We start from the raw sequence: 1,153,433 nt of genomic DNA, 5'->3' as shown, positions 1-1,153,433 counted from the left end.
AACAATAAAATACACAAAGAGATTGTTTCTGGACCTGAGCAGAGAGAAATAAGGTTTGAACATGACTAAGATTCTTCATGTGAATTTTTTTGTATAATAAACAAATATAAAACTCTCTTCTCTATCCATTATTCAAAATCTTCTTTATCCAATATTCTAAGTCTTCATCAGTAAGTCACTGTATTTTATATGGGCTCACTGATTTTATATATGTCTTAAAATTAAGTTGTTTATACAGAACAAAATGCTTACCCGTGCTCCCCTACCCCACAACCTAGGAATGACCTTGATTCTGTTTATCCAGGCCCCCATGCTAAGAATCCACAATTCTTCTCTCATACATATGTACACAGGGTAATTTTCTTTTAATCTATCATTATCAACGAAGATATTCTAAAATGTTAATTTAAAAAAAAACACCTTAAATTTGCCTCTTTAAGAACTGAAATGTTTAGAAAGGCAGCAAGAAATGAATTATATTTTGTGCAAATTCATATCCAAGATGATAAAATCTAACAGAACATAACAAAATTTTGCTTGATGACTGAAGAAACAGATCAATGTGACCATCAAATATCAGGACACATTATCATGTCCTTCATGTTTATTGACATATGTCATACATTCTCCAAATAGCCCCAAATTTCAGTGTTTTTAATTGCTTGGGTATAGTCTTAGAAGTTGTATCCCTCTAGCTTGCTTCAAGAATGTATGTCATTTTTCACTGTGGTATGCCTGAAATGACAGCTTTCTTTACTTGCTTGTAGCTTCTAATTTGCTGCTTCTGGTCTTCTACAGATTGAAGGATGAGATAAATTTATTTTTTTATACACAAAGATACTTAGATATCTATTTATTGATATAAACGTATCAAAATGTGAATCTGAGCAAAGGATGAAATACTTCTATTGGACAAAATAGTTAGGCTTTATTTAGTTCATGGGATTTATGAGAACTACTTCAGGGTTTTTTGGGTTTTTTTTGGTCTCTATTTCTAGGTTCCAGGTTGAAGTTGCTGAGAAGTGTAATTGAGAAGTGTTGAGACTAGGTTTTATATTTTGTATACTTGTATCTTATTATTTTATAAACACCAGATTTGACTTAATATACTAAGTCAGAGGGAAATAATTATTAAATTAATTAATTAGAGGCATATTTACACTTCTGATGTTGACATTCCTCCCGTTTGTTTGAATTGGTGGTCCCCTTAGTTCATCAGTTGTTAGTGTTTGTCAAGAAAAGAAAAATAGTACTTGAATTTTGCCAATGTATATGAACTGCAGAACCTAGCAGGGTCCCAACCCAAGTCAATAGTTTAATTGAATGAAGGGTTCTCTGGACCACTCATGGTTTTATGTAAAAGCAATAGGATTTTAAATGTATCTATTTAATGTGTTTAATAATAGAAATTAATTGTTTTACACTGAATCTCAGTGTGTCTTTTGTAGTGCAAACTTGTACCTTGATACCCTGGGTCTCCCTCCTTATTAAACTCTCAAAGTTATGAAGAATGCCTGTTATTTTGGCTTTCTTAATTGACTGGTACTATGCAACAATGCCACAACAGTCCTCTCAAATCCTTTAAAATAATAAAGAAATTTGTCTTTTTCCTTTGAAAAATGTAAAGTCAGGATGACCTCACTCTACTCTCTGGACTCTCACCTGTGTCCCTTGTTCTATGAGTTATTCACTGTGACAGATATAACTGAACTACAAATCTTTGAGAAACAGCAGCAGTCTTACCTTTCTTTAATTTCCTTTCCTTTATACAAATGACCTTAGTGACCTTTCTAGCCTATAGAAGAATACCTATCAAAGGAGGCCCTAGGAGTCTTTCAAGCTTTCAGGTCAGCAGTATACTTTTGAAGAAAGGAACTCTGCTAGGATTCAGGAGACCTGGATTATTCTTTGTGTTTCCTTGGTAACTCATTTCTTGACCTTGAATAAGTCACTGAAGTCCTTAGTAGGCTCTAAATTACTCACTTATAAAAATGGGTATATTTCCTAATTAATGTATGCTGTCCAAGTTTATTTCCACAATGATGTTAAAGTTTACTCATGTGAAGAATCTCTCCTTTGGCTCATGGCCTAACTACTATATCGTGGAGTTGGAATAGTGACAATGAGAGGACCTTCCTAGAGGTAAAGGTGGAAGATACCAGCAGCACAACTTGAATACTACATGCTCTAGACTAAATGTTTATGTCCTCCCAAATTCGTATGTTGAAATCCCCAATGTGATGGTATTAGGAGGTGGGGCCTTTGGGAAGTGATTAGGTCATGAGAATGGGATTAGTGCCTTATAAAGGAGACTCAGAGAGCTCCCTCACCCCCACTGCCATGTGAGAACACAGCAAGAAGACAATGTCCATGAACCAGGAAGCAGGCTCCCACCCCGCAGCAAATCTGCCAGTGCCATGATCTTGGACTTCCCAGTGTGCAGAACTGTGAGAAATAAATTTCTGTGTTTATAAGCCACCCAGCCTAGGGTAATTTTGTTACAGCAGCCCAAATTGACTAAGATACCACAGATGCAGAAAGTAACCCTCATCCCTAAGCCTTCATTAAAAAGCTTGAGGTGCTACCAGACATGACATGCTGTGGTCGCTTTGGATATCCTTATTGAATGTAAGTCCCTCAGCTTGTTGAACATGACTCATTTGTACCCTGCTAGAGCTAGCTCACTCTCTTGCCCTCTTGTACTCTCTCTCCCTCCCTCCCTCTTTCCCTCTTTCTCTCTCAGTCTCACTCTCTGTCTAGGCAGGGTAAATAACAACTGAGTTCAGGAAACGGTGGGGAAGATGGGACATGTTTTGATTCTACATGTAAGAGACAGTGGTTCCCTTCTGGCCTTTCCCCCAAGGGGGTCACCAGCTAAGTCTCTGTTATGGACTGAATGTTTGTGTGCCCTCAAAATTCATATGTCGAAGCCCCAACCCCCAATGTGATGGTATTTGGAAGTGGAGCCTTTGGGAGGTGATTCAGGTTTAGATGAGGTTATGAGTATGAGACCTCATAATGGCATCAGTGTCCTTATAAGAAGAGGAAGAGAGACCTGAGCTCCCCCATCCACATGCATACACCAAATAAAGACCATGTGAGCACAAAGGGACAAGGTGGCTGTCTGCAAATCAGAAGAGGGCTCTCGCCAGAACTTGACCATGCTGGCTTCCTGATCTCAGAACTGTGAGAATATAAATGTCACTTAAGCCACCCAAGTAATTGTATTTTGTTATAGCGGTCCAAGCTGACTTAGACAATCTAAAATAAGAATCTGTGAAAATGGGTAAAATTGTCTCTGAATTACATTGTTTCAGCTATCACTGGAAATGTCCAAGTCTCACTATTTGATTTTTTTAACTTGAAAAATCCACTTTAGCCAGTCACATATGCATATGTTCCCAAAGTCTCAGCACTGTGGCCTTGTGCTGAGGAGAATGTGTGGCTGAAATCAATTCCTGTGACGATCAGGAAGGCAAGATTAGGGAAACGTAACAATTTTGGAGAGGAAACGAAGGCCTCCGTGCTACTGTGTGAATGTGCTGTGAGCTTTTCATTGAAATTCCCCCTTCTTTTTGACTACTATTTAATCCTAATAAATAACTCCCTTCTTTCAAGTGTCCCCCCCCCCCACGCAGCCTCACTCTCAAAGGCCCCCTGCAGTTTACAGAGGTGGTGTCATCTGCTTTAGAACATCTGAATAACTTGCCCTGTTGCTGAATAAATTTGTTACCATTCAGATCCCACGGCTCTCTGCAACCTTAGTCATAGTGCTTATTTTGTTAGTAATCTTTATTAATATTTCATCAGTCATTTTCTTTCCAAAGGGATGAAGTTTGCACTTTTCCTGGCATGCTGGGAGGGAATGATAGAGGCAGAAAAGCTTACTGATTTACATAAAGATTGCCAACTATTATTCTCCTAGTAATTTTAAAGCACCCACACTGCATACCACTTTCTGATGTAATCACATCCCTGCCTATTGACCCTGACATGCATGACATCTGTAATTGGAGTTGGTTTTCTAAAGAGGGCAATCACTTCTTACAGGAGAAGTAAGGAGTGCTGTCTTTTAAGAATGCTTTTCAAGGAGAGCCAATGGGAGTCAATGGAGGCATCCTTTAAAAAATTGTATCTAGACTCAGCATAGATTCAGGTCAGACATGCTTCCTCTCACATCTGCTTCCATTCTACCTTTCCATTTTAAATTACAGACTTCTTCCTGCTTCTGCCTCTCCTTTACTTTAATATCTAGGTGTACTCAAGTTTCTCGTCTATTCAAATTTCAAACTTGGTGTTCTCAATTATAGTTTCCTCTCAAAACTCTTATTTTTTTCCAACTCACATCGTCTTGGATTTGGTTATATGCCACTTAGTACACTAAGAGGTTTTGATGTGCCAACTCTCAAGCCACAAACCCCGTTCTTAAAATCTAGAATGACCAGTTTTGTCAGAATAACTCTTGTTTACCACTTGTTATTTCATTATAATCTAACAGTGGCCCCCTTTTTACTCAAAAGTTAACTGGTTTCAACAATAAAGTATCTGATCACTTTACCAAGATCCCCTTGAATGCTGTACCTCACAATCTGTGCTAGGCTGGAAGCTAAGTGCTTAATATGTATTTGTTAAAATTAATCAACCTGCTTCTTGCCTTGTAATTATATTACCATATTTATTGCCTATGTGAGCCCTGTGGATAATGTGTTATAGCCTTTATATATATTACTAATTCAATTCCAACATCTCTGATGAGGACTCTTATTGGCATATGTCAAATATAGAAATTGGTTCAAGGAGAAACTGACTACATGTTTGATAACTGAGGTGAAGTTAGATCTCAATCTTATTTTCAGTCCTGAATTGAAATATAGGTAAAACTGTCAGCTACCTTTATTTATTAAGGGGAACAAACATGGAGAATAAGACAAAGCACATTATTCAAAATCATACAGTAAATTATTTTGTTTGACTGAATATTTCCCTTTCTACACATCATATTTAATCTGAATCTGATGTTATTTCCTTTTCTCTGAACTCACACGTACTATTCCGCTCAATAGTCAGTGAATAATCATTGTACACGACAATGTCAAGTAAAAGTGCTGGTGTCCGGAGAGAAAGAAGCAAACTAGATTTCTTCTCAGCGCGGAGCTTAAGGATACTCTAGCTAATTCCTAACTCCCTCAAAAAGCAAGGCTATCCTTGGGCAGGAACTGCAGCCAATCAGAATTGCTTAGAAGCCTGTGAAAGAACATTTGCCCACCTAACCCTGAGTCCACTCTCAACTTTTCCTTTCCAGTCTTCTCTCTCGGTACACTCCTTCCAGCCATTCACTTCGGCCATGCAGCACTACTCGTGATTACTAAATATGCTTTCTATTTCCCAGCAGCGTGTATGTGTGCAAGTTCCATTGTCCCTCTCATAGAATATGCTCCTCTCTTGTTTTCCTATGTTTCTTCATCCAAACCCTAAATGTGTTTTTTTTAGGCTAAACTCAGATATCATTTCCTTCATAGTCTTCCTTTCCAAAAGCAATATTTCCCTCCTCTGAACTCCCAAAACACTTAATTCTCCCTTCTTTTATGGTTTATATCACCTTGCACCCTGCATTACTTATTTGTAAATAAATCCTTTTTTAAATTGAAGTATACTTGACTTACAATATTGTATTAGTCCTGGGGGTATAACATAATGATTTGATATTTTTATAGACTGTGCATCATATAAAGTTATTACAATATTGATTATATTCCCTGTGCTGTGCATTATATCCTGTGACTTATTTATTTTATAACTGGTAGTTTGTACCTCTTAATACCCTTCACTTATTTTGCCCATTCTCTCATCTGTCTCCCCTCTGGCAACCACTAGTCTGTTCTCTGTATATGTGAGTCCATTTCTGTTTTGTTATGTTTGTTCATTTATTTTGTTTTTTAGATTCTATATATAAGTGAAAACATATTTGTCTTTCTCTGTCTGACATTTCACTTAACATAATACCCTTTAGGTCTATCCATGCTGTTGCAAATGGCAAGATTTAAATTTTTATGGCTGAGTAATATTCCATTATACATACATATATATACATACACATACTATATCTTATTTATACATTCATCTCCAGTAGACACATAGGTTGCTTCCATATTTTGGCTATTATAAATAATGCTGCAATGATCATTGGGGTGCATATATCTTTTTGAATTAGTGTTTTCATTTTCTTTGGATAAATACTCAGGAGTGAAATTGCTGTATTGTGTGGTAATTATGTTTTTAATTTTTTGAGACCCCTCCGTACTGTTTTCTGTAGTGGCTTTACCAATTTGCATTCTCACCAACAGTGCACAAGGGTTTCCTTTTCTGCATATCCTTATAATGCTGATTAAACTGTATACTGCTTGGTAAAAGTAACATCTTTGTACCAGACTTAAGGTCTAGAAGGCAAATATTAGGAATTTCATTAATTCCTTCATTAATTATTAACTATCTAACTTAGCCTAATCAGGGCATCAAATCTCCTGTTTTCACAATGGCTGACTTGGCTACATCCAACCATCCTGTGATTGCCCTGATATCTGTTGGTATTCAGTAATGCTCATAGGTAGTTGAAGTGACTCAAAATGAATCTGTTATCTGGGTTACACATGGACAAAACAGACACAGGTCTGATCTGAGCACAGAAGTTTTATTCCAAATTGATAAATAACTCAAATCCTCATTGGTAGAATCCTTGTTTTGCTTTATATTCTCCAATGGAATTAAATTGCATGCCTTTTGAAAAGTATAATTACATATATTTTATCATAATAAAAAAGGTTTGAGTGACATTTCTTAAATCATAATGATATTTTCTCTCTATAAATTATGAGAGAAATGATGGCCTTTGATACCATGGTGATGCTATTGTACTTTGAATTTTATCTGTAATTCATATTTTCTGTCATGTACAGAGCATTATTAATACCATGTGAGCAGTATCATAATAAATATCTCTTATGCTAATCAAAATACCATTATCTGAATGACTCTCCTGAGCTTTTCATTATAAAATTTAAAAACATTTTCTAACTTAATTTTTTGCTTTTTTGGAAACACTTTTGTAGAATCAATATATACTTTTTTCATTATAGAAACATTACAACTCTTAGCCTAAAAGCAGATTTAAATGCCATATAAATAAGTCAAATTTGAATTTGTCATGTTCTGGATGATAGTAAGTGGAACAGAAAAATATGTTTTCCTAGTGAAAGTGATCAGATAATCTTAGAGTCAGAGACTCTCAATGTTGAAATAAAAAATTTGGGTTATCCAATCTACCTTGCCACTTAAAGCAAGAATCTTTCTGTAGTGATGCTGACCATCTAGTTTCTCTAATTTGTTTCTCTAATTTTAGTCAGAGAAAGTTGTAGTGAAATTTTCTTCTCTAACGTTACTTTCAATTCTATCTTGTTTTTGATTTTGTTTGGGGGTGACAGAAACTGCCTCTTGTCTAAGACAGTCTTCATATATTTAAAAATGAATTTTCCTCTTAGTCTTCTGACTTTGACATCTTTAGCTCATTTAACCATTTCACATACTTTAGCTCATTTAACCATTTCACATACTTACATCCTAACTACTCTGATAAACCTTTTCTGAATGCTTTCTAGTTCATTAGTACTCTTTAAAATACGGAACCCAGAACTAAATGCAGTGTAATCTTTGTTGACCAGCCATTTATAGAAATGTGTGGGATTGTTGCTGTCCATATTGGACACTATGTTTCTGTTAATGTAGATGCCTAGATAACTAGATTATATTAGTAATTCTTTTATATTAATCTTATGTCAGTTAAAACTTAAATATTCGTTTTTACATATGTCCCTATACAGTTTGATTTCCTTTGAGCTATTATTAGCAAATTGCTTTTCCTAAATACCTACAGTGTAAGTAATGCATAATATTCCACGTAGCTTATAAAATGCAGAACATATACAAAGGAAAACATGTAATGCCAGTGTATATATATTTTATTATTATATATATACATAATTTTTGATAGTTTGGTGTATTTTCTTCCACTTTTGATGTTTAGATAATTGAAGTTGTATTGTATTGCTATGGTCTGAATGCTTGTGTCCACCCCTCAAATTTATATGTTGAAATCCTAATGCCCAGTGTGATGGTATTAGGAGATAGGGCCTTTGGGAGGTCATTGGGTCATAGGAGTAGAGACCTCATGAATGGGATTAATGCTCTTATGTAAGAGAACCCAGAGAGATCCCTCACCCTGTTCCCTACGTGAGGGTACAATGAGAGGTCTGCAGCCTGGAAGGTGGCCCTCACCTGACCATGCTGGCACCTTGATCTTGGACTTTCAATCTCTAGAACCGTGATAAATTATGTTGTTTGTAAGCTACCCTTTCGGTGTATTTTGCCATAGCAGCCTGAATGGACTAAGACATACATGAATATTTCTATATTCTGATTTTTTTACTTAACTTTATGTCAAAGAATGTTTCCATGCCCTTAAAATACTTCAAAAGTGGTAAGCATATATCCTTAATTTGCAGTAATTTGTATTTAACACCGAGTAGCATTTAGTAATTTCCCTCTTGATAGATTTATGTTTTCAATTTTTCTGTTTTAAATGTTAAATAATACTAATACTGAGACACTTAGGTAATATGCTGGGGTAGTGTATTATCTATTTGAAAAAAAGCACTATTATGCCTTCATCTTACAGAACAGAACAAAATAATTTCTATAAAAATTAAAGAGTTATATATAATAATATATGTCAATAATATCTAAAATAAAATATATTATAAGTTTTTACCTGATGGAAAGGAAGTTACATAAGAAAGCACAAAGGGAAAATCAATACATTAGATGGCACAAAAGTTAGAAATTCTAAAGGTCAAAAAGCATCACATCTGAAGATAAATAGTATATGGCATTTTGTGAAAAAAAAATTTAATGATGATTAATATTCATAACGTATAAAGAAACCATACAAGTAAATAATAAAAATGTTAAAACCCTAGTGGTATAATGTGTAAGAAACACTGAGATAATTTGCCAAAAAATATAGTTCACTAACTGCCATAATATAATAAACTGTTTTTCTTACTAGTAATAGTAGAAGCAATATTTTAAAAAATCAGATAATTTTTTACTGTGTAAGAAATTGTACAACCTCTCTGAGGATTTATTTGTAATATATATCAAATGCCTCAAACAAGGGTACATTTTTAATACAATAATTTCTCAATATACTGTATGATAATAGAGTTATATATATATGATATTTATTATCTAATTTAAATTCTTAAAACTAAGAATGTGTAATAAAAGTTATGGCACACAATAGGAATATTCAAAACACAGTTTTAATGATTGTCTCTTTAGTGTAATAGAGAAATGCTAATAATCAATGCTATTTGTCAAAAGAACAGAATATAAGGTATTACGTATGTAAATCTTAGCAATGTTCTCCTAGGGCAGTCTACCCAGGCAATAGAAATAAAAGCAAAAATAAACAAATGGGACCTAGTGACACTTAAAAGCTTTTGTACAGCAAAGGAAACTAAACAAAACAAAAAAGATGACTTACCAAATGGGAGAGAATATTTGCAAATGATACAACTGACAAGGGCTTAATGTCCAGTATATAAACTACTCATACAACTTAATAACAAAAAAAACAAACAACCCAATCAAAAATCAGCAGAAGATCTAAACAAGCAATTCTCCAATGAAGACATTCAAATGGCCAATAGGCACATGAACAAATACTCAGTAATGCTAATTATCAGAGAAATGAGAATCAAAACTACAATGAGGTGTTACCTCACACCTGTCAGAATGGCCATCAATAAAAAGTCCACAAATGATAAATGCTGGAGAGGGTGTGGAGAAAAGGGAACCCTCCTACACTGCTGGTGGTAATGCAGTTTGGTGTAGCCACTGTGGAAAACAGTATGGAGATTCCTCAAATGACTAAAAATAGACTTACCCTATGATCAGCAATCCCACTCCTGGGCATACATTCAGAGCAAGCTCTAATTTGAAAAGATACATGTACCCCAATGTTCACAGCAGCATTATTTACAGTAGCCAAGACATGGTAGCAACCTAAATATCCATCGATAGATGATTGGATAAAGAAGTTGTGTGTACACACACACACACACACACACACACACACACACACACACACATATACACACACACATACATACATACATACACATACAATGGAATGCTACTCAGCCATAAAAAAAAAAACAAAATAATGCCATTTGCAGCAACATGGATGGACTTGGAGATTGTCATACTAAGTGAAATAAGCTAGGAAGAGAAAGAAAAATACTATATGCTATCACTTATATCTGGGATCTAAAAGAAAAAGACACAAATGAACTTATTTACAAAACAAAACCGAATGTTCTAATTTCATTCTTTTATGTGTAGTTGTTCAGTTTTCCAGTCCCACTTATTGAAGAGATTGTCTTTTATCCATTTGTATATTCTTGCCTCCTTTGTTGCAGATTAATTGACCCTAAGTGCATGGGTTTGTTTCTGGACTTTCTACCCTGTTCCATTGATCTATGTGTCTGTTTTTGTGCCAGTATCATACTGTTTTGATTACTATAGCTTTATAGAATAGTCTAAAGTCAGGGAGCATGATTACTCCAGCTTCGTTCTTCTTTCTCAAGATTGTTTTGGCTATTCGGACTCTTTTGTGTTTCCATGCAAATTTTAACATTTTTTTACTCCAGTTCTGTGAAAAATGTCATTGGCGATTTGATAGGGATTGCATTGAATCTGTGTATTGCCTTGGGTAGTATGGCCATTTTAACACTATTGAGTCTTGCAATCCAAGAGCACAGTATATTTTTCCGTCTGTTTGTATTGTCTTTACTTTCTTCCATCAGTGTCTTACAGTTTTCAAAGTACAGATCCTTTGCCTCCTTATGTAGGTTTATTCCTAGGTATTTTATTCTTTTTGATGCAATGGTAAAGTGATTGTTTCCTTGATTTCTTTTTCTGCTATTTCATTGTTAGTGTATAGAAATGCGACTGATTTCTGTATATTAATTTTTTATCTTGCAATTTTACCAAATTCATTGGTGAGCTCTAGTAGTTTTCTGGTAGCATCTTTAGGATTTCCTATGTATAGTATTGTATCATCTTCAGTGGCAGTTTTACTTATTTTCCAATTTTGATTCCTTTTATTTCTTTTTCTTTTCTGATAGCTGTGGCTAGGACTTCCAAAACTATGCTGAATAAAAGTGGTGAGAGTGGACATCCTGTCTTATTCCTGATCTTAGAGGAAATGCTTTTAGCTTTTCATCATTGAGAATAATGTTAGCTGTGAGTTTGTCATTTATGGTCTTTATTATGTTGAGGTATGTTCCCTCTATGCCCACTTTCTAGAGAGTTTTTCTCATAAGTGGATGTTGAATTTTTTCAAAAGCTTTTTCTGCATCTACTGAGATAATCATACGGTTTTTATTCTTCAGTTTGTTAATGTGGTATATTACATTGATTGATTAACATATATTGAAAAAATTCTTGCATCCCTGGGATAAATCCCACTTGATGATGATGTATGATCTTTTTAATGTGTTGTTGGAATCAATTTGCTAGTATTTTGTTGAGGATTTTTGTGTCTATATTCATAAGTGATATTGGCCTGTAATTTTATTTTTTTGTGATATTTTTGCCTGGTTTTGGTATCAGAGTGATAATGGCCTCATAGAATGAGTTCAGAAGTGTTACTTCCTCTGCAATTTTTTTGGAATAGTTTCAGAAGGATAGGTGTTAACACTTCTCTAAATGTTTGGTAAAATTCCCCTGTGAAGCCATCTGGTACTGGACTTTTGTTTGTTGGGATTTTTTAAATTACTGATTCAATCTGAGTGCTGGTAATTGGTCTGTTCATATTTTCTATTTCTTCTTGATTCAGTCTCGGAAGAGTGTACCTTTCTAAGAAGTTGTCCATTTCTTCTAGGTTGTCCATTTTGTTAGCATATAGTTACTCACAGTAGCCTCTTATGATCCTTTGTATTTCTGTTGTGTCAGTAGTAACATATCCTTTTTCATTTCTAATTTTATTAATTTGGGCCCTCTCCCCCTTTTTTTTTCTTGATGAGTCTGGCTAAAGGTTTATCAATTTTGTTTATCTTTTCAAAGCATCAGCTTTTAGTTTCACTGGTTCTTAGTTTTTTGGTTTTTTTTTTTTATTCTCTTATTTCATTTATTTCTGCTCTAATCTTTATGATTTCTTTCCTTCTAACTTTTGGTTATGTTTGTTCTTCTTTCTCTAGTTGCTTTAGGTGTAAAGTTAAGTTGTTTATTTGAGATTTTTCTTGCTTCCTGAGGTAAGCTTGTATTGCTATAAGCTTTCCTCTGAGAATTGCCTTTGCTGTGTCACATAGGTTTTGCATCATTGTGTTTTCATTTTCATTTGTCTCTAAGTATTTTTTGATTTCCTCCTCAATTTCTTCAGTAATCCATTGGTTGTTTAGTAGCATATTGTTTAGCCTCCACAAGTTTGTGGGTTTTGCAGGATTTTTTTTCTTGTAGTTGATTTCTAATCTCATAGCATTGTGGTCAGAAAAGATGCTTGATATGATTTCAGTTTTCTTAAATTTACCAAGGCTTGCTTTGTAGGCCAACATGTGATCTATCCTGGAGAATGTTCCTAGTGCACTTAAGAAGAATGGGTCTTCTTCAGCTTTCAAATGGAATGCTCTGTAAATATCAATTAAGTCCATCTGGTCTAATATGTAGAACATTGTCTAACACCATATACAAAAACAAACTCAAAATGGATTAAAGACCTAAAAGTAAGACCAGATACTATTTTTCAAACACTCTTTGACATAAATTTCAGCAATATTTTATTTTCAAACCAGCTACTAGAATAATGGAAATAAAAGCAAAAATAAACAAATGGGACCTAATTAAACTTAAAAGCTTTTCCACAGCAAAGGAAATCATAAACAAAATCAGAAGACAACTTATGGAATGGAAGAAAATATTTGCAAATGACATGACCAATGTGGGACTAATTTGTAAAATATACAAACAGCTCATACAGCTTAATAAAAAAAACAATCAAAAAATGGGAAGAGGACCTAAATAGACATTTCTCCAAATAAGACATACAGATGACCAACAGGCACATGAAAAGATGCTCAATATTGCTAATTATTAGAGAAATGCAAATCAAAAGTACAATGAGATATCATCTCACACCAGTCAGAATGGCCATCATTAACAAGTTTATAAATGATAAATGCTAGTGAGGGTGTGGGGAGAAAGGAACCCTCCTACACTGTTGGTGGGAATGTAAATTGGTACAGCCACTATGGAGGACAGTATGGAGGTTCCTTAAAAAAAAAAAACAAAAATAGACCTACCCTATAATCCAGCCACCCCACTCCTGGGCATATATCTGGAGAAATCTATAGTTTGAAAAGACACCAATGTTCATGGCACCAGCACTATTTACAATAGCCAAGACATGGAAACAACCTAAATGTCCATCAACAGATGACTGGATAAAGAAGATGTGGTATGTATGTATGTATGTGTGTGTGTGTGTGTGTGTGTGTATATATATATATATATACACACACACATATACACTCAGCCTAAAAAAAAATGAAATAATGCCATTTGCAGCAACATGGATGGACCTAGAGATTATATTAAGTGAAGTCAGACAGAGAAAGACAAATAATCACATGATATCATTTATATGTGGAATCTAAAAAAAAAGTGATACAAATTCTATTTACAAACCCAAAACAGACTCATGGATATAGAAAAAAAACTATGGTTACCAAAGGGGAAAGGGGGTGGGAAGGGATAAATTGGGAGTTTGAGATTTGCAGATACTACTATCTATAAAATAGATAGACAGAAGTTTCCACTGTATAGCACAGGGAACTATAATCAATGTCTTGTAGTAACCTACAATGAAAAAGAATGTAAAAACAAATATATGTATGTATACGTGTGACTGAAATATTGTGCTTTACACCAGAAATTGATACGATGTTGTAAACTGACTATACTTCAGTAAAAATATATTATGTATGTATAATTACAGTTTTATAAGAAAAAACATTTACAGTAATGAAATAAAAGGCAATACCTCAGCATGTGTACATTAGTTGTTTCTACATGGAATATTTCTGCATAGAATTTAATTGTTCCTCTGTGCCTTTCAACATTCCTTAAATCTGTTTTTTAATAATTAGAGTAACAATTATTTGCATATTTTAAAAGCATTATAATAAACATCTTGGTACATAAATTTTTTTTCTAATTCTGATTATTTTCAGGAGAGATTCCTAAAAGCAGATTGGTGTATGATATAATAATAACATCAGTCTCTGTGAAATTGCACTATTTGGGTTCTGGCTGAGCATTTTAACATGTTCAGGGAATTCTGGATCTCATATGTCATTCAGCATATGATAGGATTCTATCTTTGGATCATCTGCAAGTTTGATCAGCATAATAAGCAAGAACCTCATGTAATCACTGTTTAAAAAGGAGAAGTTTGACTAAGACAGTTTAGAGGATGGAGTTCTAAGCTCAGAGCTCTGTGGGCAGGCCATGGGGGGCTATGAATTGCCCTGAAAGTTAAGTTGTTTATATTAATAGAAATGGGAAGATTTACTCTTGCCATGAAATAAAATGTCATGGACAAGATTAACTAGTTCTGATTATCAAGCATCCACATTTAAGGGTCCTATTATCTAATTAGTCTTGTGGTGAACACAGGAGACTTCATTACATTATTTTAGGAACTTGGAATCTGGCTGTGGAGTTATAACTCATGTTCAGAGTTCTTTGCCCTAAATCTGGGTGATCATCCAAATCATGCAGATAAATACTTAAAAATAAAGATTTCAGGTTTCTATGCCTATTGATCATTGTTTAGTATATTTGGGATAAAGTCCAGGCATCTGCAATTTAAAAAATTTCTCCAGTGAGCCTAATTACTAACCAGGTTTGGCAGTCACTGAACTAGATAACTTAAACAACTAAATAAACTAGGGATAGGGTGATGATGAGATATGGGCAAAAGTATAATCAGGGTAGGGTGGAAATAGTCAAGGAAGGCTTATGGTAGGAAATGAATCAGGAGGCAAATTTACCAAAGTGGTTTATTTACCATTTTCACTGTGTATTAGACCTAGACTCTTTTACAAAAGGTGTTTGAGTTTCCATATAAATATATAAATTCAACTGACATGTTACATAGTTTATTAACTTATCAAGATAAACTAAATTTCAATAAAAATTTTAAAATTTCAGGCCATGAAAAGGAGAAGGAAGCAATCATTCTCTTATAACTAATATATTCATTTTATGCATATAATATTCATTCATTTAATAAATATCTCAGCCTACTATATACCAAACTCCCACTGTTTTATGTGCTTGGGACAAACCAGTAGACAAATCAGGCAAAGATCTCTACCCTCATGAAGTTCATTCTAGAGGGGGAGATAACACAGGGATAAACACAATTAGTAAGTTATTTAATATGTTAGAAGATGACAAGTGTCTGGAGTGTGTGGAAAGGAGGAATCATTATTAAACAGGGTGGTCAGGGTAGGCCTCCTTGAGAAAGTAAGTTTTGAATAAAGATTTGAGGGAGTAAACCAACTGAGTATCTTAGAAAAGAATGTTCTAGGCAGAGGATATAGCCAATGCAAAAGCCCTAAATGGCAGTGTACTTAGTGTGTTTGAAGAATACAGTGAAGAGGCCAGTGTGGCTGAGAGAAAGTAAGTGATGAGAGAGTAGGAGATGAGGTCAGAGAGGTAATTGAGGTGTCAGATTGCCTAAATCCTTGTAGGCCACTGTAAGAACACTGGCTTTTAGTTTAAGTGAAATCTAGAGCTCCACTCCCAGTCCCTTGGAAACACTGCTCTGATTTCTGTCTCTATAACAATATACATATATAAATATGTATAGTCATACAGAAATATATGTATATGCTTAATTTTATACGTATACAATGTTTCTAGCTTCTAATAATTAGAATGCTTTTGAGATTCTTTTTGCTGTTGTGTGTATCAGTAGTTCATTATTTTTTATTGCTAAATAGTTCTCATTATGTAACTATTTCACAGTTTCTTTAGCCATTTACTAGTTGACGAAGATTTGGATTGTTTCCAAGTTTTGGTTATTATGAGGCTATAATGAAATTGCCATGAACATTTGTGTAGAGGTCTTTGTGTTGCACATATGTTTTCGTTTCTCTTGGGTAGATTACTAGGATCGAAGCAGTGGGTTCATATAAGTATATGTTTAATATTAAAAGAAAGTTTCAGTCTTTTCTAAAATGCCTGTATAATTTGCATCCTCACCAGCAGTGTATGAGAGTTCAATTTGTTCTTTGTCTTTGTCAGCACTTGGTAGTTACAGTTTTTAAAAATGAGATAACCTACTAGGTGTCTAATGGCTTTAATTTCTATTTCCCCAATGGTTTATGATATTGACCATCTTTTCCTGTGTTTATCTGCAATCTCTACCTCTTCTTTGATGAATTATCTGTTCAGATTTTACTTATTTTAAATTTTATTATTTGCCTCATTACTATTTAGTTGAAGTTGTTCTTTTTATATTCTGGATACAAGTCCTTTATCAGATATGTATTTGGCAAATATTTTCTCCTTGTCTGTGGCTTACCTTTTCATTTTTATAAAGTTGTCTTTTGAAGAGTAGCAGCTTTTAATTTTGGTTATATCTAATTTATCAATTTTTTTCTTTATACTTTGATTTCTTGTGTATTATCTATGAAATATTTGTACAATCAAGGTCATACATGTTTTTCAGGGTTTCTTTCAGAAGCTTTATAGTTATATGTTTTATATTTAGGTTATAATATATTTTTATTTAAGTTTTGTAGATATTGTGACTTTGTAGATATTGTGACCAAGGTTTTATTTATTTATGCATAAATTTCCCAATGCCATTTTTTAAGACTGATCTTTCTCCAGTGAATTATCTTGGCACATTTGTCAAAAAAATCAATTTAACATATATAGTTGGATTTTCTATTCTGTTCTCTAGATCTGTATGTCTATGCTTATATCACTGTTGCATGGACTTGCTAGCTATAGACTGTAAGTCTTGAAATTAAGTAGTATGAATTACAAATTCTTTGATTTTTCACATAAAGTTTATAATTAGTGTCATAGTTCTTATGGAAAAAAGCCTGCTGGAATTTTGATTGAGAATACCTAGATTTTGTACATCCATTTGTGGAGAACTGAAATCTTAACAAATTATTTTCGAGTCTGTGACTACAGTATATAACATAGGCCTCTCTAAATCTCTCACAGAAATATTTTGTACCTTTTAGCATACAAACAGTACATATTTATGAGTATTAATTTATTTATGAGTAGTTCCTATTTTGATATTGTTATAAATGATAGTGTTTTCTTCATTCTAATTTGCAGCTTTCATTGCTGGTGTAGAGAATTTCAATTGATTTTGGTACATTGACCTTGCATTCTGTGAGGATTAAAATCTTGCTTCTCAGATATAATAGCTTTTGTTGGAAGACTCTGTAATTTTCTAAATAGACAATTATATCATCTGAGAATAAAGGCAGTTTAATTTCTTCTTTTCAAATCTAGATGCCTTTTATATTATTTTTTTTCTACCTGATTACACTGACTAGGACCTACAGTATAACGTTAAGCACAAGTGCTCAGAGTGAACATCCTTGTCTTGTTTCTCATCTGAAGAGGAAAACATTCAGTCTTTTTCCATGAAGTTCAATGTCCACTGTTGATATTTCATACATGCCTTTTTTCGGGTTGAGGAAATTTCTATACATTCCCAGCTTTCTGAGAATTTTTGAATAGATGTTTAATTTTGTTAAATGCTTTTTCTGTATCTGTTGAAATTCTCATATATACTTTTTACTTTTGCTTATTGATATTCTGACTTATGTTGGTTGATTTTCCAATGTTGAAACAATCTGACATTCCTGTAGTACACTCTACTTGTTTTATGTCTATATAGAGACGTACGTTGGTGATATTGAGGGTTTGGTTCGAGACAATTGCATTAAGTCGATTATTATTATAAAGCAAGTCACACGAGTTTTTTGATTTCCCAGTGCATATAAAAGTCATATTTACACTATACTATAGCTTATTAAGTGTGAAATAACATTATATCTTAAAAAACAATGTACATACCTTAATTTAAAAAATATTTATTGCTAAAAATGCTAACCATCATCTGAGCCTTTAGCAAATTGTAATCTTTTGCTGGTGGAGGGTCTTGCCTTGAAGTTGATGGCTGCTGACTGATACAGATGGTGGTTGCTGAAGGTTGGGGTGGCTGTGGCAATTTCTTAAAATAAGACAACAATGAAGTGTGCCATATCAATCAACTCTCCCTTTCATGAACATTTCACCTGTAGCACGCACTGCTGTTTGATAGCATTTTACCCACAGTAGAATTTCTTTCAAAATTGGAGTCAGTCCTCTCAAAATTTGCTGCTGCTTTATTAACTAAGTCTATGTAGTATTCTAAATACTTTGTTGTAATTTCAACAATCTTCACAGAATCTTCACTGGGAGTACATACCATCTCAAGAAACCATTTCCTTTGGTCATCCATAAGAAGCAACTTTTCATCCATTCAAATTTTATGAGATCACAGCAATTCAGTCACATGTTCAGGCTCCACTTCTAATTCTAGTTCTCTTGCTATTTCCACCACATCTGAAGTGACTTTCTCCACTGAAGTCTTGAACCCCTCAATGTCATCCATGAGGGTTGGAATCAACTTCTCCCAAACTCCTGTGAATGCTGATATTTTGACTTCTTCCCATGAATCATGAATGTTCTTAATGACATCTAGAAGGGTGGATCCTTTCCAGAAAGTTTTTAATTTACTTTTCCCAGATTTATCAGAGGAATCACTATCTATGGCAGCTGTAGCCTCATGAAATGTAACTCTTAAATCCTAAGACTTGAAAGTTGACTCCTTGATCTATGGGCTGCAGAATGGATGCTGTGTTAGCAAGCATGAATACATTAATCTCATTGTCCGCCTCCATCAGAGCTCTTGGGTAACCAGGTACATTATCACTGAGCAGTAATATTTTGAAAGGAATCTTTTTTCTGAGCAATAGTTCTCAAAAGTGGGCTTAAATATTCAGTAAACCATGTTATAAAAAGACGTGATGTCATCTAGGCTTCGTTGTTCCATTTATAATGCATAGGCAGAGTCAATTTAGCATAATTCTTAAGGACCCTAGGATTTTCAGAATGGTAAATGAGCATTGGCTTCAAGTTCAAACCACCAGCTGCTCTCTCCCTAACAAAAGAGTCAGACTGTCCTTTGAAGCTTTGAAGCCAGGCATTGACTTCTCCTCTCTAGCTATGAAAATTCCAAGATGGTATCTTATTCCTATAGCTCTTCTGTTTCATCTGCATTGAAAATCTGTTGTTTAGTGTAGCCACCTTCTTAGCTATATCTTCTGGATGACTTGCTGCAGCTCTACATCAGCACTTACTGCTTCACCTTGTACTTTTATGTTATGGAGATGGCGTCTTTCCTTAAACCTCATGAACCACCATCTCCTGGCTTGAAACTTCTTCTGAAGCTTCATCACCTCTCTCAGCCTTCATAGAATTAAAGAGAGTTAGAGCCTTTCTTTGGATTAGACTTTGGTTTAAGGAAATGTTGTGGCTGGTTTGATTTTCTATCCAGACCACTCAAATTTCTTCATATCAGCAACAAGACTGTTTTACTTTCTTATCATTCATGTGTTCATTGGAGTAGCACTTTTAATTTCCTTCAAGAATTTTCCTTTTGCACTCACAGTTTGGCTGTTTGGTGCAGGGGGCCTAACTTTTAGCCCATCTCAGCTTGTGAAATGCTTCCTCATTAAGCTTAATCATTTCTAGTTTTTGATTTAAAGTGAGAGACATGTGACTATTCCTTTTACTTGAACACGTCGAGGCCATTGTAACATTATTAATTGGCCTAATTTCTATATTGTTGTGTCTCAGGGAATAGGGGGGGTCCAAGGGGAAGGAGAAACTGGGGAACAGCCTGTTGGTGGAGCAGTCAGAACACATACAGCATTTATGAAATAAGTTTACTGTCTTATTTGGGCCCAGTTCATGGTGCCCCAAAACAATTACAGTAGTAACATCAAAGGTAACTGATCACAGATCACCACAACAAATATAATAATAATGGAAAAGTTTGAAACATTACGAGAATTACCAAAATGTGACTCAGAGATTTGAAGTGAGCAAGTGCTGATAGACTTGCTCAAGGCAGGGTTTTTGCAAACCTTCAGTATGTAAAAAAAAAAACAGTTACCTGGGAAGTGCAAGAAAGTGAGGTGCAATAAAATGACATATGCCTGTAAATGATATGACCTCTTGGTCATATCAAAGAAAGCATTATCCTTCCTATATATTGCTGGATTTGATTTGCTAATATATTGTTAAGGATTTTTCTGTCAAAGTTCATAAGAGATACTGATCTCTAGCTGCCTTTTCTTGTAATACATCTGTCACATTTGATGTTAGAGTGATTTTAACCTTATAAAATTATTTGGAAATGTTCCTTCTCTATTTTCTAGAAGAGTTCTTTCAGTACTGGTGTGAATTTTCCCTTAAATGTCTAATAGAATTTACCAGTAAAGTCATTTAGGGCTGGACTTTTCTCTGTGCAAAAGATTTTAACTAAAAATTCAACTTACTTACTAAATAAGCTTGTTTAGGTAATCAGTTTCTTCTTCAGTGACTTTTGGTAATTTATGACTTTCAAGGATTAGGTCCATTTTATTTAAATAATTAAATTGATTGGCATGGAATTTTTCTTAATCTTGTGCTTTTAATTCCTGGAGCATGTATACTGATAGCTGCTATTTCATTTCTGATATTGGTAATTTGTCTTTGCTCTTTCTTTTGATTTCATAAGTTTTAGAGGTGTATCTCTTTTATCTTTTAGAATAATCACCATTTAGTTTCATTGATTTTTCTCTGTTTTAAATTTTACTGATTTTTGCCCTTGTCTCTCTTAATTTCTTCATTCAGCATGCCTTGTGTTGAATTGTTCTTTTCCTAATTTCTTAAGGGAAAACATTATCTTATTCATTTTAGGCCTTTCTTCTTTACTAACATGTTTTATTTTCAGCACTGCTTTAGCTGTGTCCCATAAATTTTGATATGCTGTGAATTTGCCTTCATTTAACTCCAAATATATTCCACTTTGACCATGGGTTATTTTGTCTTTGTCATTCTTGCTAGAGGTTTGTCAATTTTATTGATCTTTTCAAAGAACCTGCTCTTTGTCTTTTTGACTTTCTCTATTGCTTTCCTCTTTCTAATTTCATTGATCCTATTCTTTATTATTTCCTTCATTCTAATTGCTTTGGTATTATTTTGCTCCTCTTTCTCTAGGCTCTTCAAGTGAGATTATATTACTATACTATTTATTTGAGATGTTTCATTTTTGGGTAATGTTTTTTAGTGCTATAAATTTTCCTCTCAACCTTGCTTCAGCTATTCCCCACAAAATTTGCTATGTTGTATGTTTATTTTCATTTAGTTCAAGATATTTCTTTTCAATTTCCTTGAGACTTCCTCCTTGACCCTTGGATTATTTAGAAGTGTGTAGTTTAGTTTCTAAGTGTTTGGCAGTTTTCCTGCTGTCTTCCAAAAATTTTCATCCTCTCAAACAGAAAATCTATACCCATTAAGCAATAACTATCCATTCCGTGCTCCCTTCCCTCCTAGCTCCTTGTAAACTCAAATCTATTTTTTGTCTCTATGAATTTGCTGATCCAAGATATTTCATAAAAGTGAAATCATACAATATTTTTCCTTTTGTGTCTGACTGATTTCATTTAACATAATGTTTTCAAGGTTCACCCATATTATAGCTTGTACTAGAGTTTCATTCCTTTTATGGCTAAATAACATTCAGTTGTACATAAATACTACATTTTTGTTTATCTATTCGTCTGGACATTTGGAGTCCATCTTTTGCCTATTGTGAATAATACTGCAGTGTATATTGGTATACAAATGTCACTTTGATTCCCTGTTTGAGTTCTTTGGGGTATATACTTAGGAATGAAAATGCTGGCTTATATGATAATTCTGTGTTTAACTTTTTGAGGAACAACTAAACTGTTTCACAGTGTTTTTCTTTTTTACATATATGCTAGTAATGTATGAGTGTTGCAATTTCTTCACTTTCTCACCAGTGCTTGTTATTTCCTGTTTTCTTTTTATTATAGCTATCCTATTAGATATGTTGTGGTAAAAATTATATTTTATATTTGCATTTTCCTAATGACTAATGTACAGCTTTTTATGTGCTTATGGTACATTTGGATATCTTTTTTGGAGAAATGTGTTTTCAAGTCCTTTGATCATTTTTAACTGGGTTGTTTGTCATTTTGTAGTTGAGTTGTAAGAGTTCTTTATGTCAATATCAAACATTTATCAAATATAGGATTTGCCAATATTTTCTTCCATTCTATAGATTGTATTTTCACTTTCTTGATAATGTCCTTTGATACACCAAAGTTTTAAATTTTTATGAAGTCTATTTATTTTGTTACTCATGCTTTTAATGTCATAACTATGAATCCAAGTTCATGAAGATTTACCCCTATGTTTTCTCTAAGAGTTTTATGGTTTAGCACTTATATTTATGAATTTTGGCCCATTTTGAGTTAATTTTTATATAATGTGTGAAGTAGGATCCAATTTTACATTTTTGCTGGTGGAAATCTTGTTATCCCAGCACAACTTGTTGAAAAGACAATTTTTTTCTCCACTGGATGGACTTGGCACCTTTATCAAAAATCTGTTGGCCATAGGTATATGGAATTTATTCACTGACTCTCAATTTTGTTGTAGTGGTTTGTATATCCATCCTTATGGTAGCACAAAACCATTTTGATTACTGTGGCTTTGTAATAAATTTTAAATCAGGAAGTTTGAGTCCTCCAACTTTTTTCTTTTTGCAGATTGTTTTGGTTATTAGGGCCCCTTGCAATTATGTATGAATTTTAGGATTACCTTTTCCTTTTCTGGATAAATGTCTGTTAGATTTTGCTAATGATAGTGTCCAATCTGTAGATCAATTTGTACAGTGTTGAGATCTTAACAATGTTAAGTTTTCCAATCCATGAACACAGGATGTCTTCCATCTAATTAGATCTTTAATTTCTTTCAGCCATTTTTTGTAGTTTCAGCATACATGTCTTTCACCTCTGTGGTTAAATTTGTTCCTAGGCATTTTACTCTTTTTTGATGCTATAAAAATGAAATTGATTTCTTAATTACCTTTTAAGATTGTTGATTGATAGTGGGTAGAAACAAAACTGATTTTGGAGTATTGATTTTGAAACATGCAAATTTGTGCAATTAGTTTATTAGCTCGAATATTTTGTGTGTGTGTTATTTGGGATTTTCTATGTCAAAGACCATGTCATCTGGGCATATAGATAGTTTTACTTCTTCCTATCTAGTTTTTATTATTTTTTTCCTTGTCTAATTGCTCTAAAACTTCCAATACAATGATGAATAGCAGTGGTACAAGTGGGCATCCATATCTTGTTCCTGATCTTAGGGAGAGAGCCTTCAGTCTTTCACCACTGAGTATGTTATTACTTGTGGTTTTTCCATTAATGTCATTTATCATGTTGTGGAACTTTCTTTCTATTACTGGTTTTCTGAGAGCTTTTATAATGAAACAATGTTGGATTTTGTCAAATGCCTTTGTTATATCAATTGAGATGATAGTGTCTTCTTTTCCACTTCAGTCTGTATTGTATTAATTGATTTCTTTATGCTGAACCGCTCTAGCATTCCTGGAATAAATCCCACTTGTTCATGGTTTAGTTTGCTAGTATTTTGTTGAGGATTTTGCATCTATATTAAGCAATATTGGTCTGTAATTTTTTCTTCTTGAGGTATCATTGTCTGGCTTTGATATTGTATTAAAAATGGACTCAGAATGAATTAGGAAGTTTTCCTCCTCTTCTAGTGTTTTAAATACTAATTAGAATTAATGTTAATTCTTTAGAAGTTTAGCAAAATTTGTCAGTGAAACTATCTGGTCCCAGGCTTTTCTTCATTGGGAATTTTTTTTTTTAAGATTTAATAGTTCTTATTTATTTATTTATTTATTTGTTTTTATTTATTTTTTACATTTTTTTATTGAGTAATAGTCATTTTACAATGTTGTGTCAAATTCTAGTGTAGAGCACAATTTTTCAGTTATACATGAACATATATATATTCATTGTCACATTTTTTTTTTCACTGTAAGATATCACAAAATCTTGCATTTATTTCCCTGTGCTATACGGTATAATCTTGTTTATCTGTTCTGCATTTTAAAATCCCAGTCTGTCCCTTCCCATCCTCCAACCCCTCAGCAACCACAAGTTTGTATTCTATGTCTGAGCCTGTTTCTGTTTTATATGTATATATTTTTTTTAAATTCCTCATATAAGCGATCTCATATGGTGTTTTTCTTTCTCTTTCTGGCTTACTTCACTTAGAATGACATTCTCCAGGAACATCCATGTTGCTGCAAATAGCGTTATGTTGTCGGTTTTTGTGGCTGAATAGTATTCCATCATATAAATATACCACTTCTTCATCCAGCCATCTGTTGATGGACATCTAGGCTGTTTCCATGTCTTGGCTATTGTAAATAGTGCTGCTATGAACACTGGGGTGCAGGTGTCATTTTGAAGTAGAGTTCCTTCTGGATATATGCCCAAGAGCAGGATTCCTGGGTCATATGGTAAGTCTATTCCTAGTCTTTTGAGGAATCTCCATACTGTTTTCCACAGTGGCTTTCCTTGCTTCCCTCTCCCACTCTTAATGATTTAGATGTCTTCTTTTACAATTTTGTGTTTATTCTTTTTGTAATTCATGGCAGTTATCTCCTTTCCAGTTATGAGTTTCTCATTTTTGTAGCATCCTGCTTCTTTTCTATTTAGAGTAGACCTGTGAATATTTCTTTTAGCATGAGTTTAGTGTTGCTAAAGTCTTTTAGATTTTGCTTGTCTGTGAAGTTCTTTATCTCTCCTTCTATTCTAAAGGATAGCCTTGCTGGAGAGAGTATCCTAGGCTGCATCTATTTTTCATTCAGGACTTTGAATATATCTTGCCACTCCCTTCTGGCCTGTGGTGTTTGTGTAGAGAAATCAGCTGAGAGCCTTATGGGGGTTCCCTTGTAACTCACTCTTTGTTTTTCTCTTGCTGCCTTTAGGATCATTTCTTTATCCTTGACTCTGGCCATCTTGATGATGATATGTCTTGGTGTGGGTCTGTTTGGGTTCTTCCTGTTTGGGACCTTCTGAGCCTCCTGTACTTGGATATCTGATTCCTTTAGGTTTAGGAAGTTTTCAGTCATGATTTCTTCCAATACCTTTTCAATCCCCTTTGTTCTTTCTTGCCCTTCTGGAACCCTTATTATGCGTAGATTGGCATGCTTTATATTATCCCATAGGTCCCTTATATTGTTTTCAATTGCTTTTCTCTCACCTGTTTTGATTGGATGCTTTCTGTTGTCCTGTCTTCAAGGTCACTTTTTTGTTCCTCTGCATTATCTAGCCTGCTTTGTACAGCCTTTAGGTCAGCTCTCATCTCAACAAATGAGTTTACTAATTCTACTTGGTTCTTCTTTATAGCTTCTATTTCATTTTTGACATATTTTATATCTCTAAACACTATTTCTTTTAGTTCCTTCAGTACTTTGATCACTCCTTTTTTGAAATCTTGATCTAATAGGCCATCAATGTCTATTTCCTTGATCATGCTTTCAGGGGATTTCTCTTGCTCTTTTAATTGGGAGTGGTTCCTCTGCTGCTTCATCTTGCTCATATCTTTCTGGCACTGTGGCTTAAGGAGTATCAGTTATCTAGTTGTCCTGGAGACTGTGTGCTCTTAATGATTTTATTGAGAGGTCTTTGTGTCTTCACCCTGTTTCACGTACTCAGCTTGCTGTTTGCAGAGGCCCTCCGTTGGCGCCCTTGTCTGTGTTGCTCCCAGTGGCTGTTGGCTAGCAGATCGCCCCCCCCCACCCCAACACTGGGTCAGGTACTGAGCTCTTACCTGGTGGGCGGGTGGGTCACTCCCCCTCCCGATGCTGCAGTCAGATGCTGGGCTCAGGGGAGGCAGGTGGGCTGATCGTGCCCCTTTCCAGCACCGTGGTCAGGTGCTTCATTCCTGCCAGGTGGGCGGGGAGCCGCCTGCCCTCTCCTGGCGCCGGTTGCTCTGCTGCTCTGTGCAGCTGCCCACTCCACCTCGGGTGGGCGCTCCAAAGGCGGGCTCGGGGAAGACTGCGGAACGGCCCCACCCCTGCTCTGGGCCAAATCTCAGCTCCTTGTTTGTCTTGGTGGCAAGAGTTCTCTGAGGTGCCAGGGCAGAAAGATCCTATCTGCTTCGGGCTGTAAATAAGTCTCAGTCCTGCCTAGGAGGTTGCGGAGCCCCCGGGTGCGGATTCACTTCTCAGCCCCGCCCCTGCCCGGGCGCAGCGCACAACAGGAGATGGCGGTGGTGGCTGCGCCCCACCTCTCTTCTCGAGAAAAGTGCCAGTAATGGTGGCACAGGTCCTAGGAGACAAAGGCTATGGCGCCCTTACCCTCAGGGCACACCAGCCATGTTGCTTTGCTTTTTTTTGCAATTTATGGGGGACCAAGGTTGTTCTGCTCCATATCCCCTCCCAGCCACAGCACGAAGCCCCCTGCAGCCCCCCGGGGCTGCCTCAGTGCAGCCGCCTAAGTCCTCTGCCTGACTCGGGTGGCCTGTCCTGGCCCCAGCCACCGGCTCAGGTCTCAGGGGGGTTGTCGCGGGGACCCTTTGTGCCTGTTTAACTCAGTTCTGTCGGTCAAGGGGTACTCTGGGCCGATCTGAGCCTCTGAGGCTCCCCCTCTGTCCCGCTGGCCTCTCCACTGGAGAGGGGTGACCCAGAAAACGAGCGCCAGTCCTCCTTTGCAGCTCCTTCCCCGCGGGATCGGTCCCGCACTGTTTTGCTTTTGCTTCTTTCTTTTTTCCTTTTCTCCTACCAGATTTTTGGCGTCTTTGTCTTTTGAAGAGGGCGATGTTGTGTCGGAGTTCGGCAGGTGCTCTGGTTGGCTGAGTGGGTCCGTAGATGTGAGTTTTGGTGTATTTGTGGGAAAGGGTGAGCTACAAGCGTCCTTCTACTCCGCCATCTTGCTTCTCTCTGGGAAATTTTTGATTATAGATTCAATCTCTTTATTTGTTATAGATCTGTTATCTTATATTTCTTCTTGAGTTACTTAGATAATTTGAGTGTTTCTAGGAATTTGTCCATTTCATCTAGATTATCTAATTTCTTGACATATAATTGTTCTTAGTATTCTTTTATATTTTTTAGAACTTTCATTTTTATTTACTTATTCCCATCTTTTCTCTTTTTCCTTTGTTAGTCTAGCTAAGTGTATGTCAAGTGTATTGATCTTTTCAAAGAACAAAATTTTGGTTTTGTTGATTCTATGTTTTTTCTATTCTTTATATCATTTATCTCTACTGTAATTTATTATTTTCTACCTCTTGTAGCTTTGGGTTTAGTTTGCTCTTTTAGGTCCTTAAGATATAAAGTTAAGATATTGATTTGGGATCTTCTTTTTTAATGTATGCTCTTAGAAAGCTATAAAAGCTTAGGAAGCTGTAAACTTTCCACTGAGTACTGCTTTTGCTGCATTCCATTGGTTTTTATATGCTATGTTTTTGCTTTTATTTATCTCAAAATATTTTCTAATTTCACTTGTAATTTATCCTTGACCCATTGGTTGTTTAAGAGTGTGTTTAATTTCCATATATTTGTGAATGTTCAGTTTTCCTTTTTATTGATTTTTAGTTTAATTCCACTGTGGTCAGAGAAAACACTTTGTATGACTTCAATCTTTTAAATTTATTAGAACTCATTTTGCATTCTAGCAGATGGCCTATGCTGGAGAATGTCCCATATACACTTGAGATGACGTATATTCTACTGTTGGGTAGAATGTGCTATATATGTCTGCTCTAAGTGTTTTGCAGAGTTTTTCAAGTTTTTAACTGCCTAATTGATCTTCTGTGTAGTTGTTCTGTCCATTATTGAGAATGGGGTATTGAATTCTCCAACTGTCATTATAGAACTCCATAGTTCCCTTCAATTCTGTTAGTTTTTGTCATTTTAAGTCATTGTTCTTTGATGCATATCTGTTTATAATTGCCATATTTTCTTGGGAATTGAATATTTTATTAATATTTAATGAACTTTTTCGTTTCTTGTAATTTTTTGACTTAAAATTTATTCTGTCTCATATTAGTAAATCTACTTCGGCTCTCTTAATTACTGTTTGCATGGCATATATTTTTTTCCCTCCTTTCACTTTCAATTTACTTATGTCTTTGGGTCTAAAGTGCATTTCTTATAGACAGCATATGGTTGGATCATGTTTTTCATCCATTCTGTAAATAGATCTGCCTTTTGTGGAATGTTTTATCCCTTTGCATTAAAAGTAATTACTTATAAGGGAAGACATACTTCTATAATTTTTACTATCTTTTCTACATGTCATTTACCCTTTTTGTTCTTCAGTTCCTCCATTACTGACTTATTTTGTGACTGATTTTTTTTCTAGTGTACTATTTTGATTTAATCCAGTTTCTTTTTCTGTATTAATTTTTTTTTTTTAGTTTTTTTCTTAGTGGTGACCCCATGTATTACAATCAACATCTTAACTTTGTAACAGTCGAGTTTGAATTGATACCAGCTTCGACTCAATAGTATACACCTACTCTTTTAGACTTCCTTAACTCCCTTTATGATGTTATTGTCACAAATTACATCTTTATACCTTTCATGCTTATTAGCATGGCTTTATAATTGTTGTTTTATGCATTTTCCTTTTAAATCATATAGGAAAATATAAAGATTACCAACCAAATATGCAATGTTACTGGTTTTTGTACTGAAATGTGCAGCTTCCTTTACTATTGTATTTTTCCATATGTCTTTGTGTTAATGTCTAATATTCTTTCATATAAGCTTGGAGGTCTCCTTTTAGCTTTTTTTAGGGCAAATCTATAGTGGCAAACTCCTCAGCTTTAGTTTACTTAAGAATGTCTTAATTTCTGCTTTACTGTGAATGATAAATTTTTAAAATAACTTGTTTGATAGTTCCAACTTTTGTGTCATCTCTGAATCACATTCTATTGTTTGCATTATTTCTTGACAATAGGTTGGGTTTTTTCCTTTTTTTTAATGTGTCATAATTCTTAATTTAATTATGGACATTGTGTTTAGGAACAGTAAAAAGTGATATAAATAGCATTTATGCCCAGAAAGAGACAAGTCTTTTCTTCTGTTAAGCTGTTAGGATGGGGTGTATAGGGGAACAGCTCTATGCTAGTGCCCTGATAACCTTGCACTTATTGAATATAATCATTGTCGGAGATTTTAACACCATATTAACATCACTAGACAGATCTTCCAGACAGAAAATAAATAAGGCAACAGAGAAATTAAATGATACAGTAGAAAAATTAGATTTGGTGGATATTTTCAGAGCATTACACCCCCCCAAAATAGGATATACGTTCTTTTTAAGTGCACATGGAACATTTTCTAGGACTGATCATGTACTTGGGCACAATAGAAGCCTCAACAATTTTAAGAAGATAGAAATTATCTCAGGCATCTTTACTGACCACAATGCCATGAAACTAGAAATCAACTACAGAGAAACAAAGGAGAAAAAAAGGAAAGCATGGAGAGTAAACAACACGCTATTAAAAAACCAATGTGTCAATCATGAAATCAAAGTTGAAATTAAAAAATACCTTGAGACAAATGAAAATGCAAACACAACCACACAAAATTTATGGGAAACAGCAAAGGCAGTGCTAAAAGGGAAGTTTATAGTGATACAGGCCTTCCTCAAAAAAGAAGAACAATCTCAAATAAACAGTCTAACCCACCACCTTACACTTATTCCCATAGGCCATATAGCCAGGTTTAACTTGAGCTGCTCTAGTTCTTTGCAGAATGCTCTGTGATCCTTCTGAAACATGAGAGCGTGAGAAACTTGTGACCAGCTGCTACTAAACCATTTCTCACTTGCCTCCCTATCTTCCTAGGGGCTGTCATGAAACAGTTCTCATTGCCTCCCAGATTCTGATGAGGTATGAAGCTTTCTGTCTCGCCCTCTTCAGGGTAGATCTATAGGATATAATACTAATTAGTTTCACTATGGGACAGGCTGTATATCACCATTTGTGCTGCAGCCATTTGAAGTTTTTGTGTCATTGTCCTGTGGGACAAGGGAAACAGGGAGCTGGCACCTTTGGCTGCTCTTGCAGTTGTATGTATGTAATATATTTTCTGAATCTAACAAGAGTCATTGTTTCTTTACTGGAAATATGATCAACTTTTCTTGACAGAATACTGGGTCAGTAAAGTCAGAAATTGAGCTAGGTTTGGTATACCTGTTGCTGTCTTTACCTTCAGTAAACCAGAGGCATCAAATAGCTTTTACCTTGTGCTTAGAGTGAGAATTGAACTTCCTCAATGTTTATTCTCCACCCTCTGTTCCACAGAAAGGATTTCTCTCCAAGCACTTGCCCCCTCAACCAGTGGAAGGAAACAGGAAGACTTCTATTGCTTGTTAGCCTATTCTAGGCTTTTCATAGGGACAGAAGTTTTTCTGGGTTCTCCAGGACCAGCCTCAGTCTTTAGCATGACCTGTGCATCTGGGTTTTGGGGGTCAGTCTTTCTCAGCATTGCTTCCTCACCTTCTTGTTGCATCTAAACTCTGCCTTGTATCTATGGCAGATTTTGAGTGGGAAGGAATTTCTTCTCCTCTGTCTTGTATTGGTATAAGACCCTGGATCCAAGAGTGAGTGTTCCCTGTCCCTCCCTTAGGAGTGTAGAGTTTTTGTGTCTTACATTTCCCAGAAATAGCATATCTTTTCTCATATTCTTGAAGAGTGAGTGTTTCCTACCCTTCCTCAGAGAAAGACTGGTTAGCGTCTACCTTTTTCCCAAAGCAATTGATCTCTGCTTTTGAACCCTGGGAACAGGAGTGTTTTTCTACCCCTCCCAAGTGGTTACAGAGTTTGCTTCATATAAGAGAATGTCCAAGGAAGGAGATGCTGTTTTATGCTGTCCCCAAATGGAATCCAGTCATCTCCTGTATGCCTGTGCCACAGAGAGGGTGTTCTTCAAGTCTCCTGCCTTGAGACCTTAACTTTCTGATGGGGTCAAGAACCATTATTTTGTAATGATGCGGTCTTTTCTCAGTATTACATGACAGCAAGGTTCTCTTGAGTTTTGTTTTTTGCACACTAAGCACAAGCGGAGCCTCCATTGGAGAGCTTTGCACAGAGGGGTGATATGATCTGAATCACATTTTAAAAAGGTAACTGGCTGCTGTATATAAGTTAAAGTGGATCAAAGTTGGAAGCAGGGAACATTGTTAAGATGCTATAACATTATTTATCTCAGATCTTCTTATTAGTATACAAAGAGAACGCTGATGAATGACAGTTTAGATTATGAGACAAGAGATTATTCAGCAATCTTTCCAGAAAAATATGAGTTATTATGCTGTTAAGTTCTAAAAGAACCCTCTCATGTGGGACCCAGTATAAAGATAGATGAATTATATAACAAGCAATGTCTTTGGGGGACATTTTTATAGTAAGTATAGAAGGATCTTCATATTATTATATTTTTTAAGTAAAAACCCTTGAAAAAGGTTGTGTTCATAACATTAAAATTAGTCTTAATGCAGGTGATTGTGTAGGAGCAAAGCTTGTGTAGTTACTATGTTTCTGTTTCAAGTTCTTCCCATAATTCACCTTAGAGTATGTTTCACTGATTTTGCTTTCAGCTGAAAGTAAAAACAGGTACAGGAACAGCATAGTTCTCATTATGATGGTTTAAAAATAAAGACACATCATTGGCACATATAACTTAAATTCTAGAGGTAGGTTATGCTTCAGGCATAACCTATGATCTACCAGGTCAATAACAAAGGACTGTCTCTTTTACTTCTGACTCCACTTTTCTTTCCATGATATCACCTTCATTCTAAAATTGACTCATTCTAAATCCAAAGATGGCTGCCTATAGTTCCTGGGTTTATGAGCTTTTTTGTTCATATTTAGTGTGTGAGAGAGAACTTATTTTTATGTGTCTTCCGTTGAAATTAGAGGAAATTTTCTTTTTCAGAAACCCTCAGTGAGTGTTTCTTCAAATATAAATAGATCACTTTTTCATATGTTCATCTCTGGGCCAAAAATATTATCTCCAAAGGGAGAGGATACATTAATTGCCTTAATCCAATTAAGGTCCTCTTGGAGATGTATCTGGAAGTGGAGTCAATCCCACCCAAATCTTGTGACTGAGAAATTCAAGTCCTGTTAGGATGAAGGAATTGAAGCAGAGGAGCAAATAAGAAATGACCACTGTAAGTATTTGAGAAAAGGAGGAACTAAAAATTACAGCTCTGTAACTTTCCTGAAAATTGCTTCTCTTAACTAGATGGCACATAATTTGGAGTTCATACTTTAAAAAAAAATGAGGGCTGGCAGGCCATTATTATATATTGCTGATTAGAAATAGATTCATTTACTTTAGAGACCAAAGGAGTAGGTAAGAATATTGACTTTCTATTATGACATATAAAAGCCTATGTGAAATTACCCCTTTCAAATGGAAGAGCACCAGATCTCCCTGTAGATAAATAATTCCCAGTAGCCACACCGTATCTAGACTATCTGTTCTGTTTAGACAAAAAAAAAAATGTTATAAATATGTGAACTACTAGCAAGTTGTAGGTCAAAAGGAAAAGAAACAGGTTTCCATGAGGAAGGAGGAAGGGAAGAATGAAGAGTACAGTGGGAAAGTCAAGAAAATGATTGTTGATAACCTTGGGAAACCTGGAAAAATGATGATTTAAAAGCAGGTTCATATCTGTGAATTGTCCTTTTTTGCATTAATATTTCACTCCATTTTGTCACATCCTTTTTGAGTGGTAGAACCCCAAAATAGATAAATGGAAATAATCAACTGTGCTTAATTCAAACAACTGAAACAGATGGAAATAATCAACTGTGCTTAATTCAAACAACTTAATTCAAACAGATGAAATATCCTTATTACCCATGCTATGATTAATATGCTCTCTTAGAGAGGAATTGACTTTTCAAAATTATATACATAATATAAATATGAATGGACTTGTTTTTCATAGAAAGTACAGCTGTGGTTCTTTCTTTTTCTTTCTTTTCTTATTATTTTTCTTCTTCTTTTTTTTTTTTTCCTGGGAGGAGGTTAAAGTTAAAAACTGCTGGAACCTGTATCCTAGAACCATTTGTTGGTGTGTACGAATCAAAATGGAAAATCGAATAGGATAAAAAGCAAAAGCATCTGGGATCCCTCCATTTTATAAATTCCAAGGAAAAGAAATCAGGGAGGAATAGTTTATGTAGTGGAAAATCAATCAAAGGCTTAGTCCCATCGCATGCCCCAGTCCACACTCTATAATTCAGCTTGGCAAACAGAATTTATCATGGGCTTGTCATTTTCAGAAACTATCTGGCTTGTAGCAGAGCTGCTACCACATATAGGCAGAATAAGAACTGAATATGAAGAGTGGCAGGAAACCTCTCCCCTAACCCTCCCAAGTCCCCGAATCCACAGTCAATATATGAAATACCATCTTTAAAGATTTATAAATGTACAGTGTACATCACAAATTCAGGCCTGATATAGTTATTTTAGATTAGTGAGTGATACCAGATCCTTTGACTTTTTGTTCCTGAAACAAGAGCCTAGTGGAAAGGAAATTTTTATTTGGAGAGAGGGAGCTACATTATAGTTAGTGTTAGTGCTAGTGAGGAGAAGAAGTGAAGGGAGAAAAATCTGAGTTTGAGGACTTGCTGCATGCAATGTGAAGGCATTGTCTGCCAAAGAAACAGACCAAGAATTGGTTTGGGATGTCAGAAAGGGAAGCGGGAAGTAGGCCCTCACCTGCTCTAACTGTTCACGTGCCTGTTGACACCTTTTCCACGACTTCTATTCACCCTCTTTCCAAGATACCCACCTTTTCTCTTGCCTTCTTGCTTGACATCAGAAACTAAGTACAGATACTTGTTTGCAGCCAGTACTGATTGGTTTCATTTTGGGGAAATCCCAAACACCAACATTCAAACTGGCAAAAGTACACTGAGTACATAGATATATTTTCATATAACTCTTGAATTTGAAACCTAAGATTCTTTCTATTAGAAAGTCCTTTGCTGCATTTAAGTTATGGAAACATTAACTGCTTGAAGTCAGGGCATAGAACAGCATGCAGATCCTTCAGAAATGATGATAGGAATATTAGAATAAGGTGAAAGGAGTAGAGAAATGTGCACCCAGCTTCTCAGGGTAATTAATATCAGAGTTCTCTCATCAGTAGGGAGCCCGATGGAATCTGAATCCAAAATAACCTGGAAAGGAAAGAAAGAAGAAACCTTTCCTTTTTCTATCCTGATGTCTTTTCCAACCAGATTGCTTTCTAGGTTGTAGTCATTAGGACCCACTAATCCCTTCTCCACTGTCCTCAACTCAAGGGCCCCAAATTAAGATTTATTTTGTAAATGAGGCTTGTGTCTATGTTCTCCTAGACATTATATGTTCTTTAAAAGATAGAGCTGTTAAACAGATACTAATTTGTGACCAAGACACTGAAGTTAAGCAGGTGGCTGCTTCCTGTAATTATGACCTAGAATTTGGTGTCTGTTTCAAAGTATGGGTCATGGGAGACATGTGCAAACCCTAAAGAAGAGCTCCCCTGGGCTCAAGCAAATGATTAGCATGTTTCTGAAGTCCCTTTCCCAGTGGAGCTACAAGTTTTTATCTGAATATAGCAGGTCAGTTTCTTAAGAATAAATGTACGCCTACAAGTGGTACTTTTGATAATCTTCCTTCCTGCCTACACTCAAATAATGTCATTTTGCTTTTTGGTCGATTTTCTATAGACCAGAAAAAAATTGAAATGCTTTGCCTCTTATTTTCAGAACACTTCCATTTCATATTACAGTTTAAATCTTCTCTTTCTTTCCTCCACCTCCAACAGCCTTTTTTTGTTAAGAAATTCTCTTTCTGTGAGCTTTCCCTTCACCCCACTCCCCTCCTCCTTCTTCAATAGAAAGCTAAATGAAGATATTTTAAAATGCTCTCTAAAAAGGCAGGAAATGGGTTATTGTGGAATGAGAGAATTAATCCAGAGTCTGGCATTCGAAATCCATGCTGTAGTCTACAGCAAGCAATATTATTTAAATCAAATTGTTATCTAAAATAACATGAAGAAAACATAATAAAAAATGTACCATGGAAAAATTTGAAATTGCCTTTCCAAAGACCTAAGAGGCACTTCGTTTTCTATAACATAACCCTGATTGGCTGCCACTGCAGCTCCGGAAGCTAAGCAATTAGAACACTCTAGGCTAATGTTCTTGCGCCTGGGTAACTGAAATAGAGGAGAAAAAAATGGAGAGTTGTCTTTTAAACAGCTTAAATATCTGAGACCCCTGAAATGTCAAAAGATGATTGGCTTACTCAAAAAAAAAAACTTCTCAAGACAATGTTACAAGCAAATAATTGAATGCATATTGTCACCATTAGAGCTGTTCCTAAAAAAATGTATTTAAAAGCTGTATATGCATTTCTAGAAGCATGCATTTAAAAACATTGATGTTTTAGAATGTCAGTGTCTGAATGCTGCCATTTAAAATCAAGGCAAAGCCTCCCAACCTCCATATCAAGAGGCATTCTCATTGAGATAGCAGAAGGCACTGGAGAGTAAGGCGCTACTTCAAACCAGTTGATTATTTTTTTTTAATTGAAGTACTGTCTGCTACAATGTGTCAATTTCTGGTATACAGCACAATGTCCCAGTCATGCATATACATACATATATTCGTTTTCTTATTCTTTTTCATTAAAGGTTATTACGAGATATTGAACATAGTTCCCTGTGCTATATGGAAGAAACTTTTTAAAATCTATTTTTATGTATAGTGGCTAACATTTGTAAATCTCAAACTCCCAAATTTATTTTTATAGCCCTTAAGGAAGTCTGGCCTCCAGGACTCTCATCTTCATTTATAGATAGCCTCCACTTTTATCCTCCTTCAGAAAGAATACCATGGAAAATAGTATTACTGTGGACCCAGAAACCTTTTTACTGAGCAGGGATACTAGGGAAATATGCTCAATAAGACATAAGTAATAGGTCTGGCAATTAGCCAGACCAGACAACCTTGGGGGGTTAGGGATATGGTGGGGCAGAGGTGAAGGATAGGTTTTTAATTCCACCTCTCATCCTCCTTACAGAAAGTGAAAAGGTAAGTCAACAGATGGAGGCATCTGCCTAAGCATAGGAGTAGGAATGGAATCTATGATCATTCCAGGAGAAAGATGGAGAGCATCATTTCTACCCTCATAATTTTTCAGGTGGGAAAACTAAGATCTAAGGAGATAAAGTAACTTGTCCAAGATTGCCCAAGTAGTTAGCATCAGAGCTGGGGCTGGGATTTAAGTCTCTGTAACCCACTACAAGGCCTGTATAGCCTGATCTATAGCCTTCTGGATTCTATAAATGGGGCTCAATCTTGCCTAGGTAAAGATGCAGCTCCTGGGAGTGAAAAATTGCCCAACCAGCCCAAAATAGACATTGCCTTTCTTCTGCTGTATTTTGCACTCTTTACAGTTCTGCATTTGGTCACTAAAGCCATCTCTTGGGCCTCAAAGGCCAAACCATTAAAGTTTTCAGTGGAAAGACCACCTTCAGTGTCAAGAACTCTGGGATGGCTGTGGGGACAATGCTGACCTAGGCAATGTATATTTCTGATGGGGTGTAAAGTGGAAAAATCAGGTTAAGTGCTTGTGGATGAATCCATTTTCCTGTTCAGAGAGCAAAATGGGCATTCATCCTTATGGAGGACATATGATAAAGTGGCAAGTGGAAAAGTTTTTCCTAAGTTGCTGTCACAGTCCCTGTACTCTCAAAATGAGTACTTTAAATACAGCAACAATATGGCACTATTGTACGGTAAAAATCATCTTAGTAGGAGATGCAAGCCCTATTTTAAAATACACCCTAAATAGTCCATTTACTCCAACAAATGGCAGCTGATTGGGCTGTGCTGTAATTGGGTACAGCATTGAAGAGCTGCTTTGCCTATTATTTAAATTTCCAGTGAAGAAATAGCTAGCTCCTTCATCTCTACTCGACTCATTTTTCTTTCAGGACCACAGATGTGTCTTGGCCACAGCACAGTTCCAGAGAAGGAAATAAGTGAGGGAGCTTAGGAAAGGCAGCTCTGCCGCAGCACAATTCGCAGTCATGACAACCAAGCCGCCTCTGCAAATGGTTTAGGCCCACCTTCTCTCCAGGCATCTGCTTAGCAGCTCAAGGAACTTAGCTGACAGCAGGGATAATTTGCAGACTACAGCCCTGCCCTGTCAAGCTAGATGAACACCCCCTTCCTTCCCATTCTCCTTGCCCAGGTGGTTGTTGCGGGTGGCTGTTGCTGAGGTAGGGTGTATGCAAATTAAATCAAGTCAACAACTGTATTTGAGCACCTGCTCAGTGTCTGGCTTTGTATTGAACTTTGTGGGAGACTATAATCCTATAATTCCATGGAGGAAAGTTAGAAGGGAAAAATTATTATATAGTTCAAATAGCATATATAGCATATACTATTTTCTCTGTTGTATTTCACAGGCATCAGAGATTAAATACATCCAAAATAATCTTCTTACCCAAACCTTCTCCTCCTCCTGTGCCCTTCAAGTGTGGAGAAATGGCCCTGCCATTGACCTGCTTCCCCAAGTGAGAAACCTAGAAAGGACCTTTGACTTGTCCTCTTTTCCCATCTCCCATGTCCAACCTCCTTACTGTGGATTTTCAGTTGATTCTACATCCTAGGTATCACTTAAATATATCCCCAATATATCCCCTGTCTTTCAATCATACTAGCACAATTTCAGGTAATGTTCACTTTTCAACAATAATGTGGGAGTAGCCTCCAGTTACTCTTCCTGCTACTGGTCTTCCTTTTCCAATTGACCTTTCTCACTGCTCCCAAACTGAGCTTCATATAAAACATGATCTCCAATTTGATCTCATCATTTCTCTACTTAAGATTGTTAAGGGATGGCCTATAACTTTCAGGGAAACTATAAGCTTTGAGCATGGCATGTAAGGCACACTGATCTGGCTCCTGCCTGTCTCATTCAAATATCAATAATGTTTGATGTATTATTATAAATAGTTCTTGTCTATCAAAGAGATGTCTAACCAAGTTATTGTAGATTCTAAAAGTAACAAAATATAGATTTGAAAATAGTCTGTAGTTGGGGGTACTTAAATGATATAGATAAATCTTCTTTCTGAATTCGTGAATTCTATTAGGTAAACAGTGATGGGACTTGAGTCAGTAATTAATGTTCACCAGAGAATCCATTGCCCTGTGTTCTAGGACCCTTTATGCTGTTGAAATCCTGTTCAATAGAAACAAGGCCTACATCCTCAGGTGTGTCTATGATTTATACCTATTGTTTCTTGAGCTCTTGTTCTTGCTAAGCGTCACTGTGGTGGTGAAGAATAAGGGGCGATTAGAGGATAAATAAATATGTTATAAAATATTAATTAGATAATTTTAATCATCCTCTTATAGATACTCAGTTGTGCATCCTCAGCTTGAATTACCAAGAAGTAACAGAATCTGGTAGGCTCAAAAGATGACTGGCACCTGAGGAAGTTGATGAGTAAGATTTGTTCTCCTAGAGGAGAGAATTCTGGAAGCTCAGCTGGATGACTTCATAGATGTTACTTATCTGGACCTTCTATTCTCCCTCTCCCTTGCCCCCTGGCATCACCATGGTATATTTTCCCTGTGGTAGACAATATATTGGCAATGTATTTACTTCAAAATATATTAATTGAAGACCTACTCTGTTCTAGGCTCTGGGCTAAAAACTGGATATAATGGTAATACAAAGAGCCATGGTAATTATATTCTAGTGTCTAGTGTGTGGACGGAAGGTAGGGGGCAGACATTAATCAAACTTTCACACAGGTAAATGTGAAGTTTTAATAGTGACAAATGACATGCACTTAAGAAGAAATTATCAAAAGCAGGGAATGCTACTTAAATAGAGTGGTCAGGGAAATCTCCATGAAGTTGTCATATAAACTGAGACCAGTTAGATTTAAAAGAGCTAGAAGTGCAAAGAGTTGAGATGAACATGCCCATCAGATAGGAGAGAATGTACAAGTCCCTGAAGCACATTAGGTTCTTGTTCTAAGAACAGAAAAGCTTTTAATGGGGCTGCAGAGTGGCAAGTGGGTGAGTGAGAGGCTGAGTAAGTGTAGTAAGTGGGAGAGATGAGATTAATTTGGGGATGTAAATAAGGGTCAGAACATCTTCAGGGACCTGAAGATGAAGATGAGAGGTTTAGGTTTCATTGTAATAAGAGTGACCGGTTTTTGAATGATTTTAATCATTAAGGGACAATGGTGTAAGTTCAAAAAATATCAGTGACTATGGGGGAGTGGTACAAATGTAGTAGCATTAGTTAGAAGGCTAACACAGTGGTTCAGATGAGAGATGACAGTGGCCTAGATTAGGATGACAGTGGTAGAGGGAGAGAATGATGGTTGTTCTGGATATATTTTGGAGTAAAATCCTCTTGACTCACTAAATGGATTAGATGTTGGATGGTAGTCTGTGACACTCAGATGTCTGGTATCAGCAATTGCATAGTAGTGGCATTCTCTGAAATGGGAAAGGCTGGTGTAGGAACAGATTGTGCGGAGGGTGAAGACAAGAGTGCTGCTTTGAATTTGCTGTTAGATACCCAGGAAGATGCCCTAACTGTGGTTAATGCTATGAGAAGAACAGACTGTAGGGGACCAAAAGAAATAATAGCAAGTTCAGAAAGGAAGCTGTGACAATAGCTTAAGTGAGAGGAAATGTTTGGCTTGGATTAGTATAGTAGCATCCATCAGTAATAGATTTGAAAATAACCTTAATTTGAAAGTAACTTTAATTTCTTATGTCTTTTATTGTTGCTACCATCCCCAGTGCCAATCAGATATTTGACTTGAGACCTGTGAGTTCCCCTGCCTTTTTTCCCCTTTTGTACTTGAACAGGAAGCCTTGGTAATTTGACTTGGTGACTGGGTGCTATCAGGGAACATTGGTATGTGTTCACCATAGTATTTCAGTGTTGAAAAGTCTCTGCACAGTTATCTAGTGAAACCTTCCATCAGTTACCATCCTTTATGAATCTCTGAATTCCCAGCTTGAGAAAAAATAAGGTATATGTCTAGAAAAACGTATTTTTCAAGATGAATCAAGCTGGTGAGAAAAGTGGCAGCATCCAGGGAGAAAAAGATGCCTAACAAAGCCTACACTTATGGCAAGATCCAAGGGAGTAGTTGAGTCAGAAATGTTTCTGTACTGACCTTTATGACGCTTAAGTGGAAAATGCTGAGTGAGTCTTAGTGTATGGCTTGATGTCCCTTTCTTGAAGAATGGCTTGGACTCCATCTCCCAGAACCAGGGAGATAAGGGCCTTTCTAAGTTAACTATTCTTCCTTCCGATCCTTAGCTAGAAACAGAAAGCTGGGGTCATCTAAGGGATTGGAGGAACTTTTTCAAAGATAATAAACTTCATCTCCAAGAACTTTAAAAAATCATCAGGACCAGTTTACTTCTGTTAGGTAGGTAGACAGGCCCAGAGGCAGTCTGGTGATGTAAAAGGAATAACAACTTTGGAATCAAAGAGACCCAAGTGGAATCCTGAATCCATCACTTATTAGCCTATGTATCCTCAGGCAAGTTACTTAATGTTTCTAAGCTTCAATTTCTTTGTGAAACTGGAGTTTTATCACATTGTTTATGAGTCTCACATTAAAATATTTAACATATGCAAAACACTTATTATATGATAAATGCTCAGTAAATAGTGGCTATAATGCTCACAGAATAGATTTGTAAATAACAGCTTTACTGAGATATAATTGAGAATTTCCCAAGTCCAACCATACAATTCACCTATTTGAAGTATACAATTCAATGGTTTCTAATATTACAGAATAGAATAGATTTTAACACAGAGAAGGTAGCAATTAGAGCAGGGGAAGCCTGGACTAGATGAATATTTTTGAATGAATGATTCTCTTCACTGGACACACAAAGCAGGCACTCAAATACTAGTGGATAAAATTAGGTTGACCTGAAAATCTCTGTGACTGTGCAAGTAAATGTTTACCTAAAACTTTTTTAACCAAAAGTGTCACCTGCATCTGTCCACATGAAAGCAATATACTCAAAAATAATATGGGAGATAAATGACATAGTAGAATCATTAGAAGATTCTATGGTAATGCTTCTCTGAATCTCCACACACATATATGAAAACTTGTGGCCTCCTTTATGCACACACACACATCATAGACAAAAGTCTGGCTTTCTTCTTATGTTATATATTTCCTCTTGTTCTTACAATGACTTTGAGGCTTACTCAGATCAAGACCTGAAGAAAAAAGAAACTGGGTGATCTTTTCCCTGAATCTTTATGCAAGCTACCACTTTTGGACAAAATAAAAGCAACATGGGGAAAAGAAATAAAGGTGAAGGGAGAGAAGGAGTGAAATATAGTACTAAAATACGTGACCAACTGATAATTGCTAAGAAAAATGTGGCCCAGTGGTTTTCCAAGAGACACTAGACTATATAGAGAGATAAGCATATATGAGAATTTGCCAGGCCCAGCTTCTGAATCTCATGACAGATTAAAAAAAAGTTTTTATTGAAGTATAGTTGATTTACAGTGTTCTGTTAGTTTCTAGTGTACAATAAAATAATTCAGATATATATATATATATGAATATACATATACACATATATATTCTTCTTCATATTCTTTTCCATTATGTTTTATTACAAGATATTGAATATAGTTCCCTGTGGTATACAGTAGGACCTTGTTTTATCTATTTTATATAGAGTAGTTTGTATCTGCTAATCTCAAACTCCTAATTTATCCCTCCCCCTCTCCCTTTCCCCTGGGAACCATAAGTTTGTTTTCTATGTCTGTGAGTCTGTTTCTGTTTTGTAAATAAGTTCATTTGTATCATATTTTAGATTCCACATATAAGTGATATGATATTTGTCTTTCTCTGACTTCACTTAGTATGATAATCTGCAGGTCCATTCATGTTGCTGCAAATGGCATTATTTGATTCTTTTTTATGTCTAAGTAACAGCCCATTGTGTGTGTGTGTGTGTGTATGTATATATATATATAGTCATCTGTCAATGTGCATTTATGTTGCTTGTATGTCTTGACTATTGTAAATAGTGCTGCTGCCATGAACACTGGGGTGCATGTATCCTTTCAAATTAGGGTTTTCTCTGGATATATGCTCAGGAGTGGGATTGCTAGATCATATAGTAGCTCTATTTTTAGTTTTTAAGGAACTTCCAAATTGTTTTCCATAGTAGCTGCACCAATTTACATTCCCACCAACAGTGTAGGAGGGTTCCCTCTTTTTCATACCCTCTCCAGCATTTACAATTCGTAGACTTTTTAATAATGACCATTCTGACTAGTGTGAGGTGATACCTCACTGTGGTTTTGATTTACATTTCTCTTATTATTAGTGATGTTGAGCATCTATTCATGTGCCTATTGGCCACCTGTATGTTTTCTTTGGAGAGATGTCTATTTAGTTCTTCTCATGGCAGGTATTTTTTAGATCATTATGTGAGACTTTTTATTTTGTGAGATGATTTTATAGGTGAACTGTGTGTGTTCATGTATGTGTGTGTGTTTTATGTAAAGCATCCTGATCTTTTTGCAAAGTCATTTTCCAGACCACATGTTGGCTATTGTGTCACAAGCTAGACTGTACTTTGTTTAATAGTAAGGGTCTTGGAAAGGCAAGTGAATGCATTTCACGTTGACAATATTGCCTTTCCACAATTTTCTTATTAATTTAAATGCCAATTATGAATGATCTCATCAAGCCTTTGGACTTTAACAGCCCAACTGTAGTGCTTGTTCACACTTAAGTTATCAAGTGTTATGGTTACATTATTACACTGCATGTTTATGAAACTATCTTTTACATCAAAAATTCCTCTGAATATTTTTAAACCTTTGAGCTACAGAATTTTGATCGGTAGATGAGAAATAATCTTTCCTTTCTGTTTATGAGAATTTAAATATTAGAAATGGCAGGATGCATTAGCAAGCAACAGCCCCTGTTCAATAATGATCATTCTATACATTATCTCCACAGGTGTTTCATTTCATTTTATATATTATTTCACTATAAATATATATATTTCATTATATAGCACACTTATATCTTATTTCTGAAGGAAATTATCAGCTCTATTATTCATCCAGATAAATGCTGGAAAATATTCTGTTAGATAGCCAGATATTTTACCTACTTGGCATCCAACATCTAGATATGTAGAAGTGTCAGAATGCAGAAAAACTATATAAAAAAGGTGGTTCTGGTTAATTGAATATTCTGGTGATCTGAGGGCTAGAGATCAGAACAAAAATGTGTTTATTTTACTCCTTTTTAGTGGATATTTTTCTGAAGTATCAAAGCCTAGTTTATTCCCTTAGTAAGAAAAGTCTAGTAATCACTAAATCTTTACTGACTAAGGATCTTGTAGGACAAGAGGCTCATTTTCTAAAAATTTTTGTTTAAACAAAGCCTACAACATGAGCTTTAATTTTACAATGTGCTTCTTTCTCCTAAAAGAAGAGACATTTACCTAAGGGTTTCAGAGTGTTCTGATTAACTGAAATATTACTGTAATTAAGTTCATTGTTCAACTATAGGGGTTAAGAGTGTAAATTCTTTTTTCTTTTCACATTCTTTTTTATTGAAGTATAGTCAGTTTCAATGTTGTGTCAATTTCTGGTATACAGCATATTTCAGTCATACATATACATACATATATTCATTTTCATATTGTTTATCATTATAGGTTACTACAAGATATTGAACAAGTCCCCTGTACTATACAGTAGTAACTTATTTTTTGTCTATTTTATATATAGTAGTTAGTTTATTTGGTTTTTTTTTTTAGAGTGTAGATTCTTATCTAGGCTCAGTTCCTTGACCTGCCTCATCCTAGTAATATGATGTTGAATATCTATCTTAACCCTCGTGATCCCCAGTTTCTATTTTTTCTTCTGTTAAATGAGAATTGTAACTGTTTCTAATGCAGAAAGTTGTAGGGATCAAATGGAGCATTACATGTAAAGTGCTTAGGAGAGTATGGGTAGATAGTAAATGATCAAATAATTTTAGTTGTAATTAGTGTTCCAGCTGTTTGCCATGGTGTGAGCTTAAACATAGTTCAAGGGGTGGGAGGGTGGCTGAAGGATCCTTTCGTCTTTTTTTTTCTAATTAAAAAAAAAATCCCACAAGACTTTTCATATTTTTCCTCATGGTATCTCCTGAACTTGCTGATGAGCGGAAAAACACTCCTTCCTTCCTTAATTTCTTCATTCTTCCAGATAAAAATGAAAGAACTCTTAAGGATTAGAATACCCATATGTGTCACGAAACTCAACATTAGGCTCAGGAAAAGTCCTTTCTTTGCAGTAGAAGTAGTATAGCAAATACATTTCTATTCAGGCATAATGATCTTCAGGTCTGGGCTGTACTAATAGGAGAAAAAGAAATGTTTGGGGGTGAGAAATTTTATAGGTCAAGAAGCAGGACCTTGAAACTGAGACATGTGCAGAGATCAAAGTCAGCTTTGAACTTAGGTAGAATGAACATGTCTAAATTGAGTGAGTCTAGAGTAGAAAAAAAATTCTCATCTATGTCCCCCACCCGTCTAACCTCATATGTATATAAACCTGCTGTAATGTTTCATTTTCCTACTCTATCATTCTAAACAAATATTCCTTTTTCTTGGAAAAGTTATTTAAATATTAGGCACTTGTTTATTAATCTCACTCACAAAGGCCAGAATAGATGAAGAACTGGATAGGAAAATTTTGATGAGAGAGCTATACATAGTGGGACCCAGAGCAGGGAAATTAGCATTTGTTGACTATTTACTATGACTCAAGTACTTAATGGGTCTCAACTCATGAACTTCATGTACAACCCTAGAAATAGGTATTATTATCTCTACATTATAATGAAGAAACTAAGACTCAGAGATTTCAAGTAAATTGCTCAAGCCCATATTGGCATTAAGTATCAGAGAAGAGAGTTGAACCTAAGATGATCTGAGATTTTTCTATGTCTCAATTTGGAAGGAAATGTCTAAGAGCATTGCAGGTGGTGATACGAGGTATATAATGGAGTTGAGGTAAGTCCAAGGAGGAAAAGATATCCTCCAATTTTACATCCATAGCTCCAATACCATTAGAATGAGTTTATGAATGTCATCCAATGTGATGCATGTAAAGAAAGATGAGACAGAAGATCAGAGAGTCTAGTCTATTCAACTAACATTCGTTGAGTTTCTACTGTGTGCCAGGCAATGCACTTGAGGCTAAGAATAAAGAGATAAACCCCATTCCTGCCTTCAATGAGGTTACTTTTTCATATGACAGAATATTGCTTTGTGAGAAGGTAGCTCTCAAACTGGATGCACCTGGCAGCGTTACAAAGGGAACATTAAATCAAAGGGTAAATGTAGGAAAGTATTTTAAATATCAGTTTTACCCAGTGGCAAATAATTTAAAATATGTTAATTCTTACAATGAAGTAACAAAAAAATGGAGTAGTATGCACAATTTACATGAAGTTTTAAAGCTTTCTTGAAGTAAACTGCAGATATTAAAAGTGCACAATTCAATAAGTTTTGACTTATGTATACAACCATAAAACTATTACCACAATCAAGATAATGAATATATCCATCACTCCAAAAGTTTGTTTATACCTCTTCTACCTTCCATTTCCCTCCTCAGGCAAAAACTGAACTTCTTTCTATTACTATAGATTAGCTTGCATTTTCTAGAATTCTACATAAATGAATATGTACTCTTTTTTGTCTGGCTTTTTTCACTTAGCAAAATTATTATTTTAAGATTCATCAATGTTGTTATGTGTATCAACAGTTCACTTCTTTCTATTAATGAGTATATTCCATTCTATGTATATACAAAAATTTATCCAATTGCCTGTTGATGGACATTTGAGTTGTTTCTAGTCTTTGACTATTAGACACAAAGCTACTATAAACATTCATGTACAAGTGCTTCTGTGAGCACACACTTTACTTTCTCTTAGGTAAACACCTAGGAGTAAATGATTGAATCATATAATAGGTTTATGTTTAACTTTCTAGGAAACTGCCAAAGTGCCAACAGACTATTTTATGTTGTCATCAGCAATATATGGGAGTTCTATCTCCTCCATATAGTCACTAACACTTGGTATGGGTACGCTTTAAATTTTTTTGCTATTCTAATAGGTGTGTACTAGAATCTCACTGTGGTTTTGATTTGCATATAGTCAAGAGCTAATAATGTTAACCATCTTTTTATGTGCTTTTTACATCTTCTTTGGTGATGCAGCTGTTCAAATCTTTTGTCTGTTGTTTATTACTTATTTTCTTATTGAATTTTGAGAATTCTTTATATATTTTTGATACATACTCTTTATCAGCTATATGAATTGAAAATTTCTCCCAGTCAGTGGCTTGTCATTTTGTTCTCTTATGTGAGTCTTTCAAAGAATGTAAGTTCCTAATTTTGATAAAGTCCAATTTATCCATTTTATTTTATGAATAGTGCTTTGGTGTTGGATGTAGGAAACCATTGCCTAATCCAAGATTATGAAGGTTTACTCATATTTTAAGAAGTTTATAGTTTTAGCACTTACATTAGGTCTGTAATCATTTTGAGTTCATTTTTGTATTTAGTGTATGATGTTGATTGAGTTTCCTTTTTCTTCTCTCTCTCCCCCTTCTATGTACATATCTAATTGTTTCAGTACAATATTTTGAAAAGACAATCCTTTCTTCACTGACTTGCCTTTGTATCTTTGTTGAAAATCAATTGACCATATATATGTAGGTCTGCTCTTGATTGCTATAGATTTATAAAAGGTCTTGAAATTAGGTAGTACAATTTCTCCAATTTTGTTCTTCTTTTTCAAATTGGTTTGGCTATTCTATATCTTTCATTTTCCATATGAGGTTGAGAATCAGTTTGACTATTTCTACAAAAAAAAACTTGCTTAGATTTTTATTTGGATTGCATTGAATTTACTCACCAATTTGAGGAAAACTGACATTTTAACAATATTAAGACATCCATTCATTCAGGTCTTCTTTAATTTATCTCAACAATGTTTTGTACTTTTGAGTGTGTAGGATTTACACATAGTCAAAACTATATCTATGTCATATGTTTAGTGTCACTACAAATAGTATGTTTTATACTTTAACTTCCTATTTTTCATAGCTAGTGTGTAGAAATAGAGTTGATTTTTTAATGTAGATCTTATATCCTGAAAACATGCTAAAATGACTTGTTAGTTCTAGAAACTTTTTTGTAGGACACATAGGTTGTCTACGTAGATGATCATGTTATATAATAATAACAGCAATTTTACTTCTTCCTTTCCAATCTTTTTCTTTTCTCATTACACTGTCTAGAACATTCAGTACAATGTTGAATAGAAGTGTTGTAAGCACACATATTTACTTTATTCTCAGTCTTAGATAAAAAGCATTTTGTCTTTCACCAATTCAGTGTTATGGATGTTAACTGCATGTTTTCATAGATGACTCTATCAGGTTGAGGAAGTTCCCTTTTATTCCTAGTTTTGTTGAGAGCACTTTATCAGGAATAGATAAAAACTCTGTTTATGTGTATGTTGTTATGATCATGTTTTTTCATTTATTAATATAGTGAATTACGTTGACTTTGAATGTTAAGCCAACTTAGCATTGTTGGACTAAATTCCACTGGACTATGACATATTATTCTTTTAAAATGTTGTTTCATACAATTTTCTAAATGTTTTAAAGAATTATTTTTGCATCTATTTTCATGAGGATTATTGGTCTGTAGTTTTGTTTTCTTGTAATGTTTTTACCTGGTTTTTGTTTTAGGTACTGCTGGCCTCACAGAATGAGTTGGGAGATATTTTCTCCTCTTCAGTTACCTGGAAGAGTTCCCATAAAATTGGTGTTAATATTTTTTTTTAATGTTTGGTAGAATTCACAAGTGAAGACATGTGGGGCTTGGGATTTTCCTTGTGAGGAGATTTTTAACTATAAATTCAATTTTGTTAATAGATATGAGGCTGTTCAGATTTTCCATTTTTTCATGAGTGATCTTTGCTGGCTTGTGTCTTTCAAGGAATTCATGCATCTCATCTTAGTCCATTTCTGTTTTCTATTTCATTGATTTCTTTAATCTTTATTATCTATTTTCTTCTCTTTACTTTGGCTTTAATTTGCTCTTCCATTTTTTAAAGTTTAAGGTGGAATCTGATGTCATTTATTTGAGATCTTTCTTTTCTATTGTATGTGTTTAGTGCTGTAAATTTTACACTGAATATTGTTTAGTTTTTTACAGAATATATTTTTTGGTGGATCAGTATTCGGGGATCTTTTGTAGGTGCTTCTCAAATGCAATGCATACAGTAATTTTGCAAAAGGAACACAAAACCACAGTCTGAATATTAGAAATACTTTTATCTTAAATTTTATTAATGACATATAATTTTAGATACTATTTTAAAATTATAATAAACTGATTTATAATGGCATAACAGGAAACATTTGCATGTATTTTTATAAGGTAAAGCATTAGATTTCCAGAAATTTCATACTGGTGTAAAACCACCTTGGTCTAATTTATCTAGACATTTTGGAGTTTCAGTTTCATTCTCCTTTACCTCCATAAATGCTTCATTGGAAATTTGTGATAAGCGCTGAACTATATATTCTAACATAGGTATACACAATAGTTTTAGATCCCAGCAGAGGATGCATGCATAGAACAACCAGAGAAGATTTCACAGGACAATAATATGATAGGTGTATCAGAGGATTAGTAGGAATTCACTGAGGCTAAGTGGGTGAGATGGTGGAAATATAAAGATACACTTTGCTGGAAAAACTTTCAGAGAATTTTTATCCCATCAGGAGACCACTGAAACCTGCGGGAGAATTTGGGTTCATAATAAGAGCTAATGTAGATTAAGGCCAGTGAGGCAGAATAATCCCTGCTCTAAGCATAGGAGTAGGGACTAGATAACAGAACCCACAGGAGGAAATGTGGCGAGATTCTACTTCATATGTCGTTGCTGAAATCCTTTACTTAAACCTTGTGCCTCAGGACTCATACATGGCTCCTTATTTGTGAAGCATCACATTGTGTCTGATCTTTTGAATAGTACTGAACTTGACTGAAATTGTTCTCACTGAAAAATATCAGGAATAGAAAAGATAAAAAATAGTTGTAAATGTGATATCTGTACTTTAAGAGAGAACAGTTATATACATTAAAATAGTTAGGTATATTGCATGTTTTTTAAAAAGATTGTCGGAATTCAAGCTTGGTGTATTGTATATTTTTAAAAAAGATTGTCTAAATTTTCCCCTCACAAAATCCAGAAAAATAGCACTTTTTGTGGTAACATGCAAGTGCATTTGAAAAGGTAGGTGGCTGACAAAAATCTGGGCTGACAGAACCATTTTTTTTAATCTTCAACTGGACTGAGAAATAACGATAAAAGTAAAACATTATAATATGTGGTAATTTCTTTGAGAGAGACAAGTATTCAGGCCAAGGTTTTTAATCAGTTACAGAGGTAGGGATAAGAAATGTAAGAGAACACAGATCAAGAATAGTGAATGATCTACTAGATTGGTTCGTGGATTTTTTTTTTCAGTTTTTGCAAATCAGTTTTATCGAAAATGGAAGGGATCCAATCTTTTTACCCAAGGCTTTAATGGCAAGTTTAGCAATAGGAACTTGATGTAATAGGCACTATTTTAATGGATTAAGGTCTATGAAGTTTCTAAAGTTTGAGCAGCTATGTAAAATAAAAAAGTTTAGCAGTGAAGCTTTTCTTTCTTTTTTCCTAATGGTTGAGTATTGAAAGATCTTTTGGGTTTTTCACAGTGCCTTAGCCCCTGCCCTCCTAGCATTTGTGACTGTTTTGTCAGAATAGCTTTGAGCTTCCTTCATGAGGTTTCCGTTGGGACCTATATTAAAATCATTCTATGCATTGCAAATTACTCAGTAACGTCAAGAAGTGACACTGTTGTGATTTCTGGTCTAGAATATGCACCATCTAAATTTATTGTGGCAGAGGATTCTATGTGAAAGATATATTTTGATCAGTGATGGCTGTGAGAGATTCAATGATAAACTTTCATTGTTCCCCAGATGACCTCCAACTTGCTTAGTGATAACTTGCTTCCTATGTTGCTAGGCCCAAAGCTCTTTAGGTAAACAGCTCTACATTCTCACTGGAGAAAAGTTAGAGAAATAAATAAATAGAGACAATTAAACACAGAGTTTTCTGCGGGAAGTTGGAAAGTCAACGTAATAGCTGATACAGATGACTCTGTGGTTCTAGATGGCATATTGTCTGAGTTTGTTGCTCTGGGTTTTCTCTAGGTTTGTATCCAGGGCTGTGAGGGAAGAGGACAATCCAAGTTGATGAACAGTGATTTGCCTGTAGACATCAAGCCATAGCTGAGGAACTCTTAAAGTAAGTCATTTGTGGAGTTCAGTTTCAAAGATGACTGAAGTCCTTTTTTCATTAATATGCTTTGGTTTACTTTGTGTTCTACTTTATTATTTTGAAGGCAAAATATCCTATTGGTGTAGAGTTCCATTTACTGTGCAAGCTTCTGAAGATTGAAGGAGGGTTTATTGCTTTTTCTAGAGCACAGTAAAATTCTACTATCTTGCTTCTACCTGCAAAATTGCAGAAAAAAATTACCACACATATACATTCAGGCTATGAAAGTCGGCCAGACCTTAGCAAGAAATATATGCCCATCAGGATAACCCATTGGTTTTTCAAGACAAGGAGAGTCACTCACTCTCAATGTCTTTTGAAAGGGGAAAAGAAAATAATTTACTTGGTCAGTTTTGCACACAAAGGAGAAAACTTTCTGCCAACCCAATCACTTTAGCAGGAGAAATAACTCTTGCTATCCATGGATGACAAATGTCAAATTTACAAGAAATTGAAGAGAATGAATGGTAAGTTACCTGGGATTGGCATTTTAGAAGAATGCACAGGTCTAGGGGTAGAAGGAAGAGGAAAAAAATTAAAACAGAAGAAACAGTTGGAGAATATGCCTGAAAGTTCATGTAAAAGAGTCTACAAAAAAACAGAGGGGCACAAAATAGAGTAATGGTTGTTGTTGGGGCAAGTTAGGGATTTGGGAATCTTCTTCACTATGGATACATGCTAATAGGCTTAATAAAATCTATTAAAATGGATTTTTGATTTATCGAGTGATATTACTCATACTTGAATAAAAACATACATAATAAATAATAGAGCAAGGACTTAAGAATCTCTCCTCTAAAAACAAAGATAATCTCCTTCCTTATTCTTTTTTGCTATATTTGATTCAGGTGAAGAGAACTGAATTTAGTGAGGCAATAAGAGATCAGTTTGATGGGTTCTTGGAAATTATTTTTAAACTATTTTAGAGACAGCTTTTGAGGAAAGCAACGTTAAGCGGTATGAGTAGAAAAACATAAAATCCAAATTATCATTTCCTTTTTGCCACTAACTGCTAACTCCCTCTTTGCCAGCTTTCCAGATATCATTTTCCCCATCTGTAAAAAGAGAACTTCCAAGGTGATTTTCTAAGTTCCCTCTCTATTGTTATATTTTATTGCCCTCTACAAATATTTATTGAACACATGCTAATCTTGGAGCTAGATTGCGTAAGTTTCAATTCTGCCTGTCACATATAAGCTGTGACCCAGGATCAAGTCTAATCTTTCCGTGCTTTGATTTCCTCATCTATAATAACAGTAACTACATGACAGAGTTTTTACAAAGATTAAATGAGTTAATACATTTAAAGTTTTTATAATGGTTTCTGGTACACAGTGTACTTTATTAAAGGTTAGTTCTTGCATCTTGCATTAATGCATCTAATGCCGTGTTAAATGCTGGGGAATAAAAATAGATAAGAGATCAGTTCAGCCTTTAAGGAATTTGGAGACTATTCCTTAAAGACTTGGGAAAAAGTCAGAAAAGCAAGCAAAGGAAGATGGGGCTAAACCTACCTGAAGATTCAGGGAAGGCTTCACAGAGGAGATAACATTTTGAAATAAACCTTAAAGATTTAGGATTTTACCAGTAGGGGAAAAGATTAAAAGGTGTTCCAAGTTAAGGGGACAGAATGAGAAGAGGCACACAGGCATGCCAGTGAATGATTAAAAGTTCTAAAGTACATGGCTCATGTTCAAGTTACCCAAGAGAAAGGATGCGATTATTTGACCGATTCATTAGTCACTGTCCAATAGAATAGGCCTCTGTTGGGTAGTTCCTGTGCCCAATAAGGTCTGGTAACTCTTTCTTTTGTCTAGGGACAGATTGATTTCTGATCTGCTCTAAACAGTGTGTTCAGTGTGGTTAGGTCAGGAGACAAAAAGCCTGGCAACTTCTTTGCAAAGTATCACTTTTTATAGTTTGTCACTTTGGGTATGGTGAGTGTTTAGAGTGCCATGAGCTATCTGTTATACACACCCCTGTAGCTGGAGTTCCTGATGTGCTCCCCCACACCCTGTGCCTTGTTTAGTCCAGCCTAGGCAGCTCTGACTGTGGTGACAAGTACCTTGATCTCAGTAGTCTCAACCCCCCAGCTGCTGGGGCTGGAATTTGTTTGTCATCTCTATGCTTTACTTTCCCTGTTTAGCACTACAATTTCCCTGGTTGGTGGTGGTGGTGGGGGGTCATATTTATTCTGTGCCCCCTAGTAAGTAACTCAAGTTACTCAACCAGAATCCTGGCACTGCTCTCCATCATCTTTGTCTCATTTGCTCTCCAGCTACTATGACTTACTGTTTATATTAGGCCACATCTAATACCGAATCATAGGCAGTTCTCCCATATTCTTATGCCTCTTGTGCACTCGTATGAACTAGTCCCTTTCCCATAGTCCTCATACCATTAAGCTGCAGATGCCCCACCTTCTCCAATGGCAAAATGCTTAAGTTCCAGGCAGCTATGTGGCTTAGGTTGTCTGAATTATGATAACAGAAACGTTATAGACAGATTAATCTATTTTCATAAGAAATGTTAAAGAAATGGTCATAAGTCATATTAAAAAGGATGTGTAGCCCAATCGTCATTAGAAAGAGGTAAATGGAATAATGGTTATGACTTGTATCTAATAAATCCCAGCAGTTTTTCAATGCTCTGCTCTACAGTATCTTTTGATATGACACATGCCAAAGACATAGAATACAATGCAGCTTAGAGTTTTCCAAGGGTCACATGTTTGAATTATAATACTTATTCCTACTAACCTGATTGACTTCGGAACTTTTAGTTCTTGATGCCAGTGCAGCAGTTTGAAGCTTAAAGACAAAATTATTTCTCAGTTTGGGCCTCTTGTTGATCTAACCACCATTTATTCTTTGAGAAACAACTCAGGTCCTATGACTCTTGCTTACCTGTCTTGGAAGCAAATAAATCTGTAAAACCTGTGTTAAAAACACCCTGCCCCCTCTCCACCACCAATATTTTAGCACATGGTGCCGTCTGTAGAATTCAGCTACATCTCCTTTAAGTCATTAAAAGTGTTCACAAAGTCAAATGTGCGTCTGCTGAAATGTCTTTTGTACATGATGATGTCAGCGTGTGTGAGTTTTTACTGTTTAGCTTTCATGTCTTTGCTATATGATCTCCAAACATGAGTGATGGAGTGCATTATACTGACATTTTATTCATTAAATCTTTAAATGGTTTTATATGACTGTATTTGCAACCTTGGTCTGAAAATTTGGAAATTTTATAGTTTGAAATAATAACAGTAATGTAATGGCAAAACAATCTGGCTGACCCTGAAACAACTTACCTTTCAGATCAGATTATAGTCATGTTCAAATTTGAAGCATCTAAAAATCTAGAGACTAATTAATGACAGCAGTTCTTTCACATATATATATTTCTTTGGTGCATCACTGGTGGATCCAGTTTCTCTTACACAAATAAGCTATTAAATAGAAGAAGATATAAAGGGAAAAACCTTGACATTTGCATTTAATTCTAGGTCACTGAATAAGAATAATCCCATTTAATCCCATTTTGCAGATTTAATTTTCACTTTAAGATGCAATGTTTAATCTTAGATCTTCCCACTTCATGTGCCTCTGTAGCCTCTTTTTTTTTTTTTTTTTTTTTTTTTTTTGCTATTTCTACCTCAAACTCTGCTCCAGTCTGACTGCTTCTCTGTCAGTTTCTTGGACACATGGTGCTCATTTGTGCCTCAGAGCCTTTAGCTCCTCAAGGAGGCCTTCCCTGGCCTCAGAACTGGGTTAGAACCACCACAGCACCTGTACTTCCTATTTGTAATATTCTCTGCACTCATTTTATTTTAGTGTCTTTTCCACTAAAGTCTGTGAAAGCAGAACTTATATTTAACTTGTCCACTACTGTATCCTCAGTACATGGCGTATAGTTATTGTTTTTGGTGGGGCTTCCAGGAAGCCCTTGTAAGTTAACCTCTCCAGACACTTAGCAATTGTAGCAGTGCTTTCCCTAGGAGTTATATGTGGTGCACACTATGTGAGTTTCCATTTGCTTATAATTGGCCCTGGAGACATCAAATTGTTGCCATAAGAATTATTTTATTTTCCCAACTAGACTGGAGGATCATTGCTAGGTGGAATGAAGTTTACTTCCACATCACCCATCTTGGCCAGCATCATACCCTGACTCTGTTGATAGTAAGTGCTGTTGTATAAATATGCCCATAAATAGGATAAAATACTCCCCTCTTATCCACCGGGATGTGTTCCAAGACCTGCAGTGGATGCCTGAAACCTTGAATAGTACCAAGCCCTATATATAATATATTTTTTCCTATATATACACACTTACAATAAAGTTGAATTGATAAATTACTCAAAGTAAGAGATGAACAACAACAATAATAAAATAGAGCAGTTATAGCAATATACTGTAGTAAAAGTTATGTGAATGTGGTCTTTGTCTCTCTCAAAGTATCTTACTGTACAAACTTAACTCCTTTTCCATTTTAACTAAGCATTTATCATGCACTGTGGCTTTTTGCCACAAACTTTTGCAGTTTGAAGTGTGACAGCAAAACTAGGATGATTTTTTTTTCTTCACAATTTCAAGGCTACAAGATTCATTCTTTCTGTAGATTTTAGCAACCTCAGCATACAACTTATTTTTTCCTTATTAAGTCAAGAAGTTTCACCTTTTCACTTAAAGGAAGCACTTTATGGCCTCTCTTTGGCACATCAAAATAGCCAGCATAACTCCTCGTGTGCTTTGGGGCTGTTATTAAACAAAATAAGGATTACTTGAACACAAGCACTGTGATACCACAACAGCTGAGCTGATGACGGAGGAGGCTATGAAGTGACTAATGAGCGAGATACACTGGACGAAGGGCTGATTCACGTCCAGGCAGGACGGAACAGGATAGCATGAGATTTCATCACATTACACAGAACAGCACACAATTTAAAACTTATGATTGTTTATTTCTGAAATTTTGCATTTAATATTTTCAGACCACGGTTGACTGCAGGTAACTGAAGCCACAGAAAATGAAACTGTGGGTAAGGGGAAATGACTGTTACTCCAAATATAGCGATAGTTGTCTTTATTTTCTTATCCAAGCTGTGTTGAGTCTTATTTTGGATTGAAATAGGCCTGATTATTTTTCTGTGCCATGTGTATCAAGCATTCGCATTACAAGGCAGAATAAATATGTTTAATTTTAAGAAACTGATTGTAATTTCATTCATAACACATATGTAGGCGCATGTTAACTTCTTTCAAAATTATTTCTGCTCAAATACTTTAAATGGTGAGAGGTAAATTGGTTTTGCATGTGTTGCTTTACAATCATATAGAATATTGTAATCATTGGGTTTATTTGCTTCTGAAGTATCAGAAATCAGACTTATGCAAACTCCATAGGGTGATGTTTAAAAATGCATAAGATTCAGGCATCTATTAACCTTACTTTGCTACACACATACGCGCACACACACACACTAATCTAGTCATCTTGCCTGTACTGCTCCTGTTGGAATAACAGTTCCTGAAAAATATAGTTAACTAAAAAATGTTTTGGTTGATGGTACTTTACTTTCAAGTAAAGGTTAAGTTTGAAACATGAGCCCTTTCTCACAAACCACTTTTTAGGACTCAACTTCGAACTACAGTGCCAATCTGGTACTTTTTACATTGCAGGTACCTGGTAATGTTTTCTTTAATTTATGAAGTTAGTAATGTTGTACTGGCCATGGAAAATGATCTAGTATTGCAGCACAGTATTCTGGGTCTGGAATTTTTATGATGACTGAGGTAGCAATAAATTGGATTAACTGTATAGAGATATTATGTACTTGTTTTAGATACAAATGCTGTTTTTGCCCTGCTGCAGTTTCTCTCACTTTCTTCTGGTTATTTGGTTACTGAGGTAAATTAGTTTAAATTTGATAATCAGATATAGTTCTGAGTCATGGTCAGGTGACTATGACTTCTCAAGTATCTGAAGAATTATGCTTTGTTATTGTTCTTTTCATTTGCCCTACATCTAGAAGACTGCTCTATGAAGAGCAGGATTTCACTAAAGCAGTGGCTCTCAAACTTTACTGTGAGTGGTATTTATCTAGAGTATGGTTCAAAGATCTGCATTTTATGAATTCCCTACCCCAGCTGATTTTGATGTGGGTGTCTGACAGGAAAACCTTTTAAGAAATATTGCAGTAAAATGTGTTGCCTGGCTGATGAAAGAGGAAGTCAATTAGACAATGGCATGCAAAACTCACAAAATGTAGGATTTTTATAAATAACAAATTAAGGTGTGTTAAAAGGTACAAAAATTCATCCTAGTGAAGACAAATAGAACTAGATAGGAGAGGGAGCGTTTGAGAACTTACTCTGTTGTCAACAAAATTTCCCCAATAATAACACAGTTACCTAGTAATGATGCTTCAGCAATGGTAGTACATAAATAAAAAGGGAAAAAATCTTTTAAAGCATTCAGTGGTCCTTGTTTTCATGCTGGAGCAAAACACTGTGAAATAAATCAAGACCCATTTAAAGAGACTCTTTCCCTAAAATTTTCCATCTGGGCTGGATTTGTTTGTTCCAGATCACTTAACCAAATTTATGGGCTAAGGAAGATGCCCGAGAGCTGTCTCTGGGATTTTTGCAAAATTTTGACTTGATTTTAAAAAAATGATGGTGGGGTGAGGAGGGAAGGGAAGTCTGGTTGACACCAAGTCCGTGTGTGCATAACGTATTAATTCCAGGATGCACTTCCTCATTGGTTAGTTATAGAAGTATGCATTCATTTGCTTTGAACTATTATCTGAGCAAAAGAGAAGCAATCCCGAAAAACCATTTAAGAATTTTGTCAACCACTCTAACAATGGAGTGTGGGATCTGTGATATGCTGGGTGACATTTTAAAGCAGATTTTAGACACAGATATGATGGGACAACACAAACATTTATCCAAGGACATAAAACAGCACCAGGAATTTGGTCATAGAAATCATTGCAAAGTGCCATTAGAACAACTTGTCTTAGTAGGCAAGGAAATTCTGTAATTGAACTGTGATTCTGTAGTGGCCAAATCAGCAAGTGAAAATTATAATATTCATTTGAACTATGTTACGTTGGTAACCTGTATGCATCTCCCTTCCTCCCCTACTCTCCTCTTGGCTCTGGTCGTGGAGTGCATGGGATGTACAGGGTCACTTTTTATTGCAGTACATGAAATCTGTACTTATAAATCCCCCAGAGAAGACTTCTGGAAGCCTGTGTTCTCATCTAGGCTCTACCACTTTTAGATCAGTGTGGCCTGTCAGTGCACCTACTAGGTGTCAGTTTTTGCATCTATCAAATGTGGATAATCCAGGCTCTACCTTTTCATAACATTTAAAGTTATTCTGTATCAATTTCTACAGATGTTCACAACAGTTCTGTGAGGTAAATCAGAGTCTATACCACAGAAAATAAGTATCTCAGGGAAAGGCAGAGTAGGCTTAATATAAGCCTTGCATTTAGACATGAATCTACATCATTCTATCATGCAACTTATACTACAATTTAGACTTTTGGCGTGAGGATAGGTGAACTATTGTCAGAGAGGAAAAAAATCTTGTTTAAGATATTTGGTATCTCAAAGGTAACACTTGGGATTTTTGGCACCATAAAATGTATAGTAAAAGATGTGTTCCTGATCTGGTCATCTTGAGCAATTTCTTGAAGTAAAACAAGGAAGACCATCCAGCCTGAGTGAAAAGTTTTGCTTTTTGGCTCTAGAGCTGCTCTGTCCAATATGGTAGCCACTAGCCATGTGTGGCTATTTAAATTTAAGTTAATTAAAATCTTAAAAAATAAAAAATGCATTCCTCTGTCAAACTAGCCATATTTCAAGTGCTCAGTAAACCACATGTGGCTAGTGACGACCATATTGGACAACACAGAAATAAAACATTTCTTTAATCACAGAAAGTGCTGGGACAGCACTGCTCTGAAGTAATAGCTAAACAAGAAAAGTGATTGGCAGAAGGCATTTATCCTAATTGTGCGTTTCCTTTGGAAAATAAAAATTCTCGAAGTTTGTCTTTAAGTATTCCTCCTTCTCCTTTCTCCCAACTTACCACCTTCTGACTTCACCCTTACCCTGCTACCATCTTGTCCTAGACCTAAGATAGAATTAGCAAATGGTGCAGAAACAGAATCAGTTTGTGAAAGAGAAGGAAACCCAAAGCATTTATTACACTCCTTTAATCCCCAAACAAAACTCCAATGGAAGATCATTGTTTTGCCTATTTTTTTTAATCTAGAGGAATTAACTGGAAAGCTGGAGGAGTGGATTTTTCCCTCTTGTCCTCTTTCTCCTCGTCTAGCAAATAAATGTGTGTTAGATAACCTCTGAAAGTCCTTGCCGCTATAATTCTTTTTTTAAATTTCACTGTTAAAAAATGTTTGTATTAAAACTTTACTTTTTTAGAGCAGTTTTAGGTTCACAGCAAAATTGAGGTTGAGGTACAGAGATTTCTCATATACTCCCTGTTCCCACACATGCATAGCCCCCTTCATTATCAACATCCTCCACCACAGTTGGACATTTGTTACAGTTGGTTATTCTACATGGATACATAATCACCTGAAGTCTATAGTTTACATATGGTTCACTCTTGGTGTTGTATACACTGTGGGTTTGGACAAATGTATAATGACATGTATCCATCATTATGGTTTCATTACACTGCCCTGAAAATCCTCTGTACTCCATCTATTCATTCCTTTCCTCCCTCAACCCTGGGAACCACTGATGTTTTTACTGTCTCCATAGTTTTGCCTTTTCCTGAATGTCATATAATTGGAATCACACAGTATGAAGCCTTTTCAGATTGGCCTCTTTCACTTAGTAATATGCATTTCAATTTCCTTCATGTTTTTTATGGCTTGATAGATCATTTCTTTTTAGCACTGAATAATATTCCATTGTCTGGATTACCAAATATCATTCATTAATCTACTGAAGGACATCTTGGTTGCTTCCAAGTTTTGGCAATTATGAATAAAGCTGATATAAACATCTGCATGCAGATTTTTATATGCAAATAAGTTTCAACTCCTTTGGGTAAATACCAAGGAGTGTGATTTTTGGATACTATAGTAAGAGTATGTCTAGTTTTGTAAGAAACCATCAAAATGTCTTCCAAAATGGCTATACTATTTTGCATTCCCACTAGTGAGGAATAAGAGTTCTGTTGCTTCACATCCTTGTCAGCATTTGGTGGTGTCAGTGCTCCAGGTTTTGGTCATTCTAATAGTGGTATCTTCTTGTTTTAATTTACATCTCCCTGATGGCATATAATATGAGATGTCTTCTCATATGCTTATTTGCCATCTGTATACCTTCTTTGATGAAGAGTCTGTTAAAACCATTGGCTCATTTCAAGTGGGGTTTTTATTTTTTTATTGTTGAATGGTTAGGTCTCAGTCTTTTCATGAGCCTGTGTCGCTGGATTGTGAACTTCGCAGGTGTTTCTGTTTTTCTACCCACGCAGGTGGGACAAGATGACTAATCACGCTAGAGTTGGATATTTCAGTTCTCCCATGTGGAAGGTACAGCTGACTGGAGTTGGGATTTCCCTTCCCCAGAGGTCAGTAAGGTTCTGATTATACCCTAGCAGCTTAGATTCCAGATAACGAGTTTCTTCTGATAGCAGACCTTGTTGAAAAGAACAAAGGTGCTCTGGCTTATTTCAAAATGGCTCCTTTTCCCCTCCCTCTGCCAGAAGCACAAAAGGATTTTTCTCCGATATTTACTGTGAGAATCTGCTTGAGCTCCTAGAGGTAAATCTCACAATATTGTGGAGACCTCCATATGACTGGATTTCCCTAGATTTTTTTAACTCTTAGAGTTGTTGACACAGAACTCCATCAATTCAACAGTTACAGCTCAGGCTTTTCTACCTCGGTACTGGTTCTCAATGGTGTTTCTGCTAGTAAGTCTCTGCTCAGGTAAGTGATAACACTCTTTATTTCTCAGTCTCTCCATTCTTGGGGGCAGTGGTTTCCCCTTTGTACTCCCCTCTTTCAGGGATTCAAAAATTGTTAATTTTTCAGTCAGTTCAGCCTTTTACTTGTTGGTAGGGTGGAGCAATATCTTCCAAGCTCCTTTCGTGCAAAACTGGTTTTTATTATGACTTTAATTTTCAGGATTAGTAATGAGGTTGAGTATTTGTTCATATTTTAATTGGCTACTCCTCAATTTATATTTATGTCCATTTTTCAATTTAAAAATTGTTTAGCAAGAGATATCTGGATGCTAATTGTTTTTCCGTGATACAGATTGCAAATATATCTTTCCAGTTGTGACATGTTTTTCCTCAATTTTTGTGGTGTCTGTTGATGAACACCATAGTGTTCTTAATGTTAATAGAGTCAAGTTCCCCAAATATTTTATTAGTTTTTGTTGTTGTTGCTTTGGTTAAAGAAATCCTTTCCTACTCTACAGTCATAAAGGTATTTTCCTATTTTGCAATGTAAAAATTTTTAAGTTTTGACTTTTACACTTAATTTTAAAATCCATTTAGAACTGATTTTTGTGTGAGATGTGAAATAAGAATTCATTTTAATTTTTTAAAAATAAGGATACCAATTACCAGAACACCAACTATTAAACAGTCCATCTTTTCCTCACACATCTCAATACTGAATCTGTCATATATCAAGTTGCCTTATAAATTTTGGTCTAGTTTGGGGCTCTTTCTTCACTTCTACTGGTCTATTTGTCTATTTCTGCACCGAAGAAGCTATGATATCTGTTAGGGACGTCTCTACAGTTCATTCATTTGTTCATTCATTCATTCATTATTTATTTGTTATTGAAGTACAATTTTTTTACAATATTATATTAGTTTCAGGTATACAGCATAGTGATTCAATATTTTTACAGATTATACTACATTAAAAGTTATTACAAAGTAATGTCTATAATTCCATGTACTGTACAATATATCCATGTTGCTTTATTTTATATATAGTAGTTTGTGTCTCTTAATCCTTTATCCCCATATTTTCCCTCCCCTCTTCCCTCTGGTAACCACTAGTTTGTTTTCCATATCTGTGAGTCTGTGTCTGTTTTGCTATATACGTTCATTGGAATTAATTTTTAGATTTCACATATAAGTGATATCAGAATAGTATTTGTCTTTCTCTGTCTGACTCATTTCACTAACCATAATATTTTCTAGGTCCATCCATGTTGCTGCACATGGCAGAATTTCATTCTTTTTTATGGCCGAGTAATATTCCATTATATACCAACCACATCTTTATCCATTTATCTTTTAATAGACACTGGGTTTGCTTCCAGATCTTGGCTATTGTAAATAGTGCTGCTACGAACATTGAGGTGCATGTATGTTTTCAAACTAGTGCTTTCATTTTTTCCAGATATATACCCAGGAGTGGTATTGCTATCTACTTTTTTTAAATTAGTAGTTGTAACACATTTTAAAAGATCTGCATTTTTTTATTTCCCTCTCCCACATTTTGTGTTCTTGATGTCATATTTTACATTTTCATGTTTATTCTTTAACTATAGCTATAGTTGCTTTTACAGTTTATCTCTTAATCTTTGTAGTGGCTTACTTGAGAGGTTGATCCTCAGTCCTTACTATATGTTTACCTTTCCTAGTGGGATTTTCCCTTTCCTGTAGGTTCTTACTTCTTTTCCACTTAGAGATGACGTTTTAACTTTAGGGTAAGTTTATAATTGATCAACACTTCTTATTTGTTGTTTTTCTGAGAAGTTCTTTATTTCTCCTTCAATTCTAAATGATAATTTTGCTCAGTAGAGTATCCTAGGTTCCAGGTTTTTCCCTTTCAGCACTTTGAACATATCTTGCCACTCCCTTCTGGCCTGCAAAGTTTCTGCAGAAAAATCAGTTGATAGCCTTATGAGGGTTCCCTTGTATATGACTGTGTTTCTCTTGCTGCATTTACAATTCTTCCTTTAACTTCTGCCATTTTCATTATATGTCTTGGTGTTGGTCTGTTTGGGACCCTTTGTACTTTTTGTACCTGGATACCAGTTTTCCTTCTTCAGGTTTGGGAAGTTTTCAGTCATGATTTTCTCAAATACATTTTTGATTTCCTTCTCTTTCTTCTCCTGGGACCCATATAACGTAAATGTTGTTATGCTTAGAATTGTTCTAGATATCTCTTAAACTATTCTTATTTCTTAAATTTGTTTTTCTTTTTGCTCTTCTGATTGAGTGATTTTCATTATTCTATTTTCCAGATCACTTATGTGTTCTTCTGTATTACTTAGTTTGCTATTTATTCCTTCTACTCTGTTTTTTATTTTAGTTATTGAAGTCTTCATTTCTGATTGGATCTTTTTTATATTCCAGTTTCCTGTAAAAATTCTCAGTTTGTTCATCTGCTCTTCTCTTTAATTCTGTTAACATTCTTTTTACCAATGCTTTGACTATTTTGTCTGGTAAATTATTTGTTTTATTATTTATTTATTCAGTGGTTTTCTCTTGCTTTTTCATTTGAGACCAATTCTTCTGCCCTTTCACTTTGCTTAGCTTTCTCTGTCTCTATGAATTTTGGTGAAACAGTTACCTAGTGCAGTCTTGAAGGGTTGCTGTCATGTGGGGACATTCCTATACAGACTGCATGTGCCCAGTGCCTTTAGTGGGGGAGCTAGATTTGACCTGGATACAAGTCATGTCTTTTCTCAGGGTGTGCTGGCGCTATCACCTTGGCAGTGTGTGGGGCTGTAAATGGAGCAGGTAGAGCTGCTGCCAGGTGTGAGGTGGGACTTGTCCTCTGTTCAGTTGCTGTCACCACCCAATTGGGGGCTGAGTTTTATCTCAAGTTGCTGGAGCAGAAGCCCTGAGAGTCTGACTTGAGCTGGCTCTGTTCCCTATAAGTGTGTTTTCCCTTCTCCCTACACTAGGACCCTTGCCCCAGAGAGGGGGAGATCTGAAGCAAGGGGGACCCATGTGTGCTCTTGGTTCCTGTTGGACACACTTTGATGTACTACTTGTGTAGGCGCCAGTAATTGTTTCCCTTATTCCACTCAGATGCAGCCTCGATATAAGCCCCTTTGTCCCTCCCAGCTGATGACTGTCCCCAGCCTCTACTGCCCCTGCCCTGTTGAGGAGCCACACCATAGGGCAGGTGGGGCCTGTGTGGACTCTCAGTGTTTGTCAGGTGTGAACTGGGGTGAAGTAGCTGCTGTCAGAGTTCTGGGATGCTCCTGAGGTGCTGCTTGAGTAAGTGCCAAAAGTGGCCACCACTGCCCCAGTCTGGTTCTGCCCCAGGACTGTGTTACCTCTGTGTCCCATGGTCAAGTGTTCTCCCTGGTCATGGCAGCCCTAGACCCAGTGCTGCACCGTGACGTAGTGTAGGCAAGAGCTGGAGTGTTCACTCAGTTTGGTTGAGGCAGTTGCAAGGAACCTGGCAGCTACTAGAGCAGATCTCTGTCCACCCTGCCTCGGGGGCAGACTAGCATGCACGTGCTCCTAGTGAGCTGCGTCCAGACTTCCCACAGCTTTAGTCCCAGTGGACTCATCTCCCCTGTGTAGGATCTCAGGACTGTGGCACCCAATCTGTGGCTCTCACCACTCGCTCCCCAGGGCCAGTCTCTACTCTTGTATTCTCCCTTTTCCTTGAGTCCCCTCCCAGGGACACACATCCCAACCTTAGCACTTTTCTTCCCTTCCTACCTGATTAGGTGTGGATCTTTCTTACAGCCTTTGTTGTACAGGATTCTTTCTGCCAGTTTACAGTTAGTTTTCAGTTTAGTTTTTAGCTTCCAGTTTAGTTTCCACTTTTAGATATGTTTTGGTTGTGTTTGGAAGGCAAGGTGAGTTCCATGTCCTCCTACTCTGCCATCTTGACTGATCTCTGCTGCGATGACTTTTAATATATGAAGCTCAGTGACTGTTATATGAGGAAAGTAAAGAAGTATTATTTACTGGGTAATAGGTTGAACTAATGATTTATAAGAATTCTTCCAACTGTAAGATTTTAAGAGGAACGTCTGTTGTTTCTCCATTTAAATTCTGTTTTGGGATCTATGTGTCTATTGATTCTGACTTTTGTTTTTTAAATAACCACAAATTAAAAATAAACAATTCCAAGTTGCAACTTTGGGAACTGGTCAAATCACTTCTGAAGCCTACTCTTTAAAGAATGAATGAAGATGGCTTTTATGGTCACAAATTTTTAACTTGAATTAAAAAAAATAAAGGAAACTATTAGAGAAGGAGAGGGTGAGATACACCAAAAGAAGTTTTATATGAGAATTGATAATAAATGCTATGTCTCCATAAACAGAGTTGTTTGTTGGAGATGTTATAGGCAGGGGTAGGAGAATGAGAAAGATAAAACCAATGATCACATTTGTGAGGTTGAAAGTTTTAGAAATGGCCTCTGACCAGAGCATCCACCTGAAAATAGGAACATATAGCTGACACATAGGAAGGAGAACATGGCATAATTTTACCTCTCATGACAGGGAATAATAAAGATGATATAACATTTAAAAAATTCCCAAGTAGTGGTGTAGGAACTGAGTTTATGAGCATGACAACCCATGAAGTCTGCTTGGGAAATCTTTCTACAAGCATCTCCAACAGAGTGAAAATAATTAGTACTGTTCCATTCTGCCACTAATTAAATGATTGATCTTGGTCTGGTCATTTCCCTTCTTTGGGCTAATTCACCCCATATATAAAGGAATGGTTTTCAATGCATGGACCAGGTAATCTCTAAAGTTCCTTCTACCATTATCATTTAATTTGTTGAGGAATGCCCTGACAATAATGACAATAGCTGCCATTTATTGCATGCTTACCATATATTATGCACTCTTCAGAATGGCTTAATATGAATTTAGTCCTTATTTAGTGTTCACAACCCAGTAAGGCAGGAACTATTATAATCACTATTATTTTAGGCAAAAATCTGAGAGCTCAGAGATATTAGATAACTTGTTCAGACTTACCAACTGAAAGAGCCAGGATTTCAAAGACCATGTTCTTGAGTACTACAATAGCTTTCCCCATTAATATGCACCAGTAATGTAAATTGAAGTACATACTGAGTCCATAAGGAAAATGCTATTTGTTTTTATTTTCTCCTCATTGGTGGAGTCTTTCTAAAACCTTCTAAAACTTCAAAGGTCTTTTATATCATAATAACTATTTACAGTTTGCTTTCTTTGGTTGAAGGCACTGTGCTAGGTGCTTTACATTAATTTTCATTCTCAGACAGCCCTATGAAATTGGGACTATTATTATCTCCCTTTTATAAATGAAAAAACTGAGGCTCCACATTTGGTAATCTAATTGAGGTCACACAGATGAAGACTGATAGATAAATTCAAACTCAGCTTTGCCCGACTTCAAACAAAACCCTTTTCTACTGCTTTCAGATTTTGTATTCTCAGACTTGAATGTAGGGATTCCAAGACACACATGCATGCATGCGCACACACACATAGGCGAACATATGCCTTAATTACTCATGTAGCTATTTGGAGGATGTCAAGATGCTTGAAATTCTAAAACATCTGGCACTGAAGCCAAGAGGAAATGAGGATGGATGGGAAAAACCACATTTTGGATCATTGAGTGGGTTTATGTTGCCCCCATAGCACTGTGCACTCTTTGATTTGGTCAATTGTTTTTCTGTTTGCAAAGCTATAGAACAGTTGGTACATATTTGCCTAACTTTGGCTTCTCATGAAGAATTAATAATTTCTGTCAGTGTCTGTCAGTTGAAATCAACTCTTATTCCTACCGATTTGGGTAACCTAGCACAGCAAACACTAAGGGAACATAGACAAAAAAGTACAGGGAAATATTAAATATCTTTATGTTATATTGGGAAACGAATAGAGTCCTAGTAAGACATGAGGCATGTTAGTCCTAGTAAGAGGACTAATAAGTATTAGTAACAATAGGGTCCTAAAAATAGTCTTAGTAAGAAATGACAGACTCCAGTAACTTTCGCACAAAGAAACTACATACTCTTAAAATACAGTTGAACTCCTGGGACGTTTCTTTGACATAAACTTATCTACTTTAGACAGAATAGAGGTGCTCTAGTAATGAGGGCTGCATTAAATGAATTTCTGTTAATTGAATCACACTTTACCACAAATATCGATGTAAAACAAATGATTTGATTATCTGAAGTCAATATAGAATATATCTATATTGTATCTATATCTATATACATCAACAAACTGAGTAAAAGTCTTAGTTTAAAGAAATAATGGTGTTTTTAGTCAAGATTTTGTACTTCAGTGATTTTGAGTTAGATTTTATCAGTTATGTTTGTTCGATCCACCTAAGCACCCCCACCTGCATTTCCGCAGACTGCTGGAATTCCCCATTGTCTCATCCCAAATGTAGTTTGCAGAAGTATACATAATGTCTCCTAGTCCAATGACCACATTCACCTTACCCAGTAGACTTTTCACCTTTTATGACCATTGTTCTTCCATACAGTCCATAATTTTATGCAATAACCAAGTATACTCCTTCATCATGGTTATAAGCCCAAATTGAAGCTGCGCTTGCTTTCAGTAAGGGATCTCATAATTTTCAGCGCTATCCCTAAGAATTAGGTGGCATTAAGGCAAAATTAGCATAAGACAAAGAAATGGAAATATGAGGTGTTTTGGAGGTTTACTCTACTATAGAGGGCCTTAGTATCATCTAAGGGCATCTTTCTCTATGACGGCAGCTACCTACTCCTTGGATATGTGGAGATGGCCCTTCCTTACAGATAAATAGCTAAATCCTTTTTGCAAAATTGTGATTGATAGTAGAAAGTTGGTTGGGGGAAGGAGGGACAGACATTTTAAATCCAAATCTAAATCCTACCAGATTTTATGTAGTAAAAAATAGTTGGGCTCACAGACCCTTAAAGCTGGAAGGGACACTTAGAATTGATTTTTTCATTTATAGGTGATAAAAACACAGGCCATAAAGGAGAAATGACTTGACCAAGACCACATAGATCATTAGTGGTAGAACTGTAATTTAAATGAAGTTGGCACTGTTCAGACCAGACAACTCACTGGTATACTAAATTTCAGACTACAGTTGAAATATCAAGTACACTTGCTGATTGGGAAGATATTCCAACCATAGAAACTTCACATTGTTGGCTTTATTTTAAGAAAAAATTCAATGGGCCAGAGGGCACTGAGACTTATTCTGAGCTGTGTTCAGGGAGAATGAATTAGGTTGCAGTAGAAGTGATTTAAGTGGTAGGTTTTCATTTCACAGTTGATCACAGCAAAGACAGAGACCATTTGGTACCTTTTTCAATGTCTGCCAGAAAGTTACTTCGTGTCTCAAATACTGATTCTTTCACTGATGTGCAGAAAGAACTTAGCCCCTAAGGAAGCCCGTGGAATTAGTTGACTGCCAGAGATTTATTTCTTTGGTGAAACTGAACTGTTCTTATACTTTTAAATATCATTTGATTTCATTTTTTTCTAAAATCAGTTTATTCCTAATGGATGAACTGATAAAATTTGGATTTTATTTAATTTTGTTCCTATTCTATATATAGTCTCTCTCCTTTTAAAAATTCTTTTGCATATAAATACTTAACTCTAAATGCCAATTTAGGAAATAGCTTTCAAATTGCCTAAATTTAGTGAACTGAGAAGATTTCTAGATGGGATAGAATAGAAGAAAAATAGTGTTATGGAAAGAGTTGTCCTTTGATTTCCCTCTTTTCTAATCTGAAGCATGAAAACATCAGTAAAAAGTCAATCTGGACAAAATCTCCATTAAAGCCTTGGATCTCAGCTCTTTCTCCTATGATCCTCTCAAAAACGCTGTAAATGGGTTCAATTGAAAGTACACTGGTGCAGAGAAGAGGAACTGCAGAGACACAACAGCTAGGGGTATAAAAAGGAACAGGTTATTTATCTTAAGAGTATCACCATTCAGATGCATTTTAGACATTGAATTTTTGGGACCCTTTTTGGTAAATACCTCTTGAAGTCTGAATAATTGCCTAAATTTATTTTTAAATCCTCTCACAATTAGAAACTTGAATCACATGAAATGGCAGCTCACTTTAGGAAATCCATAGATAATTCAGTCTTATTTTGGTTCAGGGAACATCAATAATATATACGCTTTTGCTCTAATTTAAACACTTTCATCGTGTTTAAAATAAACTAATTCACAGTTCGTTGTTTTTTTCTTTTAATGAAGTTTCAAAAACAGAGTTAAGGCTGGGAATATAGCAGATCATCTGTATGGTTCATACTGAGTTGGGCTTTAGAGTTGGTTCAAAGTTCCTTATTTCTAACAATTAGCTTATCGTCTTATATAATCAAGGGTTCCAGAATAGAATAGTGCTCACATACATAAGGTAGGCTTGTAATCCCTACCATCCTCATGCAGTGATTTGATAGCTAGTCCCCATTCCCAAGGAGTCCCTGGGGAGCCCAGAAACTATCCAGTCTGTATATTAGCAGATTGCAAAAACATAGAGATCAGCTCCACATTGAAGAGGGCACAGAGCTGACTTACGCAGTCTAAAGGGAGAAATTGAGAAATTAGGCTAAACAAAACCAAATAAGATTGCGTTTGGTTTAAAAACCTAAAAAAAATGCCATCCATTGCTAATATTCTTGCCAATCCATGTCTGTTTCATATTACGGCATTTGGTTAACTACAGAACAGTATACCATTTGCAAATACATCCTTGAGAACATTTTTGCTCTGTCCAGCCTTGTAGAGAGGAGAACTCAGGCAATCACCTAGTTTGTTTATGACATAAAATAGACCTTTTTGCCTTAAATATTGAAACAGTCAAAGTCAATGCCATTCACCTAATTTTTCTGGAGAAGTTGCTGGTATAGAAATGTAGTCTTCTAAAGAGTTTATAAAAGCATCAGCTTTAATCAAAACTTTTATGATCTATTCAGGACAATTTTAAAGAATTCCTTCCTATAAAAACACCTGCAAAGCACTTTGGAGATTAACGTTAGAGAGTAGAGATTTCAGAAAATCCCAGCTGCAGTATGAGGTGATTCAGTGTGTTTCAGCAAAGCAAAATGGAAAATCTAGAAGATTTTAAAAGAGGTATTAATGCCATAGATTACCCCACTTAAGGCAAGAATGCAATTAAAGGACCCATTCATTTCAGGAAAATTTTAATTCAAATGCTTTCCCTAAAACTGTCTGTATTCTCCCTCTAGAAATTATGTTTATGAGCTTTGGACTTGTTGAATCTCAAATCAGCATGCTTTTTACATCCTAAAATATGATAAGCATTCAGGAAATGTTTGTTGACCTGAAGTGCAGTTTAAGGAAATTTTCAAACAACTTTGTATGTGAAACAAGTGAGACTTTAGGAATTTAATTGTTCTATATAAGTCAAATATGTTGACACATTTGTATCAACACAGCAATTGCAAAGAACTACTCAGTCCAGCAAATGAAGATTAACCAGCAAAGCCTTGACAGCTCCAAGGATGTGGACATCAGTAATATGTTTCAGCATATTAGTAGCACTAACAAATTTTAAGCCAGTCCAATCTAAATTTCAGGAAAAACAATTTAGAGTATTTGTAATTACTGTAGAAGGCTATACTCTGACTTCAGATGAGCAGGAACAAAGACAGTCTTTCATGCAGAGTGGACAGCTAACTATGACTGAAATAATGCACAGAGTTGTATTTGTACCACTAAGATAAGACTCATTGCTCTCAGAACAAGTTTTGACAGCAAATAGCCATACATAAAGTACCCAATGCCTGTAGGATGAAATGGTTGAGAGAGAGAATAGTGTATTAACCTAGCTATATTAGTATAGATTAAGTCTGGCAGCATATAGTAGAAACCTAAAACAGAGTGGCCTTACTATGACAAAGAAAAGGGCTGACATTGGCAGTTAAGGGTTGGTATAGCAGCTCCACAGTTATCAAAGACCCAGACTTGTCCAGCTATTTGATGTTTGATTCCTATGGTATGGCCTTCATCATTATGGTTCAAGATGGCTACTGGTGTTCTGGTCATCATCTTGAGGTTTCAAGCAGCAGCACGGAGGAAGAAAGGAGGAGAGCCATGTGCCCCATCTCTTATAAAGAGACCTCTGAAAGTCCCACGTAACACTTCCATTTGTCTTTCATTGGTCAGAACTTAGTCATATGCCACCTTCAAGTGCAAGAAAGGCTGGGAAATAGTCTTTTAAGTGGGTATCAGTGTGTCACTCTAAAAATCAGGGTTATGTTCATCTCAATGGAAGAGGAGAATGCATAATTAATTGGTAGATAATTAGCATCTCCAAGATGCCTACTTTGGGGACAATGACCAATTTAAAGAACAATAAACAAGTTAGAGTTTCAAGTAGGAACCAATTAGTTCTTTTTTTAAATACTACTCAGAGCATCAAAGGGTTTCATAGTTTGGTACCTTTTGCTGATCACAAGATTTTATATGTGTGTATATATATATATATTCTCCTATTGTTTTATTTTTTTCTGTTTTCAAGAGAGTGAAACATCACATTGCTTAGGGAGAGTTGAATATATGTCACTATTTCCCAGAGGGAAGAGTTCTGAATAAGGTGGGCTGGTGTCTTGACTCCTGATATCACCATAAGTCTTAACAGACAATTTTACGTATCTGTCCACCCTAGAGCATGACTTCTGAGGATAATATAGCTTACTTCCAGAATAGTTTCTATTTGATTGTTTATATATACAAAATTATTAGAAAAATAAGCATCTTCTCTAAGTGAGAGAAATGAATATCAGAGCTAGAGGAAGAGAAAATTGAGAAAATAGTGACTATATAACACAGAGCCCTTTTTCATACAGCTGCCTTCTGCTTATCTTTACATTTTTCCTCCTCTGCTTTCTTCTTTGTCATAGTCACTTTCTCCGGGTTTCTGCAGAACTTGGCCTTTTCTATTTTAAAGCTAAAAGAAACAGAAGCAGTGGAGTGTAATACATGGCATATTTGGAAAGGTGGTAAATATTTAATAGATGATATGGTAAATAATGTATATAATTTAGCAGGAAACAGTGTAAATATTTCATGGACTGCAGTGCAGCTGTTAGGCTGGAATTAAAACCTGTGAGGCTGGAGAAAGCAGTAGTTCAAAAAGTCCTTTTCTGATAAGAGCACTTGCTGCTCAGGTCTCTAGTCCACAGCCTGGAAGGAGTACTTGGAACTTAAAGTATAGCCACATGTTTGATACCCTCTATTAGTGATAGGGAAGGGTGATGTGGATAACTCAGAATAGTGAATAATCCAAATTGGAGTGAAATTTTGGATTTTTGAAAAATGGCTTCCTTTCCTAATTACATTATTCCTAGGATAACATTAAAAAGAAGTTAATTTTAGCATTTCCTTTCTTTCTGGTGTACTTTTCCACACTCACCTGTTATCCTCTGCCCTAGTCCTAGAATCAGTCATTTCTCCAAGGACCCCTGCTTCCTTTAATTTCAGAATGGCATCAGAACCAAGATCTGGATGCAAGGTATGCTCCTTGCTACTAGTCACTTGTAGTGGACAGAAACTAGAAAATATATGTATGTTTACTAGTACACACTTATACATCATTTATCCATACCATTTATCTATTCATCTGTAGTTATACTAAGCTAAACATGAGTTTATACCTATGGCACCAACTCTAATTCATTATCACGCAGATCATACTAGTCTCCCCTAGCTTATCTGCAGCTTACCACTGCAACAGTGAGAAATTTAGTTTCCATCCTTCACCACCTACTTACTGAACTGACCCTAGTGCATAAATATTAGTATCAGAATTGTTAGCCTGTACTCCCATGGGAAATAACTTTAGCAACTAGAATACAGTGTTTGTGTATAGTGTTTATGTGCACTTTCTTTTTCTTTTGGTCTTACCTGATACACATCCCACTTGGTCATGGTATATAATTATTTTTATTTATTATTGGATTTGATTGGCTAATATTTTGCTGAGGATTTTTGTATCTCTGATCATAGGAGATGTTGGCCTGTAGTTTTCCTTTCTTATAATGTGTTTAGTCTGGTTTTGGTAGTGAAGTAATTCTGCCTTCATAGAATGAATTATGAAATGCTCTCATTGCTTCTGTCTTCTATAAAGTATTATGAAGAATTCATATTATTTCCTTCTTATTTGGTGGTGTTACTGTACCAAACTTGGGTCCATTCACCCAGCATACAGCAAAGCCAATCTACTGACAGTGGGTTGTGATGAAGGAAGGTACAGCATTTATTTGCAAGGGACCAAGTAAGGAGAATGGGAAGCTCATGCTCAAAAACCCAAACTCCCCAATGGCTTTCAGGGAAGGGTTTTTAAAGGCAACATTTTTGGTGAGGGCTGCAGGGTGCATGACATTCTCCTGATTGGTTGGTTGTGAGGTAACAGGGTGGTGTTTCAGGAATCTTAATCATCAACCTTCTGGTTCCAACTGGTCTGAGATCTACATACTTGTGGTCAGCATGTAGTCACCATCCTCCACCTGGGCAGGGGTCTTAGTTTCTGCATGAAAACTCAAAGATATGTGTCAAATTGTTATGTGTATCCCTTGAGGAGGAACTAGGACTCTGTTTTTATCCCTGTCTCTTGTTTAAGCTATCATTACTTTTCTTGCTTAACTACTTTTCCTTTGTTTCTGCATTCCCTCACTTCCTCAGGTAGCAACTGATTGAGTCTTCTCTTTGAAACTCAGGGAAAGCCTAGGGGATTAAAGCCTTTTTCTACAAACAAGAAATGGGGAATACGAGGGGCTTTTGTACCCAGGAGGGCAGTGCAGGGTCCTGTTCAATTTCAGTAGTAATCACCAGTGAAGCTGTCTGGGCCTGCTATTTTCTCTTGTGAGAAGTTAGTAAGTATTGATTCAGTTTCCCTAATAGATACAAGTTTTGCAGATATAGTTCTCCTTATATGAGTTTTGATACTTGTGTCTTTTTAAAATTGAAGTATAGTTGATTTACAATATTGTGTTAGTTTCAGGTGTACAGCAAAGTGATTCAGATATATGTATTTATATATACACACACATACACACACACACTCAGATTATTCTCCATTATAGGTTGTTACAATATATTAAATATATTTCCCTGTGCTATACAGTAAATCTTTGCTGCTTATCTATTTTGTGTATAGAAGTTTGTATTTGTTAATCCTATGCTCCTAATGTATCCATCCCCTACTCCCTTTCCCTTTTGGTAACCATAAGTTTATTTTCTGTGTCTGTGAGTCCATTTCTGTTTTGTACATAGATTCATTTGTATAATTTTTTTTTAGATTCCACATACAAGTGATATCATGTAATATTTGTTTTACTCTGACTTACTTCACTAAGTATAATATTCTCTAGGTCCATCCATGTTGCTGCAAATGGCAATATTTTACTCTTTTTTATGACTGAGTAATACTTAATTGTGTGTATGTGTGTATGTGTATATATATATATATACACACTACATCTTCTTAAGCCAATCATCTGTTGATGGGCACTTGGGTTGTTTCCATGTTTTGGCTATTGTAAATAGTCCTGCTATGAACATTGGAGTGCATGTATCTTTTTGAATTAGGGTTTTTGTTTTCTCCAGATGTAGACCCAGGAGTGGGATTGCTGGATCATATGGTAGCTCTATTTTTAGATTTTTAAGGAACCTCCAAACTGTTTTCCAAAGTGGCTGCACCAGTTTACATTACCACCAACAGTGTAGCAGAGTTCCCTTTTCTCCACACCCTTTCCAGTATTTATTATTTGTAGACTTTTTGATGATAGCTATTCTCACCAATGTGTGGTGATACCTCATTGTGGTTTTGATTTGCATTTTTCTAACATTAGTGATGTTGACCATCTTTTCATGTGCCTGTTGATCATCTGTATGTCTTCTTTAGAGAAGTCTATACAGGTCTGCCAATTTTTTGATTGGGTTGTTTGTTTTTTCACTGTTGAGTTGTATGAGCTGTTTGTATATTTTGGATATTAAACATTGGTCAATTGCATCATTAGCAAATATTCTCTCCTATTCCATAGATTGTGTTTCTTTTGTTTGTTGACAGTTTCCTTTGCTTGCAAAAACATTTAAATTTGATGAGGTCCCATTTGTTCATTTTTGCTTTATTTATTTTGCCTTGGGAGACTGATCTAAGACAATCTTGCTATAATATATGTCAGAGAATGTTTTGCCTGTGTTTTCTTCTAGGAGTTTTATGGTTTCGTGTCTTATATTTAGGTGTTTAAACCACTTTGAGTTTATTTTTGTATATGGTATGAGGGATTGTTTAATTTCATTAGTTTACATGTAATTTTCCAGCTTCTCTTACACCACTTATTGAAGAGACTGTCTTTTCTCCATTGTATATTCTTGCCTTCCTTGCATAGATTAATTGTAGGTGTGTGGGTGATACTTGATATTTTTAAGGAATTCACCCATTTCAGGTAAATGGTCATAGAGTCATTCATAGTATTTCTTCACTATCCTTTTAATGTCCATGGGATCAGTAGTGACCACCTCTCATTCATCATTTAAACTGGTAATTATATCTATTTCTTTTTATTCTTGGTTAGCATGTCTAGAATTTTATCAATTTTATTGATATATTTAAATTTTTGTTTCATTTTTTTTATATTCCTATTTTCTTTTTTTCCAGTTTTATTATGTAGAATTATTACAGTTCAACTGCACATATACATTATATTGCATGTAAATACATATTAAACAGTATACTGCACTTTTTTTAGTTTTCATATATGTACTAATTATTGTTTCTAAGAACAGATTAGATCTTTAGCTTTTTAAACTTACATAGTTATCAAAGAAATAAAACCAACTACAAAATAAGAATCAAGAGAATGCGGTAATTCAATCTTAAAGGACAGTCAAATGTGCTTACACATATTCAAGAAATCAATCATCTAAGTTATAAATAATAACTTATTATTGTTATTATTTTTTAGATTATTATTATTATTATTTGTGTCCTTATTATTATTGTTATTATTTTTTAGATTCTTCATATAAATGATGTCATATGGCATTTTTCTTTCTCTTTCCAGCCCAATTCACTTTGAATGACAGTCTTTAGGTCCATCCATATTGCTGCAAATGGCATTTTATTCTTTTTTATGGCTGAGTAGTGTTCCATTGTACCACATCTTTATACAGTCATCTGTTGGTGGACATTTGGGTTGTTTCCATGTCTTGCTATTGTAAATAGTGCTGCTGTGAACATTGGGGTGCATGTGTCTTTTATAATTTTATTTTTCTCTGGATATATGCCCAGGAGTGGGATTGTTGGATCACATGGTAAATCTATTTTCAGTTTTTTAAGGAACCTCCATACTGTCCTCCATAGTGGCTGCTCCAATCTACACTCCCACCAACAGTGTAGGAGGGTTCCCTTTTCTCCACACCCTCTCCAGCATCTATCATTTGTAGACTTTTCAATGATGGCCATTCTGGCTGGTGTGAAGTGATATCTCATTGTAGTTTTGGTTTGTATTTCTCTAACAATTAGCAATGCTGAGCATTTTTTCATATGCCTATTGGCCATTTGTATGTCTTCATTGGAGAATTGCTTGTTTAGGTCTTCTGCCCATTTTTGGATTGGGTTGTTTGTTTCTTTCATACTAAGGTATATGAGCTGTTTGTATATTCTGGAAATTAGTTTCTTGTCAGTCACATCATTTGCAAATATTTTCTCGCATTCTGTAAGTTGTCTTTTCATTTTGTTGATGGTATCCTTAGCTGTGCAAAAGCTTTTAAGTTTAATTAGATCCCATTGTTTATTTTGCTTTTAATTTCAATACTTCAGGAGCTGGTTTAAAAAATATATTGCTATAATGTATGTCCGCTAGTGTTCTGCCTATGTTTTCTTCTAGGAGTTTTATAGTATCTGGTCTTACATTTAGGTCTGTAATCCATTCTGAATTTATTTTTGTACATGGTGTTAGAGAATGTTCTAATTTCAGTCTTTTACAGGTAGCTGTCCAATTTTCCCAGCATGACTTACTGAAGAGACTGTCTTTTCTCCATTGTATATTCTTGCCTCCTTTGTCATAGATTAATTGACCATATGTGCGTGGGTTTATTTTTGGACTTTTTATACTGTTCCATTGATCTGTGTGTCTGTTTTTGTGCCAGTACCATACTGATTTGATTACTGTAGCTTTGTAGTATAGTCTGAAGTCAGGGAGCATGATTCCCCCAGCTCCATTCTTCTTTTTCAAGATTGTTTTGGGTATTCAAGGTCTTTTGTGTTTCCATACAAATTTTAACATTTCTTGTTCCAGCTCTGTGAAGAATGTCATTGGTAACTTGATAGGGATTGCATTGAATCTGTACATTGCCTAGGGCAGTATGGCCATTTTAACAATATTTGTTCTTCCAATCCAAGAACACTGTATATCTTTCCATTTTTTATGTCATCTTCAGTTTCCTTCATTAGTGTCATAGTTTTCAGCATACAGGTCTTTTGCCTCCCTGGTTAGGTGTGTTCCCAGGTATTTTATTCTTTTTGGCATGATGGTAAATGGTATCATTTCCTTAATTTCCCTTTCTGCTATTTCATTGTTAGTGTATAGAAATGCAACTGATTTCTGTATATTAATTTTGTATCCTGCAACTTTACTATATTCATTGATGAGTTCTAGTAGTTTTCTGGTTGCTTCTTTAGGGTTTTCCATGTATAATCTCATGTCATCTGCAAACAGTGACAGTTTTACTTCTTCATTTCCAATTTGGATTCCTTTTATTTCTTTTTCTTCTCTGATTGCTATGGCTAAGACTGCCAAAACTATGTTGAATAAAAGTGGCAAGAGTGGGCATCCTTGTCTTGTTCATGATCTTAGAGGGAATACTTTCAGCTTTTCCCCATTAAGTATGATGTTAGCTGTAGGTTTGTCATATATGGCCTTTATGTTGAGGTATATTCCATCTATGCCCACTTTCTGGAGAGTTTTGGTTTTGATCATAAATAGGTGTTGAATTTTATCAAAAGCTTTTTCTGCATCTGTTGAGAGTATCATATGGTTTTTATTCTTCAATTTGTTAGCGTGGTGTATCACGTTGATTGATTTGCGTATATTGAAAAATCCCTGCATCCCTGGGATAAATCCTACTTGATTATGGTGTATGATCCTTTTAATGCATTGTTGGAGTCGATTTTCTAGTATTTTGTTGAGGATTTTTGCATCTATATTCATAAGTGATATTGGCCTATAATTTTCTTTTTTTGTGTGTGTGATATCCTTGTCTGGTTTTGGTATAAGGGTGATGATGGCCTCATAGAATGAGTTTGGGAGTGTTCCTTCCTCTGAAATTTTTTGGAATAGTTTCAGAAGGATAGGTGCTAACTCTTCTCTAAATGTTTGGTAGAATTCACCTGTGAAGCCATCTGGTCCTGGACTTTTGTTTGTTGGGAGGTTTTTAATTACTGATTCAATTTCAGTGCTGGTAATTGGTCTATTCATATTGTTTATTTCTTCCTGGTTTAGTCTTGGCAGATTGTAACTTTCTAAGAAATTGTCCATTTCTTCTGCTTTTCATTTTTGTTAGCATATAGTTGCTCATAGTATCCTCTTATGATTCCTTGTACTTCTGTGGTGTCAGTTGTAACTTCTCCTTTTTCATTTCTGATTTTGTTAATTTGGGCCCTCTCCCTTTTTTTCTTGGTGAGTCTGACTAAAGGCTTATCAATTTTGTTTATCTTTTCAAAGAACCAGCTTTTCGTTTCATTGATCTTTTCTATTGTTTTTTACATTTCTATTTCGTTTATTTCTGCTCTAATCTTTATGATTCCTTTTCTTCTACTAATTTTGGGTTTTGTTCTTCTTTCTCCAGCTGCTTTAGGTGTGAGATTAGGTTGTTTACTTGAGATTTTTCTTGTTTCCTGAGGTATGCTTGTGTCACTATAAACTTCCCTCTGAGAACTGCTTTTGCTGTGTTCCAGAGGTTTTGGATTGTTGTGTTTTTGTTTTCATTTGTCTCAAAGTATTTTTTGATTTCCTCTTTGATTTCTTCCATGATCCACTGGTTGTGTAGTAGCATATTGTTTAGCCTTCACATGTTTGTAGTTTTTGCAGCTTTTTTCTTGTAGTTGATTACTAACCTAATAGCATTGTGATCTGAAAAGATGCTTGGTCCAATTTCAATTTTCTTAAATTTGCTGAGGCTAGCTTTGTGGGCCAGCATGTCGTCTATTCTGGAGAATGTTCCATGTGCACCTGAGAAGAATGTCTATTCTGTTGTTTTTGGGTGGAATGCTCTATAGATATCAATTAGGTCCATCTGGTCTAATGTGTTATTTAGGACCTGTATTTCCTTATTGATTTTCTGTCTGGATGATCTGTCCATTGGTGTAAGTGTGGTGTTAAGGTCCCCCACTATTATTGTGTTATTTTTAATTTCTCCTTTTATGTCTGTTAAAAGTCATATATATTAAGGTGCTCCTACGTTGAGTGCATATGTATTTACAATTGTTATATACTCTTCTTGGATTGATCACTTAAGCATTATGTAGTGCCCTTTTTTGTCTCTTGTAACAGTCTTTATTTTAAAATCTATTTTGTCTGATATAAGTATTGCTACTCCAGCTTTCTTCGGGTTTCCATTTGCATGGAATATCTTTTTCCATCCCCTTACTTTCAACCTGCATGTGTCTCTAGCTCTGAAGTGGGTCTCTTGTAGACAGTATATATATGGGTCTTGTTTTTGTATCCATTCAGCCAGTCTGTGTCTTTTGGTTGGAGTGTTTAATCCATTTACATTTAAGGTAATTATTGATAGGTGTGTTCTTACTGCCATTTTGTTAATTGTTTTGTTTGTTTTTATAGTTTTTTTTTCCTCTCTTTCTTCTTTTTGTTCTCTTTACTTGTGCTTTGATGACTAGAGAAGTTCCTTTAATATTTCTTATAAAGCTGGTTTGGAGGTGCTGAATTCTTTTAGCGTTTGTTTATCTGTGAAACTTTCGATTTCTCCATCAAGTCTAAATGAGAGCCTTTCTGGATAAAGTATTCTTGACTGTAGGTTTTTCCCTTTCAGCACTTTAAATATATTGTGCCACTCCCTTCTGGCCTGAAGGGTTTCTGCTGAAAAATCAGCTGTTAACCTTATGGGAGTTCTCTTGTATGTTATTTATTGCTTTTGTCTTGCTGATTTTAATATTCTCTCTTTATCCTTAATTTTTGTGAATTTGATTGGTATGTGTCTTGGTGTGTTCCTCTTTGGGTTGATCCTATGTGGGACTGTCTGAGCCTCCTGGACTTGGGTAAGTGTTTCCTTTCCCAAGTTAGGGAAGTTTTCAGTTAGTATCTTCAAAAATTTTCTCAGGTCCTTTCTCCCTTTCTTCATTTTCTGGGACCCCTATAATGCGAATATTGGTGCGTGTTGCCAACGAAATGAATCACAAAAATGTGGCTGACGAAATGAATCACAAATATGTGGCTGACGAAATGAATTACAAAAATGTGACCGACGAAATGAATCCCTAAGCAGTTGTGGTGCCAAAAGTCTCTCGAGGCTCGGGTTTCCTTATCCTTATACCCCTCACACAAAGGAGCAACCCGAACCCGTACCAAGCATCGCAAGACAGCATTTTTTGAATTGACACAAGCGCACTACATCTAAGACATTCCTCCTAGTCATTTCCTTATCCTAAGTGTCTTTATTGTTTCCAGACCCTCCTGTTCACTTCCTTATCCTAAGTATCTTTATTGCTTTCAGACCTTCCTGTTCGCTTGCTTATCCTAAGTATCTTTATTGCTCTCAGACCCTCCTGTTCCCAGGCCTGTTCCTTTTGAGGAACAGATAAACATCCTTGTTTGCAAGCAATGTTCCTCCTGGGAAGAGGAAGGGTCACTTGGCAGGAATTTCTGTTTGCAGATAAGTCCGGCCACTTCTGTGAGATGTCCCGCGTGCAGGCACATCCACAGTTTCCCTACTAAATCTCCTTCAGTGCGCTTCATATTGTCCCAGAGTTCTCTTAAATTATCCTCATTTGTTTTCATTCTTTTTTCTGCTCTGCAGTGGTGATTTCCAGTATTCTGTCTTCTAGCTCAGGAATCCATTCTTCTGCCTCATTTAGTCTATTCTTGGTTCCTTCTAATGTGTTATTCATTTCAATAATTTTATTCTTCAACTTTGGGTATTCTTTGTATTTTCCAGCTCTTTGCTGAAAACTTCACTCTGTGCATCTATACTTCTCTTGAGTTCTCTGAACATCTTCACCATCATCATTCTAAATTCTTTCTCAGGTAAATTGCCTATTTTCTCATCACTTATTTCTTCTTCTGTGATTTTATCTTGTGTCTTGTCCTGGAGGATATTCCTCTGCCACTTCATTTTACTTCTTTCTCTTTGTGTTTTTAGATGGGCTAGTTATGATTCTCGACCTTGGCGAGGTGGCCCTCTGTGGGAGATGTCCTATGCATCCCAGCAGTGCACTCTTCTCTTGTCACCCAAGGGGCAGGATCGAGCTGATCCCACTGCAGAGTCTGGCCTGTGTTTGTGGATTCCTTCCACAGGTTTGGGGCTGTTGTTTTCTAATTTCTGGTATCTGCCCCCTGGTAGATGAGGCTGGGCTAGAGGCTTATGTAGGTTTCCTGGCAGGAGTGGTTGGTGTCTGCCCACTGCTGGGTTAAGCTTGGCCTGGACCTCTGGTGGGTAGGACCCTGCCTAGAGGCGTTTGTGGCTCAGAAAGTCTTCTGATGGGTAAGGCTGTGTTTCCACCCAGTATGTTGTTTGGCCTGAGGGTTCCTAGCCCTTAAGCCTACAGGCTGTTGGGTGAGGCTGGGTCTTGGTGGTGTTAATCCAATCAAGATGTCAGCCTCCGGGGAAGCTCATGTGGATAAACACTCCCAGAATGTCCATTACCAGCTCTGTGTCTCCTGGGTGAGCTGCAGCAGTCCCCTAACTTCTGAGGAGAACTTCCAAAACCAGCAGGCAGGTCTGGCCCAGGTTCCTATGAAATCACTGTCTCTGCCCCTGGACCTGGTGCACTGGAGATCCCATATGCGCCTCCCAGGAGAGTTAAGTCTCTGTCTCTCCGAGTCCTGTGGGGTTCCTGAAGTTAAGCCCCACTGGCCTTCAAAACCAGATGTCCTGGGTTCTCCTCCTCTCACTGCTGGGAGCCTGACGTGGGGCTCAGAACTCTCACTCCTGTGAGAGTACCTCTGTGACTTAATTGTTCTTTAGCTTGTGGCTTGCCCACCTAGAGGGACCCGACTATATTGTGAGTGCACCCCTCCTACCTTCCTGTTGTGGTTCTGCTTCAGTGTTTCCAGTTGAAGTGGATCCTTTTTGATAGACTCCAGTCTTTTCTCGATGGCTGTTCAGAAGTCAGTTGTGGTTTTTTGTAGTTGTGAGGAGAGGTGAGTTTGTGGCCCTACTACTCTGCCATCTTGATTCCACACCTTATTTTCCTATTTTCAATTTCATTTATTTCTGCTCCAATTTTAAAATTTTATGTTTCTACTTTGGGTTTAAATTGCTTATTTTCCATACTTTTCTAAGGTAGAATCAGGTTTTTGAGTTTAGATTATTTTGTTTTCTAATATAATCTTTTAATGCTATAGATTTTCCTCTAAGCCCTTTTGATGTGGTAGTAAGATGTGGGAGGGGGACAACTTTCTGTACTATTTTGATTCATTCTCAGTGCTTTAGTGGGCAGTTGTGTCTTCACAAGTGTTTTCTTCAGTGATATAACTTCCCCCCACACTGCCCTTTGATGAGACAGGAAAACTAGAGGGAGCTAGAGTTGGGAATGCTCTTCTGCCAACTGGGAAAAGGTTTTTATAGTCTTTTCCCTAAGAGAGCAGGCCTTTGTTATGGAGAACACTCAGAGTATTGCAGGATGATTACTCTCCCCCACCCCCAGCCAGAGCCAGTGGAGGGACCCCTTCAGTATATTCACTGTGAGAACTAGGTGGGGTTCCTAGAGGTAAAATGTGTGAATTGTAGGGGTTCCGTAAGAATCCATCAGGAGACTCTCACTCTCATGCTACTCCTTATTCAGCTTATAGAACTACATGGGTCCACTTATATGCAGTTTTTTTCCAATGAATACTATAGTACTACACAATTCACATTTTTAAATCCATGGATGCAGAACTGTGAATACAGAGGGCCAGCCAACTGTAAAGTTATATGCACATCTTTCACTGTGCATTGGGTTGACACCTCTCATCTCTGTGTTGTTCAAGGGTCAACTATAATAGTTTCCCAAGTAAATTCCTTGTATTTGCTCCCTTTTCACTTTAGTCTATGTTTTTGAGAAGGATGCATTAATCCTCTGAAACCTTAGGGAGGTTACAGAGTATAGTGATTAAAAAAAAAAACTACAGCTTTGGAGTCAAATAGGTCTTAGTTTGAGTTCAGTCCTTGTCTCTCATAGCTGTGTGATGCTGTAGAAGTCACTTTACCTCTCTTAGCTTTCAATACTTTATATTCTAAATGGTAATGTTGGAGTGGAAGAAATTTTCCTCTATTCTTCTAAGTTCTGGCTGGTATAAGAATTAAATAGACATAAGAAAAGTTAATAGGAGAAAATCACACAAAAGTTTGATAATATGTATACATGGGAGAGACTCAGGAAATCGGTAACTCACCAAAATGGCTGAAACTCTCACTTTAAATACCATCTACAATGAGCTAGGGAGGACTTGGTCACATTGAGGCTCAGTCACAGCTCTCCTTTCTTGATTTTTATTTGTCCTAGTCTCTTTCCCCCCAGTGTATATGGCAAATGCTAGCTTTTGATGACAGAAAGGACAAGTTGAGAAAATGTATGGACTCAGTTAAGTCATCTCTTCAATTGGGAAACTGAGCATTACTACAGATAGCACATTAGTGGCATCATTTTTTAGCTACATGGAAACTTGTGTTAAGTAGCTTGTTTCAAACAGAAAGATGAGGGAGAAGGAATTCATGAATAATATTGTTCCCAAATCACAGGCAGTTTGAATAAATCTTATCATTCATATTTTGCCCTTATAGAACATACTAGTTTTAAAAGAATTCAACCTGATTTAGACCAACTTGAATACAAAATTCAGCAGCAGTTGCATATCATACATTCTCAAGAGATCTCAGTACTAAGTTGATTACAAACAGCTGCAACATTCAATTGCCATTGAAATGTTATTCAAAGGACAGTTAAACCCAAAGTGTCCATATGTAGACCTTTGTGGTATCTCACAAGCTGATACTAACCTTCAAGCCATGTGTGCCAGATACTTTAATCACAGTAATCAAAATGTAGGGAAGTCATTGACTAGGTTAAGGACCATTAAGGTTTTGTTAGGATGTATTAGATGGAGAAGAAAATTTGAGTTTAGTTCTTAGGGATGTCAATTGTGGGGTGGGGGTGTGTGTGTGAAAGAGAGAGAGAGAGAGAGAGGCAGTTATATAAGCATAGTCTTGAGGCCAAAGGGCATTTTCCCAAATGAAACTTAGTAATGATAGCCATGTATGCTAATTTGTTAGTGCAGATACTATGTTCAATGGTTTGAAAAATTTTAATGAGAACAGTCTCTGTAGAACATAGTCCTTGAAAACAAGAATGTGAAAGTGATATTCTTTTTGGTCTGTGTGCAATGAGGTACTCCCAGTTTCCTGGGAGACATCTCAAGAAAGATTTCCCAGGAAATTGGGAATACTTCTCCTCTGAGAATATGAACATAGGCTTGGACAGTCACACAGTGCTTGTCCATTGGCTTATCTTTTGCATCTGAGTGATATGTCACAGGTCACTAATCATTTTGCTTTCAAACTAGAGGATGTGTTAAATAGTTTAGATCTAGTGATCAATATGGACAAGCTTGTAATAGTCTCAATAAATAAGTATCCAAATTCAGTAATAGCAACCTTTAATAAGTGCTAGGAAGGAAGCAGACTCTTTATGTTAGAGAATAATGTGGGGGCATCATTTTAAATGGTCATGAAGGGTCTCTGTGTAGAAGTGACATGTAAACTGTGACCTGAATGACAAGAAGTAGTCCTGAGAATAACTTGTTAAAGTTTTTTGAAGGAAGATTGTAGAGCAAGCACAAAAGCCCTGGGGTACTTTTCTCTTAGGAACTAAAAAAAGCCATTGTATTTAGAACACAATGAATGAAGGAGTAGGTGGTGCTAAGTAAAAGTGGAGAGTTAGGGGCAAAAAGTCATTCGGGGTTTGTAGGTGAGACAGGAGGGAAGGGGGCAGGGCACAGCCAATAAAAGAATGACACAGCAATTAACTCCAAGATGGTGGAAGACTCAACCCCTGTAGATCTTGAGCTTCAATATATGCTCATTGAAATACAATAGCATGCTAAATGGTACCACCACAGGTGCCAGGACAGGTTCTTAGGCTGACCACAAAATGTCAAAAAGTGGGCAGTGGCCCAATTCCTGGTAATCACAGCCCCTTCCCCAAAGTAGTTGGAATAATCCTCCCACTTATTAGCATATGAAATTATGGAGTCCATAAAAACTAACATCCCCACACACATCAGGGCTGATTTCATTTTTCCTAGCCAACCCCATGCTCAGCGTCTGCAGCTCTCCTTTCTGAGTAAGAGGGCCCATGTTCTGCCTATGAAATGTGTATCTCCTAAGCCTTTCTCTTGCCTTCTGAGGTGGCCTGCACTCTGTCTATGGAGTGTACATCTCTCTGAATAAGTCCACTTTTACTCAGCTATGGCTTGCTCTTGAATTCTCTCCTATGTGAAGCCAAGGACCCTCACTTGGTGGGGTGCATCCCAGGGACTTGACCAAGACCTGGGACACGGCCATCCTCTTGCACCCCAGTTTTTCCTGTATCATAGGTAAGGAGTTTCAATTTTATTCTTAATGAATTTGAAATTTTAAGATTTACATTGTTATATAAAAAAGATCACTCTGGCTACTTTATGTATAATGGATTGTTATGGGCTGGTGGAAAAAGAGGAATAGAAATGGGAGACCAATTTGAAGTCTATCATGGCAAGCCAGAAAAGAGATGAGCCTGTGCTAAAGTGTGACAGTGGATATGGATAAAAAAGAGATGGATTCAGAGACATTTTGGAGGTTGTATCACCAGGATTTTCTAGTGGTTGATACGTATGTGCATGTATGTGTGTGGGCTGTGAGGGAAAGGATAGAAACAAAGATAACTCCAAATTTTTTTGATTTGAGAATGTAATTGAGCACTGCTATTGTTTTCTGAGATGAGTTAGCCTGGGAGAAGAACAAGTTCCAGGGGAGAATCAAAAGTTTAGTGTTAACGTCTCCTTTTTGAGGCATCTGTGAGACAGGTAAGAGACATTAAAGTAAGGTATTCTATGTAAGTGTCTTGAACCCAGAAGAAATGTCTAGGCTTGAAGTGATACATTTATGAACTAATCTCCATATAATTAGTAATATGTGAATTATCAAAAACATCTAGAGAGAGTGTAGATAGGAAAGAGAAGAAAACCCAGAACTGTGTCTTAATGAATTCCAACACGATAGAGGTCTGTCAGTGAGGGAAGAGCTAAGACAGAGATACAGGAGTAGCTAGTGAGATAGTAGAAAATCAGGCATGTATGTGGTGGAAACTAAGAGAGGAGAGTGTTATAAGAAGGAAAGAATGGTAAAATTTGTTGAATGCTGCTGAGAGGTTAAGATGAAGACAGAAAAATATTGCTTTGAGCAACATAAAAGCCTTCAGCTTCCTTGATAAGGTCATTTTCAGTGAAATGATGGGGATGGAAATCAGCTGGAAACAGGTTGAAGAGTAAATAAAGAACATCTGGTTAAAGAGGCTCCACAAGTTTATTCTGTGACATAGCCTTTCTTCCTCAAACAGCAAAGATAAAATGCAAAAACTGAAATGAAAAACATAGTTGTGCTTGATAGTAAAACAAATATCCTCATGACCAGAAATAGAATAGAAACACAAAGTAAAGAGTGAGGCAGAATCCACAGACCTAAGAGAGCTGGGCTCCTGCAGGATAATAAAAAAAAATTAAGTTCTACAGATGATAAATGGATACTGCCTGTAGCCAAAAGCTGAAGTGGGGCCCCTTACACTGGAAGAGATGCTAAGAAGTCTATTGTTGACATTCTACCCGGGGATACTACTTTATAAGAAGCTGTGGAAATAGGGAGTGGATAAAGACCCAGGAAGTGAACCAAGCTCTCCAATGATATATTTATGGAATTTGAAATATCTTCAATATCACTACAAGACTAGGAATTTTTAAAAAAAAGATTATAGTAATGTTTCTGCATTGAAGGTCTGGTCGGCATGTGTACGCGTGAGATGTGTACCGAGAGAGAGAGATATGGAAAGGGAAAAGACATAAATAACCTCTCATTCAAAATGAGTGTATAAAAAGAAATCACAAATCACACAAAATAATTTAATGAAATCAATTTTATTAAATATTCAGAATAAGATAATAGAATGTATTGTTTGCTTGCTCAAAGAGATACATTAGCCATATGAGTTGAAAGAAAAAAAGAATTAACAATAAATAAATGAAACTAAAATAGGTAGTAATGAAGAATCTTTTTTAATTTTATTTTTTATTGAAGTGTAGTTGAATTACCATGCTAGTTTCAGGTACAAACCAGAAAAATATAAATCTTGATAATTAAGAATACAATCATTGAAGTAAAACAAATCTAATTTGGTGGTTAAAACTGGTAGTCTGGTACAGTTGTGAAATCTAATTAGATGGGATGAACTGTGACACAGTGACTTGGAAGTGAATACTGAAGAATTCACTCAAAATGCTGTTCAAAAAGGCAAAGAGAAAAAACATGAAAATAGACTTGTGGGCTAGATTGAGAGATCTCAACATATGTCTAAGAAAAGTTCAGGAAGAAAAATAAAGTGGAAAGCAGTAATTAAAAAGATAATAGTGAAAGTTTTCCCAGGAATGAAGAAAAATATGAGTGTCCTTCAAGTACTAAGCATCATAATTAAAGATGAACTGGTACCTAGAAGTATTACAGTAAGACTGAAGGAAGACTATTAAGTGAAGCCTTAAAAAGCTAATGGAAAACATAAATTAATTCCATACTCAGCTAAACTAACATGCAAGCATGAAGGCAAAATAAAGACATTTTCAGACATTCAGCTCGATACACTAAAAATGACATACTGAAACAAAATCTCTTATAAAGGGGGAATATTAATTCACAGATAAAAATATAGTTAGTAAATGTAACTAAAATAAAGCTTATGAAGCAACATGCACATCACAAAAAGTAGAATGCAAGGAATAAGCATTAATAGAAGAGACACTATTTGTATTAAAAGGAACAATCAACCTTATATATGTTTACAACTTTAGATTTGGCAGTGGATTTTTAGATGCAACACCAAAGCACAAGCAATGAAAGAAAAAAGTAGGTAATTTGAACTGCAACAAAATTAAAAATGTTTGTGCATCAAAGGATATTATCAAGAAGGTGAAAAAACAACATATAGAATGGGAGAAAATATTTGCAACTCATATATCAGATAAGGGCCTAGTATCCAGGATACAGGAGAAACTCTTAGTAATTCAAGAACAAAAAGGAAAACAACCCCAATTTCAGAATGGGCAAAGGACTGGAATAGACATTCCTCAAAGAAAGATATAGAAATGTCCAATAAGCACATGGAAAGTTGCTTAACATCATGAGACATTAGAGAAATGCGAATCAAAACTATAGTGAGATTCCACTTTACACCACTAGAGTGACTACAACTGAAAAATGGAAGATAAGAAGTATTGAAGATGTGAAGAAAATGAAACTCTTACGCATTGCTGATGGGAATGTAAAATGATTTAGCCAGTGTGGAAATTAGTTTGACAGTTACATTTAGCACTTAAACATAGAGATACCATCTGACCCAAGAATTCCATTCTCAGACGTGTACAAAAAAGAATTTTGAAAACAGGTATTCAAACAAAAGCCTGTACATGAATGTACATAGCATTATTATTCACAGTATCCAAAAGGTAAAAACAACCCAAATGTCCATTAGTGGATGAATGGAAAAATTAAATGTGGTGTATGCATACATAGGTCAATTTTTCAGTCATAAAAGTGATTGAAGTACTGATACATATTACAATGTGAATTAACCTCCAAAACTTTAGGCTAAGTGAAAGAAACCAGGCACAAAAGGCCACATATTGTATGATTCCATTTATATTAAATGTCCAGAATATGTAAATTAACTGATTCAGAAAACAGACTAGCATTTGCCAGGGACTTGGGGGAGGAGAGTGATTGCTTAGTAAGTACAGGGTTTCCTTCTGGATGATGAAAATGTTTTTGAACCAGACAGTTCTGATAGTTGTATAACATTTGGATGTACTAAATGCTGCTAAATTGTGTACTTTAAAATGATTAGTTTTATGTTACGGAATTTTACCTAATTACCAAAAAAAAAAAAGGTAGACAGAACTCTCAGGAGAAATTCATAAACCCATAATTAAAGTAGGATATTTTAATACATTTTTGCCCTAAAGCTTATTGATCAAGGAGACAAATACTAATAAGGACATAGGATATTTGAACAATAAAATTAGCAGACTTGAATTAATGCATATTTATAGAATCATTCACCCAACAAAGACAGACTATGAATTCTTTTTGAGCACACAGGGAACATTTGTTAAGACTGATGACTTATTAGATTGAAAATAATTCCTGACAGTTCCAAAATTAATATGAAAACCACCTTCTCTGAAAAAAATATGACAGTAGAAATTAACTACAAAAATAGTTTAAAATGCTGTATGTTTGGAAACTCAAAATTGTATTCCTCTATCACCCATAGTTTAAAGAGTAAAATACTGGGAAATGACAGAGTATTGACAAACAAATGACATTGAAACTACTACCTACCAAAACTTGTGGGTTTCAGATAGACACTTAGAGGTATATTTATAACTTTTAATGCATTTTTTTAAACAAAGGATGAAAATGAATGAAGTTTTTATTTAAAGGTAACATTCTTTCATTTATTTCTTTGAACATCCTGAGTATATTTATTTTGAAAATTCTTTCAGATTGTTCTTTTAGTTTTATTTATTCAACAATGAATTAATATTTCTTTTTGTGTGTAGGGAGGCATCATTTAATCATCTCCATGACTTTTAAAATTTTGAATTGCAGTCTCTCTTTCATAATTCTCTCTCTCTCTCTTCCTGTACACACACCCCTATCTCCTCCCTCTTTATTCAGAAAATTTCTATTTGCTTTTATAGGCTTTTATGGACTCCAGAGTAGAACCAGATCATGTATTGGTAGTACAGGGCTCTTGCTCTGTGATACTGGGAAGATCATAAAGGGTTGTCAGAAAGTTATACCTGTGTCTTCCCTATCCCTAAGCACTCAACATTTAATAAATTAAAGTCCTAGGCATCAGTCTATAGGAGTATTTTTCACTTGTGTTAACAAGCAGAACAGCCCCAACATGGCCCTAAGTTTCAAGCAGTTAGCCCATTTCCATCCTAATTTATGCTGACACTTATTCTATGCAATTCATAGGTGCCAACCAGCAGTCCCCTGTGCTTTTGAATCCAAAGCCCAGAAGTCTTGTACCTTCAATCTGATAATAATTTGCATTTCTATTCCATTTATTGTCCACAGAAAGATTTGTCTTGTTTTTGAGATAAACTACAGTTGAATTTTTCTCTTTTTATGTTCTAATTCTCATTGCTGTGGGTTCAACTAGAGGGAAAATGTTCAAAGTATGGACTTCCTAGAGCTATCTTGATTGTAACTCAGCCTATTTTTAAGTATATAAAATGTACCAGAAATGGACAATGACAAAGAACTTAATTTTTCTCTTTGTAAATGAGGAGACAGTTAAAGCTATTATAAAAACTCCCCTATTTTATCTCCATTCTAATATGCAATAAATATTTGTTGAATCCTTACTATGTACCCAGTGATACATTAGGTGTTACAGGAAGCAGAGAAATATAACTGACATGACTCTGCCCTAGAAAGAGTTTACAGCTGAATAAAGACTGAGACAGAAATAAATCTGTCACAATTTCTATCTTCTTGGTTGCAAAGTTTATGGTTATCGTTCTAAGGTGGCCCAAGGAAGAAAGGATCTAATACATTTCCTTCATATCATTCACCTGTTAAAAAAGTCCTCTTGGCAATGGCTCCTCTGAAGTTTTATCAGAAGAAAGAAATTACAATTATTTAAACACTATTTAGTTGTAACAAGTAACATTATCATAATGTAAGACATATTTTAGTCATACGAAGGCAGAGATGACAGTTTCCAAATTCATTAAGTGCAAACATTTAGGACACATGTTGGGCACTTGTCTGAAGCCATCAACGAGTCTTTTGTTACTTGTAATCAGTAACTGAAACTTTGTAAGTTTGAAAGGTAAAAATAGCATAACTGTCACAGAGCAAACAAAGTAGAATCTGGACTGAAACTAAAGTTGGGAACTTCTTTTTAAAAATATTTTTGAGTTAGAAATGGCTTTCTCTTTTCATGTTTAAAAAAAAAACAAATGTCAATTTACAACCTCGCAGGGTAAAATCTAGGGTTGTCATTTTCTTCCTTCCAATAGTTAACAGGCCAATAATTTAACACCATTATTCTATCTTAAACGGAGGTTTTCTCTGATCACCCCCAAACACGTGCTTCTTTCCTAGAATGAGACTATTTAGGTTAAAATCCTTCCTCTATTACTTACTTGGTGTGACCTTGTGAAAATTACTTAAACCATTTAGGATTATTTTCTCTCACCTGTAAAATAAGAATAATAAGACTACCTTTCTCAGAGAGTTGTGTGAAGATGAAATGTAATGTGCTTAGCACAGTGTCTGGAAAGTGCTGAGATCTCAGTAAATAGTATTAGTAATTATTATTATTGTTAATTTACGTGTACAAATCTATCATTTTCCAAAATATTAACCTCTTTAGGAAAAGAATACTGTCTCCTATTTTGTTTCTTTTCCTTCAGCACCAAATAACAAAATATATAACATTATTATAACAATAGTCTTGAACAAGATTAAGTGCTGCAAAATACATTATCTCACTTGAGAACTCCATCAGTTCTGTGAGGACAGGTTTTAATATTCCTATAAGAAAGGGTAAAAACAGTGTGATCCTTTCCAAGAATTTGGAAATCAGGTTGCCCCCTGAGAGACATGCTATGAAAGAAACACATAATGGACCAGAATACAGATGAAAAGTCACCTTATAGAAACTTTGCTTCCTAGGACAAAGCAAGAGTGAATGAAGGGTATTAACAGCAGACATTTGCCTTTTGTGGACAGAGCACATCAGATTGTCTTACTTCAATGCCACCATATATTCAAATCATCCAACTAACCACACTTTGTCAAACAGGCTTCTGACTAGATTTTCACTCCCTTAGTAGTGTGTCACTGGAAATACAATCCACTGAACATGCTCAGGTTCATATAAACATCCAGTTCCATTAACAATTCCAGGTATAAATTAACAATGCCAAATTTTTAAGTTGCCATCAGTCTCTTGAGAACTTCATAGTATCAGTATGTTAAAGTCATGGGCAATGAGCTGATTCAGTTTATTACTTGTCTTCTGAGGTGGTGATTCTTTAACTTGTTTGTGCTCTTTCCTTCCAATTTTTATAATATTCACATGATAAAATTATGACCCAAAGAGCTTTTGATTTCTCAAGAACCCACAGATAATTAATGGTAGAGCTCAAATTAGAACCCAGTTAACTCAGTTCTTAGTTATTCGGAGGATGAATCAAAGAGGAACGATTAAATATATTTTACTCAGTTCTCCATGTGTAGATTATATATGTCTCTGATTTTGGTGTCCAATTTTATAGACTATCCTGATACATTCTAAATCCCTCCAATCTCTCAAATACATATTGCTACTGATGAAACCAACTTGAATTGATGAAGTGACTTGTACAAGTACCCATAGCATTAATAGTAAGTTAGAACTTAAAATCCAGGGCACCAGGCACTCACAATTTGAATATTTTTCTTTGTACTATGATGTACCAATTCAGAGTCTTAGGATGACACTCTCACTAGATAGAATAACTCGCTTTGAAATCATGTGGCTTATTTTTGGCATTATTTGAGGTTATTTGGATGCATACTATCCAAATAGCCTCAAATAAGTCTAGTACAGGATATCTTTCAACCCTGAACACAATCAAGGAAGGGTGGACATCTAAGGCACTGCTTACAGAAGTCTCTTGGAGGGTTTACAGCAAAGGGATTCAAGGATTAAAGGAGAGTAAGAAGAGGAAGGAGCACTGGAGAGAAAAACAATAAGCAAGGGAGCAAAAGTTTATAGTAAAATGTATAATTAGAATGACCTGTATTTATTAAGTGCTAAGTTCTGCCCATGCATTATCTTACATGTGCATGAATAAGTACTTGTTTTTAAAATCACAATATTGACATATAAATCATTCATAAGATTATTATCTTCTTGCCCACCATTCTGTAGATGATGCCTTTTCTTTCTTCATAAAGAAAATTGAGTCAAATGGCAATGAAGTGACACAATTTCTTGCCCCCACATCCTATAAATGAATTTATAGCTGTACCTGCCATCAAACCATTCCCTCCAATCTCAGAAGAAGAGGTGATCTTTCTGTTTATTGCCTCTGCCTTTAGCCATGTTTCCATCCCTTCCTGTCTTCTCCATAATAGTAACCTTGATGCTTCAGTTATTTTCTCTGCCTCATGTGTTTACAACCTCTTCCTTTCTATTTGCACTCTTCCCAAAATTTATAACTATGTTCAATGTCTCCTATTAAGACAAAACACATTAAAACCTCCAGCCTTTCCCAACATTTTGCCTGCAATAGTTACTGCTGTTGCACCTCCTCTTCATAAAAATATGCACTACACTTTCTTAAACTGGGACTGATAAATGGGTTTCAAGAGGTAACATGGATCCCTTGAAATGGTGGAAATTATCTTATGTATATGCATTTGTATGCATCTTTCTGGCAAGAAGTCTCATAGCCTTCCTGAGATTCCCACGGGCTCTTATTTATTCTTCATCCTACTGCAATCAGACTTTTGCTTAAAATCAGGATTATGCCTCTCTGACACCACTGAAAGTTTCATCACAAACGTCACCAGCGACCAGTAATTGACTTAATTCCTTTTAGTTTTTATCTTATTTGAGCTTGTGGCAGCTTTTTACTCTATTCAGTACTTTCCTGTTTTTGAAACACTATCCACTTTTATTTTCAAATGAACTTTTCCCCCCAGTTTCTCCTGATAATATTATAATTCCTTCTCAATCTATTTTTCACGATTTTGATGCTTATTTGTAGCTGGCCCTTCTTGGGGTTCCTATGAGACTCACGCCATTTTCCTGACTTGTTTCCCTTCATTCATAGCCCCACCTACATCCCCTTGTCAAAGTGTGTCATCCCATAGCCTCTGATGAATGAGGTGCGTGCTATGTGAATCCAACATAGTAACCTCAGTTGACTGGATCAGGGTTTACATAGGGGTAAATTTAGGCCGGTTAAAACCTCTTTTCTTGAGAATTAATTGCTTTTTAAATCATAGTTAACATGCATAGAGAAAAGTGCACACATCCCAAGTGTCTGCTTGATGAAATTTTGCATTCATGTAACAGAACGTTAGCAACAACTCAAGAGCTGTCTTTTTACCCACTGCCAGTCACTATTCCTTGCCATCTCTCCAAAGATAAATGCCATTTTAACTTCTAAAATTATAGATGGGTTTTGTCTGTTTTTGAATTTTCTTTAAATAAATAACGTATCTTTGGTGTTTGCCCTGTTTCACTTAATATTATGTTTGTGAGATTCTATTTTATTTTATGTAGCTGAACGTACTTAATTTTCATTGATGTAGTGTTCTACTGTGTAATAAATGGGCCAAAATGTATCCATTCTGCTGTTGACATTTGGGTTGCTTGTAGTTTGGAGCTATCATGCAGAATGCTTCTCTGGATGTTCTTGTACATATCTATTTGTGCACATATATACACAATTCAATTTTATACATATTTAGGGATATAATTACAGGGCTATCAGATAAGTATATGTTCAGTTTTAGGAGATGTTGCTGAAGAGTTTCCCGAAGTCGATGTATCAGTTTGCATTCCCACGAGCAGTATAGCATAGTTTGGGTTGCTCCACATTACTAATATTACTAATACTTCATATTGTCAGATGTTTCCATTTTAGCCATTCTTCTGTAAGCCTAATATTATATCATTATGGTTTTGAATTTCCTTGATTACAAATTAATCTCCTTTTCACTTGTGCATCATATTTTGCAGAGATCTTCTGCTCATTTTTCTATTGACTTTTGCATCTTTTTTCATAAAGATTTGTAGGAATTCTTCTAATATTATAGATACGAGCTCTTTGTTGATTACATTATTGCAACTATCTTCTCCCATTGTGAGATTTGACTTTTCCCTTTCTTTATGGTGCATTTTGATTAAGTCCGCAATTTTAATGTAGTCCAATTAATCAAGTTTTCACTTATTTTAAAAATAACTGTGTCCTCTTTATGAGACCTTTCCTTATCCCCAAATCGTGAAGATATTCTCCTATAACAACATCTAGAAATGCAGTTATTTTACTTTAAAATTTTGGATGCTCAATCAACTTGAGATTGACTTTTGCATATAATATGAGGTAAGAGTCATTTCATTTTTTCCACATGGCTATCCAATTGATCTGGCATCATTTGTTCCAAAGACCGTCATTTCCCCATGGTCTGTTATGCCACCTTTATCATTAAGCAAAGGCCCTTATATATGAGGGATTATTTCTGAATTTCTCTTCTGTTCTATGTGTCTATTTCATATCCTGGTGCTAACACTACAGTGTCTAACTTAAACTAAGTTGACAATAAGCCTTAATATTTGGTAACGTGTTTCCATCATCTTTATTCTTCTTTATGGTTTTCGTCTCTGTTTTTGTCCTTTGCATTGCTGTAAATTATTTAGAATGAGAGTGTCAAATTCCACAAGAATCTTACTGGAGTTTTTATAAGGAAAACATTGAAGCTATATGTGAATTTTTGGAGAATTAACATCTTCACAATATTGAGTCTTCAAATCCATGAATATAATTTGTCCCTCTACTTATGGTTGTTTTAAATTTTTTCTCTTAATAATGTTTTAAGGTTTTCTATGCAGAGGTCTTTCTGAATTTTTATTGGACTTACTCTTAGTTATTTGGAGCATTGATATTATCATAAATGGTACTGTTTTAAAATTGTTATTCTCCAATGACTTGTTGCTGCTATATAGAAGCACAATAGATTTTTTGTGTATTGATAATTGCATCTTAAAGACCTCACCAAATTCGCCTTTTAAATCCAATACTTATCTGTAGATTTCTTTGGATTATCTATGTTTGTACTCCAGTTTTCAGCAAATAGTGCTAGTTTTATTTCTTCCCATTTCAGTCTGTAGAGCTTTTGTTTTTCACTGCCTTACTGCACTGGCTAAGAACTTTAGCATAATTTTTTTTTTACCTTTTTTTATTGATTCATAATCATTTAGCATAATTATAAATGGAAGTGTTTATATTTGATTTTCTTGCTTCATTACTGATCTCAAGGGGGAGAACTTTGAATATTTCACAATTAAGTGTGATGTTTGGTGTAAGTTTCTGTAAATATCCTTTATCAGATTAAGGTAGTGCCCTACCATTTCATTTTGCTAATGGACATTAATAGACACTGGATTTTATCAATTACTTTTTAATATATTTTTAAGATACATTTTTATTCATTCTGTTTATGTGGGAAATGATGGATTAATTTTGGATGTTAAACCAACCTTATGTTTCTGTAATAGATCCAAATTTTCAAATATATTATACCTTTTATATATCACTAGATTCAATTTGCTAATATTTTATATTTTGGCACTTGTGCACACAAGAAAGGTAGTCTTGTAATTTTATTTTCTTGTGATATATTTTTCATATTCTAGTAGCAAAGTTAAACTGTCCTCCTAAAATGAAGTGGGTAGTAATTCCTCTTTTTCTCTTCTAAGAGTGTGTATAATACTGGTTTTACTTTTATCCTTAAATGTCTAATAGAACTCACTGGTGAAATTCTGTGAGCCTAGAATTGTTTTCATAAGAAAGTTTTAAAATCTGGATCCAATTTCTTTATTTTAGGTATATGTCTATTCAGAACATCTATTTTTCTTGTATTGGTTTCTTTAAATGGTGTTTTCCCAGGAATTTGTCTCTGTCATTTATGTTTACCAATTTTAGGTTTAACCTAGGACAGTGATTTTAAGGAAAAATGGGAAACCAAGACAAGGTAAAATGTAAAACAATGCTAGTTAATGTGTTATATTGTTGGCCATCACTTCTAAACAAACTATCAAGAGGCACAGAAAATTGTTCAACAAGCTTATTCACTTTTGCAGGACATTTGTAGAAGTGTTTCAAGGAGAAAGTGCAGTTTAAATTATTGTGTAGGAAGGGAGAAAGAGAATAATTTATCTGCTCAGACCCTCCCAATTCCCATTGTTCAAGGATTTTGTATGGAAAGGTGCAGTTTGAAATTATATCATCTGACCCCGTGCAGTAAGCCAGATCTTCTGTCAAAAGTCTGATATTTCATCCAAAATATGGAAGTGAAGCATATTTAAACACAGGCAGTACTACAACCAAGAAGGACATAAAATGATCTTCATTGACGGATTGATAAGGTGCCATGGTTTGTGCTCAGCACTTTAATATATTCTGATAATATTTGTCTTTTAATTGGAATATTTAATTCATTTATATTTAATGTAATACCAGTATTTTGGGGTTATTTACCTTTTTATTGTTGGTTTTCTTATGATAAAAATAATTGTTTTGAATTAATCATTTTATTGTTTCATTCTACCCCTTTATTTGATTGCAGGTTATACATTTTTTTCCTATTCTTTTAGTAGTATCCAGGAGACTACAGGATGCATCCTTAACTTTCTTAAGTGTAATGTAAATTAGTATGTTTACCATTTTCTGGACAATGAAAGGATCTTAGAACACTATAAATCAGTTTTCCTCTTCCTCTTTTGCTATTTGGTGCATTTTAATACATATATATGCCATATATTATATATATTTTATATGATATATGCTGCATATATAACATGGAGGCCATATATAATATAATATATATCATACAATCAATATCGATTTATATTTACCCACATATTTACTCTTTTCTTTGCTCTTTATTACTTCTTGTTTCTCAACACTTCCATCTAGGATTATGGTTTTTCTGTTTGAAGAACTCATTTTAACTTTTCCCTTTATACATTTATTTATACATTTAGAAAAGAAAAAGAATAGTGAAATCACAATCAGTGTAACAAAATAAGGGAGAAGGAAAAAAGAAAACAAATCAGTAAATAATAAAAATAGATGTTTATTTGAATCTATCTCCATATCTATTCTTCCATCTATTTGTCAATCATCTGTATCAATAATTGCCCTTTAGAAGACTGGGACTCAGACTAAACTTCAAAAAATAAACTATACCTCTGTGATGAAGCTAAATGATGATAACTAAATCCCAAAAGGTGAAAATGACAGACAATTCAGAAATAAGAACACACATATCAAGAAAATAGTAACAAGGGAATCAGGTGTCACCATGTTACTATGAAGCAAACTAGAATTTTAAATATATTTAAGGAGGAAGGAGATCTACTTTATATTGATAAGTCATATACCAGGTCTGTATAATAGTCATGATTTCTGTAATCTTTTAACAAACCTTTAAAGTACAGAAAGTGAGAAATGATAGAAATGAAATAATAAACTGACAAATCCATTTTTGAATTCTAAGCCAGGATAGAGAGTTATTTAAATATTATGACTAACAAGCTTCTTTTAAAATATATGTAAACAGTATGCTCAACAGAAAAACAAATTTTCTTTTTAAGTGCTTGATACATTGACAAAATTTTTCCATGTAATTTTGTCACAAAATACTTTGCAACTTTTTTTGCCTCAAAGTAGAAATCACACAGGACACATTTATGGATCATGATGCAATAAAATTAGAAATGGAGAACCAAAACCAATCTACACACTAGGGATTTAAAAAAAATGTACATTCTAATTTCTAAATAAGTTTTGTGTTAAAGAAGTAAACAAACTAAATTTACAAATTATAGAAGGAAACAGTGAAAACACAACCTACCAAATCCCACAAGGTCTGCTCTCACTGATGCATACCAACTACTAACAGTTTGAGAAATTTTCAGCCATTATTTCTTCACATACTGTTCGTGCTTCATCTCTCTTTAATCTTTATGTGATACCAGTTATATGTGTGAATGTTTTTCACTTTTTTTCATATGTGTTTTAGACTCTTTTCTTTTTTCCACATTTTTGTTCTCCATGTTTCAGTCTGTATATTTTCTTATGTGCTGTCTTCAAATTAATCTAATTGTCTTTTCAGCTGTGTTGAATCTGTAATTTAATATAGTTTTGTACTTTTTGTAGTTTTAAATTTCCTATTCTAGTATTTTTCACGTTTGTAGTTCTCTGCCAGTAATTTCAATCTTTTTATTTAATTTCTTGCATATATTAATCAAACTTAATTTAAAGAAGTGGTTGGCAAACTTTTATTGTAAAGAGCCATATACTGAATATTTTCAATTTTGATAGATGTGTAGTCCCTGTTGCAGTTATGTAACTGTGCCATTTTAGCATGAAAATGACTAAGAACTCTATGTAAACTAATAAGCATGGTTATTTTCCAATAAAATTTATTTACAAAATCAGGCAGCAGGCTGGATTTGTTCTACAGGCCATAGTGTGTGGAGACATATTTTAAAGCCTGTCCCTGATAACTTCAGTATTATATCTGGATAATCTTATCAGTCTGTTTCTATTGAGGTTTTTTTTTTAATTTGGTCATTTATTGTCATTTTTAGACCTTGCTGTTTTTGATAGATAATCTGATATTATATGTAATAGTTTGTGAAGATACTTCAGGGTTCTATTTGATATTATCTTCCACAAGAAATGATTTATTCTTATTTCTCACAGGCATTTGAGGGTAGATCACCTTAATCCAATCAGGGATGGAGATGATTTGAAGTTAGATTCTAGTCTTTGTGAGCATTAGCCTTTGTTGTAGATTACCTTTAATACCTGAGATGTAGTTTATTAGGGTCCCATTTGAAAGCCTGCAGTGTTTTCTATGGCTCTTCCTCTTTGGTGAGCCCTGGATTCCAATGCTTGTCCTGCAACCCCAAGACATACCTAAAATACCTGGTTAGCTTCTCAATTGATTAGTTGTCGCTTTGGAATCAGCAAATCAGTAGAAAAGCAGATGCAGATGTTGGACTCTCCTCTATGGATTTCTTCTCTAGAATCTTAGTCACACAAGTTACTGCTGCCTTGGTATCTCTCCACTGTGTTCAAACAAATATTTTTATGTGGAAATATATTAATCTGTGTATTTTATCTATCAATTGTAGCAAGAGGTTTGGTCTGAAACAAGCTAATGAACCATTGCCTTAAGCTTAATCTTAAAAGTGATTTAGTTTTTGTTGGATACTTGAATTGGGAAGTGATCCAAATCCAGAACTGGGGTATTGTATATGTTCCATGTGTGTGTGAAAGCAGAAAAAGTAATAACGAAGCCAACTTTCAGAGACAGAAAACTGCAGCCTTGGAGAGCAGAGAAAGAAATCCTAGCCCTTGATAGATTTCCAGTTATCATCTCTTATGATGTTTGGCTAAATTTTTACTCCTTGATTTTGTATTATCACTGTATCCCTATAACAAAAACCTCTCCTATCTTGTTAACTTTGGGAGGATCCTGCCTCTGCAGGCAAATTGTCACTAATGTTTTTCCCCTGAAATGTTGGATTTTGGCAGAATTTCATTCTTGCCACACTTGTTTCTTTATCCAAATGTTCTTCTTGAGTATCCACTCCGATGGCTTCAGTTACCGCATATGTTTATGACTAATAAGTCTCTATATTTAGCCAAGGCTTATTCCTCAGCTCCAACTGCCTATTGCTTTTCTCCTCCTGATGCTCCACAGTTACCTCAAATGCATCACATCTAAAGGCTTGTCATTCTCTCTTTTCCTCTATCTATAATGAACAACTCACAGATGACTGAACATAATATACTCTTTCAGTAACCTCTGCCTTTGCTCATACTGCTTCCTCTACTTAGAATATGCTACCTTTCATCTTTCTTCATGTCCTACTGAAATCATTTAACATGCATTTTCAAGATCATTTCCTCTGTGTTGGCTTTCTATTATACCTCACCCATCCCAGAGAATGTACGTTATTTCCTTTCCATTTTGTTCTCTATTAAGCTACTTTTAACACTTTATTACACTTATATGTTAATATTTACCTATTAAGCTACTTTTAACACTTTATTACACTTATATGTTAATATTTATCAAACATGCCCTGGATTGGTTGGAACTGAGATATGGATATGTCATATATAGGGAGTTAAATAATACATTTATCTTTTATTTACATTCACTTAATTGCATAAACCATGTATGGCTTTTCAGACATATTTGGGCATATTAGGTTGATTGAAAAACTGAGATGAGAAGAGTGATAGTAGGCAAATTTCAGAGAGAAAATTGACCACAAGTGATAGGATTCTCATATAAGTCAACAACAGACTCTGATGCATAGTAGTTCTAGACACAGTTGAGGCCTTTTTAACTAACCTACCAGAAATAGAATTATGGCTCTTACCCAAACCTACCATGATCCTGACATCTGGTGTGTGCAGGCCTTGGAAAGAAATGGGTGTTTAAAATTTTAAGTGCCAATACCCCTTAAACTCAAGAAATTATGCTATCATGCCTACTATGAGAATATAACCTTGAAGGAAGTTGGATGAAGTTAACTTTTTACATACTTTTGGTGCAAGAATAGCAGACCTATGCAAAATAGGGACATTAGCTTGAATGACACATTAGCGAGCGTTTAACCCAATGTAAGGAACAGTGGCTCAGCAGTAGGCCCCAAAGAGCATTGTCATCATAGTTTAGAGAAAATGATCAGCTCTGAAATAGCCCAAGAAGAGCACTGGGATTAATAATTTAGAATAGGATGGTGGCAAGAGCACAGGCATTGGCTAGGACGGGCTGGAGACTCTCCCTTGAATTTTCCTGAGATACTACAGAACAGAAGGAATTTCAGAGTGATAAATAATGTCCTAAGATTAAACAAGGATGAGGTATCAAGATAACACATTGCATTGGTTTTGCTGACCTTACTTTGTACTTATGAGCTGATGAACTATTGTTAAAGGTTATAAATATAAGATTCCTTTTCTAAACAGTTATTTTCTTGAGAGAATGGAATATGTCTCATTTAATTTTGCATTATCCATGCCTAATATGTTTTCTGATACATGGAAGGTGCTAACAATGATTCAGTGAAAAATGAATGAATTAATGTTGGAGTGTTTAGCAAATTACAGGATAGATAAAACACAGGGCTGATACAAGAGGTATATTCACTATGAGTGGAAGTATATACTAACCCTCCTCCCATGTCATAGGCTTCCCAAAAGACATCACAGAAACATGAAAGGTCTGAAAACAATTTCAGAGAGAGGAATAGAATTTATGGTGAGAGTCACCTAAGACATGCCATCTCGCAGCCTTTTGTATGACAGAGAAGTAGAAACAGGACACATAGGTTGACTATATGCTCAGACACCAGCAACTGTCAAAGAGACAACTTGAGCTATTTGCAAATTAAATTCTATAGTTATTGATGACAGTTGTTTATCTTTGTTGGTTAAAAATACCATTTCAAAACCTAAAATGTCTTCACTGTGCCTGAGGGTGCCACATTATTGATGACTGAGAAGCGACTTTCTCTTCTTTCTCTCACAAATCATCTCATTCTGTAATTTAAAAGAAAATGAAACTAAAACAGATTTCAATCAAATACATCAACTTAACAGTGATATTAAATAACATAGCTTGATTTTTCCACAAGAGCTTTGTTTTAACCAGAAAGCATATTACAGGTCCCAAAGGAGGATCAAAGTACAATAAAGTGCTTCTTCTATCAAGTCGATTTTTCTGCTGCCCGATTTCCAGAGGGGATTAACACCAAGCCCTTCATACCAGAATACTAGTGTTTCAGTTGGCACATTGGGTCACTCACAGCATATCCCTTCACCTCTGCCCCCTCAATCTCCAAAACACACATATAAAGCTTTAATTAAAATGACTATATCTGTGCATCTGTTTAATTCCTGCACTAGACTGTGAGCAAAGTGAGGGCAAGGATTATCTTACTAGACTGTCACCGTGATGCTGAGCATAGTGACTGTTGTACCGTGTTCCAAAGATTTTTTTTTTAAAAAATGTTACGAGTTGAGAAACATTTGAAGTCTCTTAGGTTTTGGAACAACATAGTCCTGAACTTGAATCCAAAATTTTCTACTTTCTATATGTTTTATTTCAGATGTGTCGTTAAAAATGGTTGGGTTTCAGATTCTTATTGAAATAAGGAAAGGCATTTCATGTTCTCTCAACTCAATAGCAAAGTATATATTATGAATGTAAAGCAACTAGAATGCACCCTGGAAAATACATTCCAATTATTGATCGTCTCCTATACTTATTAACTAGGAAGTATGAAAGACCATTGTGAGTTTGAGGGCTGTAAAAATACTTCACTGAGAAGGGAATTTTAGTGTTGAATGAAGGAGGAACAAACATTTTCAAGCTAAAATATTAGAAAAAATGTTTAGAGGGTAATGGGAATAATTTCTACTTTAAAAATCCAATATATTATCTTTTCCTTCAAAAATGTGTTTAACAACAAATATGTTTATCACTTCATGATGAGTTAAGCAAATTATACTTAAACCAATTAAATTACAAACTTGTGCAGACAATGAACACATAGAATGATTAAATAGAAAAATGATACAATATATGATTAACTGTGAAAACTGGTTGTTAAAACAAGAAATTGAGAAAATATAAGCTCAGGATGGGCTAGTGTGGTAAGGAAAATAATTCATGAGTGTGGTTGGACTTAAACCATAATTGTAGGGTGAATTTAAATAGGAAGAAAAAAATAGAATAGTGTATTCTAGGAAAAGGGAACAATAATGAATAAAAGAAAAGCTTCTCCAATTTGCACAAGATACTCTTGAGCCACTAATGGCAAAGTGCCTTCCTAGAAACAAAATATTCAGATTGGGAAGCAATAGAAGATATGATTGGATAAGTAGAATGATGCTTTCCTATAATCTCAATTAAGGATGTAAACAGATAATGAATGAATTCTGACCTAGCTTAGAGACAAGTAAAAAGAGAAAAGAGAAACCAATTAGGGTCAACAGTAGACAGCAGAAAGTCATGAGATATGGATTGGACAAAGGCATGGGTAGAAGAAAAGTAACATAATGGATTGTGAAGACCAGCAGGTTTGTTGAGAAAGAATCAGAATGGAATAATGAAGTTAATTTCAGGTGAGATAATTGATTGGAAATTTACAGAATTACATAAATCTAAGAGCTAAAAACAAAATGTCATAAAAATAGATGTTTCTTAATGTGATGAAAGTAAGATCTCTTTAGTAGTTTTTATAGAATTCCTTGGACTTAATTGATATCCAAGTCAAATATTTCTTCTAATCAACTTTTAGAACTCTAAGTCTGTAAATCTTACTTCCTAAGATTTGTTTCCTTTCCTTTTTTCTATTTTTCCTCACTCTAAAATTTCTCAATTGGCATTCACATTCCTTCACATAACTTTAGCTCTCCAGAATGTATCAATCTTTAAGTCATTTTGGATCCCAAATTTTGTCTCCAGCATTAAAAATCTCTATTGAGCAACCAGCTCACCTCTCCAATTCCCTGCTGAACATTTCCTTATAAATATCTGCTGGAAGCCAATTTAACATGTAGAAACTGACCTCATAATTTTCTCTCCTAAATGTGCTCAGCTACTTCCCTATCAGGATATCACTGATAGTTACATCTTTATTTTCTCACACTTGAATTATTAGAGAAGCCTGAACATTTGAGGAAGCAGTTGCCTCTTCCGGCTTTTCCAGACTTAACTTCAACAGGGAAAGACCTTCATCAGTCAGCATAGCCTGCGATTCTGGATGGGCAGGCCAGCTGGTAGCATCTGTGGGCAGGAAGGGCTTGCTGTCTGGTGCTCTCAGAGGCCAAGGTTCATGTTCCGAGGTCAGGAGGGGACACTGGCTGGGCTCTTTGGCTGAACGGTGCCACTGGTTATACCCCATGATTGGACAGGGCTGTAGGCTGTGCTCCCTGGCCAGGTAGTGCCACTCACTGGACTGCATTCAGGTTGGGCTGTAGGGTTGGCTCCACCTCTGGAGGGGACCTCAAGCTGTGCTCCTCAGTTGGACAAGGCCCCAGTCTAGGTTTCATGACTACGTGGTGCCACAGGCAGTGCCTCACAGTTGGGTGGGACCACAGGCTGGGCTCCACATGATTATGTAGGTCACTGGCTATGCTGCACGGTCAGGCTCCATTGCTGGCTAGGCTCCCTGGTCAGGCGGGGCCAGAGGCTGTGCTCCACAATTGGGCAGTGGTGCTGGCTTGCTCAGGCAGGGCTCTATTATGGGCTCTGTAGCTGGGCCAGACTGCTGGGTACCCAAGCCAGGAAGAACTGCTGATCACCATGTTCCCTAGGCAAATGGAACTGCTGGCTTAGCACTGGGAGTGAGCTGGGCTCTCTGGTCTGGTGCTGTTACCAGCAAGAGCCCAATCTGCCAAGATTTCTGCACTGGTTGCTTGCGCCCTGCCCCTTTGTTTCTAGCTGAACCTGGGCAATGTAATCTTGCTCATAATCCTAGAGTTCCCTGTGAGATGAGACAGAAGTGGCATCCAGGGAGCTCCCCAGAATGCTGGAGAAGCTGGATGTCTGCCTCAGGCTTTCTTTTCCCCACTATTGAAATCATAGGCCCAGGGAAATGCTCTCCATGTGGCATTGTGCTGGCCTCTGGGAGAGATGACGTGGTCAGAGTGAAACTGCTCCTCTTATCCTTCTAATACAGCTTCTCTTTCTTTGTTTCTCTCTCTTTTTGTTTGTTTCTTTTCTTTTCCTTTCCTTTCCTTTCCTTTCCTTTCCTTTCCTTTCCTTTCCTTTCCTTTCCTTTCCTTTCCTTTCCTCTCCTCTTTCCTCTTTCCTCTTTCCTCTTTTCTCTTTTCTCTCTTTTCTCTCTTTTCTCTTTTCTTTCTTTCAAGGAAATGATTCAGCTTCACCCCTGGGTTCTGGGATTTTTCACAAAGGCATTCTTGTCTGTGGATAGTTGGTAGCTAGTCTTTCTGTGAGGGGGAATAAAGCTAAGCATCTCCTATTCTGCCATCTTGCTGATGTCACTGCGGAAGGATTTTGGTAGAAATTGGCAACTAGAGTCAAAACTGCATAGAGAAGTCAAAAAGAACTTAAAATACCAAAAATAATTTTGAAAAATAATAGAGCTGGAGGGTTCCCTCTAATTGCTTTCAAAAAGTTACTCTAAAGCTAGAGTAATTAAGACAGTGCAGTATTGGTGTAAGAATAGATATATAGCTTAATGGAAAGAACAGAGTCCCCAAGTAGATCTGCACATATATTGCTAATTGACTTCCAACAAATGTAATTCAGTGAGGTAAAGGATCAGCGTCAGCAAATGGTGCTGGAATGTTTGGATATTCATCTGCATAATCATGAACCCTGTTCCTTACTTCCTACATATACAGATATACACAGATTAACACAAAAAGGATCACGTGAGAGCAAAAAGATATAAGGCTTCTTGAAGAAAACTTAGGAAAAATCTTTGTGAGTTGAGATTAAGTGAAGATTTCTGAGATAGGCCTTAGAAAGTAATTACAAAAAATTTATAAATTGGACTTCATAGAAACTGAAAACTTCTACTCTTTGAAAGATATTAAGGAAATGAACATATAAGGCACAGGAAAACCTCTGATAAAAAATTTGTATTCAGAAGACAGGAACTCTTAATTACATGACACACATGCCAATTTTTTTAAATAGCAAAATATGTGAACAGGCAATTCACCAGAGAAGATACAAGGATGTAAAATAAGTACATAAAACACACTTATCGTTATTAGCCATTAGGAAAATTTTAATTGAAAAGACAATGAGCTACCTCTAGACTTACTGTGCTTTCATACATCTTCTTTTGTGAATTGTTCAAGACTTGTCTACTTACTATCTTTTTATTACTGAATTGTAGAACTTCTTATATTTTCTAGATAAAGTCCTTTGTCAGATACATACATGGCACATATTTTCTAACAGTCTATTGTAACTATTCATTTTCATAAGCAAAATTTTTGTTGAAATCCAATTTATCATATCTTTTATGGTTGGTCCTTTACACTAACCCCAAGGCAGTAAATGTATTTTTCTATGTTATCTCCTAAAAGCCTTCTACTTTCAGTTTTTTATATTTAGATTTATAAACGACCTTTATTTAAATTTTGTACATAGTTTGGAAACTGGTCAATGTTCCACATATGCAATTGTTCTAGGACCATGTATTGTTCCATTTTATTAATAAAGTTGTCTATCCTTACGCAAATATCACTCTATCTTGATTACTGTATTTTTATAAGGTTTGAAGTTTCAAGTATAAGTAATCCAACCTTATACATTTTTAAAAGAGTTTTGGCAATTTTTGTTTTTGCATTTTCATATATATTTTAGAATCAATTTATTTTTAAAATAAATTTTGCTGGCATGTTGGGAATCTCATTTTGCATCAATAGATTGATTTGTGGAGAATGACAGCTTAAATATATAAACTCTTCTAACCCATGAGCACGATTTAGCTCTTAATTTGTTAGGTCTCCTATAATTTGCCTCAGTGGTGTTTCCTACTTTTCAGTACAGAGGTCTTGCATGTCTTCCACTTTATTTAGTCCTAAATATTTCATGCTTTTGAGTCAATTGAAAGTTGAAATTTTTTTGTTATCTCATTTCCCAGTTGTTTGGAATATTTCCAGTAGTTCTCTTTTTCCTTAGATTGTACTTTTATTACAAAGTACATTCACAATTCTTTTATAAATAATAAGTGAATAGTAAACTTTATAAGTAGTTGAATGTCTGAATGTGGCTTTATTTATTTCTCATGGTTAATTTATGGTTCAGTATAATTTTGCTAGAGATGTTGAAAGCATGCTATAGTATCTGCTGCAATCCATCTTTACTCATAGAGGAATCATATGCTAATTATTATTTCTTTGTAGTGGAACATTTTTTTTCTCCCTAAGAATTTTTTAAATCTCTCCCTTGTACTTGGTCTATTGTAGTTACTGTAAAAAACACAAACAGCATTGTGTTTAGGTATGTTTTAATTTTTCATGCATCCTTCTGGCACTCAGTGGACCTTTTCAATTCGAAGATACCTGTCTTTCTTCAGTTCTAGTCATTTTTTAAAATATTTCTTTAGAATTTCTTCCTTTCTATTTTATTAACCTTCTGTGACACCCTTATTAGATATTGTATCTCCTGACTTGATTCTAAGTAGATATTATATTTAGTCTCATATTCTCTATCTCTTTGAATACTTTCATTTTTATTCTGGGAGGTTCCCTTGACTCCATCTTTCATTTCTTAATATTTGTTACCATATATTTAATTTCAAAATATTCTGAGTTATTCCTTGATTCTTTCTTACATACCATATTTCTTAAATTATGTGTATAGTATCTTCTTGAAACTTTTACAGTATTTATCATAGCTGTGTATGTTGTATTTTTTGACAACTTCACATATTTTCACATTCCCTAGGGTCAATAATCTCATTTGTTTGCTTTGGTTTTCTTTTGTTCTGTTAGATTTTTTTTTCAAACATGTACTATTCCTTTATTGTCAATTTGTATTTAGGAATAAAGGAACAGGTTTTCTTATGTAAGTGACCAGAATGGATTTCCAGTGCATTTGCAAAGCCTACTTTTGCCCAACAGGTTTCTCCAATGGAAAAGCTGTTGCTGATCTCTTTGAGTATCAGCAGGTCATGCCAACTGACAGGATTCATTTTACTGTGTGTATATATAAATCTAGCAGGCAGAGCACACATACCTCAGACACTATTGGTCAGACAAGGAAGGTTGTTTTCTCTGGGTTGTCAGCATCAACACTAGGAGCTCTAGCTTTCCACAGATGGAAATTATTTATAGATTACATTTCCAGTTATGTTCTGAGAGTTTATACAAGACACACAAAGAAAATTGTGGCATAAATTAATTCACACTGATTTTCTGTAGATAAAATTTCACTTATTTACCATTATTTATGGCCCCTAGCTACTCTTTCTTAATCTTCATAATACTGAATTTAATTTTGGACTGTCTCTTTGGTTTTGCCTCCAAGAAATAAACAATCCTGCCTCTACTCTTGTCTTTTCCTTTCTCAGTTTCTGGGTTGGACATTCATTCTGATTTGTCCAAAGAAATGGTTTAAATGATATAATTATATTTTACAGTTTTTGAAATTCATTAATGCCTTCTGTCCAATGATATCCGTACATCTAAAAATATCAAGAGAGCTTAGATGTTTTCATTATCCATGTTTTTTTTTTCACTCTGATTTCAATGAGTCTTCAGCAAGAAAAAGAGTGCTCAGTCTACCTTATTGTACCAGTAGCCTACATAATTTTTATGTCAACATATTAGAAGTTACATAGGTCAGATGAATTTAGAGACTGGGAAAATACATGCAATAATTATGATCAAAAATTCTTTTCATTTTCATGATACCTTTATAGTTTTAAAAAGCCAGTATTTTCCCCAGCTTTACTGAATCTCTGCTTTATTAGTGAATTTCAGGTGTTACAGTATTATTAACTATCGTCACCATGCAGTACATTAGATCCTAAGAATTCATTCATCTTACAACTGAAAGTTTGTACCTTTGACCAACCTCACCCCATTCCTGCCCCCGTCTCTCCCAAGAACCAGTCTACTCTGTTTCTACAAGTTCAACTTTTTTTTTATAAAGATTCCACATGTATATGATACCATACAGTATTTATCTTTCTCTCACTAGCTTATTACATTCAGCATAATGTCCTCTAGGTCACAAATGCCAGAGTTTCCTTTTCTAAGTTTGAAGAGTATTTAATTATGTATATTTATGTATGTATGTGTATATTATATATACACCACATTTTCTTTATTCATTCATTTGTGAACAGACATTTAATTTGTTTCTTTATCTTGGCTATTCTGAATAATGCTGCAGTGAACATAGGAGTACAGACATCTCTTTGAGAATAGTAATTCCATTTCCTTTGGCTGTGTACCCAGAAGTGGGATTGCTGGATCATATGGTAGTTCTATTTTTAATTTTTTGAGAAACCTCCCTACTGTTTTTCATAATTGCTGTACCAATGTACATTTACACCAACATTCCCAAGAGTTCCCTTTTCTTCACATCCTCACCAACATTTGTTATCTCTTGTCTTTTTGATAATAGACATTCTAACAGGTATGAGGTGATATCTCATTGTGGCTTTGACTTGCATATCCCTAATGATTTTGAGTACCTCTTTTCATATATCTGTTGGCCATTTGTATGTCTTCTTTGGAAAAATATCTCTCCAGGTCCTTTGCCCATTTTTAAATTGGTTTATTTGTGTTTTTACTATTGAGCTGTAAGTGTTTCTTACAGTTTTTAAACATTAACCGCTTATCAGATACATGATTTGCAAATACTTTCTCTCATTCCATAAGTTGCCTTTTCATTTTGTTGCTAGTTAAGTTTGTTGTGCCAAAACTTTTAAGTTTGATGTAGTCCCTTTTGTTTATTTTTGCTTTTGTTGTCATTGTCTTCAGTGTAAAATCCAAAAAGTCACTGCCAAGAGCAATGCCAAAGAGTGTTTCTCCTAAGTTTTCTTCTGGATTTTTATTGTTTTAGATTTTATGCTTAAGTCTTTAATATATTTTTAGTTGCTTTTTGTGTACAGTATAAAATTGAGGTTGAAGGCCAATGTTTTTGTACTTCATACAAGCCAGGTAATGCACTAATTTTTTCTTTCTTTTAGTTTTTTAACCTGTAATGTCACATTTAATTCTCATGACAACCCTATGAGGTAGCTACTATAATTATCATTTTACATATGGATAAACTAAGGCACAGAGAGGTCTAATAGCTAATCCAATGGCTCACAGCTAAATTGTAATGATGAAATTTGAAACTCATGCAGTCTGGATATAGATGTGTGATGCTATAGATTCTGGATATAACTACTATAAAATATATTCTAATAAAATTAAATGGGAAAAGCATATAAACAGCTGATTCACCAAACTATATCGAAAGTATATAAAGTATGAATGTATTACAATTTGTTCAATCTTTTCAGTAATTAAATAATTGAAAATTAAAACAGCAATGGTACAACATTTTGCCTATGAAATTATGGATTAATAAACCATAATAATATTAGTGAAAATCAGCATTCTCATATACTGCTTATAAAAGTAAAAATTATTGCAATCTTTCTGAAAATAAGTATTTAGCACATTTTGAGCCCTCAATATACATGTACCTTTTGATGTATTATTTTTCTAGGAATCTTGCCTACCTTTTAAAAACAGGAAAATATTTATATATAAAATATTAATGGTAGCACAATACTAATAATTAAAAAAAATTCAAAATAGCAAAATATCATCCATTCATAAATTCAGTCACAGTTATTTGTTCAGCAGTTACAACATGCCAGTCACTGTTTGAGACCCTGGGAATATAGTAGTAATGAGACACACAAAATCATTTCTCTCAAAAAGTTTACATTTTATTGGAGGGAGACAGGCAATAAAAAAAAAAGAAAGAAGAAAAGAAAATCAAGTACTAATAAGTACTATAATGAAGAAAAACACGATGAGTTGATGAAGAGAAAGTGGGGACTACTTTAGATAGTTAGATGATGACATTTAAATTGAGATCTGAGGGAAGAGTTTTCTAGGTTGAAGTAAAACCCCAAAACAGAAAAAGATTTAGTATTTTCAAGCAATAGAAAGATGCCTGGTTCTATGCAATCGACTAGAAAGAAAAGAATATTTACTTAGGGCCTTGCAGGATCTGTAAAGAATTTGAATTTTATTGTAAATGTGTTGTGAAGCTACTGAAAGATCTTGAAAAGAATATAACATAAACTGATTACATTTTAACAGCTCACTTTTAAAACTGCTTTTTGGAGAATGGTTTGATTATAGGGGACAAAATAAGAAACAGAATAATTAATTTGAAAGCTTGTTACAGTGGTCTAGATGAAAATTAATGCCTTAGACCATTTCCCAGTGCAATGTCTTTGTTCCTTTGTCAAAGATCAGTTGACTACACTACATCAGTCTATTTCTGACCTCTCTATTCTGTTCCATTAATCTGGTTGTCTGTTCTTGACCAACACCACACTCTTGATTCCTATAGTTTAAGGTAAGTCTTGAAGTCAAGTAGCATCATTCTTCCAACTTTGTTCTCCTTCAATATTGTAGTGACTATACTGAGTCTTTTGCCTCTCTATATCAACTTTAGAATCAGTTTGTCAATATCCACAAAATAACTTGCTAGTATTTTCATTGGGATTGTATTGAATCAATAGATGAAGTTGGGAAATCTGACATCTTGACACTGTTGACTATCTTCCTATCAATGAACATGGAATATCTCTGTTTATTTTCAGTTCTTCTTCAATTAATTTCATCAGAGTTTTATAGTTCTCTTCATATACATCTTGTACATTTTTATTAGTTTTATACTTAAATATTTCATTTTGGGAGTATATTAATGTAAGTGGTATTGTTTTAATTTCGTATCTCATCATTGCTGATATTTAGGGGAGCAGTTGACTTTTGTAGATTAATTTTGTATCTTGCAACTTTGCTATATCACTTATTAGTTACAGGAGTTTTTTGTTGGTTTTCTACATAGACAGTCATATCTTCTGTAAACAAAGACAGTTTTATTTCTCCCCACCAAAATTGGTGTACTTTTTATTTCCTTATCTTATTATATTAGCTAAGTTTCTAGTATGAAGTTGAAAACAAGTAATGAGAAGGGATATTCTTACCTTGTTTCTGATCTTAATGAGAAAGAGTTAAGTCTCACAGTATTAAGTATGATGTTAGCTGTAGGATTTTTGTAGATTTCTTTTTATCAATTTGAGGAAGTTCCCTTCTATTCATAGTTTACCAAGAGATTTTATCACAAGTTGATACTGAATTCTGTCAAATTTTTTTTCTGCATCTATTGATACGATCATGTAATTTTTCTTTTTTAGACTTTTAATGTTATGGACTTAACATTAGTTGATTTCCAAATGTTGAACCAACTTTACATACCCCGGATAAATCCCACTTGGTATTGATGTATAATTTTGTATACATTGTTGAATTTGATGTGTTAATATTTTCTGATGATTTTTCCATCCATGTCCTTGAGAGATACTGGTCTGTATTTTCTTTTTATAGTATCTTTTTCTGGTTTTGATATTGGGCTAATGCTGGTCTCATAGAATGAGTTAGGAAGTATTCCCTCTACTTTCATCATCTGGAAAAGATTTTATAGAACTGGTATAATTTCTTTCCTGAATGTTTTGTAGAATTCACCAGTGAACCCATCTGTGCCTGGTTTTTTCTGCCTTGGAAAGTTATTAATTATTGATTCATTTCATTTAATAGAGGCCTGTTCAGATTTTCTAATTCTTCCTGTGTGAGTTTTAGAAGATTGTGTCTTTCAGGACATTGGTCCATTTCATCTAGGTAACTGAATTTGTGATCATAGACTTGTTGATAATAGTCCCTTATTATACTTTAAAAGTCCACGGGCTCTGTATTGATATCCCTTTTTTGATTTCTGATATTAGTTATTTCTATCCTCTCTTTTTGTTTTTTTAGCTTGGCTAGATGCTTACTGATTTTATCGATCTTTTAAAAAAAACTCATTTTTTTATTTCATTGGTTTTCCTCTATTGATTTTCCATTTTCAATTTCATTGATTTCTGTTCTCATTTCTTCCCATATGATTTGTTTGGATTAATTTGCTCTCCTTTTTCTAGATTTCTAAGGTAGAAGCTTAGATAATTGACTTTAGATCTTTCCTCTTTACTAATATATGCATTCAACACTATACATTTCCATCTAAGCACTGCTTTCACTGCATCTCACAAATTTGGATAAGTTCTGTTTCCATTTTCATTTAATTCAAACTATTTTTTAAACTAAAAAAACCCAAAATTCCTCTTAAAATTTCCTCTTTGACATGTCTTATTTAGAAGTGTTTTGTTTAATCTCCAAGTATTTTGGGATTTCCCAACTATCTTTCTTGTGTTGGTTTCTTTAATCATTGGTCTGAGAGCAGACATTGTATGACTTCTGTTCTTTTAAATATGCTAAGATGTGTTTAATGGCCCCTAGTGTGATCTATCATGGTGAATGTTCCTATGAGTTTGAGAAGAATATGTATTCTGCTGTTGTTGGATAAAGTAGTCTGTAGATGCTAATTATATCCAGTTGATTGATGGTGTTATTGAATTCAACTGTGTCTTACTGATATTTTGCCTGCTGCATCTGTCCATTTCTGATAGATGGATGTGAAGTTTCCAACTATAATAGAGGGTGCATTTATTTCACACAGTTCTATATGTTTTTGCCTCAAGTATTTTAATGCTCTGTTATTATACACATACATATTAAGGATTATTATGTCTTCTTCATTATCCCTCTTTATCCCTCATAACTTTCTTTGCTCTGCCTGAAATTAACATAGCTACTACCACTTTTCTTTTGATTAGTGTTAACATAGCACATCTTTCTCCATCCATTTACTATGAATCTATGTGTGTTTTTATATTTAAAGTGGGTTTCCTATAGACAAAATATAGTTGGGTCCTGTTTTTTGATCTTCTCTAATAATCTGTCTTTTATGGATACATTTAGATTCTTGATGTTCAGAGTGAGGTAGTGTAGAGTGCCTTATGATAACAAAATTATCCTAATTTCTCCTTCTCATACTTTTTTTTTATCATTACTGTCATTCATTGCACTTCATATATAGTGTATAAGCATATACATATGTAATTGAATACATTGTTGCTATTATTATTTTGAACTGTCATCTGTTAGATCAATTAGGAATGAGAAAAACAAAAGTTTTTATTTTACCTTTACTTATTTCATTCTCTGATATTCTTCCTTTCTTCATGTATACCCAACTTTCAGGCCTATATCATCTTGTTTTCTCTAAAAATTTCTTTAAGCGTTTCTCACAAGGCAAGTGTACTGACAACAAATTTCCTCAGTTTTTGTTTGAGAATACCTTGATTTCTTTTTCACTTTTGAAGGGTAATTTCACAGGATACAGAATTCCAGGTCAGTGTTGGCTTTTTATTCTCTAAACACTTTTCAATATTTTACTCCAATCTCTTCTTACTTGCATGGTTTCTGAGTAGAAGTCAGATATAATTCTTAGCTTTGCTCCTTTACAGGTGTTCCCCCCCTGCCACCCCCATGGCTTCTTTCAGGATTTTTTTCTTTACCTTTGATTTTCAAAGTTTGACTATGACTTGGCGTAGTGTTTTAAACATTTTTTCCTATTTGATGTTCTCTGAGCTTCCTGAATCTATGGTTTGGTGTCTGACATTAATTTCAGGAAATTCTCATTGTTTATTATTTCAAATATTCCAGTCCTTTCTCTCTTTCTTCTTCTGGTGTTCCTATTACTCATATGTTATACCTTTTGTAATTGTACCCAAATTATTAGATGTTCTGTTATATTTCAGTCTTTTCTCTCCTTGCTTTCTGGTTTTGGAGTTTTATGTTGAGATATCCTCAAGCTCAGAGATTATTTCCTCAGCAGTTATGTACAGTCTACTAAAAAGCTCATCAAAGGCATGCTTCATTTCTGTTATAGTGGGGTTTTGTTTTGTTTGTGTCTCTACTATATATATATATTTTTTTTTTTTTTGGTTCTTAGAATTTCCATCTAATTACTTGGCCCATTTGTTCTTGCATGTTGTGCATATTACCCATTAGAGCCCTCAGCATATTAATCATAGTTGTTTTAAATTTCCGGTCTGGATAACTCCAACATCCCTGCTATATCTGATTTTAGTCTCAATGCTTGTTCTGTCTTTTTAAACTATTTTTTGCCTTTAATGTACCTTGTATTTTTTTCTTGATATTTGGACATGATATACTATGTTAAAAGGAACTGCTGTAAATAACCTTTACTATTGTGGTGGTTTTAGGGGAAGGGAAGTGTTCCATAGTCCTATGATTAGGTTTTGATCTTTTAGTAAGCCTGTTCTTCTGCACTGTTAACTTCACACATGCTTCTAAGTTTTCTCCTTTTCCCTTAGTTGAGACAGGATAGCTAGAAAATGCGGGGGTTGACGATTTCCCTTTCTCCATGTGGAAGACTAGAGTTGGCTGAAGTTGGGTATTTCCCTTCACCTAGGTCAATTAAGTTACATTAAAACTCCAGCACGTTAAGTTCTAGTTAAATAGTTTCTCCTGAGGACAGACTTTGTTTAGGAGAACAGAATGCTGTGTTGTGTTCTAAAATGGTTCCTTTTTCCCTTTCCCTGACAGAAGCTTGGGAGGATTTTTGACTGATGTTTGCTGTGAGAACAGTTAAGCTCCTGTAGGTAGAATTCATAAAAGTGTGCTCCTCCCCTAATGACCGGATCCTCCTGGAGTTTTTATTTCTCAGACTTTTCCTACACTGGGCCTCCAGCAATTTTTCCATTACACTTTGGGTTTTCCTACCCAAGTACTGGTTCCCACAGGGGTCTCTGCCTGTGGCTTTTACACTGGGAAGTGTGATTCTCTGCATTTGCCTCTTCGTCTCTCCAGTTTGGGGTGCCGTGGTTTTTCCTGTGACCTTACTTCTCTTATGGATCTAAGAGGAGTTGTTGATTTTTCAATTTGTTCAGCTTTTTACTTGTTAGGAGGAACTGGGCTATTTCCAAGCTTTTTACATGTCAAAATTGAAACCAGATGTCTTATTGATTTTTCTTGTACATTTATTTCAGTATTGAATAGTGAAGATAGAAGACTTTGTTTTCTTGTCCTTTTTGCTTGTTTTGTAATTATGGAAAAAACAATTTTTAAGAGCTATGGATACAGAAATGATAAGATTAATAAAGCAACAGAAAAGAAATCTAAAGAAAGAAAGGAAAAATGAAAAAAATTAATGAAAAAGTGTGTCCCTTTCGTGCATTCTCATGTTCGTGTATCTAGAATGTGCATGTGGAGAAATGGTAAGAAAAGAGTCATTTATTTTCATTAAAAAAAGAATGTATTTTGAAAAGTCTTAATTTTTAAAATATGTTTGAAAGGGTTAATTATGAGTAGAATATCTTTTTAAAACTTAGGTTAAAATATTAGGCAACCTTGCTCAGGAAAGAAATGGGACAAAAAACTGCAGTAACTTTTTGTTGTTGTTTTAATTCTATCCTAGTGATAAACAATAAAAATGTAAATGGACATTCATGGCAGTCCTGTAACAAAGGTGAAAATGAACAGTTCATCTTAATTTACTTTATGGATGAAGTTTTTCATATAGGAAAGTACAGTTTAACCCACTAAATATTTATTGACTGGCCTCCAGCTCCAAGCCTGCCCCCTTACTAATTCTGAAACTTCAAGCAAGTTTATCTCACTGAAAATCATTTTCTTCAACTTTGAAATAAGGGGATTTGTTTTTATCCCTTTGAGGCGGGAAGCCCCATAAAAAGACCAGCAGGACCCCTAGGCAGGGCCGCTGCTCTCCTCTTAGCACCATCTGGTTCCCTGGTCCAGAGGCTCTATCTCACTTTTTGCCTTTGAAGAGGCTAACTTACACCTAGAATTCTATTGGTTCCCTGAGCTCACTTCTGATTGGTTATTTCCTTCACTCCTGATTGGTTATTACTCTCACTTCTGATTGGTTATTACTTTCACTTCTGATTGGTCCACTTCCCTAACTTCTGATTGGTCCATTTGTAATACTTCATTTGCATGGAGCTCGCTCCTGATTGGTCTATTTCTACAAAGCTTGTTCCTGGTTGGTCAACTTCTGTTGTACTTTATTTGCATATGATGTTGCAAAGTGTAAAGCCGGCAGCCTATAAAAGGCCTGTGTAAACCTACAGAGGGGGTCCAGAGCTTGAAGTGTTAACTCCTGTGGGCCCTCTGGCGTAATAAACCTGAGTTCTCCAACTCTCCGAGTGCTGCTTGGTGTTTCACTCGGATCCAGGTTGCTGTCACAACTGAGCTGTAACACCGAGCTGAAACACATTTTTCTGGAACACTTTCTCTTTTAATATTTATTGAGAATCAACTATGTGGCAAACAGTGTGCTAGAAGTCATTGCACAAATCATTTGACTTTAATATTCTCTATAACTCAGTGAGGTAGGGATTATCATCCTCATTTTACAAGTAAGGCAACAGATATTTTGTAGTTAAGCATTTCAACTTCTCCGAATTTTTATCTAAAATACTATTAGTAAAAAAGCTCTACAACTTTCTTTCAATAAATAAAAGGATGTTAGAGTTTGTGTTCAAACCCATTCTATCACACTACTAGAGTGGATGGTACTTGCTACTGTAACATGCTGTTCTAGAAACTAGCTGATTTTTCAGTTTGACCATTTACAGTAGGGAAACAATATTGCTGAAAATGTCACCAAGATTGAATGAATGAATTCAATTATTTTAAACACATTGCCAATTAAACTTTTACTTTCCTAGTATGGAATTTTTCCAGGCAGAAATCACTGAAGCAAAAGATGGAGAGAATATCACCTCAGTGAAAAAATTCTTTAATAATTTACTTCAAAATCCCAAATGGTTGAAAAGTTGAAGTGCTTATAGAAAGAGATTCTTTGGAGATCCGATTTTTTTTTCAGAGCATCTGAAGTTAACTAGGTGCTAAATAAAAGGAGGAAGTCTGAGGGAAGGTGTAGTAACACAGTAGCAAGGTAATAGAAGAAAATTCATTGTGATACTCAGCTTCAGATTTGGTAGATGACTAAAGCAATCTGGATTGTAGAAGTAAATCAGTGTCATATTAGAAGGCTAATTTTTGCTATAACTATCAAGGCTAGGTTCTTTTGGGTAAAAAACAAAAAACAAAATATTGGAAAGAAAGTTTAGTCTATCATTAGGTTGCAAATAATGAATTTATCAGAATAGTAGTCATCATGTCTTAATTAGGAATTTGTGTTATAGGAATCATCCAGACAAAAGTTGTTCCTGAGAGCATATATTGCACAATGTGGAATATCATTTGTTATATATATATATACCTTACATTGTTTTATAGAATTATACTCATTTGTATTATATTTTTAGGTGATTATAGATCTTTATTATTTTCTTCAAGAGAGATTTGGGCTTTCACAGACTTTTTGTATTAGAATTTCATTTTTTTAGTCTAAGAAAATATATACCTGCAAAAATATTTTTCCTAAAGTAAAGTTTTTATTGTGGGAGAACAACTTCAGCTACAAAAACAGTGACTAGTCAGGAGCAAGCTAAAGCCCCTATCACTGTAGACTGGTGCTTCTCCACTTTGGCTGCACATTGGAATCACCTAGGACATTTTAAAAAAAATCCCAGTGCTCAGAATGCATATAAAAGAAATTAATCTAGAATCTCTGGGGGAGGGAGCCAGTTATCAGTATTTTTTACAGCTCCCTACCTACTATTAGTATGCGGCCAAGATCACGAACAACTGCCCTAGATAGTTATGATCAGCTTTATTTATTTCCTCTAGGGCCTAACTCTCACCAGTATAACACAATAATCATTTAAAAGGAGCGTTCTCACCATTTCTAAGAGCGGTGTCTTCTCAGCTGCAAGAGTCAGTTTTAACACATAAATTAGGAGAGTTTTTGAAGGCCTGTGAGTTTTTTGAAGGCCTAGGTTCTATGTTGGATATAACAGAACTTGGGAGCATTTTCAGTTTGCAGTCTGATTAAAGAACCAAGACTTGCACACACGGTAAAACTGAAGAATAAATGAAGGCAGTTTGTGGGGATTTCCTAATTGGGTATCACTCATCAGGAGGATATAAGTACACAGAAAAAGCAAGAGATTCTTGTGGCATTTTGCAGGTGGAGTTTTCACATACAAGGTGAAATTTAAGGTCCATCTTGCTTGGAGGACAAATGTGGAATATTTAGTTAAGTAATAATCAGGACAACAAAGCTTATCCCAAAGCAATTTGTACATATAATCTAAGAGGTTTCTTCAGTACATCTATGCTGCCAGAAGCATCTATACTCAGATTTTAGAGTTTCCAAGACCACTTCAGTAGCATGAAAATGATTAACTGCACTTTGTCCCTCCAGTTGATTGTTGATGGGTGCTGTGGTGCTGACACCCATAGATGCAGGACAGTTACAGAAGACAGGGCCAGAGCAGACCCACAGCAGCTGTGGGGGCCGTGGTTGGCCTGCACTATTGTGGTTGCAGGGTCTTGCCACGGGCACAGAGCAGTGGAGGTGTGTCTGGAGCTGGGCTGGGGCATACAGGTACACAGCTGGAGGGGCTACCTGCTGGTGTGCCCAGTGGTGTAGGCCGGTAACAGAAGAGAGGGCCGACTCTGGGCCCACATGCAGCTGTGCGGGCCTTGGCTATCAGCACGTGCTTTTTGTGGCTGCAGGATCTCATCACAGTGCATGTTAAGCAGTGATGGGCATCAGGCTGGTGGTGAGCACAAGCATTTTGGTGGGGGTCACCTGCATGGGTCTAGGCTGGTATCTTGAACTCACACAGCTGCAGAGGCCTGGGCTAGCTGTTGCTACGTATCTTGGTCTCTGGTGTGGAAGAGAGAGTGGGAGTGAACTCAAGTGGCTGGGAAGCGAAGAACACAAAAATCTGTGGGGCGAAAAAATCAGTGAAATTTGCAGGGGTTCTGTGGTGGCTGTGGTGGCTCTGCTCGCTGTTTCTTCAATGAAGAAAGTTTCTGGGATCCTCTTGCAGAGCAGGTCACTGGGAACAGCTGTTGCCCCTACTGCATGGCTAATACTGATGTCCTCTCCTCTTGTCCCTTATTCGTAGCCATCTCTACATCTCAGCTCTGCTGGCTTCTGAATGGGTTGAAACTGAAAGAAGTCCTTCACATGGTACCCCAATGGGCTGGGAAGCTGGCAGTTCACTCCCCTCTCCCTTTCCTGGTGAGGGGTGCTCTTTCTAGCTGGGGAGTTTCCTGGTGGTGGTGTGCAGTGCTGGCCTGAGGGATGGGTTGTGCAATTATTGTCAGGGCTGTTTTTCACACAGTCTTGCAGAAGTTGCTTTGGTGGACTCCCGAGCTCTCCCAGAGCTGTTTCTGTTTGTAAATAGCTAATTGTTGATCTTTGTGCGGGAGATGGAGGCTGGGGTCTCCTACTTTGTTGTTCATTGTCTGGACACCACTCTGCAACTTTTTACTCCTTTTGATTGGATCACTTACCTCATTTTCACTGAATGTTGTTATTAATGTTTGGACTTACTTTTACCATTTCATATTTTACTTCTATATACCTCTTTTTGTTCCACTGTTCCTCCTTTTCACCTTTTAATGCATTAAGTGAATATTTTGTAATGTTTTACATTTTACCATTTTAATTCCTTTAATAACTTTTTTGGTATTTCAAGATTTATTTTCTTTGCGGTTGCTTTAGGACCTACATATGTGTTAACATCAGAATCTACTTCACATTTATACTAATCTAATTCCATTGATACATAGAAAGTTTACTCCTGTATACCTCTATTCACTCGTTCCCCTTCTGTTGTGCTATTATCCTTATACATGCTACATCCATATATGTTAAAAACTAAAATATATTGTTTTATTCTAAATATATATATAGTATGTATTTTAAAGAATGTGAGAAAGGAAAGAGAGGCAAGTATATATTTATAGACTGTGTTATATTTACCTTCTTATTTTCAATTGTTTTTGAAGTTAAAAAATTTTTATTGTGGTAAAGCACACATAACAAAATTTATCATCTAATTTTTAAGTATACAGCTCAGTAGTGTTATATATATTCATTCATTGTTGTGAAAAATGACATTGTTGTGAAAAATGATCTCCAGAGCTTTCTATCTTGTAAATCTGAAAATCTATATTAGATTTGAATTATTGTCTGGTGTTTATTTCAGCCTGAAGTACTTCCTATTGTGTTTCTTGCAATGTGGGTTTGCCAGCAAAAAAAATAATTAAAAAGTCAATTTTTGTTTATCTCGGATCAACTTTACTTCCTCTTCATTTTTGAAAGATGGTTTTGCTGGATATAAGGTTCTTGGTTGACAGTTTATTTTTTTCTTAGCACTTTGAATGTGAGCTAACTGCCTTCTGGCCTCTATTTCATTTTATTTATTATTTTTTTTGACGAAAAGTTATCTGCTTCGTTAATATATAAAGTGGCATTTTCTTCCCTGTTTCCAAGATTTTCTGTTTGTTATAGCCTTTGTTTTAAAGTCTATTTTGTGTGATATGATTATTGCTAGTCCCACTTTCTTGTTTACATTTGCATAAAATATCTTTTTCCATCTCCTCACTTTCACTATGTGTCTTTAGCTCTAAAATGAGTACCTTGTAGGCAGCACGTAGAAAGGTGTTGTCTTTTGTATCCAGTCAGCCACCATATGTCTTTTGATTGGAGAATTTAGCTCATTGACATTTAAAATAATTATTGTACTTATGTCCGTTTTATTACTTGTTTTCCAGTTGTTTCTTTAGTTTTTCTCTGCTCATTTCTTCTTTTTGTCCTTCCTTTTGTGGCTTGATGATTTTCTTTTATAGTATGCTTGTGTTCATTTCTTTTTGGTTTTTGTGTATCTATTGTAGGTTTTTGATTTATGTACCATGGAGTTCATATATGTTAACTTATAATTATATCCACTTGTTTTAAACTGGTAGTCATTTAAGTTCAAACACATTCTAAAAGATCTAAATTTTTTTACTCCCCTCCACACATTTTGTATTTTTGATGTCATAGTTTGCATCTTTAAATGTATCCTTTGTTTATTGTAGTTATAGTTTTTATTTTTTTACAAATTATTTTCTTTTAATCTTTGTATTGACTTGTTTAAGTGGTTGATCCATGGTCCTTACTTATATTTGCCTTTCCTAGTGGGATTTTCTCTTTCCTATAGATTCTTAGTTCTTTTTCCACTTAGAGAAGACCCTTCAACATTTCTTTTAGGGTAGGTTTAGTACTGATGAATTCTTTTAGTTTTTGCTTGTTCCAGAAGATCTTTGTCTCTCTATTCTAAATGGTAATCTTTCTGTGTAGAGTATCCTAGGCTGCAGGTTGTTCCCTTTCAACACTTGGAATATATCTTGCCACTCCCTTCTGGCCTGCAAAGTTTCTGCAGAAAAATCAGCTGATAGCCTTACGGAGTTCCCTTGTGTATGACTCTTTGTATTTCTGTTGCGGCCTTCACAATTCTCTTTAACTTTTGCCATTTTCATTATGAAATGTCTTGGTATGGGTCTGGGTTCATCTTGTTTGGGATCTTCAGTGCTTCCTGTATTTGGCTATCTGTTTCCCTCTTCTGGTTTGAGAAGGTTTCGGCCATAATTTCTTCAGATACATTTTTTGCCCTGTTTTCTTTCTTCTTCTTCTGGGACGCCTATAATGTGAATGTTGTTATGTTTGGTATGTTATACCAAAGATGTGTTAAATTATTTTCGTTTTTAAAAGTTTGTTTTGCTTCTGATTGTGTGATTTCCATTATTCTATCTTCCAGATCACTTATATGTTCTTCTGTATAACTTAGTCTGCTATTCATGCCTTCTAGTGTGTAAATATTGAATTATGATTGGATCTTTTTATAATTTTTAGTTCCTTATTAAAGTGTTCACTGTGTACATCAAGGAAAATGACAACATAATAAGTGTAAGATAGCATTTATAAGTGGAATCTAAAAAATAGTACAAATGAATGTCTATAGCAAAACATAAGCAGACTCATAGATAAAGAAAACAAACTAGTGGTTACCAGTGGGGAGAGGGAAGAGGAGAGGGGCAAGTTAGGGGGGTGGGCTTAAGAGATGCAAACTACTATATGTAAAATAGATAAGCAATGAGGATATATTGTATAGCATGGGGAATTATAGCTATTATTTTTTAATAACTTTTAATGGGTTATAAATTGTAAAAACTATTGAATCCCTATGCTACACACCTGAAACTGATATAATATTGTAAATCAACTGTATTTCAATTAAAAACCCAAGATTTCCTCTCTGTCTTTACATATCTTGATAGTGATTTGTCTGAATGTGGATATCTTTGCTTTTATCCTGCTTATAATTTGTTGAACTTCTTGGATGTACACGTTTTAAATCAAATTTAGGGAGTTTTAAACCATTATTTCTTTGCATATTTTTTCTTCCACTTTCTGTTTCTTCTATGTCTAGTAATCTTGTGCATATCTCAGTGTGTTTAATGGCATTCTACATTTTTTCTGAGGTCTGTTTATTTGTATTTATTTTTCCCCTCCTTCAGATTGCTTAGTTTCTACTTATCTGTTTTCAAGTGCACCAATTTACACTTAATTCGGCTCAAATCTACTGTTCAGTCTCTCTACCGAATTTTTATTTGAGTATTGTACATTTCCACTCTATAATTTTCATTTGGCTCTTTATATAATTTCTATATGTTTATTGATATTCTCTATTTCATAAGACATTGTCATCATACCTTCGTTTTTTCTCACAGCATGAGTTCCTTTAGTTATGTGAATATATTTATGGTGGCAATTTTGATACTGTATGTTGTCATACATCTAAGCCCACTGACGTGCAGTTTTTGTTGCCTAAGTGTGGTCTATGTATGAGTCATATTTTCCTGTTTCTTTGTATTTCTCATGATTTTCATTGAAAATCGGGTATTTTAGATAATACAGCAACAACTCTGGATTCAAATCTCACTTGTTTACCTCCAGAAGCTTGTTGATTTTGTTTTCTTATTTATTCAGTGACACATTTTGGGAAAGTCTATTTCTCTTGCAGTATGCAGCCTCTGATGTCACTCCTCAGAAAGCTTATGGGCATATACATAGTTACCCTAACCTGTCCTCCCTCCAGGGATTACTGGGGTTTTTGCAGGGATCTTTTTGATTTTCTATTACACTAATCTCTCTGTTAACTTCCTAGCTGGTTTGTCTATTGGTATCACACTCATCTCTTAACTACCACTAATTGTAAGAAATATCTGTTTTATTTGTATAGTGCTCTGGGACATAAATTATTCCATAGTCTGATCCAATTTAATCTGGGTCCCTTCACAAGTGTTGTCTTTGAGGCCAACCTTGATGATTGTTTTGGACCCAGGAGGGCTTCTTATCTGCCCCAGTCCCTGGTTCTCTCTGGTAAACTTACAGTTGGTCTGCTGTTTTGCTTGTTGTTTGTATAGAGTTCTCTGTCTCCTTTTAATTGCTCAGGACCAAAATCTCCATTATTTTCAACCCTTCCCTTTGGCTTGAAATTCCCCACTCTCTGTTAAAATTCTCTAAGTTGTTGTGGCCTTCTGTGTTCTTAAAGCCTGCCTCTCTCACTAGGTAGAAACTTGGTACCACTCCTCCACATCTAGGGGCAAGAACAGTGATCCATTTCTCTTGGAGTGATACCTTTGATTTTTGAGTGGGACACTGGATAAAGATGGTAACCCTTGGTCTTCTTAACTTGCCTCTCCTGGTGTGAAATCAATGTTCTACAAGTGAGCTGGGCACAGGCAAGTGGGGACCAGTTGTCTCAGCCTGCCACAACTAAAGTGGAGCTTCGACCCTACGAGTGGAATCTGGTTAGAGGAAAGGAGCCGAAGCCACTCAGCTGCACTTCCTCAGAAAATAGATTCTGCAACTTAGAGCTTTGGGCAGTCAGGAATGCTTGCAGCCTACCTTTCCAATGGAGATATCATACCCCTAGATGGGGAACTGAGGGGCTGGTAGAGAGCTCCTTGCTCTACCTTGCACCTGTTAGTTTTAGAGCTTCCATTACACTGTGCTGGGAGGATAGGAAGGGAGAGGGTAGGTATTGGCTGAAATACAACAGACTTCTGGCGTTCTTACAGAAATTTAATACAATTTCTTGAATGAATGTTTCTGTCAAATACAGAAACTGTATGTCAAATATAGTTCATTATATGCTCTTAGAGCAATTTTAAGAGATTATTATTTTTTATAATTTTCACCAGTTATGTTTTTCTCACTAGGCAGAGGGTAAAAAAATCTCCTAATGACACCATTCGAGAAATACACTCTTCTCAATGTTATTTTAACTTATATTTTCCTCATAGTGAGAATTATTATTTTTTGTATGCTTTACTACCATTTTTATCTCTGTGAATTGCTCATTCATATTTATTTTTCTCTCATCTATGGAGTTGTTTATCCTTTTTCTTTATTTGTACAAGATACTTATATAGAATATTAAGTAAATATATATGCAAATATTTACTCTGAATTTGCCACTTATTTTTACTTACGGATTTTTTACAATAGTAGTTTTCTTTTTTGCATATAGAAAGCATTGTTAGAACTTTCCTTTGTGTTTCTTGCTTGCTTTTGTGTCTCAATAAGTTCTTCTCCAACCTATTCATGATTTTAAAAAATCAATGTTCTTTCTGTATTTTTTTCTAACCCTAACTTTTATTATTTCAAGTCTAGGTCTTTTCTTCATCTGAAATGTATGTTGTATGTGCTTTTTCCCCTCATAAATTGATAGCCAAAAACCCCAGCAATAGTTATTGATGCTTTTGTACTTTTACAATATATTTACTTTTACTAAGTCTGTTTCTAGAATCTCTAGTATGTTCTATTGATGTGTCTCCTTATCTGTAAGTCATTATTGCATCATTCTCTTTAATAAGTTAACATAGTCTATTTTCACAGGCAATTTCTTACTTCCTACTTCTCTTCCTCCTTCTTTGCTATTCTCATTCAAATTATCTTTCACATAGTATGACAATCTCCAGTTCCATCCATGTTGCTGCAAATGGCATTATTTTATTGTTTTTTATGGCTGAGTAGTATTCCATTGTACATATACACACCACATCTTTATCCAATCATCTGTCGATGAATATTTAGGTTGCTTCCATGTCTTGCCTACTTGCCTATTGCTAATAGTGATGCTATATGAACATTGGGTTGCATGTTTCTTTTTAAATTAGAATTTTTCTGGATATATGCCCAGGAGTGGGATTGCTGGATCATATGGTAACTCTATTTGTAGTTTTTTAAGGAATCTCCATACTGTTTTCCATCATGGCTGCACCAAACTACATTCCTACCAACAGTGTAAGAGAGTTCTTTTTTCTCCCCACCCTCTCCAGCATTTATTATTTGTGGACTTTTTATTGATGGCCATTCTGGCTGGTGTGAGGTGACACCTCACTATAGTTTTGATTTGCATTTCTCTCATAGAGATATTGAGCACTTGTTCATGTGCCTCTTGGCCATTTGTATATATTCATTAGAGAAATGTTTGTTTAGGTCTTCTGCCCATTTTCTGATTGAGTTGCTTATTTATTTTTTGTTATTTAATTGTATGAGGTTCTTGTATACTAAGTAAGCCAGAAAGAGAAAGAAAAATATCATATGATATTACTTATATGTAGTATCTAAAAAAATGAGACAAATGAACTTATTTACAAAACAGAAACAAACTCACAAACATAGAAAACAAACTTGTGGTTACCAGCAGGGGAAGGGGAGGAGTGGAGGCATAAATTGGGAGTTTAGGGTATTCAGATACTAAGTACTATATATAAAATCAGTAAACAGCAAAGTCCTATGGTATAGCACAGGGAACTATATTCAATACCTTGTAATAGCCTATAATGAAAAAAATGAAAAGGAGTATATATATATGTGTGTGTATAACTGAATTACTATGCTGTACACCAGAAATTAATACAACATTGTAAATGGACTGTACTTCAATTTTAAAAAATTAAAAATAAAAAAAAAACCAAATTAGCTTTCACATAAATTTTATAAGCTGTTTACAATGTTGTGTCTTTATAACTAGAATCATGGTATATGTTTTCATTTATTCTGGTCTAATTTGAAATTCCAAATATATTTCATCTATTTGTTGTGATTGGAAATGGGATCATTTTCATGACATTTTCTAATTGGTTACTGATATTATAAAGCAATATTATTAATTTTGATGTGGATTTTGTATTTGGATAACTACTTAATCTCCTTATTAGTCTAATGTTTTTTCAGTTCATTTACTTGAATATTTTAAACAAACAATCATATTGACTATGAATAATTATCATTTTGTATCTTTCTAATATTTATAAATTTTAGCCTACAGAATGAGTCAAGAAAAATACATAAAGATTATAAATATGCTTGACCTCTTATTAAGATTTCGTCAGTTTTATAGTATGAGATGATGACTATAAATCTTGCTACATAATCTGACAGAATGATGAAACACAGAGAATTCTGTGTGCCATGATGTTTTCATAATGTTCACCTATAAGATAATCTGGAATATTTTTAGTGGTAAATTTTTGACTCAATTTCAATTACTTCTGTAGTCCACTTTCTGTCTTCCTAAACATATGTGCATATGTGTATGTATCTATATATACTTTATAAATTTTTCAAATTTATTGGTATAAATTGTGTGTAACACTTATAATTTTGAGTCTACTCTATACATATATTTCCTTTCCGGTTTCTAATATTAACTTTATCTTCTGTCTACTTTTCTTAGAACTTTATCTATTTGTTGGACCTCTCGAAACAGCTTATACAATATAGAATTATCATATTATTCAGACGTTCCACTACTGGGTATATATTCCAAAGAATTGAAAGCAGGGACTCAAATAGATATTTTTACAACTATGTTCATAGCAGTATTATTCACAATAGCTAAAAGGTGTAAGCAACCCAAGTGTCCACTGATGGATGAATGGATAAAAAAATGTGGTATATACATATGATAGAATGTTTTTTTAGCTTTAAAAAGGAAGAAAATTCTGATATATGCTACAATGTGGATGAAACTTGAGGACGTTGTGCTAAGTTAAATGAGCCATTCACAAAAGTACAAATATTATATGATTCCATTTATATGAGATATCCAGACTAGTCAAATTCATAGAGGCATAGAATGGTGGTTTTCAGGGGCTGAGGGAGGAGGGAATGAGGAGTTGTTGTTTAATGGATACAGAGTTTCAGTTTGGGAAAATGAAAAATTCTGAAGATGGATGGTGGTGATGATTGTACAACAATGTGAATTACTTAATGCCACTTAACTGAACACTAATTATGAATGCTATGCATTTTGGTTGTTTGCTATTTCATCTTTTTCCATATTTGTTAATTACCTTTCAATTTATAATGGTTTATTTTGTTGTATTTTTTCTACCTTCTTTAAATGGATGCTTTTGTCATTTCTTCATTTCTTTTTTTTTTAATTGAAGTACCATCAGTTACAATGTGTCAATTTCTGGTGTACAGCACAATGTCCCAGTTATGCATATACATACATACTATTCATTTTCATATTCTTCATTTATTTTCAATGTTTCTTTTGTAATAAATTAATTCATGACTATAGGTTTTCCTTTGAGTATAGCTTTACTGAATCTCAGATTTTACTCTTAATTGAATGAAAACAATTAAATATATTATTCGTAATAAATAACATACAACTAGGTGCTGTGGTAAATAAATCTCAGTATTTCCTTAGACACAATAGAACTTTACTTCTTACTTGTCTAACTATCAAATCTAACTATTCCTAGGTGTCAAGTTGTCTTCTATGACTTAGTCCTACAATTCAGTGTTACATAGAGCTGTTGTATTGCACTTCTCTTGGCAATAATGTGAATTGTGTCTCTAGAAGTTTTGCACAATGTGGTCCTAATTCAACCTATCTTTCCTGAGCACCTATCTTTCTTGAGCACTGATCATGTGAAGAGCAAATAATCTACACTCAATATTTGAAGGTGAAACTCTACAGCCTCTGCCTTCATTTATTGAGAAATACGTACCTGACTTTGTGTCTTTTGAGTTTTGGCAGTTAATATGACTTTAAGCATGCTATATCATATCTTTACATGAGTCTGTTACTTCATGTGAAAAGTAAGGATAATAATACACTAGGGTTTTTTGGAACACCTAACTCAAAGCCTGCCTCAATACATGTTTATTATTATTTTAGTTATTGTATATAATAATGTTTGTATACGTGTATATATATCCACTGAAAATTCCATTTCTAATTTGTAAAGAAAGATTTATAGTTAGTAACTATTTTTAGATACTCAATAGTGTAGTCAAAGTTAATCAGCTAACAAGTAAATTTCTATTTTTAAAATTCTAAGGTCACTCTGGATTAAATCCCAAGCCTAGTTCATAAAGGTACATTTTTCCTGTAAGAATCAAGAACTAGAAATTGGGTAATGGAAGCTAAGAAGGAAGAAATAAGTCCACTCAATTCCATGCAATTGAAAAATCAATCAACCAATTGAAGGCTATAGCTACAAAAGATACAGAGTCTTTTCTGCAGTCTCTGCTCAATTAAGATGCAGGATGGAAGGGAGGGAAAATCTGATGACAAGACTATGGTAGAAAAAGAGAAGCAAGCAAAGAATCTGGCTAAGCAATCTGACAAAAACAAATATTACAAAGTTTCTTTTGCCAGAAAACTTGAAAACTCATTTCCCAGCTGGAAAGGTTTCTCGTTCTACATTTGAGTAATTGCCCTGCTTTAAGACAGGCAATTTTAGCTTTATTCTTAGGGAAGATGTTTTGGTGGAAGTCCATTAAGCACTGTCATGTATTTGTTTTCACTCTACTGACATTGTGTATTTGCTCTTTGCTCCCTTACAAGATCCCCTCAGGGTCCCTATTGCTTTAGCTATTAACTTTATGCTGTCATTTGAAAACTCTTTACTTCAAAATTCAATATATTTGGCCCTTAGCTCACATTATTTTTATACAAAAGATATTTCTGTAATGTAAGTGAAATAAACAATTAAAGGAAATTCAAGTCCTGAAGCACATCCATAGAGGCTAAACTCTAAGGGGCAAATTTGTGTCATAGATAGGACTAGCTACTTAATTTGTGGGTCCCAGTACAAAGTGAAAATTTAGGGTCCTTTATTAAAAGGATAGGAATTTCAAGACGGTGACATCAGAGCATTAAAGTATTCATTGAGTCCTCTGATTTCTCTTTCTCTCTCCCTCTCTCTTTCTGATGTGTTTTTAAAAATTATAACTTTGAACCCTGGTAGAGAATGACTTGTTGGGAGATAAGAGAAAAACATAAGATGCCTGCCTGTAGGTTATGTAGCTCACACCCAGGTGAGATATATTGTAACTTAGCCTAGGGCAGATATAATAGAAATAAAGAGAAGTGAGCCAGTTTGGACAATCTTAAGGATATATTGTAGACAGGTTTTGGAAATGGATCAGATACTTAATCAGTTTCTTCCATTTTTGCTAATGGAAGATTATGATCAAATTATATAATTTTTTTGCAAATTGAATGGATCAAAAATGGTATAGCTTGGTTTGGAAAGTTCATTTCTCTGATTACTAGTGAAGATGAGCCTTCTTTTATTAACCATTTGTTTTTCCTCTTCTGTAAATGCCCATTTTCTATTGTGTTTTTGCATGTCTCATTAGTTTGTAGTTTCTAATGTTTTCTCAATGTGAATTTTTGTTTCAAATATTTTCTTCAGCTCTATCAGTTGTCTTTTAAACTTTGCTTATGGTATCTTTTTTGTTAAAAGAAACTCTTAAATTAATGTAGTTAAAATCATCAGTCTACTTTGACTCTGAATTTTTGCATCTTACTTAAGAATATTTTCCTTAATTAAAGGACATGAATATATTACTGTATACATTTTAATTCATTTTATGAATTTTTCAGTATTTGAATCTCTAATGTATCTGAAATTTAAGTTTTGAATACTATGTCTAGGAATAAATATAATTTTCCCAGATGGATAGTTATTTGTCCCAGTACCATTCTGCTGATTTTAAAGGCACCTTTGTTACACACTCAAATTTCATGTATTTTGACAAGAAAATGTCTACTACTGGTCTCTTTTTTGTTTTACTGATATACTTTACAAGTCCTGTATGAATAGAAAAATGTTTTAACTAAAATTAAGTTTATAATGTGCTTTTTATAATGTGATTTTATAGTGACTAAGCAGGTTCTGGAGGCAATCGATTATATTTGAATCTGAATTTTTCTATTTAGTCACTGTATGAATTGAGAAAGTTTCTTAATTTTTTCCTGTGCCTCAGTTTTTTCAAGTATAAAGTGGAGATAATAAAATTTCCTTCCTAGGGTTGCTGTGAGGATTAAATTAGCTTTTCAGAAACAGGTAAATATTTAGCTATGACCTGATAGAGCAACATTAGTAAGGTGATCAGAAGAACAGATTGATGCTCTAAATTGGAAAGGAATAAGTAAAATTATCTCTGTCAATGACATGATCTTATACATGGAAAATCCTAAAGACCATGTGCATGCGTGCATGCACACACACAAAAAAACCTGTTAGGACTAATAAATCAATTCAGTAAAGTTGCACGATACAAAATCAACACATAAAATTCAGTTGCGCTTCTATACAACAGCTATGAACTATCTGAAAAGGAAATTAAAACAATCCAATTTACAATAGCATAAAAAAGAATAAAATACTTAGGAGTAAATTTAACCAAGGCAGTAAAAGATATGTATACCGACAGTCATAAAACACAGATGAAAGAAATTAAAGCAGACAAAAATAAATGAGAAGACATCCCATGTTCATGGTGAGAATGCAGAGAAAAGGGAATCCTTGTACACTGTTGGTGGAAGTGTAAAATGGTGCAGATGCTATGGAAAACAGTATAGAGTGTCCTCAAAAAATAAACTACCATATAATCTAGTAATATCACTTCTGTGTGTATATCCAAAGGAACTGAAATTAGGATCAGCATTATCCACAACAAACAAGACCCTGAAGCAAACTACATGTCCACTGATGGATGAATGGATAAAGAAACGGGATATAAATATTATTCAGTCTTATAAAAGAAGGAAATCCTGCCACTTGTGACAACATGGATGAACCCAGAGGACATTATGCTAAGTGAAATAAGCCAGACACAGAATTACAAATACTGTATGATACCACTTATATTAGGAATCTCAAATAGCCTTACTTACTAAAGCAGAGAGTAGAATGAAGGTTGCCAGGTTATGGGGGGAGAAGGAAATAATGAGGTATTAAGTCACAGAGTTCAAATTTTCAGTTATTAAGATAAACAAGCCTGAGAAATCTACTATACAGCATAGTTCCTATAGTTAAAAACACTGCATTGTATATTTTAAAATGTACTAAGAGGGTAGATCGTATGTGTTCTTATCACAAAAAAAATATTAAAACGTGGGAAGAAACTTTTGAAGATGGTGGAAATGCTTATGATACAAATTATGGTGATGGTTTACTAGATATATATCTTCAAACTCATCAAGTTGTATACATTAAATATGTACAAGTTTGTGTATGTCAGTCATACTATAATAAATTGGTTTTGTAAAAAAGAACAGATTGAGTTCCATGAGAATGCAACAGATTTAGAAAAATCTCAGAATGAGATTCAAAATTTATCCAAATTGAAGCAGTTTGGAGGCCTAAGAAAACCAGAAGCTGATGCAAACATATATGAGCAATTCTATTTTTACTTTTTCTTCATACTCAACATTCAGAGAGAAAGCATGATTAGATGATGTTTTATAGGTATAGAATTATACCAGGAAATCCAGGTTCCAGCCAAATCACCGTCACTAATTATTCATATGACTCAAAGAAAGGTATTTAATTTCCTTGTCACTTACTGTGCCCATTTGGCTAGTGGGCATAATAATGACTATTTTTTCTGTAATTGGGTTGCTGTAAAGATAAAGAAGATTACAGGTGTGAATTCCTGTCACAAAACATTAAAACTTTAAACAAATGTATGACATCACTTTAATTTTAGCATAAGATGACAACATTTTTAATTCTTTTTCTCTTTGTAATCAGAAGCCTATGGTCATTAACAGTCTATTGTGATTGTGTTTCCTGCATATTTGAAGGTCAGAGATATAATCTAACAGTTCGGCAAGTGCAATAGAAAACTCTTATATCCTCTATGGTGGCTCATTGTTGGTTCAGAGCACCTAAAAGCTGGGCAGAATGCAGCCCCTGATTTCAAAGCACTAAACCAAGTATAAAAGTCTTCCATTAGCTCAGGAAGAGTTTATTGCTATCTTTGGTCACTTTTCTTGTCTACTATCAATTATGTTCATATTTCAGGAAAGTAAATAGGGATTTTAAAAAGGATTTCTTCAACTTTGTAGTGATGGAATCTCTAAGTACATACTGATCTGACACATTCCGAGCAGGCAACAATGGTCAGAAAATCTGAGCTTTGTTCACAGCCTTCATTTAGTTTAGGGGAATCAAAATTGAACTAAACACACACACACTCTGTAGCAGTTTCGTTGCATTTCCCATCCTTACAACCAGGTGTATTGGTTTTGTGTGGATATGGACACTATTGCCATTGTTTTGTGCACAAATATTGATCCACTATTTTAACACCATATCAACAGACAAAATAAACACAACAAATGACTTTGAAACTGATATTCAGTTCAATGAACACTTCTTGAGTGCTTCATATTGCTAGACACCATGCTAGGCACTTGAGATACAAAACAGTAATTATAGTTTCTTGCCTTTGAGGAAATTCCATTTAGTAAGTTCATATCATTGTGATGGATATAATGATAAAGGTGTTTTCTTCACCTGTGAGTCAGAAAATTACCTTCAGTGAGTTCCTGACATCCAATGCAAGCATTATAATAGACTCCAATTATTTTTCTTTCCATAAATCAATCACCTGTTCTGCCACCCAGGCTTAAATCTTGAGTGTCATCCTTGGTAACTGGCATTTTTAGGCACAGGAACAGTTCAGATTGTATCAATTCTTGCTTCATGTAAGTTTTATATCTGCCCTTTCATTTGTCTGTGTTTTTGCATAGGTTTTTTTGAACATCAAATTCAGAGGTTTAAGTCGATCATACACTTCAATCTATGGCAAACTGTCATCATTGTTAGACCCTTCTTTGGCTTTATTACACTGCTGTTTTCTTTTTTATTTTCTTCCTGCCTTCCTTGATTTCTACTCCATTCTTCTCTTTCTCTCTTTAGGCATTGGCTTAATGACACCCTTTCTTTGTAACTGCTTTATATTTGCATGCTTTACACATAAATGTTATTTACAATAAATATCACTATTCCATAGTTTGTTTTTAGATGAATAATATATTTTAGAGATCAATTATGTTGCTATTGGACCTTTAGTTCATTACTTCTGATTGAAGCATAGTATTCTATACCACGTACTCACTAAACTTTACTTATTTTCCCAAACAGTGGAAAGTTAAGTTGCCACTTATTCTGCTTCTACAAGGAGTGCTGTCATGTGTATCTTTAAATGAAACCTTTCATGGGTCTGGGCATATATTACTTTTGGATATTAATCTGGGAGTGGGATTGAGTAATAAACTTTGTGTATGCTTATGTTTACTAACCCAATTTACTCAACAGAATATTGGTACCAGTCCATCTCCCACAAGTCGGGTATAGGTTTCAGATGTTTTCTATTTCTGCCAATATTTGGTTTTCTCAAATTTTGAAATATTTACCCATTCTTACTGGTGCATTTTAAAGCAATATACACTGCTGTTTTAATTTAAAATTGTCTAATGACAAATACAGTTGAAATCAACTTTTACATGTCTGTTAACCATTTTAATTTTCCTTTTATAATTTGCCTTACTTATATCCTTTGCCAAGATTTTTATTATTTAATTCAAATATTTATTGTTGATTTGCAATTTATTGTGTGATATACAACAATAGCTTTTGAGCTTTTAACATCAAAAAGTTATTTTCTCAATTTTTAGAGCTTATTTTTCTCATTAATTTTTTTTAAGTAGAACTTGTTTTTTAGAGCAGTTTTGGTTCACAGAAATACTGAGCAGAAGATACAGAGATTTTCCATATACTCCCTAATACCACAAATAAATAACCTCCCCTATTATCAACATACCCCACTGGAGTGGTACGTTTGTTACAAGTGAGGAACATATACTGACTTATCATTATCATTGTCACCCAAAGTCAATAGTTTATGTTAGGGGTTGACTTTGGGTGTTGTACATTACATGGGTTCAGAAAAATGTATAATGACATATATCCACCACATAGTATCAGAGTAGTTCACTGCCCTAAGAATCCTCTGTGTTCCACCTATTCATATCTTACTCCCACCTAACCTTTGGCAACCATAGATCTTTTTATGTTCTCTATAGTTTTGCCTTTTCCACAATGAATCATACTGTATGTAGCCTTTTAAGATTCATTTCTTTCAATAGTATGGAGATTCCGCAAAAGACTAGGAATAGACTTACCGTATGACCGAGGAATCCCACTCCTGGGCATATATCCAGAAGGAACCCTACTTCAGGATGACACCTGTACCTCAGTGTTCATAGCAGCACTATTTACAATATCCAAGACATGGAGACAGCCTAAATGTCCATCAATGGGATGACTGGATAAAGAAGTGGTGGTATATTTATACAATGGAATACTACTCAGCCATAAAAACCAACAACATAATGCTATTTGCAGCAACATGGATGCTCCTGGAGAATGTCATTCTAAGTGAAGTAAGCCAGAAAGAGAAAGAAAAATACCATATGAGATCACTCATATGTGGAATCTGAAAAATAAAAAAGATAAAAACAAACAAGCAAGCATAAATACAAAACAGAAACAGACTCATAGACATAGAATACAAACTTGTGGTTGCCAAGGTGGTGGGAAGGGATAGATGGGATTTCAAAATTGTAGACTAGATAAACAAGATGATGCTGTATAGCACAGGGAAATATATACAAGATCTTATGGTAGCTCACAGAGGAAAAATGTGACAATGAATATATATATGTTCATGTATGACTGAAAAATTGTGCTGAACACTGGAATTTGACACAACATTGTAAAATGATTATAAATCAATAAAAAATGTTAAAAAAAAAAAAAGATTGGTTTCTTTCACTTAATAGTATGTATTTGTTTCCTCTATGTTTTTTCATGGTTTGATAGATCACTGATTTTTAACATTTAACAATATTCCTAGTTTTGGCAGTTATGAATAAAGCTGCTATAGCTATCTATGTGCTGGCTTTTGTGTAGACATAAGTTTTCAACTCCTTTGGGTAGATACCAAGGAGTATGATTGCTAGATGGCATGGTAAGAGTATGTTTAGTTTTGTAAGAAACCACCAAACTCTTCCATAGTGGCTGTGCCATTTCACATTCCCACCATCAGTAAGTGAGAGTTCCTGTTGTTCCACATCCTCAAAAGAATTTGGTGTTGTCAGTGTTCTGGATTTTGGTCATTCTAATAAGTTTGGTAGCTCATTGTCATTTTAATTTGCATTTTCTTGATGATAAATGATATGGAGCATCTTTTCATATGCTTATTTGCCATCTGTATATCTTCTTTGGATGAGGTGTCTGTTAAAGTCTTTGGCCCTTTTGAAAAAAATCAGGTTTTCTTACTGTTGAGGTTTAAGAGTTCTTTCTGTATTTTGAATGAGTTCTTTGTCAGATGTGTCTTTGCAAATATTTTCTCCCAGTATATGAACTGACTTTTCATTCTCTTGACAATGTCTTTTGCAGAGCAGAAATTTTACATTTCAATATTCCAGTTTATCAGTTGTTTCTTTCATAGGGTATAACTTGGTATCATATGTAAAAGTCATCATCAAATCTAAGGTCATCTAGAGTTTCTCCTATGTTATCCTTTAGAAATTTTAGAGTTTTGCATTTTACATTTTGGTCTGTTACCCATTTTGAGTTAGTTTTTGTGAAGGATTTAAGGTCTATGTCTAGATACCATTTTGCATGTGGCTATCCAGTTATTCCAGCATCATTTATTGAAAAGGCTATCTTTTCTCCATTGTAATGCCTTTGCTCCTTTGTCAAGATTGATTGACTATTTTTAATATAGGTCTGTTTCAGCTCTGTTCCATCCCATTGATCTATTTGCTTATTCTTTTACCAGTACCACAAATGTCTTTTTTTAAATTGAAGTATAGTTGATTTACAATGTTGTGTTAGTTTCAGGTGTACAGCATAGTGTTTCAGTATTTTTGTAGAATATACTCCATTGTAGGTTATTATAAGATAATGGGTATAATTCCCTGTGCTATACAGTAAATCCTTGTTGCTTATCTATTGTTTGTATAGTGATTTGTATTTATTAATCTCGTACCCCTAATTTGTCCCTCTTCCCTTTTGGTAACCTGATTTGTATTCTATATATGTGAGTCTGCCATAATGTCTTGATTACTGTAGCTTTATAGTAAGTCTTGAAGTCAAGTAGTTCCATTCTTCCAACTTTGTTCTTTTTCAATATTGTGTTGGCTATTCTGGGTCTTTTGCCACTCCATATAAACTTTACGATCAGTTTATCAATTCCACAAAATAACTTGCTGGTATTTTCATTGGTATTGCATTGAATCTATAGACCAAAATAGGAAGAACTGATACCTTGATAATATTGAGTTTTCTATCCATGAACATAGAATATTTCTTCATTGAATTTTTTATAGTTCTTGGATTTCTATCATTAAAGTTTTGTAGTTTTCCTCATATATGTCTTACACATTTTTATTAGACTTATACTTAAGTATTTTATTTTTTTGAGTGCTAATGTAAATGGTATTATATTTTAAATTTCAAATTCTACTTGTTCACTGCTAAAGGAAAGTAATTGACTTTTGTATATTAACCTTGTGTCATGCAACCTGTATAATGTTGCTTGCTAGTTCTAGGTTTTTTGTGTATTCTCTCAGATATTTCACATAGACTATCATGTCATCTGCAAACAAAGACAAAAGTTTTATTTTTTCCTTCACAATTAGGATATCTCTTACTTTCCTTTCCTTGTTTTATTGCATTAGCTAGGAGTTTGATTTAATTTGCTCTTTTTTTTAAAGTTTCCTAAAGTAGAATCTTAGATGATTGATTTTAGATCCTTCTTCTTTTCTAATATATGCATTTAAGGCTAAAAATTTCCCTCTAAGTACTGCTTTTGCTGCATCTAACAAGTTTTGATATGTTGACAGTTTTCTAACTTCATTTAGTTCAAAATATTTAAAAATTTGTCTTGAGATTCTTTTTTTGACCCACGTGTTATTTAGAAGTGTGTTGTTTAATCTCCAAGTATTTGGGAATTTTCTAGCTATCTTTGTTACTGAATTTTCCCAATTTTTCATCTGTTAACTTCCTTCAAGGGGTTCATCACTAAAAGAAATCTTTGAACTTTATGTGACCAAATATATTAATATTTCGCTTTATGATATCTGTATTTTGTGTCTTGTTAAGTTCATTCCTAACTTAAAGACAAAATATATATTTCTAAAATATTTCTGCTCCCTTTTATACTTTTCAAAGTTAGAACTTTAATACATCTGAATGTCACCTTTGTATATAGCTGGTATTACTTTTCCCATGACAGTTTTTACAACTTTATTGAATTATAATGGACATACACATGTTTAAAGTACACCTATCTGTCCAGCATCTATCTATCTATCTATCTACCTATCATCTATATAAGCTTCCTTTCTTATTTCACCAGTCATGACAATTGACTTATCCATGAATCTTGAAAGTTTCTTTGGGTCACTTTGTAATTCCTGTCTCCTACCCCTCCCCATTCCTCACCTTCTCAAACACTGATCTGTTTTGTTTCACTGTAGATTAGTTTGCATTTTCCAGAATTTTATATAAATGGAATCATATATTTTACACCATCTTGAGTCTGGCCTCCTTAGTGTAATTCTTTTGTGATTCATCCATATTGTTGCATGCATTACCAGTTCATTCCTTTTTATTGTGAAGTATCATTCCTTTATATGGTATCTTTTATATATTCCATTATATGTTTATCTATACACCTATTTGTTTATTTTTATCCATTCATGAACATATGGGTTGTTTCCCACTTGATTATTATAAATGAAGCTGCTATGAACATCTGCATACATATTTTTATATGAACATGTGCTTCATTTGGAATAAATGCCTTATGTAAATGCCATCGAGTGGGATATTTGGATAATATGATAGGTATATGTTTAACATTTTAAGAAACCCCCTAAATATTTTCCAAAGTGTTTGTGCCTGTTTACTTTCCCATGAACAGTATATAAGAGTTCTGTTAGTTCTGCATCCTGCCCAACAGTTGGTGTGTTCAGTCTCTTCAATTTTAACCATTTTAATAGGTGTGTACAGGTATCTCACTGTTGTTTTAGTTTGCATTTCCTAATGACTAGTGATACCGAACACCTTTTCATGTGCTTGTCATCCAGATATTTTCTTTTGAGAAGAATATGTCATAATATTTTGTCCCTTTATTTATTAAGTTGTGGTTTTCTTATTGAGTTTTGAGAGGTATTTATATACTCTGCATATGAAATATGATATGCAAATATTTTCTCAGGGTGTTTTTTTTTGCAGGTGTATTTTCTAGAGCAAGACTTTTTAATTTTGATGAATTCCAGTTTATCAATTTGTTTTTTATGGATTGTGATTTTGATATTATGTCTAAGAAATCTTTACCTAACTGAAGACAAAAAGATTTTCTTTATAATTTTTCTAAAAATATTGCACTTTAAATGTTTACATTTAGATCTATGATTCAAGTTTAGTTGATTTTTATATATGGTGTGAGTTATGGATAGAAGGTTCTTTTTGGACATAATACTCCAGTTAATCCAGCAGCATTTGTTGAAAGGACTATCTTTCTCCACTGAATTGTCTTTGCATCTTTGTTGAAATTAATTGAATATATGTACATGAGTCTATTTCTGTCTCTCTATCCTGTTCACTGATCCCTTTGTTGATATTTAGTTAAATATCACACTACACTGTGATAAAGCTACTACTGTAACTTTATAATAAGTCTTAAATAAGGTAGTGTTAGTCCTCAAACTTTTTTCTTTTTCACAACTTTTTTTCACTATTCTAGTTCTTTTGCATTTCTGTATACATTTTAGGATCATCTTGCCAATTTTTACATTAGAAGCCTGTTGATGTTTTCTTTGGGATTATGATGAATCTATAGATAGATTTGGAGAGAATTAACATCTTAACAATATTGAGTCTTCCAAACCATAAACAAGGTGTATATCTCCATTTATTTAGGTATTCTTTAATTTATCTCAACAGTGTTTTTCACTTCTCAGTGTATGTGTATTTCACGTCTTTTGTCAGATTCATCACTAAATATTTATTTTTGGTGCAATGTAAATGGTATATTTTAAATTTCAATAGCCACTTGTTCTTTGTTAGTATATAGAAAAAAATTTTTGTATTTGACCTTTTATCCTTCAGCCTTGCTAAGCTCACGTATTAATTTCAATGCTTTTCTGTAAATGCTATTAGCTTTTCTACATAAGTGGCCAAGTCATCTACAAATAAAGACAGTTTTATTTTCCTTTCTAAGTCGCATGACTTTTTTTTTTTTTTCTTGCTTGATTGCACTGTCTGGAACCTCCAGTACAATGTTAAATAGAAGTGATAAGATCAGATGTCCTTGCCTTATTACTGATCTTAGGGGGAAAGCATTCTATCTTTCACCATTAAGTATGATGTTAGATGAAAGGTTTTCATAGAAGCCCTTTATCAGGTTGAGAAAGTTGTCTTTTATACCTAATTTGCTGTAAGTTTTTCTCTGGAATAGCTATTATATTCTGTCCAATGTTTTTCCTACATCTTTTGAGAATGATTATATGGGTTTTTTTTTGTTTATTAATGTGTTGAATTACTTTGATTTATATTTGAATGTTAAACCAAGCCAACATTCTCGCAATAAACCCCCATTTGCTCAGGTCCCTTTTTACATATTGCTATATGGATATTGTGGTTAACAGTTTTATTCCTTTTGTCATTTTGAATATGTCATTTCACTACCTCTAGCACTCATTATTTCTGATGAAAAGTCAAAATAAGTCATGAAACCCAGCAGCTTTGCTCTCAGAGAGAGTTTTGGTAGAACTACTGAGCCAACTGAGCTATGAGAGGCATGTAGCACCTGGACTGGGCAAGAATGCCAAATACTCCCACTTGCTATTCTAATCCAAGATTTGGTATTTTTTCTTTCATAAACACTTCTCAATTTGTTTTATGCTTTTGTTGATTTACAGAGCTAAGAAATGGTTGTTTCCCACAGTTTTGTCCACTTTAGTTGATGTTTTTGTGGAGAAAATTTTTCAAGCTTTTAATCTACCATATTGGAAATATTGCTTCCCTATTGAATGACTATTTTTCTTCCTTCCAATGATGACAGGTAAGCCAATTGTCTGCCTCAGGATATGTAGGAGAGGTAAAAGAAAGGACAGACACTTAAAAACAAAACTCCTATCTTCTACCAATGGTTCCAGCCTCAACTATTATTAGCCACTTCTCTCCCTGCCGTCCACCTCACCCCCACTTAGGACACAGTTAACTTCTATCATGCTACAGAATTCTCACAGGTGGTATTAATTTAACAGAGTCATTAAACCACCTCTGGCATTTGGGGGTTTTGTTTTTCATTCTGGAGTTTCTATGTTTGGTTCAGAGTAGGAAGCCAGCAATTGATGGTAGCTTACCATTCTATAAGGAATCTGATTCTTTCCTCTTTCCTTAGCAGTCATATTGCCTCAAGTCTAATACAAGCTTCATTATCATCTTCCTGAATGATTATACCTATATTCCACTCAATTTTCATGTTTTCTATTTCTGCTACTTCAATCTACATTAACTACTGCCAAGAAATTGCTCATGTTAAAATCCTTCTTTGCAGATGTCATTGTTGAGGAAAGTTTTGAATAGAGGAGACTAAAATTTTTGGTGGATTATTTTAGGTCCCTCACAATGTAGTGATCACTGCAGGAAAACTTATCCTGGCTAATTATTTCCCCTGTTTTGTTCTACAGACTATTAATACAATCATTTAATACTTTAATTTTCATATAAAGGAATAAAGGAACCAGGAGGAACTTTTGTATTCTGTTTTATAAGTTGCTATATAGGATTTATATACCTTGTTTTCCAGATTTTGCAAAGGAATGGGATATACATGGCATCATGAATTGGATGATTAGTAAGGCTGTAGATCAAAATATCTCTTTCATAGCTTTTGCCAAACACTATTATGAGATTCCCTGAGGATAAATATATCCTAATTAGGAGAAAAGAGTTGCTCCTAACACCTTACCTGACAATGGTTTCTCCTCACTCTATTCACATTGACTTCTGCTTATTTCATAGAATACACTTTGTGCTTTCCAACCTAGGGAATTTCCAGATATTCCCTTGGCCTAGAATGCACTTCATCCTTCTTTATAGTGCAGAGAGTTGACAGTGATACTCTTTCATTTGTCTTCAGTACAATGCAGTTAATGAATTATGACAAAAAAACAAAACTGCAGGCTAAAGATAATACTAATAACGCAAACATAACTGAAACGGAAAATGACAATTTTCCTATGGCTAGTAGAACCTCTTCATCAGCCAATTATGTGATAGAAAAAAATGAAGATCTAATCAACTCTTATAAGTCAGCCAAAATATTTGAAACTGTCAACAAAATTTTAAAAGAAATGAATGTACATTCACTACTCTTTTAACGATAACCTTGTCCTAAACGTACAAATGTAAATGTCCTAAATGTATATTAGTTAATGTTAGTAGGAAGATAATCACATTTAGGAAGACATTTAAAAACTAAGCAAACAGAACCTAGACATAGTTCTATAGTTTTTTCATCTAAGTTGGAGTAATATGATATTTAATTTAGTAGTTTATGCCTCAAAAAAAACAAAATAAGTTGTTTAAAATACTTAGATAAAATGGTGGCAATATTGGCCAAAAATAGAGATATTATAGTTAAATGATATAAATAACAAAACATTTTAACTGCAAATAACTCTATTAAAAGAATCAAAGATCTATTATGAACAACTTTTATTGGAAGATAGATGTTACTAAAAATGATTTTTAAGTAGAAACAACTAGAAAATGTAATCAATAATAAAATACCTTTTATAGTAGTGTCACAGAATGTAAAGTATTTGGAAAAGAATCCAAGAAAATGTGTGCATGACTTCTAAAGGAAACATTATTAAATAGTCTTAAGAAACAGTTTTAACATCCCAACTGTTAGGATCTATGAGTAGAAAGATATACTGTGCTTACATAGAAAAAGCATTGTATAGTAAACATATCATATTCCCCTAAAATTGAACTACATGTTCAGTGCAGCTGAATAAAAATACAAGAGACTTTTTTCTATGGAATTTGATAAGATAATTCTAAAATTTATAGCTAAAAATAATGAGTCAAAAAAACAAGGAAGGAGCACTTGCCTTACCAGATTTCAGAACTTAATATGAAACTTTGGTAATTAAGACTGTGAGGTATTTGGTATGGATGAAGAACAGCAGAATAGGAAAGAATCTTGGAAATAGATTCATGTATTTCATACAATTAAAATATATGACATAGGTAAAAAGAAAAGAGCTCTCACAGAATTTAATACAGCAATATTTTTATGAAATTAAAAACAACTAAAGTTACAAACTATTCCATATGTATGTCTATAGTACTTTTATGGAATGCACACACAGACATACATACACAGGGGCCAGCCATTGCTTTGCAAGGATTTGATATGCTTACATTTTGGTTACTCACAGCTTAAGTAACACCAGCCCTAAATGACACAATTTAAATTTGTTGCCATGTTATATTAAGTATGAGTAATTGCATTAAGTACAAACTTTGCTGCTAGCTCCTCGTCCCACAAATCACTATGTAAATAAGATGCACATTATGATCAGTTATTAATCATGCCATATTTTTCAAAGTTTTGTGTTGATTGATCACTGCACATCTGTTACTCAGTTCATGCTCAGACAGCAAAATATGTAGTTGTGCCACCTCCTGTCTTTCAATGATAAACCCATGTGAAATATTATAAAAATGGATAATCAAAAAGGGAATTGGCCAAAAGAAGTGCGTATACAGCAAAGAAACAAAAGTGATAAAATCGGAAGTTAAATTGAATGTGATTAGAAGACTTGAAAAGGGTGACAGCAATGACAGGAAGGAAGACATTCTGCCAGGAAGGAAAAGCAAATAACAGGCATGTAACTTGGTAGAAACTGACTTAATATTTCACATAACAGAGAGGTTTCTCATATATTCCTACTCTTTTAAAAAACTAGAAAAAAGTAGTATACATGGTAGATATTTAGTTCAATGAATAGTTATTAATGCAAACATTGTAGACTATTGCAAAAATTGTTCTCACTGATATTATCTAATCAATTTACACTATCCTCTAGAGTTTCATTCAACTTTCTACAAATATTTATTAAGTTCTTCCTATGCCAGGCACCATTCTAGGAACCATGTTTTATGCTAAGATGAAAGCAACAAACAAACAAGCAAAAACCTTTGACCTCGTGATCATATTCTAGTGGGAATACACAAATAATAAATGATATAAATAAGTAAATGGGATAGTATCCTGTAAGGTGGTAAGTGCCACAGGAAAACATATTCAAGAAGGAAAAAGAACAACAATATTGAAGAATGGAGTGAATATTCATATATTATATGAAATTTCAAATATATGGTTAGGACTTAAATTACTGAAATGGTCTTTGAATGAAGGAGGTAAGAGAAAAGCTCATGTAGATAACCGGGGGAAGAAGATTCCAGGCAGAGCAAACAGCAACTACAGAGGCCCTGAGGCAGAAATATATGTGGCATATTCTAGGAAAAGCAAGGAGGCCAGTGTACCTAGGGCAGAGAAAATGGGGGAGGGGGAATAGATACCAATTAGGTTAGAAAAATAAAAGAGACTCAGATTGTTTAGGACTTTGCAGTTCATTGTAAGGACTTTGACATTTATTCTAAGTGAGATGGGAATTGTTGGGGAGGAAGAAAATTTCCTCTACCCTTTTAGGTTCTTCTGGCTGATCTAAGAACTAAACTGACATAAGACAAGTTAGCAAGAGAAAATCAAACAAAAGTTTAATAACTTATATACATGCAAGAGACCCAGGAAGACTGAATAACTCACCAAAATGGCTGAAATCCTCACCTTAAATACCGTCTTCAGCTAAAGACAAAAGAGGCTATTGGGGGTAGTGGTTTAAGACTTCAAAAGGGAGGAAGGCAACTCACATAGAGATGGAAAAGCAAATGTTTAGTCAACAAATCTTTCGTTAAACAAATGTTTGCTGGGCCAGGCAGAGACAATGGGACACAGAGAGAATTTTAACAAGCAGACTTTCTAGGTTCTTCCCTGTCTACACAACTAGTTCTTAGTATAGTATCTATGGTGATAGCTCCCATTCTGGAACAGGTCCTCTGTCTACATTCTTCTAGGCAGTTAGGGGGAAGGTCAAAGGTTCTTTCTGAGTCTTTTGGGCCTTAAAAATAATCAGACTAGATTAATCCTCATACCAAAGAGACGTTTTGGAGTAGCAAATTTTCCTCCCCTACAGAAGTCAATGGTCATTCATGAGCAAAAGAGTAATATCTGAATATTTTGACTCAATTGTTCTGGCTTCTATGCTAAGAACAAACGTGGTTGTGAAGGTGGGGGTGGGGTGGCAAAGTGGAAGCAGAGGAACAAGTTAATAGGCTATTGTTCAGAGGAGATGGAGAATGCAGTGGGTCCATTGCAAGGGAGTTCTGCATGAATTATTGGTATGCATTATGGAGAGAGTTACTGGTGCCACCTGATTAGCAGCAGCAAGGTAAATAGCCTGGATTCAAATCATCAAAAATAGCAGCCAGGATTCTAAGCCAGTGAAGCTGATAGAAGGCAACTTTCAAGACAGTGGAAGCCAATACTGATTCCACAGAAGGAAGCACATTGATGTTGCTGAAATTTTTTTATCTAGCAGAAAAAGGAATGTCCTAAAGAAGGATAGTTACACAATGAGTACCTGTGTTACTTAATTAGTAAGTATGGTACCCCACCCTGGGAGCTATCCATTGGAATCCCTCAGGGTCCAGACTTTTCTTCGTGGTGTGGAGCGATGAACTCACTAAAGATCTGGTTATTTTCTCAGACAACAGATGATGATTTTAATGAAAACAAAACACCAACAGCAAAAACAAAACAAGAAAAACTTGTATTACTTGTATGTTAATTTGAGAATATGCTACTTTTCCTAAGAAATTTATTTGTCTATAGAACATTATTAAGAAGATATGCTAATAGTGGAAAGTCTAAGCAACATAAGATCCTGGGGAAGGGACATATATGAATGGTATTGTCTCTTTCAAGGGTTGGGTCAAATAATCTGATTGGACATTTAACATCTTTAAAGAGAATGTTGCACAAATATTTGAAAAAAAAATACTAACCTAGTATGTCCAATAATGGAAAACTTCATTATATGAAGATTGTCAGCTATAAAGGCTCCAAACTACTTTCTTTTACTTAAATAAAATTTTAAATTTTTTCTAATTACAAAATGAGTCTATAATCCTTACAGAAAGATTAGGAAATATCCTATATTTTCTACACAGAAGCACATAGAAGGAAATTCCTTGTAATGTTGCAATCTAGACACAATTGATGTGTGCATTTTGGTGTTCAGCTTTCTAGTCTTTTTTTCTTTCCTGTGAATTCTCACAATATATGTATGTGCATGCATCCTAGTATACTAATTTTGTATATGTTACTAAACTAGAATCATACAATAAAAACTATTACATAAGTTTTTTTCCCTTATCATATGACTATTTCCCTATGTGGTTGAATATTATTCTACAAAACAATTGTGGATACTATTCATTACCTTGGTATGCTTGGCTTTATCATTTATGTTAACTATTAAGCAACTTTGAATCTCACATCATCACTCTATATCATCCCCTACCCTTTACTGTTTGTGTCATCTACAGAGTACTAGATCATCCTCCCCAACACACACCAATTTCTCAATGATTTTTTTTAATTTAAAATTTTTATTTTTTACTGATTTACAGTGTTGTGTTAGTGTTGTGTTAGTTTCTGGTATATAGCAAAATGATTCAGTTATACATATACATATGCACATGTATTCTTTTTCAGATTCTTTTCCATTATAGTTCATTACAAGATATTGAATATAGCTCTCTGTGCTATACAGTAGGACCTTGTTTATCTGTTTTGTATATAGTAGTTTGTATCTGCTAATCCCAAACTCCTAATTTATCCCTTCCCCTTACTTTCTCCTTTGGTAACCTTAAGTTTGTTTCTAAGTCTGTGAGTCTCTTTCTGTTTTGTAAACAGGTTCATTTGTGTCCTTTTTTAGATTCTACATATTCATGATGCCATATATTTGTCTTTCTCTGTCTGAGTTACTTCACTTAGTACCATAATCTTTAGGTCCATCCATGTTGCTGCAAATAGCATTATGACTAATATTCCATTGTGAATATATGTGTGTGTGTGTGTGTGTATGTATGTATATCTCACATCTTCTTTATTCAATCATCTGTTCATGGACACTTAGTTGCTTGCATGTCTTGGCTATTGTAAATAGAGCTGCTATGAATATTGGGGTGCAAGTATCTTTTTAAATTAGAGTTTTTTCCAGATATATACCCAGGAATGGGCTTTTTGGAACATACGATAAGTCACTTTTTAGTTTTTTAAGTTGTCTCCATACTGTTTTCCATAGTGGCTGCACCAATTTACATTTCCACCAACAGTGTGGGAGGGCTCCTTTTTCTCTACAACCTCTCCAGTGTTCATTATTTGTAGACTTTTTAATGATGGCCATTCTGATTGGTGTGAAGTAATAACTCATTGTAGTTTTGATTTTCATTTCTCTAATAGTTAGCAATGTTCAGCATCTTTTCATGTGCCTATTGGCCATCTGGCTGTATTCTTTGGAGAATGTCTATTTAGGTCTTCTGCCCATTTTTTGATTGGTTTTTTTTTTTTGGTCATTGAGTGGTATGAGATGTTGTATATTTCAGAAATTAATCCCTTGACAGTTGCATCATTTGCAAATATTTTCTCCCATTTCAAAGGTTGACTTCTCATTTTGTTTATGGCTTCCTCTTCTGTGCAAAAGCTTCTAAGTTTGATTATGTCCCATTTGTTTAATTTTGCTTTTATTTATTTTAGCTTAGGAGACTGACCTAAGAAAATATTGCTATGATTTATGTCAGAGAATGTTTTGCCTATGTTCTCTCCTAAGAATTTACGATATCATGTCTTATATTTGTCTTTAAGCCATTTTGAGTTTATTTTTGTATATGGTGTGAGGGAGTGTTCTAACTTCACTGATTTACACATGGCTGTCCAGCTTTCCCAACACCACTTGCCAAAGAGACTATCTTATACATTCTTGCCTCCTTTGTCAAAGATTAATTGGCTGTAGGTGTGTGAGTTTGTTTCTGGGTTCTCTATTCTTTTCCATTGATTCATATGTCTGTTTTTGTGCCAATATGGTGCTGTTTTGATTACTGTAGATTTGTAGTAGTGTCTGAGATCTGGGAAAGTTATGCCTCCAGCTATGTTCTTTTTTCTCAGGATTGCTTTGGCAATTCTGGGTCTTTTATGGTTCCATGTAAGTTTTAGGATTGTTTGATCTGGCTCTGTGAAAAGTATCATGAGTAATTTGATAGAGATCACATTAAATCTGTAGATTTCTTTGGGTAGTATGGCCATTTTAACAATATTCTTCCATACCGAGAGTGTGGGATACATTTCCATTTCTTTGACTCATCTTCAATTTTCTTGAAATGAAGAAATGGCTTCAATTTTCTTTATCAGTGGTTTATAATTTTCAGTGTAAAGGCTTTCACCTCCTTGGTCAGGTTTATTCCCAAGTATTTTATTTTTATTGATGTGATTTTAAAAGAGGTTTTTTTAAAACTTCCATTTCTGATATTTCATTATTAGTATAAAGAAATACAACATATATCTGTATGTTAATCTTGTATCCTGCTACCTTGCCGAATTTATCAGTTCTAGTAATTTTTGTGTGGAGTCTTTAGGGTTATATATATAATCATGCCATCTGCATATAATCATAATTTTCTCTGTCCCTTTCCAACTTGATACCTTTAATTTATTTTTCTTGTCTGATTGCTGTGCCTAGGATTTCCAATTATGTGTTGAATAGAAGTGGTAAGAGTGAGCATTCTTTTCTTGTTCTGTATTTCAGCAGGAATGCTTTCAGCTTTTCACCTTTATTATGTTGGCTGTAGGTTTGTCATAAATAGCTTTTCTTTAATGTTGAGATATGTTCCCTCTGTACTCACCTTGGTAAGAGTTTTTATCATGAATGGATGTGTATGTAATGTCCTCTCCTTGTATTGATCATTTTATCATTATATAATGTCCTTCTTTATCATTCTTTACGACCTTTGTTTTAAAGTCTATTTTTATTTTGTCTGATATGAGTATTGCTACTCCTGGTTTCTTGTCATTTCCATTTGCATGAAATATCTTTTTCCATCCCCTCACTTTCAATTTTTGTGTTTTTGCCCTAAAGTGAGTGTCTTATAGGCAGCATATTCTAGGCTCTTGTTTTCTTATCCAATCTGCCATTCTGTGTCTTTTGATCAGAGCATTTAGTCCATTGACATTTAGAGTAATTATTGATAGATATGTATTTATTGCCATTTTAAACCTTGTTTTCTAGTTCATTTTGTATTTCTTCTTTGTTCCTTCCTTTTGGTTTTTGTTTTTCCTTTTGTGGTTTAATGGCTTCTTTTGTATTATGCTTGAGTTTTCTTCTTTTTGGTTTTTGTGAATATACTGTATGTTTTTCATTTGTAGTTACCCTGGTTTTCAAGTATGTTAACACATTACCATAGCTACTTGCTTTAGACTGGTAGTCATTATAGGTTCAAACACATTCTAAATAAAAACTCCCAACATTTTCTTAATCCTGTCCCCTAAATTATATGATTTTTATGTCCTCTTTTACATCTTCATATTTATCCTTTTGCTGTTCATGGAATTATATTGTTTTCCCAATTTTTTTTTTGATTTTTAAAAAAACTATGTATTGGCTTATTTAAGTGATTTACTTTCCAATTGTGATTTTTCTCTTTCCTATGGATTTTTCTTCTTTCCTATTTAGAGAGTATTCTTTTAGTTTTTGCTCGTCTGAGAAATTCTTTACCTTTCCTTCTATTCTGAATGATGATATTGCTGGGTAGAGTATCCTAGGTTGCAGAATTCTCCCTTTCAGGACTTTGAATATGTCTTGCCACTACCTTCTGGTCTGCAATGTTTTTGTAGATAAATAAGCTAATAGCTGTATGAAGGTTCTCTTGTAACTAACTCTTTGTTTTTTTGTTTCTTTGTTTGTTTTTTTGCTACTTTTAGAATCCTCTCTTTATCTTTAACTTTTGTCATTTTAATTATAATATATCTTGCTGTAAGTATATTTGGGTTCATCTTGTTTGAGATCTGTGCTTCCTGTACCTAGCTATCTGTTTCCTTTAGGTTTTTGGAAGTTTTCAGCCATAATTTCTTCAAATACATTTTGATCCCCTTTTCTCTTTCCTCTCCTTCTGAGATCCCTATTATGCATATTATTGGCTCACTTGGTATTATCCCATAGGTCTCGTATATTGCTTTCATTTTTGTCTTTCTGTCTGTTGTTCTGATTGGGTAATTTCCATTCTGTCTTTCAGATCACTTGTTCTTCTGCACAATTTAGTTTGCTATTTATTGCCTTTAGCTCAGCTCTCATATCAGCAAATGAGTTTTCTAATTTTGATTGTATACTGCTTATAATTTTCTAGTTCATTGTTACAGTGATCTGCATTTCTATAGGTAGCCTTTCTTAATTCCTTCAGTATTTTTATTACCTTCTTTTTGAATTCAGGATCTGATAGACTGGAGGGGTCTGTTTCATTGTTCTTTTAGGGGATTCCTCTTGTTCTTTTAATTGGGAGTATTTCCTCTGCTTCTTCATTTTACTTACATTTCTGACAGTGAATTTAGGAGAAACAGTTATATAGTGTGATCTTAAAGGCAGTTTTTATGTGGGAGCATACCTCTGTAGCCTGAATGAGTCCAATATTTCTGTTGAAATGGCTGTTTTTAGTATGGATGCCCGCCACATCTTTCCTCACTGGATATTGAGTGGGGCCTTCTCTTTGCTCTGTGGTTGTCACAGCTCTGTCAGGGGTAGGGTCTGCTCCCCAGTTGGAGTAGAAGCCCCCAGATCCAGTTCTGAGCTTTGGTGTGAGGTAGGTGGGACTGGAAAATGTCCACTGGGAGAGGAGTCACTGAGTATTCCTCTGCAGGAACTTTCTACCAGGAAGTGCAATCTTTAGTGTTGCCTGTCACCCATTGTGTGCACTCACAAAGTACACTGTTGGCACTGCCCTTAGCCCCACCTCAGCCATGGGAATGCAGGCAATCAATCTGGATGTCCCTCAGGGGCTATGCTCACAAAAGCACCATTGCAGATTTGATGGCACAGATCTGCCAAAGTCAGACACTGGGACCACTGTAGTTGTGCACCTAGACCTGCTGTGGGAGCTACAGAATCGGCTCAGACCCCAGCCTAACTGCCATCTTTGCACACCTGCAAAGCCTGCAGCTGCTAATGCCAGATTCACCCCAGCCATGGTAGCACCAAGTAGTCTGCTTAGATACCCCACAGGCATTGAGCTTACAAAGCAGATGGCAGCATAAATCTGCTGAAGTCACCGAAGCACCAGGACATGGCTCAGATTTCATCCCTGCCTCTGTGTATGGGCAACCTGCTGGCACTTGAAAACTCCCAGAGCTCATAGAGGAGGAGCTGTGACCACCGTGAGAATGCTGAGAATGAGGCTGCTTTGGTGGAACCCCACCCCACCCTTCACCATGTTAATAATGGGGCTTCTATGGTGGATCCAGGCTGTCCTACGTACATCCGAAGTTGCAGCCCAGACCACACTCTTGTCTCTTTGGGCTGCCTCCACACAGCCAATGCCAGTCCTCTCTCCAGGTCTGTCCACTGAAGCCAAAGTTTCAGCACCCACGACCCCTATGTACCAGCACATGCATGTCTCGGGCTGGGGAGTGCAGTTTGGTGGCCAGGATCATCTGTGTTGATCTCTCTGTGTTCTACTTGCCACAAATTGGCTGCTGCACTCTCCTCTGAGCCTCTGAAGCTTCGTATCTGTCCTGGCTGATTTCCCAGCCAGTCAAGGGGGTTCCCAGGGTGAGGGAACTTTTCCTCTTTCACAGCTCCCTCCCAGGGGTACAAATTCCATCCCAATTCCTTTTTATTTTCTTTCATCCTACTCGATTATGTGGTGGTCTTTTTTGTAGTTTTGGCTTTATGAGATCTGCCAGTGTTCAGTAGGTATTCTATGAGAATTGTTCCACATATAGATGTATTTTTTATGTACTTGTGGGAGGAAGTGAGCTCCATGTCCTTCTAGTCTGCCATCTTGATCTCTCTCCCAGTCCCTCAATGATTTTAGAACCAGCCTTACTCTCATTAACTTCAATACTATTCTTTTTTTTTTTTAATTTTGGTAAATTCAATATACAAGAAAACGTTCTTTCCATCAAATTTATTCACTATCAGACATTCACTGCCATGATCATTTCATAGACTTATTATCAAAAATTGCAGTGTCCCTATAACTTCAATTTAATGAATTTCATGCTCTGACCACCATATCTTATACTTGCAGTTTCTTTTATCCTTACTCCAGCAAGCCTTTGACATTTCAGAACCTGAACTCCCTTATCATCTTGATTTTTTTTCTTTCCACATATTATCCAGATTAAATTCAATATTCTCTTATTAAAAACACTCCTTTTAATACAATTTAAACATTTTTGTTTAGAAAAATCAGTGGCCAAGCAAAATCCAACTTGCTACTTATTCCATGCTTATACTTTTGCCACTGAACATGGCTGAAAAAAATGCAACAGTTTGTCCACATATCTCGACTGGACTTTTAAGGCCATCCAGCAATCATACTATACTTTCCCAGTCCAGTGGCCCTCAAACGTTCTGGTGTCAGAAATCCCTTTATATTCTAAAAACTTAAAGAGCCCAAAGATGTTTTGATTATGTGGATTATGTCTATTAATATTTAAATATTACAAATTAAAAACAAATATTTAGCATATTTATTTATTTGATAACATTGAATAATAACATAAATAAAATGTTTCTGTTAAAAATGACTACATTTTAAAACAAAAAAACTTTAGTAGGAAAAGGGGCTTTGTTTTACATTTTTGTAACCTCTATAAGGTCTACCCATAGAAGACAGTGGGATTTAACGTCTTTTTCTACTTTTCAACATACTGTGATTTTTTTTTTTTGGTTGTGATTGTTAAACTATAATGAAGGAGATCTATCCTTACACAAATATGTAGTTGGAAAAGGAAAGGTAACTTTAATTGCCTTTTCAGATAATTATGGATACTCTTATTTGATATTATACTGAAACTCAACAAGTGATAATTTGTTAAAGATAGTTGCAGTGTTAAATCAGATTCTATACCAGTTAGTTTTTTATGCTATGTTACATTAAAATCTGTTGGCCCATCTTATACTTTGAATAGGTCATTTACTCATGCATAAAGTTATGACATCATTTATAAATATTGGTTCATTGAGTTATGCAGATCTTTCAAATGTTGACACATTTCATTATGGAACATCAAAAAGTAACAGTTAGTACTATCATGGAACTTATACTGGGAAGCTGTCAAGCTCACTGTGATAGACTGAATTTCCCCAAATTGTAATTTACCCTTAAAGTTTCCAATTTTATCATGGGCAACAAACTCTACGTTGTTTTCCTTGAGATAACCATGTTCACTTTTCCCTCCTAAGATTATTGTGGAAGCACATATTGAGATTAGGTTTTCGTTAGCCTGGGTCTCAGGATGACCATGATGAACAGAGCTCCCTTGCCAACTCGCAATCGATAAGAAGTGTGAGATAGAATCAAGCCATTAAAAACATTGTGGTAAAAATACTCATAACATAAAATTCACCATTAATGACATCTAGTACATTTGCACTGTTGTGCAACCATCACCAATCTCTAGTTGCAAAATGTTTTCATTATCCCAAAGGAGACCCTACATCCATTAAGCATTCCCCATTGTCCCTAGTCTCGAGGCCTTGGAAATCACTTATCTGCTTTCTGTTTCTAGGGATTTGCTTATCTGGATAGTTCATATAAATTGAATCATGTAATAAGTGATGTTTTATGTCTGTCTTATTTCACTTAGCATAATGTTTTTGAGACCCATCCATACTTTAGCACATATCAGTACTCCAGTCTTTTATGATTGAATAATATTCAATTCATGTATATATCACATTTATTCATTCATGAGGTGATGAACCTTTGAGTTATTTCTACCTTTTAGCTATTGTTAATACTACTGTTATGAATATTTGTGTATGAGTATTTGTTTGAACACCTGTTTTCAATTCTGTTGGGTATATTCAGGAGTGGAGTGTTATATGGTACTTGTATATTTAACTTTTTAAGAAACAACCAGACTTTTTTCTACAATACTGTATCATTTTTACATTCCCACAGGAAATGTATGACTGTTCCAATTTCTCTACATCCTCACCAACACTAGTTACTTTTTATTTTTATTATTACAGCCAACCCATTGGATATCAAGTAGGATCTCCTTGTGGTTTTGATTTGCATTTCCCCAGTGGCTAATTATGTTGAGCATCTTTTCAAGTGCTTACTGGCCATCTGTTTATCTTCTTTGGAGAAATAATCCTTTGCCTATTTTTTAGACAGATTGTGGGGGGTTTCTTGGGTTTTTTTTTTGTTATTTTTTGTGTGGGTTTTCTCTATTGTGTTGTTGTTCTTTATAATAGCCTGAATATTAAACCCTTCTGAGATACGTAATTTTAAAATATTCTTCCTATTATATAGGTTGCCTTTTCACTTTCTTGAGAATGTCCTTTGATGCACAAACATTTTAAAATTTTGTTGAAGCCCAATTTATTTATTTTTTGTTGCTCATGCTTTTGTTGTCATATTTAAGAATTAATTGTCAAATATAAGTAAATGGAGATTTATTCCTATGTTTTCTTCCGAATTTTATAGTTTCACCTCTCATATTTAGGTCTTTGTTCTATTTTGAGTTAATTTTTGTGTATAGTGTGAGACAAGTAACCAACTTTATTTTCTATAGCTCATTATGGGGAGTATTGCCATCTTAACAATATTAAATTTTCTAATCCATTACCTTTGGATTTCTTTCCATTTACTTAGGTCTTTTTGTTTTCTTTCAGCAATGTTTTGTAATTTTTAGTGTCTAGGTCTTGCACATCCTTGGTTAAATTTATTCCTACATGTTTTATTCTCTATGATGGCATTGTGATTTGAATTTTTTCTTAATTTCTGTTTTGGATAGTGTTCATTGCTAGTGTATGGAAATACAACTTATTCTCACATGTTGATCTTGTACCTGGAAACTTTGCTGAATTTGATTAGTAGATCTAACAGGTTTTTTGTGGATTATTTAGGATTTCCCATGGATAGGATCATGTTATCTGTGAATACAGTTTTATTTCTTCCTTTCCAATATGAATGATATTATTTCCTTTTCTTGCCTAATTTCTCTGGCTAGAATTTCTAATACAATATTGAATAGCCTCAGTCTGGGGCATATACAGAGAAAATCTAACTTGAAAAGATACATGCCCCCTAATGTTCATAGCAGCAATTTTTACAATAGCCAAGACATTGGAAGCATCCTAAATGTCCACTGACAGATGACTGGATAAAGAAGTTGTGAGACATACACACAATGGAATACTACTCAGCCATAAAAAAGGAATGAAATAATGTCATTTGCCGCAACATGGATGAACCTAGAGACAATCATATTAAGTGAAGTAAGTCAGAGAAAGACAAATGCCATATAATATCACTTATATGTGGAATATTAAAAAAATATGCAAACTTATTTACAAAACAGAGACTCACAGACATAAAAAACAAACTTACGGTTACCAAGGGAGGAAAAGGGGGATGGAGGAATAAACTGGGAGTTAACTGCTATGTACAGAATAGATAAACAACAAAGGCCTACTATATGGCATAGGGAACTGTATTCAATGGCTTGTAGTAAGCTGTAGTAAGAATATGAAAAAGAATATGTAGATATAGATATATATATTTGTATAACTGAATCACTATGCTGTACACCAGGAATTAATACAACATTGTAAATCAACTACACTTCAATTAAAAAATGGGAAAAAATATTGAATAGCAATGGTGAAACTGAGCACCCTTGTCTTGTCCTGATCTTAGGGGGAAACCTTTTGTTCTTTCACCATTGAAACCATCTGTGGGTTTTCCATAAATGTCCTTTATCATTTAAGGAAGTTCCTTCTAGTCCTAGTTTACTCAGTGTTTTATCATGAAAGAGTGATGAATGTTATTGACTGCTTTTTCTGTATCAATTAAGATGGTCATGTGGTTTTTTTCCCCTTCATTTAACTAATGTGGTGTGTTACATTGCTTGATTTTCATATGTTGAATCACTCTGCATTTCTGGGGTAAATCTGACTTGGTCATCACGTACAATCCTTTTAATGTGCTCCAGGATTTGGAATACTATTATTATTTGAGGCATTTTGCCTTTATATTGATAAGGAATAATGGCCTATAGTTTTCATTTCTTGTGATGTCTTTGTATTATTTTTTTCTATTTCTTCTTGAGTTAGTTGGTAGTTTGCCTTTAGGAATTTGTGCATTTCATCTAGATTATCTCATTTTTTTGGTGTACAATTGTGTATAATATTCTCTGATAATAATTTTTATTTCTATAAAATTAGTATTAATATCCCTGTTTACATTTCTGACTTTGCTTGTTTGCATTTTCTCTTTTGTTCTTAGTAGGTCTAAAGAATTAACTTCTGGTTTCATTGTTTCTCTATTATTTTCACATTCTCTATTTCATTTATCTCCACTCTACTCTTTATTATTTTCTTCTTTCTGTTAGCTCTTCATTTTGTTTGTTCCATTTGTTTTTTTTTAACATTTTTTATTGATTTATAATCATTTTACAATGTTGTGTCAAATTCCAGTGTTCAGCACAATTTTTCAGTCATACATGGACATATACACACTCATTGTCACATTTTTTTCTCTGTGAGCTACCATAACATTTTGTGTATATTTTCCTGTGCCGTACAGTATAATCTTGTTTATCTATTCTACAATTTTGAAATCCCAGTCTATCCCTTCCCGCCCTCCACCCCCCTGGCAACCACAAGTCTATATTCTCTGTCTATGAATCTATTTCTGTCCTGTATTTATGCTTTGTTTTTGTTCGCTTGTTTGTTTGTTCGTTTTTTTGTTTTTTAGATTCCACGTATGAGCGATCTCATATGGTGTTTTTCTTTCTCGTTCTGGCTTACTTCACTTAGAATGACATTCTCCAGGAGCATCCATGTTGCTGCAAATGGCATTATGTTGTCAGTTTTTATGGCTGAGTAGTATTCCATTGTATAAATATACCACATCTTCTTTATCCAGTCACCTGTTGATGGACATTTAGGCTGTTTCCATGTTTTGGCTATTGTAAATAGTGCTGCTGTGAACATTGTTTTTTCCATTTGTAGTCTTTAAAAGTACACAGTTAGGTTGTTGATATGATATTTTTCTGCTTTATTAATGCAGGCATTTACCACTATAAATACTCTTCTGAACCCTTCCACACAGGGGTAATACGAAGTATTAGTTGAGGGGAGTGAGGTACCCCTGCAGCCCTGAGGGTTTAGAGCTATTTGGAGACCTATAATATTCAAGAATATTCACCCAAATTTCTCCATCCCAGTGTGTCAGGGTCCATTCCCACATAGGACTCTGACCTTACCATAAGAGATTTCCCTCAACTAAACAATCTTCTTTGAAGCTTTGCAAACATAATTATTAGATTCTAAACTTACTCCTTAGTTCTTTCTGCTTTCTCAATTTGGAGGTAATTGACTCTTTGTAGGCTACCAAAGAAGTCTATTGGTTCTCACACTTAGTTTTTAAGTATTGTTAACTACCCTCATTTTCTCTTCATCCCTCTGCATAGTATCAATGTATTTTAGCAGTGACCAATAAATTCCATTGTCCTTGAATTAATTGATCCACTTATCTTTTTCAAATACCTGAGTTATTGACCTAACCTGCATTTTCTCCTTCATGATGGTATTCCCTCAAGCCACCACTGTTGAAATGTTTAGCAGTTGGACCACCATCATTTTTCAGGGTTATTTACATCGACATATCATTCAGGATATGATCTTCCTTCCCATCCAAGTGGTGACTGAAAAGTCCCCAAATTCCTCCCAATTGCCTGCTGTCTTGCATCATTTTTGGCACCTAATATATTAACTGAATCTTCTGGAAGGCAGACACCAAGATGAAGTTAGTAGTGCAACATATTTATTGAGGGGTGGTATATCCTGTGGAAAAGATAGTGGAGAAGGAACAGGAGAGTGAAGAAGAAATTTTCCCAACACAGTACAGATCTAACACCAATGAAAAGAGAGAGGAAAGGAAGAATAGCATAGGAAGAGTCTCATACTTGCTTTATCTCTGACAAAGTGTTGCCAGCCCAGATCTGCTTTAAAGATTTTTCCATATAACAGTCTAATACTGGCCAAAGTCTGGAACCCTTTCTCCACCTCTTTGTTTAGTCAATGGCTGGATACTTCTTCATGTGTATGGCTCCAGATCAAAACCTTGGGCAGATATTGGAAATTGTCAGCTCACTGCACTCCTTGTGACTGGTATCCTTTTAAAAGGAGAGCTGAGAGGTTCATCTCTATGGCTGGCAGAATGACTTTGACAAATGAAGATCATAGGCTGGTTATTTTGTATAATGTGCCCCAGTTGAGACTTCACTAATGTTTCTTAATGATTCAACTCAGCATATGCATTTTTGGCAGGAATATCACAGAAGTAATGTTGAGTCCTCACTGCATCCTATGAGATGATGGATAATTTCAATTCATCCCATTACTGATGTGCATTTTGATCATTTGATTAAGATGATGTCTGCCAAGCTGTTCTACTGCAAAATTACGGTGTCTCATTGGAATTAATACTCATTTTATGGGGAAGTACTTTGAAATTATGTACACATCCTACTTACCATCCAAATTTTAATTTAGTCATTTATATCTAAATGAACTCAGTTTCCTATTTTATTCCATCACTGTCCCTATTTATTTTGATATTCAGATTGTCCTCAGTTTGGCCAATGGGGATCCATTCAATCTAATTTCCATGTCCTTTTGACATAAACCCATTATTCTTTGAGCACTTTTTTACTTTGTGGCGCAAGAAGATGTTCCAGGTCCATTTTATACCTTCTCTAGCCATGGAATCAGCTGGTTCTTTAAGAAGCCTTGAATTCTTTTAGTAAAAAATACATAGAGAAGATCTGGGAACTAGGTGTGCTCACTGCTATTAGGTGTTGCTGATCCCATGCTCTTTCAGTGTTCAGAGCTGTGGAATATATGAACATATATACATGGAATATATACAAAAAAACATATGCTTTATATGTATGTATCCATATGTAGAACTCTAATTTCAAGTTGGTACCTCATGAATGCCCTCCTCATCTCACTTGGACTCTCACACTCAATGCCAAGTCACTCCTCAATAGAGATACCTTCTTCATTTCATTCAGGATTTGATGCCTGGCACTGGTCCATCATGGGCACCCCCAATTCAAACTACCATCTATGCCTATCTTGCTCTGCCCACCTAGTAGTTTAGGACTGAACTGTTAATGCAGAGGAAGAGAAGAAAGTGTAGGGAGAGGAAGGGAAAGGAACAGAAGGAAAAGGAGGGAAAGGAAGGGAGAGAAAGAGAAAGAAGAGGGCTCTCATTATTATTCAATGAGTTAGTAATTGAAATGTTGACTTACCCTTTGATCCAAAAATATTTATTCATTTTATTGAGTGAATTGTTTGTGTTTTAGGCTTGGATTCACAGTTTATAGTGTTATTTGTAGATGGCAGGATACTATAATTTCTGCTTTTTGAAATTTATGATCAACATATAAATGTCCTTTATGTACTTGAAAAGAATGTTTATTTTCTTAGGCAAACATTTTACAAACATAATGTAAATAATTATGTTTTTAATAGCTCTATATTTTTAATTCTTAATGTTGTATTTTAACATTAAACTGTGTATTTAAATCATCCTTTATTATTGTTTTGCCACTTCATCTTTGGATGTTTTTTAAACAGTGTTTTAATATATGTATTTTGATCCCTCATTAACAAATAATGGCCCTCTGTCTTATTTAAGGCTTCTTATGATAAACTCTACTTTCTATCACATTAATATTATGATGCCCTGGTTCTGCTTTGTTTAGTTGGAAATTTTAACCTTTCTGAATCACTTTGTTTTAGGGGTTTGTGTGTGTGTGTGTGTAGTACATATTTTTCAAATCCCTACTTGCGTCTCTCTATTTTAATAGGGAGGTTCTACTGTTTACAATCACTGTCACAAATTATATTTTAAAATTTACATTTAGCCATTTTTTTTTTACTTTAGTTAAATATATTTTCTGCTCTTTTGTTTTCTCTCAGTATCATGACGAAGGATTTGTCGTCCTCATTGCATATTTAATTTTGTAAAAGACGTATATTCTGCTTTAATTGAGCATAGGGTGTTTGAGTTCAGTTGTTTGTTCTTTTAAAAGAAATATAAGTTCAAGTAAGTTTTCAAAACCTTAATTATCAACATCAAAAATAAAACAGTATCTATACACTCCTATCTCATAGGAGAGGAAAATTAACATTTATTTTACTTCTTTTCCCACTTTTCATCTATTATCATTAAATTATTTTTACAGTGTCTCTCAAGAATTTTGGTCATGAGAATTTAGTTTACTAATTATACTTACAGCTATTGTTTGGACACAATTCTTGAGCTTTGCATTTTTCTTACTACCAGTTTTCATAAAGATTATTTTTTGTTCCCAGGTTTATTGTGATATAATTGACATATAACATTATATAACTTTAAGGTGTACACCGTGAATATTTGATACATGTATGTATTACAAAATGTTTACCACAATAAGATTAATCATCCTTCACCTGAGATAATTACTGTGTATTGTGTTGTTATGGTGAGAACTTTAAAGCTCTACTTTCAACTTTCAAAGATACAATGCATTAATGTTAACTATATTCACCATACTGTGCATTAAATCCCTGGAACTTATTCATCTTATAATTCAAAGTTTGTACCACTTGACCAAAATCTCCTTATTCCCTTACCCTTTAGCCCCTAGCAATTACTATTCTACTTTCTGTTTCCATTAATTTCATGTTTTTAGATTCCACATATAACTAAGATCATACATATGTATCTTTCTCTGTCTGATGTATTTCACTTAGTATAATGTCCTCAGGGTCCATCTATGTTTGTCACAAAACAGAATTTCCTTCTTTTTTGTAGGTGAGTAATAATCCATTGCACATAATACCACCTTTTCTTTATTCATCTTTCAATGGGCACTTGAGTTGCTTCCTTGTTTTGGCTATTATGAATAATGCTGCAATGAACATGGGAGTGCAGATACTTCTTCAAGATAGTAATTTCACCTTCTTTTGATATATACCCAGAAATGTGATGGCTGCATTATATGATAGTTCTATTTTTATTTTTTGAGGAACCTCTGTACTGTTTTCCATAGTGGCTGCACCAATTTACATTCCCACCAATAGTACACCAGGGTCCCCTTTTCTCCACATCCTTGCCAGCATTTGTTATTTCTTGTCATTTTTATAATAGCCAATCTAGCAGGCATGAAGTGATATCTCATTGTGGTTTGATTTACATTTCTATGATGATTTAGTGAGTGATATCGGACACCTTTTCATGTAGTTGTTGGCCATTTAAATGTCTTTAAAATAATGTCTATTCACTTCCTCTGCCCATTTTTTAGTCAAGTTTTTTTTTTTTTTTTTTTACTATTGAGTTGTATATGTTCCTTATATATTTTGGACATTAACCACTTGTCTGATATGTGGCTTGCAAATATAGTCTCCCATTCTGTAGGTTGCCTTTTTATTTTGTCAATTGTTTCTTTTACTGCGCAGAAGTAGTTTAGTTTTATGTAGTCCCATTTGTTGATTTTTGGTTTGGTTGTTTCTGCTTTTGGTGTCATACTCAGAAAATCATTGCCAAAACCAAGGTCAAGGTGCTTTTCTTTTCAATTTAATTTTTACTTTTTTAATATTTGTTTATTGAAGTACAGTTTACAATGTTGTGTGAGTTTCTGGTGTACAACATAATGTTTCAGTTATACATATACATACATATATTCTTTTTCATATTCTTTTTCATTATAGGTTACAAGATATTGAATACAGTTCCCTGTGCTATACAGAAGAAACTTGTTATTTCCAAGGAATTTTTTCCCTGTTTTCTTCTAGGAGGTTTATCAGGCCTCATGTTTAAATCCTTAATTTGAATTAATTTTTGTAAGTGGCATACGATAGGGATCCAATTGCATTCTTTTGCATGTGGATATCCAGTTTTCCCAATGCCATTTATTAAAGAGATTGTTCTTTTCTGTGAATTTTCTTGGTTCCCTTGTCAAATATTAGTTGAACATATATGCAAGGGTTTATTTCTAGGCTCTCAATTCTGTTCACTGCTCTATGTCTATTTTTATGCCAATATCATATTGTTTTGATTACTACAGCTTTGTAATATACTTTGCAACCAGGAAGTGTGATGCCTCCAGCTTTGTTCTTTCACAAGATTGTTTTGACTGTTTGGGGTCTTTTGTGGTTCCATAAGAATTTTAGGATTGTTTTTTCAACTTCATTACAAAATACCATTGGAATTTTGATGGGGATTGGATTGAATCTATAGATGGCTTTGGAAATGATGGACATTTTAACAGTATTAACTCTTCTGATCCACAAACACTGGATAGCTTTCCATTTATTTGTGCATTCTTCAATTTATATTTCCAATGGCTTATAGTTTTTGGTGTATAGATCTTTCACTTCCTTGGTTAAATTTACTCCTAAATTTTTTATTGTTTTTGATGCTATTGTAAATTGAGTTGATTTTTTATTTCAAGATTATTCACTGCTAGTGTATAGAAATGCAACTGATTTTTGTGTTTTGATTTTGAATCTTGCCACCTTACTGGATTAGTTTATTAGGTCTAAGAGTTTTTTTGGTAGAGTCTTTAGGATTTTCTATATACAAGATGAATTCATCAGTAGAGGCAATTTTATTTCTTCCTTTCCAATTCAGTTGCTTTTTATTTCTTTTTTTTTTTTTTTTTTTGCCTAATTTCTCTGGCTTGGACTTTCAGTACCATGTTGAATAGGAGAGGTGAGAGTGAGCACCTTTGTCTTGTTCCTGATACTAGTGGGGAATATTTCATCCTTTCACCATTGAGTATGTTGTTAGCTGTGAGTTTGTCATATATGGCCTTTATTATGTTAAGGTATATTTCTTCTGTACCCTATTTGTTGAGAGTTTTTATCATGAAGGGATGTTGAATTTTGCCACATGCATTTTTAAATATGTCTCTTGGTCTCTATGACATATATTCCTTTCAGGGAAGGGTAAGTTAAGTGACTATATTTCATGCATAAAAGTAGTAGAAATACCAACTTTACTCACTTGATGGTGTATAGAGTTCTTTAGCTATAAAATTCTCAAAACTCTGGCTCTTACTTCATTCTATTGTTGCATTTAATATCTCCAAAAATATTTGAGATCAACCTTCATTATAAGTAATTTTATTCTTCCCTTGCCTGGATATTTTTTCTCCACCTAAAATTTTTTATATAATTTCAGGTGCACATTATTATTAATTTTGCTTGGTATTTAATGAGTCCTATCAGTTTACAGAGGCAGGTATTTCTCAACCCAGTATCATTCCAAATTTTTACCTTCCATCACATTATTCTTACTTGTTGTAGTCTTCTCTTCATGATACTTTTTTTCCTATTAGTTGTATCTCTCTTCCCCATCATTTATATTTACCATTCTTTTTAACATTTTCATTTCTTTTTCTTTTCCTTTGAGTACTGAGAGAGGCTCATATTTGTCCTCTACCTCACTGATTCTTTTTTATGTAATATTTATACTACTTTAAGTTTTCAGTACTATTTCAAACTCTGCTATGGCATTGTTGGTTTCTTATCTCTCTTGTGGTTTTTTATATTAGTCTTTAATAAGAAAATTTCATGTTTCACAACTTGATGTGCATTGAGTTCATTTTTTCCTGGTGTTTTATTGATGGAAAGAAGCTGACATTGTCCAAAGCATGCTTCTTTTCACATTGCATTTTTTCTTGAGGAATTCTTTTTATTTGTTAAATACTGTTTCATTTGCCTTGTTTTGTGTTCCACAATTGTTTAATTGTCTTCATGCTTTATCAGTTAACCAGGCTTGTAAGGAATCTTTCTTACTAAACAATGGATATTTAAAATATTTTGAATAGTTTCTTCATAATGCCTGTCTAATGCTTTAATCTTTATCTCAAAGCTTACTCCAAAGGACTTGTGGTGTAAGTTCATTCCATCATCAAAATGATCTGAGGGAACTGAAGTAGCTATGACTGAATGTGTGGAATAACTCCTTAACTAATAACTTCATTATGCTTTTTTTAATTAATTGAGATAACCTCTTAAGGTCCATGTTTACACAACTAGGCTTTCTCTCTGGTCAAGTCTTTATTCTATGTACATGGTATAAAGCTTGTCTGATCTCCTTCCTGGTGTCAATACAGGCCTCATCAGGGGAGAAACTTACCATGTCTGTGAAAAGCTCTGATGGCTTTTAGTTTGATGTGGCTACCTGTGCTTTTATATAGTATTGTGGTAAAGAAAATTCACAATGGAATACCTACAGAATTTGTTCTGAAAAAATGTGGGGATTATTTTAGCATTTCCTCTACATACTTCAATTTATATCACATTATTTTTATAGGAAATGTAAACGTGAGGTGGTCCTTGATGGATGATCTACAAAACTTGGAGAATCTATATTTTATATCACCAATCCATGCTATTGCACAATTATGAATAGATAAAAGATAAATTTAAAATGCAAGATAGATGGATGGATTTTAATTTAACAGAGTAAAAATGTTCATTGGTATAATTTTAGATTCCACATTGCAATTAACCTTTAAAAATATCACTTGTTGAATTTTAAGAAATAATATCATAATTATTTAAAAGGCTAATAAATTACTCTTCTCTTTTTCCAACTTAATATCTGATGAGATTGTATTTTCTTCAAATAATTCAAAAATAAGAAATTGCAATAGATTGAATTCAGCTGTCTTCTATTAATCCAGACATAAAAGAGATTTGGAAAAAATGTTAAACAGTGCCACACTTCTCACTATTTTTTGCTCTTTTGGAAAAGTTATTTCTTATAAGAATATATTAATTATGTAACATATAATGAATTTTTAATTTCCTAATGAATTAATAAACATTTAAAAATGTATCAGTTTTAGCCAAATATGACAAATATCAATAGATATAATTCATACAAACAAAAGCATGTGGGAGTCCTCAGTAATTTGAAGAGTGCAAAGGGATACTGAGATCAAAATGTATGAGAACTGCTGTTCTAGCAGGAAGTAGAGGGACTGAGACTGAACTGACTCAGTACTGCTTTGCAGTTTTTGTAAGTCTTAGTCTACTTGTAGTTTGGCACTACTCCTTAGGTGTAGCCTTCTAGGCAACCCAAATGACAATTCTTTCTTCCTCCCAAGGACGACTCCTTCTTTCCTGCATCTTGACTTTGTTTTTTATTTTTTTCTTCCTAGCACAGAAAGACTAGAATTTTTGCTTTGCTGTCTCACAGCATTTTGGTTATCTCCTTCTGCCCTAATAATTTAATTAGCAAATTCTTTAGAGGGAAAGCTGGTGCTGATTGTTGGTCTCACTTATTCTGACCTCAAGGATCTTGGCTTCTAAAGTCCTCACTTCCTTGTGAGTGCTGAATTCTAATATTTTTCTTCCCAGAAGTGTGAGATCTTCTGGCTCCTCTGTCTGTTAGCTGCCACTTCTACCCTGCTACTCAGTCTCTTTCTACTTGTGATGATTTGGTCAATGACCAGAAGGGAAAGCAGTGTGCACAGAAGTTTGCTCAACACATTGAAATTCCCTTCTTCTGGTCTGGCCCTTTAAGTCCTTTTAGTCATAGTAACTCTTTAGCATATTAAAACAAATAGTGTTTGTTTATTATCCAAATTTTCTACTTTCACTCAGCAAGAGTCGATGCCTTATGTAAGTGATTGATCAAGTCTCTTGCCCATTTTATCTGTCCTTTCCTTATTGAGTTCTAAGAATTATTTCTGTGTGTTTGGTATTAATATATCTATTACAAATCTTTTCTTCCACTTTGGGGCTCTTTCATCTCTTAATGGAGTCATTTGATGACTTTAAGCTTTAATTTTAATATAATCAAATATATTTGCAACATTTAACTTTACCTTATTTGATATAACGTAGTTTTGAGGTATTCATTCATGAGAGGAGAAAGGAAAAGCAGCAGGGCTAAGCTCCGTAAGAAAAAAAAGTATATCTCAGTTTTCACTTCTATATTTGCACAACTAAATATAGATCTTGGAAGGGAGCAATGACCATTTGATATGTAGATCTGCTTATCTCATTATCCTTTCCTCTTACTACAAATTTTGCAGAAAATTTTTTTGAGTGTAGAAGCTGTCTTTCGTATTACTTCGCTTTGCAACCTCCCACAGTGCTGGCCAGAGAAGAGGTCATCAAAATATTTGTTAATTTCTCTTTTTGTTACTCTGGAATCTTCTAATAGTGTAAGGGAGATTGAGACCTGGTTAGGTACCCCTAATATACTCAAAAACATTCAGGAGTGGAAATAATTTTTAACTCATATGCCATGTTCAAATGATTGAGAGCTGACTATCTCTAGTGCTGTGTTAAGGATTCTAAAGCCTTATATAAGTTCAGTGGAAAAGAATATCATTATCAATTAAAGACGTTGCCACAGTGCTAGAAGGATCTCTTTTCCAGTATAGTTTTTTCTTTTACCTTTTTATAGAACTTGGTTATGATTTTTCATTACCAATAAAGAGATATTTGAGGACCAGATTGCCTCAGTCATCTGTTTCTTCTGATTTTTACCTGGATTCCTAAATGCAAACTCTAATTGTATTTTATCTTTCCTGATAAAAAGTGGAAGACTGAATTGAACCCCACGCTGATGTCACTTCTCTCTCTCAGGTCAAGAGTCTCTACTCATATCAAACATGAGCATTCGTGTTGTTCCCCTTTCCCTTATTCATTTAGGAAATATCTGAGTGTTGTATAAAAAAAAGTCTAGGTAATTGAAATACAGTATTGAAAAAAATTGTGCCTTTGGGGAACTTATATGTTAGTGGAGTAAGGAAGATAATTCACAAGATAAAGTTTTAGATAGGGTAACCACACTGAGAAAATGACTTTGGAGTTAAGGTCTGGAGGAAATGTGGGCACTAGACACATACATTTACATTTTGGGTAAAAACATTCTAGTAGAGAGAATAGCAAGTGCAATGGCTATGAGGTGAGAACATGCCTGGCATGTTTGTGGCACAGCAAGGATCCCAATGTGACTGAGCATGAGTAAGAAGAGAGTAATAAAAAACAAAATTAGAGGGATAATAGAGCCAGATCATGTAGGGATTTACAAATCTTAGTAAGGACTTTGGCTTTTACTGTAGGTGACATGAGTGAGATGAAAATCCATTGGATAGTTTTGAGTGGAGAAGTAAAAGGATCTTACTTATGTTTTAACAAGATTACTTTGGTTTTGTGTTGAAAATACATGGCAGGAGGTCAAGGTCAGATGCAGGAATATCAGTTAGGAGGCTAGTATAATAATCCAAGGAAGTGATGATGGTTGCCTCAATCAAGCTCATGGCTATGTCAGTGGCAAGAAGTCATTAAATTCTAGATCTATTTTGGAGATAGAACCGACAAGATTTGCTGGCAGTTTGGATGTATAGTGTGAGAGAAAGAGAAAAGAAGGACCCTAAGAGTTTTGATCTGGAAAAAACCCAAACATATAACAATGGAATTACCATTAATATACACACCCTATATTTCTGGATTGTTATGTCAAAAGCACAAATATTAACACTACAGATAGTCAGTTCTGAATCATTTGAACATGGCACATGAACTGAAACTTATTTCCATCTCTGAATGTTCTTTGGGTATATTAGGGGTACATTATCAGGTCTGATTGTAACAGCCTGGAAACAGAAACTGGATTAAAGCTCAACCACTCCTCAGTTGGTATGGAGAGAAAAGATGACACATTTGGGATGCTATTATTTGGATTAATTCCTAATTTTCACTACTTTTCATTCTGTGCATGTCCAAATGTGAAATCTTTTTTGTTTCTTATATGTTTTAAAATTTACTTTTGTTATTTAAAAGTTATATTCAAACAAAACCTCAACTGTTCAACTGGGCAGCCTAAACTTGTGGTATGCTAGAACCAAGCAGCTCAGATCATGAGTTTTTTTCTCACCTTTTTTACCTATTATTTTTGGTTCAAAGTGGTTTACACTGCTGCTTGCCAGATATTTTGAAGTTCAAAAACTTTGTGAAAATTCCATGTTTATTAAAGCCATGCCCCCCAAATCAGTAGGTTCTAGGTTCAAGCAATTTTTCCTACATGGCTAATTGAATATACTTGGAAATCATATAGAATGTAAAGCAGTTATCTGACATGTGGGTCTGCTCCTTACATTGCAGGACATCTAGATTTCCTAATCTCCACCGACTAAATACATCACGGAATCCTCATCTTTGTAACAATGAAAATACACCCCGTACACATTTCCCAAATGCCCACTAAGCAGTGATATGGCCCTCATTAGGAACTACTGCAGGTAGACTGCTTCCTGTTCCTCACCTATAGCTATAGTGACACAACCTGCAGGAAAACAGGCTTGCTTTACTATTTAGCAAGAGAGCCAGACGTCTTTTGTGATCATTATCAGATCAGTGGAATCATTATGTTTAAAAATATTTTAAAGGGTTATTAGTAGATGGCTCTGGGTGTCAGTTAACATTTAATTTCTGATTTTGGAATTCTTCATTGTTTTATACTCAAGCATAATGGCCTTTCTAGGGAATTAATACACCCTCCACCAATAGTTGTGGTCTCATGCTTGTTACTTCCTTTTCTGTGAGGGGAATTAGCAATAGTAACTTATATGATGTGTAATTGAGTGGCACAACTGTTTGGGAATTTTTATGTAAGGAGTAATGTGTTGAGCTGACAACTGAAAAGGCTAAAGGAACCAAAGAGAATGATTTTTTTCCCATTTCCACATAAATAGGAAATATTTCTGAAATACTAGAAAACATGAGAAAAGCAAGTTGTAAAACAAAAAAGTGTCAGGGAGCTTCATATTGGTAGATTCTAAGGCTAACCCCTTAAACAAAACCAAAGTAACAATACCTAAGATGCTGTGATTTTTCTTTGTAAAATGTACAGAGAAGAAACAGGCAATTCCCTCACATGTGAGTTCAGAAACAGTATGACCTCGGACACAATAGTTGGCAAAGGTGAAAGTTTTCGAGTTCTAGGTTCTCTTTCATACGTAGATAAATCAAAGGCAAACAGATGGCTGTAGATGAGAAATTGAAGAGCTAGTATATAGTATCTGCATGACATCCAGAAAGAATATAAACTAGTTGCCAGACAGTGAAAACTGTTGTCTTGATAATTTAGACATACATTTAGATGTGCTAAATTAGACTCAGATGAGGACTCCTTTTTCTACCTGTCAGTATCATTCATTCATTCATTTCTCAAAGGTTTAATGAATGACTAATATTCATCATATACTGCCTAGGTGCTAATTATACCATGAAATGGCTCCTGTTGGCAAAAATACATCCAGGCAAAGGTATAACAAGAAATCTCATCAATTTCTTGATAGTCTATGATGTAAGGGAAAGGATTTAGTTTACACAATTCTTGTATCTTCATAGACACTTAGAATAGACCATTTAACAGGGATACCTAGGCTGTGACCATCACTCCAAGTTTTTTTTTTAATTTTGATACAGTCATCAATTTATTCATTCAGTAAATATTTACTAAGCATATACTATATATTAGACACTGTCTCAAGCATTTGGGCTATATCAGTAAAAAGAAAACACACACACACACACACACAAAAACAAAAGCCAAACAAAGATGTCTCCCCTTGTAGAGCTTAAATTACAATAGAGGGAGAGAAACCGTTGTAAAAGATAGTGAAAAAGCCATATATTATGACTTTGTTGTGAGGTTATAAGTAATGTGGAAAAGGGAATATTTAAAAAGGAATAGAGTGGAAAGATTAAATATGCTGGAAATGAGGAAGAATATTTGAATATTACATATTTGTAAGGAGAACAAGTGAGAGTGATGAAAGAAGGATGTTTTGGTTTGACATTCCCAGCGTGCTCTGAGATAGGATTCACAGAGAGGGCTTTTATCCCTCTCTCCTTAGACTTTGTCTTTCCATCAAGGTATATAGCACAGATATGCAAATAGTTACACCATTTTAGTCTCTTCTCTTCCCTAAGGCAACTTTTGCATCATATGCCTCTCTAGACAGTTCTCATTCTGAGCCCAGAAATCAAAAGTTAGAAATCTTACATCAATGCTTTATCTGTTCCTAATACTGGGAATGCCATGACCTCACTCAGAAACTCATTAGTTAGTATTTACTTTTACTTATTTATAAGATACATTCCCACTTAAAACAAAAAGTCACACATGCAATGAGACAAATTGAAAGCTCAAAAATCACATCTGTGTCTGTGGGGTAAGAAATTACCAATATTACAAAGTTATGACAATTCTTAATAACGTAATTGTAAAAATTCATAATGGAATAAGTGACATAATGGAAGAAGTGACATTTTCTTTTCACAAATGGATTTAGAAATGTGGTTCATAGGAGACTTGAGATATATGCCATTCTAGTCAAAATTTGCTGAGTTTATCCTTACATGCAAATGAAACTAGAAAAAGTAGTCATCAATGTGATTATCTGAGGAAAAGAATTAACTAAGAAGCACTTCTGGAATGGCAGAGTAAGATCCTTTGAAAAATTCTTCCTTAATAAGAGTAAAGTGAACACTAGCAAAAATTGTCAAAATCTACTTTCCCATAATTCTTGTAAATTAATTAACCAAAGGCTTGCAACAATCCAAGCTTTTATTCAAGAACATTGGCTGAATCTCAGCAAGATTAGTGAGCCTTGTGGCATTTTTTCTTGCCTATTATTGCCCCAACCCATCTCTCTTTGTCTGTAACAGCCCTGAAAACTAACAGCCTTACAACTCTCTGTGGAAATCAGAAGCACAGGAGTCACTGAAGAGGGCAGAGTGGATTTAGAATTCCCCAAAAGGCCCATTCTCAGAGAATTGCGACTACTTGACCTGTCTGGAATATCCCTGAAAAGCTCCATTCTCAAGGCTTGAGGTTCTTTGACCTGACTCAGATCTGACTCTGTTTTCAGCAAATGCATTAGGACTGTTCACAATCAGTTATAATTGTTTGACAACCTAGCTGCTTGAGGTGTGATACCAGTTGGTCTAATGGAAAGCTGACCACAAACTTAAATGCAACAACTGAGGAATCTGATTTCTACAGGGGACCTGAACAGGTTTCAGGGACATTTTAGAAGGCTATGCATATGAGAAGGGCTGTGTATCAGCCTAAGAAAGATCTGAGAAGGTCCTAATCTCTTGCTTCTGGCTGACTTTGACAATTTACACAAGCAGGAAGTAAGGACTCAAGCAGTTAAGGTATGTCCCAACACACTCACAGAGCCCACTGGCGAAAAGTGGGAAATCTGTTAGTTCAAGGCACTTAAGGAAATCTATGTCCAATCATTAGCTAAACTCTTAAGAGACTTCAGTGGTCATACATCACAAAGAGTAAAAAGACTTTGCAGAATTAATCAAGGAAAGTCACTAAACAATCTGTAATAGCAACAACAACAACAACAACAACAAAAATCAGAAGCAAAAAACCATGGTTTGATTTCCATAGCTGCTGTATTATATATTATTTTAAATTTTCATTAAAAATTTTGAGATGCACAAATAAATAGAAAAGTATGGTCCATACACAGGAAAAAAGCAATAGAAACTGTCCCTGAGGGAGCTCACTAGAAAAAACATTAAATCAACTACTATATATAATTCAAATAACTACATGAAACCATATTTAAGGAATTATAAGAAAGTATAAAAATCATGTGGTATCAAATAGACAATATCAACAAAGATAAATTTTTAAGACTAAAATAGAAATTCTGAATTTGAAAAACAGAAATAACTAAAATGAAAAATTCAGGTAAGGGAGTCCATAGCAGATATAAGCAGGCAGAATAATTGGTGAACTTGAATACAGGTCAATTAAGTTTATCCTGTCTGAGAACAATAACAAAGAATTAAAAAAAGAACAAAAGCCTTAGATACTTATGGGACACAATCAAGCATAACAAGATACATATAATGGGAATGCCTTAGAGGATAGAGAAAGGCGTCTGTTACATGATGAATTGTGTTACCCTGGAAGATATATTGAGGTCCTAATCCCCAACACCTCAGATTGTGACCTTATTTAGAGATATGATCTTTATAGATGTAATCAAATGAAAATGAAGTCATTAGGGTAGGCCCTAATCTTATATGACTGGTGTCCTTATAAAATAGGGCAATTTGGACACAGACACAAGGAGGATTATGTGAAGAGACACAGAGGGAATACAGTGTGAAGATAGAGGCAGATGTAAATGCTAGCATAGTAGTAAATTAAATCTCTTTTCTCTTTCTCCCTTCTTTCTCCCTTCTTCCTTCCCTTCACCCACACACCTAACTATATTTGCATACACATACTGAGAGGGCTGTTATTTGGTTTATAAATGAGGAAAAGTATAGGAAAAAACAATGTATGAAGCCTAGTTACAAGGTTAAAATCAGAACATTATATTCTGATTGGTGAATTGCTGAAAAGACTTCACTTAAGACTGCATATATTTCTTTTATCATGGAGATAATTTTAATTTACTTAAATAGGCTTGATTTGAGCCTCATACATATACTAAATCAATCCCATTTCTAAAGGAGGCCTCATAGGAACAGATTCTGAATTATAGAGAGCTTATAATTAATTTAAACTGTACCTTATATCTCAAAATTCAGCTGTAAAATGTAGTCAGAGTATACTCAGTTTAATTTGGGGTATGGATAAGTTTTCTGTAGAGGCATTATGGACTCACAGATTACTATCCATTCTAATGGAGTTCCCATTTCAGTGCAAAATGTTGTCCTTCATGGCTAGTGAAGTGGAAAGCTAAGACTATTTGTGTCAGAATAGCATTTTCCAATTTGTTATCTCAGGGGGAAAAGCCATTTTTTCTTAATCCTGAAAATGTTTCCCATGAAGTGACAGCAATCAGGGATATTTTTGGCCAATGCAATAAGCAAGTAAACCAATCTATAAAACCAGGCTGTGGTATGAGCATATAGGTCAATCTTTCCACTTGATTTTGATTAACACTGTCATCAAAGACATAGAAATCAAACTTCCCATCAAAGTCATGGTTATTCTGTGCCACTCAGATTCTACTGCATGAAAGAAACCTTTTGTGTGATTTAACTGTGGATTTACAGGAAGACAAAGGAGATACTTCTGAGATACTACTATAATTGACTAGATTTTACTCTAGAATAAAACATGCATGTCACATAGAACTTAAAATCACATAAGCGTGTTCTCTCAGTCATGGTGTCAACAGCAGTCTGGTCATATGGAACTCTATCAATGAGTCCACAGATGTTCAGGCCTAAAGATAAAGTAATCTGAATTATTCTCCTAATATTATTATTAGCACCATTATCATTAAGAAAGGAACGCAACCTCTGCCTATGTCCTGGAAACATCTAATACTCAGTTTTATGTCTCTACATAGGAGTTGGCTTGTAGCAGAGACAGGGACACTAGTCAAGTGAGCTGCAGTTTAAAGATCTTAAGTTTGCTAGATGTCAAGACAGGTCAGGATCTGAAAAACAACTTGTTCAGGAGGAGGGTAGGAAATTGGTTATTGTTAGCCACACAAGAAAATTAAGGCTCTGAAAGCCTGCAGGTCAAATCAGTTGATTCCTGTGATGACTCAGTGGTAACTTCAAGGTGCGATAGACCTGGACTAGTTAAGAAAATCAAGTTAAATCATAAGGCAAGGTAGACTGCAAAGTTGTATAAAAAGTGCCTTGGCCAGGGATTTAAGCTTATTCTGCAGAACAGGGTTAGAAACACAATTGTAGGCCTGAGGAAATCAGAACTAAGGGAACTGTAAATAGATAATCTGAGATCGAATTTCTACAAAGTATTAAACAGGATGGTGTCGTTACACAAACATTAAAAAAAAAATCACGTCTGAATTGTTAGAAGGAACTTATAAGAACGTTTTAAAGTGGGTTCCAGGTAACAAAAGCCTGTGCTGTAGTACAAAGAGATTGCAACCATTAATCCAAAGAGAAACTTTAGACAGACTTTCCAGACACATAGTAGGAAGAAAATAAAAACTTAATTTCACCTCTCTCTGAGCAGTTTTAACAGCAGACAGACTAACTTTAATGAACAGAGAAAATTGGAAGCAGAAAACTAAAGTTTAGGAAATGTAACAGGTTAGGACAGTGATACTAGCAGACTGGGCATGGAATAAGTCTGGTTGTTAGTTTTTAATATTCTTTAGTCTTCCTGATATGTAATGCCAGTATTGGGCAACAAAAGTAATAATAACAATAAGAAATACTGCAACATTGCAGTGAGACTTATAGTTTATAAAGTGCTTTCACCAACATCATCTCATGGGAAACTAACAGCATTTGCACCTGGTTGGAGTAAGACATGAGAGCTGGAATTATAAAGAGGGTTGATTACACAGCCAGATATCACAAGGAGAATAATTTGGGGGATCTTCCTTCTCCTTTTGTGAAGTGCTTTTCCAAATATTTTGCCTACTTTCATTTTGAGTGGTATGTCTTTTCCTTTTTGATTTCTAAGAGTTCTTTCTACATCTTGGATACTAGATCTTAGTCAGTTATATATATGGAAAATATTTTCTACTACTCTAAGACTTGTTTATCTTATTTATTTTCTCTTTTAAACTTTATATTATGGAAATTAGAACAGTACAATGATCTTCTATGTGCCCATCACCCACATTCAACAGTTTATCAACACATGGCCAGTTTTCATCTATATTTCAACAACTTTCCCTCTTTCCATATTATTACTCATTATTATTGTTAACTAAAGTCCATATTTCATTCAGATTGCCATAGTTTTTATGTAACGTCCCTTTTCAGCTTCACAATTCCATCCAGGAAACCACATTACATTTAGACATTAAGTCTCCTTGGGCTCCTCCAGATGGTGACAGTTTCTTAGAGTTTCCTTCTTTTGATGACCTTGACAGTTTTGAAGAGTACTGCTGGAGTACTTCGTAGAATGTGCTTCAACTTGGGTTTGTCTGATATTTTCCTCATGATTAGACTGAGGTTATGGACTTTTGAGGAAAAGACCACAGAAGTTAAAGTGCCATTCTCACCAAATAATATCAACAGTACACGCTATTAGGTTAACCTTGATCACCTGACTGAAGTAATGTTTGTCATTTCCTCTACTGTAAAATTACCCTTTTCTCCTCCCTTCATAGTGTACTCTTTGGAAGCAAATCGCCAAGTGACACTCAAGGGGTGGGGAGTTAAAAGTCCACTTCCATGAGAGTACAGTATTTACACAAATTATTTGGAATTCTTCTGCACAGATTTGTCTATTCTCTCCATTTATTACTTCTTAAATCATTTATTTTTATCAGTATAGACTTATATTTATTTTATACTTTGGGTTATAATCTGATGCTTATTTTAATTTTTATCCAATATTTATTTTATGATAGCTTTGGCCATTGGACACTCTTTCAGGTGGCTCCTATGTCCTTTTAGCATACCCTCCATCGTGTGTGTGTGTTTGAGACAGACAGACAGACAGACAGATCTTAGCTTTTCCTTACTTTCTGTCACTAAAAGATGCTCCAGGCTCACCTCATATATTCCCTTTTTCATCCCTAGCTTCAGCCATTTCTCCAAGAAGCCCTGGTTCTTTTTATTGGAGAATGTTAAAGTATTAGAAACCAAGATCTTTTTTTACAATTTTGGGGGAGTTTTTTTGGGGGGGGGATTCAGTTTATTTATTTATTTGTTTATTTTAAGGAAGGTACTGGGGATTGAACCCAGCACCTCATGCATGCTAAGCATGCACTCTACCACTGAGCTATAGTCTCCCGCAGAAACCAAGATCTGGACACTGGATGTGCTCATTGCTACAAGGGTTTTGCTTCTAGGCCTTTGAAGCTGAGAGAGCAAGGAAATGTGTACATGTAATAACCTATGTATATATACATATCTATAAATATTTGTGAATGTAATTATTTTTATTAATATTAAGCTAAACATGAGTTCATACTGATACCTCCAACTTTAATTCTTTATCACATAGATCATTCTAGCCTGTCCCCTTGCTTGCCTGTAACCTCTCACTTCAACAATGAGAAACCTGGCTCCCATCGTCTGCCATCTGTTTACTTATTTGTTCACTGCAATATATATGTTGTTATGGACTGAATGTTTGTCTTTCTAAAATCCATGTGTTGTAGTCTTACCCCTCAATATGATAGGATATTAGGAGGTGGGATCTTGGGAAGTAATTAGGTCATGAGGGTGGAAATCTTATAAATGGGATTAGTGCCCTTATAAAAAGAGACAAGAGAGAGCTTGCTTCCTTTCCCTTTGCTCTCTGCCGTGTGTAGACACTGTGAGAAGACAGCCATATACAAACCAGGAAGTATGTTCTCTCCAGACATGGGATCTGCTGGCACCCTGATCTGGGACTTCCTAGCCTCTAGAACTGTGAGAAATAAATGCTTGTTGTGTAAGACACCCAGTCTATGGTAGTTTCTTATAGCAGCCTGAACTGACTGAGACACTAGTATAGGAGTTTTGGAGTTGTTAACCAGTAATATGTGAAATAACATTACCAACTAGGATACAGTGCTTATATATAGCTACTTTTACCTTTAAACTCATTTACAAAGTTACTTTATTCATTTAGAAAGCTATAAAGTTATGCTGATTTACAAAGTTACTTAGGTCAGAAGCCTTCCCCTCACCTTCCTTCCATGTGGAAATATGGCATATATATGTAATAATACACACACATATGTATATAATTTATAAAAATTATATATTAATGTATAATTATTTGTAATTTTAGATACATATAAAATACAGTTAAATTCCTTTGTCACAGTCTGTATTCCATCTTGGGATCCCTAACCTCCTAAATAATTATTTTAAATTTGTATTTATTAAGTATCACTCCTTTGACTGTAAAGTTTTCTGAGTTTTGACAAATGCATAGTGTCACACAGCCAACATTACAGTATCATATAAAACAGTTCCACCATGTGAAAAAATACTCCTCTGTATTTCATCTGTTCAACCTTGACCTTTCTCTAAACCTTTGGCAACCACTGATCTATTTTTCATCTGTGTTTTTGCCCTTTTCAAACAAAGTGGCATATGAAAGGAATTACACAGTACGTAGCCTTTTTAAGCGGGCTTTTTTCACTTCGTAATACACATTTAAGATTCATCAATGTTTTGGTGTGGCTTGATTGCTAATTTCTTTTTATCACTAGTAGTATTCAATTGTAAGTATGACTACAGTTTATTGAAAGGCATCTTGGTTGCTCACAATTTTTGGCAATAATGAATAAAGCTGCTATAAACATCCATGCACAACTTTTGTTGTGGACATATGTTTTAAAATCAGTTGGATAAATACCTACGAGTGTGATTGCTAGATTGTATGATAACACTGTCTTTAGCTTTATACAAATCTGTCAAACTGCCTTCCAAAATGGCTGCACCATTTTGCTTTTCCATCAGCCACATATAAGAGGTATAAGAGTTCTTCTTGCCTACATTCTTGCAAGCGATTGACATTGTCAGCCTTTTTAGATTTTAACCATACTGGTAGGTATGCAGTGACACCCCATTGTTATTTCAATTTTGCATTTCTCTAATAACAGTCATATTGAGCTTCTTTTCACATGCTTATATGCCATCTGTATACTTTGTCTGCTGAACTGTCTAGTAACATCTTTTGGTCATTTTTCAGTTGAGTTGTTATCTAATTTTAATAGTTTTTGTACATTTTAGATACAAGTTCTTCATCTGATATGTGATTTGTAAATAAATTCTCACAGTTAGTAACTTGTCTTTTCTCTTATCAGTGTCTTTGGCAGATTAAAAAAAGGTTTAATTTAAATACAGTTAAACTTATTTTTTCTGTCATACATTGCTTTTGTTGTACCTAAAGCTCATCACCAAAGTGAACATCACAAAGATTTTCTCCTATATTTTATTCTAGGAAATTTATAGTTTTGCATTTTACATTTATGTGTATGATCTACCTTGATTAAATTATTGTGGAAGGTGTAACTTCTGTATCTAGGTTTATTTTATTTTATTTGTAAATGGATGTCCAATTTTTCCAGCAACATTTATTGAAATGACTATCCATTCTCCATTGAATTCCCTTTCTACCACTGTCAAAAAATAAGTAGACATTTGTATGGATCTATTCCTTGCTATCTCTGTTCTCTTCCATTGACTTATCCATCTATTATTTCCCCAGTGCAATCCTGTTCTGATTACTGTAGCTTTAAAGTCTTGAACTTGGGTAATATGTGTCTTCCAACTTGTTATTCTGAAGTATAGTGTTGGCTATTTGGCCCTTTGCCTTTCCATATGTATGTTAGAATTGGTTTATCAAGATCTACAACAAAGCTTTCTGTATTGGGATTATATATATCCTATAGACCAAGTTGGGAAGAAATCTTAACTTCTTAACAGTTCAGTTATTAACAGTTGTTAACAACTTCTTAATAATAGTTAATCATGTAATCCATGAATATAGAATACATTGACATTTACTTAGCTCTTCTTTGAGGTTTTTAGTGTTTTGTAGTTTTCTTCATATGGATAATACACATATTTTATTAGATTTATACCTAATTCATTATTTTGGTGCTATCATAAACAGTATTGTATTTTAAAATCTCAAATCCCCTTGTTAATTGCTGGTACATAGAAGAGTAATGGACTTTTTCATACCGATCTTGTATCCTGCAACCTTGTTATATTTGCTTAAAGCAATCATATCATCTATGAATAAGGACAGTTTTGTTACTTTATTTTCAATCTGTATGCTTTTTATTTTTCTTATTGCACTAGGTAAGACTTCCAATATAATATTTAATAGCAATGGTGAGAGGATATACTTTCTTTTTCTTAATCTTAGAATGTGTCAAGTCTTTCACCATTAAATATCATATTAGCTATAGAGTTTTTATAGATGTACTTTATCAGGCTGAGGAACTTCTTTTCTGTAGTTTTTTTAGTGTTAGATTTTGTAGATTTTACCATGAATTCCCATATTATTTTGAAATAAATCTAGACAATATATTACTGAATCTATACAAAATAATAACTTTAAGAATCATAACCATAAGCCATTATCACACTTAAAATTAACAATAATTTCTTAGTATCATCAAGTACATAGGTGATATTCAAATTTCCAATTCTCTTATAAATATCATGTTTTTGATAGTTTGTTTAAACTAGGATCTTAATGGGTCCTCACATTGTGATTACATGGTATACCTGTTAAGCTCCTTAATCTGTTTTTTTTTCCTAATAACACTCCCATTTTCCTTTAAATTTAAGAAACTAGTTTATTTGTCCTATAGATTTTTCACATTCTGAATTTTGTTAATTGTATCCCCATGGCATCATTTAGGTTTTAATAGGTTTTCTGTATTTCATGTAAATTGTACTAGATCTCAAAACTATCAGATTCAGATTAATTTTTTGAAGATTATTTTAAGAGATGTTGGTGGGTTTACCACCAGAAGACAAATAATTTGTCTTTTTGAAATGTTAGCAGATCAATGACTAGACTCATTTATTCATTAAGAGTTGCAATATGGTGATATTCTATCGTTCCTTCTTTATTCCTTAACTGGAATACTACTGCGAAAATAAAATTTCCTTCACCCATATTGTTGTCATCCACAGAAATGAGACAGACTTCTAACCCCATCTACATCTAAACTTGGTTTAGATGTCAAGACTGATAATGCCACAGATATACTAAGAGGGTGTGAAAAAGTTATTTCTCACATAATAAGGCTTTCTGGGGAGAAAGTAGTATGCTCCCAAGAACTAAGAATTGCTTGACAGGCAGAGAAAGGAGTCTGGCTTGGGGTTTTATTGTGGTTAGAGGGTGGGGCTGATGTGAGGGTTCCTGCACTGACACAAAAGGAGGGAGCACCTATGCTATTGTTTTTAACAGCTTGCCAAGATTTGGTACAGAAAAGGAAAGAGAGAGGTGGGAATTAAAAGCTATGTATGGTTTCATGGTATTCTGGGGAGGGTTTTTTCTACTCTGGTCATATTTACATGTATAAGTTTCTTCCTTCAAAGAATATCACACCAGTATTATCAGAATTAGGGCTTCCTCCATGGCAACAGTTGCTTTAAATCTATCTATCTATCTATTTATCAATCATTTATTTTAATAGACTTTATTTTTTAGAGTAGTTTAAGATTCACAGCAAAATTGAGCAGAAGGTAAAGAGACTTTCCATGTATCCCATTTCTCCATATATGTTTTACCTATCTCATTATCAGCATGCTTCACCAGAGTGGTACATTTGTTAAGATTGATGAACCTACATTGATACACCATTGTTACTCAGAGTCCATGACTTACATTAGGAACTACTCTTGGTGTTGTACATTCTATGGGTCTGGACTATGGCATGGTTTCCCCATTAGAGTATCAAACAGAAGTTTTACTGCCCTAAAAATCCTCTGCTTCTGTTACTCTTCATCTTTCCTTCCCCCCAACCCCTGACAACCACTGATGTTTTTACTGTCTCCATAGTTTTTACTGTCTCCATAGTTTTTACCTTCTCTAGGATGTCACATAGTTGAAATCATGCAGTATATAGCCTTTTCAGATCGACTTCTTTCATTTAGTAATATGCATTTAAATTTCTTCCGTATCTTTTCAAGGCTGAGTAGCTCATTTGTCTTTACTTCTGGATAATATTTCATTATCTATATATATCACATTTTATTTATCTATTAACCTACAAAAGAACACCTAGATTGCTTCCAAGTTTTGGCAGTTATGAATAAAGCTGCTTTAAATATCCAGGTGTGTCAACATGTTTTCAATTCCTTTGGTTAAATGCCAAGGAGAACGATTGCTAGATCACGTGGTAAGAGTATATTTAGTTTTGTAAGAAGCTATCAAACTGCCTTCCAAAGTGTGTACCATTTTAAATTCCATCAGCAATGAATGAGAGTTCCTGTTGTTCCCAATCTTCATGAACATTTTATTGTCAGTTTTCTGATGTTTTAGCCATTCTGACAGGTGTGTAGTGGCATCTCATTGTTGTTTTAATTTGCATTTCCCTTTGGACATATGATATGGAACATCTCTACATATGGTTGTCATCTGTATATCTTCTTTGATGAGGTGACTGTTAAGGCCTTTGAACCATTATTTAATCAGATTGTTCATTTTCTTATTGTTGAATTTTAAGACTGTATATTTTGGGTAACAGTTCTTTATCAACTATGTCTTTGCAAATATTTTCCCCAGTCTCTGCACTGGCTTTTCATTCTCTTGACGTTGTCTTTTGCAGAGCATAATTTTTTAGTTTTAATTAAGTATAAATTATCAATTATTTATTTTATGGATTGTTTTTTGGTGTTATACTAAAAATCATTTTTTACAAAATCCTGAGGTCATCTAGATTTATTTTCTAGGAGTTTCATAATTTTGGGTTTTACATTTAGGTATTTAATCCATTTTGAGTTCATTTTTATGAAAGGCTTAAGGTCTATGTCCAGACTAACTTTTTTTTTTGCATGTGGATGTCCAGTTGTCTCAGCATCATTTATTGAAAAATTTATTTTTGCTTGATTGAACTGCCTTTGCTCCTTTGTCAGTGATCAATTGACTATATTTATGTGGGTCTATTTCTGGGTTCTCTATTCTGTTCCACTGATCTATTTGTCTGCTTTCTCACCAGTACTACACTGTCTTAAATATTGTAGTTTTATAGTAAGTCTTGAAGTTGGGTAGTGTCAGTACTCCACCTCTGTTGTTCTTTTTCAATATTGTATTGATTATTATGGATATTTTTGTCTCTCCATATAGAGTTTAGAATCAATTTGTTGATATCCACAAATAACTTGCTGGGAGTTGGGTTGGGATTGCACTGAATATAGATCAAGTTGTGAAGAAATGACATCTTTACAATATTGAGTCTTCCTATCCATGAACATGGAATATCTGTCCATTTATTTTATTCTTTGATTGCACTCATAAGAGTTTTGTTGTTTTCTTCATATAGTTCTTGTATGTATATTGTTATATTTACACCTAAATATTTCAATTTTTTGGTGATAATATAAATGTTATTGTGTTTTTAATTTCAAATTCTACTTGCTCATTGCTAATATGTAGGAAAGTGTCTTAGTCTGTAGGACTTCTATAACGAGATACCATAGACTTGGTGGCTTATAAACAACAGAAATTCATTTCTCATAGTTCTGGATACTAGAAGTCCAAGATCAGGGTGCCAGTGTGGTCGGGTGAGGGCCCTCTTCTGGATTGCAAAATTCTTGTTGGATTCTTACATGGCAGAAAGGACGAGCAAGCTCTTTGGAGCCTCATTTTTAAGGCACTAATCCCATTCATGAGGGCTCTATCCTTATGACCTAATCACCTCCAAAAGGCCCCAGCTGTTCATACCATTACCTTAGGGATTAGAATTTAAATAGGGGTGAGGTTTGGGAGCACACATACTTTCAGAGCATAACAGAAAGTGACTGACTTTTGTATATTAACTTTGTATTCTGAAATCTTGCTGTAATTGCTTATTAGTTGCAGAAGTTTGTCAAATGATTTTTAGATACTGATTTTAAACCAATCAATCTTGCTAAACACTCTTATTAACTCTGGTATTTTATCTCTAGATTCTCTTATCGTTTCTATGTAAACAATTATCAACTTAAACGAAATGTTACTGTCATTATTTGATCAGTCCTTACCATTTTATTTTTCTTGCCTTATTCTGCTGGCTAAGGACTAGCAGTAAAATGCAGAATAGAAAAGGTGATTATTTGGACTTCATAGAAATATATCTAAAATAAAGAACAGTTTGTTTTTTTGTGTAGAGAAAACATGTATCATCTGTAGTCACAGGAAAAAAAACATATATATATTTGTCTGCTTGGCAAACCTAACTTCATGTGACAGCTGCTACTGTCTGACCAGTGATAATAAAATCTGTTGTATATCCCTTCTCCTGCCATCTATTTTTGTGCTTCTTTGGATATGTTAGGGAAGGAGAAAGCAGCTTTGCAGGAGGACATATGTTCACTAAACTGTGGCCAATCAATTTGGATAATCTCTAGTGTGAATTTTCACCCCAGGCAGACAAGTTTTTTACCACTAACCAAGCTCTGCTTTCTGTAGAAAGAATCGAGTGTTCTCAGAGTTCACAGAAGTCTAGTATACATTTCTAATTTTTAAGCAGCACAAGATTAGTTTTTTAAATATAGGGAATACTGCATATAAATAAAACTAAATGTTGCAAAAGGTTTTTGATTGGCTACTTTTATCTTATTTGTATTTTAGCCAAACTGATAATTAACTGATTGAAAAAAATACAAAATGTATTCAGGTATTAATGTTTTTTTTCTTGAATGACAAAACAGTTTTGTTTTTCCCTAAGTTTTAAAAAGACTTTTTTAAAGTATGGTAAATCTGTTCAGATGAAGTAGTTGGGAAGAAGCATTGTTAAGTTTTGAGGGATATATGGGGGAAAAAGTTTGTTTTTAAATTGTCTGTTTTCTTACTTCTCTTTGCCCTCTCCTCTTGACTGTTCCCTTGTTTACCCTAATGGTTCCCTTCCTTCTCCAGCAAGGGAACCTTCAAGTGGGAACATGTTTACTATTGCAGGGGTGGCAAATTACTTGCACAGGAAAGTTTGCTACCCCCGCCTATATCCAAGTAAGATACAAATTAATCATGATAGCCTTTCCTAATGAACAGTGACACAGCTGAAGATTATTTCTCAGCATGGCACTCCAGGTGGTCAATCAATTGAATCTGCACTGGAGATGGAAAGTATTTATGATAGCATAAAATAGAACACACACTCGGAGTTGAGATACTTTTTTGGTCATAAAGTAAGAACTTGCTGTTTCTTCCATACAGGTCTGGCCTATTGCCTCTAGACCATTATGACTAAAAAGTACAGACTATTAATTTTTAACCACTAGAATCCTGAGATCAGTAAAGTTTTATTAATGATCATCTATAACCAATTGCATTACTATATGTATTTTGGAAAAGGTAAAATACAGAAGCTTTCTAAATTTTGAGGGGGAAGCTAATGTAATTCTGCTGTATATTGGTTTTTTACCATGATGGTTTTCTAGATTTTTCAATAATTCTCAGGGAAAGATATCCAGGGGATATTAGAATAATAAGTGAACAGAATTTTCTATGTGTTCATCTTCCATGCAGCTGGAAGCAGGTGTCTCACTGTCTGATTCAATGCTAAGTGGGGCAGGAGGAGGGATTGGAAAAAACTTTAGTTCTTGAGCTTCAAAGAAATTTCTAATGGCTGTAATGAGTAATATAGAAAGCCATAATTATTTCTGAATACTTTGCCTTTAAGATGATGTTTTGGTAAATAATTAGCTTGTAATGGCCTTGATAATTTCTGACATCTGTTACCTCAAATCTGCTGATTTTACTTTTGAAAATAGCAAAAGAATATTCTTGAAACATTGCAAAATTGAATGCAGAGATATTCCAAGTACTGATTTGGAAAGAGACTTGGCATATCTTTCCCTGGATTTTAAAATGCAATGATCTATCATAATCAGAAAAAGGAACCAAACTGGAATATGCAGAGGTTAGCAATTGTCTATAAAATCTTATTTTTTCTCACTATATTTCATATTTGAGAGAGAATATATAAAATGGTGCCTGCCAAAGATTATGGGAAGAAAAGTTATCACATCAGCGAAGTGTCTATTCTTAGAACTTAGCTACCAAGTTAATTAATAGTTAAATCCTGATGCTTTTCATTCTCTAGGAACTTTCCTATAGAAATTTTTGATTTTTAAATTGAGAGCCTTAAAAGATAAATTTTAAGTGCATATAAGAAGCCAACATATGCCTATTTTATCACTGATCTATGAGGAAGAAGTCAGGGTATGGCACATCTAAACAAAACATAAATGACCCCTGCCTTTGGAACCCAGATCAATATTTACTTTGTCGAGAGTCTTTCTGAATTAACCACACTTTACTGAGTAAAGTTTAAGAGTAAAACCTACATAGGCAGTATCATGAAGTTCAGAGACTGGTTACCTACAGTTTGAAAGCAAACTTTTTCAAAAGGTTGGCTGCTGTGAATTTTAATTGCGAGAAAGCTTACTGCACACAACATTGGTTTAGTACTAACTTGATGCATTTTATATTTATCATTTAGTGCATGTATCTTGAAATAACTAAATGGAATGACTGTCATTTCTTGGGAATGTTGTTAGAAAGCATTTATAAATCATACCTTTGGAATATTCTTAGTTTATATCATATACCCATCAAAAACCATAAAGTAAAATACAGTACCACTTGAATTAGATATGCAATTTACAGTAGTTAATACTTTGAAAGCACTCTTTTTTGCCCCTTCAGGCTTGCACTTGTACTGATAAATTAAGGTTGTTCTGAATCAAACATATAAGAATAGATTATACGAAAACCAATAACTTTTAAAACATTGTAACTGCTCACTACAAATGCATTCTAAATATAAAAAAGCAAGTGTATGAATGTTTGGAATGCTAAATGAATTGCATCAATCAGATACATGAGGTTTTATGGAAACCTTTCAATAAATGGCAGTGCTGCAATGGCATAAAGAGATAGGGTGTAAAATAAGTATAGTGCATCCACTACAAATATTTTTATCTTGAAAGTTTTTGTTTGGCAAGAATAATGACTACCATTTACTTTAATTTGGAAACACCATTTAAGATGCTTAAATTAACCAAGTGTATGTCTTTCAAGATTGCTTTTGCTCCCAGATAAGTGTTCTTATCCACTATTTTATGACATTTGTAATTTCTTATCCACTGTTTTGTGACCAATGCTGAAACATTTTCAGGAGGCCCATTTTCGAGGCTGTTTGATGACTCCACAAGGTATCTGCCACCGGGTGAACTGTGGAGGCTTACATTACAGACTACAAGTCAGATGATTAAGTTCTTTTTCCAAAGTGAAAACTAAGGGTTGACATTAAAATGCAAGTCTACATTTAAATAGGAGTTTTTCCTTGACAATGAATATAAACTGTGATGCCAATAATGACAAAAATACAATTAAGTTAAATGACATCCCCAATATTTTTACTATGCTTTGTGTAAACTTAACATTTGAACCATTTTTTAAGAAATACATACACATTTGCCCACTTATTTCATGGTTTAATTTTTTATCAGTAGCTCAATCTAATATTTACAGTCAACTTTTCTATTTGTGGTGTACTTAAACTGTGGTATTTCCAGTTCTACTGCTTTTAACACTGTTTTAGAACCTAAAACGTCTAGTTCCAGCCATTTCCGAAGTATACTGATCCCTATACCTATTTTATCAGAAAGAAGATATTAACCTTCAGCTGTTAAGTTTAATTTCTTATCAAGTTTATTTAAAAAAGGAACCCTATTTATGGCTTCTCATACACTGACTGAACTTATAAAATCTTTCTATACTGGTGATATTTTCTGTTCCTTTACTTGAGATATTTTCCATTTTCCCCTTTACTAAAGGACATTTCAGAACCTTCACAACTTGTGTCTTCCTGATATAAACTGCTTCTACTGTAGCTATTCCTGTCGAAGCCTACTCTTTTGTATTACAATTGAAAATTTTATTATTTTATTTATCTATTCTACATTTTAAAAACTGAAGTATAGTTGATTTAAAATATTATATTAGTTTCAAGTGTACAATATAGTGATCCAGTATTTTTACAGGTTATACTCCATTAAAAGTTATTACAAGATAATGGCTATAATTTCCTGTGCAATACAATATATACTTGTTGCTTATCTATTTTATGTATAATAGTTTGTATCTCTTAATCACCCATATCTTGCCTCTTTCTCTTACCTTTCCCTACAGGTAAAAACTAGTTTTCTATATCTGTAAGTCTGTTTCTGCTTTGCTATATACATTCATTTGCTCTATTTTTTAGATTCCCATATAAGTAATATCATGTTGTATTTGTCTTTGTCTGACATTTCACAAAGCATGATACTCTGTAGGTCCATGCACATTCCTGCAGATGGCAGGATTTCATTTTTCATGGCTGAGTAATATTCCATTCTGTATATGTATATATGAATATAGAAATACTTTAAATCATTTCGGTCTGTTATTTTTGTTAATGAGATATGATACATTCACTTTGAAAGTTTAAACTGACTAAATTCTTGGAAAAATCACAACTTGATATTTTATTTAATGATAAATTTTTTTTACTAATTTGATTACAATGATTTTTTAATTGAAGTATAGTTGATTTACAATATTGTGTTGGTTTCTGATGTGCAGCATAGTGATTCAGATATATAGAGATATATATATAGATAGATAGATAGATATAGATATATATATATATATACTCTTTTCAAATTCTTTTTCATTATAGGTTAAACTATTGAATGTAGTTCCCTGTGCTATACAGTAGGACCTTGCTGTTTATTTCATATACAGTAGTTTGTATCTGCTAATTCCAAACTCCTAATTTATCCCACCTACCACTCCCCATTTCCCCTTTGGTGACCATAAATTTGTTTTCTATGTCTGTGAGTCTTTTTCTGTTTTGCAAATAAGTTTACTTGTATCATTATTTTAGATTCCACATATAAATGATATATACTTGTCTTTGTCTGAGTTACTTCACTTAGTATGATAATTTTTACACTCTCCATGTTGCTGCAAATGGCATTATTTCATTCTTTTTTATGGCTCAGTAGTATTTCACTGTACATATATACCACAACATTTTTATCCATTCATCTGTTGATGGACATTTGGGTGTCTTGGCTATTGTAAATAGTACTGCTGTGAACATTGGGGTACATGCATGTTTTTGAATTAGACTTTTCCCCAGATATATGCCCAGGAGTGGGATTGCTGGATCATAGGGTAAGTCTATTTTTCAGGGGTTTTTTGGTATGTATATATTTTTGTTGAAGTATAGTCAGTTTACAATGTTGTGTCAATTTCTGGTGTACAGCATAATGCTTCAGTCATGCATGAACATACATATAGTCCTTTTCATATTCTTTTTCATTACAGATTATTAAAAGGTATTGAATATAGTTCCCTGTGCTACACAGTAGGACTTTATTGTTTATCTATTTTATATATATTAGTATACTAAAAAATATTGAGCTCCTAATTTATCCCTTCCCATTCTCTTTCCCCTCTGGTAACCATAAGTTTGTTTTCTATGTCTGTGAGTCTATACCTGTTTTTAACATAAGTTCATTTATCTTTTTTTTCTTTTTTAAGATTCCACATATGAGCGATCTCATATGGTACTTTTCTTTCTCTTTCTGACTTACTTCACTTAGAATGACATTCTCCAGTTTCATCTATGTTGTTGCATATGGCATTATTTTTTATTTTTTATGGCTGAGTAGTATTCCATTGTATAAATATACCACAGCTTCTTTATCCAGTCATCTGTTGTTGGACATTTAAGGTTGTTTCCATGTCTTGGCTATTGTAAATAGTGCTGCTATGAACACTGGGGTGCGTGTATCTTTTTGAATTAGAGGTTTACTTTTTTCCAGCTATATACCCAAGAGTGGGATTTCTGGATCATTTGGTAGCTCTATTTTCAGTTTTTTAAAGGAATTCCATACTGTTTTCCATTGTGGCTGTGCCAAACTACATTCCCACCAATAGTGTTGGAGGGTTCCCTTTTCTCCATATCCTTTACAGCATTTATTATTTGTAGACTTTCTGATGATATCCATTCTAACCAGTGTGAAGTGATATCTTCTTATTTTGATGTGCATTTTTCTGATAATTAGCAATTCTGAGCATCTTTTCACGTTCCTGTTAGCCATCTGTATGTCTTCTTTGGAAAAAAAAATCTATTCAGGTATTCTGCTTATTTTTTAATCAGGTTTTTTTTGCATGTTGAGTTGTATGAACCATTTACACATTTTGGATATAAACTCCTTAATTGGTCTAAGCACTAGCAAATATTTTCTCTCATTCTGTATGTTGCCTCTTCATTTTGTTAATGGTTTCTTTTGCAATGCGAAAGCTTTTAAGTTTGATTAGGTCCCATTTGTTTATTTTTGGTTTTATTTCTTTTTCCTTGGGAAACTGATCTAAGAAAATATTGCTACAGTTTTTGTCAGAGAATGTTTTGCCTCTGTTTTCTTCTAGTTTTATGATGTCATGTCATACATTTAGGTTTTTAAGCCATTTTGAAGTTATTTTTACATTTGGTGTGAAGGACATGTAACTGATTAGTTTTCCCAGCACAACTTGTTGAAGAGACTGTCTTTTCTCCATTGTACATTCTTGCCTCCTTTGTCATAGATTAATTAACTATAGGGGTATAGGTTTATTTCTGGGTTCTATATTCTGTCCCATTGATCAATGTGTCTGTTTTTGTGCCTTTGATTACTGTAGCTTTGTATATAGTCTGAATCATTGAAGCGTGATACCTCCAGCTTTGTTCTTTTTCCTCAAGTTTGCTTTGGCAATTTGGGGTCTTTTGTGGTTCCATATGAATTTTGGGATTATTTATTCTAGTCATGTGAAAAATGTCATGGGTAGTTGGTAGGGATTGCATTAAATCTGTAGATTGCTTTGGGTAGTATGGCCATTTTGAAAACATTCATTCTTCCAATCCAAGAGCATGGGGTATTTTTCTATTTCTTTGTATCATCAATTTCCTTCATCAATGTTTTACAGTTTTTAGAGTATAGGTCTTTCATCTCCTTGGTTAAGTTTATTCCTAGGTATTTTATTTTTGATGCAATTTTAAATGGGATTGTTTCTTACTTTCTCTTTCTGATAGTTCATTATTGGTGTATAGAAAAGCAACAGATTTCAGTATATTAATCTTGTATTCTGCAACTTTGTTGAATTTATTTATTAGTTCTAACAGTTTTCTGGTTGAGACTAGGAATGTCATCTGCAGGTAGTGACAATTTTTCCCTGTATGTCTGTTAGTATTTGCTTCATTTATTTAGGTGCCCCTGTATTGGGTGCACATACGTTGATGAGTATAATATTCTCTTCTTGAATTGATCCATGTATCATTGTATAATGCCCTTCTTTTTCTTTTGGTATAACCTTTTTAAAAAGTCTGTTTTGTCTCATATGAGTATTGCTACTCAGCTTTCTTATCTTTTCTGTTTGCATGGAATTTCTTTTTCCATCCCCTTACTTTCAGTCTCTGAGTGTCTTTAGCCCTGAAGTCTTTTGTAGGCAGCATATTGAAGTGTCCTGTTTTTTAAATCTTATCAGCAGCCAGCCATCCTATGTCTTTTGACTGGATATTTAGTCTACTGGCATTTAACATAGTTATTGATATGTATGTGCTTATTGTCATTTATTACTTGTTTTCTGGTTGTTTCCACCATTGTGGTTTGATGATTTTAGTATGCTTGTGTGTTTGTGTATCTATTATAGGTTTTTCATTTGTGGTTTCCATGAGGTTCATATATGTGGCCCTATATCCACTTGTTTTAAACTGGTAGTCATTTAAGTTTAAACACATTATTTTTTTACTCCCCCCCTCCATTTTGTATTTTGATGTCATATTTTACATCTCCATTCTTATCTCTTAAATGTTTATTGTAGTTATACTTGCTTTTTCAATTTTTTGTCTTTTAATCTTTGTACTGGCTTATTTAAGTGGTTGCTCCTGAGACCTTATTATCTTTTTGCATTTCCTAGTAGGATTTTTCCTTTCCTATTGCTTCTTATGTCTTTTAATCTTAAAGGGTCTTCTTTTAGTGTCAGTTTAGTATTGATGAATTATGTTAGTTTTTTCCTTGGCTGAGGTATTTACTTCTTCTATTCTAAATGGTAATCTTGCTAGTGGCGTATCGTGCGTCACAGGTTTTTCCTTTTCAGGACTTTGCAGGCCAGAAAGAAGTAGCATGATATAGTAAAAGTTTCTGCAGAAAAATCAGCTGATAGCCTTATGGTGTTCCCTTGTATATGATTATTTGTATTTCTCTTGCTGCCTTTAGAATTCTCTCTTTATATATATCTTTTACCATTTTCATTATGATATGTCTTGGTGTCAGTCTGTTTCAGTTTATCTTGTTTGGGACCTGTGCTTCTTGTGCCTAGATATCCATTTCCTTTGTTACGTGTGGGAAATTTTCAGCCATAATTTCCTCAGGTACATTTTCTCTTCTTGGACCCCTATAATAAGAATGTTTGTACAGTTAATGTTATTCCAGAGAGCTCTTATACTGCTTCTATTTTTTTAATTGTTTTTCTTTCTGCAGTTCTGATTGGGTGATTTCCATTATTCTAACTTCCAGATCACGTTTGCATTCCTTCTAGTGTGTGTGTGTTTAATTTCAGCTATTAAATTTTTCATTTCTGATTGGGTCTTTTTTTATACTTTCTAGTAAAATTTCTCACTGTGTTCATCTCTTCTTTTCCCTAATTAATTGAATTAACTTTTTTTTAACCAATGCTTTCAATTCTTTATCTGGAAAGTTACTTATTTATTTTTTTCCAGTGGTTTTTCTCTTGCTCATTCAACTGAGAGTAGTTCCTCTGCCTTTTCATTTTGCTTAACTTGCCCTGCCTCTATGCGTTTAGGTGAACAGCCACCTATTGTGATCTTGAAGAGGTGTTCTTATGTGGGAGAGTCCTGTACAGATTGTGTGTCCAATGCCTTTAGTGCTAGAGCTAGAATGATGTGTGAGTCTGGACTGCCCCTCTGCTTAGTAGCCATCACTGCCCTGTTGGGGGTGGGGTCTGATCTCCAGTTGCTGGAGCAAATATGCTGCTTGAGTAAGTATCAACAGTGGCTACCACCACCCCACCCCAGATACAGTGCTGCACTGTGACAAGGCATGAGCAGGGCTGGATGATCTCTTGGCTCAGGCTGGGGCATGTACCAAGGATGTCCAGGAAAACCTGGCAGCCGCTAGAGCAGACCTGTCTCCTCCCTTCCTCAGGGGCAAGCCAGTGTGTCTTCACTTCTCACAAGTGAAGTCTAGGCTTCTCACCACCCTCCTGTTAGTACCAGGGGCTAGTCTCTCCTGTGTAGGATCCCAGGACTTGGGCATCCAATCTATGGCTCTCACCATCCATTCCCCAGGTAGGTGTCTGCCCACGTATCCTCTGTTTCTTTAGACCCTTCCCAGGGTCACAGGTCTTGACCAGATCATTTTTCTTCCCTTCCTACTCGATTTTCTGTGTATCTTTCTTACCACCTTAGCTTCTATAAGAATCTTCCTGCCAGTTTCCAATTGGTCTTCAGTGAGAATTGTTCCACATTACAGATGTATTTTTGATTTGTCCTCTTAATCAGCCATCTTGATCCTTCTTCCCAGTTGAAAGTTTTCAAATATATTTTTACCTAGAAGAATGAAGTACTTTAAGGCAAATATATGGTATGTTGTCTCATCCTATTTTTTTTTTAAGAAATCTTGTTTGCCAGGGCATTAACTTATTTAGAAATATATTAAATTTTTATCAAGAATATCATAAATATCTTACAGCCATATTAGCAACATGCTATTAGAGATTTGCATTTTTAATAACAGCATAATATGAATAATGCCCTGGCCAGAAAAACCCCCAAATTTGTTAAATAGTAGTTTGGAATACTGGAAGGAATATAAGATTTGGAGTCAGATAGACGTATATTGGCTTCACTTCCTACTAGCAAATAAATGAATTATCTTAACCTTTAATTAAATGGAAATAATAGTGCTGACAGAAATGCTGTGATGATTTAACTCCCAAAAAATAATTAATGTAGCAGTTCTGGTATACTATTGGCGTTAAACAGACATTTCTTTGCACTTGTATCTTTCCCTTCAATTAAATGAACGCTTATTAATCCTTGCTAAATTCTAGATTAGACGTTATTAGATGCTAAGACTGTGTTACATGTACATTGCTTAGAACAAAAAATTGGTAGAAAACACATTAACTACATTGAAAGGGGCTGAAATTCTGGGGTCATAGATGGTAGCTATGATATGTGCAAAATATTTGAAATTTCCTAGACTAGCTTTGAATTTCCAAGCAATCCTAACAAGTATTATCATTCCTATTTTATAGATAAGGAAACTGAGGTTCAAGTAAGATAATTTCTCAAGGTCACAACTACTGGTAAGGGCAGAGTAAGAATTCGAACCTATGCTGTTTCTTAGATGAAAGATCATGTAGTTTAAGAATCAAAGAAAAATTACTCAAATATTGGCAAGAAATAGCACCTATTTCAGATCATAAGAATTTTTAAAATATCACTGAGTACATTAATTCAGGAAATGGTACTACTATGGTACCCATGTGACGATAAACACTTCTGTAATATTATGTAATATTACATTAGTCCTTGGAATGACCTGGCCTGTATATTAGCTAAAAACTTCAATAGTCCCCTTTATTCAATATGGGGCTTGGGGCTCAGTTATCACTGCGTGTCCTTTGTATTTGAAGTTCGGAAATCCATATTGGGACTTTAAAGTTTCTCCATAAATCCTGTTTGGCAGCTAGCTCTTTATCAATATCCTGAGCTACCCCAGATGTTCATATATACTCTGCAGTCTGTAGAAAATGTCATAGTTCCCAGATTAAGCTGTCAGTCAGGCACTGCAAAGAGCCAGGTAAATTTCTTTTTAAAAAGGTAATATATTAGATTAGTGTTTTCCAAAGAGTATTCTAAATAATGCAAGTCTTGAGAAATGTTCAATAAAATACAAGCAATCAAAACACAAACTAAAAAATAAATACAAAATGGTTAATTGGTCACATAAAATTGGGACAAGATGTGTACTGTATCATCCTCATGGAGACTCATAGCCACACATTAGCGTATTAAGTTTGAGTCTTTTAATTATAAGTTTAAAAAATATGTATCAAAGATCTTATGCTTCTCATCTATTTCTATTTTCAAAACCCTTTAAAGACTTCTGGAATGGTGACAATGTTAGGAGCCCAGGGAGTCATCTATTAAACTTATCAAAATTAGCAAAGACAAAGACAAACTTAAAATCTCTAGAGCCTGATTAAAGGGCTTACAACCAATAGAGAAGCATTTCTTCCGAAAAATCTATAGGAACTTGGTAAGAAGAGTGAAAGGTAGTGGCATTCTAGCTAAGGATTGCATCCATGCTCTCAAAACTCTGCATTGTGGATAAACTGTTTCAGAAGGCTGGTCAGCTACACGGCAGTTTCCCATATCCTCTAGATCCATGGAGTTGAAGAGTTATTCTCAGTTATTTCAGCTGATGACCATTGCCAGATCTAATATTTTATAATTTATGCTATAGATAGCATATATCTAGTGGGTGGCAGTGGCCAAGAAGCAACCATTTACCCTACCCCCAATTCCTGCCACACAGAGTGAATGGTGAAGTGTGCACAGCATAGTGTTGTGGAAGACATGCTCTGGTGGGCTTGGCAGTGGATTGAAAGATCTCATCTCCCCCAGGTTCCTGGAATGTAAGAACTAATCTGGGGAGATTCATTACCTGGTGAATATCAGTATGTCCTATCATTCCCAGAGCTGAGCTCAGGACTATCCATGTAGGTGGTGGCACCAGTTCTTGTTCCCATCCACCACAGCTTGTGCTCCATAACACTGAGTTCTGCCTAGGGGAGGGTAGGATCATGCCTTAAAAAGTGGAACACCCAACCCTGCCAAAGATCCAACTTTAATTAGATCAGACTGTAGACTAATATATACCCCTAGGTATTGTTGAACTCAATAGATAAATTAACTAGCAATGGGTGGAAACTAACAGCTGAGTTGTGATACCAGTATATGTAGATCAGACATAAACAGGAATATCAGGGAAAGAAACAGAGGCCCTGGCTAAAACTATAGTCATCAGTAGTAGACAGGAAGACTTGAGTGTATGCCCAAGGCTGTATGCTCTGAGAAACAACAGCAGAGTTTGTACACTGTTGGGGGGAAATAGACTTTGTTGAATTTTTCTATCCAAGTCATTAGAAAAACAAACACACAAAAGAGCAAACATAGATTCTTCCCAAGAAAGACCAGTTAATATATTGTAATAACTTTAGATAACTAAAATTATTGAGTTTTAAATAAAAATGATGAGCTACATACAGAAGAAGTATGACCCATAGACAGTTAAAAAAAAAACAAGCAAAAAATAATCTCCCTCTCATGGTCACAGATGTTAAACACAGCAAAGTTGCTTTTAAGCAGCTATTTTAAATATGTTCAAATATCTAAAGGAAATCATGTTTAAAGAATTAAGAAGGTACAATGATAATCTCATCAAAAAGACTAAAGGATAGAGAAATTACACAACAGATGAAATTCTAGAGGTGAAAAGTATAATAAAAATGAAAAATCACTAGGGGTGTTCATTAAAAAAACCTCAGAAAAATCTAGGACAACATAAGGCACACAAACAAACATGTAATAGTAGTGCCAGAAAGAGGAGAGGGAGAAAAATAATCAGCATGAACATTTATTTGAAGAAATACTGGCTGAAACTTCTCAAATTCAGTTTTCCACAATGAGACACAGAATCATACTTTTGAAAGACAAAGAAAATCTTGGAAAGAGCAAGAGAAAAATGACATTTCATATGCAAGGGAAGTCCAGTAAGATTAACAGCTGACTTACCATCAGAAACAAAAGTCTGAAAGAAGTGGGATTACATATTCAAAGTGTTGAAAGGAAAAAAAAATACATCAAGACTATCTTAAAAATGAAGGCAAAATAAACAATGTATTTGTCATGGCAGCCTGAGTTGACTAAGTACCATAGACTGGGTGGCTTAAACAACAGAAATTTATATCTCACAGTTCTGGAGGCTGGGAAGTCTAAGATCAAGGTACCAGCAAGATAGGATTCATTTTGAGACCTTGGCTTATAGGAAGCCACCATCTTGCTCTATATGTACATGACCACTTCTTTGTACATGCACACAGAGAAAGCAATCTTTCTTCCTGTTGTTACAATGGCATTAATGCCATTGTGAGGGTCCATCCTCATACTTCATGTAACCTTAATTCTTCCGAAGGGCCCCATCTCCAAATACCATCACATTGGAGGTTAGGGCATCAACATTGGGTTTTTGGGGTATACAATTCAGTCCATAGCAAATACTGTAGTAGTTTGTTGCTGGCAAAGCTGTACTACAAGAAACACTAAAAGGACTTCTTAAGGCTGAAACTATGTGACAGTATAGTTATTCAAATCCACATGAAAAAAGAGGGTGTCATTTATGAAAATATAGAAGAGTAAAATTGCATGTCTTCTCTTAAATGATTTAAAAACTCAATTGCATGAAGTAACATTTATATAATTTGTATTGTTGAGCTTGTAACTTACAGAAATGATAAATAGGTAATTTGGCAACAATAGGCCTAAGGTGGAAGATGAATTGGAGTAAAGAAATATCATATGGTAATGTCAATCCCCAGGAATAAATGAAGAAAACCAGAAATGATAATTAAGATATAATCTGTATAACATTAACAGCATCAAAAAGGAGGAGGGAGAAGAGCTATATAGGAGTAAAACCTCCCATATCTCACCAGAATTAAGTATATATCTGAAGTAGATGCTAAAAGTTAGGATGCACACTGTAAGCCTTAAAGCAGCTACTAAGAAAATGAATGAAAAATATACTGAAAAAAATCATTAAAATGCTACCCTAGAAACTATTCACTTAATACAAAGGAAGATCGTAAAAAAGGAAGAGGAACAAAAAGTAAAATGGCAGATATAAGTCCAACTATATCAGTAATAACTTTATTATTTATGTCAGTAATAACTAACTTTCAATGTGAGTGGATTAAAGAATCTAATCAAAAGAATAGGTCGTGAGCCTTGATAAAAAGCACACTCTATACTGAATCTACAGGAGACACATTTTAGATTTAAAGACACAAACAGCAGAGAGAGATAAAGATAGCAGAGTAAGAAGTCATGGAGCTCACCTCTCCCCATCAACACATCAAAAATACAACTATGTGTGGAATAATTCTCACTGAAAACTAATCAGAAACTGGCAGAAGGACTCCTGTCCAACCAAGACTGTAAGAAAGATAGAAACATCATGGGGTTAGGAAGGGAAGAAAAAGCAATTGGGTCAGGGCCTGTGCCACTGGAGGGGACTCAAAGGAAAAGGGAGAATATATGGAAGGACACCAGCCCTGAGAAGTAAGCAGGTAAGCCCCTTTGGCTTGTTGAAGAACCACTGGGACACAGGGAAAGGCTGTAGAAACCTGGACTCCTAAGGAGCACAGGAGTGCTGGCTTGCCCCCAGCAGCAAGCTGCTGGGTTATCTGCGGCCATCTCACCTCATTCCCCAGCCTGAGCCAAGTGTATGCCCCAGCTCCACTCACTCCACAACACAGCTTGGCACAGGATCTAGGGCAGCCATGACCTGGAAAAGACTCAACCTTGGACACAGAGGCAACCTTGTCCCAGGGTGGAGCCCAGGTGGGGCAGCAGTGGCCACTGTTGGCACTTACTTAAGGGGTAGCCCAGAAACAGCCCAGGCTTTAGACAGCATTGTGGCCGCTGGGTTTTGCCAAATTGCTTCACTGTGAGATCCAGCCCAAGTCCAGAGAATGCTCCACCCCTGCTCTCTCCACACCACAGCACAAGACCTGGGATGGACATGACTAGGGAGAAGATACTACTATGGTCTGCATCTGAGCAGAGCAGAAGATGCCTACACAGGGAAAGCATCAGACCTCTGTAGGTACACAGGTTCCAGTTGCTTCAGCACTCCCCTACTGTGGGGCAAAGGACTCAGTGCAGGAAGAAGGAAACACACTTTAAAGGGAACAGAGCCAACTTGAGTCTGACCCTCATGGCTTCTACTACCACAACTTGGGGTTAGCCTCCAACCCTGAGCAAAGAGGAAGTCCAACCTCATACCCTGTGCAGGCTCCAGGTTCTCCACCCTCACTGCCTACCAAGGTGATAGCTGCAAGCACACGCTGAGGAAAACTGTAACTAGCATCCACATCAAATCCAGCCCTCTCACCAACAGCATTGGGCATACATAGTCTGCCTAGGGATGCTCCCACATAAAAATATCCCTTCAAGATCAAAATAGGGAACTGTTTCAACTAAATTCATAGAGGCAGAGAAAATACTCTCAATTGGAACAAGAAAAGCACCTGGGAAAATAATGAAAGAGAAATAACTTATCAGATGAAGTATTCAAAAGATCAGTAATAAAAGTGTTAACTGAATTAGGTAAAATAATTGATCTAACTGATCATTTTAACAAGGAACTAGAAAATATTAAAAAGACACAATCAAAAGTGATAATATCAGAGATAAAAAAATTAGAAGGAATGAATAGCAGACTAAGTGAGGCAGAACACATAAGTGATCTGGAAGATAGAATAATGGAAACCACCCAGTCAGTCAGAAGAAAGAAGGAAATGAAAAATAAAAATAGATGCAATTTATGAGATCCCTGGGATAACATTATGTGGGCCAACATTCTCTTTATAGGCATTCCAGAAAACGAGAGAAAGAAGAGAATTGAAAAGTTATTTGAATAAATTGTGGCTGAAAATTTTACAAACCTGAAGAAGGAAACAGATAGCCAGGTTAGGGTCCCATACAAGATGAAGCCAAACAGAGCCACACCAAGATTTATCATAATTAAAAAGACAAAGGTCAAAGAGAGAATTCTAAAGGCAGCAAGAGAAAAACAAAAAGTCATTTACAAGGGAATCCCCATAACGCTATCAGCTGATTTCTTTGCAAAAACTTTGCAGGGCAGAAGGAAGTGGCATGACATATTCAAAGCCATAAAGGGGAAAAGCCTGGCAACCTAGGATACTCCACACAGCAAGATCATCATTTAGAATAGAAAGAGAGACAAAGAATTTCTCAGATAAGCGAAAACTAAAGGATTATTAAATCTAGTCTAAAAGATATGTTGCAGAGTTGTACATAAACAGAAGCAAGAATCTATAGGAAAGGAGTAAATCACAATAGGAAAAGCAAATATATAATAGAATTGAAGATCACTTAAATAAGCTAGTACATAGATGAAAAAACAATAGATTTATAAAAGTGATTATAACTATAATTAACAGCAAAAGGATAAACATGAAGATGTAAAATAAGACATCAAAAACACAAAATGTAAGGGAGGGGAGTAAAATGTAGATCTTTTAGAGTGTGTTTGAACTTACTTATATGACTGACTATCACTCAAAAGCAAGTAGATATAGTTAATATACTTGAAAACCAGAGTATCCACAAATCAAAAAAATAGAATAGAGTCACAAAAACCAAAAAGAAGAGAACTCAAGCATAATACAAAAGAAAACCACAAAAGGAAAAACAAAAAGAAGAAAGGAACAAAGAAGAAATACAAAATCAATTGGAAAACAAGGTTTAAAATGGCAATAAGTACATACCTATCAACAATTACTTTAAGTGTCAGTGGACTAAATGCTCTGATCAAAAGACAGAGGCCAACTGGGTTTAAAAAAAAAAGAACCTACAATATACTGCCTACAAGAGACCCACTTTAGGGCAAAAGACACAGGAAGACAGTGAAGGGATGGAAAAGATATTTCACACAAATAGAAATACCAAGAAAGTGGGAGTAGCAATACTCATACCAGACAAAATAGACTTTAAAACAAAGACTATAAAGAAAGACAAAGAAGAGCATTATGTAATGATAAGAGGATCAGTACAAGAGGAGGATATTATACTCATTGACATATATGTACCCAATATAGGAGCACCTAAATATATAAAACAAATACTAACAGATTTAAAGGGAGAAATTGACAGGAATACAGTAATAGTAGACTTTAGCACCCCACTAACATCAATAAACAGATCATCCATTCAGAAAATCATTAAGGAAATAGAGATTCTAAATGACATCATAATAGACCAGTTGGACTTAATTGATACCTATAGGACACTATATCCACAAAACAAAACACACATTCTTTTCAAGCATGCATGGAATGTTCTCTAGGATAGATCACATATTAGGTAACAAAAGTAGCCTCTACCAGTTTAAGAGGATTGAAAAATTATTTCAAGTATATTTTCAGACCACAGTGGTATGAAGCTTGAAACCAATCAAAGGAAAAAAATGGGAAAAGAATGAACACATGGAGACTGAAGAACATGCTACTAAAACTCCAATAGGTCAATGATGAAATCAGAAAATACCTCAAGAAAAATGAAACTGAAAATACAACCTTACAAAATCTATGGGATGCAGCAAAAGCAGTTCTAAGAGGGACGTTCATAGAGATACATGCCTTCCGTAAGAAACAAGAAAAATCTCAAACCTACCCCACCACCTAAAAGAATTAGAAAAAGAACAAACAAAACCCAAAGTAAGCAGAAGGAAGGAAATAATAAAGCTCAAAGAGGCAATAAATAAAATAGAGATCAAAAACAATGGAAAGATCAATAAAACCAAGAGCTATTTTTTTTTTAAGATAAACAAAATCAACAAACCTCTAGCCAGGCTCACCAAGAGGAAAAGACAAAAGACACAAATCATCAAAATAAGAAATGAAAGAGGAGAAATAACTAATACAACAAAGATATAAAAAATTATAAGAAAATACTGTGAATAGTTATGTGCCAACAAATTGGACAACCTGGAAGAAATGGATACATTTTTAGAAAAATACAGCTGGTCAAAACTGAATCAAGAAGAAACACATAGTTGCAACAGATGAAATCACTACAAGTGAAATAGAATCAGTAATTTTAACAACTCTCTCCAAACAAAAGTCCAGGACCAAATGGCTTCACTGAGGAATTCTACCAAGCATACAAATAACTTTTACCTATACTTTTCAAAGTATTTCAAAATACTGAAGAGGAGGGAAAACTCCCAAATTCATTCTGTGAAGCCACCATTACCCTCATACCAAAACCAGACAAAGTTGCTACAAAAAAGAAAATTACAGATCAATATCTTTGATGAACATAGATGCAAAAATACTCAACAAGACATTAGCAATTTGAATCCAATAATACATAAAAAGGATCATACACCATGATCAGTTGTATTTATTCCAGGGATACAAGGATGGTTCAGCATTCACAAATCAATCAATGTGACACACCACATTAACAAAAGGAAAGATAAAAACCACATGATTATCTCAATAGACACAGAATAAGCATTCGATAAAATTCAACACCAATTCATGATAAAACCTCTCACCAAAGTGGGTATACAGAGGACATAGCTCAACATAATAAAGCCATTTATAATAACCTCACTTAAAGCCTTCCTGCTAAATTCAGGAACAAGACAAGGATGTCCACTCTCACCACTTCTATTCAACACAGTATTGGAAGTCCTAGGCACAGAAATAAGACTAGAAAAAGAAATAAAAGATATCCAAATTGGAAGGGAAGAAGTAAAATTGTCACTATTTGCAGATGACATGATACTCTATACTGAGAACCCTGAAGGCTCCACACAAAAAATATTAGAACTAAAAAATGAATTCAGCAAGATAGTAGAATACAAAATTAATATACAGAAATTTATTGTATTTCTTTACACTAACAATGAACTATCAGAAAGAATAAGTTTTAAAAAATCCCATTTAAAATTGTGTCCAAAAAAATGAGATACCTAGGAATAAACTTAACCAAGGAGGTCAAAGACCTGTATACTGAAAACTATAAAACCCTGACAAAGGAAACTGAATATGATTCAAAGAAATGGAAAGATATTTCATGCTCTTGGATTGAAAGAGTTAATATTGTTAAAACCGCCACACTATCCAAAGCAATCTACAGATTTAACGCAATCCCTATCAACATACTCGTGTTCACAGAACGAGAACAAATAATTCTAAAATTTAGATGGAACCACAAAAATACCTAGAATTGCCAAAGCAATCCTGAGGGAAAACAAGGCTGGAGGCATAACTCTTTCAGACTTCAAACTATACTACAAAACTACAGTAATCAAAACAGTGTGGTATTGGCAGAAAAAGAGACATACAGATCAATGGAATAGAATAGAAAACCCAGAAATAAGCCCACCCACCTACAGTCAGTTAATCTTCAACAAAGGAGGCAAGAATATATAATGGATAAAAGATAGCGGTGTTGGGAAAGCTGGACAATATGTAAAACAATGAAATCAGAACACTCCCTCACACCGTATACAAAAATAAACTTAAAGTGGTTTAAAGGCCTAAATAAGAATGGATACAGTAAACCTCCTAGAAGAGAACATAGGCAAAACACACCCTGATAAAAATTATAGCAATATTTTCTTAGGTCCATCTCTGAGGGAAAAAGAAATAAAAGCAAAAGTAAACAAAGGTGACAATCAAACTTAAAAGCTTTTGCACAGCAAAAGTAACCATCAACCAAATAAAAAGACAACCTATGGAAAAGGAGAAAATATTTGCAAATGGCACAACTGACAAGGGCTTAATATCCAAAATATAAAACAAACAGCTCATATAGCTAAATATCAGAAAAAACAAACAACCCAATCAAAAAATGGGCAGAAGACATAAATAGATATTCTCCAAAAAAGACATCCAGATGGCTAACAGGCACATGAAAAGATGCTCAACATCACTAATTATCAGAGAAATGCAAATCAAAACCACAGTGAGTTATCACCTCACATTTGTCAGAATGGCCATCATTAAAAAGTCAATAATAAATGCTGGAGAGGGTGTGGAGAAAAGGAACACTCCTACACTGTTGGTGAGAATGCAAGTTGGTGCAGCCACTATGGAAAACTGAATGGGGTTTCCTTGAAAAACTAAAAGAGCTACCATATGATCCAGCAATCCCACTCCTGGGTATATATCTGGAAGAACTGAAAACTCTAATTTGAAAAGGTACATGCACCTCAATATTCATAGCAGCACTATTTACAATAGCCAAGGCATGGAAACAACCCAAGTGCCCATCAACAGATGACTGACTTAAGATGTGGTATATACCATGAAATATTATTTGTCATAAAAAAGATAGGAATATTTTCATTTGCAGCAATATAGACGGACCTAGAGAAGTGAACTTACTTCACTAAGAGAAGTGAACTTACTTCACTAAGTTTAAGAATATTAAACTTAAGTGAAGTAAGTCAGACAGAGAAAGACAAATTTCATATGATATCACTTATACATGAAATCTAATTAATAATACAAATAAATTTATACACAAAACAGGTACAGGCTCACAGACATAGAAAACAAACTTCTGGTTACCACAGGTGTAAGGGAGGGTAGGAGGGATAAATTAGGAGTATGGGATTAACAGATATGAACGATTATCCATAGAATAGATAAGCAAGAAGGATAGCACAGGGAATTATATTCAATATCTTATAATAACCTATAATGGAAAATAATTTGGAAGAATATATATATAACTGAATCACTTTGCTGCACACCTGAACCTAAATATTGTAAAACAAGTACACTTCAATAAAAAATGACAGTACTCCCTCAAATTGACCTACATATTTAACACAATTCCTATGAAAACACCACTGTTTTATTGGGGTAGGGGGTAGAAATTGACATACTAATTTAAAATTCATATTGAAATTCAAGAGACCCACATTAGTCTACATATCTTTAAAAAGATCAAAAAGAAAAAAAAAACAGAACATTTTGGAGACTCACACTTCCTAATTTCAAAACTTGTTATAAATACAGAATAATCAAGGGAGCGTGGCCTAGTATAAGTGTAGATATGTCGATCAATGTCACAGAGTTGAGAGTCCAGAAATAAACCCTTACATTCAATGTCAGTTGTTTTCAATAGGGTGTCATAATATTTCAAAGGAGGAATAATATTCTTTTTAACAAACAGTACCAGGAAAACTGGATATCCACATACTAAAGAATGAAGTTGGTGTCTTTCCTCACACCATAAAATTAACACAATGGATTATAGAAGTAGACGTGAATGCTAAAACTATAAAACTCATAGAAGAAAACATAGGAGTAAATCTTCATGATCTTGGGTTAGTCAATAATTTCTTAAATATGTCACAAAAGCCAGAAAAATAGCTAAATTAGATGATAACAAGTGAAAAACAATTGTGCTATAAATAATACCATCAAGAAAATGAAAATACAAGCCACTGAATGGGAAAAATGTTTTCAAATCTAGTAAAAGACTTCTATCCAGAATATATACAAAATGCTTACAACTCAATAATGAAAAGATAAATAGCCTAATTTTATAAAGGGCAAATGATCTGATAGTTCTCCAAAGAGGAGACAGAAATGGCCAATAAGAGCATGAAAAGATACTTAGTATCACTAATCATTATAAAAATGCAAATCAAAACCATAATGGGGTACCTATTCACATTCACTAGGATGGTTACAATGAAACACACACTAGCAAGTGTCAGTTGAGATATGAAGGAATTGGAACCCTCATAAATTGCTAGTGGAACTATAAAAAGATGCAGTCATATAACCCAGGAATTTAACTCCTTGGTATATGAAAACACATCTGTACAAAACCTTATATGCAAATATTTACAGCACTATTATTCATAATATCGAAAATGTGAAAACCATCTAAAATGTGATATAATCATATAATGAGTTATTAATAGGTTATTCTTTGTCAATAAAAAATTAATGAAGTACTGATACATGTTATAATGTGGATGAACCTTGAAAACAATTTGCCTTATGAAAGAAATGAGTCACAGAAGACCAATATTGTATGATTCCATTTATATAAAATAGAATGAATAGATAATTCTATAGAGGCATTAAATAGATTACTGTTTGCCTCAGGCTGAGAGGGATGGGGGTAGAATGGGGAATAGTTGCTAGTGTACATGGTGTCTCTCTTTGGGGTGATGAGAGTGTTCTAAAGTTAGATATGATAAGGGTTGTACAACTCTGTATATATACTTAAAAATATTGACTTGTACAATTTAAATGAATACATTTTATGGTATGTGAATTATATCTCAATAAGGCTTTTAAAAAATAATCACTATAATCTGTAGTTGAAATAATTTTGGTAGTCCCTAAGATCAAATAGTGCATTAATTTTGGTCATAAGATACACATCAAGCATTGTTATGAATTTTAATGATCTGTTGTACAGACAGGATTTAATATGTCTTCAATTTAGAAATAAGATCCAGGGAGATTAAAAATTCTGAGAAGTTTGATTCCTTATTTTACTTTCTCACTGCTATTATCATTTAGTCTAAAACATTTCCATTTATTTAAAAAACTGGTGCCATACTTGGATTATCATCCCCTCTATCTGGACAGCCAAATTGGTTCTCCATGGTCTTCAGTGAAGTACATCTATGATCTCTCTTAGCACAGACATAACTCTTTCCTACATGTTATAAAGTGTATATAAATTGGACTACATCAAAATGAAAAATATTTGCTGAAAACAGTACTACTGGACTGAGACTGCCTCCTTTATTTCAGGAATTATCCTCCTAGGAGATAAGCAAGAATGTCAGTGATTTAATTTGTCCATTAATTTTGAGTTTCTCCAGCCATCTGATCTTGTGAATCTAGAACTAGACCTTCTAGAGTGTCTGTAATTTTGTAGCTGGAATCCCTCCATTAGGGATTAGTCGAGAGTTTTATTAAAAAGTTAATCCTGGGCTCTATAAAAGACCCACTGACTCAGCATCTACAATGGTAGAGGTCAATAATTATATATTTTAAAAAATCCCCAGGTAATTCTTATGTTTATTAATATTTAAGAAGAATGAATTTAGCTTAATTCACATATGCTATTTGGGATTTCTCTGGTGACTTACTCAAGAGAAACTGCACAAGACTTTTCATCTAGCTAGTTTGAAATCATAGGTAGACCTCTCCAGTAATCTTCAGCTTACCTTTATATTGGGGCAGAGATATCACCCTTCTCCCTTTCAACAGTTTTAATTATTATTGTTTTATGAATGTATTTTATAAATTTATGACCTTTAGTTTGCTACTAAATTTCCATACTTTTGTTTTCCTCCAAAAGGCACATTATTTCATTGGTCTTTGATGTTTAACTTGTTGTATAATTGGCATATTATACTCTGAAACTTTCCCTTCCTTCTAGTGAATTGTAGTCTTTTTGCATGTTTCTTATCTTCTACTTACTCACTTCTACAGCCATTTTCAATATATAAAAATATGTTTCAATTGTTTTTGAATCTTCAGTTTTGTTTGCATTTGTCCAATAGTGAGAAGTCTCCCTAACTAAATTCTAGCATCTGGAAACAAGTTGAAATTTGATATCAAAATTAATAGGACAGTATAGTATATGTAAACCATATATATACACACATACAAATAAAGCTATATATATGATTGTGCATCTTTTTATAGATAAACATATAGCATCAATTTCAGTCAGTATGTATGAAACTTAAAAACTTTAAATCATTGTATATAAATTACAGAGGATAGTTTAGTAAGTCAAGTCATATCTATGAGGTTATATGAATCATATGACTATAATAAGCCCTATATGATTAACAAGTTGATACTTAAAATAATATACCTTAAAATTATATATAAAATATACATGCTATATATAATTATATGTCTGACTCTTCAATTTAGTATATTGTTCTATTATGGATAATCTAGTTATTGAGTTAAAAGGACTCCCCTCTTTCCTACCATGTATACTTCTGAATTGTAACACATGAAATAATTCCTATGAGATCTCTCTATATGTAAATGACAGAAGTGATAAAACTTCTCATCTAAATTATTAGCATGATTATTCACATAATTCTTAATTATTCCCTTCAGGGTTGCATTAAATCTTCCCAATAGTTCACTATGGGAATTAGGCTATAGTCTGGAATTGCTTAATCTCAACAGCATTTCTATCACATTTGAAAGGAAATTTGTGTCCTTGGTAAGATTACTGCTTATGTTCCCAATAAAAGATTATGCTCAGCAATCTTTGCTTAACATTGGAGTGTCATAAAGGGATAGAAAAGAAATCTAGTATTTCAAGCAAGCCAATGGATGCTACTTATCTATGGGTGAAGAGTTCATAAGGGCTCACTTTTTGGTATCTGCTCTTTCTTATTTTATAACTTGTCTAGAAACACAATAGTCATCAATTGCTATCATTTCCATACTAGGAAAAGCTTATCAAATCTTTCTCTGATCCTGTTGATCTTAGAAGACTTGGACTATCTCAATGACAATCTTTACCCTTGGTGAATGGCCACAAGAGCCCAGGACTGGTGACTTCTGGACAATATCACTAAGATTTATACGCCTGTTCGTCTCAGAGCAGGCCCGCTTCTAGACAAAGTCACAGTGGTTCTCCCTTGTGTGCATGACTCCTGGCACGCCTGATGATGTTTCTCCAGCAGTAAAGTTTTTTATGTCCATGTTTCCCTGGAGCATCTGTAACTGTAATAGCAGGCTTTTTGCAGGGCTTCTCCAGGTTGTTCTACTCTACTCTCCCAAACTAGTAACCCTGGTGAAAGTTATTTAACTTGGAGCTCTTGACATGACATCAATCAGGGTCCCCTCAGGGAGCATGATTGTGTAACACTGCAGCATCATGCCTTTAGCTTCTCTACACCACTCCAGGCCTCAGAGAGAATGTGAATCTTCTCCCACTCCCTTCCCACATCTTTTCTCAAGTTACAGTTATCAGGCCTCTCTAAGGACTATTTCCTGAGGTAGATCAGATAAGAGCTCCTCCCTGAAGGCAGCTTGGCAAAGTACCCAATTTCTTCTCAGAAATAACCCTGTTTTCCATAGTACACATTAACACAAAGGCCAATTTTAATCCTGGAAAAATATTAATCTTACAAAAAAATTTAATGTAATTTAAAAGCTCCATTCAGTAAAATAGGCAATGCCACAGCTGATTAAACAGCCCTTTTATTATCTCTTGAAGAGTTTTTCATATACACCAAAATATATTTTTGGTTTTCAAGTTTATGCAACAGTAACTATATTTACCTCTAATACATTAAACCTCAATTATCAAGCCAACCAGAATATTATCAAAGGGCTTTTGGATAATTACTAGAGAGAGAAAAATGTCCCTGTTATAAACTTGTTTTCTTATTATTTGGCTGAGTTAAAAACAAAGAATACAGAGAAACAACAACAAAAGCTTTCAAATTATACTCTGAGGTTAGTAGTTCTTTCAGGAATTCACTCCAAAAGTGAATTCCCCAAATCGAATCCTAGAAAATTACTGTTGATATTAAAATGACCCAATTATCAAGGCAGCACTCAATGATATTCATTAGAATCTACTCACTATGAGGAAAATTTGTTTAAATAATTGGGAAACAAAGAGTGAAGCATAAAAAAATTATGGTTAAACCCACAAATTCTATAACCAGAACAATCCTGTTGTTAACATTTGCATTTCTTGAAATATGACTCTATCTGTTAAAAACTAGACATCACTTCATTTGTCTTTTTTTTAATTTTTATTTATTTTTCATTTGTCTTACTAGAGGGAAACATAAGATTTTTCTTTAAATTTTGTTGAGGTATCTTATTTTTGCAGTAATAAATAGAGAGAGGTGTGCTGTGAGTGGGAAGAAGAGTGACCTAAGAAAAACACAAACCAAAGTAGTTTGAGAAGCATACCTCCCTTTGTCTGAGGACCCGGACATCTATCTAGGTCAGTTGAGAAATTTCTTAAATGAAATAGCAAAGTGTCATGCTTTTCAGCTTTGTTTTATGGAGAGTATATTTTCTGTTTCTTTAGATTTCCCTGAAAAAAGTGAATACATTTCAGTAGAATAGACAGTTGAAATGCTCTATTTATTTGACCTTTAGAATATTTTCCACTTTGAACAGCTGGCCACTCTGCCCCTTTCCCAGAGGCTGCTTAGGCTGTAAACAGGAGGCAACGTTGAATTGCAGCCAATCTAATTATGGAATATTGAAAAGGTCAAAGCATTGCCCTGGGCTACGAAATAGTAAGATCTTCATTTAAAAGAATGCCAAATGGCCTAGCCAGTAAATGGAAGAGCAGTAGCTTATATTTCTTATAGAATTAGTATTTGGAAGCTATCACTCACACATTAATTTCTAGTCTACCAAACATGTTATAATCTTATTTAAAATTGCCCAGAAAAGCAGTCATAATAGGGATTGTGGTAGCATCTGCTTACACTAAGGACAATGTATCTTATGTGTAACACAGTGTGTTAGGTTTCAATCAGAGACACAGAATCACTAAGAGTTACAAAATAAGGGATTTACTATAGAAGTTAGTTCTTATGCAATCCTAAAAACTTACACAAATGTCTATGGAAGGCTCTTGCCCTGTATCTGGTGGTATGTCTAAAGTTGCTATAATCAGCAGGGCCAACAGTTGGGGGAAAAGGCTGGATGTCAAAAATGAGAGCGTATGAACAAATTTGAATCTATGAGAACAAATTTGAATTCACAAGGACAAACTGAAATCCATGCTTGTCCCTATCACCACTGTCCTCAACAACACAGGTGACTTGAAGTATGAGTTGATATCCTTGCCATGGAGCTGCATACATGCTTGGATCAGGATTTGGAGAAGTTCAAGGTGGAGATCTGATGGACACTGAAGAGCTGTGGGACCTGTTGTTGCCCCACGCCAACTAGGTGACCCACTCCTACCTTCTAAATTTTGTCCAAATTACTCTATGGTAAACTCAAATCCAGAACTATATAGGGTTCAAGTTTAGCTAGGTTGACACAATAGAAAACCACCATATCCCATCAGCAGAGGCATCTCCTAAAGGGGCTGAGAGGTGTCATAGAATTGTGTGCTATGCTGTGTAATATGAGAGATTTGCGATTTCTGTATGGATGTCTCTGGCATTATCTAGATTCTGTCCTCTCACATGTAGGACAATCAAGAGCTAGATACATCCTATTTGGAAGGAGAATTTGAAAGGTTTTCTATAGGGAGGTTAAGCAGTTGAAATAATGTGAAAAGATATGTCTCAATGCTGAAGATAGCTGGAAAAAAAAACCCAAATTGCAAAGTCAGGTTAAATCTACTCATTTTGCCTGCTGCATCCTGTAAGAGCTCCCATGGTGAATTTTATGCTAATAGATAACCATGGGGTTTTCATGTGATGAGAAACACACTTATCAGAGGAAACAGATACATTTGGAGCAGATTCCCTGAGGGGAAGATGTGAGCTATTTGATTGGAAATCCCCAGTGACCAATCAACTTGTCATTTAGTTGAATTTCTGAACAGAATTTTTGGATTGAACCTGAAGTGATCTTTTTGAATCATTTTTAAAATAAATGTTCTAATTCCAGCAAATTGTTCATATTCCAAATCCAACTGAGAACTTTTTTTTTAGGATTAGTTCAGTTGTCTTATTTCATAAATGATATTTCTGTCCAATTTAGTAAATAACATGTACTTATAATGGTATCAAAGGTGTTACAAAAAGCACACATGAACTTTATCCACTGTATTAAATAGCTCTAGTAATAATATCGTCCCTTTGTGATAAGTACGATGGGAATGGGTTAGAAATGATTGGTCTGCTTGTTTCCCTTGAGTCATTTTCCTGTGATTTTGAATTTCACAGCCATGTTCATAAAAAAAAAATAGATCATAGCCCATAGCAACCCAGAGGTAATCAATTCTTTAAAATTAATTACATCAGACTGCATAGGAATGATGATAAATGTAGGCTACAATTGCTTTGATTTAAATACCCACAGAAACTGACAGTTACAAGAGTAACTACAGTATAAAATTCTCCAGCAAACACCAGAGGACCCTTCCCTGTTGCATTAATTCTTTATCCCCAGACTCTGACATCACCTAGAGACCTATTTGTCAATCATCTTCTTCTGTTACTTGCTGTCCTCATTTCAAATATTTGACCCAGATTAATAGACATGTGACATGCTTGTCCTTCATGTTTAGCATCATGACCAGGCTATATAACCTTTAGCCTGTACCATATTATTATTGTACAAAATAAATGAAATCACTGTATTCTGATATAGGTACTAGAATTGTTCATGGCTTATGCATATAGATGTACATTCTGTAAAGCAATGTGAGTAACTTCAACCATGCCATATAATAAATAATGAATAGAATCCACCCAAGATATAAGATGAATATATGTGTATGTATATGTGTATTCCTATCATTTATGCCTTTCTCTATATACTTATTTAGGGTTTAGGTTGATATCATTTCCCTGTGTACCATTTTTTCAAGCCAGCCAGTTTTGAAAACTTGCCTGAGAACACTGACAATTACTATGAACTTTTGAGAAGAATGGGAATTTTTTTGAAAATTTCCATTTGTTCACCACCAAGTACAGACTATCCCTAAAGCCTATATGCAAAGTCTAAGAGAGGTGGCTTTTTTTTTTTCAGAAAAGAGCTAAAAAAGGAAAATAATTAAAAGATATCAGCAAAATGATATATGAAAAAATGAGAATAACTACAAAGTGGTAGAAATTATAAAAAGGAATCAAACAGAAATCATAGAAGTGAAAAATAGAATAACTTAATTGAAAATTTCAGTAAAGGGGTTTAATAGTAGATTTTAGTCAACAGAATACAGAATCATTTACCTTGAACACAGGACAATCAAAATTATGTCCAAGGAGCAGAATGATTAGAAAGTAAGGAAAAGTGACAGAGCCAAAAAGACATTTGGGATGCCATCAGAAGGACCATTGTATGCTTTAAGGAAGTCCCAGAAGGAAAAGAGAAAGAGAATGGGACAAAGAGATTATTTCAAGAAATATTGGCCAAAGATTTCCCAAATCTGGGGAGAGATACGAATTTACAAATCCAGGAAGCTTAATAAAAGTAGGAGAAATCCAGAATGACTCACACCAAGAGACACTATAATAAAACTGTCAAAAGCCAAAGATGAAGAGAATATCTTAAAAGCACAAGAGAGAAATGATTTGTCACATAAATGGAATTCTCAATAAGATTATTAACTGATTTATAAGCATAAACCAGAAAGCAATATAAGGATATATTTGAAGTGCTTAAAGAAGAAAAAAACTCTCAACAAAGAATTCTATATCCAGCAAAATGTCCTTCAAAAATGAGAGAGAAATCAGCACTTCTCAGATAAACAAAAGCCAAGGGAATCCATTACCACTACACCTGCTCTATAGGAAGTGCTTAAGGGAATCCTTGAAGTTGAAATAGACACTGAACAGTAACTCAAAGCCATATAAAGATATAAATATCTCTGGTAAACTTAAATACATAGACAAATATAAAAACTATTATTGCACTTTTAGTTTGTAACTTCATTATTGATTTTCTACAGGATTTAAGAGACAAAGGTATAAAAATAATTATAACCTATGATAATGAATACATAGTGTATAAAGATGCAATTTGTGACATCGATAACAAAGTGATGAGAGAGCTATAAATGAGTAGTTTTATATGTAATTGAAGTTAGGTTGGTATCAATACAAATTATGTTGTTATAACTTGAAGCTGTTATATATTAAGCCCCATGGTAACCATAAAGAAAATAATTATAGACTGTACACAAAAGAAAATAAGGGAATCTAAACATCTCACTAAAAAATCAATAAACCCACAGAATGGATAATAGAGGAAATGGGGAACAACAACAAAAAAATATGAAATATAGAAAACAAATAACAAAATGTTAAAAGTAAGCCCATCTTTATCATTATTTACTTTAAATATATAGGGACTAACAACTCCCCACTTAAAAGTTATAGATTGGTAAAATGGCTAAAAAACAAAACTCATGATCCAATTATATGGGGTTTATAAGATAATCACCTTAAATATAAAGACACAAATAGATTGAAAGTGAAAGAATAGAAACATATATGCTATGCAAATGGTAGCCAAAAGAGGGCAAAGATGGATATACTAACATCAAACATAATATGCTGCATCTCTGGAACTGCTAAAGAGATAAAAAGGGCCTAATATATTGATAAATGAGTCAATTAACTAAGAAGATATAATAATTATAAACATAAACCAAACATCAGAACTCCAATATATATGACACACACATTGACAGAACTAAAGTGAGAGAAAGGCATTTCTACAATAATAGTTTCAGACTTTAATATCTCACTTTCACTAAAAGATAAAACATCCAGATAGATGATCAATAAGGAACAGAAGAGATGAAAGTGTCATAAACCAATTATACCTAACACACATATATATAACACTCCACATAACAATAGCAGAATACACATGTTTTCTCAAGTACACATGGAACATTCTCCAGGATAGACCATATCATAGGCTAGAAGACAAGTTAATAAATTTCAAAAGATTTAAATCATACAAAGTATCTTTTCTAATCATAATGCAATGAAACTAGAAATCAATGACAGAAGAAAACTGAAAAATTCAAATATGTAGAAATTTAACACACTTAAACAATCACACTTAAGTAATCAATGGGTCAAAGAAGAAATCACAAGAGAAGTTAGAAAATATCTTGATATAGATGAAAACAAAAATACAATATACTAAAACTCATGTAATGCAGCATAAATAGTAAGAGGGAAATTTATAGCTGTAAATGCTTATGTTAAAAATGAAGAAAGGTATCAAATAAATAATCTAACTTTATACCTTAAGGAACTAGACAAAGAAGAACAAACCAAAGTTAGAATAAAGGAAATAATAATTATTTGAATGAAAATAGAGAATAGAAAAACAATAGAGGAAAATCAATGAAACCAGAAGTTATTTCTTTGTAAAGATCAGCAAAATTGATTAACCTTTAACTAGCTTAAGAAAAAAAGAGAAGAAACTCTATTAAAATTCAAAATGAAATTAGGAACACTACGACCCATTTTAAAGAAATCAAAAGGACTGTAATAGAAAGGTATATATACTTATGTGCCAACAAATTGGATAATCAAGATGAAATGAACAAATACTTAGATATACACAACCTATCAAGACTGACTCATAAAGAAATAGATACTCTGAATAAACCTATACTTAGTAAAAAATTTAATTAGTAATAATAATTTTAAAAATCCCAACAAAGATAATCCTTGGACTATGTGAATCCATTGATGAATTCTACCAAATACTTAAAGAAGATATATTAGTCCTTCTCAAACTCTTCCAAAAAATTGAGGAGGAAGCACTTCTGAACTTAATCTGAGACCAGCATTACCCTCATATCAAGGCCAAAGACACTAAGAGAAACTACAGACCTGATGCAAACATTCTCAACAAAATAATAGTAAAACAAATTCAGTATCATATTGAAAGAATTATACATTATAACCAAGTGGAATTATTGCTCTAAGAATATGTCTATGCTGAAAACAGCCACATGAAATGTTCCTTGCTATGTTGACACTATAAGCCCCTATTAACAAAAGTTATCTCACTACTTAGTAGATGGACCATTACAAGAAATCAAATAACATCACCTCTAAATGGAGGAATATCCAATGCCTTTCTACAAAACATAAATTAATTCTCTAGAAGTATGATCAATTTATAACTATAGAACATGGTTCTGTGGTGACATCTCAAATATGAAATCAGTGTATCAAATCTTAGTAATGACCATTTTAACATTTACATTAAGAATTCAGCCCTGGATATATAATAAAAGGACAAGTTCATTTAGTTTTTAGGTTAATGGTTTTAAATACCAATACCATACTCCATCTTATCTTTCATAAATGAAAATATCTCATTGGAAATAGCCCTTTTCCCAGTGAGCACCCTGAATTTTATAATACGTACAAATCAACCTTTCAGTGTTTCTCTTCCGTCATTACTAAATATGTGGTTTGTATTCACCAGATAGTAAAATAAAATTATCCTCTCCCATATTAATAGTCACATAGGCAACAAACAATAGAGAATATCATTGACTGTCCCCTTAGCCTCACAAAAATTGGGGATGAAACAATAACCATTGGTGTTTTATGGGTCTGTATTACCTGTCTGGGTAAAAATGTTATCCAAATGATGTCTGTTAATTCTTAGTGCTATCCTTTAGGGACTATCCTTTCCCCCCTGGATGTTCCTGGTTCCCTTATCAAATATTAGTTGACCTTATAATTGCTAATTTCAGGTTCTTTGGGCTCATCTTGAAAACATATTCTTTTAACACACAGTACACAGGTATCAGATTAATGATTAATCAAATGATAGTGCCTATGTTCTATTTTACTTTGGCAGATCCTTATGATCAGATACTTTTAAAAATTATTTATCCAGAGGTGAAATATCCCCAAGTGTTTATTACCTTTCCATTGTGCCTTGAGATTATATATACCTTTCATGTAACTTTGTTGACATTTGGTATCATTATATGCTCCATCATCAATTGGATCTCTTATTTCCCCAAAGATCACATCATATATTTAAAGCAATGGCTAGAATATCTATTGAAGATGCATTCTTTGGGGGTATTTCATTTGAAAACTGATATTGTATCCTACAATTATTACTATTACAGGAAGAGGTTAGGAAAGAAGAATTACATTGTCTTCCATCCAAGTACTAACCAGGCCCGACCCTGCTTAGCTTCCGAGATCAGGCGAGATCGGGCGCATTCAGGGTGGTGTGGCCGTAGACAAGAAGAGTTACACTGTCATAATCTATTTGTACTCACTGGGGCTTTCATCTATCACCAACGCTTATTTATTAAGCTCCTACCACACAAAAATATCTTATGGGTGATATGGATTAACAAAACATGGAGAAGACATGATTTTGTCTTCCAATGCTATGATGCAGATTCCATGAATACCATCGATGTAGTGCTAATGACAAGTCCATACAAAAAAGGTTAGCCATGTTAAAGCAACTTGGCCACATTTTTCCATTCCACAATAAAAATACTAAGTGAATTGCCTGTCATAATTAATTATGGATTAAATGGCCAATTGAATGCATCTAAAGAGTTGCTCCAGTAAGCGTGCATGCACAGAATCATAGATAAAAGTGCACATACAGCTCTAATAGGGAAAGTAGAGTGATTAGAAATGAAAAGACACAGGTTCCTTGGCTAATCACTTATTTTCTGTAACTGTTTCCTTATCAGTTAAATGAACATAATATTCTGTACCTTGTGTACTACTCAAGATTGTTAGGTTCATGCGAAAAAATAGATGTGAAACAATTTTGTGTACTTCTGTTTTAAAGTACTTTATAAAAGCACTGGGTTTCACTTTTAGTTTGTTTTGCTTTATGCAGCAAATAGATGTACATACATCAGTAATTCTAAATGAAAAAATTCCCTAAAATTATATATGTAAAGAATGTTAGCATCATGGAAGAGGTGATATATCCGTCATGCTCTGTTTAGTCATTTGTTAACAAAAAGGCAGAATATTCATACATTTATTTGATAAATATTTGCTAAGTGCCTACTAAGTGCCAAAAATTAGGTGCAGGGGATATAGAAATGAATTTAAAAGAAGACAAATTTCTGTCCTGTGGTCCTCAGATTCTAGTAGAGAAAGACAGGCAATAAATAAAATAAACAGGTAAATTATATAGTATATTGGTGGTTAGTGTTACAGAGCAAAAAATAATCAGATAAGGGAATAATGAGTGCTGAGATGGGTGTGTTCAACTTTGAATAGGGTGGTGAGGAAAGAACTCACTGAAAGCTTTTGATATTGGAGCAAATATCTTAAGAAGATGAAGAAGCAAGCCATACAGATCACTGGGGAAACAAAGTTACAGGTAGAGGAAGCATTGTGCAAAGGCCCTTGAGTAGGAGGATTTTCCAGGATCAGCACCAAGATCAGGGAAATTGGAGTAAGAGAACAAGTGGAACAGTAGCAAACGATGAGGTTGTTAATATAACAGAAAGCCATATTATTTAGGAATTTATAGGCCATTGTACAGCTTTGGCATTTACTCTGAGCAATACGGGCTGCCACTAGAGTGCTCATGTTTTAAAAGGATGAATGTGGCTATTATGTTGTGTGAGTAGAATGGAGATGAAGAGCAAGGGTGAAAGAAAGAACAGTTAGAGTGATATTGTAATCATCCAGGCCTGAGATGATGGTGATTTAGAAGAGGGTGGCAGCAGTGGAGGTGGTGACAGTGATTACAATCAAGATATTTTTTGAGAGTAGAGCCAACAAGAGGATTTACTGATAGACTGGCTTATAGGATGTGAGTGAAAGAGGACTTAAGAGTGTTTCCAGGATTTTTCCTAAGTACCTAGAAGTACAGATTCAATAATAGGAAAGATAATAATAGTAGAAAGAAAATTATTTTTACATGAGGAGATATTAGGAATTTGGTTTTAGACATCTTAACTTTTAGATACATATTAGATATACAAGCAAAGACAGCAACTTCACGGTTGTATATATGAGGCTGGAGTTCAGGAAAGTGTTTCTAGTTGGACACATGTATGGATTCAGGACTCATTGATATGTAGATATTGTATAAAGCCATTGGGGCAGGATGAGTCACTCAACAGAGTGACTGTGCTTAGGGAAGACAAGATGTCCCAGCCCTGAACCTTGAGAGACTCCAAAGTTAAGAGGTTATGGGGATGAGGGTAATGAGAAAAGGAGAGTAAAAAGGATCAGATCATGAGATGAGAGAAAATTCAAAAGCTTTTAAGATCTGCAAGCAAAATTAAAGTGTTTAGGGAGGATAGCTGTTCAACCATGTCAAATGGAATATATATTCTATACCATATGTATTATTTATGTTCCAAGAAGTATGACATAAATTATCAGAGATGATAAACTCATGACACTGCTACTACTTCTGCTAACAACCTATTTTTATTAAGTATTTTCTGTGTAACAGACACTATAATTAGTGTTTTACATGCATAGTCTACATGCATGAAATCCTTACAACAACATCACAATGGAGTAGATACTATTATTACTTCAATTTCACAGATAGTTTAAATTATCTCTACAGGACACAATATTCTCATACTCAATCTTCATTATAAAACAATTCCAATGAGCTCAGATCTAATGAATTTATTTTTATAACAAACATGTCATGACATCTCCCTTAATATGTTGAAATTGAGTTCATAGTTAATATAACCTATGTGGATGCATAATTAAGAACTCAATACCTCATATATAACTTAGAGAATTTTTAAAATATAAAAAAATATGTTTCAATATGTAGTTACTTGGACTCAACTACCAAAGATAACACAATGAAGCAGTTCAACAGTTGCACCTGTAAAACAGCATCCCCACAAATATGACAGCTAAAAAAGCAAACCAATTCAGGAATTTTGAATTGCCAATTCAAATACTATGTAATTTTATGAATGATGGGTAGGTCTTGATAAGCTCTAAACAAACCAGTACGCAATGTACATTATTCCCTCAATTTATGCCAGCTACATTGTTTAAAAAATTGTTTATTAAAATCAATCAAAATGACTTTGTTTGTATGTATCATGGAGTTAGGTTCTAGACTCACGTAGTTTTCCAGGCTCAGATACTCATTTAGCTCAAGTAATATCACTTACATGAATGTCTAAGAGGACATTCAAAAGTTGTTCAAGACACAGGACCATTTTCTGAGGTTCCTGATCATTGATTGCATGCTGCTCACTAAATGCCAGTTGAGCCCACTACCCACAATTTTCATGGTTCAAAATTGCCCCCACAAATTTCCAAAATGATCTCTAGGGTTTAGTGTCAGTTCTTTTGAGAAGCACTGGTCCAAAATATGCTCTCCCACTTTGTACTCTGTCTCCCCTGCAAATGGGTCATAGAGGATGTTATAGCTAAAAAGACATTAACTTTCATCCAATCAAAAAGTCTTGTAATAATAATTTCATTAGCATGGAAATAAAACAAATTCAAAATAAAGTTTTGAAACTGATGTTTGATAGTTTACAGGTCAGAATGTGAAAAGCACACCTTTCTCCCGAGCTAAAAAAGCCCAAAACTAGTCTCACCTGGGCATTCCACCAGTTGACTGGTACTAAGAAATATTTTGATTGGTTTATATACCAGCATTAAGCAAATTAATTTTATTTTTAAAAGTTCTGAATTGGAGATGGTGGGGGGAAGGTCCAACCTTATAGGCCGAATATCAGAAATAAAGTTCTAATGTCATAAAGATTCACTCAATTGAAAGGCAAAGCTAAATTAAAATCTTTTAAGTTTGCTTTTACTCTTTTGTAGAACATGAGTCAGTAATGATACGGACAGTTTTGTAAAGTGCCTATCTAAAAAGCTGATTATGCCAAGATCCATGATTATCTGGAGGAAGAGGTATTCCAAATGAAGACTCTCTTTTTTCTTGTAGTTATTATCTCTTCTCTAGTAAAACTACCTTGGATCAACACACTCAAATATTCTACCTTATATAATTGTCAGAATTTAGATGGTTTTCAATTTGAGACATATTTCTAAGAGGTGTGCCACTTTCAGTGTACTAAATACATCATCAGTAGCAAAGCACAGATGAGATTTGATCTAGCTGTTATTTTTCTGGCTCAATGTATAAATCTCACGGCCCCCATCTTCACCCCTGCCCTTATTCCATGAAACTTTAAAGACATGCGAGGTCATCACCTATCCTTCAGGATGACCCTGGATGCCTGGGAAAATGAAAATCTTATTAATATAACCACAGGGTTGAATAAAAGGGGGGGGGGTTGGGTAAAAGGAAAGGTATTTTCCTTTAGACCCAATGAATGACATTGGAATATTCAAGCAATGATATCCAGGACACAGGTGGAGATGCAAAACTAATACTTATGAAGAAGATCAAAGGTAGAGGCCAAAAGCAGAGATATGATAGTTGAGACCACAAGCAAACAAGTAAGCTGAAAGAGAGTGGAATATAGTGATAAGAATAGTTGGTGCAGTTTGGGCTCATCATATTTTCAAGAAGATATAAATTGTCTGGAGAATTATTTGGGAAAAGTAAAAGCTAATAAGTAACAGAGTTAAATTATCAGGAGATTTAATATGGAAATTGAGTTGTTCTAGAGAAGAAGTCACATTTCATCTCAATTAAAATGAATAGCTACTATGAGAAAGATGCTGACTGATTTTTTTGTGTGATTCATGCTGGAAGATACCTGAAAAGATACGTATAAGCTAAAACTGAAATTATTTAGACACAAGAAAAAACCCCCTCAAATACCACTATGATAAAACATGAGAGACAACAACAGAGTATATTCAATCTATTTTTAAGAAGACATCAGAAAGAAAATAGATAATGATATGTCCTGGGTGGTTAGAATCAGGTCCCTGTAACCAATTAAGGTCCCTTCTATCTTTAAGGTTCTAGCATTCTTTTTCCTTGTCCCCTCTCTAATTACCCCCTTACGATTTTTGACATGAGGGTGCTTTCATGCATAGGAAAACAATTCTTTCTTCCTATAAGTTTTTATCCACTATACATATTATACTTCTATAGGATTCTGATATAGAATTCAAAATCTGTTTTATCATGATAGAAAACCAAAACACGGGTTGACAAGAAAATTACGACTTTTCAATCTACTAGCTATGCAAATTTTCAGTAAAGAAAGAGTAACTTTTAAAAATTAACTTATCTGTACAAAAGTTCACTTTTTGAGGGGTCAAAAGTGTTTACAGGATGGCTTATCAAAGTCTGATGCTTTTGTCCTACAACATTCAGATGTTTCCTGGATACTTTGAATTGAATATTCAATTTATATTAGCTGGTTGATTATCACACTTTAAATATGTACCAACAGAATAGAAAGAAATAGATGAAGAGGATTAAGATGAACAAACTTCCATCTATAAAATGTGTCACAGGGATGTAATTTACAGCATAGGGAATATAGTCAATACTGTAATAACTGTATGGTGACTTGATTTATCATGATAATCATTTCATAACATATAAAAAGATGGAACCACTATGTTAAATGCCTTAAACTAATATGATATTATTTATTAATCATAACTCAATAATAAAGTTTGATCTTAGATTTCTATCTCTGTATACTATCTGAATTAAACAGGTAAAAACTTATTCAGAATTTTATGCAAGGCAAGAAAATGGTGTGTGTGTGGGATGAACTATTGATATAAACTAAAACATGGATAAATCCAAAATAAGTACCGAGAAACAGAATCCAGACAACAAAGAGTACATATTGTATGATTTCATTTGCTGAAGTTTCTAGAAAATGTAAACTAACTGATGATAACATAAAGCAGACCAATGTTTGCCTAGGGATAGTGAAGAGATGACTGGGGAGGAAGGAGAGTGAGGGATTACAATGGAAATGAGGAAACTTTTGGGGCTGATAGCTATGTTTACTGCCTTGATGTCATGGTTTCATAGTATATCCATATGTCAAACTTACCAAAATCTACACTTTAAATGTATGCAGTTTACTATATGTTAATTATATCTCAATTAAGCTGTTAAATAAATATTAAGAAGGTAAAATGCTTTTTAAAATGTGTGCTTGGAAACCTAACAAGGGTAGAATAGTTGGATAAGCCATTTTCATGTAGAATTGCTATATTTTATATTATATATTTTAACAAAAAGTCTAATAAAGCTGCAGACATTGGCCTAGTTCCACTTGGCCTGCTTATAACCTTTAAGTCACCTTTAAGTTACATATAAGACAATGGCAGTCATGCTTTGATATGCACAGATTTAATGGCCGGTAATGTTTCAAAGTTCTATTTTTATTTTCAAATATGCAACAGGAATTTTGCTTGTGCCTTTTGCAATGCTTTAATAAAGATTTAACACTAATTTACCTTCTTTTCTACAATAAAGGAGACAAGACCACTTTCTTAGCTACCTTGTTTGTTTTCTTACATCACACATTCCCAGCAATTAACGTGAATTAGTAAACTACTTTTGAACTTACTAAAATATGTTCCTACCTCAAAGAGATAATTAAATTCCAAGCTAGCAATAATCCTTATTGAAAAGTTAACTTCAAGCATGAAATACATTTCTTTAAAAAATATCTTAAAACTGTCTTTGGGAAATGTTCTGGAAATGCATGTGAAAGCGTTCTAAGATCTGTTTTTTTCCCCCAAGATGAACCAAAATCTACCCAATTTGAATGAAAAAGTTGACTTTCCCCTTGAAATGAGTTTTGCCATATGGATATTCTAAGCTGCATCTTATAACATGTTAAGGATACTGTTTTCCTTCAGAGAAAAGATCTTTCTCAATACTCAACCAACAGGCTTTTTGTGATTATTACTATAAACAAAATGAATCCCAGAATGTTTAACAATGTATAAATGAATAATAGACTGAGCTTATAAAGTATTTAATGGTACCATCTAGAGTACCTTAAAGAAAAATAAACCCAAATGAAAATGCCATTTACTAAATGTGGACCTGCCTACTAACTGAAAAGGAATTACTGAGATTTCTAGAGGTTAAATGTTATGGGGAAGGTGCATTTGGATATATATTTGTGTTAAAGAATCCACGGCTGGTTCTATTGAATTCATATATTTTAGTTAAACCAATAGCTGGCTATGAATATCTTAAAATATTCCTCAACATAAGAGTTATATAACTTACATATATATAAAGTATATGTCATTGTGTGCAGGATATTTGGATAAAAAACAATATTTTTACTGTATTATTTCTACCTTAGCATATAGTAGACACTTTATGGATGAAAGTGTATATTGGTGCTAATATCTATTAAAATTTTGGAAAGAAAAAAATAGGACTTTTACTTCTGAAAATACTAGAGTGTGCATGGTTTGGAAAGGGAAAACAGAGGAAAATAGTTCTCACCTGCAAAAAAGGTGCAATGCCAAACTTACTAGGAAAGTTGGTATGGCAGGTTTCTTAAATGTATGTAAGGTGCATGGACCTGTAGGGAGACCATGGGTGATAAACATATTTTTCTCAAAATTTTTCCTATGTAGTATATGTACATTGATACATATTTATATTTATATATTTCAGGTATTTTTAACCAAAACAATGGGATTATACTATATACATTGTTACATAAACAGAACTTTTCACATTATATACATTATTACATAAATAGAACTTTTCACATATGTTTTAGGCATCTATGTGAGTGCATAAAAAATAGATATCATAGTTATTTTAATGGTCCCATGGCATTAAATTAATGGATGTATCATAATTTCTTTAACTGCCTAATGATGAGCATTTGGACTGCTTCTGGTTTTTTCACAATTGTAGACAATTACACTGAATATCTATATCTAAACCTATACTTATAATTCCAATAGGAAAACTTCCTAGGCATCAACTGCCTGCATTAAAAGATATGCCCATTTTACAAACTTCTGATAATTATTGCTGAATTAACCTCCTTAAATACTGTACCAATGTAAACCCTCACAGCTAGTCTATCTTGTATCTTATTTCTCCACATCCTCCTCTCCCCTAGGTATTAACATTTTTTAAACTTTCTTCTACTCTGATATATAAAATAAATGTTTTAATTTGGAGTCAGTTGGTTCCAAATGAGTTGGAACTCACTAGTGAATATGAACTCCGGAAATTCAGGCTACTCCCAATCCAGCCTTGTCTCCCTTTTGCTTTGCAAACTACTTTAACATTTTGTTGTTGCTTTTCCAGAAAAAAAAGGAAGATCAGTGGTTTAGGACTTTTTGATTCTTTAATTTAGATTGGCCCACATTTGAATGTGTTTGTTTATCCTGCTTAAAGAAGATTCCTAGTCTCTAAGTATAAGTCCTACCACATCTTCAGTGATACCAGCTTTTGGCCTCAATGTTTTGATTTCGAGGAACATCTGAAGATACTATTGGTCTCTATGTATGATTGTGCTGTTATGAAGCCTGTTTGTCCCCCAAAGACTTAACTTTAGTGGAAAAGAATACTTATGATTAGAGTCTGGATGGGGCAGAGGATAATTGTAATTCTCCCATGAAAATGAAATTCCTAGGATGGTATACTTGAGCTGAACTACTCAGAGAAGACCAATGTGGTACTCATGGGAAATTGCATGTCACTGAATTTATGGAATGAGGTGGAATTTAATGGAAAGAGCTTAAGTAGGAAGCAACTTTATATGGAATCTTAGGCTGGCAACAAAACCTATTTCACAGTATACCATAGTCACCCCTTATCCACAGTTTTGCTCTCTGTGTTTTCAGTTACCTGTGGTCAACCTAAGTCCAAAAATATTAAATATAAAAACCTAGAAATAAACAATTCACAGGTGTTAAATTATGAGCCATTCTGAATGGCAATGATGAAATTTCTCACTGTCTTGCTCCCCTGTATAGGATCCTCAACCATCAGCATTACCTGCTCCTGACATCCAACCATTGACATCAACATGGCTAGATGATCTAGGGTCACCTGAAGCAGATGACCCTCCTTTTGACTTATCAGAAAGTCAGTAGTAGCCTAACACTATATCATGCCTATGTCATTTACATCACTTCATTTCATCACACACTTATTTTATCATCTCATTTGAATGTGTTTATCCCAAGATCACAAGAAGAAGGGTGAGTACAGTACAATAAGGTATTTTGAGAGGAGGGGGAAGAGAAAGAGAATGCGAGAGAGAGCACATCTACATAACTTTTATTACAGTATATTGTTATATTGTTCTATTTTATGATTAGGTGTTAATCTCTTACTATGTCTAGCTTATTAATTGAACTTTATCATAGGTATGTACATATAGGAAAAAAACACAGTATTTATAGGCTTTGGTACTATCTGTGGTTTCAGGCATGCACTGGGAGTCTTGGAATGTATCCCCCGTGGATAAGGGGGAAATACTGTATGCCTGCTAATGTGGTCTAGATTGTTAATATAGCCCCTTGCTTTAGGATGTCCAGGTACTTGGCACCTATTGGATTGCTATCAGCCTGTGAGCGTCTGCAGAAACACTAAGATCAAAAGCATTTCATTTTAATTTGTTACAATGGGTTGTAAAAAAAAAAAAGTATTTTCAACATGGTCAAGAAAATATGAGCCCTGTGATTCAGTTACTGGTAAGTTTCCATAGGCATGGTTTCAAAATTTCATTTCAAAACCTCATTTACCCTCTATTGTAGAAGGGGATGGGGATACAAATAATATGCAATCTCTGCTCTGGGTGAGATTGCAATTCACTTGGAGAGACAGGCGAAGCATAGAGGATACAATTGGAGGGTAATTCTGTGGGAGCTGGCTAAATTTCTGTCACGATTGATTCTGGCAGGTGGAATCCTGCTAAAACCTCTGTTGCTGGGATTTGTTTTTGGCCTTCTCCTGTCACTTGGGGCAGTCAAACATGGCAGTAGATTCTAGACAAGGCCAAATAAGCCTCAGAAATCTTCAATGGTTGCACTAATTAGAATGAGAAAAATACTATTTTCTAGAAGACATCAAATATGAAATCTGATTCTCAGCCACCTTTTCAGAAATCTCATAATTTCTGAAAAGAAGCCAACTTCCATGACCTACTAAATCATATATCTGTCCTAAAGGTCGTCTCATAACCATTTCATCAATTTGCTATGTAGACCCTGTCTGCTATCAGAAGAAAATGATTCTTCAAAATGTATAAGCATAGTGCCTTTGAAGCCATCCTGTGTAGTGAAAAAAGGCTGCCTTTAGAAGACCATCTTGTTTTTATGCCTCATTTCTGCTTTTTACTAGTTAGGCAAGTTGGCTTAGTGGTTAAGAGGACAAAAACTAGAGACAAGCAGCCGGATTTCAAATTTCACCTTTGCCACTATTTGCATAACCTTGAGCAGGTTACTAATCCTCTTTGTGACTCAGTAACTTTATCTGTAAAGTGTGAATAACAAAAGTCTGTACTTCATAATTATTAGAAATAAGTGAGTTTCCATATGTAAAACACTTAGAAGAATATCTAGTAAAAAGTAAGTACTGTGTCTGTTTTGGCGATGTTGATAATGATGATGCTGGTGATGGTATCAGGGATAATTTACAACTCAGAGCTACAGTTTTCTCATCTAAAAACTAGAGAGAGTGCTCCCTATTTCCTGGGATTGTTGCAAAGGTTAATAGCTAAGGGAATAAAAGATTTAGTATATAGTATCAACTAAATAAGTATGTTCGCACCACCCTACCCCAGCCACTCTTTGTCTATAGAGGAACTAAAATGGTAGATTCAGAAACTGAGAGCATGGCTTACTGGCTTTTCTTTTAACAACACTGAGCCTGCAAGCATAAGCATGGTCTTTCAGCACCTGTACTAGGTTAACCTGATTCTTGAACATATCCAGCAAAGTTTTTATGCTATCTCAGTTTGATAATGTAACAGTCATTGGAGATATTCCAAAACCATCATAACTTTTACTCCCTGATGGAGTATTTTGCGGTGCATCACACTGAGTCATTCTTCTTATCTTGGAAGAATTATTCCTTAGAAAAGCCATCTGCATGATGATCAAATAGGCCCACCCAACTAGACTGACAGACAAAATCTTCCCCTGATTCAGTCTCCTATAAGGTAGCACCACTGCAAAATCTTCTAGTATTCAATAAACATTCACTGAATTCCTTTCACACATCTATCACTTTGTGACAGACATGAAAACAGGTTGTCCAAATCTCCCTTTAAAGAAAGATTTGTTTGTTGACCTAGCTGCTCAAAGTATACTCAACCCCTTCAGGGACTGTCCAAGGGGAAGTCTATATAATGACCTTTTGGAGGTAGGGTTATAAAACTCTGGCAGTTTTGGCCAAGTGAGGGCCATTATAGTTCTAGAGTTGGCTGAGGCTCTTGGACCTGCGTTGCAGCTCAACCCTTCCTTCTGATCTGTTCTACTTATTTCTCCTCCCTTTCACAGATTTTGATCCCAAGGGCACTTCATAGTAAACATCCAGCCTACTAAACTCTAACTGAGCATCTGCTTCTCATAGAATTCAACCTGAAACATGCTATAACCTGCCAAGTGCTATCTGCAGGGTCTGTGTATTTTTTTGTTTGGACAAAAAAAGAAAAGCCCCTGCCCTCCAAGAACTTGCACTCTCATTATGGTTATAAAGCGAGTCTACACAAATAGCACCTTTCAACACTTAATTCGTCTCAGCATTAAAAAAAAGAGATTGATCAATATAAATCAAGTCAGAGATGGCTTCAAGAATAAACTAGGGCCTGAGCAGGATCTTAAAGATAAATTAAATTTAAATTAGTAAAAGGAAATTGGAAGAACATCCTATGTGAGAGAAACAGCATGAACAAATGCATGACTATGGGAAGGACCATGGTATATTCAGCAAACTATATGAAAATCTGTTTAATGGTTCAGACTTTTATTTGGGAAGCTGTGAGAGATATTTTGGCTAAGTAAGAGGAGGTCAGATTTTGGAGGGTTTTGAAAGCTGAGCAATGTTTGTTAGACTGGATAAAGTATTATGTGCCTATAGCTGTTCACAATTTACCATTTGCCAGACACAATTTTCCCCCTCTGTTGTTTAAATTGATTTTCTCTGAACTATCCATTCTTTACTTCTTCCTTCCGGTTACTTCAGGAAGAGGTTCAAGAATATCCTCTCTGACTCTTGAAGAAAGGAAAGTTAAGCATTTCAATCTAGGTTCAAAGTCATTGTCTTGAGCAACATCAGATACTGAAAAAGTTACCAAATCATCTGGTCCTCTTATCCAAACATCCAAGATGAACACATTGACAATGAAATGGAGGATTGATATTAAGGGCTCAGAGTTCAAAAATCTTTGCTTTGTGTATCATCCAGTCTAAATCTAAAACTCTTTGGTTAGAAACATTCTTTAGATGACTGGTTCTCAACCAGGGGTGACATCACCCCCTCCCCAGTACGTTTGACATATTCGGGAAGTATGTTTGGTTGTTACAACTAGAGGGAATCCTACTGATACATAGTGGGTAGAGGCCAGGGATATGGGTAAACATCCTATAATGCACAGGACATCCCCCTACAACAAAGAATTATCTGGCCAAAAATGTCAGTAGTGCTGAGGGTAAGAAACCTGGCTTTAGTCCACTTCTATCCTCAATGTATATGAACATTCACATCCAGAAGCAGGAAATTGTACCTTCACCATTTTCCAAGTAATAGTAGTAATCCAGTATTTCCATGACCATATATGAAAGTCTTTAATAAAAGTTCTAGGCTGTTTGTTCTCTCCAGTATAGCAGACACCAGCCATATATGTCTGTTAAATGCTTGAAATATGGTTGATCCAAACTGATACATGCTATGAGTGCAAACTATTCACCAGATTTCAAAAACTTACTACTAAAAAGGAAAGTAAAATGTATCACTAATAATTTGTAAATGCTATTGCATGTTACAGGTATAATATTTGAATATATTGGGCTAAGTAAAATGTATTATTAAATTCATTTCTTTTATTTATATTCACTTTTTAAGTATGCCTATGCAAAAAGATAAAATGACATATATGGCTTGCATTATATTTCTATTGGACAATGCTAACCCACATGACTGCTCATCTTTACTAGTTTCCCTTTAGTCTCCTAAGTGATTCAGAGCCTCATGTCAATCAATTAGCACACCTAGGATCTACTGGGAATCTGTTCTGTTCAGTCCTCTAGAGCGGCTGTTTCAAAAACTCAGCCTACTGATTACCTAAAGAATGACACAATTACACAACTTTTGTTTTCTATCCAGAACTGTCCGCATCCTATCCTAGTCATGAGAACAGACTAACAGTGTTTCAGTGATGAACTGCAGTTTCCCAGAGTATTTGTCTTACAAACACCATAAAAAATAGCCTATGTGAGCTTTTTAAAGAAGGACGCTGTGGTTCTACATTGGTAGGAGAAGCGCGAAATGCTGGATGTTCTTGGTAGTGACAGAAGGCCATGATTAAAGAGACATAAGGAAATATGAAGATTAATGAGGAAAAGAACAAAAAACAAAACTAGTCTTTCTAAAGAAGGTGATGATCTTCTCACTTTTCTCTGAGAAAAGACATGCTTGGCTTGGTGACATGGAAGCAGCACTGGACTGACAGTTAGATGCCTGAATTCTAGCGGTGTGTCTGCCATGTACTAAGTGTGTGAACTTGGGGGAACCACTTAATTTCCCTAAGCATCAATTAACATATATGTAAAAATGAGGGGAAAATCCTCAAAGATATTGTTCAGATCATATGGGAAATTGCACATAAAATACTTTTAAATGTATGGTTATACACATATAAACACATAGGGGTTATTATTAGATCTCTTGTAAGTGCATTGAACATGCAAAGAGTATCTGAAAATATGTGCACCAAAGGTAATAAAATACGAGCATTGTAGTTCCAAAACTTTACAACTGACATAACTTCAAGGTTGTATCTACATAAAATGAATTGACTGAAAAGCAATTATCAATTTTCAATGAAACAACGGTTATAAACTGGTTGTTTTCAAAGTAACTAGTTGTTTGCTTTCAATGGTATTTTGAAATGATGGAAAAACACCATTTATGTCTAAGTATTTGGCTCCCAGCTAGGATCACCTCTTACCATGTTGACACTGTTACAACAGTAGTCTTGTATGTGGAACAACTGTGCTCCATGGTTGTGGTTAAAGAGTCATGCTTTTACACTCAAAATATTTCAAGGCAAAAAGGGACTCCTTCTTCAACACTTGAGCATATCTACTTGTTAAAGTACAATAATTAAATAGGAAATTAACTACAGCACAATTTAAAAACATATAAGGATTTGTGTATTTCAGTAAACGTTTGAGATGAGTTAAAGATATCACCAGTTAGTCTTTTCTCAGGGTTAAAAATTAGCCCATTTTTGTATTTAAACTTAAACTTCTCTGACTATATAGGTAGCACTGCTAAAAATCACGAGGGCCCCATTCTCATGACCTCATCTAAACCTAATTACCTCTCAAAGGCCTCGTCTCCAAATACCATCATGTGTGGAGGACAGGGTTTCAGCATATGGGTTGGGGGCGGGGGAGTAGGGGCACAATTCAGTCCATAGCAGTTAGTAGAAACTAAAACTTCCCCTGATACTTTGAAATTGTAGCAGAACATATACCACAAACCTGGTCCTGTTTCCTGGTCCTGTTTAAAAGAAAGTGGCTTCAATGACTCCCTGTTGTTTACAGTATAAGAGTTCCAGTTTCTCATCCTCAAAACACATATCCCCAATCTGGTCTCTCATTAGTCTCCTCCATAAACTCTGCCATCAAGGTAGAGGATTTTCCTCACTGACCCCTAAATACACTTCAGACTCTTTTTGTATCCCTATCTCCATGAATTTATTCATTCAATTTGCTTAAAATGGTCTCCCTAATCCTTTCTCCTTATAATAATCATTATCAAGAATTTTGATACTAAATAATTACATTGAGCAAATGGTAAGCACACAGTTAATTTTAGTAAAGTACTTAACATGAATTATACTCTTTAATCCCTGCAACAACCCAGTGAGGCAGATACCATTAGGATCCCTAGTTCACAGATAGGAAACCTGAGACTACCAAGATTAAATAACTTGTTCCAAGTCCCACCACTACGCACTACAGAATGGCAGCGCCTGAATTCAATCCCAATTTTATCCTACTACAAAAACTGAGTTTTAACAGTTGTGTTATGCTTCCTGGAGTCAGAATTCTCAAAACAATTTTGTTTTCATAAAGTGATTAAAGATACTGAATGGTTCTGGACAACCATTTCCACTGACGATGATTCAGTGAGTTTATTATTTTTAAGAGTTGGAAAACATTAGGCATTAACTCCATGGACAAGGCATATCTAAAGGGAAACATTCACCACAAACAAAATGTATGCAACAAGCATTTCATGAGCAAACAGGCTCCTTGTTAAAAATAGAGTATCACTGGATGTTGATGGAAATAGCTTCTCAGACCTTAAAAAAGCTTCCCTGTAGCAAACATTACAGAATTTGTTTGAAAAAAATTACATTCCCCATGATCTTTTTGACATCATTTAATCTTAGACAATACCAAGTGGATGGAAGTGAAATGTCTGCATTAACACTGACTGCTTGGGAGTCGCATGCCTCTCATTCTCAATCAAGGTACTGAATGCACAACAGGGACCCAAGTGCAGAGTGCATACAATGCGCATAGCCCTCTTTCAAGCATGACACCACTTAAAGCCATACTACAACACCAAATGAAATATTTTTCATGACAACACAATAACCATTTCTACACATGAGAGGCACAGACTCCTCACCAAATAACATATTTACTCAAATTGATGAATAAATGTTGTTAATGCCTACTTTATGTTGTCACCATCAGGGACAAAGCGGTCAAAAGAAGATTCCTATTAGCTATCAGTACAGGAGAAAAGACCAAATGTAAACATGTAGTTAAAATTATAGAGATGCATACAATTTTGTGGCTGTCACTAACAAAGAGGACCTGTCTTAGTCTGAGGATTCATGGTTTCCTTAAGAAGTAATGCTTCAGGAGAAACCTGAAGGATGAGTTGGAGTTAGATACAGGGAGGAAGGGGACTCACAAGAGGAGGGGAATGTTCCAGACGGAGGAAGCAGCAGGTGTTAAAGGCCCAGGAGAGGGTTTGGCACATTCTAAAAACTGAGAAAAGCCCAGTATGGCTAGAGCATAAATAGCACAATTGAGTCAAGCATGAGTGGAGCTTGTAAAGATACATTAGTGACAGTTCCTTCAGGGACTTGGAGACCAGGTTTTGTATTTTATGCTAAGACAAAGGGGAGGCCACTGAATTCCTTCTTAACCCATGAGAGAAAACTATTATATCCAGTTCATTTTCTTTCATTCCATAAGTGTTCACTGAAAATTATTTAGGTCCTATATGTTTTATTGAAAGTAGAGTTTTACAATGTGATTGTTGTCCTCGAAATGCATACAGTATAGTTTGAAGAAAGAAAACAAGATTTTGATCAAATTGTTTAACACTTTTAGCCTCAGTTTACTCATCTGTAGAACACAAATAATGTCATTTTCACAATAAACACTTAGGAAAAACGGAAAGTATCGTTATGCACCAAAGATTAAGCACAGTTTCTTAATAACTTTGTGTACCCTATTCCTTCTGAATATTGGAAGACTGAATTCACCACTGTTGGGAGCAGGGGTGGAATTCTAAATCATAAGTTCCTCAGTAAAGATTTTCCCAACCTTCAAAACTGCCTTGTTCCACCACTATACTTACTTCTCTTATAGCACAAATTTCACTGCAGCACTATTATTTGTCTGCATTTATTACTACTGTGAGTAACTTGAGGGTAGAGTTATATCTTATTCATCTTTGTCCCCAGAATCTATCACATGGTCTTGTAGCAATTCAGTAACTATTTATTCACTAAATGAAGATCCACACACATGAATCGATTACTAAAGGACAGTGAATTAATACCTAAAGTGCTACATTATGTATTTTACATTATAAGTAATAGAATATAAGAAAAATAAGTGATAATGATATGCTTCTGTGGCTAAAGAAGGCCTTGTGGAGGTGTTGGGATTTTAATTAAATATTTACATCATGACAGGTTGTGGAAAAATAGATTTTTATAGGTAGATAAAGAAGCATGGTAGTAATGTCAGTGCTTTGGGCAAGTTCAAGTAGGTAAGTAACAAACACTGGAAATGTTCAGGTCAAGCTATATTAGGGAGAATGTGGATGTATCATTTTTAGGTGTCTATTGCATCCCATGGACTATAGCAGACTTTATGTACATTTTTATCACTTAACTTTTGCTGTGTAACAATCTATCTCAAGACCTGGTGACTTAAAATGAAAAACATTCATGATTTTTGCAAGTTAGGAATTTGGGCTGGGCTCATCTGGACAGTTATTCTGATGATCTTGGCTGGGCTCATTCACACATCTGCAGTTAGCTTCTGGGAGTTGGCTTCTTGTCAACTGCAGCAATGAGGGTGGATGGATCCTGTGTTTCTCATCATCCAGCAGGCTAGCTTAGGGTTTTTTCACTTGGCAGCTAGGTTCCAAAAGTAGGAAGGAGAAGGCAGTATTCAATGTGCAAATACGTTTAAAGCCTCTGCTTGCAACTTGTTTGCTAATGTTTAACTGACCATAGTTTATCACATGGCCAATTTCAGATTAAGAAGTAGAGAACTAGACTCCACCTTTTGATGGAAGGAGTTACAAGGTCACATTTAAAAGTAACATGAATGCAGGAATGGGAGGAATTATTGAGCCCCATTTAAAACAATCTATACCAATATTACTTCTAATATTCAAAATCATCATGGAGGTAGACATGCATTTTTTTTTAGAAAAGCAGAAAATAAAGTTCAGAAAGTTTGAATGACTTGCAGACATTACACACTTAAGACAGAACATGGATTAGAACCCAGCTTTGTCTATCTCCAAATCCTATGTTATTTCTGCCACACAAGGCATCTTCCTGGAGAAGCATTCATTTCCACCTGTTGAGAGCTGTTGTAGGTCCTTGATTTTGATGATAACATGGTGAAAGCACTGTTCCATGAAGACAGCTTCATGTGTTGGAGGGAATGGAGTGAGAAGAAACTTGAGGGAAATTTCTCCGTGTTGTGATGACCACAACCATGCATAGGATTTCAGGCATGGACACAAGGAATCTTCTAGTACCCGGGGAACACAGCTAAATGCTCAGGGATCTACACACATCTATTTTTTTCTTTCATAACAAAAAAAAACACAACACCTCAGTATATTTCCACAGTGAGTAATTTTCTTCTTTAAAGCTACTTCATAGAGACAGGTTGAGAAACTCTTCTTATAGTTCTCAAATCCTTGTGTTGCCATAAATAATAAAAATTAGGACATCATTAGAAAGAATTTTTTATTTATAGGCATCCAATCCACTCCAAAATATGCTTAATAAGAAATATTTACTACATCTTCTATTTGAAATTGAACAAAATGTCAATTTCTTTCAGTGAACAAGGTTGTCCTATCACAGAATACACTTATATAGGGAGAATTTGGTTTAATATTCAACTGTCCCCTGAAGACCCCTTTTTATAAATGAGTACACATTGCTTATTGCATCTCAGCACTTGGTTCTGAATAAATTATAAAATGTAAATATCTCATAATTCCATAAAATAAATAGTTACTTCCCTAGTGGGCTGAGTTTTCAAAAGGATATGGGGAAAATAGCCATCAATCTTCATTTCCTTCTGTTTCCCCTTTGTAGCCAACATTTCCTATTTCAGGAAATAATTTTGTTCCTAAGCATAGAACTTTTTGTTGTCAGTTTCTTTCCCACTCTGGTTCTTTGAGGTAATGGCTCAGCTCCTATCACTGTCTACCACACATACTCTAATTATAAAACACATACATAACTCATAGAGGTTTTACTTCATTTTATTTTCAGAGGAGCTAATCTCAGTCTCCATCCAACATATCTCAGAGAGTTATTCACAGTCAAGGATAGAAAAATGCAAAGCACTGTAGGAGTGGGATCTGAAGTTTAGTCCCTAGTCCTCAGTTTCAGAACTATGTGTCCTTGAAGAAGAAATCACCCTTTAGAGCTTTATGTGTCTATTTGTGAAACGGGAATAACAACAACAACATCCTCTGAGTCGTCTGAATCCATCAAGACCATCAATAAGAAATCAAAGGAGTTTCCCAAGAAACAGTACTGTCAGTAGTCTCAAACTCGGCTTTAGAAGGGAGTGTTTACTGAGTAACAGAGACATGTGATTTCAGAGGTGAATATACTTTAACCAGTAAATGCAACTACTCTTCTCCCTAGGACAGCCTAGGACTCTGAAAACACACATCCTAAAAGGATGGTATTCGCCTTTTGTTACTTGATCTTATATTCTGCCAGTTGCAGAAACAATGGTGTTAGGAAGATGCTCATGGCTAGAATTCCTAGGACCTAGATTCTAGTCCTGTCTCTCCACTTCCTGCCTAGGTGATCTTGAGTTAATTTCTTCCTTCTCTGAGCCTTGGTTTTATCATCTGTCAAGTTAAAAGACAAAATTTTATAGTTTGAGTGTGACTTACTAAGGAGGATGTCGCCTGCTGTTGCAAAACAATTGGTAGCTTAATTATACCTTTTCATGATAAATTAGTTCCAAGCTTTCCCTTCTGCAGTGTTACACGGTCACTATGCAGGTCAGATCATTACAGCATCAGCTCTCAGTAAAACTGTGAAGTGGTTGATTTCTATGTATTGTCATTTCACCCTCTCTTCAAGTATCCTAACACAAAACTGACATTCTTCTAGGTTTCATTCCAAATGACCCCATATGCATAGCCTGTTCATTCTGACAAGGGCCTGTAGGTGCCCTTTCCCCCATCCCAAAGCCTTTCAAAGTAACCACTGGTCTGTCCCACTCATTTCAGAGCTATATAGCTCTGCTCAAAGTTTATTTCAGCTGCCATTTCCTCAAAAGGCAGGGACAGATAAATGAGCTGGTGGTAGTGGGGACTCTACTCTGGATGAAAAGTTACTTGTAATATGTCCTGTCTCTAATCCCAAATGTGGATAAAATTTGGGGGGACCAAAAACAGATATGAAAATGCTAATGAATAAATAGTATGCATCTCTATTATGGTCTTGGGAACAATAAAATACTGTCACTTTTATAGGCAATAATTAATCAAAATACTTAATAACTATGATGAAGATGATGATGATGATGATGATGATGATAATGAATTCTCATATCCAGAAAGAAAGTCTATCTGAAGTACTGGGTGTTCCAGATTTGCTGAAACCCAAGTGATTTATTTCTGTTATAAAAAAGTTACTAAATCCATAAAATTTTGTTAAACAGCTTTAACTGATAAAATGACACAGCCTGATGGTGATGTGTGCCTTGGTTTAAAATGCTCATTTTTATTCTTCCTTTTTACTCGTCAGCAACCAAACTGAATCTCCTGCCTTAAGAGCATAAGACTTCTGGTAAGCTCCGAGTCTTCTGGAAAATTGATTTTCCTGGGCACATTGCTGCTAGTGCCTCATGCTGATGAATGACCCTGCTAGTGAAACACAATTTCTACTAAATCAACAAATAGTTGTTATAAAGGCTCCAAGTCTTACTCTATTTCTGCAACAAAAAGCTTCCATCGCCCGCTCATTAATCCTTGTAACTGAGATTCAAACGATGGGGAAAATTCCAATAACCCCTCTTCCTTTCTTAACTATTTTCTAGTTATTTTCTAAAATTCTGAGGAGGGGGCTTGATTCTGAGGACAGAATGGTGAGATTTAATATGGGTCAGGGTATTTCTTAGGGGATAGGATCATTCAAGTGCCAGTAGAAATACCCTCCCATTGGGCTAAGCTTGTTAAATTGTGTTTGATGAAGGAAGGGAGGGAAGAAATAGGCAAGGGAAGGAGCAAGGAAAAAAAGGAAGGAAAGGGGGAAGATTAATACTCAGGGAGCATCCTGTGATTCTTGGATTTGGATCTGCATAAAGATGAGTCATTCTTGTCGGATTCAAAGGAGAAAAATGTTTCTTTGTAGTGTGTTCTTTCTTGGTTGTGATCATACCAGTGTTTCACTGTTTTGAGATTATATTAAAGGAGAATTATTATTATTATCATCATTATCATTATCATTATCATTATCATTATCATTATCATCAGTCCTAAGAATTATGCTTGGGTGCATCCACTCAACATTTACTTCTAGCATTTTTCAGCAGTAAGCGTGGTGTTTCCCATTCCTCAAGTAAGTACTGGTTTTGTATAGGCAAGTAATTCTTTGTAAGTGATGTGAGGAGTCTTCAGACAGGCTTCTGTGAACAATGATGTAACACCATACTGGCAGGCTTCAGGTCTCAATTAGCAATAAATTTATCATCTTTCTTGATGGGGTGCTAGCTAAAACAGCTATTTTCCCCATTCATTTATTATGACCATGAGCTCTTAAATAGCAAGGGAGGATTGTTACTAATCTGAATGACCTTTTTATGGAACAATGTATCTTTCTACCTAAACAAAGTATCTATCTAAAATATTTGAAAATTGTTGGTGAAGACCATACATTTATTGAACTAGAATTTTTACTTTTTTTTTTTCCCAGATGCAGTTTTCCAAATAAGCAGACCCAATTTCTCTACACTTTTCTGTGCCTCCATAGTGTGTCAGCATTCAGAAGCCACTGATGGCAGTGTTCACTGCTACTCTGTCTCCATTTTTCTCAAAGGAAAATCCTAGACCTTATTACAGAAAATTCTACAATGTTGTTTCTTTTCTTTGGCACGTGGGCCGCAATGCGTTCATGCACTCATTATGTACAATTCTGATGTGTCCCAATAAGGTTCAAGGGATATTTTCCTTTGGGTCCATCACCCAAGGAGAAGGACTCCTGAGAGATTCTTAGGTGAACAGTTGTTATTTGAATTATAATAGTAGGAATATTATCCACAGATATAGAAAACAAACATAGTTACCAGGGGGGGAAGGGGGCAGTAAGGGATAAATTGGGAGTTGGACATTTGCAGATACTAACTACTATATATAAAATAGATAAAGAACAAGTTTCTTCTGTACAGCACAGGGAACTATATTCAATGTCTTATAGTAACCTATAATGTAAAAGAATATGAAAAGGGATATACGTATGTATATGTATCACTAAAACATTATTCTGTACATCAGAAATTGGTACATTATAAACTGACTCTACTTCAATTAAAAATAATAAGAATATTATGCTAAAGGACAGGGAGCAATCAAAAGGATATAGTGTCTACAGCTTTCTAATAACACCTTTTGTGCAGTCTTAAGCTAGAAGAGAAAGCAGAAAACTAGTCCATCATTAAGATATGTGTTCGGCGGTGCTCCTGCTCTGGAGAGGATCCGTCACCACATGCTAGGCCAGGAAGTAACTGGCGTCTAGTCACCCAAAGCTCCATTCCTAGAGATAACTTATCAGAGCTAGTGCTTTAGGCCCTATGACACAGAAAACTGACTATGCTTAGTGAATATGAATCTCACTTAATTTCATTCTCTTATCCACAAAAGTAACTAGGCAAAGATAGGGGACAACGGATCTTATTATCTAAAACAGAAACTCCTGAATAATCTTTCTATTAAATGGCTACAGTGCAGTGATAATGCCTCAGGGTTTAGTGATCAATATCAGCCATCAGATTAATAAATTTCTTCTGAAACATCAAATGCCAAGAAAAGAGAAGTGTGCACTGATCATCAAAGGTCTACGCACAGTGTAATCTATGGGAACTCTGGGATTTCACACATGGCTTATTTTGCTCAAGGAATCTTTTTTTTTAATTCTATTTTAAAATCTATCTTCCAGGTAAGTACAGAGACAAATACATCTCCTTCTTGCACCAAATTCACAAAATTATAGGTACAAATGGAAATATATTAAACAAGTACATACTCAGACATATATATGCTCATGTACGCATACACACACACACATACACACAAAGGTGGAGAGAGAGAGAGACAGACATTGAAAATCAATATTCTCAGTGGACCAGAAACTATGAGGGATCATTGAAAACAGGGAAGTAGACATTAAGCCTCAGAGGGAAGACAGAGTCTCAGAAGAAAGCTGTAGTCAGAGTTAAGTGTGAAAACATTATGCTACCAGGATGGGAGGATCAGCACTAAATGTGTTCAACATCTGGAGATAGAAGCCAGGAGTAGGAAGGGACTTAAGAGAAACTATCAAGGTAATCAGATGGCTGTGCCTGCATACGTGGGCTGACAATTCTATCTATCTATGCAGTAGATACCGCTTCCCCCTTTATGCCAAACGACAGAAGCAACTAGAGATCATGGGAAAATTGCTGAAATTAGAAACTCAGAGACCAAGTGTCTTAGTCTATTGAGGCTGCTATAACAAAATACTGAAGACTGGGTGGCTTATAACCAACAGATATTTACTTCTCACAGTTCCGGAGGGTGAAGATGTGAGATCAGGGTGCCAGCATGGTTGAATTCTGATAAAGGCCCTCTTCCCAGCTGCAGACTGCTGACTTTCTGTAACCTCACAGGCAGAGAGCAGAGAGGAGGAAACCCTCTCATGGCTTTTATGCGGGCACTAATTCCGTCATGAGGCCTCCTACCTCATAATCTTATCTAATCCCAATAAACTCCCAAAGGCCCCAGCTCCTACTACCATCACATTGGGGGATAGGATTTCATCATATGAATTCTGTGGGGGATACAAATATTCAGTCCACAACATCCTACCACTGGCCCCTCAAATCCATGTCCTTCTCACATGCAAAATATATTCATTCCATCCCAATAGCCCCCAAAGTTAACTTGGTCCAATATCAACTTTAAAGTTTACAGTCTCATCTAAGTAGCATCTAAATCAAGCATAGATGGGACTTAAGGTACAATTGATCCTGAGGCAAAATTCCTCCCCAGATGTGAACCTGTGAAAGCAAACAAGTATAAACAAAACTAAACCAAAATACAATGGTGGGACAGGTATAGAATAAATATTCCTATTCCAAAGAGAAAAATAGGAAGAAGAAAGAGGTACTAGGTCCCAAGCAAGTTCAAAATCCAGCTTGGCAAACATGAGATCTTAAGGTTCAAGAATAATCCTCTTTGGCTTCATCTCTCCATTCCAGGCCCAGTGGGGCCACAGTCTGCTTCTGGGCCCAGGATGATGGCAGTCCTGCCCTCACAACTTTACCAGGCAGGGGTTCTGCTCCCAGGGCTCTGCTGGACAACCTCATCCTCACAGCTTTGGGCAGAGATCTCCTAGTCTGTTGAAAGCAAGGTGATGGTCCTCACCCTTTTTCAAACTGAGGAAGTAGCCCTGATGATCTCTGAATCACCTTTGGGCTCATTCTTTCTTTGTCTTAAAGAATAGCGTACTTTTTCAGCCAAATTGCTTCTGTCTTATAAAATCCAAGAAGTCCAATAGCCTTTCTTCCTTCTTTCCCATCTCTTTCCACCTCACTTCAAACCAGTAGTTTTCTTACATGTGTGACTGATTAAATCCATGGCTCTTCCCCTACTAATCTCCTTGTCAAAGGGTCCCTTAAGTGGTCTCATCCAACATGTTTTCCCATCTTTTACAACATGGATAGGCTGACAATATTCCAAATCTTTAAGTTCTAGTTCCTTTTTGCTTAACAATTCCATCTTTAAGTCATTTCACCCTTCTCACATTTTACGATAAGCGTTCAACAGCAGGAAGCCACATCTTCAACACTTTGCTTAGAAATCTTTTCAGTTAAATAATCCTTCCACAAAAGACTAGAACATGGACACAATGCAGCCAAGTTTTTTGCCACTTTATAACAAAGATCAGCTTTTCTCTAGTTTCCAATAACATGTTTCTCATCTCTGTCTGAGACCTCATCATAATGGCCTTTACCATCCATATGTCTACCAATGTTCTGTTCATAATTACTTGCATACTTCCTGAGAAGATGGAAGATTCCCCGATAGCTCTCCTCCTTTCTTTATGAGCTCCCCCAGAATTGCCTTTTCAATTTTCTTCATGGCTATATTGGCTTCTTCTAGCATACACCTCAAAACTTCCAGCCTCAACTTATTACCCAGCTCCAAAATTACTTTCATATTTTTAGGTATTTGTTACAGTAGCACCTCCACTTCTCAGGAACCAATTTCTAAGTCCTTTCCAACTGCTATAACAAAGTGCCATAGATTGGTGGCATATAAACAACAGAAATGTACTTCTCACAGTTCTGGAGGCTGAAAATCTGCAAGTTAGATGGCAACACAGTCAAGTTCTTGTGAGGACCCTCTGCTAAATTACAGACAGCCGACTTCTCACTGTATCCTCACATGAGCAAGAGCAGAGGGGAGAGTAAACTCTCTTAAGATTCTTAAAAGGGCACAAATCCCATTCATGAAGGGTCCACCCTCATGGCCTAATCTAATCCTAAGTACCTCTCTAAGGCCCCATCTCCTAATACCATCATATTGGGAGGTAAGGTTTCACCATATGAATTTTGGAAGGACACAAACATTCAGTCCATTATATCAAACCAACATCATCTCTTGCTAGAATTAATGCAGTAGTCTCCTCATTGGTTTCCTTGCTCCCATTCTTGTCCCTGTACCTAAAACCCATTATTAACAAAGAATGAGAAATCCTTTTATAATATAAATTAGATTATGCCTCTCCCCTGTTTAAAGCACTACACTGACTTTCAACATGGATAAAATAAATAGTTCTCCTGATGACCTTTAGTTCTCTGTATAATCTGCCTAATTTCACCTCTCTAACCCTAACTCTTTTCATTCTCTTTTTCCTCAGTAGGTTTCAGTCACAATGACTTCCCTGTTGTTACACATTTCCCCTCAGTGCATTTGCACCTAATCTTTCCTCAGGGAAAGGCAGCATCCACACTCACACTTGATTCAAGCCTCTACTGAATTGTTACTTCCTCTAAGAGGCCTTTCTGACCACTTTATCTGAAATAGTACCTCCCTCGTTCTCCATTCTCGGTAAGTATCCTTTTGTTTTTCTTCTAATACACATTAATGTGTAACAGGCACATTTAACATAATTTAACATCATATGAATTCAACACATAGTTATTGAATATTGGTTGAATGGATATTACAAAAAATAGCACAAAAAGTGAAGAAAAAGAGTGAATTAGTGAACTGGAGGGCTAACTTACAGACTTTTATCAGAAAAGAGTATAAAGGGATACAGAGATGCCATATCAAAGACAAATTAAGGGGACTATAAAACATATCTATCAATTTAAATATCCTTCTAATCAAAGCGCCAGATGGAGCAACTAGAGGATGTGGAGTAACATAATATTTTAGGAAAATAATGAGAATTTTCCACAAATGAAGAAAGACTTGAATGCTCTAAAGAACATTCTAAATATCCTTCAGGTCAAAAAAACATAATAATAGCCCACACAGAGATACACTGTACTATTTCAGAAATGTTAAACATCTAGAAATAAATCTAAGCAGAATAATGACAAATAAGGTTATATTAAGTCTTTAATCCATTTCGAGTTAGTTTTTGTGAGTGGTATAAGATAGGGGTCCAGTTTCATTCTTCTGCATGTGGTTATCTAGTTTTCCCGACACTATTTATTGAAGAGACTATCCTTTCCCAATAGAGTGTTCTTGGTTTCCTTGTCAAATATCAGTTGATCATATACACACAAGGTATATTTATATTGGTAGTTTCCTCTGGACTCTATGTGAGGTAATAAGCTACCTGAAGTAAGGCTTTTTAATATTACAATGTGATTTTCTTCTTCCATCTTAAAGGATTAAGAAGTTGCACAACCTCTTCCCATTGGTTTTATGATACTTACTAGTTTAACTAATTAATTTTCTGCTTTGTGCATCATCTTGGTCAACTCTGTAAAATGTGGCCATCGAATGCTAATTTTGACCAAGTCAAGGAGGAGGAGGGTCCTAGAATATGTTTAAAATAACTTTTAAGGACAGATATGGATATATTTGTAACAGAAAGGTGAGGAGACAATATCTCCAACTTAAATTTGAATGAAACTTGGGAAATCAGCTGCTCATTGGTGTCTTTGCAGATCTGCATTTCTCATTTAGTATAAAATTAGGAAACTCATTCTCCAAAACAATGGAAAAACAAGTACTGATGATCCTCTCAAAAGAAAAGAAACTGAAGGAAGTTAACAACTGAGTGATTAGCAACTTACCAAAGTAATGAGTTCATATGACTCTGGAGGCCTTTCTTATTTGGACAGTTAGGAACATGTGCATCCGATTTCCAGATTGAAGTTGGAGTTTTTACAGTCAAATATTTTCCTGTTACTGTTGGGTAGCTAAGAACTCACTAGCATCTGTTTTGGCTTTATTTTATCAGTATTATTCTTTTTATATCATGATTTATTAATGTTTCCACTGAGTTATGAAAGCTTATTTGGCAAGTTATCATAGCAACAATTATGAACACTCTATCCCCTCCAAACATAGACTCATAAGGATAGGGAAATATTGACTACCAACAGGAAAAAAAAGAAGCTTGATTTTCTAAAGATACAATGATGGTATTTCCATTGAATGTGTATGGCAATGCCACCTACTTTAAAATGATAGCTTAATAAGTACCTACCAAGCTAGTAAGCTATCAGGGAGAAATTAATAACGTTCTACTAGGGCACAACATATTTTGCTTTGCTTATTTTTGTTGTATGGAGATCTGAAGGAGATCTTAGATAACACTCATGGACTATGATTAACCTGGTGATATTGGAACAATCATTGTACTACATGTTCTCTTAGTATTGCTTCTTTCAACAACTCTGACTACTACACTCAGCCTTGATCTGGGAATTGCCAGGTGTCCATGCCTAAAAAGCACCATCCACCTTGATTTCTTACCTTATATCTTCTCTAGTACTATACTAGATGACAGCTGCTTCTAGAAGTACTAAGGATTACCACGTTACCCTAGGTCTTCTTAGAAAGTCTGGTTGCCTCAAACTATTCTGTTAACAAGTAGACATTTTTATGAAGCTGTCTTGATAACAAGATCAATTTTTACCAACCAGAGATTAGTTACCCTGGGATGAATGTCTAAATGGATCAACAGGGTTAAATACCAAGAGTGAATTGGTTAACCACTGCAAGATTGTATCTTTAAGGTGAAAATCTGGTTAGTTCAGTTAGTTAGCACTATGACATGAACCATTTCTTTGTGTCATTCATTTCACAGACTGAACCATAGAACTCTAGAGGCGTCAGTGCAACCAATCATCCCTGTGAAAAATACCCATTAGATCAGGAGAGAGACATTCCCTTAACAGTGGTTTTTACTAGGCAAAAACTATTCAAGGAGAAATAACACATGAAGGCTTCTTTTTCCTTTACTTGTTAGCACAGAAACATTTGTCTGATCAAAGGGGAAAAATATATTGTGGAAATGGGGGAAAAAGCAGATAAGTCTCAATAAAGGGAAAATAGAAACATCGTTTCAAAATGAGGAAGAGAAAAATTTCAATGTGCAGCATTTGCTGATTTCTGTTTTCAAGTATCAGTGATGATGTCCCCGAACATCATCATTCGTATGTAAAACAAGACCATTTCCTTCCCTCTCAACTGGGTAGCTCATCCTCAATTTTGGAAGGAGAGATTCAGGGGAAAAAGTAAAATAAGAATTAGATTATCCAAATGGGAAGTCTGTTTTGACACACTGTTTTGGAATTGGTAACTCAATGTTTTCTTACAGATTAACATTTAAAATATTAACCTCATAAAAGGTTTAAGAAATCTCAAGGTCTGTTCTGGGGCATAATTCGCAAAACATAATAAGAAAACAAACTAGAGTATAAATCAGTGGTTTCAATATTTTTAAAAATATTTTTCTGTTGCTAAAAGAACAACAACAATGTGCTTGGAAACTTTTCATTTCTTTATCTTTTAAGTTTCAAAACAGGTACACAGGCATGGGTCAGGAGCCTGGAACCATACCTGTCAGCCCCTGAGGTGGCCCTTGAAATATGCTCACAGAATCCCAGGGTTCCACAAAACTACTCAAATAGATAAGTTAGAAAGTTTGAAAATGTCTATACAAGGAGGCCTCTCGAAGATTGCTTAGCATAGCCTGTGGCCGATGGGAGTCAAACACCACATATCCAGACATATTAAAGACACAGTTATAGCTCATAATTTATTGCCACATGCATATAAACATACTGCTCTTGTCACAGAACATTTACCTTCAGTAAGTCTAGCAGTGGAAAAGAGACAAGACTTGCTTAATCAGTAGGCTGATGTTTTGCAGACATAAATTGCTCCGTAATTCTGACAACAGTTTCACACTTATCTGTGGTTCAGTGCGTATACACCCTCAACCTATATGAAGTCCTTGCAATAACCAGAAGATTATAGATTTGGAATCATTAGATTACACCATCTCGCCACAATAGGCACTTTAATCAATCAAGGCAATCTTTCTCACTTGCTTCAAGATCACGCCAGGATCTCGCTCAACACAGCTTTTCAGGTAGCCACAGGCAATCAGAGTTGACACCTTAGTTGAAGCCCATGTATCCTTTACGGACTAGGAGATCTTTCTGGTCACATTCAGCTACAATAGCCTAGCTCAGCACAAAGTCAACCTCATCTTTTCAATTCTTACTGCTAGTAAGCTGTCTTTCTTAGCCTGCATCACTTAAAGAAACAAGCAAACAAACAAATAAAAATATTTGAATCTTTGAATACTTACAGAGAAGGAAAAGAAATTAATTCATTAACTTCCCCAGCAGAACATACAGACCACTTTTATGGTGCTAAAACCTGCTCAAGATTAACAGCTGCAGGAAAAAAAAAAAAAGAATTACTTCCTCTCCCTGCTTCCCCTAGTCTGCCAAAAAGAATAGGGTACACTCATTTCACTCATGGTGGTAGAGTTCCTAAACTGGATAGTCACAGAAGGCCAGATGCCAAAGATTTATTGCATGCTTATAACAAAAATTTTTAGGAATGCCCTGTGCACGGGTGATTATAAATCGGCTATGGGGTTTAATTAAGGGGTTTTCATTTCATGATCTAAACAACTGGGCTTTGGGATTAGCAGTTGCTGTCTGTTCACATCAGTAACTGGCAGTGATTTTTCTAATCATAGTAGGACATATTACCATATTGTGCCTTGCAAGATGGTGCTCCCAATAAAAAGTGACAAAAGGTTTCTGAACTCAGCATCTGTCATCCAGAATGCATGGATATCCAGAATGCATATACAATTCATTTATAAAACATCTTGATTCCCAGGAGATCTTATTTATTTTTGTCTGAGAAGCTACTGAAATCTAAAACAACCAAACAAACTTACTTTCTCAATATCCAAGGAAATTTTTGGATACAATCTTTTTTTAATCATCATACAGCATTTTTGACTACATCGCTATGCCCACATGACAACTGAAAAATGTTTTAGAAGCAGAATAAAAATTACAGAGTCAATGTTTAGCTGAAGTAGTCCACTTACATAGAATTCTCATCTACTAACGTATCTCTGAAATTTTCCTGTTGTCTCAATGCTTATTGTTACATCTTGATATTTTCTGGCATCAGTGTTAAGCTACCAATATACATTTTACCAAATGGCAGTGCTGCTTTGCAGATTAGATACAAAACATAAACATGATATAATTAGCTAGCTGGCATTGGACAGAAAGATTTGCTTAATATATTTGATAAGTGTCTTCCATGGGACATGAGCCCTTAAAATGGTTTTTCATTTTACAAATATTTAAAGAGCCTCATGGGTGCCAGGGAAGGCATTGGACAGGGGGATGCAGCAATGAACAGCAGACATAATCTCTGCTCTTACAGAAGTTTCAGGGTACTATGGGGAACAGATGTTGTATAATATACACCTCTTTTGTAGATCCAGAATTCATATTGGCATATTTAAGTCCCTGAGAAGTTCTACAATAAGAAACGAGCAAACAACAACAATGACAAAACCTGTTGCTTAACTGTATGTCTCTCAAGCTGATTCAAACCAAACAAGTGTTCTAAGAACTCATACTGGGGTAACTGCATGAAAAAAACTGGAGCTAGGTAAAAAGACCAAGAAATTTATCTAGTTTCAATATTAAGCATACTGCATTCTTTGAAAATTGTAATATGACAGGCCAAATTCTATAATGATCAGAATGTCTGAAATTATGGACAACAGTTTGTTCTGCATGTAGATGGACATAAGCTAGAAGAGGAAGCTGCTATCAGCTATCAGTCGTGAGCTTCAGGAGCCCCTAAGGCCCGAACATGTTGTGTGTCAATACGAATTCTGTGCAAAGGCCTTCAGCTGGACTGTCCTTGCTGAAGGGCTTGATCGATCTCCTCCCTTAACTGGTAGCCAAACACAATCTTGGTGTCTCTTTTCCTCAGTGGTTAATTATATTTTTAACCCTCAATATAGTGAGGGATTTTTTGTAACCCACAAATGCCCTAATGCCCTGGCTGGGAATCAATCTTATTTAAACTGAATGTCCCCAGGCCTCATAAGCATAATGGTGCAAATGAAGTCACCTTGGCATTTATGCCCAAATTAGACTGACTCATTACTTCCACTTGGCTATGTAGTCCATCCCATGGAGGATTTCTTGAGGTTTCTGGGATGGCAGTTTGGGGGGCAAATTGGTCAAAATGTTCACTACAAACTGCTGACATTCCTGGCTTCCCCTGCTCACACAGCTACTTCAGAACCCTCATGCCTCACTGCTGTCTGCAGCCAACACTGTCTTTCTCCAGCTAAACCGAACTTCTTACAATTCCAAGAATGTGCCATGCTTCTCTCAACTTTAGACCTTTCAATTTGCTACTTCCTCAATCTGAAATATATTTTGTTCAAATCTCACGCCAAGTGTAACTAATTCCAGGAAGCATTATTTGACTATAAATGAGAGTTAGGGGCCCCTCCTATGTGCTCATGTAGCATATTGTACTTATTCACATTGTAGCATTTATCACATTGTTTTAATAATCTGTTGGAAGAAAAATAGGTAAACACCGAGAACTTATGGAGAGAAAGTTGTTTTTATCTGTGTGCCTTGAGACGTGGCATAGGGTCTAGCACATAACAGGACTCTTTTATAGGAGGATTTGCAGCTGTCCTTGGACCATTCAACAGATATTCTAGCTACAACTAGGCTAGAGATGAGCCAATCATGATTATCAGTTTTCAAACTGAAGTTACACATACCGACTCTCTTTCCTTATTTCTCATATTTAAAGCATCACTGTGTAACCTACCCCAGGCAATTTTGTGACAGAATTATCTATTGACTTATTCTATTCCTCTAGGCACTCCGAGTCCTCATTTTGAACGTTGACTGCCTGAAGCCTCCCACATCTTTACCAGGTCATCCTAGACATTGCTTTACACTCTGGATTTTCCTTCTGTCATATATTTTTCTGTCCTCAGTCTTATTTTCTTAGAGCTCTGCTTTCTGCTAGGTTGCTAGTGACTCAAAGTCCTTATAAAAGCACATTTTAATTAACTTGTGGGAGGAAAAAATTTTTAAGATTCATGATGAAGGAGGGCATCTGTCCAGCCCACCCACCCCCTTTTTTTTCTTTTTACAGCTGGTGATAATAAATGAGCAGACTAGGGTAACAGTCTGTACCTGGCATTGCAGTGGTCAACATACCATGCCACACAGTGACTAGCCACACCACTTTAATGTCAAATAAATCTCATTCTGACCCTTTAGAAAATGATAAGACCCTCAAACTAAGGTATATAAGTAGGACAGTGCATCCTTCTAGAAACTAAGCTTCCTTGCCCCCAATCCAGCCCTCAGTACTGCCCCTGACTTCTTCCATACACTGTATCACTGGGAGTCAAAGAGCCAGGGTCTCTGCATCATCTGAAGAGAACGAGGCTTCTGATTGTGAGACACTTAGCTGTGAGCTAGTGTGAGATGACTGCTCTCTGATTCAATGACTAACTTACTGAACTATGCTTGATAAAGAATGCAGGGTGAAAAGGGAAAGGAAACGGTGGGAGACAGAATCTTTGGCAGAAAATGAGCTAGTGTAACTGAATAAATAGCATGTCCTGGAACAGGAGGAAGATTAGGCATCAGAGCTGAGAGCAGGGCAGGTAGGAGGTGAGGAGAGAAGGAAGAAGAGAGTGAGACAGAGAAACACAAAGGAGGAGAGGGAGAGGAGGGGGAGAAAGTGTGTATGAGGGGAGAGAGATTGAAAACCATGAGCAATGAATTATATTTAAAAAAATAAGGGCGGCATTATGCCAAGATCACTAACTGTACAGAATAGCCAAGAGGTCTTCAAACTACTCCATGTGAACCAAATCTGGCCAGCTGTCTGCTTTTGCAAATAACATTTTATTAGAACAAATCACAGTCATTGGCTTCCATATTGTCTATGGCTGTTTTAGTACAACAATAGTAAAGTTGAGTACTTGTGACAGTGGTCTTATAGCCCACAAAATAAAATATTTATCCTAAAATATTTACTATTCGGTGCTTTAAGAAAAATTTTGCTGCATTCAGGAATAGAAAATTTAAAAAATATGTCATTTTTTCCAGTGATGGGGATTGAGTACCAGCAGCAGGTCCATGGTCTCCACTTTGGGCACTTCATAAGCTAGGCGTGAGGAACACGCAAGCCTGAGGCTCTGAGGAGGGGAAGAAGTGGTGAGTCTTAAGCCCTTTTAAGTCACTTAGCAGTCGAACCTAAGTTAACAGTCTCAAATCTGTGCTAAATTGCTTATGGTGGCAGTTCAGACACTGGTGAGTCCTCTGCTGATGAAATCCATGAGCGTATACTTTTCAGGAGACATACTCCACTTCAGCCTTTCCAGAAAGGCCAGGCCATACATTCTGAACTCTTCCCCCCGACAAAGCCTCTTTTAATTTTGATGCCCAATTTTGACGACCTTGAAGAGACACACCATGGGTTGCCGAAAAGTACATTCTAAAAAAATACCTAAGAGTTCACGGCCATCTGGGCTTATTTACATGTGGGAAAAAATCACTAACTCTTTCTCAGTTCTACAGACTTCTGAGTTCTCTTCATTTTGGGTATTTTGTTCAAGGTGGATACAACAGGGTTTGTGTGTGTGTGTGTGTGAGGGTGTATCCATAGAACCACAGCAGCACTCTTTCATGTGAAATGACACAAACAAAAATCTAAAGTGTTACTCTTTCAGGTGGCTGTTTCCATTGGATTTTAATAATTAAAAGAATAAATACATTTAGATTTTTATGACCAAGATTGAATGTGGGAAACACTTCAGTCAGTTTCAGAAGATCTTTTTTTTTTTTTTTGAGTAGTTAAAATACAATTAGCTGGTGTAATCTGAAGGAATACTGAACTCATTTATATTAGCTCTAACTAACAGCTATAAAAGACATTGGGGGGTTATTTTCCCATTTATACCTGTTTGGAGGTCATTGATGGATTTGGATGTTTTGAATATCTTTTTGTTTTTCTTGCTAGTTCAGAACTTTTTCTCCTTGTCTGTTAAAATCTTATCCTTTTAGCCAAGACAAAATTCAAGCATTCTTCTCTATCAAAGATGGTACAAATGTATAAATGAATGGATAGAAATTTAGAAAGTCAAGAAAGACAATCTTTTACTCGATTTATGACAAAGGTGGGGGTCATGATCTGGAAGGGCATCAGGAGGGCAACTGCAGTGCTGATAATGTTCTACTTTCTAAAAATCTGGGTAGTGATTATGTAACAAATTAAGCTGTGCCTCTAAAAAAATAAAGATAATCTTTATATTTAAGCACCACTCAAGTACTGTTAGCCAACTTACCATATAAAGGAAGTACTTTAATGATATAATAAATATTAACAACAACTACAATAATAACATTGCCAATACCCATTCAGGGCAGTCAGCCATGTGCTCAGATATAAAAGCAGAGCCTCACAGGAAACCAAAAAATTGACTGAAAATTTAATTAGAATTAGCCATCTTCATAGGCTATTTGGAGCTATTCTCTTTTTTAAAAAATCATTTATGATATTTAGAAAGAAATGTGAGGTTCATGATAATGGACAGGAAACTGTTCACAGGTCTGTGACCCTTCCTGAGTACCAGAGGCAGAACATATTACTCTATTTTGAATCATTCTTCAATCCAGTAACCATAGAAATTCAGACACTTTGGACGACACTGAGAATTTTACAATGTGATACAGTACATGAAGAATCCAAAGTAATGAAACTTCACCAGAAACTGAAAATCAAATGCAGAATCTCACAAGGAAACTGGCTGAATTACAACTCAGGTTGAATTCTCAGCCTCTTAGGGTGTCTACTGTTAAAGTGAGGACAATGACTAAGAAAGAATGGGATCCTGTAAATTGGGATGGGACATGTGGGAAGTCCCCGATGAAGCTGGGTACCCTGAGCCCCTAAATCCTGAGTCTTCTTTGCCAGTGAAAGAGATCTCTCCACTCCCAGTGGAAGTGGCCTCCCAACCCCCAGCAGAAGCAGCCTCTCCACCCACAGTGGTATCAGCCTCTCTATTCTCAGTCTTACTGGCCTTTCCACCCATGTCTGAGGGAGTTAACCCTGCATTGCCTGAAGAAAGTGTAATGGCATCCCCCAAGGCAGTTGCCATTAAAATAATGCTGATTCTCCTCAGAACCCACCCCCGCCATCCTTTGCTTCTAGACCTATAACTCAAGTCTTAGAAGATCCCTAAAAATCAAGTACAAAGTGTCGCCCATGAGGAAGTATAGTACACTCCAAAAGAACTACTTGAGTTTTCTGATTTACACAAGCAGAAATCCAGGGAAATGTGTAGGAATGGATACAGAGGGTGTGAGATAATGGTGGAAGGAACATAAAGTGAATCAGGGTGAATTTATTCACATGAATTCACTATGCAGAAAACTTGCACTTAATATTGCAGATTGGGAAGTTAGAAAGTGCCCTAAAAGTTTGGTTGGTTGGTTGGCTAAAACATGAATGAAGAGGTGGCCCACAGTGAGTAAAATGGAAATGCTGGACCTGCCTTGGTTTAATGTAGAGAATGGGATTCAGAGGCTTAGGTAGACTGCAATGTTAGAATGGATTAATTATTTAAGATCTACTCATCCACACTGGGAGGGTCCAGAAGACATACCTTTCACCCATATTGTGAGAAATAAATTTATGATGGGAGCCTGAGCATCCTTGAAGAGCTCTGTCCTTGCTCTTCTCTAAAGGCCAAAACTTAGAGTGGGAAGTGCAGCCACTGAATTGGGAAACCTAAATGCAATGGGAGTAACTGGATCCCAATTGGCAGGGGTAAAGTGGTGGCACTCAACAGCCACAGGCACGGAGGGCATGGTTACCATAATGTACAGCAGAGTCAGAGCAGCAATCAGAATAGTCAGACTCATGCAGACGTATGAAGTCGGCTAATTGATTGTGCTCTTCCTAGAAGTGAAAGAAACGGAAAGCCTCGTAAATTCTTATTTGATCTGTATCAGCAAAGAAGTCACAGCCCCTCAGTCAATTCTTAGACTTGAGAAAGTTTACAGGTCCAGAATACCCCATGAATGAGTGGGAGGCTGGGTCCTGTTGAAGAAGGACCCTGATACACTACCAAAAAATTATACTGTTAATCTCTTCCTCAAAGAAATCTATGGCCCTTTAGCAGGGTAACTGTGAACTGAGGAAAAGGAAATAATCAGACCTTTCAGGAACTACTGGACACTGACTCTGAACTGACACTAATTTCTGAAGACATAAAATGTCACTGTGTTCCACCACAGTAGGGGCTTATGGAGGTCAGGTGATCAATAGAGTTTTAACTAAGGTCCATTTTACAGTGGGCCCAGTGGGTCTCTGAACCCATCTTGTGGTTTATTTCCCCAGTTGTGGGAATCTTGTATGGTACCACTACACCAGCGGCGCCATTTATTTCCCCAGTTGTGGAATACAAAATTGGAACAGATACACTTAGCAGCTGACAGAATCCCCATATTGGTTCCTTGAACTGTGGAGTGAGGGCTATTATGGTAGTAAAAGCCAGGTGGAAGGCACTAGAACCGCCTCTATCAAGGAAAACAGTGAATAGAAAGCTTTCATGGAGGGATCTGAGAGATTAGTGCCACCACTGAGGACTTGAAGTTGGTGGTTCCCATCACATTGCCATTCAACTCACTGATTTGTTCTGTGCAGAAGACAGCTTGATCTTGGGGAAAGATACTGGATTATCATAAGCTTAACCAGATGGTGGATCCAATTTCAGCTTCTGTACCAGATACGGTTTCACTCCTTGAGCAAATTAACACATTCCCAGGTACCTGTTATATAGCTATTGGTCTGGTAAATGCCTTTTTCTCCATCCCTGTCAGTAAGACTCACCAGAAGCAGTTTACTTTCAGCTGGAAAGGCCAGCAGTACACCGTGACTATCCTACCTCGAGGGTATATCAACTCCCTAGCCCTTTGTCATAATTTAGTTTGCAGGGATCTTGATCACCTTTTCCTTCCAAAAGCTATCATATTGGTCTATACCATTGGTGACATTATGCTGATAAGGCCTAGTGAATGAGAAGTAACACCTACTCTAGACTTATTGGTAAGATATTTGAGTGTCAGAGGGTAGAAAGTCAGTCCAATAAAAGTTCAGAGGCTTTCTACCTCAGTGAAATTTTTAGGGGTCCAATGGAGCAGGGCATGTTGAGATATCCTTTCTAAGGTGAAGGAAAGTCATTGTATCTGGCCCTCCCTACAGCCAAAAAGGAGGCACGATACCTAGTGGGCTGCTTTGGATTTTGTACACAATACATTCTTTATTGGGTGTGTTACTCTGGACCATTTACCACATGACCTGAAAAGCTGCTGTTTTTGAGTGGGGCCCAGAGCAAGAGAAGGTTCTGCAATAGGCCTAGGTTGCCATGCAAGTTGATCTGCTACTGGGGCCATATGATCCAGCCAATCCAATGGTACCTGAAGTATTAGTGGCAGGTAGGGATGCTATTTGGAACCTCTGGCAGGCTTCCATAGGTGAAGTAAAGCACCAGCCCTTAGGATTTTGGAGCAAAGCCCTGCATCCTGAGCAGATAACTACTCTCCCTGTGGGAAACAGCTCTTGGCCTGCTACTGGGCCTTACTAGAGACTGAGCATTTAACCGTGGGCCATCAAGTTCCTATGCAACTTGAGCAGAGGAGAATTTTAATAATCAAGTAGATAGAATGACTCATTCTGTATATGCCAGTCGGCCTTTTTCCCCAGTCACCCCATCATTGTCCAATGGCCTCATGAATGAAGTGACCAAGGTGGCAAGGATGAAGGTTATATACAGACTCAGCAACATGTACTTTCACTCACTAGAGACAACCTGGCTAAGGCCACCAGTGATTGCCCAATCTGCCTGCACCAGAGACCAACACTGAGTTCCTGATATGGCACCATTTCCTAGAGTGATTAGCCAGCTATCTGGGGGAAGGCTGATTACATGCACTGCTTCCATCATGGAAGGGGCAGCATTTTGTTCTTACTAGAATAGATACTCTAAATATGGAGATTTCCCTTCACTCCTTGCAATACTTCTGCTAAAACTACCATCCATGGGTTTACAGAATGCCTTATTCATTGTCATGCTATTCTGCACAGCATTGCTTCTGATCAAGGAACTTATTCCACAGAAGTGAGGCAACAGGTCCATACTTATGGAATTCACTGGTCTTCACATATTCACCATGATCCAGAAGCAGCTGGCTTGACAGAATTGTGTAAAGACCTTTTGAGGATTCAGTTACAGTGCCAGCTGGGTGGCAGTAACTTGGAGGGCTGGGCAAGGTTCTCCAGAAGGTTGTATATGCTCTGAATGAGTGGTCAGTATGTTGTGCTGTTTCTCTGATAGAATTCAGATTTTTAGGTCCAAGAATCAAGAGGTGGAAATGAGAGTGACCACTCACTATTACCCTAGTGACCTATTAGAAATATTTTTGTTCCCTGTTTTTGTGACCCTGTGCTCTGCTGGCCTAGAGGTCTTAGTTTCAGCGAGACAAATGCTTCCATGGGAGACACAACAATGATTCTATTAAACTGGAAGATAAGGCTGCCACATCACCACTTTGGGCTCCTCATGCCTCTGAGTCAACAGGCAAAGAAGGGAGTACTGTGCTGGCTGGGGTGATTGGTCTTAACTACCAAGGGGAAACTGGATTATTACTCTACAACAGAGGTAAACAAGAATGTGTGGAACACAGAAGATCCTTTAGGGTATCTCTTAATATTACCATGACTTGTGATTAAGGTCAGTGGAAAACTACAACTGAATCCATGCAGGACCTAACAACTCAGACTTTTCAGGAAGAAGAGTTTGGGTCACCCCACCAGGTAAAGAACCACAATCAGCTGAGTTGCTTCCTGAAGGCAAAGGGGACACAGAATGAGTAGTGGAAAAAGGCAGTTGTAAATACCAGCTATGACCATGTGACCAGTTACAGAAACGAGGACTGTAATTATAATGAGTATTTCCTCATTATTTTATTTTGTTATGGATATATTTGTGTGTGTATCAAATACCTTTGTTTTCTTTCCTCTCTTTCTCCTTTATCATGTAACATAAGATGTATCATTAACTTTATAGCATAGTGTCTAAGTATTGTTAATTTTACATCATAGTATTCAAGTTATGGGATATTAAAGAGAAGAGTAAACATTATTCAGAGACTTTACCTTCTGTTTTGGGGAAGCGGTCTGTGTATTTTTGATTGTATATGTGATAGTTGTATCATGTTAGACAGAATTATAACCTTGTTATTGTCTTTATTTGGAGATTAAGTATGATTTAAGGAGAAGTACATGAATGCCAAGTTGACAAGGCATAGAATTGTGATGGCTAATTTTTTGTCAACTTGACTTAGCCAAAGGATACTCACATAGCTGGTTAAACATTATTTCTGCATGTGTCTGTAGGGTGCTTTTGGAAGACATTAGCGTTTGAATTGGGGGTCTGAGTAAGGCACATTGTTGTCCCCAATGTGAGTGGGCATAATCCAATCCATTGAGGGCCTGAATAGAACCAAAAGGCAGAGGAAGGTTGAATTCTCTTCCTGCCTGACTGCATAGGCCGAGATATTGGTCTTCTCCTGCCCTTGGACTGGGATTTATAGCATCAGCACTCCTGGTTTTGAAGCCTTAGGACTAGGACTGGAATTTACAGCACTCGTTTTCCTGGGTCTCGGCCCTGCAGACAGCAGATCGTGAGACTTTTCTCGGCCTCTGCAATCTCATGAACCAATTCCTTATAATAAATGTTATTATATATGTGTGTGTGTGTATACATATATATATTTGTATTTTATATCACAAATATATATAAATATTTATATATACAAATATATAAATATGAGAAATTATGATATATAATACAGAATAATATATGATAGAAAATATAAGGTAAAATTTTATATATAATATATGCACATATATATAGAAATATTGGTTCTGTTTCTCTGGAGAACCCTGACTAATATAATGGCTGCTTCTGCATTTTTCCTTATATTTGTGCAAATAGAAAAGAGATATACGAAGTGAGAGGAGCCAACACAATTTCTAGCTGGAAAGTCATTTAGAGACAATTCAGATTACCATCTACATTTGACAGATGAGAAAACTAAACTCTATATTGGTGAAGGGACTAGCTCAAAGAAGACAAAGTGGGGAGTAGAAACCAGGCATTCTGACGTGCACTTCTTAGTCTTTTACATTATATTATTTGACAAGAAAATTATAATGCTGCTGCTGATGTTATAAGTTAGCATAAATCTATTGTGTATTTCATAGATTTTTTTTGCTTCTATTACATTCTTTAAAGGAAAAGAAGAAAATTAAATCCAAATTGTACATTTTGCAAATTATCTCTAAGGTGCCTAAATTTACAGGTTTTGAATAATATGTTATATAATGAAGGTGATAAATAGAACTTAAGAATCAGTGATTCCAACTCATGTTGAAGCCATGTGATCTGAATGAGTTTTAACTGGAGTTGGATGAGCTTCTTCCAAATCTACTGATGAGGAAACTGGATTCTAAAGTTAGCCAGTTTAATTTGTTGCTTTATACTACATGGCTACATGAATGGCAGGAAAGATCAGTGCCTTGGTGTGTCAACTGGGCTAATTTCAGGAGAAAAGCTTGTGACTTAGTAAAAGAGTATGTTCTTCAAAATAAATGTAATTTAAGGCAATATAGTATTTCAAACTACACTAATATTTCACATCCCCAACCTCTAACCTAATTCTGTTTTGAAGAGGTATGTTTATATATTCAACTTTTTCTGGACCATTTTCTCTATCCATCATTTCTCTTCCTTAACTGGAACCTTGCTCTCCTTCATGGATACTGATTCCCCTATGACACTATCAACTGGCATTTCCTCATTCTCCCATAGTGGACTTAGGTCCAGGGAAATGGGTTGGAATACCCTTGATTCCCCCTTACTATTTTTCAGACATGGTTTCATCACCTTTGTTCAATATCTCATACTCCTTTGAAGCCTATAAAACTACCCTCTTCCTGTCCAATTTCATTTTCAAGTTACTCTTCCACAATCTTTGAAGATGTTGGCAACAGTTTTACAGGTATATGTTTCTTCGTTACCACAGTAATCCTCTGATATTTCAACTGAAAAAAAAGAGATACCACATCCATGACTCCCTTAATTTCCTTGACCATCTTCCACATTCTATTTCTGCAATTCAGTCACAATGAAAATCACTGGCCATTGCCATCACCCAGAACTATTCCACCTCTGTAATATTTAACAATGAGATTTCTCTCTCATCACATTCTTCTATCTTTTAGCCTCCCCTATTCTTTTACCCTAAATAGATAAATTGGGAGTTTGAGATTTGCAAATATTAACTACTATATATAAAATAAATAAACACAAGTTTCTTCTCTATAGCACAGGAAACTATATTCAATATTTTGTAGTAACTATAATGATAAAGAATATGAAAATGAATATATGTATGTATATGTATGACTGAAACATTATGCTATGCACCAGAAACTGACACATTATAACTGACTATACTTCAATTAAAAAAAAACTTTTCATCTTCTGTTACCCTCTCCTTCCCATAACTTCCTATATTACCTAAGTACTTAGGATAAGCTTCTTAAAGAGCACTCTCACCAGCAACTTGAATTTCTTTTCCCTCCACAGTATCTACCTAATCAATTAATTCTAAAATCCTTAGTCAGCATATCTGCTTTCTGTGTGACTACTTCTGGGTATCTGAAAATTACCAGAGAATGTCACACAATACATGGTGACTGACTCTGGTGAAAATGGATCATTTTCAATATTTCAGCTAGAACTTCTACACCATTACACAATTATTTCCTTCATTCCTGGTGATTCCTTTTATACAAAACTTATTTTGGTTTTAATGAAATTCAAGTTAAGTTGAAGGAATGAGGGACGCATAAAGTACTGAAAAAGTACAGAGACCTCATGAAAATTAATATATCCAGACTCAAAGTGACTCAGAGTTGGTAAGTGGATGCCATCGTGTACTATGGCACCAACTTTCTCTGTCTCTTTCATTCTGTCTCTCTCTGGCTACCTCTCAGGCCACATGATCTTTCGTCTCTGCTTCTCTTTGCCCACTTACACTATTGTCCTCTCAGATTCCCACAACTACCTGCAGTCATCTCTCAGTGCCTCAAATCTAAATTCCTAGAGAAGAGACAGTATATTTGATTAGCTTGGTTGAGTAGCTGATCAGCAAATAGCACTACAGACATGCCCATCTCAGCCAGTTGCTTCACTAGAGAATTTGGGTAGTGTCAGTTACGAGAAAAGGGAGCTTCTGTTAGGAAAGCATTCATAAAAAATGTTTTCCTACAGTAGTTCTTCTAACTTCCCTGCTGTCCTCAAGTCCTCCAGTTGTACTGTTTTCAACACATTTAGCTTATCTTTTTGAGGAAAACAGAAGACAATGTTTCCTGCAATCTGTGTGACCTTAATTTACACCTTTCTTCCTTACCTGAACACTTACATCTCCACACTTCCCTAACTCTTTTTCACCTGTTTCAAAATATGAATACTCCAAATTTTTCCCAAACTAAACTATGCAGAATTATTCAGATGGACTAGTAGATCAAATCCTAGAAAAGAGCAAATGAGAGGGGCCAACAATAATTTCCTTTTTCCTTTCATATCTTCAGTCTCTTCCTTAGCATTGATATTGTCCTCTCTGCTAGCCAAATGATTTTCTTCCCCATTTGTGCCGCCCTCAAAGATATTCTCATAGCTTTTTCATCTTTGCATAGCCAAACATAGAGAAAGTAGTCTAAAATGCATACACTTTCTTCCTTTCCACTTCTCAACAAATTGCTATCTTTTAAGACATTGTTCTTGTCTACATGGCTTACCTGTATGCATTTTCTTTATTACTTAAATGAGACCAAAACCCAGTTACAACTTGGCTTTTGCATTGTAGTAATATATTTTGAACATGGAACTGGGAAGAAATGCTTGCTTCTTCATTTCCAATGTTTTCTTTTATGTAAAGACACATCTTAGCATAACATCCCTGGTCTCTTTCCATTTCTTTACTCATTTTGCCTTAGAGGATGAGGAATGATTTAATATGATTAGTGATTTTTATAAGGAGAAAATTCTTACCACTAGCAGAGTTCTCTTCTGCTCCTCTAGGGGCAGCCTACCACAACCAGCAAACAAGTATTAGGAAATCAGAAACTGCTCCAGCTCTATAATTTTTAACACTGAAGTTTCCTTCCCTGATCAGAATCATTTGCCCTTGTATTCAAGTAGAATACAGTATTAGGAATCCCACTTACTCATAAGTATAAGCCACATTTTCCAACATCAATTTTCAGTAATAAAGATTGTATTTTGTCTGTCTGTCTGTCTTTCTGTCTGTCTGTCTTATTTCCTATTTGGTTCAGCCGGAAATATTGAGAAATAGACTTATGGGGGACAAAATAATTCCTGGAGCTTAAGGCTTCTTACATGCCCTTTATGGATGACCTTAAGCTTTGGGAGCATTATATAAGTGCTTGACACATGAGTTTTTGACCTTCAAGTTTATAGTAGCCTATATAATACAAAATGACTGGCTTTTACAGTTGTGAAGGTAGCTTTTAACTGCTGTGACCTTAGGCTATGTTGTGTTTTGACCTTGGCAAGTGAATATAGCTTATGCAGCCTTTTCATAAACAAGTATTTCTTTAAAGGTGCTGCGTCTATCAGACTGAGTAAATGCACAAACCTAGGGTTTCAGGTTTCATCCAAAGTATAAGTAGAAATTTTTAGAGTTATGGACCTCAGCAAAGAAAGTCTACAGGGGCCACAGCCATAGACTGGCCGCAGAAAATACTGATACGTGGGGCTTAGCCAAAAAATGCTAGCTAAACTGGCTTTAGCAAAGGTGTGGGCCTCAGAAAGATCTCATTCTTAGTAAACAGCCTTAACAAAACAGTGGGGAATTTAGGGTGCAGACTAAAACTTGAATTTGAACTACATAGTTACTCTCCTGAGCACATGTGTGTGGAGCTGAGGAAGCCTCAGCAGACATTACGGGACACTGATGCCTTAGTAAGTGGGTACAACTGAGGCAAAGAATAAAATCTGAGGAAAAGAGAGTCTTTCCATACATAGGCTTTTTAGCCACTGATAGAACAAAATCTGTTGCTTTTAAGCTGAAAGACAAAACAAAGCTGAATTCCCCAGACATTATGAAGCTCTAGGGCTTTCATATAAAAATTTTTACTGCCTTATAAAGGCAGCCCTGTATCTGCTGCATTCAGTGCCTAAGAAGCAAGAGTGAAGGAGACAAATTTGGATTCATGTAGATAGTCCACAGGCTCAAAAGTCACTCCCAAGCATGTAGTCTCTGCATGAATCTGGATTCATTAATTACAGAGGGGGAAAAGTCTTCTCTCAAAGACAGATTTCAGATAATTAAACTATTCTATAGCAAGCAGCAACGGAAGTTACCACTGGGACCTAGGACTGAAAATTCATGTTTATAAAACAATGTGCACACTGCTCTGCAAGAAAGAGTCCAATCCAGTGAAGAAATACAGGTTCAAAATATAAATGTGAATAAAGATGTTTTGAACAAGCAATAAAATAGTCTCAAATAAGATCTGATAAATTGAATTTTCAACTTCATAAATGTATAAACTACTTCTTCTTTTTTTTGGTGGAGGTACTGAGGTTGAACCCAGGACCTCATGCATGCTAAGCATGTGTTCTACCACTGATCTATTCCCCTCCTCCCTGTAAACTTCCTAAAAAGGCTATAAGTAAGCATAAGAAGGCTGGAGGAGCTATATTAATATCAGATGAAAGTTCAAGAAACAAAAAGACAAAGTGAGACACTTCATAACAATAGAAGGGTCAGTTCATCAGGAGGGCATAAAAATCATTAATGTGCATGTATCTGATAACAAAGCTTCAAAATACATGAAGCGTAGTTTGGCCAAATTATATGGGAAAATAGTCCATTTCACAAACATATTTAGGGATTCTAACACCTATCTCTCAGAACATGGTAGACCTAAATAAAAATCAATAAAAACATAGATGATATGAACAACACTATTAATATTACCTAGTTTATATTTATAAAACACTATACCCTAACACTACAGAATATAATTATTTTCAAGTAGATATGGCCCATGTACAAAGATGTGATAGACCCTGTGCTAAGCCATAGAACAAATCTCAATAAATTTAAAAGGACTGAAATAGGGTATGTTCTCTTGCAACAATGACTTTAAATTGGAAATAAGTCAAAATAAGATATCTAGAAGACATCAAATATATTTATATAAAAACACTTTGAATAATGCATGGTTCAAAGAAGATCATAAGTGAAATTAGAAAATACTTCAAAATGAATTATAATGAAAATGAAACATCAAACTTGACGAGATACAGCTAAGGCAGGGCTTAGAGAGAAATTTATACCATTAAATGCTTATATGAGAAAAATGACAGGTCTAAAATCTAAAAATAATCTAAGATTCTACCTTCCAGAGTTAGGAAAAGAAGAGAAAGTTGAAAGAAAATGATAATAAACATAAGAGAAAAAAAATCAGTACAACTGAAAACAGTCAAACAACAGAAAAAGTTAACAAAGCCAAAAGCTGGTTCTTGGAAAAAATATAAAAAATTGATAGAGAGGTTTAGATCAAGATGGCAGAGTAAGAGGATGTGGAGCTCACCTCCCACCATGAACACATCAAAAATACATCTATATGTGGAACAATTCTCACTGAAGACTAACTGGAAACTGGCAGGAGGACTCCTGTGCAACCAACACTGTAAGAAAGGGACATAAGTAATCAGGTAGGAAGGGCAAAAAGCAATCAAGTCAGGACTTGTGCCCCTGGGAAGGGACAGAGAGGAAAAGGGGGTTTATACCAGTGGAAACCCAGCCTGGGGAGTAGTTTGAGCCACAGGTTGGACACCCCAGTCTTATGTGGGGAAGACAAGTCTCCTTGGCTGGTTGGAGGACAGCTGGGACTAATAGAAGGGCAATGGGAAGCTTGGACTCCACTTCTGAGGAGCACACATGCAGGCCTGCCCCCAAGGCAGAGTGGAGAGAGGTTTGATGTAGGGGCTGCAGGGTTTCCCTTGACCACCTAGCCTCATGCACCAGCCCAAGCTGAGCAAATGCTCCAGCCCTGCTCTTGCCACGTCAGTGTGGCACTGGATCTGGGATGGCCAAGACTGGGTGGAGATTCTACTATGGGACATAGAGGCAACTCAATTAGTCAGTTCGAGGGTGGAGCCTGGGTGAGACAGCAGTGGCCACTGTTGGCACATACTCAAGCAGTTCCTCAGAAGCAGCCCAGATCTCTGATGGTGGCTGCTCCACTACAGCTCACTACCTGATACATGTGGAGAGTTCACACAGGCCCCACCAACACTTCAAAGAAGTTCAACAAAAGGGCAGGGGCAATAGAGGCTGGGGGCAATGATCAGCTGTGAGGAACAAAGGGGACCTGCACCAAAACACATGCTTAAAGGGAACAGAAGCAGCTAGGGATGACCCTCAGGGCTTCTTCTCCAGCAACTTTGGATCAGATCCTATCCCTGATAAGGCAATAATGACCACTAAGTAGAGTGGAAGTCCCACGTCAGACCTGGTGCTAGCTCTAGCCCCTCCATCTCCAGCTCCACACCCTACCAACATGAGAACTGCCAGCACAACCTGAGGAAAGATGTGACTTGAATCCACATCAAATCCAGCCCTCCCACCAATGGCACTGGGCACATGCAGCCCATATGGGGATGCTCTCACATAAGATCATTCGTTTAAGACCTCAATAGGCAGGTATAAATTAATAGAGGTAGAGAAAGTTAAGCAAAATGAAAAGGCTGAGGAACTACTCTCAATTGAAAGAGCAAGAGAAAACCCATTAAAAATAATGAAACAAATAATTTGCCAGATAAAGAATTGAAAGCATTGGTAATAAAAATGTTAACTGAATTAGGGCAAAGAATTGATGTATACAGTGAGCACTTTAACAAGGAATTAGAAAATATTTTACAAGCTCCAATCAGAAATGAAAAATTCAACAACTGAAATTAAAAAAACACACTGAAAGAAATGAATAGCAGACTAAGTGACAAAGAAGAGCACATAGTGATCTGGAAGATAGAATACTGGAAATCACTGCAAAAAAACAGCAAAAATAAAAACAAATTTAAAAAATGAAAATAATCTAAGAGATTTCTGGGATAACAGTAAATATACCAACATCACATTATAGGAGTGCCAGAAGGAGAACAGAAAGAGATTTAAAATGTTTGAAAAAATTCTGGCTGTAAACTTGCCAAACCTGAAGAAAGAAACAGACATCCAGGTACAAGAAGTACCGAAGGCCTCAAACAAGATGATCTCAAACAGACCAACACCAAAGTATATCATAATTAAAGTGGGGAAATTTAAAGATAAAGAGAGAATTCTAAAGGCTGCAAGAGAAATAAAACAAAAAAGTCATATACAAAGGAATGTCCATAAGGCTATCAGCTGATTTCTCTGCAGAAACTTTGCAGGCCAGAGGGGAGTGGCATGACCTATTCAAAATCCTGAAAGGGAAAAGCCTGCAACCTAGAATTGTCTAGCAACAAGATTATCATTTAGAACAGGAGAGGTAAATACTTCTCAGACAAGCAAAGGCTAAGAAAGTTCATCAATACTAAACCTATCCTTAAAGAAATACTAAAGGATCTTCTTTAAGCAGAAAACAAGAATCTATAGGAAAGGGAAAATCCCACTAGTAAAGGCAAATATATAGTAAGGACTAAGGATCAATTACTTAAGCCAGTACAGTGATTAAAAGACACAAAAATATAAAAGTAACTATATCTATAATAAACAGTTAAGGGATAAGCATGACGACGTAAAATATATCAATAACACAAAATGTGGGGGAGGGGAGTAAAAAACTGTAGAGATGAAAGAGGAGAAATAATAACTGATACCACAGAGATACAAAAATCCATAAGAGAATAATAGCCACTAGTTATTCATAAGATGAATTCAGCAAAGTTGTACGATACAAGATTAACACATAGAAATCTGTTGCTTTTCTAACACTAATAATAAAATATCAGAAAGAGAAAGAAAAAAACATTTAAAATTGCATCAAAAAGAATAAAATACTTAGGAAAAACTTAATCAAGGAGGTAAAATAACTATATTCTGAAAACTACAAAATATAGATGAAGAATATCGAAGATGATGCAAAAATATGGAAAGATACCCTGTGCTCTTGGATTGGAAGAATTAGTATTGTTAAAATGGCCATACTACCCAAAGCAATCTACAGATTAATGCAATCCCTATCAAAATACCCATGGCATTTTTCACAGAATTAGAACCAATAATCTAAAAGTCATATGGACCCACAAAAGACCCCAAATTGCCAAAGCAATGTTGAGAAAAAACAAGAAAGCTGAAGGTATCACCCGCCCAGACTTCAGACTATACTACAAAGCTACAGTAATCAAAAGAACATGGTAATGACACAGAAATCAATGAAATAGAATAGCCCAGAAATAAACCCACATACCTATGGTCAATTATTCTATGACAAAGTGGGCGTATACAATGGAGAAAAGAAAATTTCTTTGATAAGTGGTGCTTGGGAGAGTAATTAGCTACATGTAAAATAAGGAGATTAGAACATTTCCTCACCCCATATACAAAAATAAACTACACATGAATTAAAGACCTAAATCTATGACCTAAAACCATAAAACTCCTAGAAGACAACATAGACAGAATACTCTTTGACATAAATCATAGCAATATTTTCTTGGTCTTTCTCCTAAGACAAAAGAAATAAAAATAAAAATAAACAAATACGGTAATTAAACTTAAATGATTTTGCACAATAAATAAAACATTGACAAAAGGAAAAGACAACCTATTGAATGGGAAAAAATATTTGCAATTTACATGACTGACAAGGGGCTAATATTCAAAATATATTAAAAAAAAACTCATACAACTCAATATCAAAAAACAAACAAATAACCAAATCAAAAATCGACAGAGACCTGAATAGACATTTCTCAAAGAAGACATACAGATGGTTAACAGGCACATGAAAAGATGCTAACATCACTAATTATCAGAAAAATGCAAATCAAAACCACAATAAGATATTACCTCATGCCTGTCAGAACCGCTATCATCAAAAAGTCTACAAATAACAAATGTTGGAGAGGATGTGGAAAAAAGGGACCCCTTGGTGGGAATGCAAACTGGTGCAGCTACTATGGAAAACATTATGAAGGTTCCTCAAAAAAACAAAATAGAACTACCATATGACCCAACAATTCCCTCTTGAGTATAAATCAGGAAAAAAATGAAAACACTAATTCAAAAAAGTATATGCACCCCCAACATTCATAGCAGTGCTATTTACAATAGCCAACCCAAATGTCCTGGGGTGTGTGTGTGTGTGTGTGTGTACACAATGGAATATTACTCAGCCATAAAAAGAATGAAATTCTGCCATTTGTAGCAACATAGGTGGGTTTAGGGAATATTATGCTTAGTGAAATAAGTCATCAGAGAGAGAAAGATAAATACATAGAATCTAAAATATCATACAAACCAATGTATATAGCAAAGCAGAAATAGACTCACAGATACAGTAAACAAACTAGTGATTACCAGTAGGGAGAGGGAAGGGTGGAGGGACACATTAGGAGTATGAGATTAAGAAATACAAACTACTAGCTATAAAACAGACAAGTAACAAGGATATATTGTATAGCACAGAATATTATAGTTATTATTTTGTAATAACTTTTAATGGAGTATAAACTATAGAAATACTGGATCACTATGCTGTACACCTGAAACTAACATAATATTGTAAATTAACTATGCTTCAATTAAAAAACATTGGAAAAAAATGATAGATCCATAGGTAAGACGATTAAGAAAAGGAGAGTGAGAAATTAGATTACTAATGCTAATGAAAGAATATTTATCACTACAGATGCTACAGACACTAAAATAGCAATAAGAGAATATTATAAATAGTTTAACTCCAGAAAATTCATGAGCTTTAGTAAATTGTTAAATTTCTAAAAAAATACAACTTACCAAGATTAACAATGAAACATAAAATCTGAATAGCTCTACATCAATAAAAGGAAGTGAATTTACTAACAAAATATTCCCATAATGAAAAATGCAAGCCCAGATTGTTTCACTGATAAAGTCTATCAAACATCTAAAAAAGAAATACACCAAGATTACAAAAATTTAGTAAAACAGAGTAGAAGAGAATACTTCTCACTCCATTTTATAATCCAGTATATTCCTAACACCAAAATTTGACAGTAATGTGTTAAGAACTACAGGTCAGTATCTCTTATAGACATAGATATAGAAAAATTTCTTAATGAAATATTAGGAAATTGAGTTGAATAATATATAAAAAGGATAATACAGCCTGACCAGATAAGATTTATTCCAAAAATGCAAGACAGGTTTAACATTCAAATATTAATCAATACATTTCAGAAAATTAACAGAATAATGAAGAGAAACTATATAACTTTAATAGAAGCTAAATAAAGTTAATAACATTCAATATTCAATCATAATAAAATATTCTAATTAAACCAGGAATTAGAAGATAACCTCTTCAATCTAATAAAGGATATCTATAAAATTTTTTTAAAAGCTCAAATCATAATTAGTGTTGAAACATTGAACGGTATTTCTCTAAGATAGAGAACAAGGCAATGCTCCCCATTCTTATCACTTCTATTCAACACTGTCCTGATTGTTCCAGCCATTACAATAAGACAAGAAAAAAATTAAACTCACAAATCAGAAATCTATCTATATTTGGAAATGAGGGGATGTTTTAGTGTAGAAAAACCTAAGGAGTCTACAAAGTAACTACTAGGACTAATAAGTGAATTAAGACCGCTCCACTAAAAGTAAAAAAAGATTGCTTACAGAATCTAAAGAAAATCTAAGTAAACTGAGAGATACACTTTGTTTACAAATTGGAAGAGTCCATTTTACTAAGAGGTCAGTTTCCCCCGAAAAGATCAAATGATTCAATGCAATCTCAATTAAAATTCCAGCAACTTTTTTTCCTCAAAATTTACAAAGTTATGCTAAATTTATATGGAAAAAACAAGACGTGGATTATCTAATATAATTTTGAAAAAGAATAAGTTGGAGGAATAACATTTCTGATTTCAAAGCTGACTATAAATCTACAATAATGAAGACAGTGTTTTATTTGACTGATGTTTGAGAAATATACTAGTGGACCAGAACAGAGAGCCTAGACATATACCAACACTTATATGGTCATTTGATTTTCAGAACAAGTATCAAAACAATCCAATGAAGAAAGGGAAATGTTTTCAACAAAATGAACTGAAATAAATATATACTGATATAGAATAATAAGCATAAAACCTACATCATACCATACATACTCATTTATTCAATATTAACTACAGAGAAACAAAATTAAAAATTACAAAGCTTTTAGAGGAAAACAGGAATATTGTTGTGACTTCAGTTCAGACAAAGATGTTTAGACAAGTTGGAAAAAAGCTATAACCATAAAGAAAAAATAATCAATTATATATTACCAAAATTTTAAAATCCTACTTATGAAAAGACAGAATTCAAAATGAATAGGCAAACCACAGACAGGGAAAAATATTCTCAAAATATGTATCTGTAAAGAGAATGTTATCCAGGATACGTGTAGAACTCATATATCAGTGATAAAAAGACAAAACAAAAACAATAAAAATGAACAAAATATTTGAAGAGGTACTTCTCTAATAAAGACATACTATTCACCAATAAGGAAGTGAAAAGTTTTCAGCATCATTTGTCTTCAGGAGAATTCAATTTAAAGCCACAATGAATTAGCACCACCACACATACAAGACTATCTAAAAATAAAATGACTAAAATCACCAAATGCTGGTGAGGTTGTAAAACACCTAGAACCCTCATGTATATTTTAGGTGGGAGTATAAAACTGTATAATGACATTGGCAGTTTCTTTTTTTGTGGGTTTTTTTGTGGTTTTTTGTTTGTTTGTTTTTAAAGTTAAATTGTATATTTTATTTAAGAAGAATATTTCTTCCTGAAATGTATGATTTAAAAATAGTTTTAATTACTTTTTTGCTTGCATACACTTTTTTAACATTTTTTATTGATTTATAATCATTTTACAATGTTGTGCCAAATTCCAGTGTAGAGCATAATTTTTCAGTTATTCATGAAGATATATATATTCATTGTCACATTTTTTTCTTTGTGAGCTGCCATAAGATCTTGTGTATATTTCCCTGTGCTATACAGTATAATCTTCTTTATCTATTCTACAATTTTGAAATCCCGTCTGTCCCTTCCCACCCTCCGCCCCCTTGGCAACCACAAGTTTGTATTCTATATCTGAGTCTGTTTCTGTTTTGTATTTATGCTTTGTTTGTTTTTTTGTTTTTAGGTTCCACATATGAGCGATCTCATATGGTATTTTTCTTTCTCTTTCTGGCTTACTTCACTTAGAATGAAATTCTCCAGGAGCATCCATGTTGCTGCAAATGGCATTATGTTGTTGGTTTTTATGGCTGAGTAGTATTCCATTGTATAAATATACCACCTCTTCTTTATCCAGTCATCTGTTGATGGACATTTAGGCTGTTTCCATGTCTTGGCTATTGTAAACAGTGCTGCTATGAACATTGGGGTGCAGGTGTCATCCTGAAGTAGGGTTCCTTCTGGATATATGCCCAGGAGTGGGATTCCTGGGTCATATGTTAAGTCTATTCCTAGTCTTTTGAGGAATCTCCATACTGTTTTCCACAGTGGCTGCACCGAACTGCATTCCCACCAGCAGTGTGGGAGGGTTCCCTTTTCTCCACGACATTGGCAGTTTCTTATGAAACTAACACATACTTTTCTTAGGACACAATTCCTCTACTAGGTATTTTTCCAAGATAAATAATTGTGTATTTCATTTAAAAAGCTTGTCTATGGTTATTTATAACATCTTTATTCACAATAGCCAAACACCAGAATCAACGCATGTATGCATGAAAAGAAGAATGCATTAACAAACCGTGAAGGAACTATGTAATTCTTTTGAAGGAACTACACCTATTCTACTGAAAGCCCAAGTTGAAGTTGCCAAAGTAAAATGGCATTAACTGCTACACACATGCATAATATGCTGAATTTTTTTAAAAAAGGCACAAGAGTACATACTATATATTTTTATTTATATGATGTTCTAGCACAGCCAAAGCTATATCTTTTAGTTTCTTCCTAGGATGGGAAGGATGGAGATAAGCTGGGAAGGGCAGAAGGAAACTTTCTGGGCTGATGTTAATGTTCCAACTTTGACAGAAATTTGAGTTATACAGATGAATGTACTTGTCAAAATTCAGTGATCGTACTCTTAAAATGTGCCTTTCTTTGCATGTACATTTTACATCAAAAGAAAAATACTGTAAACAAACACTGAATTCTTATTAATGATTGCATATTCATGTATGAAGGGAGAACTGTAGTGATGTCTGCAAATTACTTTGAAATTCTACAAAAACAAATGGATTGATGGATGGATAGAGGAATGAATAAATAGACAAATTTATAAATCAAGTATAGTAGTGTTAATGGTAGACTCTAGATGGTGGTTATCTGGGTGTTCACTATAAATTTTTTTCAACTTTTCTGTATGAAAATTTTAATTTAAATGAAATCTTGGAACAAAAGGTTATGCTAACTTAAATGCTTCTCCCTAAGGGGGGTGCCAATTTGTGTAAGTGGATTCCCCACCCCAAGAGAAATTACTTTGGACAGTGCCAAAAGTTGCTTGTTGTAGGGAGATTTCTCCCTGTTGAGTTTAAGTTGATAGTTTGTAGATTTGGGGAAAATGGCCTCTAATCAATATATTGGTGAGGCTAAAATTAAGAATGTCTTTTTCTACTCTTTTTCTCTTAGATACTACTGAGTTTTGTTATGGTGTTTGACACAATTCAGTACATACTACATTCAGGGAACATGATTTTGCTTGAAATAACTGCTATAGGACAGGTTTTCTTAAAAAATTAATTTGGCATGTTTGTGGCTGGTGTCCTGATAATTGTGTGTCCTGTGAACTCTTTGAATTATTTGAAAATCAGGGATCACGAAAGACATGGCAATGCAAGGAGTGAGAATCTGAAGGAACTACACTCATTCCACTGAGAGCCCAGGCTGAAGTGGCCAAAGGAATGCTAATTCTATCCAGGTATTGACGAGCTCTCTGTCTAAGATTTAGAGGTTAAAAAGTAGGAGAACATTTTAGTTTGGACTTTTAACTAGCAAGAACAAAATAACTTAGGGTCTGAAGTATTTTGGACTTTAATATCTTTGGAGTTTTACTTTCTAGGAGACTTAATTTTTGGACTTTCAATTTTCCCTAGGAATTTGATAATGGGGCAACATATTCAAATATGAGTGATCTTATGGTTGGCATTTTATTGTTGGAATGTTTAATGATGCCCTTTATTCTCATTGCAGAGCCTCTGAAAGGAAATGTTGAACATAGTGGTTGGAAATAACTTCAGCTGGGAAATAAAATAAGGATTTAATTCTGGCCTAGCTTCTGATTTATTTCAGAACTTTCTACGAACAAAGTCTACACTAACCAAGTGTGGCCTTTAGAAAGATATCCAAAAAATCAGCTGTTGCTATAGGAGTTTCAGCCTCATGATGGTGGGTGCAGGACTGTCCTAAAAGACTGTGGATCTCTTCCACAGAGGTAAACAGCCAAACCACCAGCTGAACATAGATTTAATGGCTAAGGTTAATAGGTTAAAATTATAAAAGTCAGGAGACTAAGTGAAGGAGAATTTGTGTTTTTCCAGCCCTGACTCTTCTATGTGGAGAAACAATAATATCACAGGCCTGCCTTTTCTCCACCTCCTCATGGACTTGGAATGATTTATGTGTCTGGTAAATGTGGGAAGAATTAATTGGCCATACTTGGCTTAGTCACTTCAACTTCCCCTTCCTTTGATGTAAGGCTGCACACAGAGAGCATACAATCTGCTAATGGAGAGAAAGAATAGCCATGCCTAGGATTAGTACTGTTCAATTAGGTAACTCGGTTTAATTCTGCCTTACTTTTTTGCCTTATTTCTCAATTTGTACAGAAATTATGGAGGATTGAGAAGTAATATTTATTGGGTCCCTTCCTAAAGACTGAGAAGCAGAGTGCTGTCAGACTTTAAATATTTGTCAATTTTAAAGTGAAATTCTTAAATTGTGAGTAAGGGTGAATATCTCTCAATGTACTTATTGGCTATTTCTATTTCTTTTGTTGTGTAACTTTCATTCAAACACTTTCCCCATTTTTCTACTGGCTAGTTAATATTTTTCTCATTCATTTATATGATCTTTTTCTATATTAAGGAAATTAATCATGTATCAATATACTACAAAAATCTACATTCAGTTTATCTTCAGTATTCTGACTTTATAGTATATTTGAAGTTTTATTACATAAAAGTATTGATCTTTTCCTTTATGGATTTATGGTTTCCAAGTCTTATTTTGAAATGTTTTTTTCATCTTAGATCATAAAAATATTTTTTGGAATCATACGGAATCATATTTTATTTTAGGGCTTTTATTCCAAACTGGAATTTATCTCAGTGTAAAGTTTGAGATAGAAATCAAAGTTTATTATTCTTGCCCAAATAGCTAGTCAGTCAATTGTTCCAATAAAACTTATTAAATGATCCATATTTTCCTACTTATTTAGAATATACTGAATCTCCATAGATCTGTTTCTGATTTCTCTATTCTTTTTCTGTTGTTTGATCTATTCTTGGTATATAACCTAACTGATATATAATAGAGTTAGCCTTGCCTCATTACTCCTCTTTTATATCCTCATTATTTTCACATTTATTTTTCAAGATAATTTTAGACTCATTTTGCCATGACTAAAACACAATGAAAAATGAAACATTTTACTAATATGTTAATAGGATATTAAATTTAAAAATTAAAGAGACTCTAAATATTTGGAATAGATTATCTTCTTAGACAAGAACGAAGTAGTTTTTCATGTATTATAGTAGGGTTTTACAATTTTTCTTATCAGTCATGGGCATTCCATAGACTTCATTGATGTGCTACTGTAAATGCGATGCTTCCTTCCATAATCTCTTCAAACTTTTTACTTATTTCTAAACAATATAATTGACTTCTGTATATTAATTTTATAACCAATCACCTTACTGACTTTTCTTCTTTCTAGGAATTTTTCAGTTGATTCTTTTGCATTTTCAAAGCACACAAACCTATGTTGTATTTGTAAATAATGATAATTTTGTTTCCATTATTCATTTACCAATATGATTTATTTCACTCTAATTACACTGGCTAGTATTTCCAAAACCTATCAAATTGATACAGTGCTAGTAAGTAGACTTCTCCTGTTTCATATTTTAATGGAAAAGCTTCTTATATATCATCACTGATGGTAAGTAAATACAGTTGATCCTTGAACAATGTGGGTTTGAACTGCACAGGTCCACTTATACAGAGATATTTCACAATAGTAAATACTATAGTACTACGTGGTACATGGTTGGTTGAATCCATGAATGCAAAGGAACCACAGATACAGAGGGACGGCTATAAGTTATACACAGATTAATCCCTGCATTGTTCAACAGTCAACTGTATTTTCATAAGGTTTGCTTTTAAAATTATAATGGATAATAAATTACATAATACGCAATTTGTAATTCATTGAGATATCTATGTTTTTCCTCCTTTGGCTTACTGATATGCAAATTACAATACTGATTTCTTAATATGGAATCATTTATAGATTTTTCATGAATGCTCCACTGGATCATGGTTTAATATATGCTTAATTAACTGCCTGGTATTTGCTAATGGTATTTTTAAGATATCTGCATCAACAGTTTTAGGGAGATTGGTTTCTATAGTTTTTGGGATTCCCTTTTGTAAGGGTTTGTTATCAGTATTATGATGATGTTATAAATTATATTTTCATTTTTTCTAGGTTTTGACCTTGGAAAAGTTCATATAATATTCATATTTTATATTTCTTAGAGGTTAACAATAATTCACCTGTTTAATCATTTTGATTGTATGCATTAAGCGGATGACCTTAACATGCATCATGAATCATCAGGGAAATGCAAATCAAGCCCCCAAAGAGATAGCACCTCACACCTGTTAGAACGGCCATCATCAAGAAGACAGGAGCGGGTGTGGTACAGCTCAAGTGGTAGAGTGCATGCTTAGCATACACAGGGTCCTGGGTTCAATCCTAGTACCTCCTCTTAAAAAAAAAAAAAAGACAGGAAATAACAAGTGTTGTTGAGGATGTAGAGAAAAGGGAACCTTTGTGTACTGTCTGTGCAACTGTATATTGGTACAGCCACTATGGGAAACTGAATGAAGGGTCATCAAAAAACTAAAAATAAAACTATGTGACCCAGCAATCTCACTTCTGGGTATATAGCCAAAGGAAGTAAAAACAGGATTTCAAAGAGATCGTGCACTTCCATGTTTATTGCATCATTATGCGCAATAGCCAAGATATGGAAACAACCTATGTGTCTGTCAACAGAAAAACAGATAAAGAAGTTATGATATATATGTAAATTCAGCCATGAGAAAGAATAAAATCCTACCTTATGGGACAACATGAATGGTCCTTGAAGACATTATGCTAGGTGAAATAAAATAGAGAACGACAAATATTATTTGATATCCCTCGTTTGTGAAATCAATAAAAGCAAAACTTATAGAAACAGAGAGTAGAATGGTGGTTACCAGGGGCTGGAGTTGGTGGATGGAGGAAATGGGGAGATGCTGGTTAAAGAGTACAAACTTCTAGTAAGAAAATGAGTAAGTTCCAGAGATCTAATGCACAATGCTGTGGTTATAGATAACAATACTGTAATATATACAGCTGCTAAGAGAATAGATCTTAATCTTACTACAAAAAAGAAATGGTAATTATGTGATACGATAAAAATGTTAGCTGACATTATGGTAGTAATCATACTGCCATCTATAAGTGTATCAAATCAACACGTTGTACACCTTAAAGTTATATAAAGTTATCCGTCAAATTATATCTCAGTGAAGCTGGTGGGGCAGGGATGGGCTGGCCTGGGGATGGAGCATCAGTGGTTATTTCTTTCTGTTTCAAATTATTTTTTATGTATTTTAATGCTAAATTATTTTGTTGTAAAAAAATGCATGCTAGAACTTTACTGTGTAATATACTCTGTATATCAATGAAATGCTATTAAAATCAACTTTGCTAGTAATATGTACTTGCTTATGCATAAGGTTTGTGTTTGGTATTTCCCCAACTGATAACCTGAAAGAACTATATCCTCAAAAATTTAAATAATACCTATCAATCTCTATTGATTTCCCAGCTTTAGATGATATTTATTGATTCTGTTATTCATTCAATAAATATTTATTGAGTGCCTACTATGTAACATGCATTATTTTAAGTACTGTTTTAGGTAGACAAAGGTGACTAAAACAAAACACCTGTCATTGTAAAACTAACCTCTAGCTATAAAAGGCAAGGGATATATATATATATAGATATGTAAATATATACACACACATATGGAAAAAATGTAAACTCTAATTTGAAAAGATATATGCACCCCAGTGTTCACAGCAGCACTATATACAATTGCCAAGACATGGAAAAAACCTAAATGTCCATTGACAAACAACTGGATAAAGAAGTTGTTGTACAGCTTATACAATGGAATACTACTCAGCCATAAAAAAGAATAAAATAATGCCACTTGCAGCAACATGAATGGACCCAGAAGTTATCATTCTAAGTGAAGTAAGCCAGAAAGAAAAAGAAAAATACTATATGATATCACTCATATGTGGAATCTAAAAAAAAGAATAAAAGAGGACACTAATGAACTCACCTACAAAATAGAAACAGACTCATAGACATGGTAAGCAAACTTCTGGTTACCAAGGGGAAAATGGGTGGGAAAGAATAAGTTGGGAGTTCAAGATTTGCAAGTATTAACTACTATATATAAAATAGATAAACAACAGTTTTCTTCTGTATAGCACTGGGAACTGTATTCAATATCTTGAAAAAGAATGTGAAATGAATATATGTATGTATATATATACCAGAAATATTATGCTGTATACCAGAAACTGACATTTTGTAAATTGACCATACTTCAATATAAAATAAAGTAAAATAAAAAGTTAAGGGAAATTACCATTTCAAATTCCTTCCATCTTTTCTTCCTTAACGTCTTCATTTTTGTTAGATGCATTATACATTGCCAATTACTATAGTTTTATGTTCTCTCCTTTAATAACAATACCCACAATTGTTTGACTTTAATTCTATAATTATTTTCTTCAGTGATTCCTGCAGGTTCTTTCATACCCAAATCTCCACATTTACAAGAGTTGACTTTTAAAATTTGATCCATTGACTAGTTCTAGAAAATATTTCAAAACATGCTTGTGTGTACTGAGTTTTTTCATGCAGACAATATACTTTGTCAAACTTTTCATAATAGAACAGTAACTTGGTTAGATGTAAGATTCTTGAGTCATACTTGGCTCTCTCCATCTTCCCATTCCACTGTAATTTTATTTTGGCACTGGGTGTTTCTGTGAAGTTCTGAAGCCCGACTGAAGCTCAGGTGACCTTTTTTTTTTTTTTATGCCTGGATATATATCAGGATACTTGCTTTATACTTAAGCTTCAGGAAAGTATGAAGAAGTTTTAATCAATCTTATTTTCAAATAGACTTTGTGTTTAGAAGTTTTAAATTACAGAAAAATTAAGAAGATTGTACAGAGAGTTACCATGTACCATATACACAATTTCCCCTATTTTTAACAACTTGTCTTATTATGGTACATTTGTATAATTAATGAGCTATATTACTTGTATTTATATATATATAAATATATTATTATTAACTAAAATCTATACTTTATTCAGGTTTCTTTAGTATTTACTTAATGTCCTTTTTCTGCTTCAGGACCTTATTCAGGATGCCACATTAAATTTAGTAGTCATCATGTCTCCTTTGGCTTCTCTTGGCTATGAGAAATATTCAGAATTTCATTGTTTTTGAATACCTTAATAGTTTTGACAATTACTGGTCAAGTATTTTGTAGAATGTCCCCAGCTGGAATTTGCCTGATGTTTTTCTCAGGATTACACTGTGATTATGTCTTTTGCAAGGAAGATCGCAGAGGTACAGTGCCATTTTCATTACATCATATCAAGGATATTAACATGATTTTCCACTGTTAATGTTGATTTTAATACCTTGTCTGAAGCAGTTTGCCTGATTCCTCCACTGTACAGTTACTCTTATCTCTCTCTTTCCATATTACACTTTTTGGAAGGAAGCCACTATGAACAGCTTACACTTAAAGAGTAGGGAGTTCTGTTTCACCTCCTTGAGGGCAAATTATCTGCATAAATTATTTGGAAGTCTGTGTGGGAGATTTGTCTATTCTACCACATCGAATCACTTATTCAATATTCATTTAAATATGGACTCATGGATATTTATTTTATATTTTGGCTTATAATCCAATACTACTCTGTTTTGTTGCTCAAGTATTTTCTAGCTTTGGGCATTGGGAGCTATTTAAATTGGCTCTGTGTCCCTTTGACATACTCCTATCAAAGTGGGCATTTCCTTTCTGAGAACCTACTTACTTTATGACACTACAGGTATTCTAGATTCATTTTGTATATTTCTTATAACAGTCCCAGAATCAGCTACTGCTCTATAAAGTCCTTGGTTCCTTCCATTGGAGAATGGTATTGTAAACCAACACATGGGCACCAGGTGTGTTTGCTCCTCCTTGGGTAACATTTTGTCTAGGATCTCTCAGATGACAGAGCAAGAAAATGTTCATGTGTGTATTAACCTGGGCATCTACACATATTTATAAATGTTTGTATATGTAACCCTCTGTGTGTATATTAAGCTGAACATGCATATTGATATCTCCAGCTCTAATCCATTACCACATGGACTATTCTAGCTTCTTACTCTTACTGATACATAAACTCCCACTATAGCAGTTAAAAAACCTGGTTCACACCACACACTATTCATTTATTAAATTATTCAAGGGCAGTATATTGTAAGCAGTGTGAAAATTGTTAACCTGTACCCCCATGGGAAATAACTTTACAAACTACAGTGAAGTTCCTTTGTTTTTGTTTTTGTTTTTCTTTTAGACTTCACTCATTTCCAAAGTTACTAAAGGCAGTGCCTATCCTCCAAAACCCTTCGGTGGGGTTGTCTCAAACACTTATAATACTGTTAGATTTTTGTCACAGTCCACATTCTATCCTGGGATCTCCCAACGTCCTAAGTATATTTAAAAAATTTTATACATTAAGATTCACTCTTTGTGCTATAAAGTTCTATAGGTTTTGACATAGGCATAATGTCATATATCTATAATTAAAGTATCATACAAAATAATTTCACCACCATAAAAATCCCCCATGCTTCACCTATTAAACTTTCCTCCCATTCCCTCTATCCTGTTAAGTACTGTATTCTTTTGCAGCTGGTTTCTTTCATTTAGCATGCTGTTTTTGAGGGATTTAGCTATATTGTTACATGTATCAGCAGTATGTTCCTTTTTACTTCTGAGAACTATCCCATTTTAAAGATTTGTTATACTTTGTTTATCACATATGTTGAGGATCATTTATTTTATTTCCAGTTTTTGACTATTATGAATAAATCTGCTATGAACATTTGTAGGCAAGTCAGTGTGGACAAATACTTTTATTTCTCTTAAGTAAATTCCTAGGAGTAGAACTCTAGGTCAAAAGGAACTGCCAAACTGTTTTCAAAAATTGTTGAACCCTTTTACATTGCTCTTAGTAATGAATGAGAGCCTCCAGTTGTTCCACATCCTTGTCAACACTTGTTATTTTCAGTCTTTTAAACGTTAGCCATTTGAGTGAAAGTGCATTGGTATCATACTGTGGTATTAATTTGCATTTCCTTCTTTATTAATGATGGTGAGTATCTTTTAATGTGCTCATTTATCACGTATATGACTCCTTTGTAAAGTATCTCTTCAAACTGCTTGCCAATTTTAAGTTGGACTGTTTGTCACCTTATTGGCTTATAAAAGTTCTTCATATATTTTTGATCTGAGTCTTCTGCCAAATATATGAATTCCTGGAGTAACCCTTTTCCCGAAGTATATTTTTCACATTCTATTGTACCTTTTCTTACATCATTTATTTCCTGCCTTGATCAAGATAAAAATGGGGAAGAGCAAGAGCAGTGAACAAGGCTAGGCAGACCTTCAATTTGAGTATGTTGTCATAGATTCTTGTATGTTGTCTTATAATTAACTGTGCATCCACCCCTCCTCCCTAAATTGAGTTTCTTGAGAGTAAGTATGATAAATTAAAAAAACAAAATTCTTTTCAGGCAGACCTTCTTCTGGCATCCATTTTTTTGCCAGTTGGTGAAAGAAAGCAGTTCACTCAACAGCAGACATTAAGCAATTAGAACTTGGACTTCTAATTCCACAGTTAAGATGACTCCTGCCATAAAAGAAGTTCTACTTGATGAATTTATCATGGATGTCTATCATAACTGCAAAAATGCTAGGTAACAGAAACTGGGTTCAAAAAAGCCATATTTTCAAGGAGATACTTGGCTACTTCTTAGGGGAAATCTCTTCACATAAATTAATATGATTTTAAAAATCTTTCTAGCTTTCTGCATATCTCTAAACAAGATATTTAAACCTGATATTGTATTCAAAGACCCTAGAAGACATTTCAATAAATAACAATGATGGTGATGGTGATAATAAATATTACCAATTGAACTATTTATATTTATACCATCTGATTAGAGAAAGTGATTCTAGAACTCAGTTGGGTATGTCAAAGTTGATGGTAAATGCAAAGGATATTTATTGCATTTTTAACAACTTATGTGGTCAAAATTGCTTCTCTGAAATGTCAAAGACAATTTTTTTCAATTAGTTATTAAATTTATATATACAGAAGAAAGGAATTGCTTTTGAACCATAGCTTTCTAAGGAAGTGTTCTGAAAATTACTCTTCGTTCCAATAATAGCAATAATCCACTGCAAGTTTCGGCCCAATATCGCCCCAAACTGCAAAGCTAGAGAACATAATGCAATGGAAAGAGGGCTGAAATTTCTGTTTGTGACAAAAATAAATGCTTTAGCACTACAAAAGCAATTGGAACATTTCTTAAATGCCAGTAAATATGGACTGGCTATTACTTTCTATACTGTGTCAACTAGCAAAATAATATGATTTCTAGGAGAAATAGGCTGCTAGGACTGAATAGGCTTCTTGCAGGCCATTGCAACTCTATTGTATTACAAGGACTGATAACATGTTGCCTTCCAAATATTCTCATCTGAACAGTTACAAAGAAACCCAAAAATCTCTTCCATACCTAATTCAAAATATACCAGGAGGGAAAATATTTAAATTATCTCAGTGAGATTTTACATACCCTCTGCAATATGATTTTTTTAGAAGTTAAATAAAGAATATTATTTTAGTGTAAAGTAAGCTGGATAAAAAGGCAGGCCAGAGTCAACCAATTTGTTCCCGAAATCATATAATTACAAATAGTTATATGGAACTGTGTGGACCAAAGACCAAGCAGAATATTTGGCTTTTTGGCCTTTTGAGTGTATTGGCATTGTAAAGACACAGGCTCCATGCAAAGGTTTTGTTTCTTTTCTAACACCAGAGCCTAGTATAGGGTATGTAGTCAACAAATTATAGCTTCTGTTGGTAGTAAAGTGAGGTTTAACAGGTTTCTAGTAGCTATATTTATAAATCCCAAATTCTCATTTACCCTGGTCTCCAGACCAGATCTTAGAAAGACTCTATTTAATCATTCAACAGAAACTTTCTTAATGCTTCATACGTGCTAAGAAATGAACTGGGCCCTGGGGATGAAATAAAGACATAATTTGTCCACCCAAGGAAATCATAGTCTACTATAATCTCCTATTTACTTTTCTAAGATCAACACTAGAGTCAAACGTATTATGCTATTGGGACAGTAGGTGGGGTCATGAGAAAGAACAGGAGGTTTTCTAGAGGAGGCATTAGGGATAAAATGAGGAATTTTAAGCAGAAGAAAACTATCATATTTGTGTAGAACGATCACTCCACTGGCATCACGGGGTATAACTGGTGAGGGCTATACTACAGGCAGGAATGGGTACTGCAAAACTTCAGAAAAACTTCGTCTAAAGAAGTCGCTCTGGGAATGTATATAAAGGGATAAAGATTTAAAAATATTCAGGAGGTAGAATTAAAGGATTTTAATTAATTGGATGCACAGAATTTGAGAGTGGCTTCTTAGTTTCTGACAGGTGGAATTCAGAAATTTTACCCTGAGCTAGACGTACATCACATCTAATCCAATATTGTTTCTTTGAAGAGGGTACACTTGGGGGTCATGGTAAGTGTCAATGTTAATATGAGGAAAGCAACCATCTTCCTTTAATGAATAATTAAAGAAAACACTCATACATATGGCTACCAAATGGGAAAGGGGTGGGGGTGGGATAAATTTGGAATTGGGGATTAACATACACACACTACCATATATAAAATAGATAAACAACAAGAGCCCACTGTATAGCACCTATAAAGGAAAAGAATCTGAAAAAGAATATATATATATATATATATATATATATATATATATATATATATAAAAAGAATTTTTATTTATTTTTATATATATATATATAAAAATAAAAGAAAAATATATATATACATACACACATATATATGAATCACTTTGCTGTGCACTTCAAACTAGCACAACATGGTAAATCAACTATACTTCAATTAAAAAAAAAAAAAAGAAAAGGGTCCTTTCACTATCCTGCCTATTAGTACTCATTTAACTCCCAGTTTTGTTCTTGGAATAATTACAGCTCTAAGGGAAGCATAATGGAGGGAAGCATAAAGAAGAATACACTGCAAAAGAGATAAAATATATTTAATAATACTAGCTCCTTCCCTAGTAAAGATATCACTAGTGCTGATGATGCAGCTTCAGGTAAATTTTTCAAAAAATAGAGTATTTTATAGTGTCAAGTATATCACTCTAAATTACTGTTCAGTGGTTTAAACTGAGGCATTTGTTAAAACATTCAACAAACTGTTGGATTCCTACTCTGTGCCAGTTCCATAGGGGAATTTGAGAATATAAATTTTTACAGAGCATACCATGTATCAAGTAAGATAAGATAGGATTTATCATTTTCTACCTTTTACTATAGCTTTATTCTCTCTTTTTCATGTACATAAATTAAGAGTTGAAGAGGACCTGAATGTGTGGAGAGACTGCGGGCAAGGTATTCTAGAGAACAGCCACAGAAAAGATTTTTAAAAGCCTGAAACAGTAAAGTGTATACAGTGCAGTGGAAGTATTAGTAATAGTAAATACTTTGGTTTGTATGGCATATAAAATTTAAAGATAGGATCATTAGGAGAGGGTTCAAAATCATAGAGGGCACTGAATTCTAGACTATGGAATGTGCACTGTATCCTCAAGTCAATGCATAATGATTGAACAGTTTTGAGGAAGGGTGAAATATTGAGTTTGGCATTTAGTTTTGTTTCATTTCATTTTCTTTTCCTTTATATATCAGTTTAACTGAGTGTATAAGGCTGGAAGTGGGTTGGAAAAATAGGAAACTTATGAGGTTACTGCAGGGGTGAAGTGATGTGAACCTGGGGCAGATGGTAACAAAAACGGAAAGGTATGGTAGATGTGGAAGAATGATAAAAATACTTAAGCTCTTTTGAGATACTACCCATTCTGAGCTTGCATGTATATTGGAAAACATGATGGGTTCTGCAGAGTGGCAGACCCAGTTTTGTTCTACTACCTACCAGTTATGTAACTTGGTATGTTATCTAAAATCTCATACTTCTTAAATGGGGATGATTATATACATCTTTTAATGTTTACAAAACACCTGCAAAATATTGGGTACATAGGACATTCTCAATACATGCTAATTTCCTTCTCCCCTCCCTTTGTCTTTTCATTACAAAGATAACACAAGAAGTAGAGTGTTAGTATCATAATTTTTGTTTTTAACATTAACGGTAATAGGAATTCAGAGGTAAGAGAGTTCTGAGGGGCAGGGTAATCATTCAATGAAGCAGAAAATCAGGAAATAGTTTTGAACGTTCAATATGTGTGGTTTTCTGGGTGCTGTTGATACAACAGTAGCTGGAAAAATTATTACTGAATAAAAGTTATGGCACTGGGCCTTGTAGGACATGGCAGATGTGAATTGTTAGGGAAGAAAGACAACATTTTTTGCTGGGGTATTAAAAAATATTGAACTAGGGGAGGAACAGATGGGGGAATGGAAGACTAGAGACAGAGGTCTCTAGTATTTAAAAAATATTTTGGTAGATATGGTAAATACTATGAAATCAGTAGGTCCTAGCAAAATATCTTATATAAGGTTAAAAGGAAAGGTAGAGTCATCAACAAGAAGTTTTCCAGCTGGGATGAGTGGATTATAATTTATTCTCCCTGTAGAACCAAGAAAGCTAGGAAAAGCCACCAGTTAGATGAAAAATTGATGAATTTACTTTTGTATATATTAAAAATGAGGTATTTAAAAGTCCAATTCAACTTGGTAACAACTTAAACATTTTCAGTACTTTTTACTAACTTCTCATCAATACAGTCATAAAATATATAAAGACACAAAAACTGATAACCAACACCTTTTACAAGGTAAAGGTGGACTATATGGAGTAAAATATAACCTATCTGAATCAACTTTGCCAGAGTTCTGGAAAACAAAGGTTTACTGCAACCAGGTAAATGCCCAATCAAGAAAAAGCCATCTTCAAAATGGTAAGAAATTTTATAGCATTTTCACTTGCCCTTGCTCCATCCCCTTCCTGGAATGGCAGTGATTTTGGTTTTGAAGCTCCAGCCTGGTTCTCCATGCCTTCCCTAGAACTGAGTGAGCAAAGCAGACCTTGCTTGCAAATGACTGTGTACATCTAGTCTAAGCTAGTAGAAGGATACCTGATGTGAGGTGCCTGACTCTGTCTTGCCTACCTCAGAACTCAGGCAGGAAAAGCACTGGGCACTGCCTGTAAAAGCTACAAAGTGACCTATACACTCCCAGGTGCTTGGGATGAGGGATTATTGGTGAACACATACTGCAGACCATTTAAGGCATGGAAGAGAAGCTGGCGTGAGGCTCTGGGAAAGCAGAACAATCAAAAGCAGCAGTGTATAGGAGGAAACAGAGAAAGCCACATACATGTTCAGACAACACACGCGCTCAGAAAAGATCTGAGAAGGCCCTAAGCTTTCACCTTAGGCAGATTCCCTAGGCCCAGAGCAAGCCTAGCTGTAAGTGTTAAAGAGCGCACCAGCACGGCCAATCTGCAAAGATTGGAAGACGACCTTTTTTTCTTCTTTTTGTTGGTCTCCTTCTTTCTTTTCTGTTTGTTTTTAAATTTTGGTGTGTTGCTTCTTTTATTTCCTGCCATTCAAGGAAATCTCTGTTAAGAGATTAGCTGAACAGGAGCTAAAGGAAGAGAGGCTTCAGTGGTCACACAGAACAAGAAATAGTTTTGCAAAATAGTTTGGAAAAGTCACAAAACAAATGAACTACTACTGCTTTCAACAAGCAGAACAAAACAAAATACCAAGCCCTGGGGAAGGGAGGAGAATTTAATTTCCAGACTTATCCACTACAATAATCAAATACCCAATTTGCAACAAAAATCATAAGCCATACAGAGAAACAAGAAAACATGGCTCAATTAAAGGAACAAAATTGACAGACACCATCCCATTTCAATCACTCAGTATTTGAATAAATAAATGACTTAAGAGTAAATAAAATAAGAAATTAAAATCCACAATAAATAACTAGGTATGATGACCATCATGCCACAAATATGACACATGGAAACTTAAAAACCAGAATAAATAGATGGTTTTTACTGGAAAGTGTATTTTATAAAAAAAACTATCAACTGAAGAAGGTTTTCACAACTTCTCAGTTGCATCTGTATTAATCGGTTTGTTACGGTTTTCTAAGAGCTAACGCATCCCCTTCCCCCCATTTTAAGTGCCAACTGATTCCATGAGTGAATTCTGTCAAACTTCCAAGACGCAGAAAGTTCCAAAGCAGTTAAATTTTAAGAGAACAGAGAAAAATAAGGAAAGCATCCAAATGATATTTTCATTTTTATCCATATCTATAAAAAATAGAATTAAAAGGAGAAACTAATTTGCAGTATGAATGTTGATGCAGAAATCATGAATAAAAGCAAATATAATTCAATAATTGTAGTAAAATAATAATTCACCAGAACCAAGTGATTTTCTTTGAATTACAGAAATATAAAAATAGCTCAGTATTGGAAAATATATGAATATAATTCACCATATTAAGCATAAAGAAGGAAAAAGCATACTTATTTCAATAAATTCTAAAGAGTCGTTCAATAAGAGTTAAGTTCCATTTATGAGTAGAATGAAAAAGATAAAGAGAGAAGGAAGAAAGGCAGGCAGGCAGGCAAGCAGATAAAAGGAAGAACATCTCTAGTAAACAGTAAAATATTAATAGATATATATCTTGATTTTATATATATATACATACATATATATGCACGGATAAATAATACATGGTGACATACGTATGTATATCATATCATGCTTAACAGTGAAGGACTAGAATCGCCTTGTATTAAAGAACAGAATTAGGCAGGACTAATCAGCATTATTAGGACAGCTGTTCCTCAGTATCCAGGAGGGGTTAGTTCCAGGACCCTTGCAGACAATAAAACACATGGATGCTTATGTCTCTCACATAAAATGGCATAGTATTTGCATCTAACCTATGCAAATCCTCCCTTATACTTGAAATCATCTCTAGATAACTAGTAATACCTAATACAATGTAAATGCTAGGTAAATAGTTGTCAGTATGTGGAAAATTCAAGTTTTGCCTTTTGAATCTTCCTGGAATTTTTTCAATAGTTTTGATCTGTAGTTGATTGAATCCATGGACGCAGAACCCAAAGATACAGAGGGCTGACTGTAATTAAATATTTCCTGGAACTTTGGCTAATAGAGTTATTCAAGAGAAACAAAAATGACAAATGTGATAAAAGAATAGACCAGATATGACAGTCTAATACTTTGTAATTGTGCTCCTGGATTACATGAGTATTATAGACTCAATTGTGTTCCCCCCAAATTCATTTGTTTAAGCCCGTATTCCCACCCCACATTACTATATTTGGGCACAGAGACTTTAAAGAGGAAATCAAGGTTAAATGAGATCATAAGGGTGGGGCCTTAATCCAAGTTGATGTCTTTATAAGAAAAGAAAGAGAAACAAGGGTTAGGATTAGGGTTAGGATGTGTAAATGCACACATTTTACCAAATTTGTAGATTTATGTATTTTATCAAATTTATCAAACTTTGAAAAGATTATTTCTTCAAAATTTCTTTTTGCCCCTTGCTCTCTCGTTACTCCTCCTTGGACCCCCATAATTTGAAGATTAGTAAGCTTGATGGTGTCCCCCAGGTCTCACAGAGTGGTATATTTGTTACAACTGATAGACCTACACTGAAGCATGATAATCACCAAAAGTCTATGTTTTACCTTAGGGCTCACTCTTAGTGTTGCACATTCTATGGGTTAGATAAACATATAATGGCATGTATCCCCCATTATAGTACCATACAGAGTAGTTTCACTGCCCTAAGAATCCTTTGTGCTCTACCTATTTATCCCTCACAAACCCCTAACCTATGACAACAATGGACCTTTATTCTGTCTCCATAACTTTCTAGAACATTATATAGTTGGAATCATACAGTACATAGACTGTTCAGATTTGTTTGTTTCATGTAGTAATAGGCAATATAAACCTTCCCTCACATCTTTTCATGGGTCAATAGCTCATTTCTTTTTAGTACTGAATAATAATCCATAGTCTGGATGTACAAGAGTTTATTCATTCACCTACTCAAGGACATCTTGTTTTCATGTTTTGGCAATTATCAATAAAGCTGCTGTACACATCCATGTGCAGGTTTTTGTGTGGACATATGTTTTCAATTCATCTCGGTAAATACCAATGAACATGATTATTGGATTTTATAGTAAAAGTATGTTTAGTTTTGTAAGAAACCAACAAACTGTCTTCAAAGTGACTCTACCATTTTGCACTCCCACAAGCAACGAATGAGAGTTCCAATTAGCCTATGTCCTTGTCAGCATTTGGTGCTGTCAACGTTCTGGAGTTTGGCTATTCTAATAAGTGTGTACTGGTAACTAATTGTTGTTTTAATTCATATTTCTCTGATGACCTATGATGTGGAGCATCTCTTCATATACTTATTTGCCATCTGTATATCTTCTCTGATGAGGTGTCTGTTAAGATCTTTGGCCCCTATTGAAAATGGGTTTTTATTTTCTTATTGTTGAGTTTTAGAGTTCTTTATATATTTTAAATAACAGTCCCTTATCAGATGCATGATTTGCAATTATTTTCTCCCAGTCTGTGGCTTATTTTCTCATTCTTTTGGCTTTCTTTCAGAGAGCAGAAGTTTTCAATTTTAATGATGTCCAGCTTATTAATCATTTGTATCATCTTGCCTTTAGTGTTGTACCTATAAAAGTTATCACCATACCCATATAGGTTTTGTCTTATTTTTTTAAGGAGTTTTATATTTTTTTGTTTTAAACGTAGGTATTTGATCTACTTTGACTTAATTTTTGTGAAAGGTGTAAGGTCTGTGTCTGGTTTCTTTTTTCTTACATGTAGATGTATAGTTGTTCTAGCACTATTTGTTGAAAATATATCTTCACTCCATTGTATTGCCATTGTTCCTTTGTCAAAGAGCAGTTGAGCATAAATACACGTGTCCATGTCTGGGCTCTCTATTAGTTTTCATTGAATTACCTGTCTATTATTTCACTATCACACTGTCTTGATTACTGTATCTTTATAGGAAGACTTGAGGTCAGGCAGTGTCAGTTTTCCACCTTTGTTATTCTCCTTCAATATTATGTTGACTATTCTGACATCTTGACTATATTGAATCTTCTTACCCATGAAAATGCAGTCTCTCTTCATTATTTTAGTTCTCTGATTTTGGAAACCAGAAATTAGAAGTTTTCCTCTTTAGATTAATGAATAAGTGTTTCATTTGGAGGGTACTAATGTAAATGGTATTGTGTTTTTAATTTTAAATTCCATTTTTCATTTCTGAAATATAGGAACACTACTGACTTTGGATTATTAACCTTACATCCTACAACCTTGCTATAATTAGTAATTACTTCCAGTTTTTTGTCGATTTTTTAAAAATTGTGTACAAGCTCATGATTTTTTCAAAGTGATCTTCTCTTTCATATTTTCATTTTTTTTCTCTGCCATGTGTTCTAATTCCCCAGTACCAGTTTCCAATTCGTAGATTGTTTTTTCACCTTTGTCAAGTATAGAGTTAGTTCCATTTATTGTTTTAAAAAATGACTATAGAGGGCTGGTGGATTGAAATGGTGGAGTAAGAATACATGAAGCTCATCTCCTCCCACAAAAACATCAGAAATACATCTAAGAGTGGAAATATATTTCACTAAAAAATAACTGGAAACTGGCTTAAAGACCCCTATACAACCAAGGCTGTATGAAAGATCCATGCAGATTCAGGGAGGAAGGGAAGAAAAGTGATTGGATTGGGACCTGTGCTCCTGGGAGGGGACGCAGAGGAAAAGGGAGAATATGCAAGGGGACAGCCACCTTCGGGAGTGAGTGGGTCAAGCTACAGACTGGGCATCCCTGTCCTGGGCTCCTACATAGAGCACATAAGCCCTATGGCTGGTTGGAGGACCACTGGGACTAACAGAAGGGCTGAGGAAGCCAGGACTCTGCTCCTGAGGAGCCCACATGGCCTGACTAGCTCATGAGGCAGGGCAGAGAGAGGTCTGTTCTAGCAGCTGCCAGGCACCTGGTGACTGGCTCACTGCATGGCCCAGCCCAAGCGGAGCAAATGCTCTGGCCCCTGCTCACTCCACACCATTGGGCAGCACTGGATCTGGGGCAGCCACAACCTGGGAATGCAAAGGTGACCCGTCCCAGAGTGAAGCCCACGTGGGGCAGCAGGGGCCACTGTTGGTGTATAATTAAGCAGGAATTCAGAAGCTGCCCAGATCTCTGACGATGGCCAATCCACCACAGCTCACACCCTGATACATGGAGAGAAACCAGAAGGGCCCCTGCCTGGCCTGCAGAACAGTTTCACAAAAAGGTGGGGGTGGTGGACACAGGGAGAAGTGAGGTAGAGAAAGTTAAGCAAAATGAAAAGGCAGAGGAATTAGTCCTAATTGAAAGAGCAAGGGAAATCCTCTGGGAAAAAAAAAAAAAAAAAAAGAAGACGACGACGAAAAAAAAGAAACAGAAATAAACAGTTGTCCAGACAAGGAATTTAAAACATTGGTAATAAAAATGTTTACTGATTTAGGACACAGAATTGATATGAACAGTGAACATTTTAACAAAGATCTTATTACAAAAACCAAAACAGAGGTGAAAATGCAATAGCTGAAATAAAAAGCACACTAGAATGAATGAATAGCAGATTAAGTGATACAGAAGAACACATAAGCGATCTGGAAGATAGAATAATAGAAACCACCCAACCAGAATGGGAAAAAGAAAAACAAATTTAAAAAATGAAAGCAATTTGAGAGATCTATGATATAACATTAAGTGTTCCAACATTTGCATTACAGGACTTCCAGAAGGAGAAGAGAGAGGGAGATTGAAAATGTTTGAAAGAATCATGGCTGAAAATTCCCCAGACCTAAAGAGGGAAACATATTCAGTTACAGGAAGCACAGAGAGTCCCAAATAAGATGATCCCAAAGAGACTCACATCAAGACATATTATAATTGAAAGGAAAAATTTAAAGAAAGGATTCCAAAGACAGCAAGAGAAAAACCAGGAGTCATATGCAAGGGAATCTCCATAAGGCTATCAGCTGGTTTCTCTGCAGAAACTTTGCAGGCCATATGAGAGTGGCACAATATATTCAAAGCACTGAAAGGGAAAAGCCTGCAACCTAAGTACTTGGCACAATTATCATTTAGCATAGGAGAGACAAAAACTTCTCAAACAAGCAAATACTATAAGAATTCATCAATACTAAACCTACCCTAAAAGAAATGTTGAAGGGACTTCTCTAAGTGGATGAGAACTAAGAATCTATAGGAAAGGGAGAATCTTACTAGGAAAGGCAAATATAGAGAAAGGACTATAGTTTAATCACTTAAATAAGCCAGTATATAGATTAAAAAATATGTAAGTAACTCTAACTACAACAAATAGATAAAGGATAAGCATGAAGATATAAAATATGACATCAAAAACACTAAATATGGAGAGGGAAGTAAAAAATGTAGCCCTTTTAGAATGTGTTTGAACTTAAATGATAACCAGTTTAAAACAAGTAGATATAGCCACAAATCAAAAATCTACAATAGACACACAAAAAAAATTGAAAGGAACATAAATATACTACTAAAGAAAATCAGAGGTGAAAGTTTCACCAATAGGAGGTAGGAGCTGGCATATAAATTCTTCCCACTTTCTCCCCAAGATGGAGTTTCCTAAGAAACAAGTATTCAGTCTTCTGCAGGAAGGCTCCGTATGATTGAGAAGCTAGTTGCATTTAGTAACAAGTGGTGGCAGGCTTGGTACCTCACCCCGACACAGACACACCTCTTTTTATTGCACTTTGCTTTATTGCACTTTGTAGATACTGTATTTTTGATATTGTAAAAAAAATTGTAGTAAACATTCTGATAAATGTATCATTTTGAACCATTTTTAAGATGCAAATTCTCTAAACACAATTAGCTTCTATAATTTTTGGCGGATGTCTACAGATAGCTGTCTCTCCCTTCCTGAATTCTGTGCTGTTTCTTCATTAGGGACTTCTTTTTCAGTTGGAAAGTCGTTGCTGAAGTAAACATCTCCTACTAATAACTATCTTCATGAATGGTTGGCCTGAGTGATGACACAGTGTAGTTGGCTGAATGATGGCTCCCCAAAGATCTCCACATCCTAATCTCCAAACCTGTGAATAAGTCACCTTACATGGCAAAAGAAACTTTACAGAGGTGGGTAAATTAAGTACCTTGATATGGGAAGGTTATCCTGTATTATCCCGATGGTCTCAAGGGAGGTAGGAGGATTAAAGTCAGAGTAGAAGATGTGACAACAGAAACTAGAGATTGGAGTGACATGAGGGATATACCGTAAGTCAAGGAACACCCTGTAGAAGATGCAAAAGGCAAAGAAAGAAGTTTTCCCTTCAGAGCCTTGAAGGCTATGTGTTTGGTTTGGAGAATGAAACAGCCTTGTCTATACCTTGGTTTTTACCTGTAAGATTCATGTAAGATATCTGACTTCCAGAACTGTAAGCGAATAAATGTGAGTTGTTTTTAAATCATTAAATTTGTACTAATTTCTCATAGCAGTAATAGGAAACTAATACATCTGGCTATACTGAAGCCATATATTTCCTCCATCCAAAGACCCACAAAACTATAAATTTATTGTTTGAAACTTGGATACAGAATACATAAAAGGGCACCACAACACATACCAAAAGTTACACATTTAAAGACCATATTTAATATGATAAATGGTAATCAACACTATGCATTATGGTTGGAGAGAGAACAGGAAGTGATGAAGATAGTGGAAGAGTGCAGAGTGCACACCTCTTAAAGGCTATGATTCAGTCCAACCCAAATGTTGTTATGCATGCATGCAGGCCTGATGTCCCAGATCTTAGATTTTTCTTGTTCAAAAAAAGCAGTTTATATGGATTGTTCTGTGACATTTCCTGATTTTAAATGTGTATAACTAAATAAAAATGAAAACATTGCATAGACTGACACAGTGTGGACCTAGCAAAATACATCTGTAACCAGCTGTTTTGTTTGCTCTTGCTGTGGCCAGTCTGCAAACCACCTATTAGGCCTTGGGAACTCTGTGTCAGGAAAAGATCATGATACCTTCCAAGGCCTGCTTTGAGGAAGCAAACTATTGACATTTTCAAATCAATTGTTTTTCACTAGATTAAAGATGGGGAGTGGTAAATTTCAATATTCAGTGAAAACTTATCTAATGAGTCACATAGCTTTGCTATTTTAACAGGTGTAAAATCCATCGTCAAACTTCTTTAAAAACCACATCCTTGGAAGGAAGGATATACCTCAGTGGTGGAATCTGTGCTTAGCATGCATGACATCCTGGGTTCAATCCTCAACACTTCCATTAAAAAGAAATAAACCTAATTACCTCTCTCACCAAAAAGCTGTTTTAAAAAATAAATAAAACCATATCCTTTTGGTTGCATAGAGTGTGCCATAGAAAACCACATATTCTCTGTAACCAAGGAGCCACAGTTATTTTAGAAAGGCCACGTATTATTTTATTCACATAATTACCCATAGAAAACAATCTTGTGAAACTTCAGAACACAAGGAACTAAAAAGTAAGCCTCCCACAGGGAGAGGGGGGGGGGAGAAAGAGAAGAGCTAATTGGTGACGGCACCACAGCAGGTGTTTTCCCTCAAGGACAATGATGACACTGCTCATACAAAGACAAGCTCATGTGCTCCTTGGCAAGCTTACACAGATCCCTTTTTGTAAACAAGTCAAGTGTCTACATCTGTGACAGACAAATCCACGCTTTAAAGAGTGCTTCACAGCCTAAAGGGCCCTAGTAACAAAGCCAGAATAAAAGTTTTGTCAAGTTGGTAACACTCATTTTGTGCCAAGTAGGCTTAAAAGCTCAGGTGTGGTCAGATATCAGGAAAGATGGAAATGAGTCAGAGGCATTAAAAGAGGAATCTTGGCAGCTACTGAGTTTCACAACAGAAACTGAGAAATACCTTTGATGGTTGAATATTAATCATTGCACGGTTGCTCTCTGGCAGGGTCGCAAAGTGTAAACTGCCAGCCTAGGGAATCACAGCACGTGCTCTGGCCATCTGCTGACAGTGCCTGAGAGTATGGACATGCTCCATGACTTTTCTTCTTCAAAATTAAAAGTACTTCAGTATCTACAGCTGAAGCAGAGAAAGGACTAGTATTTAAAAGGGGAAGTAAAATTTTTTCCTCATCTTGATGGACCTCATTCACTTGCAATTCATAGTCTCACAAATAATGAGCTCACGGAAGTAAGTCCTTTGAGTTCCCCTGGAACTACTTGCCACCATATTGTTGAAAAGAGTCAAATCCTGTAGGTAAATGTTAGACTCACGGAGTCCTTCATTTGTAACTGTTATTTGAGTCAGAGGCTATGACTGTATTCTAAATTTCATCCAAATATTATAGAAGTGCTTAACCAAAAGTTACAGGGTAAGGACATTTATTAGGGGACTGATTCAGTCATTTGGCACACTATATGTAAACCCTGTCAACTAGGCAAACCCGTACTAGGTGATATGGGAGAAATTCTTTTCAAAAGTTGACACTGTTCTCAACGTAGACTCTTAGAGTCTAGAACAAACAATAAAAACAAGCATACTCATTATTTATAATATTGAAGCATTTACTAGAAACATTACATAAATAATCGTATTTAATCCTTGAAGTGATCCTACAAGACAGGTATCATCATGTCCCTTTTAAAATACTGAATTTGATGCTCACAATGAATCAGTGATTTACCCCAAGTTATACAGTTAGTGAATTGCAGAGCTTGATTCAAACCTACAGTTTTCTGACTACATAGCCCAATGGATAGCTGTCCAGTTTTGTTTGTTTTTTTGTTTGTTTTGTCAAGGAATGAGTGCTAAGATCTCCTACTCCATCCTCTTGTTGATATCATTCTGGAACTATTTTTTTTGAAAGGTATTCTCTCATAAACTAAGTAACTATGTACTCAAAGGGAAAGAAACATCTTCAGTCCTCTGTGGAACAGTTTATTAAAACATTAACAGGCAAGATACACAGCTCTAAATCTAGAGCACAGGGATCTTTTGATGTCCATCTTAGTTGGAAATCTTCTCCCTGATATAAAGAAGCAAACTGAAGATAATGTAGTTGGATGGGTGGGTTAGCCCTTTGATAATATTCTGGCTATAGATCCAATTCTTTGAGGGATTAAAAACAACTTTCCTTGTTTATAGAGTCTTTACAAGAACAGAAATGCAGCTCCAGAAACAAGTCATAGTCTACCTGTCTGTCTTACCCATCCTCAAATCTCCCCTATTAATCTTACAATACTTACAGATATTGTATAAGATCAGCACATTAAAAACAAAAACTGTCATGAACTTAAAGCAAATAGGGATAAACTTAATTACTCTAGATTTCTGATAATAAGCAAATATGCCCCAAAACTCCTTCTTGGAGAAAAATTGCATCCTTTTTCCTTGTCTTTGAGATGTAAATTTTCTCCCCTGTCTTCTCTGGGACCCAAGAGCCATCTCTTTGAAATGCAAACTTCAGGAAGATGACTCACCAGAAGGGGGGAAAAGGGAGCTATTTAGAAACAAACTGGGCAAATAAAAAATCTTAAAAGTCTTCTCCACAAATATTAGTAAGGAGCTTTAGCCATCTTAGTGGATAAGCGTAACTTATTCCATCTGCCAGAAACACAATTTGTATCCCGGCTATTCTTTTATAAACTAGTGAGTTTTGTATTATTATACCTGACACATGGCTAACATTTTTAAATGAAAGATATAAGACCTCTGTTTGTGTTTATCTGTAGATTTGCATATGCATATGTGTATATGTTATGCATATGTGATATTTTTCTACCCTATGATGGCATTGCCAAAATCAATCTGTAAGAGCTGTATTTAATTACCTTAAAGAAAAATAAGCACTTAAATAAATATGGTATTTTCTCAGAAAGGTAGGTACTAACCCAAATGCTTTTCAAGTTCACACGGCTTTGGTAATCTTTGGCAAATAACACTATTGTTAGTTTAGAAAGAAATGAGTATACCTTCCGATTTGTTAGCATTAAACATAATGAAGACATGTAACTTTTAATTTACCTAAGTTTACTAGACAAATGAGCTCATGTTATCTCTATGTTATAAAGTCTGCCACCAAGGCAGATAGCTTAAGATGATGGCTAGCTGTTTAAAGTTTCATGAAACTTTCATGACTAATCCAAGCAAAATTGTTAAAAAACAACTGAATTAAATAGATGTAAATGGGATAAAAATTTACAAATGAACTTTTCAACAACTATGCTTTATAAATGCTTTACAATATGTGTACTTAAAAATAATTTCCAATATCTTTGGTAACTTACACCGTCGGAGTTTACAAAGTCAAGCATAAATATTCACTAGCTATTAGATCATTTTCAAATAAAATAAAGTACTGAAATATTAATTGCTGAATATGTTTATGTTTATCTACTTTTGGCTTCTTAAATTTTAAAGGAAAATGAAAGATACTTGGGAATATTAGTAGCCATTTGGGTATACTAAGTAAGCATGGCCTGCGCCACACTGATTTTTCTACTATGCAGAAGTATATACTTCTAGAAATTATAAAATTATGTAAGCATATGTTTGCTAATCTACAGAATGCTGATGTGACAGTTCATCATTGCTTACTTTCTAGTTTTCAGTAGAAATTAAAGTTGCTAAGGGTTAAGAATTCTAATTAATATATGTAATTAAAATTACTGTAAATAATAAGGGACACAACTCTATATAAAATATATTCAAGGAAAATATGTTTTTGGTAAGGGAAGCTTTAAAGTATGAAAGATGTGTTTTTGTTAAGCTATATGAAATAAAAGATGTATTTTTATTAAGGAAAAGAGTTATCTTTCCTATAGCAGAAAAACTGATTGTTCCAGAATGAGAAAGAGGAGAACACAGAAAGTTGGATGAGAGGGAGAGAAAAAGAGGAGAGGAGAGGACAAAAGAAGAACAAACCTAGGAGGAGAGAGAGGGAGAGACAGAAGGGGAGAGAGAATATCTTGTGTGGTCAAATTGGCTAAAAGTGAGTAAATTTATTACAAAGGTTTCAAAAATGAGCCTTAATGTCAAAGGAATACTGATGTAAAAATAGAATTTGGTGTTCTCTTTGTTAAAATGACAATTTTCTTGGATTATTATACAAGATTTTTATCTGTTAAGTAATTCACTTTGGAAACAAAGATTTTGTTCATGTTGTCTGTATCAGGTCTTTAATTAGTTAAAAAAAAAGCTGAGTCTTCTCTATTAAAAAAAGCTGAATTTTTTTTATACAACTATGTGACTTTGTGTATTTGCCTTTGAAATCTTTTGTCACCTTGATTAAATGGATAACTAATTATTTTTTCACAGTAACCTGTGGTCATATTTAATCAAGTGTTTTAAACCTTGTGACATTTCTGACAATTTCCCAAAACCAAATTTTAAATGAAATCTTTTTGACCTTGAACTAATTTTCGGATTTTCCAGAGGGTCCCTAGAAAATCTCAGAAGGATTTGTCTGTCCTTATAAAAAGAGAGTTGCTAAACTAATTAAGTTTATTTGATATGTTAAAGGCACAGGAATATTTTCAAATAAGAAGTGATGCTAAACCTTCTTTAGGTTATATTTGTACTATTATACTTGTATTAATATATGTTCTAGGAATTCCTAGAAATTTTCCCCTACTATTTATATAATCAGTCATGATTCCAAATATTATCTTAAAATGGTGTATGTCACAGAAATAACCAAATTTCCTTGTTAATTACATTATAATTAACCCTCACTAGATCTTTATCCATGGCTGTTTTGAAGTCTTTTGTCATCCACAGTTCTTTTACTCTGACGCTTTCCTGAAAGCTACTACCATCAAATAGAGACAAAAGTGCTGATCCTCAAAAAGAATGATGGAAAGGACTGACAAGTACAGGATTTGGCTAACTTTAAGATAATACCATTGAAGTGAGCAAGAACTTCCAATAGTCTAATGGAGTAACTGATTCATAAAACGCCTAACCGAAGATCAAACAAAACAAAAATTAAGTTGGATTAAATGAATCATTGAGGATGATTATAATTTTATGACTTTTTGTTTGAAATATCATTGGTTAATGCTTTGTTTTCCAAATTTAAAGAAACCGCTTTTCTCTTTTTTTCTTAAGAAAAAATATATACAGATATTTGGTCAATTATATCTTTGTAAACAGAACTGAAACTTTTTTCTCCTTACTGGACCCCTTCAGAATGCAGAAACTCTAATTATTTAGTACTCTTATTTTCATAGAGATGTCACTATTTGCATAAATTCAGTAAGAATCTGTTCTCCTTCATTAGGGGCACAATTGGAAACATTGTCCACTTTATTAAGGCTTTGACTGGAATGTCATATTTGAGAATGTTCATAGAGTTAGATACAACCAGAGTATTTTAAGGAGCTAAGGCTTACTTCATGGAGCCAATAAAGTCTCTTGGGGAAAAAATGGCTTGTTACCTGGCTTAGAGGGTTCCAGCCTTATAGTATACTAAAGAAGATTAATTCCTGACAGTCCCAGGAACCTAAGGATAATTGGGGGGCCTTGAGCAGGGAAGAATTCATACAATTCTATAGGTATTGCTGGTGAAGTCTGATAGCAAGTCCTTAGCTTTACATGAAAGATTTTTAAAAGCCCAATCTGAGATTCCTTATTAAATGTTCCAGCAAAGTCAACTTAAAAATGACCTGTATGGTCAACATTATTCTTCCTGTACTTATATAAATAATCAGGCCAAGTTTAATGTCACTGGACTTACTTTGCAAACAAATTAAACAAATTAGTCTAAATGATTATCTTTGGTAAAAATGGGGGTGAATATAAAGAGAAAAATTATATTTTAGTAGAAAACTATAGTGCACCCCTATAGGCATCAAATTCTAGTCCTATTGTCTTCGAGGTTTGTTGTCAATGTAAACTGGACTGATTCCTGAATTCTAGATTCCTCCAAAGTCAGGCGACAATGCTCCAAACTAATATCTCGAATTTCTTACAACTCTTCTGACATGGAGTCACTAAAAACTAAACCTGCCCTTTCCCCTAAGCCCTGCAAGCTGAAGCTCTATGATTTGATATAAATGTCAGAGAAATCAGTACAACAGCAAACGTATGGACAACTTCTACACTTGTTGCTGTAAGAAGACACTCAGAAAGTTCACTGGAACACTGATATTACTGACGAAGACATTAAAACTGCAAACTTGATAGTTTCCAACTATTGACCTTTGTTTTTTTTTACATTTCAATAAAACTGGAAGAAACAAACAGAAAACAAAATAGAAATACCGGGCAGACCAATAACAAATAAAGAGATTGAGTCAGTAATCAAGAATCTTCCAACAGAGAAAGCCCAGGACCAGATGGCTTCACAGGTGAGTTCTGCCAAACATTTAAAGAAGAATTAACTGTAATACTACTCAAACTCTTCCAAAAAATGAAAGGAGGGAACACTCCTAAACTCATTGTTTGAAATCAGCATTACCTTGACACCAAAGCCAGGCAAAGACACAACAAGAAAAGACAATTAAAAACCAATACCCTTGATGAACACAGATTGAAAAATCCTCAAGAAAATACAAGCAAACCCAATTCAACAGCACATTAAAAGAATCATACATCATGATGAAGTGAAATTTATCTCTGCGTTACAAGAATGCTTCAACATATGAAATCAATAAATATTACACACCGCATTAATAAAGTATGAATTGACATTCACATGGTCATCTCAATAGATGCAGACAAAGTATTTGACAAATTTTAATACCTTTTCATGAGAAAAATCATGAAGAAGACAAAGATGCTCACTCTTGCCACTTCTATTCAACATAATACCAGAATTAATAGCAAGAGCAATGAGGTAGAAAAAAAGAAATGAAATTAATCCAAATCAGAAAGTAAGAAGTAAAATTAGCTCTATTTGCTGATGACACAATGCTATATGTAGAAAACCATAAAGACTCCACCAAAAAAACTGTTAGAACTAATAAATGTATTCTGATAAGTTTTCAGTATACAAAATCAACATACAAAAAGCAGCTGGACTCTATACACTAACAATGAGCCATCCAAAATGGAAATTAAGAAAATAAGCCCACTTATAATGTTATCAAAAAGAATAATTTAGGAATAAATTAATCAATGAGGCAAAAGTTTTGTATACTGAAAACTAAAAACCACTGATGAAAGAAATTAAAACAGACACAATTAATGGAAAGACATTCCATGTTAACGGATTGGAAGATTTACTATTGTTAAAATGTCCATACTACCCAAAGTGAACTACAGATTCAATGCCATCCCCATCAAAGTCTCAATGGTATTTGTTTTTATAGAAATAGAAAAAATCAATCTTAAAATTCATACGGACCTCACAAGACCCAGAAGAGCTAAAGCAATACTGAGCAAGAAGAACAAAGCTGGAGGTATTACTTTTCCTTATTTCAAAATATATCACAAAGGTTCAGTAATAAAAAAAAAAAGTATAGTACTGGCATAAAAACAGATATATTGACATATGGAACAGAATAGAGGACCCAAAAATAAGCCCATAGACAGTCTACTGATCTTTGACAAGGGTACCAAGAACACACAAAGGTTTAAGGATAGTCTCTTCAACGAATGATGCTAGTATCTTACCCAAGTCATTTTTCTATTATATCTCATTAATGTGTTCCAAAGAATAAGCTGTAGGAGAGCCTAAGTATGCTAATTCATATCAACTACAAAGATTAGAGATCCTTCCTGAAATTCAAGATCTCTTTGCTAATCCATCATAAATGACCCATCCTCCATATTTTTATAATCAATTTAAATGTTGGATGATATAACCAAGTATTCCTCTTTAATTTAATTTTTAGATTGGTAAAATTCACCATCAATGTTGGATACCTTTGTAGGGAATAGTACTCAACAACTTCCTTGGTTTGAAGTCTCATGAGAAATTTAGTATAACATTCCAACTAGAGTCCTTCGTTTGAGTCAACATATACTCAGAGTCCAACTGTGACTATTCCCAGAAGGAAATTTAGAAAGGAGATAAAATCTTCTAGAAAAGGAAGATAACATAGAGTACCTAAACAGAGAATACCTAGTAGTTTCCTGGAAAATTACCCAAAGTTTTATGGAAGAGACCCACTGTCAGTGAGATCTATGTACATACCCTCATCTCTTTCTCTCATATATGTTTATTTTTATATATTTTATTTATTTTTATGTATAATACATATTTTAAATATTTTATTTTCTAATACATTTTATATATTTATTCACTTGTATTGAAGTATAGTTGATTTAAAATATTATATTAATTTCAGGTATACAGCATAGTGATTCAATATTTTTATAGATTATACTCCACTTAAAGTTATTACAAAATAATGGCTATATTTCCCTGTGCTGTACAATATATCCTTGTTGCTTATCTATACTACATACAGTAGTTTGTATCTCTTAATCACATCCTCTTATCTTGCCCCTCCCCACTGGTATCTGCTGGTTTGCTTTCTGTATCTGTGAATCTCTTTCTGTTTTGTTATATACATTCATTTGGTTTCCTTTTTAGAGTCCACATGTAAGTAATAACACACAGTATTTGTCTTTCTCTGATTTATTTTACTAAGCATAACATATATTATATCTAATATAATTATACATTAGATATTTATACTATATATATATTTCTTGCAATAATATCCATTATGTTGGCACGTACTCAGGTAATGTTTGTTGAGTGAATGATTATGATCTTAGTCAAGGAGAGAGTTGTGCTTTAGAAAATTTCATCCTGAAGAACTCAAGCATTTTCCACTTTTTTTTTTTCTCTTTTAGTTGCCATGAAGACCAACCTTCCACCTGGGAGAATGATGCAGCAGCTACGTTGTATTTTATGATCCCTAAAAGGTTCAACTCTTCTTGCCCCAGGGCCTAAGATGAGACCTTGAAAAAATATGCATTTAACTAGTAATATTAGTGGTAAGCTTTTAATAAATGATAGCTACTACCCTGTGCTATGTATAAGTTAAGTGCCTTAGCTACATTACCCCATTTATCTTCTCAGTGCTCATTTTACTAAGCTGAGTTGGTTTTGGAATTTTTCTTCATGATTTCCATTTCATAAATAAGGAAACTGAGGCTCAGAGAAGATTCACACACTGCCCAAGCTCACATAGACAGTAACTGAACAGGTTCATAGCCAACATGCTAATGAGTAACATTGAATTTGTTAATGTGTACCAAAGTAAACATGGTAATCCATCTCATTACCAAATTAACATCAACACTCACCCTACAGAGAGTTCAACTTTGTACAAAGAAGACCCAGTTACATTTTGATGAGGAAGAGGAGCAGAGAATGATTCAGAGTGTGAGGTGCTGCAGGATAAGGCCTTAATAGAGTAGCACATTAATTATAACCTATGAGATTAAGGTCTTAACATGGGCAGAATATTAAAACTGTGCATAGGCAACCCACTCTTACTATTTAAGAATTACTGCAAGCAATAATAGATGCTGCTATAATAAGAGATGCTACTGATGGAAATGTGTTATACATATTTGAATAGTGTGAACATGGAAAATAAAACGGCCAAGAAAGGAAATGAGGAGCACTCAGAGAGGTCTGCAGATAAACTTTGAAGATTTCTTAGTTCACACTAGAGCTGACTCAGGTGCCAGAGTACCACCATCAAGAGGCTTTGGTTGGGATGGTAGAAGGGAGTCAGTCAAAAGAATAAATTCTGCCTCGAGTTTGATGTAGTGTGGGGCTTACTTTCAAAAACTTGAAGCGAGTCAGCTCAGACATATTAACCCCTGGAGCTGCCAGAACTTTCTTTACTTAACTGCTTTGCCATATACCCATTGTCACTTTTATCTTTCAGAAGTGTCTTGTCTACTTCCGAAAGGAATACTCATTTCATTAGTATTCTTGAATTGGCCAGCGATTTTTAAGCTGCCTTATACTTACAGAAAGAAAGGAGTGGCTTCAGGGATGATGGTGAGGAGGAAGAAAAGCATACTCTTCAACCAGGTGACTTTGCTTTCATATATTTTATATATTATGCTCCCTTGTGACATGGAGTGTTCAGGGAGACTTCAGATGGTCTAGTTAACTGGAAAAGTGTCACTGCAAATGTGGCAGCAGTATCCTGATTCTGGAAGGGAGCATGTCAGTTTACCTCTGGGCAGGCTCTTTGGAAAAAGCCTTTTAAACAAAAACTTAAGCAAAAACAAAGCTGCTCTTAGTTCTAATTATACTTCTGAATACAATACTTTCCTACTGAAGATGTATGTTAACATTTTATTTCTAGTATTTATCTAATCTAAAATTACCATAAGGATCTATTTTCTACTTTTCTTTTTGAAGAAGTACAATTTTTCCAAGTGTATATGAAAAGAAGTTTCTTCACATTTCCATATTACAATTGATTGTTCACTCTTCTGTGTGACTCATATTTTAATCTAAGATAGAAACTAGCAAGGCCGTTGTGTATAGTTTTGGAAATGGAAATCATTAAAGTTAGCTTGGGCTAATATATATTCAACTTTGGCTATGACATTCTTTTTCATTTTTTATTGAGTTATGATTACATTCAGTGATTATGGGCAAATATTAAGAGTACACTTTGATTAGTTTTGACAAATGCCTATATCTGAAAACAATACCTTGATCAAAATGCAGAGCATTGACATAACCTTAAAAAGTTCCATTCTGTCCTTTTCTGATCTATCCCCCTGCACCTCCCAGTGGCAATCCCTTTTATGATTTCCATTTCCATAGCTTTGTTTCTTCCATGCTAGCAATTCAAAAATGGAATTGTGCAGTGGGTACTATATTGGGTCTGACTTCTCTGAGTATGTTTATCAGACTCATCCATGTTGTGGGTATCCACAGTCCCCTCCTTTTGGTTGTTGAACAGTAGTCCATGGACTGAAGCATCACTTCTTAATTCATTCTTTTGCTGATGGATAGATAGATAATTCTCAGCATATTTCTATTATGACTAAAGCTGCCATGAACATTTTTATACATAGCTTTGTGTGGATGCATATTTTCATGTTTCTTCAAAAAATATCTAGAAGAACTGCTATATCATAAGGTAGGTAGTTATATGTTTAGTCATAGCCGTTGCATCATTTTACACTCCCTTGTAGATGTATGAGAGATCTAGTAGCTCTACATCCTCTTCAAAACTGGGTGCCATTATTCTTTTGAATTTTTAGTCACTCTAGTGTATATAATGATATCTCATTATGAATGTAATTTGAATTTTCCTAATGATTGACGATATTTGTGCATCTTCTCATGTTTTTATTGGTCACTACTACTTTTGATTCTGTGAAGTCTGTTCAAGACTTTTGCCCATTTTTTAATTGGGTTCCATTTTATTGTTCATAGTAGCATTATTTATAATAGCCAAGATACAAAAGCAACCCAAGTATCCATCAACAGATGAATGGATAAAGAATATGTGTGTGTGCATATATATATATATATATATATATATATATATGTAAATATCTATAATGGAATACTACTTGGCCATAAGAAAGGAATGTGATTCTGCCATTTGCAACAATGTGGATAGACCTAGGGAATATTATGCTTAGTGAAATAAGTGAGACAGAGAAAGGAAAAGACTATATGTTATCACCTACATGTGGAATCTAAAAAATAATACAAATGAATATATATGCAAAATAGAAACAGACTCACAGATATAGAAAACAAACTAACAAACTAGTGGATACTAGTGGGGAGAGGGAATAGGGAAGGCGCAAGGTAGGAGTATGGGATTAAGAGATAAAACTACTATGTATCAAATAGATAAGCAAAAAGGATATATTGTATAGCACAAGGAAATGTAGCCATTATCTTATAATAACTTTAAATGGAGTATAATCTATAAAAATATTGAATCACTATGTTGAATACCTGAAACTAATATAACATTGCAAATCAATTATACTTTAATAATTATATTCTATTTACCTACCTACCTACCTACCTATCAATCTACCTACCTATACTCTGCATAGGATCAATATACTAACACACCAGAATGCAGTTTCCAGGAAAGCATCTTATCAAACATTTTGAATGCGTTCACCTCCAGACCTTGGAAATTCCAGGGGAAATATCAGCAAGAATTGGCTAGAAGCCTGGAATTCCTGAAAGAAAAGGGATAGCCACTCTTTCTAGAGATTCAAAGTTACCAATCTCTTGACCTTTGAATTATGTAAGAGCTAAAGATAAAAGAGTGAGGGAAAATGAAATATAGTCACATTCAGCATATTTCAACCAGGGCTGCATCACTGGAGAGGTGCATGATCTACTGACTCTATGCACAGGATGTAATTAAGACTAAAATTTATCTGGTATCAGAAATTCTGAAACTCTGGGAAAGTTTTGAAGGAAACAGATCTTATACATATAAATTGAAAGTGATATTTATTAAAACTGTACCCCTGGAAGCTAGGATAATTTTCCCTTTAGGTACCCATACATAATACTAGGGAGAAGGCACATGCCCCTTCATTCCTGGACAAACTACTTAAGGGAGGAAGGCTAGAAATGATAATGAGTCCTTTTTAGGAACTACAATACTTCGTGGTTTTTGGCAAATTGGCATTTGTTTTGGCAAAGGAAAAAACAGTAGCAATAAGAATGTTATGTATATAGAGCATCACTGGATAGTAAGGTGTTTGCCTGAGCTTTCTGTTACTTTTTTTGCAAGTATACAAATCACTGCTTTTTTAACTTGTAATTTCCCTTGTGAGTTGGGATACCTTTGATGAGGCTACGGAGTAACATGCTGTGCATTTTGTTCTTTAGCTGCTGCTTGTCTTTTCCAAGGTCCTACTTAAGCAGCGTCATTGCAGCAAACTTATCATCAAAAAGCCACTCATCTGAGAAAGCACACAGTTCTCACATGTGCTGACACAGTCAGCACAGATGTAGCCAAAAATTCACACCGAGCTTCGAATATACATCACTAGGAGAAATGACGCTGGTGTTCACAACCTTCCAACAACCTGAAGAATCTCTCCTCGGATCCTGATCTTTGAATACCAGTTATTATTTCTTCTGGAAATTATGCAGGAAATGTTGTTTCTTAGAAACAAAACTATATTTTCCCATTTACCAAGGAAAATGATCTTAGTTTATTAAAATGACCTTGTGTAGCCTAAAGAGAACAAACTCATTTGGGAAAATAAGGCAGGAGTGGGGCAGTCCCAGTAGGAACTGACCAATCATCCTCTCAAGTAAACCTGCTATCTGTACGGGAGAACTGACAATATATTTATGGACAGAAAAAAAGGGCCACATGCACCCAAGAATACCAATATGTACATGCAAATACACACAAAGAAAGAAGTCTAAGGAGGTTAGTGGGCAAAGTGTAAAAGGCTGAATGGGAGGGATGAGCATATATTGCCAGGTTTTGTGAGAAGTAAAATATGTGAATTGCTAAGGTGGTCCTTTCCAGATTCCCCTCCACTAGAGTGATACATGAAATATTTGGGATACTTCTGAGGAGAGAATAGGAGAACCAAGCTAGATACCTGCTAGCACAGCATGAAGAAAATGAACAGAAATGGAGACAGCCTCATCTGTAAGGGGCAGGATCACTCATCAAAACCTGATATAACAAATCCAAGGAGGTGTGGGTCAAACTTTAATTCAGGCAGCTGTCAGCATCTGAAAGAGCTGATATGAGAGAGATTTGGCTAGAGATTCATTAATTTAACAAATGTTTATGGAGCACTTACTATAAACCAGGTAACCTTCCAGGTTCTGGGAATATGTCATGAAAGCCTACAGAGAAAAATCTTTGCCTCCTAAAACTCATATTCTAGTGTAGGGAGAGACAATAAACATAATAAGTACATTATAGTACATGTTAGATGATGATAAAAGCTATGGGGGAGAATAAGCAGGAAGTCATCACAGAGAAAATGACATTTTAGAAAAGTCTTGAAGGAGATGTGGGCTAGATGCAACATTAAGATTTCTGACAGTGACAGACCTTAGGAGCTGGTGAAAAGTGGTTTGCTATATAAGGGCACTTGACTAAAGGAATTGATGAATGAGAAAAAGTTTTTGCAGCCTCGAGGAAAAGTCTAGAGAACTGGGGATTCACTGGGCAACAGCGAGTGCCTGTCCACTGGAGGGAAAAGGAAACCCAAGTGTCAATACCCAAAAGCAAAAGTCAAGTAAGCAAAATGGCAATGGCCATCTGCATCAAGATAATACATTAAACAAATGGCAGTGTGCTTCTCGGGGCTCTGTTCACCTCTGTGCCCTTGTCTGGTGGGTGTTAGGCATCTGAGGATTATATCCTATTTGTTGGTTTGTAGGAAACTTCTTAATAGCTTACAGAGCGGTCTTGAATAACAGACAAGCAGAAAGAGAGGCATGTGGGTTTCTGTATCCATGTCCTGTGTACTCAAGAGTTCTTTATAGCAGTCTCTTGCTTATTCATCAGATTCAGATGCGTATATGTGAAGTAAAAAGCCAGCTCTCTTTCATGTTCTGCTTTTAAGAAGAGAATTGGCCTAAGTACATGCATGTCTTCAATACCAATCATCTGACACTACTTCCTCCTGGATCAAAGAAAACATTTTAAGTATTCTTTTTTTTTTCTTCCTAACTGTATTAATGTCCCTTGTTGCATAAAAAGTGTTATTTGAGATGAATTGCAAACATCACGCTAATTCTTTCATTATCTTTTAAAATAATCAATAGTGTTAACATATCTGGAGGCCTTAAATGTGTATATGTGTCCTATTTAGTTTAACCAACAAGACTAAGTCAAGTAATAATTTTTCATGCATTTACTAAAAAATTTTGAGATATTGGAGCCACTGTCAAATTAGTAAAGCATGGCTTGAGATGTGTCCAATCAGGGCACAACTAAATCTTTGCTACATATTGTATGATAAGGATTCAAATTAAACTACTTCATCAACTTTGTTATTGGTTTGCTATAGAAGATAATTAGGCAAAGGAAAACTAACTTACACTCCTTTCTGAATTAACAAAGAATCTCAGAGAATCCTAAAAAATAAACTGGGCATTTTAAAAGCCATTACTCCCATTTGCAAAGTACGCAACCTAGATCTAGGGAGGAAATAACTAGTCTAAAATGATGTAAGTTATTCGTGGAAATAAGGCTAGAACTCAGGTTGTTTGATATCCAGCTCACTTTGATCTATTGTACAACTTCTTACTACTGTAGAATGGCTCTTTTAAGGCGTTGGTGTGTGGGAGGTGAACGTTGGTCTTAGTATGGCATCTGAGTATAGACCGGGGAAATGGATATTATTTAACCATGTTTGCATATTAAAAATTTTTGAGTGGAAACATGAGTGATCCAAAATAAGAGCTAATCTTCAGAGTGGTACATTGTTTTGGGATGCATTGCTTGATTTTGTGGCTAGGTGGTCATTTCAACTTTTTAATATTTTTAGCTTTTGTCCATTTCCTGCAGTGGAGTGGAGACCTCTGGCTTTCTGATTCTTAAGCTCAGTTTTTGTTTTGTTTTTTTTTAAGCTAGTATTAAATAGGGTTTTTAAAAAGTAGCCTATGTGGGGCCATTGTGAAATGAGCTACTCAAATGGAATATGGATAGTCATGAAAAGAAACCAGACCAACAAGGAAACAACTCCAACATGGAAAAGAGATTCTGATAACAGGCTTCACTTGTGCAGTCGGTTAGCCTTTGCCTGAACTCCATGATCTAGCACGAATCCACCTTAGGATTCATGCCCTTTCTGTGCTCATTGGTCGCTGTCATTCCAGAGATATGCAAATCTAATAGAGTAGGGAAGATTGTAGAGGAAGGCTGTGTGGGGGGTGGGGAAGGAGGGTGATGAAAGAAAGTGAGTAGGCATCAGGCAGATTTTCTTTATCTAGATTGAAAGCAAAAATGCAGATATTTGATATGAATATCTCCTATTGTCCACATTAATCCTTTGGTTACAATCCTCTAAACAAAGATGGGTCATTATCCTCCATCATCATCATCATCATCATCATCATCAATGGTGTGATTGAATAAAAAGGTGAATAACCACTACCCATCATAACCAAGCTGAGTGGTCTTGTTCAATTTAATTTGCAAAATGTTTCCACACACAGTAAAGGAGTAATTTCATGAGGAGAACGTATTAATCAAAAAGAGATTGAATCTTTGAAAACATGGCCAGGGCAGGATAAATTGCCTTCCATCACTGAAGAAGATGGTTCCCACAGAACAGCAGATGTCAAATATTAGAGAGGAATAACAATGCTATGATATATTCCGAGTCCAAAGATGAGTTTGAAAAGAATTAGTTCCTTTTGTGTTAAGTCATATTGTAACACAATGGATCACTATAGGTGGGGGCCACCTGACTCATTCATCTGTTAAACATGTATGTGCTGATTGTCTACTCTTTGAGAAAGCATTGCTCTAGACACCGGACATCCAACAAGGAACCATATAGACACAATTCCTGTTCTTATGAGTTCTACCTTCCAACAAGGGAGATAGAAAAGAAACAAACTTTACACACACACATACACACACACAAAGACTTGAATGAAGGGGCTGATAATAACAGTGACTAGCATCTTGAACACTATATGCCAGACACTTGCTAAATGCTTAACATCCATTATCTCATTTATTCAGTCCTTATAAATAACTCTTCGAAGAGCATGTTATTGAATTCCTATTTTATAGAATAAGAAATTGATGTTCAGAGAGGCAAAGTAACCTGCCCAAAGTTTCACAGCATGTGGCAGAGTTAAGCATTCTAATCTTGGTCCTTGTAACAATGAAGTCTAAATTCTTAAGCTTGATTCTAGGATTTGTTCAAATAATTTTCCTGCCTCACTAAAGATGGGGTTCAGATAAAGTTTCTCCTTCTTAGGCAAACTATGTCTTTGGGTAGTGGGTTCTTCTACATGCTTAAAATACATTGTTTAGCAGCTCTGTTGACGTGGGCTCTAGGAAAGTTGGGGTAGCGTGAAGGTCAATGCTAACACAATTTTTAAAGGGCAGGTGGTAGCAGTTATGTCTTGCAATCAAACTAAGGTTTCCTGGGCTTTAGGAAAAAGAAAACATCAATGAGTGAAGTCTAATGAAAAGCCCTGAACTGGAATTCAGGGGGCTTGAGTTATAAACCTAAATTTGTCACTTATATACTATGGACATTGAGCAAATCTCTTCAGCCTTGCTTGAAATTCAGTTTCTACACATGTTCTATGTCTCTAAAGAGTTATTACTCTGAAAAATACAAATAGATTATACAGCTTTTTTCCCTTATAATCTTGAGTTTGTCAGTCACGTAAGAGAAGTTAGAAAGACTATGCCTTTGCCTCCTGCTCCCTTTGTGTTTCTTTTTAAGAAACAACTTGTTCTTTCCCTGCGTTTTCCGTTCAGCTGTTTCTGAGTGTATCGGGGAGGAGGTGACAGTGAGGTGAGGCAAAATTCAACCATTTCCGCACGAGCTGACAGATGGAATACACCTGGGCATTTCTTTCTTCAATTCTCACCCCAGGGAAACCCTTCTTGAGTTACACTTCTGGAAATGGGGATTTGGTGAACTTCAGGGTAGGCAAATATTGAGCCAAAACTACTTTGGTAGCGTCCCAGAGCAAGTGGGGATTTGGGGTCTGACGCATTATGCACGTTTATTAGCTGACATCTGTTCAGCTGCCATTTCCTGATTGTTTCATTTTAATTCATTGACATTGTTGCTAGCCTTAAGACAGGGACCCATTACAAACCAGATAAATTCTCCGATGAAATGAATGGGAAAGCATCTAGATCACAACTTTTAGGAATAAGAAATAATTCTCATTATCTATCACATGTCTTCAAAAGAAAAACAAGCTGAAATTTGTCAAACAAAATGAAAGGCTGCGGAACAGAAAGGCCTCCATAGCTGGCAATGAAGTAATGAGGTTGCTTCCTAAAGAAGAGGAAAAACTACCACCTGAAACAAATGGAGGAAGAGGCTAAATTTTTTACATCCCTTGGTTCAAAGGATGAAAATCAACTTCTGTTTATAAACAAGAGAATCAGAAGAATCTATTTTTTTCCCAAGAAAAAACTCTCATTGCAAAAGAACAAAAAGTTATTATATGTGGGGATTTTCACAAAGAGCTTCCATATGAAATGGACAAGGGATTCATGGATCACAGAATCACAGACACTACATCTGGTCAAATCCACCCACTGCATTTCACACATAAGGCCAATTATCGCCCAGAAGGTAAAGGGACTTGTCAGGAAGTGCACAGCCACTAAATGAGAAAGTCAGGCCAGAACTCCAGAGTGATTTCTAGCTTAGTCTTCTTTCTACTTTACCACACTGCTTCGTCTTCCTACTGAAAGGTGTGGAAAAGGGAAGGGGGAATTATATTTCCCCTTGTTGATCCTCATATGTCTGCTTTTATTCCTCTCAGAACAAGTGATCTAATTCAAGTTCACCATGTTGCAAAGATGGTAAAGGGAGGTCACAAAAGATTCAACTGCTGAATGTGATTCATTTCATACGGAAGTGTTTATCTTACTCAGAGGACTGTGTGTCCTTGAGGGCATCGCTGTCATGCTCTCTTGCCTTCACTGCTTTTCTTACTACCATAGTATGAAATATTTAAGCAAAGCAAATTTATATAAATGAGTAAATTAACTAGATTCCTATGTATAATTTTATATATATATATACACATACACACACACATACAGTTTACAAATGTAAAATGTAAGATAGGGGTGATTTTCAGAAAAATCCTATTATAGTATTAGTAATTCTTGCATTCTTAAAGGTTGGACCTATGTTGAATTATATATAAATTAATTTTTGGCTAACATTTAATATGGTTCAGGTTATATACACTAATACATAGTCACCTAATTTCTTACTATTTACCTTTATTATATTTTCCTTTTGAATTCTTATTATTTTGTTAAATCTCCAAATAACAAAATTGGACCAATGATGCAAAACTTGTGCATCAAAACATGAAAGTAATGGTAAAGATAGTGATGTAAATGCTATAGCACAGAACAATCACATTATGAGATTCTGTATTTGATTGTATGTGATACCAACATGTGACTTTGCAAGTGTGATGATTTTAAGAAAATAGACTAAAATGATGGGATGGACTGGAGATGAATTTCAATGATTTTAAACAACTTGCTCAATTGGCATACCTTAGCAATGATCCATTATCACAAATTTCTTACATATAAGCTATCATTTTAGGGATATATAACCCATCATTTCAAGGATAAGATATCTTGCTTATTTTTATGTTGAAGGTAAAATGGCAGAATTGTATAAGGAAACTCAGCTATGAGGAAAACAGCTTGATTACCAAGGGTTTGACTCTTTTGGAATATTTGGTAATATTCTTTACTCATCAGAGAAAGAAAGAAATGACATTTCTCTGGTCATATTTAAAAACCATATCTAAATGTTTCCAAAGAATACTAAAACACATTTCCTAGAATTGAAAGAAACCAGAGAATAGACTAGCAATCCATTTATATCAGGCAGTGTGAACATGCAATCATCCAACTTTTGCATATGATATACTAGCTATTGACAAAGTGTTGAAAGCATTCTTAAATAAGAAGTATCTTTTTAATATTTTTGCATCTAAGTTTGATACAAATACCTACCAATATTTGATGGAGTCATGACACATAATTATATTTCATAAGGAGTAACAGCAAGAAAGTTAAAATTTTTTAACTTTATAAAATTAAAGTCTAAGAAAAGATGACAGTCTCTGAGACCACTGTTAAGCAATAAACTAGTCCTGCTACACACTCCTCACGCCTTCTTACAGTCACTAGAACAAAGCTTTCCCCCAAACACATAAGACCTATTCCAGTGGATGCTCTACCTTCATCTCTCTCTTTGGCATTGTGTAATGTTCACCACTCCTTCTTAATATTGTTGCTTTCTTGGCTTCCATAGTAACACTTCTTTTCTTGTATGACAGAGAGTATCTAACATAAAAGTACATACCAAGACAGTTCATGATCACAGCTACATCTTTTATTACCTTATTATTCCTCCTTCATCCTTACTATGCTGTTTGCTCATGGAAATGCCACTGACTAATTGGCTAAAAGTAGTCACACTTAAACCATTGCTTTTGGCCTGAGTTTGCTCCTCGGCTTTTCTCCCTTCTCACTCCTCAATCTCTCTCCTCAGCCATCTCATTCATTCCTTAGAATTCTACTATCACATGTACACTAATGACTCTGAGAGCTTCATCCTCCAGTCCAGCCAATTTCCCAGAACTAAATTTTTGCCGCCTACTATTTAACATACATAACTCAAGCTCAACATGTTTCAAACTAAATTCACAATCATTTCCTTCACCCACAATCAGCTTCATCTGCTCCTTCTGTATTTACAATCATGATGAGTGTATCAACACCTACTCAGAATCCACATAAGAATCTAATGTTTATCCTACATTCCTCTCTTCCTTTATCACCTACAGCCAGTGGATCACTAACTTTAGTCAGCTCATCATCATAAAACCCTTAGTTACTGGCCTCATATATTCCACCTCCACATACCACACAGATACAGAGCACCTATGTTCTGTATCTGAATACTCACAGTCAGAACTGTACACTTTAGAGTTGTGCACCCTTAACAGTTACTTTGGGACAAGCATCGCAGTTGCCCTGGGGTAGAACTGGATGGGTAGAAGCTCATCATATTCTCCAACTCCTCGTATCCTGGAAAATCCTATTAGCACTGAGGAGTCACTTTTTCCACAGCAGCAATTCTAAGAAAGATGGTAATAAGCAAAAGATTTTTTAAATTCACCCACTAACTGAAGTTTTGCAAGTGACTTGGAAGGTTTCATGGGAGCAGTAGCATATAGCTGACCAAGATGTCATTTCAGGCTCTAACCATTGGTCTGGAGTCAGAAAAAAAAACTAGGTTAAAACTTTTCTTTTGTCTCTTGATTTCTCTGAGTTTCAGTTTCCATGTTAATAAAATGACGATAATAATATCTAGTTGGTGAACTGTTTGGAGAATTAAATGAGATAAAGTATCTCGTATAGTGCCTGGAACATAATAGGTACATTTACTTATGGCTATTGTATAATAATGGTGCTGACAAACTGAAGATGTTATGATTTTGGAGGACAATATAGGTCATTTTTCCGTAAGAGGAAAATGAATTTTTTAATAATAAATAGTCTTGGGTCTTTACAAGCTATCAATTCACAAGTATATATTGATATGTGTCAGGCTCTAGGTTGGGAGGGGTGGTTACAGAACAAGAGAACTCATGCATGTTTTATACTTTTTTTCCTATCTTTTAGAGACCTATGTTACAGTTGGGGAGAGAAGATAAACCTGAAGCAAGGCTCCCATGCATGCATATAGGGAGCACCAGTTCCAAGTTCCCAACTCAGCATTTCCTAGTCTCAAAACTTTGTTGTGCACCCAGTTCCAGGGTAGAGCCAATTGAAAGTGAAATCTTTTTCTCAATTTCTGGGTACTTGCCCCAACCAATGAGTAGAAAGGCTCTGGACAGGTAACCTGAACGACTGGCATAGGCTGCTAATAGACGATAATCATCTTTAATGCAGATCTTTTTGCGGAGCAACATGGGGATATAAAGTTGACAGGGAAAGAAATCACAGTGAGTTCACAAAGGAAAACAAAAACAGAAGAATTAATTTTGAGAGAGAATTTCTCTTTGAAAACTTCTATAGACCCTTTCCAAACAATGGAAGTAGTCACTACTGCTAAATAATCATAAGGTATTGCTAATAATCTTGGAAGGGAACTGTCTTTACTTTTAAGCACAAAGTTTCCACATTCAGGAAGGGCCAAGTACTATGGGAAACTATTTTTTAAAAAAAATCAAGAAACAAAGCTCATGAGGTCGCTATTGCCCTCAGCCTTACAGAACTTCCTCGGGAGTTGCATTTGACCGTTTGTTCCCCTAACCAGCCCAGCTGCTCTCACCAGGATATTGTTCTGTCCTAGGAAACTGCCTGGTGTGTTTTCTATTTTAGAAGTATACTTATCGTTGCTCCTGAAATGCCATTTTGCCTTTGGAAACACTCACAGGAACTAGCATTCAGAAGATGAAAAGAGTTTTCAAAGCGGAAAATTTCCCAGTAGGAGTTCCAATTCTCAAAAGCCATAGAACACAGGCTGGGTCATAGCTAATACAACGACAACAACAAAGCTGAAAACACCACTCAAACCATAATACTGAGGTAACGATATTATGACAAGGTGACCAAGTGTCATTACTATCCATATTTGCTGCCGTGCATTGCCTCCTACCTTTTGCTAATGCTTTACACGGATTATCTCAATATTCACAGCATTTCTCTTCTACATAAATATAGAAACTGAGGCTCAGACAGGTTAGGTAATGTGCTCATGGTTACCCAGTTAATAAGATGACCAAGATGGAATTCAAACCCAGGTGTCTGTTCCTTCTACCATCCTAATCCATTTGAGCCCCTTCCCCTGAAACAGGTATAAATGTGATGGACCCTCGAAATAAGTAAGCTGAGCTCTGCATTTATATGGTGAAAAAGTGGTTTCTCCTGACATTTTGTATCTGCTATATTTTATCTACAGACATCTTTTGCTTTTGGGGTTTCAAGAGAAAATGGTGCAAAGTTACAGAATTCTGAGAAGGTATTAATAATTGATTTGTACCTGCTATATGTCAAGTACTTTACATATATTACTTCTTATTTTCTGGACAGCCCTTCAAGTTGTATAGCATCATTTCCATTTAACATATGCAAAAACTGAAGCTCATAAGAGTGGTTATAGAGCTAGAATCTGAGTTCGTATACTCCAAGGAGTCTTCATGCCCACGTTGGTGTTTTGGCAATTGGAGGCATCTTGATGCTGATGTCCTCTTCCCCAACCATCTCCTCTTCTGAAGTATAATGTCATAAATAATTTTAAATTAAAATTAAATAGGAAAAAGACTTAAAAACTTTTCAGAATTATTAAGGGAAAGGTAGAATTATGAAATCCTGCATTTGGTCAGAGTTAAGGTATGCCGAATTTAATTTTCACCAAATGAACCCAATCAAACAATTATTTTAATAAAAGCCAAGCCATGCTTTGCTTTATTTTCCAGTAGCTAGATCACTGAAATGCACCCATATCAGATACAGTATCTCAGAAAAAGGAGGCTTCTTCATTATCTATGGACATCAATTTCCAAAGGATACAGATTTCTCCCTGTGTCCCTCCCTTGATTATACACTAACTTGTTTCTGTTATTTACTGCCACAATAATGCTGTGTAACAAGCCAGACCTAAACTCAGGGGCTTTAAAATAGTAAGCCTTTATTTAGGTCAGGAATCCATGGGTTTGGGATTTAAACTATACTCAGATGGATGGCTCTTCTGGTCTTAGGTGGGCTCATTCACAAATCTGGTGGTTGGTGATTGATAGTTGACTGATAGGAGGAGTGTCAGGGCCACATGTCTTTCATCATGCAGCAGTCTAAACTATGCAACTCATCATACTGAAGGGAGAGCAGCAAGAAAGGAAGCAGAAATAGGCAAGCACTTTTTAAAGTCTTTGCTTGCATTAAGTTCCTACTTTCCAACTGGCCAAAAAATGTCACAAGGCCAAGCCCAGAGTCTACAAAGATCAATGATATGGGGAGACTCATTATAGATGGCCGTTAGTACAATCCATATAGCATATTCCACTCTTGTAATATTTATTTGCATCCTTCCTACATGCAAAATATGCTTTCCTCCAATGTAGGATCTCAAAAGTTTCATTCAGTTACATCATCAGGCCCAGAATCCAGTATCTCGTGATCTAGGTGCTGATATGGCTCTTCAGATGAGGATCCAAAGATCAATAAAATAAAATGATAATGTACTGGCCACCCATATGCCCAAAACTTGGTGATGACAGAGGGACTGGATACAGAAATACTCTCAGAAATGGGAAAAAAATGGAAAATATCTAACCCTGCTATACCTATTTGGCAATTTCCACTGTAGAAATGAGGTCAGAATCCTATGAAGTTGGGGTGGGGACTGTTTCTTAACTATATCCCACTACGTTTCCTGAGAGTGGCTCACTTGTGCATTGATCCCTATGGCTCTTAACTTTATTCTCTGAAATAATATTCTATTTCCATTCTGCTTGGTCACTTCTGAAGAGGAAATTTATAAATCTGATTTCTGAGCAACATTTTAGCCTGCTTCCTGGTCATAGAATATTGAAGGCCCAGTGCTTCTCTGAGTTTTATACAATCTCATTCTCTTTTAATCCAGGCTGGTAGCACTTTTGCCCACACAACTCCCTTAAAACTTTTGGGCTTCATTATAAATATAGTTCAAGTCCACCCCATTGGCAAAAGCCACAGCCATCATTCTTTTACAGATAGGCTTCTCTTTCTCTAGATTTTATTAGTGTTTCTTTTGACATGTCAGGCTGCTGCAAAACAATGTACTTAAGATTTCTAGAAATACTTTTGTCTAGTTGAGGGGGTCTATTTAGAAGCTCTTTAATTCTATCAAAAATATTAGCAGAATCTTACACAACTGTTTTGGTCTTTAGTACAAAGACCATACGTTTCTGGCAGCTCCCTGGATTTAATTTTTTACTAGCACAAGAGGCTAGAGATGAGAAAATAATATTTTTTTCTAATCTAGTGAGTTCTGGTATTCTCTAAATTTTACTTAAAAACTGCCCAGTTCCTTCTCTAACTCATCTCTTTATTGTTGTACCTTATCATGCACAGCTAGTAAGAGCCAGGTGACATTTTCAACATTCTATCTGGCAATATCTTAACTCAAGTATAAGAGCTAATTTGGTATATTTTCTATATTCTAGGTTACCACACTTTACCAAGTGTTTCATCACTAGGTAACCTGGTTTGCCATTTATCCAGGCTGCTACAGCAGCTTCCTCACCATTTTTCCAGCCTCCACTCTTTCAACACTGTTCTTCCAGTCTCTACCCACTACCTTTCCCAAAGCCATTGACACGTATTTTAGATTTTTATCACAATACTGTATTATAATACTTTTCTTCTAAGAACAGATTTCTGTATTCATTATCTGCTGTTACAATACTGCTACATACCAAAACAACTCCAACTCAGGGATTTCAATCACTAAGCACTTATTTTGCTCACAAGTCTGTGGGTTAATGATTTAGAATGGACTTATCTGGGCCATTCTTCTGGTCTTAGTTGAGCTGACTCACATGTTTGGAGGTTGGCTAGCTAAAACCAGGGTAATAGCCATTACTGGGCTGGCTGTGTGTCTCACCCCATCCAGCAAGCTATCCTAGGAATTTTATCATGGTGAAGGCAGAGAAAAAAGAAAAATGGAAACACCAGGTACTTTTTTCAAGCTACTGACTGCATCAAATTTTCTAATGTTTCATTGGACAAAACAAGTTTCATGGTCAAACTTAAGTCAGTATAAGACACTACCAAATGATGTTGACACAGGGAGGCAAGAAAAATTGGGACCATTAATTCAATCAATCTAAAACATTTGGTATATAATTGTCTCAAACATGTTAACATATTTTTCTTCCCAGTAAGATAACAGACATCTCCAGGAAAAGGAATTGCTATGACTTGTTTTTTTGCTAAGAATGGCTAAGAAAACACATTTTTTGTAAATGAAAGATATGGAAAACAGAGTAATAGTTCAAAGAGATGAGGATTTTCAATATCCAATGCCTACAAGGGTCTGGAAGGTAGCATAATGAGTGAAGTCAGTTGGGGCAGGAAACAATGGGCTGTGGCAGGGATTGTGGTGACTTACAAACCCCACATAAAAGCAGCAGCTACTCTTCAGTTAAGCAGATTATTGTCATAAACATGGGCAAAATGTTGCCAGAAGCTACAATTTTTCAAAAGAACCCAGAAATCTATATTTTTATGTGAAATCTCTCACTTTTTAATTATTAGTGACCAATTCAATAAAAAGTAAAACAAATAAGACGCTGAAAAGACCATTAATATATGGTTTTGCAAAAACAACAACAACAAAAGTCTACAAATGCAAGCTAGATCTGAGGCATAGGTCGCCAGTTTCTGACCTGTGCTTTAGACTTCTGTAAATAGATAGTTCTTAAGTTCTTTTCCAGCTTTACTGAAATATAATTAACACATCAAATTGTAAAATATTTAAAGTGTACAGCACAATGATTTGATATATGTAGACATTGTGAAAGGACTCCCCCCATCAAGTTAGTTAACACATCCATCACTTCATATATTTACCTTTTTTTGTGTGTGCTGAGAACATTTGAGTTTTACTCTCTTAGCAAATTTAAATTATGTGAAGAATTATCAACTATAATCACCATGTTATACATTAGATCTTCAGCTCTTATTCATCTTATAACTCAAAGTTTATACCTTTATACCAATCTCTCCCTATTTTCCCCACTCCCAGTCCCTGGCAACCACTTCTCTACTCTTTTTTTTTTTTCCCCTATAAGTTTGACTTTTTTTTCCTTTTTTCAGATTCCACATACAAGTAGTACCCTGTCTTTATCTGTTTGGCTTATTTGACTTAACACAATGCTCTCCAGGTTCACATTTTCCTTATCCATTCATCTGTCAGTTGACACTTAGGTTATTTCCATACCTTGGCTACTTGTGAATAATGCTGCTATGAACATGGGAGTACAGATGATAGATGCTTTTTAATTTCAAATTCAATACATCACAAATAAATCTAACCTGACAGTGAGCTGGACATTAGCATATAATCCAGTACTTTTCACCTTTCAATGATATTACATTTGCATCTAGATATTTCTTTCAGTTTCATGGTGACCAAGTAAATAGTCTATAAAGGTTCCACCTGGTCAAAGCCCAATTCAAAGTGGTACAGGCTTAATGAGAATCTGGCATAAGACCCGATTTTTCTTTTCTAGTAGTTCCCATTTATGTTGGTCTCCATGGAAATCTAGGATTTTCCCTAAATATGCATACATATAATTCCCTGAAAGAAGTTATTAAAGACAAGGCTAACCTTGATGCTGAAGACATAAATTAGGAAGTTCAGTCAAAGTAACTCTACTAGTAGCACCAAATATTTAACTAAAAATAGTGAGTGTCTTGTTGAAACTCTTGGGTTTATTTTTCCTAGTATTATGAGAAAATAAAGTGTGAAGATAGTAGAGACATAGGAGGCTTAGTAAAAATGGCTTGAACAAATGTACATTCCGCTGCTTAGACAGATTTAGCCGTTTTATACTTCGGTATACTAAGAAGAGCTAATTTACACATCAATTGTTGGATTTAGACTAAAAAATATCAAGGTCCTTTGGCAATCCGTTGGACAAGTGTCTTGATAATACTGAATTCTGTTCCATGGTGAGTCGTATTGTGTCTAATTCTGGGCATTGCGTTTGAAAAGAGCAGCCCTACACTAGAGCATGGTCAGAGAGAGCAGGATAATTCAACCTAAAAGACTTACTGTCCCAGTTCACTGGGGATTGAGGAAGTTCCCAAGATGCAGGACTTTCAGTGCTAAAACTAGGAAAACCAAGATAAGTTGGTCACCCTAAGGAGAACTTGAATCCATGCTATAGATAGAAATGCTAAAGGATTTCAGTACATTTACCTGGGAGAAGGCCTGTTAAGTTCTTCTGTGTATACTTAAAGACTGCTGTCATTTTCCTCTGCATAGCCCCAAGAGGTTGCAAGGATCAATAGGCAAAGTTACAGATTTTGGTTCAATATAAGAAAAAAACTATTCACAGCCTAAACATGGAATGGGATAGATCAAGAAGTAGACTTTGATGAAAATCCTCAAGTAATGGGGAGCATTTGGTGTAAAGATATATTAGGAATGCTGCAGGGACGATTCAAATCTTTGAAGGAGGGGAAGGGGTTTGGATTATATAGTCTTAAGGGTCCCTTCCAATTCTCTTTATGACCTGTGTGGTTCTATTATGATCACAGAATATTTTGATTTAAGTAAGACAACCAATGTAAGTTTGAAAACTTCACATTCACTATCAAAAAAGTAATAGAAAAATTTTGAAAGAGCAAAATAAGGAGAACCTTAGGGCAGGAGAGAAACCAAAATTAATCTGAGGTTAGTGTAACAAGTGATGTAAGCTGTCAAGTCACTTTAAAGCAGGCAGCCTCAGATAAGAGATCAGCTATGGATGAGGAAAGACTATTTTAGAAGAGAATGAGAAACAGTCACCGAGGGTGGTAAGGTAATTCAAGCATTAAATTAATTCTTACATGTTTACCAAAGAGATGACAAAAAATATGCCTACTCCTCTGTGTCTCAAGAAGAGTGTTTAAGTCACCAGGGTGACTGAAATGCCAAGAATCCAGACAAGATTAGTGGCAAGTATTAACCCTAAGTTTGCCTGCACCAAATTTCCGTATCATCTAAGAGAGAAACTTTAAGGCTGTCCTTGACTCGTTGAATTTGGGTTAAGTAGCACCAGGAACTGGCAACATGGAAGTCAGAATCATGCCCAAAGTACTTCCATCTGTTTGGAACCAACCAGTTTTAGTGCCCACAGGACAGAACAGCCCTTCACGAGATTGAATGAAAAAGAACTGGCTCAACTCCAGATCCTGAGGCACTAAAACAAACCTGAATTTCATTTTCAAAACCTCGCTTTCATAACAGTCTATTTGAATTCACTAATTTGCAAAACTTTCCCACCCCTATTTTCTTATCTGTATTAAGGATGAATTTTGTCTTCAAAATAATCAAGGCATGAGCGTAGATTGTAGTAGGCTTCAAACAAAATTATAAAAACAGAACAAAAGTTGCACTTGCTGGATTCTCACTGAATACATAGCTCTGTACTAATTATTGAGGGGCTACAAATATAGCTGCATCCTCTAACTTCAGTGAGCTTACAGTCCCTGGGACAAGACAGGACAAAAATATTGCAATTTGACAAATGTTAATTGAGCTCTCACTAATGGGGTTCGATACTTTCACACAGGTGTCTTAGAGTGGATATCGTTTACATTTTACAAGTGAAGCAACGTGAATTGCCCATAGGGTAATGATGTGTATCTTTTTGCCCTGCTCAGTCCCAGTTTGCAACTGTTGTTTTCATATAATTTTTAACAGCATCCTATTTCACTCTCCAAATTTCCTCAGTTTTGATTGTAAGTTATGTGGTCACCTCAATGATCACAGTAGTAGATGGCAGACCTGAGATGAAAATAATGGTCTGTGGATTCTTGTGCTCTTTTGAAAGTGGTCTTAAAATGGATACTCTGTGGTGAGAGTATGGTATGACAGAAAGGAATTGCTATCTTCTGAAAGTCCACTGCTAACAGTACCACTTCCACACAATTACTCATTCATCCTTCTGTAAGCCCTCTTCCCCCTCTGTGTCTTGCTGCCTGCTCGATCATCCTCATCTGTCCTTTCCTACCTGTATCACAGCCACTACCACACATTTCAACTTAGGACTGTAGAACCTCAATATTTGCACTGTTGTTGCATCCAAAATCCTGGCCTCAGGCTTTCTTGGCTCCATCACAGTCAAGCCACATGGGACACCCATTCCCATGATCATTTATTGGATACCAAATGATTAGCAGGAACTGTTCCACCTCTTAAAAACTAAAACTCCAAAACCACATATAAACCAAAACTTCCTTTTATTCCAGCTTTCCTACCATCATTCCTGCCTACCCAACTTCCTCCAGTCTCATTCATAGTTACTATTTGTTCACTCCCATGTTTTCTACCAGATAAACGATTTCTGGCTTCACTTTCTTTTCTACTCTGTCTGGATTCCATGAAAATCTCATCTATTCCTATGATTTGTGTTTTTGTTATATTCAAATCACATGAAAACAGAGTCATATGTTTATAGCCATAGCACTTCACATAAAAACCTGGGTTATAATGGGTACTTAACACATACACGTTGAATAAAGAAATTATGACGGGGGATTTCCTGCTCGACATTAAATTTTCTGCTTTGAATTTTCATAATGCAGTTATAAATAGCATATCCGAAAGGTCTAGGTGGTATCTCTGGTCTAATGAGGCTACAGTAATTAGTCAAATTCTCAGGTGAACCAGCTTGCTTTGAACTACTACATGAAAATCGAATAATATCCTAATCTTTGATCAGCTATGCCACTTACTATTACTTTTATGATTAGATTTGATAATATTAGAACCTGTAAATCCCTTTATTCCCTCCTAGTACTTAGCAACTTATTTTAATTGTTGGCCAGTAGGTAGGTATGTAGTGGCTCCTGGCCTCTGGGCTCATGCCCTAAATAGTAGGAAGTCCTACAGGAACAGTCAGCTTACAAGTACTGTTAGCACCACACACCGCGTATGAGAAGTGCTCCAGAATTCACTGATGGGCAAGCATAGTTTCTCACTCACACATGCACCAAAAAAATTAAAATGTAATTATATTAAAAGAGCCAAATGGAAACATTTTAAAGATTGTGTTTTTAAAAAGTATGTACCATTCATTAAGCGATATTTTCAAAATATAAACACCTTTGTATAATGAAATACCTTATTTGTAAACATTTGACTACTTTAAATAACTCTGTAATATAAGTAGGTCTTTGTGAAATTTCTTTTTTTACTCACCCTGAAAGTTTCTTGAATTCCAGGCTTATTCGTAGTTATGCAACCTCTATCCGGCTTTACTTCATTAGTCTTTGGTAGACTTATGTTTCTGACAATGGCAGTCTAGTTACTTTCAGAGCAGTCCATCTACTGAAGACACCAAGAATAACTGGATAAAACATAAAAATAATATTTTTATATAAAATAATATAATGTAATATAAATTACACACAAATAGTATATATTCTACATATTATGTGTTTGGATATATATTTATAATTATTATATACTATCAAAACTACTAATTATAGTTCAAAAGTCATAAAAGAAGAGAATTCTTGTTAAATATCTAAGGTTTTCAGTTGGGAATTTGAAGACCTACACTCCATTACTACACTACTAAAATAGACAAACCCTTACAAGGACACTCAAACCTTCATGGATTAAGGAAATCTGGGATTGCTACTGCCTTCACCCAGCTATTTACAAGAATGAAAATTAAATCATCTCTAGAGGAAGAAAACATCATACAGAACCTCAAAATTATGTACAGTTTTATACATAATTCTTTGGCTTTGAATAAAATATAACCGACTTTGCACAAGTAATGGATTTGAGAAATTAAAGAAAAACTACACACTAAAAATAGACAAACAGGAGATTCATATGTTGAGCAGAAATAATATTGAAGAGGTATTGTCTGAAAACATTACAAACTGATAAAAGAAATTAAGCCACAGATTAAAGAACTTCTATAAATGCCAGGAATGTGAATACAAATAAGACAACACCTACATATCATTAGAGAACTTCTAATAACCAAAGGAAAGGGAAACTATTAAATCCAGCCAGAAAAAAATATATTAGCTTCAAGGGAGCAAAAAGTACAAATGTAGATAACTTAACTGAAATTGTGTAATTATATTTTCAAAGTTCTAAAAGAAAATAGTTGTTAACCTATACTTCTATAAATAGTAAGAGACTTCAAAATGAAGGTATCAAAAGGTACTTCTGAAGAAGATTGAGTAGCAGGTATCTAACAACCCCTTCCACCAAGAAAAGTCATAATGTTATATTAAGAATAAAAAGTGGTTTGAAGGCATAAAAGCACACCCAAGACTTCAGTCAAGCTCACAGGGAGAATGAAGACAAATTGGAGTATATATAAAAAACACAAAAAGAGTTGTTTAAAGACATCCGAGTGGCCCCAAGACTCGATGTATCAAGGTCAAGAGAGGATGAAGGCACACTGAAGTAAACCCTAAAACTGTGGCTCTTCTTCCTTTTAAGACATTTTCCAATTCTTACAAGGAGCATGAATGCTAACAAAAAGCAGATTTCTTGAGCTTGCAGCAGTTTCACTGGGCCTAGAAAACAAATGTTAGCATTTAGGACTACCAAAAAAAAAGCTATAAATTAAGGGCCAATATTTCAGAGAAAAGAGAACCACAGCAAAGTAAATCTAACATTCTACATACAAATTTCCCTTGAAGGAGTCTTGTACGTTCCAAACTTTACTCGTAAGGAGGGTTATTCTGAGAAACCAAACAAAAAGTATCTGCAGGAGGTGAAAAGGCTAAGCAGAGATTACACACTGTTATGGCATTAAGGAGTCAAAAAAATAGAGCGTTAGGACCTGCAAAGGACAAAGCACCCTGGTAAATGATCAAGGCTTTCTCTAAGACTCTGAGAGGGATGTATCCCAGAGGAAGGACAAAATCTAAGTAGACTAGCCTCAACAGGATCAAGGCAATTTGACCATACTCTATCTTCCTATAAGAAGAAAAGTATAAAATAATGAGATCCAGAGCCTCTAACTTTTTCTTGAACAATGTCTACTATTCAGTTAAAATTAACAGGTATGGCATGAAACAGGACCAACTGACTTAAGTCCAAGAGAAAAGGCAGTCAATAGAAACAGACCCACTGGTAATCCAGATACTGAAGTTATCAGACATAAACTTATAAATAACTATGATGAGTGTCTTCCACAATGTAGACAGAAAGATGGGAAATTTCACAGAGAAATAAATAATAAAAATAATCAAATGGAAACTTAGAAATAAAAATTAAAATGAATTAACAATTTAAAAGTTTAAATAACCCAAATTAAGAATTTGGTAGTTACGTTGAACAGCAAATTATACAGTGTGCAATAGATAAAGAGTGAACGTGAAGGTAGGTCAGTAGAAAATGTACAGAATGAAGCACAGAGAAGAAAATAAAAATACAAAAGGCCTATTATATGTGTAAACAGAATCGAAGAAGAAAAGAGAGAAAATGGATCAGAAGAATATTTGGAATAGTATCCACCAATAGTTTTCCAAAAGTGATGAATACCATCAAGTTGTAGGTAAGAAAATATCTATGAACCCCAAGCAGTGTGTGTGTGTGTGTGTGTGTGTGTGTATCCACACAAAGTACATCAAGGTAAAACTTCTGAAAATCAAAGACAATGTCAAAATCAGTCAAAGGAAATTTTTAAAAGTTCCAAAATCATCAGTAAGACAAATAGCTGACTTTTCTTATAGGAAAGACTAAAGGAAGAATAAAATAGGAGTTCTTTAAAGGACTGAAAGCAAATAGCTGCAAACTCACCATACAATTTATAATGAAAATACTTTCATACATGCAGGCAAAACAGAACATCTTCAGACAAAATAGCTTAACAAATTAATTACTAGCAAATTTGCCCTAAAAATACTAAAAAGGAAATATTTATGAGAGGGAAATGATCTAAGGTAAAAGTAAAGTAATGTATAAAAAGAATGATGAACTCCTGAAAGGGTAAATGTAAATGAATATTGATCATTTAAAGCAATAATAATGCTAAATTGTGTGACTTTAAATATGTGTAGAATAAAAATTCTTGGCAACATGTCACAAAATGTAAGAGGAGTGTGAATAGAGGTAAAATATTTAAAGATCCTTGCATGTTTGTGAAGTAATAAAAGCACTAATTTATATCACATATTAATGAGACAAGAATACATGTTGCAATCTCTAGGGTAACCATTTTAAGATTTATTACTAATTAGTTAATAAAGGAAATACTAGAATAAAAAATTTAGTTTATTCAAAAGAAGTCAAGAAAGGAGAAAGAGAAGAACATAGCCAAGATAGGCCAAAAAAGAAAGTACATGGTGTATTAGCAAATATAAATCCACATACATCAGTAACTATGTTAAATAAAAATGACTAAAGACTCCAAATAAAAGACAAGTATTATCACTCTAAAAATGAAAATAAAACTCAAATACATGCTGCTTGTCTGAGACATACCTTAAATATAAGGAAATAAAAAACATAAAAGTAAAGGGTGAAAGAAATACACTGTGCATACAATTAACCCAAAGTAAGCTAAATTAAAAAAAAAGGCAAGAGGGTAGGAGATAGAGAGACAAATTTCATAATGATAAAATGCCAACTCAACAGGAAAGAATAATTCTAAATCTGCATGCACCCAATAATATAGGTTAAAAATATATAAAGCACACATTGGCAGAAGGGAAAGAATGCACAAAGCCACAATCAGAGGAAGAAACATTAACATATCTGTCCCACTACATGACAAAACAACTGGAAAAAAAAAACTAGTGAGGATATGGAAGATACAAACAAATTGTCTTAGTTTAGGCTTTCCCAGAAACAGATTTGGAGACAAGGATTTAAATGCTACTTATTGATTTGGGAGGTCCAGGGAATACTGGTAGTGGGCTGGGGACTTGTTGAAGGAAATAAAAGCCAACTATTGCTATGTACTGGAGCTTATTCTTGTCAGTCATCTTTGACAAAAAGTGAAAACAAACAAAAACTTCCTCAGTATTATCCCAACCAAGGAGTAATAAATCTGGACTATTTATACAACTGCTCCCAAGAGTCATCAGTTATAGGGCTACTCTCTAGGGGAGTAAATTCTCTTGCATTTCTGGCCTACAGTGTGCACATGGTCAGCATGACCCTCCACCTTTTTGGCAAAGCCCTCAGTCACAGAGCTGCAAGTCGTGGACAACTGAAGTAATAAGCCAAAGCACATGGTAGCAGCCCAAGGACATGAATGAGAGCATCTGCTACAACAATTAACAAAAATGACCTACTTGCACTAAATAACTGTAGCATGCACATTATTTCCAAGTGCACATGGGGCATTTATCAAAATAAACCATATACTGGGCCATAAAGTAAGTCAAATTTTAAATGATTAAAATCATACTGAATATGTTCAGCCATGATAGTGAAATTAAACTAGAATTTAATAAGAAAATGATAGCCAGGGAAATTCACAAATGTTTGTATATTAAATACTATACTTCTAAATAATGCACAGCTCAACTTTTAAGAAAAAAGCTAATGTCGTCCAGTGTGGCAGGGAAGGCCTCCCTGAGGTACAAAAAGGTATGCCAAGACATGGGAATCAGTCAGAGAAGAAGAGTATGTCCCATACAGAGGAAATGACATGTGTGAAGGTTATAGAAGTCAGGGAATGCTTCCTGGAGGGGGTTGAAATGGGTCTTAAAAGATTATTAAGATTTGGCTGGGCAGAGGGAAAGAAAAGAAAGGATACTGCAGGCAGGAAGCAGAATTTGAGTAAAAATGAGAATGAACTTTAATGAAATCTAGATTCTTTGTTGGATAGCCATAAGGAATTAAGCTGGAGAAATAGGATGGGATCAGATAATGGTGTGAAGAGCAAAGATTTTAGCTATGGCCTATTACAAAGAGGTGCATGTGTATACACTCATGTAGCAAGCTTCTTTTTCTAAGGAAACTCCAGTAGAACATTATTTAAAAACCTACATGTACCCACAGAGATATCAAAAGCCACTGAGTAAATAAATCCCTTCAATAGCACATGTAAAAGTGGTCCACCTTCTGTTCCAGGGAAAGCTATCTTCTGTTTAGTATCTATTGTACCAGCAGGCTGCTATCAAGCCCAATATTATTTAGTAACAGATTGTTATAGTAGAACAATCTAATTCAGCCCATTCTTGGTCTTCCGGCAGTCCCGCAGTAATGGACTATTTCAGTGAATTGAATATTCTGTACATTTTCCATGCAAATACAGAGGGTTTAGCAACATTTACAGAATTTGAGCACAATTCAAGTCACCTAATACAGATTAAGAACTCAAAATTCATCTGCTTAAATTATTTTTCAGTTCATCTCAATTTATCTTTCTTTGATGATTCAGAAATCTCTTTAGGATCTTATAGGATCATCTACAGAAACATTGATTCTCATGTGTTCAGAAGTTCTGAGCCTAGAAGTGTCCAGTTAGGGGTTGCTGAAGAAAATACTTTCTTATAAGGTGATGCTCTAAACTAATACTGGGAGAGCATGATGAAGTATTGGGAAAACCTCGAAGAACATCCTGCCAACATTTGTACAGATTTGGAAAAGAAGAATGTCTTCTGTGCTGGGTACAAGGGATGTATGACTCTCTATTCCTCATTATAATCCCCAGGGAAGATACTGCTTCAGTCTGAAATCATTGTAGACATCTTCTATAGCTCTGTCTTCATTCACAATGATTGCCCTCTACATTCTTATTCTAGCCTCTCATTTCAAGATGAGAGTGCACCATCCTTGGAGTCTGTTACCTTAGGTTTCAGATCTCAAGAGTTCTGAAATCCAGGATACTGTAGGTGGAGGAATTAAGGTAAGACACCACAGTAGGAATCCGGAGAAACAAGGAGGCATTACAATATACGCAGGATGGTATGGAGAACTCAGAAAATAGAGACGAAATGTATTCTACTGTTAAAACAACTTTGAGGTCCAGAGAGTGGTGGGGAGAGAACTAACATTTAGTAAGGTTGAATCTTCACAACCATTATTATTAATATATTATTTTTGTGAAATCATTCCCATTTTACAGTCAGGAAAACTGAAGTTCAGTAAGATCAACTAAACTAATGTACATAACCTGTCCATGCTCGTACAGCTAATAAGTCTTTGAATCAGTACCTAAACTCAGATTTGTCTGATTCCAAAGCTGCTCTCTCTTTAACATTCTATACACTCTTGCATCCATCTTGGCAATAGCTCAGGAAAGTAACAGGGACAATGCTAACAGCTAAGATGTTGAGTGCTGCGTGCCAGGCAGGGAACTAAGCACTTTCCCACATATTATCTCATCTTAAAGTTTTAGTAACTGAGGTCCAGAGAGCTTAGGTAACATGTCTTAAATCACATACTAAATGTGGGAACCAGGATTTGAACCTAAACCTGACTCCAGTCTACTTTCTTAAGCACCATGCTATATTTGACTAGAAGCATACCATATATATCCCAGCCTGATTTTTGCCACTCAAGGTCAGAATGCCCAGAGTTCGTCATCCAAATAGGATATAAATATGCAATTAGGAAGTTGTATTCATATTTTAAATTTGTTTTATTGGTTTTGCTCCAGACAATGAGAAGATACTGCAGTACCTAACAAAGAGGAGTAGTGAGAGTTTTGTTCAGGGATAATGTCTCTTGGCAAAGGGCTACCTCCTGCAGCATGTAGTGCCTATTTTGAAGGGGCAATATCTCGTTCAGAGCCCAGGCTAGTAAGGAGATTTGCATGGCGCCAAACTCACCAGCTTCTTCCAAACTCGTTCATCTTCTGTAACCTTCCCTAGTATGCTCTTCCATTCCTCAGAGAGCTGCACCCTAGCCAAACAACTCCATATCCTTTCCTCTCCTTCAGGAAAGAAATGCAGTAATAAATTGCATGTATTTGTCCTCAAGCTTGTGATATGCCCGAGGGGTTTCCAGTACTGTTTGGTTCTCTAGAAATCCAATTCACCAAAAAAAAAAAAAAAAAAAAAAAAGAGATAGAAAAGATCAAATCCCTTGCTATATTAATGGAGTCCCATGTTACCTGTAATTACACAAGCTGTAGAAAGGTCAGGGTTTGAAATGGTACAGACAGATTCATGACTCCTACTCACACATTACTCATCTAAAATACTGGTGTCAGAGGGGAGGGGTAGAAAGGGCTAGCAGATGTGTTCTAAGTGTCCTATTTCCCATCAGGCCCTTCCACTAAGGAATTTTTTCTTAGGGGATACCTTCTAATCTGAGGAGTGTCTAAAACAGGTACAAGGTGATGAGACGAGGCACCCTGCCTCCAGCCAATAGCTCTCTAGATGCAGGAGTGGATATACGAAGGCCTGTGGGCCAAATCCAGACTGTTACCTGTTTTTATAAATAAAGTTTTACTGGAACACAGCCATACCTATTCATTTAGGAACTGTCTATGACTGCTTTGCTATTACAACAGCAGAACTGAGTAGTTGTACCAGAGAATATATAGCATACAAGGCTGAAAATGTTTACTATCTTGTTCTTTACGGAAAAAAGTTTGTAACTTCTGGTCTATGGCAACAGTTGACTTGGAAGCTGTCAATGAATACAAAATCAACCCCGACAAACAAATGCCCCTTAGGTACCTTCTGTTCCCTTTCACCCTCCTGTTGTTCTCTCTTCAACTTCACCGGAGATCCCAGAAGGAAGATGCCCTATAAAAACTAATGTGGAGCTCTTTAAGGAAATTATGATGGCAGTAAATGGAAAAAAGGATATACTGGGGAAAAACCTTTAGAATGTAACACTTAAAGTGGTAGGATTGAACTGAGAAGAGGGCAAATGTAGGAGGGTTAAGTTAGCATGGGGACACTTAGGATGTCAGGGGAGAGGATTTTTTAGGGCATGATAGTTTCCTAGTGCCTATTTAGTCTTAAATGTTTTACTACAAACTTCCTGACTCATACACTGAGAATAGGAGGTAAATAACTCTTCTCTAGTCCCTATATTCATTCATTCATTCATTCATAGTTTTGAGCCAGGTACTAGATTGAGTGTTGATAGTGTAATGGTGAATAATCAGGGCTTGTTTTCTCTTCTCATGGGGCCTATCGTTTAATGGGGAAAACAGGAATTAAAGATATGCTCACAAGAATTTATAATTCTGATAAGTATCACAAAGGAAAACTGCAGGATGTTCTAAGAGTGTATAAGAAGTTCTAATCCAGATTGGAGGGATGGGGGTAGGGTAATAATAACAGTAACACTGATAAAGAACATTTAAGCTAAGACTTGAAGAGTGCATAGCAGTTTGTATGAATAACTATTTTTCCTATCCCTATTCTTGCCTGGGGTATGAATTTGGTGTCTTCAAAGACTTGAAAGGAAACCAGGTTCCTTAGCAAGGGTGATAGAAATAGAACATTAGGTTGAATATATAGGGAGAGTACAAATCACATTGAACCTTGAAAACTCTAGAATTGTATTACAATAATAATGAAATATAATTTATGAGCAATGGGACATCATGATTTCACTTATAATTTCATTCCATTACTGCAGGAAGAAGGTAGAGAATAGATGAAAAGGGTGAGTGGCCATAGTTTACATGGACAAAGGCTTAGGGGGCTCTTGCAATAGCTTCTGTCTCTCCTCACTTTTATTCATCTTTTTTTTCTTTTTGCCTTCTCCATATTCCCTGCTTTTCTGCTTACTCTTTTTCCTTGTCTTCCTCTCCTCCACTCTAAATGGTCCACTGCCCTTGCATTTCGGCTCTCAAGCTTATGCCATTAGTTTTACTGCTTAACAGTCAAATCAGCTCTTGTGGACTGGCCTGGGAAGCCAGACGCCACTTAAAGTGTTGGAACATAGGTTGTTTGCCAGGCTGAGGTTTGTCTGTAGGGCAACTAGTGTTCAGAAGTTGGAAAACATTTGTACTATAGGTCTTGGCTCAATAGGAACCCAATGCTTGTTTACTCACAGATAACACTGAACCCTGCCTTGGCATACGAATGGAACAACACATAGGTCCATCTCAAGGTCAAAGGCTGAAGCCTGTGTATGTGCGCATGTGCACACCCTAACCCTCTCTCTTATTTCCAACTAAACTGTAACACTCAATTCCTTGCCAGTCGTTGAATACCCACATCCTGGGCTTTCTGACTTTCACCTTCCCTACTTATTATTTTCTTTCTTCCTTGTTTTTTCTTTCGTTTCATAGCACTTTTCTAATAGAGGAACATGATGTTTTATCTCCAGCTAAAGAAACTGTCATCAGCGAGCAGATGGAGAAAACATCTTTTGGTATAAGAGACCTTCCAAGCACAGCTGCAAGCTCACCATATTCACAACTGACTACTTAGACTACATGGAAGGCTGGTCTGTTGCAAACATTTACAACTACAGACTAAAAGACCACAGCCTACTGTGTTTCAATTAAGAGTTGCCCATATACTTAATACATCAGTCCTGCCCATCACTGTAAAGTATAGCCATTAGGGCTCTTATGTCACAGTAACCATAGCTTGAATAATATTGTGATGGAAATTTCTGTTTAACAAAGATTTCTAAGCCTTAGAGTGATGGCCCATTTATTTCAAGCAATTTACATTTATATAACCTTAATTTTCTGCCACCTAGAAACCAAAAGCCAGAGTAACAGTGAACCTTCTATTAGGATTAAGCTCTCCACATTTCTGTCTTGGGGTTTCTTACTTTGTCAGACCTCCTTCCTCTTTTTCCCTCTGTAGCCTGGTGATAAGTCCCATGCCCGCAGTGAGAAGAAAATGAATATACAACCACAGAAGTGCCTCTGCCTTGTCCTGGACTTTCTGAGGGATATCCATCTGGGGTAGTCAATTTCTAGCTAAGATACGCAAGTGCCCTTCAAGGCAGCAGAGCCCTCAGTTGCTCTGGGTAGCTGGATGTACCACTGTCCTTACCCCACCTGTGTTCCGGCCTGGCTCAGACCTACAGCTGCTTGGTGACATCTACCACCGTGTCCACGGCAGGGCCACTGCCACTTTCTCTACTACAAGCTTCCTTCAGGTGTTATATGTTTCCATTAGCCTCTGGCCCCTTTACTCTTCCACAAGTTCACTTTGTTCTTTTTAAGATTGGTATCTCCTTAAAGGGTGAGGTAGCATATCACAGTCAATTAGAGCAGTGCGTCTCACACTGAAATGCGCATAAGAAGTGTCCCCTGGGGATCTTCTTAACATGCAGATTCTAGTACAGTCAGTCTGGGCGGGGCCTAAGAGTCTGCATTTCTACTTTGCTCCTAGATAATGCTGATGATCCTGGTCCACAGGAAGATTAATATCTAACATAGAGACTTGTGTATTAAGTAAACCAACCAATGAAAGTGCCTAGTAAGAAAAGGAAGGGAATCAACACATCTTTGAGTCCTTATTCATACCTCTATGAGATTTTCACATATGATCTAATTTAAACCTCATGAAAATATTATTAGGAAGCTGCTATTAGCCCCATTTTCATGATAAAGACACAGGGTTAATACTTTGTCCAAAGTTCCAAAGTTCCAAATGTGTCTGATAAAATGTTCAGGTTCTGAACCACTATGTTATACTACTTCTACACTTATTAAGATAATAGACCAAAAGAAGACGTATTTGGCAAAGTAAAGCTAGTCGTTTTGACCTAAGATATAGTCATATAATTGGAGGTGTTCAAGAGAGGTTATAGTTACCTGAGTTTGGTGTACAGGCACTTGATTACCAAAAATTCGTTGGGCAAGAGTGAAGATTGCGCTCAAAAACTAAGACTCTATGATACTATATTTGGTAATGGTTACATTTCAGATGACAATTATATATCACTATTCTGGATTGAGAATGGGCACAGGAAGCCAAATGAGGTTCAAATAATCAGCTTTATCTATGGTACATCTAAATTTGAAAATTGGATTTGATTCTAGAGCTAAAATTGCGCTTCCTACTTCCTCAACACTCCCAATGTCAAGATAATGAACTTCACTAAAGGCCAGGCATGATTTATCAACCCAGGTAAATAAATTATGAAAGAGTAGAATAGTAGTTGGGAGTCACTAGAACTGATCTGCTTATGCCATGAAGACTGTAAGCACAAATGAAGTTTACTTTGTCAGCATGCATGGTGTCCAAGAGAGATAGGAGAGAGGAGAGAGATTGAGGTGAGCCTGCATTGCCTTTTCAATACATTTATTCTGTCTTCTGGTTAAAACATAGTTCTTGGGAAGGAGTGTGTAGGATTTAGAAGATAAACCTGAAATATTCTCTCCAAAATAACTTTCCATATCCCCCTTACTCCAAAAAAGAGAAGCAGAAGGCCCCTTATATGAAGTTCTAGGCAGGAATCATTGGACAGGTAAAAAAGTATTCTCTCCCCAGGTAATGATAAACATGTATTTTCTTGATTTGACAGCACAGAGTAGATTTATGGGCTCTATTTAAATTGCAAGGGCTGAATGCTAGCTTGGGTAATTACTCTGTAACATTGAGAAAGTCACTTACTCTCTCTGTTTGTCAATTTTCCCACATTGAAAATGGTAGTAACAGGAAAGAATTTAGGGAGCATAGTAGAAACAGCAGCTTAGCTTTTGAATCTCCCTGAATCCTCCAATAAAAGCAGACAGAACAACTAGACATCAAAATTAAAAACTCACGAGCAACATTTACAATAAAAGTAGGTGACAAGATACAAACATACCAGCAGATAAGCAGGACAGATACAAAACTAGTATGATATCAGGGGGTGTGTAGAATCAAGTAAAGGGAAGCAACAGGGCATTTCATGGGCCTTAGAACAGAAGAGGCCCAACACAGCCTAAAAGGGTTTAGTGGAAATATAGCAGACTAAATTGAGAATAACAACTGAGACTGGATGTAAAATAGAAGAAAGGAGATAAAGATGTAATGTAAAAACCCTGTAGACCTGAATTGGAATTGGAAGTATACATGTGAAGGATTATATCTATGCATGCATGCATGTAAGTATGTAGCTAGCTAGCTAGCTATCTTCACCAGATCTATACACAGGAAAGGCCTAGAAACATTGGCCAAACAGATAGTAATGAGTTTTCTAACACAAAAATTGTAGACTTGAAATACTGTGTTCTATTAAAAGACACTAGGTCATCTTAGAAAAATAGCTGATTCTAGGTCAGCCACATTTTATCACACAAGATACTACATATGCTATCAAAAACTATTAGGGTCAAGTTAAAAGAACTCCTGGTCTAGTTTGGAAAGGATTTTACTGACCAAATATGGGAAAGTTGGAGGATTACATTAGAGGAATAATGTCTGCAAAACAGTAGGGAGCTCCAAGCTTTCATTTCACCCAAGAAACATCACAAAACAATCAGAAATTATCAGAACCAAATTTGTCAGAACTCTGGAAAGCAGTCAAACATTTAGAACAATCAAGTGAATGCTGAATCAAGAAAAAGGCAACTCAAGCTTTAAGGAAGTTTTACTAGCCCTTGGCCTACTCCTTCTCCAGCATGATCGCAGTCTTAAAGATGGAAATCTGAATTCTGCGTGTGGGATCCTGGTCCTTGGATCCAAAGGGAGCAGAATTATTGTATACATCTATTCTAACCTGTCTGGGGGACACTGAAGGACAAATGCAAGGCAATTATCTCTGTTCCAACTAATCCAGAAGTCAGGCTAGGAAAGTGGTAGGCTTTTCTCAAAAATGCTACAGGGTAAAATAACAACTCACAGATGCTTGGGGATAAAACATAAAATAGACTACCTAAAGCCCAGGAGACAAAACTGGAGAGTATTTTGGGGAAATTAGTATATTCAAAAGGACTTGGGATACAGGGAAATTTAGAAAGGCACATCATGTTCAGTAAAGACTGGAGAAGACAAAGCTTTCAACTAAGGCTGATCCCAAAGTTCAAGCTTGGCTAATTGTGGAAGTAATGTCCCTGCAACAGAGCGAATCTGCAACGATTGGGAGAAGTATTCTGTATTTGGGGGTTTCTGTGTATGCATTTTCTTTTTCATATTTTTTTAATTCCTGGCATTCAAGAAAATCTGTCCAAATATTAACTGAATACATACTAAGGAAGAAAAACTTCAGTAACCACACACAACAATGAATACAGTATTTACAAAAAATAGTTTAAGAAAGTCATTAAACAAAATAACTACTGTAGCTTTCAACAACAACAACAAAAAGCAAACCTAGGGAAGAGAGAGAATCTGATTTCCAAAGTTACTGCATTATAATATTCAAATTTCTCATTTTCAACAACAAATATCAAAAAGCATACAAAGAAACAGGAAAGGACCTGCCATGTGCACACATGGAAAGAGGTCATGTGAGCATAAAGCAAGATGGCAGCCACTTACAAGCCAAGAGATGAGACCTCTGAATGAAACCTGCCTTGCTAACACCTTTATCTTGGACTTCTTAACCTCCAGAATGGGAGTCTCAGACAAGAACTTGTAAGAGTAGAAGAAAAGGCTCTTTTTCTTCCCTACTTCATTAACCAGTAGGTAGGAGACAGATGCAGCTCTGCCAGTAACCCCTATACAAGATTAAGACCTCTTTAGTCTCAAGATTATTCAACTGTGACACACTTACCATGTGTGCAGTATCTACTTCAGCCCACCTCTGCATTGTCTTGATGGGAAGATGGGACTTGGGGCCAAAGGGAACCAATGGGAGCAGAAGTTTATGTTGCCTACTGTGCTATGAATAATGGAGTCTCAAGCCATTTCACAAATATGTGGAGAATAACATATTCCTAAACAATCACTGGTCAAAGAAGAAATCACAAGGGGTATTAGATCATACTATGAGACAAATAAGCATGAGAACATAATATATCAAAAGTTACAGAATGCAGCAAATGCAGTGCTCAGAGAGAAATTTTTATCTCTAAATGCCTTCATGAAAAAAGGAGGATCTAACATAGAAGAGCTAACTTTATACCTTAAGGAACTAGAAAAATTAGAGCAATTTAAATTAAAGGTAGCAGAAGGAAGTGAATAATAAAGACTGGATAAGAAATTAATAACATAGAGAATAAAAAATAGAGACTTTTTAAAAAGTTGGTTTGAAAGATCAACAAAATTGGCAAACCTTTAACTATACTGACAAAGGAAAAAGAGAGATGACACACAACTAAAATCAGAAGTCAAAGTAGAAGAGATGTTATTTGCAATGATATAAAATAAAAAGGATTATAAGGAAATATTATGAGAAGTTCCACACCAAAATTAGATATCCTGGATGAAATGGACATATTTCTAAAAACACAAAAATTACTTGAACTGACTCAAGAAGAAACAGAAAATCTCAACAGCTCTTTAACAAGAGATTAAATCAGTAATCAAAAATATCCCAACAAAGAACAGAACAGATGGCATCACACATAATTTCCACCAAGTATTTAAAGAAGAAATAACCCAATTCTCCTCAAGCCTTCATAAAATATACAAAAAGAAGGGACCACTTGCTAATTCATTTTATGTTACCAAAGCCAGAAAAAGACATTACAATAAAAGAAAGTTATGGATCAATATTCCTTATGAATACAGATGCAAAAATTTTCAACAAAATACTAGCAAACTGATTCCAACAGTATATTTAAAGGATTACACAAAATTATAAAGTAGGATTTCTCACAGGAAGGTAAGGATGGTTCAACATACGAAAATCAATGTAATATACTACGTTATAGAACATAGAAAAAAAACATGATGTTTTCAATTGATAATGAAAAGGCATTTGACACAATCCAACACTCTGTCATGATAAAAACACATAAAACTAGAAAGTAGATAGTGATGATTGTTACAGAACATTGTGAATGTAATGCCACTGAATTGAATTGTACACTTAAAAATGCTTAAAATTAGAAATCTTATGTGAGATATTATATGCACATAAATTTAAAATTTCAAAAAAATTCCAATGGATTGAAATCTATTACATATGTTAAATCCATGAGTACATGATGATATTAAACAATAGATAAATTGTTCACCTTGGAAGTTCATCCTTCTTTATACTGAACCAGGTAAATAAAAGGAACAATAACACATTTATCCTACCTCTTCTATGTGAATTAATTAATTCACAATTAATTAATTAATCAATCAGTAGATGAGAAGATACATCTATTTCTAAGTGTACAATCTATAAGTAATAATGTAATTTTTTACCATTTTCAATCCCTAATTAATTACCAGATCTAGGCATTGAACATTAACAACTGCTAACATCACAAAAAGAGATAGAAGCAAACATTGATGTGCCTTATGATTAAGGAACACAACTCTGCCTATAGTTTACTAAACAAACTTGAGTCTGATGCAGGCTTCGGTTCTACTTGTCAATTCACAGGATATACCAGGACAGAGGAACATGCTTAATTATACCACAAGCATGCAACATATTCTTCAGGTTTTTCACTGGGTAAATTTTAGCAGAGTTGGAAGGGGAATTTGTAGGTTAAAAGAAATTTTAAAAATATAACAAGTTTCATAGAAATAGACAAAATAATAAATAAATACAAGGAAAGAATTAGTATAAAACCAAGAAAGAAGTTATTTTTGAGGGGAAAGGAGAGGTTTTTGACTGGACAGGGAAAATGGAAGGGTTTCTGAGTAGCGGGCACAATTCTGTTTCTTGAACTGAATTGGGTACATGTTTGTTTACCTTATTGTAACTCCTCATGCCATACATTTATTCAGTGCTTTTTCATAATCTATATTTTACAATAAGAACATTAAGAAATGAATTAAGGAAGGAAATGCATTCACAAACTTTTTAAAAATGGCAACAATAGTAGTACTAACTTAAGTGGGAGATTGTGAGAGTTAAGTGAAAAGTATATATGAAGCACTTAGATATGCCCGGAATGTCTGAATTTCTATTATTATCCAGGCAGGTTTTATTTCCAATCCTAAAACTAATTTTTAAACCTACATAGTTATAATACCAATTTAACACATTTGTTATTTTGCCATTATTACAACCATCGAGGTGATATATTCATTCTTTGTTTCAGCAATGTAACTAGCCATCACCCTATTATACAGGGGTTAAAGTGTCTGCTTTGCAATAATAATGAATTGGAAAATTAATTCAATTATGAGGCAACTGACTTTGAGTAAGGTACTTTGCCATTTATAAGGTGTGCAAAATTTTGTGTGCATGAAATAAATTACTCTTTGGTTAAGTCCTGAGTTTTAGGGGGACTTATAAATATTATAGCAGCCAGAATTATCTTAACTAAAACATTTGGGCAAATTATTTAACACCTTTGTTTTTGGTTTACTGCTCTGTAAAATAGGTAATAATAGTCTCTACTTCAAAGGGTCGCTGTGACGATTAAAAGAGTTTACAAGAGTTTTGAACAATACCTGGCATCTAAGACTCTCACTATTATTAATGACTTTCTGGCTGCTTTTGTCAGAACTAGCTCAAGGACTGGGCACTGCTGATCCTGAAGTTAGTGGAAAATTCTCAGGACTGCAGCTGATGGGGCTCGGGGCAGGCAAAGACTAGTACCCATGGCCTTTTGGTTATCTTTTTATATTGCTCAGTTTATCTCTGGGCTAACCATACATTCAAAACACCTCAAACCTTTTCTTTCCTTGCTTCACTCCTTAATCATGTGTGCTGCTTGGTAATTTATTGGTTTCTCTCTCCACTTAACCACAGGGGTCCTGTCAGATACGAAGTAGCTCCTCCTAGAAGCAATTCAGAAGTTAACAATTTCAATAATATCAACCCAAGAGAACGCCCTGTTTGACTGAGGCTGTGTGGCTATTCCCTTAAGTGTCCCTTGCTGCTTCCAATATGCTGGGAACGATGCCTTGTTATAACTTGGCCTGTTTTCTATGCTTTCTTTGCAGTCCCTCAGGTGAAATAGGTAATACCTCAAAGTAATTAATTATGGCTAAAATGAACAGCTGTATTTTCCCAGCCTGAACTCCTAGAGGATGGGAATGCGAGGGCATTGTCCTCTCCGGGCAAATTTGCTTATGTTTATACATTTTTAAAACTGCTTATCCCTGAAGAAAAGAAATGAAGTCTCACAGCTACAGATAAGAGAGTCCTGAGGCCTTTCCATTTTGAAAACAAAGGCTAAGAGAAGTGGCTAGAAGTACATGCCCCAACTTCTCTCAACACTGCAGTTTTCAGAGGGCAGGACTAATGCCTACCTTAGCAGCCATCTAGGGTTGAGCAGACTCTTGCTGTGTAGGGTAATGTCCTAGGGGTTCAAAATGTGGCCTTTAAAATAGGCCCTGTCTTGTTGTAAGTGGCCGGAAACATAGGTCACAGACATAAAATGAGGGTTCTAATCTGGTCTTTAATATTAGCGATGTATTCTTAGGCACTCACAATCCTCAGTATAAAACAGCTCTACAGACGTGTAATGAACACCAGTTGTGAAAGGTATTATGCCAGGTATTTCAGCAATAAAGATAAGTAAGACATGGTCCTTTTCTTTCTCTTATTATACAAGGAAGGAAATTGAAGCCATTGGACTATGGGATCTCTAGGGCTCTTTTTAATTCAAAAAAACTTCCATTTGATCATACCCAGTGTTTCATATATTTTAATTATTGTAAGTTTCAAATTGAGTATTTAGGGCTTGTAGCAGTTTGGATGGGTTTTCTTATTATTCCCAATGATACCACTTCTGAAATGTAATGGGACAGGCAGCAGAGTTCCCTGTTTCCCAAATTTGGGCTCCTGGATTCACCTCTCCTGCCCTGTACTGTTTTGACTGAGATGTGGTATGAATGGTTTATCTCAGTTCCAAATCAGAAAGCTCATCTTCTATCTTAATATGGCCATTGCTGTTATAAGGGTTTGCTGCTTTCTTAACACCTATGGGATTTCATTAAGCAAGGACTGTTGCTAAGGTGACAGCTGGAGATATGCCAGGCAGAAGAACAGTTTAAACTGTGGTGAAATAGTCCTTAACTTAGGTGCTTACACGTGCAAAAATGTATACTACACCAACCTGCATAGGAAAATAGAGGAGCGAGCATATGCTCTGGAGTCTGAGAGGAGAAAGAAGAAAGACAAAAGGTACGCAGGTTCTACGTCAATAAAGGAGGAAGCTAACTTGACTTTTGAGAATACTTGATAGGACATTAAATAGCATTTGTGAAAGGCAAGAAGACACAAGGCAGCTAATGGCTAGGTTCACTATCTGCCTTGATTGAACAGGCCTCTTTCCAGGGGAAAGGGCATCCTCAACGTCCCAAGAGCTGATATCACAGTAACCTAAGTAGGATGACAGAACAGCACCTCAGAGATAACCCTGGAGATGGAATGATGCTTGTACATCTTTTAAATGGAAAATCACAGTAACAGTTTCTACTTCACAGACTGATGTGAGAATGAAATAAATTCATATATGAAAGGATGCCGGGCACACAGTAAGCGCTACGATTGTGCAACAACAATTAAAAGGAAACGGAATTCCGCCAGTTGAAGACTGAATTAGACCATTTTTTCCATGGTTCTTTTCTCAAAGCGATTTTAAACATATTTGCCACACCCATTTGTGTACGTACATACACATGGAGACTTTGTAGTACAGTTGAGCTGGTGGGAGTGTAGGTGCACATGTGTATACATGGGCAGGGAGCGGCTATGTATAGGAGGGAGTGTGTGTACTTGGTACAAAATCACCCAGTATTTGGACATGATTAAATACTACATGGCAAGACTTTGCTAAATATTTCTGTGCTAATAAAGCCCTTCTTTTTTTGCATTCTCTCTACCTGCACATCCAGCTGACATCTATTCTACCACCTTGATTTCTAGTCTTAATACCCTTCCCAGTATCCTAATATCCTTATCATTTTCTATAACCTTAAAGTATTTGCTATAAAGAGACTGCTCACTCTATTCCCTATGTACTTAATTTTTAAACCTCCTAAAAGTGGATGGCTTCCTGGTTGATTTTTTTCACTAGTACAATGTCCCGAAGTTACCTCTTTCTGCTGAGCTAGCTGACATACAGCAAGGAGGGACTTTAATCCCTTCTCTTATTGGCTAATCTGGTTCTCCATCAGACTTAAAATTACTTTTTCTCTTCATTGGGACATCAAATGGGATCAAGACATAAATCTAATAAGCATTTCTACTATCTTGGGATTAATACATGGCAATGAAACCCTAGGTCAAAATGAAATTCAAGGCAGTCATGATAATTATGTATGAGTTGGCTTTCTTACCATTTCTTGCCATAGTCTTTCCCATCTGTACAAAGATATGTCATAGTTCTACCAACCCAGGGAAGTATCTCCATATTCCTTCAGATTATTTTTAGGAGACTGAAAATAAGGAACTATTTTTTTTTTAAACTTGATCATTACTGATTGATTAAATCATCACATTTCCCTTTTAAGATAATGTAGCTACCTTGTAACAGAGGGCTTCAATGTGTTTGTTAACATCAGGGTAATCCCTTCAAGATTCATGGCACCATGATAAACTGTTAGGGTTCCTTACAACTCCTTCAGGTCACTATACTTAGGGTCAGATGTGTTTAGGTGGAATAATGGTAGTGAGATTTGGTATAGGACAATAAATGTGAGTTCGAGGCATTTCAAGAGGTTTTTGTTAAAACGAAGACCTGTTATTCAAAGAAAAATACATCTCTGTACAAAAGATCAATATAAGTTTAGATTAGAAACTCCATAAAAATAATTCCAGCAAATTTATATTTATATAAATACATATATACATACATATATAAATATGTAAAGTGTATCAACCCAGACACACTGCACTCAATGATTCTGCCAAATTGAAAGTCAGAACTGACAAAGATAATATGACTCATTCTCCTTCTATATATTTCTTCCTTTTTTCTCCTCTCCTTTCTTCTTCCCTCCCTCCTTTCATTAAACATTTCCTAAGCACTTGCTATGTGCCAGACCCTGTGCTAACTGCTATCTACAGTGGACACAGTGAAGAGTAATTTATAATCCCTGCATTCAAAGAGCTCACAGTCTGCTGTCCACATACCACCTCAGCACTGCTAGTAACTGACTGCTAGGCAAGTCTATTATAACGGCACTGGTTGGTAAGAGGGCACAGATAAATGACACATAACCCAAATTAAAAAGACAACTAAAAAAGCACAAATCATTCCAACATTTTTTTGTCTCTCTGTAAAGTCAAACCATCACTCATAGCTGAAGTACTGATTTCAGCTCAGTATACTCAAGGACATTCTCCTGCTCAGCTTTCTGAAAACAGAATGGGCTAACCTGTATAGAGTGATTCTCTATCACTTGAAATAATCAAATATAAGTTTGTGTCTGCTTGCTTAGAGCCTAAACAAGGTGGAGATTGGACGACACGATGCCTAATGTCCCTTCAAACTCTATATAATGACTATATTTAAATAAAATGACACAGAGCCCATTCTACCTCTCCCCGCCTCCTCCAGTTGAAGCAGCGCATATCTGTTTGGGTCCCGGCCCACTGAGCAGGGAGCGGCAGCGTCCTCTATGTCAAGAAGTCTGCATTGCTGTGAGGCTGCTTCTCCAGTGTGTTCAGCCCCAAAGCTTAAAACATACTAAATTTCTCTGTGACTTTTTTGGGGGGGCAGGTTGTTTATATCCCCTGAATTTTATATCTGGCAATGATTATGGGGTTTTGAAGTATAATTAAACTATTTTGAAAGCAAATGAGAGTTACACAAAAATCACCGTAAACTTTATTATTTTAGACCCTGATAAGAACCGTTTAGGGAGAATAAACTCCTTGACATAACATTACTACTACTACATTTGCTTCATTTGAAATGCAGAAGAAAACTTACAGTTGAATCAAAACTGTATGTTTCTGCTGATGCAAGCAGAAACTTCTGTATTTTTATTTGCTGTGGGTTGTTGTTTATTTGTTTTTGGCAGCTTCTTCTTAATGTAACACCCAGTCAAGGGAATGCTTTTCCTGCAGACTTTATGCCATTATTTCCAAGGATAATAAAATAAGAAAGAGAAAAAAGATTTTATATTCACTAAGCAAACACATATATAAGCTTTCACCCTCGGACGCCACAAGATTCCTGAGTGCGTGCGCACACACGGAGAGAAAAACAGTTAAAATATGTTCCGAAAACAGACATTTAACATCTAGTTTTAAAATGAGGATATTGCTCCCAAGCTTTGGTCCCCATTATACTACTATTTCCTTTATGTACTTCTCCTTTCGTGGTATCATCCACTTTTACCATTTCAACAATGACTCCGCTGTATCTGTCTTTTCTACAAATCATCTCCACCTGACTTCTGCACAGCTCCACGCCCATGTCTCCACAGCATATCAAAACTAAATTCCAGTGTATGACTGTTCCCTCTTCTCTCAGTCTTCTTTATTTCTATTATTGTAAAGGAAAATTATTTTCTAATCACTCAAGTTACAAACATTTGCTCTTCTGCCCTTCATGTTGGCTGTACACAGTCAAACGCTACATTATGTTGACTCTTTCTTCACACTGGCTATCAGCTTCCTTTCCTTGCCCTAGATTTCTACTGTTTTCAAGATCTCTTGTCTTTAGTCTGAAGTATGGCAATAATCTCCTAAATGGGCTCTATCCAGGCTCTCCCTTTCAAATTTAGTTCACAAAACACTACCAAATTCTTCTGAAAATAACATTTGCACACATCATATTTTCTCAAAAACCTTCAATAGCACTCCCAAGTATTTTAAGGACGGTATCTGAAATCTGTAACCTAGAACTCAAGTTCTCACATATACAGGCTCAGCTATTATTCTTTTAAATTATTCCTTTACATTAATCGAAGAAGCATATTATTTCCCATCTCTTACCACAGTATAAGAAGAGACTGAAATAGGAGAAAGAAAGAAAAATATTGTGCAGTAAACAAGAATACAGGCCATTCAGCCTAGGTCTGTGCCTCTCCCCGTGTCTCTGCTTACACCATTCTTTCCACCTGCACACCCATCACTGATCCTTTCCTTTCTCTGCATATGCCTACCCGTCCCTAGTAAGTGCTCACATCCACAGTGATCACTGTATCTGATCTTCTCTAGTGCTATTGTCTGAGTTACTTACATTTAGCATCCTCTGCCTTGTACTGAAATAATCTCTCTCTGGGTATCACTTTACTCCCCATTTAGATTGTCAGCTAAGTAAGGTCAGGAAAAGGCCTGGCACTTCTTTGGTAGCCCTTGTAAACACCAGCCAAGTACTCAACACATGCTGGTGTTTGATTATTGAGGATTTACGAAAACTTGCCTTTGTCTGGTTTACAGTAAAAATTCTTGATTGGATACAATTCTTTATTTTATTGATGCCAGTTTGTGTGTCTGTGTGTAGATGTAGCCCAAATTAGCCTGCTATTCCTATAAATTATAACCTGCAGGGCTATACACCTAGCATCTCTCTGCAGATTGAGGTTCATACTGTGACTGTTTCTTTTAAGCACATCAGTCAAAATCCTGGTTCAGAGTTATTTAAAGCGGTTTGTATTTTATGGTCCTAAGAAGGCTTCACATTGCAACTGCTGAGCTTTAAAAACACAGAAACCAGAAAGAGGGTACAAGGAATTGCCATCTGTCTCTATAAACAATTATCGGCCGGCCATCTGCCCTTACACTGGGTAATGATTTTAATGCTGGTAATATCTGACTGAAATACTCTCTCTCCACGGAGCCAAAGAAAGGGAACCCATTAAAAAGTGCTGATCTTTCTAGTTGTTATTTGTGATGGTTTTTTTCCCACATAAGAGCCTATCACTTAATTTGTATCTCTATGCTTTTCGCTATGTATTGAAGTTATCCTTCATGACCCAGCCACAAACACCTGCATTTTGCAAATAGGTGCTTCTTCCCACAAATTACCAGAAAGAATTAGTACAACTGGGGAATATCATTTAAACCCATTCAAAATGAACCAAAGTGTCAAATACATTATAAAAGAGAGCTAACAGGAAAGAGATTAACAATTAACCTCAAGCTCAAGCCAAGCAGAACACAGAAACCCACAGCCAAATGAAAACCAGTTCTCCTGCCTCTCAAAATCAACTTTGCAAAGTTCACAATACAATGTAATCTTTCTTTGGGGTCCATTGCTTTGTTTATTTTTCTGTGATCAAAACAGGTAAATTAGCATTTGAGTGACAATGACTTATTCATTAATTCAGGCAGAATCCATCCAGTCCTTTAAGGCAGGGCATGGCTATTTGACAATGCATAATTTCTACATGTGTGACAACATATGAAATCAAGGTCTTGCTTGTGGTATTAACTCTGAATCATGGTTCATTCAGCCCAGATTCCTTTTTTATACACAGTCCTAAAAGATACGATGTGGCAGTTCATAGCTATTATCAATAACATATCTCAAGGTTAGGAATATTACCAAAATGAGCACTGTGGATTTTCAGCCAGTGTCATTTCTTGAGAGATGTGCATTCACTAAATTTCAACCCATAGTGCCCTAAATTTACTTATTGGTCCTGAAATCACTTGTTATTTAAGTGTAGACTCAATTTTTTTTAATGAAATAGGTTTCAATACTTTTGCTATTTTATACATTTAATGTGAAAGAGAGATCTTGCCAACATGTTCCACATCTAAACTAGTTCTAATAATTTATACTTAAAGAATTCAATTATGTTTATCGATTTTTTGCCTTGCCTTCTTTTTTCTAAATAGCACGGCTTCTCAGAAATCTTGCTTAAATAATGGGAGATTAGCTCCTATAATATTGCCTAGCCCACTGACACTAGCTTGGAGATGTTCGGCTAGCTGATAAAAGTATGAAAAAAGTAATTGTCAGAAACTCTGTATAATATGAGCTTTGGTTGCTGGAGGATGTGAGGATTCATGCTGCAAATGGTTTGGATCTACAAATATGCATCGCTTCCATAGAAACTTCAGGGGCTGAGCATTTTAATGGCTATTAAAACCCTAGGGAGAAGGCATACTCCTCTATAAAATAGCCAGCTTCTTTGACTTGGCAATTGATGCTAGATAATGTATAAAATAAAACTGCAACTTAGAGCTAATACCTATTAATAAAGTGTAGTTTTATTTATAATTTTAGTAAACAAATTTTTTAAAAGATCAATGAAAGTCCTCTTGCAGAAAAAAATGAAAATAAAATGCATTTCATTATTTCTGCTTTAAAACATGTATCAGAATTTCTTTTTTCTCCTGTACCTGACAATTTTAAATACATGAGTAGAGCTACTTACATTGTAATAATCACAACATGTTGTTTAAGAGTAAAAGGAAAGCATAAATCTCTGCGTCATTCAGACTTTCATTTTCTGAAATCTTTGCTTTCTATTTTTTTCTAATTCTTTTCTGGGAATTACAGAAATTTATTTGTGATGATCCTGACAGTTCAGGTGTGAAAAAGACATTAATAAGGCAGAATTTACTGTCACTGCCCCACTATGAGTATAAAAGGGTAATGACTGAATCTGCTAAAAGAAAATAAAAGGGAAAAGAGAAAAGAAATCTATGGGTGGCAATTTATTCACCAAAGTCAATTGATGACTCATTCGCACTCGCTAATTCTGCAGCCTGCCAAAGAACTTTGCTGGAGAAAGGAATCCTTCTGGGCTTGGTTACTGCAGTGCGTTTTTGCTTGCTGGTGTTAGATTCCTGCAGCTGTTGCTTTTTCATTCAGAGGGGCTGCTTCTATAAAAGCTCAGATGCTACTGCAGTAGCAATATGCATTGGATGCTTAGAAAGACCTCAGTAAAACAGTAAAGAAAGTGACATAAATGTCTCAGAGTCAGGTTGACCTGAGTTTTGTACCAGATCTTTTGCAAATTAGATGTGTGAGCCTCATTAAGCCATTTGCCCCTCTCTACATATCAGCCTCTTCACCTGTCAACTGAAAGAATCTGGATTCAACTACACCATTCCTACTACTTCTCTTACTTTATGACAGTAGGATGACAGTCTCTGTTCCTCTGGCTCAAATACCTCCAATCTTCATCCCTTTTTGACTCATTCCTCCCCTTCTCATGTTCATATTTTTTTCTCATCTTCTGAGGGAACAACAGCTAACAGACCCCTGAATAAAGAATTCTCTATTTGCAAAATAGTAATAATAAGACAAAGGAAGAGAGAAGAGTAATGTGACAGAAGGCCTGTAAAAGAAAGCATTTCTGAGGAATATGGGGATATACAGAGGTCGACTATATAAGAAAATGTTTGCTATTTCTATGTAGGGTCATCCTGAATGAAGCTTGTGCTAATGTTCTGGAAACAAGGAAAATTTCACTTTTTCCTCTTCAGCCTAAATGCTTAACATTCAAAATTATCAAATGGCTACACTATTGCTAGGTAGGTAGTTTATTTATTTATTTTTTAAAAAAAGATTTGGTAGTAGTGAGAACAATGAAGAAGAATAAAAGAATAAACAGTGATACAGCAGTTTTTGTCTTTTTTTCTGTATTTCTATTTCCAGTTGCTTGGGCACAAACCATGCTCTTAACCTAATGCCAAATCTAATGCTTACATTTAAAAATTTATCATCAGGCTGATTTCATATATGCTGAAAAGCAAATCTGAACTAATTTCAATCCAATCAATAAATTGATCAGTCTACCAACAAAGAACAAATGCCTACTAAAATTGATAGACATCACCAAGATTAAGTCATAGAAACCATTCAATTTCATCCTTCATCAATTCTAAATACCAGCATTTATATTCATTAAAATGGAGAACTCCTCTTAAGATATTTAAAGAAGTCTAGCTATTTTTTCCTTTGACATAGGTACTCGCTTAATAACTTATGGATTTGTGACTTAAAAGCTTTTCCAGCACAATCACAGAAATGTAAATACTATGCTGGCCCCAGACCTTTCTTTAAAAACAGAACCAACGGCTTTATAAAACGTCTGAGTATCTAACACAACATGTAATCTCATGTATTACTAGTTATCTATTTTTGCCTACCAAGCAAACATTCTCTCCTTATTCCTTGCTACCATTTCCCAATTTTGTTCAGCTATTGGGTGGTCAAATGTTTCAGAGATCTACTCTCTAGTCTCAAGGGATACGATGTGATTAGCCTAAGCCAATCAAGGTAATCTTATTTCTCTTCTCAGAGAATCTTATTTCTCTTGTTCAGGATAGCAAGTAAGCTTGTCCCAGAATACCTACCCTTACCCTACCTTCACGTGAGGGTAGGTGTTCAGAGACAGGTTTACTTGCTTACAAAAAAGGATTTACAAAACTTAACAATGTGAGAATGCAATGACTGCATCACAAAATAACACAGCCATTTTGCAAACACAAGTAACCACATTGCTAAGGATGGCAGAATAGAAGGAATGAACTTGGATTCTTGTTGACATTACAGAGTCTCTTAATTAACTAATCCTTTGCATCTCATAGTTTCATATTTAAGTGAGATAGTAAAATACCCTTACTATTTTAGCTAGAGTATTTTTTTTTATAATTGCAGCTACAAGCATCTTGATAAACATTTAAGTAAAAGAAAAGAAGATATCAAAGCAACAAAGTTAATATAGGCTCTGCCTTCAGAATGATAAATTTCTACTTGGAAGTTTGGATCTTGTTTTCTTTCAACTATTATAGCATGCAAAGGACACAAAAACTTTCCAATTTACTTATTTATATTGATAGTTCCAAATAGAGATATCTGTGTTGTGTTTGATGCATAAGGATCTGTTAATTTTTAACCAAATTTTAATTATTTGCTTGAATGTTTTGTCTATATCATCCCACATATTCAGCATTATTGAATTTTATGTGCAATTTACTTAAATCACCAGCTATTTTGGAGTTCTGTATAATTTATCACAGAGACACAGCTCCAGAGTACTTTGTATCATCTTATATTTAATTCACAGAAACTAAAAACAGTAATATATTATGTCACCAGATAAGAACATCATGAGTTATGAACAGAGAGTGCCAGGTTCCTCAAATAACAGCTCAATCCATCCACCTAATTTTTTTCATAGGGGTTAGGTGTGGGTTTCACTCTCAATCAAGGTTCACAATTAGATCATTCTACATTCCCCCAACAGGAGGGACTCTCAGAAATGAGACCCAAACTGTCAACTGAATTAAAGCCATCCTGGCTCAGAACTCTGGAATCTCCCTTTGACTGTCTCTTCTCCACCTCCTCATCGGACAAGTCTCAAATCTAGTCAGTTCTCAAGTTCATTTTTGCATTAATCTAGATTATTTACTGAACAGTGTGCTGGATGCTGGGGCTTTTGAAGTGAAGAAGATACCCCAAATCCTGGTCTCCTGAAGTTTACAGGCTAGTGCTATCATCCTGTCTCTAATGTCATAGTCTCTAGTCCAGACACTTTTGTGCCCTTCATACAGTCTCTTGATTAATGAACATATTACAGAAATTTGGAGAAGGCTTTTGACAGACAATACAGGTTAGAGTTTGGAATTTAAAAAAAAATGAATTTACCAGAAAACCTCTTGGTCTCAGCTTCATGACATGACTCATTAAAATTTCATCCAATTCTAAATATCCAAATGTTTTTTTCCCAACACCATCTTACACAAACTATTGCACTAGTCAGGCTGGACTGTTTGTTATTCTCAGAATCGGCCACAAGCATTGTGCTATCCTAAACTGTAACTCAAACTGGTTTTACCCATAGAAATAAATCACACTGGCAGTTAGGTATTGTTGAAATATTGCTATAAGTAGACATTTCAAGTATACTGTTGGTTAAATCTCAAAAATCTAAGCACCAAGCATTTAAAACATTGGAACTCGGAACTCATTTTGCCAGAGAAACAAACCATTCTACTATAAATGAATTTTTGGAGCACAAATAATTTGTAAGTTAGGTATTAAGTGCTTTTTCATGCAAAATGTCACCATTCTGACTTTTGAAAAGATTAAATATCATTATTTCTACTTTGATTATATTTTTGTAAAAGTACATGTTACCACTAAGCCTGGGCAAATGCTCAATAGTGTTCTGGAACAGTCTACCATGAGGTTGTTTTATTATACTTTTGTCTCTTCCTTTCAAAGTTTAAAATCCCCTCAAATGTAGTTAACTAAAATATTTGATTAATTGCTGTTTGGGTAATTAGAATTTTACTATCTTTGCAAGGCCAAGATTAAACCAATTTATTCAGAAGGAAGACTGTGCTGCTATCAATGTTACAACCATTTCCCACTCAGCTATTTTGATAAAATGTCTCTATACTAGTTCCTTTCCTATGCAGTGCTTCTTTGCCAAAGTTGTAATTCCTAAACAGAGGATTTAACTTAGGGTATTTGAAGAAAGAAGGAATACTCACCCCCTGGGTAACAGAAAAGAGGAAATGGTTTCTGCTATGGGGCAGGTAACAAGGGCTCCTTTAAAAAAAAGTGGGGGGGGGTGCCTAAAAGCTCTTTCTGACCTTAGTAAGGTTCAAAGTCATGGAAAACTCCAAGGATATTAAACACAACTCTATTTGAACATTGAAATATATAAGTTGCTAAATGGAGAGTGGGAATCTTCCTAGTCATCTCTATTCACTAATCCCCCAGAAAGAGATATAATAAACCTCAGCCTGGTTTTGCTTGATAAACTCAGCAGATTCATTCCTACTGAGTAAGTCCCATCTGGAAACTACCTCTGCCTCCATTCCCAATCCTTCCCCTAGCATCCTGTAGAAGTTTCTAGCTTTCATGCACTTGGAGTTTGTCCTTACATTCCCACCCCTCCCCCACTAAAGACTCAAATAAGCACCAGGAAGCACTTATGTAAATAGCAACTCATCAGATTCCATCTTGAAACAGAATTCTTATGATTCCAAATCTATTCCCTGCCCACCTCCTAACATATGTCTTTAAATTCACTTATCTGTGAGCACCATGAGTAAGCATGCTGTTTCACAGATAAACTTGTGTAAGAGGATTAAGAAATCTTCACATTTTGTCTCAGAGCAGTTAAAAGTCACAGGGAAGATTTGAGTCAATTCTTCAAATGAATTCACTCTTTTTGCATTTTTATCAATTCATGTCAACAATAAATAATGTTTATTTTATTTATATCATTTTGTTTAAACCCTTTTCATATTCACAATTTCTTTAATAAATAGCTCAGAATAAGGACACTTTAGTAAGTTCTGTCTTATTAATTAAGGGAGAGCCTAATTATAAATTTCCAATTTCTCCCTGAACCAAGAACTTCCGCTAAACTCAGAGATGGATTATAAGCTATTATCATGTGACACCACTTCAATTGGCAAAAAATCGGGAAAAAAAAAAAAATCAGTGCATTCACTGATTGCTTTATATATACAATGCCCCAGCCAATTAGATAGAAAATAATGAGTGACACAAATCTCTGTGTTTTAGAAAACAGATACATGAGAAACGTGAGATGCTTGATTGGAAGCAGGTGATACTTTAGAGGAACAGTTTGAAAAAAGCAAAAGGAATACCTACTTTTCTAACCAATGTGCTTAGTAACTGATTATTTAATTTTTTTTATTTTACTGTGGTAAGAGCACTGAACATGAGCTCTACCCCTCTTGCTAGATTTGTAAGTATACAACGTAGTATAATTATCTACCTGAGATTCTCAGTTGGAGAAGCTTACTACAGTGAGGGAGGGGAGCTAAGCCTATCAGCCACCTATGTCACAAGGATGGGATGGGTGCGTCAACCTATGCAGAGACTTCTGAACAGGTCTACTGAATGTGGTGGGTAGATAACTAAATGATGGAAAGTCTTAAACTATATTTTAAGTCTCATCTTTCACTGGAGTCAAAAGTGTTGGATTTTAGTTATACACCTGTCACTTACTAGAAAAAATGTATTACATATTATTTTGTTAAGGAAATCATTTATTGGTAAATTCTATACTTATAATGAAGAGTGTTTGTGGAAGAACATTATTTAATCTGACCATCAACACAGTTCCAATGGATGTTTATTGTAATTTTAATTCATCAATTAAACTCAAGTCAATAAGAATGTAGTAAGTTCCTGTTATGTACAAACATGTGCCGGGTACTGAGGGTGAGTGAAAGAAAATGCAGAGATGGCAAGATGGAAGAGACAGTTAACTCACTGTTATAAAAAGGAGAATAAAGGAAATGATATATATAGGTGAGAATAAGAAACATGATATGAAGTTCACTCCTTTTTTATGGTATTTATTTATGTGCATCTTATTAACCCCACACAGAACTACGTTTTATGCCCTTTGAGGACAGAAGATGCATATGTTACTTATTTTGGACTTCCCATAGTGCTGTTCACATAGCTGGTTGTTAATAAATATCCATTGAATTGCAAACCACACTCTACTTGTGTGCTCTTAAGAGAAGCTTATAGAAAGCTGTTTTGCTCTTTACAGTGATGCTACTATCTGTGGTGTACCTTAAATCTTCAGAGTTTGTTTATTTGAGTGTGCAGAAAAATATACAAGTAAATATATTAACTTTTCAACTCTTGTGTAAGAAAAATTATTAGGAAGGAAATCAACAGTAAATTATAAAGTCAATTGCCACCATCCAATTTTGAGCCAGTCACTTTTCCAATCTTGACCTCAGTTTTTCGACTTGGGTCCATCCAGTTCCAGCAATATGTGATCTCTCTCTTGACTGCAAATTTTCCTCAAGTTGCTTCCTCATGTCCCTGCTTCTCAGCAAATTTTCTCAAAACTGGGCTAATATTCACTATTCTATTAAAATAGCTAATATTCCTCACCTCCCAGGCTTTCATTATACCCACTTCATTGAGGTTTTCTGTCCACCATTCCACTGAATCTACGCTTGTCAAGATCAATAATGACCTTCATTTTATTACATCTAATGGCTACCTCTGTGTCCTCATCTTCTACACCTCTCAGCGGCATTCAACAGTTGATCGTTATCTCATTCTTGAAATTCAGTCTTCAATTGTTCTCCATGACACTACACTCTTTTTGATTTCTTCCTAATTCTCTGGCTACACTTCAGATTCCTTTTCTTGCTCTGTCTCCTATAATTAAGTGCCCTCTACTCATTCTTGGAATGTCTGCCCATTTATGTCTATACTTTCATATTATGTGATTTCAACAAACCCAATGGTGCTAAATACCACTACCACTAAATACCAAGGACTCTTCCTTTTATATCTTCATTCCCAAACACCATATTTTTACATAAAACTTCATGCTTGACACCTCTAGTCTGATGCCTAATAGCCCACTGCAAGTTAACTTGTCCAAAACTGAAGCCTAATCCAGAGCAATTATCTTTCTCCTCACTGTTCACTTCCACAGTGTTGATGGTCAAATTACTATAATGCACTTTTACACACTGAAAATTCTAAAAATGGAATTTGCCATAAAATCAAACTTTCTAAGCATACTGCCAAGAAACTCATTTTTTCCTAGTGAAGTAGATCTGTTTTCAGCTGTGAAATTTCCATTTTTTTCATAGCTTATAATTCTTTGCTGAGAACTACACTCTTCCCATTCATTTAAAAGAGTATTCAACTTTTCCTCATGGAGTATGCTTACAATAGCTGCATTAAAGGCTTTATAATTCCATCACCTGGGGGTATTTTAGGGTTAGCATCTGTTAATTTTCTTTTACCTTCAGAATTGGCCACTTGGCCCTTTATACGGCAAATAATTTGGGACTATATCTTAGACTTTGAATATTATGTTGTAAGATTCTGGGTCCCATTAAAATTCTCTGGAGAATGTTGATTTTGGTTTGGGTTTTGTTTTAGCTGACAATTAACCCGGTTATGTTTAGATTGCATGTTGTTTCTCATTGTATGTAGGCAATGGTTCCAATGTCTGGTTTTCAAGGCCTTTGTTACACTCTTCAGATCTATCTTGCACATGAACATCTCAATGGTTAGTCTAGATCTTGGGTGGCATTGTGTATTGTAGTTCCATCCTTAAAGTCTTTGTTATGTTTCTTTGGGTCTGCTGCATATGTGCATAGGGGAACACTGGTGATGAGTCTGAGACTTGACTGATTCATACACAGAATGTGGAGAGCCCTACTTTAGTTCTATCTTCAAGATACCTCCTTCCACCTCTTCAGATCACAGGAGATCCCTTTGCAGGTTCCTCTAGCCAGAGAGACAGGTTTTCTCTCAGGACTACAGGTGTCCACATTGCCTCCTCTTCTGCCACTACAACTATGCAAGCTTCTTGGCCAAGGGAGAAAAGAGAAGGAAAAGAAAGAAAGAAAAAAGGAAAGAAAGAAAAACAACTCAGGGATTCTTCACACACTTTTGGAGTTACAGGATCCTCTTTTCCTAGTTCTCTGGCTAGAAAGAGAGAGTTCTCTCAGAGTTCTTGCTTTCTGTACTCAAAGTGCAGTTCTGGGACTTGGTTCACCCTGGGTTAAAGCCAGGCAAGAAAGTAGGGAAATAACTTTTTAAAGCAGTAAAAAAAAAAAGAAAAAACAACCTTCCTGCCACTGCTTACTTTTCAGCATCTTCCGGCAGCTGCTTTTTGTATTCTGCCCAGTAGTTTTAGTTGTAATCAATTGGAGAAATCATCTGTAGCGACTTACTCCAGCTCAGCCAGCACCAGAAACACCACTATCTTCTTTATTCATTCTGTTTCACTTATTTTTTGTCTCCCCCTATTAAAATGAAATGTCCATATATACTGTTATCTTCACTGATGAATTTAGTGCCAAGAACACTGCCTAGCAAACAATGAGTTTTCAATACATACACACACACACATACTTGTTCAATGCATTAATTAGCTAATTAATGTGTAGTTTTTCTTTTCTTCCATTGATCTTCTTCTAGAAAGACGCCAACTATGGGAATATGGGTTTTTAGGACCTCTCAAGATCTTGGCTTATTTAATGATGCTATATCCCTTCTCATGACACTGGAAAGTAGTCCTTCCATGATGTTCAACTTGCGAGGATTACAGGGTCACTTAATAATTTTTTTGTGGAAGGGGTGCAAAAATGAAAAAAAAAACTGAGCTGCTATCTTGTCTAGGCCCTCAATCAACCTCACTCTGCTTCTATTAGCATTACCATATATTGCAAATCTTTTAGAAGTAACTCAAGATCCCTAGAGAATTTCAAAAATTCTGAACATTTTAAAAACCAGTTCTCAGAAGCCAGCATCTTAGTAAAATACTCCTTAACAACTTAACCATTATGTAAGTTGCAATTTACCAGTTCTGAACTTTCTTCCTTTCTAGAGATAAGGTATTAAAATGGCCTGTAATTTAAAGGAAAGAACACTGTGCCTATCTTTGCCCTTGTTATGCACTGAGGCAATTGAACTGACTTTCCACGGGCACACACTGATCATTAGGCTAGCAGTAGAGCAAGAACAAAATGAACTGAATTTAATGAGTAGCTGGGCATTTGAGAAATGCAGCACTTCTAATAGCACATATCATAGGACAGTATCAACAAATCCTCTCCAGTATCTGATGGATGAACACACCATCCAAGCAGTCCTAAAAATGCTTGAGAGTCCAGACGCTGAAAGGATCCAGAGCACCCACCTGGAAACACAGTATAGAATCGTTCCACCTTTAACTCTTCAGCTGTCTATTTCAGGGTTTATCTAATTTATATGAACTATTTCTTGAATTCTAGCGAAGAACTTCAAGATATAACTCTAAAGTAGTGCTGCCCATAATATAAAGTGACAATATAATTTACAGTCTAAATAAGGACATATTAAAGAAAGAAAGGAGGCATTATTGATAATTATGGTAGGAAAACAGAAACAAACTGGGATCTTCCTGGACAAACCAGGATGTATGGTTTGTCTGTATGATATAGGAGGTATGATGTACCATCTCTAATATCCAATTCATTTAAACTCACTGAACTTATAGCAAGCACACAATAAAAACTCATTAACAGTAAAAAAAAATTATATTGAATATATTAAAAAAACAATCCTAATGATACTCAAAAAGAGAAACCAAAAAATAAAATGTTATTATTGTAGGTAAGGATCCAAAACTGTACTTTCAAGATAGATGATTAAAGAAAAAAGATTAGGAATTATTTCTGATTTAACACTATAAACTATCTTTCAGATTAACCAAATAGTCCTCATTTATGAGTAAAACTTATTTCTTTTTCCTTTCATATGGAAGAAATGCTAGAATTAGAAAGATAATTATGTTGCAATTCCTAATGAATTAATTTATTCAAGTAATAATAATCAATGAATGAAATCATTAAATGAAAGACTTTTGGAGAATTCTATAATAGAGGAATTACATTGGTATCATCTGAACCCACCAAATACTCAATATCAGAAAGTGAAGGAATACAAGGCATTATTTGCCCCTTAAGGTGATGCAATATGATTGCACACCACCACCTACGATGTACCAAAAAAAGTTGAATATTGAGTTAATCAAGCCTTAATAGATGATTTCTTGTTTATAGGAAATATGGGGTAGAGGAAGTTAAAAAGCATCACAGAGAAGCAAACACACCTAGATTATGAGATATATTACAAAAATAACTGAGCCTGATTCTTAAAAAAGTTAGTAGGATGAGAAAAGAAAAAAAAAAAAGAAAAAAAAGGCAGGGAAGAATGTTCTGGATTAAAAACATGAAAGACATTAAACTAAATGCAATGTGCTGGATTCTGATTCAACAAAACAAATTCAAGTAGATACTTATGTTAGGCAATCAGGTATTTGAGTAATGATCAACATAAAGTAAATACAATCTTGCTGCTGTATGTTATTTACCTCTCTTAATCCACTCTCTACTCATTTTCTGCCCATGGAGGCTGACCTGTATGGCTTACATAAAAGGGTACTGTTGCTCTCAGCATCCCATTTATCCAGTGGGATGTGCTAGCACAAGACCAGAGGACTGGCCATGTTGGATGCATCCCCCACCAAAGATAGCTCCTTGTCTAATGGACAGTTTCAGCACTAGAAGTTCCACAATTCCAAGAAACTCCTCAGTCTTAGGAAAATCAGGATGGTTGATCACTATGGGTGAATCTTTCCGTTTAGCTAGATTCTCAAGATTCTGCCAGTTGCTTCCCTCTCCTTGATCCTTTAGACCTAGTAGTGGTAATGGATACCTGATGTCATTAGCTCCAGAGTAGTATCAATCTCTTGTTGCTTTTCCTAATTTTTTCCCTATGCCTTTGTAAATAATCCTTCTACTGAAGTTTGATTAACCCTTTTTGAGGGTTCTATTTGTTTTCTGCCCATTCTTTGAGTTTAAAATAAAGAAATTTTCAAATCTTCAAATGTGTGATAATGACATTTTACTTATATAAAGAAATATCCATGGTTTTGAAGATCATACTGAAGTATATTGAAGTGAAATTAAAAGATTTCTGGGACTTTCTTTAAAATGCTTCATTAAATAAGGGGGGGTGTAGATAAAGCATAAGTATCAAAACTTGGTAATTCTAGTATATAGATTATACATAGTATATAGATTTGGGGTTCCTGGAGGCTAAACATTGTGCATGTTTGAATTTAAAAAATTTAAAAAATATATTAAAAAGAAGTAATTCATGCAATCTGAGTTGCATGAGAAAAGTTACTAGTTAGTCATATTTTAAGGAAAATATAAAGCTAAAATGATTATTGACATATAAAGTTATTTCTAGCCTTGGTAAAGATTATGCTGAATTAATCCAATTTTCTCCAAGTCTCTTTATGACCAGGAAAAACATTCAGAAATGCTGGTCACGAACAGAAATTTAGACTTGAATAGAATGAAGGTCTACGGGGAATGTATCAGGTAAAGTGTCTGATCAGACCTGCTTAATGTACTCACTTCTTAAACCAATAAGTCTTGCTAAGGGGATGACTGCCTTTTGTATTTTGGCCTCTGTCCTTAATTTTCCTTTGTATCTTGGATTTTCCTTAGTTTTTGTGACTCACTTGTAAGTTTTTGGCTCGTGGTTACCCTTTTTTGTAAGTCTATTAACCCATTACTATAATTGTTTGTATTAAACAGATAGTAATATAAGCTCAAACCCATCCTACTGAGAACAAAAAATTAAAAAAAGAAAAAAAATCCTTATATTTTCTTGCTTCTCTCTCCCACTCTTAATGATTTAGATATCTTCTTTTACAATTTTATATTTATTCTACTTGTAATTCATGGTAGTTATCACCTTTCCAGTTGTGATTTTCTCATTTCTGTAGCATCCTGCTTCTTTTCTATTTAGAGTAGACCTTTCAATATTTCTTTTAGCATGGGTTTAGTGTTGCTAAACTCTTCTAGTTTTTGCTTGTCTGTGAAGTTCTTTATCTCTCCTTCTATTCTAAAGGATAACCTTGCTAGATAAAGTATCCTAGGCTGCATCTTTTTTTCATTCAGGACTTTGAATGTATCTTGCCACTCCCTCCTGGCCTGTAGTGTTTGTGTAGAGAAATCAGCTGAAAGTTTTATACGGGTTCCCTTGGCCTGTGTTCTTAACAACAGTAAGTCACAGCCATTTTTCATATACATCAGGGAAGAAAACACTTTAAACATAACAGATGTTCATTATTGAAAATTTGGAAAGTAAAAAGTACTATAAGAAAAACTAAAATTTCCACTTAAGTCAACTGTCATGTAATGTTAACTGTTAGTTCGTCAGTGTATTGCCATCTAGCCTTTTCTGAAGTTTTTTGTGTGTACACATAACACACATATATGTTAAACTCACATAAGTTATCATAGTGTAGTTACAGTTCTACTGTTTAAATCCACATTTTCACACAATATGAATGAATTAAAATTATAAAATACAAGTATGTTTAAAATAATATTTAATGACACATTATATTCTATGTTATAGATATTCTATATTTTATTTAAACACTGACCTAATTTTGGGCATTAAGATTATTTTAAAGTTTCCTTTGTTATCTGATATGCTGTACTAAATATGCTTTTACATAAACATTTGTATATCTGTCTGATTATTTTCTTAAGGTTAATTTCCTAAAATAGAATTGCTAGGTCATAAATTTAAATTTTTGAGGTTATTGATACATATTAGAAAGTTGCTTTCTAAAAACATTTTAACTTAACAGCCCTACAGTAACAGGTGAGCATAACAATCTTACTCTGATGTAGTATTTAAAGAACTATTGTTTTGTTTTGTTGTGCTATCTACTCAGTACTATTTTTCATCTTGTTTCTTCTGATTAGGCAGGCCAATCATAACATTTCATCTTCCTAGCAACAATGGTTAGTTCAATTGACTTAAGAAGGCAAATCAGATTCCTTCCTGTGGTTGATATAAATACACTGGGTGAAGCAAACTTTCTATTTTAAGTAGAGTTGCTAAGCTGGAGTTTCTGGCACTCATCGTCAATACAACATCAAGAGTTCCCACGTATAGTAGGAAAAAAATGTGGGAAGTAAACAAAGCAAACAGAGACATGACATGCAATTGTGAAGGCCAATAAACAAAGAAAAAGAACCAATGTTATCAGGACTGAGTCAGCTCTTCTCAAAATTATTAAACAGCATGCAAGTAACTTAACTTTGTCTTAAAAATAGTTCAGTGATATGTAAAGAAATGAAATAATATTCAGCATGCAGCAAGGTAAAATTCACAATGTCTGGTGTCCAATCAAAAATTGCCACTAATTCAAGGATGTGGAAGTATGACACACAATGAGGAGAAAATATCAATCACTTGTAATCAACACAGAAATGACAAAGATGATGACAGAATTAGTTGGGCATTAATAGGGACATTAAGCCAGTTACTATAATTATATTCCTATATTTAAGAAGGCAGAGGGAAACAAAAAATGTTAAGAAAAGTAAGAGATTATATTTTAAAAGAACTCAATTGAATATACAGATATGAAAAATATAAAATCTGAGAAGACAAATTCTTAATATGAGATTAACAGCAGATTAAACAGTGCAAAATAAAATAGTAGTGAACTTGAATGTAAAGCAATGGAAATAATACACAATGAAACACAAAGTGAAAAATAGAAAAAAAAAAAAGTGGAACAGAACAGAAATGACTTATCACAATTTCAAGTGACCTGATGCACATGTCATTGAAGTTACTGAAAGGGAGGACAGAAATAAGAGAAATTAACATTTTAAATAAATAACAATTATCAAACTTAATTAAAATTAGAAGCCCACAGATCCAAGAAGTTCAGCGAATTCCAAGCAAAAGAGTTATGAACAAAAATACATTATAATTGAATGTTTTTAAAATGTGATAAAGAAAAAAAATCTTAAAAGCAGTCAGTGAAAAAAGCACACACATATACAGTAGTACAAAAATAAAAATGACATTACACAAAAAATTATTAAATAACTCAGTCTGTTATGTGACCACAATGGATTCACATTACAAACCTATATCCAAATCTGTATCAGAAAAATCCCTAAATATTTAGTAACCAATTAAATACTTCTAAATAACACTCCAAATAACTTGTGAGCCTAAGAAATAATCAAAGAGAGGATTAGAATGCATTTTGAATAGAATGAAAGCGAAAAGACAGCACATAAAAATTTTTGTAAAGCAGCTAGAGCAATGTTGAAGGAGAAATTATACTACTATGTACCTACATTAGAAACTTCTCAAAACTAGAAAAAACTTTAAAAGGCAAACTAAATCCAAAAAGACACCAAAAATAAGAATGAAAACAGTGAAACAGAAAACACAAAACCAGCAGATAAAAATCAACAAAACCAAAACCAGGTTATTTGAGAAGATCAATAAAATTGATAAAACTCTTGTCAGGCTAATCCAGTTAACAAAAGAAAACCACGAATTTTCAATATCAAGAATGAGAGAGAAGACATTACTACAGATACCAAAGGCAAAGATAATAAGTAAATGTTATAAATATTTTTGTATAAATACAGGTTACAATATAGGTGAAATTGATAAATTCCTTAAAATGCACAAACTATCAAAGATCACTCAAGAAGAAACAAACAACATACATTGCACTGTATCAAGGAAAAATTCAACTTAAGTTTTAAAACTATCACATACACACACATACACACACAAACACACTAGTCCCTCAAAGCCCATATAGTTTCACTGTGGAATTCTATCACACACTTAAAGAAAAAGTACCAGTTATACAAAAAATTCTTCCTAAAATAAAAGAGGAACCCTAACTTCAAAACTCATTCTATGACCAACATTAACAGACAAATTCATTACAAGAAAAAGATAACTGCAGCTCATTATGCCTCATACAGATTCAACTAGTCTTAACAATATTTTAGCATATGTAATCCAACAGTATAAAAAATAAATAATACTTCATGATCAACAGGAGTTTTTCCTGGGAATGCAAGGCTCATTTAACATTCAGAAATCAATCAATGTAATTCACCATATTAGTAGATTAAAGAAGACACATCTAATTGTCTTTATAAGTAGAGGAAAACATTTGACAAAATTCAATATTCATTCTTGATAAAAAAAAACTCTCAGCAAAATTAGAAATGAAAGGGAACTTCAACTGATAAAGGTCACCTGCAATTAAACATCTTACATCACAATTAATGGTGAAAGACTGCTTTTCTTCTAAGATTGCAAAACAGGTTATATTTGCTCTCTCCATTCAACTCAACGTCAAAATGAAGGTCCTAGCTAGTGCCATAATGCAAGAAAAAAAATTAAAGGAAGAAGAAATAAGATATGCTATATTTATAGATGACATGACTACCCAGTAGAAAATCCCAAAGAATCAATAAAAATGACAAAAAAGTACTAAAACTAGTAAGGTCACTGGACATAGGTTAATACAGAAAAGAATCAATCTTATTTCTATATAATCTAGTAATAAAAACTTCAAAATTTATTTTTAAAGTACAGTTTACAGCATCACAAAAAAACTAAAATAGATAATAAGCTAATAAAATACGTACAAGATCTGTACACCAAAACATACAAAACACTAATGAATGAAATCAAGACGATCTAAATAAATAATGATATATTGTCTGTTTATGAATTTGAAGACTTGTGTTAAGATGTCCATTCTATCCAAACATATCCACACATTCAATATAATCTCAAACAGAATTCCAACAGGACTACTGCAGAAATCAGCAAGATAATTCTGAAATGTACATAGAAATGCTAAGGAACTACAGTTGCCAAAACAATTTTAGAAAAGAACAAAACTGTAGGACTCACACTACCCAATTTTAAGACTCACTATAGAACAGTATTCCATACAGTGTTTTTAGCAAAAAGCAAAAGGATAGATATATATTTCAGTTGAAAAAAATAGTACTGAAATAGACCAACAGACATATGGTCAACTGATTTTTTTCTTCTTCTTTGTTTTCAATTACACAATACATTAATTTATTCTTGTAAAAATTCTAACATAGATAAATCAAAAGTCCTTCTCAAAATCTATTCCCAATACCACAGACTTTAGAAGATACTTCATCTCTGAGTAGGCAGTATACCAGATGAAGCCAGACTCTACTATTGGTTCTGGCAAAAACCTGACATTTGATTTTGAGCCATTTTGGGTTCAAAGGAGAGAAACACACACAGATGAGTATGATTCATACTAAGAACACTTAACGTAATATAAAAGGACAGGAAAGAATCTGAATGTTACAACCAGTCACAGAGAACTGTAGTATCATCTGGAATACAGATCAGCAGTACCAAGTCAGTCCTTCTTTGGCGTCTTCAACACTAGGAATCCATTACTCCCAACTCTAGTGTTCTCACTACAGTGAGCCAATGCTTTGTTCCTGTTTTCAATTCTCTTAATATTTTCTTAATTCCTGACTCTCTTCTTATAAATTCTGCTCCTGCCTTCTGTACCTCTTCACTCGACCCTTCCTAATTTCCCCATGGTATCTGTCCTGTTAGGGCTTTCATTTCAGCTCCTCTAAAGAAAGTTTCTGATTGGCCATTATATAGTGTAAAGCCCTTTTTTGAGGGGGGAAGGGGCACAAAGCCCTCACGCCAGATGATCTCAAAGGTTGCTCGTCAGCCCACAGGCAGCTATTGTGGTCAACTGATTTTTGGACCAAGGTATAAAGGCAATTAAATAGATTGGATATTCTTCCCAGCAAATTTTACTGGAACAATTGGAAATTCACACTCACAAAACAAAAGCAAAGCAATAGAAAATGATCCAGCAATCCCACTTCTGGGTATACATCCAAAGGAAATTAAATCACTATATTAAAGAGTTATCTGCAACCCCATGTTTATTGCAGCATTATTTGTAATAGTCAAGATACGAAAACAACCTAAGCGTCCATCAATGGATGAATGAATAAAGAAAATGAATTATATAAACAATGGAATATTATTCAGCCACAAAAGAGAAGAAAATCCTAACATTTGTGATAACATGGATATGCTATGCAGTAGGAATTATAGAGATAGAAAGGGCATTGTGCTATGTGAAATAAGCCAGAGAGAAAGACAGATACTACATGGTATAACGTACATGTGGGGAAAAAGTCAAACTCATAAGGAACAAAAAGCCTCAACCCATTCCTCACCCCATGTGTAAAAAAGTAACTCAAAATTAGATTATGGGCCTAAATGTAAAACCTAAAACAATAAAACTACTAGAAGAAAACATAGTATAACATTTTAGTGAACTTGAGTATGACAAAGATTTCTTAAGCATTGCCCCAAAGCATAAAATAAATCCATATAAACTGAACATCAAAATTAAGAATTTTTGCCCTTCAAAAGACAGAGAATGAAAAGAAAGCTACAGACAGAAAATATATCTGCAAGTCAGATATCAAAGTGCTTATATCCAAAATATGTATTTAAAAACTCCTAAAAACTCAATAATAATGAAACGAGCTCAATTTTAAAAATGGTCAAAATATTAGTACAGACATAATAGTAAAGAAACTATACAAATTTAAAATGATATATAAAATGATGCTCAAAATTATTAGTCATTAGGGAAATGAAAATAAAACTGTGAGATACCACTAGACACTATCAGGTGGGTTAAAAAAGTCACTGGTAATACAAAGTGTTGGCAAGGATGTGGAACAACTAACTCTCCTACATTTCTTTTGGGAATGCAAAATACTGCAGCTACCTCTGAAAAATTGTTTGTGTCTTATAAAGTTAAACATTCACTATCAATTGGACCCAGCAATCCTACTCCTACATATTTACACAAGTGAAACAAAAATTTCTATTCACATAAGACATGTATGTAAATGTTTATAGCAGCTTTATTCATAATTGACCTGAATTGGAAACAGCCCAAATAGCCTTCAATTGGGAAATGTATATCCATATAATGGTGTTATGTATCAGCTTGATATGATTTCAAGTTCACTTGCTTATGACTTTAGTGAGATTGTTTTAATCCACTTGTTTATGATAAAGACAATGAAAACAAACAAAAAAGTTGTTTTTAGAAGTAAAGTTGTTTTGATAGAAGAATGAAGTGAGCTGTGTCAGAACATCATCATCTCATCTGCTGTCACTGATAAGCACTTAGTACAGATGCTAGGAGGCCCTGCTGGGGGCTCATGGATAAGAACGTGTGGAGAAACAACTATGGCAAGAGGATATTTAGACTACAAATACCAGATTTTGTGAGGAATATCCAAGAGTTTCAGTCTGGGCAAAAACTACCCTTTGCTGATCTAGCTCTTCAAAGATCTTGAGACATTTTCCCCTGCTGTGGCTAGGCTACCCTTGGTCAGTCAGCAGTGGTGTTAAAGCACGCAGCAGTCTTAGGAAGAGAAGGGACATCTGTTCCCGCCTTGGTGAGGCACTCCTTGTACGCAGTGGGGCAAGCCAGGCAATAGTCCCTAGTGTGGTAACCCTCAGAGCACCCTAGCCTGCTGCCAACACCAGTACCTTCATTCTTGAGCAACAGGGATTTTCGGTTTTCACTGGCAGCTGAAAGTCCCTCCTGGTTGGTTAAGCCAGCCCTTCTGAGAAACTAAACTCAGATCAAAGGTACACCTCAACTTAATTTGGACTTTTATGTCATCTCCTTGCCCAAAACAATAATGTAATTAATCTATCATTTGTTTGGGGTATATTTCTTTATGGGCTCATTGAGACACATTACCCTGTATGCTACTGACTTGTGAAATTTGTGTAGTGAACCTGTGTTAAATAAACTACTGGCAAAGACAATCTCAATCTCTGAGCATAATTTTCCTCCCACCTCTAATAAAACAGAATACTACTTGGCAACAAAAAAGCAAACTACTAATACATGCAACAATATGGATAAATCTCAATAACATTATAATGAGTGAAAGAAGCCAAATTCAAAAGGACACATGCTGTTTGATTCCTTTCATGTGATATTCTGGAAAAAGGAAAACCTATGGAGATCTCAAGCAGATCAGTGATTGCCAGGGCCGGGGTGGAGAACTGAGTAGAAAAGAACATGGGGGAAACTAAAGGGGTTATGGGTCTGTTCTATATATTGATTCTGTTGCTAGTTTTGTGACTATTCATTTATCAAAATCTGAAGAACTATATACTAAAAAGGGTAAATTTTACTGTTTTAAAGTACATATTAATTAATGATAGTGCATTGCTACTGCTTGTTCTGGAAACGTAGAGAAAGTCAGGCTCTAAATAAAATTTTTATGAGGCTGAAAATAAACAAATTGAAGTGGTTTCCATAACCTTTCAAATGTGGAAAAAGCTACTTTTAGTTTTGGTAGTTTTATAATCTGTTCTGTGCTACTTTCTGTGCTGTTACACATAACTTTTCCTTTAGGAGATAATAAGCCATTGACACCAAGAATCTAAAGTTTCATCATGTATGTTATAGTCGTAGAAAGTGGTAATTGTCATGGACTCAGCATTTATTTCATTTTACATAATAATTGAACAATGAGCACTTTAAGACCTACCATGCACTGTGAGTAGCTCAATTATTCAAAATTCGACATCTCAGTTTTCGTTCACCAGGATCTCACTCTCTTTTTCAGAAGTGGAACAAAGAGCACTGAACTATTATCAACCCGGGTTCCACTGTCAAATTTGCTCTAAACCCAGTGGTTTACTAAGGAACAAACTGCTCTAAGAGTTTGTGCAGACTGCTCACACAGTCTGTGCAGCTCTAAGAGCAGTTTGTTCCTTAGTATTCTGATCTGTAAAATAAAAATTTGTAAAATCCTTCTTCATAGAATTCTTGAAGCTCAGTAAAACTTATAAATTATGTTTATATGAGGAGAATAAGCAGGCAGAAATACAGATTCCCAACCCAACCCTTGTTTCAAGTAAGGTACCTCTATGTTAATCTATTTGCATATTATTACTCTATGTAAGAAAAGGGCTACTAGTGAAATGTTTTTGAAAACCACCTGTTCGTATGCTCCTTTCCACATCTATAATTCCTACTGCAAATATTTAATAATCAAATTCGTGTGTAGCTCCACACAGATAAATATTTTAGACACAAAACAGAAACAAAGCAAAATGTTCCTGGTGCCCTCTCTCCCAAATAAAACAATAACTAATGATTGTGCATGAAATTCACAAAGCATAATCTTGGACTTTCTCTTCTTAGGTGATATACTAAGTGAGACTAAGTGAGACTAAGTGTGACTAAGGTAGAGGGAGGCATGTATGCAATTACCAGTGGCCTCTTCAACACAAACAGAGACCACTCCGCATCTCAACAGTCTCCTCACACAGTCTGTGCAGGTAATCAGGAGAAACACACTGTTGACAGAAACATAAATTAAGTGAGCCGTTTTGCACTGACTTGCATTCTGACAAAGATGAACTTACAAAGTGCACCTTGGTTCAGAATACTTATAAGAATGCCAGTGTTTAATACTTTTTGGACTGGAACAAAGAAGTTATTGAAAGGCCAGCACATCCAGCCCATGGAAAGAGATCTGGCAAACATCTGCCTCTAGAATGAGGTAACTTCACCCGCATCCTGTCTTTACAGATTTCTTGCCATGTCACCTCAAAATAAAACCTACTGGCCAAAAAATTAGGGAAGTAAAATGGTACAAAAGAAAAGCTATTAAATTGGGTTCAATTCTTGGCTGTACTACCAAATAATTCTATGTAGTAAGAGAAGTGATTTTCTGTCTCTGGGCCTCAGTTCCCTTATCTGCAAAATGAGGGGGTATAAATAATCTCCAGATCCCTTCCCATACCTAATACCTCTACAGTCTGAGAAAGGAAAAGGACCTGATTGTGTGCTGCTAATTCTCTCCATTTCACTATCTCCAAACAAATACAGTATCTGTCAAGAAACAAAGCCAGATGGTAAAATAATTTTCTTCATGTGTTAAATGGTCAATTGTTCCCAGAGGCTGCCTGTAGGACAAAACCTCTCTGTGGGCACAACCCCACAAATTAAATCTTTTCCTCTCATTACAACTCAGAGCCAATTACATAGAAGTGTTTGATGAGTAGCCAACCCTGATTTGTGCCATTTTCTTCCTCATCTTTGCTCAGTGTTTCCAAAATCTGCTATAGGAAAGAGAAATATACACTTAGTAGTTCAGGAAGATCTGTCTGTAATACAGACCTTGAGGGATCTTGTTCCAGATTTCACAAAGCCCCAGCTCACCACAGTATGATTCTTAAGGTGAGAGAAACCTTCAGCAATCTTACAGGTGCCAGCCACTCTGGTCAATTCTTCACAAATAATGTTTTAACCTATTTTTGATTTGCCTAAATTCTCCAGAAAATTGGGAAATAGGAAAAAAAGAAAGCCAGTCTTACTTAGATAACATATTATTCTGCTTTATGGAGCAGCAAATGTTTTTCCTTACCAAGCAAACTCCAAAAGTTACATGTCTGGGAGAGGGTGTTTCTAAATTCTAAGCGTGCTGAAAACAATAAGGGTGCTCAGAAATACTGTTAGAATGAATAATAGCTCAGTGATAAGGAGAACAAAGGCTCATAATCTGAATTTCTTTACCAGATCACCAAGCAATTAAATGCAAAGAGACGAAAAACCTATGCTTACCTTAGTGGAACTGTTAGGTAGTTAGACAAGTGGGGGCACCGGGCAGATAAGGTGGAGGAGTGGGAGGACGGTCTGGAAGATGGGGATATGCCTGCCTCCAGCATAAAGGGCTTTACTTCCTCTAAATGAATGCCAGCAGGAAACCAGTTAGAACCCGACAGCCACAACCATGTGGTAGCAATAAGGATCTAACTGGACATGACCCAATGCTCACTGTAATACAATTAGCACTGCAGTTTAGATGCCCCCTGCATGGGTTTTTCTGTGTGCATCATGGGTAAGGACATTTGCAAAAGGGGACAAACATGACTAGGCATTCCAGGGCAAGAGTCATCAATCAATGAAGAGACCACCTCTAAGCAAGGGTAAAAGGAAGGGACAAAAAAGACACCAGCTTTTCCTCCCTTGAATCAGCCTGCTTCCCATTCTTGGAGGTGTCTTTTTCTTTCCTAAATAAAGCCTTTAAAATCTTTCACTATACAACACACTGTCTCCCATTTGAATTCTTATCTTTTGTGCATGAGAATAACTGGGGTCTTTTACTTTTGCCTTTTGGGGTAACAAAACTACTTTCCACACTGAGAAAACACGTCATCTATTCAGGTGTTGCCAACAGAAGGGAAGATCAGTACAGTGTCAAATTTGGGGAGATGGTGGTCACCTATAGAGTTAACTACAATGGGAAGATGGAGCCAACATACTAGTTTTTAAATCAACTCCTTTGATTTGAGGGTACTGGGAATATTATTTATACAACAGGAACTTAAAAATAAGAGGATAAGGATCTGATCATCCAAATGGGAGAATGATGGGAGTAGCTGAGTTTCAGAAATAAGGCCAAATTATTTCAAGTGTGGCATGAGATCAAGGATGGCACAGCAAGAAGGGCAACATGATAGCCCCAGAATGTTTGCCTGTAGAAAACTCCTCTGTTCTGTGGTCAGATGAGTTCCATTTTGGGGCAATGCTGAGCCCACAGTTTTGCAAAGCCCAAAGTCACAGCAATTGAGAAGGAAGAAGCAAACACTTTGAACCAGACAAGGTCTGCCAGAAAGGGCCTGAGGTAGCTCTTCAATTGGTTCTTTGTCCGGATTTTGCCTAATGCCACTCTGGCCGCATTTATAAGTCTGCCCCTTAGGAAAGCACAGTGTAACTGCTGGAAACGCTAAAGGGACTAAAATTGTAGGAATACTGATTCCAAATCCTGTGATCTACTATTCTTATCACTGTGCTGCGCTGTAAAATGAGGATCCAGTCTTTCTCATAGTGTTCTTATGAGGATTCAATGAAAATCAGAGATGTGAACATTCTTTGTAAACTATGAAGTGCTCTCCATGGCCCGGTTATGATGACTCCATGCCAACTTATGATAACACGAGTTTAGTCATGAATTGCTCTCATCTCCACACTCCTCTTAAGTAACAAACGACGAATCTGTCACAAAGCTAAATTGTAATATGCAATTAGATAACAAGAAGATAATTGGAAAAACTCATCTCAGAGTGTAAGCTGTCCATCTGAACTAATCCACTCACTTGAAATACAAGCGAAAAAGTAGAAGGGGTCTGCCCAGTATTATACGAGTTACAGGCAGTTAGCCACTTTCCTGGCATATCTGTGTATAGCAATAAGGGTATGGGTAGCAATAATTAAACACAAGTAAAATGAATTAATAAAAGGAAATAGAAAAGAGGAGAATTTAACCTAGACTCAGGATAGTAAAGAAATTATAATTGACAGAGACCTTTCTTTCAAGGAGATATCCCACTCTCTCTATATATATATCCAAATTAAACTTTCTCCCAAACTTAAATTTAGAGAAGAGTTATCTATATTTTCTGTCTGATGTCACTTCATGACAAGGGGACAACCCTTATTTCATCCCGAGCTTCAAATGGTGGCAAATGGGAGACTGTGGTCAGTTGTGATGTAATGTCAAGACCTTCTCTCCCACTCTGGCAGCCCCCAGCATTGCAGAAATCACACGAAATATCTGTTTCTATTTCTTCTACTTGGCACCAATCTCCATGTCCTCAGGCTGTCGAGACAGGTGTTGAAACACAGAGGCACTGATTGCTGCCTTGGGTGGCCAGCTCTCTCCAGGACCTGAGCAATCGTAAAGGCGGTCTGGGACCAGTGAATTAAAGCCATCCGTCAGGCTCGCTGCACCGCACTGAGCAACTGCTTCTGCTGACAACAGTGAGAATGGAGCTCTCACAGGGGGAATGGAAATGCAAGAACTGGAGATTTAAAATGAGGAAGCATTTCAGGAAACAGACCGGCAAAGAGGAGAACCATTATTCTATCAGATTCTGAAACCACACTCAGGCTTTACCTAGAGACACAGCCTCATTTATCAGGGAAAGCATTGCTAGCCTATGAAATGACAGGGGGGAAAAAGGTGAGAGCTTTTAATGTCTTAGGCAAACATGAAAGAACTAAGCAGGGCATTTTTGTTACTTCCCAGTACTGAACAGGCCAGCTTCAATTACCAAAAACAGCCATCTTGTCCACATACTTGCTGTGCTGTTTAATTGACAGTCCCAGGCGCCTGAGCCTCTCCATCTGTCAGCCAGGTCCACTTTTATGGAGGGGAAAAAGATGTCACTGGGACCAAGCCTGTAATGTATTTCCCAACTTAGGTGACCTCTATGCATTTATTATTTCATTACAAGGAGAATCAAAAACAATAATCCTGGGAAATTAACACAAAGCAATGTATATGCTTAGCCACAATGCACTGCCTTGTAAGTCCTGCTTCTGCCCCAGCTAGTAAATGGAATCTGATACATCTTCATACCCAGCAGGAAAAGAATGAATTATACTTTCCCTTCTAGATGCTAAATCTGTTACGCTTTTCCACTTCTGTACTTGTCTGTCCAGAAAAAGCTTCATCTCTATATGGTTACAACTGTAAACTCCTTCTTGTGGAGAGACAATATACCTACTTCATACTGCTGTTTCCTCAAACTCAATTCTGAAGGCACTTACAGCAAACAAAACTTAGGTATAAGAAATTCTTCATGAAATATATTCTTTGAGAAGCAGAATTAATAGGCCACCTTAATCAAAAATACCTCATGCCATGTCCCTGCTAATGACTTACTACGATGCTGCTTTGACACCTCATTCATCCATCCACAGAAATTCATGAAGCAATTCCTCTGTAAGTTCTTTTGTGTTATCCACTGTGCTAAATGCTCAGGATACAACATTGTGGAGGAGAAGGACAAGTAAATCAATGTGTCAGCTGTGTCATAAGAGCTGCAACAGAGATAAGCAGAGCGCTGTGGGAACACAGAGGAAGAGACATGCACCATGAGAGCATGAGAGAGAAAGCAAGCACTGACTTGGCACAAAGTGCAGACTGGAGACACTAAATACCAGGTTTTCCTCCTTCCCGATTCAATGAGGGCCAGTACTGGCAGAAATTATGCCATCCCCAAATCACTCATTTCAGGCTGCTACATTTCTGCATAGGTTTTATAGCCTAGATTAGAGTTTTCTCATAGAACTGTCTCCAGATATAGAAATGGTCTCTATCTGTACTGTCCAGTATGACAGCTACTAGCCACATGTGGGTATTTTGAGCACTTGAAATATGGCTAGTTCTAGTGAGAAACTCAATTTCTAATTTTTCTTAATTGTAACTAATTTAAATTTAAATGTAATTTGTCACATGTAGCTACTGGGTACCATATGACACAGCATAGGTCTAGACAGCGGATGTTAAGACGGGGAAAGTGAATAGTACATGGATCCTCAATAGTCACTTACACTTGCCATTACAAAAGCTAAAGCTAAACAATTTTTTTTTTCTGGTCTGACTGTCACTGCCGAATTTAGAGCCCTCATAACATTACACCTAAACTTCTGAGTTCATTGAATTGATCCTTCTGTCATTATTTTCTTCCCCCAGTCTATCCTATCACTACCAGATTACTTTATAAAATGGGAAATTATTTAGAAAATGGGAGACTATCGAAGGTTATAAATGGGTAAATGGAAAGATCAAAATCAAAAACCTTATTGTGGGATTCAAAAACTGCTTAATCTAATTCCAACGTATTTTTTCAACATTATTTCCCATTATACTACTCATGCATCCTAAGCTGCAATACACTGTATCCTAATCTCAAACTTAATGAGATCTCTTACCACATTTCAAATATACTCAGCATTTTACTCTTCCAATACACTTAAGTTGTCTACTTTTTCTGGAATGTTCTTTCTTTATCATTTCTAACTTGAAATCCTCAAAGCCAAACATAAATGATACCTTCTCCAATTAGGCTTTTCTTGGTTTTCCTGATCCAGCTGAAATTAATTTCTTACTAATCCATGTTATTTTCCTATAAGAGTACAAACACAAATAACCAATGGTTTAAGTTTCAGCCGAGAAAAATGCAGAATCTAACACTGATCCCCTGAAGCCTACATATGGACCTCAAGCTACAAACCTCTAAGCGTTTTTATTTTAACTATTAAATTTCATTGGGTTTTACATTTTTTGAGGCTATTCCTTTAATGCATCTTGCAAATAATAAAGAATTCTGTAGCCAAGTAAATTTTAGAAATATTTCATGGGAAAAAAAAAATCACTCTTGGAAGTCCCAATGTACAGGACTACAGGATGATTCAGAACCTTTAACAGATTAATGAAATTTATTTAATCTAGACATTCTAAAACTTGATTAATCATGGAGCTTTACTTTGTACAGTCTATCTATTAACATTTCATGGCACATTATGGTATTATGGAATACAGTTTGGGAAACATAGTCATTATAATATGGTGACTCATTTGAAAATACTTCTGAAGATAACTGACATTTAGGCTTAGAGATACTATTTTAAGCATTGCTGTATTATATTAAGTGGCTGGAACATTTTCAAGACAAAGCAATTACTTTGTACCTACTCTATCCCATGCACTGTGCTAAATGTTAGGGGAGGTTGGAACAGGTAGGGTAAGTTGAAAATATGGAGAAAAATGAGATATGGCTAAAGCTGGAGATCAAAATCTGTTCCCTTTAGATTCTGGATATCTATAAATTTCCCTGTTAGTTTTCCAAAAACAATGAATTACTGGAAAATATGATACATACTGCAATTAAATGTTGAAAAAAAAACCTAAAACGTTGGCTCAGTACAGTGCTGTGTTGATTTTTGTGCTGGTTGTTGTTTTCTGACACTGTTATTAGTATGATTATATGGTTAAAAGGACATAATTGGGGGGAAGGGATTAAAGAATCTAAGTTAGTACTGTGAAAACAGAAGGGGATACTGACATGGCATGAAGAAGAGATGGGGTGAGATAATCATACCCCTGAGAATTACAAAGTCTCTGTGTGTAAAGCATCTGATGGCTCCAAAATGTGATTATCTTCTGGTAACCACACCACCTGGAATTGCCTAATTGCTATTCTCCAAATCTCAAAGAAAAAAATGCATATGCAGAGACAAACAAGTTGGCAGGGCAGTTTGGAAAGCATGATGGCTCTGCTTGAACAGCAGTCAGAGCTGAGCCATGCAATTTGGAAAAGAAGCCTCAGTGTTGAATAAACACAATAAACACACTTTATTTATTGTTCCAATGTTTCATAAATATTATTTATTTTGGAAGGGGAGCATAATGGCAGAGTAATAGGGAGCAATTAGCACTGCTAACAAAATAAAATGGAGCCTTCCTGAGAAGGGCTAGTAAGGAAGGGTGTGGCTGCATTCTTTCCCAGCATTTAACTTTAGATTTCAATCAAGGGGAATGAAGAATCAGTTAGATGAGAGTAATTCATCAGTAATGCCCAGCCATCTCTTGGACATTGTCCATTTTAAATGATAGGTCAAATAAATGAACTTATTTACAAAACAAAAACATACTCACAGATATCAAAAACAAACATACGGTTACCAAAGGGCAAAGTAGGGGGAGGGATATTTAGGAGTTTGGGATTAGCAGATAGAAACTACTATATACAAAAGAGATTAAACAGCAAGGCTCTACTGTATAGCACAGGGAACTATATTTAATATCATGTAATAACATATAATGGAAAAGAATCTGAAAAAGAAAAAATATATATACATTACTGAATCACTATGCTGTACACCAGAAACTAACAAAACCATTGTAAATCAACTACACTTCAATAATGAATGAATTAATAAATTAATATAAGATAGGTCAAGTTTATAGCTCCAGAAAGTTTTCTTTGGTCCAAATTTCTGTTACTATAAAATATAAACAACTCTTCTTCCATGTCAAAGTACCAACAGAGGCAGATTCTGAGTAGAGATTAAAAATTTTTAGATAAAGCTAATGGCTCAAAGACTGTGTTTTATTGATGGCATCTTATTTTAAAAACACAATCTTTGTACCTTTTTTAACTCAGTGTAAAACTTAGGCAAGCAAATGAAGCAGCCATGAGTACCAAAAAACTAGGACTGTGTTTACGTCACTAAAAATGGAGCATGTGGTATTTGAATAAACACCAAATATTATAATTTACCAGAGATTGTCACTTAGTTATTAGCCTAGCAATTTGTTTCATTTAAAGATATATTGGGGCTTTCGTAAAGGCCTTTAGGAGACTCATGAGCAGACTGACCTCCCTTGGACAAAGGGATAGCTGATAAGTATTGAGACTGAGAAATGACTTTCAAAGTGAAAATAGAATGGATGGTGCAGGGAACTATATTTAATATCTTGTAATAACCTTTAATGAAAAAAGAATATGAAAATGAATATATGTAGGTATATGCATGACTGGGACACTGTGCTGTACACTAGAAATTGACACATTATAACTACTAGACTTCAATTAAAAAAAAAAAAGGATGGATGGTCCATAATGAAAATAGCAAAACTACCCTATGGATTTGGTATAAGATTAATAGTTGACAATACTTAAAGAAAATGCACATTTTGAGGGAAAAGGAATTATTTTAATCACAATACCCAGGTAGCTTTTTATATACACATTCACTTATCTTGTGCCCCTCATGAGACCCCATGACACTGTAATTTATAGATAAATATTTGAGAGCTTTTAAGGTTAAATCAAGACTATGATGCTTGTAGAATAACAAATTAAAAGTAGCACAGTTTTAATATTACCTTTTAGATTATATCATGGACTTCAAGAATGCTCTAAAGCCTGAGATTTCTACAGACTTCCCTTCATAGCCCATCTTTGAAGAAAACTTCAGTAATGCCATAACTGTTACCCAGGATCACACTTGAAAACTTACAAGAATATGCCAGCACTTACTTTTTTCAAAAGGAGCTTAGAATATATCACAATAACAAGTGATTAAATTGATCTTCAGTTTAAAAAATTCCTACAATTACACAGGACAAGTTTAGCTTAAAACTTCAACCAAGAGACTAGAGCAATAGAAGATGACCTTCTCCTAGTTTCCATGGAAATAACATTAAAGAAAATAAATTTGTATATTTTTTAACAGACTTCTGATACTACTGGGCTACTGAAAACTATAAAACAAATAACAAATTTAATGACTGAAAGAGGAACCATGGCATTGTTTTCTCTAGAGCAGCAGTTCTCAGAAGGAGGAGTTATTTTATTCTCCTTCCCCCAGCACATTTAACACTGGAGACATTTTCGGTTGTCACAACTAAGAGTAGGTGGTATTTGCCACTGGCATCTAACACTTAGAACCAGGGATACTGCTAAACATCTTACAATGCACATTATAGTCCACCCCCAATGCCTCTCCATCAAAAATTATCTAGCCCAAAACATCAAGTGACCAGGTTGAGGAACCCTAGTTTAGAGGTTTCTATATTACTTTTACTTCTTTATAACTAACAGTATATTTAAAATATTGTCATTTGGTGGGGATAGATTGTTATGAGGAAAATAATAAAAAAAAAATAGTGGCAAAAATTCAGACTTGAGATCCAGACAATAGGTTCCCATAATTGCTTTGCCTTTTACTAGATATGTGACTTCTCTATGTCTTTGTTTCCTCTTTAAAAAAGGGTTTTGTGAGAATTAGGAAATTATGCATATGAAAAGATTTAGCACAGTGCTTGACAGATAGAACAGTCAGTGCATTTTGTGAATAAATAAAATAAATATTTTTTAATTTATTTCTAAAACAAACACCATTTTATTTAAAGGTTATGTCATACAAGCTGAAAAAGAAAGCATGTTAGTCAATTTAATGCTAATTTTTTTGACACCTTAGGGGAGACCTTTGGAGATACATAATGGTGATCACAGCAAAGGTCAAGTGCTTTCTAAATAGTCATCAGTTGTATGAACTGTGGCATTTCTTATTAACAATGAAGAAAATGCACATTTTCAGAGTAAGAAGGTGCCTATATGCAGGCCACAATTCAAACTGAAGGGTTCAAACAGATTTTTGCTTCCATTCATATTACAACAAGAAAGGTAAGCTAAAGAACAAGGCCCTATTTGATAGCTGGGTTCATTTGTCGTTTGAAAAGTAGTTGTTTAGTATCAAATCACAAGTGGATCATTCTCAGGGAGAAGTACTTTTAGTTACACAGAGAGTGCTTAAGATTCGCCATCATATTCCCACACAATTCATTGCCTTTATAGTGGGAATTGATCAACAGCTGTGGGCAAAGTCATTGTGGTAGCATTCTCTAAACAGCAGATTGAACTTCGCCAGTTGCATTGCATACTCTCATTCCTGTGCCTTTATATTACAAAATTTTCCATCCTCAGAGCCAATGGTTTGGGCTTCCTATCCACCACTGAACTACAAATTCATCAGTAATTTAGTTACAAAGCACTTTGCCACTATCATATAAATAATACTCTGGCTAACTACGGCCTCTGTCTTCTAGTTTGTTGTGGGTAACGTCACTGATACAGCTTACCAAGTTATAGAAAAAGAAAAAGAAATTAATCAGCCAGGCAATCTGGTAATTTTCATACAATGGAATAATATTTATAATTTCAATACTTGAATCAAATGATTATTTCTGTTTTACTCTGAGCCTAGTTGAAAAAAGAGATATACGGCTCCAGCTTGGTTAGAGAGTGATATGATGACATTAACAAACTGTTCTAAAAAATATCTTCACAGAAAATTGTTTTCTATCCCCAATCTGCTCCTCATTTCTTTGGAGATGCTGAAGCAATAGCTCCAATTACTGCGATAGAAAGAAAAGCAATGCCAATAATTCTTTGGTCATTAAAATAAAACACTTTAATAAACAGTTCCTTTACACATGGTAAAAGTCACCGCTCACATATGTCCTCTTTGGTCTAAACTTTCATGACTATAACATAATTGACTATCTGGAATTACCCTAAACTGTACCATAGGAATTGAGGGCTATATATATTCTATGGTTAATATTGATCATCGTCTATGATTCCATAAAGCTTCAGACCACAAGGAAAAAAGGACCATTACATATATTGACAACTCCAGCCTTGAACAAGTTTTGTTTGGGAGACTTCCGAATAGGAGCAGTTATGTATTCTTCAGGCACTCGAGCAAGTGTTCAAGCTCCACTGACCCAAAATATTCTTTCTGTGTTTGTTTTTACAACCACCTGATACCATAAACCCTTTATATTTTTATTTTCCAATGCGCTTGGAGGTGATCCTGTAGACTTGGACATATTGGTCTATGGTAGCTCTGTGATCAATGTCTTGCTTGTTTTAAGCAATATAGAGAAGATTTTGGAGAGATCCCAAAATAAATAGCAGAAATAATAGTTTCTAGCACTGACTCTCTCTCCTCAGGCCATATGCTCTCTCATGTTTAAAAGCAAATTGCTTTACACTGAAGCACTGCCTGCAATTATAGCTTGGAGAATGACTGCATTGTATGCTCCTTTGACATGCTGCTAAAGTACCATGTATTACTATTTTCACATCAGCAAATAAATGGAAAATTTCTATGCATCAGTGATTTTTAGTTGAGAAAGAACAACAAATCTAAAAATAAAGCGTGTGCCAATGAGTAAATTTTGGTAAGTCTCTAAATCAAAAGAATAGTGGCAGGAAGGACTGGAGGATAGAAGGAAATAATTAAAGTTATTTTTAGGCTCTTACATATATTATATAAATCAGCCTATTTAGTATAAGTTTTGCAATCATATGAAAACCTAAACTTGATTCTTTGGGAAGTGGCTTTGCTCGTATGTAATTTTTTTTTCCCTATTGTCTAATTAACTAGGAAACCAAAAGTATAACATAGCCAAGCTTTACATATTCAATGGATAATTGATTGCAACTGATTCAAACCCAGCTCAAGAATCATTTTTTCCTGTTATTTAACATGTAGCACCGGCATGTGAACAACACAGGAGGGCCAGTTTTGCTTTTCCCCGAAAGTTGCAGAGTAATTCATACAACAGATGGGATGTGTTCATTTTAAAAATGAAAGGATTTTATTTTTCAGTGTAACAATATCTAAATTAACTTTATAAATCCCCCACAATTACTATTTTGGCATGATCAGAAAGCAATTCTTAAAATATATAACAGACGTTATTAAACCTTCTTGTTGTTCTAAAATTGCACAAGGGTGTATTTTCAGCCATTTAAGAATGGTTAATTTTAGAGATGATATAAAAGCAATGCTATTAATTTTTAGTAAGAGTACAAAATTAAGAGAAAGGTCAGTCCTATGCTCAGAGGATTGTGTGATTTGACCAGAGGATTACCAGCATCTAGCTAAGCATTGCAAAACCCAGGGAAACATTTAAACTCTTACAGTAGGGAGACAAAGCCATAATTAGGAAGAGATGACAGAACCATTACATACACACACACTCACAAAGAAGGGACCAGAGATCAGAATGCTATCATCATGAGATTATCTAGGATGGTTTATGAAAATATCAAAACCAGACAAAAGCCCTGGAAGTTTCTTTTTAATGCATGTATCACAGTATCCTACTTGGAACTTTCTTTAGAATAAAAATTCTCCGAGGGCAAGAATCATGGTTTTGCTTGGATAGCATGATGCAATTCAAAGTATAGATAAGAAACCTTCAAATGAATTTAAACTCAGAGGTGTGCTAGACCTAGCTGAAATCAACTCATGAGAACTGAATGGCAAATTTTCAGGAAATTTGTGAACGTGCTCCCATTATTTAAAATTAAATTATATAGGCATGACATCAGTAAAATGGCAGAGTAGACTGCCCCAAGCTCTCATCTCCCCATAGCAACACCAAAAAACAAGCACTGTCAGAACCAACTCTGGCATAATTCTGGAAAAGAGTCAAAAGTTTACTGGAATCAAACACTGAATCAAGAAAAAAGCAATTTAAAAATGGTAGGAAATCTTTGTGGCATTTTAATTGCCCCTCTCCCACTTCCTTCCTGGCTCAACAGCAGTCTTGAATATGACAGCCTGCAATTCCCAGTGTGGGACCCTCTCTCAAGTTACATAAGGAATAGATTAGGACTTACAAATTATTGTGTATGTTGGCTTTGACCTGTCTGGGGAATACGTGAAGCACTGACACTAGGCACTTGTCTGTTTCACCAAATTCAGAACTAACAGGCCAGAAAAGTGGCAGTCATTTCTTGAGAACTTTGCAAGGTGAACAAACAACCTTCAGAAGCCTGGAACAAAACACTGAAGTTGACACGTGTAACAGACTATCTAAAGTCTGGAAGGAAAAACTAGGGAGGGTTTCTTTGAAAACTTAGGTCATTCAAAAACACCCATGTTTATAGGTGAATTCGGAAAGCCATAAGCAAGAGGCAGGTAAGACACACACATACATTAATATCTTAAAAGACCCCAGACTTTTACACCAGGCTAATCCCTAGGCTCAGTCCAAGCCAGATAACTTTTATATAATTCTAATAAAGTGACAATCTGCAAAGAATGAGAGGTGCCCCCCCCCCATTTTTAGCTCCTGGAACTTAAGGAAATTTCTATAAATACTAGCTGAACATAAGCTAAATAAATACACACTTCAGTAATCATACAAAAAGGAATACAGACTTCTCAAAAATAATCTTGAAAAGTCATTAATCAAATAGACTATTAAATCTTCAACAATTAAAGAACACAGTAAACCTCAAGGATGGAAAAGAATTTGATTTTCAGAATTACCATTTGATAATGTTCAAAAGTCCAGTTTTCAACAGAAAATAACAAGGCAAACAAAGGATCAAGAATACATAGCCAAATCAAAGGAACAAAATAAACTGACAGAAAGCATCCTTGAAGAAGCCTACACACTAGAATTACTAAACAAAGATTTTATTAAAACTGTTTTAAAAATGCTGAAACAGCCAAATGAAAAGGCTAAAAAACTAAATGAAATCAGGAAAGTGATGCAAAAACAAAATCAGAAAATCAACAAAGAGATTCAAATTATAAAATTAACCAAACAGGAATTCTGGAGTTGAAAAGTATAATGATTAAAATGAAAAAAAGTACTAGAGTGTTTACAGTAGAGTTCATCAGGCAGAAGAAAGAATCTACAATTTTGAAGAAGGGAGAGTTAAAGGCTCATAAAGAGAAAAAAAAAAAGAAAAGTGAAAGAGCCTAAAGGAACTGTGGAACATCATCAAATGAAACATCATATGCATTATAGGAGCCCCAAAAGGAGGAGAGAGAAAAGAGCAGAAAGAGTATTTGAAGGTATAATGGATAGAATTTATTATATAATACCATTAGTTTTTTAAAGAGTATATTAATTAATTTCCAAATATTGAGGAATTTTCCAAATTTGTTTCTGTTATTGATTTCTAATTTAATTCCATTATGATAAGAGAACTTAATTTGTGTGATTTTAATTTTTCACAGAGCAGGCAAGCTGGTAAAAAAATTCTACCAGTTTTTGTTTCACTGAAAAACTTTCAATTCACCTTCATTTTTGAAAAGTATACAATTCTTGGTCAACTTTTTTCTTTCCATATTTTAATAATTTCAATCCATTGTCTTTTTGTTTTTGAAGTGTTTCATGAGAAGTTGGTTGAATTTTTATTTCTGTTCAGCTATATTTAGTCTCCTCTCCCTATTTGCCTTCACCCAAACGTCTTTTTACCTTTGTTATTAAGCAGTTTGATTACAAGGTCTGTGTTTGTTGTAGCATTTGAACTGTTTCAATCTTTCTACTGAAATTCCACGTCTCTTCATGCATGTTGTGCACATTTACCACTAGATCCTTTCACATATAACAGTGATTGTTTTATTTTTTCAAGTTTATTGAGGTATAATTGACAAATAAAATTGCATATATTTAAGACATACGATGTGATATGTTGATAAACATATATATTGTGAATCCAGCTAATTAACACAGTCATGCCTTCCATAGTAGTTATTTTCAAGTTCTTCCTGAGAGTTCCAAATTCTGGTTCTTCTGAGTCTGTTTCTATTTATTTCTTCTGTCTTATAAAAATGAGTATTTTTTCTTGGATTTGCTATGTTTTTTAATTAATACCAGAATTACTATCTCGAAGAACAACAAAGACTGAGTCAAGTAGTATTTATTGCCACAAATGGTTATACTTCTTTTGCCTGGTCCCTAGTTGGGGGAGTTGAGTAAATGTAGCCAGTAATTGAGTTGGGCTGTTGTACTGCTACATTCAGTATAATGCAGTCTTCTATTTTATTCCCCACGATAAGTGGCTGTTACTCTGTCCATGATGTGAGGCTGGGTTACTAAGGAGTAGTTCTTAGCCTTTCTGTTCAGGTTTCAGCAATTCCTTCCCACTTGTACCACAAGAGAGGCCTTCCTCTGCACCCTTGCCCACACCCAGAGTGCTCTTGCTTGCTACTTGGTCCTAGTTTTGTAGAGCTGGCAAAAGATTTCCAATTTTTCTTGTCTAATCTCATATTTTAGACAAGACCTGCACACTTGGCCTTTGTGGATGAGGTCTTATCATTCCTATCCTGCTCACCTTGTGTGAGCAAACTCTGCCCTGCCCCTGGGGAAGGGCTTTTATAACAGACATTTTTATGCCTCTCCCCCACTGGCAGATGCCTTTCACTGTTACCCCTCCTCCAGAAGCACAGAATCTCTGCCTGCTTTGTGTGAACTGGAGAGAAGGTTTCTTACTCTTTCCCAAAGGGTAGACGGGACTTTCCTGTAACCTACCCCAAAATGTAGGGTTTTGTCTGAACCCTGAGCCAGAAGGGTTGTAGTTCTATCCCTCATTCAGAAGAATTTAATCTTTGCCTGTGCCTGAGTACTAGGGACACGACAGTTGGCTTTCCCTCCCGCAGTGGTTTAAGGCAATTTCTTCACAGAAGAGAGGATGTGAGAGAGTATGGGACTATTTTACTCATCTGGTAGTGGAGCCTGTACCCTGGCACCAATAACTATTCTTAATCTTGTCCTCTGTCCAGACCTTAATCTTTGTGAGTAACCAGTAGAGGCCCATGTAAAAGACTGTTAAGTCAATATCATTGCCCCATGTGTGGGGGGCTCCAGGTTTTCCAAACTGACATGTTCACACTTGACTGTCTGAAATTTGTTGCAATGTCAGCTGATTTATTCTTAAGCATTCTATGCAAGCTTCCTCTTTTTTCCCGTGAAATAGTCTGTTTCTTGTCTCTCCTGAGAGAATCTTGTCATTTTGGGGAACTGAAATTTAGCATTTACCTTGTGAGCTCAGCTCTCTGGTGGTTTCAAGAAGAGTTATGATTTTGTAGATTACCTGGCATTTTTTCATTATTAACATGGGGACAAAATCCTCTTGCAAAAATAACAGTGTATTGTATGGTTTAAAACATACATAAATGAAATATATATGACAACAGCTACATAAATACAAGGGATGAAATGTAATTATACTATTGCAAGGTTTTTATATTTTACCATGAAGTGAAACAATATTAACTTCATACTATAGTAAGTTAAGAACGAATATTTTAATTTTTTAAGCAGCAACTTTAAAATTAAGGCAAAGACGTGTGCCTTAAATGGCCACAAGCAGAATTAAAGTGGAACACTGCAAAATAGTTTTAAAGTCAAAGTAAAGATTGTACAGAAAGACAAGAAGAACAAATGACATATAACACAAATAGAAAAAAAAGTAGCAAAACGGTAAACTTAATCCAACCATATAGATAACTAGATTACATTTCAGTAGTTCAAACATTCCTTTTAAAAGGCAGATATTGCCAGGCTGGATACCAAGGAAAGACTAAATATAAGCTATCTACAAGAAATTCACTTTAAATATAAGAAAATAGAAAAAAAGAAAGCTAATGGATGTAGAATCAAAACTAAGAAATAAAGAAGCTAATATCAAATAAAGAAAACTTCAAGACAAGAGTACTTCCTCAGAGATATTTCATAATGATACAAACTGTCACTTTGTAAAGAAACAAAAAGCACCCATAACTTTCAGTGTGCCTAATAATGAATGTTTAAAAATGGACAACAATAAAGGAAAATAGATAAAATCCATCATCATACCTCAAAATTATATCACTCTTCTCTCAGTTATTAATAGCAAAACTACATATTTACCTAGCTTTCATTTATTAAACACTAGTCCCCAAACTATATGATACAAATTCTTTTCAAGCAAATATGAAATGTTCAATATCATAGACCATACAATGGGCCATAAAACAACTCTCAATTAATTTCAAATTTTATAACCTTACAGACTATATTCTCTGACTCAAGGAAATTAATTTAGGCACCAATGCCAAAAAAAGATATCTAGAAATTTCATAAATAAAATAAAATAATAAAATAAAAGAAATAAAATTCCATTTGGAAATTACACAACATATTTCTAAACAACCTATGAATAAAGCTAAAGCAGTATTGAGATTGAAATTTATGCTTTAAATGGTTAAATTAGAAAAGAACAATTACCTCAACTCAATGATCTAAGCTTCTACCTTATTAAACTACAAAAAGAACAAATCGAACCCAAAGTAATAAAGAACATAAAAAAGATAATAGCAGAAACCAATGGCATAGTAAATGGACAAAGGAGAAAATCAATCAAAGTAAAGCTGGTCTTTTTAAAAGATCAATAAAATTGATGTACTTTTAGATAGACAAATAAGAACAACACAATGAGGAACCAAATTTCCAGTATTAGGGAAAATAGTGACTATTACTGCAAATTGTTTAGTCTTTTAAAGTTATGATTGAATATTAGTAACAGTTATATATCAATAAATTCAAATATTTAGATGAATTGGACAAGATCTTTTAAAGATTCAAATTATCAAGCTGACCCAAGTAGAAATAGAAAATTGAGTAACCCTTTACCTATTAAAATAATTAAATCATCAATTAAATATCTCCCAACAAAGAAAACAGCAGACCCCAATGTTTTCACATGAATTGTATCCAACATGTTATAAGAAATAATTCCAATCCTACAAAACTATTTTAGAAAACAGAGGAGTGAATACTTTCTAACTCATTTTATGAGGATGACATAATCCAGATGTCAAAAGCAGAAAAATACATTACAAGAATAGAAAGCTACTGACTAATACCTTCATGAACTATGACAAATATTACTCAACAAAACACAAATAAATTGAATCTAATAACATGCCAAAAGGATTATACACCATTACTAGGTAGAGTTGACTCCAGGAATTCAAGGTTGGTTTCACATTTGAAAATCTATCCAGGTAATTTACCACACTAACATAATAAATGATAAAAATATATGACAGGAAAATTATTTGACAAAAGTTGACATTCATTTATGATAAAAGCTCTCAAAAAACTAGAACTATAATGAAAATTAGTTGATCTAAAAAAGTACCAATGAAAAACCTACAGCTAACATAATAATAATAAAATTCTGAATGTTTTCCCTCTAAGATCCAGACAGGGACAGTGATGCTCCTACTCTAAACATGTCTATTGAGGATTGTACTAGATATCCTAGTCATAGCAATAAGACAATAGGAATGAAAGGTCTGAACATTAAGAAGGATAAAACAAAACTGTTCTTTTAATGGAAGAAGATACTACTCTCTATATAATAACTTCTTAAACAAATTAAAAGCTACTGCCATAAATTGCTTTAGCAAGATTCCAAAATACAAGGTCAATACAAAAACATAAATTATATTTCTGCATACTATCAGCAAACAAAATAAAATTAAAATGCTATTCTGAATAATATAAAATATTTAAGAGTAAAATAAAAATATGTCCAACATAACTGCTCTAAAAGCTGACTATAAATTATATGTAGAAATACAAAGAGGTTACAATAGCTGAAACAATCTTAAGAAGTAAGTACACATTTCAAAGGCAAATTATTTGAATTTAAGTTTATGCTCCAACTACACTAATTAAGACAGTGCGGTAGTGGTACAATGATAAATTGACCAGTGGATCAGAATAGATTCTGATTGAGAATGGAGGAAAATAGAGCAGATTGTTTCAAAACAATTTCCATCATAATTCCACTAGGATTATATTTTTTATATAAGATGAAAACTTACTAAAGAGACATGTAAAAATATCTCCATGAAACGATTTGTATAAGAATATTCATGGAGGCTTTATTCAAAATAACTAAAACTGAGATAGAATTCAAATATCCTGCAACAGGAGAATGGAAAAAGAAATTGTATCATTCATACAATGGAATACCACTCAGCAATACATAGGAAAAATACTGATACATAAATGGTGGCGGGAGGAGGATCTCACTGTTAACATGCTGAGCAGAAATAGAAACAAAGAGTACATATCATATAGTTAATATTATTTAAAGTTACAGATCAGGCAAAATTAATCCAATGTGAAAAAGAAAAAAAAAAAAGATTTCCTCTGGAGGAGATTTACTGGGAAGGGATATGAAAAAACTTTCTAGAGCATGTATCAATCTCATCAAAATGAACTTTAAGAACATGTGGATTTCACTGCATGGTAATTTTACCTATTACAGTGGTGTAAAAGAAGTATTGAATTCTAAGTGAATAGATTTTCTTTTTGAAGTGATATGGATTCAAAAATCTGAAACTACCTCTGTGTGTCTTTCTTAAGTATGTGCATAAATAATGAGAGCTTTTTTTCCCACTGTTGGGAAGAGGAGTTAAACATGACTAGGAAAAGACTAGCACATACTCTGCAGTATTGAAATTTCAGGCATCAATGTAAACTCAAATTTTAATCTGCTACATTGAAAATTAAGAGATAGTGGGGCAATTTTTCAAATTTTTCATTCATTTATAGCATAGAAAGTGTAGGAAGGTTTTACCTGCATCACTCCATTGCCTCTGCTGGTACAACTCAGTGCCAAGAGGAATCCCCTCTACCATGGCTTTCCCTGTACAAGAGAAAAAGGAGAAAAGAAGAGAGAGAAGACTTACATGAAATATCACAAATAAAAGAAGAGACATTCCAACAAATGTCTCAGAAATAAAAATTATCATAAAGGACTATTATAAACAATTATATATCAACAAATTGGATAACCTGGAAAAAAACAGAAAAGCTTCTATAAACATACAACCTACTAGAGCAGAATCAAGGAGATACAGAAGGCCTAAACAAACCAGTAACAAATAAGGAGACTGAATCCGTAATCAAAAACCTCCCAACAAAGTAAAGGCCAGGACCAGAGGACTTCATGGGTAAATTCTACCAAATATACTTAAACTCATACAAAAAAACAGAAGAGGGGGAAGACAGCCAAACTCATTTACGGAGGTCGGTATCACACTGATACTAAAGCTAGACAAAGGCACTAAAGAAAAACATAGGTTCATTTCCTGGATGAACACAGATGCAAATATCTTCAACAAAATATTATCAAACCAAATTCAACTATACATTAAAAAGATTATACACTATAACCAAGTAGGATTTATCCCTGGGATGCAAGTATGGCTCAACATACACAAATCAAGAGTGTGGGAATAAATTAGAGCAATGTGTCAGGGGCCCCAAGACCACCCCAGGTTTCATGACTTGCTAGGAGGACTAAGAAGACTTAGTATTTAATGCTACTCATTGCTGTGTTTTATTACAGTGAAAGGATATAAAGCAAAAATGGCAAAGTGTGGGAGCCCATGATTGGGTTAACAAATTGTAACAGACCCCAGCAGCTTATCTCCTTAAAGAAGAGCAAATGTGCTTAGTAACCCCCTTGCTTGCATAGTTGAGGTTTTAGCAAGGACCCAGGCCCTCCGCTATAAACGCTGGGCGTGCTTGCTGTTAGTCTTCTATCCTCAAAACAGCCTTGGGCTGGAATGGTAAACAAGTTATAAAAAGCTGCAGACTCAGAGGTGAGAAGGCTGGTTAGCCAGCGACCAGTAAGATCCTAAGACAAGCAGCTGTGCCTGAGTCCAAGAAAAATGTTGTTAAACAGCTGTTTCTCATAAGTTCCGCCCTGATAAGCTGAAAGGCTCAACACAACATGATTTACCAAAAAGGGTCTTCTAACCTTGAGCCAACGGCCAACAATAAACAAAGCCTTTGTACTCACTGTGATCCCACCCTGTCCTTCCCTAAATTCCTGCATTCCAACTGTTAGTGCTTCCTCCTTTGACTGTACACAATAAATATGGGAGCATTTGGGAAGCTCCTGGAGTTGGCTCCGGACTCCCTCTTGCTCTCTTGACTTTTTCCACAGAGTCTCGAGTAATTCATTCTGTCACGGTAGGACTTCTGCTGGCCAGAACCCACAGCAAAGGGAAAAGTCAAGGGGGGCAAAGCCCAGAGAAAACCAGGCACAAGCCATCTCCCACTGGGGTCACAGAGAACATGCTTAATTCCCCCAGCAATGAGTTGTGAAGTCACAAATGAAATGTCTATCAATAAGCTCATTAGAGACTTAGTTCCCAGAATTTTACTGGGGACTGACTGCCTCGCACGTATCAAAATTGCATACTCCCAGGAGGAAGGTAAGTGTTCAGTATAAGCCACATTATTCATACAAATATGCAGGCACAGTGAGCCACTATTACCAGTTGGAATGATAGGAACCTTCCCCAAATCTAAGTTATCAGATGCTAGCTAAGGCCAACCTTGCACGCATGTTACAAAGGATAGCAATTAAGCCTGCTGTATCAGTGCTTTCTGTATGAGGAGGGAGTTTGATTACGATTTAATTTATGCATTTTTGTATTATTCTACTTGTTATAATGAGTTAGTTGGCTTTTAAATTTAAAATATTAATAAGTAAATAGGAAATTTAGTTCAATATTGATAACATGATACATATATTAACCTTAGCATTTTCTCAAAATTCTATTAAAATAAAAGAATATTGTAATAACTCTAGTATCATGGTAAAAAGGAAAATATATCTCCAGAAGACAAAAAGAAGAAACTTTTAAGGTTATAAAAAAGACATGAACAAATGAATAGCAAAACCAAAAAGAGCTGAAGAACCCTCAGTCTCATTAAGAGAAAGAGGGGACCCCACAAACATTATTCCAAGCAGAACCTGTGTGTAACTATAAGAACAAGCAGAACAGGAACTGTAAAGAACATGGGTACTTTATTCACGTAATTAAAAGTCAATAAAAAAAATTTCATTTCCTCTCTCTTATAGTGGCTGTTTTTGGTGTTTTGACCTCAGAATAAAGACACAAGTAAAACACTTTAAAATATGACTGTTTACATAGGAATAAGAGCAGTGCTTTAATTTTCTGTCAAACAACCACAAAGGACACAGATTTCCTAAATTCAGAAGCCCAAGAGACTAAACTCTAAAGGAATGCTAGCAACTACAATATGTCCCTCAACAACTATCCAAGCCAAGGGTAACCTGTTAATTCAAACTTACAGTCATGACAAGAAAAAAAGGGGAATCATTTATGTCTAAGTAAAGTGGCCAATCTGATCAATCTAAACCTTTATATATAAATATGGATCAAGAAATCATCAACAATTTAAGAAAACCAACCTGATTTAAGTGAAAGCATAAAAATTCTGTAAATTGAACACATTAGGAAATCTTAAAATGAATATTTTATCTTTTCCTATTAATTTTAATATTGAATTTTCATCCTCATTGTTGATTCTACTTTTTATAATGCTATATTTTCTCAAATCCCTCGGAGGCACTCATTTTTAATTTCTACAAATTTTACTGAAATGAAAACTCAATTATTTTGGCTGAATAGAATGATCCAAGCTAAAGATAGAACTAATAACTATAAGATTAAATTGAGATATTTTCTAGGAATGTAGTGAAAAATAATAGTTCTAATATCCTTTTAATAGGGAGCAAAATAAATAGACTATAGACAATGAAGAGAAGGAGAGAAGTAAATAGCACAAAATGTCTCTGAATAAAAAAATGAAGTAACTGTCAGATAGAAAAGTGTAACAGAAAAATTTTTAAGTTTAAAACTCTGAAACACTTGGGTGAAACATATGAGCCACAAATATTTAAAGTAATTTTCTTAACCCCAGAAATAAAATCTAAAAGCAATCCCTAAAACAAAACAAGAATCAGATTAGACAATAGAGCAGTATCTCCATAGTTCTTTGGGAAATTTATTTTGATCCTGCAAGACCATACCCAGACAAAGAATTTTCTCAGAAAATGATAGAACATACAGAAAATAAGGCTACAGAAGATTTGAATAACAAAATTAAAAATCGTGACCCTATGGTCATGAACAGATTATCGTGTTTAACAGCAGCAGAATATATTCTTTCTTTGAAATGCAAAATAATTTTTTTACTGTAGTTTAAGGAAACACTAAAATTATCATCCTTAACATTTTTAAGTCTATAGTTCAATAGTGTTAAGTATATTCACATCATCATGCAACAGATCTCTAGAAATTTTTCACCTTATAAAACTGAAACTTTGAACCCGCTAAATACAAGTTTCCTTCCCCTGCTCTAGCCCTTAGCAACTACCTCTCTACTATCTGTTCCAATGATTTTGACTACTTTAGATACTTCATATCAGTGGAATCATAAGGTATTTGTCATTTTACGACTGGTTTATTTCACATAGCATAATGGCCTTGAGGTTTATCTGTATTATAGCACATGACACATTTCCTTCTTTTTAAGGCTGTGTTTAATATTCCATTGCATGTATTTACCAGATTCTGTTTATCCATTGCTATGGTCTATACATATGTGTCTCACCAGAATTCATATGTTCAAATCCTTAATCCCTTAAGGTGATAGAATTAGTAATTGGGGTATACATTCTTTACAAGATCTTTACATGAGACATTTACAAACATTTACTACATACTAGATTACAAGACAAATTTCATCAAAAGTTCATAATACAAACCTTGCAGAACACATATTCCGCAATTAAGTTAAAAATCAATTTTTAGATGACAGGATTACCATCATATTTGAAAATTAAGAAATCCACTTTTAAGTAACATAGATCAAATAAGAAATAATAGACATTAGAAAATATGTTGAAATGATCAATAATGAAAATATAACATATCAAACATGATTGAATACAAATAAGCAACATAAAGAGATTTTGTGATACTACTAGGAAATGGTAAAAGCTGAAAATATGTTATACTTATAAATTAATACATATCAAGAAATATCAAAAAGGAAAATAAGCTAGAGAAAGTAAAACAAGTACAAAATAGAAATTAATAAAAATGAAAACAGAAACAACATTGATATAGTCAGTAAAAGTAGCTTCTTTGAAAAGATCAATAAAATTTATCCTCTAGTAAGACTAAGAAAATAAGAAAATATAGCAGGCGCAAATAATGAATATCAGGAATTAAAGTTAACAAGATTAAACAAAATTAAAATTAACAAAATTAAAGATGGATATAGATTTAAAACTTAAAAGAACTGTTAATTTTATGTTAATATATTTGAAAAGTTAAATGAAATAGGTTCACAAGATAATATAACAATGAAATTCACTGATGAAAATTATGAAAATCTTAATATATTAGTACAATAAACATAAAAAAGAAATATTAATAAGGAACTTATTTACAAAATAGAAAGAAACTCACAAAGAGGACAAACTTGTGGTTACCAGCAGGGGAAGGTGGGGTGGGGGGATAAATTGGGAGTTTGGGATTTGCAGATACTAACTACTATATATAAAATAGATAAACAACAAGGTCCTACTGTAAAGCACTGGGAACTATATTCAATATCTTGTTACCGCATACAATGAAAAAGAATATGAAAAGGAATATATACACATGTATAACTGAATCACTATGCTGTACAAAAGAAATTAACACAACATTGTAAACTGACTATATTTCAATTAAAAAAAAAGAATAGCCAAGGCATTCCTGAAAGAAAATAAAAATGTTGAATAATTTGCTTTAATATTTTTTTAAATCCATGTATTTTACAGTAAAATAATCAGAAAAACATAGTATTTGGTTATGGATGGGCAAAGAAATCATTCAAGCAGAATAAAACTCCTAGAAACTGAGTAACCTATGAATGGACAACTGATGTATGAAAGAGGTGGCCCTGCAGAACAGAGAGAAAGGATGAACTTTACAAAAAGTAACGTGGAGACAATTGATGAATCATATAACAAGCACTCTTATTGCATATTATACGTAAAAATCAATTCCAGGTTGACATTAGCAAAACTGGCAGAATAAATGACCTCATATTCTACCATGCTTAAAAGCAAGAAAAAACAGGCAAAAACTATCAGAATCAACTTTTTTAGAATCCGGAAACTTACCAAGGCTTGCAGCAATCTGGAGAATGTGCTTCCAAAAATAAATAAATATATAAACAAACAAGAAGACTGATTCTCAGTAAGAACTGAGAATTTTGTGGCATTTTAACTTACCCCATTTCCATACCTGGCCCTCTTGGTTCAAATGTTTGTCTTTAAGTTAGTAGCATGTAACTGGTCTAGTGTTAAAGTTGCTTGCAGATAGGGGGGAGCATTTGCTGCAAACGTGTACAGGCTAACTAAGACAATCTTAGGTCTCTGCCATCTGAGATGACAGGTGATAAGGAATGGCTGCGGCAAACAAAAGACTAATCAAGAAGTTTGGGAGGGGGGACTGTATAGCTTGAGTGGTAGAGCGCATGCAGGGATTTGCAGATACTAACTGATACATATACAATAAACAAGTTCATACTGTATAGTGCAGGGAACTATATTTGATATCTTGCAGTAACTTATAGTAAAAAAGAATATGAAAATGAATATATGTATGTTCATGTATGACTGAAGCATTGTGCTGTACACCAGACACAACAATGTAAACTGACTATAATTCAATAAAAATGAATATATACAAAAAAAGGTGAGGGAGATTTTATGTAATGAATTGTGTCCTCTCAAAATTCATATGTTGAAGCCCTAATCTTAGAATATGACTATATTTGGAGATAGGGAGAGACATAAGGTCTAAGTAAATGTAGAAAAAAGGCCATGTGAGAATCCAATGAAAAAGTGGCTATCTTCAAGCCAAGGAGAGAGGCCTTAGGAGACATCAAATGTGCCAACACCTTGCTCTAGGACCTGAGCCTCTAAAGCTGTAAGGTAATAAATTTCTGTTGTTCAACTCACATTGTGATATTTGGTTATGGTAGCCCAAGTGATTAATATAAGAGGAATGTCCCTAAACATTTGGAAAGCTCCAAAATATTCCTGGAATCTAGAAGGTCTATAATTTTCTGATGTCCCATTTTATAACATTTTGATGGCATATGCAGAATAGGCAAACTCATACAGATTGAAAGTAGAATAGTGATTGTCAGGGGATGGGAGTAATGAGTGATTGACACTAACTTCTTTAAAAGGGAAATGTAAATGTTGTGGAATTAGACAGTGGTGAGGGTTATACATCATTGTGAATATACTAGAAACCACTTATGTGCATACTTCAAAAATGTTGAATTATATGTTATAGGAAATATATCCCAACTTTTACAAATGCTATAAAGATCAATTCCAGGCAGAAAAATGACTAACATGTGACATGAAAAACTACACATATCAGGAGATACATAAGACAATATTTTTATAATTTCAACTTGAGGGAAAGATGTGTTAAACAAGATTCAAATAGCCATATGCATGAAGGAAATATCAGTAAACTCAATTACACTAAACTTAACCTCTCTATCTAAAGGCACAGTAAAACTGTGAAGACAAGTTAAAAGAAAGTAAGGAGAGAATATTTGCTAAATGCATATTTAACTAAGGATATGTTTATAATATAAGCCAACAAACAAAAACTACATAGGAGCCATTAAGAAAAACTCCAAGTACCAATTTTTAAAAATGGGCCATAAATTTTACTAGACTTTACAAAATAGGAAATACCAATCACCAGTAAACATATAAAAATATCTTTAGGTTCATTAATAAAGCAGACAAAATAAAAAAAGATCTCAATGAAACATTATTGCATACACAACAGGTTGGCAATTACTAAAACCTCTGATGATACCAATTAATGGTAAAACTGTGAAGCAATGGAGAATCTCATTCAAGATTGGAAAAGTATAAGTTGCTTAACTATGTTGGAAAATATTTTAGCATTATCTACTAATTTGAAATAATACTTGACTTATAATATAGGGGTATCTCATCTAAGTATATAGCGTACAATGACCCTTGTACATGTTCATCAGGAGATGTGTAAAAACTGTTAGCAGCGGCACTATTGGTAATGGTTTTCAATTGGACAAAACTTCAAACATCTACCAATAGTACAATGAACAAATTTGGAGACATTCATACAATAGAATAGTAGGCAGCAAAGCAAATGAAATAACTACAGCTATATTTAACAATATTTGAGTCTCAAACATAATTCTGAGCAGTAAATGAAATAGAGAGTAATATATTAGTATGGCTCACTTTGTATCAAACTCAAAATTGAGGAAAATATATTTATAGACATATATTCATAAGAGGTAAAATTACAAAGAAAGGGAAGGTAACAATTATAATAGAAGTAAAAATATTTAGAATGAAGCAAAAGATGAACACATGCGGAATTTCTGAAGTGCTGAAAGTGATCTTTTTTTTTCACCTTGGTAGTTACAAATTACACACACTTTATAATTATTGTTCACATTGTATTTTATGCAATGTTATTTATGTAAAATATATCTCAAAATAAAAATAGATAGATAAATAGGTAGGTAGGTAGGTAGGCAGACAGATAATGTTACAACAATTCATCTTTCAGATGGGGAAAATAAGTTTTTATTTCTACTTTACAACATATGCAAAAATTCAATTGTAGGTATAGTAAACACTTAAATTGAGGAGGCAAAAATTTAACCATTTAAAAGAAAATAGAAGTAAATTTCTGAATTCAGGTTACAGAAGGCTTTCTTATATGAGACATATGTTATAAATGTCTAAGGAAAATTATAATAAAAATGAATATTTGAAAGTTTTTGACCCTTCCTTGCTGTCTTACTATTTCCAATTTTCTTTTATAAAATTTATTTTTGATAAGGTAAAACATTCTTATGATTCTCTCTCACATCCACACACACACACACAACTCACAAACATTTACATTAAGAATCTCTCTTCCACCCATATCCCAGTGTTTCCACTCACCCTGCTTCTCCCATGGTTCCAGTATATAACACTTATGTCTTATTTTGCCTTTTTTTGGTTATTCTAACACTTTCTCCTTATGTAAATAAAGATTAGAACATACATTCTTATCTTCTTTTTACAGAAAATAGTGTAATGCATATACCACTCTGCCGATTGATTATCTCACTAGCACTATACCATGGGGCTAATTCTGTATAGAGTATGCTTCACATTTCATAGCTGCATAATATTCCATTCAGTGTATGTAGTATGATTTATTTATTTAACCTCTATATTGATAGGAGCTTGAGTTGTTTCCATCTTTCCCAGTGGGGGGAAAAATATGGTGGTCAGTAACTGTGTACACATGAAATTTGACATATGTGGGTAAATTACTGATCAAATAATTTACATAGTTGCATTTTTATAGATATTGCCAATAGCTCCAATTTGCATTATATAAATGTGACTGTATCTCCAAAACATCAGCAAATAAGAGTATGTCAGACTGCTGACAATTAAAACTCTGTTAAGTGAGAAATGACAACTAAATTAAGCCTGCAATTATTATGCTTGAAGTTGAGAATCTTTTCACTTGCTTTAGAATCAACTGTATTTCTATTACTGTGAAATATCTCCTCATGTATCATTCTCATTTATGTATTGAGTTGTTGGTCTATTCTTTATTTTAATGTGGAAAGAACACTTAATATGAGTTATACTTTCTTAAATTTTAAACGTATATTATGCTACTGTTGACTGCAGGTACAATGTTGTATAGCACATCTCTGGAGCCTATTCATTCTTCTTGACGATCACCGATGGTTAGTTACTTCCCATCTTTCTCTCCATCCAGCCTCTGGCAAGCACTGTTAGTCAACATGAATTTGACTAATTTAGTTACCTCATATAGGTGGAATCATGCAGTATTCGTCTTTCTACGACTGGCTTATTTCACTTAGCATAAAGTTCTCAAGGTTGATCCATGTTGTGAAATATTACAGAATTTCCTTCTTTTTAAAGGCTGATTAGTATTTTATTGTATTCAGTTAGTATTCAATACCACACTTTCTTTATCCATACATCTACTGATGGACATTTATGTTGTTACTACATCTTGGCTATTGAGAATACTGCTGCAATGAACAAAGGAGTGATACTATCTCCTTGAGATTTATATTTCGATTCTTTTGGATAAATATCTTGAAGTGGAATTGCTGGATCATATGGTAGTTCTATTTTTAATTTTATGTAGAAGTTTATATTGTTTTCCATAGCAACTATACCATTTTGCATTCCCACCAATAGTATGCAAAGGTTCCAATTTCTCCAAGTTTTAGTCAACACTTTTTCTATTTTGTTGTTTTGATAATAGCCATCTTGACAGGTGTGAGGTGACATCTCATTGTGGTTTTCACCTACATTTCCCTGATGATTAGTGACCTGGAGCATTTTTCATATATCTGTTGACCATTGGTAATGCCTTTTTTGAACAATTGTCTATTCAAGTTCTTAAGCCATTTTAAATCAGGTTATTAGGGTTTTTTCACCACTGAGTTGTAGGAGTTCCTTGTATATTTTGGATATTCAACCCTTGTCAGATAAATGGTTGGCAAGTATTTCCCCCCATTCAATAGGATATCTTTTCATTCTGTTATTTTGTTGAGGAAATAATCCTACTATTTATATAGTTCGTTGAGAGGTATCATAATAAAACGTTGTTGAATTTTGTCAAACACTTTTTCTGGATCTGTTGAGACAAGTATGTGATTTTTTATCCTTTATTCTGTTCATATTCTGTATCACATTAACGAATTTTCTTTTTTTTTGCATGTTTCCATGTTTGCATTCCAGAAACAAATCCTAATTGGTCATGGTACACAATCTTTTTAAAGTGCTGTGGGATTCAGTTTGCTAGTATTTTGTTGAGGATTTTTTCATTTACAATCATCAGAGACATTCACCTTCGGTTTTCTCTCCTTGTAGGTCTTTGTCTGGCTTTAGTATCTGGGTAGTCATGGACTCACGAGTTGGGAAGTGTCCTCTCTTCTTCAATTTTTGGGAAGAGTTTGAGAAAGATTGGTATTTTTTCTCATAAGTGTTTGGAAAGAATTGAATAGTGAACCCATCTGACTCTGGGCTTTTCTTCGTTGGGAGGTTTTACGATTACTAATTCAATCTTCATATTAGATACAGGTCTGTTCAGACTCTCTTCATGTTTTAGTCTTGGTAGGTTTTATATTTGCAGGAATTTACCTGTCTCTTCTAGGCTATTCAGTTTGTTGGTGTATAATTGTTCAAAGTAGTGTCTTTATGACCCATTGTATTTCTGTGGCATCTCTTATTTATGATTTTGAGTCTTCTCTCTTTTTCTTAGTCTATCCAAGGGTTTTTAAATTTTTAAGTATTTCAAAAAACAACTCTGAGTTTTGCTGTTTTTCTATTATTTTTACATTTTCTATTTTGTGTATGTTCTTTTTTTTTTAACTCCTTCTGCTAACATTGGGTTTAGTTTGTTTTTATTTTTCTAAATCCTTGAGGTACAAAGTTAGAATGTTTATTTGAGACCTTTATCATTTTTAATGTAGACTTTCATAACCAGGAACTTATCTAATACCTCACTTTCATAGGTTCTGTGTGTTGGTGTCTATGCATTTGACAAAGGAAACACCTCTTTCAGTTTTCACTGACTTGCCTCATACAGAAGAAAACCTCTGCCAATCAGCTGGGCCAGAGGTTCTGGGAGCCTCTACCAGCTCTTTCTCTCCCCAGAAAAAGCAGGCAGCTGTAGTTTTTGTCAACTCCCTCCATGCTGAGCCCAGGAGCTAGGGGTAACTATGGCATCCACCAGCATAAGCCGCTATCTCCATTCTTTTCCAGGTGGCTAGACTGTGCTGGATCTATCAAACGTTCAAGACTAGTGAGACAGATGTTAGTTCTCTGGGCAGCCCTGGAAAAGTTGGGGCATTGGATGGATGTACAGATCAACTCTTTTCCTTCCCAGGGATAAGCTGAAAATTGGATATTTTTTATCCATTAACCCTATGTTTATCAAGGAGGAGAAATAATGTCATCCACAGAAGGTGCAACACCCATTCTGTCCCTGGATGGCTGGATTGCGTCAGGCCATCAGAACTTCAGAACTGGTAAAACAGTTGCGATGTCTTCAGGCAGCCTTGGAGAAGATGGGTTGCTGGACACATGGATCAACTTCTTCCCTCCCAAGGGGGAAGCTGAGAGCTGAGATCCCAATGTGCCACGTCTGTTCTCCCTGAGGTGGCTAGATTGTGCCAGAGCTCCAAAACAGAAGGCAATCATCTCAGAAACCCCCTCGGAAAAGATGGAGTGCCAGATGTGTGAACTAACTCCTTTCTTCCTTGTATGAAGCTTTTACAATAAGAATGACAGTTAATTTTTCATAAAACCTATAGAAGCCAGAATAAAACAGGCTGATATATTTAAAGTGTGGAAAGTCAAGGACAAAAATGCCATCAAAATTTTTTCACCCTGCAAAAAATATAGTCTAAAATCAAGGCAAAATACTTTAAAAAAACACAAAAGCTAAAAGAATTGATCTCAAGCAGAATTACACTAAAAGAAATGCTAAAGGAGAAATTAATAGAGAGCATAGGACCAAGTAAATATGTGGTTAAATATTTTAAAAATTGTATTATCTTTATTTTATGCATGTATTTCTGTTTCTTTCAAAATCTTGGGTTGTTGGAAACAAAAATTGAAGTAATATCCTGTGAGGTTTATAACATGAACACAAAGGATGAGAGAATTATGGTGTTATAATGTAACTAAATCATTCACGAGATAGTATAATATGATGTTTAAGGTGCATATTATAATCTTTAGGATAATAACTGAAACATAACCCAGAACATTTTAGCTAAAACTTTAGGAGATAAAAATAAATATTTTTAAATGCTTGCTTAATCCAAAAATGATGGGAAAAGATAATAGGAACAAATAATATATGGTAAAAACATAACATAAATATCAAGAGGATAGATTTAAATCTTATTATATCAATAAGTGCATTAAGCATAAACTAAGTAATCATTTTAATTTTGAGTCAGAAAATGTCAGACTGGTCAAAAAGGAAGAAACATATTTTAAATATAAAGACACTGGCTGAGATATTAAGAAAATTCTAATCATTAAAAAGCTGGCAAAATTATATTAAAGTCAGACAAGGTAGACTTTAAAATAACATATATAGCCAAAGATAAAGAACATTCATAATGACACAAAGATTAATCATGAAGAGAAAAGAAATCTGAATCTTTTGAAGATAGTAAGAAAACTTCAAAGTGTATAAAGCAAAAACTTACAGAACTTAAGGGAGAAATATACAAATCTAGAACAAAGTTAGAAATTTTAAACCTCATAAATTGTTAATTAATAGAACAAGTGGTCAAAAAAATAGTAGGTATATGGAAGATAAGAAAACCACCAAAAATTAACATTAACTAATTAATAGGTATCATTATAATACAACTGCAGAATACACACATTTTCGGGTGCACATAAAAAGTTCCACAAGACAGACAATGTGCTGGACCATAAAACAAGTTTCAAAGTTATCAAAGTACTGAAATCATAATGCATATGCTGTTGGATCACAATTATATCAAATTTAAAACCATTTGGTATCAATAAGGTATCTAGAAAATAACCAAATATTTGGTAACACATTAATAATGTATGGATTAAAAAATAAATGTCAAGGAAATTTAGGAAAATAATTCAAACTGAATGAAAATGAAAACACAACATAACAAGTCTTATTGGACGTGGGCCCAGATAGTTTTAACAATGCCCAATTTTACTGGTGAATTTCATCAAACATTTAAGTAAGAAATAACATCAACCTTGTACAAACATTTTTAGAAAATAAAAAAGTGAGAACATATCACAATTAATTATATGAGACAATGTAATCTTTATACAAAAGTCTCACAAGGATATTATAAGAAAATAAATTTATAGTTCAAAATTACTTAGAAGCACAGAGTCAAAATTCATTAAGAAAACATTATAAATAGAATCGATCAATATCAAAAAAGGAATATAGATTATAACAAAGAGGGTTTATCTCAGGAATGTAAGGTTGGTTTAAAACTCTAAAATCCACTTACATTATCATAAATCCGTTTCAAATATAAGAAGCAAAAATAATGATCTCAAGAGATGTAGAAAAGACTTTAAGAAATTCAAAACTCAATCATAGTAACTAACTTCAACACACTATAAATAGAAGGAAAGTCCCTCCGTGTGCTAACATCCTTCTAGCAAAGACCTACAGCTAACATCATACTTACTGTTGTAATACCAAACAGTTTCCCCATAAAATAAGGAAAAGTCAGGGATGTCTGCTCTTATTACTTCTAAACAACATTATATTTCAGGTCTTAACCATAGAACTATAATTCACATAAGTTAAAATACAAAAAAGTAATTTTATCAGTATATACTAGCAACAAAATATTGTAAATTTTGATTCTAAATTATTAAAATGACATGAGAATATTAAATAGTTACAAATAAATGTAATGAAATTTTCCAAGAGCTCACTACTGAAAACCACATGACATAGATGAGGAATGCTAAAGAATGATTAAATGAATGGAGGGATAATTGATGTTTGTGAATTGAGAGAATCTTGCTCTGATACTGAAGAAAGTGACAGTCTGATGCTCCTAAGCTGTAGAAGAGCCAGCATTACTTTTCAAAAGGAGAGGGATGTTGTGGGATATTTACTACCAGGTATCAAGACTTAACAAAAAAGCTTCATTAACCATGACATAATGGTATTGATATAAGGATAGATGTGTCAATAAATGGAATAAAATAGGGAATTTGGAATCAGATCTAAGCTTATATGGTCATTTGACTTTCCACAAACATATTCCTACAATTTAATGGGGAAAAGAAAGTCAGTCTTATCAACAAATGGTACTGGGACAACTGGATATGATTATGAGGGAATAATGAACTTGGAACCTATCTTACTCCATACACAGAATTTCATTTCAGGATGATCATAGACATAAATGTAAAAACTTAATTTATATACCTGCTGGAAGAACACATAGAATATCTTTGCAACCTATAATATGAAATAAAAACTTTCTCAACAGGTAAAAGTTGAGAGAATTTGCCCCCAACAGACATACAATATAATAAATGATAAAAGAAGTTCATCAGGCTGAAGAGGAATTATATATGACAGAAAACTGAATCTGCAGAAAAGACAAAGTAAATATCTGTACTAAATCAGTTAATAAATTGACTGGCACTAGAATCAAAAGGCAGAGATTGCCAAACCTGATACAAAAGCAAGACTAAACTATATGGTGTTAGCAGAAACAATTTAATGGAAAAGCCACCGAGTGACAGTAAATAGTTAAGGAAAGTTATAAAAATTGAATATGACATATTAAAGCTGATATAAAAAGCTATACTAAGTAAAAATCAATAGACTAAAATACAAAAATCAGCACTCACAGAGAAGTAACATCCCTTTCTCAATACCTGACAAAACATGTAGAAAAAAATCAGTGAAGATAAAAAAGATTTGCAAACCACCATCAACTTGATCTAACATTTAAAGACTGCTATACCAACAAGTGCAGCATGTATATTCAAGTGCAGGGAACATTTATCAAGGTAGAAGGTACGTACGCTGAGCCCTAAGACAAAATCCTCAATGAATTTAACATAATTGAAACCATACAAATAATAGTGTATTCGTTTCCTAGGCCTGCCAGAACAAAGTACTACAATTTGGGGGAGCTTAATGCAACGGAAATTCATTGTTTCAGTTCTGGAGGCTAGAAGTGGGGGATCAATGCGTCGTGTCACCAAAGCCAATCTCCCTCTAAAACCTATAGGGGAATCCTTCCTTGTCTTTTCTTAGCTTCTAGTGGTTTGACAATCTGTGGCATTCTTTGGCTTGTACATGCATCACTCTGATTCCCTGTCTCCATATGACATCCTCTCTGTCTATCTTCTCAGGGCTGCCTTCTTATAAGGTCATCAGTCATGCTGGATAAAAGGTTCATCTGACTCCAGTATGACCTTATCTCAGCTAATTATATCTACATAGAGCCTACTTCCCAGTAAGGTCACAATCTGAGATACTAGGAATTAGGACATCAACATATCTTTTTTCAGGCAGGAACATAATTCAACCCATAACAAACAATATAAAGAAATTCCTTCAATTTTGCAATTTCTGGAACACATGTATTAATAATCTATGGATCAAAAAAAAAAACACAAGAAAAAATAGTAAATTTTGTCAGCTGAAAACCTAACATATACAGCAATGAATATCCAAGTATCAAAATTTGTGGAATGTAACCAGAGCAATGCGTAGAGAGAAATCGGTAAATATAAATAACTGCTAGAAAAAAGATTGTTAAATGACCTAATCTTGAACCGTAAGAGACAAGTAAAAGAGCAAATTGAACCTAAAATAATAGAAGGTAAATCTAAAAATAAGATCATAAATCAAGAAAGAGGAGAGAGAACAATAAATAATACAGTTAAGATATGGTATTTTGAGGAAAAATGATAAAAAATGTAAGCTACTAACCAGATTGACTAAGAAAAAAAGACATACATAGTGCATAGAGCAGTAATTAAAAAGGCAGTATCAGTAAACATATTAAAAGGACTACAGACGTTAAAAGGGTAATAAATAATATTATAAATCTTTCTATACCACTAAATTCAACAACCTAGATAACTAGAGATATTTATTGAAAACCATGAATTACCAAAACTAACAGACGAAGAAATAAAAACTTAGAAAACCATTCTTTATAAGTAATTCAATTCATAATCAGAAACCACCTAAGAAAAGAAGAACATAAAATGGAAAGAGAGCTAGGGAAAAAGAAAGAGAGGAAGAGAGGGAGAAGAAATGGAAGAGGAAAAGAAAGAAAGCATGAATGGGGGGGAGGAAGAAAGCAGGGAGGAAGGATGGAAGGAAGAAAACCTCCAGGCACAGATATTATCTTCAATTAATTAATTAATCAAATATTTAAGCAATAAATAATTCCTTATCTAAAAAAAACTGTTTCCATAAATAGAAGTGAGGAAATCCTTCCTAAATCAGCTAGCCAGGACATGAAAACCCTGATACCAAAAGCTGACAAAAATACTATGGAAAATTAACATTTTTCCCAATAGCTCTCTATATAAACATAGATACAAAATCCCTTTCAAAATATCAGTACATAATTTACAGCAATATACAAAAATCATACACCACAATTTGTTGGAATTTATCCCAGAAATGCAAAGTTGGTTTGCCATTTGACAATAAATCATTTTAATCCACTATATTAACAGAATGAAATAAATATATATATATATATATACACACACACACACATATATACACATATACCTTGATAAGCCATTAGTATTATCTCCTAAAGTTGAATAGACATATATATGAGCCAGGAATTGCCATCCTACATATATACTAAACAGAAACTCTTGTGTATTTCCGACAAGACACTGTAGAGGAATAGTCATAGCCTACTATGCTAATAGTCATTGATACTGTTCATAGTATTAACAAACTGGAAAAAATCCAAAGGATCCTAAACAATGATGTAGATGAATTAACTGTGGTATATTAAAATGGAATATTATACAGTATTCAAAACAAATGAACTAGCAACACACAAAAAGTATGAAAGAATTTTGTGATAGGAATGTTAAGGAAAAATGAGTCCCCAAAGACTGCATATAGCATGATATACTTTTTTATGAAATAAAAAAAATCTTAAAAACATTTACTCTTTCAGAAGTTATAAACAAACCAATAGAGACTCCTAGTTTCAACTCTGACATGTAAAGAGCTGGGAGGTAGCTATTTCCATCATCACAAAAAGAAAAACGTTGAACTAACTGAAAATTAAGGACTCTTCTTTCCCCTGTAGTCACAGGGAAAACTGCCATTTTGCAATCTGGAGAGATAGGTAAATAGAGAACCACAGCTGAGACCTCCTGGAAGCAAAAAGTCTATGAACACTTAAGTTGTAATTCTGGCAAATAGCTGGAAGTTGAGTGTGAACTAGCATGAGGGAGAACTCCTAAGAGCTGCAGCGTTTTGGCATGTGTGTTCGGGGTACACTTTCATGGATTTTGCCTTCAGGAGCCCTATGAGAGCCTCACAGTGAAAATGTTGGAAGGATCCTCTATGAGCTGGGAGATGGGAAAGGGAAACATAACCGTTTTGAAATATGCCAAGAGTGTTCTCCAAAACAGAGGGCTACTTTCAGGAGAAAAGGCTTTACCAGAGCCTTATTATATCTAGGGAGAAGAGCATTTATTCAATTCTACCCTTTCAAGCCTTCCTAAAATGAGATATTAAGGGTAAGAAACATTGATGAAAGTCACAGTTCAAAGATATAAGCCCACTAAGGGACTGACATTTAATCATAAAATTAAAGAAGACTTCTCTTCTCCAATACCTTGTGACCATACTAACAGGTATTTGATTCCATATAACAGTGGCTTCCAGCTAAAAGAGCTGCATAACAAAGACTTTCTCTGAGTTAGGGAATTCTAAAGTCAACAAAGGAGACAAAAACAAAGTCATAAGAGGAATTTGAAGCCTCTGGCAACTACAGCTACAGATACCATGAATGACAGTCCATCTTATAGTCTGATTAACATAAAACATCACAGTAATATTTTTTTATGTTACCTGACATATCATGTCTGGCTTTTTTGGGGAAAAAAAAACTACAAGGCATACACTAAAAGGCAAGAAAAAAATACACTCTGAAGAGACAAAGCAAGTATCAGAACCAGACTTAGGTAGCTTCTAGTCCAAAAAGAAAACAATTCAAGTAGAACTTTGTACATAGACAAATTTGCCATAATATATTGTTAAAAACAAACAGGCCTAAAATAGTGTCACTTGTGCTAAGTCCCACATCAGCAAACCAAACCAAGACTTAGTATCTAGTCTAATAGCAGTTTCAGACCCTTCCAGGAATGTAACCTTAACCAGTTTGGAATTTCCGTATCAGCATTAGGGAGGGAGGTAATCTGCTTGATAGACCCCTTTGATCCCCAAAGAAAGATGAGATAATTCACGATTTCCTTGTCCCTGTCCCCTTCCGTCTAAAAAAAGACTTCCATCTTGTCCAGTTCCTTGGAGCTCCTTTGTCTTTACTAGATGAGATGTTGCCCTATTCATGAATCATTCAATAAAGCCAAGTAGATCTTCAAATGTACTCAGTTGGATTTTGTTTTTTAGCAATATAAAGACAAAATAAAAGCATTTTAAGATCAAAAGGCAGAAAATAAAGTAAATAAAATGAAATATAATAACAAAATGAAACTTGGAAAACTAATTCTCAGCTGACCTTCGATACAGGAATACTAAAAGGAGTTTTTCAGCAGAAGAATCCCAGGGAGAAAGACATAATTGCTGGAATGAATGACAAGCCATAGAGAAGGTAAATATATGCTCACGTAAATTATGACAGTACAACACGATAAAAGTAATGCTGTATGAAATTTACAGGTAGAAGTAAATGACTGCTGACTTAAATAATGTCTTATAGAATTTAAATTTTATAAAGAACTAAAATATTTGATCAAATGCAAAGGTTAAAGGGGGTTAGTGAAGTTAAAATGTTACAAGTTATTTTTTTATGGGTGCAGTAGTAAAAATAATTTGTGTTTGACTAAGATATAACAAGTGTACATATATTGTAACTTCTACAGTTATAACATAATAGTAAAAAAGAATTTGTAATTAACAAGTTAATAGAGAAAATTTTAAAAATTTTAAAACATTGTGCTTTTTAGGCAAGCACAAGGCAAGAGAGAAAAGGAATATAAAATAGGAGAGTCAGATAAAAAACAAATGTTAAGATAGCTGTCTGTATTAGTAACTACATTAAATATAAGAGTTACACTCTAAGTAAAAGACTGAGATGTTCATATTACATAATGGGAGAAATACAACTATGTGCTACTTACCAAAAACACAATTTAAATGAAAATACTTAGGTTCAAAATAAAACAATCAAAACATTCACTATGAAAATACTAAGAGGAAAGCTACTCTAACAGGACTGTTACTAAATCAAGTAGACTTTAAGGCAAGCAACATTACCAGTGATAAAGAGGAAGATTTCATAAAATGACAAAATGGTCAGTCCTCCAGGAAAATAGCACAATTATCAATCTATATGCACATATTTACATAACTGAAAAGTATACATAAAAATTTAGAGTACCAGGAGAAGGGGAAATCAACAAGTATAATGAGAGAATAAAAATAGAAGGTAACTTCCACAGAAATAAAAATTGATGTCAGAGATAACAATAATAGTAATAAAACACTCCTTAGTGGCACTGAATAGCATACATGACAATGAATATCTGAATTAGAAAAATTTAATTATTATATCAGAGAATTCTCCCTAAATATAGAATTAAAGGGAAAACACAGAATTTATGATAGCCAAGGTATTGAACTGAGTCCCTCAAACACTAATGTGGATATAAATCACACAGTGATCTTGTTAAAAAGCACATGCTGATTGAGTAAATCTGGGCTAGGGCCTGAGATGCTACATTTCTCATTGGTTCCCAAGAGATGTAGAAGTTGCTGATCTGCAGACCTTACTTTAAGTAGCAAGGATATCGAGATCAAATACGGAAAAACATCTTTATTTTGACAACCACCCACCCACCCACCCACACACGCGGCATTTATACAATGGGAGTTCCATAGAAAAATATGCAGTCTTGGAAGAGAAAAAAAGCAGTCAAGTGTATAACAAAAGAAAGCATTTATTTTGAGGTGAAAGTGTTTACTAAAGACTTGGCAGAATTATTTTTGTGTGTTATTTTTCAAAAATATCATTGTGAAATATTTGAACTAAAAAGAGTAAGAAAAAATGGCAAAAAGATTTGAACACATTTTTGGAACCAGAATTCAAATAGGATTGGGACACATCTTTAACAATTCGGGGACCTGGCGAGAGTATAAGATCTCTAAGTCAAGCTCACAATCTGTCACATAAAACATATATATTCTCCTGTTTTGAAAAAAGTTAAAAGCCTGGTTGACTATTTTTATATAACTGAACTTTGGCAGGATATTAAAAATTGAATTTAATTATTAATGTATAACTTGATTTTCTATTGACTAGCCAGTGATATTTGGTTGAGTAATAAAATATAGATCTATGTAATTCACAACCTATGAATATTCATTCCATACTTTTTCATTTTTTTAATGTTGTTAAAATAAAGATTTTCTTATTAACAGTAATGCTATAAAAGATTAAAATGTAAAGTGTGATCATGTCAAAATATACAAATCTTGAACTTATGTTCATAAAGTTAAATATACCAAAACATAGTTATTTTCATATATGCTTTCAAGTTATATAATATTCAACATTTTAAAATTAAAAGCCAAATACACAGTTTAACTATCAAAATTTTAAAATGCTAAAATAAAGCTGAAATAAATTGAATTTTTTAATTTACTCAAATCTTATCAAATAGTATTATAAATAAAGATATTTGCAATGTTACCTTTCAATGCTCACCTACTAGCCAACATAAAGAACAACATATATGCACATGTAAAAGGAATTGTTAAATATAGCAAAATGTTTCTCAGCTGCATTGTACAATGGTTATGAAAGTCACATGTGTCCCTCCAGAAACAAGATTTTTGGAACATAAAGAAAAGGAAGGAAAGGGATGCTTGGAACTACTGTGAAATAATACTTCCTTAAGGAAGAATCTACTGGATTCCTATTGTCTGAGAGAAAAGATAAACATGTTAACTAATTTTTGTTTTCTACTACATAAGGCATTGAAATGTTTTTCACAAACTGAATCAGTATCTGTAGCCAATACATAAAATTCCTTGGTATTTGGATACCCTTGGGCACAGAGCAAGATAGGTGGGAAAATGTTTTTTCCTGGATCTAAATAATGTCACTCACAAGAGGGCTTGCTTAGGGTTGTGGTCCAGGAGTGGCAGATGCTAAGGGGCAGAAGTTGCTATATGTCCTTTAATAAGTTTAAGTTTTCTGTGTGTTTATAATTGGGATCATCTAAACCATGGAGCCCAGGACAGCTTATTCTCTTATTCTGTTCTAAATGTGGTTCTAAATACATGAATATGGTACCTATAATAGAACTATGAGCTGATCTTCATTGGAAAACCCCAGTGGGGATCTATTCCTGAAGCAAGTATGTACAAGAGGATATAGAGGTGATAATTTGAATGCCTATCAGAAACCTGTGCCAATCTCTACCATCATTCCATATTGTCCAACTCTTCCACACAGAGAGATGGTGAAAAGTGAAGTTAGAAGGGTGCTAATTTTAATGACCTTCTATGGAATCTTGACAAGTCTCCACCCTTATTCTAATCCTTTCCTGCTCTCTGTATGTATCCTCCACACAGGCCAATTCCCTGCCTCCTGCTCCGTGTTCAAAACACTCATGTACACATGCGTGTGCATACACACACATACACACATTCCTCAAAACTGGAGTGCTTATCTCCATGTGTAGTTAGGCCCTCAAATATTGAATTTGATACCTGAATTAAAGCATTCCACAGTCTGGGATTTGGGGATCCCAAGCCAAACATTCTGACTCTTTATACAGGCATCTTAAAATGAGGCTTGCCATTCAAAATGTCCAGCCTAGACCCAGAAACAAAGCTTCCGTGTAGGCTTCCCAATCAGGTGAGAAGCCCACCAGAAAACACACCTGCCTACACAACAGCAGAGAAAACCAATTTCAACTTACCTACAATAGTCAACAAAATACTTCATTCTGAAATACACGAACAGACAACTGAAATTTAACATATATGATAAAAATCAACAGAATGAAATAGTAAGTTTAAAAACAACAAGCAGAATATTGAGCCCAGAATAAACGTAGTTCAGGAAAGAGAAGAGACATTTTAAAATAACCTAATTAATATTCTCAAAGAGATATGAGAACACCACATATTGCTGGTGGGAATGTAAAATGGTACAGTCACTCTGGATAACAGTTTGACAATTTCTTAAATAACTAAACATACAACTACCATTCAAGTCAGCAATTGCACTCCTGGGCATTTATACCAATGACATGAAAATTTCTATTTATACAAACACCTGTAAGTGAATGTTTATACTAGCTTTATTAGTAATAGTCCAAAACTGTAAACAATGCAGATACCCTTCAATGGTCGATTGGTTAAACAGACTGTGGTACATCCATACCATGGAATAATAAGCAATGAAAATCAATGAACTAATGATACATGTAGCAACCTGTATGAATCTCTGAAGAATTATACCAAGTGAACAAAGCCAAATACACACTATATAAATTCTGTATTTATATAAGATATTAATGAAATGCTTGAAGTTACAAAATTATAGAAATGCAAAACAGATTAATGGTCACCAGGGTTTAAGGAAGGGGTGGGATGGGAAGGAAATAGGAATGACTATAAAAGGGCAGCATGAGGGATCCTTATGGTAATAAAAATGTTCTATATCTTAATTGTTTCAATTTTAATATCTCTGTTGTGATATTATATTATAGATTTGTAAGATATCACTGGGAGAAATTGGGTAAGGGGTATAAGAGGATCTATATTATTTCTTAGAACTGCATGTGAATCTACAACTTTCTCAAAATGAAAAAGTTGATTAAAAATGAAACTGAATGTCATAAAATAGAATCAGAAAACAAAACATGATTATTATATGAAAGTAAATCAATAAAGCCGCTGGGAAAAAAATGTTTAAGAAATACATGTATTATTGCAGAGAGAAAGGAAAAGACAAAGAATATGTAAAAGCAATGATAAGTGACATAGGGATTCAACCCCATAAAGAGAATATTTTACTATTAGGAATTACAAATGAGTAAATAGAAGAAATGAAGATGACAAAATTATTAAGGAATTATTATAAATTAATTTCTAAAAGTTGACTAAATTCACAAATCTTTAGAATGAAAGAAAAATGTTTGGTCTTCCTAGTTAGAACTTTATGTCTGTCAATAAATTTTACCATTTCCTTTGTATAGGCCTTTTATATTTCTGGTTATGTTTACTCTAAAATAAAATTAAAGCTCTTATCTGTTTTAATATGCATCTTTATTTTTCTATTCGCAATATATTATTTGGATATTGCTGATGTGTTATAAAACTCCTTCTAGTCAAATATTAATTATTTGACAATCAGATCAATCAAGTCATTTGAAAGCATTCTCAGCTTTGTATCAATTTCTAATATTTATATCTCTTTCTTTCTTGTCTTAATGCACTGGTTAGGTCATCTAGTAAAATGATAACTATTACCACCAATAGTGTTATTTCTTGATTTTGGATGAATTATTAATATTGTGCCATTAAGTTTTGAGATGTTTATATAATGATGTTTCCCTTCTTAATTTTCTATAAATTTGTAATATGCATAAGAATGTATATTTCAAATATTTACTGTTAGCTATTGATTGAATTTAACTCATTTTGGATTAGGGGCTTTAGTCAAGGCTCTCATGAGGCCTACAGAGAAAACTGCTGCTTTTGGATTTAATTCATTTTATATTATTTTTATTTTCATTCCTTATATGAAACATTACCCAGGTCTGCACATAAAACTGATTGTGAATTTTAAGTAGCATGATAAATTTAGATTGTGTTTAAGAAATGGTAAAGATATTTATATTTGAAAATAGATATATAAAAAAGGAAGCTAGTGCAGAAATATTAATAGATTTCATATATTTTGATTAAACTGAAAGTTGGTCATAACAAGTCATCTACAAATGTTTGATACCAGAAAAATTGTTCCAATTTTGTTCAAATTTGTTCAAAATTGTTCCAATCCAGACTTCTTTATTTGCCATTAAACAAAGTATAGGCTGGAACTGACTGACAGATGTGCAGTACTGTCAAGGAAATTAAGAGTTTGTAAATTCGGCATTTATTTAAGTAACTACGTATAAGAAACTCTAAGTTGTACCCACATTGATTCAGCACTCTGAATCTATGCAACCCACTGTTTCCACTTTGTTATATATATTCTCTCAGTCCACTTTCCCAATATACAAGTTTCTTGATGTCAAGAAAGTTATTTGTCTTATCTTACCTAACAATTCCATCAAGTGATTTCTAAGTGATAAATAGGTAAACTTTTTTGCCCCTGGCCCTGGGGAAGGGAAAGTCAGAAACTTAAAATAGGCAGAAAATCAGGATCAGCTCTGCTACCAGCGATTCTCATAATCTTTAAAAGCCTTTTCTATTTTAATTTTCACACATATTTTCCCTTTTTTTTGTTAAAGAGCAAATGGTTGTTGACTATGCAGATTACGCAGAAGAACTTCAGCTAAATCCTACTTCCTCAGGAAGACCTGTGGATTAAGTAGGCATACTAAGTTATCAGAAATAATGATATTTACATAGGCAGTTCATATAAAAGTATGGGAAGTATGAGAGAAAATAAAATTTTAAGAGAGCCTTCTGAAAGACAAATTAGAAAAACAATTCACGATGTCAGTTTTCTCTTTTCATGCTTTGTTAAAAAGCCTAAATTTGTATTTGCTTCATTTTCCCTTCAGGAAGATGAATAAGTTATGCAAAACAAAGTACATCAATATTTAAATTATATAGGAGAGCTTAGGTTTAAAAATAATTTGACAATGAGATAAGCAAGAAGGTCCAATTAAACAAACCCTTTGGCAAATTACCATTCCTTTTACCAACTCAATTTTTTTCATAATATGTAGAAGAAAAACCCTTGACCAGATAGGTGTTTCTTAGTCTGTTCTAATTTTAAAAAGCAATATTTATTAATAACACTCCATAGCTAACCATTTTAAGCTCCTATCAAACTCAGGCAAGAAATTATTAAATTCATAAATGTGCTTTCATTGCATTTTAATGGAAATGAAATTAGATCTGTCTTATCAGAGGTAGGACTAGTCAACACTAAAAGAAGCAGAAGTACTGCCAAATAGTCAATTTACATAAATAAATTTGCCTCCTTTACAAATCAGGAAGTCTTTTCATGAGAGCTTGAAAAGCAACATCACTCCCCAAGCTGGCTTTGAATTGATGGACTAGTGGTGGGTCTGATAAGATTTAACCAAAACCTTTCCTCTTTTTTCCTCCATCCTAGGTAAATTTTAAGTATTGCTTTTCCAGTGATACCTATCTAAATGTTAATACTGCACATCCTTTCCATACTATTATTGCATTCCTAGGAAAGAAATGCATATCCTGTACACAGCAATTCTGTTCAGTCTCAAATAATAGATATTCTGAAATACTTAGTCTTGAATAATTCATTTATACAATCTACAAAATGATGATTGCAAAACTTGCTTTCAAAAGATTTTTACTAACTTTCATTGAAAGATACTATATAAAGTAACTAGATGATGTAGCAAATCTTACTGTGCAGGAACGTACACTGAAGAGACCTCTTTGGGGTTTTTTGGAGAAATACTAACCCTCACTAAATCATGTAAAGAATTGTTTTTCAAGTTAGAAGAAGTTGTTGAAGGTCACCTAGGCCAAATTCCCACCATATTAAAAACAACAAATTTCTTCTATAGCATAACTACCAGGAGTCTATTATCCACTGGAATGCCTTTAGTAATAGTATATGTTGTGTGTGGTGTTGGCTCCTGATCAGGTGTTCACAGTTGCACATATCTTACCCTTTGTTTTGTCTTGACCAAACTTTAGTCATGATTCTGTCTTCACTACAGGTCCCTGAACTCTGCTTGTCCTCAAATCTGAGCAAGCACTTTACAAGAAAAAAAAAAAAAATATATATATATATATATATATATTCCCTTATCAGCTTATCCTGAGAATTAGCTGACTACAGTGAGAACCCTCTGATCATTTCCTCGCATTTGCTTGACTCCCCCACACTTACCTGCTTTCCCCTCTCTACAAAAGAAAAGCCCTTGTGTTTGCTTTAGAGACATTTGCAGATTTCTGAGATGAGAGCGCTCTCCATATTGCAACAGTTTTTCTTCTCAGTAAAGCCTCTCTCTCCTTATTTAAGTCTGGATTTATTTTTATATGGCACTTCTATTAAAAAAATATGTAAAAGCCCAAAACTTAGTACTTTAAATAATTTATATACCTCTGAACTGTTTTTTTTTTTAAACCCTGTGCTATCTGCTATCTGTACTTCCTTTCCACTTTCCTCCTCCTTCTATTTTCCCTTCCATTATACAAAGTCATGGACTTAAACTCTAATTCTTACAGATATAAAATTCTAACTTACTGGTCCCCTGGGGCAACTCATGGCCATTCATGACATTTCTACCTGAAATATTGCTTTTCACATCTTAGCCATCTTGTGCACTTCTAACAGAATCTGTTTCCTATAGTATGTTTCATCAAGCAGCATTACTTTGCTGAGTAGCCACTAATATCTATTTACTGTCTACAAAATTCTTATATACTTTAATCCGAAATTTTAGTTCTTCTAACAGTGGAGCAGAATACTCCCCATTGTAACTTAAATTTCACGATTTTGAAACATACAGGAACATTTCAGATGTGTGCATGTGCAAAAATAAAACTGTCCAAGAACAAGACTTGAATATACCAGAAAAGTTAAGCTAGATCTCTGCCATGTAGGTAAACTAGAACTGATGGCTTTGGCTTAAATGCATTGCCATAATGACTTTACTGCTATGATATCTTAAATTTTCACATACTGTACATGCCCTTAGAGTCAGAAAGAGTCCTAATATAAATATGAAAAATAAACATTATAAAGCTAATTTTACAACATCGGCTTGTGGCCATGATGAACTAGTTAGGTTAGACCAACCTTACTTCTAAGAATCAATAGAAAAGTTGAAAAAATATTTTTAAAACTTTTTAAAAATATGGAATATTGATTGTAATGCTAGTTACAAGGATGTACATGTGGGATACAGTGACACAGAACTATACACATATATTGTATCAATGTCAGTATCCTTATATGATATATTATAGCTATAGAAAATATAACCATTGGAGGAAACTGGGATGAAGGGTACGCTGTACCTCTCTGCAGTATTTTGTTAACTTCCTTTGAAACTATGATTTACTTTTAAACAAAAAGGTTTTTATTAATAAATATTTGAAGGCATCAGAAAGCTACAAATAAAAGCAAGGCTTGCGGGATCGAGATCCCAGAGAGAAGTGAGTCTAACATTTGCTACTGCATTTCCTCTATAGACATTTACAAATTGAAAACTGACAGCCAGAAAGCTAAGAATGTGAGCATAGCTCTTAGCACTCTCTTGGAGCGAAGGAGACAGAAATTGGAGTTTAGGACTGATCAAGGTGGTTGGGTTTTATAAAATAATTTTGCTTTCAGGTGGATCAAGGTGGATCATCTTTACAGGGTTGTAAGGATGAACCAAAAATAGATCAATCTCCTTAAAGACTGCAGCTCAGCCTCTATAATCAGCCCAAGCTCTGGCTGAATTAAAGTGTTCTCCCCCTAGCTTAGAGGCCAGATTCAAAAGCCTCAAATTATCTCTACAGTTTTTTTTTCATATATATTATCTGACATTGAATGTTTTAAAATTAACAGGCATACCAAGTCTCAAGATCAAATAATCTAAAATCAAGAAGAAAATGAACAACAAAAAGATACCCATAGGGGATCCAGATAATGTATTTGTCAGAAATAGCCTCTATAATAATAATAATAATCTATATAATACTTGGGTAAAATTTAGAAATATGTAAAAGTATATAAGGAAAACCACAAGCATCTCCTGGAAGATAAAACAGAAAAGGGGGAAATGCAAAAATGGAATGACGTTACTTTTTTTTTTTTAGAACTTCATTTTTCTTTTTAAAATTTATTTTAATTAAATTTAAAAAAATTTTTATACAATTTTAAAAGTTACTTTCCATTTACAGTTATTACAAAATATTGGCTATATTCCCCATTTTCTACAATACATCCTTGAGCCTATCTTACACCCAGTAGTTTGTACCTCCCACTCCTCTACCTCTATACTGCCCCTCCCCACCATTGGTAACCACTACTTTTCTTGATTATGATATGTAAACATCATCAAGAGTTCCTATTTCCCCCATCCCTTAGTTAAGGTATAATTTTAATGTAATCCAAATAAGAATACCAAGAAGCTTTCTACTACAACTAGATGAGGTAATTCTGAAGTTCATGTGAAAAATAATATACATAAATATCTAAGACAACTCAGGAAAATGATATCAATAAGGAGAGGCAATAGCCCTATCAGATTTCAAAACATACCATAAAGCTTCTATAATTAAAACCATGTTACATTGGTTAAGGAATAACAGAGCAGTGGAAGAGAATAGGAAATCCAGTAGATAAGAACAAAGCAAAATTTACTACAGAGTAAAAGTAGCATCCCAATTCCTTGGGACAAATATGGATATTTTGTCAAATCATCTTTGGACAACTGAATAGTCATTTAAATAATAATAAAAACTGTATCCATACTTCACTCTATACACAGGAATAAAATTCAAATCAATCAGAATTTTAAATGTAAAAAACATAATAATAATAACCTTACAAGTACAAGAAGAAAATACGGGGACATTTGTAATCTGGGTATGAAAGACAATGTTTTGTAAACAAAGACTCAAAATGGCAACACAATAAAGGAAATATTGATACCTTCAACTCAAAATAATTAATTTTAACAACTTCCCATGGCAAAAACCACTTTAACCAATGTCAATAGACAACAAACTGGGATATATACCTGTAACATATAATCAAGGACAAATCACATAAGAAAGCTAAGAGATATAAAAGAGAAAAAAAGACTAAAAGTTGATGGAAAATGGTGAAAACTCATTAACATTAAATGACAAAAACATTATAAAATGGCCTTAAACATATTAAAATGTCAGACTTTACTTAAAATAAGATAGATAAAAATTAGGGGATATAATTTTTCACCTTTAAGATATGCCACCAACAGTAAGAAAATGCAAACGTATGCCCTTACAGATTGGGATATTATTTGTTATATTATTGTTTTAACAGTGTAAAAGCCAATGCATATGCAATTGGTTGAGCAAACTATGCTATACATGTACAGTGGGTTACTATGTAGATGGAAGGGAGTAAGGATGATATTTATGTCCTGATGTGGAGAGATTTCCAGGATAAATTTTAGGGAGAAAAACAAGTACACTACTTTAATAAATAATTTGCTTAGTTTTATAAAATAACCAAAGGAAGGATAAATAGAATGCAGTCAAATTGGTTATCAATAGGCAGAGTGAGAACAAGCTGGAAGGAGGAAAAGACTGGGTGACACTTCTCTGAATACAGAATTTTGTATAAAGTTGAAGTTTGGAAGCATATTGAGTGATTATATAATCCAAAATAAAATTAAATTCACAAATATTTGGGAAAACCCTCAAATCAAACTAAACATAAAAATAATAAACATAGTAGTTTTAAAAATGGATAGAATAAAGACACAAGGGGGAAAAACACACACAAGTTACTTTAAGGCATATATCCTCAGGCTAAAGACAAAAAACTACAGTGAAATCAACTTCATTTAATAGGTTTTCTTTTGGCAGTGGTATGCGTGAAGCAGTTCTGTATCTACTATTTTTGGTGTTCTATAGAAGAAAATATATTCCTTTGGGAGGGAACAGTATTCTGATCATGAAAAAAGAGAGACACAGATAAGCAATGAGAGAAGACAAGAACACTGTGATCCTGAATACTAGATTAGAATTAGAAACTTTACCTCATACTAGCTAAATCTAGTACAGTAAAAACAAAAATGCCAGTATTAGATTATAACGTAAATGAAAAAGAAGAATTCATGAATCCACACATTGAAAAGTCTATATAAAAACACCAAGGGTAGAGAGGGGACAGAAGAGGGGGCGGTGGGCAGAGATAAAGAAACAAAAACAGAGAGGAACAGAGAATGGAAGGAAAGAAGGAACAAAGAGGAAGAAAGTAAACATGAGAGGAAGGAAATTTTTTATTTACCATGAAAGAAGACTAATAAATGTACAAGAAATGATACTTAGAAAATCACCATCTTGAAAATATTATGGTAATAACTGACTGATCAAGGCAAGATCACCAATGGATGATAACACTATTTGATAAAAATGTGTTGGTTAACAAGATATTTACATAGTTCTCAAGTATCCCTGAGACAGATTACATATTGATTAAAAAGGAGGTAACTTCTGAGCAGAGAAATGTGGAGGGCACATTAACCAAGTGATCCAAGTTAATACCACCAATACTGGGACAGTCTAAAATTAGGTGCCTCTTGATGTGAGGCACTGAGGGAAAAAACAAAAAACAAAAAACAAAAACCCAGCATCATTCATGTAGCATTTCTTCTAAAATATAACCTGAAACTAGAAATGAGTATACAATTAAGACAAACTGAGACTGAGGGACAATCTACGAAACAATTGGCTTGCATTCTTAAAAAAAAAAAAAAAGAAATCAATGTTTTGAAAAACAAAAGCTAAAGTATTATTTCAGATTTATAACCCTAAAGGGATATAAATGAAATGTGTGATTCTGGTTTGGATCTTGGATTGAAGAAAAATAAACTCACTGAATAATATTATTGACGTAAATGTAGAAATTAGATAAGGACTATAGATATAGACACAGTGTTATAACAATGCTCAATGCTCTGATTGATTTGATAATTGTACTGCATATGCAAAAGAATATCCCTGTTCTTAGCATACACATGGTGAGATATTTAGGGATTGTTAGTCGTCTAGGGCTGCCACAACAAATTACAAATTTGGTGGCTTTTAACAATAGAAATTTATTCTCCCATAGTTCTAAGAGGGCAGAAACCTGAAATCAAGTTTTCAGCAGGGTGATCCTCCCTCCAAAGGCTCTGTGGGAGAATCCTTCCTTACTTCTCTCAGTTTCTGGCAGCACCTGGTGCTCCTTAGTTTGTTGTAGACTCCAGCCTGCCCACATGTTCCTACGGCCTTTTCCCCTGGGTCTCTTCTATTTTCTCCTTTTGTATCTCTTATAAACACATCCTTCTTCAGATTAAGGGGTCATCCTAATCAAGGATAATTTCAAGATATTTACCTTAGTTATGTCTGTAAAGACCTTTATTCCAAAGAAGGTAATAATTCTGAGTCTCTAGGTGGACATACATTTCGGGGAGCCACTGTTCAAACCACTACAGGGGTTGAGGGTCATATTCGCAACTCACTCTCAAAAGGTTCAGCAGAACAATAGATAATAATGAATGGGTACAGAGACATATACAAGCACACAGAGCACCAAAGCAAATGTGGCAAATTGTGAACAACTGATGAATCCATGTTAAGAGTATGAGAAGATTTAGTGAAATACTTGTATAATTTTTCTATATTTTGGATTTTTCATAATAGAATATCAATTAAATAACTAAAGTAACATTCAAGAAAATAAAAACATGAAGACTTTAAAAAATTTTTGGATTTATAAAAAATAAAATTACAGAAATAAGTAAGAAATCAACTGAAATTAAGAACTCCATAGATGTGTAAAATAGCAGATTAAACACATCTGAAGCAAGAATTATTAAACTGACAGGTTACTAAAATACAACTTGAGTAAGGGAGAAAGAGGGAAAAAGGTGGAAAATTTAGAAAAAAAGTTTGAGAGAAATCTTTCCAACATATATGTAACTGTTAACCAAAAACAAAGGTGAGAGAGGAAAGATCAGAAGCAATATTTGAATAGATGATGTCCAGAGTCTTCCTCAAAAAAAGGAAAGCAAGAAAGCCACAGATTCAGGAAGCATCATAAACAAAAAAAGGATAAATATAAACAGATTCACATCTAGGAAAATCATTGTAAAACTGCTGAAATCAAGAGTAATCAGGAAGAAAAGAGAATAAGCAGAAAATTAGCAATAATACAACTGGCCGCTGTTACTGAGTAGAAACAAGAGCGATGCCAAAATCATGCAATGAGGAAAGGATATTTTTTCTTCCATACATGGTGGTAGAAGAGCTGGGTGTCTTATGTTTTTCAGAATAAACACAATGCTTACTTCATGCCATACACAAATATTAAATTGAGATACACCACAGACATATATGTACAAACTAAAACTATAAAACTAGAAGAAAACAATGTGGGATACTTTCATGACTTGGGGTAGAAAAAGATTTCTTAAACAGGACACAGATAATAATGATTATTAAAGCAAAACTTAAAATACTGTACCTTGAGATGTGTGGCCAAGATGGCAGATTAGGAAGACCCTGAGCTCAGCTCCTCTCATAGTCATACTAAAATTACTACTATATATAGAGCAACTATCTATGAGAATGACCTAAAGACTAGCAGAAAATCTTGTCCACAAGTAAAGATATAAAAAAGGACCCACAATAAGATGGGTAGGAGGGGTAGAGATACAGTACAGTCAAGATCCACATACTTGGATAGGCAACCTATAAATTGGAAGACATTCTACCAAAGGTGCAAGGGGTCTAGGCCTTACATAGGACTCCTTAACCAGGGCATAGTGTAGCAGGAAGATGAGCCACCCCCAGAACATCTGGCTTTGAAGGACAGCGGGGCTTATTTTTGGCAAAGCTGGAGGATGTATGTAGGAAACAGAGATGCCACACATTAAGGGCATGCACAAAATCTTACATGCTCTGAGTCCCAGCACAGAGGAAGTAATCTGAAAGAAGCCTAGGTCAGGCCCACTTGCTGATCTTGGAAAGATTCCTAGAGAGGCAAGAGGCAACTGGGACTTCCCATGGGGACACAGACACCTGCAGCAGCCATTTTGGGGAGCTCTCTCTACCTTGAGGGCACTGGTAGTAGCAAGCACCATTTTGGAGTCCTCCTCTAGCCTATTAGTGCTGGAGGCTTATACACCAGTGGGCTGGAACCAGCTCCAGGCCTTTCAGAGCCCATAGCTAGGCACTCCAAGAATTAACCCTCTGTACCAGCAGACTGGCACCATCCGTCCCAGCCCCTCTAAGCTCTGCAGCCAGGTTCCCTGGGAGCCAGCCTTGCCCACCAGTGGGCCTGCACCAACCCTGGAATCAGCAGCAGGAAACCAGCCCTGCCCAGCAGTGGGCTGGAAGTCACCATACAAGGCAGGGCCTGAAAGCCAACAGGGTCAGAAACCAGCCCTGCCTACCAGTACACTCACAGTAATTAGCCACAACAGAAGGACCCATGCTGCTCACATAGGGGGCAACCCTAGGGCATATAAGTCTGGTGACTAGAGGGGAGTATGCTGCTGGGTCCCATAAGACATCTCCTACAAAAGACCCCTTCTACATGATAGGGAAACATAACCAACCTACCTAATACATAGAAATAAATGCAGAGAATTAGGCAAAATGAGGAGACAAAGGAATATGTTCCAAACAAAGGAAAAACACAAAACTCCAGAAAAAGAACTAAACAAAGCAGAGATAAGTAATCTATCTGATACATAGTTCAAGGTAATGACCATAAAGATGCTCAATAAATTCAGGAGAAGAATGGATACACAAAGAAGCTTAACAAAGAGAAAATATAAAGAAAAAACAAACGGAGCTGAGGCATACAATAACTGAAATAAAAAACACACTAGAAGGAAATCAACAGTAGATTAGATGATAGAGAGGAATGGATTAGTGAACTGTAGTGAACTGTAGAAGAGTAGTAGAAAACATCCAAGCTGAACAGGAAAAAAAATTTTTAATGAAGGTAGTGTAAGAGACTACTGGGACAATGGCAAGCACACTAACATTCACATTATATGGGTCTCAGAAGGAGAAGAAAGAGGGAAAGTGACAAAGAATTTATTGTACGACATAATAGCTGAAAACTTTCCTAACCTGGTAAAGGAAACAGACATCCAGGTGCAAAAAATACAGTGTGTCCCAAAGAAAATGAACCAAGCCACATTATAGTGAATATGGCAAAAGTAAAAGATAAAGAAAAAAATCTTAAAAGCAGCAAGAAGAAAGCAAGTAGCTATACACAAGGGAATTTCCATGAGACTACCATGTGACTTAGCAGAAACTCTGCAGGCCAGAAAGGAGTGGCATGATACATTTAAAGTAATGAAGGGAAAAAAAACCCAAAAACTTACAACCAAAAATTTGCCACCTGGCAAGGCTATCATTCATATTTGAATTAGAGATCAAAAGTTTTAAAGACAAGCAAAAGTTAAAAGAGTTTATCATCACAAAACTGACTTTAAAGAAATGTTAAAGAGAATTCTCTAAGCAGAAAGGTAAAGACCACAACTAGGAATGTGAAAATTACCAAATTAAAAATCTAATTGATAAATACAAATATACAGTAAAGGTAGCAGATCAACCATTATCAACCTAATAGAAAGGTTAAAAGAAGAAAGTAGTAAAACCATCCATATCCACAATTAATAGTTAAGGGTTACACAAAACAAAAATATGGAAAATAAGATGTCAAAACAGTAAATGTCAGGGAAGTAAAAATGTAGGATTGTTAGAATATGTTTGAACTTACAAGATCATCAACTTAAAATAGTCATGTATGTATTTTTTATTTGTTTATTTGTTTCACATTAACCACAAACTCAAAATCTATAACAAATCACACACAAGAAATGAGAAAGAAATCCAAAATATAGCACCAAAGAGTGTTCAAATCACAAGGGATTGGAGCAAAAGAAGAAGAAAGGAACAAAAAATAACTACAAAAACAAACCCCAATTAACAAAATGGCAACAAGTACATACCTACCAATAAATAATTTAAATAAAAATGGACTAAAGGCTCCAACTGAAAGACATAAAGTGGCTGAATGAATTTTAAAAAAAGATCCATCTATGCACTGCCTATGAAAGAATCATTTCAGATCTAAAGAGACACACACACTGAAAATGAGGGCATGGAAAAAGGTATTTCATGTAAATGGAAACAAAAAGAAAGCTGAGGTAGCAATATACATGAAAGACATAAGAGACTTTAAAACAAAGACTGTAACAAGTGACAAAGAAGGAAATGGTATAAACGGATCAATCCAAGAAGAAGATATAATTGTAAATGTTTATGCATCCAACATAGGAGCACCTAAATACGTAACGCAAATTTAACATAAAGGGAGAAATCAACAACAACACAATAATAGTAAGGGACTTTAACACCCCACTTATGTCAACAGACAGGTCACCTAGAAAGAAAATCAATCAAGAAACACAGGCCTTAAATGACACACTAGACCAAATGGAGTTAACTGGTATCAGTATGTAGAGAATTCCATCCAAAAACAGTAGAATATACATTCTTTTCAAGTGCATATGAAATATTCTCCAGGATAGAGCCCATGCATGGCCACAAAATTAGCTTCAGTAAATTTAAGAAAATTGAAATCATATCATCTTTTCTAACCACAACACTATGAGACTAGAAATCAACTACAAGAAAAAAAAACTGCAAAACACACAAACATGTGGTGGCTAAGCAGTATGCTACTAAACAACTCATGGATCATTGAAGAAATCAAAGGGAAAATTAAAAAAAAATTAGAGACAAGTGAAAATGAAAACACAATGAACCAAAAATCTATGGAACACAGCAAAAGCAATTCCAACAGGGACGTTTCTAGCATTTCAAACTTACCTTAGGAAACAAGAAAAATCCCATATCAACAACCAAACCTTACATCTAAAGGAATTAGAGAAAAAAACAAACAAAACCCAAAGTTAGTAAAAGGAAAGAAATCGTAACAATCACAGCAGAAATAAATGAAATAGAGGCTATAAAAGACAACAGAAATGATCAATGAAACTAGGAAATGAAACTGATAAATCTTTAGCCAGATTCATCAAGAAAAAAAGGGTGAGGGCAGAACAATAAAATCAGAAATGAAAAAGGAGACGTTACAACCGATACCACAGAAAAACAAAGGAATGTAAGAGATTACTACAATTATTTGCCAATAAAATGGACAACCTAGAAGAAATAGATAAATTGCTAGAAACGTTCAACCTCCCAAAAATAAATCAGGAAGAAATAGCAAATATGAACAAACTAATTATCAGTAATTAAATTGAATAAGTAATTAAAAAAATCTTCCCCAAGACACAAGTCCAGACCCCAAGGGCTTCACAGATCAATTCTACCAAGCATTTAAAGAAGAATTAAAATATCTTTCTTACTCTATTCCAAAAAAATTAAGAGGAATGGATCCTTCTGCTTCATTCTACAAGGCTAGCATCACCCTGATAACAAAACCAAACAAAAATATCACACACACACACACACACCTACAGGCCAATATCACTGATGAACTTAAACATAAAAATCCTCAACAAAGTATTAGCAAATTGAATTCAATAATACATTAAAACGATCATACACCATGATCAAGTGGTATTTACCCACGGATGCACGGATGATTCATTATCCACAGTTTTCAATCATTTTACCCTGTGTTTATATTGTAGTTCACCAGAAGTGCCCAATGAAAGTCTGCTATATTGTTCACTGGAGTCCTCTTGCTGATGGGTCATGAACTGTAATCTTAATCTGTAGCATTTCAGGATTTTGGAATTTTTGTTTTCCATATATTTTTAACTTAGTTTTTTAGTCTACTACCCACCACAGGTTCAGAATATAGCCAGCGTTTTCAGAGAACTTCAGACATCTGTGGCCCCTAGTCTCCCATTTTGTTGCTCCATTGCTAAGACTCCCAAAAGTTCTGCTGGCGTCTGCTTTCAGGCTCTTCTCAGCTTTCTATTTCTTAACCTCTTCCTTAATTTGAAATTGGCAAACGCTACTAGGGGAAAAATGATTGAATGACTACAGATCTTCAGCTTAACTTGTTATGTTTCAACCTTGAACAGAATCTTATCCTCTGTTCTCTGATGACTGTAAGCATATTTGAAAAAAAAAAAAAACTTAGCCGGCATTTGCACTAGCTCTCAAAGGGACACATCATTTTATTCTATGCATAAACAGAAACTAACTGGGAAACGTTTCCATTAGATATTCAAATTATGACATCAAAATCATTAATAGATAATTATTCAGACTTCCATGTCCTCTTGTTTCATTTATTCACATGTATTTCTAAAGAAACTTTCTCCTTTCTTCTAGTTAAAAATTTTATTTTTATAAAGTTGTTCAAATTACCCTGCTAATGTCTTTATAATAATCCATAGGATCTGAAGTAGCACCCCCTTTTCATTCCAAACATTGGTTATTTGTATCCTAACTTTTTTTTTCTTGATTGGTCTTGACAAAGTGAAAACAATCAGACATATTATAAACGATCCAATGTCTGGCTTTATTTTCTACTGTATATTTGCTTTATATTTTAATATGTCTTTATTTTGAGCATTTCCTTCCTTCTGTCAAAGTCAAATTTGGTAACTGTTGTTTTTCTATATTAAATTATCTTTTCCGAGGACCGTGGACGCCGAGCTTCCCGGTAAGCCGAGTGCCGGGCGGTAGCGGTCCCTGTTGAAGCCCCCAGTGCCCAGGACCTGAGCTGGACCAGTTCTCATCGTGAAGGCAGCTCTACCGCAAAGATGGTCAAAGTACCTAAAACCCCAAGAACTTTCTGTAAGAAGTGTGGAAAGCATCAGCCTCACAAAGTGACCCAGTATAAGAAGGGCAAGGATTCCCTGTATGCCCAGGGAAAGAGGCGCTATTATTGGAAGCAGAGTGGCTACGGTGGGCAAAGCCAATTTTCCGGAAGAAGGCTAAAACCACAAAGAAGATCATGATGAGACTTGAATGTGTTGAGCCCAACTGCAGATCCAAGAGGATGCTGGCTCTTAAGAGATGCAAGCATTTTGAACTGGGAGGAAATAAGAAGAGAAAGGGCCAAGTGATCCAGTTCTAAGTTTTGGGAATCTTTTGTTCTTTGAATTTTGAGAGGAAAATGTTGAAGCTGTAGAAAAATTGCCTGTATGAAAATAAATACAGTGATATTCTTACTCAAAAAAAAAATCTTTTCTGTCATTTTGTTCTAAATTTACTATGAAATCCATGTTAAAGTCTCCATGTAGGACTATAGATTAATTATTCCTTTAGTTCTGTTAGCCTTTGCTTTGTATATTTTGATTATTTCATTAGGTTTATACAAAGTTAGAATTTGTATATATTCCTGGTATTTTGAGACTCTATCCTTATGAAATACTTCTCTTTAAACTCTAATAATGCTTCTATTTTTATGTCTATTTTTGTCATATGATTGCAGTTAGAACAGATTTCTTTTTATTGGTTTTGGTATTTTTCATATTTTGCCCTTCAATCTATTTGTCATTTTATTTAAAGGGTGTCTCTAGTTTTTTATCGAAACTGAATTTGTTTCTAACTAGGAAACTAAGCTATTTAATGGAATAACTGATATAATTGGTTTAAAATCTACCATTGTACAATGTGCTTGCTCTTTGTCTCACCTCTCTTATGTAACTTATTTTCTCTTTCCCTGACCTTTTAAAATAGTTTTATTATAACATTTTACCATTCTTTTAAGTAGTTAGTTACACATTCTTTCATTCCTGTTTAATGTTTTCCCTAAAGACTACAACCTGAAGACATGATTTAAAATCCAATATTAATTACCATTTTTATCAAACTTCAAATGATATAAAGAACTTAGACTACTTTAATATTACTCATTCCTTTCTGAATTCTGCATACTTTATATGTATCTATAGATACATATATCTATATATATAGATATATGTATATGTATATATGTATATATACTCATATATATAGATATATGTATCTATAGATATAGATACATATGTGTATATATATATATATATATGTATTTAAGGAAACACTGTTGTTTTTAATGATGATAATGTTTTGTAGTTTTATACTGAGAATATTCATTTAGATTTACCTTTTTAACAATGTGCACCTCCAAACTGCAATGTGGAATAATTTTCCATAAGCCTAAATACTACTTTTTAAATTTAGTGCAGGCCTGCTGATGATAAATTATCTCATTTTGGTTTTCTAAAAATATATTTAATTCACTTCAATACATGAGGGATAAATTCAATACATCATAGAATTTTAAATTTGCAATTATTTTATTTTTACATTAAATATATTATTCCCTGTCTTCTTATTCCTTTTTTGTTGTTGTTGAGAAGTTGTCAGTCATATTGTTGTTCTTAATAATATCATGTCATTTTTTTACTGAACTTCTTTAAAGATTTTCACCTTGCATTTTATTTTCAGCCGTCTTACTACAGTGTAACTTGGTTTCAATTTTTTTGTATTTATACTTCCTGAGGTTTTTTTTTTTCCTTTTTTTAACATTTCTTATTGATTTATAATCACTTTACAATGTTGTGTCGAATTCCAGTGTAGAGCACAATTTTTCAGTTATACATGAACATACATATATTCATTGTCACATTTTTTTCTCTGTGAACTACCATAAGATCTTATATATACTTCCCTGTGCTATACAGTATAATCTTGTTTATCTATTCTACAATTTTGAAATCCCAGTCTATCCCTTCCCACTCTCCACCCCCTTGGCAACCACAAGTTTGTATTCTATGTCTATGAATTTATTTCTGTTTTGCATTTATGCTCTGTTTGTGGGTTTTTTTCTTTTTTAGATTCCACATAAAAGTGATATCATATGTTATTTTTCTTTCTCTTTCTGGCTTACTTCACTTAGAGTGAAGACCTCCAGGTCCAACCATGTTGCTGCAAATGGCATTATTTTATTCTTTTTTATGGCTGAGTAGTATTCCATTGTATAAATATACCACATCTTCTTTATCCAGTCATCTGTTGATGGACATTTAGGGTGTTTCCATGTCTTGGCTATTGTAAATAGTGCTGTTATGAACATTGGGGGTGCAGGTGTCATTTTGACATACTTCCTGAGGTTTATAGTGCTTCTTTTGTTTGTGGATTGAGGTCCTTTGACAGTTTTGGAAAGTTCTCATTCATCACCAATCATTCTTCATATACTTCTTCTTCCTCATTATCTCTAATGTCTCCTTATGTAACATTGATTACACTGGCAAGAATATACAGTAAAAAGAATATATTTCATTCATAATAGAAATAATACCTTAGTCAGCTATTCCAGGTATGGAAAAATTGTTGATTTTTGTTCCTCTATGAACACTTTTATTATAATAATTTGCATGTTGATTCCATAGGGGTTCTTATATCTAAATGCTCATATTACTTACAAAAATGAGTTACTTTTCTTCCAATCAATGTATTTCCTTTTCTCATTGTAATATTTGTGGCAAGGTTACATGACTATATCAATCAGTGATGGCAATAACAAGCATTTTTGCCTTGTACCTTATCTTAAGGGGAAAGTATATTAATTCTCCTCCATTAAATATATTTGCCTTAAGCTTATGGTAGATAATCTTTATCAAATAATGTTCGCATCTATTCATATTTGCATGCAGATTTTAGTAATAAACATTTACTAAAAGTTCTGAAATTTTTTATCTGTTTATACAGAGAAAACGTGCAATCTTTATACTCTAGTCAAAAATATGATTCATATTGTTAATTTTTAACATTAAATTGCATTTATATTACTGGGATGAGACTTTTAACAAACAAAACTAAAATTGTGTCCATGTGTGTGAGAGCCATAGAGAGAGGAGAAAAAGAGATCACAGATATTCCCGTGTACAATCTCATGCACTTTTGAGAATTTAAAATATAACGTAACTTTTGGTTTCTCATTACATTTAATCAACTAAACGTGTATTTGGTACTATTTTGTGGGGTAGTCCACAGAGTGCTTGCTATCTTGCCTTTCAGAGAGCTGTATGAATGCCATTTTCTGACTTTTCCCAATGGTGATGAAACTGTCAAACAAATGTTCACTTTAGCTAGTTGTTAGAAAAAATAAAGTACCTGCAGCATTCAGAAGAAATGTAGAGTAGGGATATATGTATATACCAAAACAGAGAAGTCTCTTAGTTGAATTCAGGCTTATATTTGAAAATGTTTGCCTTCTTAACACTAGCAGAATATTTCCTTCGTATTAAAAAAGGACATTTATTTCTTCTCCTCATACCTTTTTTCCATTTCTCTCCATCACAATGCATTTCAGTAGTCTGTGATGTCTTAGATTATTTTTAAGAAATAAAGACTGTACAAAACTATCACTGTGCCCTTCAGGTATTACAAATCACAAAATTCCAGCAGAAACAATTGTAAGTGGTCGGTCCCACAATCTAACTGCTAAAGCCCATGGTAATACAGTGTACCAAATTGTAGCTGGCTCACTTCACAAAGGCACATTTCTAGGGCTTCTAATAACTGAACTAAACAAGAACATTTCTTTAATCATACAGAAGATGTAAAAACAATGCTAGAGAGAAAAAAGGTAAAAGCATAAAGAAAAATATCAGATATTTAATAAGACAGCAGTCAGAATAGAAAGATTAATTCAGACTTCCTGATATAGACGAAGCAGAAGCAGCAGCCACCTACAACAGAACACATTAAGAGTAGTTCCAAGGACTTATCTGCCTCCAAATGTTGGATAGAATGATCTGTAATGATACTTAAACTCCATTATGGTAAGTTTATTCCTTTTAGTTAAGACATTGACTTCACAGAAAGGCTTAAGAAAATGTATTTCTCCTTTGTGGGATGGACCAACCTGTTGGCACAGATTTGTTCTTCAGGTGAGCTATACTTGAGCTCACTCAAGTAGAGGTGGTACTCGGTAAACATGAAATTGAGACATAAAAATTCCTTTTATGTACTGCTTTGACCCTTCTGTGCTGGATGATCACATCTACGTTTCTCATCCTCAGCCCATAAGGGCTGGCACCCTTTCCTGTAGTCAAATCTTGATAGACCATGACCCATTCAAAGATTACCTGTCATATACTTACACCATCAACTTACTAAGTGCTGGATATTTCATTCCTTTAGTATATACATATTTTTTCATTTCAAGTAACTTCAGACTTTCAAAAATGTTATAAAATATCCCGTTATATCCTTTGCCCAGTTTCCCCTAATGTTAACATCTTATATTATCATGGTACAACGATCAAAAATGGGAAAGTAACATTTGTATTGTATATCATTAACTAAACCATCGACCTTATTAGTCAGTTTTCCACTGATATCCTTTTTCTGTTCCACATTATAGTGTTATTTCTCGTTCATCTCTTCCAGTCTGCAACAGGTCCTCATTGTTTCCTTATCTTTAATGACCTTGAGACTACTGAAAATACTAGTTAGTTATTTTACAGAATGACCCCAATTCAGGTTTTTCTGGTGTTTTCCCAAGATTGGAGTGAGGTTATGGATTTGGGTGAAAAAAAACACCAAACACAGAAATGATGTGTCCTTTTCACTGTTTGTATCAACAACAACAACAACAACAACAACAACAACAACAACAGCCACTAATTGTTCTGCAGAATTTGCTGCTTAACCCAATACAAGGCCTTAAGTTAAATAGATAAAACCTTTAAATTAAAATCAGTGCACAGATACTTTTCCTCACCTTGTTCTTTTTTATATTGGGTTGAAAAATGAACATTTAGAGTTCTAATAATTATAATTCTGCCCCTGCCTTCTGTTTTTAATGGCCTGTGTAATTGATTACATTTGGCTCTCCCATATAATCCAGAATAGACTCTCTATATCAAGGTCAATTGATTAGTAACTTGAATTACATCTCTGAATTCCTTTTGTCATGAAATATAACATATTTACAGGGCTAACACCAGAGGACATAGGGCATGGAGGCCATAATTCTCCCTACTGTGGAAGATCCAATATTTTACAGTTCAGTTCTCCCCAAATTGATGTGAGATCCAATATAACCCCAAATAAAATTCTTGCCAGCTTTGTAATTTTTTTGAAAAACTTGACAAACTGATTCTAAACTTTACTCAGAAATAGAAAGAACCTAGAATATGTTCTAGAAGAGCCATTACAATTTTGAAATAGAAGAAAGAAGTTGGGAAGCTTACCTTACCCGACTTCAAGACTTACTACAAAGCTACAGCAAATAAGTAAGTGTGGCACTGGCATAAAAACAGACAAATAGATCAACAGAACAGAACTGAAAATTCAAAAAGATACATACATGTATGGTCAACTATTTTTTTTAAAATGATACTGAGGTAATTCAATGGGGGAAAAGGCTTTTTAACAAATGGACATCCATATGCAAACAATTAAAATAAAATAACCTTAACCTTACTTCACACTACACAAAAAACTGATTTCAAATGGAACATAGACCTAAAGGTAAAGCTAAAATGATAAAACTTCTAAAAAAAAAATGAGAAAATTTATGTGGCCTTAGGCTAAGTGAAGATTGTAAAACTAAGAATATATAAATTGGAATACATCAAAATTTAAAACGTCTTATCTTTGAAAGACTTTCAAGAATAAAGAAGCAAACAGATTAAGAACAAAATTGCAAAGATTTTTATCTGGTCAAAGTTTTGTATGAAGAATATATATCAAAAAGCCCTTACAACTCAGTAATAAGATAAAAACACTGATTTCTAAAACTGGGCAAGAAATTTTAACAGAAATATAACCAAAGAAGATATATTCATGATACATACAAAGCACATTAAGCAAATTGTAAATTAAAAATTAAATATAATACCACTACATACCCTAAAATGGCTAAGCATAAAGGCTGACAACATTAAGTTTATGTGAGGACATGGAGCAATGGTAACTCTTACTTATTGATGATGGAAAAAAAAGGCCACAGCTCATTTGGCAAAGATTTGGCAGTTTCTTATAAAGTCAAAACAAAAAATTACCAACAATACAGTAATCCTGCTCTTAGGTATTTATTTACACAGGAGAAATAAAAACATACATCCATAGGAAACTTGTACATCACTATCCATGGCAGCTTTTTCCATACCAGTCAAATACTGGAACAACTCAAACGTTCATCAACTGGTGAGTGTACGCAAAGACTGTTGCGTATCAATACAGTGGAATACTCCTTAGAATTAAAAACGAATGTGCCACTGATATACTTAACAAGATGGATGAATCTCAAAATTATTATGCTGAATAAAAGACATCAGGCACAAAAGTCTACATCTTGTAAGCTTTTATTGATATGAAATTCTATAAAATGGAACACTACATGACAGATCAACAATTCCCAAGGGATATGGATGGGAGGCAGGGACTGAATGAAATCACCATGGAAATATTTCTGGCAATAGAAATACCTCATATCTAGATTGTAGTGGTGGATACAGGTATGAATATATTTGTCAAAGGTCATCAAACTGTAAACTTAAATGGATGAATGTTATTATATGTAAATTACACTTCAAAAAGCTCATTTAAAAAGTACTTGTATAATTCAAGAAAAAAACCAATAAATTTAATACTTTTGAAAAATATCTGCTTAGCTAATTTGCTATTTCCTATCTCTTCCATCTTAATTTGCCTCTCAAATAAGGGATCCATTTTACTTGCTCCCTCACACCCTCTAAAACACATACACAGTGGTGGTGCCCTCCAGGAGCCACATCACTTCAGCTTTTCAGGAGGTAACTTTGTATTAGCTAAAGAAGGAAGCCCCATCGGGATTACCCTTCTTTAGGCCCAACAGATGAATGCAATTTTGCATGAGTCATTGAGAAAGAACGCTCAGATCTCAGATCAATATCCCTCTCAGGATCAAAGCTTCTGAGATACAAGGGTCAGGTGGGTTCATTAAATTTTGGCAATCAGGTTTTGCTTACTGCTTCTCTGCAATCAGTATTTTTCTCTCCCTTACACGGAGTACAAAAACTACAATTTGTCTCCCACCCCATTTATTTACAGATATAAAACCCCTGAAATCCTGGATGATATGATTTCATAAAGATCATCTAACAGAATGAGTATTTTGTCTCAAGTTTTACCAATCTCCAAAGGGTATATATTTTTAATCTAGCAAAGCCTTCTTTATCAAAGAAGAAAATGAACTTGATTCCCAAGTGAGGTATTCCTTATTAAAGCTAAAACCAGCCCTGCAGGCAGTATTTGAAACTTGATAATTAGACTCACTCATTATCAGGACATTTCTCAGTTTACCAAATGTACCACGTAGGAGCTTGGTATGTCTCTACATATGGAAATCTGAAAATGCACATAGAGATCATCTCTGCTTAGCCTGAGTGCAAAAATAATTGTTCTGAATTACAGATGGTCCCAATAAGGCATGGGAAAATATCAGTTACCCAAGAGAAGAGGGGATGTGATTGCAAAATAATAGTAATCTCTTACATGTGTGCTGTACTTCTAATGCACAAAGTAGTTTTCTTAATTTTATCTTGTTTCATAATCTCAATGACTGTAGTGAAGAATTAAAGCTAAAAGAAGTGACTTTTGTACGTTTAAACAACTAGCAAATGGAAAAGTTAGATTTCATCTCTTCAGCTGTTCAAATTAAATAGAATTTGGACCGTGGGAGTTGTTCCATAAATACGTTAAGCGCTTAGGACTTAAACCCACGACTTCCAACTCCTAACCCTCTATACCACCATGCCACCACTCTATCCTGCTGCTTCTATATATTTGCCTAAGAGCAAATGTAAAGTTTGAGGTAAGAGTATTAAACATTAAATCAAAAATGGAATGCAAAGAATAAACTTGGATTTTTCCACCAAATTGTGAAAAACCTGAAAAATGTATGTCTTCTAAATATGTATGGAAATTTTGTTACAGTTCTTCTATTCATGAAGGTATTAAGAGAATCTATAATGTCCAGGTATGTGTTTACCTCAGGGTGATTAACAAGGAGCATAACCAACTCCTACTTGTATTCTGTCAGACAATAACTAGTCGTGGACACATTACAGTTATGGTAGAAAATGTTGTACCTCTTGTCTTTTCTCCAAATTGTTAGAAATGGATTGGGTCCCAAACTATACACAGGTATGACATGCATTTAGCAAGATACCTGAATTGAAGGGAAAACATTTTCATAACAGTCAACCTCATGGCCCAACCAGTCTATGCAGAATTCCTTTTAGCGAAAATAGCCCAGGATATTTCAGGAGATGTGTGATGTTCGCCCTCTAGGACACGGTCAAAAAAATTAGTACTTACGAAGTGTAAGAAAAAATACTAGAAACAGAGTCCAACATCTATAATAATCAAAGAAATGTAACTGTTAAGAATTGGATATCACATTTTGTTTACTACATTGGCAATTTAAAAAATTACTAATGCCGAGTGTTATTGGATTGCTTATCTCCCACTCTTCCTCTTTCCATGTAGGGAAACTTCCCTGGGTTAATGCTATTGGACTATTGCCTTACCCCTTACTTACTACTCTGAGGAATGAGGTACTTGGTTGAAAAGTAAGTGCTATTGGTATGTTTCTTGAATGTGTGGGTCTAATATACTAAAAATAATAAGCACTGGGGGTTCACTCCAATTTTTCTTCCCACTTTTCTCTAGACCTGACTCCAATTTTTCTTCCCACTTTTCTCTAGACCTGATGTTAGTAATACAGCTGTCCCTTAGGATCCATGGACGACTGGTTCCAGGCCCTCCTCGGATACCAAAATCCAGGGATGCTCAAGTCCCTTATATGAAATAGTGTAGTACAATCAGCACTCCGTATTCACAGGTTCTGCACCTGCAGATATGGAAGGTTGACTATGCTGTTCTGCAGACATGAAACTTTCCCGTGCATAGGTTTGTCTCATAGATGAGACTTGGGGTTTAAATGCATATGGAACTTTAAAAAAAATTTAGCCCTAAATACAAAATAGTATTCTCTAGATGCATAAATAACAAAGTAAAGTTCTTTGCATAAATAACAAAGAACAAAGTTCTCCAGATGCATAAATAACAAAAATAATAAAAATTAAAAAAAAGTTTATCTCCATTTTTCTGACTTCCATGTCTATCCCTCAATTTGTTCCAAACTTAGTTAAGAAACTGAATTATTATTTATTGATCACACTAAATCAAGTAAATCTCATATATGGACCAAGAAGCTTGAGATATATATAAATAATAGAATTTGGGGAACATAATAACACATATATAGGTCTTTTTGTGTGGCCAGGGCATGTAGCTATAAAGCTAAATCTTAAATTTTATAAGTTTGGGTAAGTATATGTCTTTGATTTGGCTACTTTAGTTTCTTTTAAATGACATTTTTAAAAACAGGATTACATCTTCCTAGACAGAATATTTTCCTTCCTATTATGTTTCTCAGCCAGATGTATGTCATTAGGTTAGATTTTTGGTCTACAGAATATAAATTCTGACATTTATGAAGAGTCAAAGCTGGACTAATGACACACACTGTGGCTTTACACACAGAAATGTGGTGGACTTTTCCTACACAACAATAAAAACACTGGAAGCCTATCTATTTATACATTGGAAAACGCCATTTGAAACAAGGTAGAGAAAAGCTCAAGCATAAGTAATCACAAATCCATTTGTTGTTTCCGTAGTGTAGTGGTTATCACATTCGCCTCACACAAATCCATTTGTCAAGCGATCATTCAAGAAAGCTTACACCTGGGATGAAACACTTAAGAATGAAGCTTTTCCTTCTTCTAGTACAGGAAAGGTGGCATAAACTCCTTTCTCCATGCTCCTCCTCCCTAGGTATAACTATAAATCCTGTAAATAACACAAGTGACAACCAAAGGACAATATGAAAGGTGGAAAGAGAAAGGCAAGTTGTTTAGAGACCTCAGGCCTAAAGGGAAAACACAGAGGGAGGGCATCTTACAAGACCCCACTTTAACTAAGGCCCAGTCATCTTCCAGCAAAAGAAGGCAACCTAAGTAGGCTCCTGCTTCCTGGATGGAATGGGAATCCAGCTGACAGTAAGTGGCCAGGGGAAGTAACCACCTTCTCAAACAGGCCTGAGATACTGGGCAGCTGGAGGGCACTCCTGACCAAGTGGAAATACAGCACTGGCGAGAGGGATCCATCACAAGAAGCATCCCAACCCAGGAAGTGCTCTCTTTCCCCTACAAGGCCTGAGTGAAACTCCTCCACCCTGAGAAATAGCAGGCTGCAGGGCTGGCAGACAAATCAGCAAGAAGGACTCTGCCAAAACCAAGTTCCCTGTCTCTTTGTGCCTACTGGCTGAAGACTTCCCTTCCCCAAGTAGAGACGCCAAGCAGCCAGGAAGCGGCATGGAGGGAGAACTTGACATAACAAGCACCTGACCCTGAAAGCTAAAGACTGTACTCCCCCACCAGGCTGCCCATTTAGGCAGCACAGCACCAGCAGGGGCCAGAGGAAATCACAGCAGCAACGATAAGCCGAGCAGACCAAAATAGTACCACAAGGCTCTACTAACTAAGCTGTCACTGGAACCAGACACCACAAAAGTAGGCTAAGACCTGCATGCTAAACTAAACGGGGTGAATGCCTGGCAAAATTTGAGATTTTAAATAGAGCACAGAATTTCCTAGTAGATAGAATATGCAGGATACAATTGAAAATCATCCACCATATCAAGAACCAGAAGTCACAACGTGGATGAGAAAAGACAATCAACTGATGCTAACGCTAAGATGCGTCAGATACTGAAACTGTCAAACTATTTTTAAAGCAGACATAAAGTTCTTCAACAGGCAATTACAAATTCTCTTAAAATGAAAAAAGAAAATCTCAGCAAAGAAACACATATTATAAAAAAGAGCCATATAAAATTATAGAACTTAAAAACATAACAGGCTTTTTTGTAATCACCAAGAACTGGAAGCAACCAAAATGTCCTTCAGGAGGTGAATGGAATGTGTGAAATCTAAGAAAAATGGCACAAATGAACTTACTTACAAAACAGAAATAGATTCACAGACATAGAAAACAAAACTTATGGTTACCAAAGGGAAAGCAAAGGGTAGGGATAAACTAGGAGTTTGGGATCAGCAGATACACACTACAATGCATAAAATAAATAAACAAGGTCCTATGATATAGCACAGGGAACTACATTCAGTACCTTGTAATAGCGTATAATGAAAAAGAATATGTGTGTGTGTATGTGTGTGTGTGTGTGTATATATACACACATATGACTGAATCACTGTGCTGTACACCAGAAACTAAGACAACAATGTAAATCAACTATACTTCAATTTAAAAAAGAGGTGAATGGATAAGCAAACTGTAGTACATCCTTACAGTGGAATCTTACCCAACAGTACAAAAAAAATGTCCCATTAAATCATAAAATGACATGGATAAAACTTCAATATTTTTAAAAGGGAAGAAGCCAATCTGAAAAGACTATATACTGTATAATTACAATTATATCATATTCTGGAAAAGGCAAAGTAAACACAAGTTAAAAAGAGCAATGGTTGCCAGGAGCTCAGGTGAAAGGGGGAGGATTGAATAGGGAAACCACAAGAGATTTTTTAGGGTAGTGAAACTATTCTAATGCCAGAATGGTAGATAAAAGACATTAAGCATATGTCAAAGCTCATTAAACTTGACAGCCTAAAGAGTGAACATTGTGACTATCCAAGTAGCCTGCTTTATTTTTAGTGGTTCCCAAAAATTGAGGGTGTGCCAAGACGTGTCAGTGTCCCACAGGGGAGGATCTCAGTCAGTACCTAGATTCAGGCTGACTGGACACCTGATCCTCAGGCAGCGGTTTTTAAAGTATGCAAAATATATACAATCCCACGGGACTGCAGGTGTAAGCCCCACTGGCTACGAGAGCCAGGAGATCTAGAGGTGTTCCCTGGGCAGCAGTCACAAAAATTGGGGCACCAGATAAGGGTCCAAGCTCCTTTCTGGGAGATACCAGCAAGGTGAAGTGAGACAAAGGGAGACTGCAAAGATGGCGTCCTCTGGCCTCCATCCCTTGAGGGCACCTCAGTAGGACATTAGATGTGTGCCAAACCAGATGCCTGCCCCTCAGGCCAAAGCTCTAGGATCAGAAAATAGGCCTCTTTCACAGAATGACTTGAGGTGTGTTTCAGTCCCTGTGCAGTGCTCTGAGGGTGGTAGCCAGCCAAGAACTCTCTTTCTGATTGTTACAGTCCTGTGGGAATGCACGTGCCCCTGGCCTCCAGAGCCAGGTGATCAGGCGCATGCCCTAGGCAGCAGCCACAAGAACTAGAGCATCAAATACATGTAAAAGCTCTCCTCTGAAAGATGCTGGTGCTGGAGCCTGGCAGAGGGAGAATATGAAGACAGCACCCTCCCTCCTAGGCCTCTGGAAAGGATTACAGTCAGTTCGTAAATGTGTGTTTATTAAAAGCCTGCCCCTCAGGCTGCAGCTATAAAGATAATCTAATAGGCTTCTTTCAACAGAAAGATGGGGCTCACTGGACTGTTGCCTCTTGCTGTGCGTTGGGGTGGTAGCCCTTTAAGAACTCTTTCTCTGTTGGTTACAGTCCTGTGGGACCGGTGAACATAAGCCCTCTTGGCCACTAGAACCAGGCAATCTAGACGTGTCACCTGGGTGGCAGCCATAGAATTTGGGATACCAAAAGAGGGCATGGGCTCCTTCCTTTCTGGGAGTTACCAGTGAGCTGGAGTGATACAGGGAGAGAGGGAAGACAGGACCTGCCAGCCTCCATCTCCAGAGAGTAATTTAGTAGGCACCTGGATGGATTTAAAATTAGATGCCTGTCTTTCAGGCTGCTACTTTAAGATAACCAAATAAGCCTTTTTCACATAAAGTCTGGGTTCCTCTCAATCAGTTGCCTCTGCACTGGTCACTGGGACCAGTAAGTCTGAGCACACAAGCCCTTTAAGAGCGGTTTCTCAGTTTGCTATACCCTTGGGGTCTTGCTGATGCATGGCCTGTTGGTTTTCAAAGCTAAGTGTCTGGGGATCTCACCTCTCAGATGCAGGTCCTGAAAGCTGGGGCGCCCAATGTGGAGTACAAACCCTTTGCTTCCCAGGGAGAAGATCCAGGTTTTCAGTTGCCTCCTGATTGTGGGTCATCATGCCAGGAGTAAGGTTTATGGTGAGACTGTACCCCAGCCTCCACTACCTGTTTTGATGTTTTGTGGTTTTTTTCCCTCCTTTACCTGATGTGTATGTGCTAGTTTTTAGGGCTTTTTTTTCTTTAAAGACAAAAATATGCCATTTATACCTGTCAGTTTGGTGTGTCTGTGTGTGCTGATAAGTTCAGGATATTCCAATGTCACCATCTTGAACCAGAAACCTTATTCACTGTTACTTTTTGCAACCTTCTCCCAGTGGATAGTGAGTAGTTTCAAGAAAAGAATAAAAAATATTTACAAAGGACCTATGGAAAAGTGCTGAAAATTTCCCATGCTTGGCTTCTCAATATGATTTTAAGAAGGCATGGCTTTTAGGCACAAGTACATGTGCATGAAAATAAAAAAAAAAATAGACTGAATTGAGAAGCAGAAAAATAAAGACATAAATAGCATAGAAAACAATACAAAGAGATACAAAATGTAGTCTCAATAGTTTAAAAAAAAACCCTAAATATGCAATATAGAGGCAAATCTAATATTATCTCTTTTACCCTGCATTCTGCAAAATTATAAATGAGGATAAAACAAAATGAAGTGTAAATGAGCAAATGAGTGCAGAAAATGGAGATCAAGACTATTAAGTTTACGTGCTCCAAAGAGGGGACAAGAACATGTGAAAGGAAAAGCCAAATACTGGGAATAAAATTTTCTGAACCTAAAGAAAATGCTTAAGAATAGAAAGAAAAATATTAACTTGTTATGGATAAATTAAAGAGAAAAGGCCTGTACCTAGACAACAAACTAGTAACATTTTGATTTTGAATATGGAAAAAATATCTCCATGTATTGAAGAAAGCAGTATCAATTTACTCTCCCAGATGTACCAACCCGACTTTTATTCCTTTCTTAAGACAATGATATAAACAGAGATTTCCCAACCATTACCTGACCCTACTATGTTGCCTAGAAACACAAAAATTAGCTAAAATATGCAAAATCCTGCTGTGAAAATTGGGCAAAGATGCCCTTCAAATGACATAAACTACAAGAAATTTTTCTTTGAAATAGGTAAAGAAGGCCTAACTAAAACATAAGAAATTTCATGTATTCAAATTCTAGCTCTGGAAAAAGTGTGGGATCACAAGAATTGGGTTAATCCTGGAAAAACAACACAAACACCCCCAATATTAAGACATGAAGTTTGGCATTTTACAAGTTGGAAGATACGCTCCTGGAACCTCCTTAGGTTTGCAGAAACTTATCAGAAACAGCTACTCCCGAGACCTTTAAAGGTATATCCCTAGCATAGTTGTTTCTTGATATGGTGGACATCTTCCTAAGAGGTAGAAGTATTTGTGTTTTCTGTTTTGCTTATTTGTTTTTGTTTCTTCAACTCCTCTCCTCTCATTTTTAATTCTGAAAATTTTCAATAAGAAAAGTTTAAAAGATTTTACAGGCAACCATTGTATGACTGGATTCTACAATTACCATTTTACTGTAAGTTCTTTCGATTTTTATTATTAAGGTATACTTTAAATACAGTAAAGTTCACCTATTTTGGTGTACAGTTATGGCAGCTTTATCAAACACTTACAATTGTATAACTACCACAATAATCAAGCTATAGAATATTTTATCTCCCAAATTCCCCCATAAAGCCTTTGTATTCAATTCCTCCCCCACCCTCAGATTCTGGCAATCATTGATCTATTTTCTATCCCTAGGGTTACCAGATTTAGTAAACGTAAAAACAAACTTAGGAAATACTTATAATATTATTTCACTGTTTATGTGAAATTCAGATATAACTGATTTCCTGTATTTTACCCAGCAATGTATCTGTATATATAGTTACGGTGCCCTACTTAAAATTGTATTACCAACCCCAAACGTCATATATTTTATTCTGTTTTCTTCTAAAACTTTTATAGTTTTTCATTGTCCAACTGGGGCTATGATCCATTTTGAGCTAATTTTTGGTTTTTGAATAAGGTATGAGGCATATGTCAAAGTTCCTTTTTTCCTTCTGAAGTCCAACTGTTTCAGCACATTTTCTTGAAAAGTTTATATTTTCTCCTTTTAACTACCTTTATACCTTTTTCAGAAATCAAATGGCCATATCTGTGTGGGTTTATTTCTGATTTCTCTAGTTTGTTTCATTGATGTGTGTGTGTTTGCCAATAACACACTATTTTGATTACTTTAGCTTTATGGAGAGTCTTGCAATCAAGTGTTCTTCAGAACCGTTTTGGCTATTCTAGTAAAAGTTACTCGTATTTACATATGAATTGCAGAATTAGTTTTCAATTTCTAAACAAAGATCTTGCTGGGATTTTGATTGACATTAATTTGACTCGGTGAACCAATTCAGGAATTGCTAATATCACCAGAACAGTAAGTCTTCAAATCCATGAACAAGGTTTATCTCTCCATTTATTGAGGTCTTTAAAACCATTTCTTAATGTATCAGTGTTTTCTCTGGTATTGTGGGCAGTAGCACCAGGAATAAAAATGGACAATGAATTATAACATATCTGAAATGGAAGTCAAGCTAAAGAGAAAACTAGATGCAGAAAGCTGATTCCTGAAATAAAATCAATAGAAAAACAAAATTACTATACCAGAGCTGCTCATTGCATTAGCATCTTACCTCTACCATCAGGATACTGAATCATCGGACTAATAACAGAAACTTATTTTAATCAACTTTTAAGTTAAAGATATTAGCAAAGGATTCTATGAGTTTCCTAGAGACTAATGAGGAAATCTAAGAAGAATCCACCCACACTTTTGGACAAATATCAGGCCACATTCAAATTTGCAACAGAAAGAACTAACAAGTTGGCCAAAAGATTTTTCAGAATAATACAAGGAAATAAAAGTAACGCTAGAGAGATAAAGAAGAACACTTTGTTAAAGTGATTGCTAAAACAAGAGGAAATTTTAGCCAGCATCTGCACTGTGCTCACAGAAAGAAACAAACAGAAATTGCATAGAGGAGATGAAACCTATGCTGATGAAATAAAAGATTACAATGAAGGAGATAGGGAGTATAATAAAAAAAAAAGCGTAGAGGAAAATGAATACTACAACATATTTCAAAAAAGCATTACAAGCAAGGATGATTATTACACCATAAATTAGTTATGTGAACAGTGCCTAACACATTTTCCTGAGATTGCACAGAAGAACAAGGCAAACAATAAAGAGAACAAAATGATAAGAGAGGTGATAATAGTATCCAGAAGATGGATTATTAAGAACAAATTCACAGATAACTATTTCCCAAAATAGATTTGAAATATGGGAAATAAGTAGATATTTAACATTTTAAATGAAGAAAGATCTGAAATGGCAGATGGAAAAGAGTAACTGATACAAATAAATGGGAACATTGAAGGGAGGAGGGAGGAAATGCAGATGACTAATACTCCTTTGTAGATGTTTACTCAGAGTATGCTATTAAGTGGATTCACTCTAGAAGAATTAGAGTTATGAATTCTGTTTCCAAACAATAGGAAGATCAAACATAAAGATAAATTTCATCATTCAACATAAAAAAAGGAATAGAATAAAATAATGAAAGAGAAAACACAAAATAAAACAGTAGAGATAAAGCCAACTATACCGGTATTTACATAAATTTTAATTGGTTAAAATTATCTATTGCAATACAGAGATTCTCAAATTAGACTTTTTAAAAGCCCAAGTTCATAAGAGTGGCATCCTCATAAGATGGCAAAAAGAGTGGAAAATACATGAATAAATATTTTATATAAGGTAAATGTTACAATAAAAGCAAGTGTAGACAAAATAGGTTTCACTACAGGAAGCATTAAGTGGGACATGGACAAAGTAAGATATCAGATATTGGTAAAGAAAAATCAACTACAATATATATAAAAGTCATGAACATTAATTTACATATCCAACATATTTTTGTTAAAGTAAGACAAATACTGACTGAGTCTCAAAGGTGAATTTGCAAAATATGCAATAATTCAAACAGATCTTTCTCAGAAAGCAATAAATCAAATAAGAAAGTTTATAGAAGATTTCAATAACCAAATTAACCAATATACTGGGGAAAAAGCATAATCTTTATTTGAAGGTAGGGTGAAAACATATTTGGAATATTTACATGAATTGACGAAGAATGTCTTAACTAATTAAAATAATCACATTGTACCAACCATGTCCACACATCACATTTCAGCAAATGTAGAAATCATTTTTTAAAAGATAGTCTTTAAATTCCATACAACTTAGAAATTAAGAAAAAAGACAGTTCTAAAATATCTCTGGTTAAAGAGAAATTGAAGAAAAAATGTGGAAAAAGAATAGAAATAAATGATAATAAAAACACTACCTGTGAATTGTAGCCAATGTAATCTTAAGAAAGTAATGTTCCTGAGTATGGGAGATTAAAAAGAAATGAATTAGGTATTGAAATACAAAACTAGAAAAAGAACTGCTAAATGAATTAATAAATATAAAAGGTCAAAATGAGAAGATAAAAAAGCAGTAGAAATTATCCATAGAACAAAAATTTAGTTATTTCAGAAAACTAATTAAACATATAAACACTGACAAGTATAATCAAAGGAAGAGAGAAGGTAAAATATAAAAACATCAGAAGACTACTATATCAGAAGACTACTGTGTATGTATTTATGCCAATACATTTGCACACATAAAGTGGACAACAACTTAGAAATATAAAATTATACCAAAATTTCCAAATAATAATAAGAAAACCTGAATAGATCAATAAACTATAAAATAAATAAATCTTTGAAAGTAGACCTTTCACTACCATTTCATGTCCTTCTATGAGGTATTCAAACAAAAACATCAAGGAACATAAAACTTTCACCTTAGGCACAGCGTTCCAGAACTTAGGAAATAAGAGAAGACTATGACCTACTTTTAGGTGGTTAGCACAATCCGGATGCCAAGGATCTAGCACAATAAGTGCATTATATACCATTACTGATCAAACTCATTTGTAAGTATAAAGGCCAAAAATCCTAAATAAAATATTAGCAAACTGATTTCAGGAAAGTTTTGAAATAATCAAGTAAAACTAAGTGAGCTGTATTTTAGAATGTCACATGGATTTGATAATCTATCTCTATAATTCACTTCTTTAATAGATTTAAAGGAAAAATGTTAACATCTCACTGACATGAAAAAGGACTTGAAATTCAATGCACCATCATTATCAAATGTCTAGCAAAATAAAGATAAAGGAAAACTTCCTGAATTAAGGGTAACTACAAAAAAAAAAGAAACTGAAAAAAATATTTCCGGTAAAACTTTGGAAGAATTTTTAATGAAGTCATGAACAAATTAAAGATATTATGACTCCTATTAAGCATTATAATGATGGTCTAATGATAGCCAACACAATAAGCAAGTAGACATAAACAGAAAGTTCAATGATTAGAAAAGAACAGCAAAAACCTCACAATTTGAAAATTTTATCTATCTTGCTAGTGTTCTGGGAAGACATGTTATTACAAATAAAGAGTGGCCAAATAACAGAAATAAAAAAAACATATTGGATAGGCTCAATGATGGGGTGGGTGTGACAGATGATAAAATCAGTGAATCTAAAGACAGAACAATAAAATTCAACCAATCTAAACAATAGAGAGAAAAATGCTAAAAAAAAAAAAAAAAGGAATAGAGCCTCAGTGATCTATGAAACAAAAGATTGTATCATCAGAGTGCCAGGAGAGGAGAGAAAAAGTGAAACTAAAGGAATATTCAAATAAATAACAGCTGAAAACTTTCCAAATTTGATGGCAGACAAAAACTTACAGGTTCATAAAGATGAGTAATTATCAAACAGAACACATCCAAAGAAATTCCTGCTAAAAAATATCGCAATTAAAATTCTGAAAACTAAAATCAAAGAAAAAAATTTTGAAAGTAGCCAGAGAAAAACAACACATAAACTGTAGGAAAACACCAATTCAAGTGACAGCACATTTCTCATTTGAGACCATGGAGGCCAGAAGGAAGCTACAAAAAATATTTCAAGTGCTGAAAGAATTGTCCACCACTTTTAAGAATGAAGGGACTATAGAAACATCCTCATATGAAATCAAATGAAAAAAAGTTGTCCTAGTAGATCCTTTTTTATTATCGGATTTACTGACATATATCTGACAAATAAAATAGTGTACATTCAATATATACAATGTAATGATTTCACATACATTTGCTTTGTCAAATTATTACTGTAATCTTGTTAATTAACACATCCATCACCTTACACAGTTACCTTTTATTTTTTATATGTGCGGTGAGAATGCTTAATGTTTACTCTTTAAGGAAACTTAAGTACACAACACAGTACTATTAACTATAGTCATCACGCTGTACATTAAATCTTCAGAACTTATTCAACTCATAACTGAAGGCTTGTAACATTTGACCAGCATCAACCCATCTTCTCCACCCTCCAGTCCTTAGTAGTCACCATTCTGCTCTCTGTTTAGTAGATCTATTGTTAGAGAGATGGCTAAAGGAAGTTCTTAAAACAGAAAGGTAATGATACAAGAAAAACACCTGGAGCATCAGGAAAAAAGAAGAAACAATAGAAAGAGAAGAAATATGAGTATATAATATCTTTGCTTATGAGCCTTATAAACTATATTTGATGACTAAAAAATTATAACAATATGTAATATTCAAGGAAATGGTATTTTTAAGGGGGGAAGGTTAAGTAATCTGAATGAAAGTAAATAATTTACCTTTCACTTGAAGTGGCAAAAAGCTGATACCAGTGGATGATGAAAAATTACATATGCATATTGTAAGACCCAGAGCAATTATTACAAAAACTATGCAAAGAGATATTAAAAACACCATAAATATATCAATATGGAATCCTAAAATTAGTGTTCAAATTACCCATTGAAGGGCAAGAAAAGAAAAACACAATACAAGAACCAGAGGAAAAAACAAATAATAAAATGACAGAGTTAATAAGCACTTAAATGTAAATGGTCTAAATCAATCAATCAAAAGCTAGAGATTGGTAGAGTAGATCAATAAAAATGACCAGAATTCATGCTATTCACAAGACAATCACTTCAAATATAACAATAGAGGCAGGTGAAAAATAACAGAATGAAAAAATACATAGCATGCAAATATTAATTTTTAAGAAGGCAGGAGTACCTACATTACTATCTGTAAAGCAGACTTCAGAGCAAAGAAAATTACTAGACACAAAGAGGGACCTTACATAATGATAAAAAAAGATCAATCCCCTCTTACCTCCCTGGTTCAGAATAGCACTGAAAGTTTTACTCACTGTAATAAGGTAAGAAAAATATAAAGCAATACAGATTGAAAAGGAAAAAAATAAAACTGTCTCTATTTGTCTATGACGTGACTGTCTACAAATAAAATCCCAAGGAATCTTCCAAAAATATTCCTAGAATGAGTAAGTGAGTTCAGCAAGAACTAGGATTAAAGATCACTTGTATCAACTGAATTTATATAGACTGACAATCAATATGTAGAAATCAAAATAAAAAACATAACACCATGTACAATCTTCCAAAGAAAATGAAACACTTAGGTATAAACTTAACAAAATATAGGACATATTTCAAAACATGCTGAAAAATACAAACCACTGGTTAAAAAAATTAAAAAAATAATTAGACTTAACCATGTTCATATTTGGAAGACCCAACATATTACATAGGTCAATTCTCCATAAATTCATCTATAAATTTAATGCAATACCTATCAAACTTCCAGCAAGTATTTTAAGACATTGATATGCTTATTATAAAATTCATATGTATGGCAAGGACTTAGAGTAGCTAAAATAATTTTGATAAAATAAAGTCAGAGTAATCAGTCTTCAATATTAAGGCTTAATGTGCAGCTATAATAATCAAGAAAATGTGATAGACACATAGATCAATGAAAATCAGAAACAGACCAACACAATATGCTCAACTGATCAGTGACAAGGGTTCAAACTCAATTCAAGGGATGAAGAATAGTTTTCAACAACTGGTTCTAGAGCTACTAAATGTCCATAAGGAAAAAAATGAATGTCAAAATACGACTTACACCTTATATAAAAATTGACTAAAACTTGGGTCATGATCTTATATGTACAATGGAAAATTGTAAGTCTTGTGGGGAAAAAACCTAGGAGAAAACCTTTTAGGATTAAGGGCTAGAAAGAATTCTTAAAAATGATACCAAATGCATGAACCATAGAAGAAAAATAACTGGACTTCATCCAAATTAAATTTTTTTTTCTCTGCAAAAGTCCATGAAAAGAGAGGAAAGGACAAGCTAAAGAAAAAAATATTTGAAAACCCCAAATCCAACTAAGAATATCATAATATATAAACATAATTCAAAATTCAACACTAAAAAATTCACAATCCAATTACAAACTAGGCAAAAGATGTTAATCAACACATCAGTGAAGAGAATATATAGATGATAAATAGGTACATAAAAAGATGCTGAAATCATTAGCCATTAGGAAGATGAAAATTCAATCCACGTGTTATTACTGCACATTTATCAGAATGGCTAAAATATAAAATAGTGACAACAGAAAATTCTGTTGAGGATGTTAAGAAACTGGACCATTCATACATTATTGGTGGAATGTAAAATAATACAGTCACACTGGAAAACAGTTAATAAGTTTCTTATAAAACTAAACATATAATTACTGCATGACCCAGTACTTGCACTTTTGGACACTTATCACATAGAAATAAAAACTTAAGTTCACATAAAAACCTGTACATGAATATTTATAGCAGCTTTATTTATAATAGTGAAAATCATAATACATCTCCAGTACCTTTCAACAGGTGAGTGTTTAAACAAACTGGTATTTCCATAACATGGAATACTACTAAATGATGAAAAATAGTCATCTGTTGATAAACTAAAAACCTTCGATGATGCTCTAAGGAATTATGCTAAATGAAAAAGCCAACAGCAAAAGTATACATACTGTATTTTTAAATTTATAAAATAATTTAAATTGACAAAATTGTAAAAATGGAGACCATATTAGTGATTGCCAGTGGTTAGGGATGGGGGTGGAAGAAAACAGAAATCAATATACAAAAATCAATTGTGGTTCTAAACACTAACAATGAGATATCTGATAGGCAAATTAAGAAAACAATCCCATTTACAATAGTAGTAAATAGTATCAAAGAAAGAATAAAATGCTTAGGAATAAATTTAACTAAGGAGGTGAAAAACTTGGATGTCAAAAACTACAAATCATTGATGAATATAATTTTAAAAAGACACAAACAAATAAAAAGACATACTTTATTCATGAGTTGGAAGTTGTAATACTGTTAAGATATCCATACTACCCAAAGTGATCTACTGATTAAATGTAATCCCTATCAAAATAGCCATGGCATTTTTTACATCAGTATAAACAAAAATCTAAAATTCATATGGAATCAGAAGTAATCCTAAATATTCAAAGCAATCTTGAGAAAGAACAATGCGGGAGGCCTCACACAACCTGGTTTCAAAATATATTACAAAGCTATACCAATTAAAAACAGTATGGTACTGGCATAAAGACAGACATATAGAACAATGGAACAGAATAGAAAGCCCAGAAAAAAGCCCATGCATATATAGTCCATTGGTCTTTTACAAGGGTACCAAAAATACACAACAGAGAAAAGGACAGTCTCTTCAACAAATGGGGCTGGGAAAACTGGATATCCACACGCAAAAGCATGAAATTGGGCCCTTAACTTACACCATACACACAAATCAACTCAAATTAGAAAGAATTTAAAATGTAAGACTTGAAACTATAAAACTCCTAGAAGAAATCATAGGGGGAAAGCTTCGTGACATTTGTCTTGTTAATGATTCCTTTGGATGTGACACCAAAAGCACAAGCAAAAAAAGGAAAATTAGACAAGTGGGCCTACATCAAACTAAAAAGCTTCTGCACAGCAAAAGAAACAATCAACAGAGTGAAAGGCAACCAACAGAATAGGATAAAATATTCACAAAACATATATGTGATAAGGAATTATTATTTAAAATATGTAAGGATCTCCTACAACACAATAATAACAAAAACAAATAACCTGATTAAAAATTGGTTGAAGACCTGAATAGACATTTTTTCAAAGAAGACATACAAGTAAGCAAAAGCTATGTGAAATGATGCTCAACATCACTAATCATCAGGGAAATGTAAATCAAAATCACAAGGTGATATCATCTCACACCTGCTAGGATGGCTATTATCAAAAACAAAAGATAACAAGTATTGGCAAGAATGTGGAATAAATGTAACCCTTGTACACTTCTGGTGAGAGTGTAAACTGGAGCAGCCACTATGGAAAACAGTAGGGAGGTTCCTTAAAAATTAAAAATAAAATGCATGTGGTCCAGTAATTCCATTTCTATATAGATATATCCAAACGAACTGAAATCAGGATCTCAAAGAGATAATATGTACTTTTATGTTCATTGTAGCATTATTCACAATATCCAAGAAATGGAAATAACTTAAACACCCATCAATTGATGAATGGATAAAGAAAATGTGGTATACACATACAACAGAATAATATTCATTCTTAAAAAGAAGGAAATCCTGCCATATGTAACAACATGGTATACATATAGGACATTAAGCTAAGTGAAATAAGTCAGTCACAGAAAGATAAATACTGCATAATTAAACTTATATAAGGTATCTGAAATAGTCAGATTCATAGAAACAGAGAGCAGAATGGTTGTTCTCAACAGCTGGGGGAGGGAGAAACTGAGAGTTGATGTTCAACAGTTACGAAGTTTCAGTTATGCAACACAAGTTTCAGAAACCTACTGTAAAACATTATGCCTATAGTTGATGGTATCGTACACTTAATAATTTGTTGAAAGGGTATATCTCATATAAACTGTTTTGCTGCAATAAAAACAAAGAATAAATTTTAAAAACCAATTCTATTTGATAATAAACTGGTGGATACATGGAATCATACATTTATCAAAACTCATAGAACATACAAAGAATAAACCCTAAACTGAAGGACTTGAGTTAATAATAATGTGTCAATATTGACTTGTCAATTACCCTAAAGTAACTGAAGGACTTGAGTTAATAATAATGTATCAGTATTGACTTGTCAATTGTAACATATAGAATACACTATGCGAGATGTTAATAATAGGGAAAATTGTGGGGAGGACTTGCAGAGGGTATGTGGGAACTCTGTACTTTCCACTCAATTTCTTAATAACCTAAAACTTCTCAAAAATTAAAGAACATTCATTTTAAAAAGCAATCAATGCATACATCCAGAATAAAGAAAATATAAACTGAAGTGTTAAAACAATGTATGATGAACTATTGTGTTAGAGAAAATTAAATATACAATAAATATAACCGAGTCTAAGAATCAGGTACGAATCCCCAAAAGAGCAATAAGGTGGAAATTATCACAATGGGGGGATAATGAACAATCCACCAGTAGGAGAATGGGCAAGCCCGAAATAATGAAAGAGGTAGAAATACTGTGTATTTAGGTAAAAAGGAAGACATTTATTGTGTAGTAAGTAAAAGAATTCTAGAGGAGGTATGATAAGAAATGAGACTGGAGAGGTAAGCAGCATTTGAATAGTTAAGGCATTTGCAGGCACAAAATTGCAGAAGTTCACCAGCCATTCTTCTTTCATTCCATATTTCTCCCCTGCAGTCCAAGCTGGCAGTGTTTGTTTTAGTATAACATCCTTAAAATCCTTGTAGTCTTTTATGCTTTTTTCCAGGGGGATTCATACTTTCAGACATGAAGACTCTTTACAGATTCTTCCTTTATAACCTCATCTTTAGTCTTGGCTTCTATTGAGATGGATGACTGGATCTTTGAGTTGCACCTCTAATCTTCCCAGCAGAAGGTTGCCCAGCCACAAACTTGATGTTCGCCTAGGGCATATCTTAGCATGTTTTTTCAGTTTGAATAGGTGGTTAGTTATCTGAATAATCAAGTTCTATTTCCTTTTTTCTTCAAATTTTCTCTTTATTTTCACATTTTACTCTTAGCAGCAGGAAGCAGACTGCATCTTGTACATTCTGCTTTGAAATCTTAGGTAAATACCCAAGTTCATCACTTATAAGTTCTACTTTCTATCCAAAAGAAGAACATGACTGAGTCATCTTTTCTACCATTTTATAACATGGATTACTTTTCCTCCAGTGTCCAATAAAATGTTTCTCATTAACTTAACAAGAAATATCTTTAAGCTCCATATTTCCAACAACACTTTCTTCAAGGCAGCTTAAGATTTTTCTATGATATCTCCCCGGATTTTTCCAGCCTCTATCGATTATCCAAACCCAAAGCCACTTCTATATTTTTTGGTATTTGTTTTAACAGCACTATACTTCTTGGTAGCAAAATCTGTATGAGTTTCCTAGGGCTGCTATAAGAAAGTAGCAAAAATAGCTCAAAATGACAAATATTGGTCCTCTCATTGTTTTGGAGGCTATAAGTCTTAAATCAAGGAGTTAACAGGGCAATATCCTTCCAAGCTCTTTCTGTTTGAACCAGAACTTACTCCAATGCAGAAAAAAGACAATGACATTCTAAGAAATGGGAGCAACCGAAGAATCTTACCATATCCTTTCTTATTTCTGTTCTTTACCTAATTAGTCAACCACATATGTTGAAAATGATTTTTTAAAAGGAAAGGGAAAAAGCAATTCTAATTTCTTTTTCATTCAGTCCTTCCCACTCAGCAGTAAGTCATAGGCAGAGAGTATCTATGGAATGTGTACATACCAATAAGTAAAACAAAAACAGTTTAGTAAGTTTTCTGCATTTTCGTAATTGTGGTAAGAATGAAATTTGTATGCATGCATGAACTCAAACATATAAATTGTATAAGTTCTATGATTTCATATCTGATTTAAATGCTCTTATATTTGCATTTAAAACTGACATTGCAAAATACAAAGATGAACAGTAAAATTTACGGTAGTAGTTTAAGATTTCAATTCTTCACACAGAATGATATTAAACGGCAAATTCAAAAAAGACCCCATGACATATGAGAAAGGAACTTTTCTTCATGTGCATGATCAAGCATAAGAGAGGATGAGGATAAGTACAGAGCTTCACATGAAATAATTAAATAAAAATATACATACTGAACCTTGGAAATTCTAGGCTCCCTTTGTCACTCTACTTCCAGAATTTCAGCAGCTAGGCTCATATGAGCTAGGCAGGTAATTAGATAATTTATATATAGAAAAATGGAAGGATTTTAGAGAAAAGACATTTGTGCATTGTACTAATGAAAGAGCTGGATTTCTGTACAATCATTATAATTTAAAGTTTGCTCTTTGAAAGCCCTATTCACATACACAGAGCTTCTAAGCAGTTCTTTTATGTTTGATTTCTAAGTGTAAACTGACAGTGAAAGATAATGAGATGTCCAGGAAATTCTCCAACATGAAATAGCATCCTCCCAAAACAAAAATGGAAGCAAGATGAAAAGAGAAAATACAAGAAACAGACAAAACTTCAAAAATTTCAATAATTAATATCTTCAGAGAATATATTTGTCTTTGAAATAAGAACAGAATGTTACAAAAAGGGGAAGAATCGGGAAAAAAAGAGTCCTTGGAATTTAAATCTAAGCTCACAGGTTTTTAAAGTAGAAACACTGGAAGTTAAAATCAAGGAATTTTCCTAGAAATTTAAGAAACATTGACAGCAACAACAAAAATTGGACAATGGGAGAAAGGCTTTTTTTAGTTGAAGAATTAATTGAAGAAGAACAGTCTATTAGTAAAATAACCTGAAATTTAAAACTAAGGAAATAAAAAGGAGAAAATTATCAAAGAAATAAAATTGAAAAGTTTCACAGACTTAAAGAATGTAAGTCTCCTTATGGAAAGGTGCAATGACATATCAACAAAGTGACTGGGAAAAACTCTATACCAAAGCACACTATTGTAAATTTCCAAACACTAAAAACAAAAGAGATAATCCTGAAAGGACTGGGAAATAGAATAGTATCAAGGTTCTCAAGCATTAACACTAGAAGCTAGAAGAAAATGAAGCAATACCTTAAAATTCTGAGAGAATATCAGAAAGTAAGGTTCTAAATAGTATAAGGAGATTTTTAAACATGCAATGGCTCAAAACTTTATATTCTATGTATGTCCTTTCAGAGAATGCTACTGGTAAATTTGCTCCAACAAAATGAGTGAGTAAACCGGACAGAAATTAAGAAAACTTGGAGTACAACATAGGAGATGAATGAAAGTACACCTAGGATGACAAAACTTCAGTAAATCCAGAAAGCAATCATTATGAAATGGAGAAGAATGAAAGAATTAAGGGGGAAAAGTTCACCAGGGAAACATAGAAAAGCTAGATTAAACAATTAATTTGATTGTTTAGAAAATAATATTGATGGGAATTTCACATACATGTTGAAACAATAAGAATTCGCTAATGAGAAAACAAGGCAATAATTAGCTGAATGAAAATTCAAACGTATACAAAAAATTTCATAGATAGCTTAGCAGTAAATAATACTAACTATAGTCAAAAAACAAACACTGACATTTTATTAAAATTATAACTATATTTGGAAGATGGAAGAAGAAAAAGTTTGAACTGTATTACAGAGTTAAATGTTCCTATGCCATATTGGAAACAAATGCATAATTTCTAAAATCACTAAATAAATAATGGCATGAGCATATTCCTTTGAAACAGAGAAATAACACTAGAAGAAACATCTTAAATAGTTTAAAGTTGTTCTATCCAGGAACAGGGCTCTGGAATGGGGACATTTTCATCAGGATACTGTTGTTATCAACTAAATGTCTTTATTAAATGTGACTTTACAAACTTATATGCATGTATTACCCTGATAAAATAAACGATAATTACAACAGTTATAAGAAAATACAAATTCTTTATTTCATTCTAGTTAAAAAAATTAAACCTGCTATAATGAACTATATTATCAAGAAATGTATATGGCCAACTTAACTAAAGAAAAAATATGAAAATGTAGCCACAACCATGAAAGAAGTCTGAAAAGGTTCTCAAAGAATTACACCCAAGAGTGACACTATATTCCAATGGTGTTCTGCAGACTCTTTCAAACCACTAAGTAAGATACATGCTTATTTTATACAAAATGTTTCAGAGTATAGGACAAAAAGGCAGAAAGCTTGGAATTATTTTATATCAAGCTGTTATACCTCATATACATTGTCACTAAAGAATGAAAATACTGATAAATTTCACCAATAAATATAATACAAAAACTCTACACATCTAAGAAAATGAATCCATTCATATGCTAATAAAAATAATATATTATGACCAAACTGGTTTTATCACAGGAAATGGCAGATGAGTTATAATTAGGAATTCTTTAAACTACTCTGTTTATGTTATATTTTAATAAAAAAAACATACGATTTTTGAGAGTTGCTAAAGGGCATTTATTTGATAAACTTCAATACCAATTTGTGACAAAAAGTGAAAACTGGAGGAAACTTCTTTAACTTGTTAAGAAGGTATAAAGGATATTAGTAGTTATTTGTCATTCTTAATGTTAAATAGAAGAGTGGGCAGGTATGTAAAATTAGGACATATATTGCCATTTCCTATTCCACATTAATGAAATCAACTATAAAAGTCTTCTTTACAACTGAGTTACAACAGACCTAAAAACCTTTCTAAATTCACTACTGCTCATAGACATAAACAGTGTATAATATTTGCCACAGAGACGAGTCCTATTTCATCTATCAGAGCACTAAAAGCATTTCTAACAAATCTGGTGCCAAAAATGTTGCTTGTATAACACAATTGTTATTTAACATGAGATGAGTTAAGCTACACAAAATAACAATAAAACACAAAACTCAAAGATTAATCAAAATAAATTATACAAGTTCAATTTAAATATGAGAAGTTCAATTTAAATGTGAGAAGAGTATACTGGGAAAAATGAAAATAAAATGAATACATTGACATTTTCTTGGAAATGAAAAATCAACATGGCAAAGATTACATATTTATATTATTCAAATTTTCAAAGGGATTGTGGGGAATTGGAGAAGCCTTGATAAAATAATTCTAATTTCCATCTACAGCAGGCAAAGATAGTGAAAAATACTGAAAACAACAGTAATGAAATGAGACTCTCATTGGTCAACATTACCTACTAAAGTGGTATAATTAAGAGTACAGTACTTTTACTAGAACATAGCCTTTGAACACAAAAAAATAGACAGCTCAGGAACATGAATCTATATTAGATTAAGATTAAATTACCATTTTATTTCATTAGGAAAACAGAACAATATTTTAGGCTTTGAGATGATAGAATTTGCACAGCAATCACTCAACTATGTCACTGTAGAGTAGTAGTAGCCATAGACAGTACATCAACAAATGAGTGGAACAGTGTTCCAATAAAACATTTTTTACAAAAAAATAGTCAGTACGAACTAGGGAGAGTGAAAAAATGCCAGAGTAGCGAATTCCAAGGACACATCACTCCTAAGAAACACTGAAAAATCTGCCAAAACTGTCAGAATAAATTTTGTTCAAACCTGAAATATAGTCAAATGTTTACAGCAATAAAGTGAATGCCTAATCAAGAAAAAGGCACTTGGAATGCTCAACTGTGAAAAGCTTAAAAACTTCCTGCTAAATTCAAGAAAAAGACAAGGATGTCCTCTCTCACTTTTATTTAACATTATATTGGAAATCCTAGCCAAAGAAATCAGACAACAAAAAGAAATAAAAGTTATTCAAATTGGAAGGAAAGACGTAAAAAAGTCACTGTTTGCAGATGACATGATATTCTATGTATAGAACCCAAAAGTCTCCACAGAAAAACTGTTCGAACTAATAAATTAATTCAGCAAGGGAGTAGGATACAAGATTAATATGTAGAAATCTCTTACATTTCTTTACACTAATAATGAAATATTAAAAGGAAAAAAACTCTTAAAATTGCATCAAAAATATATAAGAATAAATTTAACCAAGGCAAAAAAAGACCTATATGCTCAAAGCTATACAGATAAAGGAAACTGAAAGTACTTCAAAGAAATAGAAAGGTATCTTGTGCTCTTGGATTAGAAGGATTAATATTGTTAAAATGGCCATAATACCCAAAGCAATCTACAGAGTCAATGCAATCCCTATCAAACTGTCTATGACATTTATCACAGAACTAGAACAAATATTACTAAAATTTATACAGAAGCACGCACACACACACACACACACACACACACACACACAAAAGCCAGAATTGTCAAAGCAACCCTGTGGAAAAAGAACAAAGCTGGAGGTATAATCATTCCAGACTTCAGACTATACTACAAAGCTACAGTAATAAAAACAACATGGTATTGTCACAAAAACAGACATATGGATCAATGGAACAGAACAGAGAGCCCAGAAACAAATCCACACTCCAATGGTCAATTACTCTATGACAAAAGAGGCAAGAATATACAAAGAAGAAGACAATCTCTTCAACAAGTGGTGTCAGGAAATCTGGACAGCTACATGTAAATCAATGAAATTAGAACACTCCCTCACACCACATACAAAAATAAACTCAAAGTGGTTTAAAGTCCTAAATATAAGACAGGACACCAAAAAACCACTAGAAGAGAATATAGGCAAAGTAGTCTCAGACATAAATCATAGCAATATTTCCTTAGATCAGTTTCCCAAGACAAAAAAATAAAAACAAAAATAAACAAATGGGACCCAATCATACAGACATATACAGAACACTTCACCCAATAACAAAAGACATATTCTTAAGTGTACATGGAACATTTTTCAGGATAAACCATGCTAGGCCACAAAACATAAGCCTCAATATATTTAAAAATATTGAAATCACACAAAGTATCCTTCTGGCAACAATGGAACAAAACTAGAAATCAAGTAACAAAATGAAAATTAGGAATTTCAAAAATGTGTGGAAATAAACAGGACACAAATAATTAATAGCTCAAAGATGAAATAACAAAGGAAATCAGAAAATACATTTTGATGAATGAAAATGAAAACAGAATATACCAAAACTTACAGAATGCATAAAAAGGAATGCTCAAACAGAAATTTATAGCTGCAAGTGGCTACATTAAAAAAAGGAAGACCTCAAATCAATAACCTAAATTTATACCTTAAAAACCAGAAAAAGAAAAGCAAACTAAAGCCAAAGCTATCAGGACAATAATAAAAACTAGAGTAGAGAAAAATGAAACATATAATCCATAAAAATATGGAATCACTGTTTTACATCTATAACTAATATTGTAAAATCAACTATGTTTTAATAAAAAAGAAATAGAGAATATAAAATCAAGAGAAAAAAACTAAAATAAAACCTGCTCTTTAAAAAGACCAACAAAATTGACAGAACTTTAGGTAGACTGAACAATAAAACAATACAAAACATATAAATAGTAAAAATAATAAATGAAAAATTGGCCATTACTACCAATCTTTCAGAAATAAAAATGATTTTGAGAGAAGGTTATGAATAATTGTATGCTAACACACCTAGATGAAAGGGACAAACTGGTAGAAACACATAAATGACTAAACTTAACAAAAAAGAAATAGAAACCTGGATGTATCTATAAGCAGTAAAGAAATTGAACCTGCAAGGTCTCTGAACAAAGAAAATCCCAGTACCATATGTCTTCAACTGATGAACTCCACCAAAAATTTAAAATACTTAATATCAATCCCCCTCAAAAATCTTCAAAAAACAGAATAGAAAGAAGCACTTTCTAAATCATTCTATATGATTCCAGGATTACCCAGGCACCAAAGCTAGACAAATACATCACAAGGAAAAATGATGAGAGATCAATATCCCTTATGAATATAGATGCAAAAATAAAATACTATCAAACCAAATTCAGCAACACAATAAAAGGATTATTATAACCAAGTAAGACTTATCTCAGAAATGCAGGGGTGTTTTGATAGATGAATATCAATGTAAGATACCATATTAATAGAATATGGGGGAAAACATATCATCCCAATTGATGCAGAAATGTCATCTGACAAAATTCAACACTCTTTCACGATAAAAACACTCAACAAACTAGGAATAAAAGGAAACTTTTTTAATATTATAAAGGGCATCTATGAAAAAACCCACAGTTAATATAACTCAAAGGAGAAAGGCTAAAATCTTTCCCCCTAAGAACAGGAAAAAGAGAAGGATGCACACTTCTGTCATTTCAATTTAATGTTGTACTTGAAGTTCTAGACAGAAAAATTAGGCAAGAAAAGCAAATAAATGGCATCCAAAGTGGAATAGAAGATGAAAAACTGTACTTGCAGGTGATCTGATCTTATGTATGAAAAATACACCAAAGAAACCATTTAGGACTAATAAATGGATGCAGCAAAGTTGCAGGGTACAAGAACAACATACAAAATCAGTTAGCGTTCTATACTAGTAACGAACAATTTGAAAAAGAACATCAGAAAAACAATTCCATGTTCAATGGCATCAAAAATACTGGATTATGGAGAAAGGTTGCTTAATAGATGTGAAGTTTCCTTTTGGGGTAATAAAAAAATTCTGGGAGACACATGACAGCTACACATTATTGTGATCATATATAATGTAACTGAATTACATATTTTAAAATGGTTAAAACTGTAAAGTTTATGTATATTTTACCACAATAAAAAGGTGTTAGTACATGTCAAGTGTAAATATCAGCTATTAATATCCACACAATGAGCACCTTTTCAATAAAAATAAAGTGGAAAAACAATGCATTTTTGAAATTCTGGGTGTTTGCTTTTTCTGCTTTATAAGCATTTAAGAGAATAGATCCTTAGAGTTTGATTTAAATCAAATGTTTATGGATATGTTAATGTTTCAATTAATGTTTTTGCACATTTAATTTGCTAAATACATAGAGTAATAAAAATTAGGCAGCAGGTTAGATTCAGCCTATGGGTCATATTAGGTTGAACCCTGATTAGCAATATATGCATGATATACTTGAAGAAAACAGTAAAACTTCATTGAAAAACATGGAATATGTAGAATACATAAACTGAAATACCTGGGTCAGGGGATAAAAATTTGAAATTTCCTGAAAAATACTCTAGCAAAAAATGGCAGAGGTGAGATAGATAAAATAAGTACAGCAAAATGTTGGTTGTTGTTGAAACTGTGTGATGTTATCTACAGATTACTTGGACTCTGCATTTGTGTATATGTGAATTTTTTTCTCCTAGAGAAGTGTATTAAAATAAATACATAAGAGGAAATTAAAACAAAAAAATAACAAATTATTTTTAAAATACTGGGCAGGTTTGCAATAAAAAATACTGTTCCTAGAATGGAAAAATACAGCTAGATATTAGATAATACACAGCTAAAGAGAGAAATCATGAATTAGAGAATTTAAAGAAGTGAATCAAAAGGCAACACAGAGATAAGGGGGCATTAGAAGGGGAGAGAAATGTGGAAGATTGAGATGGTCCAAAAAGCAATACAAAAGAACAAAGAGAAAAAAGGAGGGAAAGGAAATAATAAAAGTGATAGTGTTTGAGAATCACTGAAAACTAGTGAAAGTCTCAAATATGTTTATCAAAATGATTCTAACTGGAATTTAAGAAAAATCTAAATCTATCCATTCTACACCATAGAACTTCAAAACATCAAACACACAGAAATATTTTTAAACACAAACAAAAATCAAAAAGATATGTCCACTAAGAAATAACAGGAAAACTGAGAGCAGTCTTCACTATGGCAACAATATATCTACTAGGCAAAAATATACTATTGTCAACATGCTAAAAGAAAGTAATTCTCAGCCTAGACTTTGGTTAATTTGTTATGTTACCGTTCAAGAACAAAGACAATATACAAATCTTTACTAATGGAACCAAATATTAAAGGAAGAATAATAAATTGAGAACATAAGCACAGAATGTTAAGACTTGGAAAAAAATAAATTGATTAATAGGTGAGTAAATTAAGAACTCTGGTAAATATTGAGAGTATACCACTAAAATACAGGGATTTCAAATGATCAAAAGTAAAAAGATAGAATAAAATATCAGGACAGTACCTACCAAAGAAAGCAGATGTAGCTATGTTATATCAATAAAATAGATTTCTAGGGAAAGGTTAATATTAAGGTAAAGATAACAATGTATAGTAAAGGAGAACTAATTCAAAGGTAATATAAACATCATAAATTTGTATTCCACTATTAACAGATACTTAAAACATATAATGTAAAAAGAAACTGGCAAATATAAAATCATTGTGTGAGATTCTAACACTCTTCTCTCAGGTTTGATAGATTAAAAAACAAAAGAAAGAATAAACTATAGAACTGACATGCCAAATTTAGTGAAGGCATATTATTCTTAAGCATATAAGGAACATTTTAGGAACTGGTCACATTCAAGGTCTTTTCAATAGAACTTGCTGCCATGAGGGAAATATTGTTCCATCCAATTCAGCAGCTACTAGCCAAATGTGGCTCTAGAGCATTTATAAAATGGCCAGTGCAACTCATTAACTGAAGTTTAAATTTTATTTAATTTGATTTAATGCAAATTTAAATAGCAGCACTTAACTTAAGCTTTCATTTAAATTCAATTTTAAATAGCATAATGTGGACAGCAGAGTTCATCATCACAACTGAAAATACAGCAAATATTAAAGAATGGATATGAGTCAGATGATATTTTCTAACCGAGATAAAACTATGTCAGCAATCAGTAACAGAAAGATAATTTACAAACATCACATATTTAGAAATATAAAATAATATTTACAAATGAAATATCAGTTGAAGGAGGATGCAAATTACAATCCAGTTTGAAATTAATAATAAAAATACATATCAAATTTTGAATTCTGAGCTTTATCAGCATGGGACAGAAAACTTGTAAGACAAAGGATTATATTACCAAAAAATGAGTATTAAATATTAATGAGTTAAGCCTGAAAGTCAGAAAGTTAGAAATAGAACAACAGAGAACAATGAAAAGAAGGAGAAGTAAATAATATAAATGAGGAATAAATGTAATAAACAAAAATGACAAAATAGAGAGTATAAAAAGGCAATCTCATTCTTTGTAAAGAGTAACATAAAATATGTTAATAATTATCAACAAGAGAGAAATGTATAATTAAATAATAGAAAGAAAAATGAGACATATGTACACAGCAAATTTTTTTAAAGAATATGGTAACATTTTAAGCATTTTTATTTCATTTAAAAACTTAGGCAAAATTTATATATATAAAATAAAAACGAAAATTGTGACATGAATAACATAAAATAATTGTGGGGTAAGTAAAAATGTAAAATTTTTGCATGCAGTTGACATCGTTAACAGAGTAAAATAGATCGTTAAAATTATCTGAAGTTTTATGCAATCCTAAGGGTAAACACAAAGAAAATACCTAAAGGAGATACACAAAAGGAATGAGAAAGGAATTAGAGCATATCAATACAAAAACTTATGAAATCATAAATGAAGGCAGCAAGAGAGGAAGAAATAAAAAAACTAAAACAGGACAAAACAACTAACAAAACGGCAATAACAACTTTAAGTGTAAATGGATTAAACTTCTCAATCAAAAGACAAACTGGCTAAATGGATAAAACAAGATTCAACTATGTGTTGTCTACAAAGGATTCACTTTAGATTTAAACATACATATAGGTTGAAAAAAAGGAAGAAGTGGAAAAAGATATTCAATGAAAATGGTAACAAAAAGAGAGCAGGGGTGGCTATACTTACATCAGACAATAAGATTTTAACTTAAAAACTGTAGCAAGACACAAAGAAAGTCATTATATAATTACCTAAGGGTCAATTCAATAGGAAGTCATAACAGTTATAAATACATATGCACCCAGTGCCAGAGCACCTAAATGTTTAAACCAAATACTAAAAGATCTGAAGGGAAAATTAAACAAGAGGCCATTAGGAGACTTGAATACTCCAATTTAAATAATGGATAAAAATATACAGACAAAAAATCAACAAGGAAACAGCAGACTTGAACAACACTGAATAACAAATGAACTCAACAGATACATATACCAAAGATTCCACCCAATAGTAGAAAATACATGTTCTTCTCAAGCACACATGGAACATTTTTGCAAGACAGATCACGTGCTACACCACAAAACAAAACTTAACAAATTTTAGAAGAATGAAATTATCACAAATATATTCTCTGACCACTATTTGTATTTATAATACAAATACATAAGGAAAATTGGAAATTTTACAAATGCATGGAAATTAAACGAAATGCTCTTGAAAACCAATGGGTCAAAAAAGATATCAAAAAGAAAATCAGACACTATCTAGAGATAAGTGAAAACAAAAGCTTAACAACCCAAAACTTATGAGATACAGCAAAAGCACTACTAACAGGGAATTTTATAGTGATAAATGCCCACATTAAAAAAAAAAAAGAAATCTCAAATAAACAACTCATCTTTATACCTCAAGGAAGTATTAAAAGAAGAAGAGACCAAGGTGAAAATTGGCAGAAGGAAGACAATAAAGATTAAATGAAAAATAAGTGAAACAGAAAATAGAAAAACAGAAAAAAATCGACAGACTTGGTTTTTAGAAAACATAAAAAAACAACAAATTCTTATCCAGACTGTTAAAAATTTAAGAGAGAAGATTCCAATAAATCAGTAAGAAATGTAAGAGAAGACATTAAAACTCATTCCATATTAGTTTAAAAAAATATAGATTATTAAGAAGAATCAAAAGCCAACAAACTGAATAAACTATAAGAAGTGGATAAATTCCTAGAAACATTAAACCTACCAAGGGTGAATCAAGAAGAAATACAAAGATTAAACAGACTAATAACAAACCCAGAGATTGAATAAGTAATCAAAACCTTCCAACAAAGAAAAGCCAAGGATAAAATGGCTTCATGAATGAACTCTACCTAACATTTTAGGAAGGTTTAATACCAATCCCTCTTTCTGCTTCCAAAAAATAAAAGAATGAATACTTCCAAACTTATTTTATGAGCCAATCATCACTGATACCAAAACCAAAGACATCACAAGAAAAGAAACTACAGGCCAATATCCGTGAAGAATGTGAAGACTTGGATTATCAAAACAGATTCACATGAAATCATAGGTGCTACTCAACACCAAACTTTACTGACTGGCAAAGAACACAAAGCAAACACAAAGGTAGCAATAACTGTCTCTGGAAAGGCTCCAAAATATCAGGCATAACTTTCCCAAAACTCCCTTTTTCAACAGTGAGATACATTTTGTTCCAAAGTAACAAATATATGTTAATTATCTTTATGGTATAAGTTAATTTCTTAGGTTTTCTTTTTTTAACTCATCTGTTACATAGAGAGGGAGCCTCTGTGACTATCTTCCATTCTTTAGCCATCAGTATCCCATAAATCTATAAATTTTATTTACAATAAACAATCTTGAAAGATGAGGTATGTCCTATCGAAGAGGTCTTAGATAAGAATTTTCTTAGTTATCTTTCTGTTAGCAAATTCCATAAGCATGTTTATAATAGGTTTGGTGAAAATCAATATTATCTTCTGGAGAAGGAAGGAGACAGAGTTATAGAAATTCAGTTAACTTATTCCTCCCCTGATAGAAATATTTCTGTAGGGTAGATTGGGATAAAAATGAAGGTGGGGATAGGGGTGAAAGACAGTGGGAAAAGGAATCAGAAAGGCTTTATGAGAAGATGACAAAATGGGGAGAAGTCATAGAAGTATGGAGGTTTATGACATGTTACAGAAATTATCAATTCTTCCTTAGAAAATATAGGACTTGAGAATGAATTAGGTTTGCTATGGTTATGAATGATCCTAAGGTAACTTACAGTACTCATTGTTTATCCATATTACCAGTCAGCATGGGAACATGCCATTCTCATGGCAAAAGAAAAAACTAAGAGAACTGGAGAAATCACGGAATCGGTGTCTAAACTTTTGCTTGAAAGTACCAAAATGCTATTTCCATTTACATCTCATTGGCCAATGAGGTCACAAAGTCCAAAGAGAGAGGAGGGAATCAGATAAAGAAACCCAGATGGAGGAATCACCAGCAATTAAAAAAAGGAATGACTCAATTGCTCCATGCTGCTATAAAAGTATACTATACAAGGGGTATTCAAATTTTTTCTGTAAAGGGCCAGATAGTAAATACATTAGGCTTTGGGACCGTACAGTCTCTACGGCAGTTCCTCAGATTTGCTGATGTGGAGCAAAAGCAGTCATAGACAATAGAGAAATAAATGAGTATGCCTTTTTATTTAGAAAAACAAATGACTGGTCCTAGCTTGCCAGCCCCTATGTTGTACTACTAAATCTTTCCAAGAAGTTAGAAGACAATGACTCTAGGGCCACAAACTTGTACTATAGGAAATAGAGCCCAGAGATCTTGACCTCAAAAACAAACATATACATTTTTAATTATCAAGTCCTGTGTATATTATGTCAAAACAACGGGTTAATTCAGGTAACTTAATGAATAAGTTAAATCACGCAATTTAAAAGAGAACATAGGAGTTTATTTCTTCCAGAGGAGACTTTTTTCCTGCTGATACAAACTAGTTTGCTTCCTTTAGAAGGAGTAATCAAGAAGTTAAAATCCATCCCAATAGTTATTAAGCACTTTATCTTGTTATGAATAAACAGGTTTCGTTTTGAATCTTAATGACAAGTGTCAGAACTTTGGCTTAAAAAACCCTGACTTCTAATTAAATCAGCATGTTTGCTAATTCTGAGTAGTGCATCAACTCTCACCTTGACTACAAAGCTATGATAATGGTCATTTTCAAAACAGTCACAGCAAGTACAAAGACTATGTCAAAAACATCTGTGCCCAGTGTCTGCCCCCAGTAGACCCCACATACATAGTTTTTGCTTTGATATGGAGCGGTCCTCCTATAGGGTATAACAAACCAATTTTCTTATCGTTTCACAGGTGTGACAAGGTTCATTTGAACACTGCTTCCTGACATGATAAAGTCTTCAGCTTTGCTTGTGAAAGCTACAGGATCTCTCAGCAATAAGGAGATCACACTTTTAAATCTACTGTTAGACTTAAGCCTATTTTGGACTTAGTCCGAAGGTAAAATTAATGTGCCATTACGAAGTATTCTCCCAAACATTGAAAAATCCAAAAGGAATTTTACTTCCCAGCTCCCAAATCAACTTGTCATTGATTCCATTAAAATTACGTTTCTATTAAGTGCTTAAAAACAAGTTCCTCTTCACTTAGGGGAGATTTCTGAATTCCACTGCTCCACAGACACAGCCTAAATCCATTCCAGGTTGACGTTTTATTTTGCATTTCTTTGCCAAGTCTGGAATACTCTGCACCACACTACTGAGCGTTCTGAATTTAATAATCTCTGGGTTCTTTTCCACATCTGACATTTTGATCATGTGATTCTATCTCCAGTCTTTCAAAAGTTGATAAGAAAATTGATACTCAGAGACAGTTAACTAGTGCCTTAGCCTATGATCTGAATTCAGGTGTCCTTCCAGCTTGGATTTATACAGCAGAGTTCTGTGAGCTCAGATACTGTTTGCCAGCAGTCTTTCACTACATTTTCTTAGTATCTCACCTATCTGGCCCAGTACTTCAGTACAATATAGGTATAAAACTTGCTACTTATTCTCCACAAATGAGAATCACAAAATCTTGCATAGACTTACCATGTATATTACCTCTTATCATCATAATAACAATTTTCTGAAAGAAGTGACATAAGAGCACAGACTCTACCAGAAATAGACCTAACAAGTCATTTATAATCCAGTCTCTTCATATTACAGTTGAGAAAATTGAGACCTAGGGCAGGGATGTGACTTCTTGAAAGTCTTGAAACTAAATAGTGTCAGATCCTGGACTGACACTACCAAGTCAGCACTCTTTTCAGTTTATCACATTCCCTTTTATACACGCAGAAAATATACGAAACACAGGAGATGATCTTTCTTTGTTGGACTTTAAACTGTTACCAATGTAGGGTCTAGCTGTCTTCACAGTGATCGAAAATCAATTTTTTATTAAGAAAACAAGTAAATGATAAATACACACAAAAGAATTCATGGTCAGATTGTTATTGGATTAGATTGATGTTTTCCGTTTGTGGGTAGCAACCCATTAATAGGTTTTAAAATCAAGTACGTGGGTCACCAGCAGATTTTTAACAGATTAGGATATAATAGAAAATCATAGAAAGATTCTCATTAAACGTGTTTCATGAATTTTATTCAGTTAAATATACATTTATGTATGTGTGCATTGTTGTAAACTGTATCACTCACCATGTACCAGATAAAAACTATTTGAAAATCAGCAGGCTACCTGACACCGAGGAGAGGCAGAGTTTCTCTAGCATTATACAGTGAGAGAGGAAGAATTGCTCTGAGGGACAAGAAAGAATCTTTCATGCTACAGTGGTCACCAGAGTGGAAGCTTTGATCTAGCCTCTGTTGCCAGAGTTCTGTCTGGTCTTTACTGGTACTTCTTTGGCAGAGCATTCAAATGATGCTCAGCCACCCCTCCACCTCACAAACCCAGACCAAGGTGCTTGCAGGAATACAGAATGACGTCACCACTGCTCTAACCGGCAGCTCAGCTCCACTTGACGAGTTTCAAGGAAAGAGCTGACAAAAGAAAGATGCCTTCCCAGTTGCTGGGAAGAAGCGGCACCCAAAGAACAGAGGCAAACATGGTGCTGGACAATGTGGCGTGGCCTTCTGGCGATGGCAACGAACGTGAGGTGAGCTACTCAAAGGGGAGCTGACATTCCCAGGAGAACCAAAAAACCCCAAGGGAAAAGGCAGAGATGCCATCTACTTGTTTCAAACCTGCTACAGTGATATATATGGATATATGGAAACATTTTCAGTTTTTCCCCACTGAATATACGTGTGATTTTCACCCTGATTCTCCCATTTTAACTGTAAAATTTCTGCACAAGACTAGAAGTATGCAGAAAAATAAAAGAAAACAAAGCACACAGACTGGGAGATATTTAAGACTCACTTGAAGGATTCTTAGCAGATGTAATATTGATAGAGTCATTTTGGTAAATTTTGCTGTGGGTGCTCACAAATTCTACATCAATCATGCAGAGATCTCTTGTTTAAGAGACTTTCAAGAAATCACAGCTGACACCAGAGATTAATGAACTTAAATAGCCCATTTAATATTAAATTTTCTTCTGTAGTTTATATCATCCCTCATCTACAATTCCATGGAAGGAAAGGAGTGGGTACTGTGTCTACTAAAATCTCCCCTTCCCAATCCCAGCATGCAGCAGGCAGAAAGGCAACTCCTTTCATACAAAAGTGAGGATGAGTATTGGGGTCAAATGCAAATTCAGAGACATAGATATAGGAATAGGACATCATAATAAGCCAGACTCTCAGCCAGGACATAACCCGGGATTATCTTACTGAACTTTCACTTGGCGCTGTTAGGCAGGAAGGAGGGCAGAAGTTCGCAGTGAGGAAAAACCCTTGATTGAGCAACCTAAGGCAATCTCAGGCACAGACATGCCAAACGGCCCTGCCCTCCCTACTCTGCTCCCCACTGCTCTTACTCAGCCTCTCTGGATCCCTCTCTGCTTCATGAGCCTTATTCTTTCCTTTCAGGTTTCATTAATGAGCAACAAGAAACAGATTGTTCCAGAGTCACAAGATACCCATCTCCACATAAAACTTTTCAGCCAGGGCATGTTTCTGCTAATGATTTACATGTTTTCTCTCTCACTTCGGAAAGTGTAGGTTTTCAGACATACCAAAGGACATTTTCTACTTTTCTCAATTCAAGTTTAATTATTCTCCTCCTATTTCTACAATGCCTGGGAGGATTTGTGTTAATTTTACAAACAAATTCCAGCTGGGAAAAAAATTGAACATATCCCAAAATATGTATTCCAAAGGTTTCATTTAAATGTTCTCTACTTTAACAAGTCTCTTCATTGTTTTATTTTAAATTTGCTTTATTTCATAATATTTAATATATATACCACTATACAAAAGTAAAAATGGTAAAATGTTTCTCTCCTATCAAAATCTTAAAATTCATGTTCCCTAGATCCAGTGATCTCTTACTGTGTTTCCCTCACCAGCAGAGATCCTTTCCCTTCCGTCTCAACTCCTTTAGCATGCCTGGTATTCCTGACTTACTGGAACTCAATCTGATAAAGCTGTACTCCATTAGCATTTTAAGTATCCTGGACTTAACAGAAATGTGTCTCCATGTTCCATAGATTTTTATTAGTTCTAATAAGGAGTTAAACATATATTTTATTGTGGTTAAACTTGTGATGATTTTGGAGACTGGTAAAACCAAGGAGCGGCACAGGATAGGCAGTTAAAGCACCCCCAAAATCTCCATCAATCACTGCATCCTCAAGCTATCTCAAATAAGTATACAGACTCGGTAAAAACTGTGGACACTGTATGGAAATGCAGCTATAAGACAAGCCCTTTGGTCTACCTTCCAACCAGATGACTGTCTCTTATGCCCCTCCAAATAGTAAGTCTAGAAAACCCATATGTTTAGGCAGAAACTTCAGAGGTTCTGAGTACATTTCGGGGTGAGAAGGATACCAGAATAGATCGGATGGAGGCTGGGAGCCTCATTAAAGAGGGCTGCTCAGACACTTTCATTCAATCCATGGTCCAGTGCTACAGGGCTTAGCAAGAGTAGACATAATTGAGGCAATTATTGCAATCACACAATCCAAGGCAAGAAGAGACTATGTAAATATCTGCATATATACCTCAAGTTCTCCCCAGAAATATTTTTTGTCTATTCCTGGAAGATGTCTGCAGGAAAAAGAACTCTGGAGGGTAGGCAATAATGGAATCTGATACAAAGAGTATTAATCTATTTTCTTACATATTTTTAAATTCTACTTGGTAAAGGAATTTTGTCATTTTATGTATGTAACCAAACTAAATCCCTGCAATAAGCTTACTGCTAAGGCAGAAAAATGTGAATTTACATACGGAGTTTGAGACTACTTAATTGAATCAAAAGGTTTTCATTCCTGAAAAGATTTAGGGAATAGGTTTTTGTGATCTAAGTGTAGATTACAGTTTGAAGGCTAAAGGATAAAAAGACAGAAAGATTATTATATTTCTCATACATTCAATGAAGATTTGCAAAGAGAATTCTATGAGCTAGATACCAAGCTACCTATCATAAAAGCTTCTGCGACCAAGTTAAGATTTGGCATCAGTTGCAAAGTGGACGAAGTTAGGATATACTGTTATAAGAAATATGACCCCAAGTAAATGAGGTATTTTCTCTGTATATCTAAAGAAGTGACATTCTCTTCAGACTACTTATATGATAGGTAATTTACTTATTACAACAACACAGCTACTGCTCAAAATTATGTATGTAAAGCTTTCTTGATACTTTCAGACATTTTAGCTTCTCTTTATATATCCTCAATTGTAACACGACTATAACAAACCTCACTCTTTAAAAATGGATTTCATTGGAAAAAATAGAGTCATATAAAACTATAATTTGGTAAAGGGAATGGATGATCAATCTGAATAACATCAGTTTTGGTCAAAAACATTTGAAAGCAGACATCCTGTGAGCCAGAGAATCATCATGCTGAAGAATTCAATCACAAAACTAAAAATTCTTCCAAAATGGTTAAGCCATAAAAATTCCTGGAGTAATGTAAGCCTTGGCCATTTCTAGACACTGTTGCATTATTTTCACACCATTCTGAAAATAAGCTACAGAATCTGTTTCTCTACAAATTCATTAATGTTACCTACGGTCAGTTAAAATTAGTAGAACGGATATCAAATGTTGAATATGTTTTGTTTCTATGTATTCCTTTCATATGCGTCCTTCACTCCACAGAAACCTTCATAATGTTCCTGGCTTCTTTCATGGTAAGATTCAACTGCTTCTTTATCTGATTGTAATTCCTTGGCTTCTTTCTCACAAGTAATTACCTTCAGGAATAACTAAAACTTCATGTCTTTTCAGGACTATCTTCTCTGATTTCTTTAAGCCTGGTGATATTTAAATCCCCTTATTGAAAGACTGTAAAATATATCAAAATTTTAATACAGTAATTCTATTTTGATAGTATATTCTAAGGAATTCATCTCAAATGCAGACCAAGTTCTTTCCTCAAAGATGTCCAATACAGTATTTAAAAAAGGCCCTTTTTGTTGTAAGTTTAAGAAACTCAACTAAAATTAGCTTTAAAAATGACTAGTTTATTAGTTCATCAATCCAAAGAAGGCCTGACCAACCAAGCTGTGAGAAAGCACACGGGAACAACTTTGCCTCAGTAATAACTGCACAAAAAGTTCAAATGCTGTCACTCAGGGTTATTTTCTCTGAGTATCTGTTTCATTGTCTTTCTCCAGACATCAGCTCTTGCTATATGATACTATTTGCAGCTGCCAAAATCGTCCAAGGCTTTTAACTTACACTTTCAGCTGTAAGGGGGAGAATGTTACCTTGGGTTATAAATTCAAAACCTCTAAGGAGGGAAATGATTAACTAAGCTTGAGATCAGGTACTAACACCTTACCCTTTCAATTATGACCTAAGGGTGAGGCCATGCAAGAATATGACAGAACTTTTGGTGGCCACGTGGTTAGAGTAGGGGTAGGAGTAGCTTCCAGAAGAAGGTAAGGTATGTTGGACACGGCAGTGATGGGTAACTGATAAAAGTGCAAACATTGTAAACAACTCTAATGCTTTAAAACCTTTGATGTGTTAACTAAATTAGGCTAAATACATTCAATGGAGTCTCAGACACCATTAAAAATAATGTTTTAAAATACCTTGTAACAATGTGAAAAAATTTAATTTCTATAACTTCAGTAACAAGTAGAAGGATGCAGAAATACATTGAGAAGATTATCTTAATTATATAAAACAAGTCAGGAAAACTTGCAAAAGCATGTAAAATACTAACAGATATTAACTACTGGTGTTCTTTCTTGTTCTTTTATGCATATTTCTACTTTCCAACTTGCCAAAACTTCCTAGAGTCATTACCTTTATACAACAAAACAAAAACAAAAGAAGTGGTACTAAATAAACCCACTTGTACTTGACATTATTCATCCCCATATGCTTTTTTAAAAATAGTAAATTCCCATTTTGAGATTTAACTGCACAAAAAATTTGATAAAAATTGTTACTCAAAATAATGGTCATTCATTTTTTAAACATGTCATGGAGCAATATGCATTTCTAGTTATCACAGCTGACAGCACAGCATGAAATGAATGACTTACAACACTGCTGTAGTGTGATGGAATCTGTCACAATAAGTACCTGCAATAAGGAAATGAATTCTTCCTTTCTCCACAAGTACCAAATTAAATTCCATAACAGTGGATTACTTGCCCTTTGTTTCTTAACATTTACTTTTAAATTTTCTATAAAGAATGATGTGTTTTGATATATATTTCTAAGTTGCTTATATTTAACTTTTCTAATAAAGAGATTTACTTATAATAAAAACCATATTCATGAAATGACAATCATATAACAATAGGGGAAAAGAAAGAAATAAATGAAAGAGTGGCTTTTCATTTTACAATGCGGTTATAACAGGATTCCATTAAATTGTCATCACCAATATATTTGAAAATGATTTTATTTAGGTAAAAAGCACACTAATTTTATAACATGAAGTCTACCAGAGTATAGGAAATAAGATACCAAGAATCACGGTACTATTGTCCTGTAAGTTAGAAATTAGAAGTTACAATAGTCTTATTATATTATTAGCTAGATCTCATCTATAGAGGCAAGAAGATGAGAGAAGAGATAGACTGGAAACATATGTTCAGGTCCCAACATGTGCTATGACTGATTTCTCATTTAATCGTCACAAGAGTTCTATGAAATGTATACTACTATACTGATTTGCAGATAAGAAAACAAAAACTCAGAAAAGTTGAATACTTTTCCCAAGTTCAGGAAGCTAGAAAATGGCAGATTTGGGATTCAAACTTCAAAATTTTTAATTTAATACCCATAAGATTCCTACTATATCAATTTTTCAGATGCAGAAACCAAAGATTAGGTATGAACAATACTACTTAGAAATTAACAGAAGGGTAATAATACTATATTTTACAATTTTGATTTAGCATTTCCAACAACTTATGAATTGATAATCTCACATGTGTTCCATTTGCCTAAGTATAGCATATACAGAGTCCTCAACTCATCTTAAAAATAAGCAGTCTATATGCCATGTCTGATTTTCCCTCTATTAACCCTGATCCATGCAAAGCTGTTCCCTACTAAGTAATGACACCACCCATTTGCCACGTTGCCCAAGCTGGAAACATATGTGTAGCCTTTGTTCACCATAATTCCTTCACCCATATAAATTCCTGAAGAGTTTAACTGTCTCCATCATCAAAATGTCTCTTAAATCTGTCCTTTTCTTTCCATTTTCACTGTCACAACATTAGTCCAAGGCACTAATCATCATCATTTTCCAAGACAAATGCAGCAATCTCCTTAGGTATTTTTCATTTCCACTCTTACTCCTGTAATCTATTCATGCTACAGTATACAAGATATCTTTCAAAAATATTAATAATTTTGATATACAATTGACCATTGAACAACATGCATTTGAATTGCATGGGCCCACTAACTCACATATTTTTTTCAATAAACATACAGTCAGCCCTCAGTATCCATGGGTTCCTCATCTGCAGATTTAACTGAAGCAGACTGTGTACTATGTTTACAGTCCAAGGCTGGTTGAATCCATGGATGTGAAAGGCTTCAGCATCTGTAGATTTTGGTATATGCAGTGGGTACTGTAACCAATCTCTCACCCGTACCAAGCGACAACTGTATTTACTGTTAACTCTTGAACAATACATGTTTGAACTTTGCAGGTCCACTTAAACACAGATTTTTTTCAATAAATATACAGTTGGCCCCCTATATTAACAGGTTTCATAATCACAGACAGAAATTTCCATGTGTGGTTGGTTGATTCTGTGGATGTAAAACTATAGATACAAAGATAAAACTATACCATGTATGTTACACAAGAGACTTGAATATCTGCAGATTTTGGTATATGTGCAGGGTTCCTGGAACCAATCCTCCATGGATATTGAGGGACGACCATACTTTAAGGACAGTTTTTTTTAAAAAATGAGAGATTGCCCATGGTCATAAGACACAGTAATATAAAAATTTTGATTCTCCACATGTTAATATATAAACAATGGAATTCTAATAAAATTCTAAAAATATTTTATTAGAAAGCTGATGATCTAATCTAAAATTTACATGAAATAAGAAAAGCCTACAAGTAAGGATACTTTAAAAAGAATACCTTAAAAAAGGTGGGAATTTTACCCTCATAGATATTAAGAAATAATAAAATCAATGTTACGAAAATAATTTTTTAGGAACTGATGGACCAATAGAACAGAGGTGGTATAACAAATCAGTGAGAAAAACTATTTACTAACTGGCTTGGTAAAATTGGTTTACTCTATAAAGAAGTGTAAAGGTTGATCTCTACCCCATGAGGTTAAAAAAGAAAAAAATCTCTAAATGGATGAAATGACTGCATGAGATAAATAACTATAAAATTAATAAAAAATTGTAGAAGAGTACCTCTGTGACTTTGACACAGGGTAAAGACTTCTAAAACAAGATTAAAAAGCACACACAGTGATAGGAAAATAAGTAATGTGATTACCACCTCCTGGAATAAGGATTTCAGTTCAAAGAAAGCAAAGTTAACATCATTCAAAAGTTAACAGGTAGGTGACAGACTAGAAGACATATGAAACAGCTAAAAATCAGAAAAGAATTTATATTAATAATACACAAGTAATTCCTATAAAACTATAAAACAAAGACAGAATATCCAATAAAATATGGTCAAGGGGTATGAACGGATAACTTTCAGAATGAGAAAAATGGCAAATATATTAATACTTAATCTTTTGAAATCAGAACAATGCATATTAAAATAGCTACATGATATGACTTCACATCAGTAAGACTGACAAATTAAGAAAGTCAGATAACATTAGAGCTGGTGAAGATGCAGGAACTCTTGTACTCATCTACTTGAATAAAAGCATTTTGGAGAGCACTGTGGATGTATTTAATGACATTACCTGTGTGTATGTCATACGAGCCAGGAACCCTTAAGAAATTTAAGTGAATGTTCATAGGGTAACATGCAAGGGAGCTTCATCACAGTGTTGTTTAGAAGCAATATCTTAGAAGGAACATAAGTGCTCATTACTAGGAAATACCTATAGAAAATGTAAAGGGAATACTATGAAATGCTATGCAGAAGTTAAAAGTGTAAAGAATGAATTTATATAATCAAACCACAAGTGTTTTCATAAATTAACATGCATATAAAACAACACTTTATACTTTTAAAGATATACATATATACAAATAATGATATGCAAGCTGGTCTGGAAGCACTTAATTTAAATATACTAGAGTAGATATCAATGATGGAGGAAAGTAAAAGATCATTCCTATGGGAAACAAGAAGGAAAATGAAAAATAATATAGCAATGCAGGGTTGTTAGAATGCTTCTGAACTTAAGGGATCATCAATTTAAAATAATCAGATATATACACATAATATATGTATATATTTTAAGATTTATTATTATATATAACCCTCATGGTAACCATGAACCAAAAATCCATAATAGATACACACACAAAAAAAGAAAGGAAATTAAATATAACACACAAGGGAAGACAGCTAAAGAAGAAAAGAATAAAAACTACAATAAAATTACAAAAACATCTCAAAACAATTAACAAAATGGAAATAAGTACACACTTATCAATAATTGTTTTAAATGTAAATGCACAAAATATTCCAAAAGATAGTGTTAAATGGATTTTGAAAAAAACAAGACCCATCTATATGCTGCCTACATGACACTCTCTTCAGATCTAAATACAAAGACTGAAACTGAGGGAATAGAAAAAAGTACTTCATGCAAATGGAAACAAGAATAAAGCTGGGGTACCAATACTTACATAAGACAAAACAGACATTAAAACAAAGACTATAAAATGAGAAAAAGAAGGTCATTACATAATGATAAAGAGTTCAATTACATAGAATAAATATTAACAAGCAAAGAAATAACCTGACATTAACACAATAATAGTAGGTGACTTTAATGTCCCACATCAATAGACAGGTCATACAGAAAGAAAATTAGTAAGACAACACTGACCTTCAACAACACATTAGATAGATGGGCTTAACAGATACATATAAAACATTCCATTCAAAAGCAGCAGAATACACATTCTTTTCAAATGCACATGAAACATTCTCCAGGACAGATGACATGCTAAGTCACAAAAAAAGCCTCAACAAATATAAGATTAAAATTGTACCAAGCACTCTATCTGAGCAGACCACTATGAGACAAGAAATCAACTAAAGGAAAATAAGTAAAAAAAACAAACAAACAAAAAACAAAAAACAGCCCATAAACACATAAAGGCCAAGCAATATGCTACTAAACAATCAATGAATCATTGAAGAAATCAAACAGCAAATCAAAAACCACCCAGAGACAAATTAAGTGGGAAACACAAGGATGCAAAAATATACTGGAAGCAGCTAAAGCAGTCCTAAGATATAACTTTATAGTGATATAGGACTACATCAGGAGGTGAGGAAGATCTGAAACAACCTAACCTTACACCTAAAGGAACTAGAAAAAGAAAAACAATCAAAACCCAAAGTTAGTAGAAAGAGAGATATAATAAAGATCAGAGTGTAAATAAATAAGAGACTAAAAGAAATAGAAAAGATGATGAAAGTAAGAGCTGGTTCTTTGAAAAGATAAACACAAAATTAATAAATCTTTAGCCATATTCATCAAGAAAAAGCAAGGACCCAAATAAATGAATTAGAAATGAAAAATTAGAAGTTACAACCAATATCACATAAATTCAAAAATTCTTAAAAGATTACTATGAAAAATTAATGCCAATAAAATGAACAACCTAGAGAAATGGACAAATTCCTATAAATGTGCAATCTCCCAACAATGAGCCAGGAAGAAATAGAAAATATGAATAGACTAGTTACCAGAAATAAAACTCAAACAGTAATAAGAATAACTCCAAACAAATGAAAGTCCAGAACCAGGTAAATTCTCAGGTTAACTTCTATCAAACATCTTAAAAAAAAAACAAAAATCTAATGCATTCTCAAACTATTCCAATAGACTGTAATGAAAGGAAGACTTTCAAACTCATTCTATGAAGCCAGCATCACACTGATACATCCAATAATACATTTAAGCAATTGAACACCATGATAAAGTAGGATTTGTCTCAGGGATGCAAGGATAGTTCAATATCAAGAAATCAATGTTGTATACCAAGTTAACAAACTGAGGAATAAAAATCGTATGATAATCTCAATAGATACAAAAAAAAAGATTTTAACAAAATTCAACATCCATTTACGACAAAAATCCTCAGCAAACTAGGTAAAGAGGAAAACTATCTCAACATAATAAAGGCTATATATGACAAACCTACAGCCAACATCATAGTCAATGGTGAAAAGCTGAAACAATTTCTAAAATCAGGAACAAGACAAGGCCCACTCTCCCCACTTGTATTCAACATAGTATTGGAAGCCCTAGCCACAATACTTAGATAAGAAAAATAAATAGAAGACATCCAAATTGGGAAGGAAGAAGTAAAATGGTCAATGTTTGCAGACAACATGATACTGTATGTAGAAAATTCTAAAGATGCTACCAAATACATAAGTAGAACTCACCAATGAATTCAGTAAATTTACAGAATACAAAATTAATATACAGAAATCTATTGTGGTTCTATATACTAACAAAGAACTGTCTGAAAGAGAAATTAAGAAAACAATACTATTTACAATCACATCAAAAATAAAATATCCAGCAATAAATCTAACTAAGGAGGTAAAAGAGCTATACCAGGAAAACTGTAAGACACTCATGATAGAAACAGAAGATGACAGAAACAAATGGAAAGATGTAACACGGATTGGATTGGAAGAATTAATATTGCTAAAATGACCACACAAACCAAGACAATCTACAGATTCAGTGCAATCTCTATCAAAACACTAGTTTATTTTTTTTAAAGAACTAGAACAAGTAATTCTAAAATTTATATGGAAACACAAAAGACCCCAAATAGCCAAAACAATCTTGAGAAGGACAAACAAAGCTGGAGGTATCATGGTCTCTGATTTCATACTACACTACAAGACTACAGTTATCAAGACAGTATGATACTGTCACAAAAACAGACACATAGATCATTGGAACAGAATACAGAGCTCAGAAATAAACTCACAATTACATGGTCAATTTATGACAAAAGGGTCAAGAATATCCAATGGGGAAAAGACAGACTCTTCAATAAATGGTGTTGGGTTGTGAAGACTGGGCAGCTACATGCAAATGAATCAAACTGCACTACTCTCTAACACCATATATAAAAATAATCTCAAAATAGATTGAAGACTCCAATATAAGACCTGAAACCATAAGATTCCTAGAAAAACATAGGCATACACTCTTTGACATTGGCCTTAGCAGTATTTTTTTGAATCTGTCTCCTCAGGCTAGGCAAACAAAAACAAATAGGAACAAATGTGAGGGACTACATCAAACTAAAAAGCTTTTGCACAGTGAAATAAACTATCAAGAAAATGAAAAGGCTGAGTACTGAATGGTAGAACATATTTGCAAATGCTATATTTGATAAAGGGTTAATATTCAAAACATACAAAGAACTCCCACAACTCAACATTAAAAAGAAGACAGGTTAGAAATATGGTCAGATGATCTAAACAGACATTTTTCCAAAGAAGACATACTGATAGCTAAGAAGCACATAAAAATGTGCTCAACAACACTAATCATCAGGGTAATGTAAGTGAAAACCACAACGAGATACCACTTTACATCTTTCAGAACGGCTATTATCAAAAATATGAGAAAAACGTGTTGGCAAAGATAATGAGAAAAGGAAACCCTCACACACTGCTGGTGGGGATGTAAATTGATTCAGCCACTTAGTAAAAGAGTATGGGGGTTCCTTAAAGACTGTAAATAGAACAACCATATCATCCAGCAATTCCATTTCTGGGTATTTCTCCAAAGAAAACTAAAACACTAATGCAAAAAGACATGTGTACTGCTACATTCACTGCAGCCCTATTTGTAATAGCCAAGAAGTGAAAGCAGCCCTAAGTGTCCACAGATGAAAAGACAGATGAATGGATAAAGAAGATTTGGTATAAATATACAATGCAATATTACGCAGCCATAAAAAATTACGAAATCTTACTTTTGCTGCAATATGGATGGACCTAGAGTTTATTATGCTAAGTTAAATAAGTCAGAGAAAGAGAAATACTATATGATTTCACTTATAAGCAGAATCTAGAAAGGAAAACAAATCAGTAAATATAACAAAACAGAAATAGAGTCACAGATACAGAAAATAAGCAGGTGTCCGAGGGAAGGGGTAGGGAGGTTAGTAAAATAAGTGAGGGAAATTAAAAGGTAGAAACTTCCAGTTACAGAGAAATAAGTCAGAGAGATGAAATATAGAGGATGGGGAATAAAAACAATAATGTAATTTTCTATATGGTGAAAAACAGTAACTAGTTTTATCATAGTGATCATTTTGTAATGTATGGAAATATTAAATCAATATGTTGTGCACAAGGAACTAAATAACATAGTAGGTTAATTATACTTCAACAAAAAAACTCATAGAAAAACATCAGATTTGTGCTGACCAGAGGCAGGGTGCAGGGGGGTTAGATGAAGGTGGTCAAAGGTACAAACTTCCAGTTATAAGATAACTAAGTATTAGGGATGTAATGTACAACATGACTAATATAATGAAGACTGCTACATGTTATATATGAAAGTTGTTGAGAGAGTAAATCCTAAGAGTTCTCATCACAATGAAGAAATATTTTTCTCTTTTTATCTTGTATCTATATGAGATGACGTATGTTCACTAAACTTACTGTGCTAATAATTTCATGATGTATGTAAGTCAAATCACTACGCTGTACATCTTAAACTTATACAGGCTGTATGTCAGTTACATCTTAGTAAAACTTGAAGGAAAAATGAAATAAAGATATGATAAACACGCACACACACACACTCTGGAATCTTATTCAGCCACAAAAAAGAAGGAAATTCTGCAGCTTGAGAAACCATGAATGGCAACTGAGCACATTATGCTATGTGAAATAAGCCACACAGAGAATGACAAACACTGCATAATATCACTTACATGTAGAACCTTTAAAAAAATCACTCATAAAAATGATTACAAAAGTGGTTGCCAGTGTCTCAGGGGTGAAGAAAAAATGGAGAGGCTTGTAAAGTGGTATAATCTTTCAGCTACAAAATGAATATGATGTGAGGATCTAAGATACAACATAGAGATTATACTTGAAAACACTGTACTGTATAATTGAAATTTGCTAAGAGAGTAGAATTTAAATGTTCTCACATACACACAAAAATACGTGAGTTGATGGATGTGTTAATTAAGTAGACGGGAGGAATTCTTTCACAATGCGTATGTACACCAAATCATCATGAAGTATACCTTCAATACTTTACAATTTTACTTGTTCATTATATCTCAGTAAAGCTGAAAATTATGGCATATGCAAATAAATAAACAATAGATCTCATTAATTCAGAGGCACTATTAAGGAATTTCTAAGTATGATGATATGGGCTGTGGTGATATTTAACTATACTAAGTATCTAGTTAAAAAGAAAGTGATTTGTAGGTAAGTAGCATATTGAAAATCCTGGAAAGTGAGGAAGAATATTCCTTTGAGTCACTATATTCCATCTATTACACCAAACATAAGAATTATTCTATATTTTAACTACTTCATTAGCTTCAGCTACTTTCTTCCTACACAATATTATCCTATTTGTTAGTGAAAAACAAAATTGTATAACACTTGTCTATAAACTTAGGAAGAGAAACAAAAGGAAACCATCCCTCTGCAGAGGCTGAATCTCATCATGTTCCATGACAGGATTTAATGAAAGGCTAAATAAATGAGGACTCCATTGAATAACTTAAATCCTAAACTTCCATCATGATCAAGGTCATGAGAAATTCAAGGTGATGGCACTTTGCTAATTTTCAGAAATAACTAAGAATGTTCAGAGGCTCCACAGCCTGAAGAAGAGGGTGACATTTAGAACTCTACATTTCTTCAATAAAAACCCTAAGGAAATTCAAATGTTATCCAAAACATTCATTATGCATAACTTGGTTCTTCCCTTCAAGTCATTATTCCAAATTCACATGCTTTAAGATGATCAGAAAATCTGGTTCTTTCAGTTTAGAATATAAGAAAATGTGTAAAGATTATTATATAAAACAAGAAATGGAAAAGATTTCACTTAAATGTTTTTGAATGACACTATAAGATGAATGAAATAAAAGTAATCAACATACATATTTAAATCCATTTGCCCATAGAGTTAAACTGTATTCAACAACAAAGGAATGATTAAACAATGCCAACTCTCCCCCACATAAACTCCACGGCACCAAATATAGTTCTTTATGTCTTCATTTTTATTATCGACAAATGGGTACATAAATAAATGCACTGAACTATTAAGCCAGTTCATCTACTAGTAGAAAAGTAAGTTTGTTGGTCAGTTTGCAGGTTGGTTTATATGAAACCATACAACTAATCTGAGTGATTCTTTCCCTTATCAGCCCAAAGTATACCTCAAATCAAAAACTATTTTTCAATGTTTTGATTGAGATATTTGACTCATGTGTTGATGCGTGATGCAGTCTTATAGTGAATTCATATCACTAAATTAGTGGTCTTCAAACTGAAGAACAAATAAGCCTGGTGACACGCTGATATTTTCCAAAGCACATGAAATGAAAGATTCTTTACAATACTCAGTTTCTAGGTACTAAATTGCCATATGGTCTTTCCCCTAAAAATGAAGGACGTGAGAATATGCACATAGTTATCCTTCACACACTTTATATAAAGAAAGGCATATTTCTTATTTATCACAAATCTTAGTATACTATGCCAGATGTAAAGATCTCTAGGCTGACAAAGTAACAATGTTGCTTTTAAAGCCTCCTTTAATCAAGACCCTATAACCTACAACAAGTTTTATACATATTTGTGTTAGTATCACTGGATAGAAAGAAATGGGGAATGTTGACCCATGTGGAATGAAAATGAAATATATTAAAGAGTGGGACAGTGGGAATAATAACTTGTATATAATGACTTACCCTCCTCAGTCCTTGAAGTATTTTCCAATACTCTACTGCTTCTAAAGGAGACTCCTAGAAAAGGAAACAGACAATAAGAATTATTACAGGAGGCAGTTCCCTTTAATATCCAGGTAACAAACAAATGCAAAGCTATGTTAACTACCTATTTTAATAATTAAAATATTTAACACTTATAAAGGCATCACAGGAAATATCAATCAGCTATAAATTATGATCTTCCTACATTTTCATTGTTTTTATTAATAAGAGCCTAGTGATTTCTCCCATAACAGATTGTGTCTAAATCTTGCATTATTTCAAGGAGGAAGAAGTTCCACATTTACCACATGTACTCTTGACAGAACAAGGTTATACCTTTAGCAAAAGGAATATATCCCCAAGAATGTAGCTTTTTATATTTTAAACACTTATTTAATATTGAGGAGAAACAATCTCAATTTGTTGAAGTTTACTGAATACTGTATCCATTTTTTAAACTTTGGAAAGAGTCTTCTGTTTGCTATTTCTCTTCAGTGAATATTCTATTCACTTATTCATTCTTATGTATTTAATTAGATTTTAAAACTTTTATTGTGAATTCTCTATAAATTAAAAACAATAACAATTAACATTAAATTTCTTGTAAGCTGCACACCTACATGTGCAAGCTGCATCCTTATCTCTCCTTATGTTGCTGTAAATTTCCAGTGACTCCCTTTCTATCCATAATTATAAATCCATAGGCACACTAGCTGATCAAAAGAAAAATCGCTATCATCTCATTAATAGATGCATTTTCAATAAAAATTCACTTCATATGTTTAATAATTATTTACTAAGTACGTAATATACTTATGTTCTTTGAACAATTGTTAATAATTATAATAAATCAAAAATTAAGAACTTAGAATCTTATGCTCATGGGAATTTTTAAAAATACTATTTAAATACTTATTTTTTATAGACAAGTTCCCCAGTAAATTTTTTTTTATTTAAAGACTACTTTTTACAGCAGTTTTACTTTACAAAATTTGACAAAAAGGTAGAGATTTCCCATATACCTCCTCCCCCCTACATATCACCTCTCCATTATCAACATTCCCCACTAGACTGGTATATCTGCTATAACTTATGAACCTATATTGACACATCATAATCACCCAATGTCCATAGTTTATATTATGATTCACTCGTGTTGTAATTCTGTGGGTCTGGACACATGTACATGACATATTTGCATAATTATGGCATTCTCACTGCCCTAAAAGATCCTCTATGTTCCACATATTCATCCATCCCCATCCTATATGATTTCCAACTCCTGGAAACCACTGATCTTTTAACCCTTTCCATAGTTTTGCCTTTTAAAGAACGTCTTATACTTAGAATTGTACAGTTTCTGCAATTATGCAAAATACTGTATAAATATTCAAATGCAGGATTTTATGTGGATATAACTTTTCCAATTCATTTGGGTATATAGCAAGGAGTGTGATTTCGGGATCACATGGGAAAAGTATAAGGAGTTTTTAAGAAAATTTCTAGCCATGTCCCAAAATGGCTATACCGTTTTGCATCTCCAACAGCAATGTGGGAGACTTCATGTTGTTTCATATCCTCACCAGCAATTGGTACTCTTAGTGTTCTGGATTTTGGCCACTCTAGTAAGTATGTAGTGGTATCTCACTGTTGTTTAATTTACAATTCCCTGATGAACTATTATGTGGAGCATTTATTTACATGCTTATTTGCCATCTGTATACCTTCTTTGGTGTGCTGTCTTTTAAGGCTTTTGGTCTATCTTTAATTGGGGTGCCTTCTTATTGCTGAGTTTTAAGAGTTCTTTGCAACCTGGAAGAACGCTGTCACTTAACCATGCTGGCACCCTGATCTTCGACTTCCAGGCTCCAGAATTTTGATAAATTTTTGTTTATAAGACAAATTTTTAAAAATAATTATTTGCATATTTTTGATACAAGTTCTTTATCAGATCTGTCCTTCACAAATATGTATTCCAGGAGGAGAAGCAAGATGGCGAAGGACACTTGTAGCTCACTCTCTCCCACAAATACACCAAAACTCACATCTAGGGACCTACTCAGCCAACCAGAGCACCTGCCAAACTCCCCTAGAACATCGTTCACTTCGAAAGACAAAGATCCCAAAAATCTCGTAGGAGAAAAGGAAAGAAGAAAGAAGAAAAAGCAGAACAGTGTGGGACCGATCCCGCATGGAGGGAGCGGCAAAGGAAGACTGGCGCTCATTCACTGGGTCTCCCCCCTCCAACAGAGAGGCCAGCAGGAAGGAGGGGGAGCCTCCAAGGCTCAGATCTGCCCTGAGCACCTCTTGACTGACAGACTGAGTTAAAAGGGCACAAAGGGTCCCCGCGACACCCAGCCTGAGACGCAGGCCGGCAGCCGAGGGCCAGGACAGGCTGCCTGAGCCAGGCAGACTGGAGCAGCTGCACTGAGGCAGCCCTGGGGGACTACAGGGGGCTGCGCACCCTGGCTGGGAGGGGATACGGAGCAGAACCACCTAGGTCCCCCATAAATTGCGAAAAAAGCAAAGCAACACTGCTGGTGTGCCCTGGGGGGAGGGACGCCATAGCCTTTGTCTCCTCAGACCCGCGGCGCCATTACTGGTGCTTCTGGCGAGAAGAGAGGCGGGGCGCAGCCACAGCCGCCATCTCCTCCTATGGGTAGCTCCACAGCAGAGGCAGGGCCAAGACCTGAATCTATACCCAGGGGCTCTGCAACCTCCTAGACAGGACTGAGACTTGTTTACAGCCCGAGGCAGATAGGAAATTTCTGCCCTGGCACATCAGAGAACTCACGCTGCCAAGACAAACAAGGAGCTGAGATTTGGCACAGGGCAGGGGCAGGGCTGTTCCCCAGTCTTCCCTGAGCCCGCCTTCGGAGCACCAACCTGAGACGGAGCACGCAGCTCACAGAGCAGCGGAGCGACTGGTGCCAGGAGAGGGCAGGCGGCCACCCACCTTCCTGGCAGGAACGCGGCACCTGACCACGGTGCTGGGAGGGGGCGCCTTCCCCCTACTTGCCTCACCTGAGCACAGCATCTGACTGCGGCATTTGGAGGGGAAGTGACCCGCCTGCCCACCGGGTAAAAGCTCAGCACCTGACCCAGTGTTGGGAGGGGTCATGAGCTGCTAGCCGACAGCCACTGGGAGCAGCACAGACAAGGGGCACCAACAGAGGGCCTCTGGAAACAGCAAGCTGAGTTTGAGAAACAGGGCGAAGACACAAAGACTTCTCAAAAAAATAATTAAGAGCACACAGTCTCCAGGAGAAATAGGTAACTGATACTCCGTAAGCCACAGTGACAGAGAGATATGAGCAATATGAAGAAGCAGAGGAACCACTCCCAATGAAAAGATCAAGAGAAATCCCCTGAAAGCACGATGAACATAATAGACGTTGATGGCCTACTAGATCAAGATTTCAAAAAAGGACTGACCAAAGTACTGAAGGAACTAAAAGAAATAGTGTTTAGAGATATAAAATAGGTCAAAAATGAAATAGAAGCTATAAAGAAGAGCCAAGTAGAATTAGTCAACTCATTTGCTGAGATGAGAGCTGACCTAAAGGCTGTACAAAGCAGGCTAGATGATGCAGAGGAATGAGTAAGTGAATTAAAAGACAGAACAACAGAAAGCACCCAATCAGAACAGCTGAGAGAAAAACAAATAAAAAACAATGAAAACAATATAAGGGACCTATGGGATAATATAAAGCGTGCCAATCTATGCATAATAGGGGTTCCAGAAGGGGAAGAAAGAACAAAGGGGATTGAAAAGGTATTGGAAGAAATCATGACTGAAAACTTCCCAAACCTAAAGAAGGAATCAGATATCCAAGTACAGGAGGCTCAGAGGATCCCAAACAGGAAGAACCCAAACAGACCCACACCAAGACATATCATGATCAAGATGGCCAGAGTCAAGGATAAAGAAATGATCCTAAAGGCAGCAGGAGAAAAACAAAGAGTGAGTTACAAGGGAACCCCCATAAGGCTCTCAGCTGATTTCTCTACACAAACACTACAGGCCAGAAGGGAGTAGCAAGATGTATTCAAAGTCCTGAATGAAAAAAAGATGCAGCCTAGTATACTCCATCCAGCAAGGCTATCCTTTAGACTAGAAGGAGAGATAAAGAACTTCATAGACAAGCAAAAACTAAAAGAGTTTAGCAACACTAAACCCATGCTAAAAGAAATAATGACAAGTCTAGTCTAAATAGAAAAGAAGCAGGATGCTACAAAAATGAAAAACTCATAACTGGAAAGGAGATAACTGCCATGAATTACAAAAAGAATTAACACAAAATTGTAAAAGAAGACATCTAAATCATTAAGAGTGGGAGAGGGAAGCAAGGAAAGCCACTGTGGAAAACAATACGGAGATTCCTCAAAAGACTAGGAATAGACTTACCATATGACCCAGGAATCCGACTCCTGGGCATATATCCAGAAGGAACCCTACTTCAAAATGACACCTGCACCCCAATGTTCATAGCAGCACTATTTACAATAGCCAAGACATGGAAGCAGCCTAGATGTCCATCAACAGATGACTGAATAAAGAAGATGTGGTATATTTATACAATGGAATACTATTCAGCCACAAAAACCGACAACATGCCATTTACAGCAACATAGATGTTCCTGGAGAATGTCACTGTAAGTGAAGTAAGCCAGAAAGAGAAAGAAAAATACCATATGAGATCACTCATATGTGGAATCTAAAAAATAAATAAATAAATAAAAATAAATACAAAACAGAAACAGACTCATAGACATAGAATACAAACTTGTGGTTGCCAAGGGGGCAGAGCATGGGAAGGGACATACTGGGATTTTAAAATGCAGAATAGTTAAACAAGATTATACTGTATAGCACAGGGAAATATATACAAGATCTATACTGTAGCTCACAGCGAAAAAAAATGTGACAATGAATATATACGTGTTCATGTATACCTGAAAAATTGTGCTCTACACTAGAATTTGACACAACATTGTAAATTGACTATTACCCAATAAAAAATGTTAAAAAAAATGTATTCAAGTCTCTGGCTTCTCATCTCATTTTCTTGACATTGTTTTTCACAGAGTAGAAGTTCTTAATTTTAATATAATCTGTCTTATCAATTATTTCTTTCATGGATCATACCTTTGTTTTTGTATCTAAAAAAAATCATCATAACCAAATTCATCTTGGTTTTCTCCAATGTTAACTTTCAGGATTTTTACAATTTTGTATTTATATTTAGCTCTGTGATCCATTTTGAGTTAACTTTTGTGAAGGCTGAAAAGTCAGTGTCTAGATTATTTTTTTCCATATGGATGTAAAGTTGTTCCAGCACCATTTGTAGAAAACCAATAAAAACTTTCATGCAAATGTGTTTTAAATTAGGATAAAATTATTTTGAGAGTAGTTAAATGGAAACATCAGTTCAAGGAGAAACTTCCTTACCCATATAGGAATTTTGAACAAAATGTTTGCATATTTTTAAAGTATATAATAGTAAGTATCAAATTTCCATGGCATTTAGATTTCATAAATGTATATAAAGTAGTAATGCAAAAGTTTCATTTAATAAATATCAACAATTCCATTAAGTCCTGAAATCATAGCAACAGTAAACTGTTTGTACTTGATTAAAATTTTGGTTGTCAAAAGTATGTTTTCAACCAATGGACCACAGAAGAAATCAAACAGGAAATCAAAAAATACCTACAGACAAGTGAAAATGAAAACACAATGATCCAAAACCTATGGAATGCCACAAAAGCAGTTCTAAGAGGAAAATTTATACCAATACAAGTTTATATCAGTAAACAAGAAAAATCTCAAACTACCTAAGCTTACACCTAAAGCAACTAGAAAAAAATAAACAAAACCCAAAGTTAGAAGGAAAGAAATCATAAAGATCACAGTAGAAATAAATGAAATAGAGACTTAAAAAATAGTAAAAATCAATGAACTAATAGCTGGTTCTTTGAAAAGATTAAAAAGATTGATAAACCTTTAGCCAGTCTCATCAAGGAAAAAAAAGGAGAGGGTGCAAATCAATAAAATCAGAAATGAAAAAGGAGAAGTTTCAACCAACATCAGAGAAATACAAAGGATTATAAGAGACTACTATGAATAACTATACGCCAATAAAATGGTCAACATAGAAGAAACTGACAAATTCTTAGAAAGGTACAATCTCCCAAGACTGAACCAGGAAGAGATAGAAAATATGAACAGACCAATTACCAGTATTAAAATTGAATCAGTAATTTGAAAACTCCCAACAAACGAAAGTCCAAGACCAGTGATTTCACAGATGAATTCTACCAAACATTTAGAGAAGAGTTAATACCTATCTTTCTGAAACAATTCCAGAAAATTGCAGAGGAAGGAACACTTCTGAATGCATTCTATGAGGCCACCATCACTTTGATACCAAAACTAGACAAAGATATCACAAAAAAAGTACAAATAAATATCACTGATGAACATACATGCAAAATCCTCAAAAAAATACTAGCAAACTAAATTCAACAACACATCAAAATGATTATACACCATGAACAAGTGGGATTTATACAAGGGATGCAAAGATTTTTTAGTATCTGCAAATCAATCAATGTAACCGTACATTAATAAATTGAAGAATAAAAATGATAAACATCTCAATAGATGCAGAAAAAGCTTTTGATAAAATGCAAGATGCATTTATGATAAAAACTCTCCATAAAGTGGGCATAGAGGGGACATGCCTCAATACAATAAGGCCATATATGACAAATCCACAGCTAACATCATACTCAACAATGAAAACCTGAAAGCATTCCTCTAAGATCAGAAACAAGACAAGGATGCCCACCCAGTCCACTCTTATTCAACATAGTTTTGAAAGTCCTAGCCACAGCAATCAGAGAAAAATAAATTCAAGGAATCCAAACTAGAAAAGAAGTAAAACTGTCACTGTCTGCAGATGACATGATACTATAAATAGAAAATGCAGAAGATGCTACCAGAAAGCTACTAGAGCTCAATCAATGAATTTACTAAAGCTGCGGGTTACAATATTAATAGAGGAATCTGTTTTTCTATACACTAACAATGAAATATCAGAAAGAGAAATTAAGGAAAAAATCCAAGTTACCATCACATCAAAAAGAACAAAATTCCTAGGAATGAACCTACCCAAGGAGGCAAAAGGCCTATATTCTCTGAAAACTGTAAGACCCTAATGAAAGAAATTGAAGATGACACAAAGAGATGAAAAGATATACTGTGTTCTTGAATTGGAAGCATAAATATTGTTAAAATGATCATACTACCCAAGGCAATCTACAGATTAAATGCAGCTTCTATCAAATTAACAATGACATTTTTCATAGAACTATGGCAAATAATTTTAAAATTTGCATGGAAACACAAAACACCCCAAAGAATCAAAGCAATCTTAAGAAGAATAGAGCTGAAAGAATCATGCTGACTGACTATATGCAGACTATACTAAAAAGCTACAGTAATCAAAACACTATGTTTTGGTACAGAAACAGACACATAGATCAATGGAACAGGATAGGAAGTCCAGAAATAAACCGATGCACTTACAGTCAATTAATCTACAAAAAAGGAGGGAAAAATACACAATGGAGTAAAGAGTCTCTTCAATAAGCGGTGTGGGGAAAACTGGACAGCTACAGGAAAAAGAATGAAATTAGAACATTCTCTACCACCATATACAAAAATAAAGTCAAAATGGATTAAAGGCCTAAATGGAAGACCAGATAGTGCAAAACTCCTAGAAGAAAACATAGGAAGAACACTCTTGGACATAAATGACAGCAATTTTTTTTGGATCCATCTCCTAGAGTAACAGAAATAAAAGCAAAAACAAACAAATGGGACCTACTTAAACTTAAAAGCTTTTGCAAAGCAAAGGAAACCATAAACAAACAAAAAACAACCTACAAAATGGTAGAAAATATTTGCAAATGATGCAACTGACAAGGGATTCATTTCCAAAATATATAAATAGCTAATACAGCTTAATATAAAAAGAAAATCAACCTAATAAAAAAATGAGCAGAAGACCTAAATAGACATCTCTCCAAGAAGACATATAGATGGCCAACAGGCACATGAAAAGATGCATAAAATCACTAATTATTACAGAAATGCACATCAAAACTATAATGAGGTATTACCTCACATGGATCAGAATGTCCATCATCAAAATGTCTATGAATAATAAACCTGGGGATGGTGTGGAAAAATGGGAACCCTTCTACACTGTTGGTGGGAATGTAAATTAGTTCAGCTATTTGGAAAAACAGTATGGAGTTTCTTTACAGAACTAAAAATAGGGTTACCATATGATACAGCAATCCCACTCTTGGGCATATATCCAGAAAAGATAAAAACTCTAATTTGAAAAGAAACATGCACTCCTATGTTCACAGCAGCACTATTTACAATAGCCAGACTTGGAAGAAACCCAAATGGCCAATGATAGATGGCGTACACAATGGAATATTAGTCAGCCATAAAAAAGAACAAAATAGTGCCATCTGCAGCATCATGGATGGACCTAGAGATTATCATACTAAATGAAGCCAGACAAAGACAAATATGATGATATCACTTATATGTGGATCTAAAAAAATGATACAGATTATCTTATTTGCAAAACAGAAATAGACTCACATACATAGAAAACTAACTTATAGTTACCAAAGGGGAAAGGGGAAGGAGGGAAAAAATAGGAGTTTGGGATTAACAGATACCCACTACTATATATAAAAGAGATAAACAATAAGGACCTACTATATGGCACAGGGAACTATATTGATTACCTTGTAATAACCTATACTGGAAAATAATCTGAAAAATAATATTTTATAGATGTATAAATAAATATATAAATAACTGAATCACTTTGCTGTACACTTGAAACTAATCATGTTTTAAATCAACAATACTTCAATTTAAAAAAGTTAAGGCTAACCTCAAAAAAATCATGTTTTCTATGGCATGATAGTATACTTCCCCTACAGTGTTTTATTTCACAATATTTCGGAAAAAATAATTCACCTAGTGTTCTTCACGGTTTAGAAGTTTGGGGCTCCAGACTAGTAACCAACATATTGCAAGTATCATGCAGTTATAGAGATTTTTCCCACTTCCACATATGTATCTGCAGTGAGAACATCTCTGCATTTTGTAAACAATTAGCAAATGAAGTCTATCAAACCTTATTATTATGTTGCCTTGAAATGACTGATAGGCTATAATAAGCGAACTCAGAAACAGAAAGACATGGCTGTGTCTCTTTCTTTCACTGATGACTGAAGTGTGGAATGAACAACATCAAATTCAAACCTATACCTGGCTTAATCTGTATTCCATGTGATTTTTTTCTTCATTAATTGTTCCATTGTTGTTTCATGTCACTTAAAGTCAAAATGATTAAATAACTCTACCCTCTCAGACTAAATATTGGAAAATCAGAGAGGGAACAAAAGAGAAAGACTTTCTGAAGTCATATAAGCCACTAAATTTGTCAACTTTCTATCATGTGTCAGGCGCTGTCTTCATGTGGTAGGCTAACAAATCAACCCCAAAGATATATTCACTTCCTAATCTCCAGAACCTGTAAATATTACCTTGTATGCAAAATAGAGAATATTACCTCATATGGCAAAAGATGTAAGTTAAGTATCTTGAGGGGTGGCACTTTATCCTGGGTTTGCTGGCATGTGTGTATGTAATGCTATGCATGCTTACAAGAGAGAAGCAGAAGAAGGTTTGAGAGACAGACACACGCAGAGAGGACAAGGCAATATGAAGAAGGAAGCAGATATTGGATTTAAGCAGCCACACAGCCAAGGAACACCAAAGAATGCCAGGAACCACCAAAACTACAAAGCAAGGAAGGATTACTCCCCCAGAGCCTCTAGAGAGAGAATGCAGTCCTACAGATAATTTGATTTCAGAATTTTGGCCTCCAGAACTGTGAAAGAATATGTTTCTGTTGTTTTAAGCCACCAAGTTTAAGATAATTTGTGAAACAGCCTCAGGAAAGGAATATACCTGGGTATAAAATGATGAACAAGAGCCCTGACTTCATGAAGTTTAGTTTCTCAATAAATAAAGTTAGTGGCACTAGAATAAATTAGACTAAAATACTTTTCATAGCATGAAGACTTCTGAAGACAATTCCTATAGAATATATTCTTTTGCCACATTTTGTGGATATATATGTAAGCCATCATTAATTGTATATTCCTAGATGTCTAGGATGAGAAATGGAGTACGTCAGGAATATTTAACACGAGACTTGTTACTTCCTGCAGCTCCAATGTTGATAGGACCTACAAAATGTTTTCCTGGCAGCAGTTAACATAGAATATATGGCCTACAATTCATTTATATTTCATGTGTAATTAGTAACTGGCAAGTAAAAACAAATTAGGTACTTGATAAACATGAACAATTATATTTTTGAAGCAGCTGTATTTATGTTCAGAAGAAGGGACAGTTTTATGAATTTGTAATCAAGGATATAAAATTGGGAAGACAACAGAACTGAGCAGAGTTAATGTGGTGGTGGTAACAAATTCACATATTACCAAGGCCCCCCACTTCAGTGTGATGCATGCACTGCCCTGATAAATGTTGCTCTTGGCAAAGCATCACACAAAAAATGAGTCTAAAGATCTTTCTTCTCTTGCTGTCATCCTTTATTACTCCTCTGAGGAATGAGTGGCTATAAAATAAAGATCTGCACCAGTACAGATAACAGACTCCTGTTTCCTAGCTGACCTATTTAAAAACACATGTGGGAAGATGTTTCCTAATCTTGCCATTTCTTTACAAATTGGCGCTCAAGTATGGAATACGGCTGTGGTCATTACTAGACTCATGAACTTCTCCAGAATGGACAGGTAATATGTTCACAGAAGTTGTGGCATTAGCCATGGTCCCCCACAAAAAACATGGTTTAATTCCTGCAAAGCAATAGTATAATATAAACAAGTGTGTGCTTGACAAAATTAGGGAAGCAGGTAAATTTCAGTCTTCACTGTCAGTCAACAAATACATATTAAGCACCGACTATGTGGCCAGCACTGTTCTAGGTACAATGGATAAAACAATAGATACAAGAGAGAATTATTAACCTAATAGAAGCTTACATTCCAGTGAATAGCAAATAAAAATAAAATAAGGAAATGGGATGGGGAGTATCAGAGGCACAAGTGATTTGCAATTTTAAATACTGACTGGGTAGGCTTCATGGGGAAGGAGACTTTGAGAAAAAAAGTTTAAAAAAATATGAGGGAGCAAAGCACATAAATATTGATGGAAAGAGCACATCAAGAAGAGGCAACAGAAAGTGCCAAGTCCCTGAGGTCTAGCCATGTCTCGTATGTTTGAAGAACAGAAAAGGGGCAATATTGCTGGAGGAAAATGAATGATAGGAGAATAGTAGGAGATAAGGTTAGAGAAGCAATGAGATCCCTATTTGGAGGCAGGGGACAGACAACCAGATAGGGTAGGATCTTTTAAGGGCAACTGAAAGGACTCTGGGTTTTACTCTGAGTCATAGTTATTGGAGGAATTGAGCAGAAAAGTGACATGATTTAACTTCTATTTTAAAACGATCACTCTGGAAGCTGTGATGAGTGAATGAAAATAAGGACAAAACAGGGAGTCTTTTAGACAGCTTTTGGATGAATCCAAATGTAGAATAATGGTAGACTGAACTTGGGTGTCCTTAGTGACCATTATGAATCCGAGGTAAGCACAGGAGTACTGGGCTACAGTGGGTGAGCACAGGTATGTGAAGGGAGATTCAATTGGGGCTAGCATAACCATGTAACCTAGTTAGCCAGACAGTCCCTATTGAGATCTGTTTTCTGGGTATAATTACCAAGTGCCCTACTTCCCTCTCAAAAGTACCGTGCATTTGTATAATATATTACATACTCATCCTAGCTCTAGCTGAAGATGTGGAAATAAATTTGGCTGAAATCTAGGACTTGGTCTTAAATGCATTTGTATGCTGAGTTGGAAGTGATTTATCTTGATTTGCTTCAGTATCAAGCATATATTACTTGTAATAAGTTCTTGCTTTTCATCTGAATAAATTATATTTTCTAAATTATAAAAAATGATAAAATAAACTGCCATAATCTTATGCTGAAGGTAAAACACTGATAAATATCATACACATATAAACTGGATTTACATGCATATATACTTCTTTTAAAATACCACATCTTAGTAAGTGAGATATCCATATAAATCCTGTATATTAGCAGCTAACATTTACTGAATGGTTACTTTGCAACAGGAAATATTCAAAGCATTAAACATTTATTAATTCATGTAATCTTCATAACCATTTTATTCAGCAAGTATTATTATTGCTGTATTTTCCAAGGAAACTGAAGCACTGAGTGATTTACTAAACTTGCCAGAGATTACACATATTGTAAATAGCAGACCTAGAATTCAAAACCGTAGTTATTATACAGGCCCTGTGTTGTTAACAGCCATGCCATACTGGTTCCCTAGTGTCACAAGACAGGAAGCAATCACCCCCATCCAGTGGTAAACAGTATGGGGGTATCCTCCCCACTATTACACTTTTCTCTGTTACCATACAAGCAATCAGATTTTCAACCTCTTTAAAAGATGCTGACATTTTAGTTTTTTTCTTTAAACAAGCAAATAATTCCCTTCTCCTGTGGTAGCCATCCTAACTTCTCATGCCTTTCCTGTAATATTATAAACATACACCAAAAAATACTTTTAGGTTTTCTGTTTACGTGAATATGTTATCTCCTATCCATTGTTCTTCAACGTTTCTTTTCCCCACAGAACAATATATCATGGAGATCTTTCTTAGTCAATAGGAAGATATCTAAATTTTTCTCTTTAAAATTTATAACGACTATACCATAGTTAAGTCATCCATTCCCTTACAAGAGGAAAATACGTATAATTAATTTTAATTAAAACAATGATGCAGTATGCATCTTACCTACATTTTATTTAGACAGGATAGATTTCTAATAGTGAAAATAATTCTAAATCCAAAATAAATTTAATATTAATATGCAAAAAATGTCTTTTCCAGGAAGTTATAGCAATTCACACTCTCAGGAGTCTGCTTGATCATGCCCATTTCCTCAGAACTTGTTAAAACTGGATATTAAGTTTTTTATATTAATTTTTTCCAATCTCAAAAGTGTAATTGGTTTTATAATATTTATTTAATTTGCAATTAATTGAAGTTCAGTTTTCTGTGAACTAACTATATTGTTTCCAATACTTATTGTCTAGTTCATTGGTGTATCACTTTTACATATGCCAGTCTGTAAATCTTGAATTCATACCTTCACATATTTGATTATTATTAGTGGATAAGTGAGAGGGTTACTTAGGAGAAAGATAAAATATATAGAAGGTTATTTCTATAATCTAGGACAAGTGTTTGGACAAAGGAAATGGGAGTAGAGAAAGGCAACAAATAAAGGGATCCAGAAGGCAGAATGTATAAAAGTTATTGAAGAATTGTTGATCTGGTTACAGCATATACCATGGAAAATGATGGCAACGCAAATGTAGAGTGGCCCAAGGAAATCTGACTAGGCTGTTGTCATAACTTACAATACAATGGATGCCACTGATGAATTTAGATGGCAAATCTCCCTTCATTCCCTTCAATGGGAATAATTAAGAGGTAAAAAACTAAATTGCAATCTCATAAGTTACTATTTTAAAATATTATCTTGCTAAAAATGATGAAAAAGGAACTATTCAGAAGAATTCTATGTAAGTAATAATTCTATATAAGCAATTAATATTATTTTAATAGTATTTAAATTGCAGTTGAGGAAGACACAAGAATCCTCTGAACTTTAAATCCAACTAATGAAAAACACCAAATATTACATATAACATAAACTAATGCCTAAAATTCAGCCCAGTACATGACATGCTCTCAATGATTTCTCATACTTAGAAATATTACACATTGCTTTATCTCTCATTATATCCTTTGTACTGTTTTTTTTTTCTTTGAAGCTTTATCACTTTCTATGAAAAGTGGCTAGATGAATTAAAAAAAGGTTGAAATTGCACACGCCTCATGCACTGAGCAGAAAACCCCCAGTTGGGGCTTTTCTAACAGATATGTCTAAGCCAACCTCTGCTCTTAGCAGGTAACTAGCAGAGGAAGAAGCAAGTGTTAGCTCAAAGAAAAGTGTATGATTAAATATTTTTATTTTTGAATTTACATCCAGTAAAATTCACATTTATTTGTTGCTGTACAGTTTTGCAGGTTGTGACTTATGCAGAGTCAGGTAAACATCTCCATGAACCAGATACAAAACAGGTGCTTCTCCCAAAATACTCCTTGTGCAACACTTGTGTAGTAAAAACTTACCCTCACCCTAACTCTGGCAACAATCTGTTCTTAATCCCTATATTTTCATCTTTTCCATAATGACATATACATGGAATCACAGAGTATGTAAATATTTAGTCTGATTTCTATAGCTTAGGATAATGTATTTGACATCCATCCACGTTGTTACATGTACCACTAATTAGATCCCTTTTATTACTGAGCAGTATTCCACTGCATGGTTGTACCACTGTTAATGCATCCTCCACTAGACAGACATCTGGGTTGTTTCCAGTTTGGGACCACTATGAATAAGCTGCAAGAAACATTCATGTACAGCTTTTTGTGTTAACATAAGTTTTCATTTCTCTAGGGGAGAATATCCAGGTGTCAGATTGTTGGGTCATATGTTAAGTGCACGTTCAACTTTACAACAAACTTCCAATATGTTCTCCAGACTGGCTGTACTCTACTGTTTTCGATTCCTATCAGTAATGTAGGAGAGTTCCAGTAGCATTTGGTCCTTGCCAGTCTTGTTTTTTGTTTTTACGATATAAGGTTTTCAGATGTCTTATCTCAAATATCGCCTTCTCTTTTTGATAATATGTCTTATAGCAGAGTAGAAATATACTTTCAAATGTGACCTTGAAATGTGACCTATGATGTGACTTTGCCCACTAAGAGCAAATCAAGTAATTTTCTCTAGAAATTCCCTTTCAAGATAAAACATTTGGAAAGAAAAGCAGAATAAATGGATGAAAATGGTGAGATCAATGCAATGGTAAGAAAGCAGACTGAGTGCAGTTGGCTAATTGGCCCTTTCCTTATCCCACTAACCATGAAAATTATAGGCAAAATAAAATTCCCTGCCCTAAATATTAGTATTTATATTTCTAGTACTTTCACCAAAAACGTCATTCAGAAAACAGAACAAAATAAAAGTTATAAATATTTCAGAAATAAAAAAGCAGGATTATTTAACATGACATGATTATCTATCTAAAAACTCAATAGATTCAAATGTAAATCTATTACAGAAAACAAGAGTTCAGTATGGTAAACTGGGGGAAATAATTTCAAAATTAACAGGTTTCCTATAGTCTGACAGTAAACAAATGGAAAATATTGTGGAACAAAATGATAACCCATAGAAACAGCAAAAACCTAACCAAAAAACCTAACAAAATCATAGTTCCTACATAAAAAAGCTAAAAACCATATTTTGGAACTTTATAACCTTGGAAAAACTTCAGGCAAACATGATAACCACTACAGTATGATAACTACATGCTATAATCTTGGAAAAATAAAAGGCAATATTTACTCTTGAATGGAAGTACTCAAGTAGTAAATTTCATATCACTATATTTTTCCAGTGAAATCTCTATGGAATATAATTTGGAATTTAACAAAGTGGATCTAAAGTTGATATTTATTCTATAATGTTTTAGAAGTGTCAACTGAAATAAATGCGCAGCCTATAAGTTAAGAGTTCTGTTTTATTTGGCAGGAGGACTCCAGCCTGGATGACAGCCTCTCAGATGGCTCTGAGGGACTGCTCCCAAGAGGTAGGGGAGGAGCTAGGATATACAGGAGCTTTACAACAAAGACCAGGTAATTGGAACAATAAAAGATTGCTTGTTATCTAAAGAAAACCAGGCATTTTAAGTTAAAGAATTTAGTGCTTTTCTATATATGGGAGGAAGCAAACATTTGGGCTCACTGACTTCATTCCTTTGACAAGCACCTAGCTATCTAGGGCCAGTATCCTGTCCTTTCTTATTCTGAGTCCCCTCAGAATACACCATCAAGAGTGGCTGCAGAGGCTGGGCTGCAGGCCTGTCCTCACTGGGGAGTGGCGATAGCCTCTGATGACTTGGTTTCAGCATTCTTTGTTTACTGATATGTTTGCAGTATTTTCACTCACTTTGCAGTATTTTCCTTCACATAACTTATAATCTACTTAGAAAATGCTTTTTACTACTGTACTTGGAAGTGAGACAGGATGGAAGGGGGCAGGGCACAGCCATTCAAGGAATGCTACAGCAATTAACATCAAAATGGCGAAAAATTCAAACCCCAGTAGGCCTTGAGGCTCAGGAAGATGAGAGATATAACTTCTAGTAGATCTTGAGCTTCATTATAAGCCCATTGTAATATATTAGCATGGTGAGTAACATGCCCACAGCACCACAGCAGTCCCAAGGCTAGCCACAAAAGGTCAAAGAGTGGGAAATGGCCAACTTCCTGGGAATCCCAGCCTCTTCCCCAGGCTACTTAGAATGGTCCTTCCACTTATTAGCTATGAAGCCACCAAGCCCATAAAAATCAGCAACACAGCTCCACCCCTCTCTCTCCCTCTTAGGAGACGGCCCACACTCTGAGTATGGAGTGTGTACCTACTTTTAATCTGAGCACCCAATCCCCAAACCTCATGGCCTTTCTCCTGCCTTTCAATGTATCTCTCTGAATAAATCTACCTTCACTCAACTGTAGCTCACTCTTGAATTCTTTCCTGCGTGAAGCCAAGGACCCAAGCTTGGCGGGGCATGTCCCAGGGGCTCAACCAAGACCTGGGACACAGCCCTTCTCACGCCCCACATCTGTTTTCCTGCATCAGAAGCATATCCCTGCCTATTTTAAAAAAACAGACAATAAGAAATTAGATAATGACTTGTCCTGTCAGACATCAAAATTTATTACTTAGTGACATTATTTGAAACAAGATGGTTTTGGGACGAGAACAGATCAATACAAAAGAATGAGATCTTCAAATAAACCTAAGGATATATGGGAATGTATATATGCTAAGTCTGGCATCTCAAATCAACAAAGAAAAAAAAATTATTCAATAAGTGGTATTGATGGAAAAAAAGCAGTCATGTAGTAAGTAGCAAACCAAGAAAAAAAAAATGCTTCTATCATAACTCTCAAAACAACCTGTAAATGGTTCAAAGTTTTAAATATAAAATAAATTATAAAAGTACTAGAAAAATTTTAGTTGATAATTTTTATAGATGGTTTGAGAGACTGATTTCTAAATATGAAAAATATTAAAATGAGAAATAAAAATAGTAATAATTGATAAATTGGACTAAATACAAGTGTTGAAATACATAGATGAAACAACAACAATCAAATATATAAACACACACACACAAATATAGCTAACAAATTAGGAAACCTTGCAATATATATGCCAAAAACAAGCTTGCTAATCATTAAGACAAATATAATCATCATTATTTTAGGAAACATGGCAACATACAAAAGAAGCAATATAAGTGCTGAAAAAACATATTAAGAAGTATGTGACATCAGTAGTAATTAAAGTTAAAACCCCCCCTTTTTTTTGTATATAAGAATGACAGAGATTCAAAAGGATGCCAAAACGCCAGGTAGAGAAGAGTGTGAAAAAGAGGATACTTACCTACTGTTGGCAAACTTTAAAATCAGTATCCCTTTTGACTGAGCAACTTTATTTCATATGGCTTTAGCCTAAGGAGAAGATAGATGTTCAAAGCATTATCCTGGCCACCGTTTTTTTTTTTTTTTTGCTTAGTAGAACATAGGGTGCATTATAAAGTTGGGCCAAAGTCACTGTGCTCCTTACCCATAACCTTTGCATTTCTGAAATTAGTGATAAGTAATAGGAGATTAAAATGCACTGGTATCAAGGCTCTTTCTTGAAAAACCCCACCTCCCTTAACCTGTTAGGGGAAATTCTGCTTTTTGTACCCAAATAAAGCAAAGATAATTCCCTCCAGAGACAGACATTGTAATTAAATATCGCCAGGGTCTCACAGTCTCTGATCTGGGTAAAGTATAAACAAACAACCAGATTCAGAATAAATGCCTCCCCTCTTTTCCATTCAAACCTGTAGCTATTGTCCTATTAAGTGTTTTGAGAATGAAGAATAGGTGAAACCATTTGGCTATTCCCAGCCTTTTGTGATGTAAAATCCTCAATTCAATGCAGCTAAAAGATATCTGTCTGCAGAGTTGGCATCATCCACTTACCCTCCTATTTCCTAGTCCTTGAATTCAGAGACTTTCTACATGACTCGGAAAATACCCAGAAATAATGCCTATCTTCTTAGGAATAAATTCCCATAAATGAAAATAGTCATCTAAAGGGAACATTAATATTTGAACTATATTTATAAAGAAAAACAATTGTCTAATGTCTAGGTTGACAAAACATTTTAACTATAAAGGAACAAAAATCAGGCTGTCCTCAAACTTTATTATAACACTTAATTTCATAATAAATTTGAAGGAGTATCTTATACCTTATTTATTCATTTTTCATGTGTGATGGCAAGTGAAAGACCAGCTTAGATATCAAGATGTCTGAAAACACACTATTTATGAATTTTTTTAAAAGAAGTGTTTGCATGTATATTGCAGCCGACAAAGAGAATAGCAAAAATAGAGTTCAAAAACAGTACAGTCAAGATGGAAAAGGAATGGTGAGCACTGAAATCAGTTAAAATAGAGACAACTCTAAATAACTTTTACAAATGCAATCATATTAAATGTAAGTTTAAAAATATTTTCAAGTATGAAGATGTATAACCATATGTGTATGTATGTGCATAGATATAGATATGATAGACAAATGGAATAGCAAATATTTAAATAGAAATTCTGATTACAGTGACACAAGACGCTGAAGAGAGAAACAGAATTAAAAGTGTTCTAAATATGCTATCTCAAATATGGAACAGTCACATTAATTTTCTTTTTGATTCAGTAATTTGAAGAAGTTAAAGAATGCCTTTGAACAACATTAAGGTTACTATTATGAGACTATAAAACATCCTCTAAGTCACTGGAAAACATAAAAGTGAAATCTTTATACTAAAAGAAAACAAAGGGAAAGCATAGAAAACAAATTGTCAGAAGTAAATCATTCACATTAGTCACTTAAACAAATGTGAATAAGTTAAACTCCCAGCTGAGATTGGATACATGGATATAGATATGCGTGTGCTACACTGAGTTGAAAAACAATTTATGAAAGAAAATGTTTTAAAAAGATAAGCAAAAAATGTTATACAAATGAAAACAAAAGGAAAGCAGGGGTTGCAAAATACCAACTAACGTAAAATTCAAAACATAAAGCATTAAATGGGACAAAAAGTTCATTTTATATTGATAAAGCATAAGATTCTTAGTGTAATAAATAATTTAACTATTAAATAATTATCTGGCAAAATATAAATAACTGATTTCTTAAACCCACCAAATTCTGTGAGATATGAATTACAAATGGTTTTATTTTTTCCAGTCATTGCCTTTGGTCATGCCCTGTTGAATCTGTCTTCTCAATCCATTTAATGACATTTCTGGTAGTTTCCATAGCTGGTCACTTTCAGTGATTATTAAACAGCACATATCTTAATTAAAACCTCTAAACTCATTTCCTCCCTTCCCTCCAGATTTTACTAGACTTTCAGACCAAGGTACCTGCAGAGGGGAGAAAGTATGGTCTTATTATGGCTCATTTAACCCCCCTTCCCTCTCTTCTGGTTCTAGCTTCTCTGGGATATAAAAGGAAACAGGAGAAATAGCAGTGGTTCTCGTACATAACTAGATGCCTGGGTGGTATTTTCTTTTCTCCCAATGCTCCCCTAGTAAACACTGCAGACAAGTAACATTTTCTGTTAACACAGGTGAGAGAGAGAGAGAGAGACTCTCTTGCAGGACATATTCTCATTTTTGTAGGGAGTCCCGAAGAAGGTCCTTCTTAATATCCGATTTTTAAAAGTTGGATTTGGCCTCTTCCACTTTCAACCCCAGATCTAATCCACTACAGCATATTTCATAGACTTTGATACTAAGGTCCTGTTATTTGGTAGTTAGGCCTTTTGAACTATGGTTCAAGGTCAACTAATTTCTTCAATGCCCACTGGATCCACAGAAATCCACTTCCTTAGCACATCAAACACAGAGAATCCAAGGTGCTGTCCCCACTCCTTGGCCTGACATTGCCCCCTAATCCCTTTTCCCCTAGGCTTATTTAAGTACAAGATCACTAGATAAGCAAGTATCCAAAAGAGAAAGAGATTCCAATACACTTTGCACGTAGGTACACTCAACCTCCACAAGTAATCCCTGGGAAGCCCCTTACAGTGGCTTGGGGATGGGAGAAGCACTTTCACCTTTCCTTATGAAAAGACAAGGAACACTTACAGCATACCTCAATAGGTCAATGGCTCAGTACTCCAAAAGTCTGCCCAGTGCACAGACTGTTAATATTTATTTTCTAGAAAGGGAAAGCATCAGAATCCAGTCGTGATGACCGTGGAAAGCAAAGCCAGATTGCTTTGCTTAATAAGACCTGAAGGGAGTGTCTAACCCCTGACTTGTGTGGCTTTATTTAAAGTTGTAGAGTATTTGACATATTTCTGTCCCCAGCTTTGGAACCTAACTCTCCAAGTTCAGGTGAATATGAAGTCTCATGCAACAGTCTGTTATATAGCTATAAGAGAAAAATAAAATGCAGATGTAATGGTTATCGATAAAAGGAAAATACCTAGAAAATAAATAATGGTTTTTCTAATTTTCGTCAATTTTTCATTAACTGAATTGCCAAAATCTAATTTAGAATAATAAAGATCTAAATATTGCAATTAATAGTATTAATTTAAGAGTAATCTTTGGACTATTATAACCAAGGAACTAAGATTATTCTTGTACCCATAGGTTTTTAAATTGATCTTCTATCAAGCCACAAAGGAGAGCTCAATAAATTGTACAAAGCATTAATTATACAGGATGCAATACTCTCTAGTGCAATGCAACTAGAAATTAGTAACTGGGAGCAACAACAGCAACGACAACAAAAAACTAAAACCACAAAAGTTTTTTAAATTACCCTTAATAACATTTAGGTAAAAATAAGAATCAAAACTTCAGTCACAGACCAAACAGTAAATGCTGATTCCAGTCTTGGTCCACAGAGTTTATTCTTCAAGTTAAACTTTTGGCCTCCACACTTAATAATGACAGAAACTATAAAGAACAAAAGACAACATACTGGAGTCTACAGATAAATTCTGACCCACCACACTTCTTTTTAATAAATAAAGTTTTATTGGAATACAGCCACATCCATTTATTTTTGCTTTTTCCATAGCTGCTTTCATGTTAATGGCAGTTGAGTAGTTATGACAGAGATCATTTGGCCTGAAAAGCCTAAAATACTCACTATCTGGCCCTAACAGAGTAAGCTTGTGAGCCTTGATAAAGAGAGGAAACAAAAAAAGGATGAATTCATATTCAAAACAAGATAAACATTTTCATGGACCATAAATATAAAAAACATGCATTAACTTGGAGGAAAAAGTTGTAAGAATGGTGGCAACTTCTCATCATATTCAAAAAATGCTAAAAGACAATGGAAGAGCAACATTAAAATGCTGTAAGAAAGGGGAAAAAAGCCTGTCATCTTAGATATATATGCTGAAACACACTCTTCAAAAATGAAGGTGGGGAAGCCAGTTTAGAAAACAGTCTGGCATTTCCTTAAAAAGTTAAAGATAGAGTCACCAATTGACTCAGCAATTAGACTCCAAAGTATATACCCAAGAAAAATGGAAACATGTTCACACAAAAACTTGTAAACCAATGTTCTTAGAATTACTCACAAAAGCCAAAGGTTAAAACACATCAAATGTCCACTCATTGAAAGTGGATAAAGAAAATGTAGGATATCCATATACTGGAACATCAGTTCACCATAAAAAGAAATGCAGTACTTAATTTCCAGAATATATAAACAGCTCAAACAACTTAATAAAAAAACCAAACAACTCAATCCAAAAATGGGCTGAAAACCTAAACAAGCAATTGTCCAATAAAGACATACAAATGGCCAATAGGCATAAGAAAACATGCTCAGTATCACTAATTATCAGAGAAATGCAAATCAAAACTACAATGAGGTATCACCTCTCATCAGTCAGTATGGCCATCATTCAAAAGTCCACAAACAATAAATGCTGGAGAGGTTGTGGAGAAAAGGGAACCCTCCTACACTGTTGGTGTGAAAGTAATTTGCTGCATCCATTATGGAAAACACTATAGAGATTCCTCTCAAGACTGAAAATAAACTTGCCATATAATCCAACAATCCCACTTCTGGACATATATCCAAAGGGAACCTTAATTCAAAAAGATACATGCACCCCAATGTTCATAGCAGCACTATTTACAATAGTCAAAACATGGAAACAGCCTAAATGTCTGTCAACAGATGACTGGATAAAGAGGCTGTAGTATATTTATACAGTGGAATACTACTCAGCCATAAAAAATAAAATAAAATAATGCCATTTGCAGCAACATGGATGGACCTGGAAAATATCATTCTAAGTGAAGTAAGCCAGAAATAGAAAGAAAAATACCATATGATATCACTTATATGTGGAATCTAAAAGAAAAAAAAAAGACAAACTTATTTACAAAACAGAGATAGACTCACAGACATAGAAAACAAACTTATGGTTACCAGTGGGGGAAGTGGGTAGGAAGTGATAAATTGGGAGTTTGAGATTTGCAGATACTAATATATGTAAAAAGTAGATAAACAACAAGTTTATACTGTATAGCCCAGGGAACCATATTCAATATCTTGTAGTAACTTATGGTGAAAGAGAATATGAAAATGAATATATGTATGTTCATGTATGACTGAAGCATGGAGCTGTACACCAGAAATTGACACAGCATAGTAAACTGACTATACTTCAAAAAATATATACATACAAAAAAAACAAAAAAAACAAAAAAAAAAATTAAGGAAAACAAAAAAGAAAATACCTTTCTACCAAGATGCTTCATAGGCATATGAAAGTAATCGTATCTCTAAACATTAACTCCTTTGATCTCAAAGTGATTCTATGAGGTATGTTACCACTAATGGCACAGTTTCAGAGATTTGTAAATGAGACAGAAGTTGAATAACTTGCCCAAGGTCACAGAGTTGGTAATTACCAGAGCTTAAATTTAATTTCCAGGGTAAATTAGGTCTGACTCCAAAGACCATAGCATTAACCAATGCTCTATTCTATTATTAAATGGCCCAGGTAGGAATTCGCCCCAGCTCCGCCTTACACCAGGTCTTATTTTTCTTCAGTACTCCATGCTGCCCCACTAGTCCGGTATTTTGTCTCTAAAAATGATACTGAACAATAAGTTCCCAAAACTTAGTAACAACCTAAAAGTTTACCATCCTACTTCAAGGGTACTAGTTTCTCCTACATATTAAAATAAGATCTGAATGCTTATTTCAGATACTGCTTATGAACTAAAATGGGTGAATGAATTAGGCCTTTGTGAATGTATCTAATGAAGTCAGTGCTACCTAAGCTTAATTTCATCATGATACATATAAATGCTGACCATATCCAGAATGTCACCAGGCTCAGGGGCTTTGACTATCCCAGGCCATACTTGGCCACCTAAAGCCTCAGGGAATCAAAATTTCAGGCTCACCTGTAACCCTTTCATAAAACAATGGTTGTCAAGCTCTCTTCTAAACCTTCCCTAAGCCTTTTTATATCTTTGAGCTTCACTAGCAGTTAGATTATATGTTTTCATATTTTGATGCGTACTTAAAATAACTGCTTAAAAGTCAAGGGAACTGTAGCGTGGAGGGTGGGAAAAGGGAAGAATGTACAAAAAGAGTCTGCTCTTTATATTTTATTACACAAAATGCTTTTCTCTACAGATATATGACAGTTCACTCTCTACCCTGCAGGGTAAGAAATAAAGGTTGTAAATCTGAAACATTAATGGACCCATACTATATTTCAAGAAGCATGTAGAACAAAACTCCTTTCTGGGACTGACTTGAAAAATGACAGAGGATGGCATAAAGGGTTATACTCACTACAGTAGCTTTTACATCACACAAGGGAAATGCACAATGAGTTGTCCTTCATGCATGAAAAAAAAGGGTATTATTAACTCATCATAAGGAAGGGCATGCTCCTAAAAAAGTTTTCTGAATAGTTTACAAATGAAATCATAATTTAAATATACTAGGAAAACTTAAAGAAACTCTATTTTTAAACCATTGCAAATATAAAGATTCAATCATAAATGTAATTGATTAATAAAAATGAAGAAATAAATAACTGTTTAAAACACTATCCCTGAAGTTGACATTTAACTAAACTACAAAAAGATAAAATAATTTTTAAAACTTTTTAAACCATAATTCTCTAAATCAGTAATGATATAATTGGCTAATTGTGTCTTTTAGAATATGCCATGTGGTTTTAGAAGCAAGTGTGAAGATAAAAATTACTCCTCAATTTTTTTATTGATGATAAAATTTGAAGGCCTAAAATAAAAGAGGAGTCTAGCACTACAGTGAGTTTATAACAATGCTGGAAGAAGACAGACTAGGAGGAGAGAAGCCTAGTTCTTCTGCTTACTTAGCTCTGTGATATTAGAGGAAATTATTTACCCCATTTCAGTCTGTATTTCTTCATCTATAAAACTGGATAACAAGGACTTCTACTTCCACAAAAAAATTTCCTATTCCTTCTGCTAAGTACAACTAACAATCCTAAACATTATATATATATAAAACAAACTTAAGAAAACTGAGAAGTGGAGAGCAGGAGAAAGAGCAGCTAGAAATTTCAGGAACCAAGAAACAGCACAATGGTGAGTTCTCTGTTTTCTCCCCCAGCCCATGAATCACACACTGGGAAATTAAGTAATCAGCAACCTGAAAATGCCAAGGAGTGCGGGAAAAAACTGCTCTATCTTGTCATAGGACGATGAAAGAGGCAGCCTATCAAGACAAGAAACTTTAAGAAAATAAGGGCTCTAATCTAGCCTGGTACCATGAAACTAACTGTGATCTCAAGACTACCCATACCAGCAAAGATCAAGTAGAGAATCAAGACTACTAACCTTAGCAGGGGGTAGCAAAGTAACCCCTGTAGATGATGTTAGAAAAGGCTGAGTAAAGATCTAGGACTTTCAAACCCACCACACAGTAACAAGCACTTCCACTGCAGAGTTACTTCTCCATCCTACTACCGGAGAGGTGCCAAAGGAAATCAGTTAAAACTGAAGATTTAAATAAGATTCTGAGTCTCACAGTATAATATACAGATTGCCAAGCTCTCAACAGAAAATTACTCAGTATATGAAGAAACAGGAGGATCTTAAACTGAATGAAAAAGATAATAAATAGATACCAACACCAGTGACAGAATGTCAGTTTTTCACAAAGAAATTAAAGCAGCAATCATAATAATGCTTCAACAACCAATTATGTACATGCTTAAAACAAATGAAAAAAATGGCTTAACAAAGAAATAGAATTTATTCAGAACCAGGTGGAAAATTTGAAACTGAAGAATATAATAACTCAAATTTTAAAAACTTTCATGGATGAACCTAAGAGTTAAGTGAAGGACAAGGATGAAGGAATCAATGAACAAAATGACAGAAAACTAGAAATCACCCAATCAGAACAAGAGAAAAAAACAGGCTGAAAAAAAAAAAAAAAAAACCTGAGAGAAGTGTGAGATTATAATGAAGGATCTAACATTCATTTCTTTGGGGTCTCAGAAGGAGAGGGTGAAGAAAGTGGAGCTAAACAAGTATTCAGAGAAATAAGTGATCCGGAAAGTTCCCAAATTTGGAAGAAAAAAAAATGAAACCATGAAACTAAAGATTCAAGAACTTAAGAGACATACAAACATGATAAACTCAAAGAAATTGACATCAAGAAACATAATAAACAAGCTTCTAAAAATTGAATTTAAAAAACCTAAAAAGCAGGCATAGACAAATAAGACATTACCTACAGGAGAAAAACAAAATGTCAATGGACTTACCAGCAGAAGGCATGGAGTCCAAAAGAAATTGGAAAGTCTTCACAAACATTAACCAACAGAATCCAGCGATATATAAAAACAATCACACACAGTGAGTTGTATTGCAGGGATGCAAGAATCTTTTCATATTTAAAAATAAATTAACATAATCACCATATTAACAGACTAAATAAGAAAAATGACATTGTCATGTCAATTGACACAAAAAAGCATAAAACAAAATTCAACACACTTTCATGACAAAAACTGTCAGAAAAATAGGAACAGAGGGGAGCGCCCTCAACCTGATGAAGAACATATTCACAAACCTATGTCTTACATTATACTTAACGATTAAAGACAAATGTTTTGCCTTTAGGCTTAGGAACAAAGTATGTCTACTCTGATTACTCTTAATCATCATAGTGTTAGAAGTTTTAGCCTCTAATAAAAGAAAAGTCATGCAAATGAGAAAGAAAGAAATAAAACTGTCCCAATTATAGATAACATGATAGAAAATACAAGAATATACACACAAAAAAAAAACACCTAGAACTAATAAGTGTGTTCAGAAAGGTCACAGGGATATAAGATAAACATAAAATATCAAATATATTTCTATAGGGAAGCAACAAAAACATGGACACTGATATTAAAATGTATTACCATTAAAATTGCTCAAAAAATACTTCAGTGTAAATCTAATAACACATGTCCAGGATATGTTGATGCTGATGAAAGAAATCAATGAGTATCACAATAACTTGAAAGACATACACTTTTCATGCACTAAAAGACTCACAATAGTAAAGATCAATTCTCCACAAACTGATAAATAGACAATACCTATCAAATATCTTAACACAATACCTATCAAAATACAAGCAAAACTTCTGCAGAAACAGATGAGATTACCATAAAACTAACATGAAAAGGCTTGGGTCCTGGAATAACTAAAACAATCTTTAAAAAGTAGAATGGTATCTTGTGGTCTCATTCTAGCTGATATTAAGGCTTACTGTACAGCCACAGTAATCATAAGAGGGTGATACTGACAGAGGAACAAATAAAGCAGAACAGAAATCCAGAAACAGATCCATACAGATATGCCCATGTGATTTTTGACAAAAGAGCAAAAGGAGTTTAATGGAGGAAAGATAACTTTTCAACACATGGTTCTGGAGCATCTGTATATCCACAGGCAAAACAAAACAAAACAAAACAAAAAAAACGAACCTCAATCTAAATCTCACCACCTACACAATTAATTCAAAATGAATCACAGAGTTTAATGTAAAATGTGAAATTATAAAACTTTTTTTTAAAATAGCAAAGAAGAAATCTTCAGGATCCAGGGCTAGTAGTGGATGGTTCATGAGGTTTAAGGGAAGACGCCATCTCCATAACATAAAAGTACAAGGTGATGTAGTATTACTGACATAGAAGCTGCAGCAAGTTATCCAGAAGATTTGCTAAGATAATTAATGAAGGTGGCTACACTAAACAACAGATTTTCAATGTAAATGAAACAGCCTTCTTTTGGAAGAAGATGCCATCTAGGACTTTCATAGGCCTAGAGAGGAGAAGTGAATGCCTGGTTTCAAAACTTCAAAGGACAGGCTGTCTCTCCTGTTAGGGGCTAATACAGTTGGTGATGAAGTTAAATCCAATGCTTATTACCATTCTGAAAATCCTAGGGACCTTCAGTATTGCACTAAATTTTTTCTGCCTGTACTCTATAAATAGAACAACAAAGCCTAGGTGACAGCACATCTGTTGACCACATGTTTGACGGAATATTTTAAGCCCATTATTGAGACCAATTACTCAGAAAAAAAATTTATTTCAAATTATTACTGCTCAGTGTAGCTTTGTAATATAGTCTCAAGAAGTCAGAGAATGTGATTCCTCCAGCTCTGTTCTTTCTCAAGATTGTTTTGGCTTTTTGAGATCTTTTACATTTTCATACAAATTTTAAAATTATTTTTTCTACTTCTGTGAAAAATGCCACTGTTAATTTGATAGGGATTGCGCTGAATCTGTAGATTGCCTTGGGTAGCATGGTTATTTTAACAGTATTGATTCTTTCGATCCAAGAACACTGTATCTTTCCACATATTTGTGTCATCCTCAATTTCTCTCATTAGTGTCTTACAGTTTTTGGAGAACAGGTATTTTGCCTCCCTAGGTAGGTTTATTCCTTAGTAATTTATTCTTTTGATGTGATGGTAACTGGGGTTGTTTCCTTAATTTCTCTGATAGCTCCCTGTTACGGTACAGAAATGCAACAGATTTCTGTATATTAATTTTGTCCTACAATTTTACCAAATTCATTGATGAGCTCTAGTAGTTTTCCAGTGGTATCTTTAGGATTCTCTATGTATAGTAGTATGTCATCTGCAGTGACAATTTTACTTCTTCCTTTAAAATTTTGATTCCTTTTATTTGTTTTTTTCTCTGATGGCTGTAGCTAAGACTTCCAAAACTATGTTGAATAAAAGTGACAAGAGTGAACATCCTTGTCTTGTTCCTGATCTTAGAGAGAATGCTTTCAACTTTTCACCATTGTGTATGATGTTTCTGTGGGTTTGTCATATATGGCCTTTATTTTATTGAGGCATGTTCCCCCTGTGCCTACTTTCTGGAGAGTTTAGGTCATTAATGGACACTGAATTTTCTTAATACGTTTTTTTGCCCCTATTGAAATGATCATTTTTTTTCCTTCAGTTGTTAATGTGGTATATCAACTGATCTGCAGGTGTTGAAAAATCTTTGCACCTCTGAGATAACTGACATTTGATAGTGGTATATAATCCTTTTAATGTGTTACTGGATTTGATTTTGCTAGTATTTTGATGAGACTTTTTGCATGTATGTTCATCAGTGATATTGGAATGTAATTTTTTTAAGACATCTTTGTCTGGTTTTAGTATTAGGGTTATGGTAGCCTCATAGAATGAGTTTGGAAGTCTTCCTTCCTCTGCAATTTTCTGGAATAGTTTCAGAAGGATAGGTGTTAACTCTCTCTAAATGTTTGGTAGAATTCACCTTTGAAGCCATTTGATCCTTAGCTTTTACTTTGGGGGAGTTTTAAAATTACTGATTCAATTTAAGTACTAGTACTTGGTCTATTCATATTTTCCATTTCTTCCTGGTTCTGTCTTGGGAGACTGTACCTTTCTAAGAATTTGTACATTTCTTCTAGATTGTCCATTTTATTGGTGTACAGTTTTTCATAGTAGTCCCTTAATGATCTTTTGTATTTCTGTGGTGTCAACTGTGACTTCTCCTTTTTCATTTCTGATTTTTTTGATTTGAGCCTTCTACCTTTTATCTATACTACATAACTACACTAATCAGAACAGTATGGTAGTGGCACAAAAACAGATACATAGATCAATGGAAAAGGATAGAAAACTCAGAAATAAGCCCGCACATTTTGGTCAATTAATCTACAGCAAAGGGAGCAAGAATATACAGTAGATAAAAGAAAATCCCTCCAAAAAGTAGTGCTGGGAAAACTGGAGACTTACATATAAAAGAATGAAATTAGAACTTTCTCCAACATCATATACAAAAATAAACTCATAATGGATTAAATAGCTAAATGTAAGATTGGATACTGTAAAACTCCTAGAGGAAAACATAGGGAGAACACCTTTTGATGTAAATCGAAGCAATATTTTTTGGATCTGTCTCCTAAAGGAAAGGAAATAAAAGCAAAAATAAACAAATGGAACCTAATTCAACTTAAAAGCTTTTGTACAGCAAAGGAAACCATCAACAAAATGAAAAGACAGCCTACTGAATAGGGCAAAATATTTACAAATGATCAGACTTATAGATAAGGGATTAATATCCAACATATATAAATAGCTCATACAAGTCAATATCAAAAAACACACAACTCGATTCAAAAATGGGAAGAGGAACTGAATAGACATTTTTTTGCAAAGAAGAAATGCAGATGGCTAACAGGCACATAAAAAGACTCATCTCCCTGATGATTAGTGAGTGATATTGAGCAAGTCAAAACCACAATGAGATATCACCTCACACCTGTCAGAATGGCTATCACCTAAATCTCTACAAGTATCAAATGTTGGCGAGAATGTGGAGAAAAAAGGGATCCTTGTACACTGTTAGTGGGAATGTAAACTGGTGCAGTCACTGTGGAAAACAGTATGGAAGTTTCTCAAAAAAAAAAAAAAAAAAAAAAACTAAAAGTTGAACTATCATTATGACCTAGCAACTCCACTCCTGGGTATATATCCAAAAAACCAAAAATTTGAAAAGATACATGCACCTCAATATTGATAGCAGCAATATTTATGATTGCCAAAACATGGAAACAATCTAAATACTAACCAACGGATAAATGGATAAAAAAGATGTGGTGTATATATACAATGGAATACTACTCAGCCATAAAAAGAACAAAATTTTGCCATATGCTACAACATGCATGGACCTGGAGGGTATTATGCTAAGTGAAATAAGTCAGAGAAAGATAAATGCTGTATGATATCACTTATATATAGAATCTAAAAATATAACAAACTAGTGAATATAATATAAAAAAGCAGACTCACAGATGTAAAGAACAAACCAGTGGTTACCCAGTGGAGGGGGAGGGGCAATATAGGGGTGGGAGAGTGGGAGGTATAAACTACTGCATGTAAGATAGGTTCAAGGATGTACTGAATAATAAAAGGAATATAACCAATGTTTTATCACAACTGTAAATGGAAAGTTACCTTTAAAACTATAAAAATTTTTAAAAATATATTACTGCTCACTGACAATTTACCTGGTCACCCAAGAGGTCTAAAGGAGACGTACAATAAGATTAATGCTGTGTTCATGACAGCTAACACAACATCCATCCTGCAGCCCACGGATCAAGAAATCATTTCAACTTTGAAGTCTTATTATTTAAGAAATACATTTTATAAGGCTACAGCTGCCATAGATATAATTCCCTGATGGATGTGGGAAGAGTCAAATGAAAACCTTCTAGAAAGGACTCGCCATTCTAGATGCCATTAAGAACAGTCACAATTCATGGGAAGAGGTCAAAATATCAACATTCATAGGAGTTTGGAAGAAGTTGACTCCTACCCTCGTGGATGATGTTGAGGGGTTCAAGACTTCAGTGGAGGAAATCACTGAAGGTGTGGTGGAAACAGCAAGAAAACTAGAATTAGAAGCGGAGCCTGAACATGTGACTGAACTGCTTCAAGCTCATGAAAAAAACGAACTGATGTGAGGAGTTGCTTCATATGGATGAGCAAAAAAGTGGTTTCTTGAGGTAGAATCTACGTCTGGTGAAGACCCTGTGAAGATTTTTGAAATGACAACAAAGGACTTAGAATATTACATAAACATAGTTGATAAAGGAGCGGCAAGGATTAAGAGGATTGACTACTTTAAAAAAAGTTATACTGTACAAAAAATGCTAGCAAACAGCACTGCATCCTAGAGAAAGATGTTTTTGAGAAAGGAAGAGTCAATTGATGTATAAACTGCCACAGCCATTCCAACCTTCAGCAACCATCACCTTGATCATTCAGCAGCCATCAACACCAAAGCAAAACCCGCCAATGGCAAAGATTACAACTTGCTGGAGGCATTATTTTTTAGAAAAAAAGTATTTTCTCATTAAGGTATGCACATTGTTTTTTTTAGACAAAATACTATTGCACATAGTAAGAGACTATAGTATAGTATAAACATAATTTTCCTATGCATTGAGAAACCAGAAAATTCATGTGACTTTATTGCAATATTCCCTTTATTGTGGTGGTCTGGAATACTATCTCTGAGGTATGCCGGCATACATATTTCGAGGTGTGTTGTACCCTGCCTCAACCCCTAAATACCAAGCTCAAGCCTCATCTCTTCCAAGAAATATTACTTAATTCCTTTCCTTTCTCTACTATCCTTTTCCATTTTTCTCTGTATGCTCCTTAAGTCTTCTCACCGACTAGATTACAGCCTCAAATACAGGGACTATGTCATTACTTCTGTGTATTTCACATTTTCATGAAGATACAAAAGCTACACATGTTTAATGGCAGGAAGAAGAGAGATAGAGAACACATTGTCTGACAATGCCCTACCTATCTAACGGATGGGCCCATGCATGGACTTGAGAATCTTTAGAGGTTATGGGATAGCATCTGGGAATTCCCCCTTTCTACTTGTACAGTATCTTTTCGTGAATTAATTGTTTATTGCTTTATCATACAGATAAAACTTTGGAAAAAATAAACATATTCAAACAGCAGCCAGTGAAAATATTACAAGGTTTGGAGTAAGAGAGACTTGGGAATAAAACTAAACTGCCACCAATTAATTATACAACTTCCTTGTGCCTGAGTTTATCTTATGTAAAATGGGGATTATGATACCCATTGATCTAAGGGTTGCTGGGAAAGTATTTTATAAATCTGGTTAACATCTACAATCAGTTGAGTTTAAGGAAAAGAGATTACCCTTCATAATACTGGTGAGTCTCATCCCATCAGTTGAAGATCCTGAGAGCAAAAATGAGGTTCCCAGAAAAGAAATGAAGTCTGTGTGAGAGAAATATGGATCTCACACACTTCTTTTCTTATTATTATAGAACATATACTTACATATATTATATACAATGTATATATAGTATGGGTATATTTTCTATTGAGTCAGTTACAAATAGATACAAAACACTGCACTATTTCCTAGGAGATACAGACAGACAGGAGCTTACCATCGAATAGAAAATAGTAAAAGAAGAGTTAATGAATATGCAATAGAAAGTGATAATAAACCTATAAAAGAGGTAAAGGTAAAGTGATTTATAAGGTCAAAGGAGGAAGTTATAGATACACTGGAAAAACCCAACAAGGGTTAACCCTAATGATTTCTCAATTTATATCTAATTTTACTTGAAGTATATATAAGACATATAAAAGTTACAATTTTGTTTCAGTTCTAAACTTACAAAGTACATTACTTTCATTTTAAAATCCTTTTCACTGTAAACTATTAAAAATGGCTATGCTGCATGGCTTCATATATATATAAATATATGATATAGACAGATAACCTATAATGGATTGAGTAACCAGAATTCAGTAAATATGTAAGACTTTTTATGGTGTTTAACTCATGGTTCAGTTTAGTTCAACAGTTGGCTTAGAAATCTGTTGTCCTGAGGGCAAAGTATACATTTTAATCCTTTGGCATCATATAGAAACAATTTAGAATAAGAAGGTTTATGATTATATTAGAATGTCTCTAAGGGCAAGGAACATTATTTTAAATTTAATATTTTAATATGCCACATACAATAACGTGTATGCACAGAGACTCTTAATAAACACAAATAAGACTGGCAATTAGTTTTCATTTGTGAGACAAATCAAAATTTTTCAATTTAGTTAAAACTTGATATTACTAATATGCTAGCAGTGGATCTTATTTGGTAGAACAAATCATAGATATCAAAATAATGGAACAAATACCTATCCTAACCACAGTTCCCCACTTGTTTTAGCCTGTAGTATACTCTGGTCCCCCTCTCATAATTTTTCTGTTATTCTTCATTTCCTTTTATCTTCACTTTAAATGTACACAACTGAAAAAAAAAGTTGTGTTCCATTGTTGAAACTAAATAAGTAAGGAACAGCCATCAATGACTCTAACAGTATTTCTGGAGATGAGAAAAGCATTCAATTAAATTAAGCAGACAGCATTTCCCACCTGGTCAAAGATTTAATACCAAAACGGCTCCTGGATAAAAAAATTAAGGTTTTAGCTAGCAAAGATAAAGAGCTGTCTCCATGCAGTACGAACACAGGGTTAATGTTGGCAGTCTTGGTATGGGAGCCCACATGGCAATAACACAACATACACACATATTAAGTTTAGGTTGAATAAATAGCACTAAATGTCTCCATGTTTACATTTGTTCAAATCCATATTAAAATGAATTATGTTAACTCCCAGATGAAATAAATAAAAAGCTCCAAGTGCAAGGTTTTAAGTTCTCTTCTATCTACTGCAAGGCTGTCTCAGCTGGGAACACTGTTCCTTGGGAGCAGGTACTTTGACACATTTTTAATCAGAGTTCTACTAATTAATCCCTTTGGAATGGTATATCTGAGAGAAGCAAATGCATGCTTTCATTAAAATCCAAGTCCCTTCCATAAAACCCAGTAATTTTCATTTTTCTTTAAAGAAAAGAAGAGGAGAGTTCACCAAGACAGCTCCCAGTATGGTATTCAAGGAGTAAGTGGGAAGGTCAGAAAACAACTCAACAAAAACTTCAATCAAATGTTGAAAACCTTAAAACTGACAGGTACAGGAGTAGACAAGTTATTTCTTACTTCCAGGTGAATAAAACCATTTAATTGAAATGAGACAAGTCACTGAGTTAATAGTCTAACTGCATCAGCATGAGGCTCAATAATATTTTATTTCTTTTATCAAAAATCAACAAGGGAAATAGAATAGAGACCAAATTTTTACTACCCTTGGTAACTAACATTATTTCTGTATCTCATGGTTCTAATAGCCAGGAAATGTATGATTTATTGCTCTTGGATTAGGGACCTATTTTGAATAATATTCAATTAAAGTGATAAGCATCTCATTTATACAGCACTAATGTGATTACAAGAGGTGCTATATGATAAAGTGCAAAAAGATATACCGGAAAATACCTAAAACTATAGAATCACACTGTAGTAGGAAGCAGGGAACAGGGCCTCTATGCAAATTACCTTTAAATTCCATCTTCAAATTTCTTTAAAGTGACTCTCCAATGTGAATATTTTCTCTCAAGATTCTTTCAGGTATTGAGATCATTTATCTATATAGACTCGGCCTTGATCTCATCAAGTTGTGGTATACCAATCAAAGTGAGGCATAGCCAAGCAAAATGACTTGTGAAATCTGAATCAAAATCAGTTTCCTGAGAGGAAAAATATTAAATCCACAATTTCATCTTTTATACAAAAAAAAAAGACTGCATGAATACTAGATTCTTATGCAGCTATTAAAAATGTGTATTTTATAAGAAATGTGGTTAAGAGTTATACCACTTTAAATGCAAAGGGAAAAATAGAACAATATGTACAACAAACTGCAATTATATGAAAACATGTGTGCAACTGGATAAGGACAAGAAAGAAATAGGCGAGAATAAAAATAGCTGCTCTGTGAGGATTATATAATTATGGAATTTTTCCTTTTCAAAGATGTCTTTAATATTATTGATACATCAACTCCTTCACTAAAATCAAATAAGCAGAAAATCCAACAAAAACCGACCTAGCCAATAAAGAAACATTTTTGCTCATGGCTCAGTAAAATTTTCATTTCAAACAGTACACTATCATATCACAAAAAGCGTGTTGCAGAATGCACAGGTCAAATTCGAAACTGTTATTATGGTTGGGTCCTCCCCATCCTGAACAAGAGCTTTCTCAGAATACTTGAAAAAAGGCAGAACTATTAGACAGCGTTGTCTATTAACAGAATTCCTATTACAGGGAAGATTTCAATTTAAAATGTTAGAATTGCTCACTTACACATCATCCTCGGTGTCTTTGTCATCTTTGTACTCTTACCTTAGGCCTGGAATATATTAGTTCCTCAACAAGGGTCTATAGAATTAATGGACAATGATTATTATTATATCTGAGCACAAACATTTCTGCTACAATCTTTGTATAATAGCAATTGTGAATAAGATTTATCTGATACTGCAGAATAATTATTTGGTCCATTATTGAAAACATGATATTCAGTGACTTTTATAAAATTAGTCTGATGAATCAGAAGTGCTAGATGACTTATTTTGTGAAACTTTCTAAATATGTAGCAAGAATGTAAAAAACACTTTTTAAAAAATATTGTGTTAGTTAACTAACATTTTAGGATTCTAAAATGAGAGGGATAAGCCAGTAAAATACAAAGAATGTACTCCTAAGGTGTTTAGTAATACAAAGCGATATGAAAGCAACATCAGTAATATTTTTTTGCATTTCATTACTATTCTTCATAACCATAGCCACATACACACTCTTATGAACAGCAGTGTAACCATGCAATTAAAATGTTAATAGTAACAGATGACAAGAGAAATAATTGATATGAACATCTTGTTCATGATAATTTCCTAGGAAGAATTAATGGACAATGTTGTTAAAATGGCCATACTACCCAAAGTAATCTACAGATTTAATGCAATCTCTATTAAACTACCCAGGACATTTTTCACAGAAGTGGAACAAATAAGCCTAAAATTTATATGGAATCACAAAAGACCCAGAATTGCCAAAGCAATACTGAAGAAAAAGAACAAAGCTAGAGAAATAACCCTCCCAGACGTCAGACAACATTACAGAGCTACAGTAATCAAAACACTGTGGTATTGGCACAATAACAGACATATGGATTAACAGAAGAGAATAGAGAGCCAAGAAATAAACCCACAGACTTTTGGTGAATTAATCTTCAACAAAGGAGGCAAGAATATATAACGGGGAAAAGACATCCTCTACACCAAGTGGTGTTGGAAAAGTTGTACAGTTGCATGTAAATCAATGAAGTTAGAACACTCCCTCTCACCAAACACGAAAATAAACTCAAAATGGCTTAAAGTCTTAAATATAAGACAAGACACTATAAAACTTCTAGAAGAAAACATAGGCAAAATGTTTTCTGACGTAAATCTTAGCAATGTTCTCTTAGGGCAGTCTACCCAGGCAATAAAAATAAAAGCAAAAAACAAATGGGATCTAATTAAACTTACACACTTTTGGAGAGCAAAGGAAACCATAAACAAAACAAAAGGACAATTTACTGAATGGGAGAAATGATTGCAAATGATGCACCTGTCAAGGGCTTAATTTCCAGAATACATAAACAGCTCATACAACTTAATAACAAAAAAACAAACAACCCAATCCCAAACTGGGCAGATCTAAACAAGCAGTTCTCCAATGAAGATATACAAATGGCTAATAGGCACATGAAAAAATGCTCAACATGGCTAATTATAAGAGAAACGCAAATCAAAACTACAATAAGGTGTCACCTCACACCAGTCAGAATGGCCATCATTCAATAGCCTGCAAGCAATAAATCCTCAGAGGGTGTGGAGAAAAGGAAACTCTCCTACACTGTTCGTAGGAATGTGGTCTGCTGCAGCCATTACGGAAAACAATATGGAGATTCCTCAAAAGACTAAAATAGAGTTACCATATGATCCAGTAATCCCACTCCTAGGCATACATCCAGAGGAAACTCTAATTCAAAAAGATACATGCACCCCAGTGTTCATAGCAGCTCTGTTTACAAAAGCCAAGACATGGGAACAACCTAAATGTCCATTGACAGATAACTGGATAAAGAAGTTGTGGTATATTTATACAATGGAATCCTACTCAGCCACTGAAAAAGAATAAAATAATGCTATTTGCAGCAACACGGATGAACCTAGAGATTGTCATTCTAAGTGAAGTAAGCCAGAAATTGAAAGAAAAATGCCATATGATATTACTTATATGTGGAATCTAAAACAAACAAACAAAAAAGACACAAATGAATGTATTTACAAAACACAGACAGACTCAGAGATATAGAAAACAAACTTATGGTTACCAGTGGGTGAAGAAGTTGGGAAGGAATAAATTGGGATTTCAAGATTTGCAGATATTAACTACTATATATAAAATAGATGAAAAGGAATATATCTATATACACGGATGAGTGAAACATTATGCTCTATACCAGAAATTGATGCAACATTGCAAACCAACTATACTTGAATAAAAAAATTTAAATAAAAATTAAAAAAAAGAAAAAGAAATAAACTGCATATGGAAAGGCAAAGGACTTACAGTATCTAAAACAATTTCTATATAGATGAAGTAGAAGAAATCACTCTTACCAATGTAAAACCTTCCATAATGACTATAATCATAAGAGTGTCATATTGGTAAAGAGATAGATATATAGATCAATGTAACAGAATAGAGAACCCAAAAATAGATCAACACAAATATATTCAATTTATTTTTTACAAAGTTACAGAAGTAACTTGAGAAAGAAGAAAAAGAATGTTCAACAGATGGTGCTGGAGCATTTGGACATCTATAGCTGAAGAAAACCAATTTTACCTAAAACCTCATATCTTCATACAAAAAAATTCAAAGTAGATCATGGACTTAATTGTAAAAAATGTAAAACTGTAAAACTTTTAGGGAAAAAAATAGAGGAAAGATTTAAGGATTTAGGGCTGGGCAAAGTATTCTTAGACTAGACCCCAAGGACAAGATCCATAAAAGTAAGAGTTAATAAAATGGACATCACAAATTTGTTTAAATGTTATGCAAAAGATCCTGCGAAGATGATGAAAAGCTATGACTTGGAGAAAATATTTGCAAACTTCATATCTGACAAAGCTCTAGACACAAAATACATAAAGAATTCTCAACACTCAACAGTAAAAGCTGAAACAACTCAATTTGAAAATAAACAAAAGATGTGAACAGACATTTCACCGAAGATACACAGATGGCAATTATGCACACAAAAAAATATGTTCACAATCATTAGCCATTAAGAAAATGAAAACTAAAGGCACAATAAGATATGAATATACACCTATCAGAATGATAAAAATTTAAAAATATTGAAAACACCAAAGGCTTCAAGCATGCAAATAAATTTGTTCAATAATACACCATTTGTGGCAATATAAAGTACTAAAGCCATTCTGGAAAGAAGTACAGCAGTTTCTTACAAAACCAAGTGTGCATACCACACATCCCAACAACTGGACTCGGGCATTTATTCTAAAGAAAGAAAAGTTTATGTGTTCACACAAAAACTGGTACACAAAGTTTTATACTAAATGTGTAATAGCTAGAAACTTAAAACAACCCAATTTCTTTCAACAGGAAAGTGTTAGAACATACTGTGGCATATTTGTACCAAGAAATACTACTCAGCAACAAAGAGGAGTAACTATTGATACATGAGACAACCTTTATGGATTTGAAAGGGAATTATGCTGAGTGGAAAAGCTATCTCCACCCCAGGTATATACCAAAAGAAAACACAAGCATTAATTTAACAGCTCACATGACTTAACAAGAAAGAAACAAACCCCATCCAAAAATGGGCAAAAGACCTAAGCAAGCAATTCTCCAAGGAAGAGATACAAGTGTTCCATAGGCACATGAAAAAATGCTCAATATTACTAATTATCAGAGAAATGCAAATCAAAACTACAAAGAGGTATCTCATCTCACACCAGGCAGAATGGCCATCATTCAAAAGTCCGCAAACCATAAATGCTGGAGAGGCTGTGGAGAAAAGGGAACCCTCCTACACTGTTGGTGGGAATGTAGTTTGGTTGCAGCTGTTATGACAAACGGTACGGAGATTCCTCAAAAACTAAAAATAGACTTATCATATGATCCAGCAATCCCACTCCTGGGCATATATCCAAAGGGAACCTTAATTCAAAAAGATAAATGCACCCCAAAGTTCATAGCAGCACTATTTACAATAGCAAAGATGTGGAACAATCTAAATGACCATCGACAGATGACTGGATAAAGAAGTTGTGGTATATTTGTACAATGGAATCCTACTCAGCTATAAAAAAGAATAAAATAATGCCATTTGTAGCAACATGGATGGACCTGGAGACTGTAATTCCAAGTGAAGTAAGTCAGAAAGAGAAAGAAAAATACCATATGATAACACTTATATGTGGAATCTAGAAAAAAAGGACACAAATGAAATTATTTACAAAAAAGAGACAGACTCACAGACATAGAAAACAAACTTGTGCCTACCAGGAGGGAAAAGGGTGGTGAGGGATAAATTGGGATTTAGGGATTTGCAGATACTAACTACTATATATATATAATAGATTAACAACAAGTTTCTACTGTATAGCACAGGGAACTATATGCAATACTTTGTAATGGCCATTATATAAACGTGAAACATTTTAGAAACAATTAACATACTGACTTTATTTTGGAGAATTTGAATAAAACTGGCTGTATTTCATTAAAAAAATTTCCAGGCATAGGTGTAAAGTGAATGGATGGGGGAAAAAAATGAGAACCAGAACCCAGATGATATACTAATTAGAATATAAAAGAGGAAATGGATAAAATATTGCAAGGGAAAAACAGGTTAATTTTGTGAATGATTGAAGGGAGGAGAGATGAGAAAATGGAATTAAGGAAGACTACAATTTTAATGTGCAGTTGCCGGACAGATGGTGAAATTATAACAGGGACAATGCATGAGAATAAGAAGAGAGGTTTGGAGAAGAAATAATAATGTATTAGACTTTATACACATTGAGTTTGAACTCCACAAATTTATCTATAAAAGTCATAAAATAGAAATCAGTCTAAAATGTATGTCTAAAATTAAGTGCAAGAGTGATATTTAGACATATGAGTCACTAAATAAGGGGAAGAGTTGAGTTCACTAGAATAGACAGAGCATGAAGGTAAAAAGGTCAGAGTACATGACAGTTATGGGTAGAGGCCTGGGGTGAAAAACCTTGTGAGGTATATAAAGAAACAGTTGTCTATGAAGAACATTAAAACAAAAAGAGAGTTAAGAGAAGAACTTAAAGAGAACTATACCAAACCAAAATTGATGAGTTTTTAAAAGAAGGTAGTTAACAGGACCACCCTTGTTCTCATAGGACTACTAATGGAATACTTTAAAAAAAAAAAAACTCCTGAACTTATCTCATGACAAATATATTATCTAGCAGAGGAAACATCAATTAATCAAACTAATAATTTCATATTAAATAAACAACATAATTTCTCCTTTTAAATGATTGTTAAAATCTCATAGTGCTGCAAATCAAAACATCTGTATTATCCTTGAAAAGATTTATTTATGCACGCACACATATATAAACACATACATACACATATAAAAACAAATTTAAACATAGATTGCAAGTGAATGAATGAGAAAAAGTTATACTACATATGTAATAATACATATGAAATTATATATTTAAAATAGGTAGATTCCTAGTTCTGTGTGCATTAATTTTATGAGTGAAGGTTATCATAAGTGTACCCAATTAAACGTCATTAGAACTTTCTTACCTCTCAGGGTTAACAAAGACTATACCTAATACCTGGGTGTAAACCATCTCCCCAGCTGAGGCTTAATTCTTCTCTCTCTGCAAAGTGGCTAACACCTTCACCAGAAGCCAAACATGCAACCTCTGTATAGTATTCTTGATTCTCAGATTTTATCACACTGCCTACTGTAGTTTAAAAGGAGAGATATATTACAGACACTTTTTAAACCTTCATATTGGATAGTCATTGTACAGTCATTTAAACCACTCTAAAAGGTCCACTGTGGAAGAACAGATTGTGAACAAATTATTCACTGAAGCACCTGGACAATGTCCTTGTATTTGACCCTGGAAAAACTCCTCACTTCAAAAGGTTTCTATTTAAAAAATGGTTTGAAAAGAAATTCCAACCTAGATATATTCCAGAATGCAATCATGCTTTATTTACATCTCTGAATGACATAAAACATCGATTACTGTTCCTAACACAGATTTTTGTGTGGCACAGGGATCACAGCAGGGAAGAACAATTAGAAAATATGTTAAGTGTCTTCTGTTTACACTTCAAATATATATGTTTATCATGTACTCAGCTTGCAGGTTGTGCTTTGTTTATAAGGTATCAAGGGCTTTATATTAATAAAAATATATTTAAAACACATAAGCAGGTTTAAACGTCAAAAACACCTTTATAATTAACCCAGGGGAGCTAAGCTAAAACAACTACTTTCATAGAAAAGTCCTATGATTAGGCTCAAAAGGAGATTTATATTAACATGTTGCTTTTGAAATTGATCTGTAAACGGATAAATAATTTACGGTCTTGCTACATGTTATTCCTTGCTTCCAAAATGATACCACATTCTTCCTTAGCTCCAACAAAGATAATCAGAAAATTTTATCAGATGAACAAAGTCTACTTCATAGCAAAGTTGATACAAAACCAAGATCTATATAAATCCCCATTTGGAACAGAAACATCACCGGTTAGAGGGACTTTTGCTGCCAAAGACATTTGAGAAGGTTTGCTTTCCCCAAATATCACAAATTACAGACTTTTTCCCACCATATTCTAACTTAGAATTTCCATACCTCTGGTCCCAAAGCAATGCAAATTGTAGCCAGGATTTAAAAATATTCAAAGACTTGCATCTGCAAGAAGGCTAGCAGGTATGGTTAGGAAGGATTGTTGAGGATATAGCACCATGATACGGTTTTCAATATTCATGTATTCACAGTGTAACAATCCTTGTTCCAGGCCCTCAGTTTTGAGTAAGAAGAGGCTAAATGATACCAAGCTATGTTTAACGTTCTTTCTTCCCTTGGGATAACCACTAGTGGTCCACTTTGGCCTTTGAGTCGGAAAGTGATACATTTCACAGAACAAAGGAAAAATCTTAAAACAGAAAGAATTCATAAACATCTCGTAAGAAGGTATGCTGAAAATTTATTCATGTGCCTGAAAGAGTATTTCTACTTGGATTATGTAAAAACAAGTTAACTGACTTATTGAAAAGACATCATTCTGGTACTGCTTCAAAACCATTCCATTTACAGAACATACCTGCTGAGGCTGTAGCAGTTCTAAGTTACAGGTCAACCAAGCTGCCATCTTCTCTGTTTAAGCTTCTCCTATTCAGATCACTCCTTTGCTTTGTGTGAATGCTCATCTGATTTTCATACTTTGTTTGCACTCACTTCTTGAGTAAGGATCACACATTCTGTTTATTCACAGACAACCCACTTCGTCCATAATGCCTATTAAGTGTTCTCTATAATTTTCAGTATGAACTGCACAGAGTAGGCATTCAATAAATGTTTATGCTTAATAACAATCAGCATAAAGTGAGCAATCAATGAATATTGTTGATTGACTTGTATTATTCTTAACATTTTTTCTAAATATTTAGGAGAGTTATTTTTTCATCATTATTTAATGTTATTTAATATCATTCATCATGTTTAAGGAATGGAAAGTAGAATAGTATTTTAATTTATTTTGAATTAATCTTGTCAGCGTATCACTTTCAAGAATCTCACCCAAATGACTGTGGCTGACCCTAGTATCAGCTAGCATCATTTTTAGTGAAATTCTCTTGTCTAAATTTACTAAATAGTCTTCTTTCAGACCTTATCATCTTCTAAATTTTATTATGAATTGAACTTGTTTAACTTCACCTGTGCATGAACAGTAGATAAATAGGTACTATGCACAAAAATATTTCATGTCCTGCATGACAGGAATTTAATACGATGAACAAGTCTATGTGAGGAAGAAAAAATTTCTATGTAATAAAGGCCAATTTTAATTTAGAGGGAATACACCTTTAAATTAGTTAAATCAAGGGAGTGTCATAGGAGTGTCACCTGAGATAAATAATTTGGTATTCGTGCATAAAATTATCAGTAGTCTACTGCAATATTCTGAATAAATAATTTAGTAGAAAGTATACCTGGAATGAGTAAGTCACTCCTAACAGAACAAAATTTACAAAATTGTAATAAAATACCACCTATTTACTTCTGAAATACTCTCCTTAGAAATTGGTATCATCAATCTGTGACACCAATCCCAGTTGTCACTATCCCATCAGAATATGGAATAGCTTGTGTGCTGTACACACCAACACCAAAGCGGTTCTCACAGTTAATGCTGCCTTTGGTTGATTTTAACATGTTTTCTCGCTAAATTAAGGTTGGCCAACCTTACCTAGGATTATTCTATTCTTCACAGAAACTGTCATTTCTCTCACAAAGCCACTGCCAATCTTGTAATTCTTTCCACAGACTGCTTCAGACTGCCCTCCTCCCACAGCTCACAAAATGAATAAGCATTCTAAATTGGTAAGATCATCCAATGATCTTACTCATATTTTTCTTACTCTCATTTAAACATAGTCCAAAATAGTATATTCCAGAAAAAAACATATTACAAATTTACAAGATGTTGAACAAATGTGCATTCTGAAAACCATGGTTTATTACCAAGACATTTAACAGGATATAAATCCCAAGATCCCCAGAAGCCTTCTTTAAAACTAGACCTACCTTCTGAGGTAAATGTGCTTCCAGTGGGCCTTATTGCAGACAGAACTCAGATGGCATGTGACCTATCAATCGTCAACCCACTAAAAAGCACCTGGCAATCAGTCTACTCTAGGATAACGTGCAGCTAACATATCTGAATCAGTCCTTATGCATTTAAATTGCGCTTCTAAAAGGCTTCGCCTTTTGTGCCTCAACATTTTCCTAATTATTTTAAATGCCTGAGCAATTATCATTTGTCAGTTCAGAAATTAAAGGGAAACAATGATAAATACCAGACTTTGGGTATTTATTCTTGGCACTAATAATTTTTTGCTTATTACCTCAATTTGAATGGCAATATTTTACTTTAGGTGAGAGTTATTTTCATTCAATGTGTACCTAAAATCTTTTATGCTTTCCCTAAAATAATGCCTATCAGGTGAGGTGACCTACCTGTAGAAAAAACACACTAAAATTTTTCTTCCATATAAAAGCATAGAGCTATTAGTGCATATTCCTTTTCAAAGTTTGCATGGGAGGTAGATGGGGTGGAGGAAAATATGTAAACTGAAAGACAAAATATAAACACTACATTTCCACTTTCGGTTATGGTTTAGAAAGTCACAAGAGAAAATCTGTACCATTCTAAAAATGAGAAAAAGTTCTGAAAGCTTTAATAATCCCAATGTTAACACATTAGCGGATTGAGGATGGAAAGAAAACCAAATGATCTAAATTATATAAAGTCATGAGCCCTTCTTAGGAGAGAAGATACATAGAACTTGTTCTCTGAGCAAAGCAGGAGGAAAAACAAACTTCCCATAGACTAGAGAAAATAAACCAACCAATACATTTACTTTTAACCACCACATATGGGATGGAATGGTGGAGTAGAATCTTGCAGAGCCCTAGTTACAGGGCAATCTGCATCAATTTGCTGATCTTTTCCTATGAAACTTTCACTAAGTGCACAGTGGCTGCATACCAAAGGTTGGTGACAGGGTAGGAGACCTAAGAGAGACTTTAAAGGTGAACAGGGCACAAACTGAGTTAATGATATGGACACATCAAAAGTTGAGATATTACATCAAATGTGAGATCTTCAGATATACCTGAGTTCACCAAGTGTAAGAAATGGCCCACCAAAGACCCAGGGGCACAGTAGAAAGATGGAGATACATAAACCTAGGATTGCAAACCAAGAAGTAAAACTACAGAGCAAAAAAGAATTCCCCTCAAGACTTAAAATGCTGGAATGTCAATGACACAACAGAAAGAAAACCCTGTGATTTTTAAATTTGACAGCTAGGCTCTAAGGCCCAGAGAGACTACTGGAATTCACCATTGTACTGGTAACAAACTCTGAATAAGGAAAATTCCTGACTCCACATTTAAAATATGTAATACTAGTAATGAAGTACTAAACTGACATTAACTATATCTGTAACAAAGTCCAGATCCAGAAAGCCTTCCCTGATGTGAGGAGAATGAGACCAGAATTCAGGGAGACTGAGACATCCAAATAATTGGGGGAAGAAGACCAAATAAAAAGTATAACCCAGAAAACACACTCTAGAAATCTGCACTGGGGTCTCCTTGCATCTTTAGATAAATTCTAACCTGAATGACCATAGGATGAAATTTCACAAGGTCAGGCAAAGAACAGATATCACGTAAAGAATAACTACTAGACACAAGGCAGTAAACAGAAGAGCTACCGCTGTTCACACACGCCTGAGAAGCCGGATAGCTCAGCAATCAGAGTAGAAAGACCTCATTTAACACCCAAAGCCGTCAGTGTGAACATCAGAAAGGTCACAACACAGGAACAGAACTGGTACCAGTAAATACTACTCTAGAGCCACACTAAGAAAGCTTTTAAAAAGATTTAAAAGGATATAAACTGATTCACAAGTATTTTCATTGCTTATCAGAACAAAATTCATCACTCCTTATAGAGAGACATGAATAAAAGACACACAACAAATTATTCACAATATCCAGGATACAATAAAATTCAATAGACATGTGAGAAAGCAGGAAATGGGTTGCCAGGGGCTAGAGGGAGGGGGAAATGGACAATTGTTGCTTAATGGGAATAAAGATCATTTATGCAACAGGAATAAGTTCCAGAGATCTGCTGAACAACTTAGTACCTACAGTTAATAATACAGTACTGTGCACTTTAAAATATGTTAAGAGGATAGATCTCATGTTAAGTGTTCTTCCTACACATGAAACACACCCGTACATACACAAGAACACGAGAAAATTTCTGGAGGTGATAGGTAAGTTTTGTACCATAACTGTGGTTCTGATACCACTGTTATCTCCGGTGTATGCATATGTCCAAACCCATCAAGATGTATATACTACATGTATGTAATTTTTGTATATTATATCTCAATAAAGCTTAATAACAAATATAAACATGTAAGTATTGACCTAAATATGTTTCCTGCAGATGCCTAATAAATTACTGAAATTTTTTTCCTAAAAACAATAGAAACCTATTTTCTTATAGTTCTTAAGGATGGAAGTCCAAAATCAAAATGTCAACAGGTCCTCACTTCTTCAAGGCTCTGGGAAGTATCCTTCTATGTTTCTTCTAGCTTCTGGTGTTTGTCGGCTTTCCTTGGTTTTCTTGGCTGCATCATTCCAATCCTTGTCTCTGTGGTCACAATGCCTCCTCTTCTCCATGTGTCACAAACCTTCTTCTGTCTTTATCTTATAAGGACACTGGCCTTTGTATGTAGGATCACATGGATGATTCAAGACAACTACATATTGAGGTCTTTAATTACACTAGCAAATATATTACTTTTATCCAAATAAGATCACTTTAACAGGTTCTGGGTGGATATATATTTGCGGGGGGCCAGCACCTAACAACAGAGAACCAAAATATATGAATCAAAACTGACAGACTTGAAGGGGAAACTGGACAGTTCAACAATAATAGACAGGGACTCCAATACTCCAACTTTCAATAATGGATAGAACAACAAGGTATAATATCACCAAGGAAATCACATGACTTTAAACCAACTAGATCGAACAAGTATTTACAGAACACTCCACTCAACAACAGCAAAATACACATTTTTTTCTTCCATATCCATGGGACATTCCTCCAGGATAGATGATATCTTCAGTCAAAACACAAATATCAATAAATGTAAAAGGACTAAAATCATAGAAATACAACAGATGAAACTAGAAATCATTGGGAATCAAGGAAGATCAAGGAAATTTAGGAAATCCTCAAATACGTGGAAATTAAACAACCACTCTTTACTAAATGAGTCAAATAATAAAACACTAGGGGAATTAGAAAATATTTTGAATGGTTGAAAATGCAAATAAAAATAAACTATAAAAGTGCAGATGAAGTAGTGCTTATAGAGGAAGTTATGTATGTCATTTGTATATTAAAAAGATTTCAAAACAATAACCTAATCTTCCACCTTAGAAAAAGAACACACTAAATCCAATACATGCAGAAGGAACTAAAAATAAAATCTAAAATGGAAATAAAATAAATTACAGAATAGAAGAATATAGAAAATAAAAGAACAAATTGGTCCTTTGAAAAGATCAACAATATTAACACTTTTGGTTAGATGGACCAAGGGGAAAAAAGATTCAAATAATCAAAATCAGGAATAAAAGAGTGGACACCACTACTGATCTTCTAGAAATAAAACTACCAAAAAACTACTAGAGCTTATCAATGAATCTGGTGAAGTTGCAGGATACAAAATTAATAAACAGAAATTTGTTCCATTTCTATATACTAACAATGAAATATCAGAAAGAGAAATTCAGGAAATAATCCAGTTTACAATCATATCAAAAAGAATAAAATACATAGGGATAAACCTACCTAAGGAGGTAAGACCTGTACTCCAAAAATTACAAGACGATGATGAGGGAAACTGAAGACAACACAAACAGATGGAATAACATACTGTGTTCTTGTATTAGAAAAATCAATATTGTTAAAATTACCTACCCAAGGTAATCTACAGGTTCAGTGCAACCCCCATCAAATTACCAATATCATTTTTCACAGAACTAGAAAAATTACTTTAAAATTTGTATGGAAACACAAAAGTTTCTGAGCAGAGAAAAACATATGCAAAACATTATCTGATATAAATCTTAGCAATGTTCTCCTAGGACAGTCTACCCAGGCAATAGAAATAAAAGCAAAAATAAACAAATGAGACCTAATTAAACTTATACACTTCTGTACAGCAAAGGAAACCATAAACGAAACAAAAAGACAACCTATGGAAGGGGAGAAAATATTTGCAAATGATGAGACTGACAAGGGCTTAATCTCCAGAATATATAAACAGCTCATACAACTTAATAACAAAAAAACCAAACAACCCAATCCAAAAATGGGCAGAAGATTCTAAACAAGCAATTCTCCAATGAAGACATACAAATGGCCTACAGGCACATGAAAAAATGCTCAATATCACTAATTATCAGAGAAATGCAAATCAAAACTACAGTGAGGTATCACCTCACACCAGTCAGAATGGCCATCACTCAAAAGTCCACAAATGATAAATACTAGAGAGGGTGTGGAGAAAAGGGAACTCTCCTACACTGTTGGTGGGAATGTAGTCCGCTGCAGCCACTATGGAAAACAGTATGGAGATGCCTTAAAAAACTGAAAATAGAGATACCATATGATCCAGCAATCTCACTCCTGGGCATATATATCTATAGGAAATTCTAATTCGAAATGATACATGCACCCCAATGTCTAGAGCAGCACTATTCACAATAGCCGAGACATGGAAGTGAAGCAACCTAAATGTCCATCAACAGATGACTGGATAAAGAAGTTGTGATACACACACACACACACACACACACACACACACACACACACACACACAATGGAATACTACTTGACCATAAAAAAGAATAAAATAATGCCATTTGCAGAAACATGGATAGACCTGGAGATCGTCATATTAAGTGAAATAAGCCAGAAAGAGAAAGAAAAATATCATATGATATCACTTATATGTGAAATCTTAAAAAAAAAAACCCACAAATGAAGTTATTTACAAAACAGAGACAGACTCACAGACATAAAAAAAATTGACTAATGACATTGAGCATCTTTTCATGTGCTTATTGGCCATTTGCACATGTTCTTTGGATAAATATTCAGATACTTTGTCCAATTTTTTATTGTGGTAAAATATACAAAAGATAAATTTACCATATTAACCATTTTAAAGTGTACACTTCAATAACATTTAGTAAGTTCATAATTTTGTGAAGTAATCACCACTATCACTATTTATGAAAAGTGAAATTAATGGCCATGTGAATTATATCTCAATAAAGTTATTTTTAAAATGCTATTGAACCTTTCAGAAGAGTGTTTTGATTATTTTTTTTATAAAAGTCAAGTTTCTAAAATATAATGAATTGGATTACAAAGAAAAAAGGAAGAAAGGAGAGAGGGGTGAAGGGAGGGAGAAAGGAAACACATGAATTTATGTTGAAAAGCATAAAAAGAGGAGTCTCAAATGAATGCACATCAGAATTAGACTGGAATCTGGATAAAATTAGATTCCTTGGACTCATTCCCAGATATTCTGATCTAATAGGTATGAGATGAGATCAAAGAATCTGTATTTTAAAATGTTTTGCCAACTACTAATATACTGTGTTATACAAATATAAGGGTTTATTATTATTATTACTGAGCAATAATAATGAAACAGGGTTCCTGGTTGAATCTGGATCATACAGTTTTTGAATCTAGAAAGCTGCCATTGTAGTGACTAACAGTAAGTAGTTTCTGCGCTGTGGTACAGACATAGGAATTTACCACTACCATAGGTTGTTCCTTTAATTTAAGGAGAAACATACACTAGACTCTTTTAGTTACATAAATATAAATTTTAATCTAATACTTGTAGGGACTAAGTACATGGTTGGACATTTTAGGCTCAGTAAGGACTTGAGCAGTAATGCTTTTGTTGGGTGAAGTGAAATTTCTACCACAAGTATCTATTTTTATTCATAGGTTTTCACAGGGTTTAAGAGGCTCCTAGGAAAAGGAGGATTGAAAAGCCCTCCATGCCTTCCCCGAGAATATCAAAGTTCACAAACCATGTCTGATGGACTGAAGTGACCCCAGTCAAGATAATCTGTCAGAAAACTAAAGCCAGAAAGGGAAGAAGACTTAACTTGCGACCCAAATTCAATATAGGAGCTTAAATCATTGGAAGGGAGGTCTGGTTCCAAACATAGTGCATAGCTATGGCTAGACTCACTCCTAACCCTGATATGCTGGCACCATGGATACTGCATCATAAGTGGACAGATGTATTCTTTGAAAAAAAATTACGACCTTCTCTAACAGAGAGTGAGCTATTTTGCAGACAGGACATCTCTTTCAAAACATGATAGTAAAAGAAGAGCTTTCTCGCTCACAATTTAAAGAGCCATGAAGGTGTGAGTTAAATATCAGACATACATAGCAGTGAATGGAGCATCTGGATTTCTTAGATATTTAGCTGATGACATTTTGATCTAACAGTAAGCAGGGACTTTCTATTGTGCCAGCATTTTCCAGATTTTATACACCACTCTCACGCTCTGCACCCAGCAGCAAGGAAACACTTTCAGACAACTGTGCCTAGCAGGGTGGATGAGAGAGACATCAACATTTGTGGAGATTGGCCTCCAAGGATTCTGGAAGATGGAGAGTGTTGAGCCAATTAACAGACTAGGGTTTACCTAGTTTACACCTAGGCAGTCCTTGAGAACAGCCAGGGAGGGAAATAGAAAATTTTGTCTTCCTTCTGGGGACCAGCAGTGCCTGTGAGTTCATAGTATTTTAGTTAAGTACAAATCCTTGACCTATTCTATGCCTGTACCCATGGAGATTAACATGTATGGAGAAAAACACACACCCACAAATATACAGCCACAAACCTTAAGTGGGCCCTTAATGCCTGCCCTGAAGTTATAACTTACTTTTATTGTCCACTCATTCTCCCATACTCCTGAAGTATTATTTCACAACTTCTCTTCTCTCCTCAAAACGTACACATCTTCCACATCCTCACTCTCAACAGATGCCTTTGCTTTCTACTTCACCAAAAGACTGGAACAGTCAGAAGAGAACTTCCTAAAGTCCCCAAATCCCCACATCTACTAGCCTGTCTGCATCTGAAATCATATACAGTTGACCCTTGAGCAACTAGGGCGTTAGGAGTGCCTCCCTTCTGGACAGTCAAAATCCACATATAACTTATAGTTAGCCTTTCATATCTGTGGCTCCTCTGTATCCACATTTCCACATCTGTAAGTTCAACCAACTGTGGATCGTATAGTGCTCGAATATTTCCTATTAAAAAAATCTGCAAGTAAGTGGACCCACACAGTTCAAACTTGTGTTGTTCAAGAGTCAACTGCATTTTTCTCTTCTATTATAATACATGATCTGCCCATATTTCGAACCAAGGTTAGATTTATTAGATCCCATCCCATCTTGCCTAGCCAGACATTATTTCAGCATTATCCCCTCTCTACTACAACATCCATTTTCCCTTCCCAAATTATTTCCATTTTCTTATACTAGGGAAAAATCAACCCTCTCTGGACCCCACTAACCTTTACCAGCTATTCCTCCATTTCTTTGTTTCCCTTAAACAGCAATACTCCTTAAAAGAATTGTTTATGCTAACTATCAAATAGCAATACTCTTCAAAGGAGTTGTTTATGCTATCACCAATTCCTCTTTACTCAATTTCTCTTGGCTTTTACCTAGACAGCTTATTTCAATGATTTCCATGTTACTAATTCTAATAGTCAATTCTCAGTCTTCATCTTTTTTTTTTAACATAACAGAAGCATTTTAAACAATGTATCACTCCTTTCTCCTGGAAACATTTCTGAATTGCTTTCTAGGATAGCATACTATTGGTTTCCCTCCTGTCCACTGACCATTCCAAGCCAACTTTCTATAATTCTTCCTCTTCTCTCCATGTTATGACCTTTGGACTCAGTCCCTGAACTACTTTCTTTACATTCAATTGTTAGGTGATTGTATCTATTTTCACATTTTCAAATCCTTGCTGTATATTGTTGATTCACAAATTTTTCCTTTCACATTTCTCCCCTGAAAACCAGACTTAACGTCTCCAAAATATCCACTTAAATGTTTAGTAGACATCTCAAACCCAACACATTCAATGTGCAATTTCTGATTTTCACTTCCACAAAACTGGTTCAATTCCAGGCTTTCCTTGCTCAGGATACTAGGTATATACTGACATATAAAAACTTACAACATAGTTAGTGGCTTAACATAACACACATTTATTATTTCACAGTTCCTTTAGATAAGAACATAGCTTAGCTGGGTCTTCTAATTTCATAGTCTTTCAGGAGGCTGCAATCAAGATGTCAGCCATGTTTGAGGTCTCATCTGAGAGCTTGATGAGAAAAGGATCCACTCTCAAAATCACATGTTTGCTTGCAGAATTCAGATACTTACTGGCTATCCACCTGAAGACATCCTCAGTTCTTTGCCACATGGATCTCTCTTAATGCATGGACTTGCTTCATCATAGCCAGGAAGGGAAAGAGTCTGCTAACAGTATGGAAGTGACCAACTTATATAATGTAATCATGAAAGTGACTTCTCATTTTTGTCATATCCTGTTGGTTAGAAGCAAGTTACTGGTCCTTCCCACACTTAAGAGGAGGTAATCCCACAAAGGCATGAATACCAGCAGATCCAGTCTCAATGAGATCATCTCAGAATCCATGTGACATACTCAGTTAATGACAACTCCCTTCAAGCCAAAATACTTGGCATTATTCTTGGCTCCTCTTTCCTTCATACCCCACATTCAATCAGTCAGCAAAACTTGCCACCTCTACTTCCAAATTATGTAGAATCTGATCAGGTCTCACCACTTCCACCTGTACCACGCTAGTACAAGCAACCATAATTTCTCTTGGATAACTTAATAGCTCCCTAACTGGTTACCTTACTTCCACATTTATTATGCCCCATGGTCTACTCTACATATAGCAGCCATAATAATCCACTTGAAAGATAATAAGTTCACATCATTTCTTTGCTCAAATCCTTCCAATGACTTCTGATCTCACCCAGAGTAAAATTCAAATTTTATACAGTGATGAACAAGGCCCTACATGATCTGGGTACCTAAACCTATTTGACATCATCTCCTTCTTCTCTTCTTGTTCATTTAACTTTAGGCACACTGACAGCTTCACTATTGCGTTAACACACTAGGTACCCAGTTGTCTTAGGGTTTTCCTGGATGTTCTCTCGGTCAGGAACACACCTCTTCAGATAGCATGTGACTCTCTTCCTCATCTCTTTTATATTTTTGCTCAAATGATGTTTTTTCAGATGGATCTACTCTGATTGCCTCAATATTGTAACCTCTTACCTTCCTCTCCACCCAGCATTCCTAATCCCTTACCTTACTTATTTTTCCCCATAGAACTTACCAGCTTCTAACATACTAAACAAGGTACTTATTGTGTTTACCAGCCTTTAAAAGAATATAAACACGAAAAAGTTACTGATGCTCTTCTGCTTTATTTGTTGATATATCTCTAGTTCTAATAACAGTGTCTGGCCCAGAGTACAGACTTAATAAATGAGAACGGAATAAACACCTCTACTTTGTAATCACAGGCTATTGATTTCTGGAGTCAAATGAGTAATATACATAACTAGTAACATTTATTCAGCACTCACTATAATATCAGACCTTTAGCTGAGATTTTACTACATTATCTAATTTAACTATGTGGTAGCTATTATCTTTATACCTATATGATAGTTAAGGAAGCTCAGATTCAGAGATTTTTGCTGATTTGGCCAATATTGCACAGATATGTAAGTGATGGGACCACTTTAACTACTATTCATATAAGCAAAAACATATGTCACTTCTGTGTGTCTAGCTTGCTTATAATGATAGTAACATAACTTCTATCTTTCAATGATGCTTAATATATGCCAGGCACTGTGCCAAACACTTCACATGTATTATTAAATTTACCTCTTACAACCCTGTGGAACAGTGCTACTATTATACATCCATTCCACAGATAAAGTACAGAGACATGCCCAAGATCACAAGGGTAATGAAACAAAACAAATTCTCATGCCTAAGTCTGCCTGACTTCAAAGCCTGTCTTCTTAAACGTTAGCTTCAAGTGCTTTAGTACCATTTCTGACAGGTGACACTGTGGTAAGGATAAAGGGCTCTGGAGTTCTGAGTATAAGCTGTCCCATTTTCCTGCTTATCTTTTCCCCTTATAATGATTTTTCTCAAAGTCCATTCAAGTCATTATTTTCTCTCGCTGAAGTCATGGCTCCAAGGTATATATTTTAAAAAGTTTACCCACTCCCTTGCTCTTTATATTATAATCCATTCAGATTCATGGCTTTTTCTACCACTGTTATCCCTTCCCCTGTTCTTTCAAATAACTCAGAGACAGCATAATACAATGATCTGAAGCAGACAGAAACAAGACAATTCTTTCTATCAATTATCCTGGGCATCCAGAGATCAGACAATTAGAAAAGCGTCTGAAATGGATTCCCCTAGTGAACTAGCCTCATTTCAAGGTGTGACTACCAGATTCAGAGACAATACTTTAGCCAACATTCTCTACATGTATGATCTTCACAAAAATCAAAGGAGAGAAACAACTCAAATCCCTCATTTACCATTGAAAGAATTGGTAGAAGAGACCCCTAGAGTATTGAGAGGAGCTGCTTCAACAAGAACGAGGTGGAGCAATATCCTACACGAGAAGCTTGGAGGAACCTATTAGCTAAAAGAAGGGTCTGTGGCAAATTAGGCCTGTTTAATTTATGAAGGTTGTAAGCTCCCAGAGAAACAGAAGTCTTGCTTTAATGACCGAACTCCTGGAGGAATAGGATGGGGCATCTGGACACCCAGAGACATGAAAAGCTGGAAAGCAGCAACAACAGCAGCTCCAAGGTAGCTGAGCAGTATCAGTTAGGTCCTTGAAGCATAGCAGGGGGTGGTGAGGGGACCCGAAGTTCTGAAATCTGCCGCACCCTGTGTGGGGGTGCTGAGTCACTGCGACCAAGCTGAGCTTCACAATTGTAAATCAGTTTACATCCCCGTCTTCTCTATAATTTCCACAAAGATAAGTGATACCTTTCTCCAGATTTTAACGAGGGAGATACATCCAAAGGAGATGGGAAAATGTCTTCTGCTTCAAGTCATATGTTTGAAGAACAAAAATGGAAGACATCCTGGTGGACAGCTTTTAGGAATTTGATAGAGCACTAAGAGGCAGGTTGAGCAAGTATAACTCATCAATTCACCGACCTCAGGCACAAAAAGTCTCAAGGGAAATAAATTCAGTTACTTCCTCTCAGGAGTTATGTTCACTGTCTACGTTCCTACTTTGAACACATGCTTCTTTAAAGTGTCAACCTTTTGTTTTCAGAGTCCTAGAAATCTCATTGGCCAATCTAAAACAAAAAACAAACAAAAAACGATGCACTGCTTAATTGCCCTATTTACAGCTAGGATAACTAATCTAAACACTTGCCACTTGCACTATTTCTGAAGAATTATAAGTCCACAAGCAGGATGTTCCCATTCTCCAGTATTTACATCACAAAGGATTTTAAATGGTAAAGCAGAAAATATCAAAATGTATTTTAATTTTCTACACTCAGACCATTGCTTTATTCTTCCCCTATGCAGTGGTCACTTTTGCATCTGAAGAAGAAAGAATTGGGAAAAGGTGCTCTGGTGGAGAAAAGGATTTTTAAAAGGAGAGAGTAGAAGAGATGTCACAAGGGGTGCACTGGCATAGTCTAGAACCACTCAGCCTTTGAGAAATAAAAGTTCTATTTTACTTCTCCACTACCCTCAGAACTCCACCAAGTGCTACCACACTGTCTACTGCATAATGGCCACAGACGACAATGCATCATGCTGAAAGATACAGACATTAAACAGATAAATTAATAAGACTGACAATTATGGATTATGATGTCATATAAAATCAATAAGCAGCACAATATCATAAAGCATGATGAGGGGAGGCAACTTTAGACTGAGTGTTCTGAGCAATATTTCCTGGGGAAATGACATGCAGGAAGGCATGAAGGGAGTAGGGGTAGTGGTGGAGTAGCTGTGCTGTGGATAAAACTAAGGGAGCACTAAAGTCACCTTTCCTTGCAAAATAATAATATTATTTCCCACAAACGAATTGCCTGGCTAACTACAATCCTACTAGTAGTCAGGGATGGTTTAATGCCATTTTATCAATCATGTGACTGAGACTCAGAGAGGTTGCTTAATCAGAGTGACACAGCTAGTAAGGGAGAGAGTTAGGCCCTTACTCCAGTGTCATTCCTATACATGATTGTATCTCAATAAAATGGAAGGGGGATAATGTTTAAGGGGAAAGGGTGTCATTTCTTTTGGGTCAAACCATTCCTCATCACTCATCAAGCTCATGAGAGAAGCTTTGTATTTTCAGTTTTAATTGGTAAGTAATATAGCTAGAAAGGGAAATTAAGTTGTTTACACACATTGACTCAATAATGGAAGGAGACCTTACCATAGCAAAGTATTCCATAATGCCAATACCTCAGGGACCTCAGGATGGAAATGCTTAAGCATCTTTTCTTTGGAAAAGATCACTATTGATAATAGCAAATGCACACCTCCTGTGTGCCACTTTTTATAAGTGCTTTATGTGTATTATTGAATCTTTACAATCCCCATTTATATGGGTAGATATTATTAGTAACCCTGTTTTACAGATGGCACAGAGAAGTTATGCGACTTACCTAAAGTCAAACATGGAAAAGTACAGATGTGCACCCAGGGGGATTGGCTCTTATATTCCTACCCTTAACAAGGATGATTTTCTTCCTCTTATTACTAAATTGGAGAGTGGGTCAAACATGCACTTAATGTATGAAGGTAAAAATACAATTAGTGCTGTTACGTGGGGATGTTCCATTGTACAACACAAAGAAAAGTAACTCTTCTACCACCAAAGCCACGAACTACAAAAATAGCTCTTTATCCTTTTGCCCCAGGGGAAAAATTACAAGGGCTCCCACACATTGGTGGGCCAATATTCATGTTCTCTGGCGAAGTCCTAGCAAGGATTGGCTTGGTATCCAGTTGGGGCTAAGATTCAGAGAGTGGAATCAAATCCCGGATGGAATGGGCTAGAGGAATTCCTCTTATTTATTTAAAAACCTGGCTGTCATGAATGAAAGAGGCTTCTTCAAAGATGGTATTGAGGACCAGAGTAAAGATATGATCTGATATATTTTTCTTCAGTGCCAAACCCCTCTATTCACACTGAAGAAAACTTTGGAATGAAATAACTCTGGCACAAATGTTGGAGATTTACAATTAGGCCAAACATGTGTTAGCTCACCTCCATCTCCAGATCTGACAGTTAACATGTAGCAATTTTATCTTCTCTGTCCCTCTTTCAGTCTGGGGCTGGTTTCACTTATAAACTTAGGATCCCCTTATGAATACAAATATTAGTGGCATTTAGAATACTTAAGAATATTGAAGTAGAGGGATGTCAGCAAGATGGTAGAACAGGAAGCTACAGGTCCTTTCACTCACAGAGACACCAAGTTAACAATAATATGCAGACCAAGTATAACTCTGAGAACTCTAGAGACTAGTTGAGAAGATACAGCACCAAGAGCACTTTAAAACTAAGAAGGAATTCTAGCAAAAGGGGTAGTAAAATTCAGTGTTTGACACAACCTTTTGTGTCCCTCCTACTACATGGCACAGTGCAGAACTAGGAGGAAAGCCCCCAGATCATAAGTTATTAGTTTAAGATTCTCATTTATCATTAATGCTGTCAGTGTCTTAACTTACCCGACTTTTGTTTCCCCAGCAACACTCTAATGCTAAAACTGCTCATTTTCTCACAACTTCCATATACCATCAGCTTTTGAAATAAAAATGACAAATCTTTTACCCTCAAATATCACTTTCAAATCATTACTCCTCCACCTTCCTGTAAAACCACTTGTTCCTCCAAAACTAAAGCCATTTGACTGAACCACTTTTCCTTTCATTCTTCAAAGATCTGGCTTGTAATCTGCCCTTTCTCAGCACAAATTCTTCCATCATTTTGAGTGACTGCAACAACTCTATGGATGACTATGCCAAACCCTGGCACCCTTGAACCTTTTATCTCCAGAGTCTTCCTCTGTGCTATCCCTACCATTCTGTCAACACCTTAATCCTTGTCATAACTGGAACTGATCAACTTTTTAAGTCTAAAATTCACATATCCTACCTTCAAAGCATTATCTCGTTTCCTGCTAGCCTTCTAACCCCATCATCTCAGGAAATTTGCTATTTCTTCATGCTTGATAAGGTGGCAATGTAGCATTATACTTTACTGATTCAAATTCATTAACAACTATAGGACTATTAGATTTGGCTACTTCTTCTTGAGTCAGTTTTGGTAATTAACATTTTCCTAGGACTTGGTCCACTTGGACTACATCTTTCAATATATGAGGTAAAAAGTGGATCTTACTGTTCTCAGAATTTTTATGTTTACTTCTACATTTGCATTTGTAATTGGCTTCATTCTTAATAATGATTGTCTTCTCTCTGTTTGTCAATCTTGCCAAAGATTTGTCCATTTTATTTATAATTTCAGTTGGGCTTTTTGCCCCATCCTATTTATTGTATTTTTGTCTATTTTGTTACCTTCTACTCTCTATTTAGGTTTTTTATGTTGCTCTTTATTTTTTATTTTGTATGCTTGACTCACTAATTTTTAGCCTTTAAAAAATTTAAATAAACATTTAATATTATACCTGCTCCACAAAATACCACTTTAGCTGCTGCATTCCACAAATTCAATACATAGTATTGCAGTCTTCACTAAAACTTTTTATTTACTTTCTTCTTTGATCATGAGTTATTTATGTATGTGCCTGTCAGTTTCTAGATATGTATTTTTACATACTTTTCTGTTATTAATTTCTAATTTGTGTTTTTGCCACCAGTGTGGTTATGATACTTTGAAATTTGTAGTAACTTGCTTTATGACAAAAACATGATGATTTGCTCAAATATGCTCCATGCAGACTTGAAAATAATCAATATTCTGTAGTTATAAATACAATCTTTTCACTCACACACATGAAAAAATATGTTAGATTAAATTGTTTATTTTCCTTTAATATAAATATAAGAATACAGAAAATCTATCATAGAACTGACTTAAAATATCTTTGAACTATGAAATACTGAGAGAAGTGTGTTAAAATCATTCTCTTTTTTGGTTAATGTTTCCACTTCTTTACATTTTTTTCTTTATTTTATATACAAGTTGTGTTATTAGGTGCATTCAAATTTAGAATTGCTTAATCTCCCTAAGGAACTTAGTCTTTATTTCTACATACTGCCTCTCTTTATTTTTACATTTCTTCTAATTAAAGTCTATTTTAGCTAATATTAATACAGTTACCCTAGCATTGTTTTGAGTAATACCTTACTGGCATGTATTTAAATTTTTGTAAGCTTTCAACAATTTTTGTGCCCTTAGTTTTAGCACTGTTTATCATAAATGATATATAGTTATGTTTTTTAAAAAGTTTTCTGCCAAAATTTCTCTTTTATCTAGAAAATTTACTACATTTAGATTTATTGTGATCCTGCTATGCTTAGATTTAGTTATATAATATTATTTTCTATTTGTCTCTTTTTCCATGCTTCTGTTTTCCCTCTCCTTTCTTACTCTCTTGTATTTTCTCCCATAATCTACTTTACCCTGTCACAATTTTAAGTTATACTCCTTTTAATTATCCTTTTAGTGATATCCTAATCAATTTATAAAGCAAATTAAATACTGAAGTTTTAATATTCCAAATCAGACATACTGTGGCAACCTGGAAACATAATGTGTTTGTTACAGAGAGCCCTTAAGCCATCACAACAGAAAAGGGTAACAAGCCTGGACCAAGATCCATCTTCTAATAACCTGAAACCATAATTATAAAGTCTAATAAACGTAATAAATTTGGAATTAAACAAATTTTCCTGTTCCAGATTTGGCCTTTCAACTCCTTGGGCTACAGAGCAGGCAGCAGCCTCAGAAAGGATCACGATGACGCACACAGCCAACATACCACAGGGGAAGAGGTCTGGGTAGTGAGCACAGGGATAAAACGCATCCCTGTCAAATCAAAGGCAAGATTACTGAAAAAGGAGAAACAGATTACTTCAGTGTGCTGCTATTTTCAAGTGTTATTAAGGCCCAAATCTTACAGGAACTGTGTTTACCTTTTTGTTGTCTATTAAAGCAAGTAAAATAACCTTGAAATTTAAATCTCAACAATCTTGTTTAATCCTCCCAGAATGCAACCCATGAGCAGGTACACAGTACCCTGTACTAGTTCCAGTATCCTGAGAGAGGCCTATCACGGCCAGTGCATGCCTGCAAGATATATTTTTCCCCTGATGAATTAAAAAAAAAAAAGCATATGACAACATCATATGCAGCAGGTAAAATTTCTGAACACTGTGGGCAAGGACTTAGGGTAAGTGTTGGCTAAAGCACCAATGAACATACAGGTAAAATCCAGGAGCACCATCAGACACTTCTAGAAAAAGAACAATGGCCAAGAAGTCTTGAAATGAGGATACTGTTCTTCCAATAAGTGAAAACCCCTTTTACACACATTATCACCTGCTTATGATAAATAAGAACAATTATAAATAAGGACATTGATAAATAAGGACACTATTACCAGTCAAAGTTGGAAACAGTTAAACAGCATTAAGACCCCATAACTATATATAGAAATAACTTTTGCTTCAGAAGAGAGAGGGAATAGCAGGCATTTAGAGCTTCGTAGAATGCTGAAGACAGACATCTTCCACTGACTAATAATATTACCTATATTATTGAGCAAGTACATTCCAGACTCAGAACTAGAAATTTTACATATATTAAGTCATTTAATTTTCATAGCAAGCATATGAACCAGGAACTATTTGTATACTTTTTTTTAACAGATAGGGAAACTGAGGCACCAAGTAGTTAATAGACTTCCCCTTGTCAGATAAAAAATAATAGAGTTAGGGCTTCAGATTCCATGTCCTTGAACTCTTAGAGTACTTATTGTCTCTGCTACTTACTTCGTGTGAAGGAGAGACTATTCCTAACACAAATCTCCCAATGACAGTATATAAAAATCACACCCCAAGTGAAACACATCACCTAGAGTAAGTACACAAAGATATCCAGTAAATATTTTTTTTTCAGTAAGTTGACCAACTACATTGGGCTTCCATAGCTCTTTATATTATATCTCTGCTCATTCAATGCTAAGTTTTATAGCAAATATTCTCTAATGAATTCGAAGGAACGGTTTAGAGAAACAAATGCTAGCACTAGGGAAGTCTGTGCCACCTGGTTTATACATTTAAGCCAAGCACTGTCTTCATAGTTTAGTTCATCGGGAACAATTTGTTGAAATGTAACAGGCTCATCATTATACTAGCAGCCCACTGTTTCATGCTAAATACATCCTCAGGATACTTACAATTCAAAAAGAGAAGATGCTCTCTCTAAATAATAGGCTCAAGAGGGAAGTTGGTAAAGGGATAACAAGTAGATCTTTTCAAAAAGAAAATGAGTTAATCGAATCACTGAAATAGCAGCCTACATCTTGAAGGAGTTGTTCTCTATAATTTTGTATGTGTTACAGTGAACTCTTCAAGAGTTGAGTACAAGATAAGGGAAAGACACAAGAGATGGGTGTCTCAGGGTGGGGGACTCTGAATAGACATGGTATGAGGTTTTACTAGTAGAAGATGGATAAAAGTCATCTCAGTTTTCTCATGGACTTGACATTACTGATTTACCTCTTACATAAGCTGTTTTTAAAAAATCCTTTGAGATTATAAAATTAATAGGACTTCAGTGTAACAGTATTGAAAATAGAAAAAAGTATTAAAAGAAATTCAAAGCATTTATAATCTCACCACCCCAGAGATAATCAGAATTGAGATCTTGATGAATTCCCTTAATCCCTACTTCCCAATTGCAGATCCGTTTTCTAGATACAGAGATTGTTAACCATGAAGCTGCTCATGTGACTGGCTGCCTCTGAGAGGTCTGACTATCCTAAGGACAGCAGCTTGTGGTCAGATGATGCAAGACCAATAAAAAGTGGCCAGAATTAAGGCCAAAACTATGATCTAGCTTTGATTAACACAGTACTCTAAGCCACTGGTTCTAAAAGTGTGGTAACTGGACCACATGGGGGAACTTGTTGGAAATACAAATTTTCAGGCCCACCTCAGTTCTACTCAATCAGTAGCCCTGAGTGTGGAGCCCAGTAATCTGTACTTCAGCAAACTCTCAAGGGGATCCTAATACACGCTCAAGTTTTGGAAACATTACTATAAGCAAATGTGTTATCTGGAAATGCACAGTTGGGGTAAGAATGAAAACAGGTAACACGTTTTGACTACTTACTGTGATCCAAATTTTTTACTAAACACTTAAAATACATGATGTCATTTATCGTCACACATATATAAGAGGTAAGTACTACTGTTACCATTTTACAAATCGAAGGAGTTAAGATAACTTGCTTAAAGTTGCCCTGATATTAAATGGTAGGGTCATGTTAAAAATCTAGGTCTGCCTCCAGGGACCTTGCTTTTAACTAGCATGATATATTACTTTCTACCTTAAAATACTAAGGCAAAACTAGTTGGAATATCCCTATTTATAACACAGTGTAGAAAGAAAGATGCTGGTCTCAAAAGTAGTTCTCTCACCATGTGGTATTCTCCATAATAAAAATAAACTGAGGGAAGCAAATTATTTGTTCTTTTGTTTTCCAATCGATCAAGTCATCTCCTATCCATCTTATCCCAAACTTAATAAGCACAATAAGAATAAATTGCAACATAGTAGTTAAACTTTGGAGCCAGTGGCTCTACAGTTGGTAGTTAAATCATTTACTTCCTCTAAATTCTCAGTTTCCTTCTCAGCAAAAATGAGAGAATAATGGTATCTACCTACCAATAAATTTGTTTGGGGGATAAAAATAAGCTTTGTGTGTGTGTGTGTGTGTGTGTGTGTGTGTGTGAGAGAGAGAGACAAAGAGAGACAGAGACAGAGACAGACACACAGAGAGACAGAGAATGTTTTAGTAGTATATGCTGTTTTTATTATGACATTTAGATGTTATGGAGTATCTAAATTTTGCCCTGCCTTTTGACAAACTCATCAAGGTTCTCTATGTGGAAGATGTTCAAAAGGATTGGGAAATGTGAGCACTGTCTATGAAAATTCAATCTCTAGCCACCCAATTCTGGTACTCCATATTTAACTGACAGTCAAGCTTGTTGCATTTTCTTCCTTAGGTTATTAGAAACTTATTTGTATTTTTTTTAACTTGGAAAATTACAGAAGTCAGCTAACTGGAACAGAATTTCCTTATGATATTAACAGGAAATTTACAGTGTTGGGAGCTTCTAAGATCTCAGCAAAGTTCTACTTTAGTTTTAGAGTTTAAGAGAGCTTCTACAAAGCTTTCCTTACCCTCTAGGGACCTCTGAATTCAACAATCTGACAATTTGGCACTTCTGTAATATGCTGACCTATACTGGTCATATATGTTAGATTTAACTCTCCAACCATATTAGAAATTCTTTGAGAGCACAAACCTTCTCCTATGTAGCATAGTACTGAACACACGGAAAGCACCTAGCGCTCACTTAATTTTTATAAATATTCATCAATAAGTCTGGATTATATACTTGTATGTGTGCAAATAGAGGCATGTAACAAGATGTTCACTACCACAGTACTGTTTGTAATAGCAAAATATCAGAAAAAGCCTAAGTGCCTGTTAGAAGGAAAGATCTACTTAAAAGCCATTATATAGTAATTTCTGCAGTATGGATGTACATGCCATGGAGACTGGGATGCTGTAATCAGCCTAGCACAGTGCCTGGGTAAACAATGTCATTCCATGTCTCTGTGACTCTATTTCCCACGCTTCTGTGCCTGACGAATTACTCCTTTTGAATGCTGCAGACATTCTTTTAACTTAACAGTAATACTTTTGTTTGGATTATATGTCAAGTCCTGCTTCTGTGAAAGCCATTTTTCTCTTAAGGGTGATTTTGCATCTCTTCTGTGCTTCCTCTATGCTGATTTCACATTTCAATTCCCACTTACTTTCAGGTCCTTGGGAGTAAACATCATTGTTCCCCCTCATATAGTGACTATTTTGTACATGAAGGTAACATAATACATAGATCGACAAAATTACACATAGGTATCTTCAGAATTTTGTTCCTCTCTCTGTGTTTATCCACAAACATTTGCAATGATCGCAAGAATTCTCTCCATATAAAGCCTTTGCTATCAATTTCCTTATGATAGAGGGGTTAGTGGGACATTCTGTCTTCATTACATCCTTCTGGAGACAAGCAGAAATAAATTAAAGTCAATTCATTTTGTTAGTTACTATATTACAAATCCTCTACATATGTGAGAAAACTACTATATGTCACTATGCTTTATATTTAAACTAAATCATTATGCTGTGAAGTGAACATATTACTCCTATTAAAAAGATGAAGCTTAGACAGAGATAGATCTGGAGGCTTGGATATATTAAGTAACCTTCCTAGAGTGACACACTGGATTATATCTGGCAAAGCCAGGGTGTGGAACTCAGTCGGGCTGATTCCATGTTCTTTGAAGTACAACATACAGCCTCTCTTTTCATGCTGTTATTCTCACCTACATAAGGAAATTACTGATGGTGGTATTAAATCAGCCTTTCGAGTTAAACTGGACTTGACCTTAAGTCTCAATTCCAACATTAGAAAGGAGATAATATTATCTACCTCCCAGAGCCGTTGTGGGAATTGAGGTAACTAATGGATATAAAGTGTCTAGTTCAGTCCCTGAAACACAAGCATTCATTAAAAAGTTTTATATATTAAACTGTAATTTTTATTTCCCCTTTTGAATCACAAGAGAAATAGCAGTATAATCTCTTTATTTAGTTGGATTGCTGGTCACTTTTCTCCTTTGGATGTTAATATACAGTTTATTTCCTTTCCTCAGCCTTAATGGAATCACATTGGAATTTTCTATTTATAAAAGATTCCTTGTTTAGTCAAGTAAATAATAATCACTTTTCCACTCCACATACTTAATGTCTATATCATACTTAGAACAAGCACTTATCACATACTAAAGTACCTTCTATTGTACTTACCTATGTCTGTTCCATTTCTCCTGTAAGCCTCTTGAGGTCAGAGGCTCATCGTTCTAGCCCTAATGTATCTAACACAGTGTCTAGTATATCACAGATGCAACCTAAATATACACTAAATAAATCAACTAATGCGATAGAAATCTGGGTGACTTGAAGTGCACTTTGAATAAATTTCATTATTTGATAGGGTACTTCAAGTCTTTTTTCATCAAAGCATTGCTTAAAACATATTGCAATATGCAATTTAACTTATTTGCATAAAGGCACGTATAGCTTATTTATACAGATGACATCATTCCTTTAGTGGTGTGTACAGCCCTTAAATCGCATGGAATAAACCATTATACAATTGTCAAAGGTTCCTCCCATGTGGGTAACAGAGGAAAAAAATAGATAAGTAGGAAAATATAACATTAAAGATAGCTATCCATTTCTAGAATTCCACATCAGATTTCTATATTATCACAACTCCTTGTATCTTTTCCTATTACCCACTGATTCAAGACAGCATTGTTTCTGGATACAGAAAACATGGTTTAAATTCAAGTAAGACTTTGCTTCATCCACTTTTCCTCATTGCACCTCAGTTTTAGGGGGAAATACCTAGTTCCCAGATTTTTGTGAGGATTGAAATAATATGTATATATAGCCTAATATGTATTAAGCACTCATTAAATTATAAAAATTATTATTAATGGGATATTCACATGTAAATTAGATGGTAAAGGGTTTAAGTTCAAACCAGTTGTCTTGTACATGAGCTGTATGGTAAATGACTTGAAGGGAGAACAAATTGAAACTAAGGATTTAAATGAGAAGGATTATATATGGATTCCAATTACCCTTATCTGTGGTTATTCCATAATCCTTCCACATTATTTCCTGTTATTTGGGCTTTTATCTGTCCCCAAATTTCCCTAGAATTAGGTGGTTTCATGAATAAATATGAAATCTTCAACAATATTATAAAATGCAACTTCTACCAATTTTCATAGGTGAAATAGAAGCATTTCATTATTCAAAATAAGTTTATAGAATTATACATTGGATTTGGAGTTAATATTTGCTCTATATTTTTCATTTTATGTTTACTGTTCCCTTTGTTATACTGAAGAGGGTAGAAAACATGGTCTGTATGAATAACCAAAGAATATATACCTTACCTGTCTTCTAAAATGACTGAGGCAGTGCCATAATTTCAGACTCACTACACTCAGCTGTCTAAACCAAGCCTTCTGTTTTTTATGTGCCACACCCATTGCAATGGATTGTAATGGTTCTGTGTTCACAATTGCATGTGTAACCTCTCCTCTGATATACATTTACCATTCACAGTGTAAATTCCCCACCAGGGCTATAGATTATGGCTCTATGCTATGCACGTACAGAAACTCTAATGAAAAGAATAAATTACAGAGGAAGAAATTACCAGCTACTAATATGATTCCCAATACCAGAGGCCCTGAAATTCTTTAACGCATATCAAAACTACTTCCAGTGATTATAGCATCAATGGGGAAAAATGGGGAAAAAAAGGAAATTAACATGAATTGAAAAAAAAAACCTTCTTCTTGCTTTTGTTACATATAATAACATGGTTATATAGTGAATTAAGTGAACTAGGTAAATTGTTACGCTGTAACAAAACACAGGGTTATGTATTATTATACTGTCCTGAATAGAATGGAGTAGAGTTTTACCACTCAAGGGTACTGGGAGAGCAGTACTTACATGAAGCATAAAGCTATTTCCAGGGGCTTCTCCCTTGAAAGAACTTTCTCTCCCCAGAAACTACAAATAATATGTTGCCTCCCTATGATTTGATGGGCACCAAAAGCCTCCCCTGTCCCAAGTATGTCACTTCCAAAGAAGTAGAAATCTCTACCTTGCTCATACCTTTACAGAGAATTTATAAAGACTCTGGTGACCATATAATTTTATCACTTGAATGGAAGACAGCTTAAACATAGTGGCCTATGAACTATATCAGACTTGGAAATGTGTTTTTCTGACCAGAAAGCAATAAAAAAAAAATTAGTGTACATTTAAACATGGAGAACTTCCACAGAAATATCTAGATTCCATACTTCTTTTGAAAATTCATGAAATCTGGCAAAACTAGACTCATATTTCTGCAGAGAATAGTGACTTAGGGCAAGCGACTTCATCACTGAGTCTTAGTTTCTTCATTTGCAAAATGAAGATGATAACTAGGTCACAAAATTGTTAGTAGTATTAAATGGGATAATAAACAGAGAGAGCTCAGTACATATAATACACTTGATAAATGATAATTATTAGTATCACTGATTAGTGATTAGGGTATGTGCCCCTGAAAATAAGGCATGTACCCTCCAGCTTGGCACCAACCCTTCTATACCAGATTTCTCTCCCAATACAGATAGTGAACATTAGCTGCCATTTTATGAGTACACCTGCACTCCAATTTTCCTTATAAAAAGAATACTTCTATTTTCCAAAATGAATGATAAATTGAGAGAACTTTTATATTTTAAGACAAAATAGGAATCAATACTAAATTACCAAATTTTCTCCAGAGACTTTAAACATTGACTGATTTCTAAACAAGGTCTGTCCTGCCTACCATGAAAAGCACTAACTTAAAGTTTTCCCTGTTTGGAAGTATTGCTGTTGTTTCCACATTGTGTATTTCAAACTGGCCATTCTTAGTTTCAAAGTTTCAAGACTTCAAAAAGATCCCAAGATATCTGAGTAGTGCATTAAAAACAAAGTTGGCATACTTTGCTTTTAAAAATCTGTTTGAAGTCAAGATGTGTTCAAGAAAAAAAAAGACACTTCATCTTCTGAAGCTGTGATACTTATTCTCTGTTTGCCCCTATCCACTCCTCCCCAGATCCATTCTCTACCCTTTTCTGACCTGCTTTGTGCTCTTAGAAAACTAATATTCACTAACAGCATGACTGGAGCTCTCTTGTTGGCTGGCTTCTATTTATTCCTTACCTCTAGTTAGTAGGCATCAGGAGGAGATGGGAGCGGTGGGAAAAAGTGAAGGATAGAAGAGAGGACAAAGAAAAGAGGTCCCTGTATTTAGCTCCACCCACAGTCCTTGATCTGCCTCCTTATGGTTCCCCTTTAGTCAAAGTTCTTGTACCATGGTCCCTCTTCCACAATTCCAAACTCTCTGCAAACTATAGTAACACCATTTGCTCCCCCTGCTCCTTCAGGCCTAACAATAGTAACAGCTTCCTATTATGGTTAGTTCCTGGGACACTCCACACCTCTCATTAGTCCCTTAACTCTGACTATTATTCTCTAAGTAGTCTCTTGAAATACTGAATTACATACAGTCTGTTTTCTGACGGGACCCTGACTGATACAGAAGCCATTACCAAGTTGGCTATTTTATTTAAAATATTTGAAATAGCCTTAGTTTTTTGAGCTATACTTGTTAAAGTGATAAAAAGAAAATTTGTAAATATTTTGCAATGATGATTCTATGAAGTATATAACCTTTATAAGTGAACAGATATATGACTAAGTATTTCTTTTTACAAAGGGAGTTTATATAAATGTGTATCATTAGTACCTATTTTGGCATGGGAGAAAACACTGAATAAACTAAAAATGAAGGATAAAAATCATACGGTCATCCAAATAGATGCAGAAACAATCTGACAAAATTCAACAGTCATTTATGATAAAAACTCTCAGGAAAGTGGGTATAGTGGGAAGGTACCTCAACATAATGAAGGCCATACATAACAAACCCACAGCTAACAACATACTCAACATTGAAAAGCTGGAAGCTTTTCCTCTAAAACCAGGACAAGACAAGAATCCCCACTATCACCACATCTATTTAACATAGTAATGGAAGTCTTAGCCATAGCAATCAGATAAGAAAAAGAAAGAAAAGGCATCCAAATTGGAAGGGAAGAAATAAAACTGTCACTATTTGCAGATGACATAATACTATATAGAGAAAACCCTAAAGTCTCCACCAAAAAATAAGAACTAATACATTAAGAACTAGTAAATGAATTCAGTAAAGTTGCAGAATACAAGATTAATATATAGAAATGTGATGATTTTCTATATGCTAATAATGAACGATCAGAAAGGGAATTCAAGAAAACACCACTTACAATTACATCAAAGAGAATAAAATACCCAGTAATAAACTTAACCAAGGAGATGAAAGACCTATACTCTGAAAACAATGAGAAACTGATGAAGGAAATTGAAGAAATCCAAATAAACCAAAAAGTATCCCATGTTCATTAATTGGAAGAATTAATATTGTTAAAAATGTATGTACTACCCAAACCAATCTACAGTCTAATGCAATTCTTATGAAAATACCCATAATCTATTTCCAAGAAATAATCATAAAACTCATATGGAACCACAAAAGACCCTATACAGCCAAAACAACCTTGAGAAAAAAGAATGGAGCTGAGGTATCACACTTTCTAACTTTAAACTATACATCAAAGCTAAAGTAATCAAAACAGTATGGAACTGGCACAAAAACAGACATATAGATGAATGGGACAGAATAGAGAGCTCAGAAATAAATTCATGCACTTATGGTCAATTAATCTACAACCAAGTAGGCAAGAATATACAATGGAGAAAAGACAGTCTCTTCAATAAGAGTGCTCGGAAAGTTGGACAGCTATATGTAAAAAAAATGAAATTAGAAATTTTTCTCACAATACAAAAATGAATTCAAAATGGATTAAAGATCTAAATGTAAGACCAGAAACCATAAAACTTATAGAAGAAAACATAGAACATATTTTGATAAACAAGATTATACTGTATAGCACAGGGAAATATATACAAGATCTTGTAGCTCACAGTGAAAAAAAATGTGACAATGAATATATGTATGTTCACGTATAACTGAAAAATGGTGCTCGACACTGGAATTTGACACAACATTGTAAAATGACTATAACTCAATAAAAAACGTTAAAAAATACTTTGGCATAAATCATAACAGTATTATTTTGTATCATTCTTCTAAGGCAAAGAAAGCAAAAGCAAAAATAAACAAATGGGACCTAATTAAACTTAAAAGCTTTTGCACAGCAAAGGAAACCACTGAGAAAACGAAAAGGCAACCTACTGGATGGGAGAAAATATTTTCAACTGATATAAGGGGTTAATATCCAAAATATACAATAGCTCATACAACTCAATATCAGAAAAGCAATCAACCCAATCAAAAAATAGGCAGAAGACCTGAATCGTGATATTTCCAAAGATACACAGATAGCCAACAGACAAATAAAAAATGCTCAACATTGCTAATCACCGGAGAAATGCAAATCAAAACCACAATGAAGTATCACCTCACACCTGTCAAAATAGCTATCATCAAAAAGACTACAAATAACAAATGTTGGTGAGTATGTAGAGAAATGGGGAACCCTAATACACTGTTGGTGGGACTGTAAATTAGTACTATGGAAAACAGTATGGAGGCTCCTCAAAAAATTGAAACTAGAACTACTATATGATCCAGCAATTCCACTCCTGGGTATATATCTGAAGAAAATGAACACTAGTTTGAAAAGATACATGCACCCCAACGTTCACAGCAGCATTACTCAGAACAGCCAAGATACAGAAGCAACCTAAGCATCCATCGACAGATGACTGTATAAAGAAGATGTGAAATATAGATAGATATAGATATGATGGAATATGACTCAGCTTGAAACATCTTCTGCCATTTGTAACAGCACAGATGAACCTAGAGAGTATTATACTCATTGAAATAAGGCAGACAGTGAAAGACAAATACTCTATGTTGCCACTAACATGTAGAATTTAAAAACATAAAACAAATGAATGAATATAACAAAATAAAAACTGACTCATGGATATAGAGAACCAGCTAGTGATTATTAGTGGGGAGAAGAAAGGGGGAGGGGCAAGAGAAGGGTAAGGAATTAAGAGGTACAATCTACTATGTATAAAATAAATAAGCTATTTAAGGATATATTTTATAGCACAGGGAATATAGCCAATATTTTGTAACTTTAAGTAGATTACAAACTATAAAAATTTTGAATCACTATGTTGAACACTTGAAGCTAATGTCATATTGTAAATCGACTACACTTTGATGAAAAAAAGTAATCCTAATAACAATACTAATTATTACTCCATATGACAGTGTCATTTTTCAAATAAAACTGTTGAATTAATTGAGTTACAACACTGTAAATACCATTACAGTATTCCATGTGTGAAAAAATACTTACTATTATTTAATAAAGTACCTTTTTAGACCTGGGATTGAGTAAGCCTTGAAACTCAGAAGACAAAGAAATGTTCACTTTTATTGAAGTCAAACCATTAGGATACTTAAATAAGTGTAATTTTAGCCCCTTGGCAACTATGAAAGTCAAGTAACAACTAAGCAAGGTGATGAAAGGGATTTACTAAAAAACTAATCCTCCAGGGCCTATCCTGTGCCAAGGATAGAATTACTTAATGTATTTTTATTTCTAACCAAAATACTGGTCAATAATCATCCATGTTAACTAGGATGACCCTAAACTCTTAAAATATTCTAAAGTGCCTATTGAATTAGTAGAGGAATCAAGATGGGTTATGTTTAGTTTTGGTTTTATGTACACTCAGTTGCATTATTTTATATCACGTTTTGGCAATTGCTAATGCACGTATGTTATATGTTTATTTAAGAAATAATGTTGACTGCATACTTTATACAAGATGTACTCAGAACTATGGATAAAGTCACACTGAACAATAATGGTGTTTGAATATTCTGGTCAATTGTGAATAACTCCAAGGGCCATTAGGCATTTTACTTCAGCTCCCTACCATACTAGATACAATGAATTTTGCTCTTCATGGCAAAATATGTTAAATAAAAACGTAAAATTACCAGGATTTACTTTATAATATGATTTTAACACTCTTACCAATTTCTAAACTCTCTTACCTCAGTTACTACATTTGTAACAATCAGCAGAATGTTAGCTATGGCTACTTTGGGTAAATATTTGTATTTCTTATTGTTTACTTGATAACATATTCTGCTGTAGGCTGTCTTCAGGCATCTGAGAGGGTGACGGGAAATTCATCTCAAACATGATGCACTTACATCAGTTTGGGTTTCAGTTGGTAAAGGATAAACTGCTCTGAAACGTAATGCCAAGTAGTACGCATTTACTTTTGGTCTCTCAGGGGAAAGAGATTTTAATATGAGGCCTCACCTCATGTTACTCTGAAAAATGAGGAACCCATCCCATTTCCCAGGTGTTCTTTGTGTTTCACAAACTCATGGGTAACTCAGGGGCCACGCCAAAATGAGTTCAAATTTTTAAAAGCAGGATTTTCAACCATAAGATTTGGGGAAGATATGCCAGTGGACAGAATACTTCCTTCCTCTGCCACATCCTCTACATCTAATCAACACCAGTGTTTTACAAATTGTAACTCCTAAATATCCCTGAAACACACCATTACTCTTAATACACATGTCATTTCCCTAACGGGAAGCCACTCTCATCTCTTACCTGGACCACTGCATCCTTCTAACAAGTCTCCCTACACCCAATCTTTGCCCATTCCAAACTACTTTTCACACTGCAGTATCATTAATCTTTCTAAATAAAGCACAAATCTGATCATCCCACCCCCTGTCTTGCCCTCAGGCTACTTACCAACTGCTAAGCTAAATTCTAAGGTCTTAAGAATGCATGTGGGTATAAGTCTAAGCTATTGTCACTAACCACCCCCCATCCCTTCATGCCCTAATTATACTAAACTGCTTACAACTCCACACATTTATCTCCTCTCACCTATCCAGAATTCAGCACATGCTAAATGTGCTCGGCCTGGTACACCGCTTCCAACTTCCCCTTGTTTCTAATGCTCACTCTTATTCATTCTTCAGGTCTCAGCTAAGACAGCCTTTTTCCAGGAAATCTCCTCTGACTCTAAAAGACTATGTTAAATATCCCTCCAAGTTTTACCAAAACACATTGTAATTCCTTGTTACCACTTAATCCCACTGTATTTTAACTGCCTGCTTGTCTAAATTTTCATCAGACTGTAACCTCCATGAGAATAATTTTATCTCGGTCATCATTACACCTTCAACCCCTAGCATAATGGTTCTAAATAATTTTTTGTTGTTAATAGGCCTCTTATCTTATATCCACAGATTTTTTTTCTTGCAGGGGGGAGGTAATTAAGTTTGTTTGTTTGTTTGTTTGATGAAGGTACTAGGGATTGAACCCAGGACCGTATGCATGCTAGGCATGCACTCAACCACTGAACTATACCCTCCCCTGCCCATAACAGATTTCTGACTTAAAAGACTCAGTGGCCAAGTGGGCAATCTGAAAATGGGGACGCTTTAAAGTTTGGAGGAGACAGACTGCCACTTCGGTTATCTGTCATATCTAAAACTCAACCTAGAAAATGATATGCTATAAGAGCTCTCTTCTAGGAATTTTTTTTTTCTGCTTTAGCAGTCCAAGGCATCCACAGAAGCTTTAAAATTACAAGGCTTTCCCTCCTTTATCACTAATATTGGGCAAACTAAAAACATCCTGTCAAGGTAGAGAATCCACTCTGCAAGATACAGAAAAGAAAGAAACCATTTTAGTATTGAACAAGTACTAACCCAGATTACAATGCACATCACAGGCAACCTACTAAGAGATAACAGAGACAGAAAGAACTTCCCCCCTGTATATCACCAGGCAGTTACAATGCATTACATACATATTCTCAAGATTAACCGTAACTTGTCTTCCCATAAGAAGATATTACAATACCATCTCTTATTCATTCTTTCATAGCTCATCAAATTCAACTGGCATGTAAATAGCCATTTGTGTTAGCTAATTGCCTTTGTCCGGAGGAAAAATAAAACTATACTAGGACAAGCATTTGGTTACAGCTCAGTGAAAGGCATTCCTGTGGTAGCAGAGAGACAGAGGCACTATATCCCTTGATGTTTACATTTCAAAGAGATGCCTCTCAGATGCTTAAGAAAAACACTCCTGGGTGGTAAAGCTGGCAAGAGTCTTACCTAGACTTTAAAAAGATCTACAGAGATATCAAAGGGAGAGAAGAAGGATTCACAAACAATAGGTTTCTCACAAAATATACTGAAAAAGGGAGAGGGAATCTCCCTCTTGGCAATGGGAAAGATCATTTTTTAAAAAAATCTACCCTTATACCAGTCAGCTCAAATAGTTAGGAAGGACTGCGTCCCTCCTTGATAAGCAGGCCTCCCTCAGAGAGCTCATTTTCTCTCTCACAATCTGTGTATCTCACATTATAGAAGAAATACATTGAGAAAGCCACACTTGTGGCTTAAAAAAAGTACAAATGCTGATGACATGTCCAGATTATATTACTGGTCCAGGCCTTATGCTTGAACTCAGGACTCACATACAGAGGATATATTTGCCTGGGTATTGACAAATAAGACACTAGTCCATATTCCATACAGATGTGCTGTATATATGCAACTGTCTAAACAAAATATCCACTTAGTAACTAACCGGTATCTTAAATATAATGTGTCTAAAACGTCTATCCCTAAGCTGCTAGTAGCATAGTCTTCTCTGTACCAGTGAAAGACAACTGCACGCCTGGGCCAAAAAAAAGTAGGAGTCACCGCTTACACTCCACATCCATCTTATCAGGAATCCTGTTTCCTCAAACTTAAAAACAAGTCCCCAGATCTAAACATTTCTTATGTCCCGGATGGTGAAGACTCTAGTCAAATCTACCATCATTTTCTGTCTGGATTAGTGTAAAAGCCCACTAACCGGTCTCCCTGCTTCATACCTTGTGCTCCTATATTCGCTTCTCCATACAAAAGCCAGAATGAGTTTTGAAAAACTCAAGTTAGATCATGTTTCTCTTCAGCTCAGACCACCAATGACTTCCCATTTCACCAGAGTATCAGTCACCGTCTATACAATGGCTCACAAGCTGCCACAAGGCCTCCTGTTACTTCCGTCACCTCACCTCCTATTACGGTCCTTGCTGCTCACTCCACTATAGCCACACTGGCCATTTGGTGTTTCCTAAAACATATGAGACTAAAACTGGCCTTAAGGCCTTTCAACTACTTCTGTCTTGAACTCTTTCCCCAACTATAGGCATGGCTCTCTCCTTCAGTTCTTTCACCATTTTTTGAAAGTATTTTTTAAATATATTTTTATTGAGATATAATTTACATATCATACTATTCACTATGTTAAAGTATACAGTTTAGTAGTCTTTAATATATTCACAGAGCTGTATAATCATCACCATTTTATAATTCCAGAAATTTATCATCACCTCAAAAGGATACTTCGTCCTCATTGAACTGTCACTTCCCCATTCCTCCCATCTCTTCAGCCCCGAGCAACCATTCATTTACTTTGTGTCTCTGTGGATTTGGCTATTCCTTTCCTTTTACACAAATGGAATCATATAATATGCCGCCTTCTGTGTCTGGCTTCTTTCACTTAGCATCATGTTTTCAAGGTTCATCTATCTTGTCTTAAGTATCAGTACTTCATTCCTTTCTATAGGTAAAAATATTTCATTGTATGGATCTACAACATGTCTATTCATCTGTTGATAGACAAGAATGTTAACTTTTAAGTACTAAAAGCAAAATTCAACAATAATGTATCCACAATTATAATTGGTAACGTCAAGATTATAAGTAGTGTGAATGGAGTGTTCTGTAAAAATGATATATAAATTTGTAAAACAACAGTTGTTGGTAAATAAGGCCCTTCTAGCTCTTGTTTTATTAAATATGTGAATACATTATTTTCATCAATTTCTTATCTCTTAGAACTTGTCTTTTGAGTGGGTTCAGCCAGATCTCTAGGACAGCAATGGAGTTTTCAGTCCATTCCTGTAAGAGTAGCCCACTGTGGTTATAACCCTGGATCTGATCCAGAATAAGAGAACACCAAAGCATTGCTCTCAGGAATTCGACCTTCAAGAGAAACAGCTTTGCCATCGTTTTTTGTTTGTTTGTTTGTTCGTTTTTGTTTTTTCTGTTCAAGGCCCTATTCACTGAGGCATTCAATCCTGTGACAGACTTATGTGCTGTGCTCAAGGATGGCTGGAATGTTCTGAGAGGTCTTTGTGACATCATGACTCTTAGGGATCCGCCCACCTGGGACTGACCAGCCAGTACTCAGGGTCTCTGGCCCTTACTATTGGAGGATGGCCCTAGCTTGGGAAACATGCTGAACTGCCTGCCTCCTTTCACTTCGAGGAACAGTCTGGTTGCCTTTAGATATGAAGCAACTTCACTCAGCCAAATCTGCTTAGACTCTGGACAAATGTAACTTTGTCTTAAAGCTTTTTAAATTAATATAACTCACATACCATAAAGGTCACCATTTTAAAGTGTACAGTTTCATAGTTTTTAGTATATTTACAAGGTTGTGCAATCATCACAATCTACCTTCAGAATATTCCATCACCCCAAAAAGAAAACCCCTTCACAGTAACAGTCTCTCCCCACTCCTCTTCCCTAGACCCTGGCAACCACTAATCTTTCTCTTTCTAAAGATTTTCCTATTCTGTACATTAAGTATAAATGGAGCTTACAATCTGTATCCTTTTGTGTTTGACTTCTTTCATTTAGCATATCTTTGAAGTTCACTCCTGTTGTAGCATGTATCAGAATTCATTCCTTTTCATAGCTCAGTAATATGCTATTGTATAGACATACAACATTTTGTTTACCTATGCATTCACTGATGAGCAGTTGGTTTGTTTCAATTTTTTGAATATTATGAATAATAGTGCTATTAACACTGATGTACAAATTCTTGTGTGGACATATTCACCTTTTTTTTTTAATCAAATATCTCCTTCTCAGCAAAGCCTGCCCTAATCATCATGTTTAAAATTATAGCATCCCCTCCCCCTTTATGACATTCTCTATTCCTACTCCCTGAGGTACATTTCTCCATGATACTTGTGACAATTTGCTTACTGTTAATCTTTCTCCACTAGAATGCAAACTACATGAGGATAGAGAACCTTGTTTCTTTTATTTAATGCTGTAACCTCAGTGCTAGAAACGGTCTGAAGCAGAGCAGATACACAATATGCATCTTTTGACACTTTCTGTTCCCTTTCTTCAGGGCAATTGCTATCCCAACTGCCCCCACTACACACATGGCTTGAAAAGTCAATACCAGTAAGGTCTCATCCATCCACTTTCCGTACCAAAGGAATTGGAAGGTGTGTGTGGACATCCTCCAGATACTCTATTTTCTAGACATCACACCATACTCTCTCCTAAGTAAAACAGAGGACCTAGCAGTAACATTGCAGAAGCATATAAGAGGGCACATATCCCCGAACTTCCTAAAGAAAACATCATGAGAGAAATGAAAACATTACATGAACTGTAGAATATGGAAGTTAAACACATGGACTCTGGAGGCAAAAGGCCTGGATTTGAATCCCTACTCTGCTGCTTTTTAGCTGTATAACCTTGAGTAAATTAGTTTCTTTACCCAAGTTTTCTTATGTGTAAAATAATGAATCTATCTCCTAGGCTAGTTGTGAGGATGTATGTGTTAAGGAATGTAAAGCATTTATGACAGTTTTGGATATCTAGTAATTAACTATTATTATCATCATTGTCATCATTATCACCATAACACAAAGGGTAAAACAACCCATAATAGTCTTTGTTTCACAATGGCAGAGAAATTATAAAATTTCCATCAATGCAGAAAACAAAGAAAAATCACACACACTTTGTATCACTTAACTGACAATGGCATTTCAAGTAAAGAATATGAATAATAATAATAACAGTAATTATACCAACTAACATTTCATGAGAGGCAGTACAATATGGTAATTAGGAGCACAGTCTCCGGAGCCATACTGCCTGGGCACAAGTATTATTACACTGCTTACTAGCTGTGTGACCTTGGGCAGATTACTTAACCTCTCTGTGCCTCAGTTTTTATAAAACAGGGATGATAATAGTACCTAGATCATTGGCTTGTCATTGAGAATTAAGGAAGTTCATACAAGTAATGAGCTTTGTTCAGTGTCTAGTATCCAGTAAGTGCTCACTATATTTTAGGTATTACTACTGGGCACTATGTTATGCCTAGAGACCTCCACCATCATTACATCCAAGTAATTTAGGTCATTCTCAAACACTTTACATATGCCGTGCCAATAATAGAATGGTTTAACTCACACTGAATTTCTATCTTCCTGACTCAAGAGTGTCGCCTTTAAGGGCTTACCTACACAGCTCAAATATCCAAAAGGTTGCTTCAACTGTAGTATGTGATAGAGCCAAGAACATTCTAAATAATGGGTAAATGCTTGTGGATGGAAGAAGAGGAGGGCAGAAGGTAAACCATCCCAGGCAAGCTGACTGTTGCTGCCCCTCTGTCCCAGAGTCTACCATTTCTCCATTTTTTCTATATATGTAAGTCTTCTTACTCCTGTAACTCTCCATGTTCTGCTTTCTTGAGCTTCTAGGCTTGAGGGCGAACAAAGACAGCAGAGAGGTCTCAGAGGCTCCTGCCTCATTAGCCATACATGTGCCCAGAATAGTTAAGCCTCAACATATAAATTTCTCATCAATCATTTCACATCTCTAACTTTGTTTTAGTGGATGGCCTAAATGAGCACATCTTCAGTTTTCAATAAACTCATAAATGACTACATTGATTCTAATAAACTACTTCACTAGGAAACAGGAGGATCTGTCTAGGAAATTTTAAGGGAGATTTAAAATTAACAGGAGAAGGCTGATTTCTGTCATAAAGAAGAAATGAAGTAAAACAGGTCATTTTATAATAACCATGGTCAACATCTGTCAGAGTCATCATAAGACACATGATAGGCAGCCTTAATTTTCACATGATGGACTCAAAACTATCAGATAGTGGAGGTCTTAAACCCTTTATTTGTATTTATGATTCTACATTTGAAATGGGTTTTCAGTATCAAAACTGGGTAGTTGACAGCTCCACAGAACATTGAACATCAAAAGCCAGCCAAAGAAAATATTCATCATCTATTTAAGTTTCTCTCCCAAATTTGATTTGGATTCTAATTAGCTAATATGCCATTTAAGCTTTTAGTTAATACTGAAATATATCATCCAGAGAATTAAGTTTCTCATTTCTCATGAAAAAAATATGGCTGTGACAAAATATTAATGATTAGTGAATTGTTTAAATTTCAGGCCTCCAAACAAAATTTTGTTATTTTTGAGGGGTTAAGAGGAGCAGAAGGTAAATGATTCTCTAACTTTATCCCCGGAAATGATATCTACTGGTCCCCAAGCAATGCCAGGGCATCTACCCTTTTCATGTAATAAAAAAAGCAAAATACAAAAACAAAAGGATGCATTTTCCCATGTTTGCTATAATTCCTCTAACCTTCAATGAAGTGTATACAGTGGTCCAGTAGTTTCAGGGTAGTAAAGAACAGAACTTCTGAGCTAGAAGTGACGCCAAAACCACAAATAGGAAATAATATATATACTCACTGGGAACCCTCAGGAACCCTGAAGATTTACTCTTTCAAGGCTCTCTTGAACTTGTGAATTCAGCATTGTTATCTTTGATTTGGATATGCATCCACCACTCTTTTTGCCTGATTAACCCCTTGTATTCTACAGGGTCCAACTCAATTGTTACCAATAGTTGTAATACAAGGTAGAAAGTTGTAATACAAGGTAGAAAATTGTAACACACGGTAGAAAGTGATAAAGGCTGTGAAATCGTACAGGAAAGATGTCTAGAATTTGAAATTCAAAACAAGGACAATTAGGTTAAGACAGTATCTTCTAGGTTTCTCCACTCTGAAGTTACATGCCAAGGAGTCTTCCTTCATCCTTCTAGCCAAAGGAATATCTCTTGATAGCTCAGTGGACAGCTTTGGCCAGTGGCTAGAGGACAGAAAACAAAAGTATATTTCAGGTATAGCACAGACCCTACTCTTTTCAAAGGAGGGGTTTGACTATTTAAAATCCCTCAAGCAAACAAGGTTTCCTGATTTGTGCTGCAACCATGATTATTCAATTCAATTCATTTCAACCCAGCAACTATTAAGCAAGCACATAAGTGTTCTGCCATGTGTTGGATGCTATGTGGAGAGAAGAGATATCCAGTACTGTCCCTGCCCTTGAGAAACTCATAACTTCATTGTGTTAACAAGCATATGGTGGAGTTAAGTAACCACACCAGGCAATACATGATTAAGTACCAATGTGAATGGTGCAAATTATGCATTCAGAAACAATTCATAGAAGGGAAAACCCTGATAAGTTGGACCAGTTAGAGAAGACTTTGGAGAAGAAACGGAATATGAGCTGGGTCATTAAAATAGAGTAGATGTTGAATCATGTCCTATTTGAAAACATCCTACCTATTTATTGGAAGTAGCAAGAATGGTTAAAAAGAGTTGTGAACTAATATTTCTGGTTATCAGTTGTTTTAGAAACTAATTATGAAGGCCTTCGGCAGCTTGCTTAGACTCTCTGGACCTCAGATTTTCCATTTGTAAAATGAGGGGATCTGGCTAGGTGATTTCTAAGGACGCTGGGAGCAATACCACATTCAAGCTGTGATTCAATGATTGGTTCCATGCTCTGATGAATTACGTGCTTGAAGAGAACAACTGCCTTTCTTTTAAAATTATTGTAATTTTCATCTTTCACTGATTCAGGCTAAGTTTTACATTTCACATAGTAATCTTTGCAGGCGTCTCGAACACAGATGCTTACAGGTGCCAGTCTGGTTACATAAATACATGAAGTGGACTGGGTGTTTAAAAATAGGATTCAGTGGAAGTTGTGGCAATCTTTAGAGTTCCTGCCCTTCCTGAGAAAAGAAGGTGCTTCTTATTCTTAGCTCTAGCTGACTATTGCCAGCACGAACATGAGAACCTTGTGGCAAAATCGACCAGGTTTAAAAGAAGTCATAAAACTAGATTTTTAGGTGAAATCTCTGGATTTTCCATTTCTTTTCAGCCATATAGAGGTCTACTTCTTGCTCAAGCAATGTACATGTGTGTGTGCCAAAATAGGCCCAAGGACTGCCAGTTTGAAAGCACTATATGCTTTCTATTATTCAAGATACAATTAATATTTATAGGTGTATTAACTAATATAGTGTTGTCAACTCACACAGTTCAAGATAAATAATTTCTTTTATACACTGATAACACATTTCACTGAGTATCAGGAAGGCAAGAAACTTCAGACAGTCATGGCGTTGAATTATCCCAAGCTACAATGAGTACCTGTTCATACTGACTCCTTTACATGCATATACCTGTAAGATGGCTGGTTAAACCCAATATGGGAAAGCAAAGCCTTTTTTCTCTGGATAGATAAACTATTCTATACCATGAGGCAGGATTCAGCACAGCACATGTCATTCTAAATCCTCTAATAGAACAAGTTGTTTGTTTCACCTATGCCCATTTTAGAGATCAGTTTTAACCCTCCTGCCATTCCCAACAGCTGTTGCTAACAGACAGTTAACTGGGAGGGGTCCTTCCTGCCCAGGCCCTGTTCTTCAATGCTCATCTCATTAATAACTGCCTACCTAAAATAAACTGATCCCAATTTTAGGGCAGTTGCTCTATTTGTTTTTTCACCTTCAAAAGGTAATCTATGCTCAGAAGCACCTAAGTCAATACAGGTACTAGTTTCATTAACTTGGCTATAATCAATAGTCATGGCCCCAGGGGGTAAAAAGGTATACCAAAGCTAAATACAGAGCAACGTACTTGAAGTATTACTTCAAGTTGTAAGTTATATTTACTTGATATGATTAAGAGACAGGAGGATCCAGTTGTGTTCCTTCTTAGAAAAGGATCTGTCTCTCCAGCTCACAATCTGTCTTGGTTACTCCTGCATCTTCCATCACTGGGAGGTCAAAAAGAAAGATTTCAGCTCCGGGGTTCTGGTTACACTGGCATTTGCAAATAATGTCACTTCGAACATTCTTTAAGGGACATTCAAGGAGCTTAGCTTCATGCTATCAGAGGCTGGGTTATTTGCAATATAAATCTTTGTGACATTATTGCATTTTCTCTAAGGCTTGCCCCAAACTGTCTAAAAATGTTGGCTTGGCACTACACCTCATTGTTTATTAAAATTCATCTCATAAAGCACAATGTACAGCTATTATCAGAAAAGGGCAATATTTGAGATGGAATTGGAAAATGATTAAAAAACAAAGAGGAAAAAACAAAACACAGAGGAAGATTTTTAGCTTATTCACAGAGAGATTTATATCTGAGATCTGACCCAGGCATTACTCCCAAACAATCTGAGAAATAGACAAATCTTCTGTGTTATGACCAGAGGCCATGGAAAGAATGTACAATTTTTGCATAATATAAGTTAAATGTAGAGTGAGAAGCTATCAAAAGTCATCGAATATTGTACAGTTCTCCAAGTACTCTCTTCTCCATGTCAACATTTTTATACATGTTTCAACACTTTTAAACATGTTGTTCTCCGTGTGTGGGTGGGTTTATTCCATCAATTAAGTTAACTTACACCACTGAGCACCTACTCTGTACAAAGTAACGTGCTAGTCACTGAGAATTCGGAAATAAACAGGGCATGGTCCTTCCCTAATGGAGATTCCAATTTCCTATTGCCTAGTATATGTCTAAACTACATCTGTCAATGTATTTAAGAGTTGGCTTTAGGCTCCTGTCTCCCAATAAAAAGCTTTTGGCCACCAACCGCAGTGTCATTTTCACTGTTACACATTATGAATGTCATTTAATTTCTTTTGTTTACTTGCCATTTTGCCCTCATATTGCCCCAAATATGCATGTGAATCTACACAGCTGGATGTTAAGCTCTTCAAAGTGACTGACTTGTCAAAGTGTATATATATATATACACATATATATATATATGAAGGACGGGGTGAACAGTATCAAGTGGTTAGCTCCATAACTGCTACAGAATTAATAAATCACATGTAACTGTTTCTAAACTTAAGTGCAAATTTTCATATTGAATAAAACAATTTATATCCACAAGAAGATAGCTGTTTTAGAGTGGAAGAATATTGCATATGATGATTGGAAACATGTTCAAGGGTTGTCTCTAGTTTACTGTATGAATTGCGGCAAATCACTTGATATCTCTGAGCTCTAATTCACATCTCTGTAAAACTGGTTAATAATATTGGTCTACTACTCCTCTTATTGGGAATTGTAAGGCTAAAATTAGCAATCATGTAGTGTATATAAATTTTAGTTATTTTAGTTATTTCTCATTAAATATTGTTACTGTCTTTTAATCAAAAACGATTACATTTCAATAACAACAATCCCCTATGGATTCTCTTCCATTAAGTAACTTCTATTCTTTAAATACTTCTTATTTTTATCATATTACATTACATCCATCCATTATACTTTAAAAAAATTCCCCTAACAAGCAAAAGCAAGCAAGGTATTCCAGCTGATCACATGTTCTGTTAATAAAGCTACCATATGCAACACATCTAAGTAATAATTTTCAAAATTACATAATAAATTATTTTGATAATAATTAGTTTTTATGATTAAGAAAACTGTTAAGAATTGACCAAGTTATCCTAAAATTCTTTTTTTTTAACACATTTATCTTTTTAAGTTTATTTATTTTATTGGGGAGGGTAATTAGGTTTATTTATTTATTTATATTTAGAGGAGGTACTGGGGATTCAACCCAGGACCTCACGCATGCTAAGCATGCACTCTATCATTAGAGCTATAGCCACCTTCCTAAGTTATCCTAAAATTCATATGGAAATGCAAAGGATCCAAAAGAGCCAAAACAATCTTGATAAGAACAAAGTTGGAAGAATCATACTTCCTGATTTCAAAACATATTACACAGCTGCAGCAATCAAGACAGTATAGTACTTGCATAAGGACAGACACGTAGACCAATGCACTAGAATTCAGAGTCCATAGATAAATGCTTGTTGATTTTCCAAAAGGGTGCCAAGATCGTTCAACAGGGTAGGAATAGTCCCTTCAACAAATACTTCTGGGACAAAGGGCTACCACATCTGGCTCCAGACCAAATTTCCATATGTAATCTTTTTAGGCCAGACCATTAGTGACTGTAAAGATTTTATCTGGCAGCCCCAAGCGAGGGGGAAACCTGCCTTCTCCACATCAGATGCTGTACACAGCCAGTGCACTGCAAGCTCTGAAGGGAGCTGCAGTCAAGGACTCCATGCTCCTATGCACATCTGTATTCCTATCCCACATGTCTCAATGGGACCTCCTTATCAAGGGACTTATCTCCATTATTTAGTACTTTTCCACTCCAAGCCTTCCTTTTCTCCCTCTCCCCAGCCCCTGGGTCCATGAAACAGCAGGAGCCTTTTGTTAAGCCTCTTGCTTATACTAGCACAGTAAGTGAATAAAGGCTTTGATTGTTACTTTCAGCTTGGCTTGTTATCATAATTCGCCACCATGACATATGGCAATTCCTGATACACGTAAAAGGATAAAGTTGAATCTTTAGCTACACCATATACAATCATTAACTCAAAATGGATTACAGACCTAAATGTAGGAGCTAAAGATATAAGATTCTTAGAATAAAAAATAGGTGCAAATCACCAGACCTTAGATTAGACAAAGTCTTCTTAAACAAGATACCACAAGCATAAGCAATAAAACTTTTTAAAAAATACATAAAATTGACACTCTCAAAATTAAAAACTTTTGTGCTTCAGGAGAAACTGAAGAAAATGAAGAGGCAACTCACAGAATGAGAGAACTTTCCAATCATATGCTTTCCAATCATATATCTTACAAGGGATATGTGTTCAGAATATATATTTTAAATGACTTATAGTTCAACAATAAAAAGATAAATAACCCAATTTAAAAATGTGCAAAAGATCTGAAAAGATGTTTTTCCAAGGAAGAGATACAAATGGCCAATACATACATAAAAAGATGCTCAACACCATTAGCCATCAGGTAAAATGCAAATCAAAGACACGGTGAGATACTGCTTCACACCCGCTAGATTGACTAAAAATTAAAAAATAGACAACAACAAAAGTTGGTGACGATGTGGAGAAATCGAAACCCTCATGCGTTGCCATCAGTACTGTAAAACGGTTCAACTACTTTGGGAAACAATTTGACAGTTTGCCAAAAAGTTAAACATAGAATTATGATATGATACAGTGATTCAATGTGTGTGTCTATAACTTAAGAGAAATGAAAATATATTTCTGCACAAAAAATGTACATGGATTTTCATGTCAGTATTATTGATAAGAGCCAAAATACAGAAACAATCTTAATGTCCATCAACTGATTAATGAATAACTAAATTGGTATATCCATAAATGGAATATCATTTGGCTCTAAAAGGGAATAAAGTACATTCTACAACATGGATGAACCTTGAAAACATTAGACTAAGTGAAAAAAAAGTCATAAAAGCATATGTTCTATGATTCCATTTAGAGGAAATGACCAGAATAGGCAAACCCAGAGATAGAAAGTAGATTAGTCTTTGCCAGGGGTTTGAATGGGAAGGGGAAATGGGGAGTAACTGTTAATGAGTACCAAGTTTCTTTTTGGAGTGATGAAAATGTTCTAAACTTAGATGTGGTGATAGTTGCATAATGTATAAGTGTACTAAAAACCACTCAATTATACAATTTAAAAGGATGAATTTTAAGGACACTTTCTGATCAAAATTAGCAAAGTCAATCATTATGACATTAACTCAAACAATAAAATGCAGGTTAAGAGAATCTTAGAATTGACAGAATTCTTGACAAATCCCTCTCGTTGTTTCTTTACTCATGCATACACAAACCTTTTCTCCATAAACAGAAATTATAACTACTTATAGCTCTGTTTCCAAATTAGCATCATCTGAGCAGAGAATGATGCAATTTATAATGGGCTTCTACCAAAAAGACCAGGATGTTTTTCCTACTTCTGTTACTTTGTAACTATATATGTAATAAACCTCTCGTTCCAACATCCATCATAGAGATTAGAACCTTTGTACATTGCTAGTGGGACTATAACAGCCACTGTGGAAAAGTTTGGTGGTTCCTCAAAAAGTTAAACATAGAATTGCTATATCATCCAACAATTCCACTCCTAAGTATATAATCAAAGGAACTGGAAACAGGTACTCAAACAAATGTACATGAATGTTAACAGCAGCTTATTCACAATAGCCAAAAAGTGGAAACAGCACGAATATATGTCAACAGATGACTGGGTAAATAATACATACATATACACACAAATACATATAAACAATGGATTATTCATCCATAAAATGGAATAAAGTACTGATACATGTTACAATGTGAATGGATCTTGAAAACATTTTGCTGAGTAAAAAGAGTCAGACATAAAATGTAACATATTCTATAATTCTATTCATATGAAATATCTAGCATAGGTAAATTTTGTCTCAATAAAAGGGTGGGAAATTAGTGTCTGGAAGGATTATTTTGCCTAGAAGATTATCTTCAAATACATCTTCTATGAAGATTCTCTTTAAACATATGAGTGCTTAACTTCACGAACCCTAAGAATAAGGCTAGATGCTATTTGAAAAATTGGTATCTTAGAATAAATTCTAAAACTACTTGTGTGAAAATTTCATCCAAAAAGGGAATAATGGGTTCATTGATAAAAGGTGTGCAAAACTGCTTATAGTCACTTCCTTTCTTGTACCATCTAAATTAATCTAAAATGCCTGGATGGTTGACTTTTTCTTTTCTTTTGCACCCAGATATTTTTCCTTTTATACAGTCACCTTTCCTTCCTTCCTTCCTCAGGCTCTCATTTCCCCACCCTCTTGCTCTCACTCACTCTCTTCTTCTAATATTCAAGGTAAAATCAGGAAAAACAGAAACTCCTAGAACTTCTAGGAAATAGACAAGGTCATCAGCTTCTCACAGTCAATACAAACTGACACAAAAATATTCTCTAAGCAACTGTTTATTTTCAGTTTTCAAAGTACTATAAACCCCAGTGTTATCATTAAACTAGACTGGTAAATATACTGTACCACTCACAAGCCCATTTTTTATTGGTCCATATAAAAATTAATTAATCCATATAAAGAATTTTAAAATTCATATTAAGAAATTATTTATTTTTATAATTTGTTACAAATACCTCATATAATAAGAAATAATTGTCAGTTTTACAGACGTTGCCTTGTTATACCCACCTTCTCTGCAAAAGTCTCCCAGTAGTTGTATTGAGAATTGCTCAGAAGCAATATGAAGCCCCCTACTGTGGTATAATATCATTGATGTTAAAAGCTGTGTTGGACTCAGCTCCCTAGATATGAACCCCTCTCCACTCTAAAAAGGATGCTAACACCTTACATTCAGTGAGTCTAATTAACTGAGAAATATTAAATCTGGTACTAGCCACAATGTATAAATACGTATGCATGTTTTCATTTGTACGTGTATCTACACAGTCCTTGCCCCACACCCTTCTAGCTACCTATTTGTTTCAAAAGCATCTGGTACTGTGAATGAAAGTGGACTTCGAATACTTTCAGCTATGCAGTTTGCTCTCCAGAAAGAACTGAAATCTGCAGAACTGCAAGCTATATGCCAACTACTGGATGTGAGCCCAGCTACATAGCATGTCTCTACAAATTCCAGGGAGAGAGTAGGCTTCAAGAAGCATTTCTTTCTCTACAAAGTGTTTTAATGCTTAGATACCAAGGTGACAGGTTCCTTAGAAACACAGGAATAGGAAGATGATATCAATCCTGAACACGAACACCCTAAGTATGCAATTATTCTATTAGCCCACAGAAGAATACCTATTCTAAATTGTCTCTTTTGTGAAAATATAGGGCAGGTCTTGCTATTTGGCATTGCATTTTTATTTTACTTATCTTGGTACTACACTTAATGAAGAGAGGAGATTTGGTTAAATGTGAAATTACAGTTGTCCAACTGAAGCAAGGCCTGCTGCTCGCACATATTTCCAACTCTTGAAAAATCTGACAAATGCCCAAAGAACTCCTCACTATAATTTAGATAACATAAAGGATAAACTTCAAACAAGAATTAATTATATAAATATGACATATACATGTAAACATATATGTATGGTTTTCTGGGAAAGAAGAGGTCTTGCTGAATCAATTCAAGGTGAAAGTCATGTCAGGAGCCTCCAATCCTTCCTCCTAGTGGTCTTCAGTGGAAAAGAGGAACTCTAATGGCTACAACTTGAAGCTTAGAGATACTGTCTCCAGTTCTCTGCTATCTTCCACTGATCATATGGCTACTGAAATAGTTTGTCCATCCTCGTTAATATTATGATTTCAGAAAAAGCAGGAAAGATAAATTATAATAATAATTATATACATCTGACATACACATTTTAATGATGCATTTCCAACCTTTCTGGATGAATTGAAGAGAATGATGATGAATGAAAGAAGCCAATTCCCAAAAGGTAATGTGCTATATGATTTCAGTTGCACAACATTCTTTAAATGACAATATTATACAAAGAGTCACACAGATTAATGGCTGCCAGGGAATAAGGAGAGGTGAAGGTGGGAGGGAATGAGGGGAGTGGATGGGGCTACATAAAAAGACAACATGAGTGATCCTTGTAGAGATGGAAATGTTCTGTATCCTGGCTGTATCAATATCGATATCCTAGTTGTGATGTTGTATTACAATTTTGCAACCTATCACCACTGAGGCAAACTGAGTTAAATACACATGGAATTTTTCTGTATTATTTCTTACAACTGCATGTGGATATACCATTATCTCAAAATAAAAAGTTTAACTAAACATCAATTGTAATCATCCTATCAATGAACAATAGAAAATTCAATTTAAAAACAATACTTATACAAAGCAACAAAAATATGAAGTACTTTGGGATAAACCTGACGTGCAAGATCTAGACACTGAATGCAACATAACACTGCTGAGATAAATTAAAGAAAAACTCATTAAATGAAGAAAAATCTTGTTCATGGATTAAATTCAATAGTTAAGATATCAACTCTCCCCAAATTCATCTATTTATTCAAAGCATTTCCAATCAAAATCTCTGTAGGTTTTTACATAGAAATTGACAAGTTGGATCTAAAACTCATATAAAAATGCAAATGCAAAGGACCTAGAAAAGTCAGAAGATCAATATTGTAAATTTATAGTAATCAAGACAGTATGGCATTGGCATAAACATGAGACGACAAATTAAAATAAGAATATAAACTACAGAAATACAACCACATATAAATGGGCAACTGATTTTCAACAAAGGCAGCTGAGTAGAAAAAGAAGAGGCTTTTAAACAGAGAGTCCTGAAATAATTGGATATTTATATGCAAAAAATAAACAAAAACCAAAGGAACCTCACAACTTGTATAAAAAGTATCTGAAGATGAATCACAGATCTGAACATAAACCTAAAACTATGAATCTTCTGGAAGAAAACATAGGAGAAAAACTTTGTGACTTTGACTAAGGCAAATTTTTTGTAGATATGACACTGTGGTAGGCAAAATTCTAGGATGCACCCCCATCACCACTACCACTGCCACTAAGAGTTCTGGCCCCGGTCCAAAGACACCTTCCCCCAGATATTCAATCAAACTCTTCAAATCCCATTTACTTTCTAATCAATCTATTCCAATGTGGTTTCTATACTCATCACTCTACTGAAACCACCTTTACCAAGATCACAGACATCCTTGTTGTTGAATCTACACACTCTTTTTGTAATACTTAGCTAGAATCTTTTGACACGGTTGGCTGTCACCTCCTTTTCAAGGTATTCTTCTCCCTTGCTTTCTATAAAACCACATTCTCCAGATTTGTCTCCTTTTCAGTCTCTTTTGTTGGCTACTTTTACTATGGCCATACCTTAACTATGAGTGCTTTCTCCTCAGGGTTCTGTTCTAAGGTCTTTCTTACAAACCTATACACTCTCCCTGAGTGTTCACAACTCAAATGGCTTCAACCACTGCTCATATGTTGATGACTCTAAAATTTTTATCTTCATCCCAAATTCTCCTCTTCTTTCCATTCACGTATATCCAACTTTTTCACGAAAAATTCCAAAGGGATGTCTCACTGGAAAAGCTAAATTATCATCAACTCCAATTTCATAATTCTTCTCCTACAGTATTCTCTCTCTTCGAAAATGGTTGTCTAAGCCAGAAAGCAGGATTCATCACTGAGTCGCTGTCTGATGCCTTTCCCTGTGCCTTAGCTAATGCATCGCCAAGTCTAGTGAACTATGACACCAAAATCTCCTGCGTCCAACTTCACCGCCACAACACTAGTCCATGCCTCCATTTATCGCTCACACTGAATTCTGCAACACCTTCCTAAATAATCATGCAACTCTCCTCTAGTCCTTCCACTCCACTCTGCCCTGCTAGGTGCACAGAGTTTTAAGAGTGAACTTTTAAAACATATATCTGGCTACCTCACCTCCCTGCTTAAAACCACTCAACGGTTTCTAATTGCAATTAGTACTGCATCTAATACATGGCTTTCAGTCCTTGTTGTTTAGCTTCTGCTCTCCTCCTACATCTTACCTATAATTACTACTCCCACCTTCAAGCTCTAGGCTCCAGGATTGAATTTTCAGTTCCTGAAGATCGTGTGCTTGCTCTCATCTCCAAGCCTTTTCATATTGTGTTTCTTTGTTTTTTGTTTTTTTTTTTTCAGATTCCACATATGAGTGATCTCATATGGTATCTTTCTTTCTCTTTCTGGCTTACTTCACTTACAGTGACATTCTCCAGGAACATCTATGTTGCTGCAAATGGCGTTATGTTGTCAATTTTTGTGGCTGAATAGTATTCCATTGTGTAAATATACTACAGCTTCTTTATCCAGTCATCTGCTGATGGACATTTAGGCTGCTTCCATGTCTTGGCTATTGTAAATAGTGCTGCCATGAACATTGGGGTGCAGGTGTCATTTTGAAGTAGGGTTCCTTCTGGATATATGCCCAGGAGTGGGATTCCTGGGTCATATGTTAAGTCTATTCCTAGTCTTTTGAGGAATCTCTATACTGTTTTCCACAGTGGCTTTCTTTGCTTCCCTCTCCCACTCTTAATGATTTAGATGTCTTCTCTTACAATTTTGTGTTTATTCTATTATTTGTAATTCATGGTAGTTATCACCTTTCCAGTTATGAGTTTTTCATTTTTGTAGCATCCTGCTTCTTTTCTATTTAGAGTAGAACTGTCAATATTTCTTTTAGCATGGGTTTAGTGTTGCTAAACCCTTTTAGTTTTTGCTTGTCTGTGAAGTTCTTTATCTCTCCTTCTATTCTAAAGGATAGCCTTGCTGGATAGAGTATCCTAGGCTGCATCTTTTTTTCCATGCAGGACTTTGAATATATATTGCCACTCCCTTCTGGCCTGTAGTGTTTGTGAAGAGAAATCAGCTGAGAGCCTTATGGGGGTTCCCTTGTAACTCACTCTTTGTTTCTCGCTTGCTGCCTTTAGGATCATTTCTTTATCCTTGACTCTGGCAATCTTGATCATGATATGTCTTGGTGTGAGTCTGTTTGGGTTCTTCCTGTTTGGGACACTCTGAGCCTCCTGTCCTTGGATATGTGATTCCTTCTTTAGGTTTGGGAAGTTTTCAGTCATGATTTCTTCATATACCTTTTCAATCCCCTTTGTTCTTTCTTCCCCTTCTGGAACCCCTATTATGCATAGATTGGCACGCTTTATATTATCCCATAGGTTCCTTATCTTGTTTTCATTGTTTTTTATTTGTTTTTCTCTCAGCTGTTCTGATTGGATGCTTTCTGTTGTCCTGTCTTCTAGGTCATTTATTTGTTCCTCTGCATTATCTAGCCTGCTTTGTACAGCCTTTAGGTCAGCTCTCATCTCAGCAAATGAGTTTACTAATTCTACTTGGTTCTTCTTTATAGCTTCTATTTCATTTTTGACCTATTTTATATCTCTAAACACTACTTCTTTTAGTTCCTTCAGTAGTTTGATCAGTCCTTTTTTGAAATCTTGATCTAGTAGGCCATCAATTGCGGGGGGCCACTCATGACCTGAGGGCTGCCGAGCACAGAAACTGGGCCTAAACTCCCAGCGTGCGGGGCGCCAGGCTCTGAGGTTGGGACTGCCGAGCACAGAAACTGGGCCTAAACTCCCAGAGTGCGGGGCGTCAGGCTCTAAGGCTGATTGAGCTAAGACAATCTCTGTCCCGCCACCCCTTTGTTAGAAAAACAGCAGGTGCATTTGGAGTCGGAAAAACATCTTAATGCCATTGAGTTATTAAGAACTAGGCTTCTGGAAAGAGAGATACAATCGGCCACAAGTTAGTGATCTTTGCCTGAAAGAACAATCACTTGAGCTAATGATACACGAGTCATGATGTTAGCCTAAAGGAACAATAATCTTAGTCTATGATCTTAGCTTTTGGGGATCAGTCAATCTTGGTGTATGGAACAGTAAACAATGATAATGATTTTAGTGCACACCATTAATGTACCCTGAAAAACAATACCTGTGCCTACATGCAAGAATGCACAAGGTAGTCACTTGAATTTGTATAAATTAACTGCCTGAAATAAACTCGATGTCCACTCTTGACCTAGCGTCTTGCGGGCTAGAGTGAGACCCTCTCAACCCCACCTTTTAGTCTTGTCTTTCTTTTCTCAGTCCTGCAGCACAGGTTTCTGGACCTGATCGATTGTCGGCTGGCTCCGACAATCAATGTCTATTATGTTCATCATGCTTTCTGGGGATTTCTCTTGCTCTTTTAATTGGGAGTGGTTCCTCTGCTTCTTCATATTGCTCACATCTCTCTGGTACTGTGGCTGGTAGGTGGGTGGGTCACGCCCCCTCCAGATGCCACAGTCAGATGCTGCACTTGGGTGAGGCAGGTGGGCACATTGCACCCTCTCTCAGCACCACGGTCAAGTGCTGCGTTCCTGCCAGGAAGGCGGGTGGCCCCCCACCCTCTTCTGGCACCGGTCGCTCAGCTGCTCTGTGCAGCTGCCTGCTCCGTCTCAGGTCGGTGCTCTGAAGGTGGGCCCAGGGAAGACCACGGAACAGCCTCACCCCTGCTCCATGCCAAATCTCAGTTCCTTGTTAGTCTTGGCAGCGTGAATTCTCTGAGGGACCAGGGCAGAAGATCCTATCTGCCTCGGGCTGTAAACAAGTCTCAGTCCTGCCTAGGAGGTTGCGGAGTCCCTGGGTGTGGATTCAGGTCTTGGCCCCGCCCCGCCTGGGCATTGTGCACACGAGGAGATGGTGGCTGTGTCTGCGCCCCACCTCTCTTCTCCCAAGAAGAGCCAGTAATGGTGCCCTGGATCTGAGGAGACAAAGGCTATGGTGCCCCTCCCCCCAGGGCACACCAGCAGTGTTGCTTTGCTTTTTTTCCCCGTAATTTATGCGGGACCGAGGTTATCCTGCTCTGTATCCCCTCCCAGCCACAGCATGCACCCCCCCTGCAGACCACCGGGGCTGCCTCAGTTCAGCTACCCCTGTCCTCCGCCCAGCTCAGCCTGGCCCAGCCCCTAGCTGCTGGCTTGTATCTTGGGCTGGGTGTTGCGGGGACCCTTTGTGCCCGTTTAACTTACTTCTGTTGGTCAAGGGCTGCTCTGTACAGATCGGAGCCTCAGAGGCTCCTCCTCCATCCCACTGTCCTCTCCGTTGGAGGGGGGAGACCCAGCAAACGAGCGCCAGTCCTCCTTTGCTGCTCCCTCCCCGTGGGACTGGTCCTGCACTGTTTTGCTTTTTCTTCTTTCTTTTTTCCTTTTCTCCTACCAGATTTTTGGCATCTTTGTCTTTCAAAGACAGCAATGTTCTGTCGGAGTTCGGCAGTTGCTCTGGTTGGTTGAGTGGGTCCGTAGATGTGACTTTTGGTATATTTGTGGGAGAGAGTGAGCTACAAGTGTCCTTCTACTCCGCCACCTTGCTTCTCTCCATATTGTGTTTTTTTACAAAATCACATTCATTCTTCCTTTCTTCTCTTGGCTAGCTACTACTTATCCTTCATGTTTCATCTCTGTTAACTCCCTCTAAGAAGCCTTCCCGGAAATCCAGGCTGACTTAGACCCTTTTCCTCTCTAGTTACATACTACGCTGAACTTCTATCTTAGCATTTATCAGAATGTATTTGAATTTATTTACTGGTCTATATTCTCCATTACACTATAAGCTCCACGAGGGCATGCATCATGCCCTTGTTTACCATTAAATCACTGGAGGTTAGCAAAAATATCTGACACAGAGGAGAGGCCTCATAAATTTTTTCTGGTGAAGGTAAGGGGAGATAAAAGGAGGGAGAAAGGAGGGAAAAATCTGAAGAGTCACTACAGAAGAGTCACTTCCTTGTTAGCTAGTCATCGGGTACAATTAGCTAAGAAGACAATCTGGCATTTACTTGAAATAAAAACCTTGTTGTTTTTTTTTTAATTTTTCCTATTGAGGGAAGGGGTAATAGCTCCCCATCCCCAAATTTTTACCTGTACAACCCCTAATTCCTGATAAAAAAAAACAAATTCTGCCATCAGACTGGCATTTCCCAAGTCTCCCCAAAATAGTACATTGTAGAATCCTCAGCATCAATTAAAAGTTGTCATTTTCTTGGAAGAAAGTCAAGACCTTATTACTAGCAACATAGTTAATCCCATATAATATGCCAATTGCATGGAGGCATGGGGAATATCACTCAGACATCATATGTTACTTAAGGGAGATTTTTTAAAAGCACAATTCCAAGTTTTCTCTAATCAATATATTGCACTTTTCAGGATTTTTAATTCTTATTTGCCTTAAACTGTATTTATGAGTCTCACAGGTTAATTTATACTGCTTAAAGTATTTTTAATCCATTTTTTAAATTTTAGCACCATTAATTCCACTTCAAGGATTCTGATTAAAGGCACTAAGTGGAAAATATGTTTATTCAAATTCATAAACAAATAATCAATTTTCCACTCTTCTCCCAAATCATTTTCCAGTGTGTATTGCTAAGCTTTTTTCTAATTGTAATTGATTGTATACAGCCTTTCTTCAGATACTGAATCCAGATTGTTTGTGACCTTGGACTCCATTCCCAGTAACACATTTCGTTCTAGACATTTCCATTTTCTTGGGAATGTGCTGAGATTACTTTTCAGAGTCTAAGCTGGATCATACACATGAGTAACTCCAGGCAGGCAAGGCAATACTGTAAGCATCAGCACTGCTGGCCAATTAACATCAAAAAACAGATATATTACTGCTTCTTGTTGTAGTACCTTAAAATGACACACACCGTACTAAAGACCTGAGGGAGGAATGAAAAAAGCAGTATCTGCCACTTAAGGCTTTTATGAATAAAGCTGTCTCTACAGGAAGCCAGCCCCAAGTGCCTGAAAAGGGGAAAAATCCTGTTAAATCACTACTTTAATTTATTAATTTGTCCATAGGACTCAATCAGATTCACTGAACCCTACAACTGAATTGACCAATTTCTTACAGAAAGTGCAGGCAATAAGATTTTTTTCAACTACTGTAATGAATTGTTTGAGTAATGAAACAATCTCTGGACAGTTGATTTGATTGAGTAGTCCAGAAGATTCAACTATGTCCATTACGAAAACATTCTTTTAGATAAAATTGAGCAGATAGGATTTATATATCTTCTTGGATTGGACTAGCTAATACACATACACATTGGTTGTGTCTAGAAGGCATTCCACTCTTTAAGAAACAGTCATTGATGATTTTGCTCCTTCTCACCCCAACCTATCATAGCCACTGCTTTTCTGTCTGATCTATCTTCCTGTTTTTATTTACATTTTTAAGTTCCACCCCCACAAAGGATAATATCCTGGTATGGATATATCAACGTATTTCATTAAAAGTCTCCAAGTACTTCTGGGAAATAGTAATCCTAATTATCCTACAAAATTATAAGAATTTATACATAGGTAGTGTGGTAGCACAAAATGAACACAAGCATTCAGAGCTATGCCTAAACTCAAATATAGACTGGTCACTTAACAACTATACCATTTTAAGCAAATGTTAGTTTTCCCCAAATCCATATTCCTCATCTTTAAAATGGGAATAATGATTTCATAGAGTTGCCATGAGAATTAAACACAAAAGTAGACGGCACATGGAAAGTGATGAGTAATTCATGGTTCCTTCCTTCCTTGTTTCCTCGACTTTACTTATATTTGGAGTTTTCCAAGCACTTTACAAAAGTCTGATGCTTTTCTCTCGACAATAGAAATGGTGTTTTTTTCTTGCTGTATGTAACCCAAACACTGGCTACGTTTGATACTGACTCCCAAAACATTGAGGTATACATCCAGTGTAGTTTTATTATTTGTTGAGATTCCAGCAGTTAAGCATTTCTCTTGCTCCTCATAGCTCCTGTCATTTCTTTTCACATTGAATGGTTCTGGTAGCACTTACATTCTCCTGCAGTTCCAATCACCATGAAGGAGCAATTTAGAAAGTCTAATAAATAAACAACCATTCAGCCATGCTCCTTTAGTTTCCATTCCTCTAAATCCAGACAGTAACAATAATTGAAATCTCCTAAATGCTAGAGCAAGAAAAAATATGAGAATATTTCTGTGGCAACTTCCTCTATTCTACAATCATATAGCCACGAGCAAAAATCTCTAGACTTCATCACCAACCGGTCTTTTTATAAAGTTTCAACAATTCAATGTTGTGAATGTGCTCATAAAATTATAAATTCCATATAAGTACAGGAATGTAAGACATGCAAGGGTTTTGACCCCCAAGGGCAAGGATTACTGTTTCAGACAGTTATCCATGTGTTTCTTACAAGTCTGCATATTTTCTAATCAGAAGCATTGAGAGCTTTTGTTCCAATTATCTTCCCAAGATTGTTTGTACAGCAAACAACTTTGGAATATGGACATAGTGTCTTCTTCCAAGGCAAAGGATAGAGTTGTCTGTATTCAGGATTATACTAATAATGTCTTCTTCCAGTGCAAATGGTGGGGAGTTTAAAATATTGGGGTTTCCTAAGTGTGAGTCTTCTCAGCTGTGAAGTACACTCATTACATGAGCATCAGCTCTGTGAGCCATTTCCCATGACTCTCACGGTGACTGAAGGGCAATGGGGACAGATGTACCTGTGATCGTGCTGCCTGCGGCACCAGGAATAATAAAGTCCTTTGTCTCTGACCCAGGAATTTTACATTTTCTTCCAGCCTCCAAGAAAACTGTTAGACTAATTAGTTAGCTTTCACAATTCGTGGCAATTATGACATTAAACATTCATAGAAGTTCTACAAACTTCTATTCATTCATTTGCATCAGATAAATGATAATCATAATATATGCACCTAACTTAGGAAGCTATTAAAAAGGTTTACATTAGACAGCAGTTTTGAAAGGTACTTGTAACTTTAGAGTACTATACATAATAATCATCACTGCCACCTCATTTTCACTATTATTAAAACATTTCAATTTCCTTGTCCCCTGAATCATTGCTCACTCTCCAACAGTCACTGAATCATTTAATTTACTACTGCATTTTTTTTCTTTTAGTTATTCCTTATTACTCTCTTACCTTAAGTATTCCAACAGCCTCGAAAATAGTTTCCCTACCTCCCCTTTTTGAGCCCTCAAATTCATTTTCTACATTACAGGCAGATGAGCTTTATAAAACATGAATTTGATCATGTCCCTTTCCTGAACTTTCAATTATTTCCCATTACCCTTAGTATAAGGCTCAAACTCACAAACTGGTTTATAAAAGATCCTTTAGATCTGGTCTCTATTTCTCTCAGAGGCTCATATCTCCCATTCATGTCAGTGCATTATATGTTCCTGTTTTATTGAATTCCTTTTAGTTCCTTAAGTATCATGTTCTCTTCCATCTCTAGTATTTGGCATATACTGTTCCATCTGTCCTGAACTCATTCCCATATTCCCAGCTTCTGTTAATTTACATCATTTCTGCTATTTCTTTAGGCTTCAACCTAGAAGGAGAAAACAGTGCTGGAGAGTCTACTCTTCAATAAATAACATACATAGGCATCCAAACACATACATCCATACACACACTCCTTCATACAGAATGTATTACTCTGGATATCTGCTGCTTGCTCCTTCCTCTTTGTTATTGGTGACTTCAGTCATCACCAACAAATGTTTGGTTTCTTCTGAGATCGTAGATGCAAAGAACAGATTGGTGGTTGCCAAAGGCAGGGGGTAGGAGGTGGCCAAAATGAATGAAGGGGGTCAAAAGTCATAAACTTCCAGTTATAAAAGAAGTAAGTCATGGGGGTGTAATGTGCAGTATGGTGACCACAGTTAAATGCTGTATTGCATATCTGAAAGTTGCTAAGGAAGTAGATCTTAGAAGTTCTCATCATGAGAAAAAAAATTTGGTACTATTTAAGGTGACGGATATTAACTAAACAATTGTGGTGATCATTTCACAACATGAAAAAAATGAATCATTACTTTGTACACCTGAAACTAATATAATATTATATGTCAATTCTACATCCATTTTTTAAAAGTTTGATTTTGTTCACAGCAATAGTGATACTGCCTTATTGCTATTTAGTAATTTACTGTGATCGCATCTGACCAAAACTGACATTAAAGACTGTCTAATCTGCAATCATGAATTACACCTTCGTTCAGGAGTTTTTGATGCTCTTTGAGAATCAAAGTCAGGTTATTTTCTTCTTTAAAGCTTTTTTTTTTTTTTGAAAAGCAAACACAATAAGCCTATTAGAGTAAGAAAGAGTTTTCCACAGCAAGATTTGCACTTTGTTGACACTTTTCTAGTGTCTTGATATTGTCCTAAAGTACATCACCCATGACCTCAGCATTTTCAGGAAACCTTAACAAAGATTATCTCTCTAGGAATCTTGCCTAATATCATTCTTATGTAACTTCTGTCCCAACAGACAGGCTTTATTTTCTCTCCTCCAAGCTTTGTACTCAGACCTCAGCTGTTGAGAAAACACAAAGAAATACTACTCAACATCTCTTTAGTTCCTGTCAACTCCCCTCCAACTAAATTCTCATTAAGAGAGGCCCTATCAGTGGGTTCCATCGCATAAAATGACCAACATTTCTTCAGCTTGGATTGTGGGCTGAGGTTACAAATTGTTTAATGAACCTGAGAATTCTGCACACAGCAAGGAGAAATGTTTGGCTGGCAGATACTAACATTTCCTGCTGAGCAAAAGAAAAATAAACCTTTCTTTTCTTCCAGAGAAGCACATTCTCAAATCCTAGAATCACATTTTACTACAGATGTACAGAGAATAATTTACATAACTTTAAGGAATGACCACAACTGCTTCCAAAGCTGTTAAGACTCAAAATAACAACAAAGTGATGGAAGAGGAAGAATACAATTACAGATCATTCAAGGTACTGATTATCTGCAGTAATGATGGGGAACTCTGGTACAGAAAATAAAAAACTACAGATAATCCAATAAATATCCTAGTTATTTCAAGTCCTTGCCAAGCTAGAGGTAAATACTGGGTTAATATAAAATAACAAGACATTCATTTATCATTATGTAGGCTTTTGTTTCCCTTACCAAATGGCCACTGAGCAGGTGAACTGAATAAATTATGAGGCAGAAAACAGTACCAAATTAATGATGGAAGAAAATAAAAACCCTGGAAAATCAAACTGTAATGGATTTCATCTGTTCACCAGCTAATACAACAAACGCATCTCTGACTACAGAGAGCTGACCTTGTTTTCAGTTCAAACTTTCTGAGCTTCAGACCAAATGCCCTGAATTAATCTTGATACGCTATCATTAAATTTTCAATATTCTATTTGGAACGTTTAGAATCCTTCCTGTGTCTGAAAATGAAAGGAAGTTCATGCTCATATGTTTCTGATTCATTTACACTGACTCATCAAAATGTACTTCTTCCTCTTGGGACACTTTAAACACAAAGAGTCCTTGGATTACTTTGAAGAGCCAAAGTAGCATTTTCCCTCTTGTATGAACAGGAAATGTCATTTTTCATGAATAAACAAATCATAGATGATATTATTGAGAAATCTGCTTTGGTTTAAGTGATACGAGTAATTTCAAGAAGAGTGTGATTTGACAGATGCGCTACAACTCTCCCCATCCCAATCTATTCCATACTCTCCAGCATTCAGTCTCACCACAACACTGCTCGCTCTTCCCACCAGGGCAAAGATTCTTATAATCAGTCACTAGACTGCTTCATGAGTTAGCGCCCAGCTGCTATTATTTATATTCCAAAGGCCACAGTTTAAATGGATGACACAGATCACTATATTAAATTAGTGTATTTTATTTTTAATTCTGAAAGTTAAAAAGAATGCCGCCTTTTGACAAAGGCAATAGAAGGCTGATTGGGGCGGGGGGGCAAGTGAAGTGTTAATGTGGCCATGAGTACACCAGTAAAAGGAAAGCAAGTAAGATGACAACTATGAAAAAATGGCCAAAACACTGTGAAGATCAACGCTTCACACAGTAAGGTAGATAGATGGCAATGGTTCTGATTTTCCAGTTTGCTCTGGTTATGTATAGCTGCCTCAGTGGATTTCCAAGGAAATTTATATTGGTGCAATCACCAGTGACTCAACTCTTATTCAGATTTATTCATATATTTAATTCTTAAACTCTTATAGACTTTATAATCTCCATTTTCACAAATTTGAATATGTGTGCATGGTGTCATTTACCAGAAGATACGGAGTCGAATGGAAACGAATTTCATTAACTTTCAAAGGAATCTAGCAAAGCTGTCTTAAGCTACATGATAGCACACTAACAGGCTCGCTGTTTTATTATTTTTACACAGGGCAGAAGCAACTTGACAACTGTCTTTTTTAAATTGCATTTTTTTTCTGATTGCAAAAGTAAAATAAGCACTTAGTGAAATACTCAAATAACAAAAATACAAATAAATACAAATTGAAATTTCCTTGCAATTCCACCCTCTGATTTGATAGAGTTCAGTTTGAATGCTCATGACCATTTACAAAGTGGCAGATTTCTACAAGTGCACTATGTCATACATACAATTCCCCTAAAAGCTTTCAAGCATACACTGTGTAATGGTGATGTATATTAAATGAAGGGAATATATAGCATTTTTCCATTGCTTGAATACACAATAAATATGGATCTATAAACATATAAAAAACAGAAAATGTTTATGTGTATTATCATACACTCACATACACACATGCACCTGTTTGATATAAATATGCATTTTTAACGAATTGAGGCCCTCAGTTAATCTGACATTCTCCCAAGCTGCTTGCCTCAGGGGTATCATTCCTCTATGCTATATAAATATTCTAATAAGAGGAAAGGTATGACTAGTCTCAATGCTATTTGTACAGGGTAGTTAAACATATTGGGTCAAAACTCAGCAACAATTCAAAATTAAATAAGCTGCCCCTTACTTTCTGGGATCTGGAGCTCTCTTAGACAGGAGTAGTGTATAGGTGAACGTCTGTGTGTATTTGTGTATAAGACCAACTGATACAACACAGACTGAAACATGGTACACTACTTCCAAAAATAGTTCTGCAAGCAGACATGTCACAATACATGTGGACTCTAAATACACAACCACTGGCAGTATTTAATGGATGACAAAAAAATCTTTCTCCCAGTCCCCACTGCAAGATCCATTTAGATTCACTGATTTATAAATGTCCTTTGAATGTACTCATTTCCAGCCTCAGGCCCTAGAAATTCTGGTCGTACCTTGTCAGTCTCCACACTGGTTAGACAAACACTCCTAATCAAATTGTCAACTGCTCACTCTTGGCTAAATACTGGGAATACAGAAATGAATAAGGCCCATCCCCTGCCCTTAAGGAGCATATGGCCCACTGAGAAGATAGGGAGGTACATAGACAACACACCTCAGTAACTGCAAGGATAGAGGGAAAAGCAGGTACTATGGGATCACAAAGATGTTATGTAAACTCAGACTAGAACTGCAGATGTTCCATGAAGACTTACCAAAGCGGGTCAAGAAATTCTTCTGGAATTCAAATATTGAACTAATTCTTGAATTCAAGAAGAGAATTACAGACAAAAGAACATGTGCAAAAGCATAGACATAAAGAAAATAAGACACATTGGCTATGGCTGTAGCAATATCATGGCTAAGGCCAAATCATGTAGGGTCCTGTGTATCATGCTAAACTGATTGCATTTCATCCTGAAGACAGCTGAGCTAGACTCTTCTCCAAATGCTCTCAACATGCAAGCTAGCCTGGGCCTTCATGGTCATTCCTGAAAACATTCCTCACTATGATTCTAGGGATGTCCTAAGGAGACTATAGTCCGGGTTACAGAGATCAAATTCTAGAATACAGAGAATCATGGAAACTTTGAGGTAGCTCAGTATAAATCTACCCCACGATACTGCTACTGAGCACAATCATATCAGCTGAACACAGTCATATCAGCCCCATCCTGTGCATACTGAAAATAGATATTTAGACAGAGCAGCTTTTTAATGAAGAACATATAATCTATCAGATATATATATACTCAACACGTTAGTCACTTGGTGACATGGAAAATAGAACACAGATATAGTCATTTATAATTCAGAAAAATCTTGCTTTGTAACATTCTACAGGTTTCTACTATAAAACTGTAGAGTTCAAGGAATAGTGAGAAAGCAGGGATCAGACTTCATTTTGGATTGTATGAAAACCTGGAAAGGCCCAAAGGACCCATAAGGGAGAATCTGAGAGAGTAAGGAAGAGGAATCTTGGGGAAAAAATATGTTTTACTATCAAAATAAGGCAGGTGAAGAGCTAAGTGAGAGAAGAAAGATAGTGTTCTGAGCACACAACATCACATTAAGGAGAAGCTCTGATTCAGAACCTCAGGATCTGAGACCACACCTCAGACAGTACATAGGCTGTATATGAAGAAATGATGGGGTAAGAATACAAAGCAAGAGTCAGTGTGAGAATACTCTTTGGATTAGAAAGTTTGGAATGGTCAGTAAGAAGGAAAAATTGGAATCCTAAGCAAGAGAGGAAGATTTTTTTAAGAGAACACTTATAACCTTAAATGAAGTTAAACTACCAGGCCCAAACAAATTATACTCAGAGAAATAATAATAATATGCTAATAATAACAACAAAAGAATTTCTTAGTACGCACTATGAACTAGGTATGCTACAGGTAGCATTTCTAAGTATCACAACTCTTGCCAAGTAGATAGCATTATTCACATTTTACAAAGGAAAATACCGAGGCTGAGATCTTGAGTAATCTACTACATACATAAATTATGGAGCCAAATTCCAAACACAAATCTGATTGTACGGCTACTCTCTTTCCATGGTACAGCAGGCTGCCCTGTTTGTATATGAGAGTGGTGATATTTGAATAATCCTGGGAAGGATATAGGAAGATCAGAGATAAATCAATATTTCCTAATTTTTCCCAAAGGAAAAAGATGACTGAGACATAAGTTCATCTTAATTATTTAAATGATGATTTCATAAACTCTTTTCTAGGGTTCCACATTGATTCATGAAGAGCAAGTTATTTCAAACTAATTTCATTTCCCTTCTTGGTAGGGTTTATGTGACTGGTAAATTAGGAAAAATATTTTAAGCATACTGCATCTAACCTTCACCAGGACATCTGACAAAGTGTGTCTCAATGTCCTTAATGAGAAACAAGAAAATATGGATGGGGTGCTGGTAAAGTTAGATTTATCTGTACTTGAAAGATCTTATAAGAATTTGATGAAGTGAAACAGGGTCAGCTTAGTACTTCAGTGGCATTCTATGGCCACTTCCATTCAAAAATTTTATTAATTACTTCGAAGAAAATTTGGAAGTTTGGCTTATCAGTTTTGTCAGTAATAGGGAACTCAAATTAGAGTGAACACATTGGATGACAAAGATAAGGACCAAAAATATTAACAAGATAAAAATTATTCCTAGGATTACCACAGAATCTTGCCCTCGGGTCTAAATAATAAAATGTTCAAGTAAAGATGGGAGAAGTCCTGATTCTGAACCAATATACATCAATAAAATAAGGTTTGGATGGACTGACTACACATGTACTATGAGTCAGCTGTGTAATAGAGCTGTTTAAAAATAGATGTGATACTGGGATGAAATCCACTAAATACGATTAGTAAAACAAAGAAGATGATAGGCCTGCCCTACTCTGGGATAGACAGACAGGCCACTGGAGTATTCTGGGATAGATCTTTTCTTGACTTCATAGTAGGAAACCACATATTCAAAGGAGCCTGAACAAGATTGTGAGTGGGGCAAAAACCATATCATGTGAAGAATAGTTGAAGGAACTAGAAACATTGAGCCTAGAAAAGAAAAGGATTGTAAGTTGCTTCATATATCTGTTGGGCTGTTACATAGAAGAGAAAATCATATTTGTTCCAGTTTCTCTGTATGACTAATGCATGGAGTTATACGACTGAAAATTTTGGCCCTATATAACGACATTATTTTCTAATGAATACAGCTGTTCACAATTGAAGTCACGTAATCGCACAGATAATGAGTTCCTTGCCATCACAGGTAATCAAGTGGACACATTAATAACTTAGAATGTTAGAATAGAGAAACAAGTTTATACCGTACAGCACAGGGAAATATATTCAATATCTTGTAGTAGCTCACAGTGAAAAAGAATACGAAAGTGAATATGTATGTTCATGTATGACTGAAGAATTGTGCTGTACACCAGAAATTGACAGAACACTGTAAACTGACTATACCTCAATTAAAAAAAGAATGTTAGGCTCCAAGAGTCTTCAGAGTTAGAAGGAATCTTAGAGATGATCTTCTAGTTCAATACTCTCATTACATGTATATAGAATAACCTAGGAAACTGAAGTGACCTGTGCATGGTGTCACAGGCAATACTTAAATCCAGGTTTTCTGACTCTAAGTCAAATGGTCTTTTTTTACTACATATATGGCAAATCACAGGATTTCATTATCTCATGAGGTTCAGTACATGTCCACTGAAGCCTCTTCCATTTTGAAGATACTTTTGGACTTAGGTAGAAATTTCACTAGACAGAGAGGTGGTAGGAAGAAAGATCCCCAAATAGGAGCAACTTCAGGAGAAACCTGATTTTCCTGCCAGTAACACACTAAAATATTCTTTCTCCTTCCTTCACATGTGGTCAACTATGTTGCACAAATTCTTTGGGAAATGTTAATGGAAGTCATTTCTTTGCTTGTATCACTGTTTCTCACACTCATTTACACAATTATGCATAGCCTAAATCATCTGCTTTGTATGGGCTGAAAATTTCTTGTCTAAGCTCTGCCATGAACTTCACTGTGAGACTTATACAACATCTTTTTCCTTTCTGGACCTCAGTTATCTATTAAACAAGAAGTTTGTATTAAACAATCTCTAATGGCTCTTCCAGTTCTGACATCTGATAACTCTACATTAAATAGCCTTCCATTCTATTAAAAAAAGTCAAATCACATAATAATTTACTGCAATTCAAAATTATCTAATCATTCATATGTATATATGTATTTTTTAAATTAGCTTACTATTTCACTAACATGTTTATTCTCAGTTGCAAGTCTCTTCTGTGTAGGGTCAACCATACTAATGAGAGCTATCATATAATCAGTTTGATAAGTATCTTTTATAAAAATGATAGAATAGATCTAACATGTACACTAACCATGTTTTAACTGGCTTCTAATGGATGGAGATGTTATAATTCCTGTGACATGATTTGACCCAAAATACATCTGGGTCTATGTAACAGTAAGCAATGTTACCCTAAGGCTCTACTGTCTTTGACCTAAGTTTGATTTTGGAACAATAAATCTTTTAGAAGTCAGTATCTATATAAAAATTAGTCCTGACACTTCTCCCTGAGGGTTACATTTGCTGAGTCTGTGTTCAACTTTCAATTTTATTTCTGCCACTTTAAAGTGAAAATTGCCAAACATTTGGTTTCAAAGAGAGCAATCTCTCTACCAAGAGAGCCAGACACCAAAGACACCAGGTATTTGTGTTAGTGAAATACAGTTTTCCACCATGAAATTAATTGAGGGCTCCAAAACTTACCTTCCCCATACTCCAACTTCTCAGCACCAGGATCCTTGTCACCAAGAGTCATTTCTCTTGCCCATTCATCCGTGTTTCCTAGCACAGCATGAAAGCCAGAGGCTTAGGATCTTCCATTAACCAATTAATCTCCATGAACACCATAGCCTTAGCCAGCCATCATCTCTGAAAAAAATTTAGAACAGTTAGAAAGGAATGGTGGCACACCCTGATAGGTTAAAAAAATAAAAGTGATAATGTGATAAAGACTTGGGTACATTCTAAATAATTACGCTGTGTTTGATAGCAGTGTGGTATAGTATTGGGGGGGAGTAAACCTTTTCTGAAAAGGGCCAGATAGTTAATATCAGGCTTAGTGGGCCACACAGTCTCCATCACAACTGCTCAATTTGCCATGAAATCAGCACAGGCAGTTAGGGGATATATAACAAAACGAATGTGGCTGTATCTCAGCAAAATAGGTGATAGATCAGATTTGGCCCATGGACTGTAGTTTGCCAACCCTGGCTTGGTAAGATGATTCTGAGAGATGGGGGCTCAAATGGTCGTTTTATCACTTACTAGCCCAGTAACCCTAGGCTGTTTACTTAACATCTTTCAGATTTCATTTCATCATCTGTAAAATAGGGATAATAATATCTTGTAAGGCTGTCATGAGCATTAACTATGATTACTATGAATTGAATTGTGTCCCATAAAAATTCATAAGTTGAAGCCCTAATTCCCACTGTGACTGTATTTGGAGACAGAGTCTTTAGGAGGTAATTAAAGTTAAATGAGGTAATACAGCTGGGGCCATAATACAATAGGATTAGTGGCCTTTTAAGAGGAGAAAGAGAGAGAGAGAGGTCTGTAGGTGGGTACAAACAGAGGAAAGGCCATGCAAGGACACAGTGAGAAGGCACCTGTTCACAAGCCAGGAAGAGAGTTCTCACCAGAAACCTTGATCTGGGACATTTAGCCTCCAGAACTGTGAAAAAATAAATTTCTGTTGCTTAAACCATCCAGTCTGTGATATTTTTGTTATGGCAGCCTGAGTAAACTAATACACTGTGATCAAGTAAACAAAGTGTTTAGCACAGGGCTAGTCACATAGTATAATTGTTTAATAAATTCTTTCTCAATTTCTTTAAGCAATTTTCAATTCCCCATACTCATAGAGCTAGCCCTAGATCAACAGAATGAAGCTAGGGAGATGAGAAATCGTACCTTAATATACCTGTGCCATGAATATTTGGAACACTGAAATAAACTCTATATTGAACCCATGTCCTGATAGACCAAAAACAGTCTAAAGCTGGAGGAGTTCAATGAAGTCATTTCTATAGCATAAAAGCAAGCTCTACCTTGAATCCTATTCAAGCCTCTTCACTTTTGTTAACTTCTCAAACATTTCTCAAATGTGTCCCAACATTTTCCAGCTTTATTCCAGCTCCTCATTTTGGCTACCTGGAGAAACTCAGCTTTACCTTCCTTATTGGCCTTCTTGCCTCTAGTCTTGTTCTCTTGTACACTGCAGCCACAATGATGTATGTAGCTATGTTTAAATACTCCCCATAAGCCATGGGCTAACTCTAACCTCCTTATATGTGCAATAATTTCAAAAGGAAATTGATATGTATGTATGGACATGGGAAAACACTCAATATATATATTGTTAGTTGAAAAAGTAAGTTACCAAAAATGCAGAATATGATCCTGTTTGTGTACTTTTAGTAAGGACATGGTTATCTCTCTGTAGATATAGCTAGACAGAAGAAGGAAGCAAGGAAGCAAGGAAGGAAGGAGAGAAGGGGAAGGGAAGGAAAGAAGGAAAGGAAGGAGGAACAAACAAGGAGAGTGGGAAGGAGGGAAGAAGGAAGAGAAATGAGGAGGGAGGGAGGGAGGAAGTAAGGAAGAGAAAGAAAAGGAAGGAGGGAGGGAGAAAGAGAGACAGAAAGAAAGAGAAGAAAAACAAGGAAAAGAAAGAAGCAACATATACATACGCATTTATATATACATATATACAATCTACGTATCTATCTTTGAATGTACAACTCCAACCAATAACAGATAAACCCACGCACAAGCACATAAACTGAGGGAGTCACAGAGTGATGCTCTGAATGCAGCTATAGGAATCATTCAGTGGGGCACGAGCAACTAGAAAATGAAAAGTAATTGACAACAATATGGTTTTCTCAAAATGGAAAAAATCACCCAAAAATACTCAGATTCCCCTTTCAATCAAATAAAATCTGGGTTGGGATTTCCAATCCTGACCAAGATGGAGTAAGTCAACTACACCTTATCTCTCCCACTGATTACAACTACAGTGTTTGAACAAAATAACCTAAGGGTTATGAAAAGTCAACAACAACCGTGATAACTTAAATAACAGTAAGCGTCACAGATTTTTTCCCTCTTTTGTAATCTGAGCTTGACCTGAGAGGAGGTATAAATGCAGAAGTAAGTAGTGGGCAATGAACACAAAAACTCCAGGAGAAACTCCTTATTTATAGCCAGAGGACCTGGAAGGGAGGCCTCTAAAAGTCAAAAACTGTGGAAAAATCCACTTATTTTCAAGTTTTTAAATAGACTTTTTATGTTAGAGCTGTTTTAGATTACAGAGTTATTGAGAAGATAATATAGAAAATACCCATTTAACTGACACCCACTCTATTGTTAACATCTTACATTAGTATGATGCAATGGTAATAATAATAATAATAATAATAATAATAATAATAATAATAATAATAATAATAAAAAATCAATATTGGTTCATTAACTAAATTCATACTTAAGATTTCCTCAGTTTTGCACCAATGGCTTTTTCTTTTCCAGGATCCTCTGCAGGATATCGTACTACATATACATGTCATGTCTTCCTAGGCTCTTCATGGCTTTGAGATTTTTTGGCATTCCTCATTTCTGATGACCTTGACAGATTTGAGGAATTACTAGTCAGACATTTTGTAAAATGTCCCTCCACTGGGATTTATCTGATGTTTTTCTCATTATTAGTCAAATGTAATATGCTTCGGGGAGAAAGACTACAGAACTAAGGTGCCATTCACATATCACCATATTAAGGAAATATACTATTAATATGACTTATTCTTGATGTTAACCTTGATCACCTGGTTTAAAGTAAGATTTGTCACTTTTCTCCACTGTAAACTTATTAATATTTTCCCTCCCTTTCCACATTATACTCTTTGGAGAAAAGTCACTATGTGTAACCCAAACTTAATAAGTAGATAGTTATTTTCTACCTCCTTAAGGGCAGGTTATCCACATAAAGTACTTAGGATTTTTCTGCATTGGGAGATCTGCCTCTTCTACACCACTTATTTATTTGGTTTTTTTTTGTTTTTTTTTCTTTTTTTTTCTTTTTTAACATTTTTTATTGATTCATAATCATTTTACAGTGTTGTGTCAAATTCCAGTGTTCAGCACAATTTTTCAGTCATTCATGGACATATACACACTCATTGTCACATTTTTTTCTCTGTGATTTATCATAACATTTTGTGTATATTTCCCTGTGCTATACAGTGTAATCTTGTTTATCTATTCTACAATTTTGAAACCCCAGTCTATTATTTGTTTAACCATTTATTTATGTCAGTTTGACTCAAGAACATTTATTTTATACTTTAATCTATAATCTAATGCTATTTTATTTATTTTGTTGCTCAAATTTTTGCAGCTTTGGCAATTGAAAGCACTTTCAGTTAGCTGCTGATATCCTTTGACATACCGTACCATTGTTTTTTGGTTCTTTTATTTTTTAGGGTGGAGCGCTTTCTTACTTCCTGGCATTGTAAAATGCTCCAAGATCATTTTGTGTATTTCAAGCCTGAGTCCTATAATCGGTCATTTCTCAAAGGATCTCTGGTTCCTTTTATTGAAGAATGGTATTAGAAACCAAGATCTGGGTGCCAGGGCTGCTTATGGTACTAGAGTGTTGTTGCTTCTATGCTTCCCCAACTGGCAGAGCAGAAGAATACATGTGTGTATACTAACTCGTGTGTGTGTGTGTGTGTGTGTGTGTGTATATGTATGTCAATAAATATTTCTATATGTATTCCTTGTATCTGTATTACACTAAATATGTGCTCATACTAATGTATCCAATTCTAACCTGTGGATCATTTTATCCTCCTCCCCTTACTTATCTGTAATCTTCCATGACAACAGCAAGAAAACTAGATCCCACCATATCCACCATCCATTTAATTAATTTTCATTTCAGTATACATGTATAGTGGTTTCAGAATTGTCAAACCATACACAATGGGAAAGTTTTATCAACTAGAATGAAGTGCTTATATACAGTTTCTTATGTCTTTGGTCTTACAGGTTACATTTATTCCCAAAATTACTATGTCAGCAGTTTATCTCCTCACTCTGTTCATTTGTTTCATACACTTGTGAAACATTTACATACTTTTGTCACATTCTGCAATCCATCCTGGAATCCACCAACCTCCTAAATGATTTTTTATTTGCATACATTAAGGTTCACTCTTTACTGAAAAGTTTTCTGGGTTTTAATAAATACATACTGTCATGTAGCCACGATTACAGCATCATACAGAATAGTTTTACTGCCCCCTCAAAACTGCATGTTTTGCCTAGTCAACCTTTCCCACAATCCTCTGGTAACCATTATCTTTTTTACTGTTTCTATAGTTTTGCCTTTTACAGGAAATCATATAATTGAAATCAAACAGTATGTAGTCTTTTCAGATTAGATTCTCTCACATAGCAATATGTATTTAAGGTTCCTCCATGCCCTTTTGTGGCTTGATAGCTCATTTTGTAAATCACTGAATAACATTGCATTGTATAGATGGACAACAGTTTAAATCACTAAATAATACCGTATTGTATGGATGGATCACAATTTATTTATCCACTCACCTATTCAGGACATCTTGGTTGCTTCCACATTATGAATAAGGTGGCTATAAACATTCATGTGTAGACATAGGTTTCAAATTTCTTTGGGTAAATACCAAGGAGCATGACTGCTGGATTATATGGTATGGCTATGTTTAGATTTGTAAGAAACTGCCAACCTGTCTTCAAAAGTGATTGTACCATTCTGTACTCCCACTAGCAATAATGAGAGTCCTTGTTGCCCAGCATTCTCTCCAGCAGTTGGTACTGTCAGGTTTTTGGAATTTTATACAACATAATAGAAGTGTAGTGGTAATTCATTGTTCCTTAAATCTCCATTTACCAAGAGTTAAAGGTGAACACTTATGAAATAAAGAAACAACAGAAGTTCCAAGCAAAGAAACATATATTACAATAAATATCTAAATGGAAATTTCAGAACTGAACAATATGTTATCCAAAATAATAACTTGACTAGGGTGGGCTCAATAGCAGAATGGAGATGACAGAGAAAACTGTAAGTGAATTTGAAGGTAGCACAGATTAGTGAAATTATATAATCAGAATAACAGAGAGAAACAAATTTTAACAAAATGAACAGAGCTTCAGAGACCTGTAGGACAACATCAAAAGGACTGATATTTCTGTCAATGGAGTCCCTGAATGAGAGGAGAAAAAAGATTGATAGGTAAAATATATTTGAATAAAATAAAAGTTGAAACTTCTCAAATTTGATGTAAGACGTAAAAGTATAGGTTCAAGTAGTACAGTATACTACAAAAAGAATAAACTAAATAAAAATCAAGTCCAGATGCATGATTTTAATAAGCTAAAAACCAAAATAAAGAAAAAAATCTTGAAAGCATCCAGAGAAAATGGCACATTACATATGAATTTGCATAATTGGTAGATTATTCATGAGAAACCACACAGGCCATAACAGAGTAGAACAACATTTCTGAAGACCTAAAAGAGAACTGTCAACCTGGAATTCTATGTCCAGAGAAGCTGAAGACATTTTCAGGTGAAATAAAACTAAGAGAATTTGCCATCACCATCAGATCTGAGTTTATAGAAAAGCTAAAAGTTCTTCAGGCTAAAGGAAAATGATACCAGCGAGAAACTCGCTTCAGGAATAAAGGAAGACTGATGGAAATGGCAATTATTTAGACAAAATAAAATAGAGTATTTCTTCTCATTTAAATTCTTTAAAGTATGTAAGATTCTTGAAAATAATTAAAGCATTGTCTGAGGGAGGGTTTCAGTATATGTAAATGAAAATGCATATGGCAACTGTAACATAAAGACAGAAAGATAAAGAAGCCTGTATATTTGTAAGGCTTCTACATTTGCACTTGCAGTGATACAATATTAACTCTAAATAGACTGTGAAAAGATAGATATGCATATGGTAGTAATTTGAGCAACCACTAAAAATTATAAATGTATATAGGTAAAAAATAGATAAGTTAAAATGAAATACTAAAAGCTATTTAAATAATCAAAAAGAAGAGGGGAAATGAAAAACAGAAAAACAAAAAGGGACAATTAGAAAACAAAGAATACAATTACAGACCTAATCCAAGAAAAATAACTAAATTAAATGTAAATAGTGTAAGAGTACAAATGAAATACAGAATTTTATTTTAAAATTTTAAAAAACTTTATGTTCTCTTTAAGATCAAACTACATAGTTTCTATAAGAAACTCATTTTAAATAAGAATATAGATATATTAAAAATAAAACACAACATTGTAAATCAACTGTACTTCAATTTTTTTTAAAAGCCTGAAAAACAAATACCAGGCAAACACTAATCAAAAGAAAGCTGGCTAACTATATTGATATGAGTCATAGTAAAATTACATATGAGGAAAATTATCAGGGATAATGAGGGATGTTACATGATGATAATAGGGTCACTTCATCAAGAAGAAATAGTCCTAGATGTGCATGCAACTAACAATAGAGCTTTTCAACACAGGGTTCTAGAACAATTGAACATTCATATCCAAAGATAAGCCTCAATCTATTCCTTACATCTTATTCAAAAAATTAACTCAAAATGGATCACAGACTTAAATGTAAAGTGAGAAAATATAAAGCCTATAGAAGAAAACATAGAAGCAAAAATCACTTCATGTCTGGGTCTGGAAAAGTTCTTAGATATAACACCAAAAGCACAACTAACTTACAGGAAAAAATTCATAATTTGGACTTGATCAAAATCAAAAGCTTTTCCTCTACAAAAAACTCTGTTAAAAGGATGAAAAGACAAATTTTATTCTGAGAGAAAATAATTGCAAATCATATATGCAACAAAGGATTATATACAGAATATACAAAGAACTTTCAAAGATCACAAATAAAAAAAACAAAAAACCCTAATTTCAAAAAAGTTAAATACATGAAGAAACTTTTCAGCAAAGAAGTTATATGGATAGCAAATAAGCCCACAAATAGATACTCAGTCTAACTAATCATTAGGGGAAATAACACAAATAAAGATCTTGATGAGATACGACTATACATCTATTAGAATGACAATGCCAAATGCTACAGAGGACACAGAGTAGCCAGAGCTCTCATGCGTACTGCAGATGGGAATAGAAAACGATATAGCTGCTTTAGAAAACCATCAGGTAGTTTTTGGTAATGTTAAATATATATTCCCATTTGACCCAGCATTTCAGCTTCTAGGTATTTACGGCAAGAAAAATGAAATGTTATTGTTACACCAAAACCAGTATGAGACTGTTTACGTTAGCCTGACTCATAATCATCCAAAACTGGAAACAACCCAAATGCCCATCAACAGATGAATTTATAAACAAACTGTGGTAAATTGATACAATGAGATACTACTCAGAAATACAAAGGAATAAGTTACTGATAAATGTAACATTATGGATGAATTTCAAATGCATTATATGCTAACTGAAAGCAGCCAAATTGAAAAGGCAGTGTACTCTAGGTACGATCTGACTTATATGACAGTTTGGAAAAGGCAAAACGATAGGAACAGAGAATGGACTGACAAGGGTTAAGAATGGGAGGGAGGGTTTGACTACGAAAAGGCACCATAAAGGAGTTTTCTTGGGGTGTAGGAACTATTCTGTATCTGGTCTTGGCAATGGTTACACAACTCTATGCACATCTCAAAACTGACATAACTGTATACCATAAAGAATACATGACAATTTAGTGTACACAAATTTTGTTAAAAATAGGGTGGAAAAAAGAAGGGATCATAATCATGTCTGTATTTACATTCCAGAAGAATAAGATCTCTGGACAATTTTGGTTCAGATATAATTGGAGGTTTTTGCTTCTGTTTTCATTCTGAATATACTGCTATACTTTCCGTGCTACAAAACCTTAGCTGTGTTGATCATTAACTGCGACATCATAAACTAGGTCTCTGGCCTTTATTTCTGTCCTACTGCACTGAGTAGATTATGTCCTTCCACGTCTGACACAGTACAACAGCCTTAACTTCCACCTATTAGACAAAACACCTTCTATCAAGAGAGGACATAGCACAGCTCTAAATGCCTTCAACTCTTTATGAACAGGTATTACAGAGTCAGTACACAGTTTGTTTATTAAGAATAAAAGAAGAAGTCCTAAACTCACCTGATGATTGGCAATTCCATCTCCTACATAATAAAATGAGACTGACATTTCCAGTTTTATTATAAACTATTAAAATACTTCCAACTACTGCAATAATTTTCAGATGAGATTCTTAAGGAGCTTGTGGCTCAAGTACTAAAGCAGAGATGCTCTCAAATAAAAATTCCTCACATTTGGGTATCGCTGAACAAATTTTTAAATGCTCTTACGTTTAACATCATTAGATTCTCCTAATACAATCCCAAATGTTAGGTGGAGCCAGTTTTAGCATACTTTCTTAATAAGTGGAAATTGCAGCTCCAGAAAGTTATGTGATATGTACAAGATCACACAGTTCCTAAGTAACACAGCTGGGACCATATTCAATTCCTGGGACCCTGATGCAGTTCTCAGAACATTTTAACAAAGCAGAAATTAATTTTAGATCCACCTCGTCTTGAAGGTTTGTTGCTCTTACTTTGGGAAGAACAATATATTGAAAAGATTGGAAGATTAAAGACCTTATAGAGCTTCAGGGTCCTCAATACTATGACCATCAACTTGCATCATGATATCCATGATTATTTATTATCAGAGGCAAGATAAGAGGTGGAAGCTCAGAAGTTGAAGTAGATATCCTGGAGACAGGCCCTGGCTGGGAGACCTTCAGCTTGCTTCTCAGCTCAGGTGACTGGAGGTTCTTTGACCTCTACCTTAACCCCCTGATTTAGAGGACTTCTGCTTAATTCCAGCCATGTCTTAGTCTCTAAACTGTACCTTAAGTGCAGGCGTCCCAGTTTTTGAATAATACTCTTCCCAAGGTAGAACCGCAGACCCCCTGAATCAGTTACTAAGGGCCAGAACCTCTACCTGGTATATTCTCAGTCTAAGGCCTAGCCTATTTCCTAATAAGTTCAGTGTCACACAAATGTTTTGAGGTGTAACTGACATCCCGAAGTATTCTGAATCCCATTATACCTCAAGTGACTACTAGAGTACTGAGCATGTTATAAAAGCTAAATACAGATTTGTTAAGTCAATAAGTGAATGAATCAATGAAGTATAAAAGGTTCTCTATCTTGAGGGCAGAAAGTTTTATATTTAAAGGCATTTTGATAACTACTTGCCACTTAAGAGAAGGAAGTGATGATCAGTCTCAAGTACAGTGAGAAATACGTGTAGGTGGTCCAATAATTACAACCAAAAACAACTATAGCTATAATTGTGTTCTGGTCCAGGCTAGAAAGGACATGAGCAATCTAGGATCAAAGTTCAATAAATATATTTTTATGAACATAAGCATCAAATAACTTTGCACTTTCCCTATTTGGGTTTTTAAAAATGACACTCACATTTTAATTTTCTCTTTGAAATCCTCTTAGAAACTTAAGAAACTCACAAATGTTTTCAGTCTAAACAAACATCCTTGATTGAAATTTTCCTTCCTGAACACTCAGTGAGGATTATGCGTTTAAGGGCTTTTTATAACTTAATCTGCATAACCTTGAAGTGTCTCTTCATCCTTTAGCTGATTAAAAATATTTTTCACAGCCTGTAAAGTAAGATATGACTCCATGCTATGTGTATTTAATAGAGAAAATATGCTTTATGTGCTCCATTAAAGTTGTTTGTGAAATTGTATTAGTGCCATGCCATTAGTACACCTTTCAGACATATCTGTGGCCCTCACTTGACAGGTAAGTTAACAGTTTCATCAATCTACTCAGAGATGTATAATGACCTTCTAATACAAAAAAAAAATACCCACCTTATCAAAAATTACAAAAGATATCAAACATATTCTTCAATGGAAGACCAAAGAAATCTATGGGATAAGATAATATGATACTCCTTGATGGATGATAAAGGTATATTTTAGAGACATTATGAAATTATATCCATTTATGAGGCTAAAAACTTAAAATATAATATGGGGCAGACATAGATGATTGTAAGAATAATGTTTAAAATATGGTAAATTTTTAAGATGCAAAATTATTAGTATAAAAGTCATGTTTCCATAACATGAAAATTGTTAAATCATAAGCATACTGTTAAATGTTGACAGTATCCACATAGCAAGTGTAACTTTTTAAAAAATATTTATCTTCTACTATTTATGAAAGGATAGTATGGTAGCAAAATGTTATCATCTTTAACTCTCCTGCTCAAGACTTTTAATATGATTGATTAATTTTTTGGAAATAAACTTCAGATGTCACTGCCCTCTTTTGTTCAATCTTTGGTTGTTTTTTTAAACATTTACTATAAGTATATATTGTGTCCATAACAGTAAATTACAGCACAAGTAAGTTTTTCCAATGTGCCACTGTCCTAAATCATCTAAAATCTCTTCAGTATTTTTGCCATTCCCATTCCACTCCCACCTTGCAATTTGTGCTTTATTAATTTTGAACCGACTAGCGTAAAAATTAGTATCACTGTCACCTCCTCTGTGTCCACCCCAGCTCAAAGTGCCATCTCTTTACTCTGAACTTTCACAGCACTAATGTCTCTTCAGTTCACCACCTGGCATAAAGAAATTGTTAGCAATTATTGTTATATCTATACCACTCTTTCAAATATGTTGAATTCTCAATTTTGAATCCTTATGAAATAAACACCTGTTAGTATATAGAAAAAAGTATTGTGAGAAATCTCATAGAAGGGGTAACAATCAAAGAATGTCATCCCCATCTGTAGGTCCAAGAAACTCACTGAGTATCCAAAGCTTTAAAAGCCTATTCCTAAATTCTGTTTTCAGTTATTTACACTCAGTATTCCATGCATATTTCAGAGTGACACATTGAGCAACATTTTTATCAGTTGTTCTAAGATGATAAGATTTGCCATTCCAAATTACATTTCTGGTCCATTCATTCTCTATGAACCAAATCAAGCCCCACCATTTATGAGAAACTCAGCACACCAGCTGGTACCCTTCTTGAGATCCTAAAGTACTTTATCATCTACAGCACGGATTGGCAAACTATGATCTCTGCTAAATCCAGCTACATGCCTGTTTTTGGACAGCCTATACATTAAGAGTAGTTCTTATATTTTTAAAGCGTTATAAACAAAAATAAAGACTATGTGACATGGGATCATATGTGGTCAGCAAAATCTAACGTATTTACGATGTGTTCCTTCACAGAAAAAAAAAGTTTGCTGACCCTTCATCTATAGCCCTCATTGGGCACTTAATCACATACTGTCTAGAGACATATCCTGGGTTCATCGTTATTAGTACATAATTAGCGTAATATTCACATTATCACTATGAGGTGCTTATAGGGTTTCAGGCACCATGTTAAGTATTTAACTACATTACTTTATTTTCACTACCCTATGAGGTAGATAATATTTTAATTTTCTCATTTTATAGATGAGGAAAGTGACATTTAGCGTAGTAAGCATCAAACCAAGGTTACATGGCTAGCCAGTATTTGAACTTAAATATTACTCAACAACTCATTTTTTCCCCTACTGGGGCCCACTGCTGTTGTTATTGTTCTCTTAAGTCATTTAAAGTATGTGCATGTGTGTTTAAGCCTAGATTATAAACTCCTAAAAGGCAAAGGCTACATGTCTCCCACAACAGAGAATGCTACACACACAATGGCTGTTCAATAAATATTTACTAAATACAAAAACAAATGGTTGCAGGTCAGTGTCTAACCTCTTACAGGCCCACTGAGGGATATGTTATTAAAGAACATAATCATACATACACAAATTAGGGATGTACCTAACACTTCATAGCTTTCTCCAAATCTCTACATAAATCTATTTGGACCTTTATTTTCCTATGCTAAACTGAAGCACTGTTTGAATCATGTTATCCATAAGTTTCCTTCCTTCCTTCCATCCTTCCTTATCCCTCCCTCCCTTTCTTCCTTGCTTCCTTCTTCCTCCCTCCCTTCGTTCCTTTTCTTTCTTTCTCAAAAAAAAAAAATTCGCATGCTGCTAGATATATGTAAGTTAAAGTGGCAAACAAGATAAGCATGCCTCATGTAAACTGAAATCTAGGTTCCTTGGTTTGTGCTTACACATATCTTAGATGGGTCACTTCCAAGTTTTAAAGCATGTAACTTAGTTCTCACTAACATCTAGATGTCAATTGCAATTACCCTCCACTTACAAGTCCAGGTAAATTTGGTTTAAAAGGCCAGTTGCCATGTGAGTCTAATATATTCCTCTAATATTTCTGCATATCTTGGGAATTTAAGTTTTTGCTAATCCTCTCTGGCTCTGATTTATGGCTTTTGCTGAATTTTCTTTCCCACTATGCATTCTGCTGCTGCTCCTTTATCACTGTCTAGTCTTCAACCAATTACCAGATATCATTTCTTCTCCTTCATCCTAATCCAGCCTTCCCTTCCTCACCTCACACAGTGGCATGTGTGCAAAGCAAGTGAGTAGAATAGACTTTAACTGGAGATCGAGAGGCAGGGATATTTGAACCTCTAATAGACAAACAAATAAACAAAATAAAGCTCATCCTCTCATGGGTCCCACAGTCATTTTAGGGAACATACATATATATATTGAAACACCATATGTAAAAATAACAAAATGATAAAAATAAACGTCAATCATTAAGGACTGGTTTTTAAAATTATGCTATATCCATATGATGACATATTAAAGCAATCATTTAAAAATTATGTGTAAATTGGTTGGGAAGGTGGATGTATGTATGTATATCACAAAAAGGTAGCTCATGAAAGGTTATTTCTGAGTACCCAGAAAATCATTCTAAAAATTATACACTAAACTGCCACCAGCAGTGATTTTAGAAGAGTGGAATTTGGCAGAAGAGTAGAGGTAAATAAGAGCCTTTCACTTTTTATATCTATACATTTCTACATTTAAATGTTTATAATAAACATAATTTTATAATTAAAATATAAGTAAAACTGGGCCAAAGGGCCATCTGGTTGATATAAACTGATTGTAAAAGTACATTTTCATTTATTGGATTTTCGCATACTGGTTATATTTGTGCACAACAAGCCACATTTTCAGTTTGGGGATGGTTTTACCACTTTAAAGAAATGTTCAACTCCTCCATCACATTTCATATCTATTAAAATTATAAATTTAGAAACTTTTATTAGATATGATACTTCAAGATGGCAAACTAATCCAGAGGTCAGACACTTAAGTTTCAGGAAAAATTTGGTCTTTAAAGTTTCTTCAAAATCCTCCATGTAAAGAGACAAAATGTTGTGAAAAGTAATAGCACTGAGATGAAAAAAGAAGCCTCAGTTGCTCTGTCAACAAAGGACAAGGGACTAACAGTAAGTTACCTGTCCTGAAATAAGCATGCTAGTATGTAGCTCAGCTAATGTTTCGAACAAATAGAACAAAAGGTTACCAACAGTTTAGGCCAATAAATCTTCATGTCAATAAAAATGCTTTTGAGTTAGGAAAGGCAATGCTGTTTGCAACACTAGGAATGATGACACCCTGCTGTCTAAGAGAAGTTATTAAAATGAATAATTGCAGAAATCAGTGGAATAACATTGCTTGAATTCTAAAAACCTAGCTTACAAACAAATAAGGAAAACATTTCATGTAATATTTTCAGCTCCCTTGGATGAAATGGTTGAAAAGTTAAAAGACACTTCCAAGAACTGGACAGATTCGAGAGCAATTAGGACAGTAGTGTCACTGGGGACAACTGTCTTCTCTTATTTTCCATTTTTATTCTCTGTAAAGACAAACGGAAATAAATTCTAAGAAAACTCAGAAAATCAACACACATGCACAGAAATAAACACACATGCAGAGAGGTTACATTGTACAGCTAAGCTGAGGCACCTAACAGAAAAATTCATGAAAAAATATACTTGAATAGAATTCCCCCTGTATCTATTTAGAATTTTTTCTACACACATCTGAGAATGCCTAAAACCAGAAATTCTTCCAAGAATTCCTTTGCCCAGTGATATCATTCTTTATTTGAAGGTAGTCCCTGAATAGTTATCCTGACCTAAGGAACACATGGAATTTATCATCACTCTATTCTCTGAACTACTCTGACCACAGTCAAAGTATAAGCAATAGTCTTGATTTTTTATGGGAGGGAAAGAAAAGGTGGCACAACATGAGAAATATGAGGTGGAAAGGATGACAATGAGATGGTATTATGAGTTTATCTACAGCTGGGAATTATAGCCTAAGTGCAGTATGTATTTTAACTAATAACTATTTTCTTTCTTCAGAGGTTCTCAAACAGGCAATTTTACCCTCCACCACAAAGAGACTTTTGGCAATGCCTGGAGACATTTTTGGCTCATGGGAACTCGCAATGGGGTGGGGAGGGGCATTGGCATGTGGCTACTAACATCCCACAGTGCACGGGGCAGCTCGTCACAGTTAAGAATTATCTGGTGCAAAATGACAATAGTGCTTAGGTTGAGAAAACTTGCTTTAAATTATCCTCAACATGACGATGCCAGAAGTCTCTATAACAAAACAAAAAATTTCTCTCTCTCTCTAGGCTTCATGTCATAAATCACTCCAAGTTCATCTTCCTCTCACTGCCTTGCACCTCCTCCCTTTTCCACTCCAGTTAGCTCCTGTCTTATCTGACTTTGTACCTTGGCTCTCAATTTCTGTAACTCCATTCAGATTTGAGATCTGATTTCAAACTGCTTCTTCTGGGAAGGAAAACACTTAGAATGTTTTTTCTCATATCTACCTTTGTATTCTATATTTTAATCTCAGGCAGGAGATATTCTGCTTCCATATAACCCAGGCCTCCAGACCAGTCTATCCCTGCCACAGCTGCAATCATCAATAGAATCTGGAATACTGTCTGCCAATTAGAAAGACATTATAAACAACCAACACCGCACATTCACTCAAGAGGTTGCATTTCATTGCAGTGGAAAGAAAAGAGACAGAGAAAGAATTAAGACAGATACCTTTAATCAATTAAATCAATTAAACCAATACAGCACAACACTTAAAATACTGGTGTTGGGATGTAGGAACAAGACCTCCCGCCAAGTTAACCATATTATTTCAGTCTTTCACTACACAAAGTCATCTTGTTTTGGCACCCATGATATATCTAATAGTATAAAGATAAGCAATTAATATAGGTTTTCATTATATTATTAGAGGATAATGTACTACGACTGAAGCCCAAGTAAAAATAGTCATGATTCATATGGGAGTCGGCAAAATACACCAGAAAAAAAAACAAGCTGAGTCTTTTGGAAAGAGGCAGAAAAGGATGCTAAGTTACTCCTCATCGATGAATCATGCTATCTTTTCAGAAATGTTTTTAAGTTCTGTAGGAAGGTTATTGACAAAGTTGTTCTGAGAAAAATAATCGCTATTTTAGAGTAAAAATATGTCTCCCACTGTTATGATTTTCCTAACGCCTACCGTGGAATCAAAGTTTAATTGAGATTGCTATGGGGAATCTTTATATGTAAATGTCAATTCACATTAGACCCAAGAAAGATATTGATCATGCCGCTATTATAGAACTTTTCATATTGTATCATGTAACCTTGATGTCAGATTCCCAACAACTCCCAGCCTTCTAAGATTACTTCTCTAGTACATTTCGAATAAAATCCAGGAGTTGGTCAAATGGCCCCTCTTTAAATAGGTTAAAACTACTTTTTGTCTGCATTGCTCAGATTAGCCTCTTTGGCTTCTGTTCCCTTTTCTGTGGTCACTTCTTGAAACTCCTAGACCACTCTCTCTCCTGATTCAATGCTCCAAACTCTTCAGAGCATCAGCAAAGTTGGTATAGGGCAAAACAACACTTCCCTTTAGATCTTCACTGATTCATTCCTTGTAATTTGGACCACAAGATTACATAGGTATAACAGACTTTATGGGAAGTTTGAGAAGGAGAAAGGATTTTGTATTATAGCTATATAAACAATGAAACATTGATTATTAGTGACTTTTGCTTTTAAAAGTCCTTTAACTATCCTACCACTGATACTGTGTCACTGGACACATCCTTCTACAGCTCTGGCCTTCTCCCATGTTGTCTGACTTCTTCCTCTCTCTCTCCTATCTTGGTATTTCTCTACCCGACCCCCACCCCCAGCCCTATATTCCAATTTTGTATACAAAGGAGTTAGCAATCTTTTCATGCCGGGTTTGCTCCCAATTCGCATTCTCAGACATTCAAATCCTCCATTCTCAAAGCTGCTTACCAAGGAATTTCCTCCCAAAACCTATTGTTCCCTAAATGGAATCTGGAGTCAGGCGCTTAACTATACACTATGCTTAAATCCTTCACTAGAATTCTTTTTAAGCAAAATGCCTATTCATTAAAGCACAATGCCTTGCACATAGCACTCACATGATAGAGAAACTTCTATAAAATCTAATATTATACAACCATTAAATTTAACTTATATAGAAAAATAATTACTGACATGACTAGATATTCATAATATATTATTGAGGGAAAAACTGACTGCAGAATTAAAGATTATAGAATTATTCCACTATTATTCCACCTCAGAATTAAAATAATATGTCTGAAAGTTGGGCAGTTATTTCTGGGTACGTACTATTATGGTGATTCTTATCTTCTTTCTTACGTATTCTGTATTTGTAAAATTAACCACAATTTTCTTGAAAAACATTTACTAGAAACAAAAATATTCTCGATGAAACGAAAATGAGTAATCTTTAGAGAGAGTTTTCCCCCAAAATGAGGCAGAGGGTTAGATGAAGAGAAACCTGATTAGGAAGAAATAAAGTAGAGGGAAAAGTTAAGCTAATGGCTCAGATATGTAAATCTTTATGCAACTGAATGCAACAAAGTAAGACAAAAAGTAAACTCACTCTAAAAAGGAATTCTAAATTTATACACAATGAGGGTTAATGACATACCAGTCTTTACTAATTGTATGTCCTCTTCCAGGGTTAGAACAGGAGCAAGAAATAACTTCTAGAGCTGGGGAGGAAGCAAGTACCTGGATCCAGGATCCAGAGTGAGGTGGGGTTGATCACCTTGCACACAACAAAAGTATATTTTTTTTTAAGAAAAGAGCACTAAACTGCTCATGACCAGGTCTCCCCGAGGCTTCATGATTTTAACAAGTGAACTTCTCTATGAGTTTCAGTTTTCTCATTCTATAATTCCCCCTAAACGCAATTACTGTCTTATTTGTCTTTGCATCTTCTGTGGACAAAGTACCTGGTACAGGGTAGTTACATTATAAACATCTGTCAAATTCATGAAATATAAAATGAAGAAGTTGAATTAAGAGAATCTTAGGGTCCCTTCCAGTGCCTAATTTCTGTTATTCAATGAAATTTGTTCAGTCTTACTATTTGTAAATACACTGTGTTTCATATAAGAGGACAAGTTATAATCATTATTTTTAAGAAACTGATAATCTACTTGGACAGCAAAGATTCTTGGTGGTTCTCTAGCATTTACTGACAGTGCATCTATCTAATTGTGATGAAATCACATCTAGAAAGAGCAGCATAAAAGGTGCTCCAGCCAAATAATTCTCTTTAGATGGATAGAGCGTCTGCCCTGCTTCCTATCTCCTCTACTTGGAGAATCTAGGCTGATCAATCAGAGAGAACCTGGCAAATTCCCAACTCCCCTCTCTCTGAAGGGTAAGATGGGCTCTGAAACAAAACCTCCATATCTAAGGTATCTTGGAAGCAAAACCACCTCAGGCCTCAACTGCTCATCTCCAAATCTGACAGTCCACACTTCTGTTTTTAGGAAAGAAAAAGAAAAGAGATGAAGAAAGTTTTTAGTGACCATGTATGTCACCAAAAGATTCCACTATACATTGCTGCAATATCCTGACTCTTGGTGGGTAGAAGAGGGGAGAGGCTGTGTAGGCCATTTCCCCGTTTCCCAGGCTGGGGCACTGTTTTTTAACCTCCTTCTAGTTATATGTTGCCTAGAGTGTCTTGTTATTTTCCCTTTTGAAGTATTTCAAAACTTTTAAAATAAATGCTTCTGTTTGCTAAACATAAAAGTCCCATGAACTTTCTGTACTCTGTATAATAAAACAAGTATATTTTAAGCTTTTCAAACATAAATTTATTGATATATTTTCTTCAAAGCAGGCATGTTTTTCTCCAACTCCCTACTGTCCTAAATCACTGAGAACAAGGGATAAGAATGGGCAAGGTATGAAGAGAATAAAAGATCATCACATGATCAAATTATTGTCAGACTAGACCGTAAGTGATAAGACCACTGTATGGGATGCACAGTAAGTGTTCTAAGAGTTTAAAAGAGAAACTTTACATTGACCTGTCATGAAAAGATTCAGGAAAAGAGAGGAATATGAATTTGGCTTTGAAAGATGAGTAGGATAGCAACAGCTAGAAGACAGAGGCATGGGCAAGGATGCAGATGAAAAGAAGTCCAATGTATGTGGGGAACAGCAAGCAGAATGGTTTGGCTTGAGTCAAAGTTTTACCTAAAAGCATAGTGGGAGAAAAGGTTGACCAAGGAAATAGGAGTAAAAAGAAGCTAGAGTAGTTGTGTTCAAACTTTTTTCTCTGTCTGTTTTGGTGCAAAATTCCTGAGGGAGATGATATTCATCAGTAACAGAAACATACAACAATAATTCCGACTTGAGAGTGTACATGTGGTGGGCAAGTGTATATCACCCTGGGGCACATGAGAGTATCTATCGTGAAGAAGCAAAGTTACTTGTCACAAAATCCCTCCCACCCATGATAAGGCATGCCTGCCCCTCCACACACATTATACTTGTCCTAGTCTGGAGTATCTTGAATACTTGTTTAAGAGTTTATATATGATCCTTGAAATTGGTATTCAGGTGATATTCATTCATTCTGTCATTCAACAAATGTTTATGGAGAAACTGCTACATGATAGACATTTTGCTAGATACTGGGGACACAGAGGTAAAGAAACAGACCGGATTTGGACCTCATAGAGCTTATGGTATAGTAAGGGAGATAGAAATTAATTAAATAACTCCATAAGTAAGTATTTTAGTTTGGACTATATGAAACTGCTAATACTTGACCATTTTTGACCAACATAAGCAGCAACTGCATATGGATCAACTTAACATAATGAAATAATGTGATAACCACTATGAAGTAAAAGTAAAGGGAACAATTAGAGCTTATACTAAGGAAGCTTCATCTATTCTGTGTATCAGAGAAAGCTTCCTCGAAAAAAATGATTCTAAAACTGAGATGTGAATGATGAGTGGCCCTTGATTAGCTGAAGTGGGGTATGAATGTTCCAGACCAACTGAAGAACACAGCATGGTAGGAAGGGCAAACATTCCCTAGTCTTCCTTTCCCTCTGGACAAGGCTGAAAAGTCAACGGTCCGCTTGGTAGAATCAAGAAAGCAAGCCAGGTTGGTAGGCTCAAGGACTCAGAGGACAAATATCTGATGGCAAAAGACAGTTAGCAATGGCCCCGAAGATCAAGAGCAATGAGAATCTCAATTCAAAACAAGGTATAATTCCTGCACACAGTTTTAAGCTGCAAGTATTATGGGAACCATCAGGGCGCAGGAAAAGCTATGCTCCAGAATTGAGACTCAGATTATTCAAATGGCTTTGAAAGTGAATTTCCTACTTTTCAGTGGCTATAAAGAAATTGGATTAAATTCCAGCAAATCTCATATACAACATGCTGCTCACATAAGAAGAATCTGAAGCTAGTTTGGGTTCATTTCTTTTTTTGTTTTGTTTTGTTTTATCAGCTCACATTAGATTCATTTGTCATCTTGACAGGCTTTTTTGTATTGAAGATCTACCACTAAAAGAAAGTGGGTAACATTTAATTGTTAAGCATTCTCTGGCAAATGCTTGCTTGGGAAAGTGTGCAGAGGCTGCATTTTCATGAGAAAAAAAAAACTATTATTTTGGTGTGACCTTACCCCCCCCCCCATCTCCTTTTCAAGCTGTGGGATTTATTTTTCTCTGGTAAGGAGAACCATTTTACTTGTAACAAAGAACTCAGTATCGGAGAGGGCCAACTTAGATATCACAGAAAAGATTTAGAAGTTGAAGTACCAAAACGACCTGGCAACAAAGCAGTCCCTAACACAATGCGGCTCTGTAACAGGACTGCGGTGTGCTCCCGGGGCAGGTGGAGACTGCACACGGCGAGGTCAGTCAGCAGGGCATTTCTTAACATGTACGTGTTGACTTAATTTTTTTTACAGCTATTAAGAGCAGGTATATCTAAGCTCTTGACAGTTTATTACTTCTAGCAGCACATATACTTTGATGTAGACTGTGTATTACTTTAGACCCTGTTTCAACATATTTCCTTCAACAGAGAATTTTTTAAACCACACACAAATATAAACAATTACAGAAACATGTACTCTATGTGTATTATATACCAGGAATCTGGGGTTTTTACTGCAGTTAATCCTCAAAATACCCTTGTAAGGTAGATGTTTTGATTCCCATTTCATAGATGATAATAATGAGGTTCAGAGAGGTTAAGACAGTTGCCCAAGATCACACAGCCATTAAGTGCCTGAGCCAGGATATGAATCCAGATCTGGCTTTTACTAATAAGGTATACTGCTTGAACCACACCAGCCTGGTATAGAGAGGTATATCTCAAGTCCAAGCAACCTCTGTAAAACTTCAGAGCACAGAGATTTAAATGGTCAAAAATCACCATAGAATAAACTAACCCGTTAGCACATTCCTCCAAAACTAAAAAGCCGTCTCCTGGTGTATGATGAGAGAACTTAAAAGCACCATCGAACAATGCAATTACTTAAAATATGTATGCTAAAGCTAAATCCTCCGCCTGTTGAGGATAATAATAACTATAGGACTGCAGAAATCCTACTGTTCTTCATGGCAGAATCCCTTTTTTAGCAAGAGACCTGAGTGGGGTCCGGGAGGATGGACCAGAAAAGCAACACAAGGTGAATGGGCAAACCTTCACAAAGCTTATGCTTTAATATTTGCTAGGCTGCTTTCTAAGGAGACCAGATTAGGTGATCTATGGGGCCCTTATTTTGCTAACTGGGAAAGCATTTTTTGGAAAGAACTGAATTACTCAGGCAACAGGGAAGATTTAAGAATCTGTGTGGGGGAAGAGGACAAAAAGGGGAAGTGAGGCAGAGGACTGCCAGGTAGAACAGAAAGATCACACAGGTAATTTTGAATTAAATTTGCTGCGTGGTAAGAAATATAATTCTTTTCCTCTTCATCAGCTCATGGAACCACAGCAGTAATATTCGGTAATAACAAAAGCTGGTAACGTTGACCGACTGCTTACACTGTGTCCAGCTCTTAACATGCGTTGTCATTTGATCTTAAATACACTTCTACAAGATGAGCACTTTTATCCCCACTTGACAAGGAGGAAACTGAGGCTTAAAGATGTTAAATAACTGCCCCACATCACAGCTAGGAAGTAGCTGAGTCAGGATGCATACTTTTATCTGCTTGCTTCCAAAGCCCATGCAACTAAGGGAAAAGAAGCCCAGGAACAGAGAGCAGGAAGAGGCAGGAGGCGATTCATCCCTTTCCACTTGCTCCTCTTTGCTGGAGCCTCTAATTCTCTTCAAGAAAACCTTGCACTGCATTGTACCACAGATTAATTTGTTTTGCATTCAAAAGAAAGCAACCAATTTCACTTCTAAAAACTTTGTTTAGGGTCCCTTCTGAATATTTACATCTTATGAAAACTCTCCAGAAATGAAGCAAGTTCCCTTGAAAGAAAGCCATAAAGGAAGAAAAAAAAACTAAACTGAAATTCAAAATACACTCCTGCCCCCTCATACAGACTTCATTAGCATATTTTTTCCCTCTGCACCAAAACAACTACCATTGAGTTCCTGTTGTTTCTGCAACAGTGTTTTGGAAAACACTGATTCTGGAAAGGACAAGAAACAAACCCTAACCCTTCAGAGTCAATTAGTGTTTACATATGCCAAAGCTGCAAAACTTTCAATTTAGCTAACACAAAGGGATCACCATAGAAGTCACCAGAACAAATGAACATTTAGCTAAAGATGGTATTAAAAATAATCATGGAAATTTATTTACTAACAAAGTATTCACACTTTGTAGATTCTGAACTTTAAACTGAATTCTAATCTTTGATTTTTAGGATTTGTTGACTCTTTGTACAAATAGCTTAGTTTTTTCCTATTTAAAGCTCATAAAATTGGTGAGATCAGACATAGCTCTGATCTAAGAGCACTTAAATAATTGGTGTACAAAAGAAGGACATGCATTGAAATTCTTTATTTGTCTCAAACTACAAAAAAGAAAAACTTAAGACATTTTCCTCCTTTAAGGAGATAGCTAAAACTTATACCCAGGAGTACTTATTGCGGATACATACAAAGGATCCAGAAAGCTAAATGCATCACAGTGGAAGAGTTGATAACCAAAGAATCAGGATCTTAGATGTGGTCAGGGCCGGCAGGTACATAGGGATATTCTAGCCTAGCCTCATCATTTTGCAATTGAGGAAACAGTGGATCAGAGAGTAAGATGAGTCTCCAAAGATCATAAAGCTAGACAGTGAGGGTCATATGTGAGATAAAAGTGGGAAAGTGGCAAGAGGTATGTATGAAAAATCAGGCAAAGTGTGGGAGTGGTAAGAGTATCTGAAAAATCAGAAAAGGTCACCTTATGCAGGGCTTTATAGGTTGTGTTAAAGAGTTTAGATTTTAATTTAAAAACTTTGGGGAACTATTTAATATTTTTAATCAGAGAAGCAAAATATTAAATATATACCTTGCAAAAATCACCCTAGAGGAAGTTGGTAAACACGTCTTGAAGGACTAAGCTCAAGGGAAGAAGATTGGTCAAAATACTGTAATAATTTGCCATGTGAGAAAAGAAAAATTAAAAACAAGAACAGAACAACTCATGAAGAAGGAACCAGGGATGGAGGGACAGAATGACAACAGTGGGTGGAGAGATGGAGAAGAGGAAATATAGTTGCAATTTATTAATGAGACAAAAGTTATACTCAGCAACAGTTTGTGACCAAATTAGATGGAACAGGTAGAAAGTATCAAAAAGTAAGCATAGTAAGTAAGCATATGGCATGACACGTTTAAGCACATGGACACTGGGTGTAGACAGCCTGGGCTAAAATGTTGGGATTATCTACTTACTATGCGGCCACGGGGCAGTTACTCAACCTCTCGATGCTTCAGTTTCTTCATCCGTAACATATACATAGTTATCCATAACATTTACATACCTATCTCATAGGTTGTGGTGAGGATTAATGAATTGAAATTCGTAAAATGCTAAAAACAGTATCTTGTACATAGTAAGCACTATACAAGTGCTCAATAAGATTCTGAAAAGACTCATTTCTGGCATGAGTACTGCCATCCACTGAGTTTAAAAAATGTCTTCTTAAAGGCAGGAATATGGGGAAAACATTATATAAAACATAGTATTATATGTATACTAAATATGTTAATTTTGCCTGTCAGCATTCTTTCCTTGAGGAGCTGTTTCACCCACACTATAAATGGTTCTAGTGGAACTATTAATCATAGTGCCTGAGCCTCTACACGTTATTGATGGGCATGTGACTCAGATTCTACCAATCATGATACCTTATTCCTTACTCAAGGGATAAGCCCATGACTCAAGCATGAGTCATCAGAGTTCTTATATAAAATTTGCTATATGTACACTGGCAGAACTCCTTCTTTACAAGTTACATGTTGAAAACTGTAGGCTTGGGATGACTATAGCCATCTTCCTTGCCACATGGAGAGAGCTTCTCTGAAAATGATACTGATGCACAGAGAGAAATAGAATCCCAGATACAGTAGTAACTGATACCTACCTTTAGGCTTTCCAATTATGTGGCCCAATTCCTTTTTTGCTTAAACTAGCTTGAATTATTTTCTTAAGCACAGAGTAATGACAAGTACTTTATGCTTAAGGTAAATGTTCAGGTGAATTTCCTAAAGATTCTTGACTTTAATTAATTAGCATAAATTACATATGACACAGATATCCATAGAATACAGAGAAGAGAGGAAAAATAGCAAAATAAGATGAGCATCAAAAATGTCATGATAGCAGAAAACTAGATAAATTTCATAATATACAAAACCTATCTAAACTTACATGTAAGAGGAAGAGAACAAACAAGAGAAGACTAAACAGAAAGAAAAGGGATAGATACAACCCAATCAGAAAAAAAGGTTAGTGGAAGATAGAATTTAGCAACAGTTTTGGGACACAATCTTGTTTGAGGGATTATTTGAAAAGAAGTAAGGCAGAGATTTAGACATGATTACACAGTGTTAAGGAACCACAGTTATCCAAGGCTTGATTTTCTACTTAATGATATGCTGGAGCTAAAATGAAAGTGAAGCTGAGAACAGTTGGGGCATCATCCCAGTATGGCTCTCAATTAGACACTATAGACATGAGCTTAACAATATCTAAAGTAGGGGCATAGATGGACTTTTGAGAACACCAGAAATGCCTCCTAGGATTAGACAAAATGATTACCCACCTGGGATTCCCTCTCTAACAGAAGCACCAAGGAAAGACACATTCAGAAACAAGTTGACAACATGTCACCTGCAAAAGGTTACAGAGCTGCCAACGCATTTAATGTCCTTTCACAGGCCCGCTATGGATCTAATACTTGAAAATAGCCTGGTAAGAATCAGTTCACTTACGGAAGACAAAAACCTTCAGAAAAGGTTTCAAATGTTACCTGGCTAGCTGTTGCTAATGCAACCTCTCACAGCTTAGTTAGAAAAAAAAAAAAAAGAAAAGAAAAAAAATTGACAATGCCATGTAACATTAAGCCTAAAATACAACCATTACTAGATTTGAGGAGGTACAGCTCTTCAACCACAGATTTAAGAAGACACGTGTGGACTTTGAGGACATTAAGCTAAGTGAGATAAATCAAACAAAGACAAATAATGTATGATCTTACTCATATGTGAAATCTAAAAAAGCCAAATTCGTAAAAACAGAGTACAATGGTGGCCATGGGAGGGGAGGGCGGGCAGGGAGAGAACAGGAGAGATGCTGTTTAAAGGCATAAATTTGCAACCAGTAGACAAATAAGTCCTAGAGATCTAATGTAGAGTACAGTGAATATAAATAACAAAATTGTATTATAATTATCAAACTTGCTAAGAGACTAGATCTTATTCCCACCAGAAAAAAGAAATGATAATTATGTGACATGATAGAGGTGCTAAGTATCGCTACAATGGAAATCATATTATAATATAGAAATGTATCAAATCATCATGTTGTATACCTCAAATTTACACAATGTTATATGTCAAGTATATTTCGATTAAAACAAGAAGACAATTCAAGAGGTAATCAAGTAGAAAAAGTGTCGGGCCAAAGACAAGGGTGCTCGAGGCTTGTGCTTCCTCTTTGGTTCCCTCGCTCTCCCAGTACTGACCCCGCTACACCACCATCCGCTCAGTAGACTAACTTGAGAAACCAATAGGAATGTGATGGGGACTCTGTTATTTTCCAATTACTATTTTTGCCATTTTTCTTGCACTCACACCCACCCTTTCCTTCTACCTTCCTCCTACAACAAAACATGTACCTTTTCTGCCTAACATTTTCATTTATTCTTTGTATACAATCTTCTCTCAAAAAAAATGTATTAAATTGACTGTCCTCTTTCTCTCTTTTCTCTTCAGCCTCTATCTACTAGATCCTTTTCATCAGCATTTAAGTAAGCTCACTTGCCTATCTTAAAAATATAACTCCCTTAGCCTCTCCAGCTACTTTGTAATTTCTCTCCAACAGGTCAGGAACAAACTTCTTGGAAGAACTATCTACAACTGCCATCTGCACTCCTAACCTATACTCCTTACCTACCTCAACAAAATTTGGTTTCTACCTCCAGTAATTCACCAAACCATCTCTCACCAACCTAGAAGTTTCTGATACTAAATCCAATGGATATCTCTCAGTTATTATCTACTTATCCCATTAAAAGCATTTGATAGTGTTGAAAAATACTTGTTCCTAGAAACACCCTCCTCCTTTGATTTTCCTGCTACCCTTTTCACCAGGACTCTCTTCCTTTTCATCCCCTGCTGTTCCTCAGTTCTGTGCTGGATCCCCTTTTATTTCCACTATGTTTCTAGCTGGTGGGAAATCTTGTCTACACCTATGATTTCAATTGTCATGCATATGCTGAAGAGTCCAAAATCTGTATCTCTATCCAGGTTCTTTCTCCTTAGTTTCAAACATAAAAATTCAACTTCCTACTAGGCATCACGATTTGGATGTAGACTAGGCATCTCATCTCATTCACCACATATTCAGATACACATGTCCCCTATTTTTACCTCCTGCCACAGTCTCATCACTGAACTCATCTTATATCCTTAACTGTTTACTTGGATACTCTAACCTGTGAGAGTTCTAACAGGCATCTCAAACTCAACATATCCAAAAGAGAATTTTGGATTCTCTCTCCCAAGCCTGATACTCTATATGAGTCTTCCAAATAGCTTCATAAAATGTTCCATTTACTCCTAGATGGTTTACTATCCTAAACCAAAAGCATCGATTTCATTCTTGAATCCCTGCTTTCCCACATTCCCTCATGGAAGTCTGTTTAACTTTACAAGTATTCTTTTGGCAAATATTTTCCTTAAAATCACACTTCTATATTTTTAATTAAAACATCTATCCTAAATTTGCTAATCAAACTAGTTGCCAATGCTGGCTAATCGTAAGCAATTTCCTAACCACTTAGCCAACAAAGTACACCCAACTTCATTTAATCAAAGAAGTGGTCTTTGCAGCAAAATAGCCATAATATTCCACTACCTCACAGGATTTATGACACTGAGAAAGTTGAAGTTGTTTGTATAAAGTGCACTGCAGAGATCAAAGACAAAAAAACTTAGCATCAAATTCAACCCAATCATCTGTGCTACCATAGGAATAAAGATTCTGCCTACAGGCTCAATATTAAGCTAATCTCATCACTTCTACTTCCAACCTTTCCCAAATTTGTCCTCTCCTCTCCATTCCCACAGCTATGAACCTAACCCAAACCAGCATAGTTTTTTTGTTTGTTTCTTTGTTTCTTTGTTGTGCTTAGACTACTATAAAAGTCTCTCAATGATCTGATTTCTGTCTTTAATTTTGCCTCCTACAGTTTATTCTCTACAAAATAGCCAGAGTAAAACTTTTCAAAGAACAATTCAGGCCAAATCACTTCCCTGTTTCAAACCTTTCAATAGCTTACCACTGCACTTAGAAAAAATATTCCAACTCCTTGCCACGGCATACATAATCTCTGCCTACCCTTCAACTTCATCTCTTGTCATTGCTCTCCACCCCCTACATATAAATTGTGCAGGGAATCAAGATATACTTAGGAACTATAACCAGAGTGCTCTCTATGATAAAGATATCAAATATCCTGATATCAGTCACCAAGTTTTGATACAGCAATAATACCTAATAATAATGCATCACGTTAAGGGTTATAAAGTATTTTCACACACATTAATTTATTTAAACTTCACAGTGTATGAAGTAGGTGGAAAAATTTCACTATCCCCATTTAACTCTTTATAAAATTGAGACAATAGAAGCCAAGTCCTACACTACCCTGCATTATAGGCCCATGGAAATGTGAAAATCACTCTTATTTATATCACATATCACTCTTATTTAGAAGTGTCTTCTCTTAACAAATCATACATTCTGTCTTCCTTCTTGACACTTTCATTGCTATGGAAACTTGTAAGAAAATACAAGCATTACTGTAAAAAAAAATGCAATTCCTCCAAGGACAAAGTGAAACATGAAAATTTATTTAGCTAGAATTCTAAACCAACAGTAGGAATTTCTCCCCCCTAAAAAAAGTTTTCTGTGTTATTTTACTACTTTACTTTTGGAAATAAGAAAAAATGCCCATGTCTAATATTCTGGGATTATCCAAAACCATATATCCTCACTGTTCTATGACCTTCTCCAGGGCTGTAGCCATATGTTACTCATTGTAGCATCTCCAATACAGTGACCAACACAAAGAAAGGTCCTAATACATTAGTGTTGAATAAATATAAACATATACCAGCAGTTCATTCAGGTTAAGTGGCTACCAATATAAAAGAGAAAGAGAAATTATGGTGTTTTGCCTATTCAATAAAATATATTTGCCCATGTCTAAATCATTGTGCTCATCAAATAACCAAATGATATCTTTTTTCTATAGACATTCATTGAATTTTAATGGAACTACTTACTTAGTTTTCTCTCCTACACCTTAGTATGTTGTGCCATGACCAACAATGCTTCCTAGGTATAACAGAGATCGCTAAACGTCCCCTAGTTCCCATTCTTTCCTACTACTTCTCAGTTTCTGCTGGGAACCTAGCTTTCTGGCCAGAAACTTTATTTCCCAGTCTCTGTGCAGTTAGGCATACCCTCATTACTAGGTTCTGGAGAATGGGATGTGGGCAGAAGTGCAATGTGCAGCTCCTGGGTCATCTTCTTAGGGACAAAGCTACCTGCTCTGGACAGCCTTGGACTGTCCTGTGTGAGAAAAAATTACTTCTCTTGTATTGGAACAACTGTTTTGGACTCATTATTACAACACCTTAGCCCATTCACTAACCAATGGACTAGATCACTTTAGCTGATGAGAAATATTACAAAGTGAAAATGTATCACCTTGTATGAAAACTAATTTCACCTTAAAAGCATCTGTTTTGAATGGACTTTGAGATACTTAAGAACTGACAGCCCAAATGTTCAGCGTTTCACAATATGGATATTCAGAGCCAATTAAACAGCATCTAAGGGAAATATACTTTCTTCAATTATTGACAGCTGGGATTTTATGATTATTTTAAGTAGTTTTCTCTAAGTATAGTATTTACTAAACTGCTTTCCATAAATCAATAAAATTCCACAAGAAGTACATAAGCATTGTGTGTCTGCCACACACCTATGCTTAGATGCACACGCATAAAGGAGTGGGATTAATGATATAAAGAAAGGAGGATCCTGTTGTCACATCTGAGAAACTCTTGGTTAGATGGGTTCATTGACTATTGTTCTTTTTCGGACCCTTTAATATCCTACTAGCTTGGTCCGTTATTACCATAGTGTAACGAGCTGCCATGTGAGTATAGATACGACGTAAAATCCATTCAACAGCGTCACAAACTCATTTGCGTTTATTTAAAAGTGGGATATACTATCCAGTTCACTACAGACCCTACCATTACTTAAAATTCCACTTTTAGACTCTACAAATTTGTGACCTTCTTAGTTCCTAAAGGCATTGAAATGTATAGTCTCTGATTTGAACAAACTATGCCAGATTTAAATTAAGACTCCTTGACCTGGCTTGAGACCCAGGCCAATTTACTACCTAGGAGAATGTCCAGTAGAGCTTGTGAAACCAACATGGGTGATCCTCTGTGAATGTCACTTGATAATATGTGGAGAATTCTAGCTTTGGGCACTAAATACTCCCTTGTTTTGTCATTTCACTGACTAAAACAAAAAGAGTCTATTCTGAATAAAATTTATTGGCACAGAGAAATAATAACTCTATTTTGTTTTGTTACCAAGGAATAAAGGGAAGAGCTTCTTGCTATGGTTTTCCATACCACCAAATTTGCTTCAGATTGCTATTGCTTCAAAATCATAAACTCCAATGAAGCAAGCTAGCTAGAATGTGCTAATACAATAAAGCTTCCTTTGGGGAATTATGAAAGGAGGCTGAAGAAAAAAAACTGCTCAGCCTAGTCACCAAAGCAGCAAGGATCTTAGATATTTGTGATTTCCATCCCACTTAATAAACTTTAAACAAAGATATACTGGTATTGGTTATCATTTATATTAAGCAGCCTAGAGAATTACACGTTCCAATTACATGCCTCAGAGCAGAGTGGCTGCTATGAATCTATGCTTTTAGTCAATATTGATCAGCAATGCTTTGCAAAAACACAAGACAATCAAAAATGCTCCATCAATGAGGGCATTTACATGAGGCGAGAAAATGATACCACTTGTGTCACTCTCTTTCTTGTCAATGAGGATGTTCCTACTTCTTCTCTGTCTTTCATCTTCACATTTTGTAAAAATAAAAATGAAATGCATTTTCAAACTAGTTTAGAGAAAAAAAAGCCTTTGCGGCAGGCAGAGTCCTTAAATATATTTTGGAGCACATTATGGTTGGTAATGAAATGAAAAGACACTGTAATAAATCCATGACCCACTGCTATGAATTTGCCAGCATTCAGTGAATCATAGTCTGATTGCTAACCAAACCTACTGATTTGTACTTTTCAACTAATCTCCACACATGGAAACTTCATTCGGTTCATAAAATGGTTAGCAACTCACTTTTAGGAAATGTTTGGATTTCTCTCGAAACAATACAGAAGCACAGTATTCAACCTATGTGATACATAAATAATAGGCTTTCTGGTGGCAATCCTAACTGTATTCCTCTTCATGTTCTTTTTAACATAATTTTCAAAACTACCATATAAACACAGCCTGAATAAAGTTTTCAATGCCCATGCAGAATACCTACTATCCACTCTGGTCCACCCCTTTCAGTCAAAAAGTTTGTTAAGTGAAATTATAGAAAGAATTGGGTTTCTTTTCAGATTCTATTCTTAGATCTCCTGAAAAATCATTCCCAATAGAGTATAAGTACATGGATTTAAAGACAAAATATGTCTAGATTTGTTTCACTTGTCAGAAGGTATAAATGCGAAATAGCCCTCTTACTGAAATTAATGCAGTGAGAAAAATAAATATTGTGAGCTATCAAGGCTACCTACGTGTATATATGCTTTCAAATGAACAGAGTGAAAATCAGAACCTTGACAACTAGCTATTTCATGTACCCTTGAGTTTTGTGATTTTGTCATTCTAACAACTTTACTTCTGTGCAATTTTGATGTTTAAAAAAGATCGCATTTGTAATCATTGGCAATAGTATTTAAACAGCAGGCATTAATTGGTGGTCCAAGAAGGCAGAAAATTGAAGTCAGGGAGGTCTGGTAATAAAAACTAGGCAAATTTCCACGTAATAGGTGAAGCAAGGTGTTACAAAAGGCAGAAAGGGAGGGTAGTCTGAAAGCATATAATAGGTAAAGATCTAGTTAGGGCCGCCTCGTTGCACAACTCCAGGGGCACCATTCACATCACAGTCCTCACAATGGTGTCCCCTGGAGTTGTGCAGTGTACAGCTTGCATGGCCATCTGTGACGGTCCTGAGGCCTAGGTAGATAAACAGGCAGTGTCAGAGAAATCAGATAGCATTTATCAAGGGTCAAAACATGAGAAATGATATTCTGGGTCTGGATTCTAATCTCTGGAAATATATAATGATAAAGAAATTCTAAGAACAGAATTTCAAAGGATCCTGGCAAAGGATACCTGGCAAAGGATCAAGCACAGGAGAAAATAAGGGCCCACTTACTGGTACTGGAGGAGGAGGCAGGCACCTGCATGGCCATAGGAAACAGGGCAAGCAAGGCCTCATTGTACAAAGTCAAAATGACACCCTCAGCAAGAGTACCTTGGTGTAGCCAATGGATGCTTACATTTCCTTTACTAGAGAATAGGACTACTTCCAGAATCTTTGGTAATTTCAAACTAATGGTAGTGAGTAAGTGAGTTCAGATGTATTCAAGGGCATAATTGAATCAAACTTTTAACATATTAGCCTCCCTGTTTGATGCCTTGCTCTGTAAACAATGGTAAAATATAAAGGTTGTCTGAGTCCATCTAACACCAAATTATCTGCACAAAAATGGAAAAATTATCCAACTACAGAAATGTTTGATCTCCCCTATGCCAAAGACCTATGTGTTTCCAAACATGGTGAGAGAGAGAAATGACTGCATGATTAAACTATCATTTGCCATATGAATTACTTCAAGTTTCTAACCTATAACAACTCTTCATCCCCACATGTAACCTACTATCTAGTTCACCCCAGGGATAGTTTAAGTTAAACAACTATTCAATTATGTAACGTTTTATGACTTTTTTGTCAGACAAGTTACTAGAGTTTTTACATGTCTGACGAAGCCCTAGAGAATCACTGAAAGAAAGCATAGACAAAGGAATGTTTGCTAAATACGACACACTCTGGCTAAGTATTTAAAATTCAAATTTATTTGCAGAAAAGCATTAAAATACATCTATAATATTTAAGAACTATGACTTCATATCCACAGACCTGTGTATATGATGTTATATCAAAGTAAGTACATTCAGCATTAAAAGTTGTGAAGATTTTGATGAACATTCTCATGCATTGGTGAATCAGAACCCTGAAAACTCCTTATTTTGTATTATGCCTGCTTAAAGAAGACTGGGATTTGGGAAAATGGTGACTTCATTAAAGAAGTGGAGAAAGTGAACAAACTTGCTTAGGGTTAAAGATAGGGATTTAGGAGTTTAGTTTTAGATATGCTGAATCTGAAGGGGCATGGCATCTAGAAAGCTGGCTTACAACACAGCTCAAGCACTTAGAGTAACTAAATTCAAAACCTAGCTCCAGAACTTACTAGCTTAAATGAACTGGAGAAGTTATGAATCCTCTCCGAACTTGTCATTTCATCTTTACAGAAAGGATAATGGAAGCACCTACCTCATAGAGTCACTGAAGGAATCAAATGAGTCAGTGCATGAAGAGCCCTTGGAACAATGCCAGGCAGTGCTCACTAAATAATTTGTCTGATTGTCACTGGTGCTGCCTTGGCTGTTCTTGCCTGTGCTGTTTCACTGCTGTTATATTTAGGGGGAAAACTCCAGCAGATATTTATAAAAGCAGAAACAGATTGAGAAAGAGAGTTAGACCTGGAAATAAAGGTTTGATACAGCACTGATGTGTTTTAGCATATAGATTTAGTAGGATGGTGGGAAGAAGTTTCAGAGGAAATGTATTTAAGGGTTAAGGAGAGACTGGGGTGCTAAGGATTAAAAGTCAACTTTTAAAGAGAAGTTTAGTTGTACAAGGAAGAAAAGAAATAAGGAGGAATCTGGAAAGGCAAGAGAGTCAAGTAAAGATGATTTTCAGGAGAAGGGAAACTGTGGGAGAAGCCATGACCTGTTAGTCACTATTTCAGTGAGTTCCATCTGCTCTCTTAGCTCAAGTAACATTTTCTCTCCTTCCCTTTCCTCAGCTTATACAATCAGTCTAATGACTCAGCAGTTTTCAAATACAATTATTTTCCTAACTCCTCCTCCCGATTTTGTGCTCCAATATCTCCCTTACTTGTTTTGTTAATGGGCTTCTCTCCCCCTCAAACAGTGTAAGGAGGGGCTATGTAATTTTCACAGAGGGCACAATTGTCCTCAAAGAGAGAACAAACAAAGGTTCTAATTTCCTCTGCATCTGGACTCAGCATGCTCTTTTTGATGACCTACTCTCAGAAGTAAATTTTCCACTGTGGCCTCTAATTTTGTACATAAGATTCTTCTCAAGGTTACAATCTGGTTGCAGGTGCAAAAAAATGCATATGAAGGAAAATTTTCTAAATGGAATCCATAGCTCATCACACTGTCTCCGACTTTTCTTATTTACTTAAAAATTGATTTCGTTTTCTTCATAACATAAAATACATAATATGACAGCCTGGTAGCTGTGGTCATGACAAGGACAGAGTTGCCTGATAGTTTCAGGGTGGCTTTCATGAGACCAATATAGTTTAGTGGAATCTTTCTTGGTCAAGGTGTGGCCCTCAACTCTGTAGGTTATAAAACTATGGTTCACCAAAATCTAAATAACAGGTGAACAATTTATGAATGAAAATGTGACCTATAATATTGTAACAGGGTATATACTTATTTCCAGTGACATTACTATCTTAGCATTAAGGTACCTTGAATATCAAATTTGTAAATTCTGGTGAACACAGATCAAGTAAAACACATCTTTTCATACGGAATGTGATAGAAGCTAACAAATTTCCCTTCTTCAAAACAGAAACATGCTAGCACTAAATGGGAATATCTGTGTAGACTGATTCAGGATTTACACTGCACAACTGTAGGGGATGCCACTCACATTGTAATCTATGTGAATGATGCCCCATGGTGCTGTGCAGTAACCAATTTGTGGGGCTATATGCATAGTAACTCTGATCTGCTATGCCTCTCCCACCTGTGTGTGGGGTTGGCTAATTCCTGAAATCTGTGTCCTTCTATTCCAAGCCATTACAACAAGCTTTCCATATTAAAATACTGCTCCTATTTTGTACTCTCCATTCATCACATTTCAGTGCAATCTCCTGAGAACATAGAACAGTGGTTCCCAAAAGTTATCACATAAAAGGAAAGACACACAGCCTTTGTTTAAAATGCAGATCCCATTTACCCATATCCAGGACTCTGTTTCAGTAGGTCTGGGTAGAGCCTAGAAATCTTCATTTTAAACAGTGTTCCTGATGGTCCTGAAGTAAGTGATCCTTGAGAAATATACACTAAAATGCAGATTAATCTCGTCACTTATCCTTTTCCAAAGTATTCTCTTAGGATGTGGAACTGCTGGTCAGGTCTTCTTTACATAACTAATTTAATTCACGGTATACAGATTTTTGTCCACTTTGAAAACTGATATGGAACTCTATCTGACCATAAGATCTCTCTCTAGAGTGTGTGACCCTTTGTCCGTGGGCTATACCAATAATTAGAACAACACTTCAAAGTAAAATCTATCTTTTTAGAGAGAAGTTAGAAATTCAGTGTGAATCTTTTCACTTCTTGCTTGAGTATTTTATTTAGGCTCATTCTATTCTGGTGACTGCCAAATGCTCACAGCATGGCTGATTTCCAGTCAGTACTCTCCTTAGACTAAAATATCTTATTTTTGATAATTTTCCCTGCATGACTGCTTCTACTTGATAGGTTTAATCTGGCTTTCTTGTCTGCTTACATCCTTAACCTCTCCCAGAGAGGTTATTGTTTGGATTCTCAATAATGTTCACAATACTTTCTCCTATACTATCACTTCAAATTTAATTAACATGCCATTTAAATCCTTTTCAAAGCCCATAATGAAGACATTAGCCAAACACAGACATAATACCATCCCTCTGCAACTGGAAATAATGTCATCCAGCAAATAAGGCCCATGTTTCAATTTCTTCAGCTCCATTTCAAGGCTTCTACATATATCGGGCCATTCATTGGTAACAAATATTATAGAAAAAAATTTATCCAACCTAAGACTCCATAAGTATGGAAAACACACAACTAATAATCAAAAAAGTAGAAATTCAATCAAACAACTAACATAAAACCAAATAAGTTTTGTGGTGGTTTTGGAAGGATGTAGTCTAATGATCCAACTTGCTCCCTTCCACTGGGTCCTACAATTCCCCTATTTAGTGACATTTGAATATAGAGGTTAAGCCTTCTCCAGGCTCTGAGAAAAACTGTGTTCTATGCCTCATGAATTTAAGGAGCTCTATTTAAGTCAGTCTATTCAATGTCTAGTCATCTTTGTTCGACTTACTCAGATCTTGGGCTCCAGTTTAATTAGTCATCTTCCCCCCAACCCCCGCAGTGATTAAGATTTAAAATAATGGGAATTTGCATTACTTCTATAGGTCTCAATTTCAGGGTAACCCAATTTTCCCAAGACTGGGATTCTGACTTCCTCTTTTTTAACAGACCTCTAAGGGCTAGAGTCTAACACTTGAAATAAAGCCCAAATGCAAAGGCCCCAGTAACTAATAGATGATCTACTCAACATTTCCCGCCTTCCTGTGTCCCAGATCTCAGACTGCTGTTGTGAAGAACTCCACGATACTTGCAAGGAGAATTAATTACAGAAGAATGCAATGGGATATGGAACAGAACAAACCTGGGCTGGCACAGGCAGGGAAGGTTCCTCTGAGAGTGACATTTAAATTAACCTCAAAGTTAGCTGGGAAAAATAAAAAAAGAGAAGAGAGAGGGAGAAGCACAAGATAATGAAAACCTATCGAACATCTACCTTGTATGTCTAATAGGCATATCATATTTTAAATTATTCAAAAACAGGGCTTTTTATTCTTTCACCACCTACCACCACCATTACCAACACTGTGCCTTCTCCAAGTCTATACTCATTAATATCCTTTGGTCAGAAGTTCATCTTTTCAATATTTCTTTTTAGGTTTTTTAAAACCTTAATATTTGGAGAGCCTTGCACTATCACATATGTTGTGTATCCTTCTTCCAATTTTGTATCTTTCCTTCCACTTTAATTATGGTAAGTTTTACTATATGAAATTTTTATACATAAAATGTACCATTTTTTCCTTTATGATCTCTAATTTCATCATATTTGTAAACATCTTCAAAACATGATCATATTTTTATTAATCTACATTTTATTTGTTTTGTTTACTTTTTACACATGTAAATCTTTGATCCATTTACAATTTATTTTGATGCCAAGAGTGAGACTGGGATAAAGAAACTACCACTTGTTGAGAATTTAGTGTGTGCCATCCACATACATTATTTCATTATGATATGAGTGTTACTCTCCCATTAAACAGATGATGAAACTTATGTTCAGAGAGGTTGAGTAATTTTCTGAAGGTCACACAACTGGTAAACAAAGAGCAGGAGTCTGAACTCAGGATTACCTGACTGCAAAACTCAATCATTCTTCCAAATGCTCAATCATTCTTCCAAACTGTCCAGTTGGGATGGTAAATCTCATTAGATACTTAATTTGTGTGTAATGTCTAAAATCTCTAATCTGCTCCATTTCTAGGCCAGCACTACATAGTTTTAATTCCTATTTAGCTTTATAAAAGTTTTCAAAACCTGATAAGGCAATGTTTTTCACTGCTTCCTCTTTTCAGAAGCTGTCTGCCTATTGTAATATATTTACTCTTTCAAGTAAACATTAAATCATTTCCCAAGGTGCAAAAGCACTGCATTGGAGTTTTGATTGAGATTGCATTAATTAACTTAGGGGGAATTAATATATTCACAATTTGAGAAAAGGACACATCTCACCATTTATTCAAGTCTCTTATATTTCCCTCAGCTAGATTTTTTTAGCTTATTCTTATAGGTTCTATTTTTTGTTGTATATTCCATGTTTTGCTAATGTTTTTAATGCTACTGTAAATGAGATCTCATGATCTGTGTGTATACATATAGAATTCTTTCCTCCTTTTAGATTTTGCTTGTACATAATCTTTATATAAATGTAATTTAAAATTACAGCAATCTATAATCCGATTTTATTCAATAGTTTCATAAGTATTTGTTCAACCTACATTGTCTAATTTTTAAAATAGTTAAAGTATTTCAGAGATACAAAATCATATATATATATATAACATATATAAAGGATGAGGATAAATATAACATCAAGCATATACTTACAATATGAGAATCTTACCAATTTTGCCTACTAAAATTGGTAGCTGTATTAGTCAGTTCAAGCTGCCATAACAAATATCATAGATTGGGTATGTTAAATAACAAATTTATTTTTCACAGTCCTGAAGACTGGGAAGTCCAAGATCAAGGTGCTAACAAGGTAGGTTTCATTTCAAGACCTCTTCTCTTGGCTTGCAGGAGACTACCATCTCACTGTGTGTTCACATGAACTCTTCTCTGTGCAAATGAACAAAGAAAGAGAGACAAGAGAGCATCCAGCCTCTATGGTGTCTCTTCTTATAAGGACAATAATCCTGTCATATCAGAGTCCCAATCTCATGACCGCATCTAACCTTAATTACCTCTTTATAAGCCCTAAATCCAAACACAATCGCACTGGGGGTTAGGACTTCAACATACGGGCTTTTTTGAGGGACATAATTCACTCCACAGCCAACTATTTTAATGAATTCTCATACTGCTATAATTAAACTTTTTTTTTTTTTACCAGATCCTCCTGGCTTTTCTAGATTACAACCATCAGAAAATAATGGTAATTTTGCCACTTTATTTTAAATACTTATAGTTTAGTGGTTGAAATAATACTGGTGATTTCTTGAATCACTGTCTTGTCTCTGATTATAATAGAAATGGTTGTAATGTTTGATCATCAAATATGATGCGGCTGCTAAAGCATCTTTCTATTTGTATTTTATTTGATATGTTTGCTATCAGTAATAGATGAATTTTATCATTCCTGGCATCTGTCAACATGATTACATACTTTATTTTTCCTTTTAAAACTATTATTACTATTGCAAATATCATCAGATTTGAACTATCTTGCATCCTTTGATTCTACTTATTCATGTTCTATTATTCTTTTATTATACCCTTGCATTATATTTATTAATATACTACTTCAGATGTTCACATCTGAATTCAGAAGTGAAAATTGTCACTATGTTTCTATTTTTGAACTGTCAGGTTTTGTTATTAAATTAATCCTGGCTGTAAAAATAATCCTCCCTTCTTTCTCTGTTGTCTGATACAATATAAATAATATCAGAATTATTTTCTGATTGAATGCCTGTAATAATTTTCCACTGAAACTCTCTGCACTCAATATATTTTAATGGAGTTCTCATTTTCCCCTCATGGGTGAAGTTTTTCTAAATTTTTTTCTCTTTTACTGAGTCAATATTAGAAATTAATATGTGCATATAAAGTCATTCATTTCACTCAGATTTAAAAATTTATTAGCAAAATGATACACAATTTACGATCTTATATCTTTTATCCATGGTTATTTCATCTTTTTTATGCTTAATGTTGTATATTTGTTTTATTTTGCCCTTCCTTGTTTATAATCAAAACTATTGCCTTGTGGTTCATTTCCCAGCAAGAGCGCCCCAGTTCGGCCCACTCCACATAGCAAATTAGCACTAGATCTGGGGCAGACAGGTCCCAGGAGAAGTTGACCAAAGAGGCAGACCAGATATCAGGCAGCAACCAGGACACTTCAGTTCCTGTAGCCATAATGCCCCAAATCCCAGCCCCGGCCTCATCCACACTGCAGCACTGCACGAGATAAGAGATAAGCACAAAAGAGAAAGGGGCGCAAACTTGGGCTGCTTCTGAGTGGAACCACAGACACCTACAAAGGTGGTGCATATAGGTCCTCTGGGACCACACAGGCCTCACTTGCTTCATCAATCACCTCGTTTGGGGAAGGCCACACACTCGAGGGCAACAGACTCTCATCAGTCTCAACCCTCAGGGTTTCTACTCCAACAACTGGGGAGCAGACCTTGCCCCTGATAGGGCAGTGACAGCCACAGAGCTGAGAGGAAGCTCCGCCTCACATCCAACACAGGCCTTAGATACTACAAAACCAACACCACACCCTACTAAGAGGTAATGGGCAGCACACACTGAAGAAAGACAAGACCGTTGTTCATATGGAAACTAGTTCTTATAGAAAGAATAAATAGACTACACAGGGATCATCCCACATAAAAACACCTCTTCAAGACCAAAGTAGATAAATGTCTCCCGTAAATTTATAAAGGCAGAGAAGTTAACTAAAATGAAAAGGCAGAACTACTCAGAATTAAAAGAACAAGAGAAATCCCATGAAAGAACAAATGAAAAAAAAAAGCTCAGTCTACTAGACCCTGAGCTCAAAAAGGAGATAATAAAAATGCTGAGTATGCGATTAACAAATACACACTACTATACATAAAATAGATAAGCAATAAGGATTTACTGTATAAGCACAGGGAATTATATTCAGTATAATAACCTATAGTGAAACATAATCTGAAAAAAACCTGAATCACTTTGCTGTACACCTGAAACCAACACAATACTGTAAATTAACTATACTTCAGTTAAAACAAAGAAAAACTATTGCTTTATATTTTGCATTATCAAATTACTTAAATTCTTAATATCTTTATTTTTCTGCTTTCAAATACATTTATTCCCTTTTACTTTTCTTAACATTATCCTTCTTTGTAGCTTAGATTTACTTTTTATTCTTTCCAGTTTCTTGAGTTACTGTATTAATTCATTTTTTAATCCTCTGAGATGTTTATACATTTCAATTTGCTTTTCAGAACAGTTTTTACCTATCCCAAATGATTTAGCATGTAACATTCTCATTCTCCATGAACCTCCCCTCACCAATATTCTTAAATATTTTAGGAGTTTAGCCTTTCTCTTTGAAAAACTTTATTTTAGGAGAGAATTTTGTATATTATTATCAACATTTTCAAGCAATTGGATGTTCTGTTTATTGGTTAAAATAAGTTTAAATTCATTCCTAGTTTTATTGTTTTGCTGCAGAACCTCATTTATAACGTTTGTATTCTGGTGAATTAACTGAGGCTTGCTTTGTGATCTATTCAATTTTGATAAAAATACTGTTGTGTCACATTAGCTTTCTTTTGCGTATAACAAATTATCACAAATTAAGCAACTTAGAACACCAATTTATTATCTCACAATTTTCGTGTGCCAGGATCGAAACACAGTGTGGCTTAGCTAGTTCTCTGTTTAGGGTCTACAGGGCCAAAGTCAAGGTGTTATTCAGGCTGGATTCTTACTGGGAGGCCCCAGGGAGAGTCTGCTTCCAGGGTTCTCTAGATTGTTGGCAGAATTTCAGTTCCCTGTAGTTGTAGGACTAAGATCCTCATTTCTTTGCTGACTGTCAGCTTTCTCACATGGATTTCTTCATCTCTAAACCTGCAATGATGCTGTTAAGTCCTTCTCATATCTCAAATCTTTCTAACTTCTGCTGCATCTTCCTGGCTCTTCTACCACATCTCTCTGACTCCAGCCAGAAAATGCTCTCTGCTTTTAAGGGCTCATGTGAATAGCCTGGGTCCACATGGATAACCCAGTATAATTTTCGTATCCAACATCCATCTCTTAGATTCCTTTGCAGTCCTTTTCACCAAGTAATATATCATACTCAAAGGTTCCAAGAATTGGAATATTGACATCTTCGGGGGTCATTCTGCCCTCCTCACGTGCTTACATTAAAAACAGAACAAAACAAAGAACTTACTGGTTTGGATAGCTCAAAACTGAATAAATGTCTAATTACATCACATTTATTGTCAGAACATATATATGTGTGTGTGTATGTATATTCTTCTTTATTATCCACTTGCTCTCTCATGGGCTGAGATTTACTGGCAGAAGTGTTTTTATTTATATTTTGCTTCATACTTCCAGTAGCTTGTAACTGTAGTCAGCTCTGGGCCCACGCAACGTTTCAGGCACCATTCGAAATGCTTTACATGTAACAACGCACCTAATCTTTACAACAACACCAAGTGGTAGCTATTGTTACTTTCCCCATTTTCCAAATGAGAAATTGGTGAACACAGAGGTCTAAGGTTATACAGATAATTGGTAGAAACCGGGATTTAAACGCAGGATGTTTAGTTTCAAAGTCCATGATCTTAACTACTATGATTCTGCCTGTGTTTTATGTATTTTATATTTCACATGATATTATCTTTTGAATAAAGTTTCATGAAGATGTTTATCATTATTGTGGAATATACCCTTATTCATTTCAAAGTGACTTTTCCCATGCTAAATGTTTGAAATCAACTTGGCTTAAAGTAAGAATCATTGCTTTTTTTGCATTAAGATACAATTTAATCCATTCATACAATTAACATTAATTTACTTACAACTATGAATTCTGTGTTGGAAGATTAAATAAATGAACTGAGATAGATCCTGACCTTAAAGAATTGAAAAGGTGATGAGTTAGATCATATACATACTTATGTCATTATAAGGTAGAAAATAATATGCAAAATAAGGAAATGTCATGGCAATTAGAGAAAGAAAAGATTGCTTCTGGCTATGAAAATTAAGGGTAACTCCAGGAAGAAGGCAGCATTTTAACTGGACCTTGATAAACAGGGAAGATTTAGATACACTATGACAGGAAATACGGGCATTACAAGTAGAGAGAAGAGTACATGAGTAAAGGCAGAGAAGCACAAGAAATTTATTTTTTAAAAAATAAGTATTTCAATTTTACTCAAGTATAGAGTTTGTGAAGAGGGATACTCATAAGTCTGAAAACCTATATTCAAGTATCAGGAGTATGGACTTCACTCTACAAACCACTGAAAGACATTGTTGATATCTAAACAATGAAGTAGCATGATCAGATAATAAACTAAGACTGGCAGCTGGATATCATGCAACTGTAAATAAGGAGATTTTTATTTAGGGTTAAATTGATATTGTTATGGGAATGAAGGTCAGACCTGGCGTAGTGGCAATACAAGAGGAGGAAAAAAAAGGATAAATAAGAGTTATTTCAGAGATGCAATCATAGGATTTAGCAACTGATAATATGTTAGAAACTAAATGCAGACAAGAATTATTATGACTGAGGTTTCAATCCCGATTGACTGGGAAGACATTGGTACCACTAAACAACAACATGGTATTTAAAAGACAGAAAAGTTCTGGGAGGGAAAAATATGGGCTCCATCATTATCTGATCTTGTTCCCTTGTTTTTATTGTTATTTGAGCAATATTCATATTAATTGTTATTATGCATCGAATGCCTATCATTGCCAAACTAAGCACTTTACAAATGTCATGCATTATCTCATTTGGTTCTCACAACTCTACTAGGAAGAAAAGTTTGCTGCCAGCATTGGGCTACTGAAGTGAGCCTCCTCCTACCAAAACTAAGAAATGCGGAAAATAAAATTGCCTTCTGAGAATTAAACAAAAAGATAAACACCTAATGGATCAGCGGGAATTTATACAGTCTCCTAAGGGGACAGAAGACTCCCAAGACACCAAGAATTTATAAATAGTTGGGATATATTAACATATCTGATGAATTATTGTTGACTAAAAGAATTTAGCATGTAGGAAGCATAGAAAACATTTAGTGGTAGAGAGAAATATAAACTTTATAGCAAAGAATGGACTTTGATCATTGAAATTTCAAAACACTTACCCAGTCAGTAAGGGTATTCCTATGATAAAATTACTATTCTAATCTATCCCATTTTGATACATTGAACATTCCCGATTCAGTTCAATTAAATTTCACCGTAATCATTTTATGCTGACCAAGCAACCTTATGAATATGACTTGGCTGTGATACCTAACGGTTGTTTTCTCTGTCCCACATCTCTAGCTCTTGATGAAGTACTTTCTCTACCTCACCTCACCCCACCTCACCCCACCTCGTCAGTCTCAGTCCAGGTGGTTTGGAGGGATTGATTTTAGCCCCTTCTTCCACAAATGGGCACTTGACCCATGCCTGGTAATCAATGTATTTTCTTACCCTAGCTGCAGTGATTGATTTAAGGATGGGTACATAATACAATTTTGACCAGCAAAAGCCATGTTAAGAAACTCTGGCTAGACTCTTTCTTAAGAAAGATGTTATATTTTTATGGAACCATTGACTGTATGGGGAATGTGAGCCTAGAGTTGTCAGTGACCACCTCTGCATGAAAATAAAGCCAACTCAGATGGACAGAGAAAGACTGAGTGCTAAGGATACTATTTGAGGCCCTAGATCCGCCCTTAAACTTTTAATTCAGGTTAAGTCACATATTCTCCATCTTAGATAGTAGTATTACCACATCTAGATCTATATTTAAATATATTGATTCCTAGACAATTGTTCCTACTTGCAGATGAGAAAACTAAAATCAAGAACTTGTCTATATATTTTACAAAACTGTTTTTTTAAGAAATTGTCCACTGTGTAATGTTGCCAATGGTCCTTTATGTAAGGATTCAGGCAGTGAATTCTTTGTACAATTTTAATTTTAGGGTTAAAAAATTCCCTTCTTGAGACAAAATTTTGTATTTCATTTTATATAATAAGTTTTTATAATAATTAATTATAATCCAATTTATTTCAGTTTTTCACTTGGCTCCCAGGATGCTCAGAACCAAATGACACATTCAAATTGTGGTAACAACACATTCAAGAGCACTGAAACAAGTATTATTCTTTCTTCTGATTTCTGCTCTTTCCTTTTTAAAATTTTAATTGCCCTATTTTAAAGATATTGTAATATGGCAAACCTCACTGAATATTTTTTGAAGTCAATGAAATTTGATACATTTATCAAAAATGAACTCTAAGTAGTATTTTTTTTAATCTCTGGGATTCTCAATAATGTGTTACAAATGCATCCAGAATCTAGTTTTGAATCATAATTCCTTTGACCGAGACAGAACCACAGAATGCTATATGTAAAAGGGACTTTAGAGGTCATCTGCTCTAGATAAATCCCTCTATTTTGCCTATAAACTATTTGCTCAAAGCTATATAGTTAAGAGTAGAATAGGGTTAGCACCCCGATTATCTGAACCCTAATTTCCAAACCATTATTCTTTGTATCTACTCTATCATACGAAAATCAGAAGTTTAATAGTCAATCCCAGTCAGGAAACCTACTTCCTCTCTTGAGCTCCTGTCACTAAATACTGTTCTCCCTAGCAATGAAGCTCTATTTCCTTTCCAGATGGCCCATGACTTGCTTCATATCTCATAATATATAAATATATTCTGAACAAAAATTCAACAGATTAGGCTATCATATTGACCAGTCTCCTCTTTAAATAATGGGGCTTTTTGTTTATGTACACCTCTTCACCCCCATGGCGAAATGAATTCATGTTCTTTCAGCTGCCCTTATCTTTCTCCTGCAAGCCCACAAAGAACCAGGGAATCTTGTCGAGTGTATCAGCATGCCCTTACTTAAGAGAACTCTGACTTCTGCTCAGCATAGCGAGCAGGGGGGTGTCTGGTTCTTGAGAGTTAATTGGAGTTGACTTACCTAAATTTTGAAGCTTTATTTCCTGAACTTTTCTTAAATGAACACACATCTCAAGCCTGCCAAGGAAAGGCGGGGTTAGGGGAACGGAGAGCAATGGCCTGCTGCCGAGCTGCTGGCTGTTCTGAGTGTAATGCTACCAAGCCTTCAGCTGGTACAGGACTGCTAAGGCTCAGCTGGCTATTTTATCCTCACTCCATTCTATAAACTTAAGGTGAAACTGAGGCACAGAGCTCAGAAGGAAAAAGGCAATCGACAGAAAAAGACCAAAGACTTTTGAGTCCGTATCTTTTGTAAACAACTCTTCCTCTAGCTATGCTGGCCATTATCAAGAGCTGAAAGGCAGATCAGCCCTCAGTAACACCATAATCACTTATTTCTGGGCTCTTTACTCCCCCTTTCAGCAACCCGCACACTACTCTCAGCCTTCCTTTCATAGAATGCAAGAAAAAAAATATATTAGCGGTGTTCACTGAGTACTTACTGTAGAGGCACTTTCATATACATCACATTTCATTAATTCTCTCTCTAACTTTAACTAGTAGGCATCATCAACTTTCTTAAAGATAGACACGGACTCTCCCCAGAGACAATAAGTAAACTGCCTAAGAATTAGACAGTAAATGGCATTTTAGTGTACAAAACCCCAGATAGTCTGAAATTAAGTCCCTTACTCTTCTCATTTTATGTTACTTCCTTAACTGCTTTGATGAATTAACTCATGTTAGGGACTTCAGTGTCACTATCCCAAAGAAAAATGGTGGGAATAGAAGGAATGGCTAAAGTTGAATTTTAAGGTACTGCAATACTTTGGTGGAAGAGACTACGTACTTTGGAAGAGGCACTATTCTTCCCCTCTTTAAATCACAAAATCAATTATTCTGCTTATCCACAAGAAAGAAGCACCTTGGTAAGGAATCGAAACAGCAAAAGATAGTCAAGAATACATTAACGAGATTTCTGCCCCTACTAGACCTTGAATAATAATACTGTGAATGACAGTTTGAGTATTTCAAGCAGATCTGTCCTGGGTCTGCCTTTCATCCTTTAAAATGTAGACACATGCGGGCAGGCATGCAAATGTGCAGGCACACACACACACGCATCCCATGATCATATATACTTTGAAGGCCTGTTAATCATCAGAAAATCAGACACTGGGTCTTAATGTTATTATGCAAGCTATTTAGATGCCTGGCTCTAATAGCTGTGTCAAGCTAAGTTCAAGGTTGTGGAAGGTAAAGGCAAGTGTGTGCTGCATATGCTGCTAGGAAAATACCAAGCTACTGACATGCCAGTAAGTTCTCCCTACCTCCAATCCTCAAGCTCCACTTTCAACCACCTTCTTAAGTTGATTCTTAATATTTTCACATACACCCCAATACATTCCAACTCTGAACCTAATCAGTTTCACATCTACAATTTGAAAAAGAGACATTACAGACTTAAATATGTGTCTCTCTCTCCCTCTCTCTCTCTCTCTCTCTCACACACACACACATATACACACACACACACACACACACACACGGTCTAAGTAACATTTTCATTCCCTTGTCCTGTGTTGGTGATTAACATTAAGTCATGAACACTATCTCGTCAGATAATCACAGAAATGAACATTTCCTTGAGAGCAAGACTTTTGCTTTTTTGTATTGCTAGGTCTTCAGAATAATGCAAGGTATCTGGAATATAGTAGGAGCTCAATTAATATATGTAGGAAGGTAATAAATATGTTGGGATAATACCAGAAAACATGTGGAGTGAATTCTTTCCTGCGGAATAGTTTGTCTCTGTACACAGAAGCACGGTTTAGAACACAAGACTCAGACCTCTGTAACAGACACCGCTGGTGCCGCACGTCACGGCCTCCGGGAAGCCCTCTGACTTCAGCTGCTGTGCTGGTGGACAGGTGCAGGCAGCTCCGGCAACCTTCTGCTGCAGCTGTTCCACCTCCAGCCTATACATAGCTTGAGGTTTTCCTACTTTTTAACCCAAGGCCTTCTCTCATGCCTTTTGGTCTTCCAATAAATGCAACCCAGAAGTGCAGTTGATTTAACACTCTCAGGGACAACCCTTAGCCATTGGAGGATGGGGACCAGTGAATAAATCTTTCCGTATCTTTTCAGGTGAATTATTCTAGAAGGTATTTTGTGTATTTCCAGGAGGTTCCAGTAAAACTGAGCCTCTGTTCCCCACCATAGTGACTTAAAAATGCTTTCTTGTGTTAGCTTTTCCTTCTTACCTGATTTAGCCTCCCTACTCTCTCATCTTGATTTCTGGGATCACATCCCAAATAAACTACCTTGACTCAACTCTCTGTCATAGGCTCTGCTTTCAAGGGAACCTAAATTAAGACAAGCTGATACAGATCATAGCTAAAATTATGGTTCTGTGCTTATTAGCTGTTTGGCCTTGGACAACTTACTATACCTCTCTGAGTATTACTACCTTCAACTGTTAAAATGCATAATAATAGGATCTAACTCACATGGTTGTTGAAAAATATTAGCTGCAATAATGTATGTAAAATGCTTAGTACAGTGCCTAGGCTAGCATAAGGGATAACAGAATGATGATTATAAATACCACTATGCATTTGACTACGTTGTTCATATATACATTGAAATCTGTAATAGTCTTATAGTACTCACAGAACCAGCTGCTACTGAGCCTAGGCTGGACGATAATCCCATTTTCTCACATCTCCACAGCCTTGCCTCCCAAAGGATGCCTAGCACAAAAGATAATTTGGAACATATTTAAGTGTTTCTTATAAATCTGACAAGGATACCTAATGAACACGTAGTCAACAGCATAGCATGAATATTGAAATCTGACTGGCAGTCAGCTGCCACACTGATCATGGTAGCATCCATGAGGGGAGTCAGATTGAATAGGAAGGATAGACTGTAGCAACTTCCTACATGACGCTAATCAGGAAAGCTCCTCAAGCGCTGAGACTGGTACTTCTAGCCTAATAAGCAGTGAATCATAATTAGTAAGTCTTTCGTTCAGATGCATTGTCACTGTACATACAAGTGCCAGGCATCAAAATCTCAAGAGTGAACCCTTACCACACTCTCTTGTCATAGATCTTTTTGTCATTTTGCAATGTGAGTTTGTTTTTCTTTTTTTAAAAAAGGTTCTGTGTTCTTCTCGTGAGCTACTTATTCAGATTTTGATCCAGGACATCAGCAATACATGAAAAAGAAAAATTATCAATTCATTGAACAAACTGTGTTCTAGAAAAGAACACAAAATTTTAAGATCAGAAAGAATTAGCAAAGCAGATGAGACAGCATTTGAACAATTTACAGAATATCACAGGTATTCACAGAGGGAACAGTGGTTTTTCAGTCTGTGGTTCATGGAACTACATGTAGGACTAGATATAGACTAAGGCAGTGTGTCCCAACTATCTTCACATTATGGCACACAGAAAAATGCTAACATTTGTATGGCATGCTGCGGGTGATGAACGAGACTGATCTTTCCTTATCTTACCCAGGAAATCCCCCACTGAAAATACCAAACCAAAGCAAAGCAATGAAACAAAAATCCACTGAATCCTCAGATATGTTCCCTTCTCCTAAAGAGACTTACTTCAAGCTTATAAAAGCAATCCTTCCATTTTCCTATTTATCAATACTTGATCAGAACACAAGCGTACTTACAAACACACTCATAGGAACCCTTTTCATCAGAGATTTTTATCCCATTTTCAAATAAGCACATATAGGAGTGAAAAGAAGGTTTTTCTCCAATCTCAGAAAGAGGATATCAGCTTCAATGCATGTGGTAAGCAGAATAATGGCCTTTCAAAGATGTCCAGGCCCTAATCCCCAGAACCTGTGAATATGTCGTATTACATAGCAAAGGAGAATTAAGGTATTGGACGGAATTAAGGTCACTAATCAGCTGCTAACCTTGAAGTAAAGATATTATCCTGGATTATCTTGGTGAGCCCAATGTAATTATAAGGGCCCTTAAATGTGAAAGAGGAAGAGTCAGTGTCAGAGTAATGCAATGGAAGAAAGACTTGACCAGTCATAGATGGTTTTGAAAAACAAAGGGGCCATGGAGCTAAGGAATATAGGAAGCTTTTAGAAGCTGGAAAACACAAGAACAGATGCTTCCCTAAAGCTTCCCAAAATGAACGCAGACCTGCTCACACCTTGATTTTAGCCCAATGAGAGCCATTTCAGACTTCTGACCTTCAGAACTCCAACATAATGCATTTGTGTTGCATTAAGCCACTAAGTTTGTGGTAATTTGTTACAGCAGCAATAGAAAACTAATATAATACACTTCAGCAAAAAAGATACAGGCACAAAATAATTCACTCTAAGACTAAATGAAGGAGATATATCTTGTGGTTACTTTCTAGTTATTGCCAACCAATGATTAACATGTTTCCAAGCAGACGTCGTCCCAGGGCTTTATAACAGCACTTATATGGTGCTGCCAGAGAGGTAGGAAAGACCCACTTGCACAACAATATTTTTAACAGGTTGTCACATTTCTTAATGATACCTAGATAGTCTTTTGAGAAGAAAGCCTGTACTCACACGATTAGGTCATCTGAGGGAATACAAATGAACTCCAGGCTTTTCAAATTCCAGGTGTTAGGATAAATCACACACACACACACACGAAACATACTGCATCTTTCTGGAGTGTCCATTTCATTTTAAGATTGGGGAGCAGGCAAGAGCATCATTTCTCTATTGAAACACACTTAAATAGATTTAGAAATAAGTTAGATTTTTGCCTGAGTTTTAGGACAAAACAAGAAATATCTCACATGCAAAAATATGTTTGACTTTTAAGAAAAGCTCCAACTAGCCTCCAGGTGTGTGATTTCACTCTTCTTTCCCCATAGACACCTTTGAGAGGTACTGCATTAAATCATTCTCTGCTACTTTCAAGTTTTCTCATGTGTGTATACTTGATGTTGTTAGATAGACTGCAAGTTCCTCAGGGGCAAGGACTGTGTCTTCCACTTCTTTGGTATTTCCACTAGAGATCCTTATGTGAAAGCTCCAGGTCAAAGTTGCTTTTTGAACTTTGAATTCTTCTCACTAAATCCAGCTTTTTAAGGCGAAACCTACTCCTAGTGGATAAATGTCAAGCCACAAACAGATTTAACCATGTACATTTCATTATAGATAGTAAAACAGGCATACTGCAAGAATGCATGGATATTTATGGACTGGCATAGCATTATGCAAAATCTGATTCTAGCAGATCTTAGCTAGCCCACTGTGCTGACACAAAGTAGGGACAGGAAAGCATACTCATGACAGGATGTTCCACAAGACTGAATGACAGTTACCCAAAAAAAACAGGAAATGTTGCTCTTTGCTTCTCCTTTTGCCTCCTGTCACTCCTCATTCCAGACTGGCCTCAGAATTCAAAGGAAAAAGCAAAAACAATCAGGATGCGTTTAAAAGAGTACTGGAGCCCTCTAATTTCTTGACAGTGGAAGGTTTTCCATTTGTTAGTACACTGCAATTTTCATATCTTGTACCTTACCCTGCATTTTTACTGAATGCTGCTGACATGGCTTCTCAGTAGAAGGAAACTTAATTACTTTCCCTGCTACATAGTTAGAAAACCTTCCCTTTTCCAAGGTTTTTAACATGAAATCAAAACAAACACCTGGTGGAAAAGTAACTCATCAGTCAATCAACTGGCTGTTCAGCCAAGATGGTGCACAAACACATGTACGTGTCTACGTATGTATATATCTCCGTGCAGATACAGATACACACATATCTATATCTAAACTATATAATTATATATACTAAATGATTGAATTGGCATCATGTGAGTATAGCCTTAAAGCCTACGTTGGTGGACGAGGGTGCTGAGCTCACAAGAAAGTTGTGAAATATGCAACTAGTCCTCCTGTTTCCCATCAATCTTTAGTGCCTCACTGATGAGTTGTGCCCTGTGTATCCAGCTCCTGATCTTCCCCACTGTATTTCTTCTCATCCCCCATGTCTTCTCACTCCTTTTCATCTCCTGCCCTATGCTTTCAGTTGCAAATAGGGTTCTCTGACAAGCAAACTCTGAGATTAGCATGCAGGAAGTACACAGGAGAACACTCCGGATTAATACCTCTAGACAGGACAGGAATGGGAAGAAGCAAGATTAGCCAAGAGAAAAGTTGAGCTGCCATACGATGCCAACAAAGATCTCAATGAATCCACCAAGATGAGCTTTCAGGGTCAGCCCAGAATAGTGGGGCATGAGTCTTTATACCCCTTTGATCAGTTGATCAGTCCTCGTTAGGAGCAGCCCCTTGGGTGAGGCACTTTTCTTACCTCCTCTTAGTAGCTAAGAGAGTAAGTCCTCCATTCCTGGGGAGGTTCTGAATGGCACAGCACAGTGTCTATCACATTCTGCAGTAGGGACTACATTATTGAAAATTTTAATTAAAATAGATTCCTGCTAACTATTCCACCACCAGATAAAAGTTTAAAACATAAGTTTCCTTGAGATGACCCTTAAGCAATACTGGGACATTTCTGACCCCATGACAAATCAGCAGAAGAAATGATTTGTCAAGTCATTTCACAATGTCCCATAAAAGCAAATGATCACTTTATTAACACTGAGAGGTCAAGCACTAAAAGTGAGTTGCTGAGTGGAAGGAGCATGAAATTTGGAATCAGATGAATTTGGATAATTTTGACACTAATTTCTTTAACTCAGTCAAGCAAGTTAATTTCTCTGAGCTTCAGTTTTCTCAGCTTTATAATCTGGCTGATAATAAGCACCTACTTAATATGGTTTTCATGATCACTAAATCAGATATCCAGGTAGAACACCTAGTACCGCGCTTGGCTGATAAGTATGGAAATATAGTGAAGAGGTTAAGAGATCCAGCTTTGGAGTCATAAAAGCTAGGGGTTACCTTCTAGCTTTGCTTCTTATTAGCTGTGTAACCCTGGGCTAGATACTTAACCTACATAAGCCTCAGCTTAGGTCTATTTATTATAGTAGATACTATTATTATTTCCATTTTACCTCAATAAAGCCAGGGGGGAAAGATTAGAAAATGAAAAAAACTTATTTCTAAAGTTAATTTGTTGTTAACATCTCTTTGTACCTCATCTATTGGCCCTAGTTCCAGCTTGTGAAATTAAGAGCAATTTAATCCCTGTACTCTATGACAGCCCTCTTATCAGTGCTTTGGCAGCCGTATTACACTATTGTCTCTTACTGAACTTACTGTCAATTAAAACCTCTTAACTATTCATTCACTCAGCTATCTATCCATCCATATTTCCCCTCGTTCCTTCTTTCCATTAATCGATTCATTCATTTATCCACCAAACTGCTGATTATGTACCAGCCATGAACTCAGTGATTTCAATAATACAGGGGGGAAAAAAGCAGTTTCTGTGATCATGCAGTTAATATTCTAATCAGAGGAAGGAAGACAGTAAACAAATAAATGGTCAATAAAATTTGTAAAAAATGTTATAAAGCAGAAAAGCTAGCTGTGAATAAGGGGAGGGGGGACCACTAAGTAAAGATTTCAGTAAAGACCTTTCTGAAGAGTTGACATTTAGCTGAATCTTTTATTCACAAATGTTTAAGTTAAAGATAAATTATTTGAAAGCCCAGAAAATCATAAATTAACCACATTTTTTCTTGAAAATCATAATGTAAATAACAGAGAAGGATTTGACTTATAAGAAAATCAAGATTTAGAGATGGAAGATATTATTCAAAAAATATTTCCCACTGGAAACTCAAGTGCTTCTGAGGAAATTAGGATCACTAAGAAGACTCAAGCTCCTGAGGAGAAGAGAAAGATAGAGGGGCAATCAAGTTCTGGAGACAGTGGCCATAGGAAAACAGATTTATATTGAACAATGATGAAATTTACATTTGATTTATATTAGCTACAAAGGTTTTGTATGATTCTATCACAACAAAGTATTAACCATAAGTCACCTTGTGAAGTACAGCAGACTGTCACATTTCCTATGGCTTTATTTCTCCTAAAGCAGTGACAACAGGGATTTTTTTTTTCCACCTCAGCAAAAGCAAAACTGGCCTTGTGGGACATTTATTGATTAAAAGATTCCTATACTAAAACTAAATATGTCCCAATACATTAAACATTATCCTCAATAGACATTAATTGATGAAAAACATATGAAACAAACAGAGCTAGTAAAATGTCATGGACTTGAAGCAAAGAGTCTGAAGAATAAAATTTGTTAGACACATTCTATCACCAATGGTGAAACTCTCCCATTTCACTAAAATCAGAAACTCAGCCATTCTGACTGATGTATGATAATTATGCTCTACCTTTGCAGGAAGATATATACCCATGTGAATAATAATAAAATTTTATAATTGGTACTTTTTAGAAAATCAATTCTATGTTCATTTTGATTTTATCCTAAGCCTTCCTCACTAAGCTCCCACATTCATGAAAATAATATTCTATTTTGTCTGAACAAATCTGTAAGTTAATTGACTGCAATGGACCCCATAAGGATTCAGTAGATATCCACAGAACATAGCATAAAGTCTGGAACACAGTAGGTATTCAGCAAATTTTATTAATTAATAATGCTGATTATAATGATGTTGGATTAAGACAACTTTTCATGATAAAAATACTTAACCAACTAGAAATAGAAGAAAATTTCCTTAAGCTGAAAAAAGCCATCTATGAAAAAACTCAGAGTTAACAGAGTTAATGGTGAAAGACTGAACACTTTCTAAGATCAAAAACAAGACAAGGATGCCTGCTCCCACTACTTCCATTCAACTTTACACTGGAGGTTCTAGGCAGGAAAGAGAAATCAAAATATTCAGATTAGAAAGGAAGAAGGCAAACTATATTTTCAGATGACATACTCTTGTACAGAGAAAACACTAAGGAATCCACTAAAAACTTAGAGCTAGTAAATGAGTTTAAAAGGGTTGAGGATATAAGGTCATTAAGTAAAAATCAATTGTATTCCTATACACTAGTAATGAACAGTCTGAAAATGAAATTAAGGCAACAAATCCATTTAAAACATAAAAAAGAATTAAATAATTAGGACTAAATTTAACTAAAAGAAGTACAACACTTGTACAATGAAAACTACAAAACATTTTTTAAGGAAATTACAGAAAACCTAAATAAGACACTCTGTACTCATGATAGCAATACATTCATAACTAGTATTATCTAAATTACTACAGAAAACCTAGACTGCTTTTTTGGCATAAATTTATGAGCTGATCCTAAAATTCATGTGTAATTGCAAGAGACCCAGAATAATAAAAACAATCTTGAAAAAAAAAAAGAACAAAGTTGGATGATTCACATTTCCTGACTTCAAAAGTCAGAACACAGGTAATCAAAACAATGTGGCACTGTCATAAGGAGAGATCAATGAAACAGAATTAAGAGCCAGTAAATAAAACCTCATTTATGGTCACTTGATTTTTGACAAGGCTCCCAAGACAATTCAACTGGAATAGTCTTTTTTACAAATTGTGCTGAGATGAATGGATAGCAAAATGCAAAAGAATGAAGTTGGACCCCTTCCTAAACCATATACAAAATTTGAATTAAATGTATCATATGCCTACACATAACAGCAAAACTTGAAAACTCTTAGAAGAAAATACAGACGAAAATGTGCAAGACATTACATTAGGCAACTTTTTTTATACACAAGAAAAAACAAATTGGATTTCACCAAAATTAAAATCCTTTTATGCATCAAGGCATATTACCAAGAAAGTATAAAGATAACCAACATAATGACAGAAAATGAAAAGAAATAATTTATCTGATAAAAGGCTAGAGATCTGTATCTAGAATATATAAACAACTATTGCAACTCTATTTAAAAAAAGAAAGGATGACAACCCAGTTTAAAAATAGCCAAATGATCTGAATAAACATTTCTCCAAATAGTATACACAAATGGCCACTAAGCAGAAAAGACGCTTAATATCATTACCTATTAGGGAAATGCAAATGAAAACCACAATGAGGTGCCAATTCACACTCACTAAATTGACTAGAATGAAAAAAGACAATAAAATGTAGAAAAACTGGAATTTTCATAAAATTCTGATGGGAATGTAAAATGGTACAGGTACTTTGGAAAACAATTTGACAGATCCTCAAAATGTTAAACATCAAGTTATCATATAAGCCAGCAATTTCATTCCCAGGTATATACCCAGGGGAAATAAAAGCATATGAATACACAAAAATTTGAACAAGAGTGTTCTCCACAGCAGCATTTTTCATAATAGCCAAAAAGTAGCAACAACCCAAAAGGCTATCTAATGAAAAATAAACAAAATTTGGTATACCTATATAATGGAATATTATTCAATCATTAAAAAAATGAAATGCTGATACATGCCATAACATGAACTTTGTAAACATTATGCTAAATGAAAGAAGCCAGACATAATGGACTACATATTTTATGACTCCATTCATCATATGAAATTTCCAGAATAGGCAAATCCATAGAGATATAAAGTAGACTAGTGGCTTTCTAGGGCTGAAGAGTCAGAGGGGAAAGGGGAGAAACAGACACCTTTAGAGATACCTTTCTTCTTTAAGGATGATAGAAATATTCAAAAATTAGTTTGTGGTGATCATTGCACAACTATGAATATAGATTTTACTATATTGCATTGTACAGTTTAAGTGGATGAATTATAATGGTATATGGATTATATTTCAATAAAGCTGAAAAATACAGCAAACAAAAAGTCTTAGCATATTTTAAATCCCTTCCAAATTCCCCTCCACACATGCACACTTCATATTCTTCTTATCTAATACTTTAAGCTGCAGTATATATTTAAATAAACAAAAATGTTATTGTTGGTCTCATTCTTTTTCTTACAGCCAATATTAACTTTACCACCAAATGTTATGATTTTTCACACTTGCTTTTTTTAATTACATTTCTTCTTTCTTCAATGTTGTTTTTAAAAAATCCTTCAGGAGTTCTTTCAGGTGATGGTCTACGGGCAGTAAAATTTCTAAGTCCTTACATATCTGAAAGGATTTTTATTTTGCATTTACTCTTAAATGATAATTTTGCTACTTATAAAGTTGCAGGTTCACAAGAATTTCCATTCAGCTTTTCAAGTATATCATTGCTATATTATGGCACATATTATTGCTTCTAAGAAATTATTTTCCGATTGCCATTCCATTGCAAGCGATCTGTCTTTCTGTCTCTAACAGTGCTTAGTATTTGTCTTTATCCTTGGTGTTCTACATTTTCATCATTATGTGTGTGCAGATTTGGTGATTTTCAATCTTTGGACATATGACTTGTGCATTAATGGAAAATTATCATTCCTTTTTTCGTACGGTATTTCCTCTCTTCCATTCTCTCCACTCTCTCCTTTCTTCAATAATTTCCGTCTCTTAATTTCTCTGTTCTACGTATGAGGAGACTGTCTCTGTTATCCTCCTAGAGATAACTGCTAATTTGATTTCTATACCATGGTTTAATTTTGTATATTCCAGAATGTCATATGGCTCATATTCATTCATACATATTTTAAATTCCCTGTCAAATTATTGTTATCCATAGTTTATTGTGTGTGAATTTGGGTGACTACTGTTATGTAGAGTAGTCTACATCTTCCGTGCTGTTGGGCATCTTCATGTGCTTAATAATTTTGATTTGTGAGTTCACCTTCATGCAGAGTCATCTTCCACCGAAGCATCCTTCCATGCATGTCCTGATTTGCGGAGACCTTTCTGTAGGGCAGTTGTCTGGTGACCCCTGTCTAGTCCTTAGGGGGTTCATTGACTGTGAACAATATTTTACATTACTATATTACTTTGGGGCTTTCACATCAGTACAATAACATGGATTCAGGTACAAAAACTTCTTGTAGTACAGACTCAGGCCTCTTACTTATTAAAGATGACATCTGGAGTAAAAGCTATTATATAGGGAGAAAGATAAGTAGAAGCCTTTAGAACTAGCCCTCTAAGAGATTAAATCAAAAGCAGTATCACTTCCCATAGGGAATGCAGAAACTGTTTAGCTCTTAATTTAACTGACCCACCTGGAACCTATGAAAGCCATATTCTGGAGGATGATGATGGGCTACAAGAAATTCAACCAAATAATTGTCCCAATTGCAGCTTCTATGCCACATGTGGTTTCTTTTCTATAGCAGATTAGCACAGCCTCCTATATACATACATGCAGCCATTTGATCTAGCAAATGTGTTCTTTTCCATCCTTATCAGAAAGAAGAAACAGAGTTCATATTTAGACTCTTGACCTCCAGATAAGTCAACTCTCTAAATATTTGTCAAAATATATTCTGAAGAGGTCTGTACTATCTATATATCACACAAAACATGGCACTGTTCCACTATATCAATGTTATCATGCTGAACTAACCAGATGAGCAAAAAGTGGCAAGTATGTTGAAGGCGTTGGCAAGACAGATTGCTCCAGAAGGTGGCAGTTAAATGTTTTGCCAAGTCCAGAGAGACCACACTCATTAAGGTTTTAGGGATATCATGATCTACGGCATGTTAGGATATTCCCTCCAAAGGAAAGGACATATTATTCCATAATGAACTTCCTACAACTAAGAAGGAAATATAATTACTGGTAGGTCACTTTGAGTTTTGCAAGCAGCATACTCCACACATGGATATACTACTCAAATTCATACATGGGATGACATGAAAGGCTGACAGGTTTGAGTGGAGCCCAAAACAGGAAAAGTCTTTGCAGCACGTCTTGGGTTCTAGATCAAGGTCATGCCACATTCAACAGAGAAATAGACACCTTTAGAGAAACAGATCCTAGTGTGTTACTGGGCCTTGACAGAGAAGAAGTAACTGACCATGAAGTATCAAGTAACTGTGTAGCCAGAACTGCCCATCTAACATAGACATCTTTTCAAAAATGTAGGGTAAGCCTCAGCATACTGATTTTAATATAGAAATGGTACATTCAGAACTAGGCACAAGAGAGGTAAGAGGGCACAAATAAACTACAGGTGGCCATGACCCGCCATGATATCCACCACTGTTTCACTGATGCCTCTCCTTTCACCCATGCTTCCAGTCTCATATGAGTTCCTTATGATTAGCTAATCAAGGAAGAAAAAGGCCAAGACTGGCTCATAAATAGGCCAGCTAGGTACTTGGACACAGTCCCCAAATGAACAATGGTTACACCATAGCTCCACTCATGGGAGGCTCTGAAAGATACTGTTGAGAGAAAACCTCCCAATTCACAGAGCTTGACGTGGTGCACCTGGTCAGTCATTCACTTTCTATGGAATGAGAAGTATACTGCAATAAGGTAGATTGTTTGATTAGTTGGTCTAAGGCCTTTAAAAGAAAGTTTGGAGTATCAAGAGCAAGGATATCTGGCAAGGTGCGTGCACTTTGACCTGTGGGTATAAAACACAAGTTGTGAGGATCTTTGTATTTTAGGTCAGTGCCTACCACAGAGTATCTACCACAAAAGAGATAGTAAACAAAATAGAATGACTTGACGTTTCTAAGTCAATTTCTGTCATCAGCCATCAAAGGGCTAATAGAATGGAACATAGAGTTACCTTAGTGAAATATACTAAGGCTGTGCTCAAGCCCAAAGTCTGGGTCAACACTCTCTAAGGCTGATGTAGCTACTGCAGCTGCCAAATGCCCAATCTGCTGGAAAAAAAAGAACAATACTAAGCTCTCAACAGGATACCATCTCTGGAGATCCATCAGCCACTTGGTGGCAGGTTGACTGTATTAAACTACTTTCAGCACTGTTTCACCCTGAGTGTAACTGACATATTCTGGTTTGGGTTCTCTTTCCTATCTGCAGGATCTCAGCCATCGCTACTTTCTGAAGGCTAACAGATTACTTGCTCTAAGAGGATGAAATCCTACTAGCACTTCATTGGCTCAAAGGACCCATTTTAAAGCAAAGTAGATACGACAGTGAGAAATAACTGTCGGATCCAGTGGTATAATCACATACTGTGTCACTCTGAAGCTGATGTCCTGATAGAGTAATGGAGCAGCCTGCTGAAGACACTGTTGAGGTACCAGCTCAGAGGATGCCATTCCACCTTAAAAAATTACCTGTGTATGGTACTGTGTCCTGAATAAGTAGAATACATGAGTCAAAGAATCAAAGGATGAATGTAGGAGTGGGCCTGGTTAACTTTACTCTCAATAGCCGATTGCAGGAATGTGTGTTTCCAGTTATCACAAATCTGGGATCTGCAGGTTTAGAAGTTCTGGTTCCAAGAGAGTTCTACTAGGAGAAACACAAAGTCTTCCATTTAACTTTAAGATATAGTTGCAACCAGTCCTGTTAGGCTCTTTATACCAAGATGTCAGCAGGAAAGCAAAGTACTCAACATTCTGGCAGGGATAACTGATCCTGACTATCAGGAAGAGGTAGGGCTTCTTTTGTTCACTGACAGCATAGAGGAGTATGTTTGGATCCAGGTGATCCATTTGTCAGTCTTTTGGTATGTCCTTGCCCAATTTTGACTATACATGGACAAGTGCAGTAGCCACAGCCCAGGAAATGCATGGCAACCGTGACTTAGACACCTTATGGATAAGGGTCTGGATCACACCAGAGACTGTGGTGAGGAGAATCTAAATGTATGGTGGTAGGAGGAGGATGATTAGTGTCAGTTATGACTTTGAGACCAGTTGTAGTGTCAGGGGGTCTAGTTAATCCAAATAACAGCTCTCTTGCAAGTTTCTCCCAGGAAAAGAGGTCCACTAGGGTCCGAGAGTAGCTATTCAATGGCCCCATGTAGTGTGAGGGAATGAACTATAGTGGATCCTATGATGCAAGGTCCATGTTCCCCCACTACTCCCACAAAAACTAAAACACTTATTATCCCAGTTGCTGAGACTTATCTCAACAGTGTCTTCTCCAGGCTTGTCCTTGACTGAAGAGAGCCATCTTACTCAAGGTTGCATCCCCTTCCCAGGGCAGCTCGTATCTAGTGAATGATTATTGTGGGATATAAAAGTCTGGTCCCTTTTCCCAGCGGGAGACAACTGAGAAGGGCATTTTAACCTCCAGAGGTCCCTGTACAATTAGCTGAAGCCTTTGTTGCAAAATGAATGCATTCATCAGAGATTCTGGATTACAGGTGCTAATCTAAAGAGCTGTATTTCTGTGTGCTTGGTTGGTTATTTCTAGCTATAATAAAGAAGAAATAAATATAAATTCTTATGGAAATAAGAGCATTGGAATGGAATTGTCATTTTTAACATGCTAAGCCACCCGTTAACTCTGCCTTACAAGAGGGTCCAGAAGACTATTTCTTCATCATTACATGGTGAAACCCACTGATGAAGGTAGAACCAGCATCCTTGATAACTATGATGATGGGTGTCCTCCCTAGGTTGAGGATGAAGGGAGTAGATTCTGTCACTTAACAAGGCTTCTCATTCCAATGGGGATGGTAGTATCTCAAGGTGGCAGATGCCAAATAACAGTACTCGACAGTCAGAGGCAATGCAGGCAGGGTTAATGTAATGGACAAGGCAGCTTTCAATCATACTGAAATGATCTTCAAGGATCTCTGATAGAAGAAAATTGATTATTGAATACCCTGGACTGAAATGGATGGGAAGCCCACTAATGTCTCATTTAACTCATAAAACTGAAATTAATTCTAAGTCTGGTTAAAAGATTTGAACTATCAAAATAACGAATCACTGCCCCTCAATTAGGCCACAAATCTAAGGATAGTTAACAAACTCACTACTTTTGAATAAAAGATAGGCAGGGAATCCTTGAGGAAAGATCTTATACTAAAATCCCAAGGATTAAAGCCATTATCAATGAGCCTGTAGCTTAGAGAAAAGAGATTAATCATATCTTTCAGGTATTAGTAGACACTAAACCTAACACAAAGTTAATATCTCAGTACATCACTATAGTCCTCTGGTCAAAGAGGGATTTATAAGCTCAGTTGACAGATGGAGTTTTGGAGCTCAGGAGATCTCTAAATTGTCTCATAGTTACTACTCCAGTAACTGATATGTAATTTGAATAGTGAGCAAAATACTCATATTGGCTCCCTGACTTACAGGGAGATGGGTCATGAGAAAACATCTGGACTCACCCCTCCTACCAAAATAAGAAACAACTGCCTAAGGGGAATCAAAATGACTGATAGTGTCATCAAATGTTTGAAATATGTACATCCTTTCCTATCTTCATTTAAATCATCTGTTTGGCCTACACACAAGACAAAATCATCTTGGAGCAGAGTAATGAATCATCTTAAGCTTAATCAGGTGGTTATTTCAACTGCAGCTGCAGTTTAGACAAGTCAATTTTATGGAACAAATCAATATGATCTCCAGCACCTGGTATACAACTATGACTCTGGCAAATACTTTTTCTCCCATCCCAATAAACAGACAACAAAAAACTAAGTTCTTAGCTTTCACCTGGTAGGTACAGCACTAAACGTTTACCATCTTGCCTCAAGGGTACATTAACTTTCCAGATTTGTGTTATAATTTAGTCCCCAGGGACATCGATCATGTCAACGTGCCTCAAGACATCTTGCTTGTTGATACTAATGATGACAGTATGATCACAGGGCCAGGTGAGTAAGAAGTAGCAGCAGTTACCTTGGATACCTTGGTCAGATAGATGCTTACAATACGAGATAGATCCCACAAAAATTGGGAACCTAAACATTGATAAAGTTTACCAGGGGTCTGGTAGCCTGGATAATGATGTGATACTCCTTCCAAAGTGGAAGACAAGTCCCTCCATCTCACTCTGCTAAACTTTAAGAAAGAGGTACAGTACTTGATGGGACTCTACAGAAATCACATAAGGGCATGCTGCTCCAACACATATATCAAGTAGTCAAAGGCTTTGGTTAAAGATCAAAAATATATATATTCAAGGATCTCCAGATATTCCAGACTACAATGTTATGCAAGTAAATTTGGCACTTGACTACTATGTACCAGCCCACCCAATTTTTGAAGTATACTGCACTATGAAATTCTGTACAAAATCCAGGCCAATCCTTGATAACACGTTCACAGCAGAGATTCCTAGAGTTTGAAAGCAAAACCACTGCCTCCTCTACTAAATATCTCTTCTCCTTTATGAAAACTACTTTTGACTTACTGGGGAATCCTGCTAGACACTGAATGCCTGACGATGAAAAACCTTCTGGACCTTGTAGTCATTACAAATCAAATATGCCAAAGAGGCTTCCACTATCAACCAAAAGTGGTATACAGGAACTATGGTTAAAGGCACATGTAAGTTACATGAGGAGCAGCACTCAGAATGCCAGTGTGCCTACTTCTGTCACACTGCCATCACTTCTTCTCCTACACCTGTAGACTCAATGAGGATTCCTTAAGAGGAGGAAAAAAAATCAAGCCTCACTTAAAGGTGACTCCGCAAAATATGCTGGCACCTTCCTAAGATGCCAACAACTCAGACCCACTCAATGGTGGCCCTGAAGAACAGTGAGAAAGGAATTCCTCCCCGTGATCAGAACTTTAGCAGTAATATGGTTTTCCACTCTGCTTGTAAGGAGAGATGATCTGAGAGATGGATCTACCTAATTAATGGGCAGTAGATAATGGTTTGGTCATATTGCCTGGGACTTAGCCATATTGTCAGGTATTGGGGAATTGGTGACAAAGCAATCTGAAGATTAAGTATATAAACTGGCATTTTATAATTGGCCAAGATTGTGACTATATCTGTGTCCTTTTTGAATAATCACCAAAAGACACATCTTTACAGAAAAAGTTGTTAATAACCGAGTGGACAAGATGACAAGCCATGCAGATAACAGTCTCCTTTCCTAGCCTCTACAATGTTTTTTCAATGAGCTCATGGAATAAAATGTTCATAGTAGTAAGGATGATGATTCTCTATAGTCTCACCTTGTCACGCTGGGTTAACAACTATTCTTATTAATGTACTATTCAAGTTATCTATTGCTGCATAACAATCGACACCAAAACCTAATGGCTTAAAATAAAAATAATTTCATTAGCTCACAAATTTGCAATTTGGGCATGGATTTGGGTAGAAGCTTCCTCTCTATTTCAAGTAGTATCAGCTGAGGCAGCTCAGAATGGGAACGGGCAGATCCAATTCCAATATGCCACATGCATTGCTGGCAATTGCAGCTGACTATTGGCTGGGAGCTCAGCTGTGGCTGAAGTTTGGGGACTTCACTTCCTGTCCACGTGGGCTTCTCCATGGTCTGCTTTGCTTCCTCACAGGATGGTTACTAGGATGCAAAAGTAAGCCTCCCAAGAAAAAGCCCTCTTTGTGACCTACCCTAAAATACGCAGTGTCATTTCTGCCATACTCTATTGGTAGTCAGTCAAATAGGTCCATCCGGGATCAGCGGGGGAGTACAAAGACTCCATTTCTTGATGGAGAAGTAGCAAGTTACTTTTAATAAAGAGAATATGGGAAGGAAGATAATGTTATGAACATCTTTGGGGGAAAAAAAATTTGCTTTAGTGCCCAAACTGGCAATGGTAGAAACCAACTCTGAGTACCAAACACAGTATTATTACCTAGAGTAACCAGAGAGGCCTGTAGTGGCAAGTAGAGAATACTGTATCTCTTCTATCATAAAGACAACAGCAGTCTGTCCTCACTGCAATAGATCATCTGGATATGGATTTTTCTTCCTTTCACACCATGCTTCTTTCAAACACCATTCATGAAGTTAGTGAATGGCCTACTTATGCAATATAGAGCTATGTTAAGAATTTTGACCTTTATTCAGCAAAAAACAAGACCATGAAGCTAAAACTTTGAGGAAATTACTGTATGTAGCATGAACTCCATTTCACAGAGGCAGCTGGCTATACGAAATTTTGAGGTGACCTAGTGGAAAACTCACAATGGAACCAAATGGGTAGCTTAAAAGGAAATAACTAATATATGTTGCTGTTTCTCCCACAGCCACTCTTGGAATTACTTCTGCCTGGCTCGCTGCAGTATATACTTCAAATCTGCAGGTCAAATCCTTTAATTCTTTGCCAGGTAAAGAGGTGACCTTAGATGAAGATCTACACTGATTCACTGCAGTAGATAATTGTTCCACCTGATGTGCAGGTATTGAGAAGGAACCTGATTTGTGCTTTGATGAAATCTGGAGAAGTCTAAACTACCATCTTTAAGCATAGTCTTGTCCAAAAATGTTATTGGAAATTGGAGACTCCTCACCTTTACTCTAGCACCTCTATCTTTCCATCCCTCTCCTTTCTTCACTTTAGCTCATAGCAGTATTTCATCAGCATCCAGAGCACTGCGTAGTTGTTTATTGTATTTACTCTCTGTCTCATCACACTAGACTGTCTTTTTCCATCTTGTTCACTGATGTATTTGCAGCATCTAGCATGGTGTCTGGTATGCAAAACACTTTCAATAGGTATTTGCTGTTCAAACTATCAAAGAGAAATATGATTTCTGCCACAAAGTTCTACAAAGGAAAAGTGTATTTGGAACACAGTTAATGAAGATCACAGAAACTTCACATAGATATGAACATTAATGACAGATATCTCAGGAATGAAAATTTGATCTCCCCTAGTACTACAGTCTGAATTTGTCTCCCCTAAAGTTCATACATTGAATCCTAACCCCCAAACCTAGTGGCATTAGGAGATGGGACCTCTGGGAGGTAATCAAACAATGAGGGCTGAATCCTACCTCATGGAATTAATGTTCTTACATAAGAGGCTCAAGAGAGATTCCCTGCCCCTTTTACCATGTAAGGATACAAAGGTAAGTCTGCAAACCAAAAGTGGGTCCTCATCCAACCATGCTGACACCCTGACCTTAGACTTCCAGCCTCCAGGACTGTGAGAAATAAATTTCAGTTGTTCATAAGCTACAGTCTGTGATATTATTTTATAGCAGTTCAAATGGACTGACACCTAGTAAAGAAAAGTGAACGAGCTGATTTTCCAGGTAGACAAAGAGAATCTGGAGAGTGTGGAAAGGAAAGACAGGTGTAATAAATGACCTCTTAACCAGTCATAGAACTGAGACGTTTTCCTTCTTTATGTCTTAGAACTGTTTAAATAATGTATGAATTGCCTATTGTTGACAGTTTTATATATATATGTATATAATATTTTATATATATATTATAAAATATATATATTATATTCTTTAATTAACTGAATCCTGCATTTGCTTTTGTGTGATTTTAAGTAGAAATTAAGGAAGAATGAAAGTAAGGCAAAATCATTGATCATTCAGATACTTTTCTGAAGTCCATGAAGAAGCAAAAGCCTCCCCGTTTCAGCCTACTGCTTTTCTATTCCCCCCGCCTCAAGAAATAAACATTGCTAAAAGATAGGATCAATTCTTCCCAATTGTTTCTATATCCATATGTCATAGGCTTGTCTCCAAAGATGCCCCCTCCAATAAACCATATTTCCCAGTACTCATATCTTTCTGGAATTCCCATTCCTTGACTCTGTGCTGGTCCTGTAACTTGTTCTTGACCTACAGAATAACAAAAGTGAGGCTATATGACTTTTGAGGCCAGGTCAGAAGACTTAGAGTTTCCACCTGGATTTCTTAAGATGTTTCCTTTTGTGAAACTCCATCAGAGAATCAGACAACACACTACCAAGAAGCTCAAGACACACAGAGTGGCCATATGTAGGTGCTATATTCAATACTCCCAACTGAGTCAGCATCAATTGCCAGACCGGTAATTGAACCATACTGGATTTCCGAGACCAAGTCATACCTTCAAATGACTCCAACTCCAGCCACTATTGACTGTGAACACACATAAAACAGTCAAATGAGTGACATTCTACTGAACACAGTTGGTGCATAAAATAGTGAAATAACAGTAATAGTTTTAAGTCACTAAATATAAGTTGGTTTGTTATATAGCAACAGACAACCAGGTTAGCACACAAACTGTGCATAGAGATATACTGACATGCAAGTATGAACTTTTTTGTGCATGTGTTGAGGATACACAAATGGGTTGTGCTATACATCCAGCTCTGTAACTTACTTTTTACATTGAAGATATGTCATAGAGTTCCAAGTCTGTCTGTACATTTTACTTTTTAATAGAATCATATTAATGATATTGATACTCACAAAGAAATATTATTAACATATATTTGAATGCATTTGCTATTAACCAGTCACTGTTCTAAACCTTTTACATGTATGGACTACTCTATTACTAATAGCAATACTATGAAGTCTTAACTATCTTTATCCTCTTTTTGCAGATGAAGAAACTGAGGGGAAAAAAAGATTAAGTAACTTGCTCAAGATCACACAGCCATCAAGCTACCAGTCAGGAGTTGACCCAGCAGTCTGGCTCTTAACCACTACACTCTTCCACTGGGCAACACTGTCATTAGATACTTAACTATTCCACTATGGATAGACATTTAGGACGTTGCCAATGTTTTACTACTATGATGCTGCAACCAGCATTCTTAGGTATATAGTTTTTTGCACTATTGCTATTAATTGTGGGAATAGATTCGTAGAAGTGAAGTTTTAGGATTACAAAGTATACACGTTTGAAATATTAACAGCTGCTGTCAAATTGTCTTCCAACAAAAGCTTACTAATTCATTTGCCCACTAAATGTGTATGAGAGAAACCACTTCACTAACACCGTCCTACAGGTTGATTTAATACTTGTCAGTTTGATGGGAAAATGTCTTATAATTGCTAAAATTTCTTCAAACATTGATGACTTTGGAAATATTTTATATAATTATTACACTTTCCAAATGATCCCTCACCTACTCAGCTACTTACATTTTCTGTGACTTGCTTGTTCACAGATTTTCACATTTTTCTATTGAGTTGGTTGATAATCTTATTCTTTTTATTTGTAGAAACTCTTTATATAATACTGTATTAGTTTCCTTGGGCTGTGGTAACAAATTACCACAAACTTAGGGGCTTAAAGCAATCAAATTATATTCTCACAGCCCTCGAGGCCAGAAGTCCAAAATCAAGGTATCAACAGGGCTATGTTCCCTCTAAAGTGTCTAAGAGAAAATCCTTCCTTGCCTTTTCTGTCTTCTGATGACACTAGGTCACCCGTCATTTGTGATAACATAATTCTAACCTCTTCCTCTGTCTTTACATGGCTTTTTCCTGTGTCTCTGTGTATTCTTTTCAGTATCCTATATACATGCTCATCATTAGACTTAGGGCTCACCCTCATTCAAAACGATCTCATCTCCAGACCCTTACCTTAATTACATCTGCAAAGACTCTCATTCCACATAACAGCACTTTCTAAGCTTCTAGGCAAATAAATCCTTTGGAGGAGAGGGGCACTATTCTACTCACTACAAACAATAATTCTTTAAAATACGTGTTTCCATACTCTCAGTAATATTTTAACATTTATAAAAGAGACATTTGCTTCATAGGTTTTTTTAAAAATTGATTTAGCTGTGAGTGGGAAAACAAACCTCACATCACTGACACTTTCCAAATGATTCCTCACCTACTCAGCTTTAGACAGGCGGGAAGGCATATGGTCCAGCTAAATAACTCTGAGGTCAGAGATGAAACAATATTTACTTATTAAAAGGAAATATACTTACCTTTATTAGCCCAAGCTGCTTCCACATACATGGCTCTAGGTAAGATGACAAAGCGGCTATGTCCTCATATTCTTTCAGAAATACTGGAGGTGAGTACCACTGTGTATCAGCACCGAGCTTTCATAGTGTCTGAATGCTGTCATTATACCTATTGGTGGATAAAACAGACTAAAATTACATTCTGTATTTTGCATTATCATAAAGAACTACTGTCCTTTAGCTGCCCCTTCCCTAAGCCTTGAAATTAGTGGCACTAAAAGGACACTCAAAAGCACAGTTGATTTCTCTGCTTTATATCCCATATTTAATCTCACTCAGGCTGATAGCAGCAGGTGAAGTTTCAAAAAAAAACACAAAAACAAAAACCAGAAACAGTCAACTTATGCCAGACTACTAGATCTAACACAATCTTTTCTGAAGAGCCTAAAATATTTATAATCGATTTTGTTTGTTTATAGCTCCTCTCCTCTGCCTTAATTATCAAAACTTGAAAACATTTCTGTTGCTCATTGTCTCAAATTCAGTAGATGCATCAACAGTGAAGTCTGAAATCAAGAGTCAAAGAGGAGGAATTTTTATGTAGTTGAATGGGAAGCATCTCTTCTCAGGAAAACGGCTTTACATTAACACATACAAATTTAATAGCACAGGGTATTTTGAATTGCAAAAAACAATCAACACAAGTATATGCAAAATTACTTATATTTCGTCAACATATAGTAACTTTTTTTCCATTCAAGAGAGTTTTTTTCATTTATATCTTGGTCTATGTGATATGATTTTACATTCAGCAAGCTTATTCCAATGCACAGTCAACAACTTAATGGCCTTGGCTATGTAACAGCCACCATTTACCAAACAAAAGTCCAGTGTCCAGAAAAGTGGCAAAAGGAAGTTATAAGAGAAAGCACAGCAAGAAATATAAAACTGCTCACATGTTTTGGAAATGGGAGATAGATAAACACACACATAAAATGAAATCAAGAGAGTATTAACCAATAGCCGGTTTCTTCCCCAAAGCAGGCTGACAATCTCTAGGAATTTGGGACAAAATATACAGGGTTAAGTTTCCACACACAGGTTGAGGCTTATTCTACATTTTGGAATCACTCATTAGATCCCCCGGCAAGTATCTAATTTGGTTCAAGGTAAGTCCAATTATAGCAGGCCTTTCAGTCTATATACCTTTTAAAATGTTAGTGCTTAGACTTAATCACCAGTGCTAACGCTTTCAAAAATAAGTACTTCTACACTCCTATTACACAATACCGATCATAAGTGATACAAAATAAAAATCAAATCCAAAGCCCAAACATATCTATGACCTGTATTTCTCTTTCCCTTCTAGATCAATTCCAAAACAGAATTCTTGTTTGAAGAGCCAAGAATTACTCTCAAATTTAATGTTCTGCGATGGTAGTAAAGTAAATCAAATTTTCTTTAAGATTCTAAATTACCATTATCTGAATGTTGGGTAAAGAAATTTGGATTCTAGAATCCCATTGCTCTGATTACCATCATATATTGCCCTTAGTTCTAACTCCATTTCAAGTTGAACCTATGGGATGTTATGCCTCAAACCACACATACCAAATACCACTCTGGCATCTGTTCATTCCCAATTATAGGGACAAATGTACATGGTGATTACCCAATAAAAGGTCATAACAATTGGGTTTATTGTTTTTGTTGTTTAGTTTCATTTATGATATCCCCTTGCCTAAATAAATAAATACAAAGGAAAAAAAATGAGTTAACTGTGTGTAGAGGAGACAGTAACTCCAAAAATAGGATATAGCAGAAATAAATATTTCAAAACATCTATTTTGTCCAAATATCTGTTAGTCGTTTTGGCATAGTCCCAAAGGAATATCACATTGCATGTGCATAATTTTGTAAATGTTAATACCTACACTTTACAAGGGACCCTTTCAACAAATCTTGTGATAATTAGGAGACACCACAAAGACCTGGGCTGCCTCCTGTAAGTTTTTCTAAACAAGGCCATATTCCATTGTTCTTATTACATTTCAGTCACATCCATTTTTTTCATGTTTATATAGCCTGAATTATAGGTTGTTCTTAAATAATGATCTTGACAGAAGGTGTGGCTACCTGGCTGGCCAATGCATCCTACAAGACATGCATGACAGAGCCAGGCCACAAATATAAACATCTGAATTCCACTGTACTATCTGTATGACCAGAGCTGGTAAAATAATTTTAGAACATTTTTCCCCTTTCAGGTTTATTACTATAGAGCTCAATATGAAACACAAGAGAAGATATTGATTAGGCTCCTGGGAGAATTACACTGATTGTACACGCTCTAGGTGTACAAACAGGAGAATTCATTTTACCGCATCCCAGACTCCAAAGGCAATTTCATCATTATTATTTTCCAAACAATTTATGTTTCTCTGTCAAGGCAGTCCCAGGGAACATTTGGTCAGTTAAAACTGACCCTTACAGCACAGCCAGACTATGAAACCCCTAAAACATGGTCAGAACTAAGGATTACATTCAAAAGCTGAGAAGCTCTTACACTTTACTAAGGAAAGGCATTGGCAAACACAACATCCTTTCCCTTGTCTCTGGAATACGGGTTTCAGCTCAGATACCACTTTTGTTCCTAGGAAGCCTTTCCAGGTCTTCTTACTCTTCTATCTGTGTAGGGGTCTCCCCACTGACCCACCCAGGCCATCCTATGTTTTTCTCTATAGTAGCAATTACTTCTTTTTTGTTTTTGGTGAGAGAGGTTTATTTATTTATTTATTCTTAGAAGAAGTACTGGGCATTGAACCTAGGACCTCATGCATGCTAAGCATGCGCTCTATCACTTGAGCTATACCCTCCCCCAGTAGCAATTACTTTTATTCATAGAATTAGTTCCCAAGATACTAGAAGTTCTGCATAAAGGTGGCTATCCTCGTCCTATTGACCACTGTATTAGTATTTACCAAAGGAATGGACAAATAAATGACTTAATGACAGTGTCTGATGTCCAATACTTTTAAGAAAGTACCTTCAGTTTTTTTCCATCTGGAAGCCTTGTTGAAACCAACATTATGTGTTAAACAGGAAGCATTATTCAGGCATGACTAAAGAATGGAACTGGCATTCACTGAGTACCACCAATGCGCCAAACACTGTGTAAGTTTCTTCACTGGTGAAATTTAATTTATCATAATCCTTATACCGTGTCTACTAGGTATTTAATATCATTATTACTTTACAGATGGAAAGTAAGCTAAAAAACATAAGTTCCATGTATTTTATCTGGTTCTGTAACTCACTATTTTTCTACCTGTATAATTAGGATGGAAATAACTGGGAACAACTATCTTGAAAAAATGAGGAGGTACATTAGGAAAAGAATACATCAAAACAAAATGGTGCCAGAATCCTGTTAAGCACCTTAGATGTGCTACTTCCACATAGTTCTCAAAGTGGCCACGAGAAAATATTAGCCTTATTTTACAAGTGAGTAAAGTATGGCTCAGAGAATTTAAATAACTCACCTAGGATCATGCAGCTAGTGAAAGGTGAATCTAAAATTCAAATCCTGGTCAGTCTAATTCCAAGCTTGAATTCCCATTCACACTAAAATCTATAGCCTCTTAAAGTAATCATTAATATTCCTGCTATCTAGACACAATACATCTTTTTAAACTGCTTTATTAAGATTTAATTCACATAACCACACAATTTACCCATTTATAGTATACAATTCAATGGTGTTTAATATATTAACAAGGTTGTGTAATCATCACCACAAACTAACTTCAGAACACTTTTGTTTCCCCCAAAAGAAACCTCGTATCCATTAGCAATTTAGAGCATCTTTTAATCCTATTCTGTATAAAATCATTTGGCCATAATTGACTCTGAAAACAAATGACTCCGTAATACCTATGGTGGAGGCTGAGAAGAATACCTGCCCTAGGTATGCCTCACAGGCCTCATTACTCCCCCAGGGAAAGAATAACTGTGAGACAATAAATCCATATTCTAACAATTGCCTAAACAACTCCTAGTATATATAACTCATACTGCTGGGCTACCCATTCTGATGTAGAGTAATACTGTGGAGGGAGAGTGAGAAATGCTTTTATCCCTTCTCAAATCATGGCCCATGTTTTCTCAGTACATGAGGATGTAACTAGCTCTCTTACTTTACTGACAGACAATAGAATACCAGAGATGAGTGTTTTGATGATGAAAGTTGGGACAGGAACAGTGCAGAGAGGGTAGATTGAAGAATCCATCTAAAACATAAAGCACTGCATAAGAAAGCAGACCTTTGCACAACTGAGGAGCAACTCATGGGCACTGGTCATATGAAGAAGGGAATAGGGGTCCAGGAGAAGTGAGAGAGTACCACAAGGAAACTTTTATGACTTCGACAACTGGCACTAGAAAGAACCGTCAATTAGGAAAACAAAACTCCCATCATTCTATTGATAAATGTAGTCCACAAAGTACAGTTTGAGAAACACAGACCTAGAGGGTCTCATCTAGGGAAAGTCATGTTATTTTTTTCTTCTGTCTCTAATTAATTGTCGCACATTAAGATTGATACTGTGTTACAATTAAGTAAGTACTACTTATTGCTTATCACATACTTGTAAACCGCACAAGCACACAAAGTGGAGAACAGAACCTGTCAGGGAATTGCTGATTCATCAAATGGAGTCTGCTTTCTCACTGTTATGCTGCCAGCTCTCCTCAGTTTATAAGCATAGTCCTTGGGACAATGTTGATAAATTGGCTTCAATATTTTTACTGTAACATTATATGCTTCCCCAATCTCTGAAAGCACAGAGAATCTTCATAAAGAAAAATAGGCCTACAGTTATAAAATTCTGGAAATAACTCATTAAAAGAAAAGAGAGTAACAAGTTTTTCATTAACTAAAATCAATAGCATACACCATTGCAATTTGCCATTGTTGCAAAAACATATTGCATTCTAATCCAAGAGAGTATAAAAGGTTGTAAGTTCTACAAAGTCACAGTGATAAAAAAAATCAGAGCAGGAAACTAGTCAGTGGTATGAAATCAATAGAATTACTGAGTTCCAAATCCTATGTAGCAGTCTTTATAGAAAAAGTATGATATACAAGGAGAATGTGTACCACAAATCAATAATGACCACTCTTAATCTGACAACAGAGGCTGTGAAATGTATTCTGTTTACTATTTGATAATAATCAAAGTTAATGAATCATGTTTATTTCAGAGAAAATAATTACAAGACTTTGTGCTTTTCTAGCACAGAAGTCTCTCTGTAATGGACCACCCAGAGATGAAAGCTAGAGCTCTCCCTAGAACCTGTTTTCATTAAATAATCTCCTTTCCAAAGAGTCTTCTCCACTCTCTGAAAAGTAAGTGCTGAAAGTCATCCTGAAGAAAAAAACAACTCAATCTGCAGAGGCGCTTTTTAAAATGATGTAAAAGTAAACTTGGATACATGTAAAAAAAATATTACTGATCACTTTCCATTATTCTATACCCCTGCAGTACTTTTTTTAAAGTAAAATATCTGCTCTCAGGGATCTTACCTCTTAGTGACATCCACCATTACCACATCTCACAGATGATTAGCATCATTAATTATAGCAGTTACAATATTTGGAGAAATTACCATGTATGAGACACTATGCTAGTAGTTTTTATATTTGTTATTTCATTAATCCTCCGATACTCTTATGCTGTAGACATTAATCACTTCTCAGATGAGGAAACCAAGATTTAGAGAAGCTAAATAAATTCCCCAAGGTTATACAGAATTATTTTATTTATATATATGCCTTTTATTTTTCAAAACTGCAAAGCCAAGGGCAGTTCCCAGCACTCACCTCCTATATACTGCGGTAGAGAATGATGAGTTTTTTAGTAGGGTAATCTATTGATTCAAGGTAAAGTCACCCATACAGCTGCATGCTTATTGCTATGTATACCACAGATAAAACAATCAAAAAGAAATTAGGGACTCGATGCAAAGTGTGAGTATGATTTAGTTTCCTTTGGGTTTAAATAATATTTTCATTCTCTGATAGTCCTTAATTCCAATACTTCTCAAAAACATTTATGTCTGGCCACAGTCAGAACTGGTCATACTGGGCTCTGTTTGTTTTGCTTTTTTAAATGCTTTAAATTTTTATGGAGCTGTAAATTAATGCAGTATTTCAAAACAGTTTAGTGATCCATAAATGAACCAGGTTCTCAATTTAGTTTGCTCTCAATCCAAATCCTCATTATCGGTTTTATAGATAGATGGCTACTGGGCAGGAGCAGGATTAGGCTGAAGTGAGTGAGGTGCCTAGGTTACAAAATTTACAGATATACTCGCGGAAGAAGACATAGTCCTGAGAATGAGTGCCCTCTTAACTTCTGTGCCCCAGGTACACCACTCACCTCAGCCTTGTCCTGGCCCTGCCAGTATGTAACTATAGCCTAAGATTCCTGGTGACTCTTGGTGACTAACAAAGGGATATGATCCCAGCTGTTGTTTGACAGTCCAATAAGCAGCATATCTGCAGATATTTCCACTAACTCACCAAAGGTAAAAACGTGCTTTGAATAGTGAAATAGCAAAGATGGGATTTCAGGGAGACATTCATATTCTGTTCACTTAGTCTCCAAATCAAAAAGAAGCCTGGCTCACGAACTCTAGGAAGTGTTCAGCTGTCTTTGGAATAGAGATTTTTCATATGACAACCAATAAATGTTTGTTGAAAAAAAAGCCACAGCCTTAACTTCATGAACAATTAATACCATGTTTCCACCAACTGAACTAAGTAACTAGCTCAAATTGGTTTCAGGCCTGTCCCAGGAGATAAATAGTCTCCAACATAATAACATCCGGTAGAATTTGATAGTGTTTAGCAATTTCTACTTATCAGAGCAGAATTAAATCACAAGGTTACTGAATTACAGAGTTCCTTACTCTATCAGAAAACATTCCCACATGATCAAGTCAAGGTCAGCAGTGGTGTGTTAGAGGTGCCTACAATTCATCAGTTGGTGAATCTAGTTTCCAATTCAATTTCTCACTTTCATGAATACAGGTATCAAAACTACTTGCAGAAATCAATTTTAGAACATGGAATTAGGAGACAGTATTATAATATAAGCATCCTTGACATTTCTAGAGTACCCATTTAAGAATTTATCTTTAAAAGGCTGAACACAGGGAATAAAAGATTCCTTGAAATGTATATAACCAGCTGAAAGGAATAGAGCTAATACAGACCAAATATATACGTCATCAAAATAATATGCATCTCTTGGCACTTGGACATGTACTCATACATGAGACAGAAATTATGTACCTGAGAATTTCTAACGGGTTTTAACTTCAAATTGGAATAAAAGGACCCAAAAATCATGCCAAGAAGAGCTCTATGGGGGTCACCAAAGCCATTCAAATGGTGGGTTATAGGGAAAACCATTTTAAATATAAAACCTGCTCCTTTAACTATAGATGCTAAGCATCTGCTTAATATGTCCTTCTACCTTATTAAGTGGAGTCGAGTGAACATAATTAAATCTCTTTAAATTTCAAAATTTTTCCTGAATTTCAGGATCACCCAAAAGCCATTTTTTTTTCACATTCCTCAGGATTATAGGTGGAAGTGGAGACAACGTGATATTTTGATGTGAACAGGGACCTGGCTGCAAGATGTATTTGTTTTTATTTTGAGCATGGTTCTCACTATTAGTTTTCCTGTCATTTTATTTCTCTTAAAACTAAAGGCAATGTCAAAATAAAAGTAGATTCAGTGTCCCAGTTACTTGGGTTCCCATTAAAGATCTTACATAAATAATTAAATTTGGTGTCTCCATGTTAAAAGGGCATCTCAAGTAAATTAACTTTAATCACAATTATGTAATTGTCCATAAAAGGGACATGAACATAAAAGGTTTTCTATGTGCTTTCCTAGGATATTAGAGTTGTTTTCCTGTAGAGACAGTAAAACACTGAGTTAACTAACAATTTTAGAACACTAAAATATTAGAGTCAGAAAAGCCTCTAAAGATTGTATAGCCCAACTGCCTCATTTTACAGAGGAAACTTGGGACCAGAAAGAAAAACTTATTCAAATAAGTAGAACTCATTTCAATGGAAGTAAAACTGATCAATTGCCATGTCACCATTGTGATCATGTACTATCACATCCCATATTCAGAAAAAAGAAAAAAACCAAAACACTGAAATAGACAAAAAAAGCTGGTAAATGTATCTAGATCCGGTCTCCAAGATTTATGATACCTTGGACATTTCCTCTAAATTATTGATTCCTTCACAAAAACAACTTTTCTCTCATATTTCAATGCTGACACCTGAAGTTTTGTCTTGATTTTGTGGACATGATGGTCATGTGAGAAAGCTTCATCTTTTTCCATCACATAAAGAAAAACTAAGTTTGGTAACCTTGGTAATTCTTGGTAACCTTGGTAATACAGGTAACTCTTCCCTGTATTTTCTCTTTAAATACTTGTTTATATTTTTTTGAGTTTATTATTACAAAATAAATTGGCAGATAGTACAGAGTTCCTATACACCATCCCTCACAATTTCCCCTATTACTAAGATCTTGTATTACTGTGGTACACTTGTCACAATTAGTGAACCAATACTTAGAGATTATGAAATAAAAATGTAGTTTCCATTTACATTAAGTTTTCATTAATGAAGTAGACATCTGTTGAACATTTGCCAGTTTTTAAACTGGGTCATTCGTTTCCTTATTTTTGAGTTATACGGACTGTTCGTATATTTTTTATACAAGACCTTTATCAGATACATGCTTTGCAAATATTTTTTGTCAGTCTCTATTCTTTTTGTTCTCTTAATCTTTTTGCAGAACAGAAGTTCTTAATTTTAATAAAGTGCAACTTATTTTTAATCTTTCATATATCGTGTTTGTGGTATTGTATCCAAAAGTCATCACCAAACCTAAGGTCACCTAATTTTTCACCTGTTATCTTCTAGGAATTTCGCAGTTTCACATTTTACAAAATGATTTATGGTCCATTTTGAGTTAATTTTTTAAAAGTGTAAGGTCTGTGACTACATTTTGGGGGCATATAGATGTCCAATTTTTATAGTACAATCTCTTGAAAGACTACCTTTTGTCCATTGTACTGCCTTTGCTCTTTGGTCAAAGATCAGCTGACTGTATTTGTGGGTCTATTCTTGTGCTTTATTTTCTTCCCATTGATCTATCTGTCTATCTTTAGTATTGTGTTGGCTATTCTGGGTCTTTTGTTTTCCATATAAACTGTAAAATCAGTTTATTGATATCTACAAAATAACTTGCAGGGATTTAGATTGGAAATGCATTGTATCTGTAGGTGAAGGTGGGAAGAATTAACAGCTTAACAATATTCAGCCCACTAAGTCTACCTCCTGGAGCAGGGGGTGTTATAACATTTGTAATTCCTCTGTAAGGAAGATTTATCTCCTTCTTCATTCATTTATGTATTAAATATTTTACTTAAGTCAGTGTAGACTCGTATGTTGTTATTTTATATTTTAAATTATAATCCAATACCACACTATTTATTTTGATGCACAAATTTTTCCAGCTTTGACCATTGGGAACTCTTTTAGGTGGCTTCTATGCCCCTTTGACATACCCATAATTTTTGTTTGTGAGGCTCTCTGCCTCAACCCTAGAATCCTTCATTTCTCCAGTTAGGCCTGGTGTCTTTAATGAATGACAGTTCATGGAAGCCAAGATCTGGGCACTATTTGACCTAAATTTTCAACAGAAAAAATGATAAGGTAATAATATTTGTGATTTTTAGAGCACTCCAGTACTGCACTGTGGAGACAATATTGCAGGGGGACAAAAGTGAACATGGGAGGACTCATAGTGAAGAAAATGAAGTATTCCATGCAAGATGGCTCCTTTACCCTAAAGTAAAACTGACATTTTTGGAATTTGTGTTCTATTTCACTGATCTCCCTATTCATTCTTTTTTTTTTTTCCCTGTTCATTCTTAAGACAGTACCACAATATTTTGATTAATGTATCTTTACTACATATTTCAGTATCTAACGTCAAGTCTCTGTTCACTATTCTTTTTTTCAAATTTTTCTTGTTTATTCTTGCATGAGTTTTCTTACAGATGAACTTTAAAATGTTTTTAATTCTCCCAAATTCCCAAAGGGATAGTTATTTCAACTGCATTAATTTGAGAGAAAATTAACAGGTCTAAACTATTTAGAATGGGGACACAATATAACTGGGAGAGCTCATATGGTTCTAGGTAATATGGGAGATGAGGCTGATCAAGGAAATGAACAGGCAAACCATCATGGCAGGATGTAATTTTCCACCACAATGGGTTAAGGAGAGTCTCAGGATTATGAACAGCCTTAGACGCTGCTAATCCCTGTAGAGAAATAAAGGCTAAAAAATTCTCTCAAGCTTGTCATGAGGAACTTTACTGTAAAATAGCAGAAGTTTCTGCTTACCCAGAAAGCCAACCTTGACTATTCTCCACACAAATTACTTTCAAATAACTGTGAAGAAAAAATTGTCTTATTTAAAGTTAAGCAGTAATAGAAAGGAACCAGAACACGATCAAGTATTTAAAAGTAAAGAAAGGAAGGCACATATCAGGAAAGGTAAAGGCCCTAAAGCAAGGCCGTAACTCTCTTCAATTCCATGAAGGCTGAGAGAGGTGAAGAAGCTGCAGAAAAGTTTGAAGCTCGCAGAAACTGGTTCATGAGGTTTAAGGAAAGACGCTGTCCCCATAACATAAAGGTACAAGGTGAAACAGCAAGTTCTAATGTACAAGCTGTAGTAAGTTCTCCAGAAGATACAGCTAAGTTAATTAACGAAGGTGGGTATACTAAACAACAGATTTTCAAGGTAGATGAAATATCTTCTATTGGAAGAAGATGCCATCGAGAACTTTTGTAGCTAGACTGGAAAGGTCAATGCCTAGATTCAAAAGATAAGCTGACACTCTAGTCAGGGGTAATGCAGCTGCTGAGATGAAGTTGAAGGCAATGTTCATTTTATCATTCCGAAAATCCTAGAGCCCTTCAGAATTATGCTAAATCAAGTCTGCCTGTGCTCTATAAATGGAATAACAAAACCTAGATGATAGCACATCTGGTTTCAACATGGTTGATTGAATATTTTAAGCCCACTGTGGAGACCTACAGCTCAGGAGAAAAGATTCCTTTCAAAATATTCTTGCTCATGGACAATGCACCTGGTCACTCAAGAGCTCTAAAGGAGATGGACAATAAAATTAATGTTGTATTCATGCCAGTGAACACAACATCCATCTTGTAGCCCATGGATCAAGGAGTCACTTCAAATTTTAAAACTTATAATTTAAGAAATATATTTCACAAGGCTATAGCTGCCATAGTTATTCCTTTGATGGATCTGGAAAAAGTCAACTGAAAATCTTCTAGAAAGGACTCACCATTCTCAATGCCAGTAACAACATTAGTGATTCATGGGAAGAGGGCAAAATAACATTCACTGGAGCTTGGAAGAAGTTTGATCCAAACCTCATGGATGACTGAAGAATTCAAGACTTCAGTGGAAGAAATCATCACATATGTGGTGGAAATAGCAAGAGAACTAGAATTAGAAGTGGAGACTGAAGATGTGACTGAATTGCTGCAATCTCATGGTAAAACTTGAACAGAAGAGTTGCTTCTTACAGACGCACAGAAAGTGGTTTCTTGAGATTGAATCTACTTCTGGTGAAGATGTTGTGAAGATTGTTGAAATGACAATGGATATAGAATATTACAGAATCTCAGTTCATAAAACAGCAATAAAGTTTAACAAGATTGACTCCTGTTTTGAAAGAGTTCTACTGTGGGTAAAATGCTATCAAACAGCACCATATACTAGAGAAATCATTCACAAAAACAAGAGTCAATAAATGCAGCAAACCTCATTGTTATCTATCTTAAGAAATGGCCACAGCCATCCCAACCTTCAGCAAACATCACCCTGATCAGTCAGCAGCCATCAACATCAAGGAAAGAGCCTCCACCAGCAAAGAGATTACAGCTCACTGAAGGTTCAGATAATGATTAGTATTTTTTAACAATAGAATATTTTAAATTAGATATGTACATTTTTTAGACAGAATGCTATCACACACTTAATAGACTACAGTATAGTGTAAACATAACTTTTCTATGTACTGGGAAATCAAAAAATTCATGTAACTTACTTTACTGAAATATTCACTTTATTATAGTGGTCTGGAACTAAAACCACAGTATCTCTGTGGTATGCCTGTATTTCTGCAATACATTTATACGATTTTGTCATAGTCTTCACTCCAATACGGAATCAACTGCCTTCCTAAATGGTTCTTTTAGCTTGCATACATTAAGGTTCAATTTGCGCTCTGTAAAGCTCTGAGTTTTGACAAATGTATACACATGCCATGAACCACCAATCCAGTATGATACACAATAGTTTGACTCCCCTAAAAGTTTCCCTGTGCTTCAACTATTCAAATTCCTCTCACATTGAACTCATGTCAACTACTAATCTGTTATCTCTAAAATTTTGCCTTTTAAAAACTGTTACATAAACAGAATCATATCATATATAGCCTTTTCAGACTGATTTCTTTCACTTAGCAATATTCATTTAAGATTTATCCATGTCTTTGCATGGCTTGATAGCTCATTCCTTTTTTTTTTACTGCTGAATAGTATTCCATTGTATCACTATACCACAGTTTGTTCATCCATTCACCTACTGGAGGACATCCTGGTGGCTTCCTATGTTTCACTTTTGTGAGTAAAGCTGCTATGAACATTCATGTGCAGGATTTTTACCGCCCTAAGCTTTCAAATCTGTTATGTACCCAGGAGTATGATTGACAGATCATATGGTAAGCCTATGTTTAACTTTGAAAGAAACTGCCAAACTGTTTTTCAATGTTGCTTCACCATTTTCCAATCCTGTCAGCAATGAATGTGAGTTCCTATTGAGCTACATCCTCACCAGGCATTGGCATAGTCAGTTTTGGTCTTCTGGATTTTTTTTGTTTTTTTTTCCTAGCCATTTTCACAGGAGTATAACTGAAACACATTGCTGTTTTAATTTGCATTTCCCTAGTGACATTTGATGTTGAACATCTTTTCATATGGTTATTTGCCATCTGAATATCTACTTTAATGAGGTGTCTGTTAAGGTCTCTGGCCTATTTTTTGAATCAGGTTGTTTCCTAATTGTTAAGTTAATCATTTTGCAATGTATACAAATATCATTATGTTTACACCTAAAACTAATATGTCAATAATACCTCAATTGAAGATTGCTTTGTATATTTTTGACTTAAGTCCTTTATTAGATAAGCGGTTCACAAATACTTCCTCCTGGTTTGTGGCTTGTCCCTTCATCCTCTTAACACTTTCCTTTACAGAACAAATTTTTTTGTTTTTCATTCTAGTCAAGTCCAGTTTATCTATTTTTTTTTCTTTCATGGAAGACACAGTTGGTATTGTATTAAAATGTCATCACCAAACTCAAGATTACATAGATTTTTCTCATATGTTATCTTCCAGAAATTTCATAGCTTTAGATTTTACAATTAGGTCTATGATACTCTTGGAGTTAATGTTTGTAAGGTCTGTGTTTAGCTTCATTTTTTTGCCTACTGACATCAAATTTTTCCAAAATCATTTGCTAAAAAATCTCTTTGTCCATTACATAATCTTTGTGTCTTTGCCAAAGATCAGTTGACTGCATTTGTTCGAGTCTGATTCTGGGCTATCAATTCTGTTATATTGATCTAAGTGTTTATTTCTTCAACAATACCACACTGTCTTGGTTACCTTATCTTTAAAGAAATCTTGAAATCATGTTATTCTTCCAACTTTGTTCCTCTTTAGTATTGTGCTGGCTATCCTTTTTCATCTATATAACTGAGTATCAATTTTTCAATATCTAACAAATAATTTGCAAGGATTTTGTTTGAGATTTTATTATATCTATAAAGTTGTCATTAACAACAGTGAGTTTTCTAATTCATGAGTATGGACTTATTTAACTCTGATTTCTTTCATCCATGTTTTGTACAATCAGATCCTTTACATTTTGCTACATTTATTCCCAAGTATTTCTCTATTTTTGGTGCCATTGTGATTGTTACTGCTTTATTAACATTCTAATTCCAAATGTTAATTGTAATATATTAGTATACAAATAAGCAATTGGCTTTTATATGTTTACTCCATATCCTGAAAACTTGCTAAACTTGCTTCACATTTTCCAAGAGGGTTTTTTTGCATGGGTTTTTTGTTTCCTTGTTTTGTTTTGCTTTGTTTTGTTTTTGGTGTGTGGGGGGAGCATTTCTACTGAGACAATATCGTATGAAAACAAAGGCCATTTCATTTCTTCCTTTCAATCTGCACAACTTTAAATAATCAGATTGTAATAGCTAAGATTTGCATTATGTCAAGTAAAAGTGATGAAGAACATCCTTGACCTTTTGCCAGTCTTAAAAGCCAAGTGTCCAGTATCTCAACATTGAGCATGTAAGTTGCGTGTTTTTTGGATGTTACTTATCAAGATGAAAACATTCTCTTATACCTAATTTGCTGAGAGATTTATCATGAGTGGGTAAAATGCTTATCCTTAATCTGTTGATATGGTACATTATACTCATGAATTTTTGAATGTTGATCCAGTCTTATGTATCTGGAATCTATCTAGTAATGTATAATTATTTTTAGAAAATTTTACATTCAATTTGCTATAGTTTTTTGAGAATTCTTATATCTGTGTTTGTGACAAATATTGGTCTGTGGTTTTCCTGTTATGCATTATCTTTATTTGAATTTGGTAATCCTGGTTTCCTAGAATGTGTTAGAAATTGTTCTCTCTACTTCTATTCCTGGGGTAGTGTGTCAAAATTTGTTATCACTTCTTCCATAAATTGGTAGAATTCATCAATGAATCTATCTCGTCTTGGTGCTTTCCTTTTTGGAAGGTTATTAATTATTGATTCCATTTCTTTTATAGATATAACATTATTTGGATTATCAGTTTCTCCTTGTGTAAATTTTGGTAGTTTGTCTTTCAGGTAATTGGTCCATTTAACTAAACTACCAAATTTGTCTGTTTTTCTTTCCACCCTGATAATCTCTGTATTCAACTGATGTATCTAGATCATTCATATTTAAAGTGATTATTGATAATATTTAGATTAATATCTACTATGTTTGTAACTATTCCCTAATAACTACATTTTCCTTCTTTTTTCTACCCTGGTCTTTTTTCTTCCTTCCAACACTGTATTTCACTCCATCCCCTTCTTGCTTGCCTAATTTCTGATAAGTCTGATATGTTTCTTCAACTTATCTTCTATAGGTAAGATGTTTTTCTGTGTTTTCTTTAAAGATTTTCTCTTTGTGTTTGGTTTTTTGTAGTTTGTATATATGCCTAGGTGTAAGTTTCTTTTTATAATCTTGCCTGGTTTTCTGAGTATGCTTGATCTGTCTTTCAGCATCTGTCATTAAATTCTTGGCTATTATTAAATATTTCTTCTACTCCATTATTTCTTCTCCTGATATTTCAGTTGTGTGTACATTACAATGTTTCATATTTTCTCAGTCATTGGATGTTCTGTTCTATTTTTTCATTCTTTTTTCTCTCTGCATTTCAGTTTGAGAAGTTTCTATTAATCCATCTTCAAGATCACTGATTCTTTCATTGGCAATGTCCAGTCTACTGATGAGCCCATCAATGGCATTCTTAATTTTTATTATGTTTCATTTCTAGCATTTCCTTTTGATTCTTTCTTAGAGTTTTTATCTCTTTCCTTTCATTAACCATCCATTCTTATATGTTATCTACTTTTTATTATTGGAGCATATATTATTCATATTTCATTTAGTCCTTGAACCCTGTTGACTATGTTTTAATCCCTTACATGAGACAGGAAAACTATAGATGGAGTGGAATCAAAGGAATTTCCCTCATCCAACTGAGAAAACGCTCTGATAAAGTCTGTTTTTAACTCCGTGCACATGGGATAGTGCTATGGAGGGAAACATACCTTCAGTGCTCTGTCCGCATCTAGTCTTCATCCCAGATATACTTCCCATTGACCCTCCAATCTAGCCTCCAATCCCAGAAGGCTTCACCTCCCTCCCTCTACATTTACCTGTCTCTTCCTTTTATGCCCCACTTTCCATCATCAGAGAACTCAGAGATACACACATACCTACTGGAAGGGTTTCTCTCACCTTGTTGATTTTAAAAATCACCATCTGTACTGTATGTTGGTGCTGTATCTTGAAATGGTGTAGTTCTGTGTCATCTCTTGGGCCTGGCCTAGCTGCCTTTGACCTGGGCTCCTACTCAGTCTGGGGTAATGGCCAAAGTGTGTTACCCATCATCCTCCATTCTGCCTTCTTAAAGTAGCTGCAGTTGTGAGAAGATGTATAACTTGAACTCATGTAAAGCAATATTTTGTTTTTCCTCCACGTCTTGAAATTTAAAGGACAAAAGGGTGAGCTTAAAAAGGTACTGGGTTAAGGAAATACAGTGAAGAATAAATGGGAAGGAGGTCTTACTGAGAATGGGTACAGGCTGAAGAGAAGATCTGCAATAGGCAAGGACAAGAGGAGGTTTGCAGGGGAGGTGGTCAATGAAGAAGAGAAGTTTGGGTAGGATCATCTGACTTTGTCACCATCTCTGAATCCGAGTTTAAAGGTCTGCTTACTGTTTCCTATGGTGCCTAGGGTTTATTGTCTCCTAAGTACACCAGGCTCCTTTATTTCCTGGTCAACTTAGCCATGCTAAAATCTCCAGTTTCTGCCCTTCAGGTTCTGCCCTCCCTGTGGATACCATGCCCCAAGACCACATCCTTTTAGCATTGTTTTGTCATCAAGGCACTCCCTCCAGCCAATGGGAACTATAGAAGGCTCAAACCTCACAAATCACCATTCTGACACCTCCCTGAAGAGTGGGGATGCTGAGGTGGGGGACAATGTTCTGTGGTTTGAAATAGGGGATATTTCCTTAGCACCCCTAAAGAACCTTCCAAAATGACCTTCCACATTTTCTCATCTTCCCATGTTCAATTCTGGTGGTATGTGTGGCAGGGAGAGGATATTTCCTCTAAGCCATTTCTCCTGGCCACCTCCCATATCCCTAGTTCATTCTGACACCTATCCATCACCATCAACTACGAGTTTGGATGCTTTACCTGCTACCTGTCCACCATACCATGGCTGTATTCCAACCTCAGTGGAGGTATGGATCATTTTCATTTCTCTCCAATAAATTTCTCTTATGTTTTGAAGTTCATTCACTTCCTGGCTGCTACCAGAAAACTTTTCTATCCTACCTCCTTTTCCCAATGTCCTCATAGATCATCTCAGTTTTCTGTTTTCCTGTCTGAATTCACTTCCTGAGGCTATCAAGAATTTCATAGAAAATCTTGCTGTACTGGCTATCCTGGTCTTTCTCCAAATTTGGGGGTTCATGTTCATCTCAGTAAGGTATAATACCCAGACTTGGTTTTCACTCATGTAGGAGTAAGGGCAAATATTTGCCTGCTAGAAGTTTGTGCTGGGTATTGGTATGCAGCAAGCTACAACCTAGGACTGATGAATGCTACCAGGGGCTGGCTTAATCACAGATGTGTCTTACATGAAAAATGTTTGTCAATATATTTCAGCACCTAATAGATACTTTTAAAAGCTTATTTTACCATTGGTACTGTTAGCTTCCTATTCCCCTACCCTCTCCTGAGGTCTTCTGGAGAAAGGAGCTTATCTCACAGGAAGAACACTGGTGAATACATTTTTATGAAGAGTGAGAATAAATAAACAACTTATTGGAAGAGATAAATCCTCCAAGATCAAACTCTCTCTATTTACCTCCCCAGGTGGAGGGTCCCTCATTCAGGTTTTTGGCCTTCGAGGAAAGATATAGTGAGGTTAGTCACCTGTCTATGATTGTAAGTTGACTAATTCAATTCATCTACCTGTGGCCCTTACAACCTTTTGGCCTGGCAGGAGACTTCTAGATTTCCCATTGAGCATTCATTTCCTGGTGACCCCAAAAGATGTTAATGGCCTGTGAATATATTAGGTTACATGGCCAAGGGGAATTATGACTAAAATGAAATTAGGGCTGTTAATCAGCTGACCTTAAAATAGGGAGATTATCCTGAATTATCACAGTGGGTCCATAAAAGTGGAAGACAGTGGTAAAAGAAAGGAGTCAAGGGACTCACCTTATCTTTGCTAGTTTTGACTATGGAAGCAGGAGGCTATAGGGATTGAACATGTCTTCTTGAAGCTAAGAAAGGGCAAGAAAGTGGGTATCCCCTAGAGCCTACAGAAAGGAATACAGCCCTACTGACATCTTTATCCGAGTGAGATCCATGTTGGACTTCCATTCCAAAAAATTCTAAGATAATAAATTTATGCATTTTAAGCTGCTAAGTTTGTCATAACTTGTTAAATCATCAATAGAAAAGTAATACACTGTACAAGGTACATTAATTGATAAACAACTCATTAAGAACCTCCTTTGATTAAAGTACTGTTAGAGGCCTAGGATGAATGCTAACAAGGGGAAAAAAAAAAAGATGACCCCTGACCCCATAGGGGCACAGGGGTTCTAGCCCAAAAGAGGAAAGAAGTCTTGAAGGCATATCTCAGGTTCACAAGTCAGTATTTTTGGATCTTATCGTCTAGAATTCTGTTCCTATTATTGTTTCCTGGACACTATTTTCAGGCCCTCTTCCTTCTTAACTCTCACCACTCTCTGAGCAGCCTCATTTCTGCTGAGAGCTACATAGCCCTGTGCCCAACCACTTCTCCTGTTACTTCCTGTCACGCTCTCCCAAGTTGGTTACAGACCTTCATTAACACAAACCTCTAAGAGCAGTGTCTCGGTTTCTAAGATTTTCTCTAACGAGGCAGTAACCTATTTATTGATAAGATCATGTCTTTTCCTCTACATTCTTTGCCATGAAAGAATACCACCTCAGTATAAGTGCTCAAGGCATTTTTACTCAATTAGTGCATGCCACCAAGTATCATTAGTACAGAGACAGAATGCAGGTTCAAAGGAGACAGAGAAACCTGAGCAGCAGGTAAGAAACTTAAGCCAAGGCCTGATGATGACTTTAAAGTTATGGAGTTTGAGGCTTGGTACAATTCGTGATAGTGATAGGAAGGCTAGACAGGCATCACAGGTTACGTGGAAGGGCAGGGGTAGGATTTATAAGGAAACAGATTTAACTGGATTTGTGGATCATCAACCAGTTTTGTGCAGTGAGGTCACAGATTAGTAACTGTGGAGTGTTCAAATGTATTAAACAACCACTTTGATACCTTCTCTGACACCTGGTGAATAATATCTAATTCCTACTCTCAACAAAAGTTCAGGGGTCAAGACACATATCCAAATAAGTGTGACAAATGATGTGGGTCATAGAAAAGGAATAAAACATGAGCCTCTGGAGTCAAGAGGTGAAAAGTTTTCTGTAATATAGCTTCTAGTAGTTAATGCTACCCACTATGCAGAGAACAGTTTTATAAAATTATAAATTTTATTATCTCTCCTAATAAAATTTATATTCTGGTTTCTGAGTATCTATCCCAGAAAACTCCTCATGTAGGACCCAAGAGAAAATGTCCAAGGCTGTTCTTCACAGCAATTCAGTGAAAGTGGATAGTTGGAGACTAGGTGTTCATCTGTGGGGGCACATATAAATAAACAAGGGTGTTTATTCACTCTGAAGTACCAGCACATAGTTCAGAGCAATGAGTTAAACAACTGAACATATAAACAGCAGCATGGACACAGTTTATCACATTGATATACACAGTGGAAAATTTACAGTTGAAATGGTGTGGTACCTGGATTTGCTTTACAAATACTCTTAACAAAAATACAGAAATGAGTAAGGGACTGGATAAAATATGAACAGTAAAATTTTGATAACTGTTGAAGCTGGGTAATGCAGACACCACCAGTTTATAGTCTTTGAAGAAATATCTATTCCAGACCTTTGTCCATTGCTTATTGTACTAAAATACATGTAACATAAAATTCATCAGTTAAATTCATTAACTATATTCACAATGATGTATATTCACCATCACTATTTAATTCTATAATGTTTTCATCACCCAAATAGCAAAAACATACCACTACTGTGAATACAAGTCAAAAAACAGTGAGGAAATATCCTTAAAGCACTTAAAGAGTTAAATAGAAATATCAACCAAGAATTCTATACCCAGTGAGAACTTATTTCCAAAATAAAACTTTAAACTTTGTTCAAGATTTGCAGATACTAACTACTATATGGAAAATACATAAACAAGTTTATATTGTATAGCCCAGAAAACTCTGTTCAATATCTTGTAGCAACCTATAATGAAAAATATGAAAACCAATATATATATGTGTATATATATGATTGAACTATTATGCTGTACACCAGAAATTGACACAACATTGTAAACTTCAATTAAAAAAAGAAAAACTTTCAAAAGTAAAATAATTCATCACCAATAGACCTGCATTACCAGGCATGTTAATAGAATTCCTTCAGATAGAGACTGGCCATGGGAATATGAATCTATACAATAGGGTGAAGAACACTGAAAAACCATAAAGATGGTTTTTCCCCTATTTTTAAAATCTTTTAAACACAGAATTAAAAAGCAAATGAGATAACAATGTTTGTAGGATTTAAAATGCATGTAAAAGTAAAATAAATGGCAACAATAGTGCAAACGTCAATAGGAAGTAAATGAATGTATAGTTATAGGGATGCTATTCACAAAGTATAATATCACATAAAGGTGCACTCTGAGAAGTTACAGCAGTATGCTATCAACCCAAGAGGAACCACTAACGTATTAAAATAAACAATGATAGGACAAAAAAGAGAAAGTTGAATAATGAAAAATAATTAGTTCCGAAGGATTTTAAAAAAGAGGAAAAAGGAATCAAGAGTACAGAGAGAAAAAATAGAAAATATACAAAATGTTACACTTAATCTTATTAATGATCACATTAATTGTAAATGGCCTAAATACCCCAATTAAAGGCAGAAATTATAATACTGAATTAAAGGGAAAACAAAAAGCAGGATCCAACTATGTGATACTTATAAGAAGTATACTTCATATATAAAGACAAACATAATTTAAAAATAATAGGATGGAAACATATTATGACAATACCAAAAGGAATCTGGAATGAGTCTATTAGTATAATATAAGGTAGACTTCAGTACAAAGATTACTCTGTATATTATATTAAAACATAAATATATATTATAGTATAAAATTAATAATACTATATTACTAGGAATAAAGAACGTTATTTTAAAATAATAAAAGAGTCAATTTATCAAGAAGGCAGAGCAATCATAATAGCATATTCAATTAATTAACAGTTATAAAATACATGAAACAATGATAGAGTTAAAAGAAGAAAAAGAAAAAGACAATTATGATTGGAGATTTAAATTCAAATCTCTCAATAATTGTCTCCATAAGTTTTTGAACAAGTAGACAGAAAATCAGTAAAGATATAGAAGACATGAAACACAATATAAATCAAATTGACCTAATTGATGTTTATACAACACTCCATCCAGAATAGTAAAATATTTTTCAAAGTACACATAGAACATTTACCAAGACAGATCATATTCTGGGCCAAGAAAACAAGTATCAATAAGTTTTAAAAGATTCAAATCATATATAAAGTATCTTGTATACCCACAATGGAATTAAATTAGAAATCAATGACAAAGATACACTGTTTCATCATTTATCTTTTCCATTAAATTTAAAATATTAAACCTGCTCCTATTTAAATGCTACAACTGCGTATGTAGAAAAAAATCACAAAGAATCTAAAAATGCTCCCATAAGTAATAACAGCAATAAGAATCTAAAAACATCCCTAGAAGTAGTAAGTTCTTGTTAGGTCACAAAAAACAAGGTCAAAGTACAAAAATCAGTTTATTTCCATATACTAGCAATTAACAGTTGGAAGCCAAAATTTCTTTAAGTACAATTTACAATAGCCTCAAAAAAATAAATGTTAGGAATAAATATCAGTAAATATGTGCTGGAACAGTATGTAGGTATCTACAAAATGCTGATGAAAGAATTAAAGAAAACCTAAACAGAGAGACATCATGTTCCTATAATATGAAAACATATATAAAGATTGAATATATTCAACATGCACATTCTGTCTAAATTCATAAATTTAATGTAATTCTAACAGGGTTATTTTGTAGCTATAAACAAGCTTATTCTAAAATTTAAATCTTTGTAGTTATAAACAAGCTTATTCTAAAATTTACATGAAATAACAAAGAGGCAGGTGAACCAAAAATTATTTTTAAAAATTACAAAGCTAGAGGGCTTACATTACTCTTATTTTAAGAGTTAAAGCTGCAGTATTCAAGACAGTTTAGTATTGGCAAAATGGTTGAAACACAGAGTAATGAAACAGAAGAGACAGTTCAGAATTAGAGAAAAAACACATTTAATGAATTTTTGACAAATGCGTAAGGACAATTAAAAAAAGAAAGTATTTTCAACAAATGATGCTGAAATAACCCTACAGCAAATCACTGATCTTTCACTAGTGATTGTTCTTAGATATTATACAAAAAGCATGACCCATCAAAGAAACGAATCAACAAATGAGAATTCATCAAATTAAAAAACTTTAGATGTGCAAAATACACTGGGAAATAAATGAAGAGAATAGCAACATACTGGGAAAAAATATTTGCAAATTACTTATCTGATCAAGTACATTTTTGCAGAATAGAAAAAGAGCTCTCAAAACTCAAAAATAAGAAAACAAGCTCAGGGAAACCGTCAACAGAATGAAAAGACAACCTACTGAATGGGAGAAAATATTTGCAAATGGTATGACCGATAAGGGATTCATATCCAACGTTTATATATAACTCAACATCAAAAAAACAATTTGATTAAAAAGTGGGCAGAAGAACCAAATAGACATTTTACCAAAGAGGAAATGCATATGGCTGACAGGCACATGAAAAGATGCTCAATATCACTAATCAACAGGGAAATGCAAATCAAAACCTCAATGAAATATCACCTCACAACTGTCAGAATGACTATCATCAAAAAGAACACAAATAACAACTGTTGGCGAGGATGCAGAGAAAAGGGAACCCCTGTATACTGCTGAAGGGAGTGTAAATTGGTGCAGGCACTATGGAAAACAGTACAGAGGGATTCCTCAAAATCTGAAAATATAACTACCATATGATCCAGCAACTCCACTCCTGAGTATATATCCAAACAAAAAACAAAAAACAAAACAAATTCGAAAAGATATATGCACCCCAATGTTCCTAGCAGAATTACTTATAATTGCCAAGGTATAGAAGCAACCAAAGGGTCCATTAAGAGATGAATGGATGAAAAACATGTGATATAGATACATAATACACAATGGAATACTATTCAGCCATAAAAAGAACAAAATTTTGCCATTTGCACCAATGCAGATGGAATTGGAGGGTATTATGCTGAGTGAAATAAGTCAGATGGAGAAAGACAAATATGATATCAATTACATGTGCAATCTAAAAAATACAACAAACTAGTGAATATAACAAAAAAGGAGGTTCATAGATACAGACAACAAGCTAGTAGTTATCAGTGAGGAGGGGTGAGGGGCAATTTAGGGATGGGGAGTGGAAAGTCCAACTATTGGGTGTAAAACAGGCTACAAGGATGCATTGTACAACACGGAGAATAGAGCCAATATTTTGTAATAACTATAAATAGAAAGTAACCTTTAAAATTTATAAAGGAATATATGTGTATGTATGACCAAAATATTATGCTGTACATCAGAAATTGACCCAATACTTTAATTAAAAAATGTTGTAATTGTATAAAAATTTTTTTAATTTAAATAAAAATTTTAAGAGCATAAAATTGAATAGATGCTTCTTCAAAGACCATATCATCCATTGAATCTGTGCTTTGATATTCCCTATCAATTTTGGAAAATTCTTGGCCATTACCTCTTCAGATATTGTCTTTGTTGTACAGTTAAAATGGGTAATTTTATGATATGTAAATTTTACTTAAATGAGGTTATTAAAAATTACTGAGAAATATTAAAGAAGACCTCATTTAATGGGAGCAATATATCATGTTCCTGGACTCAAAATTTAAAGACAGTTCTCAAAATAATTGCAAATAAAATCATGGCTGTGTTTTTTGGTTTTGTTTTTGCCTTTTATAAAGAGAGAAACTGATTCTAAAATCAGTATCAAAATTCAAGGTCAAGAAAAATCAATATAATCTTGAACAAGGAGGGATGACACACATCAGAAATCAAAGCTTACTATAAAGTCATATTAATTAAAGCAATAGTAGTGTTGTTGTGGTAAATAGATAAAAATTAACTATGGAACAAAATACAGAATAAAGAAGCAGACCACAATCATTTTCTATTGCTGTGTAACAATCTACCTCAAACTTAGAAACATAAAACAACACCCATTTATCATTTAATGGTTGTGTAGGTCAGAAGTCCAGATGGGCTAAAATGGGTTCTCTGCTCAGGATCTCTTAAGGCTGAAATTATTAAATCGGTTGGGCTGAGGTTTCATCTAAAGGTTTGGAGGAAGAATCTGTTTTCAACCTCATTCATACTGTAGGCAGAATCCAGTTCCTTAAAATGTAGATCTGAATTCCCTATTTCTTTACTGGCTGTTAGCTAGGAGCTGTTTCCTTCATCTCAAGGCTGCCTCTATACCATCTCATTTAACCAGCAATGCCATGTTGAGTCCTTCTCATATTTCAAGTCTCTCAGGCTTTCCCTTCTGCCACCAGTAGGAGAAAATGCTCTGCATTAAGAGCTAATGTGATTAAATCAGGCCCACCCTGATAATCCCCCTATCTGTCCACTGTTTGGTTCACTGTGTCATATAATACAACATAATTATGAGAGAGCTCTATCTTCATATTCACAGATTCCCAGCATTAGTGAGTGGCGACTTGGAGAGTCTTAAAATTCTGCCTGCCACACAGATTCACACATATGTTGCCTCATGATTTTCCACAAATACAACACTACAATGCAGTAGGGAAATAATTTCTTTTCAATAAATGATTCTCAGTTGGATATCTACATAGTAAAAACTGAACCTTGCACATATGAAAACAATTTCACGTGGGTCATCTATCTAAATATGGAAGTTAAATAAGCATCTAGAAAATAACAGGAAAGTGTCCTCATTTCCTTCAGATAAGCAAAGATTTCTAAAGTAGGATATAAATGTACTAAACATAAAACAAAAGGTTGGTAAATTACATTTCATTAAAATTTAAGAATGTCTGTTTATCCAAAGATAACATTAAAACATTGAGAAAGTAAGCAACACAGTGGGAGGAGATATTCGCAATAAATATAACAGATGAAGGACTCATATCCAAGAGCATATTTTTATTAAAACTCCTATATATCAGTAAAAACAGGCAGACAGCTCAAGTTTTTAAGTGGGCATAGGATATGGAAAAGTCCCTAAAAAAATATACGTAAATGGACAAAAATATATTTTAAAACTTCTCAACTTCATTTGCTATCAAAGTAATACAAATTAAAAACACAATGTGTTATCATAACACCTCAATCAGAATGATGCAAACAGGGAAAAATAAAAATTGTTGTGATAGACTGCATTAACAGCCTTAATTCCTTAATTGTTCATCTCTCATCTCTCACCAGATCCACAATCTTTGCCATGGGACATTTCAATTCCTCCTATTAAATTTGTGGAGTATATTTCTCTACCCTTGACTTTGGGTTTGGCCTAATGACTTGCTTTGGTAAAAAGAATAAATCAGAAGTAAATGTATGATATTTTCAAATCTAAGCCGTAGGGCCTTGGGTGTGTTCTGCTGGCCCACATGCATTTTTGCCATCTTCATGAGCAGAGCTTCCCCTGTATAACTGCTGCTCATCCACCCTCTGGTCTGGGCCCCTGAATAAATACACACAGAAGAGATCACAGTCAGTGTCAACTCCAGCCAAAATCACTGTTAAGAGGAGAGCCACTGAGGAGAACCTAACCTATGTCACTTGATAATAAATTATCATTGCTTTAAGCCACTAAGTTTTGTAGTGGTTTGTTTTGCAGAAATAGTAAGCTATCCACAGCAAGTGTTAACGGAGAGATGGAGCAACCAGAATTCTCATATGTTGGTGGCAGGAGTCAAAACTGGTACAACCGCTTAGGCAAACTGGCAGCATCTAACCATGCGTTTGCCTTTCAATCCAGCAACACCAGTTCAGAAATGCAAATATACACGCACCCCCTGACATGCACAAGAGGGATCACAACAGCACCATTCAGACTGCAAAAATGGAAAACAATATAATGCATAGATATATTGTAGTACATTCATATATTCAAATACTATAAAGCAATGAAAAGCGATGAAGACAGCATGGATGAACCTTACAATTCTAACTCTGAGCCAAGGCAGACAGACACAAAAGCATATACACTGTATGATTTTATTCATATTAAAGTTAAAATTTTGGCAAAATTAACAGAGGCTTACAGAATACTGGTTATGCTTTGGAAGGGTAATGACGGGGTAGAGGGAGCTCAATAAAGAGGCTTCTACAGCATGGACTATATTCTGTATCTTGCCCCGGCTGGCGGTTACATGGAAGTGTTCACATCGTACAAATTCACGAAGCAGTGCACTTCGGATTTGTGCACTTTTCTGTGTTTATGACCCCTTCCCCTGTCTTCTTCATAACAAACTCACACTAGACTATAGTGATTTTATCAAGTTCTTTACTTAGTGGTCATGTGTACTTCAAAATAGTAGCACTGTGAGAACAACAGAAATTGTAAGTTTATATTAGACTTGATCATTCTGTTCTATTGCACAATGGAAAGGCCTTCCAAACTGGGAAGATGTCCCATATGAACTTTTTAGTTCCATCAGCTTCCCTTTGCTATCTCTTTTCTCATTAACCATTCCTTTCTACGCAGCCCCTTCTTTAAAGTTCCCACGGACAGTCCCCTGCTGCTCTTACCTTGGGAAACTCCATCTTTACTTACAAGAAGAGAGTTCTCCTTCCCTTAATCACTTCCTGTTTTTTTGCCAACTGGAGAGTCTCTGGCTTCAGTTAAGCACTAACAGAGACTTTCATCCACACAGACATCATTGCTCTTGGAGGGGTCATACGCAGACCCTAAGTCCCTTTAAGAGTCAAAGTGGGTAGTGTCGTCTCAGTTCAGCCTCTCCACCAGTGAGGTCTGCAGCTGATTTCCTCACCAGCTTTCCTAATAGGTGTATAAACTTGACCATGTTGAAATTTATTTTTTCTAGGAGTTAATAAACCAATTTAATTTCAAACAAGCAAGGAATATTTCTCATGCTAACTTGAGCGTGACCTTGCATTCCTTTCAAACAATAAACAAAATTAAAACAAGCTCATGCATTATTTTACTAAAGACTTCCTGAGCCATACTTACATGTTAAGAGCCACAACACAAAGCTCTCTCTTTACATTCAAAAGACTTGGTGCCAGCTCAGTTTATATTCTTTTTCATTTAAATTTCCCTCCCACATAGAAGCATGGAGATATGAGGGAAGAGACTTTGGTTTCCGGTTCATATCACCATGTCTTTTCCTTTTTTAAAGAGAGAATCCATGTTTTCTTCAATTATATTGAAAACACAACAGATGGTCTATACATTTTCTTTTGGTTTACTCTACTTAATTTTTTTCAATCTCAACAGAAGGAGCAGCAGACTGACCTTAGTGCCTGTGTTCAAGTTAGTCTTCTCTGCACTATTTCTGTATATATTTTAGTTTTCAGTCACATGAACATTTTGCTTTCCTCATTTTCTTAGGTATGGTGTTATTTCTGGTGTTATATTTGCCTGTTCATTTAAATGGTTATACAAGAAATGCATGTGTCAGATAGGGAGTAGGCTCATATTATCATCCATTAGTGGTTTAAAGAAGTACTTCCCAAACTTTAATATATATGAGAACTGAGGATCTTGTTAAAATTCATATTCTGAGTCAGTAGGTCTAGGGTGGGGTCAGAGATTACACATTTCTAACAAGCTCCAAATGATGCCAATACTGATGGTCCATGTGCCACAAACTGACTAGCCATTATTTGAAGTAGAGACTCTGAAGACAAACTGCTTGGTTAAAATTCCATCTCCTCCACGTACTTTAGCTATGTTAAAAGAAAATTTTCAACAGACAATTTACTGATCTCCTAGGCTTTTGTTCAGTGATTTATGAACCAGGTAGCATCCAATTGTGCAGACAGAAAGGAGTTCTGAGGAGCTGTACAAGGCATGAGATTTTTATAGACCAAAGTGTCAGGAACAAGGAATATATCCTGGGCATTTGCTGGTCAGTTTAAGCAAGGTCACTTTCCTAACGTGGAGCAAAGGGAACTCTTGGAGTTGGGATAGGTAACTTGTGCTGAGCAGGCAAGCACTGACTGGTTGACCCAGGCCTTCCTTTTCTGGAAGAGCCAAGCACAGAAAGTTAGTGAAGTTTTAGGTCTGCTGACATGGGGTTTGGCATGAGCTACTCTATCTTGAGCCTAATCTGATTTCTTTAACAGCTATGTGACTTGGGCAAGTGACTTAGTTTCCTCATTTTTAAAATGGGGATCATAATGGCACCATTTGGAATTTAAAGACTGAAGGAAATAACACACATAAAATACTTAGAAAAGTATCTAAGGAAGTATACAATAAATAAGTCTAACTGAGGCAATTTGAGTTCCATATAAAAAGTAATAATTGTAGAAATAATTACAATAAAGCCTCAGATACTTTTTCCAGAAGTTAAATTATTTTTGTAACTTAGAAGAAATGACTTGTTTCAACCATGGAAAGAAAAAAGTGTGATTTAAAAAAAAATTAATGTCCCAGGCTAATGACAAGGATAAGTGACAAATAGCAGTTAAAGGGAAAGGAACGTTTATGATGCTAGATGCATATGAATATACATACCTACATGTAGCCTTCATTTCAACCTTGCAAGGCAGATTTCCATTATACAGCACATTATACATTATGCTATTTCCATTATGCAGTTGAGGAAACTGAGGTTTAAAGAACTGAAGAAATATGACCAAAGTCACACGGTTAGTAAATGGCACAACCAAGATTTGAATAGATTTGCAAATATATTTCACTATCATCTTAGAAAAATTAACTGGTTTTCTGAAAGAAGTTCCTAATAGAAAGTGAATTCTATGCACATGGATCTCTTAATAATGAAGAGATTCTCAATAATTCCTTCAGCTTCAAATACTTGACCCACCTTCTTATGAACTGCTATCCTGCTGCACCTGCTAGCGTGGCTCTACTAAAGGCACACATGGTCAGCATTTCCATTTTGAATGCTGTAGGGGCACTTTGTAACTCAGCGATAATCAATCAATGTTGGCTGAGGTTTGTCATTAAAGGTCATGACTCAAGAGCAACTTTAAAATAAAAACTCCTTGTAGCCAGCTTAAGTAGGAATAAGGCACGTGAACAGAGGCTGATTCTGCACCTGATTGTACTTCACAGCCAGGTGTCAGACTGGAGTGTTTGCTTTAAGTTCTCCAGAAGGTGGCTGCTGTGTATTCATGCCTGCAAAAAATAAGCAAACTGCAGGAGAAAATAATTACAGGTACAGCTAGCTCAGCCAATGCCCTTATCCAAACATGCTCTGAACATCCACTTCCACGTTCAAAAGATTTATCATGTTAAAATTTCATCACCACAAACACTGCAGATACCAATGCAAGAAAATGAAGGTGAGAACATAGGTCTAAAATAAGTGGTTAATATTCTAACCCTAAAATTGAAGATAACAACTTGCTCATGACTTGAAGAATTTATTAAGTCCAGAAATGTCTAAGCATAAGTTTTAAGTATGAATATCTTTGACAGGAAGCACTGAAAAAAATTCTAAAATTTCAATGAAACCTAGAAGGGTAGCCCTAAGGTTCATCTAATAAAGCCAGTAGTATAATTAGTGCATTATTTGCTAATTTCTGTGGTGTAAATACCCCAACCTAGACTGATTTCACTATGAATGTGACAACACTGAATGCAGAGTTGGGAACAGATGTGTACAGTTGACTCAGTTAAGCTGATGTTAACCTATGGCACACTGATGGCTCAAATCACTAATCTAATCTCCCACTATAGGAAAGTAGAGTAATAAGAGCAAAGTAAACCTAACAAAATAAAAACAGAAGAAAATACTAAAGATTAGAGAGGAAATAAGAAATAGAGAATAATAATATAGAGAAAAATCAATGAAACCAAAGGTTGATTCCTGAAAAAGATCAACAAAATTGACAAATTCTGGCTAGACTTACTATGAAAAAAAGGGAGAATATATATTTTATAAAATTTGAAAATATTAAGGAAATGTTATATGTGACCATTTGACAAAAAAATAAATAACTCAGGAAATGTACAAATTCCTAGAAAGACACAAACCACTGAAACTGACTCAGAAGAAATGGAAAATCTGAACAGATCTATAAAATGTAAAAAAATTAAATCAGTAATTTAAAAAAAAATTCCACAATACAAGAAAGTTCAGCATGGCTTCACTGTTGAATTCCACCAAATATTCAAAGAATAAACACAATCCTTCACAAATTCTTCCAAAAGAAACAAAAATAAAGAGAAGGGAACCTTCTAAACTCATTCTATGAGATTTATGTTGCCCTTGTATCAAAACCAGACAAAAATAGTAGGATAAAAAGCAATAGAGACTAATAACATGAATATTGACACAAAAGTTCTCAACAAAATACTAGCAAACCAAATCAAGAAATGTATCAAAGGATTTTACATCATAAATAAGTGGGATTTATCCCAGGATTGCAAGGTTGATTCAACATTAAAACATCAATATAATAAACACCTTGCAAGAATTAAGGGCAAAACCCACATCATCATCTCAATAGATACAGAAGAAGCATTTGATAAGATCTAGTACCTTTACATAATAGAAAGACTCAAAAATTAGGAACAGGAGTGAATTTCCTCAGCCTGAAAAAGGGCATCTATGAAAACCCACAGCTAACATCATACTTAATAGTTTAACATTGAAATCCTTCCCTAAATTCAGGAACAAGACAAAGATATCAGCTTACACCACTTCTATTCTACATTGCACTGGAAACTCTAGATAGGGTAACTAGGAATGAAAAAAATTAAAACACCTAGTCTGGAAAGGAAGAAATAAACTCTGCAGATTACATGATCTTCTATATAGAAAATCCTCAGGAAACCATTAAAAAAAATCTATTAAATAAATGAGTTCAGAAAGGCTGCAGGATACAAAATCAATTCATCAAAATTAACTATTTCTACACATTAGCAATAAAAAATCAAAACTGCAAGTATGAAATTATGTAAATGTCATTTACAATAGTATAAAAAACAAAATGCTTAGATACATATTTACCAAAAAAAAAAGTAAGATGTTGACACTGAAAAGTTAAAAACATCTTGTATAGATGTATAGATCAATGGAATGAAAATGACAGTACAGACATAAACCCATACATTTATGATCTATTGATTTTTTTTTAACAAGGATGCCAAGACAATTGAAAGAGGAAGAATAACCTTTCCAACAAGTGACACTGGGACAAATGGATATCCACTTGCAAAAGCATGAAATTGGACCCTTTACACCACATCATAAATAGAAAGTAATTCAAAATAGATCATAGATCTAAATATGAGTTAAACCATCAAATTCTAAGAAGAAAAGAAAGGAGTAAATACCCGTGATCTCGGATTGAGCAATGATTTCTTAGATATGCCACCAAAAACACAACTGGCAAAAGAAAAAAAAGCATTAATTGGACTACATGAAAATTAAAAACTTTTCTGCTTCAAAAAAACACCGTTAAGAAAGTGAAAAGACCATTCACATAATGGGAGGGAATTTTTAAAAATCATACATATGATAAGAAGAGAGCTTTTTGAGAATATATAAAAGAACACTTATAATTCAATAATAAAAAGACAACCCAATTAAAATATGGTAATAGATCTGAAGACAAACTGTTTCTTCACTCACAACACTTCTGACACCAAATGTGCAAGTTTTTCCCCACACCAACCAATTTTCCAACTCTCAGGACAGCAATTGGGTGTCCCATAATATAATCTAACATTACTCCAGATAGTTAGCGTCAGACTCCACAGGTTTAAGGGCTCAGTTTAACAAGACTGCCCTTGCTTCAGATGCCAGTCCCAAGTAATGAGTCCCCAGGATATTTCTGTCCATCTTGGCTACAAAGTCAGAGGTTCCTACAACCTCCCCCTAATTAGGATCAATTAACTCAATGTAGAGCCCCTCTCCACAGGATGGGGATGAGGCTGAGAGTTTCAAGATTAAAATCATGGTTTGATCCTTCTGATGACTAGCTCCTATCCTGAAGTTAACCAGGAGCTCACCAAAGAGTTGCCTGATTTGAACAAAAGATGATCCCTATCACCCAGGAAATTCTAAGAGATTTAAGAGATCTGTGTAAGATGTTCCAATCATCCCCATTACTCAGGAAATTACAAGGGTTTAAGGAGTTCTGAGCAGGAACTATGGACAGAGACCAAATATATATTTCTTATTATATCACAAGATTTGATTTGGCTTCTCTCCAAAGAAGATGCACAATTATCAATTAGGCATATAAAAATGTACAAAGTAACATGAATAGACCTAGATATTATCATACTAAGTAAGTTAGACAGAGAAAGACAAATGTCATATGATATCACTTATACGTGGACTCTTAAAAAATTATACAAGTGAACTTATTTATAAAACAGAAATAGACTCACAGGCATAGTAAACAAATTTATTGTTACCAAAGATGAAAACAGGGGGAGGGATAAATTAGGAATTTAGGATTAACAGATACACATTACTATAGATAAAAGAGAAAAACAACAAGGATCTACTGTATAGCACAGGGAACTCTATTCAATACCTTATAATAACTTGTAATGGAAAATAATCTGAAAAAGAATACACACACACATATATATACATACACACACATATACCTGTATAACCGAATCACTTTGCTATATACCTGAAACACTGTAAATCAACTATACTTCAATAAGTTTTTTTAAATGTGCAAAATCATTACTGCTTTGGGAAACGTACATCAAAATCACAATGAGATTGTCACTTCATGCCCAATAGGATGGCTAACATTTCTTTTAAAGACAGACAATAGCAAATGTTAGTGAAGATGTGGGCAACTGGAACCTTCATATATTGCTGGTGGGAATGTAAAATACTTAAGCTCCTTTGGATAACAGTTTCACATTTCCTCAAAATCTTAAACACTGACTTACCATATGACTCAATAGGTATATACCTACTCCTAATATACCCTAAGGCAAATAAAAATATAGGTCCTCACAAATCCTTGTACACAAATGTTCACAGCATACATAACAGCCACAAAGTACAAACCACCAAATATTTGTCAACTGATGGATAAAAAGCATTGCAAACATTTTGTATTGTATATTGATACAATAGAATATTCAACAAAAAATGAACTACTAATACATGCTATAACATCGATGAAACTTGAAAGTATTATTCTATGTTGCATGATTCCATCTATATAAAATGTCCAGAACAGTCAAATCTAAAGAGAAAGAAAAGGTATTAGTGGTTTCATAGGACTGGGGGTGGGGAAAATGAAGAATGGCTGCCAGTGGCTACTGATCTTGGGGAGGATAAAAAAATGTTGTAAGATTAGATTGTGTTGACAGTTGTACAACCGTGTGAATTTCCAACAAAACCCCACTGAATTGTATAATTTAAATGGGTGAACTATATGGCAAGTGAATTGTACCACAATAAAGCTTTACAAACAAGTAAAAGCAGCTAACATTTACTGAGTACTCATTCAATTTCTAATAGTGTGCTATTTCATTTACATTTATTATTTCATCTAAGTCTCATGATAACACTATGAATTAGGTATTATCAATGACCCCTTCTAACAAAAGGGTGAGCTAAGGATCAAAGAAGTTAAGTATTCCTAGGCCCCAGGTCCCATAACTCATAAGTAGTAAACTGAACTTGAACCCATGTTTGTTTGATTCCAAAGGCCATGCCTGCAAGTGAAGTTACCACAGTACACTGTCTGGTCATCAGAAAAAAAGGGTCTCACTGAAAAGTAAATGGACATGGTGAAAGTGTGTAAAAGGGAAAAATAAGGATCTGAGGATAGAGACAAGGAACACTGTAACTTGAGGGCCAAAAGGAGAAAGAATAACTCACAAAGAGGATGAAAAAGATTAATAAAAAACTGAAAGAAGAGTAGCTTCTTGGAAATATATTAAATATATATCAGGCACTTATCACGTGTTAGCACAATAGGAGCTGAGAATAATACAATAATAAACAAGACATAATTGTTGTTCCAAAAATAAACTACAGAAAATAGACAAATAACTTTTCAAAATCATAGCCAAAATTGAGATTTGGCTTAGCCTTTCTAGGCTTCTATTTAATGCTTATCCAAGGATATGTTCACACAGATTTCAGGAAAGACACCCAGAGGCAAAGCTGCTGTGCAGAAAGCTGTCTCTAGCATCCCATTACTCGTCCTTTTCATACTATTCCCTCTCCCAACACACATCCCCTCAAGCCCCTTTAACTTTCTGATGCTTAGTTATCTATTTTTCCCACTTCCACTGTTATCTCGAAAAAATCAGCTATCGGTCTTTTAAATCCCATTGTGAATTAGTTAGTATTACGAGAAAACTTGGTAGAAATTTTTGGTAGAAGTAAGTAAAGAATCTTAGGAAGATTTTTTGAAACATAAAGTGCCCATAATAACATGTTGTTTACTCTGTCCCATTTACTGCTTTACATATATAACTCATGATTTTCAAACTTCTGTAAATACTTTGAGAGCAGGGGCCATATTTTCTATATATCCCAGAGATAGACTATTCTGGGCAGGTGGTGATTTGGGGATAAATATATGCTCAGTACTTGGTTGACTGAATAGTAACTGTTAATTTTTTCTCTCAAGTCTACCTGATTGCTTTCATCTAGTTTTACTGAGATATAATTGGCAGACAGATATGTATTAGTTTACAGTATACAGTATAATGATCTGACATATACTTTATGAATTATCACAAAAAGTTCAGTGAACATCCATCACCTCATATAGATCCAAAATTCAAAAAATAGAAGAAAAATATTTTCCTTATGATGAGAACTCTTAGGATTTATTCTGAATAACTTTCAAATATAACATACACCAAAGTTAATTTTATTTATCATGTTCATTATATCCCTAGTATTTATTTACATTATTCATTGAAAGTTTGTACCTTTAGACTGCCTTAATCCATTTCCCCCTGCCATGAGTCCCCATCTCTGGTAAGCACAAATCTAATCAATTTTTCTATGAGTTTGTTTTTGAATTTTTTTTTTCTGTGCCTGGTTTCTCTCTTTTAAAAAAAAATTTTTTTCATTGCGTTATAGTCATTTAACAATGTTGTGTCAAATTCCAGTGTAGAGCACAATTTTCCAGTTATACATGAACATACATATATTCATAGTCACATTTTTTTTCACTGTCAGTGTTTTTGAATTTTAATTGGCCTACTACACTATGTTAGTTCCTGGTATACAACATAGCAATTCAGTATTTCTATACATTTCAAAATGATCACTACAGTAATTCTAGTTAAGATCTGTCACCATGCAAACATATTACATAATTAATGGTACCACATCATCTGCAAACAGTGACAGTTTTATATCTTACTTTCCAATTTGGAGTTCTGTTATTTTTTTCTTGTCTGATTGCCGTACCTATTACTGTCAAACTAAGTTGAATAAGAGTGATAAGAGTAGGCATCCCTGTGTTCTTCCTGACCTTAGAGAAAATGCTCTCAGCTTTTCACCATTGAGTACGATGTCAGTAGTGGGCTTGTCATATATGGTCTTTATTACATTGAGGTATGTTCCCTCAATAACCATTTTGTTGACAGTTTTTATAATAAATGGATGATGAATTTTGTCAAGAGTTTTCACTGCATCTACTGAGATGATCATATGATTTTGATCCTTCAATTTGTTAACATGGTGTATTATATAAATTGATTCGAGGATATTGAACCATCTTCACATCCCTGGGATAAATCCCACTTGATCATGATGTATGATTCTTTTAACGTTTTGTTGAATTTGGTTTATGGCATTTTGTTGAGGACTTCTGCATGTATGTTCATCAGTGACGTTGGCCTGTAATTTTCTTTTTTTGTGATATATTTGTCTGGTTTTGGTATCAGGGTGATGCTGGACACATAGGATGAGTTTGAAAGTTTTCCTTCCTCTGCAATTTTTTGGTATAGTTTGAGAAGGACAGTTGTGAATTCTTCTCTAAATGTTTGGGAGAATTCACCTGTGAAGCCATCTGTTCCTGAACTTTTGTTTGTTGGGAGTTTCTTTATTACTGATTAAATTTCATTACTGGCAACTGGTCTGTTCATATTTCCTACTCTTCGTTCTACCTTGAGAAATGATACATTCATAGGAATTTGTCCATTTCTTCAAGTTTGTCTATTTTATTGGCAGATAGCTGTTCATAGGAATCTCTTACAATCCTCTGTATTTCTGTGGTGGTGTTGTAACTTCTCTCTTTTACATTGTGATTTTATTGACTTGGTTCCTCTCTTTTTTCTTAACAAGTCTGGCTAAAGGTTTATCAATTTTCTTTATCTTTTCAAAGAACCAGTTCTCAGTTTCATTGATCTTTTGTATTGTTTTTTTAGTCTCTAATTTATGACTGCTCTGATCTTTATGACTTCCTTCCTTTCCTTATATTTGGGTTTTATTTTTTAATAGTTCCTTTAGGTATAGATTAGGTTGTTTGAGATTTTTCTTCTTTCCTGGGGTAGGCTTGCATTGCTATGAACTTCCCTCTTACAACTGCTTTTGCTGGGTCCCATAGATTTTGGATCATTCTGTTTTCATTTTAATTTGTCTCCAGGTATTTTTTGATTTCCCCTTTGACTTCTTTAGTGAACCATTGGTTGTTTAGTAGCACATGGCTTAATCTCCATGTGTTTGTACTTTTTGCAGTTTTTTTCTTGCTAGTCTCATAGCATTGTGGTTGGAAAAGATACTTGGTATGATTTCAGTCCTCTTAAATTTACTGAGACTCATTTTGTGGCATAGCATGTAATCTATCCCGAAGAATGTTCCATGTGCACTTTAAAAGCATGAGTATTCTGCTCCTTTGGGATGGAATCTTCTACAAATATCTATTAGGTCACCTTGGACTAATGTGTCATTTAAAGCCAGTGTTTCCTTACTGATTTTCTATCTAGATGATCTGTCCATTGATATTTTACAGTCCCTACTATTATTGTGTTACTGTAAATTTCTCCCTCTATCTCTGTTAATGTGTGCTTTAAATATTTAGGTGCTGCTATATTGGGTTCATATATATTTATAATTATTCTATCTTCTTGGATTGATTACTCAATCATTATATAATGACCTTCTTTGTCACATATTACAGTCTTTGTTTTAAAGTCTATTCTGTCTGATATAAGTATTGCTACCCCAGCTTTCTTTCCATTTCCATTTGCATGGAATAATTTTTCCATCCCCTTTCATTTTGTCTTTAGATCTGAAGTGAGTCTCCTGTAGGCAGCATATATATGGGTCTTGTCTTTGTATCCATTCAGCCACTCTATGTCATTGGATTAGAGCATTTAGGCCATTTACACTTAAAGTAATTATTGATAAATATATACTTATTGCCATTTTGTTCCTTATTTTTCAGTTGTTTTTATAGATCTTTTTTCCCTTTTTCTTTTATTCTCATCCTTTGTTACTTGATGACTATCTTTTAGTGTTACATTTGGACTCCTTTCTCTGTTTTGTGTATCTATTGTAGACTTTTGGTTTGTGGTTACCATAAGGTTTATGTATAGCAATCTACTTATATACATGGGTATTTTAAGTTTCTGACCTCCTAAGTTCAAACACATTTTAACAATCCTGCATTTTTATCCTCCCTCACATTTACTGTTTTTTTTTTTTGATATAATTTACATCTTTGTGTTATCCCTTTACTACTTATTGTGGATACAGATGGATGATTTTACTAGTTTTGTCTTTTCACTTCCTACTAGCTTTATATGTTGTTGACTTGCTACCTTTGTTAGATATTTGCCTGTATTACCAATTAGCTTTTTCTTTTCATAATTTTCATATTTCTAGTTGTGCCTTTTCTCTCCTACCTAGAGAAGCCCCTTTAACATTTCTTATAAAGCTGCTTTGGTGGTACTGAACTCTTCTAGCTTTTGTTTGTCTGTAAAACTTCTGATCTTTTCATCCAAACAGAATGAAAGCCCTGCCAAGTAGTCTTGGTTTTAAGTTTTTCCCTTTCATCACTTTAAATAGATCATGTCACTCCCTTCCAGCATATAGAGTTTCTGCTGAAAAATCAGCTGATAGCCTTATGGGAGTTGCCCTTTATGTAACTTGTTGCTTTTCCTTTGCTGCTTTTAATATTCTCTCTTTATCTTTACCTTTTTCTATTTTAATTATTATGTGTTTTGGTGTGGTCCTTTTTGGTTTTTTCCTATTTGGGACTCAGCTTCATGGACCTGGATGTCTGTTTCCTTTCCCAGGTTAAGGAAGTTTTTCAGCTATTATGTCTTCAAATATATTCTCTGCCCCTTTATCTCTCTCTTCTCCTTCGGGAACCCCTATAATCTCAATATTAATATGCTTGATGTTGTCCCAGAGATCTTAAACTTTCCTTATTTCTCTTTATTCTTTTTTCTTTTTCCTATTCAGCTTCAGTGATTTCCACTACTCTGTATTACAGCTTACTGATCCATTCCTCTGCATTACCTAATACTGCTGATTCCTTCTAGTATAATTTTTATTTCAGTTTTTTTATTCCTTATCTCTGTTTGGTCCTTCTTTTTGTTTCCTGACTCTTCATTAAAGATTTCTAACTTCTTGCTCTGTTCATCTATTATGCAGCTAAGTTATTTGAGCATCTCTATGATCACTACCTTGAACTCTTTACCAAGTAGATTGCTTATCTCCACTTTACACAGTTCCTCTGGGGTTTTATCTTATTCCTTTGTTTGGAACATATTCCTCTGTCACTTCATTTTGCCTAATTTGCTGTTTTTAATTCTTTCTATTTGGTAGGTTAGTTATGTTTCCCAACCTTAGATAAGAGGCCTTTTATAAGATGGGTCTCAGCAGTGCACTCCCCTCTGGTCACCAGAGCTATATGCTCTAGGGGTGACCACTATGTGGGCTGCATGGGCCCTTCTGTTGTAGTGGGTTGATGATCGGGGGTGGTCAGGTAGGCATGGCTGTCCCCTAGTATGGCTGGTTGCCAGGCTGTGCCTTATGTGGAGGCTGCAGGCCATGGTGGGCAGGAGCAAGTCATGAGGTGGGTGTTCGTGGAGATCTGGGTATCCTAGGGCTAGTGCTGGTCACTGGTGGGCAAAGTCATTTTCTAGAGGGTGTGGTTGTGGGGACAGGAATTCTGGATCTAGTGTCAGCAAGCTGGTGGTTGGTGCAGGTCTCTGACATGGCTGTCTACAGCATCCAAGGTGTCCAAAATTTGATGATGGTCTACTAGTGAATGGGGCTGGATCTCAGGGAAACTGGCTAAGGGGTCAAAGGTGCCTCTGAGCTGGTTTTGGTCTTCTCAGGGTATTCCTACTCTGCCATCTTGAGCACTCTTTCCATATCTGTGTTAATTTTATCTTAATTATATACATTTCATAATATTTCCCAGAGTCAGAAGTAGTTTCATTTATGCCCTTCACCAAAAACCAGAGAAAATTATAATTCCCTTCCTACCACAGTAATGATTTGTAAATTCAACTATTGCCAATTATAGTTTCATTTTTATCATACCAATTCATTATCCCTGATAAGGTCAAAATAATGGACTTTCAAATATACTATACCATTCCCTCTCTCAGAGAAGGGCTTCTTGTATTTTTTTTTTAAGTCTATGCTGTTGAACTAGATCAAATGAGTGTTGCATCCTTTACAGAATGCAGATCGTTTGCAGGTATGTTGTCTAAGACACCCCTTGGGGGACAGGGCAGGAAGAAAACTATGCTCATTATATCTTGAAAACTCTGTTGAATAAGGAATAAATATCTATACACAGTAGGCCAAGTCCTACAGTTCTTTTTTAGGCAAAGGACCCTTTGTACTCAGTAGGAGCTTTCTCTGCATGAGGATTCCTAGCTAAGGAGAGCCTGAACTTAAAATAAAAAATCCCTTACCCCTGCAGGCAAGTCTTCAAACTCAAGTATATAGGGGAAATTAGACACATGGAGTTTCTGGTGAAAAATACCCTTGCTCTGATTGAACATGCTGAAACTTATAATGGAAATTAGCAGCTTACACTTATATACAAAGAAAAGTTTTCAACTCAGAGCTTTCCAGGAATACCAAACGTAAGGAGAAGAAACCTGCGAAGGCAGGAATGTGATTAATATTAACTGCACATTTACCATGTTCAAGGTATCAATATCTCAGTCTCACGAACAAATAATGAGGTAAGGATTATTATCTCTATTTTTTAAATGAGTAAACTGAGGTACAGGGAAGTTCAACAATAAGTCCAAGTCCTTATAATTATCAGGTAGCAGGGACAACATTCAAATACATCCAACAGTCAAGTATCATGTTTCAGATCCAATGCTCATAACATGGAGGTCCCCAAATACCTTGAGATTATAGCTGAGGGTTAGCCCAAGAGGAGAAACAGTGAATTCTCCTGTAAGTTTGAAATAGTTGATTGGCAGGTGAAAGTGGGAAAATTAAAAAATATATAATTTACTTTTTAAAGTAATATTCCTTTGAAGAGTTCTGAGCCTTAAAAATTAAGTTAATGTAACCTGCTCTGCAGAGGACTTTGTGGATACAAAGAGCTTTTACTCATGGAATACCTAAGAAGTTGCGCTTTCTGCATGTTCTATAGCTTCTTCTGGCTTGTAAAGGAAATATTTATCCCATTTCCAACCTCCAATAAATATTGCTGTTAGAAGCTTCTGGAGTTTTCTTTAGGAATGACAGAACAGAATACTAATTTTACCTTAAAGTTATATAAACTCATTGCCAAATGGACAATTTAAGAAATTTGTCTGTTCTCACCTTAGTAAATCTTGCAAGACAGGTATTACCTCACTTCCCATAAAATATAATATCAACTCAAGGCAGACAAATAACATTTTCCATCCATCAGTCAAGTGCTTTCATTTTGCAGTTTTATCTGCTATCCAAAAGCTACTTGTTTACTGGGCACTCTTATCTTTTCTCTGCATGAACTGCCCTTGCAATAAAGCAAGCCCAGGATTTTGACAGTGCATGGAGATTTGGTTTTGATTTGAAACCAAGTCAAGATTTTGCTTTGATTCCCTTCTCTTAGATGCTTATATTTCATACAAAGCCATAATAACAAACCTGGCCTGAACTGTGAGCATGTCTCTCTATTATGGGAAGAAGTAGAAATATCTCCTGAGTAGCTCACCAACAATAAATTAATCTCTGAGTTTGTCAAGGGATTTTCTCAGAGTAATAAATGATCTGATATGGTTGGAATTGCTGACACCTAGTCAAAGCAATATAAAAAGGGAACAGTCTATTGACTCTTCTGAGCATTTCACTTTAGAAATAACACTGAATAGATGTCAAAGGATAAAATGAAGGCATCATCTTTTTCAATTGTCAAATGACAAAGATGCTCTATTTAGGTGGAATTGAGAGGCCCATCTTCCCACAAATCTCTCCCCCACCAGCATATCAGGTTTCCTGAACACTCTGCCATTACCATCTCCTTTCAGTGAACTGCTAGTTCATTTAAGTTAAGATTGTATTACCTGAGAAAGTTACGTATCTCTCTTCCGTGTCACCATTATACACTGTACCTCCCTCTCTCATGCCATTTATAATCCTGCATCATGATTGTTTATAATCTGACTCTCATATAAACTCTTAGATCCTGGGCGAAAGAGACCAATCATACTGCATTTCCGTCGCCTAGAACAGTAATAAAGTCTACTACGTCATTTATTTACATAGTAAATATTTCAGGAATGTGCACCTGAATAGAGAGATGAAGAAGTAATGAAGATATGAACTACAAATTAAAATGGCAAATTACAATTATTTATATTAAGCCATTATCACCCAAAAGCACAAAGTAAGACACTAAAACAAAGGTGGCAAACTGCTCACTTTTCAAGTTACACGTAGCCCATGGATGAGCATACAGTGTAATCCAGAACATTCTTTAAAAAATTGGTTGCTGCTATTGAAAAACCAGGAGATTACATTAAAAAAAAAGAAGAAACTGTATGTCTAACTTTTCATGAGAAGTTAGAGGATAGATCAAAAGATTAATCAATATAGGAGCAATATTCCTATCATCTGTTGTCCCCATTAGAAGTGGCATAGGGTTTCCTTTTGTTTACAATCCCTATGTGACCCATTTGATTTGTAAGCTGCCTAGCCAATGTAACTACTTGAGATTGTATCTTGAAGAAGATACAAGATAAGTATGTTATCTATGAAGGTTAGGAGGGAGAGAAGAGAACAGGTCACTGAATTAAAAGGGCATGAGTGAACAGCAACCAAAGTCAGAACTACCATCACCCGCTGAGGGCACTGGGCATACTGCATAAAGGAGCAGCAGTGCTAAAGAAAACCTTTGCATTACTTCCAAATTTGTTTAAGAGTCAACCTGATAAAGAGGGATGACCAAAAGACCAACTGTTAAAATATCTTTCCTTATGGACTATGATTTAATAGTCAGACTAACTTAGAATGTCACACAACAAACATTATTTTCAATGAAGAGAAGGTTTCAGTTAATGTTGAAGCTGAAAATAGAGAAAGTGGTTCAGATGGTGTTTGCCCAATTGAAGAGCCAATCAGTAATTCCTTTTCATGAACCTTAGAATATAATTTTGCTTTCTTCCACTGACATGCAAATGTATTATTTCAACTGCACAAAAGATACACAAAGAAAGAAATTCAAACATTATGTATCCTAATACTAGGGGTATAACATGCCAAGTGAATTTTTTTATAAAGCTTTTGTTTCAGCCATTGTTGAATAAGACAGCTGTTTCTATTTATCCAGGGTTTTTTTTTATTTCTTTCCTAATTTTTTTGAGGAAACCTGGTGACTGTGATTATAGCAGAATGTCCTAAATCATATTCAAAATAGCAACATTTTCCTTTTAAGTATCATTGACAAATGCAAAGTGTTTCTACAACAAAGTTAATGCTTGTTAAAAGCAATAAGCACTAAGGAAACCGTTTCTACATATTAGTTTTTTTCCTATTTTTTGGCCAAAAATTTCAACAAAATATAGCAAACTAAAAAATGTTAGAAAGTTAAAAATAAATGTTTGCATCAACAAGATTTTAGGATACTTCCATATACTATTAAAACTAGTAATGTTTCTATGGAAGAACCAAATATACTACTTTCAATGTGAAATGATTTGATTAGTTTCCTCGTTACTATCAGTGGCTAAACAAAACAAGAAAGGTGAGGTAGATGGTTGAGAGAAGAGAACAGATATTCATGTATGAGGAAAAAAAATTAAGACTATAAATATATTTAAATGTATTCTAAACTTCCTACTTTTTTCTATTCTTTAAAAAATTAATAAGCTTCCCTTAAATAACTAAATAAAAGGCTATACTATTTGTTACAGTTGAAGTAAGGAATGTTCTTTCAAAATCCCAGATGTTTATTAAATACCACCTATTTTCTAATAATAACAGAAATAATATTTCTTGGGCACTTACTAGGTACCTTTCTAACTTGATTTTCTAACTTTTACATAAATTAATTCATGTTATCACAGTTCTAGGTACTTTATAGCTATTTTCTCACTATATATATATATATATATGATACATAGATAATGATACATAACATCTACCTCATAATATGGCTATATACAGATAGAACTCTATATATATCTCAACATAAGTATAGTCACTTTTTTAAGTATAAAATGATAAATGTACATATTGTGGATATACATTCACACAAACATGCACACATACATATATCAGAGAGCTGTAATTATTATCCCCATTTTACACAAAAGAAAATTGAGACAGAGCACTAAAGTAACTAACAAAAGATCACACTACTAATCAATGGTACAAATAATGTTTTGATGCACACCTCTCAAACACCAAAGCTCATCCTCATTCCATTTGGCTACACAAACTTAAACTGTGATCAATAGCTTCAATCTTTTAAATATGAAGGTGTTGTTTTCCAAGTAATTAGAGTGAATAGTAAGAGTGTCATACACTTTATTTCCTTTGTGACCCAGAGAGTACTAGAATCTTTATAGAACAGAAATAAATACGTCAACATACACTACTGGATTAAGTGAGATGATTTGGATGAGAGCTGTGGTCCATGTCTTTAAAAGGTAAAGCAAAAAGAAAAGGATTTAAACTTGGGCCTTCCAGCAAGCAGAAACTCCTCCCATCAAACAAGTTCAACTGACAGATACCTGGCCAAACTCCTGAAAACAGAATCTTGGCTTCAACAAACATGTGACAAGGCTGAATTATTCTTTGTAAAGGCAATCTACCAAACTCTGCACAATCATACCATAACTGCGTTTTTCTCAGGCAGGTAGGGCCTGAGACCTAATCTCCTTTGTCTCACTTAGAGAAACAAATGGATGATGACCAACAGGAAAAATGAATTTAAATTACCTTAGATTCATCCACAAAGGGAGATTTGTAAAGATGATGATGAGCTATCAAAGTAAAGCATTCCATTTCTTCATTTCTCATCTTATTCTTGAAAAGATCAATATCTTCCTTCAATCATCTTCCCTAACCTAAGACAACTCATAAGACTTCTGTATAACTGCATTACTTCTGTTTGGTAGTGACATATTAGTAACTAACACAACCTTTCAAGTCTACCACACTGAGTTCAAATTCCATCTTTTGTTTAAGACTCAAAGGCACAGCTAACAATTTCCTCATCTCTAAAATTAACATAGTACTAAATTCATGGAGAGATTATAATAAGTAAATGAGATAATGCAGTGATTTGAAAATATTTATTTTTTTATCCCCAGAAACTTTTTCTTCAAACTAAAGCTTTATGCGGAAGCCCAAATTATACAACAGATAAACACAGAGCGGCTCTTAAAACCATTTGGGTAGACAAGGAATCCAAAAGAAAATTTAAAAACTGTTGTGATTATGTATACAAAGTTTCCACTACTTGCCATATAATAGCAAAAAATAAATGGCAGCAATTATAATTGCTTGACCACTTTAAATTAGCAGTTAAAAAGAAAACCTGAGTCCTGCCACTTGACTCATGGCTATAAGGTTGGAAGCAAAAGATCTTTGGGCTCTTTTGTCTCACTGTAACAACGTTAGGCTGGAAAAGGTTGACTCGTAAACTAATTCTTCCAAATCAAACTCTAATTTAAATGCACTATGGCAGTTTTCTTAATATTTAACAGAATTGTATCGTAAATTTACCAGCAACACAAATAATTACCTTTAACATGCTTTCAATGTTGAGGAAAGTATGATGTATGGTGAAAGGTACAATAGACAAGTATTAAGGGACCCGATTTCTAGTCTGAATTCTGCTACTAACTAACAAATGAAAGACCTTTGTAACTTCTAAATTTATTGTTTCTCTTCTATCACATAGGTCAGCACACTTTTTCCATAAAAGACCAGATACTAAGTATGTTTTGTCGACCAGTCACTGTTGTAACTACTCAATTCAGCTGCCGTGGTACAGAAGCACTGACAGACAGTGCATAAGCAAACAGGTATGGCTGTGTTTCAATAAAATTTTATTTACAAAAACAGGTGCTGGGCAGGATGTGGCCCACTGGCCATAATTTTCCAAACCCTGCCAAGGAAACTAGACAGACTTGGACCAGATTATTAATTTCAGAACTAACTAGGCATCAAAATAATTTGGGAGAGTTTTTCTAAATAACAGATTTCTGCCCCACATCCCACCCCCACAACCTACTGAATCAAAATCCCCAGGGTTAGGACCGAAGAATCTCTAAGGCTCCTGGAGCAATTTAAACACAGGTCTGTAGACAATGTTTAATGATCACTGCACTAGATAATTTCTAACTCTAACATTCCAACTCTAACATTCTTTGATAAGTAGGGGATCTCACCAGTGGTTTTAATCAAAGTTTGACATACTTAAAAATATAAAACATATTGAATATACTGAAATAACTTCACTGCTTTTGAGGAAAGAAATTTTAAGAAAAAAATTACTATCACTCAGAAGATATCAATAGATTAATATATGTCAGGAAAATGTGTAGAAAACAAACATGCTAAAAACATTATTACTCTAAAAAAAACTCTTTGCTGCTAACTTTCTGAAGCATTTCTCTTACACCAGTGGTTTTCAAACTTTGTAGATGCAAGAAGTCTTTAACATTATTTAAAATTATTGAGGACCTTAAAGAACTTTTGCTAATGTGGGATTAGGCAAAGCTTGTGCTTATTTATATTTACCATGTTAGAAATTAAAGCTGATAAAATTTTTAACATATTATTTCAATAATAATAATAACTAATCTATACATGTTCTTATCCTTTACCATGGATGGAAAATGTGTGTGTCCCAACACAGAACACATAAAGTCCCATCACCTACATGAAGAATAGTGGTGTGATGTAAGTGTGATTATACTCTGATCTATAACAGAAAAATTTAGCCGCCATCTATGTTATTCATATAAGGTAATAGAGACATTTTGCATATTTGTGGTGCCACTACCAAACATTACCCAGGTACCATTTCTCCTCAGCAAAGAAATTATTCCTCCATTCCTCGAATATGAGAATAATTCAACTCCAGAATCTAACTTTGGGAGTGTTTCCTGGATTCACTTCCAGTATCAATTACTCTCAGTCAGGGACCAAGCAAAAAGCACAGGGCACAGCTAAATTAGAATATAGGGAATTATTTACAAAATTAAGCGTGGCATAAACAAAAGGGATAGTGCAGTATCCCAGGAATGTTGCCATCCCTACATTCCAAATGGTTACCAGGGGGAGTAGTAACAGGGAATTAGAAGGAAAAAAATAGAGAGAGACAAAGCTGTCTTGAGAGAATTTTTGGTCTCTCTTTCAAGTGATGAAACTGCCTATAAGCAATCTCACAGGGAGGGAACCAAGAATATAATTTCCCTGACATTATCCCCCTACCCCTACCCGACTCTCTGATATTCTGCTAAATTCAATGAGATGATGTAGGACAAGAAGACCTATGTTGTAGTCCACAGAGGTCAGATTCATTAAGCAGAAAGAGTACATTCAGATGGGTCAAACTGAATATATTTAGCTCATCAGACTTCTTAATATTTTCCAATCAAAGGGGTTTTGTATGATATCATTGCTTTAATTAATTACCCTATTGATCAGTAATTCATACAAAAGATTTTCACATCTTTTATGGGCTTTCAGCTTTGCTCATCTAATTTTTTTCCTATTTTCTTAGTTTACACTGTTTTCTTTTTTTCTTATTAATACTCAACTTTCAACACTCAGATCATGCGTAACTTTCTAAGTTTTCCTGACATCTCACCTGCCCAGAAGGAATCCCCTACCAGTTTTGTAGTCTACTGCAATGTTTCAGCACAAATCAGTAACTTAGAACCTACAGCACTTGATTGAACTTATTGGTGTTAATCTTTGCCTTCCCAAATAGCGCTTATGCAGTACATATAACCTAACCTATGCTGAATAATTGTATAAATAAATTAATGGTCCACAAATAATCTCAGGGTATTTGTCCTCTGGTTCCCCAGAGTTCAGAAATAAAATTGAAGCTAGAGCTAAAGATTTTGGAGTCCAACTGATTTTGGACCTTAGTTAAATTTGTGAAAATTGAATAAAGAACAGAGATTCAGGGGTAAAAACTGGGAAATACCTATACTCCAGTGACAAGAAAAGGAGGAACAAATAAAAAGAGAAGAAATGAATGGAAAAAGAAGAAGAAAGAGCAGGAGAGTGTACTGTAATGGAAGCCAGAAAGAAGACTAGAAGAGGGAAGAAGGGGGTGGAATAGTGTGCACATGGGGAGGAAGAGTAGGGAGGAATAGGAAGGTGGAAGAAGAGGTTACCAATATGAGATACTAAATATATTATTCACTTATATAAACTTTGTGATCAAGCATCCCATTCAAAAAATAGTCTTTTGAAGAAATAAATCTATATAACTGCAGAGAAAACTTATGATGTTTATCTAAACTATTGAATCTAGATATTCATATATATGTATGAATGAACAACCAAATTCATTAGATCATAATGAAAAGCAACACCATAAAAAAGGACAAAAAACACAAAGAACAAATGACTCTAAAGGAAATAGGCAATTGAGAAAAAGGTTCTTTTTTCCTATTGCGAGCAATCAATGTAATCCAAACAAAAGAGAAAAATATGTACATCTTAAAAGTAACTTAACAGCAAATGCCTATCTTACCACCATCTGGAACAAGCAATAAAATTTTGCTAGTACACTAAAAAGCTCCCTTCCAATATCCTCTCCCAGACCCTCCTTGGAGAGGCAACGAATACCTTCATTCATATGATCATCAGATTTTATTTTCTTTGTAATTTACTATATATACATTCATTCCTAAAAACTATAGTATTTTTAGATCCTAAAATTTATACTGGAATAATACTGTATATATTTGTTGTGACTTGCTTGCCTAATACTGTATGTGTGAAATACATTCTCACTGTTGTAGGTAAGAGTAGTTAACCATTTTCTTTACTGGAGAGTATTATAGAATATGAATAGGCCATGAATCATTTGTCCAGAATACTATTGGTAGACATAGGGATTATTGCTCCCATTTTTCATTCGATATGATGTCTCCTACTCTGCTAACTGTTCACATCAATGTGCAGAAGTTCTTCAGCTTGATGAAGTTCCATTTATCTATTCTTGTTATCGTTGCCTGTGCTTTTTGTGTCATATCCAAGAAATCATATTCATATCCAATGTCATGAGGCTTTTCCCCTAGGTTTTCTTCTAACAGTTTTATAGTTTTAAGTCTTATGTTTAGATCTTTAATCCATTTCAAGTTAATTTTTGTATTTGGTGTAAGAAAAGGAACAAATTTCATTTTTTTGGATGTGCATATCCAGTTTTCCCAACAGAGACTTTTGGGCCAAGGACAGTGTCTTCATTGTGTGATCTTGGCACCCTGGTACAAGGCCATTTGATCAAATACAAGAGTGTTTATTCTGGTCTCCCAATTCTGTTCATTGTTCTATATCTGTCTTTACCAAAGTACCACATTGATTTGATTACTGTAGCTTTATACTATGATTAAAACCAGGAATTATGAAGCCTCCAATCTTGTTCTTTTTTTCATGATTCTTCTGACTACTTCAGGTCCTCTGAGATTCCACATGAATTTTAGGATGAAATATTCTATTTCTGCAAAAAAAAAAATCCACTGGGATTTTGAGAGAGATTACATTTAATCTTTAAATTGTTTTGGATAGTATGGATATTTTAAGATTATCAAGTCCTCCAATCTATAAATGAACACAGGATTTCTCACCATAGTTTTTATCTCCTTTAATTTCTTTAAGCAATTTTTCAGTTATACAAGTCTTTCACTTTATTGGTTAAGATTATTTCCAGGTATTTCATTCTTTTTGAGCCTACTATAAATGGGATCATTTTCTTAATTTCTTTCTTGAATGGTTCATTATTCGTGTATAGAAATGTAACCAGATTTTGGAGTTGATTCATATCCTGAAACCTAATGAATTTGTTTATTAGTAATAGGAGGGATTTTTTGTGGAATCTTGGGGATTTTATACATACAAAAAACTCATATCACCTACAAAGATATTTCTTCTATTCCAAAGTGGATGCTTTTTTGGTTGTTTTTCTTACCTAAATACTCTGGCTAGGACTTCCAGTACTATCTTAAGTATAAGTGGTGAGAGTGGTCATCCTTGATTTGTTCTTTTTTTTTTTAAATATTTTTTTATTGAGTTATAGTCATTTTACAATGTTGTGTCAAATTCCAGTGCAGACCACAATTTTTCAGTTATACATGAACATACACATATATTCATTGTCACTTTTTTTTTTCTGTGAGCTATCACAACATCTTGTATATATTTCCCTGTGCTATACAGTATAATCTTGTTGATCTATTCTACATATGTCTGTCAGTATATACAAATTTCAAGCTCCCACTCTGTCCCTTCCCACCCCCCTCCCCCTTGGCAACCACAAATTTGTATTCAATGTCTATGAGTCTGTTTCTGTTTTGTATTTATCCTTGCTTTGTTCTTAATCTAAAAGGAAAAGCTTTCCATTTTTAACCACTGAGTATAATGTTATATGTAGGCTTCTAATATATGGTCATTATTATTTTGAGGTAGTTTACCCTTCAACTCCTAGTTTGTTAAGTATTTTGATGATGAAAAGATTATGAATTTGTCTAATGTTTTCTCTGCATCAGTGGAGATATGCATGTTGGTTTTGTATTTCATTCTATTAATGTGCACTACTTACACTGATCCATTTTCATGTTGAAACATACATGCATTCTAGGAATAGGTTCTATTTGTTTATGGTGTGTAATTCTTTTTAATATAATGTTGAGTTCTATTTATTAGTATTTTGCTGAGAATTTTTTTCATCAATATTTGCCTGTAGTTTTCTCTTTTTTTCAATAGTATTTTTATCCAGCTTTGATATAAGGGTAATGCTACCCTCATATGATCATTTTGAAAGTGTTTCCTCATCTTCATTTGCAAAAGAGTTTGAGGAGAATTGGTGTTGGTTAATACTTAAATGTTTGATTAAATTATCCAGTGAAGCCATCTGGTCCTGGGCTTTTCTTCCTTGGGAAGTTTTTGGTTACTGATTCCAGCACTTCATTAGTTATAACTCACTTCAGAACCAAATTTCTGTTTTTATTTCTTCCTGATTTACTCCTGGTAGGTTGAATTTTTCTGGAGAAGTTTCCATTTTTTCTAGGTGATCCAAATTTTCAGCATATTATTATTCATAGTAGTTTATTATACTCATTTTCATTTGTAATTTATCAGTTATAATGTTCTTTCTGAATTTAGTTATAAGTCTTCTCTTTTAAAAACTAATCTAACTAAAAGTTTCTCAATTTAGCTTTTTCAAAAAATGAATGTTTACTTTTATTGATTTTATCTGTTTTTGAATTATCTATTTCATTTATTGCTGATCAAATCTTTATTATTTCCTTCCCTCAGCTAAATTTTGGTTTTAGTTCTTTTTCTAGTTTCCAAGTGTAAAGCTATATTACTGATTGAGGATTTCTTTTTTAACATTAGCCTTTTCAACTATAAATACCCTCTTAGTGCTGCTTTTGCCGCATCCCATAAGTTTTGGTATGTTGCATCTTCATTTGCATTTCTCTTAAGATATTTTCTAATTTCCTTTGTGATTTCTTCCTTGACCCACTAGTTATTGAAGCATTTTTGTGAGGAGGGGGCATAATTTGTGGATTGTCCCGGTTGCCTTCTACTATTGATTTCAAATTTACTCCATTGTGGTCAGATATTAAGTAAGATTTCAATCTGCTGAAATTTTAAACAATTACTTTGTGGCCTAACATGTGGTCTGTCCTGGAGACTAGTTCATGAGCATTTAAGAAGACTGTGTATTCTGCTGTTTTCCTATGGACCATGTTTTGCTACTTCTTTATAGGCCTTTTGTTGATTCCAAATAAACTCATATATAATCTTTCAACTGCAACATCAGTGATTCTCTCCATAACTTTATTCCAGATATTGGTTATTTTGCATTAACTATATTCTCCTCAATAAATGACATTTTATGAAATTTATTATGCATTTTGAAAACCAAATTCTGACCATGTTGGTCTTCTCTAATGAAATATTATTTTCCTTTTCTTTAAATACTGCTGTTCAACTTATTGTTTCCTTCCATCTACTTCATATGGTATAATTTTAATGGCATTTATCTAATTTTAAACAGGTATCCAAAGATTATAATTTTGCAACCCATATTCTTCTGTAATATATACACTTAAGGTGAAAAATATACTAAATTCCATTTGACCTGATTCCCATAATCTTTAATAAAAAAAGTTACTTCCAATTCCATTCAAAATACTTACTGGTTTCCACAGAGATTTCTTCTTTGACTTGTGAATTTAGAATTTTTCTAAAGTTTCCAAACATTTTTCTAGCTATCTTTTTGCTACTGATTTCTAGTTCAATTGCACTGAGGTCAGAGAACACATTTTCTATGAAAAAAATTCTTTGAAATTAGTCACTTACATTATAACTTATATGATCAATTTTTACATGTTTCACATATATTTTTAAATACTGCACTCTTTATTAGTTGTATACAGTGTTCCATAGATGCCTACTAGGTCAAGTTTGTTAATCATGCTATAAATTTTTTTTATATTCTTCCTGATTTAACATTTTGACCTATCAACTTGGAGAGATGTGCTGTTATGTCCTACTCATGAGCATGGATTTCTTCTGTTGCATAAATTTTTACATGACATAATTTGAGGCTAAAGAATCAACTGTTATATAACACCCTAGTATTACTTTCCTAGTGAAAGCCAGACTTTTGTTATAGTAACTCTATCTTTAGATAATTTGGTTCCTTTGTAGATTATTTATGGTAGCAGTATGTCATTATATTAACTCTTTTGATTAGTATTTGCATGGTATAACCTACTCCACTGCATATAAATCAATGAAGTTACAACACTCCCTCACACTATACACAAAAATAAGCTCAAAATGGCTAAAAGATTTAAATATAAGAGACCATATCATAAAACTCCTAGAAGAGAACATAGGCAAAACATTCTCTGACATAAATCCCAGCAATGTTTCCTTAGGTCAAAAGAAAGAAAAACAAAAATAAACAAATGAGACCAAATCAAACTTATAAGCTTTTCCACAGCAAAGGAAACCATAAACAAAATGAAAAGACAACCTACAGACTGGGAGAAAATATTTGCAAAGTATGTGATTGACAAGGGCTTAATTATCAAAATATACAAACAGCACATAAAACTCAACAAAAAAACAAACAACTGAATCCAAAAACGGGCAGAAGACTCAAACAGACATCTCTCAAATGAAGACATACAGACGGCCAACAGGCAAATGAAAAGATACTCAATATCATATATATATGTGTGTGTATATATATATATATATATATATAAATAAATTACATATATATCATGGAGTATTGACCATAAAAAACAATGAAATTGTCATTTACAGCAACATGGATGAACCAAAAGATTATCCTGCTGAAGTATGTGAGAGAATGACAACTATTATATGACATTACTTATATGTGAAAATGTAAAATAAATTGTACAAACATATTTACAAAATAAACTCACAAAGACAGAAAACAAACTTATGGTTACCAAAGGAGAAGAGGGAGAGGGATAAATTGGGAGTATGGAATAAACAGATGCACACTACCATATATAAAACAGATGAATAACAAGGACTTACTTTATAGCACAGGGAACTATATTAAGTATCTTATAATAAACTATAGTGAAAAAGAATTAAAAAAAGAATATGCTCACCACACTGGTGTATGAAATAAACTATGTATATACACATGTTGAAAAGAAAAAACAAACTATAATGTTAAAAATAAGTGTAAATATGTTAGAGATCACAATGAAAACCAGTGGATTACAGATGTTTGTGAAAAACAGAGTTTATCCATTAGGATTAAAGACCCAAGAATAGAAATCAAGTGTACAATATATAATTATAGCAAATTAGGAAACCTAGATGTACTTCATTTTTAAAAAGTGTAAATAAATACATTATTGTATATACACTGTAGTAGTTGTAAAGAATGAGCCTGGTCTTATGAGTAACATGGAAATATCACCAGGTAAATAAACATGCTACAGAATAATAACTGTGTGTGTGTATATGCAGATCACTATACACGCAAACCCATGGGAAAACCAGTTGAGAGACACTTCTATGGGGAAGAAGGGAATTGAGGAAACTGCGAAAGTGGGACTTTCCCTTTTTACTCCTTTTGTTTTAATATCTATGAATAAAATATATTAATATATTTTTAAAAGACAAACAATTTCAAAAGCAATGTCCCATTTTCTTCCTTTCAGAATTTTACAGAAGTCAATTTCTTCTCTTCTGACTTAATTTTTCCACATTAAATAATCCTCACCTTGTAGGTATGATTTCACACCTCAGCCTAACTGATCATTTGGATTTTTTCATTTAAGTGATAGCCTCTTTTACTGAGGAGGATTATAAAGCAGTGGAAACTGCCTGAAGTAACTCAATTGAAATGACAAGTACCATTAACATGCAAGTAATTGATCTAATTCTATTCCACACTATTTCTTCCTGCCAAACTAGCTTTCTATGTATTGCAGAGAGAACAGATATAAAAAATATTCATAGTTCTATGTCTTCATCTATTTTTCAGACAAAAGTAAGCAATAGCCTCTACTATTCATTCTTTTCTTTGAACATAACTTCCCTGAAACTGAGGAGTAAACTTAAATTTTCAGGTGCTCTCAATAAACCATTATGAAATTTGTCTTCATGGGGCCACAACACTGTAAAACTCAAGTTGTATTTTGAAGTGACATTCCACATAAATATATGTGTCATGGACACATTAAAAATGCAAGGAATATTTTTTTTTATTATATGAACCTAGCTAGAGAAGACACGCACATGAATGAAGCAACCTCGGGCTTTTGTGTAATTATTTCATACAGGCAGTCACAAATATTCTTTACTTTTTCCATTACGAAACACCAACTGGTTTCTTATTGACAAGCCAGCTGTAGTACTGGAACAGTGACTGAGTTCTGCCCTCTGAAATGACACAGGCAGATCCTTTTAGGAGCCATTATACACAAGAAAGGATGCAGCTGAAAATGTCCTTGGAAGGCATTAGACAAGGTACATATAGACACCAAAGCAGTACTGGGAAACATGGCTGAAACCTAGAGACCATAGCAGAAACCCAGGGGTTAAATTACCAAGGAAATGAAATTGTGTTCTAACATTTCATATTCTCATTATTAAAAATGTCAGAACATCATATTTAGTTTTATGATATTTTCTATTTTTATTGTAGTGATTGAGTGTTCACAAAATTGGACATGTTTCATAGCCATTTCTGTATCTCTAACAATAATTATCAGGGTAATATATAACCCTGAGATAAGGCTGATCTTTAAAACACAAGATAGCTCATTTTTAACACAAAGGTTACAAGCAGAAAACAATGACATTAAGTTAATCTAGGTTTATTTTATCTTTTCAAGTAGTCTATTTATATGATAACACCTTCTAATTTCAGTCTCAATCAAATGCATATGTGCATATATGTGACAATGTATCTGTGTAAATATCTATATATACCCACACTTAATTCCTCTAAAAGACACTGTTTGTACACTTACACACTCACACACAGGTGCATGGTTTGGAAATTAGAATTTTATCAGTATATTAAACATACTAAGTAATAGATTCTAAGGAGAAACTTAATTGTAACAGATTTTATAATTCATTTGGTTTACATGTGCATCACTGACCATGAAGGATATCTTCTGAGGTACTTTTGAAAGATGATCTAGGAAGCCTCTTGCTTGATAAAGTGACCCATCCTGCCTTTGAAGCAGTTCTAATTCCTTGAAATTTAGGACAAGAGATTTTTCCCTATAAATCTCATCTATACATTTTGGTTCTTCCTTATGTAACAGTACAATGGACCCTTTAACAATGCAGAGGTTAAGGGGCACTGACCCATAGCACGGTTGAAGATCCCTAAATAACTTAGGGTCAGCCCTCCACATACACAGTTAGGTTCCTCTGTATTCACGATTCCACAACCACAGATTGAACCAACCATGGATCATGTAGTACTGCAGTATTTACTATTAAAAACAAATTTGATTATAAGTGGACCCATGCAGTTCACAGCTGTGTTGTTCAAGGGTCAATTTTAATTCTCAAACTGACCTGAACACTTATCAGTGCATGTACAAAATCATCCATTAGACTAAAATAAGAAAATATTCTAATTTACTTTTATATAAATACGTATTTTCAAAAATGGCAGAGTGGGAACAGCAGAATAACGACCTCTAAAAAACTTCACCTTAATAAAATAAAAAATAACCCTGGTAAAAATTGTCAGAATAAACTTGTTCAGAATTACAGAAACTAAACAAAGTCTTACAGCAATTCAGGAGAATTTACTTAAGAAAAAAAGCTGAATCTCAGTATAAACAGGGCGATTTTTGGCTTTTAACACCATCTATTCCCATCTTCCCCCTCACCTCAAGCAGTGTGTTACCCTTGAAAATAAACAACTTACAGCGACGGTGATAATTAGCAGCATAGTAATGAATGGAATGTGAACAAGGGTAGAACTCTTTCAAAGGCTCATTTCCAGAGAATTACCATTATTTCACCAATCTGGTGGTTTCCTGGAATACCTCATTCATAAGACCTCTCTTTGACCTGAATTAGAGCCTTTACATTAAGAACAAATTTTCCCAGGGAGCATTTGTCAAAACTATTCAGTAGCAAACGGTTAGTATCATAGCTGGCTGGGGAATAAAAACTGGTGCAAACAACAGGTTAACCAAAAAGACTAAAAAGGAAACTGCAGAGTAAGATGTCCATAGGGGGCTTTTGCTTGGGAATCTTAAAGGCCATGTGCCTGTGTAGGACTCTGCTCAAGACAGACATGAGGAGTCTGTAAGCTCTCACTAGTGGCTAACATTAAGGCTCTGAATAAACAAGAAGTAAACACAGAGGCACTGAAGTAAACTGCCTGGCTGATGGCATATCCATACGGAAAATGCCATATCAATAAAGAACTCCACAGAAAAGGAGACTTAATGGTTGCATATATCCAAGGAAATTTCTATTCAACATTAGTTGACAGCAAAGCTAACTGAGCAGACTTCAGTGGCCACACAAGACAAAGAATACATATATTACTGAACTAGTACACAAAAGTCTGTAAACTAGCAACAGCAAAAAAACAGTAACAACAAATCCTGGAGAGAGGAAAGAATTTGACGCCTAGAGTTGGAAAAAAATATTATTTAAAAATATCCAGTTTTCCAGTATGGTACTGGCAAAAAAAACAGACACATAAATCTATGGAACAGAATAGAGAGTCCAGAAAGAGACCTACACACTTATGGCCAATTAATCTATGACAAAGGAGGCAAGAATATACAATGGAGAAAAGACAGTGTCTTCAATAAGTGGTGCTGGGAAAACTGACAGCTACCTGTAAAAGACTGAAAATAGAACATTCTCTAACACCATATACAAAAATAAACTAAAAATGGATTAAAGACTTACATGTAAGACCAAATACTAAAAAATTCCTGGAGGAAAACATAAGCACAACATTCTTGGACATAAATCACAGCAATACATTTTTTGAACCAGCTCCTGGAGTAATGGAAATAAAACCAAAAATAAACAAATGGGATCTAATTAAACTCAAAAGCTTTTAAACACCTAAGAATATCATCAACATAACGAAAAGACAACCTACAGAATGAGAGAAAATACTTGCAAATGTTGCAACCGACAAGGGACTAATTTCCAAAATATACAGACAGTTCATACACCTTAATATCAAAAAACAAGCAACTCAGTAAAAAAAAATGGGCAAAACACCTAAATAGGTATCTCTCCAAAGAAGACTTACAAATGGCCAACAAGCACATGAAAAGATACTCAACATCACCAATTGTTAGAGAAATGCAAATCAAAACTACAATGACATATCCCCTCACACCAGTCACAATGGTCACCATTAAAAAGCTTCAAATGATAAACGCTGGAAAGGGTGCAGAGAAAAAGGAACCCTCCCTACACTGTTGCTGGGAATGTAAATTGGTGCAGCCACTATGGAGGACAGCATAGGGTTCCTTAAAAAACTAAAACTAGACTTACCATATGATCCAGCAATCACACTCCTGGGCATGCATCTAGAGAAAAATATAATTCAAAAAGACATATGCACCCTAATGTTCACAGTAGCACTATTTAAAATAATCAAGACATGGACACAACCCAAATGTCCATCAACAGATGACTGGATAAAGAAGTGGTGGTATATATATATATAATGGAATACTACTCAGACATAAAAAATAATAAAATAATGCTATGTGCAGCAACATACATGGACCTGGAGATTGTCATTCTAAGTGAAATAAGCCAGAAAGAGAAAGAAAAATATCACTTAATATTGCTTATATGTGGGATCTTTTTAAAAAGGACACAAACGAACTTATGTACAAAACAAACAGACTCACAGACATAGAGATTATGGTTACCAGAGACTAAAGGGGGTTGGTAGGGATAAATTGAGAATTTGAAAACTGCACCTCTTGGGGAGTAATGGAAATGTTAGTTAACTGTGGTAGTGGTTTCATTGGTGTATACATCTAACAAAATTCATCAAATTGTACACCTGAAATATGTGTAGTTTACTGTACATGAACTCAATAAAAGTGTTAAGTGTTCAATTTTTAATTAGAAAAAAACTTAAAAAGCATGAGAAGGAACAAGAAAAGATGTCCCATAGACAGAGTTTCAAAAATTAACAGAAACGATACCTCAGGAAGATAAGACATTGGACTTACTAGACAAAGACATTAAGTCAGCTGTTTGTAATGTTTTCAAAGAAATATTAGAAACACTGTCTACAGAATTAAAGGATGGGGAGGTGATCAAGATGACAGAATAGAAGGACAAGGATATGGAGCACACCTCCCACAAATACATTAAAACTACATCAACATTTGGAATACTTCTCACAGAATACCTACTGAAATCAGGCAGAAGATCTTATACAATTAAGTCTGTGGGAAAGATCATCACATAAACAGTTAGGACCAAAAAAAAAAAAATCCATATGTGACCCATGCCTCTGGGAGGGAGCTGTGAAAGAGGAAAGGCTCCTTCACCCTGGAAAGCCCCACCACCAACGGGAAGATCAGCCAGGACAGAAAGGGAGCTTTAGAGGCTGGGATGTGAACACAGCAGCCACCTTACTGCAGGCAGAACAGAAACAGCCCAGCACAGAGAGTACCTGCCATCTGGCTGCACTCCCCAGCCTGAGACATGAGCCTGCTGCTATCTGTGGGAGCTGGGTACTGAAACTTGTACTTCAGAAGAAAGTCTTAGGGAGAGAACTGGGGTTCACTGTGCAAAGACAACCTGAAGTGGCTAGAGTGTGGTATGGGCTGAAACTGGGAGCACCTGCAAAGCAATCTGAGCCCTCCAGAAAAAGCCCGATTATTAACACAAACTAGCAAAGGAAGGGGCAGGACCACACCTTAGCAGTCTCATTCTCAGCTAGCTCATAGATAGAGGACTCCACCTCTAAGAGTTCTGGGAGGGTGCAGTCATTGGCAGGTCACCCTCAAGCAGAAACGGGACTGAGAACTGAGCCCATTCAAGGGGCGACAAGACTTTGGAAGCAAGGCTGAAATCTGAGCTGCATCCAGGTGGCTTTGGTAGATATATGTCTCCAATGCCTTTGTAAACTCAGCTGATGTGGAACATCCAAGCATTTGATTAAATAAAACATCTATTCATCATTGAAAACTCTTACCAAAGTGGGTATAGAGGGAACAAATCTCAACATGATAAAAGCTATTTATGACAAACTTAAGCCAATATAATATTCAATGGCAAAAGTAGAAAGCCTTCCCACTAAAATCTGGAACAAGATGGGAATGTCCACTCTCAACACCTCTACTCAACATAGTATTGGAGTCAGACAAGAAAAAAATAAAAGGGATCCAAACTGAAAAGTGAAGAGGTAAAATTATGACTATATGCAGATGACATGATACAATATATAAAAAATCTTAAGGACTCCACACAAAAATTAGTAGAGCTGATAAATACAGCAAAGTAGCAGGATACAAGATTAACATACACAGATCAGTTGCATTTCTTTACACTAACAATGAAATATAAGAAAGATAGTGAAAAAAATCCCTTTTAAAAATCACATCAAAAAAAAAATCCCTTTTAAAAGTCGCATCAAAAAACAAAAACAACATACCTAGGAATAAACCTAACCAAGAAGGTGAAAGACTTAGATGATGAGAACTACAAAACATTAATAAGGAAATTAAAGATTATTTAAAGAAATGTAAATATATCCCGCATTCCTTGACTGGAAGAATTAATATTGTTAAAATGATCATACTATCCAAAGCAATCTACATATTTAATGCAATCCCTATCAAATTACCCAGGACATTTTTTCACAGAACTAGAACAAGTAATTCTAAAATTTATATGATATCACAAGAAGACCCAGGATTACCAAAGCAATCCTGAACGAGGCTGGAGGCATAACCATCTCAGACTTGAGATAATACTACAAAGTTACAGTAAACAAAACAGCATGGCACTGTCAGAAAAACAGACATATGGATCAACAGAACAGAATAGACAGTCTAGAAATAAACCCACACACCTACGGTCACTGTTGGTGGGAATGTCATTTGGCGCAGCCACTATGGAAAGCAGTACGGAGGTTCCTTAAAAACCTAACAACAGTGTTAACATATGATCCAGCAATCCCACTCCTGGACATTATCTGGAGAAACTCCAATTCAAAAAGATACGTGCACCCCAATGTTTATAGCAGCACTATTTACAACAGCCAAGACATTGAGGCAACCTAAATGTCCATCAACATATGATTGGATAAAGTAGTGGTGGTATGTGTGTATATATATATATAATGGAGTTCTACTCAGCCATAAAAAAAAATAGTAATAATGCTATTTGCAGCAACACGGATGTACCCAGATATTATCATACTAAGTGAAGTCAAGTCAGAAACAGAAAGACAAATATCATATGGTAACACTTATATGTTGAACCTTTAAAAATGATACAAATGAACTTATTTAAAAAACAGAAAGTCTCACACACATAGAAAACAAACTTATGGTTACCAAAGGGAAAGAGGGGAAGGATAAATTAGTAGTTCGGGATTAGCAGATAAAAACTACTATATATAAAACAGATAAACAACAAGGTCATACTGTGTAACAGAAGGAGCTATATTCAATATCTTGTGATAATCCATAATGAAAAAAAGAATATGAAAAATAATACATATCCATACATATAATTTATCATTCTACGGTACATCAGAAACTAAAAACATTGTAAATCAAATATACTTCAATTAAAAAAACTAAAGAACTAAAGGAAAGTATGAAAATACCATCTCACTAAACACAATGTAAAAAAAATAGAGAAAAAATTTAGAAGACTCAAATGGAAATTCTGCAATTCAAAAGAACAATGTCTGAACTGAAAAATCACTAGAGGAGCTCACAGCAGAACTGAATAATCAGAAAAACCAAATGGTGAACTTGATGATGAGTCAATTGACATAGATAAATCTCAGGAATAAAGAGGGAAAAAAATGAAGACAATTGAAGAACTTAAGACATGTGTGTGTGACACCAACCAGCATACCATCATAGGCAAAATGGGAATCCCAGGATAAGAGAAAATGAGGTAGAAATACATAAATGTACTCATATATTGAATATGTTCAACAAACTCCAGGTAGGATGAATTCAAAGAAATCCTGACAGAGATACATTATCATCCAACTGTTGAAAGATGAATAGAGAACTTCTGAAAACCACAAGAGAGGAGTGACTCATCATGTCATCATGTATAAGGGATCTTCAATATGATTAACAGCCAACTTCTCATCAGAAATCCTGTTGTCCTGAATGGAGGGTTACAAAAGCTTCAAAGTGTTAAAGACTGTAAATCCAGAATATATATGTACCAAAATTATCCTTTAAAAATGAAGGATAAATAAGAAATTCCCAGACAAAAGGTAACAAAATTTGTCACTAGCAGACTAAACCTACAAGAAATACTAAAAAGAGTTGATCAGGTAGAAATTAACAGGCACTAGACAAAACCTTGAATCATAAAACATTAAGAGCACTAGAAAAGATAACTACACAGGTAAATCTAAAAATCAGTATCTGTGTTTTCTGGCTTAGAACTATTATCTTCTGTCTAATTTGAAAGGTAATTGCATAATACAATAATTATATATCTGTGCTGATGAGGTAGAGATTAGTAATTTGCATGATAAGAACGTAACAAAAGAGGGGGAATACAATCCAGTTATAAAAGACCAAAGTCTCATATGCAATTAAAATTTCATCATTATTAATCTGAACTAAACTCACAAATTAGGATGTTAATTGTAACCCCAGAAAAACTACAAAGAAAATATTTGAAAAATATAGCAAAAGAATTAGAAAGGAATTATGAGATGGTTAATTTTATGTCAACATGGTTGGGTCACAGGTACTCAGATATTTGTTCAGACATTATTCTGAGTGTTTCTGTGTGTGAGAATGTTTTGGAATGATATTAACATTTATATCATTAGACTAAATAATGCAGATTGCCCTGCTGAATGTGAGTGAGCCTCATCTAATCAGCTGAATGCTTGAATATAACAAAAATCCTGACCTTCCCCTGGGTAGGAGAGAATTCTTCCTATCTGATAGCTTTTGGACTCAAACTAAAACGGCAGCTCTTCCTGTGCCTCAAGCTTACAGGCCTTTGGACCAGAACTTCACCATCAGCTCTCCTTGGTCTCCAGCTTGCCAAGTCATCCTCAGTCTTAGGATCTGTCAACTCCCATAACTGTGTGAATCAAATCCTTATATTAAATCTCTGAAGAACCCTGACTAATAAAAATTCAAATTTACTAGAAAATACTTATTTAACCCAAAGAAGGAAACAAGTGAGTAATAAATGAACAAAAACAAAAAAGATGTAAGACATGTATAAAACAAAAACGAAACTGGGAGATAAAATTCTACCTTATCAGTAATTACATTAAATGTAAATGGATAAAACACTCCAAGCAAAGGACAAAGTTTGAGAGAATGGATTTAATTATAACTCAACTACATGTTTTTAAGAAGAGAGAAACTTTAAATTCCAAGTCACAAGAAGGTGAAATGTAAAAGTATAGAAAAAGATATACCATGCAAACAGGAGCAAAAAGCAGGCGAGACTAGCCATAGTAATAGAGAACAAAACAGATTCAAAGACCAAAACTGTTACTAAAGACAAATACAGACCTTATATAATGATAAAAGGATAAATAGATAAAGAATATAAAACAATTATTAAGCCTACATGCACCTAAAAAGAGTTCCTAATACATGATGTAAAAACTGATACAATATAGAAATGCACAAATCAAAAATGATAGTTCAAAACTTTGACACCATTCTTTAATAATGGACTGAACAACTAAGCAGAAGATTATTTAAGGAAACAGAAGACTTGAACACTATACACCCAATAGGCCTTAGAGGCACGTATACAGTATGCAAGCTACTATGATTTGCTATACTATGGCATAATATAAACAAGTGTAACTTTGATTGGCAATGGGGATTTGAAAATATCATCCTATCATACAATACCAATATGATCTATATCATAATTCAAGTTTATTGAAAAATGCATACATATTCATAAAACAAACAAAGTAAACTCAAGCCATCTCTTTCTGAAGGAAAAATCAAACAGATAAGAAAATTGTATATTCCTTCTGCCCTTTTTACTTTTTGCCTTGTATTAATAACAACAATAGTAATTGTAAGTCAGACATGGAAGTGAGAGCAAAGCATCATGAAAATAAAATTAAAGCTGCTTTCTGGGAAGGAAAGTTAGAAACATTCACAAGAAATAAATGAAATTAGCCAACTGTATTTACTATATTAAAATGTTGTTTCTAACTGAAACTTAATATAGCCACTTCTGCCAGATTCCTATCTTTGAGGTTCCGTGACACCTACCCAATTTGGAGATTGATAGGGGAAAGTAGTAAGGGAAGACAATTTCAAAGCCTCAGTAGCTCTGAGGCAGGTGAGACCCTAGTGAATGGCTTTTTTTATTTTTTATTTTACTTTATTTTTTAAGCAGAGCACACTAGTGAGTCTTTGAATAGAGAAAGGTATCCACTAGCTAGTAAATAGAACTATATATTGTTCTGCAAAATCAGATATAGGGAAATGAATTAGTTTTATTTTTCATACATCGGGGACCATGGAAACGTGAAGAGTGAAGGAGTAGTCAAGAAGACAGAATGACCATGCCTGAGGAAATGTGCAAGATGAGACATGCAATTGGCAGAGTGTCATGGACTTTTAGGAAGCATGATGCCCAATATTCAGATCTAACTTATTAGCACTGCTACAAAGAAAACTTCCTGCTCCTTAAGTAAAACTCTTGTAGAAGTGCGCAACTCATATAAATCACTGTGTGTTCATGCATCTGTGTGTGTGTTTCTCTGTGCATATCCTGGGAAAATAAAATCTTTGAAATTAAGTTTCACATTTAGGTGAACTCAGCACTGATAATATAGGACATTAACGGTAGGTGAGGCCCCTTGACAGACCGAACTAAATTAAACGGACACAAAGGGTGCTCACAAAACCCAACCCAAGACGCAAGCCGGCAGCAGGGGGCTGGGACAGGCTGCCCGACACTGGCAGAGGACTGGGGCGGCTGCACTGAGGCAGCCCGAGGGGACAGTAGGGTGCTGCGCGCCATGGCTGGAGGGGACACAGAGCAGAACAACATCGGTCCCACATAAATTGTGAAAAAAACAAAGCAACACGGCTGGTGTGCCCTGACGGTAAGGGCGCTGTAGCCTTTGTCTCCTCAGACCCGCGGTGCCATTACTGGTGCTTCTCCCAAGAAGAGAGGCAGAGCGCAGACACAGCCGCCATCTCCTCCTGTGTGCAGGACCCAGACGGGGTGGGGCCAAGACCTGAATCTACACCCAGGGGCTCCGCAACCTCCTAGGCAGGACTGAGACTTGTTTACAGCCCGAGGCAGATAGGTTCTTTCTGCCCTGGTCCCTCAGAGAATTCACGCTGCCAAGACAAACAAGGAACTGAGATTTGGCATGGACCAGGGGTGAGGCTGTTCCGAGGTCTACCCCAAGCCCATCTTCAGAGCACCAACCCGAGGCCGAGCAGGCAGCTGCACAGAGCAGCAGAGCGACCGGCGCCAGGAGAGGGCAGGCGGCCACCCGCCTTCCTGTCAGGAATGCAGCACCTGACCATGGTGCTGGGAGGGGGCTTGATCCGCCCACCTGCCTCACCCAAGTGCAGCATCTGCCTGCGACAACAGGAGGGGGAGTGACCGCCCGCCCACTGGCCACAGTGCCAGAGAGATATGAGCAATATGAAGAAGCAGAGGAACCACTCCCAATTAAAAGAGCAAGAGAAATCCCCTGAAAGACAATCAAGGAAATAGAAACTGATGGCCTGCTAGATCAAGATTTCAAAAAAGGACTGATCAAAGTACTGAAGGAACTAAAAGAAATAGTGTTTAGAGATATAAAATAGGTCAAAAATGAAATAGAAGCTATAAAGAAGAACCAAGTAGAATTAGTCAACTCATTTGCTGAGAAGAGAGCTGACCTAAAGGCTGTACAAAGCAGGCTAGATAATGCAGAGGAACGAATAAGTGACCTAGAAGACAAGACAACAGAAAGCACCCAATCAGAACAGCTGAAAGAAAAACAAATAAAAAACAATGAAAACAAGATAAGGGACCTATGGGATAATATAAAGCATGCCAATCTACACATAATAGGGGTTCCAGAAGGGGAAGAAAGAACAGAGGGGATTGAAAAGGTATTGGAAGAAATCATGACTGAAAACTTCCCAAACCTAAAGAAGGAATCACATATCCAAGGACAGGAGGCTCAGAGGGTCCCAAACAGGAAGAACCCAAACAGATCCACACCAAGACATATCATCATCAATATGGCCAGAGTCAAGGATAAAGAAATGATCCTAAAGGCAGCAAGAGAAAAACAAAGAGTGAGTTACAAGGGAACCCCCATAAGGCTCTCAGCTGATTTCTCTTCACAAACACTACAGGCCAGAAGGGAGTGGCAAGATATATTCAAAGTCCTGCATGAAAAAAAGATGCAGCCTAGGATACTCTATCCAGCAAGGCTATCCTTTAGAATAGGAGAGGTAAAGAACTTCACAGACAAGCAAAAACTAAAAGACTTTAGCAACACTAAACCCATGCTAAAAGAAATATTGACAGTTCTACTCTAAATAGAAAAGAAGCAGGATGCTACAAAAATGAAAAACTCATAACTGGAAAGGTGATAACTACCATGAATTACAAATAATAGAATTAACACAAAATTGTAAAAGAAGACATCTAAATCATTAAGAGTGGGAGAGGGAAGCAAAGAAAGCCACTGTGGAAAACAGTATTGAGATTCCTCAAAAGACTAGGAATAGACTTCAGATATGACCCAGGAATCCTGCTCCTGGACATATATCCAAAAGAAACCCTACTTCAAAATGACACCTGCAGCCCAATGTTCATGGCAGCACTATTTACAATAGCCAAGACATGGAAGCAGCCTAAATGTCCACCAACAGATGACAGGATAAAGAAGTGGTGGTATATTTATACAATGTAATAATATTCAGCCACAAAAATCGACAACATAACGCCATTTGCAGCAACATGGATGTTTCTGGAGAATGTCATTCCAAGTGAAGTAAGCCAGAAAGAGAAAGAAAAATGTCATGTGGTGTCACTCATATGTGGAATCTTAAAAAAAAATAATAATAATAATGCAAAACAGAAACAGACTCATAGACATAGAATACAAATTTGTGGTTGACAAGGGGATAGGGGGTGGGAAGGGACAGACTGGGATTTTAAAATGTAGAATAGATAAACAAGATTATACTGTATACCGCAGGGAAATACATACAAGATCTTGTGGTAGCTCACAGCAAAAAAAAAAAAAAAAGTGACAATGAATATACGTATGTTCAAATATAACTGAAAAATTGTGCTCTACACTGGAATTTCACAGAACATTGTAAAATGACTATTACTCAATAAAAAAAAAGTTAAAAAAAATGGTAGGTGAGGTAAGAGTAAGACTGAAAGTTCAGTGGAAGCCAGAAATTAGTGGCAGGAGTGACCATGAGAACATATGACTGAAGAGGTCTCAAGAATTTTGCTAAGGATACATTTTCTCAAGATATGAAAATCTATCAAAGAGCAAGGTTTCTTCAAATATTAAAAAGACAATTGTGGCTAATACGATCCTGGAAACATCCAGATTCAATTTTTGTATCTGACCTGGATTTAATCATAGAATAAAACTAGTTTAACACATCTAAAGCTGTAGCCTGCTAATCTGAACCACATAAACCTACAGACACATATATGCATACAGTTATATGTGTACAAAATTTCATTGGTAATATTTTTAATCTTCTTTGCTCATTCAATAGTATGTCAAGAACATCTTAACATTTCAAACATAGTTCTAAAATATCACTATTAATAGCTATATATGCTCTATTATCAAGTTATAGGATGAATTATCTAAGGCACAATCATTGCAGTTTTAATTCAATCATTCAAAAACGTTTGTCCAATGCCTGTACTATGCCAGACAATGCTAGATATATGAGAAACAGATTATGTCAGGAAGTTACAAAGCAGAGCAATAATTTTCGAGGATAGGGTGATATGTAAATAAATTCCTACTCTCATTCCTTTTACAGCCACTGTCTTTATTTTGTATTTGTTTTATTTCTGATTAGCCTCAATGTTATTGTAAAATGTTACCATAAAAGTTAAAGAAAATTCATTAATTTTTAACATTAAAACCAAATATATCAAGAAACATTGATCTAATAGAGGAGAGAAAATGCTTATGCAGAAACTTGCACTTCAGGAAAACTCTTAACGACTTCAAAGTTTGATCATTTCCCTACCTGGCTATAACTCCATGGGATGGCTCAGTCACAAGGAAGAAGATACAATGTCGAAAATGCTTCCTTGTTAAAAAATAGAAATGATTATATTTAGGGGAAACAATGACAGGAAATGGTTTCAAGGTTATTAGCTCTTACATTAAGATAGAAGTCTTTATAACACTGAAAGTTTAATAGTACCAACCACCTAATGGATGTTCAGCTGTAATGACCAAAATCTGCAGTGGACTTAGTTCTGTGCTTGGTAATTATACAGGTGCTAAATGACTGAGTAATCAAGGCTGCTGTCAATACCTCTTATTATAAATAACAAAATATTTTCCATTTAATTGATAATAAACTAACAAAGTATAAAGAATCTTAAAGATAATACTAAATATAAAGTGGGGGGGGAGGTATTTATCTGATCCTTAACCAACTTATTTCCAGCATTTCTAAGAACTCCAATTTTTTCTGACAGAGTCATGCTATATACTACACTTTAGGAGGACTTTCAAACTTCACATATTTATAATTTGCCATACACAATAAAACTTAATCTCTGCCTTTGAACTACTTGGGGTAACTAGGCAAATTTAGGACACAACTTCAAACAATGCAGCATAGTATATAATTAAGCTCTAAATTATATGTAACAGGTTATAAATAGTTCAGAGAAACTGAAAAAAGCAAAGAAGTCAGAACTGATTTAAGGACAAAGTTAAACATGGGCATTGGGTCCCGAAGCATGAGAGGCATTCAGGTAGAAAGTTGGCTCAAAACCACCAAGTCCACTGAAAAAAACAAAAAGTATCTAAAATTACTACTGATTTTCCTGTGAAAATAGGAAGATGTTTGACCATGATTCTGATCCAGAAAATGCCTTTGGTTGATTGTATTCTAATGTCCATTTGCTGCTTTTGTTGCAGTCTCCTAGAACTGCCACCACTTTTTCTTCAACTATGCTTATATGTTACCTCAGTTCTCATTTTATAGGAAGAATAGTCTTAAGAATCTATTAAGATTAACTCAATACCTATTGAGCTTCTATTGCATATCCACAAACATGCCAGGTGGAAAGAAGATATAAACATACAGTTTGTGCAATCAAGGACTTTATAATTTTATTGAGGGAAAGAATACTAATGGAGATGAAGCAGTGGTATATCACATTCCAAACCAAAGATCATAAAACTCGGTACACATACCTCTGGAAGTACATAAAATTTCCAAAGAGTGTGAAAAAATGGAGATTTTTCAGATCATCAATTTCAGACTCTCAATTTTCATGTCAATTCTTGCTAATAGTTACCTACCTAAGAGCACACCTGCAATCTGCAGATTCTTTTTCCAGCTCTCTATTCACAATCCCCTTTGCCCACTTCACCAAAAAAAAAAAAGAAGAAAAAAGCATACCTCTCAGCCATCATTGATTTCACTACAGTGCATTGCCACAGGATGGAAAAATCTGTGGTGTGTCAAAGAGACAATGTGAAATTATGTTAATGAAGTTGATAAAAATGAATGACTAATGGCTGAGTAATACCCTTGTGCAACTTAGATGATTTCTATTTCTTTGCTTTTAACAAAATTGAAGAACTTAATTGAATTGTCAGCTGACAGATTATTAAAATAATTTTCAATGATAAACCAGTATGTGATTTTTGGCATGTAACTCAAAAAGAGTTCAAAGGATTAAGAGACACTGCTATAACAATATCCTTCCCTTTCACATCTAATTGTGTATGAGAACAAATTCCTCTATGCTTACATACTCTAAAAATAAAAAATAGAAAAAAGATAAAACCTGTCTTATTCTTATAAAAAATAAAATTTATCTCCAAATTGAAAAAAAAACTAATTGAAAAAACTGCTCCCAATCACTTCATTAAGAGATACATTTTAAATAGCATTTTTAAACTATCTGTCAAAACATTGATATACTTGTGTTGTTTTGATCGGCTATGCTCTAAAAATTTGTAATGGTAGCTCATTCCAGTAGAAAAATTTTAACAGTTAGAACTATATAAAGAAAAAAATTAAATTTATAAACATATTTTACCAGAGAACTATAATAATTATCAACATGATTTTTAAGCACAAAATCATATAAATAAAGATAAAATAATATCAGAAGTACAGAATGGGAAAATGAGTTAAAAGAAAAAAAGGAATGATATAAAGCTTCCAAGCGTTTATGTATTTTGAACTTGTTCATGTATTTTTCAAATAGATGACAGTACGGAATCAAATCACTGTGGCATTTAGATGTGATTGAAACATTTAAATGAAGGATACAACTGTTTTATTTTAAGATATCAATATTTACCCTTTAAGAAATCACATCCTGTTCAACTATTTAAGCTTATGATGAATACTTTTTAATATTACACTAGCTATCTTACTTTTGCCCATGCAGATCCAGCCTATGTACTATAAATATACTCATTCCATGAAATAATCTTTCTTACACAAGATAGCTTCACTTCCTCACTTGTATCAACAGGCAATTCACAAACACACACACACAAACCCCGATGTATTGGTGATAAAAGAAAAATAAATTTTAAAAATACTATTTTATTACCTTAAATTCATATCATCTTTTTTAAAATAGTAATATTCAGTGTAGATAAGTGTGTAGAAAAATGCGTACTTTTATGCACTATCAGTAAGAATGTAAAATGTAACTCTTCTTGAGAGATAATTTGAAAAACAAATGAAAAGCTTAAAAATGCCCATTCTCTTTGACCCATAAATTTTAATTCTGAGATTTAGCATAAAGAAATCACCATGTATATAGTCTGCTTAGCAACTAATGTTAAGCAGAAGAATATGTTCTGACTATGTCATGGTTGGGGAAATAGGTGCAGGGTATCTAGAGAAAATTTTACTCCAAAGAGGAAGACAAAAACGAACAGCTTGAACCTAAAGTATGTTATTCTGTCTAATAATAAAAGCAAGTGAAATTTTCTATTTCTTAAAAAAAAAAAAAGAAGTCACCATGGAAAATCACTAATATTTAACTATATATGTAATATAAAATTTTTTAATATAAATATCAAAAATAAGAAACTAAGGAGAGGAATCAAGATGGCAGAATGGGAGGAGGACTGGGAGCCTACCTCCCCCCAAAAACACATCAAAAATATATCTACATGCAGAACAATTCACACAGAAATCCAACAGGAAACTGGCAGAAGATCTCCTATACAACCAAAGCTGCAAGGAAGATCTCCACGTAACAAGGTAGGATTTTTCAATAAAGGGTATCAGGACAGGACTGGTGCCCCTAGGAGGGATCTGTAAAGGAGAGAAGGTCCCCACAGGCAGGCCTTTGTCCTGGAGAGCCACCTTGCCTATTAGGAAATCCACTGCGACAGACTCAAAGGGCTGGAGAAGGCTAGGCTCTACTGGTAAGGAGCACACACATGCTGGCTTGCCAACAATCAGGGGCAAAGAGAGACCTGCTCTGACAGCTGCCACCTCACCTCACTTCCCAGTCCAAAGCAAATACCAGGTGGGACCACAAATACGTGCAGTAGCTAAGCACTGAATCTCAAGCAGACAGACCCTGGGAGAGGACTTGATTCAGCTGCATGGAGACAGGACTAAGGGCCTGGGCTGTGGTCCAGGCTGAGCAATGGAGTCAACTGTCAATGTGCAGGTGGCAGGGTTTGAATCCAGACACAGAGCTCATCATGAACTTGTACAAAATGGGGGTGGGGGGGTGCAAGGGTCCAGCCATGGTGGACTTTGTCAGCACATACACCAGGTGGCACCACAAAAATGCACAGCAGCTAGATGCTGAGTCTCAGGTGGACAGGCTCTGGGAAGGAGTACTCAGCAGTATCACCTTGACACCAAAACCAGACAGAGACACTACAAAAAAAGAAAATTATAGGCCAGTATCTTTGATGAATATAGATGCAAAAATCCTCAATGAATATATTAGCAAACCGAATCTAACAATACACAAAAAGGGACATACACCACAATCCAGTTAGATTCATTCCAGGGTCACAAGATGGTTCAACATATGTAAATCAACCAACATGATACACCACATTAACAAAAGAAAAAGACAAAAATCACATGACCGTCTCAATAGACACAGAAAAGTCATCTGACAAAATTCAACATCCATTCATGATAAAAACTCACCATAGTGGGTTACAGATGGAACATATGTCAACATAATAAAAGCCAATTATGACAAATGCACAGCCAACATAATATTCAATGGTGAAAAGCTGAAAGCCTCCCACTAATTTCAAGAACAAGACAAGGATGCTCACTCTCACCACTTCTACTCAACAAAGTATTGGATGTCCTAGCCACAGTAATCAGACAAGAAGAAGAAATAAAACATATCCAAACTGGAAGAGAAGTGGAAAAACTGTCACAATTTGCAGATGACATAATACTCTAGAGAATCCTAAAGACTCTACACAAAAACAATGAGAAGACTCCACACAAAAACTATGAAATCTAATAAATGAATTCAGTAGGGTAGCAGGATACAAGATTAATACACAGAAATCTGTTGCATTTATTTACACTAACAATGAAACATCAAAAAGTAAAAAAAAAAAAAAATCCCACTTAAAATTGTGTAACAAAAAAAAAAAAAAAAAAACCCTAGGAATAAACTTCACCAAGGAGGTGAAAGACTTATACAATGAAACTACAGAACACTGAAAAAGGATACTGGAAAGATATGGAAAGATATCCCTTGCTCTTAGATGGAAAGAATCAATATTTTTTAAATGGCCAAACTATCCAAAGCAATCTACAGATTTAATGCAATCTCTATCAAAATACCCATGAAATTTTTCACAGAACTAGAACAAATAATCCTAAAATGTATATGGAACCACAGAAGACCCAGAATTGCCAAAGTAAATCCAAGGAAAAAGAACGAAGCTGGAGACATAACCCTTCCAAACTTCAGACTACACCACACAGCTACAATAATCAAAACAGCATGGTACTAGCACAAAACTAGACACATGGAACAATGGCACAGAATAGAGAGCCTAGAAATAAATATATGCACCTACAGTCAATTTATCTATGACAAAGGAGGCAAAAATTACAATGAAGAAAAGACAGTCTGTTCAACAAGTGGGAAAGCTGGACAGCTACAACTATATCAGTGAAATTAGAACACTCCCTCACACTGTATACAAAAATAAACCCAAAATGGCTTAAAAACTTATACATAAGACAAGACATTATAAACCTCCTAGAAGAAAATGTAGGCAAAATGTTTTCTGACATAAATCTTAACATTGTTCTTCTAAGGCAGTCTACTCAGGCAACAGGTATTAAAGCAAGAATAAACAAATGGGACCTAATCAAACTTACAAGCTTTTGCACAGAAAATGAAACCATCAACAAACAAAAAGACAACTTATGGAATGGGAGAAAATATTTGCAAATAATGCAACTGACAAGGGCTTAATTATCAAAACATACAAACAGCTCATACAACTAATATTGAAAAAAAAACCCAATCAAAAAATAGGCAGAAGATCTAAATAGACATTTCTCCAAAGAAGACATATGGATGGCCAACAGGCACAAGAAAAGATGGTCAATGTCCCTAATTATTAGAGAAATGCAAATCAAAATGACAATGAGGTATCACCTCACACTGATCAGAATGGGCATCATCAAAAAGTCTACAAATGATGAATGCTGGAGAGGGTGTGGAGAAAAGGGAACCCTCCTACACTGTTGGGGGGAATATAAATTGGTGCAGCCACTACGGAAAAACAGTATGGAGGTCCCTTAATAAACTAAAAATAGAGTTACCCTATGATCCAGCAATCCCACTCCAAGGCATACAACTGTAAAAGACAAAAACTCTAATGCGAAAAGATACATGCACTCCAATGTTTACAGCAGCATTATTTACAATAGCCAAGACATGGAAACAACCTGAGTGCCCATCAACAGACAACTGGCTTAAGAAGATGTGGTGTTTATATATACACATAGAATATTACTCAGCAATAAAAAAAAATGAAATAATGCCATTTGGAGCAACATGGATGGACCTAGAGAATATTATACTAAGTGAAGTAAGTTTAAAGACAAATATTATATGATATCACTTAAATGCAGAATCTAAAAATAATGTAAATGAATGTATATACAAAACAGAAACAGACATAAAAAACTTTATGGTTACAAAGGGGAAAGGGAGGAAGAGAGATAAATTAGGTATATGGGATTAAAAGACACAAACTACTATATATAAAAATAGCTAAGCAACAAAGATTTACTGTATTGTACAGGGAACTATATTCAATATCTGAAAAACAAATACATATAAAACTAAATCACTTTGTTGTACATCTGTAACTAACACAATAGTGTAAATCAACTATACTAGAATTTCTAAAAAAAAATTTTTTTTAAGAAATTAAAGTAGTAGCCCCAAATAGGGAATACTGTGTAGTCATAAATCAGGCCACAAATAATATGTACAACATGATGTCACTTTTGTTCAATGTTCCCAGGTATACACATGCACACATATGCATATAAAGTAACCTGGAAAGATAATAATCAAAACATTAACACTGGTTAGCTCTGGGTTAATTTATATTTTGATTCCTTTTGTTTAACTGCATTACATATTTTTATTCTCAAAAGAGCAATAATAATGTGTGTATTTTTAAGATTATTTTAAGTATGTATTTTAAACTTCCAACAAAATTAATTCATATATGCATAAAAAGATAATATTCCAAAAGTTACATCAAATTGTAAACCGTGCTCATCTTTGTAACATTATAGATCACTATTTATGTTCTTCTTGTCATTTATATGTACACGTTGTCTAAAATTACTATGTGTTATACAGGTATCTAAAATAATGTAAATTATAAAATATAGTCATCTACTCCGGGAACTAGGACCGAATAGTATTTAGGACTTTTTTTAATGCTATTAAAACAGATTTAGAAGCACCCACTCCAATAATTTTTTATGGTAGTGATGGTGGTGGTTTAGGGTTTATTTCCATTAAAGAAAGTAAAAGGTATACTTTGGTTCAGAATTTGAAAATATTTAAGGAAGATATTTCTCACAACCAGCTCAAGCATAAGGCTATTTTGCCATCCTAATGGTACAGAGCACAAACTCAGTTCCTGAATCCTAGAGGTGAAATCCTGGTCTAGACAGGAACAAAAGGCTACAGTTACCAAGGTAAAGGGAAGGATTGCTCCTTTCTTTGGGACAGGTAAGTAGAACTGAGGCAGTGTATTAACAACCACCATTTTTTATTTAAAGCCTAGGACAGGACTTGACTTGCAAGGAAAAGAATCATATAAGCTATTATAATTACCATTTTGTCCAATAAAAGAAAGGATAAACAAACAAAATCTAATTAGTTTAGAAAACAAATGAGACCAACACATGGCACAGTATAATTGTTTAACAACATGAGTTCGAAAACCAGACTTTCTGGGTCTAAATCCTACTATTATCTACTAGATCTATAATCTTGGGTAAACTATTTTACTTATCCTGGGCTTCAGTTTTCCTATCTGACAAATGGAGATAATGGTAATAGCTACCTCTTAGAAGAATTAGACTCAATAACCTCTCAATAAACGCTAGTTAATAACAATGAGTTTTGCAGAGAAGAAATACTGAATCTTATCTGAGCCCAGACTTGAGGTTAATTATCTGTGTGACCCAGGTCAAATTAATTAGACTCATTATGTTTCAACTTCTCATTAGTAAAATGGGTCTAATAAAATTTCCCTTATGGAGTTATTATAAGATTGAAATAATAATATATAGGAGTCTAACACATCATACTCATTAAATAAATAAAACTGCGGGCCCAGACTCATTCTCTTCTTTCTGGCTTTATGCCTCAGGAGCCTGTTCTGTATGGACTACATCACTGAAATAACCTGCCCTCTGGATTTCAGTTGGGTTCAGCCAATGGGGAGTATCGGCCGAAGACCAGAGTGAAAAAACAGAGTAAGGTCAGAGTATTCATTCCCCTTGTTCCCTTCTTACGAGGTTTTACTCTGGCTGTCTGTCTCAAAAGACAGTCACTGCTCTCAGCAGCCAGCTTCACAGGAACCCTCTCCATCTGTGTGCCAGTAACCACTCCCTCCTTTGTCTCCCGGGACTAGGGACGGTAAAAATGTCAACTTTCTTGGTTCTTGCACTGTCTCTTGTGGTTCCACACCTTTGTGAACAGCCCCTTTGTAAATAAACCCTTCTTAAATTTTTGTAATATGAATGTTCCATTTGTTTTCTGCTGAGGTCCTGAATGACTCGAGTATGCTGTGACAGAATGAATCCTTATTATATTATCCAAAAATTTGAACAATTTCTGTTAATAATGAGATTTAGGCATTTAAGAGGGCTTGAAAATCACTTTGTCAGTATTCTTGCTTTATGAGAAAAACAAGCAAGAGATGTGTGTGGACCCCAAAACAGAATCAGATTAAGGTGCAAAAGTGATGAACCACTTCTGGGGATAACCAGAAGTCTATAGGCCAGTTATCCCAAGGGCTGGAGGATTTCATGCCTTTTGCTGAGAATACCTGCCATAATAAAACATCTCTACTAAACTGAAGCCTACTTCTGGTACCCAGACCATATCTCATCAGAAGTATCTGAGGACCTCAACCTTATTTACTAGGCAGAGACATTTTAGTTGCTTCATTGTATAAAAATAAGGAAGGGCAGTCGATTTTATATGTCCTGTTTTTTTTGCAATTTTATTCCCACTCTCTGGGAACTTTTTTGTTATTTTCATCCTTGCTAAAGTAACACTAGAGTACAGAGCTAAAGTGGCTTCCATAGCAAGGGACCCAAAAGTTCAGATAAGCTCAGTGATACTTTCAAGATAAACCTCTCAACCGTTGTCCTTGATGTGGAGACCAGAGAAGAGAGCTTCGTTAGAACTGAGTTTTTCATATGCTGCTGAGTTAGTTGACGGCTTTAAATGCATTAATAATTAGTAAACTCCAGTGTGTCAAATTATCTTCTTTATATAAATAGTTTGTATGGATTACACTTGCCTTGTGGATGTGGAACATAAGATCCTCAAAGACATTCATTTTTCTCTTACTCAATGTAGTACTGCTAGGATTTAATAATTGCAATATTATGTGCAGGCCACTAACCTTAATGCTGCATAAAAAGCCTCAAATCCTCTAAGGTTCCTAACCGAGGTAACTGCAATTGGAAGCCTGCTTTTGTGCATAGGGAACAATTTGGTGATTTTCCCTGACTGATGCATTTCTAGACTTTACTAAAAGCCAGGAACTCATGTAAGTGGATGTCTGAATAAGGAAAATCTGACAGGAAAGTGTGCATGCCAGGAAAAATGAATTAGCACAAAGTATGCATGGGGAGCATCTGAAAGACATTAAAGGGAAGTAAAAAGATGAAGTCCTTTGACTTTTGTGCACATTAAATGAATATTAATTAGGTATACTTTTGGCAAATTGCCTCTTATAACAACTGCCATCTGGAATCATAAATGCAATCCTAAGCCTAAACAAAGAATAGTACACTGCATGATCCAAAGCACAGGACCCACAGTTAGTAACATTCTCTTTTATGTATGATTTATAAATGAGCCCCATAATAAAAATCATTAAGCTAAGGTACAGTTAAATGTACTTTTACAGAAAATTTAACTTCCTGTTAACACTGTTTCTGCCAAGATACCTCCAAAGTCAAGAAAACAAACACAAAATTGTCTATCATCTCAACTTTGAATTCTGAGATATTTTTAAGTGCCATTTACTTGTTATTTATAGACAACATTTTTTATGGATTTTTTGGGGGGGGCTCCATACATTTTTACAAATATTTGCTGGATTTTGTTATCCAAATGCTTCACTGGTTCCATGATACTTCTTAACTGTAATTAAACTGTGGCCCAAATCATACTATACCTGGAAATTGAACTATTCATGCTGCAAATTGAATTCCTCAAAGTGAATCCTTTATAAATAATGCACATTAACATAAAAAACTATCTAAATTAAATAAGGTCATTTCTATTTCTCAAAGGAAGCTTGATTTGCAACTCCATCAACTCCAATAAGACATATCAGAATAAGCAAATGGCAAGATGAACCTCGAGCCTATGAAAATTAAAATCCAGCTCTTTCTTAAAGGGGAATAGTACTGCAGTACTGCACAACTACTGTTTACCAAATCTTAGAGGCTTAATGGACTTCAGAAGTCATACATATGACATCTTCTCCATGGTACAAATCAAAGGTCTGAAGGCAAAATAAATCAGGGAAAGTGCCTATGTATAACATGTACCTAACCCCCATAAACACGAACAGAAAGAAACAAAAATAGAGACTGACAATACTAAGGTAAGATAAAGCTGGGAAAGTATACTACCTTAGTGTCAGAAATGGAATGAGAAATAATGAGATAAGGACTTAGTAGAGAAAGCAAACTGGGAACAGATAAGCAAATCCCATGCTTATGATCACATCCACACATAAACAGCAAAACGGGCCCCCAACCTGGGGCTGGTCCTTGGGAGCATGAACTGCAATAAAACAAAAGTATAAAAGACGGTTACAGCAACATGGAAAACTGAGCTAACGTGGCAACCGCACCCTACCTAAAAACACGTGGAACTGTTAGGTCAAATATATATTTTAAAAATTAAATGCCTGAGTATGAAAAAAGAAAGTAAAGTTCGTAACTGTAAAATAAGTAGACAGACCTTAAAATAAGAGCAATTAACACTTGAGCAGAAGCTTAGGCAGCCCAGGGGGTGAGCTGACTACTTATAGGTTCTAGGGTGTAGGACTGTAATGCCTACTGAAGGACAAGGGGTGACCTTAGGCCCAAGACATAAAGGTAAGAACATGGTACCATTGTCCTTTGAGTTAAAGGTCAACTAGAAAAGTCCCTCTCATCAGCTTTGGGGAGGAAAATTAGAATTTTGATTAACTGGGGTTCAGGGTAGGGAAAACGTCTCCCAGAAGAAATCAAAGTTCCTACGTATGTGCCATACAAGGGTCAGATCTGAATTTAAAATACACACATAGTAGGGGGAAACCCTGAAGCATGAATTTAACGTGAAGGTTTTAAAATGGAGAAACTCCTGGGGCTCTGTGCAGAAGAAAATACATGACTATTGATATAACACTTCTACAAGCACAATCACATTGAAACTCAGTGCTTCCCATCCCCTACCCCTCCAAGTAAATAAAAAATGAGCTTCTAAAGGAAGAATTACAAACTACATGAAGAAACATTCTATTAGGAGAGAGACATCAGTCAAAACACACAGAAGGATTAGTACCTCAAAGAGCTTGAAATGGAGCAATTCGAGATAAACCATAAAATATGTATATTTTAAATGATTGAAGAAATAAAAGAAGAAATGGAAGGCATATGGAATAAGGATAAAAGCAATAACAATGGTCATTTAAAAAAATAACCAAATAGAACTCTACAGTTTTTTTTAAAAGGTATTATAATTAAAAACTCCATAACCAAGTTGAACAACAAATGAGACACAAGAAAAAATTTATAGTATGAAAGCTAGGCCTGAAAAAATTATCTAAAACACAACACACAGAAATGAAACGGTAGAGATTTTGAAAGGAAGTTCAAGAGATGTTAAAGACAAAATGAGAAGATCTAAGTTGAGTCCTAGAAAGAGATACTAGAAACAATATAAGATAGGCAGATATTGGTGTTGACTTTTCCAAAATTGAAGACAATCATATTTGAGGTGTATAAAGAGAATAAAAAATAAACACACAGCTAGACATTAAAGGCATTTACAGAAAAGGAAATGTTACTTTTGCTACTCATGGACTTTCCCTAGAAAAACTACTAAAGAGAGCAATTCAGTAAGAAAGGAACTATGACCAAAGGGAAGAAGTACAATACAAAAGGCCATAATGAACAAAGAAAGTAGTGAAAAACAAGGGCAAATGTAAATAAAATTACGCATAAGCAATACACATAATAATGACCAATTATGTTTAAAAATAAAGTAAAACTAAAATATTAAATAGCTATTACATAAACAATGGGAGGAGCTGGTAAGCTCCTTGAATTGTTTGGGAGGAGAGTAAATATGTTGCTTAATATTTAATATGTTGAAAGTTGTACCATATTCACTGATGGAAATATTCAATAGCATGAAGTTATATCTCCTTCCCAAATTAATCTATAAAATTAATGCAAATTTAACATCATCAATAGACTTTCTCTTGGAACTCGAGAAGCTGACTTCAAAATTTTAAGGGATAGGCAAGAAAAATTTTGAAGGATAAGGAGTAAATACAAAGCTCTATAATACACTGTGATTTACTATAATGCTTCATAAGTCAATGTGTTCTTGACCCAGAGTAGATAAGCAGGCTAATGGGTGCAAAGAAAGAGAGCAAAAGTAGACTCAATTACATGCAGAAATATGGTTTATGATAAAGAAGGCATCACAAATCAACAGAAAGAAAATGGGCTATTTATTAAACTGAAATAGGACTATTGGTTATATATACAGAAAATATAAAATTTGAGCACTAGCAGACACCATGAACACATAATTATAGGATAATAACTATAACATTGTGGCAGGTAAGAATTTCTTAAACAAGACAAACAAAAAGTCACATTGATAACACAGAAAAAGATAATACAAGTATTGGATAGAGAGAAAGGTAACTGCTTACAGATCCCAGGTGGGGGTATCAGCCAGCAATATCTAGTAAAATTGAAGATATGCATACACTATGACTCAGTTATTCCAATTTCTATATGAGTACCCGAGAGAAACTCTCCCATTTCTGCACATGTATAGAAATGCTCATTGTAGAATTTTTGAAAAAGAAAATCTTTGGAAACAATCAAAATGTCCATCAGTAAGGATCTGCATGTATCAGTACATTTCCAAATCACTGGAATTGCCAATTAAACACAACTAAAAACGTCTGACATGGACAGGACATGTAACATGGCAGGTTATAGATATTCTGCAAGCACTTTGGCACAAAAGACAATAATGCATTCAAATATAGCATTGGTAATAGAGGAGAAAAATGCCAATTGAGAAACAGTTTATCTAAGTCTGGCCCAGGGCAAAATGTCTAATAAATATATGCATATGCATATTCATATACTTATCAATATGTTGGGATTGAGGAGAACAATTATAGGCTAATGCTATCAGGCATGAAGACTACTATTTTTCCATTTTCTATCTCAGATCTAAGAAGAGAGATTCAGTAAATGATATAAGAATCTTAAGTCAAAACATTAAGCTACTAAGCTCCCAAATCCTATAGGTAGCTAGACACATTCCCCACAAGATCCCAAATATTCAGCCTGATCTGTATGGGCCTTGAATTTGCCAGATGGTTTGATCTGTACTAGTCTCTATTTGTTTCCTAATTGTTTTCAAGCCCTATTATGGGTTTGTTTTCCCAAACCAAAGGAAAAGCCTCAATGTGTAGTTCTTTTCTGGTAAATAAGGAACCAACTACATGGTGACAACCACTAGTAGAAACTCAGTATATGTTTAATACTACTTCATTCATTTATTCAATAAGAATTTATTGAATGCTTATATATCAACGACCATACTAAGCACTGCTTCCTCTTTGTTTACTGTTTCTGTAATCCTTCTTATGCCTGTGACTTGGTATAATTTCATGGCATATTACTCTTGTAGTCTATCAGAGGAGGAAGAAACTGTCCACATTTCATACACACTCTAACTCCAGGGTGCCAAGTACCAAATGAAGCAACATAAGATCTTGGAGAACACTCACCATACTAGGAGTAATCTATCATCACCACTGGCAATCACAAAAATAAGTAGCAACTTCCCAAAGAGGGGATATATATATCTGTCCACCAAAATTCTTTAAATTCTCACAACATTGCAAACTTCTCCTAACTGCCTGCATCATCATCCTGAACAGGATGAGAAAAGTTCCATTTGTAAAGTACCATGGTACATTCAGAGCATAAACCTAAGCGGTACCTAGAATGGAGCCAGCTGGGGAAAAGATGGGACTCCAGTTCTTAGGTTTGGGAAATAAACATAAAATTACTTTCTTCTAAGGAAAAACAAAAGAAGCTTTATGCCAATCTCTTCCAGGGAGGTTGAATGTTTTGATGCAAGTAAAAAGAATGTGGATTTCTTGAGATAATTAATTAGCAGAGCAATGCACTTCGCTATGATTTCAAAGTAAGTACATCTTTAATTTATGTATCTCAATAAACAAGAACACAGCAAAAATCAAAGTGTCAACAGATACAGTGCTAATATTTCTTATTATTACACAATTGTAATATCAGTATTTTGTGATACAGAAGTATAGCAGTTATGGGTCCAATGTCCATCTCTAAGCCTTCTAGACCTTTATTCCACTAGGTGTAATGGTCAAAATTTGCAACTTTAGAACACAATAGAAATTTCACCATAATGCATTGTCCAACATTATCCCCTGTGGGTAATTCTTGCTCCAGCCCCAGCTGGTCATCAAGTTGGACACTATAAAATAAAGAGTATCTGATGTGAAGCTTACCTTTATACTCCCACTACTTATTCATGGGACACATGAGTCAATTACTACTAAAACTTTGGACCTACCTTGATTTGCATTTCCATAACATTTTAAAGAGTTAAAACAAAATACATAATGTAACTTTACTTTTAAAACTCCTCTGTGAAGTGAACTCGATAATCTCTGCTATCCCTTACAACTCAGAGACTAAGCAATCAGAGCAGGATATTTTTAGGGTCAATCTTGGCATTTTGACAGCCCTGAGGATTTCTTTTGGCTCAGAAGGACAGAGACCCCCCTGAAACTAAAAAAAAAAAACTTCTTATATTATCTCAAGAGGAAGAATATTATTTTAGAACAGTCCTTTTAGCATAGGAGGTTCTTTCACCAAGAATAACCCAGGGCCAAATTTATGTCCTATCAGAGAGCTTTTAATATCCTTGTTATTCATGGACAGAAATTAGAAATGTAAATCAAGTTGTGGGTTCACTTCCCTGTCCCTCGCACTAAAAAGGGGCAAAGAGGCCCCTAAGATGAAAATGAGGAAATGAAAAGTAGACTTTCACCTTCTCCAGTTCTGTTTTGTGTCTTGAGCAAGACACAAAACAGAACTACCTCTAAAGGCTCTCTTGTATCCAGGATTAATCACGTTCAAGAAAAATATAGGGAAACTGAAGCATTAACAGGAAGGAGAAGATCATACATAGAACAAGGCCAGTCAAGCAAGATGTGAAACTCAGAATACTCTCAGGTATTTGTAACCTCTCCTATGAAGTGTCACCTTACCACAGGCACCCTATCTAATGCAAATACAAAGGCTAGCATGATTGGCATGCTCAAGGCAGAGCAGGAATGCTGGTATACCTGGAAAACAATGAGTGATGAGGGCAGAGAAATAGAAAATGAATTCAGAGGCAGATGGGAGCATATCAAGTGCTGCTTTGTAGGGCTTGACTTCTCACACTGAGAGACGCAAAGTACTAAAGAGAAGAATGGGATCATCTGACTTATCTTTGAATAGGATACTCTGGCTGTTGCATTGATAACAGATTATAGAGTTACAAGAACGGAAGCAGGAAGACCAGATGGAAGGCTACTGAAATAATCCTGGTGAGAGATGATGGTGGCTCAGGCAATAATAATAGCAGTGGAGACAGCAAGAAATGGATACATTCTGGTTATATTTTGAAGGTAAAGTCAGCAGGATTTCCTGAAGAATTAAATATGGTCAGTTAAAGAAAGGAGAGAGGGGAGAATGTAAGTTGTTCATCTAAATGAGTATATGGAGTTGCCATTTACAGAGAGGAGAAAGACATAGGAGGTTTCAGGAGTTCAGTTTTGAGATCCTATTAGGTAACAAAGGAAAAACACTGGGTAAGCAGTTAAATGTAAAAGTCTGGAATTTGGGACAGAGGTCTGGACTGAATAAGGAAACATTGGTGTCCTCGACCTATAGATAGCAGTTAAAGATTTGAGGCTAAATGAGATCACCAAGAGAATGGGTGTAAATAGAGAAGAGGACCCAGGACTAAGGTCAAGGGCACTCTCAGATTACGAGGTCATGAAGAAGAAGATGGGTAAGACAAGCAAAGGAGACAGAGATAGATGGTCAATGAGGTAATGGAGAAGGGAGACAAAGAGTGTGTGATTTCCTGGAAGCCAAATGATAGAAGTGTATCAAGAAGAATATATTGCTCCTAATGAAACAAGTAGGATGAAAGCTGAGAATTTACCTCTGCATTTATCAAGATGAAGGACATCAATGATCTTTACAAAAATTCTATCATTGGAGTCACAAAGGGAAAAGTCTGATTGCATGGGTTCAGAAGACACTAAGAGAAAAGGATTTAGAGATGAAGTATAGACAACTTTCAGGAGTTTTGCAGCAAAGAAGAACAGAGAAATTAGGTGGAAGGTGGTGGAGCATAGGGGAGTAGATTCAAGAGATTGGTCTATTTTAAGATGGGAGAAGGAGCACATTTGTATTTAGAGAGGAATAACCAAAGAGGAAGAAAAATTGATAACGGGGGAGAGAGGAGAGAATTGTTGACGTAATGTTCTTGACAAGGCGAAAAGGGTTATGATCTAGTGCAAAATTGAATAGACTAGTTTAATGAGGAGCCCAGGGAAATTCATCTATTCTAACTAGCAGGAAGGCAGAGAAAATGAGTACAAATTCTGGTAGGTGGGGAGATGTGGTGATGGAAGTCAACAGAAACTTCTCTGGAGCCAAGAGCATTCTTTATGTTCTTTCCCTAAGTCTTTATATCCATGCTCTACTAGAAAGTCAAATAGCACTGGCATATAAAAACAGATACTTAGATAAATACAACAGAATCAAAAGCCCAGTAATAAACCCATGCATACATGGTCTATTAATTTTTGACAAAGACACCAAAAATACACAATAGGGAAAGGATGGTCTCTTCAATAAATGGTACTAGGAAAAATGGATATTCACTCGCAAAAAAAAAAAAAAAAGAAAGAAATTGGATGCCTGTCTTACACCATACACAAAAGTCAACTCAAAATGGATTAGAGACTTGAATGTAAGACCTGAAACCATAAAACTCCTAGAAGTTCCTTGACATTGGTCTTAGCGATGATTTTGTAGATTTGATATCAAAACCAAAGGCAAAAAAGCAAAAACAAGTGGGACAACATCAAATTTAAAAAGTTTCTGTTCAGCAAAGAAAATCATCAACAGAATAAAAAAGAAACCTATAGAATGTGAAAAATATTTGAAAACCATGTATCTGATAAGGAGTTAATATCCAAAATGTATCAGAAATTCATGCAATTCAGTAACAAAACTAGTCAAATAAAAAAAATAGACCAATGATCTGAATAGACATATCCCCAAGGAAGAAAGATAAATGATCAACAAGTATATGAAAGGATGCTCAACATCACAAATCACCAAGGAAATGCAAATCAAAACCACAATGAGATATTATCTCACATCTGCTGCCCATCATAAAAAGACAAGAGATAACAAAGGTTGCCAAGGATGTGAGAAAAAAGGAAACCATGTACACTGTGTGTGGCCATGTAAATTGGTGCAGCCACTATGGAAACCAGTATGGAGGTTCCTAAAGAAAATTAAAATAGAACTACCGTATGATCCAGGAATCTCACTTCTGAGTATATATCCAAAGGAAATGAAATCACTAGATCAAAGAGATATCTCCAACCCCATGTTTTTTGCAATAAATCCACAATAGCCAAGATATGAAAACAACCTAAGTGCCCACCTATGGATGAAAAGATAAAGAAAATGTGTTTGTACACCTTTTGTACACAACACAATAGAATATTATTCAGCCTTTAAAAATAAGGAAATCTTGTCATTTGCAACATCATGGATAAACCTTGAGGGCATTATATACCAGATAGAGAAAGACAAATAGTACAATAATTCCACTTACATGTCGAACCAAAAGAAAGAAAGAAAGAAAACAGTTGAACTCACAGAAACAGAGAGAATGGTGGTTGTCAGGGGCTGACAGGTACGGGAAATGTGGAGACACTAGTAAAAGGGTACAAACTCTTAGTTATAAGATAAATAATCTTTGAGAATATGTGTAGTAGCATCATGACTATAGTTGATAATACTGTATCAAAAAAAATACTGAAATTTGCTAAGAGTGTATCTTAAGTGTATCTTAAACAAAAAAGTTAACTATGTGAGGTAATGGATATGTTAACTTGATGGTGGGACTCCTTTCAAAATGTAAACAATATCAAATCATCACAATAAACATGTTATATATATTACAATTTTACTTGTTAATTATACCTCAATAAACTTGGGAAAAATACTTAATGTCAACAATGTATATGTACTGCCCCACAAGCAGCCTTTATGGGTGCAGTGGAAAAACTGTACTTGAAATTAAAAACAGTGTGAGTCCCAGATCAACAATTTACTAGTTTGTGATCCTAGGCAAATTACCTCAATTCTCTGATCTCTGATCTGCTTTCTCAACTATAAAAAAAGATAACCAAGACAATTACTGGGAAATTATGTGAAATAACTAAGTGACTAAAGCTAAATGATTCTGAAAATAACTTTAGCTGCAGACAGATCCTTCTAGTCAACTCAAATGTCATTCAGAAATCCAATATATAAGAAGATTAAAGTGGAGATGATTTGGTTAATGTGGAAGTAGGTGGCCTGAAATGCTGCCCACTAACTCCCTCCCCTACTCTCACAGCTTTTGAGAGGGGTTTTCAAAAACCTCGATAGCTCTGAAGAACACAGTTTGAAAACCAATGCAACCTACAAATACAATATATAATTATTGTTAAATCCCTGTTCATATGGTACATATACAAGCCTTTCAGCCTGGTACGACATGACTGTCCTATTGATAAAGGTACTGCTGCAGTTCATTTACAAAAATACAGCCCAGCAACATCTAAAGAGCAGTGCTTAGTCCAACTGTTCAGTTTGTTTTCTCGCCTTGGTTCTTAGACTGCTGTATCATAAGAGCCAGCTACTACCCATACTTAGTGGGGAATAGCATGTATATTTCTCTGTTCCCGAAAATCCAGAAACTGGTTACCTATTTTCTATCTAAGCTTTGGTCAGGTTCTATTGCAAATGGCCACAGATTTATATTTCAGCTGATTCTGTGGTGATAAATGTCCTGTCAAACTATCACTCTCTTCTCTACAATGTATAACTATTCTTCACCTTGCCAAATCTTAATGAAATTTTTCATCATTCTCTGGTTAAAGAGTCTATGGCCCTTTCTCTACATATAAACTAATTTTGGACCAGCCAAACCACAAGGACATCTCCGTAACTGTTTCCATTGCCACTACTGCCTTGTTTATAGACAAGTAATGTGTGAGTAGTAGTCCAGTACCTGGGATTCAAATTCTAGTTCTGCCATTTAACTATCTGTGTGACTTTTTCATGTAATTTGGGGATGATTATGATAGTGATGATAATTATAATAGTTAACACTTATTGAGTCTTGTCATATGCCAGGTATTATTTTACATGAAATAATGGTATTTACATCACAAGATTGTGGTTAGGATTAAATAAGGTATTACAGTTCCTAGAATAATACCTGAATATAAGTGCTCAATGAATATCATATATGATTATTTTTATTATTAAGTAAAGAAATGTTTACTGTGCACTATGTGGTAATTTTCCTTAGGGAAAATACGCTTAAAAACACAGTTCACACTCTCAAGAAATTTGTTTAGAAGACTAATATATATACAAAAAAGTCATTTTTTCCCAGCTTTACTGAGACATAAGTAAAATAAAACTGTCATTTTAAGGTGTACAACATGATGACTTGACACACATATATACTCTGAAATGATTACAACAATAATATTAGTTAACACATCCATCACCTCACATAGTTACCATTTAGTGAGAACATTTAAGATCTACTCTCTGAACAACTCTCAAGTATGTAATACAGTACTGTTAACTATAGTCACCATGCTGTATATTAGATTCCCAGAACTTATTCATATTGTAACTGGAAATCTGTACCTTTTGACCAACATCTCCCTATTCCCCACCCCCACCATGGCACCCATTCTACTCTGTCTCTGATTTTGGCTTTTGTAAAAAGCCATACATAAGTGAGATCAAGCAGTATTTCCCTTTCTCTGCCTGACTTATTTCACTTAGCAAAATGCCCTCAAGGTCCATATATGTTGTTGCAAATGGGGGATTTCCTGATTTTATTATGAAAAATATTCCATCATATGTGAATATATACACCAAGATTCCTTTGTCTGTTCATCTGTCAATGGACACTTAACATTGTTTCCACGACTTGGCTGTTGTGAATAATGCTTCAATGAACACAGGAGTACAGGTATCTCTTCAAAATAGTGATTTCATCTCCTTCAGAGGCATATCGTTTTTCGCCAGTATATACAGGGGATTGATTCCAGGACCCTCTGTGTATACAAAAATCCGAGTATGCTCAAATCCCTTATATAAAATGACATAGTATAACCTACACACATCTGCCCATATACTTTAACTCATCTCCAGATTACTTTTAATACCTAAGACAATATAAGTGCTTTGCAAATAGCTGTAAATACAATGTAAAGGCTATGTAATTAGATGCCAGCACACGGCAAATTCAAGTTTGGCCTTTTGGAATGCTATGAAAGATTTTTTTTTTTCAAGTATTTTCCATCCACAACCATGGAACCATGGAGGGTCAATTGCATCCAGAAGTGGGATTGCTAGATTATCTGATAATTCTAGTGTTAATTTTTGAGGACCCTCTATATTATTTTCCATAGTGGCTATACCAATTTACATTCTCATCAACACAGTACACCAGGGTTCCCTTTTTTCCACATCCTCACAAGCATTTTTCATCTGGTCTTTTTGACAATAGCCATTCAAAGAGGTCTGAGGTGATATCTGACTGTGGTTTTGACTTGCATTTCCCTGATGATTAGTGATATTGAGCATTATTTTACATACCTGATGGCTGTATGTATGCCATCTTTGGGGGAAAAAGAAAGTCTATCCATTCCATTGCCCATTATTTAATAGTATTATTTGTGGTTTTTTGCTATTGAATTATGAGTTCCTTATATATTTTGCATATAACCATTTGTCAGATAAGTAGTTTACAAATATTTTCTCCCATTCCAGAGGTTGCCATTTCATTTTATTATTTATTTTGCCTTGCAAAAACATTTTAGCTTGATGTAGTCCCAATTGTTTATTTTTGTTTCTTTGTGCTTTTAGTGTCATATCTAAATAATCATTGCCGAGACCAAAGTCAAGGAGTTTTTTCCCTATGTTTTCTTCTAACATTTTTATGTTTTTAAGGTCTTACATTTAAGTGCTTTTTGAGTTTATTTTTGTAAGTGGTGTAAGATAGGGATCTAACTTGATTATTCTGCAAGTGAATATCCAATTTTCCCAAAACCAGTTTTCTCAAAACAAAGAAAGTATCATTTCCTTATTGAATATTCTTGGCTTCCTTATCAATTATTACTTGACTGTACATACGGGGATTTATTTGGGGGCTCTCAATTCTGCTGTGTCTATTTTTAGGCCAGTACCATACTGTCTCGATTAACATAGGTTTCTAATATAACTGGAGATCAGGATGTGTGTTGCCTCCAGCTTTGTTGCTCTTTCTCAAGATTGCTTTGACTATTCTAGGCGTTTTGTGCTTTCATACAAATTTTAGAATTGTTTTCTATTTCTATAAAAAATGCCACTGAAATTTTGATAAGAATTGCATTTAATCTACAGATGACTTTGAGTAGTATAGATATTTTAACAATATTAATTCTTCTGAGCCATGATCTCAGATATCCTTCCATTTATTTCTGTCTTCTTCAATTGCTTTCATTAATGGCTTACAGATTCAGTGTATAGTCTTTAACCACTTTGATTAAATTCCTTAGTATTACTATAAACACTCCTTAGTATTTTATTGTTTTTGATGCTATTCTAAATGGAATTGTTTTCTTTCTTTTTCAGATGGTTTGCTGTAGAAACACATTTGATTTTTGAATATTGATTTTGTGTCTTGCAACTTCACTGAATTCATGTATTCTAATAATTTTGACAGAGTCTACGATTTTCTATATATAAGATCATATCATCGGCAAACAGATAATTTTGAAACATAATTACTTCTTCCTTTTTGATTTCGGAACTTTTCATTTCTTTTTCTTACCTAATTGCTCTAGTCAAGACTTCAAGTACTATATGAACAGAACTGGCAAGAGTAGGAATCCCTGTCTTATCCCTGATCTTAGAGGAAAAGCTTGCAACCTTTCACAACTGAATATGATGTTACCTGTGGGCTCGTCATACATGACTTTTATTATGTACGTTCCTTCTATATCCAGCTTGTTGATAGTTTTTATATGTTGAATTTTATCAAATGCTTCTTCTGTATTTAGATGATCATATGATTTTTATCTCTTATTCTATTGATGTGGTATTTATTGATTTACCTATGTTAAACCATCCTTGCACCCTGGGGATAAATCCCACTTGACATGTTGTATTAGCCTCTAATCCTCTATTATCCTCTAATGTGCTGCTAAATTTAACAGTATTTGGTTAAGAATTTTTGTATCTATATTCATCAGAGTTATTGGCATATAGTTTTCTTTTTATATAGTGATCCTTGTTTAACTTTGGTATCAGGGTAATGCAGGCCTTATAAAATGAGTTTGAGAGTATTCTCTCCTCTTCATTTTTGGGGGAAGCATTTAAGAAGGTTCAGGGTTCATTCTTCTTCAAATGCTTGCTGAAATTCATCAATGAAATCATGTGGTCTTGGGCTTTTCTTTTTAGGGTGTTATTTTATTACTGTGTCTATCTCCTTACTCATTTATGTCTGCTCAGATTTTCTATTTCTTCATGATTCAGTCTTGGTAAGTTGTATGTTTCTAGGAATGTATCCATCTCTTTTAAGTTATCCAATTTGTTGGCATATACTTATTCATAGTAGTTTCTTATGATTCTTTGTATTTCTGTGATATTAGTTCTAATGTCTCCGCTTTCATTTCTGATTATTTGAGTCCTCTTTTTTTCTTAGGCTACGTAAAGGTTTGACAATGTACCTTGTGTCAGTCCTGTTAGGGATTATGAGGCCTTCTCAGACTTTTTCAGTGAATACTCTAGCTCCACACTTTTGTTCCCTCTTGGAGGAATTCTAAAGATTGTACACCTTCTCTCAACTCTGTAAAGCCACACCAGGCACTGACAGCCTTCAATTTGCTTTCCCTAGGGCACTGCTCGATGCTCAAGTTTATGTGCTTTCTCCCATTCCCACATAGTTGGGCTGGCTTTCTCATGTGCTCACAAGCCATCAGCAAAGACTCACTCTTGTCACCTTTGAGTACTTGCACAAGGAACCAGTCACAAGGCAAAGGAGAGTGTGGGGGTAAGGTGCACAGAGCATTGGGGGGTGACTTTGGGCCAGGTGGGGACTTACATAGGCAAGGTGTCCCCAGTGGCTCATGGGCAGGCTTCCTGATGAAATCTATGAAGTGGTCAGTGGGATCTACATCCCTTTGATGCCCTCCCACATTGCTGGTTGCTGTTCTTCCAGCTGCTCCTCATCCCTCAGTCATGAAGCACATCCTCATTATTCTGGATAGGGTGAGGAGTAGTGGGCCTCTTCGGCAGCATCCTACACAGCTGGAGAAGCCGGAAGTTCCCTGATACGCTTTCACTTTCCCCTATGGGAGAAATCATGGGCCAAGAAGGCCTCTCTTGTCACTGAGCTGTTGAGCTGCCTTCAGGGAGAAGTGCTGCAGGTAGAGTAAAACTGTTCTTTTTACCCTCTCCAGTGTGTCCAATCTCAGGGGTTTTGTTTGTTTTGCTCCAATGGTGTGCTAGAACTCCTCCCTGGAGTCTCAGATGTCCACAAAAGCACTCTCATCTATAAGGTGATTGTCAAAATTGATGTTCTTTGGAGAAGATGGTAGAAAATTCTCATTCCGCATTTTGATTAAAAGTCACTTTCACTACACATGCTGTAATTGATGAATGTAAATGGTGTTATATCACCATAATGGATAGGGTACCTGTATCTGTCAGGGTAATTCCTACAGAGCTTCATAGAGGAGCTAATGTTTGAATGGAACTTTTAAGGATGATTATAAGCTCTCCAAGTAAAGAAGGGAAAGAAGGACATTTAAGCAGAAGAAAAACATTGTATACAGGCAACTGGGGCAATATAAATTGAGGCAAGCTTAGAGAGTTTCTAATATTTTAGTAAAACTGGAAAGTATAGACTAAGGAGGGGAGGAATAGAAGGGGATTGAGAAGTAGAAGGATTACAAGTCATATGGCAGCATGGCAGCAGTTCTCAAACTTTATGGTCTTAGAAACCCCTTATACTCTTAGAATTACTGAAGACCCAAAAGAGCTTTTTTTTTTTTTAACACGGCCTACATCTATCAATATTTATAGTATTAAAATTATAATTAACAAATTTAATAAACACTAGAATACTTGAATACATAAGCACACTTTCTATTAGCTGACAACTCTCTGGAAACTTCACTGTGTATTTTTGAGAGGATGAGAGTTGAAAAGATATTTCCCAAAGCAGGAAAAAGGTGACATTTCAAGGAGATGGAAGTCAATGGTAACATCTCTATTCCATAAGTATTAGTCAAACATCTATGTGAGGGTTATAGAAACACACTTTCAATCTTGTGCCTTTGTCTACAGTCTCTTTGAAGATAACCTGTGTATTTTAATGTCTGGCATGGACCTATATTCCAAGTATCTGTCCAACTCAGCCCTACTTTCTCATCTCTCTAAGGAGGTCCTCTCTCCAATATGAGTATTGGCACATAATCGTCAATTAGAATTCATTCAGAAAATATTCATTGAGCACCTATTATGTGTCAGGCGCTATTTCAGGAGTCGAGGAATCAGTTGTGAGTTACACAGACAAAACTGTGATTTCATGGAGCTGGAATTCTAGTGAGGGTAACAGAAAGAAAAAAATTAAATGATTAAAATGTGGAAAGTATTAGACTGTGATTAACTGCCATAAATGAAAGTAGCATAACTTTTAGTTGAGCCAACTACTACTCTCAGTCCCATTAGCATGTAAAGTAAACTTGCTCTTTGCCTTTCTTTGTAGAACTCATTCATTTTCACTCGTGACAGCAAAAGGATATGTAAGAGGATCTATAGCATCCAAAGTCTGTGGTTAGGCTAGCTGGTTATAGAACAGTGCAAATGAATTCATGTTTAAAAGTTCAAATCTTCTTTAGGCATATTATTCTTCAATTTCTTACATGACCACAATCTAGATTTTAATTCTATCATCCATCTCACAAATATATTTCCCTAGTTAAAAGGAATACTGGGAGAGAGTGTGAAAAACAGATTGGCAAAGACTATCTCAAGCATGGAGTAACAACTCCAAGCTCATACCTTATTAAAAAAAAAATTAAGAATGGCATTTTCACTCATTTGCTACATAAGAAATAAATAGATGACATACTCAATAAATGTAATTCACAGAAGACAGCATGTATTTTATATATATATATCTCGATCCAAAGGGTGAAACAATGAACATGTTTAAATTATGTACATAATAGCAGGCCACATTTATTTCAAGGAGATCTTTTGATGTAAAATGCTTAGGAATGAGCACTGAAACAAGGTCATCAGCATGGGCATATTTCCTTGACAAGTTATGTGAACATTCAGTGCAACATCACAATTATGAAATATAGCATCAGGAACATCTGCTGAAGCCTTTGGTAGCAGTCTATAAGCAGTGTTCTTTTAATAACTTTTAAAAAAAAATAAAATAAGTGAAGGATATTGGAAGAAGGATACACAGGTGTGCCTCTGAAAAATAAGTCCTTCTGTGAAGAATACATGGAATTTAAAATTATGTGTTACATTCATGAATCAAAGAAGTTGGTCTATTTGAGCAAGTTTGAATCAACTGAGGAAGAATAACCTACCTCTTAAAATTGCATTATTTTATGTAAGATTTTAAATGTAAAAATAATTAGCCATCAGAGCTTGATAGTTTGCTTAATGACCATTCTTGTAAATTCAAACTGATGTAAAAATCATATAATACTAAGAATAATATGTAAGAAACTGTGCTTAGCATTTTAGACATCATTCTGTTTAATCCTTACACCCTTTCAAAGTCAGAAGAATGATAATAGATTAGCATAGATAGTTTATCATAGATTTTTTTTTAAAAAAACAAGGTTCCCAAAGATTCAGTCATTAATAAAACATTTGAGCACCTGCTATAAGTTATATGTTAAGAAATCTATTAAAATTGACATCTGCCGTTTCTGCCTGATCTGGATCCATTCTTCTTTTGACAATAGGATTTCTATTGCTCTCCATTATTTCTCCACTCTAACCATTCATTTCTGGTAAACTGATACTACTGCACCCTCAGCTTCAGGGAAGATCATGTGACCAGGCTTGGCTAATTGGCATATTCCATCTCTCTAATCTCAGATACTGATTCAGGGTTGGGCATTTGACCCAATGAGAATTAATGACATTTTATGGAACTTTTGGCAATGAGAACTTCTTCCACTGGAATTGCTAACTCACATTATAAACCTAGAGGGTTAGAACCAGCAAATTCATGGAGAATGTCAGTTGGAGAATAAAGTCATCCAAAAAAGGCACAGTCACTAGATCTGGGTGGAGGATTGGAAGCCTGGAGGGAGAAACAGAGATAATCTGGATTTATGCATTTCAACTCCCAGATCAGACTATACCTGAAGCCAACCCTACCACTGGATTTTTCACATATATAAGGCAATAAAGCTCAACTATTTTTGAAGTTAGTATCTCTCACTGAAGAGAAATGAATCCTAATTGAGTATACTGGTTCAGTTATAAAGCTATCAAATAATAGTGATTGTATTTAAACTAAAATCACTGGCTCTAAAATCTGTGCTTTTTTCCCATTTTTCAGTAATGACTCCTCAAAATGCTTACCAACATGTATCACTGTTCAATTATTAGTGGTCTCCAAGAAAAATTTCTGAGTTTCCCACTAACTATTCATTCTTTCATTTGGTTAGCAGGAGTATTATCTGTTAAGTTAACAGCTTTATATCACATACTTTAGAGGGCATAACAAAACATTGCTATAGTTGTTGATCTGAATATATGTGTTCCTGTCCCTTAAGGAGTTTTTAAACTTGATGAAGAAAAAACTGTGCAGAAAGCTAAAATATTTAAAAATCACACAGGTTAAAGGAAAGAAAAAACAGGGTAAGAACACAAGGACCAAAACTTACAAAATAATTGACTGGTACAAATATTGAGCATAGATTTCTTTGTGAACAGAATCAGATGGGAAAAGGGCAGCCAGTTAACACCCTGAAATTCAAACTGAAGACTGCACTTTATATGGAAGCTCACTGCCATCTGCCATCAATGTGAAATTAACACCATAGTACACTGTCTGACTCATTCAAGTGATGATATTTTCTATAAAATCTTCTCTAAAATCACTGTGCTTCCGTTATTGTCCTGCCATATGCCCCACTTGTCAGCCATTTTCTTGAAAATAAATTTATTACCATCAATTCTGAAGAATAAATTGCAATTGTACCCTAGCTCTTATTAACCTCTTTTTACAGCCCATTATACATCCTCCATTTTTCTTTTTTTATTAAAAGAAATAACTTCCATCACTTGTAAGTTTATAAAGCAATAAGCTACTTTTGATCACTCAGCACTTTTACAGAGACCATTTCCCAGTAATTATGTGGTACTCAAACTGAAGTACGTAAAACTATCATCATTATACTAAATTTAACTTAAAACAGTCATTTCCTTATGTATTTTCTTAAAATTCAAATAATCATCCAAGTTTGGTTAGGAAGAGTCGGCTGATTTTCATCTCTATCTATTAGCTTAAAACTAAGCTGACTAGAAAGAAAAGCTACAGAGAAGGATTCAAGGAGGAAAATGGCTATACCTCTATGAACAACTAAAGCAAATTGATTTTAATAATCTTTAAAACACAGTGGACTTTTGCACTTGTTTTCTCTGCCTGGAATACTCTTCCCCTAGACAGTCACATGCTTTGCTTCCTAAAGTCACTCAAGTCTGCTTAGATGTCACTTTCATATAAGGATGCGCTGTGACCACACTAACTAAAATAGCTAAGGTATTCATCACTCTTTATCTTCTAAGTTGCTTTATTTTCTTTCTTAGTACTTATTATTAAAAGATCTATATTTTCTGAGGGGACAAAAATTTTGTCTTCCTCAACACCTAGAAAAGTACCGGCTAAGTAGAAAGTACTCAATAAATATGTACTGAATAAATACATAAATTCAGGAACCTAGTTTATGGATTATTCAGCTCCACAGCTTCTTCTAACCTTTTAGTCTCTTCATTAATTATAAGTACTGCCATTTAAGACTAAGTAATAAATAAAATAAGGCATTTACCAGGAATGAAACAGGGATTTTAAAAATACAAAAGATTGGTGAAGATTTTCAAATACCTTACCTCATGAGATCATATGAAGGACAAATTTTAAGAATAAAGTACAATCTTGTACTTGACAAATGACTGAAGTATTTTTATATTATTCAAATTTCCAGTGTTTTTGAATGTATGAGATAATAGGCCATCCTAGACATTTGTGGAGCATATATAAACAGTACAGTCTTTCCTGAGAGTAATGTGACAATAGATATCAAAATTTCAAGTACATATTGTTTGATATATCCATATTTTATAGAGGTTCTCCTAAGGAAATTATTTTTGCCGTGTTCAAAGATCAAGCTATGTGAAGGTTCCTTACAGTATTCTCTAAAAACCAAAACTTAGAAACAACCTAACTATCAAAAACTGAGGATTAGTCTAAAACACTATGATGCATTTGTGCAAAATTATTTTATACAACCAGTAAAAATATTGGTGAATAATATTAAAAATAATGGAAAGTGTTCACAATATATTAAGTATAAAAAAACTTATTAAAATTTTTACAGAATGTTTTCATTTTTAAATATTTTAAGATACGTAATATGATCTAAAATACATATTAATATAATGTAACATAGTTCTAAGCATGACCTAAAAGCCACAAACTATAATGGAAATGATGCAAGATTTGACTATATAAAGATTATTAACCCTAATAGTAAATAATAAAGATGATAGATTAACTAAGATTTTCTCTTTTCTATACATTCTAGCTTCTTTCCTATTTAGAGATCTTTCAATATTTCCTTTAGGATAGGTTTAGTACTACTGTATTCTTTTAGTGGTTGCTTGTCTGAGAAACTCTTCATCTCGCCTTCTATTCTAAATGATAATCTTGCTAGGTAGAGTATCCATGGTTCCAGGTTTTTTCCTTTACAGGACTTTGAAAAATCTTGCCACTCCCTTCTGGCCAGCAATGTTTCTGTAGAGAAATCGCTGATAGCCTTACGACACTTCCCTTATAACTAATTGTTTTCAATTGCAGTCTTTAGTATCTTCTCTTTAATTTTTGCCATTTTAATTATGATATGCCTTGGAGAAAGTAAAGAAATCTTCACAGGCCTTACTAAAGAGGTAAATAAGAGAAAGGAAGTGCAGCTACTGTGAAGGCATATGCTGACTCCTGTTGATCTTGAACCTCTGTTTTCATCGCTGTGCATGGCAAAGAGCACGAAAGACAATTAGGGAGCTCAAAGCAGAAGTCTGATAAGTGACTCTCGAACAAAGCTAGGACTGCAAAAGATTGCATCCTCTGCAAAGAAAGGTTATTAGAGAAAAGCTCATCCCACAGGGGCAGACAGGCTGGATACCTTCCAGTCTCAACCTTGATGCGGGGCAGATATAGAAAACCATCTTCCCTAAGAATCTAACAACAACAAAGATCTCACATGGAAGTGTAGTCTGAATTTCCACTATCTCTTGCCTTAAAAAAAACCCAACTTGATTATTTATTTTTAATTGTTCTGGGTTAATAGAAAATGCAAGTGTTTGATAAAGCAAATCAAAGTCCTCTCTGGAGGAAAGCACTCTGATCACAGGTATCAGCAAATTCCCCCAAATATCGGTCCATTTAACAATCATACAAACACAAGAAAGCAAAACACTAGGATCAAAAGCCAGCACGTGTGTACATGCACACATGCACAAACATTGCAAAACCGTACTGAAAAAGATTTCAAAAATGAGCTCATCAGATGCATAATACAAAATAAGTAAGTTTAATTTTTAAGAGGGTATCAAAAGAATTAATAAGGAACAAGAGACTTTTTTTAATGACCAGAAAGAACCAAATAGAACATCTAGAAATAACAATATACATTTAAAATTGCAAAAAATCAAGCAATCAACAGTATAAAAATAGAACGAGTATACTTGAAGATAAAATTAATAAACTATAAAATAGCTAAAATAGTAGCACAGAATGTAGCTGAAACAAAAGGTCAAAAGTATGAAAAGTTAAGAAACATGGAAGATAGAGACATCTAATATACATCTACTGCATTGCAGAAAGAAAAAAGAGTAAGGGAGAGGCAATATTCAAAGAGACAAGAGTTGTGAATATTCCAAAATTGTTATATAAATAAATCTTCAGATGCAGAAAGCACAATAAATTTCAAGGAAGATGAAATCTACGCTATAATTTATCACAGCAAAACTGCAGAATAGCAAAGACAATTTTTAAAAAGCCACCAGAGAGAAAAGACAAAATGTACACACACAAAAAATTAAAAAGCAGATGGATAGTAGAGTATACAACAGTAATAATAAAAGCTAGAAAATGGTGCCATAATATCTTAAAAGTGTTGAGGTAAAATAACTGTTAGCCTAGAGCTGTATATCCAGAAAATAATCTTCATGCCAGTAAAGATTTTCAGATAAGCAAAACTGAAAGCGTTCATGACCAACAGATATTTACTAATAAAAATTTCACAGAATATAATCCATTAAGAAAGAAAATGATCCTAGAATGGAAACGAAAAGTAATGATTATGAGTACATGAATTCCAAAACCAGGCAACCATAGTTTATACCAAATATAAGTACTCTTACAAAGAAAAAGTAAATGTTGTAGAAAACTACAATTTAACTAAAATCAAACTAAAGGAGAAAACTACGTACAAAAGGGGGAGGAAATCAATATGAAAAACAAGGGTATGAAAGTTTAAAAACTGTGGTTAATTCGTTAAAGATATTAAAAATTGTTAATCCCATACTGAGCATTTTGTCAGAATTTTCTGTCCTTTTATAGACAATAATGATATCCTGGCCTACCAATACTAGAACATGCCGTCAGTTATTTCACAAAGAAGGATGGATTTGCACAGAGGTAGCCATACTCTTTTATTCAGTAGCCCCTGATGACAAGTGAGCCATGTTTACAAGGAATATGACTAGTGCTAATGAGGGCTACAGCGTCCCGCTGAGCAACAAAGCAAAACTAACTGAGCATTCTCAGAGAAGAACTGGCTCAGTTAAGTGAAATTCCAACAGTTCCACTACAGTTTTCAATTGCCTTTATCACAGAGACTGTATTCTGCTTCAGCCTGCTAACTGAGAGGACCTGGAACATATTGAAGATTATTCCATCAGACTAAAAATAGAAGCAAAAAAGCAAGTGCATATAAGAAATCTTTCTTCCTCATCCTTAGTTGACGAGTTGGCTCAATTAACGCAATCACTTGTAAACACCTAGCAGCCCAGTACTGAGGGCGAACAGATCACTAATTGTCAGTAAGTGTGGACAACGTATGACCCAATTAGCTGCACACAAGGAGAATGAGAAGCTTGGGACCTATTAAAAATTGAGAGCTCAAAGACAGCCACTCTTAAGGAAATCTCAAAGGGAATAGGAATGTCGTTAGATTCACAAAGCACCCCAGCACTCTTACTCTATGTCATTTACTGTCTTCAATTGGCTGACATAAATCTACAAGTAAAGCAAAGGATTTCTTACCTCATCTTCCAAGAGTGAGAGTGAGGGTGGTACGGGTGGGGTTGAGAAAAAGAGAAGAGAAACATTAAACCTTCCCATTTCCTGAAACACCTGCTCTTCCTCTGCCTTATTATAGAATACCACAAATATGTACCTGATAACATAATAACGCCTTACTTTGAAAATTATATTCCATTTATCATCTCATTTTATTCCCACATGTATACAATGGAGTAAGGAAATTTTTATTCTCCATATTCTAAAGATAAAGAAGCTACGGAACAAAAAAGGTAAGTGACTAGACCAGGATCACATGGCTTCTCAGCAGTGGAATCCTTATTTCCCATTCCACTGCTTTACTGAGTATGATTGTTAAAAGCATGGGTTCTAAACTCATACTGCCTGGGTTGGAATACTTGTTACGCCACTTGTTACCCATGTGAGATGGAACACATAATAAAACCCTCTAAGTCTATGAGTATGTTTTGGGTTTTTTTTTGGGAGGGGGGTATGCGTATATGTGAACCTAGGTTGCCAATGAAGATTAAATGTGATAACATCTAAAGTGAATTACATATAGTAAATCCTCTGTGTGTAATTGATTTACTAAGCTTTTGAACTGAGTGGCTCTATTTTTCTCCAATCACTGCTATCTTTAACCCTATAGAAATTGCTTTTCTGGTACCTTACTGCCTCCTGGCACATTTCAGAAATACTCGGTTACTTTCAGCTATTACGTGTCAAACTAGTTTAAAACTCTTAATGTCATAATTGATTTAATTTAATCCCTTCCCTGCCCCTGTCACTCACCTCCAGCCCCCACCCCCCACTCCCCACCCGCCAAGGCTGGCCAGGCTTATTGCATCAGGACTCACAGTGAGAAGTGGGAATAAGGAATGCGCTTCACTTATTCTTCCCTCTCCTATCCAGCACCATGGGGTGAGATGATTAAAAGTCTAGTTCTGGGATTCCTCCTTCCTCTCTCTATTCAATGCCTTACTTCTCTGGGGTTGGAGCACTTGTAGGGAAATAGTGGAGGAAGGACAAGTGTCTTTTGTTAACTGCCCACAACTGTAATCCACTCTTTGCTAGTTATCACTGTTTTTCTGGCTAATGCTGACTGACCACAGATTCTCTAGTAGGCATCAAATGGGATGTCTGAGATTTGGGTGAACTGGTAAAGAACATTCTGTACTGTACAGCTCCGGAGTGTGAAACATCTGCCTCTTGTTCAGTACCTTCAACTACTCCCATCCCGTTGGAGAGGAACCTTCATCTCTGTTAATGGGCAGCCTTCTTGGATGGTGTATCAGCAAGACAGCTCAGGTCTACTTACCTTCTGCAGTGACCAACTCACCAATGGAAAATTCATGCACCCCTACCACAACAACCCATGAGAGTATATGAAATAATTCACTAACAAAGCGCGTCTTCTCACCCTTTTGCCTCTCCACAGGTTCCTTTTTTCCAGCTCAGCAAGGTGCTTCTTAGTAAGATGTAGGCCGTATCAGGAAATGAGATGCTTGTCTCCCCTTACTGAGGACAAACCAACATTATTTTTCTCCTGGATTATTCTAATAGCTTCCTAACTAGTCTCACTGCTTGCCAATTTTTAGTCTATTCTTATTACAACAGCCATAATACTCTTGTGAAAATTTAAGTCAAATCATGTCACGTCTTCACTCAATAATCTCCAGAGCTCTCCATCTCATTCCAAGAAAGAATCAAAATACTTAAAAGGAAAAAAAAAATCCTTAAAAAGGCCTATAAACCCCTACATGTTCAGTTCCCTGTTACATCTCTGACTTCATTATCTACTATGCTTTTTCTCTTGCTCATTCTATTCCAGTCACACTGTTTCCTTGCTGAAGTTGTTACCTCTGCCTGAACAATCCTCCCCCAGATAACTACAGCTCTTTCACTCAGATTCACTTTCTTGGGAAAGGGCTATCCAACCATTTTAAAATGAAAACCATAGCCTCTGGAACTCCCAACCCAACTTCTCTGCTTTGTTCTTCTACCACTTACCACCATCTACAATATTACGTATTTGTTTATTTATTTTCTGTCTTTTCTCCAAATATTTAAGCTTCAGGAGGGCAACGGACATTTTGATCACTGCTCTATATCAGCAGAAACACACTGCCTACCATATAATAGATGCTCAATAAATATTTGTTGTTAATAGTGACAAATAGGACATATGACACATGGAAGCAAAAATACAGTAAGAAACTCTCAGTTTTATTGTTCTTCTTTTGATATATTTAGATACCCTGGAAACCAGAAATTTTCTCTGAGAAAATAATAATAAATGTAGAAATAAAACACAGATGAGGGTTTTCCCGTTTTCTAGGTATTAGCAACTATCACTCAAAACTACATACTACGCATTTCACATTTCAAAGAACGTCAATAAAAATCAGGACCAGAAAATTCCCTCAGGATTGAGATGACAAAACCAGCTCAGCTATCCAACTGCCCCAAAATATATTTTATAGCTGTTATTATGAATAGCTTGGACCCAATAAAGATTCAAATACTACATTTGAGTTTTATGCCTCTCTTATCTTTCAATCGAATTCTCCCACCAGTTTTTTACGACATCGACTTTTTGAAAAATATAGGCCAATTGTCCTATAAAATATCCCACATTCTGGATTAGTCTATTTCCTTGTATCATTATTTAATTGGTACCTCTGTTCCCTGTAACATTAAGACCTACAGGCTTGATTAGAGTCAAATTGAACATTTTGGAGCAAAAATATTTGAGAGGTGATTTTGTTTAAGTCATTTTGCCCACATCAAAGCACCAAGGCACAAAATTCCTAGTTATTTCACTATTAGTGTTAGGGAGTTTGGTCCTTTTCTTAAGATACTGATCACCAGATTTCTCTCCTATAAAAGTATATTTTTCTCTCCACAATTTTAAAATTATCTGTGGGGTAAAAACTTTGACACCACAAATCTTTCGCCCTCAAAGCCTTTTACCCACTATTTTTAGCAGTTATTTGCCTCAATCAATTATAACATTAGGGATTACAAAACAGTGCTGTTGTGTTTTTTTTTTTTAATTCCATCATTCCTTCTATACTTTTTAGCTGGCTTTTGTCCTTTTCTTTTGTAATTTCCCTGACAATTTTTTAAGTCTAGAAAAAATGATAGAATATTTATACAGATGATAAATATCCAGTAGGGTGAAGAAAAGTGATGCAGGAAAGAGAAGGAAGAATATTTGGAGCTGTATTTTGAGTTGGAGTTAGGATTTAGTGTACAGTACAGAGAATGGCCTGTGACAGGATCAAGAACATTTTTTTCAAAAGAGGAAAGAAGGCAGGGTAGGTGGGCATAGAAGATAGGTAGATGCATTATTAACAGTTTATGGTTAAGTATTTACAGTTTAGGAAACAAGGTCAACAGCTGAATGTTAGATTAGGGAAACAAGACTGCTGGGTTCACTTGAGATTATTAATCATGAACTTAAAATGAAATCAGTCAATATGGTTATGTGTTCTCTTCCAGCCATATTCCACTCTACAAGTGTTGATATGGAATAGAATGAGAGTTAGATTTAATTTTTGGCTGTGGTTTTGCCAAGTATTAAGTACAAAACAAAATGAGAAAGTGATGAGATAATTAAGGATATATGCCAAGAAGAAAATATTATGATTGTTCATGGCATTTAAGCTAGATAAGAAGTAAAGACATGAGGGGTTTAAGGGACAATAAAATGGTGGTAGGATTAATGGACTGTAGGCCCCCATGGGGTTAAAATATTGTTGGAGTTGGGTACTAGAGAAAGTGAGCTAGAAAGAGGAGAGTTAGTATTCAGAAAGTGGGATGGACGCCTAAAACTGGGGTAACTGATAGGTTACAATAATTGTTAATGATAAAGTATAGAGTATGACCATGGAAGTTAGTGTCTAAGAGTAGGGTAGCAGACAAATATTTAGAGTGAAGGCCAATGGTGTTGGAAGAATCACCTTTATTCATAATAAAATCTTCAAAAAATATGATAGGAATAGCACTGGAAAGAATGACAGTGGGCCAGGAGCTAAAATTACCAAGGCATAGGAGAAAGTGATCTGTAGACTACCTGATGGAAGTATCAAGGAGATAAAGTCTAATGGCATAAGATTCCAGGCTGGGCAGTTTTGAGGTGGTTAAATAAAAACTGCCTGTAAAGAGCAACGAGGAGAAAGGAGGGCATCTATCCCATCTCCAGGCCTATTTACATGAAGGATGGAAGAAAGCAAGCAACCATCAGGTGAGAGAACTACAAGGGAAGCAGTATCCTCAGAAGAAACCCAGATTTCAATTAAAGCATAAAGTGACAAGAGCTTTCAGAAAAGCAGTTGAAGATATAGGATACTTTGCTGATGACTAAACATGAATTCTAAAGAGCTCAGTGAAAGGTGGTTGGGGAGGAACAGAAGACGGGATCAGAAGAGGGGTGTGTGGAAGGATATGCAGATTAGAGTTGGGGGGATAAGGGATCATCTGGACATCTTCCAATGACTAAAATAAAGAGGTAAAGCACACATTTAGATCAGTCCCAGTGTTCTCAGTGCAGATGGGGTGGGCGGAGGTAAGCTATTCATTTATGTGAGGAAGTACAGGAAAAACAGGCTTGTTACCAGAAACATGTAGTGTTTAATGGGACACACTCGCATCCTGCTCACGAAGATACCAAGTTTCATAGAGGAACGGTCTTACTCTGAGCAGTCAGAAGGCGTTTAGGCTCCCTATTGACTCCAGCCAACAGAGACAGAGAGGCCAAGAAAGGAGTGGCCTTACCTCAAGCATAAATGATTCTTTTTTATTGTAGCCAATGTAGATCAGCGGAGAGACTCTCTAACTCTGAGAACACAGGGATCGTTTTGATCCTTCCCAAGATGCCCAACAGAGAAGTGGGTTTATTTTGAGCATAGAAGCACCCTCTTAATGCTAAACTATTATTTAAAAATAATTTCAAGTCATACATATTTCTGAAATTCTAAAAGTCAAAGATAACTGCTGCTCAACAAAAGATACAAAACTGCCTCCTTACTGGGACTTCCAATTTAAGCAAATCAATCATAACACCTTCTGTACATAAGCACAAAAGAATGATCCTTTTCACCACCCAATATATTTCATCTTAATGCAGAGCTACCTTTTTGAATTCTTAAGCTAATTCACATTAGAATATAACGGTACTTACTTTCAATTTGAAAACAAGATAATTGTGATAAATTTCCAACTCTTAATATAAATTCTATAAACATATTCATACCATTGCCAAGACAGAGAGAATTCAAATATTTACCCCAAGGTCAAGACTGCAGAGGAAAGAAGAAATAGCTCCTATCGGTGTAACATGAAAATTTGGTAAGAATATATATTTCTACTTAGGATAAAGGGTCTTATTGGATTATTGCAATAATCTCCAGTCAAATTAAGTTCAAAATATGTCCAGAGATGGACAAATATACTTTAGAAACTGCTTCCTTTAGGATGACAGAAATATATTTTTCTTATAGTTAGTTAAAACACTTCTCATTTCATTACTCAAAAAACAGAAGCTTAATGAATTCACAATAAGCTGAGGGGCATTTTGGACAGAACCTAAGCACTAGAAAAGTAATTCTGTGTTCTTGTATGATTCCCTACTTAATCTCATTGTCTACTAAATTGTATATTTTAAAATTAGAAAACATAATGGCTTAAAAGGCTTCTGAGAACTGAGAATGTCCGACTCCTTAGTCAATTTTTATGGGGACTATACACCTAAATATAATTGAGTTGTCTAAGACTGTTTAAGTGACAATGACAGTCAACCAACAAATATTTACTGATCATTTACTATAAACAAGGTATCTTCAGAGGGATATGGAGTCAAAGAGATTTAGGATGGCCTCTATTTCAAGAAGTATATCATTTGGCAAGAGCACTGAAAGGTGAATAGGACAAATACATATGAAGACAAAGAAGACAAGTTAGTTTGTGCTAAGTTTCAAATAACAGACACACAGAGGAAGCACTTTACTTGTTGAATGGAAGGCAAGATTAGTGAGGGCTATGGTGGTCAAAGAAGACTTCCTGGACAAGATGAAACCAGTGAAATTTTGAAGAACAGTTAAGATTCAGAGAAGCAAAGGGGAGGGTAATGGTAGCCTAAGATAGGAAGAGGCATGAGAAAAATCACAGGGGCAACAGTACGTTTGTCATTCATGAAGCACAGTGAAAATATGACTGAAGCCAACAGAAGAACAATGTTGGTAATTCAGGTATCATTAAAAATCCTAACTGAGCATAACTTTGTGAATGACGCTTTCCTTTGTATATTTTCAAGGTCTCATTTAAGATAACAGTTCACATCTAAAATCAGTCGTTTTCACAAACCAAAATGAATAAATTAAGAATAACTGCAATAGGCTTTGAACTAGGTCTGTAATTAATTCATGCATACTAACAGGATCTTTTGTTTATGGTAGTTTATTATTTGATGTAGAGTAAGTCTGAATCTTAATTTTTTCATTAAATTACCTCATTCTGCTTATTAGCATCCATTTATATCAATCTTTAACATGTGCTATATTTAAAACTTAAGCTATATTTTTAAATTCCAATTTAATTCAGACTGGCCTTTCCCTACGATTCTGTAGGAAGTAGGAAGATTTGTCTCTAACTCTCCATCTGTTAAATAAAAGAATTAGAATAGATTCATGATTTTTAAACCATTTTTCAAATCAATGGAATATCTTTTTGAAAATAAGCCTATTCAAAGACAGAATAGAGAAAACAGAATATAGTGTATCTGCTCTACCCGTACCATGGGCAGGGATCTGAAGCTATCTCTGTTACTCCTTTTCTTTACCCCTACAGTGGCCCCAAGACTTTTTTTGAGAATCACAGAGTTCCAGGGAACACAATTTGAAAACCACAGAGTCATGGATGCTCTGGAATGGCCCTTGTAATTCTAAATTTCTACCATTCTAAGAAAATACGTACAAAAGATTTAGTCAATACATATTAATATGTGATTCACATTTTGGTAACAGTCTTTGAACTAAAAGCTAACTCTCAAATCTACAGAGATTTTAGCAAAATACATTACATGTATGGATTGTCATGCTTCCTCAGGAATTGCATACAGGAAGGATTGTACAGGAGGGAAAGTCAGTCTTTGGCACTGCTCACCTTCCCTTTTGACATTTTGGACCTGGCAGCCCAGAGCACACTCCCCCTCACCCCTAATATCATCCCAACAGAGGTGGCTCGCTAGAGCCTGTCTACCCTAGACAACAATCCATTCTCTGTAAATCTCTTTTATCCCAAAATCTCTTCGTCCTAGGTCATATTTCCTCTAGGAATTACTCCGTCTGATAATTGACTTTGCTGGAACAATGTGCTGCTAATGTGACAATGGATGTTGCTGATTAATGAAAGCATTACTCCATCCAACGAAAATGTTTACAGGCTAGATACAATATTGCCATTGTGAGAATTTGGAGAATTCTTATTGGTCAGTGGAGAAGATGATTTTAGGGAGGCAGGTCATTCAATAATTCTCAGATCACAATATGTTGGTGATGATCTGCTTTTCTTGTGCCTTTAGGAATTGCTTCCTTTAGAATGATAGATATTTTTAATACATTATTATATTATACTATGTTGTATTATATTATAAGATCTATTAAACAAAATAGGGGACCTTGTTTAATAACAAAAATGAGTTGCATCTTCCAGCAAATATTGTGATGTCTTATTTTCGTTTCAGTTGATTTTATTGTCCGTATATATTTTTGAAAGCCCTTATACATGGAGACATGGCATCATTCATAGAATTTCCATTTATTTTTAATCAAGAAGTTTACACTATCTCCCTCAGTTACTAGTTCAGAAATCAAATTTCCCTTCAGAAAATACGTTTTTCTTTATAAATTCGATATACTGTGAAGAATGGGGCGGGAGCTCAAGTATAGAAAAGAGTACCAAACTTCTCAATCAGGTACACGATGCCAAAATGATTTATAATGGAGAATCTGAAACACTATGTCATATTATAAACAATTATTCTGAAACATGCATAAGCTTCTATTTTTATCTGGTTTGGACTAAAGTTAAGTATCATGCCCATTCCTTGTATTTCAGTCTAGATTAGGTTGGATGAAGATGGTCCAGAGGACTTTTGGATATCAAAGAAACTCATCTTGAAGCTTCATTTTGCGAGAGACTAATGTATACCTAGATGGCTGAGATAATTTTAATAATGGAAACATCATGTCCTCCTATTCCACAGTCTTTAGTGGGGATAGGTTTAACGTTTCAACTTTTTTTTCATCAAACCTGTTGTACATTTATACATACAAAGTATACATTTTCCCTACCAATATCATTCTTTTGGGAGCTAATCATTACATTACTCTATTATTTGATATACCAATGTCCCAGATTATTGGTTATATTAGACTAGTTTCTTTTAAAACTTGCCACAGAAGTAATATTTATAAAGAAATTCATTTATCAAACTATCACACCCACAAGCATTGTGTCATTTCACAGAGACCACAGTACAGCAAAGACAACATAACAGCTGCCCTGACACCAAGGGCAGATTCTGAAAGAGAACCAGACACAAAGCCCAATAGACACTTGAAAAATTATTTGAAAACCAAACCCAATGAAGCGTGGCTTTATGTTGAAGAATATCACAATCACCTCAGGTACCATTAATTTTAAAATTACTGCCACCTCTCAATGAAGTGCTTTCTTGGAAATAGGGTATTGATAGATTTTTTTTTTATCCATGCTGCATCTGAAAACTCCACCAAAGCACCTTTGCCTCAGATATTTAATGAGAAAAATCTCAGCAAAAATACATGCTCAAAAGTTGTTTTTGTGTTCAATTTCATATTAAATGAAAATACGCAGATAGAAATGAAATATAGAAGATGTGTCAGAAGTAGAGAATTCTAATGTTACTGCTTAAATGGAAGATGAATGGAAAGATGAGAGACAGACATACAAACACGTGCCAGACCAGACTCATGATTTAGGGTTTTGAATATGGAACATATGAATCTTGTCAGTGACTTGCTGGCATCCCCCAGAATGGCCTTGTGCATCAACCTCATTGCTAGTGATCTCAGCAAGCTGTTATATGCACCCTGCCATTTTCGCAGAGCATGAATGAAGAAAAACTTTCCAAAGTAACAAACTTCTAAGTAAGGAGAGTAATAGCTAAGAAAGTTGTCACATTAGAAATTTGATAGATTTATCAAAGGTAAGATGCTTTTCCAGGAATAACACACACACACACACACACACACACAATCACTCTTAAAGAATCCCAGGTACCAAATAATCAGCCTGATTTATTCTGTCATCATATGGGGCCAGAAACAGAAAAGTGAGCTGAGATGGCCTAAATATAAAAGAGATCCACATAAACAAAAAACAATCCTCAAAGTGTAGCTAATAATTTTGTAAGGATTCTCCACATTATATTTTTTATATAGAGATTTGATAGGTTCTTACTATTTAATTAGAGGATTACTATTCACAGAGGATAATAAAGTTACCTAGGAGAAGAAAGCTGCTACTGAACAAGCAAATTGGACACTATTAATTTAAATAAAGGAAAACTTTAAGGGATGGCTCTCCAGTGCCTCTGATTGTATCTGGTTCCCCTACTTAAAATTCCCTCAGACTCCAACCTCAGCTTATCTAAATCCTTATCCACAGGGATTTCCTCAAGGTCTATCTCCTCCACAAGTCAATCACTGTAGCCCACACTGATGAAAGCTTTCTACAAACTGCTATTGAAATAGAGAAATAACATACAAAATTTTACTTACTTGGTCTCTATATCCAGTGTCATTTTTGCCTCTCTATTCAAATTGACTGCATGGTCCTTAAAGACAAGAGCAATTTCTTATATGTTAATATGCATAGCAGTACTGTTTGGTAAAACTCAATAAATAGTTCTGAACTGAATGACACAGAGCAACTCACTAGTCCACCTTAATACCTATGCTCAAACTCTACAAGCTCGGAAACATCAAAAGCTAAAATGGTAATAATGCTGAACTAAAGGTAACTTCTAACTGGGATATGGGAGACCGCACAGAATCTTGGGACTCTTATTGCCAGGAGGTACAGCAAAGGGTTATCTGGTCCATCCTCCTGTCTTTAGGCAGATGGGTATTTAACCAAATTTGTTCTCTTATTAAAGAACACAGATATAGAAACACCCAATTCTTACCTCAAATGTCTATTCCAGTATCTCTCCCTCCCATTAAAAATTCCTACTTTCTGTAAATGAAATCTGATACATTAATCTATACTATCTCAAACACACAGTGATTCCTACGATTATTTCTTCATTTAAATTGACTGATTCAATGTTGGTATCACACTGCCAAAAGCACTGAGAAATGGTTCCTGCAAGATTGTTGCCGAAAGATCACCCAGTCCCTAACAAGCCAAATAACCCAAAGACAAGGTCTTGGAGCTTAGAAGAAAAGAGGCAATTCTATTGCTTTGCCTAGCAAAGGGGACTCACAGCAGGCTAGTGCCTTCAAAACTGTGAACCCACCTTCGATGGGGTAGGGTGGTTATATAGCCATAGCTCAAAAAAAAAAGTATCTCGATAACAATCAACATAATCATTTTCTCATCAGAAGACTTCGAATGGCGTCAAGATGCCTCTAGGCAACCAATTCTATAGAGGCCAGAGGTTAGATCTCTTCATCTCTTAAACATTCAAGGTGTGGTCTTCTTGGTAATTCAAGCTATTTTGTAAGGCTAAGGTCCTGTGACCTTCTCCTTGGAGAACGACTTAGAGACCAAGCATGATTATTACTTTCAATTACTGGAATAAAGTAGACAGTAAGATCAGTAGCTCTAGTTTTAACAATGGGCCTGGAGCTGTGAGTAGCAACCAGTCAGTCAGGTCAGTTGACCATTCTAAGGGCAAGAATAAGAATAAACAATCTGTTAGCCTAAGTGAGGCCATTTTGTTAATCCTCCTTCAAGATCACTAATTCAGAAGAAAATAATCTTAATCCCTTCTCTTTATGCCCAGTCTCCAATCCTCATCAGTTCTGGTCAAGTGCGGAACACATCCATAAAGAAATGGAAATTCACAAAAAATCCTCTCCATCTAGGGACACAGTAACCTGTCAAAGTTCAACAATGGTTACCAGGGGGAAAAGGAGTGAGAAGGGATAAATTGGGAGTTCGAGATTTACAAATATTAGCTACTACATATAAAATAGATTAAAAAAGCAAATTTCTTCTGTATAGCACAGGGAACTATATTTAGTATCTTACAGTAAGCTATAATGAAAAAGAATATGAAAACAAATATATGTATTTATATGTATAATTGAAACATTATGCTGAACACCAGAAATTGACACATTGTAACTGACTACAATTTCGAAAAATAAAGTTCAACAATGTGTTAAAATGAAATCTCATCTTTTCATTCAGGTCATAAAAATTATTTTTAATCCTTTTTAATTTTGGGCACTGCTAAAATCAGACCAAAGTGTTAAAGCCCACATTGACTCCTCAGGATGAACTCAACACTAAGGCGAGAGGAATTTTAGCACAGTATCTCAATAGAAGCTAAATCATAAATGGGAGGCCTTTAAGCTCCATGGTCCCAACCAAACATTTTATAAAAGTATTTAGTGAAGTAAAAATGTCTACACTCTATCTAGGTTTGGAGAATTCCTTTCAGCATGGCTCCTCACCTACAGATACAAAGAGGGACATATCATTGTCTTTGGTCTTGCCTTTGACAGTATTACAAATTACTTAGTAATCTTAGCAAAGAAGTACTTCCCAATCCAAATGCTTGATATAAGATGAATAAATAATACATATGTAAAATAAGTTCCCTTTATTTTTCAATGAGTTTCATTGAACACGTTTACTAAATTCCTATTCATATACACAGCACTGTGTTATACACATGGGGAAATCAAAAGACGATGAAGATAATGCCATTAACAATAAAATGTTCCCAATATGGTAAGGGAGATGAGACTCTGCACAGTAATAGAATCTCCTATTTCTTCACTAAGCACATAGGCATAATTTTCAAATATGGTCAAGTACCTTCTTTGAGAAAGCTATATTCATTTTAAATGAAATTGTATTCATGAACTCAATTGCTCCCTGGATTTGAAGGATAAGAAAATACAGCCAAAAGAGCACCCTACCTATAGCAATTTATATCTTTTAAGATTCATTCCACTACTGCAGTCACTCCAGCTATAACAATACCACTGCATCACACTCAAAATCATGTTTTTAAAAGCTTCCTTAAAGTCATCAAGATGAACCAGGCCATATTAATATATCAAAATGGTTATCCTTTTAATAATCAAAGAAATGTCAATTAAACAAAAATATAGATATTTTAAAATTATATTACTGGATTGGAAGAGGGAAAGTGTAGGGAAATTTCCTTAATCACTAAAATGGTTTGAATATAAAATGTTATAATTCTCCTGGAGAGTAATTTTTAAATGGGTAACACACTTACTAAATGTGCATATTCTAATAGCTATGTCAACATTTAATTCAGCATTTAGCTATTGTGGGAGACAGTATCTGGTTCTTCTCTACTTTCAGGCAAGTGGAAGCACAAAATTTTCACACCTCTTTGAGATTAAAGGTGGCCATATGACTAGTTCTGGCCAGTGAAATGTGAGCATCTATGTTTCACTTCTAGGCAAAAACACTTACGAACTAGTAAGCAATCTTCTATATTCTCACTCCTTGCCAAGGTATTCCTGAGAGCATATGTTGAGAGGGTGTCAGAAAATGAAGGAGTCTCAGTAAGTTTCAGTATCTGATGCATTACTTGTATAATAAGAAAAACATTTATTTTTAAAATGGGCCAAGGTGTAATTCTCAGTTATTTAAGATGATAAGCCCTGAAGACTTACTGTACAACATAGTACCTACAGTTAACAATACTGTACTGTACACTTAAAAATTTGCTAAGAAGGTAGTTCTTATGTTAAGTATTCTTATCACGGAAAAAATCATAGTAACAGAGGGCAAGAGGGCACTTTTGGAGGTGATGGATAGTTTATGGCATAGCTTGCAGTGAAGGCCTCATGGGTGTTTACTTAAGTTGTATACATTAATTACGTACAGCTTTTTGTATGTCAAAAATAAATAAATAAATAGAATAAACAATCCTCTCAAAAACAAAAATTAGCCAGGTCACTAATTATTCAAAGGCCTCATTGAAGTTGATTCATTTTAAGAAACTAAGATTTTTTTTTTTTCGCTTTTACTTCTGTGACTAGGAAATAAGCTGAATTTTCATTCAGTTTAAACAATGGTAAAAAGAATTTTTTTTAAAAAAGCCACCTCAGATAATATGATCTTCAGCATAAAATGGATAAATCTCATTTATTTCCTTTTGTTTTCCTAGCAGATGGGCAGCCGTCTTTTATGCGCAGATCTCCTGTTACAAGCAGGAGATTCAGGCCAAGAGCCCGAGGGGTGATTTTTAATCATTCATGGTGAGCTCTGGGAAGAAGAGACTATTGTTATGCAACTCACGGAAGCACTCAACCTTTTCTTTTCTACCTCACTTCAGTTCTACCACTTCAAGTTTCACATATTAGCTGCCTTTTGAAAGGCAATTCTAAGGTAACCAGTAGCTTTTAGGAGGTAAAAAAATTCCTTCTTCTTAAGAGTTATATCACTGAATGCCTGTATCAGCATGACAACTTATGCTTCTAACTATAGCCACAATGCTTCACTATTGATTCCCACTGGGACACAGTCAGGGAGGAGCCTGACATATCCAAAATAGGGCATGTTATAATATGAGTTGATGTGTACTCATGGGTAATTTGTTTGATGCTTTTATTTATTGTCCCTGCCAAAAGAAAGTCAGAAATGGCGAGAAAACTGATACACTTAATAAGTTCACAAACTGAAAATGTCTAAAGTTAACAAGGGCCACACTTGGAAATTCTGTTTTAACCAGAAAATCATCTAAACTTCCCGCATTTAAACATTAGTGTTGATGCCAGATAGCTGGGGTAACAAGGGGGAAGTACAACGTCATTTATTCAACAAGCATTTATTCAGAATCCACATATCCGCTCTACTCCTGGATTGCCATGATACAGTGGTGAACTGAAGCAGGCATGATCCCTGCCCTCTTGGGACTTACAGGAGATAATACAAGGTGATAATAGCTATGAACCAAAATATATACGAAGTTTTATAGGTCTCTGGTGATGGAGGGTGATCAGTGAGGGACAGTTTTGGCAATGACTGAAGATCACTTTGTCGGCACTATAAAGAATGGGTTGAAGAAATAAAAGAAGAAATCAGAGAGTGAATTTGCAGACTATTGGAATAGTTAAGTCTGTAAACAATGAATGCTTAATATTAAAATGCAGTAGCAGTGGGGATGGTGGGGTGGGAGGGGATCTGGAAGATATATAGAATGTTGATTTCAACAGCACTGGGAGATCAGTTGTATACTAGAAGGTTTGGGGCAAAAATCAAGTATGTAACACAGGTTACTGGCCTTGGCAACTAGGTGGATCTAAGTGTCCTTAAACAAGGCAACGAGTATTTGGGGCAGCAGGAAGAAAGAGGTTATTCAGAAAGATGGATAAGATAATGAGTTCAGGATATATTTATACTAGGCACTGAACATGCTTCCAAATGTTGAAAATACAGCCTGTCCTCCAAATTTATCATCCTTCATATCATTTTATTTCTTTCCAGCATTTAACATACTTGGTAACTATTTTCATCAAATCTAAGACGTCTTCAATTACAAGGCACACAAATATTTTATGTATTAATAAAAAAGAAAAAGAACATATTTCCTTGTTACACTGATTCTGAGACACACCCCAATTACATAGACGTTAAAATGCAGGGGGAAAATGAGATCTCACAATCGATGAAATAAAGTATTTTGTTTATATATTTGTTTTCTTATTTAATTGTTTTTATGTTCCACTAAAGAGTAAGCTTCACGAAGACATAGGCGTTGTTTCTTTTGGTCATTACTATATTCCTAGCAGCTAGCACTGGGCCTGGCACAAGTTATCTGCTCAAAAAATATTTGTTGGTTTTGAAGAAGGGATGAGGGAGAGAGAAGAATAAGCAAAGGTAGGTATGGTCACTGATCTCATGGTCTATTGAGTCAATCCAAAGGACAGATATGATCAAGTAATTGTAGTGGAGAAATGCAGGATGCTATGGGGAACATATAATAAGGGAATTAGCATAATTTGAAGGGAATCAATGATGGCTTCCTGCAAGAAGGAAGTAGTAGTGTTTCACCCCCATACTGAGTAATGAACATGGGTGTGTTAGGTAAGGAAGATGGGAAATGAGTTGTATAACACAGAACAGCATATGCAAAGGTCCTGAGATAAAAGAGAGCATGGCATATTTAGGAAACTGAGAGAACACCATTCGAGCTGGAGTATAGCAAGTGAGACAGACGGTGTCAGGAAATGAGATTTGAGGGTAGGCAAGGACTAAACTTTTTTAAATTGCAATATAATTAAAATACTATAAAATATACATCGTTAAAGTATACCATTCACTATGTTTCTTTTAATATATTCACAAAGTTATATAATCATCAAACTATTTAATATCAGAATATTTTCATCACCTCTGATAAAGTTAATTTATATATATATCAGGACCCACAAAATAGAGGTTGTCCCCAGTGACCTGACCCACATAACAAATCTGAACCTAAGTAAGGCTACGCTTACAGGAAATATTTGTCAAGGAAGCCTAACATCCACCAATTATAATCCTCCAACTCAGCTTTAGTGATTTAAAGTTTACCCAAGAAATCAGGACTTGCTGGCCTTATAAGGAAATCCTCTACCGCCTAGCCATTCATGCCCTTTTCCACATTGCCTCTTCTAACTCTCCATAAAACCTGTTCTTGCCCAAATCCGTCAGAAAGAGCACTCCACTGCTTGTGAGGTATTATGCTCGCCCAACCCAAGTTGCTTTCCCTTGAATAAAGGACTTAATACTCATTACTAAATTGTATCATTTTTTATCATTTGACACCCCCAAAAGAAGTCCATATCCAGTAGCATTTACTTCCCGCTCCTCCCAACCCCTGGCAACTACTAATCTACTTTCAATCTCTACACTTTTGTGTATTCTGGACATTTCACATTAATAAAATCACACAGTATGTGGCCTTTTGTGTCTGGTTTCTTTCACTTAGCACAGTGTTTTCAAGGTTCATCAATGTTGCAGCATATATCAACACTTCATCACTTTTTTATTATATATATTTTTATTGAAGTATAGTCAGTAGTTTTACAGCTTTTTGTAACTGAATATTCATTTCTACAATAACAATATTTGCTTTTTACAATTGAACAATATTCCTTTCTATGGATAATATCACATTTGTTTATTTATTCATCAATTGACAGACATTTGGCCTGATTCTACTTTTTGGCTATTATACATAAAGCTTCTAAGAACACTTGTGTACAAGCTTATGCCTGGGCATATGTTTTCAATCTCTTCAGTATATACCTAGGAGTGGAACTGTTGGGTCAAATGGTAACTTTAAATTTTAAGTAACTAAAGGGTCAGATTTTACAGTTTCACGTAGATCATCAAATGATTTTGCTTTTTACTCTACAGGACAACAGGAAGCTAACAAAGGGTTTTTAGAGCATGGTACTGTTTGATTTACATTTTTAAAACCTTCTCTGGCTACTATACACAGAATGGGTTGAAAGCGGCAAAAATAGATAAAGGAAAATTGATTAGAGGCCTACTTTAAGACTCAGGAAACAGATGGTGGCTAGGACTAGAGAAGGTAGTAGTAGTGGATCTGGGAGGACACAGTTGGATTTGAGAGCTACTTGGCAGTATGATTAACCTGGCATCATTGATTAGATATTGTGAGCAAGAGAGAGGTTAGTGTTAAAAAAAAAAAAAAGAGAGAGAGGTTCACAGTCTGTAGTTACTAATTACCTCTGCCAGAGCAATTTCAATAGATTGGTAGGAGGGAAAGTCAATAACAATGAGTTCATTCAACAAATATTAATTGAGTACCTACTATGTGCTAAGCACAGAGAATACACAGTAATGAAGAGAACAGGAAAAAAATCCCTGTCCTCATAGAGCTTATTTATAACTCAGTAGGCAGAAGAGTGAGTGGGGAAAAAGTCAAAGCCATCAACCATCTAGTATGTTGGAAGGTGATAAGTATTACAGGCAAAAATTAGAGCAGTAAACTTATCTCTAAAGGAACTATAACAACAAATATTTAAGTAAAGTTAATGAGGGGCACATTCTGTTCTAGGTGCTTTACATGTAGTCATTTAATCCTTACAACACTATCAAGTAGGTACAATTATTATTCCCATTTTACAAATGAGGAAACTGAGGCACAGAGAGTTTTCTATTAGTTTTTAAAGTAACTTGCCCAAGTTCATAGTTTGTAATTCAAATGGTTGAAATTCAAATGAAGATAGCTGGCTACAAAGTTTACGCTTGTAACCACTACACTACACTGAAAGAGAGAGAGAGAGAACACTGCCTATCTGAGAAAAAAGTGCCAGGAGATTTTATTTTTAACCAAAGCTATGTAAGTATGTTTACAGGACAAGGTAAAGGAAGTAATGGAGAAATTATTATTGAAATCATTCATAGAGGGAGTACCATATAGAACAAAATCTCAAGAAGTTAAGAAGCCTTAGAGAAGATGGTACGTAGGATACTTCCTAAGGGTAAAATTATCTGAGGATACCTTATGTTTCTAATATTTGAGTAGGCAGGACTAAAGTATACCCTCATTCTGTTACTTCGGGTGTCTTTTTGGTCAGCTTTCCTAGATTATTCTGCCTAAATTCTCTGAGGTTTCCAAAAATCCAAATGGAAAAAAGAAATACATATAAGAATATACAAAAGAAGAGATAAATATAAGAATGGATCTGAAGCTGACTGACACCCAAACAGAACCGGTGAAGTTAAATTACAGTGAGGTGCCACAAAGGGAAAGAAAACATTGGGTGCAGAACTCTACTCTCCTTCATGATTTATTCCGGGAAAGCCTTGAATAATGTAGGCATTAGTCAAAGACCATCTTTCCCCACTTCAAATCCTGTCTCCCATTTCTTAGCCTAATATTACCAAGATGACTCCCAACTTCCCAGAACTCAATCTAGCTGCTTTATTTGCTCTGGGAATGCTGTGACCTCCTCCTCCTTTTTACATACTGATCTGGACATGCAGAGGGAATGAAGGTGAATAGTTTGCAGTCAGGTGAGAGGCCAAGTGCATAAGAACTCAAGAATGGAAAACTGAAAAAAATAGAAAAAAAAAGTATTGAATTATACTAAAAATTAAGATCTGACTGCATGACTGCAGTAAGTGAAAGTTTACTAGATACCAACTCACAAACAGGCATCTGTGCTAGAGAGAAATGCTGTGGCACGACTGTGCCCTTTTAGGTCACTCACAGCTCAACCCACCATCTGCCTATTTAGTGCAGGAACAATTTCCGGGAAGGGCCAAGAGAGAGCAAATCTCTTGATTTAAAAGGAACAGAGGGAAGAAAAGGATGACAAACATGGGTACACATTCTATAACAACTGTGTGGATATTAGGACTCCCTATTTTTATTCTTAAACTGACATAAGTCAGCCTCTCTTCACCAAAGGAACATGCTGCAAAGCCGTCTGCCTATTTAAATTAACCACATCAAGATCTGAAAATCTAAAATGAATTTGGAAAGGGTTGATTTTTACTGAGGATGGGTAGGTGAACAGGATGTGTAAGAACTGGTATGTACTGATTCTCTTCCTCAAACCACTGGCTACTATACCCAGTAGCAACTGCAGGCTCTGTGACTGACTAATCCCAGTCTCAGTAAAACCAGGCCACTTTAGGAGGGAAACGAGCAAACCGCAGTATGGTCTGCACCAGGCAGATTTACTTTACCCCCAAGATAAAACGATTCATGGCCAAACGTGGGATTTGACTTTCAAAAAAAAAAACAAAAAAACAAAAAAAACAAAAAAAACAAAAAACGATGTGTGGAATAGTAAAAGGAACACTGTTGCAAAAATTAAATGTTTGTCACATGAAAATATAATTTAAATATAGCTATTGCTGAAAGACTAAGGGCTGAAAGGATCCATACTTTAGGAAGTCATTTTAGTCTCCAACAAGGATATGAAGAATCTTAATACCTACAGATATGACTGTACAGCTTTTTTAAATGGCTCTCTTCTCCCCTCCACTCAACTTTTGGCTGAAATCTAAAACAAAATAATATAGATTGTAACTTTCTGTTTTCCAGGGACATAAAGAGGGAATACTTATTATTTCAGTATATATACTGTTGGCATGTATGTGTGCCTGTATGAATGTGTCTGTGTGTGTGTGTGTGTCTGTGTGTGTATAAAATTTCTAATTGCCATAAATATGAAGAAAACTCATATCCACAGCATTTCTGTCAGTTGCAAAGCTGGCAGAATCAAAGGCTTGGCAGTTGGACCTGTTGGCCTGTGAAACCACATTGGTAAGTAAAGACTGAAACAACATCCTCAAGGTGCTTAATTCAAAGAGAAAACATACTCTGTTCCAGCCTAGAAAATATAAATAAATAACAAAACTTCTGGAACACTGGGGTTCAAGTTAACCACATGACAAGCCTAAACAAAGGTTTGGTTTGTGACACAGGAGATAGTTTTGATCTCTTCCTGTCTAAGGAGGCCAACTGATAAAACATGCCTACAACGTCACCAGGGCTACTGCCATTGAGAAGCCAGTAAGACAGGCAAAGTGAAGACATCCTGAAGGTCTAGGAACCCTCCTCTTTGTGAGCCACTCATCCCACTGCAAAATGATTCCCCCACAATACACACAACCTTGCATATATATTCACACATGAAGAAAACAGGGACATTTTCAATTATGACTAACGATCAATCTGATCAGCCAAAAATTCTTTGTCATTATATTGCATTTTCCTATGACTCTTCACATTATAAGCACATTCGCTCTAAAATTCGCTAAAGGACATACAAAACTAAATAAAGAAGCATTTTCACTTTATTGAGATGACAGCAGAACTAAAAATATAGTAAAACAGAAAAACAGTTTTAACAGTTAAAACAAGCATACAATTTCAACATTAGATTATTAAATTGCTTGTTCCTGAAATGTAGCTGCATGGAATTCTTTTCACATACGAACATAAATACAAACACAAGCTAACCAAGCAGCTCATTTTAGCTGCCATGGAAACAAAGAAATCACTGGATAGTGAAAAAGAATTCAAGTATACTTGTCCCACAAACATGAAAAATCACAGCAGGTCTAAACTTACACTTCCCCCAAAGCTAGCACCATTCTTCCTACTATAGACCAAAAACTAGATATGGCAAGTACTCCTTTAACAATAACACAGAACCAAGGTCAAAGCTTATGTCATCACAGATGCAAACATGCGACATCTGCCTAGTGCTCTTAGAATTCCGCTTGCTTTCAATTCACTTTGGACATTTCCAAAATTAAAAGCCAGAGGGAACACTCTCAACTAACTATCCACCTATAATTTAAAAATCAAAGAACAAAGTATCTTAGGGCTCTGGGCGAGGAGTGGGCAAGAAGTAAGAGAATGATGTGCTTTTATTCTCAGATAATGGACCATCAATATACCAAATCAATAGTGCCCAAAAAGCAGCCAGATATTTGGGCATCTTTAATTTTTTTGCCTTCTCAGAGAAGACTAACAATACTTTTCTACAGAGACATAAAGAGTTATGCTGAGGCACCAATGACTACAAATACAGTTTGAGAACATATTGGAGGAAATGAAGGAAGATTCTGGAAGTTTATGGTTTTTTGTTTTTTTTTTTTTGCACTCAGGCCTCAGATTCATATTTTCTTAGATTGTATTCATACCCTTGTCATATTTCACATTGCAAGATATGTTTCCCTAACAGTTGAATGAAAATGGAATTTTCTTACTCAAATCACAAAAAAAGTGAAGAGACTGAGGATTAGGAATTCATTATTTTCTTACCAGATTTTAGGCAAATCACATATCTTCTCTACATTCCAAATTCCTTACCTGCAAATTTTTAAAAATGACACTGTCATCAGCTAACTAACCTCTGTTTTGTATGAAGGCCAAGCAAAAGCAAAGTTGGAAGCACTAGGAAAAAGCTGTGAGGGAATAGATATAAAGAATCTGTCTGGTCATTTAAAATAATTATATGGTATACTAGTTAAAAAAGGGGGGGGGCTGCCTCTGGTGGTGGTGAGTTCCCTGAAATTAGAGACATCCAAGGACAGACAGATTAACACTTATCAGGACTTTAGTAAGGCAATTCAGTCATTGGATGTAGGGCAGTAACTTTTAAGATCCTTTCAAACTTTATGATACTTTTGATTCTATGCTACTATGAATTATTTTCTACAGTGATATGTATTTACTTTGCAAAAATAATTATTCATTAATTTTATAAACCTGCCTTTTCACGTGTTGGGTCTATTTAAAGATGGCAAACACCTACAGTTTCATAAGAGATATGAACATATGCATTTGATAAAAACAGCTTTATATTTTAAGAAATGCATTATCTTCAGAATCAAAACTGAAATTAAAATAAGCAAACAGAATGCAAGTAGAGAGGTAGGGTTTAGAGTATTAACCAGTAAGAAGCTTGGGAACAACTAAAGTGAAGACTCAACTATATGTATATAGAACCTCCAGAACTGAAAAAAAAAAAAAAAGGAAGATAGCAAAGATAGGGAGAAAGGAGAAGGAAAAGAAAGGAGGGAAAAAAAAAATGAAAGAAATCAACAGACCCTGGTTTGTCACACCATCACATCAGTATGAAGTTGTTAAACAAGAGTATCAATGAAATTGTTGACCAAAGCCAACTGACGTCTCTCTCAAACTGAAACAACAGAACTGACCGGGAAAAAAAGTCCTGGATATTTGCCTACCTCTTAAACAATGTTCAAAAAATTCTGGAACACTTACTGTGCCAGGATACTTAAACTGCAGCTGTCAACTTGAAGGTATTTACCACTGAGCCATAAGATTTCATACCCTTTGATCAAAAGGCATTCACAACAAGGTGGCGGTAACTGCCTTTTCAAGAAGTAACTAAGCCCAAGATAACTAACATCTGACTCTTCTCTTATGTTTCAAGTATTATTGATTAGAAATGCCAAAGATCAAACTCCCATTAATAAGCATTTTGCTTGTGATCAATCACTAAGTCCAGTTAAATTATTTTTCATGCAAAAATAACCATGTTTCAAACCCTGTGAGTAAGGAGAAAAAAAAAAAAAGGTGGGAAGAATCTGCTTTTCAGCCACCATCTCCCTCCTCACTCAAGTAATCTGACTGGTAGTATCTTCTATTACTCAGGCAAAAAAAATTTTTCCCTTGTTCCTTACTCTCAAAGACACAAGAGGAAAATAAAATGCTGCGTATATTTTCAAGGTAATGAAAAAGCTAATCAGTCTCAATTCTAAGCTTTATCCCAGAGAAAATCAGTAGTTGTCTGAGTTTCAAATCCTCCTTAAACTTTGGAAAGCAGGACTTCTCCCACTAGGATTAGAGTAGCATTGAAAGACAAATTCCAAAAGGGTTTTTTGTTTTGTTTGCAAGGACTATTACTCAGAATTTTTTTAAAATCGGAATATGGAGTTTTCCCCCCCAAAAAACTAGTTCATTGGGTTATAAAATCTCAAAAAACAAAATGCCCAGATTACTTATTGGCAACTTACTCAAGATACCCACGCTAGTTTGATCTGCCATCTTCATCTAGGGCCTCCCTTTTCTCAGCAACAAGTCCATCTGTTTGCCTGCATCACACTTACTGCAAAGCCCCATCGCTCTTTCTACCCCCAGATCACCCTGCTAACAGCATCCTCAAAGGGTACCCATATTCTTGTGTGTAATTCCTTTCCCCTCCATCCTGAATTTTTTTCAAGGTTTCCACTCCTTTTAAACTACCTCTTCACTTCTGCTGCCTGTCTTTGCTTCTAACCAATTCCAAACCACTCAACTTCCATTTCCTCTGGGACCCTTCAGGTATCCAAACTCCAAACCCTTGGTGTTTGAAGAGCTAATCTAAAAGCACACAGTAAAAAGGATAAACTAGGAAGATCATTTGTTTCATGCAGAGCTATCTTCAGATGCAGAGATAGTCCTTCTGATCTACCATCAATAAGATGTGTGCAGTTTTTTTCTGGTAGTAATGTGGCTGTGTATTAAGTCACTTCTTTTCCCTCCAGCTAGACCTCTATCCATTGAAAGGCATATATATTGAAGACATCTGCCTCAGATTTTTAAGTGAAGAAAACTAGTCCATAAAGGCTGAATTTGACACCCCACTAAGTACCTTGTACTAACTACTGATATACCTCTGAGGTAGGTAAGGCAATATAATCAGTGCAACCTTCGTAAAGTCCTTCCTTCACTCATTCAGCAGCTAATTGGTAGGCACTGGGCTAGGGGGTATGAATACAAAAACTCCAAGATATGATCTGTATTAGTCAGGTTTCTTCTGTAATAATGCTGTATTATAGATAATTTCAAAATCTCAGTGGCCTGTACTGTTAACTGTACACATTCATGGGTCTGTGGGATACCTGCGGTTAGGCTGACCTCAGCTGGGCTCATCTAGGCTAGACTGGACTCTAGACCGGGTTAGGTGGAGGTCTGCTCCAATCTTCATCCCTGGACCTAGGCTGAAGGAGGAATGAGTACTTGGGTCACATTCTCATCATGGCACAAGTCAGAAGGTCAAGAGGGGTGTATGGAAACATATGATGCCTCTTTAGGCCTTGGTCTAGAATTGGCCAGCTGTTATATCCACTCATATTCCACTGACCAAAATCAGTGAAATAGGAAAATATATTGTGCCCACAATGAGCCACAACCAGGTAAAGAGGAAAGGAAGCACTGTGAGAAAATAATATAATACAGACCAATGGAAAAGAATAGAGAGCCCAGAAATGAACCCACAAACTTTTGGTCAACTCATCTTCGACAAAGGAGGCAAGAATATACAATGGAATAAAGACAGTCTCTTCAGCAAATGGTGTTGGGAAAACTGGACAGCAGCATGTAAAACAATGAAGCTAGAACACTCCCTTACACCATACACAAAAATAAACTCAAAATGGATCAAAGACTTAAACATAAGACAAGACACAATAAACCTCCTAGAAGAAAATATAGGCAAAACATTATCTGACATACATCTCAAAAATGTCCCCCTAGGGCAGTCTACCCAAGCAACAGAAATAAAAGCAAGAATAAACAAATGGGACCTAATGAAACTTACAAGCTTCTGTACAGCAAAGGAAACCATAAGCAAAACAAAAAGACAACCTATGGAATGGGAGAAAATTTTTGCAAATGAAACCGACAAAGGCTTGATCACCAGAATATATAAGCAGCTTATACAACTTAATAAGAAACAACTTAATAAAAATAACCCAATCCAAAAATAGGCAGAAGACCTAAACAAGCAATTCTCCAAGGAAGACATACAAATGATCAATAGGCACATTAAAAAAATACTCAATATCACTAATTACCAGAGAAATGCAAATCAAAACTACAATGAGGTATCACCTCACACCAGTCAGAATGGCCATCATTCAAAAATCCACAAAGGACAAATGCTGGAGAGGCTGTGGAGAAAAGGGAACCCTCCTACACTGCTGGTGGGAATGCAGTTTGGTGCAGCCACTGTGGAAAACAGTATGGAGATTCCTCAAAAGACTAGGAATAGACTTACCATATTACCCAGGAATCCTGCTCCTGGGCATATATCCAGAAGGAACCCTACTTCAGGATGACACCTGCACCCCAATGTTCATAGCAGCACTATTTCCAATAGCCAAGACATGGAGATAGCCTAAATGTCCATCAACGAATGACTGGATAAAGAAGAAGTGGTATATTTGTACAATGGAATACTATTCAGCCATAAAAATGACAATATAAAGCCATTTGCAGCAACATGGATGCTCCTGGAGAATGTCATTCTAAGTGAAGTAAGCCAGAAGGAGAAAGAAAAATACCATATGAGATCGCTCATATGTGGAACCTAAAAAAAAACAAAAACAAAAACAAAAACAAACAAACAAAGCATAAATACAAAGCAGAAACAGACTCACAGACATAGAATACAAACTTGTGGTTGCCAAGGGGGCAGAAGGTGGGAAGGGATAGACGGGATTTCAAAATTGTAGAATAGATAAACAAGATTATACTGTATAGCACAGGGAAATATATACAAGATCTTGTAGTAGCTCACAGAGAAAAACAATGTGACAATGAATATATATATGTTCACGTATAACTGAAAAATTGTGCTCTACACTGGAATTTGACACCACATTGTAAAATGATTATGAATCAGTAAAAAATGTTAAAAAAAAGAAAATAATATAACCTATCTACATGGTCCCTATCATAAACAACTCCCAGCCCAATGAGGGAGATATATGAGTGAAAAAAAAAAAAACAGTTAAAACTCACCTTTATCATCTCCTATATTTCTTTGACTCTCTCGTTTATTCTGCAGAACTCCAGATTGGTCCCACCTTTCCCCAAAATTCCCCTCAAAGAGTTTTGGACCCTTAGTGGGTATGTAAACTGACTCTGAGACCTGGTATTCTCAACTACCACGTGGCATCTGACATTTTTCTCCAGAACTGCTCAGCTAGCAAAGGCAATGCCTGATTGCTGCCAAAGGCAAAAGTGGCAGTCACATGATTGATGCCCACCAAAGATTTCAGTCAGCTGCACTAAATTCCGTGCCAAGGGTGTGGCACTAATGTCTCTTCCGTGGATACCTATGCCCATGCAAAGATACATTAAATCCACTACTGCTACCAATACTGTTGATATTTTAAACTCTCAAGACCTCATTTATTTACTAAAAGAAAAGAAACAGCTCTTCAAAATTCTAGTCACACTTATTTCCGGCATGCAATAAAAACAATAACTAAGTAATAACCTGCTATCCCCAGAAATCACCCCTTAGGTTCCCAGGGTTGAGGAACTCACTTTATTGACTTCATTCTTTTTACCTCTGTGATAAGCTATTTCCCATGAGCTCTTAATCTTACATACAAATAGATCTCCAATGGGCCAAAACTTTTCTGAATGGTTTGGTAAACACAACTCAAGGCTAGGATCTGAACTGCATAACCCTAATACAACGTGATGAATTGTATAATAGATTTAGCTTTTAAAAGCACTAAGAAATAGAAGAGTAGAGACTGATTTATTTGAATGAAAGGATCATGGAAAGCTTTACACATAAGATGACCTTGAGTTTTGGTTCAACAGGTACAAAAGAAGAAAAGGTATTAAGACAAAGGAAAGGGTGCAATTAGTGTGCATTAATTGGTGGAAAAAACTCATCTCTTCTTGACCTGTATAATGATCAAATGGCAGGTGAGATAACCAAATGTATGCTTTCTCCTGCCAATTGGTCTGTCTCCTGGGTAAACTGATGGTGGCAGAAGGAAGTCAGGCTCCAGCTCTGCATGTTACCAAGAAGAAGAAATATAAAGAGTAAAGTGCTATTAACTAGTCAAGGTGGAAATTTTCCTATTTCTAGCTAGAGGTGTCATGTGCCACAGTGTCATTATTAGTAAAAATTAGTAAAAATCCTAGGAAAAAAAGAGGTGCTTCTGGAAAGCACAAAAGAAATTAAGAAAAATTCCACATTCTAAAAAAGTACCAAATATCAAGAGCTTAACCTTGTTGACCTTCTCCCGTATTCTCTAATGGTCCCCGGTTACACTGCTAAGGATCCCAGGGGTACTGCTCACGCCCTTCTTCATTTATCCTCCAGTATCTACCCTGTTAAAATGGAGGAGCAGAGAGCTTGTGTATTCATTAGCGCTGTTAGGTGTGGTTCATATTCTGCAATGTGCGCACAACATGCTGCCAGCTTTCCTTTGAATCACCAGTTCCAGCTTAAAATCACAATACTAACCTTATCCCAGAAACGTCTGTGAAGTTGGAGGTACTGACTGAATAAGATCTATGTTTGCCTTGGTATTCCTTGTGTTAATACTATACTTTCAAGGCCCTTACAGTATCATACCTGAATTGCTATAGAAACCTAACACATGTCCCCATGCTCATTGTCTCACATCTCTAAAATCTGGAGACTCTCCAAATGCCCATCAAGAGTAGAATGGATAAACTGTAGCATATTCAACATAATGGAATGCTAAATAGCTAGAAGAATGAACTACAAATACACACAAAAATATGGATGGCTCTCATAAACATAATATTAAGTGAAAGAAGCCAAAGAGTCCACATGAAATGATTCCATTGAAATAAAGTTAAAAAACAGGCAAAAAGAAACTGTTGTTCCAATCCAAGACAATGGTTTCCACTCTGAATGCAGAATGAAGACAATGGCATTGTAAAAGTCACAACCAACCAAGAAATCCTATCATATTCTTGTTTGTGCTACTTCCCTGTATTAACCAATCATTTATGTTGGAGATGATCATACAAAAAGACAGGGAAAGCTAGGGCACAACACATAGTTTCTCTTCTTTCAGTTCTTCCTTACTCATCAGTAAGCCAAAGCTATACAGGCATGATAGAATGTACACATATCAAAAATGAAATAAAAACAGCTGAGTTACATGTAGATACAGAGAACAGAGAGTAGTGGTTACCAGAGGGCAAAGGGTCAGGGGGAGGGCAAAATGGGTAACTGGGGTCAGTAGTATGGTGACAGATGGAAACTGAACTTTTGGTGGTGAGCACTCTGTAGTGTATACAGAAGTAGAAATATAATGTACACATGAAACATAATGTTATAAGCCAATTATTACCTCAATGAATTAAAAATAATTTTACAAAACAGTTGTCTTAGTTCTGTGTACAAGGTCACTGTTTTGGTAAGAGTGAAATACATATGCCTGCATGAGCTATAAAATATGAGTTGTATAATTTGATGATTCTGCATACAAGTTAAAAGTTCTATTTTCATTTAAAACTGACATTGTACAAGATAAAGATAAATGGTAAAATCCATACTAATAATTTAAAATTTTAATTTTTCTTTACTTTGAATGATATTAAATATAATAAATAAAAATACCATAATGAAGGAGAAAGAGATATAGAGAGTTAAAGATAAGGAGAGAGACAAACAGACATCAAGGAAGAAAGAAACGGAAAAGCTTCATATTTTAGTACTTTTTAATGGCACTTATTTCTTGCATTTTGAACAAGAGGCCCCACATTCTCATTTTTAACTGGACCCCCCAAATTAAGCAGCCTGTCTTCATCTGTAATGCAGTCCCTGAAGATGAACAATAGAAATAGTGCTAGTTATCAGAAAACTCCCTCCTTTCTTTCCTTTCTTCAAAACGTTTCCTTCTACATGCCGGATCACGACAAAGAGGCCATTGTTCACGTGTGGGTCTTACAGACTGTGAATGTCACAGCTTATTTTCCCCTTTGATAAAATTCCCATACAGCTAAATACTTGGCTATAATGAGCAGACCTGACAAATAATAATTTCCTTCAAGGGAAAATACAGGAAACTGAAGTAACACACTGCTCTGAATTTCTCTATAGCACTGGCATGTACAAATCACCATAGCAGAAATAAAACACTTAGCTTCTCCCTATGACTGTCAAAACTCACGAATTACCACAGGAAAAAAAAGATAATAAGCTAAAAATATGTTACTATAGACTTAAGGTGCTAAAGGGTTGGTTAGACACAGGAAGCTACCAGGTACAGACTACTGGGGCCTCTTCTACCATATTTGTCTACTAATTTGTCTCACAACCCACAAAAGCAAGGTTCAGATGAGAGCCACAAAAAAGGAACCTAGTTTGAACTTCTCCACATGTTGCACATTAGACAAGCTGTAGACAGTTAAACATCGGAAGCAACCACACAATCATATGAGCCACATTACTCGTTTTAGATGGAGTAACTGAGGTCCACAGAAGTAAAGTGACTAAAATATATAATCTTGTAACTAGAAAGAGCCTTAAGGGTCTTGTTACCTAACCCTCCACAGATGTTTGATTTCCTTCCAAGTGCTTGAAAACTCTCACTTATGGGAAGCTCATTGAGGGGAACATTTATTTCCTTTTTGAATACATCTTTCTCATATTAAGTCAAAGTCTATATTTACTATAGCTTCTATCCACTGGTCTTAGCTCTTGTATCTTCAAGGTCACTTAGTAGAAGTTAAACGGTGGAGGACAGCTATCATGTCCATACTGAATCTTCCTCTTCTTTAACCCAAATATCCCCCAGTTATACCTCAATGTCCAACCAAAGATCATATAACTAGCAGTGGCAAATAAAGAATGAGACTTCAATTCTCCTAATTTCTTTTATTGTTCTCTTTCCTCTGTATCCCATGATTTTAAAACATGACTGGTAGAAATGTGGGATCAACTAGAATTGCCTAATCAAGCAAAGTCAGTTTTCTACCTAAGCAGGGACTACCCTAAAGGCCTCTAGAAAACTTAAATCAGAAAGCTACCCTCATCAGGGGAAGCGGGGATGGGAAGGGACTGGGATTTCAAAATGTAGAATAGATAAACAAGATAAACAAGATTGTACTGTGTATCGCAGGGAAATATATACAGGATCTTGTGATGGCTCACAGCAGAAGAGAATGTGATAATGAATGTATGTTCATGTATAACTGAAAAATTGTGCTCTACACTGGAATTTGACAGTGATTATAAAATGACTATAATTCAATAAAAAATGTTGAAAAGAAAGAAAGCAAGCTACCCTCATCCCTACTTCCCTCTCCTACATCTCAATAAAATTCCTCATATTCCAAGGACCACATATCCTAAAAGACATCCTGGCCACTAAGCTTCTGCTGGGATGCGATTTAACTTAACAATTCAGCCCTTGCAGCATTTTGCATTAACATAGGCCACAGAAAAATAAAGATACCAAAGCTAATGCCAGATGCCTCATTACTAAGATAAAGAGATGTGAGGCCTAGAAAAATCCAGAAACTGAGGCTAACAAGGAGAAACAAGCAGAAGAGAGGCTGGCTGCACTGAGTAGCTTATTTAGTACTCTGTGCTGTTTGAATATGTCAGGCCTTAAAATCATTATTGTCTTCTGGGGTACATGCAGTAACATAATAAGTGGAGCATTATATGCTAGGCATCCTACTTGCAAAATAACATTATTAAACTTCGTCATAACTCCCCTCTGATGTGATTGATGTTATTCTCATTTTACTGATGAGGAAACTAATGTTCAGAAAGATTAAGTAACTTGCCCAAGGTCATACATCCAGTAAAGTGACAGTCAAGATTTAACTGTTTATAGGGCCCAAGATTTTACCATCCCCTACCTTCTTACATACAGGTTTCTATAAAACTCTGACTCTGTGAACTGTAGGGAGGTGGATGAAAGGAAATAATGCACACTCTTTAGGAAAACTGGCAGAATCAGGACTGAAAGCTACTCTCCCTGAGTCCACTACACCCCAGGATCAGGCAGGTCTTCAGGAACCAAGTAGAGGAAATCCAGAACTCAGTACATCAAAAATACTGAAGCTGAAGCAACAACATCAGAAAGAAGACCAAGGTAAGCTTGATCCTGTGTGGGGCTAGCTGAAGCAGGGATAAGACTCTAAGATTACACTCATATAGGTTTTTCCTCAATTGCTTAGAACAGTGTGTGCCACATCATAGGTGCTATGTGGACACACAGTAGGCATACCTGAATGACTGAGTTACAAATCAAGTTCGTCCAACTCGTGAATGTTTCAAAGCAACATACAAGCTGAAATAATTCAGAGCTAGGAAATGATCCTGTGGGCCAGGCTTATTCCAGGAATGCACCTAGGAAATGCCCCCCTTGAGAACAATAATGAGAATGCTAGGTACAACTTATAGTTATCTGAGACTAGCCCTTTTCACAATTGAGTACTCCAAACTTGCCCTCTGGGAGGGATTTATTTTTCTCTGTCATTTTTAAGAATACATTTCTTTCCAGTTGTTAAATATGAGCGTGCAGAAATCCAGTGGTCTAACGGCGCTTAGCAGGAAACAACAGTCTGGAGAGCCAAAGCAAGCACTGATTTCTTAGACCTCAGCACAGGATATTTTCTGATGTCCAAATACTGCAGAGAAAGTGATTCTACTTGAAATAAATTACATCCTGAGAAAGTAGGAACTTTGATTTACCACCATGCTTGTTTATATTCTCACTAATTCATAAGAGTTAATGACTGGCAATGGGCTTCCTTGTCATTTATTTTAATTCACTTCTCAACAATGTTTTCAACAGATATTAAATAAGATAGTGCCAGGATAACTGTTACATTATCATAAACAAATACCATAAAATTTCAATTAATTGGAATCCAACTAACAGTCCTTTCAATTAAACTGTTTTTCCCCACTGTGTTCACATTTTAGTAGAATGATTATTATCACAAAATAAGCTTGTGTCAGAGGTTTATTAAAAACATCAGCAGCAACAAGCCAAATTCCAGGAAATGCCCTGAGGTCAGTATAGATTCAGCCCAATCTCTTGCTTGTGAATACTAATTCTGAACCATGATCACTGATTTCTACCATGATACCCGAAAGGTCCTGAACTGTGGTTTGGATTAGAAGAGGACAGGAGAGCCGTGGTCCTAGAATTTAGGGGCATGAAAAGCTAAGTATCTGAACAATGAAACACTATCAGGTTATACTAATTTGACATACAGGCATGAGGAGATCCAAAACGAGGTATTTTTATGAGAAAGGATATGTAGGGTAGTGGAAAGTAATCCTATCACCGGATATTCAATTAATCATCAGGCCAAACAGGCACTCAGTTGAAACAGCGTAAATCCTTATAGCAAATATGCTGAGTCTCAGAGAGACTGGGGTTTAAAAAGTCAAGAAATCCAGTTATTTAGGCAGCTGATTTTATTGATTCATCCATTACTATTATATAGAGAGAGCTATTTGCAAAACAAAAACTCAGATACAGGAAACTAAGACAGAATCCCAATGGTTACAAATGGAGGCTTTAAGCCAATCATGAAAGGATTCACATTCAATTTCTTCCCCTTACTACCTGTAATGGTTAACTTTGTGTCACCCTGGTTAGACTGTGGTCCTCACCTACTCTGCTAATTTAGCTTGTGCAGGTATTTTGTAGATGTAATTAACATCTACAGTCAGTTGACTTTAAGTAAAGGAGGTTATCACTGATAATGTAGGTGGGTTTCAGCCAATCAGTTGAAGGCCTTAATAGTGAGAACTTCAGTCTCCCAGAAAAGAAGAAATTCTGCTTTAAGACTAAAGAATCAACGCCTGTCTGAGTTTCCAACTTGCCAACATGCTCTGCAAATTTTAGACTTGCCATCCCCCACAACCCCAGGAGCCAATTCCTTTAAATAAGTAAGAAAGTAAATAAGTAAATAAATATCTATATCTATATATAAGGATGGAGGACCCAAGTCTAAGGAGAGAGAAAGATGCTAGAGGAGAGGAAGAAAAAACAAACAAACAAACAAAAAGACCATCTTGAGTACTCTGGAACCCAACATATCAAAAATTTAAGAAAGAAAAAAATTAACCTCACTTGCCTCAGATAAGACACACCTTGCATACACATGCATATACACACATACATACTCCAAATATACTAAATTCTTAAAAGTTAAAAACAAATCAATAATTTAAAATCTATTAATACTAGAAGAAAACCTTTTTAGGAGCTTGAGATATATGTTTAAGATATCCTTTTAAAACAATTCACACAACCAAAATTCATAAATGAAAGAAAGTGATAAATCTGATTATACCAAAATAAAAAAAAAGGTATACAAAAAAATTACCAAACCAAAGTTAAAAGCAAGTAACAGACTGGGAGAAGATATTGCAATGCATTTAACCAAATAGGAATAATCAAAAGACTCCTACAAATCCATACTATAAAAGACAACTCAGTAGAAAAAAAGGCAAATAATTTACACAGGCAATTTACAGGAACAGAAATACAAATGGCCAATAAAGATACGAAGAAATAATTAACCCTTTAGTTATCAAGGAAATGCAAATCAGAAATACAAGCTACTACTTTTCAAACATTATTTGCAAAAATTTAGAAGTCTGATTTTGTTAAACAAATGGGACCTAATTAAAAAGTTTTGCATAGCAAAGGATACCCATCGACAAAACAAAAAGACAACCTATGGAATGGGAGAAAAGATTTGCAAACAATGTAACTAACAAGGGGTTAATATCTAAAAAATACAAACAGCTCATACAACTCAGTATCAAAAGAATAAACAATTCAATCAAAAAATGGGCAGAAGATCTGAATAGACATTCTTCCAAACAAGACATACAGATGGCTAACAGGAACATGAAAGGATGTTCAACACTGTTAATTATTAGAGAAATGCAAATCCAAACAACACTGATATTACTTCACACCTATCAGAATGGCTATCATCAAAAAGTATACAAATAACAAATGTTAGCGAGAATGTGGAGAAAAGGGAACACTTGTACACTGTTGGTGGGAATCTAAGTTGGTGCAGCCACTATCCAAAACACTATGGAGATTCCTCAAAAAACTAAAAGTATTACTACCATATGATCCAGCAACTCCACTCCTGGGTATGTATCCAGAAAAAGAACGAAAACACTAATTAGAATAGATACATATACCTCAATGTTCATGGTGGCAAGCTATGAAAGCAACCCAAATGCCCATCAACAGATAACTGGATTAAGATGTGATGTGTGTATATATACAACAGAATCTTACTCAGCCATAAAAAATATGAAATACTGCCATTTGCAGCAACAAGGATGGACCTAGAGAATCTTATGCTTGGCGAAATAAGTCAGACAAAGACAAATGCTGTAGGATATCACTTATATGTGAAATCTCAAAAATAACACCAATATGCAAAACAGACTCACAGATATAGAAAATAAACTTGTAGTTACCAAAGGGGAGCAGGAGGGAGAAGGGACAAATTAGTGGTATGCAATTAACAGATACAAACTACTATATATAAAACAGATAAGCAACAAGAATTTGCTATACAGTACAGAGAATTATAGCTGTTATCTTGTAATAACCTATAATGGACTATAACCTGCAAAAATACTAAATCAGTATGCTGCACACCTGAAAGTAACACAATATTGTAAATCAACTATGCTTCAATTTTTAACAGTCTGATTTTGTTCAGATTTGGGCAAGATGTACAGAAAATGCCACAAAGAGCTTTGGAGGGCAATTTGATAATACATAGTTATTGAGATTGCTTGTACTCAAAGACATAGTAACTTCAAACCTCTGCATTTCCCCTACAGAAAATACTTGCATCTATACACACAAAGCCATCTACAAAAATTGTTGATTCTACTAGTGACAATCTGAAACAACCTAAAGTCCCATGAATAAGAGAACTGCTAAATAAACTATGAGGAGTTCATATTATAGAACAACGCGAAGCTAGTAAAAGGGATGAGCTAGGTACACATGCAACAACATAAATACCCACCTGAGACACTTTGTTGAGCAAAGGAAAAAAACAGTTGCAAGATACTTTGTACAGAATAGTATCAATTATGTGACAGTGCACATGAGCATGCACAGGCACCTACGCACAAGCACACATAGCCCAAAAGAAGATACGTATGTAAGTATGGAAAAGCCTGGAAGAAATTTGAAAGGGTAAAAATCAAACTTGTGAAAGTAGTTAATCCAAGAAGAAAGAATAGACTGGAGTTGGGACTACTGATTAAAGCAGACTTTGGTCTCATATATAATATTTTAATTTTTAAAAAGAAGAATGTAGTTAAGGAATTAATTAAAATTAGAAAGAAAAGAAACTCTGAAGCCCTGGAATGAGAAGGCATAAAATGTTGAGGATTTCTCCCTGGCATGAAATATTTCTACTTGTTCACAGCTACCAACGACTTGGTCCTGCACATCTCTTTGGGGCATGGCTCCACAGCTCTACAGTTCTTCAGCGCCAGGCCACAGATCTGTCCAAGCCAACGACTTCTTCCTTGCACTAACAGGCATTAAACCATATCCAAAAAGGAAACCAGTCTTGGATCAGAGCATTTTGAAATGAAAGCCCATTTCAACTTACCAAAATGTCCGCAGTCCTCCATCTTCTAATAGGTTGCAGAGCTGTAAAGCTAAAACAAACAGAAAAAGGTCAAAGCATGCATATTTTGAGAGCTCACACTTCTATGCTTCTGACACACTGCATATTTGGCCCTTCTTCAACGATTTCAATAGGGATTTTTTCATTTAAAACTTGAAAATCTGTAAATTGCTTCTTTGTCAGTGAGTTAGCTAGAACTTGCCTCTCAGTTGCCAAAATCCAACTGTACATAATTTTTTAAGGAAATGAATGATCTCTGGAAATTTGCTGCTCAACTGGCACTAGTATATAACCCATGCTGTGTCGAAAATAAGAATACTCAACAATGGAAAAATGACTATAACTTGTTTAATCAAATAATTACCTTTGATACAGATTGTGTTTTGCAACAAAAGAACCATTTCATAGTTATACAGGGCAACTAAACTACAGTGATATACATTTTATCTTCACTACTAGAATATAAATTGTAAATGTCATAGAAATAATTTTTCAAGGACACCAATTTTGAGTATTTACTATGTGTCCATTACCCTGCCACCACATTAAATACATTATTGCATTTAAATTTTAATCCTCATAGGAAATGTAAAAAAAGTATTATCAATTTTTTAGATGAAGAAAGCGATGCTTAGAAACATTAAGCAACTTGCACTCAAGGTCAGACATCTAGTAAGTAGCAGAGCCAGGGTTTGAATCTGGGATTGTTACATTTCAAAGATAGTAGCAACTGCACACATAATACAACCTTTTATATATCAAATGAGAAAGCTGAATCTGGGAAAGAGATTAAGAAAGTGATCCCATGGGGGTTTGCTTGGTATCAGGGACTCTATCTCATACATCTTTGTACTGCCCATGACACATAACACCGTTACTTGCACATAATACCCAGTAAATGCTTGTTCAATAAATAAATAAATGTACATTTAAAGTTACACAAAAACAAAAGGCTTTCAATATGCTATTCCACTCTTTAGTATCCCATTTTTAATTCATTCTCAATATAACTTTACTTGCTAAAAGACAAAACTCCATACAAAATAGAGCTCTCTTAGACCTCATTACTTATTAAAAGCAAGATGAGCTTAAAAAGAAATGAAAATTGTAAGAGTAAAGCAAAATCAATTAATGGATTTGACATTTTATGAAATCAAAATGAAAATACTACCTGTGACATGCTTTTAGGTTTTGCTTTTAAATTATTGCTAATTTTAAATATTACACAATGTATCTTCTCTTTGTTCTAAATACCTTATAACAAGTGTTGGCCAAAAAGCAGTAAAAGTATGTGCAGCACTTGAAAAAGAGAAATGTAGTGAATTAAATCCACAACTAGGAAGGAAGGTAAAATGATTTAACCACTCCGGAAAGTAGGCACCTTCTCATAAAAATGCACATTTACTATATGAACCAGTGATTATGCTCCTAGGTGTTTAAATGAAATGAAACCTATGCTCACGCAAAAAGACACAAGTGAGTATGTATACAGGATTTTTTTTTGTTAAGCATCAAAATCTGGGAAAAAAACCCAATCGTCCTATCAAGTACTGCATAAATAAATTGTGGTGCATTACATCGTATATTGGAATCTCAGAGCTTAATTAGGAATTAAAAGGCAAGAGCCATAGATATGTAACAACATGGATGAATGTCAAATCCATTATGATAAGTGAAAGGAGCCATTGCAAAAGAATACACGCTGTATGATTCCATTTATGTGGCATTCTGGAAAAGGGAAAATAATAGAGATGGAAAACAGATATGTCAGAGGCTGGGAGGAGGGATTAAATACAAAAAGGTATGGGGGGGAATTGGAGAAGAGGGCAGTGGAATTGTTTCATCTCTTAATTTTGTTGGATTGCACTTGTCAAAACTTACAGAAGTATACGCTAGTAAACAGGGCAAATTTTACCATATGTAAATTATACCACAATTTTTTAAATTAAAAAAAAGCCTCACTTAAAGTACTTATAAGACAACTGTTCACATGGTGTCCCATCTTGTTTCAAGGAGGAACAGATATGGCTACAGATAGATCTAATGTAAAAGGTAATAAAATTTTGTAATCATTTCTAAAGTTCTATCATTTAAAATAACATAATAAACTGTGATAATCAAAGTCCTTTTCTCCCCAAAACTAAGGGAAACTAAGGAAAATCATGTCAAAGAAAAAATACGGGAAGTACAATTCAGATTAAACTAGCAGTGAGTTTAGTACAAAAATGCATGCTAGAATGTCTTTCCATTTCCTAGAGAATGGTCACAAATGTAGTTCAGGGTTTCCTAGCAATTGATACAAATAGGGAGATCCAATGGGTTACATGAGTCCTGTTGTTGCTCAGTAAAGAAAAAAAAAATCTGATTTCTTAGGAAAAAGGAAGAGAATCAAGTATTATAAGCCAAAAGAGAAAAGAAAACTTAGATGAGACAGAAGCAAAATACAGGAATTAAAAAAGGGGGGGTTAATAAATAAAGCCAGTGATTGGGTATAAGGGGGGAAAATAATATATCTGGCAAATAAAAGATTACATCAATTAATTAAAAAGAAGACAAACACAAGCCATAGGTATACCAGGCTCTCTACCATCTCAGGGTCTTCACTCTGTTGTTTCTCCTGCTTAGAATGCTCCTCTGCTAGCCCTTTCCTTGGCTAGTTCAGCTTAAATATCAGCTGTTCAGACAGGCCTTCCCTGATAACCTAACAGAAAGTAGACTACCCTACCTACATGACCAAGTACTCTTTATTGTACCATTTTTATTTATTTCCTTCATTGCAGTCAACACAATTTATATTTATTCAATTACCACCTTTAGGTCTGTCTCATCTTACTCTTACTAGACTGTAAGCTCTATAAATGACAATAGAGAATTTGTGTGTGTGTGTGTGTGTGTGTGTGTATATATATATATATATATATATATATATATATATATATTATTTTTTTACTGCTTCATCCCTAGTGTCTAAATCAGTGCTTGGCACACAGTAAGTGCTCAAAAAATATATTAAACTACATGTTTGAATTAGAATGACAGGAAAAATTAAATCCTCTTGAGTATTTTCAAATAAATTTGGTAACCATTTATTAAAAAAGAATACATTTCTACTAAAACACAAAGACTAAAAATCAGTACTACAAGAAACAGAGAATGCATATACTACTCCAATGATGGGAAGTTACATTTTTTAGACAAATGCTTAAATAAACTGGAGCTGATGGAGTCAGTAAAACTTATTTCAAACTTTCTTAGACTACATCTTCTTTTGCTTCAAATCATTTTTAAATACAGAAAAAGAAGTTATGCTGCCCATGTCATGGTATAAGGCAGATATGTTTTTATTCTAAAAATTGAGAAGAAAAATATCAAATGAGAGAATTCTAGGCTGATATTACTTTTGAAAAAACAATGTGTGTATGTGTTTGTATATACATATATTATGTATTATATTATTCAACCTATATATGTGTGTATAGCCTGAGTAAAATCTTAAAATCTGAAGAAATAGAATACTAGAACATAATTTTTTAAAGTTATCAACTATAACTTACTATTTATTCTACCAATACAAGTTAGTGTAATGTGGTGATGGGAAAATATATACATTTTTTATTTTTTCAATAGCTGCCAAGAAACATTGGTAATGTTCAACGTATTTTCTTAACAAAATTAAATGTTTTCATTCCTAACATGAAAAGGGCACATTTAAAAACTGAATCAATGATACAGTTCATAGAGAAGTGTGACCAGAATTACTCTCTCTAAAATCAAGTACAGGCAAAAATACAACCCCCAAAATGCTAGCCCTTTTTCTTTTCCTGGTTGCCATTCTCTTTTAATGGAATATTGACCAAGATTTCCAGAGAAAAAAAAAAGGAACTGAAGGTACATTTATGAAAGGAGGATACTAAAAATCACTTTTTGCTTGTGACATGAATAAATAGTACTCAGAAAATCCAAAGAAGTCAACCAAAAAATTACCAGAGGTAATAAATGAGTTCATCAGTGTTGTGGAATGAAGCAAATCCAAAATAAATTAATTAAATGCATCCTTATATACTAATAATACAGAAAATACAATGAATAACTGGAAAAAATGAGATTACATTCTCAGTAGTTACTAGAACAGTAATGTCAATGCATTGATTGTTTGTGACACAAAGAAAACTGAGGCCCTAATGAGTAAAAAATGGAAGATTTAAATAAGTAGAGAAATAAATCTAACAATGAGAAAGATAAAGATGACAATACTCACATTCACAAACACATACTTCAACAGTTGCCAGAATTATGTGCTATTTTAACTAAATGAGGGAGACTAATCAATGATATAGAGCTTTCAGAAATAGATTCAAATTATTATTATTATAATAACTAAAATTTTGTTAAAAATAAAAGTTACAGAGCAATGGAGAAAAAATCATTTATAATTGTTTTCCCAGCTGGTTACATATATGGTTAAAAATAAATAACTCAAACCCATTCCATACACTGTACATTTGCACCAAATTCCAGATAACAGTCAAAACTTCAATGACAAAGTATTTTGCTAAATTATAAAGTTAAATTATGTTTTAAAAATTGAAATTTGGTGTCAGGAGAGGTCAAAGCTAGTATCTGAGAAGAAAAACGCATCCATTATGTTGCAGTAAGACAGATTCAGCTAAAGGCAATGGGTAAGAGTTCCAGCCAGGCAGGCCAATGCCTGGAGAATCCAGGGATGAGAGATGGCAGTCCAGGTAAACAGTCAGCACTGGGGAAGCCCAGGAGAGGGGGCAGGTGTTGGTGGTCTGGGAGACAGGTAAAGAAGAGCAACGTGGACGGCAGTGGAGGTGGGCATTATTTGGATAGGCAGCTGATGTCCAGAGTTATGGCAGCAGATTCTGCAGTCCCAGTTGCTAGGCTGGGATTTAGAATCAGAAACCAAGCTGCTAAAAGAACAGGGGAGGGAAAGGCAAATTCCCAGTCTTAGAAGATTCAGAGTACGAGGTAGATTATCAAAGCAGAGACCCTGTGATAGAACTGCTGTGAAAGGTCTAAGCACAATTACAGGAAGGAGGCAGAAACCAAGTTAGTAGAAAACAGGTTGAGCCAGTCCAGGCTTACTATACACGCAGAGGTTAAGTGGTTCCAAAGGTGAGGATTAAAAGAGCTTGGGGATAGTGAACCAGGTAGCTCACTATGAAATGGCATTTTATTCCAGCTTTACAAGGGAGATGTATTTCTGAATTTTAAGGAAATAGAGTATGCCATCTCATACAAGATAAATGTATTCAAATGCCTTAAAAATAAAAAGGCTGTTAAGCTATGAAATGCTATGAAATGTAATAAAATGACTATCAAAAGAAAGCATCATAATGGGAAAATTTCATGAGAAAAATGTAACTGATAACGGCTCACTATCCAACTTGAATAAAAAATTAATGTACATATATCAGGCTAATACTCAGATTCCACCTGATAAGTTAACAAAGAAGATGAACAGGCAGTTTATATAAAAAGATTGAAATAGGATATAATCATGTGAAAAAAAAGATAAATCCTCAATAGCAATTAAATGAATATAAATTAAAACAACTTAAAAGTTCCATTACTTATCTATTAAAGTAACAAACACATACAGTTTATAGTCATCAGCTAGCAGAAATTTGGGGAAATGGGTGCACTTATACATTGCTATTGGATCTGTAAATTGACTCAGTTTTGCAGGATGTTAATTTGGCTATGTACAAAAAGAAGAAAGAGACTACTCACAATTTTTCTCCTAGTAACTCCATTGTAGGGAATATACCCCCAAGGAAATAGCCAAAGGGGAAAGGTAATTTGTACTACAATTCTCAAGGCAGTGCTCTGCACAACTACAAAAAACAGGAAAGTGTACAAATGTTCTTTATTACTGATATTTAACAAAGATTTTTTTATAAGCAGTAAAAGTAACAAATGTAAGGAGTCTGTTATATAGAATACGTAAAATTGCTATGTGAAAAAAATCAGAGTACAAAAAAGTACACAACAGTACAACCATGCTAAAAGGTATAAGACCATGCATAAGCTTCCATTTCTTCTGCCAGCTTTGGTAAGATGTATTTTCCTAGGAATCTGTCCATACCAACTAAAATTTTCTAATTCACTGGCAAAAAGTTGTTCAAATTTTTTTTAAATTTAAACATGTTGGAATTGTTCCCCTTTTCATCCCTGATACTGTTTATTTGTGCCTTCCCTGATTTTTACCTGAACAATGTTGCTAGAAGTTTATATATTTTATTAGTCTTTTCAAACAATCAACTTTTGGTTTTGTTGAATTTCTCTACTGTAAGTTTGATTTCTACTTCATTTCTGCTCTTGTCTTTATTTTCTTTCTTCTGTATTTCTTGAGTTCAGTTTGCTGTTCTTTTTCTAACTACGTGAAATGGTTATTTGTATCACCGCTTTTCAGCCTGTCTTCTTCCTAAGGTATTTAAGGCTACATATATCTCTCTAATAACAGCTGCATCGCATAGTGTTGATCTATACTTGTTATCATTCAATTCAAAATATTTCCTAAAGCCCATTATCATTTTTCCTTTGATTTATGGATTCTATTGAAGTATATTGCTAATTCTGCAAATATTTCATAATTTAACGGTTATCATTTTGCTATTGATTTATAGCTTGATTCCATTATGGTCAAACAACACACTTCATATAATTTAAATCCAACAAAATTTATGGAGATTTGCTTTATGGACCACCATATGGTCAATTTGGAAAATATTTCCATATGTAATTGAAAAAAAAGTATAATCTGCAAGACTCACATGCAGTCCTCTATACATGCATTGGTGTGTTGGCAAATATTGAACAACTGGCTCTCAAACAGATACCCAGATGTGTACTGTTGCCCATTTCCAGGGTGTGACTACTCCCACTATGACCAATTGCAAGCAATCAACATGCAATCACTGATGCATATATGTACCTCTCACAAGTCAGTATAGGCTCATTCCACTATATCAGTGTATTTAGACATCTTATTAGGTCGAGTAATTAGTTGTATAGCTCAATATTCTATATCCTGACTGATTTATTGCTATGGACCGAATATTCACTTCCCTTTCACATGTCCAAATCTAAAAGGTGTGAGCTCTGGGAGGGGCTTAGGTCATGAGGGTGGAGCTCTCGTGAATGGGAGTCATGGTCTTCTAATAGACCCCACAGAGCTCCCTAGTCCCCTTCTGCCACGTGAGGTTACAGCTTGAAAATGGCCGTATGTGAGGAAGTGATCTGTCACCCAACAAAGTTGCCAATGCCTTGATTTTGGACTTCTCAGCCTCCAGAACTGTGAGAAATAAATTTTTGTCTTTTATAAATCACCCAGTTAATGGTATTTTGCTATAGCAGCCTGAATGAACTAAGACATTTATCTTCTTATTCCATTATTTACCAAAAGAGGTATATAAAATCTCTTTCATTGTGGACTTGCCAAATTTCCCTTGTATTTCTGTTAAGTTTTGCTTTATATATTTAGAAGCAATACCATTAGGTATGTACAAATTTATAATTATTTTATCTTCCTAAATGGTTGAACTATATATATATATATAAAGTATATATACACATACACACACATACTGGTTTATACTTTAATAAGTCTTTTTGCCTTAAAATCTACTTTACTGAGGTGGGAGGAGGTACTGAATAAGAGGGCTAGGGTTGATAAACCTCCTAAACACAACCATACAACCAAGACTTGATGTGACCATGTTTCTCAATCTTTGAATGCCCCATCAGATACTTACTCAGATGAAAAAAATCTGTTTATTATTATCTGAACCAAGATCTGAATTTCATTTCATATAAAATGCTTTTGCAGGGTTTTAATGAACACTGAATTTTCCAAGAAAGCAACTACTACATAAATAAAGTTCATACTTTGTTTTGTTCACAACGAAAGCAAGAATTGTTCACCATTTAAGGTACTTATATCACCAATGGCAATAAATATCACTGTATTTAAGTCATCAACACACCACTCAATATTTTATTTATAGAAGTTGTATCCATAGTGGTTCTACATGTGGATGAAAATGTTTAGTATAACGTATAGTGTAGTAGTATCTGAACATATACATATTCAAATACATTTTCTATAAAGTATTTTCCTTAAGCATTTATAGTACACTTCAGAATATATACATATTCCTAGATAAAAGAAGATTATACTATCTATGAGTTTCAGCATAGCATATTTAAGCGATAATTACAAAGTATGTGTTATAATTTAAAGTATTTTGCTGAATATTTGGGAGAAAAAGCACTTTGAGAGTATGGGCACTTTTTTATAGAAATTGCAAGTAATTCTGAAGACACATGGCTTCAAATTTTCTGGGCACTAAAATCTGAACCCAGATAATTATATTCTCAAAAGAGGTAGCAGACAATTAGTATGAATTAATGTTTTTTAGTCGTAAACACCAAGGCATTTCTAATTCCTGTGAAAGTCAAACCAGGTGACCTAGTATCAGTAAGCCAGTCCCGAGAATATAATAGCCATTTGAAATAGCTCCCACAGTGGAAGAAAGGTCAGGAGACAGATCCAAAGCCAACAGCTTTGGCTTTTGCTGACCATCAATCCAAAGCTTATACTCTTTATATTAATTTGGTTGTGACAAAAACAATTCTAGCCAATTAGAGTTGAATGAAAAAATAGATACCCATTTTTCTTCCAATGTGCACTTCTCTCAAGCGACTTCTTTGATTATTCCAGCCCTTGAGAAAATTTTCTTCTCTAATGCTTACAGACTTTACAATCTGTACCTGACAATCTAATCCTTGTGTTCTCAAGGCAACATTATACAGTGACTAAGACAGCAGGTTCAAAGACTGCCTAGGCAAAAATTCCAGTTATTCTACTTGTTAGATGTGTAACCTTGGACAAGTTACTTAACCTCACTATGCCTCAATTTCCTTGTTTGGAAAATGGATATGATAATATATATTTCATAGAGATTGTTGTGGAACACAACTTAATATGCATCAAGTGCTTAGAACAGTGCCAGTTTTCATTATATAGCTTTTATTAATTCTTTTAACCTATTCTTAGCACAGAGCATAGGAATATAGTGCCTACTTGTCAAGTATCCAATAAGATGACTCTGTGGTATAAATTTGACTATGGAACGGAAGAAGAGAAAATGGCCTACAGAGACCAGATCTACAAACCTTGAACACATTAGCATGAGCACTAACTCAAAGTTTTCCAAAATGTGTTTAAAACACAGCTCATCATACATATATTTAGGATCTACTATGCATCAAGCACTGGGCTAAATTCTAGAGACACAGTTATAAATACCACAAATGTGGTCTCTTCCTCCTTTCAGTGGAAGAGAGAAACAAGTAAGCAAACCATTTGAATATAATCTAAAAAGCTGTATGATGAAGGTGTAAAGAGATTAAGAAAAAACACTCCTCTAATTTCTAGATGAGTTGGAAAAAGCAGATGGGCCTTAAGGTAACACTCTTCACAGAAGTGACATTCAGGGTGGCAAGTAGATTGGATGGAGAATGATTACCCTGCAACTTCCAGAGAGCTCAATGATGCCAGGAAGATCACATGTTAGAAGACAGGCTGTGGAAGGTAAGTAAACATGAGGAGGGGAGCTGGCAAGACGGAACAATGCTATACAGGACTCTACACTGATGACTGCAGCTAACGCTGTTGTACGATGGATAGGAAAGTTAAGAGGGTAAATCCTAAAAGTTCTCATCACAAGGAGAAATTTTTTTCCTTGTTTCTTTCTTTTCTTTTCATTGTATCTAAGTGAGAAGATGGATGTTAGCTAAACTTACTCTGCTCATCATTTCACAGTGTATGTATATCAAACTATCACGTTGTACACCTTAAACTTATACAGTGATGTACGTCAATTATTTCTCAATAAAATTGTGGGGGGAAGGATGAAGGGAGAGACTTGCTTAATTCCATAGTAGGGACTTTTAAACCATTGTTAGAATTCATGTCCGTGGGCTCCATAACCTTTTGTACTCTTGGTCAGAATTCTGCTCTGTTGGACAATTACAAGTCTAAACTGCTGGTGAGCTTAGCTCAGGTTATCAGGTTATTTTAAGTGTTATTTTAAGCATAGTAATCTTTGAACATTTTATATCCTTTCAGCCTCCATGTTCTTCCTTGGCGAGAACATCACATTTATTACAAAATTAGAGTCCAGAAATTCCTCTGCAAACTTTACATCGACTTAATATAGCACACAGTTTCTGACAGTTTCTCATGGCACTGTCGGATTTCTTCCCTAGATTCCTATGACAATGTGAGAACTCCCAAATGCAAAGACTTTTTAGGTCTTTAAATTTTACTTCTGGGATTAGAGCTTCAGGCACTGATAGCTGGTATCTCTCAGATTCAGTCCAAAACAGGTTAAAGATCATTTTAACAACTCCCATTAAAATAAACTCATATATGTATATGGTCCCACATTTAATATGCATCTTCTTGTTTAAACCCTGTTTTACAGTTATTGCTGTAGCTATTTCGTATTACAAGATTTCTCAGCACAAAACACCATATCTTTGTCATCTCTGTAATACACAGGACCTAACATAACACCTATAGGTACTAAGAAAAGTTTATTGATTGACTGATTAAATAAATGGTAAAGCCACTTTTTAATCTCTATTTTAAAACCTCATAAATTCTATTCAAATATGGTTCTTAAAATGCTTTGTTTTGAAAGAGATGTTAGCCCATTTAGAAAGCGATTTTGCTAATAATAGAAAATTGGGTAGCTACAAGGTTTTTCAAAAGACGAGCCGATTCTGAAAGCAGGTGTATTTGATTTTGTGTGATGGTTGCTAAGGGAACACCTAAATGTAAATTTCATTTTACCTAAGACTCAGTTAAAATATTGATCAGAAAAGAGGGAAGAAGCTTCAAGTCAAGTAATAAAGTGACCGAGAAACTGCTTTTGGATTGGAAGAGAAAAAAAAAAGATTATACTTTATGTAATCAATCTATTTCAGCATAGATGTAGAAAGGAAAGCTAGCAGTAAGGAAGCAGAGAGGAGATGCTGTCTCTCTTACTCCCTGACAGTTTCCATTTCATGCTAAGACTCAGTAAAGTAGAAAAGGCAAAACAGCTAAATGCTAGCAATTTAATTCCTTTAGCACTTAGTGATCTAGATTTCAACTTAAAGCTCACATCTTATAGTAAACCTCCCCTGCCTTCAGGAGGGTGAAGTGCCTTAACATGTGTACTTACAGTACCTGGAACCTCTCCTCTTTAACATCAATTCTGGGAAACCAGGGGCCATGCCTTAATCATACCTATATCCTGTAGCACCTTGTCCAGTGACCCACTTCCCTTTTAAACCTCTTCTCTCATTCTCTGCTTCACACTCTACACTACAAATGGGACTGAAAAAAAAAAAAAAAAGGAATTTCTGCAACAGGCCCCTCCTTCACCCACCGTTGAACCTTTACACAGACTATTTTCTACCATGAGCCCCTAAGCCCTATCATTCCCTGATATAATGTTTCTCAACCTTCAGTTCTCTGCTTATAAATCACTTCCTTCAAGACCTCCCTAACTTTCCAAGTCTGGATGAGGATGCCCTCAATGTGTTCCAGGTCTAGCCTACCATGGCGCACATCTCATGGTAGTTTATTTCATGGTGGAAAGCACCTCATCTCATCTTCAGCACCCAGCACAGTGCCCGCCACATCACATGAGTTTAATAAATAGCTGATGACTGCATTAAAAATAGAATGCCTACTGTAGAGAAAGGAACCTGACAGGTGTGGGGTGACACAGGGATGCATACGACACAACTCTTGCTCACAACAACAGGAGGACTCAAATACATGATTAAGACCAACACAAGGCAGATTGTAATGAATGCTACAATTAAGGCAAACATGCACTCTGAATTTTCTAGAATCATGTTGATTTCAAATAATCCAGCACATTGTTCCTGTAAGTATACTTATAGTTGTCAAAGCATGCATCCTGATTTTCGAGTTCAGCAAATGCAGTCCCTGTAGTTATAACTAAAGTATAAGCAAACTGCTGTGGGGGTACAGAAGATGTAAAGACATATTAGAGAAAGTGCAATCTGAAATGGGCTTTGGACGGAGAGTGCCAGGCAGAAATGAGTGAAGGGGAGAGAAATTTCCGGCAAAGGAAATCAGCCTAAGCAAAAGCTCTGAGGCAGGAAGGTGAAGGATGGAGCCAAGTAACGATGAGTAAACCAGTAGGGCAGGAGTAGGGAATAAGAGATCACCTTAAAGCATAAGTAACATTAGAAATGGTAAAGGCGTTCCTGACCTTTGCTTAGTTGCAAGCAGATAATTCTCTTTCTCACAGGGGAGTTCAGTTGACTGTCTACACAGGAAGACAGGCCAAAGAGGTTGTGACACTTGGTGACGTGCCAGAGGCACAAAAACTTATTAGGGATGGGGAGAACCTGTTAACTCTAAGACTCAGAAAGAAACCTTGTGGGGGTGTGGGATGGAAAGAATAAGAATGTTGTACTTATTTTTTAACTTTATCTTAACTGTATATCTTTAATGATGATGTATAAATATTAAAAAAGAATTCTATTTAGGGGTGGAATACGATTGAGTAGCAGAACATGCTAATCTAGTTAAGCACGCCTACAGAAAGCATCATTCAACTGAAAGCAAGCGAAGTATCTAAGGGTCTAGTCTGAGTCCTAATATAGTGATAGTGATATCTCATTATCTAAAGCTAATTTATCTGTACAAATGTATAGATCCACAGTATTATCAACCAAATGGTACCTCTAATTTATTGATGGGTAGCACATAAAATGCTTAATTAATTGCTTCATTAAAATCAGTTTTTGTAGATAACACTTAATTTTCAAAAGCAGATATTCAAGTAAGTTTACACATAATTTTCATGCAGTTCACATAGCAAAGAAAGCCTTGCAAATCCATTCCTTTAAGCATATCCCGATTTCTCAGGATATCTGAGAAAGAGACATTTGGTTTCTGCAGTTCTTTGCATCAGCTGCGGATATGAACTGTCTCTTCATGGAGAACCTGAGCAGAGAAACACGACGGGAAGAGTAGGCAGCAACCCTAGCTCCAGCTCTTCCCAGTGCCGTGTCCTTATTGGGTTTATTCTAGGAATTCATCAGATACTGACTAATTCAAATATATGTATAAAACTCTCCAAAGGAAATTAGAAATGATTTTTGAATTATCCACGCATTTATACTAGACCCTCAGCTAGAAGAGGCCCAGTGACTAAATAGTTCAGAACTTTCATTTTAGGGACAAGAAAACAAAAACTCAGATAAGCTAAGGAACTTCCACACAGCCACCCGTATAACTGTGCAGGTTATTCACTGCATATATCCAGTATGAGTAGACTACTCCTTGAGTTGCTCGGCGTATAACTTACACAGCCATATGTGTGCCCTTTATGCCCCGGTCATAGGGCTAATTGCAGAATCAAGAAGGTAACATAGCATCACAGTTAAGCATGGAGGCTCTGGAGTCTATCTGCCTAAATTCAAATCTCACTTCTGCTAATTGCTAGCTGTGTTACTTTATACAAGTAGTCAAATCTTTTTAAATTTCAGTCTCTTCATATTTAAAATGGGGATAATGACATTACATACTTAGGATTGTTGTGAGTATGAAATATTTAGTAAAGGAATAATAAATACTAACTTTTATTGTTATTATTTTTAATCACACTAAGCACAGGTCTCCTAAATTCCATTCATTATTGCTTTCATTCCCTTCCTGTATATGAGTAGGCAGAGATTTGCCCTGTAACAAAGTATTGGCTAGTTGTGCAATGATTTCTGGTACTATTTCACTTAGTACCCATACTAACTACAAAAATAACAAACATACACTGAGTGCTTTTGCCAGGCCCAGTGAGTGCTAAGCAAACTTATATACATCTCATTCAACCCTCAAAACAACCCTCAAAAGGAAGTAGTTTTATCATCTCCATTTTAGAAATGAGAAAATCAAAGTCATTAAGATTAAATAACCCAATTAAGGCCCTTCACCAGTAAACAGCAGCACCAGATTTCAAGGCCAAGTCCATTTTACCCAAGTCCATGTTCCCAATCACTGTGCTTTGTAGGAGAGGAAAAATTTTCTTCTACCTTTCTAGGTTCTTTCAGTTGGTCTAATAATTAAATTTGCGTAAGACAGATAAGCAAGAGAAAAACAATTTTAACTTTGTATGCACAGGAGTCTCCCACAAACATGAGAGACTCAAAGAAAGTAGGGTAATTGAGGCTTATATGCCTCCTGAGCTAAGGAGAAGGGGATAGGGGGTCTGGTGCTTCAAAGGGAAGGAAGACAATTCACAGGAAGATGGGAAAAGCAAATTTTTGGTAAATAAATGTTTGCCATTCATGCAGAGACAATGGGACACAGAGAAATTTGAAAACAAACCCGGCCAAGCTACCCCCAACTTAGCACACCTAGTCCCTACTCTTTGTAGTTCTCTCTGGTGGTAGTTCTCTTCCTAGACCTGGCCCCCTATCTCAATTCTTTTAGGCAGTTAAGGGGAAAGTAGAAACTCTTCCTGAGTCTGTTCAGCCTTGATTATCTTCAACTCAAAATAATCCACATGCCATTCTGGGGCAGTCTGCCCTGAACTCCATTAGCTTCCTCAGTATGACAAGAACATCTGAGCCTCTTCTATACTTCATTACAATGGCCTTTGACCTGGACTAATCAGTCCCTAGACCTCTGCTCATTTGCTTACCCGCCCACCACCCAGGCCAGCTCTGAAAAAGATGTACAACAACCTGTTTCCTTTGCTATACTATTCTATTACAAACAGCAGAACCTCAATCTGCAATGTTACACAAGGGCTACCATGAAGGGCAAATATTTCCTAGGTGCTAATTTTCTATTCCCCTCATCTTTCTTCTAGTGCTCCTTTCCTGTTTAATGTTTGAAAAATTAATCGTTTAATTTCAAGTGTTGATTTATGAAACCAACACTGACAGGGATATCTTAACTGAATATTTTTGAGCTCATCATTTCTGCATAGCAGGTAATGGTACTGCTGTAGAGGGGAAAAAAAAAATACAGGCTCACAGCGAAAGAGAATGTGACAGTGAATGTATGTATGTTCATGTATAACTGAAAAATTGTGCTCTACACTGGAATTTGACACACCATTTTAAAATGACTATAACTCAATAAAAATGTTTAAAAATTAAAACAAAATAAAATAAAAATTAAAATTAAATAAAATTAAATTAAAAAAACAGAGAGAAGAGAGCAAGGGAGAAAATATTCCCTCTCTTTGGAGGAAAAAGTAGAGCCATAGTTTTGAGTCACAAGTGTTACTGAGAAACTCTGAGGAACAGCAAAAAGGAAATCAGGCCTTTACTTTTCATTTGACTCAGTGACTTCTCCAGGGTTAACATCAGTCAAAGTAAAGCCCAAATGCAAATTCAAATGAACAGAGACATAAAATATTTACATTGTATATGTATTACATGTATTATGTAGGTAAATGTTGTCATCTAAAATATGAATCTTTTTTTTAATTGAAGTATAGTCAATTACAATGTATCAATTTCTGGTGTACAGCATAATGTCCCAGTCATGCACATACATACATATATTCATTTTCAAATAAAATATCACTCTTAACTTAAATGTCTGTAGATTCTAGTTATCAGTGATCGATGGCTACTGACCATAGACATGATAAAGAGAAGTTTTTTAAAATATCTGGGAAGACTATGATTAGAGATACAATTTAACATTTTTCTTAACTTTTATAGATTCCACATGACTTGTAATTACTGCATCAACATATGTTTGCTGTTATTGTTGTTTCCTCCAAAACAAAGCACTGATGATTCACTTTTCCTATTATTATGAGCTTTCTCATGTACATGTTCCATAAACAAGGTCAGCCCCTTCCTCTAGGCCAGGGGTCAGCATACTTCTTTCATAAAGGGTCAAATACTAAATGTTTAGGCTTTGTGAAACATAAACTCTCTATATTAATTTCTCAGTTCTGCCACTGCAGCAGGAAATCAGCCATGGACTATATATATAAAGGAATGTGGATGGCTGTGTTCAAATAAGAATTTATTTATGGACACTTAAATTTGAATTTCATATAATTTTCACATGTCATAAAATCTTATTCTCCATTTGATTTTTTCAGCCATTTAAAAATGTAAAAACTATTCTTAGCTCACAGGCTATATAAAAACAGGCAACAGACTGGATTCGGCCTTTACACCACAGTTACCACTTCTTAATCTAGGTATGGATTAAGCAAATCCTAAAAGGAGATGATATGTATTTTGACTTTGATATTTATCCTATAGAGTCAGAAATGAATAATGGCAGAACTTAATAGGCTACACCAATTATCAGGGTCACCTGGTGTGTTATGTCTCATAATACTATAAGGGTCAGCTTTGGGGAGTCACAAACCCCCACCATAATGGCTCTAAATACGAGATCTTAGCTTTGACAGTTACTGACAGCAGGAAAAGAAAAAACTTGCAATTGGCAAGAGATTCATGTTAATAGGTATGTTTTAGTTCCAAAGAAACACCATGAATAAATGTTTTTCAATCTTTCTTTTTTGGGGGGGGGGTATATACTAGAAAACTGATAGAGAACAATCTTTCTAAGACTAGTCAATAGCTATTCTAGTCATTTTCTGTAATTGCTTAGGCACAAACATCAATAAATAGCACACATTTCTTTCTCTCCCACCTCCCCACAAGAATTTTGGTAAGATAGAAGCAGCATTCATGCAACTATAATGATTTCAAAACAAAAGAATCTCATTTTCATATGGATCATTCTAACATGGATTAAAACTCCATGAAGGTAGGGGTCATGTGTGCTTTGCTCACTGTTCTATCCCAGAGACCTCGTACACTGCCTGGAATATAGGAAGTTCTCAATAAATAAGGCAGTATCATATGGTGGTTAAGAATGTGCACCTTGGAGTTAGATAGACATGGATTTGAATCCTGGCTCTACTTGACCTCACAAGTCACAGAGGCTTACTGAGCCTGTTTTCTCACCCATAAAGTAAGTATAATAATAGTGGATTGAATTAGGTGTATCTATAAAATAACAACATGGGACCCTGGCACGTAAAAAACATTAAATAAATACTAGCTGTGATTCCTTCTCCTCCTCCTCATTTGTCAGTATTGTTTCTCCTCCAATGGGTGTGTTTCAGTTTATTCACTGAGTCTCAAGAACTTTGTTTCACTGTGGTCCTAGGGGTCTATCGATATGTAGACACTGCCCTGTAAGCCTGCCAAGGTTTTTCATAGAGGACATAATCCTTGGTTTCCTGAATAACATTTCCTGATAGGTTCAGTTAGAGTGATCATTCTGGTTTGCCCAGGACTGAGGGTGCACCCAAGACTTTCCAGGTTACAAGTGGAATGGACAACCTAGGATGAATCTGTCATCCTCTCCTTAAATCTCCTTTTCTTATCCTAGCATTGAGATGCCACCCATAAAAAATTGATTTGCATTTGGGGGTGGGCAGATGAGTAAGAGAGGAGGGAAGGTAAGACTCAAAGCCTCAGGTGGGGACCAGAACAGGATGCCTAACAAGAGTGCCTGTTTCTCCTCCTCCCCCAAACAGAAGCTTTCAGCACTTGATACAATGGTTAATCAACTGGCTCCAGCCTAAGCAGAATTGGTATTTACATTCAGTCTTCCCTAAAATGCTAATTGAAATTATTTGCAACTAAAGGAAGTTTGAAAACTCCTTTCATTACATAGACAAAGACTGGGAAGGTGGTATTTCTCTCACTTTCATTTCTCTTTATTATGAGCTCTTGTTCTATAGATCAAAGACCGACCAGGCCTTTTACAGCTGGCCGTTCTAACTTCTGAAGTTTTATTCATATGAAAATCCAAATATAAACTTCATGGTTGGCTGCTGAGAGGCAAGAATCCCTTCTTTGACAAGGTTTCCTCCACACAGCTGGAGGAACAGCACAGGACTGCCTTTCCTCTGCATACAGTTCCTCACACCTTGCTTTGGGATGGAGATGGCCTTGGAGAAGGACAATGTCTCACTGAAAGACACATTACCTCTTTTCCTTTTCCTCAGCAGAAATCCTCCAGAATTAACGGGAGAGTGCAGGCTTCTCTCAGGGGGAGGGTAAAGACCTGCTGGAGGCAAGGTGGCAAGGTAACCCGGCAGCCCAGGAAGCAGTTTTATAATAATATATTACATATTATTGATATGATAAAATATAGTATTATTAAAAAAGCTAAAATTTATTCAAAGTATACTATATACCAGGAACTTTGCATGCAAACAATATCTCATTTAATCTTTTCAATGAGCCTGTGAGGTAAAGGGTATTATTATCTGTCTTCTAAAGTGAAAAAAATCAGGCTCTAAGAAGTTAAGTAATCTGTCCAAAATCATACATGTAGTAGGAGGCCGAGCTTAAATCTTAAATCTAAATTATATAACTTTAGAGCCTACAATTTTAAACAGCAAACTGTCAATTGCTCCATTTATGTTCACTGAAGAAAATGGAATTGGAGGGAGAGATGGCTGCAAGATGATGGAAGATGGGAAACAATATAATCACAAAGAGCCTTAAGGATGTGATTTTTTCATGCATTACTTAAAGGTCAAGAATGATATCTGGGCAATGTGTGGCCTATGCAAAAAATTTAATGAATAGAAACCTCAATTAAAGAGAGTTGGGAGACCAGAAGGGGGGGCTCTCATGCCCTAGGAGGACAGCAAAGACTTCCTCCTACTTCCTGGTGTGGAGGAGCAAAATTTGCTGCCCCAAAATGTCTCTTCAGCATGAGGATTAGTTTAGGCTTATTATTTTTAAAAAGCAGAAGACTTAAGAAGTCTTTCCTTCTGCCTCTCCCTTAGCCGCCTGAAGAATTTAGACAGAGGACCTGTTCCTGGAATAGAGCTATCACCAGAGCTCTCTGCAAAGAATGTGGGCAAGGTGTGGTGGGGGACACTCTAGGCAGGGCCTAGAGATAAGACTCCACTCTGTCCCATTGTCTCTGCACAGCCCAGCAAACATTTGTTTACCATACATTTGCTTTCTCCATGTGAATTGCCTTCTTTCCCTTTGAAGTTCCAAACCACTACCCCCAACATCCTCTTTTGCCTTTAGCTGAAGATAGCATTTAAGGTGAAAGTTTCAGCCACTTTGGCAAACTACTCAGTTTCCCTGGGTCTCTCCCATTATACAGGAAGTATACATGCTATTAAACTTTTTGTGTTTCTCCTGTTAATCTTTTTATTACATGGAGTTCTCAGCCAAGAACCTAGAAGGGCAGAGGGAAAATTATTTCCTCCCCTACAGTTCCATATTATTGCCAACCTCTGAGTGCATCACTATATCTTCTTAATATCTATATCCCTTACCATCCCTCTGTAAATACCCCTTAATAAAATGCTTCTCAAATTTGCCTTCAGAGGGTGTCATGTGTTTCCTGCCAGAAATCTGAATGGTTCAACCTCCTTCCCTCTAAACTGTATGCTTGATTTAATCCAACCTAAGAGTGAATTAGCTTGCCATGGATCCTGTACAGGGAACTGATCCAAACCTCACATAAGAGGTGGAACCATATAGCTTTAGGGTTTTCTTTAATCCTGAAATGCAATAATGCTCTGGTCTACAATTTGCCCTTTTGTCCTTAAACATTTAACAGAGAACTCATTAATTCCTTATAAGTCCAGTGTGCACTAAAACTAAAATAAGTAAGGAGAAATCAATAATACAACACATAGCTGAACCCTGTCATTACATGACTTTGGCCATACATAGGTCAAATTAAGTCTTTTGGGACTTAAAAACCCTATACAATAAAAGTCTAATACAATTCCTCTAAGAGAATTTGCTTTACCTCAACAGTAATACTATAAAAGGATTTCACTAAACACAAATCAACATCTAAAAAGACAAATGGGGAAAAATTTAGTCTGAAAACTATTTCTGGGCAGTCTGTATTTGTAGTTACAGGTTTAGAAACACTAGAATCTAATGATGTTAGCGAAGTGAAGTGAAGTGTAGAGCTGGTATTGATTTAACTTTAGTTACTTAGAAACAATATTGATCCTTAAGAGATACATTTCAACATTTTGCATTCCGGACACAAAGTAGTTCCATCCAATTGATTAATAGACACTGTATATCATTTTTGTTTTTAATGAGATCTTTTTCTCCTGGCTGAGATACTAGTAGTCCACTGAAAGATTAAAAGTGGATTTCATAGTTGAAAAGTTAACATAAATGAGTTCCCATTCCATCTAGAAAGAAAGAAAGAAAGAAAGAAAGAAAGAAAGAAAGAAAGAAAGAAAGAAAGAAAGAAAGAAAGAAAAGAAACATGGCAGATTCATTTTTAGAAAATGAGTGACTGGTAAAAAAAAAATGGATAAGACAGCTTAGTGCCTATGGAGAAATAGCTACCTCTCTACTCCCCTGACAATCACACCATCTTCCATGCACATTTTGAAATTCACAGATGAAGTAAGAGCTTCAAAGTGTGTGTCCCAAAAATCTCCTCAAGTATACACCAAGTAAAAGTGAAAACATCACGAGAATTTCCAGGTTTCTACATTAGGAAAGTCTCAAATGACGTATAAACCCCTCATTGCCAGTTAAAGAAATGTGGTTCCTTTCTAACATTGCTAACAGAGATTTGGGGTCACCTCTCCATTAACTGAGATACAGGGCATGGACATATTCTCCCAAACATTTAGAGAAATCATAGCCCCAGATGAAAGGAACTAAAGGAGTACCAAAAATGGAAAAGCAGTGACTTGTGTTGGAAATACGTGGCTTTGAATACCAGCTCATTATTCAATGGTTGTGTGACCTTGCACAGGTTTACTTAAGCTCTCAGCATTTCATCAATAAAAATAAAGGTAATTCCATTCTGAGTGAATTTTCAAAGAAGTCAATGAGATAATATATCTGAAAGAACCTAACAAAATAATCACTAATGTAGAATTTTTGTCAATAAATGGAAGTCTCACTTCATTAAAAAAAGATTTGTTTTTAAGTCATGTAATCTAGTTACAGCAATAAACCACATGTTCTAGAAATTAATGGAGAACATTTTAAGGCAATATAGACTCAAGTGTCACATGGAATAATCTCAGGTCTCAAAATCGGTATTTTGATGAGAAATAACAATTCTGTGGATTAGTCAGGGGAGTGTTTAATTTCTAAACTATCAATTCTCCATATACTATGTACCCATGCTCAGACACAGACAACTGGTATTTCTAATGGTTTTGATAAAACACAAATCTGTAATATGATGTACCTCTAACTCAAGTATCCAGGATGCCTAGATTATCCGCACTCCTGGATTAATTGTGCCAGTGTTCTCCTCCAGTAGGTAGAGATAATAGTAAATTTGCTGTTTTATCTTTCTACTTGGCCCAGAAGGCTCAGCCGGCTAATGAGGAACTTTCAGGGGCTACCCAACGTGTTTAGATATTTGTCAGCATCCTTTCAATATATAAAGTGGTTTATAGTTTTCAAAGTGCTTTGACATGTATCTGAATCTCCTACTGAGTACTGCAAGCAGGACTTATAGATTTCGTTGTTATTGACTAATTAAATGTACAAAGAGGCATGTGCACAAGCTGGACTCCCCCCCCCACCATGCACAAACACAAAATATAGCAGCTCAGTACATTCCAAGTATAGACTTGATTCCAACACACAGTCACATTCTGGGTCATTTGCAGCAGATAGCACACTCATTGAGCACAAGTCTAAGCAGTCTAACTTAAGAATATCCATGTAGCAGGAAACAAGGGAGCATCTAAAATTGCAGCTAGCCACAGAAGCATCTCCTGCTCCCACAGACACCTTCAGTAAACTTGAAGTCGGGAAGAAGAATACAATGAATATATTATATACACGCAAACAAGCAAGTGAAGAATTAGGTTCTCAGGACACTCAAGAGAAGGGCGAACTAGGTGGGGAAACACGTGGCTTCCCTCCTCACCTGACTGCCTGTACTAAAGCACTGAATCCATCTCAAACTCTCTTCTCCTCTTAATTGTGGCTGCTGAGAGAAAATATTCACATTCTAACTTTTCTATGGCCTTCATTTCCTTTAAAAATATCCATGTCTTATGCACATGGCTACGAAAATTTCAGGAATCAGATATTGATTGGACCACATTTCTGAACAAAAGTAAAGTAGAACTGAATGCTCTAGGAGCCCATTGCTTTTTGGCTGCCTCAGTCACCCAGACCTGCCACCAGAGCTACTAGAGCATGGCAAACCCTTCCCTCTCCTTCACTGAAACATCACTCAGGCTCCTACTCCTCACTTTCCAAAGTGACAACTGAAAATCTAAGTAACTCATTTGTGCTGAGGTGTCCAAGGAGAGTCAAAGTGATACAATACCCTGTGATTATTGATATTTTTCACAAGAGTCTATTTCCAGGAGGCACTATACCTTGAGCACAACAAAAGATTTCGAATAATAGGGTCTTTAGCTGTTCGTGGCAGGTTAGTGGTAGAAAGATTTTGGGTCACATATTCACCCAACTCTGAAATCTTGGCCACTTATTCCTTGTGAGTTGGACCCAACTCTTAAGCCCTAGCTTTCCCCTACAAGTTTTAGTTCAGCCCACTCCTCTGACACCTGTTTCCAGGTGCGTGCTTCAGCACTGGCCCTTCAGAATTCACATTCCAACCCCAGCACCTGACCAAGTCCACCTATGCCACTCACCCCAAGGTAGGAATCAGACAGAAACAAAAAACTAAGTAAAATAGAAGAAACAGTCCTCTTTCTAAGGAAATGAGTTTAGTGGGAGGAAATAGGTACACTCAATTATATTCTTAATGTGATAAATTCTTTTGTTCCTAGCAATTTGAGAAGGCTTTTTATGTATAAAGGGACATTTACTGGATTTCTAATGTCAAAGGGGACTATGCCAGTCAGGGAAGAGAGGGCATTCTAGACAGTTGGGACTGAATATGAAAAAGCATAGTGTGTTCAGGAAAAAGCAAGGACTTTCCTCGTGTTGGGAGATGTCTGATGCTTAGAAGGTACTCAGTAACTTTTTCTCTATTATTATGGTCAAATATACATAAACATGGTTAAAATGATAAACCTTATGTTAAGTGGAAAGTTATGTGGCAATAAGTGCATTCACATTGTCCTGCAACCATCATTGTCAACAGATTTTTTAAAAGAATGAATGATTGTAATGAGATCATAAAGGACCTTATAACCCATGCTAAGGAGTATGGCCTATATTCTGTAGGCAATGGAAGGACATTTAAAGGTGATGGGCATAAAAGAGAAAAAAGAAATCAAAAGGTTTTGAAAAGACAAAATGTACAACAATGATTATCAACCCTGACTACACATTACAGATTTTTTTAAAAAATCACAACCATACCTGGGTCCCACCCCACACCAAATAAATCAAAACCCTTGGAAAATAGGACCTGCATCAGTATATTAAAATTTTTCCACACAGGGAACTGCATTCAATATTCTGTAATAAATCATTAAGGAAAAGACGAACCCTTCTAGGTGATTCCAGTGTGCAGCTAAGGCTGAGAACAGCCACTGCACTAGAGCAAAGAATCTGCTCAAAAATCAAAATGTGGTCTCCAGATCATCAGCATCACCTGGGAGCTTGTCAAAAATCCAAATTCTCAGGCTCCACCTCAGACCTACTCAATCAGAAACTCTGTGCTTTAACGAGACCTCCGGGTGATTCTGGTGCACGCTAAAGTTTGAGAACCACTGATCTGTAAGAATTGTGGATTTATTGAAGTGAGCGACGGGGAGATGGCCAAGATGTTGTCCAGGTTTTACAGTTTTAGTATGATCGTCTGGTGGGTGGAGGGATTATTATGCAGGGTAGGAAACAAGGGAACATGGGTCCCATGAAAGATCAGAATTAAGATACTCTTGGGAAGAAAAAGTAGAATTTATCCAGAATCAATTTACTTGAAGCCCCTTCCCATGCTTCTAACGTGGATGGGTACTGTTCCTGTCTCCATATGGACAAAGTTGGAAAAGGGGACTATCAAATAATGCAGCTTAGCCAGGGTAAAAGGAAAAAAAAAAGCCTATTCAAAGAGGGTTTAGATTAATCCCTCTTTAAGGAGTCCTGCACATACCCTGGGGCTTAGCCCTTCCTCCCTACATTCTCCCAGCACCATATGCCTAAACAGCCTATGGTTTTGTATGGCCCCACTGGCATCCTTTTTACTAAAAGGCAATCTTGGAGAATAGGAAAAGGCAACCTTTCCGAACATACTACCTTTGTTATTGTTAATGCCAACTAAAAATTGTCATTTGCCATCTGCCTATACAAGGATTAGGTCATTAGTCAGTGCAGTTGCTGACCTTCAACATACCCTGAAATAAGTTTAGGGTGGAGATCAGGAATGAGGCACTCTTTTCTGGAAAATACTGGCAGAACAGGCCTTCAGATAGTTAGATATTTTCAGAAGATTTTATGAGCCCAATTTCTTCCATCTTCGCATATCTAGAATAGCACTAGAATCATTAACGGAGACATCTGCTCCTCATGACGAGCAGCAACCTTCTGCCAAAATGTGTGCTTGATGGAACGTATTCCCCTTCACCAAAATCACATACGTACCGACTTCTCCCTTTACCTCTTCAGAACAGTTCCTCAGAGCTATCTGAGAGGCTCTCTTGGGCTATAGTCCTCATTTTGCCCCAAATAAAACTTGAATCACAACTCTCAATTTGTGCTTTTTTTTTCTCCAGGCCATGATAAATACCAGGATTGAGTGTTCATCTGATTTCTCCAATATTATGCAGTGAGACAGTATATTTACTAGAACTTGTTCCCTTCAAATAGTAGTTCCAAGTTCTCTGGGGGTTAAATCTTAAATTACTTTACAAGAGATTTAACATGAAGGCTTCAGACAAACAGGCTGCTTGAACTGTACTTCAGTGTCTATATGCTGTAATCAATCAAACTGACTGACAAAGATATTTGCAATCAGTTTACCAGGAAAACCTTCAGTAGTCATTTGGTCCAGTTGTACTTATGATTGCTTTAAAAAATTTTATTAATAGTCATTTCCTCTTTTCAAGTACAAAAGTGTCAACTTTGCTTTTTCCACAGGAGAGTTAAAGTCTCCTCTTGATAAATGTAATCTCCATGGAAATTGATCAATGTGATATCAACAATGTGACTTCCAGTCTTAAGTGAGTATATACTATGGACTCAAGTTTCATGGCAGATTTCAGGGCACTGGTTCTCAAACGTGGCTACACACTGGAATCACCTCGGATGTTTTATACATGACTGATGCCAGCGCCCCACCCCTAGAGATTTTGATATAATCAGTCGGGTTGGGGTGGGGGTTGTTGGGCACAGGAGTTTTTAGAAGCTCCCTAGGTCATTCTAACTTACAGCCAAGGATGAAAGCCATTTATAAGAGATTTCTTTGTAATGAATAGAACCTATTTGATGAAATAGCAGCTATATGGGTAACAGTGGAGAGCAATACAAGACATTTTATCAAAAAATCTGTTTGAAGATAAAAGGATACTAAAATGCAGGGTCCTAAAAAGCACCATTTAGGTTCTTAAGTAGCCCAGACAAATGATGGATACAGTTTTAGGAAAATTAGTCTAGCAGTGCTGCTCAGGATGGACTAAAAAGGAGTATCAATGAAAGCATAGAGACAAGTGGGGAAGCTATTAAAGAAAAAAACCCTAAATGACCCCATTGCTTATACAATGAAGCTGAATGTTCTTAGCATAGTACTCAAGACTGTCTATAATATGCTTTCAATCTATATTTCTAGTCTTATCTATCATTCTACCTCCTTATGCAAGCCCTAGTCTAACTCAGTGTGACTTAAAGGGAAATGATATGTTAATAGGTGTTATGTGAAGAAAAAGTTCTGTGGTCAAAAAAGTTTAGAAACACTGAAAAAAAGTTAAAATAGGTTTCTGTACTTCAGGATTTCTCAGAACCTTTAATAATTCCCTCTTTGACAACCACTGTTTTATAATCCAGATTTTCTCATTGGACCATAAGATGGTTTTTTCCTTAGCATCGTACTTTTTTTTTTTTTAAAGCATTAGGTATTATTATTCTTACATTACAGGACCACTTTTAAAACCATCCAAGATATTTTTCTACTGGAAGCACCAAAAGAAACTTGCAGAAGTAATTTTATATCTAACACTATCCAGAATCGTGGACTCTGATAATGGCATTATACCGAGGCACCAGCATGTAAACTTACACTTAGCATCCCTCTTCAACTCTCCTTTGTTTATAAATAAAAGGTACAGAACAACCTTATGCTCCATGCACTGACCGGTTTTCTTTTATTTCAGTGGGCAACATAAACCTTCAGAGACCATATGAAATATTGAGTCAAGCCTGTATGTTCTTAAGACAAGATGCATTTTCCGGTCTGTTTAACACCTATTAATGTATCATAAAATAGCACTGAGAATCACCCCCCAACTCCCCCTGACACACATATCTCATTATTTGTTTTTCAAAAACCAAATTAAATCAGTCATTACTTAGAAAATAAGATACAATAGTGCCACTGAAACATATGTAATACTTTAAAATCAGGCCCTATCAGCCTTGCTTGAAGAGGTCGCAACTGCTTAACAGTTCAAGTTGAAGGGACATCTATTTGCAACTCTAAATGTTCCACTAGAAGCTAGGTCCTGTCAGGACTCCACTTCTAAATGATGGTCTTCAAGAGCTTTCTAATTTGCCAGGGAAAGATGTTTCTAGTTGAGTTGGCAATCATAGTTTCACCCCAGGGGCGATTTTATTTTTTAAATGTTGAGGTAGAAATCACGGAACTGAGCCACATAATTGGCACCTCCACTGGCAGCAGCTGCAGAGAGGTGAGGTAGGGTGAGCATTCTCAAAGGCAGAATCTGATTTGCACTCTGTTGTAGAGGCACACGGGGGCAACACTGTTTTTCCTTAAGCGAAGAGGTTCCAATAGGAAGATTTCCTGGAGACTCTGAAGGCTTTCTTTTGTTAGGTTACTTCGGAGTGTTATTCATGTCTATTAAAAGGCCAGTTACTTTTTCCTTATTTCTGACTGGAGTCACCCACTTCCTCTTTGGATATATCTATCAACCTACAAATAATCCTCGGGTGCCCAGTAAGTGCCAAGCACGAGGCATAGGAGACAGAGGGCATGGATTTTAGGCCCAGCTCTGCCTCTACCTAGCTGTGTGACTTAAGCCCCTTTCCCACTTGAGACCTCAGTTTAAAGAAACTTTCAAAAGCTTTCAAAGCAATTATCATTCCCACCCTACTTGTGACATGGCATTGTTAGAGGAAACGAGAGGTAATAGATATGAAATCGCTTTGGAAATATACTATAAACTTCTGTGTACCAAGTTCAAAATATTCCTTCTCATGAATTTTAGATTGTAAGGAGCAGAGAGACCTGCTGAAAGCAGATTTACTTTAGAAAAGGAGAAAAAGATTTCTTTTACGATTGCAGAACATTCCCATAAAGTGCTACTGTAAGATGTACTGGACCTTACAGGAACCAAAAAGTCCAAAGGCAGCTACATTTCTCTATGGATCTGCCTTCTTATTTTCCTGATAACCAACTTGTGCAGGTTCATGACTCAACAGACTGACTGACTCAGTCTTTGTAATCACAACTCCACAGTTCTTGGAGAATCTGATGTTCATCCAAATATCATCAGCCATAGCCCAAGAGGGCAGGATTATGTGAGAGTAGGGCAGAGTGCTCCTTCCCAAATGTGAAGGAATCAAGATAACAGTTGGCACTTTTATGTAGAAGTGTGATGAGTATAAAATTACATAAATAATTTGTCACCTCATTAGTGTCTCTTAAAACAGAATTACTCTTCCCAAAAGCTCAAATGAGGTTGTCTACTTGTAACAGAGATGCCTCTGCATCACAAGGAGAGGGCAGGCCTGGTTCCTTACCTATAACCAGTGGTAAGGGGAAAATGTGAACATTATCAATGCCTTTCTACTTCTGAGTTGCATGATTCACGGTTTAAAGAAAAAAGATAGAGCCTCTATAATCCATTTACCTCTGTCCCCATTTGCCACTGAAAAACCAATAAAATTACTAAAGATGATGCTTTCAGATGTTTGTAAAAATGAACTTAACTGAATATTTAGGCTTTTTACACTCAATGAGTTAAATGAATAAAACATTTTGACTTGATTCTTCAATGTGATACTTTTAAAGCCTTAAATGAAGACCTTGCCTGTATAGGTGAGTGAGTAATTTTGCCAAAGGACAGACCTGTTTGAAAATGGGTCAGTGTCTCCAGCTGAGCTTTGATAAGCACATATTACCGCCTCCTTTCCTACATCCGTCAGGCAAATCACCAGTTTCACTCCCTTGGTCAAAATCAGCCTTGTGGTGTGAGTAAACTTAAGATCTAAGTAAATCTTCCCAGTACAGACTTTTGAAGGCCCTACTAAAAACATGGAACTCAGAGAGAGGCTTCTCACAAGTTCAAATCAGTCATTTTATTTGATGGGTAATGGATGCAAGGTCAAAAAGCATGCCCTCATGTTGCAAATGATGTAGAATGGACCAAGGATGTGACTTTGGTGTCACTGATCACCCTTGCACAGGCAGCAGCATGGTCACAGAGTAGCTGTGCAGTTTATATCGACAGCAGATATTCCTTACTTAGCTAAGACTCTGACTGCAGAGATGCCAGGCTATCTATCCACTGCATAAACATGAAATTCAATAGATAAGTTATGGCACCAATTCTGAAAAAAGGCAGGAAACAGCCCCCCTGGCTGCAAGGTGGCACTTGAGTCATATTTTTATTTACCATGTATCTCTTCAGTGAATCCAGATACCTGAGTTTTAAAACATCTGCCCATGTAAAGAGATTACACTGGAGCCCAAGGGAGACACAGCTTACAATCTATTCTTATTGTCTTCTTTTTCCTATCTCACTTTCCAGGACACCCACGAAGCATGAATCTCTCCAGAGAGGAGAATAGGATGACAAGATAGGAAATAAAATACACTCATCTTTTGAAGACTTCCCATTTACCTACCAATCTCTCTCTTTCTTTCATGTCATAGCTACTTTCAAATCATAGACAATTGAGTTGGGTTCCCTTGTTACGGTGAAACAGACTGCTTTCCGCCATGTGGAGCACACAGTTGTACATTCAATACATATTTATCAAACATAGTGTGTATCATACAGTGTAGCTAGACATGGAAATTGGAATTTTTTTCCAAAAAAACTATCATTATAGAGATCACACCCAACAGAAGAAGCCCAAGATTCTTGGGAAGACAAACGCAGACTCAGAGAAAGATTCTTGTCTGCTACATGTATTTGGGAGGGGGCTGGGGGAGCAACAATGACAAATGAAATTAATTTTAAAGGCAAGATATCATCAACTAGCCCAGCAACGACCATTGCTACCTGTTAACGTGTTTACACACCTGCAGCAAATGCTTTAATTCTAAGCACAACAAAGGGTAGTAATTCTCAACTGTTAGTATATTTCAGAATCACCTAAGAATTTTATTAAAATGTGGATTCTCAGGTCGTAACTCCCTAAGCGCCTCATGTAGAAAATCTGCAGTAGGTCCGAGTAGTGCACATATTGTTATCAAGTACTCTGAATGGTTCCGATGCCTTCAGTTAAGCTACTGCTTACAGCAGCCCATTATAAACATTACATAATATAAACATATTGACCCATAAGCTCCTAATGGCTTTTTAACAAAGAGGGTGGACTTACTTGTGCAGTATTTTGCTTGAGATGGGGGGAAGAGTATGACTGTAACTTGAGGTGCCGCTGGGGTAGGAGGACAGCAGTAGGGGGACCTTTGTCAGCCCAGGGGTTGCCTGAGGCTGTATTATATGGCCATCACATAAGGACAGTTATGATGAAGCCAGATTAAGAGAGAAATGGGAACAAGTGGTAGAGAACTGAAATCACTGACTTCCTTTGCAGCATAAATGCCTCGTAAGAGAAAAAATAAGAGTCAGGGGAGTACAGCTATCCCATCAAAACATCACCCTTGCCATCACCTCTGCTGCCATCTCTCTTGGTCGTGGGCTACGTACTGAGGATGACAGTGCCACCAGACAAAAAATATAGAAGACAACCCTGGCATCATCAGAAACATGCAAATGGATATTTCCAGCAGAATGGTGCCACACAAACAGCCACAGACTAGGGTCAGGAGACCTGGTTCCAGAACAGGCTCACCACTCATTTCACTTCTCCTCTTGGAGGCTTATCTGTCACTCCTTTAGCTAGAATCCATAGTTCAGTCCCAGAAGGCAGGGCAGCTGAAGAAGCCAAGGGCTAAAAGCAAGGAAGAGGAGGGCTGAGGGCTGAGGAGATGTGAGCCTAATCATGTGCCCTTAAGCATTACTCCAGGACAGAAGATTCCTCTTTGCCACTCAGCCAGCTGACAACTTCAGTTTCAGACCTCAGCAAGAAAAGAAAAAAGGAAAAAAGACACATGGGCAGATTATTTAATGCTGCATGTACCATAGGAAGTACAGCCACATTCATCAATGTCCAGTCTTTAGAGAGAAGTATGCAAAAACCACATCACCTAAAAAGCATTGTAAAGAAGCCTGCAAAAGCAAAAACACAAACTAGACGAAAAACTGGAGGCACAGCTGTATCTGAGGAGGGTAGGGAGGACTCCCAGGCCTAGATCTGTGTCCAAATGGGATGGGGGAGGTGCAGGTTCAGGCCATATGGACAGTCATGCTCTGGGCAAAAGCGTGAAATTGCTAATGAGATGAATGGGGGTGTTCAGCAACACAGTTGCTCCTCTAACTGTATCCCTGTAACCCCTTTGGGCTCCCATCCCCACCTTAAGTATTTATTGCCCTCCTGCTGCCTGTTCCCTGGCTTTCCGGAAGCCCTCTGGCTTCAACACCTGCTCTCTGCTTCGTGACTGCAGGTCAGAATCAGATAAACCGACATCTAACCACTGAAAATAAACATTTTGAAAACACCTTCAAAAAGTAATTCTAACTGGTAGAAATTTCAGCCTCTGTAGACATTTGGTAGAGGACAGAGTTGATCCAATGCCTGACTGCCAGAGAAATGTTCTATGGTCTCAGTCTCTCCTTTCCATACTTTTGTTCTTCCTACTTGCCTACCCTCTAAAATCAATTTTGTCCCTAAACAGGTAACCAGTGTCTTCATCCTTTCTCCCCTCCTTTTATCAAATTCTGCTCTCATAAAAGAAGCTGCAATGTCATTAATACCTCCATCTGTGTAGGACACTGTGTTCTTTTCCTAGTGTTGGGTAAATTTCAAGTCCTCTTTCTCACTGTGGAATGACAGGCTTTGTCCTCTCCTATTCAAAGGATTTCTGGATTTAGTGAGTAATTTGGGGTGGAGGGAATTACAACCCTTCCCTTGGGCCCTGAATTCAGACAATCAATCCAAAACTAGGACTGATTCCAAGTACAGACCTCGCATGTAGAGTTCATCTTGATATTACTCGTGAATGTTGAAAGCAATAAAATCGCTAAACCCTAAATCACAGATCAAATTTCTTATTTCCATGTAATTTCTAATTGCTAATAGAACTGGTCTATAAAATAATGACCCTCATAGTTGATAGCTATATGCAAAGTACTTTGACGCAGTAGATCAAAGCAATCTGTTGCCAGAGTGACTCTTGATTGCATTAAGGAATTTTTTCTTTTAAAAAAACGAAATTTCATGACATCCTTATGGGCAAAAAATAAAAATTAAAAAAAAAAAAGGAAAGCAATGCACATGGTCTAGATAACAATACAATGAGGTGAGACCTTAACTGACTGATGCTGACTCATTGTCAACTGGAGAGGTGGTCTACAATGACACACGGGCCTCCTGCCCTTCACCCAATCCTGTAAAACATGGTTATCAGTAACTGGAATGAAGATATAGAGAGCCTGTTGGTCAAAATTCCAGGTGACAAGTGGTTTGAAAGAATAACAAATACACTGGTTGACAGAATCAAAACATAAGGAGTCAAAACAGAATAGGAATAAAGTACCACAGTTGTGTCCCCAAAATCAAATGTGTAGGTACAAAACAGGGAGATCTGACACATGAAGATGTTTTAGAAGCTTCTACTAACAACAAATTCAGTTGAGTCAATACTGTGCTGTGGCCCCTCAAAATTGCCAATACAACTGCTTTAAGAGAAATGCAGTATCAGTCATTGCAAAGCCAACGAATATGCTGCGTTAGGCGACTGATCTAAAAAAAAAAAAAAAAAAGCGGTTCTTCTTCATAGGATTCTATGCTTTCGGTTATGATTATTCTCATCTAGAGGCAGTAGTGCCCGGAGGGAGCATATAGAAATGTGTTGGGGGTATTTGAGGTTGTCACAATAAATGAGGAGACCTACTAGCATCCATTGGGTAGGGGCCAGAGATGAGAAAATCCTTGCAAATGTGCAAGAAGATCCTACATGTATGCAGAAGTTTCTTGTCTAAAATGTAAATAGCATCCATCTCCAAAGAGAAGTATGAAACTAACAAGAGAAACCAGGATGGGGAAGAGTGTTGGAACCAAATCATAAGAGGCAGAGCTGAAATGATTGAGAATGAGTAGCCTGGAGGGAAAAAAGGGGACTTGGAAAGAATGATAACTCTTTCCAAATGTGTAAAGTGCTGTGTAAACTGCCTAAGGTTTCATAGTTAATGAGTAGAGAGGGAGACCAGGAACTCAATCTCTGGAGGTAGATTATTTGAGGGGTGAGTGGGTGACACGCTGGCCTTTGGAACCTGCCACATATGGTTGGTAGGCTTTACTGCCTGCTTCTATTGTGTCCCAATATAGCAGAACTAGCATAAAGATTAAGTAAGATAATAGAAATGAAGGCCTTATTTTGTGTCCATGATGCCAAAATAGCTCAGTAAATACTAGCTACCAGTGTTCTGAGACAGCACAGCATGGCTGTTTGGTTTGGACTCTTGATTCAGGTTGCTTGGGTTTGACTATTATACGAGATGCAGCAAGCAGGTGATTAGAAGGCGGGATTCTAAAACTACCCTGTGATACCCTATGTTTAAATATTGGTTCTGCTATATTCTAGCTGTCTGATCATGGACACAAATCACTTAATCTTCCTGTGCCTTAGTTTCTTCACCTGTCAAACATCAATAATAATAGTACTCTCATTGGGCTGTTGTGAAGATTAAATAATTTTGTAAATCATGCTTGGGGAGAACGAATGTCACACAGCGAACATTATTAAGTATTTGCTACAATTATCTACTGCTTGTGAGCTTTGTAACCCTGAACAGTTTACTTAGCACAGCTTCCAGATCCTTGTCTGTAGAGTGGAGATAATGACAGTTTTGTGAAGATTAAGGAAGGTTCTACATATAAAGCTCCTAGTAGAGCACCCACCGGGTGTATCACAAGTACGTGAAATATTAACTATCATTATTATCAATGGTGAAAGGCACCAAGAGCACAAGCAGATCAACCGCTCCATCATTCAAATAAACAGACAGTTAACATGTGATAGAACTGATCCTGGACATTATTTGTTAACAACAATTTCTGAAGATGAGGCTCAGATCTCATCATTTTCCCCTCCAGAACTTCCCAAGATGATTCTAATATGCAGCCAAGGTGAAAGACCATTGCACTGGACACTGTATTTCCTCAACCTCCTTCAGATTTTACAGAGGTGAGGCAACAGAGATGACCAGCTCAGCTTATTTCATAAGGAGCAGAATGCTGGGGGACATAGAGCGAACGCATACACTTTAACAACAAGCCTTCTCAAATGAATCTTTTTTTTTTCCCTGTGATCTGAGAATCACTGCACAGAACCAATGCGTCCAGAAGGCAGAGTCAAAGCAGCGACCACAAACATGACATCTTCACAATTTCATGTTTTTATTTCTTTTTAGTCTGTGTGAATTTTGCCTTCTATTACATAGTGTAGCTGCATTTTGACATTAAGTTGCATTTGCCACATAGTAAAACTGCCTGCCCAAGAAACCGCATCATGTTTATCCCATGGGGCCTCATACTCTCTGGCATAATGCTTGTGTAGGCAGCTTTCAGAGATGCCCCCCTCAACGATCCCTGGCTTGTTATTATCACATACTTTCCTACATTTTGCAGCTCAAGAAACGGAGGCACTAAAACGGAGAGGATCAAAGTGCTAGCAAGTAACAAAGGCAGGATTCCAACTCGAGCAGTCTAGATTCAAAGCTCATTAAATGCATTCAGATAGACTAAGGTTTGAGGTCTAATCTCAGTTCTGCCATTCACTCTTTCTTTGACCTTGACAAGCTATCTCAATTGGTTGAACCTCAGTTTCCTTCTCTGTTAAATGGGAACACTTACTGTACCAAACTCATAGAGCTGTTATGAGGAGTAAATTAAGTTTTAGATCTAAAGCATATGGCACAGAACTTCATTTGGTAATCTGTTGCCATTATTAAAGGCCCTCCACTAGTATTTGTGGAGGCTGAGACAAGAGCACAAATGGAGGCCCACACACCAGATGTCTACATATTTTAAAAATATAAATCAAAATTTAAAAATAGTCAAATAAAATATGTTCTCTCCTCCTACCTTGAAAAATATAAATCATAACTTTGAAGGTTGGGTTCAAATTTTGAATTCTCACATTTCCCAGAGTTCTGCACTAGAATATGTCAGTGTAGAGAGAGGTGGCCTCAGGTACCTGGCCTGCTCCCTTCTCTTCCCAGGTTCTGTCCTAGAGGGTGAAGGGCCTTACACACATGCATGTGGACGATCCAGCCCCAAAGTCTAAGTTCTGACTATACTAGGTTGCCAGATTCAGCAGATAGAAATACAGGATGGCATATATTTTTATCTGGCAACCCTAGACCGTACTCCCTTCCACAGAGTTTCCCTCGGGCCTGAGGGTGCACACGCTGGCAGCACTAAGTCCTCTCTCTGTGGAGAGGGGAAGCCAAAGGAAGGTCAGAGTGGGGTGCTTTTAGAGCATGGAGCCCAGGGCAGTGGCATTCCTTGCCCAGGTCTAAGATTGGACAGGCCTCAAGCCATCAAATGAGCTTTATTTCAGGGTTTCCTTTCTAATCTCCACTATCTCCTCTGCTGTACTGCTTTCCCTCACACCAGTGCCCTCAGTTTCTAACTACCCAGATCCCTGCTTCCTAGGCTCCTGAGTTATGCCTGGCCCAGAAACACTGATGGAAAGCCTTGTCCATAGGTTTATATTCACTTGTGTAATCTATACAAGCCTCAGCTCAAATCCTCTCTTCACCTCCATTCCCACTCATGATTTCTTGCCCTCTGAATGATTGCCAAAGATTTCTGGAGAACAGTGAGGGGAGGGAAAAAAATTATACATGTGTTTTGTGTGCATCCAAGAAATAAAATCAGAAATAGCAGTCCAGGTAAAGTCAAAAAAACAAAATGATGAAGCAGGCAAAGGCAGCCAAGCCATCATTACATGCATTGCATTAAGAAATGGAATTAATTTCGTTCAACAATCATCTCATAAAGGCATATTCATATTCATCAAAGACTGACTAAATGTAATAAAGCAAGGCACAAATAGAAGGGGCAACATTTTCCCCAATTGCTTCAAGTGTTATATTTATAATCTGTTCATCTATAGAAAAAATTCTAAAGCTGAGGGAGGCCACAAACCACATTTCCATATTCATTGCAAACCTAGAGATAAAGAAAAGTCAAGTCAAGGACATAGAACCTGGCACTGAAATTACATCCATCTCTCAGTAAGATGACACACAAGCCAGTCAAACAGACAGAGTTGGTCAAAATGTGTCTCAGCGAGGTTGATAGAGGATTGACATCTGAGCACAGCTCTCGAAGACAGAAGAAGTAATTTCCCAGGAAGACAGAAAATGACTTGAGGGTTTAGGGTGATTGCAACCTCAGGAGGCAGTAACAGTGGAATGTATCTGGCAAATATGCTAATGCCACCCTAGGCTGTTTAACAAACATGAATGAAATAATGTTTCACTCTTTATTACGTGCTTACATGCCAGGTACTACGCTAAGTGTTTTTATGTATATTATCCTGTTTAATCCTCACAACAGTTCAGCAATTACTATTATTCTTCCCATTCTATAGAAGAGGAAATGGAAGCCCAGAGAGGTGACTACCTTGCTCAGTACAACACAGTAAGACCCAGAGCTGCTATTTGAACCCAGGTATGTCAATCATTTGTCAGATCACTCCTAATTCGGGACTCACACTCCTAGAGAGAAACTGATAACATATCTAGAGGAAGCTGACCAAGGCTGTGAGGGGACTCCAAACTATGCCATGTGTGAAAAAGTTCAAGAAACTAAAGATATTCAGAATTAAGAAGAAAAGACTCAGGTGGACAAGATCAATGAACTTGAGGATTATGTATCTTTTAATCACCCATATATCCCCATTTTGTACAACACCACCTGTCAATATAGTAGGTTCTCAATAAATATTTGTTGAATAAATGGATGAATAAATTAATGGAGGAAAAGATGAATGAAAGACTTCACTGCTGTCTTAAGATGTATAAAGGGTAACCATGTAGAAGACATATTACTCTAATACTCTATCTGGCTCTAGAGGCAGAAGCTGGAGGGTGTCAGATACTAACTAAAAATAATACAGATATTTCAAAGGGTTATTATGGTCCAGCAGGAAAATGGGGTTATCTTGAGAAGTCATAAACTTCTTGCTTGTGGAAGTATTTTCTTTCATTGATAATCAAAAGATAAGACAGTTTTGTGTTTTAGTTTTCCCTGTACAGACAAAGAGTAGAACAGAAAGGTTTGCTGACTTATTAGAGGTCATCAGGTTGACCATCTAGGTTGAGGGCATCATCCTTACCTTTTGAATTTAAACTACAGCTTTGACCTTAAATACCGAAACTGAAGTATATTTATGTAAAGTGGTACCTTGCTTGAGTTTCAGAATGTGATTTGACTTTTTCAACTCCTACTCTATCTTTAAGCCCACCTAACAAGTCCATAGAATTGCTGACCAATAAACTGCTAACTAATACAGATGAAAAACCAACAAATCAATGCTAGTTGAGCAAGCCTGCTCACCCTAGTCAGTTGCTTAGAACTGAGTCCTTATGATCTGATGAACCGACCACTGCCCAATTCATATTAGCCTGATTTATAATAATGGAGGAATGTGTATAAGAGACTAAGAATTCTAACAGTTAAAACATAGATAATACTGTGGACCTATCATCACATAGGTACAGTTGATCCTCAGTATTCATGAATTCCATATTTGCAAAATTGCCTACTCCCTTAAATTTTTTTTGTAACCCCTAGATCAATACTAATAGCATTTTCAAGGCAATTCACGGGCAAGACTGGAGAAAATTTTGAATTTCCCAAATATGCACATTCCCAGTTGAGACGGAACAAGGAAACACTCTGCCTTCTTGTTTCAAGTCTCATACTATAAACAAGTATCCTTTTCACAGTTTGTTTACTGCCACATTTTTAAATTTTTCTTTTGGTGATTTCACTAGTTAAAATGGCTGCTAAGGACAGTGCTGGAGTGCTGTCTGGTGTTTCTAAGTGCAAGAGGCTGCAATGTACCTTATGGAAAAATATGTAGGTTAGATAAGCTTCATCCAGGTTATATACAGAGTGCTACTGGCTGTGAGCTCAATGTTAATGAATCAACCGTGTATTAAATAAAGTGTCTTTAAACAGAAACACATACAAAACAAGGTTATGTATTGATCAGTTGACAAATCAGCTCATAGGAAGGTAACCTAACCTAATTCAGTATTTGTGGCAACTTGATAGAACATAATGACCATGAATAAAAAGAATCAACTGTATACACTGAGAATCTCTTATTCCTTTCTGAGGCTAAAAGGGGTTCAGCCTCAACATCTACCATCTCTCCCTGGCTTCCTGGAAATCATGTGTACACATCTACAAACATCTGGGTCGCAGCATGGGAGACAAGGAACAGAGGTACGAAAACAAGACTCCAAGGTCTCAAAACTCAGCCTCCTCAAGTCACAGTATGTATAATTCTGAAACAAAGAGATGAGTAAATCCAAGTCCTTGCTCAGGCTTATCAATCCCAGCCAAACGGCCACCAACCTTCCCAAGGACGACACTGCCTATGGCCTAGTTAGACATCCTTTCTTCTTCCTGCCCAGGCCTCATGCTGGAGAGTAGGCTTCTTACTTAAAAGCAAAGCTTTTCAAAGACTTCTACTTTTGTTGAGAAATAAGCCATTCTGGTAAAGGGTTTTGCAGTGGGAGGCAAAGTACAAAAACAGAGTATAGGGTTTGTCCCAGTGCTCAGTTTGACAGAGGACATCGTGCTATTGCAGTCCCAACTCCGCCAGCCCAAGTGTGCTACTCCCTTAAGGCTGAATGGGCCCTGACAGAGGTGACACACTGGGTCTCAGGAGACTCCCTCCTCAACAGAGAAACCAGTCAGATCTAGGGGCTGCAGAGGTGCTCCCCACTGATAATGTCAGTCCAGTAACCACCGCATCCACTAGGAAAGAACTCCTACCACCACAGCTAGGAAACAGAAGTCCAGCCTACCTGGCAATATGTCCAACTAAGAGCAATTAGCCACTGAGCTCCCAAAAGCTTCAGATCATGGTACTTGCCACAAACATATGCCGCCCACTACTAAGAGAAGTTTCTAAAGAAATCAAGCGGTTTTTTTTTTTTTTGAGAAAAAAGCACTTGACAAAAGGCACTAAAATACTCAGAATAAAATCTCAAGCAGAGCTGTCAAAGGTATCAGGATAAAGCACTGCAAATACATGCAAGAATTTGTGGTGCTTCTTCAAGCCAGACCACACTGCCACCTACTGAACAAGAATGCCCTTTTCCTTGCCCTTGTCTGTCCTGAATCCTTCCTAAATATTCATTCTGGGAAATGTGGCCATTCGTTTCCCCCTTCTCAGGGCAGTTTGGCAGTAGGACAGGCAGCACCCCCTGTGAGCCAGCAGCATCTTCTCTGGTGCCCACCCACCAGAAGAAACTTCAAGTAATTGGATGGCAAGCCGGCACCATTAGACACTGACTCATTTGTTCCATGACAGAAGTTGGGGGAGGCAGAGTCCAAACGAATGTGAGGAGAGGCACACCACACCGAAAACAACTGAATCACTAGGCAACCACAGGGAAGAAACTGCTGACAAGGGTTTGAAGCAAGGCACCCATAACCGTGAATCACGCAGCATAACAGCTGGGTACCAAATGATTTGTAAATCTAGAAAATTCAGAAATAACTTTGCAGTGACAACCCACATGAGATCCAATTCCTAGCCCAGATCCCCTGGACGGAGGCCACTGAGAAGCAGCAGCAGGCCTGGGATTAACTGCTTCCCGAACTGTTACTTGCCATCAAGCTCTCACAGTTACTGCCCCAGTTTTAAGCCCCAAATCCCAAATTTCAGGGGGAAAGAGTCCAGGGAAAAACTAGATACCCAGGATGGGAGGCTGATACTCCCACTTGCCAGGTCTGTTCTAAGTTGATAAAGGTCATTTCTCTTCTCAAGACAGACATAAGAGGCAAGGGGAGTAAAATTTTTTAAAAGGAGAAAAGAAAAAAAATGGAGGAAGTAACAGTGACAACTCCATTTACAGAATGTGTATCATGTACGTGATACTTCTCTAGGCAGTTTAATGTGCCATTATTTCTAATCCTTTCAACAATACTTGACTCATTCTACAGAAGAAGAAACTGAGATTGCAAACAGCAAAAGTACTTGCTGAAGATCATATAAATAATAAGATGTGGAATCTGGATTGTAACTAGCAATTAGAAAGTAAGGGAGAAAAGGAAAGAAACTACTTAGTCAGAGCTGCTGCCTACTGTCAGATGAACAAGTAGTTTTTTTCCAGACCAAAATGAGTCAGAGACAGATGACCACTTGATGTATCGATGTGGCTAGGCAAGATAAAACCACACCTGCGAGAAGTCATTTTCTTCTACTCTTCATCTAACTGAATGGTTCCCATTGTCAGAGAAATAGTAATACTTTGAACTCTCGAGAATATCTGCTTCAGAAGTGGGGTTGAAGCCTTATTTCACAAAGATAATCTACAAATCACTGACTGTCAGCAAGTTAATCTGTGGTTTACCTTTCACTGGTCACTCCAAACAATAGAGCTGTATAGTTAAAAACTCAGAAAACTTCTAAAATCTTTCATCAATTTTCTGTGATTCATAACACTCTGGGAATGAATAAACCAAGTTCAAATGGATGCCAAGAACCATACTAAGAAGAGCCGAACCATACGAACAAGAGCCTCTCTCAAACTTTCCGAAGTGCCAAGGAACCAGTTAAGCATTGGATTGTATCCAAGTATATACCAACCTAGGATGTGCTATAGCTAGAAAGAAACTCAGCTGTCACCTAGTCTAAAACTCTTATTTGACAAACAAAACATACATTTATTTGTCTTTAAATAAAGCCTGCTCATGAATCTGAAAAATTCTATGTATGCATTTTTGAGAAATTCTTTATTTAATCTCCAGAGAGTTCTCAATAAGTATGCTTATGTAACACCTCACAGCTGCAGGCCACAGGCAGGAACTACTGCTGTAGAGGAAAAACCTGAAGACACTGCAGCCAGATATAACTTTATACTCTGGCTGAATTGGAGGTGACCTATATGATATGTTTTACTGGGTTTCAGGAATATTTACCTGCCCCAATACAGTTTCTTCCCCACTCTCTGAGACCTTTTATTTCCCTCAGCCACACTCCATACTCTCAACTTTCTGAAATTCCAACAACCAAAGCAGACATGGTTTCACAAGCACTCACCACTCAAATGCAACCCTTTCAGGAAGATGGACAAACATCACACATATCTTTACATAGGATCCTTATACTATCTAGCTGAGTCTGAATAAAAGACATTACGGAAGTTTGACTGATAGGTTACTTCCAGTTGAGAAAACCTAAAGGAAGTCTGAACAAAGTATGCCAGCAGTAGGGGTAGGGGTAAGGACTTAGAGATTCGAAGAAAATAAAGATACCAGGTGCAGGAAAATGGTGAGGAATTAAGGGGAAAACAAAGGGTACCGAAGGAAAATTTTACTAAAATTGAAAAGTTCCCTTCAATCACGTCATACTACAGAGTATTACAAGAGTGTAGGATGGAGTTAAGTGTTATGTACACACAATAACTGGCAGAACAGTTAAGAAAAGAAACAAGATCTCTGTATGTTGAGCTATTTTGAGAAGGCTTCATGGAGAAGTAGGGTATGAACTGGACCTTAAAGTATAGGCAGGATTTGAAGAAGTGAGGGAAGGATACCCCAGGTCTAGAGGAAATCACTAAGCAAAAGTACGCACTGGGGAGAGAATGGGAAACAACGATCAAGTCAGCATGGATGGAGAAATGGGTAGATACTGGACGTCACGAAAAATAAGACTGGAGAAATATGGTGGTATGAGATCATGAAAGGTATTAGAACTAGATAAAAGAGTACATTCTTGTAGACACTGGGAATCTCCATGTGTTCTTGAACAGATGAGTGGCATAGTGCAAAGGGTACACTAGTCTACCAGTGATATGCTGGGTATTTGTTGCTGATGCATGGCCTTCAAAGTTATAACCCTAGTTTTTTCAACCTATTACCTATGGGGCCATAGATTCATTATGTAACCTCTCTGAGCCACAGGTTTTCTAATCTCTAAAATGTGAATAATAATATATACTTCACTTGCTTGCTATGAGAATCAAATGAGATAACCTTCATAAAGTATATTATTACAATGCCTGGCATATACTAGATAATAAATAGTAGATATTTATACTAATAAATCATTATTATCATTTTTACCAACAACGCCAGAGAAAATAATCAGGAAGCTACAGTAGTCATCTAATATTTAGGCCTAGATAGAGGCCACAGAGAGGAGAAATTGACCCTCAAAGACATTCCAAGGAAAGATTCAACAGGATTTGGTGATAAATGGCACATGAATGGTGAAGAAGAATGGAGTAAGCAAGATTCCAAGGCCTAGTAGACTTGGATGATAGAAGCATATACACAAATAGCAAGAATGGAGAAGGAAATTAGCAAGAGTAGGAAGATTGGGTGGTAGAAAAGATAATATATTCCTTTTATAAAATACTGATTTGCAGATGACTGAAATGTACCCAAGTGATACTCCACGCATTTCGACAACACTGTACTAAGGTCTACAGGACAGGACTGGAAAGGTAGATTTGGGAAATAACTACAAGGAGATCATAATTGAAGCCTGACAGTAGATAAGCTTGCCAAGAGGATGAATATCAGGAGAACACAGGGACTGGAGGAATGACCACAATGATGGAATAAAGTAGATGAAAAGCATAGGCAGTGTTTAAGAAGCGGGGAGAAAGAGTAAGCAGTACCTCTCTTTACAGTTACACTAGACAGCAACAAAAAGGATTCAAATTAATCACAAAAGAACATGCCCAAACTGACATTGGAACAGTCTTAAAAAAAAAAAAAGATATGCTTATCCGCCTGGAATTATTTATGGTTCACTGGTAATTTAAAATGGAATTATCACTTAATACATTCATTTTCAAAAAGCATCTACAGGGGTTCTCCGAAGGATGACAGTAAGTGTTTTATGAGCTACAATAAAGTATACAAAGTCTGTCCTCAAGGAGGGGGTAAGAGATATATTAATACATGTATTTACAAACATTTAAATCATAATACCAGAGTAAATTAGCAACTTAAGACAAGAATTCACATGCAGGGTAATATGTAATTGCCAAATAACTGCTAAGAGTTTAGAAAAGAGAAAAATGTATTTGGTCTAGAGTGATCAAGGAAGGCTTCCCAAAGGATGTGAACCTTAATTGGGATTTTTTACCATGGGTTAGTAACAAAGAAATTGGAACAAAATTCTGATATGTTAAACTATATCTTTACCATCAAGATTATTTGTCTAAAGGGGTCCATCCTGGATGCTGATCACCACGGATTCTATAGGACAAACAGCCTCTCCAAGCTGATGTTCCTAGAACTTGCTCAGTATGGTCAATATCAAGTTTGCCTTCTCTTCTCAACTCCACATCAGAGGGCTTTTCCTGGTCAGTTTAGTACTTTCAATTCAAACCTTACTACTGTTTATAAATGTAACTTCCCAAGATCTGGAAAATATAGTAGGAAAAAAAAAACTTACAAATAGAGGATGGGCCTGGCCTTGATCCACATTTTTTTCTGAGTTTCATATTTTTACACACATGGCAAATCATGAAAGGCCAAAGGTGATCAGGGAAATAAAAGCATCAGACAATGACCTGATCTGGCTGAAAAGCCTTGCATTTAGGGAATGGAAATACACACTGCAAAAAATTAAACAGTAATGTAGTCTTTTTAATCCTGATCCTCCAGGAGAACTGAGAGAGGAAAAAAGGGGCAAAAATAAACGGTCTGGGTTCATTTCGCCTGAAGGAATATTGGCTTTGAAGGGCAAAGGAATGGAGAAAGGGGAGAAATAGGACTTTGCTTTCCTGGTAAAGTCTGATATTAAGATGCAAGAAATGGTTTTTAAATTATACATGTGTCTCATTCTATAGCGCAGAGAGCTGCTGACTGACTGAAGTATAAAAGAAAAGTGGCCATGTCCTGAAGAAGGCATTACCCTTTGAGGAGAATATTAGGTTGTTGTCCTTTTGCATTTCCCAAAGACAACCCACTGAAATTTCCCAGATCAGTAACAGAAGGACCGCTTTGTAGAAAAAGGAACAGCAGGAAAGTCTGTGCTAACAGGAAGGTCTCACTTTAAGGAAACCTGATATCTAATTTATTTTGTCCTTTACAAAAGAGATTATTTGAGTCAACTATTAGATTTACAAAATCATTCTTTGCTGCAAATAAAATAATAATAACATGGATAATAATACATTTCTAAAAAGCAATAAACCAATGTTCCATGGCAATTACACCCTGGAATTCACTTGGGCAATTATACAAAGTGAAATCTGGAGGTGAAGACAAGAAGTACCAGTGAGAGGCCTTCTCTCGTTTGGTAAAAATCAGAGTGAAACTGCAGAGTTGGTGAGGAAGGCCATTCCTTAGGCAAACCAGCAGGGCTGCACAGTTTGGAAGGAAACCAAGCCAGCAACAAAGTCAGGTGAGTTGGGAGCCAGGAAAGGTCATGGCAAAAACAGAATGAAGGAAAAGATGGGGCCAGGTCCAAATTGGGGGATGGCATCAGCAGAGCTCATGTGACGGGTGGAGTTTCCTAGGTATTCTCATGAAGCCCTCATTCCCACTGTCCCTTCTTGCTTCCCTTTGGAGTTTCTGGGACAGACATTTTGTGACATCCAAGATGACATTCAAAACAATATGGTAAGGGATGCATATTCAGGAAATATCTCTGATTTTTAACACTCGTCTTGCAGAACCAATGTCCTAATCTTTATTTTCAAAATGAGATCAGCGATGGGGATTTCAAACCAGAGAATAAGGACCTCAAGCATTAAGGTGAAATCAGAACAATACAAGGTTTTACACCACGGCCAAGGAACAGTTTGTTTCTGAGGAACAGTGGGAGGTTCTGCAGTCCCAGATTATGTATCTCTGTCTCTGAATCAGCCAATTAATGAATTTGAGCTTCTTTTCCCCAAAGTCTCTTTCTATATCCAGACTATTATCATCTTTTAGAATCCCTTATGAAAGATTAGAAAGGCTTTAATAGTTGAGAATTCGCTTCTGCTGCAGGTAATACATTTCACAGCTACCTGTCTGTCAATATCTGAGCTTCCAAATAAGAGTTTTAGGGTAGGTCAACTCCCTTAGTCACAGAACAAGGAAGTTTAGAAGAAGCATCTACTATGTTTACCAGTACTGTGAAGAGATAGAAAATAAACTAAAGACAGAAACAGAATGGGAAGAAGATTCATAATGTGATGTGTTATAATTCAGTTAAAAATCTCTTCTGTTCTGAATCTGACCACCCAAAGTGTTTATATCCCTCAAGATCATTGTAGGCTCATACACACAGCCAGAGAGCTCCCCAGTACCCATTCCAACAATGGATATAAGTGCAAATGATATCATTAGACTATAGATTCTCAACCCAGAGTGCGGGGGTGGGAGGGAGGAGGTGAAAGAGCACTACCGAGATAGAGAGCAGCAAGGAAGCTTAACCATGGAGCATAAAATTTTCTGGGGAAAGAGTTATATGGGTAGTTTTTAAAAAGAAATTCTAAAATGGTCATTTCTTTGCCATGTTTTTAGCCATTAATTTATTTTGAAACTTAAAACAACATTAAAGGTATGGCATTTTTATGTTTATCAAAAAGGGTCATGGATTAGAAAATAAGAAATTTCCTTTAAAAAAAGACACCATGTTTAATTTTACTTTTTATCTTTGGCACCTACCGCAGAGCCTGGTGTCTTGGAGCAAGAGCGTGTTAGTTCAAAAGATAGATATGAAAGAATGAACAATAGGGAGCTTGCACCATTAGCATGGACAGTCACATGAACAAACTGGAATCCTGTTTTCTTACCACTCCTAAGACATGTCATTTTTTCACTGATATCATTGAAAAAAAGAAATCTAGGAGGGCTGGAGATTACCGAATTCTGCCATCAAAATAACAAGTGGCATCACTAAAACTAGAGGAAGACTTCAGAAAGAATGCTTATTTTGACTTTATCAGGGAATTTAACTCTACAAACCAGGTCTCAGAGGCAAATTAACAATGGACCAAACACCAGAAAGACTGTCCACAGCAAAAACTGACAAATGATTCCAATCTCCTCTCCTTTGAGACCACTGATCTACAAAAGTGTGAGCAATTTAGATAAACTTGTCAAAATGTTTAGATTTTTCCTCTTCCAGGCATCTAGTAGGATTGTACTCCCTGGCCTCTTTGTGGTTTCGGTGGTTCTCTATTATCAGCTCCGGCCAATGAGTTGTTACTAAAAGTGATATATGCTGATTATGAACCAGAGAATTGTTACTGCAAGAAACTTCAGTGGTCTCTTTTTTTCTCTGCTACAAAGACTAACAATGTTCCCTACAGACGCTTCTCCATCAGCCTGAGCCAGAGAATGAGGGTGACGGCAATGCACAGCTGAGCCCCAAAGACCTGTGATAGATGCGTAGCTTGAACAGACAGAAAATAAACCTTTGATGTTTGAAGTCACTGAGATTTCATTGGTTCTTTGTTCCTGCAGCATAATCCAGCTGATCCAGACCAACACAACTTGGTTTACTATAATCAACATAGTTTATATCCCTTAATTGCCCTGACCCATTCTTCAAAGATTACAATCTAATTGCTGCTAGCAATCAACATTCCACCAAGAATGAAATAGTATAGAGAAAAGCAACTTTGTTTTTAATCACTGGAACTATGAATAGAGAAAAAGACCATGCAAAAAGGGAGATATATGCCAGCAAATACAGTCATTTTAAAATAAAAAAAAAAAACAGATAAATTTTGAAACAATTTCAGGTGGCAGGAACAGATTCTCACCATCCTTCCCTAAAATGGAAGTTCATTAAATACAAAAAGAAATGTCTTGAGAAACTAAAATAGCAGACCACACTAAAGATGGCCCACTGAAAACAGACTATTCTTGAGACACTGATGGGAATTCCTTTGAGGAAAAGCAAGAGAGAAAGGGAATTCAATAAAGACACATATATGAGTCATTCTAAAACTAACATAATAATCCTCATCTGTACAGCACTTTACATCACATGAAGCGCTTTCATGTATATTTCCTCATTTGAACCTCATAACTACCCTATGAGACAGACATGGCAGGGGAAATTATCTACATTTAATTGATGAAAATTAATAAGTCCAGAAAAGTTGTGAATCATCTAAAATCAAATTGCTAACACATGACAAAGGTGGGATTATAACCTATGTTTCCTAACCCCTACTCCATGCATTCTGGATGATATCACATGTACTTCTAACAAAACCCACGAGGTCACTCATTTTACTGAACTAAAATCATACTGTTAGCTTCCTGAAATCACTTGTGATCTAAGTGTACGCTTTATTTGCTTTATTACCATCTGAGAAATAGGTGCAATAGTTAAGTTTATATTCTGTTTGAAGATGAGGAACTTGCAACTAAGATGCCATATACTATGCATTAAACATGCCATACTGTTAATTCGTTTCTCAGCTGATGATGATTCTAGATGTAAATTAGCACTGTGCTTTTTCAGATCCAACAGATGTTTCTGAGTATTTATTTTTATAATTTTTCTCACTTGAGATATTACATGCAGTAATCAAGCACTGAATGTACTGGCAGACAACTCTCCCTACAGCAGGGCATGAAGACTAGAGCCTAGAGTCCTCCAAGCTGGGCTCTCTAAGGTTCAGGGGTGTAATTCTTAATTTTCCTTTTTACATCTATTCTTTGGAGATGTCTTATCCCACTACTGCTATCCATATACTAGAAATATTAGAAACATACAGATGGGTCTTCTTACTTCCAGCAGGGGTCAGGTACCACACCTTGAGAGTTTTCTATTTTTAGGACTCAATAAAGGTCTTTAATTAAATTTATGTGACCAGTTTCTGTAGTGATCACTAAGGTAATCCCTAAGATAGTCCTGACATAGAAGAAGCATCGCTGACTATTTCAATCATGAGGTACTCAAAAATCAAACATGTAGCAGGAAAAAAAAGCCACTCATACTCAGGTGCATAAAGAAAGTATAGCTTATTTATTTATTCTATAATTGATCAGATATTCCTCATAAGCCCTCACCCATTTGATAGAAGATAAAGATCTAGCTCAGTTTGTTCATTTTAGCCCAATTTAATAATTTTAACTCTTTAAGGTACAGTCTCTTTACATAAATTCAGTTTTTAAAATGTGTTCTCCATCTCCTTACTTACCCCCAAGATGAACCCAGGCTTTCCGAAAGGGTTTTCATGAATGTAAGAAGATACTAAAATTAGGCCCTTTCAATCTATTTAATTTCACACCACAAACAATTTAAGAATTAAAAAAAATTGTTCACAAGTATGCTTCCATTCCAAAGTGAGGCTCTTGAACCATAAATGCAAGAATTTTGAAGGAGGTGTCCAACACCCCCATTTCAGAATCCTAAGGTCAATACTGACCTCTGGCATAAGCGAGATGAGGTGGGGTTGGAAACAAGAAAGAAACAATCCCTTTCAGAAATAGTCGTTGATTTCTAGTAATGCTATTCCTCCTTCTCCCCATAGGAGAAGGGAGCTGGTGTTTTCCCCTTACCCCGAATCAGGTGAGAGGGACTTCAAGAACATTTAGAGAGCTTATTTTTGTTCCCTGTCATTTAGAGGTCCCAGGAGCCTCGTGTTTATTTAGAAATCAAATGGGCAAGAAGTTGTGGCTGGCTAGCTCCTCACAATAAAGAGTGGATGCTGCACTGACAGTGGCCCATACTCCCAGAACCTGCCCACGTAATGCATCACTCTCTCTTTCGGACCATAGATTTCTTTCCTATTGCTCCTGTAACAAATTACCAGAAACTCAGTGGGTTACCACAATGCAAATATATTATCTTATAGTTCTGGAGGTCAGAAGTCCAAAATGAGTCTTACAGAGTTAAGGTATTGGCAGGACTGGTTCCTTCTCAGGGCTCCAGGGGAGAATCCATTCCTTGCCCCTTCCTGCTTATAGAGACTGTTGGCATCCCTTGGCTTGTGGCTGCATCACTCAAATTTCTACTTCCACTGTTGCATTGCCTTCTCCCACTTCTGATCTGCTTCCCTCTTATAAAGATCCTTGTGATTTTGTCAGGCCCTCCCAGATAATCCAGAATAATCTCATCTCAAAATCCTCAGTCATACCTGCAAAATTCCTCCTTTTATCGTGTAAGATAACACAGGTTGCAGAGTTTCAGACATTGACATCTTTAGGAGACCATTATTCAGCCTACCACAGACCAGAAGTCAGCTTTCTTAAATCCTCCATCCCAAGAGGCCTTTAAGCCTAGAGCAATGGAACTTCAGCAGAAAGATGTTAGAGATACATTATCAAAGTTGGGAGTTGGTGGAAATGGGGCAGTTTTTAATAGCTATCCAGAGGAGAGACTTTAACTTTATTTAAAAAATATGGAGGTAAGAAATCACCAAGTAACTAAAGACAACAACTCAAGAGCAAGGTGTAAATACCTGCCAAACCGATACATTAAAGTCAAACCACAATAAGACTTTTCAGATAAGACTTTTCTTATGTCTTACTTCTCATTCTTCTACCTACTATGACCCAAAGAGTTTGTAAAAACTGGCTATCAAACTGGGGGACAGGGCAAAAGGAAATGCATAAGGAAAGGAGAAAAGAAGGTAAAAATATGCCCCCTTTTATACTATAAATTAAGCCTGAAACAGACCATTCTCAGGGAGGGAAGAAGATTTAACTTCATTTGAAGTTCAGAATACTGACTACTACGTAGGACTGGACATATTAATTACTGAAGAGAGACAATTCTTGGGGCAAATGTGACTAGGGACTTTCAATTATCCAAGAGCTTTGGGACCTGCCAAGATGTCATCCAGTGGCAAAGAAAGCACGAAATCACCAAGCAGGTTTGAGCAGGCAGTGAGGGAGCCTGGAAGAGCTTAAGTGCTTCATGAATTCACTTTATTAAGTTCTACTTTTCCAGTGAAGCCATTACATAACCTTGTAGCAGAAGGAAATGTGAGGCAAGCTCACAATCATGCACAGATTCTCATAACTATCCTCTGACTCTCTGATCCCTTGGGTCTCTGTAGCAATGTGCCTTGTCTCTGCTCATATTGTTGACATTTGCTGCTGAAGCCAGACTGGTGAATTCCAAGTTTTCTTTCAGCGTGGTCAGGGCCTGAGGACCCTTGCTGCTAGGGAGGGTACACCATGGCACTTGTTAGCACAATGGATACCCAGATGTTTGGCTCTGATTTAACATCTATCTGGTCCTTAGCCCAGGCTAACCACCCTACAATGTTCATCTCCAGAGCTACTTACCTCCTGCCACCAAATCCCCTCTGGTAAACTCCGCAGCCAGATGCTCAGCTAACTTCCATATATGCTCCTCCCAATGGGGTCATAAAGGAACAACTGGTTACAACTCCACCAAGAAACAGAGCAGCCCAGGAGCAGGATCAGCTACATAATTGGGGGAATTAAGTGCAAAATGAAAATGTGGGACATCTTGTTCAAAAATTAAGAATTTCAAGGTAAGAAGAGCAGAGCATTGAGCCAAGTACAGGGCGCTTCTGAGCACAGGGCCCTCTAGACTGCCCAGGAGCACTAAGTTTCTGTCTAACCATGCTATGCCACCAGTTTTATAGCTGGTGTGACCTTTCTCAACTGAGGAAGTGAAAGGCTATGCAGTTGCAGGGAAAAGCAGGGAGAAGGAGGTTAAAGACATCAACTGAATACTCTGGAACTATTATCCTGTGTTACAAGCATCTCAGCTTTAAACTGCACTGTATAGCTTTTGGGTTTGCAAAATGCTTTTGTATCTATTATCTCATTTGTTCTTTGTGGCATCCTGAACAGTAGGTAGGCATGAGTTCCCTTTTACATTTAAGGAATTCAAGACTAGAGAGGGTAAAGAATTCATCTAAGAATATACAGCTGAGAATTTAGGATGATCCCAGACTGGAATGACTCCAAATGCAGTTTACTAAATTATACACCCTTATCTTATTTAATCATCAGTCATAAGATTCTTATTCTAAGAACCTGGAATTATGTTTGCTTTTTCATCTTTCCACAACATATAAACCCATCCAGCCCACAGGGGATACACACACGGCAGACTTGCTTCTTCTCTTTCTGTCTCCATTCTTCACCACCACACACGTACACACAGTGTCAGGGACTCGGTCAGCTACAGTTCAAATGCCACTCAGCATGGATACTACTCGTCAGAATCAAATTTATTTTTTAAAAAGGCTATGGAAACCTCAAATGGATATTTTGATGATTGGGGGCGGGGTGCAGAAAGGTACTACTGGCCAATAAAATAACCTTTCCACTGCCTGAAAATCTCCTATGAGAGGCTTTGAGTTTTGTCAGTTTATGCAAATGCAAATATCTTAGAATAGCGACATGTTAAGCATTAAGTTACTCAGACTTTACTGTGAATGTTTCCAATTCCTTCATAAGGCCAAGTTTTGTCAAGGTATAGAAAGCACCTGGGGTCGCTAAACAATCTGAGAGAGACCATCCAGTGGGGAAAAAAAAATCCGAGAAACCAGGCGATCTACTGTATATCCTCCCCCATTATGCCTGCAGCCCTTCCTTCTCTCATACAGATCGATCCCAAGTGATAGGGAGACAGACATTTAAGAAACTAACCTCTCTTCTGCTGGCAGAATGTGGTTTAACATGCTTTTTCCTCACAATTAATTCCCTTCAGCCTAAATGAAAAAGAATGCCTGTAACCCTGATGCTCCTAAGTCATTAGGGCAATTTTAAGGGCTCTCTGTATAAGTTCCATTTAGATGTACTTGCATTTGGTAAAGGGGATAAAACTCTGAAAAGGAATCCTGCTTCTGTGGAGATGAAAAAAAATCAATAGAAGTTTACAAAATATAAAGTCAAAATTGCACATAAAAGATTCTCTCCAGGACCAAGTTTTTTTTAGGATAAATATATACTTGACAAGAAAAGCATTCAGATATTTATCTAGTAATAGTTGAAGTTTGCTCAGATGGTTAGAAAATTAAAACAGTATGGTCCAAGAATGCAAAGCTTCTTGTTTACAATTAATAAAAACCTGATATCATTAGTATTCTAGAAGCCTCAACAAAAACGTGATATACAACTAAAACAGGTGAGGGATTTTTTTTTTAAAGGCTGAAACATTTTTAAAACTTTTCCCTAAAAGAACTGTCAGAGTACAAAGCATGTCAGTGTACAGTCTGAAAAAGATGCCAAAAGACTCTTTCATTGCTGTGTGGCAGCCATATTTGACTAAATACCACTCTAGCTCCCAGTTTTTTTTTTTTTTTAAAAACTACCACCTACACAATTCCATTCCTCAGAAACACTTACCCTTTCTCCTCTCCTGGCACTGATCTCAAGTGTCTGCAGTATATAGTTCAAGGATAAAAGCAATCTAGCCCTGCTGGTAAAGTTAGTATCTCACCAGAGACAGTCATCTAGGGACAAGCAGATAAGAGAAGTCAGTGTCCTTATCTGCAGCAGGAAGTCTTGTAAAGCCACATTTTAGAAAAGTGCCTGAGCTACACAGTTGCATCCTTTGAGACCACAGCCCAAGAGCACCTAGTGCAAAAATAGGTACACTCATTCATTCCCACAGTTACAGGTGAAACACTCCCAAAGAATGACTGCCTCATAATTACCAATGCAACTGAAACAGGCAATTTGAGAGCTAAGGGTTAAGATGTCCCTCTCAGAAGCTAAGGTCAGTAGCAATAAGGGTTCCTTTTTCTATTACAGCTTCATCCTCCATTAGAACAGAACCTCCCTGAAGACACAGACCGGGTCTTACTCACTGCATAGGACCGGACACCAAATAGGTAATCGATAAATCAACTGATGACTGTAAAGTCCCTTTGCTTCTCATAGTTGCCAGGGTCCCAAAACCCCCTTTCACCCAGTGGAAGAAAGAGATGTCTACTAGTAGGACAGTTTCAAGGAAACTTCAGAGCACTTGTCACTGTACTTTCCTCTTTGCCTCTGTGAAAGAAGAAAAGATCCTAAAAGGCCAAGGATGGAACTGTGTTTGGGTGTTCTCCCCCTCACAGCACCTGGTGATGGTGGCAGGACCTCAGAGGAACATAGGTGCATGGTGGGATCCAAAGAGGCTAAATTCTGGGCCATGAAAACGCAGCAAAAAGCCATGGAAGCCACGGCAGAACTTACGTTCAAGGAGTAGGCAGGCTTGGATGAGGAATACGTCAGTGGTGGTCAGTATGAACCAAAATCAAAGAGCTCTCCCTACATGTCCTGTTCTGTGCTAGTCTCCCAGGACCACTGCACAACGGAGGAAGCAGGGGCATAGGAGAAAGGATCAATGATAATAAAGGCTGTATTTTCAGCCAATGTGATAAACTGCAGGCTCAAGCAGATTAAATCTGACATCGAGCAAACATATAAAATATTTCTTGCACACCTGAGTTTATGAAGTTAAATTCATGCTCACAATACTACCTTATCAACTTCCCTGACCCTGCCAGAGATTCAGACCCACTGAGTACCTAAAAGATAGAGGCGCCATGCCCTAAAGAGTTGCCTAAGATGCTTCATGCATCTTTAGCAGATTCATAGGAAAAAATATTGAGCTCCAAAGAGCTGTCACTTCAGCCAGGTGAAATCTGCATCCTGAATAGGGAGGCATAATGTGGGTCTTTCTTAATCTTTACTTTTATGCTTTAGGTGTATAGTCACAAATGTCTCATTCAGGTACGAAGGCAGGGGAGTGAATACAGGGGAGTCCCCAAACTAAGCATTATAAGAAAGCAGCTGGATTAGCTGAGATTCTCCTGAGGTGGAGCTGACTGTGAAACACCCAACTGGGGGACCATGCAGATTTTATACAATTACCTGCATGTTTGCTACACTCCTGGGTCTGCTACAGAAATCACAGGCAATCAAATTAACACATGTATCACAGTGTGCATCACTGAATTCCCAGGCTTTCCACACAGCCTCATTTGTATTAACAACATACCAAGGGAAAGAAGAATTAAAGGATAAACTGTTCAGTCATCATGTTACGAATTAAATCAGTTCAATGGTGACTAAGCCTTAGTTTATGTTGTTTCATGCCCAAAATACCCTTCTCCTCCCTTTGACAACCTCCATCTCTCAAACCCTAACTCTAGCCCCATCTTCTATGTGAATTCTGAACTGCTATTGGACGTCATGCTACCAAATCAAAGACTTGCATAAATACAGTATTTATAAGTCACTAATAACTTCACCCATGGTAAATACGATTTACTAACTATATATAAGCTCCTTAATCACAAGGATGGGAGCTTTCATTTCTTTTGTATCCCCTTAATCAGTGGCTCTTAAACTTAGAAATTTCATGGGTAAGTAAAATCCCCACAAAAAGACTGTGAGGATCTGATAAAAGGTTAAAATTTTTTTATTCGACCAAATAAAGACATTTTAAAACCAACTGGCAGATTTCTATTTTATATAAAGGTGAACTAGGTAATAAGAAATAATAAAGACCAACTTTCCCTCTGAAACAACTAGAAAACTTGGTATAAATATTTTTAAAGTCTGTTATTTGAAAAAAAAATAAAGAAAACAATCCTATTTACAAAATCACCAAATTAAGTCTCTATGAAGGCACTGGAGAGCTAAAAGGGTGGTAAAAACTTGTAAAAATATAAAAGGAGGAAATCAAGAAAGGTAAGCTGGACCCTCCATAATGGAATAGGCAGCTGAGAGATCAAGAAACTGAACAATTATTTTGAAAATCTGATAAAGTTAGGGGAGAAAAACTGAAATCCAGAGTCTCCTGGGGAGGAAGGGGTCCATGCTGGTAAAGGCTTTAGGTTGAGACCACAGGAGTTTATGTCCTAGGAATAGGATGGATTAGAAAAGACCAGCTCACTCAGGGACTATGCTTAAGAGTCACTGAAACTGCATTAATATGATCCAGGACTATGAGTTCCCATTGCCATTCATCAGTTTTAAAAGGGTAGGATCCTTTCTTTATGAAGATACTGTCATACTAGGACTCAAATTCTTCCTATAATATTTTTATGTACAATATCCAGCACTAAATCAAATATGAGTACACAGATGAGGAAATAAGACAATAATGATATAAAACCAAAAGAAACATCAGAAAATAAAGATAATGGAGATGGCAGACATGGATTTTTTAAGTTACTTTAGTAAATATTCTCAATGAATGAAAAGATTATAAATATTTGAAAAAAAACTAGAAACTATAAACAAGAAAAAAATTCTAGAATTAAAAATACAATAACCATAGTTAGGAATTCAGTTTGTCAGTATATTAAATACATCTGAAGAAAAATTCAGTGAATTAGAAAACAGGTCAGAAAAAAATAGGCAGAAAGAAGAACAAGGAGAGAAAGAGGAGGGAAACAAAGTCTCAAAATGGGAAGACAGAAAAGGTGTAGGAGAAGTAACAGTTGAGGAGATAATGATTAAGAATATTGTAAAACTGGAGAAAAACATAAAATGAAAGATTCAAGGTGCCCTATAAACCCCAAATAGAAAATAGAATAATTATAAATATATAGAGAATTATCATACTAAAACTGATGAAAAACAAAAATAAAGCCATAAAAGAAATCAGAACACTACAAACTAATGAATAGTACACTTCAAAAATACTTAAAATAGTGAATTTTATCTCAAAAAAAAAATGAAAAAAAAAACTGAAGAATAAAGATAGATAATGTTTGGTGTATTAATCAGACTTTCTGCTTACCTCAACAGAGACAACTGAATCCAGGAGAAAACTGAATAACCTCAAAGTGTTGAAAGAAAATAACTGTTCACCAAAACCAAAATAAATCTTTCACTACCTAGACTCAAATTGAGACAAATAGTAAAAGGGTGTTCTTCAAGAAGGAAAACAATCCCACATGCAAACACAGAAATGCAGGAAGAAAGGAGGAGACTGGAAAGGTTAAATTTATGAGTAAATGCAGATGAATACAGTTGACTTTTGACCACCATGAGTTTGAACTGATAGGGTACACTTGTAGATTTTTTTTTTCAGTAAATATGTACTACAGTACTACACAGTTCATGACTGGCTGAATCTATGGATGCAGAACCACAGATTCAGAGGGCCGACTATACAGTTATATGTGGATTTTCTACTGCACAGAGTATCGGCCAACCCCCATGTTGTTCAATGGTTAACTGTATTGACCCTAAACAACAACAACAATAATAATGTCTTCTGGGGGTTAAAATACAGAGCAACTTAAAATACACAATTAGAACAGCATATAATTTGAAAAAAGGTTGAAATGGAGTTAGTGTGTTTGAAGCTTGGAAGGAGCCAAGGATGGCTGCTATAATATCTAGTGTAGCCACTAAAATATTAATAAGAGAGTATATAGTTACTATGCTAATATAAGAAAAAAATAAGAACTAGTCAATCCAAAAGAAGGCAAGATAAGAAAGGACAAAATGAACTTAGGATGAATGGAAGACATATGAAGGATCTGGCAAAATAGGTTTAAATGCAAATATATGTACTAATTATAGTGCATGTAAATGAACAAGCTACTCCAATTAAATAGTTGTCAGACTAAATACAAATATAAATGCTTCATGCAGGAAACACATCTTAAATATAAGAAAATGGAAAATCGAAAGTAAAAAGATGGGAAAGATGTCATGCACACTCTAAACAGAAGAAAGCTGAAGAAGCTAGACCTAACAAAGTAAACCTCAAGGCAAGAAGCATTACCAGAGATAGAGTGGGATGCTCTGTTAAGATAAAGGGGTCAATCCATGAAGATAAACAATTCTAAATCTAGATGAACCTAATAACATAGATTTGAAATACGTAAGGAAAAATTATATAGGATTGAAAATGGAAATAAGCTGATCAAGAGGTTCAAAATTCCAGTTATAAGATAAATAAGTACTAGGGATGTGATGTACAACATGATAACTATAGGTAACCACGATGTATGGTATATTTGAAAGCTGTTAAGAGAATAAATCCTAAGAACTTTTATCACAAGGAAAGAAACATTTTTTTCTTTGTATTTATATAAGATGATGGATGGGAACTAACCTTATTGTGTAATATTGTGTAATAATTGCACAATATATGTAAGATAAGTCACTATGCTGTATACCTTAAAGTTACATACGCATACCTTGGAGATATTGCAGGTTTGGTTGCAGACCACCCCAATAAAGCAAATATTGCAAGTCATACAAATTTTTTGGTTTCCCAGTGCATATAAAAGTTATGTTTACACTATACTATAATCTACTAATGTGCCATAGCACTATGCCTAAAAAACAATGAACATAACTTAATTCAAAAATATTTTATTGCTAAATGTGAACCATCATCTAATATTGCAAGTTTGCCACAAACCTTCATTTTGTTAAAAAAAAAAAAACAAACAAAAAAACCCACAGTATCTGTGAAGCACAATAAAGTGAAGCACAATAAAATAAACTATGCCTGTACAATGCTGTATGTCAATCCTATCTCCGTAAAACTGGGAAAAAATTAAGCCACACACAAAAGAAAATGAAAACAGACAAATCTAAAACAATAGTGGGAGATTTTAACACAGTTATCTCACTAACTGCTAGAATAAGGAAACAAACAAAAATATAGAATTTATGAACAAAATAATTAACAAATTAGACATAATTGACAAATAGAGAACAGTGCACCAAACTGAACAGACAATCCCTTACAAGTATACAAAAAATTATACTAAAATTGACCACAAAGCTTTAAATTATTCAGAGTATTTCTCTGCCCACAGTATTTCTCTGTTATTAATATAAAATAACAAAATATCACTTTAAAAATTCTTACATGCTTTGAAGCTAAGCAATATAGTTCAAAATAACCATGGGGCCAAAAAAGAAATCAGAATGGAATTTATTTAAATATTTGGAACTAAATAATCATGAAAATGTGAAATATCAAAACTTAAGGCTTAGAGGAAAATGTTAAATCTTAAATGCGTAACTGAACAAAGAAGGCAAGCTGAAAATCAATGATGTAAGTAACAAGTTTGCAAACTATGGCCCACAGGCCAGTCATCTGCTTTTGTAAATAGTCTTTAAGAAAACACAGCCACACTCATTTTTTAAGTATTGCCTATGCCTGCTTTTGTGCTACAATAGACGAGATGAGTAACTGAGACAAAGACTATCTGGTTCACAAGCCTAAAATATCTACTAAAATGGAGCTTTAAAAAAAAACACTTTGCTGACGTCTGATCTAGGCATTCCTCTCAAGAAGTTAGCAGAAAATCAAAATGAACAATGAAATTCAAAATAAAAATGAAAATTTAGTTGAAACAGACAAATTCATAGAAAAGTAAAACTTGTTTCTTGGTAGTTTTCACATCTAAATAACCTTACAACTATTAAAGGAATTAAATTTGTAATTATCTCCCCACAAAGAAAACTCCAGGCTTAGAGGCCTTTCCTGGTAAATTTTATTAAACATTAAGGGATTAATGAACATAATATAAGATTTTAAAAAGGGAACACCTCCCCAATTATTTAATGAAATCAATGTAATTTTAACTCCAATACCTGACAAAAAACATTATGAGAAAGAATAATTACATGTCAACATCATTCAAGAACAGAGATACAAAAACCTAAACATTCCAAACTGAATCCCATACTAATAAAAACAACCACAGCGAGTTTATTTGGAAAATAGAAGGGTTGTCTTTTTTTTTTTTAAACATTGATTTTTACAATCTTATTTACCACATTAACAGAATAAAGCTCAAGAAGCAAACAACCATTTTAGTAAATGTAGAGAAAGCATTTGATAATACTCATTACCTCCATTTGATAAGAAGTCTCAGCAAATTGGCAACAGAAATAAAATTTCTTGATTTGATAAATGGCATCCACAAGCAAAACATGCAGTTAAAATCATATGTAATGGTGAAATAGTGGCCATTGGGCCCCTAAATTTAAAAATCAGATAAGCATTTCACTCTCATCACTTCTATTCAACACTGACCTCAAGGTCCTAATGAGTACAGTGAGGCAGAAAGAAAAAATAAAGGCTTAAATATTAGAAAGGAAGAGAAATAAGACTTTTTCATAGATGAGATAACTGTACATATAGAAAATTCTAAGGAACCCACAAAAACCCTTGAAATATTAACTAATGTAAAAGGCCAATAAAAAATCAATTGTATTTTACCCTATGAACAAGCAAAAAATAAATTCTATGTTATTGTTTCTAATAGCAAAATAATAATTAAAACTAAATGTAATAAAAGATATATAAAGTCTCTACTGAAAGTTATAAAATACTGATGAGCAAAACTGAAGGATACGTAAGAAGATTACGGTATTTATTATGCTCACTGATTACAAGACTTCAAAATATCAGCTTTCTCCAATTTGAGCTATGGCTCCGAAGTCAGAGGACTTACACTACCTAAAGAGTTATTCTATTTAAAAATATAATCATTAAGACATGATTATTGGTACAATAGACAGATTAACAGAGTAAAAAATACAAAAATAGGCCCACAAATATACAGTCAATTAATTTTCAAACAGGCACCAAAACAATTCCACTAGAGAAAAGGTTTTCCAACATATGTTGTAGGAATTATAGGATAATCCTATTTTTTAAATGGACAAATGATTCAATAAATGCTGCTAGAACAGCTGGACATCAACCGGTGAAAGAAAAGTGAATCTAGACACAGAACTTACACCCTTCATGAAAATTAACTCAACTTGGATTATAGACCTAAATGTAAAATGAAAATCTCCTAGAAGATAAGATACAAGAAAATCTAGATGTCCTTGAATATGGCAATAACTATTTAGAAGCAACACCAAAAGAATGATCCATGAGAGAAGTAATTGAGCTGGACTTCATTAAAATTAAAAACTTTCATTCTGCAAAAGATTATGCTAATACTAACAGAATGAGAACACAAGCCACAGACTGGGAGAAAATATTTGCTGAAGACACATCTGATAAAGGACTGTTATCCAAAATACACAAAGAACTCTTAAAACTCAATAATAAGAAAACAGAATCCAGTTTTAAAAACAGACTAAAGACCTTAACAGACACTCCACCAAAGATACACAGATGCTAAATAAGCATATGAAAAGATGCTCAGCATCATATGTTCACAGGAAAATGCAAATTAAAACAACAGTGTGACTCCATTACACACCTATTAGAATGGGCAAAATCTGAAACACAGACAATATCAAATGCCAACAAGGATGTGGAGCAACAGGAATTCTCATTCATTACTGGTTGGAATGAAAAATGGTACAGCCACAGTGGAACATAGTTTGCCAGTTTCTTAGAAAAATACACACTCTTACTATATGATCCAGCAATTGTACTCCTTAGTGTTTGCCCAAAGGAGGTGAAAACTTGCATCTACACAAAAACCTGCACATACGTGTTTATAGTAACTCCATTCTTAACTGTGAAAACTGAAGCAACCAAAATGTCCTTCACCAGGTGAATGGATAAATAAACTATGGTACATCCAGATTATGGAATATTATTCAGCAGTAAAAAGAAACGAGCCTATCAAGCCATGAAAAAACAGGGAGGAACCTTAAACAAATATTTAAGTGAAAGAAGTCAATCTGAAAAGGCTACATACACTATGATTCCAACTATATGACATTCTGGAAAAGGCAAACTATGGAGAAAGTAAAAAGATCAGTGGTTGTCAGGGGTTAGGGAGGAGGAAGAGAGAAACCGGCAGAGCACAAAGGACTTTTAGGACACTGACACTATTCTGTATGATATTACAATGGTAGATATATGTCATTTTAAATTTATCAAAACCCATAGACTGTGCAACACCAAGAAGAAACTAATGTAAACTATGGATTTGGGGTGATAATAATGTATCAATGTAGGTTTACAGGTTTTAACAAATGTGTTACTGTGGCATAGGATGTTGACTGCTGGGGGCAGTGGTGCATTTGTCCGGGCAGGGGGTACATTCCACGCAGTTTCGCTGTGTATCTAAAACTGCTCTAAAATCTATTACAATGGGGAAAAATTAACCTTGACCTCTACTCACACGAGGCACAAAACTTGATACGTATGGTAGTGGGGGAGGTGGTGGTGAGGGAGGTAAAGAGTACCTTCTCTTCAATTTTGCTGTGATCTAAAATTGCTCTAAAAAAATACCACTAAAATTGAAAGAAAATGAATATTGACCTCTACATCACACCACATACAAAATTTAATTGTTGATAGATAATAGATTCAAGCATGAAAGCTAAAACTGTGGCTTCTGGAAGTAAACATAGGTGAATATCTTATCACCTTGGGTAGGCAGATTTTTCTTAGGACACAAAAATACTAAACATAAAAGAAACACTGATGAATTTTTCTTCATTTAAAATTAACTTCTCTTTATCAAAATATACCATTAAAAGAGTAAAGAAGCTACAGACTGGGAGAATATGTTTTCCATGCATATATCTGAAAAAGGACTTGAATCCAGAACTTACAATTCCTATAATAAATTTTAAAAGACAAATAATCCAATAAAAATTAGCCAAAGAGCTAAACACTTCACAAAATAAGGTGTATGAGTGGCAAATGAGTACATGAAAAGCTACTCAACACCATTAATCATTAGAGAAGTACAAATTAAAACCTAAATGAGGTAATACTTCACAGCCACAAGAATGTAAAGTAAAAAGACCGCCAATGCTAAATTTAAGTGACCCAGTGAAAATATTAAGAAAAAGACATGAGCTGTACTCAATTTGTCCCTAGTAGCTAACACTGTCCTTGTAAATAAGAGAGAGCTAAGTAAATATTTAAGGGATAGATGGATTGATGAATAGGAGGGAAAAAAGGTGGCAGAGGAGAAGAAAAAATGAGAGTAGCACGAAAGAGAAGAGGGGGAAATGGAGGGTAGAAAACTTAGAAACAGGTAGCTCCTTATTTAAGAAAAAAATCATACAGCCTTTAAATTTAACAGTTTAAAAGTAAAATACATTTGGAAAACAAACAAATATTAAATCAATGCCTATTTAACAAAATCCAAAGCAATTTCAGAACTTAATTACCAAAAAAAAAAAAAGTAGGAGGTTCTTTTATACAAACAACTTGGCAGAATCTGAAGTGCAAGAAATTCTATATTCTATAAAGGACAAAGACCAACATAAAACTGAACTACCAGTTAAAGCCCCTCCAAAATGTTTTTAGTATAACTTACTGTTTTGGTAAGTTATTCTTATGAAGTTTTCTGTGTATTAAACATGTTCAGGCATCACCATTAATACTCAAGGCCCAAGTTTACTCAGATCAGTGTTTACCAAATACTCCCTATTATAACAGGGCACATAATACGAAATCCATCCAGGATCCAAATCATGAAGAACTCAGTTTGGTTCTAAAATACCATTTAATTAACAAGTTTCTATTTTCTAGGTAATTCAAATTATCTAGGTATGAAATGATACATTCATAACATTTAATTATACCGCTCTTTTCACTAAACCTTATCTATGTTGAGTAAGATCAGGTATGTTACTCTATACTCCAGTCCACCTTCAGCAAACTGTGATGGCTTTTCTTTAAACTCCCACCACTGTATCCATCCCTGTTGTACCCACACGTGCAGTCTGGAATTAAGCTTGTTACCAAGGGTAAGAGGTCTTAGATACAAGCCATGGATACCCATATACCTTATGTATCCATTATATTCCTCCAAATGTTTGAAACCAAGTGAGACTGACAGGTAAGCGCAAAGTCTAAAGACACATCATATCCCCAGGGCCTGCCGTCAAAAACAAATTTGGGAAGTTAGAGAAATGTATCTTCATATTGAATTCATATTGAAAATTCCCCATGTACCCTGTCCTCAGACTGCTCCCTTGATTCTCGGGAATCCCGTGGATGGTCACAAGCTTAGATTTTCAGCACTCTGTGCCCAGACCTTTGCTCCTACTTTTTCAGACAAAAATGTTTCTATCCATTCTGGTTTCTTCTTTGCTGGATTACATGCTACATAAAAGGATAAAGAAACTGATGGAGGGGCAGGAATAGTAAACCAGGACATATTACTCCTTCCAGGAAATATTTTAACATGATTATGAGAGGACTCTAGAAACAACCATAACACACATAAGACTAGTGGTCCTGACTGTTCCACAAATCAGGTGTCTGGTACTGGTTTCCACAATGCTAGTTAATTACCCTTAGAACATGTACACTGCAGAAGCAGCCCCTTCAACCTAAGGCAATGTTGTCCACTTCCTTCAACATTTTGAGGGCAAAAGCAGACACTTATCAAGGAAGTAATTCAGCATTCAGAATTGTATGAAAATCCTCTGCAAATGGCACCACATGTGCAGTAAAGGGTTAACTCTTCAGGCCTGGGTTATCCAAATCCTGCATATTCCAAAGGTCTTCAGGAGAACCCTTAATTAGGAAATAATGTATAAAACCTTGGACTATCCTACCTGATAAGAGTGTTTGTATCCCTGGGGCCTGGACCACCCCAGATAGAATATGCTAACAATGGGATTTACCTTGAACACTACTATGTTACCCTGGGCCACACTGAAGTTTGATCTGGTGGAGGTTGGGGGGACTGTGAGGGAGACCAAGTAGCCAAGGCCAATCATGTGGAGCTCCATGCCTATGAGACTGGCCCCTAATAAAACCCTGGCCACCAAGGCTCCGGTGAGCTTACTGTTTGGCAACACTTTCCACGTGTAATGGGAGACTTAAATGCTGCCTGCGCAACGCCACTGGGAGAGGACAACGTGAAGCCTGTGCCCAGTTTCTCCTGGACTTTGCCCTCAGCGCCTTTTTGCTTTGTTGATTTTAATTTGTATCCTTTCACTATAACGAACCACAATGATGAGTACAGCTCTTCTATGAGTCCTTCTAGAAATTCATCCAAATGGAGGGTTGTCTTGGTGACCCTGAACACAGCTATGTTCTTTTTTATTTTCATAAAACTGATAAAAATAGTCTTTTGTTGGTGAGTTATGTGCTAGCTCACTCTTTCACCCTGGTGCGCTCTCATGTGCGCGCTCTCTCTCTGTCTCAATCTCTCTGTCTCTCTTGTCATCTCTCTCTCATATATATGTGTATATTCATACATGCTCATCAGAAATTAATTTGCTGCTATAAGCAACCATTCTGATAAACTGTAAGAAAAGACAAGTGTGAAAATTAGAGTTATTTATATTCAGACAACTGGCAGACAAGTCTACACAACAGCCCAAAGGCAAAATATCAGTGGCTCTGAGAGGGAGACAAATTAGCTTGGCATTTTTTAATTAAAATTGGGCTGCTTCCTGGAATGCATAGATTTTTTTCCCACTTTTCTCTCAAAGACAAGAGCCACATATTTTAAATATGTTTCTAAAATTTTAAAAATGCATGCAGTAAATTTCACCATATATTAAAGTCTATTAGTTTACCTTTATTGGGTTTTCCCTGACATCCATACTGTAATTTGAGTTTTCATAACTAAAATATCCACTCATAGAAAGAAAATTTGAAAGCAGATAGGTAAATTCTGAACTGAGTTTTGACTTTCTGGCATTTTTTTTTTTTAAAAACACAGCCTATTTTCATCATCCAAAGCTATTACTAAATGTTCTAGCCAATGCAGAGGGACATAGAGAAAAGACAGTATAAAACCCAAGGAGTGAGAAGAGAAAAAGTAAACCCAATGTAGTATATGGAAACTCCTACCTCTCCTATACCTCAGGAGCCTAATATTCTGCAAGCCATGGTAAAATGACACAGATGCAGTCTTACCCTTTGGTGCCTTTCCATCTCCTTTTAAGCTTTCCTAACTTCTCTCCTGGACAGAGCCCTACTCCAGATGCTTTCCTGATGCCTGACCAAGATGGCTCCATGGGTGCCTAAATTTCCTTCCTCTTTCTTAGCCAAAGTTTGCGCAACTTACTTCTTGTCTTTTCATAATCCTGTTCTTTCCCATATGTCTCTGGCTAGTAACAGGCTCATCAGATAGGGTACATAGATTCTTGCTCCCAGGTCAGGTAGCCTAACTTTACTAACCAGTTCAGCATTATATTCTATTTGCTCTGGAATAATTTTCCTATAAGTAGAGTGCACTGACAGGAGACGAGCAAACTCGATCCGAAGTTTTAACCATAGATGTAGCCAACTATGAAAAAGGTTTGTTTTCTCATTCAAATAATAATTGTCTCATACCCTTAGGTGAGAACTGCCTTGTTGAAACTTGGCAATAACTTCAGCCCAATCTAGAAAACTGTGTATCTTTCCTTCCCCTTACCTAGTTTTCTTGTTTAATCGTCCTGGGAATAATATTCAACTCAAATTGAGTTAGGGAATTCAGTCTCTAGTCTAAATGTCTTCTGCAGAGTAGCAAAAGGTACAGCACATTTTTCCTCATCTGCTTTATTTGCCGTAGTCATCATTCCACAAGCTGTGAACACTGAACACTCCATTAATTGAGACCAGCAAAGGAGACATTATTTGCCAGGTTTGGGAGGGTGGTGTTGATTGGATTTATTCATTTTTTTTTTAAATGGAGGTACTGGGGATTGAACCCAGGACCTCCTGCATGCTAGCATGCATACCATTACTTGTACTTGATGTTCTTCTGTCCTACTTTCTGGGCCATTTCTGTTCAAGCTTATGTCAAAATCTCTGTACCCTTTTATTCGACATTCAAGTAACAAATTTACTTGTCATGCAACTACTATATGCCAGGCACTGTGCTATCTGCTGAGTTCCATTTCTCATTCAAACTCAGGTGATTCTGGACGATGGTAGTTTATGGTAATTCCCCTCCAAGATAACACATTTGTATTTTCACAGTGGCCTTGAATGCTCTATACCTAAGAAATAATTCTAATGGTGAATTTATACATGGTGAGAAGTATCTCTGGAGAGACATTTTTTGATATATTTTCTAACATCCTTCAAATCATAATCTATAAGCCATCAACTAGACTTCATACTAGTTACAAAGCCTAAACCTGTGGCCACAATTTTGTTTGAAATCACCTCAAACACCTATGCTTATACCCACCCTTGAGACTGAAGCATTCTTTCAGAACACCCTATCAAGCATGAAGTATGAAGAAAATTTCTGCAGGTGACGGTCCATAGGTGATTCAGGACAATTTCTGAACATGTGTACCCTTGCTCTAATGTGGTATTGATTTCATTGAGTCCTGAAGCTCTCTTTAGATTAGAAGTAGCCTCTTAACTGCCTTTCCCAGACCTCAAGAATGAAGACTTCATATAACAATCTTAGATTAAAAGAACAGCACGATACCTGATGCTTATAATCATAACTGAGTAATCATGATAAAGTTAAGTAATCATGACCAAGTTAAATAATAATTATCATACTACACTTAAGAAGGAAAGTTGGGAAGAGAGTAAGCTGTTTTAGAAATACATTCTTATAAAATGAAGTATATACAAAGAACAGGCTTGGAAAGACAGTCACCCAGCTGATGTGATGGTTATTTAAGGATAATAGGATTATCTGTGGTTTTTAGAAAACTTTTTGCTTGATTATATTTCTAATCTTTCTACAATAAGCATATTTTGTAATTATTAAGCTATTTTCAATAAAAATAATTAAAATCTGTATATGAATACTGAGGAGTACTTAAGGAAGTGGCTTTTAGGATTACAGACATACGCAAATAATACTTTATTAAGGGATTATAAGCATCTAATACAAAGAAAGTGAATAATAAATGTTCATAGAATCAGCAAAATGTCTTCCTTTGCACACAAGGAATGATTTTAGCATTTCATTGGCATTGTCTGCACAGCTGAAATACCTACCTTTTTATTAGTAAGCTTTGAACTTGACTTATATTTTGGGTATTACCTGATAAACTCTCTTTCTTCCAAATTTATCCCATTTGTAAACTTTGGAAATTGGGCTGGGCTACAATCGGAGAATCTTCAATTTCATTACATTTGCTTTGGCTTAGCAAGACTTTTGGAGGCTCAATTCATGAGCACTAATCTAAATCACCCAAATCTGACCCTAAATTCTCAGATCATAAAAAAATGTTAAGGCTCAGAATATTACTGAAATAACTTTTGTGAAATTACTACAATACCATATACTATATACTAAATACTACAAATTCTCCAACACATGCTGTTCTTTAAATTCTATCATCACCAATACTCAATCACTGAAGACTAAAAGATTTTGATCTCAGCAACAGGGTAAGTTTTCTTTGCAGCCATGCATTTTGAAAATACAGCCAGATGGAAGTATGACTTTGCAAAGCTGCTTAATTTTGATAAAAAGCTATTTCTTATGGCCACATTCTCTTACTACTATGCTGACAGAATTCATAAAGGAAATAATAATGATATGCAGCATAAATCCAAAAAGGGAAAGAGGTAGTAGTTGGGGCTTTGGGTACTGATGGGTATTATTTTTATTAAAGAATCTTTTTTAACAAGTTGGAAATGTAAAAATGTATTTTAAAAATACAGTTTAATAGCTCCTATTGGTTAATTCATCTGCTTAAATCTTTTTTTTTTAAAGGAAAATCAGATTCTATTCAAAACTGTACCAGTGTTGATTACTATGCCTTCGAAGAGGTCACACTGGGCACTACAAAATCAAATAACTTTTTCTCCATTCAAGTGAGCCAAGCTTGAGCCTAAACTATTGCCATTGCTGTGGTTAAGAAACTCTTGAAGAAATCTGGTAGAATAGGCTTAGGAGATAAAGAAGCTTTTGGGAGGAAATTCATCCTACAGGAAGAGACAGACAGATGGGAAAAGACAAAAAAACTTGACCCTGCAACAAAGTCTTAGTGATCTGAAGGAAAAAGTAATTTCACATTTAGCAACTGACTACCACTCAAATCTGTCCTTGGCCCACGCTCATGGATACATGTCTGAGTTCTAAGAAGACAGTATTGTGTCTATAAATTGCAAAATGCTGTTTCAACAAAAAGTTCCAACACTCTGGGAGAGAAGCAGATTATTCAGGAACTCCTCTAAACATACAGGATAAAATAAAAGAGGGGTCTTTCTGCCACAGAGCACTGCTTATCTGTTCCACCATCAGCACTTTGAATTCCCAGAGCGAGTGTGTCTAGAGGAGCAGCAATAGTGTACAAGGGAAGAGGGCAGCACCCAGTAGGAGACTGCCATTTCCCCTGAGCAGTACAGCAGGCAATGATTCAGCCCCTAAGAGTGAACAGACTACAAGTACCAAGCACCATCCCCAACACACACAAACAGCAGGCTACAGTAGTAGCCAGGGGGAAACTAGTGCCTGGTAATAGCACAGAAGGAGAAGTGCCCAGCAAAAGCACACAACATAAGCTGTGTGGGTTCACAAATTGTATTTGGACACTGAGAAATACTAGGCAGAGGATAGGGGAGAGCAAGATGGGGAGAAGGACTTTGCAAGGATCTAGAGGTCTTATATAAGTAGGAAGAAACAAGAGTGAGTGAAATTTAGTTACTAATGTTCATGTCTTTTAGCTTTCTCACCTGTAAAATGAAGGTAATCATATTCATACATCAAAGGACTGTTGTAAGAGTTAAATAGGATAATACATAAAGCGTTTAGAATATCTGGCACAAGAAGCACTATGTTGATATTATTACTGTTATACAATCATACTGCAGTATATTTGTTTTTGTTATTTGTGTATTTATTTATTCCAGTCTATCAAGGGTGGAACTTTAATTTTTAAATATCCACGATTTGTTCTCTTAAGTACTACTCGATGTAAATTTCTGCAGGCTTAGGTAAAATCCCATAGAAATCTACAGCTATGTAAATATGACTATAACAATGATATAGTATTACTTATGTTTTTAAGATTGCAGTAGCATAGTTCACTTGCATTTTAGAACTATTGTCCTTTATAAATGTCACATGACTTTCTCTAACACTGTGTATGAGTTTCAAGGTTCACCAGCTATTCATTTATTCTTTATCACTATGCTTACAATTTGGGAAACTACACCAGTGCTTGGTTTATACAGACTTGACAAATTAGCTGATCTCACCTTACACATGGAAAACCGATTCAAAGATCATTTAGTATATGGATTCTCTAAACATTCTTTTTTTCTTCAAAAGTGTAACCTCACTGAAGTTTCAAGACTTACCAAAAAAAGTTTGTATCTTAGAGTAAGACTTAAAGAAATAAAAAAATTTGGTTCATGAACTCTCAATTGTTACCTATCATTTCTATCTCCCTAAGAGAGAGAAGTGAAAAATGATCCTCCAGATACCCTGAATTTCTCTCATAGAATCAAAAGCTTTCTAGAGTTCATGAGTCTCTGTGAGGTTTACTGCAGTAAATTGGAGCTGGAAGACAACCCTCATATAAAGAAACTTCTTCACTCTAGAATTTTCTCACATGAAAGATTGACATTTGGCTGCCCATTACAAGATCTTAAAAGAGGCTGCAGTTGTTTCCACCCATGCCCTAAACTTGCAATCTGTGTTTCCTCTCCTTCATGACAAACAGAGGAAAGCAACAGAAAGAGAAGGGTATGTCAGGTTCCACTGATGACTACCGTCAGGTCCCCAGTGAATACAAGTGGATGGGTGAAGTTGTCATCCAATGAAATGGGTAAGAGTGGAAGACCACCATGAGTTCAGGCAAAGATGTGGGTTTCCCTTTCATCTTTCAGAACTCCTCAACACCAAGTACCAAGGAAGTCCATGCAGTCATCTGCTTACCCATACCAAGACCCTTCTCCTAGGCTACTATTCTATTGTTTTTCCTTCTCACCACACTGACAAGTAGAACCTTCCAATTCTGTGTCTTATTTTCTCAGAAATTTTCTCTTTATGATTTATTTGAGAAACAAATCCTAACCAAGGCATTAATGGAGGCCAAATGGTTTTTGATGTTCCTCCATCCATCTAATCACAACTGGGCTATTATATAAACTTCCAAAGAATCAAATAACAAGAGGAATTTGGGGTCCTATCCTAAGGTCAGGAAGGGATACATTTTTGTGTAGGTGGACATTTCAGTGCCCATCAAATTATAATACACAAGATCCTGGTCTCAATTTAATAGAACATCAAAGCAAAGTAAATCCAGACATCTTCCTTCATGGAGCTTTCTCCAGTTGTCATCAGGCAGAAATGACAACTCCTTGCCTTGAACTCACACAATTTTCTTTTCAAAAAAAAATTTTTCTTTTTTACAGGGAACTTATTTTAATATTTTTATCCTATTTATCCATATGTATGTGTTCCCGCATGCTGAGAACTGACTCAGCTTGTACACTCTTACTTCCCTCTTGTTCCTTCTCTTCTTTTGGCCCCTTACACACACGCACACACGCACGTGCACACACGCACTCCCCCTGCACAATGCTTTGCAAATTATACATGTGCAGTCAATGGATATGGAATAAATTAATCAATTTTGGAAGAAAGATTGTAAGGTTTTATTTGTACATAAAGTCATTCTATTCTGGCCTATGATTAAAAGACACCACAAGCAATCAATTTTTGTCTCTTCTGATCACAGCCATAACATGCCTCTTCCCAAGCCTTGTCTAAACCACATTTGCTCTTCATTTTTATTTGTTTAGCAAATTGAAGAAACTACCTCATATGTTCCAAAGCTACTTACATTTCATCTAATGACAAGGTCAAGAGTTGAGATTTCTCCTTAAGATATCATAAGACAAAAGACAAATATAAATCTACAGATTGGTTTGTAAAAGAATCTTACTATTTTAGACCACAATAATATGAAATTTGTTACCATTTGAAAAAAGTTTGGTATGCAAAATAGCACCATAGACAAAATTTCAAGGAAGATATTCATACTTTTAACCAACAACTTCAAGTATTTTCTAAGAAGCCTATTTGCCAATAACATATGCAAATAACAGATATGGCAATCAGATAATTAGCTACTAAGGCAGCTCTTCTAAGGAATCCTATTAAGCTATATTCTTATTATATTTTAATCATTTTTCTTTCTCCCTTCACTAGAAATCAACCTTAATGATAGTAGAATTTTGTCTGTTTTGTTCACTGCTATATTCTCAGCACTTAGAACACTGCCTCCATGTAGATATTTAATAGTTGCTAAACAAGTAAAAGAATGGATGAAATCACTAAGTGTACTGGAAAGTGATGGAATATTTTAAAACACTGAAATTCTATTATTCAAAACCAAACTGGGGACTAATGTAATAGTCCCCAAGGTGTTCCAGTCAGTGTCCCTTATTATCTTTAAATCCAAAGCTTTGCCATTTTGGAAATCATCACCACAGATTAGTGGAGAAATTTTCCATCTTCTACAAAGCTGTAAGAGTGGAATCACTGTTAGAACTGCGATATAAATTCAGACACATCTAGAGAATTTAATTTCCTTGGTTTGACTGCTTTGTTTTCAGCTATTCCAACCAGCTCAAAAACCAAAATAATATACAGTTGATCTATAAAGTAGATAAACCATAGCACGCCATGTATTAGGGAAGATGTTTTATGCAAATTTTTCAAGACTGAATTGCTCATAAAGCCTTAAACAATATCTTTTTTACTCTGCCATGTTCCCTCCTACATCACCTATCACCTACTCCAAGCATTTCTGAGAATTAATCAATTTCCATGTACATCACCCAAGCAAACAGGCTGAAAAACTTATGGTGTTTCAAGAGTATCATTTTAAAAGAACAAAACAATTATACCTAATCTCTTCTTCAAACAGAAAGAGGTTTCAATGTTGAAAGCATGTGTTCAATCTCCATCAGCTCATAAACTTTAATGTTCTTATTGTCATTTGTTTGTGTTCTTTGATCATTTCTGACACTACTATTATCAACTTTCTCCGTATTAATGCCATTTTACAACTTGTAAGTAACACAGCAGAAGCAGAGGCAAAGAGCCAGCAAGTTGAATGGCTTGGCTTTCACAAATGCACCTGACCTTATTACTAGTTTCTGCCTAACCTAACTCTTCCATCCCACCCTAGATCAGATATTTGTAAAAAATCTTGCAACAAAATAATTTTTAAATACTTAAAACGTTTTTCTAAGGTCCCTCAAAGGAACCAGAACTTTATTTTTCCCAAATGCTCCTGGACATTGACCCTCTGCGTCTGACTGATTTGACAACAAGTCCGTATCAAACATTAAATATGCTAAGAACGTTTGAGGCTCTAACACCCACCTAAAACAGAATCAGCTAAGATTCCTTACACACCCAGTAGGCCAGTGACATTCAAACTGATCTTTTTTCTTTAGCAGTGAAACACGCATTTTCCCCTCACCTCAACCTGAAAAAACAATCTTACCTAGCAACTCAGCCAACAAAACATATAAGCAGAGTGGCTCTCCTTGAATCAAGTGTGAAAGTCCAGGAGACCCACCAGTTTGAGAGCTTGTACGGTCAAGCTTCAGCCAGCAGGAAACCAGACCTAGAGGTAAAGCAATGAAGGGCCAGGAATCAGGTGAAAGATTAGGGTAACAGGGGTTAAGACATGGGCAGGGATAGGTTCCAGTAAGAGGGATGCCGAATGAGCGACAAGAGAGAAGGCATAGATGCAGAGCCAGACTGTGAAGCTAGGGTTGCTAGCTGCCTTCCTATACTGCTACCTCCCCGACCACACACTCAGACCAAGACAGTCCAGCGCTACGGTAACTATTTGGCTGCAAGTGTAGTGACCAACTCAGGAATGTGGATTACCTGTAAGAATTAGGTGGCTCCATGGTAAAAATACCCAGCAGTGTGCCAGATGCTTTTGTTAACATGCCCCTAGTAGACTGGCAATCGGCCTTCACCTAAAGCTGGCACTAAAGGGCTACCAACAAGCCAATGTGAGCACCGAGTTGTCCTTCTAGGTGCAGGAAGAGATCTACGTGCAGGCCTATCTAGGAGACCCTGCAGATTGGGTTCTAGACCATCACAAAGGGAATATTGCAATGTGTAAAGTCAGTCACATGAATTTTTTGGTTTCCCAGTGCATATAAATGCTCTGTCTATGCTATACTGCAGTCTATTAAGTGGGCAGTAGCAGTGTGTCTAAAAAAACCAACTTACATACCTTAATTTAAAAATATCTTATTGTTAAAAAATGCCAGCCATCATCTGAGGTTTCAGCTCAATTACAGTGAAAAAGTTTGAAATATTCTGAGAATTACCAAAACGTGACAGAGACAGGAAGTGTGCAAGTGCTGCTGAAGAAATGCTGCAGACAGACTCGCTTGATGCAAGATTGCCAGAAACCTTCAACTTGTAAAATCAAACAAAGAAACAAAAAAAGCAATATCAAAGAAGCACAATAAAGTAAGTGCAATAAAAGGGTATGGCTGTGTATTTACTGTCTGAGTCCAATGAAATGCTTTTTTCAAAAGAATGTCTAAGGATATAGTCTGAGACCCTGGAACAGACACAAACTACCTAGTCGCTGATGGGGTGCTGAGCCACCATTGTGGCCCTCATAGGCTTCCGCATGTAGTGAAGGAAGGTTTGTTCCAATCAACTGAGGTAAGTAGCTACAGATTATTCTATGACTATGTCGACAACTGCTTACATTTGGCAACCTGAGCCACAGTAAAGAGAATGCCAAAGAACAGCCATAAGTAAAATAGGATTGTAACATCCTTGGAGAACAATTTTTTAAAATCAGTGTGCAAGGGGAAGGAAACAAGTGTGTATGAATGTAAGTGTGAGTGAGTATGTTTGAGGGAGGGGGAGGGAGAGGGAGAGGGAGAGAGGGAGAGAGGGAGAGAGGGAGAGAGGGAGAGAGGGAGAGAGGGAGAGAGGGAGAGAGAGAGAGAGAGAGAGAGAGAGAGAGAGAGAGAGAGAGAGAGAGAGAGAGAGAAGCCTTGTGCAAATTGCGACTGCTTCTTAAAAACATAAGAAAAGATATTTCTGTCGCTGCCTTGCTGTGGACCTTGGAACAAGTCTTTTCTGCCTTCTGGCCTTCAGCTACCCGGCAGATGAAATGATGGCTTCAGTCTGAACTGTGAGGTCTCCTGCAGCTCTCTCAGTCTCTGGTTCCTTAATTCCCTTTGATAACCTGGATTTCAACTATGGGTGCAAAGACCACAGAGGGGCTGCATAAGTCTTCCTTTCCTTGTATCTTTCCTTCACTTGCTAATTCGATCTTCATTTTCCATTTGTCATAACAATAATTTATGTACCCTCCCACCAGGTAATCTATGCCTCATTTTCTGGCAACAAAGAAGAATTCCCTTTATTCTAAATTAAGGGCTATGGGAAGCTCTGAATCCATCCTCAAACCTCTTTCTCATGAGGCTTTTCTAGGGAGAATTGGGGGTTGCTTTCCAGCTTTACAAAGGATACCATCCAATTAACCACCTGCCTCAAAGCAGCCTTCAGAACCCTTGGATACGGGGTCAGATGACACCGTATTAGTTATAGAACAGAAGTTGGGTACAAAAATAAATGATGGTGGAATAAATATAAGAGACAGTACTGTGCCCAAATCCTTCTTCCCAGGACTTCACAGTCCATCCTGAGGAGTGATATACCAAAAGTAGGGGATGCAGTAACACAGGTCTGCCCAGTTGGGAAGACAATTTTATCACTATGTTGTTTAGAATTTTCAGTGATAAAATGCAGATTGACTTTCGGTTTCATTATTGTTTTTGGATTCTCTACAGACAGTGCCCATGGGAAGTTGATTATGATTAAGTGAATGTAAAGGAAACATCCCTGTATTGAGAAGGCCTGGATTCTAATACTAATGAGAGTCACTAAGCATCTGGTAGGCTGAATAATAGCCTTCCAAAGATATCCAAGTCCTCATCTGCGGAACCTGTGAATGCTACCTTGTACGACCAAAAACTTTGCAGGTATGATTATGTTAAGGATTTTGTTATGAGGAGATTCTCCTGGGTTATCATGAGATGGTCCCTAAATGCCATCACAAGTATCCTTAGAAGAGCAATGCAGAGGGAGATACTTCAACAGAGAAGACAGCACAGTGTGACAACTAAAGCAGAGCTTAAAGTAAGGTGGCCACAAGCCAAGGAATGTCAACTACCAAAAGCTGAAAGAAGGAAGGAATGAATTCTTCCCTGAAGCTTCCATAACAATCAGCCATGCTGACACTTTGATTTTAGCCCTGTCAGACTCATCCCAGACTTCTGAGTTTTACAATTATAAAATAATAAGGTTGCATTGTTTAAGCCACTAACTTCATGGTGATTTGTCAAACAGCAATAGGAAACTAACGCAGCACCTGCTGGAGGCCAGACATTGCATCAGATACTTACCACAGCTCCTCTCATTTCATCTCCACATAAGCCCTGGAAAATAATACTCTTTTCACAGATGAGGAAAGTGAGGCTCTCAGAAATCATCAGAAATCACTCAACCATTTAGTGGCAGAGCCTAAACTGGAACAAAGGTAGGTGTAACTTCAGAACCTACTTTTTTCCCCACTACAACATGTAGTAAAAACCTCCATAATAAGAACGCTCATCTGAAGCCTGTGCTAAGAACCTCACACGTATAATTTGAATTAATCCTGCTACTAATCTTAAAACACTGAGATTAGGTTAAACAACAATTTGATAGCTGGGTGACAATGGTAAAACTACTTGTTCTCTGTGACTCAGTTTCTTCTCAGTGAAATGGAGATGAAAATACTATTACCTGCCTCATGCGTGTGTTGTGAACACCTCATAGGTGTTAATATTTGTAAAGTGCTTAAAACAGTGCTTGGAACATGGTAAGTACCATACTTTAAACAAAGCCATGATGATACATTCTCTCAGGAATGTGGTCCTGCCACATCTGCTAACTAACTGGATGATTCTGAGCTAGTTTCTTGACTAGATTAGAAGGCCTTCAAATATTGATATTTCATGATTCAAGGCCTCTCTAAGCCTCGGTCCCCCAAGTATGAAATCAGGGCTTTGGAAACGAGCTCTGTCACTGCGTGACTGCATGAGAACTCTGGTTAGGGCTAAGGGTCTCAGGGGTGACATAGCTGCTGCGCTAACCAGGAAGTAAAACTACTCACTGTGTCCTATGTTCATGTACGGTGAGTTTGAGGAACACAAATTAACGAGCACTCAAGGCAAGCAGATCATTCCATGTCACAAAGCAGTTTACCTATAGATGGAAGTTTATCTTTGCTAGATGCTTTTAGTCCAACTAGATGCTTTTCTTCCTAAAATGAGGCAGATCATTAAACAGACTTTTGAAAAATATAAAGCCTCAGGCATTTCAAAGCAATGAACACAGTGACATCCAACATTATTTTAACTAAGATGTGACCTTCTGTCATTTCTTTTCTGCCTCCTTATAACTGCTGGGAGATGGGCCCAATGTTCATGGATGTCAGGTACCACAATTAGTATGAGAGAAAACTGACAGGAAAGGAGTACAAGCTCTAGGTAAAATGACTCACGTGCGAACCACAGTTTCTCTGATAGAGTCACGTCCCATGGCAGTAAGAGATCACAGTCCACCACCTAGAGAGGGACTGCTGGGAGCCAGAGGAATAAGATGCATGGGAGGGCAAGCTTGGACAGAAGACAGGCAGTCCCAGAGTAGTGTCCTGGGAGGGGAAAACAAGCTGCTTCTACTCTCACCCTGGCCAAGCCCAGTCCTGCTGGTATCTACCTTTTACCTGAAGAGAACTTCAGCTATAAGCAGCTAACTGACCAGCAATGACTGGCTTCCACCTTTTTTTTTGGCTGACTTTCTCACCTGTTCATACAGTGTGGTATAACTAGGTATTATGGACTAAATGTTTGTGTCCCCCCCTCCAAATTCATATGCTGAAATCCTAACTCCCACTGTCACGGTATTAGGAAATGGGGCTTTGGGGAAGTGTTTAGTTCATGAGAGTGGAGCTCTCATAAATAGGATTGATACACTTAGAAAAAGCCCACAGAGCTCTCTCACCCCTTCCATCATGTGAGGCCACAGCAATTAGAAACAAGGATCAGGCCCCACCAAGAAGCCAACCGTGCTGGCACCCTGATTGTAGACTTTCAGCCTCCAGGACTGTGAGAAATAAATTTCTGTTGTATATAAGCCACCTAGTCACAGTATTGTTTTAGCAGCCCAAGCCATCTCAGGCACTAGGTTAATAGTTTCTAGTTGTTTTCAGAAAATATGAGAACCCCTCTTTACTATCAAACACTTTCTAAGACCTTCACATAACAATAGCTATACTGATGGTTGAGAAAACACGGTGACAGATAGTAACTGAATCCCAGGATACACACATTTGAAAAATGCTACATATGTGTACAAGTAATATATTTATTCAGTTTCGTGCAAGTATTTTCTGAAGTTCTTAAAATAATTTTATCCCTCTCTACTCCTGAGGCTGTTGTCAAGTGGGCATTTTGTCTCTTTTTACCTCCTACTTCCTTGTCCTGATATGGCCACCAAACCTCCTCCTCAAACATGGTTGCTATGTGACTGGAATTCAATGCTCTGACCAATCAGATCTGCTGTTACTTGGTTACTGGTTTATTCATCTTCTCTCCCTTGCAGCACACACACGTGTGAAACCCAGGGCAGAATTTCCTTATAAAACTCAGAGACCGTCTTCCAATTCTGCCTAAGCTATCCCATACCAGTTCTCTCAAGTCTTCCTCGAGCCCCAGCTCTCATGCGCCCATTTTTCCCATTCCATAGCCAGCTCATCTGGTGGGAATGAGGGAAGTTTATCACTATGGCCTCGTTGAGGAAACACCCTCTGAACTGGGTCTTGAGAGATGAGCAGGAGTACCACAGGCAAGAATAAGGGGGAAAGTATTCCAAAATGAGGCAATACTGCCTAAAGGGTTGAGCAATAGTTATCAGAACAGAAGCATGTGTTAAACATGCAGCTCTTTGGACCCTACCTCCAGAGATTCTGACTCATATGTCTGAGGCAGGGCCCAGAAATCTGTATGTTCAACATATGCCCAATACAGTTGATAGTGGTAATTTATAGATCACACTTAAAGAAACACTGATCTAGAAACAGGCTTAGTAAGTCAGGTAACAATTTGTTCATCTGCAGAACTGTGTAAGGAAATTCTGTTGAGGGTCAAGGGTAATAGGGCTCATCTGAAAAATATTGGCCCAGGTACACACCAGGATATAACTCTGATTCCTTGGTATTGTTGAGTAATGGCATGCTGAACAAATACTGCCTAAGAGCGAGCTAGTTCTTCCTTTATCTTTCTAAATTCATAGAAGCCAAAATTTTCCAAATATATAACGTACATTATTTTTTTGTCCTACAAATCACAGGACAGAAGATACACCTATTGTATATCTAACCTACCCTAACCATCCTTACATCAAAATTTAACATCTCACATTTTAAGATGGTACTTCATGGTTTTTGGCCTCACAGCTCTGGTAACTGCATAAAGGCAGTTTCTACACACGACCGAAAATGTACTTAAAAACTGGAGATGGGAAAGTGGGGTAAAGGAATGTAATTTGCATATATGAACAAGTACATAAACCTGATGGTTAACTCAGTATATTAAAGCATAAAGCTCATGAGGCCAAGGTTATGAGTTTAATCCACATGTGAATTAGACAGCTGCTCTCCATCACTTAACATAGTCTACTGTTCCCCTAGCTCACTAATGAGCAAACAGAACTGAGTTAGGCATAAGAGTGTGGCTAGCTCTGTGCAAGATATCCCACCTACATGTGAATAATGTAAAAGATGTAGAGCTCATGTTTTAGTAAGAATAGGTTAGGACTAGTATATATTTTTAAATAAAGTGAAACCAGATCTTTTACCTGAGACAATTCAAACATAATGGTTTTATGTGCCACCTTTTGTACCTTTAGGTAAGTATGTTAAAGCATCCTTCTGAGAGTCAAGAAGTGGGGAAACAGTATTGTTAGTGATGCTTTGTAGACAGATGTAAATGGAGGAGAGCACTCCACCAAGGTAGCTTCCAAATGCAATAGTTAGATATACAATTTCATTTTGTCAATCATACCTCAATAAAAACAAATGCAATAGTTGTTTTTACAGTCTAAAGGGAAATTTATTTCTAGATGAGTCACTAGGCTTCTGAATTCTTCTGATTTCCACTAAATAGTGTACAAGAAATTAAAAATCCCATCAAGAAAAAGGTCTAAGTAGATATCTTATGCTTGAATGGTCACTGGCATAACTCAAGCAGGCTTAGGCCCAAGGCATGCTGAGACCTTCCCAAGAAGGCACCTTTGTGAATTGCGAGGATGCTAAGCCTAGTCTGGTAAGAAACTGGGAAACTGGTCTCAAAGGCCAGCTTAGGAGAGGGCAGCTCAGTCTCCAAAAGGGTATCATGGTTTCTGTCCTAAACCTGAAAACATTCAATATTAGCCTACTATCCAATATGGTTAGTGAGGTTCTAATTGATTCTTCCACATATAACAGGTTCCCAAACCAGCAACTAACCAAGAGAGCACCATCTAACCGTCCAAGAAGATACTGTTAAGACTTTTTAGGGTATTAGAGTCCTACTTTTAACTGAGACAATGTTCCTATAGATCCTATCCAAGGTGGTCCTGGGTAATGACGATGCAATGGGGATCTAGACTGGACCTCTCAAACTACTGCCTCCAGATGATGAACATAACATGGTACTTGTTACTGAATAAGCCCTCAGTAAGTGTTAGTTATTTTAATAATTACTTAGAAAACTGTAACACAACTGCTTGGTCACCCTTGCCTTCCACTAGGCCATTTCTGAAACCCATCTGTTTTCCTCAGCCTCTGTTCCCTCTCTTGCTATTGCTTAATGACAAGGTAGGAGTTCAGAGTTCACAAGTACACAAGGTCTGAGATAAAGAAGACAATTTCAAATGGTCAGACTGAGGCTGACAAATGCAGCACTGCATGACATAAGATGATGGGCTTTGACATCACACCATCTGGATGAAAATCCTAGCGCGTCCAAACTATGCAACCTTAGGCAAATTGCTTAACTTCTCTGTGCCTCTATTTGACCCTCCACAAAATAAGCACCATAAAAATCTCATTGAGTTGTCATAAGAATTAAATTGATATAATATATGTAAAGTTTTTAACATGGTATCTAACACATAGTAAGCACTGATGAAACGTTAACAGTGTGATTATTACTTCTTTTCTTATTCAAGACTGGCTCAGAAGGCAAGAGCAAATCTGTACTTTTCGATACCTGTGGGCTCAGGGGGGAAAAGCTGAGGAATAGGGACAACAAAGGAAATAGGGCAAGAGCTGCAATAAGACAGCAACGGCTGATAGTGACTTGGGGTGGCCCCTATTAGAGGAAACATTTAAACTTTAATAAGGCCTTAGTTCTCTTAGCCTGAAGCCATGCAGGTTTCACATACTGTAGCATATATAAAGGGGGACACTTCATGGCAATCAAGGACTTTTAACCCACCTCACTTCACAGTATGTAGGCAGCCAATTATTCCATCAAGGCATGGGACCAGAGAGGGCTGTGGTCAAAGGCCAGTGGAAAGTTAGGCCACAGGGTCTGCCTACACGAATCTCGTCTTGTTAGAGTGTCCCAAGCTGGTTTCGATACGGAAGGTTTTTTTTCCATTTATGCTAGCAATTTTTCCATTGTAGGGCTTTATTCAACCTTAACCCCAACACCCAGCCAAAATGGCAGTTATTACATTTGGCTTAATGAAAAGGAAACTAATGAATGTAACTAAGGTGATTAGCCAAAATGAATCACCAATTTAGGGAGGAGTGTTAGCTCAGCAGGGGCACTGCTCGCTTCCAGGTGTGAGCTCCAAATTGCATCTTTCAGCACCAACAGAAAGTAGTTTAAAAGTTCAAAGATGCAGTTTTCTCTTTCTGCTCACTCTGTCTCTGAATAACACAAAAGAAAGATGCCTGAAAAAGCAGAATATTTCACTTTTAGACCATTTAGCAAACATATAATGAGTACCTAACTGGGCCTAGGCACTACAGATACTAAAATTTATGGTAATAGCATTCCCATTCAGGGGGCATCTACTGTATCCGGGACTCTCAAAGCAACATACCACTTAATCCTCAAAAAGATTCCCTGCAGTATGTTGGTATAATTATCCTCATTATACAATGATGAAGTCAAGATTCACTTAGGTTAAGTAACTTGTCCAAGATCAGAGAGACAGCAGAGTAGCAGAGCTAGGACTCAAACTCTGGTAGTCTGGATCTCGAATTCATACTTTTTTCACTATATTACATTACCCCAAGATCACTTAAGGAGATAAAATGGAGCCATAAAAACCTAATACAAATAATGAAGTGTATGTTATAAGCTGTATTAGAAGAAGTAACAATAATATCTAGTAATTACTGAGCAGGCACTGTTTATTCTTTTTGGCAGGCAACGTTCACGGTGTTTTAACAGTGTCTTACATAATTTAACCCATTTAATCCTCACAACTCATTCCTTCACTAAGAAGTACTTACTGAGCACATCCTAGAATTGGCAAAGCAGGATTTCTCACTCCTCATCCCCATCTACCTTCTTTATTATTGGCATCTTTAGTGATAAGTGACAATTTTAGCAAAGTAATGAGCAACCAACATTAGTAAGAAAAATATTTGTCACATAGATGGATCACTCTGAAGCAACTGAAAGATTTCAGCCTGATCCCAAAAAAGCCTTTAACCAACTATCCTGCAAAATCATCCTCGATACTCGCTGAAAAAAGTCTCAAGTGAAAGTCCATGGTTTTGATGACTAGAAAGTCAGACGCTGGGGAAGGGCAAAAGATAGAAAATGGAAGCTGGAGGTCATTAGGTAAAGAATGGACTCCTGGAGCATTCATATAACTCAGAACTGTAAGTTGAACAACTGAGAAGAGTACAGAACTGTTTTTTGCACCATGCTAAAAATTCAGTGCATGCTCATAATTAGCAAGTCACAAGACTGTTCTTTCCGGCGATGAGCTTCATCTTGAAGCCCTTCCAGACAATTCAGGGCATAAATGGCAAGGTTATTACAGGCCAGATGCTGGGGATGCATCACTGAGCAAGAACAATAAACACAGTCCCTGACTTTTCAAAGCTTAAAATCTAGTTTCCAGACAAATAAACAGGAATTTTCAAAACTGTGTGGTAAGTGCTATAATCAGGAAAGCACTGAAGGCTATGAGAGCTGCATTTGAGGGGTCAGAGTTTCCTAGAGGAAAGGACACATAGTTTAAAACTTTAAAAATGAGTAGTGGTTAGAAAGAAATATTTATTCCATAAGAAATTAATAAACTATAAATTATTTTATAGAATGATCTTATTATATGAACTAATATATACGATAAGAATTAAACTTGGTAAACCAAAAAAAAAAAGACAATGAAATAAGATAATAAAACCACATTGTAAATAACACAAAGGAGAATCAATACTGATGAAAACCAGGTAAGAAATATGGTATGCAGGACTTAAATAGGCAAAAAAATGGGAAATAAACAAAAAGTTTAACAGGATTCAAAATAACACAATCGATATATAAAAGATAGATAGACAAAGGACATTCAATACAAACATAATTGAGGAATATAAAAAATAAAGCAAAACAGACCAGAAAATATTTAAATCTTCCCAGAAACAAAAAAACCCCAAATGTATAGATTGAAGAAAAGCACCACAATCCTAGAAAAATTGGTACAGGACAATTAGGACTAAAACATATCTTAGTAAAATAACTGAATTTCAAGAACAAAGAATCCTTTGGGCATTTAGACAAAAAAAAAGAAGTCACTGATAAGGAACATTATCAGGCTGGCCTTAGATGTCTCCAATGCAACATTCAACACAAGAAGAAAGTCAAGCAAATGTCTGTCCACAAAATCCTCAGGAAAAGAAAAATGTCAGCCACATCCTGCTACATTGTCTTTCACAAACAAAAGCAACAAATGTTTTGGATCATAGAAGAACTTACGGAGTATCATTCCAGTGAGCATATCTTGAAAAAACTACTGGAGGACAGATGTCAGCCCACTCAAAAGATGGATAGAGAATCTCTCACAAGAGGATTAGCACTGAGCACGGAAACCATTTATACAGGACTAAAAGTAAATCAACACTGGAAATTATGGTTACAGAGTAAAATATAAATCTTATAGATGACAACACAAAATTATATAACTAAAAACAAATGAGCAGGGGAAGAGTAGGTAGGACTTAAAAGTGTACTGATTTCTTCATATATTAAATCTGGGGACCAAAGGGTATCATGTAAGGCTGATAAATCAAGTCAGATGTATAGGCATATTTAAAAAGATAAAGCTAAACAAATAATCCAAGAAAATAATGTAACCAGCTATGACTGGGAGAGGGAAGAGTAGTATGGTAGGAAGAGGTAGGAGTAAAATAAAGTAGATTTGTCTTTGCTCATGCAGAGTCAGTAGACACCAACTCTTTTTTTAATGGAGGATTAAGACGATGTCTGTAGTCATGACAATGACCCTTAGTCAAACTCTGAGAACTAAACTATAGGAATGTTCACACAGTTACTTTTCTACAATCCCAAGTTGGTGGGTCAAGATGAACTAGGCAGTCAGCAGGTTTAAAATAAACATGAAGATTCAGAATGTGTACCTGGTAACTGGTTTAGGATCCACACGATAGCTGGTCATGTTAATTATATCTCAATTTTTACAAAAAGAACAGAGATGAAATTTTCACCAATTTTTGGTTACAACCAGAATAAAAATAGACCTTGAGCTATTAACTCTTACAATTTTTCCGATTAGCATCACTAGAATCACATCTGGCTATAACAAAATATATACTGCTTTTTCCTCCTTTTAAAAGAAGCACACTTAACTACTGAGGCTTTTCTACAACTCTATTATGGTTAACTCAATGGCATACAATTAAAAGAGATGAATTTTATTTTTCCAGTTTTATTGATATAATTTATATATAACTATATAAGTTTTAGGTGTACAATTTGATATGTATATATTACAAAATGACTACCACAATAAGTTAATGTCCTTCACACAGTTACAAATTTTGTTTTCTTATGAGAACTTTTAAGATCTACTGTCTTAGCAACTATCAGATATATAATGCAGTATCATTAACTATAGTCATCATGCTGTACATTACATCCCAAAGACTTATTTATCTGATAGCTGGAAGTTTGTAACTTTTGACCACCTTTCACCCCATTTCCCCACCTCTACCCCTCACCTCTGGCAACTACCAATCTGTGCTGTTTCTGTGAGTTTGGTTTTTTCAGATTGCACATTCTATAAGTGAAACCATACAGTATTTGTCTTTGACTTATTTAACTTAGCATAATGCCTTGAAGGTCCATCCAAGTTATCACAAATGGCAAGATTTCCTTTTTATGGCTGAATAATATTCCTATCTGAAAGAGAGAGAGAGAGAGAGAGAGAGAGAGAGTGTGTATCACATTTTCTTTATCCATCCATCGATGGGCACTTAAGGTGTTTTCCTGTATTGGCTATTGTATTTAGTGCTTCAGTGAACACAGGTATGCAGGTATCCCTTTAGGAGAGAGATTTCATTTCCTTCAGATAAATATTCAAAAGTGGAGTTGCTGGATCATACTGTAGTTCTGTTTTTAATTTTCTGAGGAATCTCCATGTTGTTTTCTATAGTGGCTTCACCATTACATTCCCACCAGCAGTGTACAGGGTTCCCTTTTCTTTATATCCTCACCAACACTCATCTCTTGTCTTTTTGAAAATAGCTATTCTAACAGGTGGGAGGTGATATCTCATTGTGGTTTTCATTTGCATTTCCCTGATGAGTAGTGATGTTGAACATCTTTTCACGTACCTGTTGGCCATCTGAACAACTTCTCTGGAAAAATATTTAAGTTCTTTGCCCATTTTTAAGTGGATTTCTTTTTTTTTTTTTTTTTTGCTATTGAGCTATATGAATTCCTTAATTACTTTGGATATTACCCTTATCACATGTGTGGTTTCCAAGTATTTTCTCCCATTCTGTAGGTTGTTTTTTCATTTCCTCTGCTGTGCAGAAGTAGAAGATGAGTTTTAACTTGAGGGTCCATAATAGAGGACTGCTTAATAAGTTATGGCATACCCATTAATGCAATGTTATGAAGTCACAACAAAAAATACTAATGGGGTCTATCTACATACTGGCATAAAATGATCTCTAGATATTTTAAGTGATAAAAGCAAAGTGCAGAATGGTAAGTATGATATAAATGTGCATGTGAGTGAGTGAGAAGAGCTTATGAAATCAGTATACTGAATAAAAATAAAATGTGTTTTCTGATCAAATTGAAATTTTTCCCAACATCCCAGTACAACTTAATTCAATAAGAGTACTGTTCCCTTGTTCATGGATAAAAACCCCAATAGGCCTATGACTTATAAACTCAATCATTTCCTGTAATAATGAAAAATTTCCAATTTTACCTACATCAAATCTTTCTTTCCAGCTCAGGGTGTGACCTTCTCCACCCATGGCCAGACTCATATCAGCCTCCTTCACAGTATGATGGTCTCTCCATCAGGATCCTGCTACCTTCCCTTTTAGCCCTGGAAGATACAGGATATCTTCCAATGTTTTTCTTTGTTTTCTTTTTCAACTTAGTCCCACCTGCACTCTGTCCTGGCTATTCCTTCCTTCTTTACATTTCAGGCTAAGACAGATTTTCTGTTTTCTTTTTTTTTTTTTTTAATTTCCTCCATCCTTCCAGAATATCCCTATTTCCTAAACTCACGATTTCTTTATTTCTAAGCTCCATTTATTTACAGTCCACCTTACCTATCTAGAATCCTACCCTCCGTTCAGCTTTTCTAGGCAGTAATTCTAGTGATTCTTGCTACAAGGATGTTGAATAGTCCATTGCACAGGACCTGAGATAACCAACCAATCTCAATGCCTTCAGATTGCCATGGCCTTTGAACCACATTTAAACTAGTAACAAAGCTTTAAAAGCCTCCATTCATCTTTAATAAAGGCCCCCTGAGCCCTCAACATCACACTCTCCCACCCCATTAATATTTTATGGAATCTAAATTAAAGGCTGTTTTCAAACTCTTAATTGTAAAGCATTACTTTCAATTTTCATAATGACTGAGACCAAATTTAGCTTCTGGGCATTGCTTAGGCTGTCCCTAGTTAGAGAGAGGCAAGGCTTGTTTAAACCTATAATCTTAGTTTCAATCCACACTCTGTAATTTTCTGGAATGATGGCTCTGACAAGAAAATGCCAGAAAAGATACTAACCTCTGGGTCTCACAACTCTGCAAAAGGCCCTTGCTGACAGATTTTGACAACAGGGCCCCACTGAGTACACATTGGGGCAAGTTTCCATATGAATCAGACACCTTCCTGTTTGGCCCCAGCATTTTCAAATTAGGGCTTCTGTACACTATCAAACCTTCACCTTTTACCTCATTGCCATTAGTCCCCCAATCACAAAACACAAACAGGCAAAACAACACTTTGTCCAAATTCAACTGTATCTGCGCAGTAGAGCTCTGTTGCCTCCTGGGATTGGGAGGACTATGCCAAGAAACCTTCTGGAGGTGAACCAAATGGACCCTAACTATCTGGGATCAGCTTAAATCATTTCAGGCCAAACTGGCCATCACAACGCACTGGCAGTCCTGATCAATTATTTGTGACTGAGCACAGGTAGTAGCTACATAGGATGAACAAAGAGTTAAGGTAAGCCGTATTACAAAGAGAGTGAGAAGAAAAGCCCTAAAAACCTCTTCTTCTCCCATCCCCAAATAAAAATCTGTTCCTCACAGATCTGCCAAGACTCTTAAAATCCCCACCATAGGGATTACTCTGTTAGGTTGAAGGTACTGAATGCCTTTGTTAAAATTTAACTGGGTAACTCAGTAAAGGTAACTCAAACCATCATAAAAAGCTTAGGGCCCTAGAAGAATTTGTTTAACATATTAAGCAGTTTCCTAGAAAAACCCAATAATATCTCATATTTGTAATATGTTTTATAAACTATACATGTTTATTTTATATGTTTATATCACTCAGATGGCATAGGAAAGGAGGATATATTATCATCTTTGTTATTTGGTAAGAAAATTGAGACCCAAAGAGGTAAGGTGACTCCATCCAGCTAGCAACTGACATCTGCACTAAGCGGGTCAAAGGACAGTGAAAATTTGATAGCAGTGAAGGAATCTGGAAAGGCTCTAAACACTGGGGGGCAGACTAGGGTGGGGCCCCACAGTAGAAACATCTAGTACCCTCAGAACACCGACTACCAAAGCTCTGGCTTAGCTGGGGGGTGGGGTGGGGGTGGATGTACAGACAAAGACAAACTTCTCCTACTCCGTAACTTGGTAGAAGGCTGGTTATCAGAGGCCTTACAGTATGCGTATCATCATTCAAGGATTTTTCTAAAATATAGTATAACATTAGATCCACCAGCATCCAAAAATAAAATGAAGTAACACAAATCTACTCTACTGAGAATTAAACAACCTGGGTTCTGGTCCTGGCTTGCGACCATTTGTGTATTTTTCCATCTATCTCTTTGAACACTAACAAAAGCAGAGGAGCCATAAAGAATTTTTAAAAATACAGGATTTGGGGCAAGAAGATTAAGGTTTCTTTCAATATTCAACAAAAGCATTCACTATATGCCATGCACCAATGTGGTCTCTGGGGATACAGAGGTGAACATGACAGGTAAGGGCCCTGTTCACATCAAACTTACATTCTAGTGGCAGAGTAGCCAGATAAGAAACAAATAAGCAAACAGTATGAAAGATATCTGATAGTGTTATGTGCTACGCAGAAAATTGGCTTTTGAGTTCTGACTGCAAAAACCTGGGACAAGTGACTTCTCTGCACCTTAATCTCATCTTTAAAACAATGCTAATGGCTCGTGCCTAGCCTACTGCATGGACTTGCTGGAAGGATCAAATGAAAGTGTGGATTGGAAAGCTTATTGTACAATGCAAATTGTTTACATGATCTTTAGAGGAATAAAAATCTTCTGACCACTTCAATGCTGAAAGCCAACAAAGAAACTGACCATGCGAGAGATTCTGCTGTATCTAAAGACAAGGTATAAATGGGGTATGTTCAAAAACAACATATAAAAGGAGACCAGTCAATATAGATCAAAATATTCCCCTCAGTAACTAGTATTGAGAGTTGGAAGAAAATGAATCATGACTCGAGCCAAATCAGAGAAAACTCTCACTTCACATATTTGGTTTTTATTGCTGGAATTGGTAGAACATGCAAAAGCTAAAATTCAGACAATATCAGTGAGTGGCCTCAAAGTCTCCCACTACAATAAAGGCCAAAAACCTCTTGATTCTTTAAAGCAAATTCTTATTATGCAGACACTCAAACTGAGCATTCCCTACCATGGCTGAAAGCAGAGCACTGAGCCTGGGTAAGAGGATGCACAGGCAGAAGAGTCTAGATGTATAGACAGAGGCTGGCATCATAAGCACATGCTTTGTTAAGAGACGTTAGAACCCACAGTTGAGGACAGCTAGGTGCCAACTGGAGAGAGGGAACACCAAAAAAACAAACTTTCAGGCCTACCAGACTGAGACAGCACTGGCCAGCAGCTTAGCAACATGCTAGAAGACCAGTTATTTAAGTCTTATTTCTCTCACTTCTAAAAGTAACCCTCCTATAACAGTGGTTCTTAACTCTGGGTGCACGTTAAAATCATCTGGTATATTTTAAAAGAAGTCAATACCCACACCCACCCTCGGAGGTTTGGATTTCATTACTCTGTGGCATGATCTAGGCATCATTATTCTTCAACGCTGTCCAGGGAATTCTAATGTGCAGCCAGGTTAAGAACAGTGTGAACGGCCACCTCAAAGTTTGACTTAAACAGCATCTCTCTCTGCTTGTGTGCTTTAGGCTATTCCAATTGCTAGTGGTATCCAACAGATCACAAGTAAGGTGACAGGAAAAAAAGCATTTCAGATCTACCCATCAAAAGGCCCTTAACTTCTCTCTGCATCCTGTGACACCACCCTCCTGCCACTTATTAGGTATCTCTTATCAGAACATGCATTTCTCCACCCAAAAGCGGGGAATATGGCTTAGTTGTGCCTGTCTCTCGACCTGTGCCAACAGGGACCCTACCTGTCCTTTCAGAGTTAGTGCTCCCTGAGTCATTCCCATCCCCACTGGACCCAGTTGTTACCTTATATGTGAGACAGCGGGGCCAAGGGAGAGGTGGGAAGAGAAGGAAAGAATATGAACAAAGAGAAAGGAAAATGAAGGTACAAAAATGAATTGTTCCCATTCCAAAACAGAAGTAAAGCCACCAGAAAGAACAAACTGTAAGAGCCGGAAAAGACCTTAGAAATCATCTAATCCAGTTCCTCAAAGAGTGTACTTTAAACCATATAGATCCTTTGAGATGCCTCTCAATAAGAAGATTCCTGGGCCTCATCTAAACACATTGAATCAAAAGATAAAAACTGGAGGATGACCAAAAATCTGAATTTTTTACACATTCCTTTACATAGTTCTTATGCATCTTAAAGTCTGCAAACTCTTAATCTAAACTCCATCCCTTTCCAGTAAGGACACTAAGGCTCACAGAAAAGAAGGGATTTGCTTAAGGTATATACAATACTAATTAGTGGCAGAGATAGGACTTGAGCCTAGGTTTCCAAGTCACAGTCCAATGCTATTTCTACTATCCTATGTAGGCATTGCCAGTGCTGCCAGTGCCAAGATATATTAACACCAAGATGCATTCTGTTTGGTCCAGAACAAGTCATACTAAGAATTACACTTCCTCAGACATCCTGTAACTGTTTGCCAAAATACGTCTCTGATTAAAAACAGCAGCAACAACAACAAAAACCCTCCATACAAAGGAGGAGGTCACGTATCTAACATCTTCTGCAGAACTACTGTGAATTGCTCACTGGTCATCTCAGAAGGACTTTCTCCATTATCTTTCCTGACACGGCCATCTGGTACTGAGAAGGTATTTCTAACTAGATTTATGGCTCCTGAACTCAGCTGATCCATCCAGCTGATTACAATTTTATATTATACAAGACTGGATGCCTTAGGGCCCTGATGGCCCAGGAATGTCTAATTGGCATCTGCTGAGATTGACATTCCATTACCTGCTGGAGCACATGTATCTGAATAACCTTCATGCATTGACATAAACTAGGAATCAAGAACCTGCTGTGGCATTTGGATACATTAAAAACATGCAGTGCTTGGGATTTTGTTCAGAGACCATAACAAAGAATCAGGAGGTTCAGAAGCACATCTCCACCCCTACCCAACATCTGAACAATGCAGTGAAATACTCCAACAACCTAGAGAAACAATTTTGTAACCATATAAAAGATTAAAAATATTCTATAAACCAGTTATACAATTGTAAAACAAATTCTACATCTCTTTGCTCTGTAACTGTATCAACATCACAAAATTTTGTGATGATTGAAATTTGTAACAAAAATAAACTATGAGTATCACATCATGGAAAAGTCTATTACAATGACAGACTTGTATACCCCAAATATGTTTAAAGGGGAATAAACCTCTGTTCACAGGTGAGTTGCTCTCTAGCTGTCAAAGAGGCATTTACTGAGGGCTTACTATATGAATAAAGGGAAGTCTGGGCCCTTAGCCTAGTGCTATTTATAAACTACTGTGAAAGATACAATTTACAAAATGAAATTACATGAGATAAAGTAACAGAACAGATAGCGTGACCTACAGGCAATACTCAACTGTCCCCAACAAGATGACCAGATTATGTGCCTTGCCTGAGCATGGACAACTGAGTTATTCTCTCCTCTCTTCTCTTTCCCCTTCCCCCTCTCCTCCCCTACCTCTCCCTAACCCTGCCTCCCTGCCCCCCCGCCACCACCACACCTACAACCAGCTAAGGAAGCAGTCCAAAAGAGCAAAAGTTGAAAAGGGTTATTTTGACACCACACTCAATTTTCTAAAACTTTCCACATGGTTTCTCAGAGGCTTTTTAGTATATTTTGTGAAATCCCAGTAACATTCCTACACTGGCTTTTAATGGTGCCTGAAATTACAGTGAAATTAGTAAAAAAAAAAAAAAATTTAAGGCAATGATTCTCATCTTATTTGAGGGCAAGGGACATTTAAATGTGAATGAAGAGAGTACATGATATTATAATCTACTAAGAAATAAATATGGTAATGATTAAGAGCATGAGCTTTAGAATATGGCTGCCTGAGTTTACAAGTCCACTGAGTCCTGATCACTTTCTATCTGTGTGGATTCCATTAAAGCTGCTCCAGTCAAGCTTTTGCCTTCACCACTTCACAAAACTGCTCTTGTCAAGGTCAAGTATGATGTCCATGTTGCTAAATCGAATGGTAAATTATCAGTCCTCACCTTATTTGACTTCCAGCAGTACTTACCATTATATCTCTCCAACTTGAAATATTCTTTACCTGAACTTTAGGTCAACACACTCTCCTGGGTTTTCCTCCTACCTCAGTGACTTCTTAGTTTCCCATTTTAGCTCTTCCTCTTCCCTGTCTCTACATGCTTGAATATTCCAGGGCTTAGTTCTGAAATTTCTCCTCTGCTCCTTCTATACTCACTCTTGTTGATCTCTTTCAGTCCCATGGCATCTAATCATTGATATATCCCAAATTTACAATTCCAGCCAGTGCACCTCCTGTGAACTTCAGGTGTATATATGCAACCATTTCCATAATACCTCCCACTTGGCTGACTGATAGGCCTCTAAAACCTAACACATCCAAAACCAAACTCCGGCTCTTACCTCTCAAACCTGCTCCTCCAACCATTTCTTCCATTTCATTTGTTGGCAACTCCCAATTGCTAAGGCCAAAAACTTTGGTGTCATTTTTAACTCCTATTTTTCTCTCACATGCCAATGCATTTGGTTAGCAGACCCCACTGATCTACTTTAATAATCTTTCCAAAATTTAACCAATTCTCAAGTCCTCTACCACTACCACCCTGGTCTAAGCCACCATCATCTCTTACATGAATTATTCATAATAGTTTCCTAACATCTTCCTGTTTTGTCATGGCTCCCCATAGTCTGTTTTAGGGATACTACTAAAATGTAAGTCAGATCATATCCCTAGTCAGTTCAAAACCCTCAGATGACTTTCTCACTCAGATTAAAAGCTAAATCATTACAATGGTCTACAAAGAGCCCTCCTCCCCTCACTGTGATCCCCCTTACTTTATCTCCTACTACTCTTCACGTTCTAACTCACTGCACTCTAACTATGGTGGCCTCCTAAGTCTTCCTTGAATAAACCGAGCAAGACTCGACCTCAGCTTCTTTGTACTTTTCGTTCACTCTACCTAGAAAACTCTTACCCTACATAACTACATAGATCCTTCCCTGAATTCTTTCAGGTTTTGCTCAAATATAATTATCAGCAAGGCCGAATCTATCCCCATTTAATAATGTATCAACACCCTCCATCCCAGCCTTTGATATACCCTCCCTCAATTATTTTCCTCCAACATATTATAAATTTGATTTTTCTGTTTATCATCTATCTCCAGATGTATACACCAGAATGTAAGCTAAATTAGGGCACAAACTATCATCTGCTTTGTTCACTGTCCTAGTCCCAGCACCTAAAATTATTCCTGGAAGTTAGAAAATGACTAGTGACTATTTCGTGAATTAATAAATGATCTTGGGTAAGTTATATCAACTCTCTGTGCCTTACTCGACTCATCTGTAAAATGAGAAGACCACTGCTACCTACCTCATATAGCTGCAGTGAAGATTAAATGACTAAATACATGTAAAGTCCTTGGAAAAGTACCTCAATAAGCACTATTTGTAGCTATTATTATTACTAGTATTTATTAAGAGGATGTGAATGGGTTTAAGAAATGAGGGAGGACTTCCGGGCAAGATGGCGGAGTAGAAGGACGCTTGTAAGTCACCCTCTCCCACAAATACACCAAGACCCACATCTACAGACCCACTCAGCCAACCAGAGCACCTGCGGAACTCCGACAGATCATCGCCCTCTTCAAAAGATAAAGACACCAAAAATCTGGTAGGAGAAAAGGAAAAAAGGAAGAACAAAAGGCAAAGCAGCGCGGGACGGGTCCCGCGGGGAGGGAGCGGCAAAGGAGGACTGGCGCTCGCTCGCTGGGTCTCCCCTCTCCAACCGAGAGGCCAGCGGGACGGAGGGGGAGCCTCCGAGGCTCGGATCTGTACAGAGCAGCCCTTGTCTGACAGAACTAAGTTAAACGGGCGCAGAGCGTCCCCCCCGACACCTAGCCTGAGACGCGGGCCAGCAGCGGCGGGCAGGGCCAGGCTGCACAAGCCGGGCGGAGGACGGGGGCGGCTGCACGGAGGCAGCCCCGGGGGACTGCAAGGGGCTGGGCGCCATGGCTGTGCGTGCACAGGGCAGAACAACCTGGGCCTCCATAAAACAGCAAGGTTGATGTGCTCTCGGGGGAAGGGTGCATACCCCCATCTCTGAAAACCCGCGGAAACTTTTCAGGGGAAGAGAGGCGGGATAGCCTCCGTATTCTCCGGCGCTTAGCACCCAGGCGGGGGCAGGGGCGAAACCTGCATCCGCACCGAAGGGCTTAGCAGCCTCAAGGGCCAGACTGAGACAGGCCTACAGCCCGGGGCAGGTGGGATCCTTCCATTCTGCTCCCCCAGAGAACTTACTCCACAAAGACAAACAAGCAGCTGGGTCTTGGCTCGGAGCAGGGACAAGGCTGCCCCTCGGTCTTCCCCGAGCCCACCCACTGAGCGCGACCAGGGCAGAGCGCCGACCAGGGCGGAGCGCCGAACGGGGCGGAGCGCGACCAGGACGGAGCGCCGGCGCAGAGCGCGCAGCCGCACAGAGCAGCGGAGCTACCGGAGGCGCAGGCAGGGGGAGAGCGGCCCCCCGCCTGTCGGGCAGGAACACAACCCCTGACCGAGGTGCTGGGAGAGGGCACGACCCGCCCTCCTGCCTGGCCAGTCTGCAACATCTGACTGCGGCATCCGGAGGGGCAGTGACCCGCCCGCCCACAGCAGAGGAGAGCTGCACCTGACCCCGTGTTAGGAGGAGGCGCGATCTGCTTGCTGACAGGTGCTGGGAGCAGCACAGAAGAGGGCGCCAACGGAGGGCCTCTGAAAACAAGCTGAGCTTTCAAAACAGGACGAAGACAGAAGGACATCACATTAAAAGCACACACACTCCAGGAGAACACCGACAAACCCCCTTTTTTTTTTTTGATTTTTTTTTGTTTTGTTTTGTTTTTTGTTTTTGTTTTTGTTTTTGTTTTTTTAATCTGTTTTTACCTGTTCTATTTTCAAATACTCTCTTAATTTTTACTTCTTAATTCATTTCTATTTCTCCTGGGTTTTGATGTCCTGTTATTGATTAGACACAGGCTTCAAACACATATATTCATCTCCCCACCCCCCCTTTTTTTTTAAAGGTTTTAAAAGGACGTCTCCACCCGATTAATACTCTGCTTCAACCCGCTCTTCTATTATTCATTATACACTGTTATCAAACCCTCTTTCTCCCTTCTTTTAAAAATCTTTCTATTTTTTTTCTTTTTCTTCTTTTTTCTTTTTTTTCCTAAGTTCTATTCCTAAATAGGTATTAGATAGATAAAATCCTTAAGATCCAAAATAGACAACTGATACTCCATAAACCACAGTGCCAGAGAGGTATGAGCAAGATGAAGAAGCAGAGAAACCTTTCCCAATTAAAAGAACAAGAGGAATCCCCTGAAAGAAAGATCAATGAAATAGACAACGATAGCCTACTAGATCAAGATTTCAAAAAAGAAGTGATCAAATTGCTGAAGGAATTAAGAGATAATGCTTAGAGAAATAAAATATGTCAAAAATGAAATTGAAGCTATAAAGAAGAGCCAAGCAAAATGGGAAAACTCATTGACAGAGATGAGGAATGATCTAACAGCTGTGCAAAGCCAACTAGTTAATGCAGAGGAACGAATTAGTGATCTAGAAGACAGGGCAATAGAAAGCACCCATTCAGAAGAACTACAAGATAAGCAAATAAAAAATAATGATAATAGCATAAGGGACCTATGGGATAATATAAAGCGTGCCAATCTTCGCATAATAGGGGTCCCAGAAGGGGAAGAAGGATCAAAGGGGATTGAAAAGGTTTTTGAAGAAATCATGACTGAAAACTTCCCAAACTTAAAGAAGGAATCAGATATACAAGTACAGGAAGCTCAGAGGGTCCCAAACAGGAAGAACCCAAATAGACCCACACCAAGACAATATCATAATCAAGATGGCCAGAGTCAAGGATAAAGAAATGATTCTAAAGGCAGCAAGAGAAAAGCAAAGAGTGAACTACAAGAGAACCCCCATAAGGCTCTCAGCTGATTTCTCTACACAAACACTACAGGCCAGAAGGGAGTGGCAAGATATATTCAAAGCCCTGAATGAAAAAAAGATGCAGCCTAGGATACTTTATCCAGCAAGGCTATCCTTTAGGATAGAAGGAGAAATAAAGAGTTTCACAGACAAAAAAAAAGCTGCAGGAGTTTAGCAACACTAAACCCATGCTAAAAGAAATATTGAAAGGGCTATTCTAAATAGAAAAGCAGCAGGATGCTACAGAAATGAGAAACGTACAACTGGAAAGGTGATAACTCATGAATTACAAATAAAGAAAACACGAAATTATAAAAGAAGACATACAAATCACTGAGAGTGGGAGAGGGAGGCAGGGAAATATAGAATTTTTTTTTCTTTCTTTTTTTAAATTTTTTTAACAGTAGGATGGGTTTGAGATCATGTTATTATCAGTTTATTAAAAACGGGTATAGGTTAATAGATTTACAAAAAAGGGTAACCACAAGTCAAAAATTTACAAGGGAGTCACAAAAATTAAATAAAATCCATGATAATACAAAGGAAAATTACCAAACCACAAAAGGAAGAAGAAAGGAACAAAGAGGATATACCAATTCAACTGCAAAGATAAGTTCAAAATGGCAATAAACACACATCTATCATTAATTACTGTAAATGTTAATGGACTAAATGCTCCAGTCAAAAGACATAGAGTGGCAGACTGGATAATAAAGCAAGAACCTTCAATATGCTGCATACAAGAGACCCACTTTAGGGAGAAGGACACATATAGATTGAGAGTGAAAGGATGGAAAAGGATATTCCATGCAAATGGAAAAGCCAAAAAAGCAGGTGTTGCAGTACTGATTTCAGACAAAATAGACTTTAAAACAAAGGCCATAAAGAAAGATAAAGAGGGACATTTTATAATGATTAAAGGAGTGATACAAGATGAAGACATTACACTCGTTAATATATATGCACCCAATATAGGAGCACCTAAGTACATACAAGAATTACTAACAGAGATAAAGGGGGATATTGATGGGAATACAATCATAGTTGGAGATTTTAACACTGCATTAACATCACTAGACAGGTCTTCCAGACAGAAAATAAACAAGGCAACAGAGAAATTAAATACTACAATAGAAAAACTAGATTTGGTGGATATTTTCAGAGCATTACACCCCCCAAAAATAGAATATACATTCTTTTCAAGTGCACATGGAACATTTTCCAGGATCGATCATGTACTTGGACACAAAAGAAACCTCAACAAATTTAAGAAGATAGAAATTATCTCAAGCATCTTTACTGACCACAATGCCATGGAACTGGAAATCAACAACAGAGAAACAAAGGAGAAAAAAAGAAAAGCATGGAGATTAAACAATATGTTATTGAAAAAACAATGGATCAATGAGGAAATCAAAGCTGAAATTAAAAAATACCTTGAGACAAATGATAATGAAAGCACAACCACTCAAAACCTATGGGACACAGCAAAGGCAGTGCTAAGAGGGAAGTTTATAGCGATACAGGCCTTCCTCAAAAAAGAAGAACAATCTCAAATAAACAAGTTAACCCACCACCTGAATCAATTAGAAAAAGAAGAACAAAAAGCCCCAAAAAGCAGCAGAAGGAAGGAAATAATAACGATCAGAGAGGAATTAAATACAATAGAGATTAACAAGACCATAGAAAAAATCAACCAAACCAAAAGCTGGTTTTTTGAAAAAGTAAATAAAATCGACAAACCTCTGGCCAAACTCACAAAGAAGAAAAAAGAGAGAGCACAAATTAGCAAAATAAGAAAGGAAAATGGAGAAATTACAACAAACAAAATAGAAATACAGAATATCATACGAGAATATTATGAAAAACTATATGGAACCAAACTGGATAACCTAGAGGAGATGGACAAGTTTCTGGAAACATACTGTCCACCAAAACTGAAGCAAGAAGAAACTGAACACTTGAACAATCCGATCACTAGAAAGGAAATAGAAATAGCAATTAAAAACCTCCCTACAAATAAAAGTCCAGGACCGGATGGCTTCACCGGGGAATTCTACCAAACATACAAAGAAGAAGTCATACCAGTCCTTCTCAAACTCTTCCAGACGATTGAAAAGGAAGGAATACTCCCAAACTCATTCTATGAAGCCACCATCACCCTGATACCAAAACCAGGCAAAGACACTACAAAAAAAGAGAATTATAGCCCAATATCACTGATGAACATAGACACCAAAATCCTCACCAAAATTTTAGCAAATAGAATACAACAATACATAAAAAAGATTATAACATCATGACCAAGTGGGGTTCATCCCAGGGACACAAGGCTGGTTCAACATACGCAAATCAATCAATGTAATACATCACATCAACAAGAGAAAGGACAAAAACCACATGATCATCTCAATTGATGCAGAAAAAGCATTTGATAAAATTCAACACCCATTTATGATAAAAACTCTCGCCAAAGTGGGTATAGAGGGAACATATCTCAACATAATAAAAGCTATATATGACAAACCTATAGCCAGCATAGTTCTCAACGGTGAAAAACTCAAAAGCTTCCCACTAAAATCTGGGACAAGACAAGGATGCCCACTATCACCACTCCTATTCAACACAGTCTTGGAAGTCCTAGCCATAGCAATCAGGCAAGAGAGAAAAATAAAAGGGATCCAAATTGGAAAAGAAGAGGTAAAAGTGTCACTATATGCCAATGACATGTTACTATATATAGAAAACCCTAAAAGGTCCACACAAAAGCTACTAGAGCTGATTAAAGAATTCAGCAAGGTAGCAGGTTACAAAATTAACGTTCAAAAATCAGTTGCATTTCTTTACACTAACGATAAATCAACAGAAAAAGAAAGTAAAGAAACAATCCCCTTTAAAATAGCACCCAAAGTAATAAAATATCTGGGAATAAATCTAACCAAGGAGGCGAAAGAATTATACACAGAAAACTATAAACCATTGATGAAGGAAATTAAAGAAGACTTTAAAAAATGGAAAGATATTCCATGCTCTTGGATTGGAAGAATCAATATTGTTAAAATGGTCACACTGCCCAAGGCAATCTACAGATTTAATGCAATCCCTATCCAATTACCCAGGACATATTTCACAGAACTAGAACAAATCATAATAAAATTTATATGGAACCATCAAAGACCTAGAATTGCTAAAGCATTACTGAAGAGAAAGAAAGAGGCTGGAGGAATAACTCTCCCAGACTTCAGACAATACTATAGAGCTACAGTCATCAAGACAGCATGGTATTGGTACCAAAACAGACATATAGACCAATGGAACAGAATAGAGAGCCCAGAAATGAACCCACAAACTTTTGGTCAACTCATCTTCGACAAAGGAGGCAAGAATATACAATGGAATAAAGACAGTCTCTTCAGCAAATGGTGCTGGGAAAACTGGACAGCAGCATGTAAAACAATGAAGCTAGAACACACCCTTACACCATATACAAAAATCAACTCAAAATGGATTAAAGACTTAAACATAAGACAAGATACAATAAACCTCCTAGAGGAAAACATAGGCAAAACATTATCTGACATACATTTCAAAAATTTTCTCCTAGAAGAAATAAAAGCAAGAATAAACAAATGGGACCTAATGAAACTTACAAGCTTCTGCAGAGCAAAGGAAACCAGAAATAAAACAAGAAGAAAACCTACGGAATGGGAGAAAATTTTTACAAGTGAAACCGACAAAGGCTTGATCTCCAAAATATATAAGCAGCTCATACGACTCAATAAGGAAAAAATAAACAACCCAATCCAAAAATGGGCAGAAGACCTAAACAAGCAACTCTCCAAGGAAGACATACAAATGATCAAAAAGCACATGAAAAAATGTTCAATATCACTAATTATCAGAGAAATGCAAATCAAAACTACAATGAGGTATCACCTCACACCATTCAGAATGGCCGTCATTCAAAAATCCACAAATGACAAATGCTGGAGAGGCTGTGGAGAAAGGGGAACCCTCCTACACTGCTGGTGGGAATGCAGTTTGGTGCAGCCACTATGGAAAACAGTGTGGAGGTTCCTCATAAGACTAGGAATAGACTTACCATATGACCCAGGAATCCCACTCCTGGGCTTGTATCCAGAAGGAAATCTACTTCAGGATGACACCTGCACCCCAATGTTCATAGCAGCACTATTTACAATAGCCAAAACATGGAAACAACCTAAATGTCCATCAACGGGTGACTGGATAAAGAAGATGTGGTATATTTATACAATGGAATACTACTCAGCCATAAAAAACGACAACATAATGCCATTTGCAGCAACATGGATGATCCTAGAGAATGTCATTCTAAGTGAAGTAAGCCAGAAAGAGAAAGAAAAATACCATATGAGATCGCTCATATGTGGAATCTAAAAAACAAAAACAAACAAAAACAAAGCATAAATACAGGACAGAAATAGACTCATGGACAGAGAATACAGACTTGTGGTTACCGGGGGCGGGGGGTAGAGGGTGGGAAGGGATAGACTGGGATTTCAAAATTGTAGAATAGATAAACAAGATTACACTGTATAGCACAGGGAAATATACACAAAATGTTATGATAAATCACAGAGAAAAAAATGTGACAATGAGTGTGTATATGTCCATGAATGACTGAAAAATTGTGCTGAACACTGGAATTTGACACAACACTGTAAAATGATTATGAATCAATAAAAAATGTAAAAAAAAAAAAAAGAAATGAGGGAGAAAAGACATAGGCCAGGTAACTTTGAAATCCAGACCCCTGGTGTCTCATGAGGGAAGGTGGGATGGGGGACACACTGCAACAAAGTTCTCAACGGAGACTTTAGGAAATGTGTAGGATATGCACAAACAAAGTAAATATGGTATGATATGATACACTCTGCCTTAAGGTAGCCCTGAGGCTATCCATGGGCCCACCTTTCCTGTTGAATTCTGGCAGTGAAAAGTTGCTGATTAAGTACACTGGCTGTTCCTGTGGCTGAGCTGGCATCCAGGAAACAAGCAAAGACCTTGCTCTACCTCTTTATAAATCACCAAGAAAATTCATATTGTTAATTTCCAAATAGAGGTGGAGGGCATTTCTATAAGGGAAAAGGCATAATTTTCAAATAGCAAAAGTTATTAGAGGTCAGGAGTAGTAAAATTTTAAGAATTTAGAAACATTTAGTGATAGCCTTTTGGAGGCACTCTGCCTTCCTTAAGTTCAGAGTTTATATACAGTCTTAAATTAAGCTTTGCAGATTTTGACAGCGCTAGTTGAAAGTTTGGATATTTTCTTCCTGCCTTATTATGCTGGGAAAGGGGCCATGGGCAGTTTTCTTTCAGCACCTGAAAACATTTCTATAAAAAATTCATCAACCATTAATTTGTTTCAATGATACATTTAGCTTTTCAATTCCAAGCCTGCACCTGCTGCCATATTGTGAAGAAAACACACTGAGGTGATTTCCCTCTGCCTGCTAAAGGGCAAAAGCATGACCTGAGATAACCACTGAGACACTCTAACACAATTTTAAAGTGAGTAGAGTCCTCAGAAAGAAGACACATTGAGACACCACCAAAGTGCCCCCTCAGGGAAAAGTGTCTGGTCACCAGGTAAGGAACCAAGACCAGTAGGGGCGCTAACGGAGGTTGAAGGAAATCTAGAATTGACAGTGAGGATGGAAATAAAGAGTATCAGTTGCAGCCCTGAAATCATCTACAGTTGTGGAAGCTGTAATTTTGCCCACTAATCTTCCTTTTCTGAGTTCCCTCCAGGAAGACATCTGTAGAATCCTGTAAAATCTGCAACGAAAACATATTTGAAGAATTGAGTCTAAGCCAACAAGGGACAAACACTATGATGCACTGTTCAGATCCCCCTCCAACTAAGAATCTATTATTCCACTTGCTGGAGCAACTCTGGCAGACATCCTTCAACTATTAGCCCCTTCTGAGATTGCCTCAAGTGTAGAGAGCCATTTTGTCCAAAGGCATGATCCTTCTTGGAGCAGCCCACATCCAATGACTGACTGATGAGAGGTATAAAGGCCTGGACATCATGGCCCAACCCAGGAAAATGCTGAAGGAGAATTTTTTTAGCCCCAGGTTTCCCTAGCTAAGGGGTATAGCTAAGGCTGCTGTTGAACCTATAGCTCAGATTCTCCATCTCTCCATGCCTGCTACTTTCATTTCCCTCCCATACGTGTTGAATCCAAGGGTATTCCTAAATAAATATTGCATAGTCTATATGCCACCTCAGAGTTGCTTCCTAGGGAACCCAACCTGTCACAACAGCAGCAATGACAGAAGAAATGTCCAATGCATTCCAGTTCCTTAGACATTCATTGAATTAATATTCACTGAGGACCTAGTATATGCCAAGCACTTTTTCTAGGTATTGAGGATAGATCACTGAACAAAACAAAGTTCCTGCTCTCATGGAGCCTATGTTTTAGTGAAGTAACACAGGTAATGGACAAACTAACAAGTGAATAAACAGCATTTCAAATAGTGATAAATACTATAAGAAAAGAAGATAAAGCGGTATGATACAAACTGGAGTTATGGCTAATTTAGATTGTGTGGTCACAAATGGCCTCAATGAGAAAGTGACATATAAGACAGCCTGCCATATAAACATATACGGTAAGAGCATTTCAGGCAGATGGAGCCACAAACACAAAGGCCTTAATTGTGCAAATGAACTAGGCATGTCCTTGAAATTGAAAGAAGGTCAATGTGGCTGGAGTGAGAAGAAAGTACCAATAGACAAACATGAAGAGGTAGCCAGGAGCCAGAGTACAATAAGAAGTCTGGGTTTCATTCTATATATATTTGGAAGTTACTAGAGTATTTGAGGCAGGGTAGTGACATTATAAGATTCAAAGGTTTAAAATAAAATTTTAGCCACTGTGAGGAAAAATAATTATAAAGAAGAATAAAAATGAGAAAATCAATTAGGTTATCACAGATGTCTAAGGCTAGGGAAAATTGTGGCTTGGACTGGGTGGCAAGAATGGACATGAAGAAAGGTACAGAGATCCAAGATGTATTTTAGAACTTCGGCATCCAAGCTTGCTGATGAATTGGACATGAGAGGTAAAGGGAGGGAGGCTTTAGAAAGGATTCCTGGTTTTGATTTGAGATGCTGAACTACAGTTCATTTATTTTTCCTCCACCCAAACACATATTGAGCATCTTCTGTGTATCAAACACTATGCTAAGTGCTGAAGAGGTAAAATTGAGGAATCATGTGTGGCCCCAAAATTCAAAGAGTTCAGAAACAAGGTATAGGATACATACCCATATGGTTATAAAATGAAGTTAGAAGCAGGAAATGCCAAAGAACTACAATTTATTATTCTCTACTTGCTTCATGCATATTAATCTTTTCCCTTTAACGTACATGTGTATTTGCTAAGAAGCTAGGCAATTATTTGGTGCTTCAGAAATACATATTAGCTGGTTAATCTATCTAGCAACTTTCCTCAGGATATTTATGAATGCCCTATTCTTTAAAGAATTGAAGCAATTAACTATTTTATATCTGCCATGAAATGGTTTAAGAATTTTCCAAATTTGTATTCTAAAAGTGGGAGAAATGGACTGTTTTGTCTTAATTGACCAGTGAGAGTCTATTAAGAAAAGAAAAGCCACTAGTTCAGTTTATTAGTGACTGTGGCAGAGACTAGCTCTTCCCCAATAACCTTTCTCCACTTCCTTCTTAGAAATATAACTTCTGGAGACATGGCCCATAATAAAGAAATACTATTGTCCAGACTTCCTTGAAGCTAGGTATGGCCACATGACTAAGTTCTGTCAAACAGGATGAGAAAAGAAATATCCTCCCAACACTTTCCCTTTCCAAATGGCCACAAAGAGTCCATGATACCTACTGCAGGAACAACCCTTTTGGACTATGAGGTAGAAGAAAAGACCTGGACCTGATGGATTCATAGGTGAATCCTACCAAACATTTACAGAAGAATTAACACCAATCTTTCTCAAATTCTTTCAAAAATGAACTGAAGAAGAGGGAATACTCTGAAGTCATTCTATGAGGCCAACATTGTTCTGATACCAAAGACAGACAAAACATCACAAGAAAAAAAATCACAGATTCATATACCATACAAATATAGATTCAAAGTTCCTCAACAAAAGATTAATTAAACTCAACAGCATATTAAAATGATTACTCATCATGACCAAGTGAAATTTATCCCAGGAATGCAAAAACGGTTCAACATAAGAAAATCAGTGTATTACATTATATAAATAGAAAAAGGGGGGGGGGAATCATTTCAATTAATGCAGAAAAGGCATTTGACAAAATCCAACACCCTTTCATGATAAAAAATATTCTAGTTTTCTGAGAGTTTCTATCACACACACAAAAAAATCTGGTTTGAATACTGGCTCCACCACGAAATGTGTGAATTTGAACAAGTCAGTCAATCTTTTAGCACCTCTTAGAAAAGTTTTGAGGTATTTAAGTTCTCTAAACCTCATGTGGTGCATATAAGGAACTTTGCAGAATATCTGGAATGGAGGAAGTCCTCAATAAAAGTTAGGTATTATTATTGTAAAGGAATATAAATTATTACTCTAAGAAATAATGCATTCATCATTACAAAGGTCAGCAAATGAATGCTATCTCAGCATGCATCCTTCTACAAAATAACATATAGCAGGGATTAGTAAAGGTTTTCTATAAAAAGCCAGGGAGTAACTATATACATTAAGCTTTATGCTGCAACTATTTGACTCTGCTGTTATAGCATGAAAATTGTCATAGAAAATACACAAATGGGAATGACTGTGTTCCAATAAAACGTTATTCACAGGAATAGGTGATGGCTGGATTTGGCTCACAGACTGTAGTTTGCAGACTCGGTGCTAGACATTTGGCTTGCATAAACTACTAACACATCTGGATAAATTCAGACATACTCTTTTTCTTTCTGAATGGATAAACTCTGAAGAACTTTGACTGTCTACTTCTCTTAAAACAAATGGTTAACTCTGACTAGAGAATTTACTGATTGCTTTTTCTTTGTTAAACACATTAACTGATACTGATGCTTTACCAGATGTGCCCAAATGACCAAAAGAGGATTCTGAAAGCTACATATAGATATCTTCATGACATATTACTGGGTTCTATCAATTAAAATTACTTCCTTCTTCCACTGTACTGCTAAGAAAATTATCTACAAAATGCCTCAAAGTTACAAAAGTATCATTATATAGTTCTGCATCCAGGACTCCATTAATTATGCATTTTTCTCATTACATAATTAGGTAAAATACAATACATTTAATCTTAGTTATTTATTTTTTGTTATATCAATGCATTCATATTTAATATGGCTATGGGAACCAAAATGAAAACCTGAATTCCACTACAATCATACAGGCTGTCAATTAATGGCTAGGGCCTGGCCCACAATTAACAAAGGTAGCCATCAAAATATATGGCTCCAGCAAAGAAAGGGGTGACTTTCCACAGTTTCATTGTAGGATTCTTCTTGGAATTTCCCTCTAAACCAGGTCTTAAACCCTCTCCTTCATCCAACACACTCTACTTGGGCATGCTACACTGTATTTTTAAATACAAAATGCTTCATGGGCCTGACTAACATTCTGAATTACAATCAGAATCCTCATGGTACTTCTCTGAAATGCAGCACGCCAAAAGTTACTTCACCTGACATTTCTCATTAAGAAGAAAACAGACAAGCCGTACTGCTCACATTGCAGAGGAAAGATAGTCTCCCCTAGACCTAGCTCTTCTTTCCTCCACAGACTCCTTGGCAGTTATGACTGTAGTCTACAATGGGGTTCAAACCCCATTACAATAATTGAGGAAGTGTCCAGAGTTGTGTGCATTGATCTGCTCCACCTTAAGCTGTTCAGCAGACAAAAATTCAAGCTTATGAAAACAACTCAATTGGGGGTTTACTTGCTTTATTTTAAGAAGGATTAATCACAGAATTTTTATAATAGCTTCACAAGCACAAGTTAACAATAACTGACCAAAATTGGTATTCACCAGTCTACTTCTCAGGAATATTTCTATTGTGTCAATTAAAATGCATCTGGAATGGAGATACATTATACACCGTACAAATAAGTAGGAGATTGGCTAGCCCTGGTAACGCTCCGGGTATTCTCATGGTATTTCCTGCAGCAGGCCTTGACTTCTTAGTGAAATCATTTTCATTTCTGTTTAAAGCATCCCTGAAAGGGTATTTAGCTTTAAGTGGTCGTTGAACTTTTGTAAAATAGAATTTATAAGCCCACAGAGAAATATTGTCATAGCAGTGTGGGGATCTGCTTTTGTCTGTTGCAGAGCACAGTCAATGACTGTCTTTAACACTGAAGTGTGTATGTGTATCCTGTTCCTATTACACAATAATGTCCCCAACAACAATTGTGACTCTTACATGTTTTAGGCAGCAATCACTCCTCTACAAACAGTCTCTATTCAAGGACTTGATTGTTGAGGATACTCAGTCAAATGAGGAGCAGTAACTTCAATGATCAGGTAGTTCCTGACACCAAAATGGAGCCCTAAGGCTTAACATAATTCTCAAGTGGTAAAGAAAACTGAGCAAGAGCAACATCTGATTTCAAGACCACCATTGTTCTATTTCCTTATTGTATGACCTTGGAAAATGTACTTAATTCCCTTAATTCCAGATTCCTCATCTGTATAATCAGGATAATATAGACCAACTATCTTCCAGGGTAGTTACAAGGTAAACACTGACCCAGTTGGACCCCAATAAATAGTAGCTATTCAAATGTTTTGGAAATAATTTCAACGAAGAGAGAAAAGAGATAGAATGTACAAGAAATTCTGAAAAATCCCGCTAATCAGAACCTTCCATGCTTTCCTTCTTCCCACACACACCAGCATTTGGGTTAATAGAGGTTTCTTTATCACAGGTGCAGGAAAAAATAAAACTAGTTCAGACGCAGCTGGCTTCTCTCAACTGACTCATGTAAAAAATGCAATACCACTTCCAGCAGCTATTAGAACGCCACTTCCCCTATTTTGCAAACCTCAGTTTGCAACCAGAGACACACACACACCCACACCCACACACACCCACACACCACACACACACACACACACACACCTCTTTGTGGACTCTTCATTTATTTCTCATGTATTCATGAGAGGCCAAACCATTCAGGCATTCGTTAGGCTCCAGGCTGCTTCTTCCTTGCTCTTGGCTTCCCTAGCTTCCAGACTAGATGGCAGGCAGGAAAACAAAAGGTGCGAACTCCAAATAGGAAAGCGTGGAATGTCGCTTAACAGCTCCAGGTAAAGGCTTATGGTGTGGGTGAAACCCCAGTAAAATGGAGTTTGTTTGAGGGATTAGCTTCTCTTTATTATCCGTGACTCATTAGTGTGGTCAGTCCAAAAACATGATGACACATCTACTCCTTTCTACTGTGAGTCCGGAGGGGCATAATATGAGATAAGAAGAAAATATCTAACAGAAAACGGAGGGTGAGGTGGAAGAGGAGCTAGTTTGACTCCTAATAAAACAGAAATCTGCAGTATATTGAAGGTTTCTCAACCAAAAGACTACTGTTTTCTTCTAAGAGTGATTCCTTATATTATTTACAATCTCAATAGCTTCCAGTCTGATACACAGGATACTGTCTCTTGCTATGCATTTTATCAAAGTAGTCTTCTTTCTGTCATGGGATACTGAAATTTGACAACTTATCAATTGAGGAAATATTTGAGACAGCAGATGAAATAGCATCTCTACCCTCAACTCTGTCTCAGCATTATCTTAAAGAACATATTTTAAGAGCTTCTACTGAAGTTTGCTCTCCTGATAGAAACAAGAGTTCTTTGTTTAATGAAACTATTTTTCCTGAGACAGTATAGGACCTTTTGGCCGAGTCTGAAGAAGCAAAAAGGGGAAAATACCTGGAAGTGATTATGGGCCACACCAAGGTCTACCCTGTGACTTTTGAAAGTTCAATTTCTGCTCCATTTTCTGTTCCACAAGATTCTTCCACTTTATAATTCTCTCTCCTTCTATTTTAGAGTAATTGCTCATGTAAAATGCTGGGGTACCAAAAGCTCAGTCAATCAGCTGAGAGAATAAGATGGATGCTGTCCCTTCCTTCTCCTGGTGGGAGGATGTGGGATTTTAGTGTTCTCAAAGGTCTAAAGATCAAGTCTCCTGGGTTTTCCAGGTTAAGTCAGAAGGCAAAGGGTAGAACACACAAGAGGGGCCACCTGAAAGGAGAGCACTAGCTACTAACCACAGAGAAGAGGTTTTCTGACAGTGAGCTCAAGTTCAAATTAAGACAGGTCTAGGGCTTCATAATAAGAACTTAATAAATGGTGTGTGTACAGAAGAGGCCACTTTCTTCTAGAACCAAATCTTAAGATTTGAAGGAGTACAGTTAGTAACAGCTAGGAAAAGTTATCTGTGAAGGCTTCCCTGATAACCATCTCTCAGAAAATCTTATTTCCCCAGGAATACTGTAGTCATCATAAAACACTCAAGGAAGATTGCTTTAGTAAGTAAGAGTTGTTCATGAAAATCTTCCCTTATAATGAGCCAAAATCTACTTTCCCTATAACATTTACTTATTAGTTCTAGGTTAGCCTTTTAGTCTAAAAGAGAGGAAACCTAGTCCCATTTCCTCATGACAATCATTTGATGCTCAAATATTTGAAAACATTTATCTCCGTAAGTCTTCTCTCTGTAGGGGAAACAACCTGAATTCTGTCAACCTTTTTATTATCGCATGGTATGTAAAGACTATATATCAGACATTTTGTTTTTGTTCCATAAGGATGTCTTTAAAAATTAAGGTTCATGTCATTTAAGAGTTTCTTATATTAATAGAGCATTTTAATTTTAAGAAGACAAGTAGACATTTTGATTTCTGCCCCAAGTCTTATGAATCATATGACTTGTAACTCTTCACTATCTGGTGGCAGGGCACTGCTTGAAAATTATAGGATTAGTTACTGAACAGTAAATGAAATGTTAAAACAATAAAAACTACAGTCTCAAGGTGACAGCTTTCTGACATCACTCATTCTCACCAGAAGTCAATGGCCTATATTTCTATTATTAAAGGTATGATGGTTTTTAAACTTATATTTAAAAAGCCAAGACAATCTTTTCTTCAGAGGCAATATAATGTGATAGTTGAGTATAGTCTAGGCTCAAATCCCAGTTCTACCGCTTATTAGTAGTTTAGCCTTAAGCACATCACTTTAACTTATTTGTGCTTTAACTTCTTCTGTAAAATGGGAATAATGTCTACTTTTTAGGTTGTTTTGAGGATTAAATGAAATAATATGTAGTGTTGAGAACAATGTATGACAAGAAGTATGTACTATATAAGTGTTTGCTATTATTATAATCCCAGCACAATTTTACCAGGAAGCTAAATGTATGCAAAACAGATACAAAAGTGGCCGTGCTCAATTTGAATAAAACATGCTATAGTCCTAACTATACCACAACCCGCCCCACGCCTTATTCCACTCAGGCTCAGAGCATCACAGCTTGAAATCCACACTAAGTCATTTCAGCTCTCGGGGTTAAAGAACAAACGATGTGATCAGAAACTCTAAGTCAAAAGTAAAATATCTACCATGAATACCGCAGAATGAGTTCTTTTATCTTGGAAGTATCAGTCACCTTCGAAGGGACAGAGCAAAGCCCTCTGAAAAGAAAGCACAGAACAAGGAGTTTTTTGGTTTTTGGTTTTGTTTTAAATAAGGGAGAAAGGAAGAATATTTTTTGAGCATGGCCAACCAGCCAAACAGCGCAGGTCGGGAGAGAAGCTCTATGGGGAGATAATGCTGTGACTGACCACGGTGATAGCTAACAATCACTGAGAGTTTACAGTGTGCAGAAGCCAAAGTGCTTTCTTTATATGTGTTGTCAAATGACAAACCTATGGAATTAGGGGCTTTAATCATCCCTTGTTATCCCAACTTTACACAGGTAAGATAACTGACACAGAGATTAAGTAACTGGCCCAAAATTACATAGCTCGTAAATGGCTGAGCTGAAATTCAAACCCAGACACCCATAAACAGGCATGAGCCCAATATCAGTGGATGTCCTAAAGGAAAGTAAGGCCAGAGGAGACACAAATCACTGAGAATATTCAATTTTGCCCAGTATCCCCCTGATTCTTGTACAACAAAGTCATCATAAGAGTGTGAACTCTGGAGCCAGACAGATCTATGTTAAAATCCTTGTTCTATCCCTTACAAGCTGTGTGCTCTTGAGCAAGATACTCAACATATTTTAAGTCTCAAATTATTCAATATTGTCTTGAGAAGTAAAAAATCATGTGTGCAAACTACCTAGTACCCTTGCACACAGCAAGCTTTCACCAAATCGTATCATTTTTGTCAATGCTCTTCGTAGTTTCAAAATGTGGTATCCATAACTTTTGCCCCTCATCTCAGTTTCGAAATTAGCATCATTCCCATAGCACAGAAAGGATACAGATAGATTAAGTAATTTACACAGAACTGACAGTAGGTTAGCCCAGGGCAGGAAGTTAAATCCAAAATTTCCTAGTGTCCAGCCCAATCATTTGCAACTTTCATCCTCCTCTGCCAAATTCTTAAATTGTTCCTCTTAAGCCTGCCTTTCTCACCCAAAGAAGAAACTGAGTACTTGTAACCAATGTCAGATGAAAATTAGATTTCCTGAGTGACAAAATGATCCTCTTCCATTCTGGGGGGAAGACTGGTTCCTGCCAACGAACTGGCAAAGAAAAGGTGACAGCAAGCCACGTAAGTGCAAGTACCAGTGGGTGGAGAAATGTCAGAAACAAAAACTCTTTAAAATATTAAATGCAAACTCATTTACTGGTGGCCACAGATAAGATGAAAGAGTTTACCATCGACAAGGACTGTGACAGTGATGAATGAAACCATTCTGAAACTGTGAAGGAAAGTGGCCTCCGAGAAGGGGGGGCAGGCATTTAAGGGGGAGCAGGAGGATGCTGTGGGCGGGGGAGCAGGAAGAGAATGAGAACTAGTTACGTGTGGGCTGAGGCATTTTCAGTGGCAGAACAAAAAATATAGAAATAATGTTGCCGCTGGTACTTAAAAAGCCCAGGCAGGCATCAATTCCCACCTACCCCCTAGTCCTCCACACTCTAAAATCAGGGAAGGCATGGCTTCAAAGGAAGAATGAGGAGGAAGGGAAAGGGGGTAAGATGCATTTTGACAAATCAAATTATACAGGGTCAGTTATCAAATCCACAAAGAAAAAGATCCCACGGCAGGGCCAGTTTAATGGATGATGTAATCAGTGAGTGCACAAAGGGCTATCCCTCAGCATTTAAGAGGGACTGTTATCAAAGGACTAGGCAAGTTTGAAAGTCATTGTTCCAAGTTCTTTTCACTCCCCATTTAAAAGACGACATGCTGCCAGAAATAAAGCAAGCCTGAGTCACAATTTGGAATTGAAAGAAAGTGTTGAAAATGGAAGGTGAGTTATGGAAATGGGTTTGTTTCTCATAAATGAATATAAGGATTTTGGCTCCTGCAAGTCTCTAAAAGCTACTGGGAAGACAGAGAACTTTATCCACTTCGCTTTTAAGTACCTGACTATTTTTGTGACTGTAAGCATGTGTTTTAGGTTCACTTTCTCCTTTTTCCCTCAACATACTTTTGATATTTGTGTTTCTCAAGCAAAGCTCCATCATGTCTTCTGAAATCCTCCCATTGACTCTGCAAGCATTTATCATATTCCTATTGGGTGACAAGCACGATGTCAGATGCTACAGGATTGGAGAGTGCGGAAAGAAGTGTAAGATATAGCCCTTTCCCTCAAGGAATTTAGAGACTAAGTGGGGAAACATCAACAGGTATGAAACAGGTAAATCTCACAGGTAAATCTCAATTCAAGGGTGAAGTCACCACTGGTTCGAGGGCAAGTTGATAACACACAAGAGACCTCAAGGCTGGACGGCCAATTAAAGGGACAACCAGGAAGTGAAGGCAGCTCTGAAAACCAAAAAAATTTTCATTGGCTTGAGTGGTCCTGGAATACACACGAGAAGAGATGAGCCTTAAAGTATGGGTCAGATTTGTGCAGGGAGGGATAAAGGAGAAAGACCATTCCAAAATGGGAAGGTCTTTTTTTTTTTTAAACAAGTTTCTCTTCTTTGAGCCCAAAATTCCTAGATTGATGAATTAAAAGAAAAAAAATTCAAATTCCAACTTTTCTAGACTTTTCAATACTCCTTTTAATAGCCTTATGATCCACCTTTTTTTTTTTTGCCTTTTTAATTCAAAACTCCATTTCTTGGTTTTTAATCTTTTCCTACTTCAGTGATTCTCAAACCTGAGCATGAATTTGAATCACCTAGGGAGCTTGTTAAACAGGCAGATACCTGGTCTCTTATTCGGCCCATCTAGGGCAGGGCCCCAAACCTGCATCTTAAGCCAGATTACTCCCCGGGGGAATTCTTTTACAAGTGGCCAAAGACAACCACACTTTGCGGAAACATCGGTGCTACTCCAAACAAAAATGTATCCCATAAGCCTCTTGATAGCACTAGCGAAAAGGAGCTTAGAGAATCAATGTACAGATATTTCAGATGTGATCCTACATCATCCTCACCACCACACCCAACCTCCAGCTGTTTCATTCCATGGGATACAGAAAAACTGAGTCACAAAACTGAAAAAAAAAATCAAAATAATACCCACATACACACAGAGAAGAACACCAAAATGATACTGAAAAACTGGCCCAGATTTAACTCAAAACCTACAAAATTCATACAGGTTCAAGTCCGAGGTACCCTCTTATCCTGGCTGGGCCAGCTGTCTTGGACTGAGCAGTGATCTCCGGGCCATCAGCCTAATAGCAAATAATAAAAGAAAAATCTAGTTCTAAGTCCAAACTCCAATGCATCACATCTTGAATAGCAGAAGAAATGAATCCATTTCTTTTGCCCTGAGGTTAGAGAAAATAGTTCAGTACTTAACCCATACTTCCTGGGTTGCCCAAACAATCCTCTGAAAGCACAGCTCTGAGCAATGTACTGACTACTCCAAAACCTGCCACTGACAAGCTATTGAATACCTACCTCATAATCTGACAGTCAAATGCTTCCTTCATTTGACCCCCAATCTATAAAACCTTATCTACTGTAATTTCCACACTGTGTACTGTTGTAATAGCAGACTATTCCCCTTGTACAGACCTATCCTGGATTTTTCCATCTCTTAGCATTTAACATGCTAGTGCCTCTACCCAGGATGCCCACAATTTGTGCTTTTTCTGCTGCCTTCACATGCCTCCATGCAGACTTCCCCAGCCCCTAGCCAAAAGTAATCTCCCTCTCATTTGTGCTTCCACCACATTTTGTAGCTCCTTTATAGCATTTAGTATATTCTGCCTGCTTTGTAAGATCATCATGGTTATCTCATTTCTCCTATTAAATTTTTAAACCTCCTGAGGTCTTATTCCCCAAAGCACCAATGCAGCCACTTACTAGATTAGTGAATGTTTTTTACTCTAGAACAGAAGGAGTTAAACACAGACTGCTATAATAACTGACAGATGGTCTGAGAAAATCTTTTCTATCAGTAGAACTGGAATTTCTCCAATAAGGACAGTCTGGATCTCGCTACTTAAAGCACATTTTCCTACAGATACTATAAGATGTGATTCCTTCATTTTTTTTTCATTTTTCAACAAGAATCATCTGAAATTTCTGAGAAATGATAGTGTGATGAGAGCAGCCAAGTTTGACAGTCCAAGCTGTTTTCCACCATCCTTTGCTTCCTCTGCACTAGCTTACTAGCTTTTACTTAAGCTCTGGACTTAGTTAAGGTAGTACTGTGGGATTTCAGGGACAAGACACCCAATCTTGGTTGAACTATATTACAGTGCTGTCCTCCACTCTGGTTTAGACATAATACAAAAAGGGAAAGCCCCCATAAATCAGCAGGCTTGGCCAGAATCCCCTCAGAGCCTCTCCCATGTTACAGAGCCCTCTGGGAAACCCCAGACAAGCTGGAGACAGACAGTCCCTTTCCACAAGAAGTTCACACTCTAAATAGAGCCCCAGAACCCACATGCCACATTTTTTAAGAGATTAATTAAATGAATGTTAACAGACCACTATGATGATAGATCAGTAGACACCCGGTTCAGGGCTGAGGCTAAATGGAGGCTTAAAGGACAGTTGCCTATACCATGTGGTGAAAGGGCCAAGAAAGTATGTCTCTACATTAGCCTACCTTAGTGCCTGAAATTCCCCTGTTCCCTAAAGGTAAGGCACTAAGGGCACTCAGTTAAAATGCAAACATTTCCTAAAGCTAGGAGTTTCTTGAATAATTTTATGGACAACTTTTCACAAATATGTAAGGCCAGTGAGAAAGCAGGCATCTCCTGAATGGGAAGGAAGCCCAAACCATGGCTACTTCTGACAGACACTTAAGACTACTGCCTTGGTCCTCTCTATACCACTCTGCACCATCTGAAATATTTTGAGTGCCTTTAGCCCCATCTTCAAGAAGCTTGTAGTCTAGTGGAGAAGACATATATGTAAATAACTAATTTCAGTATAATGGGGTAAGTGATGAGACAGAGGTGTGCACAGGTGCCATGCAACTCAGAGAAATACAGCCCCACCTGAAGGGGTCGGAGAATGCTTCTACGAGGAGATATCTGAGTTGCCTCTTGAAGTGTGAACAGGGACTAGTAAGGAAAGGTGGAAATGGTGCCCCAGACAGAATGATTTGCATGGGCAAGGACATGGAGCAGCCTTTTGTATGTCAAGTGTGTAGTAGGGGACCTGAGGTCGAAAGATCTGTAAGCCATTCAATATTACTGTAGCATCAAGCGTGGGGCAGAAAGTGGGAAGAGGGGAGATGGGTCATGACAAGGTGGATTGTGAAGGGCCTCATACATCATGTCAGGGAGCATGGACTTGATGTTCATCTTAATAGAAAACACTGAAGGGCTTTAAGTAGGGGAATGAGACAATCAGATTTATGTCTAGGAAAATCAATGGTCACTATGTGGAGAATAGACTGAAGAGAGGCAGTACTAGAGGTAGAAAGCAATTAACAGGCTGGCTCAATAAGCCCAAATATTATCCCCTTTGGCTTTTTTCTCTTCTCCTCCTCCTGGCATACATCCCTACTTCCACTTCTCTCTCCTGCCTTCAAACCAGCCAGTGCTTCAGACCTGCCCTTGGTCCCTGGTAGAACTGCAGGTGGCTCTCCAGGCTGGAGGGAGAAGTTTCCAGTGCTTGGTCTTTGTGCAAAATATTCAACCAACTTGGCACATAAATGCCCTCCACAGTGATAGCTACAGGGAGGGCCACAGAGTGAACAGCAAAATTACCCACTTACTAGGACGCGGCTCGTACCTGAAAATCCCCTAAAGGATGCCTCCTCTATTCAGCCTGGCAAAAATAATTTGAGTTCAAATAACCTCTGCTATATGACTAGAGCAACAGAGGAATTTAGAACTGAGGCAAATCCATGTTCTTTGTTCATTTATCACAGAAGCCCTATTTTCATTTCTCCCTCTATTTTGCAAAGCCTTGGTAAACATTTGATTTTTCCTTAGTAATTCCTTACTGTCTCCCTCTCTGATCCAGCAGTATGCCTGCAAGCAGCTCGCCACTTAACTTGGGCACTTTCCCATAATTGATTTTTCACCTTAGATATCATCTTTAACTGCAAAATATCTGAGAAAAATAGCCCATATTGAAGATTAACACCTTCAGTCTGAGCAATACCGCTACCCAATGGTGACTGACAGGAGAATCTAAAGTGAAGCTGACCTGAGTCTCAGCTCAGCTTGTCTTGGCTGGAGACATTGCCAGTTCACACCCAGTAAGAGGCCCCCAGTGGCTGTCCTTGAGGCTGACTGAATTTAATACAATGTTTCCCGCAGGCAAAATGAGCCACAGGCATCGGGGCACTCCAGGCAGAGAAGTCTTAGGTTGTGCTGTAGCATTCTTTCATCTTCATCAGTCCTTACAGATGAAGTCCTATTAGATTAGGCATATTGGATATGCCTTACCAGATAGTATTAGTGAAGCAGCAAAAGCTAGAAAAGAGACTGGTTACTTGGACTCCTGTGGAGACAAAGTCAACTCCAAACAGTCTCTAGATAGTGAAGCCCAGAGCCCAGTCTGCTCCTGTGAGTATTTAATTAGTATTTCCCCAGTGCTCAGCTCTCAAGTGGTTACAATCCAGGTGATCTGAGAGACAACGCCCTTCTACAACAAAAGAACTGGAACTCACCTTGTGAGCAACTCAGAAGTGCCAAGCAATGTGACATCAAATCAGGCAATATGAGATGGGGTTCAAGAAGAAGCCTTCAAAACTTAGAGACTGGAGAGGTTTCAAGGGGAGTAACAAGTCACTTTTTAAAAACCTACCATTTGTTGAGTATTTACCATGTTTCAAGTATTATGCCTTCACATTATTTCTTTTAAGCAAGTATCAGTTATCATCCCCCATTTTACAGATGAGGCTCTGAGGATCAGAGTGCTTAAATTACTTGTCTAAACTTAAATAAGGTGATAGGTAGCACGGTCAGAAGTCAAACCCAAATCAGTCTGACTTTACAGCCCATGCTCTTAATTACACTCTTGCCTCCAAAATGATCCTATACCCTGGAGCAAGATGGCTGAGCTGAGTGCAAAGACTGAGCTGGAAGATGTTGGAAGGGGATTCACACACCCATGTTTATCTCTCTTCATTAGTATCAAGGGTAAATGCAAATCTGATTCTAAAGTCGTGAGTGCCCTCTTTCTCCTCTGAGCACAAAGGTCCCACTAATTGCCAGTAGAATGGAAAGCCATGAATCTCTCCCGCAGTTTTGATAAAGTTAGCACAAGTTTCAAACAACATAAAAAGGAAAACAAATCTAAGAATTTTTAGTTCAAGCAATAGTTCTGTTTCTATGGAAACACGTAAGGGCAAATTGTAGGAACTACAGCATACGCAGGCTTCACCTCCACCCTATGAGTTGCAAAGCTATTTTTCCCTTTAAAAGCAACTCTGTGTAAACAAGCCATTATGGCTGGGTGGCTGGTGGGTCATTGGGGAGGAAGGGATTTAATAATGGGATTTTAAGAATAGCTTGAATCCTACAGAGTTCCAGGCCCTTTGAATTATTTTAGTTAACTCTCCTTTGATCTATCAAGTTTCTTGGCTGTATAAATATTAGCCTCGCCAATCTGCAGCAATAAACTACCATGAGATCTGGTTATTTCATGGACAGTAAAGGAGCTAATTTGTGCCAGAGCTGAATTTTGCTACCTCCTATGAAAGAGCCAACCTTCAATTAACCAGAATCCAATTAAATGGAGTCCTCAACTAAATTCATCCACTTTCTGCAGAGAGAGTACTCAATGATAAGAAAAAACGTATCACTGACTTAGTATGAGTATAAGGCAGGGAGGGGTGAGGGGTACCCTCTATGGCAGTATGACTTTGGGCAACGTCTTTATACTCTCTATTCCTCCACTTCTTCATCTATGTAATGGTTGTTAGCAGAATTAAATGAGGCAACTAATTTAGGGTGCTTAATACAGCACCTGGAACTTTGTAAGAACTGAATAAATCTTAGCACATATTTATACTCTTTTAGTCCATAAGGTCACCAAAAACCATCTTCCAGGGGATGTTTTGGTGTGAGTATCCACTTATCCCTCACCTTCTCCACCCCAACCTTCCAAGAGCAGACAGTGATCTGTCAATCTCAACAATGTTGCTGATGCCTAGGCAGGGTTTATCACCAAAGAATCTATAACATTACTTTCTGAAGCAGGAAAGAGAGCTCCAATATTTCTAAATATTCGAGAAGGTATAAAGCCAAAATAATATTCATGTTACATTTCCCTTCATAGTTTTAATCTCACAGTACCCTTATTCCCCACAAATGAACTGACTTTTAATCTGTGTGTGATGCAGACCACACATTTTGCACTGGCTGACTTAATACTTCCATCCAACAACCCAGTCTCTGTAACAGCACGTTAGGCTCAATGCAGAAACACATAGGTCTATGAAGTTCTCTAAGTACAGCATTATGCCCAATTAGGCACTTAATTGGGCACCACTTCCTGATGATAATTAGCATTATTATCCCCACTACCAGCCTGAGGCAAAATTGTTCAAAAGGCAAGTTGTTTTCTAGCCTCAACCAACCAACGGACACTTTTCTTTCCTAGTTTTCCCTCAGGTGGCCAGTGGCCAAATCTCTCACACCATTCACACTGATGGATAGAGGACCAGTGGCAGCTAAAAGAGGATTTAAGAAGAGAAATGGGATGGAGAGTCTTCAGATGAGTTTGCAACATCACTAAAAGTGTTCCAGGAGATGTTAAAAAGACCTCTGGGAACCCCTAATGTCATACCATGTGCTGCTCCAAAGAAAGAGGGATCAGCCCCACAAACTGAAGCATGGAGCTACACAGAATACTCAGGATTTCTCAGTAAGTCACTGTTACCCAGAAGATCTAGGGCAAAACTAAACCAGTATGTAGATAATGGCACTTGTTAACATGAAATCATATAAGGAATACCAAAAATATCTATCCCAATGGCCATCAAGGGCAATTTCAAGTAAGTTACATAAGTGGTATGTTAAATCATTCGGAGCCATGAAAACCACAGTTCAGGTTTTCCTGTAAGTTCCCAAGCAAAGAGAATGTCCTGGTGAAAAGATCCAACAGTTAGCTACATTTGTGATTTGAAAGACTGGAAGAAAAGGGAAATCAGGAACCATCTGAAGTTGAGACACACTTTTTGGGTGGAGGTACTAGGCTTGTCTGCCTGCCTTTTTCCTTTTCCTTTCTTCAATCCTTCTAGCAGTGGGGAAAACAGGGTAGGATGAAGACAAAAGAGAGGACTACAGTTTGCTTCAGACCAGTCCTGCCCTGGGCTCAGGTCTCTATCCTCAAATTAATGGTCTGCCCACACGCTTTCATTCTTTACAAATTCCCCGAATCCACTTAACACAGTTAAAAATCTCCAGCTGAGTTTCCATCAGCACTCTCTGTGGAAAGAAGATATCAAATGAAAGTGAAACTGCATATCTGGCCCCATGAAGAGTGAAATATTCGGATAACATATTGGACATTTCAAATACCTTCCATTTTCTGCTGAAGCAGCTGACTTGCTGGGAACATGTTCTTTGAGAAGTAAAAAGTTAAGTGTTCTATTCCAAATCCTCAGTGGGGCAGTGAGCTTGACAGAACGTCAACTAGAGGAAGCCAATTAACGTAGTTTTTACCATGACAACCAGTGCATCTTCCTAAGAAATCCATGGAGTTCACACACCGAAGGGGGAGAAGGGAGAAGAATGTCAGAATGTGCTGACTTTCAAAGACCCCTTTTTGAAATGAGCCAATATTATTCATTTTCTCAAAACGTCTAGAAATGGGGAATTATTCCTGTCAATGACATGACATCCGTTTAGCTCACACATGCAGCGTTTCTGGGTGGTGGAAAGCATCAGCAAGGGCAGGAGTCTGAGGAAGGACCCCACTTACACGCATGGTTTATAAACCAGCTGGAGTGGAGGGCATTAGGACAGGACAGATCCAAACACATCTCTGCAAATGACACTCAGTTGAGGAGATGCAGACATCACTGAAATTTTAATCCATGAGGTAAAAGACATTATCTTCATTCATCCATCAATTACCATCTTTGCTAAATATATCTCCCCATCTCAAAAGCTCTCCTCTCCCCTCCTAATCTAAAACTCAAGTTCTTACCCCTCCATAAAGCCTCCTTTCCAAAATCATCCCAGGTTCCACTAACCAATCTTTTTTTCAAAACTTCTATTAGATAGAGTCCACATGGCATAGCTGAGTATTGGATTCTACATTATTTTATGATACTATTTAGTGTATTTATGTAATATTTCCCATTGTGACAATAATTTCTTCAAGGGCATACTTCTTCTGTACCCCCAAAGCAACACATAATATTGGGTTAGAGTAAATGCCTAATAAATACGTACATGGTGCTTGACTGCTTAGAGTTCATGACATCACTTAATCTTTCAAAAACCTCAGCTTCCCCTTATGAAATTGAGATGTTGTGAATAGTATTTACTTCAACTCAACTGCTTTGATGATTAAATCAATTAATATGCATAAAGCTCGATAGCTGTTAGCTTTCCTAGTATTGTGTACCTATTATGTCACTATGTGGGTCTACCAGGGGAGAGAAGACAAGGACATAAATAACTACAACAAAAGGCAGAAGGTGATATGTCATGAATGGAGGAAAGATAAAGTGCTCTGATAGTTCAAAAGAGTATGGGAGACCTTTTGGATGACAAAGCAAAGAAGGAATCACAGAGGAAGTGACAGCTAAGCTGAGCCTTGAAGGAAGGATAGAATTAAGGCATACAGTTGTGAGAACACTATTTCTAGAGTCAGCTATAAATACCTACTGGGACTGGACTGCAAATGATGGCTCATCCTTTTCTTCTTCATCATCCTAGCAATTTGCAGAGAGGAAATCCACAACGGTAGCAAACTCCTGTCTACTGGTGTGCCTCCTCCTTTAGTTTCCATGGAAAACATAGTAAGGCATTTTTACACCTTGCTGCAGTAATAGAGGCACTAAATTCAAGGTCATGTAGTCAGCCTTAAATTAAACACAAATCATAATGCAAATAAGTAAGCCCATTTCAATATTTTGCAGATTAAGGCCCTCTTAAAGAAGTCACCTGTATCTGACACGGAAATGAGCAAGATAAAAACTACAAGATAACATCTTATACATCAGTGCCAGTTGACAAAGCACATCTGAACCAATAAGCGAAGTTAAAGTGGAAAGAGAGGGTTTGCATCAATATCTGCTTTCCAGGAATTGATCAACTTATAGAATGTGACCCATCTACAAAGCCAACTTTAATCATCTAGATATTGTCTTATCTACTCTATGACTGCTTATTAACTGGATGATTCAGCAAACCTAGTCGATGTGCTTGTATGTGTATGAGACCTGTCACTACAACATCAACTGGTCAGTGAAGGAAAAAAATCAACCAAATTACCTTTTTGCACTGTCTAGGTCTAGTTCCCTCACCTCTTCCCAGACAAACCCCCATCCAACAGTTATTTGGATTGTTTTTAGGTTTTATACAGTTGTTTTGGTTTTAAGTAAAGACAGACTCCTTGATCCTGAAAGTTCTACTTTTCAGAACAACAGCTTAGCTTCCCTCTTCAAGATGACTTGTCTTATGTACCAACTATATGCTCAGCACTGTAGATTAAAAAAAAAAAAGCTTATAAGTCTAGAGGTAAAAATCAAGCTTATTCACATGAAACAATGAAAGGATAATTTGTGAGAGTCTATAGTTAACCCTTGAACAACACAGGGGTTAGGGGAGCAGACCCTCCACACAACTGAAAATCCACATATAACACTGCAGCTCCTGTATCTGCAGTTCCGCATCCACGGATTTGACCAACCAGGGATCAGGTAGTATGATTACTGTAGTACATATTTATTGAAAAATAATCTGTGTATAAGTGGACTTGTGCAGTTCAAACCTGTGTTGTTCAGGGTTCAACTGTATATTCAAGTTTTAGATTCAGTAGTTCAGGTTGTGCTCAGATTATTAGCCAACTTACTTAACTAGAGTTCTCAAGGTGGACTTTATAAGCTGGATCTTAGGAGCTAGAGGTCAGTGTATAAAGTGATCTTTGGAATGATACTGACATCATCTCAAATCCCAATCCTGCTCTTTCTTAGCTACTTAACTTTGAGCAAGTTACTCAACCTTTTTGAACTTCAGTGTCCCCATCAGTTTTAGAAATAAAAAATAGTCTCTTCCTCATTGGGTGGTTGTGATCATTAATCAAGATAATGAAGATTAAACAGCACAGTGACTGTCCTATTCTATATAAGCGTAGCCACAAGTTCCTGTGCATACCAGTTAAACATTCCCTCCACTGCACAAATTTAATTTTTCTTCATTCTTCTGGAATAGTCCTTCCTGTTAATGGTTGGAAATCATTTAAGCAGTACCTGAGAGCTATTCTGGGCCTTCAATTATTGTTATGCAGAGTCCTTATGCATGAAGAAAATGTTTTCTCAAAAGACAGATCATTTAGGCAACTTCTATTTAGCATGCATATGGACTTCATTGCAATTCTCTAATCATTAATTGCAAGCCATTGTTTTTATGATCATTGATGTTTTGTGATTATTTGCAGGAGAAGGAGAGGTAGGAGGAAAAAGGGAAGAGGAAGAGGAAGTGGAGGAGAAAAAAAGGGGGGAAGGAAGAAATGGCAAAAGGTGAAGACTGACTTACACAGAAAGGAATAGGAAAGGTAATCCAGGAAAAGAGTGCAGCATAAACAAAGGCACAATGGCAAGAATGATCAAGTTGAGCATAAACTGACCAGTCTGATTGGATCACAAGGAATATATTGGGTGTAACAAGACATCTTTTGATCCACAAGAAGAGCCTTAGTTACTTGCTACCAAGTAACCACTTCCCCCTTAGGGAGTCAAAACTTCGAAATACCACATGCCTGCTCCTCTATCATTCCTGCTGTTTTCCTTCTTGGTGTCTTTGAAAAAGACAAATGCCCACTGATTTTGGAAAGCACATTCAAGACATGACAGGCTCACCACCAGTCCTGGTAAGTGAACTGACTGCCCTGCAAGTACTTCCCACTACTCTAAACACTATCTACAATTTCCAATCACAGTAGGTTGGCCTAGTCTTCCTTGAAATGTATTACAGACAGATGAAGTCCCCAGCATCCTGGGTAAAAAGCAAGACACTAGAATGTTTATAAACTGCCAGCTAACCCATAATGCCCACCACCTCCAAATCAGCCAAAGTTGGCACAAGCCTGGTGTTCCGCACAAGCCAGGTGTTACGAGTGATCTCCCCATAATTCAACATTTCTTTTGAATTTCAGGGATCTTTTAAAAATTCTAACACAATTACCTTTGTGTTTTGGTTCACTTTCCATTCAAATTCCACCAAATAGAATAAATTACCCCAAAAAGTTTTCAACAGATTTATTTGATGAGTGAAAGAGAGGGAGAAGTGGGGGAGAGGGAGGTGGAGGGAGCAGGAGGAAGGAGAGAGAGAGGAGGAGAGGAAGAACAGATTTCATATATGAATCAATCTGTGGTTTTATCTTAGGGAACCAGATAATCCAAAATTATAAACTATTTTGCTCAGCTTAAAATCCTATGTAAGCACTAACTACTACACAGAGCAGTAGTGAACAAAACAGAGCCGCCTCCCAGCACAATTGATCCCTGCCCACCTTCAGTGCCCTGTCTGCTCTCAGTGCTTATTGAGCCACAGATTTCTCAGAGATGGACAGCCCAACTCTTCTGGTTACAGCACAACTTCAGATTCAAGGGCAGCACAGTTGGTACTTGGCAAACATGTCAGGCAATGGAGTTTATCTTTAGTACCCATACGACCTCCCTAACCTATCTGTGCTTCCCAATTGCCACCCCACTGCCACCTGTGTAGGACTCTCTCATATAATGAAATGGAAAGTATGGGGGCTCTGGTATCAACGATATGGCTTATCACCATTTACTATGTGACCCTAGTCATGCTGCTAACCTCTCTGACCCTTAGTATACTGATCTGTAAAAAGAAGATAATACCACCTGCTTCATAATATCATCATGCCAATTAGAAAAGTTTTTAAAATGCTTAGGACAAGGCTTGGCATAGAATGGTCAAACAATAAATACTAGCTATGGTGGCTATTACTACGACTGTCCAAGACCACCACCTCCCAACAGCAAGCGTGCTTTCCCTGGAAAATGCTCCATTGTTCGTTCATTCGCAGGGAATGTATTGAAACCCACTCTGTGCCAAGAAATATCCTAGACTATCAGAAATTAGCAATGAACAAAACAAGGTGCCTGATAGTTGGAAGCTCCCACTAAACTGAGAATTCTAATCCAATCTTGCAGTAGAGAGCCGTAGCCAGAACCTGAGCATACAAGAAGCATGATCTAATCCCAAGAAGGTGGAGAAGGGGAATTCGCAAGAGCCTATCAGGGTTATCTGAAGTTCAGAACAGAAAGAGTTAGCAGGAAGGCTGTGGTTCCTTAAGCACCCAGGGGCCCTGAGGCTTGGCCTACACACACACACACACACAAGTTACCAGGTTTGGGGGTGCAAACCAAGAAAGGGCTCCAGGTGGTGATACAGGTTCTGCAGCAGTTGGATCTGAAGCTGGGCTGGGCAGGCTGAACTCGCAAGTGTAATATATGTCAGTTCTAGAGAGGTTGCATAAAAGCAGGGTCTAACAATATGTAAATAAACAAGTAAGACTTGATGATATAAGGCCGATAAATATGCACAAAGTGGTATATGAGCCAGAATCATTAGTCAATAAATAATACTGAACACCTATTGCAGGTCAGGCACTACAATGGTTGCTTTGGTCTACAAAGAAGACGTATCTTTGCCTTCACAGAGCTCACAGCACATTGGGTGAGACAGACATCAATCACATAGATAAATAATTACAGACAAAAAAAAATTCCATCCACTGGACCTCCCAAATTGCCACCCAGATTCACCCATTTCACATATTAAATCTGATTCCCAGAGAAATGTAAGTGGGTAGAAGAAATAGTGATCATTTAGAGGGCTACTCCTCTCAGATAATATATGTAATACTTTAGGAGTGGCCATCTGGAGACAGTTTTTACCCCGAAAGGGATGGCTGTGATGGTGGCATTCCAGGCAGTGTGACCACCAGTGGAAGCTGAATTGTTTAAGCCCTCTTTCAGCAAACCTCACAGCATGGTGAGGCCATCTGTTCCTGTCCTAATGTTTCCTAAAGGACTGGCAGTGGAGAGATCTCAGTCATGCATGTCAAGTGGAAACCATGAACACATTTTCCTGCCCTACTCCCTTCACAAAAGACAGCAGTTCTCTGGTATGGAGAGAACAATTTGATTTTGTTTTTCATTCATTTACTTATGCATTCACATATTCAACAAATAATGAGTGCTTACAATGGACCAAGCACTGCGAGACACCAGGGGAAAACGAAAATATGGTCCCTGCCCTCATATCCTATCAGGTAGCTCACAGTCTATCAGGAAGATGAATACATGGTTTCAGGAGAGTATGATAAGTTGTAGAACATAATAATCTCAAAATGCTGAAGACACACAAGAGTAAAACATTTGATTAAGTCCAGGGGGAAGGAGGGAACTGACAAGGCTTCCCAGAGCAGGAAGCATTAGACAAAAGAGAAATGGCATTTCAGGCAGAGGGCACAGAATGAGCAAAGGTATGGATATGAGAGACAACGTATCATAAATGTATGTGTAAGAAGATCGTACCTCCTGGTACCCAAGATACTCCCAATTACGCCTGTGATCCAGGCATAAATAGCAACCCTTTTCATTTTCAAAATTGTCCCACTTTGGACAATACGTTTATGCCATCACCCTGAATATATAAGGAAATATAAGTAGTTTGAGAGGCAACATAATAAAGAAGAAGTTGAGTTGCACAGACGCTGGAGTCAGAATGGTGCCCAAAAGTCTAAATCAAGACAAGATAAGATAGTTACTGGACTACTTTGAGACTTTATTTTCCATTCTTGAATTTTAACCACAAAGTCAAATTTCCAACTCATCACACTATATTGCTACTCAAGTCTGGGCCATGAGGTTCTATTTATACATTCCTAGGACCCTCTCTGCAATTTACTAACTGGTTAATTCAACACTTTAAGGCTCAGCTTTCTATTTATAACATGAGGATTCATTCAAACATTCAGCAAATATTTGATTATAATGTTCTGTGCTAGGATTATCCCTAGGAATGATTCCTGCCTTCATGGAACTTAAAATTGAATGAGGTAGATAGATATAACACAAGCAATTAAGGAATAATGAATAAATTTATCAATTTATTTGATTAGGGCAGCACAATTCTTATATCAAAGCTGATAAAGACAGCACATATATGCACGTGCACACAAACATGTAAACACATACAAAAGATATTGACCCGTCTCAGTTATGAACATAGATCTAAAAATGCTAAATAAAATAATAATTAAGTACAGCAGTATAAGATTAAAATACCATGACACCAAGTAAGATTAATTCCTCAAATTCCTTTAATATTAGAAACCTACAACCATAATATATCCCCTATCAACAGATCAATGAAAAAGTATCTACATGACCATCTCAATGTATATTAAAGGTATTTACTGAATTCTATGGTTGTATTCCTAATAAAAACTTAATAGAAGGATAAATCACTTAACATGACAAATATTTTTAAATCAAACCCATAGCCAGCATCCCAATTAATATTGAAGCTAGATCAGTGGTTCTATAATACCTAAATAGAAAAATTATTTTGAGAAGTAAAGATACTTACAGAGCTGGTATATTAAAGATGGTTAATAACTGGTAACTGCTAGGAATATTTGGGAATGATTATTATTATCATAACTATGGTTAAAGCTACATACAAGGAGAATGAATATCAGGGCATGGCTGAAAATTATAGGGCTAAAGTAAGATCATGGAGGGTCTTATATGTTATACTAAAAAGATGGTGTTTTATGCTGTATATAAAAGGGAAGTTAAAAGCAGAGCAGTTATAGGAGCCTATATTCAGCAGATTGCCTTAACTTCTCTGTGGAGATGGGCTGAAAGGAGACAAGAGTGGAATCAGGAAAACCAGCTAGTCATCTAAAAATGAACATGAAGTAGAGAAAAAATGGTACCTTGAAATGGGGTGGTGATACTAGAGATGGAGCTCTGTAGATACATTCACAATGTATTTAGAAGGCAAAATATCCATGACTGTCAGTAGACAGCACATGGGAAAGAAGAAAAAGGAAGTATAGAGGTAGGCAGACTATTCAGGGCTTGCAGGCTATGTTGAGATAATTTATACTTAATCTAACAGCAATGGGAGGCCATTAAAGAGATTTAAGCAGAATCTGATGTGGTAAGATTTGTATGTTAGAAAGCTATTTCAACTACTGGGTAGAACGTAGCTTGAGGAGGAATAGAAGAGGAAGCAAGAATACCAGTTAGGAGGTTGTTAAAATAGTTGAGGAAATGACCAAGACTGACTACTATATTTCTGGAGGTTGCTGGTCATTTATCAAAAGAAGAAATTTCAAATTTCAAAATTGTAGAATAGATAAACAAGATTACACTGTATAGCACAGGGAAATATACACAAAATGTTATGATAAATCACAGAGAAAAAAATGTGACAATGAGTGTGTATAAGTCCATGAATGACTGAAAAATTGTGCTGAACACTGGAATTTGACACAACATTGTAAAATGATTATGAATCAATAAAAAAAATGTAAAAAAAAATACATTAAAAAAAGAAGAAATTTCAGAAGAAAAGTAGATTTCAGACAGAAGATTATGACTTTCATTTTAAAGACACCGTGTTTGGGGCGTGTGTGTTTGTGTGTGTGTATAAAATCAATAGCTCAGCCCAAAAGCCTAGGCTGGAGGTAAGAGATAAGCGAGTCAAATCACAGTGGCTGCAGTGAATAGGGGAACTTGGACAGTGCAAAGACTGGGGCCAAACAGTTCAGTTTTCTTTTTGTTGATAGAAAAATTGAAGTGTTACATACACCCCAGATATACATTAAAACATTTTAGGAGTTGTTAGTTTAGGCAATTTCCCTTAAAAAGACAGAATATACAAGTAAGCTCAACAGATGATCAGTCATGAAAGTAAATTATATAGGAAATCTTAGAAGGACCACCCCATGGTGGCACTCTACACACAATCTGTTCCCCAAGGCTCCCAGGTCAAATTACAGTAGTCTTTGTACTCTCCTTATTAGGAACAAAGGGTGAAATCTGATGCTCTTAGAAATTTCTGAAGGTGAGAGACAGGATGGCAGCATGGCGGATTGCAGAGCTGAGAATATGATAACTGCAAATTTCCATCCCATCCAGAGTAGCAGCCACAAAGCATTTCTAATTGATTAGGCTGAAAGAACTGAGGCTCTGGCAGAAGCCATTCCTTCTTTTCCCCAAGATTCCCATTAAAATTAACATCCCCATGTCCAGCCAAGTGCTAGAATAACAATAAGCAGGAAAAAAATTAGTGCCACTGTGTGGCACTCACGAAAACCACATAGGATAAGAGGTTTCTACTGACCATGAATAACCAAAAGAATGAAGGGGAGATAGTTCAAATGTTCAGGAGCACAGACATTGTCTATTAAAACATTATGTAGCTGCAATAATTAAAACTTTTTGATAATAAGAAATAGATACATAGGTCACTGAACAAGATTAGACAAAATAAAGATAGACTTAACCAGATATAGGAATAGTTTGAGATAAAAGTGGCATTTCTAGTTGGTGAAGAAAAGGGATTATTCAATAAATGAGTTTACACTGACTAGCTAATCATTTCAAATAAATGAAAGGCTGCAGCCCTACTCCATTTCTTAAAATGAAATCATTTGAATTGAAATATTTAAAGCACAAAAAATAAGAGTGATCAAGTGTGGTGGAAAGATGATTTCAGCTTTGAGGTGCCTGTGGAACATCCCAGTTATCTATTGTGGAGGCACTTGAGATGGGTGTGACACTCAGGAAAGAGATAGGAGCTAAAGATGGAGATTTCAAAATCATCTGCATGCATTTTGTAATTTAAGCCATCAGAATGGATTAGATTGAGAAATTATGTGGAGTAAGACAGGGGCCTAGAACAGAACCCTAAAAAAGTCCTACATTTAAGACATGGACAAAAGAGGCAGCAATAAGGAGAAAGAGTCCCCCAAAATAGGAAGTAAACAAGGAGAGGTTTCATCAATGTCACAGGAAGAGAAGTTTAAGAAGGGAGGGGCCAACAATGTCAAAAGTTTCTAGGAGAACAAGTGAGATAAAACTGTGACTTTCCACTGGATGTTGTACAAGGAGGTTAGTAAAAAGATTTAGAGGAGTGATAATAGATTTTTTTAAGTGCACTGAGGAGTGAAAGGATAGACAGTGAGTACAGATAACTCATTCAGCAAGTGTAGAATTAAGACGTGGAGAATGATACAGGGCAGTTGTTAGAAGGTGTTACGGGTTGGCTTGTTTTCCCCAAAAAGGTAAGTCCTGATCCTCAGTACCTCAGAATGTGAACTTATTTGGAAATACTCATTGCAGATGTAATTACAGTTGAACCTTGAACAGTATAAGGATTAGGGGCACCAACCCTCTACATAGTTAAAAATCCACATACAGTTTATAGTCATCCCTCATATCTACAGTTCCTCTGCACCCGTAGTTCCCCATCCAAGGATTCAAATCAACTGTAGATGATTCACTATTGTAATTTTTAGTGTTGAAAAATTCACACATAAATGGATCCAAACAGTTTAAACCCACGTTGTTCAAGGGTCAACTATAGTTAAGATGAGGTCATACTGGAGTAGGATAGGCCCTTAATCCAATGGTAGCTGATAAGAGGGAGAAAAAAACATGTCAAGTTAGAGGCAAACAGAGAGAATGCCATAAGAAAACAGAGGGAGAGATCAGAGTGATGCAGCTGCTATCAAAGAACACCAAGGATCAACAGCCACCCCAGGAATTAGGAAGAGGCAAGGAAGGGTTCTACCTAGAATGGCAGAAGGAGATGGCCCTGTTGACATCCTGATTGCAGACTCCAGGCTCCAGAATTATAAGAGAATAAAGTTCTGTTGTTTTAAGCCACATAGTTTGTGGTACTTTGTTACAACAGCCCTAGGAAACTAACAAAAGGGGATGGAAAGAAACTTCTATTGTGTTTGTTTTACAAGTTGGTAGAAACTTAATCATGCACTAAAAATCTGATAGTTGAGGTGGCCAAAATGGTAGAGTAGGAAAACCCTGAGCTAACCTCCTCCCAAAGACACACCAAAACTACAATTATTTTCAAAGCAACTATCTACACAACCATAACCTTTAGTATCTCAACTGTCAACTATCGATAAGAACAACCTGAAGACTAGCAGAAAAGATATTCTACAACTTAAGATATAAAGAAGTAAACACAAGACAGGTAAGAGGGACAAAGACATGGTATAGTCAAGACCCATACCCTCAGGGAGGTGACCCACCAATGGGAAGATAATTACAACTGCAGAGGTTCTCCCCAAAGAGCAAAGTTTCTAAGTATGACATTGGGTTCCCAAGCCCATGGGTCCTGCACCAAGAAGCCAAGCCCCCAGAAAGTTTGGCTTTAAAGGCCAGTGGGGCTTACTTCTGAGAGAGCCAGAAGACTGTGAGAAATAGACTCCACTCTTGAAGGGCACACACAAAGTCTCATATGCTCTGGGACCCAAGGCAGAAGCAGTAACTTGAATGGAGCCTGGGTCAGATCCACTTGTTGATCTTTGAGGGTCTCCTGGAGAGGCAAGAGGAAACTATAGCTCACTCTGGGGACATGGGCTCTGCCAGCAGCCATTTTGGGGGAGCTCATACTACACAGGGACACTGCTGCTGCCAAGTGCCATTTTGTAATTCTCCCTCTAGCTTATTAGCCCCGCTCACCAGCCAGTCAGTACCAGTCCTAGGACACTCCAGGCCAAGCAGCTAGCTGGGGCGGGGAACAGCTCCACCCATCAGTAGGCTGACACTAGCTCCAGAACCCCACCCGACAGCCAGTCAGACCAGCACCTGGCTTTGCACCAGCCAGCACTAGGCCCTGGACCCATCCAGGGTTCAGTAGCTAGTTGCCTCATGATCCAGCCCAGTCCACCAGTGGACCGGTATCAGAACCGGAATTCCTCTGGCTATAAGGGTAGCCATGCCAGGACCTGACACTGCCCACCAGTGGTCAGCAACCACTGCACAGGCAGAGCCGAGCAACCAAATACATCAGGAGCCACCCATGCTTACCAACATGCTGACAGTCGTCAGCCTGCCACAACAGAAAGACCCATGTAGCCCACATAGAAGATACCCCAAGAGCATGGTGACCAAAAGGGAGTATGTAGCTGGGCCCTACACAGGATGTTTCCTACAAAAGGTCACTTCTCCAAGATTGGGAAATATTACTAAGCTTCCAAATACATAGAAATAAAAACAGAAGTAGGCAAAATGAGGCAACAAAGGAATATGTTCCAAATGAAGGAACTAAATGAAACCCTAGAAGAAGAATTAAGTCAAGTGGAATTAACCAAGCTACCCAAGAAAGAGTTTAAAGTAATGGTCATAAAGATGCTCAAAGAACTTGAGAGAACAGATGCACAGGGCGAGAAGTTAGAAGTCTTTAACAAAGAGTCAGAAAATATAAAGAAAAAACAAAACAGAGCTGGAGAAGAGAATAACTGAAATAAATATATAGAAGGAATCAACAGTAGGCAAGACGATACAGAGGAATGGATTAGTGAACAAGAAGACAGAGTAGTGGAAATCACTCAAGCTAAATAGAAAAAAAGAATTTTTAAAAACAAGAGAACAGTTTAAGAGAACCTCTGGAACAAGATTAAGCATATTAACATTCGCATTATAGGGGTCACCAGGAGGAGAAGAGAGATAGAGAAAGGGGCAGACAATATATTTGAAGATACTATAGCTGAAAAACTTCTCTAACCTGGGAAAGGAAACAGACATCGAGTTCCAGAAAGCACAGAGAGTCTCAAATAGGACCAGTGCAAAGATGAACACACCGAGACATATGGTAATGAAAATGGTAAAAACAGAATACCAAAAGCAGCAAGAGGAAACTAACAAGCTATATATAAGGGAACTCCCATAAGGCTATCAGCCTTTTATTCTATGTAGTATTGGAAGGCCTAGCCACAGCAGAGAAGAAATAAAAGGATTCTAAATTGGAAAGGAAGAAGTAAAACTGCCATTGTTTCCCAATAACATGCTACTATATATAGAAAATTCTGAAGATACCACCAAAAAATTACTAGAAATCTTCAATGAATTCACTAAAGTTGCAAGACAAAAAATTAATATATAGAAATCTGTTGTGCTTCTACATACCAACAAAGGACTATCAGAACGTGAAATTAAGAAAACAATTCTATTTACAATCACATCAAAAAAAATTACCTGGGAATATATCTAACTAAGGAGATAAATGATCTATACTTGGAAAACTATAAGACATTGATGAAAGAAACTGAAGATGACACAAATGAAAAGCTATACCATGTACTTGGGTTGGAAGAATTAATATTGTTAAAATAACCATACCACACTAGTAAATCTGCAGATTCAAAATACCCATGACATTTTTCACAGAATTGGTACAAAGAATTCAGAATCTTGTATGAAAACACAAAAGACCCCAAATAGCCAAAACAACTTTGAGAGAAAACAAAGCTGGACGTATCACTCTCCAGTATTCCAAACTATACTACAGACATACAGTAATCAAAACAGTATGCGACTGGCACAAAAACAGACACATAGATCAATGAAACAGAACAGACATCCCAGAAATAAACCCACACTTATGTAGGTAATTAATCTACGACAAAGGAGGCAAGAATATACAATGGGAAAAGATAGCCTCCTCATGGTGTTGGGAAATGGTGTTAGGAAAACTGGACAGCTAAATGCAAGAGAATCACACTGGACTACTCTCTCACACCATGCACAAAAATAAATACGAATTAAAGATTTAAATGCAAGACCTGAAACCATAAATCTTCTAGAAGAAAACATAGGCATAAATTCTTTGACACCAGTCTTAGTATTTTTTTGGTTATGTCTCCTCAGGAAAGGGAAACAAAAGAAAACAAATAAATGAGATCACATCAAACTAAAAAGCTTTTTATATGACAAAGGAAACTATCAACAAAACGAAAAGACTGCCTACTTAATGGGAGAAGATATTTGCAAACAATATATCCAACATGAGGTTAATGTCCAAAGTATACAAAACTCATACAACTCAACATTAAAAAAAAAACTGATTTAAAAATGGGCAGAAGAGCTGAATCGACATTTTCCCAAAGAACACATACAGATGGCTAATAGGAACATGAAAAGATACTCAACATCACTAATCATCAGGGAAATGCAAATCAAAATCAAACTGAGATTATCACCTCACACCTGGCAGAACGGTTATTATTAAAAAAACAAATAACAAGTATTGGTGAGAATGTAGGGAAAAGGGAACCCTTGCACACTGTTGGTGGGATGTAAATTGGCTCAGCCACTATAGAAGAGTATGGAGTTCATCAAAAAATCCAAAATAGAACTATCATATGATCCAGAAATTCTACTTGTTATTTATTCACAGAAAATGAAAACACTAATTAGAAAAAATATATGTACCCTTATGTTCATTGCAGCACTATTTACAGCAGTGAAGACATGTAAGCAACCTAGGTGCCCACCAATAACTGAATGGATAAAGAAGATATGGTATATATATACATATATACACACAAACACACACAATGGAATATCACTCAATCATAAAAATAATGAAATCTTGCTATTTTCAACAACATGGATGGACCTAGAGGGTATTAGGCTAAGCGAGGTAAGTCAGAGAGAGAAAGACAAGCACTATATAATTTCATGTCTATATGGAATCTAAAAAACAAATGAACACATATAACAAAACAGAAAAAAAGTTATAGATACACAAAACAAATAGGTGATTGGTTACCAGAGCTGAGAGAAATTGGGAGGAAAAAAGAAATGGGTAAGGGAGATTAAGAAGTATAAATTTTCAGTTACAGATAAATGAGTCATGGGTATAAAATGTACAGTGTGGGGAATATTGTCAATAACTGTAATATCTTTGTATGGTGACATATCATAACTACACTTATTGTGGTGAGTATTTTGCAATGTATAGAAATATCACATTATGCTATGTAACAGAGGCTAACAGTGTTATGGATCAATTATAGTTCAAAAACAAACAAACTCATAGAAAATGGTTACCAGAGGTTGGGGGGGGTGGGGGAGGAGTTGGATGAAGGCAATCAAAAGGTACAAACTTCCAATTATAAGATAAGTAAGTACTAGGGATGTAATGTACAACACGTAAACATCATTAACACTGCTGTATGTTATATATGAAAGTTAAAAGTAAATCCTAAGAGTTCTCGTCACAAGGAAATTTTTTTCTATTTAATTCTGTATCTATATGAGAAGATGGATGTTCACTAAACTTATTGAGATAATCATTTAATAATGTATGTAAGTCAAATCATTATGCTGTGCACCTTAAGCTTGTACAGTGCTATATGTCAATTATATCTCAACACTGGAAGGAAAAAAATAAAAGACAAAAAAATAACAATGGTGTATGTAAATTCTTTGGTTAAAACAAAATTTGAAAAATGGCTTCTCAGGATATAATCCAACCTCAGCGACTTAAACAAAGCAACACACAACTGCCAGCCCATAAAGGGGCCCCAGTCCACGGTGGAAACCCTTCTTCTCTTTTGGGGGGGTATTTGCATTTGGGATGTTTGCTATTTAACCAAAAGAAAAATGGTTCTGAAATTAACAGTCATTTCATAAGCTCCATTTTAATGCTTTGAAAATTGGAACTTACAAAATAAATCACAGTGGAAATATTGAGAAGCTAGGGAAAACCCAACTCTCTCCAGGAACGGTGAGTTTTAAAGTCTTTGTCCCTTCTCAAACAACATTCGAAATAAATAGTTCCTTCTGTATAACATCAGGAGACACCTTACATTTAAAGGAGCCTAATACCTGCATTGAACTGATAACACACATCTTTTTATCTTAGGGAAAAAAGTAATAAGCATGGCTCTGGAGCCTTATTTCCGCCTTCTCTTCTGGGAAAAATAACTTTTTATGCAAACTCATTTTTCATTTCCACCACATTGTCTTCTTTTTCCAAACAGGATACAAAATGATTTCACAAGCACCTCTGGACATGAGCACTGAGAAAAGCTTCCCCTCACACAAAAGCCTACCCACCTCTTGAAAGACTCTAAAATTAGAAAGGCATTCTCTTTCATAAAAAAAAAAATGGAAGCAATGCTGTTAACCTACTTTGCACAATTCTTCAAGGCAGGGATAACTAACTTTCCTCAGCTTCTTTGAGCTATAACATTCTGTAAAATACTTCATGCCACCAAGCCTCTAATTGGCCCCTTGGAAAGACCACTTTCTCACTATTAATGTTAGGCCTTAGAACGATTCTATCCTTTCAAGAGTTCCTTATCGGAAGGGAGTGGATTCTGCTCCCTCAACCTGTTTGCATGCATAATGCCAGCTATATCTTAAGAAATTGAGAAATACTTTTTCCTCTTTCAAGTGGGTAACTTTTAATTTCTCTAGGCTGCATTAAATTACACCCAAGAATCTGAGTGGAGAGGCAGCACTGTGCAGTGGGAAAAGGGTGGACTTAGGAGTTCCAGACTAGAGTCCTCTGTTTACTAACCACACCGTCAGAGAGAATAGTTTAATGCTTCTGAGTTGCTTCCATTATAAATAAAGACAATGAAAACAACAATAAACGTACTGGGTCTATCTCACAAGGTAATTCTAAGGATCAAGTGAGATCATGTGATGAAAACAACTATAATATACTTGCAAAAAGTGTTCACAATTTACAGAAAATTCATGTGCAGTACTTCACTTAATTTTGTAGGAACACTGAAAATTATAAATGGCTATGTTAGCCACTGTGACAATCACATGCATTAAATTTCCCTCAAATCAGCCAGGCCCAAAAGGCATAGCAAACCTCTTTAAATGTTTACAGCATCTGTTCCAATTAATATATAACCCATTTGTTGTGCTTTCATTCCTTCCACTGTCATTTTTTTTCTTCTAATATATCTCAGGAAGGTAAAAACCATATCCTTTTATGAGAAGAAAGCTATATAAAAATATGCTAGCTTAAACAGCTCAGATTCTAACTTATTCATTTATTTATATTTTATTATTTTATTTTTAATTGCAGCATCTAAGCAGGCTTTATAGTATGACTTATAAAATTGACTGTTCGAAAAAATGTAAACATAAACCCTCCTCACTGCTTCTTAAATAAGAACAGTATTCAGTCATAGCAACAGTTTTATATCAATAAATACATTTGAAAATGTGGTAGTCGTTAGTGCTGCTCACCAAATATTTACATTTCCCCTCCTTTCCACCCTTCCAGCATATAATGAGACTGCTTTCCCTACACAGACACACACACACACATTAGGTACGACCATGTGACTAGCTTTAGTCAACAATGAATGAGTGGAAGTGACATGTGTCACTTCTGGGTGGATGCTTTAAGGGCCAGTGCATAATGCATCACACACCCTTTACCTTTGTTACAGTGACCAGCAATGCTAGAGATGGCAGTTACTCTGTCAACCTGGGTCCTGCAATGATGACGACATGGATCAGACCGTTAAGAAACCAAAAACAGGTAACAAAAACAAGAAATGTTGTATTTGTCATTTTAAGCCATAAGATTCAGAGTTGTTTGTCCCGGCAACACATGGCCCATACTAAGTAGTATAGACTTAATGGTTACAAATTTGGGCTCTGAAGTTAAAAAGGTCAAGTTTAAGTTCCATTTCAGATATCTAATCTTAAATGAATTATCGAACCTCGCTGGGCTTAATTTCCTCATTTCTAAACTAGTCAAAACCAGTACCTACCTCATAGGGTTGTTCTGAGAATTAAATGAGTAATACATATGTGTCTATGAAAAGTGTCCAAGCACACAGCCAATGTTTATCATGTGATTCTCATAATAATCCTGTAAGGTGAAAAGGACTTAACTGTGCCCATTTTAAAGATGAAAAATAGAGGCCAACAAAAACATATTTATCTTGAACAAGGTCATAAAATTCATTACTGGCACAATTGTATCCAGAAGAGAAATGTCCTAATGCCTAGCCTACTATTGGATTTTAAAATGCAAATTATCCCCTGAATTTAGAATAGTTGTTTTAAGGCAGTGACCCACAGCTAAGAGCTCCTAACACCCAGGGGTCCATAACAGTAGTAAAAAAAAAAAATCTGATCTCTTTTACTACTTCCAACAACCTAATATGTAATTTTCCCCACAAAAAGACTAACCAAATTTGCAAAAACATGAAGTTTTTATCTTCAACAGCAATCATATCAGCTCAGTTTGAAAACACTAATGGTAGACAGAAATTCTTACTGACAATACCTATGCCTTGGATTAATAAAAATGAGAACACCAATTAATGAGTTTATAACTGCCATTTATGATATGAAAAAAAAGGCTCACACCATAACCATAGGGGAAAGAAGACATGCATAATAATGGGTAACAATAAAGGGTATGCCTTATAGTGAAAAGGCTGTTGACTACTATTTTTTAAACAACTTTATTGAGATGCAATTCACATACCATATAATTATCCTTTTACAGTGCACAGTTTAATGGTTTTTTACTAATTACACAGAGTTGTCCATACATCACCACTATCTGATTACAAAATATTTTTATCATCCTCAAAAGAAGCCTGAGGTCCTGGCAAACACTTATCTACTTTATGACTCCACACATTTACCTATTCTGGGTATTTTGCATAAACAGAATCATATAATATGTGGCCTTTTGTGTCTGGTTTAACTTGTCATATTTTCAAAGTTGATCCATGCTGCAGCACGTATCAATAATTCATTCTTTTTATATACTGTTAAATGAATGTACATTGTTTATCCAATAACCAGTCAATAGACACTTAAGTAACTTCCACCTATTGGCTATTATGAATAATGCTGCTATGAATATGAATGTATAATTTTTATCTGACACATGTTTTCATTTCTCTTAGGTATATACCTAGTAGTGGAATTGTTTGGTCATATGGTAACTATGTTTAACTTTTTGAGAAACTGCCAAACTATTTTCCAGAGCAGCTGCATCATTTTTTTTTTAATTTCCAACAGCAATGCATGAGTGTTCTAATTTTTCCACATCCTCTCCAATATTTGTTATAATCCGATTTCTTTTTCATAGCATCATAGTAAGTGTGGTTATACTTCATTGTGGTTTTGATTTGCATTTGTGGGCCACTATTTCAAAATTAATCTGTTCTAGTATCAAGTGAATTTACAGAACCTAAGATAGCTTTCAAAATCAAACCAGTATAAGAGAAAAAAAAAACACATTACTTTACAGAAAGTCCACTGCCCTTCTTCCAAAGGAAAAAAAATTAACAGTGAATAGTTTTACATAGGTCCAATAAATAAATTATGTAAGTATTTGTTTATATTCTGTTTATAGCATACTTCATTCCAAAAGAAGTTGAACAAATCAAAAATATAGATAACTGGGGTAAAGTAAGTCAAAATATTAAAGTGAAGCGAAAAAACACTAAGTAAAATGAAGGCAAAGGTAACAGAAAACTTTTACAAACACAAAAATGTGTAACAGAAGTTTCTAGAGAATTGTCAAAAGCAGGTCACAAATGATTTTTTTAAGTTAATGAGGGATACACGTAAAGATATAAACTTATATTATCCATATGACAACTGCGTAACAGTTAATCAGAAGAAATATTAGCTTTCTATGGAATTAAAGGTGATAAAAATCTATTAGAACTAAAAAATGAATTCAGCAAGGTATCAGAATTTAAGATTAATACAAAGAAATCTGTTGCATTTCTTTATGCTAACAATGAAATATCAGAAAGAGAAAGTAAAAAAAGAATCCCATTTAAAATCGTGTCAAAGAAAAAAAAAAACCTAGGAATAAACCTAACCAAGATGGTAAAAGACCTGTATGCTAAGAACTATAAAACATTGATAAAGGAAATCAAAGATGATTCAAAGAAATGGAAAGACATCCCATGCTCTTGGATTGGAAAAACTAAGGCCATACTACCCAAAGCAGTCTACAGATTTAACGTGACCCCTATCAAATTACCCAGGACATTTTTCACAGAACTAGAACAAATAATCCTAAAATTTATATGGAACCACAAAAGACCTAGAATTTCGAAAGTAATCCTAAGGGAAAAGAACCAAGCTGAAGGCATAACCCTCCCAGACTTCAGACAATACTATAAAAGTAGAATAACCAAAACAGCAAGGTACTGGCACAAAACCAGACATATGGATCAATGCAACAGGACAGAGAAACCAGAAATAAGCCCATACACCTAAGGCCAATTAATCTTCAACAAAGGAAGCAAGAATACAGAATGGAGAAAAGAGTCTCTTCAGCAAGTGGTGTTGGGAAAGCTGGACAGCCACATGTAAATCACTAAGTTAGAACACTCCCTCACACCACACACAAAAATAAACTCAAAATGGCTTAAAAACTTAAATATGATGTGACACCATAAAACTCCTCAGAAGAGATCATGGTATTTTCTTAGATCAGTTTCCCAAGGCAAAAGAAAAGCAAAAATAAACAAATGGGACCTACCTAATCAAACTTAGAAGCTTTTGCATAAGCGAAGAAAACCATAAACAAAACGAAAGACTACTTATGTACTGGGATGAAATATTTGCAAATGATGTGACTGACAATGGATTAATTTCCAAAATATACAAACAGCTCATACAACTCAGTATCAACAAAAAATAGCCCAATCAAAACATGGGCAGAAGACCTAAATAGGTATTTCTCCAAAGAAGACATACAGGTGGCCAACAGACACATGAAAAGATGCCCTACATAGTTAATTATCAGAAAAATGCAAATCAAAACAATGAGGTATCACCTCATATTAGTCAGAATAGCCATCATCAAGAAGTCTACAAATAATCAATGCTGGAGAAGGTGCAGAGAAAAGGGAACCCTTCTACACTGTTAGTGGGAATGTAAACCAGTGTAGCCACTATGGAAAACAGTATGGAGGTTTTCTGGGCATATACCCAGAAAAGACGAAAAGTCTAATTTGAAAAGATCCACGCACCCCAATGTTCACAGCAGCACTACTGACAATAACCAAAACATGGGAACAACCTAAGTGTCCATCAACAGATAAATGGATCAGAAAATGTGGTACACACACACAGATATTTATACACACAATGGAGTATCAGCCATAAAAAAGAATGAAATATTGTCATTTGCAGCAACATGGCTGGACCTAGAGATTATCATACTAAGTGAAGTGAGTCAAAGACAAATAATATATATGACTTATATGTGGAATCTAAAAAAATAATATAAATGAACTTATTTACAAAACAGAAACAGGCTCACAGACATAGAAAACAAACTTACGTTTACCAAAGGCAGAAGGTGGGGGAAGGGATAAATTAGCAGTATCGAATTAACAGATACACACCACTATGTACAAAATAAACAAGGATTTACTGTAGAGCATAGGGAACTATATTCAGTATTTTAAGTTATCACGGAAAAGAATCTGAAAAAGATACATATATCTGAAGCAAACACAATATTGTAAATCAACTATAGTTCAATTTTTAAAAGTAGGTCACAAATGTGGTTTTTACAAGTTAACGAGGGATACGTGTTAAGATATAACCTAGGCTATCCATATAACAACTGAATAAGTTACCTAGATGAAATAAAGATTTTCCCTGATACTAATGGTAGAAGAAAAAAATAATCCCTCTACATTTTAATAAAGAGACACTAGATAGTGTAGTAAACTTCCCAAACTACAATTCCATGGACTTGTTTCATCAAAATCACCATGAGTGCTTGTTAACAATACATATTCCCAGGCAGTACCTCAGATCAGTAATTTATAAACTCCAGTATAGATGATTCCTTTGTACAATCAAGCCTTAGAATCACCTGTGTAGTACCTAATATTCTCAGTAGCATCTAGCAGTGAATGCAATCAACTTCAAAAGCTGCTTTTCATAGTGAAACGAGACACAAAACGAAAGCATGATACATGAAACCATTAGCCAAAATTTGGGAACAAAGTACACAGCTTTCCCAATGATCTGGCCTGATCCAGGAGTAAGATATACAGCATAACCCAGAAAAATATTTATACACAGAAACTCAACATTTTGCATAGAATTTCAATGAGTGTACAGACTTCCTGAAGGGCCAGCCCCTTTTGAGCTTGAGGTAAGGATCTCCACTCTAAACTACTGCTTCTCAACCGTTACTGTATATACAAAACATCTAGGGAATCCTGTTAAAATGCAGGTTGATACAACGGGTCTGGACTAGGTGCAGAGAGTCCCCATTTTTCCCAAACTCTCAACTGATGCTAATGATAGTGGATCTCCTAAATTTTTAGGACTGACTGATCCTAAAGAACTTCATATCTTTCAAACAATCCTCCCTTTATATATGGTCATACCATTAAGCTTTCACAAAAATGTTGCAGTTATATTCTCAGACAAAAACCTGGAATGCAGTTATATTATTTCTACCCTAAATCAAATGTTTGGGTTAACTTTTTGGTGCCTATCTACATAGCAGAAAAAGTTTTCAGAACCTAAAACAATTTTAACATATACAGAGCAGCTTTGGGCACTTAAGTACTTAATGCACTGCTGCTTTTACACAGCCAGCCATTCTTTTACAAAGAGTGGTCCAGTAGGGTTCTGAGAGCACCTACATTGCCTGCCTGTTGCTGTGTCTGTTTTATCCACTATCCAATCAGACAGAAGTGTATACTTTACATAACTTCATTTCACTGTAGTTAATATTTTTAGTAGTTACTATTTTTTTTTAGTAGCTGTTAATGGACTTTTTTCAAAGCTGAAGTAAAATATGTGGAGAATAGTTCCACAATTTTTTCCACCAGAAAACCACCTAGTGGAAATCTACAAAAACGTACTTATTGCTTAATTGCACTTTTTTGTGGTTCATTTGTTTGGAGTATCTTGGAGGCACAAAAATGAGTCCTCAATCACAACACACTATCATGATGGTCCATGCCTGGTACCCTTTTATTTACTTATTAATTCACTATTTCAGTAATATAAGCTCATGAGTCCACTATTTAAGAACTAGAATACTGCCAATAAACTAGACCTATCTGCTCCTAATTTGGGATATCTTACCTCAATCCACCCTATCATTTAGGAAAATCTTTGTTAAAGTGCAACACTGGGTGAGGCAATTGGATTTGATATTAGATACATCATTTCTGTAGGCCACAGCTCCGACAAATCTGTCCTATCCAACAGATTATTATTTCCTCTGCTTAGCACATCTTGCCCTCTGCCCCACTTGAAAAAACATGCTTTTTCAAACATGGATGTGGGCTGTTTACTCCATGTTCCAGAAGCAAGGCATAGATCATGCCCCCAACAATAGCTCCCAGAGCATACAGTTGCCTGCATCAGAACCCATGATAGAGAAGAGAAAGAAATTTCCATCTCCCGCCCCCTCATGATCAAACTGGGGCTTCTGCCCACACAGATCTGCCACTCTGAGAAGACTCCCCAGTCACAGCATCATCTTTGCCAAGGAAGAACAGGGAAAATTGCATCTCAGAGCTACACAAAGTTAACTTTTCTATTCTAGCCTGTATGTTAGCAGCACTGCCTTCTTAGAACAATTATCTCAAAAGCACAAACTCAGTTTTCACCTGGAGTGGAAACCTGACTTGGGAAAGGAGTCTCCTGGGTTAAGTTCATACCAGAGTGTAAAATCATATTGCAAAAGAACCAAACCATAGAATTAGGGAACTCAGAGTGTAAGATTTGGCATCATTAAAAAAAAAATCTTTGACAGGCCCTCTACTGAACTTGTCACCTAAGACGCAGAGAAATACTCTTTGAGAAAGAATTAAATATGAGGTTTCTATCATGCCATTCTGCCATCCCAGAATATCAGCACTATCACTGACTCACACACACTCTGCAATCAGAACCTCACCCATTCTCTAAGGATCAGTTCAAATGTCATCTCTCCTAGGAAGCTTCTTTAATAGTCTGGCCCATAATTTTGTTTTCTGTCCCAATCCTGTTAGCATAGATTTGTAATTGTGTTGTGCGCTGCTCAGTTAGGGTGGAAAAATGTAAGACTTCTCTTCCCAACTAGATGGTAGGCTCAAGAGCAAGGAGCCTGTTTATAACACCCCTGTAACACAGGAGGTGTTTCACAAGTGCTTGCTGCTCAACTATGAAACGCTGAAATCCTAAGGAAGCTTAGGCAACCCAGACTCCCACTGAGTCCACAGACTCATGCACAAAGGGCAACCCATTAAACCATTTCCATTTCAGTGCTGAGAAGAAGGTACCTAACAACAATTTATATGATCCTGAAAGCTGTTTGTTGCTACCATATTAATGAAAAATGGTCCAAAATGCTCAGTACCAAACATTTGAATCAAAAGATTCACATACTCACAGGGAGACTGAGGCTCAGGCAGTGTATACCATTGAGCACCTTAAATGAGATCTGTGTTGGAGACGAGGCAAGATGTGGGCTGGGAAAGCTGCCTCACTCGTTATGTCTTCCTTCACTGCTCGTATTCACCAGTTAAACATTTGCAAGTAATATAATCCAAAGACCAGTATTTCCCTCAGGTCAGGTTTCCTTCCAACAGACTGAAAGTGGGTGTTCCTCTACGTTCTTGGGAAGAGAAGTTCTAGCGCCACAAATCCATCTGCAAGTCCTGCTGTGTGACTGCCAGGACTGTGGGCACAAGGATTTCAGAGACAGGGCAAGATGCCTGGACCGGGAAAGCCAAAACAAGAGATGGACATACAGGTCAAGGTATAAGGCTGAGCAAGGGAGGTAAACTCAAAGCAGGAGGTCACAGAAAACTTCAGATACAAATAAACAACGGGGGTCAGAACACAGCCGAGGGTAGAGATCAGACAGGCCATGAGGAGTCTGGAAGCACAGGGGTACCAGAAAGCAAGGCAAGAATCAAATTGTACAATTCACGTACAACAGATGGGGAGGCAGAGTCCCAGTTATGCCACTTACTAGATCTGTGATGTTTGACAGGTCACATCACCACTGCTTAAACTCCTTCATCTGTGAAACAGACAATTAAACCTATTTCACTGTCCACTTTACACACAGTAATAGGGATTAAGAGAGAAAGTATATCTGAACATACCTTCTAAACTCCAAATCACTGTTCAAATGTAAGTTATTACTATTATTAAATCAGAGGTATGCAGCACTAACAAGAAAGGCAAGCTGAGCAGTGAGTTCAGAACCTGCAGCAGAGACAACAGAAATGCAAAAATAGATCACAGCAGCAGAGAGAAGAGCCAAAGTCGCAGCAACAAAGAGGCCATGAAACTAAGATCCCTCTCACTGCAGGAAGTATGTTACATAAGCAAAAACAGGATACAAAGAGGAGGCAAGACTTTCTCCTCTCTCTCAATAGAATCAAAATAAATAAATATCATGCGTTTTTGAGCGCCCACTGTGGATTGCAGAGGGGAGGGGAGGAGACTCATGAGGGAATAAGCTTACTTCCGTTTTCTAAGTGAGTGGCACTACTACCCACCCAACGGTCCAAATCAGAAACCTGACAATCATTCTAGACTTCTCTTCCCTGTCTCTGGTCCTTCTCATCCAATCGAACACTTAAGTCCTATCAGTTTTGCTCCCTAACACCTCTAAAATCTGTTGCTTCCTCTCAGTTCCTATTGCCATGGTACTCACTCCATCAGTCCCTCATTATCTCAACCTCCTAATCAGCCTCCATGCCATATATCATAGCAATCTTTTTCAATCACTAATCAGATCATGTAACTACTCCATATAAATGTCTACGATGGCTCACCACCACTGCGTGCAGCCTAAAGTTCAACGCATAATATGAGACAGCATAATAAGCACATGTTAAATTGTATGTTGCAGACAATAGGTGCTGTAGGAGAGGAGGCAAAACAATGCAGGTTCCCTTATTGGGGAAGAATACATGGAGAGGCTGTGACAAACTGAGCCTCAAAGTACTGACAGGACTTGAAAAGTTGGAAGTATGTATGTATGTCTGCGTCTGAGGCTATGTGTGGAGGTGGGGGTGGGAGCATTGCAGAGATTTTTTAAAAGGAGAATTAAACCTCAGGAACAAGATGAGCTTCCTAAGATTCAGGGAGATAATGTCAGCCCCCACACAGTACCAAATAAGCACATTTCCAGTTAATAAGGTGGCTTGCACTTTGCTTTCTGAAAATGGAGAAATTAAATTATCTAGTTTGAAAAGGCTGCCTCAGAAGCACTTGGCACACAGATTGACTATGGAGCCACCATCCTGGCAGAAGATAAATCAAATACAGAATGGCTCTGACAAAGCTCAAAATATGCAACAAAAACTGAGAGAGACAGGACCTGGATTCCAGCCATATTCAGTGAGTCAAGGTCTCTGAGGGGCAGCTGCAAGCAGGATGCTCTATCAAAGAGGGAGAAGTAGTGCTTTTTAAAGAGACTATCAGCCCCAGAAACAGCACCCCCTCAAAAAAAATAGTAGCAATGGAATGTATTAAAAAAAAAAAAGCACTTCAATAGGCAAGTGAGACAAACAGCAGGCAGATGTGCAGAGGCTGACACAGTTGTTTCTGGGTTTTTTAAAACTGGGAAGCATTTGGAGAACCGAGCCACTCCAATTCCCAGTACTGTGACATCCACATAACACTAATATAGTTGTCTGAGAGTCGAGAAGTTCATAGAATCAACCTGATTTTTTGCCCATTTCAGTGATACCAATAGGTAGTTTTTATTGGTGGTTTTTACTGACATGACCAGTTGTGGTGATACTGTTACCTGTCAAGTAAAATGCATCTTTTGGAGACTTTGCCTTCTCTCTCTGCAAAGTAAACAAACTATTACTCGCTCGTGATATTGACAACAGAGAACAGCCTGGCCCTTCCACACCTTGTTCCATGGTGTCCTGCCCAGAGAAGAAATCTGAGCCTGAATAGAACACACAGAAAGGAGTGGTTCAAGATGTGCACAGCACTGAAAATTTTGCCTAGGACCTCTGGAGAACAGATATATAATAGATCATGATGATAGGTGATAGAGACAGATGACAGACATAAATGATGAGATAGAGACAGATGATGATGGAGAGGGAGAGAGACAGAACAACTGTGACCCCATTCCGTTCTAATTAATCTGAATATACAGCAAATGCCATAAAGTGGCATCTTAGCTAGCTTGTGAACCTGAACTCAACTTCCTGCCTGTAGATGGGTGGTCATCTGAGTAATCTCCACTTCTCCAGTGCAGGCTGGAGAGGTTCACGGAGCATGTAGTTCCTAACACAGCACATGCACCCAAGCACAAACACCTCCCCTGCTCAGGGTACCCTGAATCATATCATTCTTCTATCAGACTTAATATTGACAGCCAGGCTTAGATCTCCTCAAAATATTTCAAAGAAAGTTACATAACTATTTTACAAAGCAGCAAAAAGGAATGCAGGTCTTCACTTGTATTAATTCACGGCCCCAGGTTCTACCATCCTGACTTAAACAGGCAGAGATCTCAGATAGTTCTGTACCTTCCTCTAGTCTGTTCTCTCTTGCTTGGCCAAGGTTGGGTCCACTGAAGGCAGAAGGTAGGTGCCTTTACACCCTGGACAAGTTGAACAAATCTACCTCACTGTTGTCATTCCCTGAGGGTTACTTTCTGTCACAGCAGGGAGTCTGTGGAAAGGTCCTCTCTGTGAATATTGGCTTAGTTATTTCAGACTAAAAGCGCAGCTCAAATATCACTTTCCCAGGAAAGCCTCCCAGACTAGATCACTTATTAAATAATAATTCTTAAACATCTTGTCTTCTTTGTCACCCAAGACAACTGTAATTATCTAAGTACTGCCCAGTAGAACTGTCTGTGATAATGGAAATGTTCCACATTTGTGCTGTTCAGTACAGTGGTCACTAGCTACAAGTGGCTACTGAGCACTTGAAATTGAGTTAGTGTAACTGAGACACTGAGTTTTTAACTTTAAATTATTTAAAACTGAATACATTTGAATTGCTACACATAGCTAGTGACTCTCATTGTGGACAGTGCCAGCAATTAGATTCTATGTTTCAAGAAGGCAAGGGTTATTCTGGTGTTCTTGTAACACTATATCCCCAGTGCAGTAAGCATTCAGTGAATATGTAATTACTTAATCAGCTGATCAGTCTACTGTTGTTTATTTATCTAACCCAGCAGTATTAACTCTCTTCAAAACTATTTCACAAATGATTCCACAAGATGATCACTAGATATTCAGGCTGAACAGAGGACAGTATAAGCAATGTAGATAAAGGGGAAGGGAGCAGGAATGAGAAGAGGGCTGCCTGAGTTCACATTCTGGTTCAGATACTAGCTGTAGGACCTTGGGAAAGTCATTTCACCTCATTGAGACTTAGGTTCCTCATCTGTACAATTTGGACAGTACAATCTACCTATCTACCTACAGTTGTTGTGATGGTGAAATAATGCATACAAAGCACTGTAAACCTATGTGGTATCAATTGTCATCTTTTTTTTTTTTTTTGGAAGAAGAGGGTTAGCCAGACAGGGACAGCATAACCCAGGTTACTGAATTCTGTACAATAAGCACAATCCCTAGCATCTCTCCTGAGAAATTCCTTCTCTTCCTCTGTAGGATCCGAATAGGATTCTATATGCCACCCTCCTACCTCCTCTTCTTTATACAGATAATGACTTAGCCAACACCTAGCACCAAACCCATGATTCAATAGTATATTATACAGTGACATATTTTTTCTCCATTTACAGGCTTGTAAAGCCACACAATCACCTCTATATTGGCCACTGTGGTGAAGCAGCCTGCTCTAAGTATTTACCATGACAACGGGTACCTCTTCGGCCCGCCCTACATTACCAGCACAGCCACTGGAAGAGATGGCAGTGTTTCAGGCCATGATGCTCAGAGTGAGAAACAGCTTTCACAGTTTAAGACTAAAAAAGCTAAGTTTAAGGATATGAGACTTGCTGATCTGAACACCCCCTATACTGCTTCTTACAACCAAGGGCAAGACTGCCATGTAACTCATTAACATTGCAAGGACCATCAAGCCTTCCTATTTCAAGGCAAAGTTGAAAATATTTTTATAATTTGAAAATATGGAATTTGAAGTAAATTAATCCTATATTAAAACAATTCTGAACCCCATGTATCTAAAATCCAGTCAACCTCCAATATAGAAATAAACTGCACATAACTCACCAACTTCAGGGGCAGGACAATAAAGAACCAAGATCTGTACCTTAAGGAGGTCCTTCCCTAGTTAAGTAAAGCCAACTATATCTTCCAGTCTTACTGTCAAGTGATGTAAAGAGGTCACAGAATATATTGCCTATATTCAGAAAGCCTTTAGAAACCATTTGATCCAGGCTTCCTGTTTCATAGATAAGGAACTGAAACTCAGAGAGGGAACAAGACTTTTTCAAGGGCACACAAGACTGTTAGTAGAACTTTGAACCCAGGACTCCAGATTCAGAAGCATATGGTGACATAGTGAAAACTGCATTTAAGACTCAGACCTGAATTTAAATACTGGATTTTTCTTTTATTAGCTGAAGTTACTTAACCTCTCTGATCCTTATTTTTCTCACTTATAATATGGGTCTCACTTATAATTTGTCCTCACATGGTTACTGTGAGGACAAAGTAAGAAAACATATATAAAACACCTACTTTGTGCCTGACATACAGGACACGTTCAGTAAAACAGTTTCCTTCTCTTCAGCACTTGGTATAGTATTTCTTCTCATTCAGCCATGCTGTATCTTTATCAGCTCCCAGGCAGTAACAGCAGTAATTCTGTTTTTGTGAAATGAGATGGAGACAAATTTGGTCACTAGAATTTCTCCAAGAATTGCCTTAGGTTAGAAGACTGCCTTGGTAAGTTCTTAAGCAGAAGGATAGAAAGTGATCCTTCTCACCACTACCCCCACCCCCCAAAAAAACTCCAAAAACCTGCATAAGCAGGTAGTACCAAGTCTCAGGGTGGGGAAGTAGTTGATGTGAATGGAATGGGGAAGGAATTTTGTTGTTATTTTAAAACATGAGAGAATGTAAAAGAAATTGGTCAGGTAGAAATACACTGGGTTCAGATGACGGGCTAGTGAAACTCCAGAGTTGTGGTAGCTAATAGCGCCTATCATATGTGTTCAAGTTGTCTGCATTGCAGTGTATCTTCTACAAAATCTCTACATCTACAGTGCTTATACTTTGTGCAAGTGGATTATTTGGAGGCAACTTGAATTTTTAAGGATCCAGGGGAAGGTTTTAGACTTGCACAGATCAAGGAATTGGCAGCGATTCATGCTAATCCCAAGTAGGCCTGACACTGAGGTTGCACCTAACTTCTGAGGCACAGACATCTCAAGCTTTATAGAATAGGATATTTATCCATCAAATCCATGTTCCTTAGGTGGCGGGTCCCTAATATAGCCTCCCCTGGGATGGGATTTAATCTCTAAGGACTAAGTACATCTGTATTACAGGTAGGTGGTCAAGAGAAAGATCTAAAACCCTAAGGAAATGGGCAAAGCATTATTTCCAAGTATCGGTCACTAGCCCCAAAGGAGGAGAAGGGGACAAGTGGGAAAAGTCAAATCCAGCTTTAATGGTCTTCCCAGTGACCTTTTTAAACAATCAATTCTAGGTTAGTCTTGATACTAACTTCCCCCTAAGATGGTATATTCCTCTCTTCCTTGATTGATCTTGAACATATAGGCCCCACAGCCTCCAGGCTTTCTGGAATTTTCACTGACAACTCCAGATGTCCCAAAGATAACTGGGACATTCCGTCCCTGTTTTCTGCTAACACCCAGGTAGAAAGTCCCTGAAGAAAGAACAAAGACTTGACATGACCAAGATATGTGAAAAAAGTCCCCTTTTCACTGCCCCGAGGTCCCTGTTTCAGTGATTCTCAAATTAAGTATGTATAAGAATCACCTGAGGAAACAGCTTCCTTGAGCCCCACCAGAGAAAATCTAATTCAGCCTCGGATAGCACTCAGGAAACCACATTTTTAACAAGATCTCTGCTTCTTATACAGATAGTATACCAGCTTGCTAGCGTTGACATAACAACCACAGACTGGGTAGTTTAAAAACAGAAACTTCCCTCTCACAGTTCTGAATGGGGAAGTCCAATATTAACATGTTGGCAGGTGTGATTTCTCCTGAGATGTCTCTCTTGGGCTTGCAGGTGGCGGTCTCATTTCTGTGTCCTTAACGTGGCCTTTTCTCTGTGAATGTGCATCCTTTGTGTCTCTCCCCATTCACATAAGACCAGTTCTATTGGATTAGAGCACCATCCTCATGACTTCATTCAATGTTATCTCCTTAAAGGTCCTATCTCCAAATACAGTCAAAATGAGGGTTAGGACTTCAACATATGAATGGAGCAGGGGGGACACAATTCAGTTCATAACAGATAGTCTATAAGCTTTACTTGGAGAAATAATGATGGCTGAAATGTGAACCATAGACTGTAGCTACCCAGAAGTCATGGTACACAGATTTTAGGGTACCTACAGGAGAAACTACAAAAGTAATTAAAATGTCCTGCTTTCATGAAAATCCAAGGCAAAAGGGAAATTTGATAGATACGCTCAAGATGTTGACAAGTACAAAATAAATACAGGGACTATATAATTTTTCATCTAAATCAGAACACTTGAGAGTAAAAAGCAAGGCAACAGGCATAAACCAGGACTATGCAGGGTAAACCAGATGCTCTGGTCATCCTATACTTTCTTCTTAAATGTTCAGGGACAAAGCCAGCTTTAGAAATGAGGCAGCAGCCTAACCCATTTATTTTACTACACACCTAATAAAATGACTTCCTTCCAAGTGAATTCATCTTGTAAAATACAAATAGCACTCGAGAGGGCATGGGGGTAGGAGGGAAAAGAGTGGTGATGCATGAAACCATTATCACATATTAATGCTTTAGCTTGAGTTAGTTTTCCATATTAACTTGAGTTCTCAGTTGAGGCCTGTTACAAAGGATATAGGAAAGATATGCTTTGATAAAGGAAGGTGGGAAAGGCCATGAATGAGGAAGCTGAGGCTCCAGGAAGTTAAGTAATTTGTCCAAAGTTACATAGCTCATAAGTGGAGGCTGTTTTCCAACCCAGGTCTTCTGCCTCCTATTCTGGTGTTCTTATCTATCCATTATACTCCAAGATCTTCAGGAAATAATAGTCTTACATGACTGTCAGGGATTCTGGGCAGCCAACAAGTATAGAAGCCTGGAGCACTCGACATGTGTGGTAACAGAACAACACTTACACCTTACCCTGGCAAAGATGTCCACATCCCACTCCCCAGAATCTGAGAACATGCTAGGCTATATGGCAAAAGGGAACTAAGGCTTCAGATGGAATTAAGGTTGCTAGTCAGCTGACTTTAAAATAGAGATTATCCTGGGTTAGCTGAGCGGACCCAATATAACCAAGTGTCCTTATAAATTGTGCTCTACACTGGAATTTGACACAACATTGTAAAATGACTATAACTCAATAAAAAATAAATAAATACATCTTTTTAAAAAATCCTTCCTTATAGTAGGAGAACAAGGAAGAAGAGTAGGTAAGAGTGATCCCACATGAGAAAGATTTGACTGGTCATTGCTAGTTTAAAGATGGAGGATGGAGCCACAAGCCAAGCAATGTACCCTCTAGAAGTTGGAAAAGGAAAAGAAACAGATTCTCCCCTAGAGTCTCCAGGAAGGAATTCAGTCCTGTCAACACCCAGTGAGACCCATTTTGGACTTCTGGACTTGACTTCTCGAACTGTAAGATAATAAATTTGTATTGTCTTGTATTGTCTAAGCCACCAAGTCTATGGTAATTTGTCATAACAGCAATGAAAAACTGATACAACACAGTAGGAAGAGTAATAAAGTGAGACAGATGCGAGGAGGGGTGCATGAGTGTACATATTTATGTGTGTGTGTATGTGTGTGAGAAACAGACACACACACAACACAGAGACCCAGCAGAGCTGAGATAATTTATCTGCTAAAACAAACTTCATCTACTTTGCTATTCTGCCCAACAGATAAAATGAGTAGACACTTTAGATAATAGTTTTAATATGCTCTTCTCTCTTTCATATAAGTAACCTTGGAGGAGTTTTCTAGTATTCAAAATCTGCATGAATAAATCACTCATTTGATAATGCTGCAAAAGCTCATTTAATCCCTGGGACAGCTACAAAGTCCCCTCCCTTCCCAGTACATCTCTTTGCAAAGAATCAGCATTTTAAAACTAGAACTTCAAACAGGGTAAATAAGAGAAGGAAGATTGAAATAAAGTGTTTCACTTCCAGACAATTCTCCTCTGAACAGAACACCTCTTCCTGCACGATCCAAGGATGATTTTGCCAGTGACTTGCACAAGCATGAAATTCTATTTACTTTGCATTTATTTTTCTATTACTTGATTCCATGGAGAAAGAAAAGTGTTAACCAATTACAAAAGAAACTGACTCTAAAGGTGCTTTTCCCAATTGACAACCAGATTTTCAGGGCCAGGCCTTCAGCTGTGAATATATTGTACTGTCTCCGAGAAGGACCCTGAGCTGGGCTCTCACATAGTACTAATTCCGATGATTTCAGAATTCTAATGGCTCTACAATTTTTACTACCTTGAGCACTGTATAAAGAGCAACGCCCTGTCAATCTTTAAACCAACAGGCTAAAAAGGGATTTCTCTTCAAATGAATGTTACACAATTGGATGACTGAGTCATGGGGATTAAGATTTTCATCAGTCTCTCACCAAAAAGAATTCAGTTCTTCCCAAGAGCTCAGCAGTTAATATAAACAGCAGGGAAAACAATTAGCTAATTCATGAAGTTGGGTTCAGTTGACAGTTCCATTGGAAAGGGAAATTGTTTTTCAGTTATATAAGAATCTGTAACTTGATTTCTGGTAAGACTAGCCTTACACAGAATGTTCATCCTTGGATAGACATTCCTTTTGTCTTAGGGCACTGTGACTCTATGAATATTCCAACCTGTGCCATTAGCACCATCAAAACAGGATTAAATATATAAAGTCCACTTCTGTAGTGGATTGTGGTATCTGCCCTGCATAATATTCTTTTCCTCTATCTTCTTATAACCAAACCTCCCTTCCTATGGGAAACTCATTTCATGAAATTAGAGACCATCATCTCATAATCCCCACCCTCTCCAGACCACTTGAGCTGGCATGTGACCCATCCTACCCCATGTATCTAACCACCATGATTAGTTCAGAGGTAGGTGCTGAAGCAAGCTAGGACTATCAGTGTCTCCTCTAAGAGTTGATATATAAACTCTAAGAGTGAACACTTTTCCTTCCTTCTCTAGGACTGCAAGCTATAAGGATCATATATACCTAGAACTGTTGTGGTCATATTTCCAGCCATATGGAGAAAGCTTGCCCAAGAATGTAACCATACAGAGGAAATTAGAGTCAAGAGATGTAAAATGAGAGAGAGCAATATCCCTGGTTGCATTGTTTAAGCCCCTAAATGCAAAGATGTCTGAAATCAGACAACTCCTGGACATCTTAGGTGAAGTAATAAGTTCTTTCTTTGCTTAAACTATCTTGGGTTCGTGTAACATGTAACCAAAACAATCGTAATACAGCTTCTCAGAGCCTGTTTTATCCTACCTCAAGGTTCTCATGCTAGGCAGCACATTAGAGTCACCTGGGAAGATTCAAAAGCCCAATGCCCAGGCCACATCTCAGATCAATTGTTAAGTCTGGGGTCAAGGGTGTGGAAAGAGCAGGGGGAATCTTGTCATCAATATATTTAAAGTTCCCGAGGTAGTTCCAGTGTGTAGCTAAGGTTGAGAATCATGGTCCTAAACAGCAAAAGCCACTAAGTGACCTTTGGCATTAAATTAACATTTCCCAAGCTGGATTGGGCATCAGAATTCCCAGGGAAGTGCTTTCAAACTACAGGCTCCCAAGCACCAGCCATGATGATTCTCATTTAATACACCTGGGCACAAGAATCCAACTGTTTTTTGAATATCCCAAAATGATCCCAATGCTCAACCCAAGTTTGAGAACAAACAGCAAAGAGCAGTGGTATTAAAAGTGGTTTGCAGGGGATATAGCTCAAGTGGTAGAGCACATGCCTAGAATGCACAAGGTCCTGGGTTCAATCCCCAGTACCTCCTCTAGAAAGAAATATAAACCTAATTACCTCCCCCCTTAAAAAATAGAAACTAAAAATAAAAGTACTTTGCAGTTAGCACCCCATGAATATTGTAAACAGTAAATCCACTGGGGTTTGGTAAGAAAACGTTAAAATGTCTACATATATATAATTTAGTTATTTCTATTTTTGTGTGTTTTATTAACGCTCATAATACACTAAATCAGTTTTATGTGGAATACTTTAAGTAAATGCTTATCTATTGAGATACATAAATTTTTGACATGGGTTGGTGATCAAGTATGTCTGGAGAGAACTAGATTCAAGTCCCATAAGTCTCACAAACATACTTTGGCTTTAAGCATGGCTAGCTGAGACTCTAATCATCTATTACATATTTCCAGACATGAACATGCTCTTTCCTACTAAATCAGAACTTCATATAAAATAGGGATACCTATTAATGACACATTCTTTAAAAAAAAAAAAAGCCAAGAAATACAGTAATAGATTAAGGTTAATCCTTAAAAGGAAATGTGGCACCATGTAGTATAGTACCCTTTGATTTCTTTTTTTTACTTTATTTTATTGAGTTATAGTCAGTTACCCTTTGATTTTAAACTGGAAATAAACTGCTTCTCTACTGGTTTCCTTTGTATCCTCTTAGGAAACCTGAGTTGTCTTCTATCCCTTTTAGGAAACTTTAAAAAAAAATGTTTTTTAACTCCTGTGACCTGTTCACAGCCATTTGCAAACTGTCCTGGTAGAAAAAGCAATCAAAGTCCATTGGGGCTTTGATTTTTCCTTTTTCTCCTGTTTTCCCTATAGCATGATATGAAGTATCGCTCTCTAATTACACCTTCCAATCCTATTCCAATCTTAATGAGTAAGTAACAGAAAAATAATTTAACAAAACTCTGCATTTTCTATAATTCTTACCTGCTTCCCACAGCAACTTCAAAATTACTATTCTTAAAGGATAACAAATCTTTTTTCCTTCCAAAAAGTCTAAACACTGCCATTTCTTAGAGGCAATGTTTTCCACATTGTCTTTGAGAGTGCCCTATTAAAAACTAAAAGCCCTTGAGAGAAATAAGACATTAATAACATAGTGAAAGGGAGTCTGAAAGTACATCGAACCGGTTTTCAAAACACCAGCTAGATGAAAGCTGAGTCCCAAAAGCAGGAGACTCGGAGCAGATAAATTTGGACAGGAGGGTCAGTAGATTGAATGATTTAGACTCAAGAGTATAGAGCAACAGGTCTCAAATCTGACTCAGCTTTAGTGTCATCAAGTGCCAGGTGCCTGTTAACAACATGTAAATTCCTGTGCTCCCATCCCCAGAGATTCCGACTCAGTGGCTCTGGGATAGAACCCAGGAAACTGCATTTAAAAAAAAAAAAACTCCCACAGATGAATCAGAGACATAACCAGGTCTAAAGCCACTATCAAGAGTGGCTATCACCTAGAGAAGGTAGGCATTCAGGGGACAGAATGAAAGTTTTGGGTACAGGTTGGCCATGAAGAGAGAACAGTGTCCTCATAGAGGCCAAAGACAAATTAGTTACTTGTAATTGCACTGAGCTGATACCAGATTGCAGATGTCAGTGAATGAAAGTACTATTGATTTATTCTTACGTGCTAAAAAAGTTTCCTGATTTAATCAATTTCAACTGAATGAATATATGTGCTGACAGACCAGTTATAAGGCCTTGGGATGGATGCTATGATGAATATGAAGAGAAACAAGGCAGTAGGTACCTGCACTTCAGGGACTCACAGTCCACTGAGGGAAATGGGTATTTACTCAAGTAAACCAAAGCAGAGTCTGATAAGTGCTCTAATACAGGTGCAACCAACATGCTATGGGAACATAAGGGACAAAGGAATTTATTCCAATCGAAGGAATCTCGGGAGGCCTTATGGAGTAGTTATTATTTGAGGAATGTCTTCAAAGGCAAGCAAAATAGGGCATTCATGGAAAAAATCACATAAGCAAGTGTGCCAAGATGGAACAGAGCTGGACCTATACAAGAAACAGAGTTGCCTCATTGTCTCCTTTTGTTCCAGTTAAAAGCACTTTACAATACTGCCATTTGTGGACTGTAATTCTGTGGATGTAGCGATTATATTACATAAAGTAAAGTAAGAAATATAAAAAGAGATCACATTGTAGGAAGGAGGCTGGGCCATTATTCTCTATTTAAGGGGGAAACATTCTGAGGGGCAAAATGACAGAGATCTATTTTGGTTTTGTTTTTTTGTTGTTGTTTTCAAAGTTACTCTGGTCTTAATATGAAGGATAGAAAAAAGAGAGAAACCGGTTAGGAGTGGGGTATAATAATCCGGACCAAAGGAAATGAGGGCCTCAGCCTGAGTCATGGCACTGCGAGTGAGAAGACAAGACATCCAAAAGGGAAAAGTCGTATGTTTTCTAAATTAACTGCAGTGTTGAGAATGAATGGACAATAGTTAACAATATAGTCCTAAATTTTTTTCTCTGAACTTTTAATCCTCCATTGGTTACAGTGCCTAGGAAATTGGGAGAGCGGAGAGTGGAGGAAGTCCACTAAAATTCATCTCTATAAAAATAATTCTAAACCACAGAAATGCTAAAACCACAGGGAAAACAAATATTCATTACTTTACTACCACACCTTTCTGGAGAGGGGACTGTGAGGAATTAGCCATCTTGATGGCCAATCTTATTGAGTTACTCAACCATTCTCTTTGGGCTGTTTTTAAATATCAAATCCACTTTCGAAAGACAAAGATTCAATTTCCACTTGCAGCCAAAATGGAGTACCAGAGACTGGATTATCCTCTCACCTGAAACAACTCAAAAACAGACAATAAAAAACAAGACTCTTCAAGACACAGAACATCAAGCAACAAAGAAAAGTGATTCTTAAACAAAAGATTGTGCCAGTTTACTGCCTAAAAAGAGTTTCCAGGACACATGCAGGGTGTAGGGAGAGAGAATGGAGGAGAAGCCTAATGGATTCCCTGAGTTAGAGAGGAAGGAGCTGAGAGTACAAGGAGGACTAGAGTTTACAGGACAGATGATCAGGAAGGAAAGAGGAAGACAACAGTATTGATCAGAACATGCAGGTGAGCAAACTAGTCAAGGGTGGGTCAAGAACCACCTGAAAGGATTGGACGGAACAGTAGCCAGCACTCACACAGGGCTAGGAATAAAGCCTGCTCCTCTAAGTTTGACTTAGAAACCTGGGATAGAGTACTTGTCAAGAACTGTTAAGGGTCTGGAATTTCACCCTACTTGTAATCTAAAAAGATGAAACACTGTTTCATGAATACTGAAAGATGAAAGACTCCTGGGTCAAAGACAGAGGACTTTATTACTCACAGCACAGCAAGGAGCAAAAGCATTTATATATTTATTTGTACTGGTTCTCTGTTGTGAACTGAATGTTTGTGTCCTCCCAAAAGTCATATGTTGAAGACCTAAACCTCCAATGTAATGGTACTAGAAGGAGGAGCCTTTGGGATGTAAGCAGGCTTAGAGGAGGTCATGAGGGTGGGCCTCCATGATACGATTACTGTCCTTATAAGAAAAGACACAAGAAGCTTGCTTCCTCTTCTCCCATGTCATGCAAGGACACAGTGAGAAGGCAGCTGTCTGCAAGTTAGGAAGAGGGCTCTCACCAAAATCTGACCACAACAGCACCTACATCTTGGACTTCCCAGCCTCTAGAACTGTGAGAAATAAATGTCTGTTGTTTGAGCCACTCAGTCTATGGTATTTTCTCACAGCAGTCTGAGCAGATTAAGACAGTTCCCTTCATCCATGAGTTCCATTGAAGTGATGTGATATGGATCCATGTAAATATTATACATGTGGTGAATTTCCATCATAGCTGAGGAACACCAAGCTTGGGTAAGTCCACATTTTTATAATAAGCAGTGAGCCTGTGGGTTCCTAAGGTAGTGCTAACAATTCAGAAAGGTAACATAGGAAATCATTAGCACCCTTGAAGCATGTAGGAACAAGATGATGGAATCACCTGAACATAGGTCTGGGAAGATAATGAGAACAGGGAAGGAAGGGCCAGAGCATGACTCAAAGGTACCTAGCCCACAGGCAAGAGGTGACTCTTAAATAAAGCAAGGAGAGGTGGCATGACATAATAAAAAATCATCTTATCTATAAAATGAGGATACTGATATTTATTTTACAAAGCTACTGTGAGTCTTAATGATAATATATAGCAAGCACAGTGCCTGGCAATATAGCAGATTTCAAATGATAGTTACTTGAAGACAAGGACCAGAAAAGGAAGCATATATGGTACAAACAGCAAAAAAGAATCCTTGAAAAGCACTGAGGTACAGTGGAAAGAAAGAGTGCTATGGATTCAGAGACTTGGGGTTGACCCATTTGCTGTGTAACCTGAGGCATGTCATCTCCCATCTCTGTTCCTCAGTTTCCTCATGTATAGAGATAAAAATACCAATGTTGCAATATTTAGAAATAATGTATAAAATGTAACTGTCACCTGCTATAGCTTCATAATAGCTATTTTATTATAAATACTATAATTATTTAATTTGCCCTGAACTAGCCTCAGGCAACGTGCCACAGTGTAGAAGATCGCTCTATAAAGACTGCAGCCCTTTGGCTGACAACACAGAAAATAGCACTACTGCTGATAGCCACTTGTCTCTCATAGACAGCAGGAGCAAAAGCAGGCCAGGACGCTCCATCCAGAGTTACAAGGCATTCAAATGATTTACAAGAAAGAAGTGTCACCAGCTATATTAACAACAAAATAGAACATTATGCTGCAAGGTCTTCCTTGGCCTTCTTAGCAAACATTAGCAGAATGTCTACATTCAAACATACTTCAAGTTCCTATTAATGGCTACCTGAGCTGCCTTAATTTTTTTTTTTTGCCATTATTTTTTCATGAAAAACACTCAAATCCGTTCCTCACTTAAGGCACTAAGAAAATGAAATATCTCTCTCACACACACACACACTCAGTGGCTAGATCCAATTTATCTTTTTTCCATTAAGGCTAAGTCAAATGCTCTTAGTCAAAATTTCTAATAAATCGAAGAAATTAGTTAACAAGGAAGAGCACACTATTAGCTCTCAAAGTTTCATGAGAAAAATAAACTGACACAGAAAGTCCCATCTGACTCATTCACCAAGGTGATCCATAGGTACCGATTTTTTCTGAATTAAAAGTCAGGACATATAGTCTGGGAATTATGAGCATACTTACAAAGGCAAATGGTAAAATACCTAAAATCACTGCTATCCATTCACTTTTCTACCTAGACCTTGGACAAGTCAACATCCCTAGACTATTTTAATTAATTGTCTCTGGGTACTGCTTTTGCATACTATATAATTACTTGGGTTAAGAGGAAGTAAACAAAATGTATTTTCTATCAACAGAAAAGAAAATGAACCAACCAAAATTCTACAAGAGAGAACTCTAGTTGGAATAATGCATCAAGAGAGTACAGGAAACAGTGTCCAAGACCAAAACAAATGCCTGGGCATTTTTATCAGTCAGAGGAAAAGGTAGGAAGCAAAAAGAATTTTGCTACAGATAAAACCAAATAGACTGAGTTAATGACCAGTATGAAAACTGGCCTCACAGCCTGGTAGTACCTCTTGTTAGAATGAGGGTAAGTGGTGAGACAGCTTTTGGCTACTCAGGGACAGCTCTCTGGAAAATACAGCATCATAAAAGAAATTTACTTGCCAATAATCTGAAATTAAAATACAGATGACTTCTCCAACATTGACCTGTACTCAGAACCTTTCTAACTGGTCATGAGGATAACATGGTATAGAGGAAAGAACCTTCCACTAGCAGTTAAGTAACTTGATTTTTGACACTTCCTCTATCTTGACTATTAATCTATGGCTTCATGTAATGGGGCTATTCCCAGATAGAATTCAGCCATTTGGGGACTGTTTGCAATCTGTTTTTGCGCATTCTAATTAATAAGATACTGATTATAGAAACACAGAGTGGGGATGACATCACTGAAAATGGAGTAAGGGATCCCAAGGGCCCATCCCTCCACAAAAAAACACAAAAAGACTGACAAAAACTATCAGAATCAATTTTATCAGAACCCCAGAAATAGTAAAGCAAATACTTCAAAAGAAAAAAAAAGATTAAAACTCAGTAACAGAGCTTTGTAGCATTTTAGCTTACTTCTGCTGCATCCACCCTTTTAAGCTTACTATGGGTCTTGAAAACATCAATCCACGTTCTGAGACTGGTTCCTGGTACAAGAAGGAGCAGAGTGGACCTTGTTCTCCAAGAATTGTGATTGTTGGTTTTGACCTGGCTGGTAGTTCCCTGAAGGACTGATACAAAAAGGTTGCCTCTATTTTGCCTAAAATGCAACTCTCTCAGAGCAGAGAAGTGAGTACAAAGAAGGCAGCACTTGTTAAAAAACATTTAAAGGCAAATTGACCAACATCTTCCACTTGAAATAATGGATATCAGTAGAGGGAAACAACAGACACAAGGAAAAGCCAGAGGAAAGGCTGAGTAGGATGCTTTGGGGAATAAAAGTTGCCACATATTCCTACAAACTTGAAAGACCTTGCATATGCCAACCATGAGAAGCATGCTCTGGGAGGAGAAAAAAAAAAAAACTAAGAAGTCCCTAAGTCCTCTCCTCTGGCTGACACCCAAGCCTTGCACAAGCAGGAAGTGAAGGCAACGGCAGAGTTGTAAAGTGTCTCACTGTGGAAGGCCTGCTCCAACACATACAAACAACCCAGCTACAGAGACAGAGAGTTGTTTTTTTCAATCTAGGAGTTTAAGGGAGTATCTGTCCAATCACTAGCTAAACACTAAGTTAATGAAACAGACTTCAGTGATCATACATGACAAAATATGCTATCTTTACAAAACACATGGGAAAAGTCACTAGACAAAAAACAACTCATGACAAAAAAACCATAAATCCCATGAGGAGAGAAATCTGATATTCATTGTTACCACATTATCACTTTCAAAATGTCCAGTTTTTCAACAATAAGATTAAATTATGAGGCATGAAAAGACATAAGAATACATGGCTCATTTACAAGGAAAAAAAATAGAAGAAGCCACTATTTAGGAAACCCAAACATTGGTCTTACTAGAGAAAAATTTTAAATCAACTGCTTAAACATGCTAACAGAGCCAAAAAAAAAAATGGGCAAAGAACTAAAGAAACCCAGGAGAACAGTGTCTCGCCAAATAGAACACACTAATAAAGAAACAAATTATAAAAAAGAAACCCATACTGGAACTAAAAATTGCAATAATTGAATTGATACATTCACTAGAGGGATTTAACAGAAGATTCTATCCAGTCAGAAGAAATAATCAGTGAACTTGAAGATAAGGTAATTAAAATCAACCAGTCTGAGGAGCAGAAGGAAAAATGAAGAAAACTTGAGAGAGCCAAACAGACCTGTGAGACACCATCAAATGTCCTAATACATGCACATTAGGAGTCTCAGATGAGAACATTCTCAGTAAGAACATTTGGAAAAATAGTGGCTAAAAACTTACAAAATTTAATGAAAGACATTAATTTACACATCCAAGAAACTCAACATACTCCAAGTAGAATACACTCAAAAGATTCACACCAAGGTACATAATAAACAAACTGTTCAAAGACAAAGTGAATCTTGAAAGCGGCAAGGGAAGTCATTCATCACATACAAGGGAACATCAAACGATTACCAACCAATTTCTCAACAGAAATTACAAAAGCAAGAGGCAGTGAGATGACATATTTAAAGGAAAGGATGAAAAAAATTGCCAATCAAGAATTCTTTATCTTGCATTATTCTTCCAGAATGAAGAAGAAATTAAACATTCCCCACAAAAATAAAAGCTGAGGGAATTTGCTACTTGTATACAAGTAAAGCTAAAGCAAGCCATTCAAGCTGAAATGAAAGGACCCTAGACAGTAACTCAAAGCCATATAAGGAAATAAACACTGGCAAAGGTAACTACATAGGCAAATATAAAGCCAGTAGTGTTGCATACTTTATCTAAAACTCCACTTTTTGTCTCCTATATGATTTAGAAGATAAATGTATAAAAGAAAAACTATAAATCTACGTTAATAGGCACACAATGTATAAAGATAAGATTTGTCACAGCAATCAAACAAGAAATAAAAGAAATCCAAATTGGAAAGGAAGAAGTAAAACTGTGACTATTTGAAAATGACTGATACTACAGTAGAAAATCCTGAAAACACCACTAAAACACAAGAAATCTTTGATGAATTCAGCAAAGCTGCAGGATTCAAAATTAATAGACAGAAATAGACATTTCTATACACTAACAGCAAGCCATCGGAAAGAGAAATTAAGAAAACAATCCCATTCACAATCATATTAAGAATAAAATACCTAAGAATAAATTTAACTAAAGAGGTAAAAGACCTGTACTCGGACAACTATGAAACACTGAAAAAAGAAACTGAAGAATTAGAAAAGGTATATGCACCCCTATGTTCACTGCAGCATTATTTACAATAGTGAAGAAATGAAGCAACCTAAGTGGCAATCAAAAGACGAACAGATAAAGATGTGGGGTGTGTGTCTGTGTGTATAAAAATAAAATGGAGTATTAGCCATAAAAAAATAATGAAACTTTGCCATCTGACACAACAAGGATGGACCTACAAGGTATTAAGCTAAATGAAATAAGTCAAGACATAGAAAGATAAATACTGTATGATCCAACTTTTATGTGGAATCTTAAAAACAGACGAACAAATAACTAAACAGAAACAGAGTCATAGATACAGAGAACAAAGAGGGGTTTGCCAGAGGGGAGGAGATGAGGAGAGGAAGGAAACAGGTGAAGGAGATTAACAGGTACAAACTTTCAGTTACAAAATAAATGAGTCATGGGTATGAAAATGTACAGTGTGGGGAATATACTCAATTATGTAATGTCTTTTTATGGTGACAGATGCTAACTAGACTTATCATGATGATTAGTTTGAAATATATAGAAATATTGAATTACCATGTCATACACCAGGACCTAACTGTTATAGGTCAATTCAAAAACTCAGAAAAGAGATACACGATTTGTGGTTACTGGAGGTGGGAGTGGGGGAGGAGGAACTGGATGAAGGTAGTCAAAAGGTACAAACTTCCAATTATAAGGTAAATAAGTACTAGGGATATAATTTACAACATGATAAATAAAATTAGTGCTGCTTAATGTTATATATGAAAGTTGTTAAGAGAGTAAATCATCACAGTTCTCATCACAAGGAAAAAAATTTTCTTCTATTTCTTTAATTGTGTATCTCTATGACATGATGTATGTTCACTAAACTTGTGGTAATCATTTCATGAAGTTACATAAGACACATCATTATGCTGTACACTTTAAATTTACACAGTGAGGTGTGTCAATTACATCTCAATAAAACTGGTTGGGGGACAAGTACCAAGAATAGGAAAGTCAAGGAAAAACTACAACTGTTCTAGACTAGAGAGACATTACCATTAAATGCAGCACATGATTATGCACTGAACCCTTTTGACATTATTGGGACAATTTGTGAAACCTAAATGTAGTCTATTAACTGAATGGGAGTACATATATACATTCATTTTCATATTCTTTTTAACTATAAGTTACTGTAAGATATTGAATATAGTTCCCTGTGCTATACAGTATGAACTTGTTTATCTATTTTCTGTTTGATCTTTATTGAACTATTTTGTGGATATTTATATTTTACTGAAGGTACTTTGAATTCATTAGGATTTAGAAAGTATAAGTGCTTGGGGGAGCTTTAATGAGGTATTCCCAAGAATATGGAAAAATGAAGGGGATGTATGAACAGCACCTTGGAAAAGATCTTAAAAAGAGGGTTATATGAAAAAAAAATAAGAACCAGAACAAGGATTTAAGTCACTAGCTCTTTCTAAGGAACTGGTAACAACCATGTTCTATTTATCTATTTGCATCATAACAGACTACCCCCAAAACTTAGTGACTTAAAACAGTAACAATTTAGCTTTATCTCATGATTTTATGGGTTAGGAATTTCAGCAGAGCTTGACTGGGTGGTTCTTCTGATCCACATGACATCAACTGGGATCACTTGGTCGTATTCAACTGGTGGCTTCACTTATGTTCCTAGTGCCCTGTTGAGGATAGCTGGAAGACCCATCTCAATGGGACACCTTTCTCTATGGAGCCTCAAGGTTTCTCCACATGGTCTCTCAGCAGGACATTGAGACCTTTTAGATGGTATCTCAGTAGTCTACTAAACCAAGGTGGGAGCTGCCAGTGCTCTTACTGAGGAGGCCCTGAACTGACATAGCATCTTTTCCATCGTATTTCATTAGCCAGAACAGTGACTAGCCAGCCCAGATTCAGGTATGGGGAGAGAGATACCAACACCTGATAGCAGAAATGCCAAAGAATTTGAAGCCATCTTTAATTTTCCACAAACACTTAACCCAAATGGCTAGGGGCAAATTATTCCAATTCAGATCATCTCCTGTCCCATACTATTTATACCACACAGTCAACTCTGTCCCTGGGGTGGTTGTTTTATACTTTATGCCCCGTATTAATAATGGAAATGAAGTGTATGTCATGAAACTTATGCCTTAAGATCTTTTCTGAAATCCCTGATGAATAAAAGGGGTAGATAGAAGTTTCAGTCACTTCAAGGACTGCAAGGGGTTCTCTCTCTAAAGACTGCAGTTCAGCCTTTGGGCAGACTATCCCTTCATTTTATTCTTGGGGAAAATTGTGTGGTCACTATTAAAGTTGCACGCAGAGACTACAGATGGAAATTTCAATTGTACTGCTTAGTAAACTGGGTGTTTCCTTAGCTGGACGATGAAGAGTTAATCAAATGTAAGAATATTTTAAATATGAATTTATCTCGGAAAATTATCTTTTGTTCATAGAAATTCTAAGTAGGTCTTTTTAACCAAACATTTGCCCCCAGGAAATTGGGAGAATAAAACCATGCCAAGAAGAGTATGTAGATCTGCTGATCATTTCTTCACCTCATAATGGAATAAAAGCTGTGAAAAGAAAATGAACTGAATGTACACTAAGTGTTCTGGTTTTGAGGTGTAAATTATTGTTCATGGTTGAGCAAGTACTCTATTTCTGAAGCTTTATGCAACCTAAGCGTGAGTAGAAAAAGGCTGCTAGACAATGTATGAACTGAAAGAGTATTATACCTCAACAGTTACTTGTGACTGAAGAAATAGGGTGAAATATGTTTTTTGTTTAGTTTTGGTTTTGTTTTGTTTTTGTTAAGAGATGTTATGAGACTTTGCATGTAGCAATGTAGCTTTGGTGTCTAGGGGACAAAGTGTCACATATAGCTAGACAGACAGACATTCTCTCTGCTTCCACAAAGAGCCTGGCATCCTTCTGACACCCCAAGGAGAGGTACATTTGGAAGATGGCACCGTAGGCACACATCTGAAGGATAACCTCAATACAAGCCATAGCGAGGCATCCTAAACTGCTTCAACTGAAGTGGCTGTTGGCTGGAGGGGAAAATCGAGCAGAAGAAAAATATACCAGGTGCGATGTAGTAGAGGGCAGATATGTCTGTGAACACATTCACTGGATACTTACAGGAACTCCCAGATATGTGGAAAGGGGAAAGGTTGCTAAGGTCAAGATATCAGGCCAAAATGAGTTCAAGCTATGGTAATTTGATCATTAAATGTTAATGTGTCAGGGAAGGATTTCTTAAACAAGACTCAAAAAGCTTAAATCATAAAGGAAGATTGATAAGCATGAGCACATTAAATCAAGAAACTCAGATAGTACAGGGAACTATATTCAACATCTTATAGTAACTTACAGTTTAAAAGAATATGAAAACAAATATATGTATGATCCTATATGACTGAAGTATTGTGCTATACACCAGAAATTGAAACATTGTAAAATGACTCTACTTCAATAAAAAACATATCAAAAAGAAAAAAGAAACTCTATACAATGACCAAAGTCACCATAAAGTAAAGCAATAAGCCACAACCTGGAGAAATATGTCTGTAACATATATAACCAACAAAGTATTAGAACCAAGATTACATTAATAATGCCTAAAAATAAACTTTAAACCAATATCCAATAGAAAAATGGACAAAAGATACAAATAAGCATTTCACAGAAGATGAAACCTAAATGGCCAATAAACATATGAAAAAGTGCTCAAATTTATTAGTAACCAAGAAGAATAAAATCACAAAGAGTTAATACAATATATTCACTAAAGAAAAAATAAGAGTTTTGTAATACCAAGTATTAGCCAAGACTTTGGTACAACCAAAATTCTCATACATTGCTTGAATTATAAATATGTTTAATGATTTGGGAATTAAGGTTTTTTTTATTATCCGGAAAAGTGAAAAAGCTGCCTATCCTACTGTATAGCAACTCTATTCCTAGGTATTGTCCTAGAGAACACCTCAAACTTCTATCAAATTCATACATAGCATTCAAATATAGCAACATTCTCAATGTTCATCAGAAGGATAGACAAATTGTGATATAGTCATATGGTGGAATAGTATACAGTAGTGAAAATGAATCAACTACAGACAGATGCAACAACATACAATAATCTTACAATAGAAAGTAAAAAATCACGTCCCAGACAAATAGATACAGCATAACAATTTTTATGAAGCTCAAAATTTAGCAAAAAAGCAATGAATTGTTTAGGAATAAGTACATACATGGTAAAACTCTAAAGAAATTCAAATACTAAAATACTAAATTCAGGACAGTAGTTACCTCTGAGACACAGCAGTGACATTACCATATCAGGAAGAACACACAGGAATTTCAACAGTATTTGTAGTTTGTTAGTTCTGTGGTGAAGCAATGGTTTAGAGTTGTCTGTTTTATTATTATGATCAAAACTGTCATATGTATTATGTGTATTCTTTTTTGTGCAAACAATTCATAGAAACATGGAAAGGTTTTTCATTGGAACAACATTAATGTGATCACATTTTACCACAGCCTTGTGATGAAGCCTAAATATATCCTCGGTAGACAAACCTTGGCTAAGAGGCTGTTAGAAGCAGCCCTATCATTTTATAAAATAAAAGCATGCTCATTTTCACCTATATTGCATGCCATTTTGGAATAATGCCTACAGGCTGGCTCTTGAGAGGCTCCACAGGAAGGTGCTCATTACTTTGGTGAATTAACCATGGTCCTGAGTTTGGTCCTCTGCCTTGCAACCTCTGAAGTCAGATACTGTCAGCTCACTGAGAGCACATCCACCTCTCAGCAATGCATGCACACCAATTATACTCTCTAGACAGAGACAGACACCAAAATACCAATTCATTCATTGACAAAGCAAAGTTCAGCCCTTGCATGGACTGGAATAATCAAGTCAGCATGACAAGAGAATTCTTTCCCAATAGTCACACCACATGGATGGCCAAATCACAATAGAAAGTTTTCTTATTTTTAGTTTACACCGAGAATTAATGATCACAGGCATCAGATTATTCATAGTATATATGAATAGTGTATTTTTCTCCCTGTAGTTACGGTGCATGGAAAGCCACATCACACTCAGAAATGTATCTGATGAGCTTGAAATTATAACAAAGAGAATCAAGTTAATTAAACGTTTAAAATCATCAGGGTATCTTGATGTGTCTAACTCATTGGGATGTTTTCAATAATAGGTCAAAATACTAGAAGTGAATTGGTTCAGGCTCTCTTGCACTGAGCATGCTTGGGCTTACACAGCTAGCATGTGCCTTCTTGAGTCTCCTTTTTCTATGCTTTTTAAATTGATCACATCCTCTTCTTAATGATACGGTCTTTATATAGGTATATTTTTACTATTTAACAGTACTTCTGGTCTTGGACATCTTCTTTAAGACAACTGTAAGATCTACCCTGACCTATGTGTTGATTTCAGAAGGTAATTTGTTCCCTTCCTTTTTCCATATTCTTGGGGATACTTCATTAAAGCTCCCCTAAACACTTATACTTTCTATTTCCTAATGAACTCAAAGTACCTTCAGTAAAATATAAATATCCACAAAATAGTTCAATAAAGATCAAACAGAAAATAAACAAGCTTATGCTGTATAGCACAGGGAACTATATTCAATATCTTGTAGTAACTTATAGTTAAAAAGAATATGAAAGTGAATGTATATATGTACATGTATGACTGAAGTATTATGCTGTACACCAGAAATTGACACAACACTGTAAATTGACTATATTTCAATACAAATATATTAATAAAAGAAAAGATCAAACAGAAAGTAGACACCATTAATGGGAAAGGGAATTACAGTTGTACCAGAAACTAAAGATGAGATCATTACTGTGATTGGGTTTTAAATACAGCAATGCATATCCTGACTGCTAAGTCAGAAAGGAAAGGCAACAATTTGCACCTCCAAAAAGAGGATATAAATATTTTGGGGGAAGACTTCATGTAGAATCTGTCTAGTATATCACTTAAGTTGCCTCTTTAGAGTCAGTCATCTTTCTCTGACCCTCAAAAATAATCATTTGTAACCAAGGTTACACATATCATCGGAAGTTTTTGAAGACAAGTTACCTAACTGTCCCTTCATAAAGATAAAACTTTGGCCATGGCTTTCTTAGCCCTAAGCTGAGCAAACCACCGAGTTGGCTGGTCACTAGTCTACCTATACCCTAAGAGTAGTGAATCTTGGGTGTATATCAAGATTCTTAGAAGCCCAGAGACCGTGAAAAGTGAGAAAACTCCAGAGTTAAATTTGAGTCGATGGATAGTTAAATACCAATGCCACAGCCTTACTCACATAACAAATGTGCCTGAGGAAACATACCCATACTTCTAGGAAATATTTTCCAAAGATGCAAACACATTCCCAAATTCCCGCACTTTTTTATACTGAATTAATCAGGGTTCCCCTCGCAGGAAAAAGACGGCACACTCAAGAGGACAATTTAATAAATGGACTATTTATAATGTTGTAAAATAAATAAATAAAAGAAATCAACAAGTGAAGGTGAAGCATTCCAGGGCTAGCAACAGAGACAAGGAGCCTTTACCACCACCCTTATCTAAGGGGGCAGTGGAGGGAGGAGTAACCAAAACCTGTAGACAACTTCAGGGGAGAGCTACCAGATAGGAGCTGGGTTATTTCAGTGGAACAAAGTCGATTCCAAACCACATCAGGAAGGTAGTCTGGCATAGATGTCTCAATCTCTCTTTTCTCCTAGTCACCAACTTCCTGTTGGTACCTCCCCTTGACTAAATCCAATCAAAAGCCAGAGGGAAAGGGAGCCCATTAATGCAGCCCATTAAGACCAGCCTCCCAGGACACAAAGCAGCTGTAGGGGAGGAAAAATTATTTTCCCTCTACCGTTCTAGGATCTTGGCTGGAAACCCACCATAATAAAAGGTTAACAGGAAGAAAAACAAACAGAAGTCTAATAACATATATACCTCCAGAATATATGGGAGATACTCAAGAAAACTGAGTAACTCTCCAAATGGCCCAGACCAGCACCATATATACCATGTTCAACTAAAGGCAAGTAAGATTGGGGGTGAGGTGAAGTTGTGGGAGGTTATCAGGCAAGTACACTAAACGAGGGTATGACTATTACGCATATTTAAGTCCTGGCCTTCTCCATTGATCAGAATTTGTCAAGATTTAATCATCTTCTTCTTCCTGGCACAGAGGGGGAGACACCCTTACAAAATGGAGATTTCCTTTATAAATGTAAATGTCTCTCATAAAAGGGTAACTTCTATTTGGTTTTCAGAGCCTCTCCTATGTCTGCTGTTTCTTAAAAATACCCAGCTCAAAATAGTTTTTATGCCAGAAAGGTCTATTTTGGGGTGACTTATTCTGCCCTCCTTCATAGATAAGAAAATTATGCCTCAGAGACAAATTGCAAAAAGTCACACAGGTATTAAATGGTGGAGACAGAACTTGAATTAAAGACCTCTGAATCCTCTCTTTTGGGATAAGAATTAAGAATTTCTTGACAGCCCTGACCATTTCCCCCACCCCCTTTGCTGCTTAGTGCACAGAGGAAATAAGAAGAGCAAAAGATTAGGAGAAATAAAGCACAGAGCACTAGCAGAAGAAGAGGGGAAGGTACTGAGGTTATCAAGAATTAGTAAACATGCAATCCAGCACTCAGACCAACTGATAATGTAAAACATATTTATATTGACAAAGCACCATAGCCAAAGGTTTACACACATGACTAAGCATATGTGACATATTGGGACGTTTTCTCAAATACGCCAAGATTTATGAAGTCTGGCTATAATCCTTTTGCTTTTCCTTATAACAGCTGTTAATTCCCTCTGTGACTTCTAACAGCCCAATTTTCTAAAAGTTGGATCTATGTAAATGTAGAAGATACTCCATTCCAAGAAATGAAATTCAAAAATGGAGTTATCCCTAGGTTAAATTTGTCCAGGTGAGAAAGTCGTCCTTCTGCTTCTGTTTCTTCTGCATTCCCTCTAGAAACAGAGAAGGACCAGTCCATTCTAAGTTTTAGCCTCAGCTCTGAAATAACTTGCTGTCTGAACAAAGGCAAGCTACTCCCCTTTTAAACTCCCAGATTCTTCCTATGTAAACCTGGTCTGCAGGACTAGACTATTTCTAAAGTTCAACTTTAATGCTGCCATTATTTGTTCTAATGTTTAGTAGTTACTTAAGGCTATGAATTTTACACAATTCTGTAAAATAAAAAGGAGCCAGAAAGCCAATTTTATTTCCTAATAGACCCTTAGTTTAAAAGGATTTAACTTAAGACATTTTAACAGAAGCAAGTAGTATCTCTCCCCTCCCCTTGCTGGCCACAGTCTGATTGAAATAACTGAAGGAATTTTTTAAAAGAATAAAACTTTATCAAGACTGTAAACCAAGAAAGGGAACCATTGATAATCTTTAAGGAATTCCTGGAATGTAAAAGTCAAATGGTACCGGATTGGTCAATCAATTATCAGAGCAGATGAAACCTCATTCCAGGACAGCAAATGAAATGTAGTTTTTCTAAAAAGAGCCACAAGTGAAAATTTAAACAGGAGCAAATAAAACCAAAAGCAGAGATTGGGCCCAAGAGCATTCATCAGTTTATTTCATTTAATAAACTGCATTCAAAACACCTGAACCAAGGGAATTCCACCCCCTCTCAGATATGAAAAGATTAACTGACAACAGCAGCTTTTGCTTTTCATTATCAATCACCTGGAAAACATGCTAAAACACAAGTTTCTGGGATTTATTCTCACAAATGTCTTATTTAGCATGTATGGGTTGGGACCTGAGTTTCTGTATTTGTATTAAGATTTCAGGTGACGCTGATGATATTGGTTTAGGGACCACATATTGAGAATCACTGCCCTAGAACATAGCCCAAAGATCTTATCTTTTAAAAGAGTACTCAGTCAACATAGGTTCTAACAACGATTTTTGAAGTGATCCCTATCAGCAAAATAGTTCAGAGATGGTAGTAACACAATTGATAAAGGAAGGGGAATAAAGGAAAACTGTATCTACTCAGGAATAATAATCACTGAATCACTTAAATTACACTCCCAGTAAATCTCACCTTATTTTGGAATCTGTGGATGGCCATTAGGAATTTATCTGCCGGATCCTTGATCCTATATGCTACAGGAAGATCCGCTCACCAATACTCCACACATATTTGCACAGAATCAAGTCAACCGTCCCTTTCAAAGAAGTTTATTGAATAAGCTATCTAACAAAGAGGGAAAATTTGTTTGTACTAATCAATACAATCCTTTTATTTGTAGATCTAAATAGACAACTAATGATAGACATCTGGGGAAAAAAAAACAGCAAAGAACAACATCAACAAAAAGGAATACCATAGAGGAGAAAGAAAATAAAGCAAAACTGAGATGAAAGAAGAAATTCAGAAGATAGACAACTTTAAAAGTTCTAATTACTATACTCATAGATATTTTTAAAGATATGGCATCCATAAAGAGCACACTCTGACATGTGAAAAGAACAAAAAAAAGTTCTTGTTCTTAAAATTATTATGACCCCAGGGAAAAAAATTTTTAATCAATGGATAGGATGAAACCACTCAATCAATCTAAGAAATGAAGGTGAGGAAATCTTCAAGAACACAGAGAAAAAAGACAGAAATATGGAAATTATAAGAAAAGAGTTAAGATAATTGAAGGATAGATTGAGGATGTCAAGCAAGTATTTAAAATGAGTTCCAGAATAAGAGAATCAAGGCAGTGAAAGAAAAATATAGAAGAAAACTTCCCTGAATTAAAAACACTACCAAATACCAATTAATGAGGTAAAAAGTATACAAGTGTACATAGCCTCTTGACAGATCAGAAAGCCAAAACCAAAGGAAAAAAAAAAAAAGAAGAAAAATTTATTGACAGAAGTGAGACTCAGAGCAACAGGTACAAAGGTCTTATGTCTTTTTATATCTTAATTGGAAGTAAGATTTTTCATGTACTCAAGTTCTAAAGACCAAAACCCATAATCAATATCATGAATAGATCAATTATCTTCAAACTGATCTACAGATTCAGTCCCATCCCAATAAAAAACAAATGGTTGCATGAGAGTGTGCCAGAGCACGTGTGTATCCGTGGAATTTAAAATTCTAATAAGTAGTATAAAAAACAAATGGTTGCATGAGAGTGTGCCAGAGCACGTGTGTATCTGTGGAATTTAAAATTCTAATAAGTAGTATTAATATAATATTATTAACATATAATATATAATTATAACACATATATTAATAAATGCTATAAATATTAATATATTAACTAAAAATAGTAATATTATTTAATATAAATATGTAATTATATAATGTTAAGTAATTGTAGGGGATCAGATATGCCACCATAAAATATGTCTCTCCAGCTAAGGATTATTTTAGGCTGATTATTTTTCAGACACTGCAGCTAGGGCATAAGTTCTGGAAATTGAGTAGAAGTTACCCTTTTGTAAAAACTATTTACATTTATAAAGGAAATCTCCATTTGTAAGAGTGTCTCCCTTCCTGTGCCAGGAAGAGGAGGATATATAAATTTCTGAAAACTTACCACTGGAGAAGGCAATCACCTAAATCTGCATAATGACCAAACCCTTGCTTACTATACTTTTCCTGGAAACCTCCCATAACTGACTCCCCATCCCCAACATCTTCTTTTGTCTTTAGCTAAAGATGGTATTTACGGTGATTGCTTTGACTATTTCGGAGAGTTACTCAGTTTTCCTGGGTCTCTCCCAGGTACACAGAAGATATATATGTGTTATTAAACATGTTTATTTTTCTCCTATAAATCTGTCTTATATCAATTACTGGACTAGCCAAAAAACCTAGAAATGTACAGGAAAAATTTTTCCTCCCCAACAGCTGAGGTAGATGGCAGGATAAACTTCCCTGGCTTGACTCTGCTCCCTCCAAGGATGCTGCAGCTGAGAAATCATGGGACCTCTGACAAAAAGCCCTCTGCCTGCAGGGTAGGATGGAAGCAAAAGTGCTGAGAGCCCTTCCTCGCCCCCCTAAATTTATATTAGCTGGAGAAAATATTTGTGGAATTTCTTAGGTATAGCAACTTTGGTAAAAATTTGTTGAGTACTCTTGTTTTCTACTGATTCCTTTCTTCCTGTAGATGGTCATTGTTTTCTTTTGTCTCTGTCTATGTCCGGAGAGCTTGGCTTTATGACCAGTGATAACAGACTGGTCTCCAACAACTAGTGGATGCATGTACTGGTGCGCATCTGGCAAATAATCCAGTAGGCTATGGAACAGATAATCCAGTTGATCAGAAGCACACGTCACAACCTGGACTTGCGACTGGCATCTCAGCATTCTCTGCCTGTGCCAGCTATCAGGAGAGTTTGTCACATGGGCCCTCAGTCCATAAATGGCTTTTTCTGTCTCAGTAGTACTGGAAAAGTACCATTCTAGGGGTGCCTGCCCAGCATCAGATAAGCAGGTCTACACCTAGACATGTCTTCCATTCTCATGGGAAACTGGAAGTACCCTTTGCCCTATACCATTCTTACTGTCTGTTACAACATAGTCTTAGATTTCTTTGGCTAACTCTGGGAGTGAACTTTCTGAATCTTGTGAGGGCTGCATTTTTGCACTCTCCTTTGCCTCTTGCATCCATGGTTAAGCCATGAAAAGAATTATTGGTTTGAGTCCTTATTGATATTAATATAAAATCCTACTCATCAATGGCCAGACGATGAATCCTTTGAATTGGCTGTCTTTAAAAGAAAAAAAAAATTATTAGAGAGCTCTTATCCTAAAAAATTCTCTCATTAGTACCAAAAAAACCAAATTAAGAAAACAAAGAAGTATAACAGTTAGCCTTAGGGACATCCATAAGCCAAAAAAACAAACAGAAATTAGATTTAGAACAAAAAATAATGTCTACATCCAACATGAATTCCCCCTCTCAAAATCCAGCTCCATCACCTCAGCAAATTCCTTTAGATCCCAAAACCCCTCTAACTTCCCCAGAAAATCCATTAAACACTCAAATCCCTGTTTGACTTCCCTCTCTTTACAAGATTTACAGAGAACACTACAGCCTAATCTCAAGGCCCAGAGTATACAGGCTATTCATGTAAATATTGAAAGCCAAGATATGAATTTAGCAGAAGCACTCGAGATGTGTACTAGAGCATGCTTTGCTTACTGTCCCTTACAATTCTTCCTACTTCTCAGGGCTCCATAATCAGGCTCTACTAGCTTCAGGCCTTTCTATGCAATGTCCTTTGTGGACAGATCCTGAATCCTCACTGTCAAGAGTTCATGACCCCTGGACAGCAGCTGATTGTCAAGAAACTACTGACACCAGAGGGTATAGTGTGAAGTTGTTTCATTTTGTAAATCAGTATCATTAGCTTCTTGAGGAACCTTTCCTGGAATGGATTATCAAGAGTGATGATATGGGGGCTGTGTCTGGTTTTGAGTGCTGTAGAGTGAAAGAGCATGTTTCGGTTGATACAGAACCCACAGCTAACTACCCAGGTCATGGTAAATGCTGTGATTAAGGGGCTCCCTTTCCCACTGGGTACCTCATAAATTTACTGCTAGAAAACTAGATTTAAAAAAAGAAGTCCAGGAAGCCTTACCAAATTTGCTGTCTCAGGTTTCCCTCAAGGGTCTTACAAATGTTAATAAAAACATGTTAATTAACAAGAGAATGGGAAGAGGCCTAGGGGATAGTCAAGGCACTATTACCAACAAGGTAGACATTTTTAAATGGTTATATAGCAGTAAGGTGAATAAACCAAATATTAATTGAGGCAAAACAAAGGAAACAGAAAGGGGAGAGTCAGGAGACTATATTAGCAGGGTGGAAATTAGATGGTTATTAAGAAATCAGATGAATAAAATGGGCATTGATGGGGTTAAAACAAAGGTCTCAAGGGCTGGGTGAGCCAAAAGGTACTCCTTGCTGGTCCCTGAACATTAATGCACTAATTTAAGTCTGTTGGTTTAATTAAAATAGGCGTGTCTTTAGAGTTGTCTACATTATGTTCAATGTTGATGTGCATCTTTTATCCTACGTGGGTTTATTAGTCAAATAAATGCATGTTATCTCTTACAATATTTGCCTGCAAGAAAAATAGCTTGGGATGACAGCTGACTTTGTCAAATGCCTCATACTAGATTACCCATGAAAACGATATGGGGGCATGATTCTTAGGAGCAAGTGATACAGACAGATAAAAGTCGGATAAGAATTTTCAGATGAATTTTTTGGCAATAATCATGTTTTATAGCGTGTGTACATAAAAATAGATTCCAAAATATTTTTAGTAACTGGAAAGTTTAGTTTTGCTAAGTTAAATGATGGAAATTATTGAACATATAGATCATTGCCAAATAAGATAAAACAACAGAAACATTAGTTACTGAAAACAGGTTTATCAACTTTGGCTTCTTCTTACAGAAAAACAAAAGATATTTGGGTAAATTAGTAAACATATTTGGTGCCATGTGGAGAAATTTTCTATAAGAAAGCACATGTTTCTAGAAATTATAACAAGTATTTATAAGATTTCCAATCTACAGAATACTATTGGAAATACTACTATTGTAAAAGTTCATAATTACTAAGTTTTTAATTTTCACTAGAAATTAATGGCTTCTAAGCATTAAAGAATCTAATATATATGATTGAAGCTACTATAAATCTCCATGTGCATTTACTCCCCCGCCTTCTGAGACGGCCCGCTTTCTGTCCATGTAGCAGGTATCTCTCTGAATAAATCTACTCTAACTCAATTATGGCTTGCTCTTGAATTCTTCCCTGCACAAAGTCAAGGACCCTCACTTGTCAGGGCACATCCCAGGGACTCAACTGAGACCTGGGACATGGCTATCCTCTTGCGCCCCTTTTTCCTGTCTCATTATGGTCAATTAATCTATGACAAAGGAGGCAAGAATATATGATAGAGAAAAGATAGTCTCTTCAATAAGTGGTGCTGAGAAAACTGGACAGCTACGTGTAAAAGAATGAAATTAGAACATTCTCTAATAACCATATACAAAAATAAATTTAAAATGGATTAAAGACCCAAATATAAGACTGGATACTACAAAACTCCTAGAAGAAAAGACAGGCAGAACACTGACATAAATTACAGGAATTTTTTTTTTGATCTGTCTCCTAAAGGAAATAGAAGAAAAAATAAACAAATGGGACCTAATTAAAAGCTTTTGAACAGCAAAGGAAACCATCTAGAAAACGAAAAGACAGCTTACTGAATGGGAGAAAACATTTGCAAATGACATAACCAATAAAGGATTAATATCCAACATATACAAACAGCTTATAGAATTCAATATCAAAAAAGCAAACAATCCAATTAAAAAATGGGCAGAAGACCTGAACAGACATTTTTCCAAAGAGGAAATGCAGATGGCCAACAGGCACATGAAAAGATGCTCAACATCGCTGATCAGGGAAGTGCAAATCAAAACCACAAGGAGAGTATCACTTCACACCCGTCAGAATGGCTATCATCAAAAAGGGCTATCATCAAAAGAAACATAAATAACAAATGTTGACGAGGATATGAAGAAAAGGGAATCCTCATACACTGTTCGTACTAATGTAAATTGGTGCAGCCACTCTGGGAAAAAAAAAATCCTAAAAATAGAACTACCATAGGACCTAGCAATCCCACTTCTAGGTACATACCCGAAAAAAAAAAAGTAATTTGAAAAGATATGTGCACCCCAGTATTCACAGCAGTAGTATTTACAACAGCCAAGCTATGAAAGCAACTTAAGTGTCCATCAACAGATGAGTGGGTAAAGAAGATGTGGTGTATACACATAATGGAATACTACTCAACCATATAAAGAACAACATTTTGCCATTTGCAGCAATACAGATGGCTTGGAGGGCATATGCTAAGTGCAACAAGACAAAAAAACAAATATTCTATAGTCTCACTTATACATGGAGTCTAAAAAATATGATAAACTAGGGAATATAACAAAAAAAAAAGGAACAAACTCACAGATATAGAGAACAAACTCGTGTCACCAGTGGAGAGAGGAGGGAAGGGCAATACCAGGGTCGGGGAGTGGGAAGTACAAACTACTGGGTGTAAGATAGGCTCAAGGATGTACCGTACAACACAGGGAATAGAGCCAATACTTTGTAATAGCTGTAAATGAAAAGTAACCTTTAAAATTTCTATAACGTTTTTTTAATTTTTAAAAATATGTATAAAAATACAGTGATGCACCATATACAAAAATCAACTCAAAATGGATTAAAGACTTAAACATAAGACAAGATACAATAAACCTCCTAGAGGAAAACATAGGCAAAACATTATCTGACATACATTTCAAAAATTTTCTCCTAGAAGAAATAAAAGCAAGAATAAACAAATGGGACCTAATGAAACTTACAAGCTTCTGCAGAGCAAAAGAAACCAGAGATAAAACAAGAAGAAAACCTACGGAATGGGAGAAAATTTTTGCAAGTGAAACCGACAAAGGCTTGATCTCCAAAATATATAAGCAGCTCATACGACTCAATAAGGAAAAAATAAACAACCCAATCCAAAAATGGGCAGAAGACCTAAACAAGCAATTCTCCAAGGAAGACATACAAATGATCAAAAAACACATGAAAAAATGTTCAATATCACTAATTATCAGAGAAATGCAAATCAAAACTACAATGAGGTATCACCTCACACCAGTCAGAATGGCCGTCATTCAAAAATCCAAAAATGACAAATGCTGGAGAGGCTGTGGAGAAAGGGGAACCCTCCTACACTGCTGGTGGGAATGCAGTTTGGTGCAGCCACTATGGAAAACAGTGTGGAGATTCCTCAAAAGACTAGGAATAGACTTACCGTATGACCCAGGAATCCCACTCCTGGGCTTGTACCCAGAAGGAAATCTACTTCAGGATGACACCTGCACCCCAATGTTCATAGCAGCACTATTTACAATAGCCAAAACATGGAAACACCCTAAATGTCCATCAACGGGTGACTGGATAAAGAAGATGTGGTATATTTATACAATGGAATACTACTCAGCCATAAAAACCGACAACATAATGCCATTTGCAGCAACATGGATGCTCCTAGAGAATGTCATTCTAAGTGAAGTAAGCCAGAAAGAGAAAGAAAAATACCATATGAGATTGCTCATATGTGGAATCTAAAAAGCAAAAACAAACAAACAAAAACAAAGCATAAATACAGGACAGAAATGGACTCATGGACAGAGAATACAGACTTGTGGTTACCGGGGGGGGGGGGCGGGGGCGGGGTAGAGGGTGGGAAGGGATAGACTGGGATTTCAAAATTGTAGAACAGATAAACAAGATTACACTGTATAGCACAGGGAAATATACACAAAATGTTATGATAAATCACAGAGAAAAAAATGTGACAATGAGTGTGTATATGTCCATGTATGACTGAAAAATTGTACTGAACACTGGAATTTGACACAACACTGTAAAATGATTATGAATCAATAAAAATGTAAAAAAAAAAATAAAGTGATGCAACAAAAATAAGCTAGTGCGAAATTAAGACATGGTTTTCTCTGTAAAAAAGGATGAAGTTTTCTTGCAGTATTGGTCTGCTCTTGATAGAGATTACAAAAGGCTTTCCTTTACCTTTTAAAATAATCTGCCTAAGAAAACAAGAATACTGTATTTTGTCAAAATAATTTCCTGTATTCGGAAAACTTAATCTCTATTAAAAGAGCCAAGGTTTTTTTTTTTTAAACAACTATTTAATTTTCTGTCTTTAACATCTTCTATTATCATTTTGGAAAGCATCATTTCACAGTGACCTCTTTGACCAAGTGTTTTAAAACCTTTTTGATATATTTGAAAAACTTTCCAAAATCAAATTCTAAATGAAGCTTTTTTTTTTTTTAACCTCTAACTTTGAAATTTCCCAGAGGGGCCTGGAACATTTCAATAGATTTGTTCTCACTCCTTATAAAAAGGAAGCTGTTACACTGTTTAGGCTTATTTGATATGTTAAAGTACATGGGAAGCATTGTCAAATAAGAAGCAATACTAAGGCTTCTTTATGCTGTGTATGTAGGGATATACAAGAGTTTCAAAAATTGCAAAATACCTAGAAGTCTGATATGTCCTAGTATAATGTTATCAGTCTTAACTTCGGTTATTATCTTAAAATGTTATATGTTACAGAAATTACCATCTCCTGTCAATTCCATTATAATGAGCTCTCATCGGATCTTTAACAATAAGTTTTCTTTTTAGTCTTTTGTCATTTATATAGTCACTGTTTTACTCTGATGCTTTTTACAAAAGTAGAAGGGCTTCATTTCATTCTCAAAGAGATTCAAGGAAAAGAATTTGACAAGTACAGCTTTCTGACAACTTTAACATCATACAACTGAACCAGGTAGGAATTTCCAGAACTACTGGAAAAACTGGATACAAGCAGAACAAATATATGGGACTGAACAAACTGAGGAGTACGATTATAAATTTTTATGACTTCTTGTTTCAAATATTGCTGACTTTTTTTTAGTGGTTTGTTTTTTTCAGATTTAAGGAAACGTTTTTCTCTTTTCTCTTAAGCTACCTATGACTTATAACAATTTGGTAAAATAAACCTTTGTGAACAAAGATAAATCACTTACCTTTTTCTCCACTGATCCTCCCAGAATTCAGAGACTGAGTATTTTTATTTTCATGGCAATATACTTATTTATCTAAGTTTACTAAGAATCTGTTCTTCTTGTAACAGGACACAATTGGAAACACTGGGTATATTGCCAAGGCTTTGACTAGAATGTCATATTTGATAAAGACATGCACAGACTCAGATATAACCAGTTTTCAGTAAACAAGGTTGATTTTATGAGGCCAATAAAGCCCCTTAGAAAAATATCCTGGTACCTTGCTAACCGGGTTCCCAGCAGCCTTACCCAGTAAGTAAGGAAAGTCAATTCCTGGCAAGTTCAGGAACCTCAAGAAAAGAGGAATTAACTCAAATATACAGGTATTGGCAGGCAAAGTCTGATGACAATTCCTTGTTTTAACTTCCTAGCTTTGAGGCTTTTAAAAGTCCAATATGAGATTCCTTATGAAAAGTTCCAGCAAAGCAGATTTTTTAAAAGCTCATATGATCAAGCTCTATTCTTGCTGCACCTATGTGATAATCAGGCAAAGTTTGATGAAACTAGACATATTTTACAATCAATTCAGTCTTAATTTGGCTATCTTACAAGAGAATGAGGATGATTTAGAAAGAAAAACTGTTTCAGTAACACATTTTTGTGGATATTAGATTCTAGTTATATTTGGCCTTTCAGTGTTTATTTTTTTGCCTATTAACTGAACTGGATCCTAAGTTCTTCTAGTTTCCTCCAATGTCTGATAGAACTATCCAAGCAAACATTTCCAATTTTTCCCCATCTTTCTGGCTTAGAATCACTGAGAACTAAATCTGACCTTTTTCCTGAAACTCTGCAAACTGAATGCAAGTGACTTGATATAAACTTCAGAGACATCATAACAGCTTATAATTTAGACAATCTTCTTTGTGCCGTTTGCTGTGTGGGCCACTCAGAAAGTTTACCAGTACACCTGATGACACTATGCAAGACATTCAAATTGCAAATCGGGAAAACATGTCTGATTGCCACTGCCTGCCCTCACTCCATCTGAAGATGTTTTAAGCTTGACATCTAGAAATGTTCTCAACTAGCAGATCTCAGGACTCAGACAATGGGTTTATAATTTGCTCCAACCATTAACCTTTGTTTTCCTTTTGTTTACACAGAAAGTCCTCTTGTGAACTACCTGATTTCTTGCACAATACAGGCCTCACTTTGGGGGCCAAGTTGCATCACCAACCTCCTGAAATGATACATCTGCAAAACAACCGTATCTTTATTTACTATGCTTTTCCTGGTAACCTCCCATAACTGACTCACCAGCCCCAGTATCTTTTATCTTTAGCTGAAGATGATATTTAAAGTGATGGTTTTGGCCATTTTGGAAAGTTACTCAATTTTCCTGGGTCTCTTTCAAGTATACAGGAGGTATACATGTTATTAAACTTCCATTTTTCCTCTTGTTAATCTGCCTTATACCAATTTAATTTAATTATTAGACCAGCCAAAGAACTTAGAAGAATAGAGGAAAATATTTTCCTAATATTAACATATTAAAAATAGACAGAGGAACAATTAATATAGGTCAGTGGAAAACACTAGAGATCCTAGAAATATACAGACAAATTCAATCACTTGATATTTTACAAAGGAAGAACAGCAGAGGAGCAAGGAAAGAAAATCTTTTTAATGGCACTGGAACAACTGAGTGTCCATATGCAGGGAAAAAAGTGATGACACTGAATTTAATGCATACCAGACATAGAAATCAGTTACAATAGGAGAAAATCAGTTCCACTATAATAATATATAGAATATTTGTATGCTCAAGGAAAGATATCTTACAACCCAAGAAGTAGTAACCATAAAAGATTAGATTATATTAAAATTAAGAATTTCTGTTCATTAAAAGACACAAGGAAAGTGAACAATGGAAGAATATACAAACATTTTATATAGAGAAATAATACCCAGAAAATACAAAGAAGTCCTACAAATCAGTATGAAAGCTCATGAATAGGCATTTCACAGAAGAGGAAACATAAGTTTTGAATAAACAGAGGAAAAGATTTTTAACTCCATTAGGAATCAGGGAAATGTAAATTAAAACCACAATGAGATACTATTTTAAACCCTCAAAATAAGCAAAACTTTAGAAGTCTGTTAGTTCCACACGTTGGCAATGATGCAGACGAACAGGAACTTTCATCTACTGCAATGAAAATGTAAACCTCAAGAACAGCTTTAGAAAACAATTTGGTATCATCTTTAAAAATTGGAAATTTGCTCACCCTTGACCTAACAATTTCACTCCAGGTATATACTCCAGAGAAATTTTGTAGAGGCATACAGAGAAGTATGTTCAAAAACCTTCATGGCAGTATTGTATTAACAGAAAAATGGAAATAACCACAATATCTAGTAAAAAGAATAGAGATGTAATTTTCTACTGTAAATATAATTTATCAGTAAAATTGAGTGTGCTACAGATACACACAAGAAAGCACCTTAAAAGCTTTGATTTTCGTACACCACAAATAAAAAACCCACTATCAAGAGAGTGAAACAACTGACACAACAGGAGACAACATTTGCAGATCTTCTATCTGGTGAGATCCGGAAACCATGAAGAATTACTATAATTCAACACCAACAGTACCAAAAACAAATAAACAATTCAAAAATGGGCAAAGGACTTGAACAAACATTAATCAAACAAGATACACAAATGGTCAATAATAAGCACATGAAAAGATACTCATCATCATTAACCATTAGGGAAATAAAACTCAAAACCACAATGAGACACTATATCTAATTAGGATAGCTATAATCAAAGAAAAAAAGGGAAATATCACTATTGACAAGGATATGAGAGACTGAACACCTCTGTGTTGGTGGGAATGTAAAATATTGTAGCCATGGTGCATAACAGTTTGGCAGTTTCTCAAATGATTAAACAGAACCAGCAATTCTGCTCTTAGGTATACACCCAAAAGAATTAAAAACAGGAACTCAAAAAGATAACCTTCAAACACCTATGTTCAGAGCGACAGTATTCACAATGTCCAAAGGTGAAAACAATACAAGTACCCATCAACAGATGAATGGATAAACAAAATGTGTTATATACATACAATGAAATATTATTCAACAATAAAAAGGGAATGAAATTCTGCTATGTGCTCCAACACAGATAAGCCTTGGGAACATTATGGTAAGTTAAATAAAAACCAGACACAAATGGACAAATAGAAAATATCTAAGGATACAGAAGACCTGAACAACACTATCAGCTAATTGGACTTCACTAAAATTATAGGACATTCCACTGAAATACAAAAGTGCACACGGAAAATTCATCAAAATAGGCTATAATCTGGGTCAAAAAATAATCCTCAATTTTTTTTAATAAAATTGAACTCATAGTATATTTTCTGACTGAAAAGGTATTGAAGTAGAATTAATAACACAAAAAATATCATGGAAATCTCCAAATATTTGGAAATGAACACTTCCAAATAACTCATAGAATAAAAATACACACACCAAAATTTGTGGAATGCAGCTAATACAGTGTTTAGGATAAAATTTATATAGCACTGAATGGCTGTAATCAAAAAAGAAAAGTCTTAAATCAGTGATGTGACCTTGATCATAAGACTAGAAAAAGAAATTAAATCCAATGCAAGCAGAAGAAAGAAAATGAATATATAGATGTCAATGGAAACAGGAAAACAATGGGAAAGAATCAACAAAACAAAATGTGAGTTCTTTGAAAAAGTTAATAAATCTGACTTAAAAATATATAAAGGAAAAGAAATAAACCCTTAAGTTAAAAAAAAATCAGCAGCTTTCTTCCTCCCTGTTGATATAAAAAAAAAAAGAATCAGGCTCTGAGTCTTAGAGGTCTTTCCATCCTTGTAGTCACCCTTTTCACCCAAAAAAAAAAGCAATACAAACACTCTAATCGTATACTCAGGCTAGCCTTCACATCCATTCCTTAATGGCTATTTGTTTAACAGTGAAATCTGTAGACATGTTTGGCTTTTACACGATCAATTCCTCGGACTTCTTGTCACAGTGATTCTGAATTTGTGGTAAGAGTAGTTGTAAGAGTAGAATTTCTGGACAAGACTTTTAGAAATGAAGTGATGGCTATGATGTTTATTAAATATTAATTTACGACAGAAGCAAAAGTATAGTAGTAAGAATGTTATAAACATTCATGTTATACAGAAACAACCCACAGAACACTTGGAAGAGGATTGGCATCGGGAAAAATTAAGTTGTTGAAAGCTTTCAATGGTGCCACTACTCATAATGCTTTCATCCATTTCTCACCCCCTCCCATTGAAACCTACTCTTCTCAGGAAACAATTGGAGGTACGAAGAATTGAGAACAGCTTTAAATGTTACTTCTTTCAAGGAAGGAGAAATGAGGGAGGGAAACATTTGCTGGATCAGGAACTTTATATATATTATCCCACTGAATCCTCACAAAAGCCATGTGAACTAGAAACTATTATCCTCATTTCGCAGAGGAGAAAACTGAGGCCCAGAGACATGAAATAATTTGTCCAAAATCACAGTCACAGCTAAAAAATAGCAGAATTAGGATTTATACTAAAGCTTGTCAAGTTCCAAAGCTCATGTTCTTTCTGTTCAAGGTAGTGAAGGCTGTATTACAATAGGGACAAGAGCCTCAAACTAAAAGGAGAAATAAAATTACATAGAACTATACACACACATACAGACATAAAGGAACGTAAGCAGAAACTAGTGAAATTTGAATTAGGCTTGTAGTCTAGTTAACAGTATTATACCAATGTCAAATTCCTGGTTTTGATATTTACTGCACTTTATGTAACATATTAACTCTAGAGGAAGCTGAGCAAACAGTACATCGGACTCTAAACTATTTTTATAACTTCCCATGATCTTTATCTCCAAATAAAAAGTTAAAAAATATCTCTCAGTAAAGATAAATAAAATAAAGAATAAACCTCTACTATGGGAAGCCGGGCTCCCGAGTCCCTTTAATTCACACCACAAAGGTGGTCATCATCTCTGCCTTGGCTGCCAGATATCCACTGTGGTTGTAGCAAAGTAGACCATCAGATGGAAAACAGGGGCCTAACTTTTTCCCCTAACACTGATGTGTAGTTGACAAGGAGCTCCAACTCTAATGAAATTCTTTCCTAGTGAACATGACATATATTACATGGGGCCACCTCCCACAACCATCCTCATCCCTGTATCTTGCTAGATGTATATGTTACCATCCATGAAGCCCATATGTGTATGCAGGAGCAAAAGAGATGGGTGAGTTTCACTGGATTCTTGTTATATAGAGTGTGATATTATAGAAAGAGAACATGGACTCAGAAAGCCCAATTCCACAGCTTTGTGACACCACGATCTTGAGTAATTTATTTAACATAGTTTAACCTCAATTTCCTTGTCTATAAAATATGGACACAAATCTATATAATCATATAATATAATGATTGTCAATCACAATTAAATTTTACAGGACTAGTTCTCTTATAATTAAACACTAAGGATTGATTTGAGTAAGTTTACTGTCCTGGATACTTCATACTGTATGGGCAACCAGCAAGTGACAGCTCAAAGGTCCCTTATGAGGTTATTTCACCAGTGCACATTTACAAATTTCCATGCGGAAATGTGATCACGATGCTCCATGGTCTGAATTTGCATGTCGATGTATTTTAGCTCCTGGCACAAGCTCTGCATGATAAAATTAATCCTTGGAGCTGCTTATAAGGCTGGAGGCTTCCATTGGAGGCCCCAGTGTTAGTCACAGCTCTGGATTTATGAACTCATAAAACATTAACTGCATTTCTCTATGATTTGCGTCTGATTCTGTTTTTCACACATGATACGTAAGTGAAGTACGCTACCCCTAGATGACATCAGTGCCCTGATAAACCTATAAAATTGTTCTTGTGCTTAACTGTCTTCCCACCCCAGTGATATAAAAATTGAAAGATATGAAGATGAATAGGAAATCTATAGGTTTCATAAGACTATTGGTTTCACTGCCCTATGCTGGAAGAGCATGAGCGGGCCGAAGCCTGACATTAGCTAACTGGACTCTATTAGCAAAAGTTCAGGTAATAGGCTTTCCTGGTGATCTCCAAAGAACTTTTATTTTCTATTTTTATTTTCTTACGTTTCCTTCAGGGACAGTGGTACACACTGTTTTGGGGGAAATTGCTATCAGCATTTGCTGCAGTGAAGGTTAACCATCTCTCAGTCCAGGACCACGGATGCAAGTAGGCAGAACGGAATTTCACAAACCCTTGGCTCTAGAGATATTATATAAATGATGTGTAAGGCTGACTCCCTAACAGCACAAAAAGGTGATTCTTCTTGTTTGCGCCTCTGGTCATCAGATTCAAAAACAGCAAAAGGACAAAAATGAATCAACAATTAGGGCCACTGCAGCTTGGTAAAAAGCCAGACTCAGGCTACACAATCCCCATGGTCATAATAGAGCCACAAACAAAGAATTTCCCAAGTACCTGGGATGGGGCAAAAGGAGGGTACAGAAGGGGAGTAGAGGAGATCTTCAGATGCCTCAGTGAAGTAATTGCCAATTAAATGGCCAGCCTGAAAAACGGCCTAGGAATTCAAAAGGACAAAGCAACCTCCCCCAAGCTCCTTGCTATATAATTTACCATCTAAACCAGGAGAATTTGGAGAGTGAAAAGAGGTGCTGGCAATAATTATGGCAGAACAACAGGTGCATATTGGGTTTATCCCTCACAATGTGGGACGTATGGTCAACCTTCCTGTAAGCTCCTCCCTGACCAGGCCCCTGCCTGCCTGCCTGCCTCCTCACACTCACCCTACTCCTTGAAGCAGAAGTCAGTTCTCAGGTACCTCAGCTATCCTAAGAGCAATAGCCAATTTCTTTCGCACAGAGAAGCTCCTGTTCACGTTACATGTGCCACACTCAGGACCCCTAGCTGATTAGCTCAAGTTCCCAGGCCCATCACACTAACAAGACTAATGTAAAAACACCAGACCTCACCACCACCTTCTCATCCACAGAGTGTAGCCAAGCCCTGATTGGCCAGTCACATTCTGTCCCTGGACCCTGTACACAACCTCTGGGAAAGGAGTGGACTAACACAGGCTCATTTACCTTAGGAACTTGAACACATCTATCAGTTTCTTTTGACCAAATTTTACTTCTATCAAGATCTCTGAATGAGTATCTACACATGAAAGAGGAAATGGAAAAGTAGCGTACCAACCAGTGGGTAAAGCCGTAGTTCAGGAATAGGTAATGGACACTCCCTCTCTCCTGATGGTTCAGGGACCATGGAACCCAGTCCTCCAGTGCCTGTCATTTTTTTTTCTTGCCAAAGCTCTTTGCTTAGCCCTCCCACAGGTGGTTTTCATCTCCTACATTTCCCTAAAACTCCAATATAGGCTGTTCTGGTCTGCCGCTTCAACTAAAGTGCTCCAACTATCTTTTTGCTTTGGACTTGATTATCAAGATTCTGCTATTTCTTTTATTGTGCTTCCCAGCACTACGTCTGTGGCAAGTTCGTGTGCCTGCGTCTCTTTCTGCTTACAAGTTCTTTTCCAAGAGACTCTGCAGTCCTTTATAAGAACTGACTCCTGGCAAATCTGCCTCATAGTCCTTCCGGATGTGCCCAGAGATGTTCAATTAGTAGAGTAATGCCAGCTTAGACTCAAACTGGGACCATTCATGACACTTACAATAACCCTATGTGTGACAAAGATCAAGTGTTATCTCCACTTTATAGTTGAGTTAATGGAGACTGAGAGGGTAAGATTTTCCCGAGGCACACTGTTAAGAAAGTAGAGGCAGAACTGCAGTCTAAGGGTACTTTGTACTCACCAACAGAAAAACCAACAGCAACAACAACAACAACAAAGTAAATTTTGTAAAAGAAACAACAAAATCAGTAAACCAGTTGTATGCAGCCATAATCTAGATGTTTGATATCTTCATATGTTCACTTTGACTCCACAGTGTCTAATACTTAGTAGACGTGTACTGCATACCTGTCAGTTCTGTCATGGGCATATTGGCTGGAGCAGGGCCATATCTCATGTTAAAAACTTCACAAAAGATACTGTGGGGTTTGTCAGACTATGTATCTTCCTTTAGCTTCAAACAACCCACACCAAATGCCAGAGATGCATCTCATGATTTAAAATGAACCCAGAAGCAGAGCATTTATAAGGGTCCATTAGAAACATACCAGAGCTTGAAACCTCCAGAGTAAGGAAGGGAAGCAATACACATATTCATTCCCCCAAACACCCAAAGCCTCACAGTCCAGAGCTGGCAAAAACTGGTTAGGGACTCTAGGATAACATGCAGCAATTATCAGTCCTTTGTTAAGGCTATCAAAGCACCACCTTTAAAAAAAAAAAAAAGCATTGGAAATCCAAGTATCTACCAGTCTGTGCCCATGGAAACCATTCTACCTGCAGAAACTGTCCCACCAGGGAGCAAGCTAGCATAGCTCCAAGTTGTTCCTCCAAGCAAAGTGTGAGGTCAAAATGATTCCTCTAGCCCTACAACTCGCTAATGTCCCATGATTTGAACTTTTTCTTCCCATAATTACTTCCTTATCCCTCAAGAAAGGAAAAAAATTAAACTTTAGACCCTCAAAACAAGTCAAATGATGGGTCAGTCTATCCGAACAAACAAGACGTGATTCACTGGTGATTTGGCCTCCCAAAGTGGCAGAGAGAAAGAATTTATTGCTTATCTCAGGCATCCTTCAATCTGACCTGCAAAGCAAGCAAATTTAAAGTAACCTTAGCTTGGTGCTGAGGGGTTTTTGGCCCAACTCCAAAGCTACTTCCATTATTTGCATTTTACACACACACACACACACACACACACATCTTTGCCATATCAAGGTCATGCAATATCAAGACCATTAAATTCTCTCTAAAATGAAGCCCCATTATCAAGACTAATTAAATAATGACTAAATACACTAAGCAGTGCCTCTGCTTTAGAAATACTTATTCAGTGTTCTGGCACTCCTTAGCAAAAAGCTGGTTGTCAATATGAAAAAGTTATTAGCACCATTAGGTTAAAACCCTTCCTCTCCTCCTTCAAACCCACCGTCACTTACACTCCCATTACCACCATAAACTTAGGCCTAGACAAGTTTGGAAAAGACAGAGTTTGAAGTTTAGTGCTTTTTTTTCTGCAACCATTAGCAATTTAGCCTTTAAAACGCTTGTCTGTCATTTTCCAGCACTCTTTCTGAGCCAAAGTCAGCTTCCGATCCATAATTCCACAGGCTGTGTATCATTATTCACGGCTTACAGTGGTTTAGGGAAAAGGGAGAACATAAACAGTTCCATCCAAGCGCACATTATCGAACAGAGCAGGCAGTGTGGGCGGGTCATGTACAACCTTGGACATGACATCAGTACTTAAGGTGGAAACTTCTCCCACAAAATATGGGACAGGAGGAAGACCAAGAATTATATCCAATATCTCAAAGCCAGGGCAGGTTAAACTCTCACTGCTGTCACCCTACTAGTGTCAGATTTTGACAAGAATATAAAAGTAACTCCCTTCAAACAAATTTTTCAAGTCCAGAAAGGAGGTTTCTCTGTCTACCTGACACCAATATAAGTAGGACTAGACCATCCTCTATGACTTGATGCTCTTAATATTCTATGGCTATAGTCCCAACAGGTTGATCTCAACATATATTCCCTACAATGCAGAATACCAATATTTCATTCTATTGCTCAGGTTTTTAATGAGTTCAGGTGAAATGAGAGTGAAAAAGACAAAAAATAAAAGTTGAATCTTAGCCACCAACTCTCTCCTACCCTACTATCCATGCAATTTTAATTCTTCACTATTTCAGTAAAGTCACAATTAGCCAGATAATGCCCAATAAATAACATTCATTCCTACCCGTGTGCCTTTATTCATTCTAGTTCAAAAGTCTTTTCGAAAGCCCATCTTGCTCCTTTATTTAGTTTGTCTCACCTTCTCCACGAAGTCTTCCTTTCCTGAATTTCTGAGTTAGTGTTTTTCAAACTTCAGCATGCATTAGAATCCCCTAGAGGGCTTGTTTAAACAAAGATTACTGGGCCCCACCACCAGCAGAGTTTCTACATCAGTAAGTCTGGGGCCTAAAAATTTGCATTTCTATTAAGTTTCCCAAATAATGCTGATGCTGCTGGTGGTCTATCTTCAGTATATCTAGCACTTGATAATATTTCATACATTGTTATTTAGTATTCTTCAATTGACTTATGAACATTATCAGATAAGACTTCTTACTGGAAAGAACAGAAAACCCAGTGCAAACTGACAAACAAAAAGTGGATTTATTTTCTCACTTAACTGGATTACCTAGATATTGGTTGATCCAGTAATTCAATGATATCTTCAAGGACTCAATTTCTTTACATTCTTTCTTCTCAGACATCCTCAGTATCAGCTTTATCCTAAAGCTGGTTCCTCTCTTGGCAATAATATAGCTGCCAGCCACAATCAAGGCTACATATTTTCCTATTAATATCCAAAGGGACACACAGAACATTTTACCAGCATTCCAAACAAAAGAACTCAAATTCACGCTGATTAGGTAGCCTGAAGCAAGTGGCCTGTGAAGGACAGGGATGGATGCCAGAAGGAAAATATGAACATCATTAGGAAGAGGATGTTTCCTGTAAAGGTACTCAGCAAATGTCTACTACACAACCCAGCAAGAGCACAAAATCAACTAGGGCAGTGATGGCACCATCTACATCTCTTATTCCACACTGACAGCACTAAATAAACACTAGATGATTCATTGCTTTTAAAAACAATTCTACCAACTGATTTAGATGTAGCCTGATAATATAGACGAGTTAACCACTTAACTAAATTTAGTCCCTGATCAACCGATTGTTTGAACTTCATGCAAAACATGTTGCTAAGAGCTTTCTGTATTTGTCTTATGTACATCAAAATACTTATATAAAAGTTCAGATTTTTACGTTACAATGTAAAAAATTATTCTTACTTGTTTACCATGAGAATATCTAATCCTCTTTAAAACAAATTTTTTTTATCCAAAACAGTCATGAAAAATGAGTTCCACTATCTCAACCACAGGTCTGGGGTCTATCAGAACAGCTCTTACAGCCATATTGTAATTATTAGAAAACTATTTTATATATTGAAAAGTCAGCTTCCTTGTAACTTTTACTCATTAATCTTAATTCTACTATTAGGGGCTATCCCAAACAAGTCTTCTTAGGGTACTGCCCATACCTTGGGACATATATTTAAATGTAGATGTCTTTATACACTGGAAATTAACAAAACCATTTTTAATATGTTACTTCAAAGAAAGACCAATTTGGGAAAACATGGTAAGCTGCTACATTAGTTTCCTGAGCTGCCATAACAAAATACCACAAATTAGGTGGCTTACAACAACAGGAATGTATTCTTTCAGAGTTCTGGAGGCTAGACTTCCAAAATCAAGGTATCAGCAGGGCCATGCTCTTTCTGAAAGCTCTAGGGAAGAATCTTCCCTTTCCTCTTCCTAGCTTCTGGTGGTTGCCAGCAATCCTTGGCCTTCCTCGGCTCTATGACTCCACTCCCTGCCTCAATCATTACATGCCTTTTCCCCTTTGTGTCTCTATGATGTGATGGAAAAAGAGGCAAAGATTTGAAACATAAGAGGGACTCAACCCACCATCACTGGCTGTGAAGATAGAGAAAGGGGGGCCACAAGTCAAGGAATGCAGGTGACCTTCACAGGCTGGGACTGTCCAACAGGCAACAAGGAACTGCAAGGAACTAAATCCTGCCAACAATCTGAATGAGCAGGGTAATGGAATCTCCCCTAAAGCTTCCAGAAAGGAACTCCTCTGAAAACTTGATTTCAGTCCAGTGTCAGAATTCTGACCTATAGAACCATTAGATAATAAATGTGTCTTGTTCTGAGACACTAAGTTTAAGGTAATTTGTTACAGCAGGAATAGAAAACTAACACAGTAGGTAAATAGTAATTACTATTGTATTATTAACATCATCACCACCACCACCATTCACAGACCTAAAAGAAACTGGTAGTCACAGAAAGATTAAGTATTATGCCTAAGGTCACACAGGTAGTAAGTAGCAGAGCAGGAGTTTAAAACAGAAGTATGCCTAACAGCCGAGGCCATGCTTTTAATGCTATACTGCCCATCCCAAGAAACAGTGAGGTGTCAAAGAAATTTGTTCTACAAGTAAAAGAAACAAAAATTATGTTAACCCTTTGCAAATTTATGCAGGCAGCTTTTCTGGTCTTTGACAATATCAGGCTTCAAAAGCAGGGCTGCCTTTAAGAGTAACTGTGGGAGGAGCAAATGTGTATTTGTAAACCTTCTTCTCCCCTTTTTTCCCTTAACAACTTCTTCATCCCTCTCTCCAGTATCCCACCAACCTAAAATATCTTGATAGAGCAAATGGCCAAGAATAGGCAAGATCCTGAAAAATAAGTTGAGGAGACTGGCTTCCCTCTCCAAAATCTTAAAACTATCAACCCAAAGGAGTTAAGATGAGTTAGGAAAACAGACCAGTGGAATGGAAAAGAGAATCTAGAAACAGACTTATATGTATATGAAAAACTGATATATGACAGAGTTAGCCACTGAAGATCAGAAGGGAAAGAATGGGCTATTGAATAAATGGCTCTGGAATAACTATGTATATGAAGGAAAAAAATAAAATTGGATCCCTACACTACACCATACAGAAATCAGTTGCAGATCAATTAAAGAAGACTCCACTTGAAAGGCCAAACTTAAAAAAAAAAAAGTTGTAAGGGAAAACATTCTTTGTGGTCTCAGGTTAGGGAAAACATTTTAAGTCTATCCAAAAAAAAAGCATTAATCATAAAAAGATTGGTAAGTCTGAAGCATCAAAATTGAGAACTTTTGTTTTTAACATGACACCAAAAAGAAATTAAAAGGCAATTTACAAACTTAGGAGACAATTGTTAAGTCATATAACTGGCAAAGAATTAGTATCAGAAAGATATAAAGAACTCCTACAAATTAATAAAGAAAAAATATACATTATTGTTCAATAGAAAAATGGCCCAATGACATGAACAGGTGTTTGACAAAAGAGGAATTATAAATGAAAAGCTACTTAAACCTCACTTGTCATCAGAAAAATACAAAATATAAACATAATTATACTAATTTTACAACCAACAAATTTGTAATAAAAGTATTAATATGAAGTGTTGGTGAAGGTGAGGAGCAACAAAAACTTCTGCACTCTGCTGAAAACTGGTATGAACACTATATTCTCTATAATCTAGTACTTCCACTCCTAAACAGATACCTTAAAAAAAATCCTTAAATGTGTACAAAACACATGTACAACAACGTTCCATAGAAGCATTTACAACTGCAAAACCTGAGAACAAACCAAATATTCATCAATAGGAAAAAATATAAAAGTGGAAAGTTTGAATCAATTTGAAATTTGCTACTGTTTGGCAAAGAAGTGTTAGAAACCAGTATTTTATATATATACATATTATATTCACTAAACAAATGAGAGAAAAGAAAATTGTTTTGTTCACTGCTGTTTTCCAGCACTTTGAACAGGGCTTGGAACTTATTAGACTCAATATTTGTGAAATGAGTAATAAAACTTCACAAAATTATAATATATTCATACAATAGAATACAGTACTGAAAACGAATAAAATACAAGTATTAATATGAGAGTATTTCAAATATAATGTTAAGGGAATAAAGAAAGTCACAGTATTATTCCATCCCTACAAAGTGAAAAATATGCAAAAGTAAACAATATTTTATACAAAGATATATACACATGTGGTTTTTTAAAACAAAATACCAAGAGGATGATGAACACGCAGTTCAGTATAGTGCTTTCTTCTCGTGAGGGTGTAGTAGCTTTCATGTGCACTGATAATCCTATTTCTTATGCTAGCTGCTAGATATGTGGGTACTCATCTGTGATTCTTTTGTATAGATGACATAGGTCATTATAAACCTTTCATACATCAACTTAGAAAATATCTGTCTGAGGAGCTTCACTGAACTGCCTAAAAGGCCACTATAGGAGGCGGTGAAAGGCTGCCAGAGCTGTGGGAGTGTTAAGGAGGTAAGACTTCGGGCTCCTTCACTCAGAGCAGCTGCACCCTTCTGAATATAGAAAAAGGTTTAAGAACTACTTCATTTCAAGCAGGATTATTTTGCAGAAAGAAGGGTGTACATTGAGTCACAATGTCCCCTTGTACACTTATGTATTTGCTTGTATGACGTTAGTTATTTGGCAGAAGGCCAAAGAAATTATAAGCCTCAATAGCAGTAGCCACTATATTCCAATTTTTTTAAAAAAGCTTAAGTATCAGTAGCCATTGCCCACAGATGACAGATTTGGAATAAAGACAAGACAGTCATGAAACGATATTATAAGTCAGGATGAGAAAACTGATACCTACTTACATGCAACTTTTCAAGAATTCATCAATAATGAAATAGATAAAGAGAAGTAACTTTTCCCTAAGCCTCTGCCTTTGATCTCTTCTTTCAACCAGCTGTAAACTTCATGATCATTTCCAACATCAAAAGGGAGTCTATTATTCTTTTTAACCCTATCTCTGTTGCTCCTTCAATCTCTGATAAGATGCTGCATCTGGCTATATATATATATAAAATGTGTCAGCAAATATGAAAATTTCCCCAGCATCAGTCATGGAGTATTATTGAAAAAATATTCTAATCTAGCTGTATACTTTGGCAATTCCAGTAACTAAATGGAGGCCATCAAAAAAATGTTTTTATGGCTTTTAATTTAGTTTTCTTTCTCTGTAGCATTTTCAACCTGGTGCAACATCCCTGCTAACTGTCTTTTTGGCAAAGGTCAGTTTTGACTGTGCCTTGGCGTTTCAACAGAGACAAATAATCTCTGCTTAATGAGGGCAATTTTCTGCACTGCCCTACCCTCTATTTTTTAATCGTATATTTGGCATATTTGGTCATGGTAGTTCATCACTTCTTTTGCAAAGCTGCTCTGTAAATGAGAATGAGAACACTTATTCTGGACAATATGGAATAAATGTATCACATGGAAGAGTAAGCCTCACTTTACAGTAGACTAGGTTCCCAAAAGGTGGGTGCAAATGACATTTCTGTATAACCAGTCTTCTCTTTCCATAAACAAATATCATCATTTCTAATACACTTCATATCCATCTTTGAGTAATCATCACTACTGATTATTTGCCCCTTAATTTTTTATTTTACTAAAGTCACTCCTCCAAGTTGTTAATGCTTTTAAACATACATCAAATAGACCAAGAAACTGAAATATTAAAGAACCAAATTAAAAAAATTAAAGAACCAAAATGAAAAAATTGGGGGATATGGGAAGGCATTTTGTATGTGACTAATCACCTCCTTAATTTGTTGGGGCTTTTAACTTTGAACTTTCATACACAGATAAACACTCTTATATACAATATCATTCTAAAGGCTTCTGTATAAAAAGGATTTCCAAGTCCTACTGGATGACCTTGTACTCAGTGAGGGAGCTACTCTATACCATGCATCACAAACTAGTGGACCAACACTGAGTGGAGATAATGCAGTGTGCTATGAGACTTGACACATATCCTGGCACAGTAACCGGGGATTCCACTAGTACTCAGACTTAAGGGGCAGGGAGAGATTCAAGTAATTTAACTAGGTAATCAAAAGCAGTATTTTTATTAAAGCAAACATTCTGAAACAGGAAGTTACATTCATATAAGTCATATAAAGTACAACTATTCAAAGAAATATCCTGTTTTCAGAAGTACTCAGAATTTTGCGCTCGGATGCAAGTGCGCGCGCGCGCGCGCGCACACACACACACACCCTTACTCTCATAGTTATAGTGACGTTTACTCTTCTCTACCGTTAGGGGTACTTTGTCACAAAAGTTTGAGAAGCTAGATCTATAGCATCTCTGACTAGGAGCTTTCCCGTCTCTATTTAAACATTTCTTATGATGGATGCGATTTCACCTCCAAAAAGCAAAGCACTGCATTGTTCAAAAAAACCTTAAGGGCTAGCGGACTGCCTTACCTGCCTCGAGCTTTTGCCTTCAGGAACTACCGCGCCTGACCGGGCTTGCACATACATGCACGCTCTCTTAATCTTTTTCCCAATTAAAAGCCTTCTTTTTTTCCCCGGAAGCATAATAAGAGCAGCCTAAGCAACCTCGGCATCAAAACTCTTCAAATACTTGCTCTTTCCCCTTCTGCCTTTCTCCCTGGAATGAGGGTAGGTAAGAACGGGGAGGGGGTGACCTCGCTGTACTTCCGCCTCCTTGGCTCGAAAGTGCAGGGCGCATGTGCTGCGAGCCGATAAGGTTGACTTCCGCTCCCACTGTGCTCCGCGAGCTGAATCATGGCGGGCGCCGAAGGACCCGACCGTTCTGAGAGCCAGAATGAGTCTCGCGGGGGCGAATCTTTTAGAAATGACCAAAGATCTACTGAAGAGCTTTCTTGGGACTTCAGGTAAACATCTTAAGTGAAAAGGATGATACCCCAGTTCATTTCTGTGACAAGTGTGAATTACCAATTAAACTCTATGGGCGGATGATTCCATGCAAGCATGCTTTTTGCTATCACTGTGCTATTTTACATGGAGAAGGCGGCGATAAGAGGTGCCCAAATTGTAGTAATCCGGTGATGCGAATTGAGAAGTATACGTTAGGTTCTCTATTCACATGCAGCACTGCTCAGGGATGTAAAAAGTCCTATTTGTCTCAAAGCGATTTAGAGGCTCATATCAACCACCGCCATACAAGAGCTGAAAACCCCGTTGTCCATACTTAACTGGAAAGTATTCACTCTGCATATTGTCCCACCACTAACTGAAATCTGATTGTTTTATAACGCCTCCAGACAAGCATCATATGAACCATATTCCACCAAAGCAATACTTTGATACTACCACCACCTTCGTAGTGTGTGAGCACAAGCCATATTATCAGCCACAAGAAGATACTAGTGCTCCTCCAACAGAATTAATTGTCCATGGCTTCATCTCTACCTCCTTCAGTGAGTCAGGAAACCTATGTATTTCAACAAGAAAACATAGCAATTTAATAACTGCCCCTGTTAAGAATAACTCAAATCCAAGAACTTGAGAACTACCACTTCCTGCCTCCGCAACTGCTGTCATCCTGAATATCAGGGTCACCCAGTGGTATTGACCTCTCATCATGCTATACCTCCACAGGAGCACTCTGTGCTACACTGCCTCCTTTGCTATCAATACGTCATCAAATGCCACATCCTTCCCAGGTACTTTTCACTTGATTCATAGCCAAACTTCAGGTACATCAGTGACTCTTACTCTACCACCCTCTCTATGGACCTATTACTGCTCTGATGCCACCTTAGATGAAATATCTTCCATTAGGACCTGCCTCACCTCAACAGATAGTCATCTGTAAGTACACACTATTTTCATCATTATAATGCTCACTCTTTACCCTAGTTTACTGAAGATCAAGGAACTCTGAGAATCCATTTATATAACTAGGGGGAAGTAAGTCATGGTATGTGGCCTGCACCCAGAGGGCCACCCCTTCCTCCATGAAAGCAGGGTCTGCCTTTCTCAAACCCCACTTCTTGGACTACATTTCCCAGTTCAGACAAGATATAAACCACATTACCAATAATAGTATTTCAAACAGAAGCTATGATGGGAGGGGGAAAGTATTATCAACTTTCTAAACTAAGCTTTGACCATTTGGGGAAGGAAAAGTAACTCTTACAGAAGTGGCTATAAAACACTTAAAAGTCTTGTCTCTTAAGTTTTAAAACCTTGACCTTGGGAATGATTTTAAATACTTACTATAGTGGAGATAAGTGGCTTCGTTGAGAATAGCTATGCTTTAACAACTTTGTTCCTCTAGTATGGTAAATTCACCCAGAAGTGACCATTTGCAATATTATTTCCTGGGGGGGGGGGGTACGGGGGGGTGGTGTTCTACTTTCAAAAGTGTTGTTTTTCTTAAATCCAATGTTTAGTTTTTCTTGTAATGTATTTTGTTAACCTGGGTAAAAGGAATAAATTTCAATATGGTTGTAAAAAACAATAAGCCCTCTGTACACAAAATCTGTCTCCTTGTAACTTCTAACATTCTTGTTTCTGGGCCCAGAGTGCTTTTTCTTTACTGAAGCTGAGGCTCTGTGACCCAGACCATCTGCAGGCTGAGTCCTGCACGCCACACAAATCAGAAGTGTTTAAGCAGCTCTAGCCCAGATCTGTCTAACCCAGCATCAAATTCCTCTTGCTACTCCAACCCTGATACTATGCTCCAGTTTTAATGGGGCACTGCCCCTTTACTGTGTTAAAAGATGAACTGAGGCATATAAAAATTTTAAGTTTATTTGAGTAAAAATCAATTTAAATCTGCAATATTCTATCTAGCAAATAGAAAGGAGCTTCAAGGAGCTGTATAAAATGAGTCACTTTTACAGGCAGAAAAGAACAAGGAAGCAGATTGGTTATTGCAAGGTTACTTTCCTTTAGGGGGTGGCAGGGATTAGTTAGGCAGATTACCTAAATAGTGCTGATAAGGTGATTCCTAATTGGGCTGAGATTCCATTTCCGGGAGAGCCAAAACTATAATTAAGTCTCAGTTTGGTGACCTGGGGCTTAGCGTAAGTAACTCCATTTTGTTGTTTTGTTCTTAACACCTGAAAGCCAGTGGTCACCTCATACTCTAGTTCCAGTTACTAAGGCCTTTTCTTCTTCCTATGTGAGTCCCTATCCAAGTAATATATTAGATAGTCAGGCCCTCTAGCACTGTGACTTTGATTTTTTCTTGCCAATGTAAGGGTAAATAAAATCTAAGAACATTAAAATTTTCCCTAGTGCAAAGAAGTACAGAACTTTCCTCCTTCCATTTTCTTTTAGCATTTCCTTAAGAAAGCTTGAAATTATAAATGGTAGCTCTGCCTCTTTGAAATGTATGTAAACCTTTCAAAACTAGATAAAGCCTCTTGCAGTTTTACATCCCAGAAATATCATTCCTGGGGTCCTAAGAGCCATTTCTTTGAAAAGTGAACACTAAGTGGTGCCCTACCTTCCTCTCTGAGAGTTCAGCTCCAAGATGTAATTTCTTGCTTATAAAAAAAAGATGAGAAATTTTATTTTTGAGATATATACAATTAATGTGTATGTCATGGATTAACATATATAAAACATACTTGTTAACACATTAACATGTATATAAAAGGTGAGAGTTCTATTTTGTCTCTGAATATCAGGGAGGAAGAACTTTTCCTCTACCCTTCTAAGTTTTTCTGGCTGGTCTAAGAATTAAAATGACATAAGACAAATTAACAGGAGAAAAATCAGACGAAAGTTTAATTATATGTGTACACGGGAGAGACCCAAGAAAACTGAGGAACTCCCCAAAATGGCTGAAGCCTTCACCTGCAATACCATCTTCAGCGAAAAAAGAAGAGGATAGGGGTAATGGTTTGGGAGTTCAAAGGGGAGAAAGGCAATTCATATGGAGATAGAAAAGCAAATGTTTGGTGAACACGTGTTTGCTGAGCCATGCAGAGACAATAGGACACAGGGTAGACTTGGATCTTTAGGCCCTGCCTAGAGCTTCCGCCACCACACCTTGCCCACATTCTTTGCAGACAGTTCTGGTGATAACTACTCCAGGAACAGGCCCTCTATCTAAATTCTTTTAGGCAGATGAGGGAAGGTCAAAGTTTCCTTTAAGGCCCAAAGAGTCTTTTGAGCCTCAAAAATAGCCAGCCTAAATTAAGCCTCATGCCAAAGAGGCATATTTTGGGGTGGCAGTTTTGCTCCCCTACAAACCTCTTTAGCAGATTGCCTATGCTGCACATCACAGTCTGGTTTAACACTTACCAATTAATAAAACTCTTTCATTCTTTTCCATGTTTTATAGAGAGGTGTTATTGGATTGGCAGGAAATTTTATGTTTGTTATTTCCCCAACAATTTGGCAATGAGGATAGGATCCATCTGGCAATTTCTGAATTGAATGAGTCAGCTAAAGTTCTTGTGGCCACGCAACAGTCATGTAAGAGACTCTGAATTATAAAAATTCTCCTTTCTAGCTCTCCACTCTTTTGGAATACTAGCCAGATGAATTACCTTCTTCAAATTCAAGATTTTATTATTATAGGTGATACCAGTTCTAAAATCCTGTCAGGATCACCATTGACTTTGATGGTAGAAAAATAGGGGAAGCCAGAAATGTTATCACGGGTCTTTCTTAAATTGCTAATACCTCTGTCACATTTGGAATGGATGTAAGACCGAGAAACCAGTCTTACAGTGGCCTGAGGACTGTCTCTTTTCGTTTGGACAAATTAACATTTAAAAGGGTTCTTAGAAGTGCCTCATTCCAAGCATATAAATTATTGGTATTTTTGAGATGACTATCATTCTAAGGAGAAAGTGAAAAATTATTTGATAACCAAAAGGAATGGTTCAGAGAAATCAAGAGGAAATGCAAGAATTAAAGTCACTTTCTCTTACACAGAGCTGCTTTCTCTATTGTTCCAGCTCTCTTCATCTTTCCCTACATCAAGTTGACTCCTGGGAAGAAGGCAGTGATCTTTCAGATGGGTGGCTCCTTCCATTAGATTTCCCTTCAAGGAGAGACAAGCGCACAGCTTCTCGAGCTGATAATGAATTATTTGCCCTGCTTGAGGAGGGCACGTTTCTATGCCTCATGTCCTAGCCTGAGTCCTCTTCATGTCTCAGCCCTTGAATCCACCTCTAGGAGTCTCTTAGCAAAAACACCACATAGCTAGAAGAGCAAACAGGATGGAGAAATGTGATTGGGGAACAGACGAGAATTTGGATAAAAGACTGTGTCCCTATATAAAGGCAACAGGATGGAGTAGCTGCCCTGGCCACATGGGAAAAGATAAAGGTGTTAGGCCTGATAAATAGCCACATGGGAAAAGAAAAGAAAGTGCCATACAATCCTACATTTTTCTTGTCTCAATATAAGGGAAACCAGCCCTTTCTATTCAGATCACCTGCGAAACTGACGCCATGGAAAAGCTACCCAGGCCTCCCAGGTAATCCATATGCCTTTCTCATCAGCTGATACTAGTCATTTAAAGATTTCTTTTCATGTGCCCCAAAAGACTCACAGAAGTACTCCACATGATGTTTTCAGTTTGTAGCCCCACATATGGGGATGTGCACTGGCTGCTACAGGGAATTCTGCAACCAGCAGACTTCACTTAGGCTGTAGAGCAAATATGTTGGGGACTAGAAGGTGACCCACCTCAGTGGGTATAGTGGCCAAGGGAAGCTATTGGCCGCCCACTACAACTGTGGAAGAATTAAGAGCTTTAAAAACCTATCAAGAAGTGTTGCTAATGGCCATACTTAAAGCCTTTCTGCTAATGATGCGTCCCCAATTATTTCTGTCAGTCATGTGTTGCTTTCTCACAATTCGCTGGCATGGATCCAAGGGCAGATCAAAATCACCCTCTAGTCCTATACAGCTTTGTCTTGGCTCTCTTACCAACTATCCAAATTCACGTCAGGGAAAGGGTAATAGGGTGGCAAGGACAGACCATTACTCAAATCTTAACAGCAGCTACTTAGTCTTGTGGCAATACAGAGAATGACAAAAGCGTGGGGAAAAAGTGTTAGCTGCTCAGTTAAACTATTTACTGCAGGGAATAATCCTACTCTAGTCAATCTATGCAGGGAGCAAAGAAGAAGGGAAAATTGTACATCATTATTGCAAAAAGCCATGCTACTGGAGGAGAGATTGTAGGAAGAAACTCCAGGAGGCGGAAAAATTGCAGCAAGGGAATCAAGAAAACCCAAAGGACAAAATCCTTACCTAGGAGATAATTGGCAAATGGCTCAAAACTGACAGACTGGGGAAATCTCAGAGATGGGAACTGGCAAACCATATGCTTCAATAACTTTCCCTCAGGCTAACCTATCCTTGCCTTTTCCAGTAGATGCTGGTGCTACTTATTCTGCAATTAACTTGTCAATGTTTCATTTTGCATCTAAGTGATAGATTAATACAGGTTGTTGGTATTTCATGTCAGCCTTCTAACTGTTCCTTTTCCTCAGTGATTCCCATACAGATTGTTCCTCAGACTGAGGAGCATGCTTTCTTATTTTCTCCGGATTCTCCTGTTAACCTATTCAGGAGAGACCTGCTGTGCAATTTTAAGGCTGCCATATTCTGTACTCCAGCTGGAGTGTTTGCTGAGCTCCCTTGGAGAAAATCATCTGATTTGGTTACTACGTGCCAGGGCTGAAACAAACTGATGCATTGCTTTGGGCTATTACTTGGTTTAATTTGAAACAGAGAACAGTAAATAGCTTACAAACAGCATAAGCCATGGCCATGTGTAAAACAAAATATCCTTTGTTTAGAACTCAATTTGAAGGAATAAAAGTAACTATAAAACATTAGGAGTAAAAGGGATACTTTTAAAAGTGTGCTCACCCTGTAATACTCCTATACTTCTAGTAAAGAAAGAAGATAAATTTGATACAGTCGACTGCTATACAGATTTGTATAATATCTTACAGAAGTAAATAAATTTTCAGTTGCATTAATCTATATAATTCCTAACCCTGCAAGTATTCTGACTTTAGTACCATTGTCCATGAAGTTTTTCGCTGTAGTTGATATATATTCTATTTTTTTCCCTTTTCTTATAGCAAATGAGTCTGTATTTTTGTTTGGTTTTACTCATGAAGGAGTCATAAGTAAGTCTTACAAAGTTAGAAGAGTCCAAAAGGTTTTGGGACCCTTATACTGTTTTCCCTAGTCACTTAAGAAAATAGAGATGTGTCCCACCAGGAGGATCTATAATTATTCAATATATAGATGACTTTCTGGCAGCATCAAAAATTAAAGCATAATGCAAAATTAGTACTTTGACTTCACAGGAGCTTAAGAGTAAGCAATATTGCCAAACTGAAAAAAAATGAGTAAGAATGTTACAGTGAATTCCAGTTTTTGCAGAGCAGGCAAAACCTCTGACAATGCAACTGCATGATAATTCTTCAGATCCTCTGGTTTGGTCCCTAGAATCACAAGAGGCATTTAAACAATTGCAGTTGGCTATAGTCTCTTCCCCAGAGTTGGGAATTCCACATTTTGTAAAACCTTTCCATTTTTTGTCCTGAAAATAAAGGTACTGTTAGTAGAACTTTAACTCTAAGGTTGGAATTAGAATAGACGGATCTGGGTGCCCTGGCACTGGGAATGCCCAGATGCCTCTGATGTGTGGCAATAGCCACTACACTTCCTGAAAGGCTAAAGCCCTGGCATCGGGTGGTTAATTTGAGTATCCCTTACGTGGTGATAGTTATCTTACAAGTGCTTAACACCCAGCATTTGCTGGTGCACTGTCAGGCTACGAACAAGCACTATTATCCACTCCTAGCATTGTGCTTAGAAGATGCAATCTCTTAAACCTGCTATGCTTTTACCAGATCCTAATCAAATAGACGATCATGATTGTAGAATGGTAATAGAAGAAAACACTAGACCCCAGTCTGATTTATTGGATAATCCTTTTCAAAAGGCACATTTCATGTTTACTTAATGGGTCATTTACTAAAGACAAAAGTGGCCAATTTAAAGTTTTCTATACTGTGGTGACTTACCATGAAGCTTATGTTTTGTCTGGAATTAAGTTGGCACGAGCAGGTAAATTAATAGCAGATACCAGAGCTGAAATTCCTAGTTAAATTAAAAGCAAATATATATACTAATGGTAAATATGTGTTTGGTGTCTGTCACGCAACAGAGCAAATTTAGAAAAATAGATGATTCTTGATTTCTATGAGAACTTAAACATCTCATGGAGAATTGAAAGCTGGTTTGTTAGAGGCTTTACAACTGCCTACTCAGATTATCAGTAATCCATTGTAGAGCTCACACAGGGCGAAATGACGAAATTTCTAAAGGCAATGATTTTGCTGAAAGAGCTGTAAAAGCTGCTGTTAAAACATGACAGACTCCAAATTTAGAAGCCCCACTTTTAATACTAAAAACCTCTGTTCATTTTCAAAAACAAGCTTCACAAAGGGAAATGAAAAAAATGGATTGAAAGAGGGGCTAAAAGAAATTCAACTGGACTATAGGAATTACTAACAAATTCCTGTATCAAAGACTTTATTCACTTGATTAATTATTATGTTAACAAAATTAAACTGAAAAGGGTTTTTTTTAAAGGCCGTAGACTCTTACTCCATCTAGCAGAATGATTAAATTATTCAAAGTGTATTAAAGAGATTTGTTATTTGTCAGCAGAATTCTTTACAGACCACTCCCAAGGTAGGAGCAGAAAGTTTTCCTTGACCAACTTTGCCAGGAACCAGATGGCAGTTATATTTCATAGAATTAATGCCTGTGGAAGGTAAGAGAGTTTGTCTAGTTGTGGTATGTATGATGTCTGAATGGCCTCTAGTCTTTTCCCTTTTCAAAAACAGGTGCCCAGGCAGTGAGTTCAAATCTCTCTTAATGCACATAATCCCCACTTTAGGGGACCCCAGAGCTTACTAAATCAGATGGAGGAAATCATTTTATGTCCACCACTGTCCAGGAATTATGTAGATTATGTTTGCAGATTCCTAAAAGCTATCATACTCCAGGTAGAATGGAAGACTCAAAACTCACAAACTCATTGGCTAAGATTCAGCAATCTATGGATAAAATGGCCTAGAGATTTACCACTAGCTTTGTTAAAAGGTAGAGGTGCTCTTGCAAGCATTCATGTTCTCTCTCTTTCTCTCTTTGAGCTTACATTTGGCAGGATTGTGAATTTGGGTTTGAAATCACTTCTCTGCCTCGATTCAACTGAATTCTCTCATAATCATGTTCAATAGCTAAAAATGGCTTTTCTCTTACCTAGAAACCCTAGAGCAAGTCAGAAGGGCCTGGAGGAACCTACTGGAAGTCTGCCACCCCTATCAAACTGGGCAATTTAGTTTACATAAAAGTGTTCTGGAGGGAAGATGGGCTGTCACCACACAGAGGGACCACTTCAAGTGCTGTTGATCACCCAAAAAGCTATCAGAGTAAAAGAAAACCCAGATTGATTCATGCTTCCCACATGAAACCAGCTCTTCAAGAGGACTGAACTGTGGTTTCCACAAAGGACTTGAAACTTAAATTTTCTAGAATAAACTGTGTTGGTACTGAACTCAACTGAAAGGAGGTGTTCTAATGAACCTGTTACTATTCTCAGACAGCCTTGTTATCTTATTCAAAGTATTAGTGAATAGTGGTATAACAGTGAGTTAGTGGTTAGTGAATAGTGGTATAATAGTGAGTTAGTGGTTATTTCAGTTACTGTAATAATCACATTTTAATAGAAGACAAAACGGGTTATTTGTTACACTACTCTCTTTCTGTACTTCCATAATGGTTCCTAAAGTCACAGCAGATTTCTCATCAGCTCTGAACTATATTCCCAGAATGGACATGGCCTGGACTTATAAATCCAACAATCTGATTATTGGCAGAAAAAATAGAAGCATATTCATTATTAATTTTTAATAATATTAAAGTAAAAGTAACTAATATGCATACAAATACTCAAGCCTCAGATTTGACACAAAATTTTTTTAATGAGTTTAATTGGAAGGGTGGTATAGAAAAGCATCTGACTAATGGAAAAATACAAATTTAGCATTTATGGAAGAGACAACAGAAGACAGATCTAATGCCACTGTTAATCACTTTGGGATATAAGTTTTTCCATTCCTTGTATGGATAAACATGCCTGTTATGTCATTATAATAGTTAATTAAATATCCATAGATAACTACAAACTTAGACCAAGGTGAAAAATGCCTCATAGGTTAGGTTTGCCCCCTAGACTTCAAATGATTAGAGCCATGTACATCCAACACTGGAAGTTGAAGGGGAGCAGAATTTGCCACCACAAAATATGCCTCTTTGGTATAAGGATTACCTTGAGCTGGTTATTTATAAGAAGCAACAGATATAGGAAAAGCTATTAATAGAATAGAAGTTACCCTTTTCTAAGAGACATTTACTTTCATAAGGGAAATCTCCATTCCTAAGAGTGTCTCCCTTTCTGTACTAGAAGAGAAAGATGATTAAATCTTTTATCAATGGAGAAGGAAGCAACTTAAATCTGCATAACCACCACACCCTCATTTTCTGCGTTTCGCCTGATAATCTCCCACAACTGCCACGTCCCCCCACCCCCAATAGCTTTTGTCTTTAGCTGGAAATCTTATATTAGGTGTAGGCTTGGGCCATTTTGGAGAGTGACTCAGTTTTCCTGGGTCTCTCCCACGTATTTAGGAGGTATAAATGTTATTAAACTTCTGTTAAGTTTTTCTCCTGTTAATCTTTTATTACAGAGGGGTTTAAGCCAAGAACCTAGAAGGGGAGAGGGAAAGTTATTTTTCCTCCCCTCCAAAGTTTAATATACACCCTTCAATGGGAGCCTCATAGTAGGACGATGATACTAGATAATGCTCATGAGTGTCTTTGTGTTTTACATGTGGGAGAAATATTTGTGCAGATGGAGTAATTGTGGGAGGGCCTAGTTTATTCTGTAATTCTAACGTTACTTCTATGACTGATGAGAACTCGGAGGAATTTATTGGGTCTTAAGAAAAACTCTGTTAAAACTTTAGATTATCAGGCTCCAGAGTTAAACTGCTTATTAGACTTGGATTGGATGGATTATAGTAACAACAACAAAATGATACTCAATTAATACACAAATGATAAAGACATCACAGCAGTTTGTAAACTTAATGTATGACAAAAGAGAATTTTTGTGCATTGTTAAAATCAAGAATCTGCTTTAACCATTCACCATTGGCATGATATACTTACAAATTTTCCCCAAGACAGATATACTAATTTTTTAATTCATCCTATTGTAATTCTGGTAATTGCTTTGTTTTATATTTTACTATAGCTTTACATGAATACTTAGATTGTTGCTGGAGAGAGATAGAAATGGCACTGTAGATAATCAGAAACTGTATAGTTTTACTAGAAAATAGCAATAGAAAGGGAAAATTTTAAGGGTAAATACAAACCTAAAAGATTTAAATTTGTCCTTACTGCAGAAAAGAACTCTTCCCTCTCCCTTTTCTTTTAGCATTTCCTTCAGAAAACTTGAGATTATAAATGCTCTCTCTGACTCTTTGAGATGTAGCTAAATATTTTTAAATGGTAAATAAGTTTCTTGCCAGTTTTGCATGCCAAGGATGTCATTCTTAGGGTTCAGGGAGCCATCTCTTTGAAAAACATCAAGATGAGTTGTCTCTATTTCCACCTCTATGGAAATTTAGCTCTAAAATGCAACTTTCTGCTCATCAAAAAGATATGAGAAATTTCTCCTTTGGACAGACCATTGACATGTATATAATGGATTGTTATCTGCTTGGTTATATAAGAAGAGTGAGATTTCTTTTTTGTCTTTACAATCTCTTTAGGTGATTGCCTGTGATGAACCTCACTGTCTGGTTTAATGCTTATTCAGTAATACTACTGTTTCATTATGTTTCTCCATTTTGTGGAGAGGTTTTACTAGATTGCAGGAGATTTTATGTTTATATTTCCCCTACACCAGTGACCTATCCTAAGACAAAAGTACTTCCCTGGATCTCCAGCCCAGTAAAAAAAACCTCGCAACATTGACCTCAGGCTGGACTGGCCTATTGCAGACTGATTTTTTAGCTTTCTTAACCTCATCAGTTAAGTAAGAGTTTGGTTAAGTGAAGCTCTCAGTCTCCTCTGTAAAACATACTGATACATTCAGAATGCTAAATGTTCATAGCTAATAGAATACACTGTAGAATTCATTTACACTTTAGTTTCCATCAGTTGAATTGTATGCTTAATAGTCAACTATTTAAGTTCCCAAATCTGTTGTAAAGCACTTGCACTTATAACTGTAATTATAAAATATAATTAGAATTGACAAAACTGACACATGACTCCACCAAAAAAAACAAAAACAAAAAAGGGAGGGGGTTTCTATTAAAAGCTATATTGTATTGAAAAGACCTACTGACATTTGGTGGTCCCCTAATGAAAAAACCAGCTTGTCACCCTACAGTGAGGCTCACAAAAAAATAAATCCCACTCATCCATAAATAACTTCCAATCAGCTTTGCTTTCTTTTAAAATCAACTTCATTGGAATATAACTCTGAGTAAAATGTATCGACTTAAGTGTACAATGAGTTTTGACATGTGTACACTAGAATATACCACAATCAAGATACAGAATATTTCCATACAACAAAAATTTCCCTCCAGCCCCTGTGCAGTCAATCCTTACCCCATCACTGGCCTCAGACAACCACCAATATACTTTGTTACCAACAGATCAGTTTTGCATATTGTAGTATTTCATATAAATGTGATCATATATATATTTTTTGGTGTCTGATTTCTTTTGTTCAATGTAATGTTTTGAAATTAACTTGTATTGTTGAATTTATCAGATTGTTATAATATAACAATATATATAATATATATCAGATGTTATATTACATTATATTTTATTATCAGTGTTAATAATTATATTTATATTATTTTATATTATAATAATTAATAATTATAATTATATTAATCCATTGTATTTATATCACTTTTTTCCATTTAAATGTTTATAGACAGTTTGGTTGATTTCTGTTTTGGGACTATAATAAAGCTGCTATGAACATTCATGTGTAAGTTATTTTGTAGACATAGGTTTCATTTTATTTGTTTCATTTTATTTTAAATATACAAGTATTTAAAAGTCCAAAATGCTGGGTAATATAGTAGGAGTATTTTGACTATTTTGTTTGGGGGCAAATTAAGCTCAGAGACTGTTTGCCTTTGCCAGCAATTTAACACAGACTCACTGTGGGAATTATAATTTCACTAGCCAAGAGAATACAGGATGTTTCCTAATAAGCCAATAAAGAAATAATACCCTCCAAACATATGATAGAATAATTATCCTATTATACTAAGCAAGGAGAGATGAATAAAGTCCAAATTTCGTTGCGGTGTACCTTTTCTATGAGTTTTGGTCTCTCACAATAGAAGGCTTTGCCAACCAAGAGCTGACTCCCAGATGTCAGCGAAAAATAAGTCCCTTGTTGCTAGAACACATTGCTAGAGAACAATAGTGCTTATGCCTATGGTCAGGCTGATCTCTGGCTGCTGCTGGGACCACTGCCTTTACCAAGGCAGGAGTTAATGCCCCAAGGTCTTCAAAGAGCTATCTAAATTAGCGAAGGGTAGCTTTTACCCAGACTGAAACTCTCGGATACTCCGCACAAACTCTCAGTATTTATACTCTCAATGTCCCCTTGCCACAGTTGCTTCTCCTCATGTTCTTACCAATAAGCCTCCAGAGGAGGCCCTCCGCAGCCAAGCTACTAAGTGCTTACCTATGACAACAGATGAAATGATGACATCCTGACACAGCTTACTTCTTCATTCTTATATCAAAACAACTTTATTTCTAAAAATAATGTTTTAATTTGTAATAAACAAGTGGATTAAAACAACTTAAGTCATCAAAAAGTGAATTTGAAATCAAACCAATACACAACACTGACCTTAATAAAAATAAAAATCAATAAACTACCCAACTACTTCCCCAAGTAGCTGTACAACTTTACACAACCACCAGCAATGTATGAGTCCCTGTTGTTCCACATCCATCCCAAAACTTGGGACTGTCAGTAACTTTAATTTTAGCCATTCTGGTGGGTATAGAGTGGTATCTCATGGTGTTTTTGATTTACAACTTTCTGTTGAATAATGATGTTAAACATCTTTTAATACACTTATTGGATATTTCTATCTTCTTCTGTGAAGTGTCTAAATCTTCTTTCTCATATTGTGTTGTTTGCCTTATTGTTAAGATGTAAAAGTCCTTCATATACTATGGATAAAAGTCCTTTATCAGAGGTATACAATGTGAATATTTTCTTCCTGCCCATGACTTGCCTTCCAGTTTTCTTCTTGAACAGGTTTCTTTTTTTTATTCCCTTCTATGTTTCAGTGCAAGGCTGCAAACATTTCCTCCCATAGATTCTTTTAGAAATGTTACAGTTTTAGTTTCTTTATGTTTAGTTCTATAAGCAATTTAAAGTTAGTTCTATAAGTAATTTAAAGTAGGTTTTGTGTTGACATGAGGTAATAGCCAACATTTTTTTTTCCATTGGTTATCCAGTTGTTCTGCTATCGTTTGCTACAATGGCTACCCTCTCTCCAGTCAATTACCTTCGCAATTTTGTTAAAAATTGACTGAACATATATATGTAGGTCTATTTCTGGACCCTCTGTTCTCCATTTCTCTAAGTCACAGTATACTTAAGGACAAGGGATACTACCAGCAGCATGCTGATAGATGCTTACCAAAAGGCACTTTGGGAATATGAGTACAAACAAAAAACCCTGATTGATAGTGTTTGCTGATTGCCAAGGTGTAAATTCTCCAACCATGGTCAATTTCAAGGTACCCTGCACAACAAACTCTAGCTACCTCAGACTCCCCAAACTAAAATCTCTAGCTCCTCAACTCAGTGAGACTTCCATTTCTTTGCTTGGGTACCCTCTTCCTGCACTGAGGTCTGTACCTCTAAGGCAGAAAGCCAAGAATATCATAGAGATCAGCTGGTTTGTTTCCCATCTCTCAGGGATGACAGCCCTGTACCACTGACAGTCCTGTACTGCCTCTAGTCCAAAGTCTGAAAAACAGTTGTTTCATAAGTTTTGTACAATTTTCTGGTTGTTTATGGCAGGAAAGCAAGTCTGTATCAGTTATCCCATCATGGTTAGAACTTCTTCCCAATTAGCTTTAAATATCTAATTCTTAAATATGAATATATAGTGGCAAACCACTATACATTTTATGTTAGAGGCTGTCCTCAAATATCAAAACAAGCAAACAAAAAACTTTGTAGGAAATAGTTAATACAGAAAGCAGAAACTTTTAGAACTATAGTATCTTTAGAGAGCTAAGATATTTAATCCATGAAACAAGGAAAAGGGTGCTATAAGAAAAGAAAAACTCAGAATAAAGAGGTCTTAGAAATGAAATATATGTATACACAAACATATGGATACATATAAATATGTATATACATATATATACACACTCTTATTTATATGACATAAAATTTTAAAATAAGCTACAGACTGCAAGAAAGATGAAAATAATTTCCTAAAACTTAGAAAAAGAGGACTAAGAGATAGACAGTAGAAGAGAAATAATAAAATATGGGATCAATCCAGGACATGCAACTAATAGTGCTTTCAGGGAAGAGGTGAAATAAAGAGTAGGAAATCAAAGAAATAACTTAAGAAAATTTCTATATTTAAGGGTCATGTATTCAGTTTTAAAAGGCCCAGCACAATCATTAACACAACATACAAAGCACATCATCATGAAATTTTGGAACACCCAGAATGGAAAGCACATTTTAAAAGCTTTCAGGGAGAAAGAATGTAAACATATAATGGATTATGGAAGAGAATAACATGAAGCTTCTCAACAACAAGAGCAACATTAGAAGGTAAAAGAGGACATGATCCCTATCAAATTACTCAGGACATTTCTCATGGAACTAGAACAAGTAATCCTAAAATTTATATGGAACCACAAGAGACCCAGAATTGCCAAAGCAATACTGAAGAAAAAAACCAAGCTAGAGATATAACCCTCCCAGGCTTCAAACAATACTACAAAGCTACAGTAATCAAAACAGCATGGTACTGGCACAAAAACAGACATATAGATCAATGGAACAGAATAGAGAGCCTAGAAATAAACCCACACACCTGGGGCCAATTAATCTTTGACAAAGGAGGCAAGAATATACAATGGAGAAAACAGTTTCTTCAGCAAGTGGTAGTGGGGAAACTGGACAGCAACATGTAAATCAATGAAATTAGAATACTCCTTCACACCATACATAAAAATAAACTCAACATGGCTTAAAGACTTAAATGTAAGACAAGCCTCCTAGAGGAGAATATAGGCAAAACACTCTGATATAAATTGTGGCAATGTTCTCCTAGGGCAGTCTACCAAGGCCACAGCAATAAAAGCAAACAATTTCACATGGGACCTAATCAAACTTATAAGCTTTTGCATATCAAAGGAAACTATAAACAAAATGAAAAGAACCTACAGAATGAGAGAAGATACTAACAAATGATGCAACTAACAAGGGCTTAATTTCCAGAATATACAAACAACTCATACAACCCATTAACAAAAAAAGCAACCCAATTAAAACAATGGGCAGAAGACCTAAACAAACAATTCTCCAGTGAAGATATACAAACAGCCAATAGGCACATGGAAACATGCTTAATATCACTAATTGTTAGAGAAATGCAAATCAAAACTACAATGAGGTATCATCTCACACTGGTCAGAATGGCCATCATTAACAAGTAAACAAATGATAAATGCTGGAGAGGGTGTGGAGAAAAGGGAACCCTCCTGCACTGCTGGGAATGTAGTATGGTGCAGCCATTATGGAAAACTGTATGGAGATTGCTCAAAAAATTAAAAATAGATTTACACTATGATCCAGCAATCCCATTCCTGGGCATATATCTGGAGGGAACTCTAATACAAAAAGATACATGGATCCCAATGTTCATAGCAGCACTATTTACAATAGCCAAGACATGGAAACAACCCAACTGCCCATCAACAGATGACTGGATGAAGTTGTGATATATTTATCCAATGGAATACTACTCAGCCATAACAAAGAATATAATGCCATTTGTAGCAATATGAATGGACACAGAGATTACCATACTAAGTGAAGTAAGCCAGAAAGAGAAAAATACCGTATGTTATCACCTAAATGTGGAATCAAAAAACAAAAAGAAAAAGGCACAAATTATATATAAAAACAGAAAGAGACTCACAGACATAGGAAACAAATCTATGGTTATCAGGGGGAAAGGAGGGTGGGGAAGGATAAAATGGGAGTTTGGGATTTGCAGATACTAACTACTATGTATAAAATAGATAAACATCAAGGTCCTACCGTGCAGCACAGGGAACTGCATTCAATAGCTTGTAGTAGCCTATAATGAAAAAGCATGAAAAGGAATGTATATATGTATAACTGAATCACTATGCTGTACACCTGAAACATAACACTGTAAATTAACTGTACTTCAATTTAAAAAAACAAAAATAGCTAACAGGAGGAAAAAAGGCTAACGGGGATGAATGCCTTCGAAATTCTGAGGGAAAGTGGTTTTTGACCTTGAATGCTATACTTTATATGAATCAAATACGAAGATAGACTAAAGACATTAGAGACATGTAAGGTTTCAAAAAATAAAGGATGAGCTCCACCAGAAGGGAGAAACCAAAAAAAGATGCCACCATGGGATCCAGAAACAGAGAACCAGTACAGAAATCAAGCTTTTAAGATGGTGAAGGGAAGCTCCAGGATAACAGCTACCCAGCAGAACTAAAGAGCAACCAGCCCAGACTGAACTGGCATGATGGGGAACTTCAGGAGGGTTGTCTCCCAGGAAAAAAAAAATGACAAATTCCTGTGCCTTCCGGTATTAAGAAAAGCTTACAACTCTAGTGGGATTATGACAGTTACATAGAAAACTAAACCAAATGTGAGCCCATTTTTAATTCCAAAGAAAAACAGAATTTGTAAGGAAATATCCTGGTCCATTCAGGATATAACAAAATACCACAAACTTGGTAACTTTTAAACCACAAAAATTTCTCACAGTTCTAGAGGCTACAAGTCCAAGATCATGGTGCCAGCGTGTCAGGTGAGTGTTCTCTTCTGCACTGCAGACTTCTTGATGTATCCTTACATGACAGAAGGGGCTAGAGAGCTGTGGAATCTTTTATAAGAGCACTAATTCCATTCATGAAGGCTCCACCCTCACAATGTTATCACCTCCCAAAGACCCCCTGCCTACTAATACCTTTGGGGGTTAGGGTTTCAACATATGAATTTTAGGGAGACAGAAACATTCAGACCATAGCAGAAAGAAAATATACTACATAGTTCAGCTGGCTGTGCACAGTATTTATATAGCTGTAAATATTAAATGTTGATTTATCCATATATTGGGTTAGTAGGAAAAGCAGCACATGTGTGTGAGGGAGCGTGAGCGAGAGCAGGGAGATTTTGGTAACAAAATCTTCATTATTAAATCTTCATGTTAATTAGTGTGAAATCAATAGATAATGCTAAAAGTTAAAAATCAGAAAAAACTAATAAAATATTACCTTCATATTTTAAAATAACATAACAGAAGAAGTAACTCTGGAGAACAGGAATTAGGAGTGATGAGGGCAGGTGGGAGGGCTGCTGCTTTTATATATGTGCCTTATAGTACTAGCAGTTGACTTTTTAAACTGAGTACATATTGCTTTGATAAGAAAATTTAAAAATAGTATCTTCTTGGCACTCTTTCTAATCCAATACCTCAAAAATGGAAAAGGTCACAGCATGATTAGAAGGAAAGGGATGAAATTTAACACATGTAGGTTGAATTATTACACAGTGATCTACCCTCACTATTCATACTTACTCAATTCCTTCCAACACTGGATCTTCAATCCAGACTCACTGGGTTCTGCAGTCAGACAGACACGAGTTCAAATTATGAGAAATCCAAACACTCTTCTCTCCATAACAGCGGAGGCTAATAAATTATGACTATTGTTTTCAAGAAAGTAGGCCAAAGTCAGTGTGCTTTATTCTTAAAGTTGCACATCTTCATTAAGGGAAAATGAGCAACATCTGGTGGTTTCCTGATTAAATCCCCTAATTTGGAAACATTGCTTGCTCACTCATTTACTTCCTCTTTTATACATGTGTGTCTCCATAGATAAATTAGGGAGAAATCTATCCCTTTGTATTCCAAAAATGGAAAGGAAATTGTAATTAGGTTTTTCCCTTGACACAGTTTCCTCCCTAGGGGGAAGAAATATAAAGAGGGTAGAACACTTTCCCCAGCTATAATTGTCATCTTCAACTCCCCACAGAAGTTTGGCTATGGACTGGGAAGAAAAAGAAAAAAGGCTCTTTAATCCTTGACTCAATCATCAAATGAGTAATTCCAGCTGTGGATTTCAGGATCTGCTTTTTCCCTCTGATGGCATTAAATACAAAGAGAAGGAAATCAAGAGCTAAACTGCTAGCACTGTCCCTTTAAAGAGCATCACTATTCTGAAAATGGAGTGTTTGCTTGCTTCCTCCTCAAAGAAAAAGTTCTGCTTGCTGTGGGAGTAAAAGTTGTCATGACTGCACAATTTTTTGTTCACCAGACAAATTCCAGTACTTTCATATGGCTGTAGACAATGCTCTCTCTTAACTGTTTGTACAGCACTTCAAAATCCTGAGGAGGTGGTTTCAGTGTGGGCTAATGCCAGTGTTATTTAGAGAACACGCAAACAGAATCAAGACTTAGAGCTGCTCAGGAGGACAGAACAGTGGCCTCCCCAGCAATAGGGACTTGTGCTTGCTGGAGCCACTGAGTCATCATAGAGCACAGACTGCCCACTCTCTTTTAGGTGTGGGAGTGCATTACTTCTCAGGCTCAAAACCCAGGATCTGGCTCAAACACTCCCTGGGAAGCTCTTCTTACTCCAAATTCTGGGTTCTCATAAGATCCCAGGCAACGACAGAAATAATGAGAATTCAGTCGCAACTCTGACACTCTGACTGTAAGACCTTGAGCAATTCATCTCACTGTTCTGAGCTTATAGAATTAGGACGTAATATTTACCTCACAAGATGGTTGTAAAAATTAAGTTCATGAAAATATGTAGCACAGTATCTGACAGTAAATCACTGCAATACTATTTTTCATTCCTACCTCATAATTTGGTATAGGGTCATTGCCACACCAATCCTCCAATGGCTGTGAGTCTCTCCAACCACCATTTAGCTGAGGGCAGCACCCTTTTCCAATGGGCACTATATGCCATTTGATCTGGTTGATTTTACGGTCCAGTAGTTAAGAGCAGTTGGGAGGCGGTCATCAGTTACCAGTGTGATAGAGTAGCAAGCAAGTTATGAGGTTTAATGCTAATTGAGGATTCTTCTCTTTTCCTTAAAAATCCCATTTTGACTCATTTATTTTCACAGTATTTTAATGAACTTTTAAAATTATATACAGCAAAACATGGATTTACCTAACAGGTCAATTAAGTCAGGGGCTCTCAATGGTGCAAGAAAGGCTTCACAAATTTCTAAAAATCTGATGAATGCTATGAATCCTCTTTTCTTTACTCTGAAGAAAAATATACATATACATCAAAATGTTGCCGTTTATGGGGGTCCACAGACTCCCTACAGACCATCAATGGAACCCAGGCTAAGAAGCCCTGATAAAAGTATCATCACTCACTCACCACTCTATCTTTAGTAAAATAGGAGCCTAAGCCCTCCTCACCATGAGTACATGGAAACTTCTCTAAGAAGGCTGTTAAAAACCCACACAGAAGACTTCTTGGGTTCCTTTAACAGACACTTGGGTTCTCAAAAAGGACTACATACAGCATATGTCTAGGCAATGATGGGGTTGCCATGGTGAGGCGATTAAGAATTCAGTTTTATAGTTTAGCAAATATGTCTTCCAGGTTCTGTAAATCAGGCAAAAATGGAAGGCAGAGTGAGGAGAATAGTCTGAGGAAAACTAAGTTTTCTCAAAGAGCCACATTCAAACTTTAGAGGTCATGTTATCCACATTGCTCAAGTCATATTGCAATGATGCTGGAAAGTGCTTCTGCTCCACTGTCAGGTACTGCTCACCACCTTCCTGATTCTGCTTTTACTAATGAGAATTTCAGAATATCAACCTGCCAGTGCTCTAATTCTCAGATATTACGAGTCAAACAAGGAGAGATCTGTTTTTCAGGTGACAAGCAGCTGGGGGAGGCAAGGATGAAACAGGCTGCATACAGTAAATAATAGGAATTAGACATCAGCCAAAAAGCTAATGGTAAACTATGTTCAATTAACTTCTATTATTACATATTCTTAAAATTTTCAGCGTAAGCATGGCATGGTTATTCATAACCCATCTGCCTCCTATAGAGAACTATGTTTTAAGGGCCGGAATGCAGTATCATTCAGATATAAAGATAACAGTCCTGGCCTTCCCCCAACAAGATGTGAACGCAGAGTTGCTCCTGCGTAAGAACCATCTCCACTCCTTCAACTTTTGTGACTAAAGATATGCTTTTGAGAGAATGCTGGTTAAGTCAGGAGTGCAAGTTGTGGCCAAACAAGACATATGTGGCTCACATACGTCATGTGTGTGGTTTACATGCATGCCCTTGACCTCATTAGCATAAGTCTTGGTCCTCATCAACCTCATCTGAGGAATCAAATGTAAACACTGATTTGTTACTTCCTCTAGAGAGGGATAATATCCAGGGAGAAAATGAAGGTCAATGGTAGTTCTGGAAAAACAAAGTGTCTTTGAAATTAATTGGTAAATAATGGAATAGGCACAAAAAAAGGAAAAACTGAAAGAGAACCTCAGTACTGAAAAAAGTGGGACTTATCCTGTTCTGATATTCAGCTAAACAGGAAAGCAGCTCTCACCCATCTTCAGCAATGAGATCCAATGAAGATATCCAAGTAACAGTTATGTCACCTGTTCATGAAACTTAAAGGATAAATATAAACTTATCCACCAATGAGTAAGTTAGCCTTTCAAGTTCTCAGGAGTTGTTCCTGCATTTTCTCCTCTTCTCTGGCTATATTCTCTTCCTAAAAGACTTCATCTAGTCCCACAGCTTTAAATACCATCTACACACCAATTATTCTCAAATTTATTTCTCCATCCCTGACCTTCCCCCAGATCTGTGTGCTCAAGGGTCTAATTGCAATTCCAAGGGTAACTAGTAAGAAAATAGCTAAAACACAGCAAAGGAAATGAGGGACTCAAAGTGGTACAATGGGAAAAGTACAAAAGAAGGCAGTATTGGAAAGATTAAGGAACAAAAATGAGAAGTAACATAGAAAACAAAGAGCAAAATGGCAGAACTCTTTCCTCATCCATAATTTGTTTAAATGTAAATGAGTTAAACTCACCTTTTAAAAGACAGAGTGGCAGTATGGATTTTAAAAAATGATTTACTTCTATGCTATCTACAACAGACTCACTTTACATCCAAAGACACAAATAGGTTGAAAGTAAAAGGATGAAAAAAAAATTCCATACATACAGTAAACAAAAGAGCTTGAGTGGCTATGCTAATAGAAAAAATAGACTAAAAAATTGTTCCAAGAGACAAAATATTGGCATTCTATATTGATAAAAGGGTCAATTCATCAAGATACAGTAATTATAGACATATATGCAAAAGAGAGCCCCAAAATATGTCAAGTCCCACAGCTTGACATACATTGATAGAATCGAACAGAGAAATAATTGGCAGAACCAAAGAGAGAAATAATTCTACAATAATAGTTGAAGACTTCAATGCTCTACTTTCAGTAATGGATAGAACATCTAGACAGATCAGTAAGGAAACAGAGAACTCGAACAACAGTATAAACCAAATACACCTAACAGATCTACAGAACACTCCAACAGCAGCAGAATACACATATCTTCTCAAGTGCACATGGAATATTCTTCCAGACAGATCATGTGTTAGGCTACAAAACAAGTCTCAATAAATTTTAAAAGCTGTTTTGTGTGATTTCTATCTCCTCTGACCAAAATGAGTCTAGAAATCGGTAACAGAAGGAAAACCAGAAAATTCACAAGTATGTGAAAATTAAAATGACATACTCTTAAATTCAACAACATACTCTTAGACAACGAATAGGTCAAAGAAAAAACCACAAGGGAGGTTGGAAGATACTTTGGTACAAGTGAAAATGAAAACACAGCATACCAAAACTTACAGGAAGCAGTGAAAGCAGCGCTCAGAGTATAGCTCCAACTTCATACTTTAAAACAAGAGATACAGCTCAAACCAAAAACCTAATTTCATGCCTAAAAAGAAAAGTAAATTCCAAAGAAAGAAATAAAGTTTAGAGTAGAGATCAATGAAGTACAAAATGGAAAATAAGAGGGGATCCATTAAACCAAATGTTTATTGAAAAGATCAAGAAAATTGACAGATTTTCACCCTGACTAAAAAAAAGGTGAGGAAATCCAAATAATGAAAATCAGAAATACAAGAGGCAACATTATTCCAAAACCTTGCCGAAATAAAAAGGGTTATAAATGAATACTATGAACAATTTTATGCCAATAAATTATCAGACCACTAAATTGATTAAGATGAAATAGAAAATACGAATAGATCTGTAATAAGGAAATTGAACCAATAATCAAAAACCTCTCAAAAGTCCAAGATCAGATGGCTTCACTAGTAAATTCCACTAAATATTTAAAGAAGAATTAACAGTATCAGTATCCTCTTTACCCAAGTATTACTGATCTTTCAATTGCAAGAATATACAAAGTTCCCTCTTGTCGGGCACTCCAATTCCTAGACTCCTTTTCTCTCACATTTTTAAATAACTGGCTTATCCTCAAATCTCAGTGCAATTTTCTCCTTCCTAGAGGCCATCCCAAATCATGCTAATAGGTCCTCTCTATTTATTCTTTAGCACAGTACGCCATTTATTTCAGAACCCTTATCCTGAAATTAACCTTCCTTATTTGTTTACTATTTGATCTTCTGTCTTCCTTCCCACTGAACTGAATTGCCATGACAGCAGAAGTCTTGTTCCTCTTACTTTGAGTTGTATAACCAGAGCCTAACAAAGTACCTGACACACAGCAGGCACTCAGCGAATTTTGGTGAATAAAAAGAAAAACTTTAATATCTAAGGTTAATAAAATCAGTGATGAAAAAATTTGGCACAAGAAATAACTAGGTTTCAAGTTAATATTTCAGCAAAGTAAAATATATTCATCTGTGATATGTTCCATCTTTCTCCAATCTTTTAAACATAAATATTCTTCTAGAAGTTTAAGATGATGATCTTTATATATTTATTTTTTATTGAATGAAAGTTTCTTTAAAGTCTTAATTTTTTCCTAACTCTAACTAGAATCCTTTGGCATGACTCCTTAAATAACTAAATGTCATATTCCCTTTAAGGAGGCCAAGAGACCAAACTACTAATGCTTTCTTTGTACATAAACTTACAATGATAAATAAAAGTCATCCTAGATACTATTAATAAGTAACAGTAAACACGTATTAGTGTTCTCTGAAGGGAGATCCTGAATAGTGAGGCACTGCCTGAATGTTACATATAGGCATGTCAGTCCAAGATATAGGTGTTTCCTCAGTCTACATTGTCACAAGAGACCCAGACCACACTGACATGAGAGAAGGGTGACAGCTCTCATCTCAGTAACATTTTCAAGCTGTTTTGCCTGATTTTTTTTAAATGCTGATTTAGAGCTCTAAAAATTGTTACCCACAATTGTCTAAATGGCCAGACTTTCTGGACAAATACCTTATAATCCCACAATGTCTCATAACAAAAATGACCCCCAAATTTACTTGAGGCATTTATATTACTATGAAGTTGCCAAAAGCTAAAGCACAATCCAACTCTTCACTTTTTAGGGGTCAGAAAAGGATAAAATAAGGGCCATTAAGTATTGTCAGCAATTAGGACCCATCCACGTAACTAGAAATGTTCTCCTAAAAAATGTTTATCATTTTAGCAAACATGTATTGAATGCTTACAATGGACCAGGATTTTTTAGGCATTTATAATTTTTATTGCACCTAAATCTCACAATAACTGTAAGAGGTAGGTTCTACCATGATGCTCACTTTAACCAAGACTCTGGAAGTTTTGGTAACTTGCCAAGGGCTAAGAAGTAATTAACAGAAAAGCTATACGTTGAAGCCATCTAGTCTGACTTCAAGGTTCTAGAGCTATTAACCGTTATGCCATAATGCTCAAAGGGAAAAATTAGAGAAAAAGAAGTTGTATTGAGGATGCAATCTCAAAAGTCATATCATTTGCAAGTAAGTTTATTGAGCCAACATTCTGACTCGCCTATTCAATGCCATTTAAATCTCAAAATTCTCTTCATATTCATTAATAGTATTACTTAAAGAGAATATGGATGACATACCTTAATGTGTCATTGTTCACTAAGCAGGTTCATTCAATACGCACAAATACTAGGTAGTACCACCCCTATTTTTTTGTCCCTTTTCCAACCAAGAGTCCCAAGAAACAGGAGTTAAGATGCTGATTAAAAAAAAAAGCCATCATTTTATGTTGCAAGAAGAGAAGAAAATTCTATGAATTAAACAGTGGTTGCATTTAGAAGAAAGTACCAAACCATTTATCCTTAGGTTACCTTGTTGTGGTTATAAAGTCTGCCAGTAAAGGCACTATTTCAGTAACTTCTGTAGCCTTGGAATACAGTTTACTATTATTGACCTCAAAGCTAATCATTGTATCTCCACTAATAAAAGCCACTTCAGGATAAGTAGATGAGCTAAGTCTTCATTTGCTGCATGGATAACTCAGATGCTACAGGCTTCCAACTTCTGTTCCTATTTCCACCTAGGTTAAAAGCCTTATCTTTTCTCCTGTAATAGTCATAAAACCCATTAGTGAGAACCACCTCAGGAGGAGCCAAAAGGTTGCGATTCAACAGAAGGCCTCTTCTGCAATCTCCCACTAACACTAGAGAACCCATTAATCTTAGGCAATTCTGGTTTCCTTCATAGAGATAAAGGAGCTCCTATTTCCAAGGTCAGGGATAGGATGAAGCAGGAGGCAGGAATGATTCTCATCTAGTTAACAAGAATATTTATTATCTAGTAATAAAAATATCCTTGTGTTATCATAATTATTCTGATGCTATATCAAAACAGTTACATCAAAATGTCTCCAGTACCTGAAATGGCTGTATCTAATTGTTCCCTAGACCTCTGGTTCTGTGGTAAGATGGAGGCATAGATGCACTTCTCCATATGCCTCCCACTAAGTACAAGTAACAACCCTGGACACTGTGTATAAAAACAGGATGACTCTGAAGGTGGAGAGGAAAAATACCATAGGGATCCTGAGACTCAAGGAATGGCATGGTGTCAAATTTTGCCTGGGTTCTATTTTTGCCTAATATACCCTCGATTGGGTATGGTAGAAGCCTGCAACCAGGATATATCAAGGTGTGCAAACTAAAAATGCTCCAAGAAAAACCTCCTCTCTAGCCAAAGGACTAGGATAAAGGCAGCCTAGTAAGGCAGAATACTTTTAGATAAGAATCACCCTACTGCAGCCAAATACCATGGGGGGAAAAATACTGTGCTCTCACCCCAACCCCTGACAGCAAAGGCCAAGTGGGAAACCTAGACTCCTACCTTTACAAAGCTGTAAGTAGGCACCTCTTCCCTCTGCCAGGGTGGTGACAGAGAAGGCTGAGTACATAGCCAAGATTTTCATTCTTGCCCATCTTTCCATGTTGACAATGGAGGCCATCTCAAATAAAATAATGAGGCACTCCTTCTCCTCTCAGCCAGGGTAGTGTCAGCAGAGGCCTAGTGGGGGTTTGAAATTCTATCCCTGCCCAGAAGTAACAAGAGGCTCCTCCCTTTGGGATGCCAAAGGTGGGAAACATGGACTTCCACCCCTAACTGGCAGTAATGAAGCAGAATGCTATATCTAGTGAAAATATCCTTTGTGAAAAAAAAAGGGAGAAAGACTACTTTCAAGTAAAATTAAGAAAATTTGTCATCAGCAGACCTATTCTAAAAAAATGGCTAAAGGAAATTCATGGAAATTCATGAAAAAGTAAATGAAAGGAAGAAAATACAATGGGAAGAGTAAAACGTTGGGAATACAGTAGACCCTCCTTTTCCTCTTGAGTTTCACACACTAGCAGTGAACTATCTGAAAGGGAAATTAAAAAAAAAATCCCATTTACAATATCAAAACACTCAGATACATAGCGATAAATTTAAACCAAGGAAGGAAAAAATCTATACACCAAAAACTATAAAATAACTGAGTTAAGAAATTGAAAAAAATGCAAATAAATGGAAAAGTACTATGTTTATAGATCAGAATTAACATCATTGAAATGTTCATACTACCCAAAGCCATCTGTAAATTCAATGCAATCTCTCAAAATTCCAATACCATTTTTCACAGAAATAGAGAAAAACAATCCTAAAATTTGTATGGAACCAGAAGACCCTGAATACCACAGAAGACCCTGAATAGCCAAAATAATCTTAAGAAGAATGATGCTGGAGGCATCACACTTCCTGACTTCAAACTATCTTGCAAAGCTGTAGTAATCAAAATAGTATGAGGGGGTGGAGGGTGGGAAGGGATAGGTGGGATTTTAAAATTGTAGAATAGATAAACAAGATTATACTGTAAAGCACAGGGAAATATACACAAGATCTTATGGTAGCTCACAGAGAAAAAAATGTGACAATGAATATATATATGTTCATATATAACTGAAAAATTGTGCTCTACACTGGAATTTGACACAACATTGTAAAATGATTATAAATCAATCAAAAATGTTAATAAAAAAGATAGTATGGTACTCGCATAAAAATAGACACAGACCAATGGAACAGATTTGAGAGCTGAGAAATAAACCCATGCATATATGGCTAACCAATATGTGATAAGAGAGCCAAGAATATACAATGGTAAAAGGACAGTTTAATAAAATATTGCTTGAAACACAGCACAATGCAAATGAATGAAACCAGACCCCTATCTTATACCATAGAAATTAACTCGAAATATATTTAAGTTCTTAAATATAAGACCTAAGACCATAAAACTCCTAGAAGAAAACATAGGGAAAAGTTTCCTTGACTTGGACCTTGGCAATGTTTTTAGATATGATACCAAAAACACAGGGAACTAAAGCAAAAAAAAAAATCATTAACTTGGATTTCATCAAATCAAAAGGCTTCAGCACTGCAAAAATTCAAAATGAAAGGGCAACCTACAGAATGGGAGAAAATATTTGCAAACCATCTGATAATGGGTTAATATCCAAAATGTCAGGAACTCATAACTCCATAGCAAAAAGAAAAAAAATCCAGTTTAAAAATGGGCAGAGAAACTGGACCAAAAAAGACATACAAATGGACAACAGGTATATGAAGAGATGCTCAACATAACTAATCATCAGGGAAATGCAAATGAAAACAATGAGATGTCATCTCAGAAGACAAGAGATAACAAGTGCTGGCAAGGATAAGGAGAAAAGGGAACTCTTGTGCACAGCTGATGGAAATATAAATTGGTACAGACACTATGAAAAATGGTATGGAGGTTGCTCAAAAGATAAAAATAGAACTACCATATGATCCAGCAATCTCACTTCTGAGTATATATCCGAAGGAAATAAAATTAGGATCTCAAAGAGATATCTGGACTCCCATGTTCACTGCAGCATTATTCACAGTAACCAAGATATGGAAAACACCCAAGTGTCTATGGATGAATGGAATAAGGAGATGTGCTCTTTTATACAAATACACACCCAGAAATATTACTTGGCCATGAGAAAGAAGAAAATCTTTCCATTTGCAACAACATGAATTGACCTTGAGGGTATTATGCTAACTGAAGTCAGATAGAGAAAGATAAATACTGTATGATATGTGTGGAATCTAAGAAGGCCAAACTCAACTAACAGTGAGTAGAATAGTCCCTGTCAGGGTCTGAGGGGAAGGGGAACTGGGGAGATGTTGGTCAAAGGGTCTAAACTTGCAGTTATAAGTAAGTTCTGGGGATCTAACGTGCAGCATGGTGACTACAGTTAACAATACTGTATTATATACTTGAAAGTTGCTAAAGGAGTAGATCTTAACTGTTCTCACCAGAAAAAAGAAACGGTAGTTACGTGAGGTGACAAAAGTGTTAAGAAGCCGTACTGTGGTAATCATTTTACAATATGTGTATCAAGTCATATTATACAACTTAAACTTACACAATGTTATATGTCAATTATATTGGCTTAAAGCTTGTTGGGGGGCAGAGTATAAGGAGGAAGGGATGGAGGGTGAAAGGGAGGGAGGAAAGAGAAAAAGTTTGAAGAAATGAGTCTGTAGGAAACCATTTTTTAAAGCTGTCCTAAGAGTATCTGATTTTAATTGGATCAGCCTGGGGAGCAATTTATCCTCCAGGACATTGTTGAAAACAATAGAACAATCATCCAACAATTAGTGGTGCTTAATAGCTGGGTGTGCTCAGGGAAAGAGACAAAGAGAGCTACCATTCCAGGGTGACTGTGCCTGTACCCAAAGCTGTGTCCTCCAAGGAGTAGCAGAGGCTTCACACTATGGGAGGAAATATGTTTCAAATGATTCAGTTAGCCATAAGCAAATAAACAACAAATAAGTTTAACAAGGGCTGCCCCCACTAAGGGGGAGGGGGAGAAATGTGACCTAGTAAACAGTTGCTACAGCACATTACCTAGAATGTAATTTTTTTGTTGAGAATGGGACAAGACATGCAAAGAAACAGTAAAATCTGATCCATGTATAGGGAAACAAGCAGGCAACAGAAACTGCCTATGAGAGTGAACTGCTATCAGATTTGATAGACAAAGATTTCAAAGTAGCTATTAGAAACATATTCAAAGTACTAAAGGATACCACGCTTAAATAAGCAAAGGTATTATGAGAATGTCTCATCAAATACAGACTGTCAGTAAGATAGAAACTATAAAAAAGAACCAAATGAAATTCTGAGCTGAAAGTGTATTTAAAAGGAAAATTTTACTGGAGGGGCTCAACAGTCGATTTGAACTGACAAAACAATGAATTCTTAAATTTCAATATAGACCAGTAGATATCATTCAATCCAAGTAAGACAGGAAAAAAGAAAATGAAAAGAGCTTCAGAGAAATATGGGATCCCCATAAAGTACACAAAGATGCATGCAACAGACATGCTGGAAGGGAGGAGAGAAAGAATGGAACAGAAAAAAAATTCAAAGAATTGAAATAAATAATGGCTGAATATTTTCAAATTTGATGAAAAAACTCATCTACACATCTGAGAAGCTCAATGAATTTCAAGTACGATAAAGGTAACTAGATCTACAAAAAGACAAATCATAGTAAAAATGCTGAGAGCCAAAAGATACAGAGAAAATCATGAGAACAGCAAGAGAAAAAACAAAGTGTCACTTATAAGGAAACACCAATACAATTAATAGCTGACTTGTTATCAGAAACAATAGAGGCCAGAATATAAGGGGAAAACATTCAAAGTGCTCAGGGTAACAACAAACTGCCAACCAAGAATCTTATATCCCTCAAAGTTATTTTTGAATGTGAAATAAAGACATTCCTTGATCAACACAGAGAATTTGTTGCTAGCAGACCTACCTTGCAAGAAATACTAAGCTGAAATCAAGTGACCCCAGACTATATTTCCAATCCACAGAAAAAAAGCAACTGTAAAGTAATTATGTTATTATAAAAGACAGTATAAATGCATATTCCTTTCTTCTCTTAACCAATTTAAAAAGCAATTAAAATATATAATTGCATTATTGGACCTGTAACTTTTAGAAATATATTTGCCAATAACAACACAAAGGAGGTGGTAGAGAGCAAAGCTGTACTGGATTAAGGAAATTACTGCCGATAGTAACATAGATCAACGAGAATAAATGGAGGAGAAACCAGAAATGGAAAAGAAAGTTAACAAAAGCTATAAATATGTTTATGTTCTCCTTGCTCCTGTTACTTTAAAAGATTTAAAATTGTATAAAGTAATAATTACAGCACTGTGTTATGTTTTTAATGTAATAAACACAGCAATAATATCACAAAAAGAGGAAAAAGAGGATTGAGCTACACAGAAGAGTAACATTTCTGTATCTCATTGGAATTAAATTAGTATAAATCTGCAGTAGATTTGGTTAAGATCTATATGGTAAGCCTAAGAAACCACTAAGGAACTATGAAGGAAATAACTCAATTATAAAAAAGTTATTAAAGAAATTAAAATCTTACATTAGAAAATATTCACTTAATGTGAAAGAAAGCAGTAAAATGAGGAATAGATTAACAAAAAAGGCATGGGACATATAGATAACAAGAAAAAGTAAAATTAGTATATGTAAAGCAAATTATATCAATAACAACATACTCAAAAGGTAGAGTTTGTCAGAATCGATAAACAAGATCTAACTATATGCTGTGTACAGGAGACACACTTAAGATTCAAGGATATAAACAGATTGAAAGTAAAAGGATGGAAAAAGGTATACCATACAAAGAATAACAGTTAGAACATGATTTAGAGATAAAGAGGGATATTTTATATGACAGAAGGGGTAATCCATCGGGAATCTATGACAACTATAAACATATGCACCTAATTACAGAGCACCGAATTACATAAAAAAATCTGAGAGAAATCAAGGGAGAAATAGACAGTTCTACAATACTTGAAGATGTCAATAATCCATGTTCAATAATAGAACAAGATAATATTAACAAGGAAATAGAAGAACTGAACACTATAAAATATCTATGCCTAAACAAATTTTTTAAATATCTAGACCTAAAAGACATACAGAACACATCTGTTCACAGCAGGGTATACATTCTTCAAGTGTGTATGCAGTACTCTCTAGGATAGACCATATGGTGGGCCATAAGTCTCAATACCGTTAAAAGGATGGAAATCATACAATGTTTTTCTATCACAATAGAACAAAATTATAAGTCAGTAATAGAAGGAAATTTGGTATATTCACAAATGTGTGAAATTAAAACACTCCTAAATAACAAATGGATCAAATAAGACATCACAAGGGAAATTTGAGATGAATTTAAAAATTACAAGATCCAGCGAAAGCAGTGCTTACAAGGTATTTTTTAGCTGTAAATGCCCATTTTTAAATAAGACAATTGCAAATCAGTAAGCTAACCTTCCACCTTAAGTCACTGGAAAAAGAAGAGCAAACTAAACCTAAAGCAAACAGGTGAACTATACAAAGATTACAACAAAAATAAAGAAAATAGAAAACAGAAAAATGTTAGAGGGGAAAAAAGAAATCAAAGAAACCAAGATTTGGTTCCCTAAAAAGATAACAAAATTGACAAACCTTTAGCTAGACTGATCAAGAGAAAAAGACTCAAGTTACTAGAATCAGAAATAAAGATAGCCTTTATAGATTAAATGTTTGTGTCCCCCCAAAATTTCTATGTTGAAATCTAATCCCCAAAGTGATATTTGGTGGTGGGGCCTTTGGAAAGTGATTAGGTCATGAGAGCAGAGCCCTCTTGAATGAGATTATAAAACGACCTCAGACAGTTCCCTTGGCCCCTTCTGCCATGCCAGGACACAACAAGAAGATGGCAGTCTATAACTCAGAAGAGGAGAGGACGTCACCAGAACTTGACTATTCTGGTACCCTGATCTCAGACTTCCAGCCAGAACTGTGAGAAATAAACGTCTGTTTTTTATAAGCCACTCAGTCTATAGCACTTTGTTATAGCAACCCAAGCTAAGACAGTGACACTGCAGAAATAAACAGGATTTTGAATAGTGTGGACAATTGCATGCCAATATATTAGTTAACAGATGAAATGGGTAAGTCCCTAGGAAACACAAATGACCAAAACTGACTCTAGAAAATATGAATAGACTTAACAAGAGATTGAATCAGTAATCAAATACTTCCCAATAAAGAAAAGACCAGGACCAGGTGACTTTACAGGTGAATTCTATCACACAATTAAAGAACTCATACCAATTCTTAAACAACTTCCCCCAAAATAGAAGGACCATTTCCCAACTCATTCTATGAATCTGTTATTATACTGATACTGAAATCAGATAACTTGTGAAAAAATCTACAGGCCAGTATCTTTTATAAACATAAACTCAGAAGTCCTCAACAAAATACTAGCAAACCAAACCCATCAACATATAGAAAAAATTATACACCATGACTAGCTGGGATTTATCCCAGGAACGCAAGGACATATTAGCATCAAAAAAAACAATCAGTGAATATACCATATGAACAGAATTAACACACACACGGATCATCTCAATAGATGCAGGAAAAAAAATCAGTTTCTTTTTATGCCAGAAACACTCAAATAGGACTAGGTGGGAACTTCCTAAATCTGACAAAAGGCTTCTGCAAAAAACCCACAGCTAGTGTCCTACTTAATGAGGAGCAGGGGGACATTATAAAAATGTCAATCCACCAAGATGACATAATGCAATCCCAATGTTTATGTCCCAAACAACAGAGCTGCAAATTATATAAAGCAAATACTGACAGAAATGAAAGGCGAAATAGACAACTATAATGGAAGATTTCAACATACCTCTCTCAAAAACTGACATAACTAGACAGAAAATCAAGAAAATAGAAAAATTCTATATTGACACTATCAACTAACAAGATCTCATAGACACTTAGAGAACACTTCACTCAACAATAGAATATACATTCTTTTCACATGCACATGGAACATATATCAAGATAGACAATAGCCTGTGCCAAATAAAACGTGAACAAATTTTTTTTTAATTGAAACCATATGGAGTATGCTGTCCAATCACTCTGGAATCAAACTAGAAATCATTAACAGAAAGGTAACATGGAAATTTTCAAACGCTTTAGAAACAAATTAACATACTTCAATCCTTTTTGTGGTTTGATGATTTTCTTTTGAATTATCTTGGGTTCTCTCTGGTTTTTGTGACTTTTGATTTGTGGTTACCCTGTTTTTCAAGTATATTAACCCACTGCTATATCTATTTGCTTTAAACTGATAGTCACATAAGCTCAAAACATCCTAAAAACAGCAAAAAGAAAAAAAAGTCTTTATTTTCTTGCTCCCCCTTCCACCTTTAATGATTTTGATGTCCTCTTTTTAAGTCAAATAATAAGTCTCGAATGAAATAATACACTGAGTTGAATGAAAATGAAAATAAACATACCTAACTTTGAGGGATACAGCTAAAGTGCTGAGAGGGAAATTTACAGCACTAAGTGCTTATACAGCAGTCTGTCCTCATCTGTGGAGGAAGTGTTTCAGGACCCTCAGTGGATGCCTGAAACCATGGATAGTACCAAACCCTATGCATACACTATGTTTTTTCCTATACATATATACCTATGATAAAGTTTAATTTATAAATTAGGCATACCAAGAGATTAACAGTAATAAAACAGAACGATCAAAGCAATATACTAAAATAAAAGTTAAATGAAGGTGGCCTTTCAAAGTATCTTATTTTATAGATTTAATGCCTTTTCCATCTTAACTAAGTACTTATCATACATGGTGGCTCTAACTTTTCCAGTTTGAACTGCAACAGCAAAACTAGCACGAATTTTCCTTTCTTCAGAATTTCACAGGAGATTCATTGTTACCATAGATCTTTGCAACTTCAACATACAACTTTTTCTTTCCTTATTAAGTCAAAAGCTTTCACCTTTTTTCTTTTGAAGTGTTTTCCCAAAGAAGCACTTTATGTCTTCTCTTTGGCATATCCAAATCGCCTGGACCACTGCTCTTGCACTTTGGGGCTATTAAGTAAAGTTACTTGCACACTAACACTGCGACACTGACAGTCAATCTGATAACTGAGACGACTTCTGACTAACAGGCAGGATATGTTGGACAAGGGGGTGATTCAGGTCCCGGGTGGGAAAGTGTAAGATTTCATCACAATACTAAGAACAGGTCCCAATTTAAAATTTATGAATTATTTCTGGAATTTTCCATTTAATATTTTTGGACCTTGGTTTACCATGAGTAACTGAAACCATGGATGTGAAACCACGGATAAGGAGGAACTACTGTATTAGAAAAGAGAAAAAGTCTCAAATCAATATCCTAAAGTTCTAACTTAAGGAACCAGAAACGAACTCAAAGCAAGCAGAGGGAAGGAAATAAAAAGTCAATTAAATCACATAGACATAGAAAACAAACTTATGGTGGAGGGGGGGATAAATTGGGAGTTCGAGATTTGTAGATACTAATATATATAAAATAGATAAACAAGTTTATACTGTATAGCACAGGGAACTATATTCAGTATCTTGTAGTAATTTTTGGTAAAAAAAATGAAAACAAATATATGTATATTCCTATGACTGAAGCATTGTACTGTACACCAGAAATTGACACATTGTAAACTGACTACACTTCAATAAAAAAAGAAAAAAATTTTTAAAAACAGAAAAGCAAGAGAAAACAAAAAAGACAAATCTAGTTATTTAAAAAAAAAGATCAATAAAATTGACTAAACCCTAGCAAAACTGATCAGGAAAAAAAAGATACTCCATCAAAGAGAATATGGATAAACACATGAAGATATTCAACATCATTGGCAAATAGCAGAATGCAAATTAAGACCACAATGAGGTATCTCTACACACCTATCAGATAAAAAACACTTAGTTGTACCCTTTCAATCAGGGAGGTTTATACTGTATGAATTATCTCAAAGCCTTGAAAATAAATAAAATCAAGCAACATCCCCCTCCAAAATCATGGTAATTCCAAATGTTGATGAGGATCAGTTGAAACTGGCCTCTCACCCTTTGCTGTTGGGAACATAAAACGATACAGCTACTCTGCAAAATAGTTGGCAGTTTCTTTAGGGGGAAAAAAAACCCTAAACATATGTTTACCATACTACTCAGCAATCACATGCCTCAGCACTTCTCAGACAAGTAAAAACTTAGGTCCACATAAAAACCTACACATGAGTGTTCATAGCAGCTTTACTTATAATTGTCAAAGAACAGAAAAACAAAACTTCCCTCAATAGGTGAATGGTGGCAAACAACGGTACATTCATACCATGGAATACTACTCAGCAATAAAAAGAAATGAAGTAGATGAATGCAACTTAGATAGACCACAAGGAAATAATGCTGAGTATAAAAAAGCCAATCTCTAAAGGTCATATATAATTCCATTTATATAAACTTCTTAAGATGACAAGATTAGAGAGATGGGGAACAGAATAGTGGTTGCCAGCAGTCAAAGATACTATGAGGGATGGGAGTGCACGTGACTATAAAGAGGTAGCACAATGGAGATTTGTTGTGATCACAAGAATCTACACATGTGATAAGATGGCATAACCATTCACATACATTGTACCAATTTTCTGGTTTTAGTATTTTACTGTACTTATTTAAGGTGTGACCATTGAAGGAAATTGTACAAGAAGTTTACAGGACCTCTCTGTACTAACTTTGAATCTTCCTGTGAATCTACTTCAAAATTAAAACTAGGGGGAAAAAAGCCCCTTGTATCAATTTGCCTGGTCAAAATGTCTTGCTTCAGGGCTGACTTACCCATGAATTAAGACTGTCAACCTCTGCTTCATCTCCTCTACCTGTACCTTCCCTAGCATCACACTGTTAGCCTCATTGATTGCCCCATCTCTAGGCTCAGTCTTGCCCTAATTTTAGACTCACTTGGAGGACTGGAAGCAAGCAAGATTAAATGCCTTGGTCCATCCATTCCTTTCCTCTTCTCTCCATTTGCCCACTTACCCAGTGAGGCTTGAGAACAGTCACTCTACAAAATCTTGAATTTTCGTACCTTATTGCTACTACTACTACTACTAGCGACAGTTTCCTAAAATGCTACTGCCTGCCAGATGCTTTACATACGTTAACTCATTTAAGTTTCACCACCACATTCTATGAGGGAGGTACTGTTTGTCTCCCGATTTTACAGATGAGGAAACAGAATCATGGAGAGCAAGTTCCTTGCACAAGGACATTCAAAAAATTAATGGCAGAGCTGGGATTCAAACCCAAATCCTAAGGCTATACTCTCTATTGTTGAGTGCTCTAGTGCTGACTGTCAAGTTTCCTTGTTTCCTCTCAAATCACAGCTCCCTCCAGCTACTCAGTTCTCAACCTAGAACTTCAGTCTCTACCACTCCTCTTTCTCTGGCTAGACTCTTGACACCAAGCTTCATCCCGGAGGCCACCCACAGAAAGAATGGCATGCTATATGAAAGTGCTATCATGGTGCCTAGCACATAATAATCCCCCTCAATAAATAGTATTTTTTCAATTATAATTTACCTCACTTAATATTTACTAAAATCCTACAAAGTAGGCACTATTATTTCCTATTTTACAGATGAGGAGACTGAGGTTTAGAGCAGTTAAACTTTTCCAAGATCATAGACTCAACAAGTGGTAAAGGCAATATTCATACCTAAATTTTTGGCTCTAGGCTCATGCTCTTTTTAATATCAGTGAATCTTAACCAAGGCCTTGCATTGGAATTGTCTGAGGAAACTTTTTCACAGTATATTTTCCTGGGCTCACCACCAGAGATTCTGAGTCAATATATCTAGACTGAGATCCAGTACTTTGAACAAGCTCCCCAAGTAATGCCGATGTGAAGAACCACTGAGTTAAACCTTCGTAATCTCTGGTATTTAAATTAGTAACCAAGCTTCCCAATGTGTATCATCTAATCTATAGTTGTCCATCTTCTCCACAGAAAGGTCATGAAAGACTGTCAGATCCTCTGCTGAGATCTGAGTACATCACAGGTAAATCGTATCTACAATAAAATTTCCAGGATGCTCCAAGTTATCATTTAAAAATAAAATGGACCCAGTGATCATCATACAAAGTGAAATAAATCAGACTCAGAAAAGACATATACTATATGATATCACTTATATGTGGAATCTAAGTACAAATGAATTTACATAACAGAAAGACTCATAAACATGGTAACCAGAAGTTTATTTTCTAAGGGGGAAAGTGTAGGGGAGGGATAAATTGGGAGTATGAGATTAACAGATGCAGACTACTATATATAGAAACACAGAAACAAGGATTTACAGTATAGCACAGAGAACTATATTCACTGTCTTATAATAAACCTATAATGGGAAAGAATAGAAAAAAGAATATAGATATATACATATATGTATATAACCAAATCACTTTGCTGTACACCTGAAATTGACAATATTGTAAATCAACTGTAATTCAATTAAAAAAAATCCCATGACTAAAGTTTGGGAAACCCAGAATATTCCCCTTTGGGAGTTTTACAACCATGGTAGCCTACCAAAGTCTCTGAAAAGTACTGTAACAGTTACAGACCAAAAAACCAACGTTGTTTAATGTCCTGCTTTGTTTAGCACAGTATTTTTATAACTTATTAGACCATAAAAGCCCTTTATTATGTGGAATGCCAATCCATGGAACACAGAAATGGAGGCATTCAGAATTCCCCTTATTTAATAACTGTGTCTACAAACATTATCACAGAAGCAAAAGATACTACATTGTAACTTATTTCACGACTACTTGAATTTCCCCTAAACATGCTCCTTTCCAATCTTCTCTTTCTCAATAAATAGCATCACCTTCCACCTGACTGATCAAGGCAGAAAGCTTAGGCATCCTTAATTTATCATCCTTTTTTCTCTTCTCACACAAACGGTCAAAAAGATTTATAGATTCTACCTACACATTATATGCTGATTTTTTCTACTTTCTATCTCTTCCTCTGTAACAACCCTAGACTAAAACATCACCACTCATTTCAAAAGCCTCGGAATTGGTCTCCCTGCCTCCACTTTTTCCCCATTATCATCTACAGTTGATCCTTGAACAATAGGAGGTTTAACTGCATCGGTCCACTGACACACATGGATTTTTTTCAATACGTGTATATTACAGTACTACAAGATCTGTGGTTGAATCTGTGAACGCGGAACTGTGGATACGGAGGCCCGACTGTAAGGGGATCAGCACCCCTGACCCCCATGTTGTTCAAGGATCAACTATATTTTCCACCCAGCAACCATATCATGTTACTCCCTGCCATGGCTTTCTATTACGTTTTCCAAACTACTTTCAATGGCTTTTCATGGCCACAAGGTCCTATATCCCCGCATATCACTCACCTCCATACTCATTCTGCTCGTTACACTAACTTTCTATTAAGTTAAACCAAATGAAACTGTCATTTTTGTAGGTCCCTATGTCTGTAAACAGGTCTTTCATTAAACTCTCTTCTCTTAATCCCTTTGAATGTGTCATCCATTTCCAGTTGGGACTCTGACTGATAACTGTCTTCTTAGTGAAACCAAGCAGGACCCTGTGGGGCCCTCCTGGGTACAAAAGACTTTGTGTCCCCCATTTCTTGTTTATAGGAAAGGGACTTTCAGTCTCCTAGACCTTCCCTGAGTTTCAAAGAGCAGATTCAAATAGTTACTAATTAGGTGAGGGAGGGAATGCAGAAACAAAGGAGAGCAGTGAAGAAACAATAGTGCAGTGATAAGGCAGGGTCATGGTTTCTCCTCAAAGGATATACATAACAACCTGTTATATATCTGAGTTCTTCTACAGGAACTAAGGCCCCCATCCAGATGGAGTATGGTAACTTCAAACTGAGAACAAGCAGGTGGACCCCAGATAGGTCAGAACCAGACGGCTGATAATCAAGATTCCTGCAACACCACCCTGTTACCTCACCAGCAACCAATCAAAAGAAAGTCATGCACCCTGCAGCCTTCCCTCAAGTTTTACCTATAAAAACTCCTCCTTGAAAACTATGGGGGAGTTTCCAGTCCTTTGAGCAGGAGCCACCTGTTCTCCTAGCTTGGCCATTGCAGTAAACCTTTCTCTGCTCCAAACTGTTTGACCTCACTGTGCATTGAGCACATGAACTTGGGTTTGACAATTTCAGTAACCTGTTCTAAAATATTACTTACTACAGAAGGTGAGCTTATGAGCCTATAGTTCACAGAATCTACCTTATATATTGTGAAAATCAGGACAGTACTTGCTCTTCTCCCAGTTTCTTTGTGGCCCAAGTCCACTTTCATGATTCCTGAAAGATCCATAGCAACAGTGCTATAATCCTGTCTGATTAGTCACCTGAGATATAAGTTGTCTAGGCCAAGAAACTTAAGGTCACAAGCTCATCTTTTACCTTGACATTGGATTCCTTCTTACCATGGTTAGTTCTACCTTTTGCGGTGAAGCTAGAAGCCAAATGAAATTTTAATACCTCTCCCTCTCACACAATATCAGCCCTAACCACCAGACCCTTGCCCTCAGTGACCCTCAGAGCAAATCTTTGGAACCCTAAGACTCTAGAAAAGTTTGAAAATCATGGTACTAAACTATGCTGCCTCTCCTTTGGAAACAGAAAAACCAAGTCTCCAAAGGCTCCACCTCCAGCAAGATTACAATCTCACTGGCTAATCATGGTTTATCAACCTGTGCCTAAGGTCTGTCCTCCTTTAAAAAATGTAGATGTTACAGTTCGTCTTTCATGTCCACAGGTTCCACATCCGTATATTCAACCAACCATGATCAAAAATATTTTTTAAAAATTCCAGAAAGTTCCAAAAAGCAGAACTTGAGTTTGCCACATGTTGGAAACTACATAGTATTATATTTACATGACATTTACATTGCATTAGGTATTGTAAGTAATATAGAGATGATTTAAAGTATATGGGAGGATGTGCATAGGTCATATGCAAATACTATGCCATTTTAGATAAAGGATTTAAGCATCCATTTTGGTGTCTGGTGGTGGTAGGGCGGGTCCTGGAACCAACCCCCCAGGGTTCTAAGGGAAGACTGTACACTCATTTGCCTGAATATGCCAATGAGAGACCAACTTTGGAACCATCATCTTATCTTAAACCCTAATAAATATGTCATAATTATTGGCAGACCCCACTGCAATCTCTAGGTACACTGTGGATATGGTGTTTCTTTTCCAAATAGCCTAGGAGTGTATTATCAGCATGCAGATAAACTCTGTTAAGAGCAACAAAACATGAAATACAACCTTGGATAAAAATATACAAATAATAGCACTGAATAAATTGATTTCTGAAAGATTTACTAAAACAGTATCCAGTAGTATATCACCAAATACCATCCTGTAATAAGAGAATCTGAGCCAAAGAGGTTTTTATGTTCAATGTATTTTTAGAACCTGTATTTATGAACCAAATCTGTGTTGTTCATTGAAAAGCAGTTGTTTGGGAATTTGTTATGCTCTCCTAAATGAGAATATAAAGATCAAGAAATATGGTCCATTATGAACATACACACTTTTCCCTGCCTCCTCCTTTTGTTTTTCTGCTTGCTCAATAGTGGGTAAGGCCCTTGGGAGATACAAAAAGGTAAAGGAATAGGCCCCACCCTGAGGGAGTTTAGTTGAGATAACAGACAGGTCTGAGAAGCAAAACTATACAATATAACAAGATTCCTAATGAGTACTCTGGGAGCTTGGAGGCTATCAGTTCTTGGGTCAGAGAAGGTACCAAGAAACTAGATCTGAATTGGCTTAAGGAATGGCTAAGACTTGGAGAGGCAGTGAGAAGAGAAAGGGTATTCTAGTCAGATGGAAAAAAGTGAGCATAGGCTTTCTAGGTTCAATGTGTAAGGAATGTTTAGAGGACAATAGCTAGAGTGAGGAGGTCTATGAAGAATAGAAAACATGCAGCTGGGTCAAGATCATGAACAATATCCCATATTAAGGAGCTTTGGCCTTAGATGGTTAACTACTGAATAGCCATCTGCATCAGAATCACCCAGAGAAGACTGTTTAAAAATGAATTATAGGCCCCAACTTCAGTGACTCTCATTCAGCAGGTTTAGGGCTAGGGCCAGGAAACCTGCATTTTGAACAAGCATTCCCCTCCCCAAATTGATTCTGATGCCTGATAGACTGTAAAAACTCCTTCAGGCAATGGAAAACCACAACAGAAAGCCAATTAGAGGCTTTTAAAAAGGGGAGTACCACAGTGATAGAGCACTAGTTCAGGACAATACATCTTCTAGTTGTATACTGGGCAGATTGAAGGAGAAGGAGATAAGGGAAGCCAGATGGATGGCTTTACAATAGTTCAGGTGTTAAATCTAGTCACTGATTTACCCATGCCTTTGTTCCCAGAGCCTAGCATAGAGTCTGGAACATAGTAATTCACTCGAAGGCAGAGTTACTTGTAAAGCTAATGAAGTTTATGCTTCATTCTCCTACTTACAGACCCTTTCCCAGTTCTTCACTCCCCAATTTAGTTAAAAACTCACATTCATACCTATTGTTGAATTCTTTCATTTAAAGAAGGCTCCTGAAGTTGTATAAAGCCTCATGTTCCACAAAACACTGGATCCAGTCCTGCATTCAGTGTGTGAGTTGAACTCAAAGATTTACTCTTCAAAGCAAATCACTTAGTGATTTCCTCCTTACTAGAACCCCTTTCTTCAGTTTATTCTCAATATAACAGATATGGCTTCTGCTTTAATAAGATCAGCCTATTGTAACATATCACTCCTCTGCCCAAACCCTCCTGTCTCAGAGTAAAAGCCAAATCCTTACAATGGCTCTAAGGACTTATACAGTCCGGACCTGTTACCTCTCTCATCTCATCTTCTCTCCCTCTGCTCACTGTGCTCCAGTTACATTAGCCCTTTCTTATTCCTTGACCATGCCAGGGATATTCCGGCATCAAGCCTTTGAAATTTCTGTTCCCTTTGCCTGGAATGCTCTTCTCTACAGATATTTTCATGGCTCACTCTTACCTCCTCCAGAGCTCCACTTAAATGTCACCTTCTCAGTGACATCTTTTCTGACCACCCTCTCTAAACTGCGATCCTACATACATATTCCCTGTACCCCCTTCTTTGCTTTACATTTCTCCTTAGCACTCATCACTGTACAGTTGATCCTTGATGATGTCAGGGTTAGGGACACTGACCCTCTGCACAATCAAAAATCCACGTGTTAACTTTACATTGTTCCTCTACATCTATGGTTCTGCATCCACGGATTCAACCAACCATGGATCATGTAGTACTGCAGTAAATATTCATTTAAAAAATCCACATTTAAGTGGACCCATACAGTTCAAACCTGTGTTATTCAAGAGTGAACTGTAAAACCTATTTCAATTTTTGTCTTTTACCATTATTAATGTAAGCTCCATGAGGGTAGATATTTGTCTTTTGTTTTCTATTATATCCCTACCACTTGGAGCAGTACTGGGTATATAAAAGATATTCCAAACAATCCTCAGTGAATGGATGCTACTTTTTAGCTGTATGACATTGGATAAGTTACCTGACTTAAGCCTCAGTTTTCCCACCTATAAAATTGGATAATAGAACCTACTTGATTTAGTAATAAAAAACAGATCTCTGTAGAGAACTGTAATTTTAAGCAATTTGTTCTTAGAGATTTTAAAGCCTTTCCAACTTATGAATAAAGATGGAAATGAAACATTTTAAAAACAAAATAATAGCATTTACTTCATAGTAGTCTTCCATGGTTTAAAATTAGATAATATATTTTCATTTCATGTAGAATGTTACACAGATGAAGTAGTCAATAAATGTTTTTAGGAGTCCTTAATAACTTAATCCAAAGAACATCACCTACTCTACCTCCGTGGAAGACCAGCCTAATCCAGGCATAACCTACTTAGCCAGGCTTGGCCAAAGTCACTCACCAACAGTGCTGCAATTGCAGAAGCTACTTTCATTTCTGCTCTTCTTTCCACTGATGAATTGCTGACAAGTACAAAGGTAGACAGACACACACAGAGAGGTAGATGCGACACACTAGAAGCTCAGCCAGGACGTGGTCCCAGGACATATCTTGTTTCAGAGAGACACGAAAAGGGAGCCAAGCAACATGCATGCTTTGCTTTATTTGTTGAGGAGTCAATCACAGCAGGAGCCCAGCTACAAGACACTCACCACCACCCCAATGCATATACACATCCTGGTGTGCTTATCAAATAAGCCCTCTTTATTCCTGAGGAGTCATGGGAATCTGAATCAAGAGCAAATCTGCCCATACAGAGAGCAGTAGGTGTCACAACTAATGGCATCATATGACCAGTACCCAATCACTATCACCCTCTCACCCTCTAAGTGAGAGCCGGCCCCTCTCACTCACACACAAGCATGCTGAGCTCAGTCAGAACCTAACAGGATCAGTGCTGCTTTCAACATCTGCTCTTGGACTACATCCTGACTCTTCATTGTCCAATTATAGGCTACAGATGTGGGTCTTCCTGAAAGGAGAGAGGCCAAGGGAGGCTTCCACACTGCCATGTTACAATCTGCTCCTGAGAAATGCGTGGCTCTAGCTTTGAGATCAAAACTCTTGCTTCCTCCTTGTTTTCTCTACATCTACTTAAAGAGTAGTTTTCTGTACACACTGAACAGTAACAGTAATTACTAGCTACCATTTACTTAGCAATTACTATGCATGAAGCACCATATTGTCCTTAATCCACCAAGAACAGGTTAGGTTTGGGGGAAACCGAACTGACTCAGATAGTCTGATTTACATAAGAGCATATAGCTAGTAAGTGATAAGGCAAACTCTCAAACAGATCTGCCTGGCTCCAAATCTACACTTGCCACTATACAAACATTCCCATTCTAGAAAGTTACTTAACCACATGCATGAAGCTAACTTGAAGATACGAAGTCCGTATCAGTTAGGCAATGTGAAAGATATCCAGGAAAGACAGAGCAGCTTCAACCAACTCAAGAGAATAAGAGCAACAAGGTTTGGTTCTGGATTATAAACCCCCTCCTGATTTAGACCTTCCATATCTGTCAAAGATCAATACTTCCCCATTTTAATTTTTTCCCTATTGGTTACCTGAGAAGAATCTGTCTACTGGTCCCCACACATCCTAAGCAACCAGGTTTGGTATGCTGCTGTATCAGCCTGGGTCCACTCAGGAGAAATAAGTGACATAGTAATTTTAACATGGAAAGTTTAATATAAAGAATTATTAATTATAGCAAGATATTGGAGTAACCAGGGATTGGCTAGGAAGAAGTAAAGACAATTCTAAATGTAGAAATAGCACACATAATGAGCAATCACTATTCTAAGAGTAAGATAGAAGGAAGAGTCCCTCCTTACCTCCCCTCCAACAGGCCTGAGATCCAGACATTGATGGAGGACCTAGTCATGGCTAACTGGATGGCAGAGATGTTGATGTGGTGCCACACCAGTAAAACATGCTCAAAATCTGTTCTTTGGAACTTGTCAGAAACTCACTCTCACAGGGGTTCATGGGAAGTATCTCAGAGACACTCCACTACAAAACCACCTAAGAGGGGGTTACCAGAGGAAGCTTTCAGCAGCTGGGAGCTCCTGGATCCCATGCTCCCATGCACTGCAGAAGCCAAGCACAGAAGCAGCCACCCACACTATTGGAGCTAGACATTGGGGAAGCCACTTGCCCTGCAGGAGCCTACTGTGTGAGTTACACAGGAATCAGAAAAGCAAAAAAATTTCTTCTCATGTCTCTTTAGTACCTGCTGAAAAACTTGGTATCATAACTAGAAAAGGAAAACCATTTTAAGGCTCTTATTTATGTTCACAGATCAGACTATAAGGATATAGAGCTGAAAATCAAAAACTCATACTGTCAGATCTGGTAAAACTTGGTAGGTTCCTGAGCAGCCTGTTTCTCCTGGTTCTAGCTTCTACCCAATTCTATGTCTTCTCTCCTTTTCTCCTCTGCCTCTTGCCCAGGGGGAAAAAAACCTGATTTTTGTCATTTTAATTTGGTCTGATTCTAGTTAGTAATAAATATGCATTTTAGAAAAACTGGAAAAGTCATCACTTATACAGAAGAATATTCAAAACATTTCTCAACAAGAGATAACCACAATTAACATTTTAATGTATGTCCTTCCATATATATAGAAAATATAGACATGTATGTGTCTATGTATATCCCAAGCACATGCACACATATGCACACACAAACCCCTGTGTGCACCTCCACATCTAGTATATACATTTATATAGGTAGATGTATATGTAGATATAAATATGGTAATATTTTTATAAAGCAAAGGATACAAATACTAAGTATCCTTTTGGTTCTTGATTCTCTAAGACTGAAAGCATTGTATATCTCCAATAGAAGAACAAGAAAAACACCTTGCTTACTCATAAATCATTATCCTTAACAATGTGACAGTATTTCATAGTGGTTAAGAGCAGAATTCAACGAGCAATAGGACAAACAGCCCACAGGCTAAATCCTGCCCTCCACTTGTTTTTATAAATGAAATTTTATCAGAGCACAGCCATATCCATTAATTTATGTGTTGTTTATGGCTGCTTTTATGCAGCAACAGCAGAGTTGAGTAGTTGCAACAGAGACCATTCAGTCTACAAAGCCCAAAACATTTACTATCTGACCTTCTACAGAAAAATTTCTCAATCCCTAGTTAAGAGCATCGAATCTATAGTTAGCCTGTCTGTGCTAAAATTCCACTGATTAAACACCGACTAACTGCATGCCTTGGGCAAATCACTTCCACTCGGAGGCTCAGTTTCCTCATCTTTATAAAATGGAAACAGCAGCATCCCTCTCACAGGGCTATTGGAAACATTAAATGAAATATAAAGGTACATACAACTGTTAAAAACTTAGACCCTAATGAAAGCTTACCATTGTTTGTTTCTTAAATAAGCACATCAAATATCAACAAAAGCAATCACACACAGAGCATCTTTGGCCCAGTACTATACCCTGGAGGGATGGACCTCATCAACTGTATCCTTCGTTTTTCTTCCAGTACACAAAATAGAGGCTTACAGAAATAGAAAGTCAGCCTACTTATATAAAAATGTAAGTGTGCCATCTCTTACCCTTAGGAGAAGCCCTAGCACAGGAGGCTGAATCCCTCACCCATTCAATTGGCAGAGCCAAACAGCAGCAAAAGAGGTTTGAAACAAACCTCGATCTGGACATAAATATGTAATGTGCTTCAATACATACAAGCTGCAGGAATTCCCCTGGTCTCATATCACACTTCCATTGCAGCATTAGTAAGGAGGCTTTGTGTGCATCAAGATGACACCTTCCCAGCAATATCATTACCCTAGAAGTGTGGTGACCCACTCTCTTCACCTACCGACTAATTTAAAAGCATTAAAACAAAAATGGTAATAATGCCAGGTGATAAAGAATAGTTTGATTTGGGTTAAAACCATATATTATTTCAATGTAACTTATTTTCTTAAGCCTATTTCTTAGAAGATTTAAGTTATAAGTATTTTCCTAAAACTTCACATTTTTTCTTACGGTATTAAGTACCACAGAAGTACAAGGAAGGTTTAGCTGGATAACTGCTTTGGATATTGTAAATCAACTATACTTTTTTTTAAAAAAAGAAAAATTGCTTTGGATAAACAAAGTAAATCCAAGAAACCTAGAGAATGAATTATTTCCATCTTCTGAAGGATTTTTTTTGTTTTTTTGAGCAGCTGAGAAATGAACAGGAGTTTTTGTCTCTTCACTTCAGTAGAATTTTCATCCACCAACCCCGACCCCCGACTGTTCTTACCAACAGACATAGACAGGTAGATGGGCAGAGGTGGCATTGAAAGGAATGGGACACAATATGATACTGTAGTGATTAGTCTCTACACAAATTGATGCTCAGAATTTTACTTGGCTTTTGATTTCTATTCCAGATAAAAATGTGTACAAGGGTTTACACTATAACAAAGAAGATAATGACTTGAGTTTCACAATTTACACAACTGAATTCATGTTCTCTAATGATTATTTTTCTCAGAATTATTCCCCTCTGGAATATGGGGATATTTCTTTGGCCTACTGTAGGCAGAAGAAAACGTGAGGGAACATGATATAATAGGCTCATATCCCCAAGCACTACACTTAGATAACAAACACGGTCTGTTTCACCAGCATGGGGTACAAATACGGCCCCCAGTCTCACAACATAGTTCCATTTCTGCATTAGGGAATTTTGTGGGCATCTAGATGATATCCTCAAACATTATACTGCTAAGAGGGCACACCTTATCTCTTCCAACGTTGACTATATTTTGCTCTTATTCATAGCTCTTTCTGGAATTCCCTGCCCAACCACTTCTGCCTGTGGAAATCTTGGCCATCTTTCAGATCCCAGCTCAAGTAAAACTATCTCATGAAGCCTTCTCAGATTCAAGAACATACTTCTAAAAGATGTGACTACTCCTATTGCTATGAGATAGAGGATATGAAAAGACAAAAGAACTAGAATTCATGTGAATGTGGAGAACACTGAGATGGAGTTGCTGGGATAGAGATGAAAGGAGGGCTTTGAACTTTACATTGAGTTTTTTCCCCTGAGTTTACAGATTTGAGTTGAAGTTATTATAAAGACTGTAAACTGGTAAGCTAACAGGGTCTGCCTAACACTAGACTGGATCAGAACAACAGATAACCACCCCAAACACTCCCAAGTAGCACAGCATAAGTAATAAGCAACAGCAGTTTACCTGTGGGACAGGAAAGAGCATGGAGAGAGACCCCTCCCCAAGCTGTGGTGGGGGCATCCAGCAATGACTGAAACCCTGAGAAAAGCCATCGGGCAATCCAGCCACTACTCTAAAAACAAAGTAACAGCCTACTACTGGAAGGATTTAAAGACTGTGATGCCCTGAACGTAAAAATAAACATGGAAAATCCTAAATCCACCATAACTCCCGACTACATTGACTCAATCATACATTAATGGCTTAGCAGAAGATGAGGAAGCCCATTCCCAGACATAGGTAATAATTACCTCAGTGTCTACCCCTCTTCTAAACATTATGTCCAGCATTCAATCAAAAATTAGGAAACACATAAGTAAAAACAGGCCATTGTCAACAGATTAAGCAATCAACAAAGATGGTCCAGATGACTGAATTATCAGAGAGGTACTTATAATAACTATGATTACTTCATGCTATGTTAAAGAACTCATTATATTAAATCAATTAAGATATATATGAAAGGAGCTAGTGAAAAAGACAACAAGCATGAACGATGCAAAATTTCGATAGACATATGGAAACAAAGGAGTCAAGTGAAATTCCAAAAAGAATTGTTTTGCAAAAAAAAAAATAAGAAAATCAGCCATATTGGAATAGGGCCCATCCTAATTCCCCATTTTAACTTGATTACCTCTGTAAAGACTGTTTCAGACTTCTGGTTCACATGCAAGGAGCTTTCTAGTTGTCACTCCATCCTAACAACCAGTAAAAAAACTCAGCAGACTGAAAAAGCAGTGACTCTTCTTGGTTCCATAAGAGAGAGATCCTTATACCCCCAAGGCTAGATAGAGATACAAGCAAATACAGGGAATTGTGGCTTACTAGAGCAGATATTCATCAGCAGAAACCACCATGGGAACCAAGGTCAGGGTAGGAAAACCTTAACTACAGTTGAATTGCTAGTCTCAGTGTGGGAAACTCTATGAGTTAAGTTCAAGAGGTCCCGGACATAAGAGGGGCCCACAATATTATGAGGTTTATCTCCAGGAACTCAACCAGGTTCCCACAGTAAATACTGGGAAAAAAAATTCACTCAGGCTTCTGGCAGTGGGTACGAAAGGGGGCCATCTTGAAACACTCAGAGAACTGTGTTCTTGAAAAGATCTGCCCTCAGGGGAAACTAACACCAGTCTAACCTGCTGGGGATTATCAGACCCTAACTGATCTAAAGAAGAGAAATACTCAACTCCAGCCCACTCCTAAAGGCAAGAGAAAAGAAAACCAGCAAAATACTTGTGAAGATCACAGTCCAGAGGCATAGGCTCACTAAAAGACTGAAACCTAATCACAGGATTGTAGACTGTGTCCCCCTTCCCCAACATTTCACCACCACATTCATAAAGGCCTACGCACAGTAGCTCTTTTTATCTGGTACATCATGTCTGACTAACATGGAAAAGTTACAAATCATAAAACTAGGCAAAAAACATAATTTGAAGAGACAGAGCAAGCATCAGAACTAGAAATGCCAGAGATGTTGGAATTATCAGACTGGGAATTTAAAACAACTATGATTAATATGCTAAGGACTCTTAATGGAGAAAGTAGACAACATCCAAGAACAGGTGGGCAATGTTTAAGCAGAGAAACAGTAGTCCTAAGAACTGAAAGGAAATCCTAGAGATCAAAAACACTGCAAAAGAAATGAAGAATGCCTTGATGGGCTTATTAGTAGACTGGATCCCACTGAGAAAAGAATCTCTGAACTGGAAGATGCTTCAGTTGAATCCTCAAAACTAAAAAGCAAAGTAAACAAAGACAAAAAAAAAAACAGAAAACACAATAACCAAGAACTATGGGACAATTACAAGAGGGCCCAAATCAATAAAATTACAAATGTAGAGATGCTACAACTGAGACCACAGGAATACAAAGGATCATAAGAGATTACTGTGAACAGTTAAATGCTAATAAAGTGGACAACTTAAAAAATAGATAAATTCCTAGAAAATTTACAGTCTCCCAAGACTAAACCAGGAATAGAAAATATGAATATAATAATTTCATTACTTGTATCAGTAATTTTAAAGAACTGCCAACAAACAAAAGTCTAGGACCAGAAGACTTCACAGGTGAATTCTACAAAGCATTTAAAGACAAGCTGGTCAATAGGCACATGAGAAAATGTTCAATATCGCTAATTATCAGAGAAATGCAAATCAGAACCACAATGAGGTATCACCTCACATCAGTCAGAATGGCCATCATTCAAAAGTCCACAAGTAATGAATGCTGGAGAGGCTGTGGAGAAAAGGGAACCCTCCTACACTGTTGGTGAGAATGTAGTTTGGTGCAGCCATTATAGAAAACAGTATGGAGATTCCTCAAAAGACTGAAAATAGACTTACCATATGACCCAGGAATCCCACTCCTGGACATATATCCAGAGAGAACCTTAATTCAAAAAGACACATGCACCTCAATGTTCATAGCAGCACTATTTACAATAGCCAAGATATGGAAACAACCTAAATGTCCATCAACAGATGACTGGATAAAGATGAGGTATATTTCTACAATGGAATACTACTCAGCCATAAAAACCGACAACATAATGCCATTTGCAGCAACATGGATGTTCCTGGAGAATGTCATTCTAAGTGAAGTAAGCCAGAAAGAGAAAAACCTACCATATGATATCACCCATATGTGGAATCTAAAAAAAAAAAAAAAAAAAAGACAAACTTACTTGCAAAACAGAAACAGACTCACAGACATAGAAAATAAACATGGTTTCCAGAGGGGAGGGGAAGAGGGTCAGAAGGGATAAATTGGGAGTTCAAGATTTGCAGATACTAACTACTACATATAAAATAAATAAACAAGTTTATACTGTAAAATAAATGAATAAATAAATAAATAGCTAACACCTATCCTTCTCCACCTATTCAAAAATATTGAAGAGGAAGGAATGCTTACTAACTCACTCTACAAGGCCAGCATCACCTGAATACCAAAACCAGAAAAAGACACCACAAAAAAAGAAAATTACAGGCCAGTAACACTGATGAACATAGATGCATGCACAAGTCACAAAATATTAGCAAATCAAATTCAACAACAGATTAAAAGGATCATACACCATGAACAATAGGATTTATCCCAGAGATCCAAGGATTGTTCAGTATCTGTAAACAAATACATCAGTGTAATATGCCACATTAACAAACTGAAGAATAAAAATCATATGATTATCTCAATAGTTGCAGAAGCTCTTGACAAAATTCAGACATTTATGGTAAAAACTCTCCACAAAGTGGGTATAGAGAGAACATACCTCAACATAATAAAAGCCACATAAGACAAACCCACAGCCAATATCATACTCAATGGTGAGAAGCTGAAAGCATTTTCTCTTAAGATCTGGAACAAGACAAGGATGCCCACCTTCACCACTTATTCATCATAGTACTCGAAGTCCTAACCACAGCAATTAGGTTAAAAAAAAAAAGGAATGTAAATTGAAAAGGAAGTAAAACTGGCACTGTTCGCAGATGGCGATACTATATATAGAAAATCCTAGAGACTGCACCAAAAAAAATTAGTATAAATGAATTCAATAAAATTATAGAATACAAAATTAATATACAGAAGTCTGTTGCAATTCTTTTTTCCCTCTCGAACTTTTTTTTTAGCTATATTACTTTTATTTTTTTAAGTATAGTCAGTTATAACATGTTAATTTCTGGTGTATAGCATAATGTCCCAGTCATGCATATTTATACATGTATTCATTTTCATATTCTTTTTCATTAAAGATTACAAGATGGAAATCTGTTGCATTTCTATACACTAATAACAAGTTATAAGAAATTTAAAAAAAATCCCATTTACAATTGCATCAAAAAGTTTAAAATACCTAGGAATAAATCAAACCAAAGAAGTAGAAGGCTTGTACTCTGAAAACTAAGACATCGAAGAAAGAAATTAAAAGATGACATAAACAAATGGAAAGATATACTGTGCTCACGGTTGGAAGAGTATTGTTAAAATGACCACACTACCCAAAGCAATCTACATAGTCAGTACATTCCCTATCAAAATACCAAAGGCATTTTTCACAGACCTAGAACAAATAATTCTAAAATTTGTACATAAACACAAAGGCATTTGACATTGGTCTTAGCAATATTTTTTTTTTGGATCTGTCTACTTAGTCAAGGGAAACAAAAGCAAATATGGACAAATGGAACTGTATCAAACTGAGAAATTGTGCACAACCAAGGAAACAATCCACAAATTGAAAAGGCAGTGTAATGAATAGGAGAAAATATTTACAAATGATACATCCAATAAGGGGTTAATATCCAGAGTCAATAAGGAGGTAATATCAAAAGTATACCAAGAACTCATACAACTCAACATCAAAAAACAACCCAATTTAAAAATGGGCAGTGGATTATGGAGAACAGTATGGAGGTTCCTTAAAAAACTAAAAATAGACTTTCCATATGATCCAGCAATCCCACTCCTGGGCATATAGCCAGAAAAGATGAAAACTCCAATTAAAAAAAAAAATACATGCACCACAGAAAAAAAAAGATACATGTACCCCAACATTCATAGAAGGACTATTTCCAAAAGCCAAGGCATGGAAGCAACCTAAATATCCATCAACAGATGGATGGATAAAGAAGATACAGTATATATACAATGGAATATTACTTAGCCATTAAAAAGAATGAAATACTGGGAGGAAGGTACAGCTCAGTGGCAGAGAGCATACCTAGCATGCATGAGGTCCTGGGTTCAATCCCTAGTACCTCCATCAAATCAATCAATCTAATTACCTCCCCCCACCAAAAAAAAATAATGAAATATTGGCATTTGCAGCAGCAACACGGATGGACCTAGACATTATCATACTAAGTCAGAGAAAAGAAATATCATATCACTTACACGTGGAATCTGAAAAATTATAAGTGAACTTATTTACAAAACAAATAGATTCATACACAGAAAACAAACTTATAGTCACCAAAGGGGAAAGGAGGGGAGGGATAAATTAGGGATTTGGGATTAACAGATACACAGTACTATATATAAAACAGAAAAACAAGGTCCTACTGTACAGTACAGGGAACTATATTCAGTATCTTGTAATAAGCTATAATGGAAAAGAAATCTGAAAAATAGAGATGTATAACTAAATCATTTTGCTGTACACCTGAAACATAAATCAACTATACTACAATTTTTTTAAAAAAATGGGCAGAGGACCTGAATACACATTTTTCTAAAGATGACATATAGATGGCCAACAGGCACATGAAATGATGCTGAATATCACTAATCATCAGGGAAATTCAAATCAAAACCACAATGAGATTATCACATCATACCTTTCAGAATGGCTATCATCAAAAAGATAACAAGTAAGTGTTGGCAAGGACATGCAGAAAAGTGAACCCTCATGCACTGCTGGTGGGATCATAAATTGATACAGCCGCTATGGAAAACAGTATGGAGGTTCTTCAAAAAATTAAATAAAACCACCATGTGATCCAGCAATTTCTAGGTATTTACCCCCCCAAAAAAAAACACTAATTCAAAAAGGTATATGCATTGCATCATTATTTATAATAACCAAGGTATGGAAGCAACCTGAGTGTCCAATAGATAAAGAAGATGTGGTATACATATACAACGGAATATTAATCAGCCATAAAAAATGAAATCTTGCCATTTGCAACAACATGGATGGATCTAGAGGATATTACGCTAAGTGAAATAAGTCAGAGAAAGGCAAGTACCATATGATCTCATATAAGGGGAATCTGAAACAAAATAAAATGAAAGCAGACTCATGGATATAGAGAACAAAGAGGTGGTTGTCAGATGGGAGGGGTGGGAGGGGAAAACAGGTGAGGAAGATTAAGAGGTACAAACCTCGTTATGAAATAAGCCACAGGGATGTAATATACAACATAAGGAACATGGTCAAAAATATTTTAATAACTTTATATGAGGACAGATAATTACTAGACTCATGGTGATCATTTCATAATGTACACAAGTATCGAATCACTATGTAGTACACCTGAAACTAATATTGTATATCAACTGTATTTTTTTTAATTTTGTAAAAAATGCAGAATCTGTGAAGCACAATAAAGCAAGATATGCCTACACTCTTTTTTTATCCCCTTTCTTGAAATCAAGAACACGATGTTGGAGGTGAACCACCTTTAACCATATAGACAAGGATTATACCCCCAGAAAATGGTGGCACAACAAGATGGAAGAAACCTAACTCCATGAATGACTGTGTGAAGGAAAGCCACCCCGCCAGGCCTGATCCACTCATGATCTGTGAACTCATTAATGAAAAAACTACCTTACTTAAGTTGATGGAATTTTTTGTTGCTATAGCACATTAGCCTTCACCCTAATGCCAAGATTTTTCTGTACACTAGAAAGAATAAACTAGATACCTATGTAATTAAGCATATGCAGTTGAGAGGCGATCATCACACAGCATAGTATGGAACTAGAAGGGTATGATAACAGAAGATTGGATTCTAAGTTCAGTTAGTATGTGTGAAAGCTTGAATTTGAAATGAAATTCACCTGACTCTAAAGACCACAGCCTTCAGTTCAAACCAATGGTTCTCAAACTATGCATCAAAATGACCTGCACCACTGTTAAAGTACAGATTCTCAGCATTTATCTACAATAATTCTGATACCAGAAATCTGTATTTTAACAAGTACCTCTGGTTGATTTTTATCCATAGCCAAATTAGAAAAACATAGCCTATGGCAATGTTTCTCTTTCTAGATCACCCAACTCTCAGGAAACTGCAATTGTTGGATGGTTACTGGTCACCCCAAGGAAAGGAAGGAAAAAGCAGCAAGAACCTCATCTCTCCCACCGGCAACATTTGTTTTGCTTTCTTTCCCCCTCACAAGCCTAAAATTTGCCTAACAGTATGAGGGCCCAAAAAAGAACACCTTGCTGTATACAACAATAGAAAACTCACCCATATTCTAACTAAGCAGACCAAAACCCTTAGCTTTGCAGGCTTCTTAGCAATTTACCGTCTCTTCCCTAAAGACTACTCCATCTTTCAAGGTGAAAAGGTAAAGGCAAGACCAGGTTAAAAAAATTTTAAAGGCAATTATTACTCCATTATTTTCCCAAAGCTCATAAGAGCTAGTAAACCCAAATTTCAAATAATGTTTGCCCTATGTCATATATTCTTACAAATTATATGGGGTTCCTATTTGTAGGGAAAAAAGAAAAAGACACATCAGCTACAAGTATGATCTTTCTGAAGGAGCCATGGGATATTTGCCAAGTAATCCATATTTATTCCTATTTTGTCTGGATTACTATTAGTGATTTCATTAATGCTCTTTCAGAATTAAAAAGACTTACACGTTTTTATGCATATTTATGTTTATTAGATAACTTGAACTAGACAACTCCTACATTAACTTCAAACACTCCAGCATTTTGGAGTCTACTATAATGCAGATTTTGAGCCAACTTAGGCTAACATTTGTTCTTACAGAAAAACTAAGCAAGCAGCCTTTATTATAAGATACTGTCTCCCAAAACCAACCTTAAAAAGGAAAGAGCTTGTGAAAATATTCGTAAATTTTTATGCACTATACAAGAGATGGAATGTGATGACAACTGATAAAGTAACCTACCTTAAGGGTAGGACATTTGGGGAGTTTTTCATATTATTTCACATTGCCCTTTTCTGAATGGTGGGGTCTCAGTTTTCGAGCAAGAGTAAGCCAAAATCTCTGGCCCTAAAGTCTTAAGGTGCTATCAAGCAATGAAGTATAGTGGAAAAAACTCTCAAAAAGAGTTACTCATTTCCAAGATCATGTCTCAAGAAAGAAAATGCCTAGTTTGTGTAAGCACAGACATTGATGCTGGAACAGAGTATAATGGGGAGAGAAGGTGAGGTCAGAGAAGTAATGAGGGTCCAGATCATGAAGAGGTCTATAAGGCTACTGGAATTACTTGGGTTTCTCTTAACATGATATGGGAGGCACTGGAAAGAGGGTTTTGGACATGATCTGATTTATGAATAGTATCACTCCAACTGTTGTATTGAGAATAGACTGAAATATAGTAATGGTAGAAGCAGGGAGACCAGTTACGAGGACATTGCAATAATCAAGGTGAGAGAGCCTTAAAGCTTGAACTAGGAGAAAGTAATAGAGCTCAGAAGTGGATTAAGTTTTCTTCATCCCATCACCAAATTCCAAACCATTTCTGAAAGGCCATATAGCATAACCAAGTGAAACACTTTTACAATAACCTTCATCTTCCAACACAACAAGCCATACCGCCCCCTAAATGCTTCATCTTTTTATTCTCCATATTATAAAGTCTCATAGTCCCCACTCTGGTATCACTTTCTTAATTAAACAGTGCATCAGTGGCCTACTGTCTAAATATTAATAGCATATTTGTTAGCCAACAGAAATTCAGGCAAGAAGCCAAAGGACTCAAAGTTTTTGTGAAACTGTTATTGGTAAGGATGGATACTGAAAGCTTTGCTAGGGCTGTCACTGAGTTAAGGAAAAGCTGTATGAAAGGAAAATGCACTAGTATGCAATTACTCTGTTCGTTTCCCTTAAAATCAAGCACACTTGTATCTCCATTACCTCACTAAGTCCATTATGGGCCTTGGATTTTCATCACCCCAGGAACTACAATGAAGGGTAACCTGCTGTGTATTGGTCTAATCCTGAAACAGGAAGGGGGCAAGGCACAGCCATTCAAGAAACAACACAACAATTGACATCAGGATGGCTGAGGATTCAAACCCCAGTAGGCCGTGAGGCTCAAGATGGTGGGAGATTTGACTTCTAGTAGACATTGAGCTTCATTATACGCCCATGCTAATATATTAGCATGGTGAATAACAGGCCCACAAGCACCATGGCAGACCCAAGGCTAGCCACAAAAGGTCAAAGAGTGGGAAATGGCTAACTTCTTGAGAATCCCGGCCCCTTCCACAGGCTAGTTAGACTGGTCCTTCCACTTATTAGCATATGAAGCCACTAAGCCCATAAAAACTGGCAACGCAGGACTCCTGGCCTCCTCCCTTCTCCCCCTCTTCGGAGATGGCTCACATTCTGTCTATGGAGTGTGTACCTACTTTTAATCTAATCTGAGCACCCAACAAGCACACCTCGTGGCCTTTCTCTTGCCTTTTGATGTATTTCTAAATAAATCTACCTTAATCGTGGCTCGCTCTTGAATTCTTTCCTGTGCGAAGCCAAGGACCCACACTTGGCAGGGTACGTCCCAGGGGCTCAACCGAAGCCTGGGACGTGGCCCTCCCTCCTCACGACCCACATCCATTTTTCCTGAATCAGTCCTAGATTACAACTCAAGTCAATAAAATCACGGAACTATCAGAAATGGCATTAATGCCATAAACTAATTACGATAATTTAATTCAGCTGATCTCTTATAGGAACACTAACAAGTTGCTCTGCTTCAGCTGAGCTCTTATAGGAACACTAACAAGTTGCTCTGCTAGAAAGAAAAAGCATAAGGAAACACTTCTCTTCTGATGTTAGCTAAATGATCCATACTTGGGATAGCTAGAACAGAAAGAAGTCAGGCTACAAATCCCATGCCAGTGCTAAAAACACTTTTTTAAAGACGATCAAAAATTAGCAATCCATGGTCACACGTGGGCTGAAAGCACACTGTGTTAAGCCCAAATCTTAAATTTCAGGAGACTACACATTAAAAATATGGTTATTAGCATCTCTTCAAATATTAGAAAAATAACACAGGCTATGTCCCAGCAAGACAAAAAAGCAAAGAGATATTAGTCAATCCCCAAAGAAGTAAAGTTGGGTAGACAAGAAGGAGACATATCTCCAATCCAGATTAGAATTCAGAGATCTGAGTTGTAGTCATAGCTTCTCCATTAAATAGCATGACCATAGAAATACCAGTTAGCTACCCTGAGCCTCAGCTTCCCCACCTGAAATAAAATGGGCTTAGACACAAATCTCACTCCCACTTATTCTATTTTGTCAAATACTAAACAATGCACAAGCACACGACAAGGGAGAGGAAAGGGATTACTCAACAAATGATGCCAGCGTTGGCTTAGCTGTTTCGGAAAAAAGAGAAAAACAAGAAAATCCAACGGAGCGCTGAACTTCGTAACTCCTGAGGGATAAGGGTATACAAGGTAAAAAATTACAAAAAAATAATAGAACATATCCTTGCATGATCTTATCAGATGGTAAATAATTTTGTAACTTAAAGAATATGGGAGAAACAGAAAAGGAAAACACTGAGACACTTTCTACATGAAAAAGGAAAACCAATATACTTAGAAATATTAACAAAGCTAAGAGGCAAATGCAAATGAGAAAAGTACAACAACAAAAAAAGAATGGTATACATCCTACCCCCAGCTTGACGGCATCTCCCTCTCTCATCCTCGGCAAAATGAAACGCAGCAGTAAACTCTGACCCAGCAACCCGGGGGAACTGTTTCTAAGTTCACAGACCTGAAAGGCACGTGACTGCTCCACACCGAATCAGAGGGATCTTGCTAAAAGCCCGAGTAACTACCCAATAGCAGCCACTCTGTAAATTAAACACCTCTGTGAGGTAGGCAGGACACAGGTTATCACACTAATTGCGGAGATGAGAAAAGGGAGGCCCAGAAAAGCCACTTCAGATTGCAAACTCAGATTGCAAACTCGTAACAGCTGGTGATTGTTAAACTCAATGCTGAAACCCAGCTGGGTAGGGTTAGACTTTGGTTCTAAAAGTTCCCGTGGCAACTTGTTGCAAATGCAAATTCTCAAGTCACCCTAGACCCTGGAATCCTGACTTCTTGGGGTGGGGCCCAGCAACCTGAGGGCCAACAAGCCCTCCAGGTGATTCTTATGCACACTCAGCTTTTGGAGAGCCACTGGATTCCATGATTTCTAAGGTTCCCCCCCAAGACCTAAAACATTTTTGTTTGTATCTGAGCCCTCATCCCCAGGACGTTTTGCACAAAATCATGCTGTCTGCTTGACCTGGGACCAAAGAACAAAAAAGGAAAAGCTTGATTGGAGTTGGTATTAGTGGGAGGAAACACCTTTTTCCCCTTGGGGAGTTTCTACCTATTGTGTTTGTTAAAAGCTGCCTGTCTCAAGTCATCTGCATATGGCATGCTGGTAACCATAAGTAGGCTTTCTTCCTGGGGTCTGCCCGCTGAGAGGAGCAATGAGCCCCTCCTCACAAAAGCAAACTGGTGGGGGTGGGCTGGGGTGGGGTGAGCAAGAGAAGGCCCGTCAATCACCTTTTCTCAGCAAATGAACTTAGACCTAGAGGCCTCCAGGACCAGCTGGAGAAACTTGTTGGAGGGAACAGCAGGGGCCAACTCTTCAGCTTTTCTGAGCCTGGCTGCTTCCCCGTGCACTTGCCCTGACCTTGGCCAGATTTAAACGCCAGCTCAAGGCTGGCTGCCACGGAGGGAATCCGCTGGCCTGACGCTGACGGCCTGCCCTGCGTTGAGGCCGCCCAGACTTTGAGGGGCGACCAGGGTCTCTGCTCCTCAGCCCTCACTGCCTAATCCCGGTCACCCAGCAGTGGCAGCTACTGCCTCAACCACAAGCCGTCACCCTCACCCCAGCAGCAGCGCTGCTGCCAGCTTCGCTGTTTGCTCTCACCTGGGCCCTGCTTCCCAGCCCGAGCTCTTATGAGGAGGCTCACTGCTCCTCTCTGCGTGCAGACCCCAGGAAGAAACTCAGAGGAGGCATCTGGCTTCCCCCAACATGTCTGATGAAAGTAACATAGAACTGGCTCCATTTGGCCAACCAGAAGCGGCTGCTGTGAAGGATGGAGGGGAGGAGGGGAAGGGGTCACTGATGTCCCGGGGAGTGTTGAAGACATTAACCTTGATGTGCAGGAGGCAGCTCAAGAAGGCTGAGAGCACCAGAAAGTTAGACCATGGTGCCGCGGGGCTGTCCATCACCTTCCACCATCCACACCCTCCTGGGATGGAGGACACTTGAGCAACTTGGCCTCACAGCTAATGAGAAGGAAGATAAAGGCACTGAGGTGGGAAAGCAAGAGGCCCTCAAGCTGTGCTCAGGAGGTTCTGTTTCCTGCCACAGAGGCTGTACACCTGTATCAGAATGTGCCACGAATGGGGGCATCATGAAAAAAAACTGAGGGCAGGCAAATTCCTCAAACTGATGAAGCTTCCCAAGAAAGATACGGTGATTCAATTGCAGCATTTGCAAACTTCTTTCAGAATTTGCCTAATGTCGTTAAGTGACTTAATATCTTCAGAATACTCCAAATAGAACTGAGACAGCAAGGGGACAGGGCACAGCTATTCAAGGAATAACATAGCAACTAACACCAGAATGGTGAAAGATTCAACCCCCAGTAGGCCTTGAAGCTCAAGATGGTGGGAGATTTGACTTCTAGGAGACTCTGAGCTTCATTATGAATAGCATTCCCACAGGTGCCATGACAGTCCCAAGGCAGGCCACAAAAGGTCAAAGAGTGGGAAATGGCCAACTTCCTGGGAATCCCAGCCCCTTCCCCAGGCTAGTTAGACTGGTCCTTCCACTTATTAGCATGACTGGTCCTTCCACTTATTAGCATATGAAGCCACTAAGCCCATAAAAACTGGCAACATGCCTCCTGGCCGCCCCCTCACTCCCTTTCCTCGGAGATGGCTCACATTCTGTCTATGGGATGTGTACCTACTTTTAATCAAATCTGAGCACCCAACCCCCACTCCTCATGGCCTTTCTCTTGCCTTTTGATGTATCTCTACATAAATCTACCTTTACTCAACTGTGGCTTACTCTTGAATTCTTTACTGCGCAAAGCCAGGACCCTCACTTGGCGGGGCACATCCCAGGGGCTCAACCGAAGCTTGGGACATGGCCCTCCTCACGCCCCACATCTGTTTTTCCTGCATCAGAACAGACAAAAATAAAATCCAAACATTATAATGTAGTTCGTGAAACTGAGAGAAAATATGCCTGTCTCTATCAACCTGTTTGATAAGAGATACAAAATCATCTTTATGAGCCTATAGAAGATGAAAATAAATGGAAATCAGGTGTTGAGGAGAGTTGTTGAGGAAATAAAGACAAAACTTGAGAAAAAGTCTGAAGGTAAAATCTACCATAAAGAATTCTTTAATTAGGGGTGAAAGTTTTGAAGAATGCAGAGTTGCTCAGAAATATGATTCAGAAACTCGATGCATCTATTTTAGAGCAACTGAAAGGTATTTAGCTCAAGTTCTCAGATGCTGGTGAGCCTGAGTTTCACAGAATTTCTCTGAACCCAGTAAACATTTCTCAAATTAGGTGTTGACTAAAACATATATGATAAAGTCGTACCCAGGTAATTCTGATGCTTCTTTCCTCATGGACCACAAGTTATAGGCCACATTGGGTGCCAAATACACTGGAAGGAAAAGAAGACTGTCACTCAGAAGGCATTAAGCAACAGGATAGCAAAGGAAAGGAGATTTCTAGAATAGGGTACAAATCAACTTCCAAAGATTCATACTTCAATTACCTTTGAACTCCTGAAATGTCCAAGTTTATAAAGCTAAGTGGGGTTGTTATAGCTAAAATTCTTGAAGATCTTCAATTGGGGTTCTTTTCATCAGTAACAGTCCCATAATCCATATCACATTTGGCAGGACAAGATACACAGAATGATGATGACTATGACACAGTGGGAGAATCAAGTGAAAAGAAGAAAAGGAAGAGGAAGAAAAAGATTAACCAGAAGTGGAAGGAGAACCCTAAAACAAACACTACTTTGTAGAGTGCAAGCTGCGGTGAGCCGGGGTGGGGGTGGGGGTGCTCTTATATACCATTAAGAATAGCTTAAATACAGTCTGCATTACTTACAGCTTTTTTTTACCCTAAGTAGTAAGAAGTTTGGTTTTTTGTTTGTTTTTTTTCTTTAAAGGTTTTTAAACTAGTGCTTTCTTCTTAGAATTTCAATGGTTCCCCACTTTTCTGCCAGATATAGAATTCACTGCATCCTTGAAGTTCCATAGTTTGGTTCTTGTGAAGTACTTTTGTCATAGCTGTAAGCCTACAGCTGTAAAATATCAGAATCTTTAATGGAAATCAGGAGTGGTTTAGAAAATACTCTTGAGAAACCAACTGAAGTATTTTTCAAGCTAGCCTGCGTGACCTGTGCCTTCATCGTGCTGCAGAAAGGTAGTCTCTTGTATTAACTAGTGAACAATGCACTTTTAACCTGACCGTGTGCATGGTTAAGAATTCCAGTAAGCCCATCTTCAATAATTGTTAGTTTATTTGAGGATCTTTGTTTGGGCAGGTAAATTAGAGGGAACTTAGGGTCAGGTGATTAATCACTGGGGTGTTAATAAAGTCTTGTCTTCATTTTGTACTTTGTCATGAAGTATATTTTAACTTCACAAAGCAGTTTTTGTACCACTCTACCTTCTAGGAATGCTATCTTTTCACTTGGTAAGCTTATATCAGATTATTTTATTGAAGGAAGGCTATAATATCGAGGGGGAAAAGATGTTCTAGAGCAGTGGTTTTCAAAGTGTGGTTTTCAAAGCTCATCACGCAGCTGAGCTCAACCCTGTGCTTTGGCTAAGACAACAGTGAAAGAAGCCGGCCTTCACCTAAGGTAAGACAACCTTAATTCACTGGCTTGAAAGTGTTGCAGGTAAGGCCACAAAGATGGCAAGGACTCACATAGGGAGGAGACTGGAACTCCCCAGGGCCTGAGCCACATACGCCTCTGAGGGTAATGCCTGGGTGGTGGTAGTGGAAAAAAGTGTAAGGCACAAAGCTAGCAGCAAAAGAATACAGATACTGTGATGCCATTTATATAAAGTTTCAAAATGTGCAAAAATACTATATACTTTGGGATGTGAGTATATATTTAACAACATATTTCATTCCAAGAAATGTAGGCAAAGGATAAAGGTGTACATGGGAATGAAACCCCAAATTCATGATACTGGTTACTATTTGAGGAAAGTATGCGCACAGCATCAACTCCATTTCTAATGTTTTCTTTCTTAAGCTAGAGAGAGATTATATGGGCACTGAGGAGGTTTATATTAGTGTTCATATTAATATTGCCATAGTTTTATGTGTGACTAAGTAGTAAACGGGCCTCATCTCTAAAATCTAGATGAGAAAGTGAGTGAAAAGGTAGTTGATCAGAGAAAGGGAGTTGGGGAAGAAAGCCTTGTTTCTACACTTAGTTAAGGTTACTTAGATACTTAATCTGGATGGCATTAATGACTTCCTCTCCCGTATGTTATAACAGCATACTTCATATTCTGTTTCACATCAGCTCCCTACATCACGAGCTCCTCACTATTTGGAACTTCAAAGGCTATTATTCATCTTTCTGTCTTAAAGCACCTCCAAAGACAAGTTGGCCTGAGGCAAAGCTATGAAAAGCGGATACCACTTGCATCCCTACCTCCTTTGCCTCTTTTTCCAATGCCCTCTTCTTCATTCTCAAGCACACCTTGAGACCTCTGTCCCCCACCACAGCCCCACTATTATCTCCAGACACCTAAAATCAGGGTTCCCCACAGTCACTCCTCATACAGCACTCCCTTCCCTGGGAGCACCCTATGCCCCAGATCTTTTCTTCATTCCTCTAGTCCTTGCTTCCTCTCAAAATTTCTGTTCTACTTCCTCCAGACCCTGCCTTGAAGTAATTACCTGGTTAACGATAGTTTCAGGTAGATTGGGATACCATGTTAACTTACAATGCACTTGTCTCTGAAGGGACATAAGAAATGATTGTAAGATGGGCAATTTCAGACCCTGTGGCAAAGCAGGGGAAGAAAACGTTAGACAATTTAAACTTACACTATATGAAAAGACAGCAAGTTGGCTAACATGTAACCTCTCTGACCTCCAGAAGTTGCAGTTTGAAGTGAGTTAACCACAAGGCAAACAAGCATTAACACTGGTGCAGTTCACTGCAATCTTATATATACTTTTAATTAGCAAATTAAAGGACATTTTTTCCAATGAAGTTGCCCCCCCTCAATCTAAAGATAGTTATAGCCTCTGGCAACATGAGATATACTGGTATCTAGGGAAATTAGCAACACTTTACAGATATTCAAAGCTTAACTTTAATCTCACCCATTGGGGGCTTTCCAAATTCATAAATGTCATCCTACAACATAATAAAATTTGGTTGTGTACCTTGTACAATTAACCAATACAGTGAAAGCAAGTTGTTTTATTTCATAAATGTTTGAGTATTTACTATGTTCCAGGTACCATTCTAGGTGTTTGGGGGACACATCAGTGAAGAAGCCAGACAATAAGCCCTGCCTTTGTGGCATTTAACTCTTGGTGGTGGTTGGTGAGGTGGGGGGAGTGGGGATGGGGTAATAAAAACAAAGATAAAAATGTGTTAAATGGGAAAGTTCAAAGCTATGAAGGAAATAGAAAAGGTGGTGATATGAGAGTGACTGGGGTGGCAGTGGGTGACAGCTTTAGTTAGAGCAATCAGGGAGGGTCCTTGTGAGTGCTCTTTGACTAAAACTTGAATTCCAAGGAGGGGACAGCCATGGACAATTTAGGAGGAAGCTTCCCATGAAAACGCCTAAGAACATAAAAATGTGGGAGGAGGCATTTCTTCTTACAGAGGGCAAGCATTTACTGATTGAAGGTGGACAAGAGGACCAATTAGAATTCTACATCCTCTGAAAAAACTACATGCTTAGAAAACAAGGAGACTGACAAACCTCACTAATAACCCTTAATTCTGATAATGTTCATTATACATTATCATGTTTAATATTCACAAAAACTCTATAAGGTGGTAAATAATATCTTTTTTAAAAGATGAAACTGAGGACCAGACAGAAAGCACACCAAAAGCCACAAAGCTATTAATAACAGAGGAACAAAAAACTTTCTTAACATCATAAGGAACATTTATTTACAATCAACAGCCAACTTCCTATTTAATGGTTGGGGAGTAGGAATCTCTAGTCAAAGAGGAGAGTTAAGAATTATAGTTTCTCGGAATATGAAAATGAAAAAAAAAGGATTATAGTTGTTCAGATTCATAGGCATGGAAAAATTATGGTTACCAAAGGGGAAAGGGTGGTGAGGAGGGATAATTAGAAGTTTGGTGTTAACAGATTCACACTGCTATATATAAAATAAATAAAAGGGACCTACTGTATAGCACAGGGAACTATATTCAGTATCTTGTAATAACCCATATGTGTTTCTGCTAAGGAAGAGTAGAGACAGCCCTGGTCATAGCCTGCAGTAGGAAATGGGGGGACCTATTAGGTACCTCCTCACCACAGGACTTCCATCACATCATCCAGGTCTGCCCTCTGGCCAGGAGCAACATCTGCTTTCCTTCCGTATCCCAAGGCTCAGGGTCCCGCTGAGGTTATGAGCACATTTTAACAAGGGCCATGTGGAGACAACGTCTTGCCTTTACCGTCCTCAGAAAGTGTTGCCCATCTTTTGAGGCCAAGTTCCCCCTCCTCTGGGAAGCCTTTTCTGAGAAAAGCCCATCAATTGTGGTGCCTCCTGACTTATTTGAGTCAATGTATGTTAAGATGGAAATGTTTCTACACTGTCAATGTCCTCCAGCCAAATATCACAGGAATGTGCCTACAGTTGAGCAAGTTGGGTTTATTATTCATAGCAGTGAGGGAGAACATACACCTTGGTGGAATCATGTGATGTCTTAATAACAAGTGTCAGAAAGAACCTATTATAGGAGTTGGGGTTTGGTTGAGTAATTTTGGGAAGCTTTGAAGGAAATGGGAGTTTGCTCTAGATTGGATGCCTTTAGATAGCAGGAGCAATTCTGTAATTGGTATTTGAATAAATACCAATTTTTACTATTTATTTGAATAAATCTTATCTACAGAGAGAGGAGACTAGAATCAGGATAAAGCTGTAATTGGTAAAGGAGTGGTGGACACTCATTTTAGCCAAGAGAGTCTAAAAATCTGTTTAGTAATGAGCAACCTTGTTTTCATGCCCACTTAAAATTAAAGTGACCTTGTCTTATCTCCTTTCATCATGGTCTCAGGGACCTTGTCTGATATTGGTGTTCTAAAATGACAATTTTATGTCCAATAGGAAAATAACATGGCCTTGCTGTGTCACTCCAGTTCTGAATGTCAGTGGCTTCTCTTTTTTTCCTTTATTCTCAACATGCAGTCTTTTCCCCCAAATAGACTGTGAGATGCTTCTTGCCAGAGATGACGGCACTTCTCCATCCTTGGCAAGGTATTGCACCAGGCATTATATGTAGGTGTTTAGTAAATACTTGCTGACTGAGGATCAGGATGGCTGGTCTGGGGCTTTCAGAGACCCATAACTCATGGCCATTTACTTTGTGCCTAGAAAATAAACTTTCAGGTGTCAAGTTTCTCCTGAAGCTGCATGTACAGGGTCTGTCTCAACTTTAGATCAAAGGTCAGGAGATTGGTTCTAGTCCTGGCTCCTCCATTAAGTGGTATGACCTTGGGGACGCCCATCAGCAGCTTTAGGCCTTAGCTTCCTCATTTAAAAAAGAATGGTCTTAGATTCAATATCTAAAGGCCTTTTCAGCTTTGAAATTTTGGTAGAATATGCATTTCTCTCGCATCTCTTTTACCTTTAAAGAAAGTGCTGAAGGGGACATGGCTACCCATCATTATAGAGGGGAATAATTACTTAACAAGTGGTGTTGTAGGGGAGCTGTTTAAAAAATCAACTCATGTGTCTCTGTTAACTCCAAATGGACTAAGGAGTTATATGTAAACATTCAGAAGACTTCCAAAAAAGAAGTATAAAATTTATCTCTGGATGAGAAAATATTTGCAAATTTATGATGTTAAAACCATAATAAAGAAAATATTATTAGACTTTGCAACACAAAAATATATACTTAGAAATATTAATCAACTTATAAGGCAAAAATCAAACTAAGAAAACATTTTCAACAACTGGTTTAACTGGTTAATATCCTAAATATAATCCTATCTCATTCCATCTACCTATCTCAAATCTTGACTGAAGGTGCTGTATCAACTCAGCCAGGGAGGAAGTGTGTAACTCCACACAGCTGAAAACAACTGACTCCTCCAAAACCAAATTAGATGATTCTTTCTGAAGGCCTGAGAGACTACCCAATAGCATCTGTCCAATAGTTAAATGTAAAAATTATTGATAAAATAAAACCCTGTGTGTGTAAGCTTTCACAGTATGAAAAAGGACTTTCCCCTCATTATCTTATTTGATTCTCAGGGCAACATTGTAAGATAGCTAGGTAATCATTACTCCAACTATACAGATGATAAAACTGAATCCTAGAAATAAGTAAGTTTTCCAAGATCACATGTGGGGGTAAATGTTAAAACCAAATCTATTTGCACAGCAAAGGAAACCATTAGCAAAACAAAAAGAACCTATAGAATGGGAGAAAATATTTGTAAAAGATGAGACTGGCAAGGGCTTAATCTCCAGAACATATATACAGCTCATGCAACTTAATAAGAAAAGAACGAACAACCTAATCCAAAAATGGGCAGAAGACCTAAACAAGAAATTCTCCAATGAAGACATACAAATAGCCAATAGGCACATGAAAAAATGCTCAATATCGCTAATTATCAGAGAAATGCAAGTCAAAACTACAATGAGGTATCACCTCACACCAGTCAGAATGGCCATCATTCAAAAGTCCACGAACAATAAATGCTGGAGAGGCTGTGGGGAAAAGGGAACCTTCCTACACTGCTGGTAGGAATACAGTTTGCTGTAGCCATTATGGAAAACAGTATGGAGATTCCTCAAAAGACTGAAAATAGACTTACCATATGATCCAGCAATCCCACTCCTGGACATATATCCAGAGAACCTTAATTCAAAAAGATACATGCACTCCAACATTCATAGCAGCACTATTTACAATAGCCAAGACACAGAAACAACCCAAATGCCCATCAATAGATGACTAGATAAAGAAGCTGTGGTATAGTTATACAATGGAATACTACTCAGCCATAAAAAAGAATAAAATAATGCCATTTTCAGCAACATGGATAGACCTGGAGATTGTCATTCTAAGAGAAGTAAGCCAAAAAGAGAAAGAAAATTACCATATATCACTTACATCTTTAAAAAAGACACAAATGAACTTGTTTACAAAACAGAAACAGATTCACAGACATAGAAAACAAACTTATGTTTTATCAGGGGAGGAAGGGGGTGGGAAAGGATAAACTGGGAGTTCAAGATTTGCAGATACTAACTAATATACATAAAGTAGATAAACAACAAGTTTATACTCTATAGCATAGGGAACTATATTCAATATCTTGAAGTAACTTACAGTGAAAAAGAGTATGAAAACAAATATATGTATGTTCCTATATGACTGAAGCATTGTGCTGTACACCAGAAATTGACACATTGTAACTGACTATACTTTAAAAAATTTATATATACATTATACATATAATATATAATATTATATATATATATATATGTAATATAACAACTGTAGCACTCAGGATGGGATTCTGCCTCAGTTTTGCTGTCTTTATAGCGAGGATTTTGAATTAGAGATTTACTACCTTGCCTTCCAAATTTAAACCAATGATTTATGATAACATCGTGCTTCATTCTCAAGGTAAGACCAGAAGAAAAATAAAAACAATGAAATTTGGTTGGGTTGATGAAAGGAAGAACAAATCCTTCCTTACTTAGATGAGATTTATTAGTGTTATTTTTCCTTAATGTAATATCCAAATATTATTTGTTTTGTTTAAAAAAACATTTTTAGTGTTATGAAATTTTTTATAGAGTATAAAATAGCAGTTAATTTCTCCATAATTTTCAGATTTATTTATACTTGAGGTCTTAATTAAGTAGATCTTGAAATCAATAAAGTCTTGGACTGTTGCCTCAGAAACATCCTTGGAAGCCTGCCCTTTTAACGTCTGTCATGCTTAGCTCTTAGAAGACCTGGTCCTTTAAAGAAGTATCTCTTTTTTTTTTTACCCAGTCTTTGGAGGCTTGAAGTGAATTTGTTCGAGTTCATAATACACCTTCCAGCTCCTAATGTTTACCACTTCAACACTCAGTTCTGACTGCATCCATTTCAATTTTGTCTATTTTTTTCCAAGTAGCTGTAACCACCTAAATCATCCAAATTCTTCTTTCTCTTCTTGGGAGGTTTACTACTGCTAAGCTCTGAACTGTACAAAATTTCCATGACCCTATCTGTCCTCACATGAGCCATTACCAGGTGGAAATCAGGGAACTCCTTGCAGTTCACATGGCCCAGAGGGCCTCCAAATACAGTTTTCCAGAGAATCATTAAATTAAAAGGACAGGAACTTTGTGGACCGTAGCATAGCACCCCAAGGCGTCAAAGAACAGGAAGGCGGTTGGGAGCAATCTTAGAACCAAAAGGCCTTGGTCTTTCATTGGACCCAACCAAAGGGCCTTGGTCTTTCATTAGACGCAGGGCACATCAATCCTGTCTTCTCAGCCAATGAGCTTGCAGCTCGTGATGAGGGGGCGTGGCCCATTGTCCACTCGTCTGGCCCCGCCCTCCGTCCGCAACCTGGCGCAATCTTCCCGCCCAGCCTGCGCGGCTGCTGCCTGAGGCCCAGCCGCGGTGGGCCGCTACTGGCAGCGGCCTCCTGCCCACCCGCTCGGGGGACCTCCTCTGTTGTCCCCTCAGCGGCCACTCCGCTCAGCGCACACCCCCAGGCCTCCTGTCAGGGCAGCCACCTCGGTGGCTACCAACAGTACCGTCGCCGCCGCAGCCGGCCGCGCCGCGGCCGAGGTAACTGCCATGTCAACCTCGGGGGATGGAGATCCGGCCTCGGGCGGCCTGGACGGCTCCACGGGCGCGGAGGGAGCGCCGGCCGGAGCGACCGGAGCGGCCAGAGCCGGAGACGGGGCAGACCGCGGCTCCGGGCCCCACGGGGACCACGACGATTCCGGGTCCCCCCCAGGCGTCGCGGCCTTGGAGGCCAGGAGGGCCGCGGGAGGCCCGGGGGAGGCGGCGGGCCTGGTAGCGGCCCTGGAGGGCGGGAGCTCCGAGGATGACTCAGACATCGGGCCGGTCCAGGACGAGGACGGGGAGGAGGAGCCCCCGGAGGTCCTGGAGGTCGAGGTGGACGCTCACCAGTTCCCCATGGTTGGCTTCCGCTTCGTGTTCCTGGAGCTGGTGCATTCGATGCTGCGCCGCATCCACCACAACGACCACGTCCTGGTGCGGCCCCGCAGCGGCCGCGTGGTGGTGCGGCCCAGGGCCCCCTCGCCCACGGGCTCAGCCATGCTCCCCGTGCCCCCGGCGCCCGGGGGGCCGGGAGAGGGGCCCGCGCTGAAGGCCCAGGAGCCCGAGGAGCCTGAGGACCCCGACGAGGACGCCTCCTGGGAGACCCCCGAGGAGGGGCCGGCGGAGGAGGCCGATGATGATATCAGCGTTTGGGAGATGGCAGAAGAGACCAGCACTCCTGAGGGTAAGGAGCCGGCCGGGGTGCGGGGGCTGGGGGCCCAGCCTGCGGGACCCCGGCTCAGCGGGGCCTTGGCAGCTGAGGCCGTGGGAGTCAGGGAGCCCTCCACCAACTGAAGGCCAAAGGGGCCCAGTAGAAGCCCAATTCCATAGCGACCTTTACGGTTCGAGAAAAAATAGCCCGACCTCTACCAACCCTGGTGAGAGATACGAGATTATCCATCAGTGCCATTTCTGAGCCCACAGGTGAATGTCCGTGGAGGTAAGTGTGGAGGAAGGAGCTTGGGAGGAAATGGAAGAGAAAAGAACAGGCAAATGGCATACCTCATGTTTGGTTCCTGGCTGTTAAAAGTGCCAAGATGCTTAGAAAGTTGATACCCAAACATTATGAACTGACAGGGGAGCACTTGGTAAAAATGAGACATTCAGGGATGAGGAACTAATGAGCTTCACCATAGAATTTGTATTTGAGGCAAAACATTTTTGCAAGAAAATCCTAACCAAGACATACAGAATGATCAGGCCCAGACGATTCTGATCCCTTCTTCTCTGAAGGGCCAGAAATAATCAGCAGCACAGGGTGGCAGATTTACTGGAAAAACAGAAATAATGTCACTGTGAAAATGATCAAGCAGCAGAAAGGTGAGGGTCGTGAAAGTGTTGTATCGACCAGAAGGAAGGTGCCCAGCTGTTCTTTCCTTAGTTACTGCTGTCTTCCTGCTTCCCCCAAGGATGGAGTACTGAATGGCACTCTTCCTTATGAATTGGGATTTTTTAAACTTTGTTACTGTCTGGTCCCAAAGTACGTATTATTCTTCACTAAAGGAACAACTAGATATCAATATGAGAACTCCAGTGAAGAGGCTCACGGCGCCAAAAGTGAGGGAAAAGAGAAGTTTAACAAAAAACAAGAAGAGCCGGAAAAACATCAGGACCCAGCAGAGGGCAAGCCCAGAAACCCCAGGTATTTGTGTGCAGCTTTGAAAATCACCCAACCATTCCAGGCACTGGCCAGTTTTGTTTCTTGCTTTGTAATTCTCCCAGTAAACTAAGAAAAAGCTTGTTTAAAATTAGTTCAACAACTCAACTTTACCTACTTAGAATGTTACTAGAACACTCATGTACCTAGTAATATAAAATGCATCATGCCTGGAAATATCCTTCATGGCTGCCCATTTATTCTTGTGAGGTCTTTTGTCCTCCACCTCTAAGACTATTCACAAGTTGTAAATGTATCAGTACCTAAGACCGACATTTGTTTAGAAAACAGTTACCAGAGGCAGCAGTGAAAGTGTCTGGGCTGTGCACTAGTGGGGTCTTCATCGCTTGGCCACAGAGGCGCCATCTCCTGCACTAGGAGACGGCGCCTTTTAGAATGTGACTACAAATAGCAAAAAGTTAAAAATTTCGAGTAGGACCACGTTTAATGATTAATACCTAAAATACAAAAATCTACAACTGAACAAATGTTTATGTGACAGTCACAAGAAAAGAAACTTAGTCATAGTATGACTGTTTATCACTGCATTGGTAATGGAATCTTAAGGCATAGCTTGTCTTTGAGCATATTTAAATGAGTAACATTTTCCCCTGCATTTTCACAGCTGTGTATTTCATAATAACAGCCTCTTTCTCATATGGTAGATATGGAGACCGAGGTTCTGGGAGGGTGAGGGGGTATCATTTGCGGAATGAGCACAGGCTTTCAAGGTGGAGGTTGTGAGAGGAAAATGTGTTGTTCTCCTCTACTTGTTGAGGTGTGGCACCCAAATGCAGCAGGTGTACATAGGGCTGACTACTTTCTCAGATTCAGAAAGTCACTGCTGCCGGTTAATGCTGAATAATTGTTAATTGTCTCTCATTTCATCCTGCAGTTGGGAGAAATAGAAAGAAGACATGTAAAGAAAGAACCCACTGTTTACAGCTTTCAGGTGTTTCATTTTTCAGACGCCCATGGGAATTTTAACACTGATCCCAATCCAAAGTTCATCAACTAAAAAGTGATATCCAGTGGCTTGCGACTTTCATCTTTTACAAATATACTTAACAGCATGGGTTCTAATTAAAAATAAATCTGCTTTAAATTAATAAACTGAAATGCCAGCAGATTTTATTTAGATAAATGATTCTGACTCAAATCTCCCTTTTACCTTTGTTTTGACCCATTTTACCTTCGTTGAAAGGCATCACTTTCCACCACTTGGTAAGCCTGTTTTAAATATTTTTGTTGTAGCCCAAAGTAAGTTAAAATGTCAAGTTTAAAATAATTTTTGTAAAGATAGACATGGAGGTCAAGACTTCAGAGCTGTGCTGTTTGCTACACTTAGTCCCTGGCCATGTGTGGCTGCTGAGCATTCGAAATGTGGCTAGTCTGAGTTGAGATGTACTCTGTGTTAAAAACAATGTAAAATCGCATTAATACTACTTACATGTTGAAATAATATAGTGTTAACAAAATATTAAAGTTACTTTCTCCAGTTTCTTTTTCCTTTTTTAAAGTGGCTACTAGAACATTTCAAATTACACATGACTTGCATGATACGTGTATTTCATATACTGTCGGGTGCGTTTGAAGGAAACCTCATAGACGGCCCCGCTTGCCTGGAGGCCAGATGGTGCTGCGGAGCCTGAGCCCAGACATTGATTTGGAGCAGTGGTTCTCAAAGTTTGGTCCCCAAAAGAGCATTATCAGCATCACCCAGGAATTCTTAGGCTCCACCCAAGACCTGTGAATCAGAAACTCAGGGAGTGGGGCGCAGCAATCTGGGCTTTAAGAAGCCCTCCAGGGGGTTCTGTTGCAGCTAAGGTTTGAGAAGCACTGGTTTAGAGCCACAGGGGAAGCAGCTCAGAGTCACCTATGGGGGGACCAGCCTTCACTCACTGGCTTGGGACTGTTGTAGGTAAATTGAACAGGACGGCAAAGGCTGGACTGGGGAGGAGACAGCACTCACAGGGGCTGAGACACAGAGGGGCTAAGAGCGGTGATGGCAGCAGAAAATGCATAAAGGAAGACACTGATTCCAGAAGGATACAAAATGATACCATATGCACGAAGTCTAAGGAAAAATACAGTCACTGTACGTTGATTGTGGATACATATAGTGACAGGCATGCCTGTGAAAGTGTATACAAATGTAGCATACAGAAAGGCCTGTGATGGAAAGGTAAACACCACATTTAGGATGGTGGTTACTCCTGGGGAAAGAGAAGGAGCGGGATCCTATTGGGGCGGGCTCCACAGTGGGCTTCAACTGTATTAGAATGTTACGTTTTGCAAGCTGGGTGGTGGGTATGTAGGTATTGATAGTATTATTCTCTATACCTTTGTGCAGGTCTGAAATAAAAAAATAAAAAGAGGAAAGGGCGAGAGTAAGTTTAATATCTAGACTCTAAGGTGGAAAAAAGGTAAAGTCATATTTGATCAGAGGATCAGAGAAGGGGAGGGGTCCTGGGGGTTTGACACTAGACAGCCTCATTTCTCCATTTAATTAAGGCTTCCTAAGTGCTCTCTTGGTAGCATTTATACCTTCTCTCATATTCCATGGTAGCATATCTCATATGCTAACTTATGTTAGCATTATTTTTTTAATTGAGGTGAAGTTCACTTAAAATCAACCATTTAAAAGTGAACAATTCAGCGATATTCACAGTTTCATGCAACCACCACCTCTTTAGTTCCAAAACATTTTCATCATCCCCAAATCCTATACCCATTAAGCAGTCACTCCCCAGTTCCCATCCCTCCACTCCCTGGTGACCACCAGTCTGCTTTCCATCTCTATGAATTTCCCTATTCTGAACATTTCTTATAAATGAAATCATACAGTGTGTGAACTTTTGTGTCTGGCTTCTTTCACTTAGCATAATGTTTTCAAGGCTCATCCACATTGTAGCACGTATCAGTACTTCATTTTCATGGCTGAATAATATTTTAATTGTAAGTATCTACTGCGATTTCTTTACCAGGTCCTCTGTTGGTGGACATTTGTGTTGTTTCCACTTTCTGGTTCTTGTGCATAGTGCTGCTGTGAACATTCATGTCCAAGTATTTGTGCACTATTTATACATACGTGTATCTACTGCCCCCACCCCACCACTGGACTGTGAACTTCTGAATGGTTGGGACCTTAGAAGGTTTTGTCTTTCTTTCCCGAAGTCCTAAGCACTGAGTTTTTTCACTTGGTAGGTACTCCACTAATGCCTGTTAAAGTGTAGTAAACTTAACACTTCCATAACCCTTTTTAAATCACCATTGTTGACATTTTAAAATGTATTATCATGAATTCCTTATGGCTAGTGCCGCATGGTGGGTCAAAGGCACAGGCCCCTTGTCATCATTATCTGAAGTAAAAGGGTAGGCCAATAGACAGTTTTCCATTTGGTGTGATTTGAGAGGCTTCAAATTGCCTCTGACTTGTTAGTGTTTATGTGTCCTAGTTAATGTAGTATTGCTTGTAGACCCAGGCAAGAGGGGCCTCTGTCTTGAGCTCCTGCTTTAGAGGCCCCACTTGGGCCCTCTTCCAACCGTACCCCTCCCTAGAGGGCCAGGAGCCCAGCCCATCGGAGTGGGAGGTGTGCCCCTGCTAGCTCATGCTCCAGGTACCTGGCCCCCCTCAACAGTCCCCAGCCTGCTGCCAGGGCCTGCGTGCTCCTCTTAGAGCTGTCCTGGCGAGGGCTGACTGCACTGCCGGGGGCTGTGCTCCCAGGCCCGAGGGGGACTGTATGCCCCAAGCGGGGGATGGGGCCTGGTCTGGGAGCCGGAGCACGGGCAAGAGGGAGGTGGGGAGCTCTTCCCAAACCACTGGAGCAGAACGTAGGAGTCTGAGAATTCTAAATCCCAACCTGCACTTTTAGGTCGTTATGAAGGTACATTTGTCATGGGAGGAGATAACTTATTTAACGGTTCATTAGTTGATTTAAACATTTCAAGTATTTTTAGACATGGTATCCGGATCTCTAACTGAATTCTTTCTCTGAGTCCTGTAAATATTACAAATGTTACAGGAGGGCCAGGTTAAATATCTGATCTATCACCCCTTCCCCTTGCTCATTCTGTGTTACACTTTGTTACCTGAGCACAGCAGGGCCCCTTCCTTTCGATAATGGCTTGTTCTAATAGCCCATCTTGCTGTAAGACTTGAATCTAGTCACTGGTACAGCCTGGATACAACCATCAACCATCTTGCCCTGTCTACTCACCCCCATCTGCACTACGATCCCATTGGTCTCTTTGCTCCCCGGGTGTTTATACACAAAACTCTTCAATACCACCTCTCCCCCACACCCATCTGGAGGCCATTAGCTTGGTCAAGCACACCTGAGCGGAAGCCCTTTATGCCCTGCAGAATCTCTTAACATTTTGCTTTTCTGACAACCTTCAGGTCTGAATTGTCAATATCCTATTTGATTTCCCTCCCCCTGTGACAAAGACAGACTACAGAACAGGTTCTGTTGTATTTGTTTTCATATAACGAACATCAAAGAAGCTACAAAGTTATAAGAATGTGCCTCTGGGCATTAAAAAATAACCTCTATTTAAAAACAGTTGTTAACTGTGGGGAAAAAATTAATACTGCAGAGTTCTCAGAATAAGAATAACCTAATAGAGGTCCACACTGAGAAAAGAGAAGGGAGGCATAACAGCTCATCTACCACAATTACTTGGGTAAAGGGCATTTACATAAGTGAACTATTCATTATGGGGATACAAAGGAAACAAAATCCAATCAGTCTAAGACTTAGCATTATCAAAAAGGTAAAGACACAGAATCAGGAAAAATAGATGTTTCATGGAGAAGATGCAAAATCCAGGATGTGGTTATGGTGTCATATTATACCAGTATCAGCAAAACCAAGCAGCCATTGGTTTTTCTCATCCATTACACCCAGAACTTAAAAGGCAACAGTTATGTCTAGACCTGCATTTCTGTTTAAGCAAAGTAGCCCCAAGGTGAGAGAGGAGGACACAGTGAAAGTTATACTGAAAATACATTTCTGGGTCTCCTGAGCAAATGAGCTAGGCACTGTCCAGGCATCCAAAGGGCGCTCTGGGCGTTTGATGTGTTTGGGGGATGGCATAGAAGAGAAGAACTTGGAGAGGAAATTTCAACCAACTTCCAGTGAACCTAGATGAAAATCTAGGGTGGTTGGTGCCGTAGAGAGCCCAAGTATTAACCAACTGACTCTTACGGTAAAGGAGCTACATCTTCAGTCCTCTGCCTGGAAGTTCTTAATGGAAAAGATACTACAAAAGGAAAAAAAAAACTGTGTGGCAAGATGGGAAGGGAAGAGTCAAAAATTGCTGGGCTACTTGTCCCCTCCCATCACAGCTAACCATCCCTCTTACCCTGACTCCTTCTCTCCCACTCCCCCTTTTGGCCTCCCTCTTTTCTGTGGCTGGGGGTGAGTGGTTCACTGGGTGGTGGGGGCTGTCCAGCCTAGTAACTTTTGAGGTGTGTGCCTGCCTTTAGAAATGAGGGCAGGGAGAGACCAATTTATTCACTTCAGGCTTCCAGTTAGCAAAAAGTTAATTGTTCTATGACTTTGAGAGTGCAGCCTTACTTTAGACTAAAACCTTCTGAAGCAGAGGCTACTAAGGGGAGGGGACTAGAAGTCTGGCTATATGGAGTTCTCCTCATGAAGGCTGGAGCAAGGGGGTAATACAGTTCTCCAGTGGCCCCAGACTTCCCTCACAGTGCTGAGCTTCCTGTCTGCCTGATTAAAAGTACAGCTTTTGGCATCTGTAGAATTTTGGATTTCAACAGGGTCTTAAGTGCTTCAGCAATAGGATATGTATGACATGTAGTATGTTTCTGGGCAGTTGGAGAAGGTCACAGTGGCATTGGGGCAAGATGCCAAACACTAATGGACTAACCATCCAGAGGAGCACAATAATCCCAACCAAGAAATGTTCTGTCTCATAAGGAGGCACTTACTGCTGCCAGACCGGGAACAGATTGACAGGGGCCATGTGTAAAGAGAAAGCTCTGTTCAAGTGTTCTGTAAGTTACTATTACCCACGTTGCAGGCATTGGGGGCCCCCGAGAATACAAGGAAGGTGTTTAAGGGGTAGTGGACCGACTCGGGGTGCTAATCTTTGCAAAGCATGGAGAAGCAAAAAAAAAAAAAAAGTAAAACCTTTAACTAAGTTCATAAAGCCTAAAAGATAATCCTTGGACTAAGTCATCGGGGCTTTTCCATTAGAAATACTTTATTTGGTCAAGGAAAATGACAACCTCTTAGTAATTACAAGAAAACACTTTTTTTCATCCTCCCTTCTAAAGTACACTGTCCAAAGATAATAATTTTTCAAGTAAGTCTACAACAGTACATCCAGGATCATGGCCCTTTCCTGAGAGCAGAAATCTCATAGGCCATGGTGAGGATTTAAATAAAAAGAGGATATGAAGGTCATATATAGACAGTCATGACCTAGGCAGGTTAAAACAACAACAAAAATAACTATTAATGGTGATAGTTGTTGAAAATAGATAAAAAAGTCTTATGAAATTCAAAAAGATTAAAATTTTATCAAGTATCTTTTCTGGCTGCAATGGTATAAAACCAGAAATCAGTAACAGAAGGAAAATTGGAAAATTCCCAAATATGTGGAAATTAAACAATGCACTACTGAACACCTAATGGATCAAAGAAATTAAAGGGAAATGAAATAGTATCTTGAGACAAATAAAAATGGAAACACAACATATCATAACTTACAGGATGCAGCAAAGGCAGTTCTAAAAGGAAAGTTATAGTGTAAGTGCCTACATCAGTAATAAAGATCTCAAACAATGTTACATTACATCTCAAGGAACTAAAAAAAGGAGAACAAACTAAGCTCAAACTGAGTAGAAAGATGGAAATGAAGATTTGAGAATAAATGAAATAGAGAATATGAAAATAGAAAAAAGATCAATGAAATTAAAAGCTGGTTTTTTGAGAAGATAAACAAAATTGAGAAATCTTTAGCTAAACTAACCACAAAAAATGAGAGGACTCAAAATTATAAATGAAAGAGCAACCATTGTAACTGATACCACAGAAATACAAAGACTTTTAAGGAATGGGTATTAACAATTATATATCAACAAATTGAAGAAATGGATAAGTTACTAGAAATACACAATTTACCAAGATTGAATCATGAAGCTATCGAAAATCTGAATAGAATAATGAATAAGGAAATTGAATCAGTAATCAAGAAACTCCCAACACAGAAAAGTCCAAGACCACATGGTTTCCTTGGTGAATTCTACCGAACATTTAAAGAATTAATGCCAATCCTTCTCAAACAATTACTAAAAAAAACTGAAGAGGAGGGAATACTCCCAAACTTATGAGGCCTAATGCCAAACCAGATAAGGACACTATAAGAAATTACAGACCAATATCCCTAATGAAGGTAGATGCAAAATTCCTCAACAGAATACTAGCAAAATGAATTCAACAGCACATGATCAACTGGGATTTACCTCTGGGACGTAAGAAAATTTCAAAGTATACAAATCAATAAATGTCACATACCACATTAATAGAATGAAAGATTAAAAAAAAGATCATCAACAAATGGGGAAAATGCATTTGACAAAATTCAACATCCTTTCATAAAAAATTCTCTACAAATCAGGTATTGAAGGAATGTTCCTCAACATAATAAAGGCCATTTGCAATAAGCCCATAGCTAACTTCACACTCAATGGTGAAAAGTTGAAAGCTTTTCCTCTAAGAACAGGAACAAGACAAGGTTGCCCACGATCACCACTCCTATTCAGGATAATACTGAAGTCTCAGCCAGAGAAAGTAGGCAAGAAAAAATAATATAAGACATCCAAAAACAAAAGACATCCAAATCAGAAAGGAAGTAGGATTGTCTGTTTGCAGATAACATGCTCTTATATATAGAAAATTCTAAAGACTCCACCAAGAAATGTTAGAACTAATCAATGAATTCAGTAAATTTGCAGTATATAGACTTAACATACAAAAACAGAATTTTTATATACTAAGAACAAAATATGAAAAAGGAATAAAGGAAACAATCCTATTTATAATACATGAAAAACAGTAAAATACTTAGGAATATATTTAACCAAGGAGGTGAAAGATCTACACACCAAAAACTGTAAGACATTGAGGAAATAAATTGAAGACACAAAGGGAAAGATATCCCAATTTCACGGTTAAAAAGAATATTGTTAAAATGTCCATACTACCCAAAGCCATCTACACATTCAATGCAATTCCTATCAAAATTCCAGTAACATTTTCAACAGAGCTAGAAAAAACAATCCTAAAATTTGTGTGGAACCACAAGACTCCAAGTAGGCAAAAAAAAAAAAAAAATCCTGAGAAAGAACAACAAAGCTGGAGGGATCACTCTTCCTGATTTCAAACTATATTAATTACAAAGCTATAGTATTCAAAACAGTATGGTACTGGCATAAAAACAGATACGCAGAACGTGGAACAGAATCAAGAGCTCAAAAATAAGCTGATTCACATATTCTCAATATTTGAGCAGGAAGCCAAAAATACTCAATAGCGAAAGGATAATCTCTTCAATAAATGGTGTTGCAGAAACTGGTTATCCACATGTAAAAGAATGAAACTGGACTCCCATCTTAATGCCACTCACAAAAATTTACTTGAAATGGATTAAAGACTTAAATATAAGACCTGAAACCATAAAACTAAACTCTAGAAGAAAACATAGTTTCCCTATGACAAGCTCCTTGACATGGGTCTTGGCAAAGTTTTTTTTGGATATGACACTAAAAATACAGGCAACAAGAGCAAAAATTGACAAGTGGGACTACATCAAACAAAAAAGCTTCTGCACAGCCAAAGAAACATCAACGAAAAGGCAACCTATGGAATGGGAAAAAATATTTTCAAATCATCTATATGAAAAGGGGTTAACATCCAAAATATATAAGGAACTCATACAATATCCAAAATATAAATAATCCAATTAAAAAATAGGCAAAGGACCTAAATCGACAGATGTTCAGTAGGTATAGGAAAAGGTCCTCAACATCTTTAACCATCAGGGAAATGAAAATTAAAACCACATTGAGGTATCTCCTCACACCTGTTTGGATGACTATTACCAAAAAGAGAAAACAAGTGTTGGTGAGAATGTAGAGAAGAGGGAACCCTTGTACACTGTTGGTGGGAATGTAAATTGGTCCAGCCACTATGGAAAATTGTATAAAGTTTCCTCCAAAAAGTTAAAAATAGAACGACTCTATGATCCAGAAATCCCTCTTCTGAATATATAGCCAAAGGAAATGAAATAATTATCTCGAGGAGGTATCTGCACCCCTCCCTACTCCTGGTGTTTATTGCAACATTGTTTCCAGTATTCACAACATCAAGACCTGAAAACAATCTAAGTGCCTGTGCATGAATGAATGGATAAAGAGAATGTGACTGTGTGTGAACACACACAGTGAAACATTATTCAGTCATAAAACCCAGAAAATCCTGAGTTTATGACAACATCGATGGACCATGAGGGCATTACGCTAAGTGAAATAAGTCAGAGAATGACACTGTTCAATCTCACTTAAATGTAGAATCTCAAAAAAGCCAAACTTATAGAAACAGTAGAATGGTGGTTGCCAGGGGCTGCAAATTAGGGGAAATGCGGAGATGTTAGTCAAAGGGTATAAACTTCCAGTTGTAAGATGAAAAAGTTCAGGAGATCTAATGTACAGTATGGTGACTATAGTTAACAATACTATATTGTATCCTTCAAAGTTGCTAAGAGTAGATTTTAAACGTTCTCACAACAATAACCACCAAAAAAGATAACTATGTGAGGTAAGGGATGTGTTAACTAACTTTAATGTGGTAATCACTTCACAATATACACTTCTATCAAATCATCACATTATATACCTTAAACTTAACACAATGTTACACACCAAATGTATCTCAGTAGAGATGGGAGAAAAAGAGGACTGAGTTATCAAGCCATGAAAAGACATGGAAGAACCTTAAGTCGTATTACTAAGTGAAAGAAGCCAATTTCAAAAGGCTATATATTGTAGAATTCAAACTAAATGACATTCTAGAAAAGGCCAAGCTACAGAGACTAAGAAGATCAATGTTGCCAGGGGTTAAGGGAGGGAATGGATGAATATGCAGAGCATAGGGGATTTTTAGGGCAGTGAAGCTAATGGTGGAGCTTTGCAGTGGCAGTACCATAGCCAGTGAGGTTTCTCCAAGGCGCGATTATTGCTAATTGATACGTACTAGTGGATATCTGCCATTATACATTTCTTAAAACCTGAAGAATGTGTATCAGGAGTAAACCCTAATGTAAACTATGGGCTTTGAGTGATAATGACTTGTCAGCGTAGGTTAATTGATTGTAACAAATGAACCACTCTGGTGTAGGATGTCGGGGAGGCTGTGCATATGTGGGAGCAAGAGGTATGTGAGAGATTTGTGGATCTTCTGCTCAGTTTTGCTGTGAACCTAAAACTGCTCTAAAAAATAAAGTCTATTTAAAAAAGTGCTTGGACTCCCATATGCCTATGTAATAATCCATGAGCTTATTCTATTTTCTCTTCCTTCTCTTCCTCTTGCACATTTTTAGTTGTGCTATTTATACCTTATCAATATGTATTTCAGTTATGAATTGTTTATCACCTTTATCCCAAACTTTTAGTCTTCAGTCTATAAATACATGCAACGCAAAAAAAAAAAATGGACAGAGACAGGAAGCAAGTGAGGAAATAAGGAGTGCACTCTTTTGTATAAAAAAATTTATCTAGGAGCATTTGTTTCTGATAAAGTAGAGAGCTGAGAGAGCCCTGGTCATAGCCTGCAGTAGAAAATGGGAGTGGCCTATTAGGTACTTTCCTCACCACAGGACTTCCATCACATCACCCAGGTCTGCCCTCTGGCCTGAGGCAATATCCCATTCCTTCACCTACCCCTGGGGTCAGGCTTTACTTACAGTTTAGGCCCCTCTCAGGTCCTGTGTGAATTTAAACACAGGACCTATGGAGACAATTTCTTCCCTTTTTAGCCCTACCCAAGTAGGGGATACTGCCATCTTTGGGTTCAAGTCCTCTTTCCTCTGTGAAATCTTTCCTAAGAAAAGCCCACACCCTGTGGGTCTTCCTGCTGCAGAGTTGAGTGAATCAATATGCACAAGTGTAAAAATGGAAATATCTCACATGCCATCTTTCTTCCAACTAGATTTGAGCTCTTGTCACCAGAAATAGTGACACCTGCTTCTCTACCTCCAGCAATGTCTCATACAAGTCACTGACGTAGGTATGCAGGAAATATTTGCTGATTTCTCTGGAATTGGTGAGGAAGGCTGGTCTGTTCCTTTCAGAGACTAGGTCGTGCTTATTTACTTTGTGGCTGGTTAATTAACCATCTTCTGTCAAATGTCCCTGGAGACAAGACGCAGATCTATCAGAAGTCAGAGACCATGGTTTTTAGTCATGGCTTCTCCATTAAATAGGAAAACCAGTTAACTGCTCTGGGTCTCAGCTTCCCCACCTGAAATGAGCTTGGACACAAATCTCACTCCTATTCTACATTCCTAGAGTACTAAAGAATGCAGAGTCACACATCGAAAGAGAAGAAAGCGGGGGGGGGGGGGGGTTAGCTCAAGTGGTAGAGAGCATGGCTTAGCATACCCAAGGTCCTGGGTTTAGTCCCCAGTACCCCCTCCAAAAATAAATAAGTAAACCTAATTACCTCCCCACCCCATCAAAAAAAAAAAAACAGAGAGAGAGAGAGAGAGAGAGAGAAGAAAGGGATCACTCAACAAACGATACCAGAGGTTAGCTGTTTAGGAAAAAGAAAAATGCAACCAAGATCTGAACTTCTTTACACATGCCAGCGTAACTCCAGAGGGTAAAAATTCACAAGGAAAATAAGAACAGAATATATCCTCGCATGGTCTTAACATCAGATGGTAAATAATTTTGTAACTTAAAGAATATGGGAGAAACAGAAAAGGAAAACACTGAGACACTTTCTACATGAAAAAGGAAAACCAATATACTTAGAAATATTAACAAAGCTAAGAGGCAAATGCAAATGAGAAAAGTACAACAACAAAAAAAGAATGGTATACATCCTACCCCCAGCTTGACGGCATCTCCCTCTCTCATCCTCGGCAAAATGAAACGCAGCAGTAAACTCTGACCCAGCAACCCGGGGGAACTGTTTCTAAGTTCACAGACCTGAAAGGCACGTGACTGCTCCACACCGAATCAGAGGGATCTTGCTAAAAGCCCGAGTAACTACCCAATAGCAGCCACTCTGTAAATTAAACACCTCTGTGAGGTAGGCAGGACACAGGTTATCACACTAATTGCGGAGATGAGAAAAGGGAGGCCCAGAAAAGCCACCTCAGATTGCAAACTCAGATTGCAAACTCGTAACAGCTGGTGATTGTTAAACTCAATGCTGAAACCCAGCTGGGTAGGGTTAGACTTTGGTTCTAAAAGTTCCCGTGGCAACTTGTTGCAAATGCAAATTCTCAAGTCACCCTAGACCCTGGAATCCTGACTTCTTGGGGTGGGGCCCAGCAACCTGAGGGCCAACAAGCCCTCCAGGTGATTCTTATGCACACTCAGCTTTTGGAGAGCCACTGGATTCCATGATTTCTAAGGTTCCCCCCCAAGACCTAAAACATTTTTGTTTGTATCTGAGCCCTCATCCCCAGGACGTTTTGCACAAAATCATGCTGTCTGCTTGACCTGGGACCAAAGAGCAAAAAAGGAAAAGCTTGATTGGAGTTGGTATTAGTGGGAGGAAACACCTTTTTCCCCTTGGGGAGTTTCTACCTATTGTGTTTGTTAAAAGCTGCCTGTCTCAAGTCATCTGCATATGGCATGCTGGTAACCATAAGTAGGCTTTCTTCCTGGGGTCTGCCCGCTGAGAGGAGCAATGAGCCCCTCCTCACAAAAGCAAACTGGTGGGGGTGGGCTGGGGTGGGGTGAGCAAGAGAAGGCCCGTCAATCACCTTTTCTCAGCAAATGAACTTAGACCTAGAGGCCTCCAGGACCAGCTGGAGAAACTTGTTGGAGGGAACAGCAGGGGCCAACTCTTCAGCTTTTCTGAGCCTGGCTGCTTCCCCGTGCACTTGCCCTGACCTTGGCCAGATTTAAACGCCAGCTCAAGGCTGGCTGCCACGGAGGGAATCCGCTGGCCTGACGCTGACGGCTTGCCCTGCGTTGAGGCCGCCCAGACTTTGAGGGGCGACCAGGGTCTCTGCTCCTCAGCCCTCACTGCCTAATCCCGGTCACCCAGCAGTGGCAGCTACTGCCTCAACCACAAGCCGTCACCCTCACCCCAGCAGCAGCGCTGCTGCCAGCTTCGCTGTTTGCTCTCACCTGGGCCCTGCTTCCCAGCCCGAGCTCTTATGAGGAGGCTCACTGCTCCTCTCTGCGTGCAGACCACCAGAAAAGGTGTAAATTCCTCTTCTCAATGGTGGTAAATAATGACTTTTATCTTCCCTCACAATCTCCATCAGCCATCCGAAACAAACCTATAGATATTGGGTGTTTCTTGCAAATACAGCCTCAACAAATGAAAACCAAATCACTCACCAACCTCCTTCTACTAAAAAAAAAATTCTGGAGCCGTTTCTTTTCCCTCTCCTCAGCAACTTTCATCTCTTCTAGTTTGAGGCTAGATCTTACGAAGAGATGCCTTCCAAGTAAGAACATAGCCCATGATCTCAAGGAAGATTTTCTAATACTCAGGAATCCTATCTTGGAGGTTAATTTACTAAATAAAGCCAGATCCTTGAAGGCTTCCTTGTCATTGACTCTTCAGTAAGCCTTTAGGGGAAAATGATGATTTCTGTATAGATAGGCTAGACCAGTGGTTCCCAAATTTTGTTGCACATTGGACTCACCTGGGGGATCTTTTAAAGCCTGGCTCCCAGCCCCGGGCATTCTGATTTAATTAGTATGAGGTGCAACCCGAATTATCAGGAGTTTGTAAATCTCCCCAAGTAATTCGAATTTGCAGCAAAGTTGCAAAACCACTGGGGTAAATCCTCAAGGTTATCAGAGCTTTTTTCTGTGTATGCTCTAAAACTGTCCTGCTTTGCTTTTGGTAGTCATATGCAGTTAGGGTGTGTGTGATTTCATACTTTTTTGATAGGAATATAGATTTTCATTCTTTACAGTATGATTCGCTTTGCATTAATTATCTATTCTTTAGTATTTCTTTTCATTGTCAATGTTAATAATTATCACACACACACACCCCAAAACTAGATACACCTATGAGCAAATCATCTGTCCCAATACCAACATTTGCAAGCCACAGTACTTCTCACATGACCTAGGAAGAGGAAAGACCAATTTGAATTTTACTTTCCAGTGCCTTACTCCTTCTTGGAGATATAAACATCAGGGAAAACCTCTGGGATAGGATGGGCTGCAATGAAGCCTTCTTTTAAGTCCGTAATCCTAAGGAGCCACTCTGCTCAGAACCTTTAGCTGCCAGGAATATTCAATTATTCTCAGATAAAAGTAAGTCAGGCAGCTACTTATGCTTTTATCTCCTCACTAGTGTTAGCCCTGATACTGGTTTATAGAGGGACTGCCATGGGGAGTGGGGTGGTGAGTGAATATATCTATTTATGTAATACAATGACCTTGTACTAATTCAGTGTGTAGGATCCTAGAATTTGGGGGTAGGGGGTGGGATTTCAGAACTCATTCAGACCAGCTCCTCCTTCTCAGCTCTGCCACTTCTAGCTGTGTGACCTTGGACAAATTACCTAATCTCTCTGCAACTCAGTTTCTTCACTGATAAAATGGAGATCATAGTACCTACCTCACAGGATGGTTGTGAACATGTTTAAATGAAGTGATACTTGTATAGCACTTAGAGCAGTCTCTAACTCACAAATTGTTTGATTAGCTACCCTTATTATATCAGACCCTGTGGTAAAAGCTTTATACGCATTTATCTAATTTATGTATCATAAGGACCCTGCAAGGAAGTTGTCATTGTACCATTTCACAGATGAGGAAACTGAAGCTCAAAGTTAACAACATACAAGGTCATCCAGCCAGTAACGTGTGCAGGTGTGAGAGGAACCCAAGCCCATCTGTCCAATTTCACGGCTCACACAAGCTCTTTCTACTCCACCCTCCTATTGGTAATTGATTGTGAAAGGAATTCGGCTTGCATCATGGTCTCTCTGCCTGGAGCTCAGGCTTGTAAGAGAATGTTTTGCAAACATAAGGCTGGTCTGAAAAAAGTGTGTCTGCATAGTGCCTGGGGAACCCCTGTGTGGGAAGTCAGGTTGTATCCACTGCTTGTGTTCACTGCAGTGTGGGATAGGATGGCCCAACAGAAACCTATTTTTAAGGAATGCTGGGAGGAAAACTTACTCTAAGGGACAAAGGATACAGGAACAAAGAGCTTGAGTCAGTGAGCATACCTGAAGCCATCAGAGGGGCATAATATTTGAGAGCAGCATGGTCTCTTATGTGCATGTGTGTGTCCTAGTGGAAAGGAAAAGAGTTTTTCCACTAAACTCAAACATCAGTGGCTTCAGCAACACTTTTTGGGGCTCTGCGGAAAGATCCCATCCCTGCCATATACACACATCCTAAACTTTATCATAGGCAACTTGAGTAACGTAAAGGAACCTATCAAAGCAATGGCACCCATCCACAGGGTACTTCTCTACTCAGTACAGCACCAGCAAGACCCAGTTTGCCCATCAGTGCGCTCAAGAGGCTATGGTGTCTGATGGAACAGGGCTATGACATAAGCTGGCACTACCACACCAGTAGAATAGTGACAGTATCCAGTGGGCCAGAGATCTGTGAAAAATACAGTACTCACTGAGAACAGCTCTATCTAGCGAAGCAATAGAGTGCCATTAAGTACAGAATAAAAGATACATGACACGTCTCCTGGGTGTCTCAAACACATATCAGATAATAGATTTTTTAGGCCCCCACCCCCACCATATGAAATACACAAGTTAGATTTCAGAGAAATATATTTATTCATTCAATAAATATTGATTTTGTGTCTTATGTAAAGATACTAAAGGCTCTGGCTGTTGTGGATATAATGATGATGGAACGTCCAATTTTATATGACAAAATTACATCATTCAAATACGTACACAAATACAGAACTGCACTTATGACAAATACTATGAAAGAGACGGATATAGTGCTGTAAACATCCATAATAGGAGGATTTTTACCCAGTCAGTGAAAACAAACAAAAAAATGAGATCTGAGAGATGAATAGGTATTAATAAAACAAAAAGGTGAGGGAAGAGCATTCCAGGCAGAGGAAATAGCATGTTCAAAGACCCTTTGGCAAGACAAAGATTGATCTGTACAAAGACTTGAAGGCACAATACAATATGAGGCTGAAGAGCCAGATGGAGCATGACCATACAGGGCCTTGTAGATCACAGTAAGTAATTTGGTCTTTATCCCAAAATCCGTGGGAAACTTTTGAAAGCTTTTGAGTAGGAGAGAGGTCATATGATTAGTATTATGCAAAATCACAGTCATGCCACTCCTCTGCTTAAAATCTTCCAAAGGCTTCAACTGCTTGGGGGAGAAACCCATGATCTTGCACCATGATCTGCAAATCTCTGGCCCCTGGTTACTTCTCGTATTCTCCCTTTGTTACCTCTGCTCCAATCACACTGGCCTCCTTGCTATTCCTAGAAAATGACAAACTTGTTCCCACCAGAGAGTCCAGAGAGGACTTGCTGTTTATTCTACCTGGAATGTTCTTTCCCCAGCCACTCCTATGGACCACCTGCTCTCCTGGTTCAGGTCTCTGCTCAAACACTATCTACTCAGGGAAGCTGTCTCTGTCAAGTCCATCTAAAATTGCACCCCCTGACACTCTTGCCTGTTTAATTTTTCTTCATGGCATGATCACTACCTAACATTTTATTAAATATTTGCTTATTGCCCATCTCTCCCAATAGAATGTAACTCTGTGATGGCAGGGGCTCTGTTTCATTCACTGCTATATCACCAAAACAGTGCCTGGCACACAGTGGGTACTTGATAAATATATTTTGATTTAATTAATTAATGACTTCAATGTAAAGAATATATTGGAAGGGGGCCAAAATGGAAGTAGGGAGGCGAGTTAGGAAACTATTATGTTACTCCATATGAGATCTAAAGATAGCTTGGACTGAGATGGTAATGGAGAAAGCAGTGAGAATGAATAACTTAGAAAGATACTGGGGTGGGGGGTAAAATTGATAGTACTTGATGATGGATTAGACATAGCAGGTGATAAAGGGGGAAGAATGTTAAGGCTGACTCCCCAGGTTACATGCTAGAATCTTCTTGTACAGTATTTCCCAATGAATTTGCAGCAAGCAAACTATTTCAAATATTTTTTGTTAAAGACTCTAAAATGGTATTTCCATGTAGCAGAATCACACCTCCAGAGGTTACTACAGAGCCACCATCAGAAAGACTAGACTTGACCCTGTTCAAATGGGGAAGTCTGCTCTAAAATAACTATGTCACTTATTTTGCAAGGGGGCCCACATTCCCCGCCTCCTTGCAACACCACCCACCTTAGCTAACATACACATTTGCAATAAAGGACAGTCTGTCCCTGGAACAAAAGCAGATCAACTAGACCACAAGAGGATGGCAGCTTCATCCCACATTTGATTAACACAGAATCATCCCCTAAAACTGAATTAGCCATTAAAAGAAAAACTAAAATTTGAGGGAGATTTTATAAAATATTGGACTTTACTCCTTAAAACTGTCAAGTTGAAAGGAAGTAGAATTTGCCACTTTAAAATATGCCTCTTTGGCATAAGGATTTTCTTAAGCTGGTTATTTTTAAGAAAAATCAGACATAGGAGAAGCTCTGAAAACCAAGTAGGAGTTACCCTTTTGTAAGAAAAATTTACATTTATAAGTGAAATCTCCATTTATAAAAGTGTCTCCCTCTCTGTATCAGGAAGAGGAGGATGACTAAATCTCTGGAAACTCATCAGTGGAGAAGGCAGTGCCTTAAATCTTCATGACAACCAACAAGCTCTTGCTTACTGTGCTTTGCATGAAAACTTCCCATAACTGGCCTTGTCCCCCTCCACCAGCAACATCTTTTGTCTTTAGCTTGAGATGGTACTTAAAGTGGTGGCTTGGGGCATTTCAGGGAGTTACTCCATTTTCTTGGGTATATACACACATATACAGGAGGTATACATTGTTTTTCTCCTGTTAATCTGTCCTTTATTATGGAGAGGGAGGGATTTCAGCCAAGAACCCAGAAGGGTAGAAGGAAAATTATTTTTCCTCCCCTACAACGCCATCAAAAGCAAGGAAAGTCTGAGAAACTTTCAGGCCATAAGGAGCCAAGGAGATATGGTAACTAAGTATAATGTGGTGTCCTGAATGGGATCCTGGAATAGATAAAGTTATTAGGTAAAAACTAAGGATATCTGAATACAGTATAAACTTTAGGTGACAATAAGATTGGTTAATAAATTGTTATCAATGTGCCATACTAATGAAGGGGAAAGGGGAAACTAGGCGTGGAGCATATAGGAACACTTCATACTATCTTTGTAATTTTTCTGTAAATCTAAAACTATTCTAAAATAAAAAGATGTTTAAACTACAAAAAAGTACACACATTTACAATGCATGATCTCACTCTATTACCTTGCTCCCCAGGTGTAAATAAACCAGAATTATCTCTTTCAAGCGATTTCCTATAGGTGCTGGTTTTTATAAATACCTGATCTTTTCAGACACAGTACTTTCAAATCCTGAAAATGTTAAGGAAAAAGCCAACCTCTCTCCATTGGTAAGAGAAGAAAATTAGAAGGGAAAAAAGAATACAAATAATTCCTACTTATCCATCCAGAATCACTAAGCAGGATACTAAGTATGATCAGGGTTATATGTGGTTTCGCTTTGTTTTGGAGAGATGGATCATAAATTACTGTTTCTCTAATATTTGTTCACTATTACCACATCTGTCCTCCAGGAAATAGCCTTCTCAATAAAAGAGTCGTTCAGAATTCTTAGAGGTTTTCCAGTTAAATTGTGACATACATAAGTAAGCAATAGTAATTCCATTAAATTACTATTCATTCATTAAATTATTCCCTCATTCTCTACACACCCTACAACCACACACACACACACTCAAGATTTAATGGAAGGGAAGGATGATGCAGCAAGGGAGAAGAATTTAAAAGTTTAGAGGAAAATCCCAAGGCAGCACAAATCACAGAAGCACAAAATTTCAAGCCTAGACTAAACCCTAAATATCTTCTGGTCCTAAATCCTCATCATGCAGACGGCAGCCTAAGACCCAGAGAGATTAACTAATTCACCCAGGATCACAAACCTTAAATGCTCTTTCAGCAATGCCAGGCAAGCTCACTCCATTTATACTCTTTAGTTTTGTCTACACACAGAAATAATTAATTATTTACAAGGTCAATAGAAAAGATCATAGAGGTAATTTGACTTGTGTTTATTAAACAAATTAGGAATAATATTATATATAGGACAAGGGTCCATAAAACTATTTTTATACCCTGGTTATGACCAGCTATTGTATTTGGTTATGGTAATAAAACTTGACCTCACCATAAGAATCAGAAATGGATCCATGAAGGAAACACAAGAGTCAAGAAACCTAAATTCTAACTCAGACTTTGAATTTTATTCTATGTCTTGGACCTCAATACAACTGAGACAATGGAGCCTCAGTTTCCTCCTTAAACAAGAACAACAGGGGGAGAGTATAGCTCAGTGGTAGAGCAAGTGCTTAGCATGCACAAGGCCCTGGGTTCAATCCCCAGTACCTCTATTAAAATAAATAAATAATCCTAATTACCTTGGCTCACTACAAAGCTGTGTGTGGATCTGACCCATAAGTGTATATCAAAGTTGTTTTTTATTAAAGTATAATTGATTTACAATGTTGTGTTAGCTTCATGTGTACAGCATAGTGATTTAGTTTTATATATATATATATATATATATACACACACATACATACACACAGACACACACACATACATACACATAGACACACATATATATATGTATATATACTTTTTCAGATTCTTTTCCATTATATATTATCACAAGATATTGAATATAGTTTCCTATGCTATACAGTAGGTCCTTATTGCTTATCTAGTTTATATGTAGTACTGTATATCTGTTAATCTCAAAGTCCTAATTTATGCCTCCTCTCCCTTTCCCCTTTGGTAACCATAAGTTTGTTTTCTATGTTGTGAGTCTATTTCTGCTTTTATACCAAAGATTTTTGAGAACTGAACTCCACGATAGACCAGTGCCCAAGTCCCATACTGGCCACTGGACTGGATAGATACAAACAGCATTGCAAAGACTTTAAAAATGGATCTAACACTGAAAGCAAAATCCACAGAAATCTGGTCAGAACTTGCAGCCCAAACCCAACTGAGTAGATTGTCTGCTAAAACAGAAATATCAACTTTCTCCATGGATTTAAACAAGACCCAGAGGCTCATAATACTCAAAGTGTGCAAAATAGAATTCAAAATTACTTAGCATAGAAGAGCTAGGAAAATCTCAACTTGCATGAGAAAAGACAAATCTTGAAATAAATAGAAGTATAGAGCATCTCAGAAAATAGAAAATACAACAAAAAACAAAATAGAAATTTTAAAATTGAAAAATACAAAAGTAAAAAAAGGTTTAAACCCACTAGATGGATTCAATAGTACAGTATGGTGTAGAATAAACATCTAAAGAAATAACGGCTGAAATCTTTGGCAAAATTTGGCAAAAGATATAAACTAAACATTCAAGAAGCTCGACGAATCATAAATAAGATAAAACCAAAGAAATCCATGCCAAGACACATCATAATCATTCTGCTGAGAATTGTCTTATAGTAAATCTTAAGATTAAGTAGTGTGGTTTATCCAACTTTATTCTCTGTTTTCAAAATTGTTTGGTTATTCCATTTCCTTTACTTTCTATATAATTTTAGATTCAACTTGTCTACATATACAAAAATTCTGCTGGGTTTGGGTAGAATTGACAACTTAACTATGTTTAGCCTTTCAATACATGAAAATGGTAGAATGGTATATTTCTCCATTTATTTAGTCTTCTTTGATTTCTTTAGTCAGCAGTTTGTGGGTTGTAGCATATAAACCCTATACATGTTTTACTAGATTTATATAAAATTATTATATCTTTGGAGCTATTGTATATGGTATTATATTTTATAAATTTGGGGTTCTAATTATTTAATACTGGTATATACAATTGATTTTTGTGTGTCAACCTTGTATCCCATAACCTTGCTAAAGTCTCTTACTAGTCTAGAGTTTTATTGCAGATTTGTTGGGATAGAAAATCATGTTTGCAAATAAGGACAATTTTATTGCCTCATTTTTTAACTGAATGCCTTTTTTATCTTTTTCTTTCTTTACTATATTGGCTAGAACTTCCAGTATAATACAGTGATGAATGGGAGTGGTGAGAGTAGAAATCCATGCTTTGTTCCCAATCTTAGGAGAAAAGTACTCAATCTTTTACCATTAAGAATGATGTTAGCTATAGGTTTCACCAGATTGAGGATGTCCCCTCAATTCCGAGTGTGCTGAGCGTTTTTTTAATCATGAATGGATGCTGGATTTTATTTTTTAAAACTTGTATCAATTGATAAACTCATGTGGATTCTCTTCTTTAGACTGTTGATACGGTGGATTATATTGATTGATTTTTTACTCTTAAACCAGTCTTGCACTCTTGCATTCCTGGAATAACCCCACTTGGACGTGCTGTATTATTCTTTTTAAATTGCTGAATTTGATTTGCTAACATTTTGTTGAGGATTTTTACATCTATGTTCATAGGGACTATTAGTCAGTAGTTTTCTTTTCTTATACTATCTATATCTGGTTTGGATATCAGGATAATACTGGCCTCATAAAGTGTGTTGGGAAATATTCCATCTTCTTCTATTTTCTGAAAGAGACTGTGTAGAATTGGTGTTGTTTCTTTGTTAAATGGTTGATAGAATCCCCAGTGAAACAATCCAGATCTTGAGTTTTCTTTTTCAAAAGACTTTTAATTACAGATTTAATTTATTTAATAGTCATAGAACTATTCAGATTATCTATTTCTTCCTGGGTGAATTTGGCAGTTTGTGATTTTTTAGTAATTGGTCCACATCATCTAAATCGTTGAATGTATGTACATAGACTTATTTATAGTATGTCCCTTTTGCCCTTTTATTGTCTTTGGGACTAGAATGAAACCCCTCTCTCATTCCTGATGTTAGCCATTTGTGCTTCTCTGGTTTTCTTGGTCAGTCATGCTAGAGGTTAATCAATTTTATGAATCTTAAAAGAACTAGAGTTGGGTTTTATTAATTTTTCTCTATTGATTTTCTGTTTTCAGTTATATCAGTTTGTGCACCCTATTCCTCCCTCTGTTTTCTTTGGGTTTAATTTGCTCTTCTTTTTCAAGTTTCTTAAAGCTTAGATTATTGATTTGAAATATTTTCTCTTTTCTATTTTAAGCATTTAGTGCTCTAAATTTCCATCTAAGCCCTGCTTTAGATACATGCCACACATTTTAATGTGTTCTATTTTCATTTTGATTCAGTTGAAAATATTTTCTAAATCTCCCTGATACTTCTGCTTTGACCTATGGATTATTTAGGAATATGTTATTTATTTCTGAGTGATTGGAGATTTTCCTGTTATCTTTCTGTTACTGATTTCTAGTTTAATTTCATTATAGGCAGATAGTATACTTTGTGTAATTTAAATTATTGAAATTTGTCAAGATGTGTTTTTATGGCCCAGCATACGGCTTGTCTTTGTGAATGTTGATCTCAAAGTGCCTTTCAGTTTGTGGATTCAAGAGTCTTACAGAGACTACAAAGTAGTAGCTCTATTAAGATAGGGTCAGGAGAGGGGAAATTTGAGAATTTGGACAAAATGCAAACAAGGAGAGAACCTCTGCCTTAACACAAAAGTCAAGTCATTGGAGCCATATCTCTGAAAACTTATCAGACACACCTCAAAAATCCCTTTAGTAGACAACTGGGACACTTTGCATGAACCCTAAAAAGCCTATATTACCACACCTAAGCACCATCGTACTCTCTTCTTTCATATACGGTTGCAAATTGCATAGGGTCTTATGAAGCTTTTAGTCAAAGATCCTAGTCACGAAAGTCCAATGAAAATTGATTCCAAAGAGATACCAAAAGAAAATCTAACGATTTATGCCAAACTCAAACATTCTGGTTCACCTTTTGCCCATGTTAATAAATAGAAAGTCATATTTAATTCTATCTCCTGTCTGTGTGTCTCTATCTTTGGGATGAAATAAGTTATACCTTCTATCCAAGGCTTTCTAGGGAGACAGTAGAGCATAGTGACTAAAAGCAAAGACTCAAGCATAAGACCTAAGTTCAAATTCTTGCTCTAACCCTTACTGACTGTGTGAAATTCCACGATTCCTTGGTCTTTCAAAGTCTCTACTTCTTCTATAAAGTGGGATAACAGCAGTACCTTTATCACACAGTTTTTGTAGGGAGTAAATGCGATTAAACATAAAGGTCCTGTCAGCTACATGCAAAAGAATGAAACAGGACCACCCACACCATATACAAAAATAAACTCAAAATTGATTAAAGGCTTAAATATAAGACTTAAAACCATAAAACTCCTAGAAGAAAACATACGTAGTAAGCACTTTGAAATCGGTCTTAGCAATGTTTTTTTGGATTTGTCTCCTCAGACAAGGACTATACATGCAAAATAAACAAATGGGACTATATCAAACTAAAAAGATTTTGCACGGTGAAGGAAACCATCAACAAAATGAAAAGACAACCTACTGAATGAGAGGAGATGCTTGCAAATGATATATCCAATAAGGAGTTGATATCCAAAATATATAAAGGAATATAGGAAAAGAAGAAACAATCCAATTTAAAAATAGGCAGAAGATCTGAATAGACATTTTTCCAAAGAAGACATTCCATTGGCCAACATAAATGAGAAGATGCTCAGCATCGCTAATTGTCAGAGAAATGCAAATCAAAACCACAGTGAGATATCACCTCACACCTGTCAGAATGGCTATCTTCAAAAAGACAAGAAACAACAAGTGTTGGCAAGGATGTAGAGAAAAGGGAACCCTCACATGCTGTTGGCGGGAATATAAATTGAGGCAGTTACTATAAAAAACAGTATGGCAATTCCTCAAAAATTTAAGAATAGAATTACCATATGCTTCAGCTATTCCACTTCTGGGTATTTGTCTAAAGAATATGAAAGCATTAATTTGAAAAAATATATACAACCCTTATGTTCATTGCAGCATTATTTACAATAGCCAAGATATGGAAACAAGCTAAGTGTCCATCAATAGATGAATGGATAAAGAAAATGTGATAGATAGGTAGATAGACAGATATAATGGAATACTACTTAGCCATAAAAAGAATGAAATTTTGCCATTTGCCACAACATGGATGGACTTGAAGGGCATTATGCTAAGTGAAATAAGTCAGACAGAGAAAGATAAATATTGTAGACATCACTTATTTGTGGGATCTAAAAAAATACAACAAACTAGGGAATGTAACAAAAAAGAAGCCAACTCATAGATATAGAGAACAAACTAGTAGTTATGAGTCAGGAAGAAGGAGCAATATAGGAGTGGAGGAGTGGGAGGTACAAACTATTGGATATAAGATAAGCTCAACATGTACAACAGAGGGAATAGAGCCAATAATCTTGTAATAACTGTAAATGGAAAGGTACCTTTAAAATTGTATAAAAATAAAAAATTTAAAATTTAAATTTTAAGTTAAACATTTTTTTAATTTTAAAAAGTTTAAAAATAAATAAGTTTATTAAAAATAGATGAATGGATAAAGATGTGGTATATATGTGTATGTGTATATGTACATATATACCAATAAATATTACTCAGCCATAAAGAAGAATGAAACCTTGCCATTTGCAACAACATGGATAGACCTAGAGGAAATTATGCTAAATGAAATAAAACAGACAGAGAAAGACAAATATGAAATGATTTCACTTACATATGGAATCTAAAAAAACAGAACAAACGAAAAACAGAAACAGACTCATAGATACAGAGAGCAAACTGGTAGTCGCTGGGGTGCGGGGAGGGTTTGGGTGAAACAGGTGAACTAGATCAAGAGTACAAACTTCCAGTTATAAAATAAATGTCATAAGGATGTAGTGTATAGCAGCAGGAATACAGTCAATAATATTGCAGTAAGTTTGTATGGTGACAGATGGTTACTATTGTGGTGTCAATTCATAATGTCCACAAATGTCAAGTCACTATGTTGTATACCTGAAAATTAATATAATATTGTACATCAACTATACTTCAATTTAAAAAAATTGAAATAAATAAAGGCCCTGGAACAGTGCCTGACACATAATAAGTGCTCACTAAATGTTGGTGATGATCAGAGAAATGCAAATCAAAACTACAATGAGGTATCACCTCACACCAGCCAGAATGGCCATCATTCAAAAGTCCACAAATGATAAATGCTGGAGAGGCTGTGGAGAAAAGGGAACCCTCCTACACTGCTGGTGGGAATGCAGTTTGGTGCAGCCACTGTGGAAAACAGTATGGAGATTCCTCAAAAGATGAAAAATAAACTTAGCATATGACCCAGCAATCCCACTCCTGGGCATATATCCAGAGGGAACCTTAATTCAAAAAGACACCTGCACCCCAAAGTTCATAGCAGCACTATTTACAATATCCAAGACATGGAAACAACCTAAATGACCATCAACAGATGACTGGATAAAGAAGATGAGGTATATTTATACAATGGAATATTACACAGCCATAAAAATGACAACATAACGTCATTTACAGCAACATGGATGGACCTGGAGATTGTCGTTCTAAGTGAAGTAAGCCAGAAAGAGAAAGAAAAATGCCATATGATATCACTCACAAGTGGAATCTAAAAAAATAAATAAATAAAAAGAAGACAAATGAACTTATATTTAAAACAGAAACAGACTCACAGACATTGAAATACTAGACTTGTGGTTGCCAGGGGGAGGTGGGTAGGAAGGAATAAACTGGGAATTTGAGATTTGCAGATACTGACAGGTATATATAAAATAGATAAACAAGTTTATACTGTATAGCACAGGGAAATATATTCAATATCTCATGGTGAAAAAGAATATGAAGACGAATACATATATATTCATGTGTGAATGAAGAATTGTGCTGTACACCAGAAATTGACACAACATTGTAAACTAACTATACCGCAATATAAATAAATAAATAAATAAATAAATAAATAAATAAATAAATAAATAAATGTTGGTGATGATGATATTCATGATCTTATTCATCCCACACAAGACCTGAAGCTGTAACAAGGGCTCCTAGACTTTGGTATGTGGACTCGCACATGTCTGAAACATGCCCCAAGGGCTCCAAGGGCAGAAACAGGACTGGAAATAGAAGTAAAAGATGAAGGTCAGGAACCAAAAGAATAGAAACCTGAGAGACTGCTGAGGTGTCCACAGCTCATAGTGCATGGGAAGCTCAGAGTAATTTCAAAATTTAATGTCAAGGCATACAATAGTCATACATACATCATTGTCTGGGAGGATAAAGGGAAAGGCCACCACAAATTCACTTCCTGTAAGAAAACTCATGGTTCATGAGGAAGGACATCTTGACTGTGAAGACGAAACATGACCAAATGATCAAAATTGTCTTAAAGAGATGAGATAACTACTTATGTGAGTAGATTAAAGATTTACCTGCCGGAATGCAGGGGCTGTGTCAGAGGATATCTTTAGGTCCTATCAGCTTCACAACTCCATAATTTTTTTATTGAGGTAAAATTGACATATATCATTATATTAGTTTCAGGTATACAACATGATTCAATATTTTACATATTGCAAAATGATGACCATGATAAGTCTAGTTAATATCCATCACTATACAGAGTTACAAAAAATTTTTTTCTTGTGATGAGGACTTTTAAGATCTACTCTCTTAGCAACTTTCAAATACACAATACAGTACGATTAACTATAGCCACCATGCTGTACCTTACATCCCCAGGACTTATTTATTCTATAACTGGAAATTTGTAATGACTCTATTTCTAATGCCCATACTTTCTTCTTAATGCACATGGAGTATGTCTACAACAAAGAATCTGTTTAAGAAAGAAAGCAAAGGAAAGTAAATACGTTGACTCCAAAGGGGAGGAGAAACACACAAAAATATATGAGGTTGTTTGGATGTTTTACTTCAAGTCACATGGATATTATATGAGCAGAGCTTATGAATTCATTTTGGTCTAAAAAGGATAGAGAACTTACAAATGACTGGAAAGTGTGAAGAGATATAATCACAGTAGCAGGAGGAAGATATTATTCTGAAACAAAAGAACTATTAAAAGGATCACAGGAGGGAAACACTCTTGTCAGAATTTTCAATGCTGAGTACAAAGGTGAAGGAACACATAAAAAACAATACATCAGTGTCATACAGTATTTAATCCTTTACCCACACTCTAGACCAAAGCATTTGAGCAAAGAGATGATCTTTTCCTTTCCTCAAGATTGTACTATTAACATAATCTTGAATGTGGCCCTAAAAGAGCAAAGAGGTTGAGCTATACCATTGTAAAACAGGACAGCATCAACCAATTTCTCAAATTGCTATCACTTCAGAATAAAGAGGTAAGAATACAGGAGTATTATGTAAACCAAAGAGATCAGGCTGCTGTGATTTAACAGGGCTTTCACTCCCAACTTCAAAAGGCTCCATCAGTCTCCTAACCACCCATCTAAGTTTTAGGCATAAGGAAGTGGAGAGCTTTGAATACAAATTCTCTGCCCCTACCTATTGTTCCTAGCCACTCAGGAAACAGAAATAAACGCTCTCTCAGAGGACCCACAAGACACTGTCAGTGCCCAGCCCTGGAACTAACGAGCTCTAGGAGCTGGAAGACTTCAGGCGAGAAACTAAAGGCCTCTGGTTCACTCTACGCTTTTTTGAAGAATGGCTTTTGTTGTTTATGTCCGTGACTGGTTATCTAAGTGAAACAGAGTCCCAAAGTAATAAGGCTAATTCTTGTAATGAGTAGTTAGAGCTTTGCCCTGCCCTTAGGTGCCTGTGCTTAAAATGGAGACATCAGTGGTCTAACATTCTCCAGGGAAAAAGGCAATAGTGTGGGGATTGTTCAAAGTGTGATCCCAGATCCACCTACATCAGAATCACTTGGAGGTGAATATTAAACCTACATATCTCTTGGTTCCACTGCAGATCTGTTAAATCAGAATCTAGAGGTTGGTGCCCAGGAACCTACATGTTATTAAGCAACCCCAGCTGATTTTGATGCTTACCAACACTTGGGAATCACTAGCTTGGTGCAAATTGATGCCCACAAGTAGATCTCAAGTAAACAATCAAAAAAGTGTCTTACTGCCCAGATACAGACCTGATCCTTTCAGCCTGTTTCCTTTCTCTAAAATAGAAGTAACCATAGTGCCTACCTCTTACAGGCTGTGGAGAAAGTTACAAGAAGTATACGTACAAAGCTTCACATAATGCCTAGCAGATGGCAAGCCATTCAATAAATCTTAGTCATTATAGTAAGGAAAAGTCCAAGCTTCTTATTGAAGCCCTCTGCTCCTTACATGCCTACATTACCTCATCTCCCATGCCACCCCCGCCCGCCCCACTTGACAATTTGTTCTTAAGACAGACAAAACCAGTTGAAGTTTCCTCATACACCAGGAGACTTTTTATCTCCACTCCATTGCTTACACTCTTTCCTTGGCCTGGAAAGTCACAGGATGTAGCTCCTTGACTTAGAAAGTTCACACTTGATCTTCAAGGCCTCAGTCACTGGCTTCTTCTTCTTTTCTCAGACCCCTACGTCCAAGTTAGGAGCCTCTCCTCTCTGCTCTCTCAGGACCCTGAACTCTTCACCTGTTTATGTGTCTGTTTACCGGCCTGTCTTCCCCATTCAAGAGCAAGGTCTTTGAAGTCACAAACAATGGGATTTTGTGGTTGTTTGTCTTGTTGTTGGTAAATTTAAAACATACAGAAAAGTACAAGAAAATAATACAACAATCATTTATGTTTCTAACAGCCACAAGTAACCATCACTGACATTTTGGCACTTTTGCTTCCAATCATCTTCTATTTATTTCCTTTAAAAATAATTTATGAAAATGCTGTTCACACTATTTTGGAATAGAATATTATAGGTAAAGCCAAATGTCTCCTTGACCTCTACCCCCAATGCTCTAGTGCCCCCCTGCCTTTCCAAACGTAATCAAACACTAGTATGAGTTAGATATGTATCCTTCCAGTCTTTTTTATACCTTTACAGACATATCTGTAACCATATAAAACATATAGTATTGGCTTGCACATCATATTTGAAATGTCATGTGGCAGTGTACTTCATTCTGCCATTTATTTCTTTCATTCAATTGAAATAGATCCATGCTGATAAATATATCTGGTTAATTCCTTTTAATTGCTGTATAATAATCCACTCTATAGATGTACCCCATTTTATTTAACCATTCCCCTGTTGATGAACATTTAGGTTGTTTCCAACATTTTGCTAGTACAAAAAAAAAGGCACAACAAACATGCTTCATTCCATATTTCTTGGTGTATATGTGTAAGTACTACTTTAATAAAGAGATCTAGACGTAGAACTTCTGGATTGTAGGGTATGGGAGTCTTTAGCTGTACCAATGTTTATGCCCATCGGCTTTGTTCAAGAGTTGTCATTTCCCTACATCCTTGTGTGTTGGCTTGCTGTTGTCAGCCTTTTAAATTTTGCCAACATTATCAGAGAAAAAGGATCCCTCATTGCTAGTTTTGATCATCGTATTCATCTGTACATCCCCAGCTCTCAGCAAGTACTCGGCACATGTTAATTGCTTCGTAAATATTCTGATGATGTCACATATCAGGTCCTGGCTCTGGCTTGCTGATACTTCAGAACACAACTAGGTGTCTCCTTTCAGCAAGAACTGGAGAGAGATCCCAGTTTCCGCACCTATAGGCAAACCTGTGAGGAAAAGGTAAAGGGCAAACTGCAGGTGGCATAAGTTCCTTTAGGGATTTAACATTCCCTAAGATGGCATTCAGTGAATGATTCTTGACTTCTGGATCAATAATCCTTTACAATTGATCAGGTTAGGATCTAGCTCCTTCTGCCTGAGAGCTAATGGCGCATCTCAAAAGAGGACAGAAGTGGGAGACTATGTATCTGTTCCCAGTGGCTCTGTTGCACCAATGCGGGGAAGACATGTATGAAAGGAATGGATTAGCTTCCTAGTGGTCTCCCTGAAGGTACTTGTTATAGATATTATGTGTTGAAAATATGAAAATATGTTTCCCTTTCTTCCTGGGCATACATCTAAACCATATCTACCATGTCCCCTATGGTAAATCCCCAGATGATTGATTTTTGCCCAGTATGGAATATGAACCAAAGTGATATATAATATCTCCAGTCCTTGGTGGGGAGGGTGTAGCTCAGTGGTAGAGCACATGTTTAGCAGGCGTGAGGCCCTGGGTTCAATCCCCAGTACCTCCATTAAAATGAGTAAGTAAATAAATAAACCTAATTACCTCCCCTCAAACAAAAATAAACAAAAATAAATAAATATATATTTTACATAAATAAATAAATAACCTAACTACCTTCCCCCCCAAAAATATTTTTAAGTTTGAAAAAAAAAATCTCTAGTCCTGACCCATTGAAGAACCTCCTATACAATATCCTCCATGTCATTTTCTCTTTACAGCTGGAATGAAGATAAACCCTAGGGCAACCTTGGGAGTGCCAGGTTATGAAAGAGGTCTGCGTTCACTACTTGGAGAAGTGATACAAGTAGAAATGAAACTTTAATGGCTTAAGCCACTAAAATTTCAGGGTTCATCCGTCGCAGCAGCTAGCATGCACTCCAACCAATGCAATACTACATCTAGAATATTTGGCAAACCTTTTCAGAAACAAAAATAATCCAGCACTTACAGTGTCTAACTGGGGAAAGTTCATATTCTTTTGGTACAAGATGTAGAATTGGCAATGTGATCTGGTAAGATAATTGTTATTTAGTCTCACAATGGAAAACAATAACAACAAAGCATAACTGACATATCTACCAAAGCAAATGCTACGTAACAGCCTTTGAAAAAAAATTCCCTAAAGATTCCAGGGCTGAAATAAACATTGTTATTTAAAAAAAAAGAAATAAAACAAAAAACAAACAAACAAAAACTTATCTAATCAGCTCTGGTGCCTAATCAAGTTATAAAATGAAAGAGGAAGACATTACTAGCAAGTCCCTACTACAACTCTTAGGCAAGAATTTAGTTTGATGGTATCTTAAATGAACAGTCCTCAATGAGAGCTGACGCTGCAATTCTCAGCAGAAAGGCTCTAGGTTGCTGATGTCGCTGGAGGCTGCAACACTGCGGCTTCCAGTCTGAAGGCTGAAAACCCACAGGAGAACGACAGATGTAGAAAAACAGCCAGGAATAGAATACAGGGAGGAATGAAGGGAGAAGAGGGAAGTCTTGTGTGCACAGTTCAAGACTATCTGATTAAAGTTCCTGTGTTGGCATTAAGATTTTGCACAGTTTCTAGTGACATTGTTTTAATTCTGGATGTCCCTCACCTATAAAAGCTTTCTTGCCAAGGCAGGACGGGTCTGACTCATCTCTGTGTAGGGACTGTTCCTGGTACAGTGTAGATGTATAACAAGCTCTCAAATAATGGGGATTAAGTGAATGACAAGGACAAAATATTTAGCAAAATGCTGCAAAAGGTACTTTTCTAGGCACCCTACAAGGCTGGAGGGAGGGGCTTCAAAGTAAACATTTGGGTCTTTGCCACAATAAAGTCAACTTTCAAACAAACATTTATTTAGTACCTCCTCTGTGCCAGTCGCTATGGCAACAAAGAAACACACCATCTCAAGCAAAATCTCAATGTAGCGGAGCAAAAATGCCAATCAGTGGCACCTAGAATACAGCATGGTCAGTACTCTGCCAGACAAAAGGCAGTGCGGGGTGCTGTGAGAGCTGTGGGGTTCCAGCCCATGGAATCAGAGTAGGTGTCTTAGAAGAGACTCCTTGAACACCTACCATGTGCCCGGCCCTGGGCCAGATGCTGGAGTTACTGAGCTGCTTGCAACACTTACTCCTATTCCAGGAACTCTAGGAGCTCATGAGCGACTTGAGGGAGACATCCACCCAATAACCCCAAGGCAGTGGGAAAAGGGCTGAACAGAATATGTGGTATGGGAGCACAAAGGAAGGTGCCGCTCACTCAACGTTCCCAAGCCTGTCTTGCATGATGCAGTTCCACTTACTCTACAACTATGGCTGATGTATCCTGGAGGAGGACCTCCTCTTCCCAGGACTTCCTGGAGGAAAAGCTATTCAGTCTCTGAAGGAAAACACAGTGATTTCTCTGCTCCTGCTCATTTCAGTGCTGGGCTTAGACATTCCCCTTAGGATGCCATTCCCCAAGGAACCTGATTCACAGTATTAAGCCCCAATGGTTTTTCCCTTTTCTTCCAAAACTTGGTTGTTTGTTTTTCATTTAGGAAACTAGGTTTACAGTTAGCGATCTGAAATAATTCATTTTATTGATTATATTTACAGCCCCAAAATAGAGAAAACAAGCTCAAAAAGACTTCACTGTTTGCATGGATGATACAGAATACCTGTGGACCAGTCTCTGGGGAACTCAGTGATGCCCTCCATGGGACATGAGCAGGAGAGTCATGGACTTAGAAGCAGAAAGCAAGAGCCAGAAAGCTTGAAGGAATCTATGTCAACCACTCAGTTTTACAGATGAGCAGACTAAGGAAAAGGGCGCTGCCCAGGGCCCCACAGGTAGTTAATGAGAGCACTGAAACTGCAATCCAGGCTCTTTGACCATTTTTGAGAACCTAAGATTCAGGCCAATGCAGGAGCAAGACAGATCCTAAGAGAGTAAGTGATCTACTAAGAGGAAGAAAACTGAGGGCTCAAAGATCCAGCTGGCCCTCCCTACATGGACATCCTCCCTTTCAGTACTAACCCTGGAAAATAAATGAGTCTGATTTCATTAAAGGAATTTCCAGATTTCCTTACATTCCTCCCTCATCCCCCACCCCCAACATAAACAAATAGTAACACCTCCATCTTGAAGGGAAAACAAAACAACTGTGTTGGATTGCTCTCTTTGGGAACAACTCTATTTACTTATACTGAAGCATGATATGTAAGGAATGAGAGAGGCCCTGAAGTTAATGGAATCATCCCTTCCTTTAAGGGCATTCCTCCACACGACCAATAGATGATACATCAGCTAATGTACACTGATGCCCTGAGGTCCTCCCAGAATATAAAGTAAGACGTGCAACTCTCAAGAGTCTGTCTCACTTCAGAGGGGCAATGGGACGGATGAGAAAATGTTGATTCATACTGGACAGCAGCTGGGGAGAAGGAGAAAGCACCCTGTGTGCAACAGACAGCACCTGAAGTGGGCAAACCAAGAAGTTCAGGAAAGAGGTCTGGCCTGATCCTCCGACCATGGGTCCCAGCCACCCTTTGGATGTTGTCAGAAAATGAAGAGAAAGAACTAGAAGAGAATCTCAGGCCTGAAAAATATAAACAGAGCACCATCACCTTCCCAATATGTTTTCCCTCTCCCTTTCCAGCCCCTGAAATAAGAAGTGTCTGGGCCTGGGTATCTAAAAATATCTTTTGAAGATGGGGAACAGTTGCCACATTGAAATGATAAAGACTGAATAAATGATAAAGAAATCTGAATGGATAGGTGCTGTAAAACATGGCTTTGAAACCAACAGTCATTACTAGTAAAACTTTCTTTTTTTTTTTAGAGGGGGTGGTTTCTTCCAGTTTTATGGAGATATAATTGACATACAGCACTGTATAAGTTTCAGGTGTACAGCATAATTGTTTGACTGACATACATCATTAAATTATTACCACAAGTTTAGTGACCATCCATCATCTCATATAGATACATAATTAAGGAAATAGAAAAAAACATATTTTTCCTTGTGATGAGAACTCGTAGGATTTACTCTCTTAATAATGTTCATATATAACACACAGCAGTGTTAACTAGTGTTTTCATGTTGTACATTACATCCCTAGTACTTATTTATCTTATGACTGGAAGTTTGTACCTTTGAGTGCCTTCATCCAATTCCTCCTCCCCCCACCGTCATCTCTGGTAACCACAAATCTGATCTCTTTTTCTATGAGTTTGTTTGAGAAGGAAGAAAGGAAAGGAAAGGAAAGGAAAGGAAAGGAAAGGAAAGGAAAGGAAAGGAAAGGAAAGGAAAGGAAAGGAAAAAAAGAAACCTGCAAGCATTCCAGTTGAGTACTGCTCTTATCGCAAGGCTTACACATTTAAACAGAAGGGAATTACCTGTTTCTTATTGATACCCTTGTCCTACTTCCAAATTCAGCCAGTATCAAACAAGGGAAAAGATGAGAGGGTAGGGAGCAATGAGAGAATCATTTATCTCCACAAAATAAAGGTCTTATAGGACCCTCCAAGACCCAATTTACACAGATGCTTTTTCCTTTCAAACTCACATCACACGTGGGATTCTTCGTCACCTGCATGAGAGAAAACGGTTTTGAAAGTGCTGAGCTTAACTGATTTGCAGCCACACTAACTCAGACCCTAGAGACACCAACTACATACCCCATCACACCCGGGGCCCGTGGGAAGCCGACTTTCCCCCTGAGATTTGTAGATGGGTTTCGCGGTCAAGTATTATGATTAACCCAAAGTTCCTCCTCCAAGAGGGACGGAGGAACAGCACGGTTCTCTCATCCTTTATGCAGGCTTAAGGAAGCTGACTCTAACAGAAATGCTAAGCACCAGCCTATGACAGCTAGAGTGAGTGGAACTGTGGAAAAGACAAATGAAGTGGTAAAAATGCTTTGTTTGCCTAGTTTCCTTACGCCGCTGCCATACGAACAAAGTGAAAGATGAGAGGGGACATTTTCTCTTCCACAGGCAAGGAGTTTACAGCTCTGAAGCACTCAGAGATAGGCCTCAGATAGACCAAGCACTTATACCAGGTTGTGTATACATTTTTAGGAGCTTGGACAGCTTCAAGCGCTTTCAAGTGCTTTCAAGCATATTAGCTTTGCTTCACACAAAACATAATAAACCTGGTTGATGACAGAGAAATAACCATGTTTTTAGTCTAAGCAGCTTAGAACTGAATCATCCACTCCAACAATCCAGACTGATTTCATGCCCTTTGGATAGTCTGACTCAGTGCTTTCCTGGAGGGCTAAGAGACAATCACTATCTCATTTAGGCCCCATTCACACTCCTCTTTGTTTATTCTAGGACAAACCAGCCAATGGCTTCCTGTGATCCAGCCTGAAGTACTGGCCTTAAGCGATTGTGCCTCCACAGGAAGAGCTCGGCTATCACACAGAACTCAGGGCTGCAAACGCCCTCTTCCTTAAATTTATCAGCCCTCTTTGGGAACTGATAGTACCTAGGGAAGACAGTAATGATGAGGTCAGCGTGAACCAGGGAAGAATCCAAATAGGAAAATTTCAAAGAAATGCAGTGTTATTACTCTCAAAGAAAAACAACTCAAGCTGGACTCAAAATGCTTTACGGAAGTGTTGTCCCAGAATGACCCTGAGAGACCTATTTAATGAACAATTAGGAATTATTTGTAATTGATATATCAGTTACTACTATGTAAAGGGGAGCTTCTAAACTATTTACAGTTTCTTAAGATAATTTAAAGTCTTCAGGGCATTAAAACCTGATGAAACCTACACAAAACCAAGATGAAACTCTGCATGAAGAAAAATTTTGCTAATATTGGCAAAATGGTAAATAAATGTTGAAGCTGGGTGACGGGCACATTGAGGTTCATTACAGTAGTCTCACTATTTTTGTGCATGTTTAACAGTTTCCATAATAAAGTTCTTTTTGAATACATTGCTAAAAAAAAGTAACTGTCAGGCCAGCCCTCTGAGTTATTACAAATTCAAGATTACTACGATTAATATTAGAGCTTTGACTCTATTAAAAATTTTTATCAAAGCTCCCAGACTCTTGAACTTCACTCCACCAAACTCAGCCTGCCTATATTCAAGCTCAAGGCCAGGGTAATTGGGATCCTACAGAGCCATACTTGCTCTGCTTCTGGGGGGAATATCAAGGGAAGCCCGAGAGAAGGGAAAGAGAAGGTATTGGACCAGGAGATGAAGGGCTGGCTTTGAAAGCCAAAGCCTGTATTGATGGCATCACCTGCTGTCAGCTTCCCACTTTCAGAGGGATTTGTTACAGAGGGGAATTGTCCCACATTCTCTCTCTCATTTTGGTTCTGTCAACCACCATCATAAGTAGGCCACTTTCTCCTGGCCAGAATAAGCTCTGTGAGATGGAGAACCCATGAGGTACTATGGCTTCGGTCTATTGCTTTACTCTAATGAGGGAAAGACTTTCCAGGCTCCGGAGTGTCTTGCATACCGGGGCAATTCTTAGTCAAGCACATTTCTCATTTGCCTTTGTTCCACTGAACATCTTCTTGGAGGAGCTTGGAGGGGCACTGAGGCTTGGAAATCCTCCTATATGCAAATAGCTTCATTTTTACCAAGAAAGTGTTTCCAAGCAAGAAGCAGTAATTCCTATAAACAAATTGCGCTCTCCCCAAGGCAAAGGAAACTGAATTCAGGAAGGAAGATATTTTACAAAGTGAATCCCATACAAGTCATGCAGTACAGTAGGCTTTCTCAGGACGTCTGAACTGCAAAAAAAAAAAGAGAAAAGGTTAGCTAAACGGTCTGCTGCAGTTAGTCACTTGGAATAACTAGCACACTCACAAATCTATCCTTGTCTCCATGGAGACAGCGAGGCCTAGCAACTGTCTAAATATTATACTCCAAGGTATTACAGATAAGCATCAGGGGCCACAGGGGAATACTATAAAGTAAAAAGAAAAACATGTCTAGCCATCTCAAACTATAGTCCTATCATAACACCATGGGATTCTAAGATCTTGCCTTGTTGTATTTGTATTTTTATTCCCACTGAATAAATTTCCTTTCCTTTAAGCAAAGAGGAATATAAAGCTGAAAGATTGAGGGTGATTGAATTGACCCTTAATGTTCTTGAGGGAAATTGCCTGAAAGGCAGCCTTGGGTGTGCACTGAGTCAAATTACCTTTGAAACGCTTTGGCAAATATTGTTGAGACTTATTATATGCTCCTCATTCAAAAACCTACCGTGTGGCAGGTACTGTGCTAGACACTGGAAAAATGACACTTTAAATTTTTCAAAGATGTTTTCATGACTGTAGCTACATTAGACCCCCTAGATAATATAGGAATTGTCACTGATTGTGTTTTACAGATAAGGAAATTAAGACTCTGAGAAGTGAAAAGACTTGCCCAAGGTCACACAGCAACATTGTAGTGGATCAAGAATTTGGACCCTGGCTTCCTGATACCAAATCCCATTTTAGTTTCAACTGAATAACACCCTGACACTCAAAGGCCAGCCACAGCGCTCCACAATGGAGGATACTAGGATGAATGAAGTCACATGACGCATCAAGGCCCCTGAATAGCACTCTATGAATCCAAAACAGTAGCTCTTATGGCTGGTTTTCATTTCATGAACTTGCATCAAGCTGGGTATTTATGAAATATACATTCCTCTATATGTATCTTATACTTCAATAGAAGCTTTTTTAAAAACTCTTCTCTCCTCATTGTCCTAAAAGTATGCTTTCCTGTGTAGACTGACCCTCAGGCTTCGTAGACATCACACAGTCCGCCTGTATGCCCTCAGGTCACATGTGGTTATTCAGCTCCTTCTGGAGTTTTCCTTCCTAAACCACTGCCTACTGCCTTAAATTTGTCTCTCTCTCACAGGGATACTATGGGGTCAGCAAATCCCTAACGCCTTTGCTGCCCTGTCTCACTCTGAGCCAAAGGGGAAGAGGGGCTCTGACTGGTTCTCTGTAGACTGGACCCCATGTGCCACTTCCCCCCACCAAAAAAAAAAACAAAAACGTAGTTCATTTTTCTAACAGCCCTGTTTGGAGTCTTTTCAATTGACCAGAGGAAGCCACCCAATCAAAAGTAGCTTTTTCACTCAGCACCTGACTCTGAGGGCAAAATGCTGTGTGGTGATTGAACTGAACTGCAATTTATGAAGGAGAGGATAAAGCAGACCAAGCTAAGCATCCTTTGCCTTTTGGCTCAAAGAGCCCTGAAGCTTCCTCACTTGCTTCCAATGACTTATCTGTCCCACCACTGGCACAGGTGCTGTGTTCAGCCACTTCCAACTCTACATCCATAGCAGTTACTCTTTCCACCTGAGCCCAGACAACCAGGGGAGCACATGAATTGAAACTCATCTACCATTCCTGTTTTCAACTTGAACTTCTTCATCCATATGACCTCTTTCAACATCATAACCTTGTCAGGGTAATGAAGAGCAGACATGTATCACTATCTTTTTCATACAGATAGATAAACCAAAACCCAAAGAAGGAAGCAACGTTCTCAAAAGCACCTAGGTGTGGCAGCATTTTGTCCCTGATACAGCAGGAATAAAGTTGTCTAGAACTGAAAAAAATGGCACCACATCTTTGCCTACAGGTAGCCAGGAGACAGCTCATAATATTTCAGCTTTCCTTACCCTTCTACTGGCTGGAGCGGCTGATTTGAGGGAACACAGGGATCTAGGCCAATCCACAAATTTCTTTTTAACATCCTTATGGTGTTTAATAGTCAATATAAAATAAGAAGCAGGTTGAATCTGGAGATAGGAATTGGGATTAAAACCAATTAAGCCAGGAGGGAGGTACTATATCAGAGAGATGGAATACCTCACCTCTGAATTGCCATCACCCAAATCACCGGATGTTTGGGTCATTTCAGCAAAGCAACAGGACTGTATTTTTGGATGGATGATTTGGTGGGTGAGTATTTTTCTAGCCAAGTTATTTAGCATTACATCACATAGGTCACAGAACGAATCATAGACACAGAAATAAACCAAATATTAAGGCTTGATTATTATGCTAGAGATACGAATATTGAGATCTACATTGATTAAACACCCTCCCAAACTCAAGCAGCTATTTAGTGAAAGAACTAGGATTGGACTTGATGTCCCCTGACTCCCAATCCAGCACTCTTTCCACTTCACTGGCTCAATTCATCACAATTTAATTGTACATTTGACCATCATGCAGATGTGGCTTAAACAGAAAGCACAAGAAAAAACTGCTCTATTCCTGAATGTAAATAACAGAAAGGACCAAATAACATAGGCGTTTCCATTCACACCAGGTTGAGATTTAGGTGTACAACCTTAAGAAAAAGAAGTTTCTCTCACAACCCTAGAAAAGGCTACTCTTCTAGGAAAGAAGTAGGTCTATTAAAGGCCCTAAAACCCTGAGAGTTATTAATCCTGACATGACAAATTATAAAATCCTCATGCCTCAGTTTCTCCATCTGCACACTGATAACTATATACTGCAGTAACATAGCTCTCAAGTATCTCTGAAAGTAAGGTAACCTTGAGGACATCTTGACTCTTCATTCTCACTAACCACCCCCAACCCCTGCCGCCATTTACTTGGTCACTAGTGCTATTAACTGAATTACTCAAATATCCCTTAGATTCTTAAATTCAAACCTCCTTTCCCTCTTTAATGTTCCTGTTTTAGTTCAGACCCTCCTATCACTTGTGTAGATTACTTCATCAAACTCCTGACCACTCTCCTTGTCCCCAAACTCTCCCCACTCCAGTCCCTCCTCCACAATGCTACCAAGGTAATCTAAAAAACCAACCTAGCTATGTCATGCTTCCATTAACTCTTTATTCCCTGAAAAAGTCCAAAACCTCTTAGTATGACAAATAAGACTCTACTCTATCTGGCCCTCATCTGCCTCTTATACAACTTAACATCGCTCATCACTCCTAGCCCCTATGCAGACAATGCTTCAGTCACTCTGAATTTCTTACCATTCCATAAACACAGTACATTGTTTAATGTCTTTCTACTTTTGCACATCCTGTTCCCTCTGCCTGACATATGCCTCCTCCTGTCCTCTTTCAAAAATTCCTACTTATCCTATAAGACTCAGCTCAAATGTCATCTCTTCTATGAAACCTCCTTCAGCTTTCCATGGAAGAATCCCTCCCATGTGCTCTCATAGCATCCTGGACATAAAATCATCAAAGTACATGTGTTCTTTATGATAACCATACTGTATTGTCAGTTTGTCTCCTGAGTTTCTGGAAGGGAGACCTGGAATATTTTTCATCTTTGTATCCCAAATAGATAGCACAGTGCCTGGCTCCAAATGTTGCTCAATAAATATTGTTAAATAAATGAATGGGTGGCCAGTGATTAAGAACTATATTTGTGGTCAACATATAGAATATATGGCCAAGGCATGATCAGGCTTCCTTGATGCCCCCATTCTTTATCTGAAGCTTTTATCTAAGGATTTAGGGAATTTAGAGTCACCAGCTAGAAGAAAGAAAAGTTTCTCCTAACTGTATCTTTCTTTGAGAACTGTTAGTCATTTTGTGTACCTGAGCGAAAGGGGTTGACCATCAGTCTATATTTCAGTCTTTCAGATGCAACAAACCTCTCGTACCACTCCACTTCTAATTTTGATTTAAATCCCCTGCCATTATATCACATCTCCTAAAAGTTAGAATTTATTTTCTGCTTTCCTCTTTAATACCCCCCAACTTTGCCCTCCCCCCACTACACACACACCAAGGACTGATTTTCATTGCACATATTTAACTGTCAACCCATTATGAAATTTACATCAGAAGGCTGGTAATAAAGTAGGACCTTCTCCAAGGTCATTTGTATACTCTCTGGTATCTGGGAAAGAGCTGAGAGAAAAATAGGTGGATAACTCAATCTGTCATGTGGATCTAAGGAGACTGTACAAATATCTCATTTCCACAACAACATGGTACTTGGTGTCCCAACATAATGAATGAATATGCTATGATTGAGGACTAAACACAGGCTAATGGTAAATGCATTAATTAGCGACCTGTTTACACTTCTCCTGGGAAGGACGGCCATTTGTTACAGCTGTTGTCATGCAACAATACTGGCTGGGTTTGGGTCTCCACTCTGGAAATGCATATAAAGTCATGCGATTCTCCCACATTATCATTTGCTGACAAGTATTAATGACACTAATGAAGGCAGAAGACCTTGATTCAAACACACAAATGATTAGAGTTGATAATAGATTTGTGAACAGGGCCCTCATTAATGAGTTTATTAATGATGCAGAGATGGAAGTTTTAAAAGGAGTGTCTAGACATGTATTTATAGCACCTCCACCTCCTTCAATCAAAAGTAATTCTTCAATCTCTTTGATTTATCCATATTTCAGTTATATACCTAAGAAAACAGAATAATCATCTTCTGGTAAGAGAAATCTGGGAAAAAGAGAATAGATCCAGCTCTATTCAGTTAATGACAAGTATGAATGAGAATATTTCATGAAATCAAAAGATCACTAGCTTTTGTCTTAGGAAATATATGGTGATGGATGTAAATTAGAGGGTTTATTCAGAGCAGAAGGAGCATTTACTAATCATGCCCAAATCTAGTTGAAGTCTTCTAGTTCAGAAAAAGATGAGTATATTATTACCAATTTGCCTCCCACAACATTGATTTCTTAGGTAACTATACCCTTGACAAATAGTCACATTTGAGTGAGGGAAATGGTATGTGTTGACAACATTTCTGTTAATAATTTATACTTTCATTATGCATTTTTTTATCATGATTGAATGGTCAAATCCTTCTATTTCTGATCAAGAGAGAACAGAATGCCAGTGTTTGCACAGGGTCATGCCTGTAATCATTCAACTGTTTGTACTGGTTTGACCAACTCGTAGACAGGTTTTATTGAAGACACAATTCAACGCAGAATGCCAAAACAACTGGTTGGGGCAAATAATTTGAAAAAAAAATAGTTTGTCCAGGGTAGGAAGAAATTAACAAAGCCAGCTGCATTATTAAATTAGCCTTTTACTGATTACTTTACTAAAAAGACCCGTCACTTCAAGGAAAGTGCTCAAACTAGGGGTCTGGAGTAGGTATAATTATATTAAATAGTGAACAGTACGTTAGTTCTACTAAGTCTCATTATCAACTTGAGATTTCCAATGACTAAATTGTAGATGTAGCTCTGTATTCTGAGGCATAAGACAGAGAAGGCTGTCTCTGACATCTTTTAAGTGGAAACTTACTCTCTTAAAACTTTAAAAATTGTTTAATGCCACATAAGAGCCCCAGAGTGAAGGCAGAGAGATTGCATTTTTTAAGAGAGTGATTACCCACTTAGGCTGTTAGGGTTTTTAGGAGTCTGTTTTAATAGGAATCTGGTTTGAATTAAGAGTAAAATAGAGCTGTAACACACAAGAGGCCTAATACTAGCCCTGAGTTTGGTCTCAGAGCTAAGAGACAGATGGCTTCTCATTGCCTCTCAGATGCTTTTATGTTATAAGCATGTTGATTATTTCGTTCTGCTAAGAATCCGTATGCTCTGTGATCACATGATCAGGCAGTCCCCCAGAGAACATGCAGGATATGGAAAGTTTCCAGCTGCTTCTTGTTGCCTTTTGTGTTACAAATCCATGTCTGTATGGATAATCACACAGATTTTTAAAATCATAGTTGGGATTCTCTCCACCCAAGGTACCATTGCCTCTGGGCCCAAACAATCACAAAACAGCAGGTGGCATCTAGGGTTCAGCTACAATTTAGAGCTGGGACTCAGAACCAGGAGATCCACTTTAGCAGATCACCACACAGGGCAAAGCTGATGTTATGAGCAAAGGGTATTAAGGCACAACTATAATTGCCAGAGTGCTTGGCGTCATGAGAAAAAAACTGGTCCTGTTCTCAAGAAACCTCACTATTACTAATTAGCTAGCTGGTATGAGACAGTTCAGTCCATACAGACACACTGGATATGCATGGCAGACCAATGTTTATTCACTTATTTATTCCTTTATTAATGTAATGAATATTTAGTATCTATTATGTGCCAGGCATTATGCTGGGTGCTAGGGATACCAGTGAACAAGAGTCACAGTTGCTGACTTATTTTTCGTTTCTTTATTTTGTTGAGCTATACTGCATAGAGGTTATGACTCTGCAGCCAGACTACCTAGTGTGTAAATCCTGACTCTTCCACTTACTAGTTTTGGGATCTTGACAAATCACTTCTCCTCTCTGTGAGCCTTAGCTTTCTCATTTGAAAAATTGTGATAAAATCAGTACTTGACTCCTTGAGTTGGTATGAGAAATAAATGGGTTAACGTATGTTAAAAACTTAGAACAATGTCTGTCATGTGGTAAGCACTATGTAACTGTCAGATGTCCTTGTTAACTATGTTCTTAGTGTCTGTTGTTCATATTCAAAACAACAGCTTGAAATTCATGATTTATTGCTTATAAGGAACAGCATGGCTCCTCTTATCATTTACAGTGAAGATTCTCCTAAATCTGAGGTAAAGACCAGTGTAATTTCAAGACCTACTACTATTAAACTCTTACAGCAAATCTCTGCCATCTCCTGGCCTCAATTACCTCATCTGTAAATGAGAGCTCATAACTAAATGATCCGGTGGTAGCGATTGAAAACACTGGGTTTGAATACTGATTTTACCACTTACTAGCTCTATGATCTTGAGCAAGTTAATCTTTCCTTTTTTAATTTTTTAGTGGAAGTATAGTCAGTTTACAATGTTGTGTCAATTTCTGGTGGACAGCATAATAGTTCAGTCATATATGTACATATATATATTCATTTTCCTATTCTTTTTCATTATAGGTTATTACAAGATTTTGAGAATAGTTCCCCGTGCTATACCGAAGAAACTTGTTGTTTATCTAGTTTATATACAGTGGTCAGTATCTGCAAATCCCGAACTCCCAATTTATCTCTCCCCACCTCTTTTCCCCCCAGTAACCATAAGTTTGTTTACTATGTCTGTGAGTCTGTTTCTGTTTTGAGCAAGTTAATCTTAAGAGCTTTTCTTTGTCTTTGGTGTTCTGCAATTTCACCATAGTATGTCTAGAAAGCAGATTTCTTTTCATTCATTCCTCTCAGGATTCACACCTCCTGAATCTAAAGACTCACGTCATTCATCAATTATGGAAAATTCTCAATCATTCTCTTTTAAAATTGCCCTCCTGCCCCATTCTCTCTAATTCTTCCTTTTGGAATGCACTGTAGACATAATTTGGACCTTTTAAATCTACCCTCCATGTCTCTTAACCTCTCTTTAAAGGTCTCATATACTGGTTTAAATATAAGACAAAAAAAAAATCAAGATGTATGCCCCCAGGCTCTTTGACTTAAAATTCTGTCAATTAACCTAGTGAAAGAGACAATTCACTCAAACAAATAGTATGGTTAATTTTTTTTAACTTGACTAGTCATCTGAGTGAACTGTTTTTAATGCCCTAATGATAGCCATAAAAAAATGGATCATCCAAGGATTTCCAAAGGTATTCTCAAATCAAAAATGAATTCTCATTTTGGGAAAGGATATGAAAATTGTAAGCTAGATGGAGATGCTTACAACAATATTTACTCATCTCCCACGTTATAAGTTAGGAAAAAAATTGCTAAAGCATTTAGAAACAAGTTTACACTATAGTCACACACTACAAAGGAAGATGACCAAGGCAGTACTTTCCAGTTAAGTATTTGCTTCTAAAATGGAGAAAAACCTCTTAAAATATTTAGCATTTAATATTTAAAATATTAAAATTTAGCAAATTTTAATACAAAGGACTTCATTAAAAAATATTATAAGACAAGGATGCCCACTCTCACCATTTTTATTCAATATAGAAGTCCTAGTCACAGTAGTTAGTCAAGAAAAACAAATATAAGCCATTCAAATTGGAAAGTAAAACTGTCACTATTTGCAGATGACATGATAGTATATATAGAAAACCTCAAAGAATCCATCAAAAAAAAACTATTAGAATCAATAAGTGAATTCAGTAAAGTAGCAGGATACAATATAATGTACAGAAATTGGTTGTATTTCTATACCCTAATAACAAACTATCAGAAAGAGAAATGAAGAAAACAATCCCATTTACAACTGCATCAAAAAGAATAAAATATCTCAGAATAAATTTAACCAAGGAGGTAAAAGAAGAAATTGAAGAGAACACAAATAAATGGAAAGATATCATGCTCATAGATTGGAAGAATCAACATCAGTAAAATGTTTGTACTATCCAAAGCAATCGACAGATTCAATGCAATCCCTATCAAAATACCAATGGCAATTTTCATAGAACTAGAACAAATGATCCTCAGTTTTGTATGGAACCACAAAAATAATATTCAGAAAGAAGAACAAAACTGGAGGTATCATGCTCCCAGACTTGAAACTACACTACAAGGCTATAGTAATTAAAGAAGTATGGTACTGGCAAAAAAAAAAAACAGATATGTAATGGAACAGAATAGAGAGCCCAGAAATAAACCCACACTCACATGGTCAATTAATCTATGACAAAGGAAGCAAGAATCTATGACAGGGAAAAGGTATTCTCTTCAATAAATGGTGCTGGGAAAAGTGGACAGTTACATGCAAAAGAATGAAACTGGACCACATTTTTAAACCATACACAAAAATAAACTCAAAAATAAACTCAAAATGCATTAAAGATTTAAATGTAAGACCTGAAACCATGAAACTTCTAGAAGAAAACTATAGGCAGTCTACTCACTGACATCAGGCTCAGCAATATTTCTTTGAATCTTTCTCCTCAGGCAAGGGCAACAAAAACAAAAATAGGTTTTGCACAGAGAAGGAAACCATCAACAAAATGGAAAGGCAACCTACTGAATGGGAGAATATATTTGTTAAAGATATATCCGATGAGGGGTTGATATCCAAAATATATAAAGAACTCATACAACTCAAAATCAAAAAACAAACAACCTAATTTTAAAAATGGGCAGAGAACCCAAACAGACATTTTTCCAAAGATGACATACAGATGGCCAACAGGCACATTGAAAAGGTGTTCAACATTGCTAATCACCAAGGAAATACAAATCAGAACAATAATGAGATGCCACCTCACACCTATCAGAATGGCTATTATCAAAAAGGCAACAAATAACAAGTGTTGGCGAGGATGTAGAAAAAAAGGGAACCCTCAAGCACCGCTGGTAGGGATGTAAATTGGTGTAGCCACTATAGTAAACAGTATGGAGGTTCCTTAAAAACTGAAAGTAGAACTACTGTATGATCCAGCAATTTCACTTCTGGGTATTTACCTGCAGAAAACAAAAACACTAATTAAAAAATATATATGTACCCCTATGTTCATTGCAGCACTGTTTACAATAGCCAAGATATGGAATCAACCTAAATGTCCACCAACAGGTGAATGGATAAAAAAGATGTGACATATGTACAATGGAATTTGCAGCAACATGGATGGAACTGGAGGGTATTATACTAAGTGAAATAAGTCAGAGAAAGAAAAATATCATATGATTTCACTTATACATGGAACTTAGAAAACAAAATAAGTGAACAAATAAAACAAACTAGAAACAGACTCATAAATATAGAGAACAAACTGATGGTTGCCAGAGGGGAGGAGAGGATGAAATAGGTGAAGATTAAGAGGTACAAACTTCCAGTTATAAAATAATTAAGTCACAGGGATATAATGTACATATAGGGAATGTAGTTAATAATATTGTAACAACTTTGTATGATGATGGATTGTAACTAGTCTCATTGAGATGATCATTTCATAATGTATAAAAATATCAAATCACAGTATTGTACACCTGAAACTAATATAATGTTGTATATAAATTATCACCCAACTTTAAAAGTATTACAAAAAGTATTCATACAAAAAATATTGATTTCCTTCCTATAATGTGCTTAGTATGTGACACTGAGTATATGATGTCAGTATATGACACTGAGGCTATACAAGACACCAAAGACATGGCCCCTGTCCTGAAGGTATTTGGAGTCTCATTGGTAAAATACAGGCTAATCATGTGAGAGATGGAGAAAACTTTCCTCTAGTATCTGCTAATGTGCTGGGCATGTTCACATCTAATCCTCACCATATTATTCATTCATTCATTCACCCTCTCATTTAAATGATGTAGCTGTGCCCAAGGACAAACCATGAGCAAGAGAGCAAGGTCAGACTCAAACTCAGGTCTGATGCCAGAGCCATTATTTCCATGATGTCACACTGCCAGATGATTAATTAAATCATGCAGATTAAGTAAGGAGTACTGATGAGAGGCAGTGCACCATATGGTTGAATTCATGGTATTTGGAGTCAGACTGACCTGAGTTCAAATAACAGCTGTGTGACTTGGACAAGCTACTTAACCTTCCTGAACTTCTCTCCTTATCTGCAAAATAGGTACAGTAATAATACCTACCCACGGTGTTGTGATGATAAAATGAAATAACGTATATAACGGATGTCACATGGTGTTTTCCACAGCATCCAATAAATGGCAATTATTAGTATAACAGTGATTTTAAGAGATATCTTTTTAAACCTATTTTTTCTGTTTCTGCATTCTAAAGAATGAGGCATATTTCACACCAGTAAGGATATGTTCCCTTCCTCTTTCAGAGACCAGTTGGAACAGGAAAGAATACATTTCCTAGCCTTTGCCAGTTCTTTTGAGCTACTAAAAGTAAGGAACTCTGGATAAGATAGATTACTAAACATAAAAGACACTAAGGACATGCGGAGGGAGGCCCCAGGCAATAAGAAGTGGAAAGCCAAATTGTTCTTGGTTAACATGGCTATATAATACTTCTCCATCAACCCAAATCTTTTTTTTTAATTCAATCGTATATTTGTTATCTATCACTGGATAAAAAATTACCCCAAGATTTAGCATCTGAGGGCAACAAACATTTTTATTTCACACCATTTGGGAGGGTGAGAAATCCAGGAGCAGCTTCTTTCGATGTCCATCAACCCAAACCTTGAGTTGACACCTGGATAACATAAAGAAGTGTGTGGGTTCAAAGGGCAGGTAAGATGGGAAGTCTGTGTCACATCACTCCACTGATCACCATGTTTCTTTCATTCAGCTAATTTGGCTGCATAGAAGAGACCCCCTTCTTCCCTCATTGCTTCATGGGCATTGCTTTTAAACCTCCCCAGACAAGGCAGGCTCATGTTTCCTTCCATCAGGAAGCAGCAAGAAGTTGGATCTCCCCACTAGAACCACAGAATAAGCTGTTTAAAAGAGCTGGCATAATCAGAGACGGTTGTCTGAAGGACATGGGTTTTGAGGTGGACCTAACAGAGTCAATCAGAGTCAATGTACAGTGGGAAATGGGAAAGAAAGATTCCAGGAAGAAAGATAGAAGTCAAAATAATGTTTCAATGAGTCTAGAAAATAATTCTGCCTTGGAAAACAAAAGGCCCTATCTGCCTCTTAAATACAATTGTCAATGTGGTCCCAGTCTTCTTATGACTTCCACACAGAAGGGAAAGGTAGCTAATGACCCAGCAGCTCTGCTTGGGTTCGGGGAAGAAGGTGAGGACAGGACTGGGAGAAAAAGGGACACCTTCCTCCAGATGTCAGCCTGGCCAATTTCCCTCATCCCAGGTCCCAAGCTGGACTATATAAGGGTTATTTGACCACTGTTTTCCCCTCAGTCCAACATTCTGACACTTACTGGGTAACTTTACTGGGTTACAGTTGAGAGATAATCTCTCAACAGTAAAAAGTCACACTTACTGACTCAGTATTAAGTTTGGCTGCATGTAACAACAAAAAATAAGATCAGTGTCTTAAACAAGATAGAAGCATCTCTTTCATGAAGAGAAGTCGGGAGATAGGCAGTCCAGGACTGTTGGGTTACTTCCACAGCTATCAGGGCCCAGGCTCTATCTTGCAATTCCACGATTCTTAGTTGCCTCCTGTTCCAAGATGACTGCTCAAGCTCCACCCACATTTCAGATGTGAGGAAGTTGAAAGGAGCAACACTCCCTGGAGATCTCACATAACACTACCACTTATGTCTTGTTGGCGAAAATAACAATAAAAATAATAGCTCGTACTTCCAGAGTGTTTACTATTGCGCTAGGTACTGTTCTAAAGGTTTTACAAATATAAACTCATTTATTCATCACAGAAACTAAATACAGTAGGTACTATTAGCATATCATTTTATAGATGCAGAAAAGTGAGGCACAGAAAAACTAGCAGCTAGTAAGGGATGAAGCAGAGATTTGATCCCTGTATAGCCTAATTTCAAAACAAGCTAGCCTCACCTAGCTCCCGGGATGAGGAGGAGTCTTTCTATTGGGTAGCAATTAACTCAGCAAAATATCGAGGGCTTTTACTAGGAAAGAAAGTGGAACCTGGTATTAGAAAGCAAATAGCATCCTCTGCCACACCTACATCAAAGGTTCAAGATAACATCTGTGAAAGTACTTTGAAATATAGTAAAAAGCACTCCACATACAATGAGGGTAGAGCAAGCTGCCCTCTCAGTCCCCTCTGGGAATTCTGGAACATTTTCTCCTGAATTGGGGCAGGAAAACTCTATCTGACTAACCATTGTTTTGTCTTTCCCAAATAAGGATGTGAAAGTGAAGTGGTGTTTGGTAGGGATTCCTGGGAAAATCCCATTTAAGGGGAATATAGGCCTTTCCAAACAAAACTCATGTCATAAGGAAATTTTCTCTCATCACTAGACTATTCCCTACAATAGCTGTAGCCTCTACGCCTCAGACATAAAGTTTAATGATACAAACTGACCGCATGACAGCAGCTTGAATTTAGATGTTGTATCAGTTTAAGGGTTCGCCAAAGAAACAGAACCAACAGGATATATACGTATATGTACATGAAGAGACTTATTTTAAGGAATTGGCTCCTGTGGCTGTGGAAGCTGGCATGTCCAAAATTTACAGGGCAGGCCAGCAGGCTGTAACCTCAGGCAGAATTTTTATATTATAGTCTTGAGATAGAATTTCTTCCTCTCCAGGAAACCTCAATTTTTGCTCTTAAAGCTTTCAACCGACTGGATGAGGCCCACCCATATTCTGGAGGGTAATCCCATCCGTCATATCTACCATGCTTGGGCAGATACTTAAGCTCTTTAGGCCTCTAGAAATGGAATGATAATACCTTTCTCAAATAAATGTTGATGGGAGTATATGTAATAATTTTTTTTAAAGTTCTACCAAAGCTAGGTATTATTTACTATAAGGATGCTTTGGAAATCAAGGCCATGTCTGAGTGTAATGTGATAACTTTCAAGCCGGCCCTAATGGCTAAGGAAGATTCTGTAGTGACAGCATCCAGGCTCATAAACCTCGTAAGGAGGGGGAGATGCCCTGGTCAGCCACTGCCTCTTGACTGAATGTCTGAAGTGAAACCTTGAGCTCAGTAAACATTTCTGGGTTAGTTGATCCTCTAGCACATTTTGTTTCCATTTGAAGAAGCTGGTCAACTGAAGGAGGCTAAATATGTTGCGGGGAAAAAGCAGATTTCGAATTCACAAAGTTAAACAGATGACCTTATGGTAGGACTTATCAGAGCCTTAGCATGAATCATGAACCTCTCAAAGGGCCCTATAGTATGCAGCATCACAAGCTTGTCTAACAACAGGACACTTTGTGTTAGCAGAACCAGTTTCCAATTTGTAGAACACCTGACGGAACATTGTTTAAGAAACAGTGCTTCACAGAGATGCACAGTACAGGGCTATTTTATTATTAACATTTATTAGAATGTCCTACTGTTTCTACCTATCACTTGTCCTTAATCCTGAGAGATCGTGGGAGATCCCCAGAATGCTTCAAAGAGTCTCATTAGAGAGCTTGACAAAGTGCTATGTGATCTTTCCCTAACTGAATTTAAAATGCCAGCTACTTGAAATGAAAACTGAAATATTTCAGTTAAAAAAATCAAACACACAAATGGAAATTCAGGGATCAAGAAGGAGCTAAGAGGTTTCTTGTCAAAAGGCACCTTCTAGAGTAATGACTTATGTTTCTTTTCTACAATAGTTTCTCAGCTTGGAATGGGCCTAGTCATGGAGCTTTTCTGGAAACAATGCCTCTTGTCTATACATGTCACCTAGCTTTCTAAAGAATGTTTAAAGTCAGCTGAACAATCAGGGGGTTTCCTACCCATTTTAGGGGAGGTGAAGAATTAATCTTTTCTTTTCAAATTCTTTTGCACATTTAGACACGACCCTTGACATAGGTAGTCTCACCTCTGCCCGGCATCCAGTGCCATATCTTACTTTTGCAGAACTGAACGAACCCCATGAGGGGCTGACCTAGACTACAGAGAAAGCCAGACCTGCAAGTGCACTGGCGTTGGCAGCACCCTGCAAGCAAATAAATAGCAAATGCTTGTCACCCGCCAACATTTGTATCAGGCTATTAGCATCCCAACAGAACCATGAACACTATAATCAGAGGGCTCTTATCTGATAATTCTGTCTCTTAATTTGGTAAAGGGGCAAAATGGTTGCCCTGGCAACTGTTTCACTCCTTCTAGTCCAGTGTCCTCAAACTTGAGCCCGCCTCAGACTCACTTGGAGGACTTGCTGCACACAGATTACTGGGCCCCATCCCCGGAGCCTCAGAGTCAGTGTCCACGTGGCACTGGTATCAGCATGACACTCAGCTTCTCCCGACCCCTGGTGCAGACAGTCTGTGGACTGCACTTCAGTATACTGTTATCTTGGACACATCAGTCAAGTGCCACTAAATCAAAACTGGTCCCTAAGCTAACCCAGACCCAACACGTGAGCTTTCTTCAGATGTGGAAAATTAAGTGAAGAAGGGTTATAACACAATTCACCTGCAGGTTCACTTCCTAATACTGATGTAATTGTTTTATCAGGAAAATCTATTATTGTTAACACAGCAAGAAAAGAAAAGAAAAATATTTTATTTAAGCCTTACTTTTAATTATAAGCAACTCATTACTTAGTGAAAGCAAAAATGAAAAGTAGAAACTCCTAAGGACAAAGGAAGTACCTCTGCCTTTATTGAAATGCTATAAAAAAAATCCATTTACCTAAACGCTTTCTTTTTTCTTTCCTTTCTCTTCTTTAATTCTGAAAAAAAAATCTGCAAAAAGCCACTCTCTTTCTTAGTTGTTTCTGGAATGTTCTGGGATCTCTTCAGGGCCCAGGGCCCTGCCACTTGAGCCTGGAAACTGTCATTCATTCATTATTTCATTCAGCAAATGTTCACCGAGCAGCAACAACACATCTGGCACATCGCTAGACAGTAGAGATAGAGGAGTCATTGAGAAAGAAAGCCTCACCCGCACGGAGCTTACATTCTAGGGGAGAGAGAGACAAAGAACACAGCAATTACAAAGCCCAGGAGGTAGTGCAGGTGCAATGAGGTCCCATAAAATGAGCACCTAACCCAGATTTGAAGATGGGGGCAGATGGTCTAGTTTTCCCAAAGAAAGTGTCACCCAAAATGAATCTCAAAAGATGAAGTAACGCTTAGGGAATAACAGAAAGAGCACAGTGATTTTAAGAAACTGAAATAATTTCAGTGTAACTGCAGCATAGCATGTGGTGCTGGGGTGGGACCACCACTAGGGAAGGAAAGGCAAGTGATGAGACTGAAAAGATGTACATTGCTTCCTTAATGCCTCCTGTTTCTGTGTGAGCCTTCTCACCTGACAGCTACGCTCCATCATCATCAGGATGGTAAAGTGCAAGTCAAAAACACAAACTGGAGTGACCACCTGGTTCACAAAGATGCCCCAATGGCCCTGTCAGCACTGCCTCTCCTCCTTTCTTTTGGTGAACCACTCCTCCTCCCCTCCAGCTCTAGGCATGTGGCCCAAACTGTAGCTGCCATTCTCGTCATATGATTTGACATCCCTGGCCAGAGTAATTGGCTGAGAAGTGAGTTTGGTTGGCTGCGAAACTGGCAATGGACAGGGTCCCACACTCCTAGCCACAAGGACTAGTCTGGCATTAGGCACGTAACTTAGGACAAATCCATCAGAGCTCTTCCCCAAGTTTTCCTGGACAGGTACTGGCAAGGAAGGATCCCTTCTTCTCAGGTCGAATAGCTGTGAGGATGTGTGCTGAGAGCTAGCGCAGCCATGTCCTCCACCGCAGACGGAATTCTGTCTTCAGTCGAAGAGAATGGAGCCAACACAGCGAGAGAAGCCCAGGAAGAATCCGACAGCACTTGAGTCTCCAGCTTTCAGGCCCGAAGGCCAGTGCTGAAGCTGCCCTAGTTCCCATCCTTCCCACGGCCTGGCTGTTCAGCGTTTTCTCCAAGCCTGTGAGCCACCAGGTACCCTTCCTGACTGACTTCAGCTAGTTCCACCTGGGTCTCCAGCAAATGCTTGTGTGTGCTCTCCTTGGCATGTTCCTCTGAATGGCTTTTCTTAAAATGGGTTTGGGACAGCCATGAATATATAGCTTACTTCTAACTCGCGCAAGGCTTTCTCCATTTCTTCACCTCATTTCATTACCTCTCTGTTCATTTCCTCTCTTCTGAAGACTTTGAAACCAGCAACCAAACCAGAATCAAGTTTTACACTGGATCGAATAGGCCTCCTCACACCTGCCTTCCTTTTGCCATCCTGGAAAAAGCATTGCTCCATGGGACCACTTAGCTACTTAAGGGTGAAGGAGAAAATAAGTAAAGTAGACCTTTTCAGAGAAGCTCTCCCCATGCCTTCTAGCCCCTGGCTTATGTCACCTGAGCCACTCAGAACTCTGCCCTAACTGGGTGTCCAAGTTATGGAGGAAATAATACAATGTCACTGAGCAAAGGACACAGCGGAGTTGTCCACTAGAGTCCACTGTTGGCTCTTACTCAACATGACAAAAACAGAACTCATTGCCCTCCCCCTAAACTAACTCCCAGTTCCAGATCCCTTACTCCTTACCTTATCATTCTCCTAATCACCCAGACCTGAAATTGTGGGATTTAATTTCCCTCTCTCTTCCTACCCTGTAGTCAGTAAGATACTGATTCCTATCAATTTTTTTTAAACAAGCAATTTTTTGTTGAAGTATAGTTGACTTACAATGTTGTGTTAGTTTCCAGTGTACAGCACAGTGATTCACTTGTACATATATATCTATTCTTTTTCAGATTCTTTCCCATTACAAGTTATTACTAGATATTGAATATAGTTCCCTGGGCCATACAATAGGTCCCTGTTGTTCCTACCAGTATTTTCTTTGAAATACCTTTTATAGTCATTCTTTCCTCCATTCTCACTGCCAGAACCCATGTCCAGGATTCACCACTTCCTGCTTGACCGATCTCTTACATGGTCTCTCTGACATCACCTCCTCTTCCCCAGCCCAGGCTGAAAGGAACAAGGCTAGACCCATGATCCAAGGGGTGCCAGTCGACACTCTGGCCAGTGACACAAATGTGGTAAAAAAAATATGTACTAGGACAGTCCGGTTCTCTCTCAGAAATGTGGCTTAACAAGAATTTTTGAAGTAGCATATAATCCTAGCAATGTTGACCTCTAAGCTTGCTCCACGTTCCTTTTCATAGGATTGTACAATTGTATGAGACTAAAATCTATGGATATTCCCCTAAAAAAATAAATTTGGGAAATATGGCCTAAAAATACTAGAGGGAGAGGGAGGGGGTGTTGCGGGGAGGGGGAGAGAAAGGAGGGGAAAAGAGAGGAGGGACAGGGAAGACGAGGGGGAGGGGAAAGAGGAGAGGAGGGGTTGGGAAGAGAGCAGCTGAAGCTGGAAGGATGCCTGAAGAGAAGGCATGAGGAAGAGTCAGAATTATAAGAGGAAAACCAGAAACCAGAGCCTTGATGGGCTATAGAAAGCAAAATTCCAGGGAAGCAGAGATGATGAGTAAAACAGAACCGGGAACTAGAGAAAGGACGACCTGAGCAGAGGGGAAATGGAGGCAGGCAGTAGTGAGGGGGAGTGGGCTGAGTCATGTTACTATTAGAGCACTAGAGGGGAAAGTCTCCAATCCTGCTGCTAAGGTCCCCAAAGCTGCCATGGATCCCGGGACAGTCCCCATGAGGCCTCACTGCACTCTGCTTCCTGATTGTTGGGTCCCCTCAAGCCTCCTCTCCCTTATAGCTCTTTTACAATATTCCACACCCCTTTGCTTAAGATCATTTGAAAGAGTCTCTGTCCCTCACCAACCAAAGAACCTGATGAATGCAGTTCAAATCAAAGCTTGTCTGGCTTCTGAGATGCTCATTGTCTGGCCCCACCCTATTCCCGCCCTCCAGTCACACGTCTCCTAAACAAGGACACCCCACTTCAGAAAACTCAACTCTGATGGGCCCCGAGGCACATACACACCACAGCCAGTCCCTCTCCATAACTTTGCTGGCCCTTCTGCCTTGCGTGCACTCACTTCTCTTCCCCCAACTAGGTACTATTCGTGCTTTCAGGCCTGCGTCCTCCAGGAAGACCTTGACCTTCCTAGCCTCGCCAGCCCACCTTCTTTCTCCCTCCTCTTACCCACTAAGTGCTCACTATAGTCTGAATCACACAATCGAGTGCTTCATTTTCTGCTAACCTGGATTATTCTCTACTTGGACCATGTTTTTTTTTAAATCCCCCAACAGGCTCTTGAATTCATGAGAAGCAAGAACACATTTCATACTGTTTTCAAGTAGCCCATTGTATCATGAACACAGTAGGTATTAATGAACATCTGTTGTTCGAATAGGATCTGCATGGAGCACAAATAGCCTAGAGGTTTATCACAGAACCTCACGGCTACAAAGCAACTGCTAATGAGAAACCTGCACCAACAGGGCCTGTGCTAAGAGTGTGGCAGTTGAGATGACATCCCAAGAGGGGCTCAGTTCAAGGCGAGGCTGTCCTCCGACCCATGGGCCTAGTGAGAGAGCCACACTTTTCATTTCCTCCAGGAGGAGAGCGGGAGGGAGGGAGGGAGAGAGAGACTAGGACAGGCCTGAGGCTGGGAGGTGTCTAACTGCATGGTATCAGGAGAGCTCTCTTCTGCTCTAGGGAAAGCATACAATTTGACTTTATCCTCCTTTTGGGAACAAGTACCTCAAGACACAGGCCAGGGAAATGCCAGTCTTTTTCTCCTTTCATCCTGGAGCCGTGCCCTCCACTGGCCCCCCAGAGAAATGCTCTGAGGACAGCTGCCTGGCAGGCTAAACCCAAGTCACCTTTGAAAAAGGCCAGCATTCTAAGTGGGACTTTTAAATATCAAGAGATGCTGAATGTTCTTCTTAGAACTTTCTCAATCACAGCATTTCAAGTGGGCTCTACCCAGTGTCATTTCCAAAATTGACAAAGGACCCATACATCTGCAAGGCTACTTTGACACTCCATTATGAGTCATAAAATCTCTATTCAACACCCACTCCCTGAGCTGAGGGTATTATTTATTCCAAGGGTTCCACAAGAGGTCTCAACTAAGTGCAGGATAATCTGCTTCTGAAAACCATAGTTAAGAAAAGGGCAAGTTTCTTGTCATCCTCAGAAACTGACAGGCAAAAAATAAATCTGACTAAGAACATGTGGGTGGGAAGGTACACGGGAAGAGGATTTAAGAAAAACTTCTCCCGTGTTACCCACTCAGAAGCTATTGCTGAGCTGTGCCTTTATTTCTTGGTTTCCTGTTTTTGCTTATAGCAGATAAAAACTTGATGGCAATGATCTTAATCTTCTCTGTCAGCCTTCCAAGCTCAAGGGGGTTGGGGGGAAGGTAGAAACTGTTCCTGTTTTCAGGCAGGAAACCAAGGTTCAAAACACTGGGCTCCGGCAGCAGATGGAAAATGTGGATGATCCCCAGAGGCTGCTATGCACACATCTAGAACCACCTCCCGATCTGGGACAGGGAAGGCCTGTTAGCAAAGAGTCTAGGTGGAGGTACAGACATGAGACATCATGAATCTGGAAGACGTAGATAAAAGATGTTAATAGACTTAAAGGGCATTTCTCCTTTACCTAGCCAGCCTGGGGTTTGAAATTCCAACACTGGAAGCTCAATCATTTCGTTCATTTGCTCCTGTATTTATTGCCTCTTCCCTAGGAGTCTTCTTTCAAAAGGCAAATACCCACAAGAGGGGTCACATACAACCACTAACATTTTAGTGTGAATTAATCTGTCAAATTCTTTCACTAAATGCATACAGAGAGGAGAGAGAGATGGAGGAAAGGAATCAAAGCCATGCTTTCCTGCCTCCTAAATGTTGATTCACAATCATCTCTGTCAACTCCTGAACATCAGCATCGATGTCAGAGACTAAAAGCCTCACTTTCAGTTTCCTCTGTGTCTGGTCCAGCTAGCTGAGTCCTTAAATGTTTGGAAGGATGTTGATGAAAGTCCAATTGAGACGTCCTCACTGTGCCACCTCCTCCCCATACAAACCCCACCACCACAGCCTTTGGTAAAGACTATCTGAGACATCACAGCTTTTTTATATTCTGCGTAAAATGCTGAGTCTCAGCTCACTGGCCTCAGTACTAGCCATTCCCTCTGCCTAGCAACCTGTTCCTCCTAAAATGTACAGTAAATTGTATACCTCCTCTCAGACAGGCCTTTCCTACCTAGCACGTGTCTACTCTAGCACATTTATAACACTTATCAGTGCCTGATTTCATCTGATTTATTTTTATTTATTTGTTTAATGTTTTCTTCCCTCCACACCACCAACTATTTTCTGAGAATTTCAAATAGTATCGGTTTTATTCACATATGGGCCTAGAACAGTGCCTGGGCCATAGAAAACACTCAGTAAATATTTGTTGAATAAATGAATGGATGGGTAGCTGAATAAGGAGTCTCTACTGTCAACCCCAACCATAACTGAATACTCCCATGATTGCATTTAAATAACTTACTCAGTGAATGAAAAGATGCTCCACATCATATATCATCAGTGAAATGCAAATTAAAACAACAAAGAGACACCATTACACACCTATTAGAATAATCAAAATCTGCAACACTGACAACATCAAATGCTGGTGAGAATGTGGAGCAGTAGAAATGCTCATTCATTGCTGGTGGGAATACAAAATGGTACAGTTACTTTGGAAGACAGTTTGGCAGTTTCTTACAAAACTAGGCATACTCTTACCATACAATCCAGCAATTGTGCTCCTTGGAATTTGCCCAAAGGAGTTGAAAACTCATATCCACACAAAAACCGGCACACAAATGCTTACAGAAGCTTTATTCATAACTGCCCAAATGTGGAAGCAAACAAGATGTCCTTCAGTAGGTGAATGGATAAACTGTGGTACATCCAGACAATGGAATATTATTCAGAGCCAAAAATAAATGAGCTATCAAGCCATGAAAAGATAGGAAGGAAACTTAAACACATATTACTAAGTGAAAGAAACCAATCTGAAAAGGCTACATATTGTATGATTCCAACTGTATGATATACAGGAAAAGGCACAACTATGGAGACAGTAAAATGATCAGTGGTTGCCAGGGGTTGAGAAGAGATAAGGGGGAAGGGATGAACAGGTAGAGGACAGAGGATTTTTAGGCCAGTGAAAATATTCTGTTTGATACTATAATGATGGATACACATCATTATACATTTGTCCAAATCCATAGAATATACAATGCCAAGAGTGAAGCCAAAGGTAAACTCTGGACTGTTGGTGATTATGATGTGTCAATGGAGGTTCATCAGTTGTAACAAAGGTACAACTCCGGTGGGGAATATTGATAGTGGGGGCGGGTATGTATGTGTTGGGGCAGAGGGTATATGGGAAAGCTCTGTACTTTCATCTCAATTTTACTGTGAACCTAAAACTGCCCTAAAGAAATTAAGACTTTAAAAAATATTGCTCACGATAGTCATCTCCTGAAAGACTCACCATTAATTCATTCATTCGTAGTATTGGGAGTCAACACCCAATGATTCTTCATACCAAACTCCCCTGAAGAAACCCTAATGCAGTCCAAACCCACTGCTGAGACCTTACTCAGCCAGGTCCTTGCTGACACACATGTACTTTGAGGCTATCAGCCATTTGCTACAGGGAGACAGGGCATCCCAGCAATGCAGTCTCATGGGACCCACAGCCATTTTGACCATGCTCTCACTTCAGGTAAGTCTCCACTTCACTCATCTCAGTCCAGTGAGGACACAGCCATTTGTAAAGATGTCTAGAAAAGATCTATCACCGTCTCCATCAACCACCTCAATCCTTCATCTACCAGGACATTCTTACTTATATAGTCTTATCTGATTCTCACTCTGTGGCGATGACCAAAGTCCCTCCCTGTCCCCATAAAGGCAGGGAGGCTAACATGTAGCACAGTCCTGGGCCTCCAGGAATCTATACTCTGAGAAGAAAGTCAAATTGAGCCAGAAAAACAAATTGAGCCAGAAAAACATCTATTAGCTATGTAATAGATGGCGCCATGTAATAAAAAAAAAAAGTGCAGACCAAGGGTTATAGAAGTGAAGGATGAAAGGAATATTGGCTTCCAATTTGGAGGATTAAGGATGACATTATGGAGGATGTGGCATTTGAGCCGGGCCTAGAAAAAAGCAGACAAAATTTCAATAATCAAAGAAGGGACAATAAGTGAGCAAATAGGAAAAACAAAAAGACCCTGGAAGAGAGCTAATTCTGGAAACAAAAGAGAGTTTTCAAAAATGTCATCATTTTCTTCAGAGTGATTGGAGATGACCTTTGCATTAATAAAATACGAATGGGATACTACAAGCAAAAAGCAGAGAAGAAAAGCTTTGGAATGTAAATACGATTGCCAAAACAAAAGAGAAAGGATCAGTGGAAATGAGTAAATGGCAGGAGAACCCAGTCATCAGACATATTGAATAGCTGAAGGTAAGACAGAGAAAAGAGAGCAGGCAGACAATTAGGAGAACAGTCAAAACAACCAAATGCACAGCAGCCGCTGTGAATCCCCTAACTCTCACAAAGTGCTGGGTGCTTTCCATACGTACTTTACCTCATTTAATCCTCACAAACACAGCAAGGTAAGTACAGTTACGAAGAAACCAAGGCTCCAAGAAAGAAAGGTACTTGCGTCATGTCAGATGGGTAGCACGTGGCTGAGGTCCGTCTGACTCCAAAACTCTCGCTCCTAACTCCCTCGTTTGCAGGAAGGCAGAGGGGGAGCAGCGAGGAGGGGAAGAGGCTGAAGGGGCCAGACCAGAAGTCGGTGTGGACGGGAACGAGGAGCTGGGAAAGGATAAGGTCTTGGGCACAAGTGGGGACGTGGCAAAGTGAGGGAAAATGAGCCCTGCAAGTGGGTGAGGGGGATTTTCTTCCTCCAAGACTCCAAACACCGCTGAGGTGGTGGAGGCAGACAGGCCCTGGATCCAAGAGGACCTTGAAACCAACACCAAGCCTGCCTCCAAGAGCAAGCCACTCTGGCCTGCTGACTCATTCTCCAGGACCAGGCCAGCTCCTGGCCAGCGGCCACTCAGGATGCTACAGCAGAGCACTACTCCACACTGCTAGGTGCTGTCACATCCAGCCCCCTTCGGCTGCTCTCCAGGAAGTGTGGCCAAACATGAAAGCCACCTTTGACTTTGGGTCACTAAATCATTTTATTCCTTCCGACCAAGTAGAGGGCAGAAGGGATAAGAGCAAACCAAGGAAATGATGTTGCAATTCCAAATTACATGGCAAAATGCTTTCTAAATGTGTCTGAGCTGGCTGCCCACAAAGGGCAAGAGGGACACCCAAAACACTGACTAGCCCACTCTTGAAAATTGTCCAAGAGGAGTAACCCTGCAAGTCTGAATTCCAAAACCACAGAGCAGGTGGCCTTTTCAAAGAGCTAAGTTGATTTTATCATTAGCTTTATTCTTAATTCTCTGCACATTTCCTCGCTAATCCAGGATGTGATAAGAAACCACCGTAATAGAAATTCATCTTCCCCCAAGGGAAGGTGAGCATCTCTGAGTTCAACAGAGACAACTGGAACCTAATTACATCGCCTCTTTTCAAGCCTTCCGGAAAAAGTGTAAAATGAAGGAGGACTGAAAGAGGCTGTTTAGCACAGCTACAATGTGACCACGTTTTCTTTTTTAAAATGACACACCAAGTAGCTGCCATTTTTAGAAAATGGTCTGAAATCAGAGCAAGTGTCACTCTATAGCAAAAAAAATAAAGACCTTGATTTGAGAGCTTTGGAACCTGGACCCCCAAGAGCAGTATTTCATTGTTAGATTTGATTAATTTTACACAAAGGGTAGGCCAGGAAGGCTGGTCTGGAAAAAGAAAAGCACCTTTGTGAAGAAAAACAAGTATGTGGCCTTCAGGGAGCTAAGCACATGTTTAATTTTGTGTTTTAAACTTCTCAGCAGACTGCAGATCTATAAAGGGAATCACTGAAAGTGAAGATAACGGCGACTTACCCAGAGCATCAGGCTGTTTTCCGCAAGACGGGGCGAGAAGTGAGAAAGCAAAATCTTCGCTTCAGTTACACAAACTCCCTCTCCTTTGCAGAGAAACTTGATTGCTGAAATGGAGCCAGACGCTAATGCAGGAGCTGCGGCGAATAACTCTGTGCTTGTCAAACACTGACATCTTGTGGTCAGCTCTGAAATTGATCTGTTGGCAGCACCAAGTAGATAAATATCTCCATGCTTTTTATTGCAAAGGATTTTTCTTCTTTTTCCTTTTGGAAAATATTGAACTATAATTTAATTTTTATTTCTGTAAAATATACAGTTATTGAATTTCTATTTTTAGCTTAAAATAGTTATAAGGATTGTTATTCTCATTAAATAAAGCTTGTCAGGTGTGAGGGGCAAAAAAAGCACAGGATAGCTAATCTGAATTTGTTGGGTATTGTAATTATCTCTTATACCTGTAAAGCACTAATCAGTTTCCAAAGCATGACCAGTTATGTCATCTCATTAGATATTCAACAACCCTGAGATGGGGATCAGGATCATCCTATTTTTTTGCAGAAAAGAACACAAAGGCCCAGAAAATCTAGCTAATACATCTAAGGTTATAGAGCAAGTCAGAGGTGACGCTAGTTCGAGAATCAAGGGTTTTCAATTTATAGGCCAGGACTTTTATCATTAAGGCATATTTCCCTCTGCAGAAAGAAATAAATCACTCTCAGCTGGTGAGGGAAAAGGCAAATGGGGACACACAAACACACACACCCTTTCTTTTGCTCTGTGCTATTAAAGCCCTGACATTAACTAATGAGCAGAAGGAGAAAGCTGCTGTGGATGATAGCCACAATCCATTTTAGTCCATCAAGAAAGACTTGGCTAAAGCTAATGGACCCACTGGGCATTATTAACCTTCACCTCCAGACTACCAGAATCAGCCACCACAACCAAGTGCAGGGGTTGATCTTTAAAAATACACTGGAGTGCCATCCAAAAAGCTCAAGAATCGATTACCTTACACCCAGATTTATCCACCTTCCCTGACCAGGGCAAAGAGCTGCATCTGATGATACTAACAAGCTGCCTAATTATCAGCACAACTAGAGGTACATAGGGAAGCTCGGGACAAGGGAGGCATACCTGAGGGCAGGGTAAATGGATTCTAAATGTATAAATTACTTTCTTCTATGGGCAATTTACCAAAGGCATCAAAACTTTATACTGGGACTTCTTTTTTTTTTTAAGGATAATTAGCTGGGACTCAAAGAGAGATGAAACCATGGAGGTTTGAACACAAGTGAGCACTTCATAAATGTTCCCTGTAATGAAAATATTGCCGTGAGATTCCCAAAAGGTGTCAGGCATCTGCCTTAAAGGTCTGTGGCCAAACTTGTACTGTTACTGCTTTGCTAAGAGAGGAGGAACGGCAGCATGTTGTGGGGTGAAGTTAGTGGGGAGTCAGGCTAGTCAACCAGAAAATGGGGAGTGTGAGCCAACCCTCAGGGTAGAGATCACTCCACCCGAAAGCATCTCCATCTCTAGGAAACCAAGGTGTCAAGTTCTACCATTAATGTCCCTTTAAAATGGCAAATTAAAAAGGAGCGATACAGCCTGTCATTATCAGTGCTCTTTTCCCACTTCGAGGGATCCTGTCCCAACTCAGTAGCCTGACCTCTTAATAAGAAGAACAACAACAGTAGCAACTAACACTAATACAGTAGGCACTACTCTAAGGGCCTTGTGTATATTAACTCATTAATCCTCACAATAACCGCATGAGGTAGGTACTACTGTTGTCCCCACTTTACAGCTGGCTAAGCTGAGGCACGCGAGTAAGTAACTCAACCAAGATTCTACATCTTTTAAGTGGTGGGACTAGAATTTAAATCTAGGTCTGTCCAATTTTAGTGCCATTCCGTTAACCTCTATATCAGTGGATTTTAAAGTGTGGTCCCTGGACCAGCAGCATTAGAATTACTGGGAAACAAAATCTTCAACGCTCTCTCTGCACACCTGCCCCCAACCAGCCCTACTGAAACAAAAACTCTAGCGTTGGAGCCCAGCCCTCTGTAATTTAACAAGCCACACAGGTGATCTCAATACACACGATCATTTGAGAACTACTGCTCTTTAGCATAGCGCCTGTCTTTAAAAGTTAGTTGCAGGTGTAGAACATCAGCTCACAAAGAACCCTCTGCCCAGTCTGGGTGCAGCTTGATTTCTTGCCATTTGCCATTTTCTGCTGAAAGTGGAGTGTGAGAAGGTAATTAAATTGGATTGTGGGCTTGGATTAATCTTGAGATGTTGTGGTATCATTCCTTAGTCTTAGCACAATTCCAAGACACAATTCAATAATAGTAGATTCATTTTTTTTAGATGCTGAAATCAATGCCATTCAAATCACTGGATAATTGACAAAACCCTTCAGTGATTTAGTCCATTCTCCTTCCTCCAAATGCATACACATAACCAGTTTGAGGCTGGCAAGTGATTATCTCCTTAAAAAGGAAAAAAAAATATCTGGAGACGGGGAGGGGAAATAATCTTTGAGATTAGGACTTCAGAGTTGTAGTTCTTCAGCTCGGGCTTGATATGACCTTCTTTACTTGCTTTCTCCCCTATGCCATCCCCTATAGTCTTGATACCAGAAAGACCCAGCTCAGCTTTGCAGGAAAAGGGTTACAGAGTCAAATCATGTTAGCTCGTATTTATTGAGCATCTCCCAAGAGCCAAGAACTCTTTTAAGCACTTTATATATTACAGCCACCCTACAGGGTAAGTATTATCATTATCATCCCCATTCAACAGATAAAGACAACCGGGGTACCAAAAGGCAAAATAAATTTGCTAAGGTCCATTAGCAGCAAGTGACAGCTCCTAGCTGAGTTCTAAACACAGAACATCTGCTGCCAGCACCCCCTACTCGTAACACCATGCTTTGCTGCCTCTCTCTGGGAAATTCTTCATACTTCACCTACTATTTTCCCCTCCCAGTCTCCATATACAACAGCCTGCTGGAATGTTCTGCAGTAGAGAAATATGCTTACATTGTATAAACCAATGTCTCCCAAACTTACTTGATCAGGGAACCCTTTCTTGTCTACCACCTACTAAATTTCCCTGTAACAACTGGTCTTAGAAACATATTTTGGGAAAACCTAGTTTGGTCAAGAAGACACAACTCTGTCACCCAACATTTAAGCCATTGTGAGAAGGCAGATGGACTAATGGGGTGGAGGGAGTGTGTGTGTGTTCTGTACCTTAGAACATATAAGTGTTTACTCTGGTTGTTGCTGCTGCTGGTAGTGTCATTCTTCACATGTACCCAATGCCTTTACATCTTTGGCTAAACTTGAAGGACAAGAAAGACAATTAGATGACCAAGGAGGAAAGAAGCTTGTTTTCTTTTTCTGAGAGTAGGCAGATGCAATTTGTATCACTCGCAGCAAAGGCATGACGTCAGCATCCCAGCCCTTGCACGGCAACATCTGTAAGAGAGAAGCACAGCCATGGCTTTAGCCTATTGGCTTGAGTTACTCCAAAGAGTCAGATGGAGATTTGGAGTCATATTCAGAAACCTGTCTTTCAAATTTCTGTGCTCCCAGGAATTCTGCTTGAGAGCATAGAGTGTTAGACTTGTAGGGTGCTGGGGCAGGTAGTAGGGAACAGGAGGAAGGAGGTAGGATTCTACCTTTGACAATCAGCACCTCTCACACTGGGGAACAGGAGCATGAAGGGCTCCCAGTTACAGGGTAAATTGTCAATCTGATTTTTTGGTGTCAGGTTACTAATCTGATTTTTTGGTGTCAGGTTACTAATTTCTAATTCCCCACATCATACCAAGCTATGGGTAAAAACAGAACATTAATCATCATAAACAGCATTTCTCTGGTTTTCACCCAAACCCATCATCATGGTATCTCTAGGTCGTCCACTTGGTTGTCTCAAGTTCATAAGCCTTCTCAGTCTTACAGACTACTTAGGCCTCCATTGCCTATAGCAGCCACATGGCAGGCACCTCATCACTGCTACGAGCGCTCACCTCGTAGGGCATTACAATGAGGGCATTAATGCTTGTCCCAGGGATGCTGCTTCCCCCTGTTCCCAAAGCCTCCAGAGTCACATGAAGCCACCGATGCTGCCTTGTGCTACTCTTAAAATGGCCCTGGGTGTACTGTATCAATTCCTGGAGGCTGGGTAGCATCTACAACTGTGTGCTGCCCCTGGTGTCACAGGTGTACCACAGTCCTCCAAGTGCCAAAGCTGAGATCTGTTCTCTGGAAACCCTAGTGCCAGTTGGCCATATTCTGAGCCAACTCTCAATTAGGTAGGTGTAAAAGCTGTGCTTCCTTACCTCCCTTCCAGTGTCTCACAGAGCTTTTTAGAGAAACTACTGTTTTTCCTGCTTGTATCTTGTTTTTACTTTCACTATCCCTCAACCCTTTGTGTCTGTTTAGATGCAAATCCTTGGGAACTAGGCCAATGGATAAATCTGAGTGGCAGGCAATAGACTATACTCAGATTTGCCCAAACCTTCTAACAATTAAGGCACTATTATTGGACATAGCGTGTGAGCATACCTCTCAGAGGTCCCCTTGGTAGCCCATGGAGGAGTGGGATTGGGGAGGCTCTTTACAGCAGGCCCAGAGATACCTGAATCCTAGTGGAGAACCCAGCCTAGGCTCTCTAGAGGCTCTCCTCTACAAGAGACTTTATTCTCAGCACATCAATCTTGCAAACCAATCGAAAAGAGCATAGGAAGTTGCACTGGAGTAGGCAGAAAATGACCAGAATTTGAATTCCGGTTCTGTCATTTATCAGCCATGTCAGCCCTGGGCAGGCCATTTAACCTCCATCTACTGGGATAATAATAATTTTCCTGACTATTCCCAGGCTTGCCCATTCAAAAGTATGCATTGAACTTCTTTCTACAAGACAGGAGACACAGTGCCAGGCCTGGTGCAGATATATAAAGAATAGTCACAGATTTTGCTAGATATCAGCATACAAACTAACAATATTTGGAGAAAATATTAGCTGAGTTCTTATTCATTGTCTAGAACTTTACATGTTAACTCATTCCTTACAAATAGCTCTATAAGATGAGCAGGTTAAGCCCATTTTATAAATGAGGAAAACAGAATCTCAGCAAAGAACATAAATTTACTCAAGTCACACATCTAATAAGTGGTGGATCTGGGATTCAAATCCAGGTCTATCTGATGCCAGAATCTGTGATTTTTTTCCACCAGGCCATACTGTCTCATGTATATAGATAGCTATAATACAAAGTAGAAAGTCACTCATCTCTTAAGGCATAGATGAAGTGCCATGGAATCAAATGAAATGCATCTGAAAGTGTTTTATAAACAGTCAAGCTGACACAATTGTAAGGTGTTTCTGTTATTATCATTAGGGTAAGTGCTCTATAAAATATGCTAGCTATAAAATTCCATCTGTAAATAGGAGTTAACCAAGCCTTGTCGAGGTATAAAAGAAAGGAGTATTTAATTTCAGCTGAAACAGATCATTGGAAGGCAACTGGTGCCTCAAATTCAATCACTATTCTAAATAGCCCAGCATCTGTATATGGGTGTGGGTAACCCAGGTGAACAGATTGAAAGCCCCCAGAGCTCAACGGCAGCCCCCGAGCACAATAAAAATGAGTTTAGCACCTGAGAGGACATGTTGGGACGGGTTATGAAGATTACTTGGTAAAGGGGGACTTTGTTCAGGATGTGGGGACCACTGTGACCACTATGGGCAAGACCATGTACCCCAGCAGGGTGTGAAGAGCTGGTTCTTAAATGTAGACTGACACAGAGGCTCTTTGTTGTGAGTTCAAGGTGTCATCATCACAGTTCACACATATTGAGCACCTACTATGTGCCACACACTGAACTAAGCACAGGTAGAGTACGTCTTAAGTCATCATACTGTGACTTATATTTATCTGATTAAGAGCAGGTGTTTTGAAGTAATACAAGCCACTATTTGGTTTACATTGGATAAGTGAATTAAGTCTCTCTGAGACTCAGTTTCCTAAATCTGTAAAATGGCGATCATAACACCTACCTCACAGAGGGGAGGGGGATAGCTCAGTGGTAGATTGTGTGCTTAGCATGCCAGAGGTCCTAGGTTCAATCCCCAGTACCTCCATTTTAAAAAAAGAAAAGAAATGCCTACTTCATAGAGTAGTCATGAGGATAAAATAAGTTAATGCAATCAATGCTCTAACTCAGCACATACGAAATATTCAATAAATGAGACAATGTTATCATTGTTGTTATATTTTTCTTCTTCTTCTTCTTCTTCTCCTTCTCCTTCTCCTTCTCCTTCTCCTTCTCCTTCTTCTTCTTCTTCTTCTTTTTTTGGTGCCAAAACCCTAGATGGAACCATAAATTTTTCTATTGAAAGTCCAGCATGGATCATTCTTTGGACTTCTAGGAAATAATACTAGACAGTCTAGGCATATTGGTTACCTATTGCATAACAAGTTACCCTAAAATTTAGCAGCTTACAATAACACACTTATTATCTCAGTTTTTGTGGGTCCTCTGCTCTAGGGTTTCTCACAGGCTAGAATTTAGGTGTTGGCCAGGCAGGGCCAGGGTCTCATCTCTAGGCTTGATTGAGGGAGGATGTACTTCCAAGCTCATTCACGTGGTTGTTGGCAGGACTCAGGTCCCCAAAGGCTGTCAGCCTGAGGTTCCTCACTGGCTATTGGCTGGAAGCCACCCTTGGTTCCTTGCCGAATGGGCCTCTCCAACATGGCATCTTGCTTCAGCAAAGCCAGCAAGAGAGAGTCAGCTAAGAAGACAGAAGTCACAGTCTTATAACCTAGTCACAGAAATGACGTTCCATCATTTCTGTTGTATTCTATTCCTTAGCAATAAGTCACTGGATCCACCTCAAAGAGAATTACACAAGGGCATGAATACCAGGAGGCAGGGATCACTGGGGGCTACCTTAGAAGTCTGCCTTCCATGCCGACAAAGGTAATAAACTCAAGAGTCAAAGAGAAAATTTTAAGGGGCTTTGGCATATAAAATTAAGATTCAAAATGAGTTGTGAAAATAAGTATAGGCTATTAAGGGAACAGTTAATAAGGAAAGATATTCCTGGTGTTTGGGGAGGTTTTGTTTCCTTCAATGATAATAAAAAGATTTTGTCCTTCGACAAACGTTTAGTTTGCTAAAGTTCATTTTATACTAAGAATTGAATCATGATCATACTCATTTTACAGCTGAAGAAACTATGGCTCAGAGAGAACTTGCTCAGGGTCCCTAAGAGCAAGGAATCCAAATCTGGCCAACTCCAAAATCTCTGCTTTTTCAGCTATATCTGGTTTGCCCCCATATTTAGCAAATAACTGTGATTTGTTCCAATTTACTGTTCACATTTTAGTTTTGTTCTGCCATACTTTTGACTCTGCATGTATATCTCCCACACCCATAATCCTTGTCAGCAACTTTAGCCCCTCTAAAACTGATAGCCTTTGTTGTTTAGAAACTTAACACCAATTCTTTATAACTTACAGCAAACTATCTTTTTTAAAATAAATTGGTGATATTTTGTTTGCGTTCCTGTGGTCCTCAGGTGCTAGGTGATATTTTGCTAATGCTTTTCTGAAAGTAAAAATACTAGTCAGGATTTCATTTTTGTACCATTCTTGTCCATACCAGCAATCTTTTCCAGTGTGCAGGAAGCTAGATTTTCAGCATGATACAAAATCTGTACACATGAAGAGTTCAGAGCACCTTGATCCTGAAAAACAAAAGCGGAGAACAAAAGGAGTTAGCATAGGATTAATCCCACACTCCATGGCAAGGATATTTTTTTAAGCAAACAAAACAAATTTTGCAGGCATACACACTGCCATCATTAATTGAGCACCCAGTGTATATACATGAGGAACTAAGCTTATTAGATAATGAGGAGGATACAACCCTCTATAAGACATAGGAGATCCCTGCATTCATGGGGTGATACCATCCAGCATATACCCAAGTGAGCATGAGCCCCTCAAAACAGACACTTCCAGATGGAGTCACTTCCTATCTAGATTAACTGGATGAATTCTTTACTACAGAATGAATCCTTTACTGCACCAGATTTTTCATGGGTATAGCAAACATCGTATCCATCCTGTCCTCACCTGTGTTTGGCTAGTAGTCTTTCTTGGATCTTGGAGATGGTGTTATTTGCCAAGGCAGGATTTCTCAGTCAGACTAGAAACATCAGTATGTATCACATGCTCCCACTTCTCTTTGAAGGGTATACATGGAGCAGTATATGCATGCATTATTTCTGAAAGGACATGCAAAAAAATAGCCGCTGCCTCTAGGGAGGGGAACTGGAAGACTGGGAACTGTGGAACTGGGATAGGAGGGAGAGGGAGACTCACTTGTCACTGTACAGTCTTTTGTATAATTTGGACTTGTTACTATGTTTATGTATTACTTTTTAACTTAAAATACTTCAAATAACTTTTAAAGATTCAAGAAATAAATCAAGAGTTCTTAACTAGGTATTCAATCAGAAGTTCTTACAGAACTTTTGGCAAAATAAACATAGATACATTTTTACCTTAATAGCTGGGGTTCTGGAGTCAGATTACATGGCTTTGAATATCTCCACCACTGGGCAAGACATGGGAGAAATGATTTGACCTCTCTAAGCCTGTTTCCTGAGATGGTGGCTCTGTTGTAAAGCCTGCTTTTCTGAGAACTGGGAGAAAAGGAGGAGGCTTTAAGCAGGTCCTTCCTGAGACTTGATTCAACTGGTAAAGGAAGGGAAATGATGGCTCTGATCCATCATCCCACATTTCCAGATGGGAGCAGGGGTAAATAATCACCTTGTGTCTACGGATTTGAAATTAGGAACAGTAATAATACTTGTTTCACTGAAGCCTCAGTTGCTTTTCACAACAGTCTCTATTGCATTTGTTTCAAAATCAGGTCAATCTTACTAGGACTTTGGTGGTGATGAATAATTGTATAACACTATTTGTCCTTCATTCCTTGAGTATCAAAAGGCCTGCTTGGCTTTTGGATGTTAGAGCAGAAGCAGGGAGTGCAAAAGACTGAGAACTGAGCAAACCTCCACACAGCTGGCCAGAAAAGTCCCAGGTACCAGGCTGCCCTTTTTGCCCTTGTCTTGCATTCATGCTTCAAATCCAGGTGTCCAAACTAATCTACCTGCCTTGCCATCCTCAATGAGCTTCCAATCCCCTTAATAGTCTACAGTATACAAAAACACTTTACTCCAAGCATGAAGAAAAGAGAGGCCAGTGAAGAGAAAGCACCAATTGGACATTTCCAGGATCAAAAAATCACATTCTGCTATCAATAGAAAATAATCTCCATACTGTCCTCCATAGTGGCTGCACCAATTTGCACTCCCACCAGCAATGTAGGAGGGTTCCTTTTTTTCCCACACCCTTTCCAACATTTATTATTTGTAGACTTCTTCATGATGGCCATTCTGACTGGTGTAAGGTGATACCTCATTGTAGTTCTGATTTGCATTTCTCAAATAATTAGTGATGTTGAGCATCTTTTCATATGCTTGTTGGCTATCTGTCTTCTTTGGAGAAATGTCTATTTAGATCTTCTTTAGAATTAGATCTATGGAGAACAGTATGGAGGTTCCTTAAAAAACTAAATACGGACTTACTATATGATCCAGCAATCCCACTCCTGGGCATATATCTGGAGAAAACTCTAATTTGAAAGATACATGTATACCCCAATGTTCATAGAAGCACAATTTACAATAGCCAAGATATGGAAACAATCTAAATGTCCATCAACAAATGAATGGATAAAGAAAATGTGGTATATTTATACAATGGAATACTACTCTGCCATAAAAAGAAATGAAATAATGTGACTGGCAGCAACATGGATGGACCTAGAGATTATCATACTAAGTGAAGTAAGTCAGACAGAGAAAGACAAATATCATATGATATCACTTATATGTGGAATCTTTCAAAATGACATAAATGAATTTATTTACAAAACAGAGACTCACAAACATAGAAAACAAACTTATGGTTACCAGATGGGAGAAGAGGGGATGGAGGGATAAATTGGGAGTTTGGGGTTGGCAGATACAAACTACTGTGTACAGAATAGTTAAACAACAGGGTCCTACTGTATAGCACAGGGAACTATATCAATGGCTTGTAGTAACCTGTAATGGAAAAGAATATTGATACAGGAAAAATGTAGGGTGAGGGGATGGCCATGTCCCAGGTCTCAGTTGAGTCCCTGGGATATACTCCGCCAAATGTGGGTCCTTGGCTTCACTTGGGAAAGAATTCAAGAGTGAGCCACAGTTGAGTAAAAGTAGATTTATTCAGAGAGATACCTAGTCCATAGACAGAATGCAGGCTGTCTTATAAGGCAAGAGAAAGGCCATGAGGTGTTGGGGTTGTTACTTTTTATTGACTCAGTAACTTTATATGCTTACCAGTGGGAAGATTATTCCAACTACTTTTGGGGTCGGGGCTGGGACTCCGAGGAATTAGGCCACTGCCCACTTTTTGACCTTTTATGGTCAGCCTGGGAACTGTCATGGCGCCTGTGGGAATGCCATTTACCATGTTAATATACTAAAATGAGCATCATGAAACTCAAGGTCTACTGGAAGTCAAATCTCCTGCCATCTTGGGCCAAGGTCTGTTGGGAGTTGAATTTTCTGCCACCTTGGTGTTAATTGCTGTGTCATTCCTTGAATGGCTGTGACCTGCCCTCTTCCTTCCTGTCTCAATATGAAAAAGAATTTACATATATACATATATATATATATGTATGACTGAATCACTATGCTGTGCACCAGAAACTAATACAACATTGTAAATTAACTATACTTCAATTTAAAAAATGGGAAAAAAAAGAAAATAATCTCATTAAGAGATTTGTTTTCAAACTTGGTCCAAGAAGATGGCTATTGTTGGTAAGCAAATAGAAGACATTCTTCTTAATTGAGAATGGTATGATTTTCCAGAGATGTAATGAATCCTAAATAGCAGCTTCCAGGACATGGCTATGTTACTCCAGGGGGCAGTTCTCTGGCATGGATTACCCCACTGAGAGTCACAACTGAAGTATTGGGTATTACCCTGAAGTGGGGTGACCGGAGTAACTTATGGAAGTAGCGGAGGCAAGATCACATGTCACAGCAGGGACATGTGACAACATGCTGCCATTTAAGGCCTAGGAATCAACTAGAGAAAATTTTACAGAAAGATCCCTCTTGAAATCTACTGAGTCATAATCTCCAAGGAGTGATAACAGAGCTTGTACCATATTAATAAGTATTATAGCTAGTATTTACTGAGCATTTGCTATGTGTGCCAGGCATTTTACATCTATTATCTCATTTAATTCTCACAACAACCCTCTGAAGGGTTCAGTACTACTGTTATCACCACTTTCAAAGGCCCTTGACTGTTTTCCCTGTGCTCCTGTTAGGTATTTTTCTTCAATATCCTCCCTTAATCCATTTGAAAACAAAGGCTCTTCTGTCACGCCCGAATTGTTGGGGTTTTTCCCCCCTAAGCTTACCCATTTTATGATAATGCTTCCTGGGTGGAAACAAAAGCCTTTTTTTCAGCCCAAGATCCAAGATCCAAGCCCACAGCCCTGAATGCCTTACACTGTTTTCTTATCTTGCTCAATGCCCTGTAGAACTCAGTGGGGCTGCTTGGAAAACTGGATCTGCAAAGAAATTCTCTCTTTTCATGTGTACAGTATTCAATAGGGGGAAGACAGAAGCCGTGAGACTATCTTTTGAAGGCAGAGGGTTTTATTGGTCTTGAAATAACAATACACATCAACTTCTACAACTAGTTATTTATAACAATAATAACAGCTAACGTTCATTGAACATTCAACTATGTTCCATGCAGTGTACTACATACTTTAAATTTGTTATCCCATTTAATATTCAATATAACCCTGTAAGGCAAATATTATTATTAACCCCCATTTTATGGATGAGAACACTGAGGCCAGAAAGGCAAAATGACTATTAATTTACAGTCAGCTATTAATTGACAGAATGGGAATAAAATCCAGTTCTGTCTGATTCCAAAATTGATATACTTAACCACCCAGTCTCAAATGTCAAGACCAAAAGAAGAGATCTGATTGGACTTGCCTTTAATTGTGTTTTGCATGTGTGGGTTTGGGGGGTTGTTTGTTGGTTTGTATACATGTAAAAAAGAAGAGGGTTTTACTTTCCAGTCTACTTGGCCTCAGGAAGCAAATACCGCAAATTAGTGGAATAAAAAAGAGGACTATCTTAGAGATCTCTGATGGTAGCTTTCTGGCCTGGCTAAGTGATATGCATCAAAATCACAAATCAGTGTGTTAGAAATACTGTCTTTTTATCAAGTAATATAAAGAAGTAATTTCTCCTTCTAAAGTTAACATCTGAAGAGATTGCCCAGCACCCAATTCACTTTCAGGAGTGGAATCTCATGCTTGGTATCATCCCCAGAGCCCACATTTCTACTTTGGTAGCATAGATAGCCAGTTCTCTTAGCCTTGATGACTACATAAAGATCAACAGTTCTGAAACTCTTTGGTCCTCTCCCCTCTGTTTCAGCAGATAGCTTGACAATGCTCCCCTAAATACATTTTAGTCCCCCAAAATACAAAACCTTCTTCCCAACCACCCATGATCAAATTGCTGTCAGTGACAAAAGGCCCTCATCAGTACATGTTGCTGCTATTGGAGGGGAATGCAGGAGCCTAAAATCTGTTCCCCTTACAGCCAATGATTCTGGTCATAGTGGGGAACCACAGACACGACCTCTCTGAGAGATGGGGAAGAGGCAGAGGGAGTTCTCAGCAGCATAGGAACACCTCTCTTTCACGCTGCTACCTTGGGGTGGCTGAGCTATCAGAGCTGGGACGGGGAGGTGGAAGGAGGGCTAGGTATGAAAGAACTAACATTCCCATTAGAGGCAAGCAAAGGAGAATTTGTGCCCCTTGCAACCAGATACTTAAGTGCTCTCTCCATTTTGATCTCTCACTCTGCAACTTTCCTTCTTACTGTTTTTGGTAACTTTCTGTGTGTCTCTACTGAGACAGGAGGGAAGGGGGCAGGGCATAACCATTAAAAGAATGACACAGCAATCAGCACCAAGATGGTGGAAGAGTCAACTCCCAGTAGACCTTGAGCTTCAATATACACTAATTGAAATACAGTAGCATGCTAAATGGTACTCAAACAGATGCCAGCACAGTTTCATGGCTGACCAAAAACAGTCAAAAAGTGGGTGACAGCCCAGTTCCTGGGAATCCCAGCCCCATCCCCAAATTAGTTGGAATAATCCTCCCACTTGTTAGCATATGAAGTTACCGAGCCAATAAAAACTAACAACCACCACACCTCGTGGCCGCTCTCCCTTCTGAGTGAGACGACCTGCACTCTGTCTGTGGAGTAACTACTTTTACTTTAAACACCCACTCCCAAGCGTTATGGCCTCTCTGGCCTTCTGAGACTGCCTGCACTCTGTCTATGGAGTATGTATCTCCATAAATAATCTAATCTAGGGTGAAAAAAATCTCCCTTCACTCTACTATGGCTCGCTCTTGAATTCTTTCCTGCTCAGAGCCAAGGACCCTCACTTGTTGGGGTGCATCCCAGTGACTTGACTGAGACCTGGGACACAGCCATCCTCTTGTGCCCCATTTTTCCTGTTATCACTACTACAGCACAGGCTCACACACACATCCTGCTCCTCTAAGCCTCTGTCCCTTGTTCCACTCTGTTGGTATGACTTCCAATATGCCGGTGCAACTACCAAGAAGTACCATAGGTACAGTTTACACTTGCATACAGAATCAGAATCACCTGCATTTCTTGTACTCACACACACACCCCTACACCTCCACCTCCTACAAGGACACCTCACTTTTCACAAAAGGATGCTCCTGAAAATTAAGTAAACATCAAAATTTTTATAGATTAAAGTCAATTTAAACTAATTTAAATGGCTTTCCTAAATCATTTTCACATGTACAAGCATTTCTTACAATAAATTATGTAATTTTCATTGTTCGTGGGCACAAAAGCAAAGATGGATGGAAATACTTTGCAAACTGTAAAACATTAACAAATACTAGTTATCATCATTATTCACTAAGCAGGTAGGGTAATAATGGGTATAGTTTCAAGGGCTCTACTATAAACCATCACTGTAACATGACTAATCCTTCCTTAATGTAAACATTTATACAAATGGATTAGAATACATTGGATAGACAGAGAAATGCAAATCAAAACTACAACGAGGTATCACCTCACACCAGCCACAATGGCCATCATTCAAAAGTCCACAAATGACAAATGCTGGAGAGGCTGTGGAGAAAGGGGAACCCTCCTACACTGCTGGTGGGAATGCAGTTTGGTGCAGCCACTGTGGAAAACAGTATGGAGATTCCTCAAAAGACTGGGAATAGACTTACCATATCACCCAGGAATCCCGCTCCTGGGCATATATCCAGAAGGAACCCTACTTCAAAAAGACACCTGCATCCCAATGTTCATAGCAGCACTATTTACAATAGCCAAGACATGGAAACAGCCTAAATGTCCATCGACAGATGACTGGATAAAGAAGTGGTGGTATATTTATACAATGGAATACTATTCAGCCATAAAAATGACAACATAATGCCATTTGCAGCAACATGGATGTCCCTGGAAAATGTCATTCAAAGTGAAGTAAGCCAGAAAGATAAAGAAAAATACCATATTAGATCACTCAATATGTGGAATCTAAAAAAAAAGAAAGAAAGAAAAAAGAAAAAGACAAATGAACATAAATACAAAACAGAAACAGACTCATAGACATAGAATACAAACTTGTGGTTGCTAGGGGGGATGGGGGTGGGAAGGGACAGACTGGGAGTTCAAAATTTGTAGATACTGACAGGCATATGTAGAATAGATAAGATTATGCTGTATAGCACAGGGAAATATATACAAGATCTTGTGGTAGCTCACGGTGAAAAAGAATGTGACAATAAATATATATATGTTCATGTATAACTGAAAAATTATGGTCTACACTGGAAATTGACACAACATTGTAAACTGACTATAACTCAATTTTAAAAAATTTTAAAAAAGGAATACATTGGATAAAATGTAAATCTTCCTACATTGGAGCAAATCTACTTACATTAGGCTGTGATTGCACTTCATTTCTATTATATCCAAGTTGGGTTATAAAAACCAATGATGGGTGTGGCATTGAAAGACAAAGCACTGAATGAGAGAAGGTTTTAATTCCTTCTTTATCATCAACTGGCTGCTTTTAATTGCTTCAACTTCCTCATTTGTATTTTTAAAAGTGGTCACAATACCATCCCTCCTATTTAATACAGTTCTTGAAAAGGTAAAATGAAATAATCTACGTGAAGGCGCAATGTCACGTGTAAAGCATAAGGCAGTGTGCTAGGCAGAATTCAGGGATGATCCCCTGGTGTACATTCTCTCAGTTATTCAATCAAACACAAACCTAGGTGCTGCTGTAAAGAGATTTTGCAGATACAGTTAAGGTTTCAAATCAGTTGATCTTAAAATAGGGAGATGATCTGAATGGGCCTGACTGATGACATAAGCCTTTAAATCAGAGATTCAGTACAAGAAGGACTTGATGTTGGCTTGGAGATGGTGAAAGCCATGTGACAAGGAACAACAGGTCTCCTCTGTTCATTGAGAGCAGCCACCAGCTGACAGCCAGCAAGGAAATAGATGCCTCAGTCCTACAATAGGAAGGAACTAAATTCTGCCCACAACCTGAATGAGCTGGGAAGCAGATTTTTTCTCAGGACATCTAGATGAGAATTCAGCCTGGATGACACCTTGATTTCAACCTCATGAAGTTCTTTTTTTTTTCTTTTAATAACATTTTTCAAGAAGTTGACATTCTCTTTTTTTGTGTGGAGGTGGGGAGAGGTAAATGAATTTATTTATTTATTTTTTAGGTGGCGGTACTGGGGATTGAACCCAGGACTTCATGGGTTCAGTCCCCAGTACCTAAGCACACACTCTACCACCGAGCTATACCCTACCCCCACCCCCACCAGCCTTCTGAAGTTCTAAGCAAAGGAACCAGGTGAACCACGCTATTTCCAGACCTCTGACCTAAAGAACTGTGAGTTAATAAGTGGATGCTGTTTTATGCCACTAAGTTTGTGGCAATTTGTTATGCAGCAATAGAAAAGCAACATAAGTGACATAGAGCTACCTAGTGTTATTTTCTGCCAGCCATAGATAGAAAGAAATACTACGAATTTGAAGTTAGAAGATCTGGGATTAAATCCTATACCCACTATTGGCTGTGTAACTGGGTATATCACTTAACATCTCTGATCCCTATTGTCTTGATTTTTAACACAGAGATAATCATCCTTATTTCTCAGAATTGTGTGGATTAAGTAAGGTAACATGAAAATTTGCTAGCAGCTTGCATGGTGCATCATAGTTTCTGTATAAATTTTTTCAACTTACATATTAATTTACATATTAATTTATTGTACCTACCTTGTGCTAGGCAGCATGCTATGTTCTAGGGATACAAAGCCATTTAGGGCATGGTCCATGCCCTCAAGGAGTTTAAAGTATAGTAACAGAGACAAATGAATAAACTGACAATTTCTGTACAGAACAATGGCCATTATGAGAGAAGGCCACATATGGTATTATGGAAGCAGAGAGAAGAAATAACTTGATCAGACTGGGGTTTAAAGGAATATTTCTCAGAAGAGGTGATGCTTGACTTGCACTTTAAAGTGCTGGTTCTCAAACTTGGATGCACAGTGTTATTGTTAGAGCAGGCAGATAGCTGGATATGAGTAGAGAAAGGGGGGTACAGGCCAAATGCGAGGAAACCATACATCTGGTGAACAACAGGGGACCTTGGGCAGACAGAGAAAAGCAGAAACCTCCAGACTGATAAGGAATTACATGTTTTGGGGTGACAAGTGTCCTGGAGGCAGGCAAAGAAAGGTGGGAAAAGGGGAGAGAGAAGCAAGATGGCAGAGTAGAAGGATGCCTGTAGCTCACCCTCCCCCACAAATACACCAAGACTGACATCTACAGACCCACTCAGCCAACCAGAGCACCTGAGGAACTCTGACAGAACATCACCCTCTTTGAAAGACAAAGACGCCAAAAACCTGGTAGGAGAAAAGGAAAAAAGAAAGAAGAAAAAACAAAACAGTGTGGGACCGGTCCCATGGGGAAGGAGCTGCAAAGGAGGAATAGCGCTCATTTGCTGGGTCTCCCCCCTCCAACGGAGAGGCCAATGGGACAGAGGAGGAGCCTCTGAGGCTCAGATCTTCCCCAAGCACCCCTTGACCAACAGAACTAAATTAAATGGGAACAAAGGGGTCCCTGCAACACCCAGCCCGAGACATGGGCTGGCAGCCGGGGGCCAGGACAGGCTGCCCGAGCGGGGCGGAGGACTGCACTGAGGCAGCCCTGGGGGACTGCAGGGTGCTGCATGCCATGGCTGGGAGGGGATACAGAGCAGAACAATGTCGGTCCTCCATAAATTGTGAAAAACGCAAAGCAACAAGGCTGATGTGCCCTGGGGGGAGGGGCGCTGTAGCCTTTGTCTCCTCAGACCCGCAGCGCCATTACTGGCGCTTCTCACGAGAAGAGAGGCGGGGCGCAGCCACAGCCACCATCTCCTCCTGTGCGCAGCGCCCGGGCGGGGGCAGGGCGGAGGCCTGAATCCGCACCTGGGGGCTCTGCAACCTCCTGGGCAGGACTGAGACTTGTTTACAGCCCGAGGCAGATAGGATCTTTCTGCCCTGGCACCTCAGAGAACTCGTGCTGCCAAGACAAACAAGGAGCTGAGATTTGGCACAGAGCAGGGGTGGGGCTGTTCTGTGGTCTTCCCCGAGCCCGCCTACGGGGCGCTGACCCAAGACGGAGTGGGCAGCTACACGGAGCAGCCGAGTGACTGGGAGAGGGCGGGTGGCCACCCGTCTTCCTGACAGGAAGCAGCACCTGACCATGGTGCTGGGAGGGGGCGCGATCCGCCCACTTGCCTTGCCTGAGCGCAGCATCTGACTGTGGCATCGGGAGGGGGAGTGACCCACCCACCCACCGGCCACAGTACCAGAGAGATATGAGCAATATGAAGAAGCAGAGGAACCACTCCCAATTAAAAGATCAAGAGAAATCCCCGGAAAGCATGATCAACAAAATAGAGATTGATGGCCTACTAGATCAAGATTTCAAAAAAGGACTGATCAAAGTACTGAAGGAGCTAAAAGAAATAGTGTTTAGAGATATAAAATATGTCAAAAATGAAATAGAAGCTATAAAGAAGAACCAAGTAGAATTAGTAAACTCATTTGCTGAGATGAGAGCTGACCTAAAGGCTGTACAAAGCAGGCTAGATAATGCAGAGGAACAAATAAGTGACCTAGAAGACAGGGCAACAGAAAGCACCCAATCAGAACAGCTGAGAGCAAAACAAATAAAAAACAATGAAAACAATATAAGGGACCTATGGGATAATATAAAGCGTGCCAATCTATGCATAATAGGGGTTCCAGAAGGGGAAGAAAGAACAAAGGGGATTGAAAAGGTATTTGAAGAAATCATGACTGAAAACTTCCCAAACCTAAAGAAGGAATCAGATATCCAAGTACAGGAGGCTCAGAGGGTCCCAAACAGGAAGAACCCAAACAGACCCACACCAAGACATATCATAATCAAGATGGCTAGAGTCAAGGATAAAGAAATGATCCTAAAGGCAGCAAGAGAAAAACAAAGAGTGAGTTACAAGGGAACCCCCATAAGGCTCTCAGCTGATTTCTTTACACAAACACTACAGGACAGTAGGGAGTGGCAAGATATATTCAAAGTCCTGCATGAAAAAAAGATGCAGCCTAGGATACTCTATCCAGCAAGGCTATCCTTTAGAATAGAAGGAGAGATAAAGAACTTCACAGACAAGCAAAAACTAAGAGTTTAGCAACACTAAACCCATGCTAAAAGAAATATTCACAGGTCTACTCTAAATAGAAAAGAAGCAGGATGCTACGAAAATGAGAAACTCATAAGTGGAAAGGAGATAACTACCATGAATTACAAATAGAATAAACACAAAATTGTAAAAGAAGACATCTAAATCATTAAGAGTGGGAGAGGGAAGCAAGGAAAGCCACTGTGGAAAACAGTATGGAGATTTCTCAAAAGACTAGGAATAGACTTAACATATGACCCAGGAATCCTGCTCCTGGGCATATATCCAGAAGGAACCCTACTTCAAAAAGACACCTGCACCCCAATGTTCATAGCAGCACTATTTACAATAGCCAAGATATGGAAACAGCCTAGATGTCCACCAACAGATGACTGGATGAAGAAGAAGTGGTATATTTATACAATGGAATACTATTCAGCCACAAAAACTGACAACATAATGCCATTTGCAGCAACATGGGTGTTCCTGGAGAATGTCATTCTAAGTGAAGTAAGCCAGAAGGAGAGGGAGGAATTCCATGTGAGATCACTTGTATGTGGAATCTAAAGAAAAAACATAAATACAAAACAGAAACAGACTCATAGACATAGAATACAAACTTGTGGTTGCCAAGGGGGAAGGGGGTGGGAAGGGACAGACTGGGATTTTAAAATGTAGAACAGATAAACAAGATTATACTGTATAGCACAGGGAAATATATACAAGGTCTTCTGGTAGCTCACAGCGAAAAAAAAATGTGACAATGAATATACGTATGTTCATGTATAACTGAAAATTGTGCTCTACACTGGAATTTGACACAACATTGTAAAATGACTATTACTCAATAAAAAATGTTAAAAAAAAAACACAAGAAGAAAAAAAAGAAAAGTGGGAAAAGGCAGGAATCTCCAGTGTCTGAATGTAATCTCTTGCTCATTATGCCCTCATTACCATAAAATTAGCCTTGCGGATTAGAAGTACCCATCATGCACCCACAACATGACCCTTCCAATCCAGACTAAATAAGGACAAAAATCCTCCTCTCCTCAGTAAGGTGGAGCTGGAATGGAAATCAGGGAATTCAACACTAAACCCTTCCCTCTTCAATGAATATTTCACCCATTCATTTTTACACCCTATATAACAACTTCCAAAGAAACTCAGGGCAGCTGCTCACCTGAGCCTGCCTGTTCTCCCCTTGAGAGCATAATATCTATCCCTTAATAAATCCTTACTTTACCTTCTCAACCTCCATGTCTCATCTCTAAATTCTTTCTGCAACAAGACAATTCTTTCTGAGACAAGAACCTAACCTCTGGCAACATTATCTCCTAGAGAGGCTTTTAATGCCTCCCCAACCCACCCAGAGATTATGGTTTAATTATCTGAGGTATGGCCTAGGCAGGGAAAGCCCTCTGAAGCAGCAGCATGTACAAAAGCCTCAAGGTGTAAAACTGCATCAATTGGGAAACTACAAATAGTTCCATAAGACAAGCAGGAGGAGGGTACATCAGGAAGTGCTGGTAGATAATACTGAAGTCAGGTCATGCAGGATGCTGTATGCTAAGGTGAGAAGTTTGAAATTTATATAGAGGGCAATAAAGATCTATTGAAAGACAGAGATGCATAATCAGATGTGCTTACATTTCTAAAGGATCACTTTGGCTGCAGTGTGGAGGATGGATGTTTGAACCGATATCAGACCAGAGTCAGGGAAACCAGTTGAGAAATGTTCTAGTAAAGCAGGTGAGAAATGAGGGCAGAGTACCTAGGATGGAGACTGAGTCAAAGGGACAGATTCAAAAGATATTAAGGCAGTAGAACTAAAAAGACTTGGTGATAAACTAACTGTCAAAGATGGAGGAAAGGAGTCATATGTGTCTGTGGGTGGGAGGTGTTGTCTAGCTTGATCCTAGACCAGATGTATGATCAGGCCACCCAAGATGACTGTGTGCCTGCTCCCTGGACATTCCCTGCTCGACCTGTCCCTGCTTCACCTACACCCTACTCACATGACTGACCTTCCCTATAATCATAGAGCCTAATTAGTAAATACCTACATACTTGCCCCTGGGCCCCAGCTAGTGATTGTTCTAATCTTTAGATCAGAATGGCTCCCCTTTGATAGTTTAACAAAGGGAAGAACTCCTCCGCCTGAAGGTACTTAGCCCAAGGGGTGAAGAGGGCTGTGCCCCTCTGCTGGTTTCCCTGGTAACTGATGGGCCATTCTGACACCAATTCCCGTTATAACTGGTTGTCTCCCTAGTCCCCCTCCTCCCAGCAAAGACTGTTGCTGGCTTGTCCTACCTGCCATGCCCTACCTGCTGTCTGCCATCCACAGTGGGGTGTCAGTCCAGGACCCTTTTGTGCAAAATATCTCACTTATGTTAAACCATTGATGCCGTTGTCATTGACTCCAGGCTCTTTCTTCAGTCTTGAGGCTGGGCAAGGACAGGGCTTACAGGCCTGCGGGGTGCAGCCCAATAGCAGGATCTAGATAGACCTATGTATATCTAATAAACTAATGCCACCCATCAATTCCTTGGGGTCCTCCGTTAAGAAATGTGAGTTATTACTGTTAATATGACCACATTTATATACCAAGATAGTGGTCTGGGGAAACTTGAGGTAATCCTAGGACGACTCCAAGATTTCCAGCTTAGGGAACCAGGTGAATACATTTTACTGAAAGCTTCTCTAGAAAGTTCTCAAAATAATAACAGGAATCCAAGACTGAGCATGAGGGTCAGGCCTCACTGATGTTGGAGCCAGTGTGGTTTTGGGTCCTACATGGCTCTGGACCTACATGCTACTTACTGTTCTGCCATTCACCCAATTCAGTTCTACTCTTTAAATCTGATTCTTTCTGTCATGTGACCAGATGGCAGATTCTTTCTTTGTGGAAGCAGGATGATACTGACATACTAGCCATAGTGGTTCCCATCCCAGTATTTCCTGTTATGCTTTTCTCATTCCTCCCACCCATACTAGAGGACTGCTTGGGCCACAGAGAGGATGAATCAATCAGATGAGAAGCAAAAGAATTATATGCTAATGGGAATCCCTGTGCCCTACCAGCCTGAACCAATTTCTTGGGGGCAACCATAGAACCTAACAAATAGATATGAAGGCTCAAAAGTAAACAGGACCTGTGCCTAACTTGCTGGGTAGAGCCCAGAGAAGTGGCAAGCCCTGCAGTGTTATTTCTCACCAACATGTAAAAAGGGCAATAGAGATGGATGTGTGATGAGTCTACACAAACAAGCTTGAGACAGCCTCCTGAGACTCCCCGGAGTGGTGTGAGGTGCAGCCAGGAGTTTCCCATGTATCAAAGAAAGTAGCTGAGAGAGAGCTGAACTTGGAGAGACTTAGTGATCAGGACAAGAATGCCTCAACAGTGAATGAATACCACAGCAGGAAGAAGAAACAACTCAAACATAGATGTCATCTGCAGCTGGGTGGAGAGGATTGGTATTCTGAATTCACTAAGGAAACCCTGAATTGGCTGAGATTGCTTTAAAAAAGACTAAAGACTGAAATTAAGTTTCTGCCAACTGGCTGAATGGAAGCTGAAAACAGAGGAAAAAATGTTACATTGCCAGCACCAGTAAGTAATATGGACTTGTAACCAAGTAGGACCCCCAGGGATAGCCCCCTCCCCTATGTCCTCTGCTTTAATGCCTCTCTGAAGTACCCAGATAACAGTACCTGATGCACATTTCCTGAGTTGTTTTGCAGATGGGAAAACCTCCACCAAATACAAGTTAACTACTTGATGACTATAAGCACGTAGCCATGGATCTACTGGAGCCTGAGGATTGATAATGTTAACCTCTGTGATACCGCCCTGTGACCTCACCATCAACCAATCAGAGAATTGTGCACGAGCTGATCACATATCCTGGGACACCTCTCCCTCATCTGGCCTTTAAAAATGCTTTCCTGAAACTCACTGGGGAATCGGTCGGTGTGTTCTGAGCACTAGATGTCTTGGGCTTCTTGCTTGGATCCCTGCAATAAATGCTACACTTCCCTTCACCACAACCCCATATTGATAGATTAGCTTTACTGTGGGTGGGTGAGAGGACCCAAGTTTGGTTCAGTGACAAGACTGAGACTCACATCTACTATATTTTCTTCCAGTTGAGGCTCTTCATAAAGGAGGGAATCTGATTGCTCCAGTTACGTGCAAGGCCAAGGGGTCACGAGTCAGTGAGGATATTGCTGTCCCTGAAGGGTCAGGTACTCATCCCTAGTCCAACAAGGAGAAGCGGGTCTGAAGTTTATTAGTAAAGGTAGGTTGACTTTAAAAGAAATCTCTGTGGCTTAACATAAAATGGTTTCATGGTTTATTTCAATAGTGAGAAATAAACATGAGTGATATGGATTGTGGGTTCTGATGTGGATTATGGTAGAGTGGCAGGAGGACTCTGCTCCAGGCAGTCACTTGGATATCCAGGCTCTCTCAACTACATGGCTCTGCCATCTTTTAGGGCCTCTGAATCCTCCACTAGATCCTATTCATCAAACAGATTTTGCAAAGAGAGTGAATGGAAGGTTGTCGGGGACATTTCAATGGGCAGGCCTAGAAATGGCACTCGACATTTCACATCACATGCCATTGGTGAGAACTGTGACGGAGCCCCACCTAGAGCAGAGGAGTAGGGAAGGGCAGTCTGGTGGTGTGCTAAGGAGGAAGAGGAGACACTGACATCAGTCAGCCGAAGTCGGCTCACCAGGCCGGAAGGACAAAGGACGGATGAAGGGCCAAGCCAGGTGGTGCTAGTTGTTGTGCTTTCTCCCTCTGTGTATGGCTGTGTACCATGCTTCTCACTAAGTAGACACTTAACGAGCAAAATCTATAGTAACAAGAAGTTCCCTGAAGGAGCATCTGTTTTTAGAGCAGAAGTAGCCAGAATAGACAACTGACTCTACAGAGAAGCCAGGAAGAAGTGAAGTTCCTCATGCTAAAAGCTGCCTAACTGAAGGTTTCAGACAAAAGCAAAAAAGCACAAGCAAATCACTATGAAAGCTGTAATTACGTATGCTGATTATAGCCATAATGAGCCATAAAGCTTGGAATTTCATACTGTGTCAAAGCCTCCAGGTATGGCACATTCTTGAATCTCATTTTTATTCTAACCAAAATGTGAGAAGCCAAGCAACAACAAGCCAACTGAAAAAGTCAGAGTTCCCTTGACAGATTTTGCTCTTAAAGGAATACAGACCCGAAACACTCAAAGAGAACCATCAAGATGCAACCCCCAACCTTCCTGCTTTCCTTCCAAAGTACAAACCTTCCAAAGTACAAAATATCGACAAAGCATACCTACAATACAAATTGTGGTGTTTTCTTTTGTAAATTACAACCCACTTTTAAAAATGAATAAAGTAAAACACCTGAAAAATATTAAAGTGTTTCAGACATATATGTTTAGGAATTGCAAGCTGAAGAATTCATGCAAGTGTTACTTTTTTCCTATTTGCTATGGGTTTTCAAAAACTTAAGGTTTCTCTGAAAATGGAGAAGAATATTAGCTATACTATTCTGTAGCTTAAAAAGATTATTTGTTTAACATACAAACATCCTGTCCTCTTCCTTTAAGCTTTTAAGATTCTAATTTGAAAATCAGCATAAACGGTTACATTTTCAGTTACAGGTATACATGGTCAGCCTGCAGTTAGCCAGAAAATTCTATTCTGTGAGCATTTTGTCTAAAGAGGCTTTGCCAGAAATGCTTATTAAATGAATAAATAATGAAATTGAACCAACTGGACTGCACATGTCCTTGGCTGATCTATAGATCTTCTGAAGCAAGAACTGCTTCACATTTTATCTTTGGATGAATATTACTACCAACCATTAACTTACCCTTTCAAAACGTTCATTCATTTCCCCAAGGAAACTCTCTGAACCCCAAAATGCTAAAAGAAAACTGTCAAGATTTGTATTCATTCACAGGCTTCTAGGGGCTGTCTGAGTGTCACCATGGAGGTTATCTTCATGTTGAATGGCTTTTTGGCCAAAGCCCACTGGCCAGCCAGCCCAAGTCGATGTAAGGCAAGAGGCTAGTTTCCTCCTGATGAGGAAATGCATTCTCTCTCCCAGGGAGTGACCTTATCAAATTTTAAGGTTACAGCTTATCTCCTTCCTGTCTCTTAGAGTATTTGCTCAACAACTGAGATAAGTTATCTTTATGAGTTTAAGAACAGACCCTCCTTATAGCCTACAGAATATGGACCCCACTATAACGTCCCTCCTGAGCATTCTGAAAATTATCTCTCTTCTTCCATCTAAACCTTTTATTCATTCAAAATCTATATCGATTTGACCTAAACTGCAATGGAGTACATATTGTTGCTATTTTGGAAGAATTTACTAAGCAAATAAACAGTAAGTGTATCACAAAAGGAAGTTAGATATGGTGCTTCATGAGCTCCAATTTAAAAAGCACTCTCAACACACAACTCATTTTATCCTCATAATCATCCTATGAAACAGATTTTCTTGTCCCTGCTTTACAGACAAGGAAACTGGAGCTCAGAAAGGTAAGGTGACTTGCTCCAGGTTACATAGATTGAGTTGTCAGTAAAGACACAGACATCATCATCATCACCATCATTATAAACAATAATAATAGCATTTAACATCTATTGGCCAATGATTATGTAACAGGTATTATGTTACCTGTTTTTTAAGCATTATTGAATTTCATTATATAATCAGCCTATAGGTTAGGTATTATTATCTTTCCCATTTTACAGATGAAAAACAGTGTCTCAGAGAAATAAAGCAACTTTCCCAAGGCCATACAGCTAATAAGTGTTGGGATATGTTTACCCTGTCTAAGAAAATAAGCTGTATTTTAGAAACTTGGCAAATCCATTTTTTAGAGGTAGTTATCAATAAAAAATAACTCAACCTATTTGTTATAAAAAAATTCGGGAGGTGCTCTAGATAGAGTATTATTGGCAGTCTGAGCTACCATAAGATATAAAACTAAATTTCTGTATTGATCGATTCAGATTTACCACTTCTCCCAAATTTCCCCAGTTTTGGAACCAAGTAGAATCCTGTGGGGCCCCGCCAAATACAAAGACCCTTCCATGTCCCCTACCTCTTATTTGTAGAAAAGCTGAAGTCTCCCAGGCCTCCAGACTGTGGCCATGACATAAGATGCTCCATCTTGAGCAGTACTAAGTCCATGGCTAGCACAATTCCAAGATCTGGCCTCAAGAGAATGGGATTAACACTATTGCTCATAATAATCTATATTTTTGTGGGGATCAAAATAATTGTAGCTTGTTCTGCCTGTGTATGTAAGTGGGCAACTAAAACTGTCAGCAAAGAGATGGTACAAACCCATGCTGACATCTTTCACTCTAAGAATATGGCCACTATGTCAGCCATATAGAAGACAGACCTTCATCCATAATCCCACAGAAATGGAATGACGTTCTGACAAAGTAGGGATTTATAAGCAGCTTTTGGGAGGAAAGAGCTCTTTGCAGGAAAGGGCTCTCTGCAGGGGACCCTTTTTGGCTTGTCACTAACCTTAAAGCAGGCACCCTCATGCTCTACTCATCTCCAGCCCTAGCACACCTTTCAAATCTTTTGATCACACAATACCTTGCCTAACCTGTTGATTCTTTCCATAGGTCAAAGAAGCAGGAATGAAGAATAAGTAATTAACAGATGACCAGATCTCTTCCCTAGCTTTCCCTTCAGTAATCTGGTGAACAAAATGTGTGAACAAGATAACGTCTAAGGAAAGATCCCAAGAAGTCGACAAATCTGCATGCAGTGGGGAATGGTGATGACTCTGACTCCCATCTCAACGATTAACAAGATTACTTCCCTATATCCCTTTAAAAACTTTCATGGTCAAGCAGAATCTTTGGAGATGGTTTTTGGTGGACATTGAGTCCACCATCTCCTCAGATTACCAGCATTCTGATTAAAAGCAACTTTCCTTTCTATGAACATTTGCCTCTCTCGGATATGATTTTCAAGTGGCAAACAGAAGGACCTGAGTTCAGTAACAATTTGAATTAGTGATACTTTATTATAGTTCTGGCATTTTGGAGGGATGAGAAAACTCCAAATGTATAATTTGCAAAGGCGTATTCTTGTAATTGCTTTGATTTGCTTTTAGTCATCATGTTTAATTCCTTTTGAAATTTCAAACATCATGGAGAAGAGGATATGAGATTTTACACACACCAAAAGGCAGCAAAAGTTAGCATTGCTATAGTTAATTCTCCTCTCTCTTCTCACACACACACACACACACTCCCTCATCTCTGGTCTTAGAGATTTCCACCAGCACTTACAGGATAGCACACACACACGGACAGACACACAGACAGTAACTCATAGCAAACTAAGCCCCTACTACATGTCCACCAGCACAGAATATTAGAACATATAATACTCCTCCTGGAGCAAACAATCTGGGGAAATACAGCTCACAAAAGAAGAGCTGAGGGAAAACTTAAAGCATCAAGAGCTACCCAATGGTCAGTTCTTAGGGCTTTGCATCACAGTCATCTTGGGAACTTGTTCAAATGCATCTCCAGAGATCTGGCAGATCCGGAGTCTGGCTAGGTACTGCTCAAATTCACTTTGAGAGAGGATTGGTAGTGCCGTGGACAGAACCTGAGAGTGTGGTTTCCTAATGTCTTATCTTCAAAGCAGGGCCAAAAGGCAAACGTGGCAGGCCATGAGCAATGACAGAGGGCGTGTTCATCCAATTTACAGAGGAAGCAAAGCTGAGAGGGCTAGTGACAAAGACTAATCCTAATAATCTAACTGCAATCCTATGAAAATCAACCAGGTAGAATTCCTTGAGTGCCACTCCATGCCCCAGGCAGGCAGCAGAAGGTAATATCCACATCTCACTCACACGTGCACAAATGGACACTCATCCTCACCGTGCACACAGGTAGGTACCCTGCTGCCAAACCGAGTCCCTATTCTAGTGTCTGTGTCCCAGTCGAGAACTGCTTGCCACTCTGCCTGGCCATCCTCACATTACGTGGCAGCAAGCCTTTTCCGCTTGCAAACCTCTAAAATCCTAACTGGACCTCACAGATAAAATCCCTGAGGCTGCCAGGCCTCTGGAGGAGCCTGCTCTGTGCATAGGAGGAGACAGGAGGCCAGATGTGGTGGTCACAGAGATGGGCTGTCCAGACCCCACCTCAAAGAAGGACTTACCACCCAGCTCCCAGGAGTGAGGCAGCAGACAGACTCCAGCTGTCAGCTCCTTTTCGGTCGGCCTCAGCTGCAGAGAGTTACCTCACCTGAGATCACATCCTTCCAGGGACAACCTGCATCCAATGATTGAACAAAGCAATGGTGTAAAAGGGCCAAGCCATCGCAGCCCCCCACAGAACAGCTCTGAGGATCAGTCCTTGCTCCAGAACCTCCCCACCAGGTTGGCCAATGCTTTGACCGGCCTGTTTCGCGGTTCAACTTCGTCCCCTGCTCAGTCCTGCTTCTCTCCTTTCACTTCACGGTATTAAATGCCTAATAAATAGCTTGCACCTCGAACTGTTTCAACATCTGCTTTGGGAGAATCCACCCTGAGACGCCAGGCCAGGCTAGTTCAGTGACAAGGCCAGGTGCTTGGAAGAGAAAAAGGCAAGGGATTTCTGGGGTGCTTGGTCAGAGCTGCCACTACTTTGACGGTCCCCAAGAGGCAAAAGTTTGATTGGCTCTAGCTACAAGTAAGTTTCTGGTATTAATCTACATAGATTTGTCCAGGCCCCTGGTACTGAGGATAAATCTGATGACAGAAAGGCAGGTGGAGGGGGCCTCATCCCTGGGGAGAGATGTGCATCACTATAGAGGACTGGTTAAATGCATTAGGATACACCGCTATACTAGAATGATCCATAGCCCTTAAAAAGAAAGATGTAAAAGTATATTTTCTGACATGTGAGAATGTCCAAAACATACTGTTATCTGAATTTTAAAAAGCAAGTTTTAGAACAGCTTTTGTCATCTGACCCCATTTTAAAAGTTAACACAGTGTAGTCCCATTGTAAATAAATTATAAGAATTTGAAATATTTTGATATAAAAACATTTCCATCCCAGTTTATGCACAACATTTGAAATAATACTTATCTCCCCAAATTAAAATGTCAAGGATCACATAATTTCAAAACTTGAAGGCCAAGTGTACAGTAAGTCATATTTACACTATTGCCACATGGTGGCGCCACTTTAGCTGATAAACAGAAATTTTGGCCTTCCTTTGTCAAGACTGGTCTCAAATTATGCAAATTTCTAATTACATTGGGCCCTCAGGAATACATTCCTTGCATAAAACAAGATGCCCTGAATACTGGTAGGTAGAACATTTGGAAGAAGACATACCAAACTTAACTGGGGTGATCCCTGGAAAGTGGAAATGGGGAGGGTGGGTGTCACCTGTCCACATTCTGTACTGCTACTTTTAGTCTTTTTACAGTCAGTAAGAAAGGATATATAACAGAAAACAATTTCTGATGAAAATAAATGTCTTCTTTGGATTCTTAATTAAAACCCCAAGTGTATTTCAAATGCCAGGCAGATGGCAGATGGCACACACGAGGCGGAGCAGGAGGCATGTCATCCTCTGGCCAGGCATCTGGTGCTCCATATGAAAGAGTCAAAGCCAGAGGAATGTGAATGCCTCAGCCCCTCTGGCCCTAGCAGTGTCTCTGCCTTGCCCAAGGTTTCCTCCCAGGCTCCCTCAGCACAGCAGCCTCTAGCCCAGAGGGCATGCACGCAGCTACTGGACGGTACAACCTCGCCCCTGCCCTGATGCTGAGCCTAGGGCTTCCATCAACCTCAGAGGAAACACCTGGACAGGAAAATTCCTGCCAGAATTGGCTGAAGCCCTGATGGAGCTCTACAACACTGTGCCCCTCAGGCCCTCAGAACAGGGTCAGGAGTCAGGCTGAGTGAGTACTAACAGCAGCAGCTCTCATTTGAGAGCTTACCTTACCCTGTGCCAGGTATTGTAGTAAATGCTTTATATACATGATCCCATTTAATCTTTAATCCTCACAATCATCCCTAGGCCGGTACAGGTATGACCCTATTATACAAATGTGGAAACTGAGACAGACCAGAGAGGTTAAAGACACCTACTTAAGGTCATACCAAAAGTGATGGGTTTGATTCCAGGTCTATCTGCTTCTCCATCCACACTTGAGCCCTGAAGCAAAGCAGAGCCGAATCTTTAATAGCTTGCCTAAGTTTCAACGGATGGATGTTATTACATGGCTTAGAGCCTTTGGACCCAAATCTTAATAAATTGCTGAGCTAGAGATGGACCAGATCCCTAGAAATATTGCCTCTCCATCCATTCATTCATGCATTCGTTCAAATCTCTACACAGATAACAGGCTGCTTTGTTTTCTGGTCACATATTAGGTCAAGGATATGTGGATGAGTCCAAGGTCCTTGTTAATTAGGAGATCCTTGGCAATATTTACACCTTCGAAAGTGAACATGCCATAAGAGATCATCAGTAGTCAGGAGACAGAGCCAAAAGACCAGAAATGGGAGTCAAAGAAGAAACTCTGAAACTGGAAATGGTAGGAAACTGAGTACATAGTTAGCCTCAAACCCTGAACTGAAGGCCTGCTATGTAAAAGCACATGGCATAAGAGAACTCAGTGCTGTGAGATTTCCAGCCCACGTGTATGTCAATGCCACAAACAGCAAGGGGGCATGTATTTCCATTGCTCTCCCTGGGTTATCTGATTTGCTAAATCAAGAGCTCTTTGAGGACAGGAAAAAGTAGCACATCCCCAGTCTTGAGCACAGGGCCAGGCACAGAGCTGGGGCTCAATGAATGTTGGCTGAACCAACCTCTACCCACTGTCACAAGGAGGCACTTGATTTTGTTTTCTGCTTAGTTTTTTCGTTGTCCATTCAGGAAAGATTTTGGATATATCGGCACATGCTAGAGACAAAGGGAAATTCAAAAGAAATTGACACTATTGTCCATGCTCTTGAGGGACTAACATCCATATTGGGAGATAAGATGAACCACAGGCACCCAACACAGTTACATAAACGTATTGGGAAGTAGCAGCCATCCTCAGCTCCCAAATGCAAGTCTTAGGACCAACTCAGCCATTCAGATAGCGCTGTTATACCTGCCCAGTTCACAGGGACTGTAAGCAATTCAGGATTGCTCAAAGATATCATAACATAGAAACTGGACACTGGTGAATCTGAATTAAACCCCTTGCATGTCATTTACTAACTTTGAAACCAGATTATTCTCCTGCTTAATTCTCAAAATGCCAGGAAAAATACCACTTACCAATTGGATCCAATGGACCTTTTTATAGTCTGATATTTTAAGTCATTTTATAAATAATTAACAGAAGTAGGGATAAAGGGGTAATGAAAAACAATTTGATTAGAAAGTTTAATACAAATTTAAGCAAGTAAATCAAATTTTTATTCCATATTTTCCTGGTTTTGAAGGTATATCTACCCCAAATGGGCACATCCTTTGAATGAAACTAATTGCTCTACAGCTGTCATGCACAGACGGGGAACATATCATCTTGTAAATACTGATTCCAGATTTCAAATGCACCTCTAATCAGTTCTGGTTTGTCATTGCTTCCAGTTCTTCTTCATACACTTAAAATGTCAAAATGTAATACTTCTGAAAACTTTGATGGCTCATAATTTTGCTGAAGAGATGATGGCCATCTTCTTTGCTCCATAACTGAAAACCATTTTCATTTTTAGAATTCTAAACACCAATTAGAAAGGCCAATTCAATGATGTTTTATTTTTCATTTCTACATCATCTTTTTCCATCCATTCACCTTTGGATATAGGTCTGCTTTCAGCATGTTTCCACTTATGAACTATATCAAGTAAATTTTCATGCATAAATATTATAAAATATAAAGGAATAGTGTCACATGTCCTTTTAGCAAAACAAGATAGTCCAGATTCATGTCACAAAATATTGTCTGTTGAAGTCCTTCCCACGAATGACTAGCTGGATAAGAATACCATGTTTCCTTTTCATCCTGGGAAATACACTGTTCCCTCATAGATGCTTGAGTTTGAAAAACTGTATCTAGGATATCCAGGATATTGACATCTGTGGACTCACAGTCTGAGATTTCACTTATATGATCAATTTTGTTATCACCATCAGCCTAGGGTGCTGCTGTCTCTTTGGATTCACCTCTGAGTTATCTAATAATTGGGAAACATCATCCTCTGTCAATTTTCTTCTCTTAGTAGAAGATTAATAATTCTGAATTTTCAACTGTGTTTTATAAAAGTCTTTAAAAATGTACAAAGATGTGTTTCTAGACTTCTTTATACATTTTTGAAGGATGATATACAACTTTATATACAATAAAAAAAACTGAAAGTGCTGTAATGGCAACGATTTATTCCAGAATTGCATTATCCTTCTGGGCTATTCCAAGATTTTTTTATTTTATTATTATTTTATAGTTTTTTTTAAAACCATAGTCAAGAATAATTGATGGATAATAATGAAATAATTCCTGGGACATTGAAATAGCATGTTTCAAGATACAGATCTTCCTCAACTTATGATGAGGTTATATCCCAATAAACCCATCGTAAGTTGAAAATATTGTAAGTCAAAAATGCATTCAATACACCTAACCTACAAAACACCATAGTTTAGCCTAGCCTGCCTTAAACATGCTCAGAACACTTCCATTAGCCTACAGTTGGGCAAAATCATGTAACACAAAGCCTATTTTATTAAAAAGTGTGGAATAGCTCATGTAATTGATTGAATACTATACTGAAAGTGAAAAACAGACTGGTTGTATGGTTCCAGGAGGATTGTAAATTTATCAGTTGTTTACCTTCATGATCACGTGGCTGACCGGGAGCTGCGGCTTGCCGTGCTGCCCAGCATCATAAGAGAGTATCTACCACATAGCGCTTACTTGGGAAAAGATCAAATTTCAAGTACAGTTTATAGTGAATGCACATTGCTTTCCAACCATCGTAAAGTCAAACCATCATAAATTGAAATATCATAAGTTGGGGACCATCTGTAAAAGAAAAGTAAGATCAGTAAGATACCATAACGTATCTTGACTTTATAAAAGGGTTCAATGGACTCACATGGTAATTGCAAGACAGAATAAATTGTATTCTGTTCATTTAAAAAATAATCCTTACAACTAGTTAGAACTGTTCAAAATAGACACTTAAAAGAAATAAAATAGGAATCAATAGACCCGGATGATATACTAAGGGTTAAACCCTTAAACCCTTCCAAAGGTTCCCAATTGCCTTCTGGGTAAAGTCCTTGACAAGAAGGACTCTTCTTTTATTAATTGAAGTGTAGTTGATTTACAATATTGTGTTAGCTTCTGGTGTACAGCATAGTGATTCAGTTATACATACATATATATTATTTTTCTTATTCTTTTTCATTATAGGTTATTATAAGCTATTGAATATAGTTCCCTGTGCTATACAGTAGGACATTGATGGTTACCTATTTTGTATATAGTAGTTTGTATCTGCTAA

At 36.2% G+C, this 1,153,433-nt stretch overlaps 1 protein-coding gene, 1 long non-coding RNA gene, 1 other non-coding gene and 3 pseudogenes across 4 annotated transcripts; 5 read left to right on the top strand and 1 right to left on the bottom strand.

The window, feature by feature from the left end:
• The first annotated feature begins 425,002 nt into the window (after window positions 1–425,002).
• On the top strand, window positions 425,003–425,415 carry LOC102544296 (large ribosomal subunit protein eL42-like; annotated as a pseudogene). The gene has a single exon (XR_012067640.1). The product of XR_012067640.1 is annotated as a large ribosomal subunit protein eL42-like (transcript).
• Window positions 425,416–587,854: 162,439 nt separating this feature from the next.
• On the bottom strand, window positions 587,855–1,045,239 carry LOC140691876 (uncharacterized). Its single transcript, XR_012067505.1, has 4 exons — window positions 1,045,205–1,045,239; window positions 791,068–791,116; window positions 655,737–655,884; window positions 587,855–588,013 (listed from the first exon to the last, which is right to left on the bottom strand). It is a non-coding gene; the product is annotated as an uncharacterized lncRNA (long non-coding RNA).
• On the top strand, window positions 944,064–944,136 carry TRNAS-AGA (transfer RNA serine (anticodon AGA)). The gene has a single exon. It is a non-coding gene; the product is annotated as a tRNA-Ser (tRNA).
• Window positions 986,790–987,713, top strand: LOC102546020 (E3 ubiquitin-protein ligase Hakai pseudogene; annotated as a pseudogene).
• Window positions 1,045,240–1,056,397: 11,158 nt separating the features above from the next.
• Window positions 1,056,398–1,059,763, top strand: LOC116279802 (uncharacterized). Its single transcript, XM_072956482.1, has 3 exons — window positions 1,056,398–1,057,293; window positions 1,058,112–1,058,250; window positions 1,059,161–1,059,763. Exons 1-3 carry the CDS (start codon window positions 1,056,621–1,056,623, stop codon window positions 1,059,171–1,059,173), a joined length of 825 nt encoding a protein of 274 aa, XP_072812583.1. The 5' UTR covers window positions 1,056,398–1,056,620; the 3' UTR covers window positions 1,059,174–1,059,763.
• Window positions 1,059,764–1,068,478: 8,715 nt separating this feature from the next.
• On the top strand, window positions 1,068,479–1,068,601 carry LOC140692077 (U4 spliceosomal RNA; annotated as a pseudogene).
• Window positions 1,068,602–1,153,433: the final 84,832 nt, after the last annotated feature.

This window comes from Vicugna pacos, chromosome X (genome assembly GCF_048564905.1).
Source record: "Vicugna pacos chromosome X, VicPac4, whole genome shotgun sequence".
In the NCBI taxonomy this organism is placed as follows: Eukaryota; Metazoa; Chordata; class Mammalia; order Artiodactyla; family Camelidae; genus Vicugna; species Vicugna pacos.
Note: the sequence above shows the minus strand (reverse complement) of the source record. Positions and strands in the feature narration are given on the sequence as shown.

What these genes read in the sequence shown, in the direction of transcription:
- LOC116279802 (XM_072956482.1), top strand. Translation starts at nt 1,056,621, where the DNA reads ATGTCAACCTCGGGGGATGGAGATCCGGCCTCGGGCGGCCTGGACGGC. An exon ending in AGAGACCAGCACTCCTGAGG is followed by an intron (nt 1,057,294 to 1,058,111) that starts GTAAGGAGCCGG and finishes TCTTCACTAAAG; the next exon opens with GAACAACTAGATATCAATAT.